Source organism: Balaenoptera musculus, chromosome 16 (assembly GCF_009873245.2).
Source record: "Balaenoptera musculus isolate JJ_BM4_2016_0621 chromosome 16, mBalMus1.pri.v3, whole genome shotgun sequence".
NCBI classification, from domain to species: Eukaryota; Metazoa; Chordata; class Mammalia; order Artiodactyla; family Balaenopteridae; genus Balaenoptera; species Balaenoptera musculus.
Window position 1 is genome coordinate 14,712,625 of NC_045800.1, and position 1,048,249 is coordinate 15,760,873.

Sequence of the window (1,048,249 nt, forward strand, 5' to 3'; positions counted from 1 at the left end):
TTTAGGAGCTGCAACAAGAAATGACTAATAAAACCCTGAGAGAAATGCCGAGAAAGTGAATAAAAACTGTGACAGAAACCAGATCCAAGACTGCTTGTGTTTGGTGATATAAATAAAGCATAAACGAAAACACAATGATGTGAAAGATACGAGCAGGAGTCTCCATAAAAGTCACATAAACTGGCAGTGCTGGCTGCACGGATGGCTTTTATCCTCGTGAAGAGTTCTCCCATCCAGGCTGGTAGACAAAGAATTCACCATTTTTCAAAGATAAAGTGAGCGCTTGGCCTGAGAAAACCTTGGGTGGGTACATTAAAAAGGGCAATCTTTTTTAGAAAACTGTTTGACAATAGGTATCATAATTTTAAATCTTCATCCCTTTTGAGCCAACAATTCCTCTGTAAGGAATTTACCCTGCATTCTTACACAGCATGGCAAGATCCATGCAAAAGGGTTTTCATGGCAGAATAGTTTGCAATAGCAAAACACTTGAAACAACTTGAATGTCCATCCACAGTGAACTGGTGAAAGAACTCATGATGCATCTGGATAAGGGAATATTATGCAGCTATTTTAAAAAGTAGATGTACATCCACTGAAACAGAAAGTGGTCTATGGTATACTAAGTGAAAAGGCAAGGTACAGAACAATGAAAAATATAGTCCTACTTGTACACATTTAAAAAACAGATGATAGATGTAGATAGATATATAGATGATAGATAGATAGGAGATATAGATGTGTGGATAGATAGACAATGAATGGATGAAAGATGAATGAATGGATAGATACTATCTAGATACAGCATTTTTACCATGTCTGGATTTTTTTTTACCAATCATTTTAAAGAATAAAGTAAGCTGAACTGTGCAATGGCTGGAACCCAGCTCAGGGTTTGGCCCCTGCTCTTCGGAAGAAAGAGGCAGATGCGGCCGTGGCTCAGTGCATGCTCAGGACTGACGTTTCCTACTGAGTCCAGCAAAGCCCCGCAGAGTGAGTGTCTGCCCCGCAGAACCTCTTCAGAGATTAATTGCTGCAATTTGGGGAAGAAGCACCTCACGGGCTCTGTGTACACTGTGTGCATAGGAGGATTTTTAAATAATTGCTTACTCTGTGGTTGGTGACACAGGATGAGTCCTCTCTACGCAGGGCCCACACAGCCCAAGGGGAGACTGGGTCGGCTCCTTTGGTGGCAGGTGTGTCAAGGGTTAGCCCACCCTGTGGGTAGTGCCCTCAGAACACTCATGACAATAACAGCTGGTGGTACTGGGTGCTCACCACACGCCCCCCACACCAGGATGGATGGGCTCTGCGTACATGATCTCATTCAGCCCTCACAACAACTCCCAGGTAGAATTAATCTAATTTTGCAATGAAAGCAACTGAGGCTCAGAGAGGGCAAGTGACTGATGCAAAGTCATACAGCTAAGGGCGGCAGAGCGGGACTGGAATTCAGTTTTTCGATGCCAGTGCCCATTCAAACTCTGCCCTGCAGCCTTGTGGGGAAAACTCTCCTGGCTTCTGAGTTGGAAAGCTCACAGACCCACCCGCATCCCCACTTCATTTCCCTCTACCCACACTTGGGGCCGTGTTATGAGAGCAGCCCAAGCTGACATATTGCAGAATGCGTTTGTCTTCAAAAGATAATTACATTACCTCCCTCGCCTTAAGGAAAAGAACAGCAGATTAAAAAAGAAATGTGACAAGCCATCTGAGTGCCAGGACCGCTCCCCTGAGAGTCCCACTTCCATCTCGGTCCCTCACTCTAGACATGAAACCAATTAAAGTCGTTGCAACATACGCAGTTAACACCAAGTGACAAAAGCCTGCCTAACGGCTTTAAAGATCTAATTTACCCACAGACTGTGCCCAGAAAAACATGGCTGGCCTGTTACTGTGCAACTTTGGAAGCACTTGACCTAGCTCCAACTCTGAGGGGCGTCCAGTCACCCTCTTCAGAACCTCCCCCCACCCCGGCAGCTGTCACTCCTGGGCCTCCTCTGTCTTCAGTACAGTGATGGTGACCCCAGAGAACCAGAACCCTTGCCACTGGGGACGTGGTGAGGGCAGGAAGCAGACCCCTGGCAGGGGGGTTGGCTCAGGAAAACCATTTAGTCCTTCGCAGCCATCTTGCCCTGAATGTTGACCTCTCCCACTTCTGCCCGACAGCTGGAAGATGTAGGGGAAGAGAGCACATCACTTTGGCAGCCCTCACCTGGAGAACTCCTATCACACAGTTGCTCTCATCTTACCTCAGGACCGGGGCAACTACTTCTGAAGTGGACAGACCAAGATCGGTGATGGAAAGTGGGTTTTATTCCTTGATTTGCCAGGATTTCATTCCAAACTCCAGGAAAGGATCTTCAGAAAGAAAATGTTACCAAATGGAGAAGAAAATGGACAACAGGCAGAAAGAAAAAGGTGGTTCCTGCCATGCTTGTTGCTTATCTAAGTTTGCTTCCCTTCCAGTCCATTGAGAATAAATCCCTGACCCCCTCCCTCTGCCTGTGGGTACCAGCATCAGAACAGGAAAGCGACCGAACTCTGATGCAAAGCCCTTTTGTTTTCATTCTTCCAAAACATTTCTGTCCCTGGAAGATCCCTAGGGTATTCAGACAATATCTCCTTAACTTGCAAGGGCTTTACAGTTTGCCAAGCTCCTTCTCACACGTTCTCCTTCCATTCTCTCGCTGGCGGGTGGGGAACTAGTTGATCACCCCCATTTTATGGATGTGGAAATGGAGGCCCAGAAAGGCCCTTATCGGGTGAGTGGCAGAGGAGCCCCTGCAGCTCAGCAGCTCTCGCTCATCCCCCCCCACCATGTGACCTTCTCCTTAGCTTCCTGTCTCTTTGCCGGCAACTTCCTGCTCACTGGGGAATTGCAAACTATTTTAATGGACTCTCAGCTTTTGCCGAGCACATCTAGGGTGTCTTTTTTTAAAATTTCACTGAGTTTTTCAAGGCAGTTTTTAGAGGGTATTAAGTGTTCTTTGAATAATGCCTTCTGTAATCTAGGGATAGCCAAATCCAGATCCTTAGCGCCTGTCTGCTAGGCGATCTTGCTCTGTGCTGTTCATTTGTTCAGAAGCCTCAGCTGTGATGGACCAACAAATGTAGCAGAGGCAGGGGATGGTGGCTTCCCTGCTGGGGATGGTGGCAACCTCAATAAAATGCCTCAAGGTTGCACACCAAGACCAAGGTGTGTTTTGGGGGGGTGGGGTGGTGACGAGGGCAGTGCCCGTGCTGCCCTCTGGTGGACCCAGTTACCTCTAGGTACTGATGAGCTGGCCTTGCCCCACCCTGCAGGGAGCCCCTGCGTTCAGCATGGCCTCACCCTAAGAACTCAGCGCTCACACAAAACCCACGAAGTCCAGATTGCTCAGGCGCCAACCGGGACCTCCAGGTCTGCCACAGCACCCCACTACCCAAGCACCACCCCCCATATCGACTCCATTTCTAGTTTGGTCCCTGTTTGCCCCTTGCCTTTGCACATCTCCAGTAGAAGACCTGTATTTCCATGCATCCTTCATTCACTGAGTACTTACTCTTCTAGGTAATGCTGACCATCCCTTTGGATCTTTGCAGCAGCGCTGAGACAGGTGCTGCTGTCCCAGTTTTGCCGATGAGGAAATCAACTTAGGGGTTAGGTAACTTGGCAAAGTGCCCTAGGTCCGGGAGAGCCCAGAATTCAAACCCCAGCAGCTCAGCCCGAGGCTCTGCCTTATAACCCAGGTGTTATCCTGCAACCGCCTGGCTCCAGAAGTGGCTTCCTGCAAATCACATCATTCTGCAAAGCCCCAGAGGGATTAGGTCTTTAAGGAAACCTGAGGTTTTAAATTGGTGATCCTCTTGGAATGTGAAAAATCAATGTATGTGTTTGGATGTTTTGTCTTAATTTGGGATTTACTGACAATGAAACAGAATGTCTTTTAGGCAATGAGTGAAATGGTGACATTTTCATGAGTTCTGACTCCAAATTGCCTGTGTATCTTCACAAGCGGCTCCCCTGCCCGGGAAGGCTCGGTCTCTGTCCCTCTGCTCTTTCTTGCTGCCCTGCCCTCTTTGGAGAGCTCCTTCATTGCTGGGCTTCAGTTGCCACCTGGAGTGACGAGCCAGGGCTGTCTTCCCTACATCCCCACTCGCTTCCAGTATTTCCCACCTCCCTGGGAAGAACCAGCCCCCTCCTCGAACCAGCCTGCCCGCAAAGGAGTCCTCCTCCCTCCACCTCCTCTGACCCACTGGCTTTCCTAACATAGGTCAGCACTTACTCCGTGCCGAGCATCCTTCCCGGCAGGAGGGATGGGGTGGAGGATGGGAGAGGTCACGCCTTTCTTCTCACTGGGCTTACACAGTCGTGGGAGGAGAATTTATGACGGTAAACACATAAAATGTGAGATGGTCAGTGCTCTCGGTCTCCTCATCTGCAAAATAAGGATGATAATGGCACGTACGTCACAGGGTGAGTCTGAGGATTACGTGAGCTAATTCAGGCAAGGTGCCCATGGTGTGGGCACGCAGTAAAGCACTAAATACATGGGAAGTGGTTATTACTTTGAAATAAATAGGATGTGATGAGGAAAGGGACTGGGACGCCAGAGGATGGCTCTTTGAGGAGGTGTCCTCAGATATAAAGCCTAAATGTTAAGAAGGCACCAGAAGTGGGGAAGGAGTGCTCCAGGCAGGGGAACAGCAGTGTCAAGGTCGGGAGGTGGGGATGAATGTGGTGCACTCATTCAAGAAAGAAAAGTCAGTCCAGGGCTTCCCTGGTGGCGCAGTGGTTGAGAATCTGCCTGCCAATGCAGGGGACACGGGTTCGAGCCCTGGTCTGGGAAGATCCCACATGCCGCGGAGCAACTAAGCCCGTGAGCCACAACTACTGAGCCTGCGCGTCTGGAACCTGTGCTCCGCAACGGGAGAGGCGGCGACAGTGAGAGGCCCCCGCACCGCGATGAAGAGTGGCCCCCGCTTGCCACAACTAGAGAAAGCCCTCGCACAGAAACTAAGACCCAACACAGCCAAAAATAAATAAATAAATTTATTAAAAAAAAAAAAAAGTCAGTCCAGGGAGGCTGGAGGCTGGCGTGGAGGGACTGTGGAGAGATGGAGGGACTGTGGAGAGATAGGGAGGCTGGAGAGGGGTAGGGACCCCACGCACCGGGAGAGGGCACAGCGCTGTAGGCAGGAGGGCTCCCCATACCCACGCGGCCAGCAAAGGGACAGAGGGAACAGTCAGGGCTGGTACAGGGCCTGTGCAAGAGAGGGTGGGGCACGCTCAGTGGGTAGGAGGGGCGGAAGGAATTGGGAGGTAGGAGTGATGGGACTCGATGCTTGCAGTGAAAGGTGAACAAGCATAGCTCCCAGGTTGGCCTGAAGCAGTGGGGTGAATGGTGGCCCCTTTGCAGAGGACATGTGAGGGAGTCACAGGTTCCCGGAGGGTGGGGAGAAAGGCATCCAAACTTCTCCTGTTATGTGTGGTGCCTGCACACCCCCGACCGGTGACTGGCCTCAAACCCCAGCACTCTCAGTGATGGCTGTCCCTCTCCTTCCCCGCCGGGCTCCGTAGCTGATTGGCCAGCCCGGCTTTGCCTTCCCTTTGTCCACCTGCTGTTCCGTTCCTGCTGCCTCCCACCCCCCAACCCGCCCCCCCACCCTCCAGGGGAGGGATCGCCCTTGCCTTGAGCCTCCAGCTGTTCCCTGTGCAGCCTGGACCGTTTCTCCGAAACTCCACTGTAACCTGCCCCTGGCTCCAGCTACCTCTCAATTTTCTCCCCTGCTGTCCTGAATGAGCAGAGCCCCCTCACTGCCTTCTACCCACCCACCTCCCACCTTCACCTACCGCTGCCTCTTACCCACCCTGCCGCTCCCCCGGGAAGCCTTCCAAGTCACTCCAATTTACAAGGAGTTCTCCACCTTTGGGGCGCCCACAGCTCTCACAGCCCACCTCACTCACTCCTGTGCTCACATGTGACCTTGCATTGTCTCTTAGTTCTGTGGACATGAACCTCCCCTCCCCAGCAAGGCTTTGAACACCCCCCAAAAGTGAGGATAGGCTCCTCTTGTATCACGAATGGGTGCTGAAGAGTATAAACTCTAGAAATAAAGTTCTTGACCTCTCTGAGCCTTGGTTTCCCCAGTTGTCAAGTGGGATAAATAATAGAACCTACCTCAGGGGGTTGCTGTCAAGTTCCCGTGTTGGCAATGGCTCCTGCCATAAAGATAATGACAACAAAAATTAGTGATGACACTGACAGTCAAAAATGAAGGTGACACTGGGACCCAGGCTAGGCACATAGTAGGGATCTGAGCCCATGTAGACTTGGTCTTGAGAGGATGTATGAACTGAGTTTCCCCCAGGCTCCTTCCTTCCCACCCTTATCAAATTCACTGGAAGCCTGCCATGTGGTGGACACTATCTTTGGGAAACAAAGAAATATAATCCCTCCCCTCTTGGGTGTTTAGGTTCTTTTCTTTCTTCCCTCTGTCCTGTCCTGAAGCATGCAGACTTCACAGAGGCAGGAGAGAGCCTGGTTCACACCAGGGAGACCATTCCATCAGATCTACATTTGGAAAACACAACAGAGTCTATGACATCCAACAGGACAGCTGGTTCTTATTAATGGGATTTAGAGTCTTCTGGGTTACAATGCCTCATATACCCCCTCCATTTATCTTGCTAGGAGAGGGTGAAGTCTTCAAAGGACATCTGAGTCCTTTCCTACCATACGCTAGATTCTTCTGAGACAGGGTCCTACCCTAGTGACGTGTCTGCACGTTTACCCAGCCAGTTGGATGGCATTGCTCCAGGACTTGATAGAAAAGAGCCACTTATGCATCTACTGATTTCCTGTCACTTAATCGACATTGTATAGGAGTTCATTGATGTTCCCTTAATCTTTTGTGAAGAGTTAAAAGAGTTTCAAATCTAGTCAAACTCAAAACTAGTTTATTTGCCTTTTATGGTGATTGAAATGATGCACACTGTAAAAAAAACCTTATGTTCAACACTCAGCGATATTAATTTCACTTGACTTCATGACTTAAGGTCAAATATGTTAATCAAAGCCGTCATCATTAGCACAGTTTCCTTTTCTATTAAGCAATTATGATGGCTTACTATTAATGAGTCGTGAAGTTTTAATAAATTTTTGCTGCTGTGAAATAGCAAAACAGTAATTATGACACATATTGTATGGATGGCTTGTTCCACGATGTCAATTTGGCCTAATGTTAGTAAAAATGAAAAAGAACGTTAAGTAATTAATTAGTTGCCTCCATGAAACCAAAATAAGTCTTTACCATAGAAGTAAATGAATGAAAAATGAAGAGTCTTCTGCTGTCATTAGTGAATTGTTAAACAGTGGGACCTAGCCACTCAAAAAGACCCAATCCCCCCGGAATAATATCTTGACTTAAGCCAGAGGAGAAATAACTTTGCAAGAATTTCTTGCGTTGACGTCAATATTTCTGGCATGGGGCTGATTATATGACAGTATGGGGCAGGAGGAGGATTCTGAAATAAAATTAAATGTTGATACACATGGATTGATGGAAATGGGATCAAAGGATTACTGTCTCAAAGCTGAGAGAGGTCCGGTGAGCCTAAGATAGAACCAGAGGCAAGCATTCAACACCCACAACAGCAGTTCTCTGCAAGGCTCATAAGAATCCCTAGATGATTATGTTGAAATGCAGATTCCTGGGCTCTGCCCCACAGTAAGTCTGAAATAAGGTCTAGGCATCTGCATACACTCACGATTATTCTGATACAGATGGTCTCTGACCCACACTTTAGGAAATAATAATCTGGAAGCCCAAAGCCACAGTTCTGTAAAACTATATAGGGAGTCAAAATTCTCACTGAGCAAACACTTATGTGTCAGGCCCCATAATAAGCACTAGCTTATAAATTTTCTGGGTTAAGTTTACAATTGAATAAGAAAGGTATGATATGTATGTAAATAACAAATATATCATCATCTAAGATTTCCTGAACACTTATTTGTAATGTGCCAACCACAGAGCTGAGTATTTTATAGGCATAATTGGATCTGACTTCATTCGCCCCATTCCAATTTACAGGTGTGGAAGCTGAGACACAGAGAGACTAAGTAACTTACCCAATGTCACAGAGCCAGCAATGCCAAGCTGAGAAGTCGGTTCTATTAGCTGTAGACAGTTTAGGCAGGGGAAGAACACAGCCAGAGGGTAACGAAGATTCCTGCAGTGACAGTGGCATGCAGCAGGCGTTGGGGGCCCTTTGGAAGGCAGTTTCAGTTGTCCAAGGCAGTGGCTTTCAAACTGCTCCCCAGAGCCCTGGAGGCTTTGGGGTGAGCCCCAGGGTCAGTGCTGAGGGGGAGGGTTAGGTGGTGGTCCTCATCCTATTGCCCTCCACTTCACACTTCCCATTCTCATTTGTATATCAGCTACTGAGGAATGCTGCCATATAACAAAATGTTTGAAAGTCCCTATCTTGGGGAAAGCAAGCAAAGAGGCAGTGGATGCAAGTGTAGGTTCAGAGATGCTTCCAGGGTTGCGACCAGGCAGAGGTGTGAGGTGGGAGGTGAGATTGCGTAGGATGCCGGGGCCACTCTGCTGGCAGAGTGTTGGTGGGAAAGTCCACCTGGGGGTCAGGAGATGAGTTGGCAGTTAGGAGGTGGGAGACTTGATGCTTGTTTTGTAATCACCTGTGGCCAGTGATTCCTCTGGAAGGTAGTGTAGCCAACCAGTTCAACTCAGAGTGAGGCTGAGAAGGATCCCAGTGCCAGGGACGCTAAACACCCGTCTCCTGCCCTGGGAGCTCCGTACTGTTGCCCTGCCCACTTGGTAGGAAAGACTCACTGAGTTCAAGTACCACCATTGGCATCTCAGCTACCCTCACGCAGCCCCCACCATGTGTCAGGCACTGGCAAAGCACTTTACGTTTCATCTCATTTACTCCTCGGGGCAGTCCATAAGGAAGACATGATTATTTCTCCCATTTTACAGATGAGACTAATAAATGCATCTCACTCCTAAGCAAGCACATTGGGAAGTGAGATTCCAAAGCGTGTGTTCTTTTCTCTCCACACATGGTGACATGGATAAGACTTGAACCATCTTAAAAATTTACCAACAAAAGAAGAGCAGCGGGCTTCCCTGGTGGCGCAGTGGTTGAGAATCTGCCTGCCAATGCAGGGGACACGGGTTCGAGCCCTGGTCTGGGAAGATCCCACATGCCGCGGAGCGACTAGGCCCGTGAACCACAATTGCTGAGCCTGAACATCTGGAGCCTGTGCTCCGCAACAAGAGAGGCCGCGATAGTGAGAGGCCCGCGCACCGCGATGAAGAGTGGCCCCCACTTGCCGCAGCTGGAGGAAGCCCTCGCACAGAAACGAAGACCCAACACAGCCATAAATAAATAAATAAATTAAATTAAAAAAAAAAAAAGAAGAGCAGCATCAGTTACACAATGTAAACTGGACAGATGGGCCCTGCCAGTAATGCTAATTTACAACAACATAGCTGGGCCATTCAGGCACGTCCCAAAGCCCACCTTATCTTGGAATCACCCCTCCTGCAAGGAGAGGTAGGCTGTCTAAATACAAGAATAAGTGAAGAGTGTCTGGAGACCAGAAGTCCTGGGAAGGGATGCAAAATCTCGCAGAAAATGGGCACAATGTTTCCTATTACCACCAAATACTTTATTGCACTGGATCAGTTGCCTAGGAACTGATTCTTTCCCCTTAACCATTACATATGTCATTGTGAAGCCATGAGTCTTACAAGAATTTTCTGCTGGGTTCTTCACTAAAAAGTCTCAGACCTCACAACCCGGGCACGGGATCCCTGCCCTTCAGATACCCGTCTGGAGCCTCATCCAGGTTTGCCAAGAACAGCGTGAGAACCAAACCCCAGCTGGCAAATGCTGCTGCCCGTGTTCTTCACATATAGGGTCCTCTCCCTTATTCTTGGCAAGACTGGTGTCATCTGGTCTTCACTTCAAAGTTTTTCTCAATCTTTACCCACGCAGGACGCAAAACTGATAAGTGACTTGAAGACAAGATAGTGCCAACACAGAAAGAAAAATAATGAGTTGATAATCTGCAATTCAGCAACTCACTCTCAACTACTTCAGGACAAAAAGTTATTTGTAGCACTCGTGTCAAATTTTTTGGTAGGTTTGAGATTGTTTCACACAAAGTTTGGAAGTCACTGGCATACAGAATGGATGGGCTGCATATCAAGGTCCTGAACGAGAAGAGGAAGCCACTCCATCTCCACTTGGCCATGATGAAAGATGCACCTGCAGACAGAGACAAGATTTTCCATAGCGCACATCCCCAAATATCTATTACAAGTAGGGATCAATGCCTAACTGTTTCATGTCATATATTGTAACTGTAAAAATTTTATCTTAGGATAAAATAAGAATACTAAATTGGAAAACTAAATACCTACCTCATCCATAAGAGTACACCACTGAGGGACTTCCCTGGCGGTCCAGTGGTTAACACTCTGCGCTTCCACGGCAGGGGCACGGGTTTGATCCCTGGTGAGGGAACTAAGATTCCACATGCCGTATGGCGCAGCCAAAAGAAAAACAATACACCAATGAAACATCTATGGGGTGCAATGCTGATAGTTCCACCCACCTACTTGAGCGAGTTGCCAAAATTAACGCCAAGATGAGTAAATGAGGTGAGTGGCTGAGGTGGTTTATTAGCCATACAGAAGTTCTTGATCAGTTTTGATTCTGGTAATAATTAAACAACAAGGCCAGTTGTTCTTGAGACTAATTAGATGAGATCATCTGGATTGATTAATCCAGGTAAGTCCCAAGTATGGTGAGTGGTACAGAGTAAACACCACTGTCGTCATCCTCTGACTCATAATTGTTAATGGCCATTCGCAAGCAGTAACAGCAAGCTATCTCCCTGGCATATTTTTCTATTCTTCATTGCAGGTGGGCACTCTCCAAGCTCATTCAAAAAAGTGGCACCAATCACTGAGGAACAAGTTAAAAAGATGCGGATGCCAGAAATTGTTTCCTCAATGCTGGAAATTATTCACTGATCAGTCCGGCAACCATTTGGGCTGAGACAGTGATTTGCTCAGTGGTGTCCCAGTGTGTGGTCTGGGAGAGCCTTGATAACGAGAATCTGTTAAGTTCACACGTGTTGGCCTATAATTGGTTGCAGCCAGGGAGTCAACAAGGAAGGAAAGTTCTTGAAAACAGCCACCTAATAGTGCTCCTGACTTATTTTTCCATCTGCACCTCCTGTAAAACACTGACCTGAGAAATTCAGGCTAGCTATGCACTATGGATAAAACATGTTTAGTTATAAATGACATGCCCAATAAGCTAATTGGTCTGTAACTAGGGAAAGGAAAAAAAGGGAACTCGATATTCATTTCCAGCAAAATAACAAACGAGGTACCCTGACCAATTTTCCCATTGAAAATAGCTAAAAACCTTGGCAAAAAAATTGTAAACACCTTCTGAAGTGCATTGATGAGCTGGCAAGAAAATAAGGAGCACAAAGGCAAAAAACAAAGTAAAGTATGAACCCAAGAGGTAGGTAGAAAACTGAACCGCTTTCATTCACCCTGGGGCATTTGCAGAGCTAGGTATATTGAGCTTAGTTTTCACAGCTTCACAGGGCACAAAAGACAGAATGCAGGGTCCACCTAGGAGGATGGGAGTAGAATAGGAGATCCTAACTAATAAAACCAAGATTCCAGGAGCCAAACCTTCTGTGTAAGGATGAATTAGAAATAACTCTGCTACCTCCTTACTACCAATGGGATTCCTGGAAATGTTACCTTGAACTTTGGAGCAAAGAATCCCTGAGAATAGATACCAACCAGTTAGTCTGCACTCAGGTCTGCAGCCAGAATTCTTATGACCTGGAGTCCGAAAACCCTCAAACCCACAATTTAAGTGGTCCTAGATTAGTAGTGATTCCAGGCATCCAGCAGAAGCTAAATTAAATCCTCCCTGAAAAAAGCCACCTTCATTCCACAGATGAAGAATTCCACATATAAACTTCCAAGGAAAATGAGCAACTCATCTGAGGACACAAGGAAAGGAGGGAACAAAAGTAAGTATTGGCAAAAACAAATATCAGTAACAATGACTTTGAATACTGAAATTATCAGAGACAGAACCTAAGAGAATTTTGTTTATAGAAATGAAAGATAATATTGAATATAAGCATAGATAAGGAAACTATAAAAAATGACTAAGATAGCTGAAGAAAGAAGTAGTAAAGAAATTATCCAAATTACAGTCCAGAAATAACAAAGATTTAGAATATATGAATAAGACATTAAGAAACAGGAAAGATAAATTAAAAGGTTTAATATATGTCTAAGGAAGTAATTCTCAACCAGGGGCAGTTTTGCCCTCCAGGAAACATTCTCGGTTGTAACAACTGGTAGAGGGTAGAGGGTATGTGCTATTAGCATCTAGTAGCTAGAGGTCATGGATGCAGATAAACAGCCTACAATATTTTGGACAGCCCTGTGCACAAAGAATTGTGGCAATAGTGCTGAAGTTGAGAAATCTGGGTCTACATTAAGTTCCAGAATTAGAGTTAAAAGGAATGGAGCAAAAGCAATATTTGAAGAGGTAAAAGAAATAAATCACAATGATTCCCTCCTCCCAAATATATAAAAAGAAATACACACATATGAAACTTTAATACACCAAAGAGAAAGAGTAAATATTTAAAAAGCCAGAGTATATTAGGCTTCATTACACTGTTCTGTATTCTTTGAAATTTTCCACATGTAAGATCTGAGGTTAAAGAAGGAATAGAGGAAAGAATGTGTTTAAATTGAAACATTGATTGTCCAGAATGATGATGATGATAATATTACTACTAATAATAATAGTAATGTCTTGAGGGTTAAATTCTAACCAATTTCTACTGGAAGAAAGTTGATGATGTCATATTTGTAGCAGATCAAATAGATTTTGAGAAAAAAGCATTAGTAGAGATTAAGATCTTTAAAATGATAAAAGTAAAACACAAAGAAACTTATACAGATTTTAAAGTAATATATCTTCAAAACGTGATACAAATACTAACAGACTACAAGCATGAATAGACATAAATCATTTGGAATATTTTCACCCATCTTCCAGCAACTGAGAGATTAAACAAGCAAAAATTCAGTAAAAATAAAGAATGTTTGTTAATAATCAAGTCTGGTCTAATGGACATGCATAGAAGCCTGCACCAGACAAATACTTACTCTTTTCAAATGCACATGAAACATTTAAAAACTTCATCACATACTCAGCCGTAAATAGGTAACACACATTCTGGTTTCTAGGACAGTACCAGTTTATACTTCTTGTCTTAACATCTATGCGGTTTAGCATTTATTCCAGACAAAATTGTCCCTCTGTGTACGTTGAATTATATGATCATTCTAGCCATAAGGCAAGTCTCAAAAAATTCCAAATAACTGTTATCATGCAAAGCATGTTCTCTCTATAATATAATTAGGTTGGAAATCAATAACTAGTGTAACTAAGAGGTAGGGGCTTTCTCCTTCCACCCAGCCTCCACTCAAAGGATGAAATCTCTACCTTGATCAAGGCAAGTAAGAATACTGGGTCCTAATCACCCTTGTCCTGGCTCACAAGGTGGTGGTTCCATGTCAGGAGCAGCAAGTTGAGAAGTTCTGAGTCTACTGCCTCCCCACCCACACCAAGTGCTCAGCTCCTAAAAGTAGGGTTGTCACTCAGAGAGAGTCACACCATTGTCCCCACACCCAGCTCTGCAGCTGTAGTGCAGAGACATTGCCTGGACGGGGCGGGGGGTGGGAAGGTGGGGCTTGGGGAGAGAAGCAGGTTACAAAACAAAGAACTCCTAATCTCTTTTCAAAGTAACTGACTTGATTGGCAATGGAGTATGGAGAAGTTCAAGTCTAAGTCTAAGTCTAAGTTCAAGTTTCCACCCTGAAAAACAGTGGAAGTTGTGGTAAAAGGCATTTTGGGAGGAGATTGGTAGATTCCTCGGAGATATAGGTTAAATTGTAGACCAGTTAGTTTGCTGGAGAGAACAAGGGAAAGAGACATCTGGGAGATGTCAGAACAAATCTAAAACCTGGACTCTGGGAACTACCCCGTCAGAGGAGCCTGGATTTGATTGTTTATCAATTTGTGCCCTCAGGGCAATGCTGACAAAAATAGAATAATCAGATGGCAATTAGTGGAATTTAACAGCTGAGTATGGTCAGGGAGAGAGATGTTCAAAAACAACCCTGCCAAAACTACTGTCATCCCTGGGTGATTGTGGGCTTACTCAAAGCCGTGCCCTCTGACAAGTAACATTGGCAGCTTCACATTATCGGGAGGGGAGGTAAGGGATGAATAGAGTTACTTAAATGATCCAGCCCATCACTAAACAAATAAAGAAACAAATAACAATAACGAGTCTTAGGGAGGGGCCAATAACCAGAGTGGCTGAGGTATATTATCTAAAATGTCTACTTTCCAACAAAATTTATGAGACATACATAGATACAGGAAAGAATGGCCCATAGACTAAGGGTAAAAAAATTAGGCAACAAAAAATACTCATGGAGGTGACCAGATGTCATATATAACAGAGAAAAGATTTCAAAATAACCATTATAAATACATTAAAAAAACTGAAGGAAGCCATGCTTAAGGAAGTAAGGATGACACTATTACATCAAATAGAGAAAATCAATAACGAAATAACAATTTATAAAAAGAACCAAATGGAAATTCTGAAGGTGAAAATTCAATAACCAAAATTAGAAATTCATTAGAAGGGCTCAACCGTAGAATGGAACCAGAGAAGAAGGAATCAGCAAATGAGAGAAACAATAAGGTGTATCACCTGTGAGGTTGGTAAAGGTAAGTTGGAAAGGCACCTCTCTAGAAAATGAAGCTATGGTTATTATTTTTTGCACATTATACATTACTCTTTTGCAATAGGCCATGTGGACTTTGAAGTCAAATAAATTGCTAAGGACAGTGTGTGTTATGTGGAAGTAAAGCTGATAACAGTGTTGCAGTCAGAGTGATTTTTTAAATAATAAAAGATGCATCTCCTCATCCTGGTTTCAAAAACAAGAAACCAGGATGCCTTGCCCTGCTAACAAATACTCTGGATTATCCATCCATCCATCCATCCATCCATCCACCCATCCTTCTATCCGTCTATCCACCCAAAAGATATTTATTAAGCACCTACTATGCTAATCGAACTAGGCACTAGGAATACAGTAGTGAACAAGAAAAAGTCCCTGTCGTCTTGATACTGACATTCCAATGGCAGAGTGGGAAAAGTGGTAGATATGCAAACAAACAGATACATGAATAAACAAGCAACAAAAAAAAAGAGAAATAAGATTATGATAAGTGCTATGTAGAATCTTAAAATAGGGAGCAGTGCTAGGGAAACTGGAGGACTACTTTGGCTTGGATGACTTCCCTGAGGAGGTGACATTTGAGCCGAGACCTGAGTGACAAGATGTTCTGGAGGAAGGGCATCCCAGGCAGGGAGAACAACTTGTGCCGAGACCCAAAGCCGGGCCTTGGTGTGCTCATGACACAGAGGGGTGGTCATTGTAGCCAGAGCAGAGCGGGCTGGTGGTGGAGGGCTAAATAAAGCCCCAGGCTGCACACCTAGTTCTTCAGAATCTCCACCACCTTCAGGGACTTAAGGAAAGAACCTGCTTAACCTCCGTCTGGATCCTGGGGGCATGTGAGTGAGGTGGGAGCTGGGCCAGAGCAGAACAAACCACACAGTCTGCAGGGACAAACTGCCAGCACATGACCAGCCAGAGTCCAGAAGTCTCCTTCCCCTGATCTCAGCACACGGGTGCGAAGGATGGGGCCTCCACATAGGGTACTTTTCAGGAGGCTTCTGATCCTCCTGTGAGAGAAGGTCCCATTGGGCAGGTTTGTGCCTTTACTGATGAGTCTCTCACCACGGCCAGTTGAAATAATTACCACGTGTGTGCAGTGCAGGGTCAGATTTGAGGATTCCTGGGGAAACTGCCCCTCCTTCCATCGCCCTTCCCTAAGAACTCCCCTGCCCTATGCCTAACCGTAGCTCCCATTTGAGAGCGTGCTATGTGCCCCAAACTGTCTGAAGCAATTTACAAATACTAACTCAAGCAATCGTTAAAACAGCCCTAGGAGCTGGGTACTATTCTTGTAACTATCTACACGTGTGGAAGCTGACGCACAGAGAGGTGAAGTAATGTGCTCATGGCTAAGAACTGGTGAATGTGGCATCTGAATCCAGACACGCTGACTCTAGAGCTCATGCTATTGAGTTCTACACTATGCCTGAAATTTTACTACTCCAGAATGTGTTTTCAGATCCCTACCCCTGGGGTGTTTTTTTTTGTTTGTTTTTTCTTTTTAAGACAACTTAGAGATATTCTTAAAGACTAATATTAAATTGGTACCTATTTAGGTTTGCTTTCCACCACTCCAGGACCCTGTCACTCCCAGATGGCCAGGTCCAGTGTAGCAAGGAGCCCTGGCACAGTTAGTGGCATCTTGAAGTGGATTGAGCCAGAGAGTGGGTGTAAAATTCTGTCTTTTGGGGGTAGACAGAATTTATAAGGGCTGTATCAGTTTTGAGCTTTGAAGGTTAAGGGTAGGGCCAGCGCAGGGATGGGGTTTAGTGGCATAGATTGATTTCAGGAATGGCCCCAATTTTCCATGGCTCCCTGTACCTATGCCCTTTGTAAAGTGCCTTTGCATCTCCTCCCTCAAGGAATGGCATCTATTTCTCCACCCGTGAATCGGGACTGGCTTGTGACCTGCTTTGCCCAGCAGAGCACAGTGGGAGTGATCTGCCAGTGAGGCCAGTTCTGAGCCCAGGTTTCTAGAGGCCTTGAGCCCTTCCCCTGTCCCAGAACCCTGGCACCACCCTGTAAGTGAGCTCAGCTGGCCAGATGGCGGGTGAGACACCGTGCGAGCAGAGCCCAGTCGCCCTAGCTGAGGCCCCCTTAGGCCAGCGAGGCCCCAGCCGGCCCGGCAGCTCACTGCATGGGTGAGCCCAGCCAAGACCAGAACCACACGGTTCCGACCAGCCCAAATGATCAACTCCTAGAGTTGTGACCCGTATCCAGATGGCCTCCAACTTACCACGGTCTGACTTGGGACTTTTCGACTTTACAGTGGTGTGAAAGCTCTACGGGCTCAGTAGAAACCAAACTTCAAAATTTCGAATTTTAATCTTTCCCTGGGCTAGTAAGATTCCCTGTGATGCTCTCTCATGACGCTGGGCAGAAGCCCCAGCTCCCAGTCAGCCCTGCAATCACGAGGGTAAACAACCCGTACACTGACAGCCATTCTGTTCCCAGGCAACCGTGCTGTTTTTCATTTTCCGTACAGTACTCCATAAATTACACTAGACCTTCAACACTTTATTATAAAATAGGCTTTGTGTTAGATGATTTTGCGCAACTGCGGGCTCATGTAACTGTTCTGAGGATATTTAAGGTGGGTGAGGCTAAACAATGATGTTCAGTAGGTTAAGTGTATTAAAGGCATTTTTGACATGATAATTTCAACTTACGATGGGTTTATCCCCGTCATAAGTCGAGGAAGATCAGTAAATTGTGGTTGTTTCCAGCTACGACTGTGGAGCGGATTGTAACACAGCAAGAGCTGTCCGATTGGGTTAGCGGTGAACCAGGCTGGGAAGTGGGTAAGTGCAGCAGCGGCTGGGAAGCCTGGGCCAGGCCGAAGGCAAGCAGGTCAGGCACAGACTGAGGCCCTGCGAGAGGCTGGGCACCCAGCCCTGCGGAGGTGCAGGGAAGAGCAGGGTCGGGGGCACTTTTCTTCCAACTGGAGGGACTTGGAGGAGCTGAGGGCCTCTCCGAGATACACAGACCCAGCTCTCATGCCGGTCTGTAATGCTCAGGAAATAAGAGTACTTGGCACAGGAAACAGGGGAGGATATGGATGGGGGCCCCAGAGGGGGGGTGGGCAGGCTTTCCAGATGTGCCAGAGGCAGCCGACTCAGACTCGACCCCCTGGCCACAGACTCAGATCAGATCCAAACCCTGGGCAAAGGGCCTGCAAAGTGTCTTCACTAAGCGCCTGCAGAGAGCCGGGGGCACCGCCAGCCACTCACTTGGGGACACTTTTCCTGCAATTAGTGAAATGGAAATGTGCTACTAACAATCAGCCGGATCGAGAAGGAGGTCTGCCCTTTGCAGGTGCTCTTCTGAAGTGCCATCTGTTGCCACTGGCCTCTCTTCTCAGGGGCCCAGCGTTCCAACAAAAGGGATTACAAAAAAGAAGAATTGGAACGGAGTTGAACTTGCAATGTATTTATGATTTAGTGCAGGCAGTAGGCCGGGTCAGTCAGGAGTTACAGGGTGAGGTGGTGAACAGGTACAGCCCTGACGAGCAGGTGGAAAGATTCCCCCAGGTCCCTCGCTTGTCCCCAGACAGTGGCTGCTGGGGCTGGAGGTATGGAGAGTGGGGTTAGCTAACCTTCCATGGGTACCAGCCTCAGCTTCCCAGCTCCCCGAATCCCTCGTGGACAGCCAGCCCCATGGGGCTTCCCTCCATCGTAACACCACCCCACTCCCAGACACCAAGAACCCCCAATCAACCAAATGTACCGGATACCAGCCCCTCCACTGGAGTCAGACACACTGGCTTTGAATCCTGGCCCTGCCAGATATTAGCCGAGTGACACCGGGCAAGTTACTCTTCTGTTTTCCTCATCTGCCCCATGGATCTGAAGATGGCACTCCCTCCACCCCCTGGGGCTGAGGTGAGGACTGAACAGGACAACTGAGGGCACGTGCTCAGCACAGGGCCTGGCACAGAGGAGACTCACCCTCTGTGAGAGCAGCTGTCATTTTCAGTGCTCGAATACCCACCGGGCATCCGCTGAGGGCCAGAGTTGGGGGGCGCATCAGGTGTGGTTCCTGCTCCTGAAGGACTCCCCTGAGTGAATGAATGAATGAACAAATGAGTTACAGAGCAGCTGACTTATGAAGAGCTCCTACGCCTCAGCGAGCCCCAAGGAAGGCCATCCTGTAAATTCAAGCCTGAGCTGTCCTCGCTCCCGGAGCAGGAAGAACAGATGGAGCCCTCGTTGGGCGGGTGCCTCCTTCTCTGTCTTTCGCCTTTGTTCCCTCACTGTTCATGCACTCAAAACTTGAAAACTGGCAGAAGGGTCATCACTTTTTATAAATGAAAATTGCCCAAGTACAATATAAATATGTCCTGCAAAGGATACTCCAGGGAAGCTGCTCCAGAGACTTCTGTCTTGGAGAACCTTCCCAACAGACCCAGGAAGCTGCAGGATGAGGCTCTCAGAGATGTCAGAGGCTGTGGGTGACTCCAGAGGCCTGGGGAGGTCTATTACCGCAGCTGCTTCTCTAACTTGAATGTGCACGGGAAGCCAATGACGCTCGTCAAAATGCAGCCTCTGACCCAGCAGGTCTGGGGGCGTGGCTGAGGATCTGTACTTCTAAGAAGCTCCAGGTGAGACCCGTGTTGCCTCTCTGTGGACCACTCTTCAAGTGGCAGGTGTTTCTCAAATCGAGGCCACAGGAGAATCACCTGGGGAATTTTTTTTCTTTTTTTAAAAAATTTTATTTTTTTGTTTATTTATTTTTGGCTGTGTTGGGTCTTTGTTTCTGTGCAAGGTCTTTCTCTAGTTGCGGTGAGCGGGGGCCACTGTTCATCGCTGTGTGCGGGCCTCTCACTGTCGCGAACTCTCTTGTTGCGGACCACAGGCTCCAGACGCGCAGGCTCAGTAATTGTGGCTCACGGACCTAGTTGCTCCGCGGCATGTGGGATCTTCCCAGACCAGGGCTCGAACCCGTGTCCCCTGCATTGGCAGGCAGATTCTCAACCACTGCTCCACCAGGGAAGCCCCCAACCTGGGGAATTTTTTAAACATGTTGAGCCATAATTCACACACTATACAATTCACCCATTTAAAGTGTACAATTCAGTGGTTTTGTTATATTCACAGTGTTATGCAACCAACACCTAATTGATTTTAGAACATTTTCATCTTACCAAAGAGAACCCCCATATCCATTAAATAGTCACTTCTCAGTTCTCCCCCATCTCCCCTGAGCCTTAGACAACCACTAATCTACTTTCTGCCTCTCTAGATTTTCCTCTTCTGGGCATTTCACATAAATGGAATCATACAATATGTGTCCTTTGTGTCTGGCTTCTAAGCATAACGTTTCTAAAGGTCAGCCATGTTGTAGCATATATTGATACTTCATTTCTTTTTGTTGCCAAATGATAGTCCATTGTAGGATATACCACATTTTATTTATCCCTTCATCAGCTGATATGCATTTGTGTTGTTTCTACGATTGGCTATTGTGTATAATGTTGCTATGAATATTCACATACAAGTTTTTAAGTGAATGTATGCTTTCATTTCTCTTGTGTTTATGCTTAGCTGTGGAATAGCTGGGTCATGTGGTAATTCTACATTTAACATTTTTGGAATTTTCAGGCTGTTTTCCAAGGTGGTTGCACATTTTACATTCCCACCAGCAATGGATGAGGGTTTCAATTTTTCCACATCTTCGACAATACTTGTTATCATCTGTCTTTTAGATTATAGCCATCTTAGTGTAAGCAAACTGTCTCATTGATTTTCATTTCTCTGATTGCTACCTGGGGAGCTTTTAAAAAAATACTGATTTCCTATCTATACCCTGACCAATTAAATCAGAATATCTGATGATGGGGCCCAGGAAATCAGTATTTTTTAAAAGTCCCTAAGGCTTCTCATGAGGTTTGTGTTTGAAAATCTGTTGGGTCTTGTATTAGTTAAGGTTCTCCAGAGAAACATAACCAACAGGAGATATATAGATAGAGACAGAGACAAAAATAGAGATAGATAATAGATATAGTCAGATGTCTATCTATCCAAGAGATTTATTAATTTTTAAATTTAATTTAATTAATTGTTTATACAGCAGGTTCTTATTAGTTATCCATTTTATACATATTAGTGTATACATGTCAATCCCAATCTCCCAGTTCATCCCACCACCTCCCCACCCCCCGCCACTTTCCCCCCTTGACATTCATACGTCCGAGAGATTTATTTTAAAGAATTGGCTCTCATGATTGCAGAGGCTTGGCAAATCCACCATCTGCAGGTTAAGCCAGCAGGCTGGAGGCCCAGGGAAGAGTTGCAGTTCTAGCCCAAAGGCCGTCTGCTGGCAGAATTTCTTTTGTTTGGGGAGATCAGGCTTTTTCTATTAAGGCCTTCAACTGATTGGATGAGGCCCACCAACATTATAGCGGATAATCTGCTTGACTCAGAGTCTACCAATATAAACATTAATCTCATCCAAAAAAATACCTTCACAGAAACATCTAGAATAATGTTGAATCAGATATCTCAGTACAGTGGCCTGGCACAGTTGACACATAAAATTAACATCACAGGTTTGTCATTCCTTATTTAGCAACACTGACTACCTACCTCTTATGAACTGCCACAGGCACTGCGGGTACGGAAATGAAGACATGGTCCCTGCCCTCAGAAAGGTCACAGTGTAAAGCAGGGCCATTCTCACTGCCTACCTCGTAGGAAGAGCGTGAAGAGTAAATGGGAAAATGGTACGTGTGGCAGCCAGCATCACGCCTGGCAGCAGCGGGTGCCCAGAGTGGCATCTACACATTAAGAACCAAAGAGCAACAGTTCTAAGTAGTATTTTTCTAGATGATAAGAATAGTCTTATTTTCAGAGCAATTGCATATACTAAGCCACTGCCAGAGCCGTCCCCTGGTACAGTACACAAAGCCCTCACTCGAGAGAGATTGACTGCCATACAAATATTGCCCTGCTGGCCAGGAAAGCTGCGTGCCTGCTGCGCCCTACAGCGGCCCACTGTCTACAGCCATACACACCAATCTAAGCAGGATTATTAAAGCATAAATCCCCATCTCTTGTCTCCCTCTCATTGGGCCGGAGCATTACCATGTTCATTATCAGGAAATGTGAGGTTATATCATCTAATTTTTATAACTCTCCAAGGATAGTGTGGGTCATCCATTAGGCTGAGATTTCAACCTTTAAAGATAAGGGGAATGTCATTTTTATTAAAAAGGACCACAAAGCATAATGAGAATTATTACCCCAAAATAGGTAAGCAAAATAACCTGGAATCCAAAGAAAAGAGTGTTTGTAATTCTCTCTAATACTCAGTCTCTGAAGCAGGAGTGCAAATTAAGCAGCTCAAGGGCATTTCCAGGACTAACCAGATGTACCCGAGCCTGGCACACAGGCGCAGGCGGGTGTAGGGCCTGAGTCCTGATGCCTGGATGGCGGGAGTCTTGCCCGGGTTCCGTCTGCATTCCCTGCCTGCGCGTGTGGGGTTCTGAAAGGAAGCAGGGCCAGGGAGGAGCAGATGCCAGGGCTGTCCCCGCCTCCCACCCACCACAGAAGCCCCTGTGGTTCACGAGAGAAGACGCACTACTCTGTCCGTTCCAGACCTGCACGTGCCAGTGCCGGCCACCCCCTCCCGGCCCCAGCAGCCCCTCTCGGGCCTCTGTGAGCTGCCGGGACAGATGACAGCGCTCCCAGGATGAAAGTGCTCTAGAGTCAGAAGTGACCCCATAGACATGGACTCAGAGGCATCAACAAGTCACCAGCATTTGGTCTGTCCCTTCATATGTTCAAGCGATCCCACAATAGGTTTAATTAACTGTGTACAGAAGTGCAAACCCATTGGTGGCCAGCATGTTCTTGACTTTCACAGTTGCAAGAGATTCAAGAAAACTTGAGACTCAAAAGCTTCGACCTCGAATGGAATACAAATCCCTGGTTTCCCTGGTAAGCCCGTGGCTCTGCCATGCTAGTGGCACATCCCACCATGCTCAGGATGTGCGCTCTCACACGTGGGCTGTTTCCCTCTTTGACTTTTCCTGTCGCCAGTCCCCATCCACGCAGCCTTGGATTGGGAACTCATGAATTCAAGTCTGGCCGTTCTCCCACTGATCCACTGCCCTAGCTTCCCCTGGGTTCCCCTGCCTACCGTCTTTGAAGTTGTCTTACTCTGTGGGTGAAACCGTTTCCTGGATGGTCCCCACTCCCTGCCCTTTCTCCTTTCTCACTTTCCTGCAGCTCTGCCTGTGGGTGAGGTTGCTGAGTGCCCATGGCTTGCCTCATTGGCCAGATGATAAGATGTTGAAGGCAGCCACCCAGCACCCAGAACAGTGCCCAAGATCATCAAGCTGGTCTCAGTCATCCTTCGTAGGTTAGCTCCATCAGAATCCATCAAAGTTGCACACATGGGAAGTGAGGCAACAAGCTAAGTTTCTTAAAATTCACTTTCCCACATTTCCAATTATGCTGGAGACACTTACAACATGTCTACTCGGCAGCTCAGGGAGCAGTTCAAGGTCCAAAGAGAAGGAGATGGGATGGAAGTCCGAGGACATAAAGGCCCATCTCAGGGTCCACTCCCAGCCCTTTATTCTCATAACCCAGGGTTGCTCAGGCAGGAAGTCCTGCCTCAGCTAATCTACATCTTTCTTGTTGCAGTTTAAGCCAGTCTCCTGAGTAGTATGATGCACTTTTCATCAAGGACACATGGGTGGCAATTATCTTTGAGAGTGGCTATTATGGGCAGGCTTAGCAGATGACAGACTTTTAAGTTTTCAGAAGTGTATGTGTCTTTATTCCATGCCATATGGACTTCCTGCTCTGTTGTTCTGCATATTTAAACCCGTCTCCTAGCTTATCTATTTGAAATACATTTAATCTATTGGAACGGTCAGGACATCAAGTAAAACCATATATGCAGTTTCTGATCAATACCCCACCAAGGGAAATGCTTAAGCAAAGATGACTTACCCATCAACCCGACCAAGGCTCTCTCGAGAATGTTGCAGACCTTCACTTCTCTCGCTCCTTAAAATTTGAAACTCCAAAGATTTCTGATAAAACACAGAGACAGATGTTTATAACCAGGTCATCCTAACTTCGAAGGTATGTTTCCTTAAAACATATGTGCTATTTTGCAAATGTTTACTATCAGGTTATCCTAACATTGAAAGTATGCTTCCTTAAAGCACCCTGTGCAATTTTAAATAATAAACTTTTATGTACAATTTAAAACGTTATCCAAAGAGAACGTTGTAGCTGGGATTTTGGTAGCTCTTTTCCCACAAAGAGATCTAGGCCCTGAACACAGACGATGTGGAAATAAATATTAATTGAGATTCTGGTGCTAAGCTAAATCTCATGTTGTCTTTGCAAACTATCCATAGTGAAACCAAACATTGCAAAAAAATTACTCTGTGCTTTAACATGGAACTGGATGAAGACTGAAACTTTAATTAGAAGTGTGTCCCTCACCCCTCATTTTGTGCAGGAGATGTGTTTTCTGTCTGGGTGGTCTGCTTTGGGATGACATTAATTTTTCATAATATGTGTCTATAAGAACTTATTCTCTTCCCATCACCCTCCACTTCTCATTAGTGCTGGGTGTGAGGAAAATACTCAAGTTTTGAAATAATCCTTTGAGGCAGGAGGGACAGACAGCTCTTTGCTGAACAAATCTTTGCTTACTATTCAAAACAGGGAAAGTGTTGATATTTCAAAACAAGTTTGGGGGGTTCACCAAGGCAGGCTTCTGGTTTCTAGATGTCAGACCCACTAGACGCCCAGGACAAGGTGCTCTCCTACACAGGCTGGAGTCTCCCCCCAGGGAAGATGGCACTGTTGTGACCCAGAGTAAGGGAAGGTCTTTGTAGGGTCAGGGAAAAATGACACAGTTGTTTTGGTGACAGGGTGGGGTTGGGGAGTGGCTTTTGGACCTCAGTTCTGGGACTTGCAGCTCACAGAATGTTTCTGGAATGAAAGGCCAAAAACACAATTAACTTCAGCTTCCGTGAGTGACTGACCTGTTTCTCCCAATGGTTTCATGGAACAAAACACCCATGGAACATTGGCAGAAAGAAAACCAATCCTGGGCAGGAAACCAGTGAGATTCCCAAAGGGGATGGAAGAAAGAATGGAAAGTTATTTTCCTGATGGAGCAAGAAAGTATTTCTCATCCAGTTATGACTGATAAAACAAAAATCGTAATTGCCATTAAAAATCAAAGGATTCATTGTTCTCTTTGGAGACACCATTGCCATTTCAGATCTGAATAAATCGGCTTGGTTTTTGTCAGTTCAATAGATGTGTGTGTAATTTTAGTGACAAATTTTTTAAAAATATGTTTATTATCTGGATTTTTCCTTCTAATTTTCAGTACTTTTTCTCTCTTCTGGATGAACAGCAAATCAAGAGATATTAGAATAAAAAATTCACTGCAAAACCCCTCGAAAAACCAAGTGCATTTTATTTGTGTCGAAATTCTAATAGCTAAGTCTATCTGTTAATACAAATAGAAAAATATGAAAATCAAAATCACTTTATACTAAAATATCCCATTATTCCCTCTCAGCTTCCACCCCCTTTCCCTTTACTTTATTGTCTTTATTATAGTCAGCACAAGAAGAAATAAGATGCAAAAGCAAGAAATCCTGGCTCCAGAGAGGCAATTGCATTTCCAAGCACAAGAATTGATCACCTACTCTTCCTCTTCATGCTGTTCAAACTCATATTGGTCTTTCTAATTTTAACAGCAAAAGTCAGCTTGGAAAGAATGATTTTGTGCATATTTTCACAATATGTTAACAATTCCAACAGCGAGGAGTCAACCAGTTACAACATACATCATAACCATCGAGACTGCGGTTAGAGGAGATAATTATGAATGGAAAAAATATATATTATTTGTGTCTAATAGCAGCTTCGGATGATGAGACGAGGGCTTTGCTCATGAGGACACATGTTTGGTAATTGAGATCTCATTTTGAAGATTAATTGTTCAGTGACAGCTGTCTGAGACATATTCCCTTGTCACTGACAGAAAATGGCTCCTCTGTGTCTGTCCTTCTGGAGTCCTCAGCTTTGGGCTGAGAGTTGAGCAAGCTATTGAGGGCCCAGGGCCACAGTTTTGCAGGGGCCTTTGGTCATGGTTCTGCCTCAGATAAATATTCCTTCCTTAGAAACTCACTCTCCCACCAGATTCTTGGGGCTGTATCCCCCAAAGGATGCTTTGTGTTCCAAAGTTGGTGGATGAAATCATTTTATGTGAGACAGATGTAGATTTCATTTTAATATCTATGTAGTCACTTTCCTGTGTATTATTGAAAATACAATCAGCACACCCAAATGTAATTTCAGAGGTAGGATTACTTAGAATGAGGCAAAGTAACAAAAGTCAGTATGTTTAGGTAAATGCAAATAACAATAAGTAAATTATAAGACAGGTATTACTTAGACATGGCAGGAGACATGAAGATGGTTGGAGAATGACTGAGGTTTGGAAACCACTGCTGTGAAACTTTGTTTCTTCCCAGACAGACAACACAGAAGTCCTGACTCCTTTCCCTGGGAGACAGAGCTGGGATGGTGGGAGGGTGTTTAGACTGCATGTGTCCAACACTCAACTTTTGGACACTCAACACTTTTTTTTTAAATCATTTTACTGTTTATTACCATAGTCACATTTGAATTGGCAGAACTGTTCCCATGACAGACAAGACAGACCTGTCATTCAAGGAAGGATAAGTGAAGGTTTTCATAAAGCTTGAGGAGAGAAGTCCCACAGTAACTAAACACAAGGATGGCTGCAGCAATCTCAGACAATGGTGTGCAAGTAGGTAGGAACAAAGGGTGTTCCAGCAGTAGCTGGCCTATGTGTGTTGGCCTGAGACCACTGCTGTTTCCTAAGGGGAATTTCTTAATATGTTGGTAAGCAGATCACTTGCAACAGACATGCAAGTGGAGTAGGGTGACACTTCGCAGAATAAATTCTATAAGATTCTGGGCAGGTTCTACAAATCTCATTGGTGATAAATGTTTGCTGAATTATGATTCTGCAAAGGTAATCCCATAAACGGACATCAGGGAATTTTACAACTGGTGAAATTCTTAGGCCAAAAATTAAATAGCCATACATACCAAACCTACACACGGTGAATTAAAATGATGCCATGTTAGGCCTTCTGAATTCAGATATGTCAGTGGTCTCTAGTGGGCTTAAAAACAACACCTGTTCGCGTTCCCAGGGTTGTCAACACGTGGTCCTCAAAATTACAATCCAGACTTCGATTCTGGCATCGAAATGGGAAAAGCAGAAGCAAAACTATGTGTGCGTCTTTGAATTCTATGCCTTAAAAGTCTCCCAAGCCCTGCTTCCAGGAAATCTTAACCTCCCGGATGCAGAGACTCAATCTATTATAGAAACACTGAGACCTGCAGCAGCAGCAACAACGTCTGAGCTGTACGGGGGCAGGCCCTGCTCTAGGTCCTTAACCAGAATTATCTCATCCCAGCCGCCATCACTCCCAGGGCGGGGTCGTTAGTCCCTTTTTAAAGATGCAGAAGCTGAGGCACAGAGAGTTAACCCCTTGTACATGGAAGAACCTGGATGTGAACCCAGGTCCAGAACCTGCCCTGGTAACCATCACAAGTGTTATAAATGCCTCACATTTTCTATCACTCAGTGCTCTCCCCTCATCAGGTGCTCTGAAATGTGAAATTCACAGTGAGGCCCAAGTCCAGACCTCCTGAGCCAAGAATGTGGAGGTTGCTGAAGCACAACCTATTCAACCAATTGTCTGTCCCTTCTCCTGAAGGCTGTGGCCTTGGCTGATCAGTAGATCAGCATTTTTCAAGAAAAGAGTAGAGGTGCTGTCAGTAAAAGGTGATGCTTGCAAGAAACTGATAGGTAATTATTTTCTTTCTTTGTGTTTAAATTTATGGTAAGTAAGAAATTTAAAATTGTGGTAGCAGGATGGAAAAAAGTCTGACCACTATGTCTCAGCTTTATCAGGAAAATGAAACACCTTTAGTTTTTCTTTTCTTCTTTTTTTTTTTTTTAAACTTGATTTTCTCTCCCAGACTCCATCATTTCAGGATCGGATATGCCTTTTGAGGAAACATGATTGAAGAGCATCTACACATCATTTCTCAGCTTTCCGTGGCTTTTCCCAAAAAGAGCGCCTGTTAGGGTGCATAGAGGTAATTTTTCAACTCTGCTGTCAAATTGCCTATGAAAATGACTCTTCTTCTCAAGGTCAAATTAGCCTTTGAAGAATATTTAGGATCACTGAAGGAAAATTACTCTTAGGCATCCTAATGATAGGTAATAGAAAGAGAACTCCGGTCCCTTTTTCGAGTTATGAGAATTCACCAAATGCTAAACTTAAGTAGTAAGAAAAATATGCACTGTGTGAAGATACACACACGCCATTTGAGATGGGCAGGCAGTGGGCTATGAGTTAGTTCTGCTTTGGCACTGATGATGGTCAAGGCCAAGTTTCTGACACACACATGGGGAAGGTGCTAGACCAAAGCCCTGGGGTATTTTCAGGTTACAATAAACCTGTTACGTTAGGTTGCAAGAAACACACTTGTGCTTACCAGGGGAACAAGACAAAAAGCCATCTAGAAGCTCTTATCTCCTTCCCTTCGTCTGAACAAAGGTATGAAAGGAACACTTAAAAAAAAAAGAAAGTCAAACTGTCTGTGTATTTAAAACAGCTTGGAGAGAACTCCCCAAAGCCAATCAGTCAAGATTCACCTAGGTTTTGACATCAGAATTCTCTCCCATTTTCTTCTTTCTTTTCTTCTATTATCTCTATGTCAGACCAGTACCAACCAATGGCAAAACCAGATCCACCACCCTCACTTCGAGCCTGGATTCTGTGGGGCAACCAGATGGAGGGGCTTCAGTGAAGGGCACAGCCAAGTTTATGGCCTCAGTGCTTCTCATCAGGGCAGCTGACTAACACCCTCTAGACCTGTCATTGAAAAGCCCATTCCCGAGAATTCCCTGGCGGTCCAGTGGTTAGGACTCTGCACTTTCATTGCCAAGGGCCCAGGTTCAATCCCTGGTTGGGGAACCAAGATCCTGTAAGCCGTGTGGCACAGCCAAAAAAAAAAAAAAGAAAGCCCATTCCCATTCAGAGCAGTAACAGCCACTGACATCTGCATTCTCAAAATTTCATGAATTAAGGACATTCATAGAGCCCGCACTAACGTCATTGTCTACACTGCCTTTCTCGTGGCTAACACCTAAGGGAGCTGACCAGAGCCATCCTATCCAGTTCAGTGATAACTGACATTGCCCAGTCTCTTACTGTGCCAGGCACTGTGCTAGCAACTTTGCTGAATGAAGGTAGTTTTTCTTTACAACAGTAAAGATTCTCATTTTACAGGTGAGGAAACCAAGGAGGAGAGAGGTTACCTTGCCAGGAAGCACATAGGTAGACCAGGCCTGAGACTCCGGCAGGGTAGTAAACCGCAGAGCTCATATTGTCAATCCTGGTTAGTTCAAATCCACCTGAAGTTGGGCTCCTGAGTGTGGTGCTGACACCCACCGCTGTGCTGTACAGATCCTTCAGGAGGGACCCACCCCAAGGGCAGGGTTGCCCTGAAAAACATACTTTTCCATTCATTAACTCCATAAAGATACGAGCATCTCCCATGAACTAGACACCGCTCTGGATGCTCAAGATACAGCAGTGAAAAAAAAAAGAGGAAATTCCATTAAGCCAAGAAGCTTATATTCTAGTGAGGAAGTGAGAGACAGACCAATGAGCAAAGAATATGGCCAGTGGTTAGTGATAACAAAAAACAAAGTCGAGTGGGGGGGTGGTGGTATTTCATACAAAGTGGTCAGGGAGGTCCTCTCTGAGGAGGAGACACTGAGCAAAGACCTGGAGGGAGTGTGGGAGGAAGTCAGGCAGATAACGGGGAGCAGTGTGTTCCAGACAGTTGGGAACAGTGAGCGCCAAGCCTCTGAGCCGCAGTGCGCTCGGAGGAACATCAGAGAAGGACGGCAGGGCTGCGGTTAGAGGAGGCAGGACAGTGGAACCCTATGACCACTCACTCACTCAAACACACGCTGAGCACCTCCTGTGAGCTGTGTGGCCAAGGGAGAAACACCAAGAAGCAATCCCAGCCTTGAAGGAGGAAACACACCCATTGGTGACTCAGGACACAGAATCACAGAAGAATTCCTGGGGGAAACAAGAGAGAATAATGCAAAATGAGCTAAAGGAGAATGTAAAGGAGTCAGGAGAGATCCCTGTGGCCTGGGAGCACCTGAGAAGGTATAGGAGGAAGTGGAAACGTTCTTTGACCTTGAAGGATGGCAGGAGTCCTATAGGTCTAGAGAAAAAGGGGCCAGGTTTATTTAGCACAAGTACGGTGCCTGGCACATAGAAGATACTCCATGAACATTGGTTGCAGAGACTGAATAAAGTAATCACCAAACAGGGAGGCAGTGGGAGATAAAACACGGAAGCTAATTGGGGTCATTCTTTAGAGAGAGCTGAATGCCACCCTACAGCATTCGGTAGAGAATTAGGGCATTTCTGTTCATCTCAACCTTAAGAACAATTATTAATGTACTGTGTAAATTGCAATCTTATTTTTCATAGGCAACCATTTTGAATGCATTGTCTAGGCTACTAGAACTGAAAAATATTCAGCACATGAGTTTAAAGTTTTTCTTTCAGTGGCTTTGGCCCAACTGTCATTAACAAGATTGGTCTATAAAAGCTTGTGATCACGTTGTACGTTCCACAAAGAGATGGAAGGCCAGGCAGTGCCCAGATCTTGTGAAGGAGAAACTCAAAAATTCATAGATAATTGCCTCAGTAACCCCAGATTCTTGCTAATGTTAGAGGTGCATGCCAGTGTAGATTTAAAGTGCTGATGGACCTGTTTCTTGAGAAATGGCTGCAGTATTTTACCACGATCCCTTATTGCACCAAAGCACTTGAAGGAGACTAGTAAATTACATCACGCTGGCTGAGGGGGGTGGGGGAATCTTTGTTTTATTGTGGACAAAGTCTCAGGCTAGATGAACTGTTCTATTTTCCCCTCAAGAATCAGGGCACATGTTAACTTCAGAAATGGACCATCCACATCCAATTGTCAGGAGAATCGGTTTTGATGTGAAATTGCAGTTTGGACTGAAGACCAATATCTTGCATGCCATATTAAATAAAACATCACATACAGCTTAGAAGAAGTAGGAGAGAGAAAAAAATGTTTGAAAAAATTTAGCAGAGTCACAGATGCCAGTTAAACCCAGGACAGAATCTCCCTTCCCAAGACACCCTATGACGGCCTATTGCTTCTAAAACAATGCATAAACAACACAAGCAATTGAGCCACCATAGAGCTAGGAACGATTATAGGAGAAAGTGATTTGTTTATGTGATCAGCAGAACTCTCCAACAGCAGCAGCTGCTCTGCAAGAGGTAATTCACAATCAACCATCACTTGGCACTGTTGCTGAATTTATTAAAAATTAAAATAAAAATCAACTCCTTTTGTCAACTTCTTCTGAGAAAACAAGGCCAAGGTTCAGCATTTCAAGCCTTTGAGATGGGGTGATAATGGCTCCTCAAAGAGGGAAATGTAGAGAGTAGAGAACACCAGGTATCAGCTTTATCCTTTCATCCCCCACTAACCCGTTACCCCTCCTGCTCTTCAGGGCAGTCTAAATACGCACCATACCAAAGGCTTTGGCGTGGGCTTGGATGGAAGTGAGGTGAGAGGTTTTCTAGCCTCTAATTTCTACACACACACTTTCAGCTAAGCAGCCGCTAAAGGAGAGGGCACTTCTTTTACCCTGTTCTGCTCCCACTTCCACCAATGGCAAGAGGGCACTTAGAAGTAAAGGTCACAAAACCGAAAGAAAGCTCAGCCTGTCTGGGAGAGATGAAGTGGCTCCTATTTCTTTTAAAAATCACACAAAAGGCCAATAAATGAGTGCCTCACTGCACCTCCTCAGGGCAATGACTCAGCCCCAAACCCAGGAGAGACAAGTTTGATGAATTTTCCGGAGATTAGAGCAGGGACTTCTGTGATCGATTCCCCAGAACCACCCATCTTTGGGATGGAAGACAGGCATGTTTCCTGTGCTCTGATGAGGACTTTATCTTCTTAGGTCCAGGAAGAGGAAGAAAAGCTTGACTGATCTTTCTGATGACAGCATTATTAAAACTTTCTATCTCCCATCATTCCCTTTCTTTCTCATTGTCTAGTGACCTTTTTTATTGGATGGTGAAGGGAGAGCCTTGTTGCCTTAAACTTATGATCCATTGCTTCGATTTAGTATTCTATTTACTCAAAAACATATCTATTGCCCAGAACCTCTGGCAATATGTTGGAAATACAGATGGGAAAAATATGACTCTTATCAGCTCAAGTGCTTGGTTTAAAAAATAGCCCAAAGTATTATCTAGCAGAAAATATCAGACATTGTATGCAATGTGTTGTATCCCAAGTGAAAAGGTCAAAAAAGCGGGAAGGTGGCCAGGCATGGGGCTGCTTGTTTTCCAAGGACACTGGTAAGATCCAAATAATGTGGGTACCAAATTGAAGTCACAGATCTGCTCAAAAATATGGGTAAATCCTTATGTTCTAATTCTTCCCTCCTGGATGTAGTTGTCCCATTTATAGATTTGCTTTGATGAATTACAATCATGGTTATGAATGGTACAAGAGTGCTTGCAAAGTATATTTATAGAAGGCTAATTTATTCATCAGATAATCTCCAGGGAAGAGGGCTTGACTGATGGTGTATAATTCTGTGCATGGGGGCAAGCAGCTTTTCTCCTTTCTTCTAGTGGAAAATAAACATGCATTTCCATTGCTGACGGAGGGAATCAGAAGTTCCAGGTAGAGAAATACAACTTGAAAAGTCCAGCTCTTTATAAGAATGTCTGCTATGGAATCTAAAACTTGGAAATGTGTGATTTTCAGTTCAGCTGAACTTCTGGTGACCTCAGAGAGAAAGGCAGTGGGTCAGGATCATCATAACATCTGGGTCTGAGGAGACTGTGATCTTCAGGGGCAGCCAATGAGGAAATAAAACCAAAGAATCAAAACTCCTGGAAGTTGTCAAGCCTCTGTTTAACATCAGCTCTGACAAGCATGTCTCAAGTTCTTAAATGCCTATGGAAGGAGGTGCTGTGAAAACAGAACTTCATGGCTTTCATTCCTGCCCTCTTGGTGATTATAGTGTTAGAAAAACACCCACTGAGGTTTTCACTGGAGTTTAGTTTTCCCTGAATTAAGATTTGGCAAAGAGCGAGGGAAAGACTTTTTCCAAGACTCTTCCAATCCTACAAGACCGATACTTACCACTTTTTTATCAATTGGCCTACTATCCAAATCATGTTAGGATTTAAGAAGCAAACACTAGTCAAGAAGAAAAGGCCATTTTTGGAAAAAATGAAAATTATTCCAGATCCAAGGCAAATTCAAGAGCCAAATGAAAGTTCAAAGAAGAAAGAAATTAGTTCCGAATATTAGGAGTTCTAAAAGTAGTGGCATGGAAAAAAAAAAGTGGTGGTATGAAAACAAATCACTGTCCCGGGTTTGCAGTAAACCCGCACTCCAGTTAGAATACTAGATAAGCTCAGGACTAGGCTGGTATGTTGACCTGCAGCTCTGTGTCTAGATCTGAAGCGATCCCTGAGGACATTCCTCCAGCAGGTAAGGGTCTCAGAGGAGAAAGAACTGAGACCAGAGGCCCTCCTGGCCTTCCCACTGAGGCTGTAGCTAAATCTAAGTCAGACAAGTCCTTCAGAGGAAAAGAACATGTGACATTAGGACCTCTTCACGCAGCAGGCGCATTTAAGGTGCTGCGTCAGAAGGTGAAGTTCAATTTCTTTGCCTGCATCGGGGCTGGTCCTGTGGCTGCTTAGCCAGAAGAAGGCTGTGGAAGCGACACTGAGCAATTTCTGAACCTAGCCCGATTTCTGAACCCTTGGAGCCTCCAGCTCAGCAGCGGGGATAGCCATGACCATCAAACAAGCAGTTATAACCATGATGGGTGCCATAGAGGGTAAAGACTAGGATGCTGTGGAAGGTGCACAAAATAGCCAGCACCAGACAATGTAAAATTCGCAATGTTTGGTATCTAATCAAAAATTATCAGGCATGTAAAGAACCAGGAAGAAACAACCCATGAAGAGGAGAAAAATCAATAATAGAAACAGACCAAGAAATGACACAGATGCTAGAATTAGTAGGCAAAGACATTTATGACTATATTCCATGACATGGAAGATATTAAAAAGGACTCAAACCAAGCTTCTAGAGATGAAAATTAAAAGAGATGGAAAATACACTGGATAGTATTAACAGCATATAAGACAATACATAAGAAAATTGAACATGAAGACAGAGCAATAAAAAATACCCAGAATGAAGCACAGAGAGGGGAGAAAAAAGACTAAAAAGGAAACAAAACAAAAAACAGTGCTCCGTGAGCCAACATCAAGTCCTCTTGATGGGGAGGAAGGGGCAGATAAAATATTTTTAAAATAAGAGCTAAATTTTTCCCAAATTTGATGAAAACTATAAATCCACAGACCAAAGAATCTCAAGGAACCTCAAGCACAAGAAATACATATATAAACTACACCAAGATACATCATAATCAGGTTGTTTAAAACAAGTAACAAAAAGAAAACCCTTAAAACCAGGCAGAGGAAAAATAGTACATTATGTACAGAAGAATAAAGATAAGAATGACAGGAAATTTCTTCTCAGAAGTAATGCAAGCTAGAAGATAGTGGTGTGACATTGTTAAAGGGTTTTTTGCTTGTTTGGTTTTTGGCTTTGGGGGTTTTTTGTGGGGGAGGGTTTAGGCTCTCAACCTAGAATTCTACAGCCAGCAAAAGTATCTCCCAAAAATGAAGATGAGAAGCTAAGTCAGCTCATCATCTTACATTTTCTGGCTTCACAACTGTTTTCTACTTTTTTTTTTAATGAATTTATTTATGAATTTATTTATTTTTGGCAGTGTTGGGTCTTTGTTACTGCACGCGGGCTTTCTCTAGTTGCAGCGAGCAGGGGCTACTCTTCGTTGCGGTGCGTGGGCTTCTCATTGCGGTGGCTTCTCTTGTTGCAGAGCACGGGCTCTAGGCATGCGGGCTTCAGTAGTTGTGGCACACGGGCTCTGTAGTTGTGGCTCGTGGGCTCTAGAGCACAGGCTCAGTAGTTGTGGTGCACGGGCTTAGTTGCTCCGTGGCATGTGGGATCTTCCCGGACCAGGGCTTGAACCTGTGTCGCCTGCATTGGCAGGCGGATTCATAACCACTGTGCCACCAGGGAAGCCCTGTTTTCTACTTTTGAAGTTGAGGAAATAAGCTTGGAAAGGCAACTGTCAATTCTCCTCAAGTTGATCTATAGGTTTGACACAACACAATCCCAATAAAAATCCCAGCATGTTTTTCTTTGTCCAAAATTGACACGCTATCTCTAAAATTCATATGGAAAAGCAAAGAGCCTAGAAAGCCAAAACAAACGTGAACACAAAGAACAAATTTGGAGGGCTTGCACTAAATGATTTCATGATATTACAAAGTTACAGTGATTATGACAGTATGGCATTGGTGCAAGGTAAACATACGTATCATTGTAACAGGATAGAATCCACACATAGCCCTACTTTGGTCTTTTTGATTATGACAAAGGTGCCAAAGCAATTCAATGAAAACTGTACAATCTTTTAAACAAACGGTGCTGGAATAACTGAATAGCCAATAAATAAATAACTAAATAAAGTCAAAAAGAATAATTGGATTGAAAGAAGAAAAAGTACCTCAACCCTTACATCATGTGATACACAAAAATTAACTCAGAATGGATCATAGACTTAAATGTAAATGTTAAAACTATAAGACTTTTAGCGGAAAATATAGGGGAAAAAATCTAATCCATCTCGGATTTCAGAGAGATTTATTAAATAGGACACAAAGTACAAAAGAAACAAAATCAATAAATTGGGCTTTATTGCATCTAAACTGTATTTAAAAGGCACTATTATGAATACAGAAATGCAAACCACAGCATGGTAGAGAATATTTGTAAAACATATATCCTAAAAAAGACTCGTCAATAGATTATATAAAAAACTCTTACAACACAATAATAAGAATACCAGCAAGCTACTTCATCAGAGAATATACACAGACGGCAAATAAGCTCATGGAAAGATGCTTGACATTATTAGTTATTAGGAAACACAAATTAAAACCACATTGATATACCATTATACACTAACTGGAATGATTAAAATTACAAAGCCTGACCAAAGCAAGTATTGGCCAGGATGGGGAGTAACTGGAACTCAGATATGCTGCTCTCTGGAATGTAAAATAGTGCAACCACCTTGGAGAATAGTTTGACACTTTCTTTAAAATTAAAGTGTACAGCTACCATACGACCCAGTCATTCCACTCCTAGGTATTTATCCAAGAGAAATGTAAGCATGTGTTTACATACAGACCTGTAAATTAATGTTTATGGCAGCTTTATTTGTAATAGCCCAAAACTGGAAATAAACCAAATGTCCATCAAATTGTGGTATAGCTATCCAGTGGGATACTACCATTAATAAAAAGGAATGAAGTATTGATGCATACAACATAGATGAATCTCAGAATAGTTATGCTGAGCGAAAGGAGACAGAAAATCAGGAGTGCATACTGTATGATTCTATGCATTTTAAATTCTTGAGAATGCATGCATACCACCACCACATTCAATCCATACCACCTCTTTGGACAGCAACTTGCAATATGTAAAAGTATTCAAATGCACCTACTTTTTAATCTGACAACTCTACAAATATGAATTTATCTTATAAATATCTATAAGATATTAGTATACAACCTAATTAAAAAATGGGCAAAGGACTTAAATAGTTATCTATCCAAAGAAGATATACAGACGGCCAATTAGCACATGAAAAGAAGCTCCACATCACTCAAGATTAGGAAAATGCAAATCAAAACTATAATAAGATACTATTTCACTCCCACTGGGATGGCTATTATGAAAAAACCAAACCAAAACAAAACAAAAAACAAGAAAATAACAAGTGTTGGCAAGGATATGGAGAAATTAGAACCCTTGTTCATTGCTGATGAGAATGTAAAATGGTACAGTCCCTGGAAAATAGTATGGCAGTTCCTCAAAAAACTAAACATAGAATTACTGTACGATCCAGCAATTCCATTTCTGGGTATATACCTAAAAGAACGAAAAGCAAGGACTCAGACAGATATTTGTACACTCATGTTCACAGCAGCATTACTCACAATAGCCAAAAGGTAGAAGCAACCCAAATGTCCACTGATGGATGAACGGATAAACAAAATGTGGTATGTATACATACAGTGGAATATTATTCAACCCTAAAAAGGAAGGAAATTCTGACACATGCCACAATATGGATGAGCCTTGAGGACATTAGGCTAAGTGAAATAAGCCAGTCACAAAAAGGACAAATACTGTCTGATTCCACTTATATGAGATACCTAGAGTAGTTAAATTCATAGAGACCAAAAGTATCAATAGAATGGTGGTTGTCAGAGGATAGGAGGAGGCAAGGGTGTAGGGTGGTGGGACTGGGGCAGAGAAAAGGAAATTATTGTTTAATGGGTATGGAATTTTAGCTTTATAAGATAAAAAGTTTTGGAGATGGATGATGATGATATTTGCACAACAATGTGAATGTACTTAATACCACTGAACTGCACATTTAAAATTTTTATTTTACATATATTTTATCATAATAAAAATTGAAAAAAAATGTTAGTATAAGATATCCCCTGCAATGTTGTGTATAATAGCAAAATACCAGCAACAACCTAAGTGCCTGTGAATTGGGAGCTGGTCCAAAAAAAAAAGCACATTTAAGAAAATGTAGCCATTAAAAGTAATTAGATGGGGCTTCCCTCGTGGCGCAGTGGTTGAGAATCTGCCTGCTAATGCAGGGGACACGGGTTCGAGCCCTGGTCTGGGAAGATCCCACATGCCGAGCCCTGGTCTGGGATGATCCCACATGCCGCAGAGCAGCTGGGCCCGTGAGCCACAATTACTGAGCCTGCGCGTCTGGAGCCTGTGCTCCGCAGCAAGAGAGGCCGCGATAATGAGAGGCCCGCGCACCGCGATGAAGAGTGGCCCCCGCTTGCCGCAACTGGAGAAAGCCCTCGCACAGAAACGAAGACCCAACACAGCCATAAATAAATAAATAAATAAAAATTAAAAAAAAAAAGTAATTAGATGGCTCTCTATGGGATAGAAGATGATCTCCAGACCTTCCTTGTAAAAGGGAAAAAATCAAGAAAACAGTGTGTGCTCCCTCCCAATTATATAAATTAAACAGAGGGGCTGGGATTTTACACGCAAACTTGGACACACACACATAGTTGCATGTGGAAACATTATCTGGAAGGATACATAAGGAACTGGTACCAGTTACCTCTGGGAAGGGTGGGAGAGACACCTTTTCATTCTCTGAATTTTTACCGTGAGCATGCATAGCTTTTTCATTTAAGAAGAGTTAATTAAAAGAAATTGTCACCTGCACTCTAGATTTCATACTTTCACAGCTCCTGAGGAGCTTGCTTCCCACACTTAGCACCTCCCTCTAGTAATTTCCCCAGCTTGCTACACACCAGCTTCTTGTCATCTGCGCTCAGAAGAGCACCGTTCCCCACAGAAGCCTCTACTCAGACCTGCTCCCTCCTCTAGAGATGCGTTTTCTCGTCTTCCTCTCACTGACAACTTCCCGAAGCGGTGGTGATGGCTGCCGTCTCCACTTCCTCACCTGCCACTCACTCCCCAGTCTCCTGCAATCTGGCTTCCGCTCTCTCCATCTCCCATAATTGCTGTCTCTCCAAGCCCCCGGCGACAGCTGCCTTCTCGCCAAACCCAAAAGCGATATCCAGGGCTCCCTTCCCTCACTGACTTCTTGGCAGCACTCGGCAATGACCATGTCCCTGTTTCTGAACTTCTGTCTGCTTCTTCTCTCACTGGACCGTATGTCCCATGAGTCTGGGAGACGTTTGGGTTTGGAACATCATCGTCACCACAACACCCTCGGCGCCAGCAAGACGCTTTGCATACAGCAGGTGCTCAATGAATATTTGCTAAAAGAACCGAGCCCTCCTTCCCCCTCCTACTTAACCACCTGCCCCGTTCCTTCTGCAGAATGTCCCTCACTGTGGGTGTTCCTCAGTGCTCAGGCTTTGCCCTTCTGCCCTTCTCTATGGCGAGACATCTGCACACCTTTCCCCAACATAACCAATGATGTGCCGGCCCCGCATGTTGGTCCCTCTACAGCTCCACCTCCAGTGCTTTGTAGAAGCCATTCCTTGGATGGCTCTTCAGTTCAGAGTAAGAGCTGGTCTGAACTTATCTGCTCCTCCAAGCCAATAACCTCTCCACTTTTCAGGAATTTTGTATTGTTAATTCTCATCTATTTATCCGGTCAGCAATCTGACCAGCTCTGCCTGTAAATGTTGCTTCCTCTTCCTCACCCACTCTCTCCACTCCCGATTCCCTGCTACAAGCCTCAGCTCCTCAAACCCAGTGCCCTGCCCAGACTTCCAACTGGCCTCCCGGTCTCCTATCTCTTGCCCTACTAATACATCCTTCATACGGCCACCACATTAATATTTAAAAAGCTCTTTCCCAACCACAACTAGAAATTAAGGTACTCACTTTAAAATGGTTCATTTTATGCTATGTGAATTTCGCCTCAATTAAAAAAAATTCAATTACTGAACTTTTTAAGATGTTGTAACATCTTACTGGTTCCCTCATTAATTAATGAGTTAAATAAAATCTTCAACACGTGTTTATTTTTAAAAAATTATGCTACTTTACCCTCATGTAACCTGCTTAAATACCATAAATGATTCCCCGATGCCCTCATGAAAGAGTCCGTATTCTTCAGCTTCATATTTAGTATCCTCAAATGTCCATTAGAACTTTCTATAGGGATGGAAATCACTGTTCTATAATTGCACTGTCCAATACAGTAGCCACTAGACATATGTGACTATCGAGCATTTGCAATGTGACCAGTGCAACCAAGGAACTTCATTTTTAATGTATTTCACTTTAATTAACTTAGACTTAAATTTAAGTAGCCACACATGGCTACTGACAAGCGTAGTGGACAGCACAGTCCTAGACCATCTGTTGAACGCTGGTCTTTCCTTCCTACCATTTCTCCTGCTTGTCCCCAACATGAACTTTTTTTCCCCCAGCCAGGCTGGTCTCTTTTGAATGGGTTATGTCACTGAAGATTTTCATCCTTTGCTCTGACTGCCCTTCCTACACTCCTCTACTTATCAAAGCCTACCCATCACTCCAGGTCCAACCTCCGTCCCACTTTCTCCCAGGAGTTTTACTATTGGTCCAGTCAACAGTGCTCTCTCCCTTGCTCAGGTCCCAGAAGACTTCACCTGTAGCGCTCACTCTGGTGCTTAGTGAAGCTCTGCTCTTGAAGAAATGGTGTCCTCTGGGTTCATCTAGACTCCCTCTAACCTTCTAGATTGTGAAATCTTGATTAAAACACTTTGTCCTACTCCTTTTCCCCCACCTCCAGCTCTTCCAATGCCTTACTCATAATCCGCACTCAGAGTACAGTATGGGACAGCTGCGCAGTGAACAGACGACCACAGTGAGACCATATGCTCACACTTCAATTCACACCGACCACGACGATGTGTAAATGAGCATGAAATGTTAAGATGAGAAGACTTCCCTGAGCTTCTATATCTAGAGGGAAAAATGGTGACTAGTGTCACATATGGTCTTTATATTTTTGTCCCATGGGTGGTTTCCTTTTCAGTTTAAACCCCAAAGATTGTTTAATATACCCCACCAATCATGGCATTGTACTGCATGTAAACAAAACTGCAGCCCAAGAGGACTCAGATTTGTGCATCAAGCCAAGAGAGTGAGAAGCTGGGCTTGGGCTACTGAGATAAGCAGGCAGAAGCATTTTGGTGGGTGTTTAGAAGAAAACAGTCTCTTGTGCAATGGAATTGATAGGTCTGTGCTTAAATATGAGCAAGTCCAAAAGCACAGACTGAGCGAAAGGTGCTTAGTGCGATGAAGAAAAATCTGAGTGCCAGGTAGGAAAACATAAGGGCAGGGTGACGTGCATAGAGAGAATCTGATGATTTGGACAATGCCTGAAAAGCCGTATCACTCTTTGACCACGAAGTCTCTCCTCTTCTTACCCATTTTTACTGAAAGGTTTACTAGTTGTTTAGTAAAAAAAAAAAAAAAAGAACTAGAAATGAATCAGAACCTCGCTAAATACTAACTACTACTACTGCTACTACTACTAATAATAATAAGGTGGAGAAAAAGGAGAAATTAAGAATAGTAGTTGAAGTAAATAACCCAGTAGACTATGGTAAAATGTATATAGTTTTCCCTCCACACTGTGTTTTCAGTTGTTCTCAACTAATTTGTTGGCTGTCTTTATAAAGTCCCCGAGTGAAAGAACAATGTGATGTGCCCTTACAGATAAGTATCTTAACTGAGCACACCCTGCCTGACTTTGCAGTCAAAATTATAGTGCCCAGAGCAGATAAAAGCATGGAAGCAGTCAATTCCCCTACAGAACTGTGTCTTAACAAAACTTATTTCTCTTGGGGTAAGTGTAACTCAAAGGCTTAGAAGCAAGTGGCCCCGGAGGATGATGAGTTGGTCTTGTGTCCAAGATGTGGGTAAAGGGCTTAACTCTCCCCACCTTCCACAACTATTCTGAGGATTAGAGAAAATGCATGTAACTGCTTGGAGCATAATAAAAGCTTAATAAATGGTGGAGATGACAATGACAGTGAAGCTTCCAGGGACTTGGCAATGGAGTGGTAAGGGCCTTTTTGGCCTATGGCTCTGGAGAAGTAGACCCTGACTCTGAGGGGTTTTGCCAAGCCTGCCTCATGGACATTGGGCCACAGTCCTGGGAGCAGCGGCCAAGCCATGGAAAGAAGATCCAGAGGAGACGGGACCTGCCCCAATCCTCTTCCCACCCAGGGACTGGGAGTAGGTGATGTTGCAGGTGGAGACATGAGGCCAGATCAAGCTTGCAGTGCAGTCAGAGGTCACACACACACACATGGAAAATTAATTCAAAGAAATACAAAAGAAACATGAGTATTGTGGAAAACATCAGGCCCCCTAGAGGTGGGCTCTTGTTTTAGAGTCAAACACACACACATACACACACATGCACACATGCATACACATGTACACTGATCATACCAGAATGATCATTCCCAACACCACTTTCCCCTTCCAAAAAGAGGAAATACATTTCCTCTAGTTGGGCTATCGATTTTTGAAGAGGGCGATGTGACAAAGGGACTTCCTGATCAGAACTCAAGCGATCAAAAATGTGGTACAACATGTTGGAGTTTGAAAGGAAGAAAGTCATGTCTCTGCTTAATGTACCAGGTAGAGCGTTAGTACATGCAGACGACCAACAGGAAGCAATGGAGCCACCCGGAACCTGGCCTCCTCCTTCTCTCTTACCATTCGAGTTTTGAAAGCTCATGACAAGTGACCAGACACACATGGTACCTGCTGATGCTGCTTGTAACAGAAACCCACACTTGACCAACTTTTTACAGTTCTGAACAACACAGAAGAGCTACCATTGGGGGTACCATCCCCTGAGCCAAGGACTCCATTTAACTCTGTCAACTACCCTATAAAGTAGGTGCTCCTGTTGGTCTCATCTTCCAGATGAGGTAAACAGACTCAGAGAGGATAAACCATTTGCCCAAAGCCCACGGCTGCTAAGTGACAAAGCCAGGATGGCTGGCATAGAAGCCCCTGCTTGATCCACCTTGCTGTGCTGTGTACGGGGAGTGTCTCTGAGGGCCGTTGCCACAGGGGCCATGTCCTCTGCAACACTGCGAATGGAGAGGCTGCCCTCTGACCATGTGTCCCTGGGCTGCCAGGAGGTTGACTCAGGGAAGGGGGTTTGGGAGAGGGAAGGGAAAAGTCCTGCCTCAGCGTCTCTGCCTCTGGAGATGCATATGCTCTCAGCCCAGCTTACAGGTTCCTCTGTCCTTGGCATCATGGCACCTTCTGTGTCCTGCCTCCTCTAGAAAGCTTTCTTGGAGATTCCAGTCCCCGTCCCCCACCCCCATTCATTTCTTCCTAGTAATTCAGTACAGGGACATGGTGCCCACTTCCCAGGCTGACTTGGCACAGTCTTCCATAAACCATCACATGGCTGTTCCCAAACAGCTGGCAGGCACTGAGAGAGCGGAGCCTGTTAACTTAGACCTGAGCTGCCCATTATGGTACCACCAGCCACATGTGGCTATTGAGCACTTGAGATGCGGCCTGGCTGAACTGAGGTGTGCTGTGTCAGGTACACGGGATTTCCCAGCCTTAGCACTGAAAACGATCCATGAATAATTTGTTTATATTTATTCCACGTTGAAATAACATTTTGAATATGTCAAGTTAAATAAAATATATTATTAAAATAATTTCATCTATTTCCTTTTTACTTTTTTTCATGTAGCTCTTAAAAAAAATGTATCATTTCATAGGTGGCTCATGTTATTTTTCAGCTGGACAGCTCTGACTTAGGCCACCTCCTCCCTTGGGAGCTCAAGGGTACAGACTGCCAGGTGACAGGTCCCTAGAGCCAGGGAGATGCCCAGAAGTGCCCTCTGGGGTCAGCCTCCAGGCACACTTGGCTTCGCTGTTTCCCATCAGCACACAGGACCAGAGGGGAGCCAGGGGCAGGGCAGCATTGGGTTAAAACCCAGAAAAATCCACATGAGGCTCTTACGAACTTTGCCTCCAAAGGAGTTTTAAATAATGAGCGGGGGAAATAAAAACTCAATTCGCAAAAATATAAGAGAGAGAGGGAGAGAGAGAGAGAGAAATTAAATTAAATTGAAAAAAATAACTTCTCGGGCTGTCAAACACCAGAAGAAAATTTGCGAAAACATATTATTTTGGTTTCAGGGGTTTACCAGATAGATTGATTTGGTGATAAAGGGCTCTGAAAGCTATTTTCTCAGCTTCAGCAGAAGTTAAACACCTCAGAATGCTTCAGTATTTAGCTCTGCAGCTGACAGCAAACATGTCAGGGAAAAGCAAGATAAATGAATGAACACACTGGATCAGAGCCCCTAGCAGTCTGTACAGCTTTATCCCCCGTGGCCCTGATTAACACTGAGGCCAGCTTAGAAATCTCACATTGTTTCTGTGGGAGCAGGACAGCAGCCGAAGTTCAGGGACATGGAACCTCCTGTAGCAGCCCCACAAATGGACAGGAAAGTTTTAATTGGGATTTTAGCTGGGCAGACAAAAGGGGAAAGGGAGAACTTTTTTGCCTTTTTTATAAAAAATCTTCTCCTGTAAGCTACTTCCAGCCCCCAGGTCCCAACCCCCAAAACACACACGCTCACAATTTTCACTTGCTTTTGCTCTGATTGGAAAGCAAAGCAAAATCGTTTATTTATGTTCCTTACCGTGAGACCCAGCAAGTGACACACACATAAACATTTGTTCTTGCAGGAAAAAGGAGAAACCTAATTTCTTTTGTGACACTTGTACAACCCCGCTGCGTTTGGATATTTTTTGAGATGAGAAATAAAAGCTCTGTCTTTAAAGGCTGCTTTGTTCTTGCCTTTTCTTGAAATAAAAGCGTTCTTGAAAAAAACTCCTAGAAAACGCTCACGAATTCCAGGTGCTGCTCTGGTTCTCTCTCCCCTCCCCCTGCCCAGCCTCCCTGGGTAAATTCTAATTTCCCGTCAGATCCCAAACCACAGATATATAATATTGCTCTTCTAGCCGTCAGAGAGAAGGAAATGCCTTTTATTAAACGCTGATAGAGCAGAGTGACAAGTCGGAAGGTCTGGATAGGATTCACAAATCCGAGTGTGTCCCTGGTTTTGTTGTTCTGTCTGCCCAGGACAGTTGTCACTCCAACCTCTGTCTGACCTCAAGATTATATCAGAGCAAAATTCACTCCGCCTACTCCTTCATCAATCAACAAACCCATGTAGAGTTAGGACTATGCCATGCTCCTAAAAGACAACACTGAACAAGCCAGCCAAGTTCCGGAGAGCGTGCAGGCTGGGGCTCAGTGGTTGAACTTGAACACCATGGGCTCCCAGCTTAGAATGGTCCAAGGAGTGATGAGACTTTAATCATACGTGATGCTGGTGTGCAAAACACATAAACACTCTGTCTTTCATTAGCCCATGGGTGGGCTTTAGTCTCTTACTGAGAATCAAAATACACTTAGTGAGTCATAAATTTGGGAGACAGTAAAATGAAATGGTCACGTATACACTGTTTAAAGCCAGACAGACCTGGGGTCAAATCCCAGCTCCTTCAATTACTGCCCATGTGACCTTGAGTCATTTATTAACCTTTCTGAGCCCTACTGTCCTCACCTGTAAAATGAAAATAATAGCCCTCGTGATTTTGGCTCTGAAGCAGTGCTGTCCAGCAGAAATATACTGAGAGCCACAGATACAAGCCATGGATATGATCCAAAATTTTCTAGTAGCTACTTAAAAAATAAGTAAAAAGAAAACAGGTGGAATGAATTTTAACTATTTTTTATTTAACCTAGTAGATCTGAAATAGTAGCTTTTCAACATATAATCAATATAAAATATTAATAGTGTTAATGAGATGTTTTATAATCTTTTTGTCACACTAAGTCTGTTAAATCCAGTGTGCATTTTATACTTACAGCCCATTCAGCTCAGACTGGCCACTTTTCAAGAGCTCAGTAGTCATACATGCAGGACAGTGGGGCTCTGGGAGTTAAATAAGCCAACACAAGCCCAGACACATAGAGAGCGGTCAATAAATGCTGGTCACTATGATGTCATTAACACTACTCAGGGAAATGTGGCCAGTGGAGTCAAGACTTTCTTCCTTTGTGATTCTGGCTGCACTGAGACAAGGTGAAGCCCACCCACCCAGAAGTCAGCCTGCAAAGACTTACAAGGCTCCCCTAATGTGCTTCGCCCCCAGCTGGGTCTTACAGGGCAAAGTATATCCATGCTAGGAAAATCTGCCATCCCTTCCTGCAAGAAACTTTCAGACTATTGGATGATAGAGTTAAAGAACCATGGAAATTTCTATTAAAGACAAAAAAAAAATAGAGCTGGAGAAGGGAAGGGACTTATTTAAGGGAGGAAAGAGAGCCCAAGGCCAACATTCTTTACACATGAAACAATCAGCCTCTAATTAAGCACTTGGTCAAAGCAGAGGGCTGTAGCCAGTAGAGGGTGGGATCAGGTAGGGCTGCAGGACTCCAGGAAATTTCACCTCTGAGGTTTGTGGGGAGAGGCAGGGAAAAGCTACTTGTGTTGGGGGCCCCTTGCCATCCTCTCTCCTTTGACCAAGACTCACCTGTCCCAGCCCCATGCTGGGTCGCGTCCTTGGCAGTGTAGTTTGAAGGACCAATGACTTCGGCAGCTACCCCAGGTATAAGAAAATATATTTACCCTCAGCAGGGTGAGCCCTCTCTACAAAAGTCACAGCCCACTAATTAACCCAAGCTCACCACATTAATGGGAATTTTGGCTCTAGCATAGGTCTGTGGGTGAGATGTTTGGGGTCAGGAAGACACTCCAATCCCGTCCCATGGTCTGCTACTCTGAGCGGCCCTGGTAGGCCATCAGGTAGGCATTCATCCTGCTCCATATCTAGCAGCTTAAGCATCACTTTCCTTCTTTGGGGGGGGTCTCGAATTTATACAACTTCTGAACAAACAATAGTGCCTCACCACCAATCAACTACAAAGACCAGGAGAATGTGAAGGAACCAAGTGCTCAAATCAAGCAAAGCAACCAAGTTAAACTCAACTCATTAAATGGTGTGCAATGATGCCACAGGGTATCACATGACCATCTGCCCTGGCAGCAGCCCTGATGAGGAGTCAGGTGACCTCGTATCTGAGGGTGGGTGAACTTGTTAAAGGGTGACTCTCTGAACCATCACCAGAGGCTCAGGGGGACCCAGATGCTTGGGGAGAGGTCTTCCAAAGGCCATTAGAGCAACCTACCTCTTCAGACCAGATGTCCAGCCTGCCCTGCTCTGCCTTCCTTGCCCCTGCCCTCTCAATTTGTAGATTAAAGGGAACAGACTAAGTCAGGAACCAGGTACTCAGAGCAGCATGGTTTCTCTTTGACCAGGTCAACAGCCAGAGAGAAGCTGGTGTAGAAAGCCTGACTAGCCCTGGTCAGAAGCCCTGTCTGGTCACCGCCTCCCCTCCCCTCACTAGTGAGTGTGCAAGAACTCAGAAAAAGGTTCAGACTTGACCCTGGACGATAACCCGTGGCTCCTGAGAGCTCCTGCTTGGAGTCCAATCACTTTTCCAGGCGACTTTGTGCTCTGAGAAAGGGCAGGCCCCAAGTGACTGGAGGTGTCCCCACCCTGGTCTGGGTTGGGAGACTTGAGCTGCCTGGAATGTCTCCCCATGTCCTGGGGGGCTGCAGCTGTTAAATGACATTGAATAACACCAATACATAGATTTCCTAAAATACCTCTTTTGTTTTGCCACCCTGAGCTCAAATTTTCCCTATGGTCTACCACATGAATTCTTTTCAATACCAGAATTCCCTTTTCAAACAGCTTCATGTTGAATCCCAGTATATGATGGAATTGGACCCTGAGGTATCGGCCTTGTGCTATGTTCTTCAGAAGGTCCCCACAGGTGCTGACCGTCTTTCTCCTTTTAGCCACAGGGGCTCAACTCCTATAGGGGGTAGGTGAGCAGCAGATGCCGTGATATACTCCATCATCTTCTCCAAGAGAAGCCCTAGCCTGCTGTACAGTTTCCTAGGGCTGCCATAACAAGTACCACAAACTGAGTGGCTTAAACAATAGAAACGCATTCTCTCACAGCTCTGGAAGCTAGCAGTCTGAGATCAAGGTGCTGCAGGGCCATGGTCCCTCTGAAGCCTCGTAGAGAATGTTCTGTTCCAGGCCTCTCTCCTAGCTTCTGTAGTTCTCTGGCTTGTGGTGACATGGCATTCTCCCTGTGTGGGAGTCTGTCTCTGTGACCATAATTTCCCTTTTTTTATAAGGACACCAGTCATATTGGATTAGGGCCCACCCTAATAAACTCATCTGAACTTGATTACCTCTGCCAAAACCCTGTCACCAAATTTAATAATGTGGCCCCTACATTCTGTAACCTACATTCTGAATTACTGTAGGTTAGGAACACAACACACCCTTTTTTAGGGACACAATTCAACCCATCATCTTTGCTTCTGTCCCTCAACATTAGCTAACTTCCCTCCCCACTCCCACAGCAGTTTTTAGCTTCTTAAAGCTATGCCTTGAATCTCAAATACCTCTATTTCAGAAAAGGGTCTTTTCTACATTTCCATAATTAAAAACCTCAGTTGGATGTTTTTCTCAAAACAAAGAAACCATTTACCCCAAAGGAGGTCTGACATCACCACTTCTTATAAGATGATCAGTTTTAGTTTGTTAAAAGGCAGGTTGGGTTTTCTTGGTTGCTTTTTTTAGCTTCTGCTCAATAAGATTTCAAAAATCTTAGGGTCTACTTCTCTGCTTAGGTACCCTACAACATTAATATAAATTTATTTCATAAGTCCAAATGATTAAACATTTGCGAATACAGTGAAGTCACTCAATGAGAATAATGAAACTGTTTTGAGCAACATAGAAATTTGAAATCTGGGTTTATGGAAGAAAACAGTAATCTTATATCAGCCTCAGCATGTAATTTATTTCTGTATGTGATTTAAGTTGCATAAAATGGAGAAAATCTTGATTCGCATCAGTAAAACCAACACCCTTTACAGCTTAATAGCACATGGCAATCTCAGAATAATCTTCAATTAAATAGCAATGGCCAGAATTTTATTCAGAGAATTGGTCAGTAGCATAAGTTAATTGACTGGAGGTCAACAACGTGTTAAAATTTAGTGTAAACCAAATTTGTGTGTGCCGATGTAATTGTATTACTGTTTAAAATATGTAATTTGGAAAATTAAATTTAAATTATTTTCAGAGCTCCAAGAGCACCTCTGCTTGCCTTGGGGCTTCTTGGAAGAACATAATTAGAAAACCTCTGACCTACTCAGTCAGGGCCGAGCTCACATGCATTTCACTTTCCCCTTCAACCTCATTCCCTTTGCTCCTACGATGGTGATGGTGGGCACTTCCATCCTCAGGGCGGCTGATATCTCAGGGCCCCTGGTTAAGTCTTTTTCAGGTGTTTTGTGTATGCTGCACCCCTGCCTGGAATCTCAACAACCCCTAGATTTCGAGCCCCGCCCATTCTTCAGGTTCAAGTCCATCCACCCACTATCACTTGCTGGGTGTCAGGCATCTGCTGGGCGCTGCCAGGTACAGCCCGGCTATAAAGACAGCAGACCACAGCCGTGTCCTGTGGGGCACCCAAGGGCGGGGGGCAGGGAAGACAGGTGTCAGCAGGCATTCAAATGCAGTGAGGTCACAGCACGAGCTGTGCCTCCCTGGGCACAGTTATCTGCAGGATCACAGGGAAGCTAGGACCTCATTCGGAAGCCCCCAGCACACCCCCATTTCTGTAGTTCCTGAACTTCAGTTCACTGCCGGCTTTTCACTTCATCATTCATGAATGTGTTCACAGGTTCTACCTCTCTTCCACAGCCCCTCTTCCATCCTAATTTCTTTAGGGGCAGGGCCTCAAACACCTCTGCTTGCCCCTCAGTGCCAGGCACAGGGACAGTCTCATTAAATGTTCAGAAAATGCATGTTGTTTAGTGTTACTGACCAGCAGGATAAACAAGAAGACAAGTGCGGGTGGGGTCAGAGCAGAGAACCATTGTAGGCAGAAGGGTGTGGGGAAGGGGTGCCCAGAGGGCTCTACAGTATAGCCCAGAGGGTCACATTGGCCCTCCCAGTGTGGCATCCTGTAGGGCTACATGTGGCTCTCATGCTGGCAGGTGTTCCTTCTTTCACACTCCCTTGAATTCAGAAGTAAGATTTTGTATCTTCGGAATGGATATGACTGGCTGGCCCAGAGTCGGTGGGCTCCCTCCATGTTTAATTTTAAGCTACCGATATGACTTCTGAACAGGGATCGGGAAGAGATGTGCACCATCGGCCGCGGTGAGCTGGCCAGAGCACAGCACTGCTTGGAATCAATGTTTCGTACAAGAGATCGCATTCAAGGAAGGCCTCTATAATCAAACAGGACGTCCTGTCTTTGATTAATTTCAATTACAGTCAAAAATAGAATATACAAGAGCTTATTCACAGTACAAGACAGAGACAGCCTAATGCCTCCCTTCCTTCTAACTGTCTGTTTTGATGAGTAAATAATGACTGACTGGCTTATGGATGAGACAGATCAAAACCAAGAAAAAGATGCTCTGCTTGCAGGACTGTGTGAAGGTCCCGGCTCCCAAGTGTCTCGTTACATTTGAATTCCACAAGCAAAGGCTGTCTTTCAAGATCCTACACAATGCACACCACCCTGTGGGGCTTGGAATTTGTGCAAATGCAGATTTTCATCCCATCCCAACCCCACCCTCAGATTCCAATCCAGTAGGTTGGCAGTAAGGTCCATAAAATCAGCACTAAATTTTAAGACCCACCCCTCTGTGTGATCTCGGGCGGCCTCAGCCTACAGTGGCTTGAAGCAGGATTTCGGTTTCCAGCCAGAGATGGAAGTCAGGCAGCAGCAGTGAGAGCGCTGAATCCCAGCCACTAGGCCACTAGGGACCAATGACCAGTGACAGGGCCCTGGCCCATCAGCTGTGCAGAAATGAATTTCCACATAGAGACGGAAAGTAGTGAAACAAGTCAAGTGTTTATTGGGAGGAAAAAGGCTACGTGTGGCTAGACACATGGGTTTCCTGTGGCCAATCATCTTGCTTTGCCTGGTTCTGAGTCCATATTCGGTATATCTCAGGGTTCTCCCCTGTGTGCACGTGCATCTCTTAGCCACAATGGATTCTAGTGAAGAGGTTTATGAGTAGGTTGACATCACCTACTATGGGGTGGCGCCCCCCCCACCTTTTTGACCTTCAAGGAGCCTTTCTGCGCGTGCGTAGTCAGGAAGGCCTCCTTGACCTCAAGAATGAGGTACATGTGGTCTCTTGTCGGGGCAGGGCTTGGCTTCTCCTCCCTCCTGTTATTTTGGAGGATCTGTCCACAGGGGATGAACTCCAGCTGCTCAGCCTGGGACCCATCTATCTCCTGCATCACGTGGAAAGACTTTTCGGAGATAAGCAAGAGTGTTCATTAAACAACCTACTATGAGCCAGTCTCTGCTCTGGATGCCGGGGAAAGAGTGACAAACAAACCAGATGCAGAATTTAAGATCTATTGGAAAGAAAGTATTTTAAAGCGTGGCTGGTTTCCCCTTCCCCACTCACCCTGCATGACTCTATCCCTCACCCCACCTAGTCTTACTATAGGACCTTGCTCCCCAGAGAAGGGCTGGACTTGGCTCAGGTGGCCCATAGGAGCCTTCAGGAGCTAAGCCCCTGACCCGAGAGGGCACAGGGGATGTGCTCAGCCCTTTGGCCCCCCCATCATCTTGCTGTAGGAGTCGGAGAGAACAGGGACCTCAGACTCCACAATCCCAGCATTCTTCAGAGATAGATGTCTTGGGAAGGAGTTGAGCTTTGTCAACACACACCTACCTATCAGGGAGGAAACTTCTCTCAGAAAGTCACAGCCCCACCACTGTTCCAATGCCCCACTTTGACAAGTTCACTGCAGATCTTTTATTAGACTCATCATTTTCTCCATTCAAGGTCACCAGTTCCGACTCACTGGGAGTAGCTTAATGGGCTGAAGAGAATTCAAAGCGATTGGGGTCTCTTGGTTACACTTTAGTATCAGATGTATGAAAGCTGCTTGTCAGCAACAGTTGTTGCTTTGACTGATGAGCCAGCCTCCAAGAGCAATGATTAAAAGTGACGTCCATGAGATAGTTATTCAAACTTCTCTTTCCATCCCTGAGCAATCATCTGCATGTCTGCACTGATTTTGAAATGCAGATGGCGGACATCATTGTTCTGTATCCGGATACCCTCCTTAGAAAGCTTTTGCTGCCATGAAGGAAGAAACAATCCCCTGAAGTACATGTATCTACAGCCCATCTGTTGGAGCCCTCCTCTGACAGGCACCATGGGTGCAGGCACTCCTAATTTGTCTCTGTCTTTACTGCTGCACCGTCCCATATTCATGAATGGGAGTCTTCGCTCACCTCCTGTAATTAATCTCTGTCTCATTGGGAGAAAACCCAGCTAGTAACAATGCAGCTCGTGTATCTGCAGGCAGCAGACACCACACCTATCAGAAGTGCACGCACCAAGTTCATTTTCCCATCATGAACTCCCTCACGTTTCTAAACCGAGACAGCTGGGTGAGCACACAAATGAGCCTGTGTGACTGGGCCACCAGGGTCAGCGAGCAATGGACAGGGTGCATCAGACCCGAGGACTTGATGCTGAATGCCCGCCCCAGGGAGCACCTTCCTCCTCGGCATGTGTCTATAGTGGAGGGGAGCAGGACAGACCAGAAGCAGCTTTCATTCAGTCAAGAGGCCATGGATCCCTTCTGCTGTGTAACACCCACCACTCCTGCACTGGCCATTAAGGGGGATGCCATTGTGGTTTTTAAGAGGCGCCATTTTCCTTAAGTGGGCTCCATCTGTGAACTTGCTGAGCTCTGGCCGCGTCTGTGTGTGCGGTGGGGAGGGGGAATAGCACGGCCTTGGCCATTAACTTTCTGGTTGGAAATTTTTACTCTCTCCTTTTCTGCAGAAGAATGACATCTGTGATGGGAAGCACACACATGCACACAGTCCTGCTTCAGAATACGGTCATCGGTCTCTGGGACATTTGCTGCTCTGGACCATGGGAGTTGCTCTCCATCTTGACAACACGCTGAGTGGAATCTCTTGGCTTGTGGAATCTGTTAAAGCAGAACAGATGGGGCATAGGTGGGAGATGGGGGACGAGAATTGGAAGAGGGTTTTTCAAAACATGGATGTTTATTACCTGAGGCCAACACATGCAAACTACCTTTTGGATGAAGGTTAAGATAATCTTTAGAGAAAGTGTTTACCTTCTAGAAACTCCTCCGGGCCTGATGTGCCTGATGCCTTGGGTGCCTGTTCTCCTCCTACCTGTCTGGCTATTCCTGCTCAGTCTTTATGTGGAGACTCTTCTACTGCTGCTCTGTAGGACAGCCTTCCTCAAACTGGATGTACAAAAATGGTTCTGTGTTTAAATCAGAGTGGGGAAGTATGTGCCTTCTCTTGGAGACCCACCAGCCCTATTAGTGCTTACACGCTCTGGGTGGATTGGTTGACATCTAGACACTTATTCCAACCCTTCTCCCCCACTCAAAATGATTGGTTCAAGACAGCTGATTCCATTCCCTTTGCTGTTGACTGATTTAGGCATAGGCTTGCAGCCCAATCCAAGCCAACACAATCTGAGGGAAAGAGAAACCTTAGGAAGAAGCACTTTCCTTCCTCCGTTTAGCAGAAGTGTCCAAGTTTCCACCCTGGTGAAAGAAGACATCCCTGCTACATTTTCAGTCACCACGTCTCTCCTAGGCACCCCATCCCTGTTTCCAGCTGCTTATAGAAGTCCCAGCTGGGTGCTTCCGGAAAAGCCATGGGCTGGCATTCAGGAGAAGTGTTGTCTCCTAACCTTTCTGAAATTGTTCATCTATTGGGTTGATCCACATGACTCATGCTAGGATTCCATTTTTACAACCAAACTCGACTCCCACCTTCTGAGCCCATGGCCCCTAAAACAACTAGCTGCTCCTCTGTCATCTCTGTCGGTTAATGTTGTCACTATTCCTCCTGTCAGGGTTCTGTAATTCCTTCTGTAAAGGTTTCCTTCTTTCCAGGCTGAAAACCTCATGTTCCCCTGCAATTCTTCTTTTCCTTTATTCTACCGCATCCAACCAGTGCCCTTCCCCATAATTCAGTCACGCTCCTGCCCCTCTCTGTGGGCTCTTCTCTTTACAGATAACGAGAAAAATTATAATAGCCCTGGATTTAGGATGCTTTGTATAAGCTCTTCCCTCTGAAATTATCTACTATGTGGATACCATACAGTGTCTAAAGGCAGTGATCTGACCCCCCTCTATCTCCTGTTCAGAATCATTGAAAGCCAACCCATTGCCTTTAGAATAATTCCAAAACTTTCTTCATAAATATGCATGATTGAGCACTAAATTAAAATCCCAGCTTTATCACTTGCTATACTCTCATTTCTTTGATGCATCCTTCACAGAGCCCGGACAGGTTAATGTCCCCACACCCCAAATTCGCTTCTTTCCAGAACATCAGAATGTGACCTTATTTGAAAATAGAGTCTTTGCAGATGTAATTCATTAAGACAAAGTCATACTGGATTAGAGTGGACCCTGATCCAATGACTGGTGTTCTCATAAAAAAGCTATATGGAGACACAGATACACACAGATGGACGGCAGCCAGGGGAAGGAGGCAGGAACTGGGAATTGTGCTACCACAAGCCAGGGGACACCAAGGATTGCTGGCAAGCACCAGCAGCTAGAATGGGCATGGAAGGACCCTCCCCTAGAACCTTCAGAGGGAGTATGACCCTGCTGACACCTCCACTTCGGACTTCTGGCATCCAGAACCATGAGGAGCTAGTGTTCTAGGCTAACAGTCAGTTCGTGGCCCCAGGAAAGCAACAGAGAACCTCTCCTTTTCCTTAGGATTTCTTTAATTTCTCTTAGCAATGTCTGGATTTTCAGTGTACACGTCTTTGCTTGATTGTGCCTGCCACTTCACACAAAATACTCCAGAGTGTTATACCCAAAACAGGGACACTATTCCAGGGAACCAGCACATAACCTCCCAATGAGGAATTATGGTTTCCACATTATAATCCAATCCACAGGCCCACTTAATCTTTCACCAGTTGCCCCAAGAACAGCTATCTTTCTGTTAGATCAATCCCTATGTTTCATATTTTGTGATGCTATTTTAAGTGATATTTTTGTTTCAATTTTCAATTGTTTGTTTCTGGTAATTAAAAATAAAACTGATTTTTTTACATTGATCTTGCCTTCTGCAACCTTGCTATAGTAACTTATTGGTTCTTATAGATTTTCAGCTTTGTTTTTGTTTTGGTAGATTTCTTATGCAGACAATGACATTGACTGTGAATAAAGAGTGTTTCACTTCTTTATTTCCAATCTGGATGTCTTTTATACTTTTTTCTTGCATTATTGCACTGGCTAGCATCTCCCAGTTTTGAGTAGAAGTGCTGAGAGCAGAAATCTTTGCCTTGTTCAGATGTTAGGTGCAAAGCAATCTGTCACCGTTTTATATGATGTTAACTGTTGTGATATTCTGATGTATAATAAGAAATATACGTTTGACCTTCCTCCCCTTTTCTGGCACAGAATTCCAAAACCCTTGGGATTTCCTTGATGAAGAGAGCTATAGAGGTGTCTTTTGTTGTGTTAGTGAAGTGAGTTTTGGAAAGCCATAGGTATAACCAAAGGAAAAGGGCTGATTGTCAGAGGAGCCAACCATGTGATTAGAGAATTGAAACGTCCAGTCCCACGCCCCAGACCTCTGGGGAGGGGAGAGGGGCTGGAGATTGAGTTCAATCACCAATGGCCAATGGTTTAATCAATCATGCCTATGTAATGAGGCTTCCATAAAAACCCCAAAGGAGAGGGTTTGAAGAGCTTCCAGGTTGGTGATCACTTGGAGGTGCTGGGAGAGTGATGCACCCAGAGAGGCCATGGGAGCTCCAAGCCCCTCCCTCATGCCTTGCCCTATGTAGTTCTTCCATCTGGCCATCCCTGAGTCATAGCCTTTTATAATAAAATGGAGATCTAGGAAGTATAATGTTTCTCTGAGTCTGTGAGCCACTCTAACAAGTTAATCAGACCTGAGGAGGGGGTCATGGGAACCCCTGATTTATAGCCAGTTGGTCAGAAGCACAGATAACAGCCTGGGCCTCCGACTAGCTTCTGAAGTGGGTGGGGGTCTGGGGCAGCAGTCTTGTAGGACTGAACCCTTAACCTATGGAATCTGATGCTGTCTCCTGGTAGACAGTGTCAGAATTTAGTTTCATTTTAGGATACCCTACTAGTATCTAAGAATTGTTTGTTGTATGTGTGGGGAAATCTACCCCACCCCAATGCTGAAATTGAGTCTCAGAACACCAAGAGCTGTGTTTTTCAGATGTCTTTCTCTACCTAGTTTGCCAACATCTTCTACTAGGAATAGATACTGATTTTGTCAAATACTTTTTTTTCTTCCTTCCTTCCTTCCTTTCCTTTCCTTTCTTCCTTCCTTCCTTCTTTCCTTTCTTTCTTTCTTTCTCTCTCTCTTTTTGCATCTATTGAGAGGACTGTATCAATTTTCTCTTTTATTCTGTTAACATGAAATAAATTGATTGATTTTTTTTAAAAATTTATTTATTTTTATTTATTTTATGGCTGTGTTGGGTCCTCATTTCTGTGCGAGGGCTTTCTCCAGTTGTGGCAAGCGGGGGCCACTCTTCATCGTGGTGCACGGGCCTATTATCGCAGCCTCTCTTGTTGCAGAGCACAGGCTCCAGACGCGCAGGCTCAGTAGTTGTGGTGCACGGGCCCAGTTGCTCCGCGGCATGTGGGATCTTCCCAGACCAGGGCTCGAACCCGTGTCCCCTGCATTGGCAGGCAGATTCTTAACCACTGCACCACCAGGGAAGCCCAGTTGATTGATTTTTGAATGTTAAACCAGTCTTGCACTCCTAGTATAAACCCCACTTGTTATGGTGTATTTTTCTTTTGATATACTGTTTAATTCTATTTGCTAAAATTTTGTTAAGAATTTTTACATATATGTTCATGAGGGATATTGGTCTGTAGTTTCCTTGCAATGTGTGTCTAGTTTTGGTATCAGAGTAATGCTGCTCTCACAGAAAGACTTGGGAAGTATTCCATCCACTTCCATTATCTGGAAGAGTTTGTGTAGAACTGATATCATTTGTTCCTTAAATGTTCAGTTGTAATTCAGCAGTGAAGCCATCTTGGTCTGGAGTTTTGTTTGGTTTTGTTTTATGGATATGTTTTAAATTTATTTAAAATTTAAATGAATTCAGTTTATTTAAAACTATAAGGTTATGCAGGTTACCTATTTCTTCTTGACTGAGCTTTTGTAGTTTGTGTCTTTCAATAAATGTGTCCATTCATCCAAGATTTTACATTTATTGGCATAAACGTGTTCCATTTATTGGCATGAATTTGTTCATATTATACCCTGCTATTCTTGCAATATCTGTAGAATCTGTGGTAAAATTACCTCTCTCATTCCTGATATTAGTAATTTGTGTCTTTTCTCTCTCTTTCTCTTTTCCTGATTAATCTGGCTGGAAGCTTATTAATTTTACTGATGTTCTCAAAGAACTAGATTTTGGCTTCATTCCAGTCTTTCTATTTTGTTTGTTTCCTACCTCACTGATTTTCACTTTGGTCTTTATTTCATTTCTTTTGCTTATTTTTGGTTTAATTTGATTTTCTTTTTCTAGTTTCTTAGGGTGGAAACTAAGGTCACTTATTTTAGATTTTTTTTCTTCTCATATATAGGCGTTTCATGCTAAAAATGTCATTTTAAATACCACTTTAGCTGTATTCCACAAGTTTTGGTACATTGTGTTTTCATTTTCATTCAAAGTATTTTCTAATTTTCCTTTTGATTTCTTCTTTGGTCGTATGATATTTAGATGTGTATTATTTAGTTTCCAAATATTTTGGAATTTTCCAGATATTGATTGATTTCTAATTTAATTTCACTGTGGTCAGAGAAATCACTTTGTGTGACTTAAATCCTTTTGCATTTATTGAGGCTTGTTTTGTAACTCAGAATGTAGTCTGTCTCGGTAAATGTTCCTTGCATACTTGAAAAAAAAATGTGTATTTTCCTGTTTGGGGGAAATGAATGTTTTATAAAAGTCAACTAGGTCAAGCAGGGTGATATTGTTGTGCAAGTCTTTTACATCCTTATTGATTTTCTGTTTTTTCTTCTTCTTTCAGTTATTGAGAGATGGCTGATGAAATCTCTAACTGTAACTGTGGATGTCTCTATTTCTCTCTGTAGTTCTTGGGGGGAGAGGGATGTGGAGGTCAGAAGGTTGAGTACCACTCCCACCAGAAGCTGAGAATAAAACCCCATAGTTGACCATGTCAGGGAAGGGCAGTGGCTTGAGAGTCTACAGGAGAGCAGGGTGCCAGGAGAGGTCCCACCATACTGCCAAAGATGGAGGTAATGTCTCTTCCAGAAGGAAAGACGCTCAGTTGGGCTAAATTCTGGTCTAAACACTTTACAGTTCCTCTAACATGGTGATTCTCAGACTAGGATGTGCATCAGGATCACTGAGAACTTGTTAAAATGGACTTCTGGGCCCCGCCCAAAGAGTTCCTGATTATGTAGGCCTTTGATGGGGCCCAAGACTTCACATCTCTAACAAGTTCCCAGGTGATGCTCATGATGCTGGTCGTGGACTGCTGCTCTAGTGCAGCCTCCCCTCCACGCTGGGCCTTACACCTGCTCTCCCATTGCCCTGAACCCTATTCTGCCCCCACAGCTCCCACCCAACCTGGTTAACACCTATGCAGCTTCCCTGAGGCTCCATGTCCAGAGGGTTGCCTCCCCAGATGCCCCTCGAGCCCCCATACATCTCCATGTCACATTACACAGTGACTGCCTGTTACCTGTCATCCTGTCCTCCCCCGGAATGTCAGATCTCGGGAACAAAGGCTCCGTCTGGCTTGTTCACGATTGTACTCCTGGAGCAGAGCGCAAGCTCAGATACTCACTGCACAAATGATGTCTAATTCCTCAAAGTGTGAGTGTTCACAAAGACCTCACCTGAGCTTTCCATACATTCTGTGAACTGAATACTAATCGTAATGTCAACATTAAGATACCTGGAAATGGATCCAGAGTCTCCTGAGACCATTCCTTCCTTCTTGGGTATTAGATTTGGGCAAGAAGCACATGAAGCAGGATTGGGGTTTGGAAGGGCAATAATTTCAAACACACATCCTCTCTTTGGAATTTCTCCCCCAAATGCACACATTATGAGTCGGGGGGTGGTTTTGGCTCCCTCCCAGAGGAGCGGTGCCTGTCACTTCTTAGCCCTTCGGGGCAGCGTCTGCTTTGTGTCGGTGGCAGCTGCCAAGTGCAAAGATGAATGACCCAGGTTCCACCTTGATGGATAGCTGCCCCCAACAAACTGGCGCATGATCTACGGAGATCTTCTTTAGGAAATGTGACAAACAGTGATAGATGAGGAAGGTGAGCGGCTCTTCTGCTGCCAGAGACACCAGCTCTGAAGACACTTATCTGTGGCTGATGAAAAACAGTCCACAACACAGATCCAAAGGGAAAAAGAAAACAAGACGCCAGTTCAAGTAGTGGAAATTAACAGTACCTTGCATTTGGATAATCTGCACTTCTCACAGATTGCTTTCACTCAGTTATTATAATTACCAGTGAGACAGACAGGATAGGTATTAGTATTCTCATTTTTCCCTTGGGTAAACTGAGGCTGGAAGAGGTTAAATGTCAATTCCAAGGTCACAAGTACACTGCGGCAGAGCCAGGGCTACAGCCTGTCATCTGATTTCCCACCCAGCGCTCCTTACACCCACTAGCCGGACAGTGGGGTGGGAAAAACACTGTCACCTATTTTCCTACAAAGCAGTAAAGAAAGTGCTGACTGGTAAGAAATGTTTGTGTACGCGTGCTTTATTCTCAAGGCTGATTTATGGGAGAAAAACATCATGGGAAAGCATTTGGTTGGAGCTGAGAATTAAAAAGAAAAGTGCTGGGCTTCCCTGGTGGCGCAGTGGTTGAGAATCTGCCTGCTAATGCAGGGGACACGGGTTCGAGCCCTGGTCTGGGAAGATCCCACATGCCACGGAGCAGCTGGGCCCGTGAGCCACAACTACTGAGCCTGCGCGTCTGGAGCCTGTGCTCCGCAACAAGAGAGGCCGCGATAGTGAAAGGCCCGCGAACCGCGATGAAGAGCGGTCCCCGCGCCGCGATGAAGAGTGGCCCCCACTTGCCTCAACTAGAGAAAGCCCTCGCATGAACCGAAGACCCAACACAGCCAAAAATAAAATAAAATAAATAAATAAAGTAGCTATAAAAAAGAAAAGTGCTTTTTGTCATTTCAGGTATGCTGCATGCCACATTACTCAGCAAGCCCGAGGTGAGCGGAGCTGTAGCCGGTGGTCGCTGCCACCTGCCTTTGAAGTGGCGACACCGAGGCTTTATTCTTCTGGTGAAAGGCCTTGCCAAAGCAGCTCCCCCCACTTTCCGACTGCAGTGCCACGTGCATTGCTTTAGAGGACAAAGCCAGGGTCCATGTACCAGCCTCAGGCCAATTAAGCCTAAAACAAATGCTTAGGCTGCCAGAGCACCGATGACCCTTGCAGTGCCGTGGGCCCCGACCCACAGCAGAAAGGCTGCCAGACATGCCCCAGGAATTGGACTGACGCACCGGCTCAGCGTCCACGGCTTCCCTAATGACCAGTGCTGCCGGCTGTTGGTTTAGGAGCACTTAAAACGCGAAAGCACTAGAAAACGCAGTCAGTGAGCCCACAAGCCAGGCCCCCCTTGAGGCCATTTGCTGGACACACACTCTGGATTTTTCTACCATGCCTAGGGGCATACATAGGAAAGCTGAGATGCAAGGTCAAAAAAGCCAGAGTTATTAAAGCAAGGGCTGAGACGTCTCCAAGGGTGAGAGGACCCTCAGATCAGGTGGGAAAAAATCATGGATTTTTCATCAAGAAAACACAAGCTCAGCATGGAAGAGGAAACAATTATTCACAAAACCCACACGTTGTAAATGCATGACCTCTCGTCCCATCAGAGAGAGATTCCAAATGGCTAATAGCTTCAGGGTGATTAACTTGAGCTAGACTAACTTTGTGTTATAAATGGATCAAATCCACACAGTTTAGAGGTTACACAATTGTTTGTTCCCACCAGTGTATTTTCATAAGCAGCAGAAATAAGAAAATGAGACTTAAGAAGAAGATAACTTCGCCTATTTGATTCCAGAAATGTTTCCTGAGTGCTTACTATGTTTTGATGAGAAAAATGCCTCCCTTTGGGAAGAAAGAAACAATCTCCCAGGAGTTTACAGTCTCCGGCAGGAGAGGTGCACTGACGGAGCATCTGGACGGGGAGGGACCCTGACAGTCATCATTTTCACCAATTCGTATCAACCAAGGAATGCACATCAAAATACACAGGCTGCCCCTTCCTCGGAGACTATCAAATAGGTCGGGACCAGGCAGGTGTGGTGTTAGAAAGCTCTCCAGGTCATTCTGCCAGACAACAATCTAGTCTAGTTCTTCTGTTGTCCAGATATACAAACTGAGGCAATGCAAGGTCTTTTACTCCTTCTTGCTACTTCTTCTTCATCGTCACTTTTTTCATTGACTCACTGTCACCTCCCATGTTGGGAGTTAAGACAGGGAGGGAAGGAAGAAACCGAATTCAGCTACTTGCCGTGACGTGGACGGGGAAGGGCTGGGTTGACGGGGCCACCATCCTCTGTGAACGTCACCTTCTCCACATCCGTGACATGGCATCAGAGAGTGGCCCCTGCTGAGGTGGCACCCAGGACAGAACTGGAGGCCACAGACACATCAGATGGCCTGCTGCCCCCATAGCTCTTGACTAAGATGTAAGGTGCCATTGCTTTATTCCTCATAATATCAGAATGACTTTTATGTCCTCGTGCAGGCAGGGATCACTTCTTCTTTCTTTCTCCCCTTTACCTTTGATATTCTAAATTGCTTTGGACACACTAGGAGGAAAAGCCAGAAAGGGGCTAACGCAAGTCTTCCCCAGGACCTGGGACTCTCGGAGCCATGGTGCAGGATCCCAGCTCTTGAGATCAGAGCTAACCTGGGAATAGAGTCAGCTTTAAAAAACCCAACTCAAGAAAAAGCCCCCTCACCTAGAGGGGTGGGATAGGGAGGGTGGGAGGGAGACGCAAGAGGGAAGAGATATGGGGATATATGTATACACATAGCTGATTCACTTTGTTGTAAAGCAGAAACTATCACACCATTGTAAAGCAATTATACTCCAATAAAGATGTTAAAAAAATTTAAAAAAAAAAAAAGAAAAAGCCCGAGTCGAGCAAAAACTGCATTTGTTAGGAGAATTTACGGAGGAAAAGAAAGTCTTCATAGGAATAAACACGATTTTTTATTAAAACTCAAAGCTTACCAAGTGTGTGCAGCTTGCTGTCTGATTATCGTCCACAGGGAATTTGAAAATCTGGGGGAAAATAATGCACTGAGGAAAAAGTGCTGGATCAGGGAAACAGAAGAGAAGCAGTGGAGGGCCCAGGAGGCCAGTCATTACCGATGCAGGAGACGGAGGGTGTCAGGGATCAGAATATCACTTGGAAGCTTCAGGGGGAAAAACTCAGCCAGAGGGAAGGATGGCGTGGGATCCCTTCCTCTGCAGGCCCCTCTCCGCCTCCCCACTGCAGCACCCCAGCTGTGCGAGGGCTCCTTTCCCCAGATCAGGACAAGGGCAGGGCGAGTATCACTGAGGCTCGTGATCACTGAAGTCGCTGGTTCTACCCAAGTCCAGGGGCTCACGTCCCCAAGAGCCCTTTCAGCTGGGATCAGACTCCATCTTTGCCTCTCAGTGATACTGAGAGAGTCTGCTTCCTGGTCTGTTAAGATGCTTCACAAGAAGTCTTTGCTGGGCAGATGAAAAGAGAAAATGTAAAGTCCCTTGGCCCAACACCTGCGTCTTCCAGCAATTCAGTGCCCATCAATTCATCCATCCATTCATTCATTGTCAGTAATTTGATGGCTCTGATTTTTCCCCCGGCAATAAACCTGGAGTGTGCCCTACACAGAATTGCCAGGTAAAAAAGTTTCGTTAAATAGCAAACTAACCCAATAGAAATGAAACAAATCTTATACAAAACTCTCTCTCCCAAAACACAACCAAGAGTCTTAGGCAATAGGTGTAGTTGCTTCAAACGTCACACTTCTGCCCAGTGCTTCCCAAACGTCAACCTGTTTTTGTGTGTCTGAACGATCTGTGTTGGTGTGTGTAGTAATAAATGCTCCTGTTTGTTGAGTGCTGCCAGAGCTATGGAACCGAGACTCCATGAGTCTCCCTGTGGTTGCTGAGAGCACAAATGTGAAGATTGGCTGCCTCACCCACAGCTAGCGAGTCCAGAGCCCAAATCCACAGCCCCTTCCACAGGCATCCCTCAAAAGCTCAGGATTCCTCCAGCCGAGGCATCTTATGGGGACAAGGCTCAGGGTGGGGATGGAGTCTCCCCCCGTCTCCCTGCGTCACCTAACTCATTCTTAACAACAGCACCAAGCAGCTGGTTTTTAACAGATAGCAGGTGAAATGGATCACATTGCAAAAGGATCAGAGCCCTGTTAAGTAGCATCTTCAAATCTTCCTTTGCAGATCATTAAATACTTAATCTGAGAGGAAGCCGAGGTGTTTTAAATAACTGCTGATTAAGGAACAATTAGACATATTTAAGAAAATAAATTTGACACCATAGCGACAAAAAATATTAAAAATCCTCACATATGGAGATGCAGTCATTGAAAGCTGTATTCTGCTGTTTGTTTTTATTGTTCGATTTAGCGTGGTTGCCTCCAGGGCTCTGAGGTCCCCCTGTAGCACTAATCCCATCCCCGCATCAGCCTTCCTGAGGTGGGACCCACGGAGACCAGGGCTGAGGCGCACCCTACCTGGGTCTAGGGCATCTGCTTTTTTGCTATTGCAAGTCCAATTTCTGAAGTTGACTTCTAGAAGGGCCTTTTGAAAGCCCTTGAGCTGAGATGCATGCAGAGCTGCTTCAGACTAAGGGTTTATAAATCCCTTTTCTCAGGGAGAGACATAGCTCGGGGAGCATTTCCAAAATTGGTGCAGTTTGGGACAATGAGATGTTTAGTCTAACAGGCCTCCCTTCCCACGAGGCAGTTTCCAAAAGTAGAGAAGATTCTGGCTGCCTCCGAAAGAGCCTGCTGTAGGCTTTCTTTCCCGGGGCTTCGCAGCATTCTTCCACAGCAGACAAGATCCTTAGAAAGACCTGCAAGGCCTTCTCCCTGCACTCCTGTGCTGGCCCAAACCCTCTACCTCTCCCCGTGGAAGCAGAGAGAGGCTGCTCGGATGGGGCAGGAAGCTGCCAACCAGGAGACGGGGTGGGTCTGGAGAAGGAGGAGAGCTGGGCCCACCCCAACCCTAGCAGAGGCCAAGGGACCTGCTAGAGCCCCACTAGCAGGGGCAACTTCCTGGGCTACAGTTTCTGTCCCCACTCAAAGGAAATAAGCCAAGGGCTCAAACTGAAGCCCAGAGTTTCCTGAAGTCCATCAACAGCTTTTTTGGAGCATCTATTAGAATGCCAGACACTGTTCCAGGCAGTGAGGATCCAGAGGGGCACAGATGCCCTCTCCTGATGGAAGAAGACAGTGAATACACAAACTTGGAAGATAAAGGAAGACCACCCAAAGGAGAACAAGCGGAGGCTATTTATTCAGAGCTTCCCAGAGCAGCGAGTCAGCCACTGTCACTGGTGTTAGGCAGAGTCAAAGGCGGGCAGGGAATTGGGACGCCTTTAAGGTGGACATAAGGGAAAGACTTCCGGTGTGCCCTGACTGGAGGTTGCTGGCCTCAGGAAGCTAGAGAGGGGTTAATAGGGCATCCTACGTGCTTCGTTAGGGGAACATTTTTGGCTCTCTTGGGTGGGTCCTGAGTTGGAAGGGGGAGCAAAAATTAGAGGGAGCTGGCACTCTCTGACTCAGTCTGGACCGTTCTGGGCTGGCCACTGCAGAAGTGGTGGGTTGTAGTTTATTGCCATATGTGCTCTAGCCACTGTCCTTTTGTATATTTAGTCTCTCACAAATCAACACGTAATGACGGGACCATGACGAGATACCACTGTACACTGGTTAGAATGGTGAAACAAAAAACAAACCAAACAACCAGCAACACCAAGTGCTGGTGAGGATGCAGACCAACTGCAGCTGCCATCTCTTGCTGGTGGAAATGTAAGACGGTACAGCCACTCTGGCAAAGGACTGCCAGATTCTTGTAAAGTTAAACATACAGTTACCGTACGGCCCAGCAATTCAACTCCTAGGTATTTACTCAAGAAAAAATGAGACCTTATGTATTCACAAGAACTTGATCACAAGTTGCTGTAGCAGCTGTAATCATGTTCACTCAAAACTGAACACAACTCAAATATCCTCAGTAGGGAATAGATAAACAGCCTATAGCCACCCACACAATGGAATACTACACAGCAATAAAAAGGAATGAACTGCCATATCCAACACCGTGAATGAACCCCAAACGCATTACCCTAAGGAAGGAAGACAGATGCAGAACACCACCTACTGTATGACTCCATCATTTATGTGATGTTCTGGAAAAGGCAAAACTGTAAGGACAGAAAACAGATTGCTGAGGACCAGGTGTGGAGGGCTTGACCCCAAGGGGGCACGAGTGAATTTGGGGAGTGATGGAACTGCTGTATATCTTGATTGTGGTGATGATTAAAGGGCTGTAAGTTTTTTGTCAATGTTCAGAGAACTGTGCATTAAAAGGGGTGAATTTTACTGTATATAGATTGTATCAGAAAAATGGAAAAAATATAATGGGAAGTTATAACTATTATGAAGAAAAATAAATCAGGCTAGGGGAGAGAAAGAGTGAGCTAAGGGGATGCATTTTAGATGGGTGGTCAGGGAAGGTAGGGGAAGTGACATTTGAGCAGAGAGTGAATGGGGGAAGTGGGGCATGTGAATGTCTAGGGGAGAATGTTCCAGACCAAGGGACGTAGTGCAGGGGCCTGAGGCCTGTGCCGCAGGGAGGGTTTCAGGAACAGCTGGCTGGAGAGTGAGAAAGGACATTAGAGCTGCAGCCCTAAATCCCAGCAAGCACGTTAGATTTTAAGTTGGCTGGTGGGCATCAGAGGGTTTGATGAGTGACATGATGTGACTTATACATTAAAAGGCTTACCCTGGATGTAGCATGGAGGATGGAGCAGGGAGCTGGTGAGGTGGTAACGGGTGGTGATGGCTCGGACCAGGCAGGTGATGGTGGTGACGTGAGGGGTGGTCCACCGATCTGGATTTGGGGCACCTGGGGTGTTTGAGACAGGATTTTGCTGATTGGTTCTCTGTGGGTGGTGAGAAAATATGAGAAGAGGAGGGTCTGGAGTGAGTTAAGTGGTAAGCCAGGTAGGGCAGGCCGGGCATTGGGCACAGCCAGAGCAAAGGCCAGGGAGGCCAGGGAGGTGGGAGACCCCTCTCCCTCAGGGATCTTGCTCTGGATCCCAGGCTCTGCCTTCACCAACCTCAATCCTTGGAGGGCCCTGAAGGAAGTCTCCACCCCACTGTCGCCAGGTCTCCACCTCCACCTCCTGCCACCGTTCTCCCAAGACATAGCCATCGGTGTCCAGCCCGAGGCCCCGCAGGCCGCCCCTGCATGCGTCCTGTCTCCCATCCTTGGGCTCCTCTTGTCCCCTCATTCTTCTCTGACAGCCTGGCCTTGGCTTGTGGCCCTGCCCCCCTCGCCTCTGTCGTTTCATGTGTCTCTTCCATTTCAACGTCCGGCTCTCCCTTGGCTACTCCCGAATCTACCTTCCGAATCCTACTCCTTTCCCATCTGCTGCCCCATGTTTCCTTCTGACTGTGGGAAGTTCTTTGGCAACTCAAGTTCAAGAGTTCGAAACGCGAGTCTTTGCTCTGTGCCCTCTGAATGTGCAGGGCATCCCCAGCCGCCCACGCTGGAACTCCCATCTGTCCCCAGTCTTCAGTGACAAGCTCCAGAGACATGGCAATTAACCTCTCGGGCGCCTCTGGTCAAGTCTGTCCCCTTCCTGTCATTGTCACAGCCACTGCCTGGGCTCAGGCCCACATTCTGGACCCCGGCCATGACCTCCTGCTAAGTCCCTCATTTTTCTCCAACCCCTCCACCCATGCTAACTTTTCCAAAATTTCCACCTGCTGTCAGAGTCTTCCTTACAATCCTCACCAAAATAGCTCAGTTGAGAGAGTGTTAGACTGAAGACGCGCCTTCCTTATAAACACCTGTGGGGTGAAAGTCTTGTTCCTTAGCAAGAAGCCCCTCCTGGCTTCTCCTTCTCGCCCAAGGTAACCATGCAATTTACCATCCAAACCAGGACACTTCTGAACAAGAGGGCGCCAGTAGAGGTCAGGCTGGGACGACAGCATTTACCAGCAAACAAAGGCACCTCACTCTGGCCTCATCTGCTGCCCTGTCTCCCATCCCCACCCCAGTCATGACCTCCATGGGGTCACAGGCATCAGATCAGCCTTGTGTCCGTGGGCCACGTTGTTTTTTTTTGTTTGTTTGTTTGAAATGACTCTCCTCCTCCCCCGCTGAATTTAACCCTGCTTCTCCTTCAGACCTGGCTCTACCCCCATGGGTCTGTGAAAATCAGCTAGAAAGTTCCCAGGGCACCCTCAAAAACCCCTCCTGTTCCCTCTGGCTCTGCAATGGTGAGACCTCTGGCCCTGGACTCCTGCAGACAAGGCTGCAAACCTCCAGCAATTCGTTAAGATTAGACACCTCAGTTTCCACACCTATAAAATGGGTGTAACAGCACCATCTTTCAGGCCCTTGTGGGCATTGAACGACTGACATAATGTACGGGAATCACTCAACTGTGGTGGGGGACACTCAAATGATTACAGTCTCACAGAACTTATCACACTGCGGTGCAGACAGTGGTTACCCCCATAAAACCAGAAAGCTTAAAGCCATGGTTTTCTCCGCTCTACACCCCCGGCACAGTCCTGACTTTCTAGCAGGTGCCAGCAGACATCTGAATAATGGAGGACTCTGCGGGGAGGCGACAGAGAAGTCAGGCAGCCTGGCTGACTGACTGGAGGCTGTCCTCTCAAGTGTCAAGTGTAATCACTAGCTGCTCCTTTGCAAGGGGTCCCGGGGAGAAGCCGAGTCCTAGGAAGGTCTGGAGAGAAGAGATGGTTTATGAGATGCAGACTTGAATAAAACATCTACTTGCAGGATAACCCCCTGGGCTACTCTTCTGATGGTTCCACTGAGTATGCTGTGAGCTCATTAGTCGGAAGCTCATGTCATTGGTCTTTAATAATTGAATATTTCCCCATCTTTTGGCGCATCTTATATATGTGTTTAAATCCCATTAATGCCACATTTCACTGCTCTTCTACGGCCTTTTGCATTACGCCTGTTCTCAGCAGAAGCTGTGAGCGCTCCTACCAACTTGCAGTCACCACAGGCCCACTGCCTTCTAACAGGTTCAAGGGGCCCAGTGCACGAGGCAGTTCAGAGGCCTTTCTTAATGAATCCGGCATCACCACGGACCACGTGGTCCCCTAATCCAAGGAGGTGAGAGAGAGGCAGCACGCAGGACCTGAAATACAGGCAAAGGCTATTTGCTATTTTGCTAAAGCTGGAACAAGGGAGCTTCTTTCATGGAGGATAAAAGACTAAAAATCAATGACAGGATTGTCTGTAGGCTCAAGTTTCATCTCATCTCAAGAAAGAAAAAAAAAACACACACAGGAATCAGTTACTCCAGTCTTTCTCTATTAGATTTATTTCAAAGATGTCACTGGCGTTGGCAGTCAAGGGGTATTGGCTATTTATCTGAAGGATACTTGATAATCCATTTGTTTATTGATTGGGTTAAGCAGGTGTATGTAACCTTGTTTACTTGGAAGGAAAAGAGATCTTGTATTATGTGAAAGAGAAATTTTCTATGGGTTCAAAAGAGTTCTGTTAACATAGCAAAAGACAGAAAGTTATTGGAGTGGAAAAATAAAATCAAGTGCTGTCTAAGCTCTCAATAAATTCAGAGGAACCCAGAAAATTATGTGAAATTGAAGATCTGCAAAGAGTGGGGACATTTACTCATAAAATCATAGGTGGAGAGAAATGAACCAGTGCCCGGGACCTGTTGGAGGGGTGGGAGCTCAGGAGAGATTGCTCCCCAGTTTTCACGCTGGATGCCTGCAGACATGAATTCTTGTGAGGAACACGAAGAGGGAGTTGGAGACTCAGCCGTAAAGACGGCAAAGTGAAACGTTAGTACGTGTGAAGGAGGAAGCTTGCCAGAGGAAAATCACTGGAGCCTTATAAAGGGTCAAGCATTTTAGACAACGGTGAATTTTTGGTTGCTTAAAAAATGTTCAGAAAACAAGCTACACATGGACAAAGTTGTAAGTCAGTTCCTTTGAGACAGGAGCAAAGAATCTTATAAGCAAACCTTTGTAACTTTGAATGGCAGTCACATCACCATGAGCATGGTTTTCTTTCTCTGGGAAGAAAACCATTTAATAAACACTTTGGACTGATTGCATTTACTCAAGGCTGAAGTCAGGATTTTCTCCTTGTCAGGTGCTGTTGTCTGAATGCTCGTGCCCCGCCCCCCAATTCATATGTTGAAATCCCAACCCAAAAGGTGATGGTGATAGGAGGTGCGGCCTTTGGCAGGTGATTAGGTATTGATGGTTGAGCCTTCATGATGAGATTAGTGTCCTTATAAAAGGTATTCCAGACAGCTGGCTGGTCCATTCTGCCCTGTGAGGACACAGTAAAAAATCACTGTCCAGGGGCTTCCCTGGTGGCTCAGTGGTTGAGAATCTGCCTGCCAATGCAGGGGACACGGGTTCGAGCCCTGGTCTGGGAAGATCCCACATGCCACGGAGCAATTAGGCCCGTGAGCCACAACTACTGAGCCTGCGCGTCTGGAGCCTGTGCTCCGCAACAAGAGAGACCGTGACAGTGAGAGGTCCGCGCACCACGATGAAGAGTGGCCCCCGCTCGCCACAACTAGAGAAAGCCCTCGCACAGAAACGAAGACCCAACACAGCAAAAATAAATAAATAAAATGAGTTAAAAAAAAAAAAATCACTGTCCGGGAAACAGGCTCGGCAGACACTGAATCTACTGACGTCGCGATCTTGGACTTCCCCTCCTCCAGCACTAAGAGAAATAAATTTCTGTTGTTTATAAACCGCTCAGCTTATGGCATTTTGTTATAGCAGCCTGAATGGATGAAGACATCGGGGCTAAACCCACTTTACTATAGTGAGAGAATCACAGTGTGTTGGAAGTGGGAGTGGCCTCAGCTCTCCCCAGCGCTCTCATCTTGCAGAGGAGAATGTAAGAGAAGAGGTAACTGTGGTTCTGAAGAACCTAGGGGCAGGACAGGAATAAACACACAGACGTAGAGAACAGACTTGAGTACACGGGGAGGGGGAAGGGTAAGCTGGGATGAAGTGAGAGAGTGGCATGGACATATATACACTACCAAATGTAAAATAGATAGCTAGTGGGAAGCAGCCTCATAGCACAGGGAGATCAGCTCGGTGCTTTGTGTCCACCTAGAGGGGTGGGATAGGGAGGGTGGGAGGGAGATGCAAGAGGGAGGGGATATGGGGATATATGTATACATATAGCTGATTCACTCTGTTATACAGCAGAAACTAACACACCATTGTAAAGCAATTATATTCTAACAACGATGTTAAAAAAAAAAAAAAAGGGAGAAGAAGTAACTGATCCCTCATCATGCAGCTACTTGCTCAGCAGAAGAAACTGATCCATGACCACAGAGCTAGCTGCTGGCACCCTGAGGACCATGCCAGGGCCAGCTTGTGTGTGTGAATGATGGCCACCAGACAGAGAGGACGGTCATTTGAGGAGATGATGCAAGGCATTCCTGCACCAAAATATTTCTCTAGACCTCAACCCTTCCCCACCTCACTACTGATGTGGGTAGGAGAGGTGACAGCCAGTGACACTTGGGCCATGCCTAGCTCTTTCACTTGCCGATGGCATCTCTTGGATTTCTAGGTTCTGTGTCAGATGTCATGGTTATACTAGATTCTGCTATGCATCTTACTCTTTGACTTCTGTGGGCTTGTGATTTTCCATGTGATGTCCATTTAATCAGACCCTTTGGTGTCCTGCAACCCACTGTTTACTGATTATGCCTCATCTCAAATTATTTCCTCAACTACCATCCACCAGACTGAACCCCAGCCTCTGGAGCGGGAGTCCCCCGGGTTGAGGCATCTCTAGTCCCCTAAGGGGTCTGATTTGTTCAAAGTCGGCATTTTCTCCCTTCTACCTCTTAGGTCTCCTGTGGATCTTATGTTCAGTGTACTTCTGAGTTTGCTTGGCAGGCAGCTCAGTGTGAGTCCCGCCTCCTTGCGTAGACCACCAAAACTCTGCTTCTCCCTCTGTAAGGGGAGAGTAACAGGTGACTGGTGTGGACTGAATGGAGCGAGAGGTCATATTCTTAGAACAGTGGCGTCACAACAAGTATTAATAAGTGTTAGTCCCCTTTGGATGGCTCTTTGCTTGTATCGTGGATATTTTTAGTTCATGTACAGATCACATTCGATGAGTTCACGGGGTGAATGAGAGGAAGCCACCATCTGTTCAGATCAGCTCTGCTGGGAAGGCAGTGAAAGTGGATAAAACGTCCACCCAAACTCGCTCCAAACAGTGAGCTGAAATCTAGAGCTTAAAGTAAATTTTTTGTTCATGGTGGGTGAAATAAAGTTGTCATATTGGGTATAATACTTCATAAGCCACTTAACTCAGGTGTGTAAAAAGGGTAACTATTCCCCGCTACTCAAACTATTTTTTCCCTTCAAGCTTCTATTCCAACTGTGGCAGAATTTGAGGCAAGTTAAGGAAACTCAGCTACTTGAAGGTCTCTCCTAAGGTTTCCAGTCATTATCAGTCCCTCAAGGCACATCTACCCTCTTGTGGGCAGGGTGATGGGAAGCGGGGTATGTCCCATGTCAATGGGGAAGATGCTTTGTCCCCTGCCACCTTCCGTTCATGGTGGCATCTCTGGTGATGGCCACCACCCTGTGTTGCTCTGCCTATCAGCATCCCCGTTGGTATCTGCCGAGGCAGCTGGTTCTCCACTGGCCTTGGACTTGGGCGATCCACAGGCCGTTGCCAACAGCCGAGACCTTACGGCCCCGATGTACACAGGTGTGCATATGCGTTCTCCCACGCCCTGTGGTCTTAGAGCAAAGAGAGGGACAAGGGCTTCAACTCTTCGTCCAGCTTTCTCTTCTTCTCTAGATTCCCCCCGTTGCCCATGTAGGCATCCTCAGCCCATTTCCATGGCTGAGGATGTCTGAAGGCAGAGGCCCATTGGCTAAACATCCTGTCATACCTCTTCCTCGTGCTAAGCCTTGGACCTCAGGATCTCAAAATCCAGAACTGAATGTTAACGTATTTTCTTTCTTTTTATATTTTACTTGGTCATTCTTTCTCAGGGAATAAGGAGCCGGATCTGCTTTGCTTGACCATCTGCTTTATTTGTGGGAGGTGTACCACTAAGATGATGTAAACAAAAAAAAATGAAAGGACAAAGTCCAAAAAATAAAAACAAAAATAAAAACAGAAGCCCACCCAATAAACGTCACGTATCAGCCCTCTCCACGGGCAAAAGTTTGTGATGCAAGGCACAGCAATGGTGGCCAGAGACCTGAGCAGTGAAAGGTAAGCTGGCTCTTTCCAAACAAAGGAGTCAGGACCAGGGGCGAGGCTCTGTGCGCCGCAGAACTGGAGGTGAGAAGCCGGCTCCGGAGCGCCCCGACTCCCCTGAGGTGGGATGGGCGGTTACTAGCATCATTTAGCAGCACAGGGCGTTTAGGAGCAGACATCAAGGCTGAGAGCTTACTTCTGAGAAGAAGCTGGGCTTGCAAGATTGTGACAGCTTCTTCCCCCTCCTTCCCAGCAGTGCAAACGATTCTTCACATTAGTCTGTCTCACTTCAGACCCTCATCCATCTCTATCCGAATGGCCTGTGATGAATACTGTCCAAAGAGCTTCTTTAAAAGCCTCACTTAGCATAAACGTGCCAACGCCAGGAGTGGCTCCTTCTCCCTGCTGGAGGTCAGGCCCCACCGTCTGCAGAATTACCGCCCCCCTGAGATGGGAGCTGTGGCCTCTGCCCACCCGCGGCAGCCCCTGCTTTGCATGAGACCTTCTCATCCCCACTAAGTCTTTTCTGGACCCCTCTTGCGTCTCTCCATGGCTGCTAATGACCACCCTTTATTCATTTCAGTGGCATGTTTAGTCCCCTCCGAGCTTCTGCTTTTGACCTTTCATAGTCTTTATCGTCCTGTCAAATGGTTTTGGTGGAGAAAAGTGCAATTTACCCGGCACTGGAAAGCACAGGTGAAGTTGGTTTTCTAATTGTACTTCTTTAGTCTGAGCTGCTGAAGTCAGGCTCAGCGGTGTGTGTGTTGAGGGCGGTGCTAACCTCATGCCTCCCTCCTCCTTCTCTCCTTTCCCCCACATGCCCTTTCTGCATCTGGTTGGGGCAAGATGATGACGGTGACCAGGGACCTGCAGTGATCACGCACAGGTGATTGCCTCCCTAGGCTTCCTAGGTCTAATTTCTTATCCTAACCCAAAGAGGATCTTATTTTGACAGTGTTTGAATGTCTTATAAAAATGAATCTATAATTCCATCTGCAAACTATATTAAAATAATGAAAATGCAACATTGCTGGATTAAAAATTGTGCCACAGGGAATTGTAGGGACTGAAAGACGGGTGTATTACCTTCCTGGGGCTGCTGTAACAAATTACCACAAACCTAGTGGCTTAAAACAACAGAAATGTATTTTTTTACAGCTCTCGAGGCCAGTAGGCTGAAATGAGTCTTATGGGGCTAAAACCAAGCATTTGGCAGTGCTGCTTTCCCCTGGAGGCTCTAGGAGAGAATCTCTTCCTTGCCCCTTCCAGCTTCTGGTGGCCAGTGGCATTCCTTAGCTTGCAGCTGCATCACTCCAATCTTGGCTTCCGATGTCACACTGTCTTCTCTTTAGCTGAAGTCAAACCTCCCTCTGCTTTATTCTTATAAGGACACTTATGATTACAATTAGGGCCTAACTAACTGGATAATCCAGGATAATCTATCCATCTCAAAATCCTTACCTTAATCATATCTGTAAAGTCTCTTTTGCAGTAACTTGTACAGGTTTCAGGGATTAGGACATGGATATCTCTGGGGGCCATTATTCAGCCTACCAAGACAGGGAGACCATTTTCAGCTTGGGCCCTACGCAGGAAGGGATCCTTCTAGCCAAAGGGAGTGGGTGACACCTGTGCCCTTTGCCTCAGCACTCGGGGAGATCATCAGCATGATCCAAGTGCCGGTAGATGAGGGACATTGCTGCAGGGCCACTCAGGTGGACCAAAAGTATTCCCTGGGTTAGCACATACCATAAGCAGACATCATTTTGCAGAGTTTTTTTGGAGAGAAAATCATAGTCACCAAAACAAGTGATAATTCCAAGTGATGGGAGATTAGAAGATTGTGGCAGACACTGCTGGTTGCCCACCCCAAAGCCCTTCCCATCTTTATTGCAGGCATAATTCTGATTTTCCCAAACTGAACATGCCCAGCCCCAGGGGATGAATCATCATTGGTCACAGTTTCATGCCCACCTGATCACCATGGGGCCTCTTGTTAAATGCAGATGCAGACTCAGTAGGTCTGAGGTGGGTCTAAGACCCTGCGATTCTAACAGGCTCCCTGGTGAAGTGGATGTGCTTCTCCTTGGACCACACCTCGAGTAGAGAGGATCTAAGCCAATCACAGCAATCACATTGCCCCTTGCCGGGGACTAGTCCAGGGTGGGCATGTGGCTCAGTCTTAGCCAATGAAAGCTACAAGAAGATGAGCTGAAGGTCAGGGTGGACTTCTGAGAGAGATTTCCTTCCTGATGAAAGACAAGAGAATTCTAAAGAGAAAACAATACTGCCCTCACCCCTCCCTTCCTGCTTTGTGCAATGTCATCTGAGGACATGAGGCCTTGAGCTATGGCAGCTATCTTGTCACCAAGACGCACATACTTGAGGAGAAAAGCCCATTCACTGAGGAGGGAAATGAGGGGAACATCTCTGAGCCATCAAAATCCCAGGACTCCTACTGCCAGATTTTCTTGTTAAGTAATATATAAACCCCATATGGTTTAATCCACGGTTGCTCAGGTTGCTATTGTTTGTAGCTGGATACACCTAACCTCAGAAGGAACCTACAGAACAAGGAAAGGCACAGAGAATTGGAGTCCAGACACGACCACCAGAAGAAGACTAAAGACCCACCAATTCTTCATAGTGAGTAGCGACTTTAAATTGCTGTATGAACCTCACTGCATGGCACCCAATCATTACTATGAGGCTTTATGCAGTTACTATATGGTAAGTGTGCCTTTGGTTCTCGTTCCTGAGTTTGTAACAGGGTCTCAAGAACCCTTTAATCATCTTCATAAGTCACAATTGGGTAAATCCTACCTATAATAATTAGGATTCTGATGTTGACACTGAACTGCTAAACCCTTTAAGTCACACACTTCCCCTTTTATCTAAGATATCTAAAACCCCTCCATGTTAGATAGTTCGCGCATGTCCTTTTCAGTATGTTTATTTCAGCCGGGGTACCACATCTCATGCACACACTTCCCACATCAGCCAGATGCTCCTCAGCTCCATGCATCACAGCAATCAGTCACAGGATTGATTAATCCTCAGTGTAACTTAAGCTGCCTTAAAGAAAATCCCAGGCAAATAGACATAAATACCTATTTTTCTTGCTGAATTGTTTGTTCGAATTCCCTCTCATTCCCTCATTGAGATCAGACTTAATTATGCAATATCGTAGAAATACACAAACATCTGCGGTTATTTCTGAGCACATTTGAATGACAAAGATTTCAAGGTCCTGTGTGGTTTCAGGAACATGATGAACCTTCTTGAGGCTTGGGGTAGGGGGAGTGGGGAATAAAGAAAGAAGGAAAAAATAACTTCCTTTATTCAGATGATATGGAATTCAAAATATGTCAAACAATCAAAGGAGAAAGACCTGTGACATTTCATAGTGCAGGTTCTAGATTCTACACTGATTTTTCTTTTAAGGAGTAAATCTTAAGGACGTCACCATTGCCTTTGGGATATGGTTATAGCATGCCTGTAGCACTGATTAGCTACATAACTTTTAATCGAGGAGGTTAAATTATGTCTGACAACTCCCCTCCCATCCAGCGCTATCCTTCTGTTTTCTGAGTCAGCACACTCACTCTTAGAGGAGCCTGCATCTTGCAGAGCTGTCACTTCTATCAAACACAATGCCCTCAGGGCTTATGCTCATCATTAAAGAAAAAAAAAAAAAAACTTGTTAGAGTATTAGCCGAGCCCAGTGCAGCGCCGTTAAATTAATTTTTAGGGATGTATCTAGGTCATACATCTGCATGTTGCATATAAACACACCAGCTAGTTACCCAGTATTTGCATGTTTCTGAACTGTTAGAGCCATGCTTGTTGGAGAATTGCTGTTTATTTTGGCCCCGAATGGAGAATAATTGTTTCTCCATGATATAATCATAAAGTAACTGGGATGTTTCTTCTGAAAGTTGGCCACCACAAAAATATTTCCAACCATCTCTTTTGGAGACTAAAGGACATTAACATTCCTGTTTCTGTTAACTAGCAGTTCTTTATATAGAAGAATCTTTTGATGCCCAAATGATTTAGTAATTCTCCATATCTCATTTTATCTTCTGAGTAGAAAGAATGTCCCTTTAGAGGCAATGAAGGTTCGACACACAGCTGAAACAATGAAGTCACAATATGCTGTCCTTTGGGTAGAAATTAAGCTTCATTGAGAAATAAAATAAGAATTGAGTATTTTGGTGGTGGTGAATAAAGAATATTTGAAGTATGTGTACCTCAAAGGCTTTCTGCTATAAAAGATAAAAAAATGTGTGAGAAGCCTGCAATATCCATTTCTTTCAGTGTGACACCATGCCAATCTGAAATGTAACCCAAGCGGGCCAAGATCAGAATAAAAACTTTGACCTTGTAAATGCCACCCCTGTGAAGATTTGTGTGCCATTTTAAGGACATGTATTTCTTGTGAGGCTGAACTAACCTGATGGGTTCTAACACAGCCTTCTCACAGCTGATGTCATAAAAATCTAAGGAACAGGAACCTAGGAAAGCACAATAGCATCGTCAGCCGGTAAGAATTCAGAGACAACCAGCCAGTATGTCCTGAGATGGACCTTCGTGAGACGGATGAGAAAACTGAGACTGAGAAAAAGTGAAGGACCCTGACTAGTTCCATGATCACACTTTAATTGAAAAGTGCTGTGCGTCAATTCCTATTATTGTGGGACCTGTGTAAAGAAAAAAGTCTTCCAAAGGTAGCTGGCATTTATGATAGTAACACGAGAGTTCTAGGAAAGAACTGTAATGCTTCTCATAGCAACTTGTAATGCGATTTGAACTGATACAAATTTAGGGCACCCATTATAACCTGTGCTTTATTCTCTGAGAGCTCAGAACCCTGGGAAGAGCTGGGTAAGCGATGGTGCAAGACAGAATCCAGCAAAGGGAGGATTGTTCAGTAAAGGGTGAGGAGAGAGTAGAGGAGGGTGGTGTGCTGAATGTTATCCAAATGGAGTAGTAACGATGAACAAGTGAGTCCCTGTGAGGGCCCTGACCGCCTTTCTGATGACCTTTAGCACTGAGCTTCAATGAACATTCCAACTACAGTCTAGAGATTTGTCAGTCCCAACAAAGTGGAATACTGACAGTATGATCACATCAAGATGTAACTTGTAATTGCAAAGTCACATTCGATTAGATTACTGGCACTTTTGTGACCCAGTGATATGACATGATTAGGTCTGAAGCCAGCCCATGAACACGCACGATGATTGTGTGATTAACTAGGCCGACTAATGGGCACGGTGAGTCACAGGCAGCTGAAAGTCTGAGACCGCCTGGAGCTGGGGAGAGTTAGAGCTCATTTTCATGATAGCTCCAAAAGATGAGATTGCTCACTAGAAAGGGGAAAATATCCCTTCGATTAAAAATGTTTCAGTCATTAGATATTATAGTAAGGGAATGATGGCTGGAGTTTCTGACATCATTTTTCTTGCCATTGTCTGAAGGTTTTGTGTTAATTAATCACCACCGGGTTCAGGGGAAGCAGCACACTGTGATAGATTCTTTCCCATATCTGCCACTTGCACTTGGGAAGCTTAATACGCTAAGCCTTAGTTTTCTCATCTGTAAAATAGGGATTCTAATATTCCTTTCTTATTGGTTGTAAGAGGATTAAATAACATGCAAAGTGCCTGGCACATAGTAGGTGCTATTAAATATTTGAACTTTTAGGAGATACATGTCAAAACAGAATCATCTTCAAGAAGCTTGTTCCATACCCACTGATTGATTTTAAGGGCAAATGTAAATGCAATTAAATTACCATTCATACGTATACATGAGAACCTAGTCTCCCCAACCCCCAAACTGCCTTATGATACGGGAGTAAGAAAAACCCTACAGCACTGATGGAACCAAAGCAAATCGCAATTGAACTTATCACATTACGTGGGATAATTATACAGCTGAGGGACACACTAGGCCAATTCATGACCCACAGACATAATTATGCCACACGTCAAGGAAAGCTGAGCAAACGAGGTCAGCCTGTGCAGTGGGTGGGCAGTTGCCCAGACAGGGGCTTTATGAATGGGCTTCCCTCCGAAGCTCTATATCGGCAATTTTAGCACCACTACGAGAAAGGAAAAAGAATTGGGCCCTTAAGTAGAGTTCCCCAAACTTGTCTGTTGAATTAATTGGAGCCCTTATTAAAAACATAGATACCCGACAGAGCCCCAGCTCATTCCTATCATCAGCAGGGCTGGAAAACATCAGCCTGGTCCAGCTCTTTACAAGCCAGTCTGGCTTCTGGCATTGCCCATTAGCACAGGTGTGCCAGATTGTTATTTCCATTCAAAAGTTTGTTTTCAAATGTTTGTAATTCCAGCAAAGCCCTCAGGGAATCTCCATGAATTAAAATGTAGGCACTGATGTCATCTCTCTGCCCAAATTCCCCACTTAGCCCCTGCCCATCTGGTCCAGAAATTCACCCAGAGTTCACCTCAGAGACACACAAGGCCCACCGCTTTCTGGTAGACAATCTCTGAAAACACACTGGAATGTATGAGGGACACGGACTCATTGCTCAGTGCTGCACTCAAACCATGGCTGCCTCATTCTGATTGATTTGTTTACAACAGGAGTTCTCAAAGTGGGGTCATCAGCTCCTGCCTCAGCATCACCCAAGAACTTGTTAGAAATAAAAATCTCGAGCTGCATCCCAGAACTTTTGAATCAGAAACTCTAGGATTGGGCCCCAGAAATCTATTTTAATAAGCCCTCCAGGTGATCCTGATGTACTCTAAAAGTCTGAGAACCACTGGCTAAAAAAATTTTTTTCTTTCTCACTTATTTCAATACAGTGAACCAGTAAGTATTTAACTAGTTAGGCCTCTCAAGCATTTCTTGAGATTTTTCTATATTTGGTTAGAAGAAGGAAAAAAAACCCCACCTCATTTCACATGATTGACATTCCTGCAAAGTGGTCTTGATTTGAGGACATCAAAATGAGATGATCAAAACCTGATCGTTAGAAAAGAAAGGCAGTAATTTAATTTCATTACTTTGAGTATTTACGTTCATAAGCCATAGTCACCTGATGAAGTCATTTTTTACAAAAACTATGGTCTAATCATACTGTAATGCCTCTTCAAGGTGCAACTTCTACATAGATTATGAGTGTTTCCATGTACATAATGCAATGTGACTCAGCAGCCCAGATTGTGAATAGCCATTCAGGACATTGTCCAAGGGGGGAAAAGAATTTTTTAAACCTAATGCTCATTTATGACTCAACTTCTGTTATTCATTTGTAACATATATGTGAATATACTTTTACATAAACATGTTCTACATTTACAAGTGTATATAATAAATAAGGGTATGAGATGTATGTATAAATACATCCTATGCAGAGAGAGAAATGTTTGTAAATAAATAGGCTTTAAATGGGAGAAGAAGTCCATGAAATATACACACAAATATATGAGGAAAACCATATTATGTAATACAATATACTCTATTTAATAATTCTCACGTTGGTTTGTAAAACTCAAAAGAACAAAGTTAAATGAACAGGAATTGAAAGTGCATGATGGATGCATCCCTCATAGCATTTAAATCTCTTCCACTTGATTAAAAATTCCTAGTTCCTCTTCACTGAATTGTTTAGAGTTTTTGAGCAGCCTCTGCCCTGATTAAAACAAATTAGCATCAAAGATCCCCTGTTGAATGAGAAATCATTAATTGAGAAACATGCAATGCTCCTTAATTACCTTTAGAACAGTGAGAGAACAAATAATCTCAGGTTCCAGAGGGACCTCCTGCTCTGCACTGTGGACTCATTTCATGTAGCTGCTGGAATAAAGCTCAAGTTGCAAACACTATTGGGGAATATCAATGCGAGCTTCAGTAAACACAATGCCGATTGTTTATCTAAAAGAAAAATATCTAGATAACGACTAAGAAGGAAGAGGGAAAAATGTTTTAGTTTATTATCTTGTTGAGAGCTTTAAAAGTGTTTTACATGTGCCAATAGTGATTGAGAAATAACGTGAGCTGTTCTTTCTGATACAAATTTTAATGCTTTGTGTAAAATACTTCATTTACGTAATTACCTGCTAAAATTTCAGATGCTTATGTACAGATGAGTAACTTTGTCACTTAACCGTGGAACAGAAAGCATCAGTGTCAAACTTCACCAAATCCAGCTTACAAATGGAAATTCAAATCATGATGCTGCACCTGAGTCATTTATTCCTTTATCTATCGACACAATAGTTACAAGAGCTTCTGTAGGTCAGTGAGATATGATGCATCCCTCTACCTTCAAAATCTAGAAGACACTGAATACTAACCCATGGGAAAAGCATTAGGGAATGAAATTGTTGTAGGTGTTATGACAATGTAAAGAATATTACCAGAGGCTTACACACAGTGCCATCTGGACAGCCTTCTGATAACAACAGTCATATGGGACTGGATCTGAGGTTCTGAAAACTCTCTATTTCTCATAAGCACCCTGGAAGGAAGGAAGCATGGTGTGTGAGACTTGTCATTCAGCTGAGGATAGAATCTTGGTTTTATTCTAGTTTTCCCGGGTCTCCATTTTAACCACTAGATCATGAGTCAACAGCCTTTGAAAAAATTGATGGAATTGATTCAACCGCCTCTGCTTCCTTGGATATTTTTGGTTCATGTATAGTTTACAGACTGGTTCATATAATATAAAGCACAAAACATCCAAACAATGCTGCCATTTCGAATTGATATTAACGTGGTTAAGACCCGATTCTGGAAATTTGCTTTAATTTTAGTGACACGAAGTGACTTGTTTTATAAGTGGAATTAAACTTTATACCAACAGTCATAGTAGATTCCAAACTTGTAGAAATGACTAATTATTATTCTTTGTTTTCTATTCCACCAAGATGATATATTTGACATTGCCATAATCTTTGCAAATATTGTAAATAATCTCTTAGAGACTACACTGCAAGGGCAGTTATCAAGACTACATTAAGAATATGTACACAAAGTAATTTGCACCAGAGAGAGAGAGAGAGAGAGAGAGATCATTAATTGCATTTATGCAGTGTGAAAGGATATAAGAATCTTATGACATACTGAAACAGTAGAAAAATTGTTATTTTTTTCTCAAGGGATTCCCATGAAGGTATATTCTTTCTTTGGCCATTCCACTTTAGGACAAAGTAATTCTCAATTCACTAATGTGCAAAACCCATGTGGTTCATATGTGCTATCAAAGTAAGAATTACTACTGAAAAGTCTACCACATAACCATCTTCTAAGTATGGTTTAGAAAAGGAAAATCTTGTCACTAAAACATTGCATATTATGTATGAAAACACAAACAAAACACCGTTACATATCCTTACAAACTTCTAGTTTGTAAAGCTCATCATGGACAACTGCTTCCTGAGAAACAAAATGATGCTATTTGGTATTTTTCCCTTACAGAAAAGCTGTTTCCTTTAACAGCCAACATCTTGAATTTCTGCACTGGAAGGTCAAACTGGAGCTGTCGCTTCAGAAATCAGCAAGGAGTGGATGTTGTATATTCAGTCTTTGTTTCCTCTTCCAACTAGTTCATCTGCACATAAATGTTCAGGAGACCATATTTTTTTATACTCCCAGGGCAATGAGCTTCAAATGAACCTGGAGTTCTAACTCTCAGCAGGGAATAGTCCTGATAAGTAGAATATCCCATTTGCCATTATCTATTTGTGTTGCAAGGTAATTCATTTTGGGTTGAAATCAAATTGTTTTAAGCTGAGCTGGTATTTTTATTGGTGTCCTTCCAGCCGGCCTTCCTTTTAAGTACCATCGTATTTCAAACAAGCTGATCTAAAGGAAAAGATTACTGCTGCCAATGTGCGTTGTCACAAGGGAACAAAGATGTGCAAGACCTATTTTGTGTTATTTATTTATTTTTAAAGCATTGATAGAGGTTTGAGAGCACTAGTCTGTTGCTGGGGGAAATAAGCTGACTAATCGATGGAGGGTCAGGAAAGATGTGTGATGATGGGAAAGAAAATCTAAAACAATCTGGTGGTATTTGCTGTAAAATTACCATTTAAAGTTGAGGAAGGTAATATTTGCAAAATGTAATAGACACTGTAAAAATCCTGAAAAGCACCACTCTGAATTACCAGGTAACATATATCAGTGGTTTCTATCGCAATTTAATTATTTGGGAACTTTGGCACATATATGCCCTTTAGTGTTACCAAAAATAATCGAGAAGAATCGTTGCTCATGATTCCCCGAATTTAACCTTAAATCTTTTCATAGTGTAAGGATAAAACAGTTAACTCTAATCTACTTCCTATTTCAACAACATAAACCCATCATAACACCTAAGTAAGGTAGGTGAGCATTTTTATCCCAGGTTACTTAGAAATAGTTTAGACAACTGTTCCAAGGCATTAAAAAAAGTTGGCATTTGAGTTCACATTAAAACTCAAGTGTGTCCCACACAGGACCTATTCCAAGATAACTTATACATAACTGAAAAGCACACCGTTTAAGATATCTTTCAGCAATAGGGGCGACAGAGGCACAAAGAACAGTTAGAAGAATTTGCTCACTAATGCCATTTTCTTAGGTGGATTTTCTAGAGTAGGATCTCCTATCTGACCACGCACACAGCTGGTTTAAAGAGGCTTGTGCTTAAACAGCTATCTCGCCTGAGTGAAAATTTCACTTCTGCCCAAAATAAAAATGGTCAAACCTTTTGATGGTGAGGAGAATACAGTGTTTCTGCAGGGATCTTTGAGGGGTTCGGTTTCTTGTTCACTTAGGGCTGCTCCACAACCAGTCCTTGAACAGGGCATAATTATTTCCGCAACAAAGGGTGGGAGCCCTGGAAGGCAGACAGGTCAGAATGGGGGAGGGGGATGCAGTTTCCAGAAGCTCATCCAAAATACAATGTGGTCTCGTATTTAGAAAGCAAAATAATACTTGCTGTTTTCACTTGAACGGCCGGAGAAAGTAAAGCTCCACAAAATTTCTTGGCTGTTATGGCTGTGCCAGGCACGCTAATGCTAAACAAGCAGGGGAGCCTGTTGGAAATTGGAGAGGGAGTTGCATGTTTATCAGAAAGGGCTGTGGGTTAGACCTGAAAGAATGCTGGCCCCTCACTTCAGCCACTCACAGGTGACTTCTCTAAGGAAACCTCTTCAGGGCAAAGAAAAATAAATTTTGAGTTGAAATCTTCAAATCCCTTGATAACCATTGATCCACCATCAAGACGCTGAAGAGGCGCATGTGCCAGGCTCAGATGTTCAGAGAAGCTGCTGCTTCTTAATTTTTTTTTATTAATTAATTAATTTATTTATTTTTGGCTGTGTTGGGTCTTCGTTTCTGTGCGAGGGCTTTCTCTAGTTGAGGCGAGCGGGGGCCACTCTTCATCGCGGTGCGCGGGCCTCTGTCGCGGCCTCTCTTGTTGCGGAGCACAGGCTCCAGATGCGCAGGCTCAGTAGTTGTGGCTCACGGGCCCAGCTGCTCCACGGTATGTGAGATCTTCCCAGACCAGGGCTCGAACCCGTGTCCCCTGCATTGGCAGGTGGATTCTCAACCACTGCGCCACCAGGGAAGCCCTAAGCTGCTGCTTTCTGTTGTAAGGGAAAGGCGCTCCGGGATTCAACTCCGAGCCCTCCCTGCTTCAGACACATCTTCATCTGGGTTCCTCCCCAAAGCTCTTCTCCCTTCTCTAACGCTTCTGGGGCATGCTAGCCAGGCTGGGCAAGTTTCTCAGGGCAGAGTGGTCCTCTTCCCTGGCCTGACCTCTGGGAGGTGTGGTGTAGGGCTGCCCAGGAGAAGGGGTCTGCCGTTTTATCCCCCAGAGCACAGGCAGGACCACCCTCAGGGTTAGGCCTCAGGTCAGGCCCTGAGCACAGGAGGTGCTTGGTCCTCCTGTGGGGTTGGAGAGAAGAGAGGCGTTTGGATCCTCTTGGCTGCTCTGCCTCAGTAACACTGGACTGAGGCCCAGAAGAGCAGTCAGTAGCACTGACATAGGCCAGGACCCAGAGGGCAATGTGGGGACTAAACCCAAAGCTTGCCAAGGAACAAGCAGACCTTTCTTAGAAAACTCCTCAGCTGTGCCATGGCTGCACCGGTCCTGGAAAGAGGACTTCCACTGTAAGTAAGAACAACTTATGTAAACACATGGTCAGGGCAGAGACCCTCAGTTTTGGCTGGAATCCTGGCCACTTAGGCTCTTGTGAGTTTTGCTTCCATTCTCAGGAACAGTCAAAGTGTTCAGCATGTAATTCAAAGAGAACACGTAGAAAAGGCCAAGAAAAATCAGGTGAAGAGAGAAAAATGGATTTTGAATGTGGAATTCCATAACCAAATTTTATAACCAAGTCTTAGATGGCAGATGGGCTTTTCCCGCGGTTGAATGCTTTTTCCTGGATGATCTTGGGAGGGTAAAAAATATATATAACAAAACTTCATTTGGCAATGGGGGTTGGAAGATCCAATGTTTTTATTTCAGTAATTAAACTCCTGATCAACAGCATACTATATCATAAAATGTTGGCTTTTTAAAGCCGGTTTGAACTTTCACACAATCTGTTTTAACACTGGCATGCACACCTACATACATATATACTGAGATGGTTCTCATTCACTTAAAAAATTTGATAAAACTAAAATGTTAAATGTACACTGTAATGAAAACACTGTTGTAACACCAACCAGATGGCTTGTATTCCTCAGAAAATTATTTAAAGCATTCTGACTTCGATAATTTCGTTATTTAAAGAAATTCTTCTAACTGTAAATAAAGGCAGCTCTTTGGCCCAGTGCAATGGCTCCTTAATTTGCCTAATCATAAGAATCACTGAGGTGCTTATTAAGCATATGAATCTCCAGGGTTCATCAAGTCCTTCCGTATCTTAATCTCTAGAGGCAAAGGTAGGAATCTGCACTGACCCAGGTAGTCTTACGATCAAGTAAGTTCCAAACTCACCTTAGTAAAATAGCAAATGGTCTTTGGAAGCTGATATTTTTTTTAAGTCTATGCGGGTAGAATTAGTTCATTTGATCAGTTTTAATTTTTTAAAACTTTTTACATGAAACACTTTTCAAATCATAGTTTTATGTTCAATGAAAAAAAGATGTATTATGTATGACAACCAAACGTAAGGATCGATCCTTCTTGCCAAATTTTGACGAGAAAGTGACAATTGATGTTTCTGTCTAAATGTCACCAAGCAGTCATTTTAAAAATGCTTTACTAAAACTGTATATATTTTGAAAGAGTTAGAGCCGCTATTGACCAAAATATCCAAGTGGTTTTTTAGAAATCTCTATATCCTAGAAATACAGGAACTTAAGTTTTTATGAAATCTTCATTTGCAAAAACCTACTTGGCTTTTACCTATGGTGAAAAGAATGAATGAAAAATTAATAGATGAATTCATAAAACAATCGGTAGAAAAAGAGCGGCCTGGTGGTCCCATGATTGTTAATACCAGCTACACTGCACTGAGGGCCTGTCGTGGAAGCTCTATGTCTATTATCTTCTAGGCTCACAACAGCTCTGCAAGGTGGGCACCAGTACCTTCCCCCACAGATGGAAAGTCTGAGGCTTCAAAAGGTTAAAACGTGCCAGCACCACACAGCTCAAAGCTGGTTGCAACATCTGTTCTCAGGTCCAGCCACCAGTCTGCACTCTAAATGATCCTGCAGCAACAAAAAGCCAGGCAGTCACTGCTGTCTTACTGGAACTCAGAGAAAATGAGATATTGAGAAGCATAGCAAGTATCGATTACAGGTTGAAATATATTCTACTTGAAGTTTTCCTATTGAACATAACACAGTAGTATATGGCATACATTTTCCTTCTATGTGTATCACTAAATAAATTTTCATTTAAAAGCAATTACGAAAATCCCAATCCTCTTAAAATGTATTAAATTGATCTGTAAGCATGTGCATCTTTTTTCAATGAGAATTCTCTAACTGTCCAAATAGTGTCCCCAGGTTAATTTTTAAAACTCCATTCCACTTAACCAAAGTTTTTCATATTTGGAAGAATAAGAAACCCTAAAATCTAAAGAATTTTTCAAAGTCATTCTAAACTGAAATGTACACAATTCCATTAAGATGAGTTTTCAAGAGAATCAGTCATTTAATGCCTAACTTCTTGAAGAGTATCTGCATATACTTGTGGTTTGATTTAAAAAAAAAAAAAAAAAGCCTCCAAATTAAAAGTGTTTGGGATGTGGGGAAAAAAAGAACATGACACAGATTCAAAGTGATTATCCCTAAGGTCTTTTCAATCCACTTCACCTGAGGGTGAAGAGTTTTATTGCCAGTAAAAAGCTTTGGAAAGTCGAGAAGATATTGCATAATTAGTCACAGAGTTAGCAATATTTGGCCCAGAAGGGTTTAGAGTATGACTTTAACTTAACATTGTATTATGTCCCGTAATTGTCTGAAATTCAAATTTCTGAATTTTAAGAACCTGATGGGATTCGAGGTGAATGAGGCTTGACAATTCTTTCACAGTAATTCTGTTTGCTTAGCCTCTCTAAAAATATAGCTGAAATAGATTTTACGGACAACTCTGTATGTTTCCGTATTTTTGTTATATATGCTTTCTCTCATGACAATTGTTACAGAGTATTAAACAAATTGGGCAATCATTTTATTTTTAAATGATTATATTTTTGTATTCACCAGTTTTGTCAATTTATTTTTCCAGGAGAAAAAAATCAACATTTAAAGGGCCCCCCAAAAAACTAATAAAATTGCTTGATGGTTTTCAGGAGACATTTACAAACTTCGCTCAATTTTCTTTTCTTTTTGAGAGAGAGAGAAAATATCATAGGGAGGTAAAAACAACCAGCTCTACTCCCTAGCCCCCCAAAAACCCCATAGGCTATAGATTAAATTGATCTAAGAATTAGTCTTATTTTTAACGCATGGAAAATAGCAAAATTATCATGCCAACATAAGGAATATATACTATAATTCATAAATGCCTAATTATCAAAACAATGACATAGTCATGGTTAGATGCAACCTAGCAATCTTATATATGATGCAACTACATAGTGTATGATCATTCCTGTTATATATTACATTCGTTCCCATCAAATTAAGCTGGCTATGTCTAAATGGCATTGTGAAATAAACATTTAATATCACAATAGGGTCATATTCTGCTACTGCACAACCATAGCATGCAAGTAACTATGCATTAGCTGTAAACAGTAAAGTGTCATTACCTTCCAGAAATCCAAAGAACATGATAAGTACATAGATAGTACTAAACATCAATTATAGTTAAATGACTTTCATATTGAACAAAACTATATTGTATAAAGCAGTTTTAGATATTTCTGTCACTGCTCTCTACATATACTTTGTAGTTCCCTTGAAGTTAAGAAACTGCAATTCCAAACAAGATCTGTTAATCTACTGAGTTCTAGTGAACTGTTGTCAAAATTAGGACACAAATGATTCTATGTTCCAATGTGAAAGCTGTCTTCTATCATTTTTCCTTTCTGCCGTAATTCAGATTTTTGAATCATTAACAATATGCTAAATGTGGGCAACAATGAACTTATTTTATTTCTTAAACTGGAGACTCTCTCACGACACCAATGTGCTTGTGTTAGAAACAGGAATACTGTAGATGCTTGCCAGCAAATGCTCTTCTCTACTTGTGTTCTAAGTGAAATAGTTGGCAGGAAGGAACCTGGGTCATTTTATGACTTGGAGGAGGCGCTGTCTCTAAAATACTTTTCATAATGTTTGTAAAAAGTAGATAAAATCTAGCCGCTAGGAGAGGAAGGTCAAAAGAACATGATCTGTTCTTATAAAAATGCAGATGGATCATTTAGGTCTGATCCAATGATTCCTAGGCAATTAAAAAATTACCATATTAGAGCAGAAGCTTGCACACTGTAAAATAACTATTTCAGCTCTCTTTAGGTTTGTGGTATTGGAGGCTGGTTTGGGAAGGAGGGCAAAACTTGATTGCTGGACAGGCTTTTCCATGCTCTATCAGCTCTGATAATGAGTTAGGCAGTTGGCATGGACGACAGCAATGTCCTCTTCACTCAGAATTCTAATAAACCTCCTGTGAAGTTGCATATACCATCCATCCAAATGGACTCATTTTGGTCTGCATTCCAGTTAGGTGGAAAATAGTCACATTTGAAAACTGAGTTTGGACATGATATGGTCCTGTGAAATATTTAAATACATTGCTTACATCCTACTAAATCAAAATCCTGCTTTTACGTTTACATGAGATAAAACAGCATCTAAAGCCATTGCAATTTGTTCATTTCCTGCTCATATACAAGTGACTTAAGTTTGCTTATGAGGCAAAAACTGTACAATTCTCATCATTCAGGCATTATAAAATGTCTTTCTTTAAAGTCTTGGGATATAAACAGTTTGGTTTATATGAATTACATATTTTTTATCTCCATTAAGAAACAATATACATTTTTTTCCAGAGTAATGTTATCTGTGATAAGCCTAAGATAGTCTTAAAAACTAACTTTATCACCTGTGACCATCAATACTGTTACTTTGATAAAACTCATGAACATTCTTTGGCCACTCGGGTCATTGCCCATTTGCAGGGAACTGTATCTGGGCCCTGGGACCATACAGAGATTTGCCTCCATAAAAATCGAGGCCACAGACCAGCCTTAATGGAAGCCATTTACAAAGTCAAACATTACAGAACCTCCAGGAGCAGTTTCTGCTTCTCAGACACACGTTCCTTGACGTGTTGAGAGGTGGTGTTTTCGATTTCGGACTCCTGAAGTCTTGTCTTTACTATCTGAAGGTTTCTGTTGTGAAATATCTATTAGGGCACTGGCAATTGCAAGGCCTGGAAAAACAGGAAAAAAACACTTAAATGTTTGGTTACATATTTCTGTGATGGCAACAGTGGTGGCCTAGCATTGTTTTACATTCAGCAATCAAACATTTAGCTGCTTATTGGAAGTAGTTTACCCTTTACTTAAAATATTTTTTTTAATTGAAGTATAGCTGATTTACAATGTTGTGTTAATTACTGCTGTACAGCAAAGTGATTCAGTTATACACATATAATATATTCTTTTTTTAAAAAAAAAATTTCTTACCTTGGACATACGAACTGTACACATGAAGAAGAGCAAGGATCTAACAAAATTAACAGACTGACATCGGACAATCAAATCAGTGTGTGACAAAACATCACAATCAGTTGTGGATATGACTCCACACCTTTGTTTCTATGTCTGAACACACATTTGTTCTAAAAGTATAAAGAATTTTCAGTTTTGTGTGTGTGTGTGTATGTGTGTGTAACAAAAGTCAGTATATTAAGATTTTTTTTAAAAAATTAGAGCAGCTTTAGGTTTACAGAAAAATTGAACCAATATTGATACATGATTATTAAGTAAGGTCCATAGTTTACATTAGGGTTCACACTTTGTGCTGTACACAAGTTCTATAGGTTTTAACAAAAGCATATTGTCATATACTCACCATGAAAGTATCATACAGAATAGTTTCACTGCCCTAAAAATCCCCTGTGCTTTACCAATTTATCCCTCCCCTTCTCCTGAGCCTCTGGTTATCACTGATCATTTTTTAATATCTCTATAGTTTTGCCTTTTCCAGAATGTCATATGGTTGGAATCATACAGTATGTAGCCTTTTCAGATTGTCTTATTTCACTTAGCAATATGCCTTTAAGTTCCACCATATCTTTTTTTTGGCTCGGTGGCTCATTCCTTTTTATTGCTAAATAATATTCCATTGTATCGATGTACTACAGTTTGCCTATCCATTCCCCTATTGAAGGACATCTTGATTGCTTCCAATTTTTGGCAATTATGAATAAAGCTGCCATAAACACCCATGTGCAAGTTTTTGTGTGGACATAAATTTTCAATTCCCAAATACCTAGGAGCACAATTGTTGGATCACATGTAACTCAATGTCTTAGCTTTGTAAGAAAGTGTCAAACTGTCTTCCAAAGTGGCTGTGCTATTTTGTATTCCCACCAGCAATGAATGAGAGTTCCTGTTGCACCACATCTCTGTCAGCATTTGGTGTTGTCAGGTTCTGGATTTTAGCCATGTGGCTGTATCTCATGGTTGTTTTAATTTGTAATTCCCTAATAACATATGATGTTGAGCATCTTTTCATATGCTTATTTGTCATATGTAAATCTTCTTAGGTGAGGTATCCGTTCAGATCTTTTGCCCATTTTTAATTTTCTTGTTTGTTTTCTTATTGTTAACTTTTAAGAGATTTCTTTTACATTTTGGATACCAGTCCTTTTTCAGATACTGTAAGTTCCTTACATACGAATGAGTTTCATTCTGAGAGAGTGTTTGTAAGTCCAACAAAGTTAGCCTAGGTACCCAACTAACACAATTGGCTATATAAGTACTGTACTGTAATAGATTTAAAATACTTTTCACACAAATAATACACAAAAAACAAACACAAAAAATAAAGAAAACATTTTCAATCTTACAGTACAGTACCTTGAAAAGTACAGTAGTACAGCTACAACGTCGCTGCTTTTATGTTTGCTTCCTGACATCCTGGGCTTGAAATAAAGATAATGTACTACTGTACTCTATACAGTACTGTACAATAAAGTACACAAAAGCACAACCACTTGTAGAGGATGCAAGCACATGACAATGTACACCAGACATGTAAACTAATTACGTGATTGGACATGTGAATGCACGTTCACATCTTTGACAGTTCGCAACTTGAAGGTTCGTATGTAGGAGACACTGTATATGTTTGGAAAATGTTTTCTCCCAGTCTGTAGTCTGTCTTTTCATTCTCTTAAATTGCTTTTAAGAAGTAAGAAAGTACCCCAGGGATAGAGTTGTGGATGCACATAGAAGAAAGACGACCTGTAGAAATTTAGCTGATGTCTTAAATATAAGAAAAAGACCATTAGTATTATCAGTAGAATATCTACACAAAAGTGGATCTCTAGTTATCATAAGTAATTGAAAGAATATTGTTTTGTTACATTGTTTTGTCCATTGATTGACAGGAACATTTGGTAAGATGTTCAGGAATAGTAAAGCCTTTTCTAAATTTATACAAGAAATGGCTCAACCAGATACCCTGGTTTATCACGGCTACACAGGAATCATTTTATCTAGTTTTGGTTTTTGAGTAAAATAAAATGTGCCAAATCCTCATACTAAACCACGAGACCAGACTGCTTGCTTTGAGAAGAGGTCACCAGTTTCCCTTCCCTAAGGTCTTGGAGGCTTGACTGTGAATTGAGCTGAACCAGTCCCTGAGCTCTCACAGACATCTTCTCCATGTGCTGCTCTTAGAGGAAGGCCTCACTTTTGGATCTCATCCTATACAAGGTGTCATTGAATTATTTCATTCCTGTGGGTCAATTTATTCCAGGTAAGTCTCAAATATGACCCGGCAAGAACGGACCTCCAGAGATTCATGAACAGAAGGAAATGCCAGTGAGGGGAAATGGACACTGTAAGAGGAAGTTCGACTAGCCTAGCGCAGTGCTGTGGAAGTCAAGGGAGGAGAGAGGTCAAGGCGTCTGCAAAAAGTACCTAAAGGGCCAGCATGTGAGGCTTGCCAAAGAGGCCTTTGGATTTCCTCAAGGAAGATTCTGGTGATCCTTGAGTCATTTCCATACTTAACTGAGGATGGAAGCCTGACAGTTAAGCAGGGAATGGAGTGAGAGGGAGTGTGGCCAACAGACATAAGTCTCACGTGCAAGATGTTTGTCGATGGAAAGAGGTAAGTAAGCTGGTACGTAGGGGAAGCAGCAGGGTCAGATGAGATGTATGTGAATGCATATGATTATCTGGGTACATATATTTTTTTTAAAGATAAAAGGAGTTTCAAGTACATTTGAAAACAGAAGAGAAGGTATTTATGGAGAAGGAGAAATTAATGGTGTTAGAGAGGGAAGGGATTAAAAAGTTACAGTCATCACTGGCTAGGCTGATAATCTTATATATTTACCTTTTAAGGGTTGATGTTAAGTAACCTACTCTTTCAGGATATTAATAATTATCCTGAGTTTCTTAGAGATAACATAAGTTCAAAGGTTCAAATTTAAGTAAAATTTACTTTCTTGACCTTTGAGGAGCACATATGAACTTCTGAAGTGTCCAAAATAGATGTTTTAACCACTTATTAATGCTGTGAGAAATAATTAGTTTGTTATTTCTGTAAGGGAGGGAGCTGAAGCACATTATTTACAAAAAATGAGACCGTGGTTGTGCTAAGTGAAAGTTCAGTACAGACAGACCTTAAGTTTCCACAGACCTCCTGGCACACTTCTGGCAAAATTTACAACCTTTTGTTATTTCATCTTTGGTACCATCTTATCCAGAGACAGCCAAATATGACAAATAATATACATCTCTTTTAATGTGAACAGAGATCACTTACACTAATTCCAGTGATCACAGCATCCAAATATGAAATCATGTTATTCATTAAACTACGGCATGACCTCGTCCAAAGGAGCCCTCAGAAACAACACTTTCCCACTTACATGTGGCTGCAAACATTGTTTTCCATACAGAAGATACAGAGCCAAGAGAGAAGTAAACAGTTTAAGTGGCCAAAACAGGAAATTCTATGCTAATCCTAAACTGTCACTGTATCTTTGTATTTTGGGGTATGTGAATGTGAAGTCTGGGTTTACTAATGATCTGTAAGCTTAGAAACACATTCAGTTGAAAGTAATCAATCATAAACCATATTTCAGTCCTTAATTTAAAACTAAAATTACAAAGCATGCTTATTTTTAATTTGACAGCTTTTTGTCCTTTCCTATGAAAACTGAACAATCAACTGAATTTTCAGATTCTGTATAAATGGCAATATGTATGCGGGAAACCCTGCTTTCCTCCATGCAGTGATATTTGAGTGTCCACCATGTGTACTCACAGAGGACGCCCAGAGGGCCACTTGCCCAGGTCTTATCGTCTTAATGGGCCAAATGATGCTTTCATTCAAATTTAAGCTTGAGTCCTTCCCTGGACCACACAGCTGGTGGCAAACCATGAGTTCTTCTCCATTTTAAATCCTGTAATTTAATTACAAACAGCACAATAATCATAATAACTCTGAGTGTGTGTGTGTGTGTGTGTGTGCACACCTTGTGTCAAATTGTTAAGTGTAAGTTTTTATTACTATGCTTGAATTTCTTCATATTTTAGAACCTTAAAACACAGCAACAACAACCCAGAAATTGCTAGGTCCTCCTTCAACCTGTAAGAGGCCCTGGACACAAGAGTAAACAGGAGAGACAAGAACCCTGTCTTCTTAAATTGTCTAGTGTGTGGAAGACTCATGAAAAAAGAGAGAAATTAATTTCTATCATTACCTTTCAGCTAAGGAATCTAATTTTCTTAATTGAGAAAAAGAAAAGTCAAGTCAGTAGCTCTTTAAAGAAAGACAATATTGCTCCCCTTCTCCCCCAAAATGTAACAGTTATATGCTGGTGAGAGACCGAGGATACAAATAGACAATGGCCAGACCATATATAAAAACAGAACTCTGGCCCACAGGCTGTAGCAACCTGCACAGGAAACCAGTCTCTTATCTATAATAACCAGCCCAAGAAGCCAGCCTGCTATGTCAGGCTTGTAGGAGTCAGATTTCCATCTCTAGTAACAACCCAGGGAGTCAAACAATTACCCCATAACAATAGGCCCCAAACAGCCAGGACTTGATTAATAACTGACAGCTTCCCTAATGTTTGTCCCTGCTTCCAACTTAGGACCAACCAGAGAAAGGGAAATATGCACCCCTCACCAACCACAGAGAATGCCCCGCTTCTAGTTAGCCTGCCGCCAGCTTTCCAGCCTTCTGGCGCCAACAGTCTCCCATAAGCATATACTTGAAGCTTTCTCTTTTTTCCATTATAAAAGGTTCCCACACGTTTGCCTGTCGTTAAGTCTCTGCCACAGTGCAAGCAAGCGATGGTGGATGACTCCCTTGCTATATGGCAAGTTCTGAATAAATAATCTTTGCTTGTAATTGGGTTGGTCTTGGTTCATTTTCACAATGACAGTGAAGAAATAAAGGTAGCTTGAGATCTTCCCTGGATTTAAAAAAAAAAAAACGTATCAATAAAATAAAAGCAACTTAGAAGTAAGTTCTCCATATCGCCCTTTGATGCAAACGCTCTCTCCCGGTTGAGATTTCCCGAGGAACTTTTTCCCGGTGAGAGGTTTTCTGCCGATGACCCCACACTCTCCGTGCCCTAGGAGAAGGTGTTTCCTCCTGGTAGGAGGCCGCACAGTGGCACACCCCCGTGCCATTAGAGTTCCATTAAAATAGGGTCAGTCCAGAAGATCATTTTTCAACAAGTCACACAAATCATCTAGTGAAATCCACTTATTGTGTTCTCTAGGCCTAGCATAGTTCCTTGTTATCAAAGCAATACAATTAACTGGGGGAACAATTCATTATTTTAGACCGGTGTTCTAAAGGAATTTCCTTTACCGTGTCAAGATGATGCAGAGACACTGCAGGCTAGCAAAATTTACATCAAAATATGCCAGTAGATTCAATCAAAATGCTGGGGTTTAAATATTTATTATAAGCTTTACCTTTTTTGCACTTTTAGTTCTTAAATACCAGACACTATGACATTTAGATTATTTAAATATGAATTATAAACCTCATAAGAAAGAAAGTGCCATCTTCTGTTTCCTCTTCCATTTCCCATGGCCTCTTGGCATTTTGAACTGGTGCTCGATAATGGGGAACATCACCAGTCACTGCTCTGGTTCGCCCAGGGCAGGACAAGCTGGGAAGGAAGCAGACTTCTTTGGGACCATGCAGATTTCTTTCCGAACATGGGCACAGTTTAGTTGTACTGGTTTGGATGCTAAGAGCTACCAGAGATATTTAGTAAAAGTAGAAGAGGCACCCAGATCAGGCCTTTACCCAGGACCTTGGATAAAAACAATATTTTCCTCCTAAATGTAAGAACTACGTTTCTCAATAAGCATGTGCAGGCATGCCCTAAAGAGGAAGCGACAGAAATGAGTAACAGCTAAATATTTATATCGTAAATATATCTTACTAAAACCACTAAATTTGCAAAACCACCAAGGAGAAACATCAGGAATTTAGGTATCTTTAGTAAAACTCTAGCTTTTCCTAATGGAAGTGAAACGGTATTAGTAGACGCCAGCAGTTAACAATCTAATCATAAAATTACTGTGTGTTTTTTTTTACAATTATGCAGAACAATTAATAAGTACAGTAATAAAATACTGCCTATCAAATGAAATTGCCTCATTTTATATACAAACATAGCACTTCCATTTTACATTTGAACAAAGCCTCAGATAAGTCATTCATTTTGAAATGCTCTCCTCCCAAGTCTGGGTAAGAGCAGGCACCACTATATATTTTAATTTCCCAAGAAAACAGCTTCATTAGGTGTGAAAGGTTAATTGCGGGTGTAAGTGGAGCTCAGGGAATGGTTCAGGGTCTGTAGTGAATTGCACAACCTGCTTCAGGAAGACTTGAATGAGCACTGTTAACTGTTTGCCCTGCTGAAATGTTTTTACTACCTCATTTACTATGTCTTCTTTTACGGCTTATATTTGTAGTTCTTCTAAACCTTTAATGGCTACAGTTTTACTTCACTGTAATCAGATTTAAATGGAAATACCATGCTGGGATGTTTAAATGTTTTCCCTCTGATTGTATATAGCTACATACTACTGATCAGAGCCCTGGCTATCCTTCACACAATTAAGAAAGTGACTTTGGGAAACTTTGATGTTGCATAGACTCTAGCTGTTGTGCAGACTTAATTTAACATTCAGTGTGGCCACCCTTGCCAATATGCAACTAGGGCTGGATGCATAATTAGAAAATATGCATTTCCACTTTAATTTATCTGTTGGAAGGCCAGCACAACTGAAGTCATTATTAGGCAAAACTCCAAAGGTTACACTGTTGGACAAAAATTGAAATACTTCAAGTGCTGAAGACACCGGAATGACAAATGGACCGTATTTGTCTGAGAGTTTAAAGAAATGTTTCCCTTCACCTACTAGAAACCAGTGACAACTACAGATGTCAATGTTTAATACAAATGATAATTGTATTCTGGTTATAAAATTTTGTTTGGCCTTTAACACATCCTTTTTTTTTTTTTTTTCCTGTGCTGCGCGGCTTGTGGGATCTTAGTTCCCCAACCAGGGATTGAACCCTGGCGGGCCCTCGGCAGTGAAAGCTCAGAGTCCTAACCACTGGACTGCCAGGGGATTCCCAACACATAACATTTTAAAGTTTAATTTAGACATACAGTAAAAGTTCTACAAAATGTAGAACTCTAGCACCACAGTGCTGAGCACTCCCTGAATTTTATTTGAACTCTTCCCTCAGTAGTTAGAATGAGCTGAACAAATCATGGCCATTACTGTCTCAAGTCATTGTTTACTGCAAATACTCACGGTTCTTCACCAGTAAAGCTTCTTTTAGATCGTTATCAGTTTTGATTTTAATTATATACTAGGAAATTTTATTGATTCATTTAAAATATTTTGTGATTCTTTTTTTAGAGCCACAAACATTATAAGAACCAGCTCTGCAGCTACCATGTTTTTAAGTAAATTTCCAATTGAGAATTTCCTGTTTCCAAGGCAACTGGGAAAATATTTCCTAGTATTTCCTTCCTTCAATTAAACAAATCTGATATATGATAATCCCTTATTTAAAAAAATTATCCTTAATTTAACTGAAGAGCTTACTGTTCATTGAAGAAATTGAACTATAGCAGTTTTGTAAAAATAGCAATATTTTAATTTCCATTAGGTAGAGACATCATATTTTAGCATTTCTAGTAGTACCATGTCATTGTTTGCTTTAGATTAAAAGGGATTATATGTGAAAGTATTTACAAACTATAGAGTATTATACAAAGTGAGTTAATAATTTCAATAACAGAATAAGTTACTACCATTAATAATAAGAAATCACAATCAAATTACAAATATTCAGAAAACTCCAAAGTCCTAAGGGTCAAAAAATTATTTAAACAGCAAATCACTTCATTCAATTATTACTTCTCGAGTGCCTACTATATGCCAGGCACTGCTCTGGTCCCTAAGGGTTAAGCAGTGAATAAGACAGACAAGACATAAAAGATTCTGTACCTCATGGTGCTTATTACATTATAGTGGATCAAGCTCATATATTCTTTTGACCAAGTTATTGTGAGGATTGAATGTGAAGGGCTTACAAAAGTTCGTGGCACATAAAAGCTCAAAAATGTCAATCATCATCATCATTAACAACAAGTGGGAAGTTTGAAGTCAAACTGGAAACTGATAAAACATTGGGCACTCAAGATTTTGCCTCTATCCTTTAGGATCACTCATTCACTCAATAATGTATTCAAAACCCAGTAAGACTATCATGTGGAATGCCTAATAAGGGACAAAATTTGATAGAAAGATGGATTCAAAGACTCACAGACAGTATCAGTTTAGAGCAACACCGTCTGTGAGGTGATAACTGTGTTTAGAACTCAAGCCAGGATTATTTTGATGTTTTGGATAATAAAATTGAGAACTTGCTCACGAACGTATGGATGACTCGTGCGTGTTACCTGCTCATTACGTTATGTAAAAATAATTGAAAGTGATAATGGCAAAACAGATGAATGACAATATTCAACAGAGAAAACACTGTATGAATATTACTTGTACTATTAGAGATACCACTAATAATTAACTTTCATCCATTTTTTAGAGTTTAAAAATGCTTTTACGTTAATTATCTAGGTTCTGTTGAAGTGGGTCAGGAAGCTATTTTTGTCCTTGCTTCACCGATGACCAGAACGAGGCACAGAGTGATTAAATGACTAGTTCAGGCTTGCACAGCTGGTGGTCATGGGGGGACCTGAACCCAGGACTCCAGATCCTTTGACTTGCACTCTGCTCACTCTATAGCCGTTAGAAGGAAACTGCTGATTTGGTGCAAATGACTAACACGCGACTGTGAACCAAAATGAAAAGAAGAGCAAAAATTGGTAGGGATGTAAAATCAGTTATGGTCAAAGGCATTAATTAATGTTGATGTTATAAAAACAACAATAATAATATAAACAATAACTATTCTGTTAACATCGATATGATATGCCAGGCATTGCCCTCCGCACTTTACATGCATTATTTTATCCGTTTATGCAGATAGGAGTGGGTGATAATACAGGGTAAACCCATAAACATGCATTGAGGGCATATTGCAGGCAGCGTGGTTGAGGCTGGTTGTTGTCAGAGTCATTACCAAATAGCATCAAGCGAGGACAACGATGCAAGAGCTCCTAGATTCGCTAACAATCACACAGAGACAAATTCTATGAAGTTGGCACAAGGCAAGAGGGAAAGAAAGATAAAGGTGAGATCTGCAAGGTGGGTGCGGAGATCAAAGATTCCCAGGGGAGATGATCTCTGAGCTGAGGTTTGAAAGAGGAGACGGAAGTTGTCAGATAAAGAACACTGGCATGAGGGGTGTGGTATGTTCTGGGTAGAGGAAACTAAAACTTCAACAGCATGGAGAGAAAGGATATTTGGGAAACTTCAGGACATTTGCTATGGGTGGAACACAGGTGCAAATGGGAGAATGATGAGAGGGAAGAAAGAGAGGTAAGCAGAAGGGGGTCACATGATTTTTAGGAGTGGAGAGGCACAATCAGATTTTTATTTCAAAGAGACACCTCTACCGGTAGCACTGACAGACTGGAGTGGTGGGTGAGGCTATGATTATTAAAACCAGATAAGAAAGCGACAATAAGGAGAGAGAAAAGGGATGAACAGGACAGATATTTAGGAAAGATTAATACGGGAGATTAAAAATAGGGAGAAGCCTAGTACGACTCCCACGTACAGCTTGGTACGCCTTGTATGCTGGATGCATACAAATGCTATTTACTACCATATGAAGGAGGAACAGGAAGAGTCAGCGTGTGTGAAAGGTGGTGGATCATCTCTTTAGTTCTGGACATCCTGAGCTTGATGACCTGCGGGGCGTCGTAGTGGAGATGTCTAGTTGCATATGCAGGTGTGAAGCCCGGGAATAAGTCTAGCCCAGAGAGGTAGAGTTGTGGTGATCTGCATGAATTGAGTCTGAAGACTGTAATTGTATGGATGGGTAATGCTAGTTGTTACAATAGTTAAACCCTGCAATCTCAGTGGCTTAGCAAAAGAGAGGTTCATATCTCACTGTATAAAGTCTGAGGTAGGAGTCCTGATTGGTGTCAGGACGTGTGTGGGGGAAGAGGAAAGAAGCACAGCACCTGCTTTATGTAGTTATTCGGGGACCCAGACTGATGATGCTTCTGCCATCTTCAATCTGGGGTTTCCAGGGCTGCCTTGAGCATTGATGTCTAGGTGGCAGATGGGAGATGAGAGGGTAAAAAAGGTTCAACCCCTCCTAAACCACCGTGGACCAGAAAAGCTCAAGACACTCTGTTTCAATGCCATTAGCGGGTACTACTTCCCAGAAACAAGTCTCCACCGGGGGAGGGAAGCAGAAGTCTTGGGTGGAGAGCCAGCAGTCTCTGCCACTGGAGTGGGTAAGGTCTGGTAGAAAGAGAGTAAGACAGAGAGAACGACCAAGAAGAGGGCTGGTAATGGAGGAGCAGAGCCCATGAGAAGATCCGAACACCCAGAGAGGTAGAAGAAAGCCAGGACCGAGATAGTCCGCAGACTCTGTAAGGCTAGGCAGTGGCTGGCCATGACCTGCGGATCCTGTTCCTGTTTGCAACAAATAGCCCCCAAATTCCATGACAACTGTAAGCCAGCTGAGTTTGTGGCTTCCAAGCTTTTCTTGATTTGAAATTCAGAACGTCCCTTGAGAGATTTCTCCTGGAAGGAAGTTGGAGTAGGTGGCTGCTAAGGTCACTTCTGGCTTGACGAATTTATGACTGCAGCTGCCCTTCTTCAGCAGGCCAGCAGCGAGGACCCAGTATCATTGCTGGCCTCCTCTCTCACGCATGCGCTCACGTGGCTGCCACAAGCATCACTGTGAAGCCAGGGGACTGGCTGCGTTCAAGAATTTCCTTGTTAGAGATCTGCATTCGCTTTTGCTAGCTGGGAAGGAATGGACATACTTCTACCCCAGTGAGAACCACACTGGTAACAGGAGGCGTGGATTGTACTTACTGTTTGTTAGGTGTGGTTTTTATGATGCCAATAACATGGGTAAAGAAACTGGCTCTAAGTCTCAAATTGGAAAAGTGAAGAGACTGGGCAGCGTCAAAGACCAGCCTGGGACTTGATCTTACATCTAGCAATCTGAGAACAACCTAATAGACATTTTTTTAAGTTTAGTTTTCTAATTTTTCAGATTATATTACAATTCTGTCTTTATAACTCTGCCTGCCCCTCACGATTGGGAGCACCTTGAAAGTGGGGATTATGTTTTCATTCACTTTTATATCCCAGTGCTTAGTCTATGATGGGTGGTCAATAAACATTACTGGAATGAGAATTAAATGATGTATCACGATGCTGTGTGCTTCTAAGGAGGTGAATTCTGATTAGAATTAGATTACAAGTCTCAATGTTATTTTACCTTAAAGGTATTTGGAAATATAGTCTGGCCTCCTCCTTGTTTCTCTAATCCTTGTACTTAGTTGCAGAGAAGTTACTGGGAGGAGGGTGGGAATCAGGCAGGGCAGGGGAGGGACACCACAGCACCAGTGTGGCTATCGTTAATCTACTGTCCAAGAAGGTGACCCAGGGGAGAGTTACCTGCATGATGCCACTGTGCTGCAAAGGTGTCCAGCCCCTTCCTGAGAACTGGGCGTGCTCACGTCCCGAGTGTGAGAGCTACACTCGTGAGCATCGGGCTTGGTATTTTGGTCAACACTGTCCCTAAACAGGTTTTAATATGTGTGGCTGTGTGTACAATATTGATGAAAAACTGAAACAGCTGCCACACTTGCTTGGCATCAAAGCATTAGCAATTTAACTCTCCCTGAATGTCTTTGCAGAGACTTTTAGTATTTTAAATCAACTTTGGTAGTTCGACCATAAGCTTCCCTCGTTCCTGGATGGACCACTTCCCAAAAGGAAAGATCAGTTTACCTTTCATGTTCTGAGATCTCCCTGGAGATTGTTCAAAGTTAGAGCCAACACAAAAACACAAATGATTTTTTTTTAAAGAAACTAGATTACAATTTTAAATCAAGGTTAAACAGTGTTGGGTGGTGATGTGAATCATTGCTTTCCAATCATTGCTTGCATTTACAGGAGAGTATAGGAGACAGTTACAGGGCTTATATCCTCTATACAGATAAACTCCACTGAATATTAAAAAACAAGCTATCAACCAAAAAAATGAATTTTAGTATCATCCAAGGTGATGTTTCTGCTCCTCTAAGTTCATAACAGTCAATATTTTAAAAGATATTTCAACATTAAAAGAAGTTGAAAACATACAACTATCTCTGCAAAGTCAAAATACAATTTTAACAAACTCCAATGGTAAAGCAAATTTATGCCTTCTATATAAAAACTCAGATCATTACAAAAATGGGAGGGAAAAAACAGATAAAATTATGCAAATCCTCACCTCTGGCCATTTAGATAAAATGGATGAGAAAATGCTATACAGAATCATGATTTTTCCATTAATATTACTATAAATTTCTTAGACCTTACCAAAAGTTATTATGGATAACTTAATGGCCAAAGGCATTTTAACAAAAACAGATGTGTCTGTAGCCAAATTGATCCTTGATAAATCTCTTTTGCTGAAGGAAAAGGCAGTATAGTTGGACAGTATATTTCTCAAAATGGACTTCAAACCATTCCTCTGATGTTTGCTAAGTGATCCAGGATCCCAGATAGTACATATTCTCTCCAGTAATTCAAAACAGGGACTTTGGGGAGGTAGTTTGTTTAAGTGACCTCCTTTAATCTCACAGAGGATAGTATAAAAGAAACCTTCATTCTCTGATGCAATTTTGAGAATCTGACTGAGTACATCCCATAAATGCCGACCCTTCTGAGTGAAAAAAGTATCAGTTTGCCCCACTTTGCATTTGGGAGGAATGAAAGTGGCCTCTGAGCTACTGTAAATTGAGAAGTGTCACAAAGAGTCAGCACTAGTGGAAACCTTTCAAACCCTACAGGCAAGTAAATCATAGAGAGAGCAGACTTCAGAGTCACCTGGAACTTTCTCATGTTATATCCAGGGGGATAAACATTGCTCTGCATTCACTCCAAGTTATCTCCAGACACAAAGAGAATTCTCACACATTGTTCCACAAGCCTGGACTACAGTTTCCTAAGTGAGTTGCCAAGTGTATCTGTAGAAGGGACATCTTGCTGACCATAGGTTCCTCACAGGTAGCAATGAAGTGGGTCAAGAGATGATGGATGGAGACAGAAATTCTTACGAGCACATGTGATTACAGAAGGCCCGCTGGACACAGTCAGAATGTCACTTGTGGGGAGGGATGGAAGACTTTGCCCTCTTTATCTGGCATATTCACTTTAGATGTTATCCACTTACTTTCAGTAAGTGCCTCAGCTAGCAGAAAGATGAAAAAACTTGCTTTCAGGTCAATAAAGGAAATCTCTTATGATCAATGGTTGATTAGAGCAGGATCTTCTAAGCGGGAGGCTCTGGCCTGCATTTTGTAAAGGGTTTTCAAATTAGTCTTACTCTGAGATCTGGGCAAGGGGCCAGTTCACCACCCAGCTGCCGCTGACTTTCAGCCCAATGGTCCATGATGAGTTCCCATAATTAGAGGAAAAAAATTTTTTAAATAAGGAAAAGAAACTTATATTTTAGAGGCATTGAATCTAAGAAAGTAGAGTACAGCAGAAGCATGGTACTATCAGGTTTTAAAAAGTACATATATTTTGTCAGATTTGGTTTCATATTCCTTACTCCAAACACTTACTAAAGTTGGAGAAATGCAGATTATAATTATTATTCGCAAAGGTATTTATGACTTGCCCTAAAAAAAACATAAAAGGGGATTTTGAAAGGACAAACTATAAATGGCTTATTTATAATTGACTAAGTATGTTGAGTCTTCCCTGCTTTGGGTGTGTGTGTGTGTGTGTGTGTGTAAAACTACCTTTTTAAAAGCATTTTGACAAACTGGGATCATGATAATCAAAACAAAAGCAAGTCCTCTATGAATAACTGCATATTTTAATTAATCATATATCATTCTCATTTCACTTTCTAGAGTTGCAAATAGTCAACCAGTTGTTTGTGTTTCTTTGGTCAACAGAGAACTGAGAGAAGAAAACAGAGAAGCAAAAATATTGATCTTGAGCTAATGAGCCACAATGCCAAAGGGCTACCCATTATTTCTACAGAGTTAGAATAATTTGCAAAGGATGGAAAGTCAGTGTTACAGAAAAGCAGATCCTAATGCTCATGACTTAGATGTCCACCGTCTATCAGCAGGACTCTTAGTTGCAAGTTTAGAGCACTCTTTGAAGGGGATTATAGACAACGTGATCTGTAACAAATGTTGGGTGAGCTACCTGAGATGAAGTATGACTGTCTTTGTAAAAAAGAACCTACTTGCTTGGCCAGAACTGTCCCAGCTGAATCAACAGCTAAACCAGTTATATTCAAAATTTAATTTTAATTCAAATAAAAGCAATTGAATTGTAGGTGACTGAATTACCTGGCTGTTTCAACTGTTCATATCAGTATCCAGTTATGGTGCCCTTTGTGTATGACTAGATCATATTCTGAAGCTTATTATCCAACATGAAGAGTTGTTACACTCCAATTCTGAGCATGGCCTTTATTTAGATGTGTAATTAAACATGGCAGAAGCAATGTTCGGGGCAAACATCTAATAAATCTCTAGTATTCCTGTGGGATGAAATATATTATTTAGTAATTTTAAATGACTAAGTTTTAATTTGGGGAAAAGCCTGTTTAGAAGAAGGAAACAGGACACATGATGCCACATGAAGATAACTTTAAAATATGGAGCATTGGCATTAAAATGTGAATTAAACATAGCGTATCAACCATAGCCACACCACCTTAGACCAGGTAATGAGGAAATACTTCCTAAACTTCCCGCAATGGCCAATATTTTAATATGCAAGGATCTCTAGCACAATCTTTGAAAAAATTTTAGGAACTATACCACCAAACTTCAAGAGGTGCTTCCCTCACAGGTTATTTAACCTTTCTCAAACATTTACATTGGATTGATATTTGAAAAGAAAGGTGAACTGAAAAGAGAAAAAAATATATTTTATATACAAAAGCAATCTGTTCAACTTTCAATCTTTAATATATTGACATGTGTTTTGTTCTAGCATTACTCAAAATTAGCTTTGAGATAAAAGTTCACATTAATTATCAATAATGTAGTCTAATCACTGCTGACATTTTGAAAGAAGATATTAAGGCAGCCAAGATAAACTAAAAAGTGGGTGAAAAATATTACATATGTTCATCACAGGAAGCCTATAGTGCTCCTCAATGAGTTCATTTTTTTCTTAAACTAAAACCCTGGAGTCAAGGTAAACTAATTGGGCCCTCTGACCTTCTCAAGCATGAGCTCCTTCATACTTGGCACTTCTCTGGTTCTTAGATGATGAGACAAAAAGATTTTGGATGTATTTCAGTTTTAATTTCATCGTTCTATCGATTTTTATGATTTTAAGTATGACATAAAAATAAGATAGGGTGTGTCAACGGTTTCCCTTTCTCAATTTAAATAATTAGCCCTAGAATTAAGTGAAGATTAAATCTAAGCTGGCACTACCTTTTGAATTTAGTGAATATTGCAAATTTTAATATTTAAAAAAACAGGTACTTTTATTATTATACAAAAATTCCTAAATCCCAGTATGAAATATTTGCAACCAAACTCAGCACCTGCAAATTTTTCCTTTTAAAAAACATAAGCATAAATTAGCTCCAATAGTTTGTTTGTTTAGTCAATATAAAAAGTTGAAATTTCTCCTAGTTGAACTGAGTGAACAAAACAAGCATTAAATGCAGTTATAATACAAATGCAAAAGAAAATACTGATTTTGATTGTCTTATGTTCTTCAGGATAAGTATTCTAGAAAATGAGGTTTGTGGGATAGTTACCTCAGTGAGTTTGGAGATGCCTTTATTTCTTACAATCTTATTGAAATGAATTTAATAATCTTAAAAGTATGAGGGAATCAAGCTCACAGGACGCGTTTCTAAAATCATTCGTAAAATCTTATCCTACTAAAGAGGATGCTTTTCACACATATAAACACATACGTATATGCATGGAGTTTTAGATTAAGTCCTAAGAACCAAGAACTTACAAAATATTCTATTAAATTTATACTGGTTCTCTTTGTACTATCAATATGAACAGAAGCAAAATACTCCCTATGTAAAAAAAGAAAAAGAAAAAGAAAAAAACCTTTTATTTATGGTTTTGATGAGAATATTCAAACAAGGAAAAAGGTAAGACAGTGATCATCAAAAACTAAATCTGGGGCCCTTGATTTGAGATAATTAACTAATCAATAGACAATTCTTCTCAGGGACACATCGGACCAGACATTTATTAAGGAACTCTTCAGAGTTTCATACAAGGTAATTAATACAGGCTTCACTATAGAAAATTACATTTTAATGACTTTCTGTTCAAGTTACATGAATTTTATGTAAGGAAAAGCTTATAAAGTCTAAAATTTTCTTTCCACCCAAGTTATTAAAATTTGTATTTGAATATAGTCCCTTTCATTAACATTAAATCAGTTAGCTTTAATTTATGAAAAAGGACTGCTAAGTTTTACCACAATAGTTTGCACGGCTTTGATTTGCATTCATGAAAAAACACAATAAATTAATTTGCTACTTGGAAAGAATTTGACAGATGCATTAATCATGAAGAAACCGAATTCACTTTTCTTTACTCTTTCTCACAAAGATAGATCTAAGATAAGAGACTGCTGATTTAACATTCTTTAAGCAAAATGAGGTGTAATGATAATAATGGAGATATTCATAGAACTAGAGAATTTTAGAGCTGGAAGGAATCTTAGAAATTCCCTGATTTAACAAATGCGGAAAGAACAATTCCGTCTCCCAAACTGTCCATGGAGCAGAGCAGTGAAGAAGGAGTATTCTCATTTTCTCCACTGGAAATCAGCACAGAAGTTAGAATTATTCAAGGGCTGACTAATTTGGCTTTTAAATGACTTTGGTTCCTCCTGAACCATGCTACTTCTTGTCCCTAAGGTTTTGAGAGTATAGTCTGAGCTCAGAGATGATGCTGAATCATAACATGAAACACCTATTGCAGAATTTAGATTTTTTAAAGATAGCATGAAAACAGCACTAAAACTGTTCCCGACATCTACACTGTGCACTGATTCTTTTGACAAGTCAATTAGATATTGTCAAATACATTTACAAGTTTGTATACTGTGAAAAGATTTGGGTAAAGATATTCAACAACAATATATTGTACCGCAAATATTTCTCTAATTTTGTTATTTGTCTTTTTACTTTGTTTTATTTTTCTTTCTCTTAGCATCAAACTTTTGTTTTCAGATGTAGTGCAAGTCACAGATCATCTTTATGACTCCTATGTTTATATGCTGCTTGGAAAAGCCTCTCCTACTTAGACCATCACAAGGTATTCCTACGTTGTCTTCTATTGCTTTTTTAAATTTAAATTTTGGTATTAAACAAAATACAAAAATTACTGAAAGCAACAGTAATCACAATATTCTAAGCAAATGTTCAAATTTTAAAAATCACTTTTAAATGAAATGTAATTGTGTTTTTGATGCACTACCTACATATTACATACCTGTATGTATATATATAAACATACATATACATTAATTACTGAGTTACATGAAGATTTTGGTATAAAAATTTAAATCATGGGACCATTTCATCAGAGTCACTTCACCATCATTAGAAACCTTTCAATCCTCCAGTAAAGGCTTTGGACAAGAGAATACTGTAAATGCCTACAGAATGATCTTAATAAAGAATCAAAAAGCTTTTTGTGGTTCACACATTATGTTGAATCATGGAAATAATTTATATTCTCCCTTTACTGTGGGGCAAAGAAACACTAGTATCTTAAGGAAAAGAAGAAAATAACCCATGTGCCAAACTTACTACACTTGGGTTGTGTTTTCCTTGTGCTAAAGATTCTAAATTATTTTTACTCCATTGGTTCTTTGTTTCTATAGAAATAAATTTAATTTCTTCTTCTCTAAGCCTACAGCTATTTTCTCTCTCTGTTATTCGCTATATAAAAGAGCTTGCCTTACTTCTTATTAGTTTTAAAATTTTAAAATCTGTTCTTATACTACCACATATGTCAGCATGGAAAAGAGTATTTTTTGCTAGAGATAATCCTACTGACTTCTGAGAAAGAATATTATCCTGGTTACTTATTTATATATGTAGAAGGGTCACGTTATTTTTTAAAAATTATACTTAATATTGATGGGCTATTTATCTTCAGGAAATATTACTGATACTCAATTCTAACCAAATGATTACGGACAAACCATTCTTCATTCTGTTTTCTTTAACAAAACATACAAATCCCAGTTGACAAAATGTACTGTTTCTCCTAAAAGATAAGAATTAAAGTAAAAATATTCTCCCAAGCTCAAGGAATGCCAACTGCCTATGTATATCCACAGAATTTTTCACTTCAGGTAAATCTTAGTGCCAAAATATTTGGTGGGAATGTGGGACCAGGTTCAGAGAAGTTTCAGGCCCTGGTCCTGCACCATCTCACCTACAGCCCGACGGGGTAATTACCCTACAGGTTAATAAGGCTGACAGCAGCCTCACTCAGCCAAGCAAGCCTTAGCCTGCTACTCCAGGTGGGTCAAAATCACCGAGACAGGGAGCCCACCAGTGGTTAAGAAACACTTTCACTCATAAGTTTGAAACAGAAAGTTTTGGTTAACCCTGAATTATCCACGATATTCAGTTAATCTGTTTTTATTTGACAATATTTAAAAATGCAGTGTTATAAAATGGTTATTAAATTTAAGATACATTTCACTTCAATATGAGGGGATTCACCAATATTTTATACTGACGTGCTTCTTAGAAAATCAATGACTGCACGAAGTGAGGTTAATTCACGTTATATTTCTTCTGGTATCGGTGGTAGGTACACTCGTGTGGCACCTGCAACTTGCTGTTCTCAACACCTGCGCGATCCCCTTAGGACTATGGAGAACAGCTGCAGCTAGCAGGTAAATGGGGAATGTATTCTCAAACTGCAGCGCAGTACAGACTGGAAGCAAGGAGGCAGGAGGCATACAGGAATGAAAGGACCTTAACGTTAAAAGGTATTGTGGTTTGAGCCTCTCACCTCATCCTTTTCTCACAAAAAGGTGTTAATTTCTACAATTTTATTTTTTTATCTTTTAACACATATTAATTCATACATAAACTTTTGAGGAAAAAATACTGCAGAGCTACACCCATATCTTTTAGATTGTATGCAATTGTTTTTTCGCTTCCTTTTGTCATTTATTCATCCTCTGCCTCTTTTTAAAACACTCCCTTTAGTTCCTAGCTCCTTTTACTTTAAAAAGCAGGTGGTATGATGGCTGGGATTTGACATTCTTGATTAAATAACTGCATTATCTGAGCCATCTTCTAGTTTTCAGGGACCTCCTTTTGTGAAACTACAAAACTATCTACTATAATTTCTCTAATGCTCTCTCCTTCTGTGAGCAACTTAGACTGTCATATCAGTATTTGATACTGTGCAACTTAGAGGAAATTTCAGATGGTTTCAATAACCATTTCTGTTATTGTGCTGCTTTTAACTTCTCATTTTGGTTCACAGACAATTTATATTTAAATATCTTCTATATATACATCAGTAATAGAAAGAAGTACTGATATTTTGATAATTCTTAACATCTTCATTTTTGTCTAAAAAGTTTTTTTGCAATTTTAGTACCAATATCTATAAAACATTGAGTTTAGATGACTTCATTTTATGTATACTGACTAGAAGAGCTCCCCCTTTTACTAATGTTTCCATCTAAGGTTATGAAGGTGATTTTTTCAAAAGGCTCAATGGAGGGAGTTCCTTAGTGGTCCAGTAGTTAGGACTCAGTGCTTTCACTGCCATGGGCCCAGGTTTGATCCCTGGCGGGGGAACTAAGATCCCACAAGTGGCGTGACCAAAAGAAAAAAACAAAAAAAGCAGGAGGGAAGTGAATCCAGATTTTGGTTAATAGTGCAAGGTCACTTTAAGGGACAGCTTAAAGCCATTCTATACACTTTGGGGCTGCTCTGCCCCTTCTAGGAGTTCCCCTTGAGCATCTCTACCAAATGAGTCTCATGCCAGATCTGGCTACCTGGGGTCTTGTGCCCGCCTCAGACTCTGGGTGTCTGTAATACAGATAAGCAATCAGATTCCTCCCCAGCAGAGATAGTTGAATCTCAGAATTACTGTCTTAATATTACCCCTTCTTGCCCACAGTCTGGCTTCTGCCATTTCTTTGGAAGTGCTTGTGATAACTCTAGCTTTTGCTGGTTTGAGTTCCACGAGTAGCAGCAGTGGGGACTGAGACGAGGACAAAAATACGTTTTAGCACAACTCCTCATATGTGCTAGTGTCAGAAAGAGGTTCTATCCACCAATGAGCCCAGAGGAGAGATCAGAGGACAGCATGCATCAGAACACACCAACTCTCGGACTTCCCCGGTGGCGCAGTGGTTAAGAATCCGCCTGCCATGTAAATTGATACAGCCACTATGGAGAACAATATGGAGTTTCCTTAAAAAACTAAAAATAGAATTACCATATGACCCAGCAATCCCACTACTGGGCATATACCCAGAGAAAACCGTAATTCAAAAAGACACATGCACCCGAATGTTCATTGCAGCACTATTTACAATAGCCAGGTCATGGAAGCAACCTAAATGCCCATCAACAGACGAATGGATAAAGAAGTTGTGGTACATATATACAATGGAATATTACTCAGCCATAAAAAGGAACGAAATTGAGTCATTTGTTGAGACGTGGATGGATCTAGAGAGTGTCATACAGAGTGAAGTAAGTCAGAAAGAGAAAAACAAATATCGTATATTAATGCATGTATGTGGAACCTAGAAAAATGGTACAGATGAGCCAGTTTGCAGGGCAGAAGTTGAGACACAGATGTAGAGAATGGACATATGGACACCAAGGGGGGAAAACTGCGGTGAGGTTGGGATGGTGGTGTGCTGAATTGGGCGATTGGGATTGACATGTATACACTGATGTGTATAAAATTGATGCCTAATAAGATCCTGCAGTATAAAAAAACAAACAAAACAACTAAAAAAAAAAAAAAAAAAAAGAATCCGCCTGCCAATGCAGGGGACACCGGTTTGATCCCTGGTCCGGGAAGATCCCACATGCTGCGGAGCAACTAAGCCCGTGCGCCAAAACTACTGAGCCTGAGCTCTAGAGCCCGTGAGCCACAACTTCTGAGCCCGAGTGCCACAACTACTGAAGCCCACGGGCCTAGAGCCCGTGCTCTGCAACAAGAGAAGCCACCGCAATGAGAAGCCCGTGCACGGCAACGAAGAGCAGCCCCCACTCACCACAACTACAGAAAGCCCGCGCGCAGCAACAAAGACCCAACACAGCCAATAAATAAATAAATAAATAAAATTAAGAACACACCAACTCTCAATACTGACATCCAAGTCATCGTGTCCTCATGAGAGGAGGGATGTGGAAGGCGGGGGTCCATGGTGACTATGGGAGAAGCGTAGATCCCAAATTCATTGTGTTTTATTGAAGCTTTGGTACAACACTTTGTATGGCATGGGTGACAGTTATTCTCTGCATCAGAAATATAACTCAAAATGTTATTCCATATTGGAAAAAACCAGAGATACCTTAGTTTGCTAATCATTTTAATGCGTTACTTTCAAGCTCTCAACTGACTGAAGCTCTCTTTACTCTTCAGCTAAATGATACCTTATATCTCATTGGGTTTCTCTATTTTTATTTTTAAGCATAACTATTGTTAGGTTTCAGAATCAAGCCGGCATCCTACCTAGCACACCTGGGAGGAATAAGCACACTGATTTGCCTATTACAGAATGGATCAAAACAGGTACTATTACTTACCAAGATATGAATCACTGTTACAAACCCACAGAGGGCCATGCACTACTCTGAACACTTAAAACATTAACTCTAACCCTACCAAAAATCTGCAAGGTAGTTGTTATTTCCTTATTTTACAGATGAGAAAACTTAATCCGGAAAGAGGTAAAAGCTGTTAACTCACAGTAAATGGTAGAACCAGAATTTGAATCTGGGTCTCTCTGTCACTCTACTTCGCCTCTCAACACATCTGTAATGACTGAGAGCAATGGTTCTCAATACGGAATGCTTGGATATGGCTCTAAGTAGTCATATACTTTTACTTATTTGTAGAATCACCAAGAATTCTTCAGGTACAAATTCAGATAGTTACCAGTGTCTCATTGGTGAGGCTTGAACAACTCTAGAAAGATTATAAGCCAATAAAGGTATAATCTGCTATCAACCTACATAGTGGTTCTATTTCTGGGAAAATTCAGTATATATTAAAACCATTTGAAATTGAGTTTAATATAAAAAAGAAGATCCAAGTTCAGACAATTTATTACAGTTTTTGTTTTTACCTTCAAGAATGTCCAGCAGGTCACTCTAAACTGGTGAGGGAGTTAGGATGACTCTTTATTGTGTGCTACTGTCCATGTTCTACCGGGCATCTAGGACCCCTGTGCCCTGCTGCTAACTGACTTTATAGTGGCCCCAATCATTATGAAAACCCAGTGTCCTACAGATTTCTGAAAAAAACTTTAGGGGGCAGTATTGCCCCCACTGGGAATCACTGCTGTCAATGTGTTCCTTTGGCTAAGATGTGAAAAATAGTAGTGGTGGACCAAGGCTTATTCAAAAAATGAGGAATTCTCACCTAACTCCTTGTATTTTTTTTTTTTTTTTTTTTTACTTCAGGATAACACATTACACTGCTAGGTCATTGTATTAGGTCACAATAATATAACAAATTACCCCCGAAGGTAGATGCTTCAAATAACAAGCATTTATTAACCTCACAGTTACTGTGAGTCAAAATTGGGGAGCAGCTTAGCTGAGTGGCTCTGGCCTAAGGCCTCTCATGAGGTCACAAGTAAGATGTTGGCCATGGCTACAGTCTTCTGAAGGCTTGATTAGTATCTGAGGATCCACTCTGAAGCCCACTGGCATGGCTGTCAGCAGGAGGCCTCAGTTCCTTCCTGGCTGCTGGCCAGATGCCTCAGTTCCTCACCACAGGGGCCTCTCCATACTTTGTGTCCTCATGACCCAGCAGAGAGAGAGAACGAGGAGAAGCTTAAAAGCCTTTTATAACCCAGCATCAAAAGTTGCACACTGTAACCTTTGCCTCATTCTATTTGTTAGAAGGGAATCACTGAGTCCAGCCTATGTTCGGGAGGAGGAAAATTAGGCCCCATTTTTTGAAGGAGGGAGTATCAAAAAATTTGTTGACATATTTTAAAACCACCAAAGTCATCAAAGCCAGGGACAAGCTGTCCCTGTTTGGAATACAAAAGACCTAGAGAATTAACAGGATTCCCACAAACGTAATATAACATGGGCATGGCGTAATGGGAAAGAGTGTGAGAAGAATGGCTATCAGTGGGTCTAGGTTTTGAGATGAGTTAGGAAGGATGGGATTGGAGAGAGGTGAGAAGAGGATGCTGGGGGGCATGACACGGGCAAGTGAGCAGACTCTTAAGACAACTGTAAGTTTCATTTTATGTATCATCTATATATATCTAGAACTATACTTATATTTACATATATCATCTATAGTGCAGAATTCTAATACCTTCATCATCATTTTATCTGAAGAAGATAAAATTCACTGTGATACTTAAATGTTTGCATTTGTTGATGACAGACTTAGCTGGAAATAATTAGACATGTGGAGAGCTTCCATATGCCTTCTGCACCCATCACTGGAGTTGCTGAGGTCGTAACGAGTAGAGCTGTATTAGAAAACATTCTCCATCCTGCTACACTTCCTCCAGGCTGAATGAACCCATCATTTCTTATCAAGTATTTTCTATTTAGTATTTCAGCCAGCTTTCCAATTTAGCTAACTTTCAGGTTCTCTTGTTTACTATTTACTTGTGCTCCCAAGTAGAATTCCAACATCTCATTTGCATAAACATAATCTGTTGACCCCTTATCCTTTGAAGATCTGCATGGAAAAACTCAGGGCAATACTGCATGCCAACTGGAACAGTGGGCCTCAGTGGGAGTATTCCCTCTTCCCATGGGTCATCTCTGTGAATTTTTACTGCTGAGTAAGGGCCAATCACTTCAGCCACTCATAGTCAAGTTCTTATGTTTGCTAATTATCTAGAAATGTTTTACACACTCAATAATGTGAAAGAATTCACACTTTATGTGAATACACACAATAATGTGAAAGAGTCTTCCCACTACAGATCAGAAGTGCAAAACACTGAAGGAATATGTTTCCTCTACATATCCAAATTCTGTTCATCTATTCTTCAAGACACAGGCTAAGACCTGACTTCTCCAGCAAGCTCTTCTGATTACCAAAGACTGCACTAAAATTTCTCTCCTGAACTTCTTTAGTACCTGAAGCCTTTATTACATAATTCAACTCTTGGTGGTTTTTATCGTTTATTGTTTTATCAGCTAAGACTGAAGAGGATCCTCAAATCCCTAACCCCACTAAACCTCTACTACAGAAACACTCATTTGTTAATGTTTTTAAAAATCTAATTATTTCCTAATAACTGAACTAATTGTCATAAAATTATTTAAACTTTTCCTGAGAATTTCTTAACCCTATATTCTACAAGGCATGTAAGCTAGCATTATTTGTTCATCTATATAACCACTCAGAAGGCAAAAAGAAGACACTGGAAAATAAATTGCTGTAAGCTAGAATACATATCACTCAAGTCTCAGATGCTTCATTTATAGCAAGGCAAGAAACACTTTTAAAAGGATTTTAAAATGATAGTAATCATTATTTCTGGTACCTATTATTTACAATTTTAACAATTAATAGAAATAGGATTTCATATAAGAAAAGTCAACCAATCAAAGAATACTTGTGTATCATAATTATAATAGCAGGGATTTCTGTTGTTCCCACTTATTTTGTTGTTGCTTGTTTACATGGAGAATATCAGGTGAGTAAGAACTGAGATGACCTGAAATATTAATAATCAAGCCCTGCAGAAAATTTTCATTCAAGTATTATTATGAACAAAATATAGTTATCATAACTATTTGGTGAGCTTATTTCACAGAGTCTTTGTTTTCCTTTTATGAAATAGCATTTGAGAATAATAAACAAGAGTTTTTTTCTTTAAAATATTAATCACATATGGACTTTTTAAACCCTAGAAAGTCTATAACATTTAAATAACCCTTCTCATTCAAAACAAAACCAAACAGAAAACAGAAAACCACTACATACTGAGTGGGCTTTTGGCATACTTTAATATGTCTTGTCCACACAATTACTCTAGAAGGTGGATATTATGGCCTCATCTTACAAAGGCCATAGATTGAATCCCAGAGATCAGAATCCCAGAGATTGCCCAAGGTCTCACAGCTACTAAAGTTGAAGGCAGAATTAGAACCCATCCCAAAACCCCTACAATATTCCCTTCATCATGCTGCAAGATGGTACCATTTGCAGGGTTTCCCTATGTGAGTGGGCTGGACCTGCAGGGCTGTATATGGCAGCCCTCTTCATTTGCATTGCAAAAGGGAATACTCTGAACTCAATTTTGTGCCCCACCTAGAGAGGACTTCTGATCGAGACCAATCCTAAGCCTGGTCCTATTAAGCATTATAAATACTGGGACAAAAGGAAAAGGAGGGGTGTTGGAACATGAAGGCAGGGTATTTCAGTGTGGGAGAAACAACTTTCTAAGGGTCAGAGAAAGAGTGCCCAGTGAAGAGAGATCCTGAGCTCCCAGGGCTGCAACTCGTTTCAGCATCAAGAAGTGCCCTGCAGACCCAGGGGAGCTGCGGAGCTGCGGTGTCTGGCAGTTCACATCATCTGGATCTCTCCCCACAGAAGTTTTCAAATAAGACTTTCGTGAATTCTAATGCACGTGGAATTATAGAGTGGAAGTCAGTAGAAAAATAGGATTTGCTTTACAGAAATTTACCATGTAGCCAAATGCTATAACACATAGTCCATAAGGTGAGGGAAAGCTGAAATCACAATGCTGTGCTCACTGGCTGTGTAAGTTCAGTTGCTTTAAATGTTATATTTACAACCATTTTCCCTCTTTGCACTATGTTGTTGCGGGACTGACAGACGGAGACTATTTCAAACAAAGGGTCTCTGAGGGTCAAGGCTATGTTGACTTAACTTGCAAATGTGGGACACCGGTCGGAGCCTGATAGGCATTCTATGAATTTATAATGTATGTTATTTGGGGTTGGTAATTATGATTGGGCTACAGCTTCAGTCTGAAACAATTCAGCAGTAAAATCGAGACTAAAATGTGAGGTCATTGCCTCCCAGCAGTCATAATCAAGTTACTGGTGCATGAGTATGACACGGAGATTTTAGGGAAGGAGACTGCCTTTTAAAACGCTCCATTCAAGCTGGAAAGCCTTCTGGACAAACGAGTGAGAAGGAGCTGACTCACTAATGTGCCTGAAAACACTTTAAAACTGTACTTTAAATGATGCTCTGCTTTGAACAGATAATTAGCCCAATTCTTCCCTTTCTCTGTGTCTGTAACTCCCATTGAAATCAATGAGAACTGCATATTCAGAAGGATGAGAGAACAAAGTTGCAGGTTGAATTAATGGGATAAAGGACTGCAGATCTCTTAAAGCTTGTGCAATTAAATTGTGGCCTCACACAATTCTCTAGGGTCACCAGCAATTTGTTGGCCTAGGAAAGCTAGCCGACTTCGTTTTCAGAGGTGTCACAATTTACAGAATGCATGCTTTTAAACATCAACACGTGAGCCTTCTCAGCTCAAAATCTACCTCCTCACTCTAATCTCTTTAGGACCTGATAGCTTGGAGTCTGGGATTTTATTCACTTGCCCTTATCACCAGCTAAGATCATCAATCAGTCAATCAGCAAAATCTCCATTTAAAAGTCATGCAGGGGCTTCCCTGGTGGCGCAGTGGTTGAGAATCTGCCTGCTAAGGCAGGGGACACAGGTTCGAGCCCTGGTCTGGGAGGATCCCACATGCCGCGGAGCAAGTGGGCCCGTGAGCCACAACTGCTGAGCCTGCGCGTCTGGAGCCTGTGCTCCGCAACAAGAGAGGCCGCGATAGTGAGAGGCCCGCGCACCGCGATGAAGAGTGGCCCCCGCTTGCCGCAACTAGAGAAAGCCCTAGCACAGAAACGAAGACCCAACATAGTAATCAATCAATAAAATAAAGAAATCTTTAAAAAAAAAAAAAAACTCATGCAAACTAAGCACGTGTGAATATCTCATTTTTCTATAAAAATATCTGTCTATGCATCATTTGTATGCATATTAATTATCTGCTGTCTCTCCCAACTAGAAAGAAAGTTCTAACTGGCAAAAACTTTGTCTTATTTATCATTACAGCCTTAGCCCTTAACCTGTTTGTAACTGTCAAATATTTTTAATCTTCAAAACACTATGAGCATGTTTGATTAGATATTCCTAAAGCCACAAGAACAACACTGGCCTTTAAATATTGCAAATGTATAAAATGCAATATCTGCATTTAAACATTTCTCCACTGAAGAGAAAGAAGATATTTACTGTCTACTATATGCTAGTTTCTCTACAAGTATTTCTTTTTCACTGAATTCTCACAATAGTGGGGTGGGATGTAGTATTTTTATATTTATGTTACAAATAAGAAATGGAGGCTTAGAGAAATTAAATAACTTTCCCAAGGGCACAGAATTAGGAAGTAGCAGAGCTGAGGTCTGAATCTTCTCCTGACTCCAAAGCCCAGGCTTATCTCCCATTATTTCACTGCTTAACGTTCGAAAAATAAGGAAAGGAAACACATTTATAAATTGGAGATGGTCTCAACCTGTGCCTCATAAGAAAGGATGATGATTACAGAGCCATCAGCCTAGAGAAGTACTGAGCAGGCGTACAGACAAGCTGGAGGGACGTAAGGTGACAAAAAGGAAAAGGCCCGGGATTGGCTGCCCAGCAGAAGTCCACAAGGCACCTGGAAGGCTGAAGCCCTCGCTTGCTGGCTTCCTGAGGACCTGACGACTCTAGCTGGGTACGTGTGTGACACAAGCATATTTCCATCTGCTTTGACTCATTTGTGGCCTATTTCTGACCCCCAAATCCCTGCTCTCTGGTCACACTACTCCAGGATTCCATCATTGCCACATGCTTTATGGCTCACACCGGATTTCTTCCTCTCCATGCATATCTTGCCCCAGTGTTCTGTTTCCCCCGACACACTATCCCTCCCAATCTCTCCGTGAAGTGTTTTCAAATGCTAACCATTCCCAGTTTGCACTTATACTCAAAACACACATCAAGGTAGGGGTCCACAGTTTCGGGTTCACAGTCTGAGGGGATGCACCAGCAGTCCGGACATCCATCAAGGTTTCCACCATGTTCTGTAACATCATCTATGTTTTCTGCACTGACTGACATGTCCTGGGATCCTTAACCAGACCGTGATGGGAATGCTGGGAAGGGCACAAGCACTGCTCTGTAACTGAAAACTGAAAGTTATCTAGGAGTCTGGGGCAGTAGTAATAATAATAAATCCTACCATTGGTCGTTGACTCTGTGCCAGGTGTTGCACTAGCCAAGCCCTTACCTGGATTATTTCATTTAATCCTCCCACTGTCCCAATGAGGTAGAGGTTCCTATCTCCACATACCCATAGTTGAAGGAACTGTGGCTTTACAGCAGTATAAGCATGCCGACTTAGGTTTTGCAACAGGTATTGTGATAAAACTGGTATTTGAACCAGGTGTCCTAACCCCAGAGCTGGTCATCTTAACCACATCGCTACCCTCTGGGTGAGGCTGAAGTCATCTTTGGGTGCTGGTGTAGGTGGGCATGATCAAAGGACCCAAGACTGTTTGTGGAGGTCATCACATAATCAGGCAATCATGATTATGTTTAAGATACTGATGACAGCCGGGGAGATGAATGCTCTCTATGTGGGAAAAAAATGATAATTAGGAATCAGTTAAAATATCGTCTTATACATATACTACAAATTAGTTTATAAAGTACTTTCACAGTTTATTCTCCATCCTACTAATACTTTTCTCTCTCTAGTGCCTGCATTCTGTGCTAACAGCAGCCAGCTTTCTCACCACAAGGCAGTTTTATACACTTCATCTCACAATTCTCCTGCTGAGGTAGAAGCAGGGGGCACTGGGAGGAATTGGGAGATCTGGGTAGTCTAGTGGCTTTGCCAAGGCCACATGGTTAGTAAGTGGGAGCGGCCAGGGCATCTGGTCCTCAGCCCAGTGTCCCCTCCCTGCCTTATATGCCCTCCCAGGTGTGGAGAAGGTCCCTTCTTACTTCACTGTTCCCACCATATGAAGAGCAATTACATTCTTCCAAGATTTTAGGTGAATGAATTTTGGCGTTTAACAACTTGACATTTCTCCATGTCGTTAAATATTCTTTTCATTATTATTATATAAGACAAAGCTATATAATTCATGTAAATTTTTCTTACCATTGTTTATCTAAGTTTTCAATTTTATACTATTATAAATAACGTTGGGTTGACCATCTCTGCCTTCGATTATTTGACCAAACTTCTGATCATTTCCTTCAAGTATATTCCTAAAAATTAAATTACTAAGTGTAAGAATATGAACTATTTTGAAGCTTTTGATACACAGTCCCAATTTATTTTACAGAGACTTATACCTCTACCAGCAGTGTTTAAAGTATGCCTGTTTCATCATGTATATGTATAATATATATTTAATTTTTCACTAATTTGACAGACGAGGATCACTGTTTTCATATCTCTTTTATTGACTACTAGTTACACTATAGGCTTTTAATATTTTCTATTGGTCATTAGTCTATTTATCAATTGCTTCCTTGTGTATTTTGTCCCTTTCTGCACTGATACTTTAGGTTTCCCTTATTTGTATGAGCTTTCCCTATAATAAAAACAATCAACATTCTGCTGGATTTGTTGGTGACAGTTCCCTGGATTTGTCCCTCCTCTTGCTGTGGTTGCTGCTTGGTGTCTTCACTATCAATAAGGACCTTCAGGACTGGGGTGCCACTGCCTCCTGTGGTTCTTCCAACCAAGTTCTTCCTGTCACCCAGATGGATGGAAGCTATTTAAGTCAGAAGCATGACTATTAAATCATTTTATAGTCTTTTGTTAGCACATGGTGTGGTGGTAAGAAAAACAGTATACAAAGGAAGCACACCCTACGGAGCTCTGTTAAGGTATGCAGACGTAGGACATGAATCACAAATTATGACTTTCCAGATTTCAAACTCTCCAACTGAGCATGGACCAAATAATAAGTAGCTCAAATAAGGAGTAAGGGGGAGAAACACAGGATGGTGTATGGGGAAAGAAAGGCAGCAACTCCTTGAGAGGAGAAACTATAGCTTGTTTATCTGAGTCTCCTTGTGCTGTTAATATGCCCAGGACATGTCAGCTATCTGCTAAGGGCTTGCTGGAGGATGGGTAGATGGATGACCACACCCTCCTCTCCTGACTGCCACCCACTGGCTCTGTTACTTTAGACAAGTCAATTGCCCTTTTTGGGTCTCAATTTCACCATTTGGTAAAATGGTTACTGAACAGGGTTGTTGCCAAGATCCAGTGAGATAATGATATGAAAACAACCTGTGAACTATATGGGCAAAAGAAAATATAAGTCATGCATTTTCATGGAAGTTGTGCTGTTGTTATTTACTATCTTAAAGGAAAATTTCATCGTCAAGCAGGATAAGAAGCCATGGTTTTTCTCAGATGATTAGTCTGGTTTCTTTTCATTCTCCCTCTCCCTCTTGCCCCTGACCTGTGATATACATCTAAATGTCCCTAAAACACAGGCTTTGTAGTCATTCAACTTCACTTCCTATGGTGGCCAGCACAGCCTGCTGAACAAAATTATGAAAAGTCTGCAGGAAAATTCTGTTATACACACATACATTCTGTATAATACATTAAAGGTTAGCATGCACTATTGATTAATGACCTGCCCTTGCTTTGTGCGATGGGGTGTGCTGGTCATCAGGCAGAGCTTCACAGATATGATGCTGGGTACTGACAACGAGCAGGAATTGCCTGGTGTGCAGGTGGGGAGGGTAAAAGGGTGGTTCGGTTACTGGAAGAGCACGTACAAAGGTCTCGAGGTGTGAAGGAGCATGGCGTGGGTCCTGGATGGCTTCTCTGAGAGGTGGAGATGGGTGCTGGGGAAAACAACCTGTCAAAAATTCATCCACCCAGAACAATCAAATTGAGCACCCTTAACACAGCTCTTAAAAAGTAAACGAGGTCTGGGTAAAGGGTATAAGGGCAAAGAATGAAGCTGAGAATGTAGGAACAACAATTTCTTTCCTCTGTTATCACAGCCCTGATCCCTCAGCACAATATTCTTGTGGTTTAGGCGTCCTGTCTCATAGGAAAGTGACCTGAGGAGGATGTGTTAATGACCCTTGAATTGTTTTTGTTGCTTTTCACCAGGTAACTGGTGCTAAGAGATCAGGTGACTCCAAAGAGGGACCCTTTAAAGGTGAAACTTCTCCATGCCCAACCCTTCCCAAATCAGGTTGCAACATCCCAAGTAGAAGATGATTTTCCATTTATTTGCTTACTCTTAATGTCCACTGAGTGAAGTAGAAACTCATTTATTCTTAACTCTCCCATCTACTTTATTTAGGGAAGGTAAGGCTTAATTAATAATGCTTCAAACATCCTTCTGGCTTGGTATCACTAACCACTACAATGTTACGTCTGATTAGCTGTATGTTTTAACTGAAGCATACGTTTTACCTGAATTTAAACACACCATATTTCCTCTCCTCTTCCAAGGCAAGATGATCATTCTAATATTTTAAAGAATCTCTCGAACAATGGGTGACACTTGCTCTTCCCCAGCCCCAATTTTTCCCATTTATCAAAGTGAGAAAAAAAAAAACCACACAGAGAGAACTTTAAGTCATCTCCTCTCTTTGGCATGTTTGGGGCCAGGAAAGAAGAAGGGTTTTGTTGGAAGGCTGCGTGCAGTGGAAGCAATGGAAGACAAAGCTGGAGAGTTAGGGTAGGATCAGATTTTGAAGAGCCTCTACTGAAGAGTTTGGCCTCTATCTTGTAGGCAGGCTTGATGGCTATTTTGGAAATCAAATGTGTTTCAGTAAAAGAGAAGAGTGTAACACTGGTTGCTGAGTGCAGTATGAAGCAGAAAAGCTACCGCCACTCACATTTTCTGTGTGAGGAAACTGAGGCACAGAGAGAATCAGAAATTTGCGGAGGACTCACAGCTACACGGCAGATCTGACTCCGACAGCTTTACTTCCCTGCTGCCTTCGATTCTTTTCAATGACAAGGAACAAGGAAGAAGAGCCGTGGGCACCGGCACAGGGAGAGGGAGAACAGGGTCATTATTAGCCACGTCCATTAGCAACTCACATGACATCCTGAAAGGATTCCTTGCCTGTAGCAATTTTCTTAAAATTTTTTTCTGAATAAAAAGTAGAGAAAACAGAAACAAATATGGGATAGAAAAATATCAGTCTGGATGTGCAGACACCTCACACACGTATCTGCGAACATAGCTGTCGCTCCCATTAAGGGTCTCTCCTACAGGGTATTATTATCGAGAGAATAAAGAAAGACTGAATCATACAACTTCCCTGTCATTAGGTTTAAGGGTAAAGTAATGAGTAGGAAGAGGTGGCAGCGTCAGCTTTAGAGGCAGAACGTAAGGTACGTTAGGGGAGCCTTGAGGCGGGGAACACAGCAAGAGGAGGCGAACTTGCCTCTGGAGATCACTCAGAGCCCCAAGGAGTCTACTCGCCTCGGCTTTGCCAAGTGCCTCTGCGGTGGGCAGAACGATGCCAGGTCTCTAAAGACGCCCACTCCACGTCCTCATCTCTGGAATCTATTTTACATGGCAAAAGGGACTGATGTGATCAAATGAAAGATTTTGAGATGGGGAGACAATCCTGGATTATCTGGCGGGGGGGGGGCATATAATCACAAGGTCCTGAAAAGTGGAAGAGAAGAGGGAAGGGCTGGTCAGAGTGATGCAGTGTGAGAAAGACCCCACCAGACACTGCTGGCTTTGAAGGTGGAAGAGAGGGGAGGGGTGGGAGGGGGGTCAACTGCCAGCAGCCTCTAGAGGCTAGAAGAGGTGAGGAAGCAGGTTCTCCCCCTAGAGCCTCCAGAAGAAATGCAGCTCTTCAGACCTGTTTTAGATTTCTGGCCTCCAAAACTGTAAGATAATAAATTTGCCTTGCAAGCCACCTGGTTTGTGGTAATTTGTTACAGCAGCGTCAGGAAACCAAAGAGCCTCCGACATGCTCAGAACTGTAAGAGGTGCTGAGAGGGAGTCATGGGATATTCAAAATAATGCAAATGGGCCAAAGGCTCTGGTTTTATGTATTCATAGAATCCAAGTTTTCTGGGCCCCAGATGTGTCATCATCCTTCAGGAGTTTATGATCTGGGCGGCGAGCTAGTTCATCCGTCACTTCCAGCCCTCCCCTCCCCTCCCCTAGTTCATCCATCACTCCCTCTCCTCGCCTCTCTTTTCCCTCTTCCTGATACTGCTGTTTACTGCTGCTTCTTACAGGAAGTATTTCTCAGAATTACCAAGTCAGAAAATGGAGGAGTAATAATTCAAGTATTTGCATGGCAGTACTTAGGAAAAATACCTATTGATTTTTAAAAATTGGTTACTTATGAAACTCATAAATCAGACAATGTACACTTTGTTCTTTGCTTCATTCAGCATGCCTTCTGCTACAAGTACAGGGAAGCAGGCTGTTTGCTGTGCAGTTTGTTAAGGATTGAAGTGAAGTGAGTCGTAACAAGGCTCCTTTAAGACCTTCATAAACCCTTCTATATGTCATACCAAACACAGTAAAATGTACTGACATGAAATATTTATTACACAGTATTTGAAAAGCTTTTTATAATTTTATTTAAAAATATTTACTATAATATCTCATAGAACACATGATTGATTATGATTATTCAGTGATGATCCTGCCTACTGAGGAATTCTAATGAAGTAGGCAAATTAAACCTAGATTGTTTGCAAGTGTACTGAAATGTTTATGAATGCTAAATTGAGTAATTAATAAAGTTGGCATTATATTACATTGGGTAGATATTCCTTAATTTAAGTTTTATTGTTTTCTTATTTTAGAGTAGAATTTTTGTTTCTGTTCTTAAACATTTTCTACGCCCAAGGCACTGTGCCCACAATGCTGCTAGATAAGACGGTCCCGTGTACCAACACCACAGCCACAACACACGGAGCTCAACTACACCAGCGCTTCTTTTATAATGTACACATCCCACGACGGAAGAGTTAAGGTTACTATGGAAACCATAACACAAAATCTAGCACTGAATGATTGCAAATTCAATCCGCTTGCTTTTGCAACTCCCTTTTCAGTGATATGATCATCATTTTCATTAATGGGAGGCAGCACAGTGCAAGGATCAAGAGAACGGACTTCAAAGCCAGGCAACGTTGAGCTCCATTCTGGCTCTACCACTTTCTTAGCCATATGACTTTGGTTGGGTCACTTAAGCTTACTATGCCTCAGATTCCCCATCAATAAAATGGGGGTAATGAGAGTAGCTGTCTCAGAGGATCAAGAGGATGAAGTGGGTTGATATTTACAAAGCACTTACAACAGAGACTGGTACATATAAGTGTTCTATATGTGTTTCCTGAATTAAAAAATAGTATTTATTCAGAAGTTACTGAGTTTGACTACGTGGCCCCCATTGTGAAGATGAAGACTAGGGTACAATCCCTGTCCTCAGGGCCCTGAAAGTCTAATGGGAGGTGTGTGCTGGAGCAGAGGTGTAAACAAAGTAATATAAAACACTGGAAAGTGTTTCATTTTAATAATTAAAACCACTTTACCCAGTTATAGTTGAAATTGTTTAAAATAATTAAAGTATCTCCAAATATTGAAAATAAAATTAATCAAAACATTTATTAAGTACCTATTTTGTTTGTTGTCCTGTATGGTCCACTGTGACTGCTTTGTATAAAGGCACACTAGAGAGCTGCTCTGTGCCAGGGGCTTTAAAAATTTTATTTAACTCTCTCAATCTTGCAACAAACTTTGAGTTATGTATAATCACTCTCATTTTACAAAAAAGTTACCTGAGTCTCAAATATGTTAAGGCAGAGAAGAATTTGAATCCAGATAAAACTCTCTGACTTAAAGCTAATTTTACTGTTGCTGAATCAGTGATTTTCAAACTTTATTAGCAGAAAACTAGCTTTAAAAAAATCATACTTTGTTAAATGAATTATTTTACTAGTATAAATATAAATTCTGTTTATAGCCTTTTAAACAGTTAGTTATAACAGTAAACATTTGTCATAAAGTCAGTCAATGAAAATAATGGCTATAGTGACGAATTTGAAATCAGAGGTTATAGATGACACTCACAGTTATACTGGTCTCACAGCCTGACTTACTTCTGCTTTTCTTTTTTTTGCATAGTATTTAGAAAATCCTGCATCACATAGTTGTAAATTATAACAGATTTTTAACAGGTCACCTTGTAAACCAGGCTATTCTTCAATTAAAGTCATATAGAAGCTTGAATGACATGAGTAGGAATTAAATTCTATTTTATTACAACAATTATTTATCAACCCCCTTCTATATGTTAGGCACAGTGCTGGATGCCAGAAACTCCATGGTGCACATGACAGACGTAGTTCTTGGCCTCAGGATAAGTGCTTTGAAAGGAGAAGTACTGGGTCAAGAAAATTCACTGGAGTGGAACATTTACACAGATGGATTTTTCCCCATAGGTATAAATGTATGGGGTCTAATTAACCTCTTATGGAAAGATTTTTCCCAGTTGAATTTATTCTCACAGGTCATGAATTCTGGGCATCAGGCATAGACTGACTGGAATCCTTGGGAGACTAAAACCAAGATTTTCTCCATCTATCCTCCTTCACTCACTTACCACTGAATCCCTGCTGTGGTTTTGGTAACCCGGGGGGATGGGATAATTACTTTAGGGGCTGGGGACAAGCTCCATTTCTACTGTGGATAAGTATGAGGTCAGGGTTGTAATAATCTCAAGGTTCCTATGAACTTTTTGGACTCTTTCAAAATTATGCTGCAATTTATGAAGTACTGAAGGAACTACATCCATCCTATTTCCGGACAGTCCAGGATGAAGCTGCTACGGAAACCCTAACTTCCCGTAGGTATCAAGAACCCCAGTAGCTGGCACTGAACAACATAAAAAATTGGAGAGAGTGCACTCTAGATTTAAATTTTTTTTTTAATTCAGTAGGGCAAGAGGGGCAAGAGAACCTGATTGCAGACTTTATTTTCTTTGAACTTCCATTTGTAAAGTAATTAAATATTTGGACTTAAATTTTTCTCCAGGAATTTGAACATGGGAATAGGTTTATATTCAAACTTAGGGCATCTTCGCGTTGGCAGTCTATTATTAAAGTGTCTTAATGGTGTTTGAGCTCTATAACCTGTTACGTGCTCTATTAGAAACATGGTTATGCATAATTTGGAATGGGGAACAGTAAATGGATTTTCAGCCTTGGCTACAGCACTGCCTTGGAGCTAATTTAACTGATGTATGATTTTCATCAATTTCCGAGCTTTCGTGGGGAGGGAACAATCTGCATCGACAATCAGTGATCCCATAATGATTCCCAAAGGAGCAGTAGTTGGTACTGGGAGATTGGCCAGAAGGAACAGATTGCTCTCATGGTTTGCTGATATCTTACCCTGAGGGCAATAACCGCACTGCAAGTGGGAAAACAAATAGTTGGGTGTGGTGGCCTACAAAGGTGCCGGTCAGATCTCCTAGCAGTGGCCTGACAGCCCTAACTGTCACCCCTCGGGTCCCTGAGGCCAGGCTTCTCCCAGGTGGTTCCCAGCCAGTGCTGAGCACGGTGGGGGTACTAGTGCAGCCCCGTTCCTGCCTGATGAGGGACTTCTCTCGCAGGTGACTGGCTTGAGGACTTCCTCACCGGCCTGACCAAAGCTTTCTGAGAATGGCGCCACACGTACCCCATCATCCTTCCTCCCCCCTCTCCTTTCAGAGGTGTCATATGTACATCCAGGTCTGAGGCTCTCTGTACCATGCTTCCTCCCTGTATCCTTCACAGGCATTTCCCCTAATAAAGCTGTTGTACATCTAATATCATCTTGGTATCAGCTTCTTAGGGGACCTGAACTAACACACTGGGGAACGTTAGGGGAAATCAAAGTACTTTAGAAACATAAAGTTAAAATGAAATGCCTATGGGGCCTCCTTATTGTCATCCCCACTTACCCCAACACCAGTTTTCACTGGATACATTGCTCAAACCACTTCACAATACCAAGGATGGAAAAAAACACGGTTTTGTTGTGAGGGGAAAAAAAGGATGATTCTTTAGGGAATTCGGACCAGAGCAGATCAAGGTTGAATTGGATCCCAAGACAAAAGAGAGGATATTAAAGGTGATAAATAAAGGACAGGGATATGGTCACATTTTAAGCTAAAAAAAGAATGCTGGTTACAGGAGTTGAATTTCTTTTGGCTCCAAAGAAAGCTGCAGGTAATGCTCTGAAGCACGGCATTTGTCACAGTTAAGAAAGGAAGGAATTAAAGTAGGAAACATCTCAGAAGCATTTTCCGGGTCAGTATGAATAGTAACAACATTCCAGAGATAGTGCCAAGCAGTCATTGGAAGGGAGAGACTGGAGGCAGAAAATGATACTGCTGAGCCCCTCCAGGCTAAGGAAATGCAGGGCAGACTGAAAGATACCAAGGGGAGGGCTGCTATTCAGAAGACTGCTTCTACCCTTGAAGCACGTGTTCAAAGGTTAAAATCTAATTTGAATGCAACATTCACCAGATGCAAAATGAATGTGTCAATATTTTTAAAGAAAAGATGATGGCATGGGGACCTAGTCACACTTTAAATAATTTAACTCCCAGGCAATTAACCAAAAAATAAAATAAGAGAGAAACTTCCCCAATTTGTGTCAGATATTTGTCTAAAATTTAAAACTTTCATAAGGTACGCAAGAGGGCCAAGAGGATCACAGATCCAGAGGCTACACTGTAAAGTCAGAAGCAGTTTCCAGATTTTGATAGATTTCAGGCAAGATGTGTCAAAAGGTAAGCTTGACATAGACAGCCTGTCTCCCCTGAAAATGAAGCTTCTGTGTACAGAGTTCTTCAGGTAACCAATTTCTACTTTCACCACTGCCTCCAAAAGCAGGTCTCACAGGACTCTGCTTCAGCTATAACCTGTCAAATCCCCCAACTGCTTTTCATTACTGAATTCCTTCTGTAAGTTGTGTCATTTGTGTTACAATAACAAATTCACATCCGATTGACTTGTGGAGGAAGGAAGTGCCTCAAAATTATTCACCGATTTTCTTTAATATACAAACAAGCAGAAAGCGTAGGGGGAAAACACATTTGTGAATTGAGCTGTTTGCTCTTGGTGCAGCTTCTCTAGAGAAAAACATGGAGATGTTCATTCCAGATTCTGCTTTTTTTTTTCTTTTCCACTTTCTAATATGATGGCTCCACTCATCTCCATGCAAGTGTTTCCCTTCCATTAATGTTAATGGAAGTCACTCTTGTGTATCAAGGGGAGACTAGACCCCTTTGTCTTTTTAATTGGTCCTATAAAACAATAAATGAATGCACTGTGTGAGTTCTATCTGGAAATAGATTCTGGCCATCAGTACTATGCTGCTTTAAAAAAAAAAAAACATTTTTTTAAAAAAGAAGATAATATGTAGCTTCCTGGTTGGATACTAGCTAGAAACCAAATACATAAAAAAGTACATCAAAATTAAAGGGATAATAGGTAATTTCGTTCTTTAGGAAGGTGATGTTACTAAGTGTGTCTGCAGAGCATGAGGCAGAATACAAAGCACAAATCGCCTGTTAAGATGAAGCAATTGCAACCGCAATTTAATGGAGGACAAGAAAGCAATTAACAGTGTAAAGTCATTGATGCGAAGGATAGACCTCGAGATTAGAATCTTATTAAAACAAAGGCTGGTAAACTTGATTATAATGAGTAAAGTTGAAAGATCTCCAAAACAATCTCAGCGTGCAGCTGTGAAAAAGAAAACATAATTTACCCTAATATTATACTTTGGGCCCCATAAGCTGCTGATAACATTGGGATGTTTCACAGATCAATACCTCAAACAAACTGAACAGGTGCCACCTCAGGGACTTAATTCTGCAGGACTGGACCGAGGTTTAGAGGGGCGGTTTTTGTTTTTTCTTAATCACTACAAACTATGATAGTTCAAAGCATGATGATTTTTAGCACTGATGTTAGGAAACTTTCTAGAAGAGGAAGGCTTTTTTTTTCTTAAATTCTTTTCTTCTCTGGCCTTTTTATAATAACATCACTGAGACTCTTTTGCAGGCCAGTGTAAAGATATGCAGTGGTTTGAGATGAACTGAGCTGTAATCTTCTGACACTTCTCTTACTGATTCACTATTTTAAGATAAATATCATACAAGGAATAGTGAGAAATGAGGCAAAGGGCACCAGATTAAATGATGAATAAAACGCAGCCTAAAACCCTGCAATCAATTAACAGTTATAATTTTGGTTTGTCAACCCCTCCAAACTGGTATAAAAATCCTTCTTAAATAGACTCAAGAACAAGTTAAAAAAATTTTTTTCACTCAAATATGTACCAGATACGTAATTAAAATAGACTTGGGCTTCCCTGGTGGTGCAGTGGTTAAGAATCTGCCTGCCAATGCAGGGGACATGGGTTCGAGCCCTGCTCCGGGAAGCTCCCACATGCCTCGGAGCAACTAAGCCCGTGCGCCACAACTACTGAGCCTGTGCTCTAGAGCCCGCAAGCCACAACTACTGAAGCCCGGGGGCCTAGAGCCCGTGCTCCACAACAAGAGAAGCCATCACAATGAGAAGCCCGCGCACCGCAACGAAGAGTAGCCCCCGCTCATGGCAACTAGAGAAAGCCCGCACGCAGCAACGAAGACCCAATGCAGCCAAAAAAAAAAAAAAAAAAAAAAAATAGGTACATAAGTAAATAGATAAATAAATAAATAAATTTATAAAAAAAAAAATTGAATGAGGCCCAATTTTTCCATCAATGATGGTTATAGATCACTGTATAAGTCAGATGGCACAAATCGGTGTTTTGTGAGTCAAATTTGACCTATATATGTAAATAAAACCCACATGGTGTTTTCTTTTATCATTAGGTTTCAGAATCCAATTTCCAGCTTCTTTTCCAGAAAACTGGAAAACCTGGCAGCCTGGCTCAGCGTTATCTCACAGCAAGAAGTAGCTGGAGCTGAGAGTGGTGGCCGTCCCCTTGAGAAAGTAACTGTCCTCCCATTCTCTCCAGTCCCCATCGCTCCCTACTGTCACACAGCTGACCCACTTCCCTCAGTTCACTCTCATCATAATCCATCTCGGCATTTAAGCTTTTTATATCTGTCTAGATAAACTGTATCTCCTTCTGATTAACATTTAGGGCATTTCTAACTTCATTATTATACAAAATGCTGAAATCGATAGCCTTGAATCTACCCTTGAATACTCGTTCAAATATTTTTAGTTCCTAAGAGAGACTGATAAAGTGCACTCCACATTTTGATAAATGTTGCCAAACTATCCCTCCAACAGTGCATGAGCATGGATGGCCCTTTCTTCAAACACTGCTAACATGGATATTATGAAATTGTTTCTTTTTTGCTTATCTAATAGGTCATTAAAGGTCATATATTAGAGTCACAACTTGCATTTCTTCAATTATTAGCAAAGTTTAATACATTTTCGTATTCTGATAGGCCATTCCTATTTCTTTGTTTAGTATGTATGTTTGTCAATTCCTGTTCACTTCCTTTCCCTAGTTTCCTATTGGCACATTTATTTTTAAAAATTAATTAATCAGGGCTTCCCTGGTGGCTCAGTGGTTGAGAGTCTGCCTGCCAATGCAGGGGACACGGGTTCAAGCCCTGGTCTGGGAAGATCCCACATGCTGCGGAGCAACTAGGCCCGTGAGCCACAATTACTGAGCCTGCGCACCTGGAGCCTGTGCTCCGCTACAAGAGAGGCCGCGATAATGAGAGGCCCGCACACCGCGATGAAGAGTGGCCCCCACTTGCCGCAACTAGAGAAAGCCCTCGCACAGAAACGAAGACCCAACACAGCCATAAATAAATAAAATAAACAAACACAAAGTTAAAAAAAAAAATTAAAAAAAAAATTAATTAATGAGGATACTTTATGTTAGGAATATTGACTCTGCTATAAATGTAAATAGCTTGTCGGCTGGGTTTTCATCTTTCCCTGCGGCTCTGGTTGTGGAAGTTATGTGTCAGTATTGCAGCCACAGCCATTAGTCTTTTTCTTTGTGGGTCTTCCCAATGAAAAGTTATAAAAATGTTTACTCATATTTTGATTTAATATATTTATGTGTATCTTTTTATAGCGCTATCTTATCCATCTGGAACTTATATGAAAGTAAGGAGTGATATATGAATTCATATTTTTTAATAGTATAAGGCAACTGTCCTGATACTATTATTGAAAAATCATCCTTCTTTTACTTATTTGATATTATTATTGCCTTGAGTTACCATATATATTTGTGCACATTTCTGTACTCTTTATTTTATTGATCTGTCTAAGCCCCACAGTGTTTTAATTTCTATAGCTTTATATTTTAATATCTAGAATAATTATTCTTTTCTCATTATTATTTTTCCAGGCTTTTACTAGATATTTTTATACCTTTATTGTTTTAAGTAAACTGTATAACCATTTTGTCAAGATATCCTTTCACCGTGCTTTCTTTGTCAGGTTTTGCGTTATAGTATAGTTATACTTGCTTCAGAAAGAGTTGACTTAGTCCTCTATGCTCTGAAATAGTTTAATTAGCATTTGAATTATTTTTTTCTTAAAGGTTTAAAACTATTTGCTTATAAAATCATGTGGATCTAGCACTACTTAGAGCGTATGTTTAAAATAGCTTTCTAAAATTATTTTGTGATTACTGGTCAATTTAAGTTTTCTGACTTGTGGGTCATGAGTTTCTTTATATTAATAGTACAGCACAGGCAGAAAAATAATCCAAGAGTACATGTTATACATTAGGAAGACAACATACCATTGGATCCATAGAGAATGGGCAATATGGCTTTTTTATCCATCTGCTGACTACATTAGGGGAATGGATTAGAGAAATCCAGGTTGAGGATGATGATGGTGATGAGAATAACAGTGACAATAACACAGAGAAAGTTAACTGGGCTTCCAACATGCATCCCATTTCCTCCTTTTATGGGTCCCTTTCTTGGTTTATGGCATCCTTATCCATCTGGTTGATCAAATTAGCAAATATAAAGCCATCCTTTCTGCCTTCACACGTGCTCTTTCCTCTGTCTGGTAACATCTCTGCTTTCTATTTGATCCACCTGACGGAATTCCTCACATCCTTCTAGACCCAGTTCAAGCACTAGCTCCAGTGGGAAGGTTTCCATGAATCCTCTTCTGCACATCACCTGTACATGACGCCCACAGAACAAAATGCCATGAGCAAAAAGGAGAGGGATAACCTAATTGTCTAAAGTCTGTTTCCTTCATAGGACATTAACATCTTTGAGCACAGGGTCGGTTCTTATTCACCTTTTACCTGCCTGGTGTTTAGCGGTGTCTTGAATTCAGCTGTGTCCCCCGTGGACCAGCGTGGATTTGTTCCTTCAATACACACAGCCACCTTGGACTTTGTACCTCTTGTTTCATTTCAGATCATGCAAATCTCTGAATATTTGTGCTAAAGTTATGAAGGTAAATTGCTCCTTTTATTTTATTGCTTTTTTAGAAATGATCTGTGGAGGAACTAAGAGAACATTAACTGTATAACAGCAATTTAAAATAAGAAGCTTTTGATGAAATTGCTTTAATTACATAGCCCACTTTGGCGTACTTCAGTTTTGATCATTATTCTGGATCTCATGCACACGGCAATTTGAGTTTTACTTAAGAAAACAAGTAAACTAGAATGACCACACACAGCTTATGAGTAAAACCACAGTTACAACTGAGCGATTAGGAGCCATTTAATTGACCTAGAGGTATAGTAATCAACCACCAGGGATAAACTAAAAGCTCATTTTGTAGACTACAAGTGTTTCTACACAGGCCCCCGTGTTATTTCAGTCTGCCAGAAAGCAAAAGTCATTATGGTTGCCTTTGTATGAACAGAAGGAGGTAGATATTTGTGGTAGATTTTAGAAGAAATGCTATTGCCACTGTCACTGTCCAGGAGTATTATGTGGTAGCATCCGGACACCACATGGTTTTGCTGTTATCTTAAACAAACAGGATAAAGATTTCTTTTGTAAGAACATACTCTTGACCATTATAATAATGCAACAATGATTAATATCTTGGTAGCTACCTCAAAAACTAATTTTCTTCAAAAAAAAAAAAAAAAACTAATTTTCTTTGGGAGTTTTTGGAGATTGCCAGAATATTTATACTACAACTCCAGTATTTTGCAGAGGCCTGGTAAATGTCTTTGAAATTATAAAGAAGGAATAAAATTCCCTTGGGTGTTACTGCCTTACGTACATTGCACCTGTCTATAGCCAATTTCAAAGCTCTAATATTTTTGTGGAGGTGAGTCTAAAGTACTGCTTACTGGATAAATAGTGACGAGGCCAGCAAGTTCCTGAACAAAGCTCAATGTGACTTCCTAAAGAACAGCAAAGTTAAGGAAAAGCAACACGATGCCAAAGTTCCGTTCCAGTCATTAATTTCATAGCCTATAAAGCAGAAAAATATAACCATCACCTCAGTCCCATTCCTCCAACCACTTGCTGGACAGTGGGCCGTCAACAATCCCCTCTGGTGCATCTCCAATCCAAAGTTATGCCAATTAGATCATTGATTCAATATCAATTATGTTTAAGAAACCAGGCTTGATATGCAGCATAGGAGCTAGCTCAGGGCTTCCTTGTCCCCTGAAGTCTCATTAAAATTTCCCTACATTCCTCTTGCCTCTTTCCTCATCCTGTGGAAGCATAAAGTACTTCCAAAGATTTTTGTTCATTCTTTAAGATGAGATTATAGTGGTCTTTTAAATTTCCTTGAATTCTGGCTTCCTTGGCAAACTTTCCTTTGTCATGTTGACTCAGGTATGTAATAAAGATCCTTATTTGCTTTACATCATAAAAATATCCATACTGAGCATTTGTGAGTTCAGCAGACATTACAAAAATTATTTTTGGAGGGGGTTCCTAGGAAAAAGTCACATTTCATTCTATGTCAGCTGTCTGTCCCATTTGCTGGCCTTCCACTCCCGACTGCCACCCCTGCTGCCCAGCCCCTGCCCCTAAATCACCTCTGGGAGCAGCCAGATCTCTGTGCTCTAAACGTAGAGCAACTCAGCTCTCCTCAGACCTGCTCCCAAAGTGTTTCTGCTAAATCCATCAGTGTGCTCAGCACAGCACAAAGTCTTCCAGTTGGACAGGACTCACCCTTCTTAGAAGAAAGGTGAAATATAAATAAGAAAAAAAGGTCTGCTATATAATCTACATTTAATTTTATCCCCCCAGCTATCTTTTTAAAAAAAAATTGAAGTTTAATTAACACACAACATTCCATTAGTTTCAGGTATATAACATAATGATACAATATTTGTAGATCTTGAGAAATGATCACAGGAAGTCTAGTTAACATTGGTCACCATAAATAGAAATTATTTTCTTGTGATGAGAACTTATAAGGTCTACTCTTAGCAACTTTCAAATATGTAATACAGTATTATTAACTATAGTCGCCATGCTGTATATTACATCCTGATGACTTATTTATTTTATAACTGGAAGTTTATACCTTTTGACTCCCTTCACCTGTTGTCCACCCTCCTCTCCCCACCTCTGAGAACCACCGATCTGTTTTCTGTAACAATGAGCTTGGTTTTTTTTTTTTTTTTTTTTTTAGATTCCACATATAAGCAAGATCATACAGTGTTGTCTTTCTCTGACTTATTTCACTTAGCATAATGCCCTCAGGATCCTTCCAGGTTGTCATAAATGGCAAGATTTCATTATTTTTTATGGTTGAGTAGTATTCCATTGTATATATATACCCCATCTTTTTATCCATTGATGGACACTTAGGTCGTTTCCATATCTTGGCTATTGTAAATGATGCTGCAGTGAAAACTGGAGTGCATATCTTTTCAGATTGGTATTTTTGTTTTCTTCAGATAAATAGCCAGAAGTGAAATTGCTGAATCATATGGTGACTCTATTTTTAATATTTTTGAGGAGCTTCCATACTGTTTTCCATAGTGGCTGTACCAGTTTACATTTCCTCTAAAAATGCACAAGGGTTTTCTTTTCTCCACATCCTTGCCGACATTTATTATTTCTTGTCTTTTTGAAAGTAGCCATCCTAACAGGTGTGAGGTGATATCTCATTGTGGTTTTGATTTGCATTTCCATGATGATTAGTGATGTTGAGCATCTTTTTAAGTACCTAGTGGCTATTCTTTGGAAAAATGTCTGTTCAGTTCCTCTGCCCATTTTTAAATCAGATTGCTTGTTTGTTTTTGCTATTGAGTTGTATGAGTTATATATTTGGGGTATTAACCCCTTATCAAATATATGACTTACAAGTATTTTCTCCCATTCTGTAGGCTGCCTTTTTATTTTGTTGGAGGTTTCCTTTGTCGTGCAGAAGCTTATTAGTTTGATGTAGTTCCACCTGTTTATTTTCACTTTTGCTGCTTGTGCTTTTGGTGTCATTCATATATATATATATATTTATTTATTTACTTATTTCTGGTCTCTCTATTCTGTTCCACTGAACTATGTGTCTCTTTTTATGCCAATACCATACTGTTTTGACTGCTATAGCTTTGTAATATAGTCAAGGAACATGATGCCTACAAATTTGTTCTTCTTTCCCAAGATTGCTTTGGCTATTTGGGGTTTTTTGTGTTTCCATACAAATTTTAGAATTGCTTGTTATATTTCTGTGAAAAAAAAAGCCATTGGAATTTTGAAAGGTATTGTACTGAACCTGTAGATTGCTTTGGGTAGTATGAATATTTTAACAATATTAATTCTTCCAACCCATGAATGCAGAATATCTTTCCATTTATTTGTGTCTTCTTCAATTGCTTTCATCAATATCTTACAGTTTTCAGAGTACAGGTCTTTCACCTCCTTGGTTAAATTTATTGCTAGGTATTTTATTCTTTCTGATGCAATTGTAAATGGGATTGCTTTTTTAATTTCTCTTTCTGATAATTCATTGTTATGTACAAAAACAAAACAGATTTCTGTATATTGATTTTGTACCCTGCAACTTTACTGAATTCATTTATTAGTTCTAACAGTTTGTTGGTGGCATCTTTAGGGTTTTCTATATATAATAACATATCTACAAATGGTGACAGTTTTACTTCTTCCTTTCCAATTTGGATGCTTTTAATTTTCTTTTCTTGTCTAACTGCTCTGGCTAGGACTTCTAACACCATATTCAACAAAAGTGGCAATAGTGGGAATCAATGTCTTATTCCTAGTCTTAGAGGAAAACCTTTCAGTTTCTTACCATGGAGTATGATGATAGCTGTGGGCTTGTCATATATGGCCTTTATTATTTTGAGGTACATTCCCTCTATACCCACTTTGTCAAGAATTTTTATTGTAAATGGATGTTGAATTTTGTAAAATGCTTTTTCTGTATCCCTTGAGATGATCATACAATTTTTACTCTTCATTTTGTTAATGTGGTATATCACATTGGTTGACTTGCAGGTGTTGAACCATCCTTGCATCCCTGGAATAAATCCCACTGAATCACGGAGTATGGTCCTTTTAACGTATTGTGGAATTTGGTTTGTTAATGAATGATTGAAGATTTTTGCATCCATGTTCATCCGGGATATTGGCCTGTAATTTTCTTTTCTTGTGGTGTTCTTGTCTGGTTTTGGTATCAGGATAATGCTGGCCTTGTAAGATGAGTTTGGAAGTGTTCTCTCCTCTTTTATTTTTTGGAAGAGTTTGAGAAGAATTAATTTTATTTCTTATTTGAATATTTGGTAGAATCCACCAGTGTAGCTGTCTGTTGGGAGGTTTTTGATTACTGATTCAACCTCCTTACTAGTAATTAGTCTGTTCAGATTTTCTATTTCTTCATGATTTAGTCTTGATAAGTTGTACATTTCCAGGAATTTATCCATTTCTTCTAGGTTGTCCAATTTATTGGTGTTTAATTGTTCGTAGTAGTCTTTTATGATCATTTATATTTCTTTGGAATCAGTTGTAAAGTCTCCTCTTTCACTTCTGATTTTATCTATTTGAGTCCTCTCTCTCTCTCTTTTTTTTCTCTTGTCCATACCTCTGAGGTGAGTCTTTTATAGGCAATATATAGTTGGGTATTTTTTTAATCCATTCAGCCACTCTATGTCTTTAGATTGAAGAATTTAGTCCATTTACATTTAAAGTAATTATTTTTTTAAATAGATTTTATTTATTTATTTATTTATTGGCTGCGTTGGGTCTTTGTTGCTGTGCGCGGGCTTTCTCTAGTTGCGGCGAGCAGGGGCTACTCTTCGTTGAGGTGCGAGGGCTTCTCATTGCGATGGCTTCTCTTGTTGCGGAGCACAGGCTCTAGGCACACAGGCTTCAGAAGTTGTGGCATGTGAGCTACAGCAGTTGTGGCTCGTGGGCTCTAGAGCGCAGGCTCAGTAGTTGTGGCGCATGGGCTTAGTTGCTCCACGGCATGTGGGATCTCCCTGGACCAGGGTTCGAACCTGTGTCCCCTGCATTGGCAGGTGGATTCTTAACCACTGTGCCACCAGGGAAGCGCTAAAGTAATTATTGATAGGTAGGTACTTATTGCCATTTTGTTAATTGCTTTTTTGGCTGTTTAGTAATTCCTCTACTACTTTCTTCTTCTCTTGCTCTCTTCCTTTGCTGTTTGATGACTTTTTTTAGTGGTATGCTTAGATTCCTTTCTCATTAACTTTGGTGCATATACTATAGGTTTTTGCTTTGTGGATGCCATGAGAGTTACATATAACAACTTATATTTATAACAATCTATTTTAAGTTGCTAACATCTTAACTTTGAACAACACATTCTAAAGTTCTACGTTTTTACTCTCCCCACAACAATGTTTTATGTTTTTGATGTTACATTCACCCAACAATCTTTTGGTTTAGGTTATCATTATTTTAATTTTATAGAAGTAATGGATAGATACTCAAGGAGTTAAATACATTGCCAAAAGTCACATAGTTTGCAAATCCATAGCCTTGTTCTTTTGCTCTGCATCATCCTCTTTACTAAAGTCCCTCCCAGGTGTAGATGATCATCTTCTCTATAACTTCTCCTTTCTCACCACTTCACCTGGCTGCTGAATGATCCACATAGTCAAGGTCTCCATATCCTACACCTATCTCCCTCCACCTCAAGCTTAATATCTTGAAATTCAGCTTTTGCTCTCACACATTTAATGAAACTTTAACCTGGCCAGTCAGCAGTGGCTTCTGAGTTGACAAATCCATGGTCTTTTCATATTCTTTATTCTCCTCCTATTCTTGAGGCATTTGACACAAGAATTTGACTCCTTCTTTTTTTTTTTTTTTTTTTAAATTATTTATTTATTTATTTTTGGCTGTGTTGGGTCTTCGTTTCTGTGCGAGGGCTTTCTCCAGTTGCGGCAAGCGGGGGCCACTCTTCATCGCGGTGCGCGGGCCTCTCACTATCGCAGCCTCTCTTGTTGCAGAGCACAGGCTCCAGACGCGCAGGCTCAGTAATTGTGGCTCACGGGCCCAGCCGCTCTGCGGCATGTGGGATCTTCCCAGACCAGGGCTCGAACCCGTGTCCCCTGCATTGGCAGGCAGATTCTCAACCGCTGCGCCACCAGGGAAGCCCTTGACTCCTTCTTGAAACTCTTTCCTCCCTAAGTTTCCATGACATACATGAACACGTATAATTCAACAGCAATTTTTTAAAAGCAACTTGTCTTGATTAAGTAATTCTAAAGCATTAATTTTAATTGAAACAATTTTTGAGCTAACATTTTACTAGTTTACAGAATATATAATTTGAACACTTAATTATAATACAGTACAAATATAATTAGAGTTAAAATTACAAATGCAGGTGCATAAACAGGCTTGTGAAAGAACTCAGTCCCTCTTCTTTTCCCAGTTGTCTAAATTTCCTCTTTCTAAATATACTCTCTGATCATGAAAGATTTCTATCAACATTCAAATCCATTGTACAATATGCAGTGCTATGACTTATTAATATGGGTGGCTTGAGGGGGCTTTAGGTCTTCTGTAATCTCCATTTGCTTCCTCCCCCAATAAGTATATAGGATGGTATAAATGATATACTTGCTATGCCTGCTTTCAAAGAATTCATAGTCTTACAAGATACATATTATCAGCATGAAACAGTGCTAGCCTAGAATCCATTATTCTTAGTAAAAGGCAATAAGAAAAGTGGTATCACTCTGAATGACGCTGTGTCACATACAAGTTTTTACGATTTACTGGAGAAACTGAAATTACTGGTGGTTAAATAGGACAGAAAATGTATTACCAGATGCATAAATTACAAGGAGAAATTGGATAGCTTTTACATTACGCTTTTGGAAACTGTAAATTCCCCCTTATTTGGTAAATGGTCTCTTACACAAAACTTTACCATACTCCTTCAACATGGAATAGTAACTGGTTGTGTTTGTACTGTCTAGCAGGTTTCTGAAACAAAAGCCATCAAATTTTGCTTTAATGAAATCCACCTTTGTAATGTCTTGAAATTTCAGAAATATTGTTCTGAGAGGAAAGAAAAAAAGACTCATGTGACCTGACTCCAGAATAAACTCTTTTTTTTCTAGGAGAAAAAATTCCCCAAACTATTTGATAGGGTTTCAGCAGTCTTAATAGACTCTTATTATCCCTATTCACATTCAGTCTTAGTTCACAAGTTTTACTCTCATCCACATAAGGATGAAGCTGTTTTTTTCTCTTACCCTGCATCCTATCATTCAGTAAGTAAATGGGTGAGCATTTGTATCACACATTTGTAATGAACTGATGAATTGAACTAATAATGTCCTATTTAAACTGTAGACTATTTCCCATATGTAAAATTATCTGATCAACATAGCAAAACACTATAAGTTTTATTAAAGAAAAACAAACTTTTACTAGCTTACTGGACTACGTTAAATGAACCTCAGTCAGATAACCTAATTGCCAAAACAAAAGAAAACTAAAGCTATCATTTCTTGGGACATTTGAAAGTTCTTATCCATTTTGAGGAGACAAACTCTCTACAACAAAGAACTAAATGATCTTATAGTACAGTGTTTGGAGATGACACATTTTGAAACAGAAGAAATTACGGAATAAATATCTAATGAATGGATCCAAGGGTAGAGAAATAACTGATAGGAAATCTATGATAATTCACCTTGAAGCTGAATCACTGTTCCAAACATGGCATAATTCTAGGTACAATTTAATTTGATATATTGTCCACATGAACTTTTCGCTTGGAAATAATTAAGTATTCCTCCATTTATTTGCCAAACTCCACATTTCAAAAGAGAAGGGCAAAGCCAACAAGTCCACTCCCAAGTCTGCTCTTGGATGAGGTTAATAGGCTTAGGCAGTTTAGGGCTAAAATTTGGCCTTCCCACTTCCTCGGGACTTCCAGGAGTCTATACCTTACATTCTCTGCTTCCTGACCTGAATTTCTCCTTCCATAAATATCCTCACTCTCAATTTTCTTCTCTGGCTACCCATGTTTTAAATATAACAATGGATCCTATTTCATATATTGCAAGCTCTCATTTATCATTAAAAGAATATGTTTTAGGGAACTCTACTCAATATTCTGTAATGACCTATATGGGAAAAGAATCTAAAAAAAAGTGGATGTAATGTATAACTGTATATGTAATGTATAACTGATTCACTTTGCTGTACAGCAGAAACTAACACAACAGTGTAAATCAACTATACTCCAATAAAAATTTTTTAAAAATCAAAAAAAAAGAATATGTTTAACATAAGATAAACATATGATTTTTTTTTTAATTTTTACCCAGGGAAGATAGAACACATTTTTTAAGAAGTTCCCATTAATGCTGTGGGCTGGAGGTGCCCTTACATACCACACACCTTGACTTGCTCCTTTAAAGTCAACCAAGAGTTTCTTTGGCATGTCATGAGTCCCCAGGCTGCATCAGCAGTAAAAGGTACCATTAGAGATAAACCAGGCTGACCACCTACAACTCGATGACCATAACTCTTAAAATTCAAACTGAATATTCTTCTCATCAGAAAACTCTCTCAACACTAATTTGGCACAGAGGCAAACAGGCCATTGAGCAAACATGTAAACCAAACGTGTAAGATACAAAAAGGTATTCTTAAACTGATAAAATATCTCTGCATGAGTAGGCATCATTATGGGGCTGTATTTCTTAGTACCTAAAGTTTATTGGCTCCTTCTTCAAACCTGACAGTGTCCTTCATGAACTGCCAAACATATCACAACACAAGCTATTAAGGGAAATAGAAAGTGTACGTTTCTCTAAGCAGTCTTTTCCTGTAGCAGGCAAACTTAGTGCACTTCGAAAAAAATAATGTGAAATAACGAGAACGACAATTTTCAAAAGATGATCTGAGAAAAAAAATCTTATTTTATAGGCATGATGACCCACATAAAGTCCCTTTATACAGCACCATTATTGCAAATCTTAACAAAGATACAATGAAAACAGGTGATGAGTGAGAGTGGTAGAGAAAGATTCATACTACCAAGTGCTCAATCAAATGTCTTTATGTTCAATAAACAGCTTTAAAAATTAACCATACTAGAGCTTGTGAAAAAAATGGAATCCTTCAACTTCTCAATCTGTGCTAATAGGCTCCACATTCTTAACACCACACAGGCTGCCACTCCTCCCAGTGTGCTTTCATGACCACCACCCACAGCGATGTGGGTGCAGAGACAATGATGAAAGGGCTTACGAGGGCTTCTCTGGCTTTCCTGTGATGAACACTTTCACAATTTAATGTTTTGACTGTATGTAAAGCTAAACATAAAGCCAAGGCTAGTCTGACTTATGCAAATGTAGATGAGTATATACAACAAATAAAAAAAGGACAAGGCACTTTGTGGCCATTGTCTCAGCTGGAAACCTCCCTCCCCCACAAGAAACACAACCAAAACAACACTGACCAATTGTGGGAATATCACCTTGGCTTTAGAATACATAACTCAATTAAATACAAATACTTACATTGCTTGGAATTTGCCTACAGTCTTGGAAAATTCTACAAGTGATCCCTCAGAGTCGATTACCTAAGGTAGGTCATGGGGATTACAATGGGTAGATTAATTACACTACTTGTATGTACTCATTCTCAAGGTTGATAAATATTCAGATGTTTAACAAACTCTTCAGTGTGGCATCGTGGCTAAATACATGGGTTTTAGAGTCAGGCAGATCTGACCCACATCCTGAGGCAGCTAATTGTGACCTCTGTGTTCTGGAACAAGCCACACAAGCTCTGAGATAAAAATGATTAGACTGCAGAATTGTTGACAGAATGGCTGTATGGCAGTGCATATAGACTACCTTGCACACTGTCCAGCACAAAAACATTACAGCATACCTCATTCTTGTTTTATTGCACTTCACAATTGCATTTTGCAGACATTTTTTTTTTTACAATTAAAAATTTGTGGCAACCCTGCACTATCATATGATGGTTAGCATTTCTTAGCAATAAAGTATTTTTAAATTGAAGTATGTACATTGTGTTTTTGGACATAATGCTATTATTGCACACTTAACAGACTACAGCATAGCGTAAAATAACGTTTATGTGCACTGGGAAAAAAAAATTCATGTGACTTGCTTTATCGAGATATTCACTTTATTGCATGGTCTGGACTGAACCTGCAATATCTCTGAGGTATGCCTGTATTGTGAAAATTTTTGTTAATTTCATCACAGTATAGGAAGCCATAATATTACAACAAAACCTGACTTTTTTGAGGGGAGGTGAGGCTCAGGCTGTTGACCAGGTTAGTTAGCATTACCCAAGTGTACGTCAGTACAGGAAGCAGCAATGGGTTATGAAAGAAATGTCTGCTAGTCTTGTTTTGTATCTGCCTTTCTGTTTCTCTCTGGTTTTGTCTCCCTCTCAGCTTTTACCTTCTGAAATCTTCAATTATTCATTAAACCAGTAATTTGTATTAATTGCCCAACATGTGAAAGTTCAAATACTTGTGTTCTTGTAAAGGTGACTCAGACTTTGACCTTGTCCTCTTTCAGGAGTTTATGGCTTGGAAGAGAATACTAGTTTTCACTCATATCTGGTTCTGTGCACATTCCAAGGCATATGGGAAGATTATACTCCATTGTCCCATCCATTTAGGAGGGGTCAGATTACTAGTTTAGTAGAAATGACATGCCACTTCTGGGCTAGGACATTTAATACACTGTCAGGCATCTCCATGCTCTGTGACACCCTTGGAAGCCACATGCTGGGAAAACAGCACAACAAGATGAAGGGAACATAACCACTGAGTCACTGGATGGAGGACTGCTTCACTCAGCCCATTGCACTGGGTGTGATGAAAATTAAACCTTTGTTTATTTTTTAGCTAGTAGGGGTTACTTACACCAATTAACACACAGAGAGAACAAATATATAAAGTAATTATTGTAGAAGGTCGTAAGTACCATATAAGAGGTTTTGAAGAGGACTTCAGCTGGGAAGACCATATGCAGGCACTCAATCTTGAAAGACAGGTATTATTTGCTATCTGACAATGGGGGAGAAAGGAATTCAACATGGAAGAACTACTCAGGAACAAAGGCAGAGAGGTAAGAACTTGCAGGACTTTGCCTGTTATCTGCCAGGCCCTGAGCTAGGTTACAATAGTGGGAAAAATGATGTGTGGTCCCTGCCTTAATGGAGCATGCAGTCTCATGGGGAAGTTAAATATTAACCAAAGACTTACCAAAGATATTAACGAAAGAAATGAATGTTGAGTTACAACTGTGACAGCTATGCAGGAGAATAAGTGGAATGGATGAGATCACAGAAGAAGAGGAAGGGATGTAATTACAGAGGCCAGAGAAGGTTCTCTGAGGAAGAAATGATTGATCTAAGGTCTAAGGAAGAATGGGAATTTACTAGATAAATTGTCATGGTGGGTAAGAGAGCAAGGTGTGAGGTGACTGAAACCTTAGAGGACATGGCATGGAACAAGTCTGGAGAGGCAGGCAGGGAGCAGATCTCCCATGACCACATTACAGATTTTCATCTTTATCATGAGAACAAAAGAAGGTCATTGGGATGTTCTAAGCAAGGTGGTGATATGATCTAAATGTGTATCCAAAAGATTACTCTTTTCCAAAATTTACTGTGGAAAATCAAAATAAATTGGAGCGGGTAAGAATCGAAGCAGGGGAACCAGTTGGGAAGCTTCTGCAAAATGTCCAGGTAATAGACAATGGTAGCTCAGACAAGGTTGGTGGCAGTGGAGAGGGCAATGGACAGAACAGGAAGGATGTGTGAGATCATGAACTTGGTGATACATTATATATGGGGGATAAAACAGAGCAAGGTTTCCATGTGCGTGGCAGAGTGGATGACTACGCTGCTCACTGAGATAAGGTAGCCCGGAAAAAGAACTAACTGTGGTGAAAAAAATATAAGCTCTACTTTGAATATGTTGAGTTTGAGGTTCCTTTGAGACAGCCAAGAAGAAATGCTAGGGAAGCAGTTCTACCTCTGGGTCTGGTTCTTAAAACAGTGCATCTTAAACTTGAATATGCCACAGATCACTTGGGAGTCTTGATAAAATGCATATTCTGACTCAGTAGGCCTGGGGTGGGTCCATGATTCTGCGTTTTTAACATGCTCACAGGTGATGCCAATGCTGCTGGTCTACAGACCTAAGTAGCAAGGGTTTGGAGGACAAGTTTGGTTGGAGCTAAAATTTATGGGAAACTATAATGAAAGCCTTGGGTGTGGGTGGGAGTGTTTTAGAGGGAGTACAGAGTAGTAAGAGATGATGGTCTAGAATTGAGCCATAAGTACCACTAACTTTGAATGTGGCTGGAGAGAGGCATATAAACCTGTAGGAAAGCAGAAAAGGGATAGATAGAAAGAAAGGAGGAAAACCAGGAGAATACTGTACAAGTGAAGTCAAGACAGGGGAGTATTTTAAGAAAGAGGGAGCAAGACTGTTTTGGTGTATGAGGGGCCAGAGTGTAGGCTGGAGTGGAAATGAAGAGATGCCGTCAGTGCACATGGAAAATTCTTCAAAGAAGTTTGATGTGAAGAAGATTAGAGAGATGAGGTAGTAGTGGGAGGCAAATGTGGGCTTCTGGACTTTTTGTTTTATTGATATATCCTTAAGCAAATTCCCTAATCTCTGAGTTTCAGTTTAATCATTACTTAGCTGTGAACCCTTTCCTGACTTCCACGCAGACTGAGGCGCTCTTTCTCTTATTCTGTCACAGGGCACGGTGCATCCATCCATCACATAATAATCATACTTCAGAGCAGTGGTTCTCAAAGTGTGGTCTCCAGACCCTTAGGGGTCCTTGAGGCCCCTTTAGGAGGGTAATGAGGTCAAAACCATTTTCATAATACAAAGACATCACTTACCAAATAAGATATTATTTGCCTTTTTCATTGTGTAGATATATTTGTACTGATGATGCAAGTGATATGTTGGGTAAAACTGCTGGAGCTTTGGTGTGAATCAAGACTGTGGCAACAAGCTGTAAGCGCAGTCAGGTATTCTTCATCTGCTACATACTCACGGCAAAATAAATAAATAAATAATACCAATTACACAGGAAGCACTTCCGCTGCATACCAAAGTTGTCTCACGAAAGCACTTATGTGACTGAATTGCCGGCTGAACTAGCTGTAGTTTTTTTCTTTTACTGGACACCATTTCTTTCTTAAATGAATGACTGACAAATTTTTCTTTTTAACATTTTTAGTGGAGTATAATTGCTTTACAATGGTGTTAGTTTCTGCTGTATAACAAGTAAATCAGCTATATGTATACATATATCCCCATATCCCCTCCCTCTTGCGTCTCCCTCCCACCCTCCCTATCCTACCCCTCTAGGTCATCACAAAGCACCGAGCTGATCTCCCTGTGCTATGCAGCTGCTTCCCACTAGCTATGTATTTTACATTTGGTAGTGTATATATGTCCATGCCACTCTCTCACTTCGTCCCAGCTTACCCTTCCCCCTCCCCGCATCCTCAAGTCCATTCTCTGCGACTGCATCTTTATTCCGGTCCTGCCGCTAGGTTTTTCAGAACCATTATTTTTTTTCAGATTCCATATATATGTGTTAGCATATGGTATCTGTTTTTCTCTTTCTGACTTACTTCACTCTGTATGACAGACTCTAGGTCCATCCACCTCACTACAAATAACTCAATTTCATTTCTTTTTATGGCTGAGTAATATTCCATTGTATATATGTGCCACATCTTCTTTATCCATTCATCTGTTGATGAACACTTAGGTTGCTTCCATGTCCTGGCTATTGTAAATAGAGCTGCAATGAACACTGTGGTACATGACTCTTTTTGATACATGGTTTTCTCAGGGTATATGGCCAGTAGCGAGATTGCTGGGTCGTATAGTAGTTCTATTTTTAGTTTTTTAAGGAACCTCCATACTGTTCTCCACAGTGGCTGTATCCATTTACATTCCCACCAACAGTGCAAGAGGGTTCCCTTTTCTCCACACCCTCTCCAGCATTTATTGTTTGTAGATTTTTTGATGATGGCCATTCTGACTGGTATGAGATGATACCTCATTGTAGTTTTGATTTGCATTTCTCTAATGATTAGTGATGTTGAGCATCCTTTCATGTGTTTGTTGGCAATCTGTATATCTTCTTTGGAGAAATGTCTATTTAGGTCTTCTGCCTATTTTTGGATTGGCTTGCTTGTTCTTTTTCTGTTGAGCTGCATGAGCTGCTTGTATATTTTGGAGATGGATCCTTTGTCAGTTGCTTCATTTGCAAATATTTTCTCCCATTCCAAGGGCTTTCTTTTTGTCTTGTTTATGGTTTCCTTTGCTGTGCAAAAGCTTTGAAGTTTCATTAGGTCCCATTTGTTTATTTTTGTTTTTATTTCCATGTTTCTAGGAGGTGGGTCAAAAAGGATCTTGCTGTGATTTATGTCATAGAGTGTTCTGCCTATGTTTTCCTCTAAGAGGTTTATAGTAAATGGCTTTACATTTAGGTCTTTAATCCATTTTGAGTTTATTTTTGTGTATGGTGTTAGGGAGTGTTCTAATTTCATTCTTTTACATGTCGCTGTCCAGTTTTCCCAGCACCACTTATTGAAGAGGCTGTCTTTTTTCCATTGTATATTCTTGCCTCCTTTATCAAAGATAAGGTGACCATATGTGCGTGGGTTTATCTCTGGGCTTTCTATCCTGTTCCACTGATCTATATTTCTGTTTTTGTGCCAGTACCATACTGTCTTGATTACTGTAGCTTTGTAGTATAGTCTGAAGTCAGGGAGCCTGATTCCTCCAGCTCTGTTTTTCTTTTTCAAGGTTGCTTTGGCTATTCATTTGTCCATCTGGTCCTGGACTTTTGTTTGTTGGAAGATTTTTAATCACAGTTTCCATTTCATTACTTGTGATTGGTCTGTTCATATTTTCTGCTTCTTCCTGGTTCAGTCTTGGAAGGATATATCTTTCTAAGAATGTGTCCATTTCTTTCAGGTTGTCCATTTTATTGGCATAGAGTTGCTTGTAGTAGTCTCTTACGATGCTTTGTATTTCTGTGGTGTCTGTTGTAATTTCTCCTTTTTCACTTCTAATTCTGTTGATTTGAGTCTTCTCCCTTTTTTCTTGATGAGTCTGGCTAATGGTTTATCAATTTTGTTTATCTTCTCAAAGAACCAGCTTTTAGTTTTATTGATCTTTGCTCTTGTTTCCTTCATTTCTTTTTCATTTATTTCTGATCTGATCTTTATGATTTTCTTCCTTCTGGTAATTTTGGGTTTTTTTTTTTTTTTTTAAAACCATTGAACTGTGCACTTTATTTTTTTTTAATTAATTAATTTATTTATTTATTTTTTTTGGGTGTGTTGGGTCTTCGTTTCTGTGCGAGGGCTTTCTCTAGGTGCGGCGAGCGGGGGCCGCTCTTCATCGCGGTGCGCAGACCTCTCACTATCGCGGCCTCTCTTGTTGCGGAGCACAGGCTCCAGACGCGCAGGCTCAGTAGTTTGCGTCTCACGGGCCCAGTAGCTCCGCGGTATGTGGGATCTTCCCAGACCAGGGCTCAAACCCGTGTCCCCTGCATTGGCAGGTGGATTCTCAACCACTGCGCCACCAGGGAAGCCCATGGGGTTTTTTTTGTTCTTCTTTCTCTAAGTGCTTTAGGTGTAAGGTTAGGTTGTTTATTTGAGATTTTTCTTGTTTTCTGAGGTAGGATTGTATTGCTATAAAATTCCCTCTTAGAACTGCTTTTGCTGCATCCCATAGGTTTTGTGTCATAGTATTTTCATTGTCATTTGTTTCTAGGTATTTTTGATTTCCTCTTTGATTTCTTCAGTGATCTCTTGGTTATTTAGTAGCATACTGTTTAGCCTCCATGTGTTTGTATTTTTTTACAGTTTGTTTCCTGTAATTGATATCTAGTCTCATAGCGTTGTGGTTGGAAAAGATACTTGATATGATATCAATTTTCTTAAATTTACCAAGGCTTGATTTGTGACCCAAGATATGATCTATCCTGGAGAATGTTCCATGAGCACTTGAGAAGAAAGTGTATTCTGTTATTTTTGGATGGAATGTCCTATAAATATCAATTAAGTCTATCTGGTCTAATGTGTCTTTTAAAGCTTGTGTTTGCTTATTTATTTTCATTTTGGATGATCTGTCCATTGGTGAAAGTGGGGTGTTAAAGTCCCCTACTATTATTGTGTTACTGTCAATTTCTCCTTTTAGGGTTGTTAGCATTTGCCTTATGCACTGAGGTGCTCCTATGCTGGGTGGATAAACATTTACAATTGTTATATCTTCTTCTTGGATTGATCCCTTGATCATTATGTAGTGTCCTTCTTTGTCTCTTGTAACAGTCTTTTATTTTAAAATCTATTTTGTCTGATATGAGAATTGCTACTCCAGCTTTCTTTTGATTTCCATTTACATGGAACATCTTTTTCCATCCCTTCACTTTCAGTCTGTATGTGTCCCTAGGTCTGCAGTGGGTCTCTTGTAGACAGTGTATATACGGGTCTCATTTTTGTATTCATTCAGCCAGTCTATGTCTTTTGGTTGGAGCATTTAATCCATTTACATTTAAGGTAATTATCGATATGTATGTTCCTATTACCGTTTTCTTAATTGTTTTGTGTTTGTTATTGTAGGTCTTTTCCTTCTCTTGTGTTTCCTGCCTAGAGAAGTTCCTTTAGTATTTGTTGTAAAGCTGGTTTGGTGGTGCTGAATTCTCTTAACTTTTGCTTGTTTGTAAAGGTTTTAATTTCTCCGTTGAATCTGAATGAGATCCTTGCTGGGCAGAGTAATCTTGGTTGTAGGTTTTTCCCTTTCATCACTTTTAGTATGTCCTGTCACTCCCTTCTGGCTTGCAGAGTTTATGCTGAAAGATCAGCTGTTAACCTTATGGGGATCCCCTTGTATGTTATTTGTTGCTTTTCCCTTGCTGCTTTCAATGTTTTTTCTTTGTATTTAATTTTTGATAGTTTGATTAATATGTGTCTTGGTGTGTTTCTCCTTGGATTTATCCTGTATGGGACTCTCTGCACTTCCTGGACTTGATTGACTCTTTCCTTTCACATATTAGGGAAAATTTCAACTATAATATCTTCAAATATTTTCTCAGTCCCTTTCTTTTTCTCTTCTTTTTCTGGGACCCCTATAATTTGAATGTTGGTGCATTTAATGTTGTCCCAGAGGTCTCTGAGACTGTCCTCAATTCTTCTCATTCTTTTTTCTTTATTCTGCTCTGTGGCAGTTATTTCCACTATTTTATCTTCCAGGTCACTTATCCGTTCTTCTGCCTCAGTTATTCTGCTATTGATTCCTTCTAGAGAATTTTTAATTTCATTTATTGTGTTGTTCATCATTGTTTGTTTGCTCTTTAGTTCTTCTAGGTCCTTGTTAAACGTTTCTTGTATTTTCTCCATTCTGTTTCCAAGATTTTGGATCATCTTTACTGTCATTACTCTGAATTCTTTTTCAGGTAGACTGTTTATTTCCTCTTCATTTGTTTGGTCTGGTGGGTTTTTACTTTGCTCCTTCATCTGCTACGTATTTCTCTGTCTTCTCATTTTGCTTAACTTACTGTGTTTGGGGCCTCCTTTTTGCAGGCAGCAGCTTCGTAGTTCCTGTTCTTTTTGGTGTCTGCCCCCAGTGGGTAAGGTTGGTTCAGTGGGTTGTGTAGGCTTCCTGGTGGAGGGGACTGGTGCCTGTGTTCTGGTGGGTGAGGCTGGATCTTGTCCTTCCGGTGGGCAGGACCATGTCTGGTGGTGTGTTTTGGGGTTTCTGTGAACTTATTATGATTTTAGGCCACCTCTCTGCTGATGGGTGGGGTTGTTTTCCTGTCTTGCTAGTTGTTTGGCATGGGGTGTCCAGCACTGGAGCTTGCTGGTCACTGAGTGGAGCTAGGTCTTAGCATTGAGATGGAGATCTCTGGGAGAGCTCTCACCGATTGATATATGTGGGGCTGGGAGGTCTCTGGTGGTCCAATGTCCTGAAGTCGGCCCTCCCACCTCAGAGGCTCAGGCCTGACACCCATCTGGAGCACCAAGACCCTGTCAGCCACATGGCTGCTGGTCTTGGAGTCCCCTGGAGAGGTGGTGGCAGCTGTCCCTCACTCTGGGGTCATTCATCCATGTTGACTGACAAAGTATGCTTATTCAGATTTGGGACATGGCAGACACTTTCTCAAAAATGAAAAAAGTAAGCCTGTCATTTCAAGGAAAACAAGTAACAGTATATGTAGCCAATGAAAAAATATAAGCTTTAAAGTGAAAATAAGAATCATGGCATTTAAAAAATTTATCTGTTTTCTAATACAGTAAATATCAAGACATAACTCACACCCCCAAAAGCTGTTTGGGGTCCTCAATCATTTTTAAAAGTGAAAACAAATGTTTGAGAACTGCTGTCTTAAGCCATCACCTCCCTGTGAGTGGGTGGGCTCCAGGGCAGAGACTGAGTCTTTGAAGGCCCAGTGACAAGCATGATGCCTGTGCGTGGCCAACACTCAATAAATATTTGCAAACTGAAGTGAATGAATTATTGCAGAAAATATTAAAAATGAAGGTGAAAATAAAGGAAGAAAAAGTAACTTCAAGACTCTGAACTCAAATTTGACAAAAACATCAAAAGCCTTAGAATGTTTACAACATTTGACAGTAATTTTATGTCTAGGAAATTTCCCCAAGGAAATACTTTATTCTAAGAATATACATAAAGATGTAGCTACGAGAACAATGCAACCCAAATTGAGAAAATGTATAGATCCACTTTAAATGCATTTTTTTTTTGATTAAGAATTAATTAATTAATTAATTTATTTATTGGCTGTGTTGGGTCTTCGTTTCTGTGTGAGGGCTTCCTCTAGTTGTGGCAAGCGGGGGCCACTCTTCATCGCGGTGCACGGGCCTCTCACTATCGTGGCCTCTCCTGTTGCGGAGCACAGGCTCCAGACGTGCAGGCTCAGTAGTTGTGGCTCACGGGCCTAATTGCTCCGCGGCATGTGGGATCCTCCCAGACCAGGGCTCGAACCCGTGTCCCCTGCATTGGCAGGCAGACTCTCAACCACTGCGCCACCAGGGAAGCCCTAGATCCACTTTAAAAAAAAGTTTCTTACAGACCCCTCAATGTTAACCTAAATTATTTTTACTGTTACTTAAGTGTGTAAAAATATGAAATTACATAGTAACTCTTTGTGACTACAGTTCTTATACAACCCAAACAAATTTAATAAAAATCTACATATTAAATACAATATTTACAAACATAATTCAAATCAACAGCATTAATTTAGGGTGACTAATGATATTTATTTGAAACTTGATTACTGTTTGCTATGTGAATATGGTATCAACTTCTTGGGTATCTTGGTATCTTGGTATCTTCTTCCTTTGTATCTGCGCTACTGCCATGTGATGACTCAATCCTGCCACCACTTTTCTTTATTTTAACTTCCATTTGTCCTGCACACTATGAAGTCTTTTGGTTTTGTTTGGTGGTACGAAGTATACCAGCATTTGCTTAAGTCAACCTCTGCCATTTCTCATTAGTCCATGACAATGAAAGTGACACACCAGAGCTCCAGTACACTGTGAATACAGATGAAAACTCAGGCACTGGAACTGTCACAAGGTAATTATTTAGGATAGAGAACCTAGAATATGCTTTCATGGAAATATAGTATTTAAAACTTCTCTTGGAAAATCCTCAAACAGTGAAGAGCAAAATAATAATGATTAATGGTGAAAAATGGGAAATAACTTAAATGTCCATTAAAATGGTTAAATAATTTCGGGACTATCAGTATTACAGTGTATTACAGGATCATGGGAAATATGATGAGAAATCATACTTCATTAGAAGGTTCCTAATACACTGCTTTAAAAAAGCAGGTTGCAATGTTTTATATATATGTATACACACATTTATATACATATATGTATACATATATATACATATACACACATACACAGAGAGAGAGAGACTGATTCACTTAAAAAAGAGACTGAAACTCCTCAGCAAGTGGTGTTGGGAAAGTTGGACAGCCACATGCAAATCAATTAAGTTAGAACACACCCTGACACCATACACAAAAATAAACTCAAAATGGCTTAAAAACTGAAATATAAGACATGACACCATAAAATTCCTAGAAGAGAATGCAGGCAAAAGATTCTCTGACATAAATCGTACCAATGTTTTCTTAGGTCAGTCTCCCAAGGCAATAGAAATATAAGCAAAAATAAACAAATGGGACCTAATCAAACGTACAAGCTTTTGTACAGCAAAGGAAACCATAAACAAAATGAAAAGATAACCTGTGGACTGGGAGAAAATACTTGCAACTGATGTGACTGACAAGGGCTTAACTTCCAAAATATACAAACAATCCATACAACGTAATAAGAAAAAAACAAACAACCCAATAGAAAAATGGGCAGAAGACCTAAATAGACGTTTCTCCAAAAAAAAGACATACAGATGGTCAACAGGCAAATGAAAAGATGCTCAACATCACTAATTATTAGAGAAATGCAAATCAAAACTACAATGAGGTACCACCTCACACCAGTCAGAATGGCCATCATTAAAAAGTCTACAAACAATAAATGCTGGAGAGGGTGTGAAGAAAAGGGAACCCTCTTGCACTGTTGGTGGGAATGGAAATTGATACAGCCACTATGGAGAACAGTATGGAGGTTCCTTAAAAAACTAAAAATAGAACTACCATACGACCCAGCAATCCCACTACTGGCCATATACCCTGAGAAAACCATAATTCAAAAAGAGTCATGTACCACAATGTTCACTGCAGCTCTATTTACAATAGCCAGGACATGGAAGCAACCTAAGTGTCCACCGACAGATGAATGGATAAAGAAGATGTGGTACATATATACAATGGAATATTACTCAACCATAAAAAAAAGAAACAAAACTGAGTTATTTGTAGTGAGGTGGATGGACCTAGAGTCTGTCATACAGAGTGAAGTAAGTCAGAAAGAGAAAAACAAATACCATATGCTAACACATATATATGGAATCTAAAAAAAAAAAAAAAAAAAAACGGTCATGAAGAACCTAGGGGCAAGACAGGAATAAAGACTGAGATCTACTAGAGAATGGACTTGAGGACATGGGGTGGGGGAAGGGTAAGCTGGGACAAAGTGAGAGAGTGGCATGGACATATGTACACTATCACATGTAAAACCGATAGCTAGTGGGAAGCAACCGCATAGCACAGGGAGATCAGCTCGGTGCTTTGTGACCACCTAGAGGGGTGGGATAGGGAGGGTAGGGTAGGAGGGAGGGAGATGCAAGAGGGAAGAGATATGGGGATATATGTGTATGTATAGCTGATTCACTTTGTTATAAAGCAGAAACTAACACACCATTGTAAAGCAATTATACTCCAATAAAGATGTTAAAAAAAAAAAGTCTACGAATAACAAATGTTGGAGAGAGTGTGGAGAAAAGAAACCCTCCTACACTGTTGGTGAGAATGTAAATTGGTACAGCCACTATGGAAAACAGTATGGAGTTTCCTCAAAACACTAAAATAGAGTTGCTATATGATCCAGCAATCCCACTCCTGGGCATATATCCCGAGAAAAACAATTCAAAAAGATACATGCACCCCTATGTTCATAGCAGCACTATTCACAATAGCCAAGGCATGGAAACAACCTAAATGTCCACTGACAGATAAATGGATAAAGAAGATGTGGTATATATACACACTGGAATACTACTCAGCCATAAAAAGGAATGAAATAATGCCATTTGCAGCAACATGGATGGACCTAGAGATTTTTATACTAGGTGAAGTAAGTCAGAAAGAGAAAAACAGATACCATATGATATCACTTATATGTGGAATCTAAAATATGACACAGAAGAACTTATTTACAAAACAGAAACAGACTCACAGAAATAGAGAACAGACTTGTGGTTGTCAAGGGGGAGGAGGGGGTGGGGGAGGGAAGAATTGGGAGTTCAGGGTTAGCAGATGCAAACTATTATATATAGAATGGATAACAACAAGGTCCTCCTGTATAGCACAGAGAACTATATTCAATGTCCTGTGATAAACCATAATGGAATAGAACATGAAAAATTATATATATACATATATATATATATAACTGAATTACTTTGCTGTACAGCAGAAATTAACACAACACTATAAGTCAACTATACCTCAATAAAATAAATTTAAAAAAGGAGAAAAGAGACTGAAAGCATATAAAACAAAAAGTTAACACAATATGGCATTATAAGTCATTTCTATTTTCTTCTGTGTTTTTCAATATTTTACAAACTTTCTACAAAGAATACATATTAGCATTATAATCAGATAAAAATGTTATATTTGAAAAGAATTCTTACACAAAGCATCTGACACAAAACTATTGGACTTAATAGCTTAGAGACAGGCCATATTTAGTAAGACAACTTCTAAGTATTTGGGTTTTGATGTACACCCAGAGAAAACAGTGAGCACTGCTTGGTGCAACTCATCCCTCATGGTGAGATGAATCACAATGGACATCTTCCTGACGGTGGGGCAGTACCGCCATCTTCCCACCTCCAAGGAGCTGACAGTATTATTATTAATTCTTGACATGGTATACAATCTCCTTGAGAACAATGTAATTTACAATGAGACGTGGTTCTTTGAAACTGTTTATTTATTTATTTATTTTTGGATAAGGCACACATTTTACATAAGTACTCTCTACTTACACAGGCACTGTTCATCAATTAATTATACAGCTAATGCCACGGATTACAATAGCAAGTGCACAAAGATGTAATTATGGGATAAGTACCTGGTAATTTCTATTCTCTAAAGTGAAGATGGAATGTTAATTAGCTTTAAGCATATTACAGTAGGTGCAATTATCAGGTAATCTTTGAGAATGTGTACTTTTTGGATCAGCATTTATTAAGGAAATCCTATGAAGTTACTGAGGAAATGTCATAAAAAGCTGCAGACCTTTGTGCATTGATAAAAAGAAAGAATAATTAGAGAAGTTAATTCCACTGTCACTTTATTGGTATTACTATATTCCCATTGCTTCCTTGTAATTCTGTCCCTCTAAATGCTCAATTATTCAATATTCCCAGCTACCTGGGAAATTTGGAAAAGCTGTACATGCGGTGCATATCTAAGTACAAAATGCCAAAAGAAGCCAAGTCCATCAGCAGTTTTTGTATTTAACTCTGAAGCCGTAATGAAGTGTCCAGGTGGCAAAATTTTTTGCTCCAGCAGCTGCCGTACCGACTCAGGAATTCAGAAGCAGAAGCCCAACAGATTAACGATTCCCCATAATATTATCTCTGTAACATGCAATTTGTTCTCAATGATAATTAGATATTTAGAGAAAGCCATAATTAGGAAGAAGCGGCTTAATGCTTTTTGTTGTTTTTGTTGTTTGCTGAGAATCTCCTGACAGCCAAGGGATCCATTCTGGGAATAATATGATTCTGATACTGGGGTTTGCAGTAGCTGGCTATGTTGAGAAACGGCTTAAACATTCTGCATGGTGAAATAAAACCATCCTAAATCCAAACCTTTCTATAGTTAATTGGTGTGTCATATGTCGCATCCTTGAAAATAGGCCAGAATTCTGTTTATAAGTGCTTTATAAGCATGGATTACCAAAAGAAATACTGAACCAGATATAAAGAGAAATAAGATACAAGTTCAAATCCATTTTGGAATGATGATGGCTAAAACAGCCACGGAAAGGTAAGGTCCAGATGGGAATTGCTATTTTCTTTTGCCTTGTTATGACAGCTGGTTCCCTTTTTCCTCAGCTCTAGCACTGCTGCTACCAGAGCCCACATCTAAATGCACACTGTTTTCCCTGGAATTTTATTTACAGAATCTACCACTAGGTTTCTTCCTATGAGCAGAGTGGACAAGCTACTGAAAAATGTCATTCCCCACGTCCACCTCACATGCCCCACCACAGGATGTCAAGTAAAGAGTACAAAAAGATCCAGGCAACTTTTGAACGGGTCAGAGATCTTTACCCCAGCAGAAGGTCAAACTTAGTCAGAACACTCACTCCCCAAAGTCACAGTTCTCTCTACACCAAAACCCTAGAAGGCTCGCTCTGCTCTCCCCTCTCCAAAGGTAACCACTAAACTGACTCCTATCACCACTGATTAATTGTTGCTTAAAAAAACTCTATATAAATGTGATCACACAGTACATACTCTTTTGTGGCTGGCTTCTTTTGCTCAGCCTCATGTGACGCTCATCTGCATTGCTGCAGGTAGCCATAGTTTTATTCCACTGTTACAGACTATTCCTGTGAATACTACACTTTAGATATCCATTCTACTGCTGATGGCTGTTTGGCTTGTTTCTAACTTTTAGCTATTCCATTATGCTGCTATGAACATTCCTGTTCAAGTCCTTTTGTATACATATCTACCCATTTCTGTTGGGCTTATTCCTAAAGATACAATTGCACTGCAGACTCCTAACAGCTGTAACTCACTAACTCATAACAGAGAGTTTTGTTGAGGAATGGGTCTGAGTTGGAGTGAGAAGTATAGAAAGAAATGGCATCTATTTTCCCACTGGGGCTTGTGGACTGGATGTAATTTCCCTGTGAAGGAGGGGTAAAGAGGTGCCTACAGGTTGGGATGGGTATGAAGTGAGGTAGACCAGATGGCTCACTCCGACTATCCTGTGCAAAGCTGAACCAAGAAAGTAGAAAGTAGGAATTTGGGATTATAAAGAGGCTGCAGCCTTGGACAGCTACTGGCATCTGTTCCCCTGATAGGCCAAGGGAGTGGAGGCATCTAAAGGCTTTGTGTGCAGGGGACATGGACAAGGGACGGCTCGAGCCAGAGGGTTCAAACAGAGCTGAAGTCACATGGCAACAGTGATTCATTTCTTTGGAGACTTCCAGGAATAACTAGCAGCCCATTGGGAGGCAGGGAGGACTAAAGGCTCACTGTCTGGCAAGGGTGGAGGTATCTGCAGACATCCAGCTAATTATAAAACTGGCCAATACACAAAGTGGTTAATGCTACAGCAGTATGATGAGCAAATACCCAAGAGCCAGTAATGAATAGATGCCATTCCATTCCCCTCTCTGCTTCTCACTCCTCAACTCAGACCCCTTCCTCCCCAAACTTTCTGTCTACCCCTCTGTTACAAAACCACAGAGAACGCTTTTAACCCAGCCTAGAAAGAGTCTGGAAGGCTTCACAGAGGAGACAATGATGTTTGACCCCAGGGAGTGACAGGATTTTTCCAGGTGACAAAATGCCTTTATAGGCTGAAGGGATATCATGGGTAAAGGAATGGATGTATGAACATACAGGGCACCTTCAGGGAACCATGAATAGCTCAGTACGATTAGAAAGCAGAATGTGAGTGTCAGAGGCTGGGTGGTGCTTTTAAGGCCACTTATTTAGGCTGTTCAGTAAAAATTGCCCCAACAGCACTGGGTGGGGTGAACCTGGCCACTAGTTTTCTCCTGACACTCACCACACGTCCAGTCGTCTGGGCACCCTGAGGGCATCACAGTGTATGTGCTTACTTGCTCAGCTCTCAGTTTTTATTCAAGGCCTTTTGTGGCTCAGATTCCCCACCCCCAAATCCCTTTGCCAGAGACAACACCTCCGTGTGAAGGCTGATTGCTCAGCCTGAGGGCCCCCCAGTTACCATTTGTGCCCAGCACCTTGGTTGTGCTGGTCTCAGTCTGGCAGTGTTGGAGATGAGTCCTGCGTGTTAGAAAATTCGACTGAAAATATAAGTGAGGGCTGCCATGCTGTGGGGTTTGAATTTTCCGTGTCAGAAACGGCTAGCCCTCAACGATCTTTGAAGGAATAGGCTGAATGTGTTTGAGGTCTTTACCTCTAGCTCCTGTGTGGGTGGAAGATGGCCTGGGGAGGTGACAGTGAGGTAGGGAAGCCATTTAGAGGCCCTGGAGCAAGTGATGAGGACACTGCGATGCAGTGGAAAAGTGCGTGGGATTTGCAGTCACGCAGGCTCGTTTGGAGTCGAGATACTTAAATCGTCTAAGCATGAGTTTCCGCATTTATCAAATGGACATAATGGATGAGAAAGATAAAAGATATACAGTTCCTAGCTTTTTGAACTACAGAAATAGTCTTTCAGAAATCAGAGTTGGGATCAGCACTAGTGTTCCACTGCACGGAGAGGTTGAGGGAGGAGTGAAAAGTGATTCTAATATTCTGATTGAAGCAAGCACAGAGGATAAGGAGTTGTGGGGGAAAGCTACTGGGTTCAGTTACGGCCTTGGTGCGTCTGAGTTGCCCGTACATTACCATCCAGGCAGGAACAGAAGCAATCCTCAGGGGTGCTCTGAGCGGCTGTGCGAGCTCACCACTGTGCAAGAATGCCTGGGGAAGGGGCGAGTGTGGCCCGATGTGCAGCTCACACTCTGGGTGCCAATCCACGAACGCTGGGGTGGAACTGCATTGGCTCAAAGACAATACATGAGCTAGTGGCGGCCTTGGCAATACAAGACCCCCAACTCTAACGGAGCGGTGAGCAGGGTGGGCAGCCTGGCCCCCAGAGGAGGACTCAGAGATGGGAAAGCTCCCACTCACACCAGCCAGGCATTGCCCAAGCACAAAACTGAGAAAGCCCTCAGGAGAGGGAGCCCCTTGCCCCTGAAAACACAGGTCAGGCTCTGGGGACATGTGCACCAGTGCAGCTCCACAAACACATGCGTACCCCATATCTCTGAGTAATTTTTACTCTAGGGGGATCATGTGATTCAGAGATTTAGGATATGTCAAAGTGGGAAGGGGCCTCATAACTATCCACCCAGAGCTTGTTTGTTTTGGTTTCTCATGGGGAAAGAAAACCTTTCTCTTGGGATTCACTGCCTCCCCCATCTCTTCTAAGGCAGTCCTTTCACCCTCATTCACTACATACACAGTAAATACTTAAGAGCGCAAAGGGCTTAACTACACTGAAGTGTACAAAAGAGTCAGGATAAAAATTCAATCCTAATTAGGCAAATGACAGAGACACAGATGGTCTAGGTGTTTTATAACATTAATTACATTCTTCTAGGCCCTTTCAGTTCCACTCCTTTTCTAATTATAACAGGTCTTCTTCTCTAGCCAGAGGCCGGAATTCCCTCGCTTTTCTCCTAAGTCCACCCTCTCCCATGGCCAGGCTCAGGTTGAACCCACTGTCTCAGATCGCTGGGTCCTTCAAAAAGTAAGCTTTTCAGTCTGAGCTACAGATCTACGTCCTGGGCTGGCAGCACCTGGCAGTCTAGGTAAAGCGTTCTACATGAGGGCTTGAGCAAGGTGACTTTATCCTGAAATAATTCTGGTCCGGCATACAAGATGCTTCATGTCTGAGGCAATCTTTGCTTCATTTCCGGATACTTTTTGGCATCAACTTCGCTGTGTCAGCTTTTACCAGCTGGTGAATTTTGATTTCTAGCTTCTGAAAATTTTCTTGGCTCCTGAATTCAGCTTTTACTGCTCCATTGTGACTCCAGGCTCCTTCATACTGTTATTTCATCTAGTTCCCATCCATCATCCATAGCTTCATCTTGGCTTTGATTTACTGGTGCCCACGAGTGAGTGCAACCTTAGTTTCAGGTTGAAAATGTTTTCCTTACAGCCGTAATTTGAATTTCCTTGCAGCTACTTGAACCGCAATTTGACCAGAATCTCTCATTACTTCTTTAAAAAAACTCTTGGTGATTATTATTTATTTATAATTTATCCACTATCTGTTTCTTAGAAAGAATTTACAGCAGCTAAGCGACTACTATTTTTATTTTTATTTAATCATCATAGTCAAGGTCTTCCCCAGTCAACCTTTTTCTTGATTCCTTTCAAAGTTCCTAATTTCTTTCCTCACAATTTCCTTTACCTTATTAAACAGCTTCATTGAGTTCACACTCTCCTTTAGGCTTATAAAGAAATCTGCCCTCTACCTACATACCCTGCAGAGGGCCTAACTAGCCCTGTGGCTGCATAGCATTGTGCTGAAAGCATTGACTGGACAGCTGGACTGTCTGGATTCAAATCCTGACTGTCACTTATTAGTCGTGTGATCCTGGGCAAGGTGTTTTACCTTGGCCTCCCTATCAATGAAATTTCAGCAGCACGTATGTTTATCTATGAGGCTTTTGTAATGTTTAAGTGAGTACGTGAATGCACGCACATATATCATTTTAATATTGATAGTATCTGGGTTAGAATATGCGACATACATGTGATAGCCATTATAATTTTTCTCTTATACTATTATTATGCCTAAAATCCCACATTTTCACCTTTCTTCATTCCACCACTGGAATCGACCAATCCTTCAATCAAACAGCTAATATTTGAGGGGTTAGGGGGTCAATTCTTCTACATGTACAGGCCATGTCGCCGCCGGCCCAAGAGGCTACTTGTGCTACTCTACATGCACAGTATCAGGGGCACTAGCATTGAATGGTAAGGGTATTAACAAAACATATACGTTATACAGCAGAGAACACGGAATCTTGAAACTATAGGGTCATAACACAATGTCAAGTTGTACCTTCTTACTCTCATTATAATTGAAGCACTTCTCCAGGTCCCTCTTGAATAGGGAATGAGCAAAAGAAAACTCCTATAGGGTATATGGCCCCTGCCCCATTTATCTACCAAGACTGGAGACACAGTGATTGAATTTTATTGAATATGATACTCTACAAGTTTAGATCCTTTCGGCAGTTTCAAAGCATTTGGCTGACATGCAGGTTTGTGTGCGTGTGTGTGTGTGTGTGTGTGTGTGTGTGTGTTTAGGTATACTGAGGTTTCTTTCAAGTTATCCATATTTCTTTCTTTCTTACAGGTACCCATTTCCTAGGAGAAGAGTCTTCCTAGTGGTACTCTCTCCTGCCTAAACCATGGTGACAAATAAGATTTGCCCCTCATCGCAAAGAGCAAATTGTGGAGCATTAGGTTGGTTGGAATGAAGTTCTGTGCCCTTGGTGTGTGGCCAGGGTGGGTAGGCTGGCCAGCAAGATCTGAAATAGGTTTAGCCAGGATGGTGTCCTGAAGAGCAGAGGTTTCCCCATCTTTCTATACATCAGACCACATGTAAAGTGGTTTTCAAACTAGGTTCTCAGAGCCCTAAAGAGGTTGACCAGAGGGCAGTGAAGGGAAGAGGAATGGCAGGTTTCTTGCCCTGTTCCACTTCTGCCAGAGCTGCTCCATTTTTATCTCTTGGGAGTCCTCCAAAGATGTCATTTGCAGAAAAGATCTTGTGGTACCATTTGATTCCTGTCTCCTGCACTAGACTGTAAGGGTCCAGAAGGGCAGGAGTCGGTGTTTACCGTATACCCAGTGTTGTATACTCAGTGCTTAGGATTTTGCCTGTACTCGTAAATAACTTTGAATAAATGAGTAAATATATGTCAAATCTACTTGTTAAGGGAAAAATACCGTCAAGTTCCTAGTGAGGTTAAACGAACATAGCATTTATGTAGATATGTGGTTGGCTGAAATATTTGAAGTTAATTGTGTAAATTTTGTTTATTGGTTGTATTTACTAGGATTTTCATATTCTCAAGTCATGCTTTTGTCCCCAAAATCCAAATAAAATAATCTTATCCAGGTATTATCACAGAAGAAATATTTGAACATGAGTGTACCTTATTGATTTGTCACTAACCTATTCCTGACCCAACCGTTTATATGAATAGGGACTCTCTGGATTGGGTCTATCTGCACTGCTATATTCTGAAGGAAGAGCTAAGGGGAGTTTTCAGTAACTCCCTGCAGACATTCTTGATTTGAGCAAATCTATAATAATCTTCCCACTGTGATTTCCATAATGGTCTCCTCGGGTCTGATCAGACTCAGGGATGCCTAAGTCTACACAGGCAGCTTCATTTCTAACCACGTGTATTGGCTACAGATCTGTTTTGCAGGCTACACTCTGAAAAGGAGTGATCTCTCTATTCACATTAATAGCAAATAAAATGACTGCCATTCTGCCTAAAGTGAAGTACAAGGCAAGTAACATCCTAGCTTCAATCAGATAGATTCCTTCTTCTCAATTTTGTTCTCATGCTTCTAAGAAAGCTGGATAAGTATCCTATGGTAACAGCAGCTCAAAGCAGCTCTATTACAATATACCAGTTACTCATTTTAGTTTGCAATTGCTTATAAAGCACAAAAGTTGTATGGTTTTTGGCTGGGATCCATAAGGCAGAAAATTTACTGTACTATGCTTCTAATTGTCTGCTATTCTTTTAAAAGGGAAAATCATTGTAGATAAATTGTTTAGCTGAAATGCTAGAAGTGTTTTAACAGAAAAAATGTTTCCTTTCCTGGAACTGTCAGAACAGTTATCTAATTAAAACATGGTAGGCTTATAGCTAAGAGAATATTCAGAGAGCAAGAGGTTAGAATTCAGTTTACCAATCACTTCAAAACACAAAATACATAAAGATGTTTTAAAATTATTCTTTAATATACACTAACTTAGCAATTAATTAACTACTCTTATTGCTATCAAGTCTCTGTAATTATACAGTAATCATTCATTCATCAAATCTTAATTGAGCACACACTGAATCCTATGTCTAAGTGACTATATTTACATGCTAATCTCTTCACCCTCCTCTGATCTGAAGATTTCATTTCAGAGAGCCTCAAAAGTATGAAACACAATTAGAAGTCGAGAAAATGGTGGAAAGGACTCAGACAAGTTTCTGAGCAGCAAAGAAAATGTCAGTTATAAAGTTCATGCATCTTACTGTGTATATAGATATCTTCATGTTATTACCCAAACAAACATGAACCGAATAGAATAGCAAAAGGATTGGTGACATGTGAAGGCAGAGCCTATTTGTCTGTCAGGCACTGAATTAAGCATGTTATAGGCATTATCTCTTTTGAGCCTTACATTATTCCTCAGAGATAGGTAGTATTTTCCCCATTTTACAGAATAAAAAACTAAAGGTAAGAAAGGCCAAAAGTGTCTTCTCCGATAAAACACCTAAACACCTAGCAAGTGCCCACATGCATCTGACTGCAAATCCAGCGCTCTGACCAGTAAGCCACACTGCTTTTTCCATTTAGCTTGTGCCTACAGGTTCTGGGAGGGATAACATGGGAACCGCACAGACAGTAGTTCACCAGCTTATGTTTACTTCTGTCCCATTTTCACTCTGTCTCCAAGATTCTCAGTATTTGGTTTCTTAATTTGCCTTTCAATGCCCCTATGACTGAACGCTGCCTCAAACCTCGCTCTGGTCTTTAATGGTTGGTTTGACTCAGGGATTAAGCTCTCTGCACATGAACTCAAGTCTCTTGATGACTAGATCTCAGCCCCTGCTGCCACATCTTTGGAATGCTAACAGCTCGCCCTCTGGCCCCCTGCAAATCACTGGCTTCATTTGTGCCCCGAATCTCTTTCTTCTAGTCTTTGCCTGACTAATTCCTCAAAGTTATCAAATTCAAAGTTTCCACTGCAATGTCATTTACTCAGGGAGGCCATTTCTGACTGTCAAATCCAAATGAAGAACCCTTGCTATACTCTTCACTGCAATGACCACAATTTGTAATTAGATACGTATTCATGTGATTATTTGTTTGATGCCTGTCTCCCACACCAGACAGTAAACTCCAGAAGGTCAGGAACCGTTCCTGCTTTGTTCACCATGAGCTCACATCTAGTAGGTGCTCAATGCACATAAATAAAACAGTCTATGCAAAGCCCGTAGCACAAAATAGGTGCTCAGTAGACATTGGGAATATTACTGCATGAATGAATAAACTCTACTTAGATCCTTGGATCTTTAACCTCATTCCATGTTCCGTTTTGTCTCAGGGACTGATACCTTGGTTTAGAGGGATTTGTTTTGGAGTCCCTTTCCTGGCTATTCTTAGAAAACTCAATCCTGAACTTGCTCGTCCACTTGTCCCTCAGGATCTCTAACCTGGAAGTACTTTCTGACTGGCTAGTCACTCTCCTCCTAAAACTGGGTAATGACATTAAGTTTCAATTGTCTCAATGTTTTATTTATATAGATTACCTAATTTTTGATGATGTCTTGCTTACTAAGATCTTTAGGGTAATTCCGATAGTCTAACAAATTTATTCAACTGGCAAGGAGCTCTCAAATCAGCTTACATTAAGAACTTTGCTGTTAACATAAAAATATCTTGGGCTTCCCTGGTGGCGCAGTGGTTGAGAATCCGCCTGCTAATGCAGGGGACACGGGTTCGAGCCCTGGTCTGGGAAGATCCCACATGCCGCGGAGCAACTGGGCCCGTGAGCCACAGCTACTGAGCCTGCGCGTCTGGAGCCTGTGCTCCGCAACGAGAGAGGCCACGACAGTGAGAGGCCCGCGCACCGCGCTGAGGAGTGGCCCCTGCTCGCCGCAACTAGAGAGGGACCTCGCACAGAAACGAAAGACCCAACACAGCCATAAATAAATAAATAAATTCATAAAAAAAAAATATCTTTAACGAGTTCACTGGTAGAGATATATAATGCCCAGATGCACAAAAGAATACATGATATATTAGTGAATTTAATTCAATTTTGTCACCAAATGCTATCAATTCCTACTTTGCAGTAACTTTCAGATTCATCAGATACTCTCCTTTCCTATCGCCATCTGGACCCTTACCTGCCTGGATTACTGTAATTTTTTCCTAAGTAGTCTTCCACTTCTACTCAATCTTGTACAATTGAATTTGTGTACTGCAGCAAAGCTAATTTTCTTAAAACCCTGTGTTTTAGGCCTTTCCCTGCTCAGCAACCCATAATGGTTTCCTAATACCCACCAGATCAAATTCAAATGCATCCTGGGAGTAAGGGCCTTCCTCTCACCTTCTATCTGCCTTAGCAACTCCCCACTTACAAGTCACTCTGACTTCTGACTCTCCTTTATTTATGAGTCCCTTGGCTTAGATTGACCTTTTCCTTCTATACTGTCTGCCCATGTCCTGCCCATCACTTGAAAATCTCAAGTTCTACTGACTCCATTTAACTTTTAATGTATTAGTCTGCTGGGGCTGCCATAACAAAGTATCACAGGCTGAGTGGCTTAAACAACAGAACACCAAGATCAAGGTGTTGGCAGATTTAGTTTCTCCTGAGGCCTCTCTCCTTGGCTTGCAGATGGTTGCCATCACTCTGTATCTTCACATGGCCTTTTCTCTATGTGCACACACCCCTAGTGTCTCTTCTTGTTCTTATAGGGACCCCAGTCCAATAGAATTGGGCCCTACCCTGTGACCTCATTTAACCTTAATTACTTTTTTAAAGGCCCTATCTCCACATTGTGGGTTAGCACGGCAATGTATGAAGTCGGAGGAATACAGTTCAGTCCATAACATGCAGTAAGTGTTTTTTCTCCTCATTTTTTAAATATAAATTTATCTTATTTATTTATTTTTGGCTGCGTTGGGTCTTCATTGCTGTGCGCGGGCTTTCTCTAATTGCGACGAGCGGGGGCTACTCTTTGTTGCGGTGCGTGGGTTTCTCATTGCGGTGGCTTCTCTTGTTGCAGAGCACGGGCTCTAGGTGCGCAGGCTTCAGTAGTTGTGGCTCGCGGGCTCAGAAGTTGTGCTCATGGGCTTAGTTGCTCCATGGCATGTGGGATCTTCCTGGACCAGGGCTCGAACCCGTGTCCCCTGCATTGGCAGGCGGATTCTTAACCACTGAGCCACCAGGGTAGCCCTCTCCTCATTTTTATCTTTTGTAGAAATGTTAACTTTCACATACTTATCATCTGTCTGAGGAGATTACAGTCTCCTTTAGAAAAATAATTATCCAAATTTTCTTTTCTATTCCTAAAGTTTGTACATAACATTAATTTCTTTCTTCAATAATGCTCAGTACTTGAGAAACAGATTCTCAAGAAGCACCTGTAAAGGTAAACAACATGTTTCCCCAAGTCAGAAATGGAGGGCAATCTAAAATAAGGCAGGAACCTGATTCCAGTAGGTGATTCACCTACTTCAATCAGTACTGGTCAGTGTGAGAATGGAAACTTCATTTGAGAGGTAGGGCAATGAGGGAGGTAATCTTCAAGGTGGAGGAACTCAGCCCAGCAAGTACAAGGCACCTCTGGCCTTGGACTCTGTATTCTAAGGAAGCCATGTGGTGTAGCCAAGATGTGGAGGCATATGTCACTGACAGGCAGAAAAGGCAACAGATTTTCTCCAGCAGGCCGTCAGAGAGACAGCAACAGCAATCACTCTGCCCCCGAGTTGAGAAGCATGGAGAGCTGTGCAGGAAATAAGGGTACGGGAAAGACGAAAGAGAAAAGAGTGGTGGTACCACCTCTGAGCATTACTGTGCCGTCTCAGTGTGGTTCTATTAGACCTATTACCCCTAGCAATTCCCACTACATTTTCAGAACCTTGCTTTTAACCATTTCAGCAGTTATTTTTATTTGGGTTAATATCCCTGCCTGATCAATCAATGGAATTACTTAAAACCTTCTTAAAGAATTCTCAATATATTTCTTCAAAAAACTAAAAATAAAACCACGGTATGATCCAGCAATTCCACTCTTGGGTATATATCCAAAGAAAATGAAAACACAAATTCAAAAAGATGCATGCACTCCAATGCTCATAGCAGCATTATTTACAACCACCAAGGTATGGAAGCAACCTAAGCATCTATCAACAGATGAATGGATAAAGAAGATGTGGTATATATATATATACATATACAATGGAATACTACTCAGCCATAAAAAAGAATGAAATTTTACCATTTGCAACAACGTAGATGGACCTAGAGGGTATTATGCTTAGTGAAATAAGTCAGACAGAGAAAGACAAATACTGTATGTTATCACTTATATGTGGAATCTAAAGAATTAAAACAAACGACTATAACAAAACAAACAGACTCATAGATATAGAGACCAAACTAGTGGTTACCAGTGGGGAGGGGGAAGAGGGGAAGGGGAAGATAGGGGTAGGTGGTTAAGAGTCACGAACTACTATGTATAAAATAAATAAGCTACAAGGATATACTGTACAGCACAGGGAATATAGGCAATATTTTATAATAGCTTTAAATGTACATAACCTATAAAACTTTTGAATCACTATGTTGTACACCTGAAACTAATACAACTAAACCTCAATTTAAAAAGACAAAAATAAGGGACTTCCCTGGTGGCACAGTGGTTAAGAATCCGCCTGCCAATGCAGGGGACACGGGTTCAAGCCCTGGTCCGGGAAGATCCCACATGCTGCAGAGCAGCTAAGCCCGTGCACCACAACTATTGAGCCTGTGCTCTAGAGCCCACAAGCCACAACTACTGAGCCCATGTGCCACAACTACTGCAGCTCGCTTGCCTAGAGACCATGCTCCGCAACAAGAGAAGCCACTGAAATGAGAAGCCCGCGCACTGCAACGAAGAGTAGCCCCCCCTCACCACAACTAGAGAAAGCCCGCGCACAGTAATGAAGACCCAATGCAGCCAAAAATAAATAAATAAAATAAATTTATTTAAAAAAAAGACAAAAAAAGAGAATTCTCAGTATCATTTTTCCTACCTGCACACTAAAATTGTTATTAATTAAAATGTTGTGAAATCGTCCATAGGTGTTCTGATATTAGTCTTTGAACAACGAATGAAAAGTCTATTTTCCTCCGTCATTTTGATTGAAAGTAAAAATGTTTATCTAATAGACAATCAACAGAGTAGATCCCAGAAAAAACTTTGGAGCAACAAAGTGTTTTCTCCTTCTGGTCCAAAGGGCCCTCACTCCTCCCTTTCCCCAGGAAATACTTCTTTAAGGCATAGAATTTCAGACCTGAGCAAGTCAGGGGGAAGTATTTTATGGATGGACTAGAGTGGTGAAGAGAGAAAGGCCACAGTTCTTAAAATCATAAAGTATGCAACTTCTCACTCTGAACAGGAGCTTTTTTGGTCCTACTCAGATTCACCTTTTGGATGAATTTAGCAGGATGTGAAATATACCCAGAAGACTCCTCCGTCTCATATTTGCATCTCTGGTGTCTAGGTCCTAGCTCCTGGTCATCCTTGCTTTGGCAATAGCTCTCTTTCTCATTGTGGCATCACCAGTGACTCACAAAAACAGCTTCTCTGCTGACGGCACAGACAGAGCTGTATGAAGGTCACAGACAAGCAAACAGGTAGACAAAGGGATATCTTTCTCAAGCCAGCCATATCCGGCATGTGGGTCTCAATTGATTATGCTCATTTGTTACATAGCTATTGTCTCCCATTTCAGGGTACTTACCTCACAATGAGGAAAACAATGAAAGGACTCTGTGAAATATGATCGGAAGGATCTTCTTAAATGGCCAATAAATAGTGTGTACAGCTTGATTTTAAGGAAGAGCAGCTATGTTGTAATCTTTGAAGATTCCCAGAAAATCTAGGCTTCCCAGAATTCTGGCCTGATTTACATAAACAAATCAAGAAAATGTTTTACTCATGGATTCTTCATTATTTCTCTGACAAACGGTAGAAAAATTGGCAAACTGAAGCATCTGCCTAATTTACAGTTGCTCTTTCTCTGGAGCTCCTGCAGTCAGAATATAACAGTATCTCCAGGAAACTGCAAATATTCACTTTATTTCAATTAGTTTTCTCCACACAGTCCACTGCCTCTTCAGCCATCTCAGAAAACCTGACTTTTAGTATTGCTTAAGCTGCTTGACTTGTGGGATAAGCACTGAACTCCTACCTCGTCATTCCCTAGGAAGATTGGGTCCTTTGTGTCTTATCAGTTTACCTGCTGGTATTTATTTAACACCATTTATGATGAGCTCTCACTTTTTTTTTTTGTCCATTTGAATTCTGACTTGATATTAATTTATCTTTATCTTCCGATTAACACAATTCTACCTTTGTGACCTAGAGTCAAATTTTTCTTTGAATAGGCTCATCTAAACACAAACCTCGGAAATGAACAGTACCCACTTCTGAATAAGACTTTTAAGCTGGCACAGTCTCTATCAGGCTTTTGAACTTTTAACAAGAGAAAGCACTGACATCTTTCTGTCAACATTTTCCTGAACCACAAATTGCTCATGCATTAGAAATTCTCTAGAAATGACATAAAAAAAGCTACGAAGCAAATGTATTCTTGTGGTACAGGTCTGCAAGTCAGGGTAATTTCAGAATATACCACATAAGCTGAAAAGATGGCAGATGCAAGAATTGGATTTAACCATAGATGATAACCCAATTTTCTCCATAGCACTGTAACTCAATAAGTCTTTAATGGCTTCTTAGATAAACAGATGGATGTCATCAAAAGGCACAGGATGATAAATCTGATTGGTGTCTGAATAATTTGCACTGCTTTATCCCCCAAACAAGTAGCAAGAGCAAAATGGGAGAACCCACCCTTAAGCCCCAGCATGGGAGTTTAGATTATTCGATTAGAAACAGTTGTATTTTCCCAGGGGCATAATATTGAAAACAACCAGAATGGCAAAGTTCAGGAAGTGCAGTATATCTTTTTAATTAGGGTTCTTCTTTTGAAGATTTATACTATTTAGTTTATTAGCTGTGTTTATTCTTATTTAGTTGACTCAGCTTATTTTTATACAGATTTCCAAATATTCAATTAAAGCCCTTTGGAAGATTATGACTTTCAATTATCTGTGATGGCCCAGAGTTTATAGACTCTCAAGTCCATGGCCCAGTTTCTGCTGCTCAAGCAGTTCCTGATTCTTTGAACAGTTCCTTTACTTGGATGCTTTCTCATTTAGCTCATTTTTTCACCAGGATCATTCAGTGGAATTAGATTTCAAACAGTTCATTGTCCGAAGTTCAATATATATATGAAAAATCTGATCAAGCCTTTCCAGGGACGGAACTGTCAAATTCTAAACACACACGGATAACCTTAGCGAGATTGTCCAAATGAATCCAAGAGAAAGGATATGGCTAAAACAGTTCTGAAAGGAAATAGGTTGTTTGTTCTCATTACCATTGTTATATCTGGGTTGTGAGATTATGGGAAAGTTTTATGGTTTTTAAGTGTTAATTTAGGAAATTCCTTGCCTTAAACAGAAGAGAGGGCTAGATTTTTTTAAAGATGTTTGATGCTAAAGTGTATCATTTTTTTTTATATTAGAGGGAAAAGTATCAAATGGGATGGTAATGCTAATGGTCTTTGTCTCTCATAGAAGATATAGTTTTCAAATATTTCTGAGAGATGCAAAAATTTACTTAGTTGTAACCAAAAGCTTTCTCCCTTCCTCCCTCCCTTCCTTCCTTCCTTTCTTTTCTTTCTTTCCCTCTCTTTCTTTCTTTCTTCCTGTATCTATCTATCTATCTATCTATCTATCTATCTATCTATCTATCTATCTATCTATCTATCTACCTATCTATCATCTACCTACCTACCTACCTATCTATCCTTTTCAAGGACAGAACAAGAATATTCTTGGGAACCTATTTGAAAAATAGTCTTCCTTTTATCCACAGAATCCAAGCAATTGCTTTAAAATATTTTTATTTTCTAATATTGTTTGTCTGTTGAAGTTAATTCTTAGGGATTTGAAAAAATAAAAATAGGAGATTCACATATAGCATTACCATGGGCCTGAATACATATGCTAAATTCCTAGTATTTTAGATATATTAACCCATTTACTCTTCATGACAATTCTAAAGGAAAGAACTACTCTTATCCTCAGTCTATAGATGAGCAAACTAAGGCACAGATATATTGAGTAACCTGCCAAGATCACACAGCTATTAAATGGTAGAGCTAGGAATTAAACCTCAGGCAGTCTGGCTCCAGAGTCTATGCTCTTAACCATTTACATATTTTACTGCCTTTCTTGATTGATGTATAAAGATATTCATGATGTTATCAGTAATCAAGTAGAGATGGATTGATTAGGTCCCACTGAACATGGCGATAATAATCTCTGCTTTGGAATCTGGTTACTGAGTTATACAGGTGGGGGAGCTCAGGGAACACTCCCTCAGGAACAGTCTCAGATGGCCAGGGCTCACTTCAAATGCTTTTAGGATGCCGGTGGGGTGTAAATAATAAAGCATATACTACCAAATGTATAGATATATATTGATAAACTTTACTACCAGCTTCTTCATATGCTAATGTGTGGCCTTGTCTCAGTTTCAGATGACTTCTACTGTACTCTTCCTCTCCTAGGCCTCTGCAGAGGCTCTGGTTTGATGAATGCAGGGGTCTGTCACTAGTCAGTTGCAATTAATCTTTTCATTGTGGACTCTGTCTCCCTGTATCCCATGGGCATTTTCATTAGGGAGGGGATGTGGCCATAATTCACAACAATAGTTTTCATGACACTCAAAATGCCTCAGTTGGCTGAATATAAATTGGTAAAATTTTCCTGAAAAGCAATTTAACAATATTTCTTGGAAACCACCCCCCAAAAAAGGTTCATACCTACCAGTTTCAGAACTAATCTTGTATCCTTAAGAAACAATCAGAGATGTGGACAAAAGTTTTACATGAGAATCTTTATCACGGCATTATTTACAATACCCCATCCTCCCCCCTCCCCCCCCCCCCCCCAAAAAGAAGCAGCAGCTGCCTGGGGACAACATAAATAGCCAAGAAGAGGAGAATAATTAAGATGTTTATGATACATCCATAAATGCAGTATTATACAGTCATTAAAATTGTTTTTGAAGAATTGTTAATGACACAGAGAAATACTCATTATATAACATTCAGTAAAAAGTCAGAATACAGAACTTCATAAGAAACGATGCACTTATAAAAAAGAAAAGAAATCTAAGTATGTCTAAAGTCCTGAGAGGAAATATATCTTTTGTTCATTATCTCTGAGTTGTAAGATTTTGATTTCTCTTTTCTCAATTTTCTAAAATGAAAAGATACTAATTTTAAAATCAGAAAACCAACCAATAAAACATAAATACCCATGAGCTACAGGGGGAAGAACTGGCAGGTATTTGTGTGGTGTTGGTGTTGGTGTTGGTGGCAGTGATGGTGTCGGTGTTGTTGTTGGTGGAGGTGGTGATGGTGGTGGTGGTGATGGCAGTGTTGGTGGTCATGGTGGTGGTGGTGGTGGTGGTGATGGTGTTGTTGTTGTTGGTGGTGGTGGCAATGTTGTTGTTGTTGGTGGTGATGGTGGTGATGTTGTTGGTCGTGATGGTTGCAGTGGTGGTAGTGGTGTTGGTGTTGGTGTTAGTGGTGGTGATGTTGGTGGCGATGATGGTGGTGGTGGTGGTGATGGTGGCGGTGATGGTGTTGGTGGCGGTGATGGTGTTGGTGGTTGTGGCAGTGATGGTGTTGGTGGTGGTGGCAGCGGTGTTGGTGGTGATGGTGTTGTTGGTTGTGGTGGCGGCGTTGGTGTTTGTGGTTGTGGTGGTGATAGTGTTGGTGGTGGCGGTGATGGTGATGGTGGCGGCAGTGGTGATGTTGGTGGTGATGTTGGTGTTGGTGGCAGTGATGGTGTTGGTGGTGATGGTGTTGGTGGTGGTGTTGTTGGTGATGGTGGTGGTGTTGGTGGTGATGGTGTTGGTGGTGGTGGCAGTGGTGGTGTTGGTGGCGATGATGGTGGTGTTGGTGGCAGTGATGGTGTTGGTGTTGGTGTTGGTGGTGATGGTGATGGTGGTGGTGGTGGCGGTGGTGGTGTTGGTGGCGATGATGGTGGTGTTAGTGGCAGTGATGGTATTGGTGGTGATGGTGTTGTTGCTGGTGGTGTCGGTGTTGGTGGTGATGGTGATGGTGTTGGTGGTGGTGGCAGCGATGGTGGTGTTGGTGGTGGTGGTGATGGTGTTGTTGGCTTTGGTGGTGGGAGGCAGTGGAGGTGAGCTGCAGAAGAGAAATGAGGCCTCGTTTTCCAGAAGAAATGTCCCAGTGCCTCTTCATCCTCCTCCACCTGCCCAGTCCTCAGCAGCTGTGTGTGTGAGATGTGTGTTCACCTGTACATACACATGTACAAACACCTGATCACCAATCTCGTGTAGCTATTTCCTACAAAAGTTGAGGATTTCTGGCGACTACAAATATAAACAAAGCTAACTCATCTCAACGCATATTTTTAAGCAAATTACTCTGAAGCCTGGCTCTGATAATGCTCCCACAATGGGGCCTTAAATTCTTTAGGGTAAAATAGTCCTTTCACACACACCTTCACAGATTTTTGTAATGCATCATGGGTTGTGATACTCATTGGCACTTCATCGTTTTGCTGAATACCAAGTTCCTGTGCATCTTCTAACTTCCATTTAGTGAGCTAAAATAATATAAGATACGTGAAGACACTAGCTCAATCAGTGCTCATTTCCTTCCTCCCTCTGTCTTTACAGGTTAAATCCTTTTTTTGGAAAGAATATGAATGAAGATGAGTAGGATTTGGGCATTTGAGGAGTGAGAGAGGAAAGACATTCCTGGCAGAAGGAACATCATAAGCGAAGGCCTAGAGCTGGGAACACCGGGCTCTGTATGAGAAACAGTGAGGATCCTGCTTCTGCGGAATGACAGATCTGCACGTGGGAGTAGTGGAGAAAGGTGGCTAAAGGCCAGATCACAGAGGCTTCTGGTAACCTTCTGATGCCAAATATAAAATCCACCAATCAAGAGAATATAAAGATTCAAGAGACTACATTGCGGGCTTTGAGAGCAGTTCAAACGAGTAAGCCAAAACTTATTTTGAGCAATGGCAGTAGGGTATGAAACCAACTGGCCTGGGAGTTAGAAGAACAAGGGTCATATGCTGGTTCTGCCAATAATAAGCTCTTCTGCCTTGGGCAAATTGTACGTCTTCTTTAGGGCTTCTGTCTTTGTATACGTAAAATTAGAGGGACAGAATCTGTGAATGTATTCATTCATTCTTTCATTCAGCTAAGTGTTGAGGACTTGTTGTGTCAGGCGCTGTACTGGACACACAGGACACTGTGATAAAGGAAGATGGTCCTTGCTTGCATGGAGCTCACAGTCTAGGTAAGGAAGCTTTCAGTGTAATGGGTGGGTCCGGGAAAGTGAGAGGTCACCAAATTGCCCCCATTAAGAGAGATGGGGGTCACTGGTGACCTCAGTAGGAGAGATTTAATAGAGAAGTGGCTGCTGAATAGATTACAGTGGGATGGGGGGGGGATAAATGAAGATGGTGATAATAGACACTGAGTATGAAGTTTGGCTGAGAAGAAGATTAACAAGAAGGAAGGGGCAAGAGCTACAGTGAGTTTAAGTCCTCTGCATTTCTAAAATGCTAAGAGTCATATCACTCCGATAGGTATATTTAACCTTCCAAGGTAACAGCCTTGAAGGGTTAGCAGCAACCAAGGGTCAGCCTTGTTAACTTCAAGGGTTAGCCTTGAAGGGGGCAGCAACAAATTCAATGCATAAGCTCTAGTATGTTTGTATGAAAATCAATCATGCAGTGGCCGCATTCCAAATACTAAAAGGAAATTAAGATCTGGAAATTATTGCAGTGAGAACCTGTATTGTCTCAATCCGTGGATATGTTTAAAAATATGAGATGGGAGCTGCGCAAGACAGGGGGCTGAACAAAATGAACTCTAGTTGTCTGATCCTGTTATGCTAACAATACTGAGACAGGAAGGGAGGAAGGAGGGCCAGTTCAGGGAGGAAAAAGCATACCAGGAACCCTAAGCCGCCTGCCAGGCTGCTGCTTCCAGTAAGCAGGCCTTGATCTTGTCTCTACCATTCTTTTGTTACTAAAGATGGTGTAAATAAATGGAAGCTTCCTCTGATTATATGACATTAGAGAGATGTTAATGCTTAAGCAGTTAGTTGCTTAAAATTCCTAGATGTATTATCAAGCTGACATTAAAGCCAACAAGTGACAACATGGAATTCTATTGTTCTAAGAAAATGCAACAGTGGAATTTAATTTTATAAAACAGCTAATATTTGCAGTTAGAATTTCTGGTAATCCTTACATTACCACTTTAATGCTAATAATTTTTTTTAAAACGCAAATGTGTCTATTTTTTAAGGGAAATTTTTTTTTTTTTACTGTATGAAAATATAGGGATTTCAGAAAGGCAGTAACATTAATCTTTGTGGTCAGAATTCAGAGTTACTATGGTAAAGGGTTGGATTTACTTTTTCATTAGCATTTTATTGATTGGAACAATTAGCCTGAGCAAGCCTGAAATTCCCAAGATTTCCTGAAACTGACATCTGTGCCTTTCTTAAGCTGCTGGTGACACACATGATGTAAATTTACCAATTACAAGACAGAGATTGATGTACATCAGCAGCGGTGAAGCCTTGGGTTTGAATCTGAAGTGCTCTGGGACAAAAGATAAAATAATGTTTGATCTCTCAATCACTCTTTAAAATCCCTCCTTTCTTTTGGCTCTTTTTTTAAAAAAATAATAAAATAGAGCAAATTAAATGTAAGCTTAATATATTTCATGTAAATGCCTTTTTTCCTTCTTAATTTTCTATGCTGTATTTAATACTTTCCTGCCAGGGAAGCATTAGAGTATAGGGATTAACGGCATAAACTTTAGAGTCAGAAAAAAATCTAGGTTGAAATCTTGATTCTGTCAGTTATTAGCTCTCTAGACAATTGGCAAGTATTTGAACCTCAATTTTCCTAACTTGTAAAATACAAGTAGCAGTATCTAAGTTATAGGATTAATACAAGATTAAATGAGAAAATATAAGAAAACAATTGTTATAGCAACTGACTCATAGTAAGTACCAAATAAATGGTAGATTTTTTTTGGTTGTGTGTGTGTCTGCTCACTTTGGACATTAATGTAGCCTACCGAATATATTTTTTAAATTGAGAAGGGTCCATAATAGAAATGGCATTTGCATTAGAAGCCTCACCCTCTATAATTGTTCAGTACAACATGTCTATGTCAACATAATTTAAGAATATTTTTAATAGGAAGAGCTTCTTAGTCTCAACATGGTCTTGAGATGCCTAATTATTTCAAACATTTTCAAAATTTTAACCAAAAATATGGTAACACGTTGTAAGTATCAATACAAATAATTCAGTAAATGAGTATCATCTTGCTTTAAGCTTTTATTAACTTTGCTCCTCCTGCTGCATGAGAAGTTCTACACTTTCTGATTTACCCATCAAATATGATTTAAAGACGGGAGGAAGAAAAAATCCATAAACTACTTAAAGTTAATATTTTAAGAGTAAGGCATTCTAATGGACAAAATAAGAAATGAACATGTAGTTCAAGGATCAGGGAACGATTCAATGGGATAGCACAGAGGCATCCATAAGATTTTCAATGTCTCCAATACGTGAGCAACTGGATTGGCAGATGGGGCCTCAGAGACTTCAACAATGGGGCAGCTCAGCATACAGGTCACATAGACCTGGCTCTAAAATCAGCTCTACAACTTGCTCGCTCTAACATCTTTGGCAAATAAAACATTTTTGGCAAGTATAAAACCTTTCTGAAGCTTGGTTTCTTTAGCTGTAAAATAGGCATAAATTCCCCTATGGGCTGTAGTAAGAAAATGAGATGATTTTATACATACGTGTGTGCGCGCGCGCACACACACACACACACCCCTGGGATAGTGACTGTACATGGCAGGTACTCAGTAAATCTAATGTTGTTATTTAGTTACTGTAAATTAAGTTTTCATTTATATTTTAACACATCACATAATGGCTAGATAGACTTTCACCAAATTTGGAGGTATGTTTGGGATGGCCTGGCTTAATATAAACTGTGTGGTTTATACAAGATTCACCTTGGAAATTCTGAGGAGGAGCTTCAAAGACTGTGATACCCATTCGCTTGAACAGCTGAAACTGAGGCACAAAAAGCTCATGTTCCTGCTGACTGCGAGAGGTCATGGGCACAGACAGCAGAGCTTTCAATATTTGAGCCCCAAACTGAAAGCCACACGGACAGATACTCCCAATTGAGTTGCAAGAACAAGGGCAGGTTTGTGATTAAGCTGCTTCTCATCTGGGCAACTCTGTGTAGCATTTTCTACAGTGAGAAGCAGCAATACTCCTGATGACGATCAATCATTCTTTCTAGAATCACAGGAGGGGCCAGGGAGCAATCATGAAAATGATCATTGTGACTGTCTCTTCTCTCTCTTCTCCCAGAGCTTCTTGGCATGCTATTTTCTCATTCTGCCACCAGTCCCTACTTTGCTAGATCCTGTGCAGGACCATTTTCAGAATTTAGAATTAGAGAAATCTGTGTCCCCAGTGTTCAAAGGTGTGTGTGTGTGTATGAACTCACATGCACAGGGACCCTCAATATGTATTATCTATTCTTAATCTATTGTTCCTCTTAAAACCCTAAGGAACATGGCCAGAGTAAATTGTTTACATTCTAGAATATGGTGAGGATAGTTAATAAATAAGCAGAGACACACAAACATACAAAAATTCTAGGCTAAGTGAGCTCTTGAGTGCTAGCCCAGGAACCATATAACCAGGGAAATATAATTTCTATGAGAAAATATAGCCTGTTATCTATAGATTAACTTTTGGAAGGCAGCTATGCTCACCACTATACCACCAACACGGACTATAGATTAAGTTTTGGAATATGACCCACTTGGAGAAGAGGCCTGAGAAATACTCTTTATTAACTTTTCACTTTGAAATAACTTTAGACTTACAGAAAAGGTACAAAGAATTAGAGTTTTCATTTGCCCTTCACCCAGCTTCTCCTAATGACAACATTTTACATAATCACAGTATAACTGTCAGAATCAGAAAATGAACATTGATATAATACTGTTGAGTAATCTGTAGACCTTATTTGAATTTCACCAGTTTTCCCACTAATGTTTGGTTTCTGTTCCAGGATTTAATTCAAGATCTCACTGCATGTAATGTCATTAGTCTCTAATCAGTGTTAATTCCTCAGTCTTTCTTTATCTTTCATGATCTTGACACTTTTGAAGAGTTCTGGTCAGTTTGTTTTACAGACGGTTCTTCAATTTGGATTTGTCTGATCTTTTCTCATGATTACATTGGCATTATGCATTTAACAAGAATACCGCAGAAGTGATGTTTTGCTTCTTTTCAGTGCAACATATCCGGGGTATACGATTTTTATGTCTTATTACTGGTGATATTAACTTTGATCATTTGGATACGGTTATGTCTGCTACATTTTTCTACCATAAACTTATTATTTTCCCCTTTGTAATTAACAAATGTCTTGTGGGAAGATACTTGGAGGCTAGGCAAATGTACTATTTATATTATATTTTCTCCCACTAATTTTAGATTTCATCAATGGTTCTTGCCTGCAATAAGTACTACTCTAGAATTTACGTAATGGTGATTTTTCTGTTTTCCTTATTTTCTATATATTCACTAACTGGAATTCTACTGTAAGGAAGAGCTGCCCCTTCTCTCTCATTTATTTATTTATTCAATTATATATCTATGTTAGTGTAGACTTATAGGTATTTAATTTATTCTTTGAGCTATAATCCAATAGTATACTTATTTATTTTTTGTTCAAGTTGTTCCAGCTTTGGCAATTGGGTGCTCCGTCAGGTGGGCTTCTGTATCTTTTCAACATGTCTTCATAATTTTTTGAACACTTACTTTCTGGAACCAGATGTTCCGTTTCAACTTGCATTTTCCCTTCCTAGCCTTGGAGTAAACTATTTCCCCGAAAAGCCCTGGTTCCTTTTATTGGAAAATGGTGTTAAGAAACCAAGATATGGGTGCTAGGTGTGTTCACTGCTACTGAGTTATCATTGCTTCCAGGCCCTCTCAGTGGACACAGCTAGGAAACATGCATATGTATACTAACGCACTTACACACATCTGTATTTCTATATTTCTCTATTTATCTACCTGTATCCTCGCACATAGTAATGTCAGAATTGCTAACACATGCCCCTGTTTCCAGAAGAAACAAATGTACTAACCATAGTACGATGTTTGTGTGTGGTTCCCTTTGCTTTTAGCCTTACACTATACAGGCAAAATACTATTTTCCAAAATTACTTAGGTTGCTCTTTTCTTTCCTATCTCCTCAGTGTAGTTATGTTATTCATTTGTAATGCATTTAAGTTCATGTTTCACCGTTTGTATTCCATTTTGGGTTCTTCACATCCCAATTTTATTTATTTATTTATTAGGTATGTGAAACATTCCAGTGTTTCTAAGAGTCAGAGATTTTTAAAAAGGTCCACTCAAAGAAGTGTCACTTCCTCCTCATCCCTAAAACTCCCTCTCTTATTTCCCCATTTTATACTCCAGTCCCACTTCATTTCCTGTAGGTAACCAATATCATTAGTTTTTGATTTATCTTTCTTATAATCTTTTGCAAAATTTAGTAGTTATCTGCATATTTGCTTAAATTTCTTTATTTCTTACATAAAGGATTGCATGCTCTAGGTATTATTTTGCACTTTACATTTTTCACTTAATAATATATCCTGGAAACAATCTCATATCAGTTCATAGAGATCTTCCTAATTCTTTTCTACTGATGCATTATACTCCATTTGTGAATGTATCATAATTTATTTTACTACTTTCCTATGTATGGTCATTTAGTTCATTCCCAATATTATGTGATTACAAACAATGCTGAAATAAATAACCAATGGTTGTGTATTTTCATACTGCTGCAGGTGTATTTTAGGGTACATTCCTAGAAGTGGGATTGCTGGGTCAAAAGACTACAAGTGTAGTTTTTTTAGGTATTGCCAAATTGTCCTCCAGGAGGGCTATACTAGTTTGCATTCGAACCAGCAATGTGTTGTCATACTTTAAAATTTTCACCAACATGATAGGTGAGAAATGGTATCTCAGTATTGTTTTAATTTGAATTTCTTAGAAATACTTTTAATGCAGATGGACAAAGGAAGTTGAGGGGAAGCTCAGATGAACAGGCAAGACCTTCACAAAGAGATAAAATGGAACTTAGGAGTGTCCTAACAAGACTAAAAGTCACCTAAAGAGCCTAGGAAAAGATGATGTTTCTGAAGCACTGAAGAAAGTGAAAAGCATTAATGTAAAGACTGAAGTGACCCACTGGAGATATAAAGGGAAATAGAACATTATCTGTTGTACACCAAGCATAAGCTAGGTTTAAAGAGACAGACTTGTTTTTACATGCAAGAGAAAAGGTTAATAAAAATTATGCTTAAAACAGACTCAAAGTGCTAGAAAAATCTCAGTCTTAAGAACAACTGTGATCTGAATACCAGCAACAAGAGATGTAAAAGCCACATAGCCCAGCAAGAATTAGAAGATGCTGAATATCCATGGTCCAAGTAGCAGAAGCAGGGTCTGGTGACCCATCTAGGCCACCAAGTCCCTGGTAGGGACTCTGATACCGCTTAAAGCACCAAGAATGAAGAAGAGCCTATGAAACATTCATTTTTAAGAATAGGAAAAAAGAATGGTCTTAGAAATGATCAAACAATGATCTTAAGAATGACCAAACCATCAAAGTGAAATTTTTATATGTGGAAAAAATAACAAAACACCCAAAGAAATCTGTTAATAAGTATAGAAAAAAATCATATTGCAAAATGAATAACATGACCCATGACAAATAGGTCTCCAGAATGAGGCTGAATAACAGCCCTGGTCAGTAGTGAGGAATCAGTCATTTTAACTTCAGTAAAGTTTTCAATTCTACTTCATAAGCCAAAATTTAGACCAGAGATTAAGGAGGGTTTTTTTTTTAACCTAAGAAGTATTTAGAATTAATTTACATTAAGGTACAAATAATAAGTACATGCATAAAATGCAGTCAAAAGTATGAATTCACAGGAAGCTTAAGAGTTGGACTCTGGGAAGTTATCACCGATAAAGACAGGTGAGTAGGAGAAAGAAGGAAAATAATTAGGCAAATATATTGCGTTTCTATTATGCTCTAGGCACCACTTAGCCCCTGGAGATATAATGGTAAGCAATGGGGAAATCCCTGCCCTTAGCTTGTCTGGGTAGAGTAGTCATAGTGTAATAAAATTTTTATAGTAATAAATTTAAAAAAAAAAGTATGGTTGGGCAGAGATGGGGACAAGCCCCACAGAGGAGGTGACCCTTGAATTAGAAAGCCTCTTGGGGGAAAGGGTAGGTGTGTGTATTGGAAGACAGTCCAGGCAGAAGGACTAATACTTGCAAAGGGACAGAGGTATGGTGTATTCATAACAAGTGGTATTTTAAAAGTCACGTTGGAATCCAGCAGTGTGAGGCATTTAATATCTCCCTGAAATCATCGTATTTGCAAATAACACAAATAGGGACAGGGCACGAGACTGGCATTTGGAATGATAGGATTAGACTTCAAAAATGACCTTGAAACATCAGAGAAATGAACTGAAACTCACTGCTCCCTTTTCTTGTGCAAGAAAAGTAGTAAGCATAAATACAAAATGCGGAATGGCAGAAAAGGTTAGGAATCCTCCTACAGAGGAGTCCCACTGAACTGTAAGTGGGAAAGTAACCAGTGAGGCAGGGCAGTTCATTTTACAAGAGAGGTTAGGCACTGAAAAACAAACAGTGAGAATAAAGCCAGAGAGAGCCCCTTGGGTTCTAGCATTGGTCCTGCCATGTAATAAATATCGGACTCTAAGGAAGTCTGTTCAGGTGAACCTCGGTATCCTCATCTGTCAAACAAAGGGACAGAACTACCTCTAGAATCCCTTTCTGTTTCATGGTTCTTAAGCCAGAGATATCTGGGAAGGTCAAAGAGCATTCTGAGTGTCACGAGGTGACCTAAGCTGGAAGTCCTAAGGCAGGGATGGAAGGACCTGGAGTCCTGTACTGAACCTGAACTGAAGGCTGGGAGGTGATTTCAAAACTGCCTTCCAGCACCCAAGTGACAGATAATTATAAGGAACAAACTCAGCTGTTCTCTATTTCTGGAAAGAGGAGAACAAGAAGAAAGAGAACAAAAGAAAATGGAAACAAATTGCAGTGAAGACTGTTAAATAACAGAATGAATTAGTCCCGGAAGTTATGGGTATGTCTTTTGGGAAAGTCTTCAGAAACAGTCTGTCTGTCCGAGATGATTCTGGACAGGGTCACCAGCTGTGGCTGCAAGCAGTTGGATGAGCCAGATGTCATTTCAGTGCCCTTCCTATCTCTGTGTTTCTGCAGTGGTATAATAATATCCATCAATACAGTAATACCAAAGTACTCTATTTATACATTTTGTGTATCTATTAATATGGACAACAGTTCCTTTCTATTTTACTGGTGGAGTTTTGAATACAAATGTGACTTGGCCCCTCGCCATTGCAGCTCTACCGTCAGAGCTAATTGCCTCACAGAAAACTTAAGGAGTCATTTTTCATTATGATGGAAGCAGATGGCATAGTCACGTTATTGATTTGATGATCCTTGCCTGGCTCGCTGAATAAATGGAACTCAGTGTATGGTCACTGCATCCAGACTTCTAGGGCCTTCAAGGTTCAGTTCAAATTATGTCAGACAGCAGGTTCACGGGGCAGAAATCCATTTATTCCTCTAAGCCTTCTAAATGACGATCCCAGGGACCATGCAGACTCTTCAAACCACCTCCTGGGAGTCCTGTGGACCCATTTAGCCTCCCAGCTCTTAAGGAAGAGGATAAGCTCTCTCTTAAGTTCTGCCAGTGTTTTACCTGAACTTGCTGCCCATCAGTTAGGGAGGTTGGCCCAACTTAGATGGGTTATGCTAATTTGCAAATAATTAGGTGAATTTAAGGAGGTAAGTCACTCACTTTTCAGAAGGCCGTTAACTCTTTCCCTGAAAGCCCTTAAGCCTTCTGGTCTTAAGGAGTTAATGTAATTATAATCAACATTTACCTTTTTTTAGAATTCAACATTACTACTACTGGTGCTTGTTCCTCCACTGGACCTTTCATTAAGAATAAAGACATATCAAAACTCGAAAATGCCTTTGGTAGATATGGCACCATTTTACAGGAAAAGTAGGATCTGAGACTAAATCAGCTAACAGTGTAACATAGAATTTTTATGAAAACTTGAGTGTACTCCCACCGGATTTGCTAAGGGACCACCGGCCCTTTGAAGTGGTCCCCAGAAAAATGTTTATGTGAGAAGAAGGAACTCCCAGGGCCCTTGACCCACATTTTCTTAGCATTTTGTCAGTTTGCTGATAAGGAGACACATTTTCTCAAGTTACTTAATTTCCCTTTTTGGATCTAGGGAGTTCCTTTCTGTCTGCCATTTCTGCCCTGGTGGCAGAACATATGCGGTACTGCCTTCTAGTAAGAAGTGGATTGTTATTAATTTTTTCTGGTTATATTTTGCAACCTGGCATAATAAACATGAGGGAGGGGTAAAGTCCATTCCTGCATGAGGGATCCAGAGACCCTGGCTGTAGGCCCTGCTCAGCGTTGACCTGAGACAAGTCTCTCCCAACCTCTGGCTCTTCAGGTTTCCTCTGCAAAATGTGGGATAGAACTAAGTGATCTCTAAGGCCATTTCTAAAGCTCCAAAAATTCTAAAATTCTCTGACACTCAGGATGACCCGTCTATCCTTGTTAAATGCAGGTGGTAGCCTTCTGCTAAATTCCCCTAAACCTATGTAATGCAGGACTACTTAATTCATGACCAATTAAAAGTAAAATGTTTTACTAATTGGCAGTTTTATATATAGACCATGGTGTTACCTATCAAAAGAAATACAGGGGCAGGGGGTGATTTAGCCTTTAAATTTTATTCATACCCACAAAATTCTTATTTTGTTGTTTTGTGGCTTCAAGGGCAGCTTGCTTATTCCAAACAAATCTTGATTTTTCCCCTTTGGCTTTGTAAGTTGATTTGTTGAGTTGCTTACTTTTTCCTATTTTTCTCTTTGACCACAGTAATTATTTACCAGTCAATTCTAGAAATACCTGAAAGGGGTGGCACGTGGGGAGAAGAAAAAGAAAAGAAAAATGTGTTGGCCATGCCTTCAGTGCTGGTGGTCTCATTTTTCATGTCCATAAATTCTGACTTTTTATGTGAGTTTGTTTCTAATTGTTCTATCTTGAAAGTATTTGAGTGGGTTAACTTTTAGGGTATTTCACTCACTTCTGCAGCATGTTCAATTAGCCATGTTCACTATTCTTCAAGTTTGTTGTCTTTATTTTCTTCTTTGTTTCATTTACACATTCATCAATTTCTCTCAATTGACAATAGCACAGAGATAAACTTTAACATCTCAAATGAGAGAACGATGGCCATGCTACTTCACATTGACACTGTCAGTAAAAGAAAAAGCTCGTGAGCCTGTGCTATCCCCAAAAATCCACCCCCCGCATCCCCAAAAAAAGATATGGAAAGAGCACCATGGTGTGAAATTTTCTGGTTTTAAATTTTGGCTCCATCACTTATTTACTATGTAGGCAAGTAAGCTCCATGAATTAATTTTCCTCATCTGTGAAATAAAAGTGATAATATATACCTCATAGGGCAGTGATAATTCAAAGAATAGTAATGAGCATAGAATAGATTGTGTTAATGGTGTATGTTAATGGTAACAGCTACAAGAGCAATTGATACTTTTTATTTGCCAGGTGTATCTTGTGACATTATTTGTCCTGTGTATAAGTAATATGTGGACATTTATTCCACAAGGTTCAATATTATTTTTCTGATCATAAAGGGTGGAACTGAGTTGTGCTTTTTCAAATTTAAATTAAATGATTTTGTAAAAATTACTATCCAAGAAAACAAAGTCCAAATTATAAAAACAGAATAACTTTATGATAGGTTTAGTATACATTACATTGGAAATATAATTTGCTTTATTATTTTGTGTCATCTTTCACTAATATTCTGATTTTCACTGAACCTTAAATCTGAGCAAGTAAGTTTTATAGATATTTTTTATCAAAGGTTCAGTGTTGGGCTTGATTTTAGTCCCTAAGAAATGTAGCTTGACTCCTACATGAATCATGAAAACATAAAATCCATTCTATCAAAGAGTATGGGCCTGAAGTGAAATTTTACCTAGTAAAGTTTACATTTGTGTAGTATATATCTACATATTTCCTACATATTTTTTTGGTGAAGAAGTTCTACCATTTAAGGATAATTAATTTTTTCATTAATTAAATACTTATCAAGCAACTACTAAGTACCAAGAACTTGTTAGCTACTAGGGATTCAGAGATAAACTAAGATATAACCACTGCCCTCAGAGAGCTTCCTACCTGGGAAGAAAGTTAAGAAAAGTACACAGTGACTTTGATATATGTTAGAAAGCAGTAAAGAAGTGAGCCAGCAAATTCTATAGGATTTCAAGGAGAATGAGGTCACATTTGTATGGAGGAAACTGAAAAGGCTTCATGGAAGAAGAAGTGGCATTTGAACTGGGCTTTGAGCACAGGCAGCTGAGAGGGAGAGGGCATTTCAGGAACAGGGAACAATAGTGAACGTGACAAGAACACATACACACTCATGGAATCGCAGGGAGAGATACACATGCGGAGTTACAGGCCTAACAGCAATCATAAAGACATTCTACCCAGTCATCTTCCTTACCTTACAGATGAGGAAACTGAGGGTTCAAGAGGTTAAAATAATTGCACAAGGGCCCCAAACTAGCCAGAGGTGGCCCCAAACTAGCTGTGCAGGTGGGCACTGGCAAGGACTCTGTGCCTGCTAAACCTGAAAGAAGGTTGGAGAGAGGTCAAGGAGGACCTTACAGCCCAGAGTAAATGTCTGGACTTATTTCATCAGGCAATGAAAAGTCAGCAAAAGTCTATGAGGAAAGGAGCGGTATAATTCGAACTGTGCTTTCCTTTGGCAGAAGTCCAGGTGAGAGGCAACCAGGGTCTGAGCAAAAAATGGAGGGAGTAAGAATGGCAGAAGGAAGTCTGTTCTATCTGCCTCAGGGGTAAAATCTAAAGAGCTTCGTGGTTACTTGGAGGTCAAAGTGGAGAAAGAGAGAAGAAAAAAAGCTAACTCCAAAGTGTCAAACTTGAGTCACTCTGAACTGGACTTTACAAAAGCAGTAAAGTCGGGGTAGAAGAGCTAGTCTGGGGAGCAGGGACGGTAACAGGAGAGAGGGGGAAGGAAGAGTGACTTTATACTGAAACACTCTATCAAATCCAGTGTTGGCTGGAGACCCATGCAGTTGGGAGTTATCATCTGAAAAGCCCCCTAAATGAGCAAAGAGAGCATCACCCTAAAGGGAGAGAGTGGAAAAGGAAGAGAAGTGGGCTATGGACTAATCCTCAGGGAATGCCTATCGGTACTCAGAGGGCAGAAGAAGTCGGTAACGAACAGAGGCGAGGTGCTCTACATCCATTATCTCTAAGTAAATTCTAAGTAGGCACTTGTGATAGACTGAGGTAAAGAACACCAGAGGGAGTTTCCAGAAGTTGGAGAGGCATGATGGGGAATATTCAACAAACACTACAGAGACGTGATGACAAGTGAGAACTGAGGAAAGGGCATTTTAATGACTACGTTTTGTTACTACTATGGAAAGATCTTAAAGCTTAGCAATTGTACATCAGTTTTATTTCACCTCTTTCTCATAACACTGTCTACTCTTTACTCATAAAACCACATATTTTATAATTATGGGTTTATTTGCATGATTATTTGTTCATGTTTATCTCCATGTAGGCTCTAAAATCTGTGGGGGCAGGAATTCTGTTTTGTTCACCACCATATATCCAGTGCCTGACATGTAGCAGATACTTTTAAATATTTCTTGAATGAATAAAGGTAACAAATGAAGATTCATAATAACTATATTTTGGATAGAAGATAAAATTAGTTCCTACTGTTGATTTTGTTTACTTTTAATATCAGGGTTGTTTTTTTTTATTTGACACAAAGTCGTATTATTAACAATAATCTCAGACATTTGTTCTTATCTCTGTCATTCCCTGGGCTCTCTTTCCTAATTTTGTAGTTTGTTTTGCCATGAGTGCCCACTTTTTCTTTCTTTTTATGAAGACCCATATGTTGGATGTAAACAATATTTGAATTCGCACTTAAAAGGTCACTAACATGACAGATTTTTAGAATGAAGTTTTGATACAATTCAGTAGTTTTATTTCTTATTCCAGCCACCTCAAACAAAGAGAGTGCTAAGATTAGATCAACAGGTGTGTTTCTACAAGTGTGAAGATATTGTGGCAGAGTTATGGAAGGAAAACAGAGTCCTAAAGGACAGGAAACTCCAGAAGGTTCTGGAAAATGCAAATTAGCTTTAAAAAACTGGCTTCAGATGCATGAGTACTGCACTGAGAGCCAGCAGACCTGGAGTCTGCTCCCAATTCATCTCTGAGATTGTAGAGACCCTCTGCCTCTCATTGGTGCTATGAGATTTCTCTTACTTATTTCTAAAGTGGGGCAATATGAACGATCTACATCTTCTAAACATGCTGAGAAGATTGAGAACTAGCCTTTATTAATAAAATTATTAAGAATTTTTTTTTAATTTAAGGATCCGGGACTTCCCTGGTGGTGAAGTGGTTAAGAATCCTCCTGCCAATGCAGGGGACACGGGTTCGAGCCCTGGTCCTGGAAGATCCTACATGCTGCGGAGCAACTAAGCCCGTGCGCCACAACTACTGAGCCTGCGCTCTAGAGCCCACAAGCCACAACTACTGAGCCCACGTTCCACAACTATTGAAGCCCACGTGCCTAGAGCCCGTGCTCTGCAACAAGAAAAGCCACCGCAATGAGAAGCCCCTGAACCGCAACAAAGAGTAGCCCTCACTCGCCCCAACTAGAGAAAGCCTGTGCGCAGCAACGAAGACCCAAAGCAGCCAAAAAATAAGTAAATAAAATAAATTAATTAAAAAAAAAGAAATGGACTAAAATTATTAAAAAAAATTAAGGATTGATGCTAATTATTTTTATTCACTAACAAGCAATATACATAGGAATATAGCTTCTTAACTGGTTCTGAGCAGCTGGAAAGATAAGGTACTACTTAGAAACAAGTTATTTGCTCTTCCTACCCCAAACTGGTGTGACTTAGCATAATCTGTAGTAGAACTGTACAATAGGAGTAGAGTGAAATCCATCTTAGGATTTCCTAGCCCAATCCAGTCATTTTATACATGAGAAACCACGACCCAGAGATGAAAAGACTTGGCCAAACAGTTAGCTGGTGGCAGAGCTGGATCTACATCTTGGGACTTGAGACTCCCAAGTCCATAACTCACACATACAAGCCAAAGTTCTTTTCCTGTAACTACATGGCCCAAGTTGTTATTACACAATGGAGTCATACTTTCATTAGCAGATGTGTCATGGCACGTGCACCTTTGCATTTTACCAAATTTCTGGAGTTAAATCACCAGGAAAGGTAAATATATCCTTCTTGCCCCCTTAAGTCCAATGCTTAGCAGAACCCTCCAGGTCCTTCCTCTTTGATCTGAATATAAAGCTTTTTCTGGAATATGGGCTATCCCGAGTACCCCTGTATCTTTATCCAGAGAAGCACAGTGATGAGGGAGAGTCTCACAGCCTGAAGAGCTAGATGGCCCTGAATTTGAATTCTGGTTCACTCACTCACTGGCTGTATTGGCCCTCGGACAAGTCATTTAATCTCTCTTGAGTTTCCAGATTTTTTTTTTAATCTGTCAAAGTGGGATAATAATAGCTACTTTTCAGGTTCCTTACGAGGGTTACAAGAATTAGTGTATGTAAAGAACCTGCTTCAGTGCTCAGAATTACTAGTTCTTGTTCTCCTCTTTTCATTGGACTAAACCAAAGTTCTCTTTTTGTCATTATTACCCATGACACTGTGGGTAGACTATCGTTTTTAAACATCGTACAATATTTCTAGATTTTTCAAAATAATCTGGTCATCCTGCCAAAATCTCTAAGCCTAAAGAAAAAAGTTTCAAAACCTTAGACTTTCCAGCAGTTTCTGTTTGTTTTGTTTTGTTTTTTTGCCAAACATAAGGCAAGATTAGGGCAAAATTCTACATTTAGGTGAAGCACTTAGCTCCCTTTTGGCAGTGGACATTTGGGCCACCGGATTTTTAATCCAGTGAGAAAAGTTAATCTGCTTCATATTACTAAGAGTCCATAAAGTATGAAATCCATAATCCTTCATCACAAAGTGACACAATCATGATCATTTTCAATTTATGCTTTTGAAGAGCTCTATTTACTTTGTCCACATTTCATCTTAATGTGACTCTAAAATGCTTGGGGACTTTGCTGTCCAAGGTGATTGGAGACATGCATCAGGGTTACTTGATATGCCCTGTTTTTACAGGGACATCAGTCTTCCAACCACTTTGAGGCAGAAGAGAAAGTGGCTGTGTACATATGTCAACAGCAGAAATCCCACTTTAGCCCAAGAGAGTCTGGCATTGTTGGCAGTGGTTGCTCACAGAAAATACAGGAATGAAGCAGCAGGTTTACAGGGCTGGGGAAGAGGGAACCTAATTAGCCCAGCTCCAGGAGTGCCAAAAAGCCTATTTAATATTTTTTGCTTTTACTCTTCTAAGCCACCTAGAGGGAGAATTGCTCATAAACGTCTAAATTCATTACATGGAAGAAAAAAAAAAGAAGAAGAAGGAAAAGATTACTGCGTGGGGTAATCTAAAGCATGAATCTGCAGTTTCTCTTTTGACCTCTGTTAAGATGAGAGCCATGGAAGGGACTTCACACATTTTAGACAGACATTAAAGGGCCATGTCTAATTATTACTTGCTAAATATTACTGAAATATATGCTGGTAGAAAGAGAATAACGTCCAAAGACAATGCCATATTTTGAATTAAAAAAAAAAACACCACTACTTGCTACTTAAAAGAGATGGCCAGAACTAGCCCCTGCTTCTTTCCGAATCACTTATTTGTTAGTGCTGACATTCAGGTTCTGAGAGAAAACCACCATGCCCATAGGATGCTTCCACCTTCTCCATACCCCCAAACTCGTCCTTCTCTTAAATGCTTTTATTCATAGTAATGAAGAGTGCATTATGAAAAGCATCACTCGACATTCAGGAAGCTACATTTCAAAAAAGGGCCTGATAAAAAAAAATTAGAAATTGTGCAAAGTACTGCAAGAGGACTTTTAATCTAATAATTAATGCTTATTCCTCATTGAATAGATACACTCACATTAGGAGACATAAATGGCCCAAGAGCCAAGAGAAGACTCTGGGCACCCTGTCCTTCACACAGTGGGGATGGGGTCAGGAGTCTGTCCATGAAGCTACTCCTCTACCTCCTTCTTAACTCCCCTAACCTCTAACCCTGCACCAATGCTGGAGGAGGCGCTTCAGCACGTAAGGCTCCTAGCTGTGCAATTTGAGAATCAATGAATGGATTCTAGTTCAATTGCTCATTTTATTGTTGTTCACTGAGTCTCACAGACAGAAGTGGTTGCTCAAGGTCATGTTTCCCAGGTCTCCTATCATTATCATAATCATCAAGAACATTTATGAACTGCTTTCTAAACATAGGGCACTGTGATAAGCCTAGGCACACAGATGGACTTCCTGTAAAGATATGAGATAAACCAAACTCTAGCAATGAGATAACCAATGTCAATATTTCCCTCCCGAGAGCCAATATGGTTCCCAAACTATCACTGGAAGGCATTTCCTCTCAAATATTGGATGAGACTATGTTAAGTTTTAATTGACTGGGTACACACCAAATATCTTGGTGAAAAGTGAAAAAATAAGTCATTTCATTTGAATACTGGTGTCAGCATTTGCCTTGTTTAGGGAAAACATAGATGTGAACATTAGAAAATTTCTCTCTATAGGCACTGCCTTTACTTTCCCCCAGTAAAGTCAAGAGTTTTCAAAAAATTTTATTGTTTCCCACATCTTACCATAAAAAATTTCAAACATACAGCAAAGTGGAAAGAATTTTACAATGGACTCCAGTATTCCCATCACCTAGATTCTACCATTAACATTTGCTTTACTTGCTTTATGACATATCTGTCCATCTACTCATTCTACTATCCATCCATCAATAACATTATGTCTTTGATGCATTTCAAAGTAGACTGCAGACAGAAGACAATGCTTTATTTTAAAGGAGTAGAATCAGTGACTCTTCCTCTTCCTACTCCTATAAAGTTAGCTAGAGAAATTTTATTAGTTTTTTTTAAACAAAGAACAAACTCATCCTGAATTATTCACACAGATATTCAACACAGTTCAATCTACAGTCACTGTAAAAAGTGTTGTGAATTAACTCAAGGTTTTGTCTACTTGTGTTAACCCTGGGGACATTTTCAGTACTCCTCCAAATGTTTGGCTTTGTGAAGACATGGGCTGTAGATTATAGAGAAATAAGCTCTCTGCTATAGATCATCAGGAAAAATTACCTGGAATGTTAGTAATAAGTATTTTTTGTTGTTGTTTTGCTCTGTACTCTAATAGTTTTCTAATTATTCCTTGAGTATAGAAATACAGAGATCTATATACACCAAGTCTCTCATTTATAAAGTGAGTTTTATAACACCTATGGCACAGGCTTGTCATAAGGATCAAATGTGAAAAATAGGAAAATACTTTGTAAAGAGTAAAACACTATGCACATCTAATTTAGCATTACCATTAGTAATTGCAATGCATCTGTAATAAAACACAGCTGAGGTAATGGTCCACACTGTTATTTGGCTTTTTCAAATCAGTCAAAAAGATTTCAGAGGTTAAAGGGACAGCGTATTGGCAGTTGCCTTCACTCTGCCCATCAGTACATCATCTTGTCAAGGATCTATCTAGAAGAACCTTGGTGTATATCACATAGACTTGTTTTCATTAGTAAAGTGTTTGTTTTGGAAATCATCCCAGCTTTGAAACAATACTTCCATTAGCTGGGCACAGTACCTACAATTATCCATCTTATCTGCCCAGTGCCAAGCTATTCTATTTACTGCATCCCATTTACCTTGGTTGTTCTGAAAGGAGAAAAGTGAGGCATTGGCTCAACATACGAGAAGGTTTGTTTCATTGAATAAACATCTACAAATGAACTTTGGGTAGAAACTCCTGCAACAAGATATCATCAGGTACCATAAATGACAAGTCTAAAGGTGATGGAATTCGATGGAATTCCTCTGTCCCTGTATGGGAAAAATTCCGTTACATAAATATCTTAAAATTTATAAGGTATAAAGTAGTGTAGCTTCCACTTTTGTGTCTCATTGGACACAAATCATGAAAGTGAGGAGCAAGGTCAAAGCTAACCAGGGAACTAAGGAAAGAAAAATAAGCAGGGAGCTGAGTTCATCATCAACTACTGTTGAGAACCTGTCAGATCTCTGGCACTTTATTTTATCCTTAAGGGGAACTGAAGAGAAAGATTTGAAATCACCCTGACCCTAAAAAAGCATCCATTTCACTGAGAGTCATTTAAAGAAAACAATCAGGAGAAAGAATAATCAGAAATTGTAAGCAGATGGAAAAGGATATGCACAAAGAGAGAAATAAGCGTGGTTTGTGATTTAGTTACAAGTTATACTCAACATTGGGCATGTTTACAATGTGGACAATGTGGAAGCAATGAGAAGATCTCTAAGAGGATACATAGAGTTACCTCGAATTCAAAATATACTTTTTATGCAGGAAAAGGAGAATCAGAGGAAAAGGCTGGCTGTGCTCAAGTGAAGGAGAGGGTCCCTGGGTCCATGAACCCCACCTGTCTTGTGCTGACAGCAAGAACTTATCTTCAATATTCCAGGATGGTTGCATCAAGCTTTTATCCTCCGATGCCGTAAAACATTCCAAACATGTAAGTAAGTTCCCTAATTAGATTCCATATTTATGAAACAAGCTTCTAATCATATTTATAATTTGGCATCCCATATGACACACATACTGGGAGAAAAGAAGCTGCCCAAAAGGGTCACTTTGCCCTGCTAGTGAGATTACTCATTGTAATGACAACAACAAATTGAAGTGTGTCCGTATGTACATACATGTGTTATGTTACACACAAATACACACATATATTCAACACGTATTTTTTAAGAGAAACACTTGCAAATCTGAATTTATAGCAAGGCAGATATCTAGATATTTGGGTAGAAGTTTGTATTCTAGTAAAATTTTACCATGCTGTAAATTAGAACCTTGTAAATATCTTTATTGTGCTATCTGGTAGTATTGTTTATTTCTTCTGTTCAGTCTATATGTTTTGCTTAACTGCTGATGGTGCCTCATTCATCTTACCTGACTGCCCTGGGGGAGGGGCACCTGATGATCCTCGTGGTAGACAAAGAAACACAGTCAGAACTGCCGCTCTGTTCCCAGCACATGGTTCAATGGCTATTGGTTTGGGTGCTCCCTGAAAAAGAAAACCCATTCTAAATTTGCATAGTTTACATGACACTGCTATTTTACTTTTTTCCTACTATGCTTCAGGCAGCTAAAATGTTTATTCCTAGTGGTTGAAGGCACACCATTTCTCATTTTTTAATAGTTCAATTGAATATTTTATTGTAGTAATATGTAGTTTTTTTGTAATGGTGGTCGTTTACATTTAGAAGACATTTTTCTTGGGGCATTATATATTAGCACATATTTTTGCTATTTTTGAAAAGTACTCATTGCTTTGTTCTATTTTTATCTTGTTTTTTTTTCTCTAATAGATTTTATTTTTTAAAGAAGTCTTAGGTTTACAGCAAAATTAAGAGGAAGCTACGGAGATTTTCCATAAACCCACTGCCCCCATGCATGCACAGCCTCCCCTATCATTAACATCCCCCCCCAGAGTAGCACATGTGTACAAGCTGAGGAACCAACACTGACACATCTCCACCACCCGGAATACATAGTTTACATTGGAGTTCACTCCTGGTGTTGTACATTCTATGGGCTTGTCAAATGTACAATGACATGTATTTTTCATCATGGTATCATACACAGAGCAGCTTTCTTGCCCTAAAAATCCTTTCTGTTCTGCCTATTCATCCCTCACCCCACCCCCAACCCCTGGAAACCACTGATCTTTTTACTGTCCCCATAGCTTTGCTTTTTCCAGAATGTCATATAGTTGAAATCATATAGTATTTAGCTTTTTCAGATTGACTTATTTCACTTAAATATGCATTTAATGTTCCTCCATGTCTTTTTTTATTGGAGTATAATTGCTTTACGATGTTGTGTTAGTTTCTGCTGCACAATGAAGTGAATCAGCTCTATGCATACATATATCCCTTCCCTCCCTCGGACCTCCCTCCCCCTACCCCCGTCCCACCCATCTTGGTCATCACAGAGCACCGAGCTGAGCTCCCTGTGCTATACAGCATGTTCCTACTAGCCATCTATTTTACACATGGTAATGTGTTTATGTCAAACCTAATCTCCCAATTCATCCCACCCTCCCCTTCCTCCCATGTCCCCAAGTCCGTTCTCTACGTCTGCGTTTCTATTCCTGCCCTGCAAATAGGTTCATCTGTACTGTCTTTTTACTGTCCCTGTAGTTTTGCCTTTTCCAGAACGTCATATAGTTGAAATCACATTGTACTCAGCTTTTTCAGGTTGACTTATTTCACTTAAAAATATGCATTTAATGTTCCTCCGTGTCTTTTCATTGTTTGATAGCTCATTTATTTTTAGTGCTCCATAATATTCCATTATCTGGATGTACCATAGTTTATTTATCCATTCAGCTACTGAAGGACATCTTGATTGCTTCCAAATTTTGGCAATGATGAATAAAGCTGCTATAGACATCCATGTACAAGTTTTTGTGTGGACATGAATTCTCAACTCCTTTGGGTAAATATTAAGGAGAATGATTGCTGCTGGATCATATGGTACCATGTGTCATTTTAACACTAAATCCTGGCACATTGTAGATGTGCAACAGGCCTACATTTGAATAAATGAATGCAATTTTTTAAGGATTTTTTTAGATATGGACCATTTTTAAAGTCTTTATTGAATTTGTTACAATGAAACTGTTTTGGTTTTTTGGCCACGAGGCATGTGGGATCTTAGCTCCTTGACCAGGGATGGAACCCACACACCCTGCATTGGAAGGCAAAGTCTTAACCACTGGACCGCCAGGGGAAGTCCCTGAATGCATTTTAGTATATTTGATATTTGATATGTCGTCTGTGAGCCACAAAGTTATGAAATTTCTGTTGCTTTTTCGCAACTGTTTCCTCTCACCAATGATAACAGTTTATCTCCTCAAATTATCACAATCCAAAATAATCTGTTGACGTATCTTTTAAAAATTTTTTTCCAGTTTTATTGAGCTATAATTGACATACAGCAAGGCATATCTTTAATATCATTTCAGTGAAATACATATGTAATAATCACCCACCAATGCATTTGTATAAATAATATGACTTTAGAAATAAAATAGAGTAAATGAATATATGATAATGATTGTAACGGTAATGCTAGTATGTTATTAAATACTTACTATGGATTAGGTGTTCAAAATGCTTTACATATATTAACTTATTTAAATCTTACAACAACCCTGTAAGATGAGAACATGAAAGCAAGAAGTTAAAAAAACTTGCTCAAATTCACACAACTAGGAAGTAGCAGGGCTGGGATTTATACTCAGGTAGGCTGCTTCCTGAGTCCATGTTCTTAGCAACACAATGCAGTTTATCATATTGTGAATGTACAAAAAAATCATGCACCCCCACACACAAACATAAACACATGTGCAAGCACATGTGTGTGAACATACACAATCCAGGCATACACATGTGAACAAAAACACACAGAGAATTTAGGTTTAAATACAACATCACCTTTGAAACAATAGGAACATCATTTGGCTGAGGAATGGTGGTTTTGGCTATTTCACTCAAAAAGTACAGGTGAGACACGGTTGACTTAATCAAAGTAACTTCTATACATAAAGGCAAAATTAAATGGAAGAAAAAATACCACTACTGAGAGCCTCCCATCAAGCTTCTTAGATAGCCTCAACCACCAGAGGGCAGACAACAGAAGCAAGAAAAACTATAATCCTGCAGCCTGTGGAACAAAAACCACAGTTACAGAAAGATAGAGAAGATGAAAAGGCAGAGGGCTATGTACCAGATGAAGGAACAAGAAAAAACCCCAGAAAAACAACTAAATGAAGTGGAGATAGGCAACCTTCCAGAAAAAGAATTCAGAATAATGATAGTGAAGATGATCCAGGACCTCGGAATAAGAATGGAGGCAAAGATTGAGAAGATGCAAGAAATGATTAACAAAGACCTAGAAGAATTAAAGAACAAACAAACAGAGATGACCAATACAATAACTGAAATGAAAACTACACTAGAAGGAATCAATAGCAGAATAACTGAGGCAGAAGAACGGATAAGTGACCTGGAAGACAGAATGGTGGAATTCACTGCTGCAGAACAGACTAAAGAAAAAAGAATGAAAAGAAATGAAGACAGCCTAAGAGACCTCTGGGACAACATTAAATGCAACAACATTCGCATTATAGGGGTCCCAGAAGGAGAAGAGAGAGAGAAAGGACCACAGAAAATATTTGAAGAGATTATAGTTGAAAACTTCCCTAACATGGGAAAGGAAATAGCCACCCAAGTCCAGGAAGCGCAGAGAGTCCCATACAGGATAAACCCAAGGAGAAACACGCCGAGACACATAGTAATCAAAGTGGCAAAAATTAAAGACAAAGAAAAATTATTGAAAGCAGCAAGGGAAAAACAACAAATAACATACAAGGGAACTCCCATAAGGTTAACAGCTGATTTCTCAGCAGAAACTCTGCAAGCCAGAAGGGAGTGGCATGATATACTTAAAGTGATGAAAGGGAAGAACCTACAACCAAGATTACTCTACCCGGCAAGGATCTCATTTAGATTTGATGGAGAAATCAAAAGCTTTGCAGACAAGCAAAAGCTAAGAGAATTCAGCACCACCAAACCAGCTCTACAACAAATGCTAAAGGAACTTCTCTAAGTGGGAAACACAAGAGAAGAAAAGGACCTACAAAAACAAACCCAAAACAATTAAGAAAATGGTCATAGGAACATACATATCGATAATTACCTTAAACGTGAATGGATTAAATGCCCCAACCAAAAGACATAGACTGGCTGAATGGATACAAAAACAAGACCCATATATATGCTGTCTACAAGAGACCCACTTTAGACCTAGGGACACATACAGACTGAAAGTGAGGGGATGGAAAAAGATATTCCATGCAAATGGAAATCAAAAGAAAGCTGGAGTAGCTATACTCATATCAGATAAAATAGACTTTAAAATAAAGAATGTTACAAGAGACAAGGAAGGACACTACATAATGATCAAGGGATCAATCCAAGAAGAAGATATAACAATTATAAATATATATGCACCCAACATAGGAGCACCTCAATACATAAGGCAACTGCTAACAGCTATAAAAGAGGAAATCAACAGTAACACAATAATAGTGGGGGACTTTAACACCTCACTTACACCAATGGACAGATCATCCAAAATGAAAATAAATAAGGAAACAGAAGCTTTAAATGGCACAATAGACCAGTTAGATTTAATTGATATATATAGGACATTCCATCCAAAAACAGCAGATTACACGTTCTTCTCAAGTGCGCATGGAACATTCTCCAGGATAGATCACATCTTGGGTCACAAATCAAGCCTCAGTAAATTTAAGAAAATTGAAATCATATCAAGCATCTTTTCTGACCACAACGCTATGAGATTAGAAATGAATTACAGGGAAAAAAACGTAAAAAGGACAAACACATGGAGGCTAAACAATACGTTACTAAATAACCAAGAGATCACTGAAGAAATCAAAGAGGAAATCAAAAAATACCTAGAGACAAATGACAATGAAAACACGACGACCCAAAACCTATGGGATGCAGCAAAAGCGGTTCTAAGAGGGAAGTTTATAGCTATACAAGCCTACCTAAAGAAACAAGAAAAATCTCAAGTAAACAATCTAACCTTACACCTAAAGAAACTAGAGAAAGAAGAACAAACAAAACCCAAAGTTAGCAGAAGGAAAGAAATCATAAAGATCAGAGCAGAAATAAATGAAATAGAAACAAAGAAAACAATAGCAAAGATCAATAAAACTAAAAGTTGGTTCTTTGAGAAGATAAACAAAATTGATAAGCCATTAGCCAGACTCATCAAGAAAAAGAGGGAGAGGACTCAAATCAATAAAATCAGAAATGAAAAAGGAGAAGTTACAACAGACACCGCAGAAATACAAAGCATCCTAAGAGACTACTACAAGCAACTTTATGCCAATAAAATGGACAACCTGGAAGAAATGGACAAATTCTTAGAAAGGTATAACCTTCCCAGACTGAATCAGGAAGAAACAGAAAATATGAACAGACCAATCACAAGTAATGAAATTGAAACTGTGATTAAAAATCTTCCAACAAACAAAAGTCCAGGACCAGATGGCTTCACAGGTGAATTCTATCAAACATTTAGAGAAGAGCTAACACCCATCCTTCTCAAACTCTTCCAAAAAATTGCAGAGGAAGGAACACTCCCAAACTCATTCTATGAGGCCACCATCACCCTGATACCAAAACCAGACAAAGACATTACAAAAAAAGAAAATTACAGACCAATATCACTGATGAATATGGATGCAAAAATCCTCAACAAAATACTAGCAAACAGAATCCAGCAACACATTAAAAGGATCATACACCACGATCAAGTGGGATTTATCCCAGGGATGCAAGGATTCTTCAATATACGCAAATCAATCAATGTGATACACCATATTAACAAATTGAAGAATAAAAGCCATATGATCATCTCAATAGATGCAGAAAAAGCTTTTGACAAAATTCAACACCCATTTCTGATAAAAACTCTCCAGAAAGTGGGCATAGAGGGAACCTACCTCAACATAATAAAGGCCATATATGACAAACCCACAGCAAACATCATTCTCAATGGTGAAAAACTGAAAGCATTTCCTCTAAGATCAGGAACGAGACAAGGATGTCCACTCTCACCACTATTATTCAACATAGTTCTGGAAGTCCTAGCCACGGCAATCAGAGAAGAAAAAGAAATAAAAGGAATACAAATTGGAAAAGAAGAAGTAAAACTGTCACTGTTTGCGGATGACATGATACTATACATAGAGAATCCTAAAACTGCCACCAGAAAACTGCTAGAGCTAATTAATGAATATGGTAAAGTTGCAGGATACAAAATTAATGCACAGAAATCTCTTGCATTCCTATACACTAATGATGAAAAATCTGAAAGAGAAATTATGGAAACACTCCCATTTACCATTGCAACAAAAAGAATAAAATACCTAGGAATAAACCTACCTAGGGAGACGAAAGACCTGTATGCAGAAAACTATAAGACACTGATGAAAGAAATTAAAGATGATACCAACAGATGGAGAGATATACCATGTTCTTGGATTGGAAGAATCAACATTGTGAAAATGAGTATACTACCCAAAGCAATCTACAGATTCAATGCAATCCCTATCAAATTACCAATGACATTTTTTACGGAGCTAGAACAAATCATCTTAAAATTTGTATGGAGACACAAAAGACCCCGAATAGCCAAAGCAGTCTTGATGCAAAAAAATGGAGCTGGAGGAATCAGACTCCCTGACTTCAGACTATACTACAAAGCTACAGTAATCAAGACAATATGGTACTGGCACAAAAACAGAAACATAGATCAATGGAACAAGATAGAAAGCCCAGAGATTAACCCACGCACCTATGGTCAACTAATCTACGACAAAGGAGGCAAAGATATACAATGGAGAAAAGACAGTCTCTTCAATAAGTGGTGCTGGGAAAACTGGACAGCTACATGTAAAAGAATGAAATTAGAATACTCCCTAACACCATACACAAAAATAAACTCAAAATGGATTAGAGACCTAAATATAAGACTGGACACTATAAAACTCTTAGAGGAAAACATAGGAAGAACACTCTTTGACATAAATCACAGCAAGATCTTTTTTGATCCACCTCCTAGAGTAATGGAAATAAAACAAAAATAAACAAGTGGGACCTAATGAAACTTCAAAGCTTTTGCACAGCAAAGGAAACCATAAACAAGACGAAAAGACAACCCTCAGAATGGGAGAAAATATTTGCAAATGAATCAACGGACAAAGGATTAATCTCCAAAATATATAAACAGCTCATTCAGCTCAATATCAAAGAAACAAACACCCCAATCCAAAAATGGGCAGAAGACCTAAATAGACATTTCTCCAAAGAAGACATACAGACGGCCACGAAGCACATGAAAAGATGCTCAACATCACTAATTATTAGAGAAATGCAAATCAAAACTACAATGAGGTATCACCTCACTCCTGTTAGAATGGGCATCATCAGAAAATCTACAAACAACAAATGCTGGAGAGGGTGTGGAGAAAAGGGAACCCTCTTGCACTGTTGGTGGGAATGTAAATTGATACAGCCACTATGGAGAACAATATGGAGGTTCCTTAAAAAACTAAAAATAGAATTACCATATGACCCAGCAATCCCACTACTGGGCATATACCCAGAGAAAACCGTAATTCAAAAAGACACATGCACCCGAATGTTCATTGCAGCACTATTTACAATAGCCAGGTCATGGAAGCAACCTAAATGCCCATCAACAGACGAATGGATAAAGAAGTTGTGGTACATATATACAATGGAATATTACTCAGCCATAAAAAGGAACGAAATTGAGTCATTTGTTGAGACGTGGATGGATCTAGAGACTGTCATACAGAGTGAAGTAAGTCAGAAAGAGAAAAACAAATATCGTATATTAATGCATGTATGCGGAACCTAGAAAAATGGTACAGATGAGCCAGTTTTCAGGGCAGAAGTTGAGACACAGATGTAGAGAATGGACATATGGACACCAAGGGGGGAAAACTGCGGTGAGGTGGGGATGGTGGTGTGCTGAATTGGGCGATTGGGATTGACATGTATACACTGGTGTGTATAAAACTGATGCCTAATAAGAACCTGCAATATAAAAAAACAAACAAAACAACTAAAAAAAAAAAATACCACTACTTTAATTATTAGAACAAATGATTTGTTTAGTCTTGTTTTTTTTTTTTACTGATATTTGAATTTTTCAGAAGGAATACAGACATATGTAGTCATCCACCTAGAATATTTTAAAATATTGCCGTTTCCAGAAAGTTTAATAAGGCATTAAAGATAAAATATGTTCCCTTTCATGTAAAACTTAGACTGAAATTTCTGGTGACAACGGTTTTATGTGGTTATAAAGGATTTCTCCTTTATAGCAGCATAAATCTCATGTTTTAAAATTATCCTCATACAGATACATTTTGGGAATTTTCAATATAAAGGTGAAAGTGGCCATGGTAGTAGAAGTAAAGGGCATAAAAATCTTCCAAGAAAATGCTGTAAGCAATGTTGCAATACTTGTATCAAGTTACAAGATCTATGGTTTTCCCCTTTAAAGCTTACATTTAATTTAACAGACTTATTTTTGAAAATGTTAAGCCAAAATCAGCATAAGTACATAGATATTCTCCAATGATGTAAATATTTAGAGAATAGGCTTGTCATATTCCAAGGCTAAAAGAAAAACACTATGAATGTTTTGAATCGTATTTCTAGGCTACTAAAATTTATCCTAATTTAATAAATGCAAAGTATATGTAAAGGTCAATTGGTTAAAATATACTAAAGGAAAATAAAATGAATTCAGGTTTAAATGATGGCGATATATTAGAAATACCCAAATCCCTTTTAATATACCTAAGAAATAATTTATCATTTCTACCATCAGGCAAGGTTTTCTTTGTCATTTTATTCGTAAGCGCTCAACAGCACTACTCAAAATATCCAAAGCCACGTTAAAATACTTGATTATAAAACTCAGAAAAGAATTTCATGATTACAACAAAACAAAACAAAACAAAACAAACAAAACAAAACCACCAGTTGAGAAACAGTGGTTCTTGGTTTACGAGATTTAGGAAAACAAGACACAATTTGAGAGTACATCAGTTGATGAATAGCTAACATTTATTAAGTGCTTACAATATGCCTTGTGCATATTGTGTGTTGTCAGGCTACCTTTCCTGATGCTTTTAACACTAGAAGAAAAGGTTTTAAACATCAAATGCTGACATGAAAAGCACCAATTGAGAGAAAAATTAGTGAAAAATAACTGTAAGTTTCAAGTAGAAAATGGCTTAATTATTTAATACTTTAAACTGAAGAGAGTCAGCAACGGATAGAGTATAGTAAGATATGTTGACCATGGGAAAGGAATTATGTTTGCATAAAAGCCACTTCTGTAAAATCTTCTTTAATATAATTCTCTCACTCTTAATTCTACTGCTATTGCACAGAAAACATTCAAAAATTTCATTATATTGATAAGCTCTATGAAAGGAGATTATAATCCTATTCTGAAATCAAATTGGCTTACAACTTTGTCTATTTTTAGCTATAAAATTTTCATAAAAGGATATTAGCAAAAATATGAATTATTCATTATGATAAAAATATTAGTGACTAGCACAGCTCTTTGACACTGCTGGCAGAAATTCATATAATTTAAAAAATTATTTCCAAAGACTGTGGCAAATATCACTTTCAATAAAGTATTTTAAATAAAAAAGAAAAACACTTTATAGCACTTGAATTTTGCAAGAGAAAATAGCAAAACCCCATGAATGATATTTCTGATACCTTGAGGTTTGTCAGTTGTTTAGCAATAAATACGTAACCATGAATCAAAATCATTTCACAATGACATAACATGTTCACTGAACTGTGCAATTTATCATGTATTTTCCATGGCTGCCTTCGAAAGAGATAAGGCATGGGTTTGTTTGCCCACAGCACTCAGCAAATGTGATTCACTTTTAGGCATTTTCGTATTTGTTGTACCGAAAGAAGCTGGCGTTAGACCGTGCCAGAAAATATCACTGACAGTTATGTAATTAGCAGTCCTTGTTTATTAAGCAAACGGAGCTTTTACAAAAGACTTGTTTTGTTCACACTAGTGTTTTTCAAACTATTGTACTCATATCTTCAAGTTCTTGTTTTTTTGGAGCAACAATTCTATGTTAAACTCTTTTCATTTTTCAGCTATTAAAGACAAGCAAATTACCAGAGAAGCTCCTGGAATCATAAGGATTTTCAAGATTACAGTTCTTAAAACTCATAATAACATGTCCTAAAAAAGGAAGGCCACCATCTGAACCTGGGATCCAGCCTGGGAAACTGCTGCTATAAGAATCACTGGATGTTTAGAAGATACCAACAGGCAAAGCTGGCTACTTGCTCCTTCCTCCAGTGGCCTTCTCAAAGAGTGAGTGAAGGAGTGGGTGGGTGACACTGGAAACTAACCCCAGCAGCTAAGGATTTAAGAGAATTATCTGATGTCCTTGGACTAGTCATTGCAATTTAAGTAGGGTTTTAGTTCAATGCTCTAGAACTCCAAACATTAGAAGGATGGTATTTCCCTTCTCAAAAAACTTTCAGTACTATGGAAAAGAATCTGAAAAACAGTATACACACACACACACACACACACACACACACACACACACACATAAATAACTGAATCATTTTACTTTACACCTGAAACTTTGTAAATCAACTATACTTCATTAAAAAATAAAATGAAATAGAAAACAAAAGCAAAACTTTCAGTACTGCCTCAGTAGGGCTTGCAAACTCAAATCTCTTCAAGGAAGAGCTAACATTTCTTAAGTGCTTAAAATATGCCTTATGCTATGCCAAATGCTTACATGGGTTTAATTCTACCACAAGAGGTAGGGGATATTCCCATTTCATAATTTGTGAAACTGAAGCTCAAAGAGTTTAAATAACATAACTAAGGTTGCAGACCTAATAGGTGACCAAACCAGGATTTGGAAAACTACAGTCTATTTTCTGAGCTTGTATGCCTAACCGTTATGCATACTGTCTATAATAGGTAAGAAGACTGCCTTAACTTGCAGAATAAGACAATAAAAAGCGGTCGGCACCACAGTGAGCTGAAAAGTACAAGATTTATTTAAAACATTAAATCTCAAAAATTTTGCTGCCAAAAAAACATGCCTATGTGTCAAAACGGGCTGAGAGCTGTCACTTTGTAAAATGGAGTCCAAGATGTCATTTCAGGGTTGCCAGGCTCTTGTGTCTCCCCACAAACTTCATCTTTTATTCTGCACAAGCTCCATGTTTTAGTCGATGTAAGTGCTCACTCTTTAACGTCTGTGCCCAGGGTTTCCAGAATCTGTTCCTTCCTTCATTCATAATATTCCTACTGTCCAGGAGATCCTTCCTATAGGCCTCTTTCCTAAACTTACATATCCCTCAAAGCCAACTCACCCATGAAGCTTTCCCTGGTCTGAGGTATTTAGTCTCTCCCTCCTTAGTTCTTTAATTGTTACGGCCCTTTTCATTTTCCACCTTGAATGACACTTGGGCAACTGTCCTGTCTTCCCACTGGAACAAGCTCCTTGAGGGCAGGTCCAGTTTATTATTCACGTCTATTGGCCCTGTACTTACTTCCTCTCTTTGAAAAGCCTAAGCATGGCACCTGTGTTACCTTTTGGGGACTGATGTTTCCCAATCTTTTACTACAGGTATTGATGTAATTGTTGTATTAGATTACAACATAGGAATCTATTAGATTCCTACTCTTCCAAGGCAGGTATCATATTGGATTCCTTTTTGCCTTACCTATAGCAGCTAATGGAGTGCATTTTACACATGGTAAGTGAATGAATAAATGAAAGAATAAATGCAATTGTCACATGGTGAGATAACTGGGAGGTATGACTCAGTTTCTACACACTCATCAAACATATGAGTGGGTAGAAACTGAATTAAATTAAATTATGGATATTAAAGGGATAAAATAAAACACTGAAAAATAATATCAGCTAACATTTATTGAGTACTTACTAGGAACCAGGAGCTGTGCTAAGCACTTTATATGCATTATTGTGTTATTTTCTATTTTATACAGATGAGGGAATTGAAATTCAGAGAGGTCAGATAATATTCTCTGGGTAACACAGCTAGTGAGTGGCAGATCCAGGATTGGAACCCAGGTCTGTTTGATTCTAGTATCTTTATTCTTAACCACTATACAACACTGCTAAAAAATATAGCTTAAGAAGCCAAGGAGTCTCTCATTCTCTCAGCTTGACTATTAATAGGAGGAATATAAAAATTATATATGCGTATACTTGCCCCATTTCTGAGCAGGGTTCAGAACACTTGAGTTCTAGGACCAGTTCTGCCAGTATCTAGTTGTGTGATCCTGGGCATATTACTGAATCAGTTTTCCCAACTGGAAAATGAACAAGTAGGCTGGATGATTTTAGGATCTCTTCAACATTCTGTGACTCTGATTTATGGACAACCTCCAGAATGTGTGACATAACAATATCTAACACTTAGTCTAAGTACAGTGAAATTTGAAATTTCCAATCCTGAGTAATTTTTTTTCCTGTTCAAGTACTTTAAATGACACATCTAATTTTTAAAGCACACTATTATACCATATGATGAATACATCACATAATACTAAATGGCCACCATTGCATGCCAAAAAAGCAATTAGAAAATTGAATCAAGGAATTAAGGATTAATGTGGATATGTTATACCTGTCAGCAGTAATAAGTGTTTTGACAAGGACAGAATAAAGTCTGACAGTATGCACAAATACTAATCTGATATATGAGTGAAATATTAAAAATGCAAACAACTGCACATTAATCACTCTAACATTTCCCTATTAGAACACTTTTAATGCTATTCTTATCAGAATCCATTTATAATTAAAAATGAGTCTTTTTCAACAGCTTGCACAAGTTGGTATTTGCAGTTTAATGACTGTTTATATTGATATAAAATTTAGTTTTTAGTCACATTAGTATAATAGAATTAATTTACTGAACATTGAATTAAGTCAGCCTGATGATTTGGCTCACAGCTGATGAACTGTGTTGATTCTACAGGATCAACAAATACCAAGACTCCAGATCTCAGAAACAGATTCTCTGATTTCGTTGTTTAGACTTGGGAAAAAACCAAAAGTGAAAATCATATTCTCTCCTTATTTACCATTTGCATGAAATGATAAAGGGAAAAACACATTAGCTAGCTTTCCTCACTAGGAGAATAATTCATATTAGTAAAAGAAATTAAGCTGATGGACACTCTCAAAACCAGGGTTAAACTGCATTAGAAGAAAATTCAAAGAGAATAAAGTATTACATGTGGGAATAGGTAAAGGAATAAAACATAATATTCACAGAATTAGTATGCTGCTCCTGTAGTTTCAAAGGTATTTCTATCGTAAACTTAATTTTCATATCGTACCAAATATTTTTTCCTTTGTTGAAATGTCTCTACTTTCAATCTCTGTTCAAAATCTCTCACTACACACATATGCACACACACGCACACACACACTCACACACACACTCATGTACACACATATTTAAGGTTTATATCCATAGTAAAATATATAGTTTAACTGAGTTTTGCTGTTATTTTAATTGTGTGGCACTGATTTGGGGAGTGAAGAGGTTGGATTGTGATAGCAGTTACTTTGCCACCTATTTTTTCACAGGTATTTAGGTCCCAGAAAATGGGGATATTATCTCTTTTCGAGATATTATATAATCATGCTCTGCCCCTGAGTTGGTCAATACACATGCATGTTAATAGGAGATGACTTTGAACAGATTATCTTTAAAAGTTGATTCCTGATAGTATTTTTCAAAAATCTGAAATAGATTATCTATTAAATAATTGCCATAATTAGATTTTTTACAACCTGTAATTTTCTCCGTAGCTCTGTGCAAAAAGCAACCTAACCATTATACTTCATATACTAATTTCAAAATTGGGACTGTCCTTTTTGACCTCAAAAAATACTGCTAAGTATGAGAGACAAACGTGCCTCCCAGATCAACTGACTTCCCATCTTGCTTCAGCCACCCTGTGCTCTTGGTCATTTCAGCCACCTAGACTACTTGCCAATGTCTACCATTTCTGCAAGATCCAGCTCAAAACTCTCAGTCGGCAAGAAGCCATCCCAGGTCGTCCTAGGCCACTCCAGGACCTCCTCACTTTATTCTATCTCAATAATCAGGAGTAAGTTATTTTTCCTGTTGTAACCATTGAGAGGAAGTGTAATGTAGTGATTAAGAGAACAACCTTTAGCAACCACTGCCTGGGTTCAAATCACACAACCTCTCTGTACCTCAAGTTTCTCAGCTGTAAAATGGAGCTAACAATACCTTCCTCATAGTGTTGTTATAAGGATTAAATGTTATATATTATATACATATAGGATGTATATTATATACAGATATAATATACACATAGAATATATGTATTTTATGTATCTGTATGTATATATATATATATACACATATCCACATAGGTATATATATCACAGTACTTGGTAAAGGTCAGCTATTATTATTATTATGCTATTCTTCCCAGTTCCCACTTTGCTTTAGAATTATTTTCTGTTCCACTAAAGAATATGCTCAACTCAAAAGTAAGCTATTTGAAGGCAGGTACCATATTTTTAAAAGCTCTGTTAATGGTTTGAAATTAATTAATTAAGAAATTAAGCCTCCAAGGGAGAATTTTATTGACGGCTTATAGGGTGGGAAAAATCTGATCTCAATGCCAATTTTTCTCATTTTTGTTCTCTGCTTTTATCAGAGTCTGATCCGACGGTGAGCATTATGTGCTACATAGAGTAAACTTTTCCTGGCACCTAAGCTGTGTGTTCAATAAGTATTTCACGGATAAATGAGCATTTGATTTTTCTTTTCCAAATTGTGCACAAGGTAGATCTCTACATGTTGTGACAAAAAGTTATAAAGAGAAGCTTCGTCTATAGCAGATGGATATAAACCAGCAGGAAAGTTAGAAAATCAGGATCTTGGTATTACCCTCCATGTTGGTCCTTTCCAAAACACATTATGTCGTAAATGCAAAATGTGACCTTAGTCATGCCGCTGATAGATCAATTCAATTTAAAACATAAATGTGTTAGGCCCCCTGCTGGCAACTGGGGGTAGAGCGCTATACAGGCATAGTGCCTGCCCTGGGCAAATCTTCCTTCAGGGCAGTCAGGCTGAGGGCAACTAAGACTATGTCAGAGCTAAATGTGCTCACAGAGTTATGCACAGAGCCCTGGGGGTGGGAGCGGAAGGAGGAGGAGGGACGAGTAGTTCTCATGGGGAAGGACGTTACCTTGCAGAGGATGACTAGGAGAATGAAGGATGGAGAGTTCTGGTAGCAGGAAAAGCATGGACCCAGAGGCATAAAGGCACATAGCTTGTTTAGGAAATTGCTAGAAGTTCATTGGGGATAGAGCCTCAGAAGTGTTGACTAGACAGGGATGAGAAGAGGTCAGAGAGGAGGCTGAGGTCCTCTGTGAAACAGGGCTCTCGTCATCCCCTTCTCATTCTTCCTGGTCATGACTGACATTATCAATACCTGCTTAGAAAGTTATAGCTGCTCAGATGGAACCTGACAAGTGCAGAACACAGTGGGCCTCTGTTCAACCTTCACCAAGACATGCTGCAAATCATCCCAAATGGACATCAACAAACTTTTCTTTATCAGGAACTCACAGCGCTTTTTTATTAAACTATTGTTCAAATCTGTTATACCAAGTGAACATTAAATTAAAACATTTATTTCTGAAACTTCAATCATAAAACTAAATCAAGAAACTCTCTGAAAACTGTCAGCAGAAAAAATACAAGTGCAGACATGGCAATATTCTTAATGAGGAATCAAATGTTAACGGATCCAGCATAATAAATGACTTTCTGGTATGATTATTATGCCAATCACAGCCTATTATAAGTAACGAAAGCATGGACAAAACTCTGAATGAAAGATCTTATCTGACTGGTTACAAAAACATGTATGTAATTAAAATACAGTAAAACCTACCTAGATGTCTAAGGGAATGAGTCATTCTGGATGACAGAGTTTTCCCAGAAAGTTGAACATTAACCCTATAAAGACTTTGCTATTTTAAGGTATATTTTTTAGTAAGTGTGAAATCTCTTTCAATACCCACTTCTCTGATTCTCAACCAGACTCTAATATACTAAAGGTAATCTAACATTGTCTCCATGTCCAGTGATCGCCCTTATGGAATATCAACTTCCATAATACACTGAAGACACATGGAATTTCAAATGTATGTATGAATATGTACGTTATATGGATTAAAGACCTGAAACCATAAATCTCCTGAAAGAGAACACAGGTAGAGCACTCTTTGACATAAATCATAGCAATATTTTTTTTGGATCTGTCTCCTAAGGCAAAAGAAACAAAAGGAAAAATAAATAAATGGGACCTAATTAAACTTAAAAGCTTTTGCACAGCAAAGGAAACCACTGACAAAATGAAAAGACAATCAACTGAATGGGAGAAAATATTTGCAAATGATATGACCAATAAGGGGTTAATATCCAAAATATATAAACAGCTCATACAACTCAATATTAAAAAAAATCTGATTAAAAAATGGGCAAAAGACCTGAGTAGACATTTTTCCAAAGAAGATATACAGATGGCCAATAGGCATATGAAAAAATGTTCATCACTAATCATCAGAAAAATGCAAATCAAAACCACAATGAAATATCACTTCACACCTGTCAAAATGGCTATCATCAAAAAGTCTACAAATAACAAATGTTGGCAAGAATGTAAAGAAAAGGGAACCCTCCTACACTGTTAGTGGAATTGTAAATTGGTCCAGCCACTATGGAGAACAGTATGGAGGCTGCTCAAAAAGCTAAAAATAGAACTACCATATGATCCAGCAATTCTGCTGCTGGGTATATATCTGAAGAAAACAAAACATTAAGGTGAAACGGTACATGCACCCCAATGTTCATAGCAGCATTATTTACAATAGCTAAGACATGGAAGCAACCTACGTGTCCACCAACAGACGAATGGATAAAGAAGATGTGGTATATGTATACAACGAATATTACTCAACCATAAAAAAGAATAAATTCTGCCATTTGCAACAATGTGGATGGATGTAGAGGGTGTTATGCTTAGTGAAATGAGTCAGACAGAGAAAGAAAAACACTCTATGTTATCACTTATATGTGGAATCTAAAAAATAAAACAAACAAATGTATATAACAAAACAGAAACAGACCCACCAGATATAGAGAACAAACTAGTAGTTACCAGTGGGGATTGGGAAGGGGGAGGGGCAAGATAGAGATTAAGAGATACAAACTACATGTATAAAGCAGATAAGCCACAAGAATATATTGCACAGCACTGGGAAATATAGCCATTATTTTGTAATAACTTTAAATGGAGTATAATTTGTAAAAATATTAAATCTATGTTATACACCTGAAACTAAAATAATATTGAATATGCACATTATAGCTATAGCCCTAGGAATTTCTTTTCTTTTCTTTCTAAGAAGTTACCAATGCAGAGCTTGCTTTTTGTCTGCCTCTTTATATAAAGGCAAATTGCACAGCTGCCAGTGAGTAACATGGCTGCTTTTCTGTAAAACCCGTCAATAATGCAAAAATTAAAGTGATCTTCCCCTCAAGGGGTTTTCACATCCTCCCCAGTATCTTTTTACCTGTTGCTATCAGTGTGCTGTGACCTGTCGGCATCATTCAAAGCAGTGACTACATCACCAATCCCATGGACCACAGACATCTTCTTGACAGTTTATAACAGTCCTCGTACGTCACTTGAAGTTTGTGGGCACAGCAGTCTTTCTGATTTCAAGAATTTTGACCATAGTGTTTGGGAATAATCTTATCATAAAGTCTTGAAGTACTTCATCAGGCCCAAATGACTTTACTAAATGTGAAGCAGACTTGGGTTCAAATCTTATGGGACCTTGGGCAAATTATTTAATTTTCCCTCAGCTTCGTCAATAGAAATTAGAGTTTATAACGCCAATCCTGCAAGGTTTCTCTGAGGATTATAAAAGATAATATATGAATAAGGCACTTAACATAGTGCCTGACAAAAAGTAGATGTTTAAATTTTCATATTACGTCAAATCATTTGCAAATGCAATTTTTGTTAATTAAAACCAATCGAATATCAGCCATTTTTATCGGGGTCCATCTTAATACTTCCCTTCCCCTTTGTTTTGGTGATACATGGTAGGGCAGTAAAGGAGGTTTCTATATCCAGATCTCTTTTTTTTTTATCTTTCCCTCCTGAGATTTTCACTAAGACTTGGTTCTGAGTAAGGGACCAGTATTACAAGTGTCTGTGCATTAATGGTGGAACCAAGCTCCAAGTTTTTTAGAGATGATAATTGATCAATGAAAGTGGTGAAAAGTTCAGAGGGAAAATACCCATAAAAAAGATAAAGATTCCCTGAAATCTTTCTGCCTAAACCGCAAAGAGAAAACTATCTTATGGGCATATGTAGAAATGGTTACTAAGTGTGCTTTTATGTGTCTCTGTGTAGCCTGGGAAGCCTCTTTGCCTACTAGCCCTCTCACCATTATTTGCTAGATTAAAATTGCCTTAGTTTTATAATCAAGAGGGCTAAGAGGGAAAAAATGAGAGGAAAGTGGATAGTAGGCAGTCGATGCTTTTAGCAGGACCACGGGGTCCTCATGCAGTCATCTTGGTCATTCCCAGGGTCTCTGGAACTCACAGGACAGGCTTGCTGCCCCACTTATGATCTGAGATGTGTGGATCCCTTGAGTGACCAAGCTAAATATATTTGCATTCCTTTTGGCTTTTTCCTCAAATGATTGGATTGTGTGAACTCAACTACCTCATCAGAGCTTGCTTTGGAAAAAGAAGTATGTAAAAGTGAAAAAAACTCTCTCCAAATCTGTTTTGGTTTTTTTTTTTTCCCCCCAAAGCTCCTTTTTCAGTATAACTAAAAGTTAATGGTCAGAGTCTGTGTAATGATCCTTCCTCCGGTTTTACCCCTGCTGCTTTACCAATTCCCTCCTGGTCCTACTAATTATCTAATTGATTAAGCCTTTGAGGAGCCTTCTGTCACTGGGTGTGGCCCACTGCACATAACTGTCTCACTGTATTTTCTTCAAAAAGAACAGCAGGGTTAATTAAAAGATTCACAGCACAAATAAAGCTACCAACAGGGAAGCAAATCTTGTTTGCTTCCTGACTTGGTCTCTGAAGTGGGCTGAATAGTATCCCCCAAAAGTTCATGCCTACACAGAACCTCAGAATGTGACTTTATTTGGAAATAGGGCCTTTGCAGATATAATTAGTTAAGACAAAGTCACGCTGGATTAGGGTGGGCCTGGTGTCCTTATGAAAAGAGGGGAGGCCATATAGAGACGACACAGAGAAGAAAATTCCATATGGAGACAGAGGCAGAGATTGGAGTGATGTATCTACAAGCCAAGAAATGCCAAGGTTTGTTGGCAATTACCAGAAGCTAGGAGAGAGGCAGGGAACAAATTCTCCCTCAGGGCCTCCTGAAGGAACCAACCTTGCCAAAACCTTCATTTCACACTTCTGGCCTCCACAGCTGTGCGAGGATACATTTCTGTTGTATTAAGTCACCAAGTTTGTGGTAATTTGTTATGGCAGCCCCAGGAAACGAATACAGTCTCCCTAGTCACAATCTGACCCCTAATTGAATGGCCAGAGAGTACTGATTGGCTGCCACCCTTTCCCCCCATTGTTTTGGAAATGATCATGACGTATAATACTGAAACTATGACTAATACTAGTCCCTCAGGGCATTTCCTCTATTTGAGGTCGTTTAAGCTACATTCATTTGAGAAATAAGCTACATAGCACACAGCATGGCAAATGTCAGTGCGAAAATTCACTAGGTTATGGGAGTTTTGTGATCATCATAAAATTGATGACATTCATAAAATTGGAAATAGTGATAATAATTGTTCCTTAGAATGTACACATAGTATATGTTGTATGTCCAGGTTTCCTAGGAAACAGATTCTGAGACTCCAAGATTTGTGTGCATGAAGTTTATTGGGAAGCACCCTCAGGAGTAACATCTGCGCGGGGTTTTGGAGGCAGAGAGGGGCAGAGGGAGAAGTGGATCTGTGATGCATTTGCAACAGAGGCCTCTGGGGAGCAGAGGGTGGTCCTTTAGAGTTGCAGCAAATTGAGGCAAGAGGCCAAGCCTTTGAACCTCCCAGTGGGTGCAGGCTGTCGCCAGGGAGGTGGCATAACATTGAGTGAAGCAGCTTCTTTCAGCAGAGGGCAACTCAGCTGTGGGCTGTGAAATTGGAGGCTCAGTCCTGAAGGAGGATCTGGGCAACATATCCCAGCCCCACCATAATATTCATAATTCAAATAAACAACTGTCCTTGTTAGCTAAGCAAGTGACTTGGGCCAGACCCATACGAGATACGTTATGGCATAGAGAAGGTTATTGGACATGTACACTTTTGTTCCTTACAGGGTGGAGCTGCTGTATTATTGCCATCACTAATCTTCCCAGAAGAATGCTTGCTCTTGGGAGCCATGATTTCCCTCTTTAATTTTCCTACCTTGGCTAGCAACTCTGATAGCTACTTTTCTCTTCAAAAAAGGGCAAAATTATGATCTCAGTGCTAATTCCATGGCTAGGTCAATAGTCTAAAAAACTGAGTAAGCATTGCTTACCCTTCACATTTATTTTGCAAATGACTCAATGTATCTTAGTCTTCGTTAAGTCATGAAGCTTCTAGAGAAAGAGGTCACCCTTATTTTGCATGCAGGCACAGTGGAAGATGAGATAATTAATATCAGTGAAGTTTTATAAGGCATCAGAAGGAATGGCAGAGAAGATACCAATTTCTTCTTTTTGCCTGCTAAGTCATATTCTCTTCTGGTAAACTGCAAATTTATATGGCTTTTCTCCAACAATAATAATGGCAACTACTATTCACTGAGCACTTATTATTTATTGAGCACTCCCTTAGGCAGAGGGAGTAGCTGGAATAAAAAGCAGTTACTGGGCACTGTGCTAAATACTAATATATGCTCCAAGTAGTAGCAAGATTTAAAAATTTTTTGAACGCAGAGCATATTTAAGTCATACTTGGTTGTTTAAAAAAAAAAAACAAAAACTACTGCTGGAAACAAACTGAACCCTTTGGGGAGAATGTTTCCATCAATACCTTTAAGATAAAGATCGGCTCCTATCACAGTAAGGCAAGATGATACACACCAGGGTAGAATACATAAACTTGAGGAGGAATAAAAGGCACTAGGGTGACGTATGAGGTAACAAAAGTGCAGTACTACAATGCAGACATCCGACTGGAGAATAAACAAGGATGATGCTTTCTTAATACCGATTCTGAACCTAACACTAGCTACGTCTCCTGTCAATCCCATTCTGTTCAATTCAAGGAGAAACTGGTCCTATTACCTAACTTAACTAAGAGACAGATTCATTTCTCAGGCTAAAAGAATAGAGAAGCTGATATTCTGGTCTGGTTCTAAACCACAGAGAACTTAACAGGAATGGTAAGAACTTTTAAGAGTGTGACCATGCTCTTTTAGAATTTAAATACTGGGCAAAAGCATTATCCCACAGATACTTTTCAAGCACATACTTTGAGAAGGACTGTTCCAGGCATCAGGCACAGAGCGCTGAGCAAGACAGACAGGATCTTCCCCTTCATAAAAAGAATCTAAAATACGGCTCAAGACACAAGAAGGTTTAAAATGTCATTTAAAACACGATAAAAAGGATAAAAAAAAGGAATTTTGTGTTTCTAATGGATGGCAGTAAGGTAAGCTAGAGTATGCAACCTCAGACTCAACAGGCGGAGCAAGTTCTATGAGTGCACCAAGGATGTAGGGATAGAGGGATGTGATAGACAGCTGGCTCCTGAGAGTAAAGTAACAGCAAATATTTTAACTCTAGGTAGAAAAATGGTCGGTTACAGGCAAGTCCATTCTGGTGTACGAGTGAAGTGCCCCAGAGGCTGGGCAGGGCACAGCCGTGGGGAATCACTCCGTGAGAAGTATTTGCGCCCTAGCCTCCCTCACAGAGAACATCCAGATATTAAATACAGCTGGTGAAGGTCACTGCTGCTTATAAGAGAGACCTTTTCACTACAGCTTTCAAAGACAATACATTGTATAAAAGAATTCAAAGAAATGAAAATAAAGGAGTAAAATTAAGTAGGCAGTTGATATAGGATAGAGGTTACAAATATAGCTTCTGATACAATGCTACCTGGATTCAGTTCTTAACTCTACCACTTACTATGTGAACCTTGGCACATTTCTTAACTCTCTGTACTCAGTCTCCTCATCTGTAAAATGACAATAAATGATAATATTTACTTCATTGGGTTGTTGTGAGGATAAAATAAGTTGATACGTTTAAAGTGTTTAGGATACTGCCTGGCATAAGCCAAGTATTCAATAAATATTAGGTATTGCTATTTTGATTTGTTATTCTTTAATGGTCTGTTTAATTCACCATACACTTTTACTATAGGAATAACTTATAATTTAGCTTTAAATCTTCTAATTTATGATGGAACATCTTAGGCACTTATATGTGGCTCTGGTAAGACACAAACTCTGAGGAGCCTTTGCTAGCAGGTTCTAGATTCAGCACACTGTACTATGAAAAGCAAAACTGAGTTTGAATCCTGGCTCTACCACTTATAGAGCATGTAACTAGGCAATGAGACAATATTTCTAGGCCCAAGTCTCTTCAGCTGTAAAACGGGAATAATAATAGTGCCAAAAACTCATAGGGTTTTTCAATGAGTAAACGAGATAATTTATGTAAAGTACTTGGTATAATGTATGGCGTTCAATAAATGGCAGCCATGTAATTATTTAGCCCTTTTTTCTCCTTGATTGGAGATACCTTTAACTTGCCTGCTTATTATAATTGAATACCATAAATTTCTAGTTTGCTATTTCAATTTCCTCTTTTCTCCTTTCTTACATGTCCTGAAAGAATTAAAAAAAAAATTCACTAAAATGAAATACTGCCTCATGAAAATACTTGTGATGGTCATTTTCCATTTAGAAGGGAATTACCTTGCCACTTAACTGCAACTCTCAACCATAGATCTTTGTACGTTGAAACTATAATTCATGTTATTGTCAGCGCTGGGGCAGGGGCAGTCAGGTGTCAGTGGCCAGAAGAGAGGGAGAGATGAAGCATCAAGAAGGGGTGGATTTGAAGCAAGCAGGGACAGCATAAGTAAAGAGAGAGAATGGATAAAGTCAGCTGTGGATTTAGAAGTGATATACGTAATTATAATAGACATTTTTGGGTACCTAATATTTCCCTTGCCTGTGCAAGGTAAGTGGAAGAGTCAGGACTTGAACCCAGGCCTGTCATGATTCTAATGCCTGGCTCTTTCCCTCCCTCCAGATTAGCATCTAGAAGTTATGAGATATCACAGGAGGCAGGCAGACACATTCAAAGTCCAAGGCTCAGAACCCAGAGATTCTGTGAGATTTGAAGGAAGGAGACAAGAGCAAAAAGAATATCAAGTTAGAGGAAACGTAGAACGACCCTCCAAACTCTCTCCCTCCTTCAGCACTGTCTTCTGGTTCTTGGTGATAGGAGCCAATTTCCCCACGGGGTTGGTGGATGCAAGAGATGACTAACAGCTCCTGACCAAGGTGAAGCTCACAGGGCAGACACCATCAGAACAAACCAGTTGTGAGGAAATCCTACATGCTTCTTTATTTTACCCTGGCTCCCAGACAGCTCTCTGACCTAGACTACAGTTTTATTTTAAAAAGGAACATGCCCCCTTTCCACAGAACTTAGATTATTTTTAAAAACAGAAATACAAATTAATTTCTCCATTTCTCGCAACCACGAGGCCTCAAATTTTTCATGACCTTAGCTTTTTTCTTTTATTTATCTCATAAAAGGGAAGTTAGGACCTATTAATCTCTGTAAATAGCTCTGTATTTTTGGAGATCACCTCAGAAGAAGACTATTTGCATAAGATGAAATTACTATTTGTCAGAGAATTTAATCATATTATTTTTCTTCTTGTTGGTTGTAAAAGTTGCTTAATGCCAGTAGCTAATAGCAAGCAGCTACAGTAATTTTAAAGTCTCTTTCAGTAATAGCAATCTCTACTGACTTTTTGTTTTTTTCAGCACTGAAGAGTTGACAAAATTCTTCAAAATCTCACTTGAAAAAAAAAAAACAAACCTCCCATGACCCTCATAGCTACTTACTATCTAAACTTTACGAATAAAGCTGGGGCTCTGGGTGTTGAGTCATGAAGACACAAAGTTGCTGTACTATGTTGGCAGGTGCAAGATGTGAACATCTAAGTACCGACTCCTGGGCTCTTCATAGTACAGATTCACACCTTCTGGTTTGCCTTCCATACCCTGCTCCACCCTCACCCCAATACCTTTGCCATCGGAGACTTTTCTTATGAGATACCGTGGGCTTTATCAAGTTCATCCATTTGTACTCATCTATGAGATGCTTTTTCCTGTTTATTAAAGAAATATAATTTGGTGAAAAAAAATTCTAGATCTCCAGTTCTCTCTCCTCTGACAATTCCATACACTATTGTAAATATGGAGACGTAAGATCAAGAGGTTGAAGGGAGACACGCAAAAGGAAGAAGGAGGACAAGAAGTGCCAGGAAAGGAGACAACCATAAACAAGCATCCTTCAGTCCTCTGTCTTCACTCTCTTCTCTCCTAGCTGCAAACAGTCAGTAGTGGCACTCAGGGAAACTTCCCTGGGGCTACTGAACCACAAAGAAAAGGGAAACAAGCAAACATCAACAAACAAACAAACCTGGGTGTGTTTCTTGGTGAACAAAGGGAAGGTATTATTGAAGAAGATGGCTTTTCTTGATATTTTTCACAAAATATGCATACGGGAAATCCTTTCAGGAATATGAAGAGAAGGAAACAATAACCAGGATGGCATGGCTAAGTGTTAGCCCACAGCCATGGAATAAGGTTGAATCCTTATCTATGTTTCGGTTTTCCCACTGCAGATTTTCATATGAACTAGAGAAAAGTCACTCTGGGCAGTCATAGTGAGGACGGATGAACAGAAATTAGCTGACAGGGGAAGGGCTATCAAGAAGCCATCTTAGCACCACTGGCCAAAAGCATCTCATTTGCCATGAAAAATGACCAGGAAGCTGTGGCCAAGGTTCCCCAATGAGCAAAATTCAATTGTAAAGCTTCTTCAATATGTTTCCAAGTGCTCCTGGTCCCATCTACAGCCATCAGTGTAAAATAGTCCCACCTCTGTGCCTTTTATTTGAAAAGCAATAGATTTCCAGATACTGCAATATCTTCTGACAGAGGGTCTGCATCTATCTCACTTGAATTTTAGGAATTTGTGAACACAAACCCGATTTGAACTATCATCATCACAACTCATCCCACTCAAGCAGATGGTCAGACTAAACCCTCTAAAGCTTATTGCTGTAAAGTCTTGGTAACAAGACAGTCATTCAATAAATGTTTATTGAGCATAGCCTATGTGCAAGATACTATAGCCATGCTAGATTTCTTATTACTCAGTGTACTGCTCCACATAATGAGAAGGCTGGTCTTGCTGAATTCCAAATGAGAGATGCCTCAAATCTTACCCCAACCACTTCCAACAGCGTAAGGAGAAAAGAACTTATTCTGTTTGTAACTCTATGTCTACATATTCTTAGCTCAATTGGCCAGATTAATTCGTTTTTGCTAAAAAAACCTTTTGTACATATCCACACACCAAGTATTTATTGAGAACCTACAATGCACTGGGCACTGCACACATGCAGCTAGAGCTGCAGGCCTTCGGCAGTTGTGGGCAGGAGAATTTTGCACTAACAAAGGATTGTCTTGTTGCAGGTCTACTGATTAAGTAATAGTAGGTAACCTGTATTGCACTTCCTGTAGAATAGGGTAAGTCCTAATATGAAGTGTTTCACACAGCATAGACCAAGATGAATTCCTATCATGTAAGTAAAATTATGGAGCATTAATAATGTAAAGTCCAGAAAAAGTGGGGCTAGGGTGGCATCACTGTGTGTTGGTAAACGCCTATGGAACCATTCCCAGGTTAATCAGACAAGAGGCTGAACCATTAAGAGTATATCTTCTAGGGCCATCTAGTGTTGACTTTTTTCCTGCTTTAGCTCTTAGGGAGTCCCCACAACCAGAAAGAAAACAAAGCAAAACAAAAGAAAACAAAAACAAACCCATCCCCCATCCCTGCAACTATTGAATTGGAATTCCCTGGTGGCATAAGATACAGAATCTTGGGAAAGGATATCCCTTCTTCTTCTTCTTTTTTTTTTTCTTAAAATAATACGATAATCCGGAGAGGAAAGGCATAATCTATACCAGGGAGCCCTGTGCTGCTCAGCCCTTGTTACAAGCAGCAGTACTTTACTTTCTAAAAAGATTTTCTGAAAAGAGTGTAGAAAGGAAGCCTGTGGAAATATCCTGAAGAAGAGACTGCAAAGTGGAAATCAACATAAACTTGATCATATAACACAGAATAAGCTTTCCTAAAAGTCCTCCCTATTTAGGGTTGTGTCTCGCCTGCAACTGTCTCTTTGTTCTTCCCTATGAACCCCACCCGGGCTGTCTCCTCTCCACACTCTGCTCCTCCTCCTGACGCCTCTGATGCCCTCAACTCTCGTCTGCCAACAGTTTTCCTTTTTATCCTAGAGTAGGGAACGTTCGTAGGGATAGAGGACCATCTTGCTGCGGGTCTGGTCATTCTCTGCATTTTTTCCCCTCAAATGCTATGTGGCACATCCACCTCGTGCTCGAAACCATTTATAAACCATTACCTGTTGCTTCTGGTCCTCAGGTGATATTTATGGAGGGAAATTCCACAGATAGGAAGATTGGGGGAAGAAAAAGGATGATATAGAATAATGCCCATCTGTAGAAGTTAGAAGAACTCTTTATCTTTAATCCAAGGTCCTCTCCCCTGAAAATGCTGTCAACATACCTAGATCTTGGAGTTTCTAATAACGTCAGGAATTTGCAGAGGGCTAATAATGTGACACTGCATTTTTTCAAACAGGAATTTAATAACACTCTTAAATTTATTTGAAAACTCTTAGGTGTGCCCTACAGAGGCTGACAAATGCATACATCTTTCACTATTTGCACAGACTGGACTGAAGAGAAACCTGGACCTGCATAGACTACTGCGAAGGTTAGGTTAGCAACTAACCCCCACAAACAGACTGGTGAGATAGTGATGAAATTTAGGGAGGTAACTATAATGACTACCCTTTGAGCTTGTCCAAAGAATACAGAAATGTAAAACATTAATAAAACCCTGAGAAATTAGACAACAGCTCCAGCGAGAGAAACAGGTAGACAGCTGCCACCATGCTATGGGCTATGCGTCCCAGGGAGAAGCAAACATTGCAACTGCAGCTGTCCAGCTATACCTTCCACTGCAACTGAGATGTCCTTTAGAGTAAAATTGACAAGCCATGAAGAATCTCCGCTTTATTTCCTTGATTTCTATTTTCCACAGCGCCCTCCCACACAGCCTCAACAGCTGCATGCAGTCGGCTCTCCTGAGCCTCATGCCAGGCTTCGTGCTTCCTGAAGCATGCATGTCAGTCCGCGTGTGTTAGGGCCCTTGTTAACGTCTCTGTCCGCCCTCCGTCCGGGCGGCCACAGTTCTCTAAGGGCCACTTCTTTCGGGTGCTGAGCGAGAATTAGCTCTGGTGGCAGTGCCTTCAGAGGCAGCCCTCTGGGAACATTCTTTAGCCATGGTTTCACTGTGACCACTGCTTAAGAGTAGTCTGGGTTTCATACTTGACCACTTGCATGCTCACAGAGTCCAGGGTCATTCCCTTGTGTCAGTATTTGACAACTGTGTTTGCTCTTATGTCATCTCTTGCCTATGCCAACATGTGGCACATGGAAGCCATCCTGTTGACAAGGGAGCTCTCATCCCTTCTCTGATTTAAAATCTATCCTAGGCAGCGGTTTTGTACAGCTGTTAGGATGTTTTCGGAATTCTTCTGCCCACAAGAAAAGTGAAACCCACACCACATTCTGCAATAGGTTCATGATGTGCTTATTCCTTTGGAGAATCATCAACATTAACATCAACTGATACCCTGCCTCTGACCTCAGAGGGCTTCAGACTGATGCAACAAACATGGGAAACACAATCTCTGAGACAGCTTGAAGCCTGCCAGCATTCTTTGCTCAACTGGTATGTGAATGCTTAGATAACACATTAATTGCAGGCACTAATCGAGTATCTTTTAAATTGTGAAATCCCAGAGCATGGGCCGATGTTATGCTTTTTCTATCCTGAAGCAGTTTATAGGAATGTAAGCCTATAAAATTGGTAGGCTGAGCTGAAATACTTTGGCTCTTCCCTCATGGGTTTAGTTGTTTACACCTTTAATAAGGCAGTGACTTGGAGTCATGCCATCAGATTTCAGGCTTCCGGGGACCCTCTAAGGCAGGGACACTCTCTTGTGGAGCTCTGACTTCGGCATTTTAACGTCCTATCATGCATGCCAAGAGCGGGGCAGCCACGATGTTCACCTCCACTCAGATTAACAAATGAATCTCTCTGTGGGGCTGTCCACTTCAATAAAGTGTAGCTCCTTGATGTGTGATACCTGAACATAGGATGCCAACAACTCGAGAGAAATTGAGACAAAGAGATCTGAAAAAACTGGGATAGTGTTTCGGTTGATCCATTTCTGAAAGCGCAATGGGGTTACAATCACGGCTAGTGTGACCATCTATGGTTTCGCCAGGAAACAGTTCTCAAGAAGCCAGTTTTCATCAAATGTGTATATTTCATGTGAGTTCAACCTGGCAAAAGGTTTCAAGATGTTTAACAATAAATGACCAAAAGCTAAATCAATAAAAGTTAAAATCTCATGTGCATATATACTAATTTCTGTTTACAGTGCTCACTTATTCAGCAGACTTAACTGAGCACCATTTATGTGCTAGACACTGAGCACCAAGTTCCCCAGGTGGAGTAGTTACAGTGGGAAAGACACCTAAGGAAGCAAAGCGTCATGACATTGCAAACATGGGCTGTGCAAGCTTATACAACTTGACTGCCTGGTCAAGGACTAAATGCTGGGGCCAGGGACCTTCCCAGAGAAGACAGTATTTGGCCTGAGAGCTGGTCTTAAAGGACTAGCATTTATTAGTGTGTGTGTGAGGTCCTGAGAGAACCTGGTATGCAGCTTGACATGATTAAAAACAGGGGTCGTGAATAGGGAAAAGGCAAGAGATAAGGCTAGAAAGCCAGAGTGTGGACAGGTCTCAAAGGGACGTCTATGCCAAGGATTTAAAGGCCAAGGATTTAAAACTTCAAATATCTTTTAGGTAATAGGAAGCCATGGTTGGGCAGGCGGTAGGGCTAGGAAGGTTTTAAAGGTGTAGCATGTTAATAATGCCCAACATATATAGGAAGGTTACGACATGCTAGATGCTTTTCTAAGTACATCACATGTATAAACATATTTATTCTTTATGATTACCTACGAGGTAGGAGCTTTTATCATCCCTTTAGTAAACCAGGAAATTGGGGCACAGAGAGGTGAGACAGAGGTGACAGAGGTAACACATAACGCAGTCAGAACAGTGAACTGCAAAGTGCACACTCTTTACCGCAACTCTGACCGGCCTGTCAGATAAGGATCCAGAGCAAGAGGAGGTCTGGAGACTGTGAAGAGTGAGCTGGACCCAGAAAACATTGGGGCCAGAACCCTTTGCCTCTGACAGACTATAGTAACTTGGTGTGATACATAGTTCAGGCCTATCTGCCTTCAATAAGAAAAAAATAATTTCAGAGGTCAGTTGTTAACTTGTGAAAATCCAAGGCCTTGACATGTACTGCAGAAAGCACTTAGTGATTTTCCTCAAAGACAGCTCTATCTCCTTTCTGGATCCCAATGAAGGAAGCATTATAGTTCTGGGGCACTCAGGTAATGGGGCCCCCTGCAAAAACCACTGTGCAAAGGTAAAGACGCACAGAGCCGGAGGAGAGGAGCCAAATCAAGATATTCTGCTGTGACAAAACCTTACTAATCAGTCCCAGAGTGAATGTGATGGGCAGGAAGATGACTTTTACTTACGTGTGACAGAATGGAATGATGGAGAGGAAGATGAATATTATGTTCTGATAATTTATGGAATTTCTGCCAGTGTTAGAACCACAGTGATTTTCAGAGTGAGGATCAGAGAAAGAGGTGTATGTCACCCATACCTTAAAAAGGGATTTACATAAATGACAACAGGACAGCAGCCTCGTATTGGGCTACCTCTGGAGACCATTTCTACATGCGGGTTTGGGGCTGTAGTGGCAGAGTGGCGTCAGGGCATATTCTAGCTTCATCTCCTACTGAACAGCCTCACTGCTGCCTCCCCCACCTAGGCCTATTCCTCACTTTAAAAGATGTTAGGATTTAAAAAGGATGTGTTTCCTGGAAGTGGAATTCTACCTCCCAAATGAAAGAAGAGGGCAGTAAAGAGAGCTGCTTATGAGATGAGGCAATGGTGACGTTTAATTTGGAGTTTAGTGGCAAGGGCCAGTGACTTGGGGTGAAAGAACACGATAGACTCTGCATATCTCAAGGAGCTGCATCTGTACTAGGTATTTTATAAAATAAAATTGAATGGGTGTGGGGTCCTATTGAGAGAGATAGAGATAGAGACAGATACAGAGACAAAAAGAGTGTCTTAACATTATAAAAGAAAAGGCTTAAACTAGGTAGAATGTTGTGACAATAATGACGAGGGGATGAATTCCAGAGAGGTTTTAGTGGTACGATTTTCAGGACTAAAGAATCCCTTGAACCAATGTTATTAATGGTGTGGGAGACAGAAGATTCAAGAAAACCTCTACTCTACTCAACACATGCTTTTCATACCTAAGTTTATTAAGAACTAGAGACCCAGACCTGGGCAGAAAGGTTCTCTGTGCTCATAGAAAACAGTAGTGAAAACATTCTAGGTAGAGAGAGATGCTATTAGCTAAGAAAAAGTATAAGTGGAGGGGAAATAAAGGTCTGAAGAAGAAATATTAAAGCTAATGTGTTCGACTTTCAACATGCTGAGTTTGAAGAGCCAAAGGGCCCCTCAGGTGGCGATGTCTAGCAAGCTGCTGGCTAACGGGTTTTCAGATCAAGAGAACTGGCACCTACTAGAGAATGGACTTGAGGATATGGGGAGGGGGAGGGGTGAGATGTGACAGGGTGAGAGACTGGCAAGGACATATATACACTACCAAATGTAAAATAGATAGCTAGTGGGAAGCAGCCGCATAGTACAGGGAGATCAGCTCGGTGCTTTGTGACCACCTAGAGGGGTGGGATAGGGAGGGTAGGAGGGAGGGAGATGCAAGAGGGAAGAGATATGGGAACATATGTATATGTATAACTGATTCACTTTGTTATAAAGCGGAAACTAACGCACCATTGTGGGGCAATTGTACTCCAATAAAGATGTTTAAAAAAAAAAAAAAAGAGAACTGGCATCATGGGCACGTCGAAGGCGGATGAAGTCTGATGAGATCACCTGCAGGGAACACGTAGAGCAAAGAGAGGGCCTAGAAAGGAAGCCTGAGTAAGAGCAATAGTTAACACAAAGAAAGAGCTTCCAGCAAAAGATATCGTGATGGAAATGACTGAGAAAGGAAATAAACTCTGGATTGAATGAAGTCATAAAAATAAAGGGGAGAGAGTTTTGTTTCCTGTAATTGCCTGTTTTCTTTGAATTCTTCATTGGACAGTAACCTCCGTGTGGGCAGTGACCACTGCTACCTTGTTCGCCTTGTCTTCCCAGTGACTAGCACGGTAGTTAACACGTATTTCTGAAAGACTTAAGAGAGGACAAACCAGCCGTAAAACATGCTACAGCCAAGTCAAGTAAGACAAGGACTGGAGAGCATCTACTGGGTTCACCAATTAGGAGGTTCCTGGCCGTGTGAGGAAAGAACAATTTAAGTAACTGGACGGAAAGACCCATAATAAATCCCACTGGCTTTTAAACTACTAGATGTGTAAAGAACCGTTAGGGAGGGCAGAGTAAACACATGGTTTATAGACAATAAGCCTTTCTTTGGCAACAGTTTCTTTAACTAAAATGGAGTTGCATTACATTAATTGCTCGCTGATTGCTAGACTGATATGAAAATATAATACAGAATAAAATAGTTATCATAAAAGTATTACAAATTTTAAAAATGGCATTCATCCATCAATATAATGCCAAATTACTTTAAAATCCTGAATAATCATTTTCAAATCCTGAAGCAAAAAAAGCAATGTTGCTTAACCAGAAACAGTTTAGGAACTGTTAGGCCAGCTTATGGTGTGGCTTCATGGACCAAATGGACTCCAAATCTGTAAAGCTTCAGCAGCTCCATGTTCTGGCTCTTATTCACAGAAACTGAAATTATTGAGTAAAGGGTTGGCTGATTGCCAAAAAATTAAATCAAATAAATCTTGGACTTCAGCTTGGACTTAAGAAAATTTGTTTCTAAGCAAGCACTTAGAAGCCCTGGAAAGCAATAAAATGAAAGGCAATTTGCACAGACTAACGGAGCAGCTAAAAGAGGAGTGGAGAATGGGAACTGCGTAATAGCGGAAAAGTTTCGTTTTGGAATTTTGCTGTAAAACAGTCTTTCCCTCATGATGAACCACTGGCTAATGACATCTAGGATTTTCTGTTGGTGTCATGATAACTTCAAGTTTGTGTGACTGCACGTTGAAACAGAAAACAATACAACATAAAATCAAAGCCATATACTAAAATTTTGTATTTGGGGAAGTATCCTATGTTACAGGGCTAAATAGCTCTCAATTAAAAAGCAAAACAAAACAAAAAAAACACTTTTTATGGTTTAGCTTAGATATTTAATGCTAAGTGCTAATTCAGCTCATGAACCATCTTGACAGTTTTCTTTTTTCTTTTCTTTTCCTTCTTGTATACGAGGTGGTTTTATTTTCCTAGCTAAACACAAAAGGTATAAGAAGGAAAACTAAGATTAATAAGGTCGACCTCAACACAGTCACTCGTAAGTATTTATGATTGGGTGCACGCATGTGGTTCACTCTTTTTTTATATTCTTCTATCATATATGCACATGTCTCTCTTTATTAGATTGTATATAACTTTAAGGTCAAAAGCTGTGTCGCCTTCATTTTTGCCTGAACATTTTATTTTATACTTAATGTTTGTAAACATTGCTTAAATAAACCCATGATGATCTTTCAGGTGCTTGAAGCCCTCAGATACTTTAGTCTCATGAAATCCATACTAGGAATCTAAATCACATTTATTATTACCTCATAAATAATTTCATAATTTTTTTCTGAAATTAAAAAAATAATAGTAGGCCAGCATAATCATATTTGCTCCCCAATTCAAAGGTCAAGAGAAAAACCTTATGTTCTTGGTTATTTAAAGTAGACCGGGAGGTGGAGCTTAAATTCTTGGCTTTAAAGATGTCCTCAGAGGCCTCCTGTGTTCCACTGGCTCTGGGGCCAAATCTGTACAAGTAAACATGCAGGTGGAAGCATGGGGATTCCGAAGGGGAAGTGGGATGATACATAATACCCCAAAACGGACTACGAGCTCTTTATTTTCAATCTGGCCTGGGATTTGTGTTTAGAGAAGCAATTTCCTTGCAAATTATCCAACAGCTCAGTAGGAAAAGGAACAGTTAGGTGAAGAAAAGAGTTTCTATTTTACATAACAGACAAATATGATTTGGGGAGTACCTGCCATAACCCACATGCAACTCTAGACGTGATTTTATTCTAATTGTTGAAAGACAGTTGAGGGGTACATTATGGATCAGAGCTACTAATTTTCTTCCCCCATAGTGAGGGTCTATGATATAGATGAAAGGGGACAGGTATTAAGGCATTATAGCCAGAAATATCTGGATTTGAAATATTTATTTGTTTATTTACTTGCTTGTTTATTTTAAATAAAACTATATGTATTTAAGGTGTACAACATGATGATTTGATATACTTATACATAGTGAAATGATTACTGCAGTCAAGCTAATTATCATCTCCACACAATGATCATTTTTAGTGTGTGATAAGAACACCTGAAATCTATTCTCTTAGCAAACTTCCAGTATTCAATACAACGTTATTAACTATATCCATCATGTTGTATATTAGATCTCTAGGCTTACTCATGCTACGTCACTGCAACTTTGTACCGTTGACCATCATCCCTGCTACTCAATTTTCCCTATCTCCCCACTCCTGGTAACCACCATCTGACTCTCTGCTTCTATGTATTTGACGTTTTAGATTCCAATTAAAAGTTCTTACGATGTGTGCCCAAGTGTCTGGCACGCAGTAGATGTTCACTAAGTATTTGTTGAATGAATGACTTATAATACATCTCATTCTTTTTTTTTTTTAACCACTATATGTTTATTATAATAGTTTTGGCAAAATATTACCAATACAATGTGCTGGCAGAGATGTGAAGCAAATGGGTCTCTCCTACATTGCTGGTGGCTGTATAAAATGGAACAGTCACTTTGGAAGGCAGTTTGCCAACTTCTTAAAAAGTTAAACGTATACTTAACATAGGATTCAGCAATCCCTCTGTTGGGATTTATCCTAGAGAATGAAAACTTATATTCACACACAAACTTGTATATACATTTTCAAAGTACCTGTTGTAACATCCCCAAACTGGATGCATCCCAACTGAATGGATAAAAAATCTATAGTATATCCACACAGTGGAATTCCACTCAGGAATTAAAAGATGTAAACAAACACAAAAACACAAGTTGGTACATCTCATTCTTAACCTCCTGCCATGGTCAACTGGATTTCCCATTGTTCAGTATCACTCATGTGGGGCAACAGCCAAAAGAACTCAGTGACACATGGCAGCCAGGGGTCCCTTGCAGACAAACTGGCAGATTGTGAGAAGCTGCAGTTGGCAGATCATGTCGTGTGATCACAGACACAACGAATCCCAGCAGTTTAGCAGGTAGAGCTAGATTTAAGTGATTAAAGTCTGCGCTCACTGACTGAAGTTCAGTGATAATGTGAATGTTTCTTGTTTTCTACTGTCACACTGAAGAGGGATTTCTTTTCACTTAAAATTATCTTGTTCAGCCCCAAGACTGTAATTCACTGAATCTGTTTCTAGAGAGTGTTCCCACAGAACATAATTAGCCCCATACTGCATGCTTACGTGGAACAGTACTGAAGGTTCATGGAATCAGCTTGGCTTCCTATTTATCCTCCCTCTTATCCAGCAATTTGAGATTGAAATATAATTTTTAGAAGAATTTTAAGGCAGGAAATCACTGAGAAGATAAAATGTACAACATCTATTCAGAGTCCCACCACTTTCTCATTTTCTAGCCTTTATAACATAGATGTGGGTCTAGAGGCTTCTCCCGCTACTTCCACTGATTCTGTGCACACATTTCTACTTATGTATACACATATTTCTGTTCTGTTAAATCCTACCTGATAAGGAGAGAAAGTTAAAGAAAAAAATCTCTGTTCTTAAGTCAACCTCCACTTAAAGATAGTCCACTAACACTGACTTAAAGATGGGAGGCTAATTTGTTGCTAGGTTAGTAAGTCTCTTTGGATATTTGTCAAGCTTCACTCAATTTGTGATTTAAGAAAAGCACTGAAGAAAACATAATTAAGAAAAAAAACTGGATCTGTGGTGGTGTAACTTAATAGCAACTTCATTTTTAGGTACTTGAAATAAAATTCAAATACATGAACAGAGTAATTTTATTACTTTCAAATAACAAAACTGTATTTTTCTACAGTGCAGGGTTCTCACAATTTAGAGCACATTCTCCGCACCCAGTCTCAGCTTCTGAGTCTTTATTATTCTCAATTTGAAGTGAGAATAAGATAAGCCTGAAAGAAGTGTAGAAATAGACTGGATTTCATACTACTACAGGGACAAGCTAGGGACTGAATTTTTGGTGTTTGTTTGTTGGTTTGCTTAATGGCTACCACCTATTCATACCAGCATAACATAGGGATGTAATTCTGGAAATGTGCTCCTAACCTGATTATGTATGTGAGCTGTGATTAATAAATGTACCATGCTTTGCCATTTGAGAAAGGTTTTTATTCCCACATGACTATGGAATTTAGATAACGCAATAATTCTGTGAGGTAGATACTACTATCATATTTTTAATAGATGAAGAAACTGAGGCCCACAGAGGCTTGATAACTTGCCTCAGATTTTACACCTAATAGGTATATAGAGGTTGAACTCACACCCAGGTCTCATGACTACTTCCTGTGTGCTTTCTGACAAGCTAGACGGTAAGATCGGCGCTGTGAAAATTAAGAGTGCTTTCACCTATAAACACACCAGAACCGCCTCCTCCTCTTCTTACTGCCTTACCCTCTTGGCTAAAGCCCTTCTTGAACCCTGATGGTTAATGCTCTCTAGTAATTCAAAGACATGTTGAAGAACACTCTAAACAATCACACTGAAGGAAGACAACATTCAGACTGCCTGGTCCAGCTGGCCAATTGCTCTTTTTAACGCTTCTGTCTCTACATAGCTAGTAGCTCAGGGTTGCATACGTCTCTATACCTGGAATGCTTCCTGCAAATTAGGAACTTATTTTCAAGAATTAAACTCTATATTTTGATTTTAATAAGATGTATTGGGTAGATTAAAATAATCAAAATGATAAAAATAAGCATATAAGCTTTTTATTAAAAAAGGGACCACTACAATATCCTGATCTTCAGTCAATGACTAGTTCTGAAAAATCGCTTTGGAAGTAATTTTTTGAATTAAAAAAAAAAAAAATATATATATATATATATTTCGGGGAAGGCAAATTACCATTGCTGACCAAATCAACATCTTGATATTTTCCCAATATGGCTGATATTATGATGACTCAAGTAGGATCTTTAAAAGTATTAACTGATTTACAAATTATACTTTCATATTTGCTCCCTAAATTAAGGTACAGGAATATTTAGAAGGCTGAATTAGATCATTCAGTTACTTGATCTTACATTTATGTGATGCTCAGGGATTGAACTGGGTTTTGACCTATTTTATTAAGGTTTTTTAAAATAGGATATCATTTTCTCCTCTTTCCAAAAACAATACATAACTGTAGCTTCCTACCACCAGCATAATGAAAATGATATTCACCATTATGGTTCAAATGAAAACAATAAATAACTCTTACAAGATTCTTCTCTTCAGCTTGCACTTGGTTGTCAAAGAACATTTTTTGTAGGTACAAGATGTTCTAAGAATGTCTGATTAAAGTTAATTAAGGGAGTAAGAAAAAATATACTTGAAAATGTCTGCTATAATTGTTTTCTATAAATAGATAAACCACATTTCTCATCAATACCTATTACTGTAATTTGTCTGGTAAGGATTTTTTTAAACACTACATATTGTTCTTTAGACGTCTATCTATTATTTAGTACCACTTACAATTGCTGCTGTCTTGATATACTAATGGTAATGAATTTTGTTGTGGAAATTTAAAAAATCAATTTAGAAAAAGTTATTTAAATTTTTTGTGATAATTTAAGGGTACCAAGCACAATCAGCAGCTATACTATTGCAATAGCATAAAGTCAGATTTTGATACTCTGCCAGTGATACAATTCAGATTACTATTAGTGAAAAACAACAGCATTGAATTTTCAACAACTCAGCTTCAGTTTTCTAAACATATACACATGCTTCTTTAGTTTGACAATAACAGAAATTATCTGAAAGAGAGCCTCCTTTGGGCCTCACTCTCTAAAAAATAACGAAACAAAAATGCCTAACTACACTGTGGTGAAACAGACTACATGTAAGGAAAATACATCTCTGCAGGGATGTCAGGGGACTCTCATTATTTTTACTGAGAAGATGATCTCAGGCAGGATGGGTAAGAGAACTCATAGTGTCACTTCAAAAGGAGATTCCAAGAGTGTGGCAGAGTGTCAGACTCTCATGGCAATCTGTCTGAGGGGTTCTCCTTTTGAAGAGAAAGGCATCTTCATTCATTCTCTAGCCTATTCTTTCTATACAGAGCTTAAATTAAGCAATCAATGCTAATATGACAAACTCTAGTGTAGGTGAACCAAAGGTAGGGAAAGGCACTTACCCCAGACTTGAACTATAAGAAAAGCTTCTTAGTGGAATACAATTATTATTGTGGTATAAAGGATGAGCAAAAATCAGTCAAGTGAGGTTGAGAAACAGGGGAAGACAGAGCAGAGAGAATTAGGCAGAGAGAAGAGCTTGTGAAAATATCAGGAGGCTGTCAAAATGTGGCCCATTGAAGGAATTAGAATAAGCTTATAATGTCTACGTGTAGAGTAGGAGAAAAGAAATGTTGTGAAACATGTATGAGACTATAGAGACAGGGCAAGGCCCAAACAAGGACCTTGTAAACAAATAATAAGATAATAGATTTTAACCCAGCCATATTGATAATTTCATTAAAAGTAGGTGGTCTAAATATATAAATTAAAAGACAGAATTGTCATATTGGACAAAAAAGCAAAACCTAACTATAGCTGTCTACAAGAAACCCATTTTAAATATAGATACACAGATAGGTGAAAAGTAAAAAGATGAAAAAAAGATATTCCATGCAAGCACCAATTAAAAGAAAGCTGGAGTGGATACATAAATAGCAGGAAAAGTAAATATCAAACCAAACATAAAATTATCAGGAAAAGGGAAGGACATTATATAATGATAAAGAAGTCAATTCATCAACACAAGGTAATAATCCTAAATGTGTACATGCTTAATAAAAGAGCTTTGAAATACATGGAGCAAAAACTGATAGAATTTAAAGAAGAAATCAATAAGACCACAACTATAGTTAGATATTTTAATACTTCTCTTTTAATAAGACCATAAAACTAATGACAGATCAGTAAGAATGCAAAACTAAGGATACAGGAAACATGAATAATATTATCAACAAAATTGACCTCATCGGCAATTCTAGAACTCTGCACAAGAGCAGAATATATATTCTCTTCAAGAGTACATGGATCTTTCACCAAAACAGATCATATTCTGAGCCTCAACAAATTTAAAAGGTAGTTTTGTAGGGAAAACATACAAGAATATTCTCTGACCAAAACAGTATTAAACTAGAAATAAATCACAGAAAGATATCTGGAAAATTCCCAAATATTTAAAAATTAAACAATGTGTCTTTAAATAACCCAAGAATCAAAGAGGAATTCATAATGAAAATTGGAAAGTGTTTTGAACTGAATGAAAATGAAAAAACAACATACCAAAATTTGTGCAATGTAGCTGAAGAGTGTTTAGGGGGAAATTTATAACTTCAAATGCTTATACTAAGAAAGAAGAAAGGTCTCAAATCAATAATCCAAGCTCCCCTTTTAAGACACCAGGAAATAAATAGTAAATTAAACCCAAACAGATAGAAAGAAATAAAGATACAAGTATCAATTACATACAAAATAATAACAAAAGAAAAAAAATCCATAAAGCCAAAAGCTATTTCATGGAAAAATATCAATAAATTTGATAAATCTCTAGCCAGACTGATTGAGAAAAAGAGAAGACATAGATCAGAAATAAAAGAGAAAACATCACTGTAGATTCTACAAGCATTAAAAAATAATAAGGGAACATTAAAAAGATAATAAAGGAATGCCAATTGATTTGACAATTTAGATAAAATGACTAATTCCCGGAAAAACACAAACACCAAAATGTACTCAGAAAGAACTATATAACTGGAATATCTCATAACTATTAAAGAAATATAATCTACTAAAGAATTTGTTAAAACTATCCCCCTCTCCCATGCCCCACCCCCACAAACACAGAGACCAGGTGGCTTTACTTAATAATTTCTAGCAAACACTAAGCGTGATATAATACCAATTCTATACAAGCTCTTCAAGAAAACAGATGAGGAGGGAACATGTTCCCACCCATTTTATGAAGCCAGCATTACTTAAGATACCAAAGTTGCACAAAGACATGGCAAATAATCAAAATTACAGACCAATGTACCTAATGAACATAGAGGTAAAATAAAAACCTTTAAAAATAGCAAATTGAGTTTAGCCATATATAAGGAAGATAATACATCATGACTAAGTGAGGTTAATACCAAAAAGACACTGTCAATTTGACATTGGAAAATCAATCAACTTAAATTACCATACCAACAAACTAAAAAAGTAAAACCATGAGATTATCTTTAAAAATGCAGAAAAACACTGTCAAAAGTCAGCAGTGAATCCTGACAAGAATTCTCAGCAAACTAAGAAGGAAATTTCTTAAACCTGATAAAGAACATTTTAAAAAACCCTAAATTTAACATCATATTTAATGGTGAAAGACTGAATGTTTTCTTCCTAATATAGCAATAAAGCAAAGATGTTGGCTGGCAACACCTTAATACAATAGTGTATTAGAAGTCCTAACCAATGCAATAAGGCAAGTAAAAGAAATAACAGGCATACGAATGGAAAAGGAAGAATTAAAACTGTTTATTTGCAGAGGACATGATTTTCTATGTAGAAAACCTTAAAAAATCTACAAAAAAAAACTATTAAAATTAATAACTTGAGTTTAGAAAGATCACAAGATAAAGGATCAATATGAAAAATTAACTGTATTTCAGTATTCAATGGCCACAAAAATTAGAAATTAAAATGAAAAAAGTGCCATTTACAATAGCATAAAAAAGTGAAATAAATACAAATTTAGCAAAATACTTCACCACAAAACATTGCTGAGAGAAGGTAAAGAGAACCTAAATAAATGGAGAGGTACTATCACGTTTATAGATTAGAAGACACAAGACTGTTATGATATCAGTTTTCCCCATATTGATCCATAGATTTAACCCAACTCCAATCAATAATCAGCTGGGTTTTTGTTGTTGTTGTTGTTTGTTTAGAAATTGAAAAGTTGATTCTAAAATTTACATGGAATTTCAAAAAACCTAGAATAGCCAAAACATATCTGAAAGAGAAGCACATATTGTAGGATTCACACTACTTTGTTTTAAGTCTTACTATAAAATCACAATAATCAAGACATTGTGGGATTGGCATAAGGATAGACATATACATCAATAGAACAGAATAGAGTCAATAAATAGAAACACACATATATAGTCAATTGATTTGCAATGAAACAGCTGAGGTAATACAATGGGGGCAAGGAAAGTACTGGACCAATTAGATATCCATATTAATAAGAAGAACTTAAGCCCATACTTCACACTATATCAAGCAAAAAACAAACAAGAAAAACCAACAAAACAAAATCTCAAAGTGCAATATAGATCTGAATGTAAGAGCTAAAGCATAAAACTTCTAGAAGGAAACAAGAAAACCTATGCGACCTTGACTTAGGCAAAGATTTCTTAAATTTGACACCAAAAGCATAATTCATAAAAAAAAAATTCAATAATTTGAACATTAACAAAAGAACATTCGTTCTTCAAAAGATAACCTTAAGAAAAGGAAAGGGCAAGCTGGGAGGAAATATTTGCAAAACACATATATGATAAAAGACTTGTATCCAAAATGTATTTTTAAAAATCTCACGATTCTTGCAACTTAATAGCAAGACAAACAACCCAATTAAAAGTGGGCAAAAAAAAAAAAGTTTGAGCAGAGACTTCACCAAACAAGTTATATAATAAACGGCCAATAAGCAAATGAAAAGATGCTCAACATCAGTAGTCACCAGGGAGCTGAAAAATTAAACCACGATAAGATATCCTATAGAATGTCTAGAATTGAAAAGTCTGACTATACCAAGCGTTGGGATGTGGAGCAACTGGAACTTTCATAGATTTCTGGTGAGAATGTGTAGCGGTGTAGCCCCTTTGAAAACAGTTCGTCAGTTTCTCATAAAGTAAGACATCTATTTATCACACAGTCTACCAGTACAGTACACTCTTAGGTATTTAACCAAGAGAAATAAAAACATGTGTCCACAAAAAAAGATCTGTTCATAAATGTTCATAGCAGCTTTACTCATGATAGCTTCTAACTGGAAACAAGATGAAAGTCTATAAACTGATGAAAAGATAAACAAATTATGAAATGTTCATACTAAGCAATTCTATTTACCTTCAGTAAAAAGGAAAAATTTCCTCCTAGCACTAGTTTAAGTGTGCTACACTGAAAAAGACATCACTTTGAAAATGTTGCAAATGTCATCTTAAGCATGAAAAACAACAAATAAGCAACATTTTCCAAACAATAACCTTCTCAAGTATAGTCCACTTAAACCAGTGCTACGAAGAAAAAAAAAACCACACCAATGAATGTGTTAGCATGTATATTTTAGTCATTTTATTAACATTTGTTTCAGTCACTCATTATTATTACTTAATAAAACATAATAGCTTAATAATTCATACAGCAAAGATAAATCATATTAAATGGAATGATAAAAGGTACTACTCCTCCAACTTCTCCCCGTCTCAGGAAAAACAAAAAAAAACTCTCAAAACTAGGGAGCCTGTAAATGTAAGAGAAACCTTTAATTAACTTGGGAAATTAAAAGCAATTTTAAAAGGCAATCCTAGTAACAAGACACAACCAGGTGAGCACATAAGCACGTAATAAAAAAGAACAAGAAGCTATCTCAGGTATATCACTGACTAGGCATTTCAAAGGAATTCAAAGGAAGCCACAACTAAAATTTGTTAGTGCTATGTAGATAAACAATACAGTCAAAGCAGCATACGCCTTAATTCTACATTGTATTATGTCTTTATTTAAATCGCGATACATATCGATTGTAGAATGAGCATAGGCATAGCTATGAAAAGGCAACCACACTCTGAAGAGCCGGCTGCCCTTACCAGTGCAGCTGAGTTGCATATCTAGATGCTGGTAATTAAAAGTCCCTGTGTTTCTTTAAGTATTCTGGTCAATTGGCAGTATTCTTCCAAATATTTTTTCAAGAATCTTCTAGAATCTCAGCAAGAGGAATCTTTTTACTCAAAAAAAATATCAGACACTTGGATTTAGTACTCATAATATTGACTTAAAAGTATGTACGTACAACCAAGGGCACCCATTGGATTCCCAGGCAAATCACTTAAAAAGTAAGCAAATAAATGGTGAAAGACTCAGAAAAACAAAACAAAATTTGGCAATATTTTTAAAAATTCAATTTCTCTTCCAAAGATTTGGTTCCAGTGGTTATGGGAAGAGATAGCTTAATGAAAAGATACTCGAAAAATAATATTGAAGAAAAAACAAATGCTAAGTGCAGTCAAGTGTAGCACTTACTGTGTTCCAGGTACTATACATATTAACTCACTGAATTTTCACATCAACTCTATGAGATAGGTGTTATTTTGGTTCTGATTTTAAACATAAATGTAAAGAGGTATAGAAGGTTAAGTGTTATAAATTGCCCAAATTGCCACTGCTAGTGAATGGCAGAGGCAGAATTCAGGGAGTTTATTTCTAGAATCTATTTTCTTAACCACTGAGCTACACTACTTAGCAAATTTCTATATCTTAACCAGTTAATTAAATAATACATTTTATATTAAATTTGAACACTTTTGGATTATTTGTCACTTTTGTTCCTTTGTCAAATTTGCCTTAAGAATTAAGAAACTTCATAGAATTAAAAACAAAACTGTGTAGCGTAATTTATTCTGATGAATTTTAGTGACTTGCAGCTGTAGCATGTATTTATTCTTGCTGGCCACCCCCCTCTTTCATTTTATTAATTTCCTACAGGAAATTGCAAGTTAATAGAAAAAGCAGCAGTGGAACTGCCTCACATCCTATAGTTATTAATTAAAGCAAAGTCTGGTTCAGTAACTTTGGATCCTAAAAATATAGAGTTAAACAAAGCTGACTGCCTCTTGAAATGAAATTTCAACTTCAATAGTCTGTCTAAAAAATTTATGCATTAAAATCCACATCGTCCCTTAAAGAAATTCTCCAGAAAATTTTTAGTGAATAAAGCAACTCAATATCTGACCATTTCTCTCTAAGATTTCAGAAGTGAAAAGAATCCGAGAAAACACCGAAAAAAATGACTCAAGTTTAAATGTTTCTTTTAAAGGCAGTTAGTCACATCATTCTACTATATTCCCATCTACAGGTTATTACTCACAATCAATAAAGCAAGAAACTGTATAAACTATCTTATTAATTTTATATAATGGTTAGTAAACTTTAAAATACTGTACTATAAAACTTTTAAACGTTTCTGATGGTTTTAGATCACACTGGATAATTTATCATTTTATGTAGCATAAAGTGTTAGGTAAGTGGATATCATGCTGGGAAGATGAACATAATTTCTGAATGTGAAAATCTATTCCATTGTAGATTTTTCTTACATAATATAAGGTTATTATTGGGATGATTTTTAGAATCTAGGTCTGTAAAAGTCACTAACGGACAAACTGCCGGCTACGTCTTCAAGCCACAGACTGCCTGTGTGTATAAGTATCCTCCCCCATCCTGCGGCTGGAGAAAACAGGATCCTGTCAAGTTAAAGTTGCTTTTTGGTTCTGTCCTAGTACATAGAACTAAACTCCCTGGCACTCTCTCAACACACCTCTAGCCAAGCAGAGGCAAGTAGGTGATGTACCAGTGGAATGAAATAGCTGGAAAGAAATAGTGAGCAGTAAATGTTTGATTTAGAACAGCTAAAACATGAGTGGTATGAATTTCTGAATTATCTAACCACTGTTTCATGTATTTATGAAAATTACAGAATCATAAATGGTGAACAGAGAGAGAAGGGATCTGTGGAAGTAGATAACTACCAGATGTAAAGAGAAGAAAGAATCATGACACTGTTAAAAAAATAATGCAGCATCTTGAAACCAACACAGTATGCTTTCACGGGAGAGTGAGGCATGCAAGAACAACCTTAGAATGTCCTCTTCTGGGACTGGCAGAACTTCCTATAGTCAAGGGAATAGGATAGACTAATAGGATTGTAGATAAGGCCATACTGGATTTTTAGGCTGAATAACGAAGGAGCATCCTTTTCTACCATTCGTAGGGAGATGGGGAATGTTTGGGTGTGGGATGTGTACACCCTTGAAAAATATCTCCATATTTTCACATATTTTCCTAGTGGGCATACTGCTCTGAACTCCATCTCTGCCCACCTAACACACACACATAACATATACACAGTTTGCAAATTATTCTTTTGATTTAACCTATACTTTGTTAGACTAACCTATAAACTAACCTACAGTCTTTAAAATAAATTGATATATATTTCCAAGGAGTTGTAGAAAATACTTTGCATATTTAATACTATTTTCAAGTTGACTCTCCTATAATTTAATGTGTTCCCACTTGGGAAATGTGTAGGAGGTAGGAAATCTACCTCTACTGCATAACGTCACAACAAAAAGTCACGGCTTTCATTTTAAGGTTCCTGTGCCTTTGTTCTTTGTGGTATGCATGGATTCAAGTATTTTTGTGTGTCCTGGGGATATGTTAGGGTCAATCAAGACAAGTAAATTTGAAAAGCAGTGCATGAAAGTATTGGGTTGGCCAAGAAGTTCGTTTGGGCTTTTCCATAACATCTTACGGAAAAACCTGAATGAAGTTTTTGGCCAATCCATTAGTTAAGAGCTCTATCTATCTAGTGAGTGTAGACAAACCTAGATTCAAATCCTGGACAACTTTTAGTTACTGTGTGTCTTGGACAAGCTATTTAACCTCTACCACCTTAATTTTGTTCCTTTCTAAAGTAATGCTACAATAGTTCTTGTAAGAAATTTAGAAGACAGTTATGTGATATGCCATCTTAGTCATTTCAGGCTGCTATAACAGAATACCGTAGACTGGATGGCTTAAACAATAGACATTGATCTCTCACAGTTCTGGAGGCTGGAAGTCTGAGAACCAGTGTGCTCAGGACTCTCCTTGTATAGAGAGCCAGTTTTTCCCTGTGCTTCACAGGGCAGAGAGAGAGAGATCTTCTCTTTCATGTCTCTTCCTTTAAGGACACTAATCCCATTCACTCCACCCTCATGACCTAATTAGCTCCCAAAGGCCCCACTTTCAAATATCATCACACTGGGGATTAGGGTTTCAACATCTCACCACGGTACCTGGCACATAGTAAAAATGAATTAAATGTCAGCTATACGAACCTTACACATTCATTTAAAATGCACATCAATTATTAATTATCAAAAATGTATTTCATAGTTCATAAGCATCTCATGATATTTATACTTATTGGCAAGGCCATGACCCTAAGGACCAAGGAGATGTTCATCACTGGAGAAAAACACAAGATATAAAACTGGAATAAGTGAATATTTACATCACAAAGTACACCTGTTCTGACTTTGCTCTTGGAAGAGTCTATTTATATGTTAGTAATTATGGTTACTAGTTCCATAAAAAGGCAACAAATACACAAAAATGCTCTATACTGAGAATCTCATTAGTATTCAACCTGTAATAAAGATTGTGCTTAATAAGAAAGGTATACAAAAAGTCCAATCATTTAAAATGTAAAAAAAAACACTATGACAAAAAATTATGCCAGAGTAAAGCCCCTTCCATATTTCTAGTGGAAAGTGTCCATGAGGGGAAACAAGAAATAGAATGTGATTCTATTTGTTCTCATTAACAGTTTAAATAGTGATGTTTTATTTGCAAGGTCACATAAAATCATAAATGTAGTCTACGTAAAAACGTAGTCCTTGCTCCTGTTTCAGCAATGGGTTAATTTACTTCTTTCTTTAATGACTGTTGGTAGATTCATGTCATTGCAATATATTATATCATTCAAGAAAAGAATGATGCACCATTTAAAAATATTAACATATAAATTTCATTGTAAGAGGATTAGGTCCAAAGTAATCCTGCCAAATTAATTTAGATAAGTATACTAGGTAAATAAATCAGCATCCTTTTACTTCCAGAAAGCACTCCAAGCAATTTCAAGTCATTAAAAATACTCTTAGCTGCAACATTTTGCCTTTTAGTGCAGTCTTAATGGTTACATGAGGGCATTTCTACTACTGGCTGCATGGCTTTTATGCCCTGATAGCAGTAGCATTTTAGAAAACTCCAAAGAAAACTAAAATCAGGAGTAATTTTTGAACAAGTCTTCCAAAATTGTTAAATCAAAAATGACATAAATGTTGTAAGCTCTTGTAAATTCTAATTGTATGCATTCCTTTTGCCAAGCATTCAATGGGAGAGGAACCCTTCCTAAAAGGACATATAAAACAGGTAACGAATTGCAAAGGAATAAGGAGTCCCTGGATAGTGTTCTGGAAAAGTTTTATCAATTTTCTGATTGGCTGATTTATGAACTAGTCTTACAGGCTTGTGACCTAATTTCTCTTATGTCTACAAATGTCTCATATAGATGAATGTCAGTATGCTTCATATCTATTTAGATTAAAAACCAAGTGCCACAAGGCAAGAGAGTCAATTATTTTCATTTTATACTGTTATTATGAAATATTGCTGTTTTAAAAATGTACTTCTGGAGAATAAGAATTGTTCACCAACATATTTTAAAGTGAATTTCAGGTGTCTGAATGCCAGGGAGAAAATAATGTAATCTCAAAATGCAACTTCAAATGAATTGTTTTTATAGTGATTTTGTATTTTTTCCCACTTAGTTTCCTCTGACAAAGATGATTAATTCTTTTTTCCATCTCCGCGCTTACTACTGTAAGCTTTTGACAGTTGGTATACTTTCTCCCCAAAGAAAAATGTGATGAGTTTACAGATTCTACAGGATAAAGATGAGAGGCTTCTCTTTCCTCTAATTCCTAAAGAATTAGACCTTTAATTTAATTTCCTAAGCCTGAGAGGAAATGGTTTCAATCACCTCCATGTTGAATGTTGGCTCCCTCAAAATATCATCAAAATAGGCTTTTTCAAGCCTGTCAATAAGCTGAGTTCACTGCTTACCAGCAAGAGGGAGACAGCTTCCTAGGCACAGTTTTAGAGGTCTTTCAGAAGCAGGAGGGCAAAGTCTGGATATTTAAGGAGTTTTCTGGGTGGGAGTTGAGGGTGGACATTCTGGTTTAAGGCAGGTCTTTCACTAGGGCAGGGCTTGACTGAGATTGGCTAAGGATTACAATATAATAATTTAGGATTGTTAGACACACAAGGTGAAAGTTTCAAAGTCGATCTTAGAGATTAATCAGTTATTTGATTCCATCTATTGAAAGTTGAGTAGTTTAATATTCCTTTAAATAGATTTCCCAAAAGTTCCTAAAAAGAACAAGAAAGTTATTTGCAATTTTTATCTTCCTGAGCAAGAGTTTCTTGGAACGGTAAAATCATGCTGATGAAGATGGTAGAACAGTGAAGTCATGTTAATGAAGACAACTGAAAAATAAAGTCGCAGTAATGCAGACACTAAGCTGTGTGGGTAGAGATCATTTGGGTGTAGTCCATGAACAATATCCCCTATCCACAAGTTAAATGGTCAAAGAGTTTAGAAAGTGAAAAATGGTTAACCACATAATTTGCATTTCAAAGATAATATTCCAACACATGCTTATTGCAAATAAAGGGGAGAATGGTTTATTAAACACAATTGGAAGCATAACAATTCACTGAAATTTCAGAACCTTCTGCACCGAAGTTTTATTTCTCTTTTCCTCTTACTGATCTTTGCTCTCTTTCTCTCCTCTTTGTTTCCTCCATGGCAAAGTACCCTACTCCACTGTAAAGTATTCCAAGTGGCCATAAAGATTATATTTCCTACAGGACTCATTTCCTCAAGGTCAAAACAGGCAATCATCTAAGGTCAGACAAGACAAAGGGTTAACTAGCCACCATTACCAGAGGTTCAAGTCCCCAAATGATGGAAAATACAGGGCATTAAAGCAAGAGAGGAAGGGCTTACCCTTACCAGAGATAAGGACCAGACTAGATCTAGATGGCTGGGGAAACCTTGGGTTCAGGTGCAGAAAACGACCACAAAGACAAAAAGTCTGCCATCTCCATCAAGAGCTGGGAAATGGGAGTGTGAACCTGCCTCTGAGATGGGTCTGCTTGGGCAAAAGGCCTTTCACTTGAATGTTTAAAGAAAATGCAAAGTCATTGTCTCAGTCAGCTCAGATGCTGTAACAAAATATAACAAAAGATTAGATGGCTTAAACAGGCATTTACTTATCCCAGTTCTGGAGGCTGGGCAATCTGAGATGAGGGTGCCATGATGGGCAGGTTCTGGTGAGGACCCTCTTCCTGGCATGCAGGAGGCTGCTTTCTTGCCGAATCCTCACACGGGTTGTGAAGTGGTTAGCTCTCATCTCTCAGGTCTCTCCCTATAAGGGCATTAATCCCATCACGAGGACCCCACCCTCATGACCTCATCTAAACCTAATTATCTCCGAAAGGCCACACCTACTAGTACCATCACATTAGGGGTTACAGCTTCAACCTTCAGGAAACATGAACATTTAGTCCATAAGAGTCTTGGTGGGAGTCTCTGGTGTGGGAGATAAGCAGGAAAGGAACAAAAATAATGGACAAAGTTAGAAGCTTCTTTTTTCCTGGGCAGAATCGACCTCTGGGGTAAAGAAAACAGAGAAGGCAACATACTTCAGTTATTTTTCTCCTGTTTCAAAAGTGCCTTTCTCTACCTTTCTTTCTCCACTACTTTTTCCTGATCTCCTTCCTTCTTTTATGAGTGGAATTATGAAGAGTATGACATGAGAGTCAGGCTTAAATCCAATTCTTACTTAGGTCTGCCAGTTACTTAGCTGTACAATCTTAGGCCAGGGACTTTTCTTTTCTCAGCATCAGATTTTTTACCAACGGAATAAAGATATCTGTACCTACCTCCTTGTAGGCTACTGTAAGGATTAGAAATAAAGCATGTAAACTGGCTGGCACAGTATCTGGTATACAGTAAGATCTTAGAAAATGGTATAAAAGTAGAGCCCCGCCATAATGCAATCAGTGGTGTCTGTTATAGACAATGTTTGTGTCCCCCCTGCAATTCATATGCTGAGATCTTAACTCCCACTGTGATGGTCCTAGGTGTTAGAAGATGAGGACTTTGGTAGGTAATTAGGGCATGAGGGTAGAGACCTCATGAATGGGATTAGTGCCTTATAAAAGAGGTCCCAGAGAGCTGACGCCTCTCAATGAAACAGGAAATGGGCCCTCACCACACATCGAATCTGCCCACACCTTGACCTTGGACTTTGCAGCCACCAGAACTGTGAGAAATAAACTTCTGATGTTTATAAATTAATCTATGACATTCTGTTATTCCAGCTCAAATGGACTAAGACAGTATTCAAAAAATTTAGCTGTGTGAAATGTGAAGTTGTGATATTACAAGATTAACAAAATGACCAAGCTGAGCCTGGGCAGCAGGCCACCTGGGAGTGCAGCCTCCATCTGATCCAAACTCCACCTACTCTGGTTTGAAGTTTGGCGCCACCTAGTGGTGATCACTCTAGCTTAAAATTGATGGGGACAATTCTGGAACCTGCTGGGACCCCTTGGACAGCAGCTGTGATTCCAGGAATCTTCTGGTTAGTTGATAGACATTTTATTAGCCTGATCCAGAGAGACTGAGCTGGGAGAATACTGGGGACCTACTCCCCACCTCCCTGCTTCCTGAGATAGGATTGCCTGAATTTTCCCTGTCCAGCACCACCCAATCCTCCATGTTTCCCCCTCTTTTTCCTGAGGAACTTTGAGTAAAGAGATCAGGTAGAGGACAGGAATCACTTGCCAATTATTCTATGTTTGAATTCAAGTTATTCTAATTTGCATTATTGCCAGGTACACTATACAGGATTTATCACTTCACAACTAATAATATTAATTGTATCAATAATATTAAATTCAACAAACATGCATTAAGTACATATTATACGCAAAGCAAACAGATAGGCATTATGAATGTAAAGATAAATAAGATAGGATCTCTGACTTAAGAAAAGCTTATTGTCTAGTGGACAGAGTAATACTTAAATAAAACTGAAGCCAGGTGAGTAGTTCATTGTAACTGTATGGAACAGGAAACATTTCAGGGAGAAGGTGGCATTGGAACTGAGATTAGAATTATGAGTAAGTTTTCAACAATTGTGAGACCGAAAGAAGTTATTCCAGAAGGAGAAAAGGCAGGGATGTATAAATGTACAGGTGATACTCCATAATAAGAAATAATCAGTTTGGTTAGAATATGGGGCAAATCTTCTTATGGCATTTTGGGAATAACAATGGTCCAGCACTTCCATATTTTGGTTGGATGTGTGAAAGCCACATGACTGGTTTTCTGAGTGAGAGGACACTGTCAGCTGTGTAAGGAAGATGGGCAGCAAAAGTGGGAGGGGGCAGAGAGATTTGAAGCAGGGAGTTAGAAGCCTCATGTAATAAGTGAGAGATGACAGAAATCTCAACTGGGAGAAGTAAATTGAGAAAGGAGAAAATGGAATAGATTCCAGAAACAAGATTAGTGATGTGGAAGAAGGGACAGAATGAGGGGGAAAAGTCAAAGCTGACTCTGAGAAAAACAGACTTTCTAAATTGGAATCTTTGAGGCATTTACTGAAGAGAGTTTGCATTTGCTCTGGTCTCTGCCTGCAACATTCTTGCCCCAGGTAGCCACAAGGCCGCCTCTGTCACACTTGGGTCTTTGCTTGAGTGTCACCTTCTTAGTGAAGGCTTTCCTCATCTCCCTATTTTAAATTGCAACCCTACTCTATCCCCTACGCTGAGCAAACCCCTCATTTCTGTTCTGTTTATTTAGTGTCACAAAACTTATCACTGTCTAACAGATACTACACACACACACACTTTTTACTGTGTCTTCTGCTGGAACATAAGTTTTATGATGCAGAGACAAAAATTTGCCTGTTTCGTTCACTGCTGTATCCCCATGTCAGTCCAGCCACTGGCAGGAGGAGAAACCCTACGTGAGGTGGCCTTGTGCGTCTGCAGCTCCCACCCACTCCTGCCCCAGGTGCAGCTCCCAGTGCCTGTAAAGATACACACTTGTCTGGCGAGTATCCCAGTGCCTGAGGAAGGGTAAGATTAAATAGCAAACAAAAACACCATACAGGTCAAGAGAGAGAGACCAAGAAAGGAAAAAGTTATATTTTAGTGCTTTTAAGAGTATCTTTTTCCTACTTTTTGACCAAGGGACCCTGCATTTTCATTTTGCACTGGTCCCTACAAATTATGTAGGTGGCCCTTAGTTGTTCAATAATTACATTTGGAATGAATGAACAAGTTTCCCAGGAATGATACAAACAAATAAAACTTGTTCCTGCCAATGACTGGAACTAAAGGTCTAGGCCTTATACTTCAGAATAAACCCTCATTTTTTTTGTATTCCTATGTATTGCTTAATTCCAAACATCATTTACTTTAATTTCCTTTCAATGTATTATGTTTCTTGGATTAGCTATTAAGACTGAGCATATATAGAAGCTAATCCATTTATCTGTATTATAAAAATTGAGGAAATAATGCATAATTCTAATCACCTATGATTTTTGCTACTAAATAAGAATAAAAGCTGTGCATCTAACATTGCTGTTATTAAATTTATGACTTCAAAATAAATCATAGATTTGGTTCAAATTATCACAGATTGTATATAGAAGGCTCAGTCCTGTGAAAAAATAAGTTCATTTTGTTGTACTCTTCTAGAACTACCCTCTTTGGAGTACAACCGGCAAAAAACTGCTTAAGATTCACTTTCCTCTCTATAATAGTGCCCAGAAGATTTTACTGAGATCATTGATAACAGCGAAAGACTGGAATTAGGTAAGTTCTCAGCTTTCAACTTGGGTAAGGTTAATTTAACAAGCATTTATTGAGTAACTGTCTCTGTGTGTCACATACTGTGTTAAGAGCTGAGAAATAAAAGATGTAAAAAATGTGGTCCCTTTCCCCACAGACTTCAGTCTAGTAGGTGAGGAAGACATGGTCAGTTAAAGTATCATGTGACCTTTTCCCCCTCCCCTTCCCTTTTGCTTCCCTTCACTTCCCTTTCTGAATAATTCAGTCTACAGCCATTAGGTGGGGCAGAGTGAGGGAGGGGTCCATGCCAGGGGAAACAGGGAAGTCACAGTGTGCCAGAACAGGGTGTCACAGCCCTGGTGGCCTGGTGCAAAGCTGTCCCAAGCTGAGTGATGAAGGCACCTCTACAGAGAAGCAGCCAAGCATGAGGGGTCAGAGCCCCAGCAGGCTGGGGAGGGTGTGGCCAGTGTGGGGATTCGGAGCCCGAGTGGGGTGAGAAGGGATCCCCCCGCAGGGATTTGGGATTTGGAGACCTGGTTACAAGCGGAATGAGGAGGGAGTCCAGATGCACGCATGGTCTGGCATGCAGTGGGAGAGCCCTGGCAGGGTGAGGAGGGCATCCAAGTGGGGCAGGGACCAGCCCAGTACGGGGTGTTAGAGACCGAGTAGGGGGAGAAGGGATTCTGCACTGGGGAGGGGATGACAGCTAAGATGGGAGACTGGTTACATAAAAGGGATCTTTTTTTTTTGAAGTAAATATTTTAAGGGTAATGGAAACCAGGTTCATCAGCTGGTTAGGGAAAGGAGTTATTAATGTGGAAAAGGGAGAAGTGAACCCTGTGATACTGGATTGAAATTATAGCTGTTAGTATGAACTCATGATTATCAATATATAGATAGATAAATAAATACACATGCAAGTGTATATACACATGCACATATTTTCTAGTTCTGTCCACCAAGAGGCCTGGGAGTGGCAACACCTCAATTAGCAAGAGAACACCTAATGCCAGACCATGACTTCTACATGCCATTCTCACCAAAAGGAACGAGGACTTCTTGGAGAAATGACTGCAGCAGAGGAAGAACAAGATGAGACTGGGAACATCTTGTCCAGAAAGCAAGGAAGTGCTCAAAGAATATGGAGACTTACCCAAAGGACATGGAAGCCATCTTAATGAAGCTCTCAATGCCCAGATCTTGAACAATTTGAGCATCCAAAATATTTATTGTTCAGTGAATAAAACAGGAAAAACTGTTATATAAATAAGTGAATAATAAATTGAAAGTCTGATGGAGAATGTGAAATTTATATAGTTTCAACACACCTTTCACATACTATTATTAATTATAAAAAGAGAAAGAATAACTTTTATATTGGAGAAGCCCTGCAGAGACCACCTTAATCAAATGATTAAAGTGAACATCATCAGTAATGGGACAAACTGAAATTGTGCACATTTTGGTAGGATGCAATGAGAAGAACATAGGAGCCCTTCTGCAATACAGCTGCTGAAGATTATATTACCTGAATGGAGTCATTAGGAAACGTGGGAAAACCCAAATTGAGGAACATTCTAAATCCATTATAAAATAGTTCTTCAGAAGTGTCAAGCTCCTGGAAGTCAAGGAAGGACTGAGAAACTATTCCAGATGGAGGAAGACTAAATGCAATGCATGGGTCTAAACTGGATTTTTTTGGCTATAATTTTGCTATAAATGACTGAGACAGCTGAGGAAACTTGAGTGGGGCTTGAAGATTAGATAGCAGTCATATATTAATGTTAATTTCTCCATTTTGATGGCTATATTGTAGGTATGGAGAAGAACGTTCCTATTTTAGGAATATACACAGAAGTATTGGGAGATAAGGGGGTTTCAGGCAGCAACTTACTCTCAAATGGTAAAAGAAAGAAGTTGACGTAAATTTTCTGTAAATTTGTGATTGTTTAAAAAAGAGCATAATGTGTTGCTAGGCCTGAGCTTCCTTGCACATCCAGAGTAGAGCGACCACTAATCCCAAATCCAAGTGGTCTACCTTCTTCAGGACTGCCTTCTAAACTATTTGATGCACACTTGCCTCGTTGGTCAACACTGGCTTGAAGCCAATATTATACTCTCATTATGATGTTTTTGTCTTCCATCAATAAAGCTTTGTTTCTAAATAGCTTTTTTGAAATATAATTCACATACCATAACATCCACCCATTTAAAGTGCATGTACGTAGTTCGGTTTTTATTATATTCAAAGGTGTGCAACCATCGTTGCAATCTAATTTTAGAACATTTTTATCACCTCACCCCAAAATCTCATACCCACTAGCAGTCAGTCCTCATTTCCATCCTTATTAATTTTATTTTTAAAACTTATTTAATTTTCTACTGGTTCAGGATGTGGTGGCACATAGGAGGTGGTCAATAAATATTTGATGAATGAATGCACTGCCAACTGACTGATATTACAGCTATTTATGACTGGCATCTTTATGGGTGTTTCCCATCTGCTACTTTCCGTATTTTCGTTTTTTAAAAAAGTGGTTCTCAAGCATCTTGTATGAAAATAAATGAAGCTTTCAGTTTCTTGAAAGTTATTTTATAAAGCCATGGTAGTAGTATTATCTTTATTATGGTCTAATAAAATATGGATGATGAGCTACTCTTCCATCAATACGTTTTGGAAAGTGTTGAGGTCACTCTAACATAGATGATAATAATCAGCATATTTGAACTTGCAATGTTTGCCACACTGGCAACCTACCATCAATTTCTATGATGACAGACTAAACAAACTTCTTCAAATGCAGGATAACTTTATTACATGATTGAGCTGGAGACAAACACATAAAAGAAGATATTTCTTCTGACATAACTTTATGATAAAAAAGTAGAGTGAGCACAGATTATGCATAACCATAAATTACCTTTTTTATAAACCACATTTTCTTTTTATTTAAGACTGTCACTGAGACCTTCTTTTCAAGAGCAATTCAATGAACAACCTCAAAAATGATCAAATTATTATTTTGTGGTAATGGTGAAAAAATGTTTAAGCCTCCACTTTAAAGTATCTCCTTAAAAGTTTAGTACTTACATGGATACAATCACTTGTATAATTGTATTCTTCCAAATACTAGTTATTTTTAAATGTTTAGCAATAATAAATCTCTCAAAGAACTGGTTTAATTTGACACAGAAAATAGGTACTATCTCTAGGAAGAATGACTTTTGTTATAAATTTCTCAAACTGAAAATAGATACTTCAATTATATGTTTTGAAGTACAGTTTTTTTGTGTGCTTTAGCCTACTTAAACTTCAATTTATTAAGCAGAGGATATAATAATCTCAACCATTACTTGAAATCTGTTCTTTGAATGAAGAAAGGAATGCAAAAATACTAACATTATTGAAGAAGAGAACTAAGCCAAAAAATTACATTTTTACAGAACTTTCAGTATTTCTCCTTTATCAAAGTAATCCCCAGACTATGTCTAGATACTCTATTGCGCCACGACTTTTGTTTCTAGTAAAATGCAATCAATGTAGAGAAAAGGTAAAATAATGATAAATGCTACAAGGGAAGTTAATTTAGATACATACTGTCACCCTTACTGCATACTGCTTTGGATAGGTAAAATGGCAATATTCTAAATAGAAGATTTAAATGCTACACCTAACATATGTTGACAGTGTAGTGATTGCTGAATCTAAAAATTCATTTCAGGGGCCAGTGACACAGTGATTGCAGCTATTGTAGAACTCAGATTATGGATGAATGATACATCTAATCCTAACAACATAAAAAGAAAATGAGCACAGTTCTCTGGACTCCATAGTGTACAAAAGAAAAGTGGACGTTGTTCAACTGAAACTCTGTAGAAGAGAATAATAGCTAACTTCAACTAGATAAGGATGAAGGACACTTGCAAATAGGCAGAGGTCCCAATGATGAAAAAGTTTCATTTGCATAACCTCTGATTACACATTTTGATTGTATATGAAATGATTGAGCACACTATCAAAACAAAATGAGATCACCTGTGAAGCAGTATGCTTCCTAGAATCTTTGGGATAAATGGAAATGGAAATGGTGACTTGTTCACGCGATAACCCTCAGCAAAGCAAAGTCACTCTGAGGACTGGACCAGAGAACAGATAGTTTGGTTGTCAACACAAGCCTGAGCTTCCCTGCTACGAGAATGGGTAGCAAATATCAGAAACTCTATAACCCCTGAAGTTTGTTTCGGGAATTAAAGAAATAAAAGAAATACCTGCCATTTGCCCAATAGGTACTTTGGATTCTGAGGGGTGAATAATTTTCAGTAAAATTAGATTACCCTTGGTCAGTTGATTCTGACCTAAGTCAACAGTGAAGATTGTCCTGTTAAGAGAACTGGGAAAGAATCTGAAAATCCAACAACAGTAAATATCAGAGATTGAATAAATGCCAAGCTAGGGAATAAAACTTGGGAGGAAGTGGGAGATTGGAGGTAGAATAGATATAGCTGACATAGCTGGTGAAGGAAGAGGTAAGTTAGTTGGACTAAGAATGGGTTTTGGGGTGCTCTAGAATAGGTCTAGAACTTCATTTGTACAATGAATGCCAGATATTTTGGTCTACTGTTTTAACTATAATAAATAAGTAAATTATGTATTATTATTAATATATACCTACGCAGATGATAAAACAATAAAGAAATGTAAGGGAATGATTATCAGAAAAGTTGAGATCGTGGTTACCTCTGGGAAGAACATGCGAAGATTCGTATTTCCTATCCTGGATGGCGGTTACACAGGTATTTGTTTACCCAGGTGTTTGCTCTAAATTGTACATACATGTTTTATACACTCTCCTGTATGAACGATACCTTTCACAAATAAAATGAGAAAAAGCATATGTAAGATGCTGATGGGTGTTATGGAGAGAAGTAAGGCAGAGAGGGGAGGTGACTTAGAGTGTGTGGACATGGGGAAAGGGGAAATACAATTTTAAATAGGCAGACTTGGCAAGGCCTCGCTGAAATGGTGACATCTGAGCAAAGACTGGAGGCAGGTGAGGGATTAAGCTATGTGGGTCAATCTCTGGGGGAAAAAGATGTCCACGAAGAAGTAACAGGAAGTTAAAAGGCCCTGAGACAGGAACATGTCATAATATATTTTTCTTAAAATTACCATGGTTACTAGTAGTTGCCTGACAGATTCTTAGCTTCACTCATGTCTCTAACTCCTTTGGGTTGCTTTGTGTGAATCACATAGAAACTGCATTCGGTTGGGAGATGGCAGAATAAGAGAAAATGTGTTTGTTCAAAACTCCCTAACATTCCTTTCTTTAATACTAATGACATTTCTACACGAAGCATGAAATATATGTGAAGTGAGGAACTGAGAGTAAAGAAAATAGATGTCTTTTAATTTTCTTCTACTTTAAGTTTATTAAAATAAAGTAGTAGAAGATAGAGAATATAGCTAGAAAAGTAAATGAAATATTACCTTAAGCATGGACATTCTAAAAACATATCCAGGCTAGGTCTCTCCGAAACCAACATATTCAGTTAAAATTTTTTTTTAAAAAGTCAAGCTACAAGTTTTTATAGCTAACCGAGGCAGAGTATTTCATTTTCCCTCCCTCTTTCTAGCCTCATCCCAATTTGAATAGTGTACCTCTGGTTGAATGTAAGTTTAATTAAGCTATTGTCTTGCTATTGTTTAAGAACAGACAGCTAGGAGGGAGACCTTCAAGATGGCGGAGGAGTAAGACGTGGAGATCACCTTCCTCCCCACAAATACATCAGAAATACATCTACATGTGGAACAACTCCTACAGAACACCTACTGAACGCTGGCAGAAGACCTCAGACTTTCCAAAAGGCAAGAAAGTCCCCATGTATGCAGGTAGGGCAAAAGAAAAAAGAAAGAACAGAGACAAAAGAATAGGGGTGGGACCCACACCTCTGGGAGGGAGCTGGGAAGGAGGAAAAGTTTCCACACACTAGGAAACCCCTTCACTGGCGAAGACAAGGAGTGGGCAGGGGGGAGGGGTTTCGGAGCCACGGAGGAGAGCGCAGCAACAGGGGTGTAGAGGGCAAAGCGGAGAGATTCCCACACAAAGGATCGGTGCTGACCAGCACTCACCAACTTGAGACGTTTGTCTGCTCACCCAGGGCGTGTGGGGGCTGGGAGATGAGGCTTGGGCTTTGGAGGTCAGACCCCAGGGAGAGGACTGGGGTTGGCTGTGTGAAGACAGCCTGAAGGGGGCTAGTGTGCCACAGCTAGCTGGGAGGGAGTCCGGGAAAAAGTCTGGACCTGCCTAAGAGGCAAGAGACCATCGTTTCAGGGTGCGTGCGGAGAGGGGATTCCTTCCCTGTGTGTCCCCAGAAGGCAGAGCACCGCCAAAGTGAGCTCCAGAGATGGGCGCGAGCTGTGGCTACTGGCTTGGACCCCAGAGACGGGCGTGAACCGCTAATGCTGCTGCCGCTGCCACCAAGAATCCTGTGTGCAAGCACAGGTCACTACCCATACCCTCTGGGAGCCTGTGCAGCCCGCCACTGCCAGGGTCCCGAGATCCAGGGACAACTTCCCCAGGAGAACACACGGTGCGCCTCAGGCTGTTGCAATGTCATGCCGGCCTCTGCCGCCACAGGCTTGTCCTGCATTCCAATTATGACTACCATACTACTCCCTCTCGCAGGCCTGAGTGAGCAAGAGAGCCCTAATCAGCTGCTGCTTTAACCCCCTCCTGCCTAGGCAGGGAACAGATTCCTGAGGGTGGCCTACAAGCAGAGGCGGGGCCAAAACCAAAGCTGAACCCCAGGAGCTGTGAGAACAAAGAAGAGAAAGGGAAATTTCTTCGTGCAGCTCAGGAGCGGCAGATTAAATCTCCACAATCAACTTGATAAATGCTGCATCTGAAGAAAACCTGAATAGACAACGAACGTTCCCAAAATTGAGGCAGGGACTTTGGAAGCAACTGTAGACTTGGGGTTTGCTTTCTGTGTCTAATTTGTTTCTGGTTTTATGTTTATCTTGGTTTAGTTTTTAGTGCTTATTATCATTGGTGGATTGGTTTATTGGTTTGGTTACTCTCTTCCTTTTAAAATTTTTTTAATCTTTTCTTATTTTTAATTTTTTTATTATTATTTAATTTTGTATTACTTTTATTTTTAAAAATGTTTTTTCCTTTTTCTCTTTTTGTCAGTGTGTATGTGTATGCTTCTCTGTGTGATTTTGTCTGTTTAGGTTTGCTTTTACCATTAGTCCTAGGGTTCTGTCTGTTTTTTTGTTTGTTTTCTTTTTCTTTCTTTCTTTCTTTCTTTCTTCCTTTTCTTCTGAGCCGTGTGGCTGGCAGGGTCTTGGTGCTCTGGCTGGGTGTTGGGCCTGAGCCTCTGAGGTGGGAGGGCCGAGTCCAGGACATTGGACACCAGAAACCTCCCGGCCCCATGTAACATCAATCGGCGAGAGCTCTCCCAGAGATCTTTGTCTCAATGCTAAGACCCAGCTCCACCCAATGGCCAGCAACCTCCAGTGCTGGACACCCCATGCCAAACAACTAGCAAGACAGGAACACAACCCCACCCATGAGCAGAGAGGCTGCCTAAAGTCATGCTAAGTTCACAGACACCCCAAAACACACCACTGGATGCAGCCCTGCCCACCAGAAGGACAAGAAACAGCTTCACCCAACAGAACACAGGCACCAGTCCTCTCCACGAGGAAGCCTATACAAGCCACTGAACCCACCTCACCCACTGGGGGAAGACACCAAAAAGAACGGGAACTACGAACCTGCAGCCTGTGAAAAGGAGACCCCAAACACAGTAAGTTAAACAAAATGAGAAGCTGTGGCAGCTTTGGGGTATAGAAATAGGACAGGACCAGTGGGCAGAAGTTACAATGAGGGTGTCAATTCAAATAAAGAAGCTCCTTCAAACAATGAGAATTTTTTTTTTGAAACTAATAAGGCTGCTTTGGGAGTCACTGGGTTCACCATTAGGAAGAGGCTGGCTGACTACTTGCCAGATTGTCCTTCTCTCAGTAGATGGTATCTCAGACCACATATTCTATGGCCCCAAAACTGATTTGGAAAATATACAAATACACACAAACACACAAATAAAATGTGTTTTTGGAAAACGAAAGCAAAAAAAAAATGTTTAGTGGCATGAAAATATCTTTATTCTCTGGTCAGTAATATTGTTTTAAACTACATTTGAAGCAAAGTCTGCTTATTCTTTATTTGTCCTGTTTTTAATCCTTCCTCTGTGGTATATCCTTCAATCATTGCTAATTTAAAAAATAACCTCTTGATGGTGTATTTATTTTAAATACGTTTTCCAGATTTTAATCCTTAATTGTGCTGCAACATTAAGCTGCTCAACCATAATAGCAGATTTGCATTTGTTTTGACTTTTACTTCAAGGTAAATTTTTTCCATAGTCTTAGACATTTTGCCCTGGTTTGCTAGGCAGGAGGTCCTGACTGAAGTAAATGACTAAGATGGGGCAAGAGGCATGATGGGAAAATAGGATACAGAGCAAAAAAATTTAAAAATAGGGAAAAAAAAGCATTTTTCCCAGTTTAATCATTAATTCGTCTGGCATATTTCTTCTATTTTTGCAAACTCTGACCTTACCCCTCCTGAGCTCTTCCAGGCAACTATCTGTGCCCAACCCACACAGTTGAACCTTTTTAGCGGTAAGACTTGGTGCTGTGGGCGGAGCTCTGCAGTGCCATTACCACCAGCATTACCACCAGTGCCATTACCGTTGAGCACACTATAATTTGTGTTGTGTGCACCCATTCTGAAATGTGTCAGGAGAGGTGGTGATTCAGGCTTTTGCATTTTTCTTGACAGTAGATTTAGTATTTTCAGGTATTTAGAGCACCAACTTTCTCATCGAGTTTTATTTTCTTGTTACTTGAGAGAGAAACTGTTTGACTTGCTGTCAGATAAAAACAAACTTCCCTATTTCTACCCCTTCTCATTTCCATGGAGTCACTGGTTTCTGATCGGGTAACAAAGAACAAACAGCACAATCAGAAGCTTAATCGGGCATAAAACCTGCGGGGATTTCAACAACAAAACCTGCTAACCACAGGAAGCTTTCTGCTAAAGGTGAATTTGCTGAAACATTTGACTGAAATTCTGTGAACTTGAAGAGCTGGTCGGGTACAGTGGAAAAGCAACCAAAATCAAAATGATGTTCTTCACAGGACCCTTTATTTTACAACATGTGAAAAATGGATGCTGATAACACACCACCACCAAAAATCGCTACTCCAGAATGGATTTCACAGTGTGTTAGTCCCAGAAATGAAAGAACTTTGAAGATCATAATGCTCCTGACATGGATCTAAGTTTAGGTGCAAGTTTTTTGGCAGGTTATTATCATCAATAGAGAAACTGTCCCAACTGCAGTCCTTTGCCAGAGGTAGAAAGGCTCTGACAGCCCCTTCAGAGAAGGTTGCATATAGATCCAGGTAGGTCTAGTTTGTAGTTTGTTTTACAGCTTCTCATTATGATATTGCCAGATGCACTAAGTCTCCTATCACTTTCCAGAGACTGGTTTTTCTGCCCAGTAGACATTGGTACCACTTTGGTGGGTACAGTTTTCATTCTTGTAATTAGGTATGGGCACTACTAATTGCTTTTCTATTTACCTGCTTGAGAATGCCAATTATCTCCTTGCCCCAACACAAGCATAGGCAATTGGCTAATTAGACCTTCAAGTAGGCAACTAGAAATATAATTAGCCATTGGACAGAACAATTAGTTGTACCATCAATTTGGCACCCATAAAGGAAGGAAGCTTGGTTTAATTTGTAATTTATAATGGTGGAATGAAAACTGAACAGAATTTGAGCCCTTATAAAGGAATATGAATGTTTACAGCAGGAGGAAATCTGAAATATACTATTCAGGTAGAGAAAGATGTGCCTCTTTTGAAAAGACATCCCTGAAATAGTCTCCCAATTCTGTAGGAAATTTCAGAGTTAATTTTGATAGCCAGGTTAGGTATTACTCCTAAGGTCAAAGGGGAGAGATGTTACTCAAAACTCACAGGAGGTTCTTACTCCATAGAACTGCTAAGAAACATAATTATTATATACAAATCCAGTATGCTTTTGGTAGGGTATGGTGTATCTCACATCTTCTAACAGAAAATGTTATACACCTGTATTAGTTTCCTAAAGCTGTTGTAACAAATAACCCAAATTTGATGGCTTAAAGCAACAGAATTTATTCTCTCACAGGTCTGGAGGCCAGAATTTTGAAATCAGTTTCATTGGACCAAAATCAAGGTGTTGGAAGGGCTACATTCTCTCTAGAGACTTTAGGTGGGAATTTGTTCCTTGCCTCTTCCTGCTTCTGGCCTTCCTTGGTTTCTGTCTGCATTACCCCAATCTCTGCCTCTGTGGTCACATTGCCTTTTCTCTTCTGTTGTCAAGTCTCCCTCTTCCTCTGTCTTATAACACTGGGGCTTCCCTGGTGGCACCGTGGTTAAGAATCCACCTGCCAATGCGGGGGACACGGGTTCGAGCCCTGGTCCAGGAATATCCCACATGCCGCGGAGCAACTAAGCCCGTGAGCCACAACTACTGAGCCCGCGCGCCTACAGCCCATGGTCTGCAACAAGAGAAGCCACCTCAATGCGAAGCCCGCGCACCACAATGAAGAGTAGCCCCCGCTCTCTGCAGCTAGAGAAAGCCCGTGCGCAGCAACGAAGACCCAATGCAGCCAAAAAAAAAAAAAAAATTTTTTTTTAAAAACACTAGCGATTGCATTTAGGGCCCACCTGGATAACTCAGGATAATCTCTCATCTCTAGATCCTTAACCTAATCACGGAAAGTCCCGTTTCCCAAATAAGGTATCATTCACAGGTTTCAGGGGAAAGCTGGGATTTTTTGGAGCGGGGAGAGTTTTAGCCTACAATAATACCTAAATGAAATAGGTGCTTGGAGCATGTTTTCATCAAGAACTTCAAGAGACAACACCCCAGCCTATAGCTAGTATGAGGTATAATTTCTAAATATAATATCCCTAGTACATGGATTGCTATGAAGATAAGACAAGTAAAATCTAGTAAGTGTATTGGTGAGAGAAGGGGCTTCCCTAAAGCAAAAAAGGATATTGTTTCATAGCTTTCAAATGATAACATAGATATACATTTTCTAAGAATCAATCAAGTAAAGAATAATATTCTTGGAATTATCTGCATCATATGAAAAGAATAAAGCTGTGAGCATCAGCCTGAGTAACCTGAATAGGAAAAGCTCAACCACACATTGATGTTGCAAATCTCTACTCTCAAGGGCTTAGAAAGTACAATGAATTTGCGGTCTTGGATATCATTCTTTTCTTAAAGAATGACCTTCAATTACAAACAAAGTACAAGACTACTGAATACAAAGACACTTTCAAAATCACTAGCAACTTACACATTGACTTTGCCATTGACATGTTAAAGTAACAAATCCCAGGCTGGGTAACCATGGCAGACCATGCACTAAATATCAATTCACGGAATCATTTAAAGAACGCTTGGTATTTTCAACTTGAGCAAGTAACTAACTATGAATAAAAATATTAATATTTTAATAATATCTGCATTTGCAGGTACTTCACAATTTATACATATTTTAACATTTATTATCATATCTAATAGTCAGAACTTAGGAATTATTGGCCTTTTTCAAAATGAGTCTGCTGAGGTGAATTGTATATACTACAATTTACCTATTTTTATCTCTTTTTTGGGTGAGAATATTTAAGTTCTACTCTCTTAGCAAATTTCAATTATACAATGCAGTGTTATCAAGTATAATCACCATGTTTTACATTAGATTCTCAGAACTTACTCATCTTATAGCTGAAAGTTAGTACCCTTTTACCCACCTCTCTCTATTTCCCTCACCACCCGCCCAGTCACATATTCTCTTTATACATTCATCCACTGAAGTACACTTAGGTTGTTTCTTGGCTACTGTGACTAATGCTTCAATGAACATGCGTGTGTACATGTCTTTTTGGCTTGGTGTTTCATTTCCTTTGGATAAATATCCAGAAGTGAAATTACTGGGTCATATGGTAGCTCTATTTTTAATTTTGTGAGGAACCGCCATACTGTTTTTGAAAGTGGCCTCACCAAACACATCCCCACCAACAGTGCACAAGAATTCCCTCTTCTCCACATCTCCATCAGCACGTTACTTCTTGTCTTTTTGAGGACGGCCATTCCAACAGATGTGAGCTGATATCTCATTGTGGTTTTGATTTGCATTTCCCTGATGATTAGTGATGCTGAGTACCTGTTGGCTATTTTTAATCAGATTGTTTTTTCTTGGTGGGGGGAGGGTTATTTTGCTGTGTGAGTTCTTTATATAATTTGGATATTAACCTCTTATTAGATATATAACTTGCAAATATTTTCTCCCATTTGGTAGGCTGCCTTTTCATTCTGTTGATGGTTTCCTTTGCTGTTCAGAGCATTTTAGTTTGAAGTAGTCCCACTTGTTTATTTCTGCTTTTGTTGCCTTTGGTTTTGGTGTCAAATCCAAAAAATCATTCTCGAAACTGATGTCAAGGACCTTACCCCTATGTTTTCTTCTAGTTTTATGATTTCAGGTCTTACATTTAAGTCTTTAATCCATTTTTAGTCGATTTTTGTGTATGGTATAAGATAGGGATCCAATTTCATTCTTTTTCATGTGGCTGTCCAGTTTTCCCAATATCATGTATTGAAGAGACTACCGTTTAACAATCCATTTACAATTACATAAAAAAAGAATAAAATACCTAGGAATAAATTTAACCAAGGGGGGGTAATGTACACTGAAAACCAGGACATTGATGAAAGAAACTGAAGAAGACACAAATAAATGGAAAGATATTCTGTGCTCATGGATTGGAAGAATTAATATTGTTACAGTGTCCATATTACCCAAAGCAATCTATGGATGCAATGCAATCCTTATCAGAATTCCAATGGTATTTTGAACAGAAATCAAAAAAACAATACTAAAATTTGTATGGAACTACAAAAGACCCTGAATAGCTAAAGCAATCTTGAGAAAGAACAAAGCTTGAGGCATCACATTTCCCGGTTTCAAACTATATTACAAGGCTATAGTAATCAAAATAGTATGGTATTGGCATAAAAACTGACACATAAATCAATGGAACAGAATAGTGAGCCCAGAAATAAACCCATGCCTATATGGTCAATTAATTTACAACAAAGGAGCCCAGCTTATCATTCTAATCTTGATTGACATATGGCTATCATGAATAGTACTTGCTCAAGTGCTTTGTTCTTTTTCTCTATTGCTTTGACTGCATCTTTTCTTGTTAATTTGAAGGAGTTTTTTATATATAATGAGGCATGAGTCCTTTGTTAGATATTTATGTAGTAAATACCTTGTCCCATAACATGGGTTACATTTGCACTCTCTTAATGGTATCTTTTGATTAAAAAAAAAAGGGCCTTAGTATAGCTTAATACATCACATTTTCCATTATGGCTACCACTTTTGTGTACTGTTTAAGAAATCATTAAATATTGCCAGGTCATGAAGATGTTCTCTTGTTTTCCTTTAAAAACTTTATCGCTCTATTTTTCACACTTTAGGTCTGTGATCCATTTGAATTTGATTTTTGTGTATGGTGTGAGATGGGAGTCCCAGTAATTTTTTCCTATATGTATATCCAATTAACCTATCATGATTTATTGAAAAGGTGATTCTTTTTCTAATACAATGCAACATCACCTTTGTCATATTCATACAACACTACCCATTGGTCTATCTGGCTATCCTTGCACCAACTCCAAATTGTCTTAATTAATAAAGCTTTATAATAGGTCTTGATATCTAGTAGCACACAGTTTTTTTCTTTGGATGTTCTTTGCCATTCAATTTCTACAAATATTTTAGAATCAGTTTGCCAATTTCCAAAAAAAATATCTCTAGGATTTTGATTGGGATAACACTGAGTCTATTCTCAGTTTGGGAAGAACTGACATCATTATAATATTGAGTCTTCTGATTCTTGAGCATGGTATATCACTCCATTTACTATGACATTTTTGGTTTTCAATAATGTTTTCAGTTTTCATTGTAGAGGCTTTACACATTTCTTGTGTTATATTTATTCCTAGGTATTTAAAACTTTTGATGTTATTTTAAACAGTAAAAATTTTAAATTTTATATTGTGTTGGTTGTCTGCTATCTCAGTTTCATTCTAAAATCATAGAAAATTAAGCTTAAAATGTTCCTTACAGACCCAGAAAAAATAGCTAGCAAATGACAAAAACATATTTTGGATATATATTCTAAGAATAGAGTCTTGATGAGTGGGTAAAACACATGTTGTGGAAGTTAGTGAGATCTTTGTTCAGTCGCCAGCTTCACCACTAGAAAAAGTCACTGGCTCTCTGAGCCTTAATTTTCTCCCCTATAATATGGTGATATTCTGGTTACTAGATATAATTATGTAAACTACGTAACACCATATACGTATAAAAAAATGGCAGCTGTTGTTGTTATTTAAATTATAGGAGTAGTACTTTTTTCCCCAATATACTGTGTTATTCTTTCTGGTTCTTCCTTTTTGGCTACCTCCCCAACCAAACTTTTAAAAAATATTGTTTAGGGACTTCCCTGGTGGTGCAGTGGTTAAGAATCTGCCTGCTAATGCAGGGGACACGGGTTCGAGCCCACGTCTGGGAAGATCCCACATGCCATGGAGCAACTAAGCCCGTGCACCACAACTACTGAGCCTGCGCTCTAGAGCCCACGAGCCACAACTACTGAGCCTGCATGCCACAACTACTGAAGCCCACGTGCCTAGAGCCTGTGCTCTGCAACGGGAGAGGCCACTGCAATGGGAGGCCCACGCACCGCAACGAAGAGTAGCCCCCGCTCACTGCAACTAGAGAAAGGCTGCACGCAGCAATGAAGACCCAATGCAGACAAAAATAAATAAATTTATTAAAAAAATAAAAAAGAAAGAAAAGAAATGTTTGTGAAAATGAAAAAAAATCACTATTTCAAAATAAATAAGTCATGGGGCTGCAATGTACAGCATCGTGACTATAGTTAATAATACTGTGCTGTATATTTGAAAGTTGCTAAGAGGGTAGATCTTAAAAGTTCTCATCACAAGAAAAGATAAAAAATAAAAATAAATAAATAAAAAATATTGTTTAGCATCATGCTTTCAACTATTTATTATTATTATGCATAATTTATAACCTGACTTATCTTCTAAAATATTTGGAATAGCTAACAGTAAAACTCATATGTATACCAAGGCAACTAAGAATAAAGCCTAAAAGAGAAGTCCATACCCATTTAGATGAACTAGGGAGACTGTTCTACCAGCTGTTTAAGATAAAATGGTTAATGCACTTTATCATTAAATATAGTTCTAAAATTCCTAACAGTCAAGATCAAAAGGGATCTTCACTGCCAGACAAGAGGGAGCATAACAATTATTGAGAAAAGAGAATCATTTGCCAGGAACCAAATTATAAAAGGCACAAGTCTAGTGTGTATAACAGACAATGTGTTTAATGCTAGTTTCGCAGACTACTTTGACATTTTATGTTTTTTTACCAACCCTGGAGGAATGTCAAGCCAGAATATTACCCTGTAAATCATTGAAAGCATTTCTTTAGGCAGTTAAGTTCTAATGTAGTCAATCTAAACTAAATTCTATAATTTTCTTTTTGTGTGTGTGTGTTAGTTTCTGCTTTATAACAAAGTGAATCAGCTATACATATACATATATCCCCATATCTCTTCCCTCTTGCGTCTCCCTCCCTCCCACCCTCCCTATCCCACCCCTCTAGGTGGTCACACAGCACCGAGCTGATCTCCCTGTGCTATGCGGCTGCTTCCCACTAGCTAGCTATTTTACATTTGGTAGTGTATACATGTCCATGCCACTCTCCCACTTTGTCCCAGCTTACCCTTTCCCACCGCCCGTGTCGTCAAGTCCATACTATAATTTTCTAAATTTATTTAGGTATAAATAATTAGTCAATCAACGAAGTTGCAGTGATAGAATTTAGAAAAAAATAAAAGGAATCTACTTAAAATCCTTCTTATACTTAGCTTTCAAGTATCAATGATTTCAACTGTAGTACTGGCAGGAACTGAAAGGAAGGCAATTCAAGATGGAGCTTTCTGGCAAGTGGCCCCGACTGTACACATCCTGAGTATTATTTGACTTATGATCCATATGCTTTAGAGACCAGATAAGTGGGTGATATTATAGATACTCAATTATAAATATCACAGCCCTCAAAGCTAGACACATTCCACCTGCTTTAGCTGTCCCCACCTCTAAACAGATGACTCCCCAATCTAGATGTCTGCTCTAACTTCTCAGCTGAGCTACACCCACTCCCACATTTCCAATGTAGGACATTATCACTTGGCTATTCTAGCGGTAACTCATATTTAACATGTACAAAATTGAACTCACTCTCAAATCTGCTCTTTTATCTTCCTAATTTATTTTTCTATTAAAAGCTCCCTCAAACGCCCAGGTGTTAAACTTAAATCTGAAAGACTTCTTTAACTGCTTCCACTCCTGTGCAGTGGCATACAAAGGTGGGAGGTGGTGGGAGCAATCTTCCCTGGGTGCAGGCAATGAAGGGGGCTTTGTCTGTACAGAATTAAAGAATAATAAAAGTGGCTAAAAACCGGTTGTCTTTTTATTATCGCCATTTATTGGCAATTCTAAACAATGTCAATCTCCCACCACACTCTACTTTGGTACATTCTGCTGTCCCCCGGCCCTTGATGTTGAACTAGGTTATGTCCTTTTTCTCTGAAATAGCTCCTCCTGTGTCCCTGGTTCAGGCTCTCATTGCTTTATGGTCATTTTGCACCTAGACTTTTCTTCTTCCAATTCACCCTACACAACCTGCCAAATTAAAAACAAATAAAAAAGTTCTGAACATTTCATTCCTCAGCTCATAATCCTTTAATAGCTTCCTACTGCCAACAGAATAAAGTTCAAAGCACTTAGCTTGGTATTCAAGGCCCTGGTGGTCTGGCTTAATCTCCCTTTCAACCACCCTTCTCTCCCTACAGTCTCCAGAAAGAACCATGTACTTTATTTCATATATAGGCTTTACTTCTATGCCTTGGTTCATTCTTATCAATTACCTTACTCTTACTGCCTCTCTGTCCACATTCTACTCATTCCTCTTCAAAGACCAACTCAGTATTATCTCCTGCATGAATATCTCCCTTATATGTCAAATGTAAGAAAACTTTCTTCTTTAAATTCACCTAGCATTTTATCGGATCTTTTTTACTGCATTTGCTCTTTTATACTCTGTATTATCACAGATTTTTTTTCTTAGCTCTTCTAATAGACTGTAAACTTCGACTAGCCTGCCATATACTTGGCATTTAATAGCTAATGCTGTTTAATGTCACTCATAAACTCCTTGAAGTTAGGGCCAAATCTCATTCATGTTAGCCCTCGGCACATATCCCAATTCTTTATACGAACTAGACAGTAAATAAATACCTCTTGAAATGAAGGAAGGGTATAACATTCAGCTACTAATCTTGTGATTGTTGTTACATATTCTGTTCTCATTCTTCCCTCCTGTTCATAATTCTCAAGGAAAGGCCTGCCCCGAACATTACTATCTATTCAATTGTGTTTTGTGTTCCTCCAAAACCACATGTTCTCAATAAGATTCTTTCATATTTCAAAGGACTTACAGAGGCAAGGAAGCCCCAAACCTTTCACTTCAAGGCCATAATGATTTTTTTCCTCTTCTGAACTCTCAGCACATATTATCTATATTATTCATTCGGTTCTTAATCATGTACTTCTTTGTTACTTGTCTTATATTTTTAACTTATGCATTGTTCTTTTTTCCCAAGGGCTGGATATTTCTTCCTAACCACACTGAGAGCCTTTTATGGGTGAAAGTCTTGTATTAGGCTCCATTTTCTCTCCCCTAGCATCTAACACTGGGCTATTTTTTGTTGAATGAATTGTTTTGTTGAAAACAATGTGTTGGCTAGAGTTTTATACTAGATATCTCTTTCTTTCTTGTTAGTAAACTAGAGTTACATTTAAATTTGGTAAATCTAATCTTAAAATACATCAAATATCGGAATTTACGTCAATTACTTTTCCTTAATGCTACAGAATTATTGCTCAATTTGGATATTATAGGAAATATATTATTTCCTTAGGAAGAACTTTACATTTCTTGACATAACAATTAAAGTCACAATTCCAGTAGTGAAATTAATCTTTTAAATTTAGAAACATTTTTAAAGGAAATTAAGATGTATAAATCATTTTATTCTATTCAGTTACTAGCAGACATAAAAAGTAGTAAAAATTTGAAAAAACAATAACTTGTACTTTTTCAATGTTTACTCAATGTCAGATACTTCATATATTTTTAATTCTTACATCTACACTATACAGCGGGTATTATTACACTCCTTTTATAGACGATAAAATAAGAGCTTAGATATTAAATTAACTTGGCCAGGGTCACACAGACACTATGTGGAAGAATAAGGAGTCTCATCTTGGCCTGTCTGCCTATAAATTCTGTGTTCAAGTGTGTAGGTTGACTGCCTTCCCAGTCAGAGAAATGATTGTTCCCCTTTTCTACTGATAAATGCATTTCCCAACAACATGTCATTATGAAAGTCTTCAAGCATGCAGAAAAGTTAGAAGAACTGTATAGTAACCACCATATACCTGTCACCCCAAATCTATAAATCTTAACAATTTTCTATATTTGCTTTATCATAGCTTTATCACAGATCTATCCATTTGTCCATTTTCTCAATCCATTGTTTTGGAGACATTTCAATAATAAGTTGCAGACATCAATACATTTCATTGCTAAAGCTTTCAGGATGTATTTCTAATCGATGTTCAAGCTTATTTGTTCTGGGGAGAATCTTAATTTGATCAGATGGCACTTTGTCGAGCACACAGACTTTCAAAAATTCTTTAGAAACATTTTTCTCTATGTGGCAATTCAAATCTTCAAACTTTCTCTACCATATCTTTCAAAGAATATATCTGGATCATATGGAATGTGATATGAAAGTGCTGGTTCTTGTATTTCTTTAAATGAGGTGAGCATTCTACTCCCAATGTCAGTGTCAAGCTGGTAGGCCCAAGTCTGAAAATGACAGTCCCTTCAGGTTGTATTTGTCCAGTTTCTTTGATACACATGCATAGAAGAAAAAAGCCAGTGATGTCATGGTATTTTCTGTGACATTTATAATCCAAGAGCCCCAATAATAAAACAATTCATGTGTTCTAAAGATTTCCTATCTCTCTGACAATTATGCACATAGGCACCTTACCCTTTGTACCCACTACATGCTACTGTGATAACTTGTTTGCTTGGTGATATTTGTCAGTGAGTCATATTTAAGCTGCTACTGGCCTCCTAAGGCCTCCTGACAGTTTTCTTGGAGTTTTGTGATGGTGTTGAGATAACAAAAGTGAAGGTATCGTGGAAGTGAAGCTTTCCAGTTTCGGGGTTCATGCTTTAAGAGGCTGGAAGCTTCCATATCCTGTTCATTATTATGAAAAGCTTCTTTACCCTTCACCAGTTCATATTCTTCCAAGGAGGCCAAACGGAACTTGTGTAATGATATGTAACACCTTGCTACAGATACTCCATGTCAGGGTTGACATATGCTTTATATGATTGGAGGCAAAAGTCTAATTTGGAGTAAGGTCTTGGAGACTGATTTTGGTACTGCACATACTTTCTAGATAACACACTATTGACTCTTGGAGTATCTCATTTATTTTAAAGATGTGTTATCTTGCATATGTGATTAAGCTTGGTAATCCACTAGATCATAGACTAATTTGCTATGCCATCAAGAAAGCATAAAGCCTATAACACTGCTTAAATGTTACCTGTAGCACACTGAAATTCCTTCAATAAAGAGTATTTGAGAACAGGATAGAAAGCCCAGAGATAAACTCACGCACATATGGTCACCTTATCTTTGATAAAGGAGGCAAGAGTATACAATGGAGAAAAGACAGTCTCTTCAATAAGTGGTGCTAGGAAAACTGGACAGGTACATGCAAAAGTATGAAATTAGAACACTCCCTAACACCATACACAAAAATAAGCTCAAAATGGATTAAAGACCGAAATGTAAGGCCAGACACTATCAAACTCTTAGAGGAAAACATAGGCAGAACACTCTATGACATAAATCACAGCAAGATCCTTTTTGACCCATCTCCTAGAGAAATGGAAATAAAAACAAAAATAAACAAATGGGACCTAATGAAACTTAAAAGCTTTTGCACAGCAAAGGAAACCATAAACAAGACCAAAAGACAACCCTCAGAATGGGAGAAAATATTTGCAAATGAAGCAACTGACAAAGGATTAATCTCCAAGATTTACAAGCAGCTCATGCAGCTCAATAACAAAAAAACAAACAACCCAATCCAAAAATGGGCAGAAGACCTAAATAGACATTTCTCCAAAGAAGATATACAGATTGCCAACAGACACATGAAAGAATGCTCAACATCATTAATCATTAGAGAAATGCAAATCAAAACTACAAAGAGATATCATCTCACACTGGTCAGAATGGCCATCATCAAAAAATCTAGAAACAATAAATGCTGGAGAGGGTGTGGAGAAAAGGGAACCCTCTTGCACTGTTGGTGGGAATGGAAATTGATACAGCCACTATGGAGAACAGTATGGAGGTTCCTTAAAAAACTAAAAATAGAACTACCATACGACCCAGCAATCCCACTACTGGGCATATAGTGGGATTGAGAAAACCATAATTCAAAAAGAGTCATGTACCAAAATGTTCATTGCAGCTCTATTTACAATAGCCAGGACATGGAAGCAACCTAAATGTCCATCATCGGATGAATGGGTAAAGAAGATGTGGCACATATATACAATGGAATATTACTCAGCCATAAAAAGAAACGAAATGGAGTTATTTGTAGTGAGGTGGATGGAGTTAGAGTCTGTCATACAGAGTGAAGTAAGTCAGAAAGAGAAAAACAAATACAGTATGCTAACACATATATATGAAATCTAAGGGGAAAAAAAAAAAAGGTCATGAAGAACCTAGGGGCAAGACGGAAATAGAGACACAGACCTACTAGAGAATGGACTTGAGGATATGGGGAGGGGGAAGGGTAAGCTGGGACAAAGTGAGAGAGTGGCATGGACATATATACACTACCAAACGTAAAATAGATAGCTAGTGGGAAGCAACCGCATAGCACAGGGAGATCAGCTCAGTGCTTTGTGACCACCTAGAGGGGTGGGATAGGGAGGGTGGGAGGGAGGGAGACGCAAGAGGGAAGAGATATGGGGATATATGTATATGTATAGCTGATTCACTTTGTTATAAAGCAGAAACTAACACATCATTGTAAAGCAATTATACTCCAATAAAGATGTTAAGAAAAAAAAAAAAGAGTATTTGAGTTTTCTGTATATTACTTTCTCGTAAACATTCCACCTTAAAAATTATTGTACTGACCCCTCTGGTTTGCTTACATATTATGAAGTCCATATACTACATTTGTCTTTTTAAGTTCAAACATGGTAACTTTTCATATTTCATTCTAGAGTCTTGATTTCATGTTTATTTTGTTATATTGGATTATAACTGGAAGCCTATTAAATTTTAAAAAGATCCAGTTCAGAAGAGTAATCCAACACCATAAAATGATACTTAGTGGGTAAACACTTTTTGTTTGAAGAGAATATACTGTTAATACTGTTTCCTAAAGTCAAAGTATCCTATTGATAATGCAACACTTAGAATACAATACATTGAATTTAAAAAGAGTACTATTTTATTTAGGTATTTTCTTTTAAAAAGATAAAATGATTATACTATTTTAAAAATCCAGCCAGATATTACCAGGATGATTCAACATTTTTTAACCAAACTATTCACATTCACTTGCTATGAATTTGACAAGCTATGGTTATATATGTTTTAGAAGGAAAAATTTGGAGGTAAGTATTTTAGAAGTATGTACTTAGAATTACACTAGACTTAATGTAGTTACTATACATTACTTAAAAATAGAGTTTTTAATGGTCAACTCTGATCAAAGGCAGGATTTATCATTATATTCTAAGTGTAACATTAAAAATTAACAGTTGATTGTTCAAAAACTCAATGCTGTTCATTTCTCAGCTAATGTCTTATGACTAGTCATCAACATTATAAAAAATGCCATTGTTTCATTTAACTTTTCTTGATGCCTGTGGGATGAGGCTGGGAGAAAGAAATGACAGCCTTAAATCAAAAGAATGACCTCATTTACTCCAAACAGAACTGAGTGAAAGATTAGAAGGTCAGAAGTATTATCAGCCTTTTTTTTTTTTTTTAAAGGGAGTTCCCTGGCAGTCCAGTGGTTAGGACTCTGTGCTTCCACAACAGGGGGCGAGGGTTCGATCCCTGGTCTGTGAACTAAGATCCCCCAAGCCGAGCCACACGGCAAAAAAAAAAAAAGTGTTATCAGCAATACCTAATCTTAAAAAATAAAATAAGAAAAGAAGTCCTGGGGCATTTTGTCTGTCATGGGATTAATGTAATAATAATTACAGTGACATGTCAACAAAAGATGAGTAGAGAATTTAATAGAGGGATCAAAAAGCATGCTACTGTCAGACTGAAGTCAAAATATGTTAGAAAGGAAATGAATAATGGTTTACATAGCAGTTTACTCAATTTTGAATAGGAATGTGAAATCTATTCTACCCAGAGGTGCTTTTTATAGCTTAGGTGACGAAGACTCTTGTAGGCTTAATTTTCCTATTACCTGGGACCTCAGAGATCCTTACCCTAAAAAACTCCTAGCTCTCATTAATTTAATTCTAGGATTTGGCATAGCCAGGTATCATCCACACGCATGCTAACCTCAAACCTGGGGCTGGGAAAATGGCTGGTTGTTTATTCTAGGATGAGTCTTGGCTTGGGAAGGCTAGAGGGAGCAATCCTTGGGGTTTTGCACCTGGATGGCTCATGAGTTAGAAATGGCGAGTGGGGACAAGGCTTTTGAAACTCAGGTTTAGTGATGAGGGCACGCGGTCCAAACCTGCAATGATAAGATAGGAACTCATGAATCCTATGTATTCCCACAGAAGTCAGGCAAATAAGGAAAGATGGATAGGCAAGTAAGATAGATCAGTTGGATAGAAAAAAAAAAAAGTTACATTTAGTGACTTCTAAAGCCCCACATTAACCTAAAAAGAATTTGGGTTCAAATTTTTGGTATTAGTGTTGAGAATTCACAAGTCAAAATGTTTAGATATCTTTAATGAAACACGTTCATTAACCCAGGTGGGAGTTCGCCGTTTCTACCATTATAATGACTAAAATGAAGGCGGACTTCATTGGCATTTGGCCTGTGCAGTTGCACAGAGCCCTACGCTTAGAAGGGTCCCAAGCTTGGGTAAATGCTCTGCTAAAATTCTTGAAATTCTCGAAATTCTCCTTCTTGAAATTTTTAATAATTTTTAAACAAAATGAGTATTTTTATTTTGTACTGTAGATTATGTAGTTGGTACAGAATATGATCCACTATGACTAGGTTATATACCAATTGTGAGAGACAATAAACCAAATATTAAGCAAAAATGGGGTGCGGGTGAGGTTAAGTCATACAGCAATCTTTTTAAAACACTCCACTCTTCTGATGCCCCATCCTCCCAAAGCAATTTTCTTGTGTTCTCCTTGTGCAAGTCCTACCTGATGTAGAAATATTTTAACTCCTTCTGGGAATATGAGTTTTAAAGGGAACTGATGAACAAACATGATGAAGAAATCTAAAAGGAATGAATTGCTAATGCTGGACGTTTAGGGGAAGTGTTTTGGTGATGGATTTTCCTTTCCTTTTATAAAACATACACACTTGATTTACTTTCAATGCCCGAGCTGAGAACTATTAAAAATAGCCATTTACCCTGCTCTTGCTCCCTACCTTGACATCACTTCTCGCAGCAAAGGAGAGTCCCTCTTTTCCTACTTCCCAGCAAGAGTTTTCTTTACTAAATCTTCCCTAATGTTCTTTGCTAGCTCCTTGTATAAAGGGGGTAGCAGGAAAACATTGTGTCCCCAATCAAATACCAATTGACACTGCCTATTGGCTATGGTTGATTTTTACCTCAGTCACAAGCCACAATTTCCAAGACAATTCCCTTTATGCTCTTTTACATCACCCCCAAATCTCTCCTCTTGCAGCATAATGAATCTCAATGCAGGTCTGATTTAGCCTGCAAAAATGTCAGTCAAAGCAGGCAAGATGTACTCTTTGACCTTGAGTGCTCTAAGCTGCTGTGAATCACAGGTTTAGTTTTTGCCAAATGAAAAGCAATTTCACTTGCAAAAAAATATCTGTGGGGATAATTATGGCTTTTATTTAATACATGAAAATGTATTAAAATTGTCCAGGGAAAAGGAGATTGTGTGTGTGGATGTGTGTGTATCAATCTTTCATGAGACTAGAAAAAAGAAGAGCCTGAATTTACTGCATTTGCTTTCAATTAAAATCTTTTCATTTCTCAGCTTCATCTAACAGGTATTAACCATTAGACTAATAAATTGCTTCTTCAAATGGACCATGTCAATGAGTAAGATACTTAATAAGGTTGAAATTTTTGTAGGGGAGCGATTCAGTTAGACTTGGTTAGGGAGACTTTTGTAATTAGTTGCCAAAATATTGAGCAATATGATATTTCTCTAACTCCTACTTATAAGCACCAGGCATAGTATAAAATTGTCTTTGTGAATATTGTATTCAATAATTTTGGAATTTCTGCTGTTAGGAAAGAAGAATTTTTACAAAAAATTGTTAACCTTCTTTTTCACCTTGGAGTCCAATTCCCCAAATTGCAAGCTCTGTTCTGTTAGTATGGCACTTCATCTCTAGCCACAGAATACCTATAATGGTCAAAGGAGCTTTCATTTCTTATGAGGACTGTCTATCCTGACTTTTAAAGTGCAACTTAAGACATTGTTCAATACGTTCAGTCTATACCAGCTTTCGGTTAAATCCAAGACTCCTCTAAACAATGGTTATCTAGTACAGTGGCAGCCCCATTAAGCTGTCTGAAACATCTCACCTTATTTTTTTCTCCAAGATTGTTCTTGTTATGAACAATTTTTGTAGTGTAGAAAAGAATTATGAAGGAGTAAGCATTTCAGATAACATTTCAGATTAGGCTATTATAGTAAAATTGAGCATCCCAATCAAGTCATCGAGCTTCTAAACAGATTTACTGCACTATGATCTTTTATATTTTTAACGATTTGGAAAAGATGGAAAATTATAACTGATTTCTCTCCTGAAAGTGTTCTCAAGGAAAGAGAGCATAGAAGAGAGGAAAGCTGGTATATTAGATTCACAATCTGCTGAAGACATAATAAAAAATGCATTTTCTAAAAATGCTGAGAGATGATGTGAACTAACAAGATTAAGAAACAGACTGGAAGCAAGAATCCTGTGAATGCTTGTTCTGGTTGCATCAGTAACCTTGGGGAGATTATTTAATCCTGGTTACTCTTATATTTCTTTCTCTTTAAAATGGGAATGGTGTTTTGTATCACAATGTTAGGGTAACATATTTGATAGATAATAGATTTTTTCTGTTACTAAGTGTGCTTCAATTTCCATAAAATCTGGCTTCCTAAAAAGTTAGTATCATCTGTTCATTAAGATTAAAATTTTGTATTTTTTAGGTGAAACATTTTTAATACACTTTGTTTACCTTGAAGTAGATATACTCTTTTAAAAGGGGGAGGGTACACATTTTTTAAAAACCTGCCTTGTAAATCAAGAGTATTTTTCTGAACTGCTTTACATTATATTTTTCATATGTCACACCTACTGAACATGTAGGTATAAGAAAATCCATCAATAAGTTCTTTTAAAGACCAAGATTAACAATATAAATTACAAGGCATTTACAGTAATTTTATTAAGGCTTTATTCAAACTCACTAACTGATATCACCAGAAAGACCTCAAATCATTTTCTCCCAAAGCTTTGAAGCTAACCATTTAAAATAAGAATATATTTTCTGTGGACTGCAGCTTATTTTTGTAATACCAGGGTTTGTTTCATTGATTTCAAATATGTAATTTTCTCAGCTTCAATTATTGCGTGTGTAATAGACAATTTATAATTTGTTGGAAGATCTGTGCTTCAATATGCTTTTGACACACTCTAACTTGAAGAGGGACTGATATTTATTTTGAATAAGTTTAATCAGTTAACTTCCTCACTGATCTGTTAAAACTATTTTCCTTTCTTTAAGAAAAAGAGCTTAGAAAACACTGAGTATAAAAAATTAGACAATTCTGTATCACTGATTACATTTGTTTAGAGTTTTACTGCCACACTCAAGTTACCTCTAGTTTTCATTTCTTAGCATGCCATTTTTACTTGCAGCATCATTTTGGAGTTGAATGTACAACACAGAATTTATGGTATTTGGGTTTAAAATAGTAATTTAATATAAACTAATGTGTTCATTAGGTGGGATAAATTTTTGGACTTCCTTTTAAAGACTTTCCTTCAAATTTGTCAGTTAAAAAGCAAGAACAACAACAAAACCTTCAGGGTAGCAAAACCTAGATCCAGGTTTTGCTGGAGTCTTGGAGTTTTGGAGGCCCTCTTTAAGAAAAAGAATATAAAATTGAGAATACAGTAGTAAGTACAAGTCTTTGGAAGGGGCCTGTGCAAACGAGGAGCCTTTAGGCTTAAGGTTCATCAGCTTCAAAGTCAATCCACTTCTGGGCAGTAGGTGTTTGCCTCTTCCATATTGTTCGAAGACATGCAGAACCTGAAACACTGTATTTAGTAGTAAGAATAAGAGTAATAACAGCTACTACTTATTGAGTCTAATAATGTGTACCAGGCACTGGAAAGCCCTTTACATGGATGACTTCATTAAATCCTCAGGACCACCCTATGAGGCTGCTATTTATTTTTATTTTATTGACAAGGAAACTGAGTTCAGAGAAGTTAAGTAATTTGGCCCCAATCAGCCAGCTATCAGGTGATAGATCTGGAATATAAAACCAGGTGTGGCTAAATTTGAAGTCAGTGATATTCAAGACTGATCTAACTAAGGAACTCCTTTTTTTTTTTTTTTTTCCCTTAGAAATCTCATTTGAGGCCCATAATAACACACAAGTAAAAAAATAAAGCCTCTTGAGAATGACTGCAGTCAAGGCTACTCCTCTCACCACACCATCTTCTCAGAACAGCACGTTCCATTACTGCAATGAACTAACTATGTGGCAGGCCTCATACTATGCGAATTCAATCCTTCTGATAATTTGATGACGTACCAATATATTCATGTAACAGGTGAGATGAGAATCAAACATACATTTGTCTGATCCCATAAATCTACTGTAAGGAGGGTAATTCACAAAATTTTTCAAGTGCTTTCATTTTAACTCTGAGCCCTCAGTATTGTTGACATCTGTGTAACTTTCAGCTATAAATATTATGGGAACCGAAAATGTGCACTATTTAGCCATGCTGTTTCTTTAGGTTTTACTATTTATGGGAATAGCTTGCATGATTAAAGGGCATTCCAAACTCACCTGTACAGTTTCTAGTTCTAGTGCAGGAGGGGATGGCCTCCATATATTACTTTTACACCTTTGAACCTGGAAACCCAGTATAAATGACCATGGTTGAAGAAATAATATCCTTCATTTAATTGCTCTGGACATTTTCTCCTGTCTTATGGTTGACAATGTGCCACTATGGTTAATTCCTTAGTTATTGTTTTCATCTAATGGAGACAAGTCATTAACTAATATTATTTTTTCATATGTCTATACTTTAAAAATGAAATTTCAATTTTTTCATTAGTAAGAAAAGAAAAATATGAGAAATGACTCATTTAAGATAGAACTTAGTTAACAAAGGTAATTTAGGTAACAACTTTTTTTTTCCTGTGGAAAACAAAGTGCTTTATATTTTCTTGCAATTCTCACAAGAACATGATCAATATTATGAATCTGAATTTAATAGAATAATCTTATTAATCCCTTAATTTTAAAATTAAATCGAACAACTATAAACTGTAAAATAAAAGTGAGCTAAATTAACAAATAAAAATCTTCTACTTGACAGTGTCAGGAGAAGTGAACAGGATGTCCAACTATACTAATAAAAGAGGCCACCATTTATCAACTATTTAGCTGTGATAGATGATTTATATCTTAGCTCTACTCATCACACTTAGAAACATAGATATTATTATCTTTCTACCTATGGAGATACATGAGGCTAAAAGTTCATAGGTAATTTATACAAAGTCATGGAGTGAGAAATTGGGAGAGGTAGGATGCAAAAAACAGGTTTTGCACAAAATGAATAAGAAAATTAAAAAGAAACTAAAAATGAGTAAGAAAAGTGAAAATTCAAACTATCAGTCAAATGATCAATTACTGACCATGAATCGTCACCATTCTCACCACCAAGGTACTTATAAATCCTTGGTTAGGAAAAGAAAAATGAAACACTTAATATAACCACAAGAATGTTCAAACCACTGTGTCAAAACTATAATGACTAAGCTCCACCCAGAACTAGAGTCTACAAGAGTGGTCCTGGGATTAGGTATCACAATAACAAACAAAACCTTCCTAAGGTGATTCTGATGTGCAGCCAGGATTGAGACCCTCTATGATACATGAAGGGAAACTAGCAAAGAAGAATGAGTTAAGCAATAAAGAGATCAAAGTAAGCTGAAACATGGAGAAAAGGAGAACATAGAGCAGTGGGAATGATTAGGTCTTCAAAGATGGTGCTGGTTGACAGGAGAAAGAACAGATGAAGAAAATTCTAGGGCAGAGACTACTATGAACAAAACCATAGGTGCAGGAATGAGCCTGGGACAAAGAAAGGAAAAGTAGTTAGGATATTGAGTTGGTGAGGGTAATGAGAAGTGTTAATAAGAAATACTTTGGATTTGAGGTGGCAGCCAACAGGAGACAAGTTTATAATCAGAGGGAGGGAACTGAAAAAGGTACTCTATCATAATAAGTCTGGTCAGGGCACTCAGGAGCTACAGGACAAGGAGCACAAGGTAGATGACTGCAAAGTTCCTACCCTCAAGGCTAGACTAACAATGGCATTGATTAAAATGGAGCTGTTGGAAAGGAAAGCCAGCTTAGGGAAAGATAATAGTGTTTATTTAATGTACATTAAATGGATGAATGTATGAATGGTAAGTCTCTCAGGGACTTGCTCAGTTATAAGGAACACTGCACTGTAATGACTTAAGACCACAGAGTTAGAGCAAAGGTATGGTAAGGGTATGAAATGCCAATGTTGAATAAATAAATGAGTGAGAACCGTTTGAAAGGGTTACTGAAGCACTGAGAAGAGATAAACTCTTGGGACACTAAGAGTCATAAGATAAAGCAGTGGGTCATAAAAACTTCATATAATTATCCTAAGCTCTTGCAATTGTGAAAGGCTTCACACTCTAAAAAAAAGAATTCTTACAATAACTCAGTGATGTAGACAGAGCAAATGTTATTCTCCACAATTTCCATATGAGTAAATTACAGCTCAGAGTTTATGTGACTTCCCCAAGGTAACATAGCTAATAATTAGGAAAACCTGCATTCAAATCCAAGTCTTTTGAATTCAAATTTTGTTCATTAATTAAGGCCAACTTCTCTAATTCTAGAGAAGATTCAGTCCATGAAGTCATAATAGTCTGCAGATAAGAAAGGATCTGTAAAACTTAGATATTTTAACAAAGAAAAATACGAGCAAGTAGCATTGTTTTCCAGATGATTCTAGATTTCATATATTCAGTCTATCCCCTTCCCTCTACAATGGAAAAACAAACTTACCTTCATCACTACAGAGTACAATGCCAGGGATTCATTACACCAAAGTCTTATTAAAATGTGACTTCATGTGCAAATTAAAACTATGAGATAATAGTTTTCATCATCAGATTTCCAAGCGCAAAATGTTCACTAAAACTCGATACTGGCAAGGCTGTAGGAAACCGCCATTGTCATGACTGTTGGTGGGACTCTTAAGATAGCATAACATCTATAGCAGTGCTTCTTAACAGGGGCCATTTGTAAAATCTGGAGACATTTCTGGTTGCTCACAACAGGGGGATATTAGTCGCATCTAGTGGTTAGAGGCCAGGGATGCTGCTGAACAGTGTACAATGCACAGCACTCCACAGGGAAGAATTATCGGGTCCAAAATGTCTATAGCACCGAGGCTGAGGTCTCTTGCTCTATAAAGGTCAGTTTGGCAATATTTGTCAAAATTACAAATGCATATTCCTCTGAAACTAGTAATTCTACTTCTACCATGTCTTCCCAGATAAAGTTATACATGTGCAAAATTTTTATGCAATAAATATTCATTGACTATTTATTCTAGGAGCTAGGAACACAGCAGGGAAAAAATCAAAGAAAAATCTCTGCCTTTTGGAGCTAACATGCTAGTGCAGAGTGGGAGTGGGGATTGACAATAAAACAAATAATGAAACAACAGTATTAGATGATGCTTTAGGCTTTAGGCTGGGGTGGGGGGGAAGGGTAATAAGGAGAGATGGACAAGAATATTCACTGTAAGATTGTTTGAAATAGCTAAAGCTTGGAAAGTCTAATTGTACATCAGAGGGTGACTAGTTAAATTATAGTACTATGGAGCACTATGCAGCCATTGAAAAGGTAGTTCCCTAAGTGCTAACATGTAGTTATCTAGCAAGGTGAAGAACACTGCATCTGTAAAGAAGAGAACACTAATACTAGCACCAGTATAAAATATCTCTGTAAAGAAACACAAAAATTCTGAAAATAGCAGATACCTCTAGGAAGATGAGTAGGTGGCTAGGAGATCTAAGTGGGAGAATGGTTTAACTTTCACTTTCACTGTATCTTCTTTTGTATCTTTTGATTTTTGAATATGAATGCTATATAACAGGCATTTAATACCTATTGAAACAATTCAGTATTTTTCTAAAAGTATCTTCATGCTATACAAGATTTAAAAAATACACATACTTACGTATATATACATATATGGATGTATATATATGCATGCATATGTTATCTATCTATCTATCTATCTATCTACCTACCTATCTACATATACATACATGCATACACCAAACATGCACACAGTTTCTTAAGTTATTAAAAATACAACATAAAACAAAGGATTACCTAGAAATCACCCTTGTCCTGGATGAAAAACTCGGCTGGGGTTGGGAAAAGGGTGCCCGAAACCTTTCCTGCCTAGGATATAAAATTCAGGAGCATAGGAATTTTGTCTGTTTTTTCAATGCTGAATCTCTAGTGCCTAGAACAATGCCTGACACATAGTTGGAAATCAGGTATTTGTTAAATAAACGAATGAATGAATAGACTTAGTTTACTCCTGTTTCTTTTCTGACCAGATAGCCTCCTAACATCTTTTTCTGACTTCAGTCTTTTTCTTCCAATTTATTCCCCATAATACCACCAGAAGGATTTATCCAGAATACAGATGGATTGTGCTTTAAAATCTTCTCCAGTTCCCTGGGGCCTACAGGATTCAGACTTTGTGACCATCCACTACTCCCCTTCCTTGCCTCTCACCATTTTCCCTTGGACCATATTGAACTTGGCCAACCGTACCATGCTCCCTCTTGGCTAGCTTTGTGTAATGCCCTCTCTTCTCTAGGGGAACTCTTACTTTTTCCCCACAGGATTCTGCTTATATATTGCCCTTTCACTGAAACAATGACTCCACTTCCTCTCTGATCATAACTGTTCCTCCTTTCTCTCTGTTCCTAGAGAATATGTACATCTTTTATTGTTATGTCACACAGTCAAGTGTCTTGCCTCTCCCTCAACAGACTCTGAGTGCCTCAGGGGCAAGGCCCAAGTTTCATTAATCTTTTCATATGCAGCTTAGCATAATGCCAGACCTATGATAGTTGTTCAATAAGTGCATTAATTTATGAATAAATCCTAACCTTTGATACAAATTGTATACAGTAATAGGATTAAAATGTATATGCAAAACATAAGAAGACCTCATTGATAAGAATGTCAGTACATTATATTTATTGCATTATAATTTTTATGATAACCTGTACAAATTATTTAAATGTTCACAATCTAACTGAGATGTAATCCAATATTATACAAATGCTATAAAAAAGTGAAGAGCATATTTTAAAATAATGTAATGCCTTTATATTTTAAGTATTAGTGTTTCTACAGACCTAATTTTTAAGTTGAAAAGGAATATTTCAATAATTTAAACAAAAGTGGGTAAATATATTTAAACACAATTTAAAAACTATAAGCTGTTATTTTGTAAGCCACTGGAGAAATTCAAAAGTAAACTTGTTAGAGAATGATTATTTTAATCATTAACTGTTTAACTTTAAAATTTTTCTATAGTTAGAATCTGTCAATGTAAGTTATTGATAGTTATTTTTAAAGTATGGAGTAATTTTTTTATTATTATACTTTTATAGAGTATTTATATAGTATTTTTTTGAGAGGCTTAGCTTTAGATGGGCTGTAAAAGCACTCTTCTTCCCCAACTCATGTTACAATCAAAAGAAATTACATGAAGGTATCAATCCCCTAAGTTCTGATTTTTTTTTTCAGCTATTGAGTTCTATACCACTGCATTGTTTCTTCTCATATTAAGTGACTATCCTATCAATGAATCCTTAATGTTGAACTTTTCATTATTAGCTAGGAAGTGTTAGATTTTATGCATTCAATTAATCTGTCTCCTCTTTGTATTTCCAACCATCATGGATGAGATCATACAAATCCTAGCCAATCTGCCAAAAGAAAAGGCAGGCTTTTTGAAGAAGTCATCACTGCAGTCTGAGCCAGGAGCAATACAGCTCCCAGGCTTACCGACATATCTACTAAGAGTTTTCAAAACAGGAAGGAAGAAGGAAATTGAGGTTTCTTCTAATTCCTTTTTCGAAGGATCAAAAAGGTTCTTGTTGGGGCTGGGGCATTACAACTGTTTCTCATGTCCTCCATAGTTCATATCTAGGTGTGTTACACAGAGTAGATGCTCAAAAAAAGTTTGATGAGTAAATGAATGCTGCCAATGGACAAATTCATACATATGTAACTTGGATACTCTTTCATTATTGTGATCCTGGATTCTTAAAAAATAATGATTTGAACGTATAATGGAAAAGTATCTGAAAAAAGAATATATATATATACACACACACAAATATATAACTGAATATATATATATATATATATAAAACTGAATCACTTTGCTGTACACCGGAAACTAACACAACATTGTAAATCAACTATATACTTCAATTAAAGAAAAAATGCTTTGATGGAAGAGGGAGAAAAGAGCCCTTCTGGGCAAGCTTCCTTGGAACCTCCATATTCTTAGGGAAGGGAAAAGCAGGGGGAAAGAAATGTTCATTATTGAGCCCCACTTTGATCCAGGCGTTATGCTAGGTATTTTACCTACTTTAGCAAATTTAATACTTGCAAAAATCCTTACGTAGTCATTATTGTGCCTGCTTTAAGGAAACAGTTCAAAGAACTGAATTAACCTCCCCAAGACAAATAAGAGAAAAAGCTAGGATTTATATCCAAGCCTGTTTGACTCCAAAGTTTATCCTTATATGCCACTATTTACTAAAAAACAAACAACAAAAACCACCACCAACAAAAGCTGTGCTTTTATTTTGTCTGTCCCGTTCACTGTAAGTCACCTCAATTCTCTTTTGGAAATAAGAGGGAATATAAAAATGGGGAAAAAATCCTAATGCTGTCAACAGGACATTGCTCTTCAGTATTATTTGCCCAAATGGAGACTTTAACTGTAGGCAATATATAACGAGCGAAAATTATTTATGGTTTTTGTGTCTCATCAACACATATATGGATCATGAGGTGCTGCATCCTTCTTCTGACATCGGGTCACATACTATTAATGAATGTGTGTTTTTGCTTATCTCACTCAAGTATGGGTGTCTTCCCCACCTCTCAAATCGTCCTACTAGTAGACAACAAAGGGTACCTACAAAGAGGCAAACTTACAAAGTGTGATTACTGTCATCTTTAATATGTGTTAATATTACCTGAGGCCAATTTCAAGCACTTCAAATAATGTATTATTATAAGAAAAATTTTTCTAATAAAAACAGCTTTTTGCTATCATCTCCAGTTTTCTATTGATAATGCGAATTGATTTTTTTTAAAAAGAGCTCCAACAGCACAGTCTCTGAAAAGCTACCTCAAATAGGTCAGAGTCTTACTCCCCTGGTTGTGCCCTATAGCATGAAAGGCTGCCTGCGTTTTCTCATGACTTTGCTCCTCGGGGGACCTCCCATGGATCATTTCTCTTAGTAAAAAACAGTTCATTGACTGAGCCTATCCTAAAGCTAACAAACAGCTTTCCATGGGGAAACAACGGCAAATTGAGTACAGCTATTGACCAGCCTTCTGTAGTTAAAAATATAACAAACTCTACCTTGTCTGATCTATTCTTGAATTACTGGTCATTTTCATGCTCTGCTGGCATTACTTACTACTTGATAATCTTTCAGGCAACTAGAACAAAAGTTTGCCTACTATCTTCTTTCTGTTTTTGTTATCTGTATTTCCTTTACTCATAGCTAATAAGAAATTGTGATGCTACATATATTAAATACATGCTTTGTTTCAAAATAAAAGGTGTTTAAAATTCAATGGCTTAATTACACTAATGATAACCCAACATTAATATTTATCTTTCTTTCAATCAAGGATAATAGGATAATAGGAAATGATACACCCTGATAAGTAATCTAATTAGATTACAAATTGTTTTATTCAACATTTTAATGTCTTCTAGACATATTATTTAGGAGTGTTTAAAATTATGAATTATTTTAATTAAAAATTCAGTAACAGTTTAAAATATTAAAATATATTTTTCATTTATATATTGTTTTTTAGAAGGAGGAAAATGACGTGTACTTTTGGAAAAAAATCTTTGGAATGATACACGTACTAGAACAAAAATAAATAAATAAATGAATAAATAAATGAATAAATAAATAAACCAACTTCTTCCCTCCTCAAATTTAATTAGTATTTGTAAAATCAAAAACAAAACCAATGAAAACTAAAAACACAAATACATTTAGTACAAATTTAGTCACTTTTTTTTTGTAAAGAGAGTAAGGTAATGAGCAATGTCTTGTGGGAAGCATTAATTGAATAAATTGTATGCAATAAAGTATATGGAAAGAAATATATATACATCTATGTGCAATTTCTCTTTATTTTGACTAAAATTCACATTTTTATTTCTGTAAATTTTTATCAGAATAATTTCATAGGTTCACAATTATAAAATTCCATTAACTCAAATATTTAGTGACTGTATCATCATAAAATACCTTAAATATCATTATCTTTACTTTCTACTAAAAACAAGACATATTAATCAGAACCTAATAATTAAAACTTTGCTATGCTAAAGTTTAAAGCAGTGGTTCTCACTGTTTCTCACTTGCTCTCACTCATTTGTTCTCACAAATGTCCCCTAGTTACCCCCAAGGGGACATCTGACAATGTTTGGAGATGTTTTTGGTTGTCACGACTGCAACAGGGGTGCTACTGGCATCTAGTGGGTAGAGACCAGGGATGCTGCTAAACATCCTACAATTCACAAAACAGCCCCACAGCAAAGAGTCACCAGCCCAATATGTTGATAGTGCCAAGTTGAGAAACCCTGGTTTAAAGATAAAGGTAAATCAAAACAAAAAGTATTTTAAAATGCCTATTTCCTCAAGACAGGACACATTCAGTCTAACTACTCAGAACTTCTGCATCTGCATAAACAATACAGGATAATGAGGGCTAATTTTCATAATGGTGTGTCTGAGCTCACTTTTTAAATCTCTGAGATGGGGACAGTAAAAATGCCTATCTCAGTGGACTGCTGTGAAGACTGAATAGAGTATTTTTAAACTGTAATACAAATAGTTTGTTATTGATATTAATACAATAACAAAAAGGTTCTCATACAAATAATTGATTTTGTTACATGTATTCTACTTAAAAAGGTGGGGAAAGAACTAACTTATTTTTTCATATATTTATGCTTAACCTATGAGAATTGAAATATATATATATTTTTTGAATACTTTTTTAAATTTTTATTTTATTTATTTTTTTATACAGCAGGTTCTTATTAGTTACCTATTTTATACATATCAGTGTATACATGTCAATCCCAATCTCCCAATTCATCACACCACCACCACCACCCTCCCGCCACTTTCCCCCCTTGCTGTCCATACGTTTGTTCTCTACATCTGTGTCTCTATTTAAAAGGGTTGATAATTAAGTTAACCTGAAAATTTTTTATCATTGATAATGATACGGCATTAATAATATCAGCAACTCCATCTGTCTATCTCATTTCACGTTCACAACATATGAAGGCAGGCATTATTATCCCTGTCTTCTAGATGAAGAAATGGTGCCACTGGTAAGCTAGCTAATTCACCTAGTATCACACAACATTAAGCGGAAGGAGGGAGTCTCCCAGGTTTGTCCTTAGTCCTTGACCAAACTCAAACATAACAGTTCTCTCTCTGGACAACTCAACTTATCAAAGTATTGGAAACATTTTGTTTCTATGGGATTTCATTGGTAAAGCAAATTAAATGAAACGGATGAACATCATACATTTTGCTGAAAAGAAAGCTCTCTTTCCAGTAAAGCCTCCCAATCTAGAGGCCAAGGACCCATGGAGCAGGGGACTATGGAGCTATGGGGAAGAGTCTTTTATATTTATATAATTAATAATATTTATATTTATATAATTAATATTATAATTATGTATAATTATTAATATTAACAATAAATAATATTATTATAGTATTATAATATTATGATAATAAATAATATTAATATTAATAAATATATAATAATTATATGTTAATATAATTAATATTATAGTTATATTATAATATTTATATTTATAAAATATTTATATAATTAATAATATTTATATTATAGGAATTTTTTTATATTTCAAACATCATCTACATATTAAAAAAATAATGTATCTTGCTTATATATTATTGCTTTTCAAATGTATGTACTTATAGTGGGATAATTAAAAAGCAAATTAACTTTTAAAAACATTGTTAATTTTATTATAGTCTTTGATAATTGTATTTTAATTCAATATCGTTATTTTTTCCTTTTATTGTCATTAATAAAGTAATGCTACTATGTAGTTAAAGAATCTCCAGAGGAGAAAATCAAATTGAATTCTTTTCTCTTTACAGTGAAATCTTGAGTTATAAATCTAAATGGTACACAGGACCGACTAATTATTCACACATATCACTTACATAATTAAATGTTATTAATACATTTAAAATTTATGACAAATTATTTTTAAGGTTATAAAATCTATGATTGGAATTATTTTAAGGTTCTAAGATATAGATTGCTCTTTGATAACTAGACAAGCTGTAATTTATGAATCCTCTCAGCAAATGTTCCCTTATCTAATGATTTGTCAAACAGTATTTAAGTTTGTCTATCTTCATAAGCTATGTGAGGGCAGCAGTTTTGACTGTTTCAATAATTGCTGAATCACAGTGCCTACAACAAAGTTTAGCCCATAGTAGGTGCTCAGTAAGCATCTGCTGAATATCTAACCAACTAAATGAATCCAAAGTTTTACTAGTCTCCTAGGTGAAAGTACTCTCTCCTTTTTCTGAAATCCAATCACACTTCTCTTTTGGATGTATTTCTCTTTCTATACTCTAGAAGAGTTTAGATAGCATTGACACTATTTGTTCCCTGAAAGCTTAGTCAGATTCCCCTATGAAACAATCTGGATTCAACCACTCCTCTTCCCTCCTTTTCCCTCCCCTTTCCTCCTCCTCCTCCTCTTCTTTGTCTTCTCCTCCTCCCCACCGGACCTTCCCCTGGTCTTTACTCTTCTTACTTTCTGATAACACTCTCTCTATATTCTTTATTTTAATTGGTTGGTCTCAATTTTCTTGTTTTGTACCTGATATTAGTGGGAAAGCTTTGAGTTTATCACCATTAAGTATGATGTTAGCTGTTGGTTTTTTGTAAATATTCCTTATCAAGTTGAAGCAGTTATCCTCTATTCCTAGTTTACTGAGAATTTTATATAGTTTTTATAGGAAAAGTAAGATAAATACTTGATTATATCCCTATATTTATCAATTTTCAAAATAATTACTTGCTAGCATTCTCCAAACATGACAATTTTAATTATAATTATAAATTCATAAATTTTAACATTTCTGATGTGTTTCAATTAATAGTAGTTATTATTTTTGTTAATATAGTTTTGTTAATTGTTCAAATTGTACTATCTCTGAATAACAAGAACTTCTTCAAACTGGTTCCTGAATTTTTCTGATGTGAGCAAAATAGTCATTGATAGCTTTCTTGTCTTTTGCCTATTCCAGACCTGGAATCAAACATTTCTCTAAGGACCCTTTCCGGGAAATGGTATTTAGAGACCTCATTCTGGACACAAGAGGTATTTATTGCTACTGAGTTGGTCACTGTTCTAGGAAGTTTTGGGCAACAGAACTCAGTGTCATAAATTCCTTGAACTCTCAAGGAAGCAGACCCTCTGGAAGATGGAGTTAGCAAGCAGAAGTTCCTATGGACTAAAAAAAAAATGTGGAAGGGGAGAGGAACAAAGTCTAACTGGACAGAGGGAAAGGGTTAAGATATCTAGAGGACATCTAGAGCTAGAATAATCTTTCAACAATCAAGTTGGGCCAAGAGGGCCAGGCCTTTATACTCCCTCAGAATTTTTTTTAAAGAGGAAAAATATATCATGAATTCATAGTGATATTGCCAACTCAGAGTTAAGTTGTTTTACTTTTGTATCTCTTTTCTCTTACATCAAAAATCTTGATACCTAACAGTATTGATAATTGCTTTTACGCTATAATACAATTTAACATAATATTATATATGACATCTGACAATACAATTAATAAAAACAGATTTATTTGTAGTTTTAATGTCTTAAGGGTATATCCCACTAAGGTATACAGTCAAATACTGTGTATCACTTGAAATAGGTTCTCTCTGCATGGTTTTGCCACTGACTCAGTCCCAATTTAGGTTAATTTGTTGATTCAGACATTGAGTTTTTAGAGATTGCTCCCTTTTCCATTTTTATTTAATTTTGCTTTGTAATTGTAACACATTTATATGATTCCAGGGTCAGACTTCCAATATAAAGTACACTTAAAGAGGTCTGTCCATCCTTGTTCCTTTCATGCTATTCCCTTTTCATCCCTATGAATAACCACTAAACAACAACAACAACACAAAAAAGGCTTAATTTATCCTTTCACTTTTAAAAGAAAATATGCAGTATTTATTTATATTTACATTCTCCCCCTTCTTAGCTAAATAGTGACATATATTATTTACTTTTTTTCCACCTTGCTACTTTCACTTAACAATATTGCCTGAGATCATTCCATAGCAAAATATAGAAATTAAAAAAAATAACTACATGGTACAACATTTTACCACACTTCATTTAACCAGTCCACTATTGATAGATATTTGAGTTGTTGTCAGTCGTTTTTACTATTAAAAGTAGCAATGCAATAGCCTTCTGCATATCTTTTCATATTTGTCACCGCGGTAGAGATGGGTTTGCAGGATCTAAGAGTAAGTGTATAAGTAAACATAGTAAAATTCTCCTCCATAGCAGTTGTACAATTTGCATTCACAACAAGATATGAAAGTGTCTGTTTTCCCACAACCTTTCTCTTAGAGTACTGAATTAGTTGTCTATTGCTATGTAACAAATTACAACAAATTTAGTAGATTAAAGCAATACAAATTTATTACCTTACAGTTCTGGAAATCAAAAGCCAAAAAACAGGACTCCCTGGGCTAAAATGAAGGTGTCAGCAGGTGTTTTCCTTCTGGAGGCTCTAGGGCAGAAACTGTTTCCTTGCCGTTTCTCTTTTCTAGAGGCAACCCACATTCCTTGGCTTGTGGCCCCCTCTTGTCTTCAAAGCCAATAACTGCATCACTCTGACCTCTGCTTTGATTGTCACATCTTCTCCTCTGATTGACTCTCCTGTCTCTCCTCTTCATTGGTAAGGACCTTTGTGATAATAACATTAAGCCTATCTGGATAATCCAGGATAATCTCCATGTCTCACAATACTTAGTTTAATCATACCTGCAAAGTACCTTTTCCCATGCAAACTTCTGGGGATTAGGATGAAGATATCTTTGAGGGCTATTATTCTGCCTGCTACAAACATGTTACCAATCTTTTGGATTTTTGACACTCTTATTGATAATAAAAGTAATCTCAATTAATTTTAATTAATTTTTTTATTGTGAGTGAATTTGAACATGGTTTTCTATATTCTGTGCTCTTTGCATTTCTTTTCCTGTGAACTGTTTATAATCGCTTGCCTATTTTTATAGCTGGTCTCTTTGCTTCCCTTTAAAAATCTTTGGATCTTTGTAGAATTTGATTCTATTCAATTTGGAACAGATTCTGTTTTCCCTTTTTCTATATAGATATTCAGTTATCCCAATGCCACTTACTGAGAAGCCCATATTTTCCCCACTGATGCATATGCCTCTTTTTTCATATACTAAATTTCCACACATAATTTGATCTATATCTAGATTTTTAATTCTGTTTCATTTTAGATATTTTCTTTTAAACTTTCATAATGTCTCTTATTAATATAAGAATTACTTGTTCCTGGAAGACATTCAACCAACAACATTAAAGTCAATGACTGAAATGAAAGTATTTATTATGCGTTCCTATGCTTTTCCCCACTAGAATTTGAGGTGGTTGGGTATTATATTATCCACTTTTATTTCCCAGGTCTCTAGCAGTGTTCCTTGTACATTAAGGATAATCAATAAATCATTATGAAAAATGTATAAATGAAAATGTTGGATAGTAAATCTCTGCTAGAATACTTTATGTTTAGCTAGCAATGATGTGTTTGCTATCTAAATGTAGCAGACCTTATTTGATCCAGTGAGGACTCTGAGTGCTAGGTATACAAGGTATTTCTTACCACTACTTTATAAATGAGTCAGAAAAGCTTAAGTTACCTTCTCAAGGTCACAAAGCAAAAAGTAGAACTGGAACTGGAATTAAGTCTTCTGACTTCAAATTTAATGTTCTTTGCATTAGAGAATACACTCTTGCCCTTGATTTCATTCCTCTTTATTTCTCTTACAATTCTAAAACAACAGTCCTCCAAGAGATGTACATGTTACTAAGATCTAAACCTGATTACAATGAAATGAACCAATTATTCTCCACCAAAAGGAATGCATGACAGCCAAAATAACATTGTCAAATGATCAGTTTTAAACATTATTCTGAGGGTGTTAATATTAATTACATGTTTAAAGGTGATACTAAATAATAAAAGTACTTTTTGTTCAACATTTTAATGTTTAAATGTCTTTTACTATTTTTATACTTTATTTTTTACTAAAAGATTATGAAGACTATTTTTTTATTAATTTTTAAAATTTATATATAAATCTGTATGTTCAGATACACCACAAGGCTATACATAAAAGAAGCCCAGGGAATGACAATGCTGAGTTTCTAAGTACAATTAACAGGACAAAAAAGAATGAATGAGAAGAAATATAGTGAGTTTTCCTTATTTTGGGATTCTTGGTTCATTGTTTCCAGTGATATAGGAGGAAAGAAAATAAAATAGATAGGACAAAAAACATACTAAATTATTACAACAATGTGGTTGAAATCCACTATGTTCTCACATTTAAAAAGTATAAGTTGTGTTTAGCAAAGCTGCTCCAATAATATGGTATCATATTTTAGATTTTTAGACAATATATTAACTGATTAACTTAAGAGCATAAATTTTGCATCTGAACTCTCTGGTTCTTCTTGAATGATTTACTGTAATATTTGTAATTTAAATCAGTTTCATTGTGATTATATTTAAAATCATCATAGACACTAATAAATTGCCATATACATTTTAACTGTTACTTATAGATCTATCATTTAAATATGTATTATGTAAGCTAAAATACATTTGCATTTAATAAATGACCATTCTAAATCTAGATGGGATGCTCATTTCCAGAATTAAGGTTCCTAAGGGAGAAAACAAAATTTCTGCTTGTGGAAGCTAAGCATAATGCTGTGTAATCGATTGGTTCACTTAAAGGCAGCAACCATGCTCCCTTCGATGACAGATTAAGTAAATATGAGAGTAGACAGCACAAACATTATGGGTATTATACAGCATATTGTAGTAAAGACTATGAAAATTGGTCATGCTCTAGAGCAAGCAATATGGATGAAAGTGTTTTAAGAGCAATGTATTCATAAAGAAATTGAGGAAAACAATTATATTATATAAGTGGTGAATAAATAGCGACATATAGGGTAAATTAAAACCAAAACAGTCTTTAGGCTTTTCCAGAAGCAGAAAGGAGCTCCAGACTTTTAAAAATAGCCAAAGGTATCATATAGGTTTATTCTTCATGCAAAGAAAAATCTCCATTTGCACATGCATGGAAAAATCCAAAGTGAACAAGAAGAAACTTTAAACCCTAAAAATTTACAACAGAGCGGCAAAAATGATGCAACTGATCACTAACACTAAGCAAATGATTTACAGATCAGATGAGCAGGATGGCCTCTTAGCCTTTCTTAACTGTATAAAACAGCATTGAAACTTCAGGACCCGTAAGAGTGTGCTTCCACATTGCCAGCTGCCCTAGGTGTAGATTTCTGTGTTAAATCACACCAGGAAGACAATGACTGTACACATTCACCAGCTTGACTAACAAAGCTAGTAGGGACAGCCACTGTAGGAGTGGCTTCTGCTTAAGGGCTACAAAGAAGAGACTGCTGTCAATAGCAGCCTTTTTCTCCTCTGATCTTACTGAACCCCACCAGTGATCTTCACTAGTTCCTTCTCTCCCTACGACTGTAAAGTTAAAAAACGAGGACATGTCTAATATAACACAAAGAATGACGCTGTACTTGGGTCATACTCATTACACATGCTTTGGTTAAAATCAGTACCCTTAATAAGCATTTGGTGAACTTTCAAGTAATTTGAATCTATTCCCAATGTGACCACTGATTTACTAATCCAGCTTTCCAACCTGCAAGAAGGGGCCAATACCTCGATCCCCTTTCTTAACAAAGATGTGATAAGAACAAATGCTTTCAGCTATTTGGAAAAATGAAACACTACAGAAATGAAGGTGTTCTAGCTGCAACTGAAAGATCCACAGGACCATCATCCTAGCGCCAGTCTGTGAGAATGAACAGACATGAATTTGAACCCAAAGCTGTCATCAATAGCAGGTGACATGACACAATATGAAAGGCTGAAGGTTGTACTTCGTTTCCTTTCTATCTATGATAACTATGTTCCTTATCAAAGTGAATACCAACTCCTACTGCTCATTAAGGCTGTCATGTTTTTCACAGTCTCATCTGCCTTATAATTGAAATTCTTATTTTAACAGTATTATCTTAATGTTATTGCTAGCTATGGAATGTCTTGTGAAGACTGCAGCATTAAAGTTAATTTGGCCCTACATCTTTGGTAACGGATACAGTCTGGAATATAATAAACTCTGGATATTCATACTTGGACTGAAATATGTCAAGGTTACTTCCCCAATTATTATAGTTTATCATAGGTGGCCCTTAAAATGGTTGGTTATCATTTCTCACATCTGATTAATCTCATATTGCTTATGGTCTTTTTTGTTAGAGTGGCAAAAATAAGAATTCCTAATGATGTGAAGTTTCTTTTTCTTTTTTTTTCATTCTTAATTAAAACCGGTTATGTACTTCAGTTGAGCTTCCCAGTGAGAAAAATTAGATCAGTATTATAATAAGAATTAAGAAAGTACTCCTAGGATTATAGTCAATGTATAATTTAAAAATTATAATGCAGTAAATAAAAAAATAGATCAAATGACCTATATTGTTAACTTAAGTAGCACCTTCCATTAAGCAGACCTGCAATTCTTATAATTTAATGTCTATACAGTACTACCAAAGAAACTATATATACAATATGCTAATAAAGTAAAACAATCTCACTTAATGAGTTTTTATTCCCATTCAGCTGTGATGATTTCCCATAGCTTATTGAATAAATGCTTGGAATAATATACCTAGCAAATACTTTACACTTTACATATAAATAGGTCAAACCAAAAGACTGATAAAACCTTAGAGATAAATACTAGAAATTAATTTTAAAAATTTAAACATTTAAAAAGAGTTATTTTTGATACTAATATGATAACTCAAGAGCACTGAGATTCAATTAAAATTTAATCTTTGGTGCCTGGGATTTGCTTCAAAATAACCACTTGTGGAGCTGGGGGAAAAGGGGGATAGAGATGAAACAAGATTGGCCATGAGCCACCAACTGCCAAAGCTGGGGAATAGAATTCATTTTTCTATTTCTACATATGCTTAAATTTTTTCATTATAAAAGTTAAAAATTAATCTTTGATATTAATATTTTATTTCTTATTTAATGGTGTTATGTCACTAAAGAGGGCCTCATAGGAAGCTGGAAAAATACAATGGTATTATGAAAATAGTTTTCCAAAGTTACATTTCTGGATTCTTATTTTATAGGCATATATTAGATATCCCCTACTCCCAGTCTTTTATTTTAGAACATCCCTTAGTTGATGTCTACGCATATATATCTATGGAAAAAATTAATATTTGAGGATATGGATACCTATAAATGGATAGGCAGGCTCTATCTATATTGAAAAGAAGTTTAGGTATCCTCAAAACCAAATACAACAATGATATACCACCATACACATATTAGAGTAACAAAACAAAATTCAAAAAGTCAACAATACCTAGTAAGGATGCAAAGCAACTGAAACTTTTAGATGTTGTTGATGGGAATACAAAGTGGTACAGCCACTTTGGAAAATGGTTAAAGTTAAATATACTTTTATGTTATGACCCAACAATTTTACTGATAGATATTTACCCAGGAGAAATAAAAACATATTTCCATATCAAGACCTATATGAAAGTGTTAATGGCAGCTTTATTCACAATAGTTCCAGACTGGAAATAATCCAGATGTCCATCACCTGGTGACTGGACAAATAAATTGTGTGCATCCATACAATGGAATGCTATTCAGCAACAGAACAAACTACTGACACCTACAATGACATAGATGGATCTTGAAAGCATTATGCCAAGTGAAAGAAGTCAGACATCAAAGGCTACATAGTATGTGGTTCCATTTATTTGACCTTCCAGAAAAGGCAAAACTATAAGGAAACAATCAGATCAGTTGTTGCCAGGGGTTTAGGGAAGAGGGATGGAATTGACTGCAGAAGGGCATGAGGGAACTCATTCTCTATCTAGACTGAGGTGGTCACTACATGACTGTGTACATTTGCTAGAACTTACAGAGTATGGATGAGGCTTAGGTTTATAATATACTTTCTTGTATTTTCCAAAGTTTCTATAATTAGAATGTTTTAATTTTCTAATCAGAGAGAGAAACTAACATTATATAAAATTAATAACTGATGGTATGACGTCTGTATTGCCTTGATAATTCAAGAATACATAGAAAAATGGTTAAATAATATGTCATTAAGTCAACCACATTTTCTCTCAGTACTTAATAAAAACTGTGCATATGCATTTATACATGCATTTATGTACTCATACACTTACACTTCATTCAATACAGCGGGAGACTGGAGGTATGCAGTTAATCAAATGTTGTGATGGAAAGAGTGATCTTATATTAATCTCATTACAATAAAATTTCTTTTATTACTAATTATACTAAAATTAAACTTTCTTTAATGAATCAAAAGTATTATGGGATCTCATTGTGCTTCAGGTTTATTATCATGTGTGTGAGCTATTATAATGCATGAGAGCATGTGGAGTAACAGAACTAATCTGGGAGAGAAAGAAAGGAGCAGCAGGGGCAGAGGAGAAGGGGATAACAGAAGGGGTGGGGAAACTGATGTCATTCTCCACAGTAGGTGCTAAGATAGTCTAGAGCACTGATTGTATCAGAAACACCTTTGTGTTGTCTGGAGTGCCTACTATAGCGCACGGCACGTTTTCTTGTTATTTTCTTTCCAAATAAATGGGATCATCAAAAGGTGATGTACTTTTAATAAAATGTTCTATGGAACTTCTTGAAATTCAATTTATATAAAGTAAAATTACTCTATTTCGAGAATGTACTTCCTAAAAGTTCCCCAAAACATACACACAGAAGTCATAATGTATCATTTCAAAGAGAGATTCAAGGGCCACATATACAATACACACTTCAAAAATTCATATAATTTTGAAAGTGAATATTCTAACAAGAAGTTATAGGCAAAAAACTTAGGTAGGGTATGTGTGAGAGCAGTGGGCAGGCATATGAGAAATCTCTGTACCTTCTTAATTTTGCTGTGAACCTAAAAGTGCTCTAAAAAAGTAAAATCTTGAAAAAAGGTATGTAGGCTTAGTAATACTCAATATTTACTCACATTTACTCACATAGAGTACATAAATCATTTACACTTACTTTTCCCCTGTGTGAAGATACATGTGTGCACGTGGACAACATAGTCTTTAAATACCATTTTCCAATTTGGTCACCAAAAGATTTTGTCTGTTCACTCAAAATCACCATCTTCTCTAAACAAAGTTGTTTTTCGTTTTTTGTTTTTTAATTCTGGGCCATTGTGTGTGTGTTTTAGTGCATTAAAGTGAAGTAAGGAAGTTGTAATATTGGATGATTAGAACACATATCTACTTAATTGTTAATGATCAATAAAAAGGCAAAACCAGGCAGCCCTAGTAACTCAAATCTCTTTAAGATCTTGAGCACTGAATTTCCACCTCACTCCTAATTGTTATTCACAAGAGTAGGGACTGTGCTCCTATATTAATTTCTGTATTCTCAATGCTTGACATAAAGGAAGTGCGCAATAAATGTTAGATTAGTAAATAAATAATGAGTTAACTAATTAATCTCAACTCTCTATCCCTTGAGCATCTATAATGTCAGCCACAGCCCTTTACCTGCCTTCCCTATCGAACTCCTCGCTCCCACCCCCAGCAAATTTAAAAGAGGCTCTCATATTGGTATCCCAGCATCTCTCATTAACTTGATTATCTTTATTCACCTTGCCAGTATCTGAGTGAACCCTACTAGGTGCTTTCCTCATTTCTGATCCCAGTTTTAAGACAAAGTCCTTGTCCTTACTAAAATTCATGCTAAGTTCCTTCGGGTTTTCATTGCTGCTTAGCAATCCTTTTTGTCACCTTAAGATAAGGTTTTTCATTCATCTCTTCTTTTATTCAAACGTTCTTTCTTTTTTTTTCAGACCAGAAGAATTTGTTGAATTCTACCAGATAGGCAACTTCTTCTAGGACAAGTGAACAGCAGAAACAAGGATAGAGGCAAGGGATGTTGGGTAGGGATCAGGTTACTGGGGTGAGAGGGCAAGAAAAGATGGAATAAGAAAGGAAAGTACTGTAGGATACGGTACAGTATGCAGAGGAATTTGAATTTTCACTGTAAGAGATGAGGATCCATTGGGGAATTTTGAGAAGGGTGATACACACATATCTGCACCCTAGAAAGATCACTTTGGTAGCAAAGTGGAAAAAAGCCTGGAGGAGGAAGGTAGATAGAGGCAGGGAGACCAGTAAGGAGGGTAATATAGTAAGATCAGGAAAAAAAGACCTTGAGGCTTGAAATCAGAAAAGTAGTAGTGACGATGAATTTTATATTTACATTGTAGAACTGACAGGGCTCAATGACTGATAGAAAACGGAGAACAGAGTAGAAGGAGAAATCTTGGATAACTCCCAGTTTCCTGTCTTAACCAGCTATCACAGCCTTTCCAACAAGTGTTCTACATCTCTTCTATTATTCTTAAGCCTCCACCTTACACCCTCAGCTCACGCTAGTCAGGTAACCTTACTTCTAATAGTACCATAAAAAATAAGAACATCAAAGGTAAACTATCACATGGAACTGCTCAAAATTCCCTTTAATCTTTACTCATTTTTTTATCCTCTCTTATCTTTCCAAAATTAATCCTTATACTTGTCTCCTTGGTCCTCTCTCTGCTTTTCCCTCTCCTCTATCCTAACCTACATTTTTTTCCACATCAGTAATTCTTCTCCCAGAGGAACTTCTCTTGAACCTGACAGTTTCTTAAACTACTGTCTCATTTCCTTCCTTCCTTAGGACATTATCAATTTCAAAACAGCAGTCCACCTTGTTGCACCCATGTTCTCATCTTCAACCCAGTCTTTATGGTCTTGTTTCTGCCCTTCAATAGAAACTACTTCCTCAAAAGTCGCCAATGACTACACAATTACCAAATTCCATCTCCTCTCCCTAGTTCTCAGCTTCACTGACTGCTTATGAAATGGATGGCATTGTTTGTCACTTCATCCTTTTTGGCATGCCTTCTATTTCTAAATTCTAATGGTCCTAAACAACTCAATTTGCTTCTTTCCCATTCTGTCATTTGATACTTTCTTTCCTCCACTATGCCTCCAACATTTTAATTGTAGCAATTTCCAGAGATTCCGTCTTTGTTTCTCTTTTCTCTTCTCACACCCATGACTTATAGCATGTATGAGGAACTCGCAGCATTCTGGTCCTTCCCTCTCTGTGCCCCAGACTCCATTTCCATATTTAATCAGCTATTTCGTTCTGTAAATTGTGCCTCTTCCTAGTTTTCAATATGTTTGCTCCTTAACGTTTTGACAGCCACTAGTTCAGGGCTTAAGTGGCCAGCTTGTTTCTCCATCTCAATTATTCTTCAAAATGATTAATGATACAGAATGCTGCCAAGTAGACATTTTCTAAAACCAATCACAAAATTCTGCTCAAAAAATTTCTGTATGGTCCTTAGCATCTCGTTAAAATTGACTTCCATAATATGTTCCAACATCTACCTTGAACCCCACAATTTCTTCCTCATTCAGCTAATCCTGCCTTTTTACCATTTCACACACGTACAACACTCTTTTCTGTCTCGTCTTTTACTCATATTGCTCCCTCAACTTGGCACGTCTCTTTACTCGTCCCCTATCTCAACTCTACTCCTTCCTCTACCTATTGACATTTCATCTATCTTTAAAGGCCAAGAACTACTATAATTTTTCATGAAACATACAACAATATACTGAGTTTTAAATTTTTTTCTCTCCTTTGTGTTTTTTGTCCCTTTTTTATGGAAAGCTTTTTATTCTAGGTATAGAAAAATATTCATATTTCTTAAAAACAAAAGTTTGAAATTTTTGTTGACTACATAATCCATTCACTTAATTCAAAGTTCACAAAATATAAAATAATGCATTACTGTCCCTTAGCCACCCTGAGCATAAAACTCAAAACTGCATGAGTTTTGAGGTGTAGTATGTAGTATTTTTGTTATTCTTTTCTATGTATTCTACAATTTTTTTTTATTGGAGTACGGTTGCTTTACACTGTTGGGCCAGTTTCTGCTGTACAGCACTATTTACAATAGCCAGGTCATGGAAGCAACCTAAATGTCCATCAACAGAGGAATTGATAAAGAAGATGTGGTACATATATACAATGGAATATTAGCCGTAAAAAGGAACAAAATTGTGTCATTTGCAGAGACGTGGATGGATGTAGAGACTGTCCTACAGAGTGAAGTGAGTCAGAAAGAGAAAAACAAATATTGTATAATATCACTTATATGTGGAATCCAGAAAATGGTACAGATTAACTTATTTGCAAAGCAGAAACAGAGACACAGATATAGAGAACAAACTTATGGATACCAAGGGGGTAAGGGAGGGTGGCATGAACTGGGGGATTCGGATTGACATATATACTCTACTATGTACAAAACATATAACTAATGAGAACCTACTGTATAGCACAGGGAACTCTACTCGGTGCTCTGTGATGACCTAAATGGGAAGGAAATCCAAAAAAGAGGGGATATATGTATATGTATAGCTGATTCACTTTGCTATACAGCAGAAACTGTTTTTTGTCCTTTTAGCATTAATCACATTGTATATACATATATATGTACGTATATATAACATATAAGAGGTACTTCTGCATCTTATCTTTCCCATTAGTGTATAAATTCCTGGAAGGTAGAGACAGTATCTTTTCCATATCCATCTGTACTGAGTTGCACATAGTAATTTTGGTAAATATTTGTTGAATAAATTTATTATAGTGTAGAATTTCTTTCTAAGATTGACTTTCTATTATGAGACATGGAAAAATAAAATTGGGTTATTTTTGCTTTTGTTTCCTAAAATGTGTTAGAGATGAGAAAGTCCTTAAGAAATAACGACCCTTTCTCCATGAAAAATTGCATATAAACTATCTATTTGAAGTCTACTCTGTTTTTATATGCCATTAATGGTTAATCCTGTGCCTTTCTTCGTGAACCAAAAATTAAATGAGACTTAAAATAAATATGAACAAAATTATAAGATATAAATATGAACAAAGATCTCTGGTATGAAAAATGTAAAACTGTAATCCTTGATTAAAAAGAAAATGTATATTAAGATTTAAGGTAAATTTTCAGATTTAATACCCTAAATTTTGACTTGGTTGCTATTTTATTTTCTAAGAAAGCAAAGTATGAGAACGTATGAAAATGTTTACTTAGCTAAAGTATAACATTATTGGTTTCTTAGATTCTACATATAAAATATCTAGCACTACACTTCCAATATCTGGGATTATACTTATAAGATTTCTATTTGATGTAACAGCATTTTATAGAATTCTTACAGTCAGTTATTCCATTGAGGATATGAACTTGATCAGATTATCTACTAATGCATGTAATGGAAAGAAAGAAGAAATATAAGTTAAATTAGTAACTGATTGTACATGAAATGTAAGCAGAAAATATATTAAACAGAGGCATAAATTTAGTGTAATAACAACTGCCATAGGGAACTATAGCCTAATAAAATATTTAAACAAAAATCAGAAAATAAAACTGCACACAGTCAGACACACAACAAATCCCTCAAGACAATCTAAAAAGTTAGAAAAATGAGCCAAAAATATAGCTAGCTCTTTGTTATTGTTACTGAATAACCAGTACTAATTAAGATATTAATATTAGTTTTATGTTAATATATTAAACATTAATATTTTAATATATATACAAGGAATGAGTGCTGAAAGTGTTTGACAGTATTCAAAAATACCCTTGAATACTGTGTGTTCTTGGTTGCAGCAGATATAATCTGCCCACAGTTTTTTTTGGATGGGTCCAATATACTATCTGTTTTACTTGAGAGTAGGTAAAGGATAAGGATGGGGAGTGGGGCTGGAAATTCAGTCTTTTTTACTCAGAGCTGGAACACTGCACTCAAGAATTACTAAAGTGTATTTATGACTTTCCAACAAATGATATTGTAGCCTACTTTACACAGCCACTTCTTATCTGCAAGACTGCTATATAAAAATAATTTATGCTAGCATTGCTTCAACTATGATATGACAGTATCCTTAAGTAAAGTATCATTCTGCTGAATGACAGCCAATATGAATATAGGTGACCAGGGTTATAAGCCTTTTGTATTTGTAAATGTTTCTGTTTATCACATCAGACACCGTGAGGTGAAACTGGGCTTACGTTTTCGTTGTTGTTTATTTTCCTTTATATTCTTCTGCATCATAGTTTATATTCATTTTAAGTGATTTAAGATGATAACCATAAAGTTTTAATAGCTCAATGAAAACTTCCATTTATAAAATTTTAATTTTGAAAGTGCATAAAAAATATAAATACATATCTTTAGCTTTGAACTCAGTGAATTCTGAATGAAAGATGTTAGCAGTACTTTACTTACAAGTACAGTTAACCTAAGGCATTTATAAAGCAAGGTATTAAGAATATAAACAGATGACTTTTCTCATGCCTAAACATATTGTGACTTCTGCTTATATCAATTTAGAACCATGCAGATTCCAGTAATTTAAGTATTATATTATATTCACCCCATGTTAATGGGTCCTATTCTTTTCATGTTAATTCTGAAGAATCAATCATCTTTAATTCTTAATTCATGCTCCATTCAATCATGAAATCCATTATAATTCTGTTATAATTCCAAATCTTATATTTCTAAAAAATTTTTTGAAAACATTTTCTGCTAAACGGTCTTGGTGAAGAGAAGTCTTTTTATAATTTTAAAAGAAAGATAAAGAAAATTCTAAATGCACCTGGGGAATCCATATCCTTCCCTACTTCAAGAACCAAAAATGTGCCTATAAAAATTTCCAATTTTTTCTAAATAATTTTCTTAAAATAAGAAAGCCTTTTGTCTTCTAAAGCATTTGTTATGAGAAATGTGAGAAGATGTGACCTTAACAGTCTACTTCTCTCTACTACCAACTGAAAATCATCTTCTTTGAGGCAAACGGCTCCTGTGGCCTATGGGTAGTTATGTGCAAACAGGGCTTGGGTCCTGTAAAAGCTCTGGTTGAGGGAACTCCTGCCGAACGCTACCCTCTTTGGACTGGGGAAGTGCACAGAAATTAGCATCAAGACCCAGGGTATGAATTTTACAGAGACATGGTCTAGAGAGCTCTGTAAATACCAAGAGGAAGGTCAGTATAATCCCTAACAGAGTATCCCTGGGCTCTCTGGTCCCTAAGAGGCTAAGAAAAAACATAATAGGTATTTCGAGTCCTCCTTGTTCTTGAGCCTTAGGGAGTACAAAAAGATCAGCAGGAAATTGGTGGCTTGACTGTTTCTATACCACTAACCATTTACAAGTAGCGAGAACCCTCCCACCCCTGTTGCCTTCCACCCCCTCAGAGGTTGCCAATACTGGACTCTCAAAGTGGTGATAACGAATATAACAAGCTAATGCCAGGAGAAGAACATCAATCCAAAAAGAAGAGAACCTGCACCCAGGAAAACTGAGCTGTTATTGAAGACAAACTATAATTTAAGTAGGGTCCTCTCACTACAAAATAACCAAATTCTTTTTAAAGCATTGCAGTTAGGGAATGTTCCAAGGCAACCAGCTAAAACTGGAAAGGGGAGCAGGGAGCAGCAAGCAAACATGAAAGCAGAGCTGCCCTGAGGATAAAAGCTGATATAAGTAACTTACAAGGCAAGAAAGCTGAACTTGAGATCCCTGCACTTTGCCAGGGACCTTGGAAAAAATGGTTAAAGAATAATGGCAGGTCTTGGTTTCTAGCAGAAGCAATCCTCTTTGGAGAAAAGCATTGGATATTTAGGCCTCTAGAAAACCACAGATTAAGATCAAAACAAATGGGAGCTCATAAGGATCACTAAACACACCAGGAAACAAGCCACAGTGAATGAAAGCCCACAGAAAGAAACTGATAGATTTAGATTTCCAAGGATTTCAGGTATTAAAATGATTGGATATAAAATTAAAAAAAATATGTTTGGAATAAAATGTGAGGGAATAAAAACTAGCAAGCAAGAAGAGACTTTCGAAAACTGCTAAGCAGATTTGAAAAGAACCAAACAGAACTTTTAAAAATGAAAAAAATATGTGTTGAAAGATATCGTGGCTAGGGTAGACAGCAGATTATATACTACTGAACAAAGAAGTAGCAAACTGTAACAAGGCTCTGAAGAAATAAGCCAGAAGAAACACAGAGAGAGGAGATGGAAGACACTAAACTGCGAGATTAAGAGATTTTGAAGGTAGAATGAGAAGATCTGACATCCATCTAATCAGAATCTTAGGAGAACACAGAAAATGGAGGAGAGTAAAACTCAAAGGGATAATAACTGAGAACTTTTAGTGGTAAACAAAGACTTTGAATCCTCAGACCTAGAGAACACAAAATCTTCCAAGAAGGATAAATACAAATAAATTTATGCTTAGGAAAATCATGGTAAAACTGCAGAACACCAAAGACAAAGAGATTTTAAAAGTCATTGGTAAGAAAAGCTAGATTTGCTACAAAAGGATGACAATTATACTGTCAGAAGATTTCTCAGCTGCAACAATGGAAGCCAAAAGCCAGAACCATTTTCATATAAACAAAATGTTTGAGTATGGCACTTCTACTGCAAAGAAACTGGATGCTTGATAATGTGTACTTCCAAAACATTTGTTAGACTGCAAGCAATGGGGATGCTCCAAGGCTTCAGTGAAACTGAAGAGGCAGGCAGGGAGACACAAGCTAAGAGTTTATTATCAGAAGACATGTGCCAAAGCAATTTCTAAAGATAAATAATAGGAAGATGGAAACATTTCAGAAGGAAGCTCTGAATGCAAAGAACAGTGAGCGAAGAAAATAGTGACTATATAGGAAAATTTAAACACATATTGATCAGGTAAAACAGCAACAATAATAATGTTTAATTCAAGGGGTGACAAAACTCATAGAACTACAAATAAGATAACTGTGACATATAAGATGAAAACAAGATTTAAATTGTTTTTAGGACCTTTTATTGTTTGGGAAGAGCTCATTATTTTCAGACTGAAACTATGCCTGCTAAAATTTTAAGAGTAATCACCAAAAGAGGAGAAAGAGTGTATAATATGAATATCAGTTGAGGAGAAAAGGAAATATTGATTTTTAAAAATCTTCAATTCAAGAGAAGGCCAGCAAAGAAGGAAAAATAATTAAAAATTCAGGATAAATCGAAAGCAAAAGTAATGTCTGAAAATATTACTAAACCAGTTTGATTAGTAGAAAAAAATAGAGAAAATATAACATTTTAATAGCAATATCCAGAAGGGAAATATCTGTAACAGAAAATTACAAACATTTAATAGATGTGATTTATAAATAAGAAGCAAAAAATGTTCCAATAGAAGGATGAAGAAATATACTGAATAAGCTATGAATCATTTCCAAATTTTCTGTGACTAATATAGAATTTCTTGTGTAATCAGATTACTATCAGTAAATGCTATTAAATAGAAGAGGACATGGGAATAATAGCCAATAAAATGAACTAGGAGAAATACAGATGGTTAAAGACAATATGAAAATATTTGATTTTGCTAATAATAAGAAATCTGAAAGAGAATATAACATTTCATATTTCAAATTACCAAAATTGTTTTTTAAATGCTTTAAAAATCATTTTTGACAAAGATGCAGGAAAACAGGAATTCTCATTCTTTGTTAAAGGTAGTTTGAAAAAGAACATTTCTGGAAAGTAAGTAAGCAATATATCTCAAGATCCATGAAAGGTCATAATTTTTGATCTAGCAGTTTACCTTTTATAGGTTAGGATCAAGAGTTATATACAAACATTAATTAAAGCCTTATTTATAATAGTGTGAAATTAGAATCAAACTAATTGAAAATAAAACAGCCAAATAAATTATGTTATACTACAAAACAACATGGCATTTTAAAATCAAACTTAGAAGTGCAAAATGTTCTTATTATACTACTTGGTGAGAAAAACAGAATGCAAAATCACATATAGAATATACTTTCAATTCTGTAAAAATACATATATGCAAGAGGAAAATATTGCAGGAAGGAAATAAAAGTTCTGGCAATAGATATTTATGAATGGAATACTTTAATTTTGATTATTTCTGCATTTTTTTCTACAATGAGGATTTATTATTTTTATAATCAGAACACTGATAATAAATGTTAATAAAATAATTAAAATATTAAGTATCACAAGACAGCTATAAATCTCTGAAAAATAAGAAACCCAGGAAATCCTCAGTTCAACCATTGAAACTACTGTCCATGAAGATGCCAGGCCAGGAATGAAATGCCAGAGGGGCCACTGGCTGTACCCATCAGCAGAGAACTGGGCTCACGCTGCTCTGGGAGCAAAGCCAACAATGCTCTTAACATGAGAGATGCTCACTGCGTCTGGCCTTGATTTAAACAATGTGCCCGTCACCTTTTTTCTTACGTAGTGTACTAGGCTGAACTGTCGCAATTACTCATGACTGTACGAGCATCTACATAAATGTTAGGTAATTCTATGCTTATAAATAGCTTTACAAGAAAAAATATTCCAGAGATACGTTGGGGCCTAAAATGTATTCTCAATTTGAACTAAAATCAGAATATTTTAAGAATGCTGTGAAAAAGAAATTTCTTGGGCCAATCTGAGATACAAACCCTGCTCTTACTCTGCTGGTGACTAAACTGTGATCTTCACCAAGGGTCTTAAGCTCACAGAGCCTCAGTTTCTTCAATAGTAAATAGAACAAACAAAATCTGCTTCGGGTTTTATAAGATTGACCTAGGTTCACATGAGATTGAGACAGTATATGTAAATAAATTTTGAAAAATAGTATCTTAAACTCAATTTAAGCACTTCACTTGTTCCCATGACCTACGAAGCTCAAGTTCAAGCTCCTTACCTTGGCATATAAATCCTCTTCTCTATTGTTTGGAAAGCACTCTCTAGTGCATACTTGGTGAACACCTAAGCACTAATTTTGTAGAATATAACCCAATGGTCATCTACATTTTCAAACACTGAAATGTGGATAAATTAATTATGATGAGTAAAAAGGTTAACAGGGCAGTCCAGAATATGTACAATATGCATAAGAGTTTTTGTTCCCTAAAACAGAAATGATGATTGAAAACATTCATGTTAAATACCTGGCAAAATTTCAAGCCCCCAAATATGCAGTCAATATAAGGGTCTAAAACTTAAGGGAAAAAACCTTCACATTTTATATTTTCACCCTATTGTTGGTTTTATTTTTTCCTGTTAAAAAAAAGCCATGCATGCTATTACAGAAAGGACAATACAGATATGCAAAAAGAATAGCCCATATATACTACCCACCTAGATACAACTATTATTAAGAATTTATTAGACCAGATCCTTTTCAATGTTTATCAAAAATTAGATCACAATGTATATACCATTTTGTAAAATATAATAAATTAACTAACAAATCCTTTAGTTTTGGCCATTAAAGTGGTTTCCAGTTTTTCAATATTAGAGGTAGAAGAATAATTGATTAAAAAAATTAAAAATAAAAATAGAAACAAAGAATAATATCCCAGCAAAAACTGTCAATGACAATTGAGGACTCATATCAGTTTATAAAACTGCCAACTCCCTCCCTCCTTCCTTCCTACCACTACTCTTCCCCCAAATAACCATGAACAGGGAATGTACATTCTTAACAACATCATCATTTCAACCTAAGGGGCTATAAATTAACTTGTTTGTGATCAAACTGTATGCTATACTTTTCATGTGATACCAGATCTAACAAGCCTAGTCAATCTAAGTCACTTAAGGGGCTCTAGGTTCTTGTACCTCATTTTCTCATGGTTTCTATCAGTTACCTAGGAAAAGCATATATTTTGTTGTTTGAGAGGGTATACTAAGAGAGAATGTGACTATTCCTCTCAATGAGTAAGTACAACAGCCTCCGAAGTTTTAGAGCTATTACAGTGCCAGTTAAAGAGAGAAAATCCTGTCTTATTTTCTATTTGGATTTTACAAACACAAAGTCTCTAGAAAGGCTTTCAAAATGAGAACGTTATACTCATAATGACTTTAAAAGCAAAGTCCAGAATCTGACCACTTCTCATCTCTTTTACTGCTATGACCTTGGTCTCGCCTCTCGCCACCATTATCCCTTGCCTGGATTCCTACAGTAGCCTTGGAACAAGTTTCTCTCCCTCTATTCTTGCCCTAGTAGCAGAAACTTTGGGTTGATTTACACTCCTCCCCCACCGCCACCAGTTACCACGTCAGTTTTCCGCTAACTTCCGATGCCAAAGCCTTCATTTCTTTGCCTGAGGGCTTCCTCTGGCCTTCTGGGAAGTGGCCCTCAACCAGTGATTGGAGGGAGGTGAGGAATTGTCCTGGTGTCTGTAGTCTGACGTGCATTTTACCCTGACTCCCAGAGTTTCCCCGATGGGATTAAGCCCTAGTTGTCCATAGTGGTACTGACTGCTCTCCATTCCCTTTCTCATGGCTCCATGTCCCTACCAGCATATTCTTCAAATGATTCTTCCTTGTCTTGCTGTCTGCTTCTCAGGAAACTATACAATATCACCTTTCAAACTATTCTCAACCCAAAAGGCAGAGTGATCTTTCTAGAAACAGATTATGTCAGTCCTCTCTCAAAAGCCTGCAATTGGTTCTCTCCCTTTCACTTAGGATTGAATGTCAAGATCCTTACAAAGGTCTACAAGGCCCTATATCAGCTGCCTCCTCCTGCACCTGCCCCCACCCTATGCTTGCTGTTTCATGAACTTGCCCAGCATCCCCACCTTAGGGCCCCTGCTCTAGCAATTGCCTTAGCCTGGAACACTTTTCCCTAGGAATCTGCTGCCTGTTTAACTCCTTCACCTCTTTCAAGCCTTGCTCAACTCTCATCTTCTCAATGAGGTCACCCTGACCACCACCCTATTCAATACAGCACACTCTCCCCACCTCCACAAAGCACTCCCAAAACCCTTATCCTGCTTTATTTTTTCCTGTTCCATTGTACTTACCACCTCCTAACATATTAAATAACTTACTTTCTTGTTAGAATATAAACTCCATGAGGACAGGGTTCTTTGTTGTGTTCCCTGATGTTTCTCAAGTGCTTATTAGAACAGTGCCTGACGTATATGGAGCATTCCATAAAAATCTGTTAAACAATTACCATAAATTATCATGCTATTACTTGGCGGAAGAAAACTGATAAAATATATACTATATGGGTCACAAGGTCACCACAAAAATAACCCCCTTTTTTTTTCCCCCTTTTTTTTTTCTGCCGTGCTGTGCAGTATGCGGGACCTTAGTTCCTTGACCAGGGATAGAGCCCAATGCCCCTTGCAGTGGAAGCATGGAGTCTTAACCACTGGACCTCCAGTGAAGTCCTAAAAATAACCCTCTTTTAAAAATAAGTTTAAAGCCAACTAATAAATTGTGTTTATATATAAATTTACATTCTAATTGCATTTATTAAATTTTAATAATGTATTTTGTCACTATAATTTAGAAAAATACAATGATTCAGATATTTTAATGGATAATTTAGGGGGGGATTATTCATACTATATATATATTTTTTTTACTCACAAAGAGTTTTACACCTAGGGTTTATACAAAGTTCTTGTGAAGACTGAATACTCCTCATTCATTAAAAAATATAATTAGCTTATACATAAAATTTTCAGGAACACATCTACTTCATAGAACAGGACATTTTGGTGTATAGTACCATTACCTACAGATGTATCAAAGGTAATTAATTTCATATTATACCTTACATTCTCCCTCTGACTGTACAGATTTGGAACTCAGAGTGGCACATGAGTCCAATTTAATTTAAAAGGAATCCATTCCTTAAATTACCACATTATGAATACTCAATGAATATTTACAGAATAGTAATAGCCAGCTTACTTATGGCTTTGTGTTGAATTTAATCACTGAATTTTAAGAAAAACCCAGCGGAGGGACTTTACAATTACTTTGATTTTCTAGGTTTAAATAAAGTCCTTAATGTTATTTCAGGATAGGCCTAGGCTTCAGAATTTGCTGTGTAAGCAGATCAATAAACCACATCATACTAAGTTATGTATATAAAAAAGAGCAATTTGGAGCAGCTTCCAGTGTACTGTGACAATGGAAAATAAATCTCACATATAAATATATATGTACACATATGTATGTGTATATACAGCAGATAGATAACTTCTACTTAGTAGTAATTATTACAAAATGCTTAGAAAAGGAGAAAACAAAATACAATTTTAAACTTTATGCTTCTACCTCTATTATTTTCTAAAGTATGTCAAAGAAAGAAATTAGCATTAGCTGCTGATATTTACTTCTGATGTTTAACTTTTACAGGAAGAAGTAAACAATTTAAGATCTAAAAACAATCTACTGAACAACAGTATTTTCAACCTGAATTCAAAAAAAATTTCTAAGTTGTCAATTTACTTGAGATTATTAGACATGTGAATATAGGGAACTTTAAATATCAGAGATCATAATTATTTATCAAGATGAAGGAAACCTGGTACTGAACTTAGGGTTTTGAGGATGGAGGATAAAGGCACTCAATTAACAAAACTACCACCTTAATAAAGTGAATGTTAAAATACTATATGTTCTCCTAAATTGATCTACAGATTCAACACAATCCCTATCAAAGTACTAACAGGCTTCTTTGCAGAAACTGACAAACTTATCCTAAAAGTCATGTGAAAATTCAAAGGACCCAGAAGAGCCAAACAATCTTCAAAAAGAAGAAAGTTGGAGGACTTACATTTTCTAATCCCAAAACTTACTACGAAACTATAGTAATCAAAATAGTGCTGTACTGTCATATGATAGACCTATAGATTAATGGAATAGTATTGAGATTACAGAAATAAATTCTCACTTTTATGATCAATTGATTTTCAATGAGATTCCCAAGATCATTCAATGGAGAAAGAAAGTCTTTTCAACAAGGAATGAAAAATTACCATATTACCCAGAAATTCCATTCTTCGTCACATACCCAAAAGAAACAAAACTTGTACACAAATATTCATAGTAGCATTTTTCAAAATATCCAAAAAGTAGAAACAACTCAGATGTCCATCAACTGATGAGTGCAAAAACAAAATATGCTATATCGATAAAATCAAATATTATTTGGCAATAAAAAGGAATGAAGTACTGATACATGCCACAACATGGATGAAACTTGAAACTATAATGCTAAGTAAAAGAAGCTAGTCACAAAAGACTATGTATTGCATGATTCCATTTATATGAAGTGGAATGAAAATATACTAGAGGAAAACTCATAAGGACAAAAAGTACATTAGGGCTAAGAGAGAGGCTTGGGGAAAAAGGGAGCGGGTGGTGACTGCTAAAGGGAATGGGGTTTCCTTTCGAGATGAATTCAATTTTTGAAAATGTTCTAAAATTGATTTCTGGTGATGGTTACACAACTGTATATATACTAAAACCCATCAAATTTTACAATTTAAATGGGTGAATTGTATGGTATATGAATTACATTTTAATAAAGCTGTTTCCAAAAAACCAACAAGACTATACATTGATAAGTAGAATCTGATCCCCAGATAAAAAGGGCTTTCTAAATGGGAGTATGCAGGTACGTATTTTTCTTCTTTGAGGTTTTGAATTTAAGTTTTAGAAAACAAGTGATACAAAAGAAACAGAGGCACACCAGTTATTCATATAACTGAATAATAATAAAAGAGAAAATAATAATACCAACATTAACATAAAGCTTTATGGAGTACAAAGCACTTGCACATACGGTCCTGCAGCCAAAAAATGACAAGCCAGAATGAGTCACTTGTCCCTCCCCTGAGTTCAAACATAGAGATAACGTATAAGAAATCAGAAGGTTGACGACTCTCAGGACACACTCAGAGGTTAATACAAAGTCTTGAAGAAACACTAGGAAAGACTGAAAGTGATTGGGACTCTTGCAGGGAGTAAATGGTGACCTGTATTAGAAGAGGACTGGAGTCTCCGTTGTCCTGGGTGGACTGATGCCTACCCTGCCTGCTGTGGGGCAGAAAAGCATCAGAACCAGGCCAGTGCCAGCCCAAGGCTGCAAACTAATGACGGAGGAGTTCTAGAGCTCTGCTAGGGCGAGGGATCCTACAGCCACACTAGCAGGAGGCTGGGCAACTCCTAAGCATTCACTTCTCCCCACTTCAACTGCTGACCTGGCAATTATACCAGAGGGAGGCTACCCTCTGATAATAATGCTTGGGAAAGAAGTACTAGATAGAAAGTTCTCTGCAGTGAAAGGGACACCCGTGGCAAATGAGCGGTAGTACTTGAGCCCAGATTATTCATTATGAGCAGCTTCCTCACCTCCAACCTCTAAATTACCTATAAGAGCACTATCTAGAGTCAAGGATATTATGCCTATTTTTAAGTAGATCTTAATGACAAAATACGTGTTAATAGAATAACATAAGAGTGAAAAAAAGACTGTAAGCACCATGAAAGAAATAGAAAAATGAAACAGTCTACACTAAAGAATGGCAAATATGAAACAATATTTAAATTAAATCTAATAAATGGTTTCAGAAAAGTAAGGGAGGGTATTAGAAATATGAATCATAAACAAGCAGTTATGAAGAAAAATCACTTGCAAGTATTAACAACAAAATATTTAATTGTTGAAATGAAGTCAATGAATGGGTTAAACAGCAGAAAAGATACAATCTAAGAAAAAAATTGTATACTGGAATACCAGGTTGAGGAGTGTTCCCAGAGGCATCAGGAAGAGATTAAAAAAGTGGAAATAATAAGAGAAAAGCTATGAAATATAGATGGTAAAAGAAGTATCAAAAGTATCTAATAGGAATTCCAGAAGGAGAGAGAATAGAGTAATAAATATTTAAAGAAATAGTAAAAAAGATAAGCCGGAACTATACAAAGTTACAGGTCTGCAGATTTAAAGGGTACATAGAGTGCCAAATAGGATCATATTTACATATCAGAGAGAAATTTAAGAACCCTGAAAAACAAGAGAAAATTCTGAAAGATTCCAAAAAGAAAATGGAGCTCATTAGTAAGGGACAAAGAATCAAACTGACACCAGACTTGAGACAATGAAGTAATATCTTTAAAGTTTTGAAGACAACTTTGAAACAAAAATTTGTATCTAATTAAACTATTATTTACATGTGAGGACAAAATCAATATATTGGTATATAGGTATTTAAGGTCTCAAATACCTAAAGTTTCTCTTTGAAGAAAATATTTTGAGGATTTACTTTAGTGACAAGTGAAAGAAATGCATGAGCAAGCAACTAGACACAAAAAGTAAAGGAGGGTAAAGGTGGTTCATCGTTATTTAAATATGCTGTGATGCAGAAAAAGTGCACCTAAAATATCTGGGTCAAAAATTCCAGGCAGTATTAACGCAGGGTGGGAGAAACAGAGAGAGCTGAAAGCATGCTAAAGTAATAACTGTGTTTGAGATGGGCAGGGCAGGAATTTGTATGAATAAGCTTTAGACACCGATAGGGAAAAATAGTCATTTCTATGAATCTTGGTAAGTAAGGGATAACTACCAGAAACATAGGAATAGAGTATTTAATACTCAGTTTAGTAGAAGAAAATCAATTTATCCAAAAGAAGCTGTGAAAAAGAACCAAAAAGAAGCAAGGCCAATAACACCAACAACGACCAACACACACACACACACACACACACACACACACACACCAGAGTAGCTAAAATGAGCCTTGGTAGACCAGCAATTATTGTCAACGTAAACAGATTAAATTTACCAATCAAAAGACAGAAACACAGAGTGACCGGGAAAATAAAAAGCTAACAGTCTTTTCTACAAGGGATAGGTGTAAAACAGAAGGGTACAGAGAAGTTGGGAATAAAGGAATAAAAGAAGGACTACCAGGCAAATATGGGGGAAAAGAAAGTAGAGGTAGAACTTTTTAAACTCTACAAAATAAACTTAAGGTTAAAAAAAACCTGAGAATACTTTCTCGAACACTATTAAGCAGCAACTGACCAGCTATGATGGTACATAGTTATTACATTTGTTTCTTAAGTTTATGAGTTTTCTAGTTCTTTTGATTATTCCTTTTCTACCTTGGCCTACGTACGGTTTATATTCATTTGTCTCTTGTCACTTGAGTTTTAGCAGCATTTGAGAATGTTTTAAACAAGTGAGGAGAAAAAGGAAGTTAGATTCAAACAGTTCAGGTTTTCTATTTGTTAAAGGTTTGTACTAAAGTTATTTGAAACTAAGGGCCAAAATGAAATCAGAGCACTTACTGTAAAATTAGAAATTAGAGCACTTCTCCCTAAGTAATGGAAGATATACCCATAAATTTTCTAATGTTCTAAGCTTCCATGGCAACCTGTGATCTAGAGTAGTAAAAAATCAAGTACACAAAAGCTACTAATAAAAAAATTTCATAGAGAAATGCCCTCTAAAATCTGGTCCTTTGTATAGCATCCATGAGGTCTGACTTTATTTTTTTCAGAATGACCAAAAATTCTATGGACAAAATCAATTATATTTGTATCCGATATTTGGAGGAGTCTATTTTTATATTCCTTGCTTTCCTCAAAGAAAAGCAAAGTCTAAAAATAGCAACATGAAGTTAATCACAAAAGGGTACTTTTTAAAAAGCGAATAAAATATTTCAATTATATAGTATTTTTTAATCTTCCTGCTTAAACATCTTACCACATATGAAATATAAATTAAAAAGGTAAGCATACAATAACATTACTATGTCTCAAAATGCTTTGATTAGACGTTAATCACAATCTGTGGATTTTTCCTCTTTGGGGGTTATTATTTTCAGAAATTTCATGCATTACTTCAGGATTCTAATATCACATTTACTTGCACATAATCATTTCTCTTTCACCATACTCTATTTCTACATTTGCAATAAAAGCATATACTAATACAGCCATCATATAAAAATATTCACTATATTCTACAATTCTCAATGTTCAAGAAGTGAAACTATGTAATTAAAATACAACTCATCTCCACCCACCTTTTATAGCCAACTTTGTTAATAAAGAATGATGTGAATTGTTAACTGAGGGGCACTGAGCACTCCAAGGACTAAATACAGACACTATGTTTCTTCCATCATACCTATATCTTGAATTCCTTCAGCTCCTATTTATCAGGGAAGGGCTGCCAGGTGAGCAGTCTGTCACTCCTGCCTAGACTAATAGGTTCTCCAGTGGCTTTTGTTACAGCTCATGTCATCCTATTAAAACTATGTGCCTTGAAAATGGCATAACATATGTAGCTGAATCTTGTCAAGTCTAGATAATCAGACTCTGTTTGGCTTCACAAGCAGATGCAGCTTAGAGAAGTAATATACATATGCAAATCACAGCGGTCCCCTTTCAGCACCACTGTTCCTACCTCTAATGACCCTCGCAGAAAGTCTGTTTGTTCAGCTCCCACTTCCAGGGCTACATCAACAGAAGCAAAGGGACGGCTGGCCATCTGCTGTCGTTCTCGAAGCAGTTGCTGGAGGGGGTTAAAAATCACTTGTTTTAAAACATGTTAAATTCAACAATATCTAGTTCCATTTTGAACAAAATGGCATTCAAAATTGAGAAGTCATCTAATACACATACTCATATCTAGATCATTAAAAATGAAAATTATTTTCTCCCCATGGCCTGGGTTATATTTCCATAGAGGCTTTAAATGTATGGTGCCTCCAAAGAACATTTCCCTTGACCTCCATCCCACAAGCCTAATGAAATGTACTCAAAAGCACTTTGAAAACTTCAGATGAGAGCTGCTACTTAAGTAAAAAGTGCTATTATGATGATGGCTATGCCAAGTTTTTCCACTCAGAGTAACTCATGCTTTTGTCTTAGCTGAAAGCAAGTGACGGTAAAAATGTTTAAGAAAAGATAATCAAAAGTTGTCAAAATGCATTAATAGAGATTAAAGGAACATATACCTGCCAAGACTAAGCCTTGTAAGTCATCAAGATCCCCTGTCAATTACAGGAATTGTTATTGTCAGTGTTTTCAACTTTATTCAAAGCCTCTGTTCATTATTTAAATGAGGAATGATTAGTAGGTTGCAAAACATGTGTGCCAGGGCTTCTAAAACATTTCCGGATATTTGTTTCTTTCTATTTGTGTCTCTTCTGGGCTTTGCTCAAACTAAAACCAATAAACCAGCAAGTCCCAACCAAGTACCCAGCTAATTTATATTTCTGCCTCTCCTTGTAATTATAATACTCATTAAGTCATGATAAGAAAAAATTGATGACCAGCACTAGATATTGCAAATCTTGCCCTTCTCATTCTGCACAGCTAATAAAATTATTATTAAATATTAAAAGTGGATGAGCAATGCAATTAAATACTCCTTCAAATGAGAAGAAAATCATATCATTGAAGAAAGGCAAAATCCTTGAACACAATGAATGGCTTCATTATTCACACAGATTTTTAAAGATTCACTGGAAGTAACTTAAAACATTAACAACTGGTCTTTGAATGTAAATGTATGTAGCACTGTGATGCATCATTCATAAAATTCTCTTTCAGATGATGAAGGAACAAAAGCCAACGCTTGATGGCAGTTTATTATTTAACATTTTTATTTTAACGCTTGTGACACAGCAGTAACAGTGTTCATGTAATGAGCATCTAAAATATAATTTAAGGCCTTGCTTTTATTATTAAAGAGAGAACATCTACTTGCTAATATGGGACAGAAATATTACAACTATTACTCAGTAGTAGTTTAAATTCTTAAATTATATGTATTTTTAGGAGTAATGAAGACATACTAAAAACATATTCAGAGTAAAAAGTAAATGTGATTTAAACAACCGAATTATTCAATTTAATATAAACTCAGATTTGTACTATTAAAAATACAGCTGCTGGCAAACAGAATCTTGTTTGTGTCTCTCTCAATAGGAGTGGCCAATTGATCTGAATACCGTGTCTATGCAAAATGCAAACATAATGTTACTCCAAATACCAAGGGATGCTAAGTGTAGAAGACACAATGCTCTTTTTATCTGGTAAAAACATAAACACACACACATACAAATATACAAACTGCCTTTGTTACCGTAATATAAAAATTCCCTTGAGAAAACTGTAAATTCTAGTCTGGATCTTAACATGATTTTCTAACATCTGTATTAAAGTTTCTTCATTTGTACTAGTTTTCCTTAGCTTATAAATGGCATCTCATATAATTGATTTTTTTAAAAAAATGAACACTTTCTCTTTCCTCATCTTACCTTTTCCCTACACCTAAAAGTAAAAGGTCTACAAAATATAATTAATGAATACTCAATACCACAAATTGTAATATAAGTCTACAAATATTCTACAGTCACTATCTTTGATAAAGAATAGATTCCTCTGGAAAATAATGTATTACTGTGACCCCCACCACTCATAATAAAGAAAAATCAGTGACTGATACTTTTATTCATTTAAAAAAATGTACTATAGGATAGAAAGGCATTTTAAAAGATTCCAGTTTGTCTTCTGAGCTTTGAGTTTTCATCACTTTTTAAGAATTGAATGCTTATTACAGTACTCTTTGTAAAGAAGAAAAATGTTGTTCTTGTCCAGGACCATAACACTGTAGTTTGTAAAATAAGACATGGCGAAATAAAAATAATAAGAGCACAAGATAGTGTGCAGTAAAGGATACAAACAGGGAATTAGCCAAATGAATTCATTCCGGGTCACTTAGCAGAGGTCTAGTTCGAGGACTTTGGCTGACATTCTGACTTTGGGAAACTAATGCAAATGTTCTGACTGGGAAACTTAGGGAGGGTAAGTAATTTTATCCAAAAACACTCTTGCTTTGATATGATGGCCCTAAAATAATAAAATGGAACAAGTGAGATTCTCTTTGCTACTAAGTCCCTGGCTCTTAGCCATATCCTTAACAATTGTCCTTTCTCTTGCCAGTTAACATCTACATGCATTACTTCCTGAATTTTGCCCCTTCTATGTCAGAACAAAAGAGATATAAACTATATGCTTACAACTTAAATTCTTCAAAATTTAGTGGAAATATTGACAGGCAAAATACGTAGACTCTGGAATTAGGACCTGTGTTTGAATACCAGTTTTTCCACTTTGTAGCTGTTTGACCTTAACCAAATTATTTAGACCTCTCAGCGCCTCAAATATTCTCATCGCAAAGTTGGGCTATTAATAGTGCCTACACCTAGACCTCAGAGGACTTGTTTTGAATCCCAGCTTCTCCACCCATTACCTATTGTACCATCATCAAATTCCGTAGACTTTTCTAAGGCTTTTTTTTCCTCTCTATAAAACGGGAATAGCAATAATATCAGAAGATTGGGACTAACAAGATAATGCACTTGCACTGCTCAACACAGAATCTAGCACATTGTGAGAACTCAGTAACGGTTCATTGGTACAATTATTATGTTAAATTTCAAGCACTAATTTTGTCTTTAAAGATGGCACGCTAATTACCACAGGCCCATTTTCTTCAGCACTAGTGACACATTTTGCTCTGTTAGTCTCCCTTTTAACAAATGTTGCAAATTTATGAGACAGTTGGAAAATGTCATGATTGTGGTAAAATGAATTTAGATTTGGAACTGCTTTCTGCCATTTGTGACTAAGAATGATAAAAACTCAACCTAAAACTTATGGGGAAATATAGAGTACTTCCTTAAGAACTTCCAAAAATTGATTAACTTACTTTGTGATTGTGATTTTTATATAAAATGAAGTTTGACATTTTATATATAGATAAGAAGCCATATAACAGATGATTTATTTTATAACTAGCCTGCAGTTGCCAATTTTTCAGGAGAAAGAAAAGGCCAAAAGAACAAATTGATCATAATACAACAGATTATAATCATGTTGCCATAAACATTGTTGTGCAGAACATTTTAAAACTATGGATGTTCTTAGTGTCATGTTTGTTATCTACAATAATTGTTTTATTATTCAAAATCTCTTACAAAACAAACCATGAAATTGAAAATAATATGAAAATCCATGCTTAAATTTGGCAACCGGGAACAGTCATTGATTCTATCAAATGTATATATGAAATGCTTCCATGCAATACTACTACTTCGAATATCGTATCATTCCCCAAAAGTTCATATTAATCACCTTTCCAACCACTGCGAAGGCTACAACTCTAATGGATTTCGGATAATAATCCTTAAAAACACGCACACTAAAGAAAACAGTGACTACCTCTGTTTCCAGTTGTCTTCCTATGTCTTTCCTCCTGTGTCCAGGTTCTATCTGTCCTCCCCCCACACCTCCAAATGTCCTTCTACTCCATCCAAGTTTGAAGTGATCATCTCACCTACAAATTATTTATGATATTAGTGTGGCACTATCTCTTTAAATCTTCATGCTTTTTTGAAATCTTTAAGGCAAAAATCCACTTTTTATTTGTTTTTTTATTCCCCACAGCACTTAGCTTGTAGTCAAGAGTATTTGATGAATGAACAATGAATGACTGACTTAAAGTACAGAAATCTGTATCATCTGAATGTGATTGAAGGCAAGTTTTTTAAAATTTATTTATTTATTTATTTATTTTTGGCTGTGTTGGGTCTTCGTTTCTGTGCGAGGGCTTTCTCTAGTTGCGGCAAGCGGGCGCCACTCTTCATCGCGGTGCGCGGGCCTCTCACTATCGCGGCCTCTCGTTGCGGAGCACAGGCTCCAGACGCGCAGGCTCAGCAGCTGTGGCGCACGGGCCCAGTTGCTCCACGGCATGTGGGATTCTCCCAGACCAGGGCTCGAACCCGTGTCCCCTGCATTGGCAGGCAGATTCTCAACCACTGCGCCACCAAGGAAGCCCTGAAGGCAAGTTTTGATAAAACTTATTTTAATTGTGAAAAAACCTTTAAAAATATATGTCCTCTGATATTCTAGAATTTATGTCTTATGCTCAAATCTAACTGGATATTCATTTTTTTAGAATGGGCAATTTTGTGGACCTAAGAAATCACTATCAGGTTTTTTATTTCTCTTCATCCACTTGATTGCAATACTGTAAATATTATGAAGAAAACTGCTATAAACTCATCATAATGCATTCATATTTTAATAGCAATTATTCCTAAGATTTTTGAAAGGTATAAAAGGAGCAATCAAAATGATTTAGTCATTATTCCTGAGCTAACATAATAAAATTAACAAGGAGTTTGAATTAGTGATTAAGTAACATTTCATGAGACTATTTCTATTATTAACACAAACACATTTAACATAGAGGAATATAAGTAAAAAACCAACTTTGGGTTTTTGGTGGTAGGATGGTGTGAGGAAATAAAGAGAAGTGGCAACATCTCTTTGCATCAGTGAATTAGGAAAGCATGATATTCTATCATTTTATAACTAAATCTGCAAGGCACAAGCTTACTCAGTTTTTCTTCATTGTTTGAAAGCAAAGTGTCCTCAATTGTCAAACAGCCACAGCAGATTTTCAAGGCAGGTTGTTCAGGTATGCAAGGATGTTGTTTGAGCAGTAATGTGTCAAAAACAAAACCTACCTTTCCTCTCATCGAGCCTGATACCAGACACAGGAAGAAAAGAGGAATAATGGAAAATTTTTCTAAATCTTCCAAAATATAAAGTACTATATTCCCTCTAAATGCTAAGAGATTATAACAGTATAAAACCTACTCATGTCCACCAGAAGGCAGACAGCAGAAGCAGGAAGAACTACAATCCTGCAGCCTGTGGAACAAAAACCACATTTACAGAAAGATAGAAAAGATGAAAAGGCAGAGGGCTATGTACCAGATGAAGGAACAAGACAAAACCCCAGAAAAACAACTAAATGGAGTGGAAATAGGCAACCTTCCAGAAAAAGAATTCAGAATAATGATAGTGAAGATGATACAGGACCTCAGAAAAAGAATGGAGGCAAAGATCGAGAGGATGCAAGAAATGTTTAACAAAGACCTAGAAGAATTAAAGAACAAACACCTAGAAGAATTAAAGAACAAACAAACAGAGATGAACAATACAATAACTGAAATGAAAAATTCACTAGAAGGAATCAATAGCAGAATAACTGAGGCAGAAGAATGGATAAGTGACCTGGGAGACAGAATGGTGGAATTCACTGCCGCAGAGCAGAATAAAGAAAAAAGAATGAAAAGCAATGAAGACACCCTAAGAGACCTCTGGGACGACATTAAACGTAACAACATTCGCATTATAGGGGTCCCAGAAGGAGAAGAGAGAGAGAAAGGACCCGAGAGAATATTTGAAGAGATTATAGATGAAAACTTCCCTAACATGGGAAAGGAAATAGCCACGCAAGTCCAGGAAGCACATAGAGTCCCAGGCAGGATAAACCCAAGAAGAAACACACCAAGACACATACTAATCAAATTGACAAAAATTAAAGACAAAGAAAAATTATTGAAAGCAACAAGGGAAAAACGACAAATAACACACAAGGGAACTCCCATAAGGTTAACAGCTGATTTCTCAGCAGAAACTCTTGTAGAGTTTCTGGCTTGTAGCCAGAAGGGAGTGGCATGATATATTTAAAGTGATGAAAGGGAAGAACCTACAACCAAGATTACTCTACCCGGCAAGGATCTCATTCAGATTCGATGGAGAAATCAAAAGCTTTACAGACAAGCAAAAGCTAAGAGAATTCAGCACCACCAAACCAGCTCTAAAACAAATGCTAAAGGAACTTCTCTAAGTGGGAAACACGAGAGAAGAAAAGGACCTACAAAAATAAACCCATAACAATTAAGAAAATGGTCATAGGAACATACATATCGATAATTACCTTAAACGTGAATGGATTAAATGCTCGAATCAAAAGACACAGGCTTGCTGAATGGATACAAAAACAAGACCCATATATATGCTGTCTACAAGAGACCCACTTCAAACCTAGGGACACATACAGACTGAAAGTGAGGGGACGGAAAAAGATATTCCATGCAAATGGAAATCAAAAGAAAGCTGGAGTAGCAATACTCATATCAGATTAAATAGACTTTAAAATAAAGAATGTTACAAGAGACAAGGAAGGACACTACATAATGACCAAGGGATCAATCCGAGAAGAAGATATAACAATTATAAATATATATGCACCCAACACAGGAGCACCTCAATACATAAGGCAACTGCTAACAGCTCTAAAAGAGGAAATCGACAGTAACAAAATAATAGTGGGGGACTTTAACACCTCACTTACACCAATGGACAGATCATCCAAACAGAAAATTAATAAGGGAACACAAGCTTTAAATGACACAATAGACCAGATAGATTTAATTGATATTTATAGGACATTCCATCCAAAAACAGCAGATGACACTTTCTTCTCCAGTGCTCATGAAACATTTTCCAGGATAGATCATATCTTGGGTCACAAATCAAGCCTTGGTAAATTTAAGAAAATTGAAATCGTATCAAGTATCTTTTCTGACCACAATGCTATGAGACTAGATATCAATCACAGGAAAAAATCTGTAAAAAATACAAACACATGGAGGCTAAACAATACACTACTAAATAACCAAGAGATCACTGAAGAAATCAAAGAGGAAATAAAAAAATACCTAGAAACAAATGATAATGAAAACACGACAACCCAAAACCTATGGGATGCAGCAAAAGCAGTTCTAAGAGGGAAGTTTATAGCAATACAAGCCTACCTCAAGAAACAAGAAAAATTTCAAATAAACAATCTAACCTTACACCTAAAGGAACTAGAGAAAGAAGAACAAACAAAACCCAAAGTTAGCAGAAGGAAAGAAATCATAAAGATCAGAACAGAAATAAATGAAATAGAAACAAAGAAAACAATAGCACAGATCAATAAAACTAAAAGCTGGTTCTTTGAAAAGATAAAATTGATAAACCATTAGCCAGACTCATCAAGAAAAAGAGGGAGAGGACTCAAATCAATAAAATCAGAAATGAAAAAGGAGAAGTTACAACAGACACCACAGAAATACAAAGCATCCTAAGAGAGTACTACAAGCTACTCTATGCCAATAAAATGGACAACCTGGAAGAAATGGACAAATTCTTAGAAAGGTATAACCTTCCAAGACAGAACCAGGAAGAAATAGCAAATATAAACAGACCAATCACAAGTAATAAAATTGAAACTGTGATTAAAAATCTTCCAACAAACAAAAGTCCAGGACCAGATGGCTTCACAGGTGAATTCTATCAAACATTTAGAGAAGAGCTAACACCCATCCTTCTCAAACTCTTCCCAAAAATTGCAGAGGAAGGCACACTCCCAAACTCATTCTATGAGGCCACCATCAACCTGATACCAAAACCAGACAAAGATACTACAAAAAAAGAATATTACAGACCTATATCACTGATGAATATAGATTCAAAAATTCTCAACAAAATACTAGCAAACAGAATCCAGCAACACATTAAAAGGATCATACACCATGATCAAGTGGCATTTATCCCAGGGATGCAAGGATTCTTCAATATATGCAAATCAATCAATGTAATACACCATAGTAACCAATTGAAAAATGAAAACTATACGATCATCTCAATAGATGCAGAAAAAGCTTTTGACAAAATTCAAGACCTATTTATGATAAAAACTCTCCAGAAAGTTGGCATAGAGGGATCCTACCGCAACATAATAAAGGCCATATACGAGAAACCCACAGCAAACATCATTTTTGATGGTGAAAAACTGAAAGCATGTCCTCTAAGATCAGGAACAAGACAAGGATGTCCACTCTCGCCACTATTATTCAACATAGTTTTGGAAGTCCTAGCCACAGCAATCAGAGAAGAAAAAGAAATAAAAGGCATACAAATTGGAAAAGAAGAAGTTAAACTGTCACTGTTTGCAGATTACATGATACTATACATAGAGAATCCTAAAGATGCAACTACTAGAGCTAATCAATGAATCTGGTAAAGTTGCAGGATACAAAATTCATGCACAGAAATCTCTTGCTTTCCTATACACTAATGATGAAGAATCTGGAAGAGAAATTAAGGAAACACTCCCATTTACCATTGCAACAAAAAGAATAAAATACCTAGGAATAAACCTGCCTAGGGAGACAAAAGACCTGTATGCAGAAAACTATAAGACACTGATGAAAGAAATTAAAGATGATACAAACAGATGGAGAGATGTACCATGTTCTTGGACTGGAAGACCCAATATTGTGAAAATGACTATACTACCCAAAGCAATCTACAGATTCAATTCAATCCCTATCAAATTACCAATGGCATTTTTTACAGAACTAGAACAAAATATCTTAACATTTGTATGGAGACACAAAAGACCCCGAACAGCCAAAGCAGTCTTGAGAAAGAAAATCGGAGCTGGAGGAATCAGGCTCCCAGACTTCAGACTATACTACAAAGCTAAAGTAATCAAGACAGTATGGTACTGGCACAAAAACAGAAATATAGATCAATGGAACAGGATAGAAAGCCCAGAGATAAACCCACGCACCTATGGTCAACTAATCTATGACAAAGGAGGCAAAGATATACAATGGAGAAAAGACAGTCCCTTCAATAAGTGGTGCTGGGAAAACTGGACAGCTACATATAAAAGAATGAAATTAGGACACTCCCTAACACCATACACAAAAATAAACTGAAAATGGATTAGAGACCTAAATATAAGACTGGAAACTATAAAACTCTTAGAGGAAAACATAGGAAGAACACTCTTTGACATAAATCACAGCAAGATCTTTTCTGATCCACCTCCTAGAGTAATGGAAATAAAAACAAAAATAAACAAATGGGACCTAATGAAAGTTAAAAGCTTTTGCACAGCAAAGGAAACCATAAACAAGACGAAAAGACAACCCTCAGAATGGGAGAAGATATTTGCAAACGAATCAACGGACAAAGGATTAATCTCCAAAATATATAAACAGCTCATGCAGCTCAATATCAAAAAAACCAAATAACCCAATCAAAGAATGGGCAGAAGACCTAAATAGACATTTCTCCAAAGAAGACCTACAGATGGCCAAGAAGTACATGAAAAGCTGCTCAACATCACTAATTATTAGAGAAATGCAAATCAGAACTACAATGAGATATCACCTCACACCAGTTAGAATGGGCATCACCAGAAAATCTACAAACAAATGCTGGATAGGGTGTGGAGAAAAGGGAACCCTCTTGCACTGTTGGTGGGAATATAAATTGATACAGCCACTATGGAGAACAGTATGGAGGTTCCTTAAAAAACTAAAAATAGAATTATCATATGACCCAGCAATCCCACTACTGGGCCTATACCCAGAGAAAAGCATAATTCAAAAAGACACATGCACCCCAATGTTCATTGCAGCACTATTTACAATAGCCAGGACATGGAAGCAACCTAAATGCCCATTGGCAGACGAATGGATAAAGAAGATGTGGCACATATATACAATGGAATATTACTCAGCCATAAAAAGGAACGAAATTGGGTCATTTGTAGATACGTGGATGGATCTAGAGACTGTCATACAGAGTGAAGTAAGTCAGAAAGAGAAAAACAAATATCGTTTATTAACACATATATGTGAAACCTAGAAAAATGGTACAGATGAACTGGTTTGCAGGGCAGAAATTGAGACACAGATGTAGAGAACAAACGTATGGACACCAAGGGGGGAAAGCGGCAGGGGGTTGGGGGGGGTGGTGTGATGAATTGGGCGATTGGGATTGACATGTATACACTGATGTGTATAAAATGGATATCTAATAAGAACCTGCTGTATAAAAAAATAAATAAAATTTAAAAAAACCCCATACTCATGTCAATGTATGTGTGAAAGTGTATATATGAATATTCTTAAAATTATATATAATTCAAAGTAACTCAAACTCAAATTAAAACTAAAAATCTTATATAATAGGCCAAGATAAGGATTAAATAATGCCAGCAAATGAAGGTCTTTGTTGTCATTTGGATAACACTGAGCATATTACTGATATGACTAAAACATAGCCTTCACAGATTCTTAGATCCGGAAGGGACTTATAGATCCTCTAGGCCAGAGATTCTTCAACCTGTAGATCACAGACCTATAAAGAGTAAACAGACGAGCACTAGAAAAATCTATGAATCTGGCACTAATAGATGATACTTTTCTTCAAAACAAATTTTTTTTCAATTTCAGTGGATTCAGTAATTTAACTTAGTACTGCCTTTAGAAGCTAATTGGTCCTCATTCAGAACCAAAATGTGACTCCACTATTAAATTCTTTTAACAAAAAAATCTATCAGCATATATTCATGCTTAAAAATAAAAAGGAATTGAGTAAATTCTAAAAGCAAGCAAGGCTATTTTAGAATTCCCTCCACATCCCTATTTGCTACATAAGAACTTGAAAATTATCTTAAAGGCAGAATGGTTTTGAAGCTCAAACATATATTTCTAAAGTTTCCTTTTATTTCTTCCCTTTGTCTAACTCAGTGTTTCTCAAACTTTGGGGTTTATGCAGTTGTATGTGCAACGTCACCTATACTCTAGACTGAATTATTTTGTGTCTACAAGATATCAGCCTTTGATACTGATATTAGATCATAACGTCCATGTAAAATAAGTCTCAGGGAACTCTAAAAATTGTTAATATTATCAAGAGGAGAGTGGCACAAACCATATGGCCAAACAGTATCACCACCATTTGCATACAATAAGGTCTTAAAAGCTTTCTACTGACAGGAATTAAGGAAGATATATCCAACTTATAAGTATGGGCATTTTAAGTATGGGCTGTCTTTGTTTAGGTTAATTTAGGCAATGTCAAAGAAAAGACAGTATGACAGATCTTCCTTATCCTCATGTATTCATGGTTATGCATTATTAACTGAACATCATGGAAGCCAAAACCATACTTCTTACATGGCATAAGTCTTCCCAGTTCAAGTTTGAAGCCAAGAAAATGGAAAGAACATCTGGCAACTGTCTATACCTATCAATCACTAGAAGTCTTCATGGAAAGTAGGTTTAATTTTAAAAGGATGGAACTTTGCAAAATCTGAATTTTTCTTAATACAAAAAGCTGTATCTTGCAGCATCCTACAAGGTTGCTTATCAATAAGTTAAGCTTCATATCTTTGGATAGATCTTGGTCAAACCACTTTGGAGATATCAAGCTGGTTTGTGATATGTAGCAAACAAAGAAAAGTAAAACAATATCCCTACCAAATTACCACATCCACTCCAGAAATTGCTAACATTTGCCAACATTTCTCTTAATATTTTTAAGTAAGTTAAGAAAGAATGCACTTAATGCACAGTTTTAGCATTTCCCTTTAGTCTAAATGAAATACTAACATGTCCCAGCGTAGTCAATTACTGGTTTTCATCAACTGTGTGCCTGTTGACTGCATTAATGGAGAATTTCATCTTGTGAACATTTTTTCAAAAGAAAATCATTTGTATCTTAATAATAGTAAATAGTTGATTTTCCATGCAAAACTTTGATTTTACAAATGATATAATTGTGTATACTTGTTTTTATCTTATATTTGGCAACATATTTAATTCACTAATGAGAAAACAAGCATGACTGTTACATAATATGGTACATCTTTTCATGCATTAGCAATAAGAAAACAATTCTCAGTCAAGTGTTACTGTCCTGTCAAGAAATTTAACTAAGGAACAGAAGCAGATGCTGAAATTCTTCTTTACTTGGCATTCCAAACAGTGAATCTTGAAGAGTTTAGACCAAAATTCTAGGCAGATTTTTCATTCCTTCTTTTCTCTTCCCTTCCCTCCTCTCCCCTTCCCTTTCTTTCACTCTAAATAAATAAACAAATAAATTCCTATTCTTAGAAAAATTCAATAGGGAGTTCTTGACTTACTTAGTGCCTAAGTTTGGCTATGATCATTCATTCATTGGAAAAATTTTTACTGAGCTCCTACTGTGCTCCAGACACTTTTCTAGGAATGAATATATGAGGTGACTCTTGTTTCTATTTAGCAAGCATTTCCATGCTATTAAAAAAATATCAGGGACTCTTCTGGACCATCTACCAGGAGACTGGAGGTAGACAACTGGGGGAACATTCTGATTTGGAGGAATTATTTAAGTAGCCTGGATTTGAAAGCAACAAATCCTTATCTATTTCTTAGTTGGCTAAAACCTGAAGATATGTAAAAATATTGGAAAAATTTTTGAAGGTTACTTCAGGCGATTTTAAAATTAAAATTTGGATTCTTAATTCTTTCTTTGTTGACAGAGATGGCATCACGGATTTAGACTTTGCCAAAGATGATCTCACTTCTGGATGAAAGAAATCATGCAGAATGGATTCATCTAGAAGAGTCAAAAATTCAGTTATTGCTTGATACACGACCATCCTTTCTAACGAGCAATGGAAAATTCAACAGAGTTTTGTGCTGCAGTATTTTGTTTTGTTTGCACTTTTTGACATTAAAACAAAAAGTCAAAGAATGAAATGCTTATTGACAATTTTAAAGATTACTCTGGGCACTTAAAAGCATAATTAACAGCATATAGAAGTCTTGTTTGTTCAACATATACATACATAAAAAAATGAACAAATTAAAGAAAAAAATCACTACAGAAAACATATAAGGGTTGGGAGAAAGAGAGATAGTGGAGAAAGAAAGTGCTTTAGATAGGGGGATTACAGAAGGTCTCCTAGGAAATGATGTTTGACCTGAAACCTTGAATATTCAGTCAGAGTAGGTATGCTTTCTCAAAATGCAGTTTAACACAGAAAAGTGTATTTCTTGCTCACACAAAATTTTCTATAGGTCCAGGTAACTTCCCATCTGGTAACTCAGCAATATAGACTGCTCCAGTCTTGAGGCTCTACCATTTCAACTCAGAGATTCCTTAAGTGTAAAGGCAGAAAAGAGACTAGTGAATCCTGCATGGACTTTTCAATGTCTCACACCAGAAGTGATGTATATCATTTTCCATAAATAGTCACAGAACCCACTCTAACTAAACAGAGACCACAAAATGTAGGGGAAAAAGTGGAATATTAGGTGAATGGAACAAGAACAAATAAAGCCAGAAAAGAATATTTCAGGCAGAGGGACGAACAAGTGCAAAGTTCTGGAGTTCCTCAGACTTATAAGTCTGAGCTTAGTGTTCAAGAAAAAGAAAGAGGGCTGAGTTTTATTAAGCAAGGTGGCAAGGAGCAGATGTTCAAAGGATAATTTTGGCTTTATCAAGGTTAAGAGAAATTGAAATAACACATATATATCATCAGGCATAATAGGATCCAAATAAATCAGATTCATTATTTTTTTTAAACACAATTTCTCTTTGTATTGCTCTGAGTCCATTCTTATGGTATTAGAAGTAGCTTGGAACAAACAGGCAAAAGTAATAGGCTTTACCATCCTCAAATAAAGTTATTTCAGATATAACCAGAAAACAGCAACAGCAGTTAATCTCAAATACAATGAAACTAGCTCTCCCAATAAGTATCAAAAGGTCAATTTTGTATGTAACCTTCTTTAATACAAAAGGCCAGGTGGTTGTAATTTATTTGAGCAAATCAAAATGAGCAAAGGATGAGTACCGAAAAGGTCATTTAAAAGCTAGATCTGCAGAATGGATGTTTAATACATATTACTCCTCAAAGAGCAAAAATGGGAAGCTAAATAATTTCAAATTTTGAACTTGCACTTAAAAAATTTTCTTACATAGAATATCCCCATAGTCATATTGTTGAATATATTATTTCCCCAAGTTAGAGGCCTAAGTTGAAAGAGAAATACCTATCCTACTCTCGTGAAGAAGAGCAAATGAATGACTTTGACATCCAAGAGGTGCACAGTATGATCAAATCAGCCTTGCCCGGTGGAAATATAAAAGCAGCTGATTACAATAGAAATGACACATCGACTCTTGCTTGTGTGCCAGTAATTTATGACTGGAGGCTCTTGTTACAATAAAGCTCAGAGCAATCCTTCAGTAGCTTTTTCCCCCCCTTAAGAATTAATTTAGTAAAGAAAGATTTTTTTCTCCCTGATTCTGGGAATCAATACAAAGCTCAAGATTCAATTCTCAACCCCAACATGCTTGCTTCTAGGTTAAGAAATTTTAAGTGCAACAGAATCCAGTTAGCTTTTTCATTTAGTGTATAAGGAGTTCATGTTGAACATTTAAGTAGTTTGTGACAATAATTTTGAAGTTTTTCAAAAGGTACTTAAATCTTCCTGGAGACATAAATGACTCAAACACTGGCATTTTCCTCTTAATCATTATTTTTAAAATATTTTTTTCCTTTAAGGAAAATGTGATTATTTTGCTATTAGCTAATGGAGTCATTTTCAGTTCCATATTGAGAAACTCTAAAAATGGTTCTTTTGTAATATATTTCTTTGTGAAATAAGACATCTACTTACTATAATTTTTTAAGTATCTATTGGAAGATACCTATGATGCTCAATGACTAATCAGTGTGATATATTAATATGCAGTATTATTTGTTTTCAATTTTTTGTGAAAGTATATATGATAGAAATATTTTTTAAAAACTAATTTCAATCATTTGAATTTTTTAAATGCAAAGGGCAGTTTGATGCAGCATAGATGACTCACGACTGGTATAAACTGGCTTTCCTACGCATGTGGAATGGTGTGTTAAACCACAAATAACAGAATGTAAGAAAATCAGTGGTAATAACAGATTCATTGGAATAACTCATTATCAGAGCTGGAAGGAATCCTAAATGTTACCTGGTCCAAATTTCCCATTAAAGCGGGATCAAAAGTGCTATGACTTTTCTGACGGATGGTTATCTAGCACCCTCGAATATATCTAGCAAAGAACCACTTTTTATCCAGATGGTATTTTTTCCCCAAAGCTTTATAACATTAGAAAGTTCATTATACTGAACAAAAAATTTATATTCTTGGGATCTTTTTGGACCATTAAATATACTTCTAATCTCATTTACTAAAATTCCTTTAAATACATATTATATATTTGAAACTTTTCTCACATATTCAAATAAACAATTCCAATATTGTAAATTTTTCATTATTTATGCAACAGACACTTAAGGAATACTCCAATGTTCTGGGAAGAGGGTCAGGCTCTTGTGTTTAAGAAATATGAAACATAGTCCTGTCCTCAAGGAGTTTACCCATAGTCTCATAAATAGGAAAAACTTTCTCATGTAACGTGGTTTTCAACATTTAGTTTTTCAACGCCCTTCTTAAAATGTAGAGTGAACACAAGATTCTAGATGTGATCTGACTACTGTAGAATATGGTAGAAGTCTCCCTCAATGTATTCTAAATTAACATGCCTTTTTTTCCTCTTTTTTAAAAGGTTTTTTTGTTTGTTTTATTTTTAGAATCACACTGTTGTTGGAACCAGTCAACAATTTCAGGTCTTTCTCACATGAACTTTGATCAAAACAAGTGTGCCCTACTTAATATGAGTGAATTTTTTAATCTAAATTCAAAACTTCACATTGTATTTGTCTAATTTTTCATATTTTATTGTTGTTGCTACTGTTTTAACCTATTTTTCCTTCAGTGCAGAATCCTCTTTGATCCTTTGAACTTCCAACGTAACTAACAGTTATCCTTCCCCATATTGTCATTTGTGTTGAGCCCCTATTCCATTCCCTTGACCAAGTCAACACCATTTGATGGCAAAGATAACAATAAGACAGTGAAGTGCCTTACTTGCTAGCAATCCAAGGTAAATCAAGAGCATGACCAAGAGAATCAATCAAGAGAATGACTTTTGCTTTTTCTACTCCAGCATTTCCTCTATATAGTGATGTAGAAAGATAGACCAAATAAGAAACATCTGGTTTATTTTTACAGCCTGTATCCACATATCTACACTGGGAGAAAATAGATCTATGGTACCTAAGAAATTCCCCAGCTAGCAGACTAGGAACACTCTTTTATTTTCAAACCCTGTGAAATCATCCATTGTCCACTGCAAAAATTTTTCCAAAACATATCCTCCCTAGACCTTCGCCTGAAGTGCAGCTTTTTGGATCATATATCGTTGAATCATAATTTTTGTACATTGTATTAATATGAGGAGTGGGTCCCAAACTTGGGGTAACTGAGAAAGGTCCTGGCACACTTCAGTCTTAGCCAGTACCTCACCAGTGATGACTAAACAGCTTTCCTGGCTCATTCAATATCCTGATCCAAGAATGCTCCCAAGAACTTTATATTTCTTCCTATGTATCTTATCTGCTTCACCTATGGACTGGTACATGTTCTCCTGAATTTACTGGCTTATGGTATATTCATACTAATAAAATGTATCTAACTATATAATTGTTTTCCCTATACCAAATATATTTTAACTCTTACCAAATATACTCTATATACTTAGCACTTAAAAAACTTAAGCTATAAATCCCCTTTACTCTAATACAATATATGTCCCCTCTACCGGTTTTCCCATAAATCTCAAAATTTTATAATCAAGCCATTTATTTCCTGGTTGATGAAAATTTTAAATGGATTAAGGAAGATAAATGAACCCTTTATTATCTTATTAGAGCCCTTTCTCTAGAAGTGGAGACTTATTTAGCAATCAACAATTAATCTTTTGAATTGTTGGGGTCTCTGTTAAGGTTTCCAATAAGCCCCTTCTTATCTACTTGGAATTCTGAACAAGTTGAAAATTTAAAGGTGAAGATAAAGGACATAATATCATCTTTATTCCCTCCACTTCCTTAAAGCTAGAACAATTGATGGGGCAACCTAACGAATGAAGACGCAGATCAATGGGCTTCAGCTAGGGCCAAGGCCTTAAGATGCAACTTACCATGCAGGTGCAAGTTTTCTTAAGCAGGTAAGCTGAGACAGTGATTTAATTCTATGGAAAAGAAAAGTCTTTAGATATTGTTGGGCAGAATATTATTTGCTCTTATTAAACAACAAAAAAGTCAAGTTCCATATATATATATATATATATAAACAGAACCTGAGTGAGCTTTAAATGGTTACTGTTAGCCCTAGGTAGCCAGCACTAGCTACTCTGCCTAAAATTCCATCCTGTACTTCCTTCCTAACAACCTCACTTGAAATGTCAATCACCGTCTCACATCTACACAGACACACACACACACACACACACACACACACACACACACACGCACTGCCACTACCCCTCTTCCCTGCTTTGTTTTTCTCCATAGTATTCTTTACCATCTGCCATGCTATTTTGTTTATTGTTTGTTTACAGTCTTTCTCCCCATTGAGAATACAATATATTTTTAATCTATGTTAAAATCTCAGCATATAGAAAGTATCTAGTACATGTCAGATGCTCAGTAAATATTTGTTGAATTAAAGAATTAATTCTGGACCAAGGAGGGACCTCTGGATGAATCTTACAATCATGTGGTTGGAATGCAGGCTCAAGGTCACGCTCCACTGTGCCGTCTCAGGTTGTTTCTGAATTGGCTAATAACACGAGAGCCGAACTTTTCCTTGGAAGCAATGTCATAAAGATATGCAGTGACAAGAGCCACAGTAAAGTAAGACGGAAGTGCCTGCTCTGTCTGCTTAGCGTGGGTGCTACCTGCCAAATACAGTTACTGTGAATTTAGTATTGGGGGTGAGTGGAAACAAAGAGATTTTGAACATAGGTCTGGGGAAAAAAAAGGCATCTGAGTAAGATGTGCTTGGGGCTGATACCATTACAAATTTCTAACCTTTGCAAGGGCCACACTGTCTCTCTGAGGGATAAGTATGCGTAAGACCAAAATTAACCTTTTACTTAGAGATTTCCCTCACTTGGACTTAAACTCATAGGTCTTCGATTTTGGACAATTTGTATAGACCTGTTTACTTCAGATACTACTGAGTCTCTGCTATAGTGTTTGGCAACACTAAGACCTAGGTTTACGGAACATAATTTTGCTTGAGATAACTCTTCTAGAGGCTTAGGATTGGGATATTTTCTAAACTTGGTGATTTCCGGGCCAGTGCTGTGAAAATGTTCTGTGTATTAGTAATGATTTGTACTCTTTAAAAATAAGGCCTATGAAAAGCTTGACACTGAACTACTGTGTTGACCCTGAAGGAACTTTCATGCATTCTGATGAGAAACAGACAATCCCAACTCTACCTGTGAATAGAGAATGCTTCTGACTGAAACTAAAAAGAATAAGAAATATTAGGGGCTTCCCTGGTGGTGCAGTGGTTAAGAGTCCGCCTGCCAATGCAGGGGACACGGGTTCGAGCCCTGATCCAGGAAGATCCCACATGCCACGGAGCAACTAAGCCCGTGTGTCACAAATACTGAAGTTCACGCGCCTAGAGCCCGTGCTCCGCAACAAGAGAAGCCACCACAGTGAGAAGAGCCTGCGCACCGCAACAAAGAGTAGCCCCTGCTCGCCGCAACTAGAGAGAGCCTGCGCGCAGCAACGAAGACCCAAAGCAACCAAAAACAAATAAATTAATTTAAAAAAAAAAAAGAAAATTTAAAGGATAGTTTCTGGAATTTATTTGAAGAATTTTTAACTCACGAAGACAAAATAATTTAATTTTGGACTTTAACTTATGATTTTAACTTAAATATAATATTTTAAACTTGAATAATTTTTTCCTGGAAATTTGATAAAGTGAAGAGACTTTATTCAATTCCAGGCATTTCTATGTTGCCGAAATTTTATTATTGATGTGTCTTGATGAATTTTAGTATTTAATGCAATTTAGTGTTTAATTTAGTATTTAGTTTTTAATGAGGTATTTAATGTGGCCATATAAACAGTGAGACATAATTTGAGGTGGGGAATAGACTGGGGATAAAGTTCCAGCTTTAGGTTCAGAGTGTCATTCGAGTTGATTTGATAAACGTACTGTTCTAACCCATTTTAGAGCTTTCTGAATGTAAAATAAAAACTGACCACTATGGGTACCAGAAGAATTTCCGGAGAAGCAGTGATTGGAATTGGCACCCTCTGTCCTGAAGCTGGGAACAGAGTTGTCTTGACAAGTCGCTGATCTATTCCCCCAGGGTGTATAGCCACTCTCATGGTTGACAGTAGGAGGTGAAGTGACTTATTCTGTTGATGAATTGGGGTGTGTTCAACTCAGGTCTGCCTCTCTTCCCCTTAGGAGAAATCTGTGGATTCTACTCTGATCATCCATCTCATAACTTCTTACCTGGAAAGATCACCACATGGAAATCATGCCCTATTCTAGCATTACCCATGGCAGGTGACTAAATCTGCCTAATTCTGGAGTTCATTAGGTTTATATACCCAAGGCCATTTAATTGTTTAGTTCATGTTTGCTTAGAATCTAGACAGAGAAGAGAGTGCTAATTATTGCCCCCCCCAACCCCCCGAAACCACCAACAATAACTACAGTATTACAATTTTTCTATTTCAGAAGAATACCAGATATTGTTAAATCCCTTGCTTAAGTCCCTTGCTGAATTGATACATTGTATCTGCAGCATATCTTTGCTGTATCAGACAAGTAATCCTAACAAAAAAGTCAAAAGTTCAGTTTTGAAGTCTTAACCTACTTGTTGCTTTAGACTTTCTAACACCATTGCTTTTACTTGATAAATTAAGGAATGAATAAATGATTAATTAAGATACTTTATTTTAGCATCTCTTGCCATTTGATCAAACAGCTTTTCTGTAAACACTTTGAAATCTATCCTGCTAAAATCTGGTGTATGTATATGCTTATCTCCAGTATTCCTTTTCCTTACTTTTATATAATCTAAAATGACATGATCAACTTTCCCTCTCTCAGGACTTCGACTCCCCCAGCCTGGACTGCCACTATTCTCTCTACCTGCTGAGAGTGGAAGCTGTCAGCAAAGCGAGGTAAGAATTGATCCTATCTTCAGCTTTCAGTGGAATGTGCCTTCTACGAGACGGTTTCCATTCCCCTACAATTACTCTCGTCATTCAGTGCCAGTTTTATAATCTGTCTTGGGACAAAGACAATTTATCAGAAGTCATGCAATTATGACTGCACACATTCAGCTCAAGAGATATATTTTGGAATTAATTCAAATGCAGTACTCATTAGAACCACCATCCCTAAAATGTAAATAATCTGATTCATGTACCCCTTTTCCATTTATTACACCCTTTATATTGAGATCCTCCATCTCAGGACTATTGCATGATGAAAATAACTTACTGATAAACTACATGTTTCAAAACTTTTAAATTTCACCCACGTCTCTGCATGCTTTCAATGCTATTTTATCTTTTTCTCTTTTTTAAAAAAAATATTTATTTATTTATTTGGTTGCACTGGGTCTTAGTTGCTGCAGGTGGGCTCCTTAGTTGTGGTTCATGGGCTCCTTATTGTGGCATGCGAACTCTTAGTTGCAGCATGCACGTGGGATCTAGTTCCTTGACCAGGGATTGAACCCGGGCCCCCTACATTGGGAGCGCAGAGTCTTATCCACTGTGCCACCAGGGAAGTCCCTCTTTTTCTCTTAATATAGGGTGAGTTACTTTATTTGGTGAACCCTGGTATATATTATACTCAATCAATCATTAGAAAATTGAGAGTCCTCCATAATGCAAGATGCTTTGCTAAGGCTGTGGAGACAAGAAATAGGGCAGAGTGCTTGTCTTCCAGATTTATACTCTACTTAGAAAATTGAGATTTAAAGCATGAAATGTTAACTTACCGTAGAATATGTTAATGACAAAACAAGTCAGAAATGCAAATGTGTGATCAGTCGTCAAGTGAGTGACATAAACAAATGCTAAGATCTCAGAAAAAGATAATATCTCTGTAGGCTGGACTGGTACTAAAGGCCTTAAGAGTTCTGTGAGACAAAGCTGACACTTAAAGGATGCGTAGGATTTGAATGAGCCATATTATGATATTTAAGTAATAATTTGGGTCAGAATAATTATTTTATTTCACAATTCTGTGTTTTGAGAATAAATGGAGACCTTTCTTCTTCTTCTACATACTACAAATTTCTGTATGTTATCCCACACTACATCTTGTTTTCTTTCAGGCCTTCTTTCTCTTAGAATCTCTCAAACTATCTCACCTCTGAATCTCACATTTTTTTTCACCCTGACTTTTCTATTCTTTTTTAGTTACAGTAACCACAGGAAATAAGTTTTTACCCTTCAAACACAGTGGAATTATTTTGTGATCCAGGATTTGAAAAACATAACTACATTTGTATCAATCATTCCTTTGACATAAGCTTTAATCACCAAACATTGCAATATATAGGAATTGGACATGCATGGTATTTGAGTGGGTGACATGCCAACAAATACCAAAAGAATTCTGCCACTGTATTGTATGTTTTACGCTTTGTTAATTAAGAAACCACATTATATTCATCAGTGATTTGAAAGCCAAGTAGATAAAATTTCAAAGAAATATATAGACTATTGGAAAGTGAATGATTTTTATAAATACTATTAAAATAGATGTGAAAATATAATGGACCTCTGCTACTTTTCAAAAAGCTCTTTTCTACATCAGTAATAAAAGTAAAGACTACAGCATAAATTATTACTCAATCCACTGAATGCCATAGTTTTTAACAAAACACATGCATGTTTCCTTTCTAAGAATCCTAAGTAAACAATTATAATTTATTTTCCCAAACTATTGCCTACTTGCTACAAAAAAAGTGAGATGACTAACAAAGCAAATATTCCTCTGATTTAAATGTTGTATTGACCTCAAAATAAAAAGAGACAGAGAGAGACCAAAACCATAATTTAATTCAAGTTAGAAGCTACTGTAAGCTCATCAGTCTAAGGAATATATACCACAGATGTTAGCAAATACACAAAGCCAATAAGAGTCAAACGCTACTCTTTAGCAATTCTCTTACTAACATTTCAGTTTGAACTTACAATAACATTTATGATAATTTACCGTATTCTGCTGACTTAAAACATTTAATTGGAAATGATGTGAACCTACCTTCAGAGAATAATGTATCAGATCTGGCTAGATTTTCTTTAGTGCAAACAAAAGGAGGGGAAGACACAGCATAATGTTGTTGGAAATAGTACCCTCTTTTTATAAAAAGATCTCTTAACCTTTTCAAATAAATAGTATTAAAAAGGGATCAAGACTTTGTGAAATGTAGTCTTAATTATTATCTACTGATATACCTTTTCATTAATACAGCCATTCCTTTAGGAATATCACACTTTGAAAGTGATTGAGTCTTCACAAGAACCTTGTGAGGCTAGGCTCCAATTTTCTCAGGGAACAGTAACTCACAAAGTATATATGGGACTTGCTAAAGTCTAGTTAAGATCTACTTTTATTCTCTTGTTTTTCTACTGCAGTATTGACAACTCTGATCTACTCAAAATAAGAAGCTAGAGAACCCTAGGCTTATTAGGTAAAGAGCAGTCTCTGTTTCAGCTTATAATTCCTGACATCTTTAGAAATTATATTTATCCTCCCAACATTAGTACAGTAGGCTGGATAATGATGATTTTTATATCAATTTTATTAAATATGTAATTTCAATAATTTAAAAGGAAAGAGATTCATAAGATAAATTGGTAACAAAAAGACATCAAAGACTATTTTAATCTAATTAGCAAAAATTAAATTAATGAGGAGCTTCAGTAATTGTATTAAGAGAATGCAATTGGTTTGGCCTTTTTGAAAAGCTATTTGCTAATAGATATCAAGAACATCAGAAGTGCATACATCCTTTGACTCAGTAATTCCACTTTACGACTCTATATTAATGAAGTAATCAGAGACACAAGCAAGATTTATAAATTCCTGCCAAAGTATAGTTTATAATAGTGAAAAATTGGGGACAATTTGGTTATACAAACTGGAGTACCAAAAAGGTTAAATATTTATGACCATTAAAATTATGTTTTCAGTTGCTAAGAGAGTAGATCTGAAAAGTTCCCGTCAGAAAAAAAAAAAAAATTATGTAACTAACTATGTTGACAGATGTTAACTAGTCTTATTGTGATGATCATTTTACAATATATACAAGTATTAAATCATAAAAAAAAATTGTTTTCAAAAAATTTTTAATGACATTGGAAAATATCAAGGATATAACTTTACATGAAAAGGATAATATGTATACAAAAATACACAAATCATATAAAATTATATATATATATGTAAAATAAAAATATGATTTGGAATGATGTTTACTTCAGGTTGGGGGATGAAGGGAGATGGAATGGTGGAGGACCAGTACAATTAATATGATATTTTGCATGAAGTAAAAAGAAAAAAGATCACTGTAAAGAATGATCCCAATTATATATCTATAGTTATATTATCTATATCTACATCTATACCTATATCTCTATGCCTGGGAGGAAACAGAAGGAAGTCCTATCTTTAGAACATGAACTTTAATTCATTTAAATTTATATTTTTCTCCAACTTTTATACAGCAGTTTCTATAACAGAGAAAGAAGGGGAATATTAGCCATTATTTTGATGCCTCTGAATTGTCTGAACTGTTATCATGAGGATGTATGACCTGGAAAACAAAAATAGTAGCATAATAAAGTAATAACTTTTGGTATGGTAGAAAGCTGGCATATTTTGCACATTATTTATATTATATATTATGTGATACTACAGGATAAAAGTGGCAAGGATTAGTACTTGCCTGAGATAAAAGTATTAATAAAACAAGTTTTAGAAGAAATCCTGTATATAAACAGTTACCATTATGATAAATAATAGTCAGTTACAATTAAAATAAATATTAGTCAATAGTCAATTATTTATCTTAACTGCAATTATTTATATATAGTCAATGAAATTTAGGAAATGTATAAGTAGTTTCTGGAAAAATAAGTGAATGCATTACGGGCAGAATCTTTTGTTAAATGCTGATGTTAGAACTAGATTAAGTAATTATCTGTTTCGGAGGCCATTAAAGTAGCTCCGAGGACAATTTAAAAAATCTGATTGTGTGTAGTTATTCTCATCAAAAATGATCGAGTATGATAAAAATTCAACAGATCCCAAGCTGCATGGCACTATAACTGACTTTAAATTAGCATATTTAACTACTGAACTTAGACTGCAGATTTAGTTTAGATTAGGATTAAGAATGCAGTAACGAAGTTTGCCATCTGGTGGCCAGTGTGATACAAATCAGATGTCTTGACGTATTATGTTTCTGTGTCAGATTTTGAACTGGGTCTAAAAATGTGAAGACAATATTGGCACTAAATAAATTCATGGATGAAATTAAAGCCACAGCAAAGAAAAGTGTATTGTGTGATTTGGTCACATAACCGCTGTGGTAGGCTGAATAATGGCCCCCAAAGATATCCAGGTCCTAATCCCTGGAGCCTGTGAAAGCCATTATGTGGCAAAGTGGATTTTGCAGCTGTGATTAAATTAAGGATTTTGAGATGGGGAGATAAGCCTGGATTAGCTGGATGGACCCTAAATGTAATCATAGTGTCTTTATAAAGGAGGCAGAGGAAGCTCTGACTACAAAAGAAGAAGCAAGGGCAATGTGACCACTGGAGCAAGATGTGACACTCCAGGCTTTGAAGATAGGGAAAGGGGCCAGAAGCCAAGGAATGTAGCTTTGGAAGCTGGAAAAGGCAATAAAATGGATTCTCTCCTAGAATTTCTGGAGGGGGTGTGCCCTAACCCCTTGATTTCAGGTCAGTAAAACTGATTTCAGACTACTGACCTCCGGACTGTAAGAGGATAAGTGTGTGTTGTTTGAAGTGCACCATGGTTATTTGTTGCAGTAGCCATAGGAAACTAATACAAGTGGGACAGAAGCTGAGACTGGATGATCTCAGTGCTATAAGAAGAGGTGTGGAAAATTAACTCTTTCCACTGATTGATCCTAAATATGACCATGTCTGTCAATAAGTAATGTATGTCACCCAAATTAATTTTTTTCAAGCCTGAAAAAGTCGTCAAATTCTTCAGGAAGTAACCAAACTGAAAGCACATACAAACTCTTTTCTGTCATAATCCCTGTGATCCGAGTAGGTAATTTAGAGGAATGGAATAGTGAATGTATTTCACTCAAGTGTTTAGGGGCTCTTCCTTAAAGTGTGGCAAACATCTTAAAAGTATACTCAATATTTCACTCAGCAATGTATAGTGAATGTTAAATATTAACCAAAGTGAGGAGCTAGCCTGTAGTGGAGGACAGATTTAGAGTAAAGTGAAGCTTGAGATAAAATTCAGTTAAGTTCAACAAAATGAAAAGATATCACTGGTGTGAGAAGTAATGTGCAGCATATTCCTCCCCTTTATTATTTTTACCAATACCTCTATGATTTTAACCAATCCTGTTTTCTGGGAAATGAAGAAGAAAATTTCTACATGTAATGTTAAAAATCTGTATTAGTATTTGAGTCACTGTAATGTGTACTTATGCTTGAAAAATAGAAGTGTACGAACTTAGATTTTAGTCTTCAGGATTCAGAGGGAAACAGGTAATCTGATGGTCAAGGTCATGGCCAGGTACAAGAGAAACATAAACTGCAGATATTTAAGATCCTTATTTAGTTCAACAAACATTTACTGAGTACAGATCAGATTCTGGGAACTGTGCTAAACATTGAGAATAGAAAGACATGACTCTCTATTTCCTGAACACACAATTTAAATATTCCACGAAAGAGAAATCCACATTAGTTCTGAGAGCAAAAGGAAAGGGTCATTTAACTCATACTGGGAGTGACTGGTCAGTGGGCTAGGAAGGCTTCCAGAAGAATTTGAAGAAGGAGTTATCTAGGAGGAGAAGAAAAGCAGAGAAAGGTGGGTTAAGGGGGAGAAGTAGGGAGGGGAAAGAGAGAGAGAAGAAAGATAAGAATACAATAAGAAAAAGGACTAGAATAGAAAATGTAAAGGCAAAGAGTTATAAATTACAATGGAAGAATCAATATTTTGCTTTCCTTAGAACATAAAGGAATGTAGTAGAAATGAAGGTAGACGGGTAGGCAAGCACTCACAGTCCGTATCACTAAAAGTGTTCTGCAGGAGATGAGAAATCTAGGTATGTTAGCTTTCATTTTTTATTTTAAAATTTTAGTGCAAGACACAAAATCTTTATTGCTCATAAGTTATATTTGTTTAAAAATGTATCCTGGGTAACATTTCTTTCTTAAAATTTAAATTATGAAATGTATCTTGAAAATAGTACATATAACTCATGTACACAATTTGAAGATTATTATTATGGGTTGACTTGTGCCCCCTCCCCAAAAGATATGGTGAAGTCCTAACCCCTAGTACCTCAGAATGTAACCTTATGTGGAAATAGGATTGTTGCAGATGTAATTAGTTAAGATGAGGTCATACTGAAGTAGGGTGGACACCCTAATACACTGCAACTGGTATCTGCATAAAAGAACGTAATGTGAAGAGACAGAGACATAAAGAGAATGTCATGTGAAAACGATCGAGGTGATGCATCTACAAGCCAAAGAATGTCAAAGGTTGCCAGCAAACCCCCAGAAGCTAAGAGAGAGGTGTGGAACGGACCCTCCTTCATGGCCTTAAAAGGAACCAATCCTGCTAACATCTTGATCTTTGACTTATAGCCTCTCGAACTGTGAGAAAATAAATATTTGTTTTCAAACCACCAAGTTTGTAGTACTTTGTTGCAGCAGCCCTAGGAAACCAGTACAGTATATAATGATTATCCATGTACCCACAGCTGCTTAAGAAAGAGAAGGATCAGTATCTTTGAAGTTCCCATGTTCCCTTCCCAGACTGTATCTCTCTCCTTCCAGATACCTATATCCTGAATATTGTGTTAACTGGTCTCTTTTAATAGTTTTCCATATATATGTGTATTGCTGAACAATATATGGCTTAGATATGCACTTTTCATTCTTTACATGTTGTATATATCCTGCAATTTGCTCTTCTTGTACATTAGTACTATGATTTTGAGATTTATTCATGTTGATGCCTATCTGTGTAGGTAATTTTTTTTTTCTCTCATAATGTTTCACTATATGAAAACAGCACAATTTATTTATAAATGGACATCTGTGTTAGTTCCAGTTTTTGCTGTCACAAACAATATTGCCAAGAAAATTTTGTACATGCCTCCTGGAGCACAAGCGCAAGCTTCTTTAGGCTATTCACCCAGGAATTCATGTGTATCTTGAACTTTACTAAGATATCGTTCCTGTAATTTTTTTTAATTGAAAATTTTTGCTTTTTATTTTAAATAAAATTTTATTAATTTTACTCTATCTGAGATTAACTTTTGTGCAAGTTAAGATCCTATTTCATTTTTTCCATATGGATAATCAATTATCCCACCACAATTTATTAAATATTCTATCCTTTTCCCACCAATATGCAAATCAAGACATAGATCAAATTTCCACATATTTTGATATATTCATGTGGGGTCTATTTCTGGACTTTCTATTCAATTCCATGAGTGATCTATCTTTATGCAAACACCACAGTAAATTTTGACATCAGAAAAGGCAATTCCTCCAAACCTTTTCATCTATTTCTAAAATATCTTGATTTTCTTTTTTTATTTATTTAGTATTAGTTTATTTTAAAATGTTTAGATATATACAAACGATTATATTTTAATGTATATAAATATAAGTTAATGCATATGTTGCATCTATCCAGTTAAAAGCATAACAAAATGAACACCATAAATCCATCACCCAACTCAAGAATTATAATGTTACTAAAACTTCCAGCCACCTGTGTGTTCCTTTCCTATTTCATTCCCCTGCTTCCCCACTCCAAAGGTAACCACTATTGTCAATAGTTCTGGAGCTTTCTGATGTTTATTAAAATGTTCTCTAGCTGTGAATAGTCCTTTACAACTTGTTTTTTTTTCATTTAAGCTTATGTTTCTAACATTTATCCATGTTGTTGTATGAGGCTACAATTTATTTTATCCCCAGTGATTTTTCACTGACATATATCAAGTTTCCAAATGGGTTTTTGCTGGCTTTTTTATTCTGTTCTCTTGATCTGTCTATCCCTGTGCAAAAACATGATGCTTTCTCAATTACTTTGGCTTTATATTAAGCCTGGATATCTTGAAAGGCAAGTTATCTAATCTTATTCTTCTTTGTCACGAGTGCCTTGGATATTCTCAATACTTTGCTCTTCCATGTATATCTTAAAATTATCTTTCATGTTCTATAAAACCCTGTTGCAATGGTAATTTCATTATTTCTACAGATCAATTTGAGTAGAATTCATATATTTACTACATTAAATCTTCCTAGGCATGAAGATATTTCTTCCCATTTAGTTGGATCTTTATTAATGTTTCTCAATAAAGCTTTAAAAACTTTATAATTTATACATAAAAATGTTGCACATTTGTTAGGTATGTTCCTAAATAGCTTATATTTTTGTTGTTACTATAATTCTTTAAAAATTGCATTTACTATTTGTTGTTTGTGTATATAAATATGACATTTTCTTTCGTGTATTTAGTTTATTTTTGGTTACTTTCTAACTTTTTAATGTTTCTAATAATTTTTCCATAGATTCATTTCGATTTTCTATGTAGGCAATTACATAATCTGTAAACAATGCAAGATTTATTTATTTGATTGTGATCTGCATAAGTTTTAATTTTTTCTTGACTTACTGCACTGGCTACATTCACCAGTACAATTTTAAACAGAAATGGGATAGAGGGTATCCTTCCGCTGTTTACAATTTTTAAAGGTGTGCTTTGTACATTTCTCCACTGAGTTCCGTATTTGCTGTATGTTGGACTTCCACAGATACTTTTTATCAGTTAAGGGAAATTTGTTTGTATTCCCAGTTTGCTAATATTATTGTTTTAAATCATGAATAATGTTGAATTTTTTGTATCTATTGAGATGACCATAGGATTTTTTTCTATAAATATGATAAACACCAATATTCGGAAGTTAGGAAATAGACAAATAATGAGAAGGAATAATCATAGAGGTGGTTAAATAACCAAAACTGTATAAAGTTACAGATGCTAAAGGAAGAGAGAACTTCAAACAGTAGGAGTGTTCAAAGGTAGAAGACATACCACATTCCCGATTTTTGTCTCTAACCTCTAACAGCCTGTGTGATTCAATCATTGCTTCTAATTCCTCTTGATATTGTCCTGACACTAGCAACACTTAAAAAAAAAATTCATCTGCTTTACTGAGTTCATGCACCAGTGTTTTTGAACTTAGTTTGGCAACAGGTTTCCATTTCTAAAGGACTGACTTTACTACATAATTCATTCATAATTCATAATTCATAATTCATTCATAATTTCATTGGGCATTTAATTTTCTTGGCCCTAAACTGTTCTGTGCTCCTCATCACTTAGAAGTTTAAGAGGAAGACTCTGGCTCTCTTCTCCTGATAATAATTTTTCACAAACAGGGAACTAAAATTTCTGTAGGTTGTAGCTGACTACTTCTTACGAGATGCACTTCTCAGCCTATCAATAGCTCTAGACGGTCCTTACTCTAAAGAATTCTCCTTGTTGCCCGTGTGATTTAGTACCATTATAACTCCTCAAAACAAAATAAAATAAGCAAACAACAACCAAAAAAAAAAAAAGCAGATACTGCACAAATGAGACCGTGGTTTGGATTTGCAGTTCTATTCACATTGGGCAGCTGTGTAAAGTTTTTGTTTTTGATTAAAATCTTATTTTATAACTTGTCACTTTCTGAGTATGCTTCAGTCTATTTGTAACATAACAATGTTACAGATTGGTCACATGAGTAAAGAAGAGCTCCAATATCTCAATTCAGTGGCTATGAACTACCAAAGTTAACGATTGGCAGCCTTAGTGCATAGCCCTTAACATTTCTGCCAGATAGTAAAAGGTGTGAGAATATTATTCAAAAAAGTCTTCATTTTCTTTTTGTTCCTCTGTGTGAGCTATCCTACACAGATTGTGTGAGCAGAGAGCACAATTCTGTTGATGTGCACTGTTGATGGTCTTTTTGACATAACCTAATGGAAAAAGCACTGAACAGAATATTGATAGTAATGGTAATTTCTGGATAGCTGCTTTCTTACATTGCTTCTGGATACTAGTGACAACTATAGCATCTTTCAAATTCTACTGAACTTTAACAGTGTGCCATATGCAAGGAAGTTTCATCATGCTGAGATGCCTATAATAGCTCTCCTCTTGTAAATTCAGGTTCAAGGGCATTCAGATTCACCAAAATTCACAAAAATCATAGTGACACATGTCCAGCATTTTACTTGGATTTTTTTTACTTGACTTTTCTCTCTTCTAGAATAGTCTGTTTCACAGCATTTAACTGCATTAATATTAAGTTGGTAACCTCTACATGCCTCCTCTCTCAGGTAGCATTTCTTTTCTTTTTTTTTTTTAATGGTTACTCTAGCAGTATATTTAAGCTGACTGTTGTACAGTCAAATATAAAGAAACTATGAAAGTATCCATAAAGAGTTAACTCCTATTTCTCTATCACTACAATGTGTTGTTCAATATCCATGTGACAAAGAGCATAAATCAAAATACTCTGTCTGGAATTTTAAGCTCTACTCAATGTGTTTCAGAAAGGAAAAGTGGGACAATTTAGACTTCATCAATTATATCACATTAAATTAGCCTCCATCATTGACTTGGCTCAACAGCCTTCATCTATTTTAATTTACAACAAAAAGGACAGCCAAGTACAGGAGAGCAGCAATGACACGGTCAAAGGGAGGCTCTGTCTTCTTAGTTATAAAAAGTGCTTTGCTTGGGTACCATTAAGATAGCATTAAAGTAAAAACCTCTAACTCAAAGGAAGTTTCAAAATAGCATAAAATACGGTATAGCCCATAATATTTACAATCATAAAAATTGATTATGATGGATTTCTATATTTAACACTAAAAGTAAAATTTTTTACTTTTTTCATTAAGTAAAAAATAGATGATATGCTTGTATTATAAATTCCAACTGTGATATTCTGTTAATTAGGCAGAATGCAACCAGTTCTTTACACTACTCACCATTCTGTTCCTTCAGACATACATATTTCTCATATAAATAAAATAGTATTTTACAAACATTATTGGGTGAAGTATCAGCCTACCCATGACACCAAACAAGAAGACTTAAAACTTTTTAAATTCAGTTAACTGAAATCAAGGCAAATGTAAACAACAGCCAAGGCAGGTTGTGCTGATTTGTAAAGCAGTTCTTGGCTTTGCAGTTGAATAATAAAGGCAGATAAATAGGGAGGACTTGATCACGTTAACTGACAACTCCTAGAGGCAAAGAAATAGAATACAGGGTATAGAAAGACATATCTTTATACTTCACTTAGTAGAAAACAAGAAGATTCAAGGAAAAGATAAGTACAATCTTAGAAAGACTGTAAGATGATAAGCCTTTGCATATTTAAAAATAGTATACTGATTTAACAAACATTAGTTGAACATCCTATTAGATGCCTATTAGATGCCTCGTACTGTGCTAGGTGCTGGAGCTAAAAGGGTGAATAATACACAATTTCTGCCTTTTAAAAATTTTGAAAAAAATCTGTTATAACATTCACTCTTCAACTATTATTGTGTTACTACTAGATAACTGGAAATATTTAGTCAACTAATTTCTTATTATTTTATGATTTTCCTCACTACCTACAGATGAATATGTAAATGTTTTAAATTTTTATTTAACAATATTATTAATATTTTCTTTATGTTATAAAGGATTATGATATAGCTCTAATATATATAGGGTTATCAACACCATGAATGTGTACTCTACAGAATGTAGATTAAAATACAAATCACATTTACTCTGTGGTTTTATTTAAAAAAAAATTTTGTTGGTGTTGGACTTTTCTTTGTTCCAACTTTATTGAAGGATGATTGACAAATTAAAATTATATATTATATATTTAAGTAATACAATATAATGCTTTGATATATGTATACATTGCAAAATGATGACCACAAGCTAATTAACATATCCATCACTTCACAAGGTTATCTTTTTTTTTAATAGTGAGAACACTTGGGATCTGCTGTCAGCAAATTTCAAGTACACATTATTATTAACTATAGTCACTATGCTGATACATTAGGTCTTCAGAACGTATTCGTCTTATAACTGAAAGTTTGTACCCTTTGATCATTATCTTTCCTTTTTCCCCCACTTCCCAGTCTCTCTGGTAACCACCATTCTACTCTGTGTTACTATGAGTTCAACTTGTTCTAGATTCCACATATGAATAAGATCATGCAATGTTTGTCTTTGTGTCTGGTTTATTTCACTTAACATAACACTCTATAGGTTCATCCATGTTGTCACAAATAGCAGATTTTCCTTCTTTTTATGGCTGAATATTCCAGTGTGTGTGTGTGTGTGTGTGTGTGTGTGTGTGTGTGTGTGTGTGTGTGTGTGTGTATCCGTTCATCTGTTGACAAGCCACTTAAGTTGCTTCCATATATTGGCTACTATGACTAATGCTGCAATGAACTTGGGACTGCAGATATCTCTTTGAGATAGTGACTTTATTTCCTTTGGATATATACCTAGAAGTAGGATTGCTAGGTCATATGGTAGTTCTATTTTTAATTTTTTGAAGAATCTCAAAATATTTTCCATTATGACTACACCAATTTACATTCCCAACAAAAGTGCACAAGGGTTCCCCTTTCTCCATATCCTTGCCAACACTTATATTTTGACTCTGAAAATAGCCATCCCAACAGGTATGAGGTGATAGTATCAATGTGGTTTTGATTTGCATTTCCCTGACGATTAGTGATGTTGAGTGATCCTTTCATGTACCTGCTGGTCATTTGTATGTCTTCTTTGGAAAACTGTCTTCATGTCATTTGCCCATTTTTTAATTATATTATTATTTGTTGTTGCTGATGTTGGTGGTGGTGTTTGTTTGTTTTGCTATTGAGTTGTATGAGTTCCTTATATATTTTGGATACTAACCCCTTATAAGATACATGGTTTCCAAATATTTTCTCCCATTAAGTAGGTTTCCTTTCAATTTTGTTGACTGTTTCTTGTGCTGTGTAGAGACTTTTTAGTTTGATGTAATCCACTTGCTTATTTTTGCTTTTGTTGTCTATGCTTTTGGGATTAACTTCAAAAAAAATCATTACCTAGGCCAAATGTCAAGAAGCTCTGTGGGTTTTAGAATGACATTATGCTAGGTTCAAAATACTGAGAGCCTGGACTGAATGCTGGTAGATTCAAATACTCACTGTTTACCAATTTCACCTTCCATCCTTTTTAAAAAAGAATGTTTAAGTATTACATATATTTATAAATACTTCACACTTTTCAAAATGAAACTGTCACAGAAATAAGCTATATTTTCACAGTATTGAATTTCAGGTGCAGTTTAAATTCTTGGTTTTGATAATGGTCCCTTGAGTTTAGACCTGATGATCATAGAAGGTTCTGCTTCAGATTAGCATTGCTAAAGTCAAATTTGGAAGATGTCAACCTGCTGACATCTGTCTGTTTCTAGACTAAGAGAGTGTCTGGGATTTTCCTTTTTAATTTTTAAAAATTTTCTTTTTTAATTTGTTAGTTAGTTGATCTTTCCCAAAGCATATTTTTGAAAGTATCACTTTTATTTCATCAAAATCAGTATGCTTTTGACATTTAGGACATATTAGCTAAATCCAAAACATGTTTCACAACCTCTTTTATCTCCACGGAGTCTTATAAATAGATAGAGATCTTCAGTGTTTGTGTGTGTGTGGCATTTTATAACATTTGTAAATGGCTGGAAAAACAGAACTCAATCCCTTGAAACTGCATTTCTACCATCCTCTGCCCTCCCAAATGAAGAAAGGAAAAGTGAATCTAATATTTAGCCTAATCATAACAAATGCCTTATTCCCATCTCGGGAAATTCTTTTCCAAATGTAGCCTCTTTTATAGTATCTTTGTGTTCCACTCACAACTTTGTTAGTTGTGTTGAAAATCAAATCACGTTTAAGTAAGTTTTACTACTCCCCCAAATATTATTTATTTACTATCAAGAGCTTAAAAAGAATGTCAGAAATGGTGTTAAATGCATACAAAGTGGATATAACTGTATCAATTTCTTTGGAAATGCATTTTATAGGTAAATTTAAAAGTCATGCTTCTTCATATAACAGTGTTACCTGCATTCTACTTTAAGCAAGATATCTGTCTACTATTTCCTTCCTAAGAACGTACCCAGATTAGTTCCACAAGTTTAGAACATCCAAAGTTCCACAAGTTTAGAACATAACAAACATCTACATTTGTTATGTAGACATGACATGACAAATCACTAACCCTTTTATAAGTCCCTCTATCTTTTGTCCCAAGCTTCCATATTTTTATATTACTGTATCTGTAATAAGCATTTATGTTTAATTCTGATTTTTCTTTTTAAAATTATAACATCATATTTTCCCAAGTTTTTATGTAGTTTGTATAATTTCATAATAGCTATTTTGACCTTTTTATAATTCAATTATGTTTCCTGCCTGACCTTTCTAGTAGTGAATTTTATGTTTACTACCAACTCAATGAAGTAAAAATTCATTTTATTTGTTGCTTAATCATTAAACTTCAGAATCCAAAAAACAAAAAAAATCACTAACCCTTTCAGCCTTGGTTTCTTTAGCTGACAAATGGGGATAGAATAGCTGCATCACCCACCTAAGAGTTTTTTATGAAGAGCAAGTGAGCTAGTGCAGTTTCTCACGTTTAAATACTTCCAGAACTGCCTTACTAAATTTTGTCATTTCCTCCTGTGCTATTATTTATATAACCTTTTAATTTAAATGTACTCACCTTTTTACTGAGATAATTTATTTCAAAATAAAACTAGCACTGAAATGAGGCTTTCTCTTTGGGATTTCAAAAGATAAAAAGATAATTTACAAAAGAACATATAATTCAGCGTTATTTAATTCCAAGTGTTTACATATCGCCTAAAACTGCCTTAGCACATTCCACATCAGTGATAGCCTGGTTCTCAGATTTTGGGAAACACTCACTGACTTACTTCAAGAACCTAGATTATAAGCACTATAAAAATCTAAGATATCATTATTAATATACAAATCTAAGATATCATCTTTATTAGGTGGTCACCCAGCTGTATGGTATTCATAAAAATATTTATTTAACCAGTCCTATTACTAGAGTCCCATAAAACTGAAGTCTTTGTAGTATGCAACTGAATATAACTATTGGGGTGTTAACCATGATGAGGGAAGGGAAACTAATTCATTACATATTACTAACATCAATATATTAGCTATCTGTTTAATGGATGTATGTCAATTATCAGGACTTTGAGAGAATGAACCCGAGCCTAGAACAGACTGACTCTGATTGAAAGCAAACAGTTGAGAAAGTTGAACGAATAGGTGCCACCCAGAAAGGAGGTAATGGCCAGGTTCTGTTAGTGAAAGATTACCGAGAGAGGAAAGAGATTAGTGACGGAATGAAGATCTTCTTCACCTACTTTAAAATTTTACTTTTGATCTGATCTTTGGCCACCGTAGGATGTATTTAAGAAGCTGACAGTGATCAAGAGTGGGATGTGTGTACGTATGCGTGTGTCTGTGCGTGTGTATCTGTGTAGACTGTGGGAGTGGAGGTGGTTACAGGGGTGGAAGTGAGAAGTAGGAAAGTGGTGTCTAGAAAAAGAAAAGTGGCAAATATAAAAAAGAGGTTAGATCAGAAAATAGTATTATGACTGATGTAGGATTTATAATTAGTTTATCAGAAATACCAATAGTCATTTAATTTACATGTTATTTGATTTTCCATTCAAATATCCTTTTTACCACCAAATGTACTTTGGTGGTAAAGACATGGGGCTAGGGACATAGGAGGATAAAAGCTGGCAAGGCTCTGGTCCTTTCTGCCCCCGACCCCTGTCAAATACAGCAATTCTTCTTGTATTTATTTTACATTTAGAATTGTAAGTAATTTTGGTTCAGATGAAGGGTACTGAAGTTAATCAAAAAATGTGGAAACCAATGTTCTGTTGAAAACTATAAACTAGCCACCGGATAAAAAGATTTTTCTGGTCCAATAGCTTTGCTAAATCTCAGCCCATGTTTGCTCACATGAAATAGTGATGCATTTACAGCTATTAGAGTAATGGTAATAACCTGAATTTAAGTACAGTTTCATTTCTGCCCACAATAGGACATTAAAGAAAGAAATGAGTATAAAAACATTTTGAAATAAGTAGTCACCTTTCTGCTATTTAAGTATAGCATTACCAGAGTATTGCTATGAATCATAAAAACAAAGGTTGGCGATTACCCTTACTTGAATAAAACCTCCCCTTTTTATTCTATTACATATTAAAAATCCAACTAATTTAGGAAAGAACTTTGCACAGAAGTTGCTCCTCAGTACCTAAATGTATCAAATTTCAATGGTTTTGCTAAGTGCTTTTTTAAGAATGTGGCAACTTGGAAGCAATAATGCCGATATATAAAGAGGTATATTGCATTTAAAAGAGGCTATGGAAAAACAAATCCTCTCCCTTACCCATAGATTATATAGTCTAATGATAATGGCCTAGGCATACACTTAACAATGAGTCAAAATATTATTTTCTAAAATATCAACATTTTCTACAACTACTATTTGGTTTTAAAACTATTTTCTACATATTTATGTTGGATCTCAGTAGGTTAGAAAACTTATTCTACAAATATCTTACAGGGCTATTTTTAAAAAGTGCTTTAGCAATCTAACATCTGTTGTCAAATAAAGCCTTCCAGGGCCCATTGGCTCATAAACGTAATAGAGTGGTCTTCACCTGTAACATATCTAGTACAACATGTGCTTAGGGTTCATGGCTCCTGACCGCAACTTTGTACACTGCCAGCACCATATGGCAATTTATTCTGCAAGTTCCTGCACTGTTTTGCTTACTGACAATTATTCCTGAACTCCTGCCTCAAAAGTCTAGTAATGGAAAAACAATTCTGGGTGCAGTGAGGTCCTTAAAGCAATGAGGCCCCATCAGACGTCTATCAGCTTCACACATTATTAACAAGAGTTCAGCTATCCATTAATAGCCAAAACTTTGATTTACTGTAGTTGAGGGGAATACTGTTTTCTTCAATTGTTCAGGAGTTAGGAATTCAAATTATATTATTTTATTCCACACTAAAGAAAAAGATCAGAACATTAAATATTAAAAATGCTTCATTGGTGAAGTTCAGAATTTTATACTCATCACTCAATATTTATACTCATTACTCTATAGAGTACTGGGCCAACTTGTGTTCCAAATGTAGTAGTCATGGTTTCTATCACTTCTTGACAAACACGTCCAGAGAAAACTGGAAGAAGAAATTCGGATATCAAGCCATGAGTACAAAACTTGAATTAAATGACTTACTTGAAAGTGACTTTAAAATTAATCATATGTTTGACATGTGCGGGTTTGGTCCATTGGCTTGCAATCTATTCATCTTCAAATGCTCACTGAGTACCCACTAATGTGCCAAGCAAGCATCATACTAGGTGCTAGAGATGAAAAGTGAAGAGTCCCAGGCACTCAGACCTTACATTCCAGAAACAGAACTTTGTTGTTGCCACAAAAATGCAGATTAATAAGGGTTTAGGGCAGCTTCTGCCAGACCTTCCCATTCTCTGTCTTGAGGACAAAGGGCAACATTTTCATATTTAGGAAAAATGTGACTGAGGTTTCTAAATGAAAATATCTCAAAAAAGGGTCAGACTAGAATGCTCTAAAACAAAGTCTTTAAGGGAGAAATGCCTTTTGCTATAAAGGAACCATTTGCAGTGCTGCATTGTTTTCTTCCCTAACAGGCTATGCTTTGCCTTCAACCATTCAAATATGTGGTTGTCGGTTTTTTCCCCCCATGGTGTGGCATGCCATTAAAAATTCAAAATTAACACAATAGCACTTCCTCCTGAGAAAACAGAACAAATGCTATTCAAATTAAAGGAAATGCTAAGCTTTTTATTAGAAAGTTATCTAATTATTGTCTTTCACCTTGTGATGCCTTACAAGAATAGCAGAAAGAATAAATTACAAACACCACTCTAATTTTCCTAAACTTCTAGAAATAAATTATATAAGCAACTCAATGTAAAGAATTAAAAATTATACCTCATATTTGGTAATTATTTATTTTTATTTACAATAAAACTATGTAGGCCTCCATCGTTGTGTAGTTGGTATATAGAAAAGCCTTGCTTTAAGAAATGTGGAGGGACTTCCCTGGTGGTGCAGTGGTTAAGAATACGCCTGCCAATGCAGGGGACACGGGTTCGATCCCTGGTCCGGGAAGGTCCCACATGCTGCGGAGCAACTAAACCCATGTACCACAACTACTGAGCCTGTGCTCTAGAGCTCGCGAGCCACAACTACTGAGCCCACGTGCTGCAACTACAGAAGCCCATATGCCTAGAGCCCATGCTCTAGCCCAAGCCATCACAATGAGAAGCCCGTGCACCACAACAAAGAGTAGCCCCCACTTGCCACAACTAGAGAAAACCCGCGTGCAGCAACGAAGACCCAATGCAGCCAAAAAAAAAAGAAAAAGAAATGTGGAAGAATTAAGAAAGGAAAATTTTAATAATTTAGATGCAAAATATATAATGTAGTCATAAATTGTTTTCTTGGGCTTATTAACAAAAGCATCAAAACCTAATCTAATATAAAAATAAAGACAGGACTTTAAAAATCCCCAAATAATGTATGGATGGTGTTCAATGACAATATTCAATTTATTGCCGAAAATAGGGATATTTTATAAAATACTTTCATATTCAATCACAATCTCAATGTCTACAAAGACTATCTCTGACTTTAAGGTATTATATCATCTGCAAATATAAGATTTCTTTACTTTAAAGGTGATTTTGGCATAAGATGAATTACTAAATGGATGGCTCCCAGCATTCTGGATTCACAGACCAGTGATGGTGACTGTGAATGTTCCCTGCTATGCTTCATATTAAAGTTTTAATACATCTTTCAAATGAACTGATTTTGGAGGGCCCAAGAAAAATTAGTTTCTTAGAAAACTCTTATTAAGTACATAAATATTATGTAAAACATACTAAGGAAACAATATATTGTCAAGTAGTAGCAAGTTTAAATTAAAAACCTTCAGCTAATAAAAATCTGTTTTACAGAAATTACTAGGTTTCTAATAAAACTTTCCTTTCAATTAAACTACTATATAATTATTAATATAGGTTAACAAGAATATCTAAATATGGAAACAATGATCATGAACGGTATACTGATACTAGAAGAGCTCATGACACATTATTAGATAAAACTGTATATATTGAATATCTAGAATACTAGCCCAGAATCTAATTAGGCTAAAACACATAAGGTCAATGAAAATTTTCTTGAGCAGGATTATTTATATACTATATCTATGTTTGTATACTTTATCAATGTTTATGAAACTTATAGTAAATCTTTAAAAAATATTGATGTTTATACAAATTTCAACCCAGAAATTTGGTTACTAGGTTGTATAATTCTCTATGATTCATCTGAATTTTAATTATGTGCACTTTTTGAGTTTTGGAGGTAAATCTGGAGCATTACAACTTATTTATTACAAATTTTAGTCAAGTATTTTCATTGTTAAATAATCTAGCTAGTGGGGCTGTTGTGGGGTTAAATGAGTGAAAATATCAAAAGGTGTTGAATATGTCAGGCATGTGAAAAACTGCTCGCCCTCTTCTTCTTCCAGACACCTTGCTTCTTTATATGATTCCTTTCAATAAAGAAAGCACTTTCTTTCTGTTCCTTATGTCAGAGGATCTTCACAAAAATTCTGCAGGTATATAGGTTAGAAATGATCATTTCCTAACAGATAATGAAATTAAGTCTCAGAGAGTTTAAGTGACAACAAATTAAATACTAGCAAAAAGCTTCTTTCTTATTCATAATAATGATTATATAAGTGAGTCTCTTACTTTTTGCCTGGTCTTCTAGCTCAGAGTCAAATCTAAAGTTTAATATTTACACCATCATTGGTCCAGAATTGCACAATAGAAAAGATCTCTTAGTCTGGAACAATACGTGTGTTGGTAAAGTATGTTTAAAATTTTATTCATTTACTTTAGAAACACTTAAGTGATTCTAATATGTACTTAATAAGAGAAAAGAGTCCTATGAGAAAAGGACTATGATTGTTCCCTCATCCCGTTTTTACAGAAGAGGAAACTGTGTCTCCTGAGAAGGTAAATAACTTGTGAAAGGTTACATAGCTAGTAAAAGCCATAGTCAGGATTCAAATCCAAGTAATCTCATTGCAGATTCTGTGCTTTTAATCTCTTTTCTAATAGTGCCTCTGTTGTGATATTTAAAGAAAACTGTAGTTCCTATTCTATAGATTCTTGTAAGAAACAGTATGACTTAGAAGTATAAAGCCGCTTGGAGCTATCAGCGGCCAACTGTTTTGCCCTGTTGGTGGGAGATTTCCACAGGCAATGGCATAAGAACATAAAGGTAGCGAATTAGCTAGCTCCTCTCACATAATAATCTTCACCACCACATCCATTATTATATATTGAGTGCTTACTGTATAAGAGGCACATTTCTAAGCAGTTTACTTACAAGTAGTCACTCATTTGATTCTCACAACAACATAGGAAGTACATATTCTTATTTTTCTATTTAACAGATTAGGAAACAAAAGCACAGAATCATAAAGTAACTTGCCTGAGTTCACACAGTGATTAAGGTATGGAGCTAGGACCTAGGCCCTATATTTCATTTATCCATCTAGCCATCAAAGGTAACAGAAAGAAAAACCCAACAGACTTTTATTCTCACAGCTGGAGTAAGAACAGTGTTAAACATAAAGGCTTAGTCTGAAAAATATTATTACAACAATGAAAGGCTGCACACATAGTTCACAACTTGTTTGATCATGAATCCTTCATGCTCAACCACTGGAGTACGTTTCAGGACCAGAAACGGTAAGCCTGCCTGAGACCAGAAATACCTGCATTTCTTTTACATGTTACCTTTCCCCTTACATAGCAAAAGTAATTACCAACATAAACTGGAGGAGTGGGTCACAAGGGAGGTGGTAGGTGGGAAGGTGCATGTAAAAAAAAAAAAATGACAGTGTTTCTTAAAGATACAGTCACTAAGGAAACATATGGGAATGGGTGACAACGAGGATAGGGGAAAAGAGTAGAAAAAATATCTGTGAAACCTGAAAAATTCCCCTTAGTTGACTATGACATGGTGACTGCAATGAGGTGAGAAGTTTTACATAATCAGACAGAGGAGGAGATCAGGATGGTGGAGTAGGAGGATGCTGAGCTCACCTCCCTGCATAAACACATAAAAAATACATCTACGTGTAGAGCAGTTCTCACTGAAAACACACTGGAGATTGGCAGAAAGACTCTTCCATAACCAAGGCTGTGAAGAAAGATCCACATGGAGTTGGATAGGAAGGGAGGAGAGGTGATCAGGTCAGGACCCATGTCCCTAGAAGAGGACACAGAAGAGGAAGGGGAAATCCTCACCCTGGAAGTGAGCTCTTTGAAACACATATTGGGCACCCTGGCCCTGGGGTCTGACGCTGGGTATAACATTTGTTAACATATATGCACCTAATATAGGGACACCTAAATATTGGGCTGGCCAAAAAGTTCATGTGGGTTTTCATAGCAGCTTAAGGAAAGACCCGAACGAACTTTTTGGCCAAGCCAATATATAAAGCAAATATTAACAGACATAAAAGGAGAAACTTATGATAACAAAATAATAGTAAGGAACTTTAACACCCTACTTAGATCAATGGGTAGGTCATCCAGACAAAAAAATCAATAAGGAAACAGTGGTCTTAAATCACACATTAGGTCAGCTAGACTTATTAGATATCAACAGGACATTCTATCAAAAAAATAGCAGAATACACATTCTTTTCCAATGCACATGGAACCCTCTCCAGGAGAGATCACATGCTAGGCCACAAAACAAGTCTCTACAAATTTAAGGTGAGAGAAATTATACCAAGTGTTTTTCTGACCACATGGTATGAAACTAGAAATCAGTTACAGGAAGAAAAACAGGAAAAACACAGAGATGTGGAGACTAAACAACATGTCACTGAAAAACAAATGGGTCAATGAGGGGATCAAAGAGGAAATCAGAAAATACCTGAAGACAAATGAAAATAAAAACACAATTTTCCAAAATCTACAGGACACAGCAAAAGCAATTCTGAGAGGGAAGTTTATAGAGGTACAGGCCTACCTCAAGAATCAAGAAAAATCTCAAATAACTTAACATACAATCTAAAGGAATTAGAAAAAGAAAAACAAAACAAAAAGCCTGAAGTCAGAAGAAGGAAGGAAATAATAAATATCAGAGAGGAAATAAATAAAATAGAGACCAAAAAAAAAAAAAAACCCAATGGAAGAGATCAATGAAACCAAAAGCTAGTTTTTTAAAAAAGATAAACAAAATTTATAAGTCTTTAGCCAAGCACATTAAGGAAAAAAGAGAGAGAACCAAAATAAATAAAATAAGAAATGAAACAGGAGAAATTAAAACCAATATCACAAAGATAAAAAAATCCTAAGAGAATACAAAAAACAATTATGTGCCAAAAAATTAGATAACTTAGAAGAAATGGATAAATTTCTAGAAACATACAATCTTTCAAGACTGAATCAGGAAGAAATAAGCAATCTAAACAGACTGATCACTATTAGTGAAACTGAATTAGTAATCAAAAAAAAAAAAAAACAAAAGCAAAAAACCCAGCAAATAAAAGTCTAGGAGCTGACAGCTTCACAGGGGAATTCTACCAAATATATAAAGAAGAGCTAATGCCTATTCTCAAACTACTCCAAAAAACTATAGAGGAGGGAAAAGTCTGAAATTCATTCTATAAGCCAACATTACCCTGATACCAAAACCATACAAAGACACTACAAAAAAATGAAATTACAGGTCAATATCTCTGATGAATATAAATGTAAAAATCCTCAACAAAATATTGGTAAACCAAATTCAACAATTTATAAAAGAGACCATACACCATGATCAAGTGGGATTTATTCCAGGGATGCAAGGATGGTTCAATATCTGCAAATCAATCAATGTGATACACCACATCAACAAAAGGAAGGATAAAAATCACATGATAATCTCAACAGATGCAGAAAAAGCATTTAGCAAAATTCAACATCCATTCGTGATAAAACTCTCATCAAAGTTGGTTTAGAGGGAACATATCTCAATATAATGAAGGCCATTTATGACAAACTCACCGCTAACATCATACTCAATAGTGAAAAGCTGAAAGATTTTCCTTTAAAATCGGGAACAAGTCAAGAATGCCCACTTTTGCCACTTCTATTTTGCTACTTCATAGTATTGGAAGTCCTGGCCACAGCCATCAGACAAGCAAAAGAAATAAAAGGCATCCAAATTGGAAGAAGTAAAATTGTCACTATTTGCAGATGATGTGATGCCATATATAGAAAACCCTAAAGTCTCTACCAAAACCTATTAGAACTAAAAAATGAATGTCGTAAAGGTGCAGGATACATGATTAATATATGGAAATATCTTGATTTTCTACACACTAATAATGAACTATCAGTAAGTGAAAGCAAGAAAACAATCCTGTTTAAAATCACACACACACACAAAAGAATAAAATACATGGGAATAAAATTAACCAAGGAGGTGAAAGACCTATACTCTGTAAACTATAAGACACTGATGAAGGAAACTGAAGATGATACAAAGAAATGGGAAGATATCTCATGTTCTGTATTAGAAGAATTAATATTGCTAAAATGTCCACAATACCCAAAGCAATGTACAGATTAAATGCAATCCCTATCAAAATACCCATGACATTTTTCACAGAACTAGAACAAATAATCCTAAAATGCATACAGAACATTTTATGGAATGTATATACATGTCTAATGAGCTGTGAGTGGAACTGACATCTATCACTTCTGGGCCAAAGCAGAGATGTAAATTCTCTGTGAACTCTCTACAGCTGCCTTGGTTGACCAATAAAAATTGACCAGTGAGAATCTAGATGTTGATCTTCTGTTAGTCTAGGTCTCTGAGTGCTACACAGAAGAGAGGCCCCTGGCTAACTTCCTGTAGACATGTTATGGGGTAAGAAATCAACCACTGCTGTATAAAGCTTGAGATTTCAATGTTAATTCATTATCAGAGCATTACAAAGCATATCTTGACTAATCCATAAATTGGTACTTGGAGTAGGGCACTGCTGTAACAAAAACCTAAGCTATGTGGTATTGATTTAGTAGTTAGGTTATAAGAAAATTCATATTGGAAGTGAATAGATAGCAATCCACTTTATCCAATGGAAAAAAAATTTGGTTACATTCTGTCTTTGATAACTTGGGAAACAGATCATGTACTGAGTATATTCAAGCTTTAGGGGAAGAGATTGGAAAACAGAGCATTATTAGAGTGTGTTAACTTGCATCTGTCAAGGTATTAAGGAAAGACCTTTGGTCATGAAATAATTAGTCAGTTCCCAAAGAGACATGAAGGAAAAGAGAGAGTCCAAAAATTTGAGGCCTTGAAATAGTGAGAAAGCTAACTGCTATAGACCCTAAACGGTAAGAAATACAGCTGAGAAAGACTTTGAGTGACAAAGGCCCATTAAAATTTAATATTGTGTCAAAGATCACATTAAAGTTATAGCCTTATGCCCATTTTAAAAGTTGCTGATCTGATTATGATGCCACAGGACAAATAGGATATAGGGGTGATGCACCCTAAAGATATTTCAATTGGATAAAATAGCTTAGAGCAAAGATAAGATTGAAAGCTCAGCCTTTGCACAGAAGTCAGATAGCCTCAGTGCAGCCCCCATTATTTCCAGAGAGTGAGGTATGGGGAGAGAAAGCAAGTAGCAGATCTGAGAATTATGTCTCTAAAAGAACCGTGGGCAGGGTTACTGGTACATGGAACTCACTGTAATCAAATAGAGAAGAAGCCCCATGAGTTTCTGAGAGGTTTGTACTGCCAAAGGAACCACAAATTTGTAATAAAAAAAATGTTACCATTCAAGACGTAAAATTACCCTTAGGCTACCAACTTTCTTTAAGCAGGAAGTAGAAAGAGAAAGCTTCACAGATTCCAAGTAAGGTATATTCCACAACACCTACTTCAGATATGGCCAAGAAGGATAATAGAAAGGAAGTTCCTTCCTGAGAGTACAGCTAGGGACTAAGAGAAACAATTGGAATTCAATTGGGATTCCTCACCCTCACAGTCACTGCACAGTGAGTTTTCAAAATGCTTAGAGACAAGGACCTGCTGCATATCTTCCATTCCTCCCATTTTTGAATGGAAGTGTTTGCTATGTTTATCCCGTCCCTCTTCTACACTATCCACTGAGTATGGAGTGAACAGAGACATTATCTTTGTAGTTCATAGGTCAGGACCAAGAAAGCCAAGTCCAGACCTAATGTGGAGACTACCTGTTATCACCAGATATCTAGACCTGAGCTAGAGGCAGTGATTGGATAGGACTTTTGGGTTGTTCCCCTTGCTGGCATCTGTGACATATGACATCCTTAGTGATATCTGTGAAATAAATGCATCCAAAGCATTTGACTTAAGATATAAGTTCCTTTGGGGAGGAGACAGATAATACAAGAAAATGTTAACTCAAATATTTATTATATTATAGGTACTCAAATGATATTAAACAATTACAAACAATCTCTCTCTTGAAAGAGAAGCTAGACTGAGTTTTCCTAATACAAAAGTAGAGTGGTAATAAAAATATAATTATGATTCATTTTACTTCAGAGGGTTTAATTCATTCTCCCATAATGAATTCTCCACATAATATTCCTTTTTTATATTAATAAAAGTGAAAGTTTATTTCAAAATCAATTTTTATAAAAACTTCATAGCTTATTTCTTAATCTATAGAGGTTGGTATTTATTGTTCAGTTGTGCTTTTCATATGAGTATGTGTGCAGTGGTATAAATTTGTTTCTTAGCATGATATATAATCTTCTAGCTTGATGTGCCTGAAAAAATTAAGTATATGAAATAATGCTTGGTAAAAGCCAATAGAATCACTTCCTCTCTTTCTTGAATTATTATCTTTTATAACCTGCTTAATTAACTGTTATATAAACGAGCCAGAGATGGTCTCTGTGTATTGGCACTTATGTTGTTTATTTCTTCATAGCAGGATGAGATCCATTAGCTCAAAAGCCCACCAGCACCAAACTCAAATTTTTACACATTCTATTGTTTTAAACATAGCCCAGATAAGCAGATTTTTAGCTAGAGCCTGCCTGCTTTGCACACCCCAGGAAACTGCCCTACATATGCTAGTCCCAGGCTATTGGTAAGCCCTGGGCTATAAAGACCCAAACCACTGATGCCCATTGGAGCTCTCTGACCTGACCCAGAGACTCCCCAGGTGTTGCTGAACAACATCACCTAGACATGTAAGCTCCCTCTCTTTTCCTCTTCTCCCCTGAAAGTTTCCTTTCCATCTTCCCCTTCTGGATGGTGGCCCCTCATGGTAGCTTCTAGACAGTCTCCTGCTGTGAAGGACTTGTCAGAGTGTCACCCAAATAAAACTTGTGTGTGCCGATGCCACCTGTGGTCGTATATTTTTCACTAACCGGCCCCGAAATCCCTCGACTCCCCTACACACTTACATTCCTAGAGTCTATGCCAGGAGACTAATTATGCATATCAATGACCCTTTATCAGCTTGTTTTCTTTTGTTCATTCATGAACACAGGCATTTATTCAACAGATATTAACCAAATGCCTACTATAGTTAAGACACTATGCTGGATACTGAGAAAATGAAGATAAAAAGAGCATAATCAATTCTCATGGACGCTTATACATTCTAGTAAGCAACCAGATACAAAAACAAGTAATGATAGCAGTGAAATAAGTACTGTAGAAAAGATAGGTAACAGGAACTATAAAAGTTCAGTTATGGGCTTCCCTGGTGGTGCAGTGGTTGAGAATCCGCCTGCCAATGCAGGGGACACGGGTTCGAGCCCTGGTCTGGGAAGATCCCACATGTCGTGGAGCAACTGGGCCCATGAGCCACAACTACTGAGCCTGCGTGTCTGGAGCCTGTGCTCCGCAACAAGAGAGGCCGTGACAGTGAGAGGCCCACGCACAGCGATGAAGAGTGGCCCCCGCTTGCCACAAGTAGAGAAAGCCCTCGCACAGAAGCAAAGACCCAACACAGCCATAAATAAATAAATAAATAAATTTTAAAAAGTTCAGTTATCTTTTGTTTCTATCTTAACTGAAATGTCGGTCACGGTTTTTGTAGAAAAAACAGGAATCCAGAAAAGAGTTCAGTATTTACACATATCTGACATGGATGTTCCTTGTGGGTACCTCCATTCAGCAGGTGCTTAAGTAATTTGACACACCCTCCCTTTCCCCATTGTTATCTTTATCTTAATTCTTTCCCCCTCCTCTATATGCTCCTTTTCCCTTGACTCATGTTTGCCTTTTCTCTACCTTTCTTTTAAGACTTAAAAAAAAAAAAGACTTAATTTGTTTAGAGCAGTTTTAGGCTCACTAAAACTTTTAGTTTTAAAAATTGAGGGGGTAGTACAGAGATTTCCCATACACTCTCTGTCCCCAAATATGCATAGCCTCACCCATAATCAACATCTCCCACCAGAGTGGTACATTTATTACAACTGTTGAACCTACATTGACACATCATAACACCTTTCTTTTTAAAAATATATTTGACATGATATAAACTGGCACATTATAAGTTAGAACATTCAGGGTTATGTTCTCAACTTCATGCTTACTGAACTATAGATAAGTGGAAATACAGACATAGAAAATTGAGGTCTCAGTCACTCATTCCAGGCCATATATAATTAACCTGCCATTCTTTTCTCATCTGCAAAGTGAAGCTGCAGAAGAATTAGGATTACTTAGTTAACTGAGTAAATAATTCTACTGAATTTTGCATTAACTGTTAAGCCAAACATTTGCTCAATAAATATTTTTTGCTCAGAAATATTTTTGACTATATTCTTTAATAGGCCAACCCGTGTTCTATGCTCAGCAAAATGTACAATAGCTTTACAATGGCTTTTTGTTCCAGACACGATTACTTGGAAAACTTGCTTTCTTTAGTTTTTGTAACAATAGTACATCACAACATCCTTTCCTTATCGTCACTGTGGGTGGTTTCACATGCTAGGATAAATTTCATCTAAGTTAAGAATTACCCTTTGGAAACTGTAATCAAATGCACTGTTAGCTTTTTGTTCTGGGTTACTAATCGCTGAAATTTATTTAGGAACAACTACTCAGGTTTTAGAATTTCCTTCCTTGCTTATCACACTGCCACGGGTGCCATGAGTGCTCTGGAGACAGAACCCTGGGGTCCCGGGGTGATCTTGACTCCCTGACTCTCTGTTCATTAGCTTCCTAAGCTTTTTTGTCTGTTTGCTTCTTTGTTTTTGTTTTTTACCTTTTAATAAGGTTATTTAATTTTTCCATGCCAGATTTTCTTCATCTATGAGATGGGAATAGTAATAACCCAGCTCATAAGGTTGTTATGAGAATTAAATTGAATAATAGATGTAAAGCACTTACAAGACTAACCGGCACATAGTGAGCACTCAATAAAAGTTAGTTATGACAGTGTTATTAGTGACATGAGCCAGGTATACAACCACAGCAGGTACAACACAGAAGTCCCTTGATCTTTTGCATTTTCCCATTCTTATTTGCTGTAATAAAAATATCTGTGGTGAATAAAATCAACAGTGAACCTTGGAATTTAATATGTCTAGAGGAACATCTGGTAAAAGGACCTTCACTACATACCTTACTATGTATTTCCAGGGGAACAGGAACATAAGGCAAGACAGAAGCTCCTAAAGAGTCCGTTTGGCTTAAGCAAATAAATAATGTGGCCCAGGACAGAAAATAAGATTTCCAGTCAGAAACTAATGAACGTTACATTGTCTTTGGTTCACTCCAAATGTTAATATATTTTAATTTCTGAGTTTTATTGGATTTTGAAGTCAGAGTTGATCATCCCTGTAGTTTAGTGCATCTTTCTCTTCACTATACAAAAATCTATACCTAGAGGTGAAATTTGTTAATTTAAAAGCACTCAATTATTAAATCATTAAAAAATGATCAACTTTATACATCAAGTTTAGATTCATGGATGATATATTTTATAGGATTGTTGTGTTCATATTATAGTTCACATTTCAGGTCTTTTTTCTCCTCCTCAACAGTTTTGATATGGCAGCCTTCATTTTATAAAAATAATGTCAAAGGATAGTAACTGGAACCCCATTTTTGTATATTCATACTATTTCAAATTTGTCTTATACTTTTGAAATCCATGATGCATTCATGAACAAATGATGCAGGTGCAATTCAAGGCACTGTGTCCAACTCAGTGCAATTCAATACATAGTTGTTGAATGCTTACCGTGTGGAATATTTCATTCTAGGCGGTATATATAGGCTATAGACAAAAAATAAGTAGCCTTTGTTTTCAAGGAACTTACAGTCTTTCAAAGATCTCTTCTGGAGAAAGTCTGTAAGTGGCAAGTAAACAATTAAGTATTTAGGAAAGTTCACCACAAGACTCTGAGCTCCTTAAGAACTGGGACTACATCTTACTCATCTTTATATTTCTAGCATGTAGATGGCGTATGGTAGGAGTTCATGTCATGAATGAGTGATTAAGAAAAATGAAAAAATGAAGAATTTAGAGAGTATATTACTCAACAACAATCTAGACTTTTCTGCTCCACATAGTGACTTAAGGATCTAGGCTACCTAAATATCAACTGATATGTCATTGCTTATTCATAACCGGCCTTCTCTGCTACGGCCTGGAAGTGACATATACCACTGCTGCTCACAGCCTATTCTTTAGGCTTTAATTAACTGCAAGGTGCCTAAGAAATTTGGAAGAACACATGGACTATTTGGTGAGCATTAGTGTCTCTGCCACAATGCATCACTCTTACTATGACGTTCATCACCAAATATCTCTTTGCTTTCTTCTTTGCACATACAGAACTACACTCGCAGGTCTGAGACCTGGGTTGAGAGGACTTGGAGGCTGGGCCCAGTTGGGTGTGTCACCTGAGTGCCTGCATGTGACCTCTTCATGTGGCCTAGACTTCTAACAGTTTGGCAGCTCCCAAAAGGAAGCATCCTGCAAGGAAGATCCAGATAGCAAGTGTTTCAAGAGACCAGAACAACAAGGAAGAAGCTGCAAGGCTTTTTCTGACCCAGCCTTAGAAGAGATACACAACACTTCTGTTGTAAGCGCGTTGCTAAGGCCAGTTCACATTCAAAGGGAGAAGAATAAGATTCTACCGATTGATAAGGGAGTAGCAACAGTGGTCTAGTTCCCATTATGCATTCCATAAGGAAATAAATGTCATATACATTTGAACTTGAATCCTGATATATATTTTTCCAGTAGTCCTTGGATTCTATTGAGTCATTAGCACTATAATTTTTTGTTTAATATAAATTATTTAAAGATGTTTTTATAAACATAACTCCATTTATAAATATTATCTTAGGAAAATCCGTTACAAATTTAAACACTAAGTTATAAATGAACACTAGGCATCTTCTGTATAATTCTATCCCACTAAAATATAACTTCTATAAGCACAGGAAATTTGTCTTTTGTTCATTGCTATATTACTAGGACCTAGCTCAAAGTTTGGTATGTAATAGTTCTCAAAAGATATGCATTACAGTAAATGAATGAATCATTGCACTTATTATATGTAATGTTCTGTATCTTCAGTGGGTTTTCAATGATTTGAGGGAAAGTTTCAATCTTTTAATGTTCTTTATTGCTTAGAACAGTTGTATCTTACATTTATTTTTTATTAATTAAAATCATAAAATATCTCACATGAGAACACATAATGATAAATGTGCAGGAGAAAAGAACAAAAATTAATCCCTAGGTCACTGTAAGAGAAATTAAAGTCAAGGGCATTTGTATGGAGGTGAAAGTGGAGGTGGAAATAAGGAATAAGGCATCTGACAATTCAAAAAGAGCTCATTCCACAAACCTATGAAGCTCTATCACAAAAAGCTTTCTATCCTTAGAACCAAAAGCTGAGATCTAAGCTGGGTAGGGAGAAAGAGAAAGACATGAAATATATGATGTTTTCTACTGTGGGTTTTGCAACCCTTAGTTCTAAGTGCCTCAGTTTTAAGTGCCTGGTGTTGAATGCTTAATTTAATTAGCCTTATGCAAGTTAGAAAGGAAATTGAAAACGTCATTATTGTAAGTTTTCATCAGTGAATTAGCCCTATCCTGGGCTCATTGTTAACAGTACTGTAGTTGTTGGCTCATTGTCTTTCTAAAAGACCTAAGCCTTTTTAGTGCAGAAATTGTATTTAATTCTGTTTTTCCAGACGTATGCAATGACTGGCATATAATCAGATCTCCAAAAGTACTGGCTGAACGACAATAACAATGCAAACATATGTATATATTCCTACACAGACATATAGCCTTATAAAATAACACATTAGGTTATTTATTCAACAAATATTTATGTGAAAGATACTAATCTACATAAAACATATGTATATAAAAACAGAATAAGGTTATGGTACATTGCATAGTTGTTAAAATAGAGAACTTAAGATTCATTTATAATTGTATTTAGTCATAAAACATATCCTTGAAGAATATTTAATTATATGGGGAAATAGTCATAATAATAACTAAAAATAGCACAATACTAAATCATACAGATAGCATGATACTAATATTCTTAAAAAAAAACCCTGGTATATAGTAGTATCACCCAAAGCATTGGCTGAATGAATAAAACGATACATATATACATACATATCCTTACACACTTACCCTTTAAAATAACTAAGTTATTAATTCATTTTTGTGATGATTAGCATAAAGGAATGGAGAGATATGCTCTAAAATCTTAGTAGTGGCTATCTCTAGAGCTATGGGTGATTAAGATTTCCTCTTTAAACAGTTCTGTTTTCTAAATTTTCAAAAATGAACATGTATTATTTTTACAATCAGTAATAAGTAACTATGTGAAAAAGATACCATTCAAAGCTTATGGTGTACAGAGATAAATAAGACACGGTTCTTGTTCTCAAGGAATATATGATTGAATAGGGTAATATTATACCCATAAATATTACATGATAATTACCACAAGAGAAAGATGTGTGATTTTCATAGAGGTATAGGGGAGAGGGATTACTTACTATATTTGGGATGATTAAGAAAGACTCCTTGGAAGAGGTAGCATTATATTCACATCCTAAGATATAGACAGATTGTGACAGGGAAATGAGGAGTAGAGAAGGTCTTCAAATTCTTCATTAGGGTTTTTGAATTTTGGGATTTTCATTTTGTTCAAAATTTTAAAGATATTTTAAGATATTTTAATTTTGGTTTTATAGCTTTATAAGGGCAGGAATTTATTATACCTCATTTAATATTTATATACATAGAAGTAAGAGAATAAAAATAAAACAAAGTCAACCATAAGGATGATACAAGTTCTTTTTTCAAAATTTCCTTTAACGGTGGGTGTTACATCCCACAAGTTTGAAACCACTTATCCTAAGCTCTGACTTCACTTGTATCATCCTAAACACCTGCTGGGTTTCTCCATCAGAATCCATCCCCATGACACTTCAATAACCACATGCTTTACTCAACCCTTGGCGAAAACACACATTTCTGGGGCACCTCTTAGCAAATAAGGAGACCAAACACATTGTTTTCTCAAAATCAGTAAAATAAAATATTAACTGGATCAGACACAGGAATAAATAAAGTGAGAAGTGGCAAGATTTGTCAGTGAACTAAGTTGCTGCAACAAAGTGTGGTGGGAGTGGGGAAAAACTACTAAAGCATCACAAACTGAACTAGTAAGACTATTTAATTTACTATGAACACACAAAGGATCAACAACGATTTAATAAATATAAAAATTATCCAACATAACTAATTCAGTAAGGAAGTTGGAGACACAACATGTGACTAGTCTTTTTTTATAGTAATCAGTGTTTACATAAAATGAATGTTTTCTGCCACAGGAAAGGTTATTGCTTTGAAAATCTAAGAAGCTTATATTCTTAACTTCTCAATGTTCAGCTTAAATTTGCTTAAATTAATACTTATTGCTTTGGGTTATTTTTATCCTCTTAATCATTTTCTTTGTACCAATCCAAATATGTTCCATTTTTTAATATACTATTTCCAAAATGCTATAATTTAAGATTTGATATATGAGATTATAAATATAGAATTAATGGAGATCCTTCTATAAGTAATTGCTAAAATAAACTGTGTTCTTTCCAATGGAACATAATAACTTGGAAAGAGAATAGGCTTTTGGAGTCAACCTCAAGTGAAATTCCAGCCCTGAAATTTTCTAGCTGTGTCATCTGGGGCATATCACCTTAACAACTGTGCTTCCTTATTCCCATCTTTAAAATAAGGATTTCAACATTTACAATGTTTCAAGTTATTGTTAGGATTAGATCATATTAAAACACCTAGAATAATTCCTGGTTGTGGTGCTCATATATGGCAGTAGTTTTTATTATCAAAAGGATAATGTAATACATATAGTCATATTGTTTTTATTGACTTATTTTGAGGCTATGACCAAAATATTTACCATTTTAAAAATTGTACTTAAAGTGAACATTATGCAAAAATCTAGTGGTATTATCTCTGTATTTTTTGAATAAATCTGTATGTGAAATTTATTAGGCAACATTTTTTCTCATTTTATCGCCAGTCTCGGCATAATATCATATCCAAATTAACTCCAAGTATGCACAATCCAACTCAAAAGCCTTTAAGTGAAATATAAAATTTCAGTTATGATTTTCTGGGACAAGAAGAGAGGGTTACATTACTTGCAAACAAACTTCAGAAACAATCTTCTTTAAACCTCATGCCCCAAAGTACCACTTCCTTTCAAAGTTTCCCCAGTTGCTCCCTCCCCCCCTGTTGAGTCAGTGGTCTGTCTGTCTGTGTTCTCCCCTCCCCACACCCAATTACCCACGCCCTCATCTTTGCCTTTACTCAACATCCTTTTAGGAAAACAACGGATCTCTTTTAGGTAGCTTGGGAAGGAGGATTATAGATACTTTGCTTGATATATGTCTTTCTTCAATCAAACTAGAAGGATCTTGAGGCCAAGGATCATCTTTGCAACTCTCTTGAAATGTGTAGCACAATAAATATTTGTTAAAATAATGTAAATATTTTTCCTTTTTCTTATACAGCACTCAGTGAACTGGTAATTGTTTTCTATTATGAGCATCAATTGTGTCCACCATCATCATCATCCTCATCCTCATCATCATTATTATTGTTTTCCTTCTGGCTATAATCTAGAGCACTTAGCACCTCCACCCTGAGTAAAGATGAAAAGGAGAAAGAATTGAAATGTGTTCATTCTGTCATTTATTAAAAATCCTTAGGAAAACCTTTGATAGGAGATTTCTCAAAAGATTTTAAATAAAAATAAAGCTTCTAAATCATCTTTTGGACACCACTGATCTGCCCTCTAGTTTGAATCAGGGATTAAGAAACTGCCACTTCTGCCAAATGCAGCCTGTGCTTTACCATCACACGATTCTGAGAGTCACCGTCCCACTCTAAGAATTGGCTGGAAATCATCACCGTCCCTTTCCTAAGCATGAACATCAGCATGTTCTGCAGTACCTCAACCTCACTTCTCTACAATGCACATTAAAAACCAGTTTAATCCTTAACCTCTTCAGCAAGGTAAAGGTAGAGTTGCTTCTAATCAAAATTAACAATAATATTGCTTTTTATTTGTATGGTATTTTCTGTATCCAAAGTGTTTTTGCACTAATTCTCATATTTGATTTTTACAATAATTACAGAGTTAGGTAACAAAGAAACTGTAAATCACAAAGGTCAACTCAGGATCATACAGCAAGTAAATGGCAGTGTCAGGGCCAGAACTCAGGTGTTCTGCCTTCTACTCCATTGCTCATTTTACCATATCTCATTGCCTCACTCAAGAAACACATGGAAAAGTTGTGGTACATATATAAAATGGAGTACTATTCAGCCATTAAAAAGGGAGAAATCTTATCATTTGTGACAACATGGATGGATCTTGAAGGCATTACGCTGAATGAAATAAGTCTCCCAGAAAGAGACAAATACTGTATGATCTCACTTATATGCGGAATCTAAAAACAAACAAACAAAACTCACCAAACTCATAGAAAAAGAGATCAGATTTGTGACTATCAGAGACGCAAAGGGAAGGGAAACTGGAGGAAGACGGTCAAAAGGTACAAACTTCCAGTTATAAGATAAATAAGTACTAGGGATACGATGTACAACATGATGACTACAGCTAACACTGCCGTATGATATACAGGAAAATTGTTAACAGAGTAGATTCTGTAAGTTCTCATCACATGGAGAAATTCTTTTCTTTTTATTGTATCTATATGAGATGATGCTAACTAAATGTACCGTGGTAATCACTTCATTATATATACAAACCAAACCATCGTGCTGTAAAATTTAAACACATATGTATATCAATTATTTCTCAGAAAACTGGAAAAAAAAAAAAAGAAACACAGTGGTATTCTTTCCTTCTCCTTCATAAAGAAAGATATCTTTTATAGTCAAAAGAAGGTCTTAATTTTTAATCAAGGTGAGAAACAAAAAAGTATCAATCGTTAAATGCTTAAAGAATAACATGTATACAGCACCCCAAAAATAAGATGATTTTAAAGAGACTACTTGCTTAGTAGTTAGTATAATAATTTGTTTTCCCTAGTTAGGATGGTGTTAGGGTCTCTGGGAATGGAGACAACACATATTATTGTTAAATTCCCAATATCTAATATATAGCGAAACATTATGGGATATGTTATATATAAATATTAAAAATACAACTTAAAATATCAAATAATGGCAAAGGAATCCATTGCATTCTTCTTCACTGTAGGAAAATTGAAATAAAAGAAATTAACAGCAATGATTGGAACTAGTTACGCACAATGACTGGAGCAAATGTATTTTCATTTTCCTTTGATAGCAATAATGATAACAAACATAGAGAATTTACTATATGATATTCACAATATTAATCACTGATATATATTAACTCAAGCTTCATAATAACCCTAAGAGCTATTGCTCCCATTTAGATGAATATAATTTCCATTTTTAAAGATGAAGAAGCTGAAGTATTGAGAGGGTAAGTAATGTGCACAAAGCTAAAAGCAAGTAAGGGGCAGAACTGAGATTACAAACTCAGGATGTCTGGCTTCATAGTCTGAGTTCTTAACCACTGTGCTAGTACAATCCCTCTCAAATTATTCTATTTTTTATATAGCAAATATGAAAACTTCTAGGAGTATAACACATTTCTAAATCAAAGAAGAAGGAAATGACAAGTTATGAAATTGAAGAACTGTTAAAAACACCTCTAAGTAACAACACCTCTCCTTGTTCAGTTTTTATATTCAGCTGGGAATTCAGTTGAAAAACATAACAATGTATATATGAAGTTCAGAAACATAATTATATATAAGAATTAAATACCTGAAATTTTACCAAAGCTGCAGAAGAAAGTGCATTTAATCAAAATTTTACCTGGTATATCACTGAAATATTTTTGTGCTCCAGTGAATATATAGATGACTTATTGCTTGGCAGAATGTTTCTGGCCTATTGTTACAAAGTAATGCTTTGCTGGAAAGCTTTTGCACTTGTATTATGTCAATAAAAAAGTCACTGTAGTTCACAAGGAAGAGATTCTCTCATGAAAGGAGATGATGGGAATATGTCAGAAACACAATGAACCTGAACATAGAATGTCAGTTACAAAAGTGATACATGTTGCAAAGTTAGCATTTACCTTATGATAAGTCACAAATTTCTAAAATTTCTAACAGCTGCAATGAAATACCACCTTGTTGTGAACTCAAAAAAAGGAAATGTAGAGTTTCTATATCTAGATACACTCCAATTCTCATGTATATCTGCTACATCCCCATTTATAAACATCCTATATTCTCCAGAAAACTATTAAGTTCTACTGGCAATATGAATAAGAAACAAAACAAAAATTCAGACTTTCAATGATATAATATGAATGTACTTTAACATAATTAGGGCCACATATAACAGATCCAGAGCTAACATCATACTTAGCAGTGAAAAGATGAAAGCTTTTCCTCTGAGATCAGGAACAAGATGAGGGTGCCCACTTTTGTCACTTCTATTTAATAAAGTACTGGAATAGCCAGAACTATTAGGTGAGAGAAATAAATAAAAGGCATATATATGGATAGGAAGAAATAAATTGTCTCTGTGTGCAGCTGGCATGCTCTTAATTATAGAAAACCCTAAAGACTTCACCAAAACACCGTTAAAAGTCAACAGTGAATTTTAACTTAGATGTCCACTGACAGATGAATGAAAAAGAAAATGTGTTGTGTGTATACACAATGTAATAGTATTCAGTCACAAAAAAGAAGGAAATCCTTCCATTAACCACAACATGGATGTACCTGGAGGGCTTTATGCTAAGTTAAATAAGCCAGATAGAGAAAAACAAATACTATATGACCTCTCTTATATGTGGAATCTAAAAGAAAATAAGTCGAACTCACAAAAGCAGAGAGTGGAATGATGATTGCTAGGGGCTAGTGGGTGGGGGAAATAGGAAGATGCTGGTCAAAGGGTATGAAGTTTTAGTTTAAGATGAGTAAGTTCTGGGGATCTAATATACACCATGGTGACTATAGTTAATAATACTGTACTGTATACTTGAAATTTGCTAAGAGAGTGGATTTTAAGTGTTCTCACCATAAAAAAACAAGGTAACTAGGTGAAGTGATAGATGTGCAACTAAGTTGATTATGGTAATAATTTCACAATATATGAAGTCATCACATTATGTACTTTAAATATGTACAATTTTTTTCAGTCTTTTTTTAAATAAATTTTTATTGGAGTATAGTTGCTTTAAAATGTGTTAGTTTCTACTCTACAGCAAAGTGAATCAGCTATACATATACATATATCCCCTTTTCTGGATTTCCTTCCCGTTTAGGTCACCACAGAGCACTGAGTAGAGTTCCCTGTGCTATACAGTAGGTTCTCATTAGTTCTTTATTTTATACATAGTATCAATAGTGTATATATGTCAATCCTAATCTCCCAATTAATCCCTCCCCTTCTCTCTTGGTATACATACGTTTGTTCTCTACGTCTGTGTCTCTATTTCTGCTTTGCAAATAAGATCATCTATACCATTTTTCTAGATTCTACATATATGCGTTAATATATGATATTTGTTTGTCTCTTTCTGACTTACTTCACTCTGTATGACTGTCTCTAGGTCCATCCACATCTCTACAAATGACCTAATTTCGTTCCTTTTTATGGCTGAGTAATATTCCATTATATATATGTACATATCTTCTTTATCCATTCCTCTGTTGATGGACGTTTAGGTCGCTTCCATGTCCTGGCTATTGTAAACAGTGCTGCAATGAACACTGGGGTGCCTGTGTCTTTTTGAATTATGGTTTCCTCTGGGTATATGCCCAGGAGTGGAACTGCTGGGTCATATAGCAGTTCTATTTTTAGTTGTTTAAGGAACCTCCATATTGTTCTTCATAGTGGCTGTATCAATTTATATTCCCACCAACAGTACAAGAGGGTTCCCTTTTCTCCATAAATATATACAATTTTATTTGTTATTATATCTCAATAAAATTGTGTGTGGGAGGGAGAAATTATTCAACACAATAAACCAGGGAGAGGAAATCCCTTGAGAAAAGGTCTTTTTGGTTTGAATTATCAAGACCAACTGCCTCTATTGATACAGTTTTCAACTTGACTGATTTGATGAGAGTCAAAACATTGTTTAAACATCAAAATGCATGAAGACTAAGGAAAAATAAAAATAAAACTTTCATTATAATGTAAATATATATATGTGTGTGTGTATGTATGTGTGTATATATATAGATATACATATATATATATAAAATGTGGCCCAACAATTATACTATTAGGTATTTACTGAGTGATTTAAAAACACACATTCAAGGGGCTTCCCTGGTGGCGCAGTGGTTGAGAATCTGCCTGCCAATGCAGGGGACAAGGGTTCAAGCCCTGGTCTGGGAAGATCCCACATGCCGCGGAGCAACTGAGCCCGTGAGCCATAACTACTGAGCCTGTGCGTCTGGAGCCTGTGCTCCGCAACAAGAGAGGCCGCAACAGTGAGAGGCCCGCGCACCACGATGAAGAGTGGCCCCCACTCGCCACAACTAGAGAAAGCCCTCGTACAGAAACGAAGACCCAACACAGCCAAAAATAAATAAACAAATAAATAAATAAATAAATTTATATTAAAAAAAAACACACATTCATACAAAAGCCTATACACAAATGTTTATAGCAGCTTTATCCATAATCACTAAAAACTGGAAGCTTCCAAATGTGGTTCAACAGGGGAGTAAATAAGAAAGTGTGGTACATCCATACGGTGGAATATTTTTCAATGATAAAAGAAATGAGATATTGATTTACACAACATCATGAATAAAATTTAAATGAGTTTTAAGAAGCTGGACCCAAAGGTTACATATTGTATGATTCTATTAATATAACATTCCAGAAAAGATAAAAATGTAGGGATGGAAAACAGATTAATGGTTGTCAGAGTTGAGGGGTTGAACAGTGACTGACTACTAAGAAGCCATACAAAGGAACTCTTAAGAAGAAGGAACAGTTCTCTGCATTACTGGGGTGGTGCATATGTGAAATTATGCATTGGTAAAAACCCAGAGAACTGTACATCAGAAAGAGTGAACTTTTATGTATGTAATGACAATAAGAGGAACTTAAGTAAGTATGGAAAACAATGTTTTGACTTGAAATTGAAAGGACAGACAAAAAAACAAGACTACAAAACTCCAGTTGGCAAATTCGTTTCTAATAGGAGTAAATGCTAATCATTCTGAAACTGCTGTACATGTATACTGGAGTTGAACAATTAAGTACATAGATGATGGATGGTGGGAGTCAGGTTTTTCACTGTAAGAGAGGAAAGTCACAGAAAAAACAAGAAAGGAAAGTTCAGATGAGCCGCATGGTACTGGGTAGAGTCAGAGATATCACTATGAACTCATGTTTAACTTAATACGCACACACAAAACACACGCACACAATGGACAGATACAGAAATAATTATAGATATGTATGTGTACACGAGTTAGTAAACATATATTTATTGCCTACCTCTGTCTGCTGAGAGGGCCTAGAAACAATGACACCCCAGTAGCAAAGAAAACACCTAGCATCCAGATGTTGGTTTCTAATTACCATTCTCAATTAAAGGAACATTTGGTGAAATGAGGCAGGAAAATTACATTCCTGGGCTGAGGCAGGAAAAATACAAAATAAGCCTGCAGAATTTTGTAGCTCCAGAAAGTAAGGAAGTGTTCAAAAAGCAAAAGGATGGGGGTATGTCAAAGGGACACAGGACGCAAAGCACTCCCAATGTCCAAAGCTGCAACAATTTGAGAAACAAAAAAAATAATATAGTTTGTGGTTAGGACTCAAAGTATAAAATACACATGTATCCATACTGATATAAATTAAAGACTGAATAAATAAATAAATGAGGGAGAAGAAACAAATCTTCCTTACAGAAGAATTCTAAATAATATCTAAATAATATAAATATATATAAATACCATCCAGGAGGTGGGCTTAATTCCTGTCTTATTCCTCTCTTTCTTACCTCCCCACCTCCCCCAGAGTGGGCTACACTTAGTGGCTTGTTTTTTAAAGAATAAAGTAGGGAAATAGAAAAAGAGTGACTTTAAAATGTAGAAACCTGGCAAATAATAGCTTAACCAAATGATGAAGTGTAACATCATTAGGATCTGATATACCCCCTAACATATGCCCCATAATATGATGTACTCCCTTAAATGATGTGATGAGAAGGCCACTTCACTTCTTTGGAATTCTTTCCAAAAGTCATAATCCCAGTCTAATCATGAGAAAATATATCAGACAAACATAGATGATGGAACATTCTATAGGATACTTGGCCAGTACTCCTCAAGACTGTCATGCACATGAAAAAACATAGAAAAACTGAAAACTGTCACAGATAAGAGGAGGCTGAGGAGACATGACAACAATGTGGTACCTTGGATTGGATCCTGGAACAAAAAGAGGAGATTAATGGAAAAACTGAGGAAATCCAAATAAAGTCTGGAGTTTAGTTAACAGTAATGTACCAATGTCAGTTTCTTAGTTTTGACAAAGGTAACATGGCTATAGACAATATTAACAATAAGGAAATGGGTTGAGGTATACATGGGAACTCTTTGTACTATCTTTGTAACTTTTTATAAATCTAAAATTATTCTAAAACAAAAAGTTTATTAAAAATTAATATTATTACATTTTATGTGATATCAAGTTGACAAGCACACCATTGAGCTTTTAGCTTTCATCTTCCACTTTTAAGATGAAGTGAGGTGTTATTATTTTGTCAGTCTAAAAACTCTTGAGGTTGCTAAAAGGAGAGTGGTGGTTGTGACAGTCAGTGCTGTCTTAACTCAATATCTACTGAGTACTGGAATGCTTTTAGAACACCATGCACTGTGTTATGCATTTACTGATTCCTATCTTACCACTGCTCAGTCAAGCAGTTAATACACCTAATGCTAGGTTTCTCAACCTTGGTGCTGTTGACATTACAGGCCACATAATACTTTATTTTCTGTGGGGGTTGTCTTAGTCTGTTCAGGCTGTTATAATGAAATGCCATTAACTGGGCAGCGTATAAACAACATTTATATTTCACAGGTCTGGAGGCTGGGAAGTTCAAGATCTAGGCACTTGGCAGACTTGGAGTATCATGAAGGTCTGCTTCCTAGACAAATGTCTGCTTCTTAGATGAATGTCTTTTCCCTGTAACCCCACATGGGGGATGGAAGGGACGAGTTAGCTCTCTGGGGCCTCTTTTATAAGGGTTCAGCCCTCATGGTCTAAGTACTTCCCTAAAGGCCCCACTTCCTAATACCATTGCATTGGGCATTAGGTTTCAACCTATGAATTTTAGGGGACACAAACATTCGGTCTATATCAGGGGGGATCTGTCTTGTGCATTGTAGGATATTTAGCGCCATCTCTAGCTTCTGTTTACTAGGTGCCAGCAGCATACATTATGACAACAAAACCTGTAGCCAGACATTATCAAGCATCCCTTAGAAGTCAAAGTCACACCCCTACCCCCACTGAGAACCATTTCTGTAAGGCAAGATATTACATATAATCACATTATATAATTATATAATCACATAATTATATAATGTGATTATATGTAATATACGAAATACAGACAATTAGTTTTCAAAAAATATTGCTGATTTCACAATGGCAATGTATCAGGAGGTAAATTACTGCTGTACAGAACAACACTGTTTCCTTATGAGTTCCTCGGAAAGTATCTAACATTCAGAGAATAGCCAAATAGTGCAATAGAATTTGACTCAGCATTCCCAACTCATATCTTAACTGAGAAATGAGATGAGAAATGATAATGTTCAATCTAAAAATCCTAGTTATATGTATCAATCTAAAAATCCTAGTTATATGTATTAAGGTTTTATTTATTCATTTGAAATTATAAATTTTAAAGTTTTAAAAAATATATAGAATGAACTCATCTTTTTTCCCAAAAGGTAACAATATTAAGAGTTTCTTGTATATTTCCCCCCAAATGTTGGTGCCTATAAACACAAGGACGCGTCTGAATTTTTTTTTCAAGGTCACTAGAGTACTGGCTGAGAGTAATGAGATGGAGTTCCAGTCTTGGTTAATATTAACTGGCTGGGTGCACTTGTGTAGGTCACCTATTTTCTCTGTGCCTTAGTTTCCTCTGGGAAAATGAGAAGTTTTTACTAGAAGATCTTTAAGTATTTTCACAGTTTTAATAATCCATGACTGCAATATATTTCTAACAGAAATAATGCCTCAATCCCTCTCCCTAACTCTTATCCCCCATCCCACAGCAGTCTTTAGTGTCTTGATAATTTTTAATGTTGGCCACCACACCAAACATATTGTTTCTTCTACAGCTGCATTTTCTGTATTAATGAGAAACCATTAGATGATTTCCCACGTGGTCTTCAGATTCAGTAGCCAAATGACCAAGTACACTTAAAAAACATTTCCGGGATAATGTTGCTAAGCCAAACCAATTTAGCTGTGGCTTTAAAGGTAAATAAACAGGATTAGAAGAATCAACATTGTGAAAATGACTATACTACCCAAAGCAAATACCACTGGCATTTTTCACAGAACTAGAAGAAAAAATTTCACAATTTGTATGGAAACACTAAAGACCCTGAATAGCCAAAGTAATCTTGAGAAAGAAAAATGGAGCTGGAGGAATCAGGCTTCCTGACTTCAGACTATACTACAAAGCTACAGTAATCAAGACAGTATGGTACTGGCACAAAAACAGAAATATAGATCAATGGAACAGGATAGAAAGCCCAGAGATAAACCGATGCACATATGGTCACCTTATCTTTGATAAAGGAGGCAAGAATATACAGTGGAGAAAAGACAGCCTCTTCAATAAGTGGTGCTGGGAAAACTGGTCAGCTACATGTAAAAGAATGAAATTAGAACACTCCTTAATACCATACACAAAAATAAACTCAAAATGGATTAAAGACCTAAATGTAAGGCCAGACACTATCAAACTCTTAGAGGAAAACATAGGCAGAACACTCTAACAAAATCACAGCAAGATCCTTTTTGACCCACCTCCTAGAGAAATGGAAATAAAAAGAAAAATAAACAAATGGGACCTAATGAAACTTAAAACCTTTTGCACAGCAAAGGAAACCATAAACAAGACAAAAATGACAAAATTCTAATGACAATAATTCTCCTCAAAAAGGGAGAAAATATTTGCAAATGAAGCAACTGACAAAGGATTAATCTCCAAAACATACAAGCAACTCATGCAGCTCAACGTCAAAAAAACAAACAACCCACTCCAAAAATGGGCAGAAGACCTAAATAGACATTTCTCCAAAGAAGATATATAGATTGCCAACAAACACATAAAAGAATGCTCAACATCATTAATCATTAGAGAAATGCAAATCAAAACCACAATAAGATATGATCTCACACTGGTCAGAATGGCCATCATCAAAAAATCTGCAAACAATAAATGCTGGAGAGGGTGTGGAGAAAAGGGAACCCTCTTGCACTGTTGGTGGGAATGTAAATTGATACAGCCACTATGGAGAACAGTATGGAGGTTCCTTAAAAAACTAAAAATAGAACTACCATACGACCCAGCAATCCCACTACTGGGCATATACCCTGAGAAAACCATAATTCAAAAAGAGTCATGTACCAAAATGTTCATTGCAGCTCTATTTACAATAGCCAGGACATGGAAGCAACCTAAGTGTCCATAAACAGATGAATGAATAAAGAAGATGTGGCACATATATACAATGGAATATTACTCAGCCATAAAAAGAAACGAAATTGAGTTATTTGTAGTGAGGTGGATGAACCTAGAGTCTGTCATATAGAGTGAAGTAAGTCAGAAAGAGAAAACAAATACTGTATGCTAACACATATATATGGAATCTAAAAAAAAAGGTCATGAAGAACCTAGGGGCAAGACGGGAATAAAGACACAGACCTACTAGAGAATGGACTTGAGGATACGGGGAGGGGGAAGGGTAAGCTAGGACAAAGTGAGAGAGTGGCATGGACATATATACACTACCAAACGTAAAATAGATAGCTAGTGGGAAGCAACCGCATAGCACAGGGAGATCAGCTCAGTGCTTTGTGACCACCTAGAGGAGTGGGATAGGGAGGGTGGAGGGAGGGAGACGCAAGAGGGAAGAGATATGGGGACATATGTATATGTATAACTGATTCACTTTGTTATAAAGCAGAAAGTAACACACCATTATAAAGCGATTATACTCCAATAAAGATGTTGAAAAAAAAAAAAAAACTTCCAGGAACCTCCAAAAAAAAAAAAGTAAATAAAGAAAAACTGAGAGTTTAATGTCTAATAACATACATTTTTAAATACAGAAACAGTTAAGAAGTGGAGTAGCTTGACACAGAGCAAGGTGCCCTTGATCCTGTACAGTTCACCACTGGATACAATCATTGTGAGGTAGATTAAAAAGTACACAGTAAGAAAAACATTTCTACAAGTGGTTTGGATTCTGATTCTAGGAGTGGAGGGAAGAGAAAATAATCTGATTTTCTTTTCTATATCTAAAAATAAACGTTGAAATGTGAAGAGAACAAAATTTTGTATCCAATTATCCATGTGATAAATTTTCATGTATTGGAAAGTGATTGTAAACCTTGAAGATAAAAATAGAGTAACTTGGAAAATGCACAACTATTTTACATCTGAATTTGTTTTTACTGCAAAACATTAAATTGTTTCAAAGCTGTATGGTTATTCATACACAATGACAGGATATAAAAAGTTAATAAGTAAAATAATGACTATCTTAAACAAAAATATTTTCTTTCTATACATGTATTCTCATAGAAAATTAGAACAGAAATTATCAAAAACCTACATATTTTCCTCGTAAATTATCATTGTTCACATCTAATAGCATGGCGAGAAAAATGGCATTTGGGATTTAAAATGGTGAGATGATTCACTGCCTTTGTTTGCCATGCCTTTGTCATGGTGAAGCTGTTCCCTCTACTAAAACCAAGTTTAGGACATTTGACTCTGCTATGGAGATCACAGCAAGTGACTGACTGTTAGGCTTACTACAGATTAGTACAGAGAGTCAGCAGGTGCTGAGGCAGTTAGCCACAGAAGCTGGCAAACACTTAGCAACCCCTTTAATGGGGAACATTGATAAAGGGACCAGGAAGGTAAGCTCAATGAGAACAGAAACCAGGGAAGGATGCTACAGTAAGAAGGTTGCCTTTAAATGGGAATATGGTGGAGCACATCCTCCAGAATGAAACTGAGGAAAGGCAGGAGTTGTTGGGAAATAGTATGGACCAAGCAGAGAAATTTCTCAATTAGCCAAGATAGGTGTTAAGATTCCAAGTAAAACGCCTTGGCTGCATCACAATAATATAGCCACTGTGTTAGAAGTACCTTCAGAACCAGAAAATGAAAGGTACTATTCAGTTTTAGAGGACCTTTAATCTTAAAGCAGATGAATCTCAGCAAGTCCATTCTGTGTGTCTAAATCAATTCAAGTATTTTACATCCATTAATGCTTGCTGTCATCTCCTCCAAAAGGCTCTCCTAATGACATATGCCATCAAACTCTTCTTTTAAAACCCCTATAGAATTTTATTTTAAAACTCCTATATAATTTACAAACATTTTTGCATATTATACCATTATATATAATATGATATAGCATATGATTTGGACTCTACACTTCACTAATTATTTTATTTATATATGTCATCCTTTTCTAGCTAGATTGAATATTCCTTGAGAGTAGATAGTTTATTATACATTTTGAAATCCATAATGCCTAGTGCTGTTCTATGCATAATAGGTACTACATAAATATTTTTAATACATTTAAAAATATAAACTATAATACCCAATTATATTATGATTGTATAAATATTAAAGTATAAATCAAATGTTACAAATTGCCAAGGTTATAATATATATGTGTAGACAGCAAACCACAGTGGTCAAGAGCATTGGCTTCCAAATCAGACTAACCGGATTTGATTCTTGTTTTGCCTAGTTAGTAGCTTATGACCATATCAAGTTAATCCAAACTCTCTGAACCTCAGTTTACTCATTGGTAAAATGGGAATAATAATAGGTAATAGAATTGTTGTGTAGATTAAATGAGATAATATATGCAAAGCACTTGATACAGACCCTGACATATACTAACAATGCAACGGAGACATCCAGTTTAGAAAAATTGTACTAAATTTTAATTTGCATTATAACAAAAATTTTAATCACTTTTCAGGAGCGATAACAGTATATATTTTTTCATTTACCAGTTTCCATGTTTATATTATTTACTTTAAATGTTAACAGAAATTAATCTAATTTCCATCAGTTAATGTTAAGGATATGTCAACTGTTTTCTATTTCCCTTAAATAAATAAGATTTTCAGTAAAATTATTTTTGTCTTATTTGGAACATTATTTCTTATGATATAAGAAAATCAAGTTACCATCAAGTTAATAATTCTACCCTTGAAATGATCAGTAGCTGGGATTTATCTTCTCCTATCATTTAAAAAATAACTACTTTTTGGTGTTTTCAAATTCTATTATGAGGGATAGCATCTAAACTAATAAATCAGATGGTATCCCCAAATCACCAAAAATCCACAAAATCCTCAAAATATAATATATTTTTAAGAATATGTGATTACTCAATACGCTTCAAAAGAAAGTATGACAATGGGCTGCAGAGAATACACATTACACTCCCACCAAAATAACATCCCACCACCACCAATATAACTAGATGAAATTTCATTTTAACTGAGTCATCATAGCCAAGATCCATGAACTATATCATGATTTATTGTTATAGAATCTAGATAACTTCTGACCATTTATTAAATTTTAAAGTTTAGCATGACAGAAAACCATGTGGCTGGTATACAGTCTTAATCTAATGTAAACAGACTTAAGTCTCTTGAAATTGAATCAATCAATAAAAAGGAACAGGTGAGATATGGGGCCGAGAAAGCAAATGCTGTCTGTACGTAATCATCTTACTCTTATTGTGGAATCTATATATTAAGGAAGTCTTTGTCACATATCTCACTGATATTACTGTGGAAATAATATAGGTTCTTCAATTTGTATTTTATTAAATTTAAACATACTGGTTTTACTAATTTCTCAAACTTATCACTTTTTTTTCATTTAGTGCATATTAGAAGAGCACTGAAATTATACACTTTAATACCAATTCAAAATTATTAAAACTATTATCTAATGTCTGAGATGGATAATTTAAAAATGTTTCCAGAGATAAAATACATAAGGAACATATGTTTGACAATTTTTAAAGATGGGATATAATGAAAGTATTGGCCCAGGATCTTGGAAGAGTTCTGAGGGAAATTAACTCTTAGCAGGCTGTTGTTTCCTCTTTCCATCAACTAAAATACAGAAGATCCTATTATTCCCTAGGTAATGTTTTAAGTGCTGAGGATACAAAGAAATGTGTAACTTCTGCCTTTTCAGTGCTCAGGCTAGTAGGAAAGAACAATATAAAATGATAATAACAGTACTGTTCCTCTCCTACCCTCTCATGAATCTAAATCTATCAATTACTCTCCTTTTCCTGAACCCTTAATACACTCCCTATTGCCTGTTTCCATTAGCATTTAAACCTCCTTAAGACACCTCCATTGATGTACATGCCTGAATGCACATTTACGTGTGTCCTTACATGTGTACATACATACATACATCCAATCCATGTCCTTGAGCCACCACCATATCCACCAAAACTACAGCTGTATCTTCTTCCTTGCAAAGAAAAAATACTTGAGAGAGTTGTCTATACTCACTCTCTTTACTTTCTCACATTTTACTTCTCTAATCTGATTTCCATCCTCACCTCTCCATCAAAACTACCTTAGTCAAGGATTTTGTCAACTTGTTCATTTCTTTCCCTGAGCCCATCTCAGTCCTTACTTGGCCTTCTCAAAGCATTCTTAAAATGTCCTTTTCTTGGCATACGATACAAAGATATTCTTCTGATCTGCCTACATGGCTGTTCTATCTTAATCTCCTTCACTTCAACGACCACCTTATATTGACGACTTCTAAAGCCATATTACCAATCCTCATCTCACCCATAAAATTTTGCACTTGCACTAATGGGGTTATAATATAAAATATTATAAGTAATATTAGTTAAAAGATATACTATTAAAATTATGAAATTTGTTAAGATTTATGTATATAGAATTTATTTGGTAAGAAATGTCATAAAGAGAAAGTTATAATTATGTCATTGCATAAGTTTGGTAACATTTTGTGCTATGTTCAGTTAGGAGAAATTACATGTCTTACCTCAGAGAATTCAGGAAGCATGTACTGTCAGCAAGATGCTGGGGTATAAACAGAGAAGATGAGAAAGAAATGGGAGAGTGTTCAAAGCAGAAGTTCTTAACTGGTGGAAGTGCCATCCAGAGGGGTATAATGGAAACTTGTCAGGTGTGTGTCAGAGTGACAACTCTTACACTGAATGGGAGAAATAGCTGGGCTGGCATTTAATGGACAGAAGCCAGAGATTCTAAAGGGCTTCAATGCACACGATACTTCCCCACCTCTAACTGTCCTGATTCCTGCATCACATCCAAATGCCTTACCAACCATTCATTTGTTTATAATTTCTAAGCCCAACACCTAACTACATTTTAATACAAACACTAAGTATGTTTTGCACATACTTAGTTACGAGCAATGAATTTTTCAGGAATGCAACTACAATGTATGTTAAGAGAAAACTGTTCTTTGCTTGGTTCCTAACTTTACCATGAGCTGTTCAACCTTTCAGAAAAATCATGTCACTACACTGCAATGCTGCTCTTATGGATGAGTCACCAATAAAACAAACCTCTGTCAGCATCTGCAGCTGTCACATTTGTGGTAAATCTATGAACAGTTGAAAGCATCCGACAGCTTCATTATGTCTTATAGCATAGACATATACAAACGTTAATAGATACAAACATATTAAAATACATATTAATTTCTTCATAAATTACTTTCCTTTTACATCTCTTTTACATTAGGGCATTTTATTGCTTATTAAAATCATGTGTTGATGTATGTTATATTGGTAATAAGTTTCATTCCATGCTAATAAAGGGGATACTACAAAATATTTGTTATTACGGCATGAAGTTGAGAATCACTGATTCAGATTTTTGGAAGGACAAAAGTGATAGCCAATAACAATGTTGGAGATCAACAAGTACAGCGGGAGGCCTGGCTAATACCAAACAGTAGACATGCTATTCCCAGCTAATAATATAATGAGAAAACCCATGTGCTAATAAATAGTATTTAGCAGCAGCAGTACATATGGTCCAGCTTATTTTCACACTTAGGGGATGGTCTAAAGAGGAATTTGGGGAGGAATTTTTGTAGTAGATAAAGGATAAAATCACAAGGCAAAGAATTTTAGTTATAAATGAAAGAAAATATACTCAGCCTAACAGCTAAAAGTGTTCTTGCCCCTGTCACTGACATGTGTCAGGGTAAATAAACTGTTTCATTAATTCACATTGCCTCAGCATTTTAAGTTTTAAATATTAATATATGGAAAGACGTCAAGTCAATTTGGATTACTAGCAATTTGCAACAGTTTGTTGCCCTTATCTTGCTGCCACCTAAGTGGGTTGGGCTTGCCCAAAAGGTGCAAAATTAAGCCTCAAAAAATGCAAATCAAAGTGTTTACAAAATTCAGAAGAGATAGTTCTCATAGAATGAGACAGTCATCTTGGATTCTACTTTATCCCCTAAAATTTTATTCTTTCCAGCCCCCAAAACTTTTTACATGCCAATATTTAAATAATAAAAACATAATTTGAATAATTTATTAATAAGAAATATAAAAAGAAACGTTTGGCAACATGTGACAGTTGCCAAGGATGATAAAGATACAACTCATGATCCACTCTTTTTAAAGCTGTATAATAAAGACATTTTCAACATCCCTTAACAGCTTGTAATAAAATAAAATAATGGCCTTGAAAAATAATATATTTTATACTTATTATTCATGAAGTAGAGACTGAACTATGTTAAGCTTCCATGTCATTGCCTTTGCTCTGATTATGTATTGTAGCTTAACAAACCATACAAAGACTTAATTCATAATTTTGTGAGTCAGGAATTTTGGAAGAACTGGAGAGGTGATTCATCTCTGATTCATACTGTGTCAGCTGGGTAGGCTGGGAATGGAAAATCCACTTCTGAGATGGCTTTTTCAGTCATATATCTGGCATCTTGATGCTTCTTGGTATAGTTCTCTCTCCCTACCTCTCTCTCTCTCTGTTTTTCCCTCTCTCCTTCTCCCTCCTTCTATCCACAGCATGGTGGTCTCAGGGAAGACGGACTCTCCGACATGATAGCTGGCTTACCCTGAGTAAATATTCTAAGAGAAAGTATTCTAAAAGACACGAAGTAGAAGGTGCCAATCTCATAAGGTATTGGCCTGGAAACTAGCACAGTGCCATTTCCACAGGGCACAATGGGACAAAGCCATCATAGAGCTCACCCTGATTCAAGAGGGGGTGACATAATGTCACCTATCTTCTTGAGTAATGCCAAAGGATTTGTGGTCATCTTAAATCCAACACATCTGTTTGAAGCAATAATGAAAATTATTCAATTTCCTGTCTAATTCTCATACCTACCTAAACATGAACAGCTACATGTAAAGCTAAGAGCTATATAAAACACAGTCTCTTACTACAAGGGATTTAAAATTTCACTCAAAAAATGAAAATGTAACTATAAACAGTTAAAAAACTAGTTTCCCAGGTAATATTTTAAACTAGACAAGGAGAAAATGAGAATGATAAGAGTGAGAAACAAATTTATTACAAATCCACAGATTTTCATTCTTTCTACAACAGCAATGCCAATCTCTCCCATGTGCAAAAGACTGGAAAACATCCCCTATTTTGACAAAATGTCAATAATGCATAGAATGTTTCAGACTGCATATATTGCATTCGGATCTGAGGATAAACACATTTTCAGAGACAAATATGGAGGGCTATTTCACTGTCTCACAGGAGAAACCAGAGATAATCATATTTAATAGTAGCATTCAAGACACATTATCTAAACTTAGAAATGATGCATTAAAAGATGTGATCATAGGCACGTTAAATATTGCATGTGTAGGTGAGCCTCATGAATAATTTTGTTTGATAAACATTAAGGAAACAAACATTTATTTAGTGCCGGCTATGTGCCAGGGCACTGTGCTGTATTGCTTTGGAGATATAAAGATTAAAAAAGACACTATCTTTGCAAACAAGGAGCTTAGAGAATTGGTGAAAGAAATGAGTAAGCAGAGAATTCTATAACAGCATAACAAGTCCCACGATAGGGGTAAGTGAGGGCTGCTGTAGGACAGAAGGGAAATACTTAGCTCAGACTGAGGGTTGATATGCCAGGGAAGACCCCCCAGAGGACAATGACAACCTGACAGCTGAAGGTCCGTTACAAGGATATTGTTGTTATTGTTGTTTGAGAATGAAGGCCAGTTTGGAGTAGTGGAGGAGTTAGTAAACATTCAGAGGGGCAAAGGTTATGAACAGATCTGAAAAAGAGATATCATGGTAGATTCAGGGCAAACCAGTGTGTCTTGAGGAGAATCTGGGGCAGAAAGACATTTTGAAAGGTATGCCTGGGGGAGATAACTATGATCATATGACTTAGTGCCTTTTATTTGGTGCAGATGAGTGTGAATTTCATACTGAAAGCCACGAGGAGGCACTAATGGACAAAATAAATGAACATGATAATTTCAGATGAATACTTACATATGCATAGCCACATATATAAAAGCATACTTGTAATTAACCAGTATAACATTTTTGAAAAGTCACGTATCAGAGCTCATAAATAAAAGCATATGAAAGCTTTAAATTTAATGTCATAAATCTGAAGGGTTTTATTTATGAGCCAAATGTGTTCTTCTAGTTGCTTGCATTTATTAGATTACCTATTGATTTAGTGTTTACAGTTTTACTGTTATAATTATTTTTTGCAGTGACAAGTATAAACTATTATTTAAAAAGTGACTATTACAAAAGCTTCAGTTCTAAGTTTTTCACTAGAAACTATATAATATTTAAATTGGTAATAATAGACTTTCCATTTCACTACATTGAAGGGAAATCTACATTCACTATAAACTTCTAATAATGCATCTATAATAAATAACCAGTAATGATTTAGAGAATAAACTCAGAAAAAAGTCTACCTTTGTCAAAATAAAATTCAGACAAGTAGCAAACATTTCTTACCTAATGTTTTGGCTTAAAAAATGTAATAGAATAGTCAGTTATAATATAACAATGTAACCATTACAAACAAATATTTAATCTTTATGTGCTCTAGATCTCTTAAAATAAGATGTATGCAGGATAGTATGCTCTCATTCTGATGCTCTGAGACAATATGAGACCTTGAGTATGCTGCTTCTTTAAGGTTTTGTCCTTAAAAAATCAATGACATTTTATTGTCAATTAGCAGGAATGTTTCCATTATTCTGGTTCTCCTAAATGTTTCCTCCATTCTACAAGTTATCTGGCCATGTTCACTTGCACTGGCTAGGTGTATTTCACAAATAGATGGAAAAAAGTATGTTATTGATGTACTAGAGACAAAATATGCATAAGAACCTATCATTGTTGGTCAGTGCAAATATTTTCTAGGCATCTAGTTTTTAGCTTACATCACATTTAGTGAATTATTTTCTAGTAACTGAGAATGATGAATGATGTTATCATCTCAAATATATGATGAGAAAGATACAAAAGAGGAAAATCTCTAACTCTCCTTAGACTACATCAGTCTAGCGGTAAAACAAAAAGCAATGATTTCTGGAAGGTACTTTCGAAAAGAGAAATGCTATCTTTAAAGCTACGTAAATATGAAAAAATATATAAAAGGCTAAAACTGCAAAGTAATTCTTTACTAACAATGTTTAGGACACCACTTTGTAGCATGAATTTATTAAAATCTATAACAAATTAGTTCACAAGATGGTCCCTGAGTATATAGAAAAAATAAATTCCTATAACTTATTTTATAAAGGTTTTCATCAAGAAAACTATAGTTGTCTTCATGATCACAATGGTAGATAACTAAAGAGTTCATCCTAGTGTATATTTCCTGCTAGTATCATTTGGTTGGCTAATTTAAGTTGCATATACAGCATTTATATATTGCTGCTATATAGAAGAGAGACCAATTCAGCACTAACCAACCATTGATAAATGACAAAAGAACTATAAAAGTCAACTTCAAAGTAAATAATTAAAGCAAATTGGTCAGAGGTACCATTTCATCTCCTTATGAATCCCAATAGAAGCACATTTAATAATTCCTAGCAAGATGCTTTCTGTAAAGGGCCCCCCTCTCTAGTTTCTCATAATCTGTATGACCTTCATGAATGCTTTGGTCAGCTTTTCAGACATAACTTTTCTTTTAATTCGTACCAACTTTGGTAACATTGATCTTCCGCTTATAAACTATGTGGTGGTCAATAGCTGCAGTAAGGGGTTGTGGTTAAATGTCTCTCCATGGCAAGCCAACAGAACACTCAAACTGACTCTTGTTCTGCCTAGAACTAAGTACATTCACTGAAGCACATGTGGATATTCTTAGACAGCACACGTGCCACATGGTCAAACTGAAATATGTTCAGGGTTATAAATTAGGAGATTTACTTCAGTGACTGGTCCGAAAAGACTACTACAGAGAGAAATTATCCAGGTTGGAATAATCAACCAACTAAATGGCAGAAATGGGGACAAGTTAATAATAATAATAATAACAAATCTGAACAACACTCTATTAAGCTTTTTGTCTTACGAAGCAGCATTTAGTACTTTTAAGATGGTTGACTTAAGTGTGCCATTTAATTTTTATTGGCAAAAGAAAGCAAAATGATAGAACAAGTTAAAAAAGAAGACAAAGTAGCAATCCAATCCACTTACATTTTATTTTCCTCTTTGGTTTCTTCAAAAATCTTTTAAAATACACATGGTCAGTTTTCCTATTCAAGCAGGTACATGTGTGTGTGCGTGTGTGCATGTATGTATATTCTATTGGAAGTTATTTGTTTTGCTTTGGCCATGTCATTAAATATCAAATTACCTCCCAGATTTGAAACCTCTTCAATAATTAACAATAAATATCTATTAAGTATGTTACATTCAATCAGTAACTTGATTTAAGAAAAAAAGACTCTGACCAATAAAATTTTATTTCTATATAAATCATGATAAGCAAAGACAAGATATGCAAACCCTCCATGATATGAACAAATAGCATACAGACTGAACTACTAGCATGTTGGACAATAATGTCCAATTACATCCGCTCTGCATACACTAAGGCCTCAAAGTCTTTGCACATACGGGGATGAAGGTCACTGAACTGATTTATTCTGCATGTGCACAGCTTAAATACTATAATAATGAAATCACGTTCCCTTGGAAGAAAATTGTCCAGTGTTAAGTTGCCAATGGCCATGTTAATAAGGCTTCCTACCTAACTTGGCTGATAGAAGCTTCCGGCTCAAATGCTATTAATTTATTTAGTAATTCTAAAACTCACAAGCGAAAGAAGGAGAAAAGATACTTTCTAAAGAAACATAGATAATTCAGGAGGTCTATTGTTGTTCTTTATAACAATGAGGCTTTTAGTTCTATTCTCTAATTTACTGTCACTTTATCACTCTTATCTTCCACTTTAAGTCTGTTTCTTTTATTGGACTATCTTTTCAGCTGATAATTCATTTAGACTTCTGAAGTTCTATGCCATAAAAATTCCATTTAACTGCTTCCTGAATGGTGGTTAATCTGCACAAATTTTGAATTTGACCTTAATGGAACAGCTTACTCCTGAAGTTATTAGGACATTGGAAAACAGATCATGTCCTTAAAAGTGTACTTATTTTAAAGGTTTTTTTTTTTATCATCCAGAAAATGAATTTTGCACAGAGAGATATTTGCAAAGTGCATCCTTTTACAATAAAATGCAGTCATTTTCCCATTTGAATTCCTTCTACACAGTTCAGAATCTCACTCAAGCGTCAGATGAGGTGTCAAAGTGCTTTGTTAACAAACTTATTTCCCAGATGTGGATAGCACAGGGACAGAAGGCACAAATGCTGTAACATACCTAACAATTCAATTACAGTTATCTTATGGTGCCATCACATATTTTTCTTCAACAATCAAACAACCTCAGCTGGAAACCTCTAGCAATAACATAAATAAAGGACCATCTGGCTAGAATAATTAAGGAAGGCTGGAAATAAAACATTAATTAGTGCCGTATTCCAAACGACCTTCAGAGGCGTTATTATGAAGTTATATCCAAACAGGTAATCATTTATTTCATGTTGCTGTTAAATTTAACTAGGCATGAATAAATACAAATACCCAAATTTTACTCTTTCAGGAAGGACTACTGACTTAAAATGATAATGATATTACATTTCATTTAAATTAAAGTGACAAATAAGTGAAAAAATGATACTACAAACTTTAAAAATTTGCATAACTTAAATATCAGAATTTTAACATTGAAAGGACCTTTGGAAATCATAACAACTCCTCAATGGATGAGGAAACACAGGCTCAGAGAGATTAAATGATTTTCCCAAGGTCACACACCTAGAGAGGGGAAGAGACTAGAGGCAAACACAGACCTGATTCTCATTCTAGAAATATTCTTTGCACTGACTATGAGAACTTACATGTAAATGTTCTACACAAAGTGTGGTGGTTGCTATTTTGCCGCTCCACTGAATTGAAACAAAATTTCACAAAACCTGCTAATGTACTAAATTACAGGGCCACATACTGAGACAACACCTCAAGTAATAAATACCTTAAGAGTCTGTGCCAGAGATGACTGCTATCCATCAATGGACAAAACTACTCTTTTAAGGTCGTTTATTACTATTTCTCATTAATGAAATGCAGCAGATGTGGATGTGTATCACTTCAAGACCATAGTTTTTAAGAAGCTGCTGTGCCTTCTGCACTAAATATTCACTATTGTGCTCACTGGAAGATGGAGGGAATGAGGGAGCCACAGATGGAAGAGAAAGGGGTCCTAGACTCACTATATGGACATTAAACTGGTCCATGAGAGAGAAATAAATTCCCTTGGTTACTAAACTTAGCATTTCTACATTATCTAATTAATAAAGGGTCCAAAGCAGATCTGATGGAGACTAATTTTCATGCTATAGCAGCCATTATTATAAGGTATCAGTATATAGTTTCAAAGGAACATTATAATAAAATTTTACCTATTTCTTAAAATCAGTAAGACTTTAAGACCTATTCAAAACAATTATCCCTTTTATATGTCTTCCATAACTTCTGATACTCCCTTGGCTTAAGTGTGTATATCACACAAGTTAAAAGTTAAAATACACAAAAGAGAAAACGTGGGCTGGAGCATAGTACAGAAAAAAGAATATGGGATCTGAAGGCAGAAGTCTGGCTTCTAGCACCAATTTTGCCTTGAGATGCCAAGGACTAAAACATGTCTGTGTTCATCTTCACCATCTTCACTCTTCAGCTTCTACTTCAACACAACTGGGTTGGGGTGGCTCGAAATGAATGGGACTTCAAGAATAGCTCAATAACAACTTCAGGCTAACTCCACCCTGAATCACTGCCAGAAACAAAGGGAAGAAATAAAACCACTAGATAAACATTCAGAGCGTGTTGCTAATGTCTGCTTCATCAAGTCTTCCAGCAGGCATACTATGGATCCACATGGTATGACACAGATCTTCTCTTCTTCTTTTTTTTTTTTTTAATTTATTTACTTATTTATTTATTTTTATTTTTGGCTGCGTTGGGTCTTCGTTGCTGCGCACGGGCTTTCTCTAGTTGCAGCGAGCGGGGGCTACTCTTTGTTGCGGTGCGCAGGCTTCTCATTTCGGTGGCTTCTCTTGTTGCAGAGCACGGGCTCTAGGTGCGCGGGCTTCAGTAGTTGGGGCACGCGGGCTCAATAGCTGTGGCTCGCAGGCTTAGTTGCTCCATGGCATGTGGGATCTTCCTGGACCAGGGCTCAAACCTGTGTCCCCTACATTGGCAGGCAGCTTCTTAACCACTGCACCACCAGGGAAGCCCAGATCTTTTCTTCTTAATGTTTGTGGCAAGAACCCAGTTTGGTTACATGCCAAAATTCTTAGCAAATCCTGTGGCTCTTGTATGTGCACAAAAAAGGAAAAATCTCAGAGAAGGATTTATATATATATATATATATGGAAATAATAATAGTGGAAACCACTAGGAATGGGGTGGGAACTGTGCAGGATGAGGAACAAGGGATGAAGAAAATTTTTCACAGTTTACTTTTTTGATGACTTTCTCTAAGAGGGATGGTGTATTTAAAAAAATACATTTTTTTTTTCTCATGAGTAAGTTATAAGTTTAAATAGAGAAGTTATATTGTTTCTCATCTATGTTATAAAATCTCACGGAAGCGTGAATGGACAAGCTGGATATATATCCTCCTGCTATTGAACATGGAAAACATAATAAGCAATGCAAATCTTATTAAGTGTTTTATAGAGTCTCTTGGAAGAATAAACTATTCAGCCTGTACATTAGGCTTGAGTGATGAGGCAAAATCTTGATATCTCAGATAATGTCCCTGATCATATATTTTTTAAACTCAACTGAGAAATAATATGAAGTGATAATATCTGATTCTGTCTTGCAAATACCTAGTTCAGAGCTGTGAGTGTTTCACTAGAAATTTTAGATAAAATGCTGGGCACTTAAAATGATTTTAAGAATGAGCCTACTATTACAAAGGTTTCCTCAAATAATCATGTACAACAAATGCAGGAATGATAATTACAGTTACCACTTATTGTTTGCTAACATGCCAGAAATGTTGCTTCTAAGCACCTCACACATAGTTTTCTAATTACCACTAAATCCTGCTCCATACAGATGAGGAAAGGCACTGAGGCATAATAATAATTAACATTTATTTGGTTATTTACTTTGGACTACATTTTACATCCATTCATTTAAAAAATTCTCACACACTGCAAAATAGGTACTATTGAAGTTTCACTTAATAGCCATCAACTCTGAAAAGTAGTAAAAGGGTAGACAAGGATATGAATACAGGTCTGTCTGCCTCCAAGCCTGTATACTATGTGATGAAGGTTTTGGAATAAAGCCTGAATATGAAAAATTTTGGCTGTATGACCTTGAGCAAAGATACTTCATCTCTTTGAGACTCATTTTCTTCATATGTAAAAACGTGTTCAAAATGCCTACACACGTTATTGTTGTGGAAATGAAATGTGAGAATGTAGCAGTGCATGGAACAGTACAGTGGGGCTCATGGTTGTTACACTAGTTAAGGTAAGGCTGGCTGTTATAATAAAGAAATCCAGCAACCGACTGATTAAAGAACAAAGGAGTTTACTTCAGTATCACAGAACAATCCTAATGTGGTTGGTTGACAGCACTTAGCGGCTCTGCTCCTGTGGTCACTTGGGACCCCTGTTTCCTTCCAAGTCGTTGGTCTTTCACTTTTCTCAAGCAACAGTTCTCAAACTTTTTGGTCTGAGGACTCCTCTTCCCTCTTAAAATATATTAAGGATCCCTCAAAACTTTTGTTTTTGTGGAATATTGCTGTCAAAATTTACCATATTAGAAATAAAAACTGAGCATTTGAAAAAATATTAATTCATTCAGAAGAGCAAAAGTCATGCATTTTTATGAAAAAATTATTTAACGAAATAAAAATTTGTGAGAAGAGTGGCATTGTTTTATATGTTTGCAAATCTCTTTAATGTCTAGCTTAATGCAGGATGACTAAACTGTCATATATGCTTCTGCTTTCAACATGTTATGACATAATGCTTTGGTCGAAATATATGAAGAAAATCCAAATGCACACATGTGTAGTTGGAAAGAAGAGCAAGCAGGCATATTATTTATTTATGTATTTCAATTTTATTTTTATTAAACAGAAGACACTAGGTTTTATTTGTTATTATTTTTTAAAATTTTGGGGTCAGGATTTTTTGAGGTAAAACTTACATACTGTAAAATTCACCCTTTAAATTACAGTTTTATGAGTTTTGATAAACGCATACAATTGTATAACCACCACCATAATCAAGAAATTGAACAGTTCTATCACATCAAAATATTCTCTCATGAAAAAAAAAAAAATTCTCTCATGGCCCTTTTTTTTAGTTAAGCCCTCCCCTTATGATGAGATAGTGATCTATTATTTCCCCCTATAATTTTGTGTTCTCCAGATTTCATATAAATAGAATCAAATGTCACCCTTTGAGCTTACTGAGTTTCACTTCTTTCACTTAGCATAATGCACCTGAGACTCATCTGTGCTGTTGTGTCACTAATTTTGTTTTTTCTCAGTACTGAGTTAGCATTCAATTATGCGGATACACCATTTTGTTCATATATTTATCAGGTGATAAACAATTGGATTGTTTCCATGTTTTAGTGTTTTGAATAAAGTTACTATAAGTGTTCATATATAGCTTTTGTGTGCACTTAGGTTCTTATTTCTTTGGGGTAAATATGAAGAAATGGGATTGTTATGACATGTGGTATGTACCTGTTTACGTATATTAAAAACTGCCTGTTTTCCAAAGTGAACATGTGACTCTGCATTTCCAACAGCAGTGTTCGGGAGTTCTAGTTGTTCTGCATCCTTCTCTGGTATTGTAAGGTTTTTGTTTTTGTGTGTGTAGTAGTAGTAATAATAATATAGTAATAGTAATATAGTAACATAATAATAGTAAAATAGTAATATAGTAATAGTGGTAGTAGTAGCAGTAGTATTATATTATTGTCTTAATTTACATTATGCAAGACTAATGATATTGAGTATCTTTTCACGTGCTTATTGGGCACACATATATATTCTTTTTTTTTTAAAGGGGATCTCTTTTTATTTTTTTTTAATTTATTTATTTTTGGCTGCGTTGGGTCTTCGTTGCTGCGGGCAGGCTCTTCTCTAGTTGCGGAGAGCGGGGGCTACTCCTCGTTGCAGTGCCTGGACTTCTCATTGCGGTGGCTTCTCTTGTTGCAGAGCACAGGCTCCAGACATGCAGTCTTCAGTAGGTGTGGCTTGCGGGCTCAGGAGCTGTGGCTTGAGGGCTCTAGAGCGCAGGCTCAGTAGTTGTGGCGCATGGACTTAGTTGCTCCACGGCACACAGGATCTTCCCAGACCAGGGCTCAAACCCGTGTTTGAGCATTGGCAGGCGGATTCTTAACCACTGTGCCATCAGGGAAGCCCTGAATTGTACATTCAAGTCTTTTGCTTATCTTAAAAATTGCACTGTTTGTTTTCTTGCATTTTGAGAATTCTTTACACGTTTTAGATATAAGCTCTTTGTCAGATATGTGCTTTGCAAATATTTTCTGCCTGTCTATGGTTTGTTTTCCATATTCATTTAGTAAGTCCAATTTATCAGGATTTTGATATCATATCTATAAATTGGGAGATTGGGATTGACATACACACTACTATATATAAAATGGATAAATAATGGGGACCTACTGTATAGCACAGGTAACTCTACTCAATACTCTGTAATGACCTATATAGGAAAATAATCTTAAAAAGAGTGGATATATGTATATGTATAACTGATTCATTTTGCTGTACAGCAGAAACTAACACAACATTGTAAATTGACTATACTCCAATAAAAATTAATTAGAAAAAAACTATGCTGAGCACATGAAAGAGCTGATCACACACAAAAGAAATAAAATTAAAATAAAAAACCTTTGTCTGACCTAGGTCACAAAGATTTTTCTTCAGTGTTTTCTTTTTTTATTTACCTTTTAAATTTTATTTATTTTTGGCTGCGTTGGGTCCTCATTGCTGCACGTGAGCTTTCTCTAGTTGCTGTGAGCGGGGGCTACCCTTCATTGTTGTGCGCGGGCTTCTCATGGCAGTGGCTTCTCTTGTTGCGGAGCACGGGCTCTAGGCACGCGGGCTTCAGTAGTCGTGGCACGTGGGCTCAGCAGTTGTGGCTCGCAGGCTCTAGAGCGCAGAATCAGTAGTTGTGGCGCACGGGTTTAGTTGCTCTGCGGCATGTGGGATCTTCCCGGAGCAGGGCTCAAACCCGTGTCCCCTGCATTGGCAGGCGGATTCTTAACCATTGTGCCATCAGGGAAGCCCAATGTTTTCTTTTAGATATTTTATGATTTTAAGTTTTAAATTTATGCTTATAATCAATTTTCAGTTAATTTTTCCCTATGAATGTGAAGGATGGGTCGAGGTTTATTTATGTTTTGCATATTGATATCCAGTTGTTTCAACACGTTTGATAAAGAGTCTAGCCTAGCCTTTGTCTATTGAAATCGCTTTTCATCTTGGTTGAAAATCAATTGACTGAATATATGCAGGTATATTTATGTTCCATTGATCTATGCATCTATCCTTTCACAAATGCTGCACGGTGTTGATTACTGCAGCTTTAGAGGGGGGAATTTCTCAACCTCACCAGTATTGATATTTGAGGCTGCATAATTCTTTGTTTGGGGCTACACTGTGCATTGTAAATGTCTAACATTATCTCTAGCTCTGTCCACTCAGTGCCAGTAGCAGGGTCCCAATTATGAGAACCAAAATGTCCTCAGACATTGCCAAATGTTCCCTTTTCCTGGGGGTGCAAAACAGTCTCCTGTTGAGAGAAATTGCTTTAGAATAGCTTTGAAATCAAGTATTGTGAATCCTCCAACTTGGTACTTCCTCAAAATTGTTTAGGGTATTACAATTCCTTCACATTTCCAGATACATTTTAGAATAAGCTTACTGATTCATATTAAAAATATACTGGAATTTTGATTTGGATTATGTTAAATCTATAGATCAATTTGAGGACTATTGAAATCTTAACAATACTGATTCTTCCAATTCATGAAACAAAAGCAGATTTCTTCACTTAAGTCTTTGATTTCTTTCATCAGTGTTTTGTAATTTTCAGCACATATTTCATTAAATATTACCTAAATATTTCATGTTTCTTGGAGATATTGTAAATGTCACCTTTTAAATTTATTTCAGTTTCTCATTGTTCATTGAGAGTATATAGAAATACCCTTGATTTTATGTATTGGCCTTGTATCCTCTGACCTTGCTAAACTCACTGATTTTTGAAACTTTTGAATACTATGCTACATAATGTACTTGTTTTTAGTTTTATTGACTTATAATTGATATACAAAAAAGTGCACACATTTATTGTATATATCGTGATGAGTTGGGACATATGGATACAGCCATGATACCATCACCACAACCAAGGTACTAAAAACATCCATTATCTTTAAAATATTCCTTGTGTTCTTGTGTGTGTGTGTGTTTGTGTGTGTGTGTCTGTTTTGGTAAGGACAATTAACTCGACATCTATCCAGATCTATCCTGCTGACATATTTTAAAGTAAAATATCACATTTTAAAATATAGATACTATGTTGTACAGCACATCACTGGAAATTATTTATCTTGCACAAAAGAAACTTTATACTCTTTGAAAAACAATTCCCCATTTCTTCCTCCGCCCAGGCTCTGGCAACCACCATTCCATTCTCTGCTTCTATGAGTTTGACTATTTTAGATTCAGCATATAAGTGGAACCATGTAGTATTTGTCTTTCTGTGACTATCTTATTTCACTTAGCATAATGTTTTCTAGCTTCATTCATGTTGTTGCAAATAGCAGGTTCTTCTTTCTTTTTAAGGATGAATAATATTCCACTGTGTACATATACCGCACTTTCTCTATCCATTCAGCCATCAATGGACACTGGGTTGCTTCCATATGGATATGGTGAATAATGTTGCAGTATACGTGGCAGTGCATATATCTCTTTAAGACACTGATTTCATTTCCTTCAGATATATAATCAGAAGTGGGATTATTGGATCATATGGTAGTTCTATTTTTATTTTTTGAGGAACCTCTATATTGTTCCAAAGACGTGGCACCATTCTACATTCTTGCCAACAGAGTACGAGGGTTCCCATTTCTCCACATCCTCGACAACTACAACACTTGTTATCTCGCATCTTTTTGACCATAGCCATCCTAACAGGTGTGAGGTTATATCTCATTGCAATTCTTAGATGATTAATGATGCTGAGCAACTTTTCACATACCTGTGGCTGTTTGGATGTCATCTTTGGAAAAAAATGTCTATTCAGGTCCTTTGCCTATTTTTCAGTCAGATTATTTGGTTATTTTTGCTATCAAGTTGTAAGAGTTCCCTACATATTTTAGATGTTCACCCTTATCATACACATGGTTTACATTTTTTTCATGTGTTGATTGTTTGCATTGCTGTGCAGAAACTTTTTAGTTTGATGCAGTCTCACTTGTTTATTTTTGCTTTTATTATCTGTGCTTTGGTGTCATATCCAAAAAATCATTGCTCCTCCGATGTCGAGGAGCTTTTCCCCTATATTTTTTTCTAGAAGTTGTAGAGTTTCAGGTCTTATATTCAAGTCTTTAATCTATTTTGTGTTAATTTTTGTGAGTGGTGAAAGACAGGGGTCCAATTTTATTTTTTGCATGTGGATATCTAGTTTTCCCAACATCATTTATTGAAGAGACCATTCTTTCTGCATTGTGTGTCTGGCACCCTTGTCAAAGATTAACTGACCATATACGAGTGGGTTAATTTCTAGGCTCTCTATTCTGTTGACAAATTTCTTAAATAAGGTGATAGTTCCATTTAAATTCCAGCCCAGAAAACCATTCATAGCTCATCAACTGATTATATATGTGATCAAGTTGAAATCAGATTTTGAAAGGAGGCTGCAATTATTATATGGGCAAATAATTAAAAAGCATTTGTAGATAGATTTGTAATTACCTACAATAATGAATTATCTTATTGTTAATGCTAACTTTTCAGTAGATTCTATTCCATTTTTAACACATATGTTTCTTATCTAGTTACATTGGTTCATCTTCCAGAACAAAGCAAAATATCAGTGGCTATAAGTAACTTCATTTTTTTCCTACCTTTAAAAAGCATACTTTTTAGCATTTCATCATATACACTGTATGTGTGTGCTTCAAATCATGCCAATGCTGAAACTACAAAGGTAGTCAGTGAAGAAGTAGTTCAAATTAAATTCTAAGGCCATATATACACTATTGATACCATATATAAAATAGGTAACTAATGAGAACTACTGTATAGACAGAGAACTCTACTCAGTGCTCTGTGGTAACCTAAATGGGAAGGAAATCCAAAAAAGAGGGGATATATGTATATGTATAGCTGATTCACTTTGCTGTACAGTAGAAACTAACGCAACATTGTAAAGCAACTATACTCCAATAAATTTTTTTTTTAAAGTAGGAAGAGAAATAAAGGGATGGAGAGGAGTGAAAGACACTAAAAAAAAAAAAAAAAAAAAAAGAAAAGGAAAAAGATTCTAAGACCTATGGCAAAATAACCAAACCTTAAGTGGTGAGAAGGAAATTCTTGCCTTGCTCCTGATGTTAGAGGGAAAGCATTCAGTCTTTCACCATTAAGTATGATTATTAGCCATAGTTTTTTGTAGATGCTCTTGTTTAAGTTCAGGTGATGCTCCTCTATTCCTAAATTGTTGATTTTTTTTTATTAATCATGAATGGATGTTGAATTTTGTGAAATGCTTTGTCTGTATCAATTTATATGATTATACGATAAGAGTTTCATTTGCAGCACATTCTTGACAAACTCAGTATTGTCTACCTTTTCATTTTAGCCATTTGGTAGATGTGTAGTGTCATCTCATTGTAGTTTTATTTTGCATTTGTGTAATGACTAATGAAACTGAAAATTTTTACATATGCTTATTGGGTATTTGGATATTCTTTTGTGAAGTGTCTGTTCAAATTTTACCCCCTTTTCTACTGAGTTATCCATCTCTTCTTACTGATTCGTAAAAAGTTCTTTATATATTCTGAATATGAATCATTTGCCAGATATATGCATTGAAAACATTTACTCCCACTCTGTAGCTTATTTTTTCACTATCTTAATCATGTATTTTGATGAAGAGAAATTATTAATCTTAATATAACCTAATTCATTACTTTTTCTTTTATGGTTAAGATTTTTATATCCTATTTAAGAAATATTTGCCTACCACAAGGTCATGAAAATATATTTTAATAAGTAATAAATATTTTGTTTCCACAAAATTTTGTAATGTATATTTAACAATACATCTAAAATATTTAGAAGTATAATCTATCTAGAATTGATCAATTGCATCTACTATTTAAATGCCTGAGAATAATGTTTACTTCTATGCAGTAGAAAGATTAAATAGTTTAAAATCTTTTAGATTAAGCATTTTTCTAAATTTCATTCAAATAGTAAAGGATGATGATGATTTTCCAAAATACAATTTTACTCAAATCCATTGGCTTATGTAGGATACGGCTACACTAGGTTTAATGGACTACTGAATTACACGAATTTTTGACACCTTATTTGCTTACTGTCTGGTGGTCAGTTAAACTCATTGTTCCAGTATGAATTCTATCAGCCATAAAATATGTTTCCTTTTACCAGAATCTAAGACTATCAGAATCCAAGTATATGTATCATGATTCTTTGAACCATTCTGGAAATAGGTCAGGGTTTAATATGGTTGATTGAATTCAAGTGCCATTATAGACACTGATGAATTGCTACTGTGTAGTATGAAATGGAAAATCTGTTTGATTGTAGTGACTTATAAAATGGCAAGGATAATTTGGCAAAGATAATAAGAGTACAGAATAATCATGGTGTGTTGTATATATCAAAATTTGAAGTGATCTAAGATGTTTTATTGGATAAAATTAGTTTGGCTGACTTTCATTGATACTAATTTTAATTTTCAGATCTTGGTATCATTAATATTATATTATCAAGATATTATATAAAACACTTGCTTTCCCCCCCCCTTTTCTCTATTATAGTAATGATGACAGATTTTAGAATAATAAAAAATAAAGAGAATAAAGGTAAATTTCTTCTACAATAAAAAATCTTTACCCACAGCTAATACCAAATATAGACCTTCTCTCATGCTCACCATGGGAAATATGAAAAGGCTCTTTCTAAGGCATCCCTGGTGTCAAAGTACCTCAGGATCTCTATCTATGTTTGATTATTTCTAGAGTATAAAGAATTTGTTACTAAAAGTATTAATGAGAAAAAACATATTAGCTCATGTTTACAGTATCTACAACTTTTAAAATGCATATGTCACACACCCAATGCTAATAATAAGCTATCACACATTCTGTTTATGTTGGAAACAATTAGAAACAAATGCAAGTAATCATTTGTTAGCATTACTGACTGAATTTATTTTTGAATCAGAGCCCATGGCTATAAGTTGGCTACCAAAACATTTCAACTCATGCCTTTGAAATGACTCTAAAGCCTATAGAAGAAAAGAATGTTTGTTTCCTTACAGTGTATGTCTATAGACCAAATTCAAGCACACAGAAAGAAACTGTCCAAGATGAGTCCCAAAAGAACCCAACCTACAAATTTATAGTGCTAAAAAATACTTACATTAGCATAGACAGAACTAAGACTCAAAGATCTTCTGTATTTCACGATAGAAGTGGTTTTCCCATTAGAGATATGTGCATTTTTGCAATGAATAATGGACAAGAATATTGTCTCTTGAAATTTTAGCTTTCAGGCCTAAGGTTTGTATTTATAATATTGACTCAGGATTTTAAAACTTAGTTTTATATTATTCATGTACTGTGGCTTATCAAAAAACTGTATGTGTATGTGATAATCTCACTATACCTACTAGGATTTTCTAGTGTGATAAATAACAAAAAAATGATAGGACATATTCCATCACCAGATGTATATTCCCTTTGTATTAATGGTTTTTGAGAACACTAAAGAAATACCAAAAATATCACAACATGTAAAATTAGGTAGCTTGCTAATATAAATAAAATCAGCTAGATAGTTGAGTGAAATAAGAAAAAGACAGTTGATGTCCTATGTCAAATTGATTCTTAAAAAACTATAAAATGCTCATTTAAAGAAACATCTTATTTCTCATCTCTATTTTTGCTTTGAACACAATTGATAAGGAGTTCTTATTTACAGTCAACTTGCTTATTCACTGAAGATCACAGAAAAATAATCTAGCATTGATTTTTTTTTCTTTCTTTCTTTATCGCAGCCATAAAGATATGGTGCTCCTTTCCCAGTAACCTTTATTGGATTCACACAATTGCATTCATTTCCAACCTCATAAGCCTGTAGTATTATTTATTACTTCATAACCAGAAAACTGGACTACCTACTTATATGGTCTCCTTGCCTCTACCTAGTCCCTAGAAATCACTTATTCCCATGGATTTATATAACACTATTAACTGTTCTCCAGAAGTAATTCTTCCCTTCTTCCTTTTAGTACTAGAATACGCTGCAGGAAGAAGGCTGCACAGTAAAAGCCCATATTTTCCATAGTGCTTTGCAACTAGTATTTAAAATTTGAGCAGTGAAATGTGAACAAACTGATCGGTACAAACACTGATATATATTCCTTAAAAATTAACTTGAAAAAGTTCTGATTTCTCATTTCTCATGGTCACATGGGCTGGAAGGTAGGATGTGGTGCTTGAGAGCCAGCTGCGGCATGTACATGAGGCCAACACCCCAGAGCACAGAAGGAAATGAGAGAATGGACCCCAGTTGCTGGATGAGCTTGCGGAACAGTTTCCTGCCTGCCCTGAACCACTCTCCAGCCCTGGGATACGATAGTAGACAAACACATTTCTATCATCCTGTTTTTTGAAGGGTCTCCATTACAGCATTCAGCCTGTACCCTAAATAATACAAATAATATAAATTATATGTGTATGCTATGAGAAATTAAGATGTGTTTACTATAATTCTGTTACACAATTATACCATACATGATGCTTATGTTAATGAGTGGAATAAAAAAGTTGTTCTTGAGGAACTAATGCACGATTACCTAAGTGCTATGTTTTCCAAGAGACCTTCCCACGTCATCTTTTAGCAGAACTCGCTCTAGAATGAGAAGTATCCACACAGCAAGGGGTATGATTTTTCAGGAAATGTGCTGCTTTTAACCAGCAGAACCTCTTTGGAGAACAACAAACTGTACCTGCTTATATAAATCCTATTAATCTGAGAACAAGAGAAGCAGAAGAGGGCTAGAAAATCTTATATTTTCATTATACAATGAAATGACTACAGGATTATAGAGTCAGATGACCAGGGTTCATGCCCCAAGCCCAACAGGCACTTGCTTTGTGACACTGGGAAAATCACTTTCAATCTAGGAGTCCATTTCCTCTATTAGAGGCTACCTCGCTCACTCTACTGTGGTATGAAATGATATCACACTTGCAATGGATGAAAGATAATGATGTAGCCCAAGGATACTGGCCAGTTGCTCAAGTATATCTTTTAGCAGGGATACCTCAACTGGCCTAATATAGAACAACTTCTGGCCCTTGGTCTCATAAACCCCAAAAGTTGTTTTTAATCAATGTTGTAGAAGGACTCAGTCCTGGAATAACTGAATAGAAATAAAATAGCTATTAGACTAACTTTATGCCAAGTACTGTTCTAGGCAACTTAACATGGATAACATTTAATTCCCACAACAACTAAATAAGAAAGGTTCTATAATTATTATCCCTTCATTACAAATAAGGATACTGAGGCAAAGAACTTAAGTGGCTTTTGGTAACACAGCTAGTATGTGACTAAGCTGGTATCTGAACCCAGACAGACAGTCTGGTTCCAGAGCATGCAGTCTTAACAAATACACCATACAGCGTTATCAGAATCACACCTCAAAAAATACTGAAAAATAACATAACACTCAAATTCATTAATTTATATTGAGAAAAAACTGTCAGGTACAATCAGCAGTACTGATTTGTCAGCCTGAAAAGGGGATTTTTTTGTTGAACACATGCTATTTGGGAAATTAAATCACAATGAAAATATAGTGTGGTAAGCATTATCATCTGAAGAAATGAAGTTTCTGCCACAGTTGGAGGCATTCCTCCCTGTTGCTAAGTAGACTAGATCACCATTTTGTCAGGATATCAATAACCAGTGCTCAGTCCTAGAAACCCACTAAAAATGGTCTCAAGGCGTTCTCCTCCTTTCAAAATACGATCTTGATCATGTCAGAAGGTGTCACCATCTTAGATTTGATAACAGCTCTGTATGCCACAGATTTAATATATTACTATAGGCAGACATTAACTAGATCTCTTAACAGGATCTCTTGATAATGACTTTGATGCTTTGAAAACTCCTCAGGCAAGTTACTACTTCAATGTGGTATCAGCACATCTGGCTTCAACAATTATTTGTTTATTCAATCATGTTTCTGTTGAGTTCTGGCATTTCTGAGTGTCTCTCCTACCTAATCCCTTACACTCACTTTGTCTTTGTATATCTATATTCTATTATTCTAATTATACTGTAAAATCTTTGTTAGCAGAGCTCATGCTTTACTCTTTGTAATCCTCATTTCATTCTCCTTCTTGCAATGTCACTTTCCTTCTTCTTTGCTTAGCTCAGTGCTATTTGTTCTTTAACACTCAATGCAAACATCTCTATTTCTGGGAAGCTGTATCTGATCCTTAGTCATACTTAGATATACCTCTGGCACTATGCCCCCCATAATCAGGACGTTTCAAGTTCAAGAAACGTAATTCCATGTTCAGACTACCATAAACAGTAAAGAAATTTATGAGGCAGTTCAGTCTTCAGGGTTGGTTGAGCCAGTCGTTCAATGATGCCATTAAGGACTCAGTTCAGTTTTGACTCTATTCTGCAGTCTCCAGCGGTGCTTCACAGAAGACCGCTGGTACCATTTGGGGAACACATTTCCTAATTCATTTCCATTGGAAAGAGATCAACTTTCTATGGCTTTCATTTTAGAGTGATAAAACTTCATTTCCAGAACCCCTCAGTAACCGCTCCTGGGGCCTCTCCTGGCCTAAAGTGACTTAGGCTTACCCATCCTTGAAAAAAAAAATCCTGGCAAAGGAGGTAGGGTCCCATGGTTGATTTAGACTAATCACTTGGAGTTGAATGGACATTGGTGAACATACACTACACCCCTATAGCATTCTGAGCCCACCTCAATATTAGCACTTATCAGGCTGAACTTAAATTGTTGATTTATTTATGGTGGCTCCACACTGAACATTAAGCTCTTTCATGAGGGTAGGGACAGCGTCATGTCCAACTTTACGTTCCCTCTGCCTGGCACAGTGCCTATGACACAGTAGCTATATAACTGTGACTCAATGAAAATTATAGATTAATAATTTTAAAAGAGTGTAGATAATTCACAATTTCTATTGTATTTAGCTTAAAATATTTGTAAGATTAAACATATAAGCCAATGGAATATAAACGAGAGTCTACAGATAAACGCATACATCTATGGCAAATTGATTTGGGGGCCAAGACCATTCCGTGGGGTAAAATACTGTCTTCAAGAAATGGTACTGGGGACTTCCCTGGTGGCGCAGTGGTTAAGAATCCATCTGCCAATGCAGGGGACATGGGTTCGATCCCTGGTCCGGGAAGATCCCACATGCCACAGAGCAACTAAGCCCGTATGCCACAACTACTGAGCCTGTTCTCTAGAGCCTGTGAGCCACAACTACTGAGCCCATGTGCCACAACTACCGAAGCCCACGCACCACAACAAGAGAAGCCACTGCAATGAAAAGCCCGCTCACCGCCATGAAGAGTAGCCCCCGCTCGCCACAACTAGAGAAAGCCTTTGCAGCAACAAAGACCCAATGCAGCCAAAAATTAAATAAATAAATAAATAAATAAGGAAATGGTACTGGGACAACTGGATATCCACATGCAAAAAAAAAAGAAAAAAGAGAAAAAGTCAGACCACTAGCCCACATGAAATACAAAAATTAAAGTGAATCAAGGACCTAAATATGAGGTAAGACCATAGAACTCTTAGAGTAAAACATAAGAGTAAATCTTCATGATCTTAGATTTGTCAATGAATTCTTAGCTAGGACACCAAAAGCATAAGCAACAAAAGAGAAAACATATAAAACAGACTTCACCAAAATTTAAGACTTTTGTGCATCAAGCAAGATTTGCAAGAAAGTAAAAAAACAACCTACAGAATGGGAGAAAATATTGCAAATCATATATTTTATAAAAGCCTAGTATCCAGAATATATTACAATAACAAAAAGACAAAGAACTAAATTAAGAAATGGGCAAAGGACTTAAGTAGACATTTCTTCAGAAAAGATACACAAATGGCCAAAAAGCTCATGAAAAGATGCTCAAAATTATTAGTCATTAGGGATGCAAACCCAAACCACAGTGAGATACCACTTCACACCCACTAGGATAGCTGTAATTTTTTAAATGGAAGATAACAAATATTGACAAAAATATGGAGAAATTGGAACATTTATACATTGCTGGTGGTATAAAATGGTTCATTTTATACTGTGGAAAACATTTTGGTGACTCCTCAAAAAGTTAAAGATAAAATAATCATATTAACCATAAATTCTACTCCTAGGGATATAGCCCCATAGTGGAAAACTGGTACTCAAATACATGTACATTCATGTTCATAGCAGCACAATTCACAACAGCCAAAAGCTGGAAACAATACAGATACGTCCATCAATGGAAAAAAAAATTGTGGTATACACATACAATGAAATACTGATCATGCTACAATATGAATGAACTTTGAAAACACTGTGCTAAGTAAAAGAAAGCAGACACAAAAGTCCACATGTGTGATTCCATTTATATGAATTATTCATAATAGGTAAATCCATAGAGATGATTCAGGTTGGTGGCTGCCAGGGATCTGGCCAAGGGAGAGGTGTATCGGAACAACTGCTTAATGGGTACAGGGTCTTATTTTGCAGTGATGAGAAAGTTTTGAAACTAGATAGAGGTGGTGGTTGCACATCACTGTGAAAGCTCTAAATGACACTGAATTGTTTACTTTAAAATGGCTAATTTTAAGTTTTGTCAATTAAAAATTTTTAATTGACTCGTTTATCTGCCTAATTATATTTCTAACATCAAGGCATGAAATATGGAGGTTATAAGGAGGCAAGAAACATGTTAAACATCAGAATTGGGAAATACATATGTGCCAAGAATTTTCAAAAGTGGCTAATCAAGAGCATGCCATATTTATTGATGATTTCTCCATGTAGAAATGACTCCTATTCAGGTGCTAGAACACAGATTTCCTTATTCATATGTAAGCTAAAAATAATGTCATAAATTGAGTTAGAAAAAATATATTTTTATATTATTTCTATCTATCAATCAGTGATAAAATATCTCCCTCTGTGACATTTCACTTATTTTTGTTTCAAATTAGACCCAATTTAGTTTGTGCACTCTGCAAAACTGATTTGCAAGTGAATCACTAATATCAAATATGAATAAGATGAAAAGCAGATTTATTAAGAACTTAAAAATTTAATTTGCTGCCTAAGGGAACTTAGTAAAAATTTTCCAAGGGCTACTAGAAAATCTATGGTTTTATCTCATTATTATAACAGAACCAAATATGCCAAACATGAACCAGAACATATTGAAAAATTACAAAAACTAATTCATGGACAGATGCTTAAGCAATACAGAGACCAAAAATAAATCATTTGAGCCAAATTACTGTTAACTCTAAGTGTAATTACCAGGACAGCTGATGCTTCCAATGAACCTATGGTGCTTTGGCTACTGGGCAATTTATAAAATATAATTATTCCTAATCCTTCCCCAAAACAGCAATTGATACAGGAAAACAAACTATTTATCCCACAATTTATAGGTTATAGATGTCATCATGTTTAAGTTTTCTTTAATTATAACCAATATATTCTTAACAAAACTAGTATATGTGTGTATATGTGTCTGTGTAAATGATGATTGATATATATCCAATCTATTTAAGAAGGGTTCATTACTGTTGGATATCTTGTTTCAGGTCAGTACCAGTCTCAGGTGGCACGAAGATATACCATGTAGTAGGAATTATTATTAATAAGATATTTGCTCTGCAAGGCAGGCTGGGGCAAATTCAGGAGGTGAGAGAGAAAAGTGTGGAAATCAGTAAATTAAGGGTGCATAGTTGAGCACGATGTTTATACTAACAGAGGGGAAAGTTGGGATGCTGGAGGGACTTTGATTAGGGGCATCGAAGTTTACTCTGGAGAGAGAAGAGGTTGTTCCTTGAAATAAAAAATATAAGAATGCAGGGTCATCCCTCACCTTCAGCATCCAAATCCTTGAACAAATTGGTCTCAGAAGAACAATGTCCAGGAAACTAAGGGATGTAGCAATTATCCTCCCAGCCTCACTTTTGGTGACACAAATTGTAAAGTACCACAAATAGCAGAATAAACGATGATTGTTAGAATATCAATCCAAGAGGGGAAACTTTTGTCAAACACTAAACGTATATACAATGATATTAGTTACAGACGCATTGCATGGATGATTGCTTAAAGCAGTACCCAGTTTAAACGTTAGATTGTGTTACACTCCTTTCGATAAAGTCACATCATTGTGATGCTGAATTTTCAGCAGCTGCTATGATAAAAGGCAAGAATCACATGAAAATCAATATGGAATAGGACATTTGCATAGCACAATCTGATTCCAAGGCTTGTGAAGCTGTGCAGTCTCCAACAGGCATATACATTCTATTAGTAAGTGATAGGAGTTATTTACAATGAAATAAAATATTAATTTTTCTTTTACTTTGCATGTATTTTTAAAATAGCTGGTAAGTCATTAGACTAGAGATACCTGTTAAGCTGTTTGAACCTATTTACTGAACAGAACAGGTACTTCTTTTAGCTTACGAGAACTGTGAAACAGTGACTGAGACTCTAAAGGTACTAGAACTGAAAAAATTTTGGAAATTTATCTTTGGAAAATATAGCTCATATCACACGAAAGTTTCCTAAAACAGACAAATTTAAAAAAAATACTTGGCAATAAAACCCAGTCAATTAAGAGAGACATCAAAATAAGAGTCAGCTGTGGTAAAAGGACTGGTAGTGTGTATCAAATCCGTCAAAATATATAACCAATACTACCCAACCACAGGAATTCATAGAACAGAAGGTGAATCGTACAAACCAGTACAATATAAAGAATATACAAATATCAAAATTGGGAGGATGGGGGAGGGGAGATGTGAAGTGCAGATAAAAGCACTAATATTCTCTTTTATCAAAGCAGCTAATCAAAAGATTCTCTATCATAAAGTTAAGAAATTCATTTGATTCCAAAATCTTAACATTTTTCATAATTTCTTATTTTAATCTCAGAGGAATATTTTAGGAATTAATATTTCTCATGGTAATAAAATTTTTGAATTTCAGGAATTATTTCACTTTCACTTTAGTTTCCATTTCTTCTATTGAATTAAAGTAAAATGAAATAAAATTATTTTCATCAAAGTAGCATCCATGTTTACCATAAATCTTTCTGCCTGCCTGTTGGTCTTCCTTCCTTACATCCCTCATTCTTCTACACTTATGGATGGAAAAATGCCTGGAAAGATTTCCAGAATGTTATGGATGATGGTTTCTAGACAGAGATATTTGGATTCTTTTTTCTTTCATTCTTACATTTTTCTTTTTTGTTTGAATACTTTCAATAAATATGTTTAATAATTTTCAGCAGCAATAGCAATTTTTCTTAATTAAAAAGGAGAAAAACCACAATTAAATATTTCAAGATATTATTCTGGGTGTGAGAATATGGATAATTATTTCCTTCTTTGTATTTTTACTGTATTTTAAAAATATTCCAAAACAAAAAAATTCAGGTAATCCCAAATTTCTATCAGCTCAAGAAATTTGCACTGACATTCCTCCTAGTTTCAAATTTATCTACACAAACACAACTTCTAGGTAAATTCTTTCTTTGAATTAATTTTTATTGGAGTATAGTTGAATGTTGTGTTAGTTTCTGTTGTACAGCAAAGTGAATCAGTTATACATATACATATATCTACTCTTTTTTAGATTATTTTCCCATATAGGTCATTACAGAGTATTGAGTAGAGTTCCCTGTGCTATGTAGTAGGTCCTTATTAGTTTTCTATTTTATATACAGTAGTGTGTATATGTCAATCCCAATCTCCCAATTTACCACTCCCCCCGCCCCTTTCCCCCTTGGTAACCATAAATTTGTTTTCTACATCTGTGATTCTATTTATGTTTTGTAAGTAAGTCATTTGTACCAGTTTTTTTGGTTCCACATATAAGCAATATTATATGATATTTGTCTTTCTCTATCTGACTTACTTCACTCAGTATGACAATCTCTAGGTCCATCCATGTCGCTGCAAATGGCACTATTTCATTCTTTTTTATGGCTGAGTAATATTCCATTGCCTATATGCACCTAGCTAACTTCTGATCATCAGTGTATGTGCCTACAGAAGGCACTTGGCTTGAAGAACAAAACACATACTGTTTCAAATATATTAATACTTTTCTCATTAAATGTAACATCCATTAAAACTGTAAAGTACCATATATGCCGAAATTATGAACTTCATGATCTTACTGAATTTCTGCCCAGATCTTAGGTGGAATATGTGATTTTGTTTCTGTCATTCAACACAGCTTGTTTCCCAAACCCTCACTTCACAAAGGATCACTCTGAATTTCAAAGGATATATGTTTTGAAATGTAACATTACAATAGTAAAACCATTCCCTGAAAATACTGCAGTCTTCTAAAGGGAATTAGGAAGTAGTTCTGGTTACAGATTCTAAAGATGCAGCAGACGCCACTTTGAAACTGTGGGGACTTTATGAAAAGGAAATACATCTTGTGAGAAAAAGTAGAATTATGCACACAAAGGTAACTTCTTTATCCCCCCCAATTATTTCATGTAATAGTATCACAGAAACTACTTTTATGTATAGTGTGCTTCACACAGTGGTGTGGCAGTAAATGTTTAACAATCAGCTCTCCAAAAAGAGAGGGAGAGAAGCCCTGATTTGCAGGTTTTGCATAATTTTGTGGTGTAAATACTCCTACTATGGCCCATTTCAAGCTCACAAAGTGATATCACTAAACGCTGAGTTAGGAAAAGATGGACACAATCTCCTACAAATCAGCTCCAGCCAGCTCCTGCAGGCCACTGTCACATTGCATTTATATCTTATGCTTATCAATTACTTAATAACATGTCTAAACATATGTCATTCAAGTAATATTCAAGTCATGTATTCTAAAAACTATGAAATACATGTCTGTTGGCAACAATTTACTTTGCAATAATAGATTAAAAATTGAGGGCTTCCATGGTGGTGCAGTGGTTAAGAATCCACCTGCCAATGCAGGGGACACGGGTTCGATCCCTGCCCAGGAAGATCCCACGTGCCGCAGAACAACTAAGCCCGTGCATCACAACTACTGAAGCCCGCGCGTCACAACTACTGAAGCCCGCGTGCCTAGAGCCCGTGCCCTGCAGCAAGAGAAGCCACAACAATGAGAAGCCCGCGCACCGCAACAAAGAGTAGCCCCTGCTCGCCGCAACTAGAGAAAGCCCGCGCTCAGCAACGAAGACCCAACACAGCCAAAAATAAAAACAAATAAATTTATTTTTAAAAAATTGATTCTGAAAAGGACCTTAATAAAATGTTATTTAATATTTTGCTGTCTACCTTATGAAACATAATTTAAATATGTAGTTGCAAAATATATTAGGAGGCATTTCATATTCTTACAGAATTACCTAATATACATCCTCTTTTCCATGGCTTGAGGTGTTTAAATTTTTTTATCCTACGCTTATTATGACTTTAGTGGGTACTGAGCATTTTTGCCTTTGTGGGTCACTTCCTCCATAAAAATATATTTTAAAAAAGAAAGAAATTCAGTCAGAGAAATGGAAAAATTGTATTTTATGACTGTATTGATATAGAAGCAAACATAATCCTGGCTGGATTCATTTTTATATATCCATTATGATTATTTCTTTCCTGATTTTGTAAAAAAGTAAATTAAAACAGTTTTTTGAGCCTTTAAAAATATTCTGAGTCCTAGGCACTGTGCCTACTGTACCCAGTGGATAGCTTAACTCTGGTTGAAATGTAGCAAATTTATAAACATTGATATGATACTTATAAACATAAGTATCAATTATTTTTAATTACTAGGAATCAGAGAAAGTGCATAGCATTCCTTTATATCTACCTTTTCAAGCCTGTTATTGATTATTTGTGCCATCTCCTTTTTCTCTTTAACCACCTTGCTAATCTCTCTCATCTATTAGTCTTTTAAAAAAACTGACTGGATCTGTTTACCAGGGGAAATTTTTTTAACTTTTGTTACCAACTTTATTATTTTCTTCCCTCTACTTATTTGGCTTTTTATTTTGTTCTTCTTAAATTTCTTGCATTAGATATACAGCTCATTAATCTTTACCCTGTGAGGCTTTTTTTTAATACAAACATTTAAGCCTACAGATTTTTCTCTAAGCACTGCTTTTGCTATATCTCACAAGTTTTGATAAGTAACATCTTCAGTATCATTCAACTCCACATATTTTCTGATTTCTACATCAATTTCTTCTTTGTCCCATTAGGCATTGTTTGCTTTTTAAAATTTTTCTAATTCCTGTAATTTTTAAGTTAGATTTTTTAGTGTTAATTTCCAACTTCTGTGCACTAGAGTAATAGAATGTGATTTGTATGAAACTGACTCTTTAAAACATCCTGAGACTTACTTTTTGGCTTCATATGTAGTTAGTGTTTATAAATGTTGCATCATGTGTACTTTAAAATCTGTTTTTTTTTTTTTTTTTGGAATCAAGGTTCCACATATCTCAATTAAATGAAGATGACTCATTGTATCGTCAGAATATTCTCTTTCCTTAATGATTTTTATCTGCTGAGATAAGTTATGCTAAAATTTCTCACTGATGGTAGACCCTAATTTTGTCATTTTGTTAATACACTGAGGCTATGCTGTTAAAGGATTATAGATTTACATCTAATATACCCTTCTGATAAAGATAATCATTAATAGTAGAGGTTTTCTATCTTTATCAATTGAAATGCTTTCTGTTGTAAACCTTATTTTATGATATTAATACTACATCAGTTTTCTTTTGCTTAGAATTTGCTTGGTACATTAGTAAGGGCTGTGCCAGGAAACAGGCTGCCCACTCAGTCAGGTAGTGGGCTGAGTTTACTGAAAGAATTGTTTAACGAAAAGTGGGCAAGACGAAGAGAATCGTAATCTTAGGAGAGGAATAAAAGGGCAACCTAAGCTGCAAGGTTCTAGATGTTACTAGAACCCAGAGATAAGCTGTAGCTATAGATGGCCATATTACAGGAGTTGTAGCTTTTGGTAGAGGGGCACAGCAACTGCCAACCTATGGTCCATCAGGAAGGAAGCTGGGAGAACAAGTACGCTGACCCTTCTCTCTTTAACCGTCTAAATTCCTGCTGGTGTCTGCTACTTGTCGAGCCCATCAGAAGACAGAAGGCAAGGGGACCTCGGGATGCACAGAGCTGGGGTGGGAGGTGGTGGCGTGAGACAGAGAGGTTGAGAATGGATCTCCAGAGCCAAACGGCTCCTGCATATCTGGCTTAACATTTTCCAGCCTCTTATTTTCAACAGTACTATCTCTTTATGCTTTGGGGGTGTTTCAGTGTAAAAAATTTTCCTTTTATTATCCAGTCTGATAATCCTTGTGTGTCACCTACTGAGTTTGGAGCACTTACATTTATCCTGTCTACTATTATAACTGGATGTACTTTCTATGTTCCGTTTTGTTCGTCTTTTTTGTCTCATTTAAATTAATGAATTCCTCCCCCTTTCTCCCTACGATTCCATTCGTTTTTCTCTACTGGTTTAGAAGAAAACCAGTAGAGAAAATTTTATTATTTTATTGGCTAATCCAAATATTTTGACATGTATACATAAGTCTAATTTAAATGGATTTCTTTACCCACCTTCTGAACTTTGTAAGGCCTTAGAATTCTTTACCTTGGATCAATCTCCCTCCTGACATACACATTATTGTTGTCCAATATTTTAGCTCTATCTTTTCAAAAATATTTTTAAAATCTTAGATATTTTAAGTAATTAATTTTAATTTGCATTTACCAAAATAGACTTTTTAATTTTTCATTTTGCATGTCTGAGTTTTAACATATGTACAGATTCTATGAATTTTATTACATGTAAAATATATGTATAGATAGTTTTAAAACAATCAGAATAGAGAACAGTTCTATCACCTGAAAAAACTCCCTTGTGCTGCACCTTTGTAATCACAGTCTCCCCTGACACTTCCCCCAACAAACATTGATCTGTTCTCCATTCCTATAATTTTTACTTTTACAGAATTCCATATAAATGGAATTATACAATATGTAATTTCTTGAGGCTGTTTTTTTTTAACTCATAATAAATGCCTTTCTTGTATGTACCAATAGTTAATTCATTTTTTCCCCCCGAGTTATATTCCATGTTTGGATGTATCACAGTTTGTTTACCATTTATTTATTGACAGATATTTGTGTTGCTTCCAGTTTTGGGATATTATGAATAGAGCCCCTGTAAACATCTCTGAACATGTTTTCGTTTGAATGTAAGTTTTCATTTCTCTAGGGTCACATGGTAAGTCTATGTATTACAATGGTTAGTAACTTTTCAGAAATATCCACATATTACATTTCTTCATGCATATCAGACATTCCTCTCCCCTCAAGTATACAGCTTTTAGAGTTTCAATTAGTGAATAATCTGTTGGTGTCAAACTCTCTTAGTCTTTAAACATGTCTATTTTGCGTTTATTCTAGAAAGATATTTTCACTGGGCATAAAGTTTTAAATTAATTTATTTTTCAATTCTACAAGTTCTATTTCACTATGTTTCAAATCTGGTAGGTTACTTTTTATAGTTTTCTGTTATTCCCAGATTTTTTCAAACTTCTTGTTATTTCTTTCAGAATAGTAAGCAAGGCTCTTTGTAATATGCGTTCTATGATTCCAATATTTTAAATCTTCAGGTCTATTTTATTCATCTATCGTTTATTCTAGTTCTTGCTCATAGTGCTTTATTTATTATGTGTTTGGTAATTTTTGACTGTGTGCTGCTTATTTTCCTTAAAAAAAAAATATGTTGGCAGATTCTTTAAAGCTTGGATGAAGGTGTGCTCCTTTATAGAAGATTTCCTTCTTCTTCTTCCAGAAGCTGCTTTAAACTAAACTCATGGTTCAAGATATTTTTGGATCATGCAGGTAATTAAGGGATAGTTTGTGGGTGGAAAATGGTGGGAATGTTACAGACTGACTTCCAATTAACCCTTACCCTGAATGTGCATATCCCTCTGAACTACCACCTTAAAATGGAGAGCATTTTCTATGGACAAATGCCAATAGGGCAAAACTTCCTCAATGCTTGTCTACTCAGCTCACTGATGCTTTTAATAATTAAAAAAAAAATTATCTAGTACTTTAAAACCCAGTGGGAAGATTGGTCTGATTAACCTATTCTGTCAATAGAAGTCCCTAAATTACTGGTCCTGATTTTTTGTATTAAACATTATTCTAAGTCACAAAGTATGATTTAAATAATATTAATCAAATTAATATTAAACAAAAGCTCTTTGTGTCTATGTGCATTAGATGAGAACTGATGGTATTTAATTAAATATATCACACCATTTAGCTATTTAAAATTGTGCTTTTTGAAATCAATAAAAAGGATGTTATAAATATGATACTTCTTCCCTCATTACATAAAAGTTTGCATTAGAATAAAAACACCTGAAAGACAGTAGACTGAAATGCTTCATGAATATACTTAAGACATAAACTAAATCTATTGAATTATATATTCATAAAAGGGTATACAGTAGCCATTCTATTAATTTATAGTTTCTAATATGTCTACCTCTGTTTAACTTTAAATGCTTTATTTTGTTAGTATACAACAAATGATATGTGAACTAGAATCTAAGTAACTTGATATAAATAAAATTTCTCTCCAAGTGAAATGTATATATTTTACAAGCTCAAAAATGCCACCTATTATTAATAATTGTACATTAGAAATCATTTTTTTCCAATATTCTTATTATTTTCTTTCTTTATGTTATAATAATCTGCTTATTTAACAACTCAATCTCATGCACAATTAAACAATAACCACAGAGGTATACAAATGTCCAATCCAATCAGTTCCACCTTATTAAGTTCTTCCTTCACTATTTCATTGTATCATGGAGTATATAGTAAAAAAAAAAAAAAAGTCCTTTGAAAACTACTGTGCTGTTTGGAGAGGATTTATATTTTGAAACTCTACATTTGTGTAATACATCATCTACATATTCAAAATTTTAAAACAAAGGTAAGTGATTATATTTGTTATTTTCTTCTCATGATAATCTTCATTAACTCAAAATGTTACAATAAAAAGTCTTTATTCTATCATTTTGAGTGCTGCTTAAGTATGTAATCAAAATTGATGATATTTAGCTTTACTCTGTTAAAAATAGAATTAACATCAGATTCCATAATTCTGACATCCAATCCTCTAACAAAATTGCTAACTAAATAACTTAAGTGTTTAGACAAGACAAGCACTGTTCTAAGAACTTTACATGTAGTAATTTATTGTTCACAACAACTCCATGATGTAGGTATTATTATTTTCCTTAATTCATAGATTAGAAAACTGAAGCACAGAGAAGTTTAGTAACATGATTTGAGTTCAGACATACTGGCTCTAAGCAGCCAGACTATTCTAACTCTCTCTATTAAAGATTAATCATACCCCAAATGAATTTACTTATAAAAATAAAATTATAAAAGTTACAACTATCACTTTGAGAAGCCCTCAGGAAAAATAATGAAAAATTCTTGATGAGGCTTTGGCTCATTATTTCTATAGAAATAAAGCTACCAAGAGAAAATGGAAGTCTTTTGTAGACAAATAGATTTTATAGTGCTAAACAATTTTCATAGAATTCAACTGCTTTCATTTGTTTATTAAATTTATTCTATTTGCTATTCAAATTTGGTTTTATTGCAAGTTTGGAAAGACAATATAATGTACCAGAAAGGGAAGTTAAGAGCATAGTTTCTGGAATAATGACACCCTGGTTTGCATTCTGGTTTCTCCCTTAATAGCTGTGTCATGTTGAGTAGTTGCACAGCCTCTACAAGTTTGATTTATAAAACGGGGATAATAATTTTATCTACCTCCCAACCGTGAAGGAAAAAAGCAAAATACGGTTTTTAAGAAGGCGCTTAGCATAGAATCCAGCATATTAAAAGGTAAGTAATTTTATAACTTTTGTCAATTATCTTATGCCCTCCTGATTAGACTCTTAACAATCTCACAAGATCAGCATACATATGCCCTATTGTCCCACCCCGTGGATGCAACTACTGGCAGGTCAGAGAAGAGTTTCTTTCTCTGGATTTCACTGTGGTCTGCACCAGCGCTCACTACACGCATCCTGGCTATTCCACTGTCAGATACTCAGTGCGCTCCATATCATATCAACAGCGACCAGGGAAACTAAAGAAGCAGTGATGCTTGTGGAGAAAGCTATATAATTTTGGTAGAGAAAAGCCTTGAAAGCCTTACTAAAATTATATACCATTTTTAAAAATTCAGAATTTTCACCAAACATTACTCATAGTAATTAGTGTTATTTCATTTTATAACATTAAAATAAACATTTCAACTTAATTTCTATTTTTAAATGTATCTGTTAGCTATAAAGTATTTATGTTAATAGTAAAGGAATTATATATACTTATACATATCTGTAATTCATGTTATCCAAAGAATTAAAAATTTAAAAATAATTCCCAGTAACTATTACCATTTATACACAGTAAATCAGACAAAAGTTTGGAGCAATTTTTTCAATTTTGTCTACTGAGATTTTAAACTATTAAGGAATTCACTACCTCCAAAAAGTTCAAATCATATTTTTTTGAAAGTAAAAGCTAAGAAAACTAAAGTGTGTAGCTTTAACCTGTGGGCACTCCACTGAACCTAATCCTTTTAAGAACTTAAGTTTCCATAAAAAAAACCAAAAACAAACAAACAAAAAAAAACAATAAAAAAAACCAAACTTCAAACTTCCAACAATGGAAATTCTTCTACTTAGTAACAGTAATATATATTATTGGTATACAATGCATTTTTACTTTATAGATCTTTAATTAATAAAAAAATCTAGTTACTGCCCATACATCACAATTAAAATGGCTGAAGATATGAATGCATATTTTTTGTAATAACTTTGAATTCACTGTCACACATATGAGCTACTGCAATATATGGTTATAATAAACTTTTGTCCAAAAGTATCTACATAAGCATGTAGTGTTCATGATCCTTGTTTTTTTTGCCTACAGGGAGCTTTCAAAATCAAAATTCTGACACAGAACTTAACAGTTCAGGTACGGTTTTCAAATTACCTCTTGGTGCTACTTTATGGATCTTGAGGATTTTTAAACAGCAGAGTTCAGATTTCCAAATTATACATTTTACTCTTTTAGATGCTTCATTGTAGAAGGGTAGTTATAAGTAATGGAGTTACTTTATGTATATGACATTGCTAATAATACAGAATTTAAAAGATTTACAGAAACTACTTTGAATAATACCGTTGGATAGCATAACTCTGAATGAAAATTATGTCCTTAAAAAGTCTAAAATGCTATGGGGAAAATTAAAGACCATTTATGACAGATAGGTAGATTGTAACTGGAAAGATGGTTGCCATTAAACCAATAGCATACGCTGGGTTCTATTAAACCAATAAAATGAAATTATCCTGTGCCAACACTTGTAATCAATATGTACTCTACTCAGTGAAATGAGATCAACTACAGTAAATGAAAATCTACAAACAATGGTATTTCTTATCTGAGTAAATATTTCCCTTGGAAAATATCATATGGTTATATGAAGGAGGAATAGGGTTGGCAATGAGCCACTGAAGTTTCATGAGCAATGAGGTGACACCACTTAGGGTGATGATTTAGAAAGACTAATCCAGAAGCAACAAACATTTAATTCCAGTAGTGGTAACTTTGTTATTCTATAAAAACACAATGTTATATTTATGACAGTGCTATGGAATCTTCAAATTCTCAATAAATATAAACAAATATGAATGGAATAGAAGGAAAGATACTGGATTTGGAGCCAAAAAGCCTAGCTGTTTGAGCCTAGGGTATTAACAACCCTGAGTTCAATTTCCTCACCTGTAAAATGGGGGTAACATTTTCTGAAATATCTACCACACAGAATTGTTATCAGGATGAAAATACATATTGCCTGTGAAAGCAAGTTCTAAACTTTAAAACACTATATAAATAAGAAATGATTACTGAATAAATAGAATGAATGATTGGCTATCATATAACAATTATTATTTTATAAAATACTTTTCCTATTCATTGAAATCACAAACAGAAAGAGAATTTAAATAGATTAGAGAAATCTAGAATCCTACCTCTGTCATATTTCATAAGTAGCAACAAAAAGAACAAAAAAAGGCCATTTTATTTATTTAAAAAATAGAGAAATCATAGTTGATTATTTAAAATAAAATTAGGTTAAAAATGACAAGTTCTTCTTTAAATTGCAATATATATTTGCCTTAAAATTTAAAGAGTACCTAAGAAACTTAAGGAAACAGGCTAAGACAGAAAATATATTGATTAATAAACAAATTGATGAAAAATACAGATGAATCTCATTATTCTGACCTTGAGTAAGAAGTCATTGGGAGGCACTTCCCTGGTGGCGCAGTGGTTAAGAATCCGCCTGCCAATGCAGGGGACACGGGTTCGAGCCCTGGTCCGGGAAGATCCCACATGTCGCATAACAACTAAGCCCGTGCGCCACAACTACTGAGCCTGGGTGCCACAACTACTGAAGCCCACGCACCTAGAGCCTGTGCTCCACAACAAGAGAAGCCACCACAATGAGAAGCCCGTGCACCGCAACAAAGAGTAGCCCCTGCTCACCACAACTGGAGAAAGCCTGTGCACAGCAACAAAGACCCAACGTAGCCAAAAATATATAAATAAATAAATAAATGAATAAAATTTAAAAAAAAATAAAAAAGAAGTCATTGGGAAATAACATCCTGCATTAATACATTTAGCAGTGCAGGAAGACAATGTCCCTCACACTTTCTCACGCATCACTGAACTATAACAAATGCTGACAGTTAGAGAGCATATCTCTAAACATTATGACACCATCTTCATGACAGCTAAAGAAGAAAGCTGAGTACAATCATTGTTTCATATTTACTACCACAGGCCTGGCTAGAAAATATAAAAATAAATTGATTTAAAGCATTTGGATAAACATCTTTAATTCTGGCGCTTTAGGGGAACAAAAGGTGGGTGCATTTGTTTAGTCTTTTACCACCAGCAATATATCTTCAGGTCTTATGTATAATACTATCATAGACACATTTATTTAAAAAAGAGTGTTCAATAACCTTGCTCCATTACAAAGCAATTCATGACAAAGGTCTTTTGCAATAGCAATAATATTTGCATAATAACTGCAAGTGCAGAAAAAAAAAGCTTGAAATGCTACAACCATATTCCAAGAGTTTTCTCCTTCATAAATTAAATTTTCACAAAAAGCACTTCAAAAAGTCAATATTTTATTTCTGAAATTTGTTAAACATTAATTTTTAACAGAATATAACATTCTCTTGTACTTTGAAAATGAAAAGTAGATATGAACACTCCTTAACCAGTTTTTTTTTTAAATTGAAAATATTGAGCAGGAAGCGATATATATATATATTCATTGTGGCACTAAATTAACCATGCAGTTCTCATTAACAGTTTTGGTAGCTGTGCATTTGATTCTATGAGTACCATGCTGAAAATGTACATTCCTAGAATCAAATATGCAAAGCCTAATGTGTATAACTGTTATCTGAACTTTTGCCTCTCAATTAAAGAGTCTCTGTGAAAAATATTTCTGAAAAACACAACATTGTACATTTGCAAAATGACAATCCTTGTCACCTCTAATACATTTCAATTTATTCCAGAACATCCAATGTCAGAGAATGGATCTTGGACTTTTAACACATGAGGATATGATAAACTCAGGTCAAAATACCCTAGTTTTATGGTTTTTCCCTCCCATTTTTTTTTAACATCTTTATTGGAGTATAACTGCATTACAATCGTGTGTTAGTTTCTGCTTTATAACATAGTGAATGAGCTATACATTTACATATATCCCCATATCTCCTCCCTCTTGCGTCTCCCTCCCATTTTTTATTCAAACCATTATGTATGTAAATTTCTTGCTAGTGTAGTAAGGATCATGACACTCAAATTTTTATTTAGAAAAACTAAGTTTTATAGCAACTCAGTCTGTAGAAATTAAGATAAAAAAATTTAGAAAAAGTTAGCATAATATAAAGGAATTGAATACTTTGATGAATGAGATCCACTGATATTTTACCTGTGGATTTCTGTATAACATACTGAAAGACACTGCTCTACCATGAAAGATGTTTGAAATATAAAGATGAGAGTTAATATTTAATCTATGTAAAGGTGTATCATTAAAATATTCTCTCTCTCTTTCTCTCTCTCTCTCTCTCTATATATATGTATGTATTTGCTAAGTGTAGCTACAGAACTTTCTCTTATTAGCAATTATGTTTGTACATTCCTCTAGAGTTAAGCCTAATCCATCATCAAGATCTAGCATATTATTTGCAAGTAAGCAAGGCAAATTACTACCATCAAATGGAGAGGGAAACTAACAACCTGTTCTATTTCCAGTGATCAGAGCTATTTTTCCTGGTGAACAAGACAGCAGCATTGAACCTAGAAAAACTCTGTGATCCAAGGCATTATAAGGAGACAACTGTGGTAAATGTAAAAATATTACAAAATGTTACAATTCTTTATTACTTAGAGTCTTTCTGCACAAAGCTCACAATTGAAGAGAAAAATCTTTGATGATATATATTTTAGATACCAATTTTAGAAACCAAATTGGAAAAACAATTTTTTAAATTAAAAAGCAAATTAAGATTTCCACATCTGGTTATGATTGAGTTACAGAGTTCAGATTTACCCTCCTGCCAGAAACAATTAGAAAAGTGGACAGAATATATGAAAGAATTGCTTCTAGATATTGGACAACAGGCGGAACAGTACTACGATTCCTGAGAGAAGAGAAACAAATGAAGTGAGCCAACAATTGCCCTGGTTCTCTGTCTGGTGGGATATCACAGCCTGGGGGGTAGGAAGTAGTACATCCTAAAGGAGAGCCGACTTAAGGAGTAAAAGACCTAAGTTCGGGGAGGCTGAAGTAACCAGCTGCAGGGCTTCATCCTGGAGAGGAGGGGCGCCTGCAGAAGGGAGCTGCACGTGTCAATATCTTTAAATTGCCACTGACTACTATAAGGAACAAGGCCAGATAAAGAACGACCAAAGAATAGTGACTTGCACGGTTTTCTGAACTCACAAAGGGCTGGAAGACATTTGAGCTCCAACCAGCCAGGGTGCTGAGTCTTTGCTAGTAACTCGGAGTACTCAGCAGAGAACACAGAAAGCCAATACCTTAGTGGTCTGAATCCTAGAGAACAGGCTACTCTGGACGGCTCTAATAAAGCTCAAAGTAAGCCTCAAAAGAATTAAATCTAAGCACAAGTAACGTAATGGCCTACCAAAATAAAACTCACCTATTAAACACTTATTTAAAAATCATGTATTAAAAAAACAAAACCCAGATAGTTAACAATGTAAAATATGCATCTTGAAGCAAATACAAATTTACTAGACAGGCCAAGAAGCAGGAAACTGACCAAAATGAGGGACAAATAAATCAGTGAATAAAAACATACCCAAACATAGACATCCAAAGAAAATGACATATTATGCGCAGATGAACAGAGGAAAGACAGACAGTAAACTTAATCTTTTTCATCAGAGACTATGAACTTTCAGCCCTTTAAAAATGCCTTTCCTGGGGCTTCCCTGGTGGCACAGTGGATAAGAATCTGCCTGCCAATGCAGGGGACACAGGTTTGAGCCCTGGTCCAGGAAGATCCCACATGCCACAGAGCAACTAAGCCTGTGCGCCACAACTACTGAGCCTGCGCTCTAGAGCCCGCGAACCACAACTACTGAGCCCACTTGCCACAACTACCGAAGCCTGTGTGCCTAGAGCCCGTGCTCCGCAACAAGAGAAGCCACCACAATGAGAAGCCTGCGCACCGCAACGAAGAGTAGCCCCTGCTAGAGAAAGCCCGCGTGCAGCAACAATGACCCAACACAGCCAAAAATAAATAAATAAGAATAAAAATAAATAAATAAATAAATAAATAAATAAATTTTAAAATGCCTTTCCTTTTTCTTCCTTGCATAGTCAAACCATACTCCAAAATTAACTTGAACTGATCACAGACTCAAAACATAAAAGCTAAAACCATAAACTAGAAAAAAACATAGAAGAAATGTTTTTGTGATCTTTGAATAAACAAAGTTTTCTTAAATAGTACACACAAAAAGCACAAACTATAAAAGAAAAAAAATCCATAAAATTCATCAAAATTAAAAACTGTATATATTTTGCAAGACACTAAGAAAATTAAAAAGCAAGCTTTTAGGCTTGGAAGAAATATTTTTATTGCATAAACCTAACAAAGACTTGCATAGAATGTATTAAGAACTCTTACATCTCAATAAGATTAAAAACAATTTAATGAGCAGATTAAAGACAAACTTGACAAAAGAAGTTATACAAATGGTAGATAAACAGGTGAAAAGATGTTCAACATCATTAGCCAACAAAAATGAAAATTAAAACCACTATAAAATCACTATAATGACTAAACTTAAAAAGACTGACAGTATTACATGTTGACAAGGATGTGGAACAATTAGAGTTCTCATGTATTGTTGGTGGAACATGAAATTGTTCAGCCATTTTGGAAGAGAGTTTGACATCTTCTGATAAAGTTAAAACAGACATTTAGAGTAATATCCAGAAATTTCACACCTAGGTATTTATGCAAGAGTAATAAAAACAAATGTCCACTAAAAAAATTGTAAACAAATATTCGTAACAGCTTTGAAATACAATTCAGCAATAGAAGGGATTGAACGGGTGTCATATACAAAAATACTGATATATCTCAAGATTGTTATGCTGGGTGAAAGACGCCACAAGAAAACGTACTGTATGATTGTATTTACTGAAACTCTAGGAAAGAAAAATAAAATTTATAGTGAGAGAAAGCACATCAGTGCTGGTTTGGGGTGCAGATGGAAATGGGGAGAGACTATGAAGAGGCACAAGGGAACCTTTTGAGGTTATGAAAATATTTTTTATCTTTATTGTGGTGGCAGATAAATGAACGCACACTTTCTTAAAATTCACTAAACTGTGCAGCTAAAATGGTGTACTTTATTGTATATAAATTATATTTTAATAAAATTGACTTTTAAAAACACTACCTAACACTGTACACAAAAATAAACTCCAAATGGATTAAAGACTTAAATGTAAGACCAGACACTATAAAACTCTTAGAGGAAAACATAGGAAAAACACTCTTTTACATAAACCACAGCAATATCTTTTTTGACCCACCTCCTAGAGTAATGGAAATAAAAACAAAAATAAACAAATGGGACTTTTTTTAAAGCTTTTGCACAGCAAAGGAAACCATAAACAAGACAAAGAGACAACCCTCAGAATGGGAGAAAATATTTGCAAATGAAACAACAGACAAAGGATTAATCTCCAAAATATACAAACAGCTCATGGAGCTCAATATCAAAATAAAAACAAATAATCCAATTAAAAAATGAGCAGAAGACCTAAATAGACATTTCACCAAGGAAGACATACAGATGGCCAAGAGGCACATGAAAAGATGCCCAACATCACTAATTATCAGAGAAATGCAAATCAAAACTACAATGAGGTATCACCTCATGCTGGTCAGAATAGCCATTAACAAAAAATCTAGAAACAATAAATGCTGGAAAGGGTGTGGTGAAAAGGGAACCCTCCTGTACTGTTGGTGAGAATGTGAACTGATACAACCACTATGGAGAACAGTATGGAGGTTCCTTAAAAAACTAAAACTAGAACTACCATACGACCCAGCAATCCCACTACTGGGCATATACCCTGAGAAAACCATAATTCAAAAAGAGACATGTACCACAATGTTCACTGCAGCACTATTTACAATAGCCAGGATATGGAACCAACCTAAATGTCCATCGACAGATGAATGGATAAAGAAGATGTGGCACATATATACAATGGAATATTACTCAGCCATAAAAAGAAATGAAATTGAGTTATTTGTAGTGAAGTGGATGGACCTAGAGTCTGTCATACAGAGTGCAGTAAGTCAGAAAGAGAAAAACAAATACTGTATGCTAACGCATATATATGGAATCTAAAAAAACAAAACAAAACAAAAAAAACTGGTACTGATGAACCTAGTTGCAGGGCAGGAATAAAGAGGCAGACATAGAGAATGGACTTGAGGACATGGGGTGGGAGAGGGAAGCTGGGGCGAAGTGAGAGTAGCGTTGACATATATACACTACTGAATGTAAAATAGTTGGCTGGTGGGAAGCAGCAGCGTAGCACAGGGAGATAGGCTCAGTGCTTTGCGATGACCTAGAGGGGTGGGATAGGGAGGATGGGAGGCTCAAGAAGGAGGGGATATGGGGACATGTGTATGCATATGGCTGATTCACTTTGTTGTGCAACAGAAACTGAAACAGTATTGTGAAGCAATTATACTCCAATAAAGAGCTATTAAAAAAATAAAATAAAAAAGCATTTAAAACAAAAACAAACAAACACAATTAGCAAATTGATATACAGCAACAGTAGTGTGGATTACAGATTCCAGGAAGTTCTATAGAACGCTTCTGGGCGACCACTAACTCAGAACTATTTTAACAGTAATTCTAGAATGTCATTTGCCTTTTGCACTGTATGGACATTTGCACTGACGGTGCAAGAGCAATGGTGGGTAAAACTGCTGGGACCTTAGCACAAATCACAGTGGCTCCAAACTACTAGTAGTCATGGAATTTCACTGCCAAGCCCTTGCAGAGCAATGAAAAAAAAAAAAAACAAGTTCACTTAAAATTTTCCTTGATGTAACAGTAAAAATCATTAATTTTTTAAAATGTCAACTCTTGAGTGCATAAAATGGGAAGTATGCACACAGCATTTCTGCTGCATAATGAAAGGTCTCCCAGAAATGCACCTGTGTGACTGAGTTGCAATCTGATCTAGCAGCCTTTCTCATGGAGCACCATCTCTCCTTGAAGAATGACTGAAGACAAACTATTCAGACTGGGTATTTTGTAGACATTTTCCCAAAAAGGAACAAAAGTCTGCCTGTCACTTCAAAGGAAAATAACTGACTGTATTCGTTGGCAATAATAAAACAAGAGATTTAAGAAAATTTTATCATTTGGGGAAAATTATATCATACACTTACAGCTTCCCAACACTTAAAGACTATTTTTATTATATTGGTGGTGATATTTTTTGATATTATAAAATGAAATGGGTCAATATTTAGAAGACCTGCATAAATCAGTGAATCAGTATTCTCCAAGTGACCAATGCATGATGCTATAAAATCATGCATGGGTACAAAAATTTCACTGCTATATTTTCAGATTACATATGAAACTAACTTCAAGAAATTATCACTTGTCAGGCTTTGTGGATCTCTGAGCTGTATTATTTTTAATATTACATATTAAGAATAATAATATTTAAACTAATATTCTAAAAAATAACTGGATTAATAATATTAACTAATTACTTCATACTACCTTAAAGGTTGACAAAGAAATTTTTCACATACAATCTTATTTCCTATTGCCTATCATGTTAAATGTCAATTCATATGACACTCACAGGTATCCAACACTATCCTAGTGCTACCTTTTCCCCAATTCAAGTCAAGTAAATCTGCCCACTCATTGAATATGACTGTTCCTTCTACTCCTTTATATTAGCCCATTTTCTCTACTATAAAGTGTTAGGTGACATCATTAAGACAGAAAAAAGCATAAATACCTTCCATTTGTTGCTCTTTTTATTTATTTATGAATGCCTTTGTGTTTACTATGTGTTGAAAATAGTATTTGGACATATATTTAAATGGTAACCTATGCCTATTAACTCAAATTAGAATAATAGGTAATTCAGGTGTGACTTTTTTCCAAATACAAGCACAATGTAAATATAAACTATTAACACTGTTCCTAATAGCACTTATAACTCATATCTGTTTTCTAGTTATGAGATCACAGAGAGAAAAAAAACTGAAGGAGAACTTAAAGACGGTGTTATCTCTAGAATTGTGCTGGAGTACTCATGATCACTGACTGTCAGATATACTAGTGAAATTCTCACCCCATTCAAGTAGCTTCACAATAAATATACTGACATTTTGATTTCAAATTCTAATTATCAATCCTTGATGCTTCATTATAATTAAATCTAACCTTTCAAATTGAGAGCAAATTGTAACATTTCAAGTGAACAATAAATCAATTCATAAAATGCTGAGTCATAAATATAAAAATCTCAACAGCCATATTGCTTTTTTCATGTCTAGAAAGATTCAGGACTTCCCTGGTGGTAGAGTGGTTAAGAATCCGCCTGTCAATGCAGGGAACATGGGTTCGAGCCCTGGTCCGGGAAGATCCCACATGCCGCAGAGCAACTAAGCCCGTGTGCCACAGCTACTGAGCCTGCGCTCTAGAGCCCGTGCTCCGCAACAAGAGAAGCCACCACAATGAGAAGCCTGCGCACCACAACGGAAGAGTAGTCCCTGCTCGCCGCAACTAGAGAAAGCCTGCGCTCTGCAAGGAAGACCCAACGCAGCCAAAAATAAATAAATAAATTTCTTTAAAAAAAATTAATTAAAAAAAGATGCAAAAGAATCAAATATTGTGACAGCTGAATCTTAAAGGAAAATAAAAAATTGCTCTACCTACTAAATAAAATGAGTAAGAGTGTGATGTATAAGTGTTCAAGGAAATGAAAAAAAAAAAACCTGTTTTTTTTGCATAAAAATTGAGCTGTTCACTCTTGCTTTAATAATTTTCTTAACATATTAACCAAATAATAATTTAAATCTAAAAATGGATAGAGTACCAAAGAAAGGTAGTACGGCAGTTTTTAATAGCTATTTTTACTAGATAAAACATAATATTACAAATCTCATGGTGGTCTCTATTTAGACAAAGTAAAAACATTTCATTTATGCTTGAGATTTTCCATTTGGAAATGGATGATATTACATAGATTATATCAGTGTCTCATATTTGACCCATTTTAAATTAAAAAAAAAAAAAAAAAGGAGGGATGAAGGAAGGGGAAATTTTTTTCAAATGCCCAGAGTAGCCAGAGATGATTTTAATTAAAATGTTGGAATAGTCATTATTTTGAAGAGGACTGTGCTTGGGAAGGGGCTGAGTGGACATTCTGTGGTACAATTCTTTATGTAAATGTATATGGATGGGGCTTTCCTGGTGGCACAATGGTTAAGAATCCGCCTGCCAGTGCAGGGGACACGGGTTTGATCCCTGGTCCGGGAGGACCCCACATGCCACGGAGCAACTAAGCCCGCGAGCCACAACTACTGACGCCCGCGCGCCTAGAGCCCATGCTCTGCAACAAGAGAAGCCACCGCAATGAGAAGCCCGCGCACCGCAACGAAGAGTAGTCCCTGCTTGCTGCAACTAGAGAAAGCCCGCACGCAGCAACGAAGACCCAACGCAGCCAAAAATAAATAAATTAAATAAATAAATTTTTAAAAAAATGTATATGGATGATGGTTACACAGGAGTCTTCATTCTGTGACAATGCATCAAGCTACATACTTTTGATTTATTGATTGATTTATACAGATTAATTTAAGTTTAATTTTTACAGATTAAACCTCAACAGATATAGTCCTTCACTTAATAAATAACTAATGAAGAAAAGATTTGTTTTTTTTTAATCAAAGAAAGAGTTGCTAAGCATCCATGATTAGAGACTTGAAAAGGAAAGATGGCTCAAGAACGATGACATTTAACTTCTAAGAACTCTGCTTTGATTTGGAGCCATCAATCGCCTGGTGACCTCTTTGGGGAACTAGAGGATTTCATGAAAATAGGATTACGGAGGAATTACTTTCTGATCCTAGAGTTCCTGGTGAGGAAATGCAAATTAAGACACATCCAGATTCACACTCCCTAAGACTCTTCATCTAATTCAAAATTTCAGAATCCTTAAAAGTTTATGGAAGCAAAAGTGAAATTTCCCCAGAAAAAACAAGAAAAGGGCCTAAAAATCAGCTAACACTTAGCTTGTGTTTATAATAAAAGCAAATCAATTATATAATATGTAATATTTAAGGGGGGATATGAAGTAGGTAACATTTTATTTATGATATATAATTCATATATGACTATATATAGTATTTAGAATCTTGAGGCATTTTTTGCATTCAGATATTAAAGATGGGCTGTTTCTTCCTCTTCCAGGAAGAATGATAAATCACTCACAGTCATATGAAAGTATAGTTTTATTCATTCTGAACCAATAAAAGTAAATATGAATCATGGTACAGCTGATATAAATACAGCAAAAACAAAGATATTTGAAATCTTACTGACCAAATTATACATTTTAGAGTTTATTTCATAGCACAGTATGAAAACCAATCTCTCTTGGGTTATTTAAATAGATTAAATAAAATATATATTTTTTTGAATAAAATAATCACATACTACCTGGGGAGGGGAAGATAAGACAATCAATTAAATCTTCTTTGGAAAATAATGATAATATGTATGAGCAAAATATCTATTTTATAGGATAAAATTACCCATTTTACAATAATCTCAGAATGATTACAAGGAAGTGCTGATACTAATTTTCTTTCAATGTAAATTTTAGATATAATTGTTAAAACTCTGTCATTAAAATAGAGATGTGTTGGAAATGTTTATGATATAATGTTGATTAAGAAATAATGTAAATTTCCATATATACAATGATCCTAACAACATATTAGGTACATATGTGAGTAGACATTTGTGGTGAAGTGATGAGACTATTATGATTTGTTTTGTGTTATTTTCAAATTTTACTTTAAGGTCATATTATTTTTCAACATAAAGGAAAAACTTTAAACATTGGAACACTGATACATGGTTTACTACTTAGAGATGTACTACTACAAGAAACCTGTTAGTAATCTGTCACTTGATTTGCTGATAAACTGTGGAATAAAAATGGAATTCAGATCATTTATGTATCCCCATACCAGACTCTTTGCTCCATGAAATTTACAGAATGGAACACATTCAAGCATTTGTAATATTCTAAAATGGCAAATGAGCTACTGTTTTTTAATGGGTCTCAGACAAATTACTTTATGAAACAGAATCATACTGTGCTTGATTTAGAAGCTAAAACAAATTTCAAAAATACTGATTTTCCAGATTCTCATAATCAATTTTCAGTGTTGCATCATCAATATTATCAGCCCACATTTGAAATAAATCTTTAACTCCATTATATAACGGAATTGTTTTTCTTTTAAAACTCAAATATAACAATAAATCACACAGAATATCTTAAAAACTGGGAGTTGCTCACTGATACAGAGAAAAAAGGCTCATATTTTCTTTCTTTTCACAGCAGATAGAATTATTGATCACAAATACTCCTCTTGCCACCCAATCTTCCCCCTCATGTGTCCTGGGAGTACTCTTCGCAACCTATTGATTTTGGACTTGATCATGTTACTTGCCTTGGTCAATGAAATGTGTGCAGACATGATATATGCCATGTCCTAACAGAACTTTAAATGCAATTACACAGTTTGCCCTCTGCCATAAGAACAGCACGTGCTCTCAGATGGGGGGTTGCCCCTGCGGTTAAAAGTCTTAGGATGAGAAGACCATGGAACAGACTCAGAGTCAATCTGCTGCCTGGAGCAGGGCCATAGTTAACTGTCCCCGCCGTCATCCAGTATGAGTGGTTTTGTTAACTACTATGATTTGGGGGTTGTTACTAAAGAAAAAACTGATAACCAAAAAAAAAAAAAAAAAAAAAAAAAGGTACCTAAAAGTTGGCATTGTCTTCAAAGCTAGGTGATAAGAGGACAGTATACTTGGAGGCTGGAAAAAGGAAACCCTTGTTATATAGTGTCAAAACAGTTGGTAAATCTATAACATTTTTTTTTAATGTATAACAAACCATTTAATGTACAATCAACATGTGATTGTGGACAACCAGTTCTCAAAGCACAATATTACTAATGTGAACTAGTTATTACTGCTAAAAATAATAAGCTAATACAATAAAGAAGCAAGCTCAGAAAAGAATTGTCATGTTTTCAGGAAAAGATGAAAGAGAAAACAGAGAGGTCAGAAATTCTGTGACATGCATGCCTTTTGTTGAAGTCTGTGGTTAGATTAAGTTGGTCCCCAGTAAATCCATTCAGTTGGGCAAAATGTCTCAGGGAACATAGGTAAAAAATATATACCAAAAAGCCTGATAAGCCCAAAGTATTTATAATTAGATAGGGGCAGACAGAGAGAGAGAGAGAGAGAGAGAGAGAGAGAGAGGGAGAGAGACAGAGAGAGAGATCAGACAGACACTGGCTTTCCGGTAAAGAACTGTGAGTAGGCACATGTGTAGCTGACCGCAATCAAGTAAACAGAGAGTAACAACAACAAAAACAACTAAGTTTTCAAGGGTTTTGTGCTGTCAAAGTGCCACCATCCTGGATGTAAAGAGACAATGATTGCTGGAAAAATAAAAAGACCATATTTAATATTCTTCAACAATAAACAGGGATGAAGTACTGATACATGCTACAACATGGATGAATGTCAAAAATATGATGTTAAGTGAAAGACATCAGAACTGGTATGGTATGATTTCATTTATATGAAATGTCCAGAATAGGAAATCCACAGAGACAGAAAATACAGGTGACTGCCTAGGGCTTGGTGGGAGAAAATGGAGAGTGACTTTTCATGGATATGGGGTTTCTTATTAGGGTGATAAAAATATTCTAAAATTGTGGTGACAGTTGTACAATTTTGTGAATACATAAAAGCCACTGCACTGTACACTTTAAATGGGTGAATTGTACAGTGTACGAATTATATTTAAAGAAAGTAGTCATAAAAAAAGGACCATCTTTGGACACCCAAACTTCCAGGCAGGAGACAGGCTGAGAAAACGTCTCAATGCCATGAGACAGTGCTCCATGGATATTTTCAAAGCACAGTCAAGACTTTATGAAAAAAAATTACTGGCAAATTGGGTTAAAGGATGATTAAATAGCAAACAAATTTTGTAAGGTAAAGATGAGGACCTCTGAGAAGATTCAGGGGCATCTCCCCCAGAAATATTTGCTTACATTCCAGAGCAAAGGTCCCTCTCTCCATATCTGGATCTGGAAGGGAGGGGCACATGTATCAGCTACCTTATAGAAGCTTCAAGATTCACAATTCCTCCTGTGGTGCAAACTGCATTGCATGTGCAGAATACATCTGGTTCTCACTGTGTCACCCTATGGGAAAATGAGGCACAGGGAAGTGACTCAAGCTACTGTGTGAGCAAACAGTCTGTCTCTGAACCAGAGTTCTCAGATTCTGTTAATATAACATGTGTGTGTCTATGTGTGCATAAGTACAAGGCCTATATATACACGTGGGTATGTGTGTACATATATATATATATATATATATATATATATATATATAAAACTATATGTTTCCATATATGTATATCTGTGTAAGTATAGTAATGTACCAAACCCTTCATGGTTTTAGACTTAACACTTAGACTCCAAAGAAGGTAGGTTCTATAATGCCCTCTTCATATATGACGAAGCAAGATGGTGGTAACAGAAGTATTTCCCAGAGGGCAGAGTCAAGAGTCATGAGCAACGGACTAGGGAGTTGTTCCCAGAAAACCTAAGTGAAGACTTCTGACTCATAGGGAAGAAGATGATAAAACATTTGACCAACAGGAGTTCAGAAATGCTATGATCAGGGACTGCTGTATGCCTTCTGTTCTTCCCTTTTCAATGGAAGTGTTTATTATGGTTATCCTGTCCCATTTCACCACTGAGTGTTGAATGTGGAGGGAGAGGGGGCTAGATACCTTGCATTTTTACCTCAAGGTTGTTAAACAATTAGATGAGACTTTTAAGTTTCCTCCTGGAGTAGAGAGCTGGGCAATGAGTGTAGGTTATATACGAATGGAAGGGAAGATCTTACATCTGAGAAAACAGACTGTAGTAGATTCTACTACTGTTTACAAATATCCCTCTTCTCCCTTCCCCACTCCATGAAAGGAGTATATTTTCTTTTTATATTTACCTACTTATTGGGCAAGCAATGGATTTATAACATAAATAATGGAAAGCACAAACAAAAAATATTAAATATCTACCAAAAAACAATAATTAGGCAATTAAAGGTTAATACACACCTTTTAGCAAATGCATACACTTCTAGCAAAGTACTAAAGCAAAGAACTTAAGATCATGATGAAAATAGGACGACACTGAAGTTACATGCCTCTTCCACATGAATGAAAGTACAATTCATATGCCAGAATAAGCCTACTAATCTTGTTAGGAAATGCATTCATGTAAAATTAGGCTCTGCGTCCCTGTCTAAAAGAAGCACTTAGACCTTTTTAATTTTTGTGGCCTATGGCAGGAAATGATTGTAGTCATTTAACAATCAGACCCTTTACATTCAGATTTATTCTTAAGTCTAGTGGAGTCAATACTTTCGATTTAACTAACACAACAATGAAGTCATTTATTTTGCTATAGTACAATATATTCTATACTGCGAATTTCACATCGCTAGAGTAAACTGCTATATTAGAGCTTTTTCTTTTTTTTACAGAGAACCAGCAAAGCTATGTCAGCTATAATTTAGTTTCACACAGAAAATGATAAACAGCAGCAATGGAGATGGCGTATTGCCAAACGGAGCTGTCTGATAAGACTATTACTGACCATGGACTCCTGACCTTTCTATTGGAAGGTTAACAGCTTCATCTCTCATCAATAGCCACTCTGACATTTTTGATTCAAAAGACTTTGGGATAAGATTATGTGTTACATAAACAAATTGAATTCTAAACAATGTCATTCCAAGTTAAAAACAAAATTGATAACAGACGTTAAATCTTTGTCAAAAATTATTGCCAAAAACATAGCCACAAGTGTGTACAGATGATCTAGGCCCAGGAAAAATTTTATCCTAAACACTCAAATAACAAAGAAAAGTTAAACTTCCTTTTTCTTTTTGAAAGTCATCTTTATACAACGAGAATTCGAGACCAGCTGTGTGAGGTCTGGAGCTCCTACACAGTTACTGTCAAAGGGCCAGGTATTAAAATATAGTCCCTATGACAATTCAATGTGTTTTCTTCATTAAGCAAATAACAATCCAGTGACAAAGCAAGGATATAATGATAAAAGACTGTGAATAAATATGATAATCTCCATACTGATCTAGGTAGCCCTTTTGAAAGATAAGGACTTTTTGCCCAAGACTACTGCTCAAAGAGTAATTGATTTTAAATATATCATTTAAATATTCCTCAAGCTTCATGTAACTAATAACCATTGCAAACATTTCCTTGACATTATTGGCAGAATTTAGCTTATGTTTTATAGATCATAAGCATGTTAATAATCTTTAAGGCATTTTAATGTATTATGTTATAGTCATGGCATAATTTTATCCTAAACTATTCATTTTTCCCAGTATCCACCATCACAATTCATAGATAAGTGTACATTCCTTCTATTTCTTATTTTGCTTGCCATTTCTCTACTGTTCAATTTAATGTCAGATGGAAGGATAGAGTCATAACTTCTTTAGTACTCAATATTAATGGTCTAATCATCTGTAAAAATGCTCTACATGGAAAGTGCTACAAATGTAAAGAAATAACTTACAGTTGTTTTAAATCTACCTGAGTTCTACATCTAGGATGTTTGCAAAAATATAGCTGTGGCAAGCAGATGTCATTAACATGCAGAAAGGAAAAAGGTTTCTAACACTTGGAAAACACTAGTGGGAATGGAAATGGCTATGTGATCAACAATGAAAAGAGAGTAAACCACAGTATAAAAATGTTGAAAAACACTCCAGATGTCAACAACATTAAACCTTCAGACATTCAGATAATAATAAACGCAACAATGTACACAGAGTTTGCTTCTCAACTTGATCCTAGTTAGGGCAAAATTCTGACACCATTGTCTGCTTCACTGCAAATGAACATGAGCATTCTTTAATGCACTGCATTCTGTTTTAAAGGTTTTACTACACACATAATTGCTCAGATCTCAGTTCTAGCTTAGTAAACAAAATGACTTGAAAGTGGATAGCCCATTAGCAATATACATTTTCTAAACTCAACATTAAGTAGAGAAAGATGAATATGTATTACATGCTCTACTTAAATCACTTTCCAAAATCTGATGTTCTAGAATAGTGTAATTTATATATTCTTGACATAAAGAGTATTTAAACACTTTCCATTAAAACAATGAGTTTAACAGGTTCAAGAAAAAAAGCAGCAATGTTTATTACAATTCTTTTAAATGTTATCTGTATGTTACATTGAATTATTTTCTTTAAAACTGAGCCAAACCTAAAGAGCTGTATATTGTTTGAAATACTATGTCAATAATTTCCCACAACTTACAGCCACTTCAAAATGAGTTATAACTGCTTTTTTAGCAATTTTATTTAATTAAGAGATATTTCTAAGTGTACACAAAGAAATTAGGCTATGTCTGAGATGAATATGCAAGGAAAGAGATGGAAAGTTTTGTCTTAGCACCCTGTGAGTAGAAAAATCTTTAGTAAAGAACAGGATTGAGTAAACTCTAACTGGCTTTGATGCTAGCAATGACCAGTTTCTGGGGCTACTGGAAATCTGCATATGGAAATCAACTAAGAAACATCTGGCATCCAAGGAACATAGAGTTTAAACATGATTAGGATAAAAGAAAATGGTATAGTGCATTTAGCAAGGAATTTCAGCTAGATATTCAGCATAGGTTGCAGAAAAATTATAAAAGGTTGAGAAGGTAGGTTTGTCATTAAAATACTCTTGATAGTTAATGATATACCAGTTACTATCTTTTGATTTAAGTACATAAAAACAGGAAAAATAAATTTGAAAGAACTTGTTTCAATGTAATAATATTGGCAACTATAGGCATTTTTCTTGAAAAGTGAAAAAAAGCATGTTACTCTAATGCTCTATATATATATATATATATATATATATATATATATATATATATGGATATTTTGCTCTAGTTAGATCCTTATAAAAAGCAGGAGAAATGGCATTATAATTTCATAAGGAATAATTGAGATAACCACTTTCCAAAGACTATACTGCCTTAAATGATTTTTCCGATTCTGTTTCCAATTTTTGTTCTGCCTGTCATAACTTCTTTAATCAGACACAGAAGTATCTTTTCACTTCATCTTTCAACTCACACTTCCACATTGGATGTTTCAGTATTTTTAAAACAATGGGTATTTTACATCTTCCAGTATTTTCCAATGCTATTTCCTCTACCTATATTGACATTGAATAACACCCTAACCAATTTCTCCACTGAGCAAACGCCTGCTCATTCTTGATAGCTCAGATGGCGCCTATTTGGTGAGGCCTTTTCTAACCAGCTATGCTCCATCTGGTGGTGAAAGTTAGCACAGTTTGTGTATTCCCACTTCTTTGTGTTTGAGTATACTTGCTCACTGAGCTGTGAGCTAGCTCCCCAAAGACATTCTGACCTCTGCTCTTATAACAACCCCTGGTAAACAACATTTAACATTCACCCAGTCCTAGGGCTTAAATACCATTTTTATGGCAATAATTTGCAAACTTACATATTTATCCCAGACCTTTGTCTCTGGAAATCCAGACCTAGACATCCAACTGACTTTATGTCCAACTGCCTATATGACCTCTCCCCTTGAATGTCCACTGGGCATCTCAAATGTAACAAATCCAAATGATGTTTTTGATTGCTGCCTAACTCCCCTCCCTGAATTTTTTCTCTCCTAGTTCTTATCATTTCAGGTTATGGTACCACCATATACCCGGTTGTTGAAGATAAAACTGTGGGTGGTATAGTGAGACCCAGTCTTTCTCTTTCCCTCACCCATTACATTCACTCTCTCAACAAGTACTATACACTCTTCCTCTAAAACAACTCCTTAATTTACCTCTGTCTCTCCATCTCTACTGCCACCTACTTAGTCCAAACCACTATCATCTCTTAAATGGGCTACTACTCTAGTCTACAAATTGGTCTCTCTACTTTTGCTTTTTATTCCCCTATAATCAATTCTCCACTCAGTAGCTAAAGCTTTCTGATTTTCTTTTATTTTAACAATTTTACTGCAATGTAATATACATATCATAAAATTCCCCATAATGTACAATTCAATGAATTTTAATATATTTAGGGAGTTGTGCAACCATCACCACAATACCTAATATTAGAACATTTCCATCACCCAAAAAGCAACCTCTTGCCCATTTTCAGTCATTCTTCATTCTCACATTTAGGCCTAGGTAGTCTCTACCTACTTGCCTTTTCTGCACATTTCATGTAAACATAAGCATACAATATTTATTTTGTGTCTGGCTTCATTCATTATCATTTTCTTTATTCCTTAACTAGTAGATGGGTAATTGAATTGTTTTCACTTTCCTGGCTATTATGAAGAAGGCTGCTATGAACATTCACATATACATCTTTGTGTGGATAATTTTTTTCATTTTCCTTGGACAGATACTGAGGAGTGGAATTGCTGGGTCATGTAGTAACTCTATGTTTAACATTTCGAGAAACTTACAACTGCTTCCAAAATAGTTGTACCATTTAAATTCCCATCAAAAATGTCCAATTTCTCCACATCCTTGCTAACACTTGTTTTGTCTGCCTTTTGCATTGTAGCCATCCTAGTGAGACTGAAATGGTATTTTATTGCATATGTGTACGTTTACTACTTTTTCACTGTGGTAAAATATATATACCAAAATCTGCCATCTTAACTCCCTTTCAGCATAAAATTCAATGGCATTAATTACATTCACAATGTTGTATGACAATCATCTCTATGTATTTCCAGTATCTTTCATCACCCCCAACAGAAACTCTGTAGCCACTGGGATCCATGCCCCCCAGTGTCATTGTGGTTTTGACTTGAATTTCCCAAACGGCCTTGATGGTGAGCATTTTTAATGTGCTCATTGGCCATTCATATATATTTTTTGGAGAAATGTCTAGTCAAAGCCTTTGCCCATTTTTAAACTGGATTATTTGTCTTATCATTGAGTTGTAAAGATTCTTTATATTTTCTGGTCATTATACCCTTATCAGATATGTGACTTGCAAATATTTTCCTCCAGTTTTGTGGACTGCCTTTTCACTTTCTTGATGGTGTGTTCTGAAGTGCAAAATTTTTCCATTTTGATGGAGTCCAAAGTATTACTTTTTTCTTTTATTACTTGTGCTTTAGGTGGTATATCTAAAAAATCATTACCTAACTCAAGGTAATCAAGATTTATTCCTGTTTTCTTCTAAGAGTTTTATAGTTTTAGCTCTTATAATTTTTGTCTATGACCCATTTTGAGTTAAATTTTTTATATGGTGTTGAGGTAAGGATCCAAATTCTTCCTTTTGCATCTGGATATCCAGTTGTCCCAGCACAACTTGTCGAAAAGCCATTTTTCCACAATTGAATTGTCTTAGCAACTTTGTCAAAAAGCAATCAATCACAAGTCTAAGAGTAATTTCTCAACCCTCAATCCTATTCCAGTGATCTATAGGTCTATCATTTGCCAGTATGACACTATCTTGGTTACTGCAGCTTTGTAGTAAGTTTTGAAATCAGGAAGCACGTGTACTCACACTTGGTTCTTTTTCAAGACTAATTTGGCTATTTTGGGTCCTTTGCATTTTCACATGAATTTTAGAATCATCTTGCCAATTTGTTCTAACATGGATTGTGTTGAATCTACAGATCACTTTGGGGAATACAAAGCAATCTTTTAAAGATATAAATCATATCATTTAATTCCTGCAGAAAATCGAATGGCTTCCTATCTTACTTAAAATGGAACCCAAATTTACTGATGAATGAATTCAAGAGGAGAATCTAAATTATTCGGAAGGGCGAGGTAAATCTTTGTTAAGGAAGTGACGTTTGAACTATAATCTGAAAGATAAATAGCTACTGACTAATGAACAGAAAAGAACCCTGAGTAAAGTCAGCATTTTTGGTGGAGAGAACCATGTGTGTGAAGACCCTGTGGACTTCTTGTGTCTTCCTTGAAGTTTATCAAGTTGATTTTTTCAAAGAATCAACTTAGGGATTCACTGATCTTCTTACTGTATTTTATTTTCTATTTCATTAATTCCTACTTTTACATTTTTATTTTATTCCATCCATTTTATTTGACTTTAATTTTGTGATTTCCCTAACTTTTGATATGGAGACTTATGTCACTGATTTTCAGCTTTCCATCTTTTAGGATGAAAGTATTCAAAACTATCACTTTCTTGGTAAGCATTGCTCAGCTGCATGCCACGAAATTTTGATATGTAGTATTTTATTTATCAGTCAATCCAAAACACTATTTAATTTCTGTTATAATGTTATCTAGGACCCATGGGTTATTTAGAATGTATTCCTTAATTTTCCTATTTATACTCTTGTTATTTAGCTCTAGCTTAATACCACTTTGGTAAATGAACAAACTCTTTATGAGTTTAAATGTATTCAGATTTTTATGAAAATAAGGTTAATAATCTGGTTAAAATAGATAATTCTTGCAGATAGTCTAAACTGACAATTTCCACAGAAGAAGAAAAACTGTCTGAGTTAGCCCTCCAAAAGGCAACAGTCCAGACATTTTCGCAGAGGAATTCTACCAAACCTTTAAATAACAGAAATTCCAATAGTATTTAGACGTTCCAGAGCAGAGCACGAGAAGGAATACTTCCAAATCTTATTGATGAAGTGAGTATAATATTAATGCTAAAGGTTGAAAAAGACTACATGCACAGAAAGAAAACTATAGACCAATATCACTTACAGATGTTGATGAAAAACTCTGAATTAAGCAAGCACACAGAATCCAGTAACACATTAAAATAATAATTTATCATGATCATGGAGATTTATCACAAGATTGTAGGGATGGTTAGTTATTAGAAAGTATGTTATTACAATGTAACATATTGCTTAATTTAAGAAGAAAATGTCATAGTTACACAGATCTTAAAGACATTTGATACAAATTCAACACAAATTCTTAATAAAAATACTCAATAAAATAGAACTATAATTTAATATAATTTCATGGATGGATAGATAGATTAATGAATCAGCCCAAAAGCCACAAAGCATATTACTTAATGGGAAATCATTGAAGAGGTTTCCACCAAAGTCAGGAACAAGACAAGGATGTCCACCATCACCACCACCACTATTAACATTGTACTGCAGATGTTAGCCAGTATAATTAGGCAAAAGAAATCAATCGAAGGTATAAATATTAGAAAAGAAAAAATAAATCTATTTGCAGCTAATGTGACTGTACACCTGGAAACCCATAAGCATGGACTGAAACACTATTACAAACAATAAGATAATTCAATACAGCATAAAGATGTTAAATTAATAAATATAAATCAATAATCTTTATATTTGCACATATCTGTGTGTGTCTGTGTTTATGAACTTAAAATATGTAGAATCTACTAGAAAAAAGCTTTAAAACATTCCTTAAGGACACAAAAGTAGAACAGATGATAAGACATACTATGTTCTTGAACAGGAAGACTCAAAATCATAAAAGTAACAGTTCTACCTAAATTAATTTATAATTTTAATTCATTCTCAATAACCATACCAATAGTCTTTTTTCTCCAGAATGTGACAAACTGACTATAAAATCTATTTATAAAAATAATTATGTAAGAATATGCAATAAAATTATAGAAGCAAAAGAATGAGAGGTAGCTAGCCTACCAGAGAGAAACTATTATAAGGCCTCAATGTGGTGGTGGTGGATGGACAGATAGGCTAATGGAAGCAAGCAGAAAGCAAAGAAATCATGGGAATTCAGAATAAATGCTAACAAGTGGTAATAAGAGCATCTCAAAATATTAAAAGAATTTATCAATAAATAGTGTTGGGATAACCTAAGAGCCATCTAGAGAAAGATAAAATTGGATTAAATATTTTTAAATGTGTGGTAGATTAAAGATATTCAAAAAATTTTAATCACTTCTTCCATAAAGAAAACAATCTATTTTTCCATACCTTCGAATATGAGCTGGTCCTGTGACTCCTACTGCCCATATAGTACAGGGGAGGTGATACTGTGAAAATTATAGGCCAACCCTTTAAGAGGAATTGCAGCTGCCACTTCTTCCCTCTCAAAACTCGGGCTTCCCTAGTGGCGCAGTGGTTAAGACTCCATCTGCCAATGCAGGGGACAAGGGTTCAAGCCCTGCTCCAGGAAGATCCCACGTGCCGCGGAGCAACTAAGCCCGTGCGCCACAACTACTGAGCTTGCGGTCTACAGCCCGTGAGCTACAACTACTGAAGCCTGTGCACCTAGAGCCCATGCTCCGCAACAGGAGAAGCCACCGCAATGAGAAGCCCACGCGTGGCAACGAAGAGTAGCCCCCGCTCGCCACAGCTAGAGAAAGCCTGCGCGCAGCAACGAAGACCCAATGCAGCCATAAATAAATAAATAAATAAATAAATAAAATTAAAAAAAAAAAACTCAGCTACCATGCTATCAGAAAAACTAGCAGTCACATGAATAGGCTCACATGCAGGAAAACTGAGTCCTTAGCCAACAGTCCCAGCTGAGCTCTTAGCCAATGGCCAGCCTGTCATTGGCCCTCTTTCAAGAGGATTCTCCAACCCCAGTGGAGCCGCTACAGCTGATGCCATGTAGTGAAGAGATGTGCCATCCTGATGAGTGCTGCCCAAATTGTAAGCAAACAAATGATTTTTCTTATTTTAAGCCACTAAGTTTTTTGAGGTGGTGTGTAATAATTTAGTGGCTTAAAGTAACAATGCATTATCTCTCACAATTATGTTTGTTATCCAGAAAGTTCTGCCCCACTTGATGTTGCCTGTGTGCTGGGATGGCTGCAATCAACTGGAGGCTCAATTGAGAGCTCACCTGGGCTGAAAGGTCTAGCCACCTAGATATTCTGCCTCAGCTGGAGATGACTGGAAACTCAGTTGAAGCCATTGTCTGGTGGTGTTGGTTCTCCCTGATATGGGCCTCTCAGCTGGGGCTGCTTTAATACACAGTGGCTGGGTTCCAAGGAGTGTTTCATAGTGAGCTTCCAAGATGGAAGAATAACTGCCAGCTTAATTAAGGACTAGGCCGCAAACTGGCAAAGCATCACTCCAACCATGTTTGATTGGACAAAGTAATCAGAGCCTCACTGGAGAGTCAGAATAGAAAGGGTATACACAGGGTGTCAACATCTGGAGTAGGCAGTCTTTCTAACTCTGAACTCAAATTCCAGAAGCCATAAAAGAAATTTGAGAGATTTGACTACATTAAACATAAACAACATCTTCATATTAAAAGAAAAATAAATGAAGAATCAACAGCAAGCTGGAAGACATATTTACAACTCATACCAGAGGGAAAAGAAGGCTAATCTCCCTAAGTATAAAGAATTTCTAGAAATAAAGATTAAAAAAATCAACAATCTCATAGAAAAGTAGGCAAAGAACACGAAGAGTGCAGGAAAAGAGAAACAAATGTCCCTTAAACATAGTAAAATATTCTTGACCTTTTCTTATTCAAGATGTCAATGATCCAAAGTTTGACAACACACTCTTCCTGCAGTTGGAAAAACGTTGCGCTAAAACTGTACTTTCTGATAAAAGCTATAAAAATTACAAATGTGATTACCATTAAGCCAGTAATCCCATTTGGAATTTATACTGTAGTTATACCTTCAACACATAAAAAGTAATCTATATACAAAGTTTCAAGGACTAAATAAAAGCAAGTGTTATTTATATGGTCTAAACAACCTAGGGTACAATCATTCTATGAAATACTCTATACCTGTAAAAAAAAAAGGAATAAAGAAGCTCTGAAATGCAAAGATATTCAGGTTATATTGTTAAATGACAAAAGTTATGTGTAGCAGAGGATACATACTACATTTCTTCATTCTAAGATGTGAATTTTTTCACATTTTAATATTTCTGACATTGTAATGCACTTAATAATCAATGTCATGTCACAGTTTAATTGCCAGCATTTTTCTTTCTTGGTGATACATAAAAATGCACATTATACTGCATGATGTCTCAGGTTTGAGGAAATACAGAACTATATTATTTTGTGTAAGAAATGAGGCAAAAAATATTACATATTTGCATATGTTGATATTTGTATTAAAAATCTTGGAAGGACACATAAACAGTGCTCTATGGGAGCATGGGCTGAAGGGGTGGACAAAGTTATAGTTAGATGTGAAACTTCTCAATTTATAAATGCTTACTTTCTTCTTATTTTTGAACTATGTGAATGTATTACTTATTTAAAAATTAAATTTTATTAAAATAAAAAAATGCACTGAAAAATCAATTTTAAAATATTGTTCAAAAGAGTCTACATTTGCTTTTTAATCATCGCATCATATTCTTGCTAAGATAACATGTGAATTTTGGCCAAACATTAAGAACCTGCTGAGAGCTTTATATTTAGAATCTAAATTCTGGCAAAAAAAAATTATGGGGTAACATCCAGTTCCTATAGACATTATCACTATGTCTTTATGGTCAATACTAACTAAAAATATTGGTACCAAAGTATTGCTGCTGTAATTTAAAATCTTTAATACTACAACAAAAAGCTAAAACAGACTTTAGTAAATGGATATCCTGTCTTCAATGGCTATGCTTTATTTTGTTTAATGCTCCTGTACTCAGATTATTAAGCTCACTTTCAATATTAAATTTTTGACATACAAAAAGATGAAGCCAATTAGAATTTGTTCCATTTCTTGTGAACTTCAATACTGACAAAAGACTTACCATAATACCCTTTTTTCCTCTACTGAAATAACACATATCACTAAGATTTAATAGCCTGCACGAAGTGTGCTGGCCACTTACTGTGTATGACAATAACCTCTGCCAGACATGATTCTATGCACCCACACTCATAAAAAGTTATTCCACTGTTATCGTTAACTGCCAGCTTTCAGTGTCAAAGTCACCTTCATTTGAAATCCAACAAACATTTATCTTAAGAAAAATAAAAAGTAATTCTAAGCACAATAATGAGGCATATTAAGTAGAGTAACAACTAGATAAAGGATGATAGTATTCAAGCTGCCACCAAATACTTCACTCATCAAGTAGCAAGACTATAAAGGTTTTATAAAGGTTAAACAAAAGGAATTCACAGACATTGTGATTGTTAACTTATTATGCATTATTCTCCTTGCAAGCGCTTCCTAGAGAATGTGTTTGGTTTTCACCATCCTAATTAAACTTACTGTTATTAAAATGCCTCCTAGTTGTTCACTAATGAGCAGATAATTTGCTAATTAGGAGATGTAAAAAATTAGTAAGTCTTAACAAAATAAGGAAAAAATATGTTCTTGCATTGATCTCAAATTACACCTTAACAAAGACTGAATAAGTATATGATTTTACTTTTCAATTAAAAATAGACTAAAACTATCAACAGAGGCATCAAAGTGAAATGAATCTTAACAATTCTTGATCTTTTAATAGACTGTTGGCATGCACGACATCCCTCACCAATTCCCTGATACATACTTTTAATTAATATATATTTTCTTGATAAAATAGATCCATCAAACAGAATGAAGTAAGTCAGAAAGAGAAAAACAAATGCCGTATGCTCACACATATATATGGAATCTAAAAAAAAAATGGTTCTGAAGAACCTAGGGGCAGGACAGGAATAAACATGCAGACGTAGAGAATGGACTTGAGGACATGAGGAGGGGGAAGTGTAAGCTGGGACGAAGTGAGAGAGTGGCATGGACATATATACACTACCAAATGTAAAATAGATAGCTAGTGGGAAGCAGCCGCATAGCACAGGGAGATCAGCTCAGTGCTTTGTGACCACCTAGAGGGGTGGGATAGGGAGGGTGGGAGAGAGTCACAAGAGGGAGGGGATATGGGGCTATATGTATATGTATAGCTGATTCACTTTGTTAGCAGAAACTAAAGCAATGTAAAGCAATTATACTCTAATAAAGATGTTAAAAAAATTAAATGAAAAACAGGTTTAATTAGCAAACCCCAATTTTTAATTAATCTCTGAAACAAAATGAGATGTTTCAGTGGAAAAGAAATTACCCAAATACATCTCAAAGAATTATTAAAACAGTAGTCCATTTTACCACAATACTAAAGAAAAAAAAGGAACAGCAGTCCAAAAAAGCATTAATTCTAATTTGTAAAAATTTAAGATTACTAAGCTATTATCCAAGATATTAAAATTCTGGAAAATAATAATATAGACACATAAGTTTCCAGCCAGCACAAGATTCTACTTTCAATCTTTAAAAAGCCTAAGAACTTTTTGGAGTTTTAAAATGAAATGCAACAATTGTTTACCCAATATTGAGCAGTTGCTAAACAATGTGTGTTAAGTAAATAAGATGTTCTTGACAAATACTTTTCGTATGACCTAGCTGACAGACAGGTACACCATTTACCATGTTTTCTCCAAAACTGGATTTCAGCTGCCAGTAATTGATGTACGGTTCACCAACTGATGTGCAATTAATTGGCTGTAAATGTGTTGATGCCCTCACTTTTGGGGCAGCCTCCAGGTGTCTGTGTCAGAGCCTCTGGGCAGGATGCCTACATTCACAATAAGTCTTCCCTCTTACCTAGTGTATCTTACAAACTTATCCTTTTAATGTGTGCCTGACTTGAAATAGGCCAGGTAGCATGATATGGCAACAACAGCACTATTTCTAGTACTCTTTCTATAGTATATATAAAAAATGCAATACTTTAAATACTTTGACAGTTTCACTTGTTTCAAATGATTGATTAAAAAACCTATAGTAGTGCATAGAGGTTACAATTTAGCTTCCTTACACATTCCATTCAGATTCCTCAAATATTCATAATAGTCTCTATAGTATCATGTAGCAACACAACTGTCCTAAAATAATAGTGCATTTTAATTAGATTTTGCATTTCAAAGCATTTTCCATATAGAAAACAATTTTATGCAACTTATATCAATACCCTAAGATAAAAGAATAGCCAAAGGTTATATGTAAATTACTAATTATCTAAAGGAAGTAAAACTGATTTACTGTTTAATTCATGTTAGCTCATCTGTTAGGCAAATAACTATTCTGAAAGTAACAATAAATTGTCCACAGCTATTTATAATGATATAATACAAAACCAGCCTAAAAGAATAGTGTATTTCTCTCATTTTGATTACAAAACTATGGGCTTCATATAGAATTGTTTAAACAAATATGTGTGGTTTTTGAAAGTCAAAGATGATGTTCCAATTATAAACCTTTCTGGAGTCCACAATGTCAGTACTTCAGGAGGTAATAAGAATAAATAAGAAGTTAATATTTTTAGTGAGGCACTGTAAAAGGAACAGACTAAATAGGATCTTGCTAACCTGTGTTTTATAGAAACTAATGTTATTTTACAGTAATAACTTGGAATTTTAAAGAAAAATACAGTTTTATACAAGTAGAAAAATTGATAGAAAGCAATAAATAAAAATAAAGATAGGATATTAAAGATGAAGGCACAGCAATTGTCCCCCCACCCCGAAAAAAGATAGTCAAAGGGAAATTTCCAATACACAAGTGATGACTTCTGGATTTTTAATTACAATCTTACATACTTTACTTAAAAATACTGACCATGTATAGGTTTTAAATTTAGATGTTGGGACTTCCCTGGTGGCGCGGCGGTTAAGAATCCACCTGCCAATTCAGGTGACACAGGTCCGAGAAGATCTCACATGCCATGGAGCAACTAAGCCCAGGCACCACAACTACTGAGCCTGCGTGCCCTAGAGCCTGGGCACTGCAGCTACTGAGCCTGTGTGCTGCAACTACTGAAGCCCGTATGCCTAGAGCCCGTATACCACTAGAGAAGCCACCACAATGAGAAGCCCACACACCACAATGAAGAGTAGCCCCCGCTCAACCCTACTAGAGAAAGCCAGCGTGCAGCAATGAAGACCCAATGCAGCTAAAAAATAATAAAAGTGATAATACTAATAAATTTAGATGTTACCATACTTCAAATTATTAGCAGTTGGAGAGTCTGTGTTTCAAAATCATTGTAAGTCAATTTCCAAAGCAAGGAAATAGGGCCAAGGTAAGCAAATACAAACTGCTCTAAATGCACTAGGTGGAAGACCAGTACATGAGTGCCATAAGTCTGTACCACCCTTTAACACAATGCTATCGTACAAACTTATAATTGCATGATATAATGACTATACAATTATATAGTCTTTCTACACCAACATAAAACTATTTACATATAATTATTTTTTAAATTTAAATGCAGGAAAAATAGCAGAAGTCAAATTTTCTTATTTTCCATTTATTCATATTTCAAAGAATTTACAACATAGACTAAAGCAGTTTGCCAGTATTTTAATTTAACTCTCTAAGATTATAATTTAGCTTTCTGTTCCTTAAATTTCTTACTGAAATCCTTAGTAATTTTCCTTACATGATTATTATAAAGGAGTAAGAGCAATGAGTTTTTGAGAGGTACTCCACTGGGGTGTGGTTTTAAGAATTATTTCTCAGTATCAGAACGGGAATGCAAACAAACAATCCCTTTAAAATTGCCTCAAAAAATAATAAAATATTTAGGAATAAAACTCACCAAGGAGGTAAAAGACATATGCTTAGAACTACAAAACATTAATAAAGGAAACTGAAGATGATTCAAAGAAATGGAAAGAATATCCCATGCTCTTGTATTGGAGGAATTAATATTGTTAAAATGGCTATACTACCCAAAGCAATCTACAGATTTAATGTGATCCCTATCAAAATACCCATGACATTTTTCACAGAACTAGAACAAGTAATCCTAAAATGTATATGGAACCATGAAAGACACAGAATTGCCAAAGCAATCCTGAGGAAAAAGAACAAAGCAGGAGGCACAACCCTACCAGACTTCAGATGATACTACAAAGCTAGAGTAATCAAAACAGCATGGTATTGGCACAAAAACAGACATACAGATCAATGGAACAGAACAGAGAGCCTAGGAATAAACCCGCACACCTATGGACAATTAATCTTTGACAAAGGTGGCAAGGATATACAATGGGGAAAAGACAGTCTCTTCAGCAAGTGGTGTTGGGAAAGTTGGACAGCTGCATGTAAATCAATGAAGTTACAACACACACTCACAACGTACACAAAAACAAACTCAAAATGACTTAAAGACTTAAATATAAGACAAGACACTATAAAACTCCTAGAAGAGAACATAGGCAAAACATTTTCTGACATAAATCATACCAATGTTTTCTTAGGTCAGTCTTCCAAGACAATAGAAATAAAAGCAAAATAAACAAATGGGACCTAATCAAGCTTACAAGCTTTTGCACAGCAAGGGAAGCCATAAACAAAACGAAAAGACAACCTATGGCCTGGGAGAAAATAATTGCAAATGATGTGACCTACAAGGGCTTAATTTCCAAAATATACAAACAGCTCATACAATTCAATAACAAAAAGACAAACAACCCAACCGAAAGGGCGCAGAAGAGCTAAATAGACATTTCTCCAAAGAAAACATACACGTGGCCAATAAGCACATGAAAAGGTGCTCATCGTTGCTAATTATTAGATAAATGCAAATCAAAACTACAATGAGGTACCACCTCACATCAGTCAGAATGACCATAATTTAAAAGTCTACGGATAATAAATGCTGGAGAAGCTGTGAAGAAAAGGGAACCTTCCTACACTGTTGGTGGGAATGTGAATTGGTTCAGCCACTATGGATAACAGTATGGAGATTCCTCAAAAAACTAAAAATAGAGTTGTCATATGATCCAGCAATTCCTCTCCTGGGCATATACCCAAACAAAACTATAATTTGAAAAGATACATGTGCATCTATGTTCACAGCAGCACCATTTACAATAGTGAAGACATGGAAACAATGTGAATGTCCATCGACAGATGAATGGATAAAGAAGATGTGATACACACACACACACACACACACACAAACACACACACACGTAATGGAATACTACTCAGCCATAAAAAAAAGAACGAAATAATGCCATTTGCAGCAACATGGATGGACCTAGAGATTATCATACTAAGCGAAGTAAGTGAGAAAGAGAAAGACAAATACCATATGATATCACTTATATGTGGGATCTAAAATACAACACAAATGAACACACCTCTGAAACAGAAACAGACTCACAGACATAGAGAACAGACTTGTGGTTGCCAAGGGGGAGAGGGGGTTGGGGAGGGAATTATTGGGAGTTTGGGATTAGCAGATGCAAACTATTATATATAGGATGCATAAACAACAAGGTCTTATTATACAGCACAGGGAACTATATTCAATATCCTGTGATAAACCATAATGGAAAAGAATATGAAAAAGGACATATATGTGTGTAACTGAGTCACTTTGCTGCACAGCAGAAATTAACATAACATTGTAAATCAACTATACTTCAATAAAATTTTAAAAAAGAATTATTTCTCAGAATTAATAGCTAAAATGGTATCCTGGAATTCTTCCAAAAATCTCTTTGAAAGAATATTCTAAGTGCATTACTTCACGATAGAAATAAATAGTAAAGAGAAAAAAATTAAAAATGGTCAAAATGTGATACACCACGAAAATACTAGTTTTACATTTTTGACTCCTCATTATTAGATATGAAATATTCCTTTAAAAAAGTAATAATTTAGAATTATAAGAATTATTCAGAATTTTAAAGTTAAATGTTAAAATCTTCCAAACAGGTGTATATAGTATGCTATCATTAGAGTAAATAATAAAGGGAAAAAGGTATGTTCACAGTTACTTGTGTATGCATTAAATAACTTCAAAAGAATACAAAAACAAAAAACCCTGGTAACACTGATTGGCTCTGGGAAGGAGAGAATTGAGTGATTAGGGAACAGGGGTGCAAATTTTGAATTTTGAAACATAGACATATCACTTATTAAAAATAGATATTAAAAAATGCAAACAAGGTAATAAAAATGATGTTTGATTTGTTAGCAATGTGCCCAATGTTTACTTCCAGTAGAGAGACTGACTTAATATTCTCTTCCACTATTAGAATAAAATTTTGTGAAATAAATTACCAAAGAAATGGAAAACATGTCTAGAAAAAAAAGGGAGGGGAAAAAAAATCGTGCTTGTCCTTAGCTACTCAAGGAACAGAAACCATTTGGCCACATGAAATGAGTTTTCATGAGCTACGGGAATAAAGAATCAAGCTGTGATTGCCTGCCCTTGTTCAAACTATTGGTTATAATATAACAGTGATTTCAGACTCAAGTTAATTAATATACTAAAATAGCTAATACTTTCAATATTAGATTCATTCATGTTCTATGAATACCATGTTCATTCAATACTACTCTAATAGTGGCTTTCCTAGATATTACAATTAAAGTATATGAATCATTTCAGTGAATGACAACAAACCAAATTAGACCATAATTATGCAGATATTAAAAGACTTTAAAAATAAATAAATGCAATATACTATGTAGCAAGAATACCAGGTAATTTCTTGATAATGACAGTATGTGTCAAATGCCAATTTAGCATTATTTCCAGTACAGCTGTGACTCTTGGGGATGAGAAAGAAAGGAGAATTGCCTCTCTAAAGGGGACATCAAAATCAACCGGAGGAGGCTTTTTCAAATTATACTATTTTGAAATGTCCTCTTTGATTGAGAATCCCTATTACAGTAAACCACTACCAGTGATGGAGGGTGCACAATATCTAGATGTTTCAATTTAATACTGTTTTTATGTCCCTTATAATGTGGTTGAATTATTGGGAAAATCAATTCTTCAGGATGCTGATATTAATAAAAGCATTTTTATTTTGAAATAAAAATACTAAGTACATGATTGAGATAACTATATACTGTTAGATAACTAAACTAATTTTGGACAATTAATAAGGAATGCATTACAGTAACCATGTTCAGTCATAATTTTTAAAACATTCCTAGAAGCAGATTTTCTATCCAACTAGAATCAGTAGAATGTATCTTAAAAGTTCACAAAGAGAAGAAATTTTAGCTCATAAAATTATACATAGTGCTTAATTATGTATTAGGCTTAAATGTATATACAGGGACTTCCCTGGTGGCGCAGTGGTTACGAATCCGCCTGCCAATGCAGGGGACACGGGTTCGAGCCTTGGTCCGGGAAGATTCCACATGCCACGGAGCAACTAAGCCCTGTGCGCCACAACTACTGAGCCTGTGCTCTAGACTCCGTGTGCCGCAACTACTGAAGCCTGCGCGCCTAGAGCCCGCGCTCCGCAACAAGAGAAGCCACCACAATGAGAAGCCCACGCACTGCAACAAAGAATAGCCCCCGCTCGCCGCAACTAGAGAAAGCCCTCACGCAGCAATGAAGACCCAACGCAGCCAAAAATAAATAAATAAATAAATTTATAAAAATAAAAATTATATATAAATGTCCAAGTATTAATAGTATACAGCTAGCAAAAAAGTGTGCAGTCGTGGGGTGGGGAGGACACTGTAGGAAGGAGGTAGGAGGTAGGCAGAGGGACCCTCAAATACAGATGTGAAAATTATGGCATATTCTTAAATGTGACAATTCTTTTATTTTAAACAACAATTTACAAAATATGAACGATGTTAATATGGAATGCTGGTAATACTATCACCCATACACTCAACTTTTAATGTGCCAAATCCTGGATCTGAATACAATCCTGAGAAATTCTATTTCCATCATTCCACAATAATTTATGCAATACAAAAGATCATATACCTTGAAATAATATCTTTTACTTTAAAAAACATATTATTTCAGCAAAAGCAATGCAACTTCTGATAAGACAATTCTTCTTTTACTAATCAGGTATTTTAGATGTAAGAGAGAACATACTAGTCCCTAGTCATCTAGCAGGTGTAAATAAAACAAAAAATAGATTTTTAATTCTGTTTCCTTTTTATAACGACCCACATAAATGACTGTTAATGAGAAGCATCTGTTAGACTTCAAGAATAAGGTATAATTTACTTGCTTTGTTGTACTATATTAATGAACATTCCATTTACATTACAAAACACCAAAATTAAATAACCAGTTTAAATGTGTGTGCTTGTTTTGTTTAAGTTCAATCAACTATATGGTTGCCTTATCTACATGATTCAATGAGGACCATCCAGTGCACAAGTGGAAGGATTAGTTTTAGACTGAAGCACTGAAAGTAAATTCCTCTACAACAAAAGGCAGGAGCGTAAAGTATATACACTCTGCCCCATTGAAGCAAAAAACCTCTTAAGAGTTATCTACACTTCATGCTTTAAGTTCTCTCTTCCTCCTCCTAACCTCTCTCTCTCTCTCATTTTTTAACAGCTATTTTGAGATATTCATATACAATACAATTCAGCCATTTAAAGTGTAAATTAAATGGTATTTAGTATATTCACAGAGCTGTGCAACAGTCAACACAATCTAAGTTTAAATATTTCCAATATCCCAAAAAGAAACTCTGTACCTATTAGCAATCACTTGCTATTCAGCCACCCCTCACTCCTCACCCACCAGGCACCCCACAGCCCAAGACAACCACGAATTTTCTGTCTCTATAGATTTGCCTAATGCTGTCAAGGTTCATCCATTGTTACAGCGTCTATCAGGACTTCATTCTTTTCTAATACAGTGTAACATTCCATTTACAAACATATCACACTATTCACTCATCTGCTGATGGACATTTGGGATGTTTTGCTTTATGGCTATTATGAATAATGTTGTTAAAAATATTTATGCACAAGTTTTTCTGTTTATCTATGTTGTCATTTCTCTGTGGTATATACCTAGGGGTGACATTGCTGGGTCATAAGGAGACTTGAACCTTTTGAGAAATTGACAGACTGTATTACAAAGTGGCTGCACCATTTTACACACCCAGCAACAATGTATGAGGCATTAAATTTCTCCACATCCTCAATTTATTATTATCATTTATTATTAGTGATAATTGGTGATACTTATTGATGAATATTGGTAGTTAATGGTGATAATTATTGGTGAATAATAACATATTATTGCTGATCATAACCATCCTAGTGGGTGTGAAGTGGTATTTTGTGGGTTTTATTTCTATTTTCCTGGTGGCTAATGTTGCTGAGCATCTTTTCATATGTTTATTGGCCATTTATATATCTCATTTGGAGAAACGCCCAGTCATAATCTTTTGGCTATTTTTAATTGCATCATTTGTTATTTTACTGAGTTGTAAGAGTTCTTTATATATTTAGATACAAGTCACTTAGATAAATGATTTACAAACATTTACTCTCATTCTTTAGGTTGTCTTTTCACTTTCGTGATGGTTTTATTTGAAGCACAAAAGTTTTTAATTTTGATGAATTCCAATTTATCTACTTTTTCTTTTGCCACTTGTGTTTTGGTGTCATATCTAAGAGGACTTTTCAAGGTCAGGAAAATTTATTCCTGTGTTTTCTTCTAAGGATTTTTTAGTTTTAGCTCTTACATCTATGTGTATTGTTCCCTCAATTTTGTGGATGGTGTGAAGTATCGGTCCAACTTCATTCTTTTGCATGTGGTATCCAGGTGCCCAACATCATTTGTTGGAAAGACTAATCTTTCCCCAATTTAATTGTCTTAAAACCCTTGTAGAAAATCGACTGACTGTAAATATAAGGGTTTCTTTCTGGACTCTCAATTTTATTCTGTTGATCATACGTCCATCCATATGCCAGTAAGCTCACCAAACTGATTAATGTAGCTTTGCAGTGAGTTGAATTTAGGAAGTGTGAGTCTTCCGGCTTTGGTCCTCTTTTTCAAAATTGTTTTAGCTATTCGGGGTCCTCTGAATTTTTACATGAATTTTAGGATTCTCTTGTCAATTTTTACTAAGAAGCCAGTTGGTGTTTCGATAGGGATCATGCTAAATCTGTGTATCAGTTGGGAAGTATTGCCATCTTAACAATATAAAGCCTTCCAATCTACCAACTAGGAATATCTTACCATTCATTTAAATCTTTTTAATTTCTTTCAACAATGTTTTGTAGTTCTCAGAGTATAAGTTTCATACTTATCTTCTTAAATTTGTTCCTAAGTAATTTATTCGTATTGATGTTATTTTAAATCAAATTGTTTTCTTAATTCTATTTTCAGATTGTTCATTGTTTGTGTATAGAAATAGAACTGATTTTTGTATATTGATCTTATATTCTATAAGTTTAATGAAACCATTTATTAATTCTAATAATCTTTTGGTGGTTTCCCGAGGATTTTTATACAAAAAACATGTCATCTGCTAATAGAGATAGTTTTACTTCTTTCCAATCTGGATGTCTGTTACCCCATTTCCTTGCCTAATTGCTCTGGCTTGAACATCTGGGTACAATGTTGAACAGAAACATTAAGAGTGGACATCCTTGATTTGTTCCTGACCTTAGGGAAGAATTCTTTAAATATGATGTTAACTAGCTATGTGTTTTTCGTAGACACCCTTTACCAGGTTAAGTTTGCTTTTGCTCTTAGTTTGTTGGGTGTTTTATAATGAAAGGGTTTGGCTTTTTTTTTTACCATCTATTGCGATTCTCATGTGATTAGTGTCCTTTATTCTATTGATATGGTGTATTGTATTGACTTATTTTCATATGTTGAACCAGTCTTACATTCATGAGATAAATCCTCCTTGGCCATAGTGTATAATTCTTTCATGTGTTTTTGGTTTCAGTTTGCTAGTATTTTGTTGAGGATTTTTTTGTGTGTATGCATAAGGGATATTGGTCTGTGCTTATGTCAAAGTCTGTATTTGGTATCAGGATAATACTGGCCTCACAGAAAGAGTTGGAAAGCGTTCCTTCCTCTTCTATTTTTTTGGAAGAGTTTGTGAGGACTGATATTAATTCTTCTTTATATGTTTGGTAGGATTCACCAGTTAAGCCATCTGAGCCTAGACTTTTCTTTGTGAAAATTCTTAAAAATAGTTTCATTTTGTAATAGTTTTAGATTTATAGAAAAATTGCAAAGATATTTCAGAGTTTCAGTATGTCCCATACCCAGTTTCTCCTATTAGTATCACTTTGCATTAGTATGGTATATTTGTGACAATTAGTGAACCAATATTGATACATTATTATTAACTAAAGTCCATTTTTTATTCTGTTCCAGGATCCTTTCTAGGATATTACGTTACATTTAGTAGTCATGTCTCCTAAAGCTTGACAGTTCTGATGAGTACTGATCAAGTATTTTTTAGATTCAGGTATTGTTCTTCAGCTAGGACTGAGCTAATGTTTTTCTCATAATTAGATTAGAGTTATGGGTTTTGGGGAGGAAGACCGCAGAGATAAAGTCCCATTCTTATCACATCATATCAAAGATACATACTATCACCATGATTAATCTCTGTTGATGTTGACCTTGATCACCTGGCTAAGGGTGTGTCTGCCAGACTTCTCCACTGTAAAGTGACTCAGTTTTACTCTTTTTACCCCATTCCATACCAGGTGCTTTGCAAGGAAGTCACCATGTTCATCTCACACTTAAGGAGTGTGCAGCTATGCTCCACCTACTCAAGGGCAAACTACCTACATAAACTATTTGGAATTCTTCTGCATGGGAGAACATCAATTCTCCTCCATTTATTTATTTATTCAATAACTTGTTTATATCAGTATGGGTTCATTGATATTTATTTTATATACCCGCTTATCATAAAATATTACTTTATTTTACTGCTCAAATTGTTCCTGTTTTGATCATAGGAGCTGTCTCTGGTGGCTCTAGTATCCCTTTGACATACTCTCATCATTGTAGTGTTTGTGTGTGTGTGTGTGTGTGTATGTGTGTTTGTGTATTTGAACAATTCCTTACATTCTGGCACTACAAGAAACTCCAGGCTCAGTTTGTGTATTTCCCATCCCAGTCCGAAAATCGGCCAATTCTCCAAAAACCCCTGGTTCCTTTCATTGGAAAATTGTATTACAAAGCAAGATCTGGGTGCTACATGTGCTTGTTGCAGACAGGACATTGATTCATCTAGTGTGAAATTTTTAAATTACTAATGCAATCTTTCTGCTTGTTACGGTCTAACTCAGATTTTATGTTTCTTCTTGAATCAGTTTTGACAGTTTATCCCTTTCCAGGAGTCTTCCATTTCACCTAAATTATCCAGTTTGTTGGCCTACAGATGTTCATAGTGTACCTTTAGAAGGCTTTTTATCTCGAGAAGATCAGTAATAATATTGCCTCTTTCATTCCGGATTTTAGTGATTTGAATCTTCTCTCTTTTATTCTTGGTCAGTTGAGCTATTCTGTCAATTTTGTTGATCTTTCAAAGAACCAACTTATGTTCATTGATTTTCTATGCTGTTTTTCTATTCTCTATTGCATTAATTTCTCCTCTAGTCTCTATTATTTCCTCCATTTTCTGCGAGCTCTATGGTTGGTTTATTTCTTTCTCACACCACCCCATCCATCTAATCCTGTTATTATCTTCAATACGTACTCATAATCCAATCACTTCTTGCCATATCCACTGCCACCTCTTGATCTGAGCTATCATCATCTCTCACCAGGTATGGTAATAACCTACTTACTAGTCTCCCTGTGTCTACAGGTGTCTATCTATAATCTAGTTTTAACACAGCAGCAGAATTATCAGTTTAAAAGCAGATCCTTTTAGCTCAAATCACTTAACTCCTCTGTGGAAAACCCTTCAATGGTTTTCCATCTCTCTAAGAGTAGAAGTCAAAGCAGAGTTTCAATGCTAATGGTGCATATTACAATCAATTGTGGGCTTAAAAATAGATACATCAAGCTGAGTCTCAAAGAAATTCTGATTTAGAGGTCTGATGGGGGTCGAGTAGTGGAGTGGCACTCAGGGATATATAAATATATGTTTTAAGATCTACAGGTGATTCTAAAGGACCGGCTAGATTGAGAACCACTGTGTTAAAGTGGATATGGAGGAGGAAAAGAATCCTAGATATACAGGAGTTGCTGTTACTAATATGAATGCATAATATATTGCTAATCATTCTTTATTTTACGTATCAACAAACAATAACTGCTAACGTTTGTTGAAGTCTGGTAAGTAACAGGCAGTGGGGTATTTAGCACATATTAACTCATTTAGTACTATAAACCTTATAAAGTAGGCCCTACCATATTTTATAGATTCTAAGACATACTTTGTTTTCACATTTTAATATCTCTGAAGTCTGATGTGTCTTACAATCAATGAAATTGTACAATCACTACTGGCCAGATGGCAGTTATGATATAGTTGTCATTGCCTGCACAGACACAAACTTGATTACTCTAGTCAATGATACTATGTGAAATAAACAAAACGTTTTTTTCCTGAGTCAAAGTGATTTATGAAAAACTGGACTATGAACGTGAACAAGTTTTGGTAATGCCTTACCCAATTTATTTTGCTTTTACTTTCCTTTCAATGTATATATATGTTGATATACAATAAAATCTATATCTAAGTAATTCTGTATGAGTCCTTTGAATAGTATAAAACAAATATTCTTAGTGGCAAGACAGCCATAGTTAATTGGCACTGTTTTTTCTAAGTGGTACATCAAATGATTGATTTGTGTCATAATATTACAGAAAATGTTAAGCAAAAATAAGTTGATACTAAGGCCATTAACTGCCAAGATAAACATTTATTTGAGCTCATTATTTAATAATGATTTTTAAAACTTCTTGCTTTTTTGACAAAGCAACATGTTTTATGGAAAGCTTTATCTAGATATTGCAATGTTTGACCATTAAAAATAAAATACAGATTCTTAAATTACTAAGAAATTATACAAGAAGTTTCATACAGTACCTAAATGAATTAATTTTAATTTTTCCACCCAAAGTAACATTTTCTCGTTACTCTCTTCACTCTGTCCACTCTCCTCTCTCTAAATAAGTTGGGTGTATTTCTAAAGAGGTACAGTAACTTACTTAGTAAACAATGATGCATTACATTAATAATATTTAGATGAGAACCCATTTACCACAAATTTAGCCTCTCAGAGATGATTTTATCATAAATTGTTGACTCATGACATTTCCTTAGTAAAGTATAACTTAATGATATTAATTCTTTTCTGTTTTTTTGTGCCCATGAAACAGAGGAAAGAGTTAATGTGTTTGCCTTAAGAAAAGTAGTGTGTCACTCAGAGCTACTATTTATGGGTTTTAGTTTATTATTTTTAACTCAAATTTCAGGTTGATTATGTTAAATTCAAACTTAGGTTTTATGCTGCGTGACTGTGAAATGTGCAGGAAAATAGAGCATCATGAACACAAGATCAGTTACTCATTGGACATTGACTTATCCCAGACAATATTGTTCTTATTGATTTTTAAGCATTAGAGATGCATACTATACTATGAAGTATAAGCAAATAATGTGGTAACGATCTATATTAATATATTTTTTAGTCTTTAAAGAACTGTAAAGAGAATAAAAGAAATAAAAGTTCCTGGTACAGGAAATGTAATCATTCAAATACACAAACCCACTAGTAATATGAAGTTGATTAATATAACCTTACCTTTGCTTATGGGATCTATTATTCTATAGATTTTCCAGTTAGATTTTAATGGAGGCATACTACAGTTAAACCACCCAAAATATATGGGAATAAATGTTGTTAACTGAAAAAATTAACTTCTTATAACTATTAAGATATGCATGATATTTCCACTTACATAAGTCAAATATAAGATTAATACCTTTATTGCAAGGAGTAATTATAAAATTTTAATGGGTTTGTGCCTTTAATACCTATTAAAAACTCATATTTTAGTTTAAACATGAAAATTATTAAGTATGATGATGTTATTTAAAAAGTCTCCTTTTAACATATACCTGGCCCTAACAAATGTTTTTGTAATGTAATGACTATTTATCTAAAATTCAAGGTGCCATTGAATCTCAAGGTTTTCAAGACCTCTGTAACAAGCCTAAGCTATAAAAATAAACTCATCCTTCTTATATTTTATAATATTTCCACCGATCAATGTCCACTTATTGTTTCCATTAATTAGCACAGCATCCCCTCCACACACATGCACACGAAACTTTCATATTTTTAATAGGGTTATCACAGAAATGAGTTTCGAGCTCCCATATGAAGAGGTAACATTAAAATTAAGGTCATTTATAGTTTCATTTTTGTGTTTTTAAGAGCCCCTGAATTCAAGGGGTATTATTCAAAGGCATAACATTATTAATGGGCTTCTGATATTAAAATTATAACACAAAAAATGTACGTGTGTGTTTATGAGACCCAAACCTTTGAATAGTTAAAAACAAAAAAGCAATATGTCTGGTTTAATTAACACAATATATTTAAAAAATGTCTAAAGATTATTTTCATTTTAAAACAGTCCCTATATTTAGAAAAGCAAGTAATACAATTCCTATAACAAAATTACAGAAATACCAAGAAGGAAGAATCCTTTAAATAACCTTCATTTACTGTTAAAGATAAACTGTCATTCTACTACTCATAGGGGTCCTCTGAGGTTTACAATAATTGATGTCTTAATGCTGTGGAGAAGGTAACATCTCCATATAAAGAAAAAATATTGAGGTATTTTCCTTTGGGGAATATTAGTGTTAATCTAATAGTTAAAACTGAATAAAGAGAGATAAAAACACATTTTTACCCCATTTACATAAAGTCTATAAATGGGATTATCATATTAGCTACAACGGTGTAGTTAAAAGTCATTGGGTCTCTAAAACCAAAATGACAATCTTTTAATAATATAAAAATTATTAGCTAAATAGATGCCTGGTAGTCATCAAAATAATATCATCATTACTTTGGGCATCAACATATGAATGGCTTCTAAGACATTTAGAAATTTGTATTTAAAAGATTTAATAAAATTAAAAATGATAAAATTCCCCATAATATTTTTTAACTATGATATTGTAACATGACATGACCTCTCAAGAGGACAGATTTTGTATTATGGTAGAGGTAGCAAATTAAACACAAATATTATTATATTCTTTAACAAAGATTCATTACCTGGAAGACTTGGAAAGAAGGACATTAAATTGAGGGTTATCAAGAGGACATAGTAACATTTAGAACCACAGATTAGAACTGGCCCAGAGGTCCCTAATCTAGTTCTCCCTTCCTTCCTATTTTTCCTCCATTCTCACATGTGCAACACATACTTAGATATTGACTTCTAATCAAAAAATAAATTCATATTTGTATTTTAAAAATTAAAGTAATATCAGCTGGCCAGAGCTTCTGATAATATGCAATAAACTACATATTATACTGAGGTGATATATTAACCGAAAGCAATTTGTCATTTTGAAAAGTGTGAAAGTTTCATAGTTAAATGAACAATTCCCATTATTTTTATCAAATATTTAATAGTTTCTAAGCTTTAGTCATTACATATAAACATTCCTAGAGCTCTAGGAACCTCAGCTGAGAATAAGTTATATAGTATGACGCCTCTCTTTAGAGGAAACTGAATTCAATTAGACTGCTTACCCACCTAGTTAATGGCAGAGTTGTACATCGATGTTTTCACAATTCTATCTTTATACAGTTACATTTTATAAACTTTAGAAATCAGATATTTAAACATTGCTAGTCATAATGAAGTGAGAACCCAGGCTCCCTGATTGAGCCTAACTTCTTTTCTAATGATAAGAGGCATAAATAGTCACTTGCTCTATTCCACTATGGAAAGTTTTCAGACTGCCTGACTACCACTTGTTTTTTCCTTCCTGAATCCATACTTTTACCTTAACAGATTGTCTAGCATGTGTAGAAGATTGTTTATCTCCACACAGAATTCCACTTTTTGCAAAATATTTATATATTAATATTTTTAAAATTCCTTTTAAATTGGATTACATTTTATCATAGGACCATACCAAGTAAATTCTCACTGATGTTGCACTGCCCATGTATAGAAAATCAGAGAGGTGGAGAGAATTAGGGTAAGTAATTATTTGCAGGGGAGTGGTGTCAAGTTTGCAAATATATTATAGGTAGGCACTGGATGTTTGAAAATAGGAGAATAAGAAGAACTCATGTCATTTACTAATTCTATAATTTGGAATATTCTGGATTGTTTTTAAATATAATCTTCTTATATGTGGAAAACAAGAAGGTAAGAAATTATATCTCTGCTATACATTGTTTCACAAAATTAAACGTATAAAAATATACTGGGAAATGCAACAGCAAATAGAATGCTAATAATACTAATATTAATAGTAATAGACGGACTTCCTTGGTGGCGCAGTGGTTAAGAGTCTGTCTGCCAATGCAGAGGACACGTTTTCGAGCCCTGGTCCGGGAAGATCCCACATGTCGCACAGCAACTAAGCCCGTGTACCACAACTACTGAGCCTGCACTCTAGAGCCCGCGAGCCACAACTACTGAAGCCCGCGCACCGCAACGAAGAGTAGCCCCCTCTCGCCGCAACTAGAGACAGCCCGTGAGCAGCAGCAAAGACCCAATGCAGCCAAAAATAAATAAATAAATTTATAAAAAATAAAAAGTAATAGAATATAATAATATTAATAAAAACAGAAACGCTTTTTCATTATATGAGGTATAGAACAATAAATCTACTGCACATTTAGGATCCTCATATTATTATATTTCTTTGTTCCTTTCAATTAACTAATACATACAAAGTTAGGAAACTATATTTGTATAATACATTTACATCAACAGCTGTTGTTCTGTAAGAGTATTACTGTTTTTATCAACTTTAAGATTATAAGGGACACACATGATTAATTCTGATATAGAAATGTATCAAATTGAGGTGTAATTCAAACATACTTGGATTATCAGATACCCATGAAAAAGATCTGATTACCAAAAAAAAGAATTCTACAAGATACAAACCAAAAATTAATATTTATTGTTCAGAATATTCTTTTAAATTGTAAGGTATAAAAATAATATTTTTATAGTATAACTACCTAAATTAAAGAGATTGCAGGTTATTTAATCAACAAAATTCATATTGGTATCCACTATAAATTCTAACACTATTTTTTAAAAAGTCTGCAACTAACCAATGCTTCTACAGATACTGATTTAAAATGACAGTGGCAAATTTTTAGCTGTGTTGGGTCGTGTGAGGGCTTTCTCTAGCTGCAGCGAGTGGCGGGGCACTCTTCATCGCGGTGCGCGGGCCTCTCACTATCACGGCCTCTCTTGTTGCGGAGCACAGGCTCCAGACGCGCAGGTTCAGTTAGTCGTGGCTCACGGACCTAGCCGCTCTGTGGCATGTGGGATCTTCCCAGACCAGGGCTTGAACCCGTGTCCCCTGCATTGGCAGGCAGATTCTCAACCACTGCGCCACCAGGGAAGCCCAACTTGCTCAATCTTAATAAATGAAACTGATTTGAAAATCTCTATTTGAAAGGAGGATGTCAATTAAGGAATACAGATCCATATGTTTGCTTGAATCTTTAAACAAAAGATTAAGTAATATTACTGTTACCTCTCTCCGTCGAGAAGCCCAACATGTTTGCTTGATCTTCCACACCACAGCGGCCACCAGTAATAAGGATAAAAAACAACTAGAAAATAAAACACAAATAATTTTTGCTTAAAACACTTGCAATGTGTCATGAAATGATAAAAGAATATGTAGAGGATTTAAAAATATATAGAAATAATCACTTTGCCTTGGCAAATATTCAAGCAAAACAGACAAATTAGAAGTTTGTAAAACATTCTCAAGTAAAAGCAAAGTACACAGGTAGAAAAATTAGTTATATTCTTTAATATATATTATAGTCTATCTTTCAGATTTTCTCCGTCAGAAGGAATGTAACTTTATAATTCTGTTGGTTTTATACAGCAACAAATTTTTTTAGAATTGCTATTGAGTCGTAAAACCTGGCAATTTCATAAATTTAAATATCACACATTTATTCATTTTACCTTTATTAGCAACTATCTTATGTCTGAGAATATTCCTGTAGTTCTCAACTGAAGGTGATTTAGCCCTCCCCCCCATCCCCCCACTGGGACACTTGACTATGTCTAGATACATGTCTGATTATCACACTGGGAGAGAAGTGCAACTTGCATCTAGTGAGTGTAGCCAGCAACGCTGCCAAACATCCTGCAATGCACAGGACTGGCCCCAATGACAAATTATTCTGTCCAAAATGTCAGTTCTACAGAAGCTGAGAATCCCTTGTATATGCTAATGTTTAAATTAAGAAATAATTCAATTACAACGTATATACATGTGGTCAATATGTATTAGGTACCATATGCGATAGACTATGTAGCAGAGGATACTTTTTTAGCAGTAACTTGAGACTGACAAATCTCAAAATAACAGATTTATGTGAATCTGGTTAACCAATCCCAACCATGCATTACTGTTTCTTTTCCCTTCCTTTGCTCTGTGGTCAAAGATTATGCTATGAAAAGACCCAGAAATGAGCAGGACAGTGCCACTATGAATTCACTGGTCACTGACCACTACCGAAAACCTGGTCTTCACCCTTAACTGATAATCCTTGTACTCATCAATTGATTCACTCATAAGCAGTGTAAATGTTGACACTTTCTACTCTTGTCAAATCCTTAATATATTTTTTCTCCTTGCCTCACTTAAAGAAATCTTAGACTATCTTTCAATGATGCTGACAATGACATTGATAATTCTAGCACCCATCCACTGAGTGCTGAACACATTCCAGATACTGTGCTAGATACATCACACTGATGACTGGGTTTAGTTTTATAAGGACATTTCCAGATAGGATATATTATTCTTATTTTAGAAAAGAAGAATCCAATGCTCAGAGAAGTTCAAAGTAAATTGCTTATAGTCACACAGGGAGTTGAAGTGGTAGAGCCAAAATTCAAAACGAGCCACGTAAGCCTCAGACTCTTTCCTTCCCATCTGTTGGGAACTCTGAACTCTGAGCTTGCACACTATGTCATAACAGTTGTTTTCCATATGCCCCAGTATCAACCACTGAGGTACCTTTCTGCTTTTTACATAATTATCTTTCCCTCTAGTATTTATAAACTCATTCTATTTCATCTAAATTTAAATTTTCAGAAGTGCTCAAGTCCCACATCTCCTGAAAAATAAAAAACAATAACCCTATTTTATTAACCCTGTAACTTCCTCTAGTTTGTTGAGCAAGTGGTCCATGTAGCCACTTCCATGTCAATTTCCTCATAACCTAGTCTTATTTAACGTCTTATAATTTGGTATCTAATTTGTATACTAATAAAAATGTTAATATTAATAATTAATGTTTATATACTATGCAATATTTTAGTGGGTACTTCCTCATCATGACTTTCTAAAAATTAAATAAACTAGTCTTTTCTCTATCAACTGTCTTTTACTTCTCAATTGACAATACCAACCGTCCATCCTTTAAAACCCGTCTGAACACTTTATTTTCTTGGCTTCCTTCATCCTTCTTGACACACTATGGAGTCAATGAGAGTAGAATGCATTCCCGACTCTTTGTTTTAAATTATGGACATTCGTGAAAATTCATTCACAAGACCATGCTATTATCTATTCTTGCTCTCAGAAAAAGAGCTCAGTTATTCTCATAGCTTCAACCATGACCTCATTTGGAATCATTTCCAAATATAAGTCATTTAACCTGCCAAAATGAGAGCATCTTATCATTAGAAGATATCGATGACATTTAGTTCAGACTCCCTCCCAGGAAAGAAATTCCCAGCACAACTCTGATAGTGATCCGGTCCCTAATTAAATACACATAGTAGCTTCTGCTGGCTCATAAGTTGGTGCATTTTATTTTTAGCTAGCTCAAACTGTGAAAATTTTCTGTTAAGCTGTCTTTCTAACTTTTATTAATCAGTGCTGCTTCTGCCTCTGGGTTACACTGATTCAGCCATTTCCTTCTTCTATATTCTAACACTTCTTTATATATTTGAAGACTCTTACATGATTCCTTCTAGTCCACTGGTTCTCAATCAGGAGAGTTTTGCCCTCCAGGGACATTTGGCAGTGGCTGGAGACATTTTTGGTTGTCACCACTTGGTGGACATCAAGTGGGATGCTGGTAAATATGGTACAATATAGAGGTCAGTCCTCCTCCCCACAACAAAGATTCTCCCAGCCAACCTGCCAATAGTGCCAAAACCCTGTTCTAGTATGAATTACTGCCATAGCAGTTACACTTCCCTTGTTATATCCAGGTTAACAATGCAACTGTTGAAATATAGTAGTGAGAATTGATACTTCATATATAGTCCAAGGATCCATTTATCTGAATTTAAGTCTTACCATAATACCTTAAGAATTTTAACAAGAGAGATAAATATCACCTCAAATCTACCATGTCCAAACTGTACTCTTGAGTAACATTCATAATAAAAGTAACTAACATCTATTGAGTAATATGTACCAAGCACTGTGTTACATGTTTTACATGCATTAATTCTTTCATTACCACAATCACACATGATATACTGTGTATTCTGTTATGTACTCATTTAAAAGATGAGAAAGTTGAGGTCATGGAGAGTTTACGTAAATTGCCTAAGTTACAAAAGTCTTAAATTGCAAGTTCTCCCCTTCCTGTTGACTTCCTGTCTCACCATTACTTTCCAGGTAAAATGTAAAAACACATTCAATTTTATCATCCCTTACATTCAGTCAGACATCATATCTTGTCAACTGTTTCTCTCACAGTGTCTGCAGTAGTAGACAATAGTACACATACCAAAATTCATTTATATTTAATAATTAAACGTAACCTAAATACCAAAAAGTATTTTTATTTGACAATTTGTAATTCACAATATCCTCCCCCCATAATAGTTACATGATCAAGATTCAGTTTAGGACAGTGAAGACTTGCTGAATTTCTCCACAGGGAACTTAAATTCTTTCTGATCTAAATTTCATGACATAAGTGAAGAGTGTCACTTTCATAATGATAGAGGAAGCCAGTATAAACTTTTTCAGTTTTCACGATTTTACCCCCTTGAGAAGAGGAGATATACACTTTAGGGGTTTGTATGCTTTCTATGTTAATTCATATTAGGCTGGTAATAAAAAGTAAAGAGCGATCATGCTGATGAAAAATTGGTAAAATCAATAAATAGTTTAAGAAAATATTCTTCTAATAATATACTATTATAGGAAGAGATATGGGATTATACCAGCAGAGACACCGAGAGTTTAAACTAAAGGGTACAGAGAAAACAAGATGTAATGAAAGAAGGTTTTCAGGCTTCTTGGATTCTACGGGATGGGAACATAGAGCTATTCAGTTGGAAGCAGGGTTTATCCTTTAAGAAAAGGGAAGAATGACCCAGAAGGGAATCAGAGACCTTTAGGGCTCCCACTCCCACCACAGGCCCAGGGGGCAAGGATGGATCCTCCTCAGTTTCAAAGGGTGGAGCCTCTTGGGTTTTAGAGGACCAGGATACCCCTGCCAAGAGCCTTGGCGCCAAGGCTGCAGCACAGTGCTACAGCATCAGGGCCACCTTGCCAAGCTAACGTGGCAGGGCCGCACCACAGAGCTATGGGGTGACACTGCCACCTCAGGGGACCTGGAGGTAGGGCACTGAGCCAAGGAGGGTTATTCTCAAATCTTTAAGTTCTGATGGGATTAGCCTTCCTTGGGACCCATCACCCCTTTCTTCCTTTACTTTTCTTCCTTTTGAAATGGGAATATCTATTCTATGCCTATACCACCGTGGTATTTTGGAATCACATAATTTGCCTGGTTTCACAGGCTCACAACTAGAGAGGAATTTTGCCTTGGGTTAACTTGACCCCAAATCTCACCCATATCTGATTTAGATGATATTCAGATGAGACTTTAGACTTTAGTGTCGATTCTGGAATGAATTAAGCCTTTTGGGATTGCTGGGATGGAATAAATGTACTTTGCATGCAATAAGGACATGATTTAGGGGGCTAGAGGCAGAATGCTACAAATGTTCCTCCAAAAGTTGTATGTTGAAGCCCTAAACCCCAATGTGATTATACTTAGAGATAGCAACTTTTGGATGTAACTAAAGTTAAATGAGGTCGTAATGGTAGAGCCCTGAGCCAGAAGAATTAGTGTCCTCATAAGAAGAAACACCAGAGAGCTTGTGCTCTCTCCCCCAAGCACTTGTACTGAGAAAAGGCCACGTGAACACACACCAAGAAGGCGGTCATCTATAGGCCAAGAAGAAAGCTCTCACCAGAAGCCAACCATGCTGGCACTCAGATCTTAGACTTCCCAGTCTCCAAAACTGTGAGATTATAAACTTTCTGTTGTTAAAGTCACTCAGTCTGTGTTAGTTGTTTATGGAAGCCTGAGCAGACTAAGACACTCCCCAAAGTCAAAAGGAAGAATAACTTCCAGGTTTGTTCTGGTCAGGGCCCTGGCTACATTTCTTTCTGTTTTCTGACCCATACACTCTGTTGTGCATCAGCTTTATTCTCAGGCTTGTTTTTCTCTTAGATACAAAAACGAATGCCGCAGTTCCAGACTTCTACCGCATACCATTATACATGCCCACTCTTCGCCAATCACTTGGCGAATTGAAGGGTATGCACTTACTGGCTTTAGCCCACCCATGAAGCTGGTGAGGGATAAATTCCTTCCAAACTGAAACCTCACTGCATAGCCACGTGGAAGGAGTTAAATGAAGGCTGGGAAAGAATCCATAAAATCGACTTCTGATATCATTTATGTAAAATTCATAGAAAAACACCTAAATGAACCCCCCCAAAACCGGTAACAGATTTACAAATCTAAAGAGCACATTTGATAACTCTTCAATCCTTTCTTGAAGTATTTTACAGAAAATAGAGTGCTCTAAAGCCTCCTTGGCAAAGTATTAAAAAGGCAAGCAACATATAGTAAGGAAGACCTTCCTGGTTAACTACTCCTGTTACAAATCATGTACCTGGACAAAACCTTAATCTCACAAACTTGCACCAAAAATTATAAAGGTCAATGTATACAGTGTTCTTTTCTACACTCAACTTTTATTTAAAGCATACCTTTTGAAACCATGTAGTCAGGATAAAAGTTTCAATTACAAAATTCCCCTAATATTTTTAAAGTAGTAAATGCTCTTCCTAAAAAGCTTTCCTAAAGCACTAATGCATAACACATATACAGAAATCATAAGTATACAGCTCAATGAATTATCGCAAAGAAAATATACCCATGTAACCACCACCCCAGTAAAGAAATAGTACTTTGCCCATCCCCTCTTCATCAGAGGTCACTAGCATAATGATTTTTAACACCATAGTGTGTTTCCGCCTATCTCTGAACTTTATACAAATGGAATCCTAAAATATTCATTCTTTTGTTTCTAGCTTCTTTTGTTCAAAACTATGTTAGTGAATGCCATCCATATTGTTCTTTTAGGATTAGTTTGTTCTTTTCATTGCCCCATATTCTATTATTTTTAGGTATCTGGGTTATTCCAAGGTTTTGGTTATTTAAAACACACTGTTATAAATATATTTAACATGACCTTTGATGGAATGGAATTGTTGGATCACAGAGTATGGGTAAGCTCAACTTTAGAATACAGTCAAATTTTTTTCAAAGTTGTTGCACCAACTTCTAGACCACCAGAAGTGTCTAGAGTTCCACATCCACTCCAACATTTGATATCACCTATCTTGTTCTTTTTAGTCACTATAATGGGTGAATAGTAAATAGTATTATATTGTGGTTTTAATTTGCATTCCCTGATAAAAATTAAATGGAGCACATTTTTATATTTTGTTAGCCACTTATCCTTTTTTGTGAAGTGCTTATTCAAGTCTCTTGCCATTTGGGGGGCGGGGAGTTGAGTTTTAAGACTGCTTTTTACTGATTTATATGAGTTATATATTGTGACTATAAGGCCTTTATCCTTTATATAGGTTGTGAATATTTTATACTACTGCATGGCTTGACTTTTCACAAAGTTAATGACATCTTCTGACGACAAAAATTGTTAGTTTTACTGTAGTCTAATTTTATTGAAGTGCTTTGTGTGTCTGTTTAAGAAATTTTCCCAGTTCTAAAGATGTGAAGAAGAATTCCCATATTACCTTCTAGATGATACTTCATGTTTTTCCTTTTCTCCTGGTATTGATTTTTATGATTAGTATGAGGTAGGAGTCAAATGTTACTTTTCTCCATATGGATGGTTAACAGATCCAACACCCGATAAAGTTTTTCTTAAAGCTATAAATAAATATTGACAGACAGTCCTTGACTTGCTAACCAAGCTGAAGAATGGTGACTTCCATCACAGCCCTTTCTGCTGTATCAAATTTACAGAGGGACTGAGGTCTTATTTGTATCTTATAGAAAATGTCGATATTCTCTATAGAGATATTTTACTTTAGACATCTGTAGGCTGTGCTTACAATCTACCCAAAGTTTTTTCAGTGTTATTTGAGTCTGCCATGTGGGTTCAGTCTGGGGCCTGGGCAGAGTTCTAACCATTAGCCACTTCTCAAATTCTCTGGTATGCTAATTAGGATAAGAACCTCACATGGAAGATCCCAGGAGTTCAACTTTATGGGATGGCTTTTCTCTCTCTGTTATTTCCCAGACTTTTTCTGGTTCTCTGGGCTTCACTTTTCCACCCTCTGGCCAGAAACTACCCGCTTCTGTGATTGTGCCACATTCTGCATTGGGAGGACAGAGAAGAGGGAAAAGCAATGGATTTGTATTGACCCTCTTGTACCCATAGTTCCGCCTTATGTAGAAGATTCCCAACCCTTGGAGATTTGGCTCTAGCAGCTTCCTGGCCATTTTTGCTGCAGCCAATGTTCCTGCTTCAAGACTGTCTGGAATTGGGGGTAAGTAAATATTTTAAAAGAGAGGAAAAATTGGGGGGTGGATCTCCCCTACTCTCTGAGCTTTAAGGGCTTCCTTTTCCACAGCACAAGTCAGAACTAGAGTATTTTTCCAGGATGTTTTCTTCATTGAGGCTCAAGGCAGGGGATACTGGAGGAAAAAACGGTTAACTTCCAAATATTTCAGGGTGCTCTGAATTCTGGTGTTCTTCCCTGATCTGCCTGATGATACTTACTTTTCACAATTACCAAATAGCTGCCCATGCATATCATCCAGGTTTTATAGTTGAGACCCATGGGACATAAAGAGAGATGTATGTTTATGTAGTGTTTCCTGGAACTGGAAGCCTGACAGTGAATGGATTTTTGACAGAGCTGCAAAGGCATTTCAAAAGAGAAAGACCAGTCTTTTCCAAAGGCTGTAAAAACTGGATATCCATATGCAAAATAATGAACCTTGACCTACACCTCAATCATAAACAATAACTAAAATGGATCATAGACTCATAAACAAAAGATATCTGAAATGGATCATAGACTTAAATGTACAATGTAAAAGTATAAAACTCTTAGAAGGAAATCTATGTGACCTTGAATAAGCAAAGAGTTCTTATATGACACCAAAAGCATAACTTATAAAAGAAAAAAAAAATACATTGGATTCTATCAAAATCAAAACATTTTTTTCTCCACAAAAGACACTGTTAAAAGAATAAAAATACAAGTCAAAGACTGGGAGAAAGTTATATCAAATCACACTTCTGGCAGAAGATTTACATCCAGATATATAAAGAATATTCAAACCCAAGAATAAGAAAACAAACAATAAAAAATAGGCAAAAAATTTGCAAAGACACTTAACCAAAGAAGATAAAAGTATGGCTAATAAGCACATGAAAAGATATTCAATGTCATTAGTCATTAGAGGAATGCAGATTAAAATCATGATAAGATACCACCACACACCTATTTGAGCGGCTATAATAAAAAATACCAACAAGACCAAGCACTGAGGATGTGGAACAGCTGAAACCCTCATACTTTGCTGGTGGCAAGGCAAAATGATACAGTCACTCTGAAAAATAGTGGCAGTTATTATAAAGATAAACATACATTTGCTATATGATTCAGCAATCCCACTTCCAGATATTTATCCTAAAGTGAAAACTTATGTCTGCACAAAACCTATACAAGTATGTATCTTGTCCACGGCAGCATTATTCATAGCTGCTGAAAAGTATAACAATTAATATCTATCAAAGGGTGGATGGATAAACAAACTGGAGTATATTCATACAATGGAATACCACTTAACAACAAAAATGAAATGGACTATTGATGGAAAAAACCAACTTGGATAAATCTCAAATGCAGCATGCTAAGGGAAAGAAACCAGTCTCCGGAGGTTACATACTGTAAGAGTCCACGTATATGACATTCTGGGAAAGGCAAAACTATAGAGACAGGGTGCCAATCAGTGGCTGCCAGGGCTTATGGCTGAGGAAAAAGCCTCATTGTAAAGGAAGCCCTATGAAGGATTCTTTGAGATTCTGGAACTGGTCTATATCCTGATAGAGCTGATGATTACAAGAAACTATACAGAGGAGCTTCAAGATGGCTGAAGAGTAAGACACAGAGGTCACCTTCCTCCCCACAAATACATCAGAAATACATCTACATGTGGAACAACTCCTACAAAACACCTACTGAATGCTGGCAGAAGACCTCAGACCTCCCAAAAGGCAAAAAACTCCCCATGTACCTGGGTAGGGCAAAAGAAAAAATAAATAACAGAGACAAAGAATAGGGACAGGACCTGCACCAGTGGGAGGGAGCCGTGAAGGAGGAAAGGTCTCCACACCCTAGGAAGCCCCTTCGCGGGCGGAGACTGCGGGTGGCAGAGGGGGGAAGCTTCGGAGCCACGGAGCAGAGCACAGCCACAGGGGTGCGGAGGGCAAAGCGGAGAGATTCCTGCACAGAGGATCGGTGCCAACCAGCCCTCAGCAGCCCGAGAGGCTTGTCTGCTCCCCCGCCGGGGCAGGCGGGGCTGGGAGCTGAGGCTCAGGCTTCAGTCGGATCGCAGGGAGAGGACTGGGGTTGGCGGCATGAAGACGGCCTGAAGGGGTTAGTGCGCCACAGCTAGCCAGGAGGGAGTCCGGGAAAAGGTCTGCAGCTGCCGAAGAGGCAAGAGACTTTTTCTTGCCTCTTTGTTTCCTGGTGCGCGAGGAGAGGGGATGCAGAGCGCCGCTTAAAGGAGCCCCACAGACGGGCGCGAGCCGCGGCTATCAGCGCGGACCCCAGAGACGGGCAGGAGACGCTAAGGCTGCTGCTGCCGCCACCAAGAAGCCTGTGTGCGAGCACAGGTCACTCTCCACACCGCCCCTCCCAGGAGCCGGTGCAGCCCGCCACTGCCAGGGTCCCGTGATCCGGGGACAACTTCCCCGGGAGAACGCACGGCGCGCCTCAGGCTGCTGCAACGTCACGACGCCTCTGACGCCGCAGGCTCGCCCCGCCTCCTCCGTACTGCTCCCTCCCCGCGGCCTGAGTGAGCCAGAGTCCCCGAAGCAGCTGCTCCTTTAACCCCATCCTGTCTGGGCAGGGAATAGACACCCTCAGGCGACCTACACGCAGAGGCGGGTCCAAATCCAAAGCTGAACACCGGGAGCTGTGCGAACAAAGAAGAGAAAGGGAAATCTCTCCCAGCAGCCTCAGGAGCAGTGGATTAAATCTCCACTTGATGTGCCTGCATCTGTGGAATACCTGAATAGACAACGAATCATCCCAAATTGAGGAGGTGGACTTTGGGAGCAACAATATATATATATATTTTTTCCCTTTTTCTCTTTTTGTGAGTGTGTATGTGTATGCTTCTGTGTGTGATTTTGTCTGTCTAGCTTTGCTTTTACCATTTGTCCTAGGGTTCTGTCTGTCCTTTTTTTTTTTTTTTACTTAAAAATTTCTTTTCTTAATAATTTTTTATTTTTTATTTTAATGACTTTATTTTATTTTATTTTACTTTATTTTATTTTATTTTATCTTCTTCTTTCTTTCTTTCTTTTTTTTCTCCCTTTTATTCTGAGCCGTGTGGACGACAGGCTTTTGGTGCTCCAGCCAGGCATCAGTGCTGTGCCTCTGAGGTGAGAGAGCCAAGTTCAGGACACTGGTCCACAAGAGACCTCCCAGCTCCACATAACATCAAACAGTGAAAATCTCCCAGAGATCTCCATCTCAACGCCAAGACCCAGCTCCACTCAACGACCAGCAAGCTACAGTGCAGGACACCCTATGCCAAACAATTGGCAAGACAGGAACACAACCCCACCCATTAGCAGAGAGGCTGCCTAATATCATAATAAGGTCACAGACACCCCAAAACACACCACCAGACGTGGACCTGCCCACCAGAAAGACAAGATCCAGCCTCATCCACCACAACACAGGCACTAGTCCCCTCCACCAGGAAGCCTACACAACCCACTGAACCAAACTTAGCCACTGGGGACAGACACCAAAAACAATGGAAACTACGAACCTGCAGCCTGCGTAAAGCAGACCCCAAACACAGTAAGTTAAGCAAAATGAGAAGACAGAGAAACACACAGCAGATGAAGGAGCAAGGCAAAAGCCCACCAGACCTAACAAATGAAGGGAAATAGGCAGTCTACCTGAAAAATAATTCAGAATAATGATAGTAAAGATGATCCAAAATCTTGGAAATAGAATGGAGAAAATACAAAAAACGTTTAACAAGGACCTAGAAGAACTAAAGAGCAAACAAACAAAGGTGAACAAAACAATAAATGAAATTTAAAACTCCCTAGAAGGGATCAATAGCAGAATAACTGAGGCAGAAGAACGCATAAGTGACCTGGAAGATAAAATAGTGGAAATAACTACTGCAGAGCAGAATAAAGAAAAAAGAATGAAAAGAATTGAGGACAGTCTCAGAGACCTCTGGGACAACATTAAACATACCAACATTCAAATTATAGGGGTCCCAGAAGAAGAAGAGAAAAAGAAAGGGACTGAGAAAATATTTGAAGAGATTATAGTTGAAAACTTCCCTAATATGGGAAAGGAAATAGTTAATCAAGTCCAGGAAGCACAGAGAGTCCCATACAGGATAAATCCAAGGAGAAACACGCCAACACACATATTAATCAAACTATCAAAAATTAAATACAAAGAAAAAATATTAAAAGCAGCAAGGGAAAAACAACAAGTAACACATAAGGGAATCCCCATAAGGTTAACAATTGATCTTTCAGCAGAAAGTGCAAGCCAGAAGGGAGTGGCAGGACATATTTAAAGTGATGAAAGAGAAAAACCTACAACCAAGATTACTCTACCCAGCAAGGATCTCATTCAGAATTGATGGAGAAATTAAAAGCTTTACAGACAAGCAAAAGCTAAGAGAATTCAGCACTACCAAACCAGATTTAAAACAAATGCTAAAGGAACTTCTCTAGAAGTTTCCTTCTCTAGGAAACACAAGAGAAGGAAAAGACCTACAATAATAAACCCAAAACAATTAAGAAAATGGTAATAGGAACATACATATCGATAATTACCTTAAATGTAAATGGATTAAATGCTCTAACCAAAAGACATAGACTGGCTGAATGGATAGAAAAACAAGACCTGTATATATGCTGTCTACAAGAGACCCACTTCAGACCTAGGGACACATACAGACTGAAAGTGAGGGGATGGAAAAAGATATTCCATGCAAATGGAAATCAAAAGAAAGCTGGAGTAGCAATTCTCATATCAGACAAAATTGACTTTAAAACAAAGACTATTACAAGAGACAAAGAAGGACACTACATAATGATCAAGGGATCAATCCAAGAAGAAGTTATAACAATTGTAAATATTTATGCACCCAACATAGGAGCACCTCAATACATAAGGCAAATACTAACAGCCATAAAAGGGGAAATCGACAGTAACACAATTATAGTAGGGGACTTTAACACCCCACTTTCACCAATGGACAGATCATCCAAAATGAAAATAAATAAGGAAACACAAGCTTTAAATGATACATTAAACAAGATGGACTTAATTGATATTTATAGGACATTCCATCCAAAAACAACAGAATACACTTTCTTCTCAAGTGCTCATGGAACATTCTCCAGGATAGATCATATCTTGGGTCACAGATCAAGCCTTGGTAAATTTAAGAAAATTGAAATTGTACCAAGTATCTTTTCCGACCACAATGCTATGAGACTAGATATCAATTACAGGAAAAAATTTGTAAGAAATAGAAACACATGGAGGCTATAGAACACACTACTTAATAACCAAGAGATCACTGAAGAAATCTAAGAGGAAATCAAAAAGTACCTAGAAACAAATGACAATGAAAACACAACAACACAAAACCTATGGGATGCAGCAACAGCAGTTCTAAGAGGGAAGTTTATAGCTATACAAGCCTACCTTAAGAAACATCTCAAATAAACAACCTAACCTTACACCTAAAGCAATTAGAGAAAGAAGAACAAAAGAACCCCAAAGTTAGCAGAAGGAAAGAAATCATAAAGATCAGATCAGAAATAAATGAAATAAATGAAGGAAATGATAGCAAAGATCAATAAAACTAAAAGCTGGTTCTTTGAGAAGATAAACAAAATTGATACACCATTAGACAGACTTATCAAGAAAAAAAGGGAGAAGACTGAAATCAATGGAATTAGAAATGAAAAAGGAGAAGTAACAACTGACACTGCAGAAATACAAACGATCATGAGAGATTACTACAAGCAACTCTATGTCAATAAAATGGACAACCTGGAAGAAATGGACAAACTCTTAGAAATGCACAACCTTCTGAGACTGAACCAGGAAGAAATAGAAAATATGAACAGATCAATCACAAGCACTGAAATTGAAACTGTGATTAAAAATCTTCCAACAAACAAAAGCCCAGGACCAGATGGCTTCACAGGTGAATTCTATCAAACATTTAGAGAAGAGCTAACACCTATCCTTCTCAAACTCTTCCAAAATATAGCAGACGGAGGAAGACTCCCAAACTAATTCTACGAGGCCACCATCACTCTGATACCAAAACCAGACAAAGATGTCACAAAGAAAGAAAACTACAGGCCAATATCACTGATGAACACAGATGCAAAAATCCTCAACAAAATACTAACAAACAGAATCCAACAGCACATTAAAAGGATCATACACTATGATCAAGTGGGGTTTATCCCGGGAATGCAAGGATTCTTCAATATATGCAAATCAATCAATGTGATACACCATATTAACAAACTGAAGGAGAAAAACCATATGATCATCTCAATAGATGCAGAGAAAGTTTTCAACAAAATTCAACACCCATTTATGATAAAAACCCACCAGAAAGTAGACATAGAGGGAACTTACCTCAACATAATAAAGGCCATATATGACAAACCCACAGCCAACATCGTCCTCAATGGTGAAAAACTGAAACCGTTTCCACTAAGATCAGGAACAAGAAAAGGTTGCCCACTCTCACCACCATTGTTCAACATAGTTTTGGAAGTTTTAGCCACAGCAATCAGAGAAGAAAAAGAAATAAAAGAAATCCAAATTGGAAAAGAAGAAGTAAAGCTGTCACTGTTTGCAGATGACATGATACTATACATAGAGAATCCTAAAGATACCACCAGAAAACTACTAGAGCTAATCAATGAATTTGGTAAAGTAGCAGGATACAAAATTAATGCACAGAAATCTCTTGCATTCCTATACACTAATGATGAAAAATCTGAAAGTGAAATTAAGAAAACACTCCCATTTACCACTGCAACAAAAAGAATAAAATATCTAGGAATAAACCTACCTAAGGAGACAAAAGACCTGTATGCAGAAAATTATAAGACACTGATGAAAGAAATTAAAGATGATACAAATAGATGGAGAGATATACCATGTTCTTGGATTGGAAGAATAAACATTGTGAATATGACTCTACTACCCAAAGCAATCTACAGATTCAATGCAATCCCTATCAAACTACCACTGGCATTTTTCACAGAACTAGAACAAAATATTTCACAATTTGTATGGAAACACAAAAGACCCTGTATAGTCAAAGCAATCTTGAGAAAGAAACATGGAGCTGGAGGAATCAGGCTCCCTGGCTTCAGACTATACTACAAAGCTACAGTAATCAAGACAGTATGGTACTGGCACAAAAACAGAAATATAGATCAATGGAACAGGATAGAAAGCCCAGAGATAAACCCACGCACATATGGTCACGTTATCTTTGATAAAGGAGGCAAGAATATACAGTGGAGAAAAGACAGCCTCTTCAATAAGTGGTGCTGGGGAAACTGGACAGCTACATGTAAAAGAATGAAATTAGAACACTCCCTAACACCATACACAAAAATAAACTCAAAATGGATTAAAGACCTAAATGTAAGGCCAGATACCATCAAACTCTTAGAGGAAAACATAGGCAGAAAACTCTATGACATAAATCACAGCAAGATCCTTTTTGACCCACCTCCTAGAGAAATGGAAATAAAAACAAAAATAAACAAATGGGACCTAATGAAACTTAAAAGCTTTTGCACAGCAAAGGAAACCATAAACAAGACCAAAAGACAACCCTCAGAATGGGAGAAAATATTTGCAAATGAAGCAACTGACAAAGGATTCATCTCCAAAACATACAAGCAACTCATGCAGCTCAATATCAAAAAAACAAACAACCCAATCCTAAAATAGGCAGAAAACCTAAATAGACATTTCTCCAAAGAAGATATACAGATTGCCAACAAACACATGAAAGAATGCTCAACATCATTAATCATTAGAGAAATACAAATCAAAACTACAATGAGATATCATCTCACACCAGTCAGAATGGCCATCATCAAAAAATCTACAAAAAATAAATGCTGGAGAGGGTGTGGAGAAAAGGGAACCCCCTTGCACTGTTGGTGGGAATGTAAATTGATACAGCCACTATGGAGAACAGTATGGAGGTTCCTTAAAAAACTATAAATAGAACTACCATATGACCCAGCAACCCAACTACTGGGCATATACCCTGAGAAAAGCATAATTCAAAAAGAGTCATGTACCAAAATGTTCATTGCAGCTCTATTTACAATAGCCAGAACATGGAAGCAACCTAAGTGTCCATCAACAGAGGAATGGATAAAGAAGATGTGGTACATATATACAATGGAATATTACTTAGCCATAAAAAGAATGAAATAATGCCGTTTGCAGCAACATGGATGGACCTAGAGATTATCACACTAAGTGAAGTAAATCAGAGAAAGACAAATATCATATGATATCATTTATATGTGGAATCTAAAAAAAGGTACAAATGAACTAATTTACAAAGCATAAAGAGTCACAGACGTAGAAACCAAACTTACGGTTACTGGGGAGGAAGGGGGAGAGGGATAAACTAGGAGGTTGGGATTGACATATACACATTACTATATATAAAATAGATAACTAATAAGGACCTATTGTATAGCACAGGGAACTCTACTCAATACTCTGTAATGACCTATATGGGAAAAGAATCTAAAAAAGAGTGGATATACGTATATGTATAACTGATTTACTTTGCTGTACAGCAGAAACTAACCCAGCATTATAAATCAACTATACTCCAATAAAAATTTAAAAAAAAAGAAACTATACATATTTTAGAATTCATATGGCTGTATCCCCCCAAATAGAATTTTACTGCACATAAATTTTAAAACACTTTACAAAGGAATGAAAGAGAAAACAAAACCAAACAAGAAATAAACCAAATACCTCTGAAGAAAAAGCGACTGCAATATAATAAATTTGTGGAGAATAATATGAGAGGAGGCAGATAATTAGGCCTGGTTTCAGAGGAACTTGTAAGTCTAGTCTGAATTATATCATAAATGTGAAAGGAAGCTTTTAAACAATGGATTCTCATAACTCAATTTATGTTAAAAAAATCACTTTGGTTGTTTTGAATACAATAGATTGATAGGCAGAAGGAAGAATCAGGGTTCATGTAGGGGATTAAGGAAAGAGAAACATATTTAGTTAATTCCCAGGTATTGAAGTTAGGTTAATAGTGGTAACCGTAACTGAGCTAGAGAATACTGGAAAAAAGAGCTGTTTGCCAAGATAGCAAGTTTAATTTAGGACATGTTGATTTTGAAGTATTAGGCAATATTTTAGTGAAAGAACTAAGTTTCAGTCTACAGTGTTCCAAACCTCAGCACTGAAAATTAGACATGGAGCACTGGTTTAGCTAAGTTGCAATAAACTTTGGGCAATTACTATTTTACTCGAGCTATATTTGATATTTTGGTTTAAAAGAAGAGTTGGGATCTAAATATCTGTTTTCTTCTACAGCAAAGCCAGGGAGAGAATTCCTGAAGAACCTCCAGTATAATAAGATGTAATTTATGGTTTCTACTTAGAGAAATCTGTATCTTAAGGCCTCATTTCTATTAACATATCCATTATCATAATCTCACTTTTGAAAAGGAGGACTTCTATTTTTCATTCTTCCCAGAGTTCTTCGTTCTTGTACCATTTAAAAAAAAATTTTTATACCACATACTCCTTCTGGGATATGCCACTTTGATGTAGGCATTCTGTTACTAATGATTTCGGTTTACTTCTCTCCCTGTAGGGAGTTACATCCTTCCTTTTTCTCTTTTGAAATATCTTCATAGACAACATCATTGTTTCATTTCCCAAAATCTTGATCACAGTGTTTATTTTGCATTATTCTTCCCACTCACATGCTCACTTCTATAGGGTCATCTTTGATTATTCTTGTTTTTTAATTGCTTAACTCCTAATTTTTCTCTCTTTTTCTATTCTTTAAATTCCTCTAATTAATTAAAATGCTTTCTGGATCCTCCAAAATAGCATCATCATCTCTTTTGGCACTTTATATGCACTAAGATGGCTATAATAAAAAAGAGATAAAAAGAAGTGTTACTGAGAATATGGAGAAATTGGAACCCTCGTACATTCCTGGTGAGAATGTAAAATGGTGCATCTTCTTTGGAAAATAGTTTGCCAGTTTCTCACAAGGTTAAATCTAGAGTTACTATATAACCCATCAATGCCACTCCTAGGTATATACCTCAGGAGAAATAAAAACGTATCACCACACAAAAACATGGACCCAAATGTTCATAGTGGCATAATTCACATGAGCCAAAAAGAAGAAAAAACCCAAATGCCCATCACTGAAAAAGGAGAAATAAAATGTGTCATATCCATACAACGGAATGGTATTTAGCAATAAAAAGCAATGATATACTGATACATACAACATCATGGATAAACTGTAAACACTGTGATAAGTGATAGAAGCTTGTCACAGAAGAACAAATATTGTATGATTTTAATTAGTATATGAAAATGTTCAGAATAGGAAAATCTATATACAGGAACTAGATTAGTGATTGTCTAAAACTTAGGGTGTGGGAGAGGGATGGGAAGTGACTGCAAATGGGTACACAGTTTCTTTTTGGGGTGATGAAAATGTTCTAAAATTGACTGTGATAATGGCTGCAGAGCCACTGAATTGTGCACTTTAAATGGGTGAATTGTACTGTATATGAATTATATCTCAATAAGGTTATTTTTAAAAATAAAATTAGAAATTAGAAAATGAATTTAAAATTAGACAATTGTATGTAAAAGTGAAAGTTTCAAATTTTCTAGTGTTCTTATATGATTCAGGAGTAAAAAAAGACACCAATTAACATTATTACTGGTTCGGAAAAATATACATGTTAAAATTTAAGGGCATTCATTAAAGAAAAAATATGAAATGTATATTTCAGGGGAGAAGAAAAAAAGATTGCTTGAGAAAGCATTTTAAAAAGTGAAAAGATGGAGAAAAAGATTAAAATACAACAATAATTGCAATAAATAGAAATTCACTAAATCTGTTTCTTTAAACGTCAGAGATTTTCAGATTATTACAACAGGATAAACAATGTCCAGATATTTGTGGTGTACATGAAACACATTTAAAATCTAGTAAAATAAAAAATATTGAATGTAATGAAAATAGATTTATCATTGAAATTCTAACAAAATGATACTATATCTAAATTTATATAAAACAAGTTATAAATTAAGACAAAAATTTCAATAAAGACATAGAGAATTCAAAATGGTTAAGACAACAATTCAACTCCACTCATAATAATGGATAGAAACACCAGACAAACATAAGTAAGGAAACAGAGGGTTCGAACAACACAATAAACCAACTACATTCAAAGGACATATGTAAAACACTATTCCCAACAACAGGATACACATTCTTCTCAAGTGCACATGAGATATTGTCCAGGATATACCATATTTTAGGTCACAAATTTTCTCAATAAATTAAAAAAAATAGATATCATGAAAAGTATCTCCTTTAACTACAGCAGAATAAAGTCAGAAATCAATAACAGAAGAAAACCTGGAAAACTCACAAATTTGGGGAAATGAAACAACATACTCTTGAACAACCAACAGCTCATAGAAGAAATCACAAGGGAAATTAGAAAGTACTTAGAGACAAATGAAAATGAAAACAGAACATAATAAAACTGATGGGATGCAGTAAAAGCAGTGCTAAGGAGGAAATGTTTAACTATAAATGTTTACATTGAAAAACAAGAAAGATCTCAAATCAACAACCTAACTTTAAACTTAAGGAACTAGAAAAAGAACTAAACCCAAAGTTAGCAGAAGGAAGGAAATATTGTAATAAAGATTAAAACAGATAAATGAAATAGAAAATAGTAAAATAATAGAGAAAAATCAACAAAACCAACGGTTGGTTCTTCAAACCAATCAACAAAATTGGCAAACCTTTGGCTAGATTTACTAAGGAAAAGAAAGAGAGAAGATGCAACTTACTAAAAATAAATAAAAATAAATATAGTATAGATACTACTACTGATCCTATGATAATAAAAGGGATTTATTAGAGTGTACTATGAACAACTGTACACAAATTGTATAACCTAGATGAAATGGACAAATTCCTAGAAACACAAAACCTACCAAGACTGAATCATGAAAACATAGAAGGACTGAATAGAACTATGACTAGTAAGGAGATTGAATCAGTAATCAAAAATCTCCTGACAAAGAAAAGCCTGGGACCTGATGGCTTCACTGATTAATTCCACTAAACATTTCAAGAAGAACTAATACCAGTCCTTCTCAAATTGTTCTAAACATTAAAGAGTAGAAAACAATCCCTAAGTCATCCTATGTGGCCAGCATTATCCTGATCCCAAAGTCAGACAAAGACACAAGAAAAGAAAAGTACTAATATCCTTTATGAACAATGATGCAGAAAAGGGGAAATTATTATTAAAAGAATTATATACTATGACCAAGTAGGATTTATTCCTGGAATGCAAGGATGGTCGAACATATGGAAATGTAATACTCCATATTAACAAAAAGAAGGGGGAAAACTCACATGATTACTTCCATATCCATATGAATTTTAGTACCTCAAGGGACCCCAAGTAGCCCAAAACATCTTGAAAAAGAGCAAAGATGGAGGACCCACACTTCTTGATCTCAAAATTTACTACAAAGCTACAGTAATCAAGACAGTGTGATACTGGCATAAAAATGGACAAAAGACTTAAACAGACATTTCTACAAAGAAGATATATGAATGGCAAATAAGCACGTGAAAAAGTGCTTATCAGCACTAATCGTTAAAGAAATGCACATCAAAACCACAATGAGATACAAAGTTGCACCCTCTGGGACGGCTACAATCAAAAAAAAAAAAAAAAAAAGAAAGAAAAAGAAAATCACAAGTGTTGGTGAGAATATGGAAAAACTGGAATCCTTGTGCACTGCTGGTGAGAATGCAAACAGTACAACTGCTATGGAAAACAGTAAGGAGGTTCTTCAAAAAATTAAAAATAGAATTACCATATGACTTAGGAATTTCTCTTCTGGGAATATACCCAAAAGAATTAAAAGCAAAATCTTGAATACATATTTGTACACTCATGTTCATAGAAGCATTACTTACAATAGCTAAAACATGGAAGCAACTCAAGTGTCCATAAACAGATGAATGGATAAACAAAATGTGGTATATACATACAATGGAATATTACTCAGCCTTAAAAGAAGAGAAATTCTGACATATATCACAACATGGATGAGCTTTGAGAACATCATGCTAAGTGAAATAAGCCAGTCACAAAAGGACAAACATTATGATATCACTTATATAAGATACCTAGAGTAGTAAAGATCATGCAGACAGAAAGAGGAATGGTGGTTGTCAGTGGCTGGGGAAGAGGAGATAGGGAGTTACTGTTTAATGTGTATAGAGTTGCAGTTCTGCAAGATAAAAAGAGTTCTGGAGATGGATAGTGTAAATAGCTGCACAATAATGTAAATGTACTTAACATCACTGAATTGTTCACTTAAAAATGGTTAAGATGGCAAATTTTATATTATTTGTATTTTACCACAATAAAAAAATTGAAGGGAAAACCACAACAATTCATTAAAAAAATTGAAAATTCTAACTTGTTTGCACTTAAAAACATAATATTAAAGTGGATAAATATTAAGGCAATCTATCACTGTATTCACACTGAGGCCACACTTCCTGAGAGCTGTTCTCAGTAAATGACTGAACATGGCAGTTGACAGTAAGGAAGGCCTGATCCTGAGAGATGCATAACTCCTCTTTTAGGATACAGAGTTTGGCTCAAGGACTCGCCATTGGTCTTGTCAAACTTTCAGGCTCTTTCATTCAACTTTCCTTTCTTCCTGCTCTACTTCATGAAGGTCAGATTGGCACTGTGGTCTAAAAGATCTCTCACATTCTCCCTTGCTCTTTCCCTCACAGGAGTTCCCCCTAATCCGTTTACTGCATGGCCAACGCCATTTTGGTCTACTTCTCTGAGGACTTGTGGTCTGAGCAATCAGGAGGTAAAATGGGGATTTGAAACTGGCTCACTCACTACTTGGCAGGCTAAAAAGAAACCATCCATGTTGCTAGATGAGAGACAGAGAGTCCCTGGAAGAAGGCTTCAATTGCTAAATATTTCACCAGTGGTGACCTGGGGAAAATGCTTTCAAAAGAGAGTGGAGTTGGCTGACTACTGCTATGTTTGTATTGACCCTACAGAGGGATAATGAGAGACTGAAGGCCACTAATAACCATTACAGGCTAAATATACGAGCTAGAGAGTCTCTTTTATAGCTTTAAATCAGGCCCTTACCTCTGACAGTGGAGGAGCCAATATGAATGAGCAGTAGACTGACGATCTAATTGTTAGAACTGCAGAGCTCCAGAGATGATAGACTGCTCAGCCAAAGCAGTCCTCTTATGCAAAGACAACGGCCACTGTTGGAAAACTGGAGCTCTTGAAATATGGGATAGGAATACCTAGAATGCACTATCTACATAGATGTTTCTGAGGATGTTGGTTCTACAACTCCCATTTCTAGTAATAGAGACAACAGGGTCGCCCCCCTAAAGGCTGCCACCACCTCCTCTCCTGATCGCTAGACTAATAACTGAATTTAATGACAGAATAATGCATCTTGGCCTGAAAAGAAAGGGAAAAGATTATATACTTGAAAAAGCTGCAAGAATTGGCTAGCACGTACTGGCAGCAGCCAGGAGATCATGTCAGGAACTGGATTTTGGTGGTATTTGATCAAGGCGGATGGAATGTAAGCCTGGATAAACAAGAATTCATGAATTTTGGTGCACAGTCTCAGGACCAGGTGATATAATACCCTATGGAGGACTCCAGGGGATGGGGCAAAACTTGATGAGGAAGTGATTCTTATAAGCCTGGAAAAAAGCACTGGCCAAGGCAAGGTGAAATGGAAATGCCTGAGTTGCCCTAGAAGATGGAAGAGAAAAGAATAAAAAAGCTGACAGGAGGGAATGTACCGGAATGGATATATTATGTAAGGCTGGTAGATTACTTTCTATGGGACGTACCAGTCACCAAGGCCATGAGAAATTTGCTGGTGAAAGGGGCACCAGCTTCACTAAGAAGTTCACTGGTGGCTTTCTTCTGCAGACCAGAGCTGACAACAGGAGAGGCAGTGACAAAGGGAGGCGTTAAGTGATGGGGCCCCAAAGTAAAAAAGATCAAGGGTCAGTGCTTAACTGACAGAATCCAGGGTCTACAATGAGGATAAAGTTCAACAAGACTGGAGGAACAGCCAAGGGTGCTGGCCCACAACGAGCTGTGGGATGATTAATAATGGATGTATCTATCTCGAGAGGCAAAATAGATGGGCAGCCAACAACGGTGCTATTTAACATTTACTTTTGTTGTAAGTAGGAATGGAGGAACAAACGCTGAGCGTTGTTGCCAAGAGAAACTCATGATCCTCTGCTCAGTTCCCAGATGAGTTAATTTACAAATCCAGAACCCACTGAATAGGTGGCTGAGTCCATAGAAGAAAAGACATTTTGAAACATCTTGGAAAGTGTATAAAATGATCCCCAAAGGGACCTGTGTATGATTCCTTTACAAAGAGCCCTGTGTATATTTGGGTATATACACAGGTATGTACACAGTGCAAGAGGAGTAAGTAGATATTTTGATTACTATAAGACACAGGGTTAGAGATCACAGAGATACTCAAGGACTAAAATACCATCATGAACCCTTGTTAGACTTGAGGTATCTCCAGGGTCCAGGTAAGAAATTCTGGCTAAATTCTGGATCATAGTGGGCAACTGTGTCTATGCATCCACCCAGTGATAATTTTCCTAACTTCTCAAGTGTATAATTAGAACTTATGTACAAGGTGATTAGAGTAACCCCTACATTGCATCCCTGGCCTGTGGGGTAAGATCTATCATAGTGGGAAAGACCAAGTGGCAACCTCTGAAAATACCTGCCATCTGGTCAAGATGGTAAATCAAAAACATTATGTAATTCCAGTGGGACAGTGAAAATTAGAACCCCCATTAAAAATCTAAATGGTATAGGGGTAGTGGTCCCTGATATATCTCCATTTAATTTACCAGGCTTATTCTTTTAAAGTTCAGATTCACACAGACTTACTTTTCCATTTTACATACCAGAAAAAAGTATTTATTTTTAAAATAATTCCTCTCAGTTTTCTAATCATTCACTATATTATAGTACACACTCTAACAACAACATCCTTTAATTCTAGATATGAAAGGACTGAGATTTAAAGATGCTAGGTGACCTACTTAAGATGGCACAGAAAGCTAAGATCAGAGCCAGGCTATGCCTATAAGTGATCTTCCTAGTACTGACTCAATTATGTTTACCACCAGAACTATGCCCAAAATAAAAGTAAAAACCTGACACAAAGTTTATGAGCTGGCCTCCATCAAACCATGGCTAAACTGAAAGGCTGACACATTCACCTACGCTACTTCAATAACTCAGAAACAGCAATAGCAGTAATAGTGGCCTGACTGAAGGATGTCCATAAATGCCGACCTGTCTAAAACTCTCTTTTAAAATTTAACAGTGGCTTTATTTAAAAAAATAATAAACTTAAAAGTATTTGTGCATGTTTTTTCTTAACAATGAGACAATTAGAAAACTGTCTAATTTACATTTTAATACTGAGAAAAATTTAAATGATAAAAAACCCATTAAATATACTTTATCTCACACAATGCTTAGAATATTTTATATTACTTTGTCCATGATGACAACATAATAAATAGGATCATCTCTAAGACATGGTACACATTAACACTAGCTTTCTTTTACTTAATAAAAGAGTTATTGAACTTAAACATGCACACAAATTCAGAAGCTTAAAATAAAACCCTAAACATTTAAATAATTTACATATATATTCAGCTTTGTGAATTTTTACACAAAACTAAACTTTTTAGCATATTAACATCCACATTATTCTGTCAAAAACTTTTATTTTTATGCATTAAATAAGGCTCATTCAATTACAAATTCTCACACTTTTCCAAAAACATTGCAACCTAATTAATAGGCTTAATATCCCTTAATATTCAGTAGTACAAAATCAGAGAACGTTAAGTATATTTAAGATGTTTCCTCGGAACTTCCCTGGTGGCGCAGTGGTTAAGAATCCGCCTGCCAATGCAGGGAACACGGGTTCGAGCCCTGGTGTGGGAAGATCCCATATGCCGCAGAGCAACTAAGCCCGTGCACCACAACTACTGAGCCTGCGCTCTACAGCCCGAGAGCCACAACTACTGAGCCCATGTGCCACAACTACTGAAGCCCGTGCACCTACAGCCTGTGCTCCACAACAAGAGAAACCACCGCAATGAGCAGCCTGCACACCGCAGCGAAAAGTAGCCCCTGCTTGCCCCAACTAGAGAGAAAGCCTGTGCGCAGCAACGAAGACCCAACACAGCCAAAAAAATAAATGAATTTAAAAAAAAAGTTGTTTCCTCAAATTTCATTTTTAAGGGACAAATTTAAAGTATGAATAGACTTTGCACATGTTAGTGATATATATGATTTAGCATTAAATTCTGGAAATTAATACTTTTTAAGGGACAAAGACAAACATGATTGCTTTCAGAGCAAAGTGACCAACATGGCAAGGATTTTGACAACAAGAAGTGAATAAACGAACAGAGAAGGTGTAAATTGGAGAAAAGAGTGTAGAAAACTAGAGGGCTGCAAATGGAGATGAGAGAGATTAGACTTGCTATGTATGGGCCCATATGGGTAAATGAGAGGAGCTATTACAGGGAGGCAGATTTCATCGCAATTATAAAGAACAATTAGTTATCGGAAGATAGAAAATCGTATCTCAAGAGATGGTGTGTTTCCTGTCATTAAAGGCATTCAGGCATAAGTTAGATCAGGGGTTGGGCAAATTATGTCCACAGGCAGAATTCAGCCTAGCAGCTGTTTTTATAATAAAGGTTTATTGGAACATAGCCACTCCCATTTGTTTTCATACTGGCTGAGGCTGCTTTAGCACCACAACAGCAGAGTTGTTTAGATGCAACAGAGACCTTATACCCCACAAATCTTGAAATATTTACTAACTGGCTCTTTACAGAAAATGTTTGCTAACTCCTGTGGATAAGGTATTAGGAATTCAAGTATTGTATGGTGTCGTTATAAGATAACCAATAATGGTTACTTTGGTGTTGAGGAAAGTGCTTGGCATATCATCTGTGTCAAGGATTTGGTTTAACAGGTTCTTCGCTGTTCAACGCAGCCCAGACAACTTGGTGAGTGAAGGTCAAAATTACATGCACTGTTTGTAAAGTTGCGTGCTGTGATGTGGGGCTATGCCTGCCAGAAGGAGGCACAATTGTCTAATTTACACAAAGGCACCTAGTGGACCAGTATAAGCGGTACACATCATAATCATGTTAACAAAAATAACATTCTTTCTAATCCAGATGATCTCAGGTGCCATCACACAGATATTCTACCACTAAAATTCAGCTGCTTCTCCTCGCCCAGTGTTTCTTTATTTACATCCCACGGAAATGAAAATAGATGTTCTATGAAGAGAGCTTTTAGGTTTTGAGAAATGCTACAAACTCCGCCCTCTCTTTTAGAAAGATACACTGCAAATTAACATATTAAAAACTGTGAGGAAAAAAAAAACTCTGAGAAGTAATGTCAGTTAAAAACAAACCAAAAAAGCCCTATTTAACTTCAGTATACACAGCATTTTCCAAATGTATTTAATTATGGAACACTTTTTAATGAACCTACTGTTAATATCTCAAATAACTAATATTCTAGGAAATTATGCTATATCCTAAGTCATATTTAGTACTTCCAGATTATAAGCTCTCTGAGGGCAGAAAATACATACTTTTTCTCATCCCCTACAGATTTCATCACATTGCTAAGCACATATAATAATTACCTAAGAAATCCAAGAAATAACTGAATTGATATGGATTTTAATGCTAGGAGATGGACCTAATCAATACAGTGAATGCACTGTTAATTTTATTAATTAAAACAGGCTTTAATTACTTATATGACAGGGGAACACAGGGTTATCGTCCTCTTTCCACTGAATCAATTAGCTATTAAATAGTACTACAGCAAAATAAACTTGCAAAAGTATATGTCAAGTATGTTTCTTCTGCTCTGTGGTATATATTTAAGTATATAAAACTATTCAAGACACACTGTATCATATTTAAGGGTAAAGAACTGGTAAATTACCTAACAGATTTATAGAACATACATCAGAATATAGGTTTAACAAATTCAAAGTCAGTAAAAGCAAATTACCTGAAGAAGGTGACAAAAAACTGCACAAGATCCATGATTGTATTATGTTGTGAGAATGCAATCTGAAAAATCAAAATAAAAGAAAGTTTGAAACTTACTGAATCTATGCTCTTCTTCAAAGTGGTGATGTTTCATGGCATTTATAAATACAATATTTTTAAATCATCAAGAAATTTGGATCACCATATTATAAATCATATGTGCTGGAATCAAAATTTCATTGAGAACACCTAATATAACCAACTACTGATAACCTTTGCACAGGCTATAACATTAAATGGCTTAAGAAAACTATCATGTATGGAATCTAAAAAAACGGTACTGATGAACCTAGTGGCAGGGCAGGAATAAAGACGCAGACGTAGAGAACGGACTTGAGGACACGGGTGGGGGGGGGCGGGGAGGGAAGCTGGGATGAAGTGAGAGAGTAGCACGGACATGTATACACTACCAAATGTAAAGTGGATGGCTAGTGGGAAGCTGCTGCATAGCACAGGGAGATCAACTCCATACTCTGGACGACCTAGAGGGGTGGGATTAAGAGGGTGGGAGGGAGGCTCAAAAGGGAGAGGATACGGGGATATATGTATACATACAGCTGATTCACTTTGTTGTACAGCAGAAACTAACACAACATTGTAAAGCAATTATGCTCCAATAAAGATGTGAAAAAAAAAAGAAAACTATTATAAAATTACTTCAGTAATGCATGCTAAGACTTTCATGTGAAATCCTATGACATATTAAATGTGTCTAACTAAAACATGCAAATGAGTTTCTTCATCTAATAATTATCACATTTTTCTATCAATACAATTGATAATTGCTTGTGTGCCAAAAAACGTAATTTCAACTGTATTAAGGAAACTGAAGGAACTAGTTTTTCTTGTATATTCTTGTCTAGGGAAGCTGCATACAACTATTTTGTTATAAACCCCTGCAAGAATAAAATACACCACCTCAGTTTATATTTTCATGTTAATGAATTTTGAGAGGAGAAATAAATCAATAAGCTAAAATTGTTCTCCACTTTTGTTAACATTATAGAGATCATACTGTAACACGTTTCTTGAGGAAGTATTATATAGTGTACTAGTCAATAATGCAGCATCTGAATAGAGAATATCTATTTAGATAGAGAAATAGAGAAAATCCAACTTTTTCACTTACTAGATGTAAATATTTTAGAAAACTATTTAACCTATTTTTGTCCCATATGTGAATGGCAATAATAAGAGCATCTACCTCATAGTGTTAGAGAAAAGACTAACTCAATTAATAGAAATAAAATTATTGCCATAATATCTGGTATATAGTATAACTATAATACAGTAAATATTATACTTTTACATCATGTATAAAGGAGATGGTCAACATAAGTGAATTTTCCCAGATAGCTGAAGCTAACAATTAAGTTCTTGAAATCTTCTCCTTTAATAATCTTTTATGAAAAATTTTCAAAAACATGTAATACAATTTCCACTTCCAGTGAAAATGGACTAACAAGGATGAGATTTCTCTCTTGTCTTACAGAACTAGAAAACTATATAAAATGTATGGAAAAACCATATTCAGACATTAGACAAAACGCAGAGGAGGATATAATCCATGAGTGAAGGAAAAGAAAGGAAATGAGTCTCACAATTATCCCAGCTTTCAGGGCAAGGAATTGAAATGGCATTCTAAAATAAGAAATATTGTTTCTTATATAAAATAAAGAATTACAGCCAGTCCAGAAAATGGTTAAATTTTTGGTATATACATGAAAGCTTAAATATAATAACATTCATTTCCAAAAAGCTTCTAAGCATTTGAAGAATTACAGAGCATTTATACAGACACTGAGGAAAGACAATTGCTGTAGGAGATTGGTTCTAGGTGAAAATGTTTTAAAAGATTTAAGAAAAAACATCTTTTAAAATGGAGAAGATACAGATGAATTTTCTCTCCAGGTACTGTTCATGAGAGTATGTTAGAAACAGAGCTTATCAAACAATATTGTCAACAGTATCTTAAATCCATGGAAAGATGATTCTGAATACAGCAACTGAGAACTGGATAATCTTCAAAAGGATAATTATTTTGAAATCATAATCAATGAAATTGGTTTAAGATAAATTGGAATAGGAAGGTAAATTTAGACCGTGTTGAGAAACATCTAAATGAAAAAGAAGAAAAAGGACTTCAATAATTAGCAAATGTATGGAAAAGAGAAAAGAAAAAAAAAATAAATAATACATGTAACATAAAATAAATTTAAAAATAAAGGAATAAGATGAAGTATATAGAAGCAATTGCACTAAATGTGAACAGACTGAATCCTCATCAAAAGAGAGAGATTTCCATAGCACATTAAAAAGCATAATTTAGCTTTATGTTTTTTATAGAAAGCACATCTATAGCAGTGACACACTTATATCCAAAATATAAAGGATTGTGAAAAAAAAAATTGGCTCTTAAAAACAACAAGAATGAAGGCATGAAGGATAATATCAATAGCAAAGTGAAATTCAAAATCAAAACCTGGTCAAATAAAATGTATAAGGCACAAATAATGAATAAAAATAATAAACCTATATGCACCAAAAACACAGGCCAAATAAGTGAAAACACAATGTCTGGACTTATAAGGAGAATTAGATAACATAATTACAGAATAAATTTTAATATGTATATCTCTTTAATAACCTATCTGATCAAGCAGACAAAAATTAATTTATTCAGTCATTCAAATCATGAAGAAATATTCAAAGAAATATTGCTTAAGCAAGCTCTGTTCTAGGAGCTGGTGACAACCTTGTAAATAAGACAAAGTCCCTGGTCTCTTGGAGTTTGCATCCCAATAGCAGGAGGCAAAAAATAACCAGGTAGACTCATAAGTGGATTATCATAATTTTCGACAATGGTAAGTGTTCTGAAGAAAAACAAGGTGATGTGATGCAGTGGAAGGATATGTAGCTAGTTGAGATTAGGCAGTTAGGGGCAGCCTCACTGAAGACATGATATATGAGCTGGACATACAAATAATAAGAATGGTAAAGCCACACAAAGATCTGTCAGTGGAGGATTCCAGGCTTAGGGAATAGTACACTTAGGCTAGAGATGTTTGAGAAACTGAAGTCACAAGAGCTGGAGTATTGTGAGCTAGGGGCAGAGAAGTTAAAAATAAGTTCAGAGTGACAAGTGGGGGTTAATTCACCTAGGTCCTTGGCATGATAAAGAGTTTGGAACATATTATAAGACCTGAGCCATGTAATGACATAATCTAACTCTCAAGAAAAATATCATTCTGGCTGCTGGGTGGGAAAGAGATGATAGAGGAAAGCAGGGACATTAGAAAGAAGGATATTGGATTTTTCTAGTTATGACATGATAGTAGTTTGCACAAGAGTAGTAGCCATGGAGGCAAAACCAAGCTGATGGGCACATAATTTAGAGTGAAAGGTGAGAAGGCTTGGTGAACATTGGATATGACTCATTTAAAACTTCTAAGAGGATGTTCAGGGCCACCTCATTATTAGAGCTAACAACAACAACAAAAAAGTGAACAATTAAGTAGGAGGAAACCAGGAGAGTATTGTGTCAAGGATGCCAAGGAAAAGGAATCTTGCAAGAGGAAAGTAGTGGCTGGTTTTATTGGTTGAGTAAGATGAGGATGGGACTATGACCATTAAATCTGACAACATCAACTTTGTGGGTAACAAACAAATGCACTTTCAATGAAGGGGTGGGAATGTTCATCTAAACAGAGAACATAAGACGAGTATGTAATGTGAGGCAGTACAGACAGCAACTACAGACTGAACTTCCAAAAAGGTCTGTTAAAAACAGAGCAGAAAGAATCAGGAGCATGTAAAATAGGAAAACAAATCTTTTGTTAAATCCACAGAGCATTTAGAAAAGTAGACAGTGTACATTATGCAGAGAAACTACTTAAAAATTCCGAATGGTAGTGATTTTATGTACTATGTTATCTGATTAAAATCAAAATTAAAGCTATAATTTTGGATATAATCAAAACAAGTTAACTATTTGGAAATTAAGAAATATAATCTGTGAGGCCGAATTCTAGGTGGACAGTGGCAGTGGTAGCATAGTTTTAAAATATCCCTGATTTTCCACATTAAAAAAAAAACTCAATATCTATCTATCTACCTACCTACCTATCTATGGCAAGTAAACTGCAGAAAGAAAATACATAGAAAACAATTTCAACAAAGTTCAATGAAAAATTATCCTCCTCTTGAATGCCGAAACATGAACAGGTACGGATAAACCACAACACCAGACACATATGGTACCAGGATCTGCGAGGGAGTAAGAAGACGGAATCTACAGGAAAATCCAAAAGGCCTTCAATGGAACCAGGCAGGCCACTGAATACAGAAGGTAAAAATTTAAGTGGTCTGCCTAGTCCAAGAGCATATGAGTGCAAAGGGTCCTTGAGAAGTTCCAAAAGGAGCTAGAACAGCTTGGGCCACATGAATTTTCAAAAGCAACCAGTCAAATCTCTATTCCAGGACAGGCTCCATATTGAGGAAAAACTGTTGGAAGTGAAATCAAAATTGAGCAGAGCGAGAAAATGGAAACAAAGGAAAAAAGTTCCAACTGGGGAGAGGAACAGAGCCAAGACATCTTTAAAAACCAAGTGATACATTTTGGGGGGAAGAAAAAATACATCTATATTCAAATATGGGTCTTGCCACTAATTCCTTTGCATACTGTCAATGCAAATCATTATCATTACTCTGATTCTTTAACCTATAAAGGGTTTTGCATTCCTTCAAGATAAGTTATGCATAAACAGTGGGAATAGCCAACAGTGTTAAAATCAATTTAGACTGGCAAAGTACATGATTCAAGCTGGTACTGCAGAATTTTATTATGGTTTGCTTGCCCTTTCTGGGTCCATATAGCTAAGTAACTTGGAAAAAAAAGTCATGTTTTGAGGCAAGTAAGCAAAACATAGACCCAAATGAAAATATCTACAATGTCCTGCATTTTCCCAAAGAATATCTGAGTAAATAAAGCAGTCAAGTGAAGGATCTACAAGTTACAATCATGAACTAAAGCACTAAAACATTCTAAAACTTTAATTATATTATCTATCTGTAACTAATCTGTTAATATAATTGTACTCAAGAGTAAATGTAGATGGCACAAGCAGTCTCTATATTTAGCATACCATCTGGATTCTGGGGACTCAAGCTAAACAGCATTTGATATTGGTTGTTCAAATGGAAAGTCAGCAGTACAATGTGTTGTGCAAGTCTTTTTAAATGTTTCTCCACCTGAGACTTTCTATAGGAAGTTCCACAGGAGATAGCCTATGGAACATACTGTGTCAGACAGTTCATTGTCAGGCACAGGCATAAAAATGGAAGGCAGATACAAGGAGATTTGGTTGCACTGGTGAACAAGACCAAGCGAGCACTAACTCAATCAGATTCCCTCTCAATATTCTCTCTCTGGAGTGTCAAGGTATTCATCCATCAAATATTTCACTGAATATCTATTATATTCTGGGCACCATGTCAGGTTCTTGGATATATCAGTGAAAAAAAGATTCTTAGTGGTTGTGGCAGGGTAGACAGAAACAGTAATAACAATTATAAATTATATAGTGTTTTAGAACTTGGTAATTCTAATGGGAAAAAAAACCATTAAAAGTATCCTATTTTCTATATTAACATATGTGGGACAAGAAATCACTCCTTGGTAACTAAAAACATGCAGAAGTACTGAGAACAGACAGGAGAAAAAAGCAGGGGTAGCAGGAAGAAATGATACTAGCATTAGTTGCAAATGTATCTGACTATTTTCTCAGCATTTCTCTCTCTAGGAAGAGCATCCAGCAACTCCAGGCCCCTTCCAATGAAACTGAAAGACCTACAGAGACAGGAGTAAGTATAGACAAAGGGAGAGCATTCTAAGTGATACTGGGCAACTGGTCTTCATGTGGCTGGCTCACTATCATCTAGAGCTCACCTCAAATATCACACTTCTCTAAGACACATATAAAGTAGCTGCCCTCTCCCTTATTCTATATTCTTGTGTAAACCTACTTCTTTTATACTTCAGTCTGAAATTATCTGATTTATTGGTTGATCATTAGTTAAAATATCTTTCCCCACTAAAACGTAAACTCCTTGAGAATAGTAGCCTTGTTCATAATGTCCATGGCACTATTCCAGTACCTAGAACAGTATTTGGCACATAGTACATAGTAAGCATTTAATAAAAACTTGCTGAATAAATGAATAACAATAGCAAAATTCAGCACAAGAGTATTCTTAGGACTTCATATATCCTTATTAAGAGCCATGAAAGGAAGGAGGTACAGATGTTATTCTGAGAAACATTAAAAAATTATTTATTTATTTGAATTTCTTTTATAAATCAATAATCACATAGACTATAAGTGCCTTCTAATTTCAGATCATAAAATACTATTTTCCCGTATAAAATTTACATATATTGTAGAGTTCAGATGTTATGAAAAATATGCATCTCTGTATAAAATGTTTTTATTTGTTTATAATCACAGAAAACATTTTATAATATCTACCATTTATAATTTTACCTACAATGTAAATAATTTGAAATCAAGGTATCAGAAATGGTTTCTTAATACGTATTTTTACCTCAATTTCTTAATTTCAATGATAAACATTTTTAACTATGTTGGCTTCTTGGAATTTCTTTCAGAAGGTGACTTAGTTCAGACTACAATCTTCCTGTCCAAAACAGAAGGTATTACCTGAAACATTATTTTTTAACCAATGGGGGAAAAAAATGAGATTGCTTTAAAAGAGTGATCACTTGATCATTTAGCTAATTTTATTTAGAAAACAGTGAGACAAATCGATAACAACAAAAACAACCCTATATTCATAGTTTCCCTGAGAGTGTATCTCTAGAGGATACGGGACATTTCTGACTCTAAAATCTCTAATTGTCTAATTAGAAAGATTTCTATTGGCTGGTGCTATGGCTATAACATGACTCTTTACATCCCCGTGAAAAATATGAAAAGTTTACTTAAGTCGAATTTAAAGTTAGTTTTAAAACTTTAGCCAGAAAAATGCACTTTTGAAATTCTCTTTTCTTTAATGATTCTATTCAAGTTATCCAATATCATTTAAAGAAAATTAATCAAAATCAGGAAACCAATTAAAGCTTCATAATATCCTCATTTTCCCCATGTTTTTAAAGTGCCCCAAATAACCGATAAACTAGCATGCTAAAAATCAGAGTGAGCCGAAACTATAGCAACAGTGATATTTTGTCCATTTGAGCTTAAACGCAAATTCATATTGAAAACACGTCCAAAATCTAAAGCCTGATTTAAAGATGTGCTATATTTTTCATTAACATAATGATAAACATTTTGAATTTATGAAAAAGTTGCATTAAGTGTGCTTGGAATAGAGAAGTAGATTAATAGCTTGATATTTACCATAAAATGTCAGATTTTGTAAGAGAGAAAAAAATGTTCTTATTATGAAGGACAAATTGGTGTGTTTGTGCAAAATGTCAGATTGCCATAAACTCTGATATAACACTGAGATATAAAAAAGTGAAAATATGAAGGGATGTGCTAAAATGATCAAATTCATCTAACAAACTGAAAGTAAAAGAGAGGTTCTTCAAACCACTATTTGGATTATAGTCCTTCAAAATGATGACATAAAAGCAGAGTTAAGTAATGGAAGTTAGTCATCTAGTCACATCTCAAAGACAACTGGGCTATGTTTCAGGCAAGCAATTCAAAATCGTATTAGGTCTTTATCTATTCATTTTTAAAAATAAAGCAGACTGGGGCTTAAATTATTACTGAATAAGATCAACTATGATAATCTATTCAAGGTAAACATAAATTTCCTATAGATAATTAATACAGTGCTTATTGATAATATAACTTGTATCATTCCTGATAAATATTTTTTAAAAATACCGTTAAATGGAAAATGGATGATTTTTAAAAGACAATAAAACCTATGAGGAACAAATATACTGGCCAATTCTGCATAAATACTACACAAATTACTCTGATTATGAATCCTTGAATATTGTCTATAAAAATTTAATGGGTTTAATTCTTTTTAGAGCAAATAAATGCCTTAATGAAGGCACTCATCACTTTCCTCCTGGTTTAATGCAAAAACTTAACTGGTCTCCCTGTCTTCAACCTCATAACCTTTGAACCTTTCTGGTCATTCTTTACCCAACTGACAAAATGCTCTTTTTTTTAAAACTGAAGGAGTTTCCCATAATTCCCCTCATCAAAATTCTTCATTCCCCCGCTTAAATTTCCTCAGTGTTTTTCCACCACTTTTAGCTTGGACTCCAACTTCCTTGACATAGCAATAACGATCTTCAAAATTTGGCCCTTGCTTCTCTCTCTACGCAGAGCATTGACACTGCAGTCTGATCTTGCTGCATACATTATCAACCTCTGTGCCTTGTTGGGCATAAACCGTTCCCTCCTGCCCTAACACCTTCTTCTCTGGGGTAACGTCTATCAAAATGATTCACTTCCTGGCAGTTCTAGATCCTGTTTTTTGGCCCTCAGTTGTTTGCCTGTTGCCCCTACCATACACTTTCACCACAGTACTACTGAAAAGAGCTAACATTTATTAAAGTGCTTACTATTGCCCAGGCGCTGTGCTAAGTGCTTTTCATACACTAATTTATTTAATCCTCAGAATAACCCCATAAAATAGGTAATGTCATTATATTCATCTTATAGATGAGGAATTAAAGGTTTATAGATTACCCAGGCAACAAGCAGTGGAGCTAAAATGGAAATCAATGCATTCTGAATCTAGTTCTTAAGTTCTACACTTTCCCACCACCAATTAATCACAGTACCCTGTGATAATTAGCATAGCCATATTCCCTTTCCATTTGATTTCAAGATATTTGAAGTCAGGCATTACAATGTTGAGCTATACATTCCTAGCAACTAGCAAAGAACCTAGCATTTTTACTTATATGTGTTTAGTGGATGAATTGCAGTAACTACTGGAGACGTATACCTTAATGTTCTAAATAGAAAGTCTTAAAACAGTTTCATTTTACTAAAGGTCAAGCTGTACAGGAAAACAATTACTTTTACATCAAGATTATGTCAGTTAAAATACATAGAGCTTTCAATCTACATGTCCAGAGAGTACATTTTCTTTAAGTTAAAGGATATTATTTTTTCAAAAACAGTATTGTTATGTGTTAAAAAATGAAACCAAACCTTTAAAATGAAAAGACAAAACTTTGCATTTGTAATGCCACCTGTTCTTCATTATAGTATTAGCATACTTATGAGGTTTCTTGAAGAGTCTCAGGTTTTAATTCAAGATATAAAACTGCAAGAGCAATGGCTAATATAGAAGTCTATATGCAATTTATGCTTGTAACACCACTTTCTATAAATTACAATTTTCTTCACAATCTAGTTTTTCCTCTATAATTTAAGTGACCAAAAGGGAGCTTCCTTTTATAGAGTGATGTTCACTAGACCAACTACATCATTCAGTCCTACCTCTAAAACTTCAGAAACCAGGTTTATGTCTAAAACCTCAAAGTAGCAAGTGTAGCCAACGGTCTTAGTTAGGGCATGTGGTACTATTCAAACGTCAATTTTTCATACATATGTACTCCTACTAAATAAGTAATAAAACCATCTGCATTCAAAAAGGCATTAATATAATAGTTGCTAAGGAAACAACTAAAACAATAAAATTTCAAACAAAGAATATTTTCTATACACATCTGATTTTGGATACTTTGAAGGTTAATTCTCTGTTCTCTTCTCTCCATTAAACCTAGACTAGACTAATGGACCAGAATGCAGTGAGTAAGGTGCTTTCCAGAAGAAAGTGCTTTTAAAGATGATTTAGTAGGTCCCCACAATTGCTCTAATGTTTTTGCTCCTATATGGATAATTTCCAGTTTTAAACTACATGAAAAACAATGGCAACATAGAACTTAGGTTTCATTATAATAAAACATAAAACTTTAAAACTCAAATTGAGGGGTCATGACTTTGCAATAAAAAAAAAATCATGAAGTAATCATATGGTTATTTGATGTAGTAGAAAATAGAGTTGAAAATTATGGGATGTTAGAAAACATAATCACAGGAGTTTTTCTGGTAAGTTTTAGAAATCCTTTCAACTCTGGTCTTCAGCATGCCCTTTACCCCACAGGGCACTAGGCAGAAAAAAATAATGGGCAAAGGAGACTGAAAAAAAGATTAAATAGGTCAACACTATCCATATTATATTTTAATATTATATAATCTTTAAGTATTATTTTCTTAATCATTGGTAAGTATAATATTTAAGTTTAATCCATAAATTCAATATCCTAGAATGGACAAATTCACTGAAATGCACAAAATATCATAGCTCTCTTAAGAAGAAATAGATAACCTAAATACTACTATAACTATTAAACAAATTAGATTTCTTGTTTAAAACCTTCAAACAACACAACAAAAACAACAAAACAAATCAACTGCAATCAACTATATATAATCAACTATAGGCCCAGATGGCTTCACTGGAAAATTCTACATTTATAAGTAAGAAATAATATCAATCCTACATATCCTCTTTTAGAAAATAGAAAAGGAGATAACACTTTTATTAACATTTATTTTATGAGATCAGCACTACTCTGATAACAAAACTAGACAAAGACATAATAAGAAAAAGATATCTAAAGAGAAATACCTTTCATTAATATAGAAGCAAAAATCCTCAATAAATATTAGCAAATTGAACTCAACAATGTATAAAAAGGATAATAAATCAATACTAAGTATAGTTTTATCTCAGAAATGCAAACCTGGTTCAACATGCAAAATTAATCCTCGTAATTTACCAAGTTTAAAGACTGAAAGTGAACTACCAAAGAATCATCCCAACAAATGCATAAAAATTATTTGAAAAAATTCAACACTAATACTTGATTTAAAAAAAAAAAACCCTCAGTAGAACAGATATACAAAGGAGCTTCTCTAACTAAAGAGCTTCTTGATAAACCTTTAGCTAACATAATACTTAATAAAAGATGAAATATTTTCCCTTTAAGATTGGAAACAAGGCAAGGATGTCTGCTTTCACCACTTCTCCTCAATACCACAATGAAGCTCTTTTCCACTGCAATAAAGCAAGAAAAAGATCTGGAAAGAATTGGAAAGAAGAAATAAAACTATGTCTATTTGTGGACAGAATGATTGTTAATCCCCAAAACTAATACAAATATTAAATGAATTTAGCAAGTTTGCAGAATACATATTAAAGTTACAAAAATCTATTGCATTTCCCCAACTTACAATGGTTTGACTTACTATTTTTCAACTTTACAATGGCATGAAAGCAATACGCATTCAGTAGAAACTGTACTTCAAATACTGAATTTTGATCTTTTCCCAGGCTAGGGATAAATGGCACGGTACTCTCTCGTGATGCTGGGCAGCAGCAGTGAGCCGCAACTCCCAGTCAACCGCTCGATCACAAGGGTAAACAACCAACATATTTACAAACATTTTGTACCCATACAACCATTTTGTTTTTTACTTTCAGTACAGTTTCAAAAAATTACATGAGATATTCAACACTTTATTATAAAATAGGCTTCATGTTAGATGATTTTGCCCAACTGTAGGCTAATATAAGTGTTCTGAGCACATTTAAGGTAGGCTAGGCTAAGCTATGATGTTCAGCAGGTTAGGTATATTATATACACATTTTTACTTATGATATTTTCAGCTTACAATGGGTTTATTGGGACATAACCCCATCGTAAGTCAAAGAAGATCTGTACTAACAATGAACAACTAGAAATAAGAATAAAAAGCTATGCAATTATATAGTATTAAAAAACGATAAAATTGCTTAGGTGTAAGTCTGATAAAATATATACAAAACACACATAGAATATTACAAAACCCTAATAAAAGAAATCAAATTAGACCTGAATAATAAAAAGATGTACAGTGGTCATGAATTATAAGACTCAACAGGATTATAATGTCAATTCTCCCCAAACTGATACATAAATGCCATGCAATCACAATCAAAATCCCAGAAGGATTTCTTGCAGGATTTTTTTTAAAAAGGAGATTCTAGAATTTATATGCGAAGGCAAAGGCACTAGAATAGCCAAAACAATTTTTGAAGAGAAAAACAAACTTGGAAGACTTGCACTGATTTAAGGTTACAAAAAAAGATTTAGTGATCAAGGCAGTGTGAACCGATGAACAAACAGACACATAGGTGAATGGAACAGAATAGAGAACCTAGAAATATGTGTACAAAACAGAATCAATTGATTGTGACAAAGGTTCAATGGTAATTCAATGAAGGAAGGATACACTGTTTAATAAATGGCGCTGGAACTATTAGACATCCAAATGCAAAATGTAAACATCAGCTCATACCTTTAAACTTATAAAAAGTTAACTCAAAATGAACCATAGGCCTAAAGTAAAACTTAAATTTATAAAACCTATAGAAGAAATCAAAGGAGAAAATCCTCATTATCTGGGTTAGACAAGGATTTCTTAAATATAACATCAAAAACATGTCCATTTGTGAAAAAAAATTATTGTATTTGGCTAAAATTATAAACATCTGTTCTTTGGAAGACTGTTAGGAAAATGAAAAAACAAGACATAATGTGGGAGAAAATGTTTGCAACACACGTCTGAGAAAAAACTTGTAAGGAAAATATATAAAGACTTCTCAAAACTCAATAAAAACCAAATTAAGAAATGGGCGAAGGTTTGAACAGACAGTTCACTAAAGAAAATATATGGATGCAAAATAAGCACATGAAAAAATGGTTAACATCATTAGTCTTTAGGGAAAGTCAAATTAAAGGCAACAAATTACCACTCATATCTCTTATAATAGCTAAAATCAAAACAACAAAATTGACAATATCAAGTACTGTTGGCAATGAGAGAAACTAGAACTCTAATATATTACTAATGGAAATGCAAAATTGTACAACCATTTTGGTAGTTTGGCAGTTTCTTACAAAGGTAAACATACACTTACTGTAGGACCTAGCTGTCTCACACATAGATATTCCACGAGATAACTGAGAACACTTACACAAAAACCTGTAGGTTAACATCTATAGTGGATTTATTAACGATTGCCCCAAACTGTAAACAGCCCAAAAATCCATCAACTGGTGACTGGATAAACAAATTATTGTATATCCATTCCATGGAATACTACTAAACAATACAAAGAAATAAAATGTTTATACAAGGGTAATTTCCAACTAAATACACACTCTATAATTATAGAAAGGCAAATCTATAGTGATAGAAAGCATATCAGTTTTTTACTAGAACCTGGGGTCAAGGAAGAATGACTAATAGCAAAGGGATGCAAAGAACTTTTTGGTTGATGAAATGATTTTATATCTTGATTGTAGTGGAGGTTACATAATTGTGTGTAATTGCCAAAATTCATAAAACTGTGCACTCAAAATGGATAAATTTGATTTGTGTAAATTATATATTTTTTTGATTTGTGTAAATTACATTTTAATAAAGGTAAAATTTTTAAAAATACTGCTGAAACAAAACTGCAAGTCTATATACTATATGGTGCAAATTTCGTGACATTTTGGAAAAGTCAGAGTGTCAAGAGGTTAGCTGAACTACTCCATGGTACTGCTGCCTCAGCATCCATTTTGTGTAGGCCATGCAGCCTATCGGGGTCTTAAACTGAAATTAGCCCCCCATGCAAGTGCATGCCCAAGATAGCAGCCCATAGAGTCACAGATAAATGTAAGTTCCCTACATGACTGTGCCAGTGACCACGGTAAAGTCTTCCTCTACCTCCCAGGGCTTTCCCCTTGTGTGAGCCTTAGATAAGACCCTTGGGAAGTTTGACAAAATCCCAGTGTTTCTGGTTTGAATTGACCAGTCCAGCCTTAGCCTGGTAACCCCAAAGTGCTCCACACATGAACCCTAATAAAGGCATGAGCCCCAAGTCCTGTTGCTTCCTCTGCCTGCACCCTGCCTTGACCTTCCTGTATGGCCCCTGGAGGCACGCCATATACCTCCCCTAGGACTTTTTAGTAATAAACTTCTCAATTTCAATTTCCTTATGGTCTTTTGTTGAACTACAGCCACCATCCAACTTCCCAGAGCTCTACTTAACAAATGTTAATTAAATAGAGTAACAACACAAAATTACAAGAAAAGAAAACAGATCAGTGGCTGTCAAAATCAGCAGTGAGGAGAAGGGTTGACTACAAATGTACCCTATAAGGGATATTTGGGGAGGGATGTAAGTTTTCTATAACATGATTGTGGTGGTGGTTACACAACTGTATGTGTCAAAACCTAAAGAAATGAACAATAAACTGATAAGCAAATTTTTAAAGTGAATAAAAATTTTACAAAGCCATCTTAGATAAATACAATGGCTAATTTATATCAAATTATTGATTATAACAATAAGTGTAAATAGCATTAATTCATCTTTTTAAGAAAGACATTTTAAATTGTTTCACAAAGCAAGACCAGACTAAATGCTGCAAAAAAAGAAAAAACTAAAATAAAGTGATTCAATAAAGCTAAAGATAAAGAGATAAAGAAAAGTTTATCAGGCACATGAAAACAATAAAGAAAGCAAAGACAGAGATCCTGATATTAGACAAATTGTAAGTCAAGCCAAAAAGCACTAAACTTGAAAAGAAAAGCACTTTTAATGCTAAAAGCCAAAATTCACAGCAAAAATATAATACTAATATTTGAAAATATACTACTACCACTCCTACTACCACCACCACCGATGGACCAAATAACACAGAAAACATTGTGTGGAGCAAAAGTACAAGAGAGGCGAGGCAACAGAAACACACTAATTAAAAGAGACTTTAATACAACAACAATATAGCACACTATACTACTTAATCTGATTAAAATATAATAAAACTTGAAACTAAAAAAGAATACTCAAAACAAAAGGGCCCTTCCACATGGAATTTTTTTTAACTTTCTAGTTATCAAATCCGAGGTAGAAGAGGAAAGGCAAATCAAAATTATATGATTTCTCAAAAATAATGAAAAGAAAAACACTACATAAAGGGATCTATGAGACATATTTAAAGCAGTAATCAGAAGTATAGTCATAGCACAAACACTTTAATAAAAATGAAAAAATTAAAATAAATGAAATAAATCCTCAGCTCTAAAAAGTATAAAATGAGCTATAAAGTAAACTAAAGCAAGCTAAGGAAATAATAAAGAATATTAAATGTAAAAGTAAACACTAATGATGCAAGAAGAGAAGAATAAGAGGTCTAATTAAATCAAAATCTTATTTTTGAAAACATAACAAAATAGAAAAACCACTAGGTAAATTGATCAAGAAAACAAGGGAAAAAACAAAAATATACTAAAAAAGAAATGAGAACAGGGAAATCACCACTGAAGGAGAAGAAATTAAGAGACTAGAGACTACTTTTCAGACTTCTATGCAAAAATTTAATAATCCCTTTAAAAATATAGAGCATAAACAGAACCGATTCCATGGAAGAAACAGAGTAAGTTCCCCAAAATAAGTTAGCAAATAAAATATAACTGCACAAAAAGAATATTTATTGCTGCATTTTTTTAAAAAGCTTCAAATTTCCAACTATACACAATGAAACCGTATGATCTGATGAAAAATTATTTTAGTTTTAAAAATAATAACAAAGATTACATAGAAACAAAATTGCTCCCTTTTATATAAAAACATGGCAGTCTATAACATCAAATTATATTATGATGGCAAATATCTAAAAATATCTATGAGGTTATATGGATATTTAATGACAATGCATTAGAAATTTTAAGAGTTCAGATTTCAAAGGAAAATTAATGACTTTTTAAAATTACTACTATAAAGAAGTGGGAGAATTTCTTTACTTAGATTTATTTCACAAATAAAAAGATTGAAAATGTTCTTTATAAGTCATTTTCTTAGAAAAATATTTTACACTTAAGCTATCTTACCTAATTCAATTTTACTGTTTATAAAGAATAGCATTGGTAGTAATATTTTATATAAGGAGTCAACAAACTTCTGTATAGAACCAGATAGTAAATATTTTCAGCTTTGTGAGCAATATGGTCTCGTTTTTACTACTCAACTCTGACATTATAGTGTAAACTTGACATGTCTTCCTTCTCTGAATCTCTAGAACATCTGTATCTACCATAACCAATCTTATTTTGTAGCTGTCATAAAAACTTACCATTTCTCTCTATAAGAATACGTGTCTTATCACAGACGTAGAGAATGGACTTGAGGGCACGGGGAGGGGGAAGGGTAGGCTGGGACTAAGTGAGGGAGTGGCATGGGCTCATATATACTACCAAATGTAAAACAGATAGCTAGTGGGAAGCAGCCGCATAGCACAGGGAGATCAGCTTGGTGCTTTGTGACCACCTAGAGGGGTGGGATAGGGAGGGCGGGAGGGAGGGAGACACAAGAGGGAGGGAGACACAAGAGGGAGGAGATATGGGGATATATGTATATGTATAGCTGATTCACTTTGTTATAAAGCAGAAACTAACACACCATTGTAAAGAAATTATACTCCAATAAAGACGTTAAAAAAAAAAGAATACGTGTCTTAAATATTTTATATATTCTTCACATTTATATTTTCTGATAAGCAGAATTAATATATTAGTTGAGTAACTGATCAAATTGATTAACAATTTTCAATACTATTTCTTGAACTTGTGCTAACAGGTTTAATGTAAAGAGAGTCTTAAAAGGAAAAAGTATTTGAAAATATATATGACAAATTCCTCAAGCCTACAATTTGGAAGATAGTAATAACAGCAGATAATAATAATTATTATTATTAATTATTATAATGTGTCCTTTGATTTAATTTGGGAAAAAATTATACAAGGAAATCTTTATCAGCACATGTATATTATAACCCTTACTTTTCAAACCATACACACAAGATAAAACTTCCTGTTTACTTCAATGCCTGTTTATCTAGTAGCTTAGCATCTTATTTTGTGCTCAAATGACTCATCTTCTATGTTCAAAATACTAACACACTTGTGATAAAAATTTACAAACATCACCATTAGGATTCCATTTTTTCTCTATTTTGTTCTGTATAACTTAACCATTATTAGTAAGAGGATATCACCTAGACTATGGAAATTAGATTTGCAAATTGAAGAATGATTCCTAGCATCATTCTCATTAAAAAAAATCAAATCTAAATTATGACATCAATTTGCAGATTGACTTAATAGTGTATTACCAAATCTCATTTACTCAGAAACAGGTAATTTAGATTCAATCTAATTTAATTTAATTTAAACAGTGATGTATAAGTGTTGATGAGCAGCACTATTGTAGGAGAATATAAAGTACTAACGTTCAATATGCACTCTTTCTGTTTTTCAAGTTATTAGCATTGCAGTTATAGTAGTAATTTCTTTTTTCTTTTCTTATTGTCAAGATTCAATTGCATGGCATTACAAGTCATAAAGAATGTGTTACCAAAATAAAATCTCACTCTGGAAATTGATGCAAATCAACTCAACAGCATGATTCCTAACATTACAAAATAAAAAAATTTTTCCTGTTTAATTACTACATTATCAGCATATTTATCACAGAACACTGCTACATGTCTTACAGTCACAATTAGAAGTTTTAAGGATGTCTGAATGCTAAAGTGGTTGGCAATCTAAAATATAAAATACTCTATCAAAAACAATGAAGAAAATTTGTTTAAAATTAGAACGATTTACTTTTTTAAAAAATTTATTTATTTTATTTTTGGCTGCGTTGGATCTTCGTTGCTGCCCGCGGGCTCTCCCCAGCTGCAGTGAGCAGGGGCCACTCCTCGTGCGGTGCGCGGGATCCTCATCACGACAGCGTCCCCCCACCCCCGCCGTTGCGGAGCACAAGCTCCAGGCGCTTGGGCCTCAGCAGTTGTGGCACGTGGGCTCAGCAGTTGTGGCAGGCGGGCTCTAGAGCGCAGGCTGAGCAGTTGCGTCGCACCGGCCCAGTTGCTCTGCAGCACGCAGGCTCCTCCTGGACCAGGGCCCAAACCCGTGTCCCCTGCATTGGCAGGTGGACTCCCAACCACTGCGCCACCAGGGAAGCCCTAGATTGATTTACTTTAAATGGAAACAGCCTTCTTAAATATATAAATTGATGAAACAATATGTTAAAATGGCAGAGGCTCAATGGCCAAAAGAGTCTGATTAACGGTGTACAAATAGCCACCTACTTAAAAACGTCCTACTCTGGTAGACATATTATGTATCTGACAGAAAAAAATAATCATTATCTTGATTTCTAGAATTCTACGGTAAGAATAAGATTTATGACACTATAAGAATTAAGCCTTTACAATACATATAACTCAATAACAGAGTAAAAAGAATGGTATAATACTTACAAAAAAAATAATAAAATCCTTAACAAAGATGTTTATTCCTCAAACATCTTCAGAATATTTAAAAAAAAACAAAACACAAATCATTGAGCCAGTGTATTTTGGCAGCAATAATGCTTTTAGAATGTCATAATCTGCCTTTTAACTTAGCAATTATCACAATCTCTACCCATGTGCAGTCTTTATTACACAAGGGCAGTTGGTCATGTAATTCACACTAAAACATTCCATTGAATAATAAAAAAAAATAATAATAAATTTAAAAATTTAATGGGGGGCTTCCCTGTTGGCGCAGTGGATAAGAATCCACCTGCCAATGCAGGGGACACGGGTTCGATCCCTGGTCTGGGAAGATCCCACATTCCGCGGAGCAACTAAACCCGTGAGCCACAACTACTGAGCCTGCGCTCTAGACCCCGTGAGCCACAACTACTGAAGCCTGCGTGCCTAGAGCCTGTGCTCCGCAACAAGAGAAGCCATGACAATGAGAATTCCGCACACTGCAATGTCCCTGCTCGCTGCAGCTAGATAAAGCCCGCGCACAGCAACAAAGACCCAACACAGCCAAAAATTTAAAATTAATTAATTAATTAATTTAAAAATTAATGGGATTACTGAGGAAAGGGACAAAAGATAGGTAAAAAACAAAAACATATTTAATAATACAACTTGTAATAAAATATACATTATTGAAGAGAGAAACTACAAATATTTCAATGAAAATGTAATACAAATATTAACATTCAGTCAAGATCTTTACTTTATAATAAAATCCAGTTTAAACAACTTTCCATTTATTTTTACTTTTACCTCAAAATCTAAAGATCAATATACAGACATGATAGATAGATGTATACAGATACACACACATATTTTTACCTAGATAAATATAATATCCCATATTCACTGACATATGTATATTTATAATAGTTCACTATTTACCAAAAAAATTTGAAATGGTTTGCTTTTATCTACTCAAATTGCACTTAAACTATTTGTATTTCAGCAGCTCTGACTTTTCCAGAAAATCTACTGCCTACCTAAAACAAAATATGCAAGTGACAGTAGCTTTAAAATCTCTAGTGAGAAACTTTTCATTAATCAAAGACATACAATTACTATAAGTATTCTAATAATTAAGTGGTAAAAAATTTTTCTCATCTATTTAAAATGTAAAATCTTATATTGTGATTAAAAATTATAGAATCATGAAGTACTATAGATAGAAGGCCACATATATCTTCTCTACAATATTTTTTTTTTAAGTCTTTACTGAATTTGTTACTATATCGCTTATTTTATTTTATGTTTTGGTTTTTTGGCCAAGAGGCATGTGGGATCCCAGCTCCTTGACCAGGGATCAAACCCACACACCCTGCACTGTAAGGCGAAGTCCTAACCACTGGACCACCAGGGAAGTCCCCTTCTCTACAATACTTATGATGGTAATAAAGCCTCTACTTAATTTTGGTAGTGGAGTGCTCATTATTAAGGCTGGAAAACCATTCTTTTGGACAATTCTATTCATTAGAAATTTTGCTTTAACTTGCACTATATTTCTCTATAATATCTATTGACTGATTTTAATTCCAATCTCTACAGTTCCATAGGAATAGTTAAAATTCTAGTCCATGTAAAAGTTCCAATTCATTAAACCTTATTCATATGATATAATTTCCCATGTACAGTTTACCTTTTCTGGATGTATCCCAGTTTGTCAATGTCCCCGTGAATATGTGGCAACTAGTACTGGATATCCTCTATATGCTTATAATACAATGGAATAAAGCTGGTTTTTGAGAAAGGATCATAGACTATATTTTTGGGCATGTTTTAGTCTTTGAAATGCCTATTATACATTCAAGTGGGCATATCAAGAAGGTAGCTAGATATGCAAGAAGTCTAGTGTTTATAAAACAGGACTGGGTTGAGGTACAAATTTTTAAATAACAGTTTTCTAGTGCCCTGAAGATTTCCATCTTAGACATTTTCAACATCCCTTCTACCACCTGAGTCATTAGGTCTGACACAGACTGAGGTCTACCTAGCTTTCCCCATATGCAGTACTTTTCAGAGCAGCCAATATCCCTAGGCCCCCAAATTTCAAATTATCCCCATAAGTATATTAAAAAATTCAGGGAAAATATGAACAATGTGAAAGGAGAATCAGAAAACATTTGAAAAATAAAATAAATGAAATAAAAACTAGAATGAATGGATGTATGAATACAACAAATTAGCATGCTGAAAGAATGGATTGAGGAGGAGGGAGAGAAAAAAGAAAATTTAAAACAAAAGCTAAAAGATATTCAAGATAGAAATAGAAATGTGATCAAATAATAAGAATCTCAAAATAGCAAAGAAAAATGGAATGGAAGAAGTATTTGAAGGTATAATGGAGATATGTTTCCTTGAATTAAAAAGAAAGATGACAAAAATCCTTCACCTCTACACGTTACAGTAAAATTAAATAATATCAAATATAAAACAAAAAATTCTTGGGCTTCCCTGGTGGTGCGGTGGTTGAGAGTCTGCCTGCCAATGCAGGGGACACAGGTTCGAGCCCTGGTCTGGGAAGATCCCACATGCCGCGGAGCAAATGGGCCCGTGAGCCACAACTACTGAGCCTGCGCGTCTGGAGCCTGTGCTCCGCAACAAGAGGCCGCGACAGTGAGAGGCCCGCGCACCTCGATGAGGAGTGGCCCCCGCTTGCTGCAACTAGAGAAAGCCCTTGCACAGAAACGAAGACCCAACACACCCAAAAATAAATAAATAAATAAATATTAAATTTATAAAAAAAAAAAATTCTTAAGGGAGAGAAGAGAAAGTTTCAGAGAGAAAGAGTGTATCACATAAATAATAAGAAATAGAGTGATGTGCCATTAATTTCTATAATTTAAATCTAAGTTGATATTTTATCAATAAAATATATATCTAGTTTATAAAACCAGCTGAGAATTACTTTACAACTTCTTCACATTTGAAGGCCATTTCAGTTTCACATGACTAATTTTAGTGAGAATCAAGAATCTTGCATTTAAATAATATTTAACACTGATTAAACACTTACTACACATTTTGACATGTATTATCTTTTTAACCTGCAAAAGTATCCTAAGACAGAATGGTAGGCAAAATTCTAATATGGCCCCCAAGATTCCCAGTCCTTGATGTACACACCCTGTATATCCCTTCCCCTGAATCTGTGAAAATGATGGAAGTCACTCCATTAATTAGGTTACATTATATGGCAAAGGTGATGGAATAGTCACTCCCATGATTATTACATTATGTCAGACTCCACTTTAGTAGACTGAAGAGAAAAATTTTAAACAAAAGAGATTCTACAGCTGGCATTGAAGAAGCACCATGCCATGTTGAGGACAGGGTCAGGTGGCAGGGAATGGCAGCCAGCTTCTAGGGGCTGAGATCATACCCTGACTGAAAGCAGCAAAAAAAAGTGGAGACATCAGTCCCACAACCCCAAGGAACTGAATTCTGCCAAAAACCAGTGAGCTTGGAAGCCAAGTCCTTGTGCCACAGATGAGAGCCTGACTGACACCATGATTGCAGCCTGGTGAAACACTAAGCAGAGGAACCAGCTATCTGTGTCCAGATTCCTGACCCACCAAAACTGTGAGATAATAAATGGATGTTGGGGCTTCCCTGGTGGCGCAGTGGTTGAGAATCTGCCTGCCAATGCAGGGGACACGGGTTCGAGCCCTGGTCTGGGAAGATCCCACATGCCGCAGAGCAACTGGGCCCGTGAGCCACAACTACTGAGCCTGCGCGTCTGGAGCCTGTGCTCCGCAACAAGAGAGGCCGCGATAGTGAGAGGTCCGCGCGCCGCGATGAAGAGTGGCCCCCGCTCGCCGCAACTGGAGAAAGCCCTCACATAGAAATGAAGACCCAACACAGCCAAAAATAAAAATAATAAATAAATAATAAATTTAAAAAAATAAAAAATAAAAAAATAAATGGATGTTGTTTTAAGCTGATACATTTGTGGTAAATTGCTACTTAGCAAGAGAAACTAATAAAGGTAGACCCTATTATCATCTCCAGTTTTGTATGTGAAGAAATTAAAGTACTGACACACACACAAAAAAAGTTCTTCCCAATCATACAACTTGAAAATGGAGAATGTAAAACTGATGTAGTCTGATTTAGGATCTGTGTTCTTAATACCTACTCTTTACAGCCACCAGAAAAGCAAGCAACTGTCAACTGAAGACAGAGATTAAAAACATTCACGGAATAGGCACTGATGAAAAATATTGTATATAATTTACCTTGCACCAGGTTAATTAATTGTGTATTTTAAAAACACAGGAAGCGAAGCTTTCTTTCTCACTTTAATAACAACTGCATCATTTCCTCAGTCAAATCTGTAATATTTTCCTAATATAGGCAAATAACAATTTCAGAAAGATATTCTTATTCCCTAGATACTGATATACTTTTATCAAGGTTACCTATGATAGCATATATTTGTTGATTTCTGGTCACTAGCAAACACCTCCTGTCCCAACAAGGAATTATTTTATTCAAATACTTGTTTTCTTATTGGAGTAGTCCACTCTAGTCTTATATCTTCCAGTATGGAAGCTAAAAAAGCTCTTTCTGGGAGATTTTTTTTGTCTTCCACCCTCTGGTACAACAATGGGATAGACAGGTGATCTAAATTTGCCAGTCAGGTTCATTCACCTATGATTTTCAGATCTTAACTGAGTAATATGGATGAACTGAAAAACCATGAGACTTCATTAACTAGAGTAGTCATGCTTAGGCAAGAATGTAAAGCACTTCATAACTGAAAACTTCTGGGACTAACAGCTTTCTGCCTATTGTAAACCAGATTATTTATTCTCCCCTTCACACTGTTAGCAGCATGTTATACTAATAATACATTTTCCATCTATTTGTTATCGGAGATAGTTTCTGTTCCTTACAAAGAATCTTAACTAACAAAAACTATTTACTATACAATTTCATTTTTGGAGAAGAAAAAAATGTTTTGTTTTGTTTTGTTTTACAAGAAGCCTTGTGACTATTTATAAAGATGGGGGAAATCCTTTGTTGCACTAATAAACTATCTACATTACATGTTAAGACTTTTCAAAAGAGTACTATAGGAAAGCATATACTATCCATACATTTCTCCCTCAGGAGAAATACATTACTCATCTCTTAATTTAAAAACTATTCATTGAATTACTTCACCTAAGTGCTGAGGACAGTTTCTACTATATCAGAGTTTTGAGGCTAATAGGGGATAAAGAAGTGAAACAATAATTACAACAAAATGTGATAAGCTGAAGGATGTAACAGTTTAAGAGGAGAGTTATGTATAAGGGGAGGTTATACTTGCACTGAGACAAAGGCTAAGCAATAGTCAGGAGGTTAAGACAACAAAGGTCATTGAAAAAATGCAGAATGTAAAAATGCCCAACAAAGACATGAGAGTAGACAGATGTTGGGGGAACTACAAGTAATTTGGTATGGCAAGAAGTAGAGATAATAAAGACAAAGAGAATATTTCATAAAAATAAAAGGGTCAATACAGCAGGAATATTAGCCAATGTAAATATTGTATAAAATAGTGCAACTGCAAAGAATAAAGAAGAAAATCTTACAGTATTGAAACAAGAAACAAACAAATCACCAAACATAGCTGGAAATTTCAAAAACACTAAGTAATTCACAGAAAAAGTAGAAAGAAAATAAGGATACAGAACACTGAGCAACACTATCAACCAAATATTCAACTAACATTTAACGAATAACAAACAACTGTGAAGCACACTTGTTTTTTTAAACACATATGGATTTGCAGTAAAAGCAACCATATTCTCTGCAAAAAGCAAACAAACAAAACTCGAAACCAATAAATTTAAAGGATTAAAATTATACATAGTTTTCTCTGGCCACAGAGAAAATTAAATTAGGAAATAATGAAAGGAAGACACCTGGAAAATTCCCAAGTATTTAAGAATTAATTAAGACACTTTTGAATGACTCATGAGTCAAAGAACATATCTCAAGGGAAATAAGGAAATATTTAGGTGTGAATGAAAATGAAAATAAAACTTTTCAAAATTTGTGGAATGTGCCTAAAGCAGTGCATTGAGGGTAATTTATAGCTTTAGAGGCATATAAAAGAAAAGAAGAAAATTCTAAAGTCAGTGATCTAAACTCTCACTTTAAGAGGCTAAAAAAAAGTGAATTAAACTAAATTATTTAAATTAAACTAAATATTTTGTTTTCAACTGATATGTAAGCAGGTATAATTCTTGTACTACTTTTTGTTGTAAGTTATCAACCTAATATAGATAAGTAAAATAGAAAACATTTATCTTAAATGTTATGGGAAATTATAGAAGGATTTAAACAGGTGAGATATATGTAAGAAGATAAAAAACACTCTCACATACCAATGATGATAATGGTGCTGAGGAGGGAAAAATGGTGATCACCTATCTACTGCTTATTGTAATATTTACTGTTGTATAGGCATGGTTCTATTTTACATAATTATGTCATTTAATCATCATGATAACCCTATAATGTTAAGCACTGCTGTCTTCATTTTATAGATGAGTTAACTAAAGCTAAGATAAGGGAATAATTTAACTGAGGTCACAAATGGGGGACAGACAGATTTAACAGAAATCAGAGAAAAAGTAGTTCAGAATGAAAAAAGAAATCGGTGAGAAATGCTACAAAGAACTGAATAGCATTAGGATTAACAAGTATCCATTGGCATGGTAACTAGGACATTATTACTGACAAACTGACAGGTATAGTTTAAAGCTGTTTTGTTACATGCTAGCGGTCTGATTTTCAAAATACATGACATAATACAAATAAATGGTAGCAGCCTGTCATTATAGCGATTGAAAAAGGTGGAAATTTTCTGGAATTTTAGAATTGGTTTCTAATCGTACTTACAGTCTGTTTTCTGCTCTCTTTCACTACAAATGTGTATATATAAAGGAATTTGTGCTCCTGTGAATTGCAAAGATGCCATCAATTTCTTCTTAAAATTATCCTTTTTTTGTTGTTATGGCAGTGGCCCAATATTAGTTCAGTATTCAAAATCTTAGCAGTGTTATACGGATCAGTCCCACATGTGTGCTGCCTAGTTGGCAGTATGAGACCTGGGCAGATGTTTACCTAGCCTGTAATAGGTATCTTTGGTATCCTCATTAGGATCAGTTCCATTCACTAGCAGGTCAGGGGTGAGCCAAGCAGTTAATAAGCAGCTTTACGGAACCGATCATCTGAATTCTTACCTTCTGCTCTTTCTTCATACTTTCTGGTCACCTGGAAACCTCCTTTATAGTCCACTGGCCATAAGCTGCCCACCTCTGCAACTGTGCAATGGTGGCAGGAAAACAAAAGAGGGCAAATAAAACAGTGGGGTTTAGCCCCACTTTCTGGGAGTTGTGTCTCTATCAGAGAAGAAGGCTCCTTGCCCTCAGAGTTGGGACTTTGCAGCTTCCCTTTCCCAGTGGCTTTTGTAGCCACTACCACACGACCATTGAACTGCCTGACTACTGAGGCCCAGGAAAGTGGAGAAAAAGGGAGAGAAAAAAAAAGGTGCATATTTCCCATCCTCCCTGAACTTTAGGAGTTCCCTTTTCCACTCTTTAGGCCAAAAGTAGAGAGTTTCTTCATCTCACTCTTTCTGCACCACAGTGCTCACTTCTGGGTCTGGGGCCAGCAAATTCAATGGGAAAAAATGTTAATCTCACCACCAGTTCAGTGGTACTGTGAATTCTAGTATTTTTTTCCAATCTGCCTCCTGATAATTACTTTCAGAGACCTCAAATTGCTATATCATGCATTCTGTCCAGATTTTTTTTGGTTGTGTTCAGTGAGAGAAAGGTCAACATGTGTTTACTCCATCTTACCTCTTATGTGGAATAGGAATGCTTCCAAGGACTAGTCCAACAAATAGTCTTTTATTAGTTTTTATTAAAAGTTCATGTGTACTTCAGAAATATGTCAATTCTGTCATTGTTGGATGCTATATTATCTCTTTCTCTCATGTATATACACACACAATTATGTCTATTGTGCTGTATAGATCTTCTTTTATTTTAGTGACACAAAGATACTCTATTCCTCCTTATTCCATTAGCAAATGAGAGTTAAAAGTGGGTTAAAGCAGGGGGATCCCTAACCCCGGGGCCATGGACCAGTATCGGTCCGTGGCCTGTTAGGAACCTGGCCGCACAGCAGGAGGTGAGCGGCGGGGAGCAAAGCTTCATCTGTATTTACAGCTGCTCCCCATCGCTCGCATTACTGCCTGAGCTCCGCCTCCTGTCAGATCAGTGGCGGCATTAGATTCTCACAGGAGCACGAACCCTACTGTGAACTGCACATGCGAGGGATCTAGGTTGCGCGCTCCTTATGATAATCTAATGCCCGATGAGCTGAGGCAGAGCTGACGTGCTGATGTTAACGCTGAGGAGCAGCTGCAAATACAGATTACAACAGCAGAGAGGTTTGACTGCACAAAGACCACAATAAATCAATTGCTTGCAGACTCATATCAAAACCCTATCAGTGAGTGACAATTAGCTGCATCTGTTGTCAGGCTTTATAGTGGCAAGTGAGTTGATGCACTTCAATTGCACAGCTGCATCTGGTGTCAGGCTTTAAGTCAGAATCCAATACTTATTGTAGTCTGCTCCTAGCCCGCCCATTATCTTATTTACCACTTCCGTCCGCGCCTCTTTCCCACACTGTGCACTTGTCTCAGTCACAGTTTTGGTAAGCCCACAAGCTAACCCTAGCCAAACTGAGTAAAAAATAAACGTCGCTGGAGAGCTTTTTTGAAAAGGGGGAAAGACCCAATGATGAGACAGCAGAAGACTCTGGCTGCCAACAAAAAGGAAGCTGCATTTAAAAGAAAATACCAAGAGTCCTACTTAAATTACGGGTTCACTGCAACAGGTGACTGACATTCTCCAAGCCTGCTTTGTAAAATATGTGGCGACCGGCTATCCAACGAAGCAATGAAACCTTCAAAACTGCTTCGCCACATGGACCAAGCACCCTGCATTAAAAGACAAGCCTTTGGAGTTTTCCAAAAGAAAAAAATGTGAACACAAAGAACAGAAGCAATTATTGAAGGCCACCACTTCATCAAATGTGTCTGCACTAAGAGCATCATTCTTAGCGGCTAACCGCATTGCTAAAGCTAAGAAGCCCTTTACTACTGGTGAAGAGTTGATCCTGCCTGCTGCTAAGGACATTTGTCGTGAACTTTTAGGAGAGGCTGCAGACAATAGCAAATCAATCAAAGGTACATACTTCTAGAGAATCAGGTAATCTCTCAGAGAATTGCTAAACAGCACCTACCATAATACTGTTAAGTTAGATGGTAATCACTTTTGCCTAATTCAAAATTTTAGACAATTTTCTAAAACCACCTCCCTTCAAATCATAAATACTCTTCAAAAAGTATTCTTCAGCCCCCCAAGAAGGTGATTTCATGGTGTTTTCACCTAATACATACACATGGGTGTAGCAACAGCAAGAATTGTTAATCAACATACATACAATCTCCTTGTACGCTTGCCAACAAATCTAAAGCCACTTGGTATTAAGCCACTAAGTCAAGAGAGTTAATTTCTGTCTTGAGGTTCCTTAAGGTATCTAGGACTGGGTATTCAATGGCTTCTATTTTCACGAAGATTTTTTATCTGATCTTACTTTTTCTTCTGTTCTGAGGCTAGAAACCAAATCTAAGCAATCTGTCTCCGCCAATTCTGTCTTCAGAGCCTAACGAGTTAGTGAATTATTCTTCCTCCAGAGTCCCCCAAATCTGCTAAGGATCCAGATCTTCCAGGAAATTACCCTGACAACTGCATGTAAGACTGGGACACTAAAAGCCATAGAACAATTACCAGACAAGTCTTCTAGAAGGCTGTTTAGGTAATGACTGCACATATTAATACAACGCTTTTTCCTTAGTAGTGGGCTTGTTATATCTGACTAAAGTTATTCTCAAATTTAACACACAAGGGAATGCTTTAATTGGACAATCTGTTGTCCAATTATATTCTGGAAAAAATGAGGACACATACGTATTAAAACTATGCAAATAACCACATTGATATAAAAGAGACTTCCGCTCTTTTAAAAAAAAGCATGTATTCCTGAATTCCGTAGGATCACTGAGAGCAAGATATCATTCAGAGTGTTTTATTTATTTGGCATAAGCATAGATCAAGAAGAAAGAGAAAGGCCTTCATCGTATATCTATCAGAAAAGAGAATATTAAAAATAATACCACAATATTCCCACCCAAATTCCCATCCACATTTAAAATTTTCTCATTAGTTCATGTAGCCCTATGTATTTAAGTATTATTCCATTGGATTGTGAAACAGCAATCTGTTTTCATTAACTTCACACATTTTGAAGCTACATTTTGGGCACATACAGATTCAGGATTGTGCCATCTTTCTAGTGGATCTGCTACCTCTTTATCATTGTGAAACATACCTCTTTAACTCTAGTAATGACTCTTGCCTGAAAGTTTACTTTGTGTGATCAATAGTTTTCTTTTGGTTAGGTTTGTATAGCATACTTTTGGTATACTTCTACTTTCAACCATTTTGAATCATTATATCTAAAGTTTGTCTCCTTTAAGTATCAGGTTTTATTCAATCCTGTATGACAGTTTTAGGCTTTTACTTGGTGCATTTAGTCTACTTAAATTTAATGTAATTACTGATATAGCTAGGCTATACTTAACTTCTTACTATGTAATTTTTATTTGAACCACCTTTGTTATACACCATTTTTCTCTTTTCATACCTTACTGTGAGCTCATAAAATATTTCTATTTGCCAATTCAACTTCTCAATCAACTTATTTCATTCTTTCCTTTCTTCTTTAGATTTACCCTAGAAGTCATAACAATTAGAGACTCTTAAGATTTATTACTTTTACCATTTCACTGATATTGCTAGCACCTCAGACTACTTTAGCTCTATTTACCCCATTGCTCTTTGCATTACTTTCATCATCTATTTGTTGTTCTACAGAAATTTAAACTACATGAGCTATTTTTTAATCCAGTATTCATTTACGTTTACCGATTCTGTTATCCTTCGTTTCCTCTCATGTTTCAATGTTTATATCTGAGATCATTTTAAAACTTTCCTCTGCTTAAAGTCCTCTCTGTAGTATTTCTTTCGGCTCCAATCTAATGTCAGTAAAATCCTTCAGATTTTTTTGCTGTTGGAAAATGTACTTATTTGACCTTGATTTGGAAAATGTGTTTGCTGTTTATAGTTGACAGATATTTTCCGTCAGCACATTTTCTCCCCGCTAGTGGTTTCCATTGAGAAGTCACTTGTTGGTCCTGGGACAAGTAGGCTAGTCTAAGTGTGAAATTCTCATGGAGATGGCAGGAAGGCAAACGGAAACATGCAAGTCCTCTTAGGTTTTAGGCTCAAAACTTGCATATCCGCACTACTGCCTCATTAAATTCTTCTCCATCTTCCAAGGCTCTTATATCCCACACCACCACCCCAATCATTCTACACCACCACTTTTCTATCATACAATCTGGTTTCCAGTGATTAAAAAAATCTGTTTGCTCCCTGATGAAAATTCTTTCATTAAACTTTGAAAACCCATCTCTCTTGCCTAGAATTCCCTCTCATACCTCTGGTCCATGAACTCCTATTCATCCTTCAAAATCTTGCTTCAATATAACTCTTTCCAAGACGCTTCCCTGCTTCAATATCACCTCTGTAACATTAACAAAGGTGGATATACAATTTAGACTCTCCAATTCACAAATACCATTCACATTGATGTTAGCCACAGTGAATAGCTCAGATAACATTTTATGACTGAAACAAAACCAAAATATGTCCCTGAAATTTTACATAAAGGCTGTAGGAGAGAGTCTTTTCCCTTTTCTGTCCGGGATGACTAAATTAGGATTCTATAAATCCAACTAAAATAGAATAGAATACAGTCAACATACTTTGTGAAACAGAACCCACAAACAGAGAGGGAATAATTACATTAGCCAATTCAAAAATTATTTACATAACACAGTATAAAGAATGTCAAGGGATGCAGTTTTAGGTAAGATGGTCATAAGAGGAGACATTGAGTTCCTGAAGTTCCCAGAGACATTTCCTTTGGATGCCCTGTTTTTTCAAGCCTGTAATATCCCTTGTGTTACTTCAAAGCTAATTTAAAGTTGGATTTCTTTACCTACAACTGAAAGAATGCTGATTAACATATTTTATGAGCTACTTGAGGGCAGAAACTACTTTGTGTACCATTTTATCCCCTAGCAAAGTATCCTGTGTGTGACTGAAATTTAAGAAATATCTGCTGGAGAGTGTAGCCAAAAATTTATATAAATGTTCAATATCCACCCCATTTCCATAGGAAGCACTACTTTATATTAGCCTTTGACTGAATAAATACAGAATTAAATACTAAGTAAATAACAATCATTACCATTCCTTTTTATTTTGTTAGTTTCCTGCAGAAATTTATAAAGTTCTATTATCATGCTAGTAAGTTTCATCCTATTAATAGCAAGATTAGACCCAAATTGGATCAAGCCAAATGAAATATTTTTCTACTTTCTTACATATCAGTAAAAACTTCTCCTTATTCATCTAATACTTTTTAAATTGATCTGTTAAATCTGTCCAAACATATATGGGAACATTATAACTGAAAGTAGTCAAAAGAACTGAATAGGAAAAAGTACCACATAAAAGTATGAAAATACTATTGACATTAATTAAAGCAAAATCTATGTGAAATGTTTGGCTTACAAAAAGGATATGATACAAAGATGTTTCATTATGCAAACAACAAATAATTAAATATTAAACTCTTCATACATTTTTTATGCTATAGCATATAAAAAAGAATTAAATTACAAGTAGAAAGTTCTAAAATAACTTGAAGTGCTTTCTTTCAGCTGTACACACAAAGTGCTCTCCCTGTGTAACAAGTCTACTGAAGCAAATATTTTAAAAAATTAAGTAAAAATGATCATAAAAGTTAAATGTTAATTTTTATCAGAAACCATTTTCGCTTGTTTGAAGCATCACTGATACAACTTTGTGAAAAGAAAACAGTGATTTTTATCTTTGGACAGAGGATTCTTGGTACCTCATGGTCTGATGGATATTTTTCAACAGGAATTGGGTTTTTTGTATTTTTTAATTTCAGCTACTTTTCAAAATAACTGCCTCCATAGAGTGTAGTTTGTAAATATTTATGAACAATTTCATCTATGGATTGTAAACTTTCTCATAACTTGCAGCTTCTTGGAATTTGCAATAATGTGTGCTGAGGAAATCTAAAATATATACACATATGTCTACAAACTGACTGCCATTTATCTGAAAAGTACTTGAAAACTTAAATACAAGCTATTAATTAAAACAATTTACAAGTAAAAGCATAAAACACATACATAGTAACAGTCCCATCATTCAGCGAACAAATTTATGGCTACCATATTAATCCAATTACCATTCAGACTCAAAATTAAATGTAGTATTTCTACTTCCTTCCAAAATGGAGTGACAGGGAATGGATTTATCCTCCTGCCAAAACAACTAGTAAAGCAGACAAAATGTATGAAACACTGGTGTTCAGGTATTGGATATCAAGCAATGCAGGACAATGATCCCTGAGTAGAGAAAAAATGAGGTAAGCCTTCTAATGCCACAGATGATTGTGGTTTTAAGGCTGGATCAAAAGGAGAGTGAACACAGGTGCAGTCCAGAAATTTTCCTTAATTGAGGAAATGAAGCTGGGAATTCTGGAAAAGCCAAGGTGGCTACAGTGTACAAGACAGTATACTGGAGAAGACAGAACCGCCCAGAGTCCCCGTGAGTCTTCAGGCGAATACTACTTACTGGTGAAGAAACTATCCAAGGCTGGGGAAAGAACCATATGAAAGGAGCAGAGAGAAGAATCCTCAAAACTCACATAGGGTTGGGAACAGTTCATGGTCCAACCAGTCAGAGGTGGATAACCTGTAATTCATGTCTCACAAAGTAGAGTACCCAGAAGGGCAGTGCATCAGGAATGGAAAGATTAACCCTAGACTAAATTATGCTTTGTTCCTGCCGATCAAAGCACAAAAATAAGCCTTGAAAAGATCAAATTTTTCCAAGTAAATTAACTCCACTGCAGAAAAAAGCTAAAACTTATCTATCAAAATTAATAAATATCTAGCACCCAAAAAGGTAAAACTCAGGAATGTCTGGCATCCAATCAAAATATGACTCATAAGGAAAAGCAAAATAAAACAATAGGAAAAAAACCTCAGAAATGACACAAATGATAGAATGTGCAGACAAGGACATTGAAAGAGTTATAGTAACTGTAATTCCATATGTTCAAGACGGCAGAAAATCGATGGAGCGTGTTAAGTAGAAACATTTTTTCTAAAAACCTTACCAAAATTCTAGAAATAAAAAATATAATGTCTGAGATGAAAAATACACTGGATGGGATTAATATGAGATTGGATACTATAGAAGAAAAGATTAATGAACTTGAAGATATAAGTACCAAAAATATACAAAGTGAAACACAGAGAGAAAAGAAAAGAATGAATAAAAACCAAGAACAGAGCATTAGTGGGCAAAGGAACAATTTCAAGCAGTTTAATATACATACAATTGGAATTCTTTAAGAAGAAGAGAGAAGTGGGAAAAAAACTGAGAAATAATGGCTGAACATTTTCTAAATTTCGTGAAAACTATAATTTTATGAATTTATGAAGTAAAACCCATGCACAAGAAACATAAAAAAACCCACACCTATACATATCATAATCAAATTGGCCAAAATCAGTGATAAAGAGAAAAAAATTTTTAATGCAGAAAGAGGAAAATGAGCCATTACATACAAAGGAACAGCAAGCTTAAACACATTTCTCATTAGAAACAATAGAAACCAAAGGACTATATACAGAAACATCTTTAAAATAATGAAAGGAAAAAGCTACAATTTAAAATTCTTTAACACCACCCCAAGAAAAGTGAAATAAAGATTTTTTCAGAAATACAGGCAGATATAATGCATTGTCAGCAGATCTCCACTAAAGTGTTAAAGGACGTCCCTTAGGCAGTAGGAAAATGATACTACATAGTACACACTGCTATATTTAAAACAGATAACCCACAAGGACCTACTGTATAGCATGGGGAACGCTAGGTTATTCTGTAATACCTAAATGGGGAAAGAATTTGAAAAAGAATAGATACATATATATGTATAACTGAATCACTTTGCTGTAGACCTGAAACTAACAGAACATTGTTAATCAACTATGCTCCAATATAAAATAAAAGTTAAAGAAAAAAGAAATTTGGATTTACAAAAGAGAAAAAGAAATGATGAATGCTGGAAACAGTAAATATGTAGGTAAAAGAGAAGATGTTTTCTTATTTTTAATATCTTTAAATAAAACTGACCATCAAAAATAGTAAAAGTGTAGTGTGAATTTTATAATACATGAAGCAGTAAAATATATTCAACAATGGCACAAAGGCCGGGGGAAGGAAATCAAAGTACACTTTTTAAGGTTAATATACAAAAAATGAGTGATGTAATATCTCTTATAGACAATGAAAAGTTTAAGATGTATATGATAAACTATAAAATAATCACTAAAATAACACAACAGAGTTGTAGCTAATAAGCCAACAAAAAGGATAAAATTAAATAATAAAAAATGCTGAATTCAAAAAATACGGCAGAAAAAAGAAAAGAATGAACAATGAACAAATAAGAAAAATAGAAAACAAATAGCAAGATGTTAGATTTAAACCCAAAGACATACAGTAATACCTCAAAGATACTGTAGGTTCAGTTCCAGACCACTGCAATAAAGCAAATAATGCAATAAAGCATTTCACATAATGTTTTTGGTTTCCCAGTGTATAAAAAATTATATTTGTAAAAAAAAATTATATTTGTACTATACTATAGTCTGTTAAGTGTGCAATAGCGTTATATCTAAAAAAATGTATTGGGTTGGCCAAAAAGTTCATTTGGTTAATGAATATGTTGCTCGATAAAGTTCTTGATGAAAATGAAAAGATGTGTCTTTTATTTTTACTTAAAACCAAATGAACTTTTTGGCCAACACAATACACACCAAAATTTAAAAATTCTTTATTGCTGAAAATGCTAACCATCATCTGAGCCTTCACTGAGTCCTAGTAGTAACATCAAAGATCACTGATCACAGATCACCAAAACAAATATAATAATAGCGAAGAAGTTTGAAATATCATGAGAATTACCAAAATGAGACACAGGGACACAAAGTGACCAAATGTTTTGGAAAAATGGTGCCTATAGACCTGCTCAACTCAGGGTTGGCACAAACCTTCAATTTGTAAGAAATGCAGTATCTGCAAACTGCAATTAAGGAAAGCTCAATAAAATGAGGTATGCCTGTAAATATATATACGTTACATGTACATGATTCAGGATTGGAGAAAAAGACAATTATATGCCGCCTAAAATAAATCCACTTTAAATATAAAAGCACAAATAGGCTAAAGTAGAAGGATGAAAAGTAACATAGCATTCTAGCAGTAATTTTAAAAAGCTGGAGTGCCTTTACTATTAATATTTGGCAAAATAAATTTTAATTTTTTGTAAATAAATTTTAAAGCAAAGAATATTACCAGGAATATAGAAAGTAATTTCCTAACAATAAAGAGGTCAAGTCACCAATTCATCAAGAAGACATAAAAACCCTAAACATTTATCCATCTAAGAAAGAGAGCTTCAAAATACATGACGTAAAAACTGCTAGAACTACAAGAACAAATAAACTAACCTACAGTTACAGTCAGAGATTTGGACGCTTATTTTTCAAATTGACAGGGCATCAATGTGGACACTAGACGACTTGCAAAAGCTATCAACCAACCTGCCCTAATTGACATTTGTACAAGACTTCACCCAACAAGAGGAGAACACGCCTCTTTTGCAACTGTCCAAGGAACATTTACCAAAATAGATTCATATCTGGGTGCTATGGTCTTTGAAAGGTGATTAGGTAGGTCATGAGGGTAGATTGCTCATGAATGGGATTAGTGCTCCTATAAAAGCAGTCCCACAGAGCTCCCCATCCTCTTCCATCATGTGAGGACACAGCAAGAGGACACAGGCTATAAACCAGGAAAAGGGCCATCACCAAAACCTGACCATTCTGGTGCCTTGACCTTGGACTTCCCAGCCTCCAGAATGGTAAACAATGAATTTCTGTTGTTTATAAGCTACCCAGTCAATAGTATTTTTTCATAGCAGCCCAAATGGACTAAGACACTAGGTTTATTCATTTTCTATTGCTGTAGTAACCAGTTAACACAGTGTTAGTGGCTTAAGACAATTCATATTTACTGTCTTATAGTTCTGTATGTTAGAAATCTGATAGAGGTTTCAGTGGACTAAAATCAAGGTGTCAGCAAGGATGCGTTTCTTTTTAGAGGTTCTAGTGAAGAATCCGTTTCCTCAACTTTTGCAGCTTCTAGAGTCTATATTCCTTGGCTCGAGCCCCCTTCCTCCATATTCAAAACGAGCAATGTTGGTTCCCTCTGACCATTCTTCTGTAGGCACATCACCCTCTGACCCTGACCTCAGCCAAAAATGGTTACATTAAGATTCATGTAGTTAGGTTGGTCCACCCCGGTAACTCAGAGTAATCATCCTAATGTCCTAAAGTTAATCACATCTTCAAAGTCCTCTTTGTCCATGTTAAGATAATATATCCATAGGTACCAGAGATTAGGACGTGGTAACCTTTGTGGAGCCATTATTCTGCCAAAAACACTGGACCATAAGTCTCAATAAATTTTTTAAAATTAAAATCAAAAAAAAAATTCAAATCATTCAAAATATATTCTGCAACTACACTGGAATTAAATTAGAGATAAGTGACAGAAGCATTTCTAGAAATTCTCTAAATAGTTGGAAATAAAATATCCCACTTTTAAATACCCCACTGATCAATGAGGAAATCAAAAAGGAAATTAGAAAGCATTCACCTTAAGACATCAGAAAAAGAAGAGCAAATTAATGTCAAGGAAGCAAAAGAAAGGGAATAATTAGAGAGAAGAAATTAATGAAATAAAAAATAGAAAAATAAGTGAAATTGATAACTCTCTAACCAGACTGACCAAGAAAAGAAAAAAAGAGAGGGGAAACTAATTACCAATACCAGGAATTAGATGACATCAGTGGATGATATGTGAATATTATTAAAAATCTTTTGCCAATTAATTCTACAAATTAGGTAAAATGGGAAAGACACAACTGAGAGACACAAACGGACAAAGCTCGCTCAAGAAAAAACAGATAACCAGAAAAGCTCTCAATCTATTAAGGAAATTAAAGTTGTAGTTAAAACATTCCCATAAAGAAAATCACAAGTTCAAATTCATTCAATGTTGAATTCTACCACAAACTTAAGAAGGAAATAATATGGATTCTATATCAATTCTTTCAGAAAATTACACAGGAAGGAAAACTTCCCAAGTTATTTTATAAGGCCAGCAGTACCATGTTACAAAGTCAACAAGATTACAAGAATAAAAAACTACAAACTAACATGCCTCATAAACATAGGTACAGAAATTCTTAAAATTTTAACAAATCAAATGCAACAATATATTAAAGGTATAATACAAAATGATTAAGTGGAGCTTACCCCTGATTAGCAAGGATGGTTAAACATTAAAAAATCAATGTCATTCAATTCTATTAGCAAATAGATCTCAATTCAAATAATTTTACTATTTTATGTTTAAAACTGGAAAGTTTATTACAGTTCTCTAAACAAACACACATACTCATCTCCCTTAATATAACATAGCCCATAGGACTAATGTGATGATTTTACTCAAAGAGTAAGAACTGGGCTCTACCTATCTTGACCATCACGGTTATTTTCCACATTTTATTATTTTGGGAGAGTGAGATATTTTAACTTCATTATTCAAATTCTGGTTTGGCTTCCAGAACATATTACTAGTATGATCTCAAAAGAAAATCCAATTTAGAAAGTTAATTTCTAACCATTAAATATTCATGAACATTCTAAAGTAACTGTAATTTGCTTAAAAATAAAATATAATTAGATAGCCATGAAATAAAGGGCAGGAAACAATAAAAAATGTAACAATTCTTTCAATTTTAATTACTATTTAATAAGCTCAAGGATGAGCCCTTTTGTCACCTTCAATCATAATCTGAATAAAACAAGTGAAATCTGATTAACATTTCTATATAAATCTTAGAAAATGAAATGATATATCCAGCATCCTCAAAGTCAAAATTCTAAAAAACTACAAGGAAATATTTCTGGCATTTTTTTTTTTTACTATATTAGCATCTAATTCAATCACCATGAAGAAGTAACTTTATCAAATTAATTTTTATTACTATTTACTGAGTAGTAATTTGTACTAATATTTCTTGAACAGGTAAGTAATTTCCTTAACTTAGACATGGAATCAACCTTACAATAAGAATTTTTCCAGCAAACAAATGATTTTTACAAATCACTCAGTCCTCCCACAAATCACATAGAAATTAATATAAATAAAACATGCAAATTTTTCTATATAAAAGAAGAATAAATGATCTGTAATTTTTTAAAGATTATAAAACATAATGGCTCAGCACAGAGCTTGGCACATGTGAGCTATTTAGTAAATTAATTTGAATTCATTCTAATCAAACAGTCATAAAAGGATGATAAATAAATCCCAACATTAAAAAATATAAACTTTTTCTTTTATAAAAGCATAAATTAAGACTACAAACCTTGACTCTTTCAACATAGAAAGAACATCCTAAATGTTCCTAGCAATAAATCAAAAGCCTTTAGCAGCCTATCACTAAACACAATAAAAATAAAATATACAACATATATAGAGTAGATAAAGAAGTCAATAGTGAAAGGTAGTGAGCCTTAAAGAATTAGCTGTTAGGTACTGCTAATCCTAAATTTTTAATGAAGGTTTGAATTATGTTCAGTATATAATAAAGATTACTAAACATAGCAAATGATTTCAAGTTGTATTGTAAGAAAAGAGTATCTAACCCTCAAAGAATAAAATTAATCAGAAAATAAAAACAATGTAGTTATTTCAGGTTTTGATGCATTTTTAAAGAATATAATCTCACTGAAAAATTAGTACATTCTTTGGTTAATTTAATATTATTCGTGTAAACATTTTTTACGAAGACATTCATCATCACAGACATTCACTGTATCCTTTTTATGGAGGGTCAATACTTGTTTTCATATTGCTCAAAATATAGAAATCTTTATCACTTCTTTGAACAAAAACAGCATTCTTTTTGTAATGAAAATACTCAGTGGTCATTAGATTAAATACTATTAATACTTACCTGTATTTTAATGGGCCATGAAAAGTTGCTGACGTACACATAGAACGTAATGTTTGGATTGCTTCTAAAGTTAAATTTTTCATAGGAAAAACTATCTCTGTATTCTTTTATATTAGTCTTGGAAACTATAGGGGTCTCCTCCCCAGATATTGTTCCAGCTAAAATGTAAATAATAATAACAAATTTAAATAAATCATATTAGGAAACAGGTATCTTTATTAACATAATATATACATATATATGATATTTACTTAATTTTTATAACTATACTTATAAGAACATAACTATCCAAATAAAGTCATGTTTTACAACTTAGACTGACAAAGAAAAAAGAAAATGAGATTTGTCATACATATTGATATAATGGAAACAGATTTAGTATAAAAATTATTTTTTAAAGTGATACCACTGATTAAGTGCTACGTACTAGGCACTGGCTTAAGAGACTTTATATTCTATTCTAAAAAAAAATTTATCCCAGAGATATTCCAGCTCTGTTTTTCAAACTGAAAACTGAGCCTCAGAAAGATTAAGACACTTGCCTTAAGTTTATAGCTACTGAACAGTAAAGTCCTTTTTGGAACTCAGGTATATAAGGCTTCAGAAACTGAGTTTTATCTACTTCTCCACAGAGCCTTTCAAAACAAATCAGGACATATTTCACATGTCTCAATCCAATTTAAAAACGGAAAAGAAATCAAATTTTTTTTGTTTACCACAAACTAAACCACCACTACTTTGAATAAATTGGGAGGATATAATTTAAAATATGAGTTAAACGTTCAATTAGTTAAACACGTATTGGGTACTCAATAAATATTTACTGAAATTAACCAAATGGAAGAAAGAATTTCCAACAATCTTACCAAGCCCTCCGCCTTAACAGTAAAAATAATTAGGATACTGAGCAACTGAATTAATTTCTAACTGATGACCTCTTCCAAAATAACCTTGGATGCTTTTTAAAAATGCAGATTTCCTGATGACATCTTCCAAACTGATAAATCAAAATTTCTGAGATTTGGTTCTGGGAATCTGAAGGTTACAAGTGATCTCTTGCATATTAAAACCACTGTTCTAAAGTGATTACACAGGTTTTATGTATTTTTGTTGACAAATTTTAAAACTCTTGTAGAGTCAGTTTATTATGCAGAATTTCAAATTTACAGTACAAGTTATCATGAATTCTTATTAATGAAACTCACAGAGCCAAGATTTCACTATATGTCTGCACTATTGGAACAAAATATCTACATAATTGTCTAATCTTTTCCATTTTTACACATGTAATATAAAATCTGGAATTGCAAAGACCTCTTCACTTTTGAATTCTGTTTCCATTATTCTACATATTAAAATAGCATAGTAACTTAATTTTAAGAAATCAAATATGGATTTCTAAGGATCCATATATTTTCTTTAAAAACCTTCCAGCACTTTTATGCAACAGTGTATCTTTTACATAGAAAGTAGAAAGCAATAGAATTTCCTAAAATGTAAATATAAAACGGTGAGAATACTTTTTCATAATCCAGCATACAGATTTGTACTTCTTCTTAGTTATGTTTCTTAAAAGGTAACAATTTCAACTTATAAACCTTATTGTGGAAGAACTATTAAGTGCAGGGTTTTTTACCCTCTCTCAGCACCAAAGCTGACAAAGGTAAGGGGTAAACTTAAAAGTAATAGATAAGTTGGTAATTTATAAGCATATACAGAAAAAATTCACTGTCTTATATCAATATTAAGGTCAATAATTAAATTTATAGCTTCAATGGTGAATCAAGTAATTGAAATCTCAGCCTCTTTAGTCATTAAAGAAGTAATCTATCTTAATTAAAATCACAGGAATTCATAACACTGTCATAAAAAAAATTAAGTAGTGTGAAATGTTGTTATCCACCTAATTTTAATTGAATTAGGGAGAAAGTTAACACAGTAATGAAGCTTTATTAATAATGCTACTTATTATTTTTATCTGAAACAGCAGGTATTATTATATGCATAATTATGGCATATAGTATATATATGTCATATAATATTTTTTAATTTCAATTATTTAAATTAACATAAAAGGTCATATTAGAACACCCTACATATAGGAACAGAAGTGAAAGACTCATGACAACAAAATTCTCTTACCTGTTGAACCAACTGACCATGTAATGTTGAGATTAAAGTTGTTTGATGCATTTATTGAAATATCCAAATTTTTGTTTGACTACCAAGAAAAAAAATATTGTGGTTAAAAAAATCAAATTATACTAGATAGATATGTTTACTGTTTTAATTATGTCCATGCTATATTTCTCACACTGTAAACATCATGTGAATACTCAAGTGAGAAAGTGCAGACGCCAATTACACTTTTTTAATGAAAAAATATAGGTGATAAATTCAAAGGTATATTTAAAGTTCCCATTTATCTTCCCTACTATAATCTGGCCTTCTCTATGTAAGCCAGAGGCTGCTATAATTCAATATTTTAGCAATTGTGGCTTCGTATTAATTAAATCATGTTCATGAGGCAACAAAATGAGTTTATAAAGACTATGCATCATTGAGTCAGGCGACCTTGGGGGGGTTCAAATCTTAGCTCTTTAATGTACATGCTGATTGATATAGGGAAGGTTACCTCTCCTTCCCGAAAATCAGTTTCCTTATCTCTGAAATGGGGATTTCATGACTTCCCTAAAGACTTTCTTGTGAACATTAAATAAGATTCTTCATCTTCTTCCTTACCAGGGGACTCAGAAAGAAGACATGATTGCTGACTTCTGAGAAGGGGTTGATTTTTTATTATTAATGGAGTGGTTCAAAAATAGTTGCTTTTCTACGAAAACAAAACATGGTAGAAACAGTGTACCCCTAAGAAAACTTAAATCATTATTTTTATCTTGAAGTCACATCTTCATGATTGTGTGTGCCTTATTTTGGGTCGGGGAAATGTGAGAATAACTGGTATTATTGCTAGAAAGGTCACACAAAATTTGCAACTGATATAGGAAACTATAGAACTCTTCTTGAATTTTTAGTTCATCCTCTCAAGTTTAGGCATTACTGAAATATGTGGTACCATAACTAAAGCCCTATAAAATACATTTAAGGTCAAGGAAATATACTGGACTGGAAGAGGTAATACTGTGACTACCACAGTAAACGACAAAATTAGTCATTTAGAACATTGTTGTTAGATGTGGATAAGTTCAGCAAGATATTATACAAGAAACTACTCCAGAAATTGTTCACATGAAAGCATTGGCTGGAGATGATGTACAGTGGGTTAGAATTATATCTGTTTTCAAAATATAATAAATGCATAAATAATGAAGGTACCTATTTTTTTATTTTTTTTGTAGGATAAGTAGGAAGCCCAGACCAATAATCTATTTTAATTTCAGAAATTGTTCCAAGTTGAATTTCTCTTTAATTACAAATTGTATAAATCTAATTACAAATTATTTATAATGAAGTTACAAGCATCCTTGGTGGCACTTCTCATGATAGTTTAGTGTCCTTCAGTTTCCAAAAACATGTGTCTGGGCTCTTGGCTTCAACTGAACAATACAGCAGAAAGTAAAACTGAAAGCTGTGACATTTGTAAGAATTCAAGTTTTTCTGGAAATTGAAGAGAGAAGCAAACCAGAATTATGGCTAATCTGAGCCCATGTGTATGACACTATGGATCATATTGGAGAGAAGTATTACTCACTTCCACATTGTGAGTCAGATATCCCACTTATATTAAATGTCTTATATCCTCAATGAACTCTACAAGTTTGGAATTACCATTAAACATTCAAGAAGCCAAAGGTAAAGACTAAATTCTGATACATGCTGCAACATGGATGAACATTGGAAACACTGAAACATTAGGCTAAGTGAAATAAGCCAGACACGGAAGTACAAATGTTGTATGATTACACATATGAGGTACCTGGAACACAGAAACTGATAGAGACAGAAAGTAGAATAAAGGTTACCACAGGCTGGGGTAGGGGAGGAATAGGGAGTTATTGCTTAATGGATACAGAAATTCTATTTGGACTGATGAAAAATTTTGATGATGATTGTGGTAATGGTTGCATAACACTGTAAATGTACTTAAATGCCACCAAATTGTACACCTAAAAATGGTTAAAATGATAAATTTTACTTTATGTATGTTTTACCACAGTAAAAAAAGAAGTCTACAGTGTTTACAATGCACTTATTAAAACATTCTTATTATACAGAAAATGTAGTTTCTGACATATTAATATGTCTTTATAAAAATACACACCATCAGTGAAGAGAGTATTATACTTGTACGAAGGCATCCTCAAAAAGCCTTATTTAAAAGTCAAAACTTTAAATGTAGTCCCAAGAATGTAGGCATCCCTTAAAATCTAAGGAATAAGGAGAATTTCCCTATTTTGGGGAAAGAGGGCTCTTACTTTACTGGAAACTGAAAATTTAAATTATACTATTTGTTGGCAAGTTCAGTAAAATATTTTAGAGGAAAGAAGCTAGCGAATGCCAGGATAAATTTTGAGGTTTCACCTATTTGAAAAACTATTAAAATATATGATATAGATTTAGTAAGCTGGATTAATGTATAATAAGAATACAGCATTTGAGAAAGAGTGACATCAGTAGGGTGGTGGAATAGGAAGTCCCAGCGCTCATCCCTGACAAAAAGAAAACAATTTAACAATGATATATGGACCAGAACACCTCTATGACAGGACCAAAATCCAGTTAAGAAGTTGCAGTACAAAAAAAAGAATACAAAACTGAGACTAGCCACATTATAATGGGTAAAAAGAACAATTTCACTTTACCAAGGTCAGCACCTCCCCCAAGCCAGCGCAGCTCAACATCAGAAAGATCAACTTGGCCAATGACTGCTCCCTCAGGGGAAAGAGAGAGTGTAGGATATAGCCAACATACTTGTCCTTTAATGGTACTGCCCAAAGGACCTATTTCTGTCTCCACTAAGACAGAGAGCACTGAGAGAACAAGCATGTGTGGACATCTGACATCAGCTAAGAGAAAACAAACAAAATGTGGGTGGCTCACTACAGCCAACATGACTCAGAGAGATTGGGAGAAGGTGCACAACCCTGAGAACTTCTCCCCCAGAAGAAGTTGTTAAAGGGTACAAACTTGCAAACAGTAGGTAAATCCTAGAGATCTAATGCACAATATAGTGTTTATAGACAACAAATACTGTATCATAAACTTCAAAGTTGCTAAGAGACTAGATTTTAATTATTGCCCCCCCAAAATTACAATTATTTGACATGACAGAGGTGTTAGCTCATGCTATGTTTGTAATCATATTGTAATATATGCACATATTAAATCAGCATATTATACAGTTTAAACTTACACAATGTAATATGTCAATTACATCTCAATAAAAATAATTTTTTTAAAACCTAGCATTCATATAACTCAGATAAAACAGTTGATTTAGAAAAAATATAATGAAAACTTACTACTATGTAACAGTATATTTTAAAAAAAAGAAAATATATATAAGATAGCCTGTGTTCTGAAGCTTTGGGTTATATTTTCAAAAAGACCACTCCCAGTTTCAGAACAAAATTAAAAGCATAAACACTGCTGTGAGCCTGAAAAATAACAGAAATAATGCATAAATTGTAGGACTGTTTACAAAATCTGAAATACCAAGCTCACAAATTCTCTGAATCACAAAGGTAACTAGGTCTTACGAAAAGAAAAAATTAACAGGATTAGTCTTTCTACAAAAGCCCTACAGTGTGATAATTCTGAGAAGAGGTACAATTACAATGAAAGATGATGAAAAGCTGTATCCATTGATATTTTAAAAGTTAAATTATCTTCTTACCTGTTCTGGGTTTGCTATGAAGTTTATGGCAGTATGGTGGCGATCATCTTCCTGTAATAAGCTGAATGTAAACTGATAATCAATCAAAAGGCTGTCTGTAGGGAAAAAAAAAATACAATCCGGATATGTACTTTTAAAAATTGTTTGACAAACAAAAGTTAGGTGAAAATATATTGCATATCAGATTTGAAAATTATTATCATTAATTATTAGTGGCCTATTCAAGACTGGCAAAATATAAATCTTTATCAAGCAACAAAAAACAAAATATAGATATGAAAGTAGTCCTAACTCTTCAAAATTCTATTACTTCTCTTGCTATTATAAAGGTTCCACAAACACTGTAGCCATTCTGGAAACTACACAAGAGAATAAAATAAAGTCATCCACAATCTTACAATCAGAGAAAAATACAGGTAACATTTTGGTGCATTTTATTCCAGCTATAATTCTGTAGATAGAAAGACAGGGAGACATTTTGGTATCCTAGTTTCATAAAATCAAAATTCTTTGAAACATGAATTTTAATAGCTGAATAATATTTCATCACATGCCATAATGCATTTACTTGGACCTATTATTGTAGTAATTTTTACTTTCAGCAGTTTTTAAATGAGTCTGTGATAAGCATCATTCTACAAAAGTGACTCTTATTAACAATTGGTAAAAAGAATTCAGTGGTAAACATTTTTAAATTTTGTCCATGTAAAATAATACTGAAACCAAGGTGAAACATTTAAATGTTATAGGTCATGAATAGCTTCACGTGTTATACAAAGGTGAAGTATTACTCATAATGTTAAACTTCCACCTTTTAAAAAATATTTCCAATTATTTAAATAGAAATGACTTCTATCTTTTGGATACATACCTTTCATGTTATCCCCTCAGCCATTAAACACTATTAAAATTAAAAGTAAAGATAGGAACAATATCACTGGATTTATTATCAAAGCATCATTCTTTATGTTGCTTACTTTATGCTTTATAAGATCCACCCTATATATTTCTTATATAATTTAGTGTAAGGCAACACTCTGTCTTTCTAAGAATTTATTATAGGTATACTTATCCGTGATAATGAGAACTATGTAATAGGTCACATTTCATCTGACTGCCAGAAAATGCAAGGCAAATTCAATGGGCCAGAGCTGTTCTAGGCACTGGAGATATAAAACAATAAAAGATACAGATTTCTGTCCTTATGCAATATATATTCTATCAAATGGACGTTGAAAATTAATATATAATTTGAGCATATAGTATAACATGACAATAAGTGTAAGAGTAATAAGCCAGTGAAGAGGAGAGAAATTTCTGTCCAGGTAGGAGTAGGCTTGCAACTTTGAAAAGGAACATTTAAAGATCAAAGGTAGTAAGAGAATAAACCATGGTGTTTACAAGAGAAAACGTAATCCAGGCAGAGGAAACAAGTACAAACGCCTCAACGAAAGAATGAGCCTTAACAGATTCTTGTGAAGAGGCTGCAGCAAGAATGCTAGCAAGAGGTGAAGGTAGAGACGGGAAGAGCAGTGGAGGTACTTAGAAGGTGTAACAAACAGGGTGAGCTAAATAAATAGATGTAGCATTTTACAGAAAGAAAGGTAACTTTTTTTGACCCAAGATGGAGCAAAAACATCAGTATTAACTGAGACGGGTGAGAAGAATAGGTTCTATTTGTTGGGAGTGTGGAATAATTAGAAGCTTAGTTTCGAAGATGTTACGTCTGAGTTACTCATTGAATATATAAGGGATATGTTGAGCTCAGGAGTCTAGTGGATAACAATTTGGAAATCATCAGCATTTTTGATGGGATTTAAAGCCGTGAAGCCAAGGAATCACCAGTTGTAGATGGAGAAGAGGTTCAAGAGATGAGCCCTGAGGCAAACCACTGTTAAATAATCAGATCCTCAAAAGAAGCCTATAAAGGAGACTGAGAGGGCAACCTATGAGACAGGAAGAAAACCAGAATTTAGTGTCCAGGGAGCCAAAGAAATACAGTGTTTAGAATATAGAATAGTGATCACCTTGGTCAATTGCAGCTGAGAAGGTTTTAGAAGTACAGCTGCAATATTAAGGAAAGATAACATCAAATCAGAATAAAGGGAAAACACCACTGAGAAAAAGTAAACATTTCAAATCTATTTTCCAAAGCTTGTCTGAATAATTATCTTTATTTTTTTCTAGCTTGAAACTAAGCATGAAGAAGTCAGGAGCCGACGGCCTTTAGGAGGTAGGGACTGGTGACTTGGGACACCTGAGCAGCTCTGGGTAGAGGCTGCAGTGTCCCAGGCCTATGGACATTCTTTTGCCTTTATGGACTCTCACCCTCAGCCACAGTCACCAAATTCTTGGCCAGGCATTCAAGTTTGATTTCCCTATTGTTATTTATTAGAGTTGGAAGTACAAGGTCAGTACAATGTATATTATGTATGGTAATGATCAATCCAAATGTCATTTGGCCTAGAATATAAGCCTGAATCCTGGAACAAAATTAGTAGGAGCATTATTCAATTCAAGTAATATTATAAATTGAAGAGAGTTTAGAATTCTACACAAAATGTTTCCTTTTAAACCTGCTTAAAGTCTTCCAGAAGCCAACTGTACAATTTTCCACGTAACCAGGAGATACATTTCTCTCCCTAATTTTAAATATCATGTTGCTGTATTTTAGGGGGGTTGCAAATGAATAATTAACTGGCACTTAAAACATGTACCTTAATGCTGTAATTTACTCTGAACTTCTTAGCTAAGTAGGGTACAGAACATAAAACATTAAAATTTTAAATACACCCAAGTTTATGCAAATGTGCGTCATTTGAAAATAAGTTTTTGTACTGCTTTAATGAACCACTTTATTATGGTATAAAAAAGAAAGTCATGTTTGACTATAAATCAACTCAAAAAACTTACTGAATTATTAACAAGTACAAAGAAATGACAAAATAGCAGGAGGAGTAAGTGTGATAAAGTGAGGGAAGAGAGCTCCTCTTTCTATTGGGAGAAAGAGCATGTTTTTATACTGCTTGGCATTCATAAAATTTAGTAGAAAAGAAACAGTTGATAAGAAAGGAGAGAGAAGAAATTTTAGAACAATGTCCTTGGGTAGGTAAAAGGCAATGACCTCAAAACTCAAGGGATGACCCAGTCATAAGTTCCCTGGGTTTGTAGGGGTTTTATTTGTTTGTTTTTGCTTCCTGTATATCTCTCCCCACCTGCGTGCTAGACCAGCAGTAATGTGGAAGCACCAACAAATTCATACCAAAACAAAAAACAAAAAAAAGGAAGTCTTAAGAAAATCCTGCTGCTGAGATTACAGGGTGGAGCCCTGTAAACTGCACCCATCCTGCACTAAGGTTAGCAGAGGTGGAGCCTATGTTGCTGCAGGAAACATAGCAAAGTGTTAAGCTTTATTACACTCACTGGTAGGTAAATAATTTTAAAATTTTATGTCCTACAAAGGTATATATACTATACATATGAAAATATATATACTATACTTTTCAGCATATTTTAAACTTTCATAGTCAAAAAAAAAGATAAACTGCATTGTACATTTTTAAATGTATTACTGACTAGAGACAATTATTTGAAAACTTTGTGAATAGAAAAAATACCAAAGATATATTTCAAAGCTTGAAGAAAACCATAAACACTATGTAAATCAATCCTCTGATTTCATAGACTCAGCCCTGAAGTTTGGAACAGCTGTAAATGATACAGCTGGCTCTTAAATATTCTGGTTAACAATCAGCAAACTACCTCTGATAAGTCCAGGAAAACTAGACAGTGGCAATTAATTTCCCATTTGGATCTAAAAATGAAGCCTACAAATATGGGTAAATGGATATGAAGAAGAGCCACTCTTCTTTACACCTCTTTCACTTTTTTTTTTTTTAATATTTATTTATTTGTATTTTTTGGCTGCATCAGGTCTCAGCTGCGGCACGCGGGCTTCTCTCCAGCTGCAGTGTGTGGGCTTAGTTGCCCTGAGGCATGTGGGATCTTAGTTCCCTGACCAGGGGTCGAACCCGCATCCCCTGCATTGGAAGGCGGACTCTTAACCACTGGACCTCCAGGGAAGTCCCTCTTTCACTTTTTATATGAACTTGGTAGACCTTAAGGTTAATATGAGGCTGTTCATACTTCTGGCTCCAAATTCTGATTGTATAAATGAAAAAAAAAATCATGAAAATAAAGAGAAAGGAAAAATTAACATCTTTTGTATTGTTAAGTTAGTTTGACTTGCATAGTGAGAAAAGAGAAAAATATTTTGTCAATAATAGAGTAAGTATATATAATTATTTAATATGAGTAAGGTGTTTAGTCATTTAAAATATCTATGCAGTATACATGAAAGGAAAAAGAAAATCTAAAAAAACCCCACATAATTAAAGATGAAAGATGAGTTAATAACACTGAAGACTACAATAAAAAGAGATTTAGGTAAGTTAAAAGTGTAAGAAACAAAACAAAAACAAAATGTAATGATACGGCAAAATTAAAAATAATGGATCAGAAAATAAAGGAATTAAAACATAATTCTGAACCAGTTCATGTAGGTCAAATCTGAAAAAGCCTCCCAGAATAGAACAGAGATGAAAATCACTCAAGAGGAATATTAGACATAGAAATTTTCAACATATGCAGGGAAAATGCTGTTAAAAGCAGACAATCATAACAAATTGAAAAGAAGCACATATATGTTAAATATATGATAAAAAATCTGTTGAAGATTCAAACCTAAATGTTAAAAGGAAATGCCCTGCATAAAAAATAAAAAGAATCCAGTATTATTCATAATAGCCCCAAAGTAAAAACAACCCAAATGCCCATCCATTGGTGAATGGTAAACAAATGTGATATGTCCATACAATGGAATATTATTTGGCCATAAAGAAGAATGAAGTACTGATACCTGCTATAACATGGATGAACCTTGAAAACATTATGATAAATAAAAGAAGCCATCACAAAAACCACATATTCCATAATATCATTTATACGATATTTCAGAGTAGACAAATCTTTAGAGAAAAAAGGTTACCAAAGGCTAGGAGAAAGGAGAATGAGGAGTGACTGATAATGTGTACTGGGTTTCTCTCAGGAGTGAGGAAAATGTTATAAAATTAGATAGTGGTGATGTCTGCACAACCTTGTGAAAATACTAAAAAAATCACTGAATGTATACTTTAAAAGGGTGAGACTTTAGGTATATGAATTATATCTCAATAAAGTTGTTATTAAAAAAATAGACATCCAGGCATATCCATATGGGCATGTGCACACATGCACACACACACACACACACACATATTCATACAAACAAATTAGTTATTTGGAAAGCAAGATTAGACAAGATGCTAGGTGATCTTGAGTAACAACATGTCAAAAGACAAGAAACTGAAGCAATATTTTATGAAATATATATACTCAACCATCCTGTCTACATAGAAAAACAACATAATGATAATTCCAGATAAGCAAATGCCCTAAAATATAAGATCTACATACTCATCCTGAAAAAAAATTATTTATACAAATACTACAACTAAGAGACAAATACAGATATGGAAATAGCATAGCAAAAAGGTCTGGCAGTGAACAGATGACAGATTTCAAGTTAGAATAAAAGAAGAAAACAAAGTTAACTTTCTTATGTCTAAAATCAGATTGTTTACAAAGAAATATAACACAACTAAAAAGCTACTAAAAAAATAAAAAATTTCAGTATGTGGCCAGATATAATATAAAAATATAAATACCTACAGTTCTTATTTGGGGGCTATTTTAACACAAAAAAACCACACCACCTTAATTGCTATAACTATATAGTCAGCCCTAATATCTAAGATCTCCAGACCACTTTCAATGTATATCCTCTGCTTATAATAAAGCTATCCTGAGAGTACAGAGTATTCAAGTCCTATAAGCCTTCTTGGAAATTGAACACAACGTAATTAATGCATAATTAAAGTACATGTGGAAATTGAAATCAAGAATGATGTCAAGAGAGATAATAGGCAGGTGAAAAAGTATTAAACGGATAGAAGATTAAATGGGGTGCACAGGATTTCCGTGCAAGGCAGCAACAAGGAGAGGTAAAATATTGCTTCAAAGGAGATGAAATTTTTGAGTGAGTAAAGAAAAGCGGTTATTTGTCAAACTCAAAGGAAGAAAGGTTGATACTATTTCTATGTCTAGATTCTAAGGGGTCGACACTGGGAAAGAAAAAACAGTCAACATTTCCCTTAGAGAAGAGTCACGTTTCAGGATACAACAAGTTTCTGTTAAAGCAAGATAGTAGAGTTTCAAAAAGAGAGTAAGAATATACTTGGTGGTTTAATTTAAAAAATAATAACATTTTTTAAAGGAAAGAAAGATTAATGCCCCAGAACCAATGAGCATACTTAGCTCCCAGGTTCTTCTTTCTAAACACCATTCTCCAATATAAGGAACCATGGCTTCTTGGGAAAATGGTTGATTACAGGGCTAGGGCTGGAAAGTACAATGTGAGTCTGAAATTTCTTATAGTGTCAGAAAATAAGGAAGTACTCAGAGAATGATAGAGTCTTGCCAAAACAACAGAGGAGACAATTTGAGGGAGTTCCCAATGGCCAAATCTAGAGCAATTTCAGCTGTAAAATAAATAATAATAGTAATTTATCATAAGCCACAGTATGTGTGTGTGTGTATCTCCATGGGTCCATACTGATAAATACAAATAAGTGAATAAACGAATAAATGAAGGAGAAGAGACAGCTCTTCCTTATAGTTAATAAATGTAGAGGAAACAGAAGAAATAACAGAATAGAAAATCACCATTTGGCAAGAACATCAATGTATGGTAAAAATAGTGGGTGATAGTATGGTGAGAAATAGGACATTTACATAATTTCAAAGAATTTCCCCATAATACACTCACTAAATACAATAAAAACAGTAACTTTTGAGTGGAAAAACTGGTAGACATTGTGCATTAACAAGTGACCAAAGAAAACACCACCAATAACGGAACAAATTGATATCATATGCTTCCCGACAGGATGCACTGAGAAAAACACACATTACTTTTGTGGTATCCTTACTAAAAATGCATAACCTGAATTCATCATGAAAAAACATCAGACAAAACCAAATTGAGGGATATTCTATAAAATAACTGTCCAACACTTTCCAAGGGTCAAAGTCATAAAAAAAAATGTGCACATTTTTTGTAAATCTGAAATTATTTCACATGGAAAATTTTAAAAGAGCTTTTAAAAAAGCTGCCTATATGTCCTCAAGTTTCATTCATGTCATATATTACAGGATTTCCATTCAACCATCAGTGAACATTTAAGCTATTTCTATATCTTGACTCTATTAAACAGTGTGGCAATGAACACTGTAATGCTATTATCTCTTCAAGATCCTGATTTCAACTCTTTTGGATAAACACCCAGAATGATATTGCTGGAGCTAAGTGAAATAAAACAGTCACAGAAGGACAAATACTGCATAATTCTACTTATATGAGGTAACTAAAATAGTCAAGCCCATAAAATTAGAGAGTAGCAAGATGGCTGCCATGGGCTGAGAGGAGGGGAAAAATAGGAGTTGATAATCAACAGACATAAAGTCGCAATTATGCAAGGTGAATAAAAATTTGTTGAGGGTTGATTTCATGTCAAAAATAAGATAATTTTTATTTGATTTTAAAACTGCCAATATGGAAAAAACAATGAATAAAATTAATTTAAAGGTATGATATGCTGGTAGTTACAAGAGAACAGATGACATACCTAAAGATATTAAGGACAAATTAAAGAAAAATAATTCTGAGAAATATTTCCTTTGTCATGACATGTTTGGAAAAGAAATAAATACACTAAAAGTGTGTATTAGCTTCTTATTGCTGCTGTTACAAATTACCAGAAACTTAGTGGCTTAAAGCGACATGAATTTATTCTCTTATAGTTCTGTAAGTCTGAAGTCCAAATGAGTCTTACAGGGTAAAACCAGAGTGTTAGGGGTGGTTCCTTCTGGAGGATATTCAAAAAGAATCCACTTCCTGCCTCTTCCAGCTTCTGAAGACCTCTCATTCTTTAGCTCATGACCCCTTCCCTCCTCTCTTTCCAACCTCTTCCTTCCACCATCACAGTTCCCACTACTGTAGTCAAATCTCCCTCTGTACCCTTTCAGAAGAACACATGTAATCACACTGGGTCCACCAGAATAATCCAGGAAAATCTCATCTCAAAATCTTTAATTGAATCATATCTGCAAATCCCCTTTTACCATTTACGGTAATATATTCACAAGTTTCAGGAATTAGGATGTGGACTTCTTTGGAGGGGGAGGCCATTATTCAGCCTACCACAGTGTCATTACATAGATAAAAGACTGGGAAAGTATCTGATACAATGTTACCAATAATTTTCTCTGGATAGAAGGATTTCAGTGATTTTTAATTTGTCTTTTTGTCTATTTCTTTTCTAGAATGAAACACACATTACTTCCATAACTGGGGCCAAAAAGGGGGAAATTTGTTAAAAGAAGTGTTCAGAGAACTTTTTTCTTTTGATCCTTGATCTTTACTGTGTTTTTCACATGACTTACACTTACATGTTAAGAAATTAGATTTATATGGTTGTATATCTTTCCAGAAATGGCATATCTAATTCCTAATTCACTTATTTCTTAGGTATAGACAAATAAAAACATGTAAAATAATTAGTCTCTCTGCCTAGTCTTCTCTGGCTAGAGCAAACCAAGGGTGAAGTTCCAATATGCAACAGCAGACTTTTTTAGGTAGTTCAGTCAATACTTGACTAGCAGTCCTGGAGCAAAAAAAAAAAAAAAAAAAAAAAAAAAAAAGTGGCTGCTATTTACCACAAAGAATTAATAACAAATTATATACAAAATCAAGCTCATGAGTAAGACACAGACAGCATGTTAAAAGGAGTTTAAGCAAATAAAACATCAAGAGAAAAGATTTTAACATGCACAAAATGTTTTAAAAGGTCAGATATTCCAGCAAACTAATGATTAATTGTGAAGTGATGACTAAAAATTTATACATAGAAAAAGACATTTTGAAAGAGAACTTGAACTATGAAGAAAGTTTCTGAGTACATTACATATGGGGGTGATGAAGAGCAAATGGTGAATATTTGTTTTACTCTTTTAAGAAAAGCTATATAAAATAATGTATTTTTAAGAAAATAGTAACCAGTGATAAAAACCATCAAACATATTGGAACTATCTATATATCTGAGGTCTAAGAAGGCAAACATGCCAGGATCACAAGTGAAATCAACCTTGACTTGTGTATGCTGTATCAATGCACTGTTCATACAAATTTCAGAAATTCTTAATTTGAATATTTTGAGAAAGGAACTAAGGCCTAATGATTTGCTTTTTTACCAGTGAATATTGTATTTTACTTTTAATTTAGCATTATGCACAGTATTTAAGGAGAACTCAACTGTAATCTCCCATTTACCAACTGGGTTATCATATGCAGGTTAACTAACCTCAGTGAGATTCAATGGTACAATGAGGATAAAACTGCCTACCTCATAGGATTGCTCTGTGGGTTAAACATAATTGTGTTAGTATGTATTTGGCTTGACTGTCTCACAAAATAAAGGCATTCAATAAATATTATTTCACTTTCATTATTCACTATGTTGGCTCTGAATTAATTCTAAAAGATTTCAAAAGTCAGATTCTCATATGCGTATTTATATAGAGTTTTATATTTGTTCATAAATATATGAGTTCATGATCATGTATTCAGCCATCCTGAGGGGTGTGAAAAGGATGCATATAGACTTTGACAACAACATCAAGAATTCAAATATGTTTTAAACAATGGCATATGTATAAGTACATGCATTTGCCAACTTAGACAATTGTTTATTAAATGATAAAACTTATGTTAATATAAGTTCAAGTATACTCACAGTCTAAATGTATCACAGTCATATTTAAAATGTAGCTGCAGGAACAATGCCTCAGAAAATGAACTAAAATGATCCTTTCATGCTCTATTGCCCTCACCAAGCTGTTTGACATACTGCAAGCAGCCTGATTATTTTAAAATTAAAATTTAACATTTTACTCTCCTCTTAACATCCTTCAATGGCTTCTCATTTTTCGTAAGATTTTTCTTAAGTCCTTACATGTCCTATAAAGCGCTACATGATTTGACCCTTCATATCTCACACACCTCATCCCCTAACCCCCTTCACCTAGTTGTGTGTGTTAAAGTATTAGTATATCATATGCCATGTTCTTTCCAGCCACTGACCTTTGTGCAAGCTGCCCCCGCTGATTCTACTCCTTCCCATACTCACACCATCACCACTACGCTACCAAGTCATCTTTCACATCAAAGCTCCATTATTCTCTTGCTTCACCCACTTCTACTCCCGGCTCCACAAATTAGGTCAAGCTCTCTTGTAATCTCTTGTAATACATTCCCAAAGCATCTATAATTCTCATTCAGAGTTCTTATGACAATCATATCTAGGTAACTATATAACGAGTTTAATATCTATCTTCCCTACAACCTTATAAGCTTCAATGGAGCAGAACACATTTTGTTCTCTGTAATATCCCCAGAGTCCAACAAAGTAGTTAGTCAATAAACATATGTTGAGTGAATAAACAAAAGTGAGTCAATTCCAATAACTGACAGTCTCTCCAAGCACTAACAGTATAGCTCTTAAGTAAGTAAAAATTAAGGAGAAAAAATATGTCATCCTTGTACATATTCAATGAAATAATATTAAATTGTTTCACACATAATAAATATTCAATAAATACAATATTTCCTTGCTTGCTGAACAGTACTATCCATGCTTACAATTATTAATTAAGAATTTCTATTGAACTTGAAACATTTAGAATAATTGCAAAGGCAAAATCTGTTGCAGGAATTTTGCAAGTTGAACACTTGCTAGATATAATATCACAGAAAGAACACAGAACCTTTGTTATTAACCACACTCTGAATGACTCATTGTGTGGCCTAGGATAAACACTTCAACCCATGGAGTCTTACTTTTTTCATCAATGAATAAAAGAGGATGGACCATGACCACCAATGCCTCTATGTCAATGATTCTAATTTACGGGTTTTCATATAATATACCATGATCTCTTCAGAAGCCACCTTCCTTTGCTTCATAGTATCTCCAAGTAGCTAAACTTTCCATTATTCTGCAATGACATATGGAAAACTGCTTAAATTTTATTTGTAGCAAATATTCCACAGGCTAAGTAGAAAAACAAAGATTGAAACTCATTTGTATTTAAATCAATGGCTGGTGCTTAAAGCTGTACTACTTTATGTAAATAAATTAAAAAATAATGTAAAGCAACTTTTTTACTTGATAACGTATAACATGATCTCCAAACATTTTTGGTCAAACACCCTATCAATAAAAATACTTGCCCATACAGCCACAATACATGTGTATTCATTCATTTGTTAGTAATTTACATGTGTACTCCAGTATATATCTCCTGAAAGCCTTCCTAGGAGCCACAGGCTTTTCTAAGTATAGGTTCCAACAACAGAAGGTCTTGGGTTCACAGATTTTCTTTCTAATGAGTAAAGAAAACCCACATTCAAGTAAACAAATAAACAAGTGAGATAATTTCATTTCAGTGTATTAGGATGGGAAAAAAAAGTTACTGTAATACCTAAAGGAGTCTATTTTAGGTAAGAGTTGACTATTAGTTAGAGATGGAGTATTTGAGGCAGAAAAATAGTAAATACAAAAGCCACAATCTAAGGTAAAGTCTGGGATATTTTAGAACAAGCAGATTAAGTCATTAAGAACTTTTATAAAAATAAAATGACTGCCATATAAATTCCCAAATGTTCAGGAATCTAATCCTGACCTCTATTCTGTCAATTGATTCCTGTACCAGAATAGGAACCAGTACAGTTAGAGTTACCCTATGTCTGAATATCTGTCAGGTGGGAGTTTCTCACTAATCTTCCTTTTCACAATTTTACTGAATATTCTAAAAGTGCAGCATATAAAATAAACTTTAAGATAATTTATTCTATGCATACCCTTCAAAATATTGAACTGAATGAATTCTAATTAGAACTGCATAAAATTTATATATCAATTTTGGTAAGCATATTTTCGTATGAAGACTTCATTTGAGAAAATAGTTTAAATTTTTAATTATTTAGGCCCTGTTTTCATTTCCTTTAACATGATGTTTTTACTTTATTCATATAAAAACAACTCTTAGGTTAAATATACTGCGAATTTTTGTTGCTCTAGTTTTATTACCTGTGGTTGAGAGTGAGTGGTATAGATCCAGAGGTGGGTATAGACCCAGGCTGCCTGGATTGAAACTGGCTTTGACATTTCCTAGCCGTGTGATCTTATACAAATGAATTAAACTTTCTCTGCCTCTTTTCCCTCAAATTAAAAAATGGCAATAATAAGCATACCTTAAAAAACTAAAAATAGAACTACCATATGACCCGGCAATCCCACTACTGGGCAAGTACCCTGAGAAAACCATAATTCATAAAGAGTCATGTACCACAATGTTCATTGCAGCACTATTTACAATAGCCAGGACATGGAAGCAACCTAAGTGTCCATTGACAGATCAATGGATAAAGAAGATGTGGCACACATATACAATGGAATATTACTCAGCCATAAAAAGGAATGAAATTGAGTTATCTGAAATGAGGTGGATGGACCTGGAGTCTGTCATAGAGAGTGAAATAAGTCAGGAAGAGAAAAACAAATACCGTATGCTAACGCATATATATGGAATCTAAAAAACGGTACTGATGAACCTAGTGGCAGGGTAGGAATAAAGACACAGGCATAGAGAACGGACTTGAGGATGCAGACTGGGGGGAAGGGAAGCTGGGACGAAGTGAGAGAGTAGCATTGACATATATACGCTACCGAATGTAAAATGGATGGCTAGTGGGAAGCAGCCACACAGCACAGGGAGATCAGCTCAGTGCTTTGTGACTGCCTAGAGGGGTGGGATAGGGAGGGTGGGAGGGAGGCTCAAGAGGGAGGGTATACTGGGATATATGTATACATATAGCTGATTCACTTTGTTGTACAGCAGAAACTAACACAACATTGTAAAGCAATTATACTCCAATAAAGATGAAAAAAAAAATAACCATACCCTTCTCATTTGAGGATTAAACAAGCTAATAAATGTAAAAAGCTTAAAATAGCCTGGCACAGTAAGTGCTCAATAAAGTTTAACTAGTATTATCATTATTTTAAAATCAGGTGGTTTTCCAGTCTTATTTAATAAATGATTCTAAATAATGAGCTATATATCTGTGGAAAAAAGTTGTTCACAAGAGGAATATTATATATGCTATTACCTCTTTTATGTAAAATCGTTCTCAGGACATAATTTATTTAGAAAGACATGCATTCAGCATTTCCCAAGAAAAAGAGGAAATTCTCTTCCAAGGAGGAGCCACTCAGCAGTGGACCTGAAGAGGCTGCTGCCAGCAAGAGCAGCAGCTCCAAGAAAAAGAAAAAGCTCCGAAAGCTACCCCAGGGAAGTTAGAATGGACATTTCCCTAGTAGGGCATAACTTGCAGAGATATTTCCCAACGCATCCCCTATAGCCCAATAAAAATAAAAACAAATTCACAAGTCAAAAAAAAAAAAAAAAAGAAAAGCACATTCAACATCTTCATACAAATAAGGAGCTATCAACCCTTGCTCAAGACAGATAAAGCGAGAAGAGGAAGTTCAGGAGATGAGGTGCCACTCGGCCTCGCAGCTGGGCACCTTTGCAGAGGGCACAGACAGCACAGCTCCACTCGGGAGCCCTGGTGGGAGGTTTGCAGACATTTTTGTTTTCCTCATTAGACTTTCTTTTGCTTTATTTAATTATTTTTACAGTGTGTTTATGTTATTTACATAACCAGAATAATATAACACTTTTATTATAAGTATACAGTCAGATAAATTTTCATCTCTCTCTTCTAGATTAATTTAGTAGCAATTTTTTTTCTCTCAGCTATTTTTTTTTTTTGGCTTAGTTCCCAGACCAGGGATTGAACCTGTGCCCCCTGCAGTGGAAGTGCAGAGTCTTAACCACTGGACCACCAGGGAAGTCCCTCTCTCAGTTATTTTTAACTTTTTCATAATTGTGCTGTATTGTCCTTCATTTTGTAATATGCTAAAATATTTAATTCTGAAATAAACATTTTAAAACACTAGCATATAAGCTTCATAAAATTTAATAAGAACACATGAATCAAAGAATAAGATTAAAATGTCAACCATGTGATTCATTTATGTTTTGTCAGATAATCTTCAAACCATCGTGTCTTCAATTTGTGAAATGTAAGAATTTAGACTTTCTGTGTTGATCAAGGTCACTTCTGCTCTATTTGCAGATGGACCAGCCAGACCCTATTTAAATTGCTATTTATACTTATTAGTTAAAAAGTCACACAAACCATTAAAGTACAGTATATTTCATTTAAAAGGGGAGAACCTTTTAGAATAGTTAAACTAAATATAAGGTTAATTCAAGTTTTAATTGCTTTCACTGTTTTATATGACACAGCATTTTAAGTAATAAAATTGAGACTGATATTTGTTATTTTAATTTACAGCTATAATAACACTTACTAGAAATATTATCTCTCTTTTATCAAACAAAAGAAAAAAATCAAATTCAATAAATAATATGCTTATAAATAATGTCTTTCAGTCCAAGACAAACATTAATAAATCAATAATAATTAAAGGGCTTACAGTGAGATGAATAGATAAGTATTTTGATTTTTAGTAATATAATCTAAGGTAAGATGTGATGAGTGGTAGAGGTGAACACTGAATATAAAAGTAGTAATTAAATTTCTTACTCTTAAAAGAGGCAGTGTATTATTTTCATCACAAAATTGCACACTGAACTCTACACAGCAATAGGAGAAAATCAAGTAAAAGAGTAATTTTTCAGAGTAACAGGAGAAAAAAACCCAAATATGTTAGATTACTTGGAAATATACTGAAATACAATTGACAGTGTGGACATTACACATAGTAGGAGCAAAAAGTAGATGATTTCAGTAAGTGACTTTCCGTACTCTGATTCTACTCATTGAAATATACCCTCTATATAACATTTTCATAGTCGAGTCTTTCATCTTGTGTTTAAGGTTTTCTTCATTATAATTGTTGTTATAATTTTTTAAAAAGCATTTAAGAATAAAAGAAACTATACTACTTTGTGGCTACTACTTTTCATATTTGCCAAGATAAATTGAGTACTTCAATGTTTACAAGGGTCAATCAAATTTGATATCATTGCTAGAAACTCTTTTTATTCCATGTGATGCATGATAACTATCTAATACATTTGGTTTGGGGTTTTAAATTGAAGTTTAAAAAACTACTAAGACTGTCTATAAGATATAACTGCTGAAGTATTACTTTCAATTAAATTAACACCACATTGCACTCAATTGCTTCAAGTTACAGTGTGGACCTGCATTTTAAATTTCACTCCAATCTTTAAAATCAGAATAGTTTCCATTAACACTATTACAAGAACTACTGACCTTTTCTTTTTTTTTTTTTTAACACCATTTCTTTTAAATGTTATTAAACTTTGAAGGTCTCATAACAAATGACAAGACTGCCATCTAGTGCTTCATGACTATCCTTTTAACATTTTTAAAAGAGGGTGAGAGGGTGGGAGGGAGGGAGATGCAAGAGGGAAGAGATATGGGAACATATGTATATGTATAACTGATTCACTTTGTTATAAAGCAGAAACTAACACACCATTGTAAAGCAATTATACTCCAATAAAGATGTTTAAAAAAAAAAAAAAAAAGAGGGTGAGAGTCCTATATAATAGGTGAGCTGTCCAATATGGTAGCCACTATTCACATGTGCCTACTGAGTAACTTAAATGTGACTGATTTGAATTGGGGCTGCCATTAGTATAGCATACAAACTGTATTTCAAACAGTTAGAAGAAAAACTAAAAAAAAAAGATAGGTCATTGATGATTTTTTATATTGTGACATATTAAAATGACATTTTAGGTATGCTGAATTAAATAAAATATATTATTAAAAATGATTTCACCTGTTTAATTTTTGTGATGTAGCTAGTGAAAAATTTTAATTACACATGTGGCTTACATTATATTTATTTTGGATAGCACTGATCTAAAGAAAAATCAGCTTAGTCTCAAATATAAAAGGCTTAAATATTAGTGTATTTATTATTCCTAAAAAAATGGAATGTAATTTACTTGTGTCCATAATTGTAACTAGTTACTCCTTTGGGACACAAGAAACACTAAAGATTCAAGAAGAATCAATTAAGAATATCTAATTTTAAGAAATCAGACAAAAATACGTCTCCATAAAATCCAGGATGTTTGAGAGAAGTAAAACAAAATGAATGTGGAAAATATAGACAACAAGGATCAATTAAAAGACATAGAAAATAGATAATATAAACATCAGTAAGGAAAATAATTGCAAGTGGATTGAAACATATTAAATATGTTTGTGTCCATAAGTTTACAACACAAAAACAACAAACCTACTTGTCACCTTGGAAAGATATTAAGCAAACAGTTCTTCATTTTGAAAACCACTAATTAAAAAATAAAAAATTAGAGCATTTATCATGCCTTTCCCATATGACTGTACCAATAAGAAAGCAAATACCTCGCATGAGGAAATTTGTTTTTACAGAAGTTTTTCAATCAAGAAATAAAGGAGTTAGAATACCAGCTTACAACCCTTAATCAACTACAATCTAACATTGAGCATCAGTGTCTGCTAAGAACATAAAAAGAGAGACTCGCAGGCATTATTTGCTTCTGCTACATGAAGAACACAAACCCACCTGTGAAATAGTGTTTCCTCCAAAATCATATCTGGATCTGATTAAACCTCTAATTCAGGATTTCTCAGCCCGCACAATGTTGAAATTTTGGGTCAGATAATTCTTTGTTCTAAGGAGCTCTCATGTGCATTGTAGACTATGTAACACCCTCTACCCACTGGAAGTCCATAGGACCCACACATCACACCTACTTGTGATACATAAAAATGCCTCCAAACACTGTCAAATGTCCCATAGGCTACAAAAATACCTTAGTAAGTTTTGGGATCTTTTTATGCCACATTCTCAAGAAAATTAGAAAACATAATTAAAAGATGGTTTTAGTAAGATTTACTTAATTGAAATTAAGAAAATTCTTACATAAAATACAAAAAGAAGATAAAAATTGAACCATAAACTATGTAGAAAATAATATTAATAAGAAAACATATCAAATGTAGGTAAAACAACAATTATAAACTATAAAAGAGAAGGACATTACTAAAGACAAAACCTAAAATTGATGAACTAGAAAACAAAATCAGTGGAAAGGATGAATAAACCCAAAGCTAATGCTATAATATGGGGGGGAAAAAAGATGAACAACAACAACAAAAAACTACCAATAAAGAAGCACGAGACTCAGAGATCTCAGTTGAATTTAGCTAACCTTTGAAGTTCCCTTGATATTTTTTAACTATTCGTGTTTTAAAATATATACACTACCAAATGTAAAATAGATAGCTAGTGGGAAGCAGCCACATAGCACAGGGAGATCAGCTCGGTGCTTTGTGACCACCTAGAGGGGTGGGATAGGGAGGGTGGGAGGGAGACGCAAGAGGTAGGAGATATGGGGATATATGTATATGTATAATTGATTCACTTTATTATAAAGCAGAAACTAACACACCATTGTAAAGCAATTATACTCCAATAAAGATGTTAAAAAAATAAAAGAATAAAACAGCAATCTTGTCAAATTCAACTTTAAAAGTTATTACAATAGTTACACAATATGAAGTTAGAAAAGATAAACAACTCAAAGGTGAATTCATCAGAAAAAATACTGTAAAAATATAGTCTGCATTCATTTATACTGACAATAATCCTAAATAAAATGTAAACAAATAATATTTAGCAGTATCCCCAATAATAATATACCATAAGTATGTTCGGTTTACCCCAGAATGAAAAGATGTCTAATTAATGAAAATCTATTAATTCAGCTTCACATATAACAAGGTAAAGGAAAAAGTCACTCATGATGAAATCTTGCAGCACACTAATATAGACAGGAATTTTCTTAACTTGATACAGGGAATATTCTATAAATTATAGCAAACTCTCAACTTGATGGTAATGTCTACTACCATCACTTTGACTCAGCACTGAAAGAGAGATCCCAACCATCCCAGTAATGGGATAAAAAATTGGAAAAGTGAGGAATAAAAGTTATTTGCATGTAATATAACTAACTGCATTTAAAAATCAAACATTTATAAACCATTAGAATTAATAACAGAGTTCACTGACCTTTATGAATGTCAGATCAGTATACTAAAATGAAGTTCATTTTACCATATCAAACAAATAGAAAATGTAGTTTTAAAAGATACTATTTGAAATAGCAAGAAAAGTATTAGGAAATTAGTATTTTACATATCTAACAAAACATGTTCAAGACATGGACACATGAAATTGAACTCAGAGTTATTAGTCATAATAGAAATGCAAATTTAAACCACAAGATACTACTAATACTCTAGAATGGCTATAATCAAAAAGATAGACAATATAAAGTGTTGATGAGAATGTAGAAAAACTGAAACATATATAAATTGCTAGTGGGAATGTAAAACAGTATATCCATGCTATAAAATCATTTGACAGTTTCTTGACCATAAGCATATCATCTAACCTCCCAATTCCACTCCTAGGAATCTACCCCCCAAAAATGAAAATATATAGACTATCTAAATGTCAGCATTTTTCTAATAGCCAAAGCCCAGAAATAATCCCAATGTCCATCAACTGGTAAATGGACCAAAAAACAGTGATATATCCATATAATGTTATACCACCCATTAATTTTTGAAACTAAAATGACTATACTAACAAAGTAAAATAGAAACACCTTATGGTCATCTCAATTGAGGTAGAAAAAATGTATGACATAAAAATCATCCATTCTTGATAAAAATACTCAGCAGAGTAGGAATAGAAGGGAATTTCCTCAACTTAATAAAGGCATATATGAAAAGCTTACAACATACTTAATGGTGAAAGACTGTGTGCTTTCCCTCTAAGATCAGGAACAAGTCAAAAATAATTGCATGCTTATCATATCTTTTTACATGATACCAGAGGTACCAATGCAATAAGACCAAAAAAAAAAAAGGCATCCAGCGAGAAAATGAAGTAATTAAATTCCATTATTTGCAGAACACATTATTGTCTACGTAAAAAAAGATATGATGAAACCTACAAAAGGTTTTTTTACCGAGAGATTCTGAAGAACTGAAAATCTCATACACTGCTAGTGGAAATGTAAAATAATACAACCATTTTGGAAATAGTTTGCTTGTTTCTTGAAAGTTAAACATACATCTGCCATATGATCATTACCCAATAAAAGGATCTTTCAGTACAAAATCAGTGCAGCTTTTTAGTAATAACCAAAATTGCCTCCCGGAAAAATCTATCACAAAATTCTATCTGTTCAAAATTTAATCATAATGAAAAAGATTACATCAAAATCCAGCTGAGTTTACTCAAGTTCTATATTTTGTTGCATGTTCAGAATAAGATCTATTGCTGTTTTACTCTTCAGAGTAGAAAAAAATGCACCAAATATAATTAGAGAATATAGCAAGAAGACATTGACTTTCGTAGCAATATACATGGAGTTAAAAGATTTAAAAATAGAAATGGTAACATATTAATGACAACATCAGTTATTCAATATGAATTTTATTACCTGCAAAATCACCTGAAACTAATAAAACAAACCAACTATTTAAAATAAAAAATACAAATACTTACAATAACATGTTCCTCTAAGTGGATTACCAACATAGCGATTTTCAGAGTCACATCTGTAGAAATACAAAAAACTCATTTACTATTAAGCAACAAAATTCAAAAGCCTCATGTTTTTCCTTCCAGCAAAAAAGTAATTAAACTCTACATTAAAACATCTTAAAAACTACTATTAATTGAAGTTTTAAAAACAAATCTTCAAAAGAATTAATGTAGAAAGCCTATATACGGGAATGCGTGAGAGAAGAAATAAGTGGAAAAGACAAACATACACAAGAGGAATATAGGGGATGGGATAAAAGCTTGGGGGATATGTATTCTCCCTTAACAATATGAGGAAGAATTTTCAAGTCTGGATAAAGATTTAAAGACATTTTTAGGCAGGGGGAAAAAGTTGTGGGAATTCATAAATCACATCTTTTTCTTACTTCTGGTATTCTTTGAAATTAATATATTTTTCCCCAGTTTCTAAACCAATGAATCTGTATTTTAAAAAGACCTCCTCAATTGTGTAATGGAGGAAAGTTTTCTCTAAATCATCCAGTTCTAAATTCAGGAGTTCAAACTCTAAATTCATGTAAGCAGATTATAACAAAATGAAAGAACACATGAGCATTCAAACTCATGAATTCTAAGTTAAATTATTTAAAATTATGGTTAACTATAGCAGTGGGAGAAAATCATAAGTATTTTGAAAATTTCTGAAGTCCATACTTTTTCAATCCCTATTTCTACAATTCAATTAAAATGACAATTAGTGACTAACAGAGATATAGCTTGGCTTTGCATAATGCTACTTCTTGGAATGCCATCCAAATTTAATTATTATAAAATGTACACAAGGGTAGTTGTATAAAGTGACTCAATATTTAAATTATATGCAGAATTTTAAAAGGTGAGAAAATTCTTCCAAAAATGTCTTTAGTTTTAGTAGTTACTTAGAACTGTGGAATAATTTTAATACATACATATTTTAATTAACGAAGGGTCGAACAGTTGAGATAATAAAGTAAATAATCAGTTACATTCTGAATGCAATTTTCAGTCATGTGCTTGATAATTTTTTGCATCCATAAAAAAAATGAGTTGAAGAGTAAATACTTTTCTACAGTAACTACAAAATTAAAGTAGAAATATATAGCCCTTTATACCACTAACTTTATCCTCTGGAAGAAAGGAACTTAGGGGTAAACTTAGGTTTTCTGTGACTTCTCCAAAAGTTACTTTTAAAATGTGTGTTATATAGTAGTTTTCTAGCTTTCAAAAATGATCATACTCATTACTGCTAGGTTAAGCACTTCAGAATCTATACTATTCCTATACTATTGTCCCTTCCTTTAGACTCACCTACTTAAATCCTATCACTTTGTACCAAGTATACACATAAAGAACTGATTTACAATACCGTTATAATTCCTTTTTCTCTCACAAAAAGTTAACTTGACTTGTTGCAAATGGGTATCACAATACTATTTTTAGAATAGGAAAATATTCAACATAATATTCCCTGCAGTGTTATGCATGGTATTCCCTGTATATCTTACTGCCTAAATAGATGGCTTTCAAGTTCACATAGCAATCTAAGATGAATAACTTTGACAAATGACAAGGGATTTCATGTACTTTTTAATTTATCCATGAGTTGACTTTAAGAGCTCCAATACAAACCTATTTTCCAATACGGAAGACATGAAGCTTTCATTTTTGTTATTAATAATTAGTTTATTCAAATTATATAATAATATATTGCACTGGAAATTATTGTAACATGTTTACCTTCAACATAATATAATTTTTTTTAACATAATATAATTTTTAAAAGGAATACTTAAAATTATATTTTCTCCAAAACACAAATTTTCTCATAAGGATGAAATTATATGCTCTTGTTTCGAAAGTAACTTCTGCTGGCTTTCATAACTCAAGCTCAGAATTTTGACACAAATAAGGAATAAACACCACCTTGTTAAGAATTAAACTCAGAGGCTTTATAGAGTCCTTGAAGGTGTCCAATATAAAAATGACATTCTCTTTTATATTTTCAAACTCAAGAAAGCAAATTAGAAACATACATTGTCTAAAAGGTTTTATATTAATAATTATTGAAAGAATTTTGAATGTATCAAAAGTATTTTCAAAATATATAATTATGAGTTGAGTTTAAACACCAATTTCTGGTATTTTAATTTCAGGTATTATTTAAAGAATCACCAGTGCTTACAAACAACTGAGGAAATAAATAGTTGCAAAGGAAACATAATGAAATTTTAGGCATAAAATTCAGCCTGAAAAACACAAAAGTAGATATAAATAAACTGAAAGATATTCCTCATTTTTCATTAGGCTATCTCAACATCATCAGGTTGTCAGTTAATTTCAAAGATAATGGTTAATTTGATCTAATAAAAATTCTAATGAGCTTTAAAGGAGCTAGAAAAGTTGATCTTAATGTTCACATACAGAAATAAACATACAAGAATAGCTAGAAACAGCAATGAAAAGGAAGAGCTTTGAGGGGAGCTAGACTGAAAAGACATTAAAATATACTCAACATCTATAAAATTAAAACAGTATGGCATTAGTACATAAATAGAAAGATAAATGGTACAGAAGAGAAATTCCAGAAACAAAATTCCAGAAATTCCAGAAACTAAAAATCTAGTATAACATAAGCATAGTGTTCTGAATGACTGGAGTAAAGACATTCATCGTCTTAAATGATATTGAGACAACTGGATGGCCATTTGGAAAAATATAAGATTAGACCCAATCCTCACACCATACACACACACAAAACACTAAACATAACTATAGAAGTGATATCCCATCACCTTTGCTAAATTTTCTAGTTTAGAAGCAAGTCACATGTCCTGCCCAGACTCAATGAAAGGGGATTATACAATAATGTGTGAATACCAGAAGGCAGAGATCAGTAATAGTCACCTTAGGATTTGTCCACAATAATATTTTTGTTATACATAAAGTTTTTATTATATTTCAATACAATTATTTGAGATATGAATATGTACTAATCTAATTCATATCATAAATAACTTGAGAAGTTAAAGTATTTGATCAAATTCAAACTCAGATTATAAGAGGTAAAGAGAATATGAAGGGAAAAGTATAGATATAAATAACAATTCTTTAAACAAATTAATATTGTACTATATAAATTACATTAAAAATAATTCTGATATGTAAGCTAAGTAATGTTTTTAAAATTCAGCATCTTTCTCTATAAATATTAGATACAAACATTAAAAGCCCCAGAAGTCTTCTGCATGGCTTAATTAAAAACATAACTTCAAAGTATTTCTGTGTCTAAGCAAAGAGATAATCATCTTATTCCCACTAAGCAAACAGCCAGACCTTTTTATAAAACAGATTTAGGCTGAAATATTCATTAGGGACTTTGAAAGGGTAAGTATTATCATTATATATCACCTAAATAATGGTTACCATTTATGTGAATGATCACATTACATGATAAGTATCACTTTCTAAAAAACAGAATATAAAATAATTCTACATTTCTACATGTCAAAATATAGCATTTCATTTTGTCCCTATTGATTTAAATATTTAAATATATATACATATTTTATCATAAGATATAATTTTTCTACTCAGAAGCTAAAAAGAGGGACATCTAGTTGCTATAATTTTGAAATATCATAACAGATTTAAAACAGCTGAGAATCTGATAAATAAATTTGTGTTTTTATGAAAAATTATGAAAGTCATACATAAGGTAAAACACCCTTGCTTTTGCTTTGTTCTTCCTCTAAAGAAACCCATAAAAATAATACCATATAATATAAACAAAAATATGATATTAAGTACTATAAGAGTATTAATATTGACACCACACTTCTCAGACAATGTATCCTAAATAAACAATAAAAATTCAGACATGAAGGTATGGTAAATACTGAAATAGAACCTGAGGAGATACAGGTTCTAGAATTGTAAGGCTGTTTATGGATTTCAAAGTCCGATAATAATAAACAGAAGTAACTAGGTAGTTGAAGACTACTAAAAACAGTAGGTTTTATTTTTTTAATGCTTAAGTATTGGAGAGCAAAGAGTGAAAAACTACCAGGTCAGGATGCACAGAAGAATGGACTCCCAGGACGTAGAATCATTTTGGGGATCCCTTTTTCACCAATTATAAATAGGAACAGCATTTCACAGGAAAAGGATTGGACTCCAGGGCCATCAAAGGTTCATGAGCTTAGTCCCAAAGTGTAATCTTAGGTTTAAGGTCATAAAAAGGCCTTCCAGAGACTGCAGATCTACTCTGAACCATCCTTATCCCTGAAAATGATTAATGCTATGTGCCCTCAGACACATAGCAGAATCAAATTCCCCTAAGATTTAATCCATGGTCTCAAATTTTCTATAAATATATTTTGCAAATATGGTATCAGTACAAAATAAAAAAATAACTGAGCATGGAAATAGGTAAGAAAACAAGAACAGGAACCAGGAAAAACAAAGGATGATGGAAATAGAGCCATGGGAATTTAGATATTATCTAGGAAAAGCCAAAGGCTTTAAAATAGCTATTATATTGGAGGAGGTAACAGGCAAGATTAAAAATTTGTCTAAATTTTGGAAACTATAAAAGGCAATTAGAAACTATAACAGATTAAGAATAAGAATTTAATCTGAAAAACTGGAAAATATAAAAACAAGAAAATGAAAATACAGTAACCAAAATTAGGAACTGAATGGATGAGATTAACAGCAAATTATACACAGTGGAAAAAGAAAAGTAAACTGAAAAATAGGTCAGGAGAGAGTGGAAAAATATGAAAAAGACATAAAAGTTCTGGTATTACTGGACTCCAAAAGCAGAAGACAGAGAGAATGGAGAAGAAGCAACATTTGAAGAGTACTGGCTGAACTTTCTGAAATGCTCAACATGATAAATGAATAAATAATAATAATAACTAAGCAATCATAGTAAAACTGATAAAACAAAAAGAAAAAATTCTTAAAGCCAAAGAATAAAAGAGACTTAGGATGAGATTAAAAATCTGAATAGTTTATTACTTTTAAAGAAATTCAATAGTTTATATCTTATTTTAAAGAAGTAATTAAAACATGTCCACAAAGAATCACCTAAAACCATCTGGCCACCTTGGTGATATTACCTAATACAGGGGAAGACAAGGAAGTCTCAAACAGAACCCCCCCATAATGGGAGAAGCTATGCATCTACGGGGTAGGGGTATATTTCTGTACTTTCTGTTCAATATTGCTGTGAACCTACGACTGCTATAAAATTAAAGTCTATTTAAAAAATCCAGATTTACAAAACAAGTCAATGAAGATATTTTTTTATTAACAATTTAAAGTCTTTGAAATTAAGAAACAATTTAAAAATAATTACTGGATCAAAATAAAATAAAAATTGAAATTACTGATAATTTAGAAAATATTTCACATTAATAATACAAACTGATGAGTGATTAATTTGAAACAGCGAATAACTCTGTGTGTGTGTGTGTGTGTGTGTGTGTGTGTGTGTGTGCGTGTGTCTGGTTTTGGTATGAAGGAGATGCTGGTCTTACAGAAGAGAGTTTGGAAGTGTTCCTTCCTCTTCAATTTTTTGGAAGAGTCTAAGGATAATTAACTCTTCTTTAAATGTCTTATAAAATGCACCTGTATAGCTGTCTGGTCCTGGACTTTTGACTGTTGAAAGTTTTTTGATTACTGATTCAATTTCATTACTGGTAATTAGTCTGTTCATATTTTCTACCTCTTCCAGATTGAGTCTTGAGAGATTGTACATTTCTAGGAATTTATCCATTTCTTCTAAGTTGCCCATTTTATTAGTGTATAATTGTTCATACTAATCTCTTATGATCCTTTGAATTTTTTTGGTGTCAGTTGTAACTTTTCCACTTTCATGTCTGATTTTATTTATTTGCACCCTCTTTTTTTCTTGATGAATCTGGCTACAAGTTTACCAATTTTGTTTATCTTCTCAAAGAACCAGATCTTAGCTTCATTGACCTTTTCTATTGTTTATTTTATCCTCTATTTTACTTATTTACGCTCTGATCTTTATTATTTCTTTACTTCTGTTAACTATAGGTTGTTTTTTTTTTAACATCTTTATTGGAGTATAATTGCTTTACAATGTTGTGTTAGTTTCTGCTGTATAGCAAAGTGAATCAGCTATACGTATACATATATCCCCATATCCCCTCCCTCTTGTGTCTCCCTCCCACCCTCCCTATCCCACCCCTCTAGGTGGTCACAAAGCACTGAGCTGATCTCCCTGTGCTATGCGGCTGCTTTCCACTAGCTATCTATTTTACATTTGGTAGTGTATGTATGTCAATGCCACTCTCTCACTTTAACTATAGGTTTTGTTTGTTCTTCTTTTTCTAGTTCCTTTAGGTGTAAGGTTAGGTTGAGATTGTTTCCTGAGGTAGGCTTGTATCGCTATAAACTTCCCTCTTAGAAGTGCTTTTGCTGAATCCCATAGATTTTGGACCATTTGGACCACTGTGTTTCCATTTTCATTTGTCTGCAGGTGTTTTCTGATTGCCTCTTTGATTTCTTTATTGATCCATTGGTAGTTTAGTAGCATGTTGTTTAGACTCCACATGTTTGTGTTATCTGTGGTGGGTTTTTTTTTGTACAATTGACCATTAAAATATGCAGAGGTTAGGGGCACCAACCCGTTGCACAGTCAAAAATCCATGTATAAATTTTGACTCCCCCCCAAACTTAACTACTAATAGCCTATTGTTGACCAGAAGCCTTACCAATAACATAAACAGTCAATAAACACAAAGTTTGTATGTTATATATATTATAAACTGTATTCTTACAATAGAGTAAAAAGAAAATGTCATTAAGAAAATCATAAAGAAGAGAAAATACATTTTACAGTACTGTACCCAATTTATCAATACCATAAGTTTATGTCATCTGTTTACAAGATGAATCATCTATCAGTACCTATATCAATGTTGTCTTATATGGTACAAAGCACTGTAGATGTTATATGTATTACTAATACTAGACATCAATAATGAAAAAATGTGAAAAAGAAATTTATATTTATTTACAAGTATAGCAATTCATGCTTTGATAACAAAAAATCAGCAATATGATTGTTTTATGGTAGTGTAGTGTAATCAATAGGGTTGCTTCACGGTAGCTTAGCCTATACACTAATGAATGAGTAATTATCAAATTTTTAAAAATCTACAAACAGTAAATGCTGGAGAGGGTGTGGAGAAAAAGGAACCCTCTTGCACTGTTGGTGGGAATGTAAATTGATATAGCCACTATGGAGAACTGTATGGAGGTTCCTTTAAAAACTAAAAATAGAACTCCATAAGACCCAGCAATACCACTACTGGGCATATACCCTGAGAAAACCATAATTCAAAAAGAGCCATGTACCACAATGTTCATTGCAGGTCTATTTACAATAGCCAGGACATGGAAGCAACCTAAGTGTCCCTCGACAGATGAATGGATAAAGAAGATGTGGCACATATATATACAATGGAATATTACTCGGCCATAAAGAGAAACGAAATTGAGTTATTTGTAGTGAGGTGGATGGACCTAGAGTCTGTCATACAGAATGAAGTAAGTCAGAAAGAGAAAAACAAATACCGTATGCTAACACATATATATGGAATCTAAAAAAGAAAACAAAAAATGGTTCTGAAGAACCTAGGGGCAGGTCAGGAATAAAGACACAGACGTAGAGAATGGACTTGAGGACACGAGGAGGGGGAAGGGTAAGCTGGGATGAAGTGAGAGAGTGGCATGCACATATGTACGCTACCAAATGTAAAATAGATAGCTAGTGGGAAGCAACTGCATAGCACAAGGATATCAGCTCGGTGCTTTGTGACCACCTTGAGGGGTGGGATAGGGAGGATGGGAGGGAGATGAAAGAGGGAGGAGATATGGGGATATATGTATATGTATAGCTGATTCACTTTGTTATAAAGCAGAAACTAACACACCATTGTAAAGCAATTATACTCCAATAAAGACGTTAAAAAAATCTTTAGGCATACAGTATTACAGTCATATTTACAATACAGTATCGAAAACATTGTTACTGTCATTTAAAAACCACTCAGTGATGATAGGCTGATATGCAGTTTCTCCAACTATAAGAGAGAGAGGCATACTGTACAGTAAGGTAATTCTTTGAAAGCAAAGTTATAAAACAGTAAGAAATCTAACACATTAATTTTATATTAATATCACTCACTTTATGCCTATGTAAGGATAGACTATCCATTTCAATACATGTCTTGCACACAATGACCTACATGATGACTACTTAGATGATGATGATGACACAAAAATGTCTCACACAGTTCTGCTTCCTCTACATCTTCTTCCTTACTGTCTGGCACTGGTTCAGAAGCACTCAATTCCATCAGCCATCCTTAGTTAATTCCTATGGTGTGGTATCTATCAGCTTTAGAATTTCTCCGAGATCCATATCTTGAAACCCTTCAACCCCCACTCCTTTTTTTTTTTTTTTTTGCTATATCCACAATCTCTTCCACGATTTCCTGTATCTGTCATAAATCCTGTGAAGTCATGCTCATCATCTGGACAGTTTTCTCCAGCAGGAATTTATTGGTTCAAGCTCTGTAGTTTTCACAGCTTTTTCTATAACACAACGGCATCTTCCAGGGCAAAATCCTTCCAGACTTTCATGATGTTCTCCCTATCCGGGTTCCCTTCCATAGCACTGACAATCCTGTGCATAGAGTACTGTGCGTAATGAGGCTTAAAGATCCTTATGGATGCCCTGATCTACAGGCTGAATTAGAGATGTTGTTAGAGGGCAAGTAGACCACTTTGATGCCGTTGGTGTTGAACTCATGGAGACCTGGGCGTCCAGGGGGCACTGTCCAATGTACGGACACCAAGGGCAGAAAGGGGGGGCGGTGGTATGAATTAGGAGATGGGGATTGACATATATACGCTAATATGTATAAAATAGATAACTAATGAGAACCTCCTGTATAGCACAGGGAACTCCACTTTGCTGTACAGTAGAAACTAACATATCATTGTAAAACAACTATACTCCAATAAAAATAAATAAATAAAAGGGAGTAATTAGGAAAAACAAAGTCCTAAAATACATTAATTCATATTTGTTTTATAAAGCCCTTACTATGTGCCAGAAACAAGTCTAGAAAGGAGGGCACAAGTTTGATTGTCCAGAAATGTAAAAGGCATTATTGGCATCATCCTCTGCCTCCTGCCACCAAAAAAAAAGAGAGAGGGAGAGACTAGATATAACAAAATAGATTAAAATGGGTAATAATCTTAGATATTGCTGGTCTAAAGGCAAACTAGTGAGGAAAAAATGCTCAGGAAGAAGATTCTCCTATGGCAAGGACTATGTATGTATCAAGAACTATTAACTCACAGCTGTTTGTAATGCTTGTAGTAAAGCAAAATTTTGATCCCCATCATAGAATTTAAGTCACCATTTTCCAGGAGATTCTTCTTTACCTTAATTTTGAGAACCAGTGTCTTAATCCTAACATAAGTAGCTATGAAGAAGTTATGATCACTAAAGAGGAAAGATATAAGGAAAAGGAGATTCAATTATGAATTAAATTACTAAACTTAAAAGATCCTGCTTATTAATTGTGCCATATATCTCAGTAATTATACTTATAATTCCTAATATGTTTGAGAAATTTTATCTTCAACTTACTGTGGATAAAAACTAAAACATGATTCTGGATCAATCCACCAATTTTGATTAATCTACCAACATAATATCTAACAATATCATGAATGTGTATAATTTTCTCCAGAAGGAACTAAATTGCTCTAAGATCTTATATGCAATAAATAAAGCAACAAAAGGTTTTTTTGCTAGATAAAGGAAAACACTAATTAATTAGATCAGTGGTTCTCAGTGGGGATGAATGTGTGGGTAACAATGAATTACCTCTATAATTATGGAGTTCTAATGGAATGTACTACAATGGCTAAAAGGGAGGCCAAGGATGACAGATATCCTGAATGCACAAGGCCACTCCACATAACAAAAAATTGATCCAAATCCCACACAACTTTTGGATAAAATAGCAGATCAACAGTTTTTGTTCATAATTATTTGACTGTTGAACCTAATTCCATTTTACCTATAAACACAGAATAGTGTTGCATGTTTATAACAGTGAATTTTCTAGGAATGCAATTACCATGTAACTTGAAAATAGACCATGAATAATTTTATTCAAAATTTAACTAAGATGTGTTCATCGTTTTAGAAAACCTCATCAAAAATAGCTATGCTGTTCATGGTATATACAACACACATCTTGGAGTATGCCATGTGTCTAGAGAATATTTGAGACTCCTTTTAAGAAACTAAGAACCAAATTTTATTAGTAGTATAGACTTGTGAATAGCACTAGATTTCATTAATAAAGTGATGAAAATTGTTATTTTATTCCTATACTATATATTTTTTAAAAATTTGTAGCCCTATGATATAAAATCTACGTGATAAAAATCACGTATTAAAACTATGTATTTGGGCATTGCCAATTATTTTTCAGCTGGGAACTCTGAAAATGTTCCCAGAAGCCCCAAACAACTCTACTGGCTCTGGTATTACTATATCTTTTCCCAAATTATCCTCTATTACCTATTTCTAAGAAATGATATAGTTTCCAAGGTCTTTTCAAGTACCAGAAATTGAATGTGTGCCTTGACATGCGGTATGGTTTCAGGATAGAATGTATATTTTCTGTGACATTTTATCATAATCTTGCCCATATTTTAATCTAGGGAATTATTTTGGCACTACACTTACAAATAAGACCCAGCTAATATTTGAGAATATAATACTTCCTCATTTTCTCTATTTCAACAGCCTGTTATTTGTCTTGGTATAAGATCTCTAATTTCTGATTTACCATCTTCACCAGGTCCAGAGTGAATGGAAGGAGTTTAAGGGACTCCTTCCACTTGACCCTTTCTACCTAACGGCTCCTTTCCCACAACTCAGAAGATCAACCTGAAGAGTCTGCCAGCTGCTACGTTTATCCATTCCAATTTTGCACTTAGGAACAGGAAAATGACCACAGGGTGCGCTTATAGACCAATGTATTCAATTAAACAGATCTGGACCAAAATTCCATTTATTACCTGGTCCCGGTAAGTTCCCATTCTAATAAAGGGGTTATGACTCTTCATCTCTAAATGCCAGTAGCATTCCTTAATTTTTAAGATAATTAATTATGAAAATCCATAAAGTTCTAGAAGGTGCTATTCCATCACCATTGAGAACCACCTAATAAATTAATGTTTTCCTTTGTGCAACCAAAATATTTTGAGCTTCACAGTTACTGTGTACAATATACAACAACACTTTCTGTAGGATTTTTAGATATTTTCTGGTAATTAGAAAGATTAGACAGTTCTAATCCAGGGCCGATCCAGAAACATGTTTTTTGTTTCTTTTTGTTTTTTTTTAAACATGCAATAAATGTTAAGGTAAAATTTCCCAATGGTGTCTTCTGAAATAGTCATATAACTCCTTAAATACACAGTAACAATACTGAACAGATTTTTAAGTGAATATATTAATGTTATTTTGGTGACCAATACCAGGCCAACCACCTTATCACAAAGCCCTTCAAAAGTATGTGTGCGTCATTTTCCAGTGACCAATTATGTACTAAATGGCTTGAGGTCCCATTGGATAGAATGGAGGAGAATGTATTGTGTGTATTGATGAGATGGCATGCGTGGTTCCTCAAAGGAACCCAACCACCATTTTAACTGATGGGCTCTGGGAATCAGAGATTCAAATCAGAATCATGAAAAGACTGAAGGATCACAATTTTCTACTAAGGCAGCTGACATCAACCTTCTGCTTATTGGTTCATGATCTTTTCTGGTGATACAAGTCCAACAATAATCTAGTTGGCTGCCAATTTAGCTCATCCCTCAGAACTCACTTAGGCATTTCCACATATCCCTGCCAACCAATACCCCCTGTTGGTCATCTGGTCTTGCTGACTATTAAGGTAATTACATCTATATTTAAGAGTTAAATGTCACCACATGGCTTCTACTGTTCTGGAATCCTGACATACACATTGTCACTAGAGAGCCCAGCTGACTGGAATCATTTTCTACTGTCTATCAGGACCTACAGAGAATAGCCACCACTGAGCTCCACAGATTCCAGGGCTCCCCTTACTGTTGTACTCCTTATTGTCCTAGTGAAGGAAGTGTTCTGGAAGACCTCCAAGAAAATATAGTCAGTTAACGGGCAGTCTGATATGTAATACATGCATTCCAATACATCCAACTTCCTGAGTTTCTGACCCCAGTGCTCAAAATTTCCCAAGACAGTTCCAGCAACTCCCACCTCATTAACTAGAGGCAAGCATCACGTCCACACTTTAAAAAGCCATCAGCGGGCTTCCCTGGTGGCGCAGTGGTTGAGAATCTGCCTGCCAATGCAGGGGACACGGGTTCGAGCCCTGGTCTGGGAAGATCCCACATGCCGCGGAGCAGCTGGGCCCGTGAGCCACAATTACTGAGCCTGCGCGTCTGGAGCCTGTGCTCCACAACAAGAGAGGCCGCGATAGTGAGAGGCCCGCGCACTGCGATGAAGAGTGGTCCCCACTTGCCACAACTAGAGAAAGCCCTCGCACAGAAACGAAGACCCAACACAGCCATAAATAAATATTTGAAAAAAAAAAAAAAAAAGCCATCAGCAACTCCAGGTAAACTCACTAAGATATGAAATCCTGAAATATAGGAGAGTGATGCCGTATCAATATAGTCTCCCTTCTCCAGTCTTATATCCCATGTCCCCAGGTCCAACACCCTCACTGTGCACTCCTGATTCCTGCCTCTGCATACTTGCCAGGCTCTGCAACTTTTTGAGTGAATAAGCTATCTCTTCCTATAGCAGAGACTGTGTTTTCCCATTCATGCTACACCGAGACCTGATGCTTTTTACTGATCTGAAGACAATAAGTAGAGGCAGGGGACACTGTGGAGGAGGACATCTTTTTAGGAAGCATAACCCTCAGGTGAAATCTTTGCACTGTGTCCAGAGAAAAGGAAGCTATTCTACTCTAGCAAATGACAGAGGGCTACTTCTTCCAGTCAGGAGTGCTCAAGGGAATCTAGGATTCAGGGTTCTAAGGTCGTACTCGTAAGTGTCCCCACTGTAGGCCTCAAAGGCTTACTCCTTGTCATCAGGCAACGACTCTGGCATGGGTAAATTGTCATGACTGAGCCTTCAGTTTCATCTGCAGTCTGCCAACCTTATGATTAAATCCTGGGCATAATTTTCAAGATACTCTGCTCTCTGGCTATAGAGGATGAGGGTCTTTAAATGCTGTCATGAGGGCCTCTGATGTTCACATTATGCCTTGAATTGATGGAAGCCTCCTTCTTTAAGCTTTCATGGCAATTAACAAAAGCTAGCCAAGTTTGTAAGCATAATTACCATCGCCCCATGACTTTCAAGTGCTAAAGTTGCTACATAAACTAGTACTTCTCCCTCAACCTATACTTTATCCTATCAAACACAGTTAATATTCTCAATAATTATTATAGCACACCAGGATAATCACTACCCCACTCACCATTAGCATTGTAGTGCTTATTGCCATTTGATAAGTCATCCAATTATAAAATCCTATGCTGAGGGTCTATTATCTAGAACTGCTTCCAGTAGCAACCAGTTTAGTCGGAATAACCTCAATAGCAGATGCTGAAATAAGGACTTGGATGTGGGTACTTGCCAAGGAGAGTTATCTCAGGAAGCATTGGTGACAATATGGGAAATGGAGGACAAACTCCCATTTCTCGTTGGCCAAGGATTACCCATACTGGCATCAACTGCTTTACACTTCCTGGTTGCACCTGGGCAGAAATGAGTAGCTTTGGAACTAAAAGAGAAACAAAGATTCTCATTCTTTATGTGGAATATTGGAAAGTACAGGAAACTGTCCACTGCAGCCTTGATGAAACCCTAAAAGCCATGAGAGTTGGCAAGATGTATCGTTAAGTATCTGCCACAACATTTTATCAAAACTTCTTTCACCTATATCTGATTTCCCCTTTATTTCCCACTGAGGAACATTAGTTTCTATCAGTAGGGTTGTTAGAAGGCTGAAGGAAAAAGCAATTAAATACTACTGACCTTCATTACACATACATTGAAAATGACAGACATTATATTTTACATAATGCAAATATGGGTCACCTTCACATTGTAAATTGAGAAATTTTACAAAAATAATATGTGTGTTTTCTTTAAAGTCTGCATGTTGCTCCTCAAAAGTAAACAATTTTCCTAGACAATACCACTTCACTCATTTTATATTTACATTTATATTATAGTTTACTTTTCCATTAAATTAATTTTTAACTTACCATTTCTGAGTTCCAACTGTGTTTAGGCCAGGGCCAGAATGAGAACTTTACCTTGGCAAGATTAATAATTTGGTGTCCCTTTAAATGAATATTTTGACCCCATACTGAAGCCCTGCCCACTGTGTCTGCTATTCCCTTCCCCCAGCATACACCACAAGAAATTATCTCCAATTATTTCCATGAGCAACTGGTGCGGTTCATGAAAAAAAACTCTAAATAAAGTGTGTGGACCCACCAATTCCTCAGCCCCAGGACCTTCCCACTATTGACGATGAGCACTTGAGCACCAATTTATCAGCCACCTCAGCTGGACTCTGCTTTTAAGCTTCCCACTGGCTTCACTCCAGGTTAGCCAGTGTTCCTGTCTCATTTCTCCCTGACAGCTCTCGTTTCTCTTTAGAGTTTCGGTCATTTGGTTACCCTGTAATCTCAGTTCTCCAACACTTTCAAGAAAACTCATGAATTTGCAGTTCGCCCAGCTTTTCTTTCTTTCATTGTAAAGGTGGGAACAATGCTTTTTCCAGCTCTCTACATCTTGAGCAAAAACTGGAAATGCTATCGTTCATTTTTACTTGTTTGCTTTACTGATGTGGTTTCTTTCTGTTTATTACATTCTATACCCAGAAAATTTTAACTCTTCCTTCAAGTTCGATCTCAAATATGCTTTGCTCAAACTTTCCTTATTCTTCCATGATAAATCAATCATTCCCTTTCAGTACTCCTTCACTACTTTCTTCATTCTATTCCATTAAATAAATTTATTGAACACTTACACTGTAGTACTGATGCAATGGTCCCTAAAGAGGTTCACTTAATAAAGGATACAGGCAAGTACATAGATAATGCAAGGAAAAAATTAGTAAATAGGAAAAGAACCAACTTCAATTTGGAGAGTTTATGGAAAATACACAAATGAGATGTGATGTCTGACTACATACTTAAAGCCAAACAGAAATTATCCTGGGAAGAGGAAAGAGTTCATTCATAAGCATCTCAAATCACTAATGTATCAATAATAAATTAATATAGTATATTTTGGCTAGTATCTCCACTGCTAGCCTGAAAGAAGCTTTAAGTAAAAACCATGTGTTATTCATCTTCATTAAGAGTAGCAACCACTCATTTAATAACAGATTACTGACTTGAGTGACTAGCTTTGCTTCTTAAAGAGAGCTTTTTTTCCAGTATAAGCACACTGCAGGAAATTATTGCTTTAAGTATGAGGACCCTATTGTCATCACTGCCCTACACTCAAATAAATAAATTAAATAAATAAAACAAATATTTATACAAATATAAATATATATTTAATATTAATATGTAAATAATATACATATATTTCTATTTTATAAATATATTTTATATTTGTATACAAATAAGATATGATATATATTATTATATAATATAAATTTTATATAAATAAATAAAACAAATAAATAACTAAAACAAAAAAGTAATGAATGTAATTCTATCTACAAAAACTGTCCACAAAATACTCTCTACAAATTAGTATTCCAAATTTTCCTCTGCTTACAAAAAATTTCCCGTTTATAATAACTAGGGCAAAATGTAATTTCACCATTCAGAACTATATAATTTATTTTTCTAATATTTCATACATATGCCAAATCCTGTAACTCTGTATATATAAGCTTAGAAGCCCATGAGTTCAGTGAATTAAAATACTGTCTCTCTTACCTGGAAACAAAAATACGTTTCTAACGTACTGCATCACATAACGGATAATTATTATGGATGGTTATACCATTTGTGCAAAAGTAAAGTACAAATTTAAATTGTCAGTGTTTATAATGATGATGGAATCTCACAACAAAAATAAAGTATTTGTTGCTTAAGACCAAGAGCTACTACACAATTCATTGGGGGAAGAGAGATGCAAGGAGCAGTACAAAATGAAAATGTTCTCGTTAAAAATTTATTAAGAATTTTAATATGGCGACAGAAGAACATTCAATCAGGCATGATGCCCTTCTAAGCATAAGGCCCTGTGTAAATGCACATGTCACACACCCAAGAAGTTGGTGTTACTTATGACAACCAGTATGTAGCACTGCAGAATACTGGAGGCATCTCTCTGACTTAAAGCATAGGACTCTGATTTAATCTCATTGGTACTGAGAACAAAATAGCCTTCCTTAATAGGAATTTCCCTAAGATCTTATGCTTTGACCTCATTTTTAAGTTTAGAGACTATGGAGAAGGAATAAAGACTGGTTCTGCTCACCTTCTCTTGAAAACCTATGATACCTCAGTGACTAGTCAAAGACATGACCATCTAACTTGAAATGTTTAGGGTAATTCTATTGTAAATAATGTATTTGTTCTAAATAAAAACAAACAAAAAGATCATTTTCCATGGCTAACACACCTCTTTGGATATAAATTTTTACATATAGTTTTGGAGAATCTTTTATTAATTTTTAAAATAATTATATAATTATTATAATTGGAATTTATGGTTTATGTCATACAGCATATTATACCTAATATAAACGTAAGTGCATATATACAACTCAAAACTATAAAAATGATTTTAATATATGAAGAATATGAATAATAAAAAACATTTAAGTAACATGAAACAACTACTTTTTAAAGTTACTCCTTTTGGAGGTAGGTGAGAATAACAACTAAATTATAAAAAGACAAAAACCACTCATAAAACTATTGAAAGCAGAGTAACAACAAGAGTGGGTTCATGTCTAACGAAATAACAGAGAAAAAGAAGATGAGTATAAGAAACCACTTGCAAGGCCTAAAAGACTATAATGATCAGAATTAATAATAAAAGATTCAAGAGAAGGAAATGCATAGAAACATTGGATTTCAGTTATTTAACAAGATATAGAGAAAAATTATAAAGATAGCAATGGAGGTTTGATATATAAGATATTTTTCCACAAAAAATAAGAATGTTTCTTTTTATCAGAGAGATACAAAAGACAAATATTCTATGGGCTCTGTTTTGAAGGCTCCACAAAATTGTCATTTTAAAGGCTTAATTTTTTATGAAACTTGATAAAATGCAAGTAAACATAGCTTAAAACAATACTGGTTGCTTAACTAACACAACACTAAACTTAAAATGGAAAACCTATAACAATTAGTTCTACAGCACAAATTCAACCCATGAAAGTTCTAGAAAGTAATTTTTACTTACAATTGGCATTGATCACCTTTTATTCCTTTAGTTGTGCAGAAACATTTTCCTGTGTGCATATGACAAATATTTGCATGTCCACTGCATGTACAAGCTGTAAGTCAAAACCAAAATGATATTGAATATTCCCCATCAAAAACATGTGCATCACATTTCAGGGAAGGTTGTATTATCTTATTTGTAAACCATCAATTATCCTCTTGCCATCCAAAAACTAGGGTTAGCATACAAGTTATTTTTAATTAAGGGGAAGTAAATTCACTTATTTAAAAATTTTGTGAAACTCTTCAAAGTCTTTGGGGTATCCTGAAGTCTAGTGTGGATCCAAGTATTTATCTCATCCTTCTTTGGACTTTTTTCCATTTCTAATTTGGTACATCTACTTAATGAAATGAGTTTCAAAGAGCATAAGATCTTTGGAGTCAAACAGTTCAGCTTCAAAATGTACATCTATAATCACTAGCTATGTGACCTTGGGCAATTTATGTAACCTCACTAGTCTTAGTTTCTTCGTCTTCAAAAGGAGAAAGGAGCTCTCAGGACTTAGTGAGAATTAAATGAGATAATGTATTTTAAATTCCTAGCACCTATCAAGCACTTAATAAATACAACTATTACTTTCACTACTGTTACCACTGCCAACAATAAAAAAATATAATTTTACATATTGTATAAAAAAGCATATCTGTTTATTTGCCCAAAAATCATCCTTTTCTGAGATCATTCTCAGTTTCAGTACTCCAGAATACTACCTGAAACATTCCATAGTATAACAGTTACATATAGTCAATTTGGTTCATACTGAACTCATTTCATTTTCTTACTTTGCATTCATTTGTTAAAGATCAGTGTTCCAATTATTCAGGACACAAATCTCACACTTTATTGTGCCCAACATCCAATCAGCTGGCAGGTTTAGTTTCTACATGCAGGATCTTTCTTGTATCTGACCTCCTCCTTTCCACTATGGTAACACATCATTCAAGTCCTGTCACTCATGCTCTCTTACTGACACCAATACATTACATAACTGATCTTTCTGCCTTCAGTATGGCTACAACTCATTCTCCAATCCCGAGACATATTCTCAAGAGATAAGGCTGATCATGTCATTAGCTCTTTCAAAAACCTTTAATGAGAACTACTGTGTTCCTGCACACCACCAGCTAGTTAAACCATTCTATTGATAAAAATGAAATAATTTCATTCCTGATTTTCATACACATTTAAAAATAAGATAATGAGTCACTGATTTTGATCAAAATATAAAATATTTTAGAACACTAAGCTTCTTATTGTTTATGATTATTTGCTTTGAAAAAAATACATAATTAATATAAAGTAAATACATACAACCCTACACACACATAAAAAATAAATTTTGGTATTAGGTAGATTATTAAGAAGCCAGGCTTTCTTTGCTAAAAGAGGCTTCTACATAAAAGTGTGGGTTTTCCTTTATAAAAACTATTTAAATAGATCAGTATAATCTTCCTTTAAGTTTGTAGAATTAACTATGGAAACACAACATGTGAGAATTTTAGAAATGAATGACAAGATGCAGAAGTGCAAGGAATAAAGGAAACTATCATGAGCAAAAAAGGGACTCATATATTGATAACATGTAACTTCATAAATAGTGAATATACCATGGTATCTTTTAATATTAACTTGCCGTTTCACATTAATACTATCTTGTATTCAGAACTTCACTAAAAAACAAATGATACACATTAATATTTTAAAACTTGGGTAAACTTTTTATTTACCCTTTATGGCAGAACTAGATAATAGTCACACTTGCAGCATTTCTTTAAAGAATTATCAATGCATAGTAGCTTTAATAATTTCTGAGACAGAAAAAATATTGTGTTAAAATACCTTTTAGTGAAAACTCATTTTGAGAGAATTCCCTTCTGGTGCTACACTTCAGGCTAAAATGGCACAAATGTATTTTAAATTCAATCGTTTAAAATTTATACTTCATGACGGTGCTGACATCATTCTGTTGTTGTCAGCGTTTGAGGTTATCTTTTTACGCTGAATAAGCACCTATAAAATCATCATACTGTGGCCTTTTGTTTGGTAAATTTTATATGATGATGATTTTATAGCCTAGCTATACATTACAGGAACATTATGAGGTCACACGGTATTTATGTTTCCCTATAATATAAATTTGCAATATCAACTTGTAACTAAAACTAAACAATAAGGATAGAAAAAAAGATGCTATAAGAGTTATTCAAATAAATTGTATATAAAGAGTATACTTTAGAAAAGGAAATCAAAAAATAGTCATTGGCAGTACTTGTTTCAAAGTCAGTTTATGTGCCTCGGTCCTTTAATTGCTATGTCATTGCTATTTGTCACAGACATATACAACAGCTTCTGGGAGTTAGGAGATCATGTCCACTTAATTTCCTTTATATACTTCTAGCATAATTATACTTGATATTTAGTAGATATATTACATTAGCTTTCAAATATAGTAAGAATTCTGGCAAAGACAAATGTTCAAATAGCCACATGACTTAAAATTATATTCTTCAAACTTATATTTTCATTTACAGCTCTAAGCCCAAATATCCATCATGTGTGGCTTACAAAAAGGGAAAACAGAACATAGCTGTTTCCCTTTGATATAAATAAACATGAAATGTTGATATCAATAATATCTTAGCAATCTGGTTTTTCTCACTAAAAACTCAAAAATTATAACTATTGCCATGTATTAATCTGTTGCTGAGAGTATGATTTTGTTTTCTCCTGGAAGGATGACAAGTCTCATAATTTAAAATATGTCATTTGACTTACAGAGATTATTTTGTTTACTTAGGATATTGGGCACCCGTATTTGCCTAAATAAAGAGTAAATGAGAAATTAAGAAATGATTCTTTCTCCAATAAATAAAGCACAGTGAAACTCAGTTATTCAGTCCTTGTTCCAGTATTTGTTGAACGCTGTTGGGTGAAAGGCACTACTCTAGAACTAGTCTGAGAATATGATGGTGAACAAGAATCTAGCACTTAAGGACTGGAACTGCCAAGTAAATGGTACTGTTTTAAGGATTTAAGTTACAGGTTGGAAAGTGATAAAGTGCCAAGAGGGCTATTAAGATTCATATTTTACATTTCAAAGCCGTCTAACATATTGAAAAATGAGGAGAAACTCTAACCATCTGTTTTAAGGGTCAGTAAACGATACCCGTGAGGGCAAGTCCTCACTTCCTATTTTTTATGGCCCATAAGCTGAGAATGGTTTCTACATTTTCAAAGGATTGTGGATAAGAAGGAGGTGAAGCTGGAGGCAAAGGAGGAGGAACAAGAGGAGGCAGCAGCAAAGCAGCAACCATACCTGTACCTGGATCACAAAAAATAAAATATTTACTACCTGATTCTTTAGAGAAAAAAAAAATTGTCAACCCCTGACCTATAACCACAAAGCCTGGAAACACATAACTTGTCAGTTCTTCATTCTGACTGAATGTTCAAAACACAAATCTCATTTAAAACAAACAAGGTTTCGGTTTTTTCTTTTTTGATAGAAGAGGGTTAAGCATAAGCACTGAAAATATTTGACCAAAATAAATTTCAACCCAACTCTTCTGGAATTGTATTTTTAATACCTTGTGTTTAGCTTTGATAAAGAATAACTTTAGTCATATTTCATTTTCTAACTCTAGCAAGATAAATTTCTTGAACACGCCTAATGACTACCATTAAAGTTTTTAAACCCTTTAAATTTTACTTATACTTATTTCTTTAATCTTAAGTTTTCATTCATCTAAAAAAGTAGGGCAAAATATTAATACCTTGGGCTACAGATGAGGCAAGAATGACACATATTATTAGAATCTATTCACAAACCAAACCTCAATACCAATGAAATACCAGGCATTTTTTCCCACATTCAGTTCTACCACCAAAAATTACTACTTGCCTTAAGTTCAAATTCTTAAATTCCAATTTATTGAATTTTTATTGCATCTCTTTTTAAATCTGCATTGTTTTCAATGGGATTGTTTTTAAAGGTTGTTTTGAATAGCTATTAATCAATGAATCAAATCATCTGAAAAAAGTCATTGAGTATTCATTATGTTAAAAATATAAAACATCAAGTAGGTTAATGACAAGAACAATATTTTGCAACCATATATGACTGCACTATTTCCAAAGTACTTTCACACACATTACCTATTCAATCTTTACACCATATGTATTATACTCATTTGATAGAATGGCCTCAAAGAAATGAAAAAAAAAAAGTCCACATTTATACATCTAGTAAGTAGTAAAGAATTATATCCTGAGATTCTTTCAACTTCTTGATAGACAATATATATGTGTGGATGGCACATATAGATAACATGTAACATTCTTGACCATGTATGCTTTTTAATTTCAAATATATAATGTACTTTTTTAACAGTTTGAAAGCTGAAACTAACCTGAAAACATCAATGATAATAAGCTATTCAGTAAATACACCGTTAAATATAAGTACTAAGATTGCAAGGTTGATTCATTATTAAGAAATTCATTAATACACCATATTATCAAATCTAAAAATAAAAAAATATGATTATCTACACAGATGCTAAAAAGTATTTGACAAAAGTCAATGCCCATTCCTGATAAAACATTCAATAAAATAGTAATTCAAGGATACTTTCTTAGCATAATTACACACACACACACACACACACACACAAACATATGTATATGTGTGTATATATATTTATATATCTATATCTATATCTATATATATATATATATACACACATATATATAGTAGGCAGTATCTTGCTTAATAAGAAAACACTGGAAGCTTTTCTTCCACTAAGATCAGGAATAAGGCAAGATTCCCCAATAGATCTATTACTCTTAAAACTGTATGAGAGATATTAACCAATGTAATTATACATGAAAAATTAATTGATGTGTAAGGACTAGAAAAAAAGTAAAACTATCTCTATTTGTAAATGATATGATAGTATGTCTGGAAACGCTAGAGAATCAGTGTTAAAACAAATTAAAACAATAAGGAATTCAGTAGGGTAATAAATTTTAAAAATTAATATACAGAAATCAATAGCCCTCTAACAATAACCAGGTAAAGGATATAAAATCTTATTTATAATTGTAATGAATAAAATACTTAGGAATAAATTTTAACAAAAAATATGCAAAACCCATGGGAGGCATAAAAGTAGTTGTGAAAAAAATGGAAAGACACACATTGTTCTTGAAAAAAAAAAAAACCCAATATCATAAAGATGTCAGTTCTATTTGAATTAGTTTATAAATCTAACCCCATCTCAGCAAAAATACTAATATTTTTTAATGGAACTTGATAAATTGATAATAATAATCACATACAAAAATATGCATTCAGGAATAGCCAGGACAACACTAAAAAAGAAAAGCTAAAAAAAGGGGGTGGGGGACTAGTTCTAATAGACATTCAAACATTTATAAGCCCTCTAAAATTAAAACACTGTGATACTGGCACATCAATAGGCAAACAGATCAGTGGAGTAGAATAGAAGATCTACAAATAGAACTGAATACATATGAAACTTTCGTATATAAAAATAAATATATTTTTATTGATATAAATTAAAATACATTTATTGTCAATAACGAAAGTTAGATTATTTGCTGTCAGAGAAGGAAATTAAAAATTTGGAAAGGAGGAAGGATAGAATGAACCCTGTAGTAAAGGACAGGAAATGAGAGGTATTAGTGTGAACTCATGGATTTTACTATAGAGTACAGGTAGATACAGAAATGGGTACTGATGTGTTTATATTTATGTATGAGAATTTATTGGTGTCTGTTATGTATACATACATCTATTTTCCAGTTCTGTCTGCTAAGATGATCCATAAACAATGATGGCCCTGTAGCAAAGAGACCAGTAAAGGAACCAGGCATGCTTGAGAAATGCCAGCTTCCAGTTAGGGCAGAAAAGGTACAAGATGAGTGCCAAAAACATAAGGAAACGCTCAAAGAATGATAGATAGATAAATAGATGGAAACACAGACAGATGCATAGATACATAGATAAATACATAGATGCACAGCTGAATACATAGATAAGATTCAAAGACAGACAAACTAGAGAAGACAAATCTTTTCATTGTAGAAGAAAGCTAACTAATTATTGTAGAATGAATGATGGAATTAGAAAATCTCTATTTGGTAAAAATCACAAAACTAGTGAGTAAAAGTTTGAGAAGTAACATGATATTCACATAGTCTGAGTATCTCCTACAAGATATTTTTTCATTAAAGGATAAAATGGTGACTTTATAGTGAAGAAATCTGGCAGACACCACTTTAACCAAATGTTCATGAACATCTGAAAAGCTGGGAATACCTGTATTCCTAAAAAATGTCAATGTCATTACATAAAAAGAAAGACTCAACAAATGTTCCAGATTAAAGTCTAAAGAGACACACAAATCAGTGCAACTAGTAATCTTGAATTTTCTTTTGCTCTAAAGAACAATGTTGGGACAATTGGTAAGGTCTATGTTTAATAACAATACGCATCAATGTTAATTTCCTAATTTCTATAATTATAATGTAGTTAAGAGATTTCCCAACTTTTAAAAAATAAACCCTAAAATGTTTAAGGAATAGAGGGATATCAAGTCTGCAATGTTTAATTGAGAGATAGGGAGAGAAAGAAGAAATCTGAGGGAACTTATTGAATATCCTTACAACTTTTCTGTGTGAAATTGTGCCCCCCCCAAAATTAACAGACCTTTCCAATTTTGAAAAGATTAAACATTTCTACACATTAAAAATAGATAATAAAATATACTTTTATGTCTTTTATTTGTATGTCAATAATAACATTATGTTAACAACTTTACTTGAAGAGTTCTTTGTTTTTCCCATATGTTATTAAGGGTTTAGTTTCTATACTTCTGACTGGAAGGGATGTTGTTAACAATATGTAAAATAATGATTCCATTTCTCAAGAAAACATTAGTCTCTATCTTTTTAAGAAAAACCAATCATCCTATGTGAATAATTACCCAAATGCCTACAGTTACCAACAATGGGATTCATATAAGCACAATTTAGCTTTAAACTTGAAAGAATTAGCTGGTGGCAGATAGAAAAATAAACAAAATATACCTTAAAATCATTTAAAATACAAATTATATGGTATACTGGAATAGATATTTTGAAGTTAGCTACAAACATTTATAGGATAACACATTTTGTTAAAATGACCCCAAAATTAATAGAGTGAAGTGAAATGTAGATGGTAAGCTTTGAGAAGTCAGACACCAATATTCTACTTATTTTCTCTAGAAGAACTAGAAACTGAAAGGAATTATATAAATTTCATTTTTCTTCCTTATCTAAACTTCATATAACTTCTCATCAGTATTTAATGAAAAATTTATGTACAAAATATTAGATTATTGCTCAATAAGTTATGAGTACAGAATGAAACACCATTGGTAATTATTAAAACTAATCCTCATTTAGAACAAAATAAAACATAGACTTTGGAACCAATATTGCTTCACTTTTGCCTCTATTACTAAAAAATAAAAGAAAGAAAAATCAACCTGAGAAATACAGTAAGCTACTTTTTACCTCTTGCTCTAAAGTGAAAATATTGGTTGAAACGTGAAACCCACCTAGATAGAAAGTCTGAATTACATTTTCTCTTAGATCATATGAAAATGAGTAAAACATATGACACAAATATTATATTTTCTTAGTAATATTAATATAGCAATGGGCTAACTATATACCAAGCACAGTACTACTACCTATGTAATAGCGTCACAAAGATAATGTAAAAATGATTTAAAAAAAAAACCAACTAAGACAAAACTTTTCTCATCAAGAAGTTCACATCCTACTTAGAAAGATAAGTGAACAATGACTTACAAAAACACTGATGGCTATCACCATGGAGGTACCAACACTGCCTGAAGTTAGGAGGGACATTACAAGTTTTCAGGCTGAAATTTCCCGAGTTCAGATTTGAAAAATGAGTAATGGAGTCCAGAGGCACAGTAGTGTCCAGGGAAGCAAAAATAGGAAAAATGGGTAAATAGTTGGGTTTATATGAAGGAGTGGTTTGATATGAGGTGAAAAGGAATACAATATTGTGAATGTCCTAGATACAGAATAAAGGATCAACTAAAAGACAGTGAGGCTGATCTATTTAGAAACTGCTACAGTGGGCTAAGTTAAGGTAAAGGTAGACACAACTAGACAATAGCAGTTCAATATTATGGCTTCGAAATGGATTAGAGCTGACCACTGATTATATGTGAGATTCAAAGATGTAAGCACACACTTGCTTTGGAGTACAAGAGTCTGGTAGTTCACATTTGAATCCTGGTTCCATCACTTGCTGGCTTAACCTTTAACATGACTCTTTAGGCCTATGTCTTTGGTTTACTCCTCTGTAAAATTGACATAATAGTATATACTTGACAAAATGCTTTGGAGAAAATGAAAAAATTTAGGCAAAGTTCTTAGCAATATTCCTGGTATAAATAAAATACCATTAAATATTAGTTATATATGTTTTTAATATAATGCTTGGAGCTTGGCTGACAAGGAAAATGTTAATATCTTAACTTAAATGTGGACACAGAGAAAAAGAGAAGTAAAGGTGTGGTAGAATATGAGAAACATGGTAGGATATGAAACCAGAAAAATCACTCTGGGTCAGAGCATAAAGGCCTTGAACGTCTTGTCAAGGAGGTTTTAATTTATTTCACAGACACTTTGGAGGCAATGAAAGATTTTGGAAATGGTCATAAAAATCACTGAATGTTTTGGGGAAGAAAACTATGTCTTTATCTTCTGATAAAGGAGATACAAGGGTGGATTACAAATGGAGAGACTGCATATACAGAGGGTAATCATTCATTAATTCAACAAATACTTAATAAGAACTTATTCCATTTTAGGTAATCTGTAACATCCAACAGCAGTGGAAGAGAAGAGGAATCATGGGGGCCTAAACTAATAAGGGTAATGGAATACAAAGGCGGAGATAGGTATCAGAGACAGTGCAGAGTCAGAATCAGCTTGGGACAGAATACAAGGGCTGAAGAAAAGGAAGGAATCAAAGGTGCCATTGAAATTGAGCCCAAAAAGAATTGTATTGCCATTAACAAAATGCGGGTGAAGTGAGAACATTTTTTAGATAATAAAGTTACTGAATTCAGTTTATAAATATTGATTTGAATAATAGTGGCCTGTACAGAAATGCTTAATAAGAAGTCAAAAAATAAGTTAAAATTGCTTAATAAAGTAGGCTGCACTATTCACTAAATATACAATTAAATGTTTATATACTTGCTTTAAAGCCTAAAAGTATAGACTGCGATTATTATAAAATCAGTAAATTGGCCTTTAAAGAAAAAGCAAGAAAAAAGGTATAAAAAATTATATGTGATTAAGAGAAAGGCAAATATTTGCATTCATGTCCTAATATATAAAAATGAACATTTGAAGAAAAGGCATTTCTTCTTAAATAATATGTTAAGGAGGATTTTAATATGTTTATGAAATATTTAAGGGAATATTTATGCTGGTGCTTTTTTACACCTGCTCTAGGCATTTCTAATATATAATTAACTTCCCCACCATCACTAAGTAGTTTTTGAGATATGAAAAAGTGTGTATGCAAATTGGTATTTAGCTTGATTTTGGTTTTTAAAAAATCTTTAAATATCAGGACAAGGTAAGTACATGCTTAGAGTTTCTTAGTTAACCTCTAATTTTCTGTAGCATACTAAATAAATGTTTTATATGTTTTAGAATACAAGAAGTATGCCCCACTTTAAATTCACCTCTTACTTTTTTTCATCCTAGGCCTGTCATTTGAAGCTAATAGGAATTCCTCAACCTTTGTAGATTAGGGTAAGAGGCATTTTTATTTTTAAATTAAATTATCTTACCTTACTTATTAAAAAAAACAATAGTGCCAGATCCTTGTAACATAAAACCTAAAGCAATACATGATGATAAGCATCACGTCAAGTGAAATTAAAGAGAAATATTGAACACTTAGATAAAATAATGGTTTCTATCTTGCCCCAAATAGGTAAGTATTGTACTTGTAGACCTAAAACCATTGAATAGGTTTTTTTTTAATTCCGTAAGAGATATACTAGTGAACTTACTAATGAAAAGAAAACATTCAAGTGACACACTTCATGGTCAAAACTGATAAATCAGAGATGGAGATCGTCTGTAACATCAAGTCTAGAAGCCTAAAAACCACTAACCCAATGCCAAAAGTCGAAGTAAAATTTTATTTTAAGTTAGGATAGGTGGAAAGTAGAACTTTGTGCAAATAAAAAGTAGGAAAGGAGATCCTGAGAAAGGTGTCAAAGTAAGTCATGCATGGCAAAGTTCCCCAGCACTTAAAACTTCAGTGGCTAACATCTCTAGCAGTTTCATGAGACTCAGCCCACAGACAGTTCTTGCAAAAGGAATCTAAGAGAAAAGAGTAGTAAACTGCATCTTCTAATAACCCACAATCAAAGGTCATTCTAAAATAGCTGACAATGTCAGGGCCAAACAGTTTTCATAAACGCAGTTCTTCTTATCCTTAACATTCCTTTTGAGAACAAAAAGGATGAAAAGAGTTTGAAAAGATGGCGTAGATAAAGAAAACAGGGTTACTGAGCAATTTGACGTAGAGCAACACTTCTACAAGGAAAACAAAGAGTTTCAAAAAATTAGTATACAGAGAAGAGAAACTAGCTACAAATATTATAGAAGCTATGCAATAAAGACTGTTTTTTTAATCATGCAGTTGAAACAGGCAGTTCTATATGATTTTAAAAGGCTCTCTTGTTTTCTTAAATTTACATAAAAATGTCATTCTGAAGAGAATTTTAGATCAAAGTATAACTTTATGACTATATCATATACTAAATAGCTACATGTAATTATATAATTATTCATTTAAGGGCCATTCTTTGAAATATTTAAAATCTCAGATTGGCTTTTCTCTGCCACATAGGATGATACTGTGTACTCAGAAAATACAAACTTTCAACTTTGTTGTGTCAAAATAATTAATAAAAACAAGATTTCCATATCAAGTGATTTTCATTTATCTGCATTTTTAGATTATTCAGGTCAATGCTTCCATTTTGAGAGAATTAAACTTCTTACATTTATTTTAAGAAATGCTCGAGTTCATTTGGTTATGAACTTTCAGCTTCTCTGAACAATCTGCAATATGTAAGAAGGGTTTAAAATGAAAAAAATCTCCCATTCTAGTAGAGAGAAAGAAGAGTTCACTTATCTTCTTCTTTACCACCCTCAAGTCTCAGAGAATATCTGTGTCATAGCCCAGTGTGTTTATTAAAGTTTTAAATATTTCTGTAAAAGCCTGCTATGGACAGATATTAATAATATGCCAAAAAGAAAAACATAAGTTTTGCTAATAAGAAACAAAGGTAAAAACAGAACTGTTACTATGTTGAAAGAACTTTTTTTTCCTCAACCTGGAAACTAACAGTTTCTTTATCACTATTAAAAGTAAAAAATATAGAAAGAAAATCATATACTATTTAAGAACCTAGAAAACGAATAATAAAATGAACTAAAAGTCATAAATAAATACAAAATTACATTTTACTAAAACCAGTTATGAATGCAATGTTAAAGGAAAAGAATTTATTCATAATACCAACCAAACCCATTAGACATCTCACAATAAAGTAACTAAAAACAGTAAGACCTAGATGAAGAAAACTATTAGTCATACAAGACTGCAATTTTTTAAATGTCTGTATACTTCATATGGGGAGCTTTTTTCTTAGAGTCCATTTTTTATGAGTAATTAAACAAAACAAATACATGTAAAGATATTAAAATATTTTTAAGATTAATAACATTATAGCTTAGTTTCTTACATTTAGAACAAGTTATAATGAAAAACATGCAGCAAATGATAATTACAGAAAATTGAAGCATGCAAATTGCCTCAACTCTCAAGGGCCTACCCAGATCCTCCCATTAAAATTAATCTCTTTGTCCCTGATTCTATTGTTCAACTTCTACATAACACTATTACAGCACCTACACAATGTTCAGTTGACCCTTGAGTAGGGAGGGGGTTAGGGACACCAACCCTCTGTGCAATAGAAAAATCCTGTATAACTTATAGTTGGCCCTCCATATATGCAGTTCCTCCGTATACCAGGTTCCTCCTATACACAGTTCTGCATCTTCTATACACAAGATTCAACAAACCGTGGATAGTGTGGTACTATAGTATTTACTATTTTAAAAGTCCGTGTATAAGTAGACCTGCGCAGTTCAAATCTGTGCTGTTCAAGTCAACCGTAAATAAATTTTAGTAAGTCCTAACACACTACTTTGCATACAGTAAGTAGTCGGTAACTGTGGAATTCAAGGGTTATCCTTCATCGCAAAGTAGTACAGTATATTGAGTGTTGAGCTGCTGTAGCACATTGAGCTGTTACTCTATTCAATGAAACTTTCATTTATTTTCTTTTACTAAAATTTATGTTAAATTGGAGATAATATGGCAAAAATAATACTGTCCCAAAAGTCTGATTCATACATTTATATTAACATACTTAAGCCTAATGATGTTATAAATAGTAACAATAATAATTTGCAATAACAGTTTGCATTATGGAGTTAACATTTGCTGGAAACACATGTTATTTCATATGTTTATTTAAGCCTCACAGTAAATTAAATTAGCTGCATTTTGGAGGTGAGGAAAGTGAGACACTAAGAGGTTAAATAATTATCCAAGGTGACAGTGCCATTGCCAGAATATGGACCCAATCAGTATAATTCCAAAGCCCAAACTCTTAACAATGTTACATTCTTTTATAGCTACAAAGACAGACGGATAGATAGATAGATAGATAACCAATGCCAGAGCAAGTTTGTATCAGAGAATCTTCCTGAACATTAATAAGAAATAAAATAATTTTAATAATAAAGCACTTTCAATAACTGTACTAACAGAATAGCTATAAATATAACATAGTTTAAAAACAATCTGAAGGAAGTCTACAAGTACATTTACATATTGACAACATAGTTAAATGGCTTTAGTAGGCCGACTTTTAAAAAAATATCTAAATCTGCAGTGCATTTAAAGCCTTACCATTCAAATGTAAATCTATTTCCTTATTTCCCTTAACATCACCATGGACTTTGAATTTTAATACGTGCGACTACTAATGAAAAAATGAACTTTTCTCAATAAGGTGAACTAAAAATGAAAAAATAGTAGAAAACTTTTACTTCTCATATTTTATAGATTGATTTTAGCCATTGCCGCATTAAATATAATTCACCAGATGTGACATATTGTTTATTTAGTTAGATTGCTAATGTGGCCCTAAGAAATAAAAATGAATTTCATACATCACATCACTGTAGAAGAGTCATAGACAGAAAAATACTATTTTGCCAAATTTAGGAAATAAGGAAACTATAAGGAATTGTTTAAAGCTTCATAAACTACCAGGGAATGTGCAACAGTGAATAAGAAAGGTATTTATCTTTCATTCTCTTTTGTTTTCTATTGCATTGTACCTCAGCTTTCCACATGTATAATGTCAGCAACAAAAATAATATGAAATAACTGAAGTAGTCTTAAACCTAGCAGAGAAGTATATCATCCCCAAAGGGAAACATATTTCTAAAAGCACTATGCCTGGTGGAATGATAAAACTTACTATTTTAATTTAAAACAGTTTTTAGCTAATATATGTATTCAAACGTTCCTTTTGCCTATGTTGGCAAAAAATTAAAATAATACTTTGGTAATCTTCATGACATTACATTTGGCAATGGATTCTTAGATATGCACCAAAAGCACAAGCAACAAAAGAAAAAAGAGATAGACCGGACTTCATCAAAATTTAAAACTTTGGTGCTTTGAAGGACACTGTCTAGACAGTGAAAAGACAACCTACAGAATGGGAGAATATTTGCAAATCATTTATCTGATAAGGACCTCATAACTAGAATATATGAAGAACTCTTAGAATTCAACAACAACAACAAAACCAAATAACCCAATTAAAAAAATGAACAAAGGACTCGAAAAGACATTACTCCGAAGATATACAAGTGGCCAATATGCACATGAAAAGGCAAAAAGACTCAAACAAATATTTGTACACCCATATTCATAGCAGTATTATTTACAATAGTCAAAAGGTGGAAGCAACTCAAGCATCCATCAATGGATGCATGGATTTAAAAAATGTGGTATATACATACAACAGAATATTATTCAGCAATAAAAAGGAAGGACACATGCTACTATACGAAAGAACCTTGAAGACATTATGCTAACTGAAAAAAAACAATCATTAAGGACAAATACTGGATAATTCCACTTATTTGAGGTGTCTAGAGTAATCATATTCATAGTGACAAAAAGTAAAACAGTGGCTGCCAGGGGCCGGTGTTGGGGAATGAAGAGTTATTATTTAATGGTTATACAGTTTTAGCTTTGCAAGATGAAAAAAGTTTTGGAGATGGATAGTAATGATGGTTGCACAACGATGTGAATGTACTTAATGAAACTGAGCTACATACTTAAAAATGGTTAAAATGGCTAATTTTATATTATGTACATTTTACCACAATTTTTAAAATTGTTTTAAAATGGGCAAGAAGTTGAATAGACATTTCTCCAAAAATAACATACGATGGCCAACAACTTCATCACTAGTCATTAGGGAAATGCAAATCAAAACTACAATGAGAAGTAGTTTTACACCTACTAGGATGGCTAAAAGTTTTTGAAAATGTAAAATAACAACTGTTGGCAAGGATGTAAAGAAATTGGAATCCTCCACTTTGCTGGTGGGAATGTAAAATCGTGCAACCACCATGGAAAACAATTTGAACAATTTGGCAGTTCCTCGAAAAGTTAAACATAAAATTGCTATATGACCCAGCAATTCCTCTCCCAGTTTATACACAAAAGAACTAAAAACTTGTATTCAAAAAAAACTTGTGCAGTAATGTTCATAGCAGCACTATTCACAATAGCCAAAAGGTGGGAAAAAACACAATGTCCATCAATGAATAAATGGGTAAAAATATTGTGATATATCCATACAATGGAATAATATTCATCCACAAAAAGGAATGAAGTACTGATAGATGCTACAAGAATGAACATTAAAAACATTATGCTAAGTAAAAGAAGCCAGTCACAAAGTCACATATTTTATGATCCAATTTACATGAAATGTCCAGAATAAGTAAATTTATAAAGAAAGAGAGCAGATTAGTGACTGCCAGGGGCTGGGATGACTGCTTCATAAGTATGGCATTTTCTTTTGGAGGGAAAGAAATTTTCTGGAACTTGACAGAGGTGATGGTTGCACAATATTATGAATGTAGTAAATGCCACTGAATTGTATACCTAAAATGGTTACTGTTATGCTATGTGAATTTGACCTCAAATTTAAAAAATGCTAAAAATGGGGTTATGGTTGGAAGCAATATATAAATAACAGAAGTATATGAAGTAAATTACTTCACAAAATCCCCATGGACTATTATATAGGCATTAAAATAATTTGGAGACTGTAAATGAAATCATTTTCATAAAAGTAAATTAAAACAACAATTGTATATTAAATATATGCAAGGTTGTAAACACATATAAATTGCAATGTGGAAAAGAAACAACCCAGGACTGTTTTCTTCTTAAAGTTATGGAAACATTTATATATATAACATAAATAATCTATCTGAAATACACTTTTTGTCCAATGAAATTCTTGGCTATAGAAAATTCAGTAGTCAAAAGCTTTTTGGAAAACAGGATGGCTCCAAAATCCTTACCTTTTTACTTAATAAACATAAAATACTATGACTATTAACTACAAAATACTACGACAATGCTACAAAATACTATGACTCCACTAGGTAAGGTCTAAACTTCGTGGATTCCGTTGTACACATCTCTACTGCTGCTTCTGTATACAATGAACACAGCACTAAGCTGCGGCTTTTGGCTAATAAGGGCTACTGGATCCTCCCTGTCCATATTAACACCACTTCTGCATTAATAGTTAAGAGTTAGGCCTAAGAATCAGACACTTTCTTCCTCTTATTAGCAGTATGATTTGGGTATTTTACTTAACTTCTTTGTGTATTTGGTTGTATGTAAAATGGAGATAATTGTGATTCCTCCCATACAGTTGTACAGCTGAAATGAGATAATGAATATAAGCTATGAGTACAGTGCCTAAAACACAGAAAATGCAAGCGTCAACCAATTTGTGCATTACAGCCTCAATCAGGGCAGAGCTTTCCACATCACAAAATTTCAATCAGCACCAAACCTGCTATTTCCAGGGCAGTTTTGTTGACTCTAAGGCACAACTCATCATTCTGTGTTTCTCAACCCTGAGTGTATATTAGAATCATTTGGGAAGACTTTGAAAGGAACCAAGAATCACCCTACGATAAACTAAGAGACTGACTTAATTATTTTAGGGATTGACCCAGACATCCGTATTTTTTAAAAGCTCTCCAGGTGGCTTTAATATGCAGGTAGTGTTAAAACGTTTTATCTAAACCAGGCCCAGGCCCAACTCTCTCTATAAAGATTTCTCATCTTATCACAGCCAACAACTGAGGCTTTTCTGTGAGTGCTCTACAGGCTATTCCATTTAGAAAAAGTAGATTAAAGATTTAAGGAACAAGGACTAATCTAGAAATGAAGAAGGATTACTGAAAAAAAAAGAAAATTTAAAAGGAAATTTTTTAAAGAAAGACCAAATTTCTTTTTTTAAAAAGTAGGAGAAAGAAGCAGCAGGACAGAGAAGAAAATAGAGAAAAGAAGGGTTTCATGATCGAAAAATGATATGATAATAGTTAGCTCTTATAATGCTCTTTTAACGTGCTTCAATTCCTATTATATGTGACTCTATTACATATGATCTCATTTGATCTTTACAATAATCCAATGAAGTATTATCATCTTCCTTCTACATATGAGAAAAATGAAGCACTGAGATGCTAAGTGAATTAACTAAAGCCATACATTTAAACAGTGGCAGAGTTGGAATTTCAGCCAAGGACTGATTCTAAATCCATTCTCTTAAACATTATGTTATACTATCACCATGTCAAAAAAAAAAAAAAAACTTACGTGACGTAAGGCATACACAAAACCTTTATTTCTTACTCCTAAAGTAAAATGTAAAATGATAACTTACTATTATTAAAAAACAAATTATCAGCAGTGATTATTTTAGAATAGTAAGATTACAGGTAATTTTAAATTTTAATTTATCTGCATTTGGTAAATTTCCTATAGTAATCATGTATTCACTTTGAAATAAGAAAAAGTAAGATTTTCTTAAAGCAAGTATATCACAGAATTTTTATAGTTCATAGTCCCTAATAAATATATATTACCTTCCAAAATATTGAGACTTAATGGAAAAAAACTTCTTTAATAAAATATATTTTCCACAAGAGGCATATCTTTCTTAATTTTCTTTTCTGTAGTAAAAATACACTGAAGTGAAAGAAAAAATAATTACCTGTACACTGTCCTCCGTTGGTTGGATCTCCATAATAACCTGGCATGCAGTCTTGACACTGCTTTCCTGTGGTAAGATTTTTACACTGTTCGCACACGTTATTATTGATGCAAGTGCTATGTCCGTTACACTGGCAAGCTAAGGAAAATAGTAAAAAAAAAAAAAATTTAAAATATCTACATAACAGTATCAAGCATAACTGCCATCAAGACAAAGAATTTATTTTACAAATCTGAATGGTAGCAGAGTCCAACGGGAATTTCCCAAGTTTTTTTCTTAATGTGTGTCTCAAAATATTAATATAGGACACTATATACAATAAATTCTGTGTTGAAATTTTGCCTATGCTCTGTAAAATGTAGGGGTTAGAAATTTAAGTGAAACATAAAAGTTATAGCTAAGGAGGAAATATCTTTTAACATATTCCTTAAAGATTCATGTGACAATTATGTCTATTAACAGGAATAAATAAAAGAGCTTTGACAAAGAATGTTAAAATGCATCTTAATTATATTTACATATAATAAAAAAGGATCAATAAATATAGAAAATTGTGTGGTAATAAGTCCTTACTTCAAGAAAATACATTAGTGTAAAATTAGCAAACATAGCACTTTTAAATTACTTTGTATAAATGTTTATCTTCTTTGGGCAAGAAAAGCTTCAAGGCTTAATTAAAATTCTATTTGAATGTGAACTAAACAGAAACCGATTTAAAGCACGAGATTTTTTTATGTCTTCTTAATATGAGGTCTAATATGTTTTCATATTAATATTACAATAGAATTTTAAAATTTCAGATGAGAGATAAAGTTCCTATATGAAAGCTCATGTTTAGTGTCTATTGGGGGCATAATACTGACTTAGTTTGGTAACGTCTTGTCGAAACATCATCATCATTGTCACTTTCATAATCATTTTCATCATTACTACAACTAAGATAGCATTTAATTGAGCTCTCTCTCGCTCAAGCCAAGAAAGCCAATGTTTAGTCGATTGCAGTTGTTTGTGGCTGGCATCTATATTCTGTTTGGTCAGTTTACATATTGTATCAGTTTTTAAAATATTGTAAATACTACCCCATGGCTAGATAGTGAACCAAGTGGCATACATGAATTATATAATTTAATCCTCACAACAATTTTGTGTGGAAGGTACTATTTTTAGGGTTCTTTCTAAGATCAGGAGGCCTGGATTAAGCAACTACCCAAAGTCACACATTTAAAGAACGGCAGAAAACAAATGCACAATCAGGATGTATGAATCAAAGACCAGACATTAAATCTCATACCTATCATACGTAGAATTTTTGAAAGTAAGAGGGAAATCCCAAGAGACTAGCATAAGGTCATCAAAATGAGTTAACATCAAAGAGTAAAGAAAAAAAAAGTAAAAAACAAATACCTATATCTTACAGAAATTTTCAGAGGCATAACTCTATTGCAACATAGTATAGAAATGACATGCACTCATCATGGAAAAATGTTAAGTAATCTTCCTCTTTATGAAACTGAGAAAATTACAATATAGTTTTCAAATTTTATATTACATTATGAAACAGCCAGGAGAAAATTTAATAACAAGAAAAATATTCATAATAAATTGAGTGAAATAAGGATTCAAATAATATATTTAGAATGATCACAATTTTGTTTTTAAATGTATTAATATGCCCATGGAAAAGTTAATGATGGTTATCTTAGTTCAGTAAGATTTTTCTGCATCATCAGTTTTCTAAAATAAATTCATATTACTTTTATACTAAGGAAAAATAATGACAAGAACTTTAATTTTTTAACACTGTGCTTAAAATTTTAAGTAATTTTTTCATAGAAAATTTTATGTAAAACCACTAAGGTTAATTCACTGAGGTAAAAACAAAATTTATTGAGTGCTCACTACATGCAAAGCATTATCTGAAAAAGTCAAAATGAGAGATGCGTTACTATAAGCATTTTTATGAAACCCTGGCTACATTTTTTCATCAGAAAAACAAATGTCTTAACTTCTGAATAAAATGACTAGATTTACCAATCTCATCTAATATCCTCCTCATAGATTACCACTGTAATAATAAAAAAACTTGCCAGCAACAACAAGAATTGGGGTATGATGACAACTACGTAAGTAAAACTAGAAGGTAGTAACCTACTATACCTCTGGGAATTAAAAGAAGACTCCTGGCATAATGCCACTCAACTGTAACTTTCCTGAAAGCGACAACTTCTGAAGGCAGTTCTGCCATGGTGCAACCAAGAAGCATATCAGCTGCTAGAATGAGATACAGGAAAGTCTAATGTTCCAAGTAATGAATATACCATACAGAAAGCTGGTATAATTTAGACCTAACTGCTGGCAAAATTTCCAGCAGAAAAAGGATAGTCATCGTTGCAGCTTATAACTAGTATGGCAGCAATGGCAAAGGATAAGGCATGTTATAGAAAGCAGGACCCAGCTGTAATAATGGCTGTATCAAACACAGGAAAAGGCTGTACTATAAAGCCTATGATGATGTTTTATTCTCCACTGCCATCAGGGGGTTGGATCAACAGGTAATGTAAGCTTGTATCTAATAGTTCTTCCAGGATACACTGTTACTTGAAAGGTTCTAATAACAACCTGGTTCTGGAACATGAATGAAACTAAAGAGAAGTCATCCATACTGTTTTGTTTAAATTTTAAAACCAGCCCAGATGGCTTCTCATCTATGTACACACAAACAGAAAAAAATGAAAATAAAACGTAACGAAAAACACAGCACTTGATATGCAAATAAAGTACATCGTTTTGAAAAATATGTGCTCTCTAAAACAGATGTAAAACATGAAAAAGTATCTGTTTGGCATTCTCAACAAAATTCAAAAAAAAAATATACACAGAAAATCAAGGCTAAAATTTACCCAAAACTTTTTTTCAAAACATAGCCCTTTACAAGAAAAGGGAATTATCATTTCTAAAAATAAAACAGGGATTCAAAACAAGAATGTGAAAGAGAAGTGTGAGCTAGTGACAGAACTTTACTATACATGGGGATAGACTAGCAACAGCTAGTAGGTATGGGTTTCAAAACCCAGCAGGGCCAGGAGATATAATCTCTGGCATACTCAAATAAGAGAGCTAAACGGAACCATATTTAAAATGCTTAAAGCCTTCAATTGTAGCCCCTATCTGTGAAAAAGGTACTAAAATACATCACAAGCCCAAAGAAGCAGAAAGGAACCTTAACATGGGTACGAATGTATGAAAGACAAAAGTCACTTGTGAGAACTTAAAGTCTATACCGATCATATGGGTTGGGTTGAAATTCACACTTTCCATATGGTAGAGAAACCCCAACATCAAACAATAGTGTTAAAACCTGTTCTGTAAACAAGAAAAGCCTCATGCAAAAGCAGATATAAATGGACCCTTGAAATACTTCTTCAACTCAGGTCACACAGAACAGAAACTGGAAAATCTTGATTCTGCAAACTGCAAGATAGTAAGTATTTTAGGCTTTGCAGACCATAAAATCTCTTCACAACTACCACTGCTGCCACTGCAGTACAAAAGTAACCATACACAATACACAAACAATTGATAATAGCTATAATCCAATAAAACTTCATTTACAAAAATAGGCGGTCAACCAGGTTTGGCTATCACACCTTCGATTGCAAGCCTTTGATACAGAAATAAAAGACAATGAAAACAACAACAACAACACTTACTGAATTAAACCTCAAAATGAAAAATCACAAAGCATCATAAAGAAGAGTCAGGCAAAAGAGAGAGAGATAATATAAATGAGAATTAACAACCCAAGAATTGGAGTAAAAGGACAATCAGAAGACAATAAAAATATTCAAAATAATTAAAGGCAGAAAAAATGAGAAAATTATGCTTAAAGAACTAAAGGTACGTATGATGACAATGTCTCAACAAAAAGAGAGTATCAATAAAAACACAGAAATTATAAAAAAGAACAAATGGAAATTATAAAGTAGAACAGGAAAATAACTGAAATGAGGGACCTCCCTGGCGGTTCAGTGGTTAAGACTCCACACTTCCACTGCAGGGTGCACGGATTCAATCCCTGGTCGGGAAACTAAGATCCTGCACGCTGCACAGTGCAGCCAAAAAAAAGCGGGGCGGGGGGGATAAAATTCTACACATACTAACAGAAATAAAATAAAAGCATTTTAAAAAACTGAAATGAAAAATACACTAGAGATTCAACAGTAAATTTGAATTGGCAGAAGAATTAGCAAATTTGAAGAAAGATCAGTAGAGACCATGGAAGCTGAAGTACAGAGAGACAATAGAATGAAGAAAAATAAACAGAGCCTCAGTTAAATGCAGGACACCATTAAGTGCACCAACCTATGTGTAATGGGAGTGTTCGAAAGATAGGAGAGAGAGAAAGAAGGCTAAAATTTATTTGAAGAAATATTCCTGAAAAATCCCCAAATTTGATAAAAATGTTAATCTACACATCCAAGAAGCTTAACAAAATTTAAGTACAATAAACATGAAGAGATTGATAAATACATTATAATAAAAGCGATAAAAGCCAAAAACAAGTAGAAAATCTTGAAAGCAGCAAGAGAAAATATGACTCCTCACCTAAAAAAATCCCAATAAGATTAATAACTGGCTTTTAATCAGGACAAATGGGGGTCAGTAGGCAGTGGGATAATATATTCAAAGTCCTGAAAATAAAACTGTCAACCAAAAATATTCTATCCATCGAGACTGCTCTTCAAAAATTAAAGTGAAACATTCACAGATAAACAAAAATTGAGAGAATTCACTGTCAGCAGATATGCCTTACAAGAAATACTAAAGGAAGCTCTTCAAGAAGAAAGCATGTGACACCAGATAGTAATTTAACTCCACAAAATAAAGAGCACCAATAACAGAACTGTCATTATAAAAGACAGTAAAAATATATCTTTTGTCTCCTTTCTTCTTTTACATGATTTTTAAAGATTGTATTTTAAATGATATAAAAAATAGTATTGTTGGGCCTATAAAACATAAAACGTAATGTATTCCCCAATAACACCACAGAGGAAGTGTATCAGAGAAAATCTATATTGGGCTAAGTATATGACATGGTATTACTAGATGGTAAACAAAGATCCACAGGAACAAACAAAGAAAACCAAAAATGGTTAATACAAAGATTAATATAACAAAAGTTATAAGCACATACTCATCCTCCTTTTTTTCCTCAGATTCTTTAAAAGACATAAAATTATATAAATAATAACTATAAAAATGGACTGTTAGGTTTGCAACATATACAGATGTAATACATATAACAATACCACAAAAAGGGAAGAAAGAGACTAGACCTATATGAGTAACATTATTTCATCTCACTGGAATTAAGTTAGTATAAATCTGAAGCATATTTTAATAAGATAAGCTATATATGGTAAACCCTGGAGTAACCACTAAGAAAATAACTCATGGACTTCCCTGGTGGTGCAGTGGTTAAGAATCCGCCTGCCAATGCAGGGGACACGGGTTCGAGCCCTGGTCCGGGAAGATCCCACATGCCACGGAGCAACTAAGCCCATGCACCACAACTACTGAGCCTGCGCTCTACAGCCCATGAGCCACAACTACTGAGTCCGAATGCCACAACTACTGAAGCCCGCGCACCTAGAGCCCATGCTCTGCAACAAGAGAAGCCACCATAATGAGAAGCCCGCACACCACAATGAAGAGTAGCCCCCGCTCGCCGCAACTAGAGAAAGCCCACACACAGCAATGAAGACCCAACGCAGCCAAAAAATAAATAAATAAATTTATTTTAAAAAAGAAAGAAAATAACTCATAAAATATAATGAAAAATCATTAAAAATTAAAATGTTATAATAGAAAATATTCACTTACTGCAAAAAAGTAAACAAATGAAGAGTGGAAGAACAGAAAATTCATGCTATACAGGGGAAAAAATAAAATAACACACATAAATCCAACTGCATCAAAAATAGCATTAAATGTGAATACATCAAATGATTTAATCAAAAGGCAGAAAAGACAGACCAGATAAAAGACAAAGATCTAACTATGTACCCTTCATAGGAGACACACCTAAATACACAAAGAGATTGAAAATGAATTGATGAAAAAAGATATAGCATACAAACAGCAACCACAAGAAAGATGGAATGGCTATAGAAATATCAGATAGACTTTTAAAATGTTACTGAAGATGAAGAGGGACATTTTATAATGATAAAAAGGACAATCCATCGATGAGATATAAAAATTGTAAACATACATGCATCTAACAGAGCCTCAAACTACATGAAGCAAACACTGACAGAAATTAAAACAGAAATAAAGAATTCAACAAAAATAGTTGGAGACGTCAATACCTCACTTTCAATAATGAATCAAACAACTAGATAGATGATCTACAAGGGATTAGAAGACTTGGACAACACTATAAACCAACTGGACCAAACAGACATAAATAGAAAAATCCACATAACAGCAGCAGAATATACATTCTTCTTATGTGCACATAAAAAACTCTTCAGGATAGATAATATACTAGGTCATAAAACAAACCTCAATAAATTTAAAAGAACTGAAGTCATATAAAGTATGTTCTCTAACCACAATTGAATAAAATTAGAAATCAATAACAGAAAATTTGGGAAAATCACAAATTGTGGAAATTAAGCAACACATTCCTAAATAACCAATGGATCAAAAAACAAATCATAGGAAAATTAAAAATTACTTTCAGGTATATTAAAATAAAGCATAATATACCAAAACTTACAGGATGCAGCAAAACATTGCTCAGAAAAAAAAATGATGGCTGTAAAAGCCTACATTAAAAAAGAGAAAAGGTCTCATATCAGCCAACTTTGCACCTTAATAAACTAAAAAATTAATAGAAAACTAAACTCAAAGCAAGCAGAAGAAAGGAAATAATAAAGATTAGAGTGAAAATAAATAAAATGCAGAGTAGGAAAACAATAAAGAAAATCAATAAGGCCAAATACAAACTGTTCTTTGTAATGTGCAACAAAATCAACAAAGCTTTAGCTAGGCTAACAAAGAAATATACGAAGACACAAATTATTAAAATCAGGAATGAAAGATGAGACACACAACTGACAAAGACTGGGGAAAAGGACTATAGGGAAATACTATGAACAACTGTATGCCAATAAATTAGATAACCTAGATGATAGGGGAGATTCTTAGAAAGATACTAACTACCAAGACTTACTAGAGGAGAAACAGAAAATAGGCACAGGCTATAACAATAAAAAGACTGAGTTAGTAATCAACAAAGTACCAGAAAAAGTATAGCCCAAGATCAACTGGCTTAATTCATGAATTCTACCAAACAGCTAAGGAGAATTAACAACAATTATTCACAAATATTTCCAAAACACAGAAGCAAAGGGAAGACTTCCTAACTCATTCTATGAGGCCAGTATTAACCTAATACAAAGACAAGACAAACTTATCACAAGAAACGATGATGCCAGACCAATACCTCTTATGATTATAGCTACAAAACTTCTCAACAAAATACTAGCAAACTGAGTCCACTAGAATATAAAAGGATTATACATCATGACTAAGTTGCATTTACCCCAGGAATGCAAGATTATTTAAATATATGAAAATCAATCAATACAACATACTTTTAGAGAAATAAAGCAGGGTGGGGGTGGATCACAAGATCATCTCAACAGATGGAAAATACTCAACGAACTAGGAATAGCAGGGAATTGTCTTAACCTCATAAAGGGCATGTATAAAAACTTCATAGCTAACATCATATTTAATGGTAAAAGACTGAAAGTTTTCTTTTTAAGGTCTGGAACAAGACAAAACTGTCCTCACTTGTCACTTCTATTCAGTATTGTACTGGAGGTTCTGGACAGGGCAATTAAGCAAGAAAAAGAAATGAAAGGCAACCAGATTGAAAAAGAAGAAAACTAACTTTACTTTCAGATGACATAATCTTCCATACAGAAAACTAAGAAATCCAAAAAAATTATTTAATCTAATAATTGTCTTCAACAATGCTACAGATCAATTGTAGAAAAATCTTTTGTATTGTATTTTTATACACTTACAAACTGAAAAGTTTGAAAGTGAAATTAAGAAAACAATACCAAATACAATAGCATCAGAAAGAATAAAACATTTAACAATACATTTAACCAAAGAAATGCAAGATTTGTACATTGAAAACTACAAAACATTGTTAAAAGGAATTAATGAAAAGGCATCTGTATTCATGGATTGGAAGACTTAATATTAAGATAGCAATTCATCCCAACTGATCTGCAAATTCAATGCAATCAAATTCCAAAAGACTTTTTTTACAGGAATAGACAAGCAGATCCTAAAATTCATGTTTAGAAACAGAGGGCTCAGATTAGGCAAAACAATCTTGATAAAGAAAAACAGAGTTGGAGTACTGACACTTCCCAATTTCAAAACCTACTTCAAAGTTACAGTAATCAAACCATGTGCCATTGTCATAAGGATAGACATATAGACCATGGAATAGAATTAGGTCTAGAAATAATACCATACATCTATGGTCAATTGATATTCAACAAGGGTGTCAAGAAGTTTAACTGGGGAAATAGTCTTTTCAACAAATGGTGCTGGGATAGCTTGATATTCACATGCAGAAGGATAAATCTGGACCCATACTTCACACCATATATAAAAATTAACTAAAAAAGGATCAAAAACCTAAAGGTAAGAGCTAAAATTACAAAAATGTTAGAAGAATATATAGATGTAAATCCTCATGACTTTGAATTAGGCGACAGTTTCTTATATATGGCACCTAAAGCTTAAGCAACTAACAGAAAAAAAAGATATACCAAACATTATCAAAAAAATGTTGTGCCTCAAATGACACCGTCAAGAAAGTGAAGAGACAACCCACAGAACAGTGGAAAATATTTGAGAATCATATGTCTGATAAGGATCTCATACCCAGAACACATAAATAACTCTTACAATTCTACCATTTAAAAAAAAACCCTCAATTTAAAACTGGGCGAATGATTTGAATAGACATTTTCCATAGAAAGTATATGAGTAGCTAATAAGCACATGAAAAGAACACCATAAGTCATAAGGGAAATGCAAAACAAAACCACAAAGAGCTACCACTTCACATCAACTAGGACGATAATAAAGAAAATGATGTATTAACCCATATTGGTGAGGAGAGTAATTAGAATACACTGCTGGTAGAAATGTAAAATAGTACAGTAGCTCTGGAAAAAGTCTGGCAATTCCTTAAAAGGTTAAATATACATTTATCATACGACTAAGAAATCAACTCCTAGATACATACCAAAGAGAAATTAAAACATGTTTACACGAAAACTTACATACAAATGTTCATAGCAGCACTATTCATAACAGCAAAAGAGTGGAAATAAGCTGAAGATCCATCAACTGATGAGTATGAATATGTGGTATGCAATTTAATATTATTCAGCCATACAAAGAAGTAAAGGACTGACATATGCCACAATATGGATGAACCCTAAAAACGTATGCTAAGTGAAAGAAGTCAGACACTAAAAGACACATTATATGACTGCATTTAAATGAAATGTCCAGAATAGACAAATACACAGAGAAAGAAAGTAGATTAGAGGTTTTCAGGTGTTAGAGGGAAGGATGAACAGGTAGTGACTGTTAAAGGGTATGGAATTTTGTCTTGGGGTAATTAAAGTGTTCTGGAATTATATGATGGTAATAGTTGCATACCTACTGACTATACTAGAAACCACTGAATTGTACACTTTAAAATGAAGGATTTTATGTCATATGAGTTATAAGTCAATAAACAAACAAAGTAGTTAGAACTAATTAGATGAGCTGAAAAATAATTTACACAAATTCTTCATATCTCTGTATGTACAAAATTCATAATATTACTTTATCCTTGCTCTCATCAAAAAAGTACAATTTTTCCCCACCTTTTGAACATGGATTGGTATGAAGACTTTTTCAGAACAGTGGAATTCAGAAGTAATGGTATGGAAATTTTAAGCTTAGGCCTCAAGAGGCATATATACTCTGCTCTCTCCTTCTTGGAATTCTATTCTAAACATACTACGTATAGCATGCCAGTCTACACCACCAGAGGATGATAGGCCAAATACAGCAGAGAACAATCATTTGCAGCCTGAGGACCCCTAGATCAAGCAATCAGCTCAAACCACCAGACGTGTGAGTAAAGAATTCTGAGATCATCCAAAACCAGTCAAGCTGCCAGATAAATGGAACCACAAGAGAAAACTCAGGAGAGACTGGCAGAAGAACTGCCTAGCGGAATTCAGCAAAATAGATGATGCAGAATCATGTGTAAAACTGTTTTAATACAGTGAACCTCGCATGCTATGTTAAATAACAATAACTAATTAAAAAATAGGTTTAAGAGAAAACTGGAAACACTTAAAGAAAGAATTAGTGAAACAAAATATAGATCAGAGGAGGTGCAAGGATATAAAATACAGACAAGACAATAAGAAAACTTAGGAACATGGTGAAAAAGCCTAACATAAGTGAATCAAACTTTTAGAAATACAGACTAGAGTGGCACAGTGGGACAGATGCAATATTTGAAGAGATAATGGCAGAAAACTTTACAAACATGATGAAAAACACATGTCACAATTAAAAAAAGAAAGATGATACTTAGGTACATCACACTAAAATTGCTGACATCCAAAAACTAAGAAAAAAATATATTTTAAAAGGTCAGAGGGAAGAAAAAGACATATTACTTTCAAAGGAGAAACAATAAAACTGACAGAGGAATTCTTAAGAGAAAGTAGAAGCCAGAAGAAAAGGAAATTACATCTTCAAATTATTGAAAAAATATATCTGTCAACTTAGAATGCTATTATCAGTAAAAATATCCTTCAAATATGAAGACACACACATACACAATAAAAACTTTTTCAGATGTATAAAAGCTAATTTATAGCCCAAGTGAGAAACACACTACTTTAAAATGTTACATAATGTTCATCAAGCTGAAGAAATGTTATAGCAAAAGGAAATTCAGATCAATAGGGAAAAATGAAGATCACAGAAAATGGTCAATACATGGGTAAATAGAAAGATTTTTTTATTATTATGATTTCTTTATAAGAAAATTGTCTTTTTAAAGTAAAACAAATAATGTAATGTGTGGTTAATAACATATATAGAAGTAAAATATATGGCAGTAATCACACAAAGGACAGGAAAAGAGCAAATGGAATTATTACACTTTTGTAATATTCTTACCTTATACATGAAGTAGTATAATATTGATTCAAGGTAGACTGTGATAAGATAAAGATGACTATTACAATCACTACAGCAGTCACTAAAAAAAACACAAAAGAGGTATAGCTAAAAATCCAATAAAAGTGATAAAAGTGGACTTTAAAAACACTCAATTAATCTAAAAAAAGGCAAAAGGAGGAACAAACAACAGAGAAAAAAAATAAAGGAAATTTTAAAATCGATACCATGATGGTAGGACTAAATTCAATATTACCAATATTATATTAAATCTAAATTGACTAAACAATTTGATAAAAGACAGAGATTATCAGAATAGATTTTAAAAACACATCAACAACAACAATAAAAAACAAGACATTTATGCTGCTTACAAGAGATTCACTGTAAATAAAAACACATAGACAGAAGATTTCCACTTCTGCTCATGAAGGTTTAACTGCTGTGAGAACTGACCTCTAGTGTAAACATAAGAAAACTGAACAAAATATATGAAACAACTACTTTCAAGTATAACAGGCAGCTCAGGAATGGCATCCCTGAGAAAAAGAAGACAAAATATGACTGCCCTGGCTTGCTATCTGGAGGCAGATTTGAGGATGCAGCCCAGGAAGGAAAACCCAAACCCTCGTTTAGTTGAGGAAACAAAGAGCAAAGTTCAGGGAGGCCATGGTGGTTAGACTTTGTGGGGCAAAATACTAGAGAAGAGAGAGTTGCACACAACAATCTATAGACAGGTCCCCTTGAACCTTTGGTTAAATAATGAATTGAACACAGTGTGAAACTCTATGAAGCTGGAGAAAGAACCATCAGAAAAAAGTAAGTAAAACAATGTCAGGAACTCACATAGGACTGGGAATAGCTTATACTCCCAAGAGTCAAAGTGGAGAGACCTCTTAATACAAAGAGCATTGTATAGAGAACACAGAAAGGCACTGTCTTAGTAGTGGAAATAAATTAGCACTGAACTTAGGGCTGCTATGTACAGGCCATGACAAATATTAAAAACAGTTTTTGAAGTAACACAACTGAATGCCAGAATAAAGTCCAACACACTTAAAGAAATAGAACAAAATTGAATAAGCTAGAAAAAAATCACAATGTCCAGGATAACACCACCAAAAATAGCCAACCTGGAAATTTTGATCCATAATCAGTTAAAAAAAAATATATATATACACATATATATATATATATATACATACATATATACACACATATATATATATATACACGCGCCAATAGAAACAGAGAAAGAAATGGCATACCAATTGGGATGAGTAGAGAAGGATTTTTAAAACAGCTATTAAAAGTATGCCCCATATACTCGAGAATACAGAGTAAAATATCAACATAAGAAGGAGAGAAATGGAAAATATAAAAATGACTAAAATTCAATTTCTATGATGAAAAAATATATACAAAATTTAAAATAAATTTAATAAGGAAAAAATCATCTTTTCAACAAATGGTGCTTATAGCCATGAACAAAAGAATTAAGCTGGATCCCTATCTCACACCACACACAAAAATTAACTCAAAACAGATCAAAGACCTAAATGTAAGAGCTAAAACTACTAAAGTCTGAAGAGAAAACATAGGTGAAAACCTTTGGGATCTTTTATTATACACGATTTCACAGGCATGAAACCAATAGCACAAGAAAGAATAGAAAAAACAGATAAAACATGAAAATTTAAAACTTTTGTGGGGACTTCCCTGATGGCACAGTGGTTAAGAATCCACCTGCCAATGCAGGAGACACGGGTTCGATCCCTGGTCCAGGAAGATACCACATGCCGCAGAGCAACTAAGCCCACGCGCCACAACTAGTGAGCCTGCGTCCTAGAGTCTGCGAGCCAAAACTACTGAGCCCGCATGCCACAACTACTGAAGCCTGCGCGCCTAGAGCCCATGCTCCTGAACAAGAGAAGCCACTGCAATGAGAAGCCCGCGTACCGCAATGAAGAGTAGCTCCCACTCGCCACAACTAGAGAAAGCCCTCGCACAGCAATGAAGACCCAACACAGCCAAAAATAAATAAATAAATAAATAAATTTCTTTTTAAAAAAAAAACTTTTGTGCTTCAAAGGGCACTATCAAGAAAGTGAAAGACAACCCACAGAATGGGTGAAAATAATTGCAAATCAATCTTTAGTAAGGGACATATTCAGAATATATAAAGAACCCTCACAGTTCAATAATAAAAAGACAAATACCCCAATTAAACAATGTGCAAAGAATCCGATAGACATTTCTCAAAAGAAGAAATACTAATAGCTAATAAACACAAGAAAAGGTGTTCAACATCATTAGCCACCAAATGACTGCAAATCAAAACCACAATGAGATACTACTTCACACCCACAAGGATGACTACAATCAAAACGATGTGAATGGAATATTAGTCAGCGATAAAAAGAAACAAAATTGAGTTACTTGTAGTAAGGTGGATGGACCTAGAGTCTGTCACAGAGAGTGAAGTAAATCAGAAAGAAAAAAATAAATACAGTACGCTAACGTATATATATGGAATCTAAAAAAAACAAACAATGGCGCTGATGAACCTAGTTGCAGGGCACGAATAAAGATGTAGACACAGAGAATGGACTTGAGGACGTGGGGTGGGAGGGGGAAGCTGGGGCAAAGTGAGAGTAGCATCGACATATATACACTACCGAATGTAAAACAGTTAGCTAGTGGGAAGCAGCAGCATAGCACAGGGAGATCAGCTCCGTGCTTTGTGATGACCCTAGGGGAGTGGAATAGGGAGGATGGGAGGGAGGGGATATGGGGACATATATATATGCATATGGCTGATTCGCTTTGTGGTGCAACAGAAACTAACACAGTATTGTGAAGCAATTATACTCCAATAAAGATCTATTTTAAAAAAAAAAACGATATGAAATAAGCAATGTTGGCAAGGATGTAGAGTAATTGTAACCCTCATGCACTGTTGGTGGAAATGTAAAATAACACAGCAGCTTTGAAACAGTCAGGCAGTTCCTCAAAAGGTTAAACATAGTTACCATATGACCTAGGTATTCCATTCCCAAGGTAATGAAAATATGTCCACACATAAACTTGTACATGAATATTCATAGATGCATTATTTTAAAAACCAAAAATTAGAAACACTCAAATGTTCATCAAATGATGAATGAATAAACAAAATGTAGTATAGTCATACAATGGAATATTATTTGGTAATAAAAAGAAATGAAGCACTGCTATATGCCGCAACATGGATAAACCTTGAAAACACTATGCAGTGTGAAAGAAGCCAGTAGAAGAAGACTACAACTATATGACTCAATTTATATAAAATGTTCAGGATAGGTAAATCCATAGCTGACAAGGGTGGGGGGTGGTTAAAAAGTCTTTTTAAACTGACTGTAGTGATGGTTGTACAACTCTGAATATACTAAAAACCATTCAGTTATACACTATAAATGGGTAAACTGTATGGTATGATGGTTAGTCTTATGCGTTGATGAAGCTGGGTTATAGTACCTCAGGTATTTAATCAAACACTAATGGCCTCCTCCTGAGTGTGGCAGGGACCTGAACATATGATGGGATAGTCATTCTGATGATTAGGTTGTTACATGGTACAGTTGGCTTTGAGAAAGGGACATCATCCTGGATGGACTCAGTCAGATGATCCCTTAAAAGGCATTAGTCTCTACTTGAAGGAGATTCGAAGTGTGAGTGATCCCATTTCAGTTGTCGAGACTCGACAATGCGAGTTCTGGAGACGGAAGGGGGATGAGGGAGAGAACGTGAGCATTCTTTCAGAGCCGAAGTGGTCACTGGCTGACAGCCAGCTAGAAAACAGTCACCTCAGCCCTACAATTGCAAGGCACTGAATTGTGCCAACATGTGAATGAGCTTGGAAGCAGATTCTTTTCTAGAGGGCTGGTCAAGTATTTTGTAAAATGTCCTTCAATGTCGTTTTGTCTGATGTTTTCTGATGACTAAACCGGGTTATAGATTTGGGGGAAGAATACCACAGAAGTGAGGTGCCCTTCTCACCACATCATATCAGGGGGTATGTGATATTAACATGACTTATTACTGGTGTTGTTAACCTTGATCACTTGTTTATGGTGATGTCGCCTTACATCCTCCACTGTAAAGTTACAGTTTTTCCACATCCACACTCTATTCATTAGAAGTGTCACCATGTCCAACTCACACTCAAGGGGAGAGAAATTAAGCTCCACTTCCTAGGGAAATGAGTGTCAAGGTACTTGTGGACATATGTTCAAACCACCACAGTAATTAATAAATATTTTTGAGGAAGATATTTGGAAGCTACACAAATATATTTTTTCTCCTTAAAGTTTCACCCACTAATTTGAACATTCTTAAGAAGACTATTCTTACGGCACTTATTACTGTGGGGTTCTAACAGCAGTTTTTTATTTCCCTCATTCATTCTGCATTTATTATTTGGAATTTTCTGTAAGGAATATTTATCCATTCTCACCCATTTATTATCTATTCAATCACTTAAATCGCTATAGAATCATGGATATGTATTATGTTCTTTGGGTTACAATCCAATACAATCACTATTTTTTGCCCAGATTTGACCCATTAAGAACTCTTTCTGGTTGGCTGTGTCCCTTTGCTCCCATCCTCCTTTATTTTGTTTTGAGCACTTTCTTACTTTCTGGCATTAAACAATACTTCAGGTTCACCTTGTGTTCTCCCTGCCCCAGCCCTAGAACCAGCCATTACTCCAGAGAGCCCTGGTTCCTTTCATTGGAAAATGGTATTTAGAAACCAGGATTGTGGGCACTGAATGTGCTCATTGCTACTGGGGCATCATGCTTTCCAGGCCCTCTTGGAGAACTGAGCTAGAAAATATACGTATATATACCTCTGCGTATATATATTAAATATTAAAATAAACTTGAATTCATGCTTATACTCTAAACCAATACCACAGGATTCTTTTTTCTTTCTTTTCTTTTCTTTTTTTTTTTCTTTTGGCCATGCCGCATGGCATGTGGCATCTTAGTTCCCCAACCAGGGATCAAATCCGTGGCCCCTGCAGTGGAAGCTCGGAGTCCTAACCACTGGACAGCCAGGGAATTCCCCACAGGGTTCTTTATAGTCTTCACTCTTTGCATGTTTTTTTAATAGATCTTCATTGGAGTATAATTGCTTCACAATACTGTGTTAGCTTCTGTTGTACAACAAAGTGAATCAGCCATATGCATACATATATCCCCATATCCCCTCCCTCTTGAGCCTCCCTCTCATCCTCCTTATGCGTCATCACAAAGCACGGAGCTGATCTCCCTGTGCTATGCGGCCGCTTCCCACTAGCTAACTATTTTACATTCGGTAGTGTATATATGTCGACGCTACTCTCACTTTGCCTCAACTTCCCCCTCCCACCCCGTGTCCTCAAGTCCATTCTCTATGTCTACGTCTTTCTGTGACAGTGGGAAACCTGACTCACATTAAACACAATTAATTTATATATTTGTCCAAACCTACTAAACATATAAAGTATTGTTAGAATTGTTAATCTGTACTATGTGAGAAACAAATTTACCAATCAGAATATAATGTTTATGTAGGTTTTTTTCTTTAGTTTTATAGTATCCAGCCAAAACACTGTTTTCCAAGGTTACTTAGGTCAGCTCATTATTTTGATGAGGTTATGGCATTTGTAATACAGTTAAATTTATTTGTCACAGTTTGCATTCCCTTATGGGATCCCCTGACATGCTGGTTGACTTTTTTTTTAATTTGCCGTCAGGAAAGTTCATTCTTTGTGGTATACAGTATGATTTGACAAATGCATAGAGTCATTATGAACTACCACAGTGTCATAAAGAACAGTTCCACAGCACAAAAAATTCCATTATGAGGTCCCCTTGAAGGCAATCCCTACCTTTACTACTTCTGGCAAATAACTGATCTCTTTTCCATCTCCATAGTGCAATATGTAGCCTTTTGGTCTGGCTTCTTTCACTAAGTAAAAGGTATTTAAGATTCAGCCATGTCGTTGTATGAATCAATAGTTTGCTCCTCTTCTTGGTTTTCATATATTCCAAAGTTTACGTAGAAGTACCACATTCCCTTAGTCCATCTGGTTTCAGTGCAATACACTGTCAGTGCCTCACCTAAAGTAAGTTCTGCAGTATCTCCCCACTCTTTTGCCTCAGAATGTTCACTGGTATCATGATAAGCTATTAATCAGACATGCTGGCACAGCTCAGAAGCACAATACCCCCAGAGGCATCACTCAACCATCAGTGGAAGAGAGTTAGTGGATAAATTCCCCACCCCCACCCCCAATCCCTGAGGGTTAACTGAGGAGCATTCTGCATAGCTCTTCATAGGTCCCTAGTGGGTCTGAGTTCAAATTTCCCAGTATAGTAGCCAGCCTAATCATGTACATATTATTGGTTTTTCTCCCATCTTTGAAACTCTCTATTCCCTCAATTGTGCTTCCTAGGTTCCTCTCGTAAATAAACTATCTCACCCAAGTCTTTGTGTCTTCTGGAACACTCTTTCCCCAGACAGCCGCATGATTCACTCCCTCATCTACTTGAGGTGTTTATTAACCATTACTTCTAAGTGAGAGCTTCTCTTACCACTCTTTTAAATTGCAAGCTTTATTCCCCTTCCTTGCTTTATTTAATAGCACTTATCACCACCTAACTTCATATACATATGTATGTGTGTGTAATTAATTTTATTAATTTCAATTCGAATACAGGCTCAATTAATGCAGTGATCTTAGTCTACTTTTTTCATTGTTATGTCTCTAGCACGTAAAACACTCTTTGCACATAGTAGGCACTCAATAAAAATATACTGAATAAATTAATTTTTCAAGAAGGTTGATTTTATTCCATATAAGAATAGACTCCCTATTTTAAAAACTCTAAAAACTTTACTGACCTTCAAAATTGAATGGGACCAAATACCAAGGGTCAAATGACTCTATCATGGATATTATACAAAATATTCCCGTACTTAGCTTGACTGGATCCTCTGAGTTGCCTTTGAATTCTAAGATAGTATAATATTATAAACAATAAAAGACTACACTACAGTATAGAAATTTGGTATGAAACCAATATTTCTTTTCCTTTTAACAGTTCACATGAAACCAAATCTAACAATTATATACCATGCATCTGGTCAGCCTGTTTAATGATTCCAAACATAATACCACCTATACAACAAACATGGATATAGGAAAGAATTTTTTTAATCCTTTAAATTTGAGTCTCATTTTCATTGTTTTTTTTTTCTCTAAATCTTTATTATAAGGAAGGAAAGTAATTCTTGGTGTCCTTGAGCAGAAGTTAAAATTGCTTTCATCACATTTTTATTACCTGGACACTGGATAAAGGACCACTCATAGTTCTTCTCTTTAGGACAAACACTGGTGTCAAGAACCATCTCATTATTATGCATTCCAACAAGCTTCATTGGTCCCCGGGAAGACCCTTCAATGCAGTGTCCTCTTCCTGTATTACTAGGATCGTTGCACCAGCCACACCCAGGCTGTTCCAAACATTGTCCACAGGTTCTCAATCCAGAACAATTTTGAGCTGCATGGCAGGAACATCATTAACAAGTATGTTATATGACTTTATATTCAAATAGAATTGCAAGCTAATGGAAAAATAAATATGATCTGAAAAAAGACAGTAAAAAGTCATCTATCGTTAACGTAAACATTTTATGTAATAATAAGAGACAGTAATTACTTCAAAAGCAAATAAAACATACGTTATGAACAAAGAGGAGATGAATGGACTGACTTGAGGGTGAATAAAGGTGTGGTACCATGACATGGAGAAAAACGAAGTCAGCATTTAAACACTCCTGAGAACTTTGCCAGTATTAAGACCTTTTGGGAACTGATCCAGGGGCCTACAGACAACATTGTCTGTGATATAGAGCAATGTTAGTTGTTCTTGTTGTGCCTAGGGAGGGCCTTCAAGGAAAAAATCCTCATCTTCCTGTGAATGTCCAGTGTAAGTCATGCTTACCCACTCCCTGGGATAGCTGAACCCAGCTGGACTGCCTCTCATGGACAATGCTCTTCCCAAGGGTCCAAAATACTAGCATTTGCCTGCCATGTGATGTTTAACAGCAATCTCACTCGAAGAGCCAAACTGAATGGGAATATGGAAACTGGATACTCTGCCTTAGCAGGCAACCAGCAGGACAGGCTCTCTCTTGACTTTCAGGGCTTCAGAATATCACCTCAAGAATCACTCACCTTTTTTTGTTTAACTGATGTATAGACTATGAGCCTCAACTAAGCCTGGGAATACTGTGATGTCTTTTCCAAGGATGAACATATTACAGTCTGCCATAATAGTCATAATAGCTGCTATGTGATGTTTCATATTTTTAATTCACAATAATAGTACCTTATATCAGGCTGAGACTTTTTAAAATTAGTTTCACTGATGTTTTGCTAGCAAAGGTACACTGTCTTGGGAATTGTTTACCCATATAAGATAATGCATAGGTACCAAGTACCATGAATGATGCCTTCTAATGGCATGCTAGAAAAACCTCAAAGGAAAAAAAAAACGGTAGATTTCTGACAGTCTCAATTTCATTTTTGTCGTGGTAATAACTTAACTGCCACTCAGTGTTTTAATATTACTGGAAACAGAAATGTTCCTCAGAAAGCTGCAAATAAGAATAGTGCAAGCTTCTCAGTGAATATCAGGAACTCAATATAGTAGGCTATGCAGGGATAATACAATACTGGATTAAAGAATTCATCAATTACAGTATGATTTGTTGTTATGAATTTTTTCAGTGCTGAGCATTTCACAGACTGGATGCAAGAAAGTGAAGAATGAGTACCATCTCCTATATTTCCTTAATAATAAATTTAAAAGGAAGAATATTCTTTGAGTCATTGAACACAAGTCATTAATGTTAACCCTGTAGATAAATAATTCAGTGACATGAACATACTTCTTTTTGAAAAATTTTTTAAGCAGTAAATGGTGTTAAATGGCACTTCATTTAAAATATCCTTAGATAACTGAACATTTTATATATTACCATACTCCTCCTTAGACTTTTTGCTGTGAAATATTTCTCTTTTATCTGCGATTGTAGCTAGCCCACAGTATCATTGACTAGATTATTCTAATTGTCTTCAAAACTATATTGGGTTGCTATGAAATCAATGGGGAACAATGTAAAATATCAAATTAGGTATGCTATCTTGACATTCTAATTATTTACTATCATGTGATGAATTGAAGTAAATCTTTACTAGGTCGCAAAATAAATCTAGGCTTTATATTTATAGTCTATAGATATCTCCTAGGAAAATAAAATTTAGTTTAGGATTACCTTTTTAAGGAAAGATAACCAATCAAATGTCTTGAAGAAGCATAATGTACAATTAAACCTAAACTGTTTTCAAACACAACATACCTGTTATTGCTTTTCAAACAACTGGGTAAATCTTAGATGAAAGAATCCTGCCTTTCTTACACTGACTGAATGACAAACTATTAATGGTGTCTTTATCTATTAGACTTTAGGCTTTAATAATGAGTTACAAAATGTCATATTCAGAGCAACGTTCTATTCTCTTATGTTTTATTTTAGGTATGAAACTATTACAAAAGGTAATGTTGGTTTAGCTATTGCTCAAGAGTGGAGAGCAACATGCATTGCTGAAAAATTAACAGAATATTCATTCTTTAGTTTGTAATGGAGACTAAAAAACTGAAAGACTCTAATATTTATTCTTTTCTTACGGAAAACAATAACATAGGAAAGCTTTTGTAGGCTGTGCTATTTTGAGTAAGTTATGGGTAGTCTGAAGACTATGTATGAGCTATAAGTAATTAGAGCAATTATTTTTATTCAACTTAATTTTATTTATTTTTGGCTCTTTGAAAGATTAATTCTAACAGGTCCTCACGGTGAATATCGAAGAAAAACCCCTTTGTGCTTCCAGCATGGGAGGGGAAAAGGAACAACTTTGAGATATGCCAGAGCACTGTTTTTCTTACCAAGGCCTGGAGAAACAATTTAACAGAGCCTAAACAGCTGGGGTTTTATCAGAGCCTAACTGACCTGGCTAAAGGGAAATAACCAACTCTAACCTGCTCTAGTCTTTCATGTGGGGGGAAGAGAAGTATACAACTCCAGCTCCCTCCAGCCATGCTGTACCACCTAAGAGTGGAAAAAAAGACTGAGAAGCACTAGTGAAGTGAAGTTCACAGAAGAGTATGGGGCACAGGCTCACCAAAAGAATGAGACGTAATCATAGGACTGTAGAATACTTCCCCTCCTGCACACCCTACTACTACATTACTAAAAGCCTATTTACAGCAGTTTCTTTCAATGTTTGTTGGTTAAAAACATGGAAAAGAATTAAACGTAATAGAGAAGGAGTTTGTTTTCCATAAGGAGTGGGTCACTGCCAGGTAAATACTATCTCCAAAAAACACAAGGGCTCCTTGGGGCAAAGTAAAATGCCCCTCTTCCCCACAAGGATACACAGGGCATATAATTTTAAAAGCTATGGAACAAAAATAACTGCTATTAGACATCATCAGTTCAAATGAGCTATATATATAGCCAAAGGGAAGGCAAATGTGACAATAGACATAACAGTGAAAGAAAAGACCTATGGAAATGAAAAATCCAGCAGACTAGACTAACTGCTCAAGGAACAAACTGCAGAAGTAGAAAATAAGCCTCTATAACAATCAAGAAAACAAAAGAAGCAAAAGATCAAAAACAAGAGATGCCAAAGCAGGACTGAAGAAGTGACCCTTGCATGCCTAGCTGACAATCCCACCAGCAGCAGTTATCATCATTTAGTTCAGCAGTGGTAAAAATGCAATTCATACCTGTGTTCAAAGAGTTAATCATTTTTAATTTACCCTTCAAAAAATGCAGTTACAATTTTTACAGTGGAGGGTTCTCAAAAAATTCATTCTGAAAAGATAAAAAGCCCCAAATTTTTAAAAACCATAAAAAAGGAAAAATATCTGAATCTCATTTAGCAAACAAAGAGATGGAAAGTACAAGTGAATTTAAGAGATATTAAGCTCGTAGGTGGATCAAGATGGCAAAGTGGAGCTCACCTCCCCTCCACAAACACATCAAAAATACATCTACAGGTGGAACAGTTTTCACAGAAAACTAACTGGAAACGGGCAGAAGATCTCTTATACAACCAAAGCTGTAAGATCCCCAAGTAACTGGGTAGGACAGAAAAAAAAAAAAAAAAAGGCATCAGGACAGATCCGAGGCCTGTGGGAGGAATCTGTGAAGGAGGGAGGGTACACACAGGCAGGTCCTTGCCCTGAAAAGCCCCCCTGCAAGCTGGGAGGAGCCTGGACTCTGCTCAGAAAGAGCATGCACCTGCTGGCTTCCTAGCTATCTGTGCAGACAGACCAGTGCTGACAGCTGCCACCTCACTGGACTTCCTGCAAGGGAAAATCCAGCAACCTAGGATACTCTACCCAGCAAGCTTATCATTTAGAATAAAAGAAGAGATAAAGAATTTCTCAGACAAGCAAAAATAAGAAGAATACAGCAATACTAAACATAACGTAAAAGAAATATTGAAAGGTCTTCTCTAAATAGAAAAGAAGCAAGAATCTATAGGAAAGGGAAAATCACAATAGGAAAGACAAAAATATAACAGGATTGATCACTTAAATAAGCCAGTACATACATTTAAAAACAATCAAAAAAAATTTTTAGAAGTGATTATAACTACAATTAACAGCAAAAGGATAAACACGAAGATGTAAGATAGAACGTCAAAATAACAAAATGTTGGGGAGGGGAGTACAAAACTATAGATTTTTTAGAATGTGTTTGAACTTACATGACTATGTCAAAAGCAAACAGATGTAGTTATGGGTTAACATACTTTAAAACCAGGATAATCACAAATTAAAAACATACAGTAGATTCACAAAAAAGAAAAAGAAACAACATAATACAAAAGGAAACCATCAAATCATAAATGGAAAAATGAAAAGAAGAAATGAACATAGAAGAACTATGAAATCAACTAGAAAATAAGGTTTAAAATGGCAATAAATACATATTTATCAATAATTAGCTTAAATGTCAATGGAATAAATACTCCAATCAACAGACACAGAATGGCAGATTGGATTAAAAAACAAGAACCTACAATATGCTGCCTACAAGAGACTCACTTTATGGCATATAGACACATATTGATTGAAAGTGAGGGGATGGAAAAAAATATTTCATGCAAATGGAAACAACAGGAAAGTGGGGGCAGCAATGCTCATATCAGACAAGAAATACTTTAAAAGAAAGTCCATAAAGACAGACAAAGAAGGACACTATATAATGACAAAGGGATCAATCCAAGAAGAGGACATCATACTCATTAATATATATATGCACCCAATATACAAGCACCTAAGTACATAAAACAAATACTAAGAGACATAAAGTCAGAAATTAAGAGAAAAATAATGATAGTAGGAGATTTTTAACACCCCACTGACATCAATGGACAGATCTTCCAGACAGAAAATCAATAAGGCAACAGAGACCCTAAATGACACAATAAAACAGTTGGCCTTAATTGATATCTACAGGACACTACATCCAAAAAGACCAAAATACACATTCTTTTCAAGCACACATAGAACATTCTCTAGCATAGACCACATACTAGTATACAAAAGAAGCCTCAACAAATTTAACAGGATAGAAATTATTTCAAGCATCTTTTCTGACCACAATGGTGTGAAACTAGAAATCAACCACAGAAAGGAAAATGGGGGAAAAAGGATCACACGAAGACTAAAAAGCATGCTATTAAAAAAACCAATGGGTCAATGATGAAATCAAAGAGGAAATCAGAAAATACCTCAAGACAAATGACAATAAAAACACAACCTTACAAAATCCATGAGAGGCAGCAAAAGCAGTCCTAAGCGGGAAGTTCATAGCAATGCAGACCTTCCTCAAGACACAAGAAAAATCTCAAATAAACAACCTAACCTACCACCTAAAAGAATTAGAAGAAGAAGAATAAACAAAACCTATAGTCAGCAGAAGGAAGGAAATAAAGATCAGAGAGGAAATAAATAAAATAGAAATCAAAAAACAATAGAAAAGATCAATAAAACCAACAGCTGGTTTTTCACAAAGATAAAATTGAAAACCTCTAGCCAGGCTCACCAGGAAGAAAAGAGAGAGGACCCAAATAAACAAAATAAGAAGTGAAAGAGGAGAAGTAACAACTGACACTGCAGAAATACAAAAAGTCATAAGAGAATAAAAGAAAAAGGCATAAAAATATGAAGAGGTATATGCCAACAAACTGGACAACCTACATGAAATGGAAAAGCTTCTAGAAATATACAGCCTACCAAATTTGAGGCAAGAAGAAACAGATAATTTGAATAGACTGATCACTAGAAGTAAAATAGAATCTGTAAAAAGAAAAGAAAACAAAACAAAACAAAAACTCCCTGCAAACTAAAGTCCAGGACCAGACAGCTTCACTGGGGAAGTCTACCAAACATTAAAAGAAGAATTTATACCCATCCTCCTCAAACCATTCCAAAAGACTGAAGGGAAGGGACACTCCCAAAGTCATTCTATGAAACCACCATCACTCTGATACCAAAACCAGACAAAGACTTACAAAAAAAGAAAATTACAGGCCAATATCTTTGATGACTATAGAGGTGAAAATCCTCAAAAAAATAGCAAACTGAATCCAACAATACATAAAATGAATCATACACCATGATCAAGTTGGATTCATTCCAGGGTTGCAAGGATGGTTCAACATACACAAGTCAATCAATGTGATACACCCGAACAACAAAAGAAAAGACAAAAACCACATGATCATTTCAATACACGCAGAAAAAGCATTTGATAAAATTCAACATCCATTCATGATAAAGACCCTCACTAAACTGGGTATAGAGAGAACATATCCCAACATAATAAAAGCCATTTACAACAAACCAAAAGCCAAAATAATATTCAATGTTGAAAAGCTGAAAGCCTTCTCACTAAATTCAGGAACAAGACAAGTATGCTCACTTTCACCACTTCTACTCAACATAGTATTGGAAGCCCTAGCCACAGCAATCAGACAAGAATTGGAAAGAAAGACATAAAACTGCCATTATTTGCAGATGACAGTGTACGCTATATATATAGAGAACCCTAAAGACTTCATACAAAGACTATTAGAATTAATAAATGAATTCAGCAAGGAAGCAGGATACAAGATTAACATATAGAAATCTGTTGCATTTCTTTACACTAACAATGAAATATCAGAAAGTGAAAGTGAAAAAACAATCTTGTTTAAAATCGCATCAAAAAACTAAAATACCTAGGAATAAACTTAACCAAGGAGGTGAAAGACCTATACACTGGAAACTATAGAACACTGATAAAGGAAACTGAAGATGATTCAAAGAAATGAAAAGATATCCCATGCTCTTAGATTGTAAAAATTAATATTGTTAAAATGGCCATACCACCCAAACCAATCTATAGATTTAATGCAATCCTTATCAAAATATGCATGGCATTTTTAACAGAACTAGAACAAATAACCTTAAAATTTATATCAAACCACAAAAGATCCAGAATTGCCAAAGCAATCCTGAGGAAAAAGAACAAAGCTGGAAGCACGACCTTCTCAGACTTCAGACGATATTACAAAGCTACAGTAATCAAAACAGCGTGGTACTGGCACAAAAACAGACATATGGATCAATGGAACAGAATAGAGAGCCCAGAAATAAACTCACACACCTACAGCCAATTAATCTACGACAAAGGAGTCAAGAATACACAATGGAGAAAAGGTAGTCCCTTCAACAAGTGGTGCTGGGAAAGCTGAACAGCTACATGTAAATCCACGAAATCAGAAAAATCCCTCACACCATATATAAAAATAAACTCAAAATGGTTTAAAAGCCTAAAGATAAACATGACACCATAAAACTTCTAGAAGAGAACATAGGCAAAACATTCTCTGACATAAATCATATCAATGTTTTCTTAGGTCAGTCCCCCAACGCAAAAGAATTAAAAGCAAAAATAAACAAATGGGACCTAGTCAAACTTAAAAGCTTTTGCCCAGCAAAGGAATCATCAACAAAATGAAAAGACAACCTATGGAATGGGAGAAAATATGTGCAAACAATGTGACCAACAAGGGGTTAATATCTAAAATATACAGACAACTCATACAACTCAATAACAAAAAAACAAACAACCCAATCAAAAAATGGGCATAAGACCTAAATAGTCATCTCTCCAAAGAAGACACAGAGTTGGCCAAAAGGCACATGAAAAGATGCTCAACATCACTAATCATCAGAGAAATGCAAATCAAAGCCACAATGAGGTATTACCTCACACCGGTCAGAAAGGTTATCATCAAAAAGTCTACAAATAATAAATGCTGGAGAGGGAGTGGAGAAAAGGAAACCCTCCTACACTGTTGATGGGAATGTAAATTGGTGCAGCCACTATGGAAAACAGTATGGAGGTTCCTTAAAAACTAAAAACAGAGCTACCATATGATCCAGCAATCCCACTCCTGGGCATATATCCAGAAAAGACAAAAATACTAATTTGAAAAGATACATGCATCCCAATGTTCATAGCAACACTATTTACAATAGCTAAGACATGGAAAAAACCCAAGTGCCCATAAAGAGACGACTGGATGACTGGCTTAAGAAGATGTGGTGTCATAAAAAAAGAATGAAATATTGCCATATGCAGCAACATGGATGGACCTAGAGATTATCATATTAAGTCAGACAGAGAAAGACAAATATTATATGATATCACTTATATGTAGAATCTAAAAAAAATGAATCTATATACAAAACAGAATCACAGACATAGAAAACAAACTTACGGTTACCAAAGAGGAAAGGAGGGGGCGGGGGGGAATAAATTAGGAGTATGGGATTAACAGATACAAACTACTATACATAAAATAGATAAGCAACAAGGATTTACTATACAGCACAGGGAACTATATTCAATATCTTATAATAACGTATAATGGAAAATAATATGAAAAAATAATATATATATGTATATATATATAACTGAATCACTTTGCTATATACCTGAAACTAACACAATATTGTAAATCAACTATACTCCAATAAAAAAAGGCAAAAACAAGAGATATTGATATATATCCAAAAATTCCAATGACTATTTTAAGATTTCCAATAAGAGTAAATAGAAGAAAACAAATAATTTGACATTAAGGAACATTTTTAGCAGATGAAAGAAAACTACTCTCCAGATTAAGAGCAAATGAGAATCCATTTTTGAAAACCACATCAACTACTGTAAAACTGAATTCAAATAAACTGCAAAATTTTGAATGCCAAGGATAAAGAGAATAGTCTTAAAAGCTCTCAAAGAAAGGGAAAAAAAAGATGTCCCACAAAAAATGAAAATTAGATTGGCATGAAAATTCTTATCCACAACACTGAATGCTAGACCTTCTAAAGAAACAATTTATTTAGAACTCCACACCCAGGCATTTTATTGTTCAAGTGAACATGAAAAATGCACTTTTAGACATGCAAAGACTCAAAAAGTTTACTAGCCACAAATTTATTTCGAAAGAATTACTGAAGACTATTTTCCAGAAGATGAACAAATGAAAAGAATGGAATATAGGAAAGATTTGTGAATGGAGAAGACAACTTAGACTTAACTCTAAATAATTTTTAGAAAGTTCTTAAAAGTTTAAGAGCTTGGAGACTTTCCAAGTTCCTTTTTCCCTACATTTTAGCCTTTTTGCATTGTGAAATATAACACACATACATAGAAGTACATAAAGAAAAATGTGATACGAATAAATTATTTTAAATGAATACTCGGTACCTGCATGCAGCCTAGAAGCAGAACATTGCCTCCTTTGTACCCTTTTCCTAATCAGCACCCCTAATCTTTTCCAGCAGCATCCTCTATTTGACATTTATAAGAATAACTTTTTACCTTACCCTACAGTTCTACCTAAAAAATTCATTCCTAAACAATATAGCACAGTTTTGCGTATTTTCAACTTTATCTAAATGGGTCATACATATATAATCTTTTGTGAAACAAACACAACAATCAAGGCAGGAGAAGCTGAGCAATGTCTCAACTCCCCACAAGTCTCCAGGACTGGTATTTCAACCTTCCTCGGCAGCTGGCTCCTAGTTATAAGACGTTTTCTGTGCTAGCAAGACCATTTTATGCCTGCAACACCCCCCTGTCACACACTTGATCACGTACGTCCCCATTCCTTATCAAAATTCTTAAAATGGGATAGCAACAGGGAGCTCAACCCATAACAGGTCGAGCCATACCCATCCCAGGAACACCTCTCCACTTGACGCCAAGAGCCTGGAAGAATAAATGCACACAACAGCTACAGCCTGCAAGTTCTAGCCTACACTGTGGCAATTACCACTTTGTCCCAGCTCTTCAAGCAACATTGGTGCCCAATATGGAACAAATATGGATTTGGTTGGGTCCCTAGGGGAAGGAAACATCCTCCCTGGGAGTAATGTAAGGTCTGGAAGAGACAGTGAGTCTCCATCTGTATTGGCTTAAGCAGCTGCCTCTAAATGAGGGCACTCATCTGAGCAAGAAGGGCTTAAAACTGGATGACCATGCTGCCTCATTACTACACAGGACCCGGTAACACAGACTGTCAGGTGCTTCCTCATTCTATAGTCCTTATAAAACATGAGACCAGCAAGGGGCAGGGTCCTCCCCCGAAGCACAACCCACAGTAAGTTCAGTATTGGCCTGGTGACACAACTCCCCATGTGACGCCAAGATTATACATCTTGCATTTGTAGCAAATATACCACCACTGATATATCCTTGCCAAAAATTACTTAACTTGAATCTAATCATGAGGAAACAATTAGACAAATCCAAGTTGGGAAACCTACAAAACAACTGGTGTAGATTCTTTAAAAAAAAAAAAAATCACAGTTATAAAAAAGACGACACAGGAACTGTGCTAGATTAAAGGACACTAAAGAAGCACAACAAAGCAATGAGATCCTTCTGAAGTGAGCACTTTCATGAAGTGTTACTCTGTCTTCAACCCACGCTCAGAATTCAGGGGAACACAAATGTGGCAAAATGCTCATAGTAGGGTAATATACTTAGGGGAATTCAAAATGATGGTATGATGTAAATCAGGGGCTTACAGCATTAAGAGGTTTTAAAACTAGCTTTTACTTGTAACTAGCCATTTTTTATTGTAACTAGTGACAATATTTTTTCTCATTTTTTTAAACTTTCTCAAATGTTCAATTTCTCTGTCCATCACAGAAAAGTGATTTATGTTGCAGTTAAACAAAAAGGGACTCTAGAGAAATACTTACGAGAGCAGGTGGCAGTCTGCCACTCCAGACACTGTCCATATGGAAAAGAGATTATGTAAGCATTTGAGTCAACGCATCGCTTCGTGCTGCTGCACCACATACACTCCATGCCGTTGCTGGTACAGTTGGAACACGATGTCCTTAAAGAGCATGGCTTTTTGCAAGGTCTTGCATTTTGATTTGGACTAACTGGAATAAATCAGCAAATATAATTATTTTATTTGTTAACTGCTTTCTAACACAAGTATATGAGTTTCGTTCATTTTGTTGTTTACGGAATGTTTCAATTAAGCCAAGTGTGGGATAAAAATTAGAGTAAAAATTGTATGATAACGTAAATGAGAATGAAGATGACATGTCAATACTTCTTAAATTTATTATCTAATTTGAAATTTATAATACCTTGGAAATTTTTAATCATTTACAAAGTACATAAAATTGTATAATTTAAAATTTTTTAAATAGAAATGTAATACATGACCTAGGTTTTTCTATCTTTTGGCTAAATATTATGTTCACTAACATTATTTACTTTTCTATCTAGCCATAATTCTATAAACATTCCATGCCTTATCAAAGCAACAAACAATAAAAATAAAACAATTTACTATAAAATTTTTACATAAAATATAATATTTATCACACCCATTAGGATGATTATTTTTTTAAATGCTGGCAAGGATGTGGAGAAATTGGAAGCCTGTACGCTACTTGTGGGAATGTTAAAATGGTGAAGCTTCCATAGCAAACAGTATGGCAATTCCTCAAAAAATTAAACACGGAATTACCATATGATACAGTAATTCCACTTCTGGCTACAAACCCAAAAGACATGAAAGCAGGAACTGGAACAGATATTTGTAAACCTATGTTCATAGCATCATTATTCACAATAGTCAGTAGGTGGAAGCAACAAGTGTCCACCAAGATATGAATGGATAAACAAAATGTGGTATATACATACAATGGATAATTATTCATGTTTAAACAGGAATGAAATTCTGACATATGTTACAACATGGGTGAACTTTGAAGACATTATGCTAAGAGAAATAAGCCAGTCACAAAATGGACAAACACCTTATGATTCCACTTACATGAGATGCTTAGAGCAGTCAAACTCATAGAGACAGGAAGTAGAAGGTGGCTGTCAGGGGCTGGAGGAGGGATGAGTGGGGAGTTATTGTGTAATGGATATGGAGTTTCAGTTTGGGAAGATGAAAAAGTTCTGGAGATGGATAGTGTTGATAGATTAACAACAATGTGGATATACTTAATGACAGTGAACTCTATACTTAAAAAATGTTTTAAAAAGTCAATTATATCTCAAAAACACTGAAGGGAAAAATGGTTAAAATTATAAATTTTATGTTACGTATATTCTTCTGCAATACAAAATATAGTATTCAAAAAAAGAGAAAAGAACTCAATATTCCTTTCTCACTTAACAAAAACCCATTTCAAAAGATGGAACAGCAATGTTTCTCTTCATTTGCCAACTGAAATAAAAGATCTGTAAGATTAAAATGATTCTAAATTAGTTGTTGATCTTAATGATAAATCTTTCTTACAAAGACTATTATTATGAAAGTAAAACACATTAAAATACTAAGAACAGATTATTACTATACTGTAACTACAACCACATGTTCATAATCTCACTATTTTAACCAAGAAATAAAGATTGTATAAAACAATACAATTTTGATATTTTCATAAGTTAAGGCTGAGGTCACTAATAGTAAGTGGGGAATGTGAATAAAGACAAAATATACATTGAAATCAGCATCATAAAAAGATGGTGAAAGTTACTTCAGGCCTACATAGCATCACACCATGGAAAAGGGTAGTGGGAAGAAGGGTTGAAAACATATTTTTAAAGAATACTAGTTTACTGGACTACTTACCAACAGGTTTTTCACAGACAAGACCATCTGCCATAGAGGTACAAGGATTAGCTTTTAAGCCTGCCACTGCTGCCCTTTCTAGATACGCACAGAACCCAGAATCATTGGGTTCACCAGGAAGCCACTGTAGTGTTGTGTTTGTAAATGGCGACATGTCTTCCCATCCCCAGTAGGATATATTGATCTTGCGTAAGCCTACCCAAGGTGATACTTTCTGTAAACAATAGCAAAAGGGACATTTTTAAAAAGTGAGATGTAAAAATCCTGCATCATATTCCTTAGCAAACAGTTCATTATCATTAAAAATTACATTTGAAAATATATAGAACTGCCTTTCTAAGGACTTTGAGTACTAAGGATAATTAACAATTCCAGCACATCTTGGAGAATGATGTATAATAGAACACTATGTTTAAAACATATTTTGTGTTTAGTGACATGACTGGGGTCATTTCTTTAGCCCTCGTGAACCTCAGTTTCCTCTTCTATAAGATGGTGATATCTGATATAAATACCTATCTTATGAGGGAAGATCATTAAAAAAACTTAACATATTGTGTTGCTGCTACTATTACTGCTACTTCTGCTGCAGCTACTATTACTACTGTTACTACCAATCTAATCAGTTGTGGAGTTAAGAATCTAAAGCTAAATTGACATTATATGCACTGTGAGAAAATAGAAAACAAAATCAATGAACAGTATATAAAGGCTGAGTGAAGACTTCACAACAGGTTCACAAAGGACTAGGAAGAAGAAGGGCCTCTCTCCTAGTTCAGACCTCTACTAGTACACAAGGAAGGACTTTAGCGCAGTTTTAGATAAATTAATGTCATCTACTTTCATTATTAAAGAGATCAAGAAAACTAATAAATCTTTGACCCTGATGCCTAAATTTAATTAACAGAGGTTGACAAATGCCATCAAACTAAACTTTCTTAGTGCTCTCAATAATATTTCAAAAGTAGCTTAAAAACAAAATATATGCTGTATTTATACACCTTAGTTTAATCATTACTCAATTTTAAAATACGTTATTCTAATGAAACTGAAAAAATAATGATATATTCTTGGTCCAAGGTACTCTCTTTACAAAATTTTTTAGATTATGAACACCTCTTTTTCTTTCTTTGTTTCTGCTTTAGAGTTATGCTTTTCTTTTTGAGATTTTATTTTTCATTTTTTCTAGCTTTCTTGAGGTATAACTGACAAATGAAAATTATACCTATATAAGGTGTATGATTTTTTTTTGGTATATGTACACATTATGAAATGATTACCACAATCAATCTAATTAACATACCCATATGTATATATATCATATTTTCTTTATACATACATGTATCCATTGATGGACACTTAAGTTGTGTCTATAGCTTGGCTATTGTGAATAATGCTGCAATGAATATAGAAGTGCAGATATCTCTTCAAGATACTGACTTAATTTCCTTTGGATATATACCTAGACATGGGACTGCTGGGTCATATGATAGTTTTCATTTTTTGAGGAAACTCCATACCATTTTCCAAACTGACTATACTGCTTACATTCCCACCAACAGTATACAAGAGCTCCTGTTCTCCTCATCTTTGCCAATATATGTTACCTCTTATCTTTTTGATAACAGCCATTCTAACAGGCTATCTATCTCAATTGGTTTTGATTTGCATTTTTCTGATAATTACTGCTGTTGAGCTTTTTATCATATATCTGGCTGGCCATTTTTATGTCTCCTTTGAAAAATACCTATGTCCTTTACCCATTTTTTAACTGGGTTATTTATTTTCTGTTGAATTGTTTGAGTTCTTTATATATTTTGGACATTAAATCTTTATTAGATGTATGGTTTACAAACATTCCCTCCCATTCCATAGGTTGTCTCTTCACTCTTTTATTTTTTTTTTTAATTTATTTTTGGCTATGTTGGGTCTTCATTGCTGTGAGCAGGCTTTCTCTAGTTGCAGCAAGCAGGGGCTACTCTTCATTGCAGTGTGCGGGCTTCTCATTGCGGTGGCTTCTCTTGCTGCGGAGCATGGGCTCTAGGCATGCGGGTTTCAGTAGTTGCGGTACGTGAGCTCAGTAGTTGTGTCTCATGGGCTCTAGAGCGCAGGCTCAGTAGTTGTGGTGCACGGGCTTAGTTGCTCCGTGGCATGTGGGATCTTCCCGGACCAGGGCTCGAACCCGTGTCCCCTGCGTTGGCAGGCGGATTCTTAACCACTGTGCCACCAGGGAAGCCCTGTCTCTTCACTCTTGATTATCTCCTTTGCTATGCAGAATCTTACTAGTTTGACACAATCTCATTTATCTATATTTGCTCTTGTTGTCTGTGCTTTTAGTGTCACAACCAAAAAATCATTGCCCTGACCAATGTCGATATTTTTCCTCGTGTTTTCCTCTTGTAGTTTTACAGTTTCGAGTCTTAATGTGTAAGTCTTTAATCCATTTTGAATTGATTTTTTAATATGGTGTGAGATAAGGATCTACTTCCATTCTTCTGCATAAGGATATCCAGCATTATTCATTGAAGAGATTGTCCTTTCCCCATCGTGTGTTCTTGGCACCTCTGTCAAACATCAATTGATCATAAATGCTTGGATTTATTTGGGGCTATTATAATGTGTCTTGGTGAAAGTCTCTTTACGTTTAATCTATTTGAGGTTCTTTGGGATTTATGGATCTGGATGTTCTTTTCCCTCTCCATATTTGGGAAATTTCCTGTAATTATTTCTTTAAATGAGCTTTCTGCCGCTTTCTCTTTTCCATGAGGGCAAGCCTGGAGCCTGAGTCTGTGGGTGCAGGCCTGGATCCTACGTCTGAAGGGCCAGTCTGGCACAAGGATCCACCGGGGTAGGACTGGTAACTGAGTACAAAGTGGTGAGCCTGGAACCGGGTCCACAGTGGCAGGCCTGCAGCCTGGTCCATGGGCCAGTTTGGAGCCTGGAACTGTGGGAGCCACCCAGGAGCATGGATCCACAGGGCTTACCTGGCACTGGATCAGGCCATGAGCCTGAATCCTATGGACTGGTGCTGGGGCAAGCCGGGCACCTGGGCCAACAAGTATGGTCATGAGGCTGCAGGGGCTAGTCTGGTACCAGGGTCCACTGGGGCAGGCCTGGTCCTGAGTCTTTGGGGTAGGTCTGACGCCTGAGTCCATGGGGGTGGGCCTGGTACCTGGGATCACAGGGGAGGGCCTGAAGCCTCAGTCCACTGGGATGAGCCTGACCCTGGGTCTCCAGAGGCCAGCCCAGTGCTGGGGTCTAATGGGGAGGGTGTGGATCCTAGGTCTCCTGTAGCCTAGGCATATGGGGGACTAGCCTGGAGGCTGAGTCTGCGGGTGCCAGCCTGCAGCCTGAGGCCACAGGAGCCAGTGTGGCAGTGGGATGCGCCTGGCGCCTGGGTCCACAGGGATCATCCAGGCACCAGAGTTCACCAGAGCAGGCCTGGAAGTAGGGTCCAAAGCAAAATCGGTGCTCATTTCATTCTCCTTCCCCTTTGCAGAAGGTATTTCTCACCCTTTCTCACCGTGCTTCCTGTACGGTGCAGGCTTAGGGGGAGGATGATGCAGGTAATGTGAAACTGTCCTTTCTACCATCTTCAATGAGTGTTTTCTTATTTCTGTGTTCCCCCCACCATCCCCAACCCGGTGCTATAATCTCTTACCTGGACTCCTTAGCTTTTGTAAAGGTATTTTGTATATGGATGATTGTTCAAATCAATGTTTCTGTGAGGGAATGAGTGCTGCAAACTCCCATTCTATCACCTTGCTGATATCATTCCTAAACATTTCTACCTTAAATATACATACTAATAATTTATGTTCTCAGTTACCAAGCTAATAATATTATAATGTGAAGTAGTTTCAAAACTCCACATCATCTTTTTTTTTTTTTTTTACATTACTGACTGTCAGGATAGAGAAAAATATGTCCCTCCACCTGAGTCTTTAACAATATAGAAATAAGATATATAAATCCAGTATTTATTCTAAATATGTTGTACAAATGGTCCTAGAGAGCTTATAAAGAACCCGTAGACCTAGAAATTTATAGTATATAAATATAACAATTTTCACACAGAAAATACTCAACAAATATTTCTTAAATGAAATTAAAGTATTATGAATATTCATTATAACAGTAGATCTCGTATCACCTAGTAGAGTACTGTACACACAGTAGGTAGTCAACAAATTTTGCTAAGCAAGGCCATGAGTACAGAGATGCTTATTTTCCAACATCCAATTCCTGAGACAGAGATAGTGCTTAATAAATAATGTTTCTAATTATAAAAATACACATGCTGCTTTGCCTTGTGATCATCATATATTTCATACTTATTCTCAAAGATATTTTGATAACAAAAAAGCTATAACATTTTTATAGTTTTTGATAATAACAGCAGGAATCAATCCAACATAGCTATTTCAGATTAATGACTGTGCTTCACATTACAGCAACTCTGCCTGTATTTCCAAACTATCTATAGTAAAAACAAGTCATTTAAAATGAAATATTATTCTCTAAATCATCATGGTAAGAATCTGCAAGGAAGAGGAGAGGAACAGAAAAATAAGCAGTTGATAAAACATTTAAAGTAACTATTACGCAGTAAATGAACTGGACAGGCAGTTGAAAAATGAAAGATAAATTACTATATTATGAAAATTCACTGCAGCACACCATAAATCATTGCAACATTTCATTAGCCATTTCCGATAAGTAAATGATCATTTGATCCAGGATACCTATTTAAAGTGCATGAATTTGTCAATCTTTATTTGCTACAGAAGGGTTACCTTAAGTTTATACAACTGCAATGACTCAGGATATAATTCATTTTATATTAAGATATGCTTAGCGGAATGTCACCTTGCAGAAAATTCCACCTTTGAAATTTTGCTAAAGCTCATATTTCTAATGAAATAAAACATTCTTCATTTACAGGGCAGGCTATGCCACAAACTACTGAATCTAAGTCCATCATACATCCGAAATAATTGTTGGTCTAATCTTTATGATTTATAATCATAAGCATATACACACTACTATATATAAAATAGATAACTAATAAGGACCTACTGTATAATCATAAGCAAGAAAAAAATGAGCAACTTACATAAGAAATCTTGAAATATGAAACTTCTAAAATAGCATATTTCAAGATTAAAATGTAGAAACTAAAAATAATATATTTTAAACAAGGAAGAAAGCAATAGAGCTCGAATGCCAAACACTAGTACTTTCTAAAACTCAAAGAATGTGGATCTACCAATAAGACGCTCTTTATAAGTTATACATATTCAGTAGAACTAATTTCCAAATGTTCATTGATAACTGAACCTCAATTTTGTAATTAAAGAAATGAAGCTCTTGGTAGTACAAGAATATAAATAGATCTTAAATTATGTTGTATGCTCCATATGACTAAAAATAAAACTTTACAAATAATACTGTCAATATTTTCTAAAATATTTTTTAAAAAATCAATAGATCTCTCCTAGATGACACCACTTGCATCTTATCCTCAACCATAAGGCTGGTAGCTCTCAAACAAGGCGAATTAAGAGAAAAAACAGAGGCACTTCTCTGACCTCCTTACAAATATCTTCATGCACTGGCCAACTCGAGGTCCTGCAATAATTAACTACAGCATTACTCTAGGAAACTCCTTAAGCCCACGTTACTGGTCAGGTGTCCATCCTCTATCTTCATACATCACCCTGTGTGCATCTATCATTGCAATTATCACACTTTGGTATAACTGTGTTTGTATTTCTCCCCCATAAGCTCTTTAACAACAGTGATTGTTTTTAATCTCTATATTCTCAGCAAGCAGTAGACTGCCAAGTACAATGAAGGTGCTCAATAAATTTGTACTAAATGAATGAAGATTAGCCCATCCTTCCCAGAAATATAGCTTCAGTTCACACAAAAATGGTTTTACAGATCAATTTTTCATACAAATTTAATTATTATAGTTTTGCTTTACCCTATTAATATCAAGCATATAACAAATGTTTGACAGACAAGTATCACAATGTGATATCCATGTAAAATTTTTGAATATTTATAAAAACTGGGGGTATAATAAATTTATCAATTTTATTAATGGGGGGAGGGCTTTGACTCTACAGATATAAAATGGCATTAGAAATTAAATTATCTGTATCGATACTCATGAGAAATACACACACTAATACCACCACAAAAATTATGGCAGGCAGTAATAACTGAATATTCATACAAACATTTCAAAAGAGTATGTGTTTAAGTCCCTCTAATTTTTTAACATTTATACAAAACTGTTCTTATATCACTTTTTAAAAATCAGATGCTTATTCCCCTGTTATTAGCAAAAGGAAAATCACTAACATATATTCCTATTCTTTAGCATAAATCAGAAATGATCTTAAGAAGGAAAAGGTCCTAGTATAATTAGTGGGGGTGAGTGGAGGAAGGCTTTGTAAAGTGGAAAAACTAAAACACTAGTCTGGGGCAAATATTTTTCTACAGTCAATATCAATATTATTAACTATTCATTGAATAAATTCATTTAGTTACTTAAGAATTCATTATCTAATTAATGATTCTTGGAAATAGTAGTTATAGCAGTAGTGGAAACAGACACACAAAAATAATCTTTAAAATGCAAACAATAATAATGATAACTTTAGTAAACACTAAGAAATAAAATTTATCTATGCTCTTCACATACAATACCTCATTTATTTCTCACAATAAACATATAATATAGCTATGATTACTATCCCAGTTTATAGATGAGGAACATAAGGCTGGGGAGGTTAACTTGCTACTAAGCTGTGGAGATAAGCAGTATGTCCAGACTGCATGCTCTCCATCATTTTGATACGCTGTCCTCGATGCTGCTTAAAAATCAGCTATACCAAAGAAGTATTACTTAACTGTTTCAATAGTAAGCAATTGGTAATCTTTGCTCTGAAAAGTTTTCAAGCCAAAACCGTATCCACTGCACTGCGGAGTGGAGTTCTGTAGCACCAACAGACCCTTGTCCAATAAAAGCCATACCCTAAGGTCAAAAGAAGTCGTTGAGATCTAATATAGTTTTCAAAGCAAGAGTTGAATTATAGCCATATCTCCATTATTTGTATAGAAATCATACCACTTTGTGGATTATTTACCACAGGGTGTCCATGTGTGTGTATGTATCTTAAACATTGGCCAAATCTTGTACATACCTCAGATCTGAGGTATTTATTATTGTTTAGCTTTATCACTTACCTCATCTATATTGAGTTCTAATTTTATTTTGACACAAAATACAAAAATCTTCAATGATGCTATGACAGTTTATATTATCTTAGTATATTTCAAGTATGTACACAAACTAAATAAGGTATCTTAAATTAGATTTAGTAAATTATTTCTAAATCTCCTACAACTTAAGAGTTGACTATATTTTTTCTTTTTTTTAATTGATGTATAATTGACATATAACATTATATTAGTTTCAGATACACAAAATAATGATTCAATATTTGTATATATTATGGGATGATCACCACATAAGTCTACTTAACATCTGTCACCATACACAGTTTTCTTGTGATGAGGATTTTTAAGATCCACTCTCTTAGCACCTTTCAAATACATAATAGAGTATTATTACCTATAGTCACCATGCCATGAATTACAGCCCTATGGCTTGTTTATTTTATAACTGTAAGTCTGTACCTTTTGACCCCCTTCACCCATTTTGCCCACCCTCCACCCTTGCCTCTGACAACTACCAATCTGTTCTTTGTATCTTTGAGCTTGTTTTTTTGTTTTTTCGTGTGTATGCTTGTTTCTTTGTTTTAAATTCAACACATAAGTGAGATCACAGGGTACTGAAATCTTGCCATTTACGACAACACGGATGGCTCTTGAGGGCATTATGCTAAGTGAAATGAGTCAGACAGAGAAAGAAAATGATCTCACTTACATGTGGAACCTAAAAAAAATTCAAAAACAATACATATCACAATATTACAAATATCAAATCATTATGTTGTCTACCTGAAACAACATGTCAACTATACCTCAATTTTTAAAAATGTCCTCAAGACATTTCAAGTAAGTATCTAAATAAGATATTTCAAAACAATATTTAGTAAATTATTTCCAAATCTCCAACTTAATCTGTTCTTAAGAGTTGACTGTATTTTAACATCCCAAGAACAGAAAATACTGTGAATTCCTATTTAAAATTTCTTATAAAATGATATTTGACATTATTTCCAAGGAAATATTCCATTTTCTATGGACCAACTCTCTAGGAAATTGAAACTGTTCCCAAATGCTGTATGTTCCAAATCTCCCATGTACTTTAAAAATCGGTTTAAGTCCTGCTAACTATTTGTATATTATTTCAAGCAAATCTATACCTAGGAAAATAGCATAATTCAAAAACCTAACCCACAGAACACACACACAAAGATACATATATACAAATATAGCCAATGTGTTGGTCTAGTGTTCTAATTATAAGGGACATCCCAAAATTATTACACTTCAAAACAAATTCTTAAATTAGATGCACAAGTTTTAAAGTATATTTAAAGTATATTTATTCATATGAGATGTCTTCTTGGTAAGATAATGCAATGGTTTACTGAGCAAAACATGAGATGAGTAATTTAGAAAACTTTATTACCAAAGAAATCAGTTCTACTTTTACTTCGACGATTTAGTAAAAATAATGTATTAAAAAACAAAAAGAATGAACCATTGCCAATGGTTACAGGATTATCAGCATATTTCCATAATAAAAACAAGTATAGTTGTTACCTGTTGCGTATACTTCTGTATTTCATCCAGTACAAATTCTACTTCTTTCGAGGTTGTTAATGAAGCAAGATTTCCACTAAGATTATAGCAATAAAGTTTTGCATTGTCATAGTTTTCTCTACTGGAATTAATTCTAAGACAAGCATCCCCAATATGATTCCATCCTTCTCCACAAAGATGAGCTAGTCAAAAAAAAATTATATCTTATTTTTAGATTACCAAAAAGCATGTGTATTTTTCAGTTATTTCAGAATTCTAAATACAACTTCGGTATTTGTTTAAATAACTTTAACAATAAAAATTTAAATATATCACTATAACATACTAAGCTAAATTTGTCTAATAGTTCGATGAAGAATAAGAAGGTCCTAATTTTTTCTTTAATTCTTAAACATAAGAAAAGCTATGGCTCTATAACATCTGTTAAAATGTGTTGACTGTTAGGTTTTCTGTGTAAACCTAGTGTACTGGCATATGGTTTCTCAGCAAGTAAAATCACTACTGCACTTATGTCCCAAAGTGCAATTTATATAATACAAGATCACTTTAATAGAAAAATAACCAGCACATAACAAAAGCAATTTCAAAGTTACCCTACAAGTGTAGTTAATTGTCCTCTAAATCTAATTTCCATAGCCCAGGTGTACGATTTTGATATAAGTTGGGTTCTTTGATTCTTTAATTATAACTGTGGGGCGAGAAGTCTCATTTCATTTACGTATAGTAAAGAAGCTATAAGCTTTGCTTTCTAATATTTATTTTTACACAGTCATTCAGGTCTTTCGAATGTTTAAACATACCACTCAGTAACAGTGGTTTATCCTTAGGGTCCACACTGAACTTAAAACAGTGCCTATTTTCTAAAACATGGATTCATAAATACAATATAAAGTTATGGTCTAGTGTGCATTAATTAACATTGCAGTGTTTTATTAACACACCGATCTATGAAGTTTCACTACATTTTAGTTTCCACATCACTAAATATATCAGTGCCTCTTGCCCTTTCAGCCTTGGATGCATTAATACAATCTTCATGGAATTATTATAAAGCAGCAATTCTCAAATATTTTGGTCTTTGGACCCCTTTAACTCTTAAAAATTATTGAGAACTCCACATATTTTTTCCCTTATGCATTTTATATCTATTGGGTTTGACCATACTAAAAATAAAAACTGATCTTTTAAAAATATACTTATTCATTTAAAATTATAATTTAAATTTTTATTACAAACACACTTTTCCAGTTTCTGGGCTGTCTTGTCCCTTTATGCTATTATAGGCTTGAAGAAGATGTACCATCAAATTTTCTCCTTAGGAACAATTCAAATCAGGTCCCTGGCATCAGAACATTGAGATGGGCTGATAAATGAATAGGGCATGGGTAGGCAGAGAGATCAGGAATAAGGCAGAGCAAAATGTGCATCGTAGAATCTAGGGTGAGGGTCTTGGGTATCCTCTCTACAATTCTTTCCATTTTTCTATATGTTTGAAATTTTTCATAATAAAATGTTGGGGGAAAATATAACAACTTAAAATAAATAGCATATTTAATTTTTTAATTATAGTCTCCAAAAAAAACAAAATAGTGAAAAGTGTGGCATTGTTTTCTAAATATTTTTGCAAATCTCTTTAGTATTGGTTTAATATAACTGTATTCTTGTATCTGCATCTACATTCAATCTATCGGAATCACATATTATGTAGCCTTTGGAAAACTATTTACATAGTAAACCTATAACAGAATGAGAATCACAAAAGCAAATAATATCTTAGTATTACAGGGTACTCTGGTTCTTTAATAACTGCTGTCCTGTTAAACTAGGTAATGAGAATAACACACAGTGCTTGGAACACAGTAACCCCTCAATAAACTGGAGTCATTTATTAAGACTGTTTCAAACACGTCTGTTTTCATTTTTGGGCTACACATATAGCAATCTTCCTTGTCTTCTGAAATCTAAAGTACCAAATCACTTTAAGGAAAGAGTGCAAAAGTTTTTGTTAAATTTCAGTTATTTCTTTCCTTACTAAATCAAGGAAGGATTTACATTAGTTTTGGCTGTCTCTCTTTTTTTTATAAGATCAAAAATACCTGGTTGATAAATCATACAAATGCAAACAATGCATGGGCCTTTGAGGCTAAAGTAAATTATAGCCCTGAACCAAATGTTTTGATGTTTTAGGCTTCTGTAGTATTGAGCATCAACTCAGCTTTAGAGTTAAAAGGATAGCAGTTCATTTTTTCAATAAGTTTACTTAGACAAATTCAAATTGCCAATTTTTTTTTTCTTTTTTTTATTGGTTGTATTAGGTCTTCGTTTCTGTGCGAGGGCTTTCTCTAGTTGCAGCAAGTGGGGGCCTCTCACTATCGCGGCCTCTCTTGTTGCGGAGCACAGGCTCCAGACGCGCAGGCTCAGTAGTTGTGGCTCACGGGCCTAGCTGCTCCGCGGCATGTGGGATCTTCCCAGACCAGGACTCAAACCCGTGTCCCCTGCATTGGCAGGCAGATTCTCAACCACTGCGCCACCAGGGAAGCCCCAAATTGCCAATTTTATATGAGATCAATGGGAAAAATGCAATTCACAAATTTTCATGGAAAAGTGCAACTACTGTACAGGCTGGGCCCTCCATTTAGAGCATTCACTTCCTTGAGACAAGCTGAATGGAAATCAAACTATATACATACCAAGCTGGTTCTTAGTAAATATGAACACAGGGCAAGGTAAGTTAGTACATAATAAAATATTTTATTATATTTATTATTCTCCAAAATAATAGCCTGGTCAAGTAGAACCCTTATACCAAACCAAAATATTTCCCCAAGCAATGAATAGATGGGTACTACCAAATATAACTTCACTATTAGTTTTCCAAAGTTCCACTGGTAATCGAATTCCCTTCTTATTGAGTAATATTCCTTTAAACATATATATTCCTTCAGTCAAATCTTATTTTAGTCTAGGATTTTCTTTGTCTTTTTAAAGAGACTTTATAAGTATTTTTACTGATCTACATGTTATTTTTAGACTTTAACACTTAGAAATCATTACTTTCAAGTTTAGTGTCATATCACTGATGCTTCTCAAATCCTGCCTACTGCATTAATATTCTCTAATTTACTCAAAGTGAACACACATGCATATATCACTATTTAAAAGCTTCAAAAGTCAGTACATAGAGAAAATTCCAAAACCTCAATGGTACTTTTAAAGGCAATCTAATTTTTATTTTCTTACATGAACTTATATAAGAAAGATTTAAATCCTGTGATGGAATTTTCCAACACTTTCTAGAACTACATAGGTTCAGAAAATTTTTCTATGAAAGAATTAAAAAAAAAAAATCATGGTATAGAAACAGGCAAAAATCTGAACAGAGATAGAACTCCTAGTTACTAGTCCCCTCTGCCATTTACAAGTCATGCACTTTTAAGCAAGTCACATAACCAGTGTGTCTCAGCTTATCTGTATAACAAGAAAATGGAACTGGTTAAATAACTATACAAGTTTTCGATTTTCTGATTTTCTCTTTCATATTTGAAAGAAAGAATACTTAGGGTCCACTAAGAAGAGTGTTAGCTATAAAAATTAAATTGAAATTTCTTTTTAAAATGAGTTTGGGGACTTCCCTGGTGGCACAGTTGTTAAGACCCCACACTTCCAATGCAGGGGGCCCGGGAACTAGATCCCATATGCATGCCGCAACTAAGAGTTCACATGCCACAACTAAGGAGCTGGCAAGCCGCAACTAAGGAGTACACATGCTGCAACTAAGGAGCTGGTGAGCCACAACTAAGGAGGCTGCCTGCCACAACTAAGACCTGGCGCAACCTAATTAATTAATTAATTGATTGATTATTTTTTAAAAAATAAATAAAATGAGTTTTGCTCTGGTTTGCAGAACTTAGATTCTCATTAAATCATATAACAATTATTATAAATGTTTCAATTTGTAACAAAAAAGCAGTCAGTAAAAAACAGTTCCTGGAATTTAAAAAATAAAGGGCACTTAAAAAATAAATCCAATATGCTAAAATGTTAACATTGCTAGATCTGGATACTAGTCTGAGTACTTTTTATTTTCTATGTTTTTAAGACATAATTTTTTAATTGAACAGTATTCTGATCAAGTCAATAGCATAATAAATACAAGAAACCTTGAACATCTTAAAAGAATTAGAAGTGAATATACAAACTTTTCTTGTAGAAACACTGCTATCATTACTCCAATATTATTGTTTATTTGCTACTGATTTAATTTTAGAAAATGGAATGTTCTTACTAAACGTTCTTTACTATAATGGCATTCATCTGTGGACTATAAAACTCATTTACCAAATTGAAATCTTTACCTGGTAAAGCCTGGCACTCTTGTTGTCTCTGATCCCACTGGCAATTCAAGTTTAATGAACAGCTTTTACAGCTGGTAAGTTTGTTACAAATCTGCTCATTTCTCACATGACATTTGGTATAGTTTTTCACAGACTAGAAAATTAAAAGATAAAGCATGTTATTTTTCACCTTTGTACAGCAATGACTCTTAAACTTCAGTGTATATATGTCACCTGGTGAGCTTTACAATACAGATTTCTAACACCAAATCCAGTTGTACTGAATCAGAATTTCTCTTACTCATTTCTTTATTTAAACAAAATTCTTCGAATTAGAATGTGTGCTTACTGGAAAAACGTGCAAATTACACAATTTGAAACAGAAACCATATAATGAAAACCTATTCTATTGAATTTGATAACAGGTTTCCAATTCAATAAATAAAGCCAATGCACAAAGTCATTTCTCTCAATGATCACATGAAAGAATTCTAGTCATAATAAAACTATCATACAGACCCCTGGGAATGAAGTAGAAATGATGAGTAGGAAAACTTAAAGAGATGCTTTATCGAAATCCAATAAAATCTAAAAAGATAAATTATTTTCTCAATAACTCAAACTAATTTTACTTCTACAGACATTAAATAATGGTTTTGGTTAATTGATGTTTCTCCTGTATGTATCTGTCACATTTCCTTAATGGAGGTTGAAAAGAACCTGCAAAAGTTACATTTTGATCAGTCCTATTATACAACTATCATATTTCAACTAATTCCAGCTCTAAGAGGTTAAAGGTTAAAAAAGAAAAAAAAGGCAACATAGGAACTTTGGTGTGAGCTCCCTGCATATACCAAGGTTCAATATTTCACGTAATATTTTTAGCATCTATGATAATGAAAATCAAATTCTAAAATTTTGGGCTCAACTCTTCCTGTTACTCTTTTTTGAGAAAAAAACAAAAAGGAAAAAAACACATGCTGCACCCTGAGGCCCCTTATATTTCAGTAGGCAGACATACTTACCTCAGGCTTTCTCATGTAAGGGTGTTAAATAGTTCTTTTCAACCAAAAAACTTAACAGTTAAAATTTGCTTATAACTCACCCATATATAAAAATGGTTGAAGCAATTTTTATCCTCTTAGATACATACTTTAAAATGTCACCCATCAAATATTTATTTATAAACTACTATACTTTCCAACATAAAATACATTGCGGTCACCTCCATTTCAAAGATGTTAATTTCTTTAGAGCAAATTGCATATACTATAAGGTCACAGATTAAAAGTACATAGATACTAATGTTTATCTTATTCATCCTAAAAAAATCACAGAAGATACATTTTTTTAAAACCCAAATTACATTGCAACTCTTATTCAACCATCACGTTTTCATTAAGAACATACAAATTTTCTTAATGTTGTTTTTCTAATTCATAGCTTTTTGTTCTCATATAGCATATAAATCTTAGTATTATTCTACACAATTATTATAGTTCCAAACATCTGTCAACTAACTGAAAATAAATTTACTTGAATCATCTGATAAATAAAATAACCTATAAAAAAGACAAGAGAATGGCTAAACAACATGTTAGAATAAGAGAAAGAATAACAGCTCAATGCCAATCTTTAGAATAACAATGGTAACATCAGAGTCACCATCCAAATAACTCAACTGCTCTTCATTAAGAACAGTATAATCGGGACTTCCCTGGTGGCACAGTGGTTAAGAATCTGCCTGCCAATGCAGGGGACACAGGTTCAAGCTCTGGTCCAGGAAGATCCCACATGCCACGGAGCAACTAAGTCCATGCACCACAACTACCGAGCCTGCGCTCTTAGCCCGTGAGCCACAACTAATAAGCCTGCATGCCAAAACTACTGAAGCCCGTGCACCCAGAGCCCGGTGCTCTGCAACAAGAGAAGCCACTGCAATGAGAAGCACACGCAGCACAACAAAGAGTAGCCACTGCTCGCCGCAACTAGAGAAAGCCCGTGCACAGCAACGAAGACCCACTGTAGCCAAAAATAAATTTATTAAAAAAAAAAAAAAGAACAGTATAATCATGTATTGATACTGAAACAGTACAATAGATGAAATTATATTTCAGTCACACACAGGGCCAATTTATTCAATGATGGAAGAAAGCTGACTGTTACTTTGAAACATGGCTGGCATTTTTTGGCCTAATGAACCAGATGCACATTAGTAAACAGACTATGAAGCATAACCATTACTCTACTCATCTTCATCCTAATATATTTAGATGTAAATTTAAAATGAAAATCTGTAAGAAGTAAGGTTATTGGAGCTATTAGAGCACAAAATACACAACTTGCAGTAAATATGACTAAATAATGAAATAGAATCTCAGTGGACATCATTTACACTAAAATCTCAGACCTTTCTGTATCCATTAGCATTTGGTTTAGCTTGATCATCAGACATTCTGATAAAACCGTCCAAAAGACACATTACATCAAAGTCTAAATTACAAGTAAGTACCATCTGCTCACTTATACTATCTCACCCAGTACTTTCCTTGTTAACACATCATTATCAAAAATAAACTGTAAAGCAAAAGGCCACTTTTAAAAATGAACGCTTGATAACAATGTGCATAATACAATTTTTGAGATATGTGTATTTTCATATAGTGTAAATGTGTAAACACAAATTAACTCAGTTACCGAACAAAGCTTTAAGTAAAATCTGCTTGCAATTTTTATCTAATAACATTCTCCATTTTAGTCCCTTATTCCTATATTTTATTTTACTTAGCTCCTACTTCCACATTATTCACTAATATAACTCCCATTAGATGAATATTATGCAAATATAAAAAAGTAATTCAAATTTTCAAAGTGAGTCATGTCATATTAACATTAAAACTCAAATAAAATTATCTATTATCATTACAGCAATTCATATCACTAAAAAGTATACACCAACACAATATGTATGAAAACAAAAGGGTTCAATTCGATTAGTCAATAATTCAAAATTTTCCTTCATTTTAAGTTTTAAATATTATTTTAGAATAGAATCATATAACTAAGTATTTTGAAATATGACTGGTTACTAAAGAAAAATTTTAGATGATAAAATAAAAACTTTTTACTTAGTTTTCAAATTCCCTTTTCTTTACCTTTTACTTCTGCCTGGTATCTTGGAAAACAAGTGGATAGTTTTCTTGATTAATAAAAATTCAGAAAAAAGCAAAAATAATATGCATTTAGTTGAAAATCTGTATGCACACTATTTAGTTATTTAAGCTATACTCCAATAAGAGAATCTTTGACCCTACTAAACATAATTGTTAATACTTTAAAATTTTTTTCCTTCAACTTGTTGACATCTTCTAAAATATATGGGACATTTTGATGCTACCCACTTAAAAGGTTAATTTTTGCTGCCTTAATCCATTTTAATCTATCATCAATATTAATTTTATAATTTTTTCAATACTCTTATCTATAATAGGGTTCTCAACCTCATCACTAGTGAAATTTTGAGCCAGATAATTATTTTTTGTGGGAGGGCTGTTCATTCACTGTAGGATGTTTACCAGCATCCCTGGCTTTCTCCATAGTAGATGCCAGTAGCAGCCCCACAGTTGTGACAACCCAAAAAACACACATTGCCAAATGTCCCTCCGGGGGACAATATTGCCTAAGAGAACCAAAGATCTAAAGACAGATAAAAGGAAAACTACCACTGTCAATACTTCAGATTAAACTTGCACACAAAGTATATAAACAAAACCTAAACCACACCACTATTAATGCATGTCTGACAAGAATCTCATGGAAATGACTTACTTATATAATATAATCCTTATATAATCCTATTTTCATCAGCACAGAAGACAGTGTTTATAGCTACAGTCTTTTTTTAAAAAAATTTTTTGAAAGGATTTTCCCAACCTTATTTATGAAAAGAAGTAAAAGTTTCCGGATTCAAAATGGAATCTAGACTGACAAATATGAGCAAGAAACTACAGGCTGAATTTACAACATACCAAGAAGTAGGTGATTTCCTACATATTTTCTAAATGTCTTTTTTTTTTTTGAAGTATAGTTGGTTTACCATATTGAATTAGTTTCAGGTGTGCAACATAGTGATTCAACATTTTTAAAGATTACATACTCCATTTAACATTATTACAAAACAATGGCTATAATTCCCTGTGCTGTACAATATATCCTTGTTGCTTATCAATTTTTTACATAGTAGTTTGTATCTCTTAATCTCATACCCCTATTTTGCCCTTCCCCCTTCCCTATTCTAAATATCTTGATACGGAAAGTGCTATTTTGTACAGTGCTACTAAATGGTAAGCTAATGATTATGAAGTAGCATGTTAGCTACAACATCATTTACCCATAAATACTAACCATACTGCAGTTACTGTTTGATGAAATGCATTTCTTGTCATCGCACCACTGGCACCCATTTGTATTGGCAGTACAGCTGGCACAATCTGCATATCTGTAACATCTGTCATCAGAAGCAGCTGTGATACAAATGGGAGAACACATCAGGATGAAAAAGAAAATGTCACACGTCTTAATTCACATATTTTTAACAACTGTTAAGAATCACTAAGACATTTTTTAACCATAAATATAACCATCAATATCAAAATAAGTTCTTCAATATGAACTCAATTTTGTAATTTAATTGGATTTAAAGGGATTTAGATACTTCCTAGACTGATCTTTATTCAGTCTACCAGGATCCTACAGCCATTTAAAATTTACACATTAAAATTAATTAATTAATTAATTAATTAAATAAAATTTACACATTATGGAGGGAGAAAAAGATTTAGAGGTATTTTACTAAACAAAATGTATTATTATATATCTAAAAGAAAACATTATAACAAATACTCATTGCTTATTATTCTTCATAAAGCTATTTAGAGACATGACTTATTATAGATTAGCAAAACTTGATTTGTTAATTGTAGCACCAAAAATGTATAAGAGCCCCACTCATTTAAAGAAAATTGAACAATTTTTATCCAAATCATTCTTCATAAATAAATATTTACTAGTAATTATTCATAAGTTTGATTTATTTATTCAATATTTTATAAGAAATATTAAATTATAACAAAACTCATCAAAATTCTAGAAAATTTTTAACTTTATGGTCTGCCTTGACAATAATTCAGAAAGAAAAAAACTACCAAATGCAGAATAAATTACTTCATTTTATTTCTTTGAAGCATACAGTATATCTTAGAAAGGGTGTATCTGAAAGCATTTTTTACTTACATATGAAAATAATTCATATATATGGCCATGTTACATATACAAATTGATATATGAATATTACATACAGAATTCAAAAAAGAAAACTAAAAATACCTAATAAAGATATTAAATTACTAATCACTGCTAAATTCAAACATTAATCACTGCTAAATTCAAACATTAGAATTCCTAATTAGAGGATTATGAGTTTTTAATTTCTGAAAGCTACTAAGGTAATTCTTACAAGCAGAATGCATTTCCATTTCTAGCCAAACAGAGAAGCTTTGTTCCAAATATAAGAAAGAAAAAAAATTTTTACCTGTTTTCAGAGGGCACTTTGCTCTAAGAATATTATTAGTATTCCCAGACTCCCAAGATTCACAGTGATTTTTATTCCAAATACATTTTATCCCTGGACCAGCATTTTTACAAAGTTCTTCATCTCTGAAAGCCTTGCAATTTGGAGGCTTGTATACAAGTATATCATTAAGGAGTACACTAGAAAATCCTCCAAATATATACATGGACCTATTAGAGACAAAATAAGAATCTTAAAGAAACAATATTAAGAAAAGTCTCTGTCTAATGTGTTAGTTTTAAAAATAAATTTAAATACACATTTTACATTATCTTATCTAGTTAGGAAACAATTTTTTAGAAATATATAGTAGCTGTATATACTATAATAAGATACACTTTAGACAATAAGATACACTTTAGAATTGCTATATAGAATTATAATTGTTGAATACAAAGAATTTAGAAATTAGATATAGAGTTCTTCATATAGTGTTTTACTATACTCTTATAAAATAAAAAGACCAAGAGTAAAATTATCAAAAAGATTTCCAAAGTTTCAATTTGAAAAGCCCAGATGATTACTGAATTAATACTACCAATGCCAAAAAATTTGACATGCCCTCAAAACAGCCTAATTTTTGTTTCTAAAAATATTATTAACACAATAAATGGAAAAGATCAGAAAATGCTTCAAGAATATCTTTTATTATTTAAAAAAAGTAAAATAAAAATCAACCAAATGCAGTTTTAAACAGAGAAGCCTAGAGGTTTTATGTTTACACTCTGAATTTCATTTATTTCAGTTTCAAAAGCTAACTGATATCAGTTACACAGCTTCATTGTGATTAAGTTCTGACTACTTTTAGTATTATATTGGAGAATCTTTACATAATTAGAATAAGGTAGTAATAAAATGAACTTATGAAAAATGTCATCATGAATTACAAATTTTATTTAATGAATGATCTAGCATATTGTTTACTGTCACAAGTCCACATTAACGAACTTTTGCTATAGAAATAGCAAAATCATAATAACTTAAAGGATGAAGGTAACTTAATGATCATCCAGTCCAAATTCCCAGTGGATATAACGGTCTTAAAGGCCAGAGAGGTTAAGAGACTTGTCAAAAGTCACACATTCAGTTATGACAGAACCAAAATGAGAATCTAATTCTTCTCACTTCCCTTGCTCTCCTCAAAAGAAATATGTGGCTAGCCTTTCTATCACTTCAGTCTGATCTTTTTTAAGGAAGTCATTCATGATCTGATCTCTGGAAAAAGGAAAGAAGGCAGGATGACTTTTTAAAAGAGTATCTGAAGTTCTATCTCAGCACCTTTCCTTTGATACTCCCCTGCCCCTTAAATAAACTTAAACAAAAAAGAAATGAAGGATATGGTTAATGAAGCAAAATTCATTCCGCGGTATTACAGGGATATATAAAATCCAATGCCATTAAGTACAAACAATAATTTTTTTAAAGAATAACAAAATATGTGGGTAGTATGACTGATAAATGTGCTTCTTTTACCCATTAATGACAACTGCAGAGTGTCCAAATCTGTTGACATCTCTATGAAGGTTTGGTTTCGGTAATATTTTCCATTCATCACAAGCTAGGAAAATGAAAACAGCAAAACAAAAAATGAAATAAAAGAACTATTTAAGACAAATACTATAAAATAATCATTGGCCAAATAAAGATACAATACTTAAAATTAGGAAGGCTTTCATTAATTTTCCATGACCTATAATTTAGTATCTTTACTCAACTAGCATTATTCCTTAAATAAAAACAACTTCTGCCTAAAATTCTTACAAATAATTTTACATGTATGAGAATAAAGGAAATCAAAGGAAAAAAATTAGATGAACTTTACATTGGAGGATAATTTCAATGACATATTTTATTAAATTAACCAAGAATCATACAGTAAAATTCATGAATGTCAATATTGGGCAAATCCATCAGGACGTTAAATCACTAAATCAAATTTTACATGCATGCATGCAAAATTAAATGGAATATATAATACTCAATGAAAGAATGCCTAAAAATGGAATCATCAAAATAAAATATTTAAATCAGTTTAATGATTCGATATTTCAAAGGAATGGTTTTCATTTTATGTAAAGGAGAAGAGCTTTAGTTGCAAAAAATAGAAAAAAATGAAAAAAAAAAACCCTAAATAATTCATGAGCTACATAAAGACTATGGAAAGAAAAATGATTAAAGAAAACTGTTTATCATTTAAATATAGCCTCAGAATCGACACATATATTAATAGAGATTTTGAGATGTCAAATAATTCAGTATTCAGTGACTAGAAACATTCTCAGGACAGTGTTTTAGATTTTATCCTCTTAGACATGGCATATCTAAAAGCAGGCCTTGGTATTTAATACAAGCACATAGATGTAACAAGGTTTAAAACAAATTTATTTCATTTTTTGGTAACTTAGAAGCCCTTTTGAAACAAGAAAATAATCTCAAATACAATTAGTTGTAATGAATTACTTGTTTTCTTATATAAGCAATCATGTCTATTACACTAGAAATGAAATAATAAATTTGGCTTTAATTCAATATTATTACTAGTAAAGATCAAAGGAATCACAAAAACCAAAACCATAGTTTAGAACATTAAACTGGAAGACTGAGAGCAATAAAATATATCTTGAATTATATCTCCCACAGTGTATGAGGTTCACAAATCTGCCCCAAAAGGGGTATTCCTTAGTTGATATAATCTCTCTCTTTAGTTCACAAAGTACATGAACCTATTAAATACTCTCAAAAGAGAGAGTACAAAAGCACAGAAGCCTAACTTTACTAAACCCAGTGTTTTCCCAATGCTTTATCCATAGAAGCACTTTTCACATAACACCTATTCACATTCCCAGGAGCCAAGGCTCTGAAGATCACATTTTGAGAACTACTATTATAAAGGCCTACACATAATATTCATAGTCTACAAATTTTATGCATTAGAGTTCACTTAAGAAATGTACATTTCTTAAGTGTACATTTATATGCATGCAGTAATATAAAACTTCCACAGTGCTTTCATCTATATAACTTAAAATAGTCTGTATAAGAATCCAGTGAGGTTGATTGAGCAGATATCACCATATGCCAGAAATGAAAAATGAGACTTAGGAGAAGTTAAGCAATGTCCTTAAGGCCCAATAGATTACCTTTGTTTTTCTATAAATTATGTTTATGAATGCCTGATGTTATAAAAGTATATTGAATGGATTCTGAAAGATAATTCCCATTTGGAGAGAAGGGGTGACCTGTAAAAGGCACAGACTTTGACAAAGAAAGAGATGAAAATGTTAGCGAGACAGATAATGAGTTAGGGCAGACAGATTTTAATCATTCCACCAAAACCCAACACACAGACACACACACACACACACACACACACATACACACACACCCCACATGGCCACTGATTCATAAATTGTGTGTTGAATACAGTATTCCAACAACAGAATTAGAAACCTGAATGTGTGTCAAAGAAATGAAACAGAAAAGAGTCAGATCAAAGAGTAGGACTTCCAGAAATTAGGACTTCCAGAAACCAGTTTATTATAAAAATCTCCAAAGAAGAATCATCTTCAAGGTCATCTTTGGGACATCTGGAATCCAGAAAAGAAAGTGACCCGACAATCTGAGCCTATCCAGGACTAAAGAATAAGTAATTTGGCCCAGCATGCAAAACAAATCAGCAGAAGGAGGGAGGAAAAGCAGATTTCCAAAATGAGAACCAGGGAAAATGCTCAGAAAAAACCATCTAAGAAGTGAGTCAGGAAAAAGAGCTGAGAGAATAAAGGCCAGCATTTACTAAAAATTAGGCCTTTTGAAGATTTCTTGTGACTCTATACTCTCTTTAGGGAAAAAGAAAAATTTTTAAGCATACAGAATAGTCTAAAGAATGGTATTATAAACACCTATATACCACTACCCAGATCTGTCAAACCCAATATTTTACCACGTTTACTGTAGATTTTCTAAAGAAAGAAAATATTACAGATATGATCGAGGCTCCCTGTGTACTCCCTCTCAAATTCAACTGCTTTATGTCTTCTGTCTTTGGACACAACCACTATCCTATATTGGTTTATCAATGTTCCCATATTTATGATCTATATAGAGTATTTTTGTAGGTTATAAAACAATATAAATGATATCCAACTATGGATTCTTCTCCACCTTGCTTATTTTGTTCAACCTATTGGGTTGTTTTTTGGCTTTTTAACCATTTTTAAGTGAACAGTTCAGTGACATTAAGTACATTCGCATTGTTGTGCACCATCATCACCATCCATCTCCAGGGTTTTCTTCATCTTGCAAAACTAAAGCTCTGTACCCATTAAATAATAACTACCTATTCCCCTCTCTCCCCAGCCCATGGTAACCACTATTCTACTTTTTTGTCTATAAATTTGACTATTCTAAGCACCTCAAATGAATGAATTCATACAGTATTTGTCCTTTTGTGACTGGCTTATTTCCCTAAGTATGTATTCAAAGTTCATCTGTGCTGTAGCATGTGTCAGAATTTCCTTCCTTTTTAAACCCTGAATAATTTCCATTGTATGTATATACGACATTTTCTTTATCCATTCATCCATATATGGATATGTAGGTTGTTTCCAGATTTTGGCTACTGTGAATAATGCTGCTAGGAACATGGGTGTACAGATATCTGTCCCTGCCCCTGATTTCAATTCTCTTCTGTGTATACCCAGAAGCAGAATTGCTGGATCATATGGTAATTATGTTTAACTTTTTGAGGAACCGCTATACTCTGTCCTATAGTGGCCACACCATTTTACCTTCCCCCTAGCAGTGCACAGGGGTTCCAATTTCTCCACATCCTCGTCAACACTTGTTATTTTCTATTTCTTGATAATAGCCATCCTAATGGGTGTGAAGTGGTATCTCACTGTGGTTTTGATTTGCAATTCCCTAATGATTAGTGATGTTGGGCGTCTTTTTATGTCCTTATTGGGATATTTGTATATCTTCTTTGGAGAACTATATCTTCACCAAAAAGCCTGTACATTAACTTGGTCAAATTTATTGTTTTCCACCATAATTCAAAAAGAGACATGTACCACAATGTTCACTGCAGCACTATTTACAATAGCCTGGACATGGAACCAACCTAAATGCCTGACAGATGAATGGATAAAGAAGATGTGGCACATATATACAATGGAATATTACTCAGCCATAAAAAGAAACGAAATTGAGTTATTTTAGTGAGGTGGATGGACCTAGAGTCTGTCACACAGAGTGAAGTAAGTCAGAAAGAGAAAAGCAAATACTGTATGCTAACGCATATATACAGAATCTAAAAAAAAAAAAAAAAATGGTACTGATGAACCTAGTTGCAGGGCAGGAATAAAGAGGTAGACATAGAAAATGGACTTGAGGACATGGGGTGGAAGGGCAAAGCTGGGACAAAGTGAGAGCAGCATCGACATATATACACTACCGAATGTAAAACAGTTGGCTGCTGGGAAGAAGCAGCATAGCACAGGGAGATCGGCTCGGTGCTTTCAGATGACCTAGAGGGGTGGGATAGGGAGGGTGGGAGGGAAGCTCAAGAAGGACAGGATATGGGGACATGTGTATGCACATGGCTGATTCGCTTTGCTGTGCAACAGAAACTAACATAGTATTGTGAAGCAATTATACTCCAATAAAGATCTATTAAAAAAAATTTATTGTTTTCCTTGTGATTTGTGCTTTTTATTCTTAACTCAAGATTGTAAAGATAATCTCTTATTTTCTTCAAAGGATGTACAGTTTGGCTCTTACTATTCTGATCTTCAATACAGTTGGAAGTTATTTTTGCATTTGTTGCATGGATCTAACTTAATTTTCCCCATATACAATATTTCCCAGATATTTCTCACTATATTTCCATATACCAATTGCCCAGAACCATTTTTTGAGCATTTATCCCTAACCCACTAATTTGTGTCTCATTTGACTTCTGTACTGCTGTGGTTTGTTTTTATTCCACTTGTTTTTAACTAAAGATATATATATGCAAAGTTTAAAAGCAAATAATCCCACAAGGCTCATCACAGGAAAGTCTCCTCCTCCCTATCTATGGGCTATGGAAGCCCGAAATTGAAAAGCACATAGTTGCTTCTAATAGTTAAAAAACATTTTTAATTACTATTATAATATTATATAAAATTAACTGAAGAATTCATCAAACCTTTTATAGTCTTTTTAAATAGGTAAAGATTCCTAAAGTAAGTGGCGGCCATGACCTTTACCTAATAAAAATAACATGTTAATTGCTTATCAATGCTATAAAATATTTAACTCTCAAAACAACTCTGAGGAGTAAATATTTTTGTCACCATGTTTTAAATAAGGAAAAGAGTCTTTAGAAGTTAGGTAACTTCCTTAAAGTCATTAAATAGTAAAGTCAAATCAAAACCAGATCTCCTTAACTTCTTTACGTTATACTGCCTCACCACACCATCAAAATATCCTTTTTGATATAAACATTAACTTCTTGAAAATAAAAACACGATAATACAGTTTTTTGAAAAAGTACACAAATCCCTGCAGAAGAAAAACATTACAGTACAGTAATAAAAAAATTATACATAAGAGCAATTAACTCAGACAAATAATAATACAACCCAATTCTACTTCAAGAAGTTCTTTGCCTTTTAATATATGTGGTCGTAGGAGGTGAAGGCTTTATTACTATCTCCAGGACATAACCTTCAATTATACTAAACGTTCAAAAGTAATTACACACAATATTTGTGGTAGACTTTGGTGCTACTCAACAAATATTCCAGTTGTCGTCCTTAAGGCCTAGGCAAAATGATACTCCCACACTCCTTAGAAGTTGGATGTGACAATATGACTTGTTTTAGTCAAGGAAATGCAAGCTAAAGTGATAATTGTATTTCTGGATGGAACCATTTAATTACCAATGAAAGAAAATACAATTTAGCCTTGGTCCCTAAGTGATGACAGTAAGCAAATCTGCCCTCCCCACCAACACTAGACATGTATCATGGGTGAAAAATAACCTTTTATTGGTGTTAAGAATAAGACCCTGACACATGGGATGGGAACATCTGAGCTGATGCCCTGAAAATCTCCCCCAATTTTGCATTCCCAAATTTTCCTGAATCTTCTGAGACTGCAGAAGTGGTCTACCCTACTGTACTGAGAGACAGTACTCAACCCTTGCTCTGAACCCAGTGCAGCAGCTTCCCTCCAGTAACACCTGTACCCTAGCTCAGAATCTGCTCACACCTTCCCTATTGGCCACTGGGTCTATAACTTGGCTCAGCATAACGCAGCCTGTTACATTCTGGGACTGCTAAGAACAGAAAGGGACTACATCTCAAAGGATCTGTAAGACCTAGATAGCATATATTGGCAGAAGTTGGGGGGAATACACACGGTTCTAGATTCTGAAGGGAGTTTGATCAAAAGCATCAGAACCTTACATTGGATTAGGAAAAAATTATTTATTTATTTAAAAGCACTCTCCAAGATGCAGGATTTAGGATTTATCCCCTTATAAGAACCCTGGGAGATGGTGTGAGCTCACTGTTAAGATGACTCCTATACACAGCAAAGGAAACCATCAACAAAATGAAAAAGTAACCTACTACTGAATGGGAGAAAATATTTGTAAATCATATATCTGATAAGGGGTTAATATCCAAAATATATAAAGAAATCACACAAGTCAATAGCAAAACTACCCAAACAACATGATTAAAAAACAGGTAGAGGAATTGAAGAGATATTTTTCCAAAGAAGACACACAAATGGGCAACATGTACATGAAAAGGTACTCAGCATCCCTACTCATCAGGGAAATGCAAATCAAAACCACAATGAGATATCACCTTACACCTCATAGAATGGATATCACCAAAAAGGCCAGAGGTGGCAAGTGTTAGCAAAGATGTGGAGAAAAGGGAACCCGGGTGCACTGTCAGTGGGAATGGAAATTGGTAAAGCGACTATGGAAAACAATATGGAAGTTCCTCAAAAAACTAAAAATCGAACTGCCACATGATCCACCAATCCCACTTCTGGGTATATACCCAAAGGAAATGTAAACAGGATAACAAAGAGATATCTGCGCTCCCATGTTCATTGCAGCATTATTCACAATAGCCAAGATACAGAAACAACCTAAGTGTCCGGCAATAAATGAATGGATAAAGATGTGGTATACATATACAATGGAATATTATTCAGTCATTTGAAAGAAGGAAATCCTGCTGTTTGTGACAACATGTATGGAGCTTGAGGGTATTATGCTAAGAGAAATAAGCCAGACAGAAAAAGACAAATAACAAATGGTATCACTTACATGTGAAAACTTAAAAAAAAACAAAGTCAAACTCATAGACACACAGAGTAGAAAAGTGGTTTCCAGGTATGGGGGAAATAGGGAGAGGTTGAGGAAAGGGTACAAACTTTCAGCTATAAGATGAATAAGGTCTGAGGATCTAATGTATACTTGGTGACAACAGTTGCTAACCCAATATTGTACAACTGAAATTTGCTGAGTAGAACGTGTTTTCACCAAAAAGAAAAAAGATGAACATGTGAGGTAATGATGGATGTGCTAATGAACTAGATGTGGGGGGATCCTTTCACAATGTATATTTATATCAAATCATCAGAATGTACACTTTAAATATCTTACAATTTTATCAATTACACCTCAATAAAGCTGGGGGAAAAAAAGATGACTCCTAGAAACATGGAAAAATACAGTCTAAATGCCAGAATTGTCATAGCAAACACTAAAAGCAGAGGTTAAGTCTAGGAAAGTGGTGCTGTCACTGTTGGAAAAAGCAGCATGTGTAATATATAGAAAGCCCCTGTGAAATAATCCCAATGCAGACCCTACACACCTGCCAAAGGCCATGCCATATGCAGTGGAAATTTTTATACCTCTAGTCTTGTCATGTTATTGAGCCCTGGCAGAGATGGAGTGCTTCACATGTATTATTAAGTGACCATGTGCTCAGAGTTTTCTATCATGATATACTGTATAACATCAGAAAACCCACCAGGTCGTTTTACCTACAGCAGGGCCAGAACGTATGTCATTTACTGAAGCCATGAAGAATGTGATGGTGAGAGGGATACTGGCATCACTGAGAAAGCGGTGGCTTTCCTTCATAGACCAAAGCTGATGGTATGAAAAACTGTAACAGAACTGTGCTCAGCGATGGAGACAATAGGAGAATAGAGGCCAGCTGGTGACACTTAACCATCAGAATCCAATCCAAGTAGAGAGCCATTACTGTAATAAGCAGCAAGATCGAAGTGTCAGTCAAGAGGACTGACCTATTGAGAATTATAGAGATGTTTAATAGAACACAGCATCCCTAGAAGTAAAACAGATGGGCAGCCAACAAGGGTACTACCTAACTTATATCATCAGAAGAAATCAAGGATAAACGATCAGAAAGCTGATGGCAGATGCTGCAATAAAAAGTCATAATTCATTGCTCAATTTCTGGATTTGAGCCACTTTTTAAATCCAGAGCTGATACATTTAAAAGTCTGGGGCCCAGGAGGAAGGACCCTGTAATACCACAGCAAGTATACATGGTAATAGTGTCCCTAGTTCTTCCTCAAAGGTACCAATGGTCATTTCATTGGGTAACCCTAGCCTAGAGAAAAAAGCAACCACAAACATTGCAAGTACTGCTGGACACAAGGTCTGAGGTGACACTGACACATCATGGCCTCTCTTTATAGCAGGGATAATATGGGAATGATGAAATTAATGGCATCCTGGCCAAGGTTCTTCTCAAAATGAGCCAGTGGGTCTGCAGACCTATGCAGTGGTCATGTCCTAAGTCCCTAGATTAATAATTGGAATAGACATTCTTGGCAAATGGAACCACCCCAACGTTGGGTCCTTGGCTGTTACAGTGGAAAATATCAAGTTGAAGCCTCTGGAACTGTTACCCCCTGGATAATATAATAAGTTTTAAAATAATGTTGCATTTCAGAGGGAGTGAATGGCATTAATTAGTATTATCCTGAAGCATGTAAAGAATGCTCGATAATGTACCCCCTCAAATTGTTTGAATTACCAATCTGGCCCCTGTAAACTAAACAAGGCCTGGAAGATGACAATAGCTCACTAACAAGTAGTAGCCCAAACTGCAGGCACCACGCAAGATGTGTATCTTTGTTAGAGCAGATTAACATGGCCACTGATTTGGCAAATGTGTTCTTTGCTAACCCTACCAGAAAAGAGGACCAAAAGCAGTATGCATTCATATGGAATAGAATAGGATACATTCACAATTTTGCCTTGGGATTATGTTAACTTTTGTCAGAACACACTTGGCCCAATTGGACATCTTGCAGAACATTTCATGTTTCCACTACATTAATGGCATCACTCTAACAGTGCCAGATGAACAAGAACAGTTAATGCAGTGGAGGCCCTGTTAAGACATATATGCTTCAAAGGGTGGAAGATAAAACCTACAAAGATTCAGAGACCTTCCATGTAGTAAGCTATTTAGGGGTCTAGAGGTCAAGAGCATTCTGAGACAGCTCATCTGAACTGAAACACCAACTATTACATCTTTCAACTCCCACTGCAAGGAAGAAAGCGAACATCTGATAGGTCTTTTGGGGTTCTGAAGGCTGTATATTCCATTCCTGGGAATACTGTTCAAGCCCATATACTGGAAAATATCAAAGGCTGCCGGCTCTGAGTACACGCCAGGGCAGAAAATAGCTCTGCTATAGGTCCAGGACACACTGCAAACAGCCCTGCAACTAGGGCCACATGACCCAGTAGATACTATAGTTATTGGAGGAGTCACTGTTAGAAAAAGAAGCATGTGGAATATATAGAAAGCCCCTGTGGAAGAATCCCAATGCAGACCCAGCACACATGTCAAAGGCCATGCCATCCGCAGTTGAAAATTTTATACCTCTATTCCCACCACACTACTGAGCCCTGGCAGAGATGGAGTGCTGGACGTGGGTTATTAGGTGACCATGTGTTCAGAGTTTTCTATCATGAGCTGTCTCTGTCATCAATAATCACGAGAACATAAAGTGGAAGCTGCACCCAAGATGAAGCATGAGCAAGAGCACAGTGCACAAGCAATCTGCATGAGCTGGTAGCTCAGACCTAGTGCCATCTACCCCTGCTGCCCCCGCACCCATCCCGCATCTTACAGCTATGGCTGTATGAGGAATCCTTTGTGCCCAGATAACAAGAAGAGGAAAATGAAAATATGTAAGCTTCGTACGTGGCCACAATTCAAAAATGGTTATCACTTACAAGACAGCTTCACTCAGGGGTGGCCTGGAAGAACAGCAGAAAAGGAAAAAGCCTCCCAATTGGGTAGGCCTTTGAGAAGTGTGCCTCATGTACATCGTGTGGAAAGAGAAATGGCCCAGGAGCAGTAGTTAATGACCTAGCTGGCTGATCAGGAGCCTAGAAGCAGAAATATTTAAGATCAGAGACAAGGAGGTCCTAGAGTAGAGACATGTGGATGAATATATTTGAACGAGCATGAAATGTGAAGATCTCTGTGATACAAGTTAAAGGCCATCAGAGAGCATCCAACATGGAAGCGACGCTAAACAACCAGGAAACAATTGACTGAGACAGCTAATGTCAGTCTCTATCACAGGACACCTCGGTGCCAACGAAATGAGCACATGAACTAAGTAGCCATATGGCAGAGATGGAGGCCATCCAGGAATGCAATAACATGGGCTCCTTCTGAAAAAAGCTGATGGAGTTACTCTTCCACTAAATGTCCAACCTGACAGCAAGATATCAGTCCTGATCCCCTGATAAGGCCATTCCCCAAGAACACTAACTGGACATCTGGTGGCAGGTTGACTACATTGGGCCCCTTCCACTCTGGATGGGCCAACATTTCATCATGACAAGAATACATATTTTGAGGATGCATTTGCTTTTTCTGCCCACAGGGTCTTAACCAGCACAACTATCTTAGAAATTATGAAATGTCTGATTAACCAGCATGGGATCCCATGTAATCAGGAGACACACTTCACAGAAAAGGAGGTACAGAAATGGTCCTATGACCATGAAATCCACTGGATCCCAAACCACACAACCTGACAGAGATTTTGACAGGCACAACTGAAGCACCAGGATGCAGGATACACCTGAACTAAAGACCTTTAAATAGTGCTGTGTCCCCAATAGGAAGAATATATAGGTCCAAAAACCGGGGAGTAAAAGCCACTTCTTGTGGCCTCATATTCAGTTACAAGGTTGGGAAATTTGTGCTCCTCATCCTGCAATTCTGGGTTCTGCAGGATTAGAGGTCCTATTCCCCAAAGGGAAAAATATTCTGGCAGAAGAAGTAGCAATTAACCATTTAACTGTAAGCTACAGTTGCCGCTTGGGTACTTCAGGCTCCTTGTGTCAAGGGACCAGCAAGCAGGCAAAAAAGGAGTAGCATCTTGGCAGGGGTAATTGGCCCCGACCATCAAAGGGAGGGACTGCTGTTACAAATAAGGGCAGGGGAATATATTTGGGACACAGATGATCCATTTAGGTGTTTCTTGGTATCCCTTTGCCAAGTGTGATGGTAAATGGGCAAGTACAGTAACCCAGACTAGAAGGTATATGATGATCAGGAGCTCAAATACCTAAGGGGGAGGGAGTGGGTCATGCTACCAGGTAAGACACAGAGACCAGAAGAAGTGCTAGCTGAGGGTAAGAGACATGAAAAAATAATGGATGAGGGACATGGTGAATATCAGTTGCAGCCCTGAGACCAGCTACAAAAGCCAGAGCAATAATCTAGGCTCCCACCAGGGAGAAAGGCCCACTGGAATCCTGGAGGAGTTGTTTAACAAATATATTTGAAGAAGCGGGCTGAGTGGCCCAAAGAATGAATTGTGATGAACATGGAAAGGCGCTGACTAAATACACCTTCAGGGAAGGACTTATCAGTGGACACCATTCAGCTGCCAGCCCCTGCAGAGACTGCCTTAGCTACAGAGAGCTTCCGCACCCAGGGTCCTGGGAGTGACCCTCGTACAATGACCAACCAAGACCTGTTTTATCCGAAAGAGGGACAACTCTGAGGGGCATTTCAACTCCAGAGTTGTCCTGGAGTTGGCTGAGGATGTTAAGTCTGCTTGACTTTTACTTTTCGCCCAATCCTGCTTCTTCCCCTCCCTTTTACAGGTGTTCAATCCAAGGACCTAATAAGTACCCTGAACGCTAAACTCTGTCTCAGAGTTTGCTTTTCAGAGAACTGTGACAGGATTGTTTGTTACCTCAGTCTAACATAACCTGTACTGACTGATACAATACAGTAAGTGTGAATATTCCTCTACAGTGTCTTAAAATAGCTGGCAAATTGTTTTCAACTCACAAAATTGTTTAGGAAGAAGAGAATTTAACTTGCAAGCTTATGAAAAGCTAGTTGAGGTAAGCGACTTTTGCAACTATAGGGACATTTCATGCTTGCTGATATTTGCCCACCTGCCAGGATTTTTCAACAGAATGAGAAGAGAAAAACATAGGAGCAGTTGCAGCAAATACACGTTCCACTTATCCCTTGCAGCTTTTTCAATAATGACTAAACAGAATGTTGGGTTAGATAAATTCTGTTGCTGAGTTTTCAAATACTTGATCAGGATTCTCTGTAAAACACAGGTTAGTTTTCCTGTAAAATGTAGAAGGTATCAAATGCCTTAAAGCTCAGAATTAAATTAATATAATTTGTTTACACATAGTCTCTTTCCATTCTTACAATATAAAGTCTCTTACATTATTAACATCTGACTGCAATCTATAATATTTTTTGCCAAGAAGAAAATATATTTCCAGAACACTCATGTCATTATCACTTCACAAACAGTTCAAGGCTAGACAAACTAAAGCAAATTCCAAAGTTACTGACATCATGAAAATTGACAGAAATACCATCCCATACCGACAGAAAAGCCACACAGCAATAAAGACCACAGTAAAATATACTCTCTAGAATATAGACTTTTAAAAAAATCTGTACTACAAGGCACTAAATATTTATTTAAAAACCTTATACACTCAATAAACATAAGATCAAGAAATTAAGAGTTACTATTCTCTCAAACACAAATCTCAGCAATCAGAATACTGTGCCGTTAGGACTATTCACATATGAGAGACAACATAATTACATTAAAAACATATGCTGAAATCTAGAGACAGGTTTATTTTATCAATTATGCATAAAATAGTACAGGTGAAAAATGCACATTCATTGGCTAATTTTTCTGCAAATACTCATATTCTTCTATGAAAATATGCATCTATAATACTTTAAAGACACATTTTTAAAATTCTTTTAATATTTCATTTGAAACACCAGTTCTTACCTGTCTTAATAGCATATTTGAAATACACTAAAAAGAGCACATATGTTGTAGGTATAAGACTCAAAACTAGATGAATACAAAGAAAAACTTTTATTAACCATTTGGATACTTACGTAATAGAAAACCAAATTTCTGGATGTTGCCAAAAATCTTTCCCCACCTTCCCCTGAAATGCTGATGTTTCACTGGGTCCCCCTCCCCCAGGTAAAAATTTATCTTACTATTCTAAAAGGTGCACACTTTTGCTACCCACAGTTTCATACCCACAGTTTCTCTCAGGATTTTGTCCTCTGGCATTCATTCCAAAAATATTTATTTAGCTTCTTACCCTCTGCCAGGCAAAGTGGGCACCACTATTTGACAATCAATCTTAAATGAAATGATTTTATCATGTTTTAACATACAGTGTTATTTCCCGTTGGCTTCAGTAAATAGTCTTGAGGTAATAAATTATATTTATAGATTCCCTGATAATGAATCATACTTGAAATCCTAGAATAATTCCTACTTGGTCATAGTTTATTATAATTTTGAAACTGTTGAATTCTATTTGCTAATATTTTATTTTAGATGTTTAATTCTATATTCATGACTGTTTTCCCTGCCTTCTTCCCCAGAGGTTTTGTTGAGACGTTTCAACACTTTTCTTTCAGTGTATATTCTATTTCAAGAATCTTTATTTAGCAATTTTTGTATTCAAAACAATCTCTCAAAATGCTTATAGATCTATTAAGAGAGATTCATTGTTCGTTACTCTTCTTGATTCTCTACCTTGAGGTCACTGATTAAATATACTGATAAAACTAATTTTCTTGAGTGTCATGCTACATTAACAAATATTATATGCCTTTTTTCCCAATTAAAGATCTTTCAAATTTTTTTCCTGTTAAATCAGGAAAACATCAATATATAGTACAGTGGTAGAATCAAAAGAACTCTGAACTTAGATTTGGGCTCAAATTCTGAATACACCATCTTACAACCTATGCAAGTTTGGGTCTAACCATGCTAAATCACAGTTTCTTCCTGTATGAATAAATATAATAGTACACGCTACACAGATGTTATGAGAATTACATCATAAAGCATATGTAAAGTGCAAAACATTACAGGAAGCTTTCGGCGAATGTTAGTTCTCCCTTTTCACAAAACGAAAGGTCGCTTTTTCCCTTACTTACTGGCCTCTTTTTTAAAGAGAAGTAACTACTATTTCTTCTACACAATAGTTTATTATAGAAAGAAAAAGAGAACCTTGAGCAAAGGATACAGTAAAGCTTAAAACAGTCAACAGTTGGCTAAATTCATTGAAAAAAGGGTATGATGATTTTAAGAGTGTTTCTTACAGACCAAGAAACAAATGGGTTTTTTCAGGTGGCAGGGCAAGGGGTGCTGCTTTTGTCAAGGAAGAGCCCTAAGGAGTTAACAGAGCGCAGAGAGAAATACTGATTAACAAAGAGAGGGACAATAAAATAACCTCCAGAAAATAAAAATAATTATAAACATGAAGAGCGAGCAAGTTTGAATTTTTATAGTTCTGCTGGATTGTTCAAAAAAATTAAATACTTAGATGTTTTAATCTGAATATGATTTTTTAATGAAATTATGTGCCTTACAAAATTGTATCCATTATACTGTGTGTGTGTGTGTGTGTGTGTGTGTGTGTATACACACACACACACACCCGTATCACTCTACAGGGTTGTACAAAAACATGTATACTATGTTTCATAAACTAGTTAAGTGTTTTGCTTTCTGCAAGATATATTTCTGATATAAATCTGACTCCCTATCCTATTCTGAAATAATCTAACTCAACAAATTACATTTTCATGACTCTACTATATTTTTGAGGAAAAAAATTATGATCAATGTATCTATGAGTTATCCTTCATCTTGTACATTCTCTTACCCTTAGGTAAATTTTCTTATTGAAGAAGAATAACTACCATTTGTAATTAAAAGTATCATAATAATATGTTAGGCCTACTGAAAATTCTATAATAGCTATTAATTTGATGATTCTGAAATACTGTCTCAAGATTCAATCCAATTTTAAGGTATGTTTCAATTCAGGAAAATCTCTCATTCGTAAATGTTGATATCTTCAATCAAACCACCAAAAAGATGGGTAGTTTACTAAAGAGATATGAAAAATATACAGACTACTTGATTCCTTTTTTTCCCACTGACCCTAGAAAACTAAATTTTATGACACTACTTTCCACAGTCAAGTAGTTTATAAGTATAAATATGTCTAGGGGCTTCCCTGGTGGCTCAATGGTTGAGAATCTGCCTGCCAATGCAGGGGACACGGGTTCGAGCCCTGGTCTGGGAATATCCCACATGCCGCGGAGCAACTGGGCCCGTGAACCACAACTACTGAGCCTGCGCGTCTGGAGCCTGTGCTCCGCAACAAGAGAGGCCGCGATAGTGAGAGGCCCGCGCACCGCGATGAAGAGTGGCCCCCACTTGCCGCAACTGGAGAGGGCCCTCGCACAGAGATGAAGACCCAACGCGGCCAAAAATAAATAAATAAATACTGCTTTATAAATATGTCTAATAACCTGAGATCAACTCAGTGAGACATGCTTTTCCACTGCATCTTTAGTCTCATTATGTACTAGAAGGCTATCTTTACCAGAAAGATCACTTTAATCTTGAATCACGTGCAATAATGATACCACTAACAATAACAAAATATATATTAATAAAATTTTCAGGTTTGAAATGTCTTCGAGCTAGATTTACAAACTAGAACATTAAGTAACGTATCATTGTATACGTAACAGTCCATCCAGTCTTATTCGCCAGTCCTGGCTCTATTATCAGTTGCACTTGAGTCACTTTTTAAAAATATAAATACCCAGTGCCTAATCTAAGAGGATCAGGTTATAGAGGTCTGATTTTTCTCCCTTCAACCTTCAAAGGGAATGCCAAGGTACAGCCATGTTTGAAAATCACCATTATATGCCTTCTACATCGATCATGTATAGTATAATGAGAACTGGGAAGGCAAGGTTATGTCCTCAAAGATTAATGATATTGGCTATATAAAATTTACTATGGCAGTAGGGCTGAAATAGTACATTTTAGAGCAATGAAAAATTAGTATTAGCATACATATTTTTATTGTTTAAACATCATAGAACACAATCAGCTAAATCTTCAGGTGCATTCCAGTTAAATATGCCATAAAAGTCCCAGTGTACTGTACAAAAGAGAAAAACTAGCAACACAACTTTTTTCCCCCCAAGAGGATCTATTTTCAGGTTGATTCATATACAATGGTTATATTTTATTTCCACAAAAATATACTTCATAAGGAAAGCAATTATTTTGGAAGACATTTTCTGAAATAAGAAAAATAATTTTCCCTAGAAAATATTTCAGCATTTGATGCTACAAACCCCGGAGAATAAATACAGATTGGGGGAGGGGGGGCTTTATTGGGAACTGCATAGAAACAATCAAATAAGGTAAAACAAAACACCTTTATCCTGTTTTGATTGTATTGCTTTATGTTTTTGTTGTTAGTTGTTAGCACAGGGAAAACAAAATCCTATGTTAAAATACAGCATTGTTTAAACTATGTTATTCTTCCTCCAATTTGAACAATTTGTTTGAAAAATGAAACTGATATTTGCTTCTATCTTTCCACAGCATTAAGAAACCTTACTAAACATAAAGTGTCTGGTAATTTGTTGCGAAAATGAAGAGCATACAATGGACCCGACTAAACAGCACAGTGTAGTCAAGAGGAAAGACTACCACTTTAGGAGTTAAAAAAAGCTTGATCTACCACCTGCAGGGCTTTGGGCAAATTCCTTTTACTCTTGTGCATAATAATCTGAAAATGAGTTTATTAAAACCTTGTTACAAGGTTATTAGAGAGGTTACAGATATTGTAAATAAAGCTCTTAGTAAAATACCTAGCTCTTAGAAGACACTTAAGAGTAGCAATTAGAATAATGATAATCTGAGAGCTCACCCTTTCTCTCTCTCTCTCTCTCTCTCTCTCTGAAAAACTAACACCTCTAATGTTTTTCACCTTGGTAAACTTTTTGGATGCATAAAACCTAAAATATGGTAATCCTGAACAATATGGAAGAAATAAAAATAAATTCCCAATATGTCAGCTACAAAGTAGCTCAACATTAATTTCCTCGTTAAAATACAGAAATTGGGTGGAAGCTCCTTGAAGAATCTTTTTCAAAAGTTCAAAATCTCACTTCATGGATTTTTAACAATTACAACAAAATTCTACACTTTTCCTAGGATTTTTATTCCTAGAAGAAAAACAAAATGTTCATCCATCTCCAGAGAAATAAGCATACTGTCTCATCACCATAGCAAAATAATATGTTGACAGTGCCAACCTGGCAATGAAAGATCATAATAAGCCAGCCTAGATTCACTACTTCATTTAACCGATTTTCTGGATCTCAGGCACTGATTTAAAAGCCTTCTGAAAGCCAAGATAATCCCATTTTCATCATGAATCATAACTTCAAATTATTATTTCAAAAGGTAAATATTTAATTATTTAGGATCTAAAAATCCAGAAGACAGTGGATTCTTTTCAATGATTACTCACAGACAGATAGTCATAGAATTTAAAGAGCATGCCTAACTTTATTACTAGGAATTTCCTTCCAAACAAGCTTACAATAGTTTAGAGATCAAAGTGCTTATTAATAGTCATAATTTTCTTTATATGCTGCCACTTGAAATAATTTTCCAAAGTAGACTATGTGCCTTTATGATGTTTAAAAGTGAAAGGATACTTCTTACATCTATTAAACGTGTTATTCTTTGGTCTCTCTTATTTTTATTTATCAAAATGTTTCTTAATAGCTTAAAATTGGATTATTATTGTACTTTACACAATAAAAGGTACTCTTAAGTACTGCTAAAGATTTAAAATATCAGCTATGTTTTATCTATAACATGATATATAGAGAAGAAATGTTTTCACTACAATGGTCAACCAGGTAGCTAAATTTAGTATTTCAAAAAATATATTCATTTACTATTCAGAAATTGATAGGACTATAGATAACATAATTAAAATTGAGTTGTATAGATGCATTGTATTTCTAGGTTCCCTGGTAAAGATTCTTCTTTAGTTACTTCCATTCCTAGATATGTTCTGGGTTTCCATTTTGTCCCAAAATATTATTTATTTAGCTTTTCTATCTCTATATTCCTTTCTCTAATTCTATCAGTTTCGTCTGTGGAGTAAATATATCTGATGAGTTTAATTTAAATGCATCTTTGCTCATCCCCACTAAGTCTAAAATGCTTGCGTTCCTACTCTTTGTAATGTAAACTTGCTAATGCTCCATATCTATCCATTATCAAAACTAATATGGTAATAGTCAAACAAAATAGACTGATAAAGTGCTCATGTAGGTATACAATACATAAAAGCCTTCAAAAAGACATTCAAACCCAGATTTCTCAATTCCCCTGCCTCCACCACTGACTCACCTCAGTTCATCTCTTCTCCTGCCCTATACTACTACTATGCTGAAACTGGAGAGAATTCCATTCATAATCTGTCACTGAATTTCTCTCTCTAAAATGACATATACACATGCTATCAAGTAATGTATCTGAGAATCTCTACATGAAAAATTTCTGGTATTTCCTACTTTGTACAGTCCTAACAGATACATACCTATGTCATATGCCAGGAAATCGGCAGAAAAACATTTTGCACCGTTACTCAAGGAAGTGTCATTATGGGTATTTCCTCCAAAAATAAGCATAGCTCCATTGATAAGAACAGCTGAATGAAGGTATCTGGCAAACCCACTTTCTTTCAAAATAGTCCTACAGGATAAAATTTAAAAATGTATTACAAAGGATAAAAAGACCTCCCTGATTTTATATATATTACAGAAAGGATCTAATTTGCATATAGAATTTTCCTTGGAATTGTGAAAAAACATGCTTTATTATTTTCAACAACTTATAAATGGCCTCTAAATTTCAATATTTTTAAAAAATATTTTGAGATTCATAGTACCTTAAAATGCTTTCAGGAAACACAATATTAAACATAATTGTTAATGATTTTATAATAATTTATATTTTGAAATTTTGTTTTCATTTATAAAAGTAGGAAACAAGCCTCCTTTAAACTAGAGGACCAAATTATCATCAGTTTTAAATACCAAAGTAAATATAAAGTTAAATATAATAAATTTACTCTGAACAATACTCAGTTAAAACTACATGGCTCATATGGATCTCATAATATGCTTTCTAAGTTTTTAAATATGATATAACATACATGAAAGTGCACACATCATAAGTCTAACACTCAATGAATTTTTACAAGATGAACACAACTAAGTAACCAGTACTAAGATCAAAAAATAAAAAAATACCACTATTCTGAGTCTAACAGCAAATATTTCTATTGCTGCCTTTGTACTTTACAAAATGGAATCACATAGTTTTTATTAATTTGTATGTATGTCCTGTTGCTTAAGATTATTTTTGAGATATACCCATACTGTGTATAATTGAAAATCACATTGCATTTTTGAGAAACATTCAAATTAAATTAAATGTTCTTTTAATTAAAGTGTAATTATGAGAGAAATACTACAAATATATGCTCACAATTATATTTTACCTGAATTCACTGATATATATATATAATAAAGGTTCATGACAATATGAATCAGTACTTTATAAATACTCTATAAATAAATCCCTGGTACAAAGAATCAACATGTAAACATAGTATGTATAGTATAGTTAGTAAGGTATATACAGTATCTCAAAAGCTATAGATTATAATACCAATTAATGCTTAAAGAATACGGAACTCACTTCCAGAATGTCAATATAAGGAGTTCCATGAACAATCTCCCCAGGGAAAGAACTATAATTGGTAAAAATTAAAAAAAAAAAAAAAAAAAACAATTTGGATCTCAAAAATGTTGCCAAGAGCAACAACAAATAAAGAAATATTTGCTCACGAATATCTACTAAATTTCATTAAGAACAGCAACAGTCCATGATATTTTACTCATTACCAACTCCCATTCTTCCCATCACCGCCACCTCCCCACACATACACAACCAGTTAGGCAAGACTGTTCAACCACAGGCTGGTAAAGTCAAGCACAGCACGCTCCTCCATCCCTCAGTTCCTAGTCCAGACCATTAATATACAACCAGGAGCAACAGACTGCCAATACTTCCCATGCCCCCTAACTCTTAGTGGCAGAAGCTCTATTCAAGGAGAAAGCATGCGAGGTCCGAGTCCTCATTCCCTACCTAGCCACCACCCACAGGGTGGAAGCTATACACCAGGCCTCACAGATTAAGAACAAGAGGGCCAAAAAGTCTTCACTCCTAATTCATAGGGCAGCAGTTCCAAGATAAAAGAGGCAAGCTGAGGGCTTCCCTGGTGGCGCAGTGGTTGAGAGTCTGCCTGCCGATGCAGAGGACACGGGTCCGAGCCCTGGTCCGGGAAGATCCCACATGCCGTGGAGCAACTGGGCCCATGAGCCACAACTACTGAGCCTGCGCGTCTGGAGCCGTGCTCCGCAACGAGAGGCCGCGACAGTGAGAGGCCCGCGCACCGCGATGAGGAGTGGCCCCCGCTCGCCACAACTGGAGAAAGCCCTTGCACAGAAACGAAGACCCAACACAACCAAAAATAAATAAATAAATTAAATTAAATTAAAAAAAAAAAAAAGAGGCAAGCCGAGAAGAGCAAAGGCTACCATACCCATCCAGTTCTCTGCACATAACACAGTGGTGTCAATGAAAGAACAGGTTACAAACCCCACCTATATTTCCAAAGCAGGGGCATAGAGGTTTTCTCCCACGGGGAGAGACAGCCTAAGAAAAGGAGAGGAAGCCTAAGAAAAGGAGAGCCCCAAAAGTCTCAAGGGAACTTGACTTTATTTGGTACAAGGGGGCAAACTTCAAGCCTTAAGGGCACTCAAAAACAATGGAAGTAGTGGTTGTAAGCAATTAAGAGATAGCTACATGAGAACAATAAGCTAAAACATAGACAAGCTAGAAGTTTATCAGAGAGAACCAGGGGAAAAGACAGCTAATAAGAGCCTTACTGGGGTCAGAACCTCAAAGACTGGCCTCAAAGACTACCCCTGAAAAAGGTTTGAAATGGAATTCAGACTGTGGAGCAATTTATGCCCCCAGAGCATTGTTGAAAATAATAGAACTATCAGTTGGCAATTAGTGGAGGCTACCAGGTGAGTATGATACAAACAGAGGCAGAAAGCTTAACAAAGAGCTCAGAGGAAAAAGTCAAAGAGCTCTGCTAAAATTACTATCATCCCAGGGTGACTGTGTGCATACCCAGGCTGTACCATCTGAGGAGGAACATCAGAGGATGCATTTGGAAGAAGAAACAGACTTCTCTAAAAGAGTTCAGCCAAGTTACTAAACAAATAAAATTACAACAGCCCCAGAGAGGAAGGAAAAGTCAGGATCCAGCGTTGCTACAATATATTATCTAAAATGTCTGGTTTTCAGGGAAAATTATGGCATGCAATGAAATAGTAAAGTGTGACCCATACACAGGAATAAAAGCAAGCAAAAAAACTACCTTTAAGAGAACCCAGATGTCAGATGAAACAAAAAAGACTTTAAAGCAGCTATTATAAATATAGTCAAAGACTTAAAGAATACAATGTTTAAAGAAGTAAAGGAAAATATGACAACACCTTATCAAATATAAAACATTAACAAAGAGAAATAACAAAAAAAGGAAAATCTGGAGTTGAAAAGTGTAATATTGAAATTTTAAAATTTAGTAGACAAGCTCAACAGTATATTTCAGCAAGCAGCAAGAAAAAAAATCAGTGAACTAGTAGATAAATCAATAGAGATCCTGCAATTCAAAAACAGAGGAAAATGAACAGAGTCTATGCGAAATGTAGAACACCATTAACAGCAACAGCATATATTTACTGGGAATACTAGGGCAGAGGAGGAAGAGGTAAAAGACTTTTCAATAAATAATGGCTGACAACTTCCTAAATTTGATGAAAAACATTAGCATACACATCCAAGAAGCTCAACAAACTTCAAGTAGGAAAAAATACAGAAAAAGCCACACTCAGACATAAAATAGTAAAAATATTGAAGGCCAAGGGTAAAATCTTTAAAGCAGGGGGAGAAAGAAGGTTCTTCCCATACAAGAGAACCCCAATAAGATAAATAGCTGACTTCTCATCAGAAACAATAAAGGCCAGAAGGCAATGGGATGGCATATGAAAAGTGTTGAATTTTTTAAAAAGTCAGAATACGAGGATACAGGGAGAGACATCAGCAAGATGTAGGAATAAGTTTCCTACTGTGAATAAAAAATATTGCCTGCCATATGGTAAACAAATGAAGTTGCAGCCATTGAGCCATCACACTGCAACCATGACGGTGAGCCCTGAGAACTCAGAATGGAAACAGAATGCCCTCCACTGCAGCCACCCAGGACAGTGCACCCTGAGGAGACTCAGGATGAGAAGTACAGGATACTGGCCCCAGATAGCTGAGGTGCGCATCAAAGGAATGATCTCAATGAGCCTAGACTTTGCATCTTTCCATACACAGAAAAGCGCTAAATTCCTTAACTTGAGATATCTGGTTTTCTTTAATTAACAGCAATCTTTTGATGTTCTGACTAGGTGGTCTTTGTTGCAAAAACTGCTATATACCTGGCTCCCGCTTGCCTCTTTGGAGCAGTCTCTCAGTTATCCGAGATGCTATGTCACGGGCTTAAGTCCTCAGATTTGTCCACCAAATAAAACATAACTCTCAACTTTTAGGTTGTGCATTTTTTTTTCAGTCGACACTGCCTTCATCCTCCCACAGAAGCACTGATTTTGTCAACTACTCAGAGACAGGAGTACCTTTGTAGGTGCCCAGCAGTCCAGCAGAGAATTCCTAGCACCACTTGGAGCAAAAATTCCAAGAACAGGACTGAAGAGGGCAAGAAGAACAGTTTCACTTTACCACATCACCCCCACCCCCTAAGGCAACAGCTCACTGCCAAGAGAAACTCATTCAATCTGCTTTTTCTCCCATGGGGGAAAGTGAGAACCTAGTAAGTGCCTAGCTTCCATGGCCAAGCAGGATGATGCCCAAGAAGCCCACTTCTTTCTCACCCCATCCAAAACAATCACAGGATGGGCAGGGGAGGGAAAAGGGGGCTCATGGCAACATGATAAAATGTCATGGTAAAAAACCCAACAGGGCTAAGGTTTCTACTAACTACCTCATGAACTCTACCGAGAGGCCCACCCATAAACTTCATAGAGTGTATTACATGTAGATTCACCTCAACTAGCACACCCATGCTCCCAGCAATCCATAAATCCCTCCCCCACGTAGCCCGCACCCCATACACACCCCTGCAGACAGCACACTTTAGCTTCTGCAGGTCATGAATGAGCACACACATATAACCGGCTCAACTCTGTTGCCATGGCAGAATGTGCATAACCTTGAACACTTCAGGCACTGCCCTGGGGAAAATAAATAAGACACTCTCAGTATCAGGCCTGGCTTTGTGTGATGGAGAAAATTCAATCTACAAACTATATTAAAAACTCATATAACTCAATAGAAAAAAAGAAGAATTTAATTTTAAAATGGGCAGAGGATCTGAACAGACATTTTTCCAAAGAAGACAAACAGAGGGCCAACAGGTACATGAAAAAGTGCTCAACATCACTCAACAAGGAAATGCAAATCAAAACCACAATGAGGTATCACCTCACGCGCACACGCGCAGCTGTTGGAATGGCTATTATCAAAAACACAGGAAATAAGTATTGGTGAGGATGCGGAGAAAAGGGAACCCTTGTGCACTGTTGATGGGAATATAAATTGGTACAACCACTGTGGAAAACAGTACGGAGGTTCCTCAAAAACCAATTTAGAATTACAATTACAAATTACAAATTACAAATCTAATTACAAATTTAGAACTACCAAATTAGCCAGCAATTCTACTTCTGAGTATGTATCCAAAGGAAACAAAATAGCTATCTCAAAAAGATATCTGCACCCCCATATTCATTGCAGCATTATTTACAATAACTAAGACATGGAAATAACCTGAGTGTCCATCAACGGATGAATGGATAAAGATATATATACAAAGGGGAATATTATTCAGCCATTTAAAAAAAAAAAGGAAATCCTGCCATTTGCAACAACATAGATGGACCTTGAGGGCATTACACTAAGTGAAATAAGTCAGACAGAGAAAGGCAAAGACTGTATGACCTCACAAATATGCAAAATCTAAAAATGTTTTTAAATGAACTTATAGATACAGAGAATAGATTGGTAGCCACCAAAGTCAGGTGGTAGAAGGTGGGTGAAATGAGTAAATGTGGTCAAAAGGCATAAACTCCCAGTTTTAAGACAAATAAGTCCTGGGAATGTAATATACAGCACAGTGATTATAGTTAACAATACTGTATTATGTTTGAAAGTTGTTAAGGACTTAAAAGCTCTCATTACAAGAAAGAAATAATTCATAACTAAGTATGTGATGGATGTTAACTAAACTGTTGTAATCATTTTACAATATATACATATAACAATTCATTATGCTGTACACCTAAAACTAATACAATGTTTTATGTCAGTTATATTTCAATTTTAAATAATTAATTAATTTAATTTTAAAAAGATAAGTGTTTGCAAGGATGTGAAGAAAAGGGAACCCTTCTACACTATTGGTGGGAATGGAAATTGGTATGGTCAACTTGGAAAGCAGTATGAACATTCCTGGAAAAATTAAAAATTGAACTACCAAGAACTATAATATGATCCAGCAATCCCACTTCTGCATATATATCCAATAGATGCAGCTAAAGCCTAAAAAAATACAACACCCTTTCATGATAAAAAGCACCCAACAAAATAGAGATAGAAGGTAACTTCCTCAATCTGGTATGGCTGAATGGTGCACCACCACAAAAGATGCATCCATGTCCTAATCTCCAGAACCTGTGAATGTTACCTTATTTGGAAAAAGAGTCTTTTCAGATGTAATTAAATTAAGGATCTTGAGATGAGGAACTCATCTTGGATTATCCAGTGGACCTAATCCAATGACAAGTGTCCTTATAAAAGACACACAGAAAAGAGGAGAAGGTAATGTAACTGTGGAGGCAACTGGAATGATTCAGCCACAACTCCAGGAATACTGACAGCCAACGCTGGAAGAGGCAAGGAAAGGAATTTCCCCTAGCATTTCTGGAGGGGGCATGGCCGCGGTCACACTTTAATTTTGGATTTCTGGCCTCCAGACCTGTGAGAGAATATCTTTACATTGTTTTAAGCTACACAGTTTGTGGTAATTTGTTACAGCAGCCATAGAAACCTAATACAAAGGATATCTACAAAAAAGAAAAAAAAAAACAAAAAACCAGAGCTAACATCATACTTAATGGTAAAAGATTAAATGTTCCCCCTCTAAGATCAGGAATAAGACAAGGATTTTTGCTCTTGTCACTTTTATTCAACTTTGTATTAGAGATTATAAGAAGGAAAATGGGCAAGACCATAAAATTAAATGCATCTAAATTGGAAAGGAAGAAGCAAAACTCTCATTATTTGCAGATGACATGATCTTATACATAGAAGTTCAAAGAAATCCACAAAAAAACTGCTAGAACTAATAAATGAGTCTAGCAAGTTTGGAGGTTAAAATAAAATAAAAATAAATTATATTTATAAAACCAGAAATGAAAAATCCTAAGAGAAAAATAATAAAACAATTCAATTTACATTAGTATCAAAAAGAAAAAGTATTTAAAAATAAATTTAATGAAACAAGTATAAAATTTATACCATGAAAACTAGAAAATATTGAAGAGAGAAATTAAAGATAGCCTAAAAAAATGAAAGGATATCCCATTTACATGGATTGGAAAACAAAATATTGTTAAGATGACCATACTCTCCAAATTGATCTACAGATTCAACTCACTCTCTATAAAATCCCAGCTGGATGTTTTTCTCATTGACAAACTAATCCTGTGATTCATGTGGAAATTCAAGGGCCCAGAATAGCCAACTCAAAGAAAGGAAAGAATACTCTTTTCAACAAATGGTGCTGAGGCAACTGGATATCTAGGTACAAAAGAGAGAAACTGAACCGTTCCCTTAGAATATATGCAAAAATTAACTAAAAATTAGTAAAAGGCCTAAATTTAAGAGCTACAAGTGATAAAACTCTTAGAAGAAACTATAGAAGTAAATATTCCTTGCCTTGGGTTAGGCAATGGATGCTTAGATATGACACCAAAAGCATAAGTGACAAAATATATAACAGATAAAATGGTCTTAAAAATTAAACATTTCTGAGCTTCAAAGGACACTAAAAATAAAGTGAAAAACAATGTACAGAATGGGAGAAAATATTTGCAAATCACATATCTGATAAAGGATTTATATCTAGAATATATAAAGTACTCTCTCAACTCTAGGAATAATAACTCTAGAAATAGAAGGGCATTTCCTTACATTGATAAAAAAAATTATCAAAAAAATTAGAGGCTGAGTCAAGATGGCAGTGTGGGAAGACATGGGGTTAGCATCTCCCCACAACTAGGGTGCCTGCTGGCCGCTAATGGGGGACTCTGACACCCAAGGATAAGGGAGGAACCCCAAAGTGAACAAGTAGGATGTAGGGGGACTGAGGGGGGAGGAGAAGTGGAGGCCACACAGGATCAGTGCCCCTGAGGCCAGGGAGATCAGGAGAGGCAGGTGGAAGGGACTCTCCAGGAAGAGCGGGAGAGGAGCAGAGGGTGATGGCCCCGCCCACTCAGGGCCAGGGAGCCTGCTGAGCTCCCAGGCCGATCCCCTGCCCTCCAAACCCCCCTCCAGGCTGCATGGGCCCTTGGGGGCATAGGAGGGAGGCCAGGGAGATCAGGAGAGGCAGGCAGGAGGGGCCCTCCCAGACTGGAGGAGCAGGAGAGGAGAGGAGGGTGTTTGCCATGCCCACTCAAGCCCAGGAAGAATGCTGGGCTCCCAGGTGAGGTCCCTGCCCTCTGCGACCTGGGGTGGGGGGCACACCTCAGCCCCTTCTGTTCCTTGAGCCTAAGCCCCATGCCCCACATTCCCTAGGGCCTTTTGCAGCCCTGTGGGCCCTGAGCATTGGCCCCGCCCACCGCCCAAACCTTGCCCTTGCTTAGGCTCCACCCTCCACAGCCAAGGCCTTCCCCCACACCCTTTTCTTTTCCTCCTCCTTGTCTTTTGTACTATTGTGGTACTGTTGTACCTCCCAGTTGTTGATTCATCTATATTTTTATTTTTATATTCTTCCTAACATATCTCTTAGTTTCCTAGTCTAATTTTATTTTTTACTTTGTTATTGTTCTTGGGTTTTTTGGGGTTTTTTTTTTTGCCACCAGAGGTGGCTTGCAGGATCTTGGTTCACGAGCCCAGGGTCGGGCGAAACGTCCTGCGGTGGGAGTTCCAAGTTCGAACCACTGGACTAACAGAGAACCTCAGACCCCAGGGAATATTCATCTGAGTGAGGTCGCGGAGTTCCTCATCTCAGCACCAAGACCCAGCTCTACCCAATAGCCGACCAGAGCTGGAAAGCTCAGGCCAAGCAACCAGTAAGACAGGAACACAATCCCACTCATAAAAAAAAAAAAAGAGATGGCAAAAAAATATGTCACAAATGAAAGAGCAAGGTAAAAACCTACAAGACTAAATGAAGAGGAAATAGGCAATCTACCTGAAAAAGAATTCAGAGTAATGATAGTAAAGAGAATACAGAATCTCCGAAACAGAATGGAGGCACAGAATGAGAAAATACAAGAAATGTTTAACAAAGATCTAGAAGAACTAAAGAACAAACAAACAGAGATGAACAACATAACAACTGAAATGAAAAATACACTAGAAGGAATCAATAACAGAATAACTGAGTCAAAAGAATGAATAAGTGAGCTGGAAGACAAAATGGTGGAAAAACTGCCAAGGAGCAGAATAAAGAAAAAAGAATGAAAAGAATTGAAGACAATCTCAGAGACCTCTGGGACAACAATAAATGCATCAACATTCGAATTTTAGGGGTCCCAGAAGAAGAAGAGAAAAAGAAGGGGTCTGAGAAAATATTTGAAGAGATTATAGTTGAAAACTTCCCTAACATGGGAAAGGAAATAGTCACCCAAGTCCAGGAAGCACAGAGAGTCCCATACAGGATAAACCTTAGGAAAAATACACCAAGACACATATTAATCAAACTAACAAAAACTAAATTCAAAGAAAAAATATTAAAAGCAGCAAGGGAAAAACAAAAAGTAACATACAAAGGAATCCCCATAAGGTTATCAACTGATTTTTCAGTGGAAACTCTTCAGGCCAGAAGGGAGTGGCAGGGTATACTTAAAGTGATGAAAGAGAAAATCCTACAACCAAGATTACTCTACTCAGCAAAGATCTCATTCAGATTCAATGGAGAAGTCAAAAGCTTTTCAGACAAGTAAAAGCTAAGAGAATTCAGCACCACCAAACGTGCTTTACAACAAATGCTAAAGAAACTTCTCTAAGCGGGAAACACAAGAGAGAAAAAGACCCACAAAAACAAACCCAAAACAATTAATAAAATGGTAATAGGAACATACATATCAATAATAACCTTGAATGTAAATGGATTAACTGCCTCAATCAAAAGACACAGACTGGCTGAATGGATACAAAAACAAGACCCATATATATGCTGTACACAAGAGACCCACTTCAGACCTAGGAACACATACAGACTGAAAGTGAAGGGATGGAAAAAGATATTCCATGCAAATGGAAATCAAAAGAAAGCTGGAGTAGCAATACTCATATAAGATAATTCAGACTTTAAAATAAAGACTGTTAAAAGAGATAAGGAGGGACACTACATAATGATCAAAGGATCAATCCAAGAAGAAGATATAACAATTATAAATGTTTATGCACCCAACATAGGAGCACCTCAATACATGAGGCAAATGCTAACAACCATGAAAGGAGAAATCGACAGTGACACAATAGTAGTAGGGGACTTTAACACCCCACTTGCACCAATGGACAGATCAGCCAAATAGAAAATAAATAAGGAAACACAAGCTTTAAATGACACAATAGACCAAATAGATCTAATTGATATTTATAAAACATTCCACCCAAAAGTGGCAGAATACACTTTCTTCTCAAGTGTACATGGAACATTCACCAGGATAGATCACATCCTGGGTCACAAATCAAGCCTCAGAAAATTTAAGAAAATTGAAATCATATCAAGCATCTTTTCTGACCACAACGCTATGAGATTGGAAATCAATTACAGGAAAAAAACTGTAAAAAACAAAAATACATGGAGGCTAAACAATATGCTACTAAATAACCAACAGATCACTGAAGAAATCAAAGAAGAAATGAAGCAATACAAAGAAACAAATGACAATGAAAACACGATGACCCAAAACCTATGGGATGCAGCAAAAGCAGTTCTAAGAGGGAAGTTTATAGCACTACAATCTCACCTCAAGAAACAAGAAAAATCTCAAATAAACAATCTAACCCCACACTTAAAACAACTAGAGAAAGAAGAACAAAGAAAACCCGAAGTCAGTAGAAGGAAAGAAATCACAAAGATCAGAGCAGAATTAAATGAAATAGAAACGAAGAAAACAATAGCAAAGATCAATAAAACTAAAAGCTGGTTCTTTGAGGAGATAAACAAAATTGATAAACCATTAGCCAGACTCATCAAGAAAAAAAGGGAGAGGATGCAAATCAATAAAATTAGAAATGGAAAAGGAGAAATCACAACTGACACTGCAGAAATACAAAGGATCATAAGAGACTACCACAAACAACTATATGCCAATAAAATGGACAACCATGAAGAAATGGACAAATTCTTGGAAAGGTATAACTTTCCAAGACTGAACCAGGAAGAATTAGAAAATAGAAACAGAACTATCACAAGTAATGAAATTGAAACCATAATTAAAAATCTTCCAACAAACAGAAGTCCAGGACCAGATGGCTTCACAGGCGAATTCTATCAAACACTTAGAGAAGAGCTAACACCAATCCTTCTCAAACTCCTCCAAAAAACTGCAGAGGGAGAAACACTCTCATATTCATTCTACGAAGCCACCATCACCCTGATACCAAAACCAGAAAAAGATATCACAAAAAAAGAAAATTATAGACCAATATCACTGATGAACACAGATGCAAAAATCCTGAACAAAATACTAACAAACAGAATCCAACAGCACATTAAAAGGATCAAGTGGGATTTACCCCAGGGATGCAAGGTTTCTTCAATGTATGCAAATCAATCAATGTAATACACCACATTAATAAATTAAGGAATAAAAACCATATGATCATCTCAATAGATGCAGAAAAAGCTTTTGACAAAATTCAACACCGATTTATGATAAAAACTCTCCAGAAAATGGGCAGAGGGAACCTACCTCAACAAAATAAAGGCCATATATGACAAACCCACAGCAAGAATCATAGTCAATGGTGAAAAACTGAAAGCGTTTCCACTAAGATCAGGAACAAGACAAGGATGTCCACTCTCGCCACTCTTATTCAACATAGTTTTGGAAGTCCTAGCCACAGCAATCAGAGAAAAAAAAGAAATAAAAGGAATACAAATTGGAAAAGAAGAAGTAAAACTGTCACTGTTTGCTGATAACACGATACTATACATAGAAAATCCAGAAAACTACTAGAACTAATCAATGAATTTGGTAAGGTTGCAGGATACAAAATTAATGCACAGAAATCTCTGGCATTCCTATATACCAACAACGAAAAATCAGAAAGAGAAACTATGGAAACACTCCCATTTACCATTGCAAGAAACAGAATGTAATACCTAGGAATAAACCTGCCTAAGGAGGTGAAAGACTTGTACTCAGAAGACTATAAAACACTGATGAAAGAAATCAAAGATGACAAAAACAGATGGAGAAATATACCATGTTCTTGGATTGGAAGAATCAATATTGTGAAAATGACTGTATTACCCAAAGCAATCTACAGATTCAATGCAATCCCTATCAAACTACCAATGGCATTCTTCACAAAATTAGAACAAAAAATTTTACAATTCGTACGGAAACACAAAAGACCCCGAATAGCCAAAACAATCTTGAGAAAGAAAAACAGACTTGGAGGAATCAGTCTCGCCGACTTCAAACTTTACCACAAACTATACCACAAAGCTACAATAATCAAGACTAGTACTGATAATCAATAATGGTACTGGCACACAAACAGAAATATAGATCAATGGTACAAGATAGAATGCCCAGAGATAAACCCACACACATATGGGCACCTAATTTACAACAAAGGAGGCAAGAACATACAATGGAGAAAAGACAGCCTCTTCAATAAGTGGTACTGGGAAAACTGGACAGCTACACGTAAAAGAATTAAATTAGAACACTACCTAACACCATACACAAAAATAAACTCAAAATGGATTAAAGACTTAAATGTAAGACCAGACACTATAAAACTCTTAGAGGAGAACATAGGAAAAACACTCTTTGACATAAAACTCAGCAAGATCTTTTTTGACCCACCTCCTAGAGTAATGGAAATAAAAACAAAAATAAACAAATGGGACTTAACTAAACTTAAAAGCCTTTGCACAGCAAAGGAAACAATAAACAAGACCAAAAGATAACCCTCAGAATGGGAGAAAATATTTGCAAATGAAACAACAGACAAAGGATTGATCTCCAAAATATACAAACAGCTCATGAAGTTCAATATCAAAAAAACAAACAATCCAGTTAAAAAATGGGCAGAATACCTAAATAGACATTTCACCAAGGAAGACATACAGATGGCCAAGAGGCACATGAAAAGATGCTCAACAACACTAATTATTAGAGAAATGCAAATCAAAACTACAACAAGGCATCACCTCACACCAGTCAGAATGGCCATCATGAAAAAAATCTACAAACAACAAATGCTGGAGCGGGTGTGGAGAAAAGGGAACCCTCTTGCACTGTTGGTGGGAATGTAAATTGATACAGCCACTATGGAGAATAGTATGGATGTTCTGTAAAAAACTAAAAATAGAACTACCATACGACCCAGCAATCCCACTACTGGGCATATACCCTGAGAAAACCATAATAAAAAAAGAGACATGTACCACAATGTTCATTGCAGCACTATTTACAATAGCCAGGACATGGATCCAACCTAAATGTCCATCGACAGATGAATGGATAAAGAAGATGTAGCACATATATACAATGGAATATTACTCAGACATACAAAGAAACGAAATTGAGTTATTTGTAGTGAGGTGGATGGACCTAGAGTCTGTCATACAGAGTGAAGTAAGTCAGAAAGAGAAAAACAAATACCATATGCTAACACATATATATGGAATGTAAAAAAAAAAAAAAAAATTTGTACTGATGAATCTAGTTTCAGGGCAGGAAAAGAGATAGACATAGAAAATGGACTTGAGGACACGGGGTGGGAGGGCAAAGCTGAGGCAAAGGGAGAGTAGCATCGACATACATACACTACCAAATGTAAAATAGTTGGTTGGTGGAAGCAGCAGCATAGCACAGGGAGATCGGCTCGGTGCTTTGTGATGACCTAGAAGGGTGGGATAGGGTGAATGGGAGGGAGGCTCAAGAGTGAGGGAATATGGGACATGTGTATGCATATGGCTGATTCGTTTTGTTGTGCAACATAAACTAACACAGTATTGTGAAGCAATTATACTCCAATAAAGATCTATTAAAAAAAAATTATACTAATGGCAAGAAAATGGAAAGATGTTTTCTTTCTAAGAAAGAGCAAGGCAAGATATACTCTCTCACCACTCCCATTCAACATTATACTGGAAGTCCTAGTTAGTGCAATAAGACAGGAAAAGGGAATAAAAGATATACAAAATGGGAAGGAATAAATAAAACTGTCTTTTTTCACACATGACATGATTGCCTATGTAAGAAATCCCAAACAATCAACAACAACAACAAAAAAACAAAAAACTCCTGGAACTAATAAGTAATTATGGCAAGGTTGTAGGATACAAGGTTAATATGCGAAAGTCAATCGCTTTCTTACATATTAACAATGAACAATGGATACTTGAAATAAAGACACAACACTTATATAGCACCCCACAAAACTGAAATAGGTATAAATCTAACAAAATATGTATAAGATCTATATTGAGAAAATTACAAAACTTTGATGAAAGAAATCAAAGAGGTAAATAAAGGGATAGGCCATATATAATACATGGATAGGATGATTCACTACTGTCAAGATGTCAGTTCTTCCCAGCTTAGTCTATATAGTCAATGCAATCCCATCAAAATTCTCACAAGAATAGCCAACACAATATTGAGAAAGAGGAACAAATTCAGAGAACTAACGCTACTTGACTTCAAGACTTACTATAAAGCTACAATAATAAAAACAGTGTGGTACTGGGGAAAGAACAGACACATAGATCAATGGAACAGAATAATGAGCCCAGAAATAGACCCACAAATAGTCAACTAACTTCTGACAAAAGAACAAAAACAACTCAAGAGAGAGAGGACAGTCATTTCAATAAATGGTGCTGAAATAACTGGACATCCACATGCAAAAAAAAAAATAATAATAAGTTTGACAGATCTTACACCTTCTACAAAAATTAACACAAAATGAATCATAGGCCTAAATGTAAAATGCAAAACTATAAAACTCCTAGAAGATAATATAGAAGAAAATCTGGGTGACCATGAGTTTACTGATGACTTTTTAGATACAGCACCAAAAGCACAAATCATGAAAGAAAAAAATGATAAGTTGGGTTTCATTAAAATTAAAAACCTTGACTCTGTGAAAGACACCATTCGGAGAATGAAACAGTAAGCCACAGATTCGGAGAAAATATTTGTAACAAATATCTGATAAAGGACCTGAATCCAAAATATAAAAAGAACTCTTAAAACTCAACGATTAGAAAACAAACAACCCAATTAAAAATTGGCAAAAGGTCTGAACAGATACCAAAGAAGACATACAGATGGCAAAATAAGCATATAGGAAAATGCTCATTATAGGTCATTAGGGAATTACAAATTAAAACAATGAAATACCACTACCTATTAGAATGGATAAAATACAAAACACTGACACCAAATGCTAGCAAGGATGCAGAGCAACATTCATTGCTGATGGGAATGAAAAATAGTACAACCACTCTAACAGAACTAAACATACTCATAAAAATAAACACTCTTACCACACAATCCAACAATTGCACTCATTGGTTGAAATTTTATGTCCACGCAAAAAACTGCAAGTGGATGTTTATAGCAACTTTATTCATAACTGTCAAAACTTGGAAACAACCAAGATGTTCTTCAATAGGTGAATGGATAAACAACTGTACCACGTCCACACAATAGAATATTATTCAGTGATAAATGAAATGGGCTATTAAGCCATGAAAAGACTTGGAGGAACCTTAAATGCAAATTGCTAAGTGAAAGAAGCCAATCTAAAAAAGGATATATACTGTATGATTCCAACTATATAACATTCTGGTAAAGGCAAAAACAATGAAGACAGTAAAAATATCAGTGGTTGCCAGAGGTTGGGCAGGGAGAGAGGGAGGTGAGCACACATGATTTCTAGGGCAATTGAAACTATTCTATATGATGCAGTAGCAGTGGAATATGTCATTATACATGGTGTAAACCTACTGGACCAACAACACAAAAGTGAGTCCTAATGTAATCTATGGACTTTAGTTAATAATAATGTATCAATATTGACTCATCAATTGTAACAAATGTACCACACTAATACAAGATGTTAATAATAGAGGGACTTGGGGTGGTGAAGATATGGGAGTATTGGGGAAATCTCCATACCTTTTGCTCACTTTTCTTTAAACCTAAAACTGTTCTAAAAACTAAAGTCTATTAATTAAAGGACAACAAAATAAAATGGTGGTGATAAAAACTGCAGTTGCTTTTCCAGATATGATATCTTTACTGCAATAAATAAACCCAACCCTTAGTACCTAGTAAGCAGATAATTTTTTAAAATATATGAATTGTAAAGTGGGATCCGGGTTTCTCACTTTCAAAAGGAATTTACAAATATGGAAGACAGAAGTCTAAAATAAATCCTGTAATGTTGTATTACATCATTATGCAGTTTAGACAGACAGGGTTTAGACAGACAGACATATATACAGAGACAGAGCTATATACCCACTTCTATAAATAAGTATAAACATGTGTGTCTTTGTAAATTTTCTGGCTCCATCTTCTGATAGGGTCTATAAACACATCAAAAAAGTAATAAACATACCTAGTCCCCTAATCTTGGTTTTTAAATACCATTCTCTACTAAAAGTAATCTAGGTTCCTTGGGGGAAATGACTTACTCCAGCAGGGAAACTACAAGATGTAAACAGAATTTTTTTTTTTTTTTTGCATCTGTGCCAGAAAGTGTAGAAATGCACTAGAGTGACTGGGGACATGTCTAAAGAATAGAGGAGCCTTACTGAAAGAAGCTCATGATGGCCAAATCTGGGACACTTTGAACACCAAAATAAAGAATAGTAATTGATTATAGAACATTGATTAAAATAAAAATCCATCAATTGATACTGATATAAGTGAACACACAACTTGGGATATTTACAAGGAATAATATTACAATATCACCATTTGGTAACCATCACAGTGATACCAAGAATGATCAATGGATGCTAAAACTAGTGTGTAAAAGTTTAATGAGAAACAAAATATTTACATAGTCTCAAAGTATCTCCATACAGTGTTTATTAATTTAAAAAGGAAAAATTGTATCTTTACAGTGGAGAAACGTGGAAACACTTTAACCATTACTTTAACCAAGATATGAAAGTTAACCTCTGCATGAAAGTTCATAGCAGCCTCATTCAAAATAGCCCAAATTGAAAACAACCCAAATGTCCATCAACTGATGAGTGGATTAACAATATGAGGTATATTCATACAGTGGAATATTATTCAGCCATAAAAAAGAATTAAGTACAGAAATATACTACAGCATGGATGAACCCTGAAAAATTATGCTAAGTGAAAGAAGCCAGATGCAAAATGTCACATACTGTACATTTCATTTATATGAAATATTGAGAATAGGCAAATCCATAGAAACATAAAGTAGGTTAGTGGCTTCCAGGAAATGGAGGGAAAGGGTATAGGAAAGTATAGGATTTCTTTTTGGGGGTGATGGAAATATTCTGGAATTAGTGATGGTTGCATAACACTATGAGTATACTAAAAACCACTGAACTGTACACTTTAAATGGTCACAATGGAGAATTTTATGTTATATGAATTTTATTTCAGTAAAAGTTTTTTTCCAAAAAAAAAAAAAATTCATAGAACACATTTTAGTGATCTACCAAAATGCAAACCCTGAATCTAATCATGAGGAAACATTAGACTCACCACTTTTCTTTTTTAATATTTCTAGAAGTATAGTTGAAATCTTTTTTTAACTGGAAAAAACTGGAAAAAATACCAAATTTATAATTACAGTTGCAAGTTGTAAATGATAATGTTTAATATGTTCCTTATGTGTTAAAACATATTGTGCTTTTATTATTGTGTTTTAAAGGAACACAATAATAGAGAAAACGACTTCAACAATAGGACAAGAAAATTTGAGGTCTCTACTATCACAGAAAAGCCTTGACATAGAAGAAAAATGAAGATGTGGGCTCCTACTACAAGCTCTACAAACATATATGTGCAAAAAACGTTATGAGACACCTCATCTAACAAGGCTAAGAAATCAAGACCATAATGGCCCTGGTACTCAAAATCATTACAGCAAATTAAAAGTCTCTTAGCAAAGGATAATACAGTACTAATTAATAAAACATCCTAACAATACAAAAGGAATCATTTTTGAGAAATTGGAATTCTTATAAATACAGGATGTTGTAGATAGTGCTTCTGTGGTACTATATTAATTCTGTACTTTAAAAAATCTTTGAAATCACATATACTTGAAATATGTTTTCATATTAATGCTAATCTGGTTACATGAAATGATTTCTTCTAGCTTCTTAAATTTGGTATAATGAGAATTAGTTTTACATTAAAGTATTCAAAGCTAGTTTGTTAAACTATCAAGTTTTTGTGATTTCCTAAAAATGTAGCTGTCAGAGGTTTTGGAAAATGATATAAGACAATTTTATAAATATGTTATTAGTTACTTATATTCTACTAAATACTGATGAACATGCTATTCATGAGGTTTATCCTTGACAATTTCTCTGCATAATGAGTGTCTGAAATATAGTATATATGCATACTATATTTGTACTGCATACATATATGCATTTGTTGAATATATAACTAAAATAGCTATTTCATAGGATACATACATTACATATGGGTGTGTGAATGTATTCAAATTTAGGAGAAACTGTCAAAAGGTTTTTCAATGCTTCTACTGGTTTATACACACTTGGATTATCAATCTTGTAAATCTTAACCATTTAAGTGGATGTGTAGTGGTACCTGAATGTTATCTTAATTTAAATTACCCTGTGGCTAATAAGGTTGAGCAACTTTTAAAATGCATTTTGGTCATTTGGATATCCTTTTGTTCAAGTCGCTTGCCCATTTTCCCTTGAGTCATCTGACATTTTCTTGTTGATCTGTAGTACATCTCTACATATTCGGGAATAGAGACCTTTGTTGACTTTATGTGTTGCAAATATCTCCTACACTGCAGTTTGCCTTTTCACCTTCTTAGTGATATTTTTTAGACATACATAGTTCAGTCTATCATTTTTCCTTTATTAAGAGTACTATTTAAATACTATTTTTAAAGTCTTTCTTTGCCAATAAAAACAAAGATATTTACCCGTTATCTTCTACAATATTTATTATTTTACATTCCATACTTAGATTTACAATTGATCTGAAACTAATTTTTGTATATGATTTGAAGCAGGGCCCCAAATTCATTTCTTTCAATTGTATACCAATTGGCCCAGAATAATTTATTGAAAAAACGACTCTGTAGTGCCAACTTTGTTACACTAAGTGCCAATAAATGTGTAGGTCTGTCTGGGGAATTCCTATTTGCTACAATGATCTATGTCCCTATCTTTGCAGCAACACTTAATTACTGTAGTTTTGAATTCATGAAATCTAGAAGTCTTCCAGCTTTGTTCTTCTGAAAGTTTTGTTTTGCTATGAATGGTTTTTTGCATTTTCATATAAATTTTTGAATAAGCATGTCAATTTCTAAAAGAAAAATACTTTCTGCAATTTTGTTTTGGGATTACATTAAATCTAGAGATCAATTTGGGCAGAATAGATATCTCTACAATATTGTTTCAATTAATTATCATTATGTATCTTCCATTTATTTAGGTCTTCAATTTCTCACATGGTTTTTGAGTTTTCTATGGAAAGATCCTGTGTATATGTCATTACATTTACGTCTCAGGTTGTTGATGTTCTGATGATAAATTGTATTGCTTTTATTGTATTGCTTTTAAATTGTATTTAAAATTGTATTGCTTTCAAATCATTTTCTAATTGTTCCTGGTATACAGAATTATATTGGATTGGTTTTCTTTATATTGACCTTATATCTAGCAACCTATTACCCATATATCTTTTATATTTTGTTATTCCCTTTAACTTTAATTGTATTATTTCACTGGCTGGAAATGCCAATACAATGTTGAATAGAAACACTGATAGTAGCCACTCTTATTCATTCCTAACCTTAAAGGAAAATTTTTCAACATTACACTATAATGTTTGCAATAAGGTTTTTCTATTGGTTTGTACCTTTTACCACACAAATAGTCTGCTTCTATTCCTATTGTATTTGAGTTTTTATCATGAATACTTGTTAAATTTTATCTAAACTTTTCTTTGCAACATTTGAGATTATATGCCTTCACTTCTTTATCCTTTTAATGTGTTAATTACTCTGATTTTATGAATTTTTAATTAACCTTATATTCTTAGAGTGAACCCAAATGATGTATTATACCTTTCATAAATTGCTGGATTCACCTAATATTTTGTATCTATTTTCATGAAAAATATAACACTATAATTTCTTACCTGTAATATCTTTTTCATAGTTTTGTATCAAAGTTTTGCCAGCCCCATAAATTGCAAAATAATTATTTCTGTTCTCTGAAATTTTGTGAAGGACTGGTATCATTTCTTAAATATGTACTTCTTAAATGTTTGGGCAAATTCACCCAAAGTAAAGTGATCTGGGCCTGGAGAGTTTTTGGTTTTATTCTGTCTTGTTTTGTTTGTGTTTGTTTTTTAAGGGAAGAACGTTTCAAGTATAGATTCTATTTCTTTGCTATAATGTTATTCCAATTTTCTATCTTTCCATGTGTCAATTCTGGTTTCATTTTTCTAGACATTTGACATGGTTCATTTGATTTTTTTTAAATTCACTGTCATACAGCTGCTTATCATATACTTTTATTACCTTTTAATGTCTGTAGAACTTAATGTCTGTAATGTCCTTTTTCATTCTGGATTTGGGTTATTTGCGAGAGATTGGTTCCATCCCTCAGTATCTGTGAGAGATTGGTTCCAGGAGCCTCCCGGATACCAAAATCCACAGATGCTCAAGTCCCTTATATAAAATGGCATAGTATTTCCATATAACCTACACACATCCTCCTGTATACTTTAAGTCATTTCTAGGTTACTTATAATACCCAATACAATGTAAATGCTATGTAAACAGTTGTAAATACAATGTAAATGATATGTAAACAGTTGCTGGTACATGACAAATTCAAGTTTTCTTTGCTTTTTGGAACTTTCTGGAATACTTTTTAATATTTTCAATCCATGGTTAGTTGAATCCACAGATGCAGAGGGCCAACTGTAATCTTTGTTTCTAAATCTGGGTGGGGATTTACCTATTATTCTTCACAAACAACCAACTTTGTTGATTTTTGGTGGCTATATGATCATCTCTATCATATATTTGTTTTCTATTTCACTAATTTGTACTTTATCTCCTATTCTCTTTCTTTTCCCTATCATTATTTACTTTATCCCTTCTTTGGGATTAATCTGCTGTTCTTTTAACTTTTTTAACTTCTTAGACAGATTTTCAAGCTTTTTAAAATCTTTCCTAATAAATGCATTTAAAGTTATAAATGTCCTCTTGGCAGCATCATAATCATCTTGATTTTGATTCAACAGTTTTAAATACTTTTATACTTTTTGTATATTTTCTAAGCAGCATAGGGCTAGGTTTTATTTTTATACCCAGTCCAAAAATCTTTAGCTTTTGACTGGAATATTTGTCTCCTACATTCAGTGTAACTGGACTATTTACTTCCTTACATTTAGTGTAATTATGACATATTTGGAGTTAAATATACCATCTTCCTTTATATTTGTCCCAACTTTACTTTGTTTCCTTTCTATTCCTTTCTTGTTTTCTTCCAAATGCATTAAGTACTATTCTCATTTTTCCCTCTATTCACCTGTTGGATATACAGTGTTTTACTTTTATTTTTTGTTGTTACCTAATGATTACAATATAAATCCTTAACTATTAATGTCTACTATAAATTAGTTTTTTATCAATTCCCATATGATACAAGGACCTTAGTAATGTTAAACACCGTTTACCCTTCTTCCTGATTTATGTGCTGCTATTATCACGCATTTAAATTTTGTATATATTTAAGCCTCTATTACTATTATAGTATTATATAATAAATAATCTCTTAGATATACCCTTTCCATTTCTCTATTCCTTCTAGTATCTAGGATCATTTTTCTTCTACTTCAATATTTTGAAGATCTATTTAGCATTTTCTTTACTTAGTGTTTGCTGTATTGCAGGTCTGCTGCTGTCAAATTCATCTTGTTTTTCTGAAAAGTACATGTTTTCCTTTCATTTTTTTAAGGGTTTTTCACTGGGTGAAGAACTTTGGACTGATGATATTTTCCTTCAGCCATTTGAAGACACCATGTCTTCTAGATTCCGTTTTTTCAGTTAAAAAACCAGTTGTCAGTCTTAGTGTTGCTTCTTTAAAGAGAATATGCCTTTTTTCCCCTCTGGCTGCTTTTCTCATTCTATTTGGGTTTTCATCAGTTTTACAGTGACATTTCTTTTTTTTTTTTTTTTTTTTTTTTAAATAAATTTATTTATTTATTTATTTATTTATTTATTTCTGTGTTGGGTCTTTGTTTCTGTGCGAGGGCTTTCTCTAGTTGCGGCAAGCGGGGGCCACTCTTCATCGCGGTGCGCGGGCCTCTCACTATCGCGGCCTCTCTTGCTGCGGAGCACAAGCTCCTAGACGCGCAGGCTCAGTAGTTGTGGCTCACAGGCCTAGTTGCTCCACGGCATGTGGGATCTTCCCAGACCAGGGCTCGAGCCCGTGTCCCCTGCATTGGCAGGCAGATTCTCAACCACTGCGCCACCAGGGAAGCCCAACAGTGACATTTCTAAGTGTAAGTTTCCTTGTACTCACCCCCTTGGTACTCAAGGAATTTCTTCAATTTGTAGCTAGCTATCCTTTGTCACTTTTGAAAATTCTCAGTCATTTAAGACTTCAAACAATGCTCCACATTATCTTCTCAATCCTCTTCTTCTGGATCTCAATTACATGCATGTTAGAACATTTCCACAAGTCCCTTATATTTCTTTCCCTGTTTTATTTTTCATTCTTTGTCTTTCTTTATTTCAACATGGGTATTTCCTTCTGACCCATCTTCCATTTCGTTAATCCCCCCTCAGCTGTGTCTAACCTGCTGTAAACATATCCAAAGAATTCTTAATTCATTTAATCTACTTTCCATTTCTATAATTTCCATTTGATTCTTTAGTAAAAGTTTCCAGTTGTTTGTTAATATTTTCCTACTTTATATTTTAATTCCTTGATCATAAAATCCTAATTATTTTAAAGTTTCTGTCTGAAAATGCCATTATCCTATAGGTATATTTCAAATGGCTGGGTTTTTTTCATGGCTTTTCTTTTCCTAAGCCGTATTATTTTTTGTTTTGTAACAGATATTGTATATGAAATAATTTGAGGCTCTGTATGATATTGTCTTCCTCAAGAGAGGATTTACTTTTGCTCTGCCACAAGTTAGACTATGGGCAGAGCACCAAAACCAATGAAAGACCATGATGATTCAAAGATAAGTTTATACTCACTCATAGGTTTAGAACTTCAGGAACCAGACTACATCATTAAGTGTGTAACAAGACCTCTATTCCTTGGCACACCTAGAAATCCATTTTGGTCCTCCATATTGATTGACGAAAGCTCTGCTCAGTTTCTCAGGCAGTTTTCAGGATTTATAATTGTCTCAAGGACAAAAGTTGTGCAAAATGCCAATCATACCTCCTTTTTCATTCTATCTCTCCTTAATCTTGACCAACAAATAGGACTGCCTTTATAGTCCTATGATGCCTTAAAAAGATGTAATTCCTAATTTTTCTCAGTGGAAATAGTAGTCCAGAATAATCCATCTCCCCATTGAAAAAGAATTTCTCTAAACACACATTAACTAATAGCTCAACAAGGTAGCCTATCTACTAAAATATAATACTGCATTTTATTAAACTAAAAAAATGAAAATTAGGAAAATTACCCAAAGGAAAAGTCTTCATTTTTTAAATTTCATCTCCCTTTTTTCAAATAAAGTGTAAATTAGAATATATGTTTGAAAGTGACAGTGAAGAGGATAGAACAAATCACAATTTGGTGGAAAACTGTATTTCATTTAAACACATAAAGTAATTTCATATAAGTTTGAAAGAATGTTTAGTGTTTAAAAAGAAAAAGGGGGTCACTTCCCAGGTCCTACAAAAGAAAAGGAGTAAAACAAAAATTCTATTTTAAAACTTGTATACCTAGAAAAATCAATAAGCAATTCACTAAATAGAAAACACGAGTGCAAATGAACACATAAAAATATGCTTATTCACTATAGCAATCAGGGTATGCACATTAAAATATCAGTACGATACCATTCACATCCACTGCACTGGCAAAAGGAAAATATCCTCATAATTACCAAGTGTTGGTGAGACTACGAAGAAACAAGGACACTTATACCCTGCTGGTGGAAGTGTACATTATCACAGTGACTTGAGAAGCAATTAGGCAACGGGTAGTAAAGTTAAGGATGTGAATATCCTCACACACAGCAATTTCACTTTTAGTTATGTACCCTAGAGAAACTCTGGCATATGTGAAATGACCAGTACAAGATGTACAATGTACTTTTGCCCAATCTACTCACCAAGTCTTAGTGTTAACTTCATACTTATAAAGGTCATCTACCAATCCATATTTGTTGCCTGGTAATGCTTTATAGCCGCCATGAACATAAATGGACTTTGTTATTTCATCATACACACTGGTATGGCCATATCCACCTTGAACAATAGCTCCTTTAGTTTCCGGAACAAGCCAAGTGTTTGATGCTGTAAGAGAAAGAAGATAAATCATGAACTCTAATAGTATTTAGAAATAAAACTAATATACCACCAAACTACCAACAAGTTCATTCTAATACCACATTTTATGAGTAAAGTATACCTAATAATCATTTAATTAAAAAAATTATTAAATATGTGCTAGGTGGTTAAGAATCCGCCTGCCAATGCAGGGGACATGGGTTCAATCCCTGGTCTGGGAAGATCCCACATGCCACGGAGCAACTAAGCCCATGTGCCACAACTACTGAGCCTGCACTCTAGAGCCCGCGAGATACAACTATTGAGCCCATGTGCCACAACTACTGAAGCCCACATGCCTAGAGCCCATGCTCTGCAACAAGAGAAGCCGCCGCAATGAGATGCCCGCGCACCACAACAAAGACCCAACGCAGCCAAAATAAATAAATTTATTTTTTAAATAAATAAATAAATATGTGCTAGTTACTATGTTGGGTGCTAGGGATTGAAGGTAAGTAAGACTGGTCTTTTTGCAAATTTTAATTAAACTCTGAAATATTGAAAATATCTAATTTTTGTATGTGAGAGAGAAAATGAAAACTTTATTCTCACATACATTTCTGTATTTGTAAACAAACCTGAAAAAAAAGACTTAACAAATAGTTTATGAGAGCCTATTATGTCACAGGCTCTGAGTTTAGTCACTGATATTACAAAGACTAAAATTAAGATATGACTCTTGCCCTTAACAATTTTTAGCACTCTGCTGGTCTTTTATCTCTTGGTTATGAGTCCCACTGTCCCTTCTAAGAGTCCTTTGTATTATTGATAAAAACCTAAAAATGAAATTTCCAAGACTCGCTGACAGATTTGTTACTGTCAGTTTCCACCAATGAAAGTACTGGGGAGAGCTTAGAAGGCAAAAGGAAGAAAGATTCTGCTTTCTTCTCTAACAGAAGGAACAGGTAGGTGACTACAGTAGGTAATGGCAGTGGTGGTTTTATAGCAACAGCAGCAGGGGTAGCACCTACAGTAAGTAGCTCAATTACAAATGTGGCCCTAAGCTCCAGCCTGGGTATGTAGCAGCTCCAGATTTCTGGGTGATACCCTCATTTTGGTGTCTCTAGGATTTTTGTAATTAACTCCCTATATTAAGTTCCCATTCTGCTTGATATATCTAGAAGGGACTCTTATTTCTATGGCAAATTCACTAAAACAAGCCCCAATCATATGCAAGGCATATTTTTAAAAATATGAAGATGAAAATACACATCTCGTTGGCCTTAAAAAATTTAGATTATAAAGAGCAACTATACAGAAATCTATTATTAGTCTTTAAATATCCACCCAGACCACACTTCCGTCTTCCCCCTAACTTTTCACATCAACTTTGGCATACTAGACAACTCACTGAAAATACTCAAAGCAAATAACAGAAAATAGAGATGATACTTAAAAATTCTTCACACTTACACAATTTTAAGGTAGTGTAGAATGTGATATTTCAACAGTCATAAAAGTAGTCATAAAAGAAGTATCAAAAAGGGTTGTTAAAGCCAATTTTACTTAGAGAAAACTAAACATATTTGAAGAAATTTCAGAGTACTCTTGTAACTAATGGGCATTACATTTTGGAGGTAATTTCCAAAGAATGAAGTTAATAATAACTTATCAGGAACAATTTCTTTAATATACTTCAAACACTTATTAAAGCCATATATATATATATAAAGCTATATATATATAGCCAAACTGAAGGTTTTCATGTTTTTATTCATTCTCTTTTTAACAAAAAAAGATAAACATACTTCTTACCAAAAAATATTGTAGCAATAAAGAGGTGTATAATGCAAAAGTGAATGTTACCTTCTGCTCTAGCCCACTATCTAGAGGTATTTTTCACAAATTGCTATGTTCAGAATATTTTCAAACTATAATTCTGAATATTTTATTACAATATACAAAACAAATGTATATGACTTGCATGTACATACATACCTGTAAATATCTGTACCAAAAAATCATGCTATTTTACAACTATTTTTTCACTTAACATCTGGGACATCTTTTCAGGTCCCGTTTTTTATTTTTTATCAGCTAAATTCCATTGTATTGATGATACATAACTTATTTAAGTAACTCTACACTGTGACTCATTTAGGTTCCAATTTGTTCTTAAAAACAATGATGCCATAAACTAAAAGTTGCTCTGGATCCACTCTAACAGACCTCAGAAGCAATCTTCCAAAATGCTTACACTGGAAGCTTAACCCCATGTTAGCACAAAGTCCAACACTCTTTAAAGGAATACAGCAAAGTCCAGCAGCCAACAAGGTAAAAACATACAATGTTCAAAATGCATTAAAAAATTAACAGGCACAGAGGGCAAAGAAAATATGACCCATAACAAGAAGAAAAATCAATCAATAGAGACAGAAATAACAAAGACGATAGAATTAAAAGAAGAGAATGTTTAAAAAGCTATTATAAATATACTCAAATATGTTCAATAATGTTACAGAAAACATGAACATGATAAGGGAAAAATAGAAGATAAAAAAGACTCAAACAGAACTCCTGGAAATGAAAAATACATTGTATAGAATTAACACAAGATTAGATACTCTGGGAGAAAAGAACAATGAATTTAAAATATGGAAATAGAAACTATCCAAAATGAAGCACAGAAAAAAACAAACAAAAACCCTGAAAAAAAATGAACAGAATATCAGGGACCTGTATGACAATATCAAGTAGTCTAATCTACTATGATAGAAGTCCAAGAAGTGTGGTGGTAAGGTAGACAGAAATGATGTTTGAAAAAATAGTTTCTCAAATTTAATGAAATCTATAAATCCACAAAACCAAGAAGATCAATGATATACAAGCAGGAGAAAAAAAAAGAAATAAAGAAACCCACGCCAAGGAATAGCATGAAGTGATTAAGATGAACAAGCAGAACAAAAATAAGAATGCCACTTGACTTCTCAACAGAAAGCATGCAAGTCAGAAGACAGTGAAGTTACACTTTTAAACTACTGAGAAGGGGGGAAAAACCCATTAACCCAGCATTCTATACCAAAAAATAACTATCAAAGTAGAATTCTATATCCCACAAAATATTTTCCAAAAGTGACAGTAAAACAAAACCTTTTTCAGATAAAGGAAAAAAAAAAACCACAGAGAGGATATATTATTGCAGCCTTGCCCTGTAAAAAAGTTCAAGCTGAATGAAAATGATACTTGAAACCAGACAGAATCTGGATTTACATAGATGAATGAGGAGTACAGGAAATATCTGATACGTGGGTAAATATTAAAGGTGTCATTTCTCATCTTCCCTCCCAGTAAATGATAATTAAGTGTCCAAAACAAAAATTATAACAATTTGTTATGGTCTTCATAACATGAGATATGATATTAAAAGAGGGAAATGCAGGGATACTAGTCTGAGTTTCTGACACTATATGTGAAGTGGTAGAACATTAATTAAAGGTAGACTCTGAAAAGCTAAATAAGCATATTGTAAACTCTAGAGTAACCTCTGCAAAAATAAAATTAAAAAGTAGTTAATAAATTAATAGTCCTACAGATTCAAGAAGCTGAGCAAACCACGAATAGGATAAATTCAAAGAAATTCACACCACAATGAAATCGCTGAAAACTAAAAGTGCAGAAAACATCTCAGAAGCAGCTACAGAAAAATAACAAATTACCTATAGGGGAACAACAGTTAATGACTATGATTTTATCCTAAGAAACCATGCAGGACAGAAGGAAGTGCTGAAAAATAACTATAACTATAAAAATAACTATAACTCAGGATTCTATATCTAGCAAAAATATCCTTTAGTGATGAACGTAAAATGAACAGATTCTCAGATGTAAAAAAAATTAAGCTGATCCATGGCCAGCAGACCTACTCTAAAGGAAATACTAAAATAAGTTCTTCAGGCAGAAAAGACAACAGAAGGAAACTGGGACTGAAAGAGGACAATTTATCATTAGAACCAACAATTCTAATTGTGTAACACCCAATAACAGAACATCTTAAATGAGTGAAACATATATGTAAAATAGATAACCAACAAGGACCTACTGTATAGCACAGGGAACTATACTCAATATTTTGTAAGAACCTATGAGGGAAAAGAATCTGAAAAAAACAGATATATATGTATGCATAACTGAATCTCTTTGCTCTACCCCTGAAACTAACACAACACTGTAAATCAACTATACTTCAGTTAAAATTAATTAATTTTAATTATATATTAAAAAATTAAAAATAAGTAAATGAGTGAAGCAAAAACTAATAGAACTTAAAAATGAAATAGATATATCCACAATCATAACTGGAGGTTTCTACACTGGTTTTTCAAGAACTAAGAAAAATACTGAACAGAATATCAGTAAAGATATAGAAGACGTGAATAACTCCATCAGCCATAATATAATTGGCATTTATAGAACACCCCAACCAACTACAGCAGAACGCACATCTTTTCAAATTCACATGTAACATTCACCAAGGTAGACCATATTCTGGGCCAGAAAATAAGACTCAAGAAAAATTTTAACTTTAAAAAACATAGTCTTTGACAATAATAGAATTAAACAAGAAATAATGGCAAGAAAGATATCGGAAAAATCTTCAAATAGTTGAATCAAACAAAATACTACTAAACAACCCAGGAGCCAAAGGAAAAAAACACACAAAAAAATAGAAAACATTTTGAACTAAATGGAAACAAAAAATGCAACATTTCAAAACGTGTGGGATACAGCTAAAGCAGTACTTAAAGCAGTCATTCTCAACAGTGGTTCCCTGAAGCATCAATTGGCATTACCTGGAAACTTTTTAAAAATGCAAATTCCCTGGCACCAATCCTGACATAATCAATAAGAAAATCAGGGATTAGGGCACAGCAATCTATTTTAACAACCTTCTAGGTGATTCCTATGCATCAAGTGTGAGAACTACTGGCTTAGAAGGAAATTTACAACAATACTTATATTTTTAAAAAGAAGAAAAAGGTCTCAATCTCATTTCAATGATCTATTCTACCATCTTAAGAAATCAGTAAAACAAGAGCAAATAAAACTCAAAGAAGAAATGTAACAAAGCATTAATCAATATGATAGAAAACAGGAAACAAAAGCTGGTTATTTGAAAAGGTCAATAAAATTGATTAACCTATTAATCTCTAGTCAGACAGACAAGAAAAATAGGATACACATAACTCATATCAGATATAAGAGGAGATATCACTACAGATTTCACAAATATTAAGTATAAGGGAATATAATGAACAGCTTTATGCCAATAAGTTTAACATCTTAAATGATATGGACATATTACTTGAAAACACAAACTACCAAATCTCATTCAAAAAGAAATTTGATAATTTGAATTTTGCTAACATTTATTAAAGAAAATAAATGCCATAGTCAAAATCTTTCCTACAAAGAAAGTTTCTGGGCCAGATAGTTTCACGGGTGAACTCTACCAAACATTTAAGAAAGAAATGATACCAATTCTACACAAACTCTTACAGAAAATAGAATAGAAACACTCCACAAATTTTATCACTCCCCATTTTACCACTCCCCAAATCATTTTACCATTACAGCCTGTAAAAGCAGACAAAGACATTACAAGAAAAGTAAACTATAGTCCAATATCTCTTATGAGTATAAACATAAAAATCCTTAACAAAATTTTTGCAAATCAATTCTAGCAGTATATGAAAAGGGTAATACATTATGGCCAAGTGGGATTTATCCAAGAATGCAATAGTGGCTTAATATCTGAAAGTCAATGTCATTCACCATATTAAGAAATCAAAGAAAATAAAAGAACAAATGATCTTCTCAATAGATGCAGAAAATTATTTGACAAAATTTAACATTATTCATGAAGAATACTCAGCAAACTAGGAATAAAAGCGAATTTCCTTCACCTGATAAAAGGCATTTAAAAAACATACCGCTAATGTAATACTACAGTAATTAAAAGACTGGAGCTTTCCCTCCTAAAATATGAAAAAAAGACAGGAATGTCTGCTCTCACTACCTCTACTCAATATTGTACCAGAGATCCTAGCAGTATAATAATAAAAGGTATATAGATTGAAAAGGAAGAAGAATGTTTATTAGCATGAGCATAACACATGATCATCTATATAGAAAATAAGAATCTACCAAAAAGCTACAAGGAATAGTAAGTGTGTTCAGCAAAGTTGTAGGGTGCCAAATGCTGAAATATACCATGCCCATGAGTTAGAAGACTCAATATTGTTAAAGGCTCAATTTCCCCCTTTATAGATGTAATGCAACCCCAATTAAAATCCCTACATGCTTTTTCTTAATAAACTGACAAGCTGATTCTAAATTTTACATGGCAATGTGAAGGACCTAGAAGAGTCCAAAACTTTTGAAAACAAAACAAACAAAAACAAATGATGGAGGACTGACACTGCCTGATTTACAAAGCTACAGTAATCAATAGTGTGTGGTATTAAACATAATATACATTAATGGACCAAAGGTCGACTCATACATAAATGGTCAGTTGACTCTTCAACACATGTACCAAGGTAATTCAATGGGGAAAGGAAACTCTTTCAACCAAAGAACAACTGTATATTTATTTCTTAAAAAAATCTCAGGCCTTAAGCACCCAGGCTGGTCACTTTCAAGTGAGAAACTCCATCCATTTACTGCTACACCTTATAAATATTATCATTCATTATTTTTTAAAATTATAATTAATGAGTGAATTTACTGCAGGGGCTCAATTTTAAAAATGTACAAAATCATTGCCTTTCTTCTATACTTATCATAGCTATTGAAAACTGTAATTCTTTTTTTTTTTTTTGCTTATTTGAATTTGCAGACCTTTATGTAATTGTTATTTATTACTTGAGTAATTAAAAAGAGCAGTTGATAATGAGGAAAATGAGAAAAAGTCACTGGTGTTAAGCAATTTGAGTATGTTGTAAATCATGTCTTTTTCTACACGTTTCTTATTATCATTTGCTATTGTTCTCATGACACAGGAAATGCGAGGAAACACTGGGTCATAACTGCAAATAACCCAGCAATCCCATTCTTCAGCACTTACACAAGAGAACGGAAAACATATGCCTAAACAAAGACTTGTATGCAAATATTCACAACAGCTTTTATTCAAAAGACCTAAAAGCTGGACCCAAATGTCCACTAACTAGTGAACACATAAACAAATTATATCTTATCCATACAATGAAATACCATTCAAGATTAAAAAGAAGCCAACTACTGACACGAGCAAAAATTTAGATGAACCTCAAAATTATTATGCCAATACAATGAGACCACATACCACATGATTTCATTTATATGAAATTTGAAATGAGGCAAAACTATATTGACAGAAAACGGATCAGTGGTTACCTGGAGCTAGAGGATCATGAGAGATTGACTGCACAGGGTCACGAGTAAACTTTCTGGAGTAATAGAAACGTTCTATATCTTAATTGAGGTAGCACTTAAACAACTATATCGATTTGTTAAAGCTTATCAAGTTGCACTCTGAAGTTTTTACACACACACACAGATGTGCTGGTGACAAGTAAATCTGCCTTTCTCAGCCTCCCTCACTTAGTATATGGCATCTCCATTCTTCTAGTTGCTCAACCAAACATCTTAGAGCCATCCTTGACTCCTTTTCCTCACATTTTACATGATCTCTCAGTGATTCCTGTTGTCACCACTTTCAAAACAAATCTAGAATCCAACAACTCCTCACCACCTTCCCTGCTAACACATTATTCCAAGACAATACCATTATTCATGTGAATGACTGATCACTGGAAGTACGTAATACAGGAGAAAAGATTTTTATTAAGTTAATTGTTAAGTGATTTGTGAAACAGACTGGCAAGGATACCTTGGGATCACTATAAATAAAGCACCAACTGTTTTATTACTCCCCGCTATGGTGCCAAGGGGAAATTTAAGCCAAGCAAGACCCAGCTTGCATGAATGTTTCCCTTACTTTACCCACACTGTAAAATTACATAACCAAGCCAATCTCCTTTCCCTGCTCTCTCAAGCCATTTTCAGACCTGCTTGGGAGCCTGCCCTGCACACGTCAGAAAGCCTCATTTTGTGAATAATAAGTCTTTCATACTCTCTTGGTATTCGTGTTTCATACTCTCTTGGCACCATCGGCCTCAACATCCAAAGCAAATATTGGGGATTCCCTTCTGCGGGATGACCACAATATATCAGAATACAATAGTAGTCTTTATGGGAAAAGCAGCAAAAAGATTACTAAAGGTAAAGATCACTACATATGAATTTTAAAAGACCAATATTCCAAGAGAGTAATAAAGCTTCAAAATATATAAAGCAAAAATTGAAAAAATTACAAGGAAAAATTTACAAAATCAACATCATCATGGAAAACTTAATGTACCCTTTCCAGCAATTGACAGAACAGTCAAAATATCAGTAAAGATCTAAAAGATTTGAACAACACAAGTAATTAACTAAACTTAATAAACAAATGTATTAGGTCACTTTGGAAAAAAGGTCTGGCACTTTCTTAAAAAATTAAAGATATATCTTCCTCCTGACCCAACCAACATCCTTAGGTATTTAGACAAGAGAAATAAAAACATGTCTACTAGTTGACTTGTACAAGAATGTTCACTGAAATTTTATTCATAACAGTCCAAAACTGGAAACAGCCCAGGTGTTCATCAATGAGAAAATGAACAAAGAAACTGCAATGTATTCATACACTGAAAAAGCACTCAACAAAAAGGAACAAATTACTAATAAACACAACATGTATAAATTTCAAAAGCATCATGGTGAGTGAAAGAAGCCTTATTTTTAAAAGGGTGCATGATGTGTGATTCCCTTTACATGAAATTCCAAAACAGGCAAAACTATTTGATGATGAAAAAAACCAGGAAGCAGGGCAGGTATCAACTGGGAAGGATCAGGAGAGAACTTTCTCAAGTAATGGTCAGTGTCCTGTAACTTGATATGAATTTGGGTTACAGATGTATGTTCTGTCAAAACTCATTGAATTGTACACAAAATTTGTGCATTCCACTGTATGTAACTTTTACATTAAAAACATGAGTACAGAACTCTAGTTAACAACAGGCATGCTATTATATTTAGAAGTCAAGTGTACTAATGTTTGCAACAGTCTTTAAAATATACCAAAAAAATAGATAGATGGATAGAGAAATAGATACATACACTGGTAAGTGAAAAAGCAAAAGATTAATTGTAGAAGGTAAGTAGTATGTCTATGAGAATTCACTGCATAATTCTTTCAACCTTTAAGTATTTTTGAAATATTCCCTAATAATTTTGAGGGAGGAAGCCTGTAGGATATGTTCTGTGACCATAATACAATAACCTAGATATTAATAATAAAAAATAAATAACTAGAAAACCCCATGTTTGAACATTTTAAACTGCACTTCTAAATAACCCATTAGTGAAAGAAGAAATTAATATGGAATCTTAAACACATTTTGAGCTAAATAACAATTAAAATACTACATACCAAATCATGTAGGATACAACTATAGCCATGTTTACATTGTTTATGTTACAGCTTTAAATGTATATATTTTTAAAAATTCAATGAAGAAAACCTGAAAGATAATGAATTAAGCATCATTATAAAAAGGAAAAAAGCATAACAAATCAAAATATATTAAAATGAGGTCATAATAAAAATAAGAATTAATAAAATAGACAAATGAATATATTAAGAAAATCAATAACCCCAAAAGTTGGTACTTTGAAAAGTATTAAGATTTACAATCTTGTGGAGAATCTGATCAAGACAAAAAGTAAGAAGACCCAGGTAGCCAATATTAGGAATATAAAAGGGGATAGGGCTATAAAATATTTTAAACTTCACTAAAAGCACATTATGAAGAACTTTAGATCGATACATTGGAAAATTTAGATAAAATGAACAAATTCTGAAAATAAAATCAAGTTACCAAATCTGACAAGAGAGAAAAAACTTGAGTAGTCTTAGAACTATCAGATAAATTGAATCTGTGATTTTAAAATCCTGCCACAAAGAGAACTCCAGATGACTTACACCAAGCATTTCTAGGAAAAGCAGTAACAACTGAAAGTCTTCCAGACAGTGGGAAGAATTATACTGGCTAGCAAAACAGAAACTGTTCCTCAAAAAGTTATCTGTAGAAGAGATTATGGCTTTACTCCAAAACCCCTAGAGGTTTGCATTGGATTCTCCAAAAAAAAAAGTTAATAATTTTTAATATCAGCAAGTATCCAATTAGTGTTCAGATTTCTAACTATCTTATAAGCTTCTTTTTTTTTGGAAGTTTGTTGGAATCAGGATCTAAATGAGATCCACACATTGAAGTTGCCTGATGTGTCTATTGAATCTCTTTTAACCTATACATTCTCATCCTTATTTTTTTTATTGCCAGTAGTTTGCTCTTCAACATTTTTTGTCAATTCCTAGGACGAAGGCATAGAAGTTGTACTTATTAAACAACCACTGACTTAATAAAAGGAGGAGTTAATTAAATCTTTAGATACCAGAATTATGAATCAAAAGTAATGATGAGCTGAAACTATTTTAACAATATATGTCAAGCCCTTCACTGAGATTACAACATTAAATTGACAAGTACAGGGTAAAGTATACCTTACTCCCCAGCAGTTATATAAAGAACAAAAACCAATGAACTAAGTAATAAATTTTGTTGTCTGTAAGCTAACTATAAGTCAAAATAATAATATTAGTATAAAATATAAGTTTAGGTTGCAATAAAAATATTAATAAAAGATGCCCAGAACAAGGGAAAGCAATGGTTTCACATTAGGTAACACATCCTGCTCTGTTAGGCTCTGATAAGTTTGAATAGATCATCACAGTACAGTCTGTCCTGTGATAGGAGTGTGATAAAGATGACTAAGGGTCAACTAAGATAATGTGTATCTTATATTTACATAATCCTGATCTTGCCATTTACTAGCTGTGTGATCACTGGCCAGTTGTGTGAGACATCTGTGCCTCAGTTCCCTTATCTGTAAAATGGGGTAAAAAGAGCACAAATTTGCATGTTCACGCTGAGGACTAAATGAGTTAATACTTGTGAAATGCTTACACCAGCACCTAGCACAGAGTAAGGCCTGTTGTTATTATTATTAGAAAATATTCTTTAAATCATTAACATCTGTGTTAAGGTAAATCATTAACATCTTGTTAAAAAGATGTGAGTGGAAAGCTTGTTATGTGAAGACTGAAGGAACTAAGATGCTTATCTAAAGAATGGAAGATAAGCTGAAAATAAGATATCTCAAAATATTTTAGGGCCAATATGTGGAAGAGTGATTAAATTGCACATGTACAGTTCTATATAGTCATGAAAAACCAAGTGCAAATTACAAGAAATGCATATTTCTTCTAAACATAAATAAAATTTTTAAATATGTAAAATAATCGGATGGCTGCCTTTTAAGGGACTGATACTTCCATCAATGAAAGAATGTTAAGCACAGACAGAAAACCAGAATTTTCTGAATCCTGAATGCACATCTACTAAAATTTTTCAATATAACCAATGCATATTTTCAAATATATGTATAATATTTACATAGGTTATAAAGTTTTAAAAGCAAATGGTTTAATTCCACTTACCAAAACTAAAGTATTTTTATTGTGGTATTTTTGGAAACATTTAGTAAATATAAAAATGTATACCATATTAACAGTGGCCTCTGTCACACAAACCCAGCAATTTATTAAAATATTTTACTTATTACTTTGCAACTGTTTCACTTTACCTAATTAGTTCTGAAAGTTCTTCACAAATTAAACTACACAACAAATGCCAAACCTAATTTAAGCACAGTTAAAGTTTGTGTTCTGATTCCTATGATTATTTTTAAAGGAGAGATTTCATGTATTAAAAATTCCTAATTCCCACCACCTAACACTGTGTTCTGTAGATCTATATTTCCAGATAACCAGTGGGTTGAAAGCAATGTCCAATTTACACTTGAAATTCACCACAGAATTTTGAAAAAACATGTGATGTTAAGAACTGAAGAGAAGAGAAAGCCACATAGTATCACTACACTTAACAGAGAAAAAAATTACCTTCCTAAAAATACAATATCTAATGGTTTTTAAATCAAAAGAAAAAAGTTAACATAAAATGACATTAATAATGGCTTCCCAACTATACCTCCCAAATCCTAAAGGCATGAAAAATAGTACAGTGAAACATTAATATTATACTAACATTGAGATTCACATTGAGATTCTTAGAAAGTTTATGAGGTATTGCTAACCTAAAGTGAAACAAATTTCCCTCAGGACTAACCCAGAAGAGCTTTATGGTCCAAGTTAGTAAAACCATGCACATAAATTCCCCTCTGAGATTTATAGATTCCCTAAAAATTCTGTAATTCTAAGTATAGCAAAAAAGACGAACTGACATTTCCTTTACTGCCAGCTTAAGTTCACAAGAATTCTTATTGAAATATATATCCTATATAACCAAATATGAGAAAACATACATCTCTTTCCTCTAATCTATTTTAGCACTTTTAGGTATAATTTCAAAGATACAAACAGGTTGCAAGAACAGTCAAAGGATTCCCATATACCCATTACTCTGATTCACTAATTGTTAACATTCTGTCCCATTTGTTTCATCATTAGTTTATTTCCCTCTCTCCATCTCTCTTTCTTTCACACGTATACATGCACGTGTGAACACACCACACACACAAACACACAATAGAAATGATCATTCCTATTACCCCTAAATATTTTGGTGTATATCTTAAGAACAAGGCCTTTGCTTTTACAAAACAATATTACAGTTATCCATGTCAAGAAGTTTAACATTTACACACTGTTTAATACACATATATATTTCATTTTGTGAATTGAAATGTGTCCAGTGTAGAATCCAGTCTTGTATCACTTACCACATTCAGCTGTCAGATTTCTCTAGCCTTCTTTAATCTGGAACAATTTTTCAGCCTTTCTTCCTCTCTCATGACATTGACATTCTTGAAGAATATAGCTCACCCCCTTATTAAATAAAATGTTCCTCATTTGAAGTTTATATGATATGCTTCATGATTAGATTCAGGTATACATTCCCAGTCAGAATACTGTAAGCCAGAGGTCAGTAACCTATGCTTCTTGGGCCAGATCTAGTCAGCCACTCATTTTCGTAAACAAAGACGTACTGGCACACTGGCATGTTCATTCATTTACATATCATCCATGGCTTGCTTTCAAACTTCAATGGAAGAATTGAGTAAATCAGAGACTGTATGATCTACAAAGCCTAAAATATTTACTGTGTAAGTCTTTACAGAAAAAGTTTACAGAACTCTGCTCTAAGTGATGTTTCCTTTAGCAGGTACCATATCCGGAGGCACAGAATGTCCAGTTTCCCGTGGTTTGTAATGTTAATTTTGATCACCTGGACAAGGTTCTAACCGATTTTTTACACTACATAGTTACTATTTTTCCCCTGAACCCTATAAACAATCCATGGGAAAGACACTTAAATATCATGCACATCTCATCAAAAATTCATTCCCAACCCCTTAGATTTAGCATCCATTGTTGATTCTTTTCTAGATCAATTTTTACTATGATTGTTGCAAAATGATGATTTTTCAACTCCAGCAATGCCAGTCGGCATTCTGTGTAGGAAAGAGGCTTCTTCTCCTCTATTTGTGCCTATCAGTTTGTGTAAGCTCATGGATTCCTATTTTTCCAGTGGTTTGTAGTTTATTACTTTCCTATTCTGATGCTCATATTATCCCAGACTGTACAATGGAACCCCCTTCAAGCTGACCCTTAAGTTCTTCTGACATAACCCAGAATTTTCTTGAGCACTTCCATATTTAACATAACAAGATGTACCAGGCTCATCTTTATTTTTCCCTACCACAGCCCTAAAATCAGCCATTTCTCCAAGGAGCCCTGTTTCTTTTCATAGGAATTTTATTAAAAACTATATCTGGGAATATGTGGAATCAACAGGTTCACTACTACTGCAGTATCTTCGCTCCTAGACCCTTTCTGAAGAATCAACAAGTATCTGTAACCATCTACCTTCTAATCATAAGCTCATGCTGATACCTCCAATTCCAATCCATCCAGGCAGGACTCTCCCTGGCCTTCTCCATTTCATATTTGTATCTCCTGTCTTCCACATTGGGAACTCTTGTTCCCAACAATATCAACACATTACTCATTCTTTCAGTCTAACCATACATCTAAAGTAATTTCAGAATTGTTTCACCAAAACCTTCAAAATACAAACCTAAAAGACTTGTTGGCAGTTCTTCCCCACAACCACACACACACTAAAGGCAAACACCATGTTAAAAACTCACTTGGATTAGTCCTTTTCTCCCCCTTTCAGCATGACTATTATTCATTTGAAACACAGTTGGGTTCATTAGTTTCAGTTTGCATTACTCTAGAGCTTTCTTTTCTTCCTTTCCTTGTTGATTTAATTTTTATATATAGATAATATGTTTCTAAAGGCAATACGCTTCTGAAAGTCCAAACTATTTTTAAAAAATACAAACTCAGGGAAACATTTTCATTTTCCATTTCCTATCCTTTCCACACCATTCTCCACTGCCCCTTGTAAGTAATCAACAGCACTGCTGTCTGGTTCATCCTTCTGATGTTTTTTGCTCATATAAGCAGGCATAAGTATATTTTCTAATTTCCCTTACTTTGCTAATGTACAAAAAGTAGTACATTATATATACTATATACTTGATCACAACATATCCTGTAAATCACTCCATTTAATTTCACAGTTCATCATTATTTTCTACAAATGCGTGACCACTAACTAATGTGGGTGTACCAGAGTTTATCCACCACTCTCTTACATTTAGCATTGAAGTAGTTTCCAAATAATGTTACAATAAATAACCTTGTGCATACAAAAAAAAAAACGTATTTTTGTGTTTCTGGAGATGTATCTGCAGGATAAATTCCTTGGAATGGAACTGATACGTATTTCTGTTAGATACGTAAACAGCTTTAAAACATAGCCCAAATTCTCTTAAACTCTTACCACTGATAAGTGGGATCTATGAACCCTCCCTTTGAATCAAAGGGTTTGTGACTGCTTCAATCAAGAGAGTACAGACGTGTGCTGTGTGATTTCTAAGGCTAGGTCGTAAAAGCTATGCAGCTTCTGCCTGGTTTTTGTGGAATGCTTGTTCTTCTGATGTTCCTTCTTAGGACACACTTTTAAAACTCAGCTGGCGTGCTGAGAAGTCCAAACTGCATGCAGACTGTGTAAGTTACCTAAAAACTGTCCCAGTTGAGATTAGCCTTCAGCCATCACAATTGAGACACAATATATATGAGTGAAAAGCCTGCAGATGATTCCAGCCCCCTGCCACATTCAAGTCACCCCACCTGTTCAGGTCTACCCAGATGAGGTCCCAGATATCACAGAGCAGAGAGAAGCCACCTGTTCTATACTCTGCCCATCATAGACTTCCTTATCTAGTTGACTATGTTTCTGGACTTTTATTCTATACTACTGTCCTTCTGTACATGCATGCCACATTATCACACTGTCACACTGTTCTAATTATGGAGACTTTGCAGTATGCTTTAAAGCTAGTAGGACAAGTCCCCTCATAGCTCTTCCTTTGTAATCTTTTCCTAGCTATTCTTACACGTTTACATGTAATTTTTTCTGTGCTAAATGTATGAGGTATAAGTGGCAATGTTATACTTGCTTTCTAAAAGAAATTTGTGAGTTTTCCTTCCCTTTTTATTCTCTAAAACAGTTTAAGAGAATTGGGACTATCTTGTTACTAACTTTGCTAAAATTATCCTGTAATATCACCTAAGCTTGGTGCTTTCTTTATTTTTTCCTATGGAAATTACTCTATATAAACTTTCTATCTCTACTGGGTTCAATTTTGGGAAACTGTTATCTTCTAAGAAATCATCCATTTCTTCAAAATTTTCAAATTTATTTGCATAGATATACAAAGCAGTCTCATATTTTTTTTTAATTTCCTATCAATATTATTTCCTCGTTGTCATTTCTTATTTTGTATATTTGTGGTTTCTCTCTTGCTTCTTGATTAAATGAGCTAGTGGCTTATCTATTTTGTTTATTATTTTTTTAAAAAGTTGTAAGCTATAAATTGATCTATTGTTTTTTCTGTTCTTACATTAATTTAAGCTTTTATTTTTATTATTTCCTTTCTGGCACTTTTTTTGTTTAGTTTGTTGTTCTTTTTCTTGCTTTTTGAGTTGGGGATGTGGTTCATTTAGTTTCATCATATTAATATAGTTGTTTAATGCTAAAAATATTCCTCTGATAACTGCTTTAAAAGTATTTCATAGATTCTTATAGGTGTTTTTACTTATAGGTGTTATTATTTTTTGGCAATTTTGTAATTTAAGCTAGTATTTACTTCCCTTTTCACCCAACAGAAAGGCTTTATTTAATATTCAGGTATTTAATTTTAATATTTCCACCTTCTGGAAACTACTGATATTTTCTTTTTACCCTAACATATGATCAACTTACTTTTTGTGAGTTTTCTGTGTGCACTTGAGAAGATAACATTGTCTACAATCAGGCTGTATTGTTTGATATATATATATTCTTTTGTCCTGTCAAGTACTGAGAGTAATGCTTGACCTGTTTTCTACTGACAGTGATGCTATCTATTTCTCTTTGCATCAGCTATAATTTCAGTTTTATATAGGTGGTTGCTGGGCTATTTGGTACATTGATATTCTTCTATTACATATTATATCTTTATGGTGAATTGTGGGGTTTTTTTATATTATAACGTGTTCTTATCTCATATAATGTCTTAGTGGCCTGAATTCTACTTTCTCTGGCATAAGGATCACAACACCTGCTTTCTCATTGTATCTATCTTCCTAGTAAATCTTCCTTCATCCCTTCATTTTAGCCTTTCTGAATCAGTGTGTTTCAGATGTGTCTTCTATTTGCAACACAGAGTTGGATTTTGCTTTATGCACCAATTTGAAAATGTTTTCTTTAAACAGGCAACTTAATCTCATTCATGTTTATTGACAATATATATGTTGGATCTCAACTCTGTCATATTATTTTATAATTACTGTGTGAATTACGATATTTTTCTGAGGTTTTTTTTTTTCTATTTGATGTTTTCTTTTTTCTTTTTGGTATTTAAGAAAGTTTATATTTTTGTTCTAGTGGTTTCCTTGATGTTTATACCTTTCATAGTGCCCTTAATTCTCTTCTTTCCTACTTAATTTTTAACATCTATATGTCAGTTTTAATCCTAGGTATACCAGGAACAATAGTAATCAACATTCACTATCTTGGTTCAATTGTTCCTTTTATTTGTTTTATGTTATCAAGTCATGTTATAAATAATTTATAGAAGACTAAGACGATAGTGAAAAACTATGTTTTGCAAATTTCAGTAAGAATTTAAACATAGCAAACCTCTTTGTGTCAAATAAATGTTGGGGCATAAATAAACTAAAAGATAAAAATATATTGTTCACTCATTGATTCTTGAGCTTGAAAAAATTATTTAGGATATCATCTTATGAAGAGTCATAATCTGAGATTTAATGTAAATGATCAATTCCACTATCATCATTATAGGAATAAATGAAAAATTTTTAATTCTCAATTGTGTTCAATAAAAGCTAAAAACGGGCTACTGTGATGATGCCTCCAGTCTTCTCTTATGCCTTCTTTAAACTTGATAAAATAATTTGGGCACTGCAATAAGAAAACTGAAAGATGACAATATAGACAATATATTTCACTGTGGCATCATCCTTCTAAACAGCTTATTTTCTTAGTAATTTAATATTTTAGCATAGTTGGGAACAACTGATGTGCAATGACTTCCTAGAATGATAAAATAACAAAATATTTCAAAATATAGGAAAAATAAGAGCACGAAGATCCCACCATGTATCTTAGACTTGTAAAAGGGTCCAACAGATCCATCTTGGTAATTACATATAGAATATTTTATTCCGTATGTTCTAAATAAGTAAATGTTCTCTTTGTTCTTTGGAAGACTTCTAAGAAAGAATGAAATTTATGAAACAACAGTCTTCATAGATAGTTAGGCCTGCTCAAAAAAGAAACTAAAAAACTAAAACTGGGTCCAACAGACCCTTAGGTATGCCAAGAATTAAATGGCATCCTTTGATTCCTACCTATTATCTATGCAACAATCCATGTGCTTTTTCTGCTTTCCTCTTTCTCTCTTCCTTCTCTTCCCATTTTTAGTTGCATTATTTCTACTTGGACAGAACATAAAACATTTGCATACCAGTTATCTACTGACATCCCCACCACCCTTGTTTCAGTCTTAGCTCTGAAATTCAATACATGAAATGTTCTCGATCAGTCTTTTACCTGAAGTGTTCCCATTCACCTCTTCATTATATGGAGCTTATTCTCTAGGAGAGATGTTGGTAAATTGCAGCCCACAGGCCAAATCCGGCTCACCAAGTGTTTCTGTAAATCGAGTTTTATTGGAGCAAGGCCCACTCATTCATTCATGCATTTTTTACAGCTGCTTGTGGACAGCTTCAATGACAGATTTGAGTGGTGACAACACACACTGTATGGCCTACAAAGCCTAAATTATATTTACTATCTAGATCTTTACAAAAAAAGTCTGCACATTTCTACTGTAAAAGAAATAGGGCACATATGTACAGAATTATCTGAGTTTTGCCACGTTCAAACTATTTTTTCTATAGCCTTGACACATGAAGGACTGTTTGCCAAGAAATAAAAACCCTTAGCCTGTATTTTCTTTCCTTGAGTTTCTTGAAAAATTTGCTCCATAGTTGCCATGAGTTGTAGGTTGCTTTTGAGAAATCTGATATAATCTCTTGCCCTTGTAAGATATTTCATCTTTCTGCCTGAAGAGCCTAGGAATTTTTTTTCTTTATCTTTTAAAATATAGTATTTTTATCAAGATGTCTCAAAATTACTGCTGTGGGTGAATTTTACCAGGTATCCAACTCAGAAGCTCATAAACAGGAGAATGGATAGGCAAATTATGGTAGAGTCAGACAATGAAATACAGTAATGCAAAAAAGTTAACTGTAGGAATACATAACAACATGAATTAATCTTGGTTATATAGTGATGAAGGAAATAAATGAAAGCCTCAGAAAACTGCATAAAATATTATTTCCTCCTCATAAAATTCAAAAACAAGTAAACAAAACAATATTCCATATAAGCATACATGTATAGGTGATAAAGCTATCTTTAAAAAAAAAAAACATAATAAGAAATTCTGGATTTCAGACTAATGGAGAGGCAGAAAACTTTTTTTTTAAATAAAATTTTTTATGAACATGAATTATTATAAAGAGAAAACTTCAAGGAACACAACAAATGGTTATCTTTTTAAGATAAATATTCTCTCATCAGATATACTTTTGGGGGTGACTTTGCTAGTAAGACATGATTAGTTCTATATTGATGACATAATAACCAAATAAAGCTGAGTTACAGTAAACATAATTATTAAAAAAAACTTAAGAATAATCAACAAATGGTTTTTCTTTAATAATTAGAAAGCAATACATAGACAAATAAGAGTGCTAATTATTTAAATTCCAGTTCCCTGGTCAGCGAACTAAGATCCCACATGCCACACGGGGAGGCCAAAAATAAATTAATTAATTAAATAAAGGTTAGACCTTATTTATTAAAAAAAAAACCAAAAACAAGTGTGAAGTCCTCTCACAAAACACCTCTTTCTCCCAACCTCCAGGATCCTAATACCTAAGTACGCATGAAGGACCATTTAGGTTAAAAGTTATATTTGAATCTCCGAGAACTAATAGTAGGTGCAATCAGACATGCTCAAAATGAGTAACTGTAAAGAGTCTAATAAAAAGACTGTTTACAAAAGTATGGCTAGGGTAATATCCTGGGACTATCAGAGCAGAAAGCCTTTACTATCCTGCGTCATGAAATAAGCAAGAGGAGGGACTGTTTCCTAGAACTCTAGAGAGTAGCTGTATGGGGAAGAACACCAGAAAGTTAAGCCTTCAGTAGGACAACCCAATTAACCCAAGAAGATCCAGCAGGGAGGGAGTTGGAGGAATAAAATACCTTAACCTCACTCATCTCCCACCTTCTGATCTACTGATGGTGCCTCCTACCAGCTGATCCCAACTGAAAGCTGGAGGGCATGGGAGCAGAATGGAATGGTGAAGGGTAGATCTGGAGAGACAAATGAAGAATATCAAACACAGTACCATATGAATCACATCACCACTAGAAAAAGAATAATATGCACAGTACACAATTTAAATAATTTGGCTAATATACTTTTAAAACATTCAGGAAATACATAGATTCACTTTTAAAGAATACTGCTGAAAACCCTATTCATTCACCAACAAATATTTATCAAGCACTTAATACCTGGCACTTTACTAGAAGTAGACATACAAAGAGGTATACAGTAGGATTCCTCTCTAAACTTAACTTCTTGGGAAAAAAATGCAAGTACAAAAACAATACCTATAAAAAGCAGTATATGTGTCATATTCATTTATAAACAAAGAGATACAGGAATTTAGAGGATAATTAAACCACTTCCAGAAAATGAAAAAGGCAGAAAGTATAGCTGTGGAACACCCAGAGTCTTTCATCATTACACAATTATAAAGGCCACCTCCACTTTGTTACTTAAACAAGTTTATAGAGCCTTTACTGCAAGCTTATCTCCTCATTATACATTCCCCTGATAATTTTCCTGATCATTTCCAATAATTTTTTCCATGAAGCTTACAGGTTACTGTCACTCCCGATCACTTAATAACCATACACTTTTAGAAGTTGTACTCTAGGGTGCCTGATAAAAAATTTCTCTGCCACATCTATTTACGTGTGCTCCACAGAAGCGATTTTCTCTAGTATTCTGTTGTTATACATCTACACACATTTTCATATAAATCAAGCCACACTCAAGGAAACAAATCTTCAGCTAAAGAATGGATTGACTTTGGAGAGACAGCCCACAGGACTCAAATACTATGTGTTGATTTAATGCCTGGGTAATTTAAGTTCCATCACCACTGTGGTAAATGCTTTATTAACAGACACTTTAATGGCTGCCTTCTCACGCCTGCATTACTTCTCATCTCCCCTAAGACTGTTACCTGCATTTTCCAAGTGAGATTCACTTGAATCCTTGTTTCATGGTCTGCTTCTGTGAAAACCCAGGTTTAAAAACATCCTATATTTCCTGCCACTAACTTCTTTGCTCCCCTTCACAAGCAAATTTCCTTGAAAGAACTGACTTTGCCCATTGTGCCAGATTCCACTCCTCTAACTCCCTCTTAAATCCAGTCAGGCTTTTAACCCCAACACTACACAAAAACTTTTCTTGTTGGGACTTCCCTGGTGGTGCAGTGGTTAAGAATCCGCCTGCCAATGCAGTGGACACGGGTTCGATCCCTGGTCCGGGAAGAGCCCACATGCCACAGAGCAACTAAGCCCGTGCACCACAACTACTGAGCCTGCGCTCTAGAGCCTGTGAGCCACAACTACTGAGCCCGTGTGCCACAACTCCTGAAGCCCGCGCACCTAGAGCCCATGCTCCCCAACAAGAGAAGCCACCGCAATGAGAAGCCCGCGCACCGCAACGAAGAGTAGCCCCCGCTCGTCGCAACTAGAGAAAGCCCGCGTGCGGCAATAAAGACCCAACGCAGCCAAAGATAAATAAAATAAAATAAATAAATTTATAAAAAAACCAAAAACTGTCCTTGTCAAGATCACCAAAGATCTACACAGTACTAAACTTAACGGTGAATTGTTAGTAATTATTTTACTCGACCCATCAGCAGAGCAGCACTTGGCACAGTTGATTATTCTGTTTAATAATCTTTCATCACTTAGCTTCTAGTTCACTGTACTCTTCCTTGCTTATTTCCTTCTTCCCCCCTACCTCTTATCATTGGGCTCAATCCTTTTCTCCTTTCTATCTACACCCATTTCCTTAGTGATCTGATCCAATCTCATGGCTTTAAATGCCATCCATATCCCAAGAAGTCCCAAATTTACATCTCCAGCCCAGATCTCTCTCTAGAGCTCCAGATCTATACAGCCAACTGCCTACCTGACATTTTTACTTTAATGTCTAATGGATATCTCATGTATAACATGTCCAAACTGAACTCCTGACCTTCGAATCACCTTCACCTCAAACCTGCTTCAGAGTCTTCTACACGTCAGTTGATGGCAACTTCACTGTTCCAGCAGCTCATGACAAAAACCCTGGAATCATCCTTGACTCCTCATTTTTTCTCAGATGCTACCTCCAAACCCTCAGCAAATACTATTTATTCTACTTTAAAAACATATAAAACAAATTGACTGATTCTCATCATCTCCAATACTACCAACCCTGGTCTAAGCCACCATCATTGCCCAGATTACTGTAACAACTTCCTAACTGGCCTCCTTGCTTCTGTTCGTTCCTCCCTAGAGTTTATTTTCAACACAGCAACCAAAACGAGTCATTTAAAAATTATGTCATTGCTCTACTCAAAATCTTGCAGTGTCTCTCCATTTCACCCAAAGTAAAATACAAACACTCGGCAGAAATCTGATGATCTTGCTCCTTGTTACTTCTCTAACTTCATTTGTTAATGTTTATTCTTTCTCTATGGAGAGAATAACATTAACAAAACATTTCCAGACTCCTTACTGTTCCTTGAACATGCCTGCATATTCTTGCCTTTACACTAGCTGTTCCTACTTTCTGGGAACTCTTCTCCCAGATATCCACATAGCAAACTCCTTCACTTCATTCAACTCTGATCAAAATTCATCGTCTCATTGAGGCTTACTCTGGCCTCCCTATTTTGTGACTACCTCCCACCCTCACAGTATTCTTAATCCCCTTCCCTTGCTCTATTTTACTAAAAATTACTATCTTCTAACACATCATATATAAGCGTACCTATTATGTTTATTATTTATTGTCTGTATCACCCTGCTAGATATAAGTTCTGCAAAGGTAAGGAAAAATACCTGATGCATCATTTGCTGAGAAGCGTTACTGCATATCTCTGGAACCAAGTGGAACCAAAACTGTGCTCCTGTAAGCTACAAAGTCTACGCAATATTTGGAGGTACTCCTTGGCTCAACAGATACTCTAAAATTCATAAAGAGCAATGACAGTGCCTAAGACTTTTAACTACAGTTTCAAGAGCTAAAAAATATTCTGCAGTATTTTAGACTTTTTTTCAAATGTTAATGTACAGTGTTCAAATTAAATGATTAAAGATAAGTTAACCAGATGGTTCCTTTGTTTTAAATCATATTATTATCAAAATCTCAGGGAAGAGTCACAGTACCAAGAATTATCTGCAATATTATTAGAAGTTGAGTAAGTGGTCACTTGGAGTATGTTAATTGGAAGTTTTTGTCTCTTTTTAAAATTTCTACATAATGGTGAGATCAATATCCTTAGGGTATACTTCAGAGTAAATTTTTATCTAGTAAAATATGGTTTTCATGAATTACTATGCTATAACTTCAGCTTTCTTTTCAGTTACCCTCACTGCAATGCTGGTTAAAGTGATAGCTTCTTGTTTAATTTAAAAAAAAACAAACTTTTTTTCTTAGTTTCCTAGAAGCTTTAAACATGTAAGGTTAATCAAAGTAAATCCAATCTACATTTGGGTAGTTGATGCCATTAAAATCAGTCTAGAAAAAGAGCCTAAACTCACATCACAGTGTAGTAATTCCCACTAAGAACAGAGGGAAAAAATTTTAACTCTCTCCACAGAGATAAGCATTCACTTATAACTAAGATGATAAATTATCCCATTACTTATATTCAGAGCAGCCTTACTTAACATAGTATCGTTCCCTAAAGTAGCACTTGTCTATGGTATACACACCTTAATTACTCTGACAACATCTTTAGATATACCTATTGTTTTGTATTCTTTCATAAGTACTTTCCAAAGTGGAAGTACTTACAGATTATTTTTTTGACATCACAGACTTTAACAATAAGCGACAAATTCAAAATGCTTTAGGAGTCAAGTAATATGTTAACTTTATATTATTAAGATATCATTTTAGAAAAATTGATGAGTTTTACTTTGTACTTAAATAATTTATAGCATTTTAAAACTACTCATAATTCACCTACTATTCTTATAAAACTCATAAATCATGTATTCTTCCCATTTCCACCTTATATACATTCATAAAGGTATCTAACAAATAATACAATTAATAGGACAAAAATCAAACCAAAAATACCCTGTTGATAAATTTATTTAGAAATACTATTTTGGTTATAGAATAAGGCAAAAAAAAAAAAAAACTCCTCTGTAGAAATACTTTAAAATTTACCAAAACTACACTTGACATTTTGTAATCAAATTATTCCAAATAAAACCGAAAACCTACCAACCAATGAATTAACTGGTTAACAATCCATACCAACATTTACCATTCAGAGAAGATTAGAATAAATTTGTTGTGCCTTCCTAACCATCCGTGGAAAGTATAACCACCACCATGTCTCAGGACTGAATAAGACTATCCTTCAATAAAGGGAAATATTTAAAAAGTAAAATATATTCCGTGAACTGTAAACTATATCCAGTAGGGAGATGGGGTAGGGAAGGCATGTACCAATCAGGTGGCCTATAGACTTGTTTCAATGGCCAATACTGCAGGTAAACCCATGCAGGTATGTCATCAAAGAACTTCTATATAAAGTCGGGATCCCTAAAGGGTTATACCATCAATGAAAAAGTGAGGTTTTTAAAAATCTGTTCTGGGCTTCCCTGGTGGCGCAGTGGTTCAGAATCTGCCTGCCAATGCAGGGGACACGGGTTCGAGCCCTGGTCTGGGAAGATCCCACATGCCCCGGAGCAACTAGGCCCGTGAGCCACAATTACTGAGCCTGCGCATCTGGAGCCTGTGCTCCGCAACAAGAGAGGCCGCGATAGTGAGAGGCCCGCGCACCGCGATGAAGAGTGGCCCCCGCTTGCCGCAACTAGAGAAAGCCCTCGCACAGAAACGAAGACCCAACACAGCCATAAATAAATAAATAAATTAAATTAAAAAAAAAAAATCTGTTCTGCAGAGGCAGACAGAAAACATCTATTTCAGCTCTGGCTCTACATAGAGGAAAAAAGGAGTTTGGGCATAGACTAAACATAATGTCACTTTGGGGCATAAATTCATCTTACATACAAACTCAAAAAAAAAAAAAAAACCACATGCCAAAAGTTTAACTTAATTCGGACCTGCGTTGCTAGGCCCCCAGAAGTCCACACTCTCTCTCTAGAGCAGGGGTAGGCAAACTAAGACCCAGGGCTAAATCTAGAACAAAGCCATGCCCATCTGTTTATGTTTATGGCTCCTTTCATGTTACAACAGCAGAGTTGATTAGTTTTGACAAAGACCATATGGTCCACAAAGCCTAAAATAGTTACTATCTGTCCCTTTATAGAAAAGATTGTGACCCCTAGCATAAAGTACTTATAATAACGTCAAATGTGTTCAAAGTAAAACAATATGAATTAAATTAGTAGAAACAGTAGCCTGTAAATTGGAGGTTGATCAAAGAGTAAAAGTACTGGTTAACTGTCGACTTAAAGTATTCATTTTAAAACTTAAAAAGTCATCACCTATGGTTCAAGTACAAGCATGGTAATAGTTTAATCCTGAATCTTCCCGTTTTCCTCAGGGAAGACATATAAAATAAGGAAAACATGGGGAGGAAAAGTGAAAGAAAAAGAAAATTAAATTTCCAGAGAAATTAGGAATGAAAAAAACTCACCAACTCCAAATCAGGTGCAAACGTGCAAAAAGCCGGTGAAACTAAGAGAATCAGATAGAGAAAGCTGCAAGAATGCAGAAAGGAAGACAAGAAACAAGGAACATGGAAGAAGCCTAATGGCAGATCTCAAACATTACCTATCTTGTTCCCACAAAAAATGGTCCTCACTCTCCCTAATCATGAGAAGAGCTATAATTAAAAACAAAAAAAGACAACAAAGTAACTTTAAAAAAACATAAAACGTACATAAAATGTACAAAAACCAGAGGGATCACAAAGCAAAATCCAACTTTCTCTTGTATACAAGAGATATATTTAAAACAAAGTGATTCTGAATGGTTAACAATAAAGGAATGGGCAAAGGTACACCGGGAAAAGACTGACTTCCCCACCAAAAAAAAACCAAGAGCCATAATACTAATAATAGACAACATTGAAATCAGATCAAAAAACACTGAACAAAGCACTTTATAATATTAAAAGATACAATTTGCAATAAAGATATAACAGTTATGAATATCCATAATAGCAACTTCCATAAAGCATAAATTCCAGAATACACAAGAAGAAATAGGCAAAAATAAACTAACATTTTTAGACTTTTATTAACTTTCGGAGCATGATAGATCAAGTTAAAAAATATCATAAGTAAGGAAGAGAAGACCTAAACAGAATAATCAATAAAGTAGATTTTATATATATGTATCAAATGCTATACTTTGATATTATAGGATTTACCTCCTTTTCAAGTGTCTATAGAACATTTATGAAAATTGGGCCCCAAAGAAAATCTCAATAAATTACAAAAAGTAGAAATAATACCTACAACATTCCCTGAACACTATAATAAAACCAAAAACTAAAAACAAAATCAAAAAAGAAAACAACCTTTTTACATAGAAAATTTGCCACTCTTGCTTAAACAACTCTTGGGCCCATCTGAAAAATGAGAACGACTCACCCACATTTGCTTCACTGCTACCATGAGTTTGTTATGACAATAATGTATGTAAACAGGCTTATTTAATGCAGCATTTATTAACCATTACACTCTAAAATGTTCCTATCACCAGAATTCTCTTTAGATTTCTTCTATTTTCTCAGTAAAATAAGAAGTAAGAGAGTAATGATGAAGAGTGAAGTGTTGGAAGTTTGAAGAGAGAAAGGAAAACATATGAAACAGTCATCTTGGAAAACTGTAAGACAGATCAGTGATTATGAACTTAAAACTCGGTAAATGAGAAGTACGGACAAGAAAGGGTGAGAGAGAGTGAAGCACTGACCAGAGGCTCAACGGACTAAAGGCTCTGGTAAGGCTGAAGAATTCCCAGAGTCTGGACACTCTTCAGGAGTAAGCTGGAAAGATCATCAGCACTTGAAGAGTAAGATACTTGAAATGGAAATTATGGGATTCGTAGCAGGTACACAAGGTCAAGAGTACCGCAATGCAAGAGAAAGACCCAAACAGGATGGAAAACAAGATCTTTGTAAGAGAGATCAAAAAATTGAGAGGACAGAAGTATTTAAATGGATCCTAAAATATCCATAAAAATATCTGGCTAATATATGTAGGACAGAGACAGTGAGCCAGAAGCTATATTCTTCCAGGAATTAAGCACAGTGATCAAAGGAGCAACAGAGGAGTGTAAGATGGAGACGTAGTAGGTGGTATAGTCTGATGATGTAAGATTCGAAGTTGAGTGATTTAAAGGAGGAAGGAGTAAAAATAGAGTGGAAATGACAGTAAGAAGTAAGGAGGATACATATCCCAATTCCAGCCCAGCTGTACTGGGGATATGAAAAAGAAAAGATCACTTAAAAGGACTGACGGGGAAACAGTGGAGAATTTAGAAGGGAGTCTTCCTCTGACACACAAGCACTCTCTTGTTGTTGCTAATGGTGATCTGCAAATGAGTTTTCTCATTAAGACAACACAAGGACTCTAAATAGTTCAATACAGTTGTCTATACACAAAAGGGTCAAAAACTTGAGTTCATAATCCTGGCCAGAACCAGAAATGGAGTATATTCCTGAATCTAAATAGCAAACATAGCGTATATACATTTGTAGGCAAATTTAAAAAAAAAAAAAAACTTACAACTGTTTGAAAATGTCATAAAGAATTCAAAGAAATAAAGTACCAGAAAAATAAATTCGAGTATTTAAGAGTCATACGTAGATTGCCCCAGTCACCTTCGCACACCAGATATAATCTTTTATAGAAGCCTTTTAAAGACTGTCTTTGGGAAGCTTACTTTAGAAGAGTAATACATACATAGAGATATTGCAATAAGATTAGAAACAGAACTTGAAAAATGAAAAATCCTGAAATCATGGAATGCATAGTAGAGAAACTGGGGTAGTTTTAGCTTTCGGTTCTTAAGTAAAATCCAAAGAAATAGCACCATCTATTGGAATTTCAGATATTTAAAATACATATTCTCAATTCTTAGAAAATGTGTCTAGTATGTAACATTTCTGCACATTTGGTTAAGAAGATAACTTACATATTAAAGGACAATATCTAACACAAAAAAGTTTATAGTAAAAAGTATTAATTCTTGGTTTATAATTCTAATTTCAAATAACTAACCATTTTGACTAAATTCATATGAAGATTTTATTATAGATAAAATATTCTCAACCAATAAAGAAGAGTACATAGTTACATGTTCAAAGTAACTCACAGATATGGTATTCCTGTATGCTGCTTGTATAACCATATATTGCAGAATATCCAAATATTATGATCATGACAACATCTCTACTATCCAACTCCATAATATGTGCTGAATGTCCCTCCACAGCATACTGCTGACCATGTCCAAGCACAGTAGGAGTTTTTGTACTCCACGACTGACTATGTATGTTAAAAACCCATAATTCATCTGTGACATTGCCATCACTTGTTTCAATTCTGCCTCCATACATAAAGATGTTTTCCTGTAAATTAAAAAAAATATGTTAATAAAAAGATATTTGTATCTTAGCAAGGTATATTAATTAAAAATAAAGATTAAATTTAAACATTAAATTTTAGTAATTGCTCACAACATGCATAAGACATAGTTCTTCTTTGTAAAAAGTCAAATGGGAACACTTGAGTAATGATAATTAATTCTTTAACTTACAAGAAGGGGGAAAATCCACACTTACAAAAAGTTACTTAAAGGTATTTTATTTAAAAGTTATGTAGTCAATTAACCATGTTTTTAATTATCCTAGTTGTTGAGTCCCTAGTTGTTAAATCTGAATGTTACCGTCTATTTGTACTGCTTTGTGCTAGTCTCAGTCATTCACTGTTTTCATCATTGTTCACCGGAAAGGTAGATCACATTTGTGTATATTATGTGGAGTACATTTTTATTACCACTTCTCATGGCTATGAGCAAATACCTTATAGCACTTATAAATGATACAATTTCAATATGATTGAAATGAATGATATATATAAATCATTACTATTTCAACAACCTAGAAAGAGAAAAGAATTTCTTCAACCTAATAAAGAGCATTTAAGAAAAACAGAAAGCTGATATTACATACACTTAATGGTAAAAGACTGAATGTTTCACCAAGGTCAGTAATAAGATAGAGATGCCTGCTTTTGCCACTTACATTCAACATTGTACTCAAGGGTTTAGCCAGAGCAAATATGCAAAAACTGAATAAAGGTATGCGGATTGGAAAAGAAGAGTAAAATATTTCTATTTGTACATGATATGAACTTGTATACAGAGAATACTAAGCAATAAAAAAACAATTAGAGGGGGCGGAGTCAAGATGGCAGACTAGGAGAAGGCAGAATTCGTGTCTCCACACAACTAGGGCACCTACCAGGCACCGGTGGGGGACCATGGACACCTAAGGGGATGGGAGGACCCCCCAGCAACTGGGTAGGACGTGGGGCATTGGGGGAGTGAAGGGGGAGAAGTGGAGGTGGGACAGGACTGGAGCCCCTGAAGGGCAGCTGGGGGAGGGGAAGGGAACTCAGGACGGAAGGGGGAAATTGAGGAACCACGTGGAGGGCAGAGGATCAAAAGGGAGCATGGCCAGGTTTCCCCTGCCCACTTGGACCCCCAGGAACCTGTTGAGATCCCAGGCCTGATCCTCTGCCCACCGAGGCCCCCTCCAGCCATGCAGGTCCTGAGGAAGTGGGAGGGAAGGGGGAGCAAAAGCAAAGGCTGGACCTCCAGAACCGGCACACCTGAGGGGCTGCTGGGGGAGGGGAGGAGTTCCTACACCCAGTGGGGCCCACCCATAGTTAGGGATCCAATGGGTTGGGGGAGACCCTGGGGGAGACGGTGGAGGAGGGGCACGAAGGAATGTAAGGGAAGGGGGCCAGCGCTTTCCCTGTCCACTTAGGCACTGGGAAGACTGTTGGGCTCCCGGGCCTAATCCTCTGCCCTCGGAGCCTCCCTCCTGCCGTGCAGAGCCCAAGCCCTGCCCCTGCACTCCCACCCAGGGCCCCACCTCTACACATGGAGACCCCCTCCAACAGGCTGGGCCTAAACCCCACCAACACACCCTCACCCAGGGCCCTACCTCCAAACTCCGGAACTGCACCCTCCAGAGGCCCTCCTTTCCACTTGCTGCCTCTCCCCTCCTGCCAGGTCCTAACCAGAAGCCCTGCCCCACGCTTGAACGTTGCCCCACACACGCCCCGCCCCCAGGGCCTTTTCCGGCTGCATGGGTCCTGAGCCTAGGCCCCGCCCCATGCTCAAATGTCATACCTCCCCACCCGCCTAGGTCCCGTCCCACCCTAAACCCCACCCCTGCCTAAGTTCCACCCCAACTAAACTCCTCCCACATAGCCAAGGCTTTTCTTTTTCTTTTTCTTTTTCCTCTTTTAGATTGGGGTTCTGTTTTACCTTGTTGATTCATTTATATTTTTATTTTTCCTAATAAATCTTTTATTTTTCTAATTTTATTTTATTCTTTATACTTTGTTATTGTTCTCTCCTTTTGGCTTGTTCCCCCCACTTTTTTTTTCTTTTTTTCTGTTGTGGTTTTATTTTACCTTCCTGCAGTTGTTGCAATTATATTTTTACTTTTCCTAATATATTTTTTATCTTTCAAATCGTTTTGTTTTTTTATTCTTTGATATTGTACTGCTCCTTTTTTCTTTCATTCTTTCTTTTTTTTTTTTTTTTTTTTGCTTGGTTCCCAGGCCAGAGGTCAGGCCCAAGCTCCTGTGGTGGGAGCTCCAAGTCCAAACTGCTGGATTAACAGAGAACCTCACACCCCAGGGAAAATTAATCACAGTGAGGCCTCCCAGAGGTCCTCCTCTCAGCACTAAGGCCCGGCTCTATCCAACTGCCTGCAAACTCCAGTGTTGGACGCCTCAGGCCAAACAACCGGTAAGACAGGAATACAGCCCCAACCATCAAAAAAAAAAAGAAATGACAAGAAAATACATTACAGACGAAGAAGCAAGGTAAAAACCTACAAGACCAAATAAATGAAGATGAACTAGGCAACATACCAGAAAAAGAATTCAGAGTAGTAATAGTATAGATGATCCAAAATCTCAGAAACAGAATGGAGAAAATACAAGAAACATTTAACAAGGATCTAGAAGAACTAAATAGCAAACAGTGATGAACAACACAATAACTGACATTAAAAATACTCTAGAAGGAATCAATAGCAGAATAACTAAGGCAGAAGAATGGATGAGTAAGCTGGAAGATAAAATGGTGGAAATAACTGCCAGGGAGCAGAAAAAAGAATGAAAAGAATTGAGGACAGTCTCAGAGACCTCTGGGACAACATTAAACACACCAACATTCGAATTATAGGGGTCCCAGAGGAAGAAGAGAAAAAGAAAGGGTCTGAGAAAATATTTGAAGAGATTATAGTCGAAAACTTCCCTAACATGGGAAAGGAAATAGTCAATGAAGTCCTGGAAGCACAGAGAGTCCCATACAGGATAAACCCAAAGACAAACATGCCGAGACACATATTAATCAAACTATCAAAGATTAAATACAAAGAAAAAATATTAAAAGCAGCTAGGGAAAAGCAACAAATAACATACAAGGGAATCCCCATAAGGTTAACAGCTAATCTTTCAGCAGAAATTCTGAAAGCCAGAAGGGGGTGGCAGGACATATTTAAAGTGAGGAAAGGGAAAAACCTACAACCAAGATTACTCTACCCAGCAAGGATCTCATTCAGATTTGATGGAGAAGTCAAAAGCTTTTCAGACAAGCAAAAGCTAAGAGAATTCAGCACCACCAAACCAGCTTTACAACAAATGCTAAAGAAACTTCTCTAGGCAGGAAACACAAGATACGGGAAAGACCTACAAAAACAAACACAAAACAATTAAGAAAATGGTAATAGGAACATACATATCGATAATTACCTTAAATGTAAATGGATTAAATGCTCTCACCAAAAGACACAGACTGGCTGAATGGATACAAAAACAAGACCTGTATATATGCTGTCCACAAGAGACCCACTTCAGACCTAGGGACACATACAGACTGAAAGTGAGGGGATGGAAAAAGATATTCCATGCAAATGGAAATCAAAAGAAAGCTGGAGTAGCAATTCTCATATGAGACAAAATAGACTTTAAAATAAAGGCTATTACAAAAGACAAAGAAGGACACTACATAATGAACAAGGAATCAATCCAAGAAGAAGATATAACAATGGTATATATTTATGCACCCAACATAGGAGCACATCAATACATAAGGCAAATGCTAACAGCCATAAAAGGGGAAATTGACAGTAACACAATCATAGTAGGGGACTTTAACACCCCACTTTCACCAATGGACAGATCATCCAAAATGAAATAAATAAGGAAACACAAGCTTTAAATGACAAATTAAACAAAATGCACTTAATTGATATTTATAGGACATTCCATCCAAAAACAACACAATACACTTTCTTCTCAAGTGCTCATGGAACATTCTCCAGGATAGACCATATCTTGGGTCACAGATCAAGCTTTGGTAAATTTAAGAAAATTGAAATTGTACCAAGTATCTTTTCCGACCACAACACTACGAGACTAGATATCAATTACAGGAAAAAACTGTAAAAAATACAAACACATGGAGGCTAAACAATACGCTACGAAATAACCAGGAGATCACTGAAGATATCAAAGAGGAAATCAAAAAATACTTAGAAACAAATGACAATGAAAACACGATGACCCAAAACCTATGGGATGCAGCAAAAGCAGTTCTAAGAGGGAAGTTTATAGCAATACAATACTACTTCCAGAAACAAGAAAAACCTCAAATAAACAACCTAACCTTACACCTAAAGCAATTAGAGAAAGAAGAACCAAAAAAACTCCAAAGTTAGCAGAAAGAAAGAAATCATAAAGATCAGATCAGAAATAAATGAAAAAGAAATGAAGGAAACAATAGCAAAGATCAATAAAACTAAAAGCTGGCTCTTTGAGAAGATAAACAAAATTGATAAACCATTAGTCAGACTCATCAAGAAAAAAAGGGAGAAGACTCAAATCAACAGAATTAGAAATGAAAAAGGAGAAATAACAACTGACACTGCAGAAATACAAAGGATCATGAGAGACTACTAAAAGCAACTATATGCCAATAAAATGGACAACCTGGAAGAAATGGACAAATTCTTAGAAAAGCACTACCTTCCAAGACTGAACCAGGAAGAAATAGAAAATATAAACAGACCAATCACAAGCACTGAAATTGAAACTGTGATTAAAAATCTTCCAACAAACGAAAGTCCAGGACCAGATGGCTTCAGAGGCAAATTCTATCAAACGTTTAGGGAAGAACTAACACCTATCCTTCTCAAACTCTTCCAAAATATAGCAGAGGGAGGAACACTCCCCAACTCATTCTACGAGGCCACCATCACCCTGATACCAAAACCAGACAAAGATGTCACAAAGAAAGAAAACTACAGGCCAATATCACTGATGAACATAGATGCAAAAATCCTCAACAAAATACTAGCAAACAGAATCCAACAGCACAATAAAAGGATCATACACCATGATCAAGTGGGGTTTATCCCGGGAATGGAAGGATTCTTCAGTATACACAAATCAATCAATGTGATACACCATATTAACAAAATGAAGGATAAAAACCATATGATAAATCTCAATAGATGCAGAAAAATCTTTCGACAAAATTCAACACCCATTTATGATAAAAACTCCCCAGAAAGTAGGCATAAAGGAAATATGCTTCCTTTTAGAGGAAAACATAGGCAGAACACTCCATGACATAAATCACAGCAAGATCCTTTTTGACCCACCCCCTAGAGAAATGGAAATAAAAACAAAAATAAACAAATGGGACCTAATGAAACTTAAAAGCTTTTGCACAGCAAAGGAAACCATAAACAAGACGAAAAGACAACCCTCAGAATGGGAGAACATATTTGCAAATGAAGCAACTGAGAAAAGATTAATCTCCAAAATATACAAGCAGCTCATGCAGTTCAATATTAAAAAAACAAACAACCCAATCCAAAAATGGGCAGAAGACCTAAATAGACATTTCTCCAAAGAAGAAATACAGACTTCCAACAAACTGATGAAAGGATGCTCAACATCACTAATCATTAGAGAGATGCAAATCAAAATTATAATCAGGTATCACCTCACACCAGTTAGAATGGCCATCATCAATAAATCTACAAACAATAAATGCTGGAGAGGATGTGGAGATGCACTGTTGGTGCGAATGTAAACTGATACAGCCACTATGGAGAACAGTACAAAGGTTCCTTAAAAAACTAAAAATAGAATTACCATATGACCCAGCAATCCCACGACTGGGCATGTACCCTGAGAAAACCATAATTCAAAAAGAGTCATGTACCACAATGTTCACTGCAGCACTATTGTCCTGCAGTAGACAAGACATGGAAGCAACCTAAGTGTCCATCGACAGATGAATGGATAAAGAAGATGTTGCACCTATATACAGTGGCATATTATTCAGCCATAGAAAGAAACGAAATTGAGTTATTTGTAATGAGGTGCATGGACCTAAGTCTGTCATACAGAGTGAAGTAAGTCAGAAAGAGAAAAACAAATACCGTATGCCAACACAATATATATGGAATCTTAAAAAAAATGGTTCTGATGAACCTAGGGGCAGGACAGGAATAAAGACGCAGACATAGAGAATGACCTTGAGGACACAGGGAGGGGGAAGGGTAAGCTGGGATGAAGTGAGAGAGTAGCACTGACATATACACACTACTAAATGTAAAACAGATAGCTAGTGGGAAGCAGCCACATAGCACAGGGAGATCAGCTCGGTGCTTTGCGACCACTTAGAGGGGTGGGAAAAGGAGGGTAGGAGGGAGACGCAAGAGGGAGGGGATATGGGGATATATATATATGCATATAGCTGATTCACTTTGTTATATAGCAGAAACTAACACAACATTGTAAAGCAATTATATTCCAATAAAGATGTTTAAAAAAAAATCTTAAAAAAACCAATTAGAGTTAATAAATGACTTCAGCAACATTGCAGAATAAAAGATCAATGTACAAAAAATCAATTATACTTCTATAAGCTTGCAATGAACAATCCAAAAATGAAACTAAGTTAACAATTCAATCTACAAAAGCATCAAAAAGAATAAAATAACTAGGAATAAATTTAACAAAAGAAATTCCAAACTTATACTCAAAGCTACAAAACATTGTTGAAAGAAATTCTGAAAGATCTAAATGAATGGAAAGACCTCCTGTGTTCATGGATCAGAAGACTTGATATTGTTAAGATGGCAATACTCTCCAAACTGATCTACAGATTCAATGCAATCTCTATTAAAATTCCAAATGGCTTCTCTGTAGAAATTGACAAGTTGATTCCAAAATGCATATGGAAATAAAATTGGAGGATTAGCACTTCTCAACTTTAAAACTTACTACAAAGCAAAAGTAATCAAGATAGTATGCTACTGGCAAAAAGAGAAACATACAAATCAACAGAACTACGAGTCCAGAAAAAAATCCATGTATCTATGGCTAATTGATATTTGGCAAAAGTGCCAGGACCATTCAATGGGGAAAGAATAGTCTCTTCAACAAACAGTGCTAAGAGAACTGGATAGTCACATGCAAAAGAGTGAAACTGAATCCTTACTGCACATGACATACAAAACTTCAAGTGGATAAAAGACCTAAACGTAAGAGCCAAAAAAACTATAAAACACTTAAAAAAAAACATGGGCTAAATATGCATGACCTTAGATTTGACAATAGATTCTTATATATGACACCAAAATCACAAGAAACAAAAGGGAAAAAAAAGATATACTGGATTTCATCAAAGTTAAAAACTTTTGTGCTTCAAAAGACACCATCAAGAAAGTAAAAGAAGTGGAATAAATATTTGCAAATCATGTATCTGATAAGGGACTTGTATCTAGAATATATAAAGAACTCTGACATATCAAAAATTTAAAAATGGGCAAAGGACTTAAATAGACATTTCTCCAAAGAAAATACAAATACCCAAAAAAGCACATGACTAGCATCATTAGTCAACACGGAAATGCAAATCAAACATGAGGTACCACTTCACACCTATTAGGATGGCTATCATCAAAAAGACAGATTAACTAGTCTTAGCGAGGATGTGTACACGTTGGAACCTTCATACAAAGTTGGCGGGACTATAAAATGGTGCAACCACCTTGGAAAACAGTCAGGAAGTCCCTCAAAAAGTTAACAGTTACCATATGATCCAGTAACTTCAACTCTATATATACCCAAGAGAAATGAAAGAATATGTCCACACAAAAACTTATACATGAATGTTCATAGCAGCATTATTCATAATAGCCAAAAGGGGAAACAACCCAAGTGCCCATCAACTGATAAATGGATAAACAAAATGTAAAATATCCATACAATAGATATTATTTAACCATAAAAATTAAGTACTGATATATGCTGCAACATGCCAGTCATAAGCTACATAGTAAACAATTTCATTTATATGAAAGACAAATCTACAGAGAAAGGAAACAGCTTCATGATTGCTTAAAGCTGGGAGGATGAGAAGGTTTGGGGTGACAGCTGAAGGGTACAGGACTTCTTTACAAGGTGATGAAAATATTCTAAAATTGATTACCGAACACTGCAATTTTGACAAACATGAAAGAGATAATTGCACAACTCTGAAGATACTAAAAAGCATTCAATTGTACATTTTAAACACATGAATTGTATCGTATGCCAATTATATCTCAATAAAGCTGTTACAAGAAAATGAAATAAATCAAAAAACTAAAAAACAAAACTGAAAGAAAACAAAGAAGCATATATCCACATACATATGTACATAGAGAGATTTTTATTTAATTTCTTAAACATGTATATGCATAGCAAAAAACAGTGGTAGTTTATTCTTTACATTGCTCCTGTGTTTTGCAAATTTTCTTAAACAAGCACAGAAAATATATAAGTTCTGATTTGAAGAGTGTAGTCACAGTCGACAAAATACATGAATTTTTGTTGATTCAAAATAAAAACCAGTTAAGTAGCCTGATTTTAATCATGCTAAATTCATGAACCCCACAAATACATAAAAATAACTGATTACAAAGCAATCCCTATCAAAATCCCAATGACATTTTGCATAAGTAGAAAAATCCATCCTAAAATTAATATGGAATCTTAAGGGACCCCAAATAGATAAAACAAACTTGAAAAACAAGACTGCAGTTGGAGGTCTCACATCTCTTCATTTCAAAACTTACTACAAAACTACACTAATCAAAACAGTGTGGTACTGGAATAAACACAGACCTAGATCAAAGGACTAGAGAGCTCAGAAATAAATCTTTGCATATATGATCAAATGCTTTCAACAAGAGTGCCAAGACCATTTAATGGGGAAAAAAGTCTTTTCAACAAATAATGCTGGGAAAACTGAATATCCACATGTAAGAGAAAAAAATTGGGCCCTTACTTTATACCCTAAACAAAAATTAACTCAAAATAGATTAACGACCTAAGAACTAAAACTTCACAATTCTTAAAAGAAAACATAGGGAAAAGGCTTCATAATATTGGATTTGGCAATGATTTCTTGGATATGACACCAAAAGCACTGGCAATAAAAGAAAAAACAGATAAATTGGACTGTTTCAAAATTAAAAACCTGCCCGTCAAAGGACACTATCAATGGAGTGAAAAGATAGCCCACAGGATAAGAGAAGATATTTGCAAATCATATATCCAATTAGCAGATAAAATCCAGAATATATAAAGAACTCCTACAACTCAACACCAAAAAAAAAGTTAAAAATGGGCAAAAGACTTGAATATATGTTTCTCCAGAGAAAGCATACAAATAGCCAATAAGCACTTGAAAAGATGTTAAATATCACAAATCATTAAGGAAATACAAATCAAAACCACAATGAGATACTGCTTTACATCCATCAGGATGGCTAATATAGGAAGGAAGTTAGGAAGGAAGGAAGGAAGGAAGGAAGAGGAAAATAACGAGTGTTGACAAGGATATGGAGGAATTGAAACCTTTGTGCACTGCTGGTAGGAATGTAAAATGGTTACAGCTGCTGTGGAAAACAATATGGCAGTTCCTCAAAAAATTAAAAATAGAATTACCATACAATCCAGCAATTCCACTTCTGGCTATCTATCCAAAAGAAATGAAATCAGGGACTTGAAAAGATAGTTGTATACCCATGTTCATAGTAGCATTATTCATAATAACCAAAAAAGTGGAAGCAACCCAAGTATCTATTGATGGATGAATGGATAAACAAAATGCAGTGCAATATATACATACAACAGAACATTATTCAGACGTAAAAAGGAAGGAAATTCTGACACATGCTACAATATGGATGAATCTTGAGGACACCATGCCAAGTGAAATAAGCCAGTCATTAAAGGACAAACACTGTATGATTTCACTTACATGAGGTACCTAGAATAGTCAAATTCACAGAGACAGAAAGCAGAATGGTAGTTTGCAGGGTCTGGGGAAAGGGGGAAATGAGGAGTTACTGTATGGGTATAGAGTTTCAGTTTTGCAAGATGGAAAGAGGTCTGAAAATAACAGTAATGGCTGTACAACAACTTGAATATACTTAATGCCACTGAATGAATTCTACTCTTAAAAATGGTTAAAATGGTAAATTTTTGTAATGTATATCATGGACAAAAACTCAACCTTCATTTCTTCTCATGTTCAATGGAGGACTGTATTAAAATCTCTTTTTTTTTTACTAAAATAGTATAAAAGTCTTTGACATCTCAAGTTATTGTGATTCATATGATCTACTGTTCTTATTAAATGTTTGAAATAAATCTGAGATTTAGTATTTTTTCCTCTAAGGTAAAGTCTAAAAAAAGAAAAAAAAAGATTAAAATTTAAAGCAGGATTCATACCTGATACAAAGCAAGAGAATGCCCATATCTCTGGAGAGGTCCCCTTGATACAGTTCCTACATTCCATATACTGCTTTCTAAATTGTAACTAAAAACAAGAAAAAAAAATAACTTCATAAGCTAAGATTCATTTTCAGTTTTGTAATTTGCATATGCTTTCTTGTATTTAAATATTCATTAAATTCAAAAACAATTAGAATAAACTCATAATTTCATATACCATATTAGAAATTTCTAATAGAGACTCATTCAAGATATACCTAGTCTAAATTAGGATTCAATCATCAGAATGTATAATATACAATAACTTGACTAGGCTATTTATTACCGGAGTTAATTTGTTCTGAACCAGCTGATTAACCTAAACAATAGTGAGCTCCTCTACACTTTTAAAGTCACCTGGGCCTCCTTGTAGCTCCTGCCGTAAGGCTTTTTTCTGGCTTTCTTCGCTGCCAATGTCTGACCCCTTCAAGTCTTTGCTCAGCTCTCACCTTTCCCATGAAGCCTACATCACTGCATTTGTGACTGCAACTCCCTCCTCTTTGGCATTCCTGATTTGCTTACCCCTGCTACCTATCTTGCTATCTATCTATATCTATATATGAATATATGTGCATATATATAATTTATTTATAATATTCATATTTATCATGCTAATTACATTTTTTTCTAATTGCCTGTCTTTCCTCACTAACTTCACAAAGATGGGATATTCATTATGTCCACTGAGAGATCCCAAGTACTAAGCACAAAGTAAGTGTTCAAAACAATTTGCTATGCCCATGAATACATATTAATTCTAATGTCGATGTATAAATGTTCCGTAAAATACTCTCTAATTTAACAGACACTAATACAAAACTTTTATATTATTTACTGAATAATTTGTCTTAAGCATAACATCTACACCTCAATTAAATTCTACTACAGAAGATAAATCAACTTATGACTGACACCATCACTTCTAAAAGCTTTTAAACATCCTTACCTACAACTAAACCACATTCAGAAAAATGAAAAAATATTCTCTAACCTGTGAAAACAGCAACAAAGTTGCTGATTACTTCTAAGCTGATACCTCTAGTTTACTATAAAACTAAATAAACACTGTAACCAAAAGAACCAGGTTTCAGACAAAAAAACAAAATTAAACTATCTGGTTCAAATGGAAAATATATGTTTAGGAGAATATCAAGTAAAATTCATCACTTAATTTAAAATATGCTATTTAACTTGTACAGAACACAAACTTTTAGGATCTCCATGTTTCCTTGACAACTATACTCTGTCTTCACAACTCTACTTCGCAAATACCACAATTTAATCCAAAGTTCTACTTTATTTTCACAACCTTTTCATTTTCATGAATCATAGTTAATTTCCTTTTCTTTTCCACATTTAACTCTCAGTTCCTCAGGTTCTTTGCATATCTTAACAATTCATTTTAATCCTACCAACTCTCTTACAATTCTTTCTACTATATTTTATCCTTCATTTATTGTGTTACAGAATTCTAATTGTTCACTTAAATATTTCCCTAAAATTCTTCCTCCCTCTCTCCAGAATTTATTTTATTTTATTTCATACTTTAATTCCAGTCTTATTCAATCATAGTTTTAAAGCAATCTCCTCTTATACACAGAATTTTTTAATCCCCAAAATTAATAGGACGAATATTTTCAGAAATTGGAGTTTACAGATAAAATACAGAATGCCCAGTTAAACCTGAATTTCAGATAAACAACAATTTTGTAGTATAAGTATGATCCATGCAATATTTGGGACAAAACCAAAAAATAAAATAAAATTACAAGGCCTACGCATACTAAAAAATTATTCACTGTTGATCTAAAATTCAAATTTAACTGTGTGTCCTGTATATTTATCTACTAAATATGGCAACCCTTTTGGGTATACACCTTTATGGTACACTGTCCAGGGTCGGTTCCAACTGGTTGATGCCCAAGTTGCATCAGTTATTACATATTATGAATATCACCCCTGAAAACAACATTGATAATCAAATTATTCTTATTTCCTCTTTTATTCTGTTATTGAATAGTTCATAAAATAAAATTATCAGCTGAAAAAAAATCAGATAAAGCTAGCATCCATGCAGTTCTCCTTGTCATCTAATCATGCAAAGGACAATCTCTATTGAGTCAACAGTAAATGCATAACCTATCTTATAATACTGGCACTGTTCTCCCAACAAAAGCTTGTAAAGTAAATGCAAAGTAAAAGTTTAGGTAAATTAAAATTTGCAGAAAAACTGAAAGTACTTTTATATAAGCAATTATACTTCATTCTGAAAAAATAAAAGGTAGCAGTATTCATAATGCCCAATATAGGCTTGGCCTGGTCTGGGCTTATTTAAAGTTAATATTTTCTTATTCAGAATTTATTAAAAGCACTCTAGAAAGTTAATGAAATATCTATATAGAACAAACATATATGCCCAATGACAAATAACTTATTGATACACTGAGTTTATATATTCTCAAATCAGTCCTATGTGGCAAACAGATACTATTACAAAAATAATCATTCATAAATTTGTATATCAATAACATAAGGCATTTAGGATAGTCTTATTACCCAAAAATATCCAGCTTAAAAATTAGACTGTGAAAGTCTGAAAAAAAAAAAAAGAAAACTTACTTCAGGACCATTTGGAAAGAACTGTAGTTAAAAGTATATCCACCAATCACCCACATAAATTTCCCATGTAAAACAGCTTTATGGGAAGCCCGACCTACAGAAGGACTGAAGGGTTTAACATTTGGCAGAATCCAGTAAGACTCAGTGGAAGGAACATTCAAAGAACAATCAGGACCTATTTAAAAAAATCAAACAACACAATGCATTAAACAAAGACCTTAGATTGTGGAAACAGAATTCATGGATTAAGAGAATTTAAGAATCCAATGCTCATCGTATTAATAAATATAATGTACATAAATGGTCTGAAATATAATTTACAGGAAAACTCTAAAAGCAAATGTAATGCTTACAGAGGAAAAATTTATACACTCAGATCAGACTTGGATACGTTCAAATAAATAATACAATCTGAAAGAATTACTTAAATGATATAAATTTCAGATTTATTTCAGTATGCTAATAGGATATTAGAAGAGAAAACAATGTACTCAAATCCCACTTCTGTCTCTTACTAAAAGTGTGACCTTGGGAAAGTCTGCTTACCTTTGCCATCATCAAGCCTTCATCTATAAAACAGAAATAACAATCTACCTCCTAAGGATTATTATAAATATTTAATTTTTTAAAGACAGTGGAAATTAAAGCATTGTAAACTATTAAAGAAATATAAAAATAAAATTACATTTTTTCTTAGCATCATTCTTATTAAGAACAACCAAAATTGGCATCAGTAGAGAGGCTTATTATTCTCAAACAGAAAAAATTATTATGCATAATAAAATAAAAACTATTAATCAGTGCAGGATAACGTAAATACTCCAAGTTAAAAACACTGCCTTTTCCTATCCACGTTCATGATGTTACTCATGAGTCTTGGTTCCTCATCTGTAAAATGTAGCAGGCTAGGCTAGATCAGTGTTTCTCAAACTTCAGTTATGGAAGGAATGCTCCTAAAGGAAATGTATTTTCATCAAATTTAAGGGCTCACAGATTAATTTAATTCTAATGAAACTAATATGCTTAAACAAAAACTAGAAATAAAGTCCTTATGTTTAAAGTTCTTTTATAAATATAAAACCAACATAAACTTATAAATTATGTATATAAACAAACTTATAAAATCATTAAAATTAATTTTTGCTTAAAATGATGGATGGTGTTGTTCTGCTCAAAGTAAATCATTGGTACTAAGTGGAAAATGATATCAATTCCATAGCACCTTTTTTATGCAACTTTAAGATACCTATATTATTTTGACAACATAATTCTCCCAGCACTTTTCTTTCAATTATCTTTTACAAACCTTTTTTATCCATATAATATGCCATAACATCTGTTGACCTTCACTTATCACAGAAGTATCAGTACTCTTCAATATTCTTTTTAGCCTGCAATAAGGATACTACTTGGTCCTAACTAAATAGTCAACACAAATGCCGGCACTGCAATCAAGTGGCATTTTTACACAATTATGAGATCAATCACTTGATGTTAAGTTTGCTTATATCAAAAAGTTCTGGATTATCACTGAATCACAAAATTTTAAAGCTTCCAAACAGACCCTAATTTCAGAAATATTAGCCTTTACAGTTTTTATTTTCTCATTTGTTCACTCACCCATGCATTCATTCATTCATCTTCCAAGTCCTTTTCAATGCTTACATTCTATGAGTCTGTATTTTTCAGGTACAAATTAGATAGCACCCTAGATTATCTCTTTGATAACAACACAATCTTTTAAATCAAATATAGAAAACTTTATAACTTCTGAGTGAAAAGACTGTGAACTATTCCTTGGTAACCAAAGAAATTAAAGGAGCTCACTGGTTTTTGTTTAAAAAAGTTAAACTACAATTCTAAACCACTTAGAACTCATTTAACTCAGGTTGGCAAACAACAGCCCATGAGCAAAATCTAACCCACTACCTGTTTTTGTAATAAAGTTTTTTAAGAACACAGTATGCTCATTCATTTAAGTATTATCTATGGCTACTTTTGCAGTACTCAGCAGAGTTGAGTAGTTGCAACAGATATCATACAATTCCCAAAGCCAAAAATAGTTACTATATGGCCTTCTACAGAAAAGTTTAGCAACCTCTAACTTAACTGAAGAGAAATAAGATCATATGGACATTACACATAAGAGGTATACCTAATTGGTCTGAATGCTATATCTTGTTTTCTTAAAAAGAAAAATGTAGATTTATTTTAAATCAGGAATAATAAAGCAAAAAGGGTAAAATGTTAAAAATAGGTTAATCTGGGTAAAGGGCATTTGTATATTCTTTGTACTATTTTTTTTTAATTTTAGGTATCTTAGGTATCTATTCTTTTTTTTAATTTATTTATTTTATTTACTTATTATTTTTGGCTGCATTGGGCCTTCGTTGCTGCGCACAGGCTTTCTCTAGTTGCGGTGAGTGGGGGCTGCTCTTTGTTGCAGTGCGCGGGCTTCTCATTGTTGCGGAGCACGGGCTCTAGGCATGCAGGCGTCAATAGTTGTGGCATGCGGGCTCAGTAGCTGTGGCTCGCAGGCTCTAGAGCGCAGGGCTCTACATGTAATCACAAGTGTCCTTGTAACAGAGATTTGACTACAGAAGGAGAAATCAATATTACCACTGAAGCAGGATGCTGTGCTCCATGCTTTGGAGATGGAGTAGGGGAAAAGAGCTAATGAATGTAGGGATTGAAACTCTATTACTGGAAAAGTCAAGGATGCAGATTCTTTCTTAGAGCCTCAGAAGGAGTGTGACCCTGAAAACACCTTGACTTGGGCTCAGTGAAACATATTTCAGACTTCTAACCTCCAGAATGGTAAGAGATTAATAAATGTGTGTTAAGACACCAAGTTTGTGGTAATTTGTTACAGCAATTATAGGAAACTAATGCTAATAACTAAATTTATTTTATTTATTAACTTCAGATAAATACTGTTATTTAATACAAGAAATTGGATTTTAGAGATTTTTAAATTTTTACTCTATAATCTAAAATATCTACTTTTCTATGCAAACCAGCAGTCAAATTCTTCCTCTTTGTTACTACCTTATTTTATGTAACTTTTAGCAGTTATTAGAAGGAATGGTCTATAACCAAACTCTACAGATTGTCTTTATTTTACTCTAAATTAATAAGTTTATAAACAGAATGAAAGATTTATGAATATGACTTAAAAGTTTAAGGAAAATTAGATATCTTAATTTGTAGTTTTCTGCACTCATAACTAAAATGATTAAAAATGTAAATTTATAAACTGAATATTAATTTAAAACACAAATAACTATAGAGAACACTTTATACACACAAAGGCTTCACCACCCATTAAATATCATTTAAAGCCATCCAAGATTCCCTTTTCATAAAAACACATCCATGAAAAATCTACCACTTCATTATCTGTCCTGTTATAGAACATCTCTGCATAATTCTCCCTGCATAACTTTTATCAATCAATATGGGAATCTCCTCAAGGTAAGCAGATCACAGCTGTCTTGAAAAAGATGTAATAAACTAATTCACATTACAGTGGGTTTTCATAAAGATTTAATATGCTACCTTTTCCATGGGTTAATCCAAAGAGCATAAATGAATTTCTAATGATGTAACTTCCGGCATTAGTGACAGGCTACTGCGAGACAAATTTTTGAGACTGTTCTACAATCCAAAGTGGAATTATACTCATCCCTCTTAAATTTATACCTCCATCCTCACAATCTCTCTTGAATTCCAGACTCAAAATGAAACTACCTACATGACATTTCCACTTGGATGTCTCATAATCATCTCAAACTTAACATGTCCAAAACTAAAATCTTGATTTTTTCCCTTCCAAATCTGCTCCTTCACCAGTGTTTACATCTTAGTAAACGGCACTTCCATTTACCCAGTTGCTCAGGGCAAAGATCTTGGAGCTATTCATGAGTTCTCTTTTTCTCCCACACCCATATCCAACAAATCCTGGACTGACATTCATTATGTATGCAGGAATACAGCCTTTCCAACTGTTAAAACATGGAAATGCTTCACTGATTGTTAAGTAGATGCTGCTGCAGGTACCAGGCCTTCCCCTTCCCAGTTCCCCTTGCCCCTCTGAGATAATTCAGACTCGCCACAAAAGACAACTAAAGGGGTAATGCCTGGCACAGCATGGCTCATCCAGGATCCTGCCCCCGTCCTAAAGTCAGCATCAATTTTGATTGGTTGGTGTCTAAGTGTCTGCACCTTACCAATTATAAACATTTTTAAATTCGATCACCTCTATCAGGCTCTCAACACTGATCCTTTCCTTTCCAACTACCATCCTAGTACAAGCCACCATCCAATCTCACCTGGACTATTGCAACAGTCTCCAAACTGGTCTACTTATTTCCATTCTTGCTCCCTTCCTATCACATTCAACTCTCCACAATGCAACCAGAATGATTAAAAATATAAATCTACTCTTATCATTTCCCTACTCAAAATCTTTCAATGATTTCCCATCACACTAAAAATAAAAATCCTTAACATGGCCCACAACTCTTACATGACTGGCCTCAGTATTCACTTACTGCATGAATGAATGAATGAATGAATAAAAACAACCTTAGAGCCATAAAAGATTAAGAGCCAGAGCTATGAAGTCAAACCTCGCTTTCCAACTTATTAGCTATGAAACCTTGGACGAATTAACTTCTCTAAACTTCAGTTTAATCATGGAGATTATACGTAGAAGAACATAGGATTCTGTGAAAATAAAATAAGATTGAATGAGATTGTACTTAACATTAAATACTATAATGAAACCTTCATAATAGTAACGTTATTACTATTATGAAGTCCATCCTCTCATTTTAATATACAAGGAAATTAAGTATAATTAAGTCTACAGGCAAAATATGTTAATGAAGCCCAGCATTATTAGGTATAGTAAATATACATGCCATAAGAAAACAGTAAAATTACAACTAAAAATTTCTATAATCAGAGGTAAATACAATTGAGAAATAATTGCAAAGGACAAAACCTAGAATAAAGAAAGTACTACAAAGTTTTGAAAGTTTCTCCAAAGCAATTCCAGAACTACTGAATTATATTCTTTCTTCCTTCCCAAAGTAGTCTATTTTGCACTGGAAAAGTTTTTCTAAGGGACTCTATCTCTGTTTTGATACTAGAAATCAGTACAAAATTTTTACTTGCTTTATATAAATTAATTTTCTAAAATAACTTTTCTTCCATAAAGAAGGATAAAAATTTAAAGTCTTCAAGTGAGTTTAACAGCAATTCCCTGAATAGTACCTCTAGTGTAGTATATCAGCTAGATTTCTTTTGTTGTAAGCCACAGAAACTACTTTTGGCTAGGTTAAGGAAAAATGGATATTTGTTGAAAACACATGGGGAAATTCAAAGAATTTTTAAAAAGAGGCTGAAAAACCAAGCTTAAAATAGACAGGTATCTGGATTTATCATCCCATCAAGACTACTCTCAATGAGTGAAAGGCAATTTCCCACAAAGAAACTGGACTGCTAATAGGAAAGGAAAAGTATGCTGAGAAGGAAGATTTGAAGAGAGGTACATGTAACTTACTGTAATCACTCCAGAAATAGTCTTATGATCATATTGAATCTGAAGTTCTCCACAATAAAAGGCAAAATGAGATAACATCATTGCAAGAGTCCTATCTTCTAACATCATCAGAAAATTTTGATTTTGTTTCAGTATCCAAAGTATTCTAAACATTTTCTGGGCCTATAAAACCAATCTCCAAAGGACAGTTATCAATTTTAGTGTATTTTAAATGTCCAAAGCTGTTCTGACAATATCCTAATATTACAGAACAATGAATTTGTGAGTGGTAATCACTACACCAGATCTGTTCCAAGAATACTTGGTTCTCAGAGTTTAGGTCAATGATGTGATTACAGTATGGAAAGGAACTGCCCTTCTGTTAGCAAAGATCAGTGCCTTCCAATTATTATTTTTGAGTTGTGAAGGGCTTGAAAACAAAGCTTTATAGACTGGTTCTGATTAGTTGAAAATGACAAATACAGAGATAGCTGGGATTGAAAGCAGGATTTGTTTATCCCACCTAACTAAGTCAGAGGCAATAAAGTAAGTGGTTGTAAATATTTCAACATTAGGTAATCTTTCACAAGGAAGGAACCTATGTCTAGCACAGAATATTCTGTGCATTTTGTTGTAACCCACAGCTCAGCCCTTTGTTCTATTCTCTCTCTCTCTCTCTCTCTACACTCCCTTCCCTCATGATCTCATCTGATCTCATAGCTTTAAGTATCATCAACCATTTCCAATTTAACATTTTTAAGCCAAGCAGCCCCAAACAGTACAGACCTCTCTCCACTAAACTCCAACTGCCTTTTCAACATCTCCTCTTAGATGTCTAAAAGACATCTCAAACGTAACATACCAAATTCAAACTGATCTTCCTCCTAAAATCTTCCTCATGTCAACTGATGACAACGCTATCTTACTCTAAGGTCAAAAAAATCTTCAAGTCATCCTTAACTCTTTTCTTTCTCCCATCCCCCATATCCAATGCATCAACAAATCCTATTAACCCTGTTTTAAAATCACATTCAGTATTAAGCAATTCTTACCTTCTTTGCTGCTTGCCCACACTACTATCATTTCTCATCTAGATTATAATTATAGTAGTAGTCTCTTAACTGGTACCCTGTTTTCGTAGTCTATTCTCAATATAGAAGTCAACAGGAACCTTTTAAAACTAAGTCAGATTATATCAATCATCTGCTCAAAATTCTACAATGGCTCCCCATTTCACTTAGGGTAAAAGTCAAAATCCTTCCAATGGCCTACAACACTAAGGCTTAGGTCATCTAGCTCCATTCCTCACAAACCTCCATCACTCCAGCACCTTACCTCCATATCCCCGATCATCTCCTTGCTCTGCAACTTCTCTGAGCTCACATCTGACAACCTGCCCCTCAGTGACTCAATTCCAGGCACACTGGCCTTTTGCTGGCCCTCACACACACCAGGCATGTTCCTGCCTTAGGACCTTTGCCAATGGCTATTCCCTCTGCCTGAAATGCCCTTCTCCTAAATATCTATACAGCTAACTCCCTCACTTGCTTCAAGTCTTTACTCAAATGTCACCTTCTCAATAAGGCCTAACCTGATCATTTTATTTAAAATTGTAACTCCCATCCCTGGATCTATCTATCCCTCCTTCTCAGCTCCACCTTATTTTTCCATTACACTTATCCTTTTCTAAAATATTATATGTATAATATATATGTTACGTTGATTATCTCTGGCCTGTCTCTCTTAGCTTGAATGTAAGATCCACAAGGATCTTTACTTTCTTCGTTCCGTGATGTATTCAAAGGTCCTAGAATAGTACATAGCACTTGGAAGAAGCTCTAAAATTTTTGTTCCATAAAATGAACAAAAATAAATGAATGAATTAGTAAATAAAGCTTGTTATATATACATCCTCAATACTATTTTTATTTTTAAACAACTTTTCAAGTAGCTGAGGAATAAAAACTTATTGCCTCTTGCAAAAAGTTGGATTTGCTGTTTTTGCTAGGTGGGGAAAATGAACAAAAAGAGAAGAATTTAATCTAGCACATTATCTGTTGCTTGTCTCTCCACAAAGTTAAATAGAGAGATCACGTTCATTACTATTAAATTTCTAAAGGAAACCATAAGCTATGCTGTGGATTTCTTTAAAGCAACCTATAGTCTCATGTGTACTTATACACACTATCCTAAAGTAACTAACTCTGTCTTAATATGTTATATGACTAACCCAGAAAAAAAAATAATGTATGATAAAATATTCATGGATCTGAGATAAAAGATTTTATATTTTTCTAAAACAAACAAAATCATCAAGTTTTTACAACCTGAATAATGCCACGGAGTCTAAGTGCGTGCTCTGGTAGTCAATACTGCCACCCAATGGCAAATGCTAAAATCTAAAACCAAAGGACTGAAAGAAAATAACTGACCAGATGCTCAAATTCAAATGTTTCCCTCAATATTTAAAATTATGCTTTATATATCAAGTAAATTGCATAAGTTATTGGAGTACTAGTCTTCTAAAACATCTATACTTAAATGTCCACATATCACTAAACCAGCAACTAATACATTTCTAATTCATTCATTCAACAACAACAACAACAAAATTTGAGCACCTACTACACAACAGGCACTACAGAAGATGCTGTGGGCATAAAGGTGATCAAAACATAGTCATTCTTAACTTAATGGAGTTTGTATTCCAGTAGGAAAGATAATAAAGAATCACACAAACATAAATGTGATAAAAGCTATAAATTTAAAAGATAGGGTCCTATGAAAGCACGTGGGGGGATGTGACCCAGTCTTCGAATGTTAAGGGGTGAGGGTGTTGTAGGGGGAAGTGCAGAAATAAGAAAGGCCTTGAAATATTTAGGGACAAAGAACATTCAAGGAACTGAGATAAATCCAAAGTGTAACTTTCAATAAAGAATCGGAAACACTATGAAAAACTATCAAATTACCTGATTTACATATTAAGATACTGTCTTTTAATCAATCATCTAAAGGCTGAAAACAACCAACTTCAATCCTTACATGAAAACAGTGTCTGAACCACACTGAAAAGGAACACTGAATATCTATAAAGAATATCCTGAAGACATGTAAAAGGACTGAACGATAGGATTGAACAGGGCATTCTGGAATAGGAAAGGACTGGGGACAAATTTTAAATGGCTAAGCAATGGTCTTGTATATAAAACCTGGCAACCTGTTTTTCATCTCTATAAAACAGGTGGAAAATGTTTTGTTGTAATAGATTAAGAAAAGAATTGTACCCTGAAGTCTGCTCGTTTATCTTTTCAACCTGTCTACTCCTACCATCTATTCCACATTGCAAAGTTTTTCTGAGTAGGCATGAGAGAACTATTCAGCCCATTCCTTGTCAATTATGGCAACAATCTACACTTCAAAATACTTTATTTGGATTTTTTAATTTATTTAGAAGATTCCGATCATTTGAACCCCCTTCCTAGTTTGGGAAAATCTCTCACTGTGTGAATTTTGTTCAGAAACAGAATCCTTTCCCACTACACAATTCAGAAAAGTTAAATTCTCTATTTCTATATCTCAAGGCAGCCAAGCAAGGTATGGATAAGACCTAAGTTTAGCCAAGTAGATTTTACTAAGCAGGCCTTCAAATCTTCAAAAGTGATACAAAGATGTGGGGAGAATTTAGAATTTTTTCTCCCCAAGCCTGTAGCATACAGTATCCACAGTAAAGACACCAGTGGTGGTACCCCAGGGTCCAGTGGCAGTAACAGGAATATCCTAATCAAACTTTCCTGTGGCTTCATCTTTGCTGGGAACCAATCCACCTAGCCTTCTGTTACACCTACCCCTTTCTAACCAAGGTTTTTCCAGCCTTCCCATCTCCTTTGTGAGCTACCCAATACCCTTTGGTATTAGTCGGATTACAGGTTTAGAGAACAAAAAATAAGTTGCTTTAAAAAACTAAAAGTTAATTCCTCTCTCATAAAACATTCTAGAGGCAAATGGGCAAGTGCTACTGCTTACTACAGTTACTGCCATTTACCAGCCATTGGAAAAGATCTCAATGATGTAAAATTCCCACACAGCACTTCCACTCACATCCGACTTACCTAAACTTAGCACAATAACCATACTAGACACAAGGAAGGCGGAAAAAATGTGGTATGTAGCTGAAGACCATGTGCTGAGCTAAAAACTCAGTCAATTCTATCACTAAAAAGAAGGGAAGAATGAATGCTGGGAGATAGTGGTCCCTGACATACTTTCCAATAACTGCCTTTTCTGCTCAGATAAGCCAGAACTGTTTCTGTTGCTTACAATCAAATCAAAGACTTCCACTGGTTCCGATTTTTTAAAGTTATGTAAGAGAGAAACCTGGAGCCACTCTGATTAGGGAGTTGACGGGGGTCGGGGGGTGGGAACACACCGTATCTGAGAGTCTGCTTTGAAAATTAATGTTCTACTGTATTATTTACATATGAACATAAATCCAATTTATTATCTCTTGATTTTCATGCCTTTTAAAAATTCCTCAGGACTTCCCTGGTGGTCCAGTAGTTGAGAATCCACGCTTCCACTGGAGGGGGCACAGGTTCAATCCCTGATAGGGGAACTAGGATCCTGCATGCCACGTGGTGTTGCCAAAAAAAAAAAAAAAAAATCCTCATCTATCCCAATGTTTGGAAGCCATCTTAAAAGAAAAAATTGCTCTTCAAAGTTGTCTTTTTCCCTCCTGTGACTTATTAAGACTTAAATTGTATTAAGTGAAAGATGTCACAGAAGCAGATGAATCCACACAGGTCTCTACCCTTTAAGTAATCTATTTGATATGTATATATCATTGTCTTTGAAAACTATACATTATAACAAAATTAAACATTATACAGTAAACTTGTGTGCTTTTCAAAATGTTGCACTAGCATTTTCTATATTCTTTACTGTTTCAGCTTTTGGTTGTTACAAGTGCTCTCCACAGAAAAAGGGGGACAGTTGGCTTTAATGGTGCCCTCTAGTCTTAAAATATACTCCTATTGCCTAAAACAGTAAAAAGGTGAAAGCAGATGGTTAAGGAAGAAACACTTAGATGAGAAAGTTAAGGGGGAAAAAAGTATAGTAATGGCTAAGCAAAACTCTTAGGAGATGTTACATAGAAAAACTAAATTTGGAAAACAAGATGTGAAGCCTAGGTGGGACAAGCACTAGAGAAATGTGAGGAAGGGGATTCAAGGCTTAACAAAAATCTAGGCTTTTCCTCTGGATTCTCTTAATAAAATCTCAGTTTCTAGAAAACAACATTTATTTTCTTTTTATATACTAGCACAGAACCAAACAGAGTAAGTAAAATTAACCAACATAAATGGATAAAATATAATGAAGGTAGCAACAATCTGTTATTCTTAACCCAAAGAATCCAGTTCCAAATAACACATTACAAAAAAACTGCCAGACTCTGAATCTCATACAGATTGCCTCCTCAGCTCTCATTTCAAATATCTCCAGTTCTTTGATCATTCCTCAGATGCCCTAGAAACAAATCTCTCTCTCCATTTCCCCTCAATGATTTCTCCCATTCCATATATCTAAAATTAAAACCTAGTGATATAGTCAACAATCCCACCTACTTTAAGCTATGCTTCCTTAGATATAGAATCAGGAGTCAGTTTGGAGGCTCAAAGAAACCAATCTGCACATCATCTGTCTTGAAAGACGCACAATATCCATTTCACCAAACACTACCCATAAAACATTCATATCAATTCAGAGATAAATTATTTAATTACAAAGAATTAATAGTGGTATAAAAATGTATCTGATTTCTGTATATTTTATAATAAAGCACTTCAACATTATTCTCATTTTTTTAAATATATGTGTACATGCGTATATATGTGTTAATACATATATATATATAAACTTATTCATATTATCACTTTGCTTTAAAAGTAAACAAACCCAGCATTGGCTTCCCCATTTTCATTTGCTTATAGACATTTAAGAGCCAGGAATTTTTATGATTTCAGGCACTCCTGACAAGAATAATAAAATGCGAAATGCTGATAAACAAAAGCCAGAAAAACAAAAGATAACATTTTCAACCAGATACATATTACAAAACCTCCAGAAAATAAAGCATTTTAAAGAAGAACTACTAAAAGGAAGTAAAGAACAAAAAAGGACAGAGCTGCTCATAGAGAATATTATACAAATATATCCCTCTTTTGCTTTCAAGACTGTTAGAATGAGATGGGGACTAATAGCAGATGAAGACCAGTCAGAAAAACGCCATGCGTATAAGCTATACTTCTATCTCTCAGGCCTTAATTTAAATATATTCTTGGTGTACTATTCTCTCCATAGAAAAGGACGTTATTTTAGTTTCAAGACTGAAACGGAAAAAAAAAGATACCTCAAGGCACTTTTTAAGGGAAGAAAGGTCATGATTTATTAAAATAGCCACTCAACAAAATATATGCCTCATATATATAATTAAAAACACTGAGAAATTTGTATCTGTCATAATCATAGTAGGAAATCAAATTTAATTCAATAAGAAATCACTGGTATTTCATATGGTTGGAGCAACTAATTTTTTAATGAAATAACATGGGTTTAAAATGGGCATAATTTATGGAAAGCCTAAAATAATTCCTCTGAATAAGTACTCAGCACACTCAGTAACATTTTTTCTAACTTGTCTCAAGAATGTTGAATATGAAACCATTCTCTTTGGTTTTTACTTTAGACAGCTCTGGTAGGAACTATTGCTACTACTGTTACACTGTATTATAATAACACATGATCATGTAACTTTGGATTATGTATTTCTTGAGTCAAAGTTCCCCCATCAACAGGATTAATACACTGGCACAAAGTAAGCTCTCAGTACGTAAATGTAATCTGCACAAAGCAAGTTCTGGGTGGGTAAGTATATAGATAACTAGGACCTATCTCTTCATTAAATTCCACAATGACAAGATTTATGATTTTATACCCAAATACTTAAGTAAGCTAAAACTCTTCAATGCAGTCTAAAATTAATCTTTAATAATATATTTATAAAAATTGTTTAGAAATTCTTCCCCAATTCTTCTCATTGCTTTTGCAATAAGCAGCTGTAAAACGTCTAAACTTTTAAAAATACTCTATGTTCTTTTAAAACATAGCCACAAGAGGTCAGTCTTTCCCAAGAAACAACTTTGATATAGTCCAGTACCTTCCCAGATGAGCATCTATTTTTGCAATATACTATTTATATTATCCATTATAAATCAAATTTGAATGTACCACGTGTTAATTTCAGCCACGTCACCAGATCTTTGGGAACTCAACAAAAAATTAAAGAAGATCATAATGACCACATGTCTACAATTTAAAGCGTTTCATATATAACTTCACTTGATTCTCAAAATAGCACGTAGACAAAATCTTTACTGATTTTACTTGTGAAGAAGCAAGCTATTAAGAAGTTGACTGTTACTGAAATTCTAAAAATAAAACAAACACATGAGATTTGGGTGCGTAAACTACAGCAAAACAAATGAGTGTAGAATTTGTATTAATATATTAGATACATAAATCAATGTTTCAAAAGCCACTTACCTTGCCAACTATCATTGCAGACGCACAGCTTTTCTCCTGTTAGGTCACAGTAACCATGATCTGGACTGCCGCAATTGGCTTTACAGTAAGGAATGTCACAAGCTTCACCCTTCCAGTATTTATCACACTCACAATATACTCTACTTGGAACAGAGACACTAGTTGTACACTTCCCATGACCAGAGCAATTGTTAGGACAAGAATTGATTCTGTAAAATATAATTCATATATATTCTAATTCAAGATAACTGAAAAAGAACTTTGGCTAATATTTTGTTAACTTTATAATTTTTATGTTGTGTCTACGTGCTTCATTTAACGCAATTTTACAATGCGACTTCAATTCTTTACTCTGTACCTTTTAAACCCTAAAGCAATTCAGTTACACACATTTGTAATTGGCCTCAGTTCATTCAATGAGTTTACTCTGCTACCAAGACTACATACTCAACATCTGCAGGATCTATACAGTTCCAAGCACACTGTTTTGTAAAGACTTAAGTACTCAACTGCTTTGAATATATATTTCACAGAAAAAAATTAAATTCATGAATACCTGAAACAATATGAGAAGCCAAGATTTAAACTGGTTATATAATACTTAAACAGCATGCTATCACCTATACACTGTTATGGAAGTAAAAGGATATTTACCAAGTTTTATTTTAAGGCTCTCTAACTGATTATATTCTACTATATATTTATTCTCCCTTGTGTAAATTCTTGATATAAATAAATCCTATAATAAATTGCTGATTCAAGGATATTTAGAATATATAATTCCTCGCGAAAAATTCTCTGGTTATCATTCTCTACGTTCCTGAAGAAAACAAACAAACAAAATGTATCAAGTTCCTCTGTGGCCATTCTTAATGAAAGCAACTGAAAGCATCTCTGGCTAATTCACTTCACCCTTGGACTTTCAGATATAAAAATGTATATAGAGTCTACACAATAGATGCTCAATAAATACTATTTTCTAATTTTAGAGAAGACAGTGGTATATAGCCACTTACCTTATCTCCTAAGCCTCAATTTCCTCATGTGTAAAATGGGAAAAATACCCATTTGACAGAACTGATGAGAAGAGAATTAAAGAATATAATATATATAAAGCATCCAGTACAGTCTTTGGAATACAGAAGGACTATGAAAACTCAGCTCTCATTCACTCTCCAAATTAGGTATAAAATACCTCGGAGCACAGTAGGGCAGATGAGGGCTCCCTGCAATCCTACACATCTGTTATTACCAGTAAAGTTACACTAAGTTTGTATAATATATTTACTTAATCGTTTTCCAAAAATTTTTAATTTTGTAATTAATTTTTAACCAAACTTAACTTGTTACTATAGTGTCCTGAGACTTAGAAACTATCCTATACAAGCTTGGACAGTATTTTGGGATATATTATTAAAATTTTATGTCACTTAGGAAGAGATGCTATATATTTTGGAATTTAACACACTAGCCTGCTCCTGGTATATAAGACATTTATAAAAACAAACAATAAACTCTTTTATGTCAAATTATAAGAATCGTTACAATATGAATTTTTTTGAAAAAATACTTACGAGTAAAAAATGTTGAAGCCAGTTAGATTATATGCAGCATCACTAAAAAAATGTAACAGTGCATAGCCAGACGTTGTAACAACTTCAGGCACAGTTTCATTTCCCCTTATTTCAGGGACTATCAAACCACTGTAAGAGAGCAAAATTGAACACTCTGTATATTAATGTACATATGACAGTTAATCACACAAAATTTACTCAAAATATTCTTGTCAGAATCACTAAGTATCTACATTAGAATGGGCAACTAGAAGAATAAATCTAAAATGAGTTCCTAGCCATTTCTCACCAATTAGCTCTGCTACTGTTGCCAACAGACTAACATCTACTCTCATGCCACCATATTCCTTTTTCTCTTCTCACCATTTGGACTGCAATGTCCCATTTCTTCCTTTTGGCCTGCCATCCATCCTGTCATAATACTATAGGGTGATCATTAACTTAAGTCATATGTAAACCTTCATTTAAAGACACCTTGGAGAAGAATTAATACAGTTAAAATGTCCATACTACCCAAAGCAATCTACAGATTCAATGCAACCCTTATCAAAATACCCATGACATTTTTCACAGAACTAGAACAAATAATCCTAAAATTTGTATGGAACTACAAAAGACCCTGAATAGCCAAAGCAATCTTGAGAAAAAAGAACAAAGCTGGAGGTATCACCCTCCCTGACTTCAGACTATACTACAAAGCTACAGTAATCAAAACAGTAAGAGTACTAGCACAAAAACAGACACATAGATCAATGGAACAGAATAGAGAACTGAGAAATAAACCCATGCACTTATGGTCTATGACAAAGGAGGCAAGAATATACAATGGAGAACAGCTAGACTCTTCAACAAATGGTGCTGAGAAAACTGGACAGCTCCATGTAAAACAATGAGATCAGAACATGCCTTCACACCATATACAAAAATAAACTCAAAATGGATTAAAGACCTAAATGTAAGACCAGAAACCATACAACTCCTGGAAGAAAACATAGGCAGAACACTCTTTGACATAAGTTGTAGCATTATTTTTTGGATCTTGTCTCCTCAAGCAAGGGAGACAAAAGCAAAACTAAACAAATGGGACCTAATCAAACTTAAAAGCTTTGGCACAGCAAAGGAAACCATCAACAAAATGAAAAGACAACCTTGCTGTATGGGAGGAGATATTTGCAAATGATATGTCTGATAAGGGGTTAATGTCCAAAATATATACAGAGCTCATACAACTCAACATCAAAAACAACAACAACAAAAAAAAAAACCTTGTTTAAAAAATGGGCAGAAGACATGAATAGACATTTTTCCAAAGAAGACATACAGATGGCCAACAGGCATGTGAAAAGATGCTCAACATCACTAATTATCAGGGAAATGCAAATCAAAACCACAATGAGACATCACCCCCCACCTGTCAGAATGGCTGTCACCAAAAAGACAACATAATGAATGTTGGGGAGGATGTGAAGAAAAGGGAACCCTCGTGCATTCTTGATGGGAATACAAATTGGTGCAGCCACTATGGAAAACAGTACAGAGGTTTCTCAAAAAATTAAAAACAGAACTACCATGTGATCTAGCAATTCTATTCCTGGGTATATATCCAAAGAAAATGAAATTACCAATTCAAAAAGATATATGCACCCCAATGTTCTTAGCAGCATTATTACAAAGCCAAGATATGGAAGCAACCTAAGTGTCCACCAAGAAATGAATGGATAAAGAAGATATGGTACACACACACACACACACACACACACACACACACACACACACAAATGGAATATTACTCAGCCATAAAAAGATGAAATTTTGCCATGTGCAGCAACATGGATGGACCTGGGGGGTATTACGCTTAGTGAATTAAGTCAGACAGAGAAAGACATATACTATATGTTTTCACTTATATGTGGAATCTAAAAAATAAAACAAACAAATGAATGTAACAAAACAGAAACAGAGTCACAGATACAGGGAACAAACTAGTGGCTACCAGTGGGGAGGGGGTGGCGGAGGTAACAAGATAGGGGAAGAGGATCAAGAGGTACAAAGTACTAAGTATAAATAAGTAAGATACAAGGATGTAATTACAGCACAGAGAATATAGCCAATATTTCATAATAACTTTAAATGGAGTATAATCTATATAAAAATATCAAATCACTATGTTGTACACCTGAAACTACTATAATATTGTAAATCAACTACACTTCAACTAAATAAATAAAATAAAATAAAACCAACCACCTTGGTACTCTAACAAGTGACCTTATAGCCTTACTTTTCCCCACTAGTTGCAAATTCTCATGAAGCTAGATAGAACATTCCACATCAGCTGAGTGACTACAATGCTACTCTAATTAAAGTTGTACATTTCCAATACACTAATCTAAGTATTTTAGTTCATCTTAAAATACACACTTTTTATATTTCTTTAGAATTTTGCATACTTATGCAAATTACATTAATATATAATTATTCCAAAAGACAATATTACTCATACACACACAAAAGAAAATGAAGTTTGTGGGGAGAAATATAAATGTATAAAAGCAGGAGTTCTAAATTAATAACTGGTACTTCTCCCTTTTTAACCCTACTTGTTCATGGGGGAAAACTATGTATCTTCATTTATTTATACATACTATCCTCTCTAAATCTATGAAAGCATAAAATCTGAGAAAGAAAAGAAGCTGCTAACAACAAATTACATTACTCAAAATAGTCAATGCCTTTAGACACTGTTAAACTTATGTTTAGGCACCACCAGGAACTGAATTCCCTAATTCAAATCATATTTGACAGAACAAAATGAAATATTATAGTCAAATAATTTATTTTGTAAACACATTTTGAAAAGCAAACAAATTAAAAAGTAATCAATGCTTGATGTTGTAATACTTATTACAACATCGACTAGCTTATGTTTATGAAAGAACAAAAGATTTTAAAAGGAGCCTGTCAACACAATTAAAATTCTGTAAGACCAGTTTTAGTTACACATATATATTTTTCATTGCAGTGAGATTATATCAAATGAGTACATTACTAAAAATAATATTCCCAGATGTTTATAACAGATATGATTAATCCCTCTGAAACAGATGAAAAGAGCAGATTTGTTTGCTTGGTTGTTTGTTTGTAAGTGTTGTGAAAGCAGTAAATGAAAGAGGACTCACACTTCTCACATAACATACCAATTTGGACCAACCAAACCTCCCACTGAAGTCAACTAGAAAAAAATGACAGTTAAAAAAATTCAGCCTGAAGGTACTGGGAGAACTAAGAAAAGGGTAATAAGCCCACGAATTAGAGCCATTTCTTCTTATGGGCATTCACTGATTTCAAAGTTGGAGGTGAGGTCTGAAGGGCTAAGAAACTGGGCTGTTTTACATAGCTAGGAAACCAAAAAGTGGAACACAGGGCCCTCACTTTGACCTGAGACCCCAAAGACTAGGTGTAAAAGTGAACTAGTAGAAGACAGGCCCTTCAGGGGACTGAACTTCAGTTTGGTGTGAATTACCTCAACACCTGAATTAGAATTCAGTTGATTGTGGATTTCTAGTGTCCCCAGGCACTCTTTGGGAATATAATAACTTTCTAGGCCTCAAATTATCACTACCTATGACTTTACAGACATGGTGTCCAGCACATGATTGTCTAGCACACAATAAAAAATAACAGGTCTCCATTCCAATCCATTCTCCATATTCTAAAAAGTCTTTCCTACAGAATAAAGTCCAATTTCTTTAGTGTGGTAACAAGAAAGCAACACTACAGTGATTACAGCATTATAAAATCAGGCTCATATTCTGACTTTATCACCAACCAGTTAAGCAACTTTGGGCCACTCACAGAATCTCTCTGTGCCTTAATTCTCCATTTACAAAATGGCAATAATAATACCTACCTAAAAGGTTATTGTGAGGATTAAATGACTTGATATATATAAAGAACTCTTGCACACTGCCCCTCACATAGTAAGTATTCAGTAGATGTTACTGATTACCATTTATTGGGTAATCTGGCACCTAGCTATCCCTTCACATTTCCTATGATCAAGTTACTCGTAACTACTTACTACTGTCGCAAAATATAATGTTCTCTAGTGTGTACATGCCTTTGTACGTACGTTTTTCTCTACCTAGAATGTCCTGTCTGACCCCCACACTTTGTCTATCATTCTTCTACTCATGATGAAACTCACCATGATGAATTCATTACTTCTGAAATCATATAGCACTCTTTTCATAACCTGATTATAACACTTACTGTGCTGTGTAAAAAATCTGTTTACGTACCACCACCGGTGCCCAACTACTGTGTGGTGATGTAGCCTCCAAATCCTTGGAATTTCCCAAGTGACAGGATAGGAATGTCTCTGTTATTCATGGTGGGCTCAGAGTTTATGCTAATGAGGTGACTCAGGATGGGAGCTGGCCACACCAGAAAAACCAAGCATGTGATTGGCTGGGGCTTTAAGCCACAAGAAATCAATCTGACTTCCAGAGTCAGAATGGGGCTAAAGATTGCGTTCAGCCTTATGGCCAATGATTAGATCAACAATGCCTACAAAAGGAAACCCCCAAAAAACTCTGTACACCTGTAAATCAGGTGAGCATCCTAAGTGGCAATACACACTGATATGTTGGGGAGGTAACATATGTCCTGAGGACACAGCTTTGAGATGCTCCCAGATCTCACCCTATGTGTCTCTTCATTTGACTGGTCCTGATTTTTATCCTTTACAATAAAACTATAATCATAAGTATAGTGCTTTCCTGAGTTCTGTGAGTTATTCTAGCAAATTATTGAACCTGAGGGGGTCACTGGCACCTCTAAATTTGTAGCCAGCTGGTCAGAAGTGCAGGTGGCCTGGAGACCCCTGAACTTGCAGCTGTTATCTGAAGTGAGGGCAGTTTTGTGAAGGACTGTGCACTAAACCTATAAAGTTGGGTGCAACTTCAGGTAGCTGGTGTCTGCAATGGCCTGTATCTTACTCCTTACTGCATCCTCCAGGCTTATGACAGTCTCTTGAATTGAGGAGGTTATCAAATGTTTGTTGAATAATAAATTCTTATACAGCTGGAATAATTCAAACATTTAGATTCTGAATTCTTAGTAAAATGAAGTACAAACAGTATAGGCTTTTAAGTCCGGAGATTGTCAAGTCCAAATCCTGGCTCTACCATCTATTAGAAGTAAAACTTTATTTCTCTGAGTCTCAATTTTCTCAACAATAAATGGGGGATAATAGTACTTCTTCCACAATATCCTAACAAGGACTGATGACACTTAAACTGCCTAGTACAGTATTTAGATTCAAGTGGATATTCAATAAACATGAGTTTTCCATTTCTCTCAGGATAGTTAACAGGAATACTTGCTGATGAAAAGTCACTGGTTCCACCTTCACAGTCATATACTAAATCCCATCCTGCTAATTATCTTACAAAAGCTTCCTTTAGTATCAAGAAATGGCTGGTAAGAGTGTTAATGAATCACTGTTAATTAATGCAGTCATCACAACTACTAGAAAAACAAATGAAAAGGCACACATCTAAATGATGGTCAGTCAATAATGTCATAAAAATAGAGGAATGATAACAGTTACATCTAAATTGCTAAAAATAAATGTTTGAACCTAGTATCTTATCTAATTGTTGCAATAAATTATCTTACAATGTAATTATTCACAAGGCTCTGCTCCATTTTCTATCTATTGGTGTTAGATGAAGGGTTACTCCGGAATACCCTTTCTATAATTTTCAAACAACTCAAAAATTAAGTTCTACAAGTATCTTGAGCAATAGCAGTATCACAGAATAAGCATCTAAGCTCTCAAGGAGTCATTTTGAAACAGTCATTCGGAAACACAGCCCTTACGTATTTGTCCAAAAAAATAATAGTTTACATTCCTGTTAAAACAGAATATTTACAACATAAATAGTAAAAATAAAAATAAAATAAAAAATGTTGAAGGGAACAAGAAGCTTTTACCCATATTTAAATTTTTAACAATGACAGGACATATAAGAGATACTGTATAAGTAACAAAAGTAAGGAATAATGTAATGAATAACTCTGGTCAACAATCATGTTAGTTAAATTGGACACTAAATCTACACTATATGCTCAAAAATTTTTCTATCTAATATATTCTCTCCTGTTTATAAAACATTTCATAATAATTTGTACATACATAATAAAGAATTTTAAATTGATACTGAAAATGCTGTGATTTTAAAATTTTTAAATTAAATCTTACTACCTGACTACTAACAATAAAATATTTGGAAACAACCAAAATTCCCAAACTGTGAGAACTGATAGAAACACCTTCTTTATTAAACCACTACATAAAGCATAATTTAACCTTTTTTTACAGAATTTAAAATTTTATAATTTCTCTAAAATAAAAAGATAACTATAAAATATATATCTATTAATTCCTTTGTCAGCTAGAACTCACATTAATCTATCCAAATGCAGATAGTTCTGAAAACAGATTCAATTCACTTTAAAAGAATGAACTATGTACAGCAAGAATAAGGGGTATTTATTAATAAATCTACGTTTCTGAAACAGTAACTACTTATCTCTGTTATATCAATGTTTACATTATTATATATACCCCTAAGTTGACAGTCACAGTATCATCATACTCTTATACCATCTTTGAAGTTTAGCCATCAACGCCTATGCTAAATTTACTTTTGCAGTAAAGATGAGTATATATTTAAAATTAATAAATTATACAGTTACTTTTCTACAACTGACTATAAATTCATCAATTAAACGTAACTACTCACCTAAGTACAGCTATTAAAGGTGCATATATCGAATCTCCATCATAAACATACATATGATCCCAGCTACATTCTGTAGCAAAATGATTGAATCTTAATCTTAACACTGCATTTGGACTGAAAAAAAATTAAAATATTTTAAAATTAATATGTAATATGTAAAGCACGGTCTAAAGAAATCTTAGAGTATTTTATTAAAAACCTATTTACAGATAATTTAGCTATAAATCCATAAGTCATCAGTATAAAAGACTGATAACCAGTCATATCTAATTTGTAAAAATGATATATAACTCCAAAATCTATTAACCAGCCATATGTATGTATCATCCTTTTCTAAAAATTTAGTCAAGAGGAAACGTTCTATGTCTTATAAAAATTTAGTCAACAGGAAATGTTCTATGTCTTGACTAAGGTGGAGGTACATAAATTGTATACATTACTGAAACCTTATTGAACTGTACACTTAATGTGGGTGTATTTCATTGTATGCAAATTGTACTTGAATAAAGTTGATTTTTAAATTCAATACTCAAGACTGTTCTTATTTCTATGAACTCTTAACTAGAGGTACTAATAAGGTCTTCAAATTTTAATCAAAAGGTCTCAATACAATATACTGTTATTTGTTAACAAATATATGAGACCACAGGTACACAGGGAATTAATAACCTTGAAGTTTTAAAAAACCTTTAAAGTAACAAAAATAAAAACCCAGTTTTCCAAATACACTCTGTAAAATCATAAAATAGTTCAAAAACAACTCATATCATTTATGATCCATTCATAATATGTTTAAATAGATAAATTCAGTCTCAAGCCCTAATTACTGAAAAATGCCTCTAAAAGGACAATTAACTCTCTCTTTTACAAAATGTTCTTTTTTTAACACCCTTAGAACTAAAATGCTGAATAGTATGAACCAATGGCATAATTCAGCATGGAATATTTTTACACTTTCTATGCAGTCTTCAAATTCCATAACAAGCGATTTAAAAGAAGCCAAAAATGCATACTTGACTTAATGCCATAGTAACATAACTTAAAAATAAATATATGTAAAAATCAAACTATTATCACAAGTAAAAGGGTATTGTAATTTACATTAAACATTATATCTAAAATTCATCAATCCCATTTTAAAACATCATGAATAATGTTTTCCAATAATAAACAACAGAATAAACTATATAACTATGAAGTTGTTATATTTTAATGCTTTAACACTGATATAATCACCTTCTTTATCATTTCAGAATAAATTAATTTAATGCAAATTGTATACTTACTAGCCTTCAATTAGCCATGTACATTTGGTTTTATACTTATAGTTAATTGGACCATCTGTTAAATATCCGGAAGGTTCTGTTAACCTAGAAAACAAAATCATGAAAATGATTACCTTAAAGTAACTTTAAGACACACAGTAGCATAAAAAATTTAAAAAGACACTAAACCAAACTTCCAAACAGGAGAATTTATTTACAACTTAAGAAAATTTTCAGATTGCCATATATCATCTCTCTAAATCTCAAAGGAAACTTATTTTGAATTTCTTTAAATTTTTATGTATTATGATTGTTTCATTTTACAAAGTGGAAAAACACATTGAAAGACTGAACATTATACAGATGGGTTCAATGCTGATGCAAAATAGATTAAGTTAAACTTCCTCTGCACAAAAATTAGATGGATGCAAAAGAAAGAAGATCAAATGCACTTTGAAAGATGCAGATCTATGGAATAGAGAAATAGTATATGTATCTAGCACTTTTGGAGGTTACATTGTTAGCTATGTTTGCTTTTCATGCAGCAAGACTAAAGTAGCTGTCACCAGACTTTATTGAGTTCAGCTACCTGTTTTTAGAATCATTTTCCTTCGTCAACTTTATATCTAGTCCAAGAACTCAGTCAATTTTAAAAATAGGGTAAATCAAGGGTTTTGTAATTATCCTCTATTTTAAACACAAAAAAGAAAAAGATATTTAGAAAAGCTTCAAATTTTCAGAATTTTAAAATATTTAAACAACCCAATGCTACTTCATTTTGTTCTCCTTAGCTCCAGCCCAATTATATTTTATCAACAAAAGACAATATTTTAAATAACTAAGATATCTTCCCATTTAGCCTTTATGTATTTATGTAGACATACACACACACACATACACGCACGCGTGCACATGCACATACACACACACACACACACACAATGGCTTATCAGTCTTTATATATCCCCATATACATACACACACATATATTTATACATACATACATACATACATACATGTATACACAGATATCAGGGTAATTATCTAGTTTTAGACAAAATTAAATTTTCCTTGTAGCGTTGAGTCTCAAAAACATTAAAGGAAAAGAGTTTCACTTGCCTAAATCAGGGTTAACAGAAAGGTCAATTAATGTAAATGTTATTTGAAAGTCTTTCGTAATCCCTGCAAATTAGTTTGGGTTTAAAAAAGGGCTAATTCATGCTTGGAAAAGTTTTTAAACATTCCAATGTTCTCAAAGTAATATAATAATAAATTGAGCATTTTATAGTATTAGGTATTACTGTAAGCTCATAATGTGTTACCTCACTTAAAAATCTCAAAAGCCCCACAAGATAATTATTAACCCCATATTACAGATGAGAAAACTGAAGCACATTTTAAATAACAAGTTAAATAGCTTGCCCTGATTTTTCACTTCCATTAATAGCTCCAGATGAGCTAATTCAGACAAACCTCCACTGAAGATAACTTAAAAAGCTAAAGAACAATTTTTAAATCTTATAAGTAACAAAATGGTAAGACCTACTAAGCCAAGATCCAGAAGTTGCAAATTCTTTAAAGAGGAACCAGGCATCCAGAGCTACTTCTGTTATGGAGAATTTTATCTATTTATTAGAGACTGCCAAAAGGCTGAGAGTACTTTTGACAGCCTCAAGGAAGAAGGGGGACAAAAGCTGGAGGCAATAACCTACAAAAGGTAGGGGCTCAAATAAACAACACGGCACTCTGAACTGGGACACAAAGATTTTCTATAAGGGTAAAGGTGTACCAGAAATCAGCCATTACGTGGACTGCAGCCCAGCTACAAGTCATCAGGATGACAGAAAACCCCAAGACCTACCATTGGCTTAAGGTGATACTAGAACTATTATGCCAAGGCTCCTAACGGAAGATACAAAAATATTCTCTGAAGAAAGGTAACATTATCCTAGTCCTCAAATTATTTCTACCAATAATTTTTCAAATAAGATATCTACTATGATCAAAGATAATAAGACACATAAGGATAGAAGACAATAAAACAAGAACCAACAGAATATCTTCAGGAAGAGACCTGAAGATATTCCAATTGTGGAGATTATCAGATGTGCCCTATAAAACAAATATGACGTACTAAGTTCAAAAAGACAAAAGACACGATTTAAAATTTCGGCAGTTAACTGAAAACTGTAAAAAGTAACAGTATATTTGAAAAAAATAATGGAAATTCTAATACTGAAAACTACATTAATCAAAATTAAGAATTCGATGGACGGGTTTAACAACACATTAAACACAGCTAAAAGAGGATGAGAGATCTAGAAGACAGGTCCATAAAAAATATCCAAACTACAGCAGGATGATTGAGGGTTCAATCCATTGGGTGTGGGTCACTCCACCAAGTAAAACTCCAAGGAGCCAAGATTCTAGTTGAGGGCAGGGGAAATACGGTATGGGGAGTGGAAGAACAGAATCATACACATCAGTTATGGTCTTTTAACAAATTAAAGAGGTAAGTATCCTAACAACTTTACAAAGTTTCTATTTGATACACACACACACACACACACATATCCTCTCTCCTTCACATTTTTATTTTATTTACAAGCTGTAACTTTACAATTCAGATGTTAGATAATGGAATATTTAGTGTGACTATGACTGAATATGAAGAGCAATTAACATAACCAGTGATAGATACAATGACTCTCGAAACCGTGTGTTTCCTCCTTTTGGACAAAGGATGAGAACTTCACTTGGAAAAAGTGTATCTTCTTTGGTAGAAATACAGCTTTGTTGGTTGCTGGGGAGTTCACGTGTGTTTAGAAGGATGCATACAGAAGAAGCTGAATAATTAAAGGGCAGACTGTGCCAGTTATCCATTGCCTCCCACCTCAAAATTCAGACTTTTTGCCTACTTTATGAAAATAGATCTGGGCCCTTTAAATATTTTTTTTTTCCAGATGGCAGGATGCTAAGCCTGCAGGCTTTGTCAATAGAGCACGCTGGAGAGACTGCAGGAGGAAACAGATTTGCTTCCTGGTTCCGATGTACTCACTCAACAAGCTCCTGCAGCACTAGGTACTAGGCTCCTACGTACCTGATGGCCACCAGCACCCAGCCACCAACAGTTTCCCCCAGCACTTCCCCTCAGGCAGTTCTGCAGCAGAGGTCTCCAGTGAGACACCACTCTGTGAACAGCTTTCCCCAGCATCCCATAAGTAACCATGGCAAGTTCCAAAGGGCAGATGTTAAGCAAGTTCCGCAGGTACAGCTTTACAGTGACTTTTCTGCCATTCAGTAAGCCACAGCCTGCTCTCCCAACAAGGTCTGGATCTCAGGCCAGGTCACAGGGACTCTCACTTAAGAGTTCTGTCTCAGCCATAACAGCAGTAGTGGCTGCTCCTTGTATCTACTACTTCTATATTTTGCAGAGTTCTCTTTACTTCTTACTAGCCAATTTCTCGGTTCCAATCTGTGTTACAGTCAATAATCCTTTACATTAAACTTTTCCTATTAAAATTACTGTGTGATCCTCTTTCCTGATTGGACCCAAACCAACCAATAATAATAAAGGATATGCAAAATAAAATCACAATAGCGTACCACTATGCACCCAACAGAATGGCTAAAATTAAAGAGATTAATAATACCAAATATTGGCAAGGATGTGGAGATAATTCTCATAGGATAAATCAGTACAACTTTAGAAAGTAATCTCATATTACCTTGCATAGCTGAAAACAGACAGTTGCCAACGGTGTCAGCATTTCACCATATCCTCTCAGACCCTCTGACCATTTCCATACACTCCAGACTGACTTTCTCGGGCCAGCACCTGCATCTATGTTGAAGGGCTCTCTCTATCTACTAGAACCCACTCTTCCTATGCATGTGGTGGGCTGAAAGTGCCTGTGAATCAACATCCTCCCAGGGCAGCCCCTAGCCAATGAATGATTTGGAAAAACTCCAAACTTGCTTATCTCTTTGCTGCAATAATAATGAAGTGCACTTCCTTGTGGGATTTGGCTCCAGTCACCCAGTGTGGTACCTGACTTGACAACATACCTCCCTTATTGGCTCCTTCTCTTCTTTCACTTCTGTCAGTGTCCCTGAATCTCCCAAATATACTACATGTGCTCAATTCTTATCTCAGGATCTGCTTCAAGGTAGTGGAGGGGAGTGTGACCAAACTAACAGTACCAGGAAGCAGAACTTCAAGATGGGCTCTGGGGCTGGATCACTCACTGGCCAGATGGCAACAAGAGTCACACTGGGGGTGGTAGAGAGAGTGGCAATAACCTGTGGCATGCTATAGCTCACAATGACAAAGACTTTCACTTTTGCTGAATTGAGAGAGGATACCAGAGGAAGGTGATGCACTGACTAATGCAATAGACTTATGTGATATCTCTAATATTTGAGAAATAGAATAGCAAGGGTAGTTACAAGGACTGTGGAATTAGTTGACTGATGTTAAAAGCCATTGATATGCTAAAGGCAGAAAACTGCAGCAGAGTGCCTGTACTAAGACACCGACCCATAAGCAGCTTGCCCCAAGATCCTGTAAGACTCAATTCACCAACCACCAATTTTAGATACAGTGTAAATGCCAGGGGACTCTGTAACATTTAAAGAGACTCTATTTCTGAGGCCAGAAGGTTGACCTAACTGGAAAACCAGCCCAGGACCAGATTATGAGAGGAGCAGGATTACAGAAAAAGTTTAGTTCACAGCCCTGGCAAGACTTCAGTGCTAAAGATAGTGCCCAGATACCTAGGAGGGTGCCACCTGGTAGATGTACTTGAGAACCTTCAACCTCTATATTTATTTAACCCTTTGGGCCTGCAAAAGTCTATCAGAAACCAGGGCTGACAGTGAGAAAAATAAATTCTCACCCTCTTTAAATGACTACAGGCGTATCTTGTTTTCTTGTACTCCACTTTATTGTGCTTCACAGATATTGCATTTTTTACAAATTGAAGGTTTGTGGCAACCCTTCATGGAGCAAGTCTATCAGTGCCATTTTTCTAATAGCATTTGCTCAATTTGTATCTCTTTGTCACATTTTGGTAATTCTCACAGTAGTTCAAACCCTCCACCAGCAAAAAGATTGAGACTTGCTGAAGGCTCAGATGATAGTTAGCATTTTTTAGCAATAAAGTATTTTTTAATTAAGGTACGTACATTGTTTTTTTAGACATAATGCTATTGCACACTTAATAGACTACAATATAATGTAAACATAACTCTTATGTGCAACTATATTATTGGGAAAACCAAAAAATTCATGTGATGCTTTATTGCAATATTGGCTTTATTGTGTTGGTCTGGAACTGAAACAGCAATATCTCTGAGGTCTGCCTGTACTTGTTCTTAAGCCACAACAAGCAGTAACACCAGAATTGAATTAAATCAATGTAATCAATCAATGACAATTGGCTACAGGAACCATGTATTTAAAAGCCATGTAATTAGTGGCAGCCCCATATACAGTGACCATTCAAAAATAAATAAACTTAAAATCCCCAAAAGTTTGACAATTAAGCAATAGACTAATAAGTCTCAAGGACAATTAGAAAATATTTTTAATTGTTAACACTAAAACCACACCATATCAAAATTTATGAGATGAAGCTCAACCATTGTTTTAGAGAGAAATTTATAGCTCTAAATGTATATATTAAAAAGTTGAAAATCAATTATTTTAATATGGGAATTTGAGAAGCCACATGCATGCCCAGGGAGACTTTTCTTAGACTACAAGCCCAGAAAAGACCTGAGAAGACTCTACACTTCCACCTCTGGCTAATTTTCAGACTCAGAGCAAGATGGAAGTGAAGGGTAAGGCAGAGTCATAAACAATGTGGCTAAGCACTGAAGCAGTGTCCCAACACAGTCAATCTGCACAGACTGGGAGAATTCTTTATTTTTTCTTGACTCCAGGCATTTGAGGAAATCTATGTCAAAACACTAGCTTACCATAAACTAAAAGAACAGAGACTTTAGAAACCACACAAAACAAAGAATACAGTCATTACAAAAAACAGTTTAGAAAAGTCATTAAACAAATATACAACTACAACCACATGTAAGAAAAACAAACCCTGAAGAGGGGGAAGAACTCGATTTCTAGAGTTATCACATTATAATAATCAAATGCCCAGTCTCCAACAAAAAAATTACAAAGCATACAAAGAAACAAGAAAGTATAGCCCATTCACAGGAGAAATTAACAGATACCATCTTGCAGGAAACACAGAAATTGCGCTTGTTGGACAAACACTTTAAATCAACTGTTTTAAATATACTCAAAAATTCTAAAGGAAATCATGGACAATAGTTACAGGAAACCAGGAAAATGATGTCTCAACAAACAGAAAATATCAATTAAGATTTAGAAATGTTATGATCACAACCCTCATCAATAGGGTCCACTAAACAATCCTTCTCCCTAGTTTCTAACTGACAGTTGTAACAAACCCTTAAAGTCAAAATATTGTTATAATTTAAATTATAAAAACCCCAAATCAGGGCTGAATCAAATGATACAAATTATCAGACATAAATTAAGCCTGTATGATAACAGTCTAGAGCCTCAGAGACTTAATTTTAAAGAAAATCCTAATTTGTTCCATGACCTTACACAACCACTTCTATTTCAATTTCTTCTCTAATGGAAGAAGAGAAGTATAACATATTCAAAAGGTACCTTAATACATAGTCAAGAAATATATAGCTCTTTTAATAAGAAAATAAGGCCGGAAATTTAAGAACAGGCAGCTTTGCAACTATCACCTACAATATAATCTATCTTCCTAGTTAGGAATATACCTCCCAAACTGCGTATGAGGAAATCTAACACTACTGGGGATTTCTTTCCCCAAAACCCCTCTATTTCTCTACCACCCCACCTACTCGAACTGACCCAGTCCTGTGCTATGTTGGGAAATTCCTTACCCTTAGTTTAAAATATATCTCCCCTCCTCTAAAGAAACATATACTCTAGGAGCTACAACTATAACCCTTCTCTCCCACCTATAAGAGGTGATGTGAAAGAACTGTTATGTTTCCCCACCTAGGCTACACAACAGGAGTACATGAAAACCACCCACTCTGTCCCATCCTCTTCACCTTCAGAGGCACAATTACACAGACTTAAAAGAAAACTCTACTCACCACAGCCCCTGAAATCCTTCTGTACCTTCATCAGCCATTCCTAGCAAAAGCCCCTACCAAGAGCCTACCTTTGCCTCTACTTACTGCAAAGAGGTTTCCTCTTTGCCACTTTCACTCTACTAGAAACACGGAGGGGCTGACACCAACCAAGATAAAAGGATGGAAAATCCTTTCTCACCATCAAGAGATAGGAGTAAGGGGGGAAAATTCCTACCACTTCCACAATAAGGAAGGAGCAATTCCCCCTTTGTAGTTTCCTGATCTCTTCTTCAGCTTGAAGAATGTTCACCTCCATGCCACTTGAGCAAAGAACTCCCATTACACACTTTGGACATCTTCACCACCTGGAACTGTTCTTCTAAAATTCAGAAGTCTTACGCTCCAAGATTACACTCTGACCACAAACACCTAGTTTCCAATCTATTTCTTCACTTCTTACTCTTAACATCACCTGTACATTCCAGCTGGGTAGAGATTTTCAAAAATTAGGCAGCATATAATTCAGCTACGTAAAAGGTAAAACAGGCTTCTTCTATTTCTAATGCCGTTTCTACAATGCATTCTAAGTTTCAAGTAGTTAACTTATTTTTAATTTGTAGCAATCATGTTCTTGGATTGAGAACCATATTGACATGGTTAATCTAGATCAGGGCTCCATAAACTACTGGCCTATTGCCGGTTTGCGTAAATGAAGTTTTATTGGAACACAGCTACACCCATTTGTTTACATATATCTAAGATTGTTAACATGCTACAAGAACAGAGTTGAGTAGTGGCAACAGAGACCATCTGGTATACAAAGCCTAAAATATCTACTATCTGGCCCTTTACAGAAAAAGTTTTGCCAATCCCTGTCTAGATGCCTGCACATGCCCATATGCCTTGCCAATGTCTCATCTAGCTGAAACTGCCCAATCTAGACTCCCTAATCAAATAAGCATGCTGAGCTGTTTATAACACAGGAGTGGCCACTACTAAATGCAGGAAAACCAGCACAAACATTAAACAGAACTAAAATTAAATCAATTAAAGTGTTATTCTCTATCCTGGCCATGAATACAAAATTTGGTTAAGACATTTTAAAAATAAGAAAAATGCAATAGTTTTAACATTATAAAGTATTACAGGAAACAATAAATCCTGTTTATCAAAGTATCTGGTTTTACTGCCAGCATAACCACTCTACAAAGAAGAGTCGGATCCACTCAGGGCTAGTCTTTACACAGAGTTGCCTTTGGAAGCCAACCTCACATGCAAGTCTTTTTTTAAATAGTGTTTTTATTTAAAATATTATTTAATATTTATTGATTTCTTTTTAAACAATATGAAGAGAACCTCTAGATTATATTATGGGTATTTTTTTCCTCTCTGCACTATGATACGTTATTGTATTACACCGTGCTGAGCTTGCATTTCTTCTTGTTTTCTTTATAGTGCATTCTGCATCCCTCACTCCCAAAAGTCTGCATTCTCTGTCCACCTGATCCCTAATAAAAGTTTAGGTGACCTTGTCTGCTAGAGCAGAAGTCTCCAAACCTTAATTATCATGCTCTCTTATCAGTAAGAATTTTTATTATGTAACTCAAATAAATGTATATTTACATGTTAATAAATATATACTATTCAAAATATTGTGCACTATAAAGTATAAATTTAAAAAATCAAAATTAAAAATAATAGTAGTAGAAGTCCTAATGCTTTCTTCCCACACTCCAGTAAGTCACCTTGGGTATCATCCCACTTTGAATGATCACTAATTTGTAAAAATCATATCCTGGCCACAAAGGTACTGACTTTATTAGTTAATATTTTCCCCCATGTAAGTACACTAACGAAGCTGGCTATACCAGTTGGACTGGCCATCAGCACACTAACTAAACTGTCTACAGACTGGCCTCAGTGATAGCAAACAGTACGTGCTTAGTTAGCTATCAAGTCTAATATCAAAGGAAGGAGCTAATTATACCTCACCCTCCCAGGATTTGTGGTGGAAAATCACTGAGATAATCTCCCTTTTGCCATACAACATAAAATCATGAGAGGAACACCAGCGGGCAAAGGTCATGAGGGCCATCATAAAATAAATGGCAAGCAATATTCTTGGCATGGGAGATAAAACTGTGAATTATGGAAGGTCTCTAGAAAGCAGATTAGTAGTAACCTGGGGAGCAGGGAGAGAATGGAGAGTGAATGCTCTTGAATACAAGGTTTACTTTATGGAATGATAAAATGTTCTAAAATTATGATTATAGTTGCACAACTCTCTAAGTGCATCTTAAAAACCATTAAATTGTGTACTTCAAACTGGTGAGATTTATGTTATGCAAACTACATCTCAATAAAGCTATTAAAATAAAAAACAAGAAAAACTAAGTAAAAAAAGTCTCTGTCCTTCTGGACCTTACATTCCAGAACAATGCTGTCCAACAGAACTTCCTGCAATGATAGAAATGTTCTATACATGTCCAGTACGGTAGCCTCTAAGCACACGTGGCTATTGAGCACTTGAAATGTGGTCAGTGCAAAAAAATGAACTGAACTTTTAAAATTTAATTTTAACAGCCACATGTGGATAGTGACTGACACACTGGACAACTTAGTGCTAGAAAGAGGGAAGACAATATACAAATAGCAAATAAATGTAGAGCATATAAAGTCATGATACATGTCATATAGAGGGGATGATGGAGCACTCCCCATCATGCAGATAGATATCTATAGAAATATGTCAGGTGCGTGTGTGTAGATATATACACACACATATATGTATACATATAAATATATATAGATATTCATTGTATCTATATGTGCCTCCATGTAATACAGATATTCAGATTATTTGAATACTGTAATATTTCAATTAATAGGAAAATTTTTTTACCCTTGTTGTATAATCTTCCTAAGCTTTTTTGAAAAAATAAATTAAAAAACTACTTTTGAAATCATTCCATGTGTTAAAAAAAATGGTTTTTAATTCTACATACACAGTGACCATTATTTGGGTTCCTTTTCTACAGTACAGTGATTCTTACCATTTTGAGATCTGAGATCACTTTTGAGAATCTTGTAAAAGCTATTACCTCCTGCCTAGAAAAATTCGTATAAATAATATTTTATATACAAATCTGAGGATTCACCAACCACTCACAGCCTATCCAGGAACGTGACGTTAAAAGTTCCTGTTATAATATACATTTAAATAATCAACAAGCTTGGAGATAAATAAAATATTGCTACATCATAGAAAATTATTTAACGAGCTTAGACTTTTCTTATTGTATCTCTGTGTACTGTAAAATGCACTCATTCATACTAACTTCATAAAGGACACGTAAGAACTCTGTAGAACAATACTCTCTTTTCACTGAAGAATAAAAAAGACATGACTGAGAAACTAGAAGAAACAGGCAAAACTTTAGAAGAGCTACAAGAATCTCAGCCTGGTCACCTAATGGGTATGTTACTCAAACTCCCTAAGCCTCAAGTTTCCTTGTGTGCAAAATAGTTATAACAATAATGCTTATTTCACAAGATTGTTTTAAAACCGTAATGCCATAAAACTTATCAAGTGTTCAGTAAAGCAGCAAACTAAATCCATGCAACATTAATGGCACATTGGCAGAAATAGATCTCAATCTCATGTCAGTTTGGTATCAAAACTCATGATCCTAAGTACCCCTATGCTATCTGGAAATCCAGAAGATTATGAATTTATAACTGAGGAGAAACTTCTTATTGAAGAGTTGAAGATGGCTTGCTATGGAAAAAGAGCCAGAAAGACATGTTTGGCAACTCAGCTATCACTTAGTAGCTATCAGACTTTGCATAAATAATTGCTTCAGGTCTTTCACTCTCTATTCCCACTGTAAAATGAGAATAACAACATCTACCTCACAGAATTTTCATCAGCAATAAAAAAGGCAATACAGGTAAAAGCTTTTTCCACCACATAATATCATTTCTCCTCTAAACTCATAATTTAACGTGTGAAATGTTAGTTTTAATGCTATTAATACTAGTCTTACATGAAATAGTTAGAATAATAAATTCTACTTTCTGGAAAAAATTCATTATTAGCATAATTATACTGTCATAAAAGTACAAATGAAGCCTGGCATAAAACTTAATACATCAAAACGTGAAAAATGATCTTAAATCTTCTATTTTTTTTATGAGACAGAGAATCAACTTGAAAATTCCTAATTTACACAGTGCTTTTATTTTTTAAATGCTTACATTTTACCCACAAAAAAAAAAAAAAAAAAAAAAAGGATCTCTCCCTCCTCACTGGGGGAGAATGTGTGGGTGGAGTCACTTCAATCATCCCTACCCTGTACTAAGCAAATGCCAGCAAAAAGGCAGCACCCTTGCCCCTCACCACTAGGGGTGCAGCAGCTGCAGAGACTGGGGGGTGGGCCATCTCTGCCCTGAACCAGGCAAATGACAATAGAGTCAGCTCCCCTTATCCTCCTAACGAGAGAACGGAAAGAAATTACAAAGATGAGGAAGGTGAAAAGGTGAAAAAGGGGATTCTTTAAATCTGTGTATGAAGTCCTGGGCATGCCCTCGGGCGCAATATGTGAAACTGATCAGAATCAACACAGCAGAAACTTCTAGTACTGAACTATGGTATGGAATACCACCTGCGTTTCAGAATGGTCTCTGGGTAGCAGACAAGCGAGGCAGAGCAGAATAGCACAGCCAAAACCGACTGAATTGTAACTAAGTGGGCAGTCGAATCTCAGCACAAAAGACAGCCAGCACACTCCTAGGATATCCCCAAGAGAAATTAAAGCATACGTCCATGCCAAAACCTGTACACAAAAAATTCATAGCAGCATTATTCACAGTAGCCAAAAGGTAGAAGAAACAACCCACATGTCCATCAGCTGATAAAGAGAAAAACAAATGTGGAATACCAATACAATGAAACTTGACAACATGCTAAGTGAAAGAAGTCAGTGACAAAGACCATATAATTATATGATTCCATTTCTATGAAATGTCCATAATAAACAAGCTCATAGAGAAAGTAGATTAGCAGCTGCCTAGATTAGTGGAATTGGTGGGTAGGGAAAATGGAAGTGACTGCAAATGGGTGTGGGTTTGCCTTATGGGGTGATGAAAAAGTTCTAAAACTAGAGAGTGGTGATGGTTGCACCACTTTCTGAATATACTAAAGACCACTGAATCATACACTTTAAAATGGTATTATGACATGTATGAATATTATGGTATATAAATTATAATTCAATAAAGCTGTACTTTTGAAAAGTGAGCTAGGTCATACATGCCAAAACGAGTTGACTGCCTCCTAGAACAGAATGTTTAAATAGGAACAAGAGTCTCATACATAATACTCAAAATATCCAGGATACAATCCAAAATTACTTGCCATACAAAATCTCAACTCATTTGAGAAGAGATAATCAGCAGGTACCAGCACTGACATGACAAAGATCCTGGAATTATCTGTCAAGAATCTTAGAGCAGCTCTCAGAAAAATGGCCCAACAAGCAGCTGCAGACACTTTTGGAACAAATACAAAAATATAAGTTTCAGCAAAGAAACAGAAGACATAAAGAAGAACAAAATGGAAAAACGTAAAGAAGAACAAAATGGAAAAATATAATAAATGAAACTTTCTATAAAAACTCACAAGAGGTGTCCAAGAGCAGAATAGAGAAGATAGAGGAAAGAATCAGTGAATATACAGATACGTAAATAAAAATCATCCAGTCTGAAGAGAGAGAAAATAGATTGAAGGAAATGAACAGAGCTTTAGTGACTTAAAAGTTAGTAACAAAAGATCTAACATTTGTCTCATTGGAGTCACAGAAGGAGAGGAAAAAGTGTGGAGCTGAAAAAAATATCTGAAGAAATGATAACAGAAATTTTTGCAAATTTTGAAAAAGATATAAACTTACAGAACAAGAAGCTGAGCAAATAATAAACAAGGTAAACAAAGAATTCCACACCCACACACATCATAACCAAATTTCTGAAAACCTAAGAGAAAAAAGAAAGAAAGAAAGAAAGACAGAGGAAGATGACACACTACCTAGAGGAGAACAACAATTTGAATGACAACAGATCCCTCATCAGAAACCTTGGCACCACTCACTACCTTAAATACTCCAGTTCTTAGGCAAAGGAAGATATGATCAAATTTGTGTTCTATCAAGCAAACTCTGGCAGCAATAAAAGACAGATTAGCAAGAGAAAAAAACAGAAACAGAGAGATCAATTAAAGGGCTACTGCAACAACCCAAGAAAGAAAACTTCAGGACTTTACAAAAACGATGGCCGGAAAGATGGCAAGGATGGCAAACCTTGAGAGAATGGCAGCAGCACATGCATATGCAGATCAAATCCTAAGAGAAATTCTGTCTCTTCAAAAGCAAGAATAACTGGGGAAAAGTGCCCCTTCAAGCCAAAGAGTGTGGAGGGAATCCTAAGGAAGAGGGAGCTGAAGATAGAGATACCCTAATTCTGTATATGAACCCACATAAGACTCAAGCTCAGTCTGAGCTACTCATGTGTGGGACAGACCAAAAAGCAGCTTATCACAGGCTCTGAGAAGTGAATTAAAATTTAAAACATCACAAAGTCTCAGACTAATCCCTGAGTGGCATGTGTGCATTTAGATCCAAAGGCTTTGAAAATGGAACGAAGATTAGAACCACTGCCCTCAGAAAGCAAGAAAGAGAATTTGCTACTTGTACCTAACCGGTTAGTTGCCTACTAAATAAAAATAAATAAGTAAATAAGTAAATAAATAAATCAGCATTCTCCAGGGAATAACAGGACAAAGAACCTATATAACATTCAGAACATCCAGAATAAATCCAAAATCACTCAACATACAAAGAACCAGGAATATGTAACAGATTCTCAATGGAAAAGATAATCAATAGATGTCAATCCTGAGAAAATCCAGAAATTGGAATCATCAGACAAAGACGTTAGGTATTAAAACTGTACTCCATGGGGTAAAGGTAAAGACACTTAAATGAGAGAAGTTTTCAAGAGGGAAATAGAAATCATAAAAAAGAACACGACAGAAATGTGGGGACTGAAAACTATATCTTAAGTTTGAAAATGACTGGATGGGTTCGAAAGCATAGTGGAGATTGCAGAGGCAACAGTCAGTGAAGTTGATGATAGTTCAATAGAAATTGTACAATCTAAAGAAAGAAAAAAAAGAGTTAAATAAAAAAGAGACAACAGAGCCTCAAGAATTTTGTTTAAGCCTAACATTAGTATCACTGAAGTCCCAGAAAGAGAAGGGAAAAAGACTGGTGCAGAAAAATATATTTGAAGAAATAACAGTTTTTAGAAAAGTCCTATATTTGTGAAAGACATAAATATAAATTCAAGATGCTCAGCAAACCCTAACCAGGGTAAATTCAAAGAAAGCTACACACAGATACATCAGAATTTGAACTGCTAAAAACAAAAGTTGTATAAAAAGCTTGAAAGTAGCTAGAAAAAAAAATGTAATTATACATACAGGGGAAAAATAATTAGAATGACTGCAGATTTCCCTGCATATTTCAGAAACTATGCAGGTCAGAAGAGAGTCAAGCAACATCTTCAAAACACTGAAAGAAAGAAACTGTCAACCCAGAATTCTGTACTTGGGAAAATATCTTTCAGTAAAAAAGGCAAAATATTCTCAAAACAAGGAAAACTAAGAAAGTCCATCAGCAGCAGTTGTGCTCAAAAAGAAATCCAAAAGAAAGTGATGCAGACAAAAGGGAAATGACATTAAGAATTAATTTATAACTTGAGAAATAAACAAAGAGCAAAAGGAAGAGCAGATATCTAAGAAAATGTAAAAGACTATTTTCCTCCTCTTAGGTTCTTTAAAGTATGTATGATTGTTGAAAGCAAAATTTATAACTTTATCAGATGAGATTTGCCATACATGTAGATGTGATTATATGACAATTATAGCAAAGGTCAGCAGGTGAGGATAAATGGACCTATATGGTTCCAAAATTTCTTAATTTTCCTGAAGTAATATATTACTAACTCTAAATAGACTATAAAAAGTTAGCTATGCATAGTGTAATCACTAGCACACTAGTATTACCACTAAAAAATAATACAAAGACATATACCAAAAGGGCCAACAGAAAATTAAAATAGAATGCTAAAAAATATCCAAATACATTAAATGTAAAGAGTCTCAACAAACCAATATAAAGACAGAGATTATTAGACTGGATTTTATATATATATATATATATATATATATATATATATTTACATACACATACATACATACACACACACACATCATTCTTTCCAAGTCAAAAAGGATACATCATGCAAACAATAAGCAGAAGAAAGCTAGTGTGGCTATTAATATCAAAGTAGATTTCAAAGTAAAAAGAATTACCAAAGAAAAAGAGATGGGAAATTATATTATGATGAATGGGTCCGTTCACCAAAAAGACATAACAATTCTAACTGTATATGCATCTCAAAAAAAGCTTCAAAATACAAGAAGCAAAGCTGACAGAAATGAAAGGAAACAAACAGATAAATTCATAAATACAGTGGGAGACTTCAACACTCCTCTTTCAGTAATCAACAGAACAAGTAGATAGAATATCATTAGGGATACAGAAGATCTAAACAATATAAACAACCAATTGACCTTCTTGACATTTCTGTAACACTCCATTCAACAGCAGAATGTATATTCTTTGAACTGCACATGTAACATTCACCACAATAGACCATATTTTGTCCAAAAAACAAGTCTTAACAAATTTATAAAAACTAGAATCATAAAAGGTATGTTCTTTGAACATAATGGAATTTAACTAGAAATAAATAAAAGAAAAAGCTCTGGTAAATTCCCAAATATTTGGAAATTAAACAAAACAGTTCTACATAAGCCAAAGAGAATGTCTCAAGGTAAATCATAATTTAGTTCAATTACACTGCATGAAAATCAAAGTACTACATACCATAATATGTGAGATTCAGCTAATGCAGTGCTTAGAAGAACATGTATAGCATTCAAATGCTTTTATTAAAAGGAAGAAACATCTCAAATTAATGATCTAAGCTTTTCATCTTAAGAAACTAGAATAAAAAAAGCAAGTTAAAACCAAAGGAAGCAGGGATTCCCTGGCGATCCAGTGGTTAAGACTCGGGGCTTTCACTGCCACGGGCCTGGGTTCAATCCCTGCTCAGGAACTAAGATCCTGCAAGCTGCGTGGCATGGCAAAAATAAAATAAAATAAAATAAAATAAAAAAAGGAAGTAGCAATCAATGCAACTGAAAAAACAACAATAGAAAAAATAGCAGGAATCAATGAAACCAAACACATATTCTTTGAAAAGATTGATAACATTAATGTCCAGCCAGACTAAGCAAGAAAAAAGAAAGAAAACATAAACTACCAATATCAGAAATGGAAGAAGAAATATCACTAAAGACCCCACAGACTTTAAAAGGATGATAAGGAAATATTATGAACAACTTTATGCCCATAAATTTGAAAACTTAGACGAAATGGAACCATTCTCTGTGAGATACAATCTACCAAAACTCACTCAAGAAATAGACAAAATGAATAGCCTGCATCTATTTAAAAAATTGAGTTCACAGCTGCAAGCCTTCCACAAAGAAATTCCAGGCCCAAATGGCATCACTGATGAATTTACCAAACATTTAAGAAAAAAGTAATACCAAGTCTACATAAATCCTTCCAGAAAACATAAGAGGGAGCATTTCCTAACTCATTTTATAAGGTTAGCAATACACCATGATAAGGAAACCAAAGACATTTCAAGAAAAGAAAATTACAGAACAATATCTCTCATGAACACAGAAGCAAAAATCCTCAATGAAATATTAGCAAATTAAATCCAGCAATATATAAAAAGTATAATAAATTGGGACCAAGTGGAGTTTACCCCAGGAATGTAAGGCTGATTAAACATTTTAAAATCAATCAATTTAATTCACCAATATTAACAAACAAAAGAAGAAAAACCAAACAACTGTCTCAATAGATATAGAAGAAACATGTGACAAAATTCAACATCCATACATGACTGTAAACGGAAAAACTCTCAGCATTTTTCCTCCTGTGTAGGAAAAAATCCAGTTCTTCTCTGCTGTGTGCTTCTTCCCCATAAGTCTCCTTTACTATTCACACAACCTTCGCTTCCGGTCACCAAATGTACAGAGGTTTTTCCCCACCACCAAGGAATTCACAGGCAACAGCAGAGTGTCCAAGAATTCAACTCAATTCTGACACTATCTAACAGGAAACAGCATCAGATTCCACAGGTTAAGGTTTCAGTCCCACAAGACTGCCCCCCCTACCGAACCCTGCCCCACTTCAGAAACCAGTTGCAAGCCCAGATACCACCTATGCTTCTGACCAACTGGCCATAGACTGGGGGATCCAAGGACCCCTTCCTTGGGTTTAATTAATTCGCTAGAGAGGCTCACAGAACTCAGACAAACATTTTATTTACTAGATCACTAGTTTATTATAAAAGGATATAATTCAGGAACAGCCAGATAGAAGAGCTACATAGGGTAATACATGGGCAAAGCGGTTCAGTGTTTCCCTGCCCTGTTAAGGTGCATCACTCTCCCAGCACCTTCATGTGTTCACTAGAAGCTCTCTGAACCCCAACCTTTGGGGATTTTATGGAGGCTTTATCATGTGCGCATGATTGATCGTATCTCTACTTTCAGCCATTCTCCCTTCTCAACAGAACAGGGCCCAGGGCTGAAGATTCCAAGCTTCAAACCATGACTTGGCCTTTCTGGTAACTAGCCCTCATCCAGAAGCCATCCAGGAGCTACTACTGTCACCGGGGAAATTACAAGGGTTTCAGCAGCCCTGTGTTAGGAACAAAGGTAAAAGACGAACATTAGAACAAGAGATGCTTCTAGTGTTCTTATCACTTAGGAAATTATAACGGTTTTAGGAACTCTATGCCAGGAACCAGGGGCAGAGACCAATATACATTTTTCCGTTATCTCAACTCTCAAAATTAGGAATAGTAGGGAACTTCTTGAACCTAACAAAGGGCATTTATTTTTAAAAAGCCTGCAACTAACCTGATACTTCATGTTTAAAGACTGAATGTTTTCCACCTAAGATTGGAAACAAGGCAAGGATATCCACTCTTGTACTCATATTCAACATCAGGTTGAAGGTCCTAGCGAGTACAACAGAACCAGAAGAAAAATAAGGGCATATAATGGGAAAAGAAGAAGTAAAACAGATGCTATGATCGTCTGTACAGAAAGCCCCAAAGAATCTACAAAAAAAAGCTACTGAAACTGAGTTTAGCAACATTGCAGGATACAAGGTCAATATACAAAAATCAACTGCATTTCTACATAATGAAAAAGAACAATTAGAAACTGAAATTAAAAGAAACTATCAATTACAATAGCATCAAAGAATATAAACTATTTAGGTATAAATCTAACAAAACATGCAGTATCTGTATCTGAAGAAAGAAATCAATGAAAACCTAAATAAATGAAGAAATATATCATGTTGATGGACTAGAAAATTCAATATTGTCTAGATGTCGATTCTTCCCAAAATGATCTCTTGAATCAACACAATCTCAATCAAAATCCCAGCTTTTTTTTTAAGAAATTGACAAACTGATTCTAAAATTTATGTGGAAAAGCAAATGAACTACAAAAACCAAATGAATTTTCAAAAATAGAAGCAGAGTTGGAAGAATCTCACTATCTAATTTTGTCTTACTATAAAGGGACTTTCCTGGTGGTACAGTGGTTAAGAACCTGCCTGCCAATGCAGGGGACACGGGTTCAAGCCCTGGTCCGGGAAGATCCCACATGCCACGAAGCAACTAAGCCCCTGGGCCACAACTACTGAGCCTGCGCTCTAGAGCCAGCGAGCCACAACTACTGAGCTCATGTGCCGCAACTACTGAAGCCTGCACACCTAGAGTCCATGCCCCACAACAAGAGAAGCCACCACAATGAGAAGCCCGCACACCGCAACGAAGAGGCAACCACTCGACACAACTAGAGAAAGCCCTCACGCAGTAACAAAGACCCAACACGGCCAAAAATAAATTTAAAAAAGAAAAAGACTTACTATAAAGATCCAGTAGTCAAAAAAAAGGCATTTCCCAAAGGACAGACACATGAATCAATAGAACAGAACAGAATCAAGAAACAGATACAGAGAGAGAGACGTCCACCTGATTTTCAACAAAGGGGCAAAAACATCAATGAAAAAAGGATAGTCTTTTCAAGAACTAGTCATTCCATAATGAAAAAAGGATCAATTTACCAATAGGATATAATACAAAATTTCATGCACCTAATAACAGAGCTTCAAAATACATGAAGCAAAAACAGATGTGACTGCAGAGAAACAGATAATTACAAAATTGTAATTGAAGATTTCAATACCCCCTCTCAATAACTGACAGAAACAGAAAATCAGAAAGGTTTTAGAAATCTTACACATAACATCATACTTAATGGTTAAAGATTGAATATTTTTCCTTTAAATCAAAAACAAGACACAGCCAACCACTCTTATCACCTATATACATCACTGTAACAGAGGTTCTAGCCAGTGAAATAAGGCAAGAAAAAAGAAATGAAAGGCATCCAGATTGCAGAGAAAAGGCTTATAGTATTTTTACTTGCGGACAACATAATCATCTATGTAGAAAATCATAAGGAATCTACAAAAACTACTACTACTACAGCTAATAAGTGAGGTCAGCAAAATTGAAGGATACAAGACCAAATACAAAATCAGTTGTATTTCCATATTTTATAAACACACACACACATACACACACACATATATATAATTTACAACAGCAGCAAAATATATTAAATACTTAGGGGAAAATCTGACAGAAGAGTTGTAAGACCTGTTCACTGAAAACTTTTAAATATTTTTGAGAGATTAAAGAAGACTTAAATAAATGGAGAGATATACCATGTTCACGGGTGAGAAAATTCAACATCGATAAGGTGTCAACTGTCCCCCAGACTAATGTATAGATTCAATACAATCCCAGATAAAACCCCAGCAGGCTTTTTTGTAGAAACTGACAAGCTGATTCTGAAATTCATGTGGAAATGCCAAGGACATAGAATAGCCAAAATAACTGAAAAAGAACAAAATTGAAGGACTTAAACTCCCTGAATTCAAGACTTACAAAGCTATAATAATCTTGACATACAAATAGATCAGTGGAACAGAGTCCAGAAACAGACACACAAATATACAAACAACTGGTTTCAACAAAGTTGCCAAGCCACTTTAGTAGAGAAAGGATAGTTTTTTTCAACAAATGGTCCTAGAATAATTGGATATCTATATGAAAAAAAAAAAAAATTGAGATGCATACCTCTCACTAGATGTAGAATTAACTCAAAATGGACTATAAACCTAATTGTAAAATCTAAAACTACAAAACTTCTAGGAAGAAAAAATAATCAAAGAAAATCTTTGGTTTAGGCAAAGGCTTCTTAGATATTGCGCCAAAAGCACAATCCATAAAAGGAAAAAAAATGATAAACTGGAATTGAAATTTAAAACTTCTGTTCTTTGAAAGCACTGTTAAGAGAATGAAAAGACAAGCCCCAACATGGGAGAAAATATTTGCCAATGATATATCTGATAAGGAACTAGTATCTAGAATATATAAAGAACTCATAAAAATCAATAATAAGAAAAAACAATTTTAAAAATGTGCAAAAGATATGAACAGATACCTCACCAAAGAAGATCTACAGATGGCAAGTAAGCACATGATAAGATGCTCTCATTAGTCATTAGGGAAATGCAAAATAAAACCACAATGAGATAACACTACACACCTATTAGAACCGCTAAAATTTAAGACTGACCATACCAAGTGTTGGTGAGGGTGTAAGTTAACTAGAACATTCATACCCTGCTGGTGGGAATGTAAAAGATACAACTACTCTGAAAAAGAGTTTTGTCATTTTGTTAGAAATCTATAGTGAAGGAAGGCGGCTCAGTTAGTTGCCTGGGAACAGGGAGAGGCAGCGGAAAGGAGAGGGAGGGAATACAAAGGGGCACATGGAACTTTTGAGTGTGATTGATATTTTTATGATCTTGATTGTAGTGATAGTTTAAGAGGTACATACGTATGTCCAAACTTTTTAAATTGTACAGTTTATTGCATGTCAATTATACCCCAACAAAGCTCTTAAAAATAATTTTTTAAGAAAAAATTACAATTGTAATTAAATAATTTTGAAAGTGCTAAAAAGTAAAAATAGTGCTATAAGAGTACATAACGAGGGGTCACATAGTCTGAGGAGTCAGAAGAGCTTCCTTTAGACACTAATATAAGCTAAATAAAATTCAAAGGATGCTTAGTAATCAGTCAAGCAAAGACCACATAGGAAAGACGGTTCAGAGAGATGTATGCATATGTGTGAAATGCCCTGAGTCCAAAAGGAATGTGACACTTTCAAGGAACTTTAAAAGACCCAGACAGGAAAACAGGAAGGGTGAGTCTGATCTGCTAAAGGAACCAAATTATGTAGACACATGGTCTTGAAAACCATGCTAGTACAAGCAATTTATCAATTTAGGATCTTAGAAACACTCAATTTAAATTATTTTAAAATCTATTGTGTGATTTTATGGTTTAATAATGTAAAAAGAACCCATGGATATAAATTGCATATTATAATCTTAGTTTGAAATAAAGAAGAGCTGGGAACAGGGAATATTCAATTTAACTTTATAGTTACTGATAGCTTCCCTATTATTATTAAAAAGGATTCCAAATACGTACGTGTGTGTGTGTGTGTGTGTGTGTGTGTGTGTGTATACACACATATGTTGGGGTTTGTTTTTTTTTTAATAATAACTTAGGGAAAATATTGACACATTTAACCCTGCCACTTTCTGTTTACAATAGCAACCTCACTCCTGATATTATATCTTCATTTTGCTGTCAAAATAGAAATAGACTACTTCCATTATAAATGTGTGAAATTCATTATCCATACTCGACTGACTTAAGAGGTTTAAAAAATATCTATATACATTAAACACACAATAAGATTTAATAGATGATTTTAGAGAAATATCCAATAAATATGTTTTAATAATAAATATACATTTATAAAATATTCACAATATAATGAGTTATTTTCCAATCTCAGAATGTTAATATCAGTTATTTTGTTTACCTAAGAGAAATTAGAAGTCTTAGGTTCCTAAGTCACATAAGCAAGAAAATGTCCAAGTTTGAACTCAAATTATTAATTTATAAAAACATAAATCTCAACTACTCTACAAAAATAATTCTAAAGAACTGGCTTCTAATAGAGAATGTTATTCATTCAAATAGTTCATAGCAAAACATTTTCTACTCCAATGTTATACTAAGCTACCCAAGTAAATGTAATTCACATTTGCATATATATCCTTGATTATTATATTTCAAATTGGCACTGTCCTCTCTGATTCTCAGTCCTAAGTCTTTTAGTCCAGCTTTAGCTGAAGATCAGTGTTCATTCTGTTTTACCTATGAGAGGAAGGGCTTGTAATTCTGAGAGTTATATTCTTTTCAAATGGAAACAGAAGACTGAAATCAATCCTAAGAGAACTGAAGTACCACTTTTGATACCATACTTGCTTCTGCATTTCTCCCCCAACCATCAATCTTCCGTTCTAAAGAAGCATTTAAAGGATACTCATTCCCTAGTGAAATCCCTACAGTAGGAAAAAAGCTATGTTACCATGGAACCAGCCAATTAATTTTGACACCTGCTTACCAAGATTGATCATTTTTGATGTCTGTTTGTTAGGTGGCTATCCTTCAGTTAAGTAAAAGATTTTCAAGATAATTATTGAAGTGAGAATTTCCAGTTAAAGTCTTTCCCACTGTGTTATTATTTCAAATGCTGGATAAAACAAGCCACCATCCTCAAATAAACCTTTCTTAGCTTAGCATGTACTTTACCAGGAAGAAATCTTTTCTTCTAAATTGATTCTTCCCTTTAACATTAAATACCACTTTTTTCTTTATGCTAAGAGAATACATAACAAAACACAGAGTTGTACCAGTTATATTTACTCTAACTAATAATAGCTTGTATTCCACAGAGAAATGAAAAAGTACTTACTAATAGCGTACAATGAATCATAGGAAACAGCTTCCAAGGAAATGAATATTCAATGATTAGTCCAGGGCTTATTGTTATTTACCTATATCTATATAAAAAAGAAACAACAACTAGTCCTCTTTTACTCACTAATGTATCTTTCACGAACACCAACCATCTCTCTATATTATTTAAGCTGGTTTTAACTTGATCTGTGATCTTTCCTACTAACTGAGACAACCTCTGCTGGTGAGGTTACAGGTTGCTGATCTAGCTGATTAGCAATTCCACTACTATAAAATGTAGACAGAAGCTTCTTAGAACTGCAGCAATTTCTGTCCTCTTTAGAGAAATGGAGCAATTCCACCCACCCAAAGGCCAATGTCCCTAACTTACACATGAATCAGGCAATCTTCCTATTTATGTACCAAAGGATATTAAAAAATGGATGTGGCTTTTTTCATTGTTGACTACCAGTTCATATGTTCAAAATCCTCTCTTGCTAGGTAAAGAGGCTGGCTGTTATGATCAAAGCAAAAGTTTAAGAACATTTAAGTTATAAAGACTGCTAACAAGCACAATTCGATAAGATATCTTTGCAGACCTTGAAACACTTGTTTAAACTTTTAATTAGTACCTCCACCAAATTTTGTTTCAATATAAAACTACAGTACTATGCTAATTTGTGAAATTATGAAGCTAGGAAACATTTTAACTTATTGCTACAAATGACTTTCATAAAACTTCATTCTGAGATTTCACTTCCAAAAACTTCCTGTCAATTAATTTAAATAGTAAGATCTACTTAAATTAAAAAGTCCCATTTTTAAAAATACATTTTTACAATGAGTTTTCAGGGGCACTGTCTTAACTGGCAAGTTTTTTTTCAAAAAAAGGAAAATATGCTGTTTAAAACTCCCAGGAAATTTTCCTGTCATACATTATTAGCAGGTGAACCATATTCCTACCTTTGCCTTAGAGCCCAAGAGACAGTTCACTTAGATTTTGCTATCACCCTGACAACAAGTAATCTACATAGTGCAATTTCAGAGCTACTAACCCAGCCAGCAAACTTCATGTGAAGTATCTAGAAGACCAAGAAGTTGACGTACTTAGTGACTGTTATGTGCAAGTTGTCAGATGGACACCCTATTGGCCTCAACTATCTTATCTGCTGCTCCCTCCACATTCACCCATTTCTTTTCTTATCAGACAGCAACGCAATAAACATCAACCAATGGGGGGAAAGTATCTTTACTGTCGTAAAGCAAGCTCCTTAGGGCCTTGAGCTTCAAAAAAACGAAAGTGATGCTCCCACACAACAGCTGACAGTCAAAGAACCAGTTAGAAAAATCTTTTATCTCCACCACATTAAAAAGTCCAGGTATTTCATCCTCTTATCTAACCCAAAGTCACTCTTGCATTTCTCAATTCAAGACTGTCCTCGCAAATTCAACATAGTATATTGGCTTAAAGTAAACGTTCCAGAGTTAGGCTGGCTGATTTGGATTGCCTCGATTTCCCTCTGTAAAACCAGTAAAGTAATTCTAGTAACTCAGAGTTGTTGTGAGAAACAAACAAGATAACCCACGTAATGGGCTCAGAACAGTGTTTGGCACATAGTAAGGCCATCATAAACTCTACTTATGATCACTATTACTATATACACTAACATGTTAGCAGTGCTTACCTCTAGAGAGGGGAGTAGGATGGGGAAGAGGGAGGTACTGGTAGACCAGAACTTTTAACCTTTAAACTTCCGTATTGTTTGAATGCTTCACAATGCGCAAGTATTTCACGAGTTACGTGCATAATTTTTGATTAAAAAATAGTGTCCTAACAAAATGGTGTTTGCCACCGTAACTGAGTGTGAAAATTTTGACGATCAGGGGACCAGAGTCGCTGCGGACAGGTGGACCATCGGGAAAGGCTTCGCGTCCACGGCGGTCGGTGCGAGACGCAGGGCCCAAAGTCCCCGAGGCGCGAGGGCTGGAGGGGGACAGCGCGGGCCCCGCTCCCGCAGCGCTGCGGGTCGCTCCCAGCCGGGGGACCCGGGGCCGAGAGAAGGGGGGAGGCCGCGACGGGTGCGGGGCAGGGCTGAGGTTCGGGGTCCGGCGAAGGCACTTACTTGAACCTGCCCTGGCAGTGCTGGCACTGGTCCCCCACCCAGCCCGGATCGCAGAGGCAGGTGGAGTTGACACAGCGGCCCGAGAAGCAGGAGCCGGTCCTCTCGCAGAGCTTGGACTGGGACACCTGCGCGTAGAGCGCCAGGTAGAGGAAGCCATAGCACAGCAGCCAGCTGTTCCCGTCCAGCAACCAGAAGGAGGCGCCGCCGCCGCTGCCGCCGCCGCCGCCGCCCGCCGGCCGAGCTCTCCACGGCCCCGGGGCCGCCGGCTGCGGGGGACCAGTGCGGGCCCGGCCCCCCGGTTCCATCTTTCCCAGCGCCCCTGCCCGGCCGGGATGCGCTCTCGGGCGCCTACAGGGATGCTTCAGAGGGGAAATCTGGCCGGAGAGGAGAACACCGCGCCGCTGCTGCCGCCGCCGCTTCTCCTCCTCACCGGCGCCTGCCCCAGTCCCGCTCCCCGGTCAGGAGGGACAGATCCCAGCCGCTGTCGCCTCCGCTCGGCTCCCTCCAGTCGCACTCGGGCATCGCCTCTCCGTCTCCTGACCTTGTCCGCGGCAGGCCGAGCCCACCGCCACGGCGCCCCGGGCCGGGCCGGAGGCGGGGAGCGGGAGATGCAGGCTGCGCGGGGCGCTCCGGAGGGGACCTGCGGGAGGGGGAGGGGGACCCAGCGCGCGGCCCCGCCTCGCCCACGGCTCGCGCCAACCTCCTCAGCTCCCAGCCCGGCGCGCCCGGGAGGGCGGGGGCCACGGGAGCCCCGAGGTGGGCGCGCCCAACGCGGGAGGGGGGACTCGGGAAGCGGGGTTCAGCCTCGCCCGCCCCGGCCGGCCCCCGGCGGCCCCCCAGAAGCCATTTTCTCTCCGGTAACGTTAGCCAGATGCCGGTGCTGCCTTTAGAGCCCGCGGCGTGCTGGGCCGCCTCCCCCTCTCGCGCGTGCCTCCGCTCCTCCCCACACAGGCCCTGCGCGTGGTCTCGCCCCGCCCCGACAGGGACCAGGGACTCCTCCGCGCGGCCGCACAGCCCGGCCCGCCGGATGAGGGGAGAGCGGCCCGCCAGGTGTGGCGCGCGGGCCCGCCGTGCCCTTCCCCTCGGCGCGCCTGGGAAGTCGGCCCCGCTCGCACCGCGCGCCTCCTGAACCCCCCCAAACGTAAGATCAGATCGGGACCGGCTTCGCAGCTTCAGCAGAAAATAAGCCCTTCCCGTCCGCTGTCTACAGCTGCAAAAGTGCAGCACTTTTCCCCCAGCGCTCCCCGCTTCCTCCGTCCCATCCTCCAGCCTATTTCTTTTTTTCTGAAAAGAGAGAAACTCCAACAACACACAAAGAGCTGAGCATGTGCAGCAGGCAAAAGTCTTAAAGGCACCGCACTCCGACCACTTTATGGGGTCCGCAAGAACGGAAAGGGGCGGGGGCTAGGGCCTGCGGGGGTCGCGGAGCCGGTTCCGCAGAGGGACCGCTCCCAGGGGGAGCCATTTCTTGCGCGGAAATAGTGACTCCCCCGCCCCCAACAAAGAGCTGCGAGGTTCTGAGCCCCGGGCACGCCGCCCCTCTCCGACGCTGCCTCGGAACCCCAGGTATCTCCTTTTCTGCTTGTCAGTGTTTCCTCCTCCATCTGGGACAATATTCTGCCTTGAAAAATATTGCAACATCGGGGCTTTTCTCAGAAGAGCAGAAATGATGCCCAGAAAAGAGCCGTTTTTCCTTCCTTGGTAGCAAGCTTTCCTCCTTTAGATGACTTTCCAAGATTTGATGGCATGTGCTGAAATTTTTGCTTTGTACTTTTGTCCCTTCACTAAACAGGCTGTTTGAACCCTTGAGAAAGGAAGCCAAACACAAATTGCAGCCTCGTACACTCGAGTCACAGCAATATTATTGGATCCCCACCAAAGAAGAGCAGGCAGTATGAAAAAGAATTTGAAATCTACCAAAAGCATTTCTGACAGCAAAAGGAGAAAAAGTTTTTGTTGTAACCACACAGTCATAATATTGTTAAGATTCAACTCATGTATATTTGGGGCATAATGTACCCATGTCATCTCTTTTAATCTCTGTTATCCCCACTTTGCAGATGAAATCCTCCATTAACCCCATTTTGCAGATGAGGACAGAAAGACTCAAAAAGGTTGAAAGATTTGTCAGACAGGTTAGAAGAAAACAATGAACCGAGTGTTAAACACAAGTCTGTGCTTTTTCCACTATTTACTAGGCTGTTTCTATTGGCTTTGTTCTAGTTCGGTGAATAAAATGTAAGTGTTGGCTTGGTTTGCAAACACCTCGGCGATGACTTAAGGAGGAAAAAAAGGTCCAGAAAGAGGTGGCTCCTTCGGAAGTAAAAAAGAAAAAGGAAAATCATGATTTTCATTTATGGAACAAACAAATCACAATTCCCCCAAAATATCAGTACCAGAAATGTCAATCTCAAACCTAAAAATTAGGACAGCTCCTTCTTCTTTTCACATCTTTTCGATATCATTATGCCCCTTAGAGACTGCTTGGGATGGGGGAGAAGGAGAGGAGAACATTTTGGAAAAATAATTAAAAGGAGGATATTGTGCTGGATCACACCTTTTAATTTCCATGACTGTAAAATCCGGAACTCTTTCTAGTATTAACCGTGCATGAACAATCCCTGTTGCCTTCTCCATTCTTTTCACGCCAACCAAAGTTTAAAGTCAGCCACATCTTTCTCACATCTAATGTAGAGTTGCTTTCAGACATGCGGAAGGTGGCCAAGCTCTTAAAACCATCACTGAGCGTGAAGGTAACTCAAAGGATACACAGGAGCCACTTTAACAAGAGAGATCACTGCTCAGCCACATACTGACGGTAGGCTATATTTAAGCAAAGGGTTTGCCCATTAAAAATATATATCTTTTAATCTTCTAACCACTACAGTCAGCTCAGTACTTTAGGTTACACTGAAGAACATGCAGCCCCACAGGCCTCTTCTCAACATTGCCTTTAGAATCAAGCTGAATATATTAAATTTATATAAAATTATTCTCATAAGAATGTCACAGGATTTGCACTTGCCCTATATCCTGTTTTTCTTTCAAACTCTTTCAGTCAGCATTTACTGAGTAACTATTATGAATTTAAGCAGGAGAAAACAAAGATGAATAAAACATGATTTCTACCCCTGGATAAGCTTATCTTTTATTAGGCTCACTAGATTGGGAGTTCCTTGTACAGCTGAGTGGCACATATTTTACAAATGTAGACACAGAAAACTTAAATGATTTACAATGGTCGCACAAAATAGTCAGTGATAAAGCTTGCCCAGAATCTTGACTGATGTTTCAGTATTTTCTTTGATCAAGAAATTTTAAAACTCCAACATGATGTTATCTTTTTTCCAAAGAAGGAGAGTCAGCGTCCTAGCTGTGCTACACGACACTGCAATAATTCATAGTATTGGTAATAGCAGTCATAAATCCAGCAGAAAGGTGAAAATTTACTCCAAAGAGGTAGTAGGGAAAAAGTCAGTTTTACTGAAGTAGGATGAAACTGTTAAGATTGGAATTATCTATTAAAATTGCTCCAAGGGGAAAGATAAGTATATTTTCTCAACAACTAGCCTTATGTCAGGACCTTTAGATATTTGGGGGAGTGTGTTTCATTTCCATTCATACCACCTAACAATGGTACTATAAAAGGCAAAAATCTAAGACTTCACGTTGCCAAATTGTTTGAAGGAAATGCAAATTTTTTTTTTTTTTTTAAAGAACAAGAGAAATGATAGATCCACTGCTCTGTTGATTGCTATTCAAAAAGTAAAAGATCCTATTTGGGCTAATGGACCAAAGGAGCCCCTTCTCAAGTCAAGCCCCTGCTTGACTGAAGAAGGATCTCTACTCTGGATATTATTCATCATTTGCTTCATAGGAGGCTTCTGAAAGCAGCTAAGGTAATGAGAGCTGTAGATAGCCTGGCCTCAAGAGCCAGAAATGCATTCATTCAAAGGGACCCTTAGTGCAATTGGGGCAGTATTTTTAAGACACTGATAGAGCATTAATGGTCTGTGAGATTAGACAGTAAAAAAAAAAAAAAAAAAAAAAATCACCTTTAGGTACTCATTAAAACATTATTGATCATATTGAAAATGTTGATATGACTTTGACCTGAAACCCCCCTCCCCGTACCACCAAAATCTAACACTCTGCTTTCTCTTGGATTCATTCTTTTCTTCTATCAGTTTCTCTTGCTGTCACACTTGCAAACACACACGTACAGTCTGATCCTGCCAATTTTTCAACTTAACCCATTTCAAACATATTGTCATAAGTAAATCCAAGGGAATAAATCCAAAGATTCTAAATTTACTATGCTGGGCTAATACATTTTTTTTTAACTGGGAAATAAAATTTAAAAACTAAACTTTTTATCCTAAATATTCAGACTTGTTACCAAAAAAAGTTGATTGCAGCAGTCAATTGCAAAAATTTGTCTTTTGTGAAACTTAATTCAATAAAATTATGGGCTAGGACTTCCTGTTAAGCATAGTGGACTAAGTATGTGTATTTACCTCTGCTCTTAACTCTACCAACATGGCAGAAAATGTTTTTTAATTTTTAAAGGTATAAACTCACAATGACAAAGAAAATGAGAACATAACCAATTAGTAGATGAACGATATCAATGTATTTGGAAGCGTCGATTCATTGGAAGGAGGAAAGTGAATGGAGAACTGGTACATGCCTGCAAAGATGAATTATAATAAGGAACAAGCCTGTTTCTCCTGAAGAGCTCAGGAAAGCCTCAGGATTCAGAGGCAAGAGTTACCATGGAAGGTAAAGATGGGGCTTTAGGATGAAAACTGGGGGAATGGATGAGGGCAATATAAGGACCCACAGTACCCTTCCTCACCCTAAGCAGCTAAAATTAACCCAGACCCAACTCTGACAGGAGGTTAAATCTCTTGAGAAATTGAATCAGAGAGGTTCCAGACTTGGGGCACCAGGGATTACAGAAGGAGGGAGTGAGGTACACAGCTGAAAATGGAGAGATTAAGTGAAAATCTATATATTGAACGGTATCATTTTGCTGCCTCCTTTGCCTACCTGTTCCCAGAACACCATAGCCAACTGAATAACCCCAGGCAGAAACCTGATACCTATCTGCAAAAATTGAATAGTCCAAGAGAAAAGATACTGTCATTCAGGGTCTCCCAACAAAATGGCAAACCTACAACGACTGAAGCCAAATGATCACCCTACAATGAAGACTGCTAGTCAATAAGTCCCACTCAATAATTTTTTTCATGACTCCCTCTTAAATATAGACAGCAAAAGTTCATTAGACATAAAATACAGAAACCAAAACGGAGAAAAGGAAATTAGAGAAAACATAGTCAAAGTAATAAGGGAAGGTTTTACAACCATGAAACAAGTACTGGATACTCTTTAAAAATATAAAAGGACACTCAGAAAACAGAAAAATAAAAAACAGGACAGCCAAAATTAAAATGCAATAGAAAGTTTGGAAGGTAAAGTTTAGGAAATCATCTAGAAATTAGAATACAAGACAAAGAAGGTGTCTCCGCTTATGGAGAAGGGAAAAACTAAGAAGATTAGAAGCTTTGTTAAGATTATGTATGATTATAAATTAAGCATTTATCATATGAGTACATTTATTAATGTGATAGTACATTAATGCACAACTCCTATGTAGGAGCAGAAAAAAATTGTCTAGATCAATTTATTCAACATAAGAATATTTCCCAGAACTAGACTGAGCCTCCAGATGCCTAAAACACTGAGTTTAACAAGACTCACATATTGGGGGCAGGAGGAGAGGGAGGAAGGAGACAGGCAAGTGCAATGGTATCCTCAAGTATGAGGATAAAGACATTTTCAGACACACAAACCTTCATAAATTTTGTCTCCTAAGGGACCCTTCTTTAGGAAACTCCTGGAGAATGAAACAAAGGAGCAAGGGGCTGAACATAAGAGAACTGTGAAGGGATATCCTAGGATGATGAACAGCTGTGCCCCAGCAGCCAGTCCAACCTGGAAACAGAGGCTGGGGAGGGAGGTATCCAGGAAAGTAATGGATATGCGTGCTTGAAACTGTTGGAGCTTTTGGAAAAAATATTAACAATATGTGACAGATCTTGGAGTATTTGGGTAGAAAACAGAATAAGCCAACAGAGACCTAAGTAAATGAACAAAATGAAGTGATTGTTGGCTAGAAGAAAGGAAGCAAAGGAAGGAAGGAAGGAAGGAAGGAAGGAAGGGAGGGAGGGAGGGAGGGAGAGAGGGAGGAAGAGAAAGAAATAAAGGAAGGAAGGAAACCTATACAAGACTGTTCAGCAGGAAACAATAATTACATAGTCGTAATAAATGCTAACTATTTATTTAACCAAAAATATATAAAATGTCTCTATTAAAAAGATGGGGGGGGGGATAAAGAAGGATAGTGCTAAATCTTAATTCCTTAATAAGAAGTAATTGCAAGTCCAAAACTGATAAATCCAGAAATAGCAGTATAAGTATACTACACTGAAGAAAAGTTGAAAGCTGCTTTCTCTTAGGGGATAGGGAAGAGGAGCTGGAGATGCAGCATTTTATTATAAAGCTTTCAGTACTCTTTGATTAAAAATTACTTCTAAAATATACAGAAATAATAAATAAATAAACAAAAATATAGGTCCCTAAGAAAATAAAGAAGGTGGCATGGGGCCTAAGACTCATAGACACTCGAGTTTGATTTCTAATTCTGCCACCTATATGTTGGTTACCCTTTCATGATCCATTAACTTCTGTGATTCAGTTTTCTCACCTATAAGATGGGTATAATCAAACTACCTGTCAATGCCCATTTCAGAGCTGAGATGAGGGACCAAACAGAACAGTATATGAAAGAGCCTACTAAATGGTAAACTACTATACAAATTAATACTGTATATTAATATAGTATATACTATATTTTGTACTATAATATATTAAGATATATTAATAATACTGACATTTAATGTTCAAAAATTACTCTTAGGAACAGAATTAATTCTAATCCCATGTGATGGAAAGGATTATTGAAAGAGATTTGGTCAATACAAAAACACAAAGAATGAGGCAGAGCTGTAAGAAAACTGTGTTATTTTAAAGATGAATCTAGTCCAAGATCTTCATTTTGCAGATGAGATGCTGGGGCCCAGAAAAGTGAAGTTTTATGCAAACTCACACAGTGGCAGAGCTAAGTCTAAAATCCTAGTTCTCCTGAAAAGCAGTCCAGTTTTCTTTGTCCTATACCTTAACAGTTCAGGCTAATAGGAGAAATTTTCAGGTTGGTCATCCATACCTAGCTCCAGAAAGGCCTTCCAAGGCTCAATAAAGTTAAGTGACTTGCCCAACATCCATAATAAGTTAGCGACAGCAGAGGCAAAACTAAACCAAAGGACAGACCGTCAATGAATGAACTCTGTATCAAACACTTGGAACGGAGTGAAAAGTTGCCAGCAGAGCTAAAGGCAGATATTGAAAGCCCAGCTCAGAGTCTGCAACATACAGATTATCAATTAATATCAATTAACTGGCAAACTAATGTTCCTGCCTAAGTATGGAGAGAAAAGGCAGAGAGGAAATAGACATACTTTAAAAAAAAAAAAAAAAAAGGCAATTAGAATAAGCCAAGTCAGCAACAAAATTTCTCTTGAAAATGAAGGTATAAGAATTTGACTTAATGGGGACTTCCTTGGTGGTGCAGTGGTTAAGAATCTGCCTGCCAATGCAGGGGACACGGGTTCGATCCCTGGTTGGGGAAATCCCACATGCCGCACAGCAACTAAGCCCATGAGCCACAGCTACTTAGCCCACGTGCCGCAACTACTGAAGCCCAAGCGCCTAGAGCCCATGCTCTGCAACAAGAGAAGCCACCACAACAAGAAGCCTGCGCACCACTATGAAGAGTAGCCCCGCTTGCCGCAACTAGAGAAAGCCCACGCACAGCAACGAAGACCCAACGCAGCCAAAAATAAAATAAATAATAAATTTATTTAAAAAAAAAAAAGAATTTGACTTACTGAATGGGAGAAGGAGAAACAGAGAAGGAAACAAAGGAGGAAAGGGCATGGTCCACTGATTGACAAAAAATGTCAAGAAAAGGTGACTAAATTTAGAAATCGACAAAGTATTCCAAGACATCTAATAAGCCTCCCTATCTTCTCCTTGTTGGGACAGTGCTGAAAGGAATTAAGGCATGGGGGAGGTAAAAATGTCAGGGACCTTTTCTCTATTCCATCCCCAGGATGTCATTTGCTAGTACTTTCCTTCTTGCAAAAGGAGAACAAAACCCTTTTTTTAAAAAAAAAATCAGTTCTATCAATAGAACTGTACAAAATTTCAATTTGAATCAGGTAACAAAACAGGAAATATTATACTCTTTTGTTTCCAGAAGTCATAATTTTTCCCCAACAGATAATTCTAATTTCTCCAGATGACTCATTAGTTATCACTGCATTATGCTGTATCACCTTACTTCCAAATAAACCAACTTTAAGAAAGGTCATACACTGAAAAAATAATGTCATTGAACACAAAGGTACTTGTAATTTTGAGCAATAGAAAGAATTGCTTTAGTTGTGAGAAAACCCAATAACTACTACACACTCTTAAGACACTGCCCATATGTAGATAAATCAGGTAGAATTTCTATAAACCTTAGGTGAGTTGAGGTTTGCTTCATGTTCCCTCTGTTTTAAGAAAAAGTGAGTCACAGTAAGAAAAACAGGAAGTACTTAAAAAACAAAAACCCCCAAGCGAAACAAACAATTCATATGAACAATAACATACTAGCTTTTAGAAAGCTGCTTGGGGTCCTGACCTAGGAAAATATGTTTATGTTTAGTGGAAAAGAACATGAAGGAGAATTATGGACTCTCTGATCAGGAGAGACTAAGCCATCAGGGTGCAGCGAGGTTTCCTTGAACAGAGCTCAGACACAGAGAAGAACCACAAAACAGCACACATATAAAAAAAGAAAAATATCTGACAAATGATAGCCAGGCCCCACAAATCCTGATAACTTGACATTCTACTTATTAAAAACATCAGTCTTGGATGACTCCAGGCACAGTAATTTTGAAAATGTACACAAGTAAATTAAAACCAGCCTTATGATTCTTCTTATTGTAAGTCCCTCACCCGTATCCCTCTGCAAAGCTGATGTGAAATTTAAAATTAAATGAAAAGAACGGTCAACATGAACATTGCTGATTTTAAGCAAAAACCCCAAGTTTTCTATTTTTAAATTAGAATGTAGTCGGAAAGTCTTTCTGCACATGAAGAGGACGTATATTTTTCTAAGAAAATTGCTTCTACAGTAAACAGAAAAAATGTTATATCCACAACTAGGAAGCATGTGCAAGAGTTGTATTTATTAAATTATCTAAACCACTTGGTAGCAGACATTTCCGAACATGCTTTATGGCCATGTTCTTCATCACTGGACACAGTCCTTTAGTTTACGGAGGTAGCACAAGATAGTGCCAAGAGGACTAGACAAAGAGCCAGGAGACTCAAAGTCTACAACTAAACAGTATGTGCCTCACTCGCTCTCAGTTCTTGCATTTGTAAAACAGCAAAAAATATTAGCCCTCCCTTAATGTTATTGGGAGAATCAAAATTCCAAATGAGATAAAATGTCAACGTTTTTGAAAAACTGTGAAGCCCTATTTGTGCCTCCTTTTGTTCTTTCTGGGAGAACACTGCACTGGGACCCACTGGGGCCATGTGACGCTAAAGAGCCATGAAGCAAGCTCAGTAATTCCTCAGCATCTTGATCCGCTGTTGCAGCAGCCCAGCCCATTGCCTTATGCCGAGGTCAGATAAGCAGCCACACGTGTGGGTGACTGCAGTGACCACTAGAAAGGCCCAGAGAACAAAACACACTATCCCCACACTATAGCTAAAACTTGGAACTCAAGTTCAATGCTTTTGTCTTTTAGCTTAAAGTTTTTGGGGTGCTTGCTCTATTGCAAATGCCTTCGAAGGGCTAATGTGCTTAGTTTGTACCAGTCAATAACATCTGAGTATGAATGACTTTGTACCTATTCCTGAGAATAGTTTTGATAAGGAATATAAGAAAAGTATAAAGATGTATCACCTCCCCATCTACCCCTCCCCGCTACCCAGGACACACAGCACACATGTAATGTGAACATTCTTTGACTACTACCTGGCCTGTTCGGAAGAAAATGAATCTGAGATGCCAGTAACACCCTTCAGTGATTTAGTATAATATGGTGTCAATGGAAGGAATGTTTCTATGTTTTAAAAGAAGTCCAGGGGCTTCCCTGGTGGCGCGGTGGTTGAGAATCTGCCTGCCAATGCAGGGGACACGGGTTCGAGCCCTGGTCTGGGAAGATCCCACATGCCGCGGAGCAACTAGGCCCGTGAGCCACAACTACTGAGCCTGCGCGTCTGGAGCCTGTGCTCTGCAACAAGAGAGGCCGCGATAGTGAGAGGCCCGCGCACCGCGATGAAGAGTGGCCCCCGCTCGCCGCAACGAGAGAAAGCCCTCGCGCAGAAACGAAGACCCAACACAGACAAATAAATAGATAAATAAATAAATAAAAATAAATTTATTTAAAAAAAAAAAAAAAAAAGAAGTCCAGGGAATTCGCTGGTGGTCCAGTGGTTAGGGCTCCACACTTCCATTGCAGGGGGCACGAGTTCGATCCCTGGTCGGGGAACTAAGATCCCACAAGCTGTGTGGCGGAGCCAATAATAATAATAATAATAAAAATAAAAGAAGTCCAACAAGAGAAGAGACACAAAAGAATTAAATAGTAATGGTGGGATTTTAGACAGTGGCACCTGGGTGAAAAATTTGACATGTACCTCACGGTGAGTAGCTACCTACTTTAGGTGGAGATTGGACCAGCAGTAGGATTTTGGCATCTCTGACTACACAATGAATGAATTTAAAGAAAGAATCAGAGTAAGAGGCTAGGTATTCACTTGGAAACACCCTCCGCAAACTCGATTCTGGTAGGAATCATCAGCAAAAATCCTGACTATTTTTAACGGCTAGGAGGATGCTTAAGGAAATGTCAATCTCTAAGATTACCCCAAGTCTCCTCTGCATAAATAATAACATCATTGCCGACAGATTCTTGGCTCAACTGATCTTCTTTTAAACATTCAGACTAGTCAAAACGAAATACTTATTAGAGAAAGACTGGAAAGGATGAAACTGGAAATGATCACTCAAAATAAGAAAAAAATCAACCTCATTAATAAGAAAAAAATATGGGCATTCTGAGCTAGCCAGACACCAAAAATATGTAGGAATAAACAGCAAAGCAATACTGTGTTGGTATGATGCCTTTAAGTGTGCAATAACTCAAGGGAAACCACTGAAAAAGCCAGTGCCAGCACCCCAGCACATGCTCGGAAGGCTTGTAGATGCCCGACAGTCCCAGTGGGTGGACAATATTACATCAGGTGGAACATTTCCTCTGACTTATGATCAGTGTATGCCCTAAAGCCTCAGGACTTGCTGGTGCTCATTATTTTTATTCTAACTGTGGCTGCAAACAGTACCCTCATTCACATGAACGCTTGATCTTTCTAAATCATCCCAAACTACCTGCAGCAATTATCCCAGGATTAAATTCCTAAAGTTAATTGTTAAATTAAAAATAGACTCTTTTATTAGTTTAAAATTTTTCTGCTTTTTCATTTTATCAAGTGTCCTTTCAGTTCTTAATTATTAGAAAATATAAATAAAAGTGTTCAATTATCCTTCTCTTTAACATTTATCATTTTATAGCTCTTATCAGAGTTCTACCATTTTTCCCCCAGCTAAAAAGTCCTAGCCATTCATCTCTGGGTTCTGTCTTGCTATATGTGCTGTAATTATTTTAGCTGACCTTGTCTAATTTATTTCTTATCTAGCTCAGTCATTTTTGAGATAAAGAAGAGAAACTGAAACAGGCCATTCAAAATTAGGATGTGCATTTTGTAAAATGAACATAAATTTATTACAATATTTTCTATAACCCTTTTTAACCAGAATAGCTTCTTATTACTTATCTGACTACCACTACTTTTTTTTTTTTTTTGCGTTGGGTCTTCGTTGCTGCGCGCGGGCTTTCTAGCAGGGCTACTCTTCGTAGCGGTGCACGTGCTTCTCATTGTGGTGGCTTCTCTTGTTGTGGAGCACGGGCTCTAGGCGCCCGGGCTTCAGTAGTTGCGGCACGCGGGCTCAGTAGGTGTGGCTCGCAGGCTCTGGAGCGCAGTCTCAGTAGTTGTGGCGCATGGGCTTAGTTGCTCCCCAGCACGTGGGATCTTCCCAGACCAGGGCTTGAACCCATGTCCCCTGCATTGGTAGGCAGATTCTTAACCACTGCACCACCAGGGAATTCCTTACCACTACTCTTTAAAATGTATTCTTTGAACTATTCTTGATGATGTCTGCATGCTTTTCCAACAGGGTTAGAACAAACTCAATACCCATGAGGATATTATTTAAATTATTCCTTTCTGAGATGTATTAGAATCAAAGAATCTCAAGTTAATTTCCATCTTTGGTGTGATCATCTACTTAGTTAAGTAAAATGTCTAGGTACTTCTAGATTTCCATGATTGTGGGTTTTGAGTAATCCACTATTCCTTTCCCATCTGCACTAGATAATTATGATTAGAGATAAGCCCTCAACTTCTTTTGAGGAAAACTGTCCTTCCCATATCCTCCACTGATAAAGTCTACTTAGGCAGCCATGTTTTGTACACATGATTCTGCTCTCCTTAAATACTGATAATTAGCACAGACGCATGCGCCAACCTGGGGGCAGCCAATCTTTAGGCTCACCAGCAGTTTTACAAGGTAACTTGACACAAAAGCGCTAATCAAACAGAAATGAACTGGATCAATCAAATTCTCACATTTGAGAATTTGAATTAGGAAATATAGAAAGACTTAAGTAATTAAGAGCAGTAACTAAGGTTGAAAATTTGTGCAGAAAAAGGCAGAGAGACCTTTGGGTAGAGGAGGGGCAAAAAGGATGTAACTCAAGGTATGAGAAGGTAGAAATTATGAGAAAGAAGAAATTATAGATAAGTAGCAACTCTGACATAGAGAAATGATAAAGTAGACGATAAGGAGATAAAAATCTCTATTAGTAATTAGACAAAGAATCAGACACGTGGAGAGTTGTTGAATCGTGTTGCTAGCTAAGCAGTAGAGCGATGAGCCATGAATTCCTGCTGCTGAGGATTCTAGAGCTGCCTTGGATTCAAAATGGCCACTGAGTTCCCATCTCCATGGCTCCCATTCATGGATTTTCATGAGATTCTACCTTGTATACATATTTATCCAATAACTGCATTACTTGAGCTGGCTTGAGTGAGTTTCTTAACCTAGAAATCCCAAGAGCCTAACTATGAGTATCACTCTGATCCAAATTTTAGCTCAAGTCACCTTCCATTACAAGTACTTTTTCCAGTTTATGTCACCTGTCCTTGCCTTGTGCTCCCACTCTGAACTCCCACGATGTCTTCTACATACCTCTGCGATAACACCTACATCATTTCATGTTATATGGTCTCCTTTTCTAGACAATGAGCCTACAGGAGGAAGAGACTGCATTGTTCCAGTGCTGGAAAATAGTTGGTACTTGATTAATAGCTGTTAAACTAAGTGAATAAATGAATGACTCTATAATCTATACTTTAATATTTATTCTCTCCTCCAGATTATTAATAAATATATTAAACTTAGAAGTGAGCATTGGAAACATAAACAATCCAATTAAAAAGTGGGCAAAAACTTGAATAGATAGTTTATAAATGAGAGTGTCCAAGTGGGCAATAAATATATGGAAAAATGCCTAACATCAATAGTGCTCAGTGAAATGCAAATTAAAACCACAATAAGAAACCACAACACAATGATCAAAATAGCTAAAATTAAAAAGACCAATGACATCAAACATTTCCAAGGATGTGGAGCAACCAGAATTTCATACATTGCTGATGAGAGTGTAAGGTGATACAACAGTAGTTTAAATACCTACCTACTTACGTGCATACATACATATTCACACACATACATTTATTAATCATGATATACTCATGTCATGGAACATTATAAAGCAATAAAAAAAAGAACTACAGATATATGAAACACCATGGCTGACTCTCACAGATACGATATTGAGCAAAAGAAGCCAGGCACAGCCAACTACATAAGGTATTATTCCTTTTAAATAAAGTTAAAGAATGGGCAAAACTGATGTGTGTATATACAGACATCAAAATCACTGTAACCTCAGGGCAGGGATTACCAAGTGCTGAAAATATTCTATAACTTGGTCTGAGTGGGGGTTACACAGAAGCATACAAATATCAAAGTTCATTGAGCTATATATATTTAATATTTGAGCACTAAACTGTGTGTATGTTATAACTCAATAAAAGGAGAAAAGTGAGCTCTGGGAAGCTGAAAATATACTCTTTCCTAGAAATGTACTCTTTGCTGGTATGTTTTGTAGATTTACTACATATATTAGTATGTAAACCTTATGGAGTATGTTTTGCTCAACAGCATGAATCCTTATAGCCAATAGCATGGTGTATTGGAAAGATTTGGGATTAGAAGACCTGTGTTCCCCTAGGTACATAAACGGACCAAGTTAATGAATCTGAGCTTCAATTTTCTCCACTCTTACTTCCCTGCTCTAATGGGAGAAGATAACAAACAAGTAAGATAAACAGAGTGCTAACAAGAAAAAGAAGTCAAGAAAGGACAACGGAGAGGGCAGGAGCAGGAGGGAACTGTGATTTTAAATAGAGTCGTCAGGGAAGTGCCCACTGATAAAGTGACATTTGAGCAGGGGTGACTGAAGCAGACAGTTAGAAGAAGAGGGTCCCAGATGAAAAAACAGCAAATGACAACACCCTGAGGCAGGACTGCGTGTGGCATGTTTGAGAAGGCCAGAGTCCCTGGAGCAGATTGAGTTGAGAGACAGCACAGCAGGAGATGAGATCAGAAGGGTGGAGGGTGTGGGCAGATGATGACATAGGGTCTTACAGACCAAATGTAGGGACTTTGACTTTCATGAGAAGCCATTGGGAGGTTTTTAATAAACCTGTAACATGACCTGGTTTAGGATTTTAAAGTTTTTTAGGCAGCCATTCAACCTGCATCATGAAGATTATACTGTAGGGGGCACAAGGATGGAAGAAGGAAGGTAAATTGAGACTATTACAGTAATCCAGGTAAGAGATAATGGACCAAAATGGTGACAGCAGAGGTGGAGAAAAGTGGCCAAATCCTGGATATGTTTTGAAGTTAGAGGCTTCACAATATGCTAACGGATGGAAGGCGGGGCTCGAGAAAGAGAGGAGTCAAGAGTAACTGCAAGGTTTTTGAGCAACCCTGGAAGGATGGAATTTCCATTTACTGAGATGAGGAAAACTGTGGGAAAGGCAGGTTTGGGAGGAAAGAGTAGAACTTCACTTCTGGACATGACAAGTTTGAGATGCCTATTAGATATCCAAGTGAAGATTATTGAACAGGCAGCTGGATACTAGAGGCTGGAGTTTAGGAGAATGATCAGGAATGAAGATATACATTTGAGAACTATAAGTATAGAGATATAGTATATATCCATTATTAAATACATATACAGTATAGTATATAGTATAGTATTTACATTTAAAGTTTTTTAAAAGATGACACTGAATGAGATCACCCAAGAGTGAAAATAAATGGAGAAGTGGTCCAAAGATTATAGAAAATAATACGTGTAGAATATGAACACAGTAAGTGTAGACTCCTGGGGATTCGACACACTTCCCGACTCCCTTTTAAAACATCAGGAATTGTAATCTGATTGGTCAGATTCCAGGACACTGATGGATTATTTATGCTAGTGTTCAGGATCACTGTGTGTATAAAAAAACTGCATATGTGGATGTGGCAGTCTTTTTTTTTTTTTTTCCTGCTTCATCTGCTCAAGTAGCTAGAGCAACAGGAAGATGGCCTCCTTCCTCCCCACAAGAAGAAGAGGTCATCATCTCCCTCTCCTCTCTGACCAAGTGTGCTTGGATTCTCTCATTTTTTATCTCAGTGGAGTGGCTGTAAGATTTAGATTTGGGCTTAGAAGGAAAGAGAGATTTCCTTCTGTACTTCCCATGCCACCCCCTTGGGTCTTGTCTCTAAGCCCTGTAATCCAGTCCATTTTACCAGCAAGTTCTGCACTGATGCGTGGGGCACAAACCCCGATAATAACAAAGTGGCGCTCTGATCTTCTACTGTCCGTCGTTAGTCCTTGTACATGTATCTATCGCACCTCAGGAACTTCAAGGCAGAGGGGTGGCTGTAGGTTAAGGTAGGATTTTAGCATTCCCGGATCCCAGGCCATAATGTCATCAAACTAGTGTTAACCCCTATCTATCAGTAGGCACTTAATATGTATTCATTCTTTTCCTTTAACATTCCAATAATTCCTATTACATAGACACTGAACTAGAAATAAAAGGGAAAGCTTGTTAGTAAATAGAAGACTTACTATTCCTTTAGTCCTTCATTCTTTTTTTTTTTTTTTTTTAAAGTATTTATTTATTTATTTATTTATGGCTGTGTTGGGTCTTCGTTTCTGTGCAAGGGCTTTCTCTAGTTGCGGCAAGCGGGGGCCACTCCTCATCGCGGTGCGCGGGCCTCTCACTATCGTGGCCTCTCTTGTTGCGGAGCACAGGCTCCAGACGCGCAGGCTCAGTAGTTGTGGCTCACGGGCCCAGCCGCTCCGTGGCATGTGGGATCTTCCCAGACCAGGGCTCGAACCCGTGTCCCCTGCATTGGCAGGCAGACTCCCAACCACTGCGCCACCAGGGAAGCCCCTAGTCCTTCATTCTTAGAGCAGCCCCATTTCCAACTTGCCTCCAGGGTCAGACACCAGAGACAAGAGGGAAGGAGCAGAGTGATGGGCACAAGTGAAAAAATTATAGGAAAAATAGGGAGGTGAATAGATACAGGTCTGCCAGCTTGTCTGATAAGTACTTCTCGTTACTGATACATACCAATGTGACAAAATCTAGAAAAAGAGGTGCAAGAATCAGGGAGGAGGGTGTGAGGAAGGCTCTGAGGCACTCTTTTAGGAAAAGTCTCCCATCAAGGGCCATGATGCTGTGAGCACTGGCGGGGAGCAGGGGGAGGGCCGGCCACTTCCAGGCTGCAACTCCCAGGACAGGTATCTTGCCACCTTCTAAGGTTGTCTCACCAAACATTGGACTGTCTTAATTCTGTGCAAGCAGAATACATCGAGTCCTCACCATGGTGCCCAGCACTGGTGCAGAGCTGTCTGGGCCATTTTCAGACCTGGTTCAATTTTCTATTGTTCTGTAAAGTCACTGAGTCTATGCTTTCATCCTCAGTGGGCTACCAGAAAGCAAAACAATTTAATGTGATTTATAAACTTGTCCTGTACGTGGAGCCACTCCAATGACCCTTCATTCATGGAATACACTCATCATTTATGTAGCCCCCCTGCCTTGATCCGTCTTCTAGGCCTGAATTTCCCTGCCATGGACTCAGCCCTGCCCCCGGATGCTAGACAGAAAGTGCTTGAGCAGCTTCATCCTCGGCCTGGGAAGGTTACATAAGTTCATTTAAAAAGCAGTGTCCCAGCAGTGATCTTTGGGTTCTGGCATTTAGGTTGGCTTAAGTGCCACCTATCTTGTCCTGCTGAGATAAGACCTAACCAGACGTAGCCAGCTCATCCTGAGCTGTGGTCACCTGATACATGGGATAACTGCAATGTCCAGTTGGCTCACAGAACATTTGTATTTCACATTCAGTGCCAAGGTCATGTATAGCTGAGCTTGCTGAGACCCTACCTACCTCTCAACCCGAAATCCCACAAATTCCAACATCTTGGGAATGTTCCACCAATGTAACTACCTAGGATCTGTGGCAAAGATTTTTCTGTCAAAGAAAATTGACCTGTTTGCTCTTGAGCCTAGATTTAAATGTCTATCCCAGGCAGCTTTCTGAGTGCTCCCTCCATCTGTGCCTCTGTATACCAACTCTAACTCTTTGCAATAACAAGTTTTAGTCCTCCAAAGGGCTCCTAGTCTCATCTTTACTATTGATGACAATAATAATAAATAATAATAATAATTTAAGACTGTGTTTGTCTATTTTTTCCTATTTTAAAAGACAAATAAAAATCCGCTATATGCTGAGAATAAGAAATAATGAAGGGGCTTCCCTGGTGGCGCAGTGGTTAAGAGTCCGCCTGCCAATGCAGGGGACACGGGTTCGAGCCCTGGTCCGGGAAGATCCCACATGCCGCGGAGCAACTGAGCCCGTGCGCCACAACTACTGAAGCCCGCACGCCTAGAGCCCATGCTCCACAACAAGAGAAGCCACTGCAATGAGAAGCCCGCACACCGCAACGAAGAGTAGCCCCCACTCGCCGCAACTAGAGAAAGCCCGCGCACAGCAGCAAAGACCCAACTCAGCCAAAAATAAATAAATAAATTTGTAAAAGAAAAAAAAAACTTAAAAAAAAAAAAAAAGCAACACACACACACACACAAAGAAATAATGAAGATATGATCGGGCAATCCCACTCCTGGGCTTATATCTGGAGAAAATGATAATTCAAAAAGATACGTGCACCCCAATGTTCATTGCAGCACTATTAACAATAGCCAAGACATAGAAAGAGCCTAAATGTTCATCGACAGAAGAGCATTTAGAAGAAGATGTGGTACATATATACAATGGAACACTACTCAGCCATAAAAAGAATGAAATTACGCCATTTGCAGCAACATTGATAGACCTAGAGATTATCCTACTAAGTGAAGTAAGTCAAAAAGAGAAAGACAAATGTCATTGATAGCACTCATGTGTGGAATCTAAAATATGACACAAATGAACTTATCTATTAAACAGAAACAGACTCACAGACATAGAGAACAGTCTTGTGGTTGCTAAGGGTGTGGGGGATTGGGAAAGGATGGATTAGGAGTTTGGGATTAGCAGATGCAAACTGGTATATATAGAATGGATAAATAACAAGGTCCTACTGTATAGCACAGGGAACTATATTCAATATCCTGTGATAAACCATAATGGAAAAGAATATGAAAAAAATGTATATGTATGTATAACTGAATCACTTTGCTGTACAGTAGAAATTAACATGACATTGTAAATCAACTATCCTTCAATAAAATAAATTTCAAGAAAAAAGGAATAATGAAGAAAAATTTTCCTTCTTTATGAAAAAAATGTGAATGTTTTCAATGTTGGCCAAAATGTCAATATATTAATCTTAGATTTAGGGGGCTGGATGGGGATGGTTCCTTGTCTTTTCTCTAAAAAAAGAAAAAAGCGATTTACTTGTGAAATATGGATTTTAACTCATATTCATTAATTTTTAAAAAATAAAAATTTAGCATGTAAACTCCTATATGACCAACAGTTATCTTGCAATTAGAAAGAACATTTCAATCATTTAAACTTAGAATTTTGCACAGATGAGAATTCAGTCATTCCAGGGTCCTTTTAAATAAATTCTATTTAGATTTCTATCATCTGATGCCATAGTTAAGAATATTTTTGACAGAAATTCCCAGAATAAGTAGCATTCTTTAAATGCAACTAAAGATCATGTATTTGAACAGCGTTAATAGACACAGTGTACTTACCAGATAGTCTTTAATTTTGCTACTTGCTGTCAGCTCTTTGCTTGTTGATCAAACCCGTGGTGAAGGGCATTAGACATAATTTAGAAAGAATGTTTAAGAGTGCCCAGCTGATTGATGGTCCATTTTGGCTTCAGTATCTAAGATCTTTGCTTCTTTGTCCACACAGAGAATATTTTCCAGCCATGGTAGGGGCTGTGTCAGGACTTATCTAAAAGTAACATGTTAGATCAAATTCAACAAAGAATAAGAATCTTTTGTTTTGCTAAAAATAAAGGTAACCAAAAATAAATAAATAAATAAATAGAAATAAAGGTAACCAGAACTGTTCCAATAAATTTTATAAAAATCTCCAGATGTAAACTTGACTTCAGACTACATTTGATTTGTTTTGCTTGTTTTACTGCGGAAACAAATTTCCCCTGGCAATCAGAGTTGATACTTTCTTAAATTATTTTTTTCTTAATTTTTCCTATGAAGGGAAAACTATTTAAATTGACATTTATCACAAGACAGAATAAGAATCATTTCAGTTCTAAAATTTTGGAAGAAACATTTCCCATCTGTTTCAATAACCCAACCGGCTAATTACATTGCCAAGAATAATTTGTCACAAACAGAAAGACCATTCTTTGGAGGAAAATGCTTACTGCTTTATCTTATATTACATACTGATTGATGAGTAATTTATAGAAAACGCATGATGCTAACTTATGCCATGAATTTATTTCATGAATTAGACTCCAAAAAGAATCTCAGAATGCTGGTTAATAATTTACATTGCTTTAAAAACAGGGGATGGAGTCTCTTGGTTAGATCAAGTTATATCAGAGAAGTTGCATATATATTAGCCAATTCTGCTTTTAAAGTGTAGCCCACTGGAGTGTGAATGGATTGGCCTAACAAGGAGGAGACAAAATGCCAGCAGTATGTCTGCAATACGATCACCACTCTCTGTGATCTCAGTAGTGAAGTATGGGCACTGATGCTAGACGGGGTTTGGATCCCAGCTTGAGCGCTCACTTGCTTGGCAAATTATTTAAATTTTTGGTGCTTTGGATTCCTCACCTGTAAAATGAGTGTATTAATAATAATAGTAAGTATCTCATAGAGTTGTTGAAAATTAAATTGGCTGACACATTTTAACGTCAATGAATATTAGTTACTCATATTAATAACAGTATTACTATTATTACTGTTATTGTTAATATTGTTTTTATATTCCCCTGGGTGTTAACAGTTCTCTGGTCTTCCAAATCGCCAAGAAAAGCAAACTCTCCCTGGGAAGGGCCACCCCTTGAGCTTTAATTATCAGTGTGGTTCTCAACTCTGGCTGAACATTAGAATCACCTAGAAAGTAGCGGGAGGTGGGGGAGGGAGGGAGGGGAAGCAACGCCCAGGACCCACAGGGAGAGATTCTAAATTAAAAGGTCTTGGGTAGGGCCCAGACACCCATTTTTTAAAAAATTTCCCCAGGAGTTTGCTGATGCACAGTCAGCATTGAGAACCACTGACAGCTGGATCTTAGCAAGGACAGCTGAATGCGAGCAGGGCGAAAACCTTAGGAACAAGCACACTAGCACCAGAAAGGCAGATAGAAACAAAGCGCTGAAGTCCAGGAGAGTAAGTGAAATTGCTGGGAGGACCTCTCTTTTTGCGGAGGAAGAGCCATGCTGATGTGCTCGCATCTCAGAGCTCACTCTAGCATAATCATTTCTTGATGTGGCCCTAAGATTAGGCTTGACAACCAAGGCTCCTGGTGACCTCTGCCTTTTCCTCTGGTTCCAACCAAGCATCCTACTGTTACCTTTTGGCGCCCCCATTTAAAGAGCACCAGAACCCTTCTTTGGATATTCAATTTGTAAACTCCAACAAAGAGCCTCATTTCTTTAGTGATAAGTGAAATTTCAGACAGATGGAGTACAGTTACCATGATGAATGGTTTCAGCTCAAGGGACTCTTAACCACTAAATAGATGTGCTTGTTCTTCTGAAGGAATGAGAGACTCCAAACCTTGAAGGATGAACTAGGTTATTGTTCTTATTTTGTAATAGCTTCAATAGCTCACTTTACTCTTAACTAAAAAGAGAGGCAGGAGGGGAGAATGATAAGCATTAATATCCACATTCAAAGAGTCGGAGAAATGGGCCACGTGGAAGAAGCAGAAAAAAGTCTTACATTTCTGAAGTTTTAAAAATCTGAAATTCTGAGTGATCCTATCCTTTCATTTCTGTCTTCACTCCACACATTCATTATAGGAAAATTTCAAAAAGTAGTGCAAAGCACAAAAAGGATGTTAAAAATCACTCATAATTCCAATACTTTTTTCTTTCCTTTATTTTTAGAATATAAAGTCAAGAGTGAAAGTCTGCCCTCCTCCATTTCTCCAAAGGTAAACACTTCCCCAAATGTTTTATATTTATGTGTTTCATAAAGACATCTTAGCATTCTTATGTTTCAGTCATGTGATAAGGGAATTATCTCACTTAATCCCCACAATAACCCTCAAAGGTAGTTACTATTACTATCTCCTTCCCCCAACCTCCATTTTAGGGGTGAGGAAACAGAGCTTTAGAGAAGTTACCTTTACACATATTCATCTCTCATTTATTCATTCACTCAACAAATATTTATTGTGTCCCTACTATGTGCCAAGTACTATGCCTAGACATAAGGGGTATAAGAGTGAATGAGCTAGACATGCCCATCATCCAGCTCCTACCTCCTCTACTGCTCTCATCCAAGCCTAAACCACCATCATCTCTCACCTAGAATGCTGTAATAGCTCCTAACTTGTCTTCCCACCTCCACTCTTGTTCCCCGGCCATCTACTCTAGACAAAAGGAAACCTCAGGTTCAGAACTGTAAATGTTTATGCTTCACGTCCGATGTAAAAAGTACAGAATTAGGCCTCAATAGTTGACTTTGCAATGAAGTTAAAAACATTGTTTAATGATATGGGGCAGGAACAGGAAATTAAATTTAATGCCCAAGAACTGAGTGAAGTATTACAATGATAGTACAGATTGTTCTGAGAACTTTCTATTTAAATGACATGACACTGTGCAAGGGATACAGATTGAATCATAGTTTACTTCCAATATTTTGAGATGAGCCAAGGCTAATGAGCATATAAATTAGGTTTAGGTCCATCAGCTCTGAAGTCTTTTAGCTCTGATACCTTTCTTGTACTGTTTTCTTTTTTACAGAGGATTTTCAGTTGCTGATTGTAATAAAAAATACATTTAAGAAATATACTGTAAATAGGCAGCATAAGACAAATTGGATATTCTGCTCTTCTGCCAAATTTTTATTAGTTCTAGAAACTGGATGAACATATGTAAAAAGAAACTGTTCAAATAAGAAGCACCACCCATACCGTACTATCAAAGCACAGTAGTTCTCCTCATTTTTCTCTGTATCTGTCTAGTCTCTGTCTATAGGCTCACTCTTAAAAAATACATAATTTCTCTTTAAAGAAGAATTGGGTCACACACAGAGTTGAGCTAAGTTGCTGCCACATTCTTTCTAGAAACCCCTCTAAATAGAAACTACTTGATATGCTGAAATCACAGCATTGTAGGGCTGGAAGGGACCTTAGAGATTATCTGGCTCAACTTTTGCATCTCAGCAGTAGCTGCATTGTCAGAATGGTCAGCCTTAGTAGTTAGTTGTAACAGTTGCTGCCATTCATTTGTCAGGAATATGTGCTAGATACTCCCTATGTATTAATTCTAATTTTCCTGGCAATTCTGCAAAGAAGAAGTGAGTACAAATGACCTGGGTTTAAGTCCTATAACATGGGGACAACAATAGCACCAACTTCCTAGGTTTATAGAAAGGATTAATTGAAGTGACATGTGTAAGTCACTCAGCATCGTGCCTAGCTATTTTTATTATCATTAACCATTTTTCAGTTGAAGAAACTGAGGCTCAGAAAGGTTAAAAAACTTGGTCACAGGGCTTCTCTGGTGGCGCAGTGGTTAAGAATCCGCCTGCCTATGCAGGGGACATGGGTTCGAGCCCTGGTCCGGGAAGATCCCACATGCCAGGGAGCAACTAAGTTTGTGTGCCACAACTACTGAGCCTGCGCTCTGGAGCCCGCGAGCCACAACTACTGAGCCCATGCACTACAACTACTGAAGCGCGTGCACCTGGAGCCTGTGCTCTGCAACAAGAGAAGCCACCGCAATGAGACGCCCACGCATTGCAACAAAGAGTAGCCCCCGCTCACCGCAACTAGAGAAAGCCCACGCGCAGCAACGAAGACCCAATGCAGCCAAAAATAAATAAATTAAATAAATTTAAAAAAAAAACAAAACAACTTGGTCACATAAGTTGTGTGCTTCAATTTCTCATACAGTCACCTGAGCTAGTGCCTAGGGCAAAGTTTCACAAGTATATCCAGTGGACCACAAGCTTTAAAATCACCTAGGGTACATGATAAAAATTGAGTGGCCTTGGCCCTTCCCAAACAGACACTCAATCAGACACTCTGGAAGTCGAGAACAGGAACATCCATTTTAGAAGCTTTGTAGGTGATTCTGTGCACTAAAATTAAGAACCACTGGTGCTCAGCTTTCCAAACTCACTAGCCAAGGGCTCTAGTCCAAGTTTCCCCCTCTGTGAAATGAGAATAACATTACTGCCCCTCAAACTAGTTGGGAAGATGAAACTAGCATATTCTTTAGGAAAGTGCTTTGTAAACTGTACAAATGTGATGGTTTCTCTTCATCTCAGTCAGACCCTTGCCAAATAGGAAAGGACAGTGTCCAACATCTCCAAATTAACAGCACCATCGCGGACACAGCTCATGTTGGGCCCAATCGGATAGCCAATGAAATTGTACTTCATTTGTTTTTCTCTCATTATTTAACCTTTGCTCTAAACCTATAAACACTGTTCTAAAGACTGGATGTCATTCCCTTCTATCCCCCATTGCCATGGTCTTCCCAGACAAAATTGGACATTGCTACAATTGCTGTTAAATACTGTTCTTCACTATGTTCTTTCCTTGCCTGTTTCATGTGTCTGTTGGCAATGAGAAAGTCTACAGCTTGCTTTGTACTCCATGTTTTATATACTGAGCTATTAAAGTGTGTCTGACATTTTCTTTTCCAGGTATATGATTATGAGTTAAATCAACACATATTCAAACCAGCCCACTTGACTAATCTCCCTCTTAATAGAGTCACTTTTAGGGAAGGGAATATGAGCAGTATGCCAAGAAAAGAGAAAAAGCCCAGAAGCCACAAGAGTGAGGAATGACATGTGAGCTGTGGGAAGGACAGGACGAACGTAGCAGTAGGATGTGCCCCAATAAGAAACAGCATGAGTTGTCTTCTTCCTACTCTCCCACAAAGCTAGCCTCTCCATGGAAACTCCTCACAAAGAGAATGGAAACATTTTAGCTGGAAGAATGTGGATTTTCATCTGCCTAAAAGAAAATGTTTAGGTCACCTCGGCTCTGGATATCTGCTTTCCTAGAACCAAGTACTATAAACTCCGTGGAGATCTGTTGTTTTCTGTTTGACTAGTTCCTACTTTGCTCTGTTCTTGTGAGTCTTGTGGAACTACCAATGCTGGTTGAATTCCCCGACTCAAAGGCCAGGGTTGGACACGTATACCAGGCCGAGTCAATAAATGTTCTTCCCTGGGGTTCTTTTCAAAATTTGAAGCCGGAAGGAAAGAAGCCTTGCATTTTTGGTCACAAAGCTGGAAAGGTATATTGTTGGTTGTCATCACCATCATGGATAAAAGTCTGTTTGCAGAAAGAGAGAAGAAAGCCTTGCAGAATTCAAGAGAACTGGGAGTGAGAGGGGACACCTGCTTCCTGGTCCCTGCAGTTACCCTTCTGAGAAGTTCTCTATGGCTTAAACTAGTCTGAATTAGCTGTCACTTGGAACCAAAGGGTTCTCACTAGACACTGCTGTGTCCTGCCCAGGTCTCTCCTGTCTCCTCACACTGTACCTAGATACACAACATTCCTCATTTCCAGACTCCAAATCTGCAGTAAGTCATCTCTACCTGTTTCTCATCTTGACGAACCATCCTTTTGGGAAACAGCATGAAAAGGCTAGTAAACTAATCTTCTTGGGGCAGCTCATGACTAATCCTGGCTTAATGTGTTACTTTTCCCAGGTTACGGCGCATCTTAATACTACTGTTGCTAATGATAATAATAGTATCTGCAACAACAGCCATAGCTACTATCTATTGAGTGGCAGGTACTGTGCGAAGCACATATATGTATTAACTTATTTAATACTTACAACAACCCTGATATTATCTCTCTTAGGAGATGTGAGGGGGTGGCAGGGGAGAGAGAGGAGCCTTTTAACCCAAAGGAATAATCCCCAGCACTGTAATTTCAGGGACTGTAGCTAGGGTTATCTGCCTAACCATCCTTAAACCTATGTCACCACCCATATTCTACAGCTTCCATGGATAACTGGTCAGGGATACAGGGGCAGGGCTGGGCAGGGAACCCCATCTTTTTCTTTTGATTTGGAGACTTGATGGCTAAGAGAGGCCAAAGTTCTGCATTTGCCAGCAGAAAGGAAGGCCATGTACTGTCTGTTTAAAGCAGGCAGGGTGCAGGCTGGAAGCCAAGGAACCCTGGCCAAAGAGACCAGGGCAAGAGAATATTTATTATCAACTCTCACCCACACAGTGAACACATGATTGAATAACTCCCCAGAGGAAAGGGATCAATGACATTGGGAATGTGGTTCAGAAAGATGAGCTGGAGTTTTCTAGCCAAGCCCCCTGCAAGATTGAATCTTGCCAAGTTTAGGAACAGGACAAGCTCTACCCCAAAGTTTCTTCTCCCCTAGTTGCTTCTCTCCCTCCCTCTCTCCTTCCCTCCCTCTCTCCCTCCTTCCCTACCTGAGACAGAAAGGCAATTTGTCTTTCCTTTCTTTAATAGATTTTTAGTGAGCCTCTACCACATACTAAGACAAGATTCCTGCCTCTGGGGAAGTTATAATTCACAGGAAAACCAGGCAAGAAAGCTAGCAATAACAATAGAGTATGAAGTGTGTGGTGATAGAGTATAAAGAACATTAGGTTTAAGAGCCAAATAGATTTAGCTCAGAATCATTACTCTGCCTCCTACTGATATGATCTTGGGCAAGTTATTTAACTGTATGTGCCTGCATTTCTTCATTTGTAAAAGGAAGATAATAATCATGTCTATTGGATAGGGTTGTTGGAATGATTAAATGAGATATACAATCCATGTGCGACACTTGGAGTGGTATCTGGCAAATACTTAGTATTCAATAAATTTTTCTGCTACTTCTCTACAGGTGTTTGTCCTAAAGAGGCAAGCTGGTAAAGCAGCCCTTCGTTGTTTCTGATTTCATTCAACAAACATTATTAAGAGCCTACCAAGGGAACGGTATCCTGGTAGATAATTTAGGAAAAAAATCAAACAATTTAAGACTCAGTCCCTATCATCAAACAATTTGCAGACTAACAAAGGAACAGGATAGATGCATAGGAAACTGTGTGTATCTAAGTGCTAAGAAGTGTGATTCTAATAATAAATGTCCTTGGGGAAATAGAGTGGTCAGAAAATATTTCATGGAAGAGGTGGGCCTGGAACTGGGCTTTGAAAGAGGATAAGATGTGGTCAGTAGAAAGAAGGTATCCAGGGTGGAGAAATGGCTTGAGTAAGTACTATTCTGGGGATGAGGTCGAACAACCTGACTAGCGTTTGCTTCCTATTGGGGATCAGTAGATCAGAAGGTTGGAAAGGTCCCATAGGTCCTGTGTACCAGGCTGGGGAGTGAAACTTGATCCTGAATTCAATGGGTAGCCATGAAGGTTTGTATATTGGAGAAAGGCACAATTTGAGTGCAGGTTTAGGAATATGAATTGCTCCATGCAAGCAGGGTACATTGCTGGGGATCAGCTTCAAGGGGGTGGAGTAGGGGAGACTAATTTGGTAACTATCCTTGTCCATACCTGGGGCAGTGGAACCTGAATAGGACTGCGGCAGTGAGGAGGAAAAGGAAGCTGACTATAACATCTATTTTTAAACTGTTTTTTAAAAAATTGTGAAAAAGGGCTTCCCTGGTGGCACAGTGGTTGAGAATCTGCCTGCCAATGCAGGGGACACGGGTTTGAGCCCCGGTCTGGGAAGATCCCACATGCCGCGGAGCAACTGGGCCCGTGAGCCACAATTACTGAGCCTGAGCGTCTGGAGCCTGTGCTCCGCAACAAGAGAGGCCGCAATAGTGAGAGGCCCGTGCACCGCGATGAAGAGTGGCCCCAGCTCGCCGCAACTAGAGAAAGCCCTCGCACAGAAGCGAAGACCCAACACAGCCATAAATAAAAATAAATAAATAAATAAAAATTGTGAAAAAAATACACATAACATAAAATTTACCTTCCTAATCATTTTTAAGCATACAGTTCAGTAGTCTTAAGTATATTCCCATTGTTGTGCAACCCATCTCCAGAACTTTTTCATCTTGCAGAACAGAAACTATACCCATCAACTCCCCATTTTTCCCTCCTCACAGCCTCTAGTAACCGCCATTCTACTTTCTGCATAACAGACATTTTTATATCATTTAGAACTCTTGATTTCAAGAGCAAAAGAACTTTGACATGCAAAGGGGATGGGAAAGGATGTACTATAGATTTATGCAAGCAGATCATGATGCTCCCAGACAGGAACGCATCTGGGCCTCTGAAGTGGCTAGCACGTAACCAGAAAGGTATCAGGCTTCTTTGAATTCACGTCTGCTTCTCTTTGCTACTTCATTCTCTCTATGCAGGCTGGCTTCCTCTGCTTCTCTCTTCACTTCTTAGAATACTGCATCCCTCCATCTCTGAGTTCATATATTTCAGTTCTACCCACATGTAGAGACTAAATGGCTGTTTCTGAATCTCAATTCAAAATCCAAGAGAGAGAGGGAGAATTTGATTGGTTCAGTTTGTGGCAATTGTCCATCACTTTTCCAATCAGCTACTGCCTCTGAAAGAGTCATATAGTACAAATATGGCTGGTAAGGCTGATTTCAAGAGAAGACAGTGGTCTTTGGAAACTGGCAGACATTCTAAATAAAAGGAAGCTAAGACACACTTCAGAGAAAGGATTAAGATGGCTTGGTAACAGATTGTTGAAATCCTGTGGCATGGGAGTGGCTGAGAAGATCCGGGAGGAGTAAAGGATATATAGCTGCCCTCTTAAGTTCACAACCTAATTGGGAAGACAAGTTATACAAGGAGCCCTCAACTCAGAGTTTACTGCAAAGAACTCCCCCATTTTCTAAAGTAGCCATCGTTGCTGCACCTTCCAGAAGTGCTGCTGTATTCCCATAAATTTAGCAAGATATCACAGGACTGGGAAAGAAGACTATTAATATCACTTATATTCCTTTGTGAGAAACGGAAGCGAGAACCCCTTCACCTCTAGGATCATTGCAAAGGAGAGCTGACAGATCTCGGGCTGTAGCCTAAGGGGTGAGAATTATTGTCCTGATTTATGAAACCACCTCCAAGTTCAGGGTAGCTTCAGTGGCCTTTTTTGTAGCCAAGCTCCTGGGGAGATTTCTGCAAAGGCACAGTTTGTTTCTACTACTGAGGATAAAGAGACAGAGAAGGCAGAGTTGAGAGAGAACCCAAAATTAAAAACAAAATTCAAATTAAATCAGTCTTTGATACATCCTGAGAACCTCCCACAAATGATTCCAGACTTTGTTATCAACAGATCAGTGACTCTAGCTGCACTTAAAATGCAATAAACAGAATTAAATACAGGATTCGAAAGGATAAAATGATATGATCACAAAGCTACTGGAGGTTTCCTTTCTTCAAAATACTTAAGCTCTAGCTTCTTTAAATTTAATTTCACCTAAAAATTTCAAGAGACCAGTTGACTTCTTTGAGATTACATATTCTGTTTCAGATGAAAGCTGAGTAGTTCAGTGAATTATATTTCAACTCATTTCCCTAGACATCAGTTACCAGAAACCTTTTAAGTGAAAGCTTTGAGGACTGTCTGTCCATTATGCTGCTAAGGAGCCTGAGTCAGCAAGCTCATTCAGATTTTAAAATTTAACTGGCCCTCACCCAATCTTTAATCAAAAGCTAATGTACTTTTCCAACCTAAGTCTTTTGCATTCACTGTCTATGGAGGATATTGGATAAAACATTCTTGGGAAACAGCTGGTTCAGTATGTAAACTGCCATCACCATTGTTTTGCAGCAATACCGTGTGTGCATGTGTGTATTTTTTTTTTTAAAGAAAGGACCTATAGAAGGTCCTCAATGTCATCCAGCATTAATGCACTTTTGTAAGGTCAGCTTTGCCACAAATGCTTTTTCCAGTACAGAAAATGGAGCAGGATAGGGACATTTTCTTCTTGTCTGTTTTCCAGAACTTGTGGACAGAATAAACAATTAAATGGGTTTGAGTAATGGAAGGGATGATAGAGATTCTGCAGAAATCTGTTTCTTCCCTAGATCTTTGCAGTAAGGCTGAGTATATCCTCGAAGGCAAGTTGAACTTTTGTTTACAAATATTGAACTATAAGGCTCTACACCTGAAACTTATATAACGAAAAGAAAAAAATAAGTTGAACACTTAATTCCCTGTTTTTAAATTGATCACAAATTAGAGAAAAATTAGCAGTGTCAAGGCCTGGGACAACATTTAATGAATTAGAAAAGGTAACTACTAGATAGAACTCTGGCAGAATGACTTCCCCAAGGATGGAAGAGGTGTTCTCACAGAGGGATTTGTTTATTCTTTTTCATTCACTGAAAGACTAAAATATAATCCAGAGTGCTTTTAAAAGCAAGCCAGGGCACTTATCTCTGTACTCATGCTAGGTGAGATGTTATGGCAAGGCCACCATTCTAGGTAAATACAAAAGGCCAGAGAGGTTATCACTTACCACTTGATTCAAGATAGTTCTCATCATAAAGAAAAAAATATTTTAATAGACTCTCAATGATCTGATTAAAGAAATACTGTCTTTCATGCAGTTTCTTTTGTCTTATTTTTACATCAGGCAAAGTCAGTCTGTTCTTTTAATTGCATGGATTTTCCTTTTTTGTTCCTGAGCTAATGATGCCTTTGTTACAAGTGAGCAGAGACATGGACAAATCAGTCTACCTCAGCAATCCAATGAATTCTTTACATATGTAGAGAAAAGAGCTTGGTATCATGGTACTCAGTATCCTTTGTATGTAAGCCAAGAGCCATAACACATATAAAACATTTACACTTAAGAAGTAGCTCTCATTAACACATATGTATTAGCAAAGCCAAGCATCGCATGAGAGAGAATTATGTATGAATGACTTACATGAAAATTGTACAAATTATCAGTGGATTCAGAATAATTATGCAATAAAATGAGGGGGCCTGTAAAAAACAAGGTTTATCTGAAGAGCTCAGCTTTCTCATTTCATTCCCATAATCTGTCACAGGCTTTGGAGCTCCAGCAGTGGATGCTTTCTGGTACTGTCAGGAGTACTTACTACTCCAGGTGATGGTTTTGAGGATTCAGGCACTGCCTTTCCATGGAGAGTCAGCAGAAAACACAGCTGACTTCTGAAGGAAGGAAGGCTGGCCACACAAAAGAGATTGGCTCCACTTCTGAAGCTGCATTGCATGAGACCAACTCCATGAATATGACAGACTTAAGTGGTGTTAATTTCAGTGCTGTGCCCTAAGCACACCTTTTGGAGAATATGTTAAGTGCCCAAAATACTGCTCTCTAGAACATTCCACATTTAGTCCTCACTACAGTTCAGGGGCAGCCTGGTTGGTATTGCTTTTAGTGGGGTAATGCTTTAGTTCCAAAGTATGGATAACTTTCACAGCATGTCAAAAACAGTCAGATTCTGGAATGTCTACTGGGAACTAGGTTTTTCACTAATCAGGAATGCTTGACCTAAGCTAGGGTGAAGGGTGCTGGGAACATGACCCAGTTGGAGCAGGGGGAGACTGTAGCCCGGTGGCTATAGTTTATTTGGTTCAGGGTAATCTGAAGACTTTGTCCTCCAGGATGAAAACAAAAGCAAAGTTAGGCAGTTCATGCAAACAAGTCATCAGTCCCGGGGGTCAGGAAATGAGGGAGCTGACCGGTGTGAATCAACAGGGAAGGGACAGAACCATATGAGGAGCCCAGCTCGAGAACAACTTTGTAGAAGCTTTTTACAGGGAACCGATAGCCTCAGGCAAGGCAGTGAATGAGCTGTTCAAGGCCACCACCAGGCTCATGACACAAGCACAGCACACACCAGTAAAGTCCTTGTGTTCTTTTCCCTGCGTGCTACTTTGTTAGAAGTATTTGCAAAATTTAAGAAGACATCAAAAGAAACCATTTTTTAAAATGGTTTGGTGGCCCTTGTCCTTGTGTGCTTACCACCACCCTACCATACACCCACTCCTCTAATAGGACTCCACTCTCACCACTTCCACCTCTGGGCAACCCACCCTGGATTAATCCTAGTATCCCATTCCCTTGTCCCTGAGGCCTTATCCACTCTGACCTCTCTGTGACAAGGGTATATGAACCAATATATTTTCCTTTTTGACTCAGGTTGGTTTGAACTGAGTATATGTCACATGCAATCAAAGAGTTCTGAATACTACATGACAGTCTAGTTTTCACTTTTTCTGTTTCTCTCATCAAAGAAAGATGGGCTTATCATAAACACACACCAGAGAACTCAGTATTTATACTGCTATGATAAAATAAAATAATGATTTTCTCTATATCTGGCCCCTTTACTCTAGGGACTTAATCCCCACAGAGAGTCCAGAGTGAGTCCACAGGGTGAGCAGAAGAGGAGATGATCAAAAATAGATCCCACAAGCTCTGCTATTTGCCATGGGGCCTCAGAAGACCGAGGGCCTGATGCCAGGGCAGGATTATATTTGCCTTCCTTGTTTATCATTTAGCTGCTGTGGGGATGGAACCATAGCTGCAGGTAAAGCTAAGTGCTTTCTCTGGTACTCCATGGAGATGTTTGATGTGAGTGGGGAGTTGCTGAAGCTAAAGTAGAAAGTGGAACAATCAATAAATAAATGTCTGTTGTATACTTCCTTTGTGAAAGGCACTGCCAGGTGCTGTATGACACCTACGGGTGGATGGAACGTGGTCCAGCACCCTTGAGAAGACCACATTCTATCTGAGGAGAAAAGACATGCACACAAACATCACAAACAGAGATTTGACAAGAAAAGCTGCATCAGTTCAGCAGTGACATAGCTCGCTGCAAACTGGTGTTCGGTTGCAAGGAGGCTCTGGCCAAAATAGGAATATAGTGAAGGAGCAGCTCATAGAACCAGCAAAAAGGTTGAACAACAGACTTCTGGATGGACAGGAACTAGGGTGGCCCTAGAAGACCTCCTTAGTGGTCATCATGATGGTGTAGTTGGAGAGAAGGGACTGACTGGCAGAGAGGCAGTAAGAAAGAAAAGGGAGCAAAGAGAAAGACATTTCGAAGCTCTCCTGTCCGCTAAACCTGGTAGAATATGCACTTAACACTCTTGGAGACTGGAAAGAGACAGTTGATCAGATATAACTGATTCAGGGAGCTAAGAAACTGGGGAAAGATCTGTGTATACTAAGGGCAAAAATATCTTAGCAGAATCTCAGCCATAAGTAAGAATTCTCCAGACCCAGATTAAAGACCAGCTAGGGATTTTAACCACTTAAGAACCAAGACTAATGTTCTAAAACTGACTGCCTGGGAAGTGCTTCTGCACTGAGAAATCTGATCCAGCAAATTAGTATGCAGAAGGGAACACTTGGCCTTGTGGCTTTATTGAGTACTATTGACAGGACCAGGCAACCATGACAGCTAATCACAAAATTCCCATCAGCTCTTGTCTCCTAGTGTCCTTCCACGGGGCTTCTGCTGCCCAGATGCGGCTGGCACACACTTGGACCCGAAGGGGACCCCAAAGAGAAAGAAAGCAGCCCAAACGCTGTGAAAGGGTTACATCAGAGAGCGAACAATGCAAGCATTCTGACAATGGTCTGTATTTCACAGGAGAGGAAACACATTTCATTTTTTAAACGAACAATTTGAAGGCCACATGGTGGGGAGTTAAGGAGTGGGTGTGGAATTACAAAGTTGACAAAATCATATGCAGCAGCCACAGGTGGCTCCCTTCAGCTCAGCCACAAGGGAGGCAGAGAGAGTTGAGGGAAGACACCCTCTGATCCTTGTTTTCCTGTTACTAATAAGGATGGTGATTCTTCACTGTTAAGAGGGAAACTGTCTTCTCCCAAACCTCATATTTCCATATCCCCATAAAGATTCCCGAGTGGGTAAAACTTGGGAGGAACTCTTGCTCTCTCTGCCTCTGCACCACCTCACTGGCTTTGTCCAGAATGAATGATGTGATTGTTTACTCAGGAAGGAGGACCTGACCAGCTGTGGCTCAGTGCCGTTCATGCTCTGCTTTTTGGAGTAGGCTGTCCTCAGCCAATTTTCTCCTCCATTGCCATGCAGTAAGAGGTTGCCCTGTGGGAGAGACACAAAGTGTCCAGATCTGCCAGTGGCAGGTCAGTGATCTGTCTCCTTATTCAGTCATGAAGTATTAGGAAGCCCGTCGTGGCCACACACTTAAACCCCATCCCAGTCCAGTGATAGCTCATTCTCATCTATTGGACTTGTGTATGTATCTCAACTGCTTCAAAACTCAAGGCAGAAAAAGAGGAGTGGGTATCCCAAGGCCCCAGTATTCTTTATGACCTCTCACAGAGGTCAGAGATATTTCTCCATGGTGTTCACTACCCTAAGTAATCATGCTAATACTTTACATTTGTAGAGCACTTTCCCACATTATCTCTATGTGTTTCACAAAGTCCTATGAGGTAGGTAGAGTAGGTATTATTGTTTTAGTTTTATAGATTAGAAAACCAAGATTCAAAGAAGAGGAGTGAATTCCCCAAGGCTATCCAATAACTATGTGGTGGAGTCAGGAGTCCAACCTGACTTTCTGACCCCAGGTTCTACAGGAAGAGATGGTTGAGATGCAGTTTTATAGTAGGGTTAAAAGCCACATGGATTTGGGTTCTGGCCCCAGTACAACCTGTGGGAAAGTTAATCAAGTTCTCTAAGTCTTCCTTCCCTTACCTATAAGTTAGGGATAATAGCAGGGTCATTTTGAGAAGTTCATGGAATGATGCAAAGCCATTTGCAAAGTGTACATCAAATATTCAGTAAGTGTCAGCTTTTTTATTACAGATTTAAGTTTGTTGAACAAGCAATCTGTTTATTATCCTATGTTTGGTATAGATCAACCTATAAATGCCTGTTTGGCCAAAATGGTGTAAGATTTCATAAACAACCCAATTAAATGGTTTAAAAGTTAAACTGAAAGCACTCTATATTCCTACATCAAGTACTTTCAACATAGTATCTATTATAAGGTCCTCTGAACAGAGAAGCAAATTTTTGTAGTATTTTTCAATAGTACTTTCTGTAACATATATTATAAAATATAAATTGTTATAATCCTCTTAAGAAACCTTTGAGTAATTTATATTAAGAATCAGAAAAATATTCATATCTTTTGAGTAATTCCACCTCTGGGAAATTATTTAAAATGTATAAAAAGCCATTATACATACATATGAGCATACACACAAAGATGTTTATCACAGAAGTATTCAAAATAGTAAAAATAACTAAAGACGCCTAGCAACAAGTTTACCATTTGGAATTCCTTGGTTGCACAGAACAGAAAACAACTCTAACAATCTTCAACAAAAAAATATATTGGAAAGTTTGGGTAGTTCCTCAAATCAATGGCATCAGGAAGGATGGGAACCAGGGTAACTCCAGGATTCTCAGTATAATGGACAGTATTTCTTAGGGATACTGCTGTTAGAATGACCCAACTTCAGTCACCTGCTGCTCATCAACCAAACTTTGAGTGGGGTCATGCCTTGCTCAAGACTATCTGCAGATCATATCTAACTGGCCTGGCCTGGCTTGCGTCATCTGCTTACCTGCTTATAAAATGTAAATTGCTATAATCCTCTTAAGAGGATTATAGGCGGGCTTCCCTGGTGGCGCAGTGGTTGAGAATCTGCCTGCCAATGCAGGGGACACGGGTTCGAGCCCTGGTCTGGGAAAATCCCACATGCCGCGGAGCAACTAAGCCCGTGCGCCACAACTACTGAGCCTGCGCATCTGAAGCCTGTGATCCGCAACAAGAGAGGCCGCGATGGTGAGAGGCCCGCGCACCGCGATGAAGAGTGGCGCCCGCTTGCCGCAACTAGAGAAAGCCCTCGCACAGAAACGAAGACCCAACACAGCCAAAAATAAATAAATAAATAAATAAATTTAAAAATAGAGCAATAAAGTCATCAATTAAAAAAAAAAAAAAAGAAGAGGATTATAGGCAAAATGAGGAGTGAAAACATTGTGATCAACCATCTTATTCAGATCACATGCAAAGGGGGAGAGGCATTTCCCGAAAGAAAAGAGAGATGCGGAGAAGAAAGAACAACAGATGTTCACTACTGTGGCAGAATGACCCAATAAATTATTATGTATCATTTGGAGAGTAATTTCTTACCTTAAAAATGACATTATATAGATGATATTAAATGTTTCTAATGTAACTTTAAAGAAAAAGACGGGATTTCAGATATGTGTGTGTTTCTGTCTGACTTAGGCCCACCCGAAAGGGATGCCTGCCTCATGGACTCAAGCCAGAGGGAGGTCTAGGGCTTAGCAACGGTTCTGAAGGAGTGGTCCCTAGTTACCAGAAGAGGGTAGAGGCAGAGGGCTAGACCAACCAGAGGGAAGGAGGAGCATTAACCATCAATAAGCCAATCAGGTCCTAGGACTTGAACTGAAAAAAAGCCAAAAGTCAACTGTTGAGAACGTGTTGGAGAAGAGGAAATGGGAGGGTCAGTGGCTTTGGTCTGATCAGGACTGAGTTGCCCAGACATCCGTCTTGTGGGACATGGGCTGCACACTAAGTAGGGGCTGTGGCCTGAGGAAAAGGCCTAGACTTGAAGGAGATAGTTGGGGAGAGAGAAAGTGAGTTATCTTTTGCTCCCTCCTTCTTCAAACTTTTTGTGATGTTTTAAAATTTTTATGTAAATAAAGAGAATGAAAAAAAGACACATTATAGTTTTAAATTGTTCATTCATTCTATTTATTTTCTTCTTAAGGGCAGATGTCTATTAGCACAGTAAAAGAAGCTTTAAATTTAGAATGTCAGAAGTCTATTAAACTTGACTGCTGCTAATACCCCTGAAATGTAAAAATTTACTTGTTTGACTTACGTTACCTAGCTTTATCTGAATCTCAAAATGCAATCTTTCTATTCTTCTATAACTTAATGATCCAAGAGGAAATTTTGCTTATGCTTAAATGTAATGACTTCACGATTGTTTCTCTTGTAGATTCAGTAATCTGTTTGTTTTTATAACTCCCCAAAGATTCAGGAATGAAAACATTGCCTAGAGCTTTCTTTAAAATATCTACAATTTTTCCCTTAATAATATGAAGACAAGGAAACTGTGAATAACAAATTACCTTTCCCAAAGAGAAGGGCCTTTTTGCAAAACAAAGTAAAAAATAGGGGGCTTCAGAATTTCATATGCCTGGTTGGGGATATGGCACTCTTCTTTCATCTCTAGGTTAAAAAAAAAAAAAAAAGGACATTGGTCCCAGTGTCATGCCAAGAAACATCTGAGTTTCTGGAAGGGAAAAAAACAATCTGTGAAGAAAAATATATTCATGATTAGGTACAGGTTTTTCAGTACATTGAAAAAGTTTTATATACATATATGTATATATATATGGCTTTCTAACTGCTGATATGCACATTTTGAAATACACATTCTTTTAGAACAGGAGGAAAAATACCTGCATTTTACAGAAAGAGTGCCAGCCTTATTGTACAGAGCTATTTAATGCTTCCATGAGGAAAGATGTGCCATAAGTCAAACGAGCTTCTAAAGTCGTACCATGAAACTTCTTTTGATCTAGAACTGTATCCTCAGGACTTCCCTGATGGTACAGTGGTTAAGAATCCGCCTGCCAATGCAGGGGACACTGCTTCCAGCCCTGGTCTGCGAAGATCCCACATGGCGCGGAGCAACTAAGCCTGTGTACCGCAACTACTGAGCCTGCCCTCTAGAGCCACCGAACAACAACTACTGAGCCTGCGTGCCATAACTACTGAAGCCTGTGCACCTAGAGCCCATGCTCTGCAACAAGAGAAGCCACCACAATGAGAAGCCCGTGCACTGCAACGAAGAGTAGCCCTTGCTCCTGGCAACTAGAGAAAGCCCACACACAGCAACAAAGACCCAACGCAGCCAAAAATAAATAAATAAAATAAATTTATAGAAAAAAAGAACTGTATCGTCTATTCTTTGACATGTCCTTCAACCACAGAAGATTTTTTTCTTTTAAAAACAATCCTACAGAATATAAAGAGAATATCGAGAAACACAGGTGATGAGAGAGAGGAAAGAAGCTGGAATGTGCACAGAATCCTTTGCAGGGTTGGAGAACATCTTTTTTTTTTTTTTTTCAGGTTTGATTTTTCTTTTTTTAAACATCTTTATTGGAGTATAATTGCTTTACAATGGTGTGTTAGTTTCTGTTTTATAACAAAGTGAATCAGTTATACATATACATATATCCCCATATCTCCTCCCTCTTGCGTCTCCCTCCCTCCCACCCTCCTTATCCCACCCCTCTAGGTGGTCACAAAGCACCAAGCTGATCTCCCTGTGCTATGCAGCTGCTTCCCATTAGCTATCTATTTTACATTTGGTAGTGTATATATGTCCATACCACTCTCTCACTTTGTCCCAGCTTACCCTTTCCCCACCTCATATCCTCAAGTCCATTCTCTAGTAGGTCTGCGTCTTTATTCCCGTCTTGCCCCTAGGTTCTTCATTTTTTTTTTTTTTTAGATTCCATATATATGTGTTAGCATACTGTATTTGTTTTTCTCTTTCTGACTTACTTCACTCTGTAGGACAGACTCTAAGTCCATCCACCTCACTACAAATAACTCCATTTTGTTTCTTTTTATGGCTGAGTAATATTCCATTGTATATATGTGCCACATCTTCTTTATGCATTCATCTGTTGATGGACACTTAGGTTGCTTCCATGTCCTGGCTATTGTAAATAGAGCTGCAATGAACATTTAGGTACATGACTCTTTTTGAATTATGGTTTTCTCAGGGTATATGCAGTAGTGGGATTGCTGGGTTGTATGGTAGTTCTATTTTTAGTTTTTAAAGGAACCTCCATACTGTTCTCCATAGTGGCTGTATTGATTTACATTCCCACCAACAGTGCAAGGGGGTTCCCTTTTCTCCACACCCTCTCCAGCATTTATTGTTTCTAGATTTTTTGATGATGGCCATTCTGACCGGTGTGAGATGATATCTCATTGTAGTTTTGATTTGCATTTCTCTAATGATTAATGATGTTGAGCATTCTTTCATGTGTTTGTTGGCAATCTGTATATCTTCTTTGGAGAAATGTCTATTTAGGTCTTCTGCCCATTTTTGGATTGGGTTGTTTGTCTTTTTGATATTGAGCTGCATGAGCTGCTTGTAAATTTTGGAGATTAATCCTTTGTCAGTTGCTTCATTTACAAATATTTTCTGTCATTCTGAGGGTTACGTTTTCATCTTGTTTATGGTTTCCTTTGCTGTGCAAAAGCTTTTAAGTTTCATTAGGTCCCATTTGTTTATTTTTGTTTTTATTTCCATTTCTCTAGGAGGTGGGTCAAAAAGGATCTTGCTGTGATTTATATCATGGAGTGTTCTGCCTATGTTTTCCTCTAAGAGTTTAATAGTGTCTGGTCTTACATTTAGTCTTTAGTCCATTTTGAGTTTATTTTTGTATATCGTGTTAGGGAGTGTTCTAATTTCATTCTTTTACATGTAGCTGTCCAGTTTTCCCAGCACCACTTATTGAAGAGGCTGTCTTTTCTCCACTGTATATTCTTGCCTCCTTTATCAAAGGTAAGGTGACCATATGTGCGTGGGTTTCTCTCTGGGCTTTCTATCCTGTTCCATTGATCTATATTTATCTTTTTGTGCGAGTACCATATTGTCTTGATTACTGTACCTTTGTAGTATAGTCTGAAGTCCGGGAGCCTGATTCCCCCAGCTCTGTTTTTCTTCCTCAAGATTGCTTTGGCGATTCGGGGTCTTTTGTGTTTCCATACACATTGTGAAACTTTTTGTTCTAGTTCTGTGAAAAATGCCAGTGGTAGTTTGATAGGGATTGCATTGAATCTGTAGATTGCTTTGGGTAGTAGAGTCATTTTCACAATGTTGATTCTTCCAATCCAAGAACATGGTATACCTCTCCATCTATTTGTATCATCTTTAATTTCTTTCATCAGTGTCTTATAGTTTTCTGCATACAGGTCTTTTGTCTCCTTAGGTAGGTTTATTCCTAGATATTTTATTCTTTTTGTTGCAATGGTAAATGGGAGTGTTTTCTTAATTTCACTTTCAGATTTTTCATCATTAGTGTATAGGAATGCAAGAGATTTCTGTGCATTAATTTTGTATCCTGTTACTTTACCAAATTCACTGATTAGCTCTACTAGTTTTCTGGTAGCATCTTTAGGATTCTCTACATATAGTATCATGGCATCTGCAAACAGTGACAGCTTTACTTCTTCTTTTCCGATTTGGATTCCTTTTATTTCTTTTTCTTCTCTGATTGCTGTGGCTAAAACTTCCAAAACTATGTTGAATAATAGTGGTGAGAGTGGACAACCTTGTCTTGTTCCTGATCTTAGAGGAAATGGTTTCAGTTTTTCACCATTGAGAATGATGTTGGCTGTGGGTTTGTCATATATGGCCTTTATTATGTTGAGGTAAGTTCCCTCTATGCCCACTTTCTGGAGGCTGTTTATCATAAATGGGTGTTGAATTTTGTCGAAAGCTTTCTCTGCATCTATTGAGATGATCATATGGTTTTTCTCCTTCAATTTGTTAATATAGTGTATCACATTGATTGATTTGCTTATATTGAAGAATCCTTGCATTCCCGGGATAAACCCCACTTGATCATGGTGTATGATCCTTTTAATGTGCTGTTGGATTCTGTTTGCTAGTATTTTGTTGAGGATTTTTGTATCTATGTTCATCAGTGATATTGGCCTGTAGTTTTCTTTCTTTGTGACGTCTTTGTCTGGTTTTGGTATCAGGGTGATGGTGGCCTCGTAGAATGAGTTTGGGAGTATTCCTCCTTCTGCTATATTTAGGAAGAGTTTGAGAAGGATAGATGTTAGCTCTTCTCTAAATGTTTCAAAGAATTCGCCTGTGAAGCCATCTGGTCCTGGGCTTTTGTTTGTTGGAAGATTTTTAATCACAGTTTCAATTTCAGTGCTTGTGATTGGTCTGTTCATATTTTCTATTTCTTCCTTGTTCAGTCTTGGAAGGTTGTGCATTTCTAAGAATCTGTCCATTTCTTCCAGGTTGTCCATTTCATTGGCATATAGTTGCCTGTAGTAATCTCTCATGATCCTTTGTATTTCTGCAGTGTTGGTTGAGAACATCTTGAGAAGAATCACACACTTTAATCTTCAGTGCTGTCTTCTTTTCATGATGAAAGCTTAAAACCTTAAAATCCAAACTAAAGTTTCCAAGGAAAAGTAATTTGTTAAATTAGAAGGGAAAAACCCCCCACAGCTTGTCATTTGAAATAATGAATGTCATAATTCAGTGCTTACATGGTATGTCTTAGACTTAAATATGCAAATATACCCATTGGGTTTTGAATTGGACGTTTATGCTAGTTGAGCTTTCTTCTCTAAAAAGGAATAGGAAAGATAGAAAATGTTTATTTCTATGGTCCACAAGTCTGCATGTGTAACCATTACATTCATGGAGTTTACAGAGGCTCTCACTGCCCTTTTAATCTGCTCTAGGACCTCATTCTTCCCCTGCCCCTTCATGAACACTCAGTCAGGACCCCGACTTTTCTGGATGCTCTTTTATCACTACAAGCTTCAAAACATGGTCTTGGTTTAATAATTAAAATATCCAATCCCACCATAGTCAAGCTATAAAATGCTTTTAAATTAAATGATAACATTAAGTTTTTCACTTTAAAAGTAACATTTCTTTCCCTCCCCCAGCCCAAACCTGTGGCAAGGGAGAATCCGGCAGTTGAGGAAGGAGGAAAGCTTCTGGCCTTTTTTTCCCACCCAGGGTTTCTCCTCCTCCTCTCCCCTTCTTGCTAACCCTACCAATTAGAGAAAACAAAGGAGAAAGAGATAAGGGAACAGCAAAGTTCTTACTTGCCAGGTATCCTGGTGGTGATTTAGTATCTGAGCTTTTCAAGGCTTGGCCTGAGTTTACAACTGACTGGTTAACTGGCTGTGTGTGTGTGTGTGTGTGTGTGTGTGTGTGTGTGTGTGTGTGTGTGTGGTGAGGGGTTGTAATTGTTAGAGGTATCCCCACTCCCCGTTACCAGGGGTCTTTCCCATGTCACTCTCTCCACAGGGTGAATGAATTCAGGTCCTCATGGGTGGCTTACTCTTCCTTCAGCACTGAAGGTACCTCAAGCTTCTCTCTGCTGCTGTGTGCTGGTTCCTCCAGGGCCATCTCTTGGACAAGACCCAAGGCAACATTTCAGACGCCCCCCAGTGGGGGCGATCTTCACTCTACCATCAAAGCAACTGGCCAATCGGTCTCCCCCGCTTTTGCTGAGAGTCAGAAACCAGAGCACTTTGTTCCCTAAGCCACAGTTTCCCCAGAGTAGGTTCTTGAAGAGGCCCTGTCGAGGGCCCTGTCCAACCGTGCTGGAAGGGAAGGACGGGCCTCCTCTATCCTAGCGCCATGAGGGGAGAGGGGGTGGGACTCATTCACAGCAAACCAACACCTCTCTCCAAAAATGTTCACTTCCTGATTTTCAGCTTCCACCCTTGCATCCTCTTATCAAGGGTGAAATAGTTAGGAGCTGTAAAACTGATTTTCTGCCATCTCTCCGCACCCCCAACACACTTTAAAAAAAAAAATTCTGTATGGTGGTCTGGCGTTCATTTTGGAATCTGGTATTTTTACTGTGTTCAGTCTTAGACAAAACTTCCATTTTGATATCTGATATTGATGTTCACAAGAATGTTCTAGTTCAGTCCTAAGACTTCAGAGGCTGCAGATGTATGTCAGGGATTGGATGCTCCAGATTTTTCTAAAAGTTACAGATCCTCCGTGTAACCCAAAGGTAATATAAATGTGAGTGATTATAAATTCAATAATGCAAAAGCAAAATATCAGAAAGGCGATGCCTACAAGCTATGTTTGCTTCTGCTCTTGTCCTATTAAGCAAGTCCAGTATCAAAGAAAGTATGTCGAGAACATGTTAGCTGCAGAAATTATTTACTTTTATCAAACAGCCATTGTTTTCATGCCTGTTCATATTCTTAACACTATATTTGCTGCCTCCCCAGAGACAGCCTAGTCAATTACATGGTCTTCCTTTTGCACTTACATCAAGGCCAGGAGTAAACTGTTCCAAGCACAATGCAACAGACTGTTTCTTTTGAAGCAAACAAAATAGGGCCATGGTTTTCAATCTTTTTTTTTTTTCTTCTGAAAAGTGACAGGATAAGAATTAGGCTAAAGAGAGAAGCATAAAGAAACATTTTCTTCCAGGAGGCTGAACAGCGCTATATTAACAATACACTTCCTGATGGGTAAGCAGTGAATTCTTTTGTTTACTAAAAATACCTCAATCAATTTTTCTTTTAATGACTTTCATCACCACTACCTATATAGTGCTGAAGGACATTTCAGTCCTCTTATCTTTCCTCCTGTTCTTTATTGTTCAGAACAAGTACACACACTGTGGTCATGTGATATTCCTTATTAGCTGTAACTGAAGCTTAACGGATATAATTAACGGATTATTCCAACCTTCTTTTTAGTTCTTCGGTTCCTTTTATTCTTAAAGAGATGAATTCTAATAGTGGTATTATCAGATTCTACATGCAGTAGAGACATATTAGAAGAATAAAATGCCCATTAGGACTTACCATGTGGCTTATTGTAGTTAACAGAATAAATGTCCATCCAGAGGGATATTGTTAGCTTTTTAGCACTTCACTCTTGACTATTTCTTGGAGACTAGAAATCTGTGTTCCAGTATTCTCCCCTGTCCCTTACTAGCTGTGTGAGGTTGGCAAGTCACTTACCCTCTCAGTTACATCATCTGCAAAATAACCCCAGCAAGAAAATGACTAGCCTAGATAATTTCTTAAGTCAAATATGCTTCTCCAAACTTCAACTTCAATGCTACACTGTATTCCTAACATCTACTTAGGGCTTAAAAAAAATCAGAATGTATGGTACAATTATGGGTAATGTTTATTTTATTCTTTTATTTATCTACTATTTTTAAGGTTTCCACAATGAACAGGAATTATTTTTATAATAAGATAAAAAGTTATCTAAAAAGAACAAAAGGAAAATAAAAATTAACAAAAATATGTTTTGGTATCTTAAACATCCCCAAGCCTCACCCAGCTACATTTTAAAATTTAAAACAACTTGATGTATAGAGATCACTATGATACATTTAAGAAATCTAACCATGGGAGTTTAAATGTAGCATTGTATCAGATTTTAATAACAATTGTAGAACATCTATACATGGAAAAAGTATATGAGCAAAAAAAAAGCAAAAAAAAAAAAAAAAAGCTTAAGGACAAATCACATGTGATCCTAGTTCCCAGTGCACCAGACTATGATCTATGATCAAGAAACCTGGGCTCCTAGTGTTCTGTAGGACTGAGCACCTGACGCCTTCCAACACAGGCATTAAGTTACAGAGCTCTTCAGTTCCAATCCCGTTTTCTCAGCCAATTTTTCATTAGCCTCTTGCCGCCTCTAATTATTTATGGTATTTTAAATAAAATTCTCATTTTAAAATTAATAAAACAACTTCAGTTTGTAACAGGTAAAAAAAAAAAAAAAAAAAAAAAAAGAAATCTGGGCTCAACTCAGTTTGGTTTAACCAATATTTATTGAGGCCAAGGCATTGGAAAATGAAAATGAATGAGAAGAGTATGGTATAGTAGAGGGGATAGATATTTAAACAACTCCAAAATTAGTCAGACTGGCAACTGTGGTAAACCGAGGCAGAAATGAGACCCTGTCAAGTATGAGTTAATTCTGACTGGGAAGATCAAAGGCCTTGCATGTTTATGTTAAGGGGTTTGCATTGTAGGGTGATCTGTGCTTTGTGTCCTTAGACCAGTTATTTAGCCTCTCTGGGCATCCGTTTTCCCAGCTGAAAACTAAAGAAATTGGGTTTTTAAAATGTCTAACTGGGGCTTCCCTGGTGGCGCAGTGGTTGAGAATCTGCCTGCCAATGCAGGGGACACGGGTTCGAGCCCTGGTCTGGGAAGATCCCACATGCCGCGGAGCGACTAGACCCGTGAGCCACAACTACTGAGCCTGCGCGTCTGGAGCCTGTGCTCCGCAACAAGAGAGGCCGCGATAGTGAGAGGCCCGCGCAACGCGATGAAGAGTGGTCCCCGCTCGCCACAACTGGAGAAAGCCCTCGCACAGAAACGAAGACCCAACACAGCCAAAAATAAATAAATAAATAAATTAATTAATTAGAAAAAAATGTCTAATCATATCAGTTGTTTTTCTAAGGGTCCGTGATTTTATGTTATGACAATGACGAGGATCCTTTATCTGGTGCTTCTTTTAACTTCTTTTTCTAGTCCCTCTATTCACTCGTGACTGTCGTAATTCTCTATCACTAAATCCAGTCTGCAGTTATACCTCTGCCTCTATTCCCGTTTCTTTGTGACTATTAAACTACGGAAGCACCCAATTTGCAGACGGAAAACTCAATGTTTTGAGTGTACACAATAAAGCAAATTTGGTTCAGAGCTTCCCTTTCTTCATTATTTCTCTTTAAGGCTTATTGGTTAAATGCTAGGTAGGGCAGGAGGCAAATATAAAAACCTTTTAAATTAGCTGTTTTTATAATTAACTGGTTTTGGTTGTCATTCTAATTTAAAGGCATGCAGAGAGATCATACTTTCTTTTTAGTCATAGTGATTTTTCCAGTTTCTGTAAATCTTACAAATTAACCTTGAAGCCACATGCTTTTCTGACATTCTTTGAATTCTTTAAATAGATCTGGGGAGTTGGATTCACGTCTGGCTTTTATTAGCGTTACACTCTCAGCAAATAATAGCCACTTGGCTTTCTTTTTTAAAGAGCATTATTATTGGATCCATTCAAAGTGAAATGCATGTAGCCTATGTTTAATGATCCACTCAAGACAAATACAAGAACAAGTTAAACATATAAGAAGTCATCTTCCTGTTATTTATTAAAATACATATAAAAGTAATGTTTTAATTTATTCATCCATTTAATTAAAAAAATACTTATTGAGCTCCTGCTGTGTGAATGGCAAAAACATCATTAAGCGAAATGACCCATCCTTTCATGTGAATTTATTCTTTTCTTGTGATATTAAAATAATTCAGACCTTTAAAAATTCTTCAGAAACTGCTGGGGCAAGAGATTGTTGGATGGATCCTAATGCTGAAACAATTGACTAGAATGTGATAAAAGGGAAAAGGAAGCTAGAATAGGGTTTCTTAACTTAGGAACTATTGACATTTTGGGCTGGATAATTCTTTGTTGTGTGAGACTGTCCTGTGCATGTAGGATGTTTAACAGCATCCCTGGTCTCTACCCACTAGATGCCAGTAGCAACCCCCAGTGACAACCAAAAATGTCTCCAAACATTGCCAACTGTTCCCTGGAGACAAATTCACCCCTAGTTAACAACCACTGAGCTAGAATGACTCTCCCTCTGATAAAGTGCCAGTCTCTACTCACAAGTTTATTCTTTTTATTCTTAGAGATGATAGCAAAACCTATGCACTTCAACCTGTGTACACTGAGATTTCATGTAAAGCAAATTCCATTCCTGTGTTTCTACCTCCATCACCAGGGGTAATGATCGTAATGGGTGGTCCCTTCTTGGAAATGACTGAAAAGGTGACTACTGGCCTGGAGTCAGGGTTAGAACTTCGTTTTCTTAAATTGGGTTAAATTTTTACTAATATATGTATACTTGTAATAGGGAAAATCCTTTGTATTCCATTACAAGTTAATCACTAACGGTGTGTTGGCAAATTTTAACAGACAGCACTCCAGAAAAAAAAAAAAAAAAAAAAGCACCAGTCTCCATGGTGCAAATATTCACATTTCCACCAGGGCCAATTTCAAGCTACTAGCCCAATGGCAGTTTATGTGGAGTTAGGAAGAGAGTACCTCATTATAAAGTATTGTCACCATATGTATACAATAAATGTAAATAATCTTGAGGCATAGATAGTAAAATAATTATGAAGGGAAGAGTATGGAGTAACTATTGCCTTGGTTTTTATTTTAATTTGTTTTATTTAATAGTATAGTAAGTTTATTTATATGTTAATTTAAAATAGTAACTGTTTTTAACAGCCAGTTTACAAAATTCCTGAAAATTTAGCAATTGGCTCTTGTGAGCTGCTACAAGCTGGCTCCAGCACACCACTGAAGGACTAACTTTTATGGACTAGTTTGGGTGAGCAGATCACCTTCCCCAGATGGCCCCTCTGTTTCAAATGTGCATATTTTTTAGAGTATCTATGTGGACATAGAACAGGGTCAATCTTACTACCCACTTGAGCTTAAAAATCATCAACCTGGTCTCATTAATCCCTTCTTTTTATAGTGTACAAAGATCTGTCATGCATATAATTTCAACTGATTTTTATAACTATTTCATGCATGGAGTGTAACAGCTATTTCCCTCATTTACAGATGAAGAAACTAAACTGAGAACAGCTAAATTACTTGCTCACAGTTAACCAACTAGGATATGGCAGAGCAGAGAAACAAGGAAACTACCATTTATTGAATGTCAACTGTAGACTAAACATTAACATCTTGGCTAACCCTCAAAACAATCCTATGAAATAAATATACTTGGGCCAATTTTAAATATGAGGAAACTGAACTCAGTGTGATTATATAACTTTTTCAAAATCATGTCCCTGGTGTGTCTAAGTCAGGATCAACTACACAGTGCTTCTCAAACTCTAATGCACATCAGAAGCACAGGAGAGCCTGCGAAAATACAGATTTCAGGGCTCACACCTAGAGATTCTGATTCACTGGGTTTAGGGTCAGACCCAAGAATTTGTATTTCTAACAAGCTCCCTGGGGGGACTCTGATGCTTGTCTGAGCACCACTCTTTGAATAGCCCTAAGTGTACCATGCAGCCTATTAATTCCTGGGAACCCAGGTGTCCTGACTTCTAGTTCTGTACTCTGTCCACTGCAATAACGTCCACTGTATATTGCAATAGTTTATTCTGACCTCTAAACTGACCAGACAAAAGGTGATATTGTGTATATATTTGTAAAAATTTATTACATATAATAAATTAATGTTCTCATTAATATATACATATATTTAATCAATCAACCTAACGTGGTGGTTCTGAGCATTTGTATGAACTGATATTACATAGAAAATTTAATTGTCATGAAAACCATTAGATAAAAACATTTTAAAAACCTCTCACTGGGGTTTATTATTAAGGTTCTGAACATTCCTGGAAATAAAACATTTTAAGTCAAATGTTGTTGTCCATAGTCCATGTAGAATACAGATTGCCAACAAACACATGAAAGTATGCTCAACATCACTAATCATTAGAGAAATGCAAATCAAAACCACAATGAGGTATCACTTCACACCAGTCAGCGTGGCCATCATCAAAAAATCTATAAACAATAAATGCTGGAGAGGGTGTAGAGAAAAGGGAACCCCCTTGCACTGTTGGTGGGAATGTAAATTGATACAGCCACTATGGAGAACAGTATGGAGGTTCCTTAGAAAACTAAAAATAGAACTACCATATGACCCAGCAATCCCACTACTGGGCATATACCCTGAGAAAACCATAATTCAAAAAGAGACATGTACCACAATGTTTATTGTAGCACTATTTACAATAGCCAGGACATGGAAGTAACCTAAATGTCCATTGACACATGAATGGATAAGGAAGGTGTGGTACATATATACAATGGAATATTACTCAGCCATAAAAAGAAATGAAATTGAGTTATTTGTAGTGAGGTGGATGGACCGAGAGTCTGTCGTACAGAGTGAAGTAAGTCAGAAAGAGAAAAACAAATACTGTATGCTAACACATTTATATGGAATCTAAGAAAAAAAAAAAAAAAGGTTCTGATGGACCCCTTGCCCTGCAAGGGGCAGGACAGGAATACAGATGCAGATGTAGAGAACGGACTTGAGGACACGGGGTGGGGGAAGGGTAAGCTGGTATGCAGTGAGAGAGTGGCATGGACATATCTACACTACCAAATGTCAAATAGATAGCTAGTGGGAAGCAGCCGCATAGCACAGGGAGATCAGCTTTGTGCTTTGTGACCACCTAGAGGAGTGGGATAGGGAGGGTGGGAGGGAGGCGCAAGAGGGAGGGGATATGGAGATATATGTATACATATAGCTGATTCACTTTGTTATACAGCAGAAACACAACATTGTAAAGCAATTATACTCCAATAAAGATGTTAAAAAAGGAAATAGTCCATGTAGAAAAAAATTACGTATGTGTTGCAGAACACTTGTAATCATATAAGGCAAGATGAGCTCCCCAAATTTGCATTTTCAAATTTCATTTTTGCTTCAGGGAAAACTGACTTCTTACTCAGCTGATATTTATACTTGGAAGATCTGCATTGAAGCAACACTTAAGGATAACATTAATTACAATATTTATAAGACATCTTTCCATGAGGCTCTCAAATAACTACATACAGTCATGTAATCTTTTTCTCAGTGTGGGCTCAAGATAGGTAGAGAATTATCAATGCCATCTTAGAGATGACAAGCCTGCAGTTCTGCACACACCTTAGGTGTCTTGCTGAAGGTCATTCATAGACTTAGCAGTAAAGGGCGAATCAGAACCCAGGCCTTGGAAATCCTAACTCAGGAGAGCCCACTCACATAACCATTCTTGAACAGATGACAAGCCTCTGCACCGGAGGGTCGGGAAACTGTGAACACAAAGGTGAGACTCGAGCCAGCCAGCGTGGTTACTTGGTAATGGCTTAGGGAAGAAGGACAGGAGAGGTGGAGAGTCAAGCTACTGGCTAAAGTTAAACCACTGGTTTGAATTACCCATTTCTCTTTATTTCCCATTATCATGGAAAAAATATGAGTTGATATTTGTTCTTTATGGCTTATCAAATCTGACCTGGGAGAACCTAGTATAGCTTCTGAAAATTGATGCTTTACTAAAAGAGCTTAAGTAGAATGTATCGGATTCGCACACGAACAATTAGGAGGCAATTCATTTTCAAATAATAAGGGCTCCATGGGTGCTTAATTAAAATTATAATTTAATTATCTTCAATTGCAATATATGATTGGGGGAAACCTATTTAAAGTGTTTGCCTAGCCTCCACTATTCTTCCCTTTGCCATCCTTTGAAAATACCATGTATTCCTGGTGAGTACTCATTTTGCCCTGCTTGAGGGTGATGCAGCAACTTACTGTATCTCCCCAGAATGTTCACATCACGGATGACTGAAACTAATGATGTTCATTGTATTGCGGGTGCTTTACCACTTCCAAGTGATAAGCGGCTTTATGAGTTGAGGAACTTGGATTCTTTTTATGAGCAACATGCAGGGAGTTCCAGAGCCCAGGCATTACACTGCTGGCAAGGCTCCCCATTTGTTAGTACCTTGGGCCAGTCCCTGGAGGCCCAGAAAGAGCCTGGAAGCACATCCATAGGTACAGCGCTGAGTGTGAATTTCAGAGGAGGCTGAGTTGTCAGGATTCAATCTCTCTCAGTTCAGCCCCTCCTTTCACCCCAGTGACACTGAACTAGTTCAGGCTTCCACCGTGTCTAACGCCTAGCTCATTCCCTGGCCCATCGTAAGTGCTCAAATGTTAACTGTTGTTGCTATTGCTTTCCAGTCTTTTAAGACCACCCAGCTTCTCCCACATCTTAGCATTTCCTCTGCTCCAACCTGGATGTCCTCTGGTTTCCACCCTGCTTAAAAACCTTCAATGCCTCTCTAACACTCTGAGTGCTTCTCAAAGTGCATCAGAATCAGTTTGGGTTGCTTTTTTATACAATTGCAGACTTGCACATTTCACCTAAAAAGTACTGTATCAGACCCTTTGGGAGTCGAGCCTGGGAATCTGAATTTATAACAAGCTCAACAGGTGTTTCTTATACACTCTATTAATAATTCGAGACTCACCGACCTGTAGGATAGTGTCCACAAAACTTTGTGTGGCTTTTTCTCCTTAAAACTTGGCCTATTTTCCCAGTCTTACTTCCCGCCACACAAAATCACTGCTGCAACTGAAAAATTGTGGAAGACTTTGGAATGAGAAAAAAAATACTGGGTGTCCTGTCTAGCATACGCTTCTGTGTTATCTGGGCCTTTCACTGGTTTCGAGCTATTCTACACCTCTGTCAGTTGTAGAAAATTGATAATGATGCAAACTATCCCTGTCCATAGAAATGCAACAGAGTCATGTCTCGTGGAAAAAAATTGATTATCGCTCTATGGATAAACCTGCTGTGCATTCATTTGCAAATTCATTTCAGCATTCCTCATTGCCTATATATGCATAGTTCTTTAAATTCTCCTTTGAACTGGTTGTAACATCTTACTGGTTCCCTCATTAATAAATTAATAAATAAAATCTTTGGCATGTGTTCATTTTATATTTGTATGAGGTCATGATTTGACCTTTAAAAAGTATCCTTTAACCCCCTGAACATGCTCTAGTATCTTCAGTCTCTCCATCGTGGGATGTTTTCCTCTGCCCCCTTGCCTCCTCCACTCCCTCTCCCCGCTGCCCACCAGTTTCTGTGGTGAAGTCCCTCTCACTCTTCAAGGCCCCACAAAAGTCAAGCATCAGCTTGTCCATCAAACTTTAAGCCCAATCCATCCATCCATCCATCCATCCATCCCCAACTGCCCAACTTAGTGCTCCTCAGCCTCTGGCTCACACCTTGTTAGAGCATTTCTCACCCCAGATTCCAGATGATATTGTAGGAACTGCTCAAAAAGTGACAGTACAAATATGGCCCTTTCTCTCCTAACCTCTCTGCACTTCAGTTTCCTCATCTATAAAATGGGGATCATGACAGCACTGACTTTATAGGTTTGTTGTCAGGATTAAATGAGCTAATCCATGCCTGTTACAGATGACCCTTGAACAACGTGGAGGTTAGGGGCGCAGACTCTCTTCACCGTCAAAAATTTGCCTATAATTTATGGTCCATTGGTCCAGTTCTTCTGTATCCGCGTTTCCTGCACGTCCATGATTCCCAATTCACATCGGTTGGATTCAACCAACCTTGGATCGTGTAGTAATGTAGTATTTACTATTGAAGAAAATCCGCCTGTAAGTAGACCTGCGTGGTTCAAACCCATGTTGTTCAAGGGTCAACTGTATATAGTAAGTTTTGAATAAATGTTAGTTATCACCATTTTTCATTATATTTTTCTGATTAATTGCTTGAGATCCCCATATCTTAGGTAGCAGTAACTACTAGCTGTCCACAAAATCCGTCTTCTGTGGACTACATTTCCAAGCTTCCCTCCCAGCTAGGGATGATCAGAACAGTGTATGTGCATTTCAAGCCTGGCCCATAGAAATTCCCACATATGCTCCTCCAAGCCATCTTCTCTTTCGTCTGGGCTGCAGTAGGGACGTCAATGACCAGAGTAACCTTGAAACCAAATGTCAAAAATGGCAGGTTTGCTGTCCGCCTGGGTTCCTGAATGACATCCTGAAGCAGCACTCACCCTTTCTCTCCCACCATCAACATCCCAGAGAATGCAATATATTCCTCATAGACTTCCTTCTCCCAAGCGTGGTTGGGATTTGCTGAGCACAAAGATGGGTCAGTCTTCTTCCAACACCAAAAGAAAATGGAGATTCTTTGGGACACCACTTCTATAAGATGTCACAGTGCCTTTACTAGTCTTTTTACTAGTCTGATCATGCCCTTTCTAGCCTAGACGAAAGCACAAATGCAATGGTTCTCTGCAGGACAGCCCTCTCTGCCAGGGCTCACCTTAGCCAACGATGTGCGCACCCGTTCTGAAAGATACAGCTGCTCGTGATTAGCTCTTACAGTTCTGAGTCAGGGGCTTATGGGCTCCAAGTGTGGACCTCATGTCAGTGTCTGCCACTTCACAGAACCAGATGTAACAGGCCCCCTTTACCTGGGCAACTGTTACCTGGCCACACTTCACCCAAAGAGTGAGGCAGCTTTTTGAGTACAAAGATCTCTTTACACTTTTCTTGAAGCCTGCTTACCCAACATTTATATAACGAAGAGTAGCCACTTACCTGGCTTTTCCTTGAGTCAGGCAATCTGCACTCTGGGATGATGGAGAAGCTGGAACTTTTAGCCCAGCCTTCAATGAGCACCACGTTTGATCAATTGATCACTGTCTTGACTAGCAGCCTGATACGTGATTACTTTCTAAGTCTCCATTCTACAATGAATACCTCAGAGATAGAAGCAATAGGTGGGGTTTGGAGAAGAGAATACCTATTCCTACGTTTGCAGGAGTCCGAAGAGGGTAGCTATTCTAGAACCTCCTGATTGCTTTTTGCTCCATGCCCACTCCCTTCTGATAACTGCAAGGACTAGATGTGATTATACAGTAAAGCACTTAGCACGGCAGTTGGCACACAATGAACACCCAGGAGATGTAACCTTCTATTATAATTCTGGGAGGATAGCCATGTCCTTCAGTCCTTCCCTTCACCATTGTCAGAGCAAGAATGTTGACCAATACACAAGGTACGTTCCGTGTGTCTATGCAGGAATAAATACCTCGGCCTTAAGAAGTTCCTCTAATAGCTGCAATAGGTCCTTGTGAATTTTGCCAAGTTATTTCACAGCAGTTACCAAAGTGATAAAGTTACTAGAGGGGTAGATCCTTTATTTCATGGTCAGCACCGCCAGCCTGACCTACACACACATTTCATCACCCATCTTCTCTTCAGTGGCCCTGCCCATGAGTGACCCTCGTCCAAATTCCCTCTGCTTCAGAAGCCATGAGTGTGGGGGGGAGGGGAGAGAAGACTGCAGCTTTGCCAACTCTTGGCAGCAATCTTTCTATTTTATATCATATAGAGGACTGCTTCTATCAGGCCTTTTAGCTGTGCAAAGATAAGGGTGTAAAGCATTGTTTCCTCGATTAAGAGCAAGGTTCGTCAGCACAGTTTTCAACAGAATGAGGTTTCTTTCCAAGAGGTAGAGAAACAACTCTATCACTGTTGGCAGTGAATAAGTGTGTGTGTGACAGAGAGACAGAGACAGGCAGGTGGGAGGGGAGGGAGGGGATAAGTGCGTTCCCTGCCCTGCATATAGAAAATGTAAGCATCTTTTCACAATGCAGTTCCACATTGAAATACCGTGTCATGAGAAGTTAGACGTTCTGTGTTTTTCTCCTCTGTGAGCGTTTCATTTCCTCAGTCTGCTGGGCAGTTACTTGAAGAGCATTTTCCAAAAAGGATGATGCAGCACAGTAAATGGCCCAGGGGGCGGCTCTGTTCAAACCTAAATCAAAAGTCACTAACACTGTCTGATGGCTACTTGGCAGTCCTGGTGAAAGGAGTTCACAGAAGCAGCTACGCACCCCTTGGGCTCCTGACAGCTCCGGCCCACTGACAAGTCAGGACTGAGCTGGCTACTGTGCAATGGGCAGTAAAGGTGACCAGGCAAGTCCCGATCCACATGGCCAACCCTGCAGAGTCACAGCTTCCGAGACCACACAGGCTGAACAGGACCCACGGCCTGACGTGCCCAGGCTGTAGTGTGCGCCACAGAGTTGGATATTTAGGAATATCAGACTGCCCGGTCATCACACATATCAGGCCCCCAAAATGTCTACTTTGAATCATTTAGATACATCAAGAGGTAAGAATAGGTGAACAAATACTCTTGCTCTCTTCATACCATAATACAATTAAAATAAATGTATCAACTCAGGATGGACCAAAAATTATATACAATTATTTGCAGGAACGTGTCAGATAAATATTAACTGACTTTAAATTACTGGCTTACAAAGATATACGGTGAACAAGGAAGACACAGAGAGAGAGTCAGTAAACAAATAACCAAGTAATATACTTTAAAAGTTAAAATAAATATAAGTTATGGTGGGTGCTAGAAGGAGATTTACAGGGTAAAGAGAGGGAGAGTGCCTGGAAGGGGGTCACTTGAGGCAGGGCGAGAAGACATCTGAGCTGAGTCCGGCGGGATGAGAGGAAGGCAGCTTTGAGAGGAGGTGTGACAGCAGTGAGGTGGGACAGCAGTGGGGTGGGACAGCAGTGGGGTGGGACAGCAGTGAGGTGGGGCAGCAGTGGAGGCAGGGAACTGCTTGGTCTGTGAAGGACCAGAGAAGAGGCCCCAGTGTGGCTGGCGCACAGTGACCAGGGGGAGGGAGGTAAGACATGAAGGTAACACATACTAAGACTTGGAGGGAGAGGAAGAGGAGCAGGGCATGCAAGCCTTCCAGACCATGGCAAGAATGGATGGCATGGGACTTCCCTGGTGGCGCAGTGGTTAAGAATCCACCTGCCAATGCAGGGGACACGGGTTCGAGCCCTGGCCCGGGAAGATCCCAAATGCCGCGGAGCAACTAAGCCCGTGCGCCACAACTACTGAGCCTGTGCTCTAGGGCCTGCTAGCGACAACTTCTGAAGCCGCGCGCCTAGAGCCCGTGCTCCGCAACAAGACGCCACCGCAATGAGAAGCCCGCGCACCTCAATGAAGACCTGACGCAGACAAAATTTTAAAAAAAGGGATGGATGGCAGATAAGTGCCTTGTGAAGAACTTTCCAGGTGAGTGCTTTGTGAAGAACTTTCCAACACCTCCAGCTGTCCAAATGGAGTGGGCTGCTTTAGCAGGAAGAGAAGATCCCATCAACCAAAGCTCAGCTCTGCTGTTCTCAAGAGTATGATGCTAGCTTTTTTGGGTCTGGAGTTTGGTTTCACAATTATCCATATCACATATCATCTTATTAGATTCAATCCCCCCCTCCAGCCTGAGGAGCTCTTTTCAGATAACTATGCCCCCAATGTTCTCATTTGAAAACCATGGATAAAAATTGACTAGGATAAGGCTGAGGACATGGTCATCCCCAGCTGGCTGCTAAACCTGCCTGGCAGCAGTTGCTAGAAGCCATCCTCAGGAATTTGATGTAGGGGATACCCCTTAGATGGGGAGTCGATGACCTTTACTATCTCTGTTATTCCTGAGAGCTTATGGGATCTGTGTGAATACATTACAAAGCACAGCGCACTTTCTCGTGTTACTGGGTATTTGGGGGAACTTGGCTTCCTGAAAATTTAGGATGTAGATCTGGGGAAAGCAAATTTCATTTTTTGATGGTATGTAAGTATGACAATTTTTATTATAACTGATCAATGTTTCTTTTAATGCCAAAAAAAAAATGCTTCCAAAAGTGTCAAGTACGCACAGTACCTTTTCAGCAATTGCTTCATCATTTGGACCCTGGGAGATATTATGAAATACATGAGGCCATCCATCCACTCACCATCCTCATCATCTAAGGAGAAAGGTGTGTGACAACCTTCATGCACTGAGTCCCTTTTTAACCTAGGTGCAGTCTTTATTTTTGCCACCATTAGAGTGTTCCTACTTAAGGAAGCTAGGCTTAGAAATCTAGCGTTTTGGAGAACTACTTCCCTTAAGCATTGAAGCACAAAGACAGAACCAATTCTTTTTGGAAAATGCAGAGCATCCAACAATTGATCAATATTTTTGCACTGTGACTGCAGTCCCCCTCCAGCTCCACTACTGTGAATCACCTGGAGCTGAAAACGTTCAGCTTTGGTAATTTGTTCCTCTAAGTGCAGTGTTTAGAATTTTTCTTATTTTCAGAATTAGTGAAATGGGATTCATCTCATAATAAAAATGTTAGTGTTAAAAAAAAAAAATCGTCTCTTGAAAATACAGAAGAGTTGGAGAAGGAAGCTGCTAAGTGTGGCCAACACAAGATCCACATCTGACCATGACAGTGAGACACAGCTCTGCCTCGGAGGAGACTGCTGGTGCATCTCAGGGTTCTCACTGCCTGTCACAGAAGAGGCCCAACTAAAAGAGCAGAAATTACTGAAGAAGACCTTTGACAAAAGGCCTTAGAACCTCCTTCTCTCCCGTTATAGATATGCCAGGTAAGAAATGGGATGCTTCCGTGTAATTCTGTTTCTCAAAGCCTGGTGCTCAGAATCACATGGGGTGGGGGTGGGGAGATGCTTGTTTAGAGTGAAGATTCCTGGGCTCTAGTCCAACCTAGCAGATGAGAATCTCTCAGGATGGAACCCAGGAATTTGCTTTATTTGAGGTGTTATCCATGTGATTGTTAGATTTGCTAAAGTTTGAGAACCACTGGTATTGTTTTCTGGATGGACTTTTTGGTCTATTTTTAGTCAAGTAATAAAAATAAAGGCAATCAGTGCTTACTCTGTGCTAGTCATCATTCTAAATACTTCTATTTATATATTTACTAATTTGACCCTTATAACAACTTTATGACACAAGTATTTTATAAGCCCCATTTTATAGAAGAGTGGACAAAAGCACAGAGAGGTTAAGGAACTTGCCCAATATCACACAGCCAGGATTCAAATGCAGGCACAGTCTGGTTTCAGAGTCCACACTCTTAATCCTAGATGAGACTATTTCATACCTTGGCTTTCTATAATGTGACCACAGCCTCCATGTCCCATTCATTTAGCAAACACCTTTTCTTTCAAGGCTAGCTTAGCATTCCTGCTTCCATGAACACTTTCCTTAGCCCCATGAAGTAGAATGCCTCCTTTCACTGTGTGTGAGAGGAGAGACGGGGGCACAGGCAAGTGGCAAAGCTGCAGTCTTGCCTCTTGGCCTTCCCCTCCCACCCCCCGACACCGCTGTTAGGGAACCATTGACCGAAACCCCCTGCCTTGGCCAGGCACGATAATAGCCACTTGCATGAGTTGTCTCACAACAGAAGGTCCTGATGAGGAGTACAGTGCTGCCACAGAAAACTAACTGGGAGAATTCGAGAGCGGCCAAAAGAAGGGGGGAGATACCAGCCCATAATATGTCCTGCCAACCTGCCAGAAACCCTCACACTGGAATCCATCTTGGCTGAGAGCTTCGTGTGCTGCCAGAAAGGGCCTTGAATTGGACCAGATATTGGCACAAGCAAGATGATTGTCCAGAGACAACCCAGAAACTAACCCCATTACCATAAAACCCTAGACCGTGAGCCACATGGCAGAGCACTCCTCCTGGGTTCCCTTACCCTGCTGCTCTCCACCCGGGCACCCCTTCCCAATAAAGTCTTTTCCTTTGTCAGTATCTGTGTCTCCTCAGACAATTCATTTCCATGTGTTAGAAAAGAGCCCACTTTAGGGCCCTGGAAGGTGTCCCCCTTCCAGTAACACTGTGACATCTACCACTTGTTAGCATTGGCATTAAAACCACAGTTCTTAGGTTAATAAAAGTAACCATACCCAATAAGATTCACTGGCATTGAGTTTACTTGTCAATCAGACCATGAAAATCCATGCCAGATTTCCAGATGTGAGGTGAAAGTCCCCCTCATTTACTAATCAGAGCAGCATTTACTAAAAGGCTGACACAGGCCAACGTACCAGTGACCTCCTAAGGCAGGACCAAGGCTTACATCATGTTTTCAAATGCCCAGGACAGTGCAAGAGCTCTATAGGTGTCTGTTAAATGAACACATGAATTTGGTATGACCACGTATCACTTTCTGTTATCTCATCAGTAGAAACATCAGTGCCCAGGGAACATTTCCTGTCCTTATCAAACCTCACCCCCTCCAAACCAGTGACCCTGCTTTACTATGGAGGACCCTTACCTTTCTGTAGCAATTGGAAATGAGCTTATTTGACATGATAATGCCCCACACTTATGTAGTGTATTTACACAAAAATAGATTGCAGATCCTTTTGGATTGTCTGATCGGTCCTACAGTAGTGCTGGGAATTGGGCTTTATTATCATCTTCATTGTGTGGGCAGAATCAGAAGAACTAAAGGATGTTAATGACTAGCCCAAGATCACCACATGTGAGAAGCTCAGCCAACCTCAGAAGCAGGTTTCCTAACTCACAGGCTGGCCCTGTTCCGTCCTGGGGTCCTTCCTGCTCTTTGACTCCTAACGCCATTTGTTTCAGCGCACATCGGCGAGCTCTGGTCACTTAGGCGTTTCCTGGGATCTGATACTCTTTCACTACCCACCAAGTACATTTTCAGTGTGACGATTACTCCATCAGCCTTTCCAAGCAGGAGGATTTGAAAGGAGGACCGCTATTTTCCATGAGTACAATTATTTATGTGCACAAATAATGGTGCCCATAATTGGCTAATGGAGAGTGCAATCGGCCACATGTGGGCATAATTAGCCACTTGCCCCTCAATTGGAGGGTGTAATTATCAAAGCAGGCAATTTTATATCTGCAGATAATTGTACATGCAGAAGAGAATGACGGGTAGGAAATCCGGTCCTTAATTACTTTTCATGTCGTTATTTCCAGAAAAGCATTTTAAGGTAAAGGTCACTTTCTGTTTTCGATTGCCTGCTTGGATCAACCATCAGATCTAGTTGTGGGGAGGAGGAAGGCAGCAAAACGTAGGAAAGGATGAGCCAGGACCCGTGCACCCAGCTGAAGTCTGAATCGCCCTTGCCAGAAAAACCCCAGCAGCCAATTACCCTGGACATTACACCGAGGCCCACCTAGTGGTCAGCCATCTGCCTATGCAGACAATGGAGCTCAATTTTTATCCTTCTCCACTATTGTGTATCATTTTTGCTTTAGCAGTTTTAATGTTTTCCCCACTTTGTGGTTTTATAATCCCAGAAACGCCAGTTGGCTTGGCACAGTAAGTGATTTTGTTCACTGTTGGAAGTGGGTCATTTAAAATGCTTTAACAATACCTTTAGCTAGTCATTCATCTGGGGATGTACATAGAATAATAAATTGAGAACACGTCTCTCCTTGATTTTTCCGAGACCTTAGGTGGTAGAGATTTTACAGTGTCTGCTGTGCCCCCTGCATTCTGGCTTAAACAGCTCTGCAAAACTTTTCCCACTCTCCCACTCAATCACACAAAAATACACTTGCTCACAGCAGATCCTAAAAATACATGTCACATGCGAGCACAAGGGAAATTATTTCTTAACATGAATCAACTCTTTAGGAATATGCAAGCTGAGTAATTTTTTTAAAAGAAACTCCAAGTCTCCTATTATACCATCCTTCCTCTCCATCAGTTTTATCTTTAAGGGTGGGGAAGGGCAGTATGCTCAGTGGTTGGGGGGCAGACTTTTTGGCATTAGGAAGGCCTGTGTTCCCGCCTTGGTTCTGCCACTTGCCAAAAATATGTGACCTTGGACTCAATTTCCTCATCTATGAAATGGGTTGTTCTAAAGATTAAATGGAATGCAGGGAAACTTAACACAATGCTAGGCACATTCTAAAGGCTCTGATAAGTGGCATCTATCATTAATATGAAGAGCCTCATCTTTTAATCTATAGCATACCTTATCTGTACCAGTCTCAAGACACTCCATAATACTGGTGTACTGGCCTCATTTCCCTACTAAATGGACAGGACTATTGTCCTCTGCATCTTTATGATCCACACGGTGTCAGGCCCATAGAAGAGGCTCAATAATGGGTGATGAATGATGGCCCACAACATCACATGAGATCTGACTCCAATGTCTGCTGGCCTCGAGCACAATGTCACACTTCCTTCTGTGGCTTCTGGACCTGGATCAAAAACTCCATCCTCCACCCCATCTATGCTCACCCTCATAGATTTCGGGTGCTTTCTAACCTCTGTTTCCAGCTCTTCAGCTTCGTGACCTCTGCAGTCACTCCTACAGCCACCCTCAGTACAGCCGCTCTTCAGTGGCTTACCACCCCTCAGACCTGAGGCACCTCAAGATCTCGAGTTTTCTTTGACCTTGTTGATTTCACATTCCTTACTTTCCTCCTTGGCTGGGGACCAAGTCGTGCACATCTCTTCCCAACTCTGCTTTCAGTAACTTCACGTTGATAGCTTGAAACCAGTCATAGCGGGAACATATACACGGCCAAAATAAGCAAATGCTACAAGTCAGGACTTCCCTCCACTCCTAGGAGAGCCAGGTGCTAACCATCTTCCAGTATAACGCTGTGTGTGTTTACATATGTTTACGTTATAATCCAGAATCCCTTCACACCTATTCTCCATCATCCCCTATTGATTTCATTGACCTTCCTATTTTGTACCCAAAGTCAGCTCTCACAATAATATATGTAACACTACCCTTCAATCCCATACCCTTTGATGGTCTGCTGATTCTACTTTTCTAGTCTCTGTTTCTGGGCATCTAGACCGTTCTCTTCCTCTGATTCCTTTCACTCCTCCTGTTACCCATCTCTCACTGACTCCTAATGTGTTCCCCATAGTGGGTATTCTTAACCATCACCACCTAATACCTGTATAGTAGGCAGTATTTTAAATACGATAGACAACTGTCTGTATGTACTTATGTGTTCTCATAGTCCCATTATCTCTGAGAGAGAGAGAGAGAGAGAGAGAGAGAGAAGAGAGGTCACAGCAGGTCTTTTAATGGCTGGCCCATCAGTCCCTTTAGAATTTTTTAAACTCAGTTTTAATACTAATGTAACCCTTCAGGCAGTGAGTTTCATGTGACATTTGATGCTTTTTTTCACTCATTTCAAAATGGAATTCGTTACCGTGCATCCCTTCACAACTCTCTCAATGCGTCTCAGCCTCGAAGTGTTTACCAAAACTGATAGAGCTCTTCCCTGAAAGAAGCAAATCATCAATATTGCCCTTTATAAAATTAAAAATCTACAGCACGGTGCTTACCACAAGAGTAATGGATCTCAACGTTGTTTCTACCGCACCCGCAGTGGACACCCAGTGTTCCTCTCTGGAATGTTCACTGCACCTGGGCCTGGGGCCCAAGGGGGCTGCAGGGAGAAGAAAGGCTACAGGAAGGCAGGAAGGAGGAAGGGAAAAGAACGATTACAAGGGCTTTGCTCACGGCTCTCTGTGACCGTCCTGCACGTGGCTAAGTGAGAGCCTGCAGACTGAGCGGGGTACATTTGGCCTGTACAGTCCTTTTGGAAATTTGAGAGATTTTACACAAAAATCGAGATTTCTGGCTTTTCCTGAGAAAGCTTCAGTACTGGCCATACTCAGCCTGCATTTCTACATGGGAACACAATTGGCTGGAAAATGAGTAGCAGCTGCCCCTTTAAAACAAGTGTGAGCTCTCCAGCTGGCAGCAGCCCTCGCTCCCACCCACTCGGCCATAATTGTTTTACATCCAGCCAAAATCATTCACTTATGTTGTCAGCTGGGCCTCTGCAGGCGTGTGAGTTTGTGACTTCTAGCCTAAAGGAAGCCCTGGAACTTATGCACATTTAAAAAATTTCCCAAAGTGTTGGTTTATAGGATATGGTGGAATATCAGAATTTCATTCATCTCGGATGAATCTTTATGAATCTCCATAGCGCCCTATAGACAAAGTAGGTGTTCAGGTGACTAGAATGAAGTGCTCAGTGAATTAGATGGATGGAACATCTGAGCGAGACAGACCCCAGGTGGCCTTGCTGAAGCTCAAGCACGTGAGTGCTGCTGGGACAGGAGCCTCAGAATGTCACTCACAACATTTTAGGCTTTGCTCTCTCAGCAGTGAAGGTGAAGTCCCCTCCAGATGTGTGTATAGGATGTGCAGGCCCTTTGGAGAACACCAGTTAGAACCAGTATGTTAGGGATGCGCCTTTCATTGGACAAATTTATTACTGAGTCAAGATTTCAGTGCTTAATAAAAGAACCAGAGCACTAATTAGTCATTTAATCCACAGTTTACCACCGTGGGCCTGTTTCCTCATTAGAGAAGCAAAGATTTGATGGTGGAGTGAACATTCTACATGATTCCATTTCTGGCTTCCTCCAGAAGAGGGGTTGGTGAACTAGAGTTAATCCCAGCGCTTTCACAGTAAATGTCTTTATAATTAAGCTTGTTACTGACTTTAAAATAGTTTTTTTTTAATTTCTAAATTCCAATTAAAATAATCAACTTTGTCTTTCTGATGTATAAGGAAGTGGGAGATTATGAGAATTCTATTTTCTAACCCTCTTGACTTGTTCTGTATAAATCCTGGCTTGGGTTGGTTAAGGCTCTGTGATTGCTTGTCTTCCTGAGCTGTTACCTCCAGTCTCCACAGTTTAGAAGCAAAAATCCTGCACAGAGATTAACGAAGACCTGTGTCACACCGCCTTCAAAGCATCTGCCTGCTCTCAAAAGTCATGCACTAGCTCTCATACTAATTAGAGCAGAACAAAATGGGTGCCTTTCCTTTTTGGTAGAAAATTTAAAACCAAGAAACTGTTCCCCCCTGTTTTGATGTAACCTGACACCACTGTGCATGTGAAGCATCTCTCCTATTGAAATGAAGGATAAAGAAAACACCAAGGTGCTAATTGAATTCATATCTCCTCCTCTCCCAGAAGCCAGAAAAACAGAACTAACAAAGCAGTTTCAGTTCTCAGAATCTAAATAACCCAAATGGACCCTTTCTCAAATTAAAAATCCTTTTAAAACATCTGAAACTGTTGCCAATCAGATTTGATGCTTAATATTGCTGTGTACAAACTGTTTCAATGGAGGAAATTCCCCAAAAGGAAGCAAGAATATTATTTTATTAAATAATGTGTTTATCACATAACCAATGATATAAAATCTGTGAGGGCTTAATTAAGAGCTGCCAGAAGCACTCATATCAAGTCAGAATAAATGAACAAAGATGAATTTCTTAAATGAAGACTGGTATGACACACTTAGATCATACCAAAGCTTTTGAATCATTAAGAATATTTACGAGTTTTAGTTTTTAAATTTTTATTTAATAATTTGTAGTACAAAACTATAACGCAAATAAATCTTCAGTAGCAGCGACTACTTGTTAAGTACCTATTTCATATTAGACACTATTCTTGACACTTCATAAGTTTATTCCTTAATGCAAGCCATTATTATTCTGTCATATGTGGAGAAACAGAGGCTGAGAGAGGCAAAGTCATTTGAGGTCATTCAATAAGTGACATTATTGGGATTTGCATCCAGGTCTAACTAAGCCTAATACCTATGCTTTACATTATAAAAGCATTTAAGATTATGAATTTGACAATAAGCACAGCTTTGACCACACCCCATAAGTTTAAAAATTCACTGTTCTCGTTATTTTCTAAATTGTTTATGACAGTTTTTATTTCTTCCTTTTCAGACACATCTCTTGATGTCGTAAAATTTTTTTAAATGTATGGCTAGAAGTTGTTGTACTACAAAATTATTAGCTTTTTGTTGTTGTTCATCATATGTCTTCACTATTTCCTTCTACTTCTGAATACTGCCTATCAAAAATCTATTGTCGGGACTTCCCTGGTGGTCCAGTGGGTAAGACTCCAAACTCCCAGTGCATGGGGCTCGGGTTCGATCCCTGGTCTGGGAACTAGAACCCGCATGCATGCTGCAACTAAGACCCAGCACAACCAAAATAAATTAATTAATTAAAATAAATTTAAAAAAAAAAACTACTCTCCCTAATTAGACATTCTGCCATTTTTGTCTCATTCTGGTCAGGAGAATTAATGGATGGGAATGAATAATTAAGAGATGATGGAAGGATGTGAGGTTTAAAAAGACTAAGCAGTAAGACAACAGTGGTATTTGTATGGGTAAAGAAATGTGCAAAATAAAATAAAAGGTCTTAGAGGAAGTAGCGTGGCAAGATTTTGAGTTCCCAGGTTTCTAGTAGCTCTTAACAGCTATTTATAAAAATACCAATGCGTTTAATTTATTTATTCATGTGTTTAACTGTGAAAAACAATAAATATCATACTTCTCCAATAAAATACTCAGTAAGTCCCACATCAAACCCTTGAATGAGCATCTGATTAAAAAAGGCTAATAATATTTACCTCCATGGCCATGTATATTTTTCTGTATATTTTTTTGCTCTTGTCCGCTCACTTTTCTGTCTCTTTACTTCCCCTGTTAGCAACTTTGGGACAGTTACTGTGTTTACTGATCCTAGCATCCCCTGTGCCTAGCACAATGCCTAATACAGAATAGACACATGGTAAATTTTCATTGAATGAATAGAGGTATTGCCTGGAAATCCCTACTGAACACTGACTGGATTGGACCCTAAGAACTAGTACTGGTCCAGGCCCAGCACAAGTTTTCCAAGCCCTTTTGAATACCAAGTGTTATGCTGCCAGATCCTTCCACCTGGAGATGGGTCAATTTCCCTAGCTTTGGTTTGACCTACTTCCAGCTTCCTCCTCTTCTCCATCAATGTCTTAGCAAGCCCGTGTACAAGAATACACGCATTATGATACTAACCGTGCAACTAATTTGAAGACATCCTAGATGAGGGGATGCTCAAGCACTGAGGAGAGTGCAAAGTGAGAAGCATGAAGTAAAACCTGGAAATGTAGACAGCGGACAGTCAATTCAAAAGAAAACTTGAGGGCTTCCCTGGTGGCGCAGTGGTTGAGAATCTGCCTGCCAATGCAGGGGACACGGGTTCGAGCCCTGGTCTGGGAAGATCCCACATGCCACGGAGCAACTGGGCCCGTGAGCCACAACTACTGAGCCTGCGCGTCTGGAGCCTGTGCTCCGCAATAAGAGAGGCCACGACAGTGAGAGGCCCGCGCACCGCGATGAGGAGTGGCCCCCACTCGCCGCAACTGGAGAAGGCCCTCGCACAGAAACGAAGACCCAACACAGCCAAAAATAAATAAATAAATAAATAAATTTATTAAAAAAAAAAAGAAAACTTGAACTCAAAATGGATTAAAGACCTAAATGTAAGGCCAGACACTATAAAACTCTTAGAGGAAAACATAGGCAGAACATTCCATGACATAAATCACAGCAAGATCCTTTTTGACCCACCTCCTAGAGAAATGGAAGTAAAAACAAAAATAAACAAATGGGACCTAATGAAACTTGAAAGCTTTTGCAAAGGAAACCATAAACAAGACGAAAAGACAAACCTCAGAATGGGAGAAAATATTTGCAAACAAAGCAACTGACAAAGGATTAATCTCCAAAATTTACAAGCAGCTCATGCAGCTCAATATCAAAAAAACATACAACCCAATCCAAAAATGGGCAGAAGACCGAAACAGACATTTCTCCAAAGAAGATATACAGATTGCCAACAAACACATGAAAGGATGCCCAACATCACTAATCATTAGAGAAATGCAAATCAAAACCACAATGAGGTATCACCTCACACGGGTCAGAATAGCCATCCTCAAAAAGTCTACAAACAATAAATGCTGGAGAGGGTGTGGAGAAAAGGGAACCCTCTTGCACTGTTGGTGGGAATGTAAATTGATACAGCCACTATGGAGAACAGTATGGAGGTTCCTTAAAAAATAGAAGTACCATACAACCCAGCAATCCCACTACTGGGCATACATATACCCTGAGAAAACCATAATTCAAAAAGAGTCATGTACCACAATGTTCATTGCAGCTCTATTTGCAAGAGCCAGGACATGGACGCAACCTAAGTGTCCATCGACAGATGAATGGATAAAGAAGGTGTGGCACATATATACAATGGAATATTACTCAGCCATGAAAAGAAACGAAATTGAGTCATTTATAGTGAGGTGGATAGGTGTAGTGTCATAAAGAGTGAAGTAAGCCAGAAAGAGAAAAATACCGTATGCTAACACATATATATGGAATCTAAAAAAAAAAAAAAGGTTCTGAAGAAACTAGGGGCAGGACAGGAATAAAGACGCAGTTGTAGAGAATGGACTTGAGGACATGGGAAGGGGGAAGGGTAAGCTGGGACGAAGTGAGAGAGTGGCATGGACATATATACACTACCAAAAGTAAAATTGATAGCTAGTGGGAAGCAGCCGCGTAGCACAGGGAGATCAGCTCAGTGCTTTGTGACTGCCTAGAGGGTTGGGAAAGGGAGGGTAGGAGGGAGACGCAAGAGGTAGGGGATATGGGGATATATATATGCATATAGCTGATTCACTTTGTTATACAGCAGAAACTAACACAGCATTGTAAAGCAATTATACTCAATAAAGATGTTAAAAAATAAAAAAAATTTAAAAAGAAAGAAAACTTGAAAAATTCTTTTAAATTTGCCAATGAGATTGGAGGTTATTGGCAAATCTTTGCCATATAATTTAGGAGATGAGAAAATGGAGACAGACTTGCTAAAAACCTTTAGTGCCAAGGAAAAGAGAAATAGGATGGTTAGATAGTGGGAAAATCGGGACCGAGGAAGATTTTGTTTGTTTTTGGCTTTTGTTTTAACTGCTTGGAAACAATGCAATAGACAAAATGTGGAGCAAAGGGAAGATAGAACTCCTCACCCTCAGAACTCACACTGAAAGGAGGTCATAATAATTTAGAAAGTGATCTGAAGTCAGCCATGACATAACCTTCAAAGATTACAAGAAATCAGGAGGAGAAGCAAAGGCCTTAGAGAATGTGACTGTACAGCTAAATGTCATTTTGACAGCTTATTTCTTGGAGGTACATTTAAGATTATTTGAGTTGTCATTTTCTCTAGGAAGACTTTATACAAATATTGAATATTTTTCAAGACAAAAATGGTAAAGAATTTGCTTTGAAGTCTTTAGCCTTCGAACACTATTATGTGAAATCCTTGTTGGAGAAACAGTGAGGAATATGGAAATAAGTGCAATTCGGCCTCATAAATGAGGAACTGTGAATGTTAATGGTGCAGTTTTACCACAAACCTTTTAAAGGGCCAATGGAGAGCCTTTATTATCTCAAATATCACAGATCTGAGGGCTCCCTAAGGGAAATAGTGATAAATATTGGTAAAATGACTATAAAGACAGCAAGGCAAAGATAAGCCAAAAGTTTGAGTTGGCCATTTAAAAAGCCTCCTAACCTTTCATTTAATTGCCTTTTTGCAGCAAACCAGACATAGGAGTTGAACGCAAAATGTGCTGGTTACCCCGAACATGCTCCAAAATATCTGCTATAAGGGGATTTAAAGTGCAATTGCTTTGCTCTCACCTTGAGAGCACCCAACTGGGGACAAACTGAATTTCAGTGGTGGACTGTGGCCGTGTGTGTCCCCTGCAGGGGTGGGGGTAGAGGGTGGAGGAGAGTCCAAAGAGGTGCCACTATGTGATGGGCAGCCTGGAATAGTGGAAAGAGCAAGACATCATTTAAATGCCAGCTCTTCCCTTTTGTAGCTGAGTGATCCCGCAGAAGTTACTGAACCTGCCTGAGCTTCATTTTCCTCATCTGTAAAATCATTGCATTAACATCTAATTTAGACACCTATTGTTAGGACTGGTAGACATAATTCATTCATTCGATAAGCACTTATTGAATACTGTGTGCCAGGCTCTGTACTTGGCTCTGGGACTAGAGCTGTGAACAAAACAGGCTGGCATTTTAGTGTAGGAAGACAGGCAACATAGAAGACAAGTCAATTAAATAGCTGTTAGGTGAGAAGAAGAAAGTAAAAGAGGTGTGGCTGGTTGAATTGTTCACAGGTGGCGTCAACAATATCTCCCATCCTACAGGCTCTGATTACAATGTGACTTTGACCCTTCTCCAATTAAGAGATGGGTTCTTTGTTTCCTCCCCTTGAAACTGGATGGGGTTTTGCGCCTTTTCAACCAATAGAATATGTGGCAGTGATGCCATGTGAATTCCAAGGCTAGAGGCTAGATCATGAGACAATGTAGCTCCCACCTTAGTTGCTGGAATGCTCACCTACAAAGCCTCTGCCACCGTATAAACAGCTCACTGCCCTGAGGCTACCATGTTGCAAGGTAGTTCAAACTAGCCTAAGTGGAGAGACCGCATGGAGGGGCCCTGAGTCTGTATGAAGAGACAGAGACAGAGATGGACATATACAGATGGCCCCAGCTACTTGAACCCTGCTTTGTTCCAGTTCTAGCCACCATTTGACTACAACTATATAAGAGATCCAAAAACCAGAACCTCCCAGCTGAGCCCTCCCAGAATTCCTGACCCTCAGAAACCATGAGAATAAAATGTTTGCTGACATTTTAACCCACTGCATTTTGGGGGAGACTTGTTACATGGCAAAAGATAACTGGAGTGCTGGAGAAAGGAATAGAGTACATTTTCACTTAGGGGTGAGAGAGAAGACTTCACTGAGACATTTGATCAATGAACTGGGAGTTAGGGAATGAACTAAGATATCTGAGGGGAAGTATCCCAGGCAAAGAAAGCACGTGGTGTCTTCAAGGAACACAAAGGAGACCCAAATGTGGCCGGAACAAGTAAGGGAGGGAACTAGAAACAGCAGGTAAGGTCAAAGACCAGATAGTCTAGGATCTTGCAGGCCATGGTAAAGACCAGTTTTTACTCTGAGTTGAGAAGCTACTGGATGGTTTTGAGCAGAGCAATGACAGGATGTGATTTATGTTTTAATAGAAACACTACAGGTGCTCTGCTAAAACCGGTACCTTGATTATTACTTTCATTACAGCATCTCTATAGAAAGCAAAGGTCAGTTCGGTAAGGTTAAGTAATTTATCCTGTCACTAAGCTACTAATAGCAGAGACGGGATGCAAACCCATGCTATCCTTTCAATCCTAAGGAATAAGTCTTACAGACACTTAACACCCTATCATAATTTTAGGGCTGGTCATTGCCATCACCTCAGTTCTTCTTGTGCTGACCCCTTTTGTAGAGGATGTAAAGCACAGTAGTCACAAGCTTGGACTCTGGAGTCAAATGGAGTTCAAATCCTGGCTTTATCTCTTACGAGCTCTGTAATATTGGGTGAGTTATTTAGCCTCTCTGTGCCTCAATTTCCTCACCTGAAAAATGAGGATAACCGTACCTGCCTCAGAGGGATCTGGCAAGGGGTAATAGACAAGCATCTCAGGCACTTAGCCCAGCAACTGGCACATAATAACGATGCCACACTGATCATAAGCACAGGCATCCAGTGACTCCCCGAATTCTGCCTTCCTCTACTCTGCTTTCAAAAAAGTACCATCCTACCTTCAACCCCCTCTCCCCTGCCCCCTCCAGCTACATTCTCCTTCCTTTTGGGCTCAACAGCACCTTTCCTCATGCTCTCCTAGTTAGAACTTATGATCTTATACTCTATGCCCTGAGTTTTTCCCTCTCTGTGTTTCTAACTCCTCTCTATGACCACTTTGTCAGTATCTCCTTAGGAGACCTCGCTTCCCACCACCCCTTGCAGGCTCTCCTCCCACCTCTGTTTTGCAATAATGGCTGCTCTTAGGTAGCCCTCATTGTTTGCATATTCCACCCATTCTCCATTCTCTTCTACCTCTGGAACAATTTCTCAGCCTCCTGGATGATTCTAGAACATGGTTCATGGTCTTTTTTCTCTGCTGTTATTCTGGAAGACTTTCCAACATCCCTGCTAATCGTGTTCCCCACACCCTGGGCTCATAGCTCGTCAAACTCTTATTTTTCAGCACCTTTGTCTTGGCCTCCTCTCAGTCACATCACAGGCATGACTGTGGCATTGTTCCCGTGACTTCTCAGAGCTGCTTCACCTCTGTGATTATGTTAGTCTGCTTGGGCTGCTATAACAGGATACCATAGGCTTATAAACAACAGAAATTTATTTCTCACAGTTCTGGAAGCTCAGAAGTCTAAGATCAAAGTGCCTGCAGATTTGGTGTCTGACGAGAGCCCGTTCCCTGGTTCATAGATGACTAAGACCTCACTGAGTCCTCATGTGGCAGAAGGGGTGAGGGAACACTCTGGGGTCTCTCTTATAAAGGCACAAATCCATTCATGACGGCTGTGCCCTCATGACCTAATCATCTCCCAAAGGCCCAACCTCCAAGTGCCATCACACGGAGGATTAGGTTTACTGGGGGCATGCACTCAGTCCATAGCACTGAGCTATGGGGTGGAGGAAAGGCCACCGGGCTAGGAACCCAAAAGTGCTGCTAATGGACTGGGTGACTGGAGCAAGTCATTTTCCTTTTCTGAGTCTTAGTTTTCTTCACTGAGGAGACAGGAGCTCGGACATTAATCTGGGAGCTTTAGTCCTAGCTTATCTGTGTGACCTTGAGTAAACCATCTAAGCTTTCTGGGCTTTATTTGTTTAACTGTAAATTGAGGTGGCTGGAGGAGAATGGCCTTTGATGGTTCCTATAAGCATGAAAACTTTATGTTCTCTAAGATCGAAATTCTATTTTTGATCCCCTCTCTCCTTTCCTGGTCTTCCACTTCCTCACTTGGTCTGGAGCCATTTTTGTTCTCATTGTGGTCCAGTCTTCACCTTGGCCTTTGTACCCTCCCGATCCCTTCACTGGCCCACCTGCAGATTCCCAGGTATCCATCCCCTCTCCCTCTCTGCTTTTGCTCTTGCTATGACCTCAGTGTAGAAAACCCTCACTCACTTCTCCTCCAACACAGCTCTGAGTCCTCCTTTACAATCTGGCTCAGGGTCACCTCCCTGGAAGCCTCTATGGACACCCTTGTCCCACACCTTCTATCCATCTCTGTAGCTCCCACTGTTCATCTCTAGCAGGGCCCTTATGCCATGAGATCATCTATTCAACTTTGAGACCTAGAATGGTATCAGTCATTTTCATATCCCCAGCTCCTATAACAGGGCATAGCACATGATAGTTGGTGAACTGCTACTCGGTGAGTGAAGAGATCCCAGCACAACAACAAGGGTGTATGTGCCTTTGGACATGGGCTGTGGGATGTGCCTACTAAAGAAAGACCAAAATTAGAATCTCTATCCCCTCATTTTAAAAGGCATATACTTTCAATGGGACATCTCTTTAGAGCACATCATCAGGACATCATGCCCTGTATCCCCAGTGTTGAATCCACCTTCCCTCCCAGGTCAGCCACTTTTGTGTTCCCTATTTTTCAAGAAGCTCTGTCTCCTAAAGGCTCAAACCTTGGAACCAACTTTGACTTCTGCCAATACCCTTATCTCATTGTGTACTTCCTCTTTCCTGAACTTTCTTACTGGTTTTCTAATGCGCCCCCTTGATTCTCCTCTATCATACTTGAATATACCCTACAGATTAATCTTCCAAAACTTCAATCCCAATCATGTCATTCTTCTCTTTAAAAAAGTCTTCACTTCCTGCTAAATAAGATCTAAACTCCTCTGCCTCTCATTCAAGCCTTTTATGATCTCATGCTAACCTCACTTTCCTAGATCAATGATCCATCAAGGGAAGCAAAAAATACTGTCTTCAAAGTTGAGGGTCTTCAGCTGGGTTTTGGAAAAGATGGACGGAATTCAGCATGGTCTGGTGTTCAGAGCTATGAAGATGTGAAGGTTCTTAATCACAGTTCTGTCACTTACCATTTGAGTGACCTGGACAGCCACTTCACTTCTCTGAATCTTAATTTTCTTAATTAAAACAAGAGTTCTGACAATTTCCCTAGATTCTATTGGGGCAGAAAAGCAGAGGAAAGCTTCCATTTGGTATGGGAGTCCTTGCATTCATGTAGCTAATTTCTTTGACCAACCAAGTCTAATATGATACATACGGGGGTAAAATTTACTTTGATTTTTTTCTCCCAAGAGAAATTCACTGGACAGGCAGTAACAGAAAGTCTCCTTGGAGAGGACCTTCTTTGTCTTAATACTGAGTTTCCTGTGTGGTTCTGAGGCTTATGAAAGTGCAGGCAAGCAGGGACCTATTATCCTAGGTGAAGCTTACATAACATGGTATTTTGTTTCTTGGTGTAAGAGTTGCTTTCAGCTATGAAGAACTTTGGGAAGGGGAGGTGTATGTATTTGCAAAATAGCACAGGGGCTGTTATGGGTTGAATTGTGTCTCCCCAAAAGATATGCTTAAGTCCTAACTCCAGTACCTCAGAATGTGACCTTATTTGGAAATAGGGTCATTGCAGATGGAATTAGTTAAAATGAAGTCATATGGGGTGGGGGGGGGGGCGGTAAGGCGGGGCCCTTAATCCAAATTAACTGTTGTTCTTACAAGAAGTTTAGGAGAGACACAGAGACACAGGAGGGGAGAACACCAAGAAATTCCAAGGATTGCCAGCAAACTGCCAGAAGCCAGGAAGGATTCTCCTCTACATGTTTCAGAGGGAACATGGCCCTGCCGACACCTTGACTTTAGACTTCTAGCCTCCAGAACTGTGAGAGAATAAATGTCAGTTGTTTTAAGCCACCCAGTGGTACTTTGTTATGGCAGCCCTAGGACGCTAATACGGGGGCATTCTGGAAGTAAAGGAACTCTACTCCTGTGCCCCAAGAGTCTAAATAATCCCTGTGGTTGATAAAAGTAAAAATATCCCCGAAATAAAATACCTTGAAGAAAGAGGGCGTCAAGAATGGTGAACCAGCTCTTCCACAGCTCTGGAGGTGGGCTGGTTCTAGTACAGCATGTGGTCCAGGCTGGAGGCACCTCCAGATTCAGCCACTTCAGCATGGTGGGAGTTCTCTGGTGGAAAAGGGCTGACCATGTGCAGAGGAGCTGAAAAGGACTGTTACCAGGACTAATAACCAGCTGGTAGTCTCTACTGCTCTACCAGCTGCCTATAGTTGATTACTCAGCACCTGCTGCAACTTACAAGTTAAACATGGAGCACGATTGCAGCCTGAACAGGAAGCTGGGCCGGCCAGTGTACCATTACCAAGTGGACAAGGGTCCAAAGATCTACAGAGGACCCGTTTTCCAAAGCGATACTTTGCAGACGACAGTAGCTACAGTTCTTTTTTTCTCTGATATTTAGAAAGAAGACTGACCCCTTACAGACCAAGTAAGTTCCTGGACTGAGAAAAGGAAATTTTCAAGAAGATTTTGGGCTTCCTGCTGATGAAAGAAAGTGGGAATTCAAGTAATTAATCAGAAAAGAAATTTTATTCTTTATCCCAAGTTGAAAATGCAGGTCATAATAGCAAACACAGAACACAGTGAACAACAAAGCTATCCACATGCTTGGCTGGGAAGGATAAAGTGTTCCAGGAATAATAGATGAAAAAGTCTATTATTGGAAGGTTCAAAAGAGATTTTCTGAAAACTGTAGCCCAGTTTGTTGAACCAAATCTCTGAATGGACTTCAAATAAAATCTCCTTTCTACAGAAGTGAAGCTATTACTCAAAATCAACCAAGAGCAAAAGAGCCACATTGCAGCAAGGAAAATTGGTCAACTGTTTCCATGCGAACTGAATTCAGAAAAATTTTCATTTTCTCAGCGACAGCTTGTCATCAGCTGTAAGTTCTGCTTGGAAAAAGCCAAGTGATGCTCACCGTCCAACATTACATGGATATAACATGGATGCAGTAGCCACTCCTCCATGGGCAAAATAAATAAGCCAGCAAAAAGTGATGAAAGACATCATTTGCATCCCCTGAGCACTCAAGATCAGCATGGCGGTGCTTAGCTCTTCATGCCACCTGCTTCAGCGTGGTCTTGGTGGGACCTGCTGAGAGTACAGTGCTGTGGATTTTCTGTGTTAAAGTGGGAACCCTGTGTGTACATAATGATATACAGTCAGTAAGTGCTCAAAGAACACTGACTGGTGATGTTATTGAATGTATAAAGGAGGCTTTAAAGGGGCTGTTATAATCCTAAGGATGGTGAGAAACAAACATGATTTTCCTATGCACAAGAAGAGATCAGAACTTTGGGGAGAGAGACAAAAGGTGAAGAGTCACAAGCTGGGAATCCAAATTCTATAACCCGCACCTGGAGGTTTATGCTTCATTTCTATGCCATGTGTCCTTGTTTAAGTCACTGATAATTTGAGCTTACCTATCTATATAATGAACATAGCAGCCCTTCTTATCTCCAGGGATACTGAAAACTTTAATAAGTTAATGTCTCCTATGTGAATTCATCAAAACTAAGGTGAAAAAAAAGTGAACTAAATACAAAGTGAAGAAAGATTATTGCTTACCCAGTTTACCTTCTTGGATGCTCCTGAATAAGAAAGTATGGTTTTTCTACATATTATTCTTACTTGCCCCTCGTTTTCATGGTTCCTCTTTTTCTTTTCTCTTGCTCTCCTTTACATGAATACACACAAAAGACTGACCGTACAAATTTTTTTTTTTTCTTTTTGACAGGATCTTTCATGGCAAGACCATAGGGAAACAGATTTGTTCATTCAACAAATGTCTATCCCTTGCTTTTGATAGATGAGGCACTATGTTAGCTACTATGGAAGATAGAAAGTTATTTAGAGTATCACTTTTGCCTTCAAGGAGCCTAAAACGCTTTGAGATCATCTAAGGGCATATAAGGAATGAACTTACAAATAACAAAATCAAGTAAGTATTGTAATAAGTGCCAAAACGATGTGAAACCAAGTTCATAGGCTTTCAGAAAAAGGAACACTCTTCTTGGAATTTGAGCTAGCATTTAAAAGTTAGGGTATGGAATTCAACACGGGAAGATGAGCACAGGACATTCCAGGAAAAGGAGATGGTGGAGCGAAGGCTTGAAGGGGTGGTGGACTACTTGATTTCCATAGGTGACAACCAGTAGTCTAGTTTGGTTAAAAAGTGGACTGTCTGTAGCTGGTTAGTCGTATGTTAGTCTGGAAAGTCATTTAGAGTTTGATCGAAGAGGGCATTAAGTATTAGGCTAAGGCTAAAACAGTAGTGTTGAAAACATTTTTTTAGCTTTTAAAGACAATTATTCAATGGGAGCAGACAGAGCTGCTGTGGCTGAAGTGCTTCCTCCCATTAAACTCATATACTTTGGTGCCTTTAAGGAGCTCCACGGAACCCTTAGGACTCTGCAGAGTGCTTCTGTATTTTGCAGTAGGCAAAGGGCAGCCGTTAAATGTTTCTAAGCATGGAGATGACATAATCAGAATAGAATATTCTGAACATACACCTGGCAGCACTTTTGAATTAATTGGCAGGGGACCAACTAGAGACAGGAAAACAAAACAAAACAAAAATGTTTGGTGTATAGTAAGCACTCAATAAATATTTGCTGAATGAATGAATGAATGAATGATAATAACAGGAAAGGAAGTATGGAAAGATGTTATCAAGGAAAAATTGATAGCAGTTGCTGATTAATTATGGGAGACAAGAGGAAAGTTGTGACAAAATTCAAGGTTTCAAGTCTGGGCTCCTGGGAGAAGTGTGGTATCACCAAGAGGAAACAGGAAAAGCGGAAGCAGAACTGATCTGGTGGGAAAGACTATCTGTTAGATATTCAGCAGGTTAAATATATTAGAGAGATATTCAATTGGAAATGTCTATGGACTTTTGCAAATGGGAAACTGGGGCTTTAGAGAAAGACCGGAGTTATTGACATAAATATAACAATGTCATAAAGACATGTGTGTGGAGAGCATGGCCTGGGGAAGACAGAGAGGTGAGGCCGATCCTGGGAAACAATGACATCGAGGACACGAGAGGGGAAGGGAAGCTGAAAAGATAAAGGCATGGCTGGAAAGGGAAAAGAAAACCTTATCACTTCATGTCCTGAAAACCAAATGAGAGACGCTTTAAAGGAGGAAATAAACAACACAGTCAGATGCTCTAAGAGCATAAGAAGGAAGAGAAGGAAGAAAAGGTGACTAGATTTGGAGCTTATGAGTCACCCTCAGGGAGAAGTTTCAAGCAGTGAGGAAGGAGGCCTGACTATCCTGGATTAAGGAATGAAAAGATGGGAACAAAATAGAAATAATGATACAGGCCAGACTTTCAAGAATTCCAGCAATGAATGGAACAAGGGAATCAGACAGTAACTGGATAGTAAGAAACTTTTTCTTTGCTTTTTAAAGCTTGGGGAATCCTGAGTGTGTTTATAAGCAAATTGGCAAAAGGGAAAGAGTTGATGGAGGGGAAGCTGATGGCGAAAAAAAAATTACAGTCATGTTATATTTTCTGAGTGATTAAAACCATACTTTTCAGAGTTGGAGATACAGTCAGTGAAAATAGAATGGATGAAATGTGAACATAAGTCTTGTAACTGGACGATTATTGCATATAAGCCTGCATTTTAAGAAATCCCAGGAAAGATACTTTACCTGCAAAAATGCTCTTGCATACCCAATTAGTCATCTGGCAGGAGACTAAGCAGCAGTTTTTTCAGTTGGCACAGAAAACAGGGATGTTTACTACCTTGAAACACTGTTTTGAGCCATCATAACATTAGGCTGTTTGTACAGCGCTTGAAAATAAGGAGCTGTGATGCTTCAAAGGAACTAAGCTAACGTCCTCATTTTCTGCCTAAGGCAGGTTAAAACTCAGTCCTAGCCAAGAGGAGCCTAAGGGGCATGAAAATCAAACGTCACGTGGATTCCTGGAAGAGAAAAGGGACATTAGGTAAAAAGTAAGGAAATCTGAATGAAGGACAGACCTGAGTTAATAATAATGTATTAGTATTGGTTCATCAATCGTAACAAATGTACCGTACTAATGTAAAATGGTAATAATCATGGAATCTGGGTGTGGGGTATATGGGAACTCTGTGTTGTTTTCTCAATTTTTCTGTAATCCAAAACTGTTCTAAAAAATAAAGTCTACAAGGAAAAACAGAAACAAAAGCTCAGTCCAAACCTCAGGGCCTAGAAACCACACCTTAACTCTGGCCATTTTTATTCTGTAAGACATTAGAGCATAAATGCATGGGCCACCTGGAGAATATCAGTGAGGTTGGTATACACAAACACACACTAGCAGGGTGTGTTCATCAAGACACTATTTCTTTGCCTTGAGATTTTTTTTTTTTTTATTAAAGTGAGATCTGATCACACTTTCTGTTTTGGCTACTGGAAAACACAGAGGTAGATTTGGGGCCCACTTCTGCCAACGTTAATATTCACTTCGTGCAGCGACTGAGAACATGGATCAGAGTCAATTTCAGGTTCAAATTCTACCTCCACCACGTGTCAGCTATGACACTGGGCCAGTCGCTCAGTCTCTTTGGGTCTGTTCCTCATCTGTAAAATGGGGAGGATCATGTCTGCCTCAGAGGGCTGCTGTGTGGATGAAATGAGTGAATGTATGTCAAGTGATTAGAAGAGTTACATCATAAGAGCTCAGCTATCAGTTTGTGGTACTTTTCCATGTTAGTCTTACCTTTTGCTTTCATTCAAAAGCAAGTTCATTTCCCAGCCCTCATGGTGCCTGTGCCCCAATGTCCTCATTTATTACTCTTCATTCCTTTTTTCCATCCTTTTGGGTATATTTCATTATGCCATTTTGAGTCTTTAACCACGTTAATTTTCCCTCAGGTAATTGAGGGTTGATTGTGAAACTATTGATATTTTTCTTACTAGCAATTTTTAAAAATAATTTAAAAAATTGTAAAATACACATAACATAAAATTTACTGTCTTGATGGGTTTTAAGTGTACAGTTCAACGGTATTAAGTACATTCATATGTTGTGCAATCATTACCACCATCCATCTTCAGAACTCTTTTCATCTTGTAAAACTGAAACTCTGTACCCATTAAACAATAATTTCCCCTTTTCCCCTCCCTGCAGCCCCGGGTGACCACCATTCTACTTTCTGTCTCTATTATGATTTCAACTACTCCAAGTCCCTCAAATAAGTGGAATCATATGGTACTTGTATTTTGTGACTGGCTTATTTCACTTAGCATAATGTCCTCAAGGCTCATCCATGTGGTAGCATATATCAGAATTTCCTTACTTTTTATTTCCTGAAAATGTTCCATTGTACGTATAACCACATTTTCCTTATCTATTCATCTGTCAACAGACACTTGGATTGTTTCCACGTTTTAGCTATGATTGTGAATAATGCTGTTATGAACATGGGTATACAGATATCTCTTCAAGACTCTGTTTTCAATTCTTTTGAGTATATACCTAGATGTGGCATTGCTGGATCATATGGTAGCTCTATTTTCAATCTTTTGAGGAATCACCACACTGTTTTCCACAGCAGCTGTACTATTTTACATTTTACATTCCCATCCAGCAGTGCACAAGGGATCCAATGTCCCCATATCCTGGCCAACACTTGCTGTTTTCTGTTTGTTTGTTTGCTTTTTTTAATTGTGTCTATCCTAATGGGCATGAGATGGCATTTCATTGTAGTTCTGATTTGCATCTCCCTTATGATTAGTGATGCTGAGCATCTTTTTCATGCACTTATTGGTCATTTGTGTGTCTTCTTTGGAGAAATGTCTATTCAAGTCCTTTGCCCATTTTTGAATTGGGTTATTTGTTTTTGTTGTTGTTGAGTTTTAGGAGTTCTTTATATATTCTGGATATTAATCCCCTATCAAGTGTATGATTTTCAAATATTATTTCCCATTCTGTGGGATGACTTTTTATTCTGTTGAAAGTGTCTTGTTGCATAAAATTTAAAAATTTTTATGAAGTCCTACTTGCCTTCTTATTTCTTCTGTTGCCTGTGCCTTTGGTATCATATCCAAGAAATCATTATCAAATTCCTATGAGTAATTTTTGAAACACAAAAATACACATTTTATATGCATCTCTGTTGTTAGGATAAAGTTCTGTGTCCTGACATTTAGGACTGAATTTTGATATTATATAATTTCTAAATGTGTGTATTTGTGTGTATGTCTTTTTTTCAAGCAGCTAAAATCAGCCTGTTGAGGAAAATAGTTAACATAAACAAAATGTATTATTTTGCTAGGCTAAGCCAAGATCATTTTGATATGTTAAAAATTCCCAATATAAACTGCATCTGTTGGTTCAATAAACAAATTTAACCATAAAAGTGTCCAAGCAGGTATACTCTACTAATTTTGCTTGGTGTTAATAGATGTCAGAATTAGCTCAACTTGAACTCTGACCCCCCTATGCAAAGAACTACTAATCTCCTGGTCCTTCAGGTATAACGTTTAGCTCTAACTGGGCCTAAAAAAACTGGTCCACTTATTTTTTAAATATGAGAGGTTCCTACATTGAATGGGAAGATTGAGTTCATCATTTGAGAAGGCAACTTCCATATTAATGTTCATTCAGCGAGTCAGTGCAGAATGTTAAAAATAAAATTCTTTTTAGGGAGAGGGAAGGGAGGAAAGGCAAGATAGGGGTAGGGGATTAAGAGATACATCTACTATGTATAAGACAAATAAGCTACAAGGATATATTGTACAGCACAGAAAATATAGCTAATATTTTATAATAACTATAAATGGAGTATAAGCTTTAAAAATTGTGAATTACTATGTTGTATACCTGAAACCTATATAATATTGTAAATCAACTATACCTCAATACATTTTTTAAAAAGTAAAAAATTTTTTTAAATAAAATGCTTTGATAAACTGGGTCTGTTTTACAGTTCTGCATCTTTATTTGATCAGTGGCATGGTTGGTTCCAGCAGATATTCTTAAAAAAATAATTTCAATGTATTTAGCATACACAGATGTCTTTTATCCATCTCCAATTCATTTAGTATAAGGAATGAAGTAGGGAATAAGCTTACTTCTCTCCCAGTGACAAGCTAATTACCTCAATATCAATTATTGTGTGATCAATTTTCTTCCACTGGTTCACCATGTTACCTTTATTTTATATTAAATTACTTTATGCATTTGAATCTATTCCTGGACTTGATTTCTGCCTCATTGATCTGTTGATTGACCTGCCTCATTGATCTGTTGATTTATTCCTGCACCAGTTCAGATTTAATAACTGTTGCTTCACAGTACTTTTTGATATTTTGTATTTTATGTTACAGAAATGCAATTTAACACTTCCTAGGATTGGGATCCTTTGCTGTGCAACACTGGGGAGGATTTCAATGGTGGATTTGGGTCAGGAGTACATTTTAAACCTCTTACAGTACCAAGCTTTTCTTTCACAGAGTCGCTTTTTTTCCTTTTCCATCTAAGACACTTGTGATTTTGGAGACTGAGTAGTAAGAAACCCTGAGTGTTCTCCCAGTGAACTGCCTGCTGCCTCGTTCTCTCACTCTCTCTTTATAGTCTCCTTTTTTTTCCGTTTTATGGAGATATAATCGACATTTAACATTGTATTCATTTAAGGTGTACAACATAACAATTCGATATTTGTGTATTTTGCAAGATGATTACAACAGTAAGTTAACACCCATCGCCTCCCACAGTTACAAATGTTTCTTCTTGTGATGAGAACTTTTAAGATTTACTCAGTGACATTCAAATATACAGTACAGTATTGTTAACTACAGTCACCATGCTGTACATTACATCCCCAGAACTCATTTATCTTCTAACTAGAACTTCGTACCTTTTGATTACCTTCACCCATTTCTTCTGCCTTTCACGCCTGCTTCTGGCAACCAGTAATCCTTTCTCTGTTTGTATGAATTCGATTTTTTAAGGTTCCACATATATGTGAGGTCATACAGTATTTGTCTTTCTCTGTCTGACTTATTTCACTTAGCCTAATGCTCTCACAGCCCATCCATGTTGTTGTAAATGACAGGATTTCCTTCTTTTTATGGCTGTATACATACCACATCTTCTGTGTCCATTCATCCATCAATGGACACTTGGGTTGTTTCCATGGCTTGAATATTGTAAATAATGCTGCAGTAAACATAGGGGTGCAGATATCTCTTTGAGATAGCAATTTAATTTCCTTTGGGTATACACACCAAAGTGGGATTGCTGGATCATATGGCAGTTCTATTTTTAACTTTTTGAGGAACCTCCCTACTGTTTTCCATAGAGGCTGTACCAATTTACATTTTACAATTTACATAGTGTACAAACTTACATGTAAATACAGTTTATGTATCTTAATTACATTAAAGCTGAGTCTTAAACACTTCATAGTTTAGAGCAGGTGAGTAACCATTCCAGGTAGACACAGCACGTGCTAGGGTTTTACATTTCTTCGAATCTCTTCTTAATTCTACCTGCAGCTCTCTTTACTCAGAAAGGATCAGATATGATCTCTATAAATTTTACTCTATAGAAATATACATGAGTATAAACAATATCTACTTTCTCTGATGTTATTTTTCTAACAAATATGTCATTCCGGTTATTATTTTGGTCCTCTACTGCCTAATTTATATTTTCATTTTTACTATCAATTTTTATTTCTTTAACTGATTCCTCATTCAGTAAAAGGCAAGCGGCTTCCATGTCTTTCCATTTCCAACAGAGCAGAGGGAGAGGCAGACATCATAGGATAATCAGAGTAGGCGCTGAAGGCATAGAGCTCAGAATAAGGAAGAAGGGACTTCCCTGGTGATGCAGTGGTTAAGACTCTGGGGCTTCCCTGGTGGCGCAGTGGTTGAGAATCTGCCTGCCAATGCAGGGGACACGGGTTCGAGCCCTGGTCTGGGAAGATCCCACATGCCACGGAGCAACTGGGCCCGTGAGCCACAATTACTGAGCCTGCGCGTCTGGAGCCTGTGCTCCGCAACAAGAGAGGCCGCGATGGTGAGAGGCCCGCGCACCGCGATGAAGAGTGGTCCCCACTTGCCGCAACTAGAGAAAGCCCTCGCACAGAAACAAAGAGTCAACACAGTCATAAATAAATAAATTCTTAAAAAAAAAAAAAAGACTCTGGGGCTTCCCTGGTGGCGCAGTGGTTGAGAATCTGCCTGCCAATGCAGGGGACACGGGTTCGAGCCCTGGTCCAGGAAGATCCCACATGCCACGGAGCAACTAGGCCCGTGAGCCACAGCTACTGAGCCTGTGCGTCTGGAGCCTGTGCTCCCGAGAGAGGCCGCGATGGTGAGAGGCCCGCGCACCGCGATGAAGAGTGGCCCCCGCTTGCCGCAACTGGAGAAAGCCCTTGCACAGAAACGAAGACCCAACACAGCCAAAAATAAATAAATTAAAAAAAAAAAAAAAAAAGAATCCACCTGCCAAAGCAGGGGACACGGGTTCAAGCCCTGGTCCAGGAAGATGCCACATGCTGCGAAGCAACAAAGCCACGACTACTGAGCCTATACGCCACAACTACTGAAGCCTGCGCACCTAGAGCCCGTGCTCCGCAACAAGAGAAGCCACCGCAATGAGAAGCCCTGCACCGCAACGAAGACCCAACACAGCCAAAAATAAATAAATAAATAAATAAAATAGTATGTTAACTTAAAAAAGAAAAGAAAAAGAAAAAAGGAAGAAAGACAGGTGTTTATGTTTTCTTTTTTCTTTTTTAGTACACTTTATTGAAGAGTTGTAGATTTACATAAAAATTAAGCAGATAGTACAGAGTATTCCCGTATACTTCCCCCAAAACACACACAGAAACACACACACACACACAGAGTTTCCCCTATTGTTAACGTCTAGCATTAATATGGCAACACATTACAATTAATGAATCAATATTGATACATATTTATGAATTAAAGTTCATATTTTGCATTGTTATAGTCTTTTTGCACTTTTTGTTGTATAGTTCTATGAGTTTTGACTAATGCATAATGTACTTTATCCACCATTACAATGATTATAGAGAATAGTTTTACTGCCCTAAAAATCCCCTGTACTTTTTTTTTCAAGTTTTGAATTTTATTTTATTTATTTTTTATACAGCAGGTTCTTATTAGTTATCCATTTAATATATATTAGTGTATACATGTCAATCCCAATCTCCCAATTCATCCCACCACCCCCCTGCCCTGCCACTTTGGGCTGCCTGCCAGGTCAGTGTCAAATTTTTCCAGGCTGGGAATTTCCTGGCGGTCCAATGGTTAGGACACGGTGCTTTCACTGCCACGGCCCAGGTTCACTCCCTGGTCGGGGAACTAAGGTCCCGAAAGCCCTGGGGTGTGGCCACAAAAAAAAAAAAAAAGTAATTAAAATTTTCTGGGCTGTCAGAGAGCCTATCCACCACAGGAAGAAGAGGAAACTTCCATCCACTCTTATTCCTGCTGGGAAAGGCCCTTAGGTCTTGCCCTGCAAGGAAGGGATGACTTTCTGGCACACTGTGTTCTCTAAATTCTGATTCTAAGGAAGAGAAGGAGAAAAGGAGACCTAGCAATGGAAATGTCCACGGGCTTCTGCAATCAGAAAGTGAGTGGCCCATAGGTCCTTCCAGTGAACTAGTTTCTGAGTAGGATATGGTGACAGCCCTTTCCTAGGGCCTGGTTCCACGTTAGTGTTACTACTCTGTGGAGAAGAGGACCCAGCAGACTTGTGGGTCCCTGAAGGTGGTCACACTCCAATGCCAATGAGTGGATGTGAAAAGGCAGCTCTGGGAAGTCAGAAGAGCTGACCTAGAGTTTCCGCATCACCTGGCAGCTCCGAGGCTGCTCCCTACGGGAGGCCCTCCCTGACCCCTGGGCTGCACAGGGCAGCTCGGAGTTCCTCCCTGGTGTGTATCAAGCTTCATCAGGCATGTCTCTTTCATCCCTCCTCTGTACTTCATGGGCACAGACTATGTCTGTTTCACCTCAGGACCTTTCCGAGCCTAGATTCAGTGAGCCTATCATCTATGGCTCAAGCCCAGAGAGGTCCCTTTCCTTCCAATTTTTGCTATGTCCATGCTGGGTTCACATTATCTTATTGCATCATATTTTGGCATTACTCTCAGAAGAGGGAAGTAGTCAGTGTGCTCTGTGAAATATTGCAAAGAATTCTAACAGTTAAGTTTGTTACTGGCATTCAGTCAAAAGATAAGACATACTGGAAAAAAGAATCTGTTAGAAGCTCTTTATTAGATTAGCCAGTTGGATTTACAGGGTAATAAGAGACCAGAAGCTTGATGATCGGAAGTGAAAACTAGTCAATACAAATTAGACATATGCTTTAAATCTGTAGAGAAATAAACAATTTGAAAGAAATGTAATATTAGCATTAGTTATTACAGAAATATGAAAGGAACCAGATAATTTTCCAAAGATACTCGATCATTGAAAGTTTTACTTAAATGCATTACTTCCAAAATGAATAAGATAGAAATGAAGGCTTGAGAAACAAAATATAAGATCTGAGAGAACATAATTAAATACTTCTGTGAAGAATTTCAACACTGAAGTAAGCTCTCTTTTGTCACACATGGTTAAAAATCTCCCTATATTGGGTTTTGAAGCATTTTCATGGAGTTTGACTTGGGAGTTACACTGGATATAGTGCAACTATTGACAAAAAGTTTTTAAGGGGTATATATTATTCTACCAGATTCAGGTGGGAATCAAGACATAAAGGACAACCCTTTAACTATATCCATACAAGAGTTCACATTCTGCATAAAGAGTCTATTAATTTTTACATACTTATGATCTGCAGTCACAGTTTCCAGCCTCTTGTAGGAGATTGTTAGGCAACACTCAAGTGACACATCCCACCATCTCTCCAGTCCACCGGAGAAAAGGAGGCTACTGAGATCACAGGCAATTGTCTCTTTACCCAACTGGTTGTGCCACTGAAGATGTAGACCCTGCTCTGAAGCTCAATATTTCTGTAATTTCCTATTGGAACCACTAGGCTTGAGTCTGGGCTGAGCACACTATGTTCAAGGGGCACTAAGGCCACCTGAGCTTCTATGAAATTATTCTTTCAAGAGAATTTACATGGATCCCAATGCTTGTTGTAGCTCCTTTGTCTTTGGGTATTAGGTGATTCCCAAGAATCATTTGCTGAACTCATGAGTTGAAATCAGCAGTATTTAGAGACCAAGAGAAGAAATGAAGCAGGAAGGGGCTGCTAGAGCAGCCCCTGAGTTATGCTGAGCAAATACTACCTGGCTCCTGGCACACTGGTTTCACTCTATTGAATCCCCTATCATGATTCTGATTTGTTTCAGTCGGTTTGGGAATCCGGCCAAAATTACAGTACCCTGCTCCTGGACTGTCGGTAAGATCAAATGAGATCATGCATCTAAAGCACTTTAATATAGACCCTAGCATATACTAAGCACCCAATGAAGAGATAAGAATTGTGGAATATTCTGCGGCAATTAGAATCAATAGACTTGATATGCACATAGCAACAAGGATAAATCTTAAAAACCTAGTTGAGTGAAAAAAGAAAGAGAAAGATACATAACACAGTAAGTAGCATTATGTAGATTGATAGTACACAATTTGTAAGAATGCACACAAATAAACAAATACACAGTAAACACATTAGAGCAATCACCTATGGGGGTAAGGGGGAGTGGTCAGTGAGAGAACAGGAATGGGGCATAAATACATGAAAGAAGAGCAGGCATTGTAAGGCGTGGCAATAAAAGTGTGCCATGAACTGAGCAGTATAATTGACTCCACTCCCTGCCTCTGAGGTTAAAAATAAAAAGATAGGGGCTTCTCTGGCGGCGCAGTGGTTAAGAATCCACCTGCCAATGCAGGGGACACAGGTTCGAGCCCTGGTCCGGGAGGATCCCACATGCCGTGGAACAACTAAGCCCGCAAGCCACAACTACTGAAGCCCGCGTGCCTAGAGCCCGTGCTCCGCAACTAGAGAAGCCACCGCAATGAGAAGCCCACTCACCAAAATGAAGAGTAGCCCCCGCTCGCTGCAATTAGAGAAAGCCCGCACGCAGCAACGAAGACCCAATGTAGCCAAAAATAAATAAATAAAAATAAATTTATTAAAAAAAATAAAAAGATAATAGTTATTATTAATACTCCCAGACCTTCCACATCCTTTCAACTGTAAAATGTCAGAATATCCTTCAGATAGCATCCTTCTTGCACCTGCTCAAGCATCTTCCTCCAGCTTTCTGGGTGATTTAACACATCAGGGAATAAGTATCTGAAAAGGCACGGCACTCCCATGTAGCCATTCTGGACTTCAGAGCTAAATTGCAAAGTTGGTTCTACACATGTGATTTCATCTATGAAATTAGGGAAAGGTAGGAAACTGACACAGAAAAAAAAAAGATTTCTTATAGTGTTGTTATCCCTTACAGTGGAGGGTCAGCTGCCTCTTTTCGTCCATTAGTTCAAGGCAAGATTGACTGAACGTGGCTGTTACCACATCCCTTCAAAAGCACAGCCTGTGAATAATGCTTCAGTAAATATGGGAGTGCATATTCACATTAGCCAAAATATGGAAATGACTCAAATGCCCATCAACAGATGAATGGAAAAAAAACCACATGGTACATATACATAACAGAATATTATTTAGTCATGAGAAAGGAGGATATCCTGCCATTTGCGACAACATGGATGGTCTTTGAGTATATTATGCTAAGCAAGATAAGTCAGACAAAGACAAGTACTGTATATCACTTATACATGGAATCTAAAAAAGTCAAACCTGTAAAAAGTAGAGAGTAAAAATGCTGGTGACTAGGGAGATGGGGTGTGGATAAGATTTATGGTGTTTAAGGGTACAAATTTGTAACAAGTAGTAAATAAGCCATAGAGATCTAATGCACAGTATAATGAATACAGACAATAATATCGTACTATAATTATGTAATGTGATAAATATCGCTAAAACATCATATTACAATATTACAATACATAAATGTATCAAAGTAACATACCGTATACCTTAAGCTTACACAATGTTACATGTTGAATTAATTCAATAAAACAATTTTTTTTATAAAAGAAAAGACAGCCTATGGAATGGGAGAAAATAATTGCAAACCATATATTTGACAAGGGGTTAACAATGCAAATATGTAAAGAACTTCTACCAAAAAAAAAAAAGCACAGCCTGATCCAGCGGCTGCAGGAGCTGGGCCGTCCCCATCTGCATGTCCAGTGACATAGTGAGTAATCTTGGTGTCTTGATGTTGCAAACACTGGCACTTAGCTTGATGAGTGCTGGCACAGCAGAAAAGAACGGATGGAAAAATGTTTGGATTTTAAAGGTAACAGAGAGAAGTTGGAAAACAACTACTGGCCGGCCAAGACTGAGAGCTTTGCTGGAGGCTGGTACGGGATTGTATTTTTCCGCTGACAGCTGAAAATGAGCCCAACTTCAGTGGAGCTTGTTTTCTTCCTTCCTCAAGGTTACCCGCAGTTCTAATGATCAGTTCTCTCAGGAAAGCAAGAAAATGGATTGGGGGGTTTTCAGCTTGTTGTTCTATTATCCATTATAGGTCTGAAAATATGTTTTCCCACCACATTGTCTGCTTGTAAACACAATACCCATTTCCTTACACTACTGCATATGCACCAGTGTTATTACCAAGGTAAACAGATCTCAGCAGCCCCCGAAGGAACCCTGCCCTGCGCATCCAGCAGCGCTCCATTCTCTTCTTAGACGAGAGGTCTCATCCCCTGGGCTTCACTACGAAAACCTGTCCCAGTCTCCTCTCTTGGCCTCTGACTGACCCTCTCTCAAAGGGCTCATTCTGTTCCACTTTCTCCTCCCACCTGCCAAGTCAGGGCTGCTCCTGTGTGTGTGTGCGTTGTCAGCCCCTGTATAGAAACATATCAGAATCTGGGATTAAGGGTTGAGTTCAAAAACAAAGTGGCATTTTGTCCATTGCTTTGATTTCCTTCACAATATTTAATGTGACTTGCATTATAAATAACATTACAGGAGGATATGAAGCTCTTGTGTTCATCAAAGGCGATGTGAGTTTTTCAGAGTCTAAGAAACCTGGGTCTATCGGTAGATATTTTCAAGGGTCTAATCCTCAGCCGGTGATCAGCTCACTGTCCCTGGGATTGTTGGGTCTCTCTCTCTTCCACACACTTAATTTCACTCTCCTCGCTGATCTCATTCACAACTACAGCTTTAATTTTTACTTCTGTGTAAACAACTCCTAATTCTCTAGTCCAGAGGTGCTCCCTCCCCTTCCCTCCCCTCTTCTCCCTCCACTCCCCGCCTCTCCCCGCCCCTCCCCTCTTCTCCCCTTCTCCCCCTACCCCCCCCACAATCTTCTATGAGCATCGGCCTAGTAATTAAGAGCATGGGCTCTGGGGTCACAGTGCCTGGGTTCAAATCTTCGCTCTGGGGCTTCCCTGGTGGCGCAGTGGTTGAGAATCCGCCTGCTAATGCAGGGGACGCGGGTTCGAGCCCTGGTCTGGGAGGATCCCACATGCCGCGGAGCGGCTGGGCCCGTGAGCCACAACTGCTGAGCCTGCGCGTCTGGAGCCTGTGCCCCGTGACGGGAGGGGCCGCGATGGTGAGAGGCCCGCGCATCGCGATGAAGAGCGGTCCCCGCACCGCGATGAAGAGTGGCCCCCACTTGCCTCAACTAGAGAAAGCCCTCGCATGAACCGAAGACCCAACACAGCCAAAAAATAAAATAAAATAAATAAATAAAGTAGCTATAAAAAAAAAAAAAAAAAAAAAAGATCTAGTTTCTTAAAAAAAAAAAAAAAAAAAAAAATCTTCGCTCTGCACTAATCAGCTGGTGTAACCTTAGGCAAACTACTTAGTTTCTCTGTGCCTCAGTGTTGTCATCTGTAAGATGGGGATATGGTACTTATCTTACAGGGCTGCTGGGAGACCTCGGTGGGGATAATACAGAGCGGGGCATGCAGTAACTGCTCAGTAAGTATTGGTTGTTTTTCTGGTCATTTGGCCCAGAATAATGCAATTACAAATAATTTCAAATGGTCTCTGAACCTACTCTTTTCAAGATTACCAACAAACTCAAGTTCTCCAGGTTCGGTGATCACTGGTTCTGACCTGACCAGTTCCCTCATTAGCACTGACCAGTACCCCCTTCATTCTCCCCGGGCTTCCTCCTACCACATCGGCCTGATCTGGGATGACTAAGGACTCAGAAGTCATTCAGCTTCTCCATCTACACTTTCCCTAGAAGGATGACCTGATCCTAGCCCACGAACATCCATCACACATTGAAGAATCTCAGCTCTTCAGCCTCCATCTCTCCTTTGAGACCAACCCAACTGCAACTCCTGAATATAACACTTCTCAAACCAGCACAGGCACGTCTCAATATCCTCTGGATTTCCACACCTGCTTCTCCCCCAGTCTCACCTCCTTCAGGTGCTCAGAGAACAAGACCTGTGCGTGGAGAGAAAGGAACCCACTGCAGAGTCCTGTCAAGAGCTGTGTGTGGCTTGGATTGGAGCTGTGCTCTGGGGAAGATGAGTAGTGGGCATATACCAGATTGCCTTGGCAAGGGATGGGGTGAGGAGAGAGGCAGCCTTGGGGGCAGGTGCCAACATGCAGTGTATGTGAGATGGGCAAGGTTAAGAGAGAAAGACAGAGTGAACCTCACATCAAAGACTCTTAGCAGCAAACCATGGGGGATATTCCGGGCACCCGAAAGAATGTGTGTTGTGCTGCCTACCACTGAATAGGTGTGGGAGAAAGAAGACTCTTTTCATGAGAGAGTTTTTAGGGAAGCTAAGTGACAATTAAAGGAAATGGAATGTTGCAGAAAAGGGTAGATAAACCCAACACAGATCCTCATAACCGGATGTAATTGCCCAGTTCCCTGAATTCTCCTGGTACTATATAGATATAGCGATATACAGCTTTAAAATGTTTTTAAATGATATTTCAAACATGCAGAAAATTATAGACTTGTGTTATAAATATCCTTATACCCACCACCCCGCTGTAACGTATGTAGCTTTTTAATGGCACCTGCCTCTGTAGTATTGTATTGCTATGCATTCACTTTATTTTTTTGTATTATAAAAAATGCCTTGAGGGCAGGGACTCACCCTTCTCTTTGTATCTCAGAGGTATCTAACACACAGAGTAGGTCCCCTAATATTTGCTAAGTTAAACTGCATTCTTGAAAGACCTTGAAGAGATCTTCAGGAAAAAAGAAATTGTGGCAAGCAACATACACTATTCTTACAGATTTGAGAATCCGCAGCTATTTTTAAGGTATATTAATTCAGAAGGAAGACTGTAAGTGAAAATAGGGCAGTAGCTGCATCTCATGACATGTAACAAGGAAAACGTATTTCATTTGCTGACATCCTTCGCTAATATTTCTGATTCTGGAATCAAAGGCACAGGCAACCCAAATCTCAACTTTCCCCTGTAGGCTATCAATTTCTGTGCCCTCCTACAAATGCTAAATATATTTGATTTACTAAGAAAGATGTTTGGCCAATAACAATTAACCATCAGCTATAGCAGGTTTATCATTAGGCAGTGTTAAAGCCTTTGTCAAGTCCCAGTTGCTCTGTCTTCTGCCCTAACACGCCTTTTACCTACTAGAAATCCAGGAAAGTGTTATACTGCCTGATATATTAGAATTCCTACCATATCACTCCTTGATACAGCTACATCAATGACCTATGAGAATTCCCAGAAGAACTTGCTATATACCATGGTAAATGAGACTTTAAATAGTAGTTACAAGTAGTTAGGGTGACAATGGCATCTGGTTGTCCTGGATAACCCCAGTTTAGACCTGCTGTAGATCAACAATGTCTCAATTATTTTAGGACTCCCATTTCACTCTCACAAGCATCGGGGTTGAGATACTAAATTATATGGTCACCCTATCAATCCCCTTACCTAAGCTTTTTACATCACATGACTGCCTTATGTGAATGAGACTTCCATTTTTTTATTTGTGTAGTGTCCTGACAAATGAATTAAGTAAGACTCTTTGCTTTGTTTTAGGAAGCCACACTAGACATCACAAACAAGTCTCTGTTTTTGGCAAGCTTTCTGAACAGAACACAAACTGAAATAAATCCATTCACCCAGATGTTACCATCACAAATTGTGCTGACACGGCACAACTGCCTTTCCACAGGGAAAGAGTAAACCATCAAAAAACAGTAGGAACTAAAACTTAAATTACACAATAAAAATGTTCAACATTTAAAGTCTAGGACTATGTTTACTGTATTCAAGTCAAAACGAGCTTAAATTTCAAGACAACAAAAATCGAGGATGGCTTTTTATTATAGATAGGATCTCTCCCTCTCTCTTTTATTTCTTCTGCATCAACTTCAAGAAAGGAAAAATAGGGCTTCCCTGATGGCGCAGCGGTTAAGAACCCGCCTGCCAATGTAGGGCACTCGGGTTCGAGCCCTGGACCGGCAAGATCCCACATGCTGCGGAGTGATGAAGCCCGTGCACCACAACTACTGAGCCTGCGCTCTAGAGCCCTCGAGCCACAACTACTGAAGCCCATGCTCCTAGAGCTGGTGCTCCACAAGAGAAACCACCGCAATGAGAAGCCCGCCCACGGCAACGAAGAGTAGCCCCCACTCGCTGCAACTAGAGAAAACCCGCGTGCAGCAATGAAGACCCAACGCAGCCATAAATAAATAAATAAATAAATAAATTTTTTTAAAAAGAAAGGAAAAATAAAACAACACTAGAATAACATGTAGTTATAACTATATTTTCAGCCTAGAAATTTCAGCCCAATTTTCAGCAGCAATGTTACGTTAGAATCAAACATTTCCTATATGGTTTAAAAACACAATGAAAATCTGGCACTTTGGGAGCTTATGTGAATACAGCTTTAACTTCTTATTTTCAGAGAAAAATGAGATTTAACCTAAAAACAAAAAAACTAAGGTAATGTCCCAAAGGTCCTTAAAAAAAAAAAAAAAAGAAACTCAACCTGCTGTACACATTAAATAATTCAAATCAATGATCCTTTTAAGCCCTTAGCAATGCATGAACCAATGGGGGAAAGCAATCTAATACTTCATGCATTTAGGGGATTGCATTAGAAAAACTTTTAGGCTGCTTCTGCTTTTATAAATGCAAATATATGCAGAGCAGACAGATTGGGATCTGTACAGTTTAGCAATGATTGAAACTTGTAATTTTTGAAAATGGTACAGATGTCCAGACTAGTTATATTAAGATGCTTCTTACTGAAGAAGAAACCAAACAAACAATCCAATTCCACCTCCTCCTTAAAAAGGAAACAAATAGGGACTTTGCTGGTGGCACCGTGGTTAAGAATCCACCTGCCAGTGCAAGGGACACAGGTTCGAGCCTTGATCCGGGAAGATCCCACATGCTGCGGAGCAACTAAGCCCGTACGTCACAACTACTGAGCCTGCGCTCTAGAGCCCGCGAGCCACAACTACTGAGCCCATGCGCTTAACTACTGAAGCCCACGCGCCTAGAGCCCGTGCTCTGCAACAAGAGAAGCCACCGCAATGAGAAGCCCACACACCTCAACCAAGAGTAGCCCCCGCTTGCCGCAACTAGAGAAAGCCCGCACGGAGCAACAAAGACCCGACGCAGCCAAAAATAAATAAATAAATTTTTAAAAAAAGGAAACAAATAAACAATGCTACCACAAATCAGAATAAGCTATGTATCATCTTGTTTCTTTCATAGAATCTGAAAGTTGAAAGACAGCTTAGTGTAGAGGAATAAATATTTCTAGACTGTATCATTCACTGCATTACTCATATTCCTGTCCCAACTACACCGGAAATGGGGGGAAATGCTTCCTCCTTCAAGGACCACTGATAGGCTAAAGGTTAACTGAGAGATCAGCTAGATCTCTGGTCAATAAATAAGGGCTGAATGAATGTCCTTTATTCAGGACATTTTTATTTATAAAAATGTATTTTTTTAATATTTATTTTATTAAATATAAAAAATTAAATGTATTTTATATTTATTTTAAAACATAAAAAATAAAATGTATTTTATTTATAAAATAAATAAGTATTTATTTTATACTTTATTCACGCCCTTAAAATTGTTGAGTGTCCACTGTCTTCCTATACTTGGCATATTATGGCTCCTAAGGCTTATCTGATGATACGGAGTGCCTAGAACGTGCCAGGCACTGGGGAAATAAGATGAAAACATAGTAATTGCCCTCAAAGAGCTCTGAGTCTGGTGGGGAAGACAAGTAAAGATATGATTAAAATGGGGTGCTAAGTATGGTAATGAACGTGTATACGAGGTACCATGGCAACTGAGATGAGGATGGATTGATTCTGACTGAGCCATGATGAAAGATTTCATTACTATACACTTGGAGTCTTGAAAAATCGCTGGGTATAGGTGCTAAGAGTTTAAACAGAGGCATGACATGATCAGCTGTGTTGCAGAACAGCCACGCTGGAGGCAAAGTGGAGGATGACAGCAGAGGGAAGGGCTAGCGGTGAGGAAGTCTAATTACGGCGACTGCAATAGCCCACGTGAGAGATGATAAGGGCCTGAGCTAATCGAGTGATGCTGGGGCTGGAGGAAGGACATCTGGACACGAGAGAGACTCAGACAAACTTGTCCACCATTCAGCATCTGCGACATTTCCAGACAGCTCCAGTGGCTACCGGATCCATTCTTACACTGAGCTGGAATCCGCCTCACATTTGCTGGCCTAGTGGTGCACTCTGGAGAAATTCAGACATGACAGGTCCTCAAATGCTGGGTCTGTATTCATGCTTGATTGCCATTAGTGAAATTCAGACAAAATATTTATATTCCTCTAACAAACAAAAGAGCAGAGTCGGGATACACATTTCAAATGTTCCCTAAATATCTTGCCCTAAACATTCACCTGCAAGGTAAGGTGAGATCTGCCCTGAGAGGCTAAAGGAGGGATGATGGTTTTTTAAGAAGTTTTTAAAAGCTTCAGCTTCATAGACGTTTGCTGGGTTTTGAAATCATTCACTTCGTGAGTTACCCCGCTTCTTGCTTTACAAACTCTACAAACAAGGGGGCAATGTTTCTTCATTCAAGAGAATAGGATATGGCCATTCTGAAGGCACCTGGTTCTCTGCTCAATGGCCAGTACTTTCCATGAACAAGGGACAGGAGAGCAGGAGAGGTCAGTTAATGGTTCAACAACCCTGCTCTCTGCTCTTTCACTAGAAATTCAACCTCCTGAAGCTACCACTAGAGGCCTACAATTCTAAGAATTTCCTCGGATCTCCCTCTACAGTTTTAGAAAGAGTCCTTCAGCCCAGCCCCATCTATCTCCCAGAGTAAGGCGGTGAGCAGAGGCCTGGGTCAACCAGAAGTCTGTGTGTGGGGCCGTAAGGCTTTTCTATTCAGGGAGGCCAGCGAGTAATAAGACACTACTGAGTTTTGTTCAGGAAAATTTAGATTTTTTATTATGAAAGTTTTCAAATAGACATAAAAGTAAGAGAAGAGTAAAACGAACTCACATATGACCTTCCTTCAGATTCAACATTATCAACATTCTATCACTCTTGCTTCATCTGTCCCTTTTTTCTTTCTCCCTCCCTCTCTTCCTTCTTTACCTTTCCTTTTTTCTTTCTTTCCCTCCCTTCCTTTCTCTCCTTCCTTCCTTTCTTTCTCTCCTTCCTTCCTCCCTCCTTTCTTTTGTGTAGTAGTATTTTTAAGCAAATCTTTTACATCATGTTGTTCTACCCCTAGATTTCAGAGTAACACTAAAAAATGACATTTTCTAATATAAACACAGTATCACTATCACACCTGACCATGTTAATAATAAGTCTCTAACATCGTCTAATACCTAGTTCACAGGAAAGTTTTAGAAGTCAGAAGGCTTGCAATCTCTATTGCTTCTCTAGGGAAAGACTATGCCACGGAGCGCTTTCCTAGATTATCAGGAAATTTCTCCTTACGTTCAGCTTAAATTTACATCCTATTACTGCATATTACACCCCTCATGTATCACGCTAAATAATTAATCTACCTTTTTAATGTCTACACATTTCAGATATTTGTACATAGTTAGCTTCTCTTTCCGTAGTCTGTACCTACCTGAACTATACATATTTAATTCTTTTTTTAAAATTTTATTTATTATTTATTTTTGGCTGTGTTGGGTTTTCGTTTCTGTGCCAGGGCTTTCTCTAGTTGCGGCAAGTGGGGGCCACTCTTCATCGCGGTGCGCGGGCCTCTCACTATCGCGGCCTCTCTTGTTGCGGAGCACAGGCTCCAGACGCGCAGGCTCAGTAGTTGTGGCTCACGGGCCTAGTTGCTCCACGGCATGTGGGATCTTCCCAGACCAGGGCTCGAACCCGTGTCTCCCTGCATTGGCAGGCAGATTCTCAACCACTGTGCCACCAGGGAAGCCCCCATATTTAATTCTTTTAATCTTCCCTTACTCATCAGTGCCCTCAGCTCCTAATCATTTTGGTGCTTTGCTTTGAACCTTGTCCAGCTGGTTTCCATAAGCCCAGCGATGAGCAGGCCAGAACCAGATGCAGTGTTCCAAGAGTAGTCGCACCCAAATTCAACTGTTCCCCATTTCTCCTCTGAATGCTCAATCCCAAACCACAAGAGCCTTGCTTTCTGTCACATTATAACAGAAACAAATGTCTTGTTTTCTGCTTTTATTCCCAGTTATTTTTTGGCATTACAGCATGTGTCTCATTCTTCCCACTAAATATCTGTGCTTCAGATCACTTTTCTCCAAATGTAATATGACAGCATTTGGGAATCAAAAGAGTACAGACACCCAGCTCTGCCACTCTGGCAATGTGACCCTGCAAGTCACCTAGTACTCAGAACCACTTTGAGTCCTTCACCTAAATAACAGATAAAGACTAATTCTTCCTACCTCACAGGATTGTTGGAGGGTCAAATGAGGTGATGTAAATGAAAAAGGTTCACTAACTTTAATGGCATGTATGTTTATATGTGTGTGTGTATATATCTACATTAGTACACTAAATATACAAAAGGTGAACATCTACGGTTCTCTAAAGATTTTTCTACTTGCATCAATAGCCTATTGTACCATTTAATAATCTTTGCTGTCAGGAAATTCTTTATTTCAGCTCAGTTCTTCCCAACAAAACAATATCTTATAAAGCCTCTTAGACATATATACCTGGAATCCATAAGCCATGAGAATTTCAGATTTATCCTTCACTTAAATGTAAATCAGGTATATGGCATTTGCTTCTGTTTACTATTTACTGAGGTCTAAGAAGTATGCTAACCACTTTACCTGAATGACCTAATTTAGACTTCATAATTTCATGAAGCAGTCGCTATTAATATCCCCAATTTACATATGAGGAAACTGGGGCTCAAGAAAGTTAATTAACTTTCTTAAGGTTAATAGCTGAGTAAGCAGTAGAACTTGGAAAACCTAACAATTCCAGAGCCCATGCTTTCAACCACGGGCATGATTTATATAATATTTCACATAATAATTAGGAACCCCTAATTACAGATTAAATTCAACAAACCTACTATAAGCCAGACACTAAGAGGAGAAGTGAAAAGGCGTAGTTCTTTTCAGGAGGCTCACTGTTTGGTCACGGAACACATGGCTATTAAAAAAGGAATAAGCAAGTGGTCATCGTTATCATAGGCAGCTGTACCAACTATCCAATGCCTAAGAAAATGCTTACTCCTATGCAAAAACTCAGATTTGTTTCTTTTAAGAAAAACTATTGGATGACTATTGCTAATCATTTTTCCTCCAATTCCCTGGCTGTCAATTATCTAATAAATCACTGAATAGCATCTATTTTCATTTAAACTGTCCATTCAAAGATCTATTATCTGAGAATACTCTAGTTCAGAGTTTTTTTATTACCTCAGTCCTGGATTACTGTACCAGACTCAGTTCCAACCGGACTTTCTGCCTCCTGTTCCTACCTCTTTAGTTCTTGCCATGCATCACTGCCAGATTAACCTCCTTAAAACAAAGCTTCCATATGAACTAGTCCCTCCTCTGAAGCTTTACTCAATTCTGCCTTTCAAGGCTCCAAACGATGTAATGCCAATCTGCTTTTCCAACCACATATCAACATAAATCCTCCTCTCCACCCAGACCATTCTCCTCTTTCCTGACTGAATACGCCTTGTACACTGCCGTCTTTGCTGGAACTATTCTCCCCTCTGTCTGGCTTTTCTCCTCCTTCAATAGTATCTATTGCTCAAGGCTCAGCTCAGGTCCTCCTTCTCAACGGAGCTGTACTCATCACTGAACATCCATGTTCTCCTGCCTCTGTTCTCAGTAGGAGCTCAACAAATGTTTGCAGAAATTATTGCTCCATTAAACATCAATAGCATTTTTTGGCAATATCACTCACTGATACTTATGCATTGTCTTATGGCGCTACTTACATTTTTATATGAACATTTCTTGAGCTCCTATTTGAAGTAAAGTGAAACCTTCTTAAAGGCCTGAACCATGTCTTCAAGACTTCTTTTGTATTCCATACATTGTTTCCCCATGCAAAGGCACTGGTGAATATTTGACTATTGATATATTTAAATAATATGGAATAAAATCACCTAGTCAACACCTTTAGATAATATAGTCAATTCTGCAAGCCAAAAGAAGAGTCATGACTCAAGATATCTGGCCTCTAAGTCCTATCCTTACTAATGCATTAATCTGTAGTTGGGAAAGGTTACTTTTCTATGTGCTAATTTTCTCACCTATAATAGAAGAACTAAAAGTCAAATAATTTCAAAGCACCCTGAATAGATGAATGCTAACTTATTAAATGCTTTTCCATTAGTCAAGGGCCTGACAGATTATTTTCTAAGGATATAAAATTAACTACAATGTAATGGTGTTGCAAGTCATTAACTTTATCTGTCTTAATCGCTCTTTGGATATGGAGAGTTTCATTTCTAGCAAAAACAATAGATAAAATAACCTCAAAATCCTCACAACTATAAATCCTGGGGAAATTATATATAAGCAATTTTTAAGGTTCTGCTTTCACTTAAGACATAAAAAGCTTTAAGAGAATGTCAATCACACCCTGACAGCAAGAAAAAACTGCGTTAACTTCTTGAGCCCACCAGGGAGCTAAGGTTGGGAGGTAAAACGAGTTCAAACGGGTGATACACTCCTCAGAGGAGAGATGGGAAATGAATTGTTTCACTTGGGGCATAGTACAGAAGGAAGAGCAAGTCATCATAAAAGCAGGCAAGACGAGAACAGCTGAAATTTGAAATGAATTCTTAAAGGCCAAGAGTGACAGTTTAGAAACTTTGGGAGCCCCACACATAAAAGAAGTCACTTCCTAGTTCTTTTCCAAGGGTTTCCACTAGTTGCTCGTAAGAAAGATTAGGGGCAGGACAGGAGACCTGAGAAAGACCCTGTAGGTGGCACCAAGTCATGAAACCCACCTGCTACATGAACCTTTCTCTTATATGAAGCAAAAGCTATAAGTGCTGGGGGAGAGGAGAGATCCAAGCAAAGACGCACTGCCTCTGGTGAAAGGGTAGAAGCAAAAACTGCCCACTACTGGAGGAAGGGGAGAAAATAAGTTCAGCTCAGGATCCTGCACTGATACAAAGCAGTGATCTGCTACCACTGGGGAAGGGGCAGAATTGCACAGAGACTCCACCCCTGAAGTCCAGGGCTGCAGGGCCTAAGACTGAGGCTGGAGTGAGAGAACTGAGAAACACCCCCTTGAACCTCACTATGTAACAAGCAATAGCAGTTTACCACCGGGAGAGGTGAAAAAGCATGGGTCAGATTCCTTCCATTCCATAGGCATGATGGACTTGCTGAAATCTGAGCATGGAGAGGAACACTGAGAAAAATCCTTCCACAATCCAGACTCCCACTAAACACAAAGTAGCAGCAGACTACTCCTGCAGTGATTGGAAGTCTGGTACACTGGCAGTAAATATAACAACAATAAACCCAACCCTTTTTCAACTACTGACTAGACTGCCCCAATCCCCACACTAATGGCCCGACAGAAGATGTGTGCCCATTTCTGAATTTATTTCAATGTATATTTATATACAATATTTGGCATTCAATCAAGAAATATGAAACATACACATAAGTAATAAAAAAGACTGTATGTGACAAAGCAATCAACAGAAATAGGCATGACCCAGGTATCAGAAATATCAAAGACTTTAAAATAACTTCGATTAATATAATGGACCTATATAGTGGAAAAGGTAGACAACATGCAAGAAGAAATAGGGAATTTCAGTAGAGAGATGGAAACCAGAAAAAAACACTGAATTAAAAAACGTGATATCAGAGATGAAGAAATTTTTTAGCAAGTGTATCAGCGCACTAGATATGGCTGAGAAAAGAATCAGTGAACTTGAAGACAGGTCAACAGAAATTGTCCAAACTGAAATACGAGTTTTTTAAAAAGGAGCAGCGCATCCAAGAGGTATGCACCAATATCGAAAGGTTGAACATAATAATTTGAGTCTCAGGAGAAAAGAGAGAGCAAGGAGTAGAATAAATATTTGAAAAGATAACGGCTGAGAATTTTTCAAAATTGATGAAAATAAACTGAAAATGCAAGAAATTGAGAAGACCTCACAAGGATAAATACAAAGGAAAACACACCTAGACACATCAGAGTCAAACAGCCAAAAACCACAGATTAAAAACCTTGAACCAAAGATAAAACCCTGAAGGTAGCTAGAGAAACTAAACAAGCCAGAAGATAATTAACAACATTAAAGTGCTGAATGGAAAAAAAAAAAAAAAAAGTTAACCAATCCAGATTTATATATCCAGCAAAAATATCTTTCAAAAAACGAAAGTAGGGCTTCCCTGGTGGCACAGTGGTTGGGAGTCTGCCTGCCAATGCAGGGGACGCGGGTTCGAGCCCTGGTCTGGGAAGATCCCACATGCCGCGGAGCGACTAGGCCCGTGAGCCACGGCTGCTGAGCCTGCGTGTCTGGAGCCTGTGCTCCGCAACAAGAGGGGCTGCGATAGTGAGAGGCCCGCGCACCGCGATGAAGAGTGGCCCCCGCTCGCCGCAACTGGAGAAAGCCCACGCACAGAAACGAAGACCCAACACAGCCAAAAATAAATAAATTAAAAAAAAAAAAAAAAAAAAAAGAAGGTAAAAAAAAAAAACACTTTTCAGACAAACAAAAAACAAAAGCTGAGAAAATTCATTGCTCTCAGACTTGTGTTATAAGAAATGTTAAAGGAAATTACTCAGAAAGGAGTATGATACCAGATAGAAGTTTGGATATACATTAAAAAATGAAGAACAGCAGAATATACATAAATATAAAAGTTTCAGAAATCTTTTTAGAAGATAACTGACAGTCAGGGGTCAGCAAGCTACAACATGAAGGTAAATACAGTTTTATTGTAACATAACCACATCCACTCATTTATGAGTATTGTCAAGGGCTACTTTCACGAAACAATGAAAAAGTTTGCTGACCCCTGGTCTAAAGCAATAAAGTAAAAATAAAGATCATCAACAACAGAAAAAACCCACTATATTATAGAGTTTATAATATATGTAAAAGTAAAAAGTATGAAAACAGCACAAACGATAGAAGATATGGAAATATACTCTTGTAAGATTTCTACAATATACATGAGGTGGTACAGTACTATTTGAAGGTAATCTGTGATAAGTTAAAGACATGTATCATAAATTCTACAGAAAACAGTAAGAAAAAATTTTAAAGAGGTAACATTAACAAGCCAATAGTGAGAAATAATGAGTAAGATGTAACACAATGCCAAAAATACTCAAAATTGAAAGCTAATCAAGTGCCCATCATTCAGTAAAATGGATAAATGTAGGTATATTCACACAATGGAATACTAAACAATAATGAGAATGAATGGCCTGTGAATGTGTGCAACAACATGGAAGAACCTCACTAACATAATTTTGAGCAAAAGAAACCACACATGAAAGAGTGTATACTGTATGCTTTATTTATATAAAGCACAAAACCAGACAAAATTAACAATCTATAATGTTAGATATGGTTACCCTTGGCAGTGGGGTGGGGTTGGGAGCTAGTGACTGGAGGGGAGCCTCTAGAGGGCCTCTAGTGGACTAGTAATGTTCTGTATTTTTTTTTTATTTGGTTGTTGGTTGCACATGTTTGCTTTGTAAAAATTTATCAGGTGATACATTTACGATATGTGCAATTTTCTGTATAGATATTAAATATCAGTAAAAATTATATACACACACATATAAAACTTTTACTGATACTTATATAAATATATGATATATATTTAAACTAAACCCCTGATGAAAGACAACACACACAAAAAGAAGGATTTTGAAAAAAAAAGTTGATGTTCTATAAACTTTTAAAAACCACAGTAATCACTGAAACAAATACATGTGTAAACAGTAAATTAAAATAGCAGAAGAATGAATTCATATCTGGGAAAAAGGTTCAAAGAAATTCCCCAAGAAGAAGCACTGAGATAAAGCACTGGAAAATATGAAAGAGTAATTAGACACAATAAAATGAGAAGACATAAATCTAACAGGAGTACTAGATGTAAAAGATGTGATATTCAAAGAGATAAGGGATGAGAATTTTCCAAAACTGATGAACAACATGAAAATTCAGGCTCAGAAAGAACGAGCTCTGAACAGAATAAATACGAATTGCCTACACTCACCAGCCTATTTTAGTTCTGCAAAAGTTCTTAGAGATAGACTAGTCTGTCTCCTTTGTTTTAAAGATAAGAAAGCTGAGGCCTGAAACGATTAAGTGATTTGCCTGGATCAAAAAGCTGACTGTTAGTAGAGATGGAAATAATCTTAATATGTCATATTTTAAGAGTTACGAATAAGAGGAGCAAAATATAGTTTCTGACTTCAACTTTCCTACTGGTATGATTATGTAAAACAGCAATATGAATATGAACAGCAATATGAACAGCAATATTCCTGTTCAAAGAGAGAATTTTAACTCAAGTTGAAACTATGAAGGCACTACTGATTCAAGTGCCATGTAATAAGTGTTTAACAAGTGGCATTTAATAAATGATTAGGCCAGGCTACAGCTGCCCACACACACCTTAAAGAAATAGTTTCAAGACAAGTCGTCTATTTCAATTTAATTACAAGACCATTACAATCATTTCAAGCCATAAAGCTTATATTTATCATATTCCTCTATTTAAATGTTTCAATATTTTAGAGTGCTTTTTGAATTATAATTTTTCTATTATATACATCATGATATGAGGTAAATTACTTTCTTCTTTTGAAATACAACTAATTAAACCTCTAAATGTTCATTGTAAGTCTGATACAAATTTCAAACTGATCAGAGAGGCATAAAATGTACTGAAGACCTTTTAACGTACTGAAGCATTCTTTTCTTATATAGTACAATGAATCATTTCTGATGACGGATCAGTAGCTTGTATTAATTCAAGTATTTAAGAAGAAAAGATCTAGTCAGTATAGGAAAATGTGAGTTTAGCCCTTATTCAAATTTTATAATTTTGAATTATCAAAGAAAAAAATTATATTATTTTAATGCTCATGGATCTTAAAACTGTAAATAATTCTATGACCACTTTTGATGACTTTTAAAACAATATTTTCCAGAAATATAAAAAACTAAGTGTCAAAATGAAGTCATTTGTACGTTCCAGGTTGAAACATTTTCAGAAATTTCTAACACATCTTTTCTTACAAGTAAAACAACTTTATTATTACATGAAGAATTAGGCCTAGAAATACATAAGGCACAGATATTTCTTTAATATTTTGATTAAAATGAAAAAAACAAAGCAGTTGGTATTCAAATACCAGACTCAAGAGAAAACTAATTTGTTTATGGATGAGTCTTAAACTTTTTAGAGAATCTTGATCAGTTACAGCTGCTTATGAAAGTTAAGAATAATATCTTTAGTTTTCAATAAATATTAACTATTCATACTCATATATCTGGTGACTCTAAAAGGGGAAGAATTCTTAATATTAGTTAGCAAATGTGGTTAGTAAAAATGGAAAATGAAACTAAAATTAAAAAAACAGCCCATGAAAATGCTTCTACAAGTATTTACTGCACAAATAACTCACACAAATGTATAAAGAAACAATTAAGACATTTATTTACATAAGTGAACAAAGTATGTGAAAAAGTCACACAAAGGCAAATCAGAGCAACTCTGAACCTGTATAACTTACTAAATGAGCAACGACATATAAATCCCCCACCCAAAGCTGTAGACTTTTAGTGAACTGACATACTCAAATGATGACACTGTAAAATGTTACAACTCTTTGGGAAAGCAATAAGGCAAACTCATTAAGGAAAATTAAATTGTTCCTATTATTCCATTTAATAATCCTGCTCCCAGGAACTTACCCTAATAAAATTGAAAATAACCTAAGTATTCAGCAATAGAGAAATGGTTTAAACAAACTGAAGTAATATGATTAAAATAATCATTGTCAAAACTAAATACAAATAGTAAAAGAAGATGAAATTAAAAAAATAGTCAATAAAAAAGTATAGGTGTCTTCAGACTGTAATTATGTGAACAAAAGAAGGGAAAAGAAAAATACGAAATTAAAGTTCTGAAGTCACTGTATCAGGATGGTGAGGATTTGGTAATTTTTTCATTTGGCAACATTTTCTTCAATGTTTTCAATAAAAGAAAAAGATTGGGTACCATTTTAAAAAGTCACTTGTCTTTTCAAAAAATTTATACTCTTCTCCATTAGTAAATTATACATGTTAAATTTTAAGTTAAGAAATAGAGCAGAGAGGCCCTAGTTGTTTTATATTCCTCTACTTGGACCTTAGCTGGCAGTGTATGAAGACATACTGTAACCTGTGCCATTCCAACAGAAAGAGGCAGCCACTGCCACCTTTGGTTACACAAACTGCAGGGCACTAGATATGAATATGTAAAACTGTAAAAGCTTCAAGTTACAACTTTGTGTGTTTGGTGTTTTATTTAAGGCATTATGATAATTAACTCTTCTTTATAATTTTCTGTGTCATACTAAGAATGTTTTAATATTTCCATTTCCACTTGAAAAATGTTGCCAATACGCTGAAAGTGCTCTATTGAAGCATATAACTTTTTATACTGAGTTTATATTAGGTTAACCACAAATAAGATCACGTTTGTCTACATATTTAAAATTTATAAGTTAGAGGTTGCAAAGCAACCACCTTTAAAAGAAAGACAATCCATAAAAATGTAAAAACTCTTATATGATGAAAAATTTAACAAGTCTTCCTTTTGAAACTATTTATTTGGATAAATGCAGCGGGATTTGAAAATTTCTACAGATGCTGCATTATATATTGCTTTCCTATAACAAAAATATGAAGCACTCATTACATATGAACTTTACTATTTCAGAACATGACTGTTTTCAAAACTATGGTAAAGAGGGACAGGGAACTTTCAGTAGGCTACCTGAATGAAAACGTTTGAGAATAACTGTTTTTAAACATTTAGAGCAGAAGGGATTAACTGGAAATGCAGGGCAGCAATCTCAGCATCTATAAACATCACTTGAAAGAGCAAATTGAAAGCAAAATATCATGGGGATTAATACCCTATAAAGATGTATAAATAAGTACTAAAGAATAAAGAAAAGAAGTTTTTCATTGAAGGCATTCTTTAGCTTAATTTTTTTTAATTAGGTTATTTAGTAAATTGGTACAGGGTGGTCGACTATATTGATTAAATTACCAGGAAACTATCTCATAGCTGCCAAAACATAAGCCATAGGAGCTGTCCTGCTAATGGGAGAGTAGAGGTGAATTTAATTAAACATTTAGTCTTCTATTTACATTCCATTAGTGGTAGCAGCAATAATTTGGTTCATCTACAAATATTTACGATAGAAGTTTATTAGCTTCTAAGATCTAAACAAACACAGCTATTACCAAGATAGGTGCAGCCTTATCAAAGAAATGTTCTTAATAATCATAAACTCTCTAAAACATGAGTTAAATAATGGCTTTTTCCAACATAGTTAAGGAATTTCAATAACCAGAGTCACGAGGAAGCCAAAATAAAGCCAAAGAAACTAATATACATTCACTTTGTCACACCAAAGAAACATTTAGCTCATTTTTTTTCCTCTGATTAGAAAATGTGGTCAACTTTTTCACAGGAAAAGACTTTGATGAGAGATCAAAATCAGAAAGTTGATTTTCCTGAATCCAATCTAACAACAACATAACATCCTAGAAGAACATTCTATAGTACAGCAAGAACTGAACAACTGCAAGGCTATTTATAATGTACAGCACATAAATTGTGCACCGTAGAAACCATAAATGATGGACATTTTTCTTCATGCAAAAAAAAAAAAAAGAATCGTTTGTCTTGGCACACAGCTTGTCATTCTGCACACAGGATTCAAATATCAACCAGGAAATGAAGACAATCCCAAGCCAAACTTAAAATGTCTTAATTACATCATCTTCTCCCTTTATCTCACTTAGAGTTATGTACTCACAGCTCAAAACTTGCTCACTAGACTCCTCAGGTTTTGACTTTTTAAGTGCCATCTCTGCTGGGAGAAGGGATGAGCACTGCTCGAGAGACTGTGCAATGTCATCAATTGTCCATCTGTCTTCGGGAAGGGCATGCTCCTCCAGGGTAAAGGGTCCCTGTTTGGTTCGGGTCAGCTCCAGCACATTGGCACAGGAAGACAGTTCTATGGCAACAAAAGGTGAAAAGAAACCACAAGATAAATGATTCAGTATTTCATTCAAATACTGAATCAACATAAATGATTCAGTAATTCAGTATTTCATAGTCTTTAATTTTTCAAATGACAGAACTTGATTCAAACCTCTCAAAACCACCTCAAATGTAAAACTGTAATTATCCAATATAATAACCAAGAGCCTTGAGATTAAGAAATGATTAAGGAGCAAAATAACATTTAATAACTCACCTAATAAACTGCTTTAAAGTCTACAAGGAAGTTGCACACACTTTTCTTATTTAACCCATGAAACAACCCCATGAGGTAACTATTAGTCTCACTTGGCGGATGAGGTAATGTGACCTGTCCAGTGTCACAACTGCCAGAAAATGGCAGGGCCAGAACTGCAACTTCCTGGCTGTTTGTAAGACTATGGCTTCCAGTTTTTTAAAAAAATTTGACTTGGAGCGATAAAAATAACTTTTAGAAGGGTTAATCTTTTCTTCTTATCCCTACTTTGAGTTAAAATATTTTATACTTGAAAAAAATGTTGGTCCTTAGATTCATTATTCACATCTCCATTTTCTATTCCTCTTTTTCTCCTCTCTCCCATTACAAGCATTTCACTGCAGCTGCTTATGCTGATTAATTGTCTTCCATAAACCTATAACGCTTTGAAGGCAGAAGGGCAGGAAGAATCCAGTTCCTAAGGCCAGTACTCAGAGACATGGAAAATGGAAAATTCCTTCTTCCCATCAAAAAGGAATATTACTCTCTAAATGATAATTCATAATTCATCTTTATGCTTACCTTTGCCAATGTCACTGACCAAGCTTCTGATATAAAAACCTCCTCCACATTCAACATCTGGAATGTTAACAGTGACATGGTAAATTGCTAACTGCCTATGAAATCCACTTTACATAGAAATGATGCCCCTAAACAAATGTAAAAATGCACTATGCAAACAATCGAGTGATAAAACATTTATGCGCTAAAATATAAATTATTCATCCAGTAGCATATGTGTTTGTGAGACTGAAAAGTCAGAGTGTGGAGAAAGCAAACAGCAGAAACTCTTGAACACATTTTAAATTACATGGCAAGTCATACCACTTCAATACTTCAGCCTTGTTCATTTAATAGGTTTTAAATAGTTAGAAATCTCAGTTTTGCTATTATGAGCTGCAGATTTAAAAAACTATTTTCAGATTTGTACATCTTTTTCATTTAATAGGCTTTAAATGGTTAGATATCTCAGCCTTGCTATCATGAGCTGTAGATTTTTAAAATATTTTCAGATTTGTACACTCAAAAAATACAACAAACAAAAAAACCCTTTTCAGTGACAGGAATTATGTTTGGGGTAATATACTACATGGAGAACTCAGCATATTTAAATGTTCTCCTGGAAATATTCCTGAAAAAATCATGAAATAACTTAAAATTACACAATGTACCAGAATTGAATGCATAACTAAACATCTTCTGAACGCAGTATAATACAAGTTTATTGGTTAAGAGCAGGGCTCTGGATTATTTTTATTCATCCACAAGACATCCTGAAAAGAACTGTATTTTCACACAAAAGGACTACTTTCTGTTTCTAGCTTAGCATACAAATAAAGCTATTTGAGGGAATTAATCAAAACTCCCCACCTGGGGATTTTAATTTCTTTTTTTCCCCATCAGCTCAAGGTTGGGAGCCACTGCTGAGATAAAAAAAAATGAGCACTACACAAATGTAGGTGTTCTACATTCTTGCACTATATTTGACTTGGGTGAAAAGAGTCAAATTTGGCCTACTACAAATTCCAGTGAACAAATGCAATTGGAAAAATTTGAGGTTTTTTTACTTTCATAAATAGTATCTATTGTGCCAACACAGCGGCCGCATTTTCATGGAATGGAGTGAAACATTTTTTAGTATGTTTGTTTCATTGTTTGTCTAATATTTTAGAATCAGGAAACTTAAGGAGTGACTTTTTAAGAAAATTGTACAAAAACCCACCATCTACAGGAACTTAATACACACTAAATAATAATGTCAATGGGAAAAAAAGCAATGAAGTTTAGGAGAAAAGGTTTTGGGAAATTATGTCTAAAAGGAATCCCATTCAGTATGCACCACGAAATTAGGAGCAGGATCAATTTCAGGGAGCCTGAGGATTAATAAGAGCTACAGCTTTTGAGTCTCCAGAGCTCTTATACGTTCAGGGTTTTAGCTAGGAGATCATAAAATCTCCAAACAATAGAAAAAAACTTTTTGGGTTTTATATTTATTTCAAATATGGATTATAGATAAATTCAAATTGATAACTTGAGTTAAAATTTACCACATGTCTAGGAATACACTAATGCCTTACCCATTACTTCTATATTTTCATGATCTTTAGCAGTAATTTATTGGTGACAAAGAAGTGGTGGGGGGGGGGGGGTCACTCCACTCTTAGAATTTCTTGTCCAAAAACTGAAAATGCATTGTTTTAAAAGGACAAATTAACGTCAATAAAAAACTGAGTGTAAACTATCAGGTAGTAGCCAAAATGGGGAACAAGTATCCATAAGATAATAAAATACAAAATACAAAATTTTGAAAATATGTACTCCTTACCTATTCTTCCCCATAGAGATCCAAAGTATGTTACTTCCAACTTTATAGTAAGATAATATAATATATGAAAAACTCAGACTATTTAGGACATTTCTGAACCTCCATATAGCTAGAGGTATTCTCATTATTTGTGTTGTCAAAAAGGTATTAACAAATTCTAACCTTCTTTAAATTCAAATTTTAAAAAATCTCCAATATCCTAGGGATCCATTAAAATTACACAAAAGTAGCCAAATATAAAATAAAGGCACATGTAAATACAAATGTTTTCAAATTTCTCCATCTTACCTAATGTGAAAAATGGTGGCTGGAATTTTTGAAGGGAAAGACTGTACACGGTAACTGGCCTGGCAGGTTTTGCTTCTACTACTTCACCTCTCTTCATCAAAGTTGAAAGTCTCTGTCCATCTTTCTTTAATGCAGAATAGCTTGCAAGGTACAAGAGGGAGACAGGAAGAGAAGGAGGGAGGTAGAGAGAGATTGAGAAAGAAAGAGAGAATAATTCCAGATTACAGCATGGAAAGAAAGGATGATTAGCAGCCCTTTAAACTGAAAATCCTTCTAAGAATGAACTAATTTTTTCTTCTAATCTACCTCACAATGGTGTCATAGATAGAGTTCCTAAATATCTTTGAGGCTAATACAGCTCATTCTGGCACTCAGTGAGCAATGTTGTCAATATTTCTCTTTAACCATCTTCCTGGAGGTGGTCTATTCATGTCTTCACTAGTCCTCATTCTGGGTTAAGGGTCTCCGGTCACAATGATCTCAGCTATATTTCCTTGAAACAATATATTTCCATTATAATAATATTCATTTTCACATATAAGTTACCAAAATGTTTCCAAAGAGCAAATAAGCAAATAACAGATCTTATCTTTGTGTGATTAAATTTTACTAGACCACAAAATCCTTGGAACAATCACAGAGAAGAAAATTCTAAAACGATTCTTATAAATATAAATGTTTACTACATCTTAACAATAATGATCCAAAATAATGTTTATTCAGATCCTGCTACAATTTTTAAGTCTTCACATTTGAGGTAAAATTATGAAGAAACATTTCTCCATAGATATTTCAGTGTTCTTGAAAAAACTTAAGATTTTTTAAAAACACAAAATATATTCTAAATTCTAAAAGAACTGTTAGTAACATATCCTGACACATCCTATAAGCCATTAAAAAAAAAAAGAAGCAGCAATTTGCTTGAAATGGTAACATGCACAAAAATATGGCTAAATGGTAAATCAATATCATTATACTTTTAATAAGTTATAATTCTCATCTGTTTCATTTATTGCAGAGAATTGTGAAGTATAAGATTCTGGGCCCAAAAGGAATGGTCCCAACACCTGACAGGAAGTGCCAATTGGACGCTGAATCACAGCTCTGATGCCTGTACCAGACTGGACTGGTCCCTTCACAGCAATTCTGGGAAAAGTGACATCTCTGCTCTCCAGAACTGCCCTGATGTCTACAGATGGAATCAGAAGAACCAATAAATCCTGGAAGAGCACAGATGTCAGGCTGTGGCAATATCCAGAGACAGAGGAGACTACATCCCAGTACCTCTTAGAGAGTGTCAGAAGCTCTGCATCCTGTCTGAATCAGGTTCACCTTGCTTGATCATTTGTCAGATTTAAAACCTGCCTCACCATATAGTAAAAGGAAGCCCCTCTTCTTTTTTTTTTTCATTAAAGTGATGTTAGCCACTGGAAAATAAAATTAAACATTTATTCAAATTCATTAATTGAACTTACAGGGGAGGTACTTGCATTATATTCCCAGTAAATTTCTGTAGAATGCCTTCAATATCTTCCTGTGTTATTTTATCTGCCAAAAATGAACCAAAAAGTGACACTAAAACAACCACAGAAGTACATGTGCTATTTTTACAGCACTGACAACTCTGAAAATTAAAAAAAAATTTCCAACAAAGCATTTATTACAATGTACGTTTTGCAGGTCAAATTCTACCTTGTTGAGATGGATAAAATACATGCTAATGAGATAAAAGGGGGAAAGTCTTATATTGTCCAATATTAAGACTAAATTTAATTTCGTTTGCTTCATTTTTTTCTCCATTAAAAATGATCCAATCATCTTATATGCATTTACTACATACTTACTATGGCCTTCAGAAGACCTGAGAAAAAATGTTGCATAAAGCTATAGGAATGGTCCTGCAGTGACCAAAAACAAAAATGTGGTGATCAGAAAGTAAGTAGAAAAATACCCGTAAAGTTCATTTCTAAGGTTTTCCAGGCATCAAATATTATAAATAACTGAATAAGTTATTGAAGATTATCAAGTACTAACCACATTTAAAATTTTACCTGATAGATTTCAAAACTGTTGTATGGTATATGGTATACATTTTCCACACTCACATTAACTTTGTCCCCAAGTAAAGTTGTATTTATGTCTCCTTCCCTCCCTTCACTGCTCTTGGAATTGCAGTCAGGAGTCTGACTTTTGCCTCAAAAATAAGCCAGTGCAAAAAGAGAATATACATAGCAAAGATTTTATCTGTCTTACTCAGATAAAGCTTTTCAGCTTTTATTTGATACTCTTTCAAACAAAATGATGCAATATTAAAGTACTGTTCTATAATTTTAACAACTGAAAACTATAACACACTGAAATTCAATATTTGGGATTTTCACATATAGATAGATGACTATCCATATTTCATATTCAGTAATAAACTAAGTTACAGAAATATTCTATAACTTGTTTAGGTTATAGCAATGGAAAGAAATTACAGTCTTCTTTTTCACTTTGCAGGAAATTTATTTAAACTTTTTATTCTGGTGTATACATGTTACATTTGATTTTATTTGAACAATATTAAACAAAAACTAACTAATGTGCTCTGAATTACTGTTCGAACACCAGAATAAAAATTAAAAGACAGCATGGAACATGTCCAGATTTCAATATCAATGCAGCAAGAGAGTCTTAACCTCAGTGTGACCTTGATCCTTACAAGCTAAACATGAACAAAAGACCAGAATCTACTAGACTCAGAGGAGAGCTACAGAACTCAAAAGAATTTCTCTAACACCTAGCTCCAAAAAGGCAGATCTGAAAAGCCTATTCTGTTCAAACTGCTTTTCAAACAGATGTATCTCATGATATGAATGGATTTTTCCACGAAAATTTTTTACTCTACTGAAACATTAAAACATAATTACTGGTGGCACCTTAGTTATGCAAAACTTCCAAATCTAGACAGCCAACATTACCACCATGCTGGCAATTGCTGAAAGAAATGCCACTGTTGATAAAATTGCTATAGTTCACAATCTAGTCTGCCACACATTTTAAAAATAAGACCAAACAGCTTTCTACTTCCACCAAATTGGTCTCTTTACTGACATTCCTGCCAATGCGTGCTCCTTTGTCCTGCTTCAGTGGCTCTCTTTCACTGATATTCCCCCACACAAGGTGACAAGATGTACTCTTTCTCATTCTACTTCTGCCATGCATCCTAGGCATTTATGGTTTTGCTGTTCATTCTGAAATTAATCATTCACAATTTTTAACTGTTACCTACTATATATATGTAGGTGTTACCTCACCAATGGAATTCTTATCTCCTTAAAGGCAAAGATAGCTTTTCCTCTTCCATAATGCACACAATTAAGATGGTACTAAAGACATTCTTGTTGAATTTAATTTGCTGATGAATAATAGAATCTCAAGGTTAAAAGAGCATTTAAAAGTCACCAAGCAATCATTCATTTGATGTTCGAATCACCAGACAGAAAGCCTATGCAGCAAGTTATTTTACAATAAAAGCAAATATAATATTTTAGATATTTTTAATATGTAGTGAAGCATGCTGGCTATATCTGAAACATGATACTAGTCTGACCCAAATAATAATTGTCCCTATAAGAATAAAGACTCTACCTCCAAAGGATTTAAAAAGAAATCAAGAATAAAATCTCTAAAGCAAGTATATCCAATAACTGGCCAAAAGAAGGACCTTTGGTAGAAGATGATAGGTACGATAGAAGTACCATAGAACTTGAGTAATTATTCTTTGTTTAGCAAATTAATAAATCATCAATGTGATAGTATTCATTTGAAATTAATTTTTTAAAAAGTCACTCCCATAAAATTAATATATACAAGACCATGTTACATGTTATTATTTGCTTAAAATTTATTGGCTCTTCCAGTGAACTTCCAACATGAAAGTTGGTACTTAACTGAATATGGAGTTAAAAGCAGGATGATGGATTTTAAAACAATATTCAGGGACTCCCCTGGCAGTCCAGTGGTTGAGACTTTGCCTCCCAGTGCAGGGGGTGTGGGTTCGATCCCTGGTCAAGGAACTGAGATCCCACATGCCTCATGACCAAAACACCAGAACATAAACAACAGAAGCAATACTGTAAACAAATTCAATAAAGACTTAAAAAAAAAAAAAATTCAACCAGGATAGAGTTAAATGGTTACTGGACAAGCCTTGTCACCAAAAGCAGCTGTTAAACTGGAAAAAATACAACAAACAACTGTTTTCAAACATTAGACAACACATAGCAAGGACTATCATCCCTGAGATAAGGGGAAAAAAAACAAGGTAAGGCCCACAATCACTTGCTTTTGCTTGGGGGTGCTTTCTGAACTGACTGCAGGAGGGGAATAACAAACAAAGCACTGAGCAAAGATCAGAATTTGGGGAAGCGGCAGCAGCTAGAATTTGAGAGCATTACACAGAGAAAGTGATGTCTATAGGGGTCCACTTGAAACTGGCTAAATTCCAAGTTGCGCATGTATATAGTGAGTCTTCACAAAGTTAAAAAAAGAGCTACTACCAAACCTCTTACAAGGCTGGAAGATGTCCAAATTCCAACCCCTCAGAATGAAGAAACTTTGCTGAATACCCCAGCACTCGATAGACACCCAAGAAAAGCCATGCCTTTGGAGTAGGGCTAATGCAGACCTGAAAAAAAAGTCTACTTTAGACCCATCCTAACAAGGAATCTATACAAAAGCGACTAGAATTAATAAGTGAGTTTAGCAAGGCTGAAAGGCATAAGATTAATACACAAAAGTCATCTCCATCTATGTATATCTAGCAATGAACTATCAGAAATTGATATTTAAAAAATCCAATTTATAATAGCGTTAAAAAAACAAAGTACTTAGAGATTTCATATACAAAAGAAGTGAAAGATCTGTACATTGAAATCTATAAAAATATGGCTTTATTTTTGCAACTTTTCTCTAAGTTTTGATATTATTTCAAATAAAAAGAAAAATCTTAAAGAATACTATGAACAACTTATACCAATAACTTGGAAATTTGAGATGCAATGGACAAATTCCTAGGGGAAAAATTATCTAGAGTGACACAAGAAATAAAAAATATTAAGTTTGATAGCTAGTAAAGGAATCTAATCCATGATTAAAAGGCTTCCTAATAAAGAAAACTCCAGAATCAGATGTCTACCAGTAAATTCTACCAAACAGTAGAAAGAGAAATAACGCCAATCTCACACAAATTCTTCCAGAGAATAAAAAAAAGAGAGAAAGAATACTCCCCCCCATCCCATTTATGAGGTTTGGTATAACCTTGATATCAAAACCAGTCAAGGACATTAAGAGAAAGGAAAAATACAGGGTAATCTCACTCATAGACAAAAATGCAAAAATTCTAAACTAAATATTAGCAAACTAAATCCAACAATTATGTAAAGGATAGCATATTATGATCAGGTTGGGATTATTCTGGAAATGTAAAGTTAATTTAATATTTGACTAAGGAGGAAAATCAACAGATACAAAAAACATTTGATAAAATTCAATGGCTGCTCATGATTAAAAAAACAAACAAATGGCAAATTAGGAAGAGAAAACAATTTCCTTACTTTGATAAGAAAGCTATAAAAAAAACCTACAAAAGAAAATCTATAAAAGTAAGATAGGGGCTTCGCTGGTGGTGCAGTGGTTAAGAATCCGCCTGCCAATGCAGGGGACACGGGTTTGAGCCCTGGTCTGGGAAGATCCCACATGCTGCGGAGCAACTAAGCCCGTGTGCCACAACTACTAAGCCCACGTGCCACAACTACTGAAGCCCGTGCACCTAGAGCCTGTGCTCCACAACAAGAGAAGTCACCGCAATGAGAAGCCCATGCACCACAATGAACAGTAGCCCCTGCTCGCCGCAACTAGAGAAAGCCTGTGCGCAGCAACGAAGACCCAACACAGCCAAAAATAAAAATAAATAAAATAAATAAATTTATTAAAAAAAAAAGTAAGGTAGCAGGGCCTCCCTGGGGCACAGTGGTTAAGAATCCACCTGCCAATGCAGGGGACACGGGTTAGAGCCTTGGTCCGGGAAGATACCACATGCTGCAGAGCAACTAAGCCCATATGCCACAACTATTGAGCCTGCACTCTAGAGCCCGCGAGCCACAGCTACTGAGCCCGTGTCCCACAACTACTGAAGCCCAAGCACCTAGAGCCCGTGCTCCGTAACAAGAGAAACCACCGCAATGAGGAGCCCACTCGCCGCAACTAGAGAAAGCCCGCGAGCAGCAATGAAGACCCAACGCAGCCAAAAATAAATAAATAAATAAATAGAAAAGGTAGGAAAACTTGCTCTTTCAGATAACAAGACTTATTCTAAAACTATACCAATTAAGATAGTTTGGTATTAGCACAAGGACAAACAGGCCAATGCAACAAAATGGATTCCAAACAAACCCATGCTTATAAGATGCTTGATTTGTAATCCAGGAAACAAGGTAGTGGGGAAAAGTGCTGGGCCAACTGGATATCCATATAGAAAAAAATGGTGCATTGTAGATGTAATGTGAAAGGCAAAGCAATAAAGCTGCTAGAATATAGAAAAATATCTTAGTGCTTTTGGAGTAGGAAAAGTTTTCTTAAACAGGACACTAAAAAATTAACCATGAAGGAAAAGACTTGATAAATTAGACTAAAAACAAGAACTTCTGTTTTCCAAAAGACACAACAAAGAGAGGTAAAAGACAAGCCACAGAGAAGGAGACAATATCTGTAAACACGTACAACCAAAAAGAAGAGCACATATCCGCAGCATATGAAAAACTCGTACAAATCAATCTTTAAAAAGAAAAAAAAGGTGACTCAATAGGGAAAGAACAAACAAAACAAAGCAATGGGCAAGAGACCTGGACAATACACAAAGATGGCTTGGTAGCCAAAAAACATATGATAAAGTGCTGAATCTCATTAGGAATGAAATCAAAACCACGATAAAATACCACGACACACTTACCAGAATGGCCAAAATTAAAAACATTACTAATTGCCACGTGTTGCCAAGGATGTGGAGCAAGTGGAACTCTTACACGTTGCTGGTAGAAATGCAAAGTTATACAACCACTTTAAACTGTCTGACAATTTCTAGTACAGTAAAGTATTCACTTACCCTACGACCCAGCAATTCCACTTGGGTATATATTCAAGAGAAATTATTGCACATGTCTACCAAAAGACAAGTATAAAATACACAGAGCAGCTTTATTCATAAAGCCCCAAACTGGAGTCAACACAAATATCTAACGACAGAAGAGTGTGTGTGTATGTATATATATACACACACATCTCTCTACATTTTTTTTCACATAGTGGCATACTACACAGCAATAAAAAAGTCCAAAACGGGCAAAACTATACTATAGTTCTAGAATTATCAGCATAGTGTTGGATGTTAGAATAATAGTTATCTTTGGAAAAGAGAGATGTTATAGTGACCGGGATGGGGCATGAGGGGGGTTTCTAGGAATTTTCTATTTCTTGACTAGATTGGTAGGTGCATGGATATTTGCTTTGTGATAGTTCATTAAGCTGTAAATTTATATTTTCTCCACTTTCCTTTATTTGTAAAAATACTTTATAATAAAAAAAGTTTAAGTACAAACAAAAGGCACCATGGGATGACTGATACCCAGTTACTCACTAGCCCTACTATAGTGTGTGCCTTATTTGTTTAAATGACAATATGAGACCCAATTTAACTTTTCAGCTTCCTCTAGGAAACGTGGGCAGCCGAACCACAATCCAAGAGGAGCCACTCCCATTAGCTACAACATTAGCCGCATCCATTCCAGAAGACTTGGCCACTTTCTATTTTGGGACTAAGAGGTGGTCGTGCTTAGAACAGAGGATTAGCAAGAGATACCACTTTCATTTTACATTTCTTGCCTCCCAAAAGAAAAGCCACAGGAGGTATAGAAAAAATTATTCCCATCACAGGAGCTGTTAGGGCTTTCCAGAAGCTTGGCCCATGTCCAAGAAAGCCTGGGAAGCCACAACCTTAGTGTCCTGAGCTCCCTGAAGAACAGATGAGCACATTGAAGCCACATGTCCTCAGAGACACCAGCAACTGTACCTGAGACTTAATACCTCGGTGTGGATGAGAAAAGAGCAGCAGAAGGTAGGAAGATGCTTTGCTTTTCCTGTGACTTCCCTGCAGTCATCTTTGCAAACGCCTCTATCACCAGCCTTGTTTATTCATACACTAAATGGTTTATTCTATATGCCACACATTGTTCTAAACACCAAGAACCAAAAGAGACATGGTCTCAGCCCCAGTTTAGGAATTAACATGTAAATATATACTTAATAAATGGTGAAAAACACTATTTAGAAATAACAGAAGGTGTAATAAAAGAAAGGGCCCTATTAATATGGTTTGAACGTTGCGTCTACTGAGCTACAGACTCATTTTCTATGGCTAAAAACAGTATTTGTCTAGATAGGATAAAATGACCTAAGATCATTCACTTGCCATTTAATTAAGAACCGTTTTTTTGATTGTTATAATGATTGGGTAGGGTGGCAACATCAGCAGCACTTAATAGGCGAGGACCAGGGATGCTAGATTTCCTGCAATGTGCAGTGGTACAGCACAGTGAAGAACTGTCCTATGCCCTTGCATGACTTCTGGAGGTCTGCCAGATGTTCATGTGGGTGAAAGTCTGTTTATAATTACCTTAGGCTAGAACATAACTCCATTTCCCATTTAAACGCAGAATTTTTTGTACAGTCTTACATATACTGAACTTTCCAGTACTGAGTCATCAATATAACATTCCTGTCAGTCCGCATTTGACTTGTGGCAGTCACAGTGATTTATGTATAAGTATCTGTTATATATAATATATATATGACTACTTCATGAAGACTTTCCATGTAGTAATATCTGTATATTTACATAATGATGTGGCTATTTTACTATAAATTACCTTTATTTCTTCTTTATAGTCCATTTACTGTATTACATTGATTTTTTTTTTAACGTGTAGGTAGCGGAGAATACCTCTGACTTTTATTTCAGGATAATAAAGAAGCCATTAGAAACTATAGGTTAGAGGTCTTAGTATTAGTTCACAGAGGGTTGAGAACATAGGTCCTAGTTCTCTATATGACAGAAGTTCCTTAAGGAAACAGGGTAGGTCTTATATTTATCTTCCCCCTGGTACCCTGCTGTACAGCTTAAACAGATGGCAAACATTTACTGATTTACAGAAATCATACAGAAAAATCATGTCAATCAGCAAAATTCTCTGAGCTCTCATTTTCTGGGACTACAAATACTATTCAATAAACTATAGAGAGCTCTCCTTTTCAGGGCCTAAAGAAAGTTGCTTTTCAAGATTACAATGAGACGATTTTAACAAACTAATATGCTTTCTTTAAGGTAAGTAAATAAGGTTATAAATGACACAATACAAAGTGGAGTTTTTAAAACTTCCAAAATGCTTAAGGGCAGGAAGGAAGAGTATGTCTAAGTAGTTCCATCACCCTGGTCCTCTTCTAACATCACCTACTCAACCAACTGCACCATCATGTAACCAGTTTTACAACCCAGAAACCTAGGTCGTGGTTAACAACCTCCTCTCTGTCATTACCCCATCCAACCAAGTCTCACCAACTTTACTTCCTCACCATTCTTCTAATTATATGTGTACTAACGTATACTGTAGGATACTCTGGAAATTGCTGACATCCTCCTAGGCTGCTTTAATCTTAAAAGCATTCTGGCTGAAGATTACAGTTGGGTTTCCATTAAGTGAGCATCTGCTATTATTCCATAATAATAATCATTTCAAGGCTAATTCAACATCTATTTTTTAAAGGACTCAAAATAAATCCGTGATTTTTCTTTTCATTTTGGTGCTTGATTAATCATGCAAGATACTAAGCCACATATAAATGTTAACAGGACAAGTGAAGCTATTATGAACAAGAAGAAGGTTGGTCTAACTACTAGGGTAATATGTAATATATATTAAGACCACTCAACACAAAAACATAGGGAAGCAGATGCTAGACTGCCTATAGGTACATTAAAAAAAGATAACATTAAGCCCAGGCAGAAAAGAAACCCAGGAAGCTTACAAATAATTCACAACTGATGACACAATAATGTAGGTAAACTGACTGTACAAAAACCACAACTGCTGCATTATAAATAGCATAAGCACTATGAGAATTGCTAGGAAATCATTTCATTTATCTATCCTTTCTTAAAGTAGTGCAAGAAGGAATGGTAGAAAAATTAAGGTGGGCCCCAATGAGTTCTGCTTTATTGCTAGAGAAACAGCTTTCCTTTTGTCTTATCTTTTTACATACTCCAAAAGCACAGGAATATGATCAATTTTAAAGTACTAAAGCTAGTACATTTATTTCAACAGCTAAGAGATAATTATAAAAAACAAGACCAAAACAACAACAATGGCAAGATGCAGGTAAAATCTAGCAAGAGAGTTTCTCTGCTTTGTTTCACATTCACTAGGAAAAATGTCCTAAATCCTAGCTATAAATGGTTTTTGGCAAGGGAGTTATTTGGAAGAATTCTGCACATTAAAGAAAAACTGATTATAGGAAAAGAGGCAATTATTATAAATCTTTATTAACAGACATACCAAATAAGCAAATATGTGATAAACCATTTCCAACCTTCTTAACCCAAAGAAATGTACTGACAATTAAAATCACTGGGAATATGAGATTTATTTTAAATTCTGAATTCAGAGAAACTTTCTCTAAATATTAAAAACAAGGACTACTTAAGATGAACTTCATACCGTAAGGTTTTTCTTCTGTTACTTTCCCTGTAGAATCTAGCGTGTCAGTAGCTTTCCCCAGTTCGCCAGTGGCAATATACCTCTAGAGGAAGAGAAACAAGGGAGAGAAATAGGCATTAAGGTAAAGAAGAACTGTTATGCATGTCTTAAAGTTTATACAGAACCTTACTAATACTACCTGATACAAAATAAAGGCAAAAATCAATAGACTGTAATTGCTTTGTTAGTTTTTTTATAAATATATTTATTTATCTATTTATTTTTGGCTGCATTGGGTCTTCGTACGTGCTTTTTTCTCTAGTTGCAGTGCGTGGGCTTCTCATTGTGGTGGATTCTTTTGTTGGGAGCACGGGCTCTAGGAGGGCGGGCTTCAGTAGTTGTGGCACACGGGCTCAGTACTTGTGGCTCGCGGGCTCTAGAGCGCAGGCTCAGTAGTTGTGGCGCACGGGCTTAGTGGCTCCGCGGCATGTGGGATCTTCCTGGACCAGGGGTCGAACCCGTGTCTCCTGCATTGGCAGGTGGGTTCTTAACCACTGCGCCACCAGGGAAGCCCCACTTTGTTAGTTTTTGGTATGTGGGAAGCATTGTATAGACTGAGGAACATTCACAAACTTCCCACACCAGCCAACATGACAAGGAAAAGCCTGATTTTATTGATAATCATGGCTTATAAATATACTGTTACTGTAAAAAAAATTTTTTTAAACCAGTTTTCTACTGGGCAGTTTTGACTTTGAAGGAAAATTTTCAAATATACCTATGAGTAGAGAGAATGGTACAATAATCCCCTACCTAGTCATCTCAAGATTCAATGATTTTACCATACTTAAAAGTAAAATTAATTTTTAATCAATTTATTACTTCTTACATGAAATACCAAGAGTAATCTTAGTAACTTGTTTATGCATTTAAACAAAAGCTAAATATGTAGAAAATAAGGCAAAACTAGTATAGCATAAGTAATGTACATATGTGTTTCTTAATAAAGAGAAATTGCTACTTCTTAAGCTCTCTGAAAGGATAAAAGTCACTTCTCAGAACTGCTCATTATTCACAAGTGAAGAAGCAGATCACTCAGTTAACTGAGGATGGTTCTGCTTCCCATCTCAGGCCACACTTGTACTACATATTCTTTGTATTCCTCTCTTTTGATCAAATTCAAATTTTATTTGGAGGTTCACATGAAGTAGTGAGAAAAATGCAAGGAATATAATTCCCACTGAAAAGAATCTGTAGTTACGCTGAGCAATGTAAGCTGGAGAACTTTGCAGAAATATGTTTATTAATGATAAGCTTATTATGCTACCACACCGAAAACATGTGGTTTTGAATATCTTCATTAAAAAGCAATAGCTCTATACAGTTCATAAATGAAAGTCCTTCAAAATTTTCAATATAGTACTTATGAAATATATGAATATTAATAGAGTGTAAAGAAAAGGTACAAATTAGACTACCTCTGGAGAAAGTAGATTAGAGATGCTCTAATCTCCGAGAGTTGCTAAGTTTCAGAGGAACATTATTCAAGTCACACTTCAGAGTTGACATTGACTGGTTAACCTAAAAATGCTACTGAATACCTGGGGGAAATTACTGCTCTCTGAACATATCCCGGGGGAAAAGTTTGTATATCCCAATGATAACACTTGTTCAAGGGTTGGAGGGGGATACAAAGCTGCTTTCTGATGAAATGCTGGCTTTGCCTACAGGTACTATTATGGTTTATCTCTGCATATATATATATATATATACATATATATACATATATATGTATATATATATACACACTATATACCTGGAAAATGCTAGTTAAGAGTCTTTATATGGCATCAGTGATTTCCTAATAGAACATCAACCCTTCCATCGCTCACTGGTTTCAAAAGCACATATACGTAACCAACTTGTAATTAGCAATACAGAAAGCTAATAAAGATAATACTCCAAAACCTCATCAAAGTCTGTTACTTCAAAGTACATCTGTCATCCAGATTCTGCTGAATGACTGCCTCAAAGAAAGTATAATTTAGGGAAGAGAGTAAAGGGACTATGCATCTATTGCCTTCTTCTAGGTAATCTATATTCCACAATTAGATCAAGTTAGGTCAAAGGGATGTATTAGCCTAACCCCTTAGAATTCTTTTACCAACGTTATATTTCATGCAGATCCCTTCTTCACCTGTTGTAAACTATTTTGAGAACCACTATCTGTCACTCAATATCCCTTACTGTAAGAAATTTCTTTCTGACTATAATGCCCAGAGTAAAGTCTCTTCCTTAAAAAACTGGCATGCTTTCTCTTTCTAATGAATGTCGTATTTTTGCGTAGGCCACCAAAAATCACAGATAGAAATAAAAGCAACGAAATTAACTGTATTCAAGATTTCCAATAGAAATTGCTTGAATAAAATTAATGTCTATGGAACATGTAGCCAGAGAGACCCAAGAGGCCTGAAACTCAGGAGAGAGAGACTTGGGGATAGTGAAACACTTGAGAACAGTAATAACAGTATTTATTGAGCAACTTTTGTATAACCGGCACTGTACAGAAAACCTATATGCTTTATGTACACATTATACTCATAATCCCAAAAGAGAATGCAGTGAGAAAAAAAATGACTCAAGAGAAAGTTGATCATTGGCAGAGCAAGGCTTACCATACGACAAGAGAGAAAGCTAATGAGGAAGACAAGGAAGGGCTCTTTTCTTAAATCTTACTCCAATCTGATTGGGAAGGAATGCATGAAAGGAGTGGGGTGGTCTAAATAATCTGTGGTCTTCACAAAATGGAGGCAAATTAATCTGATGGCCTAAATATTTTAGGTAAAGGTCAGCACTCCACCCATTACTTGATAGTGTATGAACTGGTATTTATTACACTGAACAGGATTCTAAGGATATTTCTTGGTTCAGCAGGAAAGAGTGTTAGGCCACATTCAATCAGCAATGTCTCTCCTTAGGACTGGATAGTGAGGCAACGGTGTACTACGATACGGCTATAACATGAACAGCGAATACCTGCCATCCTAGAACTAAATACTTCTACTCTTGAGGTAACCCCACTCTACACATACTAAAAGTCTAATTTTTCTAGTAGCACTGTGATGCAAATAAAAATTCATCTGTAAAAGTAGAAAAAGTAAACATTAGGTCAAACAGCAGGTCTGTGCCCCATTAGAAGGCTGCAGACAATTTTTTAAATGAAAGAAAGATATCAAGAGTACACTGTACATAGGGTTAAAGTTGTTTGATAAAATTTTTGGTTCTTATACATGAATGGATATATAGAGTCATGGTGTAAAATGAAATCCTTATTGTGGGTCTTCGTCAAAAAATTTTTGAAAGTCACTGCATAAGAAGATCTCCAAGATTCCAGCCAGTGCTAAAAACAAAATCTATTTTTAAAAATTCATTAACAGGGCTTCCCTGGTGGCGCAGTGGTTGGGAATCTGCCGGCCAATGCAGGGGACACGGGTTCGATCCCTGGTCCAGGAAATCCCACATGCGGAGCAACTCAGCCCATGTGCCACAACTACTGAGCCTGCACTCTAGAGTTCGTGAGCCACAACTACTGAGCCCATGTGCTGTAACTACTGAAGCCCACAGGCCCAGAGCCCGTGCTCCGCAACAAGAGAAGCCACCGCAGTGAGAAGCCCGTGCACCGCAATGAAGAGTAGCCCCCGCGTGCCACAACTAGAGAAAGCCTGCGCACAGCAACGAAGACCCAACACAGCCAAAAATAAATAAATAAAATAAATAAATTTTTAAAAAATTCATTAACAGCTTTTAACTACTTTTGATAAAACTGTAATGTCCAACATACTTAAAGGTAAAATTTAAAAGATTTAATTTTTTCAACAAGTACATAATCTAAAATTAAAAGTATAAGAAACACAAATAGCTAACAAGATAATAACGCTTATTTTTGAAACATGAAACACCTAAGAACTAGGTCTCTATAATAAGATGCACCTGGGATTTTCTATTTACTTTACAGTCATCTGAGGATTGGTGATTTCACTGTATGACATTCAGCTTTCCTAGCTGAATACCAAAATGGTTTGTGATAAATAAACTTAAGCCAGAGCCAGTGATGTATTTATATTTCCAGTCATCATATTTCTGGAAATATGCCTGGAATTTACAGTGTAAAACCTTTCAACAACACATAGTGTGTTACATGTACTTGTGGTTTTGGAGGGGAGGGCTGGATAATGAATATTCCAGTGAACTTCACGTATTTTATCTTGGGGGGAAAAGAAAACAAACACATTCCTTAATATAAATATATCTTTTTGCTATTATAAAAGTGACTTTTCATTGTAAAGATTTTGGAGAATACCAAATAATGTGAAAAAAGAAAATAAAATCATCCATAATCCTGTATCAAGGTAACCATTGTTTATATTTTAGAATTAAGAAACATACATCAAGCAACTGGCAAATCCTGTAACAGAAACAGATTCTAAACTCCATGTGTCAGTATTTAAGTACAATGTTCAAATTTACTGTAAAACTGTCAAACTCCTCCACTCTAACACAGTTTTTATATTCTGTGATTTTTCAACACCAATATTTTGAAGACTGCAGAGCAAGCTGCATGGAAATTTTTCCATTTATCTAAGGTATTAAGATCCTTCCCAACTGAAAGACACAGGTTTTTATGCCAGTTAATAACTAAAATGGGATATCAAAGGCAACAGGCTCTCCAGGGCTTTTTATTTTAAGAAAAGCTTACTTAGACCCCTGGCACTCAGAGTATGGCCCAAGGGCCAGTATCCACCATGAGATAAGTTCAGAAAATGAAGGTGCTTAGAAACTTCTTTAGCAATTTGACATTGCCATAACATTTTAATTGTATTTTATAAAAGTCATCAATCAGTCTGCAACGAAATGGGAAGTTTTTTAAATGGTCTTTGACCACATTTTTTTTTTTTTTTTTAAGAAACAATTTAGACAAAACCACTTTATCCAAACTATTTATATCCTGCTTGGAGCAAGGGTTTTAAAACAAATAAAAAGTTTAGTCCAGGAAATTGCTGAAATTCTTCCCTAACTAGTGGCATATTAATCTTCCTTCCACAGGCATTTTCACTGGCCCCTAGCCCCAGCTATCATAACCAGCACCTAGTTGCTAATTAGAATACAGATATTATTATCTCTTTTAAAGCTAGAAGAGACCCTTGAGAGAATCAAAACCATTTTTCCTAAGGAAAAATTGAGAGGCCCGGAGAGGTCAAACACTGACATCTAGACTTGTCTTAGGGCTCCCCTGCTATTTCGATGAGGGTTCTCACTCAACAGGTTTAGAGCCTCTCCTGCCTCTGCCTAACCCCTCCTCCCTCTCCTAGCAAATGCCTCGAAAGATGCTTTTGGATTTAGTCAAGGAATGATGTAACATCATCTTAAAGAGGCCCCATTCTTTTATTTAGTAAACATTTTATAGCCATTGAACAAAGCATATCTTTTGCTGGAAACTGCATGGTTTACAAAATGGTATTGCTTCTACAAAAATTCCAAGGTTTAAAAAAATCTTCTGGTAGAATTTATGATCTGTAAGTTCCCTTTCATTTAAGAAATACGATTATACAAAACCAAAAAAACCTAAATACGTATGTTTAAATTATGGGCATCACAAAAGTTTTGCTTCTATGAGTCAAATTTGTTTTTCAATCATGAATTTATAGTCTCAATATTTTGAATCTCAGATATCATGATTATAGACATTGTGATTAATACTGTGTTGACACTCATTCATGCAATTTATACAGCTTATTTTTTAAGCTCATTCATGCAATTTATACAGCTTATTTTTTAACTGATAAAATCCAACACATAGGTCATTAAGAAAACACTGAAGAAAAACAGAACCATTCCAGTATTCTTACCTTGGACCCTGACAACATACTGGTCAACAGTTTTGTTCCCCTTCCAATTCCAACCACTACAAATCAAAGAAAGAAATATCATGACACTCTATTGTGAAAACTAGGTTTTAAAAATGTTTTATGACATACATTGGTCATAATTTCCTGGCATATGTAATATACAGTTGGAAAACCATTTATTTAGCATAATGTGAGGGTTCCTATCACTCCAATCGGTTGAACTTGTCCTGCAAGTAAGAAATTCTGAAGTGGGGGTGGGAGACTTTTTTTCCTTTTCCGAAGTGTGAAACATAATAGAAACCTCAATCCAGACAATTAGATAACAAAAACTTTTGGAAAAACCTCAAAGGACTCACTGGAATTTTATATGGGCATCAGTGAAAATACATGGTACAATTAATCTTGGTATGATAAAATATTTGACAGAGTTCATTATTAAACAAAGCAAAAGCCATCATCATAACTAATGAACCATTTAAAGATGATTAGTGCCCAGCACTATACAATCAAGAAAATAGAAACAACAAATCAACCCAACACAAAAAAGAATACAGGGTAAAATGAGAGCTTGGAGAGTGTATGTTCGCGTAGGCCATACACAAAGTACAATGGCTCACATGTCTCCTCAATTTCAGACATTATCCTTATGAGAACACATTTCACCAGCCGAGGATGAGAGGACATAATCATTTCTTCACCTAAGAGCAGGCAAATTTTTGTAAGAATTGAAGTATTTCTCATTAATGGATACAATTTTGTAAAAGAACACAATATAACCACCACAATTCAGAATTATAAGCAACAAGGAGAAACGACTGGCAAGCTAAAAGAATTATCATGAATATTTATAGCAGATTCACTGAGTTTACTATGAATCAAATTCTACTCTAGATGTTTTCCATTCATTAGCTCATTTAATCCTTATAACAACCCTGAAAGATAATACAATTATCCCTATTTGATAGGTGAGGAAAATGAGGCATGGAGAGACTAAGAACTTTGCCCAGCATCTCACTACTAGTAAATGGTGGAGTTAAAGTTCAAACCAGACTGACAGCAGACCCCCTTCCTCTCATCCCCCCTGCCACCTTACTCATCTAGGCATTCTTCCCAATGCCACCAGCCTAAATCAGCCTATATACTGTAAACCTAGCTATTCTACATCTTATCCCTTCCTCTTCCAATTCATACCATTTCTGAAAACCTATACTGCACAAAGCCCCCAAACAATCCTCAATAGGGTCCCAATGCCTACAGTACCAACTCCTTAGTAAAGTATTCAAAGTCCATCCTTTGAAACACAGCTCACATCCCAACTCCTTCATAAAGTCCATCCCAAATCCCCACCCCTCTCGGCTTCTCTGACAGGCATATTGGTTCAAGGACCAACATAAAAACTGTCTGCCTTCAGGATCCTCTGTTGAGCATAGCACTCTTCAAATAACAGCAGCTCCTGCTGAGGCAAAAACTTTGTACAATAATAAAAGATTCAATTCAATTTTATTCCATTCAAGAATCCCCAATCAATATTTTGCAAGGAGCTCCCATGCACTCAATCCCAAGAAGAACACTTTTAATGGAACAGCACATTTCCTGACTTTGAAAGAGCTTATAATCTTGTGGGAAAAATACAATACAGATAAGGGAAACTGCAAGTGCTCAAAAAAATGTTGCCTGAATTAATGAGCGAATAACTCTAAATAACAATACAACAGTATATGATTGTGTCAAAATGAACACAGAGAGAATAACTGCTGTAGGAGGTCAAAGGAGGGAGCACTCTAAATGGCTACAGAGGCCAGAGGCCAGAATGCTTCATTCAAGCATTTAGCGTGAGTTAGCACTTAAAGGATGTACAGGATTTGAAGATGCAGATAAGAGAGAAGCATGTTCTAAAGAAGGAACAAACTGACAAATTCTCAGATGCAAGGATGAGCACAGTGGGTTTCTCAACCAGAGTGCAGGGTGTCTTAAGAGCTGGCTGATGTGTTTGATTCTGTCATGGTTTAAATGCTGGACTGACAACGCTTTCTCTGCTAGTTCAGTGATCCAGAATGAAACAAGACGGCATCTTAGAGTTACCCTGCTTAACCCTCTCATTTTATATCCGAGAAGACCAAGGCCCATCGAAGTTAGGTGATTAGTGAAAGCAGAATTTTAGGAAGACTAATACAGAAGTGGTATACAGAAAAATTAACTGGAGTTGAGACCTAGCCAACCAGCAGCTTTTCATTCAAGGACAGTTTATGGGACAGAATTTTTATTCAGCTTTTTCCACTCAACCATTCAAAATTTTATGTATAGGTACAGAAATAAATAAGACCTGGTTTTAGCCCTCAGGGAGTTAACAAAAACAAAGAATACAGTGAAGTTTTACATTAGCAATATAAAAAAGCAAGTGGGCAGGCTTCACATATAGGAGACAGCATTTTAACCAAATCAGGAAAGGTTAGTAGGATTTCCAGAACTAAAGAAGACAGAGGTGAGCAGTTTATCTGAGAGGAAAAGCATAAGCAAATACACAACAGTTTGAAAAAGTGTGCAGAATTAGAAGAATGAATGAAAACCAGGATTTTCCAAGTACTGTCTCACAATTACTACTCTATCTCCCAAATTTTCTGTGCGCAGATGTTTCTCTATTAAAAAAGAAAAGCCACTATCTGCAAACCTATACAAATGTCCTAATACTCTATTCTCAAATCATTGAATTTATTTATGATGAGAGTCACTTTAGGGCTGGCAAGTCTCTTACACATGTAATTCCAAAGCATTTTGCAGTTGGAAGTTTCTACTGCCATTTATCTAACTCTCCAAGACCCTTGCAACCACCTTAAAAGACCAGTATCTTTCCACTTCCAGGAATTTAGCTTAATAATCCAAAACAAAGAGGAAGTTTTATTCATAAAGATGATCCTTACAAAATCAGTCCTACTAACAAAACTGGTAATAACCTCCAATGACCTCAAATAAGGAAATGGTTAAATCAATATGACATCACATGATGTTGCCATTAAAAATAATGTTTATTTTCCTCTTAGAACTGCTTTTGCCGCATCCCATAAGTTTTAATATGTTGTATTTGCATTTCATTTGTCTCAAGATATTTTTTGATTTCCCTTTTGATTTCTTCCTTGACCCACTGATTATTCAGAAGTGTGTTATTTAATATCGTTTTCCTCCTGTAACAGATTTCTAGTTTCATACCACTGTGGTAGGAGAAGATACTTGATATGATTTCAACACTTTAAACATACACAATTATATTGGTCAATTATTCCTCAATAAAGTCTAAAACAAGAAAAAATCATGTTTACAAATATTTTTAATTAACATGAAAAAATGCTACGTTATGATGTTAAGTAAAAAAAGGATACAATGTACATATATACAGTAAAACAGCTCAACTTAAAAATTCTGCATAGACAAAAAGCTAGGAAGAAATATAACAAAAATGTTAACAGTGATTATTGCTGGAAGGTAGAAAATGTATAAGTTTTATTTTCAACTTTATTTTTTTTGTATTTTCTAAATTTTTTCACTGTAATTTTCTAACCTCTAAAGTTAAAAAACAACTTCTAAAACGGTGTATAAAAACTTAGTTTCCATTTTAAGCAATTTATAATAGATGGGTATATTAGTTTCCTATTGCTGTTGTAATAAATTACCAACATAGTGGTTTAAAACAAAACAAACTTATTATCCTACAGTTCTAGAGGTCAGAAGTCTGAGGTGGGTTTTACTACGGTAAAAATCAGGGTATCAGCACAAATGCATTCTTTTCTGGAGGCCCTAGGGGAGAATCTTTCTCTGGAGCCTTCTTAGAGGAGTTTTCTTGCCTTTTCCAGCTTCTAGAAGCTGTTCATGTTCCTTGGTTCATGACCCCCTTCTTCATCAAGGCCAGCAATCTCATCACTACAAACTCTGCTTCCATCGCCACATCTTTTTGACACTCCTCTGCCTCCTCTTCCACTTTTAAAGACCCTTCTGATTACGCTGGATCCACCAGGATATTCCAGCATATCTCTTAAAGTCAACTACTGAACAACATTAATTCCATGTGCAACTTTAATGCCCCCTCGTTACGTAACCTAACATATTCATAGGTTCTGGAGATTAGGACATGGACATCTTTAGGGGGGCCATTATTCTGCCGATCACAGCAGCACATTTTATCCTCTTTCTTCTTGGATTTATGGTGCTGTGCCTTAGAAAACAGACGGTTATAACAAATAGGCTTCAACTCTAGAAGAGTTGAACTGATAAGAATCCTGAAGCCACTTCTAGAACCAATGGCAGAGAATGCTGTGATTGATTGGTAATTTCTGCTATGGACATGGGGAGCAGGGAACAAAGGCAGGAGTGCCAGGTATTTGCCATCCCAGGTTAGGACAGAGACTAAAACTGAGCAGGTCCAGGTTCAGCTCCTGACCTTGCCACTAACTATAGGACGGACCTCACATACAATAAGTGCTCAACATAAATGATTATTATTAGTTATGGTAAGAAACAGTAATTAAGGTGTCCGAATTTGCCCATTCAAGTTCTCTAATTCAGGAAAATGAATTTCCATGTTTTTTTTTCTATTTTACCTCAGGTAAAGATGTTTTTGTCAACATGCATCAAATAAAATCTGTAATTTCAGAAAATGCAAAATCATAAACTGCTTCTAATTTTCTTGAAAAATACAATTTTATTCACCAATTTTATCCTTTTCTTCTAAGTAAGCATTCACTTCCTTTGGCTAGCTTAGATCAGGTTTGTTTTTATTTGTATCTAATTTTAGCTCTAATAAAATGGATTGGATCATGTAGCACAGTATTTTTCAAAGCATGAGTCACAATCCATTAGGGCAGCATGAAATCAATTTACTGGATTATGATCAACATTTAAAAAAACTGGAATACAATAAAATATAAAACACCAGGGCATGTAAAAAGGTAAGTATTGTTCCATAAAAGTTTTTTTCTAGTATGTGGGGAAGGGGGAGATAGGGAGAATCCCAACATATGTATTTCTGTGATTGTGGATACAGTTACAAAAAAGTTTCTAAGAACATACTCTGTCCTGTGGATACACACTTTAGCAGTCTATAAAGGTAGACTTTAGAACCTCTACTAGATGCAAAAAAAAAAAAAAAAGGATGGAAGAAAAAAGGATAAATGACTCTTCTCCCCTCAATCAATTCTATCAATTTTCCTCCACATGCAATAAGACACTGAACTAATGTCCCCAAGACAAAGTGACTTCCTCTGAAGAACTATAAGGTTCGCCTTCTCAAGAGAGCTAATGTCAGAGTTAGATTTGATATAAGCAGAACAAAGAGCCATATACCTTGTCAGGAGTCCCCAAGACTATCGCACCCTGGAAGATTCATCCATGGCTAAGATTTACCTACAGTGACATCCTAAGGTTACACAGCTGTATCCTAAGGGTAAAGACACTGGAGAAAATCCATGCTCAGGTTCCTTATTCTCTCACCCTCTTATGAGGGGGGACACTTGAGCACATTCCTTCCTCCAACAATCCAACAAGGAATAACATGTGTACAATGTTCCTGCTCAAGGGAGCCCATTAGAAACTCAGCACTCAAAGTTTTTATTGGAGGGGATGAGAGGAATGGTCACCCAGACACCGTCTGCCTGCATGGTGGGACAAAAATCCCAGATTCCAAGACAGAAAGCAGGCGTTTAGCATAAACCACACTGTTCACACCAACAGTCAAGGCACAGTAAACCCATCCTTATCGGATGGAGAAGGGTGGGAACACAGCCAAATCCAAGTCCCCAGATGCAAGCAGGCCTTTCTAAAGATAGTGATTTCAGGCCTGCTGTGTTAACTCTTTTCTGCATAGATACAAACTCTTTCTCTAAGTCCATCCAGACATAAAAGGGGCTATTTCTAACAGCCTTCTATACCTTGTGCCAAATGATACAAGGGCTTCTTGAGAAGATGGCACTATAAATCCAGTAGATCTGAAATCTTCCAAAGTGGACTGAAAATGGCATGGCCTTAGTTAATTTTATCTGTTCTTAATCAATATTTCTTTCTGATGTAAGTGGCAGTTACATCAAACTTCCATTCATATCTCTTACCCAGGACTCCTCGGGCTGCACTGTCTAGGGTCCCTCCATGCCCAATTTTCAAAGTCTGCTTTTCCTCTTGGTCCATTCTGGAGAAGGCATTCCAGCTTCTATAAGAGTAATTGGGATGAAAAAAAGGTAATTACTGAGACAAATGAAGTAGAATCTCCATAAATACGGGATGAGGCAGTGTGGATGGAGTACTCAAAACAAATAAAAAGTACTGTACAAACTTAATATATTAAGATTATGACGATATTACTAACAAAGAACAGACTTTAAAATGTGCAGACGCTCCCTAAATTACAAAGAAATAGTATTCCCAAATTAGTTGTCTAGAAACTAGAATTCATTTTCCAAGGAAAAAAAAAATTTTTTTTCAAGTGGGTAGATATCCACACAAACCCACAAAGATCTAGTAAATTCCTGGTAGTAGTGGGCTGGTAGATAGAGAATGATGAAAAGAAGTTAGTTTTTACATAGGCAGCTAGATTAATTTAAAGTCCTCAATTTCATTTCTAAAATCTCTTTTGTTCCCTGGTGTTCTTTGCTGGTCTCTCCAGCTACCTAAATGTTGGGAGTATATCTCATACAGGGTTACTTCTGAGAACACTAAGTCCCCAAACTATCTGTATGTCTGTCCTCCTCTCCTAATCAAAACTCTCAATTCCTTAAAGAAGCTAATCTCAACAAAAGGTTATGTGGGAAGAGGGTAACAGTTTAAGTTGCCACTTATACTCCAAAGCATTTAGATATAAAAAAAAGAAAGAAAAAAAAAAGATGCCAACCTGGCCTATCTCATATTCCTATTGTAAAAATTAAAATGAAATGATGCTATCTGAATGTGCTTTGGAAACTCAAAGCACTATAACAATATGCTATTATCATCATCCTCATCATCATGGCATATAACATTATATTGAGAGAATATTGGCTACTAGGCTTCAAATGAGAAAGGAGAGAACAGCAGGAAGAGCTCTATTGATCTGTACCCCTCCAAACCCATCAAAACTTCCTTATTACCACTGACACAGAGAAGATGGAAAATAGAGTAAAAGAAAATGAAAAAAGAGGACAGAAACAGGAAAGGAGGGAAGGCAGAGTAACAGTGAAGAAGCCAGGTTAAATGGCCCAAAGGATAAGTTGGGTTGTAATTACCACCTTATTGAGTCAGAACTCAGTCTGGAACACAGTCCTATTGTCACTCTCTGATTACAACATCACCTTGCTTGGAAGGACATGACCATATGCTTTAACATAAATCTGTAAGGCCAGGCCTAGGATTCAAACCCTTCACTTTCACTTGCAACCCATTATGGATCTCTTGTACTGTATTCATAGAAATACTTTGGGGAACTCTTTGTATTTTTAACTTGACGGTCCTTGGAGTGTGGAGGCCCTAAAATTTACTGTCTTCCCTTTGTGTCCAAATTTACCTCTTTCAAGTTTGAAGACACACGGTCTCTACTATATTGGAATTTGGTTCACCCCACTGGTACCATTCATAGATGAATATTTATTAAGATCTTTTCTAGCTATAAAATTCTGTTATGTTTTAGTCCTTGAAGGATTCAAAAAGACGGAAGAGCAGAGATCTTAGTACGACATGAATCAATGTAAGGAAAGGCAAGGAATGTTAGTGGAGAGCATGACAATTGCCTGTGGCCTAAATCAGCGGTTGTCAAACCTGGCTGGCATTAGAATGTCTTGCCCTGGAATCTGTATCTTTAAGAGAACCTTCCCAGACAATTCTGACAGCCAGTTAGAATGGCATTTGGGAAGCCCTGGTCTAGCTAACATAAATATAGAATAGGCCAATCACAAGCAATATAGAAATGGAGAGTAATGAGAATGTCTAGTTCTGAGTGAGTGGCTTCCAGAAGATGGTCCAGCAACAGCCTTGAAACAATCAATTTTAACTAAGTTTCAAGAGGAATTTCAGTTCTTTATAGGCAGATTAACCAGAAGGCCAGGGTATGGCTTTAATCCTATCAGAAACCTGTCTGAAAGAAAGAATGATAATCATTACCATGAGGATCAAAAAAGCCTTAGCTTAGCTAACAAATCAGGCCAAATGAAAGCAATTCTATGAAGGAAACAACTCCATGATGACACCACAAAGCTTGCCCTTGATGTAATTCCTTCCTTCAGCATCCCGTATATGACCCATCCTTACAGGTAAAAAAGTATAATGAAAATATAACAAAAGAATAAGCAGATATAACACAGGTATTAAACATCTTCAGGAATGTACCTTTGCCAATAAACATTTGAATCTGTACTGTGTCAGTTTTAATTAACAAATTCCTACCAGAATATTTTGCTTTTGAAGTAAAAAGGGCGGGGGAGGCGGTAACATTTGCCAGGGGACACTAAACAAAGAAGAAATTTCCTGTACTGATTTCATAGAAAAATAAGCCAGGGCCAAACTCTGGAGGGCCTTGAAAACCCAGTTAAATAGTTTTATCACCAAAGTTTGCAGAAATTACTGCTATGAGCTTAGCAAGACACAGTGTCTTTCACCCTCACCTCTCCATAGGCTAGCACAGGTCTGGCTTATTGCAAGAGTCCAAAAAAATCTAAGGTTCCTTGATTCCATTGTCTGAAATGATCTACTGGACTGATGAACTGAGAGATCCTTCAGGCTTTTCTAATATTCTCCCAGTGTATATGAGGAAACAAACAAACAAACAAAAAGAATGCTCTTAGAATTGACCAAGTTATATTTAGTGTTCGTCAAAATGTGGTCCATTGACTAGTTACACCAGAATCACCCGGAGCAACAGTTTAAAAATGCAGTTTCCTAAAAATACCCCATATCCTCAGAATCACAGTCTCTGAGGGGGGCAAGGATTAGGAATCTGCATTTGTACAAGGGACTCTAAATAATTCTTATGCCCACTATATGAAAACCACTGTGCTGAGTCTTGGTTAACTAAATAACATCCGCATTTCCAACGTATTTTTAAGAATGCAACTTTGGGGTGTATAGAGCCAGTGATTCCGTTGTGTAGAGTTCATCTACGTGAGCCAAACAAAAGGCTTCTGAGGGATCAGATTGTAGAAAACTCGTCTGCAGGCCCAAGAGCAGAGATTTATTTGTGGATGCGTGGGTTTTGCTTTTTGTTTTTGTTTTTTTTCCCTTGAGAACGACAACTGCCAACTAGGCTACAGGAGTTCACGTCAGGACAAGTCCAAGCCGGAGATGCCCCAGATTTCTGTCCAGAGCTTACACTGTGGCCGTGCTCCCTTTCCCTTCCTTTTATCTCTCGAGCCACGAGAGCGCGAAAAGCCCAGTGTGCTCTGTGCGGCTTCCGCTCTCACGGCGACCGCCTCGCCTCGGCCTGGTCCCCACCCGGCTGCAGTACCTGCCAGCAGCTTCTCCTTCAGCCGATTCAGCAGCTCGGCTGAAGTGGGCCCTTTGGGCTTGTGCACGGCGAACACGCCGCTCAGGGACAGCAGCTTAGTAGCCAACGCGGGCTTGGAGACCCTGGCTTCGGATCCGCTCCTGGACGCAACCGCCGCGGCTGCAGCCATCGCTGAGGATGTGGCGGCCGTGGCTGCAGCCATTCCTGCACTTTTGGGGACTGGGGCTGTGTCTGGTTTCAAGGATGACGACGATACCACCCCCGCCTCAGCAGCTGCCATACTTTTGTAGCCCAGACCTGTTTTGTATCGTGGAGTCGCACGCTAATGACGCAACAAGGAGTGCGCCCGACAACCCCCAGTCTTTCCCCTTGCTTCGAAGCTGCCCGGGCGGGGTGGGATCGCAAGGGCTTGTGGGAATTGTAGTCCGTGGCTTTCCCGTGCTGGCCGAGAGTCGCTGAGTCTTCCGAGGGCTGTGATGGAGTAGTTTTTCTTGTATAATACCGCCTGCTTCTTAGGTGGGGTTAGTTCGGTGCCGCAGGTGTAATTTGGGGTTGCCGAACCCAAACACCAAGTCTGTGTATATTTTCGGCGAGAAATCTCTTCACATCTCTCCCCCCGCCCCCTTCAAGAATTAAGCAGAAGTCAGCAACCAAGAATAGAAAACTTAAAATGCTGACTTCTAAAAAAAAAAAAAAATGCTGACTTCTGCTGCAGCTTGTGAAGAACCACGGCTCCCGTGGTTCACTGCTTTATTCAATTTATTGTGCTCTTGGATTCATGGTTCAGAATTAAAATACACCTGAATGTAATCTCTTTTAGAGCAAAGAACATGTTTACCTTGTTCACTGCTGTATTCCAGTGCCTCACACATAGTAGGCACTTAAATATTTGGGAACAGATAAATGGATACGAGTTCTTCAAATTCCTGAAAGAAACCTCTAGGCCAAGCCAGTGCTAAATCACGTAGGCTTATTTTGATGCCCTTCATGCACTCCTTTCCACCCCCCAAACCCCACAACTCACATGTAATTCTTAAGAATTCTAAGATATTTAATACTAACTCTTCTGTGGATTGCATCCTTTAGTAACACATTGCTTAGGCATTATTGCAGTTCATAAAATTAAACTTTACTTTAGATTTGAGACCTGTCTAGAAGTTATTCACTCCCCAACAAAATTCAGGAACACTCTTCTGATCCTGGCAGAAGGCAAAGTGGAGAAAAATTCTTCATTTTACTTCTGCTTCAGATATATTAAATGGTATTAACAAGTGTTGTGAGACAGATAAAGTTTGTCTTCATTGTTCCTACAAATTTCCTTACAGCCACCCTTTCTCCTCATCATCCTTTTTCACATTAATATCTATTATCCTAATGATGCCTCTTAGCTACTCAGAATCGCCAATTATGGGATCCCATTTGAACTTGCCCCATTCATTCAAGAAGAACGAAAAAACGTTTTAAATACAATAATTATTTCTTCCTATATTTCCACCCTTCCCTGCCTCAGTCAGATCACCGGACTCTTATTAAATCTTTGGGGTGCACAACAATGTAAATGTACTTAATGCCACAGAACTGTACACTTTAAAATGGGAAATTTTATGTAACGTATAATATACCACAAAAAGAAAGAAAAAAAACCCCAAAAAAACAAAAAAACCAGCATCTGTGGAGGAGTGGGAAAGGGAGGGAGAGTTTTTGTAGGGTGGAAAGCTGAAATTCCTAGAAGCAGTTTACTTACTCTTGTGGTCTATTATAAAAACCTAAGCTAACTGAAAACATTATGCACAGGATGCCTTGGAGGCCAGAAGAGAAGAGAATTGTTTTGAGAATCAGGAGAGAGAAACTGAAAGATTGACAGGTCCCATGATTAGTGAATACCTGAGCCTGCTTCAGGATTTTCCCTTCTCCAGGAAGGGATGGCTACACCCTAGGGAGCAAAGCGTCCTTTAGCCTCGGTAAGATTTCTGTGCTCTTCTCTTGGCATATAAGCAGAGAACCAGGGACTTTAAGAGAAAGTTTAAAGCAGGCTTGAACAGTGATGACTTGGAAATTAGAGAACCTTTTCCCAGTTGTCTAGACATCAGTAAGCTTCCCAAATTCTGCTGTGACTCGGATGGGGGGAGTGGAGGGAGGGCATAACTAAGGGTGAAAAATAACGCTTTCATTTGAATTTTCCACAAGCCCAGTGCAGAATCAGAGCTCATTTGATTAATAGAAAACAAAGAAATAAGTATTTCTTGTACATTTTATTTCCTGGATGCTAGGGAACAGCAAAATTAATTCAAAACTCTGCTATCAAATCTGTATTATTGGCGTCAGAAGCATCAAGTTCTAATTTTCTGAGGTAACCAACATCTCCCACTATGGGCAAGCCTTGCATTAAGATAACTTTATAAGTTATCTTAATATATGTGTGAGTTAGGGTTCTTTGGTTGGGAGTGACCGAAACTGATTCATATCAGCTTAGAATTTATCAGAAGGATTCTTTTTAAAAAGGGTTTATCAGAAGTGTATTGGAATATTTTGCAGAACCTGGGAAGTTCTCTCTTTTTCTCCCTCTCTCCCCACATCCTCCTTTCGTGCTACTCTCTTGTGTCTTTTTCATTCTTCTCTTTTGCTTCTAACAGGCTTTTTTTCTACTCCTTACTCCACATTCTTGGTTTAGACCATCCTGTTTTGATCCAATTCCAAAAATACCCTGGATGAAGCCACTCCTGGCCACCTACTGAACATAGCACTTCACTAATTTCATTCCTCAATCACAGCACTTGCCTTGATTATTTTCCTGCTTGATTTTTCTCCATAGCCTGTTTCATCTGACATACCAAATATTTATTTATTTTGCTTAATGTCTTATTTCCTCCATCAGAATGTAAGCTCTGTGAGGAACTTTTGTGTGTTTTAGTCGCTGCTATATCTCCAGGACCTGGAATAGTGTCAGATATAGCACTCAATAAATAGTAGTTGAATAAAGGAATGAATAAACATGGCAGCTCCAGCAGAAACCATGTAGATAGAGGGGAATTAGCGCCAGTTCCTGGAAAGGTAGAGTGCTGGACACGTAAAATATGTATATTCCCAGTGTAGCTTATCTCATGTGGCCTCAGATGTTTTTATCTCCATTTTATATGTATGGAACTGAAGCAAAGAAAAAATAAGACTACCTACTGCTATGTAAAACTTCAGCTTTCTAGACTAGCTTCCATGCTGTCCTCAACTACCCATGTGCCTCCAAGGATTGTTAATTAATGGGAATCAAAAATTGATAAGACTTTCAGCTTTTATTCCAAATCTGTCACTGGCTCCCCCATGGTTGTATCACTGGGGCACTTCTCTGGTCCTTGCTATAGGGATGTGTGCCTGGGAGAGCTGCTCTTTACAAAGGCTTCTCCAACTGTTGCTCATCTGTGCAACTTTCTATAGATGACAGAATCATAGAAAATAGTGCTTGATGGGGACTTTCCTGGTGGCGCAGTAGTTAAGAATCTGCCTGCCAATGCAGGGAACACGGGTTCAAGCCCTGGTCTGGGAAGATCCCACATGCCTCGGAGGAACTAAGCCCGTGCACCACAACCATTGAGCCTGCGCTCTAGAGCCCACGAGCCACAACTACTGAAGTCCAGGCACCTAGAGCTCGTGCTCCGCAACAAGAGAAGCCACCACAATGAGAAGCCTGCGCACAGCAACAAAGACCCAACGCAGCCAAAAGTAAAAAGTAAATTAATAAATTTATTTAAAAAAATAGTGCTTGATGAGGACTTATAGACCATATAGCCCGAGACTCTCATTTTAAAATGTGCTCCTGATACCCAAGAAGAGAAAGCCCAAATCTATACCATGGACTTGATAAAAGCATAGATTTGTAAAGTTTAGAGAAAAGATGGGTATGTTTCATTGTATGAAATTTGAAACAGCTGGAAAACTCTCAAAAAAAAAGTCTTCTGTTTATGCCATTGAGAATTATCCTAATAGGGAGGAAAATGGTAAGATAATTAAAGAAACCAGTAGTTGGTTGCACAAGGCACTCTGAGCTGAAGTATATAAAGGAAATATATTGTGGTTTCTTTAGAGGTGAACATCTAAGAAAGTTTTACTTTGTAAGAAATAAATATTTTAAAGTTTTAATTTTGACCATACATTTCTTTTGTAATTAGGAAAAACAGGTAGTAATAAAATATTTTTTTTAATTAGGCAAAGAATTTTTTTTAGAGGAAGGGCAGATTATAAAAGATAAATACTAAAAAGTATCACAAATATGTAAGAGTAAGGCCAGAAAAGTCTTATTGGGAACAGGAAAAAAATACCAGAGACAAGAAAATAAAATGGAACTTTTAAAGAAGATCAAGAAAGAGATATATTTACTGCTTGAGGCAAATAACTGATAAAGGTCAAGCCAAGCTTCTACTTTGCCTGTCTTCTCCATCAAGGAGAATGATTTTTGGATGAAAATGAAAAGAGTAAACAGTTGATAGGAGGAGGAGGATGTCCATGAGGGGCAAAAAGATTGGAAAAGGACATCTCTGCACTAATTGAAGTTAGATCTCCAAGTCCAGAAGTTACATCTAGGGGTGGGGGGAGAGGGAAGATATAAGAGCTTGCAAACAAGATTACTCAAGGGAACCAACTTTTGTTGAATATATATGTTATGTTCTGGCACTTTATATTTTCCTGGAATTTCTATAGTAACTCTCAAGTTATGCTTGTGGAGAAAATAAAGTGTAGGCTGGGTGCCAGAACTTCACTACGAGGTAGGTATTATTATTATTATTATTTTACAGATGAGGAAAATGAAACTAAGTGAGGTTAGATAATTTCATTGAGGGTATATAGCTCATATAAAGTGGGTGTGTCAGGGGTCCCCAAGACCAAACTTAGACTGGACTTGCTAGAAGGACTAACAGAATTCAGAACAGCTATAATAACTCATGGTTATGGTTTATTATAGCAAAAGGATACAGTTAAAATAAGCAAAAGGAAAAGGCCCATGCGATGAAGGCCCCAGGAGAAACCAGGTGCAAATTTTCAGCTATCCTCTCTTAGTGCAGTCTCAAGGACAGCTCTTAATTCTCCCATCAATGAAATGTGACAAACTGTGTCAAGTGTTGCCCATCAGGGAAGCTCACCTGAGCCTTGGTTCCAGGGTTTTTATTGGGGATCAACTATGCAGACATACAGTGCCTGTATGACTGACCCTTAGCTACTCAGTCTCCAGCCTTCCAGAGGTCAGGCTAATTGAGTGTAGCCCGAGGCCTCAGGCACACTGAAGCATCCTTATCAGGCAGGATATACCAGGGGCTCAGAGGTTACCTCCCAGTAGCCAGTCAAAGGCTAGTCTTTACTTTGGAATGTGCAGAATTGGCACAATAACTGACCCACATGTAACTCATCAGACAACCCTGAGAAGTATTATTGCATGTAAAGATGAGGAAATTGAGGCTCAAAAAGATCAAGCAGATTGCTGAAGGTCCAACAACTAATAAGTGGCAGTTAGATTTAGTAGAATTTAGTTTTGCCTGACTCCAAAATCCATAACGTAACCACTTCTCAGTGACTACTAATCAGAATGGACAGACTAGAGAGATAAGCTGAATTCAAATGAACTTTATTTTTTTTTTTTTCTAATGTTATGGCTGTATGTCAGTCTCTTCAAGCTATTCTTACTTAAGGAGTCAGGGCAGTGACTAGAAAGAAGTTGTGAGTTTTTTTAAGAAATCTTTTTTTTTTTTTTAAACGCATGGTTTACTTTGTTTATTTATTTATTTTTGGCTGTGTTGGGTCTTCGTTTCTGTGCGAGGGCTTTCTCTAGTTGCGGCAAGTGGGGGCCACTCTTCATCGCGGTGCACGGGCCTCTCACTATCGCAGCCTCTCTTGTTGCGGAGCACAGACTCCAGACGCGCAGGCTCAGTAATTGTGGCTCACAAGCCTAGTTGCTCCGTGGCATGGGGGATCTTCCCAGACCAGGGCTCGAACCTGTGTTCCCTGCATTGGCAGGCAGATTCTCAACCACTGCACCACCAGGGAAGCCCCAAATGAACTTTTATAGAGATGAACATTAAGTCCTAGAATATAGAGGCTAAAAACCAATTTTCAAGGACACGTCATAGAAAACATGATTTAGAATCAACCTAAATGAAAAAATTGGAGGGATTTCAGTCCATATCTAGCCTTACGTGAGTGCATTATAAACTTTATATGAATAGTAAATGGCCACCAGAACAACTAATATAATCTTGGAAGCAATAACAGAAGTATTATGTCTGGAATGAGGGAGGTGTTATTGGGTCCTGATAACATGGCTGACTCTAGGTAGTACTTCATACTCCAAATCTTTCCCTATTGCAAAGATCTCTTGCCCTCTCTTCCCTCAGTTCAATAACAAGGCAATCTGACACGGCGCAACTAAGCCTGTGCGCCACAACTACTGAAGCCCACGCGCCTAGAGCCCGTGCTCCGCAACAAGAGAAGCCACCGCAATGAGAAGCCCGCGCACCGCAACCAAGAATAGCCCCCGCTCACCACAACTAGAGAAGGCCTGCGTGCAACAACGAAGACCCATTGCAGCCAAAAATAAATAAATAAATTTTAAAAAAATAACAAGGCAATCTGATAAACTATCCCTATGAAGGTATGATGTTGAATCAAATAAAACTACTACTTGTGTAGGTCAAAATGTTTGAATATCAGCAATTTCAATCTAATATTAACACCTGATAATAATTTTACGTGTCATTTCTCTAAGGGTATTTCCATTTTAGTGGAGGAATCCAAGAGACAAGAGACAACATTTCAGATCAGGAAAGGCAGATACTTGCGAACACGGAAACATTCAGATGCTTGCCAAATTACACCATACCCAACCTACACTTTCTTGACAGTTTGTTCAATTAAGTTGTACCAATATCTCTTTATGGCATTGTCAACTCATACCCATTCAAATAAATTAATGTTCCCATCTCAAGCTGACTCATTTGGCAGTAAAAGCTAGTTCACATGCCAATGCATTAGCTGGCTCACATGACCTCTCTATTAAAATAAGCACATTTTCACAGTAATAAGCAAAAAGGAGCAGTATGCCCTCCCTTGCCCAATGTAGTAGCACAGGTTAAACAAATGTGAAAAGTTTTAAGGGGCAAAGAGATGGAAAAGAGGAGATACAATGCAGAAAGACCTGGAACGATACAGATGTTTTACAATGTATAAAATAAGAGTGCTTGACATTTTGTGTTTTTAGGTCTATAAAGAGATGACTGTAATTACTCCTGAGCTCTCAGAATGCTTATTCAAAGAGCACAGTTGATTCCCTACAATGTACACAATGTTATCAAGATACATTAAGGACATTTAATAAACTCTCAAATTAAATCAATATACACAATTATAAATATTAAATTTGTATTAAATGGCATGAATAATATAAATATTGATAGTTTAATATAAACTAAATATACGTGATTATATATATTAGGTAAATTACAAGTACAAAAGAGCAGATTACTCTGTGATAGGTCAAATGTTGTCTTTAATGCTGCCAAAGCGACACAGTAGATCTGATTGTTTTTATTTTATTTAGCATTCATTTGTACAACAAATATTTATTATGCACATACTCTGTGATAGGCACGTGAAATAACTTTCATATTGACTACTGCTGCAAATAAAGTCATTTATAAACAGCCTGGAGAAAGTGTTATCAGTATCTGTTTTTAAGTAGGCTCTGAGGATTTGGAATATTTAAAACCGTTCTATATTCACATCCCAAAGATAATGTACAAATTGTCTTCATTGATTAATCTATGCTATCATAAGCTGGGGAAATGTCGTTCTGTGACTTCAGTTTTCTTTAAACGTTTAATAATGTTCTCCACTTGAGGAAGGACTCAGAGACAGAGGTGATGGATGTTTCCCATTACCAGGTTGAATGAAAAGCTTCTTACTTAGCATGGACCACGCCTAGAGGCTAGCAGAAGAAGAAAGCTTTGCCCGGTCATTAGTTATCTCAGAACTCCTGAAGACTTCAACCTTTTCTATTACTACTTAATTGAATTTAGAAAATTATGATCTTCCTTTTGAATATTTTACAGGTTTTTAAGTGTACGATTGATTTTTTTTTTTTTGGCCTGGAGAATGTTTGGATGTGTTCCTTCTAATCTGTGATTTGCTATCTATTCCACAATCTAAAAAACATCTGAATGTTTTGGCTAAGTTAGAAAATAAAAGTATGTTCTCATATTTTGGAGCCAAGGCACATCTGCATTAGTTTCTTGATTATGGAGATATACCTTGGCTCCAAAACTTTCTGATTCTGTGGTTAGCCTTAAGTATGAAAAGCTATTTTGGAGAAAGCAAAGCTTGAGTATGAAATTCCAAAATTACTTTTTACTACTTAACGTTGGATAACATATAGTATATTATACATTTATTATTGTGAAATAAAATTCATATTTTATGACAAGAAAAATTTAAACATGAAAAAATTTTCTCTTCCTTTTGACCTCTTTTCCCACTATTGTAATTGTGTATCTGCACTATGTATTGACCAAACCTTCCAATCAGCAAAAATACCTGCTCAAACATAAAGAGAAATATTTTCCTAGCATCAACAAGGCAACTCCTTAAAAGATAACATTCCTTCTTGATCTTGTAAGGGGCCACGATGACCCATGACCCACTACTCACTAGATTGTGTAAACAGTCAATAATACGTCATTTAATGTACAGCCCTCTGTCTCAAAAACTTATATAACTGTGCCTTGGCCCCTAACCGGTGGAAATGTTCTCAGAACTTTCTGAGAGGCTGTTCCCGGGTTATAATCCTCAATTTGGCTCAAATAAAATATTCCATTTCATGAACTTATTTTCAAAATAGAAACAGACTCACAGACATAGAAAACAAACTTAGGGTTACCAAAGGGAAAAGGTGGGGGGGGAGGGATAAATTAGGAATTTGGGAGTAACATATATACACTATTGCATATAAAATAGACAACCAACAAGGACCTACTGCGAAACACAGGGAACTATACTTAATATTTTGTAATAACCTATATGGGAAAAGAATCTGAAAAAGTATATATATATTCATATATATATATATATATATATATATATATATATATATATGAATCACTTTGCTGTACATCTGAAACTAACACAACATTGTAAATCAACTATACTTCAATAAAAAAAAATAAAAGAGAGTAAATCCTAAGAGCTCTTATCACAAGGAGAAAATTTTTTTCTTTATTCTTTTCTTCTTTTTTTTATTGTATCTATATGAGAAGACATATGCCAGCTGAAACTATTGTGGTAATCATTTCACAGTATGTATAAATCAAACCATCATGCTGTATGCCTTTAACTTATACAGTGATGTAAGTCGACTATTTCTCAATAAAACTGGAAAAATTTGCACTTCTAAAAAATTTTTTCCATTTCATTCTAAGATCGACTGATTAATTTTTCATTGACATTACCCTACAGACTTTATAATAGGGATCTCAAAAATAAGTTCTGACATGCCCCACATCTAAATCCATAATGAACACAATTTTTTTTTCTTTTCTCTATTTTCTATTCTACTCTCCCACTTTGAATAAGCACTAATTCACTGTGAATACTCTGGTCATTTTCCCCAGAAATAAAATTAATGTCTACTTCACAGAGTTTCTGAAAGTGTCACTGGCAAAGCCCACTGGGGTGGAGAATAAGATGGAATCGAGGTTATAAGATAAGGTCTAACCTCTTCTTTTGTGCTTAGTCTAGTTTCACTTGCCTACAGGGGGCATGTGCAGAGGCCTTGCACCTAACACGTGGAATCAGCGTTCTCAGCACAGAACCGCTGCACCTGGCACGTGACTTGGTGTGCAGAAGCGGTGCACCCGACACCTCAATTCACCATGACAACAGCATGCGGTGTGCAGAGATGCTGCCCCTGGCGCTGCAATCTGGAGCTCTAAGCAACACACCTGCACCTACCAACAAGTGCCCTGTCCCTTACTCCACAGGTGAGATCCCCATAAAGCAGCCCCACCCATGGCCTGTCCGGGAGAGGGTGTGCTCTGCAACTAGGGCTTGCACCTCTCCATTTTTTGATCAAAGAATAAAACTTTCCTTTGCTTCTGATACTACTTGGTCTTGTTCTGAGCTGAACGACACCGGGCAGCAGGACTGTTGCTGGAGGCTGACTCTGGAGGGTCAGTAACAAAAGGGGAGAAAAGAATTTTCTCTCAGTTTGGTTAAGATCATACTCAAACTCAGTGTTGCTGGGCCTTGATCTGTTTCTTAAACTATAGGATGGGAACTTCAAGTTTATATATGGTTTGTGAATTAACCCTGACATCTCAGGTAATGGTCGAACTGACTTATTTTAGCCTATTTTGCTAAAGGTTATATCTCACCTGTAAGGGAGGAAAAAGTTTTTCTTCACTCTCTTAGGTTCCCTGGCTGGGTCTGGAAATTCAACTGACAAAGACAGATTAACAGGAGAAAAGCGTACAAATTTTATTAAATTTTTACATGTATGTGGGAACCTTCACAAGAGAGTGAAGACCTGAAGAAGTGACCAGAGCAGGAAGCTTTTATACATTTCAGACAAAGAAGCAATGAATTTATGAAGAATTGACAAGACAAAGGGATTTGGGCTTGGGGTGGCAAATGGGGAAGAGGTAACTAGTAAGGGTTAGTTTAACCAGGTTTGTTTTGTACAGATTTCTAGGCCCCAAATTCTAGGCTCTAGCGATAAGAAAGTCTTCCTTCCTCCTGGTACAGGGAGGGTACTTTTCACCTGGGAGATTTTATCTCCTGCTTTCAGGGAAGAAAAACAAGGCAGGAAGGTCAGAGTGACCTTCCTGCTTCTGCTGTTTTCTCAAATTCCTTCAGCTTAAGATATTCAATATGCCAAGGGGGCATATTTTGGAGTAGTATGTCCTGAATCCCATTACACCCAACAAATTTATCTTTGATAATAAATAACTCTTCCAGGGGAACATCTCTCTCTATCTTTCTCTTTCTCTCTCTCTAATATATATAGTTTTTAGAATAATATTGAGATCCTGCTATCTATCTTACAAAATAAATATTCCATATTATATCAGAAAGCTGGGGCACTTACGGTATTCATAAAGCTGCCAGTCTGTGTAATTCATCAAATAGATGAGCAAACCCATATATGAAATTTTAATATTGATTCATTTCAGAGTTTAGAACAATCCAGCTTGTTTTATTAAACATATGTATCTAATATTTATGTATTTCATGTGCATAAATTCTATTTTCTTATTACTATGAAGGAATATATTTTTTTAAAGACTTTTTTTTTAGTTTACTTATTTATTTGGTTGTGCTGCATCTTAGTTGCAGCAGGCGGGCTCCTTAGTTGCGGCTTGCAGGCTCCTTTGTTGTGGCATGCAACTCTTAGCTGCGGCATGCATGTGGGATCTAGTTCCCTCACCAGGGATCGAACCTGGACCCCCTGCTTTGGTAGTGCGGAGTCTTAACCACTGGACCACCAGGGAAGTCCCTATGAAGGCATATTTCGTTCACACTCCAACATATAACAGATAGGGATGCCAGGCAAGAAGTTTTAGACATGGTGTCATTTTATTGAGAGATGCTTTCTTTCCTGATAAATGGCTTTGAAAGCAGCTGTGAGCCTCCCCCTTCCCTCATCTCCCCCACCTCACAGAGTTTGTCGGTGCACCTTTATAACCTGCCTGAAGAGAATTATAATCTGCAGTGTGACTTTGCCAGCCATTAATCTTCCTCCCCTTTTAGGGTCTGAAAGGATAAATCCCTAGAGCATGTTTTCCCCTGGCCTCGCAGTCATCCCGTTAGCTTCTGCAGTCACAGATAAAAGAGCAGTCTTGTGCTCTCACAGCAGGTCTCTGGGGGCACAGCCAGCCACAGAGCTCGATTCCTTAGATTTTTCCATGAAGGATTCATGCTTGTCACCAACCAGCAAAAAATCAACCCTATCAACTTCAGTTAAGGTGTCACTGTAAGCAGAAGATGTTTTCATGGCCAGGACACAGCTCTGCAAATAAGGAAATGACACATGCAATTGAAATCTTAAATATATGATCATTCAGGGTGTGGGGAAGATACCTTTTAAAAGCTTTCATAAAATAACATTTTCTGCCAGCAGCAGCATTTTATCACCAGTTGCAATAACCAGTTCCTTAAATGCATGTCTTCCCTTGGAAGTCACGAATAAGCCAATTCTGATTCCTGGGTACATAAATTGTCCAGGATGTTTCTTCCAAGTACCAAATGATATGTCTATCTTCTGCCCACGGAAGAGCCCTGAGCTTATCTTACAGCCTTGTATTATTCACTGAAATGCTCCAGCGAGGTAGGGTAAAGAGCACTGCTCTCAATCAACACAGTCTGTAAATCGCACCATTTAAAAGCATCGTCAACATCTGTCCCTAAGTCCTGTGATCAAAATTACTGGAAGGTTCACTGACATATCCACACTTAATTCTTTTTTCACCAAGCACTATGAATTCAAACTCAGAAGAAACTTTACCTCATGGGTCGCTGGTCACTGATTGTTCCATTTAACATGCATCAAGCACCTCCTGAAACTCCCTTTGTTCCAGGTACCAAGCCAGAGAAGCTTGGAGCAGATATGCTCCCTCGAGCGGCCCGGTGCTCCCGTATCCCCCAGAAACAGACCCAGTAATCAGTTAGCAGTCAGTCTATCAGTGCAGGAAGGAGAAAAAATCTATTTCTGGGTGTCCTAGTGGTGCTTCCAGAAAAATCATATTGATAGCCAGCTAACATGACCTAAATTTTACACATTCAGAATGACCTAAACCGGTGCTTCTCAAACTATTTGTGGACTAGTTTTTTTTAAATGCCCAATCCATGTGGACTGATATTTTTGTAAAATATAATAAAAATGAACTACTAGAAAAATTACATTTAAAAAAATCCCCAAAATATAATGCCATGTGGTTTATTATTTTTATTATAATTATTATATGTTATTGTGTATTATTATATTATATAATTACTCTGTCAAATTGCTATAAAAGTTCCTAAATGCTTAGTTTCAATTTCTGTATTTAGCTCATCACAGACTGATAATATTTACATCACCTGCTTGCACCGGTCTGTAAATCAGGCTTGAAGTATCACTGACCTAAATCATAGCCTTTGTCCTTTAAATATCCTTATGTGTTTTAAGTGTGAGCCTTTATGAATTATAATCAAATGAGACATAAGCATTTTCAGAGAAACCTCAGAAGAGTAGAAATCGCTCTTCAGTGCAGTGGTAAATATCTTCCAACGTGGAGCTTATCTTTTCCTTTCTAGGAACAGAATATTATTATGGAATAAAGATTGGTTTTGGATCCAAATAGGTCTGGGTTTGAATCCCAAATCTATCATTTACTAGCTGTGTGAGCTTTGGCAAATTAATTAACCGTTGTAAGCTTCCTTTCTATCTGTAAAACGGGGTGGGCAAATGACTTCCTCTCGAGATTGTTGTAAAGATTAAATAAAACAATGGATAAAATGCATCTGGAAGGAAGCAAATGTGCAATAAACGAAGCTATCATTATTATAAATGGTTGCTCACTAAACTGGGAGCTCCTTTGAAGCAGGTGGGAGGAAAAAGCACAGCTCCTAGCTCGGTAGCCAGCAATAAATGCTTCTGGGTGTGAATAGAAAGGGAAAGGAAAGGAAAGTGAGCTCAAGGGAAAGAAGGAAGGGAAGAAACAAGAAAGCAAAGGAGGAAGGGAATGCTAGTAGTGGTAAATCAAAGATTTTCTTCCTTTAATGAGTTTCAGAAAGTTCTTCCTTAGAATTTGCAGAAATTGGAATGGATGAGACATAAATTCCTTGGTTAGCTGCCAATGAGAGTTCAGAGTAGGGTCACTATTTTTAATCTGGCATTGGACACCCACTTGGGCTAATCCACATGCAGTCATGGAACAATCCATCAGTCAGTGGTATTTATTGAGCAAGGTACCCAGCATTCTGCTAGGCGTACAGAGCATGAGGTTGGATGACCTTGGGACACACCTATTTAATTGGGGGTGGGGGGACGATTACATAACTTGATATCTTCTTGAAAATTAGAAATTGTCCATAGCTCCAAAAAGAGACATATTTAGCAGTTTTTTATGAACAAATAAAGTGTCTCAGTGGTTTTTAATGTGTAAGTGAAATTGGGTATCATTATTCAGAAGGTTGACCTAGTGGAGCAGAGTTTGCTTCACAGAGAGAAGTGGCAGTGTAGGCTGAGGTTATTTATAACCTGCTGCCGTTTCAGCACTGCTGATGGAAGCTGCAGAGTACTATTTCTTTTTGCAGATGACGTCAATTATTTTGGTGTGTGTTCTTGGAACGTGGTCTTTTCTAAAATGTTGTAACTGGCCTCAGCTGTGATAGGAATGATATTGGTCTTTGGCCTTCCGCGATTACAGTAATAAAACCTGCAACTGGGTATTAGTGTTCAATGATTCCTTTTAAGACCACAGCCTTTTCTTCGCTCTTCTTTTGTAGGGAAGAGTTGCCTTTGGAGAAACTACATTTTGTTCCTCCAAAGAAAGAGTCACCATTTTCAATATTTCCCTAGAAGTCTATAACACAATGTTCTTTTTCTTGTACATACAAGACAAGCTTTTCTGTGATTCAGTACTTAACTTGGTACTTCTGGTAAGAGAAAGATTTTAGTTTTTACTGAGGCTAAAGTAAAATATTCACCTATCAGTAATACTGCAATGCTCTATGCTGTGAGAATATTTAGTATGGTAATTACTTCTCTGATAGAATTGATAATGGCTGCTTTTTTCTGAAATAATTCTCTTTTATTTCTAGGGATGAGTAAAGGAAAATATGTAGGCCTTCCAGGGCACTAAGGAATCAGTCTCCATTCCTACAAGGAATTCTAAGTTTCATCATATTGAGTTTACAAAGTTCTTTAGTTTCCTTTAAATTTATTTTTAAAAAAATAATTCTTCAATTGGATAAATCCTTCCAAACTAAATCCAAAATGATAAGCTCTAGAAGCTGATAAACAGCAAAGTCTTTAATAAAGGCCTTTTTCCCTTCAATGCATTAAACATTCGTGAGCATCAGGGTCTATGTGTATAATTAGTAATGTACAATGTAATATCTCATCTTGAATATCTGCATAGTTCAGCCTATTATGAAAAGATAGCAGGCAGATCCTGACATTGGAAGAATCAGACCGCTCAGGGAAAAATGAATGAAATATATTTTACAGTCCTTTGATTTCCTCCTAACTCAGGGGGGGCATTCATTCCTGGTTTAAATTTATAAGATTTATGATCATTCTACTTGCAATAAAGATATGCTCATTTTTCAAGTAGTAATACTTTAATTAAGAGTTGAGGAAGAAATTACTGTAACACAATGGAATATAGAGCTTTAAGAGCTTTCAAAAAATTATCAATATAAACAACTGGTTATTTAGGGCCGATGACGGATCTTCTTTTGTTCTGGCAAGATATGAGAGAAAAATTATTTCTATAGTTTTCATCCTTTGTCAGTGATAAATAAAGATGAAGATTAGGACCCACCCTGGCATGCACACACACCAGTCATGGCAAGAGTCATTTACGAAAACCTTGGAGCAGAATGTCGCTCTGTATTGAAACTGTGGTGAACCCCAGCTGGGTCCCCTAAATAGCCTAAGGAAGCAGTGTCCTATGTTAAACATCATCTCCCAATTTTTAGTGATATCTGGAGATACCCAGATCACACCCTCCCTCTCGATGTGTCTCCAGTGACCCTCTCCTGACCTTTGGTCCCGATTTAAGCTTTCAAAACTGAGACACAGTCGAGATGATTTCATATTGTTCATCAGAAGATCCAAACTGTTTCCCTCTTTCTCTTTATTGCATCCTACCTCTCTGAGTCTGGCTGTTTCATTGTTCCAATAAGCTGAAATACCATAGAGGGTAGATTTTCATACATTTTGTTCCTTTATAATCTCTGCATGCAGGGTCCTGGGAGAATGGTGAGGTTGCAGGCTTCTGCGCTCTCCCCAATGCTGACTGCCTCACATCCGCTCAGTTTTAGGCGCTACTATCCTTTTATGCCCCCTCATTCCCTATCAAACTTTTCTTTGGATTCTCGTTTATACTAAGGTTCAAATAACAGATAACAACCTAAAGCAGTGGTTCTCAACCCAGAGTGCCCATCAGAATCACATGGGAAGTAAAGTTTCACGTGGTTTGGTTCTACTCCAGGCTTAGTGAATCAGAATCACTAGGAATGGGAACCAGGAATTTTTATTTTGTAAAAGCTCATAAGCATTCCTGATTAAGAAATACTGGCCTTCCATTGGACCTTCCCTTTAATAGGTTCAAAACCTGCAGCTAAAGTCACTATGATCAGCTGAAGAATTTTAAGCAGCTGTGGAAGTGAACTGCAGAAAGCCAAGAATTCCCAGGACATAACGAGTGGAGGGCTTTGCCTCCAAATTCCTTGCCTGTAACAACTACATCTTTTTTTTAACAATAAAATTTTTTAATAAAGTTTTTTTTCTCACTAAAAGCTGCATATTCTTTACAGGAAACATGAAAAATATATAAAGGAGAAAAAGCTATATTCATAAGATATAAACTTAATATTTTAGCTTATTCCCTTCTATTCTTTAGGCAATTATTTGTATTTTTCTATTTTTGCTTTCTATGAAATCGGCTTTATCTTTTTCATATTGTTTCCTGCCAGGAAACAGTCATTTTGTTTGATGAATGTAGGATCTATATCTGATATTCCCTCTCTCTCTCTCTCACACACACACACGCACACACGCACGGTGCCTAACATATACTGCCTCTAATATCTTATGTTCTCAATAAATATGTACAGACTGAATGAATTCAGAGACCCAGTTTTGGACTCCTTTCTTGGCATTCACGGAAAGATAGTAACAAATTATAATGATTTCTATTCCTTGCTTTCTCAATCAGCTTCAAAAGATAATTTTTTAAGATGATTGTGTAAAATATACAAAACAGAATTATTAAATAGAATTTGAGTAGCTCCTTGCTCTTTCAAAATAACTCAATGACAATATTTAAATTTGAAAAGAATCTGTCTCCTAAGAAATAAGGCTTCTGCTCCTAACTTTATTTCTTCCAAAAAGTATCACTTTTAATGCCATTCAGCAGCTGCAACAGTCAGAATTAGGTTTGGTTGCATGCATCAGTAATGCCAAATAATAGTGGTTTAAACAAGAGAAAGTCAAAGGACAGATAGTCCAGTGCCGGCATGGTGGTTCCATGGTCAATCAGAGACTGAAGCTCCTTCTTTCTTTCTGGTCTACCATCTTTGTGAGTGGCTTCCATCCTTAAAGTCTACTCACAGTCAAATATGGCTGTTGGAGTGCCACGATTTACATCTATATTCCAGGCAAGTAACAAGAAGAAAGAGGGAAGGGGGGCTTCCCTGGTGGCGCAGTGGTTGAGAATCTGCCTGCCAATGCAGTGGACACGGGTTTGGGCCCTGGTCTGGGAAGATCCCACATGCCACAGAGCAACTGGGCCCATGAGCCACAACGAGCCACAACTACTGAGCCTGCACGTCTGGAGCCTGTGCTCCGCAACAAAGAGAGGCCTCGATAGTGAGAGGCCCGCGCACCGCGATGAAGAGTGGCCCCCGCTCGCCGGAACTAGAGAAAGCCCTCGCACAGAAACGAAGACCCAACACAGCTAAAAATAAATTAAAAAAAAAAAAAAAAAAAAAAAGAGGGAAGGGAAAAGAGAGAGCATTTTAGCCAAATTAGTGCCCTTTAGGGAGCAAGCCCAAAAGACACACCCATCAATTTTTGTTGACTTCTCAGTTAAGCCCTCAAGAGAAGCTGGAAAATGTGTGCAGTTGTTGCTAAGAATATAATCAGGGGTCTCTTAATAAGAAAAAAAATGGACAACAGATACCATACAGGCAGCTAGCAGTCTCTCTTCCACAGCATAGCCTCTTATGTCATTTAACAGTTATGCTTGTGGCTACAAATAACAAAATATCTAACAATAAGTGGCTTAAACAGTAAATTTTATCCTACAAACTAAGTCAGGGTGGTTGAGAAGCTCAAGGATGTTGTCAAGGCCCAGGTACCTTCCATCTTTCTGCTATGCCATTCATAATATATCAACAGTATCTTTCTTTTTCTTCAAAAGATGGCTGCATTATGCCTTCACATTACAACATCCAAACATTGGAAGGGTAAATTCTCATTTGTGTCCCTTCAGGGTAGAAACCGCCCAACTGACTCATGGGGTGTCATGTGTCCATGCTTAAACCAATCATTAGCAAGAGTAATGGAATTACAAAAATTGGTTTAAAGTGATGAATCAGCGATTCCCTCCTGGGGCTGAGTGTGTGGGAAGGTATTTACCTGAACAAGATCAGGGCTCCCCTACCAAGGAAGAAAGGAGGTAGGCAGTGGGGAAAATGGCTATTGGATAGATAAAGGTTTATGTCTGTCACACTTTTTCTGTTTTACAAAACACAGTGATTTACAACTGTTCTCCTGAGTAGTGAACACTTAGGAAATTCCATGATACCTCACTCATTACTTAAATAGCATTTTCTTTCTAAAGGGCAAAAGACAAGCCTGAGATCAGACATTGAATCATCAAGCATTAACACACAGACACAGATTTCTATTTCTACAACTGTAGAAAAATTAAAGGATAGTTACCTTTTTTTTTTTTTGGTTGCGTTGGGTCTTCGTTGCTGTGCATGGGCTTTCTCTAGTTGCAGAGAGTGGGGGCTACTCTTCGTTGCAGTGCGCAGGCTTCTCATTGCGGTGACTTCTCTTGTTGCCAAGCACGGGCTCTAGGTGCGTGGGCTTCAGTAGTTGTGGCACGTGGGCTCAGAAGTTGTGGCTCATGGGCTCTAGGTCACAGGCTCATTAGTTGGGGCACACCGGCTTAGTTGCTCCGTGGCATGTGGGATCTTCCTGGACCAGGGCTCGAACCCATTTCCCCTGCATTGGCAGGCGGATTCTTAACCGCTGAGCCACCAGGGAAGCCCAAGGATAGTTACCTTTTGATGAATAGTATCAGTACTCTTTAAGTGTTAGCTTTTAGCATTACAATTGGCGTACATTACAAAGGACCAAAAATCCCAATTATCCTAAAATTCAAATAATCATAAAAGAATTTGCATTTCTCCCACATAGATGAAAATACATTTTGATTGGATGTTCCATTTAAACTGCTAAGGACATTAATGGGTCAATGTAAAATTATCCTTTATTTTTCCCCCAATCATAAAATCTGTATGCCCTACTGTAAAAATCCTCCCTCTCTTGCCCCAAATAAAGCAATTAAGCCTTCTGTGTTGAAGATTTGAATTTCCTTAGCTTCAAGAAGAAATATTTGACCTGGATTCTCAAAATCTAAGCTGAATTCTCAAAACCTAAGCTGATAGGGGTTTCAGACAGATTATCCAGGATTGGGGAAAGAGAGGTTTCTGGGGGTTCAGGGAGAGACACGTGAACCTACATGGGAGCGTTAAATTCCGTCAGACTGAGTAGGGTGGTAGGACATTTGGCAAGTTCTACAAGGTATGACATCCACTCCTACCCAGCACTCTGAGGGTGACTGGTCATCTGATGGATGCCCCTATGGAGACTGAACTTCTAGTACTGTGGTCTAGGGGACAACCTATGGCCAATGGATTTCTGTGACAGCATTCTTGGATTCCACCCAAAACACTGGTGCTTGGTAGCAGAGAATGTAGTTAAAGAAGCATCAGGAAAGATGGCAATTATCATAAAATCAGGGCCCTGCTTGTGTTCCCAGAGTCAAATAAGTTCTTGGATTCTTATGATCCAATGGAGAGAGGGAGAGAGTCTCTGAGTGACACAGGATGATCACGTCTACCCAATATGCATTCTTTCTCACTAGCAAAACTGCTAAGTTATTGGAGGCAACTGTACCTGCCTTAAAAAAATACATTACCTAGTCTTTCTCACTCGTATGTGGCTGATGAAAATAAAAAGAAGTTGAGAAGCACTTCTGAAGAAGTTCCTTTGCTCTTTGGAGTTTTCTTTCTTCCTTCCGGGAATGAAGAAATCATGTCTGGAAATCCAACAGCCATCTTTTAACCCAGAAGGTTACTAAAGATTGCAGCGCAGAAATACAGGAAGCAGCTTGGTTCCTGGTAACTTCCTGGAGCATCCATACCATCTCAGGCTGCCTCCATCAGAATTCTGCATGACAACCCTTATCTGTTTTAACACTGTAGTCGGGTCTCTTATTGGCAGAAGCATTGACCTCCTAATCAATTTATGTAACTGTCACAACAACCTTGGAAGTATTATTATGACTGATCCCAGTTTTTACATGATGAGGGACTGATAAATCATGGAGTCAGAATTCAAACACGGTTTTGTCTGGCTCTAAAGCACATACTTTCAATTTTCATGCTATTTGGTAAATCAAGCTGGGATAGACAAGGTTAGGAAGGAGTGGCGTTTGGGGAGGGACCGTACAAATACCAGAGCAAGAACCAGGTGACCAGAAGCCAGGGGGAGGAACCCTTGGAGGGGTATGTGTGTATGTGTGTGCAGTTACAAGGCCCAGGAAATAGTATCATGCTGATGAGTACTGCTCTGTTTGCTTTTTAGCCCTGATCGTTGCACTTGAAGTATTACTGAGCTTGAAACCTGAAGCCCAAATAAAAAATATGCCTGGCCATTAGTCCGCTAATTGAATTAATGTAGATGCCAATCCTGATAAGTCAGATCTGGAAGAAGAAATTTTGATCTGAATTAACTAGTTTAATTGTCTGCGAAATCCAAATTGACCAAATAATTGCAAGTTAATCCTTTCATTTAATGCTGTATAGGTCCTCCCACTCTGATTGGGAATGTGGTATTTGTATTCTTAGAGTTCTCAGCCTCTAACAGGTACTCCCTTTACCAGCCTGGAATACAAATGTCAGGGGACATTTGGCAATCTCTGGAGACATTTTTGGTTATCACATCCGGGTGTTGTTATTGGCATCTAGTGGATAGAAGCCAGGATGCTGTTAAACAACCTGCAATGCACAGGACAGCTCTCCACAGCAAAGAATTATCCAGACCAAATGTCAATTGTGTTGCTGTTGAGGAACCATGCTCTAGTCAAACAGTACTTAGTGAAGGGAGAATTGGGCACTTTAAACTGTTAATGACAGTCCAATCAGTTATTTCAGGCTCCAAAGTAATATTTAAACCTGGCCTCTTGATTCATCAAATTAAGCAGGTAATTGATCACGCTCTATTTCCCTTTTTCCATTGTAGATTCAGCCAGAAAGCATAGCAGATAGGTTTCTAAAATCCTTCATCCTTTCTGTTTCAAGTCTTTGTGTTTACTGGAAGGTCATTAAGTTGCTTTGCTTTTGAAGTTCATTTATTATTTCTAAATCTAGTGCAGTCTATTTGGTCTTTCTTAATGCTGTCTAGTGAAACATTAATGAGAAGCTCACGCATAGTCATAGAATTTGTCTGATTACTTCATTAATTTTTAATGAGCTTGCTGCTTACTCTTCAGGGTAACATAACAGATATTGGATAATGTAATTCTTTCCGGGTGGAGTGCCCCTAAATTTGGCTTTAATTATTAATCATGTAGGCTGGGCACATTAAAGAGTCTTTTGCCAATTAATTTACCTAAATATTTGGCTACATAATTTCTATAATATATTCTCTTCCCAGAAATTTCTTTTGATCAATTACTGTGGCTGAAAACATACAATTTTCTCCAGAGTGAAATCCTCAGAATTCAAAATCTGAGAGATTGAGTTTCATTGTAAGATTCAAACTTGAGCCTACCCTTAAGAAACATTGTAATCACATCAGTTTCTTAAAAAGGAAAGGGAATTGTTATTTTAAATATCAATCTGTGGCTTCTAGAATCCAGGTAGTAATTTCAATTCAATATGTTTCTGTACCTAGAGCATCTAAGTTTATTATATATTGTTTTAAAATTCTCGTCTTATGGATTTGGGGCACAAAGTTTTATTAATATCCTACTAGTTTTGCAGCTATGAGCAATGTAAGCCCCATGGTAGCAATGATTATAAGATTACTTGGCCAGTAAAAGTTTATTCTACAGTTGCAAACATCTCAGTACAAAAAAGGTTAAATTAGTTGTTCTAGTCAGTCAACCTAAAATTTCTGTATCCCAGCCCTTTTCTAAGAATGGTAGCAACTATTTCTTTCCAATAGAGCAAGAATAATAATGAAAGTCAGACCATAAAAGTTATGAAGACTCCTATATGCCTCACTCTACCAGTCCTAACTACCCCATGCCAAAAAAACAACAGCAAACTATTCTGTCAGTTCGTGGGAGCTATAAATCAATTCAGGCTGTGTTCATGTATTCAGTCTAAAATCATTACAAAACATTACAAAAGAAACATTCCACTGAATTAATCAACCTCAGGTCATCAACACAGGAGTACAATGCGGGTGACCAATACTTCCCAGCCTCTACTAATCCAGCCATCATTTCTCTCAGCCAAAACCAACTGGTTTGACTGCAAGCTGGAGTAATAAAGTTGCAGCAAGTGCTTTGCAGTGCCACTTCACAGCATGGCTTTCGTGGAAACACAACAAATAAGGCTGTCAAACGGGTCATTTTGGTCATGTAGATGAAACTGTTAGGATTCAAGGGAGCTAATTAGTCACATCCTTTTGCTGAATTAGTTCAGCAGTAGACCCAGAAGTCAAATGAAGATCAAAATATGAAATTTATTGCTAGTAAAGCTGGACTAGAATAAGCTGCTTGAACCTATGACAAAACCAGACTTCCTGGTCTTCCTTCCTGAGATGCAAACCGATGCTCTCTGCAGGGTAGGGCTTGCCCTTATGCTTGCCATATGAAGTGAAGAACATGTGTGTCCAGCAGACAGGCTCATTGAGAAAAGATGGATGCCAACAGCTCAGTACTCTTCTAGAAATCCCACCGTGGGAAGGAGCCAGCAAAAGAAGGAAGGCAGAAGCTTCTATCTAATAACTCCAAGAACCTGGAAGTTCCCACTTTGTCAGTCAAGGCTGGGAAGCTGGGAGAAGGAGAACATGAGCCCACGTACCCAAAAGTCTCATTGCTTTGCAAAACAAGGGACTTAATTTTTCAGTATTCAGTAGTCAGTCTTTAGGTATAAAAATAGAAACCATCCTTATGCTTAAAACAGAACTTACTTTTAAGATCCTTGCAAATACACTATTGATGTGATGGCTCAGACAGGATTGCATGAAATATTTAACTTCATCAACCAGTGCTTTTTTTGTGGCGATGACCAGATAATACTAACTTGACTTATTGAGTAAATCTCCAATGTCTCTTGCCTTTGATGACAAGGTCAAGATTAGACACTTAAACAATAGTGTGGTAAAGGAAGCTTGGAAATCATTTTGGACAGTGGTTCTCAACTCTGGCTGCACATTAGAATCACCTGATGAGCTCTAAATAATACATATGTGACTGGTGGTCTCCATTTCCAGAGGTTTTGATCTAACTGGTCTAAGGTGTGGCTCAGACATCAGTATGTGAAGAGGCACCAGCAAGGCCTCCAAATGTGTAAAAGGGTCTTTCCTTCTGGCAGATGCAGCCTCAAGCCAGGGGTCAGGGCTCGGCTCAGGTTGTGCTGTGCTCCCAGGGCCTTTGCAGGGCCTTTCTGGATCAGTACAGAGCTGTATGCATGTTCACAGTGGCCCTGCTCCACAGACATAGAAAGTAAGCCCTGAGGTGTCAAGTCTGGAAATAGAAGGGGAACTGGATTGAGTAGAGCTACGAAAGTACTGAATTAGAAGCAGCAGCCCCAGGGGCTAGTCTGAGGTCTGTCACTTAGAAGCTGTGTGATCTCAGAAACTTGGGCTCTCTGAGTCTCCACGTCCTCCTTTGTTAAGAAGCATAATGGGGCTTCCCTGGTGGCGCAGTGGTTGAGAATCTGCCTGCCAATGCAGGGGACACGGGTTCGAGCCCTGGTCTGGGAAGATCCCACATGCCACGGAGCAACTGGGCCTGTGAGCCACAATTACTGAGCCTGCGCGTCTGGAGCCCGTGCTCCGCAACAAGAGAGGCCGCGATAGTGAGAGGCCCGCGCACCGCGATGAAGAGTGGCCCCCGCTTGCCACAACTAGAGAAAGCCCTCGCACAGAAACGAAGACCCAACACAGCCAAAAATAAATAAATTAATTAATTAATTAAAAAAAAAAAAAGAAGCATAATGGGAGCGTGTTGAGTCTCTGTTTCAGCTCTGGGGAGCTCTAGAGCTGGTTTTGTTCAATTTAATCCAAGTACATGTGTAGAGTATGTGTTAGCTTAAGAACTTGTTTTCTAATTCCAGAAGAGGTGCTAAAAGTAGACTTTCCCCCTTAGTAAGTGGCTTTTTACTCAGAGACACAGATTTGCAGAGCAAGGATAAAGCAAAGCTAGCTTTATTGCTAAGTCTCATCCTCCTAAGACCCAGGGGGGGAAGAAAGAAGTGGATCCCTGGCTAAAGAGGGGGTTTAAGGGGTACAGAATCCTCCCACTCTTGGTGGACTTGGGACATGCCCAAGGTGAAGGGCTCTTGGGGCTGTTCTACTCATCCAGGGTCCACAGGGAAACTGGCCTGTTCTTTGCTCAAGAACAGAACTTCACTCCTTTGTCAGACCTCAGTAAACAGAGAACTGGTAATTAGACTGATGCTTAACCAGTGGTTCTCACATTTTAGCAGGCATCAGAATGACTTGGAGGGAATTTTAAAACCCAGAATTCTGGCCTCTGCCCCCTAGAGTTTTCGGTGTGAAAGGGGGCCTGGCAATTTACTCTTTCTGCTGGTCTGGGGACCACTCTGAGAATCTCTGCTTTAGGCCATCTTAGAAAGAACCACGAGGCTCTCCCTCTTATAAACCAGTTGTAATGACTTTGTGCCTCCGTATCATTTGAAAACTTCTGAACGCACTTGTATTTTTTTTTTTTTTTTTTTTTAACACTTGTCACTTGTTATTTTTCTTTTTTATTTATTTATTTATTTATTTATTTTTGGCTGTGTTGGATCTTCGGTTCGTGCGAGGGCTTTCTCTAGTTGCGGCAAGCGGGGGCCACTCTTCATCGCGGTGCGCGGGCCTTTCACTATCACGGCCCCTCCCGTTGCGGGGCACAGGCTCCAGACACGCAGGCTCAGTAGTTGTGGCTCACGGGCCCAGCTGCTCCGTGGCATGTGGGATCTTCCCAGACCAGGGCTCGAACCCGTGTCCCCTGCATTAGCAGGCAGATTCTCAACCACTGCGCCACCAGGGAAGCCCCCGCACTTGTATTTTTTGTGAGAGACATGTCCACTCTTTAGGTTTCATCAGGATTAATGTACAATATTGTTGTTAACCAACAGCAAATTTGTTATATTCTATTAAGCTATAAATATTTTAAAAACCCCACAAAACTTGACCTTTTATTTGACAAATTAATATCATAAATAAAGATCACACTGAGATTTGCTTCTATATATCTTCTTTGATAGTTTTAAAAGTTCCATATGGTGACTATTAGTAAATATGCCCTTTTCTACAATGTAGCCAAGAGACTATTTAACTTTTTGCTATAATAAATAATGCCTCAATGAATATATTTAGGTATAATATTTTTTTCCAGAATTTTGGACTGCAAATATAGTTATTGTCATATTGAGTGAAATTACACTTCATGCACTTTATTAGCCTGGGTTCTCCAGAGGAACAGAACCAATAGGATGTACAGGAGATTTATTAAGAGGAATTGGCTCATGCAATTATGGAGGCTGAAAAGTCCCAAGATCTGCCGTCTGCAAGCTGGGCCCAGGAAAGCCAGTGGAGTAATTCAATCTGAGTCTGAAGGCTTGAGAACTAGGGGAGCTGATGACGTAAATTGCAGTCTGAGGGTAGGAGATTCTAGCTCAAGCAATGAGGCAGAAAAAAGGGACAAATTCTTCTTTCCTTCAACTTTTATTCTATTCAGGTCTTCCACAGATTGGATGGGTGACGCTCAACCACACAGGCGAGGGTCATCTGCTTGACTCAGTCTACTGATTCAGATGCCAATCTCATCCAGAAACACCCTCATAAACACACCCAGAAATAATATTTAACCAGATATCTGGGCATTCTCTGATCCAGTCAAATTGACACATAAAATTAATTATCACATGCACATTGTAAAAACATCCTCTTCCCAGCAAATGGTTCTAACCATCTCCCTCCCACCTCACTTTCACCCTCCAGTTTTTGAGCACCTACTACAGCTCTGTGCTAGGCAATGGGAATACAGTGGTGGACAAAAAAAAAATCATAAGCCCTAATTTTATGGAGTTTACATTTTTTGAGAGAGACAAAGAAGAGAGAGAGAAGGAGAGAGAGAGAGAAAGTAATTACAAGTTATAACACCTACTGTGAAGGAACAAAGGGGATGTTGAGACAGATAAAGATCAATAGACATGGGTGATCACCAAGGAAGGCCTCTCCAAGGAGACATTTAAGCTAAAACTGAGGATAGGGAGTAGCTAGCCATGCTGCTGTGGTAGAACATTCCAGCTAAAGGGAATTGTGTGTGCAAAGGCCCTGGGGTGGAAAAGAGTTTCAGGCAGAGAAACTGAAGAAAGAACAGTAAGCTAGAACCAAGGGAACAGTGGATAGAGAGGCAGGAGTCAATAGTAAAATGCTTTGTAATCCATTGTAAAAAGGTGGGATTTTATTCTCGGTGAAATGGATGGTTTTAAGCAGGGGAGTTATATAACCAGATTTTTGTTTTAAGCAGATCGCTTTTGCTGCTGAGTGCAGAAGGAATTAGAGGAGGAAGACTAGAAACGGGGAGAAGGTCATTGTGGTGTCCAGGCAAATGATGTTACAAAATTAGACTAAGGTGGGGTTATGGAGATGGTGATTAAAGGACAGATGATAAGTAAAGGAAACACATTTGGAGGTAAACTCTCTGGAATTTCCTGATAAATGGGGATGAGAGAGGGAAGGAAAGGGAAGAATCAAGGATGACTCCTAGATTTCTGAGCAATGGAGGGAATAGTTACATAATTTACAGGCCTGGGTAAGATCTGTGAAGTAAAGGAAAGATTGCCTATGAGGCAAATGAAGTGGTGATTCCTGAGTGGTTTTCCAGGATCCCCCTCTAAGGAAGCTGGTCAAGGGGGAGACTGTGAAACCGACACCCAATTTTCTGTTCCTATTTCCATGATCTCTTTCGTTTGGAATTCTTCTCCCCACACCAGGCTACAGGGTGCAATCGTCTTTCCAGTTACCTAACTCTCAAGACCACAGCCCCTCCTTCTACTTTTCTTGCTACTTCTGTAGCCCTTAAGGATTTTACTGATAATCATATAGGGAAAATAGACAGATATTAAGGACTTCTAAAGTTTCCATTCCTGGTTCCCTTCTTGTATTCAGTCATGGTGAATGGAAGCCCAGATGAATTCCATGCTTTGAGATTATACTTCTAAGAGGGGACTTCACCCACTTCTCTATCTCAAACCCTCTTGTTCTCAAACTTCCTCTTGGACCCAGCTCTAGGTCTCATAGACTCTTTCCTCCTTGAACACATTACTTCTGGCACCGCGGGCTTGTGAGACCATCAGGTGTCCTCCCCTCTTCAACAGGTGTATTATTTCCTAGGGCTGCCATAACAAGTGACCACAAACTGGGTGGCTTTCCATACAAAGAAACTTATTCTCTCACAGTTCTGAAGTCTAGACATCTGAAATCAAGGGCCATGTTCCCTCCAAAGTCTCCGGGGGAGAATCCTTGCTTGCTTCTTCAGCTTCCAAGAGCCCCAGGTGTTTTTTTGGCTTATGTTACCATCTCTCCAATCTTGCCTCCAGTCATGTTGGATTAAAGGCCAGCCCTATTCCTAAATGTCCTCATTTTAACTTAATTCCATCTGCAATGACCCTCTTTCAAATAAGATCACATTTTGAGGTACTGGGGGGCTAGGGCTTCAACATATCTTTTTTGGGGACACAATTCAACCCATAACAGTGTGCAATCTGGATTTCTTTTAACTCCAGACCATGTGACCATGTGGACTGTTCCCGTTGGGGCATCCCTTCCATATTAGCCTGGTAGCGTCAGAAACTTCATGGGGTTCGCTAGGTGATGCGCCTGGATAGCTCACCCTGCACTGCCATATAATCAGGGTCCCTGCTTATAATTTTTAATATGGAAAATAATCATTAGACATGCTGAATGTTTGTGTAAGCCTGATCAATGCTTTTTCTCCATGTAGGCAAGCCACGTGGGGAAACAATTTATCAGACACTTGTTTGGAAAGGATGGAATAAGCTGGAGGTGTAGGAGTGGGAGGCAGGAGTTTTGCAATTTGGACGTCTGTTGGCATCCACACAGGAACACCGGAAGAAGACAACTGGAAGCGCCCCCATCTGCGACCAGTGCTTAGATGGGCGTTGCTAGCCTTGTCTCTGACAAGTGATTTCTACCTCCTTGGCTGGTCAAACCCTCCCTGTCCTCACTATTTAGATGTGTATTACTGGTTTCAATCTGATTCATGTCCATTCTTACTGCCTTGGGAACCATTTGGTCCCGCTAAGGTACTTAGTAATCTCTGCTCCCATCCATCAGGAATTCATTTTTAGTTTAACTCTGAGACGGCGGCTTCATATCCAAGGCTTTGAGGAACACAGTGACAGCCACACTGAAGAGACTTTGTTTTTCTTCAGTTTCTCTGCTTTTCTCAAAAAGAACAGAGCTTGACATTTTTGGACCAGATAATTTTTTGTTGTATAGATTTATTATGTGCCTTATAGGATATTTAGCAACATCCCTGGCCAATGGGAGAGTGGGGGCAGAATCACCTCCAGTTAGGAATCACTGGTACTTTGTATCTATCTATCTATCATCAATCATATATCCATATCATATTTATACCTATATCATATATCTACATCATATATCATAAAAACATAGATACCAAAAAACACGCATACATGTATATGTGTAAGATTATATACATATATATCTAAGATGTTATATATATGCACATTACGATTATATATAGACAGATATAGATAGGACCATAGACAAATAGATGATAGCTAGCTAGCTAGGCGCTCCTGACACCCAGGTGGCCTGGTATTACGAGATGTCTTCTTGTTGCTAAGAGGTGGCCTGGCACCCACTGAGAAGCCTTGGTTTCTCCTGCTGAGCATAAGCAATTTAAGAAAAAATACATATATATATATCAGAGAGAGCATATTCTGATGGAAGGAGGGAGAGAAGGAAGATAGAGGTCCCAGCAAAGGGGCTCCCTTGTAAGGGCAATACACTGCAAACTCTCAGGAATGGGGGGTGGGGGGGGGAAATAAACGGAAGACTCTGAGGAAACGAGAGTGAAAGCCAACCTCAACTTTGCAATTTTCCCCCAGAGCCAGTTCTGACAGTATCCTCCTATGTCTTTACAGAAAGCAGCCAGGGAAAACGAAGATGACAGCAGAGTTTTTTTCCTTGTAAAGCTGGGCTCAATTTGAAACAGAATATTAACAGCAAAAGGCTCAATATCTCATTACCAATCCCCGTGAGCATAGAGTCCCCAGAAAAGATAAATATTTGAATAGAGGATGACAATATGTATGATAATTTGTAGTCAGCATTCCACATGCATTTTCATTGAGTCTTTTATTTTGAACTCGTGCTTCTGAGTGAGATTTGCAATAATTACATGCATATAAATTTTGAATTCTGAACTCAGGATTTGAGGATCATTAAGTCCACACAAGCCTTCAAAAAACAGCAGCCTCCTTATTGATTTACCTAGGACAGGCAAGACAATGTCTAGATTCTTTCCCTTTTTCTTTCAGTTCACTGAGTAAAAATAGATTGAGGCTTATACCAGTTTCCTCAAAATTTTGCTTGAAGGTGAACTTGAGGTCACCTTAATAGCTATCAAAACTCTTCTTATTATCAAGCTGGGAAAACTTTCCCCAATTTTCTCTTTGAAAGTCTGTCTTTGGGGGAACTTTAACCTCCTTTGACTTCTAATTAGCTTTTTTTCAATAACAAGAGTTCAGTGGGAAGTGAAAAATCACAGAGGTTGACTGGGGCCACAGGTTACAAAAGTAATGCAACTCTTTCATCTCTTCCTGTGAAGCAATTTCAGGAATTAACACTGTTGTCTTTAAAGCATGCTTTGGAACCAAGCCTCCCAAAGAAGGTATTGATATATACAAGCAGATACAATTCCCACATGGGCCATTGGTTGACTTAGGCTGATCCATGCACCTACACTTTCACAGAATCATCTTCAATGACAGCTCTTACAAGATGAGTCATTCTTACATGGACTCTTCATAGACAGTTTTAGATCCTTCCAAATCCCTGAAGTCAGTACATTCTGGAGTCAAGCACTTTCCCATTAGGTGGGGAAATGGTCCTCAAGTGGAAAGGGAGGCTTCCATTTATGTGGACGTGGGGTAAGGATAACTGGCCGAGGATTCATTGTCTCAAAAGTCTTCATTCCAAAAGAAGTTCTTTGCTCTATTTTCACATTGCTAAAAGACCCAGTCAAGTGATTTCTTTTTTTAATAAAAAAGAGGTGTGTTCTCAAAGATAAATTTATCAATCCTCTGATTTATTCAACAAACGTCTACATTGTGCCTACTCTGTGTGTCAGGAAAAGATGCTTGGTTTAAAGTATAACTTTAATTCTCATAGAGCTTACATTCTAGAGAGGAAGATAGATAATAAGCATGCAAAGACAAGAGAAGGAGACAGTCATGAGAAGAGTCTTCCAAGCAGAGGGACTATTGAGAGCAAAGGTCACAAAGCCAGAAAGAGCAGAAGTAGAATTTTAGAACAAAAAGCAGCCAGCATGACTAATTGAAGTTAGATGAGAATAGAAAAGTAGGCAGGAGCTTTACTGTGAGAGACCTGGTACATTAAGGTCAAGAGTTTGGGTTTTTGTAAGACAGTGAGGAGCCATCTGGGATTTCAATTATGTGTCACATGGTCCAACTGAAAGGTGACCTGTTCAATAAATTTACCCATTGACAAAAACCTTGCTTTTATAATCATTTATAATCATTATGATTATTTAGAGCAATGCATAGTGGATTTTACCAGCCCATTTTTGTAGCACCTCAAATTGAATATAATCATTATGATTACTTAGAATTGAATGCAACAGTTTTAACAGCATTTGAATATTCCTGTGACGTTTTAGTTGACTGGTTCTGTTTTGTCTCCATAACAGCACTTTAAGGGACAATCAGGTAGCCAACCACTCCGGATTATAAAGTGGTTTAGTCTTCTATGTATATATTTTATATCAAAATTCAACTGTAACTGACAGCTTAACATTTCAGTTAGGAATTTTTATGTTTACATTGATTTCTAATTCTTTAAATGTCATTTTAAAAGTATAATTTTCTGTTTTTCTAATATTTTATTTTTATTTTTTATTTTTTGGCCTGCCTTGCGGCTTGTGGGATCCTAGTTCCCCGACCTCGGACCTCAGCAGTGAAATCTCAGAGTCCTAACCACTGGACCGCCAGGGAATTACCTGTGTTTTTCTAATATTTTAGCACTTTTAAGACACTTTATTTTTCCAAGTAACAAATCAATGTTTGTTACTTTTAGCTATTTGTAGCTTGAATTTATTATGTGATGTGATCGCCCTTGTCACTTTCTGGTTCATTTCTTGACTTAAACTTTTAAGGATTTTTAAAACTTTAAAAAAAATTCTTCCTTTACAATTTCATGTTTATTGTTAAGGTAACCTAAGTTTGAAGTATTAATCCTATAGTACATTATGCTAACCCCTCCCAGGCATTCTTTCCACTCAGTTAAATAATTTCCCTTTTTCACGTTAAGTCTTTCTGCAAACTGCTACAGTCTATGTATAGAATTTCTCCCGGTTAGAAATAAATTTTTTAGTGTTTAATACATGACAGGATTGTATAATGTACTTCTCATCTGTTTGGGATACTCTTTAATGTTTGAAAAGTCAGAAATAATATTAAAATAAATTTTTTAAAGTTTTTTTAATAAATCAGTACATTCAATAAATTTGGAGACTTGTTCATTTGGTAAACTGTCACTGGATGAATTGAATTTCTGTAAACTGGCATTAGGCAAATTGATTTTCAGATAATTCACCCAGAAGGGATTCAATTTCCATTAGAGAATAAAGAACACTGACATAACTGTGGAAAATGTATGTTGAATTCAAGCCTCTACCTTTTGAGAGAAACACAACCTGCTTAGAGAAATGAATTGGTACTTTTTAAAGATTACAAACATCAAAGTTGCAGAAAATATTTTAACCCACTCTCAGCCAGGCATCTCTTTACATACGATTTTTATGAAACTTGTAAAATGTCATATTTTCCGCTAGACTTTCAGGACAGACTGTTCCAATGCTCACCTTTCATAAATAATTCTTCTCTAGGATGAAAACTCAACTGCTAAGAAGAATAGACAACTTCAGTAAAACAGAGACATGCATTTATTAGTGCTTCCCATTAAATGTCTTCCTCGATTTTCTTCTCCAACAAAGTTCCTGGTATACTGCCGGATGACTACCCAAAATGCTTTACAATCGTGGGATTTTATGATTTAAAAGTAATTTAAAAATCAATCCCTTCTGCCATTTACTCTAAGAGACACTCACTTGCTCTGTATTGTTTTGAAGTATGGTCAAATGAAAGAAGATTTCCCCCCGGCCTTCAACGTCCTCCAAGTCAGAGTTTATACCTTCCTCTCACTTGAGTTCCATTTCCTGAGAATGGCAAATATTTCTGGTATGCTTTGCTTTTTTCTTTCTTTTATTTTTCTCCCTTTCTGAAGTAGTGCTAAGAAGCTGCTTCTGAATTTTTGTCTACCTTCTACTCTGCATCTTGCTCAAACCTTTTTTTCTTTTCTTTTCCTCATCTTTATTTTTCTCATTTAAAAATTATACTCATTTAAAATTATACTCATTTAAAAATTAAAATGAGTATATTTTAAGAAAACTATGAGCAGTATCATCTCTGCAGAGGAAGCAAGAGTTCTTGAAACCCCACTGTTCTTCACCCAAGGTAAAGCAGATGACAAACATCTGAATTACAGATACTTTTGCTTAGAAGACAAACATTTCCTTTAAATGGGTGACTTCAAAATTCTCATTATTGTTATTACAATATTATTTGGGCAACACAGGTTGGTTTTTTTTGTTTTTTTGTTTTAATGAATGAATACATTGGTTCAACTGTAGGCTAAATAATGGCCTCCCTAAAGATGCCTATGTCCTAAACCCTGGAATCTGTGAATTTGCTACCTTATGTGGGAAAGGGATTTTGCAGATGTGACTAAGCTAAGGAGTTTGAGATGAGGAGATTATTTTGGATTATCTGGGTGGGAACAATGTAATTACAAAGGTCCTTGTAAGAGGAAAGTCAGTGTCTAAAAAGATGATAGATGATGAAAGCAGAGGTTGGAGCGATGACATTTCTGGAAGGCGGCCATGAGTCAACGAATACCCATAGTTTTTAGTAATTGGAAAAGACAAGGAAGCAGATTCTCCCCTAGAGCCTCCAGAAGGAATGCTGCCCTGCTGACCATTGGTGAGATGACCCAAACTTTCATTCCCCAAGGTTCTGAGTCCTCCATCATCCTGCTTTTTGTGTTTTTGCTTCTATAGTTTTCTATTAACCTTTACTATTGGCAGGAAAGTACTAAGAGGAACTCTGGAGAATCCTCTGTGTTCCAGACATAGTCTTTCCTACCTCTAATGTGTAGCAGGAACTTAATTTCCCCTGGGTGATTGGGATCAGTCATCCTAGCCATTAGTGTAACATCTTTATCTGCTTATTGACTCAGTGGCATAAGAAGCCCAAAATGGCCAGATGGCAGTCTCATCTTCCAGTAAGCTGCAGGATCACAAATCACGGCAGTGAAGGGCGGATTTGAAGCTGAGAGATAATAATAAACTGATAACTGGCATAATTATCTCTGCTTTTCCAATGAGAAAACTATGGTTCAGAGAGGTTGATTGGTGTGCCTCATGTCACCTATTAACAAGAGGCAGTGTCCCAGATACTCAGACCTCAGATCTGAATGTTCCTTTCTGCTCTTTTAAACGTGGTGGTTCAGGTAGACTGGATCAAGTCCCAGACCTGGGTCTGAACTCTAGCATTTACTCACTGAGAGACCTTGGGCAACTCACTTAACTATTCTAAGCCTCAGTTTTCTCAGCTGTAAAGCTGGGATAATAGTCCCCAAATCACAGGATTAGAACGAGAATTAAATGAGTTCACAGTCTGTGAAAGCACTATGTAAACTCAGCAGACTTCATGAAGGTATCATTATTAAGGATTGTACAGACTCTCCATTTACTGCTTACCCACTGAAAATTTTGATTAATTCCTTAGCACCTCATAGTTTATGAAGAATGGTCTCTATTAAGGGGAGTTGCTGCTATCTGGGCAGCAAATGGAGTAAATTCTAAAATCAGCAGGAAACACAGAGCAAGTGAGCATAGTCTGGTGGAAGAAATTGATAGAGCTCTTTGTACCAGTAATCTCTGAATCTCCATTATTTTTGCCAAATATTTCTTGCAAGTCATTTTGGGAAATGCCTCACTGCCTTTTTCTATTTTATTAAATCTAAGAACCTCATTAAGTCAAACTATCAGCGATGCACCGTCAGCAGGCAGAAAATGGGGAAAATCCTCATTCAGTGTTTGATCATGAAAACCTTCCTAACAAACCCAAGACAAACACATTCCCCTCCTACTGCCTATTCATACAAGATTAACTATTGTGCCGGTTCACAATATTCAATCATCATTTCTTACCCATTTAAGAGCTGCTTGCGTGAATTAGGAAGTGGAGACCCAGCAGGCTCCAGGGCTTCTTTCCATATTTTCAGCACTAGAAATACAGCTTAATTAAATGCAATTAGAACATGACACAACTTTTATTAAGAAAAGAAGAAGCTAAAGCTTCTCTCCCTCCAAAATAAAGAAAAAGATAGTAGGAGACGTAAAATTTATTTTCCGCTCTCTAATACCCAGTCCTGGCTGCTTCTATTTTTTAATTGTCCCACATTTCATAGATCATTATTCACAGTCCTGCCACGAACACCTATACTTTGCTTCTTGCCTTTACTTCCTATATTGATGGTCCCCACTAATCGTAAGAACGTGAATGTGTTTGAAGGGAAAAGCACAACTTCAGAAGCTCAGTGCAATTTATGAAAATGTCCTTTTCCACCTGGTTTTCAGGGAATTGTTACATCAGTAAAGTGGGACCACTCTCTTATACCTGTCTGAGAACCTAATTTGGTGTCTGGTTCATAGAAGCACACAATAAATATGTGTTGAATGTAGGCCTTTGGATTCATATCATGGCCTACTTAATCAATGAAAGAATCTTATGAGATTCATAGGAGGTCTCAGATAGCATTTAAAATTAACTGGTTTAGTTCTATAATGCTAAATCAAGATTTTTTTTAGAAACAGTCTTCCCCCGTCATTATTAAAGTGGTAACTGGTCATTGTAGGTTTTTTTGAAAATAAAATAACAAAATAAAGAAGATAAAAATCACCCATCGTCTCAAAATCCAGATGGAACTACTTTCAACATTTTGGTGTATTTTCTTTCCAGTTTCTCTGTCTTTCTTGGCCCCCCTTCCTCTCTCTATCTTTCTGTCTCTCTGATTAGGATTATATAATACACAGTTCAGTATTCAGCTTTCTCACATTATGTATTTTGAACATCTTACTTGCCATTATATAGTCTTTGAAAATAAAAATTTTAATAAATGCATGATATTTCATAATAGGTTTGTACATATGTGTTTATGTGTGCTCCCTCAGTGTGTACACAGATACACACACACACACACAAATACTGCTCACAGCAAAGCTGAATGTATTGGTGATTGTAGTAAGGGAGCAGAATGCTGGTCAACCAATCTCACCAAGCAGAACAGACTGATCATTGCACGCACAGTTTGGGAGAGTGTGGAGTTCAGGGATTGGCAGACTTTCAAGGGCAAAAGTAGGTTGATAGCAACTCTAGAAATGTGGTTATTCTAGTGAGACTTCTGTTGATTGGTTGGCATTGAGAAGCATATTTATTGGACTAACTTCGTTCCTGATTGGCTGACTTTGGGACGTAAGAGACCGTCACTTACTGGTTGGTTTGCCAAAGCATGTTCACCAAAGCAAGTTGCATTGATGGGTAGAAAGGGTTTAAAACCAGGTTATAGTGGTACTTGTTACCATGATTACAGAACAATCAGCATTTTCCTAGGAATATGAGAAATTTTTGTCATCTCAATACCATAATTTATTTAATCATTCTCTTACTGTGGGATAATTGGATTATTTACAATTTTCCTACTATTATAAATAATGCTGCAGTGACTGTCCTAAGCAGTCTTTGAGCATATATCTGGTTATTTTCTTAAAAAAGATTCCTAGAATGGATTGTTGATTCAACAGAGGATTCAAAAAAAACTTATAATAGTAATACAGGTTCATTATAGAACATTTAGGAAATATAGATGCATAAAAGGAAGAAAATTAAAATCATCTATAAGCCACCGTCCTCCCCACCATATAATCACTGTTTAATCTTCATCTTTCTCATCCATTTTCTGTGTTTGTTTAGATCTACACAAATAAACACAAATAAGAAATATCGATAGTACTTTTTTTCAGTTTGCTTTCTTCACCTAATGAATTGTTATGGATATCTTTCCCTGTCATCATATAGTGTCATGTAAGGGCTGAATAATAATGTGTGTGTCTATATCTGCATATAATACAATTTATTTAGCTTTTTTCTATTGTTGGATCTTCAAGTCTCCTTTCCTCCTTCTTTCTGTTCATGCCTGCCTGCCTGCCCGCCTAGCTTCCTGCTTTCTTTTTCCTTTTATTATTTTATTATAATTATTATTTTATTATTTTAAATGCTATTATAAGCAATAGAATACTTTATATAAAATATATCCACCCTTGTGGCATTTCAGCTGTCTTATGATTTGCTTTAAATTTTGTTTTTAGTGTTTTAAAAATCTCTTCATTATGGAAAATTTCAAATTTATCATATTCTGTATTCAACGCTAGACAGAATAGTATAAGGAACTTCTATGAACTCACTACTCAGTTTCAATGATTGTCATGGTCCATTTTATGTTTTCTATACTCCCCATTCTCCCTCTCAAACTCTTGATTATTTTAAAGTGAATCCCAGACATCAAATGATTTCATCTGTAAATATTTCTGTATGTGTATTTATTTTAAAGCATAACAAAACCACTATCACATCAAAAAGTACTACAGTGTTTCCTTAATATTTTAAAATATCCAGTCAGTATTCATATTTTACATGAATAACACTATATATATATATATATATATATATATATATATATATATATATATATATATATGAATGTATGTATGTATGCATATGAAACACCACAAAGCTTTGGATTGTCAAGTTAGACTCACACAATCAAAGGTCTTACCCAGTATTCAAACTCCACAAATAATTACAAGAATAATTATAAGAGACTCAGACAAATATGAAGAGCTCTGGGACAGCAGCGGAAGCTTCCTTAGGTCCTTCACTCCTAGAATAGACACAATCTCTGGCCTAGAGAGAACAAAGTCTCAAAGCTAAGCGTAAAGATTTGCACTCCAGGGAGTGTTTAGAATATGAAACATCCGTTTTCAGTTTACATGACATTGTCCAGGAAGCCATACCTCATAAATCCACGGATTCTAGGTTTATTTACTATAAGCAATACTTAACTAGGGAGAGTTAAGAACATTCCATAGATAAAGACCCTCCCCCTAGTGTATATCATTGGTCTCTTCATCCGGAGGTCTGGTTGCCATGTTGATAAGGACATTAGACTGAATAATCTGATTCTTTTCTTTTTCCCTGAGAGTCTCCCAGGTAAAGAAAGTGCATGGATCACAAAGTAGCTGCTTTACAAGTTCTTTGGTTTTAATTGGAATCCAAAAGAGATGTATGCATTGCAATTGATTAATACATCTCTCTAGTCTCTTCTAATTTATATATTCCTCCTCTGTCTCACTTTTCCTTGTAATTTTTTTGGGAGAAGAATGTGGCGAAGAGTCTCCAGAGGTAGTCACCATCAATTTCTTTCCTCCCTCTTTGTGCATGCTATTCCTTATATTAAGAGACCGAGTCTTGGCTGACTTAAGTGACTAGTTTGACCAAGAGAATGTGGCATACGTGTCATTCATTCTAGGACTTTTGAAGCTACATCCTAAACCTTACACCTTCCCCCTGAAACCCAAACACTAGATGCTATAAGAAGCCCAAGTCACATAGACGAGCCATGTGGAAGAACTCTGGCCAACAGGCCTAGCTAAGCTCCCAGGCCAAAGCCAGCATTAACTGCCAGCTGTGTAAGGTTTACTGTCTAGTCTAGTTGAAATTTCAGATGATTCTATCCCCAGCCACATTATCTGCAAATTCATGAGAGACCCCACTTTAGAAGTACCCAAAGAGATCTGTGAACCTACAGAACCATGAGAGACAACTATAAATTATTATTTTATGGCAACAAGTTTTGTGATGATTTTTTTATGTGACCAAAATAATTAGAATCAAGAAATAGAGTCATTTGTCCTATAGATTTTCCTACAATCAGAAGTTTGCTGATCGCATCCCAGTGGTGTCTTTTAACATGTTCTTCTGTCCCCTATATTTCATACACATTTGTAGTTATGTCTAAAGGCTAAAATGGATTCTATTTTGATTTTACTTTGGCAATAATATTTCATAGGTGGTTATGCAGCCATGAAAATATGCCTTTCTTGTCTTTGACTGTGGGAAGTGTGATTGCTCAGTCTTCAGTGTGTTCATGCCAAGGCCACCTTCCCCATATGCTGTCTACTTCCAGCCAATGATTGAGTACAGCAGGAATACCAAGGCAGGCCTGTTCCTAAGAGTCATGGGACTCCTCTGATGGGCAACTTTGGACACTACATTGGGCGTGTCAAACTTCCTTAGAACTGCACTGCAGTCTTAGGCTCTTTCACCCAACCTCCTTCCTTTCTGCTCTCCTTCCACCAGCGTGAGACCTGCGTCATGGCCTGATGTCTCTTCCAGCTTCCCTTGGCTCTCTCCTCATTTTCCTTCATAGACATTTCCCCTAATAAATACTTGCATATCTAATCCCATTTTGGCATATGCTTCTTGGAGGACCTGTACTAACACAAGTGCTAATGGAAGTGATCTGAGAAAACAGTCACCCAGGAGACAAAGAAAATGTCATCCTCACTGGTAAGTGGGGCATAGACAGTCTATTGCACAGGTGGCAGCTCAGTTACTAAATATTTCACTTGGAAAAATGTCCTGGTAAAAGAAATGAATTTTGAGGGTGATTGATGAAAGGGACAGAAATGTTTGACTGAAAAAACAAGAATTCATTGGTTTAGGGGCATTTTCTCAGGAGGTAGGATTTAACACCTCTATTGGGAAACCACTCTGTTTTCCTTTCCTTTCATACTATTACATGCTCACAACACTTTTGACACCAGATATGTAGGTTTTCCACACAAAGCAATTCTGTGACACCCACTGGGTGTCCTACGATTCAATTCAGTTATAACACTATCTAGCTGGAGTTAACATCAGATCTCACAAGTTAAGGGCTCAGTCCCTCAGAATTGCTTCTCTTCTGATACCAATCACCAAGTCTCAGATTGTCACATGTACTTTTGACCAATGGAGCAAAAACTGAGGTTCCCTGGATCCCCTCCTTGGGTTTGGTAATTTTCTAGAATGGCTCACAGAACTCAGGGAAACACTTACTTACATTTATTGGCTTATTATGTAATAAAGGATGATAAGGATATAGATGAACAGACAGATGAAGAGATGCGTAGGGTTAGGTCTGGAAGGATCCCGAGCGTAGGAGCTTCTGTCCCTGTGGAGTTGGGGTATGCCAACTTTCAGGAACATAGAAGTGTTCACCAACCTGGAAGATCTTTGAACCCAGTGCTTTTGGGATTTTATGGAAGCTTCATCATGTAGGCATGATCAGTCATTAACTCAATCTCCAGCCTTTCTGCCCTCCCTGGAAGATTGGGGTAGGGCTGAAAGTTCTAAGCTTCTAATCATGGCTTGATCTTTCTGATGACCAGGACCCACCTGAAGCCATCCAGAAGCCCACCAAGCATCACCTGATTAGAATAGAAGATGCTCCTATCACCCCGGAAATTCCAAGAGATCTAAGAGCTCTATATTCAGAACCAGAGTCAAAGACCAAATATTAGAACAAAACGTGCTCCTAATGCTCTTATCACTTAGGAAATTACAGGGGTTTGAGAAGCTCTCTGCCAGGAACTGGGGGCAGGGACTAAGTTTATATATATTTTCAATTATTTCGCAATACCTAGCAAGAACCTTAGGGAGTAGAACAAAATCACTGCCAGGGTGGCTCTCAGAAGCCTGGCAAAAGCAACAGCCAACTCTCAGGAAAGTGGAAATGCCTGAGGGGCCCTGACAGATGCCGGAGGAAGGACTGCTAAGGGGCAGAGGCTAAGGGGAGTAGGCATGCTGGAATGGATATTTAATATAAGGTTGGAAGGCCTGTCAGAGCTTTCTGATCCTCGGAGAGCCCAATGACATGCCATTTACCGAGGCCTTTAGGAATGTGCTGGTGAGAGGATGCCAGCATTACTAGCAAGTTCAGGGATGGTCCTTCTCTGATGGTCAAAAGATGGTCTCAAAGTGGGGCTCGTTAATATCTATAGGGATGATGGGTCCTCAGAGAAGCCAGGCCATAATTACTGTAATGACTAGCACTATAGAAGGGGCAGCAAAGGGGGCTTGACCCACAAGGAGATATGGAGATCACAGACAGAGAATGGCATCTCTTGGTACAAAATAGACAGGAAGCCAGCAAGGGTGGTGCTTAACATCTGTAACCACAAAAGGGGCAGGAATAGAGACACAGTATAAGAAAGTGCCTGTCTCGTGGCTGCTCATCAGTATTGAGTGTTATTTTTTATGCATTTTATTTTTTATTTTTTTTTAACTTTTTATTTTATGTTGGAGTATAGTTGATTAACAATGTTGTATTAGTTTCTGGTGTACAACAAAGTGATTCAGTTATACATATACATGTATCTATTCTTTTTCAAATTCTTTTCCCAATTAGGTTGTTGCAGAATATTGAGCAGAGTTCCCTGTGCTATACAGTAGGTCCTTGTTCGTTATCCATTTTACATTTTATTTTATTTTTTTGAAATTGAAACATGAGTTTTGTATCTCTACCCAGGGGATATGAAGACAGAGTTTTGGCTTTCATCACATCAGCTATCCATTTTAAATATAGCAGCGAGTACATGTCAATCCCAAACTCCCTAAATATCCCTCTCCCCCCTTCCCCCCTGGTGACCATAAGTTTGTTCTCTAAGTCTGTGAGTCTGTTTTTGTTTTGTACATAATTTTAAAAATAGTATTTGCCACTAATTCAGGTGTATTTTACTGAGAAGTATGCAAGCAGAGGCAGAGAGCAAGCTTTCTTTTATAGCATGTGCGCACTAGCTGCTCTGTTTTCCTTTGAGCTTTCCCTTGCCGATTCTCCATCACCAAATTACTTGTCCTAAACGAACCTTGCTGGCCTCATCTATTCTCCCCCCACCACAGCTGCACATTAGCAATGGTATGTGTGGCCTCATCAATTTCAAAACCTGACAGAGCAATCTAAACTCTACTGCCAGATCACTCCCATGCTCTCCTTGAAACCAGACTCAGCACTTCGTCTCACTCAGCTCCCCCAAAGCCCATTTCCAGAACTTTTAGTAAGTCACATAGATTTTGCCGAATGCTTCATAAGGAAATGGAAAGGAAGTTACATGACAAACTACACAGCAAAGCTTTATCAGAATCCCTGCCTTCTGGAATCTGCTTTCTTGGGCTCTCTCTTCACTACTCTCCACCTTGAACAGCATCTGGTAGCACTTGCAGTTCTTAGAAGTTTCTATGCTCTAGATTTCTTATCTTGTCACTTGTTATTTTTTCTTTCTAGAATATTCTCCCTATATCCCCTTTCCCAATCTGGATAATTCCTACTCATCCTTTGGAAGTCAACTTAGATTTCACTTCCTTTGAGGAGCCTCCCCTGTTCCTGCAAGTCTAGGTGAGACACCCTTCCTGACGCTCCTCTCACAACCCCCTCTGCTTACACCTTATATCAGTCAGCCTCCCTGCAGGAAACGAACATACACTCAAGAGTCAAGAGAACCCACAAGGGATGAGGAAGCATCTGGGGACCACTCCGGCTCCTAAACCTAAAGAAACAAAGGGAGGGAATGGTGTTTAAGACACCCTTGCAAGAGCTGCGGCAACAGAAGAGGAGTCACCTGACAGAAATTATAGCCGTAGAAGAATCATAACCTCTGCTAGAAATGAGACTAGGCAAGGCTGGGGGGCTGGCGAATAATACCCTGACTTCTCTCTCCTTCCTCCCTCACTCCAATGTCTGCCCAGAGGCGTTACCTAACCGGAAGTCAAAGGGCAAGAAAGCCTGGGTCAGTCTCCTGGGCATCAGGTTTGACAGAGTCGTGTAGAGAATAGATGGAAAATGGGACAACAGCTACTATAGTCCTATTGTAGTCCTTTAACACATAGTGTATATTTGTTGATTTGTTTATTTCAACTCCTTGGAGGCAGGTGCTACATTCTCAGGGCCTAGTACTATGGCTCATATATGTAAATGCTCAATAAATAAATATTTAGCAAATTCAACACACATATTAGGTCATGCAATACACATGATTAATTCTCCTATTAACCCCATTGCTTAAAGTATGAAGAGAGGAATGGAACTACCATTTCTGAAATAATTAATTAATGACAGGGAGGGCCCAGACTTCGAAGCCCCACTACCGAGGTCTAGGTCTGGTTCCATCACTTCCTAACTGGGTGACTTTCGGCAAGTGGTTTGACTTTCTGTGCCTCAGTTTCCCATTATAAAACAGAAGTAATAGCAGACCTACTTCATAGGGTTTTGGTGAGGATTAAACCATTTTATACATGTGAAATGCTTAGAATAATATCAGATGCATAGTAAGCATCATAAAATTGTAAGGTGCTTATTATTAATGAAATTTTAATGTAAAAGTGTAAAATATTGCAATTATTGGTCTTGTTATTTACGGCTACAGTTGTGCTCCCTCTTGCAAAGGAGCTGTTTTTCTAGTATTGTGGTACCTCTGGGTCTTTTGGACAATATTCATACAATAGAGTAATCGTGGCAAATGTGCACATATATAAAAGTTTCTACTTAATCTGTTAAATATACCTCAAAAGGACAGTGCAGTGGGAAAATGTACAGAAAATGCCTCCGTGGTTTCCATCTGTGGTGCAAAGCTGGCAGCTATAGGAAATGCACGGAATTATGGCCTTTGGGTCAGACAGATTTATGAGGACTCAAGTCCCATCTTCCCCACTTACTAACTGTATAATCTTAAGACAATTCTTTACTTTTCTCATGCTTGGAGTTCCCACGTGTAAAAACAGAGAAAATAGCATCTACTTTGCAAGTTTATTCGAAAATTGAATTAGATAATACATGTGATAGCACCTAATGCTGGATTTGGCACACTGTAGACATTCAATAAATGTTTCTTTTCTTTCTGAGAAAACTTTAAAGGACACTTTACTGATAAAAACAAAATAAAAAATAAAAGTAATTAGTCAGTAAGTGTTTACTGAGCATTTACCATCACAAACTCTAAAGTGTTCTGCTGATGTTTGAGAACCAGTACCACCCCGTAATAGCTGGGTTACCGTCAGTGAGTTACTTAACCTCTTTGTGTTTCAGTTTCCTCATCTGTAAAGTGAGAAGAATAATAATAACCATCCCTCTGAGTCGTTTTGAAAATTAAATCACTGATAATGTGTGAAGTGCTTAGAATAATGCCTCTCATCCATAAGCACTTACTAAGTGTTGGCTGTTCCTTCTGTTATCGTTGTTGTTATTATTTGATCATTAGAAGAGATACTAAGAAGCTTTACACAATGCCACTGCCGTCAAGAAGACTCTGGTCTTCAACCCGAGAAGCCTCTTTCATGGAACCATGTCCATGCCATCCTTTTATGTTGCTAGGAAGGCTTCCTTCAACAACAAATAATGACAGGTAAACTATCAGGACAGACGACACTCTGAGATGCCTAATGCAGCATGATAGCAAAACCTGGTGCTTCCTCTATACCCTCTGCCACAGGTTATATTCTGGCCCCAGCTGAGAGAGAGACTGGTCTTGTAGTACCCACAGCTACAGAAGAGAAAAATGAAGGAGGATTATTCCTGAAGGGGCTTCTGAAGCTACGTCAATACAATCAGTAAAGCCAACAAAACTGGACTAATTAAGTGGCATAAACAGCATGGGAAATATGAACAAAGCAAATGGTGATTACATCTGAGACAAGCTTGCAGCACAGCTGCTTAATTCTACCTTAGCTTTGTTGGCACAAAAATTTTTAGTGTCAACGAGCTGGCACACCAAACACCAACATCATGAATTAATATTGACTAAGTGTCCAAAGTCTGTTGGGTACTGCAGAGCAAGAACAATCGCTAGCATTAAGATAAAAAGAGCATAGAGAAAAAAGTAACTATCTTTCCATGTTTATTTCCCCCAGGAAGGTAAGCAGTATGGGAAGCCACTGGGATTTAGGGATATTCTTATAGGGAAATGGAAACAATAACCAAAATGAGGATAATCGCAGCTACATTTACTGAGCTCTTGCTATGCATCAGGTGCTGTCCTAGTACTTTACACATACTGGGTCATTTAATGCAGGTGGTTAATCCTCATTCCCTAATGAATGGAGAGAGAACAGGTCTACCATCTGTTAAGTGCTTCGTTAAGTATCTGGCACTGTGCTATGTTCTTTTATACACATTCTCATTAAATCCTTAAATGGTCATTTTTTTCAGCTGAAGAAAAACAAGTTCAGAGAGTTTATGTTATCTGCTAACGTCTCAGCACTAATAAGTTGCAGATTAGTGGTTCAATTCAGTTTTTCCTGACCCCAAAAAGTCATGCTCTTTTTTTGTTTGTTTTTACCACAATAACTGTATTCTTAGAACATTATAGAACAACTTTCAAAGTTCAAACAGTAGATGTCTTTTGTTAACATTAACTTTTTGTCCAGGAAATATCTCCTTTCTCCTGGGAAGGGATCATACTACTTGCGTGGGAGGTACCATCTTTATTCAGATCCTACTCACTTGGCTCTCTTCATTGTATCATGACCCTTCCCATAAATCGGCTTTTTTTGTAAGCTAATTCAAGTTGAGTGCCTGACACTCGCAACCCAATGTATCCAATTCAATCACCACTGCAATTTTAATGATGTGGCAGGGCATTAATTCATTTTTGGCAGATTACATAGTGAGATGGACGTATCACTCTGGACATGTTGTAACTGAAATCAAATGGATCTTTGCGTGTGAAGGATGGCAACCAGACTTTACTATCTAGTCACACCTTTTCTGAGGGAAGCATGATTTGGTCTGTAGTATAAGAAAATCTATTGTGCACTGCAAAGTAAACGAGCTGTTACAGTGGAGGATTACTGGACTGAATGTCAATATTATGACATAGTATGAGTGTGTTTCGTGTTTGGTAATTGCAATCATTGTTGCTTTTGTTGTGGTCATCCATTTACAATGCTTGGTGTCAGCTTATTTCTCTCTTGTAAAAATAAAATACAGTGTGTGTGTGTGTGTGTGTGTGTGTGTGTGTGTGTGTGTGGAAAAAAATAAAAATAAAGTTTACCCGAAATAACAAAAAATAAACATTAAAAAAAAAAAGAAAATCTATTGTGTACTATGTTAAGCTGGGATGGAATATTGCATTTATGTTCTTCCAGTACAAACCAGTCGGATTCTTAATTGTTTTTACTCTCAAATAAAGGCAGAATCAAAAGTTGTTTCTTCTAACAGCAAATAATTAGGGTTGTAGGGGTATGTGTTGGGGTGCGGGTGTTCTAAAAAGCATGATATCTTTGAATTCAAGGAATTTACAATGTAGATAAGAAGATACATAGATATGAAAAAAATGAGAATTAAAACAATCAGTAGAGCCCCACCATATCTTATCAGTTAGTTGGATGTGTTCCTAAAGTCCCTTGGAAAATTGACTTGTGAAACCTGGAATATTTCCCCATAGGAAGAATGTGATATAAGGTCCTGCAATTCCAGGGGTCATCTGTAAAAACTATTTAACCCTGTACTATCACAAAATGACCCCAAATCCTTCGCCTCCAAGGCCTTTCCCAGTCTGGCTCCTTCTCTCCTTCTCAGTCTCTCAACTCTCCTCCTTACTTTGTCCACTAACTGTGTGACACTGGCCTTCTTTAAGTGCCTCCAATGCTCCACTCTGTCACGAGTCTTTCCCACTACCTAGCCCTCCTGGACTGCTCTTTCATCTTATCCCCACCTCACACCTTCACTACCCCTTTATCTTTCAGGACCCGGCTTAAATACGACTTCGGATGTGTCTCCTGACCCGCAGACCAAATCTTCCTTCTACACCCTGACACCACCACAGCTCCTCCTGGGATGTCCTTTGTAGTCCTTACTGTATTCGTAGGAGTTTATTTAATGTCTGTCTGCTCTCTCTGAGCCTGTGTCCTCATCTGCATGATGGGGTATGCACCATGTGGGGTCGTTAGGAGGATGGAGCTAATGCCAGCAAAGCCCATGGCACAGACTAGGTTCTTCAACCACTGGAGCTCCTCCTGTCGTGTGAAAGAAACCGAAATGCCAGGGGCCAGGTTCTGCTTCATCCTTCACTTAGAGGTGCCTGCCTGAGGTTCCTGCTGGAGGTTTGCAGGCTCCTGGAAGGTGAAGAGCAGTTGCCGGCTGGCTGAGGCTGCTCAGAAAAAGCCCATGAGCATCTGTCCTGTTCCCTGGCGATCGGACATGTACACGTGGCCGCACACAGTGCTGGTGCGGGTCAGCAAGCCCGAGCCCACCACTCACGTTAGGCCAAACAGGAAGAACCGTACGCAGCCTCATTAAAGGAGAGACATGACAAATAAGCAAATTACATATGCAGACACACACACATGCACATGCCTGTGCTCAAAAATGTGATTTAATGACTAGGTCTTGACTGTCTTTGAAATAGATTGGCCACCTGGGCTAAGTAAAGCTACAAATAAACCAGGTCATGTTCGGTTTTTCCAGGAGGGAGGGAGAGAAAGAGACACTGTGTGTGTGTGTGTGTGTGTGTGTGTGTGTGTATGTGTGTGTCTAGTAGAGCTCTGAGATACCCTAGAATGGGTACTGGGTTAGCCATCCTTGAAATGTGCAGATCTTCCTCATTCTTCTGAGGCTTTGCAGACAACAAGGAACTGTCAGGCTGAATTAGCGGCTCTGTAAACCCAGTCTCTGTGGCTAAACAGCTGGGACAAAAATCTCTGAAGTCTCTTACATCCTGGCAGTCTTCTCTAAAATATTTATGGCAGGGAGGCAACATGGTAAGCCCCGAGGTTTGGAAATCTACAACGAAGGCCCAGAAGGAAGCCAGCTGGATAATCTTGGGCAAATCTCTTAACTTCTCTGAATCTTCTCTCTTTACCTGCAAAAAGAAGCTTCAAAATCCCTGTCTACCCCATAGGGTGATGGTTAGGAGGCACGACATAAGCAGTGTCTCAGCCCCTAGTAAAATGATAAACGAACAACAGGGATTCCTTTTCAAATATTGCTCCAGTTTCTCTGCCTTACCTTGGAAGGCTTTTGGAAAGCTCTCCAGAGGTTGTGACCTAGGAATCAACTCGTATTTATTTGCTGGGAAGCTTCTGTAAATCAAAGTTACAAAGAGGGACTCAGATAAGGCAGTATTTCCGCTCACTGAGAAAATGAGTTTCAGGCCCAGGAAGGGGAACTGGGAGGCTGAGGAGAGATTTCAGGCGTGTTTACCTCACTAAACACCCACGTTGGTTCAGGCACAGTGATTGTCTAAAGTCCCGGAGCCATCGTCCTCCAGATCAGCAATGTCCAGCGGGTCAGCAGTTTGCAATTGTCTCCAGGCAAACAATTCTACTTGGAAGTTATTTTTATACTTGAAAGTTTTATACTTGAAAATTTCCCCTGGTCTCTGGAAGAATGGAATTTCCGTATAATAACTGAACTGGCCTTGTGCAGAAGCAAAGTCCCTGTTGCAGCTACTGCAAAGAAAGGAAGATGGATAAAGAGGAGGTGTATGAGCAGAGGAAGCTTTTGTCTGCAGAGGAAGCAGGGCCTTTTAGAGTGATTCCTGAATGCCTGTCTGATGCCCTCCACACAGAATCACCAGAGCACTTCCTTAAAATACAGGTACCTGGGCCTCACGCAAAACACACTAATTCCGGAGAAGGGGTCCTGGATTCTGTGTTTTAAACAAGCCCTTTAGGGGATTCAGTTGCCCAGCTGGGCCCGAGAAACAGTGGGCAGAAGCTTTCCCTCCACGTTCAGTGCACGGACGGCCCTGGTGACTGCTTGCTGTGATTCAGGGCTGACCCTGCAGGGGTCCTGGGAAGACTGACTCTTTGACCTCCTTCAAGCCAATGTTCGTTCTTTCTTTCTTAATACATTTATTTATTTATTTATTTTTGGCTGCGTTGGGTCTTCGTTGCTGCGCACAGGCTTTCTCTAGTTGTGGCGGGCAGGGGCTGCTCTTTGTTGCAGTGCCTGGGCTTCTCACTGAGGTGGCTTCTCTTGTTGCAGAGGCGTGGGCTTCAGTAGTTGTGGCACGTGGGCTCTAGAGCGCAGGCTCAGTAGTTGTGGCGTACGGGCTTAGTTGCTCCCACGGCATGTGGGATCTTCCCGGACCAGGGCTCGAACCCGTGTCCCCTGCATTGGCAGGTGGATTCTTAACCACTGCACCACCAGGGGAGTCCACCAATGTTCTTTAAATGTGTACTTGACACCTATTTAGAGGAGAGACACCTATTTAGAGGAGGGACACCTGGTGTTAAGTGGGGACGAATCCTCTGCTGCCTGCAGCGAATCTGCTCTTGCCCCAAACTTGCCAACTTTGCTCAGAAATCACATGCCATATGATCCCACTTACACGAAATGTCCAGAATAGACAAATCCATAGAGCCAGGAAGCAGATTTGTGGCTGTCTAGGGCTGGGAGTTGGGGTGATGGCTAAGGGAAGGAGGGTTTCTTTGGGGGGTCAACAAAAATGTTCTAAAATTGACTGGGGAGGTGGAAGCACAGCTCTGTGAACATACTGAAAGCTGCTGAACTGTACGCTTTAAATGAGTAAATTGTATGGTATGTGAATTACATCTTAAGAAAACTGTTTAAAAACAAACAAAAGTTTACTAGGAAAAACCAAAACCCTGCAGTGAACCATGCCCACCTCTCCTTATAAGGTAGTTGAGTAACCATCTGCTGATATTTGGGGGAGAAGAAAGGCCCCTTCCCAGAGATTCAGTAAATCTTATGTGGGGCTCAAATACCTATATTTTAAACGAGTGCCTCTGGTGATTCTGATATAGTGAGAATACACACAGGTATTTGGGAACTGCTCTAAAAGGCTCTATTGCAGAGACAATTTTTCCTGTATCACTGCCTTTCTTGAAAAAAAGTGCCCCAGTGTGTGCGTGTGTGTGTGTGTGTGTGTGTGTGTGTGTTAGCATTCCATATGGATTTATTCACATGTGCTTTAGTCTGGCTCTGGTATAACTCTGCATTTTATACATGAGATCAGTTCCTTTCTCTAATCCAATTTTGGGGCTTGCCTAAGCCAAGTCCCAAGGGAAGGAGGTAAAATGGGGATTAAAGGGCTTGCTGGAGGGTTTTTTGAGACATTTTAAAACAATATCCAACTTTATAAGAGTCCTTCAGTAGTCTGAGCCTACATTAAGATCAGGTCACTACATAATTATGGGCTACCCGAGATTGCCTGGCATTGTGGAAATAGTGAGGGCTTTGGCTGCCCCGGTCTACCTTTAATAACTGTTACTTTATCCCTTTCAGCCTGTAGATTTGGACTATTGGTACCTTGCTCACAGAATGACTCTGAAGAGTAAATGACATAATAAACATATACAAGATGGCACAAAATATCTGCTCAGTAAAAACTAGCAAATATTACCGTTATGTTATTTCTCATTTCATGCTTCCTATGTTTCCTCATTTGGATTCTAAGCTCCTTTGAGGACAGTCCTTTGATTCCCACACAACCCCTATCGTAGCGTCTCATATGCAAAAGCCAAGAGAGGGTTAAGGAAGCACAGGTTGCGGAAAACACCCATGGGCTACCAGCCCAGGCTCCGCTCTCCTAGGGTTATCCTGACCCCGCCACCCACAAGGTTATAGCCGTGAGCTCCCAGCAGCTTCTGTAACAGTGTGAACTCACCCCCACTCCTCCTATGCCACAACTGATTGGATTAGGTGAGGACTCCCAACCCAAGCTTGGCCAATGAGTCTCTTTCCTGGGAATTTGTAATTGGGTCCAAGAGATTCCAGCAGGTGTCTCCAGGCCTCTTTGAAACAGACTATGTAAACCTACAACAATATGCAGCAGCTATTTTCTACTAGAAGCATAATACCAAGGCCTACAGTGGGGTGTGGGCATAAAACAGATGCTCTCACGTTCCACCGTCACTGCGTGATTTGAAGTATATTCATAAGGTTTATTCTAGGCAGCTATTCATAAGGCTTCTAAAGAATGTTTTAAAGCATGGGAAATGTACATATTATAATGTTGAGGTAAAAAGGATGAAACAAAATTATGTAGACCTCACAGATTAAAAAATATATATATATTCATAAAATACTGGAAATTATAAAAATATCAATAGCAATAGAGAGGTTGTAGATGATTTTATTTTTTAATACTTTCTGACTTTTCAAGAAAAGTCTATATACAGGGGTAAGAAAAGCCAGTGTAAGTTTTCTTCCCCCTTCTCTTTAAAAAATTAAGCTCCTCTGGCCTCAGTTTTGTCAGAATCCTAGATATTTTGATCTAGGAGGAAATCATTTGCACCTAGGTGTTAGCTCTGGAAAGGTGCTATTGAAAATGGACTTCCATAGGCAGGATGCAGAAGTTCTCAACCACGGATCCCTTCCAGAGGATCCCTTCTGTGAGAGGTAAGCAGTTCTACCTCTAAAAGCAAATATCAATAGTGATTTCCCAGTTTGTAGGAGAAAACATGATAGAATTTTCCAAAATTAAAATTCTCTCCCGTAAATTTTCCTTTGATGCCTGCCACTGATGTTCCAACTAGATTCTTACAGAGTGAACATTAGAATCACTGGGGAGCTTTAAAAATATGCAAATACCACTGCTCCATCTTCCAGAAACTTTGACTTAATTGGTCTTTTCTGGGATCCAGACAGCTATAGTTTTTAAATCTCTTTAAGTGATTCTAATCTTCAGGCAGAATTGAGAACCACTGACCTAGTCTATCTGGTTGAATGCAAAATTCTACATTCGTTTATTTCGTTGTCTGAAGCTATATATATACATATTTGTTAGGATTTCAGAAAGAGCTTCACAATTTCCAAACGCCCTATTGATTGAGGAAATTGGAAATTCAGGCTGGAACTCATCCCCAGGCACTGCCATGCCGGGTGGCCAGAGAGACTGTTTGGAGACATCGCCCTCCTGTGGCGACACTTGGTAACTGTTTGGCCAGGCCTGGGTTCACTCTTCCCCTTGTTTCTCTGGAAACGGTCCCAAGCGGGCTCTGAACCTTGTCTGACAGAGCCTCCCATGGAGTCTGCCTCCATTTCAGCCACTGACCGGCTGGGCGTGGGCCTGCCCTTTGAAAGCTCCCTTGAATTAGTAATATGTTTTCCCTTTCCTGACATGTCAGCAGCAGACTTGGAGCCATAAACCTGGGACAAAGTTTCCAGACTGGTTCTTAATTGTCAGGAGTAACAGTTGCTAATAAGAGCTGCAGAGTTGCTTATTGACACTGGGAATGCTAAACTGAGCCAGAATTGTTCCTGTAAGTTTACTGGGGGGGAAAAAAAATATCACATCGACAGTTATAGGGTCTGGGAAAGAGGGAAAGTGTAAATGTTTAGCAAAACAAACTCTTTAGAAGGTTCAGTTTAACACTGTCCCTTGTGTGGGGGACAGAAGTCCAAGGCAGTGGGGTACACTGGCGGGTTGGGGGGACAGTTGAGGAGAGGAAGTGTCACCAGGATGAACAGGGACAACAGGCCATAGTGCCGACCTAGGTCCTGGAGCGGGCCTGGGGGGAAAGATTAATCCCGGTGAAGAAAACTTTATCGCACATCAAAACCGCGTGGGAAGTTGTCCAGCAAGCTTCTGTGAAGGCCTTTTCCACCAGTTTGATTCAATCGGTCTAGGAATCTGAGGGGATTGAGAAGCAGTGCAGGGGCCCACCATTTGTCTGGTGCCTACTTGGTCCCAGGCACAGCATGACCGCATTATTTCCTTATCGAGTCCTTACAACAACTCTCTGAGGTAGATGGTACTCTTCCCATTTTACAGATGAGGAAACTGAGGCTCAGGGAGGTGGCGATAGGTGCCTGAAGCCTCACAGCTGGGCAGTGATGGGGCCTGGATGGCAATGGCAGGTAGCTGGGAGTTGGTGGCAGGGAGCTGCTCACAGGAACAAGTCACGAGAACAAGTCAAATCCTTCATTACTAGGCCTGGTGCCAAATGTCAGAGCAGGGACCAGAGATATGACAGACCACAGGTGTGGTCCCAGAGCTGGGATGGTGCCAAACCTATGCTCGGTGGTGAAGGAAATCTTGGGGTGAGGTAGGGATGTAGGGAGGGAGGAACAAAAGGTAGAGAGAGGAAGAGGAGGCCGGGCCCAGAAAGCAGCCAGACCAGAGGCTGCAGAAAGCACAGGGGGAGGTGGTGTGATGGAGACCAAGTACTGGTCCGCTTGAGGAGGGGGCTGGGGAGCCCTCTGCACCCCTGCCCTCCTGCAGTCCTTTCTCCTTGAGCTTCTTTCTTCCTCTGGATCTTTTCATGTTCCTTTCTTACTTCTCCTTTCTTCCTGTTTCTTGTCTTCCCCGTTAGAGGAAGGTTTTTAGCTTCCCTCAGAGATCCAAGGCGTGTCCTCCCAGCATGTCACATGCTTCTCACAGGATGTCAAAGAGAACAATCAATTGCTTAAGTAAAGGAAAACATCAAAATCCGATCCCTTTGCAATCAAAATCCCCACCCGTCTTCTTCCCACAGCGCGTACATCCTCAGCTGGCCCAAAGCCCTCCTCAGTGGCGCCTTCCCACAGAGCTGAGATCATCCGGGGCTGAGAAGAGCTGCCTGCAGTTCCCTGTGGCAACGGCACTCAGCAGCACCTCATGTTTAATGCAAGTGAGCTTCTGAGACAGGGAAGCTTTCAAGATACAGCTTAAGGTACCTAAATGCTGCCCTTTACAGAGCAAACAGAAGTATACACAACCAATGTGGGTTTTCCTATTTTAGAATAATTGTGTTCTCATCCGTACAGATTTAAGCAAACCAGTTCTGTCAGAAGAAAGGAAAATCAATATGCCCAAGGGCCTCTGTGGGCCAGAGAGGTCTAGGTCCCCTCCACTTTTTGAGTCTCCCAAGTACTTTTAAAATGCCAAAATTGGGTTTTAAAAATTGCAGTGGATTGTAAATGCTTCATTAGCAAGTTAATATCTTTGACACAAAAGATATAATGCAGTGTAATTGTTCTAGTTACAAGCTAATTACTGGATCTGTATAAAGTAATAATTCATAGTGCACCTTAGGTAACAGGACATGGGGTAAAGCTGTATGTTGAAAAACTTCTTTCAATCCTGTCAGTATATGATTCCTTTGGAAATAACATAAAAAGTCTAAAATTGAAAACTTTTGCGTGGCCATGTTCAAGCTAACGATATCGGTGACCGTGGAGGTTTCCCTTCTGTTAACACGGACACTCTTGTCTTTGAGTAAGTCCTACCGCTCTTCCTACTCTGTCACCCATTCTGAATCGTTCTGTTAATATATTAGCGTCCTCTAGCCTGTCTTAAGAATGCTCAAGTTGGAAGGGCTTTATAAATACCATATATTTAGTCCAACAGCCTTTCTTAGCCTATTTGAATCCAAAGCAGCATGCCAACTCAATGCATTGCTGCAGAACTCTTTTTTTTTTTTTTTTTTAAATGGCCCTGGTGCTCCTTGATGAAACTGCTGATTCTAGGATTAGGGTAGGAAATACAGGAGATGAGCCTGGAGCATCTTGCAGTGCCAGAAAGTAAGGAAATGATCAAAAACCAACCAAAAGAAACCCCTACGTTGATGGGACTGTCAACAGGACATAGGAACCAACTGAAAGAGCTCCCAGTGGCCAAAGCTGGAGCAATTTGAGCAGTAAAATCAAGGAAGCAGTACTGGCTTATAACCCAAAGTAGAAAATAAATATCCATGAGTCTATATTGATACAAATGATTGAATAAATAAAGGGGGAGGGGGACATACATTTTCCTTGGAGAATTGCAAATAATTTATGTAGATACTCCACCTTCAACAAGATAGCATGTAACTCCCAGGTCTTAAGTGTGGGCTATGCATTGCAACTTGGTTCCAAAGAAGGCAGTGTGGAAGGAGGTGGGGAGTAACTTCATTGTGGGAATGGAGTCAAGGGAAGATAAAATATAGTATTAAACCAGGCCAAATGTATGGACTTGGGTGTGTTTATCTGAGTCTAGATTTAATGTGTCAGCTCACCCAGCTGGACGTGGCTCTAGCAGTTTTCGTGGTTGATTTAATGATGTGTGTACTCATTGGTGCCTACATCCGATGAGGTGAGATGCTAGAACTTCCTAGTGTGATGTAGAAAACTCATCCAAAGACTTAGGGAGACAGGAATGTAGATTTACGTAGGCCATGAATACCCAACCGTATCTCCGGGTGGAATCCGTTTGGCAATGTCCTCACCAAGGTATGAAGAAATATATCAGTATCCTCGGAAAGTTCTGTGGGGCTATGCTCCCTAGGCTGAGGTTCATGGGGGAAGATGCTGCCATTGAGATGGGTCCTGTCAGGACGATAGAAACCGCATCGTAGAGATTTCAGCAGAAGGAATTTAATGTGGGAATTAGTTGGAGGGCTGAGCGAGGAAGAGGATCATTCTCTGTGGTCATCCAGAAGTAATAACCCAGGATGGGCCCTGGGAAGCTGGGGCTCAGGCCTCTGACAGGGGGTGCTGCATGCTGCTGTTGCTGCCTCTGGAAGGCCTGACGCTGTTTCTGGGAGAGCTTAAGTAATACAGAGGCCAAAACCAACTGCTGAGAACCCGTTGCTGAGCTGGTATGTCAGGAACAGCAAGTAAACTCAGAGAAGTTCCTTTTCTCCTGTGGAACCCCTTATTGACAAAAGCTAGAAAGCTAGCTAGTAAAGGAGAAATCTAATGTGTGGAATCCCAGCCCCACATCATAAAGAATAGAGAAGAGTGGATTTGGAACAGAAGGGCAAGAACTTCATAACCTGCAAGGAACTCCCCTCATCCCCTCTACTTTAAAAAGCAAACCTCTCAAAGACACACACTTTCTTGGACTCCCCTCCCCTTGCCATAGCCAGACAGGGTTTTAGTAAATATGGGTTGAGCATCACGGATGATATTACTATAATCCTGCGACACAGCACAATCCATTTTGGATCTCGGATCTCAATATTTATGAACACAGCACTCAATTATAGTGTTTTATGTATTTAGCTAGAAAGTTTTTATCCACTCTATTCAGGATCATTTTGGAAAGTCACATCAGGAGAGCAGAGTCCTGCCTTTTTTATAAGTGGCATAGCCTCTTGATGTCAGTGGTCTTTATGCACAGAGATGCTGAAAGTAGTTTAACTACTCCTGTAAAATACCTTTTTCTTTTTTTTTAAATCATTGTAAGAGACAGGGATCAGCTCAGCTTCCATGGTGATGTGGGGATTTCTGAAGAGTTTGCAGATTAAAAAAAATGTAATGCAGGGTCTGAGAAACTTGTAAGGTCTTTCTAAATATAATCCTAGAACCAGCAGAAAAACTCTGCATTTACATCTACCCTACATCTTTCTTATCCAAAAAAGGCTGATAGTGAGGATTTCTGTTTTAAGGTGTTATGGCAGCAGTTGAGTGATTGATCTCACAGCTCAATGGAGGAAGGGCCAAAATACAATAGTCTTGTATCAGAAAGTATAGCAAAAGGGCTTCCCTGGTGGCGCAGTGGTTGGGAATCTGCCTGCCAATGCAGGGGACACGGGTTCGAGCCCTGGTCTGGGAGGATCCCACATGCCGCAGAGCAACTGGGCCTGTGAGCCACAATTACTGAGCCTGCGCGTCTGGAGCCTGTGCTCCGCAATAGGAGAGGCCGCGATAGTGAGAGGCCCGCGCACCGCGATGAAGAGTGGCCCCCGCTTGCCGCAACTAGAGAAGGCCCTCGCACAGAAGCGAAGAACCAACACAGCCAAAAATAAATATTAAAAAAATAAAAAATAAAAAAAATAAAGTATAGCAATGGCAAGCTGCATCATGAGGACAAAGAACTTTTCATAATGGTCTTAAAATGGTGTTGATATTGAAATGTTCAGCCCAGAATTATCTATGTCAAATTAATTACACTTCCCTAGTCTTTTTCTTTCTCTTGAAATAAAAATGATAATAAATGAGCAAAACACTACTTGGCAAGATATATATCAGCTTTTTCTTTGAAAGACTCAGAACTCAATGAATATCAATTATATTATAAGCTATGCATATAAAGATTCCAACCATTAAGAACTGTGCAAATTTTATTTCAATGTCAAATTCCAAAGAAAAACACCCAGAAATTGCTATGCACATTTGCACTTACAGCTTTTCTTTTTAGGATGTGGTTTTGAACCCAGACTCCAATGAGCCATGTGCTCTTGCCGACAGTATTTTCAGGGAAAGGCTTTCCTGAAGCTGCATCACACTGGCTCATTTTAAGGAAAATGCAGGTCTTTGTAAAATAGAACCTATTTATTGTCAAGGAGTCCAAGGTATACAGACTATTGGGATAATATTTATATCCTAATAGTAGACGTTACCGTCCCGACTTCCATTTCTGTTGGAGCCCAACAGCAATTCGACTTAAGAAAAAGATGTTCTATTCCTAATCATTTCTAAAATGGAACTGAAATAATGATCGCAGGATACCCAAATAATTGAAGCGGCCAACAAAGATTACAGAACCATAAATTGCTCTGTGACTTGCTACACTGTTGATAATAGCAACAGGATAAAGAGATTTAAGAAGGAAAGCATATTTTAAACATGGAAGAATAATGTTTAAGGAATGGCCAATTTGTCTCCCTCTAGAAATCTCCTTGTACATGGTTCTCTTGGGAAGTCTAATCAATTAAAACCCTACGTGCTATTATTCTATTTATGAGTGGAATGAGGAATACATTTCTCATGTTATTACATAAATGAATCTCATCTTCAGGGCTTTGAAATATAACTTTAACCAGACTATAGCGAATTTGGGTGCCATCTCATCTTTCTGCATAACAGTAAAATTGATTTTATGATTCCTTACTCATAAGTTACAGGACTGAGGCAGTAACAGACTTGGAGATGCTTTTGCTTTGTCTCCTCTAGTCTCAGAGGCTGCGCATGTCACTTGCTCTTTTTTTCTTTTTTTTTTTTCTGAGCCACAGATAGCTCCTCAAGCTTGCAATTCTGGTTATAGTACTCAACCGAAAAATGTGTTTTGAAAAAGACTGATCTGTTATACCCAGAATGTGTTCTTGGCTTACTTAGATCTTCCAACCTGAATATTTCCCCTGAAAACTTTAGCACGTCATTGGTATTAAATATTTTGTTAAGAATTAATAGAATGGGCTTCCCTGGTGGCGCAGTGGTTGAGAATCTGCCTGCCAATGCAGGGCACACGGGTTCGAGCCCTGGTCTGGGAGGATCCCACATGCCGCGGAGCAACTAGGCCCGTGAGCCACAACTACTGAGCCTGCGCGTCTGGAGCCTGTGCTCCACAACAAGAGAGGCCGCGATAGTGAGAGGCCCGCGCACCGCGATGAAGAGTGGCCCCCCGCTTGTCGCAGCTAGAGGAAGCCCTCGCACAGAAACGAAGACCCAACACAGCCCCCCCAAAAATAATAAATAAATAAATAAATAATAATTTAAAAAAAAAAAAAAAGAATTAATAGAATGATCACCATGCAAATGAATGTATATAACATGGGTACCATTATGAAACTAAGCTACAAAACTCAAAGGATGTCTTTTCTCCTCACTTTTGCAATGAGAGCAAAGTAACCCATGGTAGTATTTGAATTCCTGACGCTCCTACTGGGTCCTACATTCGTGTCAGGATTTCGCTACTTAGTCAAGAGAATCAATACCTTAATGCCCTTTATAAGAGAATCTCTGTTAATTCCTTCATATACTGACTAGTCTATCTAGAGGGAAGAGTAAGGTAATATAAAATTATAAGGCATGCTGAATTTTCTTTAATTCCTCAGACTCACTCCTGGGAGATCAGGTAATTCCTTGAGGTTACCTCAAGAAGGCTGAGGTTAGGAAGGGAAACAGAAGTCAGGTTTCCTCATCTTGTCCTGGCAGGTGTGACCCCCAGCCTGTCTACCTGCCTTCAATTTCAGGAACGGCTGGAGTTATGAGAAACAGTGGAAGTTTACACATTCCATCTTCACACACATCCAGCATGTGGCTTCCGAATTCACCTTTTCTGTCTCCATCAGCCCATTTCGTTCTCTCTTAATTGGATATGCAGCGACCTGTGCCCCAATCCGGCAGAGAATAAAGAATGTGGTCAAAGGAGCATTGAGTTCAAGCCGGGAGAAAGGTTTGGTTCTACAAATTTACTAAACCAAATCTTACCCTAATGTTCCTATCATTTTTTTAAGCCTTCTTAAATCTTTTGATTTTAATATTTCAATTGACTTTTTGCTTTCTCTCTATATAATAGTTCTAGAAAGAGATCATTTACATCAGAACAGCTAATTACTTCTCAGCAATTGAGAAAATGTGAGCCCAAAGGCACAATTATTTAGGCTGGTGCTTTATACCAATCTCAGAATGAAGAAGGTGAAAGGAAACGGTTAATCATGGGAAATATAACAGGATACAGAACCGTTGTCTATTTATTGCTGAGTTGACTTTATCATTACGACTTCTCAGAATACCTGGTCTATCTGCACTCACAAGTAAGGATATAATTCAGTCAAGACCTGAGTTTTAGATTTTCTCTTTTGATGATCTGCAACACTACTTCCTCTCCCTGTGCTCTCACAACGCTTGGGTGCTGTTTCTCTAACAGTATTCCAGTGTGTAGCGTACCTTATTTTTGTAAGCACACTGAACCGAGACTGTGACTCGGTGAGGGCAGAAAAGCTTCTTCTTATTTGTTTTCCTAGCATCTTAAAACTTGGTTCATAAGAAGTTCCCAATATTTGTTGAGTAAACCAAATTATTGTTTTGATTTGGTTTTAGATGACATGTTAGTATTCTATTTCTGATACATTTTTAGAAATGCTATTATAACACAAATAAAACCCCTAATGCGCACAACAGTCAAACCATAAGAGTGTGTGAAACAGGCTTAGATGAAATCTCTCTAATGTGGATAGTAGGGTGTAGATCAAGTAAATTTAAAAACCAGTCTCCTATGAGGTGAGACCCGTAGGTAATAACTTTCCTAACTGGCTTTAGACCAACTAAAACCTATTCTATTTCTTCCATGGAAACTTCAGCATCAAACTGTCACACAGTGTTTTTGCCTTTTTTTTGATAAAGAGGTACAGCTTTTACTTGAAAGATTTTACTCTAACAAAATTTCAACCTTAACAATTTTATGTTTATTCTTTAAATTTCCTTGAGATAACTAGTTTTCTAGATGGAACACTGCAAAATTCTGAACCAGGTTTTTGGACTGGGGATCTGATTATGCATTCCTAAAATGCAGTTTTCTTTCGAAGGAGCTCAAGATGAGGTAATTTTAACTCTTCAATGCCTAAACCTTACCTCCCCTACATCCTTAAACCTGTTACCTTCTTTATTTCCTTCTAAAACTATTTTGAGGAACACTGGCTGAAAAGAATCATGGGTAGGAGGGATTAATAACTAGATTTTTCTCTTTCTCGTTGTGCCATGTATTACATGTTTCTTTCAGTTTCCAACTAAGGGACTTTGGCAAATACTCAAGTGAATGGAATAAGCCTAGAGTCAAATTGTTTTAAATGTCAGTTAAACAGAAAAGTTTTTATATGTTATAAATCTATTAAGAAATAATGCTTAGGGCTTCCCTGGTGGTGCAGTGGTTGGGAATACGCCTGCCGATGCAGGGGACATGGGTTCGAGCCCTGGTATGGGAAGATCCCACATACCGCGAAGCAACAAAGTCCGTGCGCCACAACTACTGAGCCTGCGCTCTAGAGCCCGTGAACCACAACTACTGAAGCGCGCACGCCTAGAGCCCGTGCTCTGCAACAAGAGAAGCCACCACAATGAGAAGCCCGCGCACCGCAACGAAGAGTAGCCCCCGCTCGCTGCAACTAGAGAAAGCCCGCGCACAGCAACGAAGACCCAATGCAGCCAAAAATAAACTTATATTAAAAAAAAGAAATAATGCTTACAGTGAATTATATTTCTAAGACTTATATAGCCATTCCTTCCTTTAGGGAGATGGTTATTAAGGAGTGGGGTGGAAAATATCAATATATATAAGGCTCACCCAGAGGGATTTTTCAAGCTATACATTCCCCCACCACAAATATTCTGATATATTCCTTTTTGTTCTCTCTCTGGAATCAATGCTATAATGAACTATTGACTGCTGTGTGTCATATCCTTTTGTATGCTGTGAATTATTATTTTAGATTTATCAGTGAATGAAATGTTTCCAATTCGAATTCTACAAAAATATAAGACAACATTTTGTTTAAATTACGTTATTTATTTTTAGATCATCCCTCTTAGTCCTGCATGCATTGTTAGCACAAAAAGTTGAACTTGATCACAACCTCCTTTGAAGAGATATTAGGTACATAACCACCATCTGAAGATTTTCTTCATAGATGGCCCAAGATTTCCAGGCCTTGGTAACACTGTCAGTAACCTATACAATGTACAATAGAAAAATTTACCAAATATCCTTTGTTTAATGTAAACAAGGCAGGAGGCAAAACAGAGTATTATAGTAACACTATTTTACAGGGCCCAGAAATATGATTATCTATCATGTTTTAACACATCATATGTCACAATGACATGCATATTTTGATTAACTGTACAACCCAAAATATAATTACCATATAAATTGTGATTTTAGCACTTCACTGTAACTTCTGTCAATATAAACTTCATAATTAAATGGTAATTGTATATTAATGCAATAATTTATGGAAATATGTTACCATGAATTATGAAGTAATTCCATAATTTGTGCCCCGTAAAATTAAGTGTAATAATCTTTACACTAGCAACAGTGTAAGCAAGCTAAGGATTTTGGTCCTTATAGATATATACACATATATATATACACACATGTACACACACAATAATGTACAATTAAACCAAAAAGCTATGAATCCACTCATAGCTTATATATTGCACAGACAGATACATTATGAGAACCTTACATAGTCAATGTGAGTACTACAGTGATAATTGGCTGGCTAAGGACACATTTTGAGTTCTATCACGTAAAGAATGTGGCTCATTACTAAAAAAAATAAACCCAAAGACTATACTGTTAGACAGAAAGTTAAAAAAAAGAATGTGCATACCCATTTACACCAATGTGAAGCAAGGCTAAAGTACAGTTTGGAATCTGTCATGGCAATCGATTGCTAGGGTGGTACTGCCCACTCAACACAGTGCATATCAGTCACTGTTTTGCAAATACTGAGGAACAGAAATAGTCAGCTTCTGAAAGACAGCACACAAATGGCTAGTCATGGAGGACAATGTTTCACCAACAAATCCAACTCACTGCGAGAACTTGTGCTGGCTCTAGGTCTGAACTAAACACGAAGAAGAAAGGAAGGAAAGACAGCAGCAAACTTAGAAGAGAAACAAATTATACCTTAAGCTTTAGCTGATTACAAATCAAAGTCATTACAATAACTTAGGAAAATAATTATCTTTTAAGAAGCAGCATACACACACACAAATATGAATTAAAGCTTCTCTGAGCTTGGTTTCATGGATTAGCCAAAAGGTCCTACTGTGAAATCAAGGACAAAATCGTATTTGGTTTGAGAGGTAACATCATTGCCATTACACCTATCGAATGCTACAAAAACATTAAGAAATATCTAATATCTCTTAATGTTCTATTTTAAGTACACCTACATCAAAGTAGACTACAACTACATCTAAAAATGAAGATGTTGCAGCGTTCCTTCATCAATAAATACAGCAAACAGAATAATGCTTTCCCATCATTAAAAATCATTTAAAGAAAATCATGCACAAAGTAACTATCTCCCACCTGTTTTCTCATTGTTTCGCTCAATAAATTTCCTAGAGTGAGCTAACAGAGATTTGCATTAAATTCGAAATTTAGGTTTTTTTTTTGTTTGTTTTAACAGTGGTAAGCATTCTAGAGCCAAGAATATTCATAATTTTTGACATTTTGTTGTTAATAAATAGCAAAAACTAACTATAAAATAAATCAGAAAACGAATACAACAAAATTAGCAGTAGGTGTAAAACAGGCTTCTATACACACGCTACACCATGTATAGATACAAACATGCTACACAAAACAACTTCTTAGAACGGGCAGCTACAGTTCCTTTCAGGCTGGAAGGTTTGCCTAGTCTGCTCCCCCAAATATCAGTAAATGAAAAGGTAAAGAGGAAAGTGCTGCTGCTTAACATTTCAACTGAAAAAATAAAACAAAAACCCAAGGAAGCTTAAAAGCAATATTTGAGTGATAAGTATCACTTAAAGGAAGGATAGAAAGTGGATTAGCAAACGCCATTTTGTAAATCAAGTACCAGCATGCTGTGCACAGCGCAGCTTTGCCAACTACCCACACCACACGTTCCTACACACATACCCATTCACACATATACCAATTTACCCAAGTTCTTTCATATGTAAACAGGTCAGACTTGCTGGTTTGTTTTAAAATCTCTTTAGAACGATTTAAAACAAAAGACTGAACAAAATGGAAAAAAAAAAATGTAAACATTCAGGAGGCCATTGGCATTTTGATTGCTGCCACCTACACGCTACCATGCATTTCAATAAGAAAATCAAATTATAAAGCAATTTTCAGAGAGGGAGGGAGAGATAGAAAAAAAAGGGTCTCAACCCAATACATGTTAATTAGCTTAAAAAATACTATTTTAGTAAACACTACCAACAGTGAGCACAAATTCAACATTGTTGCAAAAATGACAAAGTTTAAATAAACTGGGACCCATACATGAAAATCAATCACTAACGTGGCTATGTGCACAAGAGAGTAAAAGAAGGTTTCTTTAAAAAATATATATATTAATCAAGAATTTCTTTATCATATTAAATTGTTATTCTTAGAAAAGCTGAAGAAAGTTAATGGTGCTCTACACATTTTTATCTTCTATTATTAATTCATTTGATGGTTCCTAAATTGAACTTTTTTTCTCACTTACAGTTTTTTTCAATATTTTGTTTGATAAGAATTCTGACCTTAAAAAGTTATAAAATTAGGTGTTTTTTTTCCTGCTACTTATTAATCCAAAAGAATATAAGCACTTGAGTCCCAGAGAATGTCAAAATGCCTTGCTACCTAAAAGGATATTAAATTAACAGAAATATCATCAAAGTCATGACATCAGAAATTTTGCAGCTTTTCACACAGGCATTAGAAATGCTTATTTCCTGAAGTTCCTTTGATTGTATCCTGGACTCAAGGATGTGCAACTTTATATCTAGAACCATTATGATAAAGTCAACATCACACAACATTGTACTGAGTGTCCACTCAGTGGGTTCTGAATGGTTCTGTCCAGTTTACAGCAATGCTTCATTTAAAAAGGCTTTTTATCCTCTCGTGGCTGGGTGGAACTGAGGCTTTTTTGATGAAATGCATACAACAGTTCTGTTCCCTTGGTTACTTGCAAGATGCTGTTTATGGTGTGGAGGCAGCATGGTATTTCACAAAGGCGATGGCCGCCAGCTCCTTACAGAACTCTTCCAGCACAATCACACCCTCCAGCAACGTGATGTGCTCGATACTGGGAAGGGAAAGCAGGCAATCAATCAATCGATGCAGGGTGGTATTAGCAGATCATCAAGTTTTGGCAAAAGTTTTAGATAAACAACATGTAAAATGCTGACTTACATAGGGCCTTCAGGTTCCAGACCAAGTAATCGCTTTCTGACTAATAGAAGCTTGGGAGTAAAATCTTGAATACGCTGGATTCGAACCATGAGGTCTCCAACAACCTGTGTCACAGGCACAAAAGGAGCTCAGTTCCTAAACACCTCCATGGGGATTTTCAGGATAAAAAAATACTCCATTTCCTATTACTAAATGAAGACTGTCACTTTTCACTATTCACATAACAATCTTTGACAAAGGACTCATAGCTATCCCTTAAAATACAGAAGTTATATATACCACTTAAAAGAATGAATCTTTATTCTCCACATTCTGTAGTAAAATAATTATTTCTAAACAGTAAATATATAATATTTTTTGTTATGTGACACTAATTACACACAATGATATTAAGATGTTAATTGGTCGGGTTTATCAATCCTAGAGAACATAACAAAACTGATAACTCACCCTGACGATTACAGAGAAGAGAGATCTACAGCCAGAAGCAAGGTTCACATAAGGGTCCAAAAGGTACTCGTGTATGTGTGGATGAGGGAAGAGAGAAAGTCTAGATAACACTGATGTTACTTGTAAATTGACATCATATGGCTACGGAGAGGGAAAAACCAAAAAGATATTTGACATTATGTATAATGTATATACCTGACAACTTAATTTACCATTTCCATTTGTCTTCTTAAGAAAAAGGAAAATCTACCATCTCTTTCCTCCCGCTACATGCTCTTCTACAATGAAAATATCTATAACTAAATTAGCTCTAGCTCGGACCACCTTAGTCAAAGTGCATATATCACAGTCCTAAAACTTAAAATAAAAGGTATGCACATAAACATATAGAAAAAAATTAATATATAACAAAGTCAGAATGTCTCTGTTTTATGCAGGTTGTTTTATGTAGTAAAATAGTTCAAGAGGTCATCAAAACCCAACAAAGAGTCATATGTAATATTAATTACAAACAATAGAAAACATTAAATATAAGACCAAAGATAGAAGGGAAGGTATTAAAATCTTTTATAGTAGTCTAATTTTAGAAATGATAATCCTCATCTCTTAAATTATTCAACTACTGCCAATTACCAAAAGCATGTATACAACAAAGTCATATACATCACAGAACCTTGTCAACAGAATGAAAATACTTGGGGGTAGAAATAACTACCATATGCCTCAAAAGTGAACGAGAAGATTCAAAATCATGATTAAAGACAGGGATCACCTCCTTTACTGTGCAAGAGCATTAACTCTTCCAAAACAATGTCTGTGTACATCTGTGTGTAGTTCCTCATATACTTTTTTGTATGTAGTATCACAATTTTACTTGAATTCTGTTTTTTTTATATTTAATCTGTTTATTCTTCGTAGGAAGCAGCTTGGAGGTGCTTTACAGAGTATGTGTCAAAATCCAAGCGAAATGCATAATGTACAAAATGAGTTGCTATTATTGTGCCTAGAACTTTCAACAGAAATCTCTCATCCCTTCCAGTTTTCTTCTTCTAAGCAGCCAAAGGCAACTGAGTGGCTGAAACAAAACTGACTTCAGTGAGAAGGTTGGAAAGAACCTAGGTGACCGGATGAGTGAGAAACAGATGCTGCAGCAGGAGCAAGGGAAAAGTGATTCAGGACCAAGTTGATATTAACAACGGAATCTGAATCTTTTACCCTCATTCACTGAGCAGCTTTTAAGCCCTTGATCATAATGAATACCAATCCAGAAGTGAATATTTGACATTTAAAGGACAGCAAATGCTTGAGCATGTGCCAGAAGATATCAAAGATACTGTTATTTGAACAAAAACTCAAGGCCTGTGCTAAAGTCCAATTTTAGTCTTTTTTGCTTACTACTAGATACATGAACACAGATTTTCTGAAAGAAGAAAAACTACCCCTAAGTCACTCTTATTCAAAATCTAGCCTTAAGCAAGATAAATGAAAGGAGATATGATTCCCATTAAAAGATAGTTTGAAGGGCATCTTTTCCTACTAGGTAATATTTGCAACAGAATAGCCTTCTCCAAGACTCAGTTCAAAACAAACAATGAATTCACATTAAATTGTATTTTAGGCACAAAGGAAACATTTAAAAAAATCTTTAAGAAGAATGCATTTGGTAAAATGTGGACAAAATCATTTAAAATACAACTTAAGTACAGTATTGTACATGACTTCATTTCAGGTGGTTCAGAGTTTTAGGTCACTAAATTCTGCCATTTACAGGTACTTAAATAAATTGAGAAAATTTGGCTTCAAACAACTATATATTGCCACTTAAACTCTGTATTTTCTCTATATGGTGTTAGTCTGGTTTTAAGCTTTTTTTGAACAAGAATCTATATCTTTGGTTGTTTAAGAAACTTAAGGCTGACTCAGATTATATTAAAAAAAATTTTTTTAAAGTCTTTATTGAATTTGTTACAATATTGCTTCTGTTTTATGTTTTGTTTTTTTGGCGCAGAGGCATGTGGGATCTTAGCTCCCCGACCAGGGATCAAACCAGCACCCCCTGAGCTGGAAGGCAAAGTCTTAACCACTGGACCACCAGGGAAGTCCCAGATTATATTTTTATGCTGTGAAAATGAAGATAAATTTCAGCTAGTTAGAAACTGTTCCACCATACTCTGAACTGGTCTCTACTTCACTGGTCTCTTTCTTCTACTTTAAAGCAGTAACTTTAAAACAAGCTGGCCTTTTAGAGGGTGGTTAACAGCAACTGTTTGTATCTATTATTTTGAATCCCTCCCATTTGTACTTTATACAGTATTCACCTGAAATAAAAGTTAACCAGATTTTTCTGACACGTTAGGTGCACTTGGCCCATTTTTGATTGAGCTCACCCTAAATACAAGGTCTGAATTTTGGAATAATAAACTTTGACTTAAAAGCATATTGATGCCAGACTTCCCTGGTGGCACAGTCGTTAAGAATCCGCCTGCCAACGCAGGGGACACGGGTTCGAGCCCTGGTCCGGGAAGATCCCACATGCCGTGGAGCAACTAAGCCCGTGCGCCACAACTACTGAGGCTGTGTGCCTAGAGCCTGTGTTCCGCAACAAGAGAAGCCCCCGCTCGCCACAACTAGAGAAAGCCCACGCGCAGCAATGAAGACCCAATGCAGCCAAAAAAAAAGCATACTGATGTCATGTGCAAACTCAGTCGCAACCCTTTTATTAAAGGCCAAGTATGTAGATGGTCAAAATAATAAGAAATAAGTCAAATTTTTAAAAATCTCAACAACTTGATAGTCTCTGAAATTTCTTATAACACCTGCATTTAACAAGATTTTATATTTTTTAAAGTATTTTAAATTGCTTTTTTTCATATAATTCTTACAAGCAAATCAAGTAATATCAACTTCACTTTAACAATAAGAAAATGTGACAAACAGCTAAGTTTCGTTGCCCAAATTCAGATTTTTCACCGTCAGAGCAGGGACAAGAACTTGGGCTTCCCTATATTTTTCCTGGTATTCTTTACATTCTGCTATGGACTTTCGTTTTTAGTATCTTTTTAAAATCACAACGGTTAAAAACAATACTAAACACACTATATTTTTCAAAAATTAACATTGTGACAACACAATAGTGTCATGAATACCTGATGCCATAACTTCTCAATTATACATGCAGAAATTAGCTACTTTATTAATTATCCATAGTAATGTTTAATCCCAGCCTGGTTACCCTGACCCTATTAGGGGTATAAATGTACTAAGAAAATACAAGCAAACATCACCTTCAGCAAAAACATTTAGAAAAGAAAGAAAATGAAATTAAACCAAGCACGCTAGGCACACCAGGACTCATGATTATCTTTGAGATCTGATTATAATGTCCTTATCCAAAAAGGCTTGGAAAATCAAGCGTTTAAAGACAGAAGGGTTGAGGCTAGGCTCCACAGCTCACTAAGTCACATGAACTGAAACTAAGGATTCCTCATTTATACAATAATACAAGGAACTGTCTTGCCTATCATTCAGGATTCCAGGAAGAGTAAGTGAGACACTGTGTATGATCGCTTCTGCACTGTGAAGAGCTATCTGGTGAACGGAAAAGAACTGTAAGCATTCCGGAATATTCTGTCTCCAGGGTATCCTTTTCTGTCAGCACTCTACAGACTGACGGGGAAAATGCTCAGGTGTGGTGAGGATTCAGAGAGGATCTTTCCACTCAATTCAGAAACTACTTTTTAAAATTTAGATTCCTTGTGAGTGCTTTCGGTCAAAATTTCTAAAGATTACTGACTTAATACTGATTGTTAATGTCTCTTCTGTGTTAGCTGAATCAGATCCAAACTAAGCCAAGAGAACTAGCACAAAAACACAATATACTGATGAGCCCCACTACCTGGGAGGTTTACACAGCCGTGATGTATTACAGCATAATACCTTCAGTAGCTGGATTTAAATACTTTGGTTGTTAAGTATTAAAAACCAACCAACAGGGCTTCCCTGGTGGCGCAGTGGTTGAGAATCTGCCTGCCAATGCAGGGGACACGGGTTTGAGCCCTGGTCTGGGAAGATCCCACATGCTGCGGAGCAACTGGGCCCATGAGCCACAACTACTGAGCCTGCGCGTCTGGAGCCTGTGCTCCGCAACAAGAGAGGCCGCGACAGTGAGAGGCCCGTGCACCGCGATGAAGAGTGGCCCCCGCTCGCCGCAACTAGAGAAAGCCCTCGCACAGAAACGAAGACCCAACAAAGCCAAAAATAAATAAATAAATATATTAAAAAAAAAAAACCAACCAACAAATCAGCAAACAATGAAACACTAGAAATTCAGCACATGTTGTTAGGAGGTTAAAAGAAAAAAAAGGACTTTGTGTCTTTATTGATTACTATCAGAAACAGTGCTGACTGAAGTCCACCCCAGTGAAATACTTCTTAATTATCATTTCTTTATTTGGCTTTCTGGTTATTGAAGACAGCCTGCTTGTGGAGTAAATTTCTTTTATAACTCCCTATGGTCACACAAATATTTAACTAAAATGCTAAAATGAACAAGTACTTCAATATACAGTTTTAAATTAATTCTAAATTGGCTAACTCAGTTTCCATGCTGAGGCAAGTTTAATGCCAGATTGTTTTATTTCAAGTGTCCATCCCAGTGTGTAAAACATTTCAAAGCTCTATCGTCACTTTGTATGTCAAGGAGAGATGGAGAGAGGTATTCTACTGATATAATCCCAAATTCAGTTCTCCTGACAATCAATGAGAGAGACATAGCAACATACCGGCGGATGGTGATTTTTAGCTACCTTGGAATAAGTAAATTAACCTTTTTTAAACTGCATCTCCCCATATGAAAATGAGTATCATTCACAAGTTCTTTGTCTGAAGAAGCAGGTTCATCTGATACTGTTCCCTAATTTTAGCGAGACCAGAGCTCTCAAGATTCGATTTGAAATGACATTTAAGGTCTTCTGAATTAAACCTAACAAGTTTCACTCTACCTGTATCTGTACTAACTGTACTAACTAAAAGGCTTTCGAAGAAAGTGCTCTAGGCACTGCCGAAAGGTGTTAAGGTTATTAAGACAATAACCTACAATGAGACGTAAACATACAACTCTGTAACAGCTGTCAGGCCAAATAAAAGCTTTAACATAATGAATGCATCAGAAACCCACCAGTTGTTGGCAATCTAGCTTTATGAAAAAGTCATCTAGTGGAAAAAGAAAACAATAAAACTACTTTACTGAAGATGTAAACTAAGATGTGAGTAGAACTCATGGTGAATGGCAACAAAATAATATGGAAATTAATATTTTAAAACTTGTTACCTGATCAAGAATTCTTCCCATTCTGTCAAATAAAACTTTCAAAAAATGACCTTCAAAGAAAGCTGCTTCTAAATTGCACTTTTCCAATGCTTTTGGAGACCCAGGCCACTCCCATCTTAAGCAGATAGCACAGTAGTCCCGGAACTAGGGAGAAAGTATTTGGATCATTAAAGAAGAACTGAACAAACAAATGGAGATTAAATAGAAATAACTTTCCCCAATAGGCATAGAAATCCACTTGACTGCTAAGTGTCTGCTAAGTGTGAGGTGCCATGGAAGAGGGGAGAGGGATGAGCCGGATAACACGCTGACTGGAGAGAGGCACAAGGTCAGGTCACGACCACCAGTCCCAGCACGTTGATGGAAAGCAGGCAGATTTTAACTTTACCAAAGTACCCCTTTCACTGCTGAGCTTATGCTCTTTCCTTTAGAGGAATTCAACCTTTTACTTATTCTCATCACAGATTTAACGAGTATTTAAAAAGCAAAGCAAGTCTTAGCCACATTTTCAAATCTATTCTAAAATATATATAATATATAAAATAGGTGAACAGATACACAGCACCTGAGAAGGCAAACTTGACTTTCCTACGATGTGTTTACCCAGGCACGTTGCTATGACTGTCAGGAGGAAACAGGGCTGCTCTAAGTGTGGTCCGAAAACCGTTCACTACCACTGCACTGAGACGAGTACAAAACCTGAGAGCAAGTTTAGAAACTTCTCTTGCAATTTCACTGAGTAAATTTTACATCTGTTCAAACTATAAAATAATCAGGGCTTGTATTCTGTGTTCTTTCTTTTCATTTTTTTATATTTTACAAAAGCACTGGTCAGTGACAGATTGGAAATAAGTGGAAACCGGTCCTCACTACACAGTTTATCAGCAGGATACACAATATGGATTTTTATAAACACAAGAATATCTCTTATAATAAAAAGAAAATTTTAAAGTCTTCCCGGATATGTAATTTACTTGAATTTAAACAAAAGAAATTTAGAGCATAGTTTTCTTCCATATTCTTTCTCCCTTTTCAGATTGTCCTTATTCAATAAAGCAAAATTACTTTATCATCTCTAGTTTACAAATTAACTGAGATTAAAACATATTCTTACACAAAGCACTAACTTCAACTTTTAAAAGAAAAACATTTAAAATGATTAAAAAACCAACTTCTTCAATATCTTGTGAGTTTTAAACTATTTGTCTTTCAATAGAAAATTTTCTTTATAAAACCACACCCCAATATTTAATAAAGCATTTTTTTAACATCTTTATTGGAGTATAATTGCTTTACAATGGTGTGTTAGCTTCTGCTTTATAACAAAGTGAATCAGTTATACATATACATATGTTCCTATATCTCTTCCCTCTTGCGTCTCCCTCCCTCCCACCCTCCCTATCCCACCCCTCTAGGTGGTCACAAAGCACCGAGCTGATCTCCCTGTGCTATGCGGCTGCTTCCCACTAGCTATCTATTTTACATTTGGTAGTGTATATTATGTCCATGCCACTCTCTGACTTTGTCACAGCTTACCCTTCCCCCCCCATATCCTCAAGTCCATTCTCTAGTAGGTCTGCATCTTTATTCCTGTCTTGCCCCTAGGTTCTTCATGACCATTCTTTTTTTTTTAATTCCATATATATGTGTTAGCATACGGTATTTGTTTTTCTCTTTCTGACTTACTTCACTCTGTATCACAGACTCTAGGTCCATCCCCCTCACTACAAATAACTCAATATCGTTTCTTTTTATGGCTGAGTAATATTCCATTGTATATATGTGCCACATCTTCTTTATCCATTCATCTATTGATGGACACTTAGGTTGCTTCCATGTCCTGGCTATTGTAAATAGAGCTGCAATGAACATTTTGGTACATGACTCTTTTTGAATTATGGTTTTCTCAGGGTATATGTCCAGTAGTGGGATTGCTGGGTCGTATGGTAGTTCTATTTTTAGTTTTTTAAGGAACCTCCATACTGTTCTCCATAGTGGCTGTATCAATTTACATTCCCACCAACAGCGCAAGAGTGTTCACTTTTCTCCACACCCTCTCCAGCATTTATTGTTTCTAGATTTTTTGATGATGGCCATTCTGACCAGTGTGAGATGATATCTCATTGTAGTTTTGATTTGTATTTCTCTAATGATTAATGATGTTGAGCATTCTTTCATGTGTTTGTTGGCAATCTGTATATCTTCCTTGGAGAAATGTCTATTTAGGTCTTCTGCCCATTTTTGGATTGGGTTGTTTGTTTTTTTGATATTGAGCTGCATGAGCTGCTTGTAAATTTTGGAGATTAATCCTCTGTCAGTTGCTTCATTTGCAAATATTTTCTCCCATTCTGAGGCTTGTCTTTTGGTCTTGTTTATGGTTTCCTTTGCTGTACAAAAGCTTTTTAAGTTTCATTAGGTCCCATTTGTTTATTTTTGTTTTTATTTCCATTTCTCTAGGAGGTGGGTCAAAAAGGATCTTGCTGTGATTTATGTCATAGAGTGTTCTGCCTATGTTTTCCTCTAAGAGTTTGATAGTGTCTGGCCTTACATTTAGGTCTTTAATCCATTTTGAGTTTATTTTTGTGTATGGTGTTAGGGAGAGTTCTAATTTCATACTTTTACATGTACCTGTCCAGTAATAAAGCATTTTTATATTAACACTTCTGAAATTCTGAGCTAGAAAGTAAAAGTGTAAATTTTTTCTATTCTTTTTGTGTCTTGTCGAATATTTCTGAAACAATCATAACTGTAATCAGAATATGGAAATGAAACTTTACAGAAAGAATCAAAGCAGTTTAAAAATCCAATCAGTACTGAGGTTGGTACTACTTTTATTGCCTCTATTTTATTGTTACATGAATGTATTTGCATTACTCTAGTTATTCACATAGTAATGTGGACTTGAATTCAGGCTTAAAGCATCATGAATTAACTATAAGCACATGCAAGTTAATTATCAATAAGAGCACACTTTAACCCAAAGGATTTAAATGAAAATTAAATGTATATTTTTCTGACTTGAGACATTTCAAAATTTGGAATTTGGTAAAAATGTAAAATGTTACAGAGGGGAAAGATGACTGACAGAAGACCATTTAATTTAATAACTAAGAGGAGACCTTTGGGAAAGTACTTTCAGTAAGGTGGAAAGCTGGGAGGCAGGGGATGAAGAGCCAGCACTTGTGAATTACTGATGAGTAAGAACAGTGAAGAGGAAAGGGTATAGCCTGTGGGCTGGGGGCAATGGTGGGCGGTGGGTAGAATTATTTAAAAATCATGTTTTAGATCAGCAGGGGAAAGGATTTGGGGGACATATAATTTCAAGGGCAGGAAGAAAGGGAAGAAAAGGAGGGGAGGTGGGGAAGGGAGCATAAAGAAATCTTGAGATAGAGACACACAGTTAGTGAAATGCAAAGTCAGGTCACTGGCAAAAAGTTCAAGTGGTGAGAGTGGAGTTCAGGTCTTGCAGAGAAAGGGAAACCTTTGGAGAAACGACTGTGGGCAATGTGACAAAGTGTGTGCATTCTTATTAGATTGCGTGTCAAAAACTAGTTACTTCTCTTACCTGCCTATGAGCATCTCGGAGGTAGGTGTCATATCCCGTGCCCTCCACATGGTAGGATGATTTTGCTTCATCCGGTACCAGACAGAGAAAACTTAAATGAAAAAATGCCATAATCAATAATACAAATACTCTCACAATTCAACATCTCTATATGTGTTAAAATACCTAGCAATATCTTCAGTTTAGCCAAGTATTAATGCAAATGGAAACTTGAAAAGTAAAATTGTATATTCCTAAGTACTTAATCTTGAATCAGTACTACAATTCACTGATTAAATACTCTGTCATTATTTTAAAAGTTTTATTTAAAAATAACTCATTCCACTTAAAGTAGAATCAAGCAGAAGAAGACTCGACTCTTTTTACATTACAGGACAATGATCGACTGCCGTGAAATTTGTTAGTCTCAGGAACCTGGCTTTTAAGTAACTGAACCTTCGATTTTCATGCACCCTAACTGTGCATCTTACACCACATGCAGTCTTCTCTAAAGTCACCTCCCAGCACCAGGCATATCAGCGACAGGATTGCAAAGGAATGAAAAGAAGAAAATTGCCGGGAAAGGGCACTTAAAAAAAAACAACATAAAAACGCTAAAAAAGAAAAAAAAAAAGGAATAGCCCTCTGCTTAACACATGTGAGTACACGGCCAATAAGTTCAATTTGTCAAACTGGAAATTCTCAATGTTGTTCCAACTGGGAATTACTTAAAACATTTTACATTAAAAATAAGCAGAGGACCTTGAAGATTTATTTAACCACTACTACTCCAGAGCTTTTCTCTTTTGTGCGGATCGTTGCCCCTCGGCTGTCACTAGCTACATAAGCATTTCAAAAAGCTGACATAATCTTTAAAGAAGGGAAGACTGAATTCATAACATATCTCTATAATGATCAAAGAGCAGAGCTATTACATGTTATAAAAATAAGTAGGGCTTTCCTGGTGGCGCAGTGGTTGAGAGTCTGCCTGCCAATGCAGGGGACACGGGTTCAAGCCCTGGTCTGGGAAGATCCCACATGCCGCAGAGCAATTAGGCCCGTGAGCCACAATTACTGAGCCTGCGCGTCTGGAGCCTGTGCTCCGCAACAAGAGAGGCCGCGATAGTGAGAGGCCCGCGCACCGCGATGAAGAGTGGCCCCCACTTGCCGCAACTAGAGAAAGCCCTCGCGCAGAAACGAAGACCCAGCACAGCCATAAATAAATAAATGAAAATAAATAAATAATAATAAAAAAAATAAGTAAAAGAGATGTAAGTCAAATTAATATAGCAACTCACCTATTTACAATTTTATGGACTTCAGTTTTCCCATCATTTTTGGGGTGGTCTGGAGAAGCAGGAGGTGAAGAACTAAGCCACTCTTGGTTTGACAAAGTGTTATCTGGTGAAATGTCAGTAAACAAAGGATCTTCTTCCAGATCTCTAAGTTTAATTTAATGATGTATAAAAAAAAATTTTATTATAGTTTCTAAACCAAAAGATTCCCTGCTATGTTCTTAGAAAACATTACATAATTTTGCTAATAAAAGAATTAAGGAATAATGAATGTATTTATATTTTTTAGAGAAATTAACATTTTATACTAACATCAAACTCAAGGCTATAATGATTTCGTTACGTTTAATGACTATATACTGCCATTTGTAATTTAAAGGGACAATAAGATCAGGACATCTAAATTTTATTTTTAAAAAACTTTTAAACTGTTAGAGGTATTTTTTTTAAGAATAAGGGAGGGAACTAAGAGGGGAGAAAATTATGATTCTATATGGAATGCTAAACTCACAGAGTTGGATAGAAACTTACACTGCTCCTGCTATTAATCCATTCTCCACTACATCTTTATCTTCTGGGCACACAGGTTTATATTCTGTATAGTTTCTTTCTTCAAGATTTCTTAGGACCAAGTTGTAAAGAATGTGCTCATTGGGTTTTTGCAAAAGATGTTCAAACATTCTTAATGTCATTATGCTTATCTGAAACCAAAAATGATAAAGGGTAACTGAAAAGTAGTTTAAATAAACGATTCTTCTTCACGCTTTCAATTTTCAAAATAAAAAGCCACATAAAAAAAGAGGCTATAGGGCACTTCCCTGGTGGCACAGTGGTAAAGAATCCGCCTGCCAACGCAGGGGACACGGGTTCAAGCCCTGGTCTGGGAAGATCCCACATGCTGCGGAGCAACTAAGCCTGTGCACCACAACTACTGAGCCTGAGTGGTGCAACTACTGAAGCCCACGCGCCTAGAGCCCGTGCTCTGCAACAAGAGGAGCCACCGCAATGAGAAGCCCACGCACTGCAACGAAGAGTAGCCTCCATTCGCTGCAACTAGAGAAAGCCTGCACGCAGCAACAGACCCAACCCAACCAAAAATAAATAAATTAATTAAAAAAAAAAAAAGAGGCTATATTCAAAACATCACAAGTACATCAAAGTCAGTATGTCAAAAAATCTAAGTCCAATTCTAAATCCTTACATAGCTTACCTCGTCAGATATGTGATCACAATGTTCAATTAACCTATGTCTTAAAGGATGTCTGCTGATTTCTGCCAGAGTTTCTGGTTCCCTCTGTTCTCCAAGGATGAAAAACACCATTTCTTGAAGCAAAATGTCAGAGGTTACTTGCCGAACAATGCGATGAAGCAGAGCAGTTGATGTCAGAATACCCATCTCAGAACTGGCAAAACAAACAAATAATTAGTGGGCAAAAATAACATGAACACAGTGTTTTTTTTTTTTAAGTAAAGAGGCCACTCACGTTTGCATTAATTGAGGTTCCATAACACCAATAAAAAATCTTTCATGAACAGCTTTGGCAAGAGCAACAGCAGCAGTCTAGAACATAGTATAAGTATCATTATCTTTTTTTAAAATGGGAAAGAGATTAATTTATAACATCCGTAAGTCAGTTTGCACTCTCCATCTGAATTAATGTGAAAAAACAAACTTGACTACTGACCATCTTGTTGATGGCATATAAACCTAGATGAGACATTAGCTATTGGGTCCTTTACATGTTATCTAAATTTCCAAGAACAAAGACAAACAGGATAAAAATATTATCCCAGTCACTTATTGTATTAACATCTCCCCAAAGAGGAGAAATGCAGGGAGGCCAATGTTACCTTGTGAAGGGTTATGCTGTAATACTTAAAGAAACATATGGGCAGAACTTGAACTTCGATTTATTCCAGAGCTGTAATACACACACACATGCACACACACACGTATATATACCCTTTTTTTTGGTTTATTTCATTTTATTTATTTAACTGTGTTATCCTAAGACAATTAAGATATACTTAGGGATATAAACTACTAACTGTGCTATCCTAAGACAATTAAGACATAGTTAAAAATGTAAATTGAGGATTCAAATTTTAGTTAGTTGATATTTACAGTTTTAAGTTATCAGTAAAAAAACAACGAAATATTCAAACCTTTTGTGCTTCCTTTATGAGTTGATCACAATAATCAAACCAGGAGAGAAATGAAATTAAGGCTCGTTTTCCTGGAAATGCAGAAGCATCTTCTTTGTGACTATATGAGTCCAAGCTATAGGACACAGAGGAAATGTGAAGTCCAAAGTTATCCGAAAGCATTAATCCAATTCAGGACAAGAGGGGAGATGAAGGCACGTGAATGAACACACACGATGGATGATACATTTACACAGGCGATGCTGGATGACAATCAGAAGAGGGTTTTATAAATAAAAGCCAAAGAGAAGAGAAAACCTTTTAAATGAAAGTTGTGAATAATTTTCACTCATTAAGTGGAGAGAGACTGAAGCAGAATGGAGCTGCAGCAGAAAAACCATTGAGATAGGTCCTCATATTTCCACCATAAATTTGACCAAGTAACAGAAATGAAAAGTCGGAGGTTCTCAGCCACTAGGATGGAAGGAAAGAAACATAAAGAAAGGACTGCAAGAGGAAATAACTGGTTTGCTTCTCTTCCTGCCTTAAAATACCACCCAGTAGTAAAGTTAACAAGTGGGTCTGGCAGATGTTGACAATATAGGGTGGAAAAAAACAAGAACCAAAGCAGGGTTAAAAATGCACAGAGAAACAATAACAGGTTATTATGTCAAAATGTTAGACTGCTTACAGGTGGTGGGATTATGGGTAATTTTATTTATGCTGCTTTACAGTTTTTAATAACTTATAAATGTTCCTCAATAATCATATTTTCATATGAGAATCAACGGGGGAGCCCTAAAAGCTGGGGGGAAGGGGTGAAACAAAGAGGTGGGAGGCGAGGTTCCACACAGGCAGGCCATGAACTGTGAGACTGCCCCAGGGGCAGTGGAGCTGATTTATAAAAGAGAAGATTCCTCCTCTCAGGGTTTTGTTTTTTAAAAAATATAGTCAGATAAAGTTATGGATCTTAACACAGTTAAGGTCGTAATTGATCACTATTAACACACAGAGGGAAAATAGCTTAACTATGTAACAGATGGACCGGTCCCACGCCAATTCATTCCTGATAACAAATTTTAAAACAAGTCTCAAAACACAATCCTGTTTAATGATCACTAGCAATGTTATATTTTTCAAAACTAAAGATTTCTATCATTGCAAAATGGAAATGGATTTAAAAGCGTAGGTTTAAGAAGTCACTCTTGTGGGAAAAGAGAAATAGCAGCTCTTACCCCCAGTTAATTGCTTCCACTGTTTCAATATCTAAGGGGTCCACTGACTGAGGTAGGGCCTTGTACAGGGAGGCGAGCCTGTCTGTGAGCAGTTCGCACAAGCAGGTGCTCTGCGTGAGGCACTTGGCGGCCGCTGGCTCTGGCAGACTCACTAGCAGCATCAAGCCCTCGCAGGCTTTCACAGCTATTCGGCCATCCTGAGGGGAGAGACACATAACCTCTTCAATGCTGGAATTAGACGTACATCAGGTTGTTTGGGAAAATTCAACTTAAATGGATTTAAAGTTTTACACCAAAATAAAAATAGATTTTTTTTCCCTGTGCAAATAACTGAGATTACGTTAGAGGGAAAAAAAGGTAAAGAAGATGACTCACAGGACTTCTAGTAAGATTTAACAAAGAATTCACTAAGTTGTAATCCTGGTTTGGACGAACAACTGTGGCCTCTGGCAGTGCAGCGATGCTGAGGTTGTCCAAGCCTGTGGACAGATCATCCGGCTGAGGAGGCGGCGCATCCTCTAACTCGGTGTGCTCCATTCCAGAAGCACCAGACGGTTCCTCTGGCCGACAGGACTGTCCTGTATCTGTTGACAAGGAATCTTGACCTTTCAATACATCTTCTGAAGTTGCATTTGGTGCTCCTTTAGAAGCCAGAGATTTAAACTTGTTCTGAAAAGGAATACATGTGTTGTAAGATTCACGTCAAAAGCCTTATGTAATAGAAATCATATTTTAATGGGTTTTTCTAAAATTAACATTCAATATCTAGCCACTGTAGCAATGGATACGTGTTGTGACAAGTGAAAATACCCAGACTTAAACAAACTGTGTTTTAGATATTTTAAAATTACACAGGCGTTTCAGAGGTAGAGAAGGGACTTGAGGACGTGGGGAGGGGGAAGGTGAGACTGGGACGAAGTGAGAGACTGGCATGGACATATATACACTACCAAATGTAAAATAGATAGCTAGTGGGAAGCAACCGCATAGCACAGGGAGATCAGCTCGGTGCTTTGTGACCACCTAGATGGGTGGGATAGGGAGGGTGGGAGGGAGACGCAAGAGGGAGGAGATATGGGGATATATGTATATGTATAGCTGATTCACTTTGTTGTACAGCAGAAACTAACACACCAGTGTAAAGCAATTATACCCCAATAAAGATGTTAAAAAAAAAATCACATAGGCGTTTATGATACTCTTCAGAACACGATCTACAAACTGTTTTACACCAACTATAAACAATGAACAATACTAGCGATAACTATTTGACTACTACTGAAAACAAGTGATGTTAGTGAGGAAAAAAAAGATTCAGGAAGTTTCAATTGCAGTTAATTGTTTTCTAATCACTAGGCTACTAAAAATACATTGCCCCAATGTTGACTCTTCTAAAACCAGTTTTCTAAGATGATTTTTCTGTTTTTTCCTTATACTTCTGCTCTGTAAATATAAACCAACATTCTGAGGGCATTCTTACTTGTGTTTCTGAGGATAAAACTAAAGTTTGCTTGAAATATTGTGACCCTTCCCCCCACCACATACACCCAAACACAAAAAGAATCTAAACTGAAGCAAATCTTTAGTTCCCAGGTAAAAGTATCTTGCTTTCCATTTAAACACAAGAGCAAAAGTCAAATCACTCACACAAGTTAGAATTCATCATAAACCCGCTTCTCTGCAGGGCCTATCAGAGTGTTTCACCCATCACAGAAGTGCATTAAATGCTGAATGAACTCAAAGTTCTACTTCCAAAGTTATATGACAGTTATTATAAATCACTTTATTACTATTAAAAGTAGAGTTTAGACCAATCTTCTTGAGAAATTGAGCTCAGAGCACATATATTAAAAGAAAACAATTCTGAGGAACTACATGAATATCCCAAACAACTTCCCTATTTCCTATAAAGTCAATTGCATATCATAGTCTTTATGAATGTAGAACATTTTATTCCATCTAAAATGTTAATACTATTGTTGGGCGTGGCACCTGGGATAAGAATGGCAAGAGGAAGAGTAATCCTAGAACAGCACTCACTCCCTAAACTAGTGTTCCTCAAAGTGTGACTCAGGACTGTTGGCCTTGTGGTCTTCTGTGGGGCCTGATAAAAATGCAGATTCCTGGGTCTCACCTAGACCTCCAGAATGAGAATATCTGGAGGTGGAACCAAGGAATCTGCATTTTGAAAAAGCTCTGCAAGCAAGTACAAACTCTTCATCCTGCCATTCAAAGCCTTTGACAATTCCAACCTATCTGTCTAGGCCCTTTTCTTACCACATGGCCTAGTTAAACTATGTGAACACACCACAAACTTTCATATCTTCACTCCTTTACTTATGCTCACCCCTTCTTATCTAAACATCTGTCAAGGCTCATTTCAAAGACAACCTCTTCCATGCCGCCTTTCCTAATGACCAGGGCCGATGTAATCTCTTCATCCTATGAACATTTAGGGGGCATTAGGGGGTATCTTTCTTATGATACTCACCTTACTCTACCTTAGATTACAGTATCTGAACATTAGTCTTATCACCAGACTACGAACTCCTTTAGGGCAAAAATGTTTCTAACTCATCTACTATCTGCACTTAATTCACAGCAGATGTATCTATTAGCTGATATAAATGAACAGAGAAATTAGATTTCAGGGGATACATGCTCAAGAACTGCAAAGTACTTCTATTACTATCTGTTACTTACCAGTAATAAAGCTGCATTTCTCTAAAGATTCATTCATTCAATAAGAGTTAATTAAAGTTACTCTGCATTGTGCTAGATACCAGAGAAGCTGTGGGGACCTAAAGATTAATGAGATAGAGTCCTTGTCCTCAAGGAGCTTACTGACCAGGAAGAAAAAATAAAATGCATATAAATAACTCTAATGCTAGGGAGCTTGTAATAACTGACATTAAAAGCGTATAAGTAGTCCGATCAGTTCAGAAAATGGAGATACCTAGCACCTCAGGCTTTGGAGAAGTATGTGCTATAAACATGCTGCATTACAGCAGTCATGACACTAATTCAGAAAGGTGTTCTTGGTATTGAGGTCGAAATGTAAATGTTTCTCTGAAAACAGGCAGGCATACATATGCTTGCAAATTTTCTCTGCTTCTGATCTATGGCTGTGTACTTCTGAAACAAGTTTCGGAGATTCTGAGAAAAACTCCTTAAAGCTTAAGGTTGGAAGAAAATCTACTGCATCTAAAGTAACTTAGGTATCGGGACTTCCCTGGTGGCTCAGTGGTTAAGAATCCGCCTGCCAATGCAGAGGACACGGGTTTAAGCCCTGGTCGGGGAAGATCCCACATGCCGCGGGAGCAACTAAGCCTGTGCACCACAACTATTGAGCCTGTGCTCTACGGCCCGCGTGCCATAACTACTGAAACCTGCATGCCTAGAGCCTGTGCTCCGCAACAAGAGAAGCCACTGCGATGAGAAGCCTGCGCACCACAACGAAGAGTAGCCCCTGCTCGCCACAACTAGAGAAAGACCGCGTGCAGTGATGAAGACCCAATGCAGCCAAAATATAAATAAATAAAAATTAAAAAAAAAAAAGTAACTTAGGTATCTAAGAAAACTTTAGTAAAAAACTTGGAGAAGAAAAATCTCATACTTAGTCAAATCGAGATATTTGATACATTTATATCATAAGGCTATTCCAGCCATGTTGAAGCAAACTTTCAAAATATGATGCATACCATGAAAATCAGGCATTCATAGTCCTTAACAATAACCCAGAAATTTAAATTCATGCAATTTTGCAGCTTCATTGTTTACCTACCTCCAGTAAGAGTGCAGAATAAGATCCTGAATTACTTATTAAATAAAGTGAATAAAAAATGGGCCCATCTATTAGAACAGCTAAAAGTTTTAAAAACCAAACAAAAAAACTTGACAACACCCACTCTGACAAGAACATGGAACAACAGAACTCTCATACAGTGTCCATGGGATGCAAAATGAAAAACCCACTCAGGAAGAGTTTTGCAAATATACACTTACTACATGATACGGAAATCCTACTCTGAGGTATTTACCCAAGTGAAATGAAAATCTAAATCCATACAAAAATCTGTGAATGTTTACAGTGGCCTCATCCATAATTGCCCCAAACTGGAAACAACCCATAAGTCCCTCAACTGGTGAATGGATAAACAACTGTGGTACATCTATACAGTGGAATACTACTCAGCAATGTAAAGGACCAAACTCATGGATGACTCTCAAATGCATTATATGAAGTAAAAAAAAGCCAGATTCAAAAGGCTGATTATATTTTTATGACTTTCTGGAAAAGAGAAAACTTGGGACAGAAAACAGATCAATGATTGCTTGGGGCAGAGGTGGAAACAGGATGACCAGGAAAGGACATATGGTAAGGTGATGGAGCTACTGCATATCTTGATTGTGTTGGTGGTTACACGACTGTGTTTGTCAAACTCATAGAATGGTGGATCGGAAAGACTGAGTTGTACTCTAACTTATACCTCAATCTGAAAAAAAAAAAAAAAGAAGAAAAAACATTTTTTTTTTTTAAATGTGTTTGTTTTTTTTTTAAGAAATTCACGTTCTTTTATTTATTTATTTATTTATTTATTTATTTATTTATTTATTTATTTATTTATTTATGACTGTGTTGAGTCTTCGTTTCTGTGCGAGGGCTTTCTCCAGTTGCGGCAAGTGGGGACCACTCTTCATCGCGGTGCGCGGGCCTCTCACCATCGCGGCCTCTCTTGTTGCAGAGCACAGGCTCCAGACGCGCAGGCTCAGTAATTGTGGCTCACGGGCTCAGTTGCTCCGTGGCATGTGGGATCTTCCCAGACCAGGGCTCGAACCCGTGTCCCCTGCATTGGCAGGCAGATTCTCAACCACTGCGCCACCAGGGAAGCCCCAAGAAAAAACATTTTTTAACAAGAAAAACAACATTTTTTCTAATATATTCCTAAATGACTTCACTGCTGAAAAAAAGTAAATGAAAGCAGGAAATACATAAAAGTTATTTTCTAATTTAAAACTGGAAATAAAATCCAAATATCAATTAAGTAAACTATGATTCGGTGACTACAGCTATGAAAAGATAGTACAAGATAATAGAGCAATTCCAACTGTTACACCAGGGTGGGGAGGTAACTCATGATGCTTCGCATCTTGTCCAAATCTGCACACACCATCCTTACCCCAGGTCAAGTTACCCACACTCTGCACTTGAGCAAGCCTGGCTGAAAATATGATAGCTTATAAATTCCCGTGACTTCTCTCTCCCTGATTTGCCCTTCAAGCTGTACTCCTTCTAAGCCTTGGCTTTGTATTTGTCCAGCCCCTATACTGCCCCATACATCTGGCTCAATCACATTCTTTGAGAATCGTTTTTCTCAGGAGATTTCAGGTTAAAATAAAACAGTGCTCTTAAATGAAAATTCTGGGAAGTAAAACAAGCTATCTGATTCCCAAAGAAGTAATTCCTTCTAATATTATTCACAGAATTCAATTCTCATAATAATTTTAATACACACATACTTTGAAGGTTGACAGGAAGTATACCATACCTCCAGAAAAAAATTAACCAAGTAGGGATCTTGTTTCAGCTTTGCACACACAATGCAGAGAAACTGAATTTCTTCATTTTCTGTTGGCGTTGCAAGGACTTCACCACACAGTCGAATTAATTTCTGTCAAAAAATTTAAAACAAATGTTTAAACTTAGGTTACTTCTTATAAACATGTAAACAGCCATTCATTTACCTTCAGGGTATTTAAAATTTTCAAATAATGCAAATACCTTGCATTTTTCAGAAAGAACACTATTTACAATCACCTATATCAAAATAAATTTACTAGCAGTAAGTTTTTCAAATATGTTACTCTAAAAAATTAATGAGTTATATAATAAACTCTCCTTGAGATGTCATGGAAATAAGTAAATGGTAAAATTAATGTATAAAATTTTAAAAGAGAAATATAAAGACATGAAATGCATTTAATACATCGTCATGCATAAAGAAAGCTCAAGTATTTGCTAATTTGCATGTTATTTTAGAAAAATCATATAAAATTATTTCTATACGAAAAGAAGCAAACTGAAAAGTTTTGTGTAAAGGGAACAAAATACCTGCACTGGCCTATGCACGTTAATATGTGGAAGTAGTGGCTGCCGGACTTTCCCCAGAAGTTTGGTATAGAACACCAAAACCTGCTGTTTCATCCCCGGAGGGCACTAGGGGTAGGAGAAAAGAAAAGCAAACAAGAAAAAAACAGACAACGCAAACATACTTACTTAAAAGCTTAAAAAACAGGAGAGGCAATGTACATGAATATATTCCACCTTCAAAAATCAATGCAATTAGCCAGTTAATGACTTTATCAGAATAAAATTCTCCATGAAATTATTACTGACTGGTATTGTATAAATAAAATTACATCTGGGACTATAATATAGTGTATGAGACCACAGGCTGATGTAATTACAAATAGCCTGGTGATAATGTGCCATGGAGACTGGAGTTTGGCTCAGGCAATGCCAACCTGTTTATATTCTAAATGCTAGGGTAACAGGAAACTCCCCAGCCAAAGCAAAGGCAGAATCTTATCGCTTACGCTACTGACAGGTAATCAATAACCTTCCATCATACACGTGTAGGAGAAATGAAGCCTTCTAACACATATTATGTAAATAAAGGAATCCTATGTATAAACTGCTGTGATTTATTCTAACAATGCTGTTCTAAATTAGTTGCAAAATTATTTACATTATGATTACTATAGGCAATGAATATTTAATAAATAAGTTTTGATAACATGCCAATTGTTTTAAATATTTGCTGAAAAGTAGGTATACCTGATGATTCCTCATGTTGTAGATTAAGAGAGTATGAGTTAACAAGGTTATATGTTCTATAGTTAACCTGCTTATTCTGCCTCAGATTTAAAATATGGTCACAAAAGAAGTATTTCCAAAACACCATCATAGACACGTTACCTGGAAATAGCATAAGCTATAATCTTAAGCACAATAATATTTTAAGATAGCAAATACCTTCAATTATTCAGGTAAAACACAATACTTATAATCACCAATATCAAACTAAATTTCCTAGTAGTATAATTACTAATATTTGCTCAAAAGTCAATTAATATTTGTTTAATATAATGTTGCATAACCCCTCTCTCCACGGAACAGGAAACAGAAGGGAGGAGGGGAATGAATCGGAGGGTGTTAGGGAGCAAACATGTTGCCTAGAAAATATAAACAGAATGAATTTAACCTAGAAATGAAATGGAGTATTACAGATTTAGTTAAAAGGAAATTGTCTTCAATACTACTTCATAATTCTATTTGGTGTTTAAACACGTCTATTAGCTTGGGGTTTTTCTAGTTTGATTTTCACATCATATATTATAGAAATTCACAGAACAGAACCACAGATTTTTAGAGCTGGGGGAGGCCCCTTGGTGATCACTTCCTAGTTTTTAAAGAGGAGGAAGATTAACCAAAGAGACTTACTTGAAACTGGCTCCACTCATCAGTAGAGTTAATGTCAGAATAATCAGTGATATTTTCTTTCAGGATTATGAATAATACTTCCTATTTTTGTAACCCAATTTTCACTGGGTTCCTACTCATTTCCTTTGATTCTGAGCGTCTGCACTTGAGTTTATTTTCACAAATGTTGACACTGTAATTCTAAGCAGCCTAAGTACCAGTTGTTGTCTAGAGCATTTGGGAGCTTCGAAAGTCACATTCACAGAGGCCATACCATTTTCTTTTTTTTCCACATACTGACTTGAATCCTGCCATACTTAATACACAACTCTACAATTAAATTTAGTGCTTGGCAGCTTCTTTATCTCTAAGACATGAATACATATATTACATGCCCAAGAACGTCACGTGGATTAGGAACTTACATCAGCTTTCCCTAAGGTATATAATGTTTCCAAGATCTTGTGATGAAGTAAATACTCCATACATGGCCCCGTCTCTCCAAATTCCCGTTCACTTTCTTCTTGTATCAAGATAACCAACATCTGTTCCAGATGAGATGGAATATTTGTATCTGTCACTGGGGCTTTATCATCTAAACAATAAAAACATTCATCAAATTTTCAAACATTTTTATCTGCACATTTGCACCTAAAATACTCTTTATATTTCCCTGTTCCTATTCAAACAGAAAAATCTGAACCACACACACTTAAGTGAGGTTTATATCTTATTCAAAAACAATCTATATTCTGAAAGATAGTCTATAAGCTAATATTCACGCAAAGTAATTCAGAAAAGGAGCCATTTATATGGGGAATGGGAACACGATCAGAAAAAATAAAAGTAACATCAGAATTTTGTACCCACTTATAATTAAAAAAAATTTTTTTCAATTAGCCAGTTCAGAAGATCTAAACTTTAGGTCTCTTTATATAGAAACAGGTTGGCCGTGAATGTTAAGCTGAATAACGTAGGATATGAGGAGAGGACAGGTTCTGTTTTTGCTCACTGCTGCACTGCTTTGTAACAATGCACCTACTGTCCCCAATTCATCTCCAGATTTGAAAACATGAGGAGCCCAAAGAAAATCCCTCTATTAAAAATTTCTGACCTCTCCTCTCATTAGCAGATACCTACTCCCAAAGTAAAAGCTGCTTCTCAGGAGAATTCTTATAAAATATTGATTTTTCAAAATAAAAATTCATGGATACTTTTTACATATCAAAAACACATGGTTTTATTAACCTATCTTTATTACATAAGGGTTAAATTACTCTCAATAAAATGTGAAGTTTTATAGAATGTCTAAATACAAAATATATTAGGGAATGACAAGTTCTTTTTTACGTCTCTATTTACGTCTCTATTCTCCTTTACTTAGCACTGCTACAGTTTATACTACACAATCCTGGTATACTATGTATCTGATGATTTAAAGCTTTGTCGGTACATATGCACATGTATGTATTATATATACACACACACAGACTAAACCATAATACTAAAGCCTTATGGAGAAAACAATGGAAAGAGAAGGGTCACTCTTGTTTCCCAGGAGGACATATATGTATCAAATTTGATATAGTATGGGACAGTTGTTAAGAGCATGAGACCTGGAGTTGGGCAACTTGAATTCAAATCTTGGCTCTGTCACTTTTAGCTGGATGACCTGGGCAAACTGTTTAAGCCTCAGCACCAACATCTGTAAAATGGAGTTAATCAACACCAGTAAGTGCTATCGTATGATTTCAACGAAATACTCTGTGTAAAGCCCAGTGCCTTAGCACATTGTAAGAATTCAAGAAATGTTAACTTATGATGTCTTACTTCATATTCTTCTAAAATGAGTAGCCTAGGGCTAATAAAAAATAGTGTGTAATTTTATTTGAAATTTGCTTTTTAAAAATGTTTTTTCACCTGTTTTACTGCAGACTTTATATCAACATTCCAGGAAAGAATGAATATTTAAGCATGGTCTGATTACACTTATTTATGGAGAAAAATAATCAAAATGACTTTTTTTTTGAGAAATAAATGAACTGTAAATTCGACTTGACAGGATTAAAATCCTAGCTCTCAAGAAGATGTAGTTTCTGCTGTCCACTCTCATCTCAAACCATGTTTATAGATCCCTGTGCCTTTGCATAAGCTATTCCTTCTATCTGAAACGCCTCTGCCCTCCTTACCTACCTCAAAACCTACTGCTCATCCTTTAAAGCCCAGGTCAGACACTGCCTCCTATCTCTCCCTTCTTCCTTCTCTCTCTGTGCCTGATGCACCTTTTGTCCCATACTTTACTGTAATGTACACACTTGTTTCTGCTACGAGACTGCAAAAAAATCATTTAAAGCAAGAACTCATAGGCTTTCCTGTAAAGCATTTCCTTAAGACCATGGAGGGGTGAAAAATTCACAAGGGCTAAGAATAGTCATTTGAAAAGGCAGCTCCTCTCAAAAAACTTTTCTGTAGATCTGCTGTCTAAACATCCAAATTAAGGTAGAAATTATATTTTACACCTAAAGGTGTATATACAGATATAGATAGTCTGATTTTCACTTACTATACAAATATGAAGAATTTCTTTCTTTTAAAGAATTATCTATGACCCCATCAGCTTATCAGATCAACTATTTTTTTTTCATGTTTCCTTTCAGTTAAAAAACATGTGCCCAATCTGCACATCCACTAGCATTTACCTATACATTCCTCAAGGGAGCCCATAGCGCTATGTAGCAAGGCTACTCTATTTCCTTACTTCAGAGGTTGCCAAACTTCAGCTCATGGGACAGACCCAGGCTTGCCATCTGTTTTAATAAAGTTGTATTGGAACAAAAGAATGCTATTCTTTTACTTATTGTTGATGGCTGCTTTTGCACGATAACAACAGAATTGAAGAGTTGCAACAGAGACTGTATGGCCTACAAAGCCTAAAATATTTACTATCTGACACTTTACAGAAAAATTTTGCCAACCTTTGACCTAATTTATTCACATTTCCCCATATTCACTCTTCAGCCTACTCACTAAGAAAAATTGAAGCAACCAGAAAATAATTTCCAAAGACTCCCTATACCATGTCTACCCCTCTCCTGAATCTACACCCATATGTTCTTCTTTCTGCCTTAATTTTATGGCTGAACTGTCCACAAGTCTATGAAGGCTAAGCCTCCACTAATGCACTAGGATCCCATACCCCACTTGCCAACTGAAGGATACGGCTCAGAAATGATTTCATATGACTCTCGTACCCACCTTTCCTTCTCCACTCGATCATTCTCACCAAAGTACAAATGGCAGTATGTTCCATCTTTACAAAAAATTTAAAACCCCCTCAGTGTCACATCTCCCCTGTGGCTGTTGCTCCATTTCTCAGCCCCCCTTTCCACTAACACTCCTCAAGAGAGCAGTCTTCACACACTGTCTATATAGGCTCTCTGTCCATTTTCTCTGAAACTTCCTCCAATCAGGTCTCCTCTCTCTTCCTTGCTATTAAAAGGGCTCTTATCAAGACCACTAACGAGCTCCTCATGGCTGAATCCAATGATCGGTTCCTAGCCTTCATCAGCTTTGACATCATTTGACACTTGGATCCTTCTCTCCTCCTCCAGCTTCTAGGACACCATTCTCTCTTGGCTGTCTGCTACCGAACTGGCAAAAGCAAAATCTCCTTTGCTGTCATTCTCATTTTCCCAATCTCTAAACATTGAGTGCAGGGGCTTAGTTCCTGAACACTTTCCCTCTTCCATCTATCCTTAGCTATCCCTAGATAATCTCACCCAGTCTCAAGGCTTTAAATCCTACTTACATGCTGATGAGTCTCAATTCCATATGTCTAGTTGAGGCCTCTACCCTAAATTCCAGATTCCTATTTCCTATTGTCTACTTGACATATCCAATTGCATATATAATGGGCGTCTCAAACTAAACATGTCCACAATGCTCTCACAAACCTGCTTCTCCTGCAGTCTCCCCATTCTCAGTGAGTGGCCCTTCTATTTTTCCAACCGCCTAATCCCCAACATTTGGAGTTATCCATGACTCTTACTCTCATATCCAATATTCAATCCACCAACAAAGCTTTCTTCAAAGTATACCGAGAGGACAATCATTTCTTACACCTCCACCCTAGTCTGAGCCACCATCATCTCTCAGACCATTGCAATAGTCCCCTAACTGTGCTGCCAGCTTCACCTCTGCATACTTTCAATCTCATTTTCTCACAGAAGCCAAAGTGATTCCTTTAAAACAGATTATGTTACACCTCTGCTCAAAACCCTCTAACGGCTTCCCATCTTAGAGTAAAAGCCAAAACCCTTACAATGGCTTACAAGGCCTTGTGTGAATCTGCACCCTCACCTGTCTTTTGTCACCTCCTCCCATTTCCCTCCTTGTTCACTTGCTCTAGCCACACTTCTTTGTGGTTCCTAGTATAAGCCAAGTGCTGCACGCTCCAGCCTCAGGGACTGTGCGCTGGGTGCTCTCCTGGAACTTCTCCCCCAGGTGCCCCCAGGCTTGCTTCCTCCTCCTTCAGACTTCAGCTCAGAAGTCACCTGGGGCAACAAGGCTTTCTCTAATCTTAAATAGCCATCTGCCCCTGACCCCCACTCCCCAACACACACCTCTATCCCTTTTAGCCTGCTTCATCTTCTCCTTAGCACTTATCATCTGACACACTATGTATACCTGTCTATTTATTGTTTGCTTCCTCCCAATCAACACATTAGCTCTGTTAGGACAGAGATTTTTGTCTGTTTGATTGTTATATTTCCCAGTGCCTAGAACAACGCTTACACATAGTAGGTGTTCAACAGATATACTTTTGAATGAATCTACGAGAGGAATTAGAAGTAAAATAAATTGTTTTTAAGTTTAATGTAAAATAACTTTGAAAACTAGTTTGAAATGTGTTTTAGCATTTCACAAATTTTCTGTTTAATTAATATTAGCATTGTTTCTTACCCGAAGTCTCTATGTAGTAATGGGTAATTGCCTTCCAGTGATAAACAAAATCTTCTTGTAAAGGAAGAGAAGGTGCAAGCTACACAAACACAAACAAAAAGACCACAGCAATTAAGGAAATGGCATTAGGAGTTTCCCATTAAGTATAACTCTGTATTTGTCTACTAATGATGCAAAAGCAGCATAAGAATAAGGGGTGAGATTTAATTTGATTCTTTATGTCAATATCAAAGAGAAACAAAATGAGTCAAATCCAAGAAAGTAAAAATGATTTATTAAGAAAGAGGACAAACACATTTATCAGCATTATTATTATATTATAGTATTGGGGTTTTTTTTCCCCTCCCTGATACCAGTTACTATATATATGGCTTCAAAAGTAACAGCGTTACATGAAAACACAATATTCTATTACTAAAGTATCAGTAAAATGGAATTATCGATAACCAGGGATCTTTGTACCTAGGACTTTGAAATGCAAGACAGTAAAAAGGCTGCTATGTAATTAGTTACACATCACCAAAGTCAACCCTGTAATCAGATTAAAACTGTTCCGTATTTTCAATGACATACAGAAGTGAATCTTTTCTTTTTAAGCCTAGATTAGACAGTGCATATTTTTAGCAAAATAACTACATGAACAAGACACTACCAAGTTAAATTCCACAAAGTCAAAAATGTTTTACATTTTAATTTTGAAATTTACTTCAGGAGTTTTAAGCCCAAAATCATATCCTTTCAGCCATCTCATAGGAAATTTACAAGTATTTCAAATGGGTGTTAAATGGATAGAAAAAGATTTGGATGTACCTTGTAAAACATTTTCTTGTCCTTAAAAAGAGTGAGAGAAAGAGAGAGAACTCTCTCTCCGTCCTAGTAGCATCAATACATTTTGGGCAGAAAGTAGAGTTGACCCAGTTTACTTAAGAACAAATAGGTTTCGGGCTTCCCTGGTGGCGCAGTGGTTAAGAATCCGCCTGCCAATGCAGGGGACACGGGTTCGAGCCCTGGTCCAGGAAGATCCCACATGCCGCAGAGCAATTAAGCCCATGCGCCACAACTACTGAGCCTGCACTCTAGAGCCTGCGAGCCACAACTACTGAAGCCAGCGTGCCACAACTACTGAAGCCCATGCGTCTAGAGCCTGTGCTCCGCAACAAGAGAAGCCACCACAACGAGAAGCCTGCGCAATGCAATGAAGATTAGCCCCCGCTCGCCGCAATTAGAGAAAGCCCACGTGCAGCAAAGAAGACCCAACACAGCCAAAAATAAAATAAATAAAATAAATAAGTTTATAAAAAAAAAAAAAGAACAAATAGGTTTCTATTTTGGGAACCTAAACTATGGCAGCATAATCGTCCATTTTCATATATTCATCTAAACAGATGACCTAAGAGGTCATGTTATTCCTATACTTCTACTTGTTCCATTTTGATTTCTTGGAGTCTCCTGCAGGGACCTCAAAGTTCGAAACCCTGTCAAAACAATTTCCAAACTCTTGAGCAAATTATAAAGATTGGTCATGACATCTTAAGTGTTTCAATCCAGAAGATGAACTGTGCTTAGGAAAAAAATGGACCTGAAAAATTTTCAGCAATCATCAACATCTTAATGCTAGCTTTTTCATCTGTGCATATTCGTACCACTCTGAATAGTACTGAATTAAGAAAATATAAATATTCATCTCATTTCCAAATAGAATGCTATGAAAAATTTTAAAAGACTTTAATATCTTTAACAAAGGAGTTAAAACCTTTGGGATTACATAATTCAAGAACATGGGGAAAGAAATAACTTGTAGGATATTGAGAAAACAATTAAAAAGAAAAATAGGAAAGAAAGAATTAACTTGGGAAAATAATCTTCCTGAAATTTTTAGATTAAAAGTCTGTTTTAATCAGCTACTTATTTTTAGAATCTTCCTCAAAACACATAAAATTCCTCTTGTTTTTTGGGCCTGGTTTTTTTACACACCAACTTTATGTAGTGTTAACAATTATTATTAATTAATTATGTATTAACAATTGGGACAAACCCAAATGAAATTTGGTGTTTCAAAAAATGTACCTAGTTTCTTATGTGTAAATATTATGACTTGTTAAATTTTTCCAAGGGTATTTCCAGGGTATATATGGAATTACAGCATCCTTGTTCCAGATTATTTCACCCACGGGGTTTAACTCTATTTACAAGGAAAGTTACTAAATCAGAGGTCTTAAATGATTTGTGTCGGGGCCTTTGCTGTTACAGTCAAATTCAAAGCAGGATGGTGTTGCTTACTTGTGAATCTCTTGCAGAAATTTGCTTTAAATAAGAAACCTATTTACAGAGACAGTGAAACAGTTCTAAGTTGCTAATAATTCAGTAACAATCTTGTTCAAACATGAATAAATTTTCTTATTTAGGTAAAACTTCCTAGTAAACTTGCCTCTTTCATTTCAAATTATAACATGCCAGACATATGTTTTATCATTACATAAAAACATTTACGCTCTGGGTTAAAAAAAAAAAAAGATGTGTGAATCAGCATGAGGAGATTCTAATTTGAGTTAACTTCTTACAATACAGAGATTAAATTTTTGAAAATTCATGCGATCGATCTCAACCAAAAACTGACCTGAATATCTAACGTGGATATCACTTTCTCTGAGAAGTCTTGCCAGACTTCCTGCCGAGGTTACAGTCGTTTCCAAACACATTTGCGGCACCCGCTCCCTGACTGACTGCTCACTCTCTCCCAGCCCTTATCCCATGTCTGTAATTGTTGAGTTATCCATCTTCTCCACTAGATTGTAAACTCAATGAGTTTACAAAGATTTTATCATCTTGTTCATCACTGAATCCCCAGTTTCCAAGTCAATGATGGCAAATAGTAAGCATTCAGTAACATTCATTGAGTGAATAAACAGCAGTTGCTACCATTTAATGAGTAGTTATGTGCCAGGCACAGTGCTACAAAGTTTACACTTACCATGTGGTCTTAAATTCTCACAATAAACTCTAAGACCGCCTGAGTCATTAACTGACCTGCCCAAGGAAACACTACTTGTAATTAGAAACCCGGACTCTCTTTCTCCAAAATGCCTACCACACAAAAGGACCTACCTACATTGATAACTCAGATGAGAACTAGTGCTGTCAAAGCCACATCTGCAGTCTCACATGTATCATGAACATTCCATGCCCAGATCTTTTAAAATGCTTCTTCCCCGCTGCAACTTTCCAGACGCCCATCCTATCTTCTCTGCCTCTCCAAAGTCCAGCTCAAGTCTCACTTCCTCCAGGGAGCCTTCTGCAACTACTCCAACCCTAAGTGTTTACTCCCCTCCTCCTATAGAACTCACTGGCTGAACAATCATCCAGATAATAATAATAATGATTAACATTTATTAAGCACTTACTATGTGCCAGGCACTGCATTAAGCACTTCATATACACAATCTCATCCTAATTTTCACAACAATTCTATCAGATAGGTACAATTATTTCCATTTTACAATGAGGAATTGAAATGTACAAAGACTAAGTAACTTGTCTAGTGAAAAAGCAAGGGGCAGAGGCAAGCCTGGAACCCTGCTCTGACTGGCTCTAGGGGCTAGGCCACACTCTTGTGCACTGCTTGTACTTTAACCAGTGTTTTGTTTTGTCTCCCAATGCATTCTCACTGTGAACTCGCACTGTGCCATGCTTTCTTGGTGGGCTCATAAAATATTTACTGAATGACTAAAGGACTAAAGTTAAAGATCACTTGTTGGAAAATAATACACTTAAGAAAACACTACATATATTTCATCTGATGTTTTAATTCCTAGTGCAGAGTAGATTTTTAAGGAATTGCTGGTCCCAACAATCATCATTAACTCAACTATAATTTAAAAAGAAAATGTTGCATTCAAATTCTGAAAGATGACATCCATTGAATTAATTAGTTAAGGTAGATGAAACTTTCTTTCCTGACACTGCCCTTTATCCTCTTGGAATAAATCTGCCCTCAAGGATGGAACTGACTGGAATTTAAAAGATATTAGTCCCTGGCAGATAACCTCACATAGACAAAGGCCCTCAACAAATGTTGAATTGTACTAAATGGAAGGTGTTTTATTTATCCTTTGGAGAAGCTGTACTAAAATGATCCACCTCAGAACTACATGGGAGGCCTGATTTCAGACGTGTGACTTGTGGCAACTGGCTAAAAGAACAGATTCATTTCATAACTCTTACTGGCCAATCATTTGTATGCTGAGGGAAAACTGTCATTTCTGAAACAGGAGGCAAGAGTTACGTTACAGTTTTTGTTTTTGATCAAGGTGTGAATTTCTCCCCTAAATTCAAAATGCAGTCTATCAGCTTAATAACACATCTTCAAATACTGATCTTTGAAAACATCTTAGTTGTATTTCATCCTTGTTAAGTAGTTAACAGGAAATGTGAAGAAACCATTAATTAAACAATAAGGAAAACTCTACACTTAAACCCCATTTAAATGAATATGTATCTGGTTGACCCTAAAAAACCATTTGAAGGCTGATCCGATTGAATCAAGAAACCTAGGAAGGGACTTCCCTGGTGACACAGTGGGTAAGAACCCTCCTGCCAATGCAGGAGACACGGGTTCGATCCCTGGTCCAGGAAGACCCCACATGCCTCGGAGCAACTAAGCCCGTGTGCCACAGCTACTGAGCCTGCGCGCTCTAGAGCCCACGAGCCACAACCACTGAAGCCCGCGTGCCACAACTACTGAAGCCCGCGTGCCTAGAGCCCGTGCTCCGCAACAAGAGAAGCCACGGCAATGAGAAGCCCAAGAACCACAACAAAGAGTAGCCCCTGCTCGCTGCAACTAGAGAAAGCCCATGCACAGCAACGAAGACCCACGGCAACCAAAAATAAATTAATTTAAAAAAAAAAAAGAAAGAAACCTAGGAAATAATCATACCAAAACTGCTGAGAAAACATTAGAGATTCACACAATGACACAACTGAAAAAAGGTCATGTCAGAATCTGCTTATAGGATTATCTCCCATCTCTGTAGAATCCTGATAATTCTGATAATTGCAATACTGTATCAGAAAATGCTAATTGGGCATACAAATTAAAAGGAGTACAGAGAAAAGCTAATGAAATAAACTGAGGAATGGTAAGATTAGTACACAGAAAAAAATGTCAAGGAAATAAAGAAACAGAACTGAATAAATGTAAACCAATCTTGGGCTAGGAAAAAAAAATATTCTTCAAATACCACAAAGATGGCTTATTCAGCATTACGTATGAGTTCATTCCCAAGAGAATGTTAAAAGAGGAAAAAAAAAAAGTATGCCAAAAATTTTTCACAAGATTGAACCTCTTATCAAGGTAAACTGGGAAGTATCACAGCTGAAAACATTAATGCTAAGCAAATAAAAACATTACTTTTCTAAATGCAGTGCATTAACTCCTAGGACCAGGTGAATATAATCCACTCTTAACTTTTTCTCACTAACCTCAGCAAAGTAGAGAACCTGGATATTACAGAGCCAGAGTCAGACAATTTACATGGATAATCTGGTAGATGCTAACATATACAATTATAAAAAGATAACGCAGACAGAGAACACAGGTCTCTGGACAAAAATGAGTCTTTACTGGGAGAGCATGAAAGCCATCTTTCTTTTTCTAACTACTTATTTCTGTAAATATCAGCCTGAATTAGTAAAGAATATAAATAATGTAATAAATTTTTATTCCCAATTATCTCAGTATTTAGCTGTATTGAGTGTTAAAAATTAAATGATTCTTGGTACTTTAAGGAATAATATAAAATGTAAATATCACTGTTTTTTATAAATTTCAGTTAAATTCTTAAAATAAGGTGCTGTAGATTGATTGTGTATAAGCCAAGAAAGGAAAATTAAAAGTTGCCTTAAAGTCTAAAACTGTCGTCTCCCTCATGAGTAATACTGCTCTTCATCTATGAAAAACCCTGTCTTGCTTGATTTGATACACTCATTTTCTCAAGAACTTGTAGTAGAGCTAAAATGACTCTTAAACATTTCCCACACAGCACTTAAAAATTGTATTGAAGTTTTGTTTCCATTACTGAGTTTAAAAAATCCATTTTATTTTTATCTGGCCATAAAAACTGTTCTATTGCAATTGGGTTTTTTTTTTTTTTTTTCCTTAAAGTTGTGTAGATTTGAATGTGCTGTATCACTCAAACTGAACATAGAGAATGACATTTTTTAAACTAGCAAAGTAACACGTCTAGCAAAACTGCACTTGTTATGAACTTCACAGGGTGCATTTTTCAATTTGGGCAATTCTGCCAGCGTAAAGCAAAACAACCGGAGTAAAGCAACTCGACCCCTTTCACTGAAACAGCAGGAAGACATTTTCCTGTTAGTTACTTCTCTTTTATTAGTGTTCGGATATTTGAGTAATGTCTCCCTATGCTTGTGTCTAAAATCCTCAAAGGAGGGTACAATGGCAGGAAAAACGACGAGCGTCCAGGAAAGGAAGAGAAGAAAGGAAACAGATGGTCCCGGTGCTGTGTGAGGGCTTGGAAGCTGTCTAGAGCGCCCTCGACGAGACCCTCCAAACGCCTATTTCGCATCAATCAGTAATGAGTTCGGCCGCAAGGCCTGTGAAAGCAAGAGCTGACCAGACTACGAAACCGGGTCGGGTGGGCTGCTTCCTCGCCAGAGCCGCGCCCCCGGCAAGAGCACCCCTTCCTGCCTCCCCACCCCCCAAAACAAAACAAACCCAAGCGGTGTTAGGCCGTTTCTTTTGTCTTGGTCAACGCTGACCACTTGAGGTAACGGCCAGGGAGTCCGGGCGACAGCCCTGTGGCCCTGCCAGGTGCTCCCCGACTCCCCTGTCCCCACCGGAGGAATCGGGCGACCCCCGACCCGGGCCGGGGGGCCGGTCCTGCCGGGGACCCCCGCCCACCCTCCAGAGCGAAGGAAAGGGCTCCACGCCGGCCCGGAGCAGGAAGGAGAGCAGGGGGTCCACTCGGAGCCAGGCCCGCGGCCCCGGCGCCCGCACGACCCCGCGGCGCCCGCCCCGGGCCTCGCCCCTCCGCGAGGCCGGGGACGCCGAGGGCCGGGCCGAGGCCGCCGGGCTCTCCCGGGGCCGGCGCGGGAGCGTAGGCCGGCCGCCATCCCCGACCTGTCGTGCGCCCGCAGCCCGAGGCCTTACCGCCTCCACGGCGTGCTGCAGGATGGAGGTGAACTTGGAAAACATCCTGTCCCGGGACTGCAGCAGCCTCTCCCGGGACGACCTGGAGAGCTCCTCGATCCGCCGCCGCCGCCCCTGCTGCGGCTGCCGGGGCCGCTCCAGAGTGAAGGCCGGTGCAGGGCGGGGAGGGCGAGCAGAGGGCCGAGGCGGGCCCGGCCCGGCCGCTTCGGCTGTGCGCGGGCGGCGAGGCGGCTCCGGCGGGCGCTGCGACGTGGCTGGCGGCGAGGAGGGTGTTCCAGGCGGACTCCGGGCCCGCGACACTCCGGCGGCGGCGGCGGCGGTGCCTCCGGCTCGGACACGGTGGCAGCTCGGCTCGGGTTCCTTCCGCCCGCTCTGCCCGCCGCGGCCTGCAGGGGGCGCCGCCGCGGCCCGGGGGTGGGGCCCAGCCAGGCCAGGCCGGCCCTGCGCCGCGGGGGCCACACGCCGCGGGGGCGGGAGAGGCACCGAGAGGCCGCGGCCTGACTGGGGCGGGAGTCGGGCCTGGGCGCAGCCGCCCCCCTCTTCCGGCGACACGGTCATTCTTACGTTTTAAGAATTCAGCCGTTCTCACTCACTTTGTTTCTCCGATGGAAGTAACATGACGATTTTGTATGAAAACGTAGACATGTATGTATACAAAATTCAGAGGTTCGTCTTTTAAGGGCAGATTTGCAAGACCGCTAAGAAAAAGCACAGTATTCCCAAGGCAAACAGGAACCTTGGGTTTAAATGCTAAGAATTAGAACAAATCAACTAATGCAGATGAAATGTCTTTGCTAACTGTAAAACTTCATTATTATTTTTATTGTTGTTGTCGTTGTTATTATCATTTTATTTAGTTATTTATTTATTCAACATTAAAACAGGAAGCCCCAGATTGACAAATGGTAAGATGATTCAGTTATTAATTTGTAACATGTTTGATAGTTAGAAAATGTATTCAGTATAGCATTTTCTATTCAGCTTATCAGTTGATACTGGGAAACATCAGTGAGGGAAAAGAATCAGAAGGGGTTCTAGGAAATGCATAGGACAGATAAGTGGAGCTACAATGTAAGCGCTCGGATGGAGGCTTCTTAAAATACGGTGCAACAGTATATTTGTCAAGCCTTGAAGAAACAAGATTCGGGCTGGTAAAGTCTAGGTTGGGTTGATACAGATTATGAAAATGTTCATATCCTGGAGAACTTTGTTTTTGCTTGTATTGGCATTTTATCAAAAGAACCACTAAATTCTTGATAAGATGAGGGTGGAGTAAGTGTTGCACAACCGGTGATGAAAATATGTATTTGTAACTGAATTAGTTGAACAGAGGAAAAAGGCAGAAAAAGTAGCATCAGTGCAGAGTGGTGTTTAGGGCCAGTCTCTGGAGCCGGTTAGCCTAGATTTAAATCCCAGTTCTGCCACTCACTGTAGCAAGTTGTTTAACCTCTTTGTGCTTTAGTTTCTTCATCTGTAAAATGGGGGTAGCACCTACCTCATGAAGTTGTATGTAAATTCCTTAATATACGTAAAATACTTTAACATGCCCAGTCCATAGTAAGCGATGCATGGACAATTGTTATTATTATTGTTGTTGTTATTGTTAGTAATAGTAGTATTTAACAAAATAATAGGGCCAGAAATCAAGATTTAAGGAGGAGACTTTAACTAGTCTTGTGTTCTTTTCTCTCCTGTTTTTGCTGCCTCTGTCCTTGGATAGCAGGTAAATTTGACCTTAATTCCCTGTATAGGAGCCCCCAGAATGCTGGAGGCAAATTCTGTCATTTGCTAAAGATCGAAATGTGCTCCTTATCAATCTGTAGCTAATTGTGTCTGCTTCAACCAAGAGTACATACTGTTTATTATCATTATTATTATTCAACAGTTTAAGATGGTTAGTCATATTATTAACTAATTATTTTCCTGACCTAATTGTCATACATTTATATGGTGTTTTGTATTTTCATAATACCTTACAACCACTAATTGTATGAGGAGGTCTGTTTAAAGCAGGCTTACTTAGAGTTGTTTGTATTTGACAATGCCTGTCTTTTGTATACTTAATATAAGCACAATAAGATATATGTTTTGCTCTAGATTAATATCAGTATTTAGGATGACGATTCATCTATTCGATATGTAGGTTCTAAGACATGCAAGTTGGACTAGAATTATAATAGAGCAGATACTCTTACTTATTCTCATCCTAGAATGACACTAACATTATCACCAGCCTTATGCATGGGCAGAGTTGAACCTACCTCAACAAAGTAGCTTATGACTTAAGAAAGCATAACAAAGGCTTTCCTGGGTCTCGAAAACACTTAGATATAGGTGCCTGAAATTCCTCAATTAGAACTTTATTCCTTCATTCCTTTGGCTTAAGGCGAATAAGAAATTTAGTCCCTGCTTAAATTAAAAGACTTTGGGAAGAGATAACACATTAAACTCTTATCATTCATTACACCTGAGGGTGAATGAATTTGTTAAGTTCTTTTCTGAATAAAGTTTAATCGGCAAGGACACAGAAAAATCTATGAAACTGAAACTCAGTTGGGATGGAGTTGAAGAAGAAATAGAGTTAGAGGATACCCACTTTCAAAATTTGGCAGACTTCTGGAGATTTTCTATATATATTCCCTCTATATGTAGAATTCAGCAACATTCCCTTTCCAAATGTCACTAAAAATTACAGTAAAGAGATTTTTCAAAGTACACACCCAAAAAGTACAAATAAATTAAGAGATAGCAATAAAATTTTGAGAATTGGAAAGTAACTGTAAAGGAGGTAACTGATATGACTGACATAAGAAAGCTGAATCCCAAGGTAACAGTTAAGGAAACCAAGAACAAAAGTGATATGTCAGTACATTCACAACCTCTCAATGGCTCAGGAATTGGTAGCATTAAGTACCTCTGGAAGTGGAGGTAAAAGTGGGACTGAAAATAGCAGGATGGATTGAAAGTTTGTTTAGAACTGGATAGATGCATCCCCCCCACTCCACAAGATTGGCTGACTTCCCCTTTCCCACCCTGGAATAACATTAGAGACTTTTTCCCAGAAAGGGAGGGGTTCCATACTGAGAGAAGATAAAAAGAAGAAGGAGAAGGAGAAGAAGATAAAGTGAAAATAAACCTTGTGAATGTTGAAGACACACGTCCCCAACCCTCATCCTGCACTTGGCTCAAAATGTAATCATCAGGCTGATCCTTCCAGGTAGAAGACAGGAAGGGTCCTCTCTGGAGAATCCGTTTAGTCCAAGAGAAAAGACCCAAAGGTCCTGCAGAGGGAACCCAGACAAGTCTTCAGTGCAGCCCCCAGTTGACAAGCTCTGTCCACGTGCTCAGAGCTTCAGTTTCTTCATGCACCTCTTTTCAATAGGATCACACAGCCCAGGGTCATCAAAAACTTGAGGAAAGCTTACATTAAAGATAGAACCCAAAGGAAAAACAGGACAAAGAAGAAACTGGGAAGAAACAGAGTTGCTTACATTGAACAGATAGGGAAAGTTGGGAAGAAAACTTAAAAAAACAACTATTTTAATATCCTCAATATCTTCAGAGAGATAGAAGATGTTGCACCTGTAAAATAAGAATGGTATGGTATTTTTATTTTATTTTTTTTAACTTTTGGGTTTATTTATTTATTTATTTATTATTTATTTATTTATGGCTGTGTTGGGTCTTCGTTTCTGTGCGAGGGCTTTCTCTAGTTGTGGCAAGTGGGGGCCACTCTTCATCGCGGTGCACGGGCCTCTCATTATCCCGGCCTCTCTTGTTGCGGAGCACAGGCTCCAGACACGCAGGCTCAGTAATTGTGGCTCACGGGCCTAGTTGCTCCGTGGCATGTGGGATCTTCCTGGACCAGGGCTCGAACCCATATCCCCTGCATTGGCAGGCAGATTCTCAACCACTGCGCCACCAGGGAAGCCCAGTATGGTATTTTTAAAAAGCAGCATTTTGGAAACAAAAAAGAGACTCTTAGAAATCAAGAATATGATAACAAATTTTTTTAAAAAATAAGAAGGGTGGAAAATAAGCTTGAAAATATTTAGCAAGCTTAGACTAGAGCAAAAAAGAATGGAAAATGGCAGGGAAATTTATTTTAAATTAGAAGGCCAGTCCAATGGATCCAATATCTGAATAATTGGAGAGAATAGAGGGAGGAAATAATTGAATATATTAATTAATAATTCGATATAATTTTATAGATCTGAAAGACATGAGTTTCCAAATTGAGAGGGTTCATTAAACACCAGAACAATGAATGAAAATAGACTCACTCTAGAGGGCATTATTGTGAAATTTCAGAACAGTGGGTTCAAAGAAAGCTCTACAAAACTTCCAATGAGGGAAAAAAAGAAAACAAGTTTATGCAAAGAATCAAAAATTACAATGGCATCATACTTTTCAACAACAAAATGGGATGTCAGAAGGCTTTGGGGCAATGCCTTCAAAATTCTGAGGTAAAATAATTTCAATCTAGAATTCTATACTAAGAAACTATCAATCAAGTGTAAGGGTAAAATAAGTCATTTCAGATGTGCAAGGTGTTGAAAATTTTTCCTAACTTGCAGTCTTTCTCAGGAAGCTGTCAGAAGATGTGCTCCATCAAAACTCAGGGAGTGGGACTTCCCTGGTGGCACAGTGGTTAGGAATCCGCCTGCCAATGCAGGGAACACGGGTTCGAGCCCTAGTCTGGGAAGATCCTACATGCCGCGGAGCAACTAAGCCCGTGCACCACAGCTACTGAGCCCGTGTGCCTAGAGCCTGTGCTCCGCAACAAGAGAAACCACCGCAATGAGAAGCCTGCGCACCGCAACGAAGAGTAGCCCCCGCTCGCCGCAACTAGAGAAAGCCCACGCACAGCAACAAAGACCCAATGCAGCCAAAAATAAATAAATTTAAAAAAACAAAAAACAAAAAACACAACTCAGGGAGTAAACCAAAGGAAAAAAGATAAGGGAATCAGCTAACAGAATCCACCATAAGAAGGAGGTAAAGGAAATTCCTAGGATGATAGTAAAGCAGAATCCCAGGAAGACAGCTATGCATCAAGATGGGATAGTAAACAACCAGTCCAAATTGGAGCAAGTCAGAAGAGAGTCCCTACAGAAACAGACTTGCTGATATAAAAGACAAACTAGTGGTTACCAAAGGGGAGAGGGAAGGGGGAAGGGGCAAAGTAGGAGTGTGGGATTGAGGTACAAACTACTATGTCTAAAATAAATAAGCAACAAAGGTATATTGTATGGCATAGGAAATTATAGCCATTATCTTATAATAACTTTTATTGGAGTGTAATCTGTAAAAATACTGAATCACTATGCTGTACATGAAGAACTAATAAAATATTGTAAATCAACTATACTTCAATTTAAAAAAAAAGAAGAGATTTCCTCAAGAAGATGAAACTGGTGGATGGCCTATCTATGTGTTTGAGCAGATTTATCAGATAGGAGGAGAGTGATATTGAATTAGTGATAAATACAAAGAAAACTAAGCAAAGGGGGAAAAAAAAAAAGCTAGATCATTGTTAACACCAGGAAAAATATTGTGTAGAAATGTGTAATCATAGTATACACATGGCTCAACTGTAAATAGTGCTTACATAACCATAATAATGTAAATACTGATCTAATTAAAAATTATGGTATTGCTGCTGTACTTAGGGAAGATGAAAAGATGGATGTGTGATGGGTGGGGGTGGTGTGTGTGTGTGTGTGTGAGTGTGAAAGAAAGCTAAATCTTTATCATCTGTCATCAGGAAACATTTGGTATTGTTTAAAACCAAAATATCAAGAAGTAACACTATAAGCTTATTATTTAAGGAAAGGAAGTAGTTAACAAAAGAGCCCACCCAAAGCATTGAAAGAGGTTGCTTTTGTGAAGCAGGAAATTGGGGAGTTTTGGAGGAAGGACAGGGGCTTTCATAACAAACTTTGTAAAACCTCTTGACAAACTGTATGCTAGTATGACTGATATGACCAAAGTTTGTTTGGCAAAGGGAGAAACTAAAGGCAAGAAACCATTTTTGGTGCAGACAAGAGATTATAAGGGTTAATAACTGTGGAAAATAGGAAGGAGATGGTAGACTTGAAAGATGAGGTAAGATCAACCAAATTGTGCAAGTGATTAAATACAAAAAGTGAGGAAGAAAAAGTAGTCAAAGATGTTGCTAGAGTTTCTAGCTTGGATGAAGTTAGGTGAAGATGCCATTAATTGAGATAGGGACTACGGGAATGTAGAAAGATAGATTTTTTTTTAACGTGTTAAGTTTGATTGCTTGTATGATGACATCTGTGTGAGGATGTTGATTACGGGATGATAAATTTGGATTAGAAAGTCAAGAGAGACATCTGGGCTGGAAGTAAAGATCTGAGAGTCATCTCTTAGAGATGAGATGCTAGAATAAATGCGGTAGTTCAGTGAGATGGTATAGTGAACAAAAAAAAGACAGAATGTGTGTAAACTTCAGGAGTCACTGAATTTAAGGATTGGGAGATGGAAGAGGAATTCACTGAAAAAAGCAGTTAAAGGGATAGGAAAATACATTATGAAGTTCAGGAAGAAGTGAGTTTCGAAATTAGGAAGCTGGTTCAAGATAAAAGTAGCATAGGCTTCATCTCCTGAACTCAACCCTACAGCTGCCACAGAAACAAGAGAGAAGCTGATAGATCCCAGAACCTTATATAGAAACTGTGAAAATTCCTTAGCAAGTATAGCAGATACCTCTAGTGTCCAGTGTCATGTTGCTTTGGTCCACTTCTGATTGCCGCTGCAGCTGATTGCAGTTCTGTGCAAGCTCAGACTCACCTCATGGTGACAGCATCTCACCTCAGTCTCATTCAACCCTCTTCAGAACTTCTGCCACTGAAATCTCTGTGTGGGAGAGCCTGCTCCTTGCAAATGTGTGATGGAGTTAGAACCCATGGGGACAACTCTTAGCCAATGGGGGATGGAAACTGGTGGATAAAGACTCCAGTGTCCGGTCTGATTCTGGGAAGCAATTCTAGGAAGTATTCTGCACACTTCTCAGGATGTCCTGGTGGGATCAAGTACCCACTGACCAGAGTGGTGACCTCAGTAGCCCTCTTATGCTTTTCCTTCTTCATTCTTATCCTCCCCACTTCCTCATTTCCTGTGATCTGAAGTAAATTACAGTCAAGTCTTTGTCTCAGGGTCTACTTTTGAGGAAACCCACTGTGTGTGGGAGTTAGAGTGGAAGAAGCCTGGAGGGGAAGACCAAGTGCCACAAATTGGGTCCAGACTAAGGGAAATATACCTTTACCCCATAGGCTAGGGAATTACAACAAAGGAAGCAATTCCTAGAAATGATCAGTGCCTATTAGGTCCAGCTGCATATGACCAAAAAAAAAAAAAAAAAATTTTTTTTTTTCAAATAATAGTTCCTTAAAAAAGTTTCTTTCTCTCAAGTAAAAGTTTGCCTGGTAGGCTGTCAGGACTCTTAACTTTCCGCACTCCATCCAGTGCTGCCATACTCAAGATCAATTCATGGTCTTATAGTGATGCTGGAGCTCCAGTTACCCTTTTGAGGGCAGTAGCAGGAAGAAGCAAGGAGAAAAGCAATTACCTCCTCCCTTTCAACAAATTCTTTCTGAAAGTTCCACACTTCTTACATTTCATTGGCCAGAACTTACATAACCACACCTAGTTTTGGGGAAAGAAAGTTGGGAAATGTAGTGTTTAATTCAGAGTAACCAGCAGAAAAATAAAAAGTATAACTTTCAAATTCAGTACAAAAAGTTTGCTCAATCCAATGAAACATGGGAAAGAAAAAATAAAAAAAAAGAAGCATGAAAAATAGAAAACTGAAAATAGGTCTATTAATTATAATAAATGTAAATGGGCTAAACCCACCAATTGAAAGCCAGAGAGTCATACACTGGATTTTTAAAAATATTTATAATTTACTCTTGAACAACATGGGTTTGAACTTCAAGGATCCACTTATACACAGATTTTTTTCAATAAATATGCACTACAGTACTACATGATCCACAGTTGGTTGACTTCACGGATACAGAAATGCAGATACAGAGGGATGACTGTAGAGTTATACACAGATGTTCCACTGCTCAGAGGGTTAGCACCCCTAAACCGCCACATTGTCAAAGGGTCAACTGTAGTACCATACTTTCTAGGAGAGGCACATTTAAAACAAAAGGGAAGAGAAAGGCTGAAATAAAGGAATAGAAAAGATATACCAGGGAAATATGAATCAAAGAAAAAAACAGAGTAGCAATTGTATCAGACAAGAGAATTGAAGTTGAAAAATGTCACAAGAGCTAAAACATGTAACAATATTGGTAAAATAATAATAGACCAATAATATAAATATACCTGATATTGACACAAAAAATATGGTATAGACACAAAATATATAAAGCAATAACTCACAGCACTACAGAAAGAGATAAACTATTGTACTTAGAGGTTTTAATTCACCTCTCACATACGCAGATAGATCAAGCTCTGAAAATAAGCAAAGATATAGGGTATTTGAATAAATGATTAGTAAGCTCAAGCTAAAAGTTATATAGAAATGTATACCCATGAAAGAAATCATACTTTCAAGCATACCTGGAACATCCACAAAATTTGATTACATACCAAGCCACAAAAGAAGCATAAGGAAATTCCAAAGACTCAATATTCATTCTTTAACCAAATATTTATTGAGCAACACACACACACACACAGAGGTTATATCCTAATGGGAAAGACTAATAACAAACAAATATATAATAAAATTTCAGGTAGTGGTAAAAGCTTTGAAGAGAATAAACTGGAATAAGGGGAGAGAAGATGATTTGGTGAAGTCTTATTTTAAATAAAGTGGCCCAGGAAGTCTTTTCTGTGGAGGTGTCATATGAACGAAGCAAGGGAATTAGCTATACAAATAGAAGAGTGGTTCTGGCAGAGAAAACATCATGTGCAAATGTCTTATGATATGAGAAAGAGTTTGGCATCTCTGAGGAAGGCCAGTGTGGCTGGAATAGGTAGGTGTTTGAGGAGAAAAAAAGAAAAAGTTGAATATGCAATTAGGGAGGTGGCCAGGAGTCAGATCACAGAAAGCAGTAATTCTCAGTGCTGTCAAATTCAAAGGGCCCCTTTTCTTAATGGAAAAATGTTAATGAAAGTATTACAAATACGGAAAAGTCATATGTGTACACCTTAATGAATCTTCACATAGTGAACCACCTGGGCAATCAGTACGCAGATCAAGAAAGTGAGCATTACCACTACTTCCGAAGCCTCTGAATGCCCATCCAGTCATTAACGCTTGCCATGAGCTACCACTATTATGACTTCTAACACCGTGGACTAGTTTTGCCTCATTCTGAACTATATATAAAGTGGAATCATATAACATGTATTCTGTCACTGTTGGGTGCAGTGTTGTAAAAGCCAAACTTGTTAATATTGTGGTTCTGATCTTCTATATCCATAGTGATTATTTGCTTTGTTCTGTCAGCTTCTGAGAGATGTAAGTCTCCCACTATGATTGTGGCTTCTTCTACTTTTAGTTATGCCAATTTTGCTTTATATATTTTGAAGCTGTGTTATATGTATATTCAGATTTTGACTTTTAGTCACTTCCTGATGGATTGACCTCTTTGTCCTGATTCAAGTCCCTTTTATGATAATAATGCTTCTTGCCTTAAAGTCTACTATGATTGATTATAAGTATAGCTGGTTAATATTTGCATACTGAGTATATAGTTCCATCTTTTTACTTTCAAACTTTCTGTGTGCTTAAAAAATAAGATCTGTCTGTTGACAACATAGGTTTTTCTTTCATCTACTGAGACAGTCTTAGTCCTTTACTTGGAATTTTATTCTGTTTAATATAGTTGCTGATAATTTGGGTTTATGTCTACCATCTCACTATTTATTTTCTATTTTACCAGTTTTTTGTTTCCTTTTCATTCATATCTTACCTTCCTTGAATTAATCAAGATTTTTTATTTCCATTAATATTAATATTTTAATATTGTTACATTTATATAACAATTTAACAAAATTTGTTATTAGACATTATTTTTCTTTTAATATTGATAGTTAGATTAGAAATTATAACATATATCCTTGACATATTCTATTTTAACACAAATTATTACCTTCATAACTTCCATAATAATGCTAGGACCTTAAAATACTTTATTTCTATTTATTAACTTTTGCCCTTTTGGGTTGTTTTATTCCATAAAACATTACTATTATTATTTGAACAGTATATATCCACTTGTATTTACCATATATTTACTTGTTCTGTTCTTTATTTCTTCTTTCAATTCCCTCTGGTTTCCCTCTAGGGTTACTTTCTTTCTGCCCTGAAGAACTCTCATCATTGGTTTTTGTTTTTGTGTTTTTTCTTTTAGTTTTGCAGTGAGGGTTTGCCTAAAAATATCTTTATTTCATCTTTATCAGTTTATTCACTTATTTCACTCTCAATGTTGAAAGATATTCTTACTGTTGGTTGGAACTTATTTTTCTTTCAGCACCCTAAAGGTATCATTCCGTTTTTCTGGCTTCCGTTACTTTTTTAAAGAAGTCATCTATCAGTCTTATCGTGTTTTTGAGGGTAATGTATCATGATTTTCCCAATTTATATAGATAGAAACCTAGAGAATAGGTGTGGGAACAAATCTTAGGGATGGAAGGAATATAAAGTTCGATCAGGCCAATGATGGCTCACTAATCAGAGTCTAGATTCAGCATGTTAGCCAACGAGCATGGAAATAGATCTGATAGTTTTCTTGTTTGGTTGACCCAAATTCTGGACCCAAAAGTGGCTTCCATTAAATGAAGTCGAAATGCCAGAACTTCTTTCACATGTTGTAGAGAAAGGTATTTAGGAAATTGTAAAGTTTAAGGAAACTGGAATATTAGTGGATTTATCATGTAAGACCTGCTCATCCACCCTCCCACCACATCCCCCAAGAGGGTTCTCAGGATACGCTTTTCATGAAAGTAGTGAGAAATAGATTGATAAGGGAATCCCCAGAATCCTTGAAGAGTTCTGTGCTGGCTCTTCTTTAAGTAAGTAATTGAAGTTGGGAACTGCTACCATTGAACTGGGACCCCTAAATTAAATGGGGATTATAGGATAGCAGGGGCCAAGTGGCAGCACTTAATTACCAAAGTCAAGGTGGACATAATGACTGTAATGGACAACAGAGCCAAAGTGATAATTAGAATAGCCTAACCTGCAGAGGTCTTTGGCATTGGCTAATTGATTATGGTATCCCTAGAATTGAAATAGATGGGGCATCCTTATTAAAGTCTTACTTAATCTCTTACTCTAGTTCTAATGAACAGAAGTCTGGCTTGTATCACCAAAACAGAGAGCCTCAGCTACTCTATCATTTCCCAGGCTTGAGTCATGTCACAAACCTGGAGTTCCTTGAATGGAAGGAAAGCCAGGTCCCCTTGAGAAAGGACCATGCCATACTGCCAAATATTTACAGTGTTAATCTTCTTTCTAGCCATCTCCCAAGAACATGTAATCATTTACCAATGTGACTGTGTACTGAGGAAAGAGAAAGAGTCAGACTATTTTAGGAATTACTAAATACTAGCTCTGACACTAATTCTTAGAGACCCCAAATATTGCTGTAGTCCAACAGTGAGGGTAGGGCCTTAGGAAATTAAAGTCGGGTGGTCAATGAAGTTTTGTCACAGGTTCCTATATAGTGGTCCCAGGGGGTATCTGAATCTACCTTGTGGTTATTTGCCCAGTTCTGTGATACATAACTGGAATAGACATATTCAGCAACTGGCAGAATCTCCACATTGATTCCCTGACTCATGGAGTGAGTACTGTTATGTCAGGAAAGGCTAAGTGGGAGCCACTAGAATTGCCTCTGTTTATGAAAATAGTAAGACAATATCATATTTATGGATGGATTGCAGAGATAAATACCACCATCAAGGATTGAAAAGATGCAGGGATGGTGATTCCTACCACATCTCTATTCAACTTGCCTATGTAGCCTTGCAGAAGACAGATGTGTCTTGCATAACCACACTGGTTTATTGTAAACTTAATCACGTGGTGACTCCTATTGCAGCTGTTGTTCCAGATGTGCTTTCATTGCTGGAGCAAATCAACACATCCTCTTGCAACTGGCTCGCAGCTATTTTGAGATTTTTTTCCCCTCTATACCTGTTAGTAAAGACCAGAGATCAGCAAACTTTTTTGTCAGTGACCGGATGGAAAATATTTTAGGATTTATGGGCCATAGGTCCCTGTCACAACTACTCAACTCTGACATTGTAGTGCAAAAGCATCCATAGACAATACATAAATTAACGGACATGGTTGTGATCCAGTAAAACTTTATGTACAAAAACAGCTGGGAGGCCAGATTGGCCTTCGGGCCATGGTTTGCTGACCTTTTGCATCATTAAATATCATCACATGGAGTCTTCTTTCAGCAGGCAAGGCCAACAATACACCTTCAATGTCCTAGCTGAGAGACATATCAACTCTCCACCCCTATTCCATAATCCAGTGTGCAGAGACCGATCACCCTTCCATTCCACATGACATCATGCTAGTCTGATACATTGATGACATTATGCTGATTGCTGAGCAGGAAGTAATAACTCTTCCTGCTGCACCTGTGCCAGAAGGTACAAAATAAATCCCACAAAAATTTAGAGGCTTGCCATTTTGGTGACACTTCTAGGGAGTTCAGTGGTCTGGGGCATGTCAAGATATGTCTCCCGTGTGAAGGATAATTGGCTCCATCTGGCCCCCACTACCACTAAGAAAGAGGTACAATACCTAGTAAGCCTCTTTGGAATTTGGAGGCAATATATACCTCATTTTTGCATGCTGCTCTGTCCCATATAAGAAGTGACCTCCAAAGCTGCCAGTTTTGAGTGGGACCCAGAACAAGACTGGTCTGCAGCATAAGCTGCTCTGTCTCTTGGCCATATGACCCAGCAGATCCAATGGTGCCTGAAATGTCAGTGGCAGATAGGGATGCTGTATGGAGCATTAGCATTTGGCAGGCTGCTATATGTGAATCACAGTACAGACTCTCAGGATATTGAAGCAAAGCCATGTCAAACTCTATGTATAACTATGCTTTAAAAAACAAACAAACAGGGCTTCCCTGGTGGTGCAGTGGTTGAGAATCTGCCTGCCAATGCAGGGGACACGGGTTCGAGCCCTGGTCTGGGAAGATCCCACATGCCGCGGAGCAACTGGGCCCGTGAGCCACAATTGCTGAGCCTCCGCACCTGGAGCCTGTGCTCCGCAACAAGAGAGGCCGCGATAGTGAGAGGCCCATGCACTGCGATGAAGAGTGTCCTCCGCTCGCCGCAACTGGAGAAAGCCCTCACACAGAAACGAAGACCCAACACAGCCATAAATAAATAAATAAATAAATAAATAAATAAATAAATATATAAAATGTCAAACAAACAAACAAAAGGCCTTGGTAGAGAATGAATGCTTGACAATGGACCATAAAATTACTGTGAGACCTGCGTTGTCCTTCATGAACTAGGTGTTATGTGACCCATAATGTCAGCCGTGAAGTTGGGCATGCGCAGCAGTACTCCATTAGCAAATACAAGTGACATATACAAGACGGGGTTCAAGAAGATCCCGAAGACACAAGCGAGTTGCATAAGTAGCCCTACTCCTACAACATTATTTTTTTCTCCCAGTTATCACTTAAGGCCTCATGAGGAGTTCTCTTTGACCAGTGGGCTAAGGAAGAAAAAAATTCTGGTTTGGTTTACCAGTAGGGTTGCATGATAGAAGTAGAGAGCTACAGCACTGCAGCCCCACTCCAAGATGTCCCTGAAAAGCTGTGGAGAAGGGAGAGCCTCCTGAGGGCAGAACCCAGAACAGTGCACCTGGTTGTTTGTTTTTCCTGAAAGTAGAGATGTCCAGAGATGTGGATCCATACGGATTCCTGACATGGTTAGCTGTTTGGTGGGATGGTCAGGAACTTGGAAAGAACATGGTTGGAAGATTGGTGACCAGGAGGTAGGGGGAAGAAATATGTGGATAGAGCTCTCTGAATGGGAACAGAGGTTCAAGATAATTGTATCCCATGTGAATGCTCTTCAGAGGGCAACCCCTGTAGAGGAGAATTTTAATCAGCTGTAAAATGGGTGACCCATTTTTTGGCTGTCAGTCAGCCTACTTCCCCATCCACTCCTGTCACTGACCAATGGGCTCCCAAAGTAGCCAACTCAGCAGGGATGGGAGGTTGAGCATGGATAAGGAACATGGATTTCCATTAACCAAGACCAATATGGCAAAACCACTGCTGAGGGTCAAACCAGCCAATAGCAGAGATGAACATTGCACACTCAATACAGAATCATTTCCTAGGGGCATTAGCTATCTTCTGGTGGCAGCTTGATTCCAGTGAACTACTTTCATCATGGAAGGGGCAGCACTTTGTTCTCATCAGAAGGGACACTTCCTCTGGATATGGATTTGCCTTTCTTCTCTCAATGCTTCAGCCGAAACCACCATTTATGAATTTAAAAATCCATTTGCTGTCATTGGATTCCATATAGTATTGCTTCTAATCAAGGAACTTATGTTACAGCAAACGTAATGTGGCAATGGGTCCATGCTAGTGGAATTTCCTGGGCTTACCATGTTTCCCATCATGCTGAAGCAGCTGACTTGATAGAACAGTGGTATGGCATTTAAAAAACTCAGTTACAGTGCCAGTGAAGTGGCAGCATCTTGCAATGCTGAAGCAATGTGTTCCAGGAGGCAGTATATGCTCTAAATCAGCAACCGATGTTTGCTGCTGTTTTTCCTGTAGCCATACTTCATGGGTCTGGGAATTAAGGGTGGAAATGGGAGTGGCTCCTCTCACTACCAAAATTTGCTTTTCATCTGCATTACTTTTATTTATTTATTTATTTAACATCTTTATTGAAGTATAATTGCTTTACAATGGTGTGTTAGTTTCTGCTGTGTAACAAAGTGAATCAGCTATGCCTATACATATATCCCCATATCCCCTCCTCTTGAGCCTCCCTTCTACCCTCCCTATCCCACCCCTCTAGGTGGTCACAAAGCATCAAGCTGATCTCCCTGTGCTATGTGGCTGTTTCCCACTAGCTATCTATTTTACATTTGGTAGTGTATATATGTCAATGCGACTCTCTCACTTCGTCCCAGCTTACACTTCCCCCTCCCCGTGTCCTCAAGTCCATTCTTTATTCCTGTCCTGCCTCTAGGTTCTTCAGAACCATTTATTTTTTTTCTCTTAGATTCCATATATATGTGTTAGCATATGGTATTTGTTTTTCTCTTTCTGACTTACTTCACTCTGTATGACAGACTCTAGGTCCATCCCCCTCACTACAAATAACTCACTTTCGTTTCTTTTTATGGCTGAGTAATATTCCATTGTATATATGTGCCACATCTTCTTTATCCATTCATCTGTCAGTGGACACTTAGGTTGCTTCCATGTCCTGGCTATTGTAAATAGAGCTGCAATGAACATTGTGGTATATGACTCTTTTTGAATTATGGTTTTCTCAGGGTATATGCCCAGTAGTGGGATTGCTGGGTCGTATGGTAGTTCTATTTTTAGTTTTTTGAGGAACCTCTATACTGTTCTCCATAGTGACTGTATCAATTTACATTCCCACCAACAGTGCAAGAGGGTTCCCTTTTCTCCACACCCTCTCCAGCATTTATTGTTTGTAGATTTTTTGATGATGGACATTGACTGGTGTGAGGTGATACCTCATTGTAGTTTTGATTTGCATTTCTCTAACGATTAGTGATGTTGAGCATCCTTTCATGTGTTTGTTGGCAATCTATATATCTTCTTTGGAGAAATGTCTATTTAGGCCTTCTGCCCATTTTTGGATTGGGTTGTTTGCTTTTGTAATACTGAGCTGCATGAGCTGCTTGTATATTTTGGAGATTAATCCTTTGTCAGTTGCTTCATTTGCAAATATTTTCTCCCATTCTGAGGGTTGTCTTTTTGTCTTGTTTATGGTTTCCTTTGCTGTGCAAAAGCTTTTAAGTTTCATTAGGTCTCATTTGTTTACTTTTTTTTAATTTCCATTTCTCTTGGAGGTGGGTCAAAAAGGATCTTGCTGTGCTTATGTCATAGAATGTTCTGCCTGTGTTTTCCTCTAAGAGTTTTATAGTGTCTGGCCTTACATTTAGATCTTTAATCCATTTGGAGTTTATTTTTGTGTATGATGTTAGGGAGCGTTCTAATTTCATTCTTTTATATGTAGCTGTCCAGTTTTCCCAGCACCACTTATTGAAGAGGCTGTCTTCTCCACTGTATATTCTTGCCTCCTTTATCAAAGATAAGGTGACCATATGTGCATAGGTTTATCTCTGGGCTTTCTATCCTGTTCCATTGATCTATGCTTCTGTTTTTGTGCCAGTACCATACTGTCTTGATTACTGTAGCTTTGTAGTATAGTCTGAAGTCCGGGAGCCTGATTCCTCCAGCTCTGTTTTTCTTTCTTTCTCAAGATTGCTTTGGCTATTTGGGGTCTTTTGTGTTTCCATACAAATTGTGAACATTGTTGTTCTAGTTCTGTGAAAAATGCCATTGGTAGTTTGATAGGGATTGCACTGAATCTGTAGATTGCTTTGGGTAGTATAGTCATTTTCACAATGTTGATTCTTCTAATCCAAGAACATGGTATATCTCTCCATCTGTTTGTATCATCTTTGATTTCTTTTATCAGTGACTTATAGTTTTCTGCATACAGGTCTTTTGTCTCCTTAGGTAGGTTTATTCCTAGGTATTTTATTCTTTTTGTTGCAATGGTAAATGGGAGAGTTTCCTTCATTTCTTTCAGATTTTTCATCATTAGTGTATAGGAATGCAAAAGATTTCTGTGCATTAATTTTGTATCCTGCTACATTACCAAATTCATTGATTAGCTCTAGTAGTTTTCTGGTAGCATCTTTAAGATTCTCTATGTATTGTATCATGTCATCTGCAAGCACTGACAGTTTTACTTCTTCTTTTCCAATTTGGATTCCTTTTATGTCTTTTTCATCTCTGATTGCCGTGGCTAGGAGTTCCAAAACTATGTTGAATAATAGTGGTGAAAGTCAGAAACCTTATCTTGTTCCTGATCTTAGTGGACATGGTTTCAGTTTTTCACCATTGATAATGATATTGGCTGTGGGTTTGTCATATATGGCCTTTATTATGTTGAGGTAAGTTCCCTCTATGCCTACTTTCTGGAAAGTTTTTATCATAAATGGGTGTTGAATTTTGTTGAAAGGTTTTTCTGCATCTGTTGAGATTATCATATGGTTTTTATCCTTCAATTTGTTAATATGGTGTATCACATTGATTGATTTTGTAAACTGAAGAATCCTTGTACTCCTGGGATAAACCCAACTTGATCATGGTGTATGATCCTTTTAATGTGCTGCTGGATTCTGTTTGCTAGTATTTTGTTGAGGATTTTTGCATCTATGTTCATCAGTGATACTGGCCTGTAGTTTTCTCTTTTTGTAACATCTTTGTCTGGTTTTGGTATCAGGGTGACGGTGGCCTCATAGGATGAGTTTGGGAGTGTTCCTTCCTCTGCTATATTTTGGAAGAGTTTGAGAAGGATAGGTGTTAGCTCTTCTCTAAATGTTTGATAGAATTTGCCTGTGAATCCATCTGGTCCTGGGCTTTCGTTTGTTGGAAGATTTTAGTCACAGTTTCAATTTCAGTGGTTGTGATTGTTCTGTTAATATTTTCTATTTCCTGGTTCAGTCTCGAGAGGTTGTGCTTTTCTAAGAAATTGTCCATTTCTTCCAGGTTGTCCATTTTATTGGCATATAGTTGCTTGTAGTAATCTCTCATGATCCTTTGTATTTCTGCACTGTCAGTTATTACTTCTCCTTTTTCATTTCTAATTCTATTGATTTGAGTCTTCTCCCTTTTTTTCTTGTTGAGTCTGGCTAATGGTTATCAATTTTTTTTTTTTTCTCAAAGAACCAGCTTTTAGTTTTATTGATATTTGCTATTGTATTCTTCTTTTCTTTTTCATTTATTCCTGATCTGATCTTTATATTTCTTTCCTTCCACTAACTTTGGGGTATTTTTGTTCTTCTTTCTCTAATTGCTTTAGGTGTAAGGTTAGGTTGTTTATTGGAGGTGTTTCTTGTTTCTTGATGTGGGATTGTATTGCTATAAACTTCCCTCTTATAACTGCTTTTGCTGCATCCCATAGGTTTTGGGTCATCGTGTTTTCACTGTCATTTGCTTCTAGGTATTTGTTGATTTCCTCTTTGATTTCTTCAGTGATCTCTTGGTTATTTAGTAGCATATTGTTTAGCCTCCATGTATTTGTATTTCTTACAGATTTTTTCCTGTAATTGATATCTAGTCTCATAGTGTTGTGGTCAGAAAAGATACTTGATACAATTTCAATTTTCTTAAATTTACCAAGGCTTGATTTGTGACCCAAAATATGATCTATCCTGGAGAATGTTCCATGAGCACTTGGGAAGAAAGTGTATTCTGTTGTTTTTAGATGGAATGTCCTATAAATATCAATTAAGTCCATCTTGTTTAATGTATCATTTAAAGCTTGTGTTTCCTTATTTATTTTCATTTTGGTTGATCTGTCCATTGGTGAAAGTGGGGTGTTAAAGTCCCCTACTATGACTGTGTTACTGTCAATTTCCCCTTTTATTGCTGTTAGCATTTGCCTTATGTATAGAGGTGCTCCTATGTTGGGTGCATAAATATTTACCATTGTTATAGCTTCTTCTTGGATTGATCCCTTGATCATTATGTAGTGTCCTTCTTTTTCTCTTGTAATAGTCTTTATTTCAAAGTCTATATTGTCAAGCAGTCAAGCATTTCCTAAGCAGCAGCGTGGTGGGAAGCTGATAGTTTTGCTTCCATAGATTTGGCTGAGAAGGAAGCAAGTCCAGTTGGATTTAGAAAGCTTATTACTGAGTTCCCATCAGGAACATAAGCTTCATGTTTACCTCGGCTCCCCTTGCCACCTGAGCCCCCGGGGAGGCAATGTGGAGCAGGCCCAGGTAGACACCATACACACAAGTCTGTGTCACAGCTGAGAAATGCTAAGTCCTCAGTCTCATAAGGTGACTGCCAGCAAACCTGCCCATCCTCCTTTCTGGAAAGAGACTCTATCTTTATTATCCTGGAATATAGACAAATCTTTCCTGGGAGGGGGAAATTTTCTGTCCTGGAATGTCTCTGGGGGTTTTCTATCTCTGCTTTCCTGGTGAGGAAACAAATCTGCCCTCTGACCTAGAGAGAGAGAGACACCATGCTATGCAAACAGATAGCCCTAGGTATGTTGAAACTCCATGGAGAACTGCCTACCACAAGAAATACCTAGTGAAGAATACCTTGTGGAAGAGACCAGTCTTCACAACATTGGATTTCTAGTGTCATAACATCTGCCTCAAGAGTAGGTTTCTTAGGATGGCTTGAATAAAATTTTGCTTCATCCAGAATTATAGGCACATATTGGAAGGCACACTCCAACATTTGATTTATGCCTCTTTATTATTAGTACTCTGAATTCCCATATCTTTCAGAATCTGTGCCATCTCCAAGGCATCTTGAATTTTTCTTGGGAGTTGCCATCCTGCTAGCCTCCCTGATCTGTCAACTGCTCTAGAAAATTTTTTACTTTAACAATCAAAACATTTTGAAACAATCTCAAAATTACAGTAAAGATTCAAGTACAGTCCCCAAAAACCTGAGGGTTTTCAAATATGAGGTAGGTTGCTGACATGATTCCCATCACTGCCGAATACTTTAGTGTGTATTTCCTACAAACAAGAACATTCTTCAGCATAACCACAACACAGTGCATTCGTTTCCTAGGCCTGTCATAACAAATTACCACAAACTTGATGGCTTAAAACAACAGAAATTGATTTTCTCATAGTCTGGAGGCCGAAAGTCTGAAATCAAGGTGTCAGCAGAGCTGCGCTTCCTCTGGAGCCTCCAGGGGAGAATCCTCCTTTGCCGTTTACAGCTTCTGGTGGCTCCAGGAGTTCCTTGGTTTTGTGGCTGCATCACTCCAATTTCTGCTTCCATATTCACATGAACTTCTTCTCTTTGTGTCTTCTCTTCTCTGTGCGTCTTATCTAAGGACACGTGATTTAGGACCCATCCAGTTAATCTGGATGATCTTATTTTGAGATCCTTAATTATATTTGCAAAGACTCTTTTTTCAAATGAGGTCACGTTCACAGATTTCAGGAATTAGGACCTGGGTGTATCTTTTGGGGAGTCACCATTCAACTCACTACAATGACCAGAAATCTAGATATTGAAACTAACACATTACTATCATCTAATCCACAGACCCCATTCCAAATTTGACCAGTTGTCTCAATCATGTCGGTTTTTTTTTTAACTATTTATTTATTTATTTTAAAAACTCTTTATTTTATATTGGAGCATAGTTGATTAACAATGTTGTGTTAGTTTCAGGTGTACAGCAAAGTGATTCAGTTTTACATATACATGTATCTATTCTTTTCAAATTCTTTTCCCATTTAGGTTATTACAGAATATTGAGCAGAGTTCCCTGTGCTATACAGTAGGTCCTTGTTGGTTATCTATTTTAAATATAGCAGTGTGTACATGTCAATCCCAAATTCCCAATCTATCCCTTCTCCCCATCCTTCCCCCCTGGTAACCATAACTTTGTTTTCTAAGTCTGTGAGTCTGTTTCTGTTTTGTAAATGAGTTCATTTGTATCTTTTTTTTTTTTCTAGATTCTGCATATAAGCAACATCATATGATATTTGTCTTTCTCTGTCTGTCTGTCCTTTATGGTAAAAGAATCCAGTTCAGAATCATGTGGTATATTTACTTGCCTCTTTATCCTCCTTCAGTCTGGAAGAGTTCCTTGGTCTTTCATTGACTTTCATGACTTGACAATTTTGAAGATTCAGGCCCTCAATTTGGGTTTCTGATGTTTGCTCATGATTATATTTAGGTATGCATTTTTCGAAGGAACATCACAGAGTGATGTTTTCTTCCCATACATCCCATTAGGTGGCACATATTTTCAATTTATGCCATTACCAAGCAATGTTACTTTGACCTCTTGGTTAAGGTGGTGATGCCAAACTTTACTGTTAAATTACTCTTCTCATGTATGTAGAGATCCTGTTCTTCATCAAACTTTCCATTTAATTATATCACTATGGACTCACAGTTGACTATTTCAATCAATGGGTTATACTCCATTGCTATTTTATTCTTTTCCTTTTAAAAAATTATTATCTGATGCTTAGTTTTTGGCCAGAAGGAGCCCCTCCAAGCTGGTTTCTGTGTCTTTTTAACTTGTCACCATCATTCTTTGAGCATTTTCTTGCTTTCTGCTACAAGATGTTCCTAGCTCGTCTTGTACTTTCGTTGTCTTAGCCGTGGAATCAAATATTTCACCCTGGTTCCTTTTATTGGAGAATGGCTGTTAGAAGCTACGATAATATAGGGGAACATGCTTTGTTGTCTGAGATAAATAAACAAACAAAAAATCTCCCCATATAATTCTGGTCCCCCAAATAAATGAAACCTTAAGTGGTTTTTTTTCTGGAAATTTCTCGCTCCCTAACAAAAACAACCAATTTCATCCTTGATTTTTGTAGTGCTGATGCCTGAAAAAAATGTCATGGTCTTTGTGGATATGATAATAATATGAGAAAATTGCTATTTTCCATCATGTACAAATGAAATATACACTCAGTAACATTGGTAACTTTGTGGGATTAAAAAAACTTATTGTATTTTTTTGTTAATGTTATTTCTAAAAATCTCCTTTGCAAGCTATTTTTCTTTTCTGAGTGCTTTTGTCTTTGAGTTTTCTTTTGACAGGATGTTGTATTCAAACTGGTGTTGTAACTGAGTCTTCAGGAAAACACTGTTCTCTCAGGAGTATGCTGAGATCTGAGTCTAGAGTCATTATGGGTGGTCAGGATGGGTCTCGAGAAAGATATGCAAGGCAACTTCCCTAGGTGATCTTACACAGGATCTTTAATCTAGTCTTCTTGGACACAGGAGGACAGGCTGTCTGTGTTGGCAGGAGAGGCTCAGAGAGACTTGGAGTTAAGTTCTCATCTTTGTTCAATTCCACCAGAGGTCCCCATTCCAAGTCTCAGGTTCACTCCCTCTCAATGTCATAACTTTAACATAAGAGACATGGCCAAGTCTATGAATTCAACTCAAGTTGTTTTTTTTTTGCAACCCAAGCAACTAAATTTGGGGTATGATTTTCAGTGAGTTTGACCCTGCAGCTATAAGAAATTGCAAACTATCTTAGGGTCACCATAGACTCTCTCTAGTTCTTTGTGACTTGAAATGTCTCAAAGTTTAAAATCACAGTTTAAAGCCTTGATCTTGTCGTTTTCTTTCTGTAAGCTCTCCAGTGCAGTCAGAAGCAGCCAATGACCCCCTAGTTCTCATACTCTTCAGTATTATCATAGCAACCCAGTGCATCAGCCACTTGGTCCTCCAGGCCACTTGTTTCAGTACAACTAGATTCCTATTTTCTATTAGCAAAAGATCTCAGCACTGCTTTCAAAGTTAAGCACATAACCAAACAATCCCAAATCCCATCTTTGAGGGTCTGTTTCCCAGAACCACTCTGGCACTGAGTACTGTACCTGTTAGGGTACCGTCAGGAAGACAGAGACCACACCAGTCATTTCAGCAGAGAGAATTTAATGTAAGAAATGTGTTACATGGGGCAAACATTGAGGCCCAGAGATAATGACCTGCTACTGGAACAAAGGGAAGAAGCTGGTATTTTCAGGGCTTCCCTGGTGGCACAGTGGTTAAGAATCCGCCTGCCAATGCAGGGGACACGTGTTCAAGCCCTGGTCCGGGAAGATCCCACATGCTGTGGAGCAACCAAGCCCATGTGCCACAACTACTGAGCCTGTGTACTGCAACTACTGTAGCCTGTGCGCCTAGAGCCTGTGCTCCACAACAAGAGAAGCCACCGCAATGAGAAGCCTGCGCACCGCAACGAAGACCCAACACAGCCATAAATAACTAACTAAAAAGAAAAAAGTTGGTATTTTCAAAAACCAGAGGCTTGGAAGAGGAGCCCCACAGAGCTAGGACTTAGACCCCTGAGAAGGAGGTGCTGCCCTGCTGGCACCAGTACCTCACAGGGGGCACCATAAAGCTAATTTTGGAAGTGTCAAAAGAAGCTAAAGACTGGAAGTAACTGCTGGTGCCAGAGGGAAATGCTGCTGCGGAGGCAACGATGTCAGGAACTGCACACAACCGGAAGAGGCAGTTCTGCTGCTTTTCTTCCACCTCATACTCTCCCTCCAGCACCCCCTGCTGACAGAACTGAACAGTTACCCGGCAAAAGAGAAACTAGTTTGCAGACCTAGACCCAGACCACAAAGCAGAGTTTAGGAGGGTGGATTTGGACCTGATTTAATAGGATTATGTGTGTTTTAACACGTAAATGCAGAGACTCAATTCCAGAGAGGACATGATAAAATAGATGTTTATATCCATATGCGGGATCAGCACGAAGGTGACAGCTCTAAATCTATTCAGGCATGTTACACTAGTGATGCAAATAACAAATGGTGTTGCCAAGAATAATGTGATTCTTCAACGTGGTGAGCAACTTTTGGTAACATTCCAAAAAAAATAATGCACCACTCTCCCTTGATTTACAAATTAGTGCATTCCTGGAAATTTTATTTTATACTAAATATTCAACTAACGGTGAATAGGTTTTTCATCTACGTGAATATCCAGCCAGAAATTCAAAAGTCCTTCTTTTATGGGAATAGCCTGTATATTGCAGGATGTCTAGAACCGTTCCTTGAATTCCACAGTCCTCCACTAATTTCCAAAACACCTGCTAGGATATGCTAGTACTGTCTCCATTAAGACCGACTGCCATGGGATCTTACCATAGGGCTAGGGCTTAAGGATTCAGGATTTTATTCTGAGTCAACCTGGAAGACATTTGAGGGTTTTGAACGGAAACATTTGCTGTACATTTTTAAAAAGATCACTCTGGCCGCTGCTATGTGAAAAATAGTCTGTGAGGAAGGCAAGAATAGAAGCAAGGAGTCCAGTGGAAAGCTCACATTATTCCAGTAGAAGGAGAAAGCAGTGAGAAGTAGTTGGATTCTGGACATATTTCAAAGGTATAGCAGATGGGATTTTCTTTAAAATTAGATATGAATGAGGGAAAGAGCAGGACCAAGGATGATGCCAAGGTTTGGGCCCAGTTGACTGTGCATGGCTGTGCCATTTTTTTTTTTTTAATAAATTTATTTATTTATTTATTTATGGCTGTGTTGGGTCTTCGTTTCTGTGCGAGGGCTTTCTCCAGTTGTGGCAAGTGGGGGCCACTCTTCATCGCAGTGCACGGGCTTCTCACTATCGCGGCCTCTCTTGTCGTGGAGCACAGGCTCCAGACGCGCAGGCTCAGTAATTGCGGCTCACGGGCCCAGTTGCTCCGCGGCATGTGGGATCTTCCCAGACCAGGGCTCGAACCCGTGTCCCCTGCATTGGCAGGCAGACTCTCAACCACTGCGCCACCAGGGAAGCCCATGTGCCATTTTAAAATATGGAAAATTTGGGGGGAGGGGTGGATTTTTCAGAGGGGGGAATCAAGTGTTCTGTTTTCAGTCTGTAAGACATCCAAGTGGAGATGCTGAATAGGCAGTTGCATATACCACTCTAGAGCTCAGCGGGAAGATCAGGGCTAGAAGTATAAATTAGGGAGTAGTCAGAGCTTACATGAAAATTTAAATACATGAACCTAGATGCAGTTACCAAGGGGATGAATGTAGGTAGGGGAGAGAAGAGGTTCAAGGCATGAGCCGGAGCTACTCCAGGCTCCAGAGTCTGGGAAGAGGCAGAGGTGCCAGCAAAGGAAGTAACATCATCCTGGACTGTGTTTTTTGACCATAACGCAATAATATGGTATAATAATATTATAATGGCTAGTGCCAAGCACTATTCTAAGCCCTTAAGATATACTACTTTAAAAAAATATTGGGAGTTCCCTGTTGGCCTAGTGGCTAGGATTCTGGGCTTTCACTGACATGGCCTGGGTTAAATCCCTAGTTGGGGAACTGAGATCCTGCAAGCCATGTGGCGCGGCCAAAAAAAAAAAATTTAATAAACAACCAATCTATGAGGTAGGTTATGTTGTTGTCTTTATTTAATGATGAGGAAACTCAGGCAGAGTTGAATACATCCTACTCAGTATTAAAACCAACTGTACAGTTATAAAACTTGATAAAGGAAGTGCTTGCATAAGACTGTGAATGTACTAAATGCTACTGAATCATTCACTTTAAAATGGTTAATTTTATATTATGTGAATTTCACCTCAATTTAAAAAACCCAGTTGTAAAGCCAGGGCAATAGAATAGCACAGTGATAATGGAGGGAGAGACTAATAAAGCCATGTAACAATGCAGACTGCTCTTGGAAAACTCTATTGCTATAAAAAAAATGTATGCTAGATCTGTCCATCACAACATATTTATATAAAAACAAACAACAAATGGTTTAAAGTCATAAACATGAAAGGTAAATCTGTAGTTTCAATAATCAAAGAAAACGTAGGAGAATATAGAGTAGGAAGATTTTCTTAAATAAGACCACACAAAGAAAACTATAAAGGGAAAGATTGAGAGATGTTATCATATCAAAATTAACTATGTCTGTTCAGCAATAGATATCATGTACAAGCTAACAGCAACAGTCAAAAGACTTCAGAGTCTAAAACTGGTATATAAGTTTCCTATTGCTGCTGTAACAAGTACCACAAATTTAGTGGCTTAAAACAACAAAAATGGATTATCCTATAGTACTGAAGGTCAGAGGTCTGGAATGAGTTTCACTGTGCTAAAATTTTAAAAAGCCCAATATTTAAATATGAATAACATTATTAATAATAGCATCAGCACTATTAATCTCATTTATAAATACTATACATACTATGATATTTGTTAATGATACATATTATTTATAGTGTATAGTATATGAGAGTATATTATTGTATAAAAGAGAAAATAGTCACATTTAATTTCCTCAGATTAAACAATAGTAATTACACAATTACCTACTTTATGACCACAGTTAATATTGAAATAGAAGATAATCATTTCTTTTATTCACAAATAAAGATGGAATTTTTTTTTTTGGCCGCTCCACGCAGCATGTGGGATCTTAGTTCCCCAACCAGGGATCAAACCCCTGCCCCCTGCAGTGGAAGCGTGGAGTCTTAACCACTGGACCGCCAGGGAAGTCCCAAAGATAGCATTTTTTATAATGGGTTTAACTATGTGAGAAATTTAACCTTGAATATATACAGAGGGAAATGTGTTGTATCATTCAGATAAAGTAGACCAGATAACTTCATAATGGCAGATGACAGAATATTTAGGAATTAGAGGCCAATCTAATTACCCTGTTCCAACATCCCTCCCCCAAGAAAGTCATACATTCAACATGTAATCAATTAGATAATTTATTTTCATTTTTAAAAATACTAAGTCTTTGAGACCTAGATTTATCAGTTGGGACTATATATGTCAAGTGCTCAATAGCCACATGTGGCCAATGGCTACCATGTTTGGCAGCACAGTTTTAGACAAAGGAAGAAGCTAACAAAATAAAGTAAGAGAGTGACTACTTCAGGGAAGACAGGAAGGTGGGAGTGAGATTGCACCTGGTTAAAAAATATCAGGGTTGCTGAGAAGTTGAGAGGGAATGAAATTTTAAGCACAGGTGGAGGGACTGACTTCAGATCAGAGGCAAAACTCTTTCGTTGTAACAAGAGGAAAGGAGGAGAGTATGGGTCCAGACACAAAGAGTCCCCAGCTAATAGATTCTATTTCGTTTGGGAACTAAAAAAGCAAATGAGAATGACGGGAGAGGTGGAGGGTGGCAGTGGTGGTGGATTTGAAGTTTTGAGGAAAGTGGAGAATATTTGAAATAGCCTCTGTGGGGACTGGGAAGAGAGAGAGCTGGCTAAGGAAACACTGATGGTGGAACTGTTGAACAACTTTGGAAGCCAGTGTGAATGTGATGACCATGTATCCGGTCTATACTGTTGTGTGATTTTCTCCAGCAGCCTTCATTAACCTTGTCGTAGGTAGTAGAAAAGGTGTAAGATTGTCAGTTGAAATCAGTCAAAACTAAGGTGCTTCCAGGTAGATGTGAATGAGAGCCTATGAGACAAAGGAGGTGAGGAATCTATGCAGAGAGGGGTTCAAGTGATGGACTTTAAAATCTAATTTGAAGTGGAAATGAAGACAAGAGAGATCTGATACAGAGAAAGTAGATGTGACAGTTTCCTGGAAGTTCCAATCAGGTCTGGGGACCCATCTCAGGACTCGCGGATTAACGAACTGGAAAAATAGAAAGTTACAGTGAGACAGTGAGATGATTGAATTTATTGTTTACAAAGTTGAACAGTTTTGGTGTTGACAAATCCGGGGTGTTGGTGTGGAGTGGGGTCTGAATCGGGGTGGATGGGAAGGACACTGGAGATGAGGAGGTTAAGGAACTGAAGGCCATGGTGACAGATGGGTCACCCATGAGGATATGGATATCTTGTGATGATGGCAGGACTTGGAGTGAGAAGGACAACCGTAAGCCGGGTGCCAAGTCACAGTGATGGGGGGTGGGGCAGTGACCAGGAAGTCTATAAATGACAGCAACGTGGAGGGATGGAGCTTGGTATAGCCATATGGCTTAAGGCTAAAAGGAGTAGGCATTTCTACATGAGAGTGAAAAGCAAGGTCTGGAGGTGACGTGACACTTGGGAGGCACTGAGGAAAGAGGAGGTCATCAACTTTAAAGCTCATCTAGTTAAAAGATCTCATTCCATAGATAAGGAAACTGAGGCCAGAGTGTGTGGTAGTCAGCCTCCAAGATGTTCCCCAATGAGCCCCACCTTTTGGTATTCACACCCTTCTGTTGTCCTTTCCCACAGAGCACCAAGGTTAGTGCACATGAACAGTACAATACAGCAGAAGGGATGGTTTATTGCTTCTGAGGTTAGGTTAGAAAGGATATTGCAGCCCCTGTCTAACTACTCTCTCACTCTTGGATCACTCACTTTGGGGGAAGCCAGTTGCCCTATCATGAGCAACCCTATGGAGACACCCATATGGTGAGGACCAACACCTCTTGCCGGTAGCCACGTGAGCAAGCTTAGAAGCAAATCCTCTAGCCCCCATCAAGCCTTAGATGACGGCAGCTCTAGCTGACATCTTGATTACGACCTCATGAAAAATCCCTGAGCCAGAACCAGTTAAGTCACTCCTGAATCCCTAACCTACAGAAACTGGGAGATAATACATGTTGGTTGTTTTAAGCCACTAAGTTTGGGATAATTTGTCAAGCAGCAAGAGATAAATAATACTAAGAATTTGGGTAACTTACCCAAAAGCACAAAGCTAGGTAGTGGCCAATTTAAAATGAGAACACAGGGCTTCTCACTCTCAATTCATTGTTCTTTTAGGTCATGCTGTATTCTGGTGTATCTTGTGCTTTATTTGTACTGAAACACATGTACTCGGGAGGGGTTAATACCTATCTAAAAATGTTTAATGGATCATAGTTCTGCTGCTTCTTAGGCAAAATAAAATAAAAACTCATGGAATGCAGAATAAGATTCAGTAAGGCAAATTTTTCTTTGTCATCAACATAGAGTATAACACATAAGCATTTCCAAAGCATGCTTATATCTTTTTGCCATAATTCATGGAAAGATTGAAAGGACTAATTAAAGTTTGTGCAATAGCTTAGTGGTAAAACCAGAAGTGTAATTTCTCCTTGGCTTCTTTTAACCACTTGATAGGAATGACATAGAGTAACCGGTATTAGTTATATCATTTAAATACTTCAATAATTCTGCCCTTCCTGTGCAGTGAATCAGTGACAGGGTCTAGTGTCTGCATTTTTCTTTGTTGTCTCTAAATGTAATATTCATAGAAGGGCATATTGCCAAAAAGGCACTTTGTGGCTTCTACTTCCATGCCATAGAGTCTGCCATTTGTATGCACAGGACTGTTATGTCAGAGAAATTTTGTGTGACCATTTGACTTACAGTTTGGGACTCAGTTTTCAAAAATATGATTATATAATTACTTTATGTTTTCCTTCCTTAAGAATATAGCTAGGAAAGAAGGGGACAGAGTAGAAAATTAGATTTGGGTTTCACTAGAACATGGATTTAAAACAAAATAATCTCAAGTGTGTTCAAGGCTCCAATTTCATTATATCTCACAAAAATTCAGATGTATTTCCAATTACTCCTCATTACAGTCAGCAAGTTAATTTGCTGTCATATATTCTCAGCATTATGGAGATTCTTTTTTTTTTTTAAATAAATTTATTTATTTATTTATTTTATTTATTTATTTTTGGCTGTGTTGGGTCTTCGTTTCTGTGCGAGGGCTTTCTCCAGTTGCGGCGAGTGGGGGCCACTCTTCATCGCGGTGCGCGGGCCTGTCACTATCGCGGCCTCTCCCGTTGCAGAGCACAGGCTCCAGACGCGCAGGCTCAGTAGTTGTGGCTCACGGGCCAAGTTGCTCCGCGGCATGTGGGATCTTCCCAGACCAGGGCTCGAACCCGTGTCCCCTGCATTGGCAGGCGGATTCTCAACCACTGCACCACCAGGGAAGCCCCTATGGAGATTCTTGAATGTTTTCCTGTGTTTTTTTCTACTGTGCTTGAAAAAAATAGATTTGCCAAGTATTTCCTAGAATCACTTATTCTCTTGGGAGTCACAGAAAGACAATTTTCACTCCCTTGACATTTTAGCACTTTCCCGGTTACAATTCAGGTAATTAAGTGTGGCTTGAGCTTGCTTGGGCAAAAATACTATTTCATATTTTATAGTAAATAGGTTAGTGATTAATGTGTAGTTTGAATTTTGTAAAAATTTAGCATTGTTTTTATAATAAGCAAAAATAAGAAAACAGAAATATGTGTCCTTAATCACTGATGGTACTAATTTTTCTAGTTGTGTTCTTGTTCTTCAGAAAACTCAGATGTTCCTAATCAAACTTATGTTTGTAAATTCCTTTGATTTTTATGATCTTATACACGGTTTTTAGTAAGAACTCATTCATTCAACAAAATTTATTGAGTACCTATTATGTGCCAGGTACTTTTACTTGTGTTGGGGATATGGGAGTGACTGAAACATATGAATGTTTGTTTTTGTAGTGGGAGAAGAGCTAATGAGCAAATAAGCAAAATAGATATATGTCAAATGGTGATTAAATGCTATGAAGAAAAAATAAAGCAAGATAAGAGGATAGAAAGTGATAGACCTAGATGAGGACAGGGATCAAGATATGTATTTGTTAGGGACAAAAGCATTCCAGAGGGGAGCACAGGTGCAAAGGCAAGCAAACCATACCTGATGGGTCAAGAAATGGCCAGGAGACATGTTTGGCCGTAGCAGAGTCAGCAAAGAGGAGATGAGATCCGTGGGGAAGCAAGGGCCAGAACGTGTGAAGTCCACAGGCCAAAGTGAAGAGTTTGATTTTTAATGTAATCACTTCTGGCTGCTGTGTCAAGAGACTATAGTATGAATTATCATTGTAATTGTGGAAACAGGAAGACCAATTAGGAGACTCTGTTAGTGTAGGTCCCCTGAGAAGCCGAGTTGGGATTAGATGTGTAGGAGATTTATTAAGGGAACACCTGTGAAGGGAAATGGGAGGGGGTGTCAGAACAGGCTTTGAGAACCTTCAGAATGCAATGCAGTTCTGACCCAGGTCAAGGAGGCAGGAAGTTTAGATGGAAGAGTCTGAAACTGCAGTGCAGGTCTATGAAAGTTTGGCAAGGCCAATAAGGAGCCCTTGAGTCAAAGTCACCCATCGTAGAAGTCCCTCATCTCCCAGGAGTGGGGCTGCCCCTGTGTTTCTGCCATGCTGTCATTAGCTAGAAGCAGTCCTTGGGAAACATGGCCTCAGGGTGAACACTGATGGATTTCAGAGTGCAGCAGCTGGGGCCATCGGTCAGACTGGGAGGTCTCAGATGGCCATCACGGAGACTTTTGCCATAATCTAGGTATGAGAGATCATGGTGGCTTGGGTTCAGGAAGTAGATGGATTTAGGCTGTATATTCATCTGGACATATCTGAAGGTTAGGTTGACCTCTTTTGCCAGTAGATTTGATATGGAGTGTGAGGGAGGGAGAAGAGACAAAGATGCCTCCAAGGTTTTTTGTTCTGAGTATCAGGAGAAGGGGATTGCCATTTACTGAGATGGGGAAGACTGAGGGAGTCTTGAAGGAGGGGGATCAGGAGTTCATTTTGGCCATGTAGTTTGAGATGTTGAATTGACCCCCAAATGGAGATGTTGAAAAGGCAGCTGAATAGATGAATCTAGATTTCCAAGGAGCGTTCCAAACCGGAAATGTAACTTTGAAAATCATCAATGAATGGATAGCAGTTAAAAGCATGAGACCAGATTGGTTTACCTAAGTAATATATATAGATGGAGAGAAGAAGAGGTTCAAGGCCTAACAGGGAGAAGAGGACAATCCCAGAAAAAGGCAGAAGGAGCAGCTGTAGCAGGTAGGAGGAGACGCACAAAAGGGTGGTGTCCAGGGAGCCAAGTGAGAAAATATTCTGGAGGGATAAAATTTCAGTTTTCTACTTCTTTAATCTTGATATCTGTTAAATGAAAGTTCTATGAAGTATTAATATCTTACTAAGTGGACCTACTAAATAAAAGAAGAAAATAAAGCTTATAAGAATTTTGGCTTTGTGGCCAATTCAAAACCTGTCTCTGCCATTCCTGTGTGTCCTTGGGCAAGATTCTCAGTCTTGCTTCTGATTTCTCATTTCTACACTGGGGATTATAGGGTTGTTAAGAGGATTGAGTGAGGTAATAGTTGTAAATGATTATTGGGACAGCGCCTGACATACGATAAGTATTCAATAAATGTTATATATCATTGCATAAGAAATATTGCCATTAACAATAGCTTTTACTCTCTCTCAAGTTTTCTGATGGTAGCAGCTAGGATTTTAGGGTTTAACGTAGATCCTTTCAGATTTCATTTCTCTGACTGGGATCCTTATGTTCCTGTTTTCTCCTCATATTTCTTTTCTTATTTCTTTTCTCTTCTATATTTTGAAATAAAACTGTTTTTAAAATCTTCACAACTCCTTGTATTTAAGGTTTTAAACCAGTTGCCAACAGAGGCTTCTTTAAGTACAGCGTGGCTGGACAGAGAAATAAAGTCAAAATAAGGAGAAATAGTTTCATAGAACAGTAGTTTTAAGCCCTTTGGGGTTATTGATCCCTCTGAGAATAAGGTGAAAGCTCTCCTCTGAAAAATGCATACTCAGGTACACACACACACACACACACACACACACACACACACAATTTTGATTATAATTTGAGCGAGTTTGTGGATTCCTAAAGCCAACCCATTAACCCTTTAGGCAGCCATGAAGCCAGGTCTTGAATTGGCTGCAAAGTCCATATTCTTATAAGCTTGATTTCCTTCTTGATTGTTTAGGGTCCACTAAGTAGGATGTCAAAACATCATGAATTTTAAGTCACTCATATACTTCTATTTTTAACAAAAAGGACCTTCCCTCAGAGAAATTTAAATTCTAAGTCAATTCAGTTGGTGAAAAAGCCAAAAAACAAAAAACATATATACAGGCCATGTGACCTGTGCAGTCAGGGCCCTGTTCTTAAGAGTTTCCCATGCTTGAGTTAATGCTGTGCTGTTACCATCTTGAAATTCTTAATAATTTTTTTTAATAAGAAGTTCCACGTTTTCGTAATGCACGCTGCCCTGCAAATTATATAGCCAGATACACACACACACACACACATGCACACACAAACATACAATTTAAGTTCACTAGAATTTTTCTTTCATTTAAATAAGAACACAAAATTTGCTGGAAATAAAGTATTTTCCAATGTGCCTTTCCACAGTAATGTTCTCACTCATCTTTTCTCCTTGAGGTAATGTATTATTTAATTATAATTTGCGATTATAATTTTTACCTCCACTTAAGTCCAGAGGTAAGATGTAACTACATAATAAAATTATCATAAACAATATTAAAAGACACACAAACCAGGAACCTCTGTATCCTAGGCCAAGCGAGCCGTCTAAGCAAAGGGAGGATTCTGATATTGATGGGAAGCTGGTGCTAAGGCAGGGAGGAGCAAGACAGGAGTAGAGAAGTGATTGTTCTTATGATGCCATGTTAAGGTGCTGCTACGTTCTCCTGAAGCCAGTGAGAGACCATTGAAAGGTTTTAAGCAGCAGAGTATGGTCAACATTATTATCTCCATTTTTAAGGGTTGCCAGATTTAGCAAATATAACTGCAGGATGCCCGATTAAATTTGCATTTCAGATAAATAATAAATCATTTTTAGCATAGGTATGTCATATGCAATATTTTGGACATACTTATACTACAAAAGTATTGGTTGTTAATTGAAATCAGATTTAAGTGAGCATCCTGTATTTTATCTGGCAACCCTAGCATTTTTCTTAATACAATGCCTGATACATGGTAGGTGATAAATACATTTTAGTGCCACCCCGCTTTTTTTTTTACCACCTGTAGGTGGCAGTGTGATCAAGTAATTTTATGGGAGCTGCTTGGCAAATCCAAGTTTAATACTTTATTATTTGTCTATTAAAAAGGCTTTTTAAAAAAAAATAGATAAATGAAGTTCTCAAAAATATAGTTTTTAAGGTACTCAAAAATAAATATAATTCAGTCCTCATCTTTCCCACACTCATCATCAAAGGGATTGAAACCCATATGTGGTCCAGTTCTAGTGGACTACAGTGCCTTCATACTTCTAGGGCTATTTTGAGAATTTTGTAGCTTTTCATGATATTGTAAATAGAATTTTTTCCCTATATTTTCTAACAGACTACTTCTGATGTGTAAGATTGGTTTTTGTATGTTTATTTTTGTTTTAGACCATACTCTATAGTTCAAGTAGTGTTAATATGAATATTCTTGAATTTTCTAATATACAATTAAACTATCTGCAAATAATGTACTTTTCTCTCTCTTTCAAAACAGCGATGAATCTCTCTTTTATACTTTAAAAAACTAAATATAATTCTACTAAATGTAGGCAGAAGAAAAATATAATTGTATTGTGCTCTTAAAAAATCTATTTCCATGAGCATGAGATTTTGTATTCACACAAAACTATTATCATTATAATAGTTTAATACTGCAATCCAAAGATACAGCCATAACCTTAAAATTGTATTTACACATAAATGATATAATATAGAATTATGTAAAAATGGAACCTCAATTATCTATTGTATCTACACCCATACCTCTACCCTCCACCCATTCTACTAAGAATGCTTATTCTTATCACAGAGATCTGTCTTCTTACAAAGCCAAAGGAAAACATCCTCATGAACTCCAATAAAGTCCCAAATTTATTTAAATTTCAATACAAGAGCCAATGATTTTTTTACAGAAAAGTTACACCACTATCTGTTTCCTAAAACTATTTATTATCTTTTGAGCTGTGACAATGTACTTAGCACCACACAAAACAGGACATGGTCCCTTCCTGTATCTAATGTTGCAAATCCACCTAAGAGTTACAATCTATGAAATCATGAGTTTTGAAGATAGCACCTTTAGGTATTTTAGTTCACATGTATTTAAATGTGTGTTGATTTATAAGCTGTAAAATAGAATGGAAGTTTAAATATTTATCTCAAAATAAACTTTGCACTAGGTGGCACTGTTTGCTAATATGCTACTTATGTTGAACTAGACTAGTTAATGATTTTCATATACTTTGCTGTATCCCAGTAGGTACTTGGGAAATATAAAATCTATTATATATTTATAAGTATTTTTATGATTATGAAAGTAATTTATTCTCTTTTTAAAATTCTTCTAATGGAAAAATCCAGAAAAATATAAAAAGTGTAAAAAAATAAATCATCTATAATTCTGTGTTTAGATGGCTTATAAAATTTTTTTTCTCTATGGTCCAGGAAGCTCTGAATAAAGCATAAGCATTTGGGTCAAACTAACCTGGGTTCAAATCCTATCCATGCCATTTATACTTATTTAATGTATCTTAGGGCAAAAATCTTAATTTCATTAAGTTTTAATTTTTTTTTTTTAATCTTGACTCCTCTTCTCCCTCCAGCTACAATCTATTTCTTCAGGAAAGTTGTATGTTGTCTTTCCTTTCTTACATTTATTGCACTACTCTGTCCACTTCAATTTGGCTTCTGCTCCCATAGTCCAAACATGACCCTGATTAATGTCACTAATGACCTGCGTGTTGTCAGATTCAATGCACATTTTCCTGTCTTCATCTCACGCTCCCTCTCAGCAGCACTGTTGTGCTGGAGCCTGATGGTAACGGTGCCCGGCAGCTAATTATGTGCATCTTTTTCCAACTCCAAGTTCAGTGAAGACATGTTGGTAGCTTGAAATTAGCCATGGTGAGAATACTTGCATCATGGAAATCAGCAAATGCTACAAATCAGAGCCCTCCCACCCCGCCAGTAGCCATTTTTCAAACATTTATCAGCACAGTGCTGGATATAGGTGATCATTTTTCCCTTTACAGAACTCCCTTTTTTGTTTGTCTGTTTGTTTACACAGTCCCACTCTCTCCTGGTTTTCCTCCCATCTTAGCTCCTCTGTCTTCTCCTTTGCTGGCTCTTCCTCTATTCCACCACTACATGTTAGCACTCCTCAGTCCTGAGTCCTCTCTTCTTCCTTTCATATAGTAGCTTCAAACAATAATCTCACTAATTTCCAGGTATTTAAATGCTACCATATGCTGATCGATTTCAGATTTGTGTCTGCAGCCCGGACCTCCCCTCTAGGATCCAAAATCAAAACACTTATTTAAGCTTGTACTGGATGTCTCACAGGTATCTCAAACTCATGGGACAAACAAAGTTCCAGATTTAAGTCCACACACCTTTCCTTTTCTTACTTTCTCTATCCCAACATTCTGCATTTCAGTAAATGGAACCGTCGTCTACTTGATCACCGAAGCCAAGAACTTAAGCATCATCCATGGTTCTTCCCTGTCCTCCATCCCCGTGTCTAATCTAGCAGCAAATCCTGTCAATTATATTCCAAAATATCTTTTGACTCTTATTTTTATTCTCCACTTCTCCTGTCATCACATTTTGTGCTGACATGGTCTCTCAACTCAATTACTATGATGGCCCCCAAACTGATCTCTGAAGGTCAATTCATCCTCCCCTCCAATCCATCTCCATGTAGCCGCAAAAAGTGATACAATGTAAATCAGAACACAGCATTTCCATGCTTAAAATCCTTAAATGATCTTTCACTATATTTAGCTTAAAAATCAAATATCAGGTTTTTGATCTGGCCCCTGCTAATCTGTCCAACTTGAAGTGTGGTCATTCAAGTTCGTTTACGTTCTGCTCAAGCTCACAGTGGTTGGCTTTCTAGTCTTGAACATGCTAAGATTTCCCCCCATACAGAGCTTTTGTATAGGCACCCCCTCTCTGAAATGACCTTTTCCTTCTCTTTTCGTGGTTAGCTCCTTCTGTTCCTTTAATTATCAAATCAATTTAAATCTACCTTTTCATTGTTCTTTGTCTCAGTCCCCTGTTTTATCTCCTGGTTGCATGAATGAATGAATCTGTAAATAAGGATTTACTTTATAGGAACAAATAATGAAAAAAGTATGAAAAAGTTCTCAGCATAAGGCCTGGTACAGAGTATGTGTTAAATAAATGGCAATTTTAGGGGGAGCAGGTGGCAACTATTTAAAAATTTAATTCAATTTCATTTTTAACATTGCAGAGTTCCAGAATAAAGATTTGTGTCCTGAAGGTGGCAGTACTAAAACTCAGGATATTCTCATTTCCTAGTTTCACAGATGGGTAGTTTTACTTCAGCAGAACATCTCTAGTATTTATGATTTGAATTACTAAGTATGCACTAGTAAGATGAAGAGCTAGAATTGCTCATAGGAATTGAAATATTTCTGGTAATCCAAATAAAATAAGAGAGAAAAGCACCAATAAAACTATCAGGCCATACATGCCTTTTGTTTTTCCCTGATCAAATACATATGGAAAGAGCGTATTTGGACTTTGGCAATTTAATAGGTTAGACTATGATGCTAAAAATGTTCTAGATATATCATTATAAATTTGTCACTGAGTTTGATATCAGAGAGTTCTGCAACTTTAATCTTATATTAAAAATGCAGGGCTTCCCTGGTGGCGCAGTGGTTGAGAATCTGCCTGCTAATGCAGGGGACACGGGTTCGAGCCCTGGTCTGGGAAGATCCCACATGCCGCGGAGCAGCTAGGCCCATGAGCCACAGCTACTGAGCCTGCGCGTCTGGAGCCTGTGCTCCGCAACAGGAGAGGCCGCGATAGTGAGAGGCCCGCGCACCGCGATGAAGAGGGGCCCCCGCTTGCCACAACTAGAGAAAGCCCTCGCACAGAAACGAAGACCCAACACAGCCAAAAATAAATAAATTAATTAATCAATTTAAAAAAAAATGCAGCTTGTTTATCATTAGAACTTCCAATGAAACAAAGGGTGGAGCTGCATTTATTATTTAAAAAAAAAAAAGTCAGGGGCTCAGAGAGTAACATCAACTTGCTGTACTAAGGGTACATCAAGTAAGATAAAATTTAAAATAACTTTATAAATAACACATAAATAACATTTAAAATAATATAAATAACTGATATGAAATAACACTAGTACTCGCATCAAATTTTAAAACCACTTAAGGAAAGACATTTATTCAAATGCTGGTTGGTTGTGTCTCATGAGAAGTGGTTCTGTTGCCACTAGCAACCACTAGCCACCACCACTGTGACTCTTCTGGAGTGAAGAGGGATGTATGTCCAAGGGACCCTCCCGGCAATTGCATACAACTTCTACCTAAATCTTTAGTCCTCATCCTCTCTCATCTCTGACCCTCATCTCCCTGAAAGGATTAAAGCAGAATTTTCGTGGACTCTTCACTACACAGTGTCCTAACCCTGAATCTTACTCTATCCAGTGTGACCTTTCAGGGATAAAGGGACACTCCCAGCCCTGGTTATTACCAGCCGGGTCACAAAATATAGAAAAGAGAGACTCCAGAGGGAAAGAAAGCTTTGACCCACTTCATTTTTTCCCCACAGTTAAGTGTCACTTCCTTCTGACCTGCCACCTCCTTTGTTGGGCATCCCATTGTGTGTTCTCAAGGACCCTGTTTGTTCTACTAATTATATCCAAACTCTCCTTTCTGAAGATGAAGTGGTGAAGAGAGAAGATCTTGGCTTTCCTTCATGTGTTCAAGTGTGAGAATGCTTATACACAAAATTGATTTCCTGGAAACATAGCAGCCTCAACCTTTTTAATCTGTGAATGACAAAGGAAAAAAGTTACAGCCTCAGCTTGTGAGTCACTGTTAAAAAAAAAAATCGACACAACTTTCATCTCCAGCAATTTTATTTCTAAGTGTCTTTCCTAGACATACATTTGCAAATAATCATAGAGACATGTTCAAGGATTCTCAATGTAGCATCATTTGTAACAGTGAAATGAAAGACAATATAAATGACCAGCAAAGGAAAAATGGTTAACTAAACTATAATGCACTGATTCAATGCAATATACCCATACTATGCAGCATCCAAAGAATAAAATGGATCTATATATACTGATGGATAGATCCTTAAGACAAATTGTTAAATGAAAACAGTAATCTGTAGAAAAATATTTCTCTGTGTGTATGTACACACATATACATGATGTATATATGTATGTAAACAAAGAAAAAAGGTTCAGAGGGCTACCCATAAAACAAATAGAAGTGATTACTTCTGGGGAAGAAAATTGGACTTGGGTGGAAGTTGGCTTAAAGCGGCTTTTGCTTTGTTTCTGAATTTTTTACAATGTGTATCAATGTACTATTACTTACACAGTTAAACATTTAAGAGAAAGGGACAAGGAAAGCAAGAAGATGTACAGTATAGTATAGTGGTTAATTTCATGGTCCCTGGAACCTGACGACCTATATCCAGGTTGTAGCTTGTCACTTATTTAACCTCTCTGTGCTTCAGTTTCCTCCCCTGTAAAATGGGGGTAACAAAAGTACCCACCTCAGAAGGTGGCTGTAAAGATGAAAGAAGATGATGCATGTAAAGTGCTTGGCACCTAGAATGTGTTATGTAAGAGTTAGCTAATAATATTGATTAAGGGAAGAATAAATCATTTGTGATTCCACTTTAGTCAGAAAAGTTATTACTTTTCTTCCTATTTTGGCACTAGTGGGACCTCAGGAAATGTACCTTTAAAAAATCAATATAAAAAAGCCTGGAGATGAGGCTTGTAATGGTCTTGCTATTATCTAGTCATCCTGGAACAAAATGCAGGATGGCAAATTGGAGTGTACAGTCCAACCAACATTAATATCAAACACTGATCTGGGTGTTGGAGACAAAAAGACCAACGAGGCAAATTTTCTGCTCTTAAGGAACTCATTTTGTGTAATGGGAGGTGTGGTGGAGGGAAGAATCAAATCAGCCTACAGATCATTTCAGCATAATGTGGTGCTCTATCACAATGTGATAGGAACGATAAATGTAGGTAGAGAGAAAAGGAATAGGTGGGGACAAGGAAAGATTCCCGTAAGAGGTGAAAACTCTGGAAAGATGGGGACGAGTTAGCTAATGACAAGAAGGAAGGAATGGGCATTCCAGGCAGAGGAAACATCATGATTTATGTGAGGGAACTACTAGTAGTTTGGTACTGCTGAAATGTAGTATGTACATTTTTTATGTGTGTGTGTGTTTGGCAGCAAGTGGAGAGAGGTGGGGAAGAATGGTGGGAGGAAGTAAAGAGTAACCTTACTTTGGAAAGATAGTGACAACCAAAGACGACCTTAGTCATGTAGTATCAGTATTGTAATAAGAGCAGAAAGCCAGACTGTAGTGGAAAGATTACTAAAGATGACCTGCCTTGACAGATCAAGGGATTCTATGTAAGAGGTCTCAACTTTGAGAAATAACCTTCTGAAAAAAGATTACAGGACAATTTCTGACTTCTGCTTCTGTGTAGAATGTAATAGGTCATGGCAGGCCAGTGCTCTTGCTGCAACACCTAGGGAAAAAAAGGATAAGTTGCAAAATGCATAGTTTAAAAGATATCAGAGAATTGACAGGGAAGAGCCCTTCCTAGGTAAGTTGACAATCTCTGGCCATTTCCTTCCCTGGGGACATTTGCCAGTTCTGGGTGAGGACTGAGAATCAGGCTTGGCCTAGGAAGAGGGACCTGACCCCTCTAGGGAAAATAGGTACAAGTAGAGCTTTTGGTGGTTGTGTGGGGCTGGCTTGACAGATTGTAAACTCATATAGAACAAAACACAAAAGACCATTTGCTGATTCCTGGGTGATGCAGGACACTAGGAGACTTAGCTAGAAGCTTCTAAAAGGCGTTGTGAAATATCTGTTTCATAATACTTAGGAGACAAATTCCCACTATAAGGAGAGGTCCTGACACAAATATATAGCCAGTTACTTCCTCAAGACATTTGCTAATTATTGAAACTGCATGGGGTCAGAGGCAAAGAGCTAAACTCAAAACCTCTAAAGGGCAGAACTGACTCTGAAGAGCTGAAGAGACAGAGACCGAGCAGGCTCTCAATCAAACGCCAGGAGGGCCACACCTGAGAAACAGGGATGAAAAGAGATCCTTGTATGGGTTGAGGTGATCTGCCTACTTGATGGAAGACGACATCATCTGCAGCCTCTGGATTCTTATATACAATGTCTGGTATACAATCAAAATTACAAAATGTGTGAAGAGCAGGGAAATGTGGCCAATAATCAAGAGAAAAAATAGATAGTACAAGCAAAGCCACAGATGATTATATATTACAGTTACCTGACAAGGATTTTAAATATAACATATGATTAATATTAAAGAAAATAGGGAAAAATGGACAAAAAGATAAAGACCAACAGAGAATTAGAATCTATAAAGAAGAATCAAATACATATTCTAGAAATGAAAAATATGCTATCTGAAGTTAAAAACATCTTGGATGAGTTTGACAGGACACAGTAAAGACAGAGCTAGTGAACTTGAGGATGGGTGAACAGAAATTATCCAAATTGAAATATATAGAGAAAATATTGTGGAAGAAAAAGAACAGCACATAAATGCATGTTGAACACAAATGGTCTAAAAACAGTCTAACTTATTGATTACTTGAGAGAGAGAGAATAGACTATGGAGCAGAAGAAATTTATAAAAACATTAACCTTAAGATATTTTTAAGATGACTACTGAACCCAAGCAGGGTTAAATAGAAGAAAATCACACATAGCCAAACTGATGAAAATCAAATAAAAAGAAATCTTAAAAATAGACAGGTAAAAAGACATTTTACCTTCAAGAAACAATAGTAAGAGTAATTGCAATCTTTTCAACAGGAACTATGGAAAAAAGTAATGAAATGGGATCTTTAAATTGCTAAAGAAAAATACTCTGTACCTTACAATGATCACAAATGTTTTACCTATACCAATTATGGATTTGTTGTTCACCATCTCATATTTATGGCCATTTTTAGGTCCTATGAACACTCTTTAGCACTCTGAGCTATGTGGCCTCACACTTTATTCATATTATATAATTTGGGGCTTTGCAATTGTGTGGCATAAAGATCATCTATGCCAGGTTATGCAAACTGGAGTTTTATACTCCTTTAAGGTGATATTTACTTTTGTAATCCACTGGCTTGATTCTGCAATCAAATCATAGCATCAATGTAATCTTCTCATCAGGAGTTTACATTGCTTCGACTTTATTAGCAAGAGCTTTCTGCTGTATGTTAGGAATACTGCTTGTACTGATAGCTTTTATTCTAATTTTTCTGGCATATAATGTTGGGTCTCAGTGACTAGGGACATCTTTAAGGCTATTATAAACACCATGTTTAGAGTTTAATCACAAACTATAGGCCAGGTCATTTTTATTCATGTCACTTAAAGAATTCCCTACACTTGCAGCATGGAGATAGATGGAACAGTTCAATAATATAAGCAGCTGTGCTGTTATTGAACTGGAGGTTCCTTTTGGTGTGATTTAACATGTCTAAATAATGACTGAGAGGGTTTGTAAAATGTGTTCTTCAATATTCCCATAGATTCATCATAAGTGAAGCAGGACAGTGAGAACTTCCTGTGGCTAATGTGTCCTCTCTGGCCTATCTAAGAACATCCAGTTATTTACTGTTTGGGTGGCTCACCTCTCTCCTGAACTAAAGAGACACCAGCCAGCAGCAGATGAGTAATCTTTGATGATTGGAAGTAACCAGTTGCCATTCACCATCTCTCAGATGTTTCATTGAACATCCAGATATGTTTTTCTCAGGTAGCTTGAATACCTGGTCCCTCTTTCTTTCTTTCTTCCTTTCTCTTTCTTTCT

At 37.1% G+C, this 1,048,249-nt stretch overlaps 3 protein-coding genes across 3 annotated transcripts; all 3 read right to left on the bottom strand.

Annotated features, from left to right (window-relative positions):
• Positions 1–84,996: 84,996 nt before the first annotated feature.
• ATRNL1 (attractin like 1) lies at positions 84,997–773,147 on the bottom strand. Its single transcript, XM_036829651.1, has 29 exons — positions 772,843–773,147; positions 747,407–747,490; positions 746,121–746,234; positions 739,309–739,437; positions 737,735–737,943; positions 724,588–724,762; positions 721,927–722,014; positions 711,194–711,449; positions 682,438–682,621; positions 657,762–657,916; positions 639,185–639,269; positions 637,673–637,881; positions 636,487–636,605; positions 632,104–632,236; positions 627,749–627,930; positions 618,941–619,154; positions 617,034–617,222; positions 605,964–606,182; positions 587,287–587,424; positions 569,696–569,789; positions 552,070–552,122; positions 532,150–532,244; positions 528,435–528,513; positions 526,293–526,450; positions 487,368–487,429; positions 460,762–460,840; positions 311,240–311,347; positions 193,646–193,760; positions 84,997–89,350 (listed from the first exon to the last, which is right to left on the bottom strand). The coding sequence occupies exons 1-29, from the start codon at positions 773,145–773,147 to the stop codon at positions 89,226–89,228; spliced, it is 4,155 nt and encodes a 1,384-aa protein (XP_036685546.1). The 3' UTR covers positions 84,997–89,225.
• Positions 773,148–876,218: 103,071 nt separating this feature from the next.
• Positions 876,219–908,170, bottom strand: TRUB1 (TruB pseudouridine synthase family member 1). Its single transcript, XM_036829636.1, is given in 9 exon segments — positions 876,219–878,821; positions 879,626–879,682; positions 881,718–881,857; positions 883,193–883,265; positions 892,529–892,610; positions 898,414–898,469; positions 904,506–904,568; positions 904,571–904,603; positions 907,862–908,170. Coding segments are annotated over 9 exon segments (1,044 nt in total). The 5' UTR covers positions 908,142–908,170; the 3' UTR covers positions 876,219–878,561.
• Positions 908,171–971,508: 63,338 nt separating this feature from the next.
• FAM160B1 (family with sequence similarity 160 member B1) lies at positions 971,509–1,006,146 on the bottom strand. Its single transcript, XM_036828839.1, has 17 exons — positions 1,005,744–1,006,146; positions 998,573–998,651; positions 994,036–994,205; positions 992,240–992,344; positions 991,677–991,799; positions 986,503–986,796; positions 986,128–986,324; positions 984,914–985,028; positions 984,232–984,308; positions 983,958–984,150; positions 983,279–983,448; positions 982,751–982,894; positions 981,474–981,564; positions 977,909–978,052; positions 972,580–972,720; positions 972,130–972,233; positions 971,509–972,022 (listed from the first exon to the last, which is right to left on the bottom strand). The coding sequence occupies exons 1-17, from the start codon at positions 1,005,786–1,005,788 to the stop codon at positions 971,917–971,919; spliced, it is 2,298 nt and encodes a 765-aa protein (XP_036684734.1). The 5' UTR covers positions 1,005,789–1,006,146; the 3' UTR covers positions 971,509–971,916.
• Positions 1,006,147–1,048,249: the final 42,103 nt, after the last annotated feature.

Bases quoted from the DNA above. Each gene is read 5' to 3' on its own strand.
- ATRNL1 (XM_036829651.1), bottom strand. From the start codon at position 773,147: ATGGAACCGGGGGGCCGGGCCCGCACTGGTCCCCCGCAGCCGGCGGCC. The intron at 606,183-617,033 runs GTAAGTATTTCT...CCTGCCATGCAG, and splicing joins GCAGACTGCCACCTGCTCTC to CTCAAAATTGTTCTGGATTG. The intron at 532,245-552,069 runs GTAAGTATTTGT...TTTTCCCTACAG, and splicing joins ACTTAGAGGAACATGTTATT to ACAGCCTTTTGATTGATTAT.
- FAM160B1 (XM_036828839.1), bottom strand. From the start codon at position 1,005,788: ATGTTTTCCAAGTTCACCTCCATCCTGCAGCACGCCGTGGAGGCG. The intron at 994,206-998,572 runs GTAAGAAACAAT...TTTATTGTTTAG, and splicing joins TTACTACATAGAGACTTCGG to ATGATAAAGCCCCAGTGACA. The intron at 972,023-972,129 runs GTAAGTCAGCAT...TTCCCTTCCCAG, and splicing joins CTGGAACCTGAAGGCCCTAT to TATCGAGCACATCACGTTGC.